The 1,153,433-nt window shown below is 42.2% G+C and overlaps 6 protein-coding genes, 1 long non-coding RNA gene, 2 other non-coding genes and 1 pseudogene across 45 annotated transcripts; 6 read left to right on the top strand and 4 right to left on the bottom strand.

The window, feature by feature from the left end:
• Positions 1–241,252: 241,252 nt before the first annotated feature.
• On the top strand, positions 241,253–417,823 carry LNX1 (ligand of numb-protein X 1). 10 transcript variants are annotated; one of them, XM_047719283.1, is made up of 14 exons: positions 241,253–241,594; positions 289,693–289,892; positions 296,834–296,986; positions 298,413–298,540; positions 314,418–314,903; positions 380,684–380,925; positions 381,630–381,782; positions 386,935–387,137; positions 389,437–389,808; positions 401,071–401,205; positions 407,182–407,359; positions 409,168–409,411; positions 416,658–416,816; positions 417,199–417,823. In XM_047719283.1, the coding sequence occupies exons 5-14, from the start codon at positions 314,512–314,514 to the stop codon at positions 417,332–417,334; spliced, it is 2,214 nt and encodes a 737-aa protein (XP_047575239.1). In that variant the 5' UTR covers positions 241,253–241,594; positions 289,693–289,892; positions 296,834–296,986; positions 298,413–298,540; positions 314,418–314,511; the 3' UTR covers positions 417,335–417,823. The 10 variants fall into 10 exon arrangements, with proteins under 10 accessions (XP_047575239.1, XP_047575245.1, XP_047575241.1 ...); XM_047719289.1 differs by lacking the exons at positions 289,693–289,892; positions 296,834–296,986 and adding an exon at positions 301,570–301,699; XM_047719285.1 differs by lacking the exon at positions 289,693–289,892.
• Positions 415,740–498,704, bottom strand: FIP1L1 (factor interacting with PAPOLA and CPSF1). 26 transcript variants are annotated; one of them, XM_047719292.1, is made up of 19 exons: positions 498,403–498,703; positions 497,200–497,244; positions 497,057–497,096; positions 491,271–491,328; positions 489,771–489,874; positions 483,341–483,405; positions 482,519–482,626; positions 481,872–482,002; positions 481,512–481,580; positions 472,064–472,173; positions 465,577–465,684; positions 455,865–455,958; positions 454,024–454,180; positions 440,320–440,346; positions 438,219–438,273; positions 436,780–436,835; positions 426,541–426,754; positions 419,494–419,631; positions 415,740–418,899 (listed from the first exon to the last, which is right to left on the bottom strand). In XM_047719292.1, exons 1-19 carry the CDS (start codon positions 498,485–498,487, stop codon positions 418,752–418,754), a joined length of 1,812 nt encoding a protein of 603 aa, XP_047575248.1. In that variant the 5' UTR covers positions 498,488–498,703; the 3' UTR covers positions 415,740–418,751. The 26 variants fall into 26 exon arrangements, with proteins under 26 accessions (XP_047575248.1, XP_047575250.1, XP_047575259.1 ...); XM_047719294.1 differs by having other exon boundaries at positions 472,064–472,167; XM_047719303.1 differs by lacking the exon at positions 465,577–465,684 and having other exon boundaries at positions 472,064–472,167; positions 498,403–498,704.
• Positions 487,138–487,635, top strand: LOC125093730 (elongin-C-like; annotated as a pseudogene).
• Positions 498,705–507,504: 8,800 nt separating the features above from the next.
• Positions 507,505–940,875, top strand: SCFD2 (sec1 family domain containing 2). Its single transcript, XM_047719274.1, has 9 exons — positions 507,505–508,465; positions 528,132–528,300; positions 580,379–580,506; positions 598,288–598,463; positions 692,595–692,844; positions 905,607–905,752; positions 916,844–916,978; positions 928,870–928,989; positions 939,394–940,875. The coding sequence occupies exons 1-9, from the start codon at positions 507,631–507,633 to the stop codon at positions 939,484–939,486; spliced, it is 2,052 nt and encodes a 683-aa protein (XP_047575230.1). The 5' UTR covers positions 507,505–507,630; the 3' UTR covers positions 939,487–940,875.
• Positions 940,876–947,590: 6,715 nt separating this feature from the next.
• Positions 947,591–952,286, bottom strand: RASL11B (RAS like family 11 member B). The gene is made up of 4 exons (XM_047719273.1): positions 951,947–952,286; positions 951,237–951,293; positions 949,929–950,005; positions 947,591–949,100 (listed from the first exon to the last, which is right to left on the bottom strand). The coding sequence occupies exons 1-4, from the start codon at positions 952,089–952,091 to the stop codon at positions 948,630–948,632; spliced, it is 750 nt and encodes a 249-aa protein (XP_047575229.1). The 5' UTR covers positions 952,092–952,286; the 3' UTR covers positions 947,591–948,629.
• Positions 952,287–1,024,327: 72,041 nt separating this feature from the next.
• Positions 1,024,328–1,054,925, top strand: LOC125094174 (translation initiation factor IF-2-like). Its single transcript, XM_047719858.1, has 4 exons — positions 1,024,328–1,024,354; positions 1,026,179–1,026,592; positions 1,038,550–1,038,622; positions 1,053,783–1,054,925. Exons 1-4 carry the CDS (start codon positions 1,024,328–1,024,330, stop codon positions 1,053,818–1,053,820), a joined length of 552 nt encoding a protein of 183 aa, XP_047575814.1. The 3' UTR covers positions 1,053,821–1,054,925.
• Positions 1,027,075–1,027,196, top strand: LOC125094622 (small nucleolar RNA SNORA26). Its single transcript, XR_007125631.1, has one exon. It is a non-coding gene; the product is annotated as a small nucleolar RNA SNORA26 (small nucleolar RNA).
• Positions 1,054,926–1,056,429: 1,504 nt separating the features above from the next.
• On the bottom strand, positions 1,056,430–1,061,843 carry LOC125093721 (uncharacterized). 2 transcript variants are annotated; one of them, XR_007125324.1, is made up of 4 exons: positions 1,061,437–1,061,843; positions 1,060,626–1,060,674; positions 1,059,584–1,059,744; positions 1,056,430–1,056,835 (listed from the first exon to the last, which is right to left on the bottom strand). It is a non-coding gene; the product is annotated as an uncharacterized LOC125093721 (long non-coding RNA). The 2 variants fall into 2 exon arrangements; XR_007125325.1 differs by having other exon boundaries at positions 1,056,430–1,056,832.
• LOC125094621 (small nucleolar RNA SNORA26) lies at positions 1,061,059–1,061,180 on the bottom strand. Its single transcript, XR_007125630.1, has one exon. It is a non-coding gene; the product is annotated as a small nucleolar RNA SNORA26 (small nucleolar RNA).
• A 33,877-nt stretch (positions 1,061,844–1,095,720) lies between the features above and the next one.
• On the top strand, positions 1,095,721–1,151,197 carry USP46 (ubiquitin specific peptidase 46). 2 transcript variants are annotated; one of them, XM_047719271.1, is made up of 9 exons: positions 1,095,721–1,095,944; positions 1,119,095–1,119,175; positions 1,121,664–1,121,877; positions 1,123,270–1,123,499; positions 1,136,174–1,136,250; positions 1,142,590–1,142,673; positions 1,144,785–1,144,982; positions 1,146,276–1,146,354; positions 1,147,219–1,151,197. In XM_047719271.1, exons 1-9 carry the CDS (start codon positions 1,095,909–1,095,911, stop codon positions 1,147,318–1,147,320), a joined length of 1,101 nt encoding a protein of 366 aa, XP_047575227.1. In that variant the 5' UTR covers positions 1,095,721–1,095,908; the 3' UTR covers positions 1,147,321–1,151,197. The 2 variants fall into 2 exon arrangements, with proteins under 2 accessions (XP_047575227.1, XP_047575228.1); XM_047719272.1 differs by lacking the exon at positions 1,095,721–1,095,944 and adding an exon at positions 1,098,333–1,098,434.
• The last annotated feature ends 2,236 nt before the right edge of the window (positions 1,151,198–1,153,433 follow it).

Here is a 1,153,433-nt window from a genome sequence, read left to right as displayed (position 1 = left end):
AGAGGGAAGCAGGCTTCCTGCTGAGCAGAGAGCCCGATGTGGGACTCGATCCCAGGACCCTGAGATCATGACCTGAGCCGAAGGCAGCGGCTCAACCCACTGAGCCACCCAGGCGCCCCTAAATTATTGATTTTTAAGTATTTTTTTATTTATTCATTTGAGAGAGAGAGTAAGTGAGAGCATGAGTTGGGGGGGGGTCAGAGGGAGTGGGAGAAGCAGGCTCCCCGCTGAGCAGGGAGCCCTGCTGTGATGCAGGACAGGATCCCAGGACCCCAGGATCAATACCTGAGCCAAAGGCAGGCGCTTAACTGACTGAACCACCCAGAATACCACCCCCCACCCCAAATTATAGAATTTAAAAAGTAACCATAATAGCTTATGCATGAGAAAATAACTTTGACAATACAGAGTTCCATGTCAAAAGTAAATAACGGGCTCCCCCAATACCCCTGTTGCCCAGGGCTAACTGATAATAATTTGACATCCCTCTTCAAATACCTTTTTCTTGAGATAGTTCCCGGTGATTAAGTGTGGGTTTTGGAGCAAGCTGCCTGGGTCTGACTCCCACCTCTGCCCCGGTGACTTTGGGAAAATTGCAAATCTCTCAGGGCCTCATCTGTAAAGGGAGGGTCTCACTGTATTGTACCAGGCTCTCAGCGGAGCTGGGGGTGGTGGGGGAGAGTTTAGAGCTTAGAACTGCATCTGACGTGCTGTACTCATTATATGGAGAATGAATATATTACCATTTTATTTCAGTTATGTCATGTGCCCTAGTGTGTTGATCTCCCTTCCCCGCAAGACTGTAAGCTTGCTGAGTTTGGGTACTAAGAGAAAACAGCTTTCACAGCTTCTCCCAAGTCAGAAATGTGAGGACGTGAGCGCCCTCTAGCCGCCTTATGTGTGTTTCCACCCACCCCCCAGGCGCAGTTGAGCTGATGTGGCTATTCTGGTTCAATCAACGTTATTAGGCAAGTCAGAAGTCGGGGGCAGCTGTGGTGTATCAGAAATTCAGAATCAACACATCAGGAGACACCCCTGAGAAGCTACAGATCCGACAGAAATAGAGATACCTTCTGAAAGGGGATGGGATGGTGTCCATGGGAAAATAGGATAGTGTTGGATTGATAGAAAGCCTCCAAGAGCGGACTCAATGCTGTCCCTGCATTCCTTTGAAACAACAGCCAGAAGTGCTGCTAAAATGGTCTTGGACGAAGGGCTGCTGATAGTGGAGAAAAGGGAGCGGATCGCCCCAAGATAGCACAGCACCATAATTACCTACAAGAGGAGCTGCAAAAGAAAAAAAAAAAAGAAAAGAAAAAGAAAAAGACGATAATAAAAGATCAAAGAAGGAAGATCTTTTTTTCAAGGAAGATTATTTGGGTGTACACCTTATTATCTTAAAAGATTCTCCCTAGGAAACAAAGGAATGAAATACACAATAGTTACCCAGACCTCCCCCTGAACTCACAGCCTGATATTGAGTGAAAAAAAGCCCCTTTCAGAAAAGTATGAACGCAATTTTGTTAAAAAAATTTTGTAAGTGCCCAAGACAAGAAAAAGACAGAATGAAAAACAGTAAAATATAAACTATTTATTTGGGAGAATGGAATTATGAGAAAAACTTTTGTTCCTTTGTGCTTTTATGGAATCCTTCCCCCCTCCCCCATTATAACAAATATGTATCATTTCTATAATTAGAAAAATACCTATTTATGGGGTGCCTGGGTAGCTCAGTGGGTTAAGCCTCTGCCTTCGGCACAGGTCATGGGCTCAAGGTCCTGGGATAGAGCCCCGCTCTCTGCTCAGCAGGGAGCCTGCTTCCTCCCTCTCTCTGCCTGCCTCTCTGCCTACTTGTGATCTCTGTCAAATAAATAAATAAAAATCTTTAAAAAAAATGAAAAAATTTTAAATACAATTTAAGTTTTTATCTAGCAGATTGGCAAAGAACAAAAAGAGTGATACCTATTATTGGCTAAGATGTGGGTAAATATGTATTCGTACATTGCTGGTGAAAACATAAATTTATCATGAATTTTTTTTTGAGAACAATTTGGCAAAAAACTTTCAAATTTATAATAAGCATTTGACTCTTTGATTTCCTACAAAATTTCCTATACAAATTCTTGAACAAATACCGAAAGGTATTTGTAAAAAGATGTTTATCATTTGGTTTGTTAGAGCAAAAAAAAAAAGAAAGAAAGAAAAAGAAAAGAAACTAAGCTAAAAGTTTAGCTTTATCTCCAGTGTCTAGCCCGTTATTTGGTACATAACTGGTGCATAATAAATATTTGTTGGGTGGCTCATTGGGTTAAGCCTCTGCCTTCAGCTCAGGTCATGATCTCAGGTCCTGGGATCGAGCCCCACATGGGGCTCTCTGCTCAGCAGGGAGCCTGCTTCCTCCTCTCTCTCTGCCTGCCTCTCTGCCTACTTCTGATCTGTCAAATAAATAAATAAAATCTTTAAAAAAATAAATATTTGCTGAATAGTTTCACCAGTTTTTTATATGTTGAACAGAATGAGATACAACTGGAGAAATATCTGAAAGAGGAAAAAAGACCAGGGGAAAAGTGGCAGATCTGTCTGTATTTTATCCGTCTGTCCATCTGACATGACTATTAGAAGAATATTCAAACTCTTCATAGTAGCTGTTACTGAGGATGGGAGGGAATACTGGGCACTAGTAATATCTGTTTCATGCACTTCTGTTTTCTTTGAAATTTTTTACAAATATGTGCTACTTTTGTAATAAAAAAAATTCTTTCATAAAGAGAAAAGAGCTCCTACATCAGGTCTTGTAAAGCTTTCCTACCAACAACCCCTTTCCCCACCAGAATATTCACCTAATTACATCAACTGTCTTTAATCTCCTCACCTGGAGTCTATTTTCCTTTTCCTTCTGTTTAGCTCAGACTCTGGGGCTGGACGCAGCTTCATCAGTCCCCGCAGCTTCGTGGCCACCGAATAAAGGGCTGCGCCCAGCCCCCACTCTTAAGAGAAAATGTGGTAATGTGCCCCACCTCACTGGGGCCAAATAGCAGGTGTTTGTGGCTTTCCTTCCCTCCTCCCCCCTGGTGCAGCAGCGCCCCCATGGGTTCAGGCAGAGATCCACGGCCAAGACCTCGTGGGTTAGAGTGACTCGAGGGCTGACTTTGATAACCACCCTGGGGCAGCTGGGGTGGGTGCGGGTGAGAGTGGGGAGGGCCATCTGGCCCTGGAAGGATCTGGTATGGCCAAGGCCAGCAGGAACTCGGTCTTGCTCTTGCTTCCCCTTTCCGCCCATGTGCTGTGCTGGCCTGAGGGCCCCCTGTTGGCCTGTACCCTTAGGGGTTCTCATCCCAGGACATCAGGTTTCAGCAGAGGCTGGCCCGCCTTCCCTCAACGCCCCCAAAGGCTGGGACTTTCCACAGCTAACTCAGGTACCGCAGGATTTTTGTTGTTTCTCTAGCCCATTCATTCATCCGGTTGTTGTTAGAAATAATTCCTTGGAGGCTCAGAACCCGCACGCCTGTAAAATAACAAACTACCTCTGATTAATTTATCAGGGGGACTTGCCAGCTGGTTCTGTTCCTAGCCCTGCATCTTAGATAAATCAAGCAGCCCCTTTGGGTCTGTACCCACCCCCTCTGTTGGTAATGGTGGTAACCATGACGGTGTAGATCAGGCTCCCAAGAAGGGGAGCCTGAGGTGTGGATCCTTGTGTAAGTGATTTTGGGGGGTGGCCTCTGGAGAAGGGGGTGTGGAAGCAGGACAGGGAGACAGAATATGCCTCGTTGGATTCCCACTCGGTCCGCTCCTATGGGGAGCTCTGGAGTGGAGATGGCCCCTTGAAGCCTCTCCTACCTTAAGGTAGGGCGCAGGCCTTCGGGCCCCGTGTCAGTCAGGTGTTGCTGAAGAGTCCTGGAGGGGCAGCTCAGACACGGGGTACCCACGGGGGGACCGTCTAGATGAGGCTGCTCCCTTTAGTATGGGCGAGCGTTCAAAGAAAGGAGGCAGGGTGGGCCATTCATAGCCGACTCTAGTGGCAGCGGGGGTAGGGGTGGGGTGGGTGGAGCACGTGCGGGGCTGGACGTTCATGCGGGGCACTGCAACGATAGCGGTAAACTCTGACGTGGCTGGAGCACTAACTCTGTGCCAGGCGTTGTCCGGAGCCCCTTATAGACATGACATTTGATGCTCACGGCTGCCCAGTGAAATCCATATTTCATTCTATTATCTGCATTTTGTGGATCAAGACACTAAGTCACAGAGAGGTTAAATAACTTACCCAAGGCCACACAGTAAGAAGAACTGGGTTGGGAAAAATGATCTCTATAGTCTTTTTGTGACCCTATAGAAGAGTAACTTTAGTTACAGTTTGAGACCAGTGTCATGTATTTGTTTAGTTAGTTATCCATTTCACATTTACTGAGAGCCCCCCATGTACCAGGAATTACGAAAATTAGCTCAGCCCCTCTCCAGCCCTTCAGGAATGTATGCTATTGGGAGAAATGCTGTATGCACATCCGTCAGAGGGGACTGAACAGCGAGTGCCCCAGGAAAGGGAGGTACAGAAGGCCAAGGGCAGCAAGCACCTTGCTCTGCTCTGGGGCAGTAGGAAAGGCAGCAAGGAATAGGGGCGCCCCCCAGCATGGTCTGGAAGGATCAGCAGACATTAAAGCTGGAAGGAAGGGGATGGGCATTCTTGGCAGTGGGAACACCACAGACAAAGGCCAGGATCGACGAAGGTGTGGGGTGGCAGGTAGAGGGTGACAAGTGTCTGGAGACAGGCTGGGAGGCCTGCAGGGTTAGCGGAGACAGAGGAGGGAGGCCCCACAGCGTCCATCAGACCACACTGGCCCCTAGACCAGCCTGTGGTCCCTCTTCTACCCGAACAAGCCGGTTCAGTGGAGGTGGCAATGGGTGGCTGCCTTGTGCTGAACATCTCAGGACCTGGAGATGGGATGAGCAGACCCCACCTGCCCTCAGTTCAGCCCGGGGCGGGCAAGCTCTCTGAGACAGGTGCAGCCTGGAAAATCACGCTGAGCAAGGTCCACAGGTTACATTCCAGAGAGGGTGGTTCCAGGGACCTCTCTGCGCCTGGCTCGATAAGAAAACCGAATTGTATAATCACAAAAGGCATTATGGTACAGATCCACTGTCACGTGCCTCTGTCTAGCTATCGTGGATACTTCTTTAAAAACACACACAAAACAAACCAAGGAGCACAATGCATTGCTTTTATCTCTGCTCATCCCGTAGAAATCGTAATGGTGATCTTGGCAGGTCTAGCGCCCTCCCACCTTTATCAAAGCGTTCCCCAGTTGCTAGATAACCACTTCTGGGGAATCTGGGAGTGGAGGCCAAGCCAGGGACGTTCACGGTTCTCTCCCTGTGAACCAGGTAATGTCCTGGTGATTCAACTCTGGGCCAAGGGAAAACATTGCCAAGAACTAGGACACCTCCTTTCTTTCATCATTAAAGGGTCGACACAATGAGTTAAATTTTCAGAGGGGTGTGTGTCCCTACAGTTACTAAGAACCACTGAGAAAGCAGGAGATTTTATTAACTTACCATCATGTCTTCAGTGCCTTATACACTTCCTGGCAAACAGTGGGTGCCTAATAAATGTTTATTTCTCCTTTTGAAAATAGGAGCTTTTGTTTTTCCCACTGTCTCTTTTTGATGATTATATGTAACCGCTGGATGAATCCCAGCATCTCAGAGTTTTACAAGATCACCTAAGATTTTCAGGTCGACCCTAGGCGTAAGTTTTTTTTTTTTTTAATTTTTAAAAATTGTGTTATGTTAGTCACCATAACCATAGGTGTAAATTGTAATAGTTAGCATTTCCTGAGCATCTATGATGAGTCAGGCTCTTGCTAAAGCTATACTAATAGCAACAGCAATTACGAAGTTATACCTAACCCTTATATAAACTACTCTTCCAAGTACCTGACATATAACAGCTCATTTAACCCTTACGCCCTTACAAGAACTCCCTGTAGTATTTACCCATGAGAACAATGAAGGTGGTAAGGGTTGTATCACTTTCCCAAGGTAAATTAACCTGGGACTCTAACCTTTGATTCCACATCTGTAGTGTGGAAGAGAACTGCTAGGCTTGTCTTGAGTCCAGCTCACTCCCTGGGGGCAGTTTCCTAGAGTATGGTTTGCTGTCTGGCTTCATACCCCTGTGGAGAGGGGTCTTCAGGTGTGGGGGCACATATGGAAATGCACCCCCCTTAGCCATCCTGGTACCACTGGAATCATTACTCTGGTTCCAGAAGGCAGAATAGCACCTTGGATCATTTCCTGGGATGGCCTGTCTTACGGCCTCAAGCCTCTTTGTGTTTCCTTTTTGGGGTGACTACGTAACAAAGCTTCTCCATAGATTACTGGGAGCAGATAAACACGGTGGACAAGATGCGGGTTGAAACTGCCCCGTGCCTTTCTCAGAGAAGAAAAACCGTGTCTAGAGCACTTGGCTTCCCTTCAGTGGCATGGCCTTTGTGCTCCTGTGGGAGCTTCTCTCTAGATTTGAACAATGGTGTCGGCTGCAGGGGTGGGGAAGGTCTTTTGAGAGGTCAATGGCAGGAAGTCCTCAATGAGACTTATGATTTCTAGGAGTTTGTTGAAATAATCTCTCCTCTCCTCCCGACACGTCGTGCTATGTACAGACTCTAGGCAACACACAGGCAAGGACTGAGGCAGGCTCCAGCTGCTCCCCTCTCACCACTCTCCTGCCCCATCCCTGCAGCCCAGATATCCAGAACTTGTTTATAAAGACCTGGGCGTTGAGCCCTGCCTGGAATTTCCTTCTTGGTTGGCTTTCTTTTCACCTCACGCCATTAAATGTTTATCTTTGAACTTTACTTCTTTGGCATTTTTGCAAAATCTTTTAAACCCTTTTAAGTGAGTTGCCCATTGATGCTTAGCTGTGTTTGTGTGAAAGTTTGCAAAATTTGAGAGGCTGGGAGAATTTACAAAGTTCCGTGAAAGCTAATATGGCTTTGAGCACTTGGTGGTTTCCCCATAATCATTCAGTGATTGAATGAATGAATGGATAGTGTAATGAATTAATTGAGCCATTGCAAGGGTTGAAGTATGAGTCGAATATCGCAGAATCAATGCTTTTTCTAATAGTGAGGGCTAAAACGTTTGTGTAAAAAGGGGTGAAGCAAAGGGACTAATCAGGGCAAACTCTAAGGTTTGGGGCCTGAGCTCCTTGGGAGTGACGTCATCTTTTCCATAGAACAGGGCAAACTGCAGGAGGAATGGATTTGGGGCACAGAAATCAAGAGTTGTGTTTTCAGAGTTTTGTAACCTCGGTACTACTAACCTTTGGGTCCAGATAATTCTTGGTCATGGGGGCCCTCTTGTGCGTAGTAGGCTGTCTAGCAGTCTGTCTGGCCTCCGCCCACTAGCTGCCTATTAACACATCCCCTCTCCCAGAAATATCTTGAGCCAAGGCTCAATGTCCCCAGGGGGGCAAAACGTTCCTGGTTGAGAAGCAGTGGATTAAAGTGAATGAATGACTCGTGAGGTCACCATGGCTGGGAGGGGTGTCCGGGACACAGGGAGAAGCCCAAGAGAGGCATAAATTGTAGCAGATGAGATTTATAGTAGATGCTGAGAAGAACTTTCTGTCAGATGATAAGATCCTGAAATGTATGGCTTTTGGTCTCAGAAATAATAGGGGAAAGGACCAAGAGCTGACTGGACACCCTGTGGATTGGAAGGAATGCGGACTCTGGAGCCAGATGGGTCTGGCTCAAACCAGCTTCAGGCACTTAGGGCCACTTAGCAACTCTGGGTGCATCCTTACCCGCCAAGGGGGGCTAACAGCGTCTGCCTCCTGTAGCAGAAAAGAAGATTCGAGGTCTATTTAGAGTTGTGTGTAGGAGATCCCTAGCCCAGTGCCTGGCATACGGTAGGGCACTCGGAAATAGTAGTGATTGCTGTGACTTCTTTCTGCCGGGTTGTACGTTGGTGTCTTCTCCCCGGGCTTGCCCACTGATGGTAGGCCACCGAGAGCCTTTTGGAACCTGTCATCCTGACCGGAATCTGTGCATACCTTCCTGTGGCAGTGCTTGGAACGCAAAATGCAATTATCTAGAAAGCAATTCCCAGTTACACAGTCACAGAAGAGGTTAGAATGACACTGTGGATATTTTTATATTTCAGCCCAAATATGTTTGAAGTGGTTACCCTGTTCCTGGCAGAGAACGTTACATGTGTGTATTTAACAGCTGAAAGGACGTACTTAGGTAGGCTTCTAGAAGGTTCTAGAAACAATCTTTCTGTATGTAAATGCTTCCTTTATTATCTTTTATACTTTTAACACAAGGGACACGTGATGTAGCAAGCCCTCTGGCCTCTGTGTCCTGGAGCAGCCACTGTTCACGGGCAAATTTTGCATTTGCATTCAGGGCAGCTGGTTAAGTAACAAGTCATAGGGTCCCTTTTGCACCAAGGAGAAAATCAGGACACAGAGAGACAGATGCACAGAGAGACAGTCACACAGCTGATACGTGGCTGAGTGGGGATTTAAACCTAGATATTTTGCTCTCACAGCCTGAGACTTTAACCACTATGCTGCATGGCTAACTCAAAGTTTGAAGGCGACCCGTCTGGAGACCTTAACAATACCTTGAGGACCATTTTGTCATTTCTTATACGCTGGTCCACATTCCCGATTATGTTTTCTTGCACATATATCTGTTGGCATTCCATTTCATTTTGATCCCATTTTACTTTTTTTCCCAAGGACTATTTTATACTCATATTTAATATTATGTTTAAAACATCAGGCACAAGAGAGCCCTTCAAAAGAAAAAGCCCTGTGAGTTTCTGAAGAAAATGCTTATGCAGTGGTCTTTATCTCATGCAGCTGAATATAATTCCCCGCCCAGATGTAACTTCAGTAACTTGGTAAATTAATCCTTAGTGAATGGAAACCAGTAGGAACACCACCAAGATCTGAGCTAACCAAGAGGACCCACAAACCTGGACAGTTGATAAATATGTAGACAGTCTCTTTGGCCTCTTTGATCTCCACCAACCACCTCCTTAATAAACTTGACTGAGGACCATGCAGTTGGGTCCTTTGCATATTCAAATTTTCCAGCCTCCTCTTCCTGGGTGTGAATGAGTGAGACAGCTGAGGGACCGGAAGGACTCAGTGGGATGATCCATTTCTGGGGCAAACATGGAGGACAGAGTCAACCTTGTTGGCACTTGATTGGAAGCTCTTGGCTGAATGTCCATCCTGGCTGCAGCCCAAGCCCGGAAGGAAGTCTGTGCCAGTTGGGTCCATGGCTGCTTTGGGATGTTTGGAGCCTAAATGGAGACACATTGGGCTGGCTTCCTCTAAGGCCTTTTAACAACTTTGTGGACTAGAGCTTCTTGATTTTTCAAAAGGAAATGCCACTCCCCAGGCAAGGTTCCAGGAGAAGAATCTGCTAGCCCTGTGATTTTAGGGCTCATCTCCCTGAAATTCTGTTCTGGTTGGTAGGAGGTGTGGATGGAGTCCCTGCTCATCTCTAGTCATACCTCAGCCCTTCTGCATTCCCAAAGTCACCAGTACTTGCTTCTTTCTACACATTGGTCTTTCCCTTTCTTAAGGGGTCTCAGAGGAAATGGTGGCTGAGGACTTTGGTTATGGCACCAAGAAAGGGTCTCCGGAGATCTTCTGTCTTCTCTGTCCTCCCCACCCCCACTGCTATAAACAAACTGGCATTGAATTGTCATCAGCCCTGACCCTGGCTGGGGGCTGGGCCCCCTGGAACCAGGCCTCATTACTCTCCTAAGGTGGCCAAAGTCTCCCCACAGGAGGTGCTAACAAGCTTTGAAGAGGAAACAAACCGGAGAAATTCAAAAAGTGCAGAAACTGTCAAAGTGAATTTTTTTTTTTTTGGAAAGCCTCCCACTGGAGCTTATCTCTGGTGTTCACTAAGAGCTGTTAAACTTTTTAAATGTTGAAATCATTAGTCCTATTATTGTGTCATTCTGCCACACTCACTTTCATCCTTCCATCTCGGTCCGCCCACCAGTCACTTCGTGCCTCCCCACAAGCTGAATTCCACCACATTCAGATCTTCTGAGATGGAAACCCCTAAAATACGCTCTTCTTTCAAAATATGTTTACATTCAAGTCACTCAGGTGCTGTTACTTAGTCAAAGATGTCAGACATTTTAAGGAAGAAGGATAGAAATGTTGTTAATCGGGCCTGTGGTCTAGTGTTCTGTGGTATTTTTCTAATTCTCCACTCAGTCTCAGCCCCTGCCCGTTCCCCCATCTTGCCTTTTCGCTGTGGTTCTCAGATGTTCCTCGAGCCAAGGAGCTCAGTCCTACCACAGGACAAAAGTAGCAGAAGCCGAGAGGTTCAAGACTTTGAGTTTTTCTGGTATTAAGTTGGGATCCTAGAGACCCCAGAGCCTTTCTGCTCTGACCTTTTCTTTGCTCCAGTGCTTCTCCCCTTTGGCACTCCCCTGACTGGCCATCTGTTCTCCCCGGTCCACACCTCACTTTGGGGAGTGGAGGGCCCTGTGGTTCAGGAAAGCCAAGGCTTGGGAGTCAATCAGACTCTGGCTTCAAGTCTAATGTCCGTGTGACCTTGACCAGGTTCCTTACCTCTCTAGACTCAGTTTTCTCATGGGAATAATAGTACCAGTATCTAATTTGTAGGGTTTTTGTAAGGGCTACATGAACAAATTTATGCATGTGCTTTTTGTTTTTACAAAAAGATTGAGATGGGGGCACCTGGGTGGCTCAGTTGGTTACGCATTGGACTCTCAATTTCTGCTTGGGTCATGATCTCAAGGTTGTGAGATCAAGTCCCATGTCAGGCTCCACATGTAAGATCTCTCTCCTCCTCGCCCTGCCTCTCCCTACTGCCCTCTCCTCTGAAAAAAAAATTTGAGATAAAATTTACATAGTATAAAATTAACCATTTAAAGTGAATAATTCAGTGATATTTAGTGCATTCACAGTGTTGTGCAACCACTACCTTTATCTATATTTGAAAACATTTTCCTCACTCCAAAATAAAATTCCATGCTCACTGAGCAGCCACTTGTCCTAGCCCCTGGCAACAACCAATTTGCTTTCTATCTCTGTGGATTTACAGAGCTTTCCTATAAGTGGAATGGTACAACATGTATGTCTGGCCTCTTCCATTCAGCATGCTGTTTTTTGAGGTTCATTCGTGCTGGGGCATGGATCCTGACTCCATCTGTTTTATGGCTGAATGATATTCCATTGTATATATCCAGCAGAATTTGTTTATCCCTTTATTCACAGACATTTGGGTTGTTTCTACATTTGGCTCTTTAAAATAGTGCTATTGGTGGGGGGGCACCTGGGTGGATCAGTGGGTTAAAACCTCTGCCTTTGGCTCAGGTCATGATCTCTGGGTCCTGGGATCGAGCCCTATGTCGGGCTATCTGCTCAGCAGGGAGTCTGCTTCCCTTCCTCTCTCTCTGCCTGCCTCTCTGCCTACTTGTGATCTCTGTCTGTCAAATAAATAAATAAGATCTTAAAAAAATAGTGCTATTAGGAATATTTGTGTGTATGTGCCTTCTTTAGAATGTAGTAAGTACTTAATAAATATCAAAGAAGCAAAACCAAAGTCCAGGGTTTCATGTTGATGACCAGAAGATTTCTGGCCTTCCCAGGATCCCTCACAGAGGTGACTCACAGCTTTATCTTTCATGAATGACAGGGCTTTTCGAATCTGTGCTCATCCAAGACCTAATCTGTCTTCACTGACACAGTACAAGTGAGGAGGAGTTTGAGAGAAACATGCTGGGTCTTGCTCAGGTTCGGCTGAATGACTTGTTGGGTTGGATGACCTAAACAGGCCAGTGCAAGGCTCATGTTTCTAAGGCTCTAGAACAATCAGAATCCCACTAAACTTCACTAACCCTTAGAATCTCATCAAACCTCAGTTTTTTTTTTTACTGTAAAATGGGGTGATAGTGGAAATGACCAATTGTCCTGGTTTACCTGGGAAGCTAGTTTTCAGTCCAGGATAGGACCTTGGACCAAGACATGGACTTCCTCTTTCTTCCTTCCTACTGAAAACAAGTAAATATCAAAACAATAATTTCCTGATGAAAGAAAGATAATGTATTGCCCTTTAATTTACATAGCATATCATTTCTGAGCTTCTAATAATGTGCCAGGGACTGTTCTAGGCTCTGGGGATACAACAGAGAACAAAACAGACAAAACCCTTGTCCTAATTAAGTTTATATTCAATTGGGAGAGGACAGACAATACGTAAATAAAATAAATTAAAAAGATGTTAGTCTGTTAGAATGTAATAAGATCCCTGGGAGAAAATAATGCTGGCGAGAGGGGAAGGGTCTCTTGGCAAGAGAGGGAAGAGTGGTTTTGTGGTTTTTTGAAGAGTGGTGTGGCTGGGACTGATTTCCTCGAGAAGGTGATATTTGGCCAAAGAGTTGAAGGAGGTAAAGGGAGAGGCAAGTGAATGTCTGGGGATGAGCAGGCCATACTGAGAGAACGGCAAGGACACAGGTCCTGAGGCAGGAGTAAGACTGGAGTTATTGAGACATGGCAAGATGGCCGCCAGTGAGCAAGCAGGAGCCCTGCTGGGGGAAATCAGACAGAGAGTGGGAGCCAGGTGGTGTAGGATCGTGCAGTAGGGACTTTGGCCATTAGATGGAGAGAGCTGGCAGGGCTTGTAGAAGGGGTGGCAAAGACTAGCTGAGGCTCTCCAGCTCATCTGCAGGAAAGCCAAGTCTTTTTTTTTTTTTTTTTAAGATTTTTTTTTTTTTTTTTATTTGTCAGAGAGAGAGGGAGAGAGAGCGAGCACAGGCCGACAGAATGGCAGGCAGAGGCAGAGGGAGAAGCAGGCTCCCCGCCAAGCAAGGAGCCCGATGTGGGACTCGATCCCAGGACGCTGGGATCATGACCTGAGCCGAAGGCAGCTGCTTAACCAACTGAGCCACCCAGGCGTCCCGAAAGCCAAGTCTTTATAATGGCTGCCAATAGCTACCATTACATAGAAATGGGAACTTGTGTTCCAACCCCAGCCCAAACATGTCCCTCCCTTCCCATGTCCCATCTTTTTCATCCCAGTGGATGATGCCACCACCTGCCCAGCTGCTCGAGGCACCCATTTCAGACTTCTATCGTGATTATGCTCATTCTCACACATCTGTCCATCTGTCAGCAAGTTTTGCCAATCCTACCTCCCAAAGAGATCCCAAACGTGACCAGTTCTCTGTCTCACTGCTGCCAGCCTTGTCCACATCACCGGCCCTCTGACTTGGTGTCCTCCACTGAAGTCCCCTCAGTCCCCCTGCCACAGAGCAGCCAGAGGGATCATTTCAAAACATGAACCTGACTGTGCTACTCCCCCTGCTTACAGACCTCTAGTGGCTCCCAAACACACTCAGAGAAATGGAAACTCCCTCCTGTAGCCGACAAGGACATCTGTCCAGCCACTCTATCCTTCTGAAATCATCTGCATATACAGTTGCGCTAGCCACCTTGACCTTCATCCCTTATCAGGGCCTCTGCATCAGCACTTGCCTTTGCCCTCTACATAACATGCTTTTCTCCCAGTTTCTGTGTCATTCTGGTTCCAGCTTCAGTGTCACTGGGGTTTCCAAGATCACATAGTCTAAAGTAGGCACCCCTCCTCAACCAAACTGTTACCCTTTATTAAATATCCCCTTTTATGGTCTTTATAGCACTCACTTCTCTTAGAATTCATCTTATTTATTAGACATAGTGATTTATTTGTTTATAAGGCATGTAAGCTCCTTGAAAGCTAGGACCCTATCTGTCTGGTCCATTATGTTATGGGTCAGACTGGGGATACGGCTGTGAGCAACAGTAAAAATGTTCTGTCCTCGTGTAACTTGTATTCCAGTGAAGGGAAGCAGAGCATAAAATAAATAAAATGATAAGAGACAGAGTATGCTGGATGGTGATAGGTGCTTTGGAGGTTATACAACAGGGATGGGGAATGAGGGGGTGCTAGTGGGAGGAGTATCCTGATTTTAGATGTGGAAGTAGATAAAGAGCCCACTGAAAGATGTTATGAGAGCAGAGACTGGAATGTAGTGAGGGAGCAAGATAGAGAATATAGAGGGAATGAGACTCCCGGACTGTGTGGACAGAAAGTACTGAGGGTCTGAGACAGAAGCCTGCTTGGGGGTGTTCAGAGAACTTCAAGTGCAGTTGGCTCAGAGAGGGTGAGGAGATGGGTGATAGACGAAGTGAGAAGTGATGTGACCACTTAGGGGAGACTGTAAGTAACACCGCAGGGTACAATTGTGCAGGTTGTTTACTGCACAAGGATGCCGGGCCTCACCAAGCCTTGCACCCTGATGCAAAGCTACTATGTCTGCCTGGAGGAAGGAGAATGTTTTAGGGCTAGCAACCAACTTTCTTTTTAATAACTATGGCTTATTCCACAAGACTTAGACACTCATTGTAGGATTTGGTGCAGAGGAATGACATAATCTGACTTAGGCCTTGGAGACTGTGTTAAAAATAGACTCAATAGCTAAACACACACACACACACACACACACACACACACACACACACACCAGTTCAATTAAAAAATGGGCAGAAGATCAGAATAGACATTTTTCTAAAGAAAACATCCCAGATGGCCAACAGGCACATGAACAGATGTGCAACATCATTAATCATCAGGGAAATGCAAATCAGAACCACAATAACATGGCACCTCAAACCTGGTAGAATGACCAGTATCAAAAAGACAAGAAATTACAAGTGTTGGTGAAGATGTGGAGAAAAGGAAACCCTCATACCTGTTGGTGGGAATGCAAACTGGTGTGGCCACTATGAAAAACAGTATGGAGGCTCCTCGAAAACTTAAAAATAGAACTATCCTATTACCCAGGAATTCTATTTCTGGCAATTTATGCAGAGAAAACAAAAGCACTAACTTGAAAAGATATATTCACTCCCATGTGTACTGCAGCACTATTTACAATAGCCAAGATATGGAAACAGATGAAGTTACCATTGATGGATAAAGAAGGGGTGTGTGTGTGTGTGTGTGTGTGTGCGCGCGCACACGTCCCGCACATGCACATGTACACGTGTGTGCCTGCAATGGAGTGTTATTCAGTTAGGAAAAAGAAGGAAATCCTGTCTTTTGCAACAACATGGATAAACTTTGAGGGTATTAATGCTAAGTCAAATAAGTCAGAGAAAGACAAATACTGTATGAACTCTCTTATGTGTGGCATCTTAGAAAAACAAAAACCAAAAAACAAATAAACCAAAAATGAGCTCATACAGAGAACAAACAAATAAACAAAAAATGAGCTCTGATACAGAGAACAGATTGGGGTTGCCAGAAGTGGGGATGAGGATGGATGAGATGGGTAAATGGGATCAAAACATATAAAAAAAGTTGGCCTAATTCTCCATTTTGCCTGTGTAGACACAGCCTTAGTATTCTATCCCCATGAGTGCGTTTCAATCTGGAAATAGGTTTGTCAAAGGTCCCTGGCAAGGTGGGGACTGGAAAAAGAAGATAAAGGGAGAAACAGAAAAATATCAATGAGAGGGAAAATGAACAAAACAGAATGAAATCCATCGAGGACAGCAACTTTCAACTTAAGTGATGTGAGTTTTGTGGCACACAAACCGTGGAGCTAAAGGTCTGGGTGGACGTGATCTAGTCCAGTGCATGATTGGGTGCTGAAGAGAGTGTGAAATGTAGATTTCCAGGGAATGAGAAAGCTGAGGGATAGGACAGAAAACTTAATAAAGAGAAGAATGAGTCCTACAGTCTGAAAATTTGCATGGATGCAGCTGAGTTCGAAGTCTAAAAAAATAAAAAGATACCTAACCTCATTATTAATCCTAGATAAGCAAATTAATGCCATAATGAATTATTGGTTCATATCCACCAGATTAGCAGAAATTTTAAAGTCGAATAATAAAACCATTTGGAAGGGTGCCTGGGTGGTTCAATGGGCTAACTGTCTGCCTTTGGCTTAGGTCATGATCCCAGGATCCTGGGAGGGAGCCCCACATTGGGCTCCCTGCTCAATGGGGAGCCTGCTTCCCCCTCTCCTGCTCACCCTGCTTGTGCTCTCTACCTGTCAAATAAATAAATAAAATCTTAAAAAAAAACACAACATGTGGCACTACCTACACAGCTGAATATGCACATATATCCCAATAATTTAGCTCCGGTCAGTCTACACCTCAGATAAAAATACACCACGGAAGTGGAAGTGAATAAACTACGAGTTCCCACCATAATGTAGTTGCATCATAAAAGAAAAAGGGGAAAAAAAGAAGACAGAAGAGGGCTTCCGAGCAGGGAGACCAAGTAGAAGCTTTAGCAAAGGAGGGTGACTCGGCTCCTTTGACAGAGTTAGCATCCGGGTACCATCTAGAGGCGGGCAGCCTGGACCAGCACTTAGCTCTCACAAGCCTGGCTCAGACTTTTCTGGAACCCTGTGGTAGCACCTTGCCGCCCCCTTGTGAAGGACCGTCTATGAAGGCTTGGCCTGTTATGTAACACTCCAAGTCACTGTTCGTTGAGCACTTGCCATGTGTCAAGCCGCATGGTGAACACTGCACACATTCCCGTCCCTTATGCCTCATGTGAGGAGTCTTACAAGGAAGCCCTGATGCAGAGCCCGGGAACTTGCCCAAGGGTTGCACCATGGGTGATGGGCGCCGCGGGGATGGAAAACACACTGATCCTACCCAGGCCTGGATCTTCACCGCCTGGTCATTCACCACCCTCACTGGAAGGCACCCTAGGGGAGGAGGAAGGAACTTTTCAGCTCTGCTCTGAGCTGTTGTTAGTCAAGCTGCAAAGAACAAGTCTCCCCCCACACTTGATATGAATCTCTCCCAGGCCTTTGCTCTCTTGTGCTCCAAAGAAGCTGGCCAGACAGGCGGCTGATGAAGAGACTAGGCTATTTTTAAGGAGAAGAACGTACCATCATTTCCTTTGGTAACTCAGTTGCTTCTGGTAAACAGTGACCCTACTGTCACCTAACAGGGCAGGACCATATCTTTTCATCTAAAGCCTCATAGGATGCTGACTCAATTAGTATTTGTTAAACAGATGAATGGAAATCACAAAGCTAGCAGAGAATTGGATTGAAGCCTGGGGAGGGGAGAGAGCCAGAGCCTAATCCTTGGGGCTGATCTCAATACACAAAGTTTCTGTAGAACCTGACCTTTCATCTTCTGGGGGCTAGGGAGATAGGGGAGAAGGCAAGGAAGGAACAGGACACAGGTAGTTCTCAGGGAAAATTCTTAATACAAGAGAGGGGACTAACAAGGCCTTTATTTTGCTTTCTTTTCATCAAATTATCTGCGGTTGGGGTTTTTTGAGAGTTCTGAGTGGGAGCTCCTTTAAGGCCTATAGTGTTGAGGTGGGTGGGGGAGGAGATAGATCTTTTAGGGCCTCAGTTTTCTCCCTGGGAAAGTGTAGGGAGTAAGGCACACCTGGTCTAGGAGTGCTTCCAGCTGTATCATCTTCCTTAAGCTCCATGATAACTGATGTGTTCTCCATTGGCCCTATTCTACAGAGGTGGTGCTGAGGCACAGAGAGGGTAGTGCCTGTCCAGGGTCACACAGCTATTGAGTAGTAGAACAGAGGCTTGACTCCACTCGGTCTGTGATCTTAACATTGATTTCTACCAGCCTTGTTGTGGGGCTCAAGGGGGCTGCCCACCACAAAATTGTGTTCCCATCTGTTTTTGCAGTAATAGTGCCTTCACTGATCTTTCCACTTTCTGTCTGCCCCCCCAACACCCCACCATCCCGAATCTGCTTGGCTTCTCCATGTCAGAATTTTTAGATTTCCTGGGGCACCTGGGTGGGTCAGCCGTCAAGCTCCTGCCTTCGGCTCGGGTCATGATCTCAGGGTCCTGAGATCCAGTCCCACAATGGGCTCCCTCCTCATCTGAGAGCCTGCTTCTCCCTCTCCCTCTGCCAGCCTCTCTGCCTATATGTGCTCTCTCTATATCCCCATGAAGTTAAAAAAAAAAATTCTTAAAAGTAGCTCCAGTCATGGTCTTGCTTGCCTCAAAAATGGTTTTCTCTTACTGCTTTTGGAATCCACTCCCCTGGCTGATGAGCTGAAGCTCTCTACAATGTGGCTTTAACCAGCTTTTCCAGCCCTTTCTTCTATCTCCTCCCTTGGCAAGTGTAAGCCACGGGCCAGTGGTTCCTCTTGAACTGGGCCCACACTGTTCTCCATCTTGGCCTTGACTCAGGCCTGAGCTTCTCTTCCTGGGCCATCCGCCCGCCTGTCGAAACTTAGCTGTTTTTCAGTGTTTTTCAGTGTTTATGAAGCTTCACTTTCGCTCCCCACTCCAGATGAATGCAATCTGTCCTTCTGCTCTGTTGTTCTTCTTCTCAGTGGACCCCATTCTGCCTTATATCATGGTTATTTGTCACCTTCTATGATTCATCTTGATGCTTAGGCCCTTAAAGCCTAGAACCCGTGACCTCCTCACCTTTGAGGGTTTAACAAGAGCCTTATACAGAGCAGGAGGTTAGAAATGTGTAGAAAGAAAGAGGGAATTAACCTAGAATTAAAGACTCCTTCCCTTGCAAGAGAAGCCTGTAGGTTTCCCTCATTAAGAAGAGGTAGAGGGCGCCTGGGTGGCTCAGTGGGTTAAAGCCTCTGCCTTTAGCTCAGGTCATGATCCCAGGGTCCTGGCATCGAGCCCACATGGGGCTCTCTGCTTGGCAGGGAGCCTGCTTCCCCCCCTCCCCTCTCTGCCTGCCTCTCTGCGTACATGTGATCTCTGTCTGTGAAATAAATAAATAAAATCTTAAAAAAAAAAAAGAACAGGTAGATTCCCTTGGCTTGCGTCTCAGGTTGTATGGAATCCTTTATTGGCTAAAGTGACACGTGTGTAGAAACCCTTCCCAAAGAATGTGCATCAAGTCTGGCTCAGTGTGCCAATGTCCTAGGCAGTCCCCAAGAGTCCTTTGCTGGGGCCTCGATGTTTTGCGCAGAAGGCATCCATGGATCTTATTTTGAAATGACTGAAAATTCTCTTAGTACCTCCAAGAGGAAAATCTGACTCCCCTTTCCCACAGGCTGATTGATAATAAAATCTGAGCACAAAGAGAAGCGAAAGATAAGTATACAAACCTGCTCTTTGTCTGCAAAATGAAGGGTTTGAACCCAGTGAGCTCTCTGATACGTTATATATAGTTTGAAAAAAAAAAAGTACATCTTTCTTTATATTCTTTGAGAAGTTTGGTCCATCTGGCTAAACACTGGAACGCCCAAAATCGCCATTGGCCAGGCTTTCGTAGAGGGGGGAAGAAAAGCGACTTTTACACACACACTGCTTATTTTGTGGTAACCGCCGAGCTCAGTATCTCATCTCTTCCCCCATTTCCTGTGTTATGAAATGCTGGGCATAGTTTTCCCTTGGCTCATCAGCGTTTTGATAAAGACCGGGGAGCTGGGATGAAAGGCGCAGTGAACACTGCCCTCTTTTGTCCGCACTGGGTTCCTGCCGTTCTCCCCGCAGGGCGTGCGTCCTGCAGACAGTTCAAAATCCTGCTAAGGAAACCTTAGCTTGGAATTTCGGTGCATTTGTTCTCCACGTGCCTCCAAAAAATTTCAGCAGCATGGAGCATCCTTACTTTGGGTTACAAACAATTTACCCGAGGCTGCCACTTTGCAGCAGCAACCATTTAATGATGCTAGTTCCAGGCTGACTCCCCAAAAGTAGGTGGAAAGCAGAAAAGAGGCCCTATTGTCTGAGCTTTCCCTGCGCCTTTGCATTACCAGGAAGCTAAAGATAACCACAGGCAGAAAGCAACTGTCAGTAGGAATAGGGCAAGATTCCCTTTCCTGGCTGAGTAACCCCTCACTGGAAAGAGAAGCCTTTTGTCCCAGCAGCTTGAGAACGTCTCAAATCAATTGGTTATGACGTTCTTGTGTGTTGTGTGATATACGAAGGAAAGAACTTGGGGAAGCGAATACACTGTCACAGCGTTTGAATGGACTCAAAGAAGTACTGGCTAGGGGAGGGCATTTCTGTTTGTGGGACAACTTACATTTTTTATAGGCGTAACTAGAAATTAAAAATTAATATGACCTCCTTTCCTGGTAGACCCGAATGACACTTTGCAGTACTTTCCTTCCTGTGAAAGTACGTATGTGTTTGGAGGTGCTGCAGGGAGCACAGGGAGGGGTGAAGAGGCAGTTCGGGGGAGGGGGAGGGTACATTACCTGGGAAGGCAGTGTCCTCCAGCCTCTGGGCCCCAATGCAAATTATTTAATTTGGAATGAAAGCTGTAAAAATCATAGTGATGAGGATTCCATGCATCAATAAATCATCCCGCGTTTGTGCCTCTGCTGTGCACTCAACCAAGCATCTGAGCCCGTGACACCGGTAAAGCTGTGTTATGATCAGAAGGGCTATGTGTAATATTGATTCTAATTCAAGGAAATAGAATTTGGAGTCCTCATCGCATCCTTTTGTTCCTGAACTTTAGCTGGAGTTACAGCAACTTTGTGTCCTTTCTTTCCCAGGATGGTTCTGGGGGTAGATATTCAGCTCCATTCTGCTCCTAAAGGAACTTGTACATTTCAGACTGTGTGCTTTGATGGGCAGCTTGGAAAACACAGTCTGATAAAGTCATAATCAGCACAAATGGAGCTGTCAGGGAATGGAGCCCAGAGAACTTTTTCCATCCAGACTATTCTTTGCAAAGCCCTGCAAAGAGGCTATTGCAAATTTCTCTCTCATCCAACCAGGAATACTGCCTTTGCAAAATGAATGTCAAGGCTCTTCTGATCCATGATATCCTCGCCCCTATGCTAGTTCTCCAAGTTATCGGGGTAAAGTAAATTTAAGAGTTAGAAAATATCCATCAAAGAACAAAGTCAGGAAGCTGATCTATTTCATTTTTTTCTTTCTGCTAAGTGCCCTTGATGGCACATTTGCATTGGCTTATGCTCCTGGGTCCAGAAGCAGCCAGAAGAAAGTGGAGAATTGTTAGCCAGGTGCTGGTCCGAGAGCTCCATCTCTGCTATGGCTTCCATTCAGATACACGGAGGGGAAATGTGACACTCAGGGCTCCGTCTGTCATTAGTACCTTTCTTGTATAGAGCTGCACAGTAGCCTCGTTAGGAATGGTTACTGTGTTGAAATATTTTGCAAGTACTGATACCAAAAGGTTTTATTCTGAAACAATTGTTCTCTAACACAGAAAACAAAAAGAAACCTATTACAGAAAATTCTACAGTCCCTGGGGATTGATGGTAGCACACATCATTTCAATGACTTACTTCAGAGAAAAGCAGCTTTATAGGCTTTCCGGGAAAAAAAATTATGAAATCTCAGACCTCGCCTCCAACACAGGCAGGCCAGAGGGAAGGAGATGTCTGTTTATTAAAAAGAAAGTGTACATTTGCTTGGAAAGCTAAGGGACTCTTCTTTTTATAATATCCTCCTAAGTTCATTTGCAATGTGAGTGAAATACAGAAGACTCCTTTTTTTGCATTGATCTAGCACTCTACTTGTGTCAAAGATCTTTCTCACAGTCCGTTCATTTGGCAGTAGAGATGAGCCTGGGGACTCAGGTTAGGAGAGGAGCCAGCCTAGGGTGTTAGTTTAGGAAGCAAACTGGAAACAGAAAGGAAAGAATGTTATTTTCCCTCACTGGAGTAACAGGCTGGTGTTTGGCAAACTGTCCAGGGAGGGATTCAAGCAAAGAGCAAGCAGGGTGATGGGCTTCTCTCTCTCCTTTTCATCCCCACACTTCTCTGACCACAGTTTGCACACATTTGCATCACCAGCAGCTTCAGCAGGGTCAGCCGGCCACAGGCTTGCTAAGAGTGTCCCCAGGGCTGCGTCTCCCCAGCACTTCTCAGAAGTGTGGCTATGGACCAGGGAGTTACCGCATTTCCCCTACTAAAGCCGCCCCCCCCCCCCCCCCAAATGGAATCAGTGGGGCTGGCTGCAAGCCTCTACTATGTGTTGGCACATAGTAGTGTACCACACTTTCAGGTCTTGCTCGGTAGTCCAAAATAATACAGGGCAAGCAGGTTGGTGTCTGTTAAGTGCCACGACTGTTTAGTTGGCTTTTACCATGGGAACATGGAATCAGTTTCTTTAGAGCTATTCTAGGAATCCCTCCTAGCCCTGAGGTCCCAGTGTTCAAGGGCATTTTTCACAGACTGGCTTAAGCTTTTGCAGCATTAAATAAATAAATGAAAGCACAAAGCTGCTAATGTCTGGAAGACAGCAGGTCCTTCTCTGCAGCAGGGGATGGGGTACACGGTGCACAGAGCCTCTCTGAACCCTTAGAGATGAGCTTCCCATCTGACAAAACAGATTGGCCAGTTTGACTTTGAACTTAAGGGAGACAGAAACAAAAGGGAGGGCCAGGGACTCTTTTGCTAACTAAGGAGGCCTCTTTATAAGGGTATTAGTCCTTGATTTTTCAGAGCCTTTCCATGAGACAGTGTGTCTGAGAGTATTTTATAAACCACAGAGTCCTTTGTAAAGCAACCATGAAGGCAATTACTACATTGATGCATTTCTAACCTCATCAGGGGGTGAGTACTGAGAGCATCAGGTGAGAGTGGACAGAAGCATGAAAGAGACAGGGAGTCCCTTCTAGGTACACAAGACGGCACATTCATTTTCAGGGATCTCATTCTATAGCATGAAGATGTTGCAGTAATTTAGAATACAGAGACAGGGACCCATGCAAAATGATAGCAGATAAAAGAGGGGACCTTAATGTGTTAGAGGCTCTCCCATCCAGTTCTTGTTACTCTACACATCCTCTCTTCTTGACCCCACTTTGGAGTGGGAAAACGTAGCCCTGCTCGGCCAAGGGGCACCTGGCATCTCCCCTCCCATGTGAATGTGCAGGCTTACCCTATGTTCTCAGGGTTAAGAAGTTGGGCCAAGGAAGGGTGGCCCATTGCAGCTCACAGGAGGAGGCAGCTATGGTGTCCGAGGCTGCCTGTCCCTCATCCGTCATTAAGCCTGTCACCAGCTGCTAAGATCTAAAGCTGAAAGGAGGGATGTTATGGCACAATAAAATGTACAAGCCAATAAAGCCCTCCTCGCTGATTGGTCATGCTCTTGGGTATCCTGCCTGGCCATAGCTCGTTTTTATCACCCAGGCTCATGGCGGGCCTCGCTCACAGAGATTGTTTACAACAAAGGCTCATTAGTTCCAGACAGAAGCATTGCCCCTGGGACAGCCTCTAACCTCTCTTAAGCAAGAAGCCGGAGGGAGAAACAGCCCTAACAGTGACCAGAACAACAAGACAATTTAAGATGGGACACTCCTAGAAACACTTTCCTCTGGGAAGAGCTGGTCTGGGGTGAGTTGGATGCTGGTTCCTGGGAAGGAGTATTTTACATTGGCATTGGTGGTTGCTGGAGAGAGGATGCTGAGCATTCTCTGGGGGCCCCGTATTGATGAAAAACTCAAGCCTCATTTGGAGGGACTGTAGGACTTGGAAGGTGTGGGTTTCCCATGCCCCAGCCTCTCTGTGGAATGACCTGCATACCTGGCAGAGAGAAGTCCTGCCTCTGTCGGTGTCTTCATTACTATGTGAAGAGAACCTTTGGTATTGTGATGCGTTATAATTTATGGAGAACTTCCACATACCCTTTAGAAGAGGATTCCACACATCCTCTCAAGGTAGGTATTCCCCCTTATCAGCCATAATTGTGACCTTAAAGCACAAAGCCTCATTTCTTCTCCAACCATGACCCTCCATACAGATGCACAATCTTGAGCCAAACATGGCAGAGAATACCATGGCTCGAGAAAGTTAAGTGACTTGCTTCTTCTGGGTGGAAGGGACAGCTAGTGTAAAGATTCTCAGGGAGGGGACACCTGGGTGGTTCAGTCAGTTGAGGGTCTGACTCCTGGTTTGGGCTCAGGTCGTGGTCTTCGGGTCTGGAGATAGGCCCCCCGGTGGAGCCCTACCTCGAACCCTGAGCCTGGTGTCAGGCTCACTCTCAGCCCTGAGTCTCCTTGTCCCTCTTCCTCTCCCTCTGCTCCTCCCCCTGCTCTGTCTCTCTCCCTAAATAGGTAAATGAATAAAATCTTAAAAAAAAAAAAAAAGATCCTGAGGTTGGAACAGGCACAGTCTGGGGGCCCTATTCTAAGTATGACTCAGTCAAGGTGCCTGACATAGGCCCTTCTCATGGCTGCTGCTTCTCTCCATGGCTATCTCTTTGACGCGCCATCATAACTCTGTCCCGTTCTTCTGACTTAGTTTCTCCAGAACACTTACCTCCCTCAAATTCTTCATTTGCTTCATATTTCCTGGCAGCTGAAGAGTCAGTTCCATGAAAGTGAGGACTTTGGCTGTGTACCTCCACCACGGTATTCACGGCACCTGCGACAAGGCTGTAAGACGCCTTTATTCAGGTGCACATTCCAGACTCCTCATCTGAAGCCCGCGGGGTCCAAGTGTTTTGGAAATCCAGAATTCTTGGACTTGAGGAAGGTCACGGGATGCATATCATTAAGTTATGCAATACCCCCCAAGAGTCTGGGGGAGCATCGTATAATCAGACACATTTGGATATCTGCAGTGAAACATGCAGAATCTGTGAATATTCATGCTAAGGGAGATCAATAAAGGTTTTTAAAGAGCCTCAGATCTGTTCAGGTCAGAGGTCCTTGTCAAATGAGCTTGCTGTCCACATAGAGAAAATCTTTTGGTTTTCAGAGGTTTTTGGAGTTCGGAATTGTAGACAAAGGATTGTCGATGTGCATTCCATTAGTATATTTTGGATGCATAAATTAGCAAATAGGATCGCCCAGGCATGGTGGCAGGGCTGGCTCTAGAGCAATGGGGTGAAACAGATAGGATCTCCTCCTTCTCAGACCTGCTAGGAAAACAGGCAGTTAAGCTATGTACCATACCACTGGGGAGAGCAAACCTCTGGTTTTTACAGTCATCAAAGAAAGAAGCTTATTAACCCTCCCCTTCCTCCCGCACATTGATCACATCTCAGATCCAAGCAAAATCAGTCATGGACTTTGGGAATCTGATCTTCAAGTGTAGTCCTTAGGGCAATAATGGAACCAGAGGTAGGAGAGGGAGTTTTACCCCCAGATTCCATTGTTTCTCTGTCCCTTCTCCCCACTATTCTCTCGGACACCTCCCCAGTAGGTCACAGTGTCAACCCTTATGGCGGCTAGACCTCCTCTAGAGACCACTAATGCCAGGTAGAAATGCCGACCTAGCTAGGGGTGTGGTAGAACACTTTCTGGTCAGGGAAAGGCATGTGGGACTCCCTGGGATGTCAGTAGCATTTGTCCCAGAGACAGGAAGCTGATTTCCCGATTCCATGGTGCTAAAGTCATCCATCTCATAAGCAAAGGACTGTTGGCCTCTCTCTCTTTGATGGTCTTCAGAGAAGCCCTCCTCCCCTCCCTCTTTCTTTTCCCTCCTCCCAACAAGTGCTTACTGAACACCTGCTCTGTGCTTGGCCCATCCTAGATATAATGGTAATCTGGCTAAACTTCAAGCATGTAGAATACAGGAAAAGACCATCACTGATGCGACCGCCCCTTCCAAAAAAGAAAACATTTGCCAAGTGACTTTGTATTACAGTGATCTGAGAGACTGGGAGGCACAGCAGCTAGGAGACTTCAGCCCTGACCCGAAGCCAGCTCTGCCTCTTTCCAGCAAGTTTTCAAACTTGAATTGACAAAGCCTACTTCTTCATCTGAAAATATAGATTACAACCCGGCTTCATAGGACTGTGTGAGGATGAGACTGGAAAGATCACTCATAGAAGAATGACCAGCACAGTGTCAGACGCCTAATCAGTTTGTATCTGATTCTCTGGGTGTCGGCTCTGTCAGGTTGTGCCCTGAGGGCTGTCGATACCGAAATGAGCCAGACACACTCCTTGTCTTCCAGAATCTGTTAAGAACCTGTGCTGATTAGATGTCCTACATATTTAAAATGGAGTTGGAATTCAGGTAGACCGATGTTTTCTCTTAAAAAAAAATTAATGTTGTCGTGATTATCATAAACGAAATCCATGCTCATTAGAAAGAAGGGGAAGAACGTAGGAGTAGAAAAGCACAGCGGTTTTGCATTCATGTCGAATTCGCTCAGCAAATATTTGCTGAGGACCTCCTGCGAACCGGGGCTGTTCCAGGTGCAGGGGACATGACAGTGGAAAACCAGACAAGACCTCTGCTCTCATGACGCTTTCATTCTGGTGGGAAGAGAGACATAAACAAATAAGATAATTCCTGGCAGTGATAAGTGCCCTAAAGAAAGAGGGTGATATGTGTAACAGGAGGGGATGGGGTTGAGTATCAGAGAAAGAGACCGCAGGGAGGTGATAATGGCGTGGAGAGGAGAATGACAAGGAACCAGCGTGTGAAGGTCTGGGAGAAGCGTCCTTAGCCGTTAGCCAATGTGAGCTTTTCCAGTGGTTTCTCAGTCCAAACACCCAGCTGTTTCTCATCTAGCCCCAGAGGAAAATGACGTAGAGAACACTGTTTGGCCCAAGATTTATAATTTAACCTTTCTAGTTCCAGAGCCAGTCCTTCCTCTAGCAAGGAAACCCCTTTAACTCTTTAGTTCTTGTGCTCTTTAGAACGTAAAGATTCCTTTCAGAGAGGACCGGAAGGTTTTGGGCTCTCTACCATAATGGAGATAACGATTTATACCAATCGGAACAGGACACGAAAGCCTCAGGAAACGATCTGTCTCCAGACTTGGCATCTGCCAGGATCTTTTCCAAATGTTATGCTCACGGCTGGTCTCTGGAGAGATTGGGCCACGTCCAGCAGAACGCGGTCCGCTCTGTGTAAAGATAAAGTTGAAGGGTGTCCTCGAATATATTGAGATTTATGAAAAGTCTGATCCCGAATGCCTCCCTTGAGACAAGAGGGTGTACACTCCAAGGGGTTTTTTGCCTAGACAGATGGTCATTCTTTATTTTGGCTGTCCGGGCAGTTCTCAGTCCGTGTAAGTTAATTTCTGTCAGTAAAAATCATTTGTTTATTCCATGTATGAAGAAGTGTGATTAAACTTTTATGCCTTTTTGTAGGAGTTTTCAAAAAATCCTTTGCATATAAAGTGTCTCCATCTTAGAATCTAAATGGATGGCCATGATAGCTGAAAGCACTCGAAGGTGGATTGAACTTCAGAATATAATATTTAATATTTAATATTAATATTTTAATATCAATATTAATGTTATAATATATATTATTATTAATTTATATTATAATAATAAATATTTACTGGTAAGTAGAAATGGTTATTAAAAATAGGTAGAAAACATATCTCTTCATCTTAATGGGGGCAGATATAGCTCTGCCTTCAAGTAAGGAGATGTAGTTAGAGAGGAAGTCGCACACCCCACCACTTATATTAATTTATAGCAAAAGCAATATTAAAGGGGCGCATGGGTGGACTAGTCGGTTAAGCATCTGCCTTCGGGGGCACCTGGTGACTCAGCTGTTAAGCCTCTCCCTTCAGCTCAGGTCATGATCCCAGGGTCCTGGGATGGAACCCTACATCAGGCTCCCTGCTCAGCGGGGAGTCTGCTTCTCCCTTTCCCACTCCCCCTGCTTGTGTTCCGTCTCTCTCTGTCTCTCTCTCTCTCTCTGTCAAATAAATAAATAACATCTTAAACAAACAAACAAACAAACAAACAAAAAAACATCTGCCTTTGGCTCAGGCCATGATCTCAGGGTCCAGGGATCGAGTCCCACACGGGGCTCCCTGCTCAGTGTAGAGACTGCTTCTCCCTCTCCCTCTGCTCCTCCCCCAACTCATGCTCACTCTCTCTTTCTCAAATGAATAAATAAAATCTTTAAAAAGGGGCACCTGGGTGGCTCAGTTGGTTAAGCAACTGCCTTCAGCTCAGGTCATAATCCTGGAGTCCCAGAATCGAGTCCCACATAGGGTTCCCAGCTCCACAGGGAGTCTGCTTCTCCCTCTGACCTTCTCCCCTCTCATGCTCTCTCTCACTGTCTCTCTCCCAAATAAGTAAATAAAGTCTTAAAAAAAATCTTTAAAAAAAAGCAATATTAAAAACAAAATCCCAGACAAGGATTGCTGACAATATGATCCTGTCATCAAAGTGGTTTCATGTAACTGTATTATCTCATCTATCTTGATATGCACTTAATAGGCACATCTTTGCAGAAATATTATAGACAGAATTTTAAAATAACAAACATATTCATTTAGTACTATTATGTGCCAGGCCTTGTCCTAAGCCCTTTAAAAACACTAATTCATTTCATTCTTGCTGTAGCAGCCCTCTGAGATGATATGATTCCCATATCAACTTAACGTGAGGAAGCTGGAGTATTTTCCATTGTTTAGTTTACATTTCGGCTTTGGGCTATAATATTTTTCTCAAATTTTCACTTCACTTAATCTTTTCCCCCTTTAACCTCCTCTTCTTTTCTCCTCATACTATGTCCGTTTTTCCACAGCTTGTTTTTCTCATCTAATAAATGCACTGTGGACATTTTTCTACATCAATAGACGTGGACCTATCTCATTCTTTTTGAAATGCTGTCTAATATTCCATAGCGTAGGTATTATGCACGTATCCTATCTACTAGGTAAGTTTATTTCTAAAGGCTGGATTTCTGAAGTAGAAATGCTATCTGAGAGAAAATATATGTTTAAATGATAAGAGATGCCACCAGATTAATTTTCTAAGTGGTACAACCCTTCAAGTTCCTGCCAATAACACGTGCCTCCTCATACCGTTGTGAGCAGTGGGTAGAGCCTCGCTTCAGGTTTTTTTTAAAATAATTTTTTATTTTTTATTAACATATAATGTATTATTAGACCCAGGGATACAGGTCTGTGAATCTCCAGGTTTACACACTTTGATATTCAAATAGCTTAGATGATGTTGACAAGACAATGGAAACTGCTTGTTCACTGTAAAAGACTATAGTTTTCTAATTTGCTGTTGGTTTTATCACAGGGGTCAATGTAAGGCTTGACCCAGACACCCCAAGTAAGGTTTTTTAAAAGAAAATTTAGGGGCTCCCATGTGGCACAGTCAGTTAAGTGTCTGACTCTTGTCTTCTGCTCAGGTGGTGATCTCAGGGTCTTGAGATCGAGCCCCCCCTACCCCCAACAGCCACTCGCTCAGCGGGAAGTCTGCTTGGAGATTCTCTCTCTCTCCCTCTGCCCCTGCCTGCTCTCTCTCTTTCTCTAAATAAATAAATAAAATCTTTAAAAGAAAATTCAGTAAGGAAGAAACAGGATTTGGAGGGAGCACAAGAGTGCATTGCTTATGCCTTCAATCTGACAAGTTGTTGAAATACATGCAGACATCAATATCTTGTGTATTGGACTTTCTATACCAGGTTTTGGAAAGAGAGGTGGATATATATATACACACATATTTTTTAAAGATTTTATTTATTTATTTGACAGAGACAGAAAGAGAGAGTCTAAAGTAGGCAGAGCGGCAGGCAGAGGGAGAGGGGGAAGCAGGCTCCCCGCTGAGCAGGGAGCTTGATGCGGGGCTCGATCCCAGGACCCAGGGACCATGACCTGAGCTGAAGGCAAACCCAATGACTGAATCACCCAGGTGCCCCAAGACATATGGATATTAGTGAACCAATCACTTTTATCTGTAAAGCACTGAGTTTGATGATGGGATAGGAAAATATTTTCACCACTCCCTCAGTGGGTCTTATCTTTGCTTACATCCCTGTTCATGGGCATTTTTGCTATATTCTTGATGCCAAGTATGTGTTAAGAGCGTGGCCTCTAGAGTCAGACAGAGAGACCCAGGTTCAAATCCCAGCTCTGCTTTTTCCTATGTGATTTTGATGTTATTTAACTTCTGTGTGCTTCTGTTTTCGCAAATGTAAATGGGATAAGAGTAGGATTTTACAAGGTTGTTTTGATGATTTAAATGAGGTGGTTCTTATAAAGTGTTTAGAATGTGCCTTAAAAATTAATATATGCTGGGGCGCCTGGGTGGCTCAGTGGGTTAAGCCGCTGCCTTCGGCTCAGGTCATGATCCCAGGTCCTGGGTTCAAGCCCCACATCGGGCTTTCTGCTCAGCAGGGAGCCTGCTTCCTCCTCTCTCTCTGCCTGCCTCTCTGCCTACTTGTGATTTCTCTCTGTCAAATAAATAAATAAAATCTTTAAAAAAAATTAATATATGCTAATGGTACAATAGGAAACTTTTTTGATATTGAGTTAGAATCCTTTTTTCAACGATAAAAAGTAAATGATGTAGTATATCCAGACAGAAATCATCTTAAAACTAAATTCTGTAAGGAGTTATAGCTTACAAAATTCCTTATAGCATAGTTAGGTGGTTAAAATAGGGGGTCCTAGAGATTTGAACCCAAGTTTCAATTTTTTTCAGTTACAAGTTGAAAAACCTTGAGCAAATTACTTCTTTTTTTTTTTTTTTTTTTTTTTTTTTTTAAGATTTTATTTGTGGGCGCTTGGGTGGCTCAGTTGGTTAAGCCACTGCCTTTGGCTCAGGTCGTGATCCCAGAGTCCCAGGATCGAGTCCTGCATCTGGCTTCCAGCTCTGCGGAGAGTCTGCTTCTCCCTCTGAACTTTTCCCCTCTTGTCCTCTCTCTCTTTAAAAAAAAAAAAAGATTTTACTTGTTTGAGAGAGAGAGAGCACAATTAAGGGGAGCAGGAGAGGGAGAGGGAAAAGCAGACTCCCTCTTGAGCAGAGAGCCCAAGGCAGGACTCAATCCCAGGACCCTGGGATCATGACCAGAGAGGAAGGCAGACGTTTAACCGACTTAGCCGGGCGCCCCTACTTCATTGTTTATAATGTTAAGAGTTGATTTGAACAAAAATTGATTTGAATAAGGCAGTGCTAAACCAGAAGCCCAAATCACTTGATCTTTTAAAGCCTCCATTTGTCTGTAAAATAGGGTTTGTATTGTTACCTACCTCATCGAGTTGTTTTGGGAATAAAATGAGATAATGTAGAAAAAGTGTTTGGCACAAAATTAAAACTTAATAGACTGTTAGTTCTTACCATTATTTGGTTTATGTGCTTTGGCGTTAGAATTCTGACTGTAGTTGTTCAGCACCGCACATCAGAGCAAGGCAATTACAACCTACTGCTCCTGAAGGGGCTCTTCCATTCAAGAACCTGATAAAGCTGGCAACGTTGTGCTAAAAATCTGAAATTTAGAAGATGCACCATTCTCCATTTACCCCTCACAAGGGAAAAAAATGACCCTCCAAAAATCCAGTTCTGGGCCAGCCTGGATTCATCTGTCCGCTTTGGGGACACACGGGTAGACCCCAGAGTGTAACATTAGGATGGCTCCATCTAGGGCACTTGGTGGTCATTCGGTTAAGCATCTACCTTCTGCTCGGGTTATGATGTCAGGGTCCTGGGATTGAGTCCCACATCGGGCTCTCTGCTCAGCGGGGAGTCTGCTTCTCCCTCTCCTTCTGCTGCTCTCCTGCTCACTGTCTCTCTCAAATAAAAGAAATAAAACCTTAAAAATAAAAAAGGATGGCTCCCTCTTAATATCAGGGCTTTCAGTACTCATGATAGAAAGTTCTTAGGCTTTGATTTTACATTTGTTGAGAAGACAGTCTTTAAGAACTAAGTTTTAATCAACGTTTCATTTGGAAGGCTTGGTTTCCCTCGCTCTGCTCTACTCGGGGCTGTCTTCTCACCACGGCAGCTGAAAGGAAATGGCTGCCATTACCACAGCTGTCCCTCTGCCCTTGCTGAGTTGTTTCGTGTCTTCGAATTCTTAGGCCACTCACCTCTGCCAAGATAATTTTAGAATTGCATTTTTGGTGGGCTCTGGTATGGGAGAGGGCATTTCAATCTCTTCTGAGTGGAAAAGTCCATTTTCTGTGGGAGTCGAAATACTGTCCCTCTTGAGTGGCCTCTGACACTTCCCAGAAGCACAAGCATCCATCCTAACCTTGTCCTCACTCCTGTACCACCGTTGTTTCTGCCTCATCACTGACTGTTTAATCTCCAGTGTGTGGAAGCTTTTCATGCTGATTGTGGGAAACTTGAAACAATGCAAGAAAAACAGAGGTAAAGAAATCACTCTCCAAAGACAACATTGATCACATTTCAGTGTATTGTCTTCCAGTCCCCCAAGGTGCTTTTCTCCCCCCTTTATTATTATTTTTTAATATGGAGTAGAGAGCAAACTGTTTACATACTTTCCTTATTGATTCTTTTTTGCTGGATATTATAATAAGCATTCCCCCTTGATTTGTGGCATTCTTTGTAGTTATAGCCAAAATAACCTTTACTGGGTTTTTACATATTACAAGAAAAAACATGTTACTTATTAAATCTGAAAGCGCAGATAAACTTAAATAAAAACCCATTAAGACCATGCATAATCCCACTGCTCAGAGACAATCTCTGCTAATATTTTGGTACCTTTCCCTCTGTATTTAGATGACCCATGTTATAGATCTGCATAGAGAACCTATTCTGTATATCATTTTTAACCTGGGTTATTCACTCAAAAAGAATTTGGGTCATCTTTTTTTTTTTTTTGTGGGGGAGTCATCTTTTTAAATTAAGACTTACAGTTGTGGGTTTGGGTGAAGTGGGTGAAGGTGGTCAAAAGGCATAAACTTCAAATTACAAAGTAAATAAGTCCTGGGGATATAACATACAGGGTGGGACTATAGTTAATAATATTCTTTTTTTTTTTTAAGATTTTAAATTTTATTTTTTATAAACATATATTTTTATCCCCAGGGGTACAGGTCTGCGAATCGCCAGGTTTACACACTTCACAGCACTCACCATAGCACATACCCTCCCCAATATCCATAACCCCACCCCCCCTCTCTAGTTAATAATATTCTATTGTGTATTTGAGAGTAGCTGAGGGAGCAGATCTCTAAAGTTCTCAAGACAAGAAAAAAACCTGTAACTCTGTCTGGTCATGGATGGTAACTAGATTTACTGCGGTGATCATTTGGCAATACACACAAATATCAGATCATTATGTCGTAAAACTGAAACAATGCATCAATCATATCTCAGTAGAAAAAGAGATGTATGATTCTATGAATGTTTGCATGGAATTCCAACTTATGGATGATTCTTTCATTCAACCATTTTCTTCTTGTTGAACATTTACTCTTCTTGTTGGATTTAGTTTTAAATTATTGCCCAATGGGCCAATGTTTCATGCTGTTAGCCACTGTGTCTTCCTTGTCTCTTCCATGAGCCTTGAGTGCCTAGATGGCAGAAAGAATCCCCAAGCCAGCTTATCATCCAGCTTGCTGTCTTGTGCCTGGCATATGGTCACCACTATAAATGTAGGGGCAGGATGAGTGAATTCTTACTGCGCTTGGATGACCTGTACCCAACACACAGAGCTGATGAAATACAGAAGAGAAAAGTTGCTGGCCTTGGGGGAGCTGTAGTCCTGGGGTTGGGATGAAAGTCTTTTGGTCTCTTCTACCTCTGTTTGAGTTTTCTCCAGGACCTGCAGTTTAGCTCATACTTATTTTTGAATTGCAGGCCTCTAGGTGTTATTTGCATTTGTTTAAAAATGGGAACCACAGCCATTTCTCCTTATTTGGGGAAAGTAAGCACTTTGGAAGAGGTGATGTAAGACGTCGTAGTAGAAAGAACTCTGGATTTGCAATACATAGACCTGGGTTTGGTTCCTTGTTCAGCCTCTCAGCTTTGCAATCATGGGAAATTCATACAACCTTCCAAGCTTTGGTATCCTTCATCGTCAAGTGGGAAAATAGAAATAATACACAGTCTTCCTCTGTATACAGGGTTATTATGATAGCCGTGAGAAGGGCTGGGTGGGTACAGGAAAGGGGTGAAGTAAGAAGGTAGGGAGGCCCTTTGGCTTCATAGTCACAAATTGTCTCACATTTAGATTTTCAAAGATGATACACACATGTATATGTACACATATCAATGAAATACAATTGCATTGCATTGATTGCTTTTGTGTATGTGTGTTAAAAGTAGTAGTTTGCTGAGTATAAATGTTTTAACTGACCTGTGATTTTTAGAACTTTTTTTGGGTCTGACTTTTCTCCACTCTGAGTGTGCTGGCAACCTTGGTCAAAGGAAGTGGCCGAGGTCTCCTGACTTGTGGGAAACCCTCCCTGCATGCCAAGTCACCTCATAAACTACACACAACTCTGAGAATGTTGGAAACAAGATTGGAAGGGGAAAGAGCAGGGCTGTGGAGAGGGTGATGAAGGAGAGAAAGTTGGAGAGCAGACAGGAGATTCTGGGGAATTGGTCTTTCCCCCACACTCCCTCTGCCCCTGCCAGCACCTGCCCTGAGGCTCCTCCAGCTGGAAACAGAGTCGGTGAGGTGAGAGCAACGAAGAAAAACTCATTTTAAATGTTGCCTTTCTTTCCTCAAAGAAACAGGCACTTCTCAGTTTTTAGGAGAAACGGAGACATCCAGAGTCAGTATTTTGTGCAGAAAGCCCAAAGGCACTTACATGCTACTCCAGGGAGCCCATCAAGGTGCTAATTGTAAGGGTAACCCTGTTACTGTGTTCCAGGGGGCCCACTGCAATGGTCTCAAGGTCTATGGTTTCCCTTGTGACTTTCTTTCTAAAACCTGTTTAGCTCATCATGTATTACAGAATACAGTTTGTATCACAAAGCCCATCAAGTCCTTGCAATTCCAGGTTTAATTGTGCAATCTGAAAGGAAGTTACTTCCTGATTGAATAAGGCAAAACCGAGCATTTTAGCATTATCTGGTGTTTTATAACTGGCTCGAGTTAATCATTCTTCCCTTTCACTTATGGAAAGGGAGTCCCAGCTGCCTTACATTTGGAATTTTCCAGGATAGTCTTGATTTGGAATCCTCTACCAGAGGCTCTCTCACGGACACTCCTGGTTCCGATTACTGTTTCTGGAGATTTGCTGGTGGCTGCTGGGTCTCATTTGTGTGGGAAGTGAGACCAGTCCACCTGAGTCTCTATCCTGAGGGGACAGTCTGTCTCATCATCTAAATCACTGTTCACGATTCTCAAACCTGCTACAAAGGAGGAGAGCCCAGAACTCACGATTCTCTTTGCAGAAATTCATCCTGAACTGCTGCTCCATTTTATGGCACAGTTTGAATTAGACGTGCTTTTAATCTGGTGATTGCTGCTATGAACATTGGGGTACAGATGGCCCTTCTTTTCACTGCATCTGTATCTTTGGGGTAAATACCCAGTAGTGCAATTGTCGGGTCATAGGGAAGCTCTGTTTTTAATTTTTTGAGGATAGCCAAACTGTGGAAAGAGCCAAGATGCTCTTCAACAGAAAAATGGATAAAGAAGATGTGGTCCATATACATAATGGAATATTACGCAGCCATCAGAAAGGACGATTACCAAACTTTACATCAACATCGATGGGACTGGAGGAGATTACGCTGAGTGAAATAAGCCAAGCAGAGAAAGTCAATTGTCATATGGTTTCATTTACTTGTGGAGCATAAGGAATAACATGGAGGACATTAGGAGAAGGAAGGGAAAAGTGAAGGGGGGAAAACTGGGTGGGAGGGAGACATACCATGAGAGACTGTGGACTCTGAGAAACAATCTGAGGGCTTTAAAAGGGAGGAGGGAGGGGTATGGGTGATCCTGGTGATGGGTATTAAGGAGGGCATGTATTACATGGGGCACTGATGTTATACGCAAACAATGAGTCATAGAACACTATATCAAAAACTAATGATGTACTGTATGGTGACTAACATAACATAATAAAAAAAGTGCTTTTAATGATGATAACTGTGGCTTTCATAGGGAATGTTTTATCTAAAAATAAAGCACATGCATGGACTTCATGATACATTAATACAAATAGTTTGAACTGCTTGACCCGCTCTTTTCACTCTTCCCAGGGTCATCCAGGGCCTCCTCACTGGCCGGTTCTCTGGGCTAAGCTTCCCGAAATCATGTAATAAGCAGCAGTGGACATAGACGCTAACTCACGCCCTAAGTACCTTCTTTTTGGGACTCCCAGTCCACCAGTCCACCAGCTCTCCCCCTACTTCACCAGCTGCCCTTGCTGAGGAGCCCCAGCCTGCTCTCCCAGGGGAGTGTGGGAAGGCCGTGGCCCAGGGAAATGTGCCTCCTTCCCAGAAAACAGCCATGTTTGCTCTCCCTGCCCTCTGTGCTTCCCTCCTCCGCCCCTCCCCTCTCCTCCACTTCCCAGGGCTCTGAGACCCAGAGAGTATCTGAGCAACTCTTCTCCAGCCCTGAGGGCCTGCTGTAGGCAGAGTGGTTACAGGTGGGTTTGGCTCCCACCTCCATGAACCTGTTCCCTTACTGGCTTCCTCAGCCACCTCACCTGTAGGGCGGCCATGACAGTTGTGCCAGCCTCACCGGCCTGTGGGGTATACTAAACCCTCCAAGGCTATGGTTCTCTATGGGGGATGATTCTGTGTTCCAGGGGACATATGGCAACCTCTAGAGACATTTTTTGGGGGACAGCACGAGTGGGGTGGAGAGGTTGCCCCTGGTGTGTCGTGGGCAGAGGCCAGAGAGTGATCTTGCTGGGCGGTTCAGTAGAGCTGAGGTTGAGGAATCCTGGTGGAAGGCCTGAACGCGCTCAGCTTGAGGCGTGGGGAAGGTCATTGTTGTTGTCGTTGTTGCCGTTACTCTTGGTGCAGCTGCTCCCCTGTCAGAGCTAGGAATGTCCTTTCCATTGCTCTCAGAAAGAGCATTTATTTTAGCCTTTCCATCTGTATTGCAAGAACGCGACTCAGTAGCACAAACATGGGTGGAAAAATGGCACGTTGAACAACACGGCTGGATGAAATGAGAAAAGAGAGAAAATTGGCTACATGTCTCAATCAAACGCTAACTGGGGAAAATGATATGTTATCAAAATAACAATACTTTTTACATATGACCAGTAATCATCCCTGCCAGTGAGGCGTGTTATGCTCCCTTTGGAGAGGAGGAAGCCGACATTCTCAGCAGTTAGATGACTTGGCCCAGTGGAAAGTTCTGGTGAGTGAAGGATCTGGGCTATGAACCCAGGTATTTTGACTCCGCGAACTTTCCAGCAGACGGCTGCCCACCCCCTGCCTGCACCCCTCTCACACCCCCCTGCCCCCTGGGTTAACCAGGCCTGACAATGTTCTGGAATCAGACCAGATAAAGCATATTTAGGTAATAAGTTTGACAATATGGAAAGGACATGAGGACATCAAAAGAGAGCCGTTACCTTGAGATGGTGAAATGATCTGTGTTTATTTGGAAATTTTTATTTTTAAAATAGTTGTAACAGACTTTGAAAAAAAAAAAAAAAGAGGTCTATGCAAAGACCCACGTCACAGTGACTTCCAATCCTGGTGCCCATCTGAGACTCTTGAAGTCAAGAGTAAATGAAAACCAAATGTGATTTTGATCTAATTAAGGAGCTGGACTGGTGGTTCTTTGCTTTGTGAAAACACTGTCGTAAACTGGGAGTGATCTTCCGACCTCCGCTCTGCTCACCACCTCCAACACACGCGTGTGCGCACGCGTGCACACAGACACGCACACACACATGGATATCTTCACGATGTTTTGTTCTTTCTGAGTCCATTACTCAGATATCTCTTTTTTCCCTCCGCGTCTGAAACAGGTTAGCATCTGACTGGAGGTAAGTGGTTCCAACATTTCCATTAGGGGAGAGACTACTGGGTGGGTGGAGGAAGCGAAGAGAAAGTTTAGCAAGACAAAAAGCCACAATTCTGAAGCGCCCTAGTGTTTCTCATCAGAAACAGTCTTTTTTCTTACTTTCTTTCTCTTTCTTTTCTTTTCTTTTCTTTAATTTCTTTTGGAAGGAGAACGGCCAAGTGGTGAGTTACAGAGAAGTGCCTCAGACGCTGGGCCCTCTGTACCGTTTCCCCAAACGAAGACAGTCATGTGAGCAGTAACATCTGGATGGGGTCAAGCCCACTTTGAAACCCGAACATACAATAACAGCGCTTATTTAAACATTGTTTGTGTTTGAATAATGGCAAGAGTTAGAGCCCGCGAGGGACTTTATTTTTCAGGCATTTGGACGTGGGCATAGAGAATGTCTGACAAGGTGAAGGCATCTGGAGTTGAGTGTGGGGGCTTTGCAGGGGGATATGGGACACAGTGGGTTCGAGCAACTCATTTATAGTCATGTTGGATTTGGGCAAAGTTTCTCTTTTCTTCTGCATTCAGCAGCTTTAAAACATAAAATCCCTTAAAAAAAAAAAAAAAAAGAGGCAGAGTAACCATGGAGAAGTATGTGTAGGTGAGGATTTGTGGCTTTGGAGGCCGAGGGGCTGAGAAGGCTGGCGATGGGCTCTGTGGCCGGCACTGACCACGGGCGTTGATGAGGTGAGGCCTTCCAGAGCCTGGGAGTCTGTGGGGCGCACAGAGAAGCCTTCACGCTTGCTTCGTGTTCTAATCATTCTCCCCATCTTTTGCCAGGGTTAAAGGCTTTGAAAGCCCCTGTGTGATCATAACAGATCTTCTTCTCTCCCTCCTCCAGAGCGCCAACCCCCCACTAGGTTGGGCTGCACCCATGTCCCCCCTTCAGGTGACTAGCTGCCTTGGTCCAAAGGGCCACCCCAAATACTCCTACTGGGAATCCCCAGACTTTCTTCCCACCCATACACCCAACTGGCCACTTGTTTTTGTGTTTCTCCTACTTGTTTGTATCGTTTTGAGGGTAGGCACAGAAGGTGGTTGACCAGAGCCAGATTTTGGAGTCAGATTGTGGTTATCTGCTCATTAGCTCTGGGACTGTGGGCAGGTCATCTAACTTCCTTGGTGCCATGGACTGAATGGTTGTGTCCCCTATCATTCTTATGTTGAAACCCAATCCCCAGTGTGATGGTATCGGGAGGTGGGGCCTTTGGGAGGTGATGAGGTCATGGGGGGAGAGTCCTCATGATGAGATTAGTGCCCTCATAAAAGACACCCAACGGGGCCCTCTCCACCTCTTCCACCCTGTGAGGACACAGCGAGAAGATGGCTTTCTATGAAGCAGGAAGTGGCCCTCACTAGACACCAAACCTGCTGGCAACTTGATCTCAGACTTCCCTGCCTCCAGAACTGGGAGAAATAAATTTCTGTTGATTATGAGCCACCCAGTCTATGATAGTCTGTTAATTGCAGCTGGAACTAAGATACCCGGACTTCAATTTCTCATCTGGGTCAGGCACATCATTGACAAATGCTTAATAAATATTTGTCAGAGGAATTGCTGTCTCTTAGAATCGCTGGCAGAACTGTATTAAAGAATGTAACACAGCACAGTACCAGGCATGTGGTCCCAGTCCAATAGTTGCTACTGTCATAATATACAATGTATGATAACGACCATGTAATACAGGTTATAAAAGAATAATATTTGCTTATATAATAATAGTAAGATCTAATACATGTATATACGGTCCTACTGCATAACAGGTCTTATTCCAAGTGCTCTATTAGGTAATTTATTCCTTTCAACAACACGATGAAGTAGGTGCTATTATCATCCCTATTTTACGAATAAGAAAACTGAGGCAGGAGAGGTTCAGTGAGTTGTCCAAGGTCTCACAATTGGTCAGTGGCACAGGTGTGATTTGAGCGAGACCGTCTGGCCCAGAGGCTCCACTCTTCTGTCGGCAGGCTGTGTTTTTGAGAAGTGAGGGGTGCCTGGCACGAAGATCTAACTGTCGAGGGGCAAGAGGTACATCCCGGACATCCCAGGGGCTCGTAGGTGAGTTAGGCAGACAAGACACAGAAAGATAACTAAATCAGGGAGTAGTTTCAGAAGTTCCCCCATGGATTCCAAGTTCAGCCACATACCTGATTGTATAAGAACAAGTGTGTTATTAATGGTTCTCAAATCTTCATGTGCATTCATGTTAACTGAGGGTCTTGTTAAAATGCAGATGCTGAGATAGTGAGTCTCGACTGAAACCTAAGTTTCTAAAAAAATTGTGATATAATTAACCTACCATAAAATTCACCATTTTAAAGTGTACAATTCAGTGATTTTTAATAAATTCATAAGGTTGTGCAACCATCATCACCATCTAATTTCAGGACATCTTCATCACCCCAAAAAGAAACACTGTGACCAGTGGCAGTCATTCCGTGATTTCCCTCCCCCTGATTGAACAAACTCTAGAGTACTTTCTGTCTCTATGGATTTGTCTATGTTGGGCATTTCATATAAACTGGATAGTCCAATACATGACCTTTCATGACAGCTTTCTTTCACTAAGCATGATGTTCTCAAGGCTCATGAATATTCTGGCATTTATCAATACACCATTCCCCCTTTCCCTGCCTTTTTAAATTTTTAAAATTTTAATTCCAGTGTCATTAGCATACTGGTATATTACTTTCAAGTGTACAATATAGTATCTCAGCACTTCCATACATCACCCTGTGCTCGTCGTGACAAGTCCTCCTTCGTCCCCATCACCTGTTTCACCCATCCCCTCACCCACCTCTCCTCTGGTAACCATCAGCTTGTTCTCTGTAGTTAAGAGTCTGTTTCTTGGTTTGTCTCTTTTATTCTTTGTTCATTTATTTTTTTCCTTAAATTCCACACATGAAATCCTGCGGTATTTGCCTTTCTTTGAATGACTTATTTTGCTTAGATTATACTCTCTAGCTCCATCCATGTTATTGCAAATGACAAGATTTCATTCCTTTTTAAGGCTGAATAATATTCCTCTCTCCATACATCACATCTTTGTTATCCATTCATCTATTGATGGGCACTTGGGCTGCTTCCATAATTTGGCTGTTGTAAATAATGCTGCTATAAACAGGGGACATATATCCTTTCAAATTAGTGTTTTGGTATTTTTGGGGTCAATACCCAGTAATGTGATCATTGGATTGTAGGTAGTTTTATTTCTTTTTAAAGATTCATTTATTTGTTTGAGAAAGAGCAAGAGAGAGAGCACAAGAGCTTAGGGGGAGGAGCCGAGGGAGAGGGAGAAGCAGACACCCTGCTGAGCCCAGTGCCCAATGCAGGGCTGGATTCCACAAATCTGAGATCATGACCTGAGCTGAAACCAAGAGTCAGATGCTTAACTGACTGAGCCACCCGGGCACACCAGTAGTTCTATTTTTAATTTTTTGAGGAATCTCTGTGATGTTTTCCATCGTGTCAATACCAGTCTGTATTCCCACCAGCAGTGCACAAGGGTTCCTTGTTCTCCACATCATCACGGATATCTGTTGTTTCTTGTGCTTTGGAGGTTAGCCATTCTGATCAGTATGAGGTGACATCTCATTGTAGTTTTGATTTGTATTTCCCTGAAGTACGGCATTTCTTTTGATGTCTGATTCCACCGTATGGATATGCCACGTTGGTGAACAAATGGGTTACTTCCACTTTTTGACTGTTATAAATAATGTTGATATGAACCATTGTGTATGAGTTTTGGTGTGGACATGTGTTTTCAATTCTGGTGGATACATACCTAGGAGTACAATTGCTGAATCATATGGTAATTCTATGTTAGACTTTCTTGAGGAATTATCAAACTGGTTTTCAAAATTGCTGCACTATTTTACATTCCTACCAAATGTATGAGGGTTCCAGTTTCTCTACATTCTTGTCAACTCTTGTTATTGTCTGATTTTTTGATTATAGCCATCCTAGTGGGTGTGAAATGGTATTTCATTGTGTTTTTTACTTGCATTTCCCTAATGACTAATGATATTGAGAATCTTTTCATGTATTAATTTGGTCATTAATATATGTTCTTTAGGGAAATGTCTATTCAAATCCTTGGCACATTTTATTTTATTTTTAAAGATTTTATTTATTTATTTGAGAGAGAGAGCGAGAGCATGAGTGTGGGGAGAGGCAGTGGGGAGGAGAAACAGTCTCCCCACTGAGCAGGGAGCCTGATGTAGGGATAGATCCCAGGACCCTGAGATCATGACCTGAGCAGAAGGCAGACACTTAACTGACTGAGCCCCCAGGTGCCCAAATCCTTCACACATTTTAAATGCATTTTTAAAAAGTAATCTCTGTACTCAAATGGGGTTCAAACTCATGACCCCTAGATCAAGGGTTGCATGTTCTACCAACTGAGCCAGCCAGGCACCGCTCCTTTTAAAATGGGTGCTCTTTTTATTGTTGAGCTCTATTTATTGTTTATATATTCTGGATACTAGATTTTTTTTTCAGATATATGATTTACAAATATTTCCTCTCACTTTAGAGGCTGTATTTTCAGTTTTTTTGATCATACTCTTTGAAATCTAAACTTGATGATGACCAGTTTATCTATTTTTCATTTTGTAGTTCGTGCTTGTGGTGTAATATCTAAAAAACCATTGCCTAATCCAGGGTCACAAAGATTTTTCATTTTTAAAAATTCTCAGACTGGAGGCACCTGACTGGCTCAGCTGGTTAAGTGACTACCTTCAGCTCAGATCCCAGGGTCCTGGGATTGAGTACTGCATTGGGCTCCTTGCTCAGTGGGGTTTCTGCTTCTGTTCTGCGCCCCCATGCTCATGCTCTCTCTCTCTTAAATAAATAAATAAATAATAAATAAAATCTTAAAAAAATCACAGTAATTCCAATGCTGCTCGTTCAAAATAGTTTGGGTGACAAGAAGCTAAAGCATTTCTTTTTCTTTCCAATGACCTGATGGAATTGAAACCACTGCTCTCTTTTGGATGGCTTAGGGGATCAACTCTGATCCAGCCTGAATCAAACTGGAGTTTTTCTTAATCTGTCAGGGCTCTCCCACAGGGCTCCTGGTGGGGCTGGAATCATGGCAGTGGGCTGCCTTCTCTTTTAGTTGAAAGCTCTGAATTCAAGAATATGGATCAGTTCAAATCCAGTTCTGTAAACTCTAGGTAAACAGTGCTTTTGCTGTGCTGGAATTTAGTTGTTGAAAGTGTAGCTTAAATGAGTGAGCCTTTGTCTGTAGTGCTGAGCAAAGAGAAACTTCTGTCCTAGAAGCTTTGGCTGTAATGAGATTTGAGACCTAAATGGCAGGTAGCACTTCCAAACAAATCACAGAGCATATGAACAATATATTTGTGTGATTCTCCCAGCAAGCTCAGTTTCAGAATAAAATGCTCCCTCTAATGATAGGTTTATTAGCAGAAAGTTTAGTCTGGTCTCCTCTCCTTTGTTTTTTTTTTTTGTGTGTTTGTTCCTTACATTTGGTTGATGGTTTAACCAAACCACCACTTTCAGATCCAGAGCTTCAAAAATTATCCTGGGTTATCGATGTCTTTTTTCCCTGGACAATGGTCTTTCTTCCTCTAGACCATTTCCTTTCACAGACTAAGTGAAGGTGACCCCCACTGCCTGCACATACTCCAGAGAGCCATCCTCAAGGAGGTCATTGGCTAAGGGCTCAGCCAGCCTGGCCACTGGACAGGAAATGTTGGCTGTGGACACTCTGGGGGAGCAGAGGAAGTTAGTGGGTAACATTTTCTTGGCAGAGTCAGGATGAATCCAGCCCTAGGGGGTGGAAAATATCACAAGGTCTCCTCCCCTGCCCCACCAACCTGGCCTTCTGTCCATTGCCCTGAGCCATTTCTCAAAACCCTCTCCATTTAGCCTTCTCTGAACTACTTCTTGGAATGTGTGTGATGTTCACTGTTTAGTAAAGAAGTGTGAATGGGATTCATGTATTCATCAGTCATTCATTTGCTCCTTCTTACATATTTATTGAGCCCCTACTATGTACAGGTCTCTGTGCTTGTCACTGGAGGGATTACAAATACTGTCTTTGCCCTCACAACATTTGTAGTCTGATGGAGAGAGCTATTCTAATTCATTAGTCCAGGAAATGTTTACTGAGCATCAGGCACTGTTCTAGGTGTTGTGGCTAAAGCAGCAACAAGAACAGGCCAGGTTTCTGCCCTCATGGTGCTTACATGTACAGCCAAGAGCTAGTTTTAACATAGGGCAATTCAGTTAAAGAAGGATCTGCTGTCCTCATTCTCCATTCACTCACTCATTCACTTAACCATTTCGGAAGTAGTTAGCAAACTCCTACTGTACACCAGTACCCCCGTGGACTTCTGCTGAGTCAAGAAGACCAGGTCCTTTCTCACTTGGTACTTATAGTCTAGTGGGGGAATTCACCATGAATCAAGTAATTATTATAACAAACCTGTAATTACAAACTGAGAAAATTATTTGAGGAACACCTAAAACAGTGCCTGATGCACTTCCAGGAACTTATTGGCTCAGCACACTCAGCTGAATTCCAACCACCAGCATTAGCACCTCTTCCCTTCACATACATCCCCAGCAAACTTTATCCAAAGACTTTCCGGGTTTGTTGGGCACAGAAAAATTACTATTACTTAACTTGTAGGGTTAGGGAATTAGTGACTTTCCCACTTACCTAGTCCCAGCTCCTCCATGCCAAAGGTTCATAGCTTTCCCTCTTTTGTTGACTATTTTGATAGAAACTTCCTGAAGTAATATATACTTTTCTGCTTTTAAGAAAAATATATGTTGAGTGTAATTTAATCATAGCTCAATGAGTAGGCTAATATTAATGGAACGGCTTCTATCCAATATTTTAGTACCAATTGTCTTTACCTGAGTCAATTATTGATTTGGGAGTTGCTAAAAAGTGATTTTCTAATTTTATCATTCTTTCTATATTTGTTGGCTGGCATTCTTTTATAAAGAAGAGTCCCATCATGTATGCTCCTCTCTCCTCATATTCTCTTTCTTTCCCTCTCTTTTTTAGTGTTACTGTGGATTTATGGATTATTTTCCTTCTTCTATCCATTGCCATTATTATTTCTTTTCATGCACAACTTGTCCTGAATTTGGCCAGGGAGAACCTGTTTTAAATCAATTCTTGTATTCTTTTTTTAAAAAGAAATAATTTTATTATGGTATAACTGAAATGTAGTAAATTGCACATATTCAAAGTGTACAATTTGATAAGTTTTGATGTATTATATACTATAAAATTATCATCACAATCAAGATGATAAACATATCCATCTCTCCCTAAAGTTCCTTTGTGTTCCTTTGCAATTCCTCCCCACTCTTGCAGATTTCCTTCTTTCCCCAGGCCCTCAGGGAAATACAGATCTGTTTTCTTTTACAATAAAGTAGGTTGCATATTCTTGAATGTGATCTAAATGGAATCATATAGTATGCACTCTTATTTTGTCTGTTTTTTTTTTCACTCAGCATAATTATTTTGAAGTCTTCTTAAATTGTAGAGCATATTTATAGCTTATTCCTTTTTATTGTTGGACAGTATTTCAGCAATAGTTTTTCAATGGCTCACCACATGTTATTCACCTGTTGATAGACATTTGTTTTCAATTTTGGACTTTTAAAAATGAAACTGCTATGAATGTTCATGTGTTTGTCTTTGTGGGACATATGCACTCCTTCCTTTCTCTTGGTAATTATGTAGGCGTGGAATGGCTGTAGCTTATGCTAAGTATATGGTTAACATTTTAAGAAACTGCCAACTATTTTGCAAAGTGGTTATACCATTTCACATCCTCCAATGGCATATGAGAATTCCTATTCCTCCACATCCTTACCAACACTTGATATAGCCAGTTTTTAAAATTTTAGTCATTCTAATAGATTTGCCATTGCATCTCATAATGATTTTAATTTGCACTTCCCTAATAACTAATGATGTGTGGATTTTTATCTGCCTATTTGCCATTCTTATATATATATGTGTGTGTGTGTGTGTGTGTGTGTGTGTGTATGGAGAAAGAGAGAGAGAGAGAAGTATCTGTTCAAATGTTTTTCTCTTTTTAAAGTTGGATTTTTTCTTATTGACTTTTGTATGTTCTTTAGTATACAGAAGAGTCTTGCCTTCACAATAGGAAATAATTAGTCCTAGAATGAGTACTTTCTGCCACCAATTAACTAACCTAAAAAGCAAGAGCCCAAAATATTGAACTCTTTCAAAGTGATGTAACTGTGCTCCAGAACAAAGCTCAAGATATACATAGGAATATAAAAGAATTCAGCAACCAACAAGGTAAAATTTGCAATGTCTGGAGTCATTCCATAAAATTACCAGCAAGCAAAGAAAGAGAAAAATATGGCCCATAATGGAGAGAAAAAAGTTAGTCGATTGCAATTGATCCAGAACTAACACAGATGTTAGAATGAACAGATCATAATACTAAAATAGTAATTATAACCTTAAACATATGTTCAAAAGTTAAGAAGAGACGTGAATAGGAAAAATCCATATAGAATATTTAGAAATGAAAGCTACAATGTATGATAAAATTCACTGGGGTAAACAACAGATTTGATATTGCCGGAAAAAATATTTGTGAACTTGAAGACATAGTAATAGAAACTACTGACAGTGAAATACTAAAAGATAAAAAAATTTAAAAAAATAAAAGAAACATCAATGAGCTGTGGGAAAGATTTAAGTGGCTTAATATATATGTAATTGGAGTCCCCAGAGGATACAGGGAGGGGAGAAAAAAGGTATTTGAAGAAATAATGGCTGAAGGATTTCCAGATTTGATGACAGCAATGAACCCACAGAGCCAAGAACCTCAATAAACCTCAAACATATGAAACATGATGAAAACTACATCAAAGGACATCAGAATCTAATTAGTTAAAAACAGCCATAAAAAAGTATTAAAAATAGCCAGAGAAAAAAGAAATGTACTAAGGAGCAAAGGTAAAAATGACAGCAAATATCTTATTGGAAACAATACTACAGAGAAGACAGTGAAACAGTATCTTTAAATTACTGAAAAGAAGAAAAGAAAACTCTGCCAAATAAAAATAGTACTACCCTACAATCCAGCAATTACACTACTAGGTATTTATCCTTAGGATAAAAAATACTGATTTGAAGTGGCACATGCACCCTAATGTTTATAGCAGCATTATCAACATAACCAAATTATGAGAAGAGCCCAAATGTCCATTGACTGATGAATAGATAAAGAAGAGTTGGTATATATAAACAATGGACTATTACTCAGTTATCAAAAAGGATGAAATATTGCCATTTGCAACAACATGGATGGAGCTAGAATGTATTATGCTAAGTTAAATAAGGCAGAGAGAGACAAATATTGTATGATTTCACTCATATTTGGAATTTAAGAAACAAAACAGATGAACATAGGGGAAAGGAAAAAACAAACTGTAAGCGTCTCTTAACTACAGAGAACAAATTGAGGGTTGATGGAGGGAGGTGGGTAGGGAATGGGCTAAATGAGTGATGGGTGTTAAAGAGGGAACTAGTTGTGATCAGCATTGGATGTTATATGTAAGTGATGAATCACTGAATTCTATACCTGAAACCAATTTTACCATATGTGTTAACTAACTAGAATTTAAATAAGAATGTAGAAAAATGAAGCAAGGAACAGAGATATATTTATTTTTTAAACATTTTAACTAATTTACCTTATAGAACACATATATAGAACACAAAATACAACTTCAAAATTCTTTCTTTTCAAATATACAATGAACCTTTACCAAAATTGACCATATCTAGGCCAGTAAGACAGGTCTCAATTTCAAAGAATAGAAATCCTATAGAGTACATTCTCTTTGTGCAATGCAATTAAACTACAAGTTCAATATTAGAAAAGAACAGATATATTTAAATCCAGCCATATCAGTAATCACATTAAATGTAAATGATTTAAATATTCTAATTAGAAGGCAAGAGGAAAAATAAACAGGACCCAACTATATGCTGACTACAAAAAGGGCCTTTAAATATGAAGAAAAAATAGATTAAAAGTAAAAAAGAAAGAAAGAAAGAAAAAGACATACCGTATTAACACTAATTAAAAGAAAGCTAGAATAGTTTTCTTAATAGAGAACAGATTTCAGAACAAAGAATATTTCTAGTGATAAGTCTATTGATAAACTGATAAAGGATTCAATTCGTCAATAGGACATAACGATTCTAAATGTTTATTCACGTAACAACATAGCTTTGAAATACATGATGCAGGAAGCCAGAGTGGAATTTTGAAATAATTAATCTTGTCCAACTGCTTTCTCTCTATGTAATTCTCCCCTCCCTCCCTTCTTTCCTTCTTATTTCTCATCTTCCTTCTTGTTCTCCTCCTTCTCCTTATTTCACAAATGAAGAAACCATGTCCAGAGGTAAAGTAATTACAGAGGTACACATCCAGTGAGAAGCAGAGCTGGGTCTAAGACTCAAATCTTCACATTTCTTATCTAAGACCTTTCTTTCTTCACTGCACTTTCTGATGTTGAACAAACATTGTTTTTGAAAGAGAAGTATACAGAAGAGTATACAACCCTTAAACTGAAGGTATTAATGGTTCATAAATAATCAGACCACTAGATACAAAACAGAATTGTGACCCAGACACTGTTCCTCATTTTTTGCTGGTTGAATGGCATCAGCCAGCAGAGAAGCCAAACAAAAGGTTGAAAAGAAAATTGGAGAAACTCCTGTATTGTGGATTGAGAATTGTTCATTGAATTCCTGCTTTTAGGAGAAGTCTGGGAACCTTGGGATAGGAATCCTTTTTAGTAGTCATCATATCTTTCTGGCACTAGCTGGGTAAGACCACTTAAGTACAGGACTTTTTTGACATGAATATTCTAGTGGTTACCATAGGCTGCCTCCTGCCTGTACTGTCAACACGTCAAATGGCCCTGTTCTGCCAACAGGCCCAGAAATTCACATGGAAATCAATTACTAGCTGAGCAAGAGCTATGGGAGATGCTGAGTGCTGACCCATGCACTGGGATAAAGGCAATCAAATACAGGGTCATCTGAGGTCAAGCCCATGGCTTTGGATAGCCATTTGTCATGTAGAATTGAGCAGAGAACCATAAACACAAGAGACAGTGAGTGAAGCTAACTAATTATACACAACTGTGACCATAGCTTGAGTTGATCAGACAGGGCAAGGCAGAGGCAGTTAGAATGCAAAAGTATATTTGAAAACGTAACCTCTCCCAGCCAGAAATAGTGGAGTCAGCACTGTAAAGGCATGAGTAGGAGTTAGAGCAGACGTCTTCAATTTGAAGACCATGGAACATGGGTTTGGAGAGGAGTAGAGGGTAATTTCAAGGTTCCCGGACAATTAAACCAATGAGAGCTGCATTATGTCAGCTTGGGGTAACTACCAAGACAGGCAGAATAAAAAACAGAAGCTTATAAAAAATGCTTCTCCACTGAACAGTAACTCCGGGGCACTATAATCCAGAGCTTTGTGGAAAAGAGGTTGGCAGCCAGACAGTCCATCAGATTGGCTTATCTACCTCATTTATTATTATAAAGGGGGGATAAAAAGAAAAAAAAATCTAACAACAGTATGCCAGAAAGAAGGCATATAGACTTTGGAGTTAAACAGATCTGAGCTCAAATCCCTTTTCAACCACTAGAAACTATGTGACTAGATCAAATTAACCAATTTTTCTGAGCCTCAATCTCCTCAACAATCAGAGGAGGATGATTATATATACCTCATAGGATTGTTGTAAGGCCTAGGAATACTATATACATGTATATAAGGTCCTTCATATGTAGCAGGAGTTGGTAAAATGGTCTTTCCCCTTCTCATTACCAGACAGATGATTTTGGGCAAGCTCTCTTCTTTTTCCTTTGCCTTTAGTTTAGTTTAGTTTTGTCTCAGGGTGGAAAAACTAGGATCATAATCCTGGTTACTAGACCAGAATCCTCTTTCCCCTATGAAGTATATAATGTTGCCTTTCCCTCCACCAAGGTGGTAAAAGTGGCTTCATTTCTTGCTGTTTCTGAGATTAAGTGTGAAGTTGCCAAGGCCAGGTTTCTGCATTATACACATGCCTAACTAGTTCCTCCCTAAACTATGTACCTATCCTCTTTTTGACTAGAAGAAACTTAAGTGGCCACAACTAAATATATTTAATTAAATATCTATAAAAAACAATAATAGGTCAATGAGGCAATTGCAACTCAACTGATTGATTTCACAGTTAATGCACATACATTATATTTGATTTTGGTAGTCGGTGTAGGAGCAGTTAAAGATATTTACAAAGGAATCCTGCGGAACCATGGTAGTTGTCCTGCTTATAATCCCATAGGACCCCATTGAATACTACTTCCCGAACAACAAACAAAAACAAGTCTCAAAGCAGACTCATACTCCAAAGTAAGAGATAAAATCATCCCCTTCTCCACCCTTTACTACCCCTCCATGGCTGAGCCCTGCTGTTCCTATGGTTGAACACCTCTAATCCCTGCCCTACGACTTCCCACATATGTTGGTTTCTGATTTCACTGTGTTTATCTCATCCCAATTCCTCTCTGTCTCCTACCTTGATGGTTTGCAGTTGGCACTCCTGTCCCCGCGACTGCTCAAGAAGAGCTAAACTTCTGGTACAAGCATGAAGGCAGAAGAAAACCCAACATGTCAGCTCAAAGTCTGTCAGGCAAGAGGAATTCCCTCTTATTCAGGAAATGGTCTGTCTTTTTAAGGCCTTCAACTGATTAGTTGAAACCCACCCATATTAGCAGGTAGCTGCACACCAGCAGACTCTAAGCCAAAGGTGGGTGATGGTCCAGGAAGACTAGAGGAAAAACCAGAGATATCAATCAAAATATAGTTTGATTGGGAGAACTTACAAAAAGGGAATCCAGGAACAGTCAACTGGACAAAGCATCTGATGCTGGGATCTACATGCAGCAAACTCTTATAGTGTAGCAACTTAGCCTAGCAACTATCTGTAGCACTTCCCTTCCTTACATAGCCAGCATTTCAAGGAATCAAGGCCTGCCCTTTGGACATTCTTCATTACCAGGGAAACATTCCAAGTTGGCTGCTCCTAGAGTACCCAACCTTGAACACCGAACAACACAGTCTTCTACATATTCTATTTAGTAGGAATATAGAGGGGGGATGGGATCTCTACATTCTCAAGATAGCAATTAACAGTACATTCAGGGTGTGCTTGCACAAACTAGCTACCTGGCATGTACCATACAGTTAGGGAGGGCAGTCTGCTTTTTTCAGATTCTGGATTTAAATGTGAAACTCCTCCAAAAACACCCTCATTGGAGTCTAGTTTAAGATGGCGACACAGGAAGATCCTTTCCCCACATATATGCTGAGTCCATGGTTACGTGTGGAAAAATTTTCTCTTTAAAAAAACAAAAAACAAAACCCTAAAGACTGGCTGAGTGAGGACTATACATTAGGTGAACAAGAAGAAAACCATATTGAGGTGGGTAGGAAAGGCTGGGACATACTTGCACTGTAAACTCTACACCTGGGGTAGTATCTCATAACTGAGAAGGAATTTGGTACCTGTAGCCTCTCTCTGAGAAGTGAGGGGTTCAGACCCCACATTGAGCATCCCAACTTTTAGAATGTACACTTAGATAAGCTTATGAAACATCTGGCTTTTAGAAAACCCTTAGGACTCACATCTTGAAGCCCACAAGACTCTAGCAATCTGAGAAGTTGATCTTGAAGGGCTTATGAGGTCAGAGTTGCCCACCCCAGACTAAGCTTAGAGGCAGCAATCATGCAAGGACTTAAAGTGAAGGAGACTAACCTTTTTAAAGCATCAGTTTGAGGGATAGGCACTTAACACACACATCTAGGAATCTGCCTGATCACTCTCCAGGGATAGAGACTTGGGGGTGGGGTTCTATCTTTTCACTTTCTTTGCCATGCTCTGGAGCACTGGTGTTTCTTGGCAGGGAGTGTTTGTATGTATCTGGTGTCCTAATTCTTGTGGCTGCTGGTGAGGAGACACGTCTTGATTACCTGGTCCTAGGGAGCAGAAGAGCTTGTGCTCCTGGTTATATGGGATTGTAATAATCAGTGTTACCTACAAAGGAGCTTATTACCTAGTCTGGCATGGGATTTTTTGCACCTGGTGTCAAGGGACATCTCTATATCACCTGGCTCTGTTGGCAAGTAGGGTTTATGCTTGTGGGCCCAAGGATTGTAACCAATGAAGAAAGAGTTCCTTTTTTTTTTAAATAAACATTTTTTTAAAAATTGAAATTTAATTAATTAACATATAGTGTATTAGTAGTTTCAGAGGTAGAGTTCAGTGATTCATCAGTCTTATATAACATTGTGTTCATTATATTACATGCCCTCCTTAATGCCCATCACCCAGTTACTCCATCCCTCCACCCTCCTCCTCTCCAGAAACCCTAGTTTGTTTCCTGTGATCAAGAGTCTCTTATGGTTTGTCTCCCTCTCTGCTCTGGTCTTGTTTTATTTTTCCCTCCCTTCACCTATGATCCTGTTTTGTTTCTTAAATTCCACATATGAGTGAGATCATATGATAATTGTCTTTCTCTGATTGACTTATTTTGCTTAGCCTGATATCTTTAAGTTCCATCCACATCATTGCAAATGGCAAGATTTTTTAAAAAAATTTATGTATTTTTTTTGACACAGAGAGAGAGAGAGACAGTGAGAGATGGAACAAAGCAGGGGAAGTGGGAGAGCAAGAAGCAGGCTTCCCGCTGATCAGGGAGCCTGATGCGGAGTTCGATCCCAGGGCCCTGGGATCATGACCTGAGCTGAAGGCAGACACTTAACAACTGAGCCACCCAGGCGCCCCACAAGATTTTTTTTTTGATGGCCGAGTAGTATCCCATTGTATACACATGCCACATCTTCTTTGTCCATTCATCTGTTGATGGAAAGCTGGTCTCTTTCCATAGATTGGCTATTGTGGACATTGCTGCCATAAACATTGGGGTACAGGTGCCCCTTGGGTTCACTACATTTGTATCTTTGGGGTAGATACCTAGTAGTGCCATTACTGGGTTGTAGGGTAGCTCTATTTTCAACTTTTTGAGGAACCTCCATACTGTTTTCCAGAGTGGCTGCACCAGTGGCATTACCACCACCAACAGTATAAGAGGGTTCCCCGGAAGAGTTCTTAAATAGCTATAACTCTTAGGACACAGCAAGAGACAACAGGCTCAGGCGCTCAGCCTTTCTATGAAGGGAACTTATTAGCTAATCATTTGCCCAGGGGATGCCCCTTGATCACCTGCCTCTAGTGTTAGGGAGGTGGGCTGGAGCTTGCATTTCTGGGCCCTACAGGCCTGTGGCAATCAAAGAGGTGGTTCTTGGCAGGTAACCAGCATCGGGACACTTTGCAGTCAGTCTTTCTGTGAAGAAGTCTTCTTTGTTTCTTCTGGAGCATCAGCCTGAGGAGCAGGCTTTGGGTTTGGCATACATTTAGTGGCCTGTGAAGCTTCTCTCAAGTAATGTAGGCTGTGGATGCCATCTTGGCACACTCCCTCTGCTTTGTTGTAATTTGCTGGCATGACCCAGAAGAGAGCTTATACACTTATCTGGAGCCCCAATTTATCTGAGCTGCCACTCAGAAGACATGTCCAGATGGTTAGGTCTGGTGGCTGGTAGGCTTATTCCCACAGTCCTATAGGACTGTATTTATTTGCATACTTTAAAAAGCTGATGCCTGAGGGTCTGGCTTTCAGTCAGTCTGAATCTAAATGCTGAGATCCTCCCTTTTGGGACACTGACAGGTCTTGGCACATCCTCAACCACTGGGAGCCATTTAAAATATAATAGGCTGCTGTATAAGCACAGAGGTTTGAGAGAGAGCCAAGAACTGAGGCAGAGTTGAATAAGGGTCATCTCCTACATGAGGCTACACCTTCCACACTGGGAGAATTCATTGTTTCATCTACTGTATAGAAGCCAACACAGAGGCAAGCAAAATGAAGAACAAAGATGTTCCAAATGAAAGAATATGATAAAACCTCAGGAAAAAAAAAAAAAAACTTGATGAAACAAAGATAAGTAATTTACCAGATAAAGAGTTCAAAGTAATGGTCGTAAAGATGCTCACTGATCTCAGAAGAAGAATGGATGATTATAGAGAGGATTTCAACAAAGAAATAGAAAATACAAGAAAGTACCAAGTAGAAGTCACAAAGCTGAAGAATACAGTAGTTGAACTAAAAATACACGCTACAGAATTTCAGCAGCAGACTAGATGAGCAGAAGAAAGGATCAGTCAACTTGAGGACAAGTCAGTGGAATTCAATCAATTAGATAGGCAAAAAGAAAAAAGGGATGAAGAAAAATGAAGATGGCTATAGGACAACGTGAAATGGACTAACATTTACATCATAGGGTTCCCAAAAGGAGAGGAGCGAGAAAAGAGGAAGAAATCTTACTTGAAGAAGTAATGGCTAAAAACATTCCTTAGCCTAAGGAAGGAAGCAGACATCCAGATCCAGGAATCCCAGAGAGTTCCAAATAAGAGGAATGCAAGAGACTCACACCAAGACACAGTGTAATTAAAACATTAAAAGTTAAAGGTAAGGAAAGAATATAAAAATCAGCGAAAACAATTTGTTACATACAAGGGAACCCCCATAAGACTACCAGTGGACTTTTCAGCAGAAACTTTGCAGACCAGAAGAGAGTAGCATGATATCTTCAAAGTGCTGAAAGAAAAAAAACCCCTTTCAACCAAGAATATTCCACATGGCAAAGTTACTACTCAGAAGTGAAGACAAGATAAAAAGTTTTCCAGACAAGTGAAAGCTAAAGGAGTTCATCACCACTAAACCAGCCTTATAAGAAATGTGAAAGAGACTTCTTTAAGCTAAAAAGCAAAGGTGCTAATTAGTAATAAGAACACATATGAAAGAATAAATCTCATAGAAAAAATAAATGGTAAAGGCAGTGGATTAATCACTTATAAAGCTAGTATGAAGTTTAAAAGATAAAAATAGTAAAAATAATTGATCTGGGTAATTAGTTAAGGGATACACAAGATAAAAAAGATATAGAATATGACATTGAAAACATGAAACATGCTAGGGTGCCTGGGTGGCTCAGTCAGTTAAGCGTAGGAATCTTGGTTTCAGCTCAGGTCATGATCTCAGGGTTGTGAGATTGAGCCCCATGTTGGCTCCATGCTCAGCGGGGAGTCTGCTTGACATTCTCTCTCCCTTTCCTTCCCCCTGCTCATGTGAGCATGCTATCTCTCTCAAATAAATAAATAAAATCTTGAAAGAAAAACTACCTTGACATTTATTTTATTTTTTTTAAGATTTATTTATTTATTTGACAGAGAGATCACAAGTAGGTAGAGAGGCAGGCAGAGAGAGAGAGAAGGGGAAGCAGGCTCCCTGCTGAGCAGAGAGCCTGACACGGGGCTTGATCCCAAGACCCTGAGATCATGACCTGAGCCAAAGGCAGAGGCTTAACCCACTGAGCCACCCAGGCACCCCCTACCTTGACATTTAAAAAAAAATACAACATACAGTGGGAAGGTAAGAATAATGATGTTGAGTTATACAATAGGATTAAACTTATGTTATTACCAAGTTAAAATAGATTGTCACAGATACAAGTCGTTATATTCAAGCCTCATGGTAACTACAAAACAAAAACTTATAGTAAATACATAAAAGATAAAGAGAAAGGAATCTAAGCATATCACTAAAGAAAGTCATCAAACCACAAAGGAAGAGAGCCAGAGACGAAAGGACCAGAGAGGAACTACAAAAACAGTCAGAAAACAATTTAAAAAGGGCAATAAGCACATACCTTTCAATAATTACTTTACATGTAATTTAAACACATAGAGTGGCTGATTGGATTAAAAAACAAACGAACAAATAAAAACAAAGCCCATCTATATGCTACCTACAAGAGACTCACTTTGAATGTAAAGACACATACAGACTTCAGTGAAGGGATGGAGGAAGCTATTTCAAGCATATGGAAACAACAACAACAACAAGCTGCAATAATTCTACTTATACCAGACAAAACAGACTTTAAACAAAGACAATAATAAGAGACAAAGAAGGGTGTTATATAATGATAAAAGGATAATCCAACAAAAGATGTAACATTTGTAAACATTTGTGCACCCAACACAGGAGTACCTAAATATATAAAGCAAATATTAACAGATCTAAGGGGAGAAATACAGTAATAGAGGACTTTAATAGAAGTATATATAGTGTATATATAGAAATATAGTAATAGAAGACCTCACTTACATCAATGGGTAGATTGTCCATACAGAAAATAAATAAGGAAAACATTGGTCTTAAATGATATGTTAACACAGATGGACTTAACAGATATTTATAGTCATTTCATCCAAAAGCAACAGAATACATTTTCTTCTCAAGTGCATATGGAACATTCTCCAGGACAGATCATATGTTAAACCACAAAACAAGTCTTGATACACTTAAAAGAATTGAAATAATCTCAAGCATCTTTTTAGACCACAGTGGTATGAAACTAGAAATAATTACACAAAGAAAATTGGAAAACTCACAAATATGTGGAGACTAAACAACATGTTACTAAATAACCAAGTGGCCAAAGAAGAGATCAAAAGAGAAATTTAAAAAATACCTTGAGACAAATAAAAATAGAAATGCAACATTTATGGGATGCAACAAAAGCAGTTCTAAGAGGAAAGTTTATAGTGATAAATGCCTACATTAAGAAATAAGAAAAGTCTTAAACAACCTAACTTTATATCTCAAGGAATTAGAAAAAGAACAAAGTTAGTAAGAAGGAAGGAAATAACAAAGATTATAATATAAATTAAAAAAAAAAACACAAAAGAAATAGATACCGAAAGGACAGAAGAATGAAAACAATGAAACTAAGACCTGATTATTTGAAAAGATAAACATAATTGATAAGCTTTTACCAGATTCAGCAAGAAAAAAAGAGAGTACTCAAAATCAGAAATGAAAGAGGAAATGTTACAGCTGATACTACAGAAATACAAAGTATCAAAAGAGACTATTTTAAATAATTATAGCTAAAAAACTGAACAACCTAGAAGAAATGGAATTCCTAGAAACATATAGTCTACCAAGACTGAATTGTGATGCAATAGGAAAACCAAAGACTGATTACTGGTAAGGAGATTGAATCAGTGATCATAAATCTCCCCCAAAATAAGTCTGGGCCCAGACTGCTTCACTGGTGAATTCTACCAAACACTCAAAGAAGAATTAAACCCATCCTTCTTGGGGTGCCTGGGTGGCTTAACTGGATTAGTCTGACTCTTGATTTCAGCTCAGGTCATGATCTCAGGGTCAAGAGATTGAGCTCTGCTTAATATTCTCTCTCTCTCCCCCTCTCCCTCTGTCCCTTCCTCACCTCTTTAAAATTTTTTTGAAAAATTAAAAAAAAAAACAAAACCATCCTTCTCAAACACTTACAAAAAAATAGAAGAGGAAGAAACTCTTCCAAACTTGTTTTATGAAGCCAGCATAACTCTGATAACAAAACCAGACAGAGACACCACAAAAAAGAAAATGACTGGCCAATATCCCTGATGAACATAGATGCAAAAATACAAAATATAGCAAATTGAAATCAACAATGCATTAAAAAGATTATAAACCATGACCAAGTGGGATTTATTCCAGGGATGCAAGAATGATTCAACATTCACAAGTCAGTCAATGTGATACTCCACATTTACAAAATGAAGGATAAACATCATATGGTCATCTCAGTAGATGCAGAAAAAGCATCTGACAAAATTCAACATCCGTTTATGATAAAAACTCAAAAAAGCATATATAAGGGCACATATCTCAATATAATAAAAGTCATATATGATAAGCCCAGAGCTAGCCTCATACTGAATGGTGAAAAGCTGAAAGCTTTCTCTCCAAGATCAGGAACAAGACAAGGATGTCCAGTCTCACACTTTTATTCCAGGTAATATTGATAGCTACAGCAATTAGGCAAATAACAAAACAAAAAACAAAAATAAAACAAAACCTCCAGACATCCCAATTGGAAAGGAAGAAGTAAAATTGTCACTACTTACAATGACATAATATAAATAGAAAACCATAAAGACTAAAAAAAACCCAAAAAACAAAAAAACAAACCCTGTTAGAACTAATAAGTCAGTTAAATTACAGGATACAAAACCAATATACAAAAGTTTATGCCTTTATACAAATTAATTATCAAAAGGATAAATTAAGAAAACAATTCTATTTACAATTAAATAAAAAAGACTAAACTACCTAAGAATAAATTTAACCAAGGAGGTAAAAAACCTGTATATTAAACTCTATAAAACATTAATGAAAGAAATTGAAGAAGACACAAATAAATGCAGAGATATTTCATGCTCATGGATTGGAAGAATATTCTACCCAAAGCAATCTACAGATTCAATGTAATCTCCATCAAAATTTCTATGGCATTTTTCATGGAAATGAAAATAAAACATCCTAAAATTTGTACAGAACCATAACAGACCTTGAATAGTCAAAGCAATATTGCGAAAAAACAAAGCTAGAGACATCATGCTCCCTGATTTCAAGCTAGATTATAAAGCTTTAGTAATTTAAACAGTATGGTATTGGCATAAAAACAGGTACATAGATCAGTGGAACAGAATGGAGAACCTAGAAATGAACCCGCATATATAGTTAATTTAGGGGAATAGAGCCAAGGGTATACAATGAAGAAAAGATAGTCTCCTCAATAAATGGTGTTGGAAAAATTGGACCGCTACATGCAAAATAATGAATCCGGCTCATTGTCTTACGCCATGCCCCCAGATTAACTCAAAATGCATTAAAGACTTGAACATAAGACCTGAAACCATAAAACTCCTAGAGAAAAACATAGGCTATAAGCTCTTTGACAATGGTCTTGGCCTGGCTTTTTGAACCTGACTCCAAAGGCAAGGGCAGTGGAAGCAAATATAAGCAAGTGGGACTACATCAAACTAAAAATCTTCTGCACAGCAAGTGAAATCATCAGCAAAATGAAAAGGCAATCTACTGAATTCAAGAATATAATTGCAAATCATATATCTGATAAAGGAATAATATCCAAAATATCGAAAGAATTCACACAAATCTATGGCAAACAACAAACAAAAACCAATCATATTAAAAAATAGGCAGAAGGTCAGAATAGACATTTTTGGAAGAAGATATACAGACGGCTAACTGGTACATGAAAAGATTCTCAATACCATTAACTATCCGAGAGTTCTAATCAAAACTACAATGAAGGATCATTTCATACATGCGAAAATGGCTACTATCAAGAAAAGTAGTAATAATAAGTGTTGGCACAGATGTGGAGAAAAGTGAACCCTTGCTCATTATTGGTGGGAATGTGAATTGGTGAAGCCACCGTGGAAAACAATATGGAGGTCCTTCAAAATTAAAAATAGAACTACCATATGATCCAGCAGTTCCACTTTTAGCTATTTATCTGAAGAAAATGAAAACACTAATTTGAAAAGATACGTGCACTCTTACTATCATAGCAGCATTATTTACAGAAACAAGACATGGAAACAACCTAAGTGTCCCTGGGTGAACGAATGGATAAAGAAGATTTGGTATATGTACACACACACACACATACAGTGTAATATTATTCAGCCTTACAAAATGTCAGCCTTGACATTTGTTGACAACATGGATGGGTCTTGAGGGCATTATGTTAAGTGAAATAAGTCAGAGAAAGACAAATACCATATAATTTCACACACACACAAACTGAGTTCATAGATCCAGGGAATAGATTGGTGGTCATTAGAGGGGGGCGGGGGAGGGAAAATGGGTGGACTGTTTTTGTTTAAATAGAATTTAAAAACCAGAAACAACATCAGAAAGAATACCTTCACAGAAACACCCAAAACAATGTTTAACCAAATATCTGGGCATCTCATGACCCAGGCGAGTTGGGACTTAAAATTAACCATCACAGATATGTCTGGTACTACCTGGTCTGATAATTTTAGTTAATATCAAGAAAGTGCCAGGCAGATGATGAGGCAGAAAATACATCCTTTGAAGTCAGTTGGATTTCCAGTCAAATTCAGCTGTGCCTCTCGTTACCCCATCAGTCTTTGCTGTCTCACTAATGCAGATCATATGTGTTCTGTTAGGTTCTAAGTTTAGCTGAGATGATATATGTAAAGCCTCCAGTAAATAAACAGGAAATACTTAACAAGGGGTGGCTATTATGATTAATAATAATAATGTGTGATGATATTAATAACAATAGATGTGTGATTTTTAGCTTATCAGTTGTGCTCTCTCCCTTATGCAGTTTTCTTTGGCTTTCGATCAGCACAATCTCATAGCAAGCCCAACTTTCCATTTCCAAGTGCATTGCTTAGTTTCTCAAAGTGCAGGAGATTGAATCTCTTTCTAGCTACTGTCCTTGGTTGAAAGACAGGGACATTTTATCCACTACAGGCACAATATGTAGGGCCTGTGAGATTTTCAAAGGCCAGTAAGAATTTTGTTTTGAGAATTCCCTTTTCCATACTATAAAAAGAAAGCCACAAAATTTTAATTAAAATGTTTAATTAAATATCTATTAAAAGTAATTGTGGGGCGCCTGGGTGGTGCAGTCTGTTAAGCGTCTGATTTGTGGTTTCAGCTCAGGTCAGGATCTCAAGGTCATGAGATCATGCCCTGACTTGAGCTCCATGCTCAGTGTGGAGTCTGCTTAGGACTTTTTCTCCCTCTCCCTTGGCCCTTCCCTCCTGAACTCACTCACTTGCTCTCTCTCTGTCTCTCTTTAAAATAAATACATAAATCTTAAAAAAAAAAAGTAATAGCATGTCAACTTGTCAACACCAACTCAATCCATCTGTTATTATGTGGAAATTCTCTTTGATTGTGGATGTGGAGACAGTTTAGGATGTTGTTTTGGATATGGGGTGGGACCTTCAAGAATAAGAATGCTTAGGGTCTGTGAAGGTCTTAAAATAATCCTTTGAAAGACTGGGGAATGTGGGTTGGAACGTGCAGGGGAGAGCAAATGGAAGAGGCTTTAGGAGAAGAATATGGGAAGAACTGGAGGCTGATCGGGTGTGCGTGGCATCGCCTGTGAAGCTACGGAGAGCCTGGAAATTGAATGGTCCTGGAGGCACCGTTGGATAAAGGGGGAGTCAGGGAGGCTCTCTGGTGGTCCTATCACTGTCAGAGCCCTCCCATCAGCATTGAAGTTATTGGAGAGAAGGATTCTCTGCCTGAGAAGAATTTAGCAAGTGGGGCAGGGAAAACCATCAGATGAAGAAGCAAGAAGTAACTGCTAGCAGCTCGAACCCCAATGTGTCTAACTAGGAAGGAGCAATTCCATTGGAGCTGAATTGCCAAGAGCAATTCTAGTGCTAGTCATCACTTGTCCTCTCAGACCACCACTGACGGTCCCTTTTTGTGTTCCCTTTCTCTGGCTCTTATGCTACAATCCATCTTCTTTGAGCAGTGGGCTCAATGGGTGAGCCTTATCCTCCTCTTTTCAGACAAAATAAATAAGGGTCAATTGATATAACTGACCCCAAACAACCATGACACAAGGGTCCTGTTTGCTGATTTCCTTTGATCCTTTCTTCAGTGTCAAATGGTGTGTGGAGAGCCCAGCAAAGTTCATACTTGTTATTGAGAGTTTGGGTTTTTTTGGAGGATTTCCTCTCCAGGCTAGACCACCTCAGGCTCCCAGCATTTTCTTAAGGGAAACATTTATGATTTTATTTAATAAACCCTTGTATATAGGGTTATATATAGCTTATATATAAGCTTGAAAGATGCCAAACATGGTTCTAGGTACAAGTATAAAACTATTTTATCCTACTCTGTGAGACAGGCACCTGTACTGTTATGGTCTTCATTTTGCAGAGAGGTAAAAGCGGGACAGAGAGGTTAGGTAATTTTTCCAAGGTCACCCTGCTTACAAGAGGCAGAGCAAGGCTCTGAGCCTAGCAGTCCCTTAGCCATGTGCTCTCACTGGCCCATTCCTATCACTGTGGCTTTTCTCAATTCTCCTAACATTGTGGAATTTAAAATTACTCATGACACTCCAACAGTGATTTTGCCTGTACTAGATATGGGGGAGAGTCATCACTGACCCCAGTTTGTTCTCATATTCTAGTAGCAGCTTTGATTTAAATCTTGGATTTGACTCACACTCCTTTCTTTCCCATACTTCCCTGTCCAGAGGCCCCACAGTTTCCTTAGGCTGTGTCAGAAAACCTGGAGGAGCAAAGAGGGTGGGACGGCATGAGGAGAAGGTTGACACCACCAAGAACAGCAAGATGTGGGAGAAACCCATCCCTGTCTATGAGCCCAAAACTTAGGGAGATGCCTTGGTCATTTGCATTTGTTTTTTATTTATAAGCAGTGGAAATGGACTCTGGTTAAGACAAAAGAAAAAGAAAAAAAGGAAAAGAAAAAGGGAAGATATTGGAAGGATTCTGGGTGGCTCAAAGAATCAAGAAAGGTTGACCAATTTGGCCAATTAGGTCTCAGAAAGGATTGGAATGAGGGTAGCTTGGAAGATTTCAGTAGCAGGATTCATGAATTATTTTTAAAGGTCCTTCTAAGGAATTTAGTCTCTTTAGACCTTTCCTGTCCATGTGCCTCTCCAGTAAAGATTTCATTCCTAGCAAAGAGAAGCTGAATGGAATAGGGCCATTCCCATGGAAGGCTGTTGTTCGGGCTGTGGGTACGGTACATGAGGGAAGGAATGGAGAGCTCCCCAGAGGGAAGTCAGGAAGGAGGAACAAATGCTGGGCAGGCAAAACCAGCAGCAGTCTACTCAGTGTCCCATGTCCTCCAAGGTTGAGCCCTGCTGTCCCTATGGTTGGACACCTCTAATCCCTATCCTACGACCTCCCACATATGTCTGTTTCTGATTTCACTGTGTTTATCTCATCCCGATTCCTCTCTGTCTCCTACCTTGATGGTTTGTGGTTGGCGGTCTTGTCCCTCCCACTGCTCACTGCGTACCATCACCTCAGCCATAGTGCCATGGTAGGAGGGCTGTGCCCAGATTTCATTTCTCTTCTTGTGTTTGTGCCTATGGATCATTTCCATTTTTTCCCCCAAAGATTTTATGTATTTATTTGACAGAGAGAGATCACAAGTAGGCAGAGGGGCAGGCAGAGAGAGAGGGGGAAGCAGGCTCCGCTCTGAGCAGAGAGCCCGATGCAGGGCTCGATCCCAGGACCCTGAGATCATGACCCAAGCCGAAGGCAGAGGCTTAACCCACTGAGCCACCCGGGCGCCCTGATCATTACCATCTTTATTCTATAATCATTAACACTGGTTGACAATTTCACCCATGTTTTCTCATCTCATCTCAAAACCCCGATGAAGTTGGCCCAGTAGATACTATTCTCACCATCTCATAGATGAGCAAACTAGGGCCTAGACAGACTGGCTGGCTCTGTCACAAAGCGATTAAGGAGGAGGCTACTCTACTAAAATCTAGGACTTCCAATTCTGTGATTCTGAATGGCTTCCCACTTCTCCAACTATTATGGTTTCCATGTTGCTATTCATCTCCCCAGAAGGGTGTCTGTGATTACTTTGATGAACATCCTCTTATTTTTGAGTAAGGAAAGAGAATGAGCAAGAAAAAGAAATGGCAAAGGGCAGTAGACCGTTTCCCCTGCTGAACATTTCTGCTGATGAAACAAGAATGTTCCACATTCACATTGGTGTGATCAGGGTAACCAGGTTTTTCTTCCATGTGCCATTCATTTTTTTTTTTAAACCCTTGAAAAATCACAGTCACAATTCCCTCGGCAGGTGAATAAGATCCAGCTCTCATTTTGGCTGTCCCTCAGCTGACATCCCTGGCTACATCGTATTTCCTTCAACCTTGGTAGGAAAGGCTGCTCGCCATTTAGATCCCTGTCAACGCTCATGGAAAACTAACACAAATGACAAATAGGTTGCTATTATCAGTCTTGTCAAACCTCAATCCCTGTTGAGTAGGCTCACATGTGCTGATTTTCCAAGACTCCCTTAGCAGATGCAGCAGGGTGTCTGGGAGGCCGGTGGTCTGGCTGGAATGGGTGTTCAGCCATCCTTCATGCTACCCAGAGATAATCCAAGAGAGTCCTCTGGTGCCGAAGTCCTGGGGGTGGTGACCGCCTCCAGCCTCCCTCTTGAATTAAATTACTTAGGGACACATCTGTGAATTCATTTATTCATTCACAAGATATTTATTAAGGGCCAACTGTGTGCCAGATGCTGTTCTGGGGGACAGAGCGGACAATTTAAATGTCCAGATCTCATTTAATATCAAGTGTCTCCAGATGGATGTGCATGTGTGAGAGTGTGTGTGCGTGTGCCTCAGGATATGCAGAGGGGCTTCTGGGTCTCCAGGTAGAGTTACAGGCCCACCTGCTTTCATCATCCAGAAGCCAAGATAGATGAGTAACGTCTAGGGTGTGCTATCAGCAGAACAAGACACCTCAAAACTGAGTGGCTTAAAACAAGTGCTTGATAGTAGAATCTAGGTTGGACTTGGTGGGTCACTTTCTCCTCTGGCCTCACCTGGGCTCATTCATGTGGCTAGCCTCAGTTCCTGGTTCAGCTGGGTCTGCTCAGTCTGGAAGGCCCTCCCTTTCTGGGGAGATTGTGGGTTGCTTTGGTTGTCCTCCTCAGGGCCTTCCCAGTAGCCTAGACTGGTTTGTTCTCAGGATGGCCTCGTGGTTTTCAGCAGCCAGAGACGATAGTCTCCCCTGTGCAAGCACTTTTCAAGCTTCAGCTGGTGTTTCCATTTGCCACTGTCCCATTGACTGAAGTGAGTCACCCAGGCAAGCCTAGAGTCCTGGGAGCACAGAAGAAAATGGTGACAGGGCATGGATGCCAAGAGGCACAGATACCCTGGGGCCATTACTGCAGAGACCTACCAGGTATCACAGGGTAGGAAGGGCCTGCTGTGCCTTCACCTAGACACCTGCCTCTCCCACAGGGAGCAGCCACTGCCCGCTCCGCTCTCCTGCAGGGAATGTAGGTCTGGGGTAGCCAGGTCTCTGGAATTCCGTCCTTATTATCTTAGCTTGACTGGGAGATAATTGACATTGTGTAAGTTTAAGGTGTACAGCGTGATCATTTAATATACATATATATTACAAAATGATTCCCCAAATAAGGTTTGTTAACACATCCATTTCCTCACATACTTTTTTTTTTTTTTTGTGGTGAGAATATTGAGGATCTATTCTCCTAGCACTTTTCAAGTACATAATACGATATTGTTAATTATAGTCATTATGCTGAATGTTAGAACCCCAGAATATAACTCATAACTGGGCATTTATAATATATCCTTTGACAAACATTTTCCCATTTCCCCCAGCCCCCGGCTACCACCATTCAATCTATTTCTTTGAGTTTGGCTTTTTTTTTTTTTAAGATTTTATTTATTTATTTGAGAGAGAGATAGTGAGAGAGAGCATGAGCAAGGAGAAGGTCAGAGGGAGAAGCAGACTCCCCATGGAGCTGGGAGCCCGATGCGGGACTCGATCCCGGGACTCCGGGATCATGAACTGAGCCGAAGGCAGTCGTCCAACCAACTGAGCCACCCAGGCGTCCCTTGAGTTTGGCTTTTTGTTGTTGTTGTTAGATTCCACATAGAAGTGAAATCATGCAATATTTGTCCTTCTCTGACTATTTCACTTAGCATCATGTCCTCATGTGCCATCCATGTTGTCTCAAAGGACAGGATTTCATTTTTAGATCATCTGAACTTTAAGGAGAAGCCAGAAATCCAGAGTTGTATCTACATTCTTCTATTTAAAATATTGTCAGTTAATTGTCAGTTAGAATTTTACCATCCTTTGTGGCCAAGCCACAATCCTCTACAATCCTTTACAATCCTCTGCGGGCTGAATTTGACTCATTAAGCCTCCAGTCTGTGACCTCTGTCAGTAAGAATGGGAAACCATGTTGGAAGGTGCATTGGTTCTCAAACATTTGGAGTTTTCAAAGAGTAAAAGGGAAAAAACTGCAAAGAGTTCAGAGAAGACAATCAGTTTTTATTTCTGCCAACTAAGGATTTTCTTTTTTGAAGCTACTATCATCTGTCATTCTCTAAAAGAGTTAAATACCCAGAAGTAGTTAACATGAACTCAGAATAAATGTACAGCTTTTCAGTTACAACAGAATTCTACACCAACACATTCTCTTTATTTCTTCAATTCTAACCACATCTTTATCATCCATGAACAAACTTGAAATCAAGTTTGCCAGGACTCGCTGACTTTCAGAGTCTTTCTCAAGATCATTTTCCATGGAGTTCTGGTGGTGGTGAGTCTTATTTGCTATTCCTCTTTCAAATATGTCAGGGTAGGCCAGTGTAGTCTGCCTGGCTTTACATGGCTATTAATCATATACAATTGAAATTTTCTTTCTCTAACTTTGAGGCAAGGCTTCATGCCCACGGTGATCCAAACTCTGTGTTAAGCACACCCGTCCCCTACTCTGTACTTACTCTTTATTTTGTTGGACCTCTGCGGGAGTAAGCAGCATTAGGGTGGCACCAAGCCCAGGTATAGTCGGAGGTATATTTAAATGTATAGCTCTTGGTGCAGCTAGGTGTTAAAAGGGCTACCACTCTTCTTTCTGTTGGTGACCTTATGCAGTCTTGCCCTGTTCCAGCAGGTGACTGTAAAGGGGATGATTTCCTTACCTGTGCTCACCTTGAACACTGATGTTCCTGGTCCTCACTTAACAATTGGATAGACTTCCCTTGATTCCTAAACTGTGGCATGAGAACCTTAACCTGATTTGGATCCTTCATGCTCCTGATTTTGCTTCCTCTGTTCCCCATAGAAAGAAAGTAGAAAAGTAGAACAGACAAAGACTTCAGGATTATATAAACCTTTTTTTTTTTTTTTAATGTTATGTTAGTCACCATACAGGACATCTTTAGTTTTTTATGTAGTGTTCCAAGATTCATTGTTTGCATGTAACACCCAGTGCTCCATGCAATACATGCCTTCCTTAATACCCATCACCAGGCTCATCCATTCCCCTACCCGCCTTCCTTCTTAAACCCCATTTGTTTCCTGGAGTCCATAGTCTCTCATAGTTCATCTCCCATTCCTATTTCCCCCCGTTCATTTTTCCCTTCCTTCTCCTAATGTCCTCCATGCTATTTCCTATGTTCCACAAATAAATGAAACCATATGATAATTAACTTTCTCTGCTTGACTTATTTCACTCAGCATAATCTCCTCCAGTCCCATCCATGTTGATGTAAAAGTTGGCTATTCATCCTTTCTGATGGCTGCGTAATATTCTATTGTGTATATCTTTATCCATTCATCTGTTGAAGGGCATCTCAGTTCCTTCCACTGTTTGACTATTGTGGACATTGCTGCTATGACCACTGGGGTGCATATGGCCCTTCTTTTCACTACATTGGTATCTTTGGGGTCAATACCCAGTAGTGCAATTGCTGGGTCATAGGGTAGCTCTATTTTTGATTTTTTGAGGAACCTCCACACTGTTTTCCAAAGTGGCTGCACCAACAGCCACTTTGTTGCATTTCCACCAACAGTGTAAGAGGGTTCCCCTTTCTCCACAACTTCTCAAACGTTTGTTGTTTCTTGCCTTGTCCATTTTTGCCATTCTAACTGGTATAAGGTGGTATCTTATTGTGGTTTTGATTTGAATTTCTCTGATGGCTAATGATAATGAACATTTTTTTCAGGTGTCTGTTAGTCATTTGTATGTCTTCTTTGGAGAAGTGTCTGTTCATGTCTTCTGCCCATTTTTTAACTTGATTATTTGTTTATTGGGTGTTGAGTTTGAGAAGTTCTTTATAGATCGTGGATATCAGCCCTTTGTCTGTAGTGTCATTTGCAAATATCTTCTCCCATTCTGTGGGTTGCTTTGTTTTGTTGATTGTTTCCTTTGCTGTGCAGGAGCTTTTTATCCTGATGAAGTCCCAAAAGCTCGTTTTCACTTTTGTTTCCCTTGCCTTTGGATATGTGTCTTGAAAGAAATCGCTGTGGCCAATATTGAACACTCATGAAAGAAGCAGAAGACACAAAAAGGTGGAAAGACATTTCATGTTCATGGATCGGAAGAAAAACATTGTTAAAATGTCTATGCTGCTGAGAGCAATCTATACTTTCAATGCCATCCCGATCAAAATACTGATGGCATTTTTTAAAGTGCTGGAACAAACAATCCTAAAATTTGTATGGAACCAGAAAAGACCCTGAATCACCAAGGAAATGTTGAAAAAGAAAAAAGAAATTGGGGACATCATGCTGCCTGATTTCAATCTTTATTACAAAGCTGTGATCACCGAGATAGCATAGTACTGGCACAAAAACAGACACATAGACCAGTGGAACAGAGTAGAGAGCCCTGATATGGACCCACAACTCTATAGTCAACTAATCTTCAACAAAGCAGGAAAAAATAGTGAATGGAAAAAGAAGGTTTCTTCAATAAATGGTGCTGGGAAAACTGGACAGCTATATGCTAAGAATGAAAGTCGACAATTCTCTTACACCATACACAAAGAGAAACTCTAAATGGATGAAAGACCTCAATGTGAGACAGGGTTAGATAAACTTGGGCTCAGTTGCTGCTTACTAGCTTTGTGCCATTGACAGAATTGATTAGTTTTTTCTGGACTTTGGTTTCCTCATTTGTACAATGGGTATGACAATGCCTGTCACATAGCATTGTTATGAGGATTAAATGTGATGTCATTTTTTTCCCTGTAATAAAGTGATTTTGTTAAATTGATTTACACATACTTTAGGTCAAACAATACTTTATGAAGATAACATTCATGGACTTTCAAGCTCGACATAAAATTAATAGCTCTCAAATGTGAACTTTAGTGTGGTAGAATAATTCAAGTATGTAGAAGTATAAAACTCTAGAACTAACTGAATGTCATGTTATTATGGAAAGAGCCTGGCACAGTGCTTGGTTCGGAGTAGGCACTTAATGAGTCCAACAAGTATCTATTCACTATTCAACTTTTGCTACCCTCTAGGTAGCATTCTAGCAATGGGGATGAGGCAGGGAATAAAACACATCTTATTATTCACATCAAAGTTATTTTCTATAGCAAGTATTTGTAAGTAAGTGGTGCTCACTGTCTAGACAGCAGGCAGGTAAATGAACAAAAGATGTCAGATTTGAAGTATTCTCAAGTGAATATATCAGGGGAGATGAGAGAAAGAGACTGAGATGATAGGGGGGGTCCTCCAGGAAGGATACTCAGCAAAGGTCTCACAGAGGAGATCATTGGCCAAGACCTAATTAACAAGAAGGAGCCAGACATGTGGGCATGTGAAAGAGGAACTTTCTGAGCAGAGGAGTCAGCAAATACAAAGTCCCCATGGACAAGTGTGAGCCCAGCTGGGTGTGGGTGAGAGGCCAGTATGACTGCTGTGAGGGGGAGACATGGGAGATGAGGTAGGGAAGCAAACAGTGTGTTTTGCAGGCCAGAGTAAGGTGTTCAGAATTTATTTGAAGCATGGTATTATTTTTCTTTCTGCCCATTCCTTCTGAATCCAACATCAGCTTGGGGGTGTCAGCCCCAGACAAAATCCTGATTCTAGTTGCCTCTGTCTCAGTGGGAAGGGCCTAAGGATCTTTCCCTGATACAGCCCAGATGCATTTTATTCCTAACTGTTGAGACTCATTTTCTCTGAGAAACCCATCTGCCTCACTTGAACTTGTCCTGATCACTACCTTATTTCCTGTACCTTGTCTTTGGACTTCCAGATTTTCATGTAGGTTTTGCATATTTATGATGTCCTCTGAGCCCTTACATACTGACTTCATCTCTCCAGCTAAATGTAAGGTCCTTCAAACAGAAATATTACTCCTTTTATTTCTTTGGTAACCCTCCATTGCCTACTATCACATTTAGTTGCTGAGCGGATGAAAGCTCTCATCTTTCCACTCAAGCTAAAGTAACCACTCCTACCTCAATGTTGATATCACCTTCCTGTTTTATGTTCTTTAGAGCTTTATCACTACCTAAATTTGTCTGGTTTATTTATTGGCTGTCTGCCCCAACAAGAATATAAGTGTCAAGAGAACAAGGACCTCACCCATCTTTTCACTGAGACTAGAGCAGTTGCCTGCCCAGAGGAAAAGCTCAATGAATGAATGAATCTGCACCCAAGACTTGGTCTCCAGTGGATAACATTAGCTAAGTTAGAACCATTGGTCAGGTGAGCCTAACTTCATCATGCAGAAAAGAAACTCTGCTCTGGAAAGTTATTTTATGCTTTTCCCTGGGCTCTAATTCTTGGAACTCAAGACTATGGCGGGGAGGGGGGGGTCTGTCAAAGGCATGTTGCATTGGGTCAATGGCAAAATCATTAGTGTCCTGTTGTGTCCCTGTAGTCTTTCTCTTGTTACTCGATCTAGAGGTGGAAAGTTTTAGAGGAGTAGAAGCAGCTGCCCTGTCTTATACATGTTCCCTGAAGCTGTGACTTTCGTTTGTTTAATTCATTTCAACCAACTCCCCTTTAATTGACCATTTACAATCTCCTGGGACAATAGCAATGACCTGGGGGTTTAAGAGGAAAATAATGGTGTGTCGATGAGGGAGTCTGTTCCCTGAGCTCTGACACCCCACTCTGCCTCCTCCATTGGCTCAGGGAAGATGTGGTTTATATTAGTGACCTGGAGAAAGTTCATGCCCTCTGGGAAAAGTATGTCCATGAAATGGCAGGGTGATTAATGGTTTATTTACAGCACTGACATCCAGCCTGTCAGGACCCTTCAGTGGTCTTTGATGTAAAACATACCGAGAGGCCTTGGGTCGTCCTTATCTCCTCAGAGGAGAGAAATCAGAAATGAAGAATGGTGGGCCAAGGCTCTGAATGCTGGGCTTCAGGGATCTGAATGGTGAAAACAGACAGGGGCCAGGAACGGGGGTGGGCAGCACTCAGCAGGATGCTCCGGTGTCTTTCTCTAGGTGCTCCTTTTTCCTTTTCTTTCTTGTATCTTCTTCTTCCTTGGGCATCCCCATGTCAACTCAGATCCCTCAAGTCACACAAGATAATGATTTCACAAATTACGCATGAATGTTCCCAGGAGTCATGTCATGGATGTTTGTATTTCTAAGGGTGGGTGGGTGGGCAATGGCTATGCCTCAGTGTGAAACCATTAATGATCATTTAAAGCTCTTTGGCCTCTGGTTGAAGGAGCCATGTTTCTTTAAGAGAACAAAAGATCCCAAGATGATCCCCAGTTGCCCAGAATAGAGGACAGAGTTTGCAAAGCCTACAAGCTGAATCCAGCCCACAGCTGTATTTTGTTTGGCTGCAGAGAGCTGAAAAACTTTTTTTTTTTGGTATTTTCTTTTTTTCTTTTTAAAATTTATTTTATTTTTAATTTTTTAAATTTTTTATTTATTTTTATTTTTTATACACATAAAATATATTTTTATCCCCAGGGGTACAGGTCTGTGAATCGAAAGATGAAAAACTTTTTAAATGGCTGCCAACATTTAACAATAAGACTTCAATTTCACATGAAAATTTGGATGTTTGCATTCTCCTGAAAGACTGGAGGTCTGGGAACACTGGGTTTGTATTTCCTCACAGCAAAAGGGGCTAAAGGTGAAGAGAGGTAGCTCCCCTGAATTGAGGCAAGCTCTCTTTTCATTGTCTTCTCAAATGTACTGTGTGTCCATTGTCATTTATCATTATGCTTGAAGTTCTGTTTCACTTATTCCTAGCCCACTTTATGCATGTTTTGAGTGAGTTATTTAGTCCAAATTTTTTGATTTCCATTGTTTTCACCAGTAGGTATAGACACCAGAAATACCCTAGGAAGGTATTGCAATATTTACAAGAGATAGTGCAAATAAAGAGTTTAGCATAGTGTCTGGCATACAAAACATGTTCGGCATTGTTCAGACAGAAAAAAGAATGAGATCTTGTCATTCACGACAGCAGGAATGGACCCAGAGGGTATTGTGCTAAGTGAAATAAGTCAGACAGAGAAAGACAAATATTGTATGATTTCATTTATACGTGGACTCTGAACAAACAGAGAAATAGATTCATAAATGTGGAGAACAAACTGGTAGTTGCTAGAGGGAAGGGAGATGGAGGGATGGGCAAAATAGGTGAAGGGAATTAAGAGGTACCGTTTCTAGTTATAAAATAAGTAAGTCATGGGGATGAAAAGTACAGTGTAGGGAATACAGTCAATATATTAAGCTTTATGTGATGACAGATGATAACTACATTTACAGTGGCAAGCATTTCACAATGTATATAATTGCCAAATCACTATGTTGTTGACTTAAAACTAGTATAATATTGTATGTCAACTATACCTCAATTAAAAAAAAAATAAGTCTGGAGCTGGTAATAAGCCCAGCCATTTATAATTTGAATAAATTTGGCCTCAAATAAAATAAAACAGTTCAGCAAGTGGTACTGATTATCTTACTGTAGACATGAATTTAGGTTTTCCACTCAATAAAATCCCTCTGGTGGTCCTTTATTGGTTTTGAAGCTAAATTATTCAAATCAATGCTTTAAAAAATGTTTTGTCTTACTTTATCTATGAAGACCTCTCTGAGGTCAAAAGTATTTTAAAGCAGTCTAGATTTGGAGTTTTAAAGAATCATATGAGAACACTGGTTGCAAACAATCCACTTTCTGAGGAGAGAATTATCATTTCAAGGTAAACTGGTATTGAGTTAACCAGAAATTCATCTGGCCAGCAATGAAAAGATACAAGAGAAGAAAGAAGTATCCCATAAAAAAGGGTGTGAGGATATTCTACAGCAGCTATCTGCCTGCCATTTCTCTTTTCTCCTCTGGAAAAAGTGAGGCAAAGGAGAGCAGCAGTTGGTCTAGTGAGTCATGACCCATAACGAGACACATGTGGCTTCAAACACTTGACTTCTAGCGACTTTCTGTTTGCCTTCCTTATTTTGTAATTCTTCCTATGGTTCTTCTCAGGCTATTACCTACAGCATGGGAGTCTGGAGCAATGGTGCTTGGTTTGATGTACAGTTACAAGTAATCCTGTCTATGGCCATGAAACCATCATACTTAGATGTAGGGGACAGTTTTGTTCATTTGAAATTAGGTACAATAAGGAGATTACCAACTTTTAATTATTGTTCCTACATTACTTTATGAATAGAAAGAGGTATATTTCTGGATAAGTTTGTCCAAGTTGTTTTCCATCATGGTTAATTTGCATGCTTTTGGCTTCAAGTATCAGAGAGATGGAGGTATTTTGTTATCTCCCTCATCAATATGTCTGGTGTGGGTTTAGTTCTTTCCTATCAACAGGAGCTCAAGTTTTTGCTGATGGTCAAGCTACATTTCCCAGTGGCACTCATAGGAGAAACCTAGAATAAGACTTCAGAAATAGAAAAAGAATACTCTAACACTAAAACTCTATTTTATGTTATAGATAAAATCCTATGTTGAGAAGTAGCTGGTATTCTATGGATGAACTCCACTGGGGTCTTATTTAAGTGTTGTTTGTTGTTGTTGTTGTTTGTTTTTGTTTTTGTTTTTTCCTGCCACAGGTGGGAGAAGAAAAAACATGTTGAGAATTTATTGATATCCATCAGTCTAAGGAAGGGACTATCCATGAGCTTGCATGTTATGACAGACATCATCTGAGATTTTTGGCTGCAATGGCAGTGGGATGGCAACTGGATAAGCAAGGAATGCAATAACATGCTTTCTGTTGGGTGATTTCAGGCTGTGTTAGCTGGAGCAGTAGCTGGCACATGGTGCCAGACACCTTCCTGGGAAGGGCTCCTGGGGACGTGTCAGAAGCTCCTTAGCAGCTAGTATAGCATTTGCATTCAGAGCAGCAATTGGAGAAGATATGAAGCAAATTCCCAGATAGAGATGGTACAATGGGGGAATAGTAGGTAAGGATATAGGCCAGAATTTCTCACTGTATAGCTGTATCAAGTCCCCTGGGCAAATTTCTGAACGCTGGTCATCAGCCTTACATTTTAAGGTGCATGGTCTGAGAATATGCATTTTAATCAAGATCTTCTAGGGAATTTGAAGGCCTAGAGAGCTGAAGAGGCAATATGAACTGTACAGCTAAGACTCCAGAGGTTGGTAAATTCAGAGAGGTGAACTGATTATTCATTAGATTTAGCCCTAGGAGGATGTGGCATGTCTGGGCTCAGGCTGAAGGTGAAGATCTCAGGTTTGTACCTTAAGAGGGCTGCATCCTTTAGAAGAGAACCGAAGGGATGCCTGGGAGGCTCAGTCAGAAAAGCTGCTGCCTTTGGCTCAGGTCATGATCCCAGTGTCTTGGGACTGAGTCTCACATCTGGCTCCATGTTCCGTGGGGAGCCTGCTTCTCCCTCTGCCTCTGCCTGCCACTCTGCCTGCCTGTACTCTCTCTATCTTTCTTACAAATAAATAAATAAAATCCTTTAAAAAATTAAAAAAAAAAGATTTAGAAGAGAATTGAAGGCCTCAAGCACATGACCAACTTTTCCCTTGGGACTTTTGTATCATTTGAGGATTGAACTGGAGAGACTATAGATATAGACAGCAAGCCTTTGAAAAATCAGAGAATTTGCCTCTCATGCAAGGCAAAAGTTAGTGTTGAGGACCTACCAGGGAGAGGGACTATGTATAATACACCTGGTCTGCAACAGAAAATCTTTAAGATCAGGGGAAAACAAATAGCATATTAAGATCATGAGGGCTGAAACAGAACTGTGCTATAACATCACATCTATTGGCTCAAGAGAAGGTAGGGTATACCCTCTCTGAATGAAGTCCAGTCATCATCTGGAGCCTCTGCAGTTTTTTATATGCCATGTCCTTTATTAAAAAATCACTAGTCATGCTAAAGATAGGATAACAAGAATAAAAACCAAGTGATAAAACAGATCATAGAAACGGGCCAACATTGGAGTTAGCTAACAAGAACTTTAACATAACTATGACTAACATAGCATAATAAAAAATGTATTACTTCTAAAAAAACTATAACTACTATATTTAAGAAAATAAAGGAAAAGGTAGAGAAACTATATGATGAAAGAAAATTTCACCAACTAATAGGAATTACAGGAAAGAATCAAATCCAAGTCTAGTAGCAAATCAGAATACCTGAAATTAAGAGCTTATTAGCTAGATGCAACAGCAGATTAGGCACTGTAGGATATAGGATTAATGAACTAGAAAACATATTGATTGAAATTAACTAAACTGAGGCACAGAGAGGAAAAAAGAACAAGATTGCCATAAAGATCATTGAGATATATGGGGCATATATGTGATTGGCCTGGTAGAATAGGAGAGAGAAATAATAGGACAAAAGAATATTTGAAGAGATAATGGCTTAGAGTATTTCCAAAATTGATAAAAGATACTCACCTACAGATTCAAGAAGTTTTTGCAAACCCTAAGCAAAATTAATACAAAGAAAACCCATCTAGATTGATCATAGTAAGACTGTTGAAAATTAAAGACAAAAAGAAAAATATCAAAGAGCTTGAAAAAAACCACATACTATCTGCAAAGGAGCAAAAATTAGTCCAATAACTGACTTTAAGATGATGAAAAAACATCTTTAAAGTGCTGGAAGAAAATACTGTCAACCTGGGATTCTATACTTGGTGAAAATATTCTTCAAAAATCAAAGGAAAAAAAAATTTTTAGAAAAAAAAGAAGGATTTATTGCCAGAAAACCCTCAATAAGATTCTGAAAAGAATTTTTGAGACAGTTGGAAAGTGATTGCAGAGGAAAACCCAGAATTGTAAAAATAAAGAACAACCAAAATGTTGCTATCCAAAGTGTGGATAAATATAAATGAATATTAACTGAATATTAATCATGTAATATATGTATAGAATTAAAATGCAAGACAACATTAATGTAAAATTTGGAGTTAAAATTTTCCAAAGTTTTAGTGCTATATGGGAAATGATAAAAACAGTAGTTTAAGTTATAATAAGTTAAGGAAGCACTATTAAAAAAAAGATTTTATTTATTTATTTGACAGATAGAGATCACAAGTAGGCAGAGAGGCAGGCAGAGGGAGAGGAGGAAGCAGGCTCCCTGCAGAGCAGAAAGCGGGATGCGGGGCTTGATCTCAGGACACTGGGATTGTGACCCAAGACGAAGGCAGAGGCTCTAACCCACTGAGCCACCCAGGTGCCCTTAAGGAAGCACTTTTAACCTGTAGGTAAACACTAAATTAGTAGTAAAATATGTGTAAAAGAAAAATGAAATGATAAATAATTGATTAATCAAAAGAAGGCAGAAAAAGAGAGAAAAAGGGACTGTGGGTTACATATGAACTAAATGGTAAGATGGTAATAAAACCCTCACTATAGCATTAACTACACTACATATAAATGGACTCAATACTCAATTAAATAACAGCATTTTGTTTTTATTTTTTATTATTATTATGTTCAGTTAACCAGCATATAGCACATCATTAGTTGTTGAGGTAGCTTTCAATGATTCTTCAGTTGTGTTTAACATGCAGTGCTCACCACAACAGGTACCCTCCTTAATACCCATCTTTCAGTTACCCCATACCCAAATCCCCCTCCCTTCTGTAACACTCAGTTTTTTCCCAGAGTCCAGAGTCTCTCATGGTTTGAAATGATATCATTTTAGTAGTCAGTTGGCAGACAGTGATATTGCAGATTGGAAGATAGTGATCCATGTATTGCAGTGGGAAACATATTTGTTACTACTGTGTCTGGGTTCATGCAGCAAGAAGACCAAGTAGTTGTCAGCCCTGTAAATTTAGAAAAAAGTTTGGAAGATAGAATGTTGATAGTGTGTGTTGGTTGTGACTGGCTGTGTTTATCAAATTACCAGAAGGAAGAGATGAGTTCAGATAAGGATTTCTTGATTTAAAAGCATAAGTAAAAAGTAATCTAAGGAGTCCAGTGTTTGGGTATGAAAGATTGAAAACGCCATCTGTTTTTAGATGCCAAACAGTAGGAAGTAAGATGGAGAAACCCTTTCGAGAAGCAATGGTTCATTAAGATTCAGATTTATAGCAAAGATCAGATTAGGTGTATGGCTTTTCTATACAATCTGGATGGCCCAATGTTGATTGCCATTGAATTAGGAGAAAGTTATGAGGACAAGAGAGCAAAGAAATATATCAGGCTTGAGAATTATATCTAAAAACTCTCATGCAACTGACTGGAAGCAGATAGATGGGAAACATACTATAGTTTAGAGGAAATTTTATTACCAAAGAAATATGGAGAAAAAAATCATGAAGCTAGCTTGTAAAAGCCTTTTCTTGTTTGAAGCTTAAAACAATATTTATGACCCCCAACTTGAAACTTCAGGAACAAATTTGATAGCCGGGAACCTCCTAGAAGGGCATACTTTCCACCATGAGGTCACAATGGACAAGGAAGTATGCCCCAGAAGGTAGATCCATGAGTCATGGAAAATAATAGACCTCTAATGTTCATCTAAAACAGCAAAATCAGAATCTAATCAAGAAAACTTTCCTATTTCTAGACTAGAGATTTTCATAGTACTTGTCCAGCAAAATTCTACATTGCTAGGTTATAATTATGCTGAGTATCCTCCATGCTTCTTACTTGAGAATGGGAGTTTTTATTGTGGTTTTTCTGTCTCTCCTCCTCACTGCATAGGGTGTGTATGTGTGTGTGTGTGTCCAGGTGATTGGATCACAAGAAGCCACATGTGGGTATGACCAATAGGAAAGATACTGCATCTCTTGGAGGTCCTAGACTCTGAAGTGATTGGATGGGACTCCAGGTTTTCTCCCTTGGGAAGCCAAAATGTGGTTGATGTGGGAAGACAAGAGAAATGGATATTTGGTCACTAAAGTGTTAGACAGTGGCCAAGAATAGTATGTGATCACCAAAACCTGTTTATTTTCTGAGCCCACACCCAGACTCTTTGCTCAGCTTCCCTTGCAGTAACTTGAGGTCAAATGTCTGAGTTCTGTGGGTAAAGGGCCTTGTACCACTTCTAGTCCTGGTCTATGGAAACCTTCTACATGATCTTCCATGTTTTCTCTTCATCCATAGACCAACTGGAGGTCAATATCCAGGGTAACTTTGGAAAACATTGGTTAAAGGTAGGGCCTCCAACAACCAAGGTCTCTGAATGACTTCATAGAGCCCCCTCATAGCCCCATTCTCAGCTGATTGGTCTTTATAAACTTCCACTGTATTAAGTCACAAGATTTTCAAGTTTTATCAGTTTCAGTAGCATTATATATGCATATATACATATATATCATCTCTAAATCAGCATTCTCTACAACTCATCTACTGTATTTTTTTAACATCCTTTAACTTGTAATACACACCAGTGGTACAAAGAGCAGAGAGTGAGCTTTGACAGCTGGGCAACTGATAGTAGAGAACAAAGTACATTACCTTGCTGGAATTTGACCAACCCAGAGAACTGAAAAGGGTAAAGCATATGGTCATGGATTACTCTATAGCCATTGGGTGGAGAGTCATTTTACAATTCTATTCCTGAGTCACCCCCTACTGCCTTAATACACTTTTCATAATCCCAGTTATTGAAATGGTGGCAAGGGTTGTGGAGAGAATATCCCCTTACTATTCAAAAGCTTTATTCTGCTATGGATATGCTTACAACATGTCCCTCTTAGGGCAGTTTTCTGAAATAGGGTCAACATATTTTTCCAAAAGCACAAGTCCTGGAAATGTCTGACTAACTCTAGCATCATGTCTTAAGGGGGTAAAATAGTTTTACTATCTGGCCCCAGGAATGCGGGCCTCCTAATTTCAAGTAATTCATCTCCTAGGGGTGTTTTTGTGTGTCTTTGTGTTTTTCTTGGTCAGCTATACAGTCATCTCATTCTGCAGCCAGAAGCAATTTGTATCTCTGAAACCATCCAGCTTACAAGTTTTGCTTTCCAACCAGGAAGGGCATTGCGGTGAACAGTCCTGTGTGACACAGACTGATTCATGATTGCGTTAGGGAAACAGTTTCTTGTCATCCTAGTAGAATATGAATTTGGCAGCTGGGTAAGACTGCAGTTTACAAAAAGAACAGTGGAGAATAAGGATGTTGTTGGGGCTGTGTGTGACCATGTGTGTCTGTCTTTTATTATGCAATGAAACTCAAAAATCTCAGCGAGATTCTCAGAGCCGTAGAACATGCATGCTTTGTCATGAAAACAGGAAGCAGGTTTTCTGACAAGGCTGAGTATAGGCCCAATTAAACTGTGATGAGGAGGAATCATAAGCTAACTGGTTATCTTTTTCAAACATAGAAGAGCAGGTCACAGGAGGTTGTACTTTACTTTTGTCAATTAGAGGAACCCCTTACCCCCTGGGGCCCCACTCCTTCCCCATGTTTGAGGAAGATAACTTCAAACAACTGTGTAGTTGGATTGTAGTGTGCCATTCATCCGAATGATCCAGAATCGAGAACTTGAGATTTGGGGATCTAGTGCTAGAATCTTACTGTTCTGTTTTGCAATGAGGCTGAGACTGAGCCACTGGCTGACTAATTCATTCACTCAACATGTACTTATTGAACAGCTGCCATGGTAGAGATTCTGAGCTAGGCCTGGGAATGAGAACTATAGAGAGTTTCTGTCTCTGTGGCGGTTACTGTCCAGTGGGGGATACAGATCAATAGACAGACTTGGTTATAGTGCAGTATGAGAATGTTCTGAAGTGGGTAATAGAATTGCTCAGGGAGGCCAGAGCAGGGTCAGACAACCCAGCTTTGTGAAAGGGTCAGGGAAATGTTCTTGGAAGAAATGATGTCTAGACTGTGACATGAGCAATGAGAAAGAATCAGCTGGGCATGGGGCAGTGGTCAGGGTCAGGGAGAATTTGGTGAGGGAAGGGGGAATCTAGAGAGTTTTAGGCAGAGGGACTCACAGGAAGTATAGAGTGGATAGCGGGAGACAGTGACAAGCAACTGGACTCTAACACGTGAGGAAGGAAAATCAAAATCTGAGTGAAGATGGAAGTCAGATCTCATTGAGCCTCCTGGAACATTCTAGAAGAGGTTGGACTTTATTTCAAGAGAGAGATGGGAGCTGTTGAATAACGCTACACTAGTTTGCATTCTTAATTAGTCCTGTTTTTGCTGAGTAAAGAGAAAGAGGGAGGTAAGGATAAACCAGGGAGCCTCACGAAATCCACACAGCAGGGAGATTGGTGGTAGCACTTCCAATGGAAGAGCCTCTGGGCTTACAGATTCTCAGGACCTGTTTGCCGGCATGGCTTTCTTCTCACCTCTGCCACGTGCCATTTTGTCCCACTTCTGACAGTCTCCAGAAATCTAACTTCTCTCAAGGATCTGTGCTAACAAGGTGGAGATGAGAAGTAGGTACCACAGAGTGATAGACAATCCTAGATACTTCACTTGGTTTGGGAATGTGAACAGGCACACGTGTGAGTGTGCACACATGCACACTCCTCCGCATCGACATATGCACTTTTTTAAGAACAGCTCTCTGAGCCCAATCGCTATCCGAGGAACTGCACGTAGTCAACATAACCATGTGATGAATTTGGACATATGCATATCCACGTGAAATTGTTACCACAATCGGGTAATAGACATCTATCACCTCTGCACATTTTCTTGGTGCTTCTTTGGTTTTGTTTGTTTACCTGCTTTGTTGTTGTGGTAAAACACTTAACACGAGATCTACTCTCTTAACATATGTTGAGGTGCACAATGCAATATTGGTAAATGCAGGCGCGGTGCTGGACAGTGCACACCTAGAACATTATAGCCTTGTGTAACGGAAACTACATGCTTTGAACAGCAGCCCTTCATCTCCCCTCCCCGGCCCTGGCGACCACCATTCTCCTCTCAGTCTCTGGGAGTCCTATTGTTCTAGATACATATAAGTGGAATCATGCAGCATCTGTCCTCCTGTGTCTGGCTTAGTTCTATTAGCACATTGGCCTTGAGGTTCATCTGTGTTGTCACAAGAAGACTATTTCCTTCTTTTTAAGCCTGCATTTACTATTCTATTATTGTGTAATCACTCCAAAGCCATCATGGGACAAGGCTTAGGAGTAGGGTTTTCCATGCCAGCACCAGGGAAAGGGAGAGGGGTTGTGACGAAGATGGGAAAATGGGTGTTGCCAACTATTTCCTGGCATATTCACTTGGCACCCATGAACTTTGGGAGTCATAGCATTCTTTAATATCAAACGGTGTTTCCCGGACTACCTTACGTGGAACCCTAACTTCTCAGGCTTCCAGGAGACAATGTCGAAAAAGGGGATCCCATGTTAAGCCATGCTAGGTAGCATAAGGTGAAGTTATTTGTTTTTAATAAATGGTTAAGTCATTTCTTTACAAAGAAATTTAAGGCACATTGAATATGCTAACGTGCATTATGACTCAGAGAAAAGACCATAATTTGCAACACGTTTGAAACTGTTCTCTGGAGGTTCTCCCAGCCTACTTGTCCACCGAAATCTTTTTATTTCTTTGTGGAGTTTCCTGCAGCATGGGGCTGATTGCAAGTGGTTAAGGGAGGGGACATGGTATCTTCAAGGCTAGAAGTGACTCGGGGACAGGGTGGTCCCAGGGGCCCAGGGGCTTGTGATTTGCCCGTGCATCTGCGACAGAAACACAATGTGGCCAACACACTAGCAGCCATTGGTTTCTTCTTTCCAGGAGAGACAGTTTGTCGGTTTGCTGAATTCTCCAGGGGAACATTCACAGAGTGAAGTAACAGGACCCGAGGAACAGCCATTCCTTTGTAAAAACAAACACAGGCGCCCCTGCGTCAGCAAACCCCACGGAGAGCAACTTGCTCAATATTTTAAATAGATTTTAAAGGAGGATTTGGGGTCTTAAACTTGACATTGGGAAGAAAAAAATAATCTGTGTTAAGAAGGAACATATGTGAGACAAAGGAGTTGAGTTGCTGAAAATCACAGATAATTTTGACACATTTAAATTTTAATTTCAATTGAAAAAATGATTTAGAAAACTGTCTTTCCAAAAGGTCCCCTCCCCTGCCACACACACACACAAAAAAAACTGTTGAAAAAGACAAGCAGCTCTCTGTGACATCTGCCTAATGGCGTGAAGTTTTGAAAACAAGAAAAGTGTGAGAGAATTCCTGAGACACATTTGTTGATAGATCCTAAATAGAAATAAACCAGATCTGTAGGATTTTCCTGAACTGTACGTTCTCAGACTATTGTTACCCATCCATGTAATTTTCACCAGTTCTTTGTATCATTGGAAAGGTGATTCAGATAGAGTGAACAGGTAAACATGACTTAAGAATCATATTAATAGCGACAACGCCCACGAATAGAAAAGTTTCAGCTGTTTACATCCGAAGACCAACTCCAAATCTACTCTGAACCATTGATCCAGGCTTTCAAAAAAAGGAGAACCAGTTGAATGCAGGGAGGTTAAAGCAAAAAGGTAAAGCCTGGATCTTAACCGGAAGAGGACTTTTATTTTTTTCCCCAGTCGTCTATACGCCAAGTGATTTCCACAATAACTTTAATTAATTTCACAACAGCTCTGAAAGGTTCATATTATTGCCAATCACTAACAACTAAATTGAGTTCAGAGAAGTTAAGAAACTTTCTCAAGTTCTTATTATATAGTTACTGTAGTATTGAATTCATATATTTTTAAAAGATTTTATTTATTTATTTGACAGAGACAGAGATCACCAGTAGGCAGAGAAGCAGGCAGAGAGAGAGGAGGAAGCAGTCTCCCTGCTCAGCAGGGAGCCCGATATGGGGCTCGATCCCAGGACTCTGGGATCATGACCTGAGCCGAAGGCAGAGGCTTTAACCCACTGAGCCACCCAGGTGCCCCTTGAATTCATATTTTATCCCCGATACATCAGGCAACGAATGCCTGACCCTTACCCAGGGTTCCCACTTCCAATGGCAAAGTTATTCCTACCTAAAAAATTGTAATTTGAAAGTTAATGGTCTTGGACAATCAAGGAAAGTTCTGCTTTTATTTTTTTTTTATTTTAATTTTTTTCATTTTTAAAATATTTAAATTCAATTAACTAATATATAATGTATTACTGGTTTCAGAGGTAGAGGTCAGTGATTCATACATAGGTCTTATATAACACTCCATGCTCATTATATCACGTGCACTCCTTAATGTCCATCTCCCAGTCACCCCAACTCACCAACCCGTTCTGTTATTTTTAAACTATGCAGAATCCCAGGGTGAAAGCAGTGAAACTAGGAATGAAATAATTTCTGTATATCTATTCATTTTCTTCGGCACACACTTAACTCAGCTCTTACCTGGCTCTGGTTTAAGCACTTTCCAAATGTGTACCTCCTAATAACCCTACAAAATAGGTACAATCTCCTTTTTACAGAAAAATGAACAAGTTAAGTAACTTGCTCAGGGTTACTGGGTGGACAAATGGCAGTGCAGAGTCCAAATCCAGGCTGTCAGGATCCAGAGTCCATGTTTTGAATCTCGCTGGTAGGTTGTTTCTTTGGAGTACTTGAGGTGTAAGGAAATGCCACCTTGGGTGCTGGGGCAGATGTGCGGGTTTACAATGCCTTTACTTGCCTACTGTGAGATGCACTTGAGGCCAAAGCAAATTTTCAAAGCTTTCTTGAATACTCCCAGGTCACAGAATATGAAGCCTGGGTGTCTGAATCTTATGTGGATCTCTTGACCCCGCACAACCTGCATGTCCTCTTCTCAGGGGTGGTCTAATTTCACTGGCCACGGTGAATCAAATCTCCCCCACTTCCATTTTGGTAGACAGTAGATGGAGGGTCTGTGTCGCCTCCAGCATCAGGACCATCTTATTGGCTGAGTAACAATGACCACACTTAGCACTACTCCATCATTTATAGCGCTTAGCTGTATTATGCACCAAGATGTGCCCCCCAACCCAGATTAAGAGTAAGCCTCATCACTAACACACACACACACACACACACACACACACACACGTGCGCATGCACACAGCTGAGTCAGGATCCATATGAATAAACATCTGTGCAGAGGCCCTGATGGGGTGCTGTGCTGGGGATAAGGACTGAGAACCCTCCCAGAAATGGTTTTAGCAGAGTCAAGGCTGCAACTGGCCCTATAAATAATTATGGCCTTGGGAAATAAGGAGGGTGATGGTAGAATACAGCACAGCGCATTTTACTAGCAGTCTACTGATGGACAAAGTACTTCATGTTAGTATATTCCCACTGAATTCATTTTCCTCTGTCTAGGCCAAAGCATAAAGAATTTTTTTTCCTTTACTTTGAAAGATAAGTTATACAAACTATGAAGGAAAAGATAGGGAAAAATATAGATGCAGTTCTCTTTAAATCATGAAGTAGATGCTTCTGTTTTCTTTGGCTGACCATTTTCTTTTATGTAAAAAAACATGATAAAAACTTCCTTTCACTTGCTTCTATTTTCCATTAGTCTACCAACTTTATAAAAATTTCCATTTGTTTCTTTTAACCATTTTCCCCTCGGAAAGGTCTAAGGCACAGGATCTAACTTGCCCAGTTCAATTGGTTCTTAAAAGACACGTGAAGTCTTTGGGGAAAAAATATTTTCAAATAGCATATTTAATCTAGGGAGTATCATTTAAAATATGTCTCCTTACGGCCCCAACCTAGCAGGTATTATTAGATCAACACAGGTCCGGATTTTTCCAACCGAAAACACCAGAAAGCTTAATCCTGTGGTCTGAGCATTGAAACCCATTCTGTTTTTGGAAAGTCAGTTTCTGGAATGTCCTGGGCGTCTGCAAACAAGAGTGCTTGCCTGCGAGGTATGTTGAAGTTTTGCTCAAAAAGAGAATGACCACAATGCTAAGAATCGTAACTGACCCTCAGCATTTCCAGATGTGGAACCAAGTGTCAGCATAAATTTCCCCAGATGTGTTTCGAGTCTGGGCTTGGCTAGCTGTGTTGCCCAGAACACACATGGAGAGGGCGCAGAGGTAGTGACTGACCTTTCGTGGGAAAGGGCTTTATGTGAGTGCCACCCAGCATATATCTTCTGTGAAAGCCAGCTCTGAAGAGACAAAACCAAGCCATGGTGTTGATTGCTTTGAAAGATCATAACCACTCCCAGTACCAGAATGAGAAATACCAAGAAACTGAGAAGGGACACCCAGGAGAGAGGGATCCATCCCTCACTCATGAAGCCTAATCTTTGTTTCAAGACACTTTGTTTCTTTGATTGACTTTCTTCCCTAGTGCGTTACTCTACACATTTTCATGTGTATGCGTGGTCATATAATCCTTATAATCACAATTTAAATTGTTGATAATATTCCCTCTCAGAGGTATTTTATTACTTAATTCTTCATTCCCCTGCTATTGGAAATAGAGCACCTCCTAATTATTTAACACAATTAATGACCTGTAATTTGCATTTCCGTGGATATGGTTGACTTCAGGTCATTTTATGGTGTTTCCTTTTTTCCAGAGTGTCTCTTTTACTGGGATCTACATGAATCATTGGTATGCAATCCCTGTAAACTCTTTAGTCACACCATCACTTGGAAATCCATTAACAAGCAAGCCAAAAAAAAAAAAAAAAAACACCCAACTAAGAAAATGTCCATTCAATGAAATCTGAATACAAATCTGTAGTGAGATCTATGCAAACCTTTAAAAATCAAAGTGACTTTTTAAAATGCAAAAGTGGAAAAATAGGCAAAAATGACCACAATCACGACCATACTAATATAATCATTCCACAGCCACATATACCAGAATAATACTCTTGTGTTATTTTTGCATAACCCTTCTGCATTTGTAGGGGTAAAACAGCAGAGCAAAACTTAAAAGTGCTTACTTAGTACCAAGTCATTTTAATAAGAGTGACATAATAACTCACTGAACCCTTGAAAGAAACCTTTGAGAAAGCCACTATTATTTTCCTACTTTGCAAGTGAGGGAATTGAGCATCTGAGAGGTTAAATAAGCTTCCCAAGATCACAGCTCCAGGTGATGGTACTGGAATATGAGTCCAGGCCATTGGGCTCTGGAATTTATGCTCTTAACCACTCTGCTTCCTACTGTTCTAGAAAGCACACACAAGTCGTCTGTATTTGGCTTTTTTCAGTAACATCATATCACATACATACTTTCCATTTATATGTGGTTATTGACTTTATAACAGCCATTTGAATTATTGCATATTTCCTAATTATTTTCCATATTAATTCAACTAACCATCCCTCCACTCTTAGAAATTGAAATCCTCTAATTGTTAAAATTATTTATAATCTGTAATAAGTTATTTTATGAACATCATTGTTTTCATAATTTCCTTGGTATAGAGTCCCATAAATGGCATTTCCAGGTCAAAGGGTAAACATTTTTGTGACTCTTTTTAAAAAATTTAAATTCAATTAATTAACATATAGTATATTTTAGTTTCAGTGATTTACCAGTTGTATATAAGATCTGGTACTCACATCACGTGTCCTCAACACCCCTCACCCAGTTGACCCACTCCCCCCTCCAGAAACCCATTTTTGTGATTCCTGATACATATTTCAAGAATGATTTCCAGGGGCACCTGGCTGGCTCATTCGGTAGAGCATGTGACTCTTGATCTCAAAGTTATAAATGTGAGCCCTGTGTTGGGTGTAGAGATTACTTAAAAAGAAAATCTTAAAAAAAAAAAATTTCCAAAAGAGTCTTTCCAATTCACACCACCAACATGACTATATGAGAATACCAAATTCTTTGAAACTTAGCCAGAATTGGTTATTCAATTGTATTTATAAATTAATTAAGTTAAAAATGACCCCTTTAAATGTTAACTTTCATTTATTTGATTACTAGTAGTATGAAACATGGTCTATTTGGCTTTTTAAAACCAAGTTTATTGAGGTATAATTTATATACAGTAACATTCATCATTTTTAAGTATATGGTTTTGGCAAATGCTTATGGTCCTGTAACCACCACATTAGTCAAGATATAAAATATTTGCTTCACCCTACAAAGTTCTCTTTGTAGTCAATCTCCTCCCAATTTCCCCAACCCCTGCATCCTCAAATATGTTTTCTGTTCCTATAGTTTTTCTTTTTCCAGAATGTCATATAAATAGAATCACATAATATGTACGGTTCTCTTGTGTCTGGCTTATATCACTTAGCATCATTACCTTGAGATTTAGCTGTGTTGTTGCTTGTATCATGGTTTGTTCCTTCTTGCAGGTGCTACTCTATTGTACAAATGTGCTATAATTTGTTTATCCATTTGCCAGTTTGACATTTGAATTTTGACATTTGACGTTTGACATTTGAGTTGTTTCCTCTTTGGACAATTATGAATAAGGTGGTTATAAATAATTGCAAACCGGTTTTTATGTGAACTCTCACCTCCTTTTTTTTTGCAATTTTGTCCATCTAATTGTCTTTACTAGTATTTTAGGCTTTTGGTATCTTTTTTTTATCAGCTCCACATTGAAAAAAAAATGTTTTAACTCTTTGTCAAACATACTTTCCACACTTGTCTATCCTGGTCTTTAGAACTGTTTTTTTTTAACTATAGATCTAAATTCTAAAATGCAAAGAAACCTGTCAGTCTCTTCCCTTGTTATTTATTCTATTATCCTTCTATGCTTAGAAAATGACACTTAAGTCAGAATTGTGATATTACATTTTCTTCATTGATAGATGGTTTGAGTTTTATTTTAAGATCTTATTTATTTATTTGATAGAGATCACAAGTAGGCAGAGAGGCAGGCAGAGAGAGAGAGAGAGAGAGAAAGAGAGAGTGGGGAGGAAGCATGTTCCACACTGAGCAGAGAGTCTGACGTGGGGCTCAATCCCAGGACCCTGAGATCATGACCTGAGCCGAAGGCAGAGGATTTAACCCACTGAGTCACCCAGGTATCCCTAAATGGTTTGAATTTTTACACTGAATTCTAAGCCACTTGGAGTTGATTTTGATTCACAAGGTAAAATCCTTCATGTTTATCTACTGTGTGATACTATTTGTAAATATGGTCCTTTCACAGAATCCTATATAAAGGGCAGTAAGTAAGGTTGGTCTGTGCAGAAGACATTAGTCAACACCCACTGTGTTCTTTGAGGGTTTGAGATAGAATTAGGATAGGATGCAGTTTCAGAGGAGTTAAAGATAAGATGATGTATTAGGGTTCTCCAGAGAAAGAGAACCAATGGGACATATCTATATATAACTAGGTATATATGATTTATTTTAAGGAATTGGCTCACATGATTATGAAGGCTGGGAAGATCTACCTTCTGCTTTCAGGAAGCTGAAATGCAGGAAAGCTGGTGGTGTAGCTCCAATCTGAGTTTGAAGATCTGAGAACCAGGTGTAGGTCCCAGTCTAGAAGAGCAGGAGACCAGATCCCCATCTCAAGGAGTCAGGCAGAGAGAAGATCCTTCCTCCTCCACTTTTTCCTTCTATTCAGGCCCTCCAAGAATAGATGATGCCCACCCACACTGGGGAGGGCAATCTACTTTACTCAGTCTGCTGATTCAAATATTAGTCTCATAAGGGAACACCCTCACAGAATCACCCAGAAATGATGTTTAACCAAATCACTGGACTCCTGTGACCCCAGTGTAGTTAACACAAAATGAACCATCACAGACAGGTACTTAAGATAGAAGGATAATTCAGGGTAAGTATTTGTTTGTTATCAGTAGTTATAGTTTCTGTGGTCCCAGAATTAATGGCAGCACCAGGAGGGCTGGAATGTTGATTTGGAATTTTAGGACTTACCAAAATCATGTACTAACTGGACTGATGCCTATCAGCCCATATCAGAAATAACCAGGCCAAATCTGCCATGGATAGCCTTTGCCCGATCTTCTGAACATGATCACAGTCAACCAACAAGTCAATTTAGAAAAATTCACTGTCTCAGCTTACATCTTCAGCCACTGGCATTCTTTCTGCCCTTTGTCCAGACTCACAGAGAAAGGAAGTTGAGGAAGCAGAGTAGGCTGTAGCTTGACTTGCCCACTTAGCTGCTTGAGGGGGAAAAAGTGGGAGCAAGAGAGGGAGTGAAAAATGGTGAACCAGCAGTGTCTGCTAGTCAGCGTGTCCTATTCAATGTCTTGGTCTCTCTCCAATCCTGTTAGCAAAAAGCCCTTGTTTGGAGGGAGGATGGGAAGGAAGTGAACAGAGAGATGGGGAGAAGGGAATGAAGATCTCTCCTTTTGCATGGTTGGCATTTGGGTATTCTCAACATAAGATCCCCGTGGTTTGGTACTCTCTCCTAAGACAATTCTTCGTTAGGGGCTCAGGAGTAAGACATAGGTTCAATTCCTAGATCTACCACTTATTATTAAGATTGCAAGTTTGCAAATATATTTCTGTGTATATATATGGTTGACTGATTAAAAAGAAACACTATAAATCACTGAAAGAGGGAGAATTGCTCCTCTCCTTAGAATTAATGTGGAAGTGACCTCATCAATAGTGATCAAACCCTGAGGAGATGATCCCATCCTCATAATGCCAGCTGACATCCAGTGGCCCGCTGCTGTATGTCGACACTGCGAGAACGTGTCATGACCTCTTCGCTACAGCTCTGTAAGGGACACAATTACTAATTTTACTAATAACTAATTTGAGGTTCAAGGAACGTAGATAATTTCCCTAATAACCCTACATAGGTCTGTAATAAAGGAGTTGGGATTTGAATCTAATCTCTCAGATTCTAGAACATAAGTTCTAACCTTGACACTTGCACTTCATAACACTAGTGGGGCTACTAGGTGATTTTACCTCTCTCTCCTGGTACTTTTGCTTCCAATGCTAACCCTTGGAGGGTCTGTGTTTTGTTTTAGTAGGGTGGTCATTTCCCTAACAGACCCAAATCTCCATGAATATGCATGTTCTCTGTACAGGTCCTGAAACACTTATTTCCCTCCCATTTTCTCAATCATGTGATGTCGTATTATTTGCACTCACTCTTTATAAAGGAAAGCAGTCCAGGGGCAGGGAGGAAAGGGCTTTCGCAGGACTAACCCTTACATGGTTTTGCAAGGCAGGTCCCAGGGGTGCTTCCAAGGTACCACTATCATAGGTTGATGTCTCCCCTGTGACCTTGAATCCCACGCTTAAGAAACTTTCTTGACCCCATTTAGTGTTTGCACCAAGTGAAGGGCATATCCCTTTCTCTAGGAAATCTAACAACTTTCTCTTGCCCAGGGCTGACTTTACCGTGGGAGGGGTATTTAAGTGGGATGCTCCAAAAGTAGCATGGGGTGAAAGGGATAGAAGGTATTTGACATCTTTGATCTCTTGTCAGATTAGGGCAGTGGGATGACCGCCATCAGAGGGTAGAAACTTAAATGTGGGTGGATGGAGGAGATTAGGGAGTTTGCATGGAGGTTGGTGGGGTGACTTGAGGGGAAGGAGGAGACTGGACCCCTCGGGTGTCATTTGGTAATTTACTGTTGGTTGTGGAATCCACTGGCCATCAATCTTGATGAGCTGCCCTGGTCACAGAGGTCACATGTAAGCTCCTTGACCAGAGCTCTTCGTTTGTTCTCTGTGTGTGAAGCCTGGCAGCCTGTTGGCTTCACTGGTTTTCTCTTATTCCTGCTCTTGCTTGCCCAATGACTCCCTTCTACTTGGGGTAGAAAGATTCCGAGGCAGGCAGAGGTCTGGGGCTACTGGTTTATATCAGCATCTGATGTCTGCATTGAGTAATCCATGGTTACTGACTCTCATGAGAAGTAGAATAGATTTAGAAATCCATGGGAATATGCCTCTCTTTCTATCTTTGCTATGGTTGCCTCCCTTTAAGGTGCAGATAATTCAAGCCAAAAGAAATCTGGACTCAGAAAGTGTAGAAAGTAGGGGAGTTCACCATGTCAGTGAATCTTCTAGTACTTCTCTGGTTCATCCAGTGGATTTTCTTTTGGTTAGATATATACATTCTTATATACAAAACTATTATGTATAATTATATATCTAAATTCATATATACACACTTGTGTATGTGTACATCTATATGTGTATATATGAATTTTAAGCCAGTGGTCTTATTTAAATTGAAAAACTTGGTCAGCTAGGCAGTTTTCTCCCCCACTGAGTATTCTCTAGCGATGCACAGTTGGACATGAACTTCCCCCAGTGGCAGTACCACATTTATCATCTTTGGGGTAACTTCCTTGGCCACCTCCTAGGAAAACAAAAAATGGTACCTCCAAAAACCAGGGTTGAGGTTAGCATCCATTCTTTATGTATAGCTCCCTTTGGGGCTATTGTCATGACAATCAGCATGGCTCAAGGTGTGTAGACCATCTAATCCAATGTGAGAGAGATGTAGACTAGACCCACGGCCTCCATGTTCAGTACTCAGTAAGGATCAGTAACAGGATGAGCCTCCAGAAAACCTGGGCAAGAGAGTGAGGATATTGGAAAGAGAGAACATGGCAGCCTTGGTGTGTTGCTTACAGTTGTCAGATTTGTGAGCCTGTGTGAAAAACTACTTTGGAGACTCGAACAGTGGGTGGAGGGGGTAAGGACTCTTGTTCTGAAAACAAGCAAATGGGAACTCCTATTTGGCATTAATATCTGTGTGACCACATGTGAGTTCACAAGTTGCTGAAGCCCCAGATAGTCCAGGCTCTTCTCAATTTCCTCCCAACTAGCAAGCTCCAGGTCTGACCCTGCAGCCAGGGTGTTTTTCGTCCTTTTGCTTCATCACTCTACTTGCACCGTTTGGTCCATAGTCAGCTTTTTCTCTCAGCAGCTAAGCTCCCTTGAGAAAAATGTTTTCCTCAGCCTGGGCTCCCAGCCAGCACCTGATCAAAACTTGCCCTCCTTACAGCATTTTATTCCAAAATCTAGTCAGTGTCCACTGATACCTGTCCCTGGAGGCATTTACATTTTTTTTAAAGATTTTATTTATTTATTTGACAGAGAGAGAGATCAGAAGTAGGCAGAGAGTCAGTCAGAGAGAGAGGGGGAAGCAGGCTCTCTGCTCAGCAGGGATGCTGAGGCAGATTCTGAGCTCGATCCCAGGACCCTGAGATCATGACCTGAGCCAAAGGCAGCAGCTTAATCCACTGAGCCACCCAGGTGCCCCAGGCATTTACATTTTAAATGCAGTTTTGAAAATCAAAATTATACTGCACATCTTTTAAAATCGCATGCATCTATAAGGCATTCAGAATATATAGCAGCCTCTCCCCACCTGTTTATCCCTCCTCTAAATCTCCCACTTTCAATGCCCTTTGTTTTTCTGATGAACTTTACCTTCATGTCCTTAACATGGTCCTGCTACTCTGGAATTTTCAGTGTTAAGCATGATCTATTGACTTTCTTTCTTTCTTTTTTTTTTTTTAAAGATTTTATTTATTTATTTGACACACACAGAGAAATCACAAGTAGGCAGAGAGGCAGGCAGAGAGAGAGGGCTGAGCAGAGAGCCCAATGTGGGACTTGATCCCAGGCCCCTGAGATCATGACCTGAGCCAAAGGCAGAGGCTTAACCCACTGAGCCACCCAGGCGCCCGATCTATTGACTTTCACTGTGGAAGATGACCAGAGCGCTTCATTTGCTCATTTACCCCTTTTTCCAATCCCTCCGTACTGTGCCACACATATGCTTTTTGTCCCCTGACTTCCCAGTATATAATTTTGATAAGATTGATTGTAGCACATTTGATGACTGTGTAAATCCCATTTGTATGCATGTTGTGTATGGTTATTTTCCTAGCACAAATTTTTGTGGTCCTTAAAGTTAATAATGGTTTTGTGTTTACATTTGCTTGGTTTCCTGTGCCATCGTCACCACTATATTCCTCACCTCTCCCCCTGTTGTGTAACTCAGTATCTTCATACCCCTTAGATATTCTATCAGTTTTGTATGCTGTAAAGGGATTTCTCTTGGAGCCTGACTGGTAGGCCTGTTCACGACTGTCATCTTAGATCTCCCTTCATCATTTCGCTGCAGATTCTCTTTACCTCTCTTTTTCGTTGGGCCTCCTATGTCCTGCATTCTATGTCTGCCTCTTCCTTGACTGCCTTCTTTGTTTTGGTGAAACATTTCTAAGAAAGATACAAAGGACATAGCATTTTTGAGACCTTGAATTCTGAAAATGTCTTGGATTTCTTCTTTCCCTTCATTTATCTTGGATACTCAATATCAAGTCCTATGTTGGAAATCATTTTCCTTCAGCATCTTTAAAGAACTGCTCTACTGTCTTCTGGCTTTCAGTGTTGAGAAAACGGATGCCATTCTAGTTCTTGATCCTTTATATGAAGACTGCTTTTTGTCTCTGGAAGCTTTTGGAATCCTTTCTTTGTCTCCTATCACTTAAGATTGGGTTTCCTAGAAACAGAAATTGAGGCAGGGTTTTGAGTACATGTGATTAATTGAGGGATTAATCTCATGAGAAGGTAAATGAGGGAAAGAAATGGGGAAAGAGCTAAGGACATGGTCTCACCTGGAGTCTAGCTTTGGCCTGATACGTGGAGCACATTCATAGTACAACAGAGGGTTGTTCTAACATGTTAAAGAAGCAATAATCCATTCTGACATTCTGCAACAAAATATTTTTGAAAGAGCATATTCAGAACTCCACATTAACATTTCACTAATTCACATGCTTAATCTAAGTTCCCTCAAGCTACAAACACTTTGTGAGAGGTGGTGTTTTGACCATATGCTCCTAAGGTCAGCATCAGAAACAGTTGTGGTGAAATGCAAAGCTACTTCCCCTCTTTCATCTCCCCATCCCCCACTCCTGAAGATCATGAAAAGACCAGTGCTTATAATTAGGAGAAAGAAATTTCTAAATTTGGGAACCACAGAGAAATAATCTCTTAGCATACACTGTTGGTGCTCTACTCACACTGCCTTGGCACTCACTTCTATTCACCCAAGGATATTTGCTGTGAACATCTGGAACTCTATTCATATAGAATTTTTACCTGATTGTAGGATCAAGCTCAGCTTGTGCACAGGCCAGAAATACCAGAGTTAATACCCTTGAGAATCACCTTCGAATCAGTGGCAGACTGGGGAGGGGCAGATTTCCCAGCTTTCTAGTCCCTCTTAGTTGGGGTAATGCTGAGGCATATTCTACATTATCTTGCAGAACTCCCCAGCAGAATTCAATTCTAGTTGTCCACCCTGGTAACTGGCTCAGATATGCACCCTTCATTGCTTCCTGCCCTGTCTTGTTCTACTTCTCCACTTCCCTACAAGTGCTTCCTATGGTCACCCCATAAATCAAATATTTGCACTCAAGTTTTTGCCCCTGGTGAAACCCAGACCAGATATTCCCTAAAGAATAATATATCTCAGAGAGAGGTCATACTCTTACTCTGAACTTTATGCAAGCAGAATTAACCCAAGAGATATACAAGGAGAATGTAACCCCAGGCACACAGAACATTAGAATAATTCAAGCCAACGGCTTACACAGTTCCATATATTGGAGCTGGAAAGGGTTCAGATGGTAATTTAGTTCAACTTCCCACTTATAACTGGAAGCTCTCATTCTAAAGGTCTCTGGCCAGTGACTATTCAAATACTGCAAAACACAACAGACCATACAAAGAAACTCAGCCCTTCATGTTTAAATACCTTCCTTGGGTTGACTGTGGTAGACTCTAGAAAAGAAGGAAGGTAACAAGAGATATCCAAAAAGCATGGGTAGTTATTGGGAGAGAGCAATTTAGACTCTCATCTACAAGAATACCAGTAAAACCCACCTTGGATCAACATTCTCAAGCCAATAAGCCAAACATTAAACCGCACTGTTTCTTTGGCACTGAATTTCCAAAAGATTTTCTTTTTCAGTGTCTAAGCCATCCCGCTTTTCCCTAAATAGAAATTTTCCTTCCTCTGTCCCTCCCTCCCATTCTCTGTTTGAATGAACATATCTTGACAGCCACACAGTGGACCCTCTTGACACTCAGTAGATGGTAAACAGTTTTCACAGCACATGTCCTCTCCTGGTCACATAAACCTCATTAGTGACTCCTTATCACAGAGTCACACCCCCTGGATCAACAAAGAAAGGCTAAGGAGTAGTGTGGATACACAACTTAGTGCCAAAAACAGGAGCTGCTTATGCCAAGTGCAGCAGCAAACCCCGTCTTCCAGGGAGGAAGAACACATGCTAGAACACTGGGCCGTTTGCCAGTCTTCTCTTCCTCTCCTCCCCCAACACAGCAACACTTTCAGAACTGAAGGATACTGACATGCAAGTTACTAGACATAAAGAAATCAACCAATCTAGGAAGTCCTCGAGGCCAGTGACAAGATTTCAGAAGCTGGGAACACACTGCAGTGGTGGTATGAGTGTGAATGTGAGCAGCGTGGAGGGAAGAACATGTATTTGGGGATTTGTTAAGATGTGGATTTCAATCCCAAGTTATGTGAGCCTAGGACACTTACCCAGTCTCTCTTAACCTTGGTTGTTTCAGTAAAATGGAAATAATATGGACATTTAAAAGATTCTTTTTGAGAGCAAACAAACATTTGAGTATGTTTAGTAAAATGACAGGTTAGAAGGGACTGTACCAATGTTAGTCATTATTGCCTCTTCTGCATTATTGCCAGACTGCATTAAGTAACAACAAAACAGTGCCCTACTGTTATTTGAGCAACCCAGCCTGAATTGAGTAGCCTTAGTCAATCCAAAACAGTGATTAGTTTTTTTTTTTTTTTTAAGTAGGCTCCATGCCCAGTGGGGAGCCCATTACAGGGCTCAAACTTATGACCCAAGATCAATACCCAAGATGCCCTTCAACGGATGAATGGATAAGGAAGATGTGGTCCATATACACTATGGAGTATTATGCCTCCATCAGAAAGGATGAATACCCAACTTTTGTAGCAACATGGACGGGACTGGAAGAGATTATGCTGAGTGAAATAAGTCAAGCAGAGAGAGTCAATTATCATATGGTTTCACTGATTTGTGGAGCATAACAAATAGCATGGAGGACAAGGGGAGTTAGAGAGGAGAAGGGAGTTGAGGGAAATTGGAAGGGGAGGTGAACCATGAGAGACTGTGGACTCTGAAAAACAATCTGAGGGTTTTGAAGGGGTGGGAGGTTGGGGGAACCAGGTGGTGGGTATTGGAGAGGGCACGGATTGCATGGAGCACTGGGTGTGGTGCAAAAACAATGAATACTGTTATGCTGAAAATAAATAAAAAAAATAAAAATAAAAAAGGAAAAAAAATACCTGAGCAGAGATCAAGAGACAGATGTTTAACCGACTTGAGCCACCTAGGCGCTCCAACAGGGATCAGTTTTAATTAAAAAATATTAATAATTACTACTGTTAAGACCATGACTTATGGAAACTTACTGCATGTCAGGTACTGTTGAGTGCTATTCCTTATCATCTCAGTGAATTCTTAAAATAGATGCATCACATGGGATATTATGCCTATTCTACAGGTAAGGAAAGTAGAACTCAGAGAACTTAAAATTGCCTGTATGAAGACCACAATAACCATGTGGGGGAGCCAGGACTAACACTCAGTTCTGTCTGATCTAAAACCTGTCTTGGGAACTGTCAATTAATACTTGGTAAACCATAGTGATTGGGGTCAGTGGAGTGGGGGAGCTGGGGCACCCCCAAGGAGGACAAAGTTGAGTGACTGGAGAAAGGCATCAACCAGGGGCAGCCTGGGAGACCAAACTTTGTCCTCTGATGGGACTAAATGAAGAGTTTGGCCAAGGAGTTGGTGGGAGTGTAATAAGTCCTGTCACCAGGGGTGTTCTGTTGAGGGGAAGAACAGCATGAGATGTCTAGTGCAGTTAACTGAAGACTCAACTCAAAGTAGCCTAGACAGAATGGGCTTTATTATCTCACTGAATACATAGTCCAGAGAGAAAATGCTTCCGATGTTAATTCAGCCATTTGATGATGTCATGCTGCTCTTCCATTGGTAGAACGTCATAGCCCATCCCCCTCACTCCTGCCAAGTTGTGTGCTGGTTGCAAAAGTCCCTGACATGTCTTAGAGAAACTCTGTATCCATCAAAGAAGAGGGGTGTTTCCTTTTATAAGCCTGTCTTTTCTTATTATGAAGAAAAACCTTTCCAGAAGTCACGAGAAGAGTGCTTCTCAGGTTCCATTTGTCAGACGGGTTATCTGATCATGTCCAAACCAGCCCTTGGAAAAGGAAAGAAATAACGATGCTTTGTTTAAATTAACCAATATTCAATACCTTGTGGGACCAGGACCAGGATGAGGGTTTCCTTTCCCTGACCACATGTGGGGTGAGGGCACCTACACAAAATCAAGTCTCTACTAACAAGGAAGAGTACGTGTGTGTGGGGGGGGGGCTGTGCATGTGCACATGCATACACGTGCAAGTGTGAGCTTTTGGAGAGCAAGCAGGCAGCTTGCAATGTTTCTTTGGAAAGCAATGAGAAGGGAGACAACTTTTCTGGAATTACACCCATAAAAATTAGTTTGCACCCAAACCTCCAAGCCAGAGATCTCTCTTTTCTCCCTGAGCATTCTTATTTTTTTGTTGATCCCTTTTACCTGGAACACGCCGTGACCACCTGGCCTAAATCAGGCCTGGCTCAGTTGACCATCTCCCAGACCACTGAACTGTCTCTCATCACTTCCTATGGTTGATTCTAGAGCTCTTATTCTGCAGCTCTTTATTTTCCAATTTTTTTTGATACCAGAACTTTCCACCTACATTTTTAAAACAAGTATCTACTGACACCATAGAATTCAGTTTGGGAAATGCTAATGTCAGCCCTCTGCAACAAAATATAATCTGAAGGAGAAATGAAACAACAAAGACCATCCCGGTGAAAGAGCAGCCCGTCCTAAGTATTTCCACATTTTTCATTCCTACCGGAAAAGCTCCTCTCTCTCTCCCCTTAGATACCAGAGAAACAAAACCCTCCTTGCTGCTTCACCAGGGTGCATCCCTGTGACCGTCCCTGGGCGACTTGGCTTCCTCAGTAGGCATGAAACACGACGGAGCCCATCTTCTCTCGTCAGAACGGTGGTGAGGGTGGGAGGATGGGCCCAATATTAAACAGAGCTGCATCTCGTCCTGAAATAAACAGTGGCAAGGAGCCCAGCAGTAAAGACATTAATAAGCTGCAGGTTTTCAGAAACTTGCCAGGGACCCTCTGCAACAGGAAGAGGATACTTAGAGCTGTCCTGCTAATTCTCAACCGTGAGCCTTCTGCTTGGGTCTGAGGCTCAGGTCTGCTGAAACCACCAGCCTTGGAGCTGCCTCTAAGGGCACCGGGCTGAGAAGCCACCGGAGATACCCAGGCATGTCGATGGGGGAAATCTCAAGATAACCTCTCCACTTGCAGGCACAGAGTGGGGTTATAAATGTCATTCCTTTTCTGGGAGATGTGGTATCTGATGCCATTAGACTTCTAGGAGGGCTAAAAACAAACAAACAGAAAATGAAAGGGCTTAGGATAATGGAGCGGGATCAGGGTTGCCACTTTAGCTGGGACCCATGCACCCTGCATTCCCGGCCCCAAGCGTGGCTGGGATTTAGGACTATGCTGCTGCCTCGTGGAAAGGGCTGCAATGAGTCTGTGTGGCACGGCTGCGGTCAGACCAGGCTTTGGGCTTCTCAAAGCTGAGAGCCTTTAGTTTTATGTGAAAAGCTATTAGGAAGAATACAACCAGGAGAGTTAAAACAGATTGCTCACATGAAACCGAATGATAGTCAAGGCCTGGCAGATAGCCTAGTTAGTCCATCAGTATTTGATACCATAACGTTCCCATCCAGTGGAAGCCTGGGGATCATGCCTTAGAGTTCATGGCAATGAGAATCAGGCCTGGCAGTTAGAACTCCTAACGTTATCATTCAACAGGAATGGTCTGTGCTCAAAGACACAAAAGTCGTGTCTTCTTCAAAACCTACTTTAAAAAAAAACTATATTCTTTAAAACCTTAGCATCACCACAGACATGTATCAAGTCAAATAATGATTTATTTTTTTAAGGCTTTTATTTATTTATTTGACACAGAGAGAGATAGTGAGAGAGGGAACACAAGCAGGGGGAGTGGGAGAGGGAGAAGCAAGCTTCACGCAGAGCAGGGAACCTGATGCGGGGGTCAATCCCAGGACCCCGGGATCATGACCTGAGCCGAAGGCAGATGCTTAACAATTGAGCCACCCAGGCACACATGAGAGCACATGAGAGATCATGGGCACTATCTGAGCAGATAGTGTGTCTGGGGTATGGCAGCCCACCTGTGGATGGAGGGGTGGGGAGTGGCCTATGGAGGCTTCACAGAGAAGGAAGGATCTGGCTGGAGGAAGGGGGGAGAGATGGAGGAGCATGGCACAGTCATGTGTGAAAAGTCTGGTTTCATATTAGAGTTATCATTTATGCCCATACCCATCCACTTGTAATCAACTACCTGAAAATGGTTCTTCCTATGATCTTCTTTGTGTGGCTGCTTTAAAAGTTATTTTTATTTTTAAGACAGCTTTGTTGAGTTATAATTGAAATGCAATAACTTGTACATGTTGAAAGTACATAATTTGATGTTTTGACAGACAAACAACAACTCCAGAGTCAGCAGAGTGAACGTATTCATCACCCCTAAAAAGGAGTAATCTTCTTTTCAAATAGGGAGCTAGAAATGTGGCTTCAAGACTTTCATTATACTTGGATTCTAAAAGCCAATTCTTCTCCTTCTCTGACATGAGGGCCCCTTCCTCTCCACCACAGAACATGGATTTCACATTTTAATAAGAATCAAAAGAGCCACGCTTCATTGCGGACATTTGGCAGCCTGGGGTTGTACTTATTTCTCTATTACCCAAGGACAATCCCAATGAGGTAGGTGTGAACCCTATTCCCATTTCAGAGACTGAGGCAGCACACCTTAGGATACCAGTCACTTGCCCAGGGCTGACGGGTGGCAGGGCCACTACTGGATCTCAAGGGAATCTAACTTTCAGGCATATACGCGTGTATACATGCTCTGTGACATTTGCAAACCATTTCTGGGGGTATAAAGATCCTTCCGTCTTGTACACAGGGAAGGAGGATATTGAGGATTGAGTTCATAATCATTGAATCCTGACGATGGGTAATACAGTGAACTCAGTATGGCTGATTCAGCTTTTAAAAGCTGGACAGTATCAAGTTACAGTCTCTGCACAGGACTTCCTGTGCTCCTCATTGTCACCAATGCTTGTTACCTTTTGTCTTTCTGGTAACAGCCATCCTGGGAGAGGAGAGATGATACCTCATTGTGGCTTTGATTTGCATTTCCCTGATGATGAATCTGCACTCCCATGGTCATTTCAGCATTATTCACAATGGCCAAGATGTTGAAATATGGAAACAACATAAATGTCTTTCAGTGGATGAATAAATAAATTAAAATGTGAGAAGTGTGTATGTGTGTATACACACACATACACAATGGAATATTTTTCAGCTTTAAAAAAGAAGGAAATCCTTCCATTTGTGACGACATGGATGAACCTGGAGGGCATTATGCTAAGTGACATAAACCAGACCCAGAAAGACAAATACTGTATGATCTCACTTACATGTGGAATCTGAAAATCAAATTCATAGATGCAGAGAGTACAGCGGGGGTTACTAGGGACTGGGGACTGTCAATTATACCTCTATAAAACTGGGGGAAGAAAGATCGTAACTTCTTCCCTTCTGCTTCCTAAAAAAGAGCTTTTGTGGTTCTGAGGGGCAGCATTGCTGTCCCTGCAATGCTACTATTCTGAAACTCGGGGAGGATCTTTCATAACCAACAGAAGAAGCCAGAAAGAAGAAAAGCTGGGCATCTTCCTCTCCCAGTCTCCCCTCCTGGCCTCCACCACACCCGGGAAGGAGGGCTCTGCTCCAATCGCTGCTGTATAAATGTTCTGTCAAGCTGTTTATACTCACAGTGCATTTTCTTGGCTTCCCCAGCTCTGTTAATTGCCCTCAGTTCAGGAACCTTTGAAGGGATGAAAGCCAGATTGCAGAAACACACCAGTGTTTATCGTGAGTGACTTTCCAGGGGATCCCTATAACAGAAAGGGGCAGGTCCTTTTCTTCAGAAGCCAAAGCTTTACTGCTTCAAGTCCAGGCCTGAGTCTTGCTCCTTCACCAGCTCCCTTTGAACTGGGGGCCTCTGATTTGTAGGAGATGGTTGATTCCTCCTCATAGGTTCTAGCCCCCAAACTTGTATGAAGCTGCAGCTCATGATGTGAAATGCTTGTGCTGGGTGAATGGTTTTTTGATTGTGTGTTTCTGCATCACAATAACACATTCTCAAGCCCTTCCAGACAATGCCTCATGCATCCTCTGAATACTAATCTCACCCCACTCCTTCCCAGCAAAGCTCACTCCTGTGCACCTCTATTTCTTTGTTAACAAGAAATGCAGAGATCTGCAAATGTAAGTACTCAAAGAGGGTGTTGAAGAGTATGTATTTGCAAGGTACCATGTCAGAAGCGCCCTTCTATCAAGGAAAATACCCCATGTGCAAGAATAACTAGAATAAAAGAGAAAACAGGGAGAGTTCTCAAAAGAGACTCAACAAAATATGGGAGCTCAAAGGAGGGTGAGAAGGCACCCTGTTATGGAGCAGCAGCGGGTATGTGTGAATTCACCGTGTCTCAGCTGTTTATCCTCAGGTAAGGTAGGAAACCAGGGCTTGGAGAGAGGGAGTAACTTAATCAGGCTTCCACAGTATGTAAGCATTAGAGTAGGGATTTGGACTCTGGAAGTTTGGCTTGTAACTTCAATGCCACACTGTAGAAGTGGTACTGAAGCTGGCCCCCTTGGAAGATGAACGGGATCATGACTAGTGGAGCTGGGAACAAGCATACTAGTTGGGAGAACAGAAGGAAAGCAGTAAAAGAAATGTAGTAAGAAAATCATTGAAAACATCCCTAGGGAAATTCCTTCCTTCCTCCCTTCCTTCCTCCTTCCTTCCTTCTCCCTTCCTTCCTTCCTTCCTTCCTTCCTTCCTTCCTTCCGTCTCCCTTCCTTCCTTCCGTCTCTCTTCCTTCCTTCTTGCTTCCATCCTTCTTCCTTCCTTCCTCCCTTCCTCCCTTCTTCCTTCCTTCCTTCCTTCCTTCCTTCCTTCCGTCTCCCTTCCTTCCTTCCGTCTCTCTTCCTTCCTTCTTGCTTCCATCCTTCTTCCTTCCTTCCTCCCTTCCTCCCTTCTTCCTTCCTTCCTTCTACCTTCCTTCCTTCCTTCCTTCCACAACTATTTGTTGCACACTGTGTACCAGGCATCGTGCAGGCTCTTAGAATTCATCAGGGTGCAGACAAAGATCCCTACATCCTTGGAGTTCCTAGTCTAGCATGGGGAGACAGATGATAAAAATGTAGTATGTTCTAAGTTATAGCAATAGAGAAACACAGCCTGGTAAGGAAGGCCTGGGAGTGTGGGGTGGGACGGAGATGGGTAGCAGGTAACATAAGGTGCTGAGGGGTAGGCTCATCACTCACTGCTCCAACTCTCCCTTCCCCTTTCATCCACTTGTTTATCCATCTCTCACACCAGACTCAGAAACTATGAAATTCTTGAGGTAGTGTCTTAGGACAAATTCTTCCTGCTGCACTGACAATCTCAAGCTGCTGGAACTATCTTTGAACCAGCCTGGGAAGTGCTGCAGGCTCAGAAGGTTGTGATCTGGGCACAGGGCTGAGCACAGTCGCTGATGTTTCCTGCTCTCCAGGCCAAGCAGGGCTTGCTGTCTTCCTGTTTACCACATCCCACTTTGCTTCTGTCCACACAAGAGGGTCAACTACTAGGGCAAGGTTGGGTACAAGCCCTCTACTGGCTGTGCAGCCAATAGCTTTGTTCCAAAATGACCCTCCAGCTCAGAGAAGGCATCAAAGGAATGCAGAGTGTGACTCAGGAAGGGGAGTGTGGAATTCCACTGAAGAACTACAACCCATCCCCAGCACCCTGGCCTGGATTCTGCAGTAAACAACTCAGGCAGAGAGTAGCACATTGAGGGATGTGTGGAGACAGACCCCGTCTCAGAGCGGAGACACTGCCTTAGAACATAGTGCCATTAGGGAACTGAAAATGAACCAATGCTCTTCCTAACAACTCAATAACAAGGAGGTAAAGGAGCTTGTTTCTGGTCTAGTCAAGCAGCATGTGAGTGCCCGGGGGGTAAGGTGAGACAGGAGGACCCCTTTAACCCTTTGTCACTTAGAGAGCGTGCCACCACATTGGTGTATCACCCCCCACACTAAAATATCTTCTTTTGATCTCCGACTAAGGAATGAATCAAATCACAGATGTATATCAATACGGTGTCTTCCCTTGCATGGTTCTCTCTTGGGGAGTCCTGCTGACCCCACCCCAGAGATCGCCAGCAAGCCTTCATTATTTTTTCAGGGATTAGGAGAGTACGCAATGATGTCATGAGCTGGTTGAGACCACGTTAAGGTTAGGTATTGTAAACTCACAAAAAGCTGAGGGCCTTTCCCAGTCAGATATTTAATTTCAAAGACCTGAAGACCATTCCAACTGGTTTCTATGAAGAAATTAATAAGGGTAGAGAGGAAGGTGAGGACTTATTGCTGGAAGGCTACAGAGGCATCACATACACTCAGGTGTGGGGGAGCCAGTCTTCAGGAGGGCCTGGAACAGGAAGCCTCAAGCTGAGCCCACTCTGAAGACCTCTCTTTGCACACACTTGTCTCCCTTCTTTCTCAGCCCACTGGCTTTCTTGCTTCCTGGGTACCTGGGGGCGTACTCCTAATATCACATGGCGTCCAGTTCTTGCGAAGCGCTGACCAGGGTCTCTGGATCCCAATTCTAAATGCTTATGGGGCAGGTTTGGCCCACCTTGGGTCAACTGTTTACATTTTCCTTAATTAGACAGAGCCAGGGAGGACCAGGATTATTTATTACAAAAATGGCACAGAAGTTCTCAGAAAGGAGAGGTGGAAGTAGAAGTGGAGGAAGAACAATTTCCTGAGAAAGGGGTTTAGTTAGGCAGTTATTTCAGAATATGTGTACCGCAGGGTCCTCCCTAATTGGAGAAATGTCTCATAGGATGAAATAAATTAGATGCTATTGATTAAATTACAAGTGTGGCTACTCTAAGGAGGACCCTACTTTAAAGAAGATAGTGTTTATTTCACTTGCCCATAGTGGTTGTAGCATAAATAGACCGACAATGAGAGGCAACTCCATGGTGTCAGAATCTAGAGAAGGCAGCCTCTCAAATGGTTCCTACTGATCCTTTTCTCCTGGTTGGTATGCCCTTGTGTAATCACATCCCCTTGAGTGTGGGCTGGATCCAGTGACTCCCAGTGGAGTCCAGTGACAAACAATACATGGCAGAAGGAGTGGGCTCTCAGTTTTGAGACTGGGATAAAAAAGAACCTCTTTCCATTTTGCTGGCTCTCCCTCTTTTGCTGACTCTGGGAGAAGCCAGCTTCCATGTTGCGAGCTGCCCTATGGAGAGGCCCAGACTAAGTGATGTCTTAGATCAATCCAGTTGAGGCCTGATGGCTGCAAATAAGCACATGAATAAACCTGGATGTGGGTTCCACCACAGTCGAGCTCAGATTCAGCAGCCCTGGCCAACACCTTGACTGCAGCCTTGTGAGAGCCCCCGAGCCAGAGGATGCTGTAAAGCCATGCCCAGATTTCTGACCCAGAGAAACTGGGAGCTCACAAATGTTTGTCGTTTAAGCCACTATATTTTGGGATGAATTATTATAGAGAAGCAGCTAACAGAGTCTTCTTCCATCTTGTTTCTCTGCCATTTGGGGGTGTTACCCTCATTCACACCGTCCAAGGTGACTCAACAGCATGCTCATATCTCAGCTGGTAGGAAGGGGAAAGGGAATGGGAGGGCATGCTTCTGGACCTAATTCAGAAGTTACCCCCATTGCTTGCACTCACATCTCATTGGCCAGAACTTAGCTGCATGGCCTAGCTACCAAGTAGGATGGAAGGGAAAATCAGGGATTCTATTACAATGGAAGAACAGGAGAATGGACTGGGGGATAATTAGCAGTCTACCACAGACACCAATGCCACAAGTCTTTATTGGCTTTGAGTGTATGATGGGGTTATAGCTACATCTCTATGGTCCATAGAGGCTGGGATATATATCATGATGAACCCAAAAAAAGGTGAGAGATGGAAGCTAACCCCCAGATACCTAGCACATTGCCTGCAGGGAGGGTGACAGGTGCATGGGAGAGTTTGCTGAAGGGATTTACGAACTAGAAATCTAGGCCTTATCTGTTATTTCTTCAGGGTCTCACAGCAATTGAGCAGCAGATCCATTATCAACCCCAGGGCTTCCGCCTCTCCATTCAGAGCTCCTTCTGCTTCTAAATGGCAAGCTTAAAGTAATTATTTTGGGTAGGATTAAATGTGTGGTATGAAAATGAGGAGAGAATGACACACAGCAAAAGGCTCATGATCATCACTTGCAGACCTGGCATTTTTTTACTCCCCTGTCAAACCCAAATAGTTTAATTTCTAGTACCTAGTGAATACGATGCCAGCTCTTTCTATCACCATGATCTCATTGGTGCCCTATCATCCATGGATGTGCAAAACATTTTCAGTCAATTGAATCCAGGTGAGAGGAGAAATCTCTCTGCTATGATTCCCCACAAAGAAGTGACTATATAAGGGATGGTTTTGTGACTTTAGTTTAAAAATGGTAGGATTTTCCTTTTAAAAGCATCATGCTAATGAAACCCTTTTTTTCTTGGAAGATTATCTCTACAGTAAAATAGAATGCGGCAGACAGAAAGCATCCAATAAAGGTTTGTTACATGAAATCACAGGCTCAATTTCTTTCTAGTAATTACTGATGCATAGAAGACTTCTGTTACCTCCTGTCCCTCCCCTGTATTGGTTTCCTCATTTTTCTTTTATAAACAGAACCCCTGGGTCTCGCTGGGCACGTTGGTACCCGTCAGTAGACTGTATTATCTAGCATCACTTGTGGCTTGGTGACCACATTTGGGTCAATGGCAAGAGGAAGGAAGGGAGGTGAAAGACATCTGAGGCGTGCTGACCATGGAGAATGGTGGCAGTGGCCTTTGCAGCAGCATGTTTAGATCTGGAAATGCAAGCCACGTATTGAGAAGGGAAGGGACTCCAAATGCATGCATGAGCTCATGGACTAGAACCATCTCTACCCAAGACCACCTGCTCCACTTGGGACATTTATATTAGAGAGAAATAAATTTCCATCTTATTTAAAACTTCTTACTTGGAGTCTCTTAGTTTGTAGCTTAAATAATACATAAGGATGTGTATCGTTACTAAGTCTGAGACATTGTTTAACCAATAGCTTTTCCTCTCTTCTAAAACTGCGTGTACACATTAAAAATGTTTAACCTCAAGTGTATAAAGCATTTTAAGACTTGGTGGCTAAAATCTCTCCAAGGTGGTCCCCAAATAGAGTAAAGGACCACCCACCACCCAGTACAGATCTGCTATTCTGCTTCTCCTTCCATAGATAATGACATTGATTTTCCTCCATTAAGATACATTTCCACTTTGCTGCATAGAGACTTTATCAGAAAATTAAGCTTACTTGTGGAGCATAAGGAATAACATGGAGGACATTAGGAGAAGAAAAGGAAAAGTGAATTGGGGGAAATTGGAGGGGGTGACGAAGTATGAGAGACTATGGACTCTGAGAAACAAACTGAAGGTTTTGGAGGGGAGGAGTGTAGGGGGAAGGGTGAGCCTGGTGGTGGGTATTAAGGAGGGTGCATATTGCATGGAACACTGGGTGTGGTGCATAAACAATTAATCTTGAAACACTGAAAAAAATAAAATTAAGATGTTAAAAAAAATTAGGGTTCTATGACTACTCAATGTATTCTGTGAAGGGTAGGTCTTTTAAAAAAGAAGCCACCATGATTATATTTTATGGAGCTTAGAGTGTAAGAAATTCCACTGAGGTGATGGAAATACTTATTATTTGAAAAGAACAAAATGTACGTCCCTGAGGACATCGTGAACCCCCATGAAATGTCCACTAAAAGTAATGAAATAATGTAAAAATGGACACTTGCCCCAGCTGACTATCCTGAGTTTTCAGTCTGGCATCTATTCCCAAATACAATGCTCTCCCCACCATTTTCTGTGTATTTGTCATGTGTTGACTTTTTAAAAAGTTTTTTTTTTTAATTTAAGTGTAGTTGAGGCACAATGTTACATTAGTTTCAGGTGTACAACATAGTGATTCCACTTCTCTACATTTTCCTGTGCTCACCACAAGTGCCTGCTACCCTCTGTCAGCATACATCGCTATTACAATATCACTGTGTTGACTTTTAATGACAAATTCTTTTTTTTCTTTTTTTTTAAATATTTTATTTATTTATTTGACAGAGAGAGATCACAAGTAGACAGAGAGGCAGGCAGAGAGACAGAGAGAGGGGAGCAGGCTCCCTGCTGAGCAGAGAGCCCGATGCGGGACTCGATCCCAGGACTCTGAGATCATGACCTGAGCCAAAGGCAGAGGCCCAACCCACTGAGCCACCCAGGCGCCCTTAATGACAAATTCTTGACATACAGTCTTGCTTTCTCTCTGAGGATCCAAGAAAGATCCTTGGCATTTGCTTCATCTTTTGCAGACCTGACTGGCTCCTACAACCATTGTAATGCACCATCTTGGAATGGTGTAGCACCTCTCTGCCTTATGCTTATGAACAATATGCAAACAGAGTTGTGTGTGTGTTGCATAGAAGTACGCATAATTGAGTGAACTGAATATCAAAAATTCTAACTATGTCAACCCTTTCTTACTATTCTCTTTCAGACTCTCTGAGGCTTGAATTGTTCTTCCTTTCCCATTGGGTGAAATCTCAGGTGGATCCAGTAGCCATTTTGGTTCATTTCAGATCTTAAAGTCCAGTCCCACCCAGCGTGGAAACTCTGAGGTTGTACCCAACGAGAACTTTTTCTCCTCCATCTCCAACCTGCTTTGGGCCAGGGGCCTGCAGTGGAAAAGACATGGTCATTTTTTTCTCCCTTCCTCACTGCACTTCTTCCTCCTTCTCTTCTATGTGTTGCTTTGTGCTCAGAGTCAGGATGGTTGGGGTATGTGTGTTGGGTGAATTATGGGGTGGCAGCAAAGTTGTCATTGTGGGTGAGCATTAAAGACCTCTGTGGGCTGCATGCCCCATAGTCTCATCTTCCTCTGGGTTCCTTGGGGCCCTTGGCAGTGAAGATCTCATATCTGAGGTTCCTTTGGGGCAGTATCTCCTTTGGCTGCAATTGCTCTCTGCCCCATTCTCTGGCTTCTGGTTGGTTCTCTGATGGGTTCATCCCATGCATCTAGGAGGACTTCTTGTGCAAATCCCTTCAGAAATGACCTACCCCCCAGCTTCTTTCTTAAGGGGGTCCACATTTGCCTTGGAAAACATGCATGCAAAGTTGCCCTCCCCATCCCAAACTCAGCGAGCTCTAGCCTTTCTCAGGCAAGGCGCTATTCCATGCTGCACTCACTTGCACACATCTTAGGTGGAACTATCAGCCTTTCCCAATTCCAGGGGACACACGTCATTTTCTTTAGTGGGTTGCTTTAAGTACCCCACAGTGGAGTCCTCATCTGCCTTTTCTCTTCATGTTGAACAAGAGAAAGATCTGGCTTAGATCCACTAACCACAAAGTCGGGCTGAGGGCTGGCCCCTTGGTTCACTTCTGACCTAGCCCAGACATGTCCATTAGAATCAGTCCCCTAAAACCCTTCTTTCTGGTGATGGGCTGTCAGACGGGCAGTTGACAGCAGTCTTGTACCTAGCTGCACGAGGCCAGGGCCGGGGGCTGGACTTGGGGCACATTTGTCTCTTTAGCCGAAGTCCAATTCAGGTTGCATTTGAGAGGGGAGAGACTTGTGGTTAAGGGCCCAGTCTCTGGAGCCAGAGTCTGAGTTCTGGCTCCATCAGTCACTCGTTGTATAACCTGGAACAAACACGATATGCATTAACCGATATACATTCCCATTGCCTTTCTGTTCAGTTAGGAGAATAATCCACAAAGCATTCAGAACAGGGCCTGGCACGTGTCCGCCGTGCTAATTAAACAGGGGAGGGTTGAGTACCTCAGTTACACCATGGTGCTGTGGTCCTGTGTTGGCAAAGATGCCAAGAGCCCAGCACAGTTGTGTGTGCGTTACATGTTAAGCTGGTTATAGACACTGATTGTGAACATACTACATCCCAATTATGTCCTACAAAGACCCAGAAGCATTATTTTAGGCACCCTCAACTGTCTCAGCTCAGGCTGCTACAACAAGGTACCCAAACCTGGGTGGCTTATAAAGGTAATCATGCATGTAAAGGCACTTAGCACAGTGCCCACCGAACAGAAACGCTGAATTCGTGTTGGGTATTAGCACAGTGAAAGTCACTAAGATGCCTACCATTGAAATTAGTGGTGTGATGGTTTTGGGTAACGAGTCCATGATTTAGACCATCAGTGTGTCAGAATCACCTGGAGGGCTGGTTAAAAGAGTATTTCTTCTTGTCTTGGGAGTTTCTGATTGCGTAGATCTGGTGTGGGGCCCTGAAATTTGCATTGCTAATGGATTGTCAGGTTAAGGGGGCTGCCAGGGACCTCAATTTGAGAACCATTTATTAGATGATATCCGCCCTTAGCCAGATCAACCTCTTTCTTATTTCTTGCAAGTGAAGTCAGGAGCACACAGAGGGGGCACCATAACCTTGACCTTAGGCATTGCACTGAGTTTTTCAAAGACGAGGAGTATATCCACCTGTAGACGTCTGCTTGAAGAGCAGAAGCTCTAACATTGGAGAAAAAGAAATGCCAACTCCTAAACTTTGGAGGAGGAGAGCAGGGGTCTCCACTCTACCCTTCCTCCCACTGACAGCCATATGTTCGCAGACAGGAAAGCTTGCAGAGTTGTGCCGGAACTTCAAAGGAAAGTCTGTTTGCCAAATGTCTGCACGTGCTGAGCAGTCACAGAGCATCAGGGGCCCCTGGAGTTGCTGTGTCCTGGGGACAATTGTCTTACCTTGGCAGTGTGGGGCACTAGTGTTCCTCTGCTGTCCTGAGTCCCCGGCGGGACCCTACACCAAACAGAGCAAACGCTGTGCTCCTCTTGTGCAACTTTGCAGTACAGCTGCGATGACTCAGGGGCACAGCAAGGCTGAATTGCATTTGAAGCACTTTGGGGGGCTCACAGACACATATTTTTGGAATGATTGTGGGGAAAAGCCCAGCTGGAGTGGTGCTGGGATCGCAGAGCAGTTCCTGGTCATTGCTGTACCCACTGTCATCATTCAGCCCCAGGGGTGGGGGCTGGGCAGGAGGAGGCAGCCGAGTTTTATGTGGGGCTGGCCTTCACTCGATTTGACCACTTTGCCCAATGGGCAGTCTGAAAGTGGTTGGCACCATGAGCGTCGGTGGAATGGAAGTCTATGGGGTCTGCTTCGGATTCCATCCGGGACTGAACCCTTTGCTGGTGCTTCCTTTAACACACATGTAGACACTGGCTCTCTGAGCTCCCCTTCAGGGGACAGCAGGACTAGCTTCCTCGCTCACAGGTGTGAGACCTGTGCAGTCACCATGGGCTGTATGCTCAGAAATGTCTGTACCTGATTGTATGTTCTCTGATCACTGTCTTGAAATTCTGAGCAACTTTTGAATGGACGCTCAATTTTCATTTTGCACAGAACCCTGGAAATTATGTAGCTGGTTCTGGGGAGCCGTCTCAACCAGAAAGCGAGAACAGAGGCGGGGGGCAGGGGATGAATTTCGATGATAGCTGCTACATCAAGTGAGCCTTCAGTTTTGTTCTCCTGAAACCCTGGGAACTGCTGGTGGGGAAGTACTGCTCAGGTTCACTACTGACAAGTCAGTCCACTCAACTCCCATCTTCCTGGAAACTTCTTTGATGAAGACTTACTGACTGTAAAGATTAGGATGGTGGGTAGAAGCAGGGAAAATTTTTTCTCCTATAGGGAACTCATTTCTCAACCAGCATGTGATGAAAGAAATCCGGCCACTCATTACATTCAGATGGAATTTCTCATGAGGTATCATCCTGTGGCGAGATCATTGCTTTTCTAGAGCACTGGCCCTCCCTCATACCTCATCCCCACCCAGCACTTGGCCTATGGTAGGTGCCCTCATAATTATTATTGACGGCGATAGGACTGACGGTGACTGCAAGTTTCATCTTTGCCTCCTCTGGATTCCCACAAAGCTAGGGCCACCTATCACCTGAAAGGATCTCTCCTAGTGAAACTGCAACTGCTTACTCTCCAAATTGTTTTCTTCAATACAGACAGGAAGTCAACCTTAAATAAAACAAACCAGTCCCCCAAAGATGTCAATAAGGGATCAAATATTTTTGCTCATTCAGCTGTCATTCTTTTCCCTTTTGCTACTTCACTCTGATTATTTTGCAGTAAATCACACCTTCCCCTAGTTCATCAATGGAGTTACATCATAGCTGCCCTTTGGCTACCTCTGGTTCCTAAGGAAAACACATGACGTCATAATGATTCTTTTTTTTTTAAATTAAATTTATTTATTTATTTTTCATAAACATATAATGTATTTTTATCCCCAGGGGTAAAGGTCTGTGAATCGCCAGGTTTACATATTTCACAGCACTCATCATAGCACATACCCTCCCCAATGTCCATATCCCCACTACCCTCTCCTGTCTCCCCTCCCCCCAGCAACGCTCAGTCTGTTTTTTGAGATTGAGTCTTTTATGGTTTGTCTTCCTCCCAATCCCACCTTGTTTCATTTTTTCTTTTCCTACCTCCCAACCCCCCCACATTGCATCTCCACTTCTTCATATCAGGGAGATCATATGATAGTTGTCTTTCTCTGATTGACTTATTTCGCTAAGCATAATACCCTCTAGTTCCATCCACGTCATCACAAATGGCAAGATTTCATTTCTTTTGATGGCTGCATAGTATTCCATTGTGTATATATACCACATCTTGTTTATCCATTCATCTGTTGATGGACATCTAGGTTCTTTCCATAATTTGGCTATTGTGGACATTGCTGCTATAAACATTCGGGTGCATGTGCCCCTTCGGAGCACCACGTTTGTATCTTTAGGATATATACCTAGTAGTGCAATCTCTGGGTCATAGGGTAGCTCTATTTTCAGTTTTTTGAAGAACCTCCACACTGTTTTCCAGAGTGGTTGCACCAGCTTGCATTCCCACCAACAGTGTAGGAGGGTTCCCCTCTCTCCGCATCCTCGCCAGCATCTGTCATTTCTTGACTTGTTAATTTTAGCCATTCTGACTGGTGTGAGGTAGTATCTCATTGTGGTTTTGATTTGTATTTCCCTCATGCCAAGTGATGTGGAGCGTTTTTTCATGTATCTGTTGGCCATCTGGATGTCTTCTTTGCAGAAATGTCTGTTCATGTCCTCTGCACATTTCTTGATTGGATTATTTGTTCTTTGGGTGTTGAGTTTGCTAAGCTCTTTATAGATTTTGGATACTAGCCCTTTATCTGATATGTAGTTTGCAAATATCTTCTCCCATTCTGTTAGTTGTCCTTTGGTTTTGTTAACTGTTTCCTTTGCTGTGCAAAAGCTTTTGATCTTGATGAAATCCCAATAGTTCATTTTTGCCCTTGCTTCTGTTGTTTTTGGCGATGTTCCTAGGAAGAAGTTGCTGCGGTTGAGGTTGAAGAGGTTGCTGCCTATGTTCTCCTCAAGGATTTTGATGGATTCCTTTCTCACATTGAGGTCCTTCATCCATTTTTAGTCTATTTTCGTGTATGGTGTAAGGAAATAGTCCAATTTCATTTTTCTGCATGTGGCTGTCCAATTTTCCCAGCACCATTTGTTGAAGAAGCTGTCTTTTTTCCATTGGACATTCCTTCCTGCTTTGTCAAAAATTAGTTGACCATAGAGTTGAGGATCTATTTATGGGCTCTCTATTGTGTTCCATTGATCTATGTGTCTGTTTTTGTGCCAGTACCATGCTGTCTTGATGATGACAACTTTGTAATAGAGCTTGAAGTCTGGAATTGTGATGCCACCAACTTTGACTTTCTTTTTCAATATTCCTTTGGCTATTTGAGGTCTTTTCTGGTTCCATATAAATTTTAGGATTGTTTGTTCTATTTCTTTGAAAAAAATGGATGGGATTTTGATAGGGATTGCATTAAATGTGTAGATTGCTTTAGGTAGAATAGACATTTTCACAATATTTGTTCTTCCAATCCAGGAGCATGGAACATTTTTCCATTTCTTTGTGTCTTCCTCAATTTCTTTCATGAGTACTTTATAGTTTTCTGTGTATAGATTCTTAGTCTCTTTGGTTAGGTTTATTCCTAGGTATCTTATAGTTTTGGGTGCAATTGTAAATGGGATTCACTCCTTAATTTCTCTTTCTTCTGTCTTGTGGTTGGTGTAGAGAAATGCAACTGATTTCTGTGCATTGATTTTATATCCTGACACTTTACTGAATTCCTGTACAAGTTCTAGCAGTTTTGGAGTGGAGTCTTTTGGGTTTTCCACATATAGTATCATATCATCTGCGAAGAGTGATAGTTTGACTTCTTCTTTGCCGATTTGGATGCCTTTAATTTCCTTTTGTTGTCTGATTGCTGAGGCTAGGACTTCTAGTACTATGTTGAATAGCAGTGGTGATAACGGACATCCCTGCCGTGTTCCTGACCTTAGCGGAAAAGCTTTCAGTTTTTCTCCATTGAGAATGATATTTGCGGTGGGTTTTTCATAGATGGCTTTGATAATATTGAGGTATGTGCCCTCAGGTTTGATCAGGTTTTGATCATCAGTTTTGATCAGGAAGGGATGCTGTACTTTGTCAAATGCTTTTCCAGCATCTATTGAGAGTATCATATGGTTCTTATTCTTTCTTTTATTAATGTGTTGTATCACATTGATTGATTTGCGGATGTTGAACCAACCTTGCAGCCCTGGAATAAATCCCACTTGGTCGTAGTGAATAATCCTTTTAATGTACTGTTGGATCCTATTGGCCAGTATTTTGGTGAGAATTTTCGCATCTGTATTCATCGAGGATATTGGTCTGTAGTTCTCTTTTTTGATGGGATCCTTGTCTGGTTTTGGGATCAAGGTGATGCTGGCCTCATAAAATGAGTTTGGAAGTTTTCCTTCCATTTCTATTTTTTGGAACAGTTTCAGGAGAATAGGAATTAGTTCTTCTTTAAATGTTTGGTAGAATTCCCCTGGGAAGCTGTCTGGCCCTGGACTTTTGTTTGCTTGGAGATTTTTGGTGACTGTTTCAATCTCCTTACTGGTTATGGGTCTGTTCAGGTTTTCTATTTCTTCCTGGTTCAGTTGTGATAGTTTATATGTCTCTAGAAATGTATCCATTTCTTCCAGATTGTTGAATTTGTTGGTGTAGAGTTGCTCATAGTATGTTCTTATAATTGTCTGTATTTCTTTGGTGTTGGTTGTGATCTCTCCTCTTTCATTCATGATTTTATTTATTTGGGTCCTTTCTCTTTTCTTTTTGATACATCTGGCTAGGGGTTTTTCAATCTTATTAATTCTTTAAAGAACCAGCTCCTAGTTTCGTTGATTTGTTCTATTGTTTTTTTAGTTTCTATTTCATTGATTTCTGCTCTGATCTTTATTTCTCTTCTCCTGCCGGGTTTAGGGTTTCTTTCTTGTTCTTTCTCCAGCTCCTTTAAGTGTAGGGTTAGGTTGTGTATTTGAGACCTTTCTTGTTTCTTGAGAAAGGCTTGTACCGCTATATATTTTCCTCTCAGGACTGCCTTTGTTGTGTCCCACAGATTTTGAACCGTTGTGTTTTCATTATCATTTGTTTCCATGAATTTTTTTAATTCTTCTTTAATTTCCTGGTTGACCCATTCATTCTTTAGAAGGATGCTGTTTAGTTTCCATGTATTTGGGTTCTTTCCAAATTTCCTCTTGTGATTGAGTTCTAGTTTCAGAGCATTGTGGTCTGAAAATATGCAGGGAATTATCTCAATCTTTTGATACTGGTTGAGACCTGATTTATGTCCCAGGATGTGATCTATTCTGGAGAATGTTCCATGTGCACTAGAGAAGAATGTATATTCTGTTGCTTTGGGATGGAATGTTCTGAATATATCTGTGATGTCCATCTGGTCCAGTGTGTCATTTAAGGCCTTTATTTCCTTGCTGATCTTTTGCTTGGGTGATCTGTCCATTTCAGTGAGGGGAGTGTTAAAGTCCCCTACTATTATTATATTATTGCCGATGTATTTCTTTGATTTTGTTATTAATTGGTTTACGTAGTTGACTACTCCCATGTTAGGGGCATAGATATTTAAAATTGTTAGGTGTTCTTGTTGGACAGACCCTTTGAGTATGATATAGTGTCTTTCCTCATCTCTTATTATAGTCTTTGGCTTAAAATCTAATTGATCTGATATAAGGATTGCCACCGCAGCTTTCTTCTGATGTCCATTAGCATGGTACATCGTTTTCCACCCCCTCACTTTAAATCTGGAGGTGTCTTTGGGTCTAAGATGAGTTTCTTGTAGGCAGCATATTGATGGGTTTTGTTTTTTTATCCATTCTGATACCCTGTGTCTTTTGATTGGGGCATTTAGCCCATTAATATTCAGGGTAACTAATGAGAGATATGAATTTAGTGCCATTGTATTGCCTGTAAGGTGACTGTTACTGTATATTGTCTCTGTTTCTTCAAATCTACTATTTTTAGGGTCTCTCTTTGCTTAGAGGACCCCTTTCGATATTTCCTGTAGAGCTGGTTTGGTGTTTGCAAATTCTTTCAGTTTTTGTTTGTCCTGGAAGCTTTTTATCTCTCCTTCTATTTTCAATGATAGCCTAGCTGGATATAATATTCTTGGCTGCATGTTTTTCTCATTTAGTGCTCTGAATATATCATGCCAGTTCTTTCTGGCCTGCCAGGTCTCTGTGGATAGGTCCACTGCCAATCTAATGTTTTTACCCTTGTATGTTACAGACTTCTTTTCCCGGGCTGCTTTCTGGATTTTCTCTTTGTCCCTAAGACTTGTAAATTTTACTATCAGGTGACGAGGTGTGGACATATTTTTATTGATTTTGAGGGGGGTTCTTAGCATCTCCTGGATTTTGATGTTTGTTCCCTTTGCCATATTAGGGAAATTCTCTACAATAATTCTCTCCAATATACCTTCTGCTCCCCTCTCTCTTTCTTCTTCTTCTGGAATTCCAATTATTCTAATGTTGTGTCATCTTATGGTGTCACTTATCTCTCGAATTCTCTCCTCGTGGTCCAGTATTTGTTTGTCTCTCTTTTGCTCAGCTTCTTTATTCTCTGTCATTTGATCTTCTATGTCACTAATTCTTTCTTCTGCCTCATTTATCCTAGCAGTAATAGCCTCCATTTTTTATTGCACTTCATTAATAGCTTTTTTGATGTCAACTTGGTTAGATTTTAGTTCTTTTATTTCTCCAGAAAGGGTTTTTATCTCTCCTGAGAGGGTTTCTCTAATATCTTCTATGCCTTTTTCGAGCCTGGCTAGAACCTTGAGAATCGTCAATCTGAACTCTAGATCTGTCATATTAGCAATGTCTGTATTGATTAGGTCTCCAGCCTTCCATATTGCCTCTTGTTCTTTTTTCTGTGGTGAGTTTTTCCGCCTTGTGATTTTGTCCAGGTAAGATTTTCTTTCTCCTCCTCTGGAATTCCGCTGTTCTCCTTGGTGAGTGAAGTTGGTCTTAGCTGGGTTTCTTGTTGATCTTCTGGGGGACGGGCCTGTTGTAGTGATTCTCAAGTGGTCTTTGCCCCAGGCGGAGTTGCACCGCCCTTAATAGGGGCTGGGCGAAGTAATCCGCTCGGGTTTGCTTTCGGGAGCTTTTGTTCCCTGAGTGCTTTCTGTAGAGTTCCGGAGGACAGGAATGAAAATGGCGGCCTCCCAGTCTCCGGCCCGGAGGAGCCGAGAGCTCAGGGTCTCGCTCCTCAGTGCGCCCTCAGAGAAAAGCGCCCAACTGCCGCTGTCTCCCTGGCCTCTGGTCATGCTTGTAGGAAAGCGCTCAGTCGGTCGCACTTGGAGAAAAGCGCCTGGTCGCTTCCATCTCTGTGGCCTCCGGCCACTCTCTGAGCTCACCCAGCCTGCAACTGGTTCAAGGTAACCCTGTGCTGAGAGCTCACTCCACGGCTTTGTCGCTATAGCCGGCTTCTCTGCTCTAATACCTGAAAGCTCTGTGACACTCAGACACCCCCGGTCCTTCTGTGACCCCGCGGGATGTGGGGTTATTCTGACCCCACGTGGGCTTTCCCCCGGTTTAGCCTCTGGAGCGATGTCCCTCCATGGAGCAGACTTTTAAAAGTCTGGTTTTGTGCTCCGATGTTCGGCCGCTTGCTGGGAGCTCTGCCCCGCCCCCGCCCCCCCCCCCCCCCCGCAGTCTATCTTCCCGTCACTTTGGATTCACTTCTCCGCAGGTCCTACCTTTCAGAAAGTGATCAATTTTCTGTTTCTAGAATTGTTGCTCTTCTTCTCTTCGATTTCCCATTGGATTTGTAGGTGTTTGCAATGGTTAGATAAGCTATCTAGCTGATCTCCTGCTTCCTGATGTCATCTTAGCCTGCTACTTCTCCGCCATCTTGACTCCTCCCCCGTCATAATGATTCTTGTGAAGAGCCACATATCCCAGTGTGGACCAAGTCTCTGTTGGTCGTTTGCTGGGTTGGTAGAAAAAAGTCTGGGGCTGCTGGTTCTTATCTTGTCCACCACAATAGCTAAAGCCTGCTGGAGAGTGAAGTCAGTACAAAGGAAAGCAAGCAAAGGATTTTAGGAACAACTCTGAGCACCTGAATCAAACAGGTGCCTGAAGATGTATCTTCTGGACCTTTCCACTGCACAAACCAACGCATGGCCGGTGTTGTTTCAGCTAGTTTGAGCTTGGTGTCTTTCACTTGCAACTGATAGAGTCCTGAGGGATAGAACATAGTCTTGGAAGTGTGACCCACAGCATCACAAGCAAATGAGACTGATCAGAGTTGAGCAAAGCCCAGGACTCACCGAGCTAGGCACACACACACACACACACACACAGTATTCTGGACCTGGGGACCAGACTTCATTAGTAGTTATCGAGGCACTTCTAAAGCAAAACAGCTTGACAAATGAATACAGCTATTCAATATATCTGTGTATGCCAAGAGAGTCCTAATCGCATTATTTAAAATTACTCGTATCGAGGACTGCCACAACAGTTACGGTTTTCTCTCTCCCTACTCCCACTAGTAACATTTTCAGTGGCTTCTTCCCAGGGATTGGGAAGAAGGATCTCCCTGAAGTTATTTCTTTTTGTCCGTTTGGCTGTGATGAGAAGGCAGAAGCCTAACTTTGGACAGCAGGAAATAATGCATCACTTTGAACATGTTGTCTTTTTATTATAAATATAGTGATATGGTTAGGTGGGACAGTTTCAAAGAGACAGGATATTACCTTAAACATTTACAAAGCTGTGGTGAAAAAGGTCTCCTTAAACTACCTTTTCAACCCATGGAGCTTACATAAATATTTGGTTGCTGGTGACAGGCCTAATAAATCTGTTTAGAATGTTGCAGCAATATTTACTTACAAAGTAAAGGCATAAGCCCACATTGGCCAATAATTTTAAGAAGGAGAGATGCTACTTTTGAGCACCTTGCATAAATATTTGCAAGACCTGTAAATCCAAGATAACCCTGCCTCTTCCCTGATGCTATTTACTGCTTCCTACCATGTTCCACCCCAGTGCCCCTTTTAAGTGTCTCTCGGTTCCGTTGGAAAGCTTGATGTCTACTGGAGATGTATTGGAAGACATCAGTGAGTCTGGGCTATCATGGGGGAGTTCTTCAATTTCCCTATGGCCTAACATTCTGCATGATACATTCGGGCTAGGGAAAGAGGAGAATCTTGTGCCTCTAAAGTCTGTGAACCAGAACATGAATGTTTTGGGGAATAAATCTCATCATGTCTGGCCAGGAACTAAAGGAGGCACTTTTTGTTTGTCCTTCTATGTTATAGGGATTCTAGAAAGTGCCTGAGACCAAATTATGAAGAATGGTGGCTCTACAGAGCACCGTCTGCCCTGGAGAAATCAAGATGGTAACCTAAGTTTTTTTTTTTTTTTATTAACATACTGTATTATTTGCTTCAGGTTTACAGATCTGTGAATCATCAGTCTTACACATTTTACAGCATTTACCATAGCACATACCCTCCCCAATGTCTATCACCCAGCCACCCTATCCTTCCCCCCCAACCCCCCAAAAACCCTCAGTTTGTTCATGAGATTAAGAGTCTCTTATGGTTTGTCTCCTTCCCTGGTCCCATTGTGTTTCATTTTTTCCCCCTCCCTCGCTCCTATGACCCCCGACCCTGACTCTCAAATTCCTCATATCAGAGAGATTATATGATAATTGTCTTTCTCTGATTGACTTATTTTGCTTAGCATAATACCCTTTAGTTCCATCCATGTTGTTGCAAATGGCAAGATTTCATTTCTTTTGATGGCTGCATAGTATTCCATTGTATATATATATACCACCTCTTCTTTATCCATTCATCTGTCAGTGGACATCTGGGCTCTTTCCATAGTTTGGCTATTGTGGACATTGCTGCTATAAACATTCAGGTGCACGTGCCCCTTCGGATCACCACATCTGTATCTTTGGGGTAAACAGCCAGTAGTGCGAGTGCTGGGTCATAGGGTAGCTCTATTTTCAACTTTTTGAGGAACCTCCATACTGTTCTCCAGAGTGGCTGCACCAGCTTACATCCCCACCAACAGGGCAGGAGGTTTTCCCTTTCTCTACATCCTCACTGACATCTGTTTTTGTGTTTTGAGCAAGGCTGTTGTACAAACTGCAGTCTACCATTCAGGAAAGAGAATGAGGGGCCATTTGACTTCTCTCTGGCTCTCTTCAGGAGCTGAGTTTTTCCTCAATTTCAAGAGATGATTTCCCAAGGGGAAAGACACCAAGAGTGGCTGACATCTTCTTTTTTTTTTTTTTTTTAAAGATTTTATTTATTTATCTGACAGAGAGAAATCACAAGTAGGCAGAGAGGCAGGCAGAGAGAGAGGAGGAAGCAGGCTCCCTGCTGAGCAGAGAGCCCGATGCGGGGCTCGATCCCAGGACCCTGAGATCATGACCTGAGCCGAAGGCAGCAGCTTAACCCACTGAGCCACCCAGGCGCCCCGGCTGACATCTTCTTATGAAGATTAAACAACACAATAACCTCTTGATTGCCCAATGTATCCCTGTACTGTTTTTTCATGGTTGAGTTTTTCAGAAACTTTAAGAGGTATTTCCTGTTTACTGAATGGCAGAGAAACAAGCTGTAGAAAACTCATCCTAAGCACAAACACCAAAGAATCCTTAAGTATTTGATACTTGTGTATTGCACTTATGCTATCACGTTTATTTTCCAGTGACTGCCAATAAGCGCATGGTCACACTTTACAAGAAAAAAGAGGAATTAATTTATAAAAATAACATATCAAAGTATCATGTGAAATTGGCTTTTTTTCCCTAGACTTCTAATGAGACCTCCTGGTCTGAACATTCTAGAGGAAGGAGAACAAAAGAACTTTGCTTTGGTGTTTTTACATTATCTAGGGCTAGAAGGAAAGACTACAGGACGACTTTGATGTTTTGAGGAGGACGGGAGATTATTTGGTATTTATTCCTTTTTAGTATGTGAATTTATACCAGATGGTCCATTTAAAATAGACCCCATTTTAAACCATTTTGCATGAAGTGGGTCCTTCCAGAAAGCCGTCATTTCCTCTCTGGCAGTGGCTAGTGTGAGATCAGCCTCCTGAGAGTGACTAGGCTGCTGGTCTTGCTTCTGCTGCCAGCCTGCAGGAACTCATCTACTTCTGCCCTGCCACCAGTTAATGCCAGCCTGCCACAAGGAATTCTAGTAAGAAAAGTGCTGGCCAGTGACTGCCATGCAGGTCACAACATTTTCTCTCATCTCTGGGAATGGTGGATGTTAACTGAACTTTCTTAGTGGGTTTCCTTTATTGCTGGGAGAATTGGAAAAGGCTTCACAAAAGATTCAATGATTGTGTTAGTCAGATGGGCTATGTGCAGTGAGAAACATCCACTGACAGGGCAGTAGACTCTTGGGGTCACAATGTGAGCAGATTTATATGTTGAGGGTTATTGAGTTTTCCAGTTTGACTTGAGTTAAAGCCTGAAAGAACATGGTGCCTTTGAAGCATGCAGGATTTGAGGGTGGCTGTGGTATAGGGGGAGTCTGGTCAGAGATACGGGTTGAGAATGGAAAGTTGACAAGACAGGTGAGCCTAAAAGGAAATTTGAAACCAGATTGTGAAGTCCTTCTATGTTTTGTCTCTTCCAAGTGGTTTTCAATTCTGGCCTTTATACACTGGATAACCCATGAAAATATTTAAGAATCATTATAGTTTCATATTAGAAAGGTTAGTCTGTCTACAGTGTGGAGTATAGTTATGAGAGGGAGAGGCTAGAAAAAAGATTTGTTAGGAATTTATATTTTGTTTGTTTGTTTATTTATTTATTTATTGCTCTCTCTCCCTCTCTTTCCCTTTTCTTTCTTTCTTTCTCTCTCTCTCTCTTTCATGGAACCCAACATGGGGCTTGAACTCACAACCCTGAGTTCAAGACCCAAGGTAAGTTCAAGAATTGGACAGTTAGCTGGCTAAACCACCCAGTCACCCGAGGACTTTATATTCCTGAGTATCACTGGTCTCCTTAATTCATGGAGGCCATTCAGACTTTCTTTTTTATGATCAAACAATCCTAAATGCACACCTAATATCTTTGTGCTCCTAAACATTATGGGGAATGGGTTCAAGGAGTTTTCTTCATGGGAGGACATAGTGCAAGTAACTTCCAGAACTCACCAAGGTCTTCATCCAAAGGTGAAAGACTAGGTCTTGACAGACTGAATAATTGTATTTAGATGAAACCATGTCATATGTGACCTGTCTGATACATTCCTAAACATAGGGAAGAGAGTTAGATGCCGGATGGCCCAAAAGACTTACTGTGTCCAATACAATTATTATCAATCACCGTGTTATATTTCTTAAAGTAAAAAGATCTTTCAGAGGATTCATTTCCTGTGGCTGCTTTAACAAATACCTCAAAGTGCATGGCCTAAAACAGCAGAAATGTATTCTCTCTCAGTTCTGGAGAGAAACACAGAACCCAAAGTCAAGGTGCCCACAGGGCCTCACTCTCTCTGGAGGCCCTAGGGAGCAATCTGGTCTTTGCCTCCTCCAGCTTCTGGTGGCTGTGGGCTTACCTTGACTCATGTCTGCATCGCTGTGTCTCTGCCTCTGTAGTCACATCGCCTCTTCCTCTCTTGTCTGTCTTCTCCTCTGTGTGTCTCTTATAGGGACATTTGTCACTGGACTTAAGACCCATTGTTCAAGATGATCTCCTCTTAAAAGCCTTAATTACATCTTTAAGATCCTTTTCCAAATAGCAATATTCACAGCTTCTAGCAATTAGGATGTATGTACATCTTTTGGGGGCCATGATTTAACCCAGTGTAGGTATATCTTTTGGGGGCCCTGATTTAACCAAGTGCAGAAGATATCGGTTCCTTCCCCCCTCCACGTGAGGTGGGACAGCAGCCCATTTCCACTCTTTGTTGGTGTTGTTTGGGGACCGACGGTGTGTCCCCACTGGACTGAGAAGGCTGATGCGGAGGGAAAGACACCTTTAGGGGTGGGAGGATGCAAGGACACTGACCTCTCTTAAAGTATAAATCTGAATACTATGGAAACAGGGACTAACTTGGTACCACCTCTTTCTTTCTCTATTGTTAAGGATGTGCTCAGTTACAGCTTTTTAACTCTAACTTGTTCATTTTAGAGTTTCCCTTTTAGCCCATATTACATGCTATCATGTTTCTCAGTGAGTTTGCACATTGACCCTCACTTCCATATATCATGAAACAAGGGCAAAAACAACTTACTCTTTTCTGTCTCCTCCCCTATAGCACCTGGAACAATCCTCTACATGGTACAGAATTCCTCAAATTGTGGTGAAGCTTTGTTTATGGGTGGGACTCAGAGATGGTATCTGCCAGGTTGTTTCCAACACCTTTGTTTACCCAATTCAGTTGAAAACAAATCCACAAAAACCCTGCATACAGACATTTACAGCAGTTTTTTTCCATAATTGCCAATACACGTTTCCCTCACTCTCCGAAAGCAGTGCTCTTATGAAAGCTTTCAGAAGCTCAAATGGCATAAAGTGAAAATCAAGTATCATTAATTTTCATGGAAAATTTTTCATCATTCCCAGACACACAAAAATAATCTCTCTTGGTCTCTTCTGATACCTTAGGGCACATCTTGCTAATGGATGCACAGAATAAATGGAGATAAAGCCCAGGTACTCACAGACAGAGTTCAAGGCTCTTGCAGCTTGACACTGAGATGCTGAGTATGGTCCCAATACTAGGATGGAGAGTGTAGTCTTGGGGATCTTGGTGGCACCCCTCTCACGGCTCAGGGTGCAGTTATCCCTAGATGGTCTCTTGTTGTAAAACAAATGCTGAACACTACTTTTACTTTTTTTGTTTTGTTTTGTTTTTGGTTTTGGTGTTTTTTTTTTTTTTTTGTAAAAGTAAAAATTCTCCCCAGATTTCTTTCAGTTAGTGAAAACAGATACTAATGTAGGTCTTTGGGAAAGCAGAGGATACCTGCGCTTGGAAGGAGTCAAGGTATCCCTCCTGCAGCAGGTAAATGGATACACAAATGGTCCTACAACCAGATGATGGAATATTATTATCCAGTCCTGAAAGAAACGAGCTATCAACCCACAAAAAGACATGGAGGAATCGTAAATCCATATTAGTAGGAGAGAAGCTAGTCTGAAAAGGCTAAATATTGTGTGATTTCAACTATATGACATTCTGGAAAAGATAAAACTATGGAGAGAGCAAAAAGATCAGGGGTTGCCAGGTGGTGGGGGAGGGAAGGGTGACTAGGTAGATGCATGGAATTTTTAGGGCAGTATAGCTATTATTATGGTGAATATGTCATTATACGTGTGTTCAAATCCATGGAACGTTTAACACCAACAGTGAGCTCTAATGTACAATATGGATTTTGGTGACCAACACATATGTCATGTTGGCTCGAGGGATATTGATAATGGGGATGTATGTGGAGTAAATAGGGTAAATGGGAACTTTATACTTTCCCCTCAACTTTGCTATGAGACTTAAACTGCTCCAAAAAATGAAACTCATACATTTAAAAAAAAATCAACCATCTTGTTTTCCCATTCTAGAAAGGTTGGTGATTCATAAGTACAAGTCTCATTTTGGAAACTTTCTCTCAAGCAGATTTCTACTATCTTATCTTTCCCCCCCTTGAGGATAAAACCCAAGTTTGATATTCAGACCATTAGATAAATAATATTTTTGGATACAAATTTGAGACTAAGAAGCCATGGAACCAGCATTTCTTCTGAAATGTTAGTTCTGGACAACTGAGAATGCTGCCTGTTTGGGAGAGTTTGCTGGATGGGAGAGGGTAATTTCATGGCCATCTCTTAAGGAGATCCCACGGAGGGAGGGAAATGCTTAGCCATGGGGGTTACAAAGAAGGCCGTGTTCTCCACCAGGGCTTCACTCCCCAGGCTGCAGAGCAGAGTCCTACAGCTGATTCTATGGTGACAAAACTTGAGTGTTTGGTATCCAAAAATGATGTCATACCTACCTAACCTTCAGTAAATCATGGGTTTGGTTACATTGGTTGAATTTCAAGACAAAGAGGAAAATTGGAGGATAAAGTTGGTTCCTTTTGATCACACCCTGGCACACACAGACAGAAATCAAATAGAGAAACCAGCTGTCATCAAGTAGTGAAAATATTGGGACAAGCAATAGACAGTAGACAGTGAGGCATCACAAGGAAATTCTGCAAGGCTGAGTTAGCTACAGTCAGCCACCAAGTCTGCTGAATGACCACTGACCTCCTTTCTCTGCTCTCTGCTAAGTATTCCAATCCTCAGTGAGGTAGACTCAGGGCTAAAGAATCTTTGAGACCATCTGGGTGCTTGATGATAGCCTGACCTCTCATGGCTTGAGTGGCCTCAAATGGCCTCTGCGCTGTGAGGGACTGACGTGCCTGCCAACTCAAGGCCGCTCTAACCTAACAATTCTGATGAACACACACACACACACACACACACACACACACATGCAAAACAGACTTCCTCATCTTGTTCTTTAATGCTTAAAAGCTTTAAACTTTTCAGATGTGTTTCAGAGATAGAATCATAGAATCTTCACAATATAGGTAGAGTTAGAAAATGATTTAATAATAAATCACTTAATAGTTTATTCATCGTAAGTAATAAGTGGATAATATTGTTCATTTACTTATAAGCCTTATCAGTACCAGCCACAGTGCTGGGGGGAGGGGCGGTGGGACAAATCAGAGATGATCCTACACCCAGACACTCCCAGGCACCTGATGGGATGAAGTTCTAAGAACAATAACGTGAGGAGGCAGACAGTGTTTAAAGCCCGAGAACGAGAACGGCGCCAATGACAAGAAGCAGGGGCCCAGAGGGAGAAGTATGGGATTCCTTCCAGTTGAGGCAGTGGAGGAAGTAATATCAGTGCTATGAGCAGTCCGTTGGGGAGGCAAGTTTGGGTCTGCGGACAGACAGATGGGAGGACAGAGCATCCTAGGGGCCACTTGAACACCAGTTCTGGTGGAGGAGACATGCCTGCCTTGTGAGTGTGAGGGAAGGGGGCCCAGGGAGGGTCTGAGGGAGAGGAGGCAGTCAGGACAGCCCCAGCAAGGTCAGGCCTAGAGCAGGGGTTGCCGGGAGCAGAGATGCCAACACTTCTTGCTTCCTGGAGACATGAAGAGCAGAGAAAGGAGAGGAAAGCGGTGAAGAGGTGGACTGGGTGGGAAGGTTTCTTAAAACTGTCTGTTTCTTTTCATTTCTGTCAGGAGAGTTTTGGCCCTGTTTGGCGGCCAAGGGAGAGAAGCAAGGGCAGAGGGAGGGGGAAGCCCTGAGTGGAGAACTGGGCTAGGGGTGGGTGGCAGGAAGAGCCCTGGAAGACGCCAACAGGAGCGTCCAGAGCAGCTTTATTGAGCTGTCCAGCCACGGGGAGTGCTTCCACACACTGTGGCAGATGCGTTCTCACAACGGAATGCTACCCAGCAAGGCAAAAGTGGGAAACTCGTATTTTAGGAACAACATGGATGAGTCTCACAGACACAGTGCCGAGGGAAACTGGACCAGTGCAGACCTCAAAGAGCTCCTAGTGTATGACAGCATTTATGGGAAGTTCAACATTAGGCATCACTCATCTGTGGTGAAGGCGGTCGGAAGAGCGGTTACCGGTGAGGAGGGTACCGGCGGGCAAGGACCATAAAGCAGCCCGCTGGGGGGGGGGGCCTGGAAATGTTCCACATCCTGACTGAGGCAGGGAGTGATAGCGCAGGTGTATACCTATGTAAAAACTTACTGCACCCTACATGTAAGAACTGTGCATTTTATGTAATTTATTCCTTGAGAGAGACAGAGAGAGAGAGAGGAGAAATTGGACAGAGCAAAGAGGTAGATGAGAAGAAGACGGGAGAGGAGCAGGGCGGAGGTGTCAGGAGGTGGGGACTTTAAGACAGAGTGAAGACGAACATCAGTATTGCTCTGACCCTCCCCTGTCCAGTCATGAACAGAAGACAGCTTCACCTGGAATGGTGAGCAAGATGCGGATGGGAAGACAGGGATGGATTCTGCCAAGGAACAATCTACAGGAGCTGGTAACAGAGTGTGGAGCAGAAGGGCCATCCACGTGTGAAGGGGTAGGCTAAGATGCTTCCAAGGAAGGCCCAGAAACTAGATGCGTGCCTGAGACACTGTTGTGTCCAGGAGACGGTCATTGACTCATCTACCAGGGGCTCATCCCATTTCTAGGACATGAATACACATCTCATTCATGGTGCTCAGTCTTGTGGCAGTATTATTTAGCTGCTGGTTCTAGCCGACTCACCAAGAACATCTGGAGTATAAGCAAATAGCAGATATCTTGGGGAATATTTCAGTTCCCATCGGCTCTCCATCTTGTCCTTGGTAAGACTGAATGAAGCAGGATTTGGGGTTTACAGTCTGTTCAATGCGGTCACTCATGATGGAGCTAACGATATCGTGAATTATGGGTGCCAATCCTAAGAGTTCACAAAGTCCACGCAACAAAGGCCTGTACCTCCCCGTACTGGTTGCAGCAGCCCAGGGCAGAAAGCAAAGGGAGGGAGATGCGGGAAGCCCACCATGGGCATCAAGCTTCGCCTCTCCCAGGCAGCATCAGAAGAGCTAGGGGAGCACAATGTACGTGGCTGTGCTCTCCCACTGGCCTCACGCCCTTCCTGAGGCACTCTGAGCCCCAATGGGATGGAGTTCTTTTCCTAGGTGATAGATAATGAGCTGCAGAAGTCTTGACCACCTAGGCAAGTTCAGGAAATGGGCTCTCAGGAATGCTGGGGGGCTGGAGGAAGAGACATTGCCCAGGGTCCACTGGGCACTGATCCTGTCTTGCCCAGATGAGGATGTGGTCTCACTGCTGTTGAGTACAGGTCAGATCCCAGAGACCCTGATGCTTGTAAATAGTTCCATAAATGCAAGTACACAGATTGTTAGCGTAAGTTCTTCCTGGGGTGGGATGAGCCTGATGCTAAAAGGACAGTGGTTGAATGAGGCCTGGGATGCTTTGTCAGCTCTGGCAGAGTCCCATCTGCAGAGTGCAGCCGGCGACTGTGCATTGTAATGGAACCCAGGAGCAAAGGAGGAACCCCATCAAGATACATTGCACCTGCTTCTGCTCAGTGTGACCACTTCCTTTCCCTTATGCTCTGTATCTTGGCTAAATAAACAGGACAGTAGCATGAACATGCCCATGCAACCCATGGATGAGAGCCCTTCACTGAGACCTAACTCACTGACCCAGTGCTGTAAGGCACTGTGACTGCATTATGGACTAGGGGGAGGAGTGAGGCACGAGGAGATTGGGGTGCCAGGGGTGTCTCAGGGAACACAGCAAAGATGAGATGCACCACTGGGCTTCAAAACACGTACAGCCTAAAATACAGACAGCTTAAGATGAATCCAAAAGACACAAACATGAGATAACTCAAGGCCTAGTGGGTGATACAGAAAAGAGGTACTGAGAACTGAGGGGCAGGGAGAGAAAGGGACAGGAAAAGGGAGGGAGAGTGCAGCCAGCAGGGGCAGTCTGAGAGGGAAGGCATCATGATGAGAGCTTAATCTGGGTCTTAGGGGCACAGCTTAAATTTAAGATCAGCAGAGAGAAGGGAGAACATTCCAGAAGAAAGAACTGGTGGGCACAAAGGCATGGAGGTGGGGAAGTGGACACAATGTTCAACCACAGGGAAGGAGCAGAGCTTTCATATGCTGGGTGGCAACCATGCCTGAGTGAGTGTACTTGCCACATATGTGAAGCTGTGAGCTAAGTAGAAGGTGGGAAGATTAAGACAATGTTCTTGAAGGAGTAGTAGACTATAACAGATTTGCTAACTTAGTACTGCACGGGTGGTGAGCATAGCAGAAAGAAAGACAAGGCAGCCTGCTGCCATGCTCTCGTAATCACTGTGTGACGCTCCCCTTGAGCGTCTTCAAGGCCTCCCAGCAGCCTGGCCATGTGAGGTAGCCGTCCTGGAGCCTGACCTACAGACAGGCACGTCTGGTTCAAATCCTGGCTCTGCTACTTTCCAGCCACAGGACGCTTGGCAAATTACTTGACCTCCCTGGGCCTTAGTTTTCTCATCCATAAATAAGAATCCCACAATAGTATGAACCTCAGAAGATTGTTGTAAGGTGTAATGAACCTGGAAAGAACCAAGTTCAGAGTCTGGCACATGGTGGGTACTTAGCAAATGTTAGTTTCTTTTCCTATTATTACAGTTCCTTTTCCTATTAGAGGAGCTGACAAGGTTTCTCTGCCCTTGCCACATGAGTGCTAAGACTTGTGTGACTCACAAGGACCCCATGGCAGAAGCTCTGGTTGCCTGCCCAATAGCTCTTCTCTCCCTACTCCTTACTGACTAACCTTTCATTTTATTCAGTGTAGCAGTGTGCCCAGATTAAACACACACACATGTGCACACACACCTGCTTTTCCTACCTTCCCTTGAAGCTACGAGTTACCAGGTTCCGGCCAATGAGATGTCAGCATTGAGTGTACCCTCTATGAAGCTCTCTAAGGGAGCTGACTCAACAAGCTCACACCACTCTGTCCTTCATATTCTTCCTCCTTCTTCCTGCCTGAGATACAGATGTGATGGCCGAAGCTTCAGCAGCCTGGTTGAACCATGCGTCGCTCTTAAGTATGGAAGCCTTGGACTAAAGCCGGATGGAGAGATAAGGAACAGAAAGATAGGTGGTGCTTGGGGCCCAGAAGATGATGGAACAGCCCAATAGTCTTAAACTATCTCTTAGCTTTTCATTACATGATAAACATAAACCCTTACACTGTTTAAGTCACTGTGTCTGTGATACTCACCACTGATTGCAAATTGGAAATGGTACATTTCCCTTTGACCAAAAAATGTGATTGGGCTAGAGCCAGCTGGACTGATGCCAGAATTCTTAGGTAGGTGACCGGTTCCTTCCATGCCCTGGATTCTTCCTTTTCCTCTCTCTCATGCTAGTTCCTACAATGGGCTGAATAATGGGCTCAAAGAAAAAAAAAAATATGTCCATGCCCTCCTCTCTAGAATCTGAGAAGGTCACCTTATTTGGAAAAAGAGATGTAATTAAGTTAAGGATCTTGGGAGGAGATCATCCTGGATTCTCTGGGTGAGTTCTAAATCTAGTGCCAGGTGTCCCTCTGAGAGACACACAGAGGAGAAGACAGACAAGAGAGGAAGAAGTGATGTGACCACAGAGGCTGAGACACAGCGATGCGGCCATGAGTCAAGCTAAGCCCACAGCCAGCAGAAGCTGGAGGAGGCAAAGACCAATTGTTCCCTAGAGCCCCCAGAGAGAGTGTGGCCCTGCTGCCACCTTGACTTTGGGCTTCAAGACTGTGAGAGAAGACATTTCTGCGGTTGTGAGCCTCCCAGCTTGTGGTTAATTGTCACAGAAGCCACAGGAAACTCATACAGACCCACCGGCACACGGCATCCTAGGCTTGCTTACATGGTATGGGGTTGGGCCATGAATCCTTTGCAACCCTTCAATTCTCATTGACCCAAATACTATGTTGTCAACAGACACTCGCAGGCCAGGCTGTTTGCCTGTCCTAAGGGAGAAAGGAGCAGACCTACCCCATTGACATTCCCTGCATATTCCCCTTCACGGATTCTATAAACAGCTGTATTCCAGTGGCAGCAGCAATCCGGCCATACACAGAAGACTAAAGCCACTTGGAGCCATCTGGAGGACATAGCCAGACCCTCTTTGCTCTGAAATGTCTCTGAGTTTAGAAATCTAAACACATATTCTAACTTGTCAAACTTCCTGAAGGACTGGGATGTATTATATGGTTGCAAAACGCAGCTAAATGACTATACTGCCTGTGTCTACCTCCACCCAAACACCCGGACCCATGTTGGGAGAGGAAGGAAGCAGGCTGGAGAAGACTGGGCTGGAGGATGGAAAACAGAAGGGCAGAGAAACACGGGGAAGCGTGCTCAAGACTCAAGAACTTCCAAGGGGCTCCGGAAAGAAAAGCGGTCGCGCTAGCTTTCTCAGAACTGGAAAGCAATGCACAGTGGTGGTTGCATGTTGCTGTCAGTCATGAATCTGAGTCCAGGTTCTTCCCCTAGCCAGCTGTGTATCCTGGACCAATTCAATCTGTTCAAGATTTGTTTTACTTATCCACAAAAGTGGGAGGAAACTACGCCTACCTCTTTGAGTTTCTAGGGGGATTAAGTAGAATAAATGCATGAAAAATGTTTTGGAAGTATCTGGTGCATGGGAAGTGCATGGTATTCATAGAAACAAGGCTTAACTTTCTACAGAATCCTTGACTATATAGGCACGAGGCTTTTCCAGTCTTAGAAACCTATCAGTAGGGGCGCCTGAGTGGCTCAGTCAGTTAAGTATCTGCCTTCAGCTCAGGTCATGATCTCAGGGTCCTGGGATTGAGCCCCACATCAGGCTCCCTGCTCAGCTGGGAGCCTGCTTCTACCTTTCCCTCTTCCCCTCTTGGCTGCTCATGCTCTCTCTCTCTCATGAGTAAATAAAAATTCTTAAAAAACAAACAAACAAACCCATCAACAATACATCCGTTTCCTGTGGAAAAGTTGTTCAATCCCACACTTTCAAGGACTTCTGATTGTATCTTTTTTTGTTTGTTTGTTTGCTTTTAGAGCTGGCCCAAGCCTCATACCACAAAATTCCTCCATTCCCTTCCTCTTGCCTACAGTTCCACTGTAAGGGCTTTACTCCTCCAGAATCCAGAGGGGTCAGAAAACTACCTGGTGAGAGCCAGAGAGTAAATATCATAGGTGACACGTGGTCTCTGTCATGTACCTGTCTTTTAAAAATTTTCTAACTTGAGAGGACTCTGTAGGCTGGATTTGGCCCAGGGCCAGGGTTTGCCAACTGCTGCCAGATGAAGGCATAAAGAAACCTGGAGTTCGTCTGGTTAGATTGCCGATCTGCATAAACGGGGCTTTGGGAGGTAGCAAACAGGGAAAGGGGCTCATTGCCCTCTCTCTCTCTCTCTCTCTTTGTCAGGAGAGGAGGAGAGGACAATGGTGGCCACAGAGGGAAGGGACCCATCACAGAGACTAGCTGGCTGATGGATGTAACGTAGACAGCAATATGGGGTCACTTCTACACTGCCTGATTCTGCCCAGGGCCAGCCTGTTTCTGACTATTCGGCCATCAGTGACGAACAGGTGAGAACCAGACTAACATCTGTGCTTCAATATGGCTTTCATCCCACTACTCAGAAATGCTGTCATTTTTCAGAAGTCCAACCCAGGAAGACACTCAGAAGTTAAAATGCTTCAAGCCCAATTTCATTAATAATTCACTCCTGTTGATATGTTCTCCTCATCTCGTAAGTTTTCATTCCAAGCAGCAGAAGACGGGCCTATAGTTTGGATTCTGACAGCAACAAAGAAACTGTCTGGATGATAAAATGAGCTCATAAACGTGAACCCCAGGGACAGCAGGCTTCCATCTGCATTTGGTAGAAAATGGGCTGCTGAAGGCACTGGCCACTGAGACAGGTTCGAACAGATACAGGGTCATAGAAAAGAAAAGAAGAATGCTAGACATTGATGAAATTGAGCCTGGAAGGAGTGTAAGCTCTTCTCTGATCAAGAGAAATGGTGCTAGATCAAATTTTCTTTATCCAAAATTTTGAAAAGAAAAAAAAATTATAAACATGGTCCACAGAATTTGGAATGATAATTTTTTTTTAAAAGATTTTATGTATTTATTTGACAGGCAGAGATCACAAGCAGGCAGAGAGGCAGGCAGAGAGAGAGAGAGGGGGAAGAAGGCTCCCCACTGAGCAGAGAGCCTGACTCAGGGCTCAATCCCAGGACCCTGAGATCATGATCTGAGCTGAAGGCAGAGGCTTAACCCAATGAGCCACCCAGGCACCCCTGGAATGATAATTCTTAATGGTTCCCACTCAGGTGTATATTTCAAGGGAGTCTTTGTTTCCTAATCAGAATTCCCTCGTTCCCTGAGTTTCTTTATTCCCAATGTATTTGTCACGTTTCTTCAGAGCAACAGAGCCAAGAAAATATGGTGTGTGTGTGTGTGTGTGTGTGTGTGTGTGTGAGAGAGAGAGAGAGAGAGAGAGAGAGAGAGAGAGAAAGAGAGAGAGAGATTTATTTTAAGGAATTGGCTCACAGAATTATGGGGGCTGGCAAATCCAAAATCTGTAAGGTAGCACGCAGGCTAGAAACCCAGGGAAGAGTTCAATTTGTAGTTCAAGCCCACAGACAGTCTGCAGGCAGAATTCCCCCTTCCTTGGGAAACTTCAGTCTTTCTTACGACTTTAGCCATAGGGATGAGGCCTACAGGCACGATGGAGGGTGATCTGCTTTACTTTACTTTTCACTGCTTTAAATGTTAATCTCTTCTAAAAATATCTTCACAGTAGCATATAGACTGGAGTTTGACCAAAGAGCTGGGCACAGTAGCCTAGCCACATTGACATGTAAAATTAACCATCCTACTTTTCTCTTTGGACTCCCCAAATTGGCCTCAGGTACAGGATAATCTAATTGGGACTGTGTCATCTGTTGTTATCTGGGCTGAGAAAAGGGACAAGAATATATATTATCCCCAAATGGTAGATTCTATCCATTGGATGCCTTTGGCTGCTGTAAGCGATGCAAAATTGGACGAATAATAGCTCAGAAGAAGAGTTTATTTTTCTCTCATATCCAGAAATCCAGCGATGCCATAAGGAACCCATATTCTTTCTGTCCTTTGCTTTGCTGTCTTAAATGTGTTGGAATTTTCCCCCCACATGCCCATTGTTTCATGTTAGCTCAGATAGCACACAAGTATTCAAGGCACAGGAAAAGTGGGGCAGTGGGAAGGAGGGGTGGTATGGGCTGTGGCTTTCCCCTTTGTTAGAAAAGCAGAACTTTTCCAGAAACTTCCTCAGCAGCCTTCCACTTGTTTCAAGAGACAGACCCCTCGAGTGGCAAGAGAGGCTGGAAAAGCAAGTCCTTCCTAAGGCTGGAAACATTGCCATTCCAAACAGAACTAGGGTTCTGTTAGCAAGAAAAAAAGAGAAGACGTGACAATCTCCAGTGATTTTTATCTGGATTTGAGAAGTGTTTCTTTAGTTATGCATTTAGTCATTCATTCAATAAACACATCTTCTTTATGGTAGATTTGAGACACCCTGTTGAATACAACAGTGTACTTGCTTTTAAGAAAAGTCTGTGCCAGTTTCCAGAAATAAACCACTTTTTATGAGAGAGATGTGTGGGAGAGGGATACCTAATTCAATATTCAGGAAGAAGTGGGTGGAAGCATTGGGACAGCTTCAAAGAGAAGGTGATGGTAGGGCAAAGGCTTGAAGGATGACGAAGAGTTGGCCTTGGGGACGGGCAGGCAGAGGGACAGCAGAAGCCAAGGCCTGCGGCAGGTGAGCAGGTGCTGTGAATCAGTCTGTGTCTTCCCCAGAAAACAGACATGTCTTTGGGTTTATACGACAGAGGGAATCGAAAGCAGGGGATGGCTCTATGACATAGAGAGCTGCTGAGAGTCGAACATGGGCTGATGGGGCAATACAGAAAGTGCCATCAACAGAAAGCCAGTGTTGCCACTGCTAGAGGGATAAAGAAGGGTTGGAACCCCGAGAGCTAGAACTTCTGCAGAAGACACATACTTACTGCTTTAGAAGCCACCAAGGCAGCAAGGAAGGAAACACCCTGCCTTCTCCCCTCTTCCTAGCCTCCATGATTTTACCAGTGCCTCTCAGGGACCCAACCCAACAAGCTGGGCCTCTGAAACAATGCTGCAGCCTGCAAGGGTCACTCAGGATGGGTAAAAACAGAGCAGGGAAGGAATGAGGCTGGATTCCGGACCAGTAATGCCTCTTCGGGTAACTGTGAGTATCACTCGTGTGCAGTAATGACCGCCAACATTGATAAGCATTTGTGAGATGCTGGGCAGTGTGCTAATGTTCTACATGCATTACCCTGTTGAAGTAGGTCAGGGATGGAAAGAGGAACGGCAGGACATGGTGCTGCAAGATGGAATTTCAAGCAAGGCTTACATCCCAAAGCCACACCCAGAGTTATTTATGCCATGCCCAGAGTTTTCTACTTACTTCTGAAAGCACTGGGGAAACAATGAGAGACTGGAAGCAGAGAAATTATATAACTTGCCTCGTATTTCTCAAAGATCATTCTATGACTCTGTCTGAAGTTCTGAGCATTGCTAATTCACCAACGTAAATAATGGAGATATGATTCAGGCTGCTTGGGAGTGTGACCAGCTTCTTGTCCCGCTTTCTCTGTGCCTCTGCTTGGAGCAGACAACATCACTTCTGAACACTTGTGTCATCTGTTGACATACTAGGATTTTCGTTTACTTTAGCTCAGCAACACTGGAGCAGCAAAACCTTTTTAAAGCAAAATATTTATTGCTAATCTATACAATAGTTACAATAGTTAATGTATTAACATATTACTCACCTCATTAACACACTTCCAGAGGAATCTAGATCCTAGCAATGGTTTAGAGATAGTCTTGCTCTACTTCCTAGTCCCTTAGAGAATACATGGTCCTTCTGATTTGGTTTTCAACTTCTAAATAAATCAGTGTCCTCTGTCATTGGGCGTGGAGGTGGCAGTTAGAGACAGAACCTCAGAGTAACTTGAAGTGTTGACATAATGTTACCACAGAGCTAAGCCTTACGGCCTCAGAAGATACATTCAGAGCTTCTCTCTTCCAACAACCTCTTTCACAGTTGAGAAAAGTGAGCCCACACAAACGAAAGAACTAGCCCAAGGATGTGAAAGTCATTAGTGGAGGTAGGGCTACAACCCAGACTCCCAGACCAATAATCCTTTCACACTCGACTTCATTGCCAAGGGGTGTAGAGCTAATAAGAAGATGCCGTGGTTTTTGGTTTTTGGTTTTTGGTTTTGTTTTGTTTTTGATTACTGAGAAAAGTGCTCAGGTGACAAAAATGTCATTTCACACAGATGTAAGCAGAAAAGGGGGTTCGTTGGTTCAGGAAACAATTTAGGGGGGTTCCAATTTCAGGCATGGGTCCGTCTAGGGACTCACTGCAGTAGTCAGGACTCAGTCCCCTTCTGTTTCTTGGGTCTGCTTTCCTCTGAGCAGGCAAGGTTTTATTCAGACAGGCTTCTCCCGTGATAGGACAAGGTGGTGACCAAGGTTCAGGCTCACGTCTGCTCAGCATCACGAGCAGAAAGAACGCAGCTCTTTCTGATTAATATCAGAGCAGTCTAGGCATTGAATTTTACTGGTCAGCTTGAGTCATGTGCCTGTCCTTGAACCAAACACCACAACCGAAGGAAATGGGACACTAGGATTGGCTAGGTCTGACTCCGATGCCCACATATCATCAGGGAATGGGCTCAGCTCCCCCTCTGTCCAATTACATATTTGGAGAGTGAAAGCAGTGAGATTCCTCAAAGGAATAACAAAGTTCCATCAACCCAAAAGGGGAGAACGGGTGCTGCTGGGTAGGCACAAAACTGGGCTATACTCTAGACACTGGGACTAGGTCAAACAACAGAGTGGGTTTCTAGATAATATGGGTTAGGTTTTCCTGCCGGCCTGTTGGATATTACCCCTTACCGTAAAATGAATTTCTCATGTTCAAAGTACATGTGACCACCATGAAATTCAGAGAAGCCAATTACTTCGCCGGCTTTGAGTCTGTGGTTTTATAAGGGTTTTGAAGAATATTTAAGGTCACTCTGAGTACAGGACCATGCCACCCCATTGTGTCCCACCCCCAGGGACTGATAACTTTTCTTTCTGAGCCATTCTCTGGGAAACACTCTCTTAACAAGGAGGATCTCTTCTTGGCTCTGCATAAGAGGCAATCGTTCCAACTAGTTGAACAAACTGAGTATTTAACAAGTAAGGCGCTCAGGGGTGAGGAGGGAGCTTGAGGTAAGGTGAATGTATCTGCTCAGAACTCTCCTCAAAGAAACAGGGTTCCAAATGAACCTGAGAACTGAAACAAAGAAGCAGGGTGCCTTTGGATACCCTTGCGTATTGGGTGCTTCAATGGACTTTTCATGCTCTATGATAAATGAGCAAAACCAAGCCAACTCTAGTAAATAAAAATATATAAGATTTTATTCCACTATAATATAAATCTCATCCATCTATTCACTGCCTCTGTTCTTTTTCATAAAAAATGCATAAAGCATAGCCTTGGGGTTTGATGAACCTCGTCTAAAAGGCACCATCTTTCCTCAGAGAGCAGAGATCAATGGAGAACTTTGTCAGCATGATCCCCAGGCAGAAATCTTTTTTCTTCTTTTTAAATCTGAACAAAACTTTCTTTGGGTATGTGGAAAACACTATTAAAAAGTTAAAGTGCAAATGACAAACTTTGAAGAAATATATAACTTGTATTAAAATGTGATAAAGAATATCTTTTACAGGGGTGCCTGGGTGGCTCAGTGGGTTAAAGCCTCTGCCTTCAGCTCAGGTCATGATCTCAGGGTCTTGGATTCAAGCCCTGCATCGGGCTTTCTGCTCAGCAGGGAGCCTGTTTCCCCCTCTCTCTCTGCCTGCCTCTCTGCCTACTTGTAATCTCTCTCTGTCAAATAAATAAATAAAATCTTAAAAAAAAAGAATATCTTTTACATATAAAAGGTTCTTATGATAACAAGATGAATATCACAATAGAAAAATGGGCTAAGGGGATGAATAGCAAGTTAGTAAAAGAAAAACAAATGGAAAATACCTAAATGAAAAATATTTCATCTTACTATTAATGAAAGAGACGAAACAGCTGGACACAGTTGCCCTGATCCTAGAGGTTAGTGTCTCTCTGAACCTGAGACTGGCCAAGTCCAGAAGCTCATAGGAGGCAACAGAGGATAGATGCCTTCAATATACCATCATTTCAAGTCTTCTGAAAACATAAAACAAGAGTACCATCTTTTTTACGTTACCAGATTAGCTGAAGATTGACACTGCCCAGAGGTAGCCACAGGTGTAACAGATGGGCAAGAAGATTGATAAAACTTGGCACAGGGTAGGTGCTGGGATGGTTGCAATTTGACAACAACCATTCTAAGAAGGCACTGAACAGACACAGCATTGACTCAACATGTCTAGGAATTTATCCTAAGGAAATAAATCAGGAATCTGCATAAAGATTTAGCTTCAGGTCATTTATAATAACAAAATACTGGAAACAACCAAGCTGTGGAATACTGGGGAATTCAGTAAACATATGAAGACATAATAATTGTAGGTATTGCTAAGTGGGAGGAGTGAGCAAATTATAAAAAAGCGAGGTAGTGTAATCTTTCCCTTGGTTTCATCAAGGTTCTGAGGAATACTTGAGAAAATGTTAACAGCAGTTTTCTTTTTTGCTCATCTGTACTTTAGTCTTAAATGAACACAAATGAAAATTCTTTTTTTTTAAACATTTTTTTTTTTAGATTTTATTTATTTGACAGAGAGAGATCACAAGCAGGCAGAGAGGCAGGCAGAGAGAGAGAGAGAGGAGGAAGCAGGCTCCCCACTGAGCAGAGAGCCCGATGCGGAGCTCCATCCCAGGACCCTGAGATCATGACCTGAGCCGAAGGCAGCGGCCTAACCCACTGAGCCACCCAGGCGCCCCACAAATGAAAATTCTAATTTCAAATTATAGTACATTTCAAATTATTATTTCTTTCTCTAAACTGCTTGTTTAATAGGGACCTTTCCTTAGGCACCCTCCTCACTGCTGGGAGAGGCACAGAAACTTCTGCTTCCTTCCTGGGGTGGCCCTACAAATCCCTTAGGAAGATAGAAGAAAATACCTATTTACTCTGCCCAGAGAGGCTTCTGATTTGGGTGTTCATGGTGGGATATTCATGCCTGGCTCCCCCTGGGTTTGAGGGAGCCCCTAGATCAGCAATAAACAAGTCTGGCCAACACAGAAGGCTTTTGAACTTTATGCCTAGACAAGCAAGTCCAAGGCTTAGCTAAGACTTGTTTACCATGCCAATGTGAAGAAGAAGAAGAGGGGCCTTTTCACATATGCTCGGGTGACTTTTTCTTTTATTTTGGAAATATAATGTCTCTTGAATTCCCCACTGCCTTTGCACACACATATATATCAGCTTTTCCCAAAGAAGAAAAATGGAAAGAGAGACAAAGGGAATTCAGTTGGTTCAACTTGTCTCCAGATCCTATCTTGTGTATATTTTAAGTCTGCTGCTTCCTATCTCCTTCTGGATTCTAAAACCCCTTGATAAGATTCCCCTTTGGTATCTCTATGCTTTTCAGGGAAAGAGGCTCAGAGCTGGTCAGACCCTTTCATCTCTGGCTGATAAAGCTCAATGTTTATTTAGATCCAGCCATATTGAATCCATTTCAACAATTACATATTACCACCCCCTGACCCTGAACAATGGATGCTCCCTTTCCCCCTCCCCTTAGGCCCACTCCTGGACTTCCAAGGAATGTAAGAGAAGAGAATCAGGGCTCTGGGATGGAATGGTAGGAAAAAGAATTTCTAAGGTCCAGGAGTGTAATGAATCGGTGTGTAGTATTTTCAAATGTTGATGCTCTTCCCGGCTCCTCCTCCCACGTCATCTCATCTCATTTGATTTCATTTGGTTTTGTTTAATTTTTCAATGTAGACCCTTCATTGTTCTGATCCCGTCTCATCTGGATGGAATTGCAGTGTTATCCTCTCCCACCTGATGGATAATTTCCTGCATGCACTTTGCTGGACAATCTGGTGAACACTCCTTCCTCCTGCTGAGCCAAAATGTTTCATAATTCTTCAGTCTTTCCCTAGAGGATTTAGCTCAGAAGCTGCAGTGACTCAGAGAGGATGAATGTTTCCTCTGGTCTTATCTTTTTTTAAAGTTTCTTAGTACATGTCTTGAGTTCTACCTGGGACTGTTGGGTCTTGTGGGTTGAGTCCTGTTTCAGAACTCGGGGGACGACATCTTCATGGCCATCCACCTCACTGGTGACTTTTTCAGGGACTCCAAAAAGGCCAGGGAGAGGCAATGTACTTTCTTCCCCATCTGTTTATAATAAGACCTCAGAGAGCCCCATCGGGCTGGATAAGCCTAGTTCATGGAGTGCTTAGAAATCCCCCAAGGATAACCCATTCTCCCCCAAAGTCTTTTCATAGTTAGCAGACCTGTAGCTAGGAAGCAGATACTCCACATAATGGGGTGACCTGTTCCTCTCCTGGCTCTGAAAGCCAGTTTGCAATGGAGTTGTCCCAAGTCCAGCTTCTAAGTTCCCACATGCATTAAAATCTTTGCTTCTAATGGTAAGTAAATAATGTTTTTCTTTACCTTGGGAAAAACATGGATATACTTTAAAAGTAAGGAAGAGACATCCAAACTCCATAGGGAATCTCTGGGGGTGATCTCTGATGGTATTTTTCTTGATTGTGGTGATGGCCTCCCAAATACATATATATATATATAAAAGCTGACACTTTATTTTTTTAATTTTTATTTTTAGAGAAAGAGAGAAAGGGTGTGTGCAGTGTGCAGGTGGAGGGACAGAGAAAGAGAATTTTTTTTTTTTTTGAGAGAGACTCTTAAGCAGGCTCCCCGCTCGCCATGGAGCCTGATGTGGGGCTCGATCTTACAACCCTGAGATCATGATCTGAACTGAAATCTAGAGTAAGATGCTTCACGAACTGAGTCACCCAGCACTACATCAAAATTGACAGTTCAAATGTGTGTAGTTCATCATGTGTCAATTATGCATCCAACATTCCCCATTTCCGGGGCCGAGTCTGCTACATTGCCTTGCACGGTTACTGGTAAAGAGGTGTCTATTAAGAACAAACTCCACGAGGAAATAAGGTGGACACAGGCAAAACCCTTTAAAGTGGCCAGTGCCTCACTTCATTCAACTATCTTGTCTACTTTCAGAACCTAGGAGAAAAAAAAAAACAACAACCAAGATTCTATTTCTGGAAAGAGTTTGAAGGGTAAGATGCCATCAGAAGGAAGAAAAAGTGGTGAAGTTCTACCAGAAATTATTTAGGACAAAGCTGGATACTGGAGACAGCTGGGAATCCACTCTTAAACAACTTTAACATTTCTAGCCGTAGCTAAGGTGATCTTAATTGTTATCATATGGCTAACTTCTCGCCCTTCTCGTTGACTGTGATTTCGGCAGTATTTATTGGTCATTTTTAAGGCTAATGTTTCAAACAAGGCTCTGTGGATCGGAACAGGAAGCATGAGGCAGGAAAAGAAAAGAATCAACTGTCATCTAAATGGTGAGAAATTGCCTTTTCTCTTTCACTGTCGAAAGTACATTGATTTTGCTCATTTACTTGGATCAAATGTTAAAACTGTTCGTCAACAGAGGAAAAACAAACAACAAACCCTGTTTGTAGACAGGGAGCAGACCAAGGGGGCACAGACCAGCAAGGCACTCAGAGTGACTTTTCAAGAGTGATACTGGATTATACTCACTGAGAGGGTGATCAACAGCAAGGCTTGGCTCTACCACCCCGTGATGGTTTTCTCTCTCCATGTGAGGGCGCACGAGAGGGGTCACGGGTTGTAAAGCAAGTCCATTTCCCACCTGATGATGGCCAGGTTTGTTTGTTTGTAATGGTTTATACATTGCAAACAATGTATTTGTTTGCAATACATTGTTGCAAACAATGTATCGATTGCAATACATTGCTTTATATGTATATATATAAAGCATGCTATATATATATATATATATATATGTATATATGTATATATGTAAATGAGCAAAAATCAATGCTTTTACATGACATTTTTACCTAAACCTCACACTTTGAAATAGGTGTATCGTTCCCATTTGATAGAAGGGCGTCCTAAAGCACAGAGATGTGAAGCAAGCTGCGTCATGTAATTCCAATAGGAATGTGAATGTTACTACTAAACCCAACAAGTGCCTGTATAGCATTTATTATGAGCCAGGAATGACTGGTTGTTTTACATATATTAACATATTTATTCTCCCAATGACCTTAGGAGCTATTGAATATTGCTATTTCCGCTAAAGATAAGGAAACTGAAGTAAGAAGAGCAAGAGAAACGTGTTCAAAGTTACACATTTGATAAGGGGCACTGTGTTTTATTGAATACAACATTATGCATCTTTCTAGTGTGTTATAGGCACTCAATGAAGTGTGTGTCCGTGAGTTTTTGTATATGTCATTGGGACAGTAGGTTCTGACAATATAATAAAGTTATTCTATTTCTAACCTGAATCCCCTTTTTAGCTCAAGTGATTAAGGCTGGATTGGTTTTAACTCTGCTCTAGGTTTATGTTCTGCTGGAGACAGAGAATGACACATAGGACACTGTAGCCAGTTTCCACTGATAGTTTCCAACTCCCTTTGGGGAACGTGCCTACTCCCACTCCTGGTGGTTCTAGGAGGGCTGCTAATCACAGCGTTCATGCTTTGACCACAGAAGTGAGCATGTGTTCTATGCCTGGCCAGTCTGAAACCTCTCCAGGGCCTACAGTGACAATGGGCCCAGCATTAAACATCTCACCAAACAAGAACCACTGAAGGTCCTCCCTGGGGATTGTATGTTTATATGCTTAGAGAACAATCTCTGCTTTCCTCTGGAAATTTTCACAAGGAGTGGTTATGCTTGAAGCTGTGCAAGGCCATGTTTCTCTTCACCCCGTCCCTGCCCAAGGTGGAGGTTCAACCATAATGAGAGGAAATGAGGCCCAAATACAGCAAAAGCAGAGATTGGCCATGGGGACAGAAAACGATAGAGGGAGAAAGCGAGGGCAAATGACATCATTTGAGTCTTAGGTTTTCAGGCCCTCTTGACCTCTGCCTTTCCGAGTTATGTGAACAAATAAATTTCCTCTATTATTTAGGGTGGTTTTATTCAAGTTTTTTTCATTTATCACCTTACAAATACTGACATATACAGGAGTCTGCTTATCCTTCTGCCCCTCCCCGCAACTCATGAGCACAGGAGCATGCGGGCTCCCTCTTTCACAAAAATAAAGACGTAAAATAAAAAAAAAAACTGGCACATACATTAAATAGTCCTTTTCCTTTTTCTTAAAGAGATAAAATTATATCCACTAAAATTTACTTTTAATAATAGTATGCATCATACTTATAATATTATGAGTGAAAATAATTGTGATTATATACTCATAGTGAGAATATTGTTCTATGTATTTTTTAAAGATTTTATGATTTATTTGTCAGAGAGAGAGAGATAAAGAGTACAAGCAGAGGGAGTAGTAGGCAGAGGGAGAGGGAGAAGCAGGTTCCCTGCTGAGCAAGGAGCCTGATAGGAGACTCCATCCCAGAACCCTGAGATCATGACCATGAGCCATAGGCAGATGTTTAACTGACTGAGGCACCCAGGCATCTCTGTTCTATGTATTTTTAAATAAGCCGTACTATGGAATATGGTGTCATTAGAGAGGAAAGTAGGAATTTAAAAAATCAGCATAATACTCCCTATTGTAATCAAACAGAACCAGAAGAGCAGAGAGGTAACTTGCACATGACTAGTGAAATCCACTAGGTCTGAGGATAAAAATACAACCCTTATTAAAGATGGCTCCCTTGGGCAACACAAAACATTAACCAGGATTGGTAAAAATGTGGTCAACATTCTAGAATTTCCCTTTAAATCAGAATGCATTTGAGTGTTTTCTTATAAAATCTATCCTATCAAATAGTTTTTAAAGACTAAGGGCTCTGGGGCAGGGAAGTTCCCATCGAGTTCTATTCACCCCCATATGTTTTCTTTGGCTCCCTAACACCTGAAAGTACACCTTTGGAGAGTCCAACTTTTGGATTAAGCATTCTGTCTTTCTCTGGTTTTCCTTGAAAAAGCTTCTTTGCAGAATAAAATAGTACATGGCTTTCATCTTAAGACAGTAATTTTATAGCAGTTAACTATATGAATGGAAGCCTGAAAGCTTGGGGTCAGATCTTGGCTTCACCATTCAGAAGCTGTGTGCCTTTATCTCTGTTTACTTGACTTCTCTCTTTCTGTACTTTATTACCCCGCATCCCATGTAAATGGGGATAATAGTAATACCAACCCGGGAGGTTTGTCGTGGGATTAAAGAAGATAACACCTATAGGGCTCTTCACACGGTGCCTGGCACATAGGATGTGCGCAGTAAATGTCAGCTGTTATCCCGAGAGGGCAGCATCCTGGTTTTGTGCAAAGAGCACTGAGAAACCAGCCCGGAGTCCTGACACTAACGCTGCTTCTCCAAACGCTGTCTGAGGGGCATTGACTAAGAGTGATTGGATTTCCTCATCTGACAAATGGCAGCACTAATGCCCATCATGCCAAGTTCCCAGTGGTGCCAAGCCTGAGATGAGTGTTGTGAGGATAAAATGAGCTAATAGCGATGAAAAAGAGGCTTGGAACAAGTCTGTGGACTTTACAAATAATTAGCACTAGTATGGGAAGGGAGTTTCTTCATTCAGCTACTTTTTACCAAACATTTACTGCATGCAAGGACCGAAATACAGTTCTATGTTCAAGTAGGCGGGGAATCCTACTTTATGAGGGAACAAATTCAGAAGAGGGCATGGAAGACAGATAAAATTAGGGAAAAAATTAGAAATGGCGGATGAGGGAAAGACCAACCTCACCTTCTTTACGTTTTTGCAACAGGCTAATTCCACACATTTTTTCTGAACCTTTTCTCAATGTGGCCAACCCAGAGTCTGCCAGAAAGCATTCTAGTCTTCAAGGCAGTCCACACGGAAGGTAAGTTGGGCACAAGTTCTAAACAGGCGGGGTGAGAGGCCATTTCCACACGTCGTGCCCATGGCTTGGAATTAATGCAGGTCACTCCCCGAAGAGCCAGACATACATATATTTAATTATGGCAAAAATACATGTGACATAAATTTACCATCTTAATCACTTTTAAATGTACAGTTCGGTGGTGTTAAGCACATTCATTACGCTGTACTAGCATCACCACCTTCTAGCTCCAGAACTCTTTCCATCGTGTAGAACTGAGACTCTGTGCCCACCAGAAACACTCACTCCCTGTTCCCCTCCCCCAACCCTGGCCACAGGCATTCTACTCATGAGCTCTATGATTTTGACTACTCTAAGTTCTTCACACAGAGATATTCACATAGCTATCTTTTCGTGACTGGCTTATTCCTCACATAGCTTTTTTTAAAAAGATCTAAAATCATTGCCCTAGAAATTTGGGATTTGCCTCCCCCCTTTTTTAAAACATGTCCCATCCCATTAATTTGTGCCGGGTTCTCTTCTTCTAGATTTTAATGCACCCAGGCCTCAGTAAAATGCCAGAAGGTGCCACTCTGTGTTTCTTATGGCTTCTAATCAAAGCAGCGATGTCTGGTTCCTCGAATTTCACCTTTTTGGGGGCTGCTCTCCATTTCCCTCTACTTTTCACATAAACAAGGCCTTCAGGGGGATGGGGGTGGGCAGCGTGTGAGCTGTGTGGCCCCTTGGACACTTGGCTCCAAGGGGTTTAATGGAAGCTTCTGAAGTCTGCAAAGAAGTATGAGAAACAATGGCTGCTCATCCCCTCCCAGCCTCCATTAATAATGAGATGTGCGTTTGTCGTAAAATAAACAAACTCTGAAATGGAAACATCACAAGGAGGGCCCTGAGAGAGGCTTACCGGTGCAGGGAGGCCAAAGGTACAGAATCTCGGGGCCAACTGACAGAGGTGTATTGCCCGTTGCCTTAGGAACAGGCCTCCGCTCCCCAAACCTAGGAAGAACATGGGGTCTGTGTGTCCTCATCAGCTACATCTGGATTCCCTACCTGTACTCTCAGCTGAGCAAAGCCCACCTCCTTTGTACAGCTGACTCTTTTTTTTTTTAAAGATTTTATTTATTTATTTGACAGAGAACACAAGGAGGCAGAGAGGCAGGCAGAGAGAGAGGGGGAAGCAGGCTCCCTGCTGAGCAGAAGAGCTTGATGTGGGGCTCAATCCCAGGACTCTGAGATCATGGCCTGAGCCAAGGCAGAGGATTTAACCCACTGAGCCACTGAGGTGCCCCTACCATACCTTATTTAATTGTCACAATAAACTCATGGCTTGGAGAGTTCATCTCAGTTTTACAGAGCAGGAAACTGAGGCACGCAGATGCAAAGTAATGTGGCCAATATTACAGAGCTACTGAGGGGGAGAGTTGGAGTCCAGCTCCGTGAAATCTGATTCCAGAAGCGTTGCTCTTAACCATTCACTACTCTGGCTCCCTGATTGACTTGAGTGGCCTAGAAACTGCTGAACTGAGAGGTGCCATAGGGACTTACAGTCTCCGTATCTTATTTTTTTCCAGGTCCACGAGGACTGTTGTCTGACCATTACAGTTATTTCTTAGACATTTTGTTTTCACAAAGGTTCCTGTTAAAATGCACGTGTGTTGCTATGCAGAACATTCAGTTGTGTTTAATAAGTTAAAAAGACTCAGCAGAGAGATGGAAGGCAGGACAGTGCATTTTGATGAAGCGAGAAGTCGTAAGAGATCCTAATCCTAGAATTCCATGGGATGAGAGTAGTCTAGGTATCCTATCCAACCATCCTTCCATCCATCCATCCACCCAACCATGCATCTATCCATCCATCCAACCACCCAAACTCCCATCCATTTTTCTTTAACATCCGTCTTTAACAGATATTTATTGAAGGCCTGTGATAGTCTACGCATCATGCCAAAAGCTGGGATACAATGTTGAGCAGGAGCAGAAATAGACCAAGCTCTTCTGAGAGTGCAGTCTAGAAGGGGCAAAGCAAAATTTGAACTGTGATGAGATCTGGGAAAGAGGACAAAATGCTATAGAACAGATAACACAAGGCTGGACTAGAATGATCTGAGGGCACTGTGTGTTTGGAGGGGAGGGGGAAGAGATGCCAAAAGAAGCAGGGAAGGGGCTCAGCATGGCAATATTCAGCATGATCTCCAAGTTAATGCCCCCTTGACATTTGGTGATAGACAAGTACATACGTGTACAAACGGCTTTAGCTCTGTGAGGAAGTTATTATCATCATACAGTGTGCTGTTATTCAGAGGAAAAGAAATAATGACCAATCATGCATTCAGCCTTGACTCTTTTCTCTCTAACTTTATTGCTAAGGCACTTTAATAACACTAACTTTAGTTGTGTCATAGAGAAAATGATAAGGCCAAACACTGTCTCTAATCTCTCTGGAGAGTCTGTGTGGCTATGGCAGGAGCCCAGAGGGATGCCTCCCCTGTCTGTCTTCCACTTTCTTGGAGTCTCTGTGGAACATGAGTGACATGGGAGGCATCTGGAAGGCAACATGGCAGCAAAGGCATTTAGGCCCAGGGAGTCCAAGATGAGGGAAAGAGAGAGCAGAGAGGATTTCCTTCGCTCTGTTCTTGGAGGGAGGAGAATCAGACAGAAAAGTCTCAACATTTTGTGTACTACAATCTGAAAGCTGGGTTCATTTAACGGGGATTGAATCAACTCATTTTGGAAACATCCCGCTAGACAGGATTTGCTTGGCAAATTCATAAAATAAAGAGTGCCATTCAAGCTACTTCTAAGAGCACATGTTTCAAGCAGTCATTTATCTGTTAATACTCTTAATAATAATAACAACAGTTAATATTCATAGAGCATTTACCATGTGCTAACTGCTTCACGTTTATTTTCTCATTTACTTCTCACATTAATTCTAAGAAATAGATACTGCACTATTATCCCCATTTTACAGATGAGGAAACAGAGGTCTGGAGTTGTTATGTGACTTGCCCCAGGTCTCACCACTGTCAGTGGCACAGCCAAGGTTGAAATTGAGGTCTGCCTCATCACAAAGCCCATGCTCTTAAACACTTCTCTCTATTCCCTCCTGATATCCAAATATTTACCAACCTCTTACTTCTTCATTAAGAAAGGCAGGTCTCTAAAGACCATGAGCCCAGTGTTGCTAGATTTTACAGATGAATAACATTTTCAAAATATTTGGGCATTTAACAAAGGGATGTCAAATATTTGCTTTGCTAAATAAGTAATTTCTTTTTTTTTAAAGCCTCTTTCATCATCTCATTAGAGAAAAACTAATTTAAAAATCAAAAAAATTAAGAATTAACTAATCTCAGAATTTAGAGGCTAAATAAATTTAACCCCATGAACAAATCACTGCATGGTTCTCGCTTATTCCATTTTGTTCCAAACCAGTGAAAACAGGGACCCCACCCTGCTGACTGGCACCAGTGCGAGAACAGATACTGCGAGTAGCTATCTAGATACTAGCAGTTTATTAACAACACATTGAATTTGAATCTAGCTAGGATAAAAAATAGGATGGTGTTTCTTATAATCTTTTGGAACTCAGACTTCCCACTAACTTCATCTGGTTTCTATCCTTTTCCACCACACAATTAGTCTGAATATTTGAGGTTTCCCTATTGTCTCCAGTAAGGTTCTTGGAGACAAGGTCAAATTAAGGGTAAGACTCACAGGTCAGAGTATCCTGTTTGGAGCCATATAAATGTGTCTTTAAATAATTCTTTGAAATCACTGTGTTACTGAAGTTATTTGGTTTTCAATCTAAATAGGTGAGTGAGCCATGGGTTCCAACCAAAGACCATTATTTGAAAGATGACGAATGATTTTAAAATGATAATCCATCACTGTACAAATGGACAAAGAATTCACTGCAGCTATAAGGAAGGCAAGGCTCTAATCAGTGTTTGGGTGGGTCTGATTTGTTTGGGGCCATTGCCCTGCTCTGGCATTTTTTCAGACTGTTTTTTGACCATTCAACAATCACGGTTCTTAGTTTATGAGTCCCAGGTCATCTTGAGGGCAATGTCTCCTTTTCCTGGGGGTCTGTATGAAAATCCAACCATGTAAGCTGAGTGCCATCATCTTACTATTCCCTTCTTTGACATTTTAGGGACAATCTGTCAAAAGTGTGTGAAACATCTTAACATCTTCTTTTTTAAATAAAGTAAGGCTCACTGTGAGGGAAGACTACTCAGTGAATTAATTAATGTTAAAAATAAAATACTGTACTCAATACTCGTAAGATCAGTGAGAATATCATCAGTCTTAAACCAAGTCTCCACACCCTCAACTCACTCAAATAGTTCAAACGGTGTAGACAGTTATTCAAGTATTTCTGGATTTTGACCTCTCATTTCCCCCTCAGTTTTCACAGTAATTGAGAAGACAAATAAAAAGAAAGATAAGGGCTTTGAGATTTTTAGTAAAAAATATTCCATTAGTATAGCCTAGTGGCTATGGACTTCTGGTGAGAGACATTCCTGAATCCCCATGTGGGTTCTGCCACACTTGGACAACTTAACCTCTATAAGTCTCAGTTTCCACTTGTATAAAAAAGGAATGCAGCAAAACACTATATGTAGAGTTCTTAGCACTATGGCTCATGCATAACAAGCGTTCAGAAAAATGTGATAGAGACCATCTGAGCTCACCAAATATTCTATCTGTTCCCCTATATCTCCCAACTTTCCTCACTTATTAGTTGGAACAAATGGACCTTGAACATTTGTGTCCTATTGGGTTGAGGTCGTGAAAAGCTGATGTGCATCCTCTCAGTGTCTCCCCCCACCATAGTGACCGTGAACATTCTATGTTGAGATGGTAGTGTCACAGGACAGAGGGATCCTGGATCCTGTGTCTCCTGGAGGAGAACTTCTGCTGAGCCACATCAAATTTTCTTGTAAAGACACATCAAACTTTTTCCTACAAATGCCCTGAGGTTTTAAGGATTGTCTGTGTGGTAGCTTATGTAATTAGCATAACACAGCTAGTTACTGAGGTACAAATGCACTTTCTTTTTTTTTTTATCATTTTTTAAAATTTATTTTCAGCATAACAGTATTCATTGTTTTTGTACCACACCCAGTGCTCCATGCAGTCTGTGCCCTCTCTAATACCCACCACCTGGTTCCCCCAACCTCCCACCCCCCACCCCTTCAAACCCTTCAGATTGTTTTTCAGAGTCCATATATGCACTTTCATTCAAATCATCAAACCCCCTTACTTCTACTGGGAGACCATGTTCATGGAGCTACCTCAGTTCCTTTTTGTAGGAAATTCAGGGAAGCCTTTCTAGCTCATGAATAATTTTTCTCCTCCTGACTCCTAGGAGGAGAAACTCATTTGGAGATATGACTTCCAACCATCCAGTTTCAAGTCACTGGAAAGAATCTGCTTACCTGATGGCTATGAGTTTGCTCTGTGGCCTGCCGGGATTTCCAACTTCTTTGCTCAGAATATTTCTACTCACTATAAGCATATATAACTTTCCATGGTCACATGTATTATTATTATTATTTTTTAGCTTAAATAGTAAATATAAAACCTGAATGAAAACTGGGATACGAGTTTCCTATACCTTTTATAACAAAGTACCACAGACTGGGTGACTTAACAAAAATTTATTTTCTCACAGTTGTGGAGGCTGGAAGTCCAAGATCAAGGTGTCAGTAGGGTTGGTTTCTCCTGAGGCCTTTCTCCTTGGCTTCAAAAGGAAGGTCTCTAAAGACCATGAACCCATTGTTGCTAGATTTTACAGATGAATAACATTTTTTTTTTAAAGATTTTATTTCTTTGTCAGAGAGAGAGAGGAGAGAGAGCGAGCACAGGCAGACAGAATGGCAGGCAGAGGCAGAGGGAGAAGCAGTTTCCCTGACGAGCAAGGAGCCCGATGTGGGACTCGATCCCAGGACGCTGGGATCATGACCTGAGCCGAAGGCAGCTGCTTAACCAACTGAGCCACCCAGGCATCCCAGATGAATAACATTTTTAAAATATTTGGGCAATGGCCCAAATTTGGCCACTTTCTCCTTGTGTCTTTACATGGCCATTCCTCTGTATGTGTCTGTGTCCGAAATTCCTCTTCTTTTAACACTAGTCATCTTGGATTAGAGATCATTCTAATGACTTCATTTTAATTAATTACCTCTTTAGAGACCCTCTCTTGAAATACAGTCACATTTTGGGGTACTAGGGGTTAGGACTGCAACATATTAATTTGGGGGGAACATAATTCAGCCCATCACACTGGGCAACCAAGATACTAATAAGAGAAGAAGCCAGTACACTGGAGTCCCTTGACTTCTGGCCTCTGAGACAAAGGGCTTTGAAGAGCATGTGGTGGGCCAGTGTGGTGAGATTACTGGGACCAAGCTCAAGGCAGTAGCGGTCAGTCTACATGCTTCTTCACTTTGAATGATCTCAGCATTGATCGTTGGTCTACCTAGAGCCAGCTCAAAGAATATATTGGGTAAAATATTACATAAGATAGAAACATGAGTGTGCCTGGGTGGCTCAGTTGGTTGAGCAACTGTCTTCAGCTTGGGTCATGATCCTGGAGTCAGGGAATCAAGTCCACATCAGGCTCCCTGCTCAGCAGGGGGTCTGCTTCTCCCTTTGACCTTCCTCCTCTCATGCTGTCTCTCTCTCTTATTCTCTCTCTCTCAGATAAATAAATATTTATATCTATGCATATATGTATATACATATATATACAAATAAATATCTCAGATAAATAAATAAAATCTTTAAAAAAAAGATAGAAACATGAGGGGAGCTTTTCAATGGTTTCTCTTCCCCAAGTTAATGAACAATACTGGAAGATACAAAAACAAGAGGATATTCAGTTTCCAATTTGTTCTTTAGCTTTCATGACTTTGTTTAGTTTGTGTTTATCAGTCAGCTGGAACTGGAAAGCTGGATCGGCCTATTTACTGAGTTAGTGTGAGTGGAGAGGCAGGTTAGCATGCCTTACTCCAGGGCCATGGCCAGTCCTGCAGTTGAAAGACCGGATCCAAATAAATAAGGCTTGGGCTATCATCTTTTCTAATTAGATGAAAACATTTCCTCTTAAATTGGTTTTGTTGTAATTTTTGAACATGTAAAAGACTGATTTGGGGTTTCATATGTACTTTAGGGTCATTCCACTGTTTCAAACTCATGCATAAGTGTAAAAACATAAAAGGAAGTTCAATCAAGACTATTTGAGCAGGGAGACGTGATTAATAACTGGCCTTTTTAAGGCAAGCCACTACACCAAGTTGAGTAATAAATTAATAATGCCTCAGATCATGAGTTAATGAAGATGGCTTGCCTAAAAGGCAGATGAGAATTTGTAAAGTCCCGTGCAGGCAAAATGTTTCAGATAGCCCTTAGGAGATAAAACAATTGCGAATAACATTCACCATGACAGCCCCCGCGTATTACTGTAAGAAATTTAACAAATCAATCTCAGATCCCAGAGCTAATTTCAGTTTGGTTGATAAAGAAGACTATTTCTTTTGACCTGCACAGACTTTGGGCAGGGATGGCGGGGGTGGAGGAGCTAGTTCATGGTGATGTTGGGGAGATGGTGGGGAAGAGTTCCAACAAAAACCTTCACGATCTGGGCTAACATACCAAATGTTCACTGATGTCCCAGAAGTCTGCAAATGAGCATCATGGGAAATAAAGCAGGTAGGAGTCTGTCAGGCTAGGAAGTCGGTTATGGCAAAGGGGTCGGTGGCTGTCCTTCCAGTGGGAGAGGGGGGCCATCTCCAGGCTCCATCTCGCTGACTCCTCCCCCCCGGGAGCATCCATTCTGTGCACCCAGCCCCGCTCCCAGGCATCTAGCCCTGGTCTAAGAGGTCCCTCTCTGAGACGGGTGGCTGGGTCAGCAAGGCTGCTGAGAGCCTGCGACCAACCCAGAGGAGACCAGGTTCAATCATTAAATCTGCCCCTTTCCCTGCATGCACCTGCATTTGGCAGCAAGGGGAAAAAAAAAAAATCCTGTTCTGATGGGGGAGGGGGAGCCCAGATGCCCATCCCTTTCTTATTGCTGCTCATTGCCTGAGGTTGATTTGTGCTCATCACAAACTCTTAATCTTTCTGTGCCCTGTCACTCATCTGGTTGTTATGAGGTTTAATGAGGTAATATTTATAAAATGCATAGCACATGCCTGACACATGGTAAGGGCTATAGAGGATTTTCTTTTTTTTTTTTTTTAAAGATTTTATTTGACACACAGACAGAGATCACAAGTAGGCAGAGAGGCAGGCAGAGAGAGAGAGGGAAACCAGGCTCCCCACTAAGCAGAGAGCCCGATGTGGGACTCGATCCCAGGACCCTGAGATCATGACCTGATTCAAAGGCAGAGGTTTAACCCACTGAGCCACCCAGGCGCCCCTATAGAGGATTTTCTTAAAGAAAGAAGTCAGAGACTGATAAAATCTGCCAGTAGTGCTATGGAGTGAGCTCATTCACAGCCCTCACAAGTCCTGGACGGAGGCCGTTCAAGATCTGTTCTTTCTGCTCTGGACAGCTTTAGCCCTGGGACGCATCTCTCTTGAATCCCCATAGTCAGGCCTTTCTTTGGGGAGGGGGATGCCTGGAAGCTTGGGGAGTTGGGGGAGCGGCTGGACCAGAGCTTCTGGGAGGACCCAAACCACACCTTACAGGCCCATTTGGAGGACCCTGTAAGGAGCGACCACAGGGCCTTTGAAAGCCCGACAGAGGGTGTGGCAGAAATCTCAGGATGGGGACAAATGGGACACACCTATCAGGGGGCTGAGTCAGAGTCTGGTTCAGCGCCCCTCCAAGCCTGGAGCTGCTCAGAGCAGCCTCCCCACCTCCCTGCCCTTGTTCTTATCACCTCCTCCACTCCCGCCCTCCACCCCCCTCCACCTGCATCTTCATAATGGTATGCAAAGGGCCTTGTTACCTGGTGAATTAGGGAAGGTGGGCCAGGGAGAGGACCGGAAGGAAGGTGGGGACCAGAGATGCTCAGCACCCACTCATCCTCCACTGCTCAACAAGACTGAGGTCATGTGTTCTAACCCCGTTCTCCCGCTGAGGAGATCGAAGCTTTACACTGGTGAAGTGACTTAGTCAGTAAGCCCAGCCAGTAAATTGGGGGGACGGGGCTGTGTTAGTACTGGCTAAGCACCTCAGTGCTGAAGTCACTGTCTCAATATCGTGGCTTACATCCTGCCCTGGGGGAGAAAGCTGGGCTGTTGGCAAAAAGTCCTTATTACTGGGAGAAATAGAAAAAAGTCAATCTCTGATCTCAGAGCTGACTCCAGATTAAATTAGAGGGACTGTTCCCTTTGACCCACACGGAGTTTGGGCTGTGGGGACAGTTTCATGCTTCCGACAAAATCCAACAAAATCCGTAGTGGTCCGGGCCAACGTACCAGACAGGCACAGGTGGCCAGAGTCTGTGACGAGCACTGCAGAAAGCAAAGCAGGTTCGGCCAGGAGTAGGTTCAGCAGCAGGGGTCTGCTGCCTGGCTCCCAGCGTGGACCGGGGGCTGGCTGGGGTCTGTCGGTGCTCGGGAACAGCAGCAACCAGCTCGTCCAGCCTCAGACTGGTCGCTGAGGAAAACAGGCTCAGAGTGCCTGGCGGGGAGCACTGTGCTCAGGGTCAGGAGTGTGGATTTGAGTTCTGACCGTCTTCCACATATCCTGCGTGTGTGGAAAGTCACGTCACCTCCAGGACCTCTGTTTCTTCCCTGGGAGACTGAGAATCGGAGAGGGCTTCCCAGCTGTTTGTTCCCAGCTGTCTACCTCTTTGTTCAGCCCCAAGCTTAAGTGGAAGCTCCAGGAGCTGAACCCTCAGGTTGAAGTGGCTTCCTCTCCATGGCCTGTCCGACCCGAGGGACCTCCTCAGAGAGCACAGCTTAAATGCCACAGTTTAAAGCAGTGCTTCTTGGGGCACCTGCATGGCTCAATGGGTTAAGCCTCTGCCTTTTGGCTCAGGTCATGATCTCTGGGTCCTGGGATCGAGCCCCGCATCGGGCTCTCTGCTCAGCAGGGAGTCTGCTTTCCCGCTCCCCCCGCCTGCTTCTCTGCCTACTTGTGATATCTCTGTCAAATAAATAAATAAAATCTTTAAAAATAATAATAATAAAGCTGTGCTTCTCACATTTTCATGTGCATTAGCATCACCTGGATCCTGTTAAAACAGATTCTGATTCACAAGTTCCGGAGGGGGGAGGGTGGGGCGTGGAGAGTGTGGGGGGGGTGGATGGGTGGGAGTTGATTATCGGTATTTGGGTCAGTCCCCCAGGGTGAGCTGCTGTGTTTGGTCAATGGACCATACTTGGAGAAGTGAGATGCTCTGTTTAGATCTAAAAGCCGACACATGCTTTCAACCTCTGACTCGGTGCACATCACTACCTGGGGACCCCTCCAGTGATGGTTCTCGATGGAGTGGGGGAGATACCAAACACAACTTGCTGTGTCTGTCTGTCTGTCTGTCTCTATAGAAATTTTATGGGCACTTTCGGACCTCCCAGTGAGTAAGCACAGCGTTGGTAGAAGCTCAGAAAGTGCTCGATGTTCTGGGAAGTATGGGGCTGCCCCACATGGCGAAGAATTGGCCGGTATTCTGCATAGCTTTTTCTTACGTAAGCTCTGCAGCTAACAAAAACCTTGTTCCCTCTTCTTGAACTTTTTATTTTGGAAAACATTTGCCCCTGCAGAAAAGATGCAAGAATAGTCCAGGGAGCAGAGTCCCTTTCACCTATATTCTCCAAGTGGCAATATTTTGGCACATTTGCCGTATTGTTTTCTCTGTCTTCCGTACTTCTGTGTTCTTAGGTCATCCTCTTAAGGCCTTTTTTTTTTTTTTAATTTATTTTTGTTTCTTACTGCATGTAATTATCTGTTTATAATTCTTCTTTTGTGTTAGACTAGGAATTTCTCAGGACAAGATGGTGTTTTATCTCTACTTTAGCAGAACCTAGAGAAAAATGGACACCTGTTAGGTATGTAATAAATACCAGATCAGCTGAACTGAAACATTCTAGCAAATGGGTCTCACTGCCTTCCATTGTTCCCAGCCTCCGTATTTCTGAAATGAGAATCCTTTTGGGGTTGCTTTTCCCTGTTGTCTTTAGGAATTGGAAGTTATCTTTGAGGTCTCCTGCACCTTTAAAAGGCCATCTTCTGGGTATGTCTCTGTCGGCTGCAAGGCCAGGAGCGAAGGGGGCTTGACTCCTATTTCTGCCTACTGTGACCCTAGCTCATTGGGGGAACCTGGGCTTTTCTGTCCATACCGTGACTGGGAACTGAAAGGACCCCGTACTTTCACTTGCCTTTCCTCTGTCCCTCTCTGAAGTCCACTTGGGATGACTTTTCTATGGATGTCTGGTCCAAGTTTGCCAGAATGTCTAATTTCTCTATTAGATCCCACTGTATGTCCCACTGGGGACTTTCCCACCAGCACCAACTCCAATGACACTGACAGGTGATGTTTTTCTGTTTCTCAGGTCATTACCAGTGAAACAGTTGTAAACACTGGCCAACCCCCGCCAACCCCACCCCGGGGGCTCCTGCTGAACATGTTCCTTCCCTTCCTTGGAGCCTTAGGCTGGAGGCAACACTATTTATCACTTCTTTGGCTGAAAATTGTGCAGGAAGAGGGATTCCATTTCCAGAAAATGGAATACAAATAAAATGGCATCTTCTCTCTCCCTTTCTCTCCTTCTTCCCCCTCCCCCTCCATTTTCCTCTCTCTCTCCCTCCCCTTCTCTCAGCATTTCTTCTGTGTCTCCCCAGATTAGTGCTTAAGTGCCTGAACTCTGGAGCTAGGTGGCCTGGGTTTGGATCCTTGTTCCTTCACTGAAGGGCTACATGATCTTGGGGGAGAAACGTCACCCTTTTATACTCAATTCCCTCATCTCACAAGTGCTGATAATTATGCTGCACCTAACCTTGTGGGATTGTTTGGAGTAGTAAAGGTAGCATGGAAGGGGTTTAAGTATATGCAGTACTTAAACAAGCAAGTACACCAAGGTTTAAGTGCCAGGGGGTTAAGGGTTCTCTTACTACCCTTTCTACTACTCCCACCACCATGGACACTACTACTGGCTACCATCATTGAGCATATACTGTTTTGTTTTTTTTTAAGATTTAATTTATTCATTTGTCAGAGAGAGCGCACAAGCAAGGGGGAGCAACAGACAGACAGAGAAGAGGCTCCCCACTGAGCAGGGAGCTGAGTGAGGGGCTCGATCCCAGGACCTTGGGATCATGACCTGAGATGGAGGCAGACGCTTAACCAACTGAGCCACCCAGGCTCATACTGTTTTTTTTTTTTTTTTAAGTACATGTTATTTTTTTTTTTAAGATTTAATTTATTTATTTTGGAGAAAGAGAGAGAGCGCGAGAAGGATTGGGGGGAGGGGCAGAGAGGGAGGAAGAGAGAGTCACAAGCAGACCCCTCACTGAGAGAGGAGCCCAACATGGGGCTCCATCTCACAACCTTGAGATCATGATCTAAGCAGAAATCAAGAGTCAAGGGCTTCACTGAGTGAACCATTCAGAAGCCCTGAGCATAGACTGTTTATTACTTGCCTGCTGTTTGCTGTACTAAACTCCAAAAACCTTAGTCCTTCTCATCCCCATTACAGCCTTAAGAGATAGTTGAAAAGCTAAGTTTTTAAGCACTCTGTGTCAGGCTCTTTCACGCATTCTGTATACCTATTTCATTACTTTATTTTCACAACAAGCCTGTATGGTAGCTTCCACCGAGGTCCCGCTGACACAGAGGAGAAGACTGAGTGTCTTGCCAAAGTCACCCCAGTTATAAGTGGAGGAGTCGGGACTGGAATTCAGGTTTGTCTAAACCTGTGATTCTCAAACACTAGTAGACATCCCATCACCCGGGGGGCTTATTAAAACAGATTCTGGGCCCCACACAGCCTACACCCAGCAAGTCTCTGATTCTGGGTGAGTCTGGGTGGGGTCTGAGAATTAGCATTTCTAGTAAATTTCCAGGTGATGACAACACTGCCAGTCTGCGGTTGTATTTTGAAGTCCCCTATTAGTGGTGGCACTGGTTTATCCTTAGAAGGCTTAATTCTTTAGATGATGTCTTGAATTTTGCCAAAAACTCTTAAGTAAAGTCATATTTTTTAATCAGCAGAATAGAGGGAACATTTTGCATTCATCACTCCACTGATAATGTTCCAGGGGACTTCAGCTCAAAATCTTACTTATGAGCTAGTGATTTCAAGCTAGTGCTCAAGGAAACAGACTCTCACCTACATCCCATGCTCTGGGTAGGCTCCTCTCCCTCTTTAGGTGTGTGTTATTTTATTAGTTGCTGTCTTTTCCCACAAAGATCTTTTTTTTTTTTTTTCAGAGATTTCCGTGCAAAGAAATCATGAGTCTGAGCACTAGAGATGTTGATGTTGTAGATTTCAAGTGGTGATACGTGGAGAGGCAGAGGAGATAATCAGGCATCAGACTGGTAAAGTGGATGTGACAGGTAATTTTGTGGGTTAATTTGATGGGGCCCTGGGACACTCAGATTCAATGTTATTTTTGGGTGTATCTGTGAGTGTTTCTGGATGAGATTAGCATTTGAATTGGTGGACTCTTGGCCTCCCCAGTGTGAGTGAGAGTCATCTAATCCATTGAGGACCCAGATAAATAAGAGGTATAGAAAGAAAAAGAACTCACCCCTCTTCTCCTTGCCAAGCTGCTTGAATGGGACATATCTCACCTTCTTTAGCTATCAGACACAGACTTCTAGTTTTTGAGTCATACCGCCAGCTTTCCAGGATCTCTAGCTTGTAGACAATCATGGGATTTCTCAGCCTCTCTGCTCACACGAGCCAATGCCTCATAATCACTCTCTTTTTCTACACACACACACACACACACACACACATCCATATATCCACACACACATGCTTGAGTGCAGTGAGGAGCTCCTTGCCAGTGGGAAAGAGATGCCAATCACGGCATCCAGCGGCTAAGATGACTGGTGAAGAATGAGCTGGAGCGAGGCACGTTGGGTGGGTCCTCTTAGGAGCAGCAGAGCATTTAGAGAAAGCAAATGACAAGCTAAGGTCTCTCAAGCCATGCTCTGAGAACCAGAAGGTTGCTACGGCAGACCTGAAAAAATCGTTTGTTCATTGTAGTCACAGACTCACCTTGCTAAACATCAAACACAAAATGTGATTGGGAGGGTTGCAAAATTACAAGGTCAGTTGAATTCACAGCCTTCCCAAGTTTCTCATGTAAAAGAGAGTTGATTGAGAAAGAAGGAGATGCTGAACCATGAAGGGGGGTGTGACACTCTCAATGTGGCCAAGTCACTCTGGGCCTCCCCTGCCACTGGGCATGTGTTCTTCCTGTGTCTAAGCAGACTAGCCTTACTTTGATTGAAAACCCCGTGGTGACTTCACCCAAGACAGAAGCCTTGCAAGGGGCACTCGTTCTCTTCCAGACACACCGCGGCTTCCCTTTTTTGCTACTAGACCAATAACTAAGGTCAAATCTCAACATGCCTCAGGGTCAGAAACACCTGAGGAGGAAGTAGCTAATACACGTTGTAAGATTTTACTTAGATATAATGGCAGAAGCATAAAGAATGTGTGTGGGAGTGGATTTTGTAAAATATAATACTACGTCTTTTCTTTGGAGCATAATCAAGAGTACTTTTTAAAAAAAAACAAACATTTTATGAAAGAGTTATGGGGAGATTAGCCTCCATAGAAACTGAAAACATGTCATAAAGCCACAGTATTTGAAGCAGAATGATGTTAATACATGAATGAACAGAACAATCAGTTGGATGGAGTCCAGAGAAATACCTAAGTATGAATAGTAATTTGATTTATGGAAACAGTGGTATTTCATAGAAATTGTCAAAGAACAAATCAACCAACCAATCAGTCAATTAGTGTTCAGACAAGAGACTAGTGATAGGGGGGTGGGGGGAATGAGGTGGGAAAGGGAGAGAAAGAGGAAGCTGAGTTCCTACACCATTCCTTGCCTAAAGGAAATTCCATTTTGGTCTATTATTTGTAACATATAAGAAAATCCATAAAACTTTAGAGTAAAGGTAGAATAATATCCCCTTGGAGTAACGAGGATCTTTTCAAGCATGACATAAGACCCAGGAGGTATAAAGAATAGATTTATAAATGTGGCCACACACAGATTTTAAACAGCAATACATACAAAGCCAAGAGAGAAACAACAAACTGGAAAGTACAACAGCTCCCCATTTTGCAGACTGAGATTCACTTGTTTGATTTACGAAGAACTTCCGTAATTCAGTAAGAAAAAAAGGTGAAAGCCAAACAGGAAAAGAAAAATGGAAAAAATAAAACACCTGAGCATTTCACACTAAGATAAATACAAACGGCTATTCACAATGCAAATGGGTGTCTAACTGTACTCAGAATTCAAGAATATAGGTGAACACGACACAAAGAAAAAGCACAAAGACTGATGAGACCCAGTGTTGATGAAGGTATAGATGAAGGGGAACTCGCCAACGCTCTTGGTGGAAATACAAATTGATTCAGTTTCTGAAAGTGTAACTAGTGAAAGCTATCAAAATTTAATATGTAAATGCCCTTTGACCCAACTCTAAAATATTTAGGAGAGAGACGCTCACACAGGTGCACAAGATTCTTAACACGGGCTTGTTTGTATTAGTGAGGAGAATGCTGGAAACAGTCCAAATGCCCGTTAGAGAGCTGGTCAAATAAATCATGATCCATCAAATGATAAAACACTGCAGGGCCATTTAAAACAATGAGGTAGACCTATAAGCGTTGACACAGAAAGACCTGCATAATATATTATTAAGTAAAAAAAAAAAAAAAAAGCAAATTGCCAAACCAGGTGCCAAACCATTGTATAATCTCACTTATGTTTAAAAAAAAAAAAAGGTACATACATATACATGCATAGAAAAAAATCTGGAAGACACGCTGAAAATTGTGAACAGTTTTGACCTGTGGAGAATGAGACGGGGAGGCTGTGCCTGACAAGGAGCAAGAGATTTTCCCATTTTATTTCATACAGTTGTCATTTTAGTGAACATAGATCGATTTTGTATTTGAAAAACACATTCCTTTCTCTTCTCCCTCTCCCCCCTTTTTATTTATTTATTTATTTATTTATTTATTTATTTATTTATTTGATCTTATTTATTTGACAGAGAGAGAGAGAGAGATATCAGAAGTATGCAGAGCGGCAGGCAGAGAGAGAAAGGGAAGCAGGCTCCCCACTGAGCAAAGAGCCCAATGCGAGGCTCCATCCCAGGACCCTGAGATCATGACCTGAGCCAAAGGCAGAGGCTTAACCCACTGAGCCACCCAGGTACCCCTCCCCCTTTTTAAAAAAGCATCTTCCTTTCCCTTTCTTCCTTGGCGCTCCCCTGCTTCCTGGAAGCTTTTTCTCCAACAATCCGGCTGACGCCTGGAACAATCACACCCAAGCTCCATCTGGGTAGAAACCTCTGGGAAGGCACCAGCTGGGCTGGGTGGTGGGAGACCTGGGTTCTTCTCCTGGGTTCTGCCTGAGCCTGATAGTATGATCTCAGGTAACTCCTGTAAGTTCTTAGAGCATCTTAGAGTTTCTTTTGGGAGATGAGGCTGGAGGGAAGGTTTCTTCTAAGGTCTATGTCATATCAAGGACCTGAGCAATGACCTTCTCCAGCCCGGCAGGTTGCCAACCCCTCCCTTGTCTCTGAAGGAACCCTCTCCTGCCTTATATGGGAAGCTCACAGTGCTCTGATTCCCCAGCGCCCACCTTTCACACGTAGGTGCCGCTGACACTGACGGGCAACAGAGGGCTTTTATTCCTGCTCACATTGGCTCTATTTTGGGGTTGCTATCAGCCATTTCACATCTCAGACTTGCCTTTGTTATCTAAATGGCCTATTTGGGCAGAAGGGGGGTAGGGACAGACGCCTGAGCCATCAAGGAGCACTGTCTTTGTCTGGGTTTGCAGAGAGTTTCTCTGAACAACGCTGCCACTCCAGCACTGGGTTGGCTCCTCCATTGAGCCCGGAGATCCTGGAGGTTGGATCACCTGTATGTGGAAGGACATAACATGCCAAGCCTAACATGCCAGGGACAACTCCATAAACATGACATTGGGCTTGTGAGTGCAGGACTGTCTCTCACGGGGCACTCCCTCTGTGCCTGTGGGTGCTTTCCATGGGACCTCCCACGGACTCCCCCAACTGCCCTCGGAGTCCATGTGGGTAACCCCATTTCACAGCTGAGGAAGACTGAGACTCAGAGGGACAAAGTAATTGGTAGACACATTTGTAAGAGACCAGTGTTTTAAGAACTTGAGTCAAAGGGCAGGCCCCAAAACTGTCTCCATCTAGATCCAGACCATCTTTTGTTTTGCTTTTGGCAAGAACATACCAGGTTACCCAAAACACTCTAGTGAACAGTGGAGGAAAAGGAAATTCCTTACTGGTCTTTTCTCAATTTTTCCCCCACCCTCGCCGCCCCCAACCACCACCAAAATATGATTATTTCCATTCTCTTTCTTCACCAGATATTTGTTTAAATAAATAAAAACCTTATGGCCAGCAGTATCTGCCAAGTCGTGGTGGTTGGGTGGTAGTGGGGGGAGGCTACACTGAGGAGAAGGGGTGCACAGCAAATTGTTTCTGTGTCACTTAAAATACAGTCTGTGCCTCTGTCAGTGGCTTGCACAGAGCTCTGAATCAGTGCATTGACTCGGGCACATTTTGGAGGATAATCAACGTCTCCTGAAATGTGGGCAAGGAAGCAACTTTACTGGAGTTCGTTTCTTGGTGACAAATTCCACCTTATCTCAAGTAGCTCCATTCCTAAAGCTGTAAGCATATGTCCTATGATGATTGAAAATAAATTTGTTGGGACAACACGCTGCCATGGTGGGGGACAGCGGGCACAACAGGAAACCACTGACGTGTTTTCATGCTTCTTCGGAGACAAATTACTTCACCATTTTCACTAGCAGCAACCACAGAAGTTAGTGCTTTATTTCCTGGACCTATAAAACCTAATTGGTGCCCATATGTCAGATTAATATTTCTTCCAGCCCTTTTTATACTCTGCTGCAAGTTTCGCATGGGAGGGCAGGAGCAAGAGTACTTGCGTTCTCTGGGGAACCAGATGACTTCTCCCCAAGATGCCCAGACTCCACCTATGAACTGTTTGGATATTACCTTTAATTTTCTTGGCTCCTCTCTTAGTCCCTTTCTCACAAGGAAAACCCCACCCAGCCCTTTGCATCTTCCCCATAATGGGAAAGTCCTAAACTGCTTTTTTTTATGAACCTAGAGATTATTCTAGAGCCCCCTAGTGAGTTTGGTAATATCCCAGAAGAAGATATGCATAAGGACACAAGAACCTGCTTCATCGTTATTGAATGTGAAGGACGTTTTGGGATGACACGGTATTTGTCTGTTTTCCTCACTTCACATCCCCATCATCTGTGACAAGGCCAGGAACATTCTTGGTGTTTCGATAAACATTTGTGAATCAAGAAATAAATTACAGTGGACATCGGCACTTGTCACCTCTTCGCATTCATTCCTTACGTTCTGGTAAGAGTACGCGGACGCTTCTCTGGAGAGCCTTCTATTTCCCACTATCCATGCACCTGGCTCAGGTAGAGCTGAACTATCTCCAGCTCCAGGGGTGGGTTCAGGTCCCAGGCCTGAACCATGGTTCGCAGTGATTGGTTCAGATGGGCGCATGATCCATTGAGGGCCCAATGAGGGTCAGTCTTGAGGATTTTATGGGAAGTCTGGGGATAAGGAGTTTTTCCCCTGCTGTAACTGCTATCTCTAAGGATAATGTGAGCCTGGCGCTTTCAGCCTTCATTTCACAGAGATGTCCCGCCTGGGAGTTAACCCAATAGAGAGAAAAGCAGAGCCAAGAGATAGAGAAAGATTGACTTCTATGAACATTTTTTAACCCCTGGATCTAACTATACCCGGGGATGCAATCTCCTCAAGGTATTAACCACACGACCCAGTAAATTCCCTTAAGTCAACTGAGTTTCTAGAAATCTAATATTAAGATAAAATAAAAGAACTGAATTAAGGAAAAGTCAATGATTTAACCATCCTGGCAACTATGGTTTCTACTAGAATGTGTCTGTACTTGACTAACACCAGTCAAGAATCAGTCTGCTCTTTTTAAGAGACCCCCCCCCACCCCCCAAATACAGCGATTTAAACAAGATACATTTTTTTCCTCCCATGCAGGAGGCTGGAGGGCAGTACAGGGCTGTAACTGAGGCTTAACTAGGATTCTGTCTTGTTACTTTGTCACCCTCAAACTGCGGCTTCATGCTCTTATGGTCCCAGACAGGCTTTGAGCTCCTGTCATCACGCATCTTCCTGCCAATAGGAAGAGGAAAAAATGTATGTCCCTCTAAAGGCATCATCAGCTTGGAGAAAGGCGCAGGTGGGTGGATCAGAAGTAGAGTGGAAAATAATCCCTCTCTCCCTTTCTCTGTTCCTCCCTCCCTCCCTCCCTCCCTCCCTCCCTCCTTCTCTCCTTCCTTCCTCCCTTCCCTCGTTCTTTCCATCTTTCCTTCTTTCCCTCACTGAGCACTGTGTACCAGGTACTGTGTTGAGGGCTGGGGAATACAACATCTAATGAGACAGACTCAGTTTTCAACTTCCTGGAGCTTATGCTTCTGAGTCGTTTATTAAAAATGACAGAAGTTCAATTTTAGGTGGTGGTAGCTCTCAGAGTGATCTGGGGTTTCATTTTTATAAGGTCAAGAAAGCCCAGTCAGCCCCAACTTCCCCAAACCCCAAGACTTGCAATCTTCTCATCCCAAGTCCACTAACCCAAGACGAGATCTGCTACCTTTATGTTCATTTTGAGTAAGATCACTCACATAGGCATATTATTTTTCTCCACCATGTGTGGTATGTATAAACGGTTGATCTTTAATATGCTCTTACAGACTTTGTCTCTTTTCAAGGGAATTTCAGGCAATTGCGGAAAGATGAAAAAGATACTTCTTTCTCTATAAAATGGAGATGTTAAGTGTTCCCTGCCTCATAGATGGTTTATGAAAATTAAATGAGTTAATACATGTAAACTGCTTAGTAAATGAAGATGCTATTTCTAAAATCATGTTAATTATATTTTCTGATCAAAGAACATTCTTTCTCTTTCTAATCCTGTTTGGGTCAGCTGGTAGAGAAACTGGACTTTTTTTTTGATTTTTGTTTTTTTTTTTTTTTACAATGAGTATATATTGCTTTTATGTTTGACAATTTAATTTTCAAGAAGGATGACTTCTTACATTTGCAAAAATAAAACATGCTTATTACAAAATAGTTAATTAGACAAGGGAAAAATGTATATTTTTAGTAATAACTCCAAATGATTGTCATTGGGGAAATGATATTTCACAATTTTCTAAATAGATGTTTCAGAGATCATTTCTGTAGTTTGTTACAATGTTTTTGGCTTCAGTTTCAAAATATATAAAATCCGATTCTAGTTGGTTTAACACTCATGGAAATGTGCTGATTTCTGTAATTGACATTCAGAGCCAAGGTGGGCTGGCCGGGCTTCATTTCTCTGTGATTCTGCCCTCTGTGGGTGGGGTGTAAGTCTCAGGGTGGCTTTACTGGTGATAAAACAGTCTGTAACCACAGCAGGCTGTCACCTTACCCCCACCAAGCCCAAAGGGAGAGAGGGAGCCTCCTGTGGTCAGCATTCTCTTCAAGCTAGGAAGCCTCTTTCCGCAGAAATCCCTGGTGAAACTTTCTTCCCTCTAGTGGCAGGAATATCCCAGACTGTGTTTGTCTTTGCCCCAAGTTGCATGGGGTGAGGAGAACTGGGATTATCCCGAGACCGATCGCACACCCTCCGCGCTCGCTCTGGGGCTGGGTGCTGAGTTCCTCGGAGCCCACAGCTGGCCTGGCAGAGAGACGGGTTATCTGAATGAAAATCCAAGCCCTGTGTGGAAGGAAAAAGAGGAGGAAGGGGAACGTAGCCTCAAGACGGACTGAGAGAGAAGCAAACAAAGGCAGATCTATTTTTTACAAAAATATGAGTATATTATACACACTGTCTTAAAATAAAATAATAGATGTAATATCGCTCGAATTTAGCCTTAGAAAAGTAAAGCTAAAGTGAAACAAGGAATTGCTGCCCTTTCATTAAATGCATCTTTACTGCAAGAGATATTATTTCCTTCTCAGTTCCTCTTGGGGAAAGATGGTTAAGAAAAGCAATGAAAAATGTTAAGAGGTTGGAGTCATTATTTTTTTAGCCATAGGTTTCCATTTCAGGCAGTATTGAATGACGCACAGATATGAAAGATGAGTAAGTCTTCAGACACACACTTCCCCCCATCCCCCTGCCCCTCACCTCCCAATGTTGGCTCTGTTACCATGTGTGCAATATCCCAGTTGGTATTACGCACATTCTGTTGTGGAAATTCCACCGCCACGAGCGCTTAGTATCACTGGTTCTATGTTCAAATGAATTGTATTTTCATGACAAATCCTTTCCACCCCAGCCTGTCCTTCCTCAAACACTTTATTTTGACTCATCTCTAAATTGACCAGGCTTCATCACTAAATAATTTCTTCAAAGAAGACCCATGGGTGCGTATTCTCGGAGTCCCTTTCATGTGTCGCGAGGTATATGGCTGTGGACTTCCTGCTGGAACTTATCTCGGATGGATGAGATTGTCTTGAGTCACAATTTTCCTTGGAAATTCCAGATGGCACTTCATTATATTCTGGCATTGAAGATAGATTATCAAAGATAGAGGCCAATCTAATTGACTTCCCTTACTTTTTATGTCAGTATGCCAAAAGAATTTTCTTTTTCTTTTTTTTTAAATAAAGATTTTCTTTATTTATTTGACACAGAGAGATCACAAGTAGGTGAGAGGCAGGCAGAAAGAGAGGAGGAAGCAGGCTCCCCGCTGAGCAGAGAGCCCGATGTGGGGCTTGATCCCAAGACCATGGGATCATGACCTAAGCCTGAAGGCAGTGGCTTAACCACTGAGCCACCCAGGCACCCCTGAATTTTCTTTTTCTTAAGTCCTTGAAGTTCAGCAAGTTAAGAAAGCTATGTCATTCAGTATCTATTTTCCTGGGTCTTCATGTGCTCTTTCAATTTTTTTTTTTCATTCATCAGAGCAATTTTCTCATTTCATCTCTTTGTATATTTAGTCTGTCCTATTTGTGGATTCTCTGCTTGAGGGACAATGAGGCTTGAATTGTTTATGCTGTTTATATGTGTTCATTATGTTTATCTCAAGTGTTTTTGTCTGAATCTGTAATTTTATTTTGAGCTGTGTCTATTTAGTTTTTTTGTTATTTTTATTTATTTACTAGTTCCATGGTAATGTTTTGGTTTTTTAATTGTTTCACTGGAACTAAAATCTCCCTTTTTTGCCCTCCCCACCCGCCCCGATCATTCTCTTGTTGTATCATTTTCTCTCTGGACCCCAGTATGTTTAATTCATAGTCTTATTCACCTGTTCTCTAACTCAGAATACTCAGGGGAAATGATACACTCTGCTAGTTTGCTTCTTAGATTTGGAGCTTATGATGAAAATTCTTAAGATTTTTAATAACGCAAGGTTCTAGGGTGAACACGGCATTAGAAGCTACACTGTTTGAAAATCTCCCCTTTCTTTCTTGTCCTTCACTTTTTGCAGGACAAGACATTAGGTTGTCCACATGACCTTGTTTTGCATGCTGCTGCCAGTTTTCTTTTTTTGCTGGTTTTCATTATTTCTGTTCATATTTTAGATATGGAGGGAGGAGGATCTCTATTTTGTTTTCATTCTGTTCATCTTCCTTCGAAAGTCTACATTGTTGATATTTATGCTCACTCTAAAAAGAAAAAGTCATTCCCATTTTAAAAAAATCAATGAGATTGTGAGGTTTGTTAAAAACTTTGAAGTAGTATGCAAATGTTATCTTTAACAGGTGAAATCACAGAATCTTAAGGTTGGCATAGACCTAGGGTCTTGTGTTTTAATCCCACACCCCATTCAGACGCCCGCCAGCAGCATTCCTGGTGATGGCTTCCCTTGCGTTCTGTGAGGGGACTTACTTCTTGGCTTTCGCTGAGGATGGGCAGTTCTCAGAATTAGTAACTATCTCCATGTCTTCAAGTGAGGTGTGCTTTCCTGAACTTCAGCCTCTAGCTTCTAGCTCTGTTATATTTAGCAGGGGGCACCCTGGACGGGATTAGAAGTTGTGACAATGTAGAGATACCGGCATACGGAAAAAAAAAAGTAGCAATGAAAAGATTTATGTGCTTACCAAGGAATAACACAGACAGAAAATGTGTGTGCATTATTTTCTGTTTGTACCCCAAAATACAGCAGAAAAATACCAGATGAACTTTGTAGCAAATTTTTATCTGGATTTAACTGAAACCTGCAAAATGTTGGGCCAAGTTCATGGAGAGTTGCTCCTACCACCTTAAAAAAAAAAAGAAAAGAAAAGGAATGTTGCTGCTCTCTGGCCTCTATTGCTTCTCTCTGCCCCTCAGGCTGCTTGCTGACTGAGCCCATGCTGAGTGAGAAGCACGTTTCCCAGCACTCAGTCCACTTCTCAGGAGGAAACAATGGAGGACCGCTTCCTAATTGACACACTTCTATGTGGCAGTGCCAAACCACCCATTTGATAAGTTGTTTGGATGAGTGACTGTTCCTGTAGCCAACTGTTGTAAAAATACTTAAAGAAAAACCTTCCGATGATGCCGATTCTAGTCTAGGGCAGAAATGCATTTTTATTTTACACCCTTGCTTGCATTTTCAACAGCTTCAGTTTCCCTGGACAAAGCTTGGGAGTTTCTGGTGGTCTGTTGTTCTCCTTTTGAGAGTAAATGTTCCTCAGGAATTTGCATGTCACTTCCCTCCTGATGACTTAGGGGTTAGATGAGAAGCAGATGGAGGTGTGGGGCTGGGGGTGGGGGCATATAGAGACCCAAGTGGCAAAGGTCAGGAGACCCCTGGCTCTCTCCAGCCTCATCCCAGACTGCATGAAGGCAGACAGGCTTTGCTCTTTCTTCCCACAGCCTCTGTATTGACGGGTGACATCTCTGGGACTGGAGAAGCCCCGGAGACCCTTCTGTGGAGTTTCATTTTTAGATCAGTGTACGCAAACTAGGGAATCCTCATCCAATTTCACATTTTCAAAGAGTGTTTCTTTTTTTTTTTTAAGATTTTATTTATTTATTTGACAGATCTCACAAGTAGGCAGAAAGGCGGGCAGAGAGAGGGGAGGGGGGGAAGCAGGCTCCCCGCTGAGCAGAGAGCCTAATTTGGGGCTCTATCCCAGGACCCTGGGATCATGACCAGAGCCGAAGACAGAGGCTTTAACCCACTGAGCCACCCAGGTCCCCCTCAAAAAGCATTTCTTACTGTCTTCTTTCCTTTTCTTTTTTTTTTCCCCCCCCGAGCACTGGGTCAAATTCTCTTCAGTTACAAAGGTGATGACCTCGGGCTTTTTCCACACCCTTCTTCTCTTTCTTATTTCTGGGAAGGGGCAGGTCTCTCCTATTAGCTCTTGTCCCTCCATCACTGACCTCATGGGTGAGAGCTCAGAGAAGATGGATGTCTCTCCCAGCACAGGAGCTCTCCCTTAACCTAACAGAGGCTCACCTTCCCTTGCTGGAGAGGATGCCATGTGCCAGGCCCTTGGCTCCCAGTAGGTCACTGAATGCTCTTAGCAACCTCTTGAAGAAGGTTCTATCTTATTCCTCCTTCACGGGTTGGGACATGAAGGTGCAGAAAGGTTAAACGACATGCTCAAGGTTACCCATCTTGGAAGGAGAACTCAGATTTAAATCTAGACTGTCTGATTCTAGAGCTTGTCCTCTTCAACCCAACGCAAGGCTTCTGCTCTACTCATGAGTAGAAGAGGTCTACGCATGAAGCCCGTTGCCAGCGGCTTTGCTCTTCTCTCTGGTAACTCACTCAGGAGATCCCCTCCAGGAAACCTCTGGTGAGCACCTCTCCAGGTGCTATTGGAGGTGATCAAAGTGGCAGAGGAGGGTATTTGCAGGTGGCATACACCACTGGCATGGTCTCACACAGGCTCACAGGCCTAGTGGGATTTTATTTCCGGCAAGGTGTTGGATTGCGTTACGTAAAACACTCCTGCTATGAAACACCTGGAAATGCAGTATAAAATAGAGCTAGCATCCCTTTAAATGTCCAACTGGGCTCAAAAGAAAGGAAAAGAAATCCCAGGAACCAAAAATGAAATGGAAACTAAAAACCAGAGTACAGTCTGCGCGCTAAACCTGGGGCTGCCTGGGGGGTATTTGATGATCTCAGAAACCAGGGAGCTCGGGATTTAATGGTTACTCCAGGACAGAAGGAAAAATTGATAGCCCACATAAACCTGCTACCCTTAGTAAAAGGGTAAAGAGAAAAAAGACCCCCAAAAGACCAAAGGAAATGACAGGCATGCTTGCATTTCTTAGAGCGAGTTTTGGCAAGGTGGAGGGAGGTGGGGATTTGAAACCCCAGGCCTGCCCTCACTAGCTTTGGGGTTCAAAGGTGTTCTTGCTGTAGGTTGCTGGGGACCTCTGCATGTTATGTTTCCATAGAAATAGTTCTTAGATGCTCCCAAAGTTCCGGGCAAAAACCGAGGTGCTCACTGGAGAGACACCCCCAAACCTGGAGCTCCAGGTTTCCTGAGGATCAGACATCACTTAAGATGAATTCGCAATCCAAGATTTTAAAAACCTCAAACACATGAACCCATGCCAGCAGGCATATGAATAGAAGATGTAAATCTTTCCAAAACTCAGATCTCAGATACAGACTATAAAATAATAAACTCTGAAGTGATTAAAGGTAAGAAGGGAGAAACAAGAGCAAAAAGAAACCATCAAAAAGACCAGCAGATTGTGTTACATAAAAATTTGAGAAATGGACAGAGTTACAAACTCAAGGGCTCCAGAGAAAAATCAGTGGAGCCCTCCATCCAGCTCTGTCTGACATCGGAGACAGGCATGAGAAAACGGCCCGCAAGGCAGTGCAGGAAAATGAGCTGGTCCCAGCAAGGCTGTCTGGGGTCTTTTACTAGAAGTGATGGACAGAAATGGTTCTTTCTGTAGTGGAGCTGCTATGCTGGCAAATGCTTTCTGTAAAGAGCCAGATAATTATTTTGGTTTTGTCAGCTCTGCCATATGTGTCTGTCATGTAGATTTCTTTGCATTTTTTACAGCCCTTTAAAAACGTAAAAGCTTTCCTTAGCTCACAGGCCATACAAAAGCCAGCATCGGGCGGAACTTGGCAGAGGGACTAGAGTCGTGGACCCCGTCCTCAGCCATAAATCTGGAGCTGCTCGTGGGTATTTTCCATTGCACAGGGAGAGGCTGCCCGAGAGTGAAATTGCTCAGAAGAAGTCCTCGCCAGGAGGAGAGACAGAACCCAGATTCTCGATGACATGTTTTAGTATCTGGACCCACCATGCACAAAGATCCAGCCCAGAAATTTTTAGTTATGTGAACCAATAAACGTTCCGTTTTAAAAAGTCGCTTTGCCTTGGTGTGGGGCCGCTTAGAAACGAAAGAACAACATGAAAGGAAAATCACATTTAGCAATGCCCTTGAAGCTCACTTTAAAACCATCCCTAACTTCTTTTGTGTGTGATAATCTCCCTGCCTTCCTATTATCTACACTGCAAGCACTTTTGTTCAGGAATGACTTAAAACCGAATGAATGCAATAGTGTTTTATAATCAGTTGCTGTGTGGAGGGAAAAAGAGGGAAAAAAGTCAAATAGCGTTTTTTGTGTGTGTTGAGCACTGTACTGAGTTTTAGGTATTGGTTCGCTGAAGAGACACAACAGCTCATTTTATAAGTGAGAAAACTAGCCTCAGAGGTGAAGTCACTAGCCCAACGCCACACTTAGAAAGCAACGGCCTGCTGCTTGGATCTAAGACTATTCGGCTCCAAAGTCTGTGCTCTGTTACAATCCCACATTGCAAATGTCCTAGATCAGGGGTCAGCAAACTTTTTCTGTAGAGAGCCAGATAGTAAATATTTTCAGCTTTGTGGGCTGTAGTCTGTCAAAACAACATTGAATGCAGAGGGAGAGCAGCCGGAGACTCTACGGAAATGAAGGGGCGTGGCTGTCCCTTAAATGTTATTTACAAAAACAGGTGATTGAGCAGGATTTGGCCTTGGGGGCTATAGATTATTGACCCCTGTGTTAGATGAAGCTGTTCTCCCAGCAAATGAGCCTGTCTGCAAGGAGCTCTTCCTCTCCAACACTACCCAGAAGTTACCCGGGCTTCATGCACTATTGCATTCAGAAATTTCATTAAAATGTCCACTTGGATGACCTCAACCATTGCTCTGGAATTTATCATTTACTCTCTCTTAAAAATATAAGTGATCTTTTCACGTTTCTGCCCTGATTCCCAGACTTGATTGGGTGCTCTGTGAGAGTGGGGGTGGTTCATTCATTCTTCAGATGCAGGGTCAGGGACTATGGTCTCTGAGTCAGATCCTGCCCATCAGCAAACTAGGGCTTGGGGGCCTCTCCCGCCCCCTCCCCAGTTCTTATAAATAAAGTTTTATTGAAACATAGCCCAACTCATTCATTTATGTATCAGCTGCTTTTGTGCCACAGCGGCTGAAGTGAGTAATTATGGCAGATATCCTATGGCCTAGAAAGCCAAAATTACTTGCCATGTGGACCTTTCCAGAAAAGGTTTGCCAGCACTTTCTCTAGACCGAAGTTATTATTTCCTTAACTGTTGTCTGAGATTTTTCTAAAGAGGGTACTGCCTTTGCTGGGGAAAATACATTGTTAAGCCTTTGGGTTGGAAAATGGCCAATATATAGGTATTTGAAGGAGCCCAAGCAGAAGGGAAACGAGGTATCATTCTATGTGAGAAAATGAGAGGGTTTTTGGGTTTTGGCTCCTTAAAAAAAAAAAAAAAATTGGAGGGTGAAGCAGAGTGGGTGGCAAAAAAGATTGGAGAGAGGGGCTGGGAAATGTTTGAGAAGTGGGAATGTAATAGTCCTGGGGTTGGGGGGTGAGGGTTAGCAGCAGGGTTGCTGGAAGACCTAATACATGGTTTTGAGGTTTTTGCCCTGTTGTATGCCATGTCACCCCTCTCTGTGATCATTTGGTCTTCAGTAAGATGTCTTATTTACATGGTTATGTGGTTGCTTTGCGGGTGGGGAGAGGAGAAGAGAGAAGCTGTATGTTGTATGGAGGCTGATGTCAGCAGAATTGAAGACATAACTACGAGACATACAGCAGAGTGATTCTGACAAAGTCAGGACATAAAAAGAGAATTAACCATAAGACTGTAAGAATCATCTTCCCAGATGGGGAGAATCCTGAGGAAGTGCTTCAGGTTTCCCTAATCTATAGGATCAGGACTTAAATCAATCTGACTTAGAATTTAGGGACCAGAAGACCCTAGCAGATAGCTTAGTTAGACACTTACTCAACAAGTGTCTTCTTGCTTCCAGGAGCTCACCCTCTGGGAAAAGCCTCAGAAACAAATGCATAGTAAGTGCTCAGATAGAAAGATGCTGTGAACCTATGAAGGACAAAGTGATTTACACTGCCAGCAGTATCAGGGAGGACATCCTGTAGGAAGTGACATTCTAGCCAGATCTTGAGGGATGAGAAGGAGTTAATCGCTCAGACTGGAGAAGGGAGAATCTTCCACCTTAGTAAAGAGGAGATGCACAAATGAGAGTCAGGAAAAAGCATGTCAAGAAATAGGAAATTTCTGGGCATCTGGATGGCTCAGTGGGTTAAGCCTCAGCCTTCGACTCAGGTCATGATCTCGGGGTCCTGGGATCGAGTCCTGCATCAGGCTCTCTGCTCAGTAGGGAGCCTGCTTCCCCCTCTCTCTCTGCCTGCCTCTCTGCCTACTTGTGATCTCTGTTTGTCAAATAAATAAAATCTTAAAAAGAAATAGGAAATTTCCTGTGAGAGAAAGTGAGGAGGGGAGAGGGCATGGGGGTGGGTCAGAGCCAGCTAATTCCGTCTACTTCTTTTTTTCCCTCATAGTGCCCGTTACACAGGAAAGTGCTCAGGGGGCCCAGCTGGCTCGTTGCAGGAGCATGTGACTCTTGATCTTAGGGTTGTAAATTTCAGCCCTGCATTGGGTGTACAGATTACTTAAAGATAAAATCTTTGAAACAGAAAACAAAATCAAGGAAGGTGCTCTATAAAATTTGTTCTCAGATGCATTCACATCTATTACTGAATAAGAATTGGGATTCGATGGGGTGCCCCTTTCCTATCTTGTGGCTCTTCTGAGTGGTTAATATTCAGTGGCTTTAGAACTGTGCTGCTTATTACTGTGAATGTGTGTCTTGGGTGAACATCATGATTCTATCAAAGACTCAGGGATTTTAATGGACTCTATGACCAAATTAAAAGCACCGGCTGAGGAGCGCCTGGGTGGCTCAGTGGGTTAAAGCCTCTGCCTTTGGGTCAGGTCATGATCTCAGGGTCCTGGAATGGAGCCCCGCATCGCGCTCTCTGCTCAGCGGGGAGCCTGCTTCCCCCTCTCTCTCTGCCTGCCTCTCTGCCTACTTGTGATTTCTGTCAAATAAATAAATAAAATCTTAAAAAAAAAAAAGCACAGGCTGAGTTTAAAACCTGATCCTGACACTTAGCTGAGCACAGTTTATTTAACTGCTCTGAGCCTCAGTCTTCCCTCCATAGAAAAAAGATAATGATATCTATGCGGCAGAATCGTGGTGAGAAGTAAACAACGCGGCGTATATGATATTGTCAGCCCCGTGGCTGTCACATACTAGGTGCTCAGTAAATAGGAGTTGCCTATTTTTTGATTAGATGGATTCTTTTGTACATGGTCCTGTGATGATTGTTTAGAATAGGGATCGCCAATAAGGTAGCCGCTGGTCACACATGGCTATCGAGCCCTTGAAATGTAGTTGGTTAGAATTGGTATATGCTGTGTTAGATACATAGCAGGTTTCAAAGACTTAGTATGAACTAAGGGAAAAAATATTCCAATAATATGTGTGTATATTAAATACATATTTAAATGACAATATTTTGCATACATTAGGATAAATAAAATACAGTCTTAAGAAATCTCACATGTTTCTTTTTAATTTTATGACATGGCTACTATAAAATTTACACTTAGATCTGTGGCTCCCCTTAAACGGCTATGGGACAGCGACTGGTCCAGAAAAATGATGAAACTAAATGACAAGGCCTCTCTAAAGCCCAGGTGATCAATGAAATATTTCTGGTTTTTTTTTTTTTTTTCATTTTTACTATAAAGATCTAGTTGCCTAAAATTCAATGGCGCTTTGAAAGTAGGGTTAGGTACTTAATCATTAGAGGTTAGGTTAAATGTCTTTGACAGGAAAGAAGTCCAGTTGTCAACATTTACTTTTTTTTTTTTTGCATGTCACCACCATCTGTGAGATCTGAATCCTCTGTCATCTAATGTTACGAGTCAGTGTGAAGGTTCATGAGCTGTCTCTGTCTCACCTCTGAGGGACGGAATCCGGAAGCCCAGCCACATGCTGTGTGCTTTGCCCCTCCTGGATTGCACAGCGAATTTGTTTTCTCTTTGTCAGTGACAGCACCTTCACTTTGGAAACTCCTCCTCCTCCTTACAAACCACACAGGGATGTTCTAGACTATAGAAGAGATTCTTTTGAACTCTAAATCAGCAGTAGACCTTGGGTTTGATATTAAAATCATTTAAACACACATACAAATGAGGAAACCCAACATAGGATGTATGGCCTCTATCAAAAAAACTCAATGCACTACCTATCTTTGGGATTCAGGAAAGGGCTGAGGCATTTATCTGTCCATTGTATCTCCTCTTCCTTGCTACCATCTGTGGTTCCATATTCTGGGGGAGGGAGAGGGGTAAATGAGGTTTTTGGTAAGCACTTAGGCAGGTAGAGACAGAGAGACAAAAGAGGGCAAAGCCAGTTTTCATTATGAGGGCTCATGATTTTAATAGTCTTCATTTCCTTCTCTTCCAATCCCCAACCCTGTCTCCCAACCCTAATACTCCCCTACCATGGCAATCTCTCTCTAAGGACACCCATGAGCTCCATATTGCTAGATCCATTGGCTATTTTAAGCCCACATCACATAATCCAACATTGGCCCAGGGTGCCACAACTCTGCTCACTATCTCTCTTGACTCATCTCCCAACCAATACTCTTCAGCAGGCTTCCTCCCACCAGGTCCAGCAGTCTTCCAAAGGCTCCTTCAGAGGTCACCTGTGACATAAACAGTGCTACATTATGAGTGTTTTTCGGTTCTCATCTTTCTTCATCTTTCACCAACGTATCACTCCTTCCATTTTGAGACTCTCTTCCTTGGCTTTCCAATGCAATCCCTACCCGATTGGCTCCTAGGTCTTTGGACAAGCTCCTCTATCTCTTTAGTAGGCTCAATTTCTTCGGTCTGAGTATTAAGTGTCAGCTTCCTAAGACTTGGCCATGAGCTCTATACTCTTCTTGTATCCTACCTCCCTCAGCATTTAGGAACCATAACCACATCCAGAGTTTCAACAGCTGATAATTCTGATAATTTTCAAATTTACATCCTCATCCCAGAGTACTTTTCTGACCTCCAAACCCATATATCTAACCTCTTAGTTGACATCTTAAGTCGAATGTCTCAAAGATCTTCAAAATCAACAAGGCCAAACTAGATGGCAAGGCCTGGTTCTCTCTAAGTATTTTATTTTTCAGGGAATGATAGTATTATTCATTTCTTACATGAACCAGCAATCAAAGAGTCACATTTGAAACCTTCTCCTTTCTTTGCCTTTACTATCTTTTCATTATACTGTCAAGTCCTGACATTCTAATGTGCTGAGAATCTCTCAGATCTATTCAGTTCTTTCTTCATTTCTGCCAATTCCCAAGCCCAAGCTCCCATCATGCCTTGCTTAGACTACTGAAGTAGCCTCCTATCTTTTTTTCTCTCTCACTGTTCCAAACCTAGCCACCAGAGACATATAATGTCTCATTTAATCAGACATATAACTTCTCAGTCCTGTTGAGTCCTCTCCAACCTGGTTTCCTTCCAGAGTATGGAAGCTTTGGGCACTTTGGGATATGTCCTGGGCGCTCCATGATTCCTAAAGCATTAGGACTTTATAGGCGTTCAGAGAAGTTACTGCCAACAAATGTGTAGGAGTCTTCACAAAGGAGGGGTGTTTGACTATGAAGGATGTTTGAACTCCTTTCATGTGGATATGAGAGAAGGTCATTTGAAGGAGTCAAACCATGACTATAAACAGGGAGGTGACAAAATACAAGTATTGATTCATTGAACAATTAACTATTGAACATTCCTTATGAGCTAGGCACTATAGTGGGTGCTGGGAATCAACTGATTAGCAAAACAGACATGGTCTCTGCCTTCATGGAGCTTACAGTCAAGAGGTGTCCTGTAGGGGGTGTTTGGAGCAGACATAACAAGAAGAGAACAGTTGGAAGAGTGAGTTAGGGCTAGATCATGGAAGGGTCTCGAGAAAAGAGACAAGGCATTTCTGTTTTCACTCTTTCAGCCAAGATTCATAAACTCAAATGCTTTCAGGAGATAATCAGAAAGTGAATCAGGGAAGTGGTCTGGGTATGGTCTGGGAAGAAGCAAGAGGAAGAGCCAGGATTGGGGCAAACTGGAAATCCCAAACACTGTCCAAAGCAGGGAGCGATTACTCAACCACAGCTAATCATTGCTATTCAGGGGATGTGGGCCCAGAACCTCTGCTATCAAATGAAGGAAATGTGGGATTTTAGAAAGAATTTTGGTTTGTTAAACTTTGGTTGCCTGGTGTCCATCTCCCAGCCACCCTATCCCTCCCCTCCACCCCCCAACAACCTTCAGTTTGTTTCCTGAGATTAAGAGTCTCTTATGGTTTGTCTCCCCCCGCATCCCATCTTGTTTCCTTTTATCCCTTCCTACCCCTGACGACCCTCCACTCTGACTCTCAAATTCCTCGTATCAGAGAGATCATATGATAATTGTCTTTCTCTGATTGACTTATTTTGCTTAGCATAATACCCTCTAGTTCCACACGTCATTGCAAATGGCAAGATTTTGTTTCTTTTGATGGCTGCATAGTATTCCATTGTATATATACACCACCTCTTCTTTATCCATTCATCTGTTGATGGAACTCTAGGTTCTTTCCATAGTTTGGTTATTGTGGACACTGCTGCTATAAACCTTCGGGTGCACGGGCCCCTTTGGATCACTACATTTGTATCTTTAGGGTAAATACCCAGTAGTCTTATTGCTGGATCATAGGGTAGCTCGATTTTCAACTTTTTGAGGAACCTCCATACTGCAGGAATAGTCTTTTTAAAAGGAGTATGCCTTTTTGCCCTTTCTTCCTTCCACCTTTAAAAAAAAAAGATTTTTATTTATTTATTTGAAGAGGAAGAGAGAGCACAGGTGGTGGGCGCGGCAAAGTGAGAGGGAGATGCAGATTCCTGCTCAGCACAGGGCTGGATGTGGGGGTGGCTGCTGAACGTGGGGCTTGATTGAGATCATGACCCAAAAGCCAAAGTCAGATGCTTGGCTGACAGAGCGACCCAGCGCCCCTTCCTTCTACCTTTTATCTTTCTGGCACAAGGTCATGATGATGGTTGAAACCCCAGCAGCCATCCAAAGCCAGGGTCAAGGAAGATGATAGAGAATAAAGATGCAAGAACTAGGGCGTCAAATAGCCACAGAGCTACCGTCTCAGCCTGGGCTTGTCTACCTCAGGATTTCTGCTTGAAGGAAAAAGAAGTTTCCTGTGTCTACTCTGCTTTGTATTGTAGTCATTCCTAATTCCAACTGAGAAAGCAGCTAATTGAACTAGAGAGCAAGAGGGCAGCAGGGGCGTGGGTTTGGGTATAAAGTGTCGGAAAAACGGGAATGGCAAGAAGCTAGCCACACCCTGGAAAGAGCCGGTGTGTAGGTGTGTAGGACCTATCGGGTGCTCCCGGTGATTTAGAACTGTGAGAAATAAATTTCTGTTGTTCAAGCAACACTAACAACCCCTCTATAAAGATTCTGTTCTATGACTGTTTTAAAGATGGGAAAGCTGGGGCACCTGGGTGGCTCAGTGGGTTAAGCCTCTGCCTTCGGCTCAGGTCATGATCTCAGGGTCCTGGGATCGAGCCCCGCATCAGGCTCTCTGCTCAGCAGTGAGCCTGCTTCCTCCTCTCTCTGCCTGCCTCTCTGCCTACTTGTGATCTCTCTCTCTCTCTGTCAAATTAAAAAAAAAAAAAAAAGATGGGAAAGCTACGGCACAGAGAGACTAAGTGGATTATCAAGGTCTTGCAGCTAGTAAGTGGCAGAACCTTGGGCTGTCCAAACGGCCTGCTCCAGGGCCCATACCAGTCACCTCCATTGTGTGCCACCTCACCCGCATGGGGTCTGTTCCTGCCTTTGCTGCCCCAGCAGCTCTTCCCACTCTCCCTCTATATGTTGCCTTCTAGCCACACTGCTTCCTCTTGTTCTTGAAAATGCCAAATCCCTTCTTGCCTCAACTCGAGGCTCCTGTCCTAGCTAACTCTCCGCCTAGAAGATTCTTCCCTCTGACTATTGCACAACTAGCGTCTTCTCCTAATTCTGCTCTCAGTTCAAATATCATCTCTTCCAAGAGGCCTTTGTGTCAGTCGTTGGGTTGCAAAGCATGTTTCCTGTATGAGATTAGGCCTATGTCTACATTCTCAGACATTTATGGCTGGTTCTTTTTTTTTTCTTTTTTAAGATTTTATTTATTTATTTGACAGACAGAGATCACAAGTAGGCAGAGAGGCAGGCAGAGAGAGAGAGGAGGAAGCGGGCTTCCTGCTGAGCAGAGAGCCCAATTTGGGGCTCGATCCCAGGACCCTGAGATCATGACCTGAGCCAAAGGCAGAGGCTTAACCCACTGAGCCACCCAGGCACCCCTATGGCTGGGTTTCTACCTTTAAGCTAAATCAAATGGTCTATTGAAAGAAAACAAAAACAAAAACCTGGAACTTGAGTTTCAGTCACACATGTCCTTAAGGAACTCTCAACTAATGGAGAGACACACAAGAAAATCCATGTATAAAGTCTATTATGCAAATAGTTGAGAGTGAAAATATACAAGTTTTTTTTTTTTTTTTTTTGCTAGACATATGACCACCCAAAAAATGACCCCATTTCCCAATCTCTTTTGCACCTAATGTGGCAATGTGACAGATTTATGTGAGACCTAACTGGCAGTTCCTAAGTGGAACTTCTTGGAAGAGGCTGTCAAGGGAAGGGCACAACTGTCTTTGGTCCTTCTTCCTTTTCGTGGGCTAAGATGTGGAGCTGAGAGCTGGATCCCAAGCCGCTTTCTTGGCCAGTGCCATGGAAGCTACATGATCAAGAAAGTGGAATAGTAACGTTGGAAGAACTTGGGTTTGGAATAATTGGAAAAAACACACCTGCTTTGGATAGTTTATACCACTGTTATTTTTAGTTTTCTGTCACTTGCAACCAAATATAGTCCTGGTCCAGGGAGTTTTGTATGCTAAACGAGGCTGGAATGATACAGCCAAAACAGTGAGGACATTATAAGGAATATTAGGAAATTTGAACTTCTTCTTGGAGCAATGAAAATTGAGTGTTTCTAATAGTAGATGGATAAGACTGGATTCATAATTTTTGAAAAATTACTCTTTGGAGTGGTTAACATCCTCGGAAAGCATGGACTAGAAGGGAGAAGACAAGAGTCAGGGATGGCAAGTAGGAGGCTGTTTTAAGTTTCACAATGAAATGGTAAATTTCTGAACCACAGTAACAGATATAGCATTAGAGAAGATAGATTGCCATCAAAAAGAAGGCATAGAACCTTCAGAACTCAATGTATGGATGGGCTGAGGGAGGAGAAGGAAGCACCTTCCTCACTTTCAGGTTTCTGCCTTAGGTAACATCATCATTCAGCAGTGGAAGGCAACAGAAGGAGTTGGTTACCGGGCTGCAAAAGGGAGACCAGCCCCAAAGGAATGGAAAGTAGGCAGTTGCAGATTCTGGAAATGGAGTGTAAACCCAGTTTTAAGATTGCCAGCTCATCTGTCAAGTTTTTTGGCAGTCAAAAACTGCACCAAACAAATTTGATTCAAATTTTGAATTTAGACCACACCCATGCTGCTTATCCACGGGCCGTTTATTTAACCTCCAGGACCTTCAGTTCCCTTATTTATAAAATGGACACGATCACAAAGACCTCACTGGATTTTGTGAAGAACAAGTGAAATCCCCAGTAGAGTCCCCAGTCTATATGTGGTCACTGTTTTTACTTCCTGCCTGTTAAATATTCGGGTCATTCATGTGGGAGCATTTTTCCTTCTCCCACGTTATCATGTTCCTCCCACATTCATGGGTCCACGAGATGGTATTTGGAGGTACAGGTTTTTTTTTTTTTAAAGATTTTATTTATTTGACAGAGAGAGAGCACAAGTAGGCAGAGCAGCACGCAGAGGGAGAGGGAGAAGCGGGCTCTCCACCAAGCAGGGAGCCCGATGCGGACCTCAATCCCAGGACCCTGGGACCATGACCTGAGCTGAAGGCAGCCGCTTAACAGACTGAGCCACCCAGGCACCCCAGAGGTGGAGTTTTGAAGGTAGTTAAGTTCCGATGGAATTATGAGGGTCAAGTCCCCATGATGGGATTAATGCCCTTATGAGAAGGGGAGAAGACTTGAGCACAGTGCTCTCTCTCTCCATCCCTCACCATCCCTCTCCATCCCTCTCCATCCTGTGGCAATACAATGAGAACATGGCCATCTGCAAACCAGGAAGAGGGCTTTCACCAGGAACCCAGTTGGCTGGCACCTTCAACTTGGACTTCCCAGTCTCCAGAACTGAAATTTTTCTGTTGTTTAAACCACACTTAAAATGTTATTTAAGTTTATCATGTTTTGTTACAGTAACCTGAGATGACTACCTTAACGTATTTAGAATCTTAAAGGTTGTTAGTACATAGCACAGAGTGGGGGACTTTCATTTCAACAAAGTCTCAATACACAGTACAAAGGGAATAAAAGAGCCCACTGTGTCCATGCTAGTCCAAGAAGAACCTATTTAAGTTTATCCTCACTTGATTCTCTTCCTGCCCTGAGATCTCTCTCTGCTTCTCCCACTGGCTGTATACTCCCCCTAGAAGTTTCGGGAAAAGATTTAAAACATTAAATGTCCTTGATAGATTTGGGTAGATTTCTTAATGCCTTAATGTAGTATAAAAAATAATTCCTGGGGCACCTGGGTGGCTCAGTCTTTAAGCATCTGCCTTTGGCTCAGGTCATGATCCCAGGGTCCTGGGATCGAGGCCCACATCGGGCTCCCTGCTCAGCAGGAAGCCTATTTCTCCATCTCCTTCTCCCCCTGCTTGTGTTCCCTCTCTTGCTGTGTCTCTATCAAACAAATATATAAATAATCTTTAAAAAATTTTTAAAAAAATAAAAAATAATTCCTTTTCCTTTGTAAACTTTTTTCTTTTTGAAGGAATCTCACTTGACATTAAGGAACCAAAAAATTAAAAAATTAAAAAATAAAGAGCAGCAGGACATATATAATATTAACCAGCTATAAATCTGGAAGAAATTCAAAAACTATACAGAAGTCTTTGATTTTGTAAAGCATATTTAATCATCTTTTAAAGCAAAATGAAAGACCACAAATTTATTCAGACATTCCAAACAGTAAAGAAATAATTTTTATCAAAATCTTGTAACCTTACTTATGCCAAAAGAAAATTGTCCCTAAGCAGCGCTGACAGCCCTGTCTGAAGCATAAATCTGAAAACACTGCATATTTTTAAAATTATACTTTGGAAGCATTGAATGTACTCAATGAAATTCCAGAATTAATCCACTCCAGTTTTGCATTTGGCACTGACTCATCCAAAACTCCTCCCCTCTTTCCTTTTGGCAAAGTCTGTCCTTCCCTCCACCCATCCAGCACACAACCACACACACACACACACATTTACAGTAAGAACCAATGACCATAATACATCAAAATATTTACAGTTAATCCAATAGACTTTCATTTCTGTTTCCTGCCTCTGTTTTTCCATCCCAGATGGATGGAAAAAAAAATCTAATTTACCACCTGGAATATCTCCCAGATGAACTAAGCCACAGAGACTCTCCCAGCCTAAGGTGCTAGGTTGGCTCTTTGTGCCCATAAATCCAGGCAGCTCAGCAGTCTCTCATGGAAGGCTAAGACAACTGTGTGTTCCTGATCACCCCAAATGCCCAAATTGCAGTGGGCTGGCATTTATTGTGCAGTCATCAGAGGATAATGATTTACCTGGAAAGAGACACGGTCTTCCGGTGAGATGACCTGTTCATTTTACTTCCAGTGCTAAAGAGGTAGGGAGAGTTCCTGAAACAAATGGGCTTCAAAGTCCACGGTTTCAGCCCATAACAGTTCTTTTTAAAAAGTTTAGCTACTTTTGAGATCCAATTTACATCCTTAAAATTCACCCCTTTAAAGTGTACAATCCAGTGGACATTAGTATAGTCACACATTTCCACAACCATCACTATTATTTCCAGAACATTTTATTACCCTAAAGAGACCCCTTACCCACCAAGAGTTAATCCCGATTTCTCCAGCCCCTCAGCTTTACTTTCTGTTTCTGTAGATTTACCTGTGCTTGACTTTGCAAGTACACGGCATCGTGCAACACGTGGCCTATTGTATCTGGTTTCTTTCACTTAATACTCTTTTAAGATTCCAGATGAGAGTTTTTGAGGGTAATTTGAATTTCTCTTCTCATACTTGGTGTGTTTCTGTGTTGAAGTGCTTTACATTCATGATCTCACTTCATCTTCACAACAGTGGAATGAGGCATGTGCAATTATAACCACTCACAGATGAGGAATGGGGGCCTGTTGAGAAGCCAAGTAACTTGTCCAAGGTCAGACAGCTAATAAGCCATATATCAGGGTTTCAATCCATAGCCATTTGATTCCAAAGCCAGTGATCTTAACCTCCAGGCTCCGCTGCCAGTGTCCTTATGGATGAGTTCTGATATTGCTACCCTGTCCAGTCTCTTAAATAGGAAAAAGTATATCGCAAAGACGTTTTAATAGTAAGATACTTCTCTAAGGGCTGGACTTGGGTGAGATATGTCCGTGAAATGCAGGATAGCTCATCTGTGAGCTGAGTCGCAGTGAGTGCTGGCTGGACATGTCGGGCTCCAGGAATCCCCAGGTCTTCAAGGAGGGTGACCCCAGAAGTTCCAACATACCAGATGGGCAAATAGGTTGAGGTGCCTGGTTGAAGCTTGGAACGCCACTAACGTCCCTTTTGGGGTCTCTAATTGGTGGGCTAATAAGTCAGAATATTCACTCATGGAAACCGGTCTTCTTGCTGAATCTGGGAGAAACATAAAAGAAGAATCATCTTGCCTATTGCTGTGTCTCCCTAGCAAGGTTCAACCCTAAGAATCTAGGGATGAGACTCACTTATTTCTGAAGACTCTCCAAAAAGTGCCAAAACATCCAAACTGCAATCTGACGAAGGCTATAGATTTCCCCGTTTTTCCCCAGAAGAAATGACATACATTGTGGTTGAAATCCACGGTCTAGCCTTACACTTCATTTCAACTGTTTCACCTCTGAACCTGATATTTCAAGAAGCCAAACGGTCAAGAGTTTGCAGGCTCATTTCCCCTGGTTTCGAGAGGCCTCGCTATCCACGGACTGTGATGCAGTTTAGAGGTGGCTGGGTGGGCTAGGAAGCCAAAGAGAGGTTCTGAGTAATTCCTCCCCGAAATACCAGAGCCTGGATCCATCCTGGTTGCAGGTGCAGAGGAAATGGTCTTCGGATGATGAGGAATGATTAGGCACATGGTTAAAATGAAGCCAGCCAAGCTCAAATGCTCAGCTCTTCATCCTGCTTCCATTTCAGGCTTGAGTTGAATTTTTTCAAGGTAAGAAGAGAACATTGTTCTCCCCCTCGTTGCAGAAGGAATGGGCTGTCCTTCTGCCTGGCTGCTGCTCTGTTTCTGCCGTTTCTGTCAGCAGGAGCCTTCGCCTCAGACCAAGCCGAGTCCTGTCTGACGTTACATCGGAGAGAGTTTCTGTAGCTCTGCATGCAGACAAAAGCACATCTGAAACCTTGTGCTGTCAATTCCCAGGTGCAAGACAAACGAGCCTCCCCCAGCCTTGTTAAATGGGAATATTAATGCCAAGCTCTCAGGGCTGTTAGAAGGATGCAATGAAATAAAATACAGGAAGCGCTCAGCAGAGTGTTGCACACGTAGCGAGTCCCAATAAACGCAGGCTATTGTTTTCATAAACGTCTCTGCAATATTTGGACGCACATCCCAGGGAGCTATTACACGGTTTTCTTTCAGCCTGCTGAGCCCGTGTGTCGCTGAGAGAGGCTGGAAGGTAATGTGAGCTAGCTCTCCTAGCATTGAGCCCTGCATCTCAAAGGAAAAGCTTTCAGGAGGCTTAGAAATTAACATGTTTTTGTCTTTGGCTCATTGGATCTCCTCCTCTTGGAGCAGCACTGGATTAGAGATTGGGTCCAAGTCAGAAGTCCAAAGAATGGCCCATAAGCTGGCCAGAGGGGAAGGCCTCATTTCAGAGAGGGGGAGTGGGGTAAGGGTGGATCTAGGCCAGGGGGTAAGATGGGGGCGGGGGACAGCCTTGGCCACTGCTAGCCACAGGCCTCCTGGGAGTCAGTTAGGAAGAGGGTCCCCTTCTCCCAAACAAGCCAGCCCTCAGCAGGACCCGTGGCTTGGTGGGGGGAGGGTAGAGTAAGGGGCGGGTATTGGGGGAAGTGGAGGGGTGCCGGGGGTGGAACCCAAGCTGCATTTCAATCCCCCACCCTCCCCACTCGTGGCCTCTAATGCATACCCAAGCAGGACTCAGACTTCACGGACATAAGCACTGGCCCCGGGCTGGGGGTGGGTGCCGGTGTCTGGGTACGGACCAAGCATCTAGAACCCGCAAGGGAAGAGCAGGCAGGCGGGTATCTGCGGAGGCCCGGAGAGGAAGAAGGCGGGATCTCAGCAGAGCATTTCTCTCCTTTGCCTTCTTCGGGAAGTGGCACAGCAGGTTGGGGTTCCTCAGAAACAAGCGGGATGAAGGCTGGGCTGGGACGGGGGCAGAAGCAGGTTCCCACGGAGGGAGAGGCCGGGCGCACTGAGAACTTGACAAAGCCTCAGCCGGCGTTGGGGGTGGGGATGGAATTCAGGGTCTGGAGCAGGTGTTGCCCATCAGAGGGTCTCTACCTCCACCAAACCTGGGTGGATGGGGAAAGGGCATGACCTTGGGCGGTGGGCCGCTCCCTCCAGGCGCCGCGGGTCCTGAAGGAGCTGAAGGAGGAGCTGCCGGCTGCAGGCAGTCTGCGGACCACACTCCCCGCGGCGGAGGGGCAAGCAGTCCCATCGCGGTAGGACGCCGTCTTACGTGTGTGTCTTTTAAAGACAGCTTTCAGAATACGTGCTGTCGACTCACTAACGCCGAGCTCGTGGAGCACGAAGCTATCGTGTGCACCTGAAGGAAGCTGACCTAAAGCAGGGCTTTTCCATGTAAGGCCCCGGGGGTCTTCTTCCAGCGCCATGCCTGGGACCGTTTTCAACAGCAAGTAAGCAAAAAGCACAAAAATGCCAAAAATGTGGCACTAAGTAGAGCACGGAAAGGACGCTTGTTGTAAGTTTGGAAGCAGAAGAAGGACGGCGGAGCCGCCACCGTGTTCAACCTCCGCCGCGAAAATGTACTGCCGGGCGACCCCAATTTGTTTTCGCTCCGAACGTCCTCACATGACCCCGACTCACTGCAAAAGCCCTGTGAGTATCGGCTTGGGGGTGGCAGGTGCATTTTAGCAAGGAGTCAAGTTCCCAAATTCAGAACCCATGAATACTGAGGAAATCATGGTTTCATTGGGCAGGATGTATTTTTTTCTAGCAGAGGTTAATTTCAATACATGACTGTTAAATTGCGATGGTTGGTCTTTATGGCTCCCCAGATGACCTCAGCACCCCCAGGGGTGCACAGACCTCAGGGGTGGGTGATCATTGGAGGCTGGCTTTTGTGGACGTCAGGGGTGTGCTATGTGGATGGTTTGGCCTGACCAGATCCCAGGAACCCCCTGCTCTCCTTGGGTTTCTGCTGGAATCATTCATTTGTTCCAGGATCACTGGGCTCCGAGGTACTTCTCTTCCCTATTCCACTCAGCATAGGCTATGTTTATCCTTTACTTACTAATAAAGAAACAGTTCGTGTTTAATGTGGATTGATCCAAAAAAGAGAATTCAGCAACTTTCCAAATCCGCCAACTTCTTCCTTTGTGGTTAAATGTTCCCATATTGGATGAACATGGAGACAGGAAATGACAAATGATTTGGATATTACCCTGAAAGCGAGTTGTTCACTTAAAAAAAAATCTTAATAAAAGTTTTCTCCAATTTATTTTTCATGACTTTGTGGAAAGCAAGAATAATTTCCGTGGAAAATGCTGGTTTTTAGGCAAAAGCACCGTGTAATCTTAAAGCACACTGTAAATCAGTTTTAAGTGCTACCTGGCATTTGTATTTTGAGATGTCCAGGGTTGAAAACATTGCAAAGATTTTTTGATGGAACAGTAATCACAAGGATGCAAATTGATTTCCTTCAATGGGGCGTCCCTGAAAAGCCCATGAGCTTTTAAACTTGCCTCCAGCCTCTCTGTTAGGATGTGATCTGACTACATTTTCCCGTAATTTGTAGACATTAGCGGAATTTTTTAATAGATAAAGCTAGATATCTGTTCGTTGAAAGTGGAGATGATTTAAATCAAACCAAAGACCATATGCATAAACTTTATTAACATTTAAATTATGTTCAGTGTTCAGGAATCTGTCTTCTGTTTTCTTCTCCTTTTTTGTGTCCCCTTTATCCCCACAAACACCTTTTTTTTAAAATTCCAGCTTTATTGAGGTATAATTGACAAAATTGTGAGATTTTTATTTATTTATTTATTTATTTATTTTTAAAAGATTTTATTTATTTGACAGAGATCATGAGCAGGCAGAGAGGCAGGCAGAGAGAGAGGGGGAAGCAGGGTCCCCACTGAGCAGAGAGCCCGACGCGGGGCTTGATCCCAGGACCCTGAGATCATGACCTGAGCCGAAGGCAGAGGCTTTAACCTACTGAGCCACGCAGGCACCCCAATTCTGAAATTTTTAAAGCATAATATTTAAAGTGTGTTTCAAGGTAATGAAATTATCTAGTCAATCTAGTCAACACATCCATCACCTCACAGATTTATGTTTTTGTGTATGCGTGAGAACATTTAAGTTCTACTCTAATAGCCAGTTTCAATTATACCATACAGTGCTGTCAACTAGAGTCACCATGTTTTACACCAGATCCTCATCTTAGAGCTGAAAATTTGTACTCTTTTACCAATCTCTTACTATTTCCCCCACCAGCCCCTGGCAACCTCTTTTTGGCAACCTCGTTCTGTTCCTATGAGTTTGACTTTTCTTCCTTTCTTTTTTTTTTTTAAGATTTTATTTATTTATTTGATATCAAAGAGAGACAGATAACAAGTAGGCAGAGAGGCAGGCAGAGAGGGAGCGGGAAGCAGGCTCCCCGCTGAGCAGAGAGGCCGATGCGGGTTCAATCCCAGAACCCTGAGATCATGACCTGAGCCGAAGGCAGAGGTTTAACCCACTGAACCACCCAGGCACCCGACTTTTCTTTTTAGATTCCGCATGTACGTGATAACATGTAGCAATGCAGTATCTTTCTCTGTCTGGCTTATTTCACTTAGCGTAGTGTTTAGCATAGTGTTCTCAAAGTCCATCCATATTATTTAAGTAGCAGAATTTTCTCCTTTCTCATAGCTGATTATATTCCATTGTGTGTGTGTGTGTATGTATATATATATATATATATATATATATATATATATATATACACCATCTCGTCTTTATTCTTTCAGCCATTGATGGACACAGTTGTTTCCATATCTTGGCTATTGTGCATAGGCTGCAATGATCATGGGAGGGTAGATAGGTCTTTGATGTCCCGTTTTCACTTCCATTGGATATATACCCAGAACTAGAATTCCAGGATCGTATGATAATCCTATTTTAAAATTTTTGAGGAACCTCTAAACCTCTACACTGTTTCCACAGTGGCTGTGCCATTTTATCTTCCCATCAACTATGCATGAACGTCGCCTTTTCCCCACATCTTCCCCAACACTTGTTATCTCTTTCTTTTTGATGATAGCCATTCTGGTGGGTGTGAAGTGGCATCTCATTGTGGATTTGATTTAAATTTCCCTGATGATTCCTAAAGTTGAGCACTGTTTCATGTGTCTGTTGGCCATCTGTATGTCTTCCTTGGAAAAATGTCTGATTGGTTCCTCTGCCAATGTTTTATGGGATTTGTTGTTGTTGCTATTGAGTTGTATGAGTTCTAGATATTTTGGGTATTAATCCAGTATCAGATAAATGATGTGCAAGTATTTTTTTTCTCATTTGACGGTTGCCTTTTCATTTCACTGTGAAGAAACTTTTTAGTTTGATATGGTCCCACTTGTTTAGTTTTGCTTTTGTTGCCTTTGCTTTGGGTGTTAAATTTAAAAAAAAAAAATCATCAGTTAAGACCAACCTCAAGGATCTTAGCCTCTATGTTTTCTTTTAGGAGTTTCATGGTTTCAGGCTTTAAACTGAATTCTTTAATCCACTTTGAATTGATTTTCGTGTATGGTATAAGATAGGGGTCCAGTTGTATACTTTCGCATGTGGCTCTCAGGTTTTCTAACACCATTAATTGTAGAGACTGTCTTTTCCCCATTGTATACTACTGGTTTATTGTAAATTAATTGACCACGTATGGCTGGGTTTGTTTCTGAGCTCTCTACCTTGTTCCATTGTCCTTCGGACGGGGATTAATGTGCATGTTTGGGTTTCATTTGTAATGTTCCCCCACTTAATTACTTCGGGAGAGGGAAAGAGAAGTTGCTATAAATAGAACATAATTGATAGTCCAACTCACTGGCTCTCCTCACCAGAAGGGAGGATTCCAGATGAAGGGACAGTCTCTGGTCCCAGCACTTGATCATCCCACAGAGTCTTCCAGGATAATTCTGCTTCCCCTGGCTTTGACAGCACCTGGCTTCACTCTCTGGTTTTATCCCGTGACAGTGATGGTAGTTTCGGGCTTCATAGAATACACATTCTGATGTACATTTCACCTGCTTTGTTCTCTAAACCACAACAACAGCCAACCCTCCCCTCCCCTCCCCTCCCCCGGGGAAGGCACAGCACACTGCTGTGTTGCAGACAGGTGACCAGTGTATGACCCTCAGACATCATGATGGCCACATGGCCTCCTGGAGTGGTTGGAGCCTCCTGAAGGTCTGGCTTGAATAGCCTGACCCATAGTCTAATACAGAGTGTAAGAATCCTCTCTCTGTGCATCATGACATGAAAATGCTGGGGAGACCCACTCTGGACCAAGGGTCATCATGTCTTCGGGGACCTTGAGGGGTCCTTTAGTACTTATATCCTTAGGCACATTTGCTTTGCTCTCTGGTTCCTGGTGACCAGTCCCCAGCACAACTGGCCCATCTCTAGACTTCAGACTTGTTTTTTCCTGAGGCAGTGACTGACTAAGTGCTCACCCAGCTCACTCCCGGGACAGCTTGGATGAAAACCACTTTTCTCAGGCCTCTTTCACCTGGGTGGGGTGTAAGACTAGTCCTTATTGGTGGAATATCAATGGAAATGGTGTGCCACTTCTGGGTCAAGTCCACTAAGAGCCATGTGTCTTCTTCCCACTTTGCTCCTGTCTTCTCTCCCTGAAGTGTCCTTGGACACAGCATGCACTGAAGACGGCAGCTAGATCCCAAATGACCACATGCTGTCCAGTCATCCCACAGCCTCTGAAATGAACTCTGACATGACAGAGAAATAAAGGTTTTGTGTCAAACCTTCAGACTTCATTCAGATTTATCTATTATAACAACTAGCATTATTTATGGTAATCAGTACAATTTCTTTGTCATATACGTTCATGGTGTTATGAGCTATGTACCCCCCCCCACCTCCCAAATTTATGTGTTGAAGTCCCAAACCCCAGTACCTCAGACTATAACCGTGTTTGAAGGTTAAGGTCTTTTAAAAGGTGATTCGGGTTAAAATGGGCCCTAATCTAAGAGGACGTGTGTTCTTTTATGAGGAGCAATACATGAGGGGTATAGTCCACAAAGAGATGACCGTGTAGAGATGGCCACAGGGTGGTCCTCTGCCAGCCAAGGTCTCTAAGGAGGCCAACCCTGCCAACACCTTGATCTTGGACTTGCAATTTCCAGAATTATGACACAATATACTTTTTAATTGTGTTTTTTATTTTTTTAAAGATTTTATCTATTTGACAGAGAAAGAGAGTGATCACAAGCAGGGGGAGTGACAGGCAGAGGGAGAGGGAGAAGCAGGCTCCCTGCTGAGTGGGGAGCCCAATGCGGGGCTCAATCCCAGGAGCCTGGGATCATGACCTGAGCCCAAGGCAGACACCTAATGACGGAGCCACCCAGGTGCCCCTATTTTTTAAAATTATTTTTATTTTAAATAAATTTCTGTTTGTTTTAAATCACCCAGTCTGTAGTACTTTGTTATGACAGCCCTAGCAAACCAACACACATGGTCACATCTTCTCATGTAGAGCCCTCCTGTATTACCCAGTTTCCTTCTTATTTCCCCAAAGATTTGTTTGTACTTTGACCCTGTGAGCAACCGTGAGTCCTCAAAGATGCCAGGTTCCCCAGCTTTGTCTCTGCCACAGGTATCCTTCATGACCTGCAGTCAATTTTGGTAATTCTGATGTGACTCCAAATCCACACGTATCCAAATAGTACTTTTGCCGATATTTCCCACACTTCCCAGTCATCTTGTTCTCAGAGGTTTCTCTAAAAGTCTTCACCAAGTGCTGCTGCGGATTTGAATTTAGCCTCGTCCCAGGCCCTGCAGGGAGTGAGGTGGGTGGGTGAACACAGGCTCCAAACATTTTTGCAAGATTCTCCCGTTACGGCATCGCTTGCTTCTCAGCCTCTGCCCTCAAAGCCTGTCAGTAATAAAACTGCTACATTCTAGGTTCTCTGACAAATATGTCTCTGGAGACTGTGGGCATTAGTAGCTCTGCCTGGTGATGAGCCTAGGATGAGCAGAACTGTGCCTCTCCCTTACCACGATGGAACTAGGCTAGGTCTGCCTATGGAATCTACAAGCCTGTCTGATTGCGGCAACTGTCATGTTGAGCCAAAGTCACGTTCTGCTGATGGAAGCAAGATGCCTAGCCCCCAGGTAGCCCAGAAAACCCAAGTTACTCTCTTGCCAAAGTTTTGCTCTGGTTCCAAGCTTTCGATTAGGCGACCACTCCACGGATAGATGGAGTTTCCAAAGGATACAGAAGGCCACCTGCTTGGCTAATGGCAAATATTTTACTCTTGAGCTTGGAGAATTTGTTTAACACAGCTCCCTCTACTGGGCTGTTAGCAGCTCTGGAGTTTTCAGTGTCCTAAAACGAGGAGAAAAGAATCCACCCAGCCACCAGCTGAAAAACCGGCTGATAGAATCCAGAAGGAACCGGCACTGTCTGAAGTGAGAATACTGAGGGGGCATCTGTGGGACCCTCTGGGATTCTGCCAGTCCTTTCGCAGTGGTCGGCCACTTAGATCCTTCTCTGCATTTCAGTAACTTGTCATCTGAGAAAGAAGGGGTGGTGATTCTGACTGGCCTTCCAAGGGGCAAGGGATAATATGGTTACAGCATTTTCTTCTAGGGACAAGTAGGATCCCAAGTTCAGTTCCACAGGAAGGAGACAAGCAGGAGGAACAACAGGGCAAAGGTGTTCCAGAAAGGCAGGCCAGAACACATTCACAAAAGCGGCCTTCCAGAACAAAGACCGAAGGGAAAGCAGGCAGCTAGGCTGAGAGTCTCATCTGGGACCTCAGCAGGAGCTAAGGGCTTGGACCGAAGGCTATGTGTGACCGTTGCAGAGCTGCCACATACTCATAACGAAGGACAGTCCGGATTTCATCCTGTGTGCGCTGCTGCTTTGTCTCTGGCTGCAGATGTGGGTCGACAGGAAGCTGTAAAGCAGGGGGTGAGGTGGTAAAAATCCCAGGAAAAGAGCCTCCCCTCTCTGCAGAGCTCAGAGTTATCCTGGCCCCGGGTCAGCACATGGACGGACGAGTACCCTCTACTGGGCCGCAGTGACGAGCCCACCCTGTCGCATACCTCTTTCTGTCCACATCTGAATATCAGTTGCCCGTGTTAGGGTTTGAGGGAATTTAATAAATAGCCCCTTTCTTCCCTGTCCCAGGAGTCAGGCAAACGGAGGTCAACATGATATTAGTAATAGAAGCTGGGCTGGAGAGTGTGGCTTTATGTATGTAAGCCAAGCAGACTTTCCAATTTCTCCTCCCGTGCCGAACTTACTCACCCGACTACAAACAGCACCTTCCCGGCAAAGGCCTGCTTCTCTAAAGTTTATGGCACGGAGGAGCAGAACGGAAGGGTCCCTACCAGGAAATGACTGAGTCACGCTGTCACAATTCCCTCTCCTGAACTCAGTGATCAGATAAGTCATCCCGCCTCCCCTGGGGAGACGATTAAAGGGCTGGCCAGAGCCCAGGACTGGTATTCCAGTGAGGGTCTCCCCAGGGAGAGAACCATCGAGAGAAAGTGTCCCCCGCCACTCGGCTCTGGAAGCCTCTGTAAATCCTTACCCACCTTCCCTCTGGGCAGGCCCCCGGGCACACTTGGGCATGCTCACCCACACTGCCAGGACCTCCCACAAGGGAGTCAGGAGGTCCTACCCCCCGGGGGGGGGGTGCCTTTGAAGCTTGTGGTTACCTCTTATCATGCTGTACCACAATTATTTTTCTTTTCATCTCCTGCTTTCGAGCTTGAACTCCCAAAAGGCCAAACTGTGTTGCATTATATCTCAGTGCATCTCTGTGTCCCTAGGGCTTCGTACATAGTAGATACTCAAGAAAATGCTTCTGGGGTGGATGGATGGATTAAAAAAAATGAACAGTGAATAAAATTGTGGGAGTGTGGAGATGGAGAGGTTTTTTTTCTAGAAATAAATTAAGGCTCTGACTTGGTCCATGCACGAGGCTGCCTTAGGCCTGGAGGTTATCTTAAGCAACCCAGTAACCGACCAGCCTCACAGAGGCCACCGGAGTGAAGGGAATTGGGTCTCAACCAAATTCCTCAGGGTTGCAGGTTCACTCCCATGGGACTTCCACAGCCTGGATCAGGGCCCCTCAGCCCGAGTGCAGACCTCTCCCGTACGGTTTCCCTCAGCTCTCCATTCGCCCTCCCACACTGGCTTCCCACCCTCACCCCTCTAGACTGCAGGCCTTCTAGATTCTGGCTGGAGACCTGGTTTGGGGATCTCCAACCTGGGAAAGTATAACACTCTCTCGAGACTGCAGACTTAATAAACTAAGAGCTAAATATTCACCTATTACATAGCATACTTTTTTGGGGGTGGGTCAGGTCTAGACTTAAATAGCATCTGGTCTGGAAAATACTGATTGGAGAAGAATTGATCCATATCTTCTGTTTAATTACATCAATAACAGGCATAATAGCTTAGACTTTGAAGGGAGGAAGACAGTGGAAAAGAGGTTTCATAAGACAGACATTTTTTCCTGGGATGTGTGATGTAGACGGCTAGATAAGACAGGGGCCTGTGTTCCCCTCTGCCACATCTTTGGTCCTCTGACTTCTCTAGGCTGTAGTTTACTGTTCTGTAATCTGGAAATATTACTTGTATCCAGCTCATAGGACTGTTCAACGGGAATTAGATAAAATAGAACATAAAATGCTTAGCATGCTATCAGGCACATAGTAAATTTTTAACATAAATATTTTTCTAAATTGTACATGTTGTTATTTTTATGAGTCAAGATTCTGGGCAGTGCAGGCCGCCGGAGGTGGGGAGGGGGTGGGGGTAGATTATAATAGGTTTTCCGGGGTCTGTGGCGGGGGGACAAACCAGGCAGGGTGGCTCCGTGTAGTGTCACAGATCTGTGAGCCTCCAGATGTTCGTAAGTGGAATGGATTTCTGCAAAAGAAAGACGAGGTATAAATGGGGGGTGGGGGAGGGTCAAGGAAACTCACAGGGCCTCACAGAAAGAGCTAGAAGCGGGTTGTTCCATCACCAAATCCAGCTCAAAAAGAAACTCTGACAGAGGAAACTTGTGCTCTCTCCAGGGAAGCTGGCTCTCGGGATCTCGCTCAAACTCCATCTTACACAGAGTAAGAGAGAAAGAGACAGCTAGCCGGCCCCTCTCATGCCTCCTTCTGGCGCGCCTTGCTGCCCTCAAAACCTGCTTCCTCCCTGGCTGGTGAGAGAAGACATGTCCTTTGGCCCCTGAGCCATCAAAAGGTCCTAGAGGGCCCCTTGTGCGTGACCTGTCAGGGAAAGTAAGACCTAGAGGGAGAGTCCTGGGGACACAGCCACATGGGGTTCACAGGTATGGTCAAGAGGGATGCAGCTCACCCACGGGAGGGTCGGTGGGGTGGCAGAGAATCTGGAGTAGGGGCGTGAGCGGAGTGGAGTTTGGGGGCTGGGAAAGCCTGTGGGCTAGTTTAGGCCGGGCCCAGAACTGGAGTCAATGGAGGTTTTGTTTATGTAACATGTGCACAAGGCCCTTTGGAGAAAATAACCCTGGGTCTGCAGGCCAGGCTGTAGCGAGCAGGGGTGCGGCTGTGAGCTTCCTGTTGTTCTTGGCCAGGCTGCCCAGCTGTTTGCTCGGCTCCTCTCTCCGAGCCCTTGGCTTCCGTGCTGCCTGCGCCTTCCAGTGTCTTGGGCTCCCTTCCTACAGGGCAGTGCTGTGGGATTGCTCCCCAGAGGCCAGAGGCAGTGACGCAGGCTCTGAGCCCAGAGGATCGCCCCTTCCCCCCACCACCCCTCAGGGCATCCTTCATGCACACTCCCCTAGCTGAGCGGGTTCGCTTACAGACCTCCAGATCTGGTGTGGTTAGGGAAAGGCATAGGGCCTGACGTCCGCCGGGCATGGGTCTGAATCCAGGGTGACCATTTGATCGTCGCTTGGCCTAGGGCAACTTGCAAAATTCCTGGAGTTGTTGATGACGTGCAAACACGGATACAAATACACGAGAGATGAAGAATGCATGTCCATTCCCCTCATACCAGGCTTGCTCCAAGGTGTGAAGACTATATGGTTACCTTTTTGAAACACAGATTCCCTTGGTGCTATGGTGTCAATGTTTGTGTCCCTCCAAAATTCCTGTGTTGAAATCTTCCCCCCAAAGGTGAGGGTACTGGGAGGTGCCGCCTTTGGGAGGGGCGTTGGTCAGAGGGAGGGGGCAGTGCTTATGAGTGGGATTAGTGCCCTTGCATAGGAGGCTCCCGGGAGATCCTGGCCTCTTCCGCTATGTGAGGATGTGGCTGAAGAGGGCCCTGGCGGGACCTGGTCTCAGACTTCCGGTCCCCAGAACTGTGAGAATTGCTCTTGTTGTCTCTTTTTATGGGAGCTCTAGTTCTACCAAGTCAGGGTCCCACCCTTATGAACTCATTTAACCTTAATGACTTCAGTAAAAGCTCTATCTCCAAATGCAGCCACATTGGAGGTTAGGGCTTTAAACCTATGAATTTGGGGGAATGCTGTTCAGTCCATGGCACACCACCACACCCTGGCTTGTAGCTACTGTTTCACTTATCATACCTCAAAACCGGAAGCAACCCAAACATCCATCTGCCAAAAAATGGGTAAGTGATCTTTGGTATGTTAATACAATGGAATACTATACTGCACTAAAAAAAAAAGATTGGGCTCATTATACATAAGACCCCTTCCGAGCATTCCTCTGAGCAAGTCATGCATGAAGCAAAACAACAAAGCATCTTGGAACTTGGGGCTCCCGATCTCTGCCTGGTCTTTTCCCAAAAGTTGGTTCATTCAGACCAAGTTTAATGATCCCCTCATGTTTGAAAGCCAAATTGCAAGTCTTTCAGGACTTTGCTTAAACACAGACAATCCTCCCACTTTGGGGTAGTGATGGAGACCCCAGCTCACAGCCTGAGTGGTTTCCAGCGGAGCCTTATTAATATGAAACATAGTTTTCTTGGGGGAAAAATTGACTTTGGATTTGGATTTTCTGTTGTTTTCGTTGAAGAACACTAAGTTAGCCAGTTGGCTAAGGAAAAAGCAGTTGTTTCAAATTAGTTGTAATTTTGCATTAAGCCAATGTTGGCTTAACAGGTTTTACCCAAGATGTTTTTCTATACATAGGATGTCTCCCTAAGTCCTAGAAAGGTTGTGGTAGATTTCCACATCCATTATTATTTGGCCTTGTGTTCCATAAGATAGCAGAGTAAGTTTATTTTTAACAGTTGTGCTGCCAGTTTGGGTTAAACTAATAGGTGAAAGGGTTTTTACAAAAATTATCTCTTTTTAGGCAAGGAGTCTTAATTCGCTCAAATAATAGATTCTGATTCAGGCAGTTAGGACCTGAGGTCTGAGATAACAAACCACACAGCTCACAATTCTGTAAAAAGCAGGGGCTCCCAGGCCGTGAGTGGGTTTTTTTTTTTTTCTTTTTGCTCCAGAGGTTTTTTTGTTTTGTTTTGTTTTGCCTTTTTTTTTAAAGACTTATTTATTTATTTGAGAGAGAGTGAGAGCAAGCAGTGGGGGAAGGGCAGAGAGAGAGAGAGAGTCTTTTTTTTTTTTTTAAGATTTTATTTATTTATTTGATACACACACAGAGATCACAAGTAGGCAGAGCAGCAGGCAGAGAGAGAGGGGGAACCAGGCTCCCTGCTGAGCAGAGAGCCCGATGTGGGGCTTGATCCCAGGACCCTGGGATCATGACCAGAGCCAAAGGCAGAGACTTTAACCTGCTGAGCCATCCAGGCACCCCGAAAGAGAGTCTTTTTTTAAAAAAGATTTTATTTATCTATTTGAGAGAGGGAAAAAAACAGCACAAGCAGGAGGAGTAGCAGAGGGTGAGGGAGAAGCAGACTGCCTCCCTCCTGGAGCAGGAAGCAGGATGTTGGGCTCCATCCTGGGACTCTGGGATCATGACTCAAGCCAAAGAGGTGCACACTTAACCGACTGAGCCACACAGTCTCTCCTGAGAGAGAGGGAGGGAGACAGAGAGAGAGAGAGAATCTTAAGCAGACTCCACGATGAGCTCAGAGCCCAACATGGGGCTCAATCCCATGACCCTGAGATCATGAGCTGAGCCAAAACCAAGAGTCAGATGCTCAACCTTCTCTACCACCCAGGTGCCCTGTTCCTGGAGGTTTCATTCTGGTTTCTGTGAATATAGTTTTTACCCACAGGTCTTGCTTGCCTGATGTCCCAATTTGCCTCTGCTTTTTTGTACTAGAAGGACATTAAAATGGACAAAAGCAGAAAGGCCAGTGAAGTGAAGAGGAAGGGTCACATGTTAACATCAGAGAGACCCGGATTTGAGTTCCTGTATCCTTCCTGCCAGGCAGCTTACTTAACCTTTCCAAGTCTAAGTTTCATCATCCATAAAGTGGGGATGATAATACCTTCCTCTGAACACTGATAAGAATTGGGAAATAATATCTATGGAGTGCCTGACACATCATGGTTTATTCATTCAAAAAAATTTTTTTGCATGAACTATTTATTGACCATGGATCAGAAACTTTAACAGTGGGAACAGAATGGTGAACACAATGATCTCTGCCCTCCCAGAGCTCAAAGTCATTTGGTAAATCGCCATTATTCCAACTGGCACATGAAAAGACGCTTGATATCATGAATTGTCAAGGAAATGCACATCAAAGCCATAATGAGATATCAACGCACGCCTGTTGGTAAGAATGTGCAGAAACTGGGGCTCCTGTACACCGTTGGTGGGAATGTAAACTGATGCAACCACTACAGAAGATAGCATGGCAGATGCTCCAAAAATTAACTGTAGAACTACCTCATGAACGAGCAAACTCACTTCCGGGCATTCATTCAGAAGTGTTGAAATCAGGGTCTTGGAGAGATATTTGTACTCCCATATCCACTGCAGCGTTACTGACAATAGCCAAAATGTGGAAAAATCCAAATATTCATTGATGGAGGAGTAGGTAAAGAAAATGTGCTTTATACATGCAATGGAGTATTATTGAGGCTTAAAAAAGAAGTCAGTCCTACAATATGCGACAAGAAGGATAGATACCATATGATATCGTGAAGATGAAGTATCGGAGATCAGAGTAGTCACACTCATAAGGAGAGGAGAATGATGATTGCCAGGGATTGAGGAGAGGTGGAAACAGGGAGTTGCTATTTAATTAATATAAAATTTCACTTACTCCAAGATAAATAAATTGTGGAGATTTGCTATACAACAAGGTACCTACGGTTAACAATACTGTATGGTACATTTGAAAATTGTTAATGGGGTAAATCTCCTCCTGTGGGTACCTACCACAATGAAAAAAGAAAAAAAAAGAGAGAAATGTGGATTATAGTAATGTGTGCATAACTCTGTAAATTTAAATCTATTAAAATTCATTGCATTTTATGGTATGGAAATGATAGCTTGATAAAGCTGTTCTTAAGAAAACTGCTTGTGGAATATTATTCAGTGTTAAAAAGAAATGGAGCTGTCAAGCCATGAAAACATAGGGAGGAAACGTAAATGTATGTGGCTAAGTGAAAAAAAGCCAATCTGAAAAGGCTACATACACCTATCTGATTTCAATGATATGACATTCTAGAAAAGGCAAAATGATGGTGGTTGCCAGCGGTGGGACAGAGAGTAGGGATAAATAAAGAAGCCTAGGGGATTTCTAGGGCAGTGAAACTACTCTGTATGATAATGGTGGGTATGTGCCATTCTACATTTGTCAAAACCCCCAGAATTACAACACTGAGAGTGAGCTCTACGGTAAACGATAAACTTTGGGCAATTATGACCTATCAATGTAGGCTCATCCTTGGGACAAATGTACCGGTCTGGCGAGTGACGTTGGTAACTGGGGAGTTCTGCCTGTGCGGAGGCAGGAGGTATAGAGGAAATCTCTGTACCTTCCTCTCAATTCTATTGTAAACCTGAAATTACTATGAAAAATTAGGTCTTAAAACTCAAGGACCTCATCTCTTTCATTCTGTTCCGTGTCGCTGCTCCCCTCCTAAACTTCCTTTGCCTGTTCCCATTTTTTCCCTCATAATCACCTTGTGATACACTATTTAATTTATTTTCCATATCTAATCTAAGTTGTGTGATTTTTTTTTCACACCTTAACATACAGGAAATCGAGAAGCATTTGTGATTGATCGCAATTAATAGGATTCTTTCTACCTCTAACGGTGCGCGGAATCATGGGGCATCTTCTCTGGTAGCTGTCTTAGGGATGATAAGCTACAGTGTTATGTTATTGTCTCTTGTCTGTTTCCCCCTCTAAACACCAGCTCCGGGAGGGTAGGAGCCTTTATTTTGTTTGTTGCCATATTTTAAGTGCCTAGAATGGTACTTGGTATGGAGCCAGTCCTCAGTGAACATTTGTTGAATGAGTGAATGAATGTGTTGGGCCTGCTAGTAATAAACTGATAAAACAAAGAAGCTGAAATTAAAAGACAAGATAAGTTATTAGAACAACCTAGTTTCATTATTTCTTCACTGTTCCATCCCCAGACACTGGGAAAAGAGCTTAGTTAAGAATTTTAGCGGGTCACCGGGGCTCATTCTCCAGGGTAATAAGAGGCCCACAGAGACTTTGGGGAGGGTTGCTATGACTGGCTCAGTCCCAGAACCTTCTGTGCAAACTGTCTCTCCACCAAAGCACTAATTGATGACATTCTCTGGGGATGTTGAGAGAAGCTCAGACTTACAGAAAAAGTGGGTAGAAGATCCCCCACTTCCCGTCCCCGCTTGGTCCATTAATCCCTTTTCCACACTCCCCAGTGGGCCAGGAATCACCTGTCCCCAAAAGCAGGCTGGGTCTTTTTTTTTTTTTTTTTTTCAAAGATTTTATTTATTTGACAGACAGAGATCACAAGTAGGCAGAGAGGCAGACAGAGAGAGAGAGGGGGGGAAGCAGGCTCCCTGCAGAGCACAGAGCCCGATGTGGGGCTCGATCCCAGGACACTGGGACCATGACCTGAGCCGAAGGCAGAGGCTTTAACCCACTGAGCCACCCAGGTGCCCCAACAGGCTGGGTCTTTTTGTTCTGTTTGCCAATCTTTGCGTGGGCCCTCATGAGCAGTGACCTAGAGCCCCCTGCATTGGGGCTGGGGGGAGGGTGGTTTTCTGCTTGGCATTCATTATTGCTGGCCTGGGGGCATGACTTATACCAGGCCTGGGCATGCGTGCCTGGGAATAGTTAATTTCCTTGTCAGACTGAGCCCGTGCTCTGGTTCACATTAGCTGACGTTTACCGACGCTGTCACAGGCTGCCTCTTTGTTTCCCATCAGTTTCAAGGGACAGATCTTATATTGTCCCTTCTCTTGCTAGCCCTTGGGAAGGGATTGAAGGGTCAGGGAGCTGAGGAAACCCATTTGGGGGACGAGTAAACTTCCCATAGAATGGGAAACAGCTTTTTCTCTCTGGACAACTCATCCATTAGGCACAGCACCTGGGGCCCGTAATCCTTTTCAGGGCCCACAAAATGTTTTCATTACTTTTAAAATTAGAAAGAAGAAAATGGATTTTTAGGGTTAAAAGTGCTTTTATTTTTATCTTACAGCAGAAAATAAACTCCCAGGAAATTCTAAGGTCGAGGAACATCAATTGTATTTTGCCTACTAACAAATGAAGAAAATGTTACAGTATTTACAGTGATACCAAAATTAATGTTTAATTAGGTTATTATACAAGAAAGAGGCCCACAAAAGTCATATTGTCACCCTGCCTATTACCAGACTAGAAAAATGATCTTGTCACTCACGAGCGTTCTGGCAGATGAGGAATATTCGAGCTGTGGCACACGAGCCAGGGGAATTTTGAAGGAAACAGGCAGGCTGGGAAAAACATTTCTTGAGTGCCACTCTAGGGTAGGCTTGGCACTGGATGTTTTTGGTACATTTTCTCACTGAGGGCTTCCCACTCTGGAAAGTCAAATAATCACCCGATTTTGCCGTGAGCTTAAGTCACTACTCACTATTTGCCCCTAATGTCTCACTGTGTCTTTCCCTTTCTTAAAGAAATTAATTTACATATTCATAAATTCTTCTCAATTAGCTTATCTAAATATTGTTTTGGGATCTTCTTTTAAAAAGCCTTTTCCCTTTTTGATCTTTTAATTAGAACCAGAAAGGTGGGTTTTGACAGCCAGAGGTGTAACTGAGATTCCGAACAAGCATTGGCTATATTCTGAGATGCAGCTAGGTTCTGGGAGTTCTTGATGACCTGGGGCAGCCTGCCTTGAGACTGTATAGTTTTTAATGTATTTTCTTTAATGAAACATGTTTCAAATGCTGAAACATAATTTAAAAAACAATTTCACAATCAGATTTCGGTTGTGTTGGCCCCCATGCAAACACCCACGCTGTCTTCAAAATGTGGCTTTTGGGCATTTCATTAGGACAAACAGAAAACAAAGCTTGCCCACTGGAAACAAAATCCTCCAAATTCTGGCTCTGGAGAACAAACAGTGCTGACTTCAGAAGCTCTCTTTTCTTGATTGGACAATTTGGTTCATTCGTTTGTTCCATACCTTTGAGGGCCTGCTGTGTTATGTGTTGGGCACTGTGCTAGCAGCTGGGGATTAAAGCAAACATGGGAGCTAGTCCCAGCTCTCAAGTCACTCCCAGTCTAGTGGAGATAACTGTTCTGGGCCAAGCTACCACAGCCTTTCGTTCAGACAGTTCCAGAGGCCTCCTAACTGGTCTCCAGGCATCCAGCCTTGTCCTCTGTTCTGCACATACCAAACAGAGAATCCCTTCAGACACATGTCAGATGGTGCTCTGTGGGGAGCACTCTGTTGCTCCTCTCTGACCTGTCTCCTCCTTCTCTTCCCATTGGGGATGGTGTTGTGAACATACTGGATTTCTTGCTTTTTCTAAAGCAGGCCAAGCCCACTGCCATGTTCATGGCTCTTCACTTGCTATTCTGTGGGCTGGGAACGCTCATCCACCAGAGGTCCACATGGCTCACTCCCCCATCAAGCCTTTATTCAGACGTCATTTCAGTGATGTCCCCCCACCCCCGGTTGCCCCATTTGAGATTGCAACCTCCATTTGCCTCTTCCCAGAATTATTTTATTCCATTGCACTTCCCATAATCTAACCATACTGTGTGTTTTACTTACTTTCATTGTCTGTCTTCCCTTTGCTCCTTAAGAGCAAGTATTTTCTCTGACTTATGCCCAACTGCATCCCTAGTCCTTGGAATAATGCCTAGCATGTAGTAGTTGCTCAATAAGAATTAGTTTATTTTTTGACAAAATGAGACCTTCATGGAAAGCAAAAAAACAAATGCTACACAGGTATGGTGTTTTGAAAGCACTAAGGAAAATCCTATCTGTGTATAGAAATCAGAAGACTCATTTAAAAAGTAGGCTTCATCTCAAAGGATAACTAGCACGTACCCAGGTGAAGAAAAAGGGATGGAACTCAAGTAGTTGGAACAAGGTAACAAAAAGAATGTGCCTATTTGGCAACTGCAAGTAGATTTGGTACAACAGGAGCCTAAGATGCATAAGGAAAGGGTGCTGGTATGAAATAAAGTTGAGAATATGAACCAACTCCAGCTCATGTCCAGCTAAGGACTGTTGACTTCCCTCTTAGGATGATGGGAGCTATTGAAGGCTATTAAGCAGAAGAGAGACAGGATTAGATTTATTTATGTATTTATGTATTGATTTATTTATATTTGAGAGAAAACATGAGTTGGGGGGGGGTGGACAGAGTGATAAACAACCTCCCTGTTCTGCAGAGAGCCCAGACATGGAGATTGATCCCAGGACCCTGGGATCATGACCTGAGCCAAAGGCAGCTGCTTAACCGACTGAGCCACCCGGGATTTATATTTTTAAAAGACCTCTCAGGGAGTCCTGTGGGGAAAAAACTGGGGGAAAGCTGGGAAAAGGGGCTTCAGAGGTTGCTTCAGCATAACTGCTGAAGATGCCTGGGCCATGCACAGTGACTGGGTGCAGCAAGAAGAAGGATTTAAGAGATATATCAAGTAGACATTTGCAAATATCTTCTCCCATTCTATTGGTTGCCTTTTAGTTTTGTCGATTGTTTCCTTTGCTGTGCAGAAGTTTTTATCTTGATGAAGCCCCAATAGTTCATTTTTGTTTTTGTTTCCATTCCTCTGGAGACGTGTCTAGCGAGAAGTTGCTGCAGCCTAGATCAAAGAGGTTGCTGCCTGTGTTCTCCTCTACGATTTTGATGGATTCCTGTCTCACTTTTAGGTCTTTCTTCTGTTTTGAGTTTATTTTTGTGTATGGTATAAGAAAGTAGTTGAGTTTCATTCTTCTGCATGTGGCTGTCCAATTTTTCCAACACCTTTTGTTGAAGAGACTCTCTTTTTTCCATTGGACATTCTTTTTTTTTTTTTAACATTTTATTTATTTATTTGACAGACAGAGATCACATGTGGTCAGAGAGGCAGGCAGAGAGAGAGGGGGAAGCAGACTCCCCACTGAGCAGAGAGCCCAATGCGGGGCTTAATCCCAACACCCTGAGATCATGACCTGAGCCGAAGGCAGAGGCTTAACCCACTGAGCCACCCAGGTGCCCTCCATTGGTCATTCTTTCCTGCTTTGTGGAATCAGTTGACCATAGAGTTGAGGGTCCATTTCTGGGTTCTCTACGCTGTTCCATTGATCTGTGTGTCTGCTTTTGTGACAGTACCATACTGTCTTGATGATGACAGCTTTGTAATGGAGCTTGAAGTCGGGAATTGTGATCCCTCTAGCTTCGGTTTTCTTTTTCAACATTCCTTTGGCTATTCAGTGTCTTTTCTGGTTCCATAAAAATTTTAGGATTTTTTTATTCCAGCTCTGAAAAATACTGATGGTATTTTGATAGGGACTGCATTGAATGTGTAGATTGCTTTGAGTAGCATAGACATTTTAACAATATTTGATCTTTCCATCCATGAGCATGGAATGTTTTTCCATTTCTTTGTGTCATCTTTAATTTCTTTTTTTAAGTGTTCTATAGTTTTCAGAGTACAGATCCTTTAGCTTTTTGGTTAGGTTTATTCCTAGGGATCTTATGGGTTTTGGTGCAACTGTAAATGGGATCAATTCCTTGATTTCACTTTCTTCTGCTTCATTGTTGGTATATAGAAATGCAACTGACTTCTGTGTATTGATTTTATATCTTGTGAATTTGCTGAATTTCTATTTTAGTTCTAGCAATTTTAAGGGCTAGTATCCAAAAATCTATAAACAATTTATCAAACTCAACACCCAAAAAACCAAATAACTCAGTAAAGAAGTAGGCAGAAGACACGAACAGACATTTCCCCAAAGAAGACATATAAATGGCCAACAGACACATGAGAAAATGCTCAGTATCACTCAGCATCAGGGAACTACAAATCAAAACCACAATGAGATACCACCTCACACTGGTCAGAATGGCTAAAATTAAGCAACTCAGGAAACAAAAGATATTGGCTAGGATCCAGAAAAAGGGGAACACTCTTATGCTATTGGTGGGGATGCAAACTGGTGCAGTTGCTCTGGAAAACAGTATAGAGCTTCCTTTAAAAAGTTAGAAATAGAACTACCCTATGACCCAGAAATTGCACTGCTATTTATTCAAAGGTTATAAACATAGTGATTCAAAGGGACACATGCACCCCAGTGTTTATAGCAGCAATGTCCACAATAGCCAAAATAGGGGAAGAGCCAAGACAGATGAATGGATAATGAAGATGTCACACACACACACACACACACACACACTCACCATTAGATAGATGGATAGATAGATAGATAGATAGATAATGGAATATTGCTCAGCCATCAAAAAGAATGAAATCTTGCCATTTGCAACAATGTGGATGGAACTAGAGGGTATTATGCTAAGCAAAGTAAGTAAATCAAGAAAAGACAAATACCATGTGATCTCACTCATATGTGGAATTTAAGAAACAAAACAGATGAACACATGGGAAGGGAGGAAAAATAAAATAAGATAAAAGCAGAGAGAGAGGCAAACCACAAGAGATGCTGAACTCTAGGAGGCTGAGAGTTGCTGGAGGGGAGGTGGGGGGAATTCAGAAAATTGGGTGATGGTCATTAAGGGGAACACTTGATGTAATGAGCACTGGATGTTATATGAACTGATGAATCACTAAATTCTACCCCTGAAACTAATACTACAGTATATGTTAACTACATTGAATTAAATAAAGAATTAAAAGAAGAGAGATACCAAGTAGCAGATTCTAGAGGATTTAACAACCTGCGGCCAAGGAAGAGATGAGGCCTGGCTTGAGGAGAAAGGGACTAGAATGACTCCCCCAAGTGTCTTTTGGGCAATTAAGGTAAATATATAAGTTCATTCAACAAATATTTATGTCCCGGGCATGAATTTTTTCTTACCTATGTCCCAGGCATGAATCTAGGCACTGGGAGTAGGGCTTTGAGCAAAACAGAGAAAGTCCGGGTGGAAGAGACTGTAAGTAAACAAAGAGTATAATTTCAGATTGTAATAAGCCTTATGACAAAACATAAAGCGTGGTGAAAAGGTGGGGCATGATGTTAATTTTATGCAGGAGTGAGTCAGGGGACAACTCTCTAAAGAGGTGATGTTAGAACCCAGCAAAGCTATGTAAAGACTCAGAGGGAAAGACACCCTCTGGCAGAGGGAATAATGAGCATAAAGAAGCTGTGACTGAGACAAGGGATGCTTGTTTGGCAAACAAGTGGAAGGTCAGTGTGGCTGAAGATCAGTAATTTAATTAATGGGATAAGGGGAGGGGACTAGATAAGGGACTAGATTCTTATAGCTTCTGCCATGATGGTGAGTGTCGATTTCATCTGAAGTGTGATGGAAAGCCATAGGATGGCTTTGAGCAATGGCGGAGACACAGTTTGACCATTGCTGATGTTGTCATTGAAATCATTCTGGTTGCAGAGTACAGAATGAATTTCGGAGATGCAAGAATGAGAGCAGTAGTTTGAGCAAAAAACAAACAAACAAACAAACAAAAAACAATGGTGGGAAGTTGGGTTGCAGCAGTGAAAGTGTTGAGAAGTAGAAGTAGATAGCCTCTTGTTCTGTTTGAGGGTAGAAAAATATCGGGATTTCCTGCTGGAAATCAAGAATCACTCCTAGGTTCTTTTTTTTTTTTTTTTAAGATTTTATTGATTTATTTGACAGGCAGAGATCACAAGTAGGCAGAGAGGAAGGCAGAGAGAGAGAGGAGGGGAAGCAGGTTCCCCACCAAGCAGAGAGCCCGATGTGGGGCTCCATCCCAGGACCCTGGGATCATGACCTGAGCCGAAGGCAGAGGATTTAACCCACTGAGCCACCCAGGCGCCCCACTCCTAGGTTCTTAACCTGAGGAAATATGTGAATGTAGCGCCTTTACTGAGGTTGAGAAGCGTTGGGCAGGATTAGGTTTTAAGGCAATTGAGGAGGGAATCAAAGGTTTTGTTTCAGGCGTATTTCACTTAGAAAGCCTATTCAATATCTAAGAGGACATATGGGAAGACAGCTAGATACACAGGTCCAGAGCTCATAGGGAAGTTTTGGATTGAGATAAATGGATAAAAATTTCAAGGTGTTTGATGTCATGACTTTGAATGAGATCAGCACCCCAGGGAGCTGAATGTCGCTAGGAAAGAGAAGGTGGTCCGGGGTTGATCCTTGTTCACTCAAGATAATAGTGGCTGAGTGGAGGAGGAGGAGTAGCCAATGAAAGAGAAAGAAATATTGGTGAGATCTATTTGAGAGGATAGCATTCCAAATGCCAACTGAAGAAATTGTTTTAAGAAGGAGTGATCTTGCATGCCCAGTGCTGCTGAGAATTCTCCTAAGTTGAGACCTGAGAACTGACTGTATTGGACACAGCAAGATGGAGATCATTGGCAACCTTGACAAGGGTTGTTTTGGCAAAAGTTACACAAGGAGACTGGGTAGTGAGAAAGGGTGCATAAGGATATAGATGACTCTTACAAGAATCTTTGCTTTAAAAGGATATGGAGAGATGAAATAAGAGCGGGATGGGGACAGGAGACCAAGGGGATTTATTTTGTTTTGTTTCTGTGGCATATTTATGTACAGATGGAAATTATTCAATAGAGAAAGGAAAGCTAACAATACAGGAGAGAGAGAGAGGTGAATTGTAGGAGTGGAGCCCTTGCCTAGGCAGGAGGGATGAAATACAGTGTGCAAGTGGAGGGGGTGGTCTTACGAACAGGTTCGTCCTACCTGCTAGAAGAGGAGGAATGGAAGAACATAGGGGCACAGGGGCTTGGTCTTCCCAGGAGTCCTCTCTAGCCATTTTTATGTTCTTGGGAAAATACTCATCTGAGAGTTGGCATTTTGAGAAGCCACAAGGTAAGGAGAGTAAGTTGGATGGCAGATGTAATAGAATTGCCAGACCTTGCTGAGTGCTCACCTAAGATATTTTTATCTTTATCTTTAAATTTTATCCAGCTTTATTGAGATATAACTGGCCTTTAATATTGTAAAAGTTCAAGGTCTACAAGGGTTGATTTGATATATTCATCTACTGTGAAGTGATTATCCAGTAGTGTTAGTTAACACCACCATCGTATCATATAATTACCATTTCTTTATTGTGATGAGAGCACCTATGAGCTACTCTCTTAGCAACTTGCAAGTATATGACAGAATTGTTAACTATAGTTACCAAGCTATGCAATAGATTGCCAGAACTTATTCATCTTGTGACTGGAAGTTTGTACTCTTTGACGGACATCTCCCTATGTCCCCCACCCCCAGCACTGGCAACCACCATCCTACTCTCTGTTTCTTTTCTTTCCTTTTTTTAATGAAACATTTTATGATGTGACTTGTAAACTCATGGTTCCAAATTACCTCCAAAACCTTTATTGTCAGCATCAACAATAAATTAAGTGGATAATGTAACAAGACAACTATGGGGAAGGGTGACTTAAACTAGATACATTCCAGTTTCCTTAAAAAAAAAAAAAAGATTGTTATTCCATACTCACATGGCCCTATATACCTTCCTATTCTTTTTCCATTTCAGATCATCTTCCACAAATTGCAGAGTGTGCAAAATTAAGAGCCAAAACATACTGACAAGTGTTTTTTTTTTAATTTTTTAATTGAAATTCAATTTCAGCCAGCATATAGTACATGATTAGTTTCAGATGTAGAGTTCAGTAATTCATCAGTTGCATCTAACACCCAATGCTCATCATACTCTCACCGCCAAGAGCTCTCCAGAGTTTTGCACTCTTTTTATGAGTTTAGCTCTTTTCGGTTCCACATACAATAAGTGAGACCATACAGCATTTGTCTTTCTCTGACTTATCTCACTTAGCACAGTGCCCTCGAGATTCATCCATGTTGTTACAAATGGAGGCACTTCCTTCTTTCTCATGGCTGAATAGCATGGTGCTTAATTTATAAGTGTGATCAGACAGCCTGGTTTTGTGTTGAACTTCAGCCAGTTTAGCCACAGGAGGGCAGGTGTGAAGTAGGCAGAGATGAGCAAATGAAGTTGCTTTGGGAGGCAGGGAAACATTTTGCAGGGTAGGAAGACAGAGAGCTCAGCTTGGCACGTGCTCGGTTTCAAATATCTAAGGAAAGACTGATAGAGGGTAGATGGAGATGAGGAGTCATGCTGTAAATAAAGGTTTGGGAATCACTCACTGATATTTACACATAGTGAGTCCTGTGTGACAGACAAACTTATGGTGTGTAGCTCAGAGTTTTCCTCAGAGGGGGATACACAGCTCAGAGATGTGCAAGACAATCCTTGGGTATGTGAGCGAGAAATATTTCAACTGCCACTCACATCTTTCTTATGCTCTTTAATATCCATCTTATCATAGGTGTCTTATTAATTTTATAATATGTTAATATAGTAGCCCATATATTATTACATAACAAATATGTATATGTTTATTATTTATTTACTGATGGAGATGCTTGATGGAAAACATTTGGAAACGACTAGCCACTTGTGAGATAGCAGAGAAAGAGAGATTGTATTTAAGTACCTGTAATGCTGACTCTGTTGAGGATGTGTATTAGGAGTTAGAAGAGTTTTCTGAAGGGCACAGCCCCTGAGTTTTCCCATCCTGTGTTGGGAGTGAAAATTCCTAGGTGATGAGCCTTCTATAAATGGGACAGGATGAGAACGTCAAGGAGAGCTTTCTCATGATTGTGCTGTTGAAAACCAGAACAAACTGCCATTTGGCAGAGGCAAGGCTAGGCTGCTAGGCAGGGTGTGGACGAGCGAGGTCCTTGTAGGACCCCTCTGATTTGACAGAGAAGCTCGAACCACACAACTCACTAGTGAGTTGGAACTGCAAGCATTAATGGGTGTGCGAAGAATGAGCTGTGAAGCTGGAATTATAATAATCTCTTTATGCAAGGAGCTGGAGAGAGGAAGGGTGAATCATAGCCTTGCAGCTACAAAGAGAGGGGTGACGGTCTGCCCGGATTGTAACACAGGGAGAGCTGGAGAATGTGTCAGCATTTCCAGCTCACATCGTGGGAGAGGGTGCCTGAGGAGCAGATGTGAGCATTTTGGTTTCTGTGGTTGGTATTTTCCTATAGTGGAGACGAGTGACTCACAGGGTCCCCACAGGCTGATGAAAATCATGCTAGAGAGGCAGCTCAGGATAGTGGAAAGTTACTCCCTGTATCATTAGCACCAGTGTTTTCAGGTGAGGACTCCAAAGCTCAGAGAGGCTCCGTCAGTAGCCCAGAGTCACCCAGCTGATAAGTGGAGGAGCTGTGATTCAAAGCTTTATCTCGCTGAAAATCCCATGTTTTCTATATGATTTCACTCATGTGGAATTTAAGAAAGAAAACAAATGAGCAAAGGGAACAAAAAGAGAGAGAGAGAACAGCCAAGAGACAGACCCTTAACTCTAGAGAACTGCTGGTTACCAGAGGGCAGGTGGGTGGGGGATGGGTGAAATAGGCAAAGGGGATTAAGGTGTGCACTTGTGGTGATGAGCACTGGGTGGTGTATGGAAGTGTTGAATCATTGTCTTGTACACCTGCAACTACTATAACACTGTATGTTAACTAACTGGCACTAAAATGGAACTTAATTAAAAAATCCAATATTTAGGGGCGCCTGGGTGGCTCAGTGGGTTGAGCCGCTGCCTTCGGCTCAGGTCATGGTCTCAGGGTCCTGGGATCGAGTCCCGCATCGGGCTCTCTGCTCAGCGGGAGGCCTGCTTCCCTCTCTCTCTCTCTGCCTGCCTCTCCGCCTACTTGTGATCTCTCTCTGTCAGGTAAATGGATAAAATCTTTAAAGAAAAAAAAAAAATCCAATATTTAGTCTGTTATGTAGTAAATTGAAGAAATGATTTAGGGAAAACGCAAAGGGCCACAGGTGACGGTCAAAGAAGCAAGAATGCATTCCCGAGGATACAGGTAGGCTGCCTTGACAAAGAGAACCAAGAATTAGCAAAGCCAATCATTGGTTTAAACAAGGTGGAAATATTTCTGTCTCTCACATAGTGGTGTGTGCATAGGCCATTGATGTGACAGCTCCACCATGTTGGGGACCAGAATCCTTCCAGCTCTTGGCTCTGCCATCACTGAAAATGTTGCCTTTATCTCGACCATTGGAGATGGTCTCACGTCCCACAACTCCCCTGGGTCTGCATTTCCTGCAGTAGGAAGCGAGAGAGGGAGAAGGGAGCCCCCAGGCCCTCTAGGTGTGACCCATCGTTGCACCACTTGCTTCTGTTCACAGACCCTTGCCCGGAATGAATCACATGGCCACACCAAGTCATGAGGGGAGCTGGGGAATGTCTTCCTTCCAGGGAGCCATGTGGCTAGCTAAAACTCAGAAATTTTCCTATTTCTAAAAGAAGAAAAGGGGGAATGGATATTGAGAGGCAACCCGCAGCCTCTGGCATTGAAAATTACAACCATTAGAACAAGAAAAAAATGCACAGAGAGGCAAGATTTAGGCTGTACTAAAGCAAAGTTGGGGAGGGCAGTCAAGGCACGGAAAACAGTCTGGCAAGGGCAGAACAGACCATCCTCTTCTAGAGAAGAGCTTGGAGCCATTTGGCTGAAGTGTCTAGGAATGCACACGAAGGAAGTCTAAAAGACAAGATCAAAAATTTTTGTAGTGTGAATAGTGAAAGGCAAGGTAGAAAGTGGGCTGGGGCAGTGGAAAACCACTGGATTGGGTTCAGGAGGCCCGGCCACAAGCCCCAGTTCTGCCATTAAGCAGAAACTGCGTAGTGGTTAAGAGTTTGGCTCTGGAGTCATGGTCCCTGCTTTCCCGTCTCAGCTCCAACACTTCCTAGCCATACAGGAAAGCCAGATAATATTCTGTGGGCACGTGCCTGGCACGTGGTGAGTATTAACTTAGCTGGTCCCTCAAGGAAACCTTCTCTTAGCTAAATGTAAAGCTTCCGTAGTTAAATGGGTTGGTTTCCAAAGACGTGTTTAGCTTTAAAATTCTCTGACTCTCCGAGTATGATACAAATGTTTCAAGCTGGCTGAAGAAATCTGAAAATATTTTAGAACGTCTTTCTTTCCATTAGCTAATGTATTGCTCTATGATATTGTTAAATTCACTTCTATTCCCCAAGACCAAATTGTAATGATTTGTCTGTTAAAGAAAAAGGGACGGGTGCCTGGGTTGTTCAGCCAGTTAAGCATCCAACACTTGATTTTGGTTCAGGTCATGGTCTCCTGGTTGTGAGATCGAGCCCCATATGGGGCTATGCACTGGGCCATGGAACCAGTTTAAGATTCTCTCTCTCCCTCTCACTCTGTCTCTACCCCCTCCCTCTCTCTCTCTAAAAAAAAAAAAAAAAAAAAAAAAAAAAAAAAGGAAAGAACGAAAGGAGAATTATATTCAAACTCTATGTTACTTAGTGCAAAAAAAAAAAAAGATGCTGGCTTAGGGCACTGAGGCAATATAGCTACGTGCTTCTGTCTTCTTAGAAAAGGGATGGAGACTCTATGCAACCCATGTGCTTTCTGGGTCAAATGGGGAAGCAGGTTCTTTCTCATGTCTTTTTTTTTTTTTTTTAAGATTTTTATTTATTTGTCAGAGAGAGAGAGAGAGGGAGCCAGCTCAAGCAGGAGGAGTGGCAGGCACAGGGAGAAGCCGGCTCCCCGCTGTGCAAGGAGCCCCCTGCAGGACCCAGTCCCAGACCCCAGGGATCATGACCCGAGCCGAAGGTAAACACCTAACCAACTGAGCCACCCTGGCATCTCATTTCTCATGTTCTTTTAAGGAGGCCACTACAGGGAGCTCTAGGTCCAAATGCAGCTCCTAGACAGATTCTCTGCTTCCTAAAACATTACTGGGGATGCTTGGATCCCAGGTTTGAGAGAGCAGGGCTCCGGTAGCTACAGGGATGGATACAAGGGGCCTTAGCCACCGATCTGAGAGGGTTCAGTCCATGCAATGGGTTAAATTTTGTCTCCGATCCCAAATCCATGTCTTTAAGTACCTCAGAATGTGACTTTGGTCGGAGATAGGGTCTTTACAAAGGTGATCAAGTTAAAATGCAGCCATCAACACAGGCCTTCATCCAATTCACCTAGCGTCCTTCTAGAAAGGGGAAATTTGGAGGCAGACACACATGCGGGGAGGGGCTAGGGTAATGAACCAAAAGTTCTCCAGAAACAGCTGGAGAAACTGAGAGATGCATGGAACACAGCCAGCAGGAGCCAGACCTGACAGTGCCTGGATCTCAGCCTTCCAGCATCCTGGTTCTGGACGCTGGGAGGCAACTCATCTCGGTGACTGAGGCCTCCCAGTCACTGGTATATTTGTTACTTCGGCCCCAGCAGACTGATGCCGTCGGCATCACACAGATGAAACGACCAGCACTTAGAAACAATGAACATTTGCTGGATGAGTACGCGCATGCACAGAGACGCCATTTTGAATGAACGAATGACCTATCGCCTGCTCTCCCTCTGTCACCAGCTGCACAGGTCACACCCTACTGGAGAACAAAAGAGGGGAGAGAGGGGTCTGAGAGCAGGAGGAGGAATCCACCAGCAACAACCTACAGTTCCAGAAATTCTCCCCAGGCTGCAGTGTCCAGGTCTTGGCCAGGCCTGCTAAGTTGGGGGCACTTTACTTGGGAGGGGTGAAACATGACCATTTATTGTTATTATTTGTTATTAGAGTTAAGAACTTATTCATGTCTAGAGATTGACTTAGTTTATAAAAATCAGCAAAATCGTTTAAAATATGTTTAGAAGGTTCGAGAACCTGGGGTAACCTCTGGTGCGTATTTTCTGAGCAGTTTTCCACTTCATTGTGGAAGACATCCGAGTTCCTGGGGAAATAGAATCCATATGTCTCTGGCCCATTTATCCTGAAAACCCCAGGAAAACTTGCTTTGTAAGCAGCACGTGAGGGAGAAGAAATGCTGGAGAGCTGTCAACCCATGCTCCTCCAACCAGTTGATTTCCTTTCGCCAGCTTCACTCGCGATGTCCTTGGATTCTGTCCTAACCTGTTTCTCAACTGACCAGAGCAGTTTACCAGTGACTTTTCTGGTGGTTTCCGTTTCAGAGCATAGACATCTGCCAGTCCCCAGACACTCCTGGAATGAGGCTTCCATGGGTTGCAAAGCCCCAGACGCTGGCCACGCTGCCATTGCCTTACTCCCCTTCACCCCCTCTCTGGACTCATGTCTTCATGGAAGAGGGTAGAGTTTTAGAGTTTGGGGTATATTAAAAAAAATAATGTAAAACCTGTGCTTACACCTAAGAGTCAGACAAGGTAAGGACTTGCTCAGTTTTATGAGGAACAAAATGTTGGTCTCATGCAGGTCAGAATAGGAAAGTTTCATAATAAATGTGTATGTGTCTCTGGTTCAGAGAAGCGTGATGCTTCTCTGTTCTAGAAAAATTCCAGAATGTATGAGCCATATGGGACTGAGCCCCTTCTGTTCGATGCTGCTTACAACTGGCCTCTTTAAGATTTGTTTAAGTCCATTGTTTATTGCTGTATGTAAATAGATAACTTCATAAACTCAAAAAATACATTATTATTAAACAGCAAGAAAAAAAAATTAAAGGAGAACTTGTCCTTGAAAAAATTCTGGTAGAAGATATAAAAGGGATAGAACAGTTAATACTAGGGACAAGAAATCTATCAGTTTTGGGAAAAGAAGTTGAAGACATAAATTATGGAGCTGGCTGACAGCTACATCTCTGGGCTATCAGTCACTTACAGACGAGTGACATCACACCACTTAAAGAGGCACCGATCACTGCAGTCTTAGATCTCAGTCTTTTTTTTAAATTAACATATAATGTATTGTTTGCCCCAGAGGTACAGGTCTGTGAATCATCAGGCTTACACATTTCATAGCACTCACCATAGCACATACTCTCCCCAATGTCCATAACTCAGCCACCTTATTCCCTCTCCTACACACCCCCCAACAACCCTCAGTTTGTTTCGTGAGATTAAGAGTCTCTTATGGTTTGTCTTCCTCTGGATCCCATCTTGTTTTATCCCCCGCCCAATGATCCCCCCCCGCACCGCCCTGCCTCTCAAATTCCTCATATCAGAGAGATCTTATGATAATTGTCTTTCTCTGATTGACTTATTTTGCTCAGCATAATACCCTCTAGTTCCATCCATGTTGTTGCCAATGGCAAGATTTTGTTTCTTTTGATGGCTGCATAATATTTCATTGTGTATATATACCACATCTTCTTTATCCACTCATCTGTTGATGGGCATCTAGGTTCTTTCCATTGTTTGGCTATTGTGGACATTGTGGCTATAAACATTCGGGCACATATGCTACATTTGTAATTACATCTTCTCAGTCTTAACTCCTCCATCATTTACTGACCTGAACCACAGGTTCCCCAACCGAGAAGTGAAATCACAGTAAATAAGCACTCTCTGTTCTGATTCATGGAGGGGAAGAACAGTTTCAGTTAGTAAAAGTGGTAAAGTCCATTTTTTTCATTTTTTTTTCATTGTGTTAAATGCCCTCCTTAATCCCCATCATCTATTTCCCCCATCCTCTCACATACCTCCTTTCTGGTAACCATTAGTGTATTCTCTATAGTTAAGAGTCTGTTTCTTGATTTCTCTCTCTCTTTTTTCCTTTCCTTATTTGTTTTGTTTCTTAGATGCCATATATGAGTTAAAGCCTATAGCATTTGTCTTTCTCTGACTGATTTATTTCACTTAGCATTATACCCTGTAGATCCATCCATATTGTTGTAAATGGCAAAATTTTGTTCTTTTTTTTTTTATGGCTGAATTACATTCTATTGTATATATATACACCACATCTTCTTTATCCATTCATCTGTCGATGGGCATTTAGATGGCTTCCATAGTTTGGCTATTATAAATAATGCTACAATAAATATATGGGGGTATATATCTATTTGAATTAGTGTTTTTGTGTTTTTTTGGGTAAATACCCAGTAGTGCAATTACTGGATTGTAGGGTAATTACATTTTTAACTTTTTGAGGAATCTCCATATTGTTTTCCACAGTGGCTGCACCAGTTTGCATTCCCACTAATAATGCAATAGGGTTTCTTTTTCTCCAGACTCTTGTCAATACCTTTTGTTTCTTGTGTTTTTCATTTAACCATTCTGACAGGTGTGAGGTGGTACTTCATTGTGGTTTTGATTTGCGTTTCCCTAACGATGAGTGATGATGAGCATCTTTTCATCTATCTGTTGGCTATCTGTACATCTTCTTCAGTGAAATGTCTGTTCAGATTCTCTGCCCATTTTTAAATTGGATTATTTGTTTTTTGGATATTAAGTTGTATCCGTTCTTTGTATATTTTGGATACTAACCCATTATCAGATATGTCAGTTGCAAATATCTTCTCCCATTCTGTAGGTTGTCTTTTAGTTTTGTTGATCATTTCCTTTGCTGTACAGAAGCTTTTTATGTTGACATAGTCCCAACAGTTTATTTTTGCTTTTGTTTCCTTTACTTCAGGAGACATAACTAGAAAACTATTGCTATAGCCAGGGTCAGAGAGATTACTGCCTGCGGTCTCTTCTAGGATTTTTACAGTTTCAGGACTCACATTTAAGTCTTTAATCCATTTTGAGTTTACTTCTGTGTATGGAAAAGAAAGTAGTCCATTTTCTTTTGCATGTGGCTGTCCTGTTTTCCCAATACCATTTGTTGAAGAGACTGTCCTTTTCCCATTGTATATTCATTCCTCCTTTGTTAAAGATTAATTGACCATTAAATTGTGGATTTATTTCTGGGTTTTCTATTCTATTCCATTGATGTGTCTTTTTTTAACTGGACACCATACTGTTTTAATTACTACCACTTTGTAATGTAACTTGAAATCTAGAATTGTGATGCTTCCAGTTTTGTTTTTCTTTTTCAAGGTTGCTTTGGCTATTCAAGGTCTTTTGTGGTTCCATGCAAGTTTTAAGATTTTTTTTTCTAGTTCTGTGAAAAATATTGTTGGTATTTTGATAGAGATTGCATTAAATGTGTAGATTGCTTTGGGTAGTATAGACATTTTAATAGTATTTGTTCTTACAATCCAGGAACATGGAATGTCTTTCTATTTTTTTGCATCATCTTGAATTTATCTAAGCAGTATTTCATAGTTCACAGTACAGGTCTTTCACCTCTTGGGTTAAGTTTATGCCGAGATATTTTATTGTTTTGGTGCAATTATAAGTGGGATTTTTTTTCTTTTATTTTTTTTACAATTTGATTTTAACTTTTATTAATGGCAATTATAGTATTGGAAATCCATGCTTGACTGTAGTTGCAGATTTTTCAATGGGGCCAAACATCACAAGTATCCTGAACCTATTTTTACTTTTTATTTTTTATTTTATCTTTAAAATTTTTTATTTAAATTCAATGTAGTTAACATATTGTGTATTATTAATTTCAGAGCTAGACTTTAGTGATTCATCAGTTGCATATAACACCCAGTGCTCATTACATCATGTGCCCTCCTTAATGCCCATTACCCATTTACCCCATCCTCCCACCCATCTTCCCTCCAGCAACCCTCAGTTTGTTTCCTAGAGTTAAGAGTCCCTTTTGGCTTGCCTCCCTCTCTGTTTTTATCAAGTTTCTTTCATAAGTGTTCTATAGTTTTATAGATATATAATTGTATATAATTTGTAATTATTATCAATTAATTCATTCATGTCGGTTATCAACTATTTTATGTATTTGGGTACTCTATGTTAGGCACATAAATATTTACAGTAAATAAACCCTCTCTGTTCTGATTCATGGAAGGGAAGACCAATTTGGGTTAGTAAAAGTACTGAAATGCATTTTTTTAACCTCACATACTAGTGTTGAATTAATTCACATTCCTCATTTCACAGTGCGTTTTTATAATTGGTCCTTGGGAGATTCTTTCAATTCTTTTCTTTCCTTCTCTCCATTTTTCCTTCTTTCTTCTTATCTCCCTTCAACACCAGCATCAATTCTAGTATGTTTAATATGTATTTTGTGTGTATGAGTGCTTACAAATGAATTGTGTGCTCTTAGGCAACTACACTCTACTTTTTGCATACTGTGCTGTGTTCTGGATCTTACGATTCACAGCCTCAGCATGGAGTCATCAGCTGTGGCAGTGGTGGATGTGCAGAGCTCCCTCAACATTCCTATCCATAATATGCTGCTGCCATGAATTCACATATTTAGCACATATTTATATAAGCAACTACTACCTTCTAGGTATGGCCTTAGCTACCTAGAATGTGTCAGAAGGCAAAAAGGTAAAAATTCTGCCTACTTTGGTATTAGTAATCTGGCAGAGAAAGAAAATAAACAATAAGATAATAGATAAGTAAGTTACATAGCATATTAGAAGATGGGATATGGAGTAAGAAGGAAGCCAGGGTTAGCAAGATTACCCTTGTGGGGAGAGGAGCGGAGACAATTTAAATAGGTTGTCGAGGTAGTGATTTGAGCAGAGACTTGAAGGAGTCAAGGGGATGATCATGCAGATAACTTGGGTTGGGGGAGAGATTCAAGGAGAGGGAACAGCCACTGCAAAGACTTAAGGCTAATACATGCCCGACATGTTCAAAGTACAGCAAGCAGTCCAAAGTGACTGGAGCAGAAGGGAGAAGGCAGTAGGAAATGAGGACATATCATGCAAGGCCTTGGAGGGCATTTTAAGGACTTTGATTTTTATTTTAGGTATAGAACCTTTGGAGACATTTGGGCAAACAAGTGCCATGATCTGATTTAAGGCTTCAAAAGATCACCTTGGATGGCACATTGAGAAAAGACTGTATGCCAAGCAAGGGCAAAAGCAGGGATTCTGGTTAGCTTTTGTAATAATATGAGTGAGAGCTGATGATAGACGAAACCAAAGCGGAAACACTAAAGATGGTGAGAGGTGGTCAGATTTGGAACAAATTTTAAACCTAAAACTGATGCAGTTCCTCAGAATTCTGCTTTTACTTAGAATGTAGAAAACCACAAGAGTACATTGTTCCCATGCTAACAATGAGAAAAATCTGGATAATCTGTAAAATTATAACTTTTCATAAGTTCATCAGAGAGCTGAGGTCTCAAGGCAACCAAAGAAATGGAACTCAAAAAAAGTGACAAGCTTCTCCCAGGAGAAAGGAGATAGACAGGTTGTTTCACTTTTGGCAAGGCCCAGAGAGAAGAGGTTGCTGCTAAGGAAGTAAGAAGAAGGGGCACCTGGGTGGTTCAGTGGGTTAAGCTGCTGCCTTTGGCTCAGGTCATGATCTCAGAGTCCTGGGATCGAGCCCTGCATTGGGCTCTCTGCTTGGCAGGGAGCCTGCTAACTCCTCTCTCTCTGCCTGCCTCTCTGCCTACTTGTGATCTCTCTGTCAAAGAAATAAATAAAATCTTTAAAAAAAAAAAAAGTAAGAAGAAGCAAGCTAAAATTTTAGCAAATGTAAAGACCTAGTAATGTAGTAAATGTAAAGACTGATGTACCAGTATCGTTTGACAGCAAGCTACAGACACAAGGAAAGTTTTTACTCTCAATCTCTTCTCCTTGGGCCTCTCACAGGTGTTCACAAAGATTAGGGGCAGAGTGAAAGACCAGAGAGAGCACCCCTTAGTGGCTCAGGTATGTAAGAGGTAAAGATGTTATTGTAGAACAGGTAAAAGTCACTGCCAACCTTTCTGTCATACGATGCAAGTCTTAAATTGCTGGGGAAAATGCAGTACAAACATCTTACCCTCAGAGCTCCTGGGGGAGAGAGAGAAAAAGAAAACCCCTCTGACTTTGGATGGGTTTATAAGCCTTCTGCTTGCCTGCCCTGCAGCCCCGCATTGAAGGAACCAGGCCAAAATCCATTTCTTCTGGAGGAAGGATAGAGGCAAAAGCCATCTCCCCTGGAGAAGGAGCAAGAAAACGTTTTGGGTGCCCAGCTCTTGTACCAATATAGAGCAGAGGTCTGCTCCTGCTGCAGCAGGGACAGAAACATGTCTCTTGCTGGACCAGTCACACCATTTGTAGCCGTGAGAGGCGGGAGGAAGTGGAAAAGCAGGAATCTGAAAGGCCCAACTCTAAGGTTAAGGGCATCGTTCCTGCCTAAAACTGAAGCTGGGCCCGGAGAACTGAAAAGCCCCTTCTGCTCCCCAATCAGGACCAAGCAACAAGCACTGATAATCTACTATAGGAGGAGGAACAGGGACAGGGAAGGAGCACCCTTGCTGGTGTCAGCATGCAGGGACAGCTGAAATCATAAGGTGGAACAGAAACACAGACACAATTATTCTAGAATTCGAGGCCCTCCGCTAAGCAAAATGTAGGCAGCGTTCCGTCAGAGGAGTTTGAAGTCTGCAGGGCACTGAAGGTAATGAGAGCAGTAATGGAACTCAACCTAGCTCGGCTACCAGGTAGATTGACTCAGTTCCCCCACACTTACTGGCCGGACAGAGGAAGAGCCATGCCCATTTCTGGGAGTGAATATCACTTACCTCAGTCACTACTGTTCTTCAAACACAATGCCTGGCAATCCCTGAAAAATAACGAGACACGAAAAAGCAAGGGGAAAAAAAAAAAGACCCTCATTTTTAAAAAAATTTGTTTTCCCCAGTTTTATTGGGATATAATTGACGTATAACCTTGTATAAAGTACACAACATAATGATTTAAAAATGTATAGATTATGAAATGATAACCACATAGCTCTTAACATCCGTCTTGTCACAGATTTTTTTTTCTTAATGATGAGAACTTTTTTTAAAAGATTTTATTTATTGATTTGACAGAGAGAGATCACAAGTAAACAGAGAGGTAGGCAGAGAGAGAGAGAGAGAGAGAGGGAAGCAGGCTCCCTGCCGAGCAGAGAGCCCGACGCAGGACTCTATCCCAGCACCCTGAGATCATGACCTGAGCCGAAGGCAGCGGCTTAACCCACTGAGCCACCCAGGCGCCCCTGATGAGAACTTTTAAGATTTACTCTCTTAGCAACTTTCAAATATAAAAGACAGTATTGTTAACTATAATCAGCATTCTGTACATCACATCCTCAGTCCTTATTAGTCTTATAACTGGAAGTTTGTACCTTTTAACCACCTTCACCTACTTCTCCCATCCCTCCATCCCCTGCCTCTGGCAACCAATCAGTTCTCTAGTTCTATGAGACCCATTGTTGAAAGATAAAGGAATCCACAGAAGCAGCTCAGAGATGCTGAAATACCACAAAGTTAAAGACACTAGTGGAAAACTTGGACCGTGTATGAACAGATGGGAAATGACCATTCACAGGCAAGGGGGAATGGAATTAGGATGATTCTTTGAACAGTTTCAGGTCATGAGGAGGGTTTCTATATTTTATAAGTGTGAATAGCCCTTCCTGTAAACTGAAAATATCAAGGTTATGCTAGCAAGGAAGAATGAGGAAATTATCATGATGTAGGCAATCAGCAGCAACAATGCAAAGCACTTACGGGGCAAAGAAATCACTACTCTTTTTAGGACACCTAAGACCTAAGGCAAACTATATGCTTTCACAGCCTTCAAGGAGTCTGTGTGTTTGCATGTGTGTGTTTGTGTATGTGTTTGTGTGCGTGTGTAGGTTAGGGTTTTGTAAGTAGGGATGGTCACAGTGATACCAAAGCCAAGCATTACTTTTTTTTCCCTGGACTGAATCACACTTCATCATATAGCAGATATCTCTTCCCACTCCAGGAAGAAATAGCAGTGGAAGAAAAAAGCCAAAAAGGAAATAAAGTCAAGCAGAAACGCTGGATGGGAAAAGGATCAGGATAAATATCTAGAAGAAAAATACATGGACTAAAAATACAGTAAAAATGAAGAAAAGGGAAAAAGACAACTGAATTGAAACCAACTTCAATATCATAATAAGCTGTGTCAGTTAAGATTACATTACTGCAAACAACTGAAGATGTGAGTTGTAGTGGCTTAGACAAGGAATTGTTTGTTTTCTTCTCACATAATACGAAATCTGAAAGTCGACAGTTGCTAACATAGGTTCAGCAGCTCAGGAATGTTAGGTCCGACATCTTCACCACTGCAAGATAGTTGCCAAAACTCCAGCCATCACATCTGAGTTTCAGGCATAAAGAAGATGGAAGATGGTGGGGTAATGCCAGCTATCTCTGTACTGCAGTTCTAGAACCATCTCTCCTCCTCAGCCTACTTACGTCATTAGCCAGCTAGTCACACGGTCACCACTAGTGGCCAGGGAATGTGGGAAAGCAAGTTTTGTCTGGGTCCATTTCCTCTGCAAACAAAATCCGGGTTCTGTTAGCAAGGAAGAAAAGAATATGTGATATTATGCAGACGATACCAACAGTCTCTCTATGAGTATTCATTGCAACCGTGTATGCGGAAGAAGCTAATATGATATCTGGCACATAATACATGCTCAATAACTGTATGGTGGGTTTTCTTTTTTTCTTTTTTTAAAGCTGGAGAAAGGGAACTTTTTTGAGATGGAAGGATGGAAGCTGGCCTGTATTTCAGAGGTCAGGTTCCCACACTACAAGATTGACAAATTGAAAGTTTATACTTGATTTCATGAATCCTTAACATACTTAGCAAAGACACTGCCCTCCATTTTAAGAGTAGTATTAACATTTTAAGAGTGCTGTATCAACAGTGAGGAGGGGAGGCTGTCCTTCTAGCCTTAGCGGGTGGGATGGTTATTGTAAACTGAGAGGAAAGAAATCAGGCCAGATACAGAGAAATAGCACATGTAGCAGGAAATAAGCCAATGCAGAGGTAGCCTCAATTCTGAAGAGGATTTTTGAGAGGTAGAAGACAAAGAGCATACGGAGTCTGTAAGTGTGTTGTATATACAGACATGTGCACTGTGCAAATAGCTCACAGGCTGTCAGCCAGTCTTCAGAATCATGATATAGGAGAAGTTTCCATACGCCAAAACAAATGATCTCAACATATCCCTTCTATCTGCTTTGCAAAGTTATTTCAAGAATATTAACTTTGCTGCTTTTAAGAAATTCTAGGGATAAGTTTTAAGGACTGTGAATGCACAGTCTAATCAAAGAGAGGAACTGATTTAAGCTCTGAGCTCTTTAAAAATAATAACCCACCAGTGTACCAAATTTATGTTCACCGTAAAACCATTTCCATAATAATAAATTCTTGTTCTGACATTTCTGATGGCAACTATTGCAGAATATCATTTTCATCTCTCTGCCTTCATCTCTCTGCACCTTCTTTGAGGGTGCCTGAGACAACAAGTCAGAAGTCTCACAGGTACAATGAGTACCTGTCCTTTTTTGCTGAATCCCCAGTGCCACCTGCTTTTGTATCTAATGGAAAGTGGCAGAGCAGGGCAGCTACTAAGAAGTACCAGAGCATCCCTGTAGGGATAGCAGTTTGCAGAACAACCATTTAGTGGAGATCGTCTTGGTTCAAATAATTGTCTTCAATCAATATTCAGTTAAGGGACCCCCGGGAGGTTCAGTTGGTTAAGCATCCAACTCTTGAATTCCAGTCATGATCTCAGGGTCCTGAGATCAAGTCCTGCGTCAGGCTCCAAGCTCACAGGGGGAGTCTGCTTGAGAGTATCTTCCTGTTCCTCTGCCCCTGCCCATTCTCCTTCTTAAATAATAAATAAATAAATAAATAAATACCTTTAGGGATTATAATCAGGTTGTGAGACAAAAGAATACATTTGAGAATGATTTTTTTCACTATGAATGACTTTTTAAAAAAGATTTTATTTATTTATTTATTTATTTACTTTACTTATTTATTTATTTGACAGACAGAGATCACAAGTAGGCAGAGAGGCAGGCAGAGAGAGAGAGGAGGAAGCAGTCTCCGCGCCGAGCAGAGAGCCCAATGCAGGACTCGATCCCAGGACTCTAAGATCACGACCTGAGCTGAACATAGAGGCTTAACCCACTGAACCACCCAGGTACCCTATGAATGACTTTTTAACTGACATAACCATACAGCTATGTTAAACATTATAACTAATTACAATCATGCAGTATAGGAATGTTTCTCTTAGACTATTAATCCTTCTTTACCTCAGAGAGTTGCTTATATGAGTTTGGGAACAAACTTTGATACTTTAACATAGACCCCCAAATTACAGTGATTTCACAGAAGTTTGGGCTCTCATGACCTATGTTAGTCAGCCAGGGCTGCTATAACAAAATATCACAGATGGGGGTGTGTGTAGGGCTTAAACTAGAGAAATTTATTTTCTCACAGTTTTGGAAGCTGGAAGTCCAAGATTAAGGTGCCAGGATGTTGATTTCTCTTGAGGACTTTCCTCCTGAGTTGCAGATAACTGCCTTCTCACTGTGTCCTCACATAAATGTTGTTCTGTGTATACATGCCCTTGGCATCTCCTCTTCTTTTAAGGATGCCAGTCCTCTTGGATTAAGGCCCCATCCTATTACCTCACTTTACCTTACTTACCTCCTTAAAGGCCTTATCTTCAAATATGGGCACACTGGGACTTAGGGCTTCAACATATGAACTTGAGGAGGACAGAATTCAGGCTGCAGCATGGCCCAAGATAGCTGCTCTAGCTCCCACCTTAATACCCATATTCCAGCCAAAGTGTGGAGGGAAATAAAAGGGAGGACACAATTCGTCCCTTGAAGACATGGCAAGAAAGCTATCCACATCACTTCAACTCAGACTCCACCAGCCAGATCCTAGTCACATGGCCACACCCAACTGGGAAGCAGGCTGGGAAATCAATTCTTTAATGGAACTCCCATGTGCCTGGCTTTAATTTCTATTCTGAAGGGGAGAAGAGAGGTTAGGAGACAATGAGCAGTGTCAGCCCCTGTTAGAAACGTCTTGTTGCCTAGTATAATCACATAAGTTTCTCCATTTTGTGGTGTCCTCTCTCTCTGAACACTTCTCTTTTGTATCTCAGTTTCCCCTCAGGACTGTTGATACCCCTCAATGAAACCTGAGAGGAGCACAGTGCACCCTTAGAGCAGAAGGCTTCTTTACGGCATCCATTGGAAACTTGGATGCATTGTTATATCAAAGGATTCCTTTTCCCTCAGGGATGAGGAGATAAAAATGGGAGGGGGGGGGGGAGGCAGCTAGTCATGTGAGGGCAGTTAAGGGAAAATGAAGGGTCAAGGGAGAGAACTGAAGTGGGAACATCAGAACACTTTGTCTGCTTGTGGGAGTGATAATGCTTTAATTTATTTTAAAATATATCTAATAAGAGCAGACCTTTTGTGGGGGAGAGGACCTTTAGAGCCGTTTGACTTCCCACATTATTTTGCTCTGACCAACAAATGGATCTTGCCTCCTGCTTCATGTCTTTTGAAAGTGGAATGCCTCCTTCCGTTAGCATTTTTAATCTGGTTCCTCCAAAATTGTGCAATTTCCTGCAATTTCTCCTATGGTAATCCAGTCAAGTTATGTTTGGGGGACTCTCCCCTGTTGCTTGAAGTTTTCCCAAAAACCTTCCATTAGTCTCTTACTCTTCCACACCCTTGCGGGAACACTTTGTTCTGGCACTCACGGGAGAACAGCTTTTAAAAAGTGCATCTCGTTACCTTGGCCCCATTTCAATCAGAAAGTATTTACTGAGTGCCGTCTTTGCTCCAGTGCCATTCTAGATCCTATAGAATATAGACAGAACTGACTCTGACGTCTGGAAAGCACGTCATAGATAACCGCTCATTTTCCACATGAGGAAACCGAGGGCCAGGTAATGAACAACTTTCCCCCAGGGTCATGAGGCTGTTTGGAAAAATAACCTACCAAATCTTGCCATTTCCTGTTCTCATTAGAATTTACACTTTGATTGGGAAGATGAAGGGAAAACATATGGACTAATAGGGCACCTCCTCTGAGCCTCGCATCGTGTGTTCAGAATGTTATGCAAATTGTATTACACCTCAGAGGACTTAGTAAGATTATTCTGTGAGAATTCCACCAAAAATATTTTAGACATATGAATTAAATTATGCACAACAGCTCCTCCCACTCCAGGTCCCTATATGGATGAGCTAATAATCCAAATTCTAGACCTATAAATCGAAGGGCCAGATCCTGGAACATGAGGGCACTGCTACTTTGCAGGGACTCTTGGAGAACCATCCATCAGATATCTAGGGCTCTCTCTTCCTGTTGGCCTTATTTAAACTTCTCCGTGTAGCTCATTTTATCTTCGCAACAATCCCGTGAGGTACATACCACTGTCGGCACTGGATGGTTGAAAACATCCAGGCTTCAAGAGGACAACCCAGGGCAGGAATCTGGCCTGATTGCAGAAAGATCATGATGGAATTATGTTTTATTGGTGCTTCTTCCTATCCTCAGAGTATTAGACTACATCACATTCTCTTCTTTGTAGAACTTCCCAAAGCAGAATGGTACAAGTGTGGGAGGCAGGGGCACTTAGGTGGACAAGATGAACTTGGTGGAGAGTGTTGGCCCTCACAGCTGATGGCTCTGTGCAGCTTGGAGGCCTGTGCTCCTTCCTGTACAAGAAGAAGAGCTCTTTAGGGATGAGGCAGGACAGAATGGAGCTGGGTCCTCTGGGAGAAGGCAGGGGCTAGGAGAGACTGTGGGGATTATATGGGGATGGAGAGAAGGGAGAGGCAGATTAGAGAAGGTGCTCAGAACAGGTGCCCACCTAGTTGGCTGTTTGGCCTGAAATGGGATTTCAGGGGAAACACAACATTTTGTTCCCTTGTCTAATTGCTTTCTTGATGGAAATGGGTTTTGCCGTCACAGCCTCCCCGATGCTGCTAGCCTTAGAATGGAGTAATATATTTGTGTATACTTGCAGGAAAAAAATGTCTGAAATAATATTCACCAAAAAAGTTACCAGTTGTGATCTTTGGGTGGAAGGGTTACGTGATTTTTATTTCTCCTTTCTCCTTTCTGTCTTCTAAAAAATAACTAAAAATAGTTTTTAATCAGAAAAAAATGAGATTTTTCCCTCCACGTTTCACTGTCATTTGGGAAACAAAGAAACTAGCACATGTATCCACTAACTCCAAATATGAATGCAGCCTCAAGCATGCTTGGAAGTTTCAAAATGACCCTATGTGCAAAATATTATCCTCTGGCTACACAAACAAGTTGAGAAGACATAGAAGAAAATAAGATACACACCCAGTTTTGGATGGGAGAGTGCATCTGTGTTATACCAGTCATAAATCATACCCTTCCTGCTTCCAAGGACAGGCTGTGTGATATCACATGTCTCCATGAAGTAGCACCTTCACACTTCACAGCTATTTGCTCACTGCCCTTAAGGCAAAGGTTGCTGTTTACAACTTATTACGATTACCCAGGATCTAGTAGAAGCTTACAAAACAAATGGGGAAACTGAGTGAAGTTTTTCTACATTGGAATCCCAAGAAGAAAGATGATGTCCCCTCCACAGTGACTATCAGGAAGCAGACGAGAATCAAAGTAGACAAGAATCAAAACGCCCTCCCTGAGTATTCTTGAGTGAGGCCAACTAAATGTTGGCCTGGGGTACTGAGGCAGGCTGGGGATTTCCTTCTTTGGAGGCTTCTTAGCAATTAATATGTGAACATCTAACAAGATTTGTGTACGTGATCCTCCTCATAAAGGCACGGAAATTGACTCCATTGATTTCCTAACCTATGATTATGGAGAGTTCATATTTTCCTTTGTTCCAAAAGGCAAACAGCAACCGGTGAACAAACCAATTCTTCCTCTCCATTCTCACTTCCAGTGAGTATGGCAGTCCCAAAATTTATCACCTGTATCTAAAGGTTCTAGTTTTCAGGGCCTGAGTTATAAATGGGTCAGGGTTGGATCACTGAAAAGGAGCCCAGGAAGAGGGAGTAGGGGGACATGGGTCAGATACCTTCCATTTGGGGGAATTGGATCTTCTTTCGGGAAGGCTTACTTTCTGTAGACCTGCACTGTCTGATATGGCAGCCACCAGCCATGTGTGGCTGTGTAAATCTCAGTAAGTTAAATTAGGTATGGAAGTCTCTGGAGAATTCATGGACACAAACGGAGTCCTGAATCCAGGACCATCTGCTACCTTTCATTTTTCTGAGATGTTTGAGAATGGGAACAGACATATTAGTCACCTCAAGAACATGTGGCAGTGGATTTCCTTTCAAAATAGTATATTTTCTGTTCATGTGCACGGAAAAAAGTTCAGAAGGATACATAGCAAATGACTAACAGTGAGCCTAAGTCAGTGGGAGGGAGGAGAACTATCCCTCTTCAACCGAGACAGAAGGGCCACAGGCAGAAGGGGAAGGCAGAGGTGGGAAGGAAAGGCCAAGAGGCTTTCAATTGTTCCTTTATCCACTTCTGGGTTGTTGAGATTTTTTTTTTCTTTGCTGAGGATGCTTTCATTTTTAATGTGAGGAAACTTAATAAAGAGACTTAAAAATCAAAAAGCAAGCAAAAAAACACATGGATCCAAAATTGTAGCCAATCTCATTTTTCTTCTCTAAGAACAGATTGTAAAGAATCATAAACAAATGTTTGGAAGGAAATGTTATCCGCGTTCACCTGCCATATGTTTGGCCTGGTCCAGCATGGCTGGCGTGGCACTGTTTACCCATAATGTTTGCGTGACTTTGGTTGGCTTATGTCCTGAGCTCTATGAGTCTAAAATTAGCACAGGGCTAGCTGGGAACTTTCCCTTTCCTCATCCTCAAATGCTGGAGGACAGAGATTTGAGTTCTTTGCTTTGTCTGGTGACCTCCCCTGCATTCAAAGACTAATGCTTAGTTTTATTTAGAAGTGAAAATCACTGAGATGCTGACTTTTTTAAATCACTAAGGTCAATAGACATTGCAGTCGTCTACCCTGTGAGTTTTTGCTTGTACATTTTGCTGCGTAGAAGTACTTAGCACTGCCCTCTAGCAATATGACAGAAGGTTTTATCATTCTCTTGGTCAGCTGGTCAATTTTCCTTTTTTTGTTTAAAGGAAATCCGTGGTGTCATTAAGCTCAGAAAAATGTTTTGAAATGTTTTCTCAACTAGGTGTCAACTTCCATTTGCATTTAGCTTTGGATGAATTATAATGTTCCATACACATTAGCTGGGGAACTTAGATTTATTTATTAGTAAAAAGACTTTGATGGTGAAGGATGGATAGATAGATAGATAGAGAGTATGCCTATATTATATGTATAAAACATGTCATATACATCAAGAAGGAAGAAAGGGAGAGGTTATGGGGTTATCTGAGGCTAGCAGGATTACAGTGGAAAACCTGTGAAGAGAGAGCTGCAGGGAAGGAACATTGGGTAGGAAGAGCTTTATCCTATGGTGCAGCTTTGAGAACCTCTCTGCCAGGTCAATGGGGAGTCTTTGAGCAAAGACAACCCCTCAGGAAGTCCCAGCTCTAGTCCTCCGCCCCCCCCCCCACACTCAGTCATCAGGAGGGAGCAGCCCAGGGGAGCATGGCCCAGATGTGAATGCCTCGTCAGTCACTGATGCTCCCCAGGCCAGATTTTCTTTCTCTTCTTTTTTATTTTTTTTTAAGATTTTATTTATTTATTTGACAGAGAGAGATCACAAGTAGGCAGAGAGGCAGGTAGAGAGAGAGGAGGAAGCAGGCTCCCTGCTGAGCAGAGAGCCCGATGCAGGGCTCGATCCCAGGACCCTGGGATCATGACCTGAACTGAAGGCAGAGGCTTTAACCCACTGAGCCACCCAGGCACCCCCAGGACAGATTTTCTTAAGGGAGATCTAAGTGGTTGGGGGTATTACTCTGCTAGGGCCATTGTAACAAATACCACAGTCTGGTCGGCTTGCACAACAGAAATTTATTTCCTACTGGTTCTGGAGGCTGGAAGTTCAAGATCAAGGTGTCAGCAGGATTGGTTTCCTCTGAGAGTCATGAGGGAAGGATCCATTGCTGGCCTTTTCCTTTGGCTTATAATGGCCTTCTTCTCCAATTTCTCACATCATCTTCCTTCTGTATGTGTCTGTGTCCATGCTTCCCTTTTTAATAAGGACACTGGTCTTATTGGATTAGAGCCCATATTGGATAGTGATGTCATTTTAACTTGGTGGCCTCTGTAAAGATCCCATTTCCAAATACACAGGCACTGAAGGTCAGCATGTGAATTTGGGGGAGGAAGCAATGCAGTCTGTAACAGGCACCTCTATGGCCACCACAGTCCATCCCTCACACCATGGAGCTCGACTTTTCCATCTGGTTCAGGCAGCATTTCCTCCACAGTTCTCATTGGCCTCTCTTCCTGAGGAGAAACTGAGAAGAGGGAAGTTAGCAGGACTAACTACAGCTCATTTGTCTGCAGTGAGTTTCAGGGCCGCCAGAGATACATTGCCTCTCCCTCCACCACCTTCCTTTCCAAACTTCCCCTCTCCCACTGCCAACAACAATCCCCTCAGCAGGTCTTGGTGGCTTACCTGGCAGGGTGAATTTGGACAGTTCAGTATAACCTGACGTAAAAACTTTTTTTGTTCTCCACCAAAACTGCTTTCAAGATTTCATTTCCTTGAATTACATCCTTTCATGCAACGTCAGAGAACAAGGATCTGGTTTTCCACTGAGGACACGCAGAAATTGGAGCCTTCTGAATTTTGCAACTTTCAAACTATAGCTAGGTGACCATTTCTTGGTGAATGATGATATACATTTTTGAAAACTAGTCATGGCAAAAGGTCAGGATAGAGTATAAGTTTTCTGGTCCACAGTGACATCCAAGTGGGGAGCCCTTCCAGTTCATATTTCTAATTCCCCCTTAGTTCAACAATTAGTACTAGGGCCTTTGCACACAGCCAGTGAAGTTGGAGAGCACTTTTTAAAACCAGGGTCCCCATTACTTAAAAAAAAATGAATTAGCTTTTGTGTCTTTCTTTTAATATGAGTCATTTAAAAAGGATGAAATGTGTTATTAATATTGAATGTTATTAAAAACCATGTTTGCTTTAAGAGTAGAATCAAGCAGGAGTTTGATTATTATATATGGAACTGGTGCTCTGGATTCTTCTTTTAGGATTTCTCAGTCCTGTTTAAAATACAATTCCAACGTACTCAAGTTACAAATAATTAAATTCTCTGAGAGGGGTTGTAGCACAGTAATGTTTTAGTTGCATTGCTTTCAGCTACAAGTAACAGAATACCTCCATTAAAAGTGGTTTTAAGCAGAAAAGAATTTAGTAATCTCACAAAATGAGAATTTGAGAGGTAAGCAGACAAGGCCAGGGTTGGATCAGCCAACCAACAGCATCATCAAGGGTATAGGTTCTCTCTACTTCTCACCTCTCTACTTCACCATCTTCAGTGTTGGCTGCATCAGTACAAAAAGGCTGCTACGTTTATCCCCCACATTTAGGCAACACATTTATAAGAAACACATTTACACCCCAAAATATCTAGGACAGAGGTGGGGGGAGAGAGTTTACTTTCCACAATCTTCTTTTAAAAGCGGGAAAAGCCTTCCCCAGAGGTCTCCTAGTTTACTTTTTCTAAGGTCCCATTGGCCAACCTTGGGTAATGTGTTCTAGCTGCAAGGGAATCTGGGAAGGGAACACGTCTCCAGCGTCTTCCAGGAAGGAGGGATAGTGGTTCTAGGCAGCTACCAGTTCTACCATGCAGAAGTTGACATATCAGAGCCTCTGGAATCAGACTGATTAGAATGCCATCTTCTCTACTTATTACTACCATAAACTTGAATAAGTCACTTCTATACCCGGTGCCTTAGTTTCTTCCTCTTCTGCATGAATTAAATGTAACAATATATGTAAGTCCCTTTTAATAGTATTGGTCATATGCTATATGTTAAACATTGTTAATTGTGCAGCCAGAATCACAGAGAGTCTCCTGGGACCTGGGGTTCATCCAAAAGCTATGTTTAAACATTTGACAAGTTGGATTTAAGTTGCACGAATGTTAAACTGTTACAGGACTCTAGCCGCTATTGTTATCTTTAATACTTCAGACCTAGTGCCTAGGTCATTGTCATAATTTTTTTAAAGCTTTTATTCGGCAGCCTCCTGTATTTACATTTATTTCCAAAAAAGCTTTCAGAGATAGAAAAGCATCTTTGGGCCCTGTGGGAGAAGCCACCTGCCACCAAGGGTCCATCTACTTCTCTCTCACATACCTTCAGAAATGTCATATGATATTCCTTTGTCTGTTCTCAGTACAGCTTGAGAGAAAGTACTAGTTCCACATGGTTCTGTATCTTACCTCAGCTCTGTGTCCCAATCCCCTGGCTTTGAATTTAAGCAACGTTAGGAAGAGGCACGAATTAGCTCTTAGGACTGTCCTTTCAAATTTGATACACTGTTCGTGGCATGGAAATTGGCACAACCATGAGGTACAATTTGGCCCATCAAAAATTTAAGCACATAATTCCCTTTACCCAGCCATTCCCCTTCTATGAATGTAAGCAGTAAATAAAGTTCATAAAGTATCATATGTATTAGCAAAAATGTTTTCAACAACCTGAATGTCCACTAATAGTATGTTAAATCAGGATGGCATTTCTATGTTATGAAATTTCCCTATTGGAACAGTTTAAAATAGGAGGCAGTTGGGGTGCCTGGGTGGCTCAGCGGGTTAGAGCCTCTGCCTTCGGCTCAGGTCGTGATCCCAGGGTCCTGGGATCGAGCCCCGCATCAGACTCTCTGCTCAGTGGGGAGCCTGCTTCCCTTCCTCTCTCTCTGACTGCCTCTCTGCCTACTTGTGATCTCTGTCTGTCAAATAAATAAATAAAATCTTTTTAAAAAATAATAAAATAAAATAAAACAGGAGACAGGTCTGTGCCTACTTAGATGAATGGATGTCTATAATATATTCTTGAATTCACAAATGAGAAAATATAGACCTGCTTATCATCTTGTATCAGTTTCCTATTGCTGTGTAACAAACCATCCCAAAAGCTTTAGTGCCTTCAAACAGCAACCATTTATTTGTTCAAGATTTGGTTTGGCAGTTTGGGCTGGGCTCCATGGGGACAGCTCGTCTTTGCTGTATGTCAAGTGCCGGTTGGACTCACTTGTACATCTGAAGCAGAAACAAGGGTGCTGGGGCCAGCCAGGTGCTGTCCCCTCACCCTCAAGGAGGGCTAGTGCAGGCTGTTCACACAGCAGTGGCATTCCAAGAGGGTGACACCCAAAAAGGCAAATCTTGTGGCTGTGGCTCGGCGTCCCCACGAGCTCATATCTCTCACTTTCCATTGGTCAAAACAAATTGTGATGCTAGGTCAGAATCAAGGAGTGGGGGGATCGACTCCTCCTCTTAATGGGAGTTCCTGGTTCATAAACATCCTCCAGAATGCGCCCCCCCAACCTTGCTCATTTCCTGGGATACATACCTGTGTGTAGTCCATTTTGAGCCTTGGCTGCTCTCCAGTGTGTGGTGGTGTGTGACTCCTGAGGCCAGATTGTGGGCTTGGCGTCTTCTGCTCTCTCTCGGACCTCTCCCCATGGGGAAAGTATGGTGCCATTCTCTGAGGAAACCCAAGCAGCATTTGGAGAGTCCACATCAAGAGGGACGGAGGCCTCCTGCCAATAGCCGGCATCAATATGCCATTTTGGGAGTGAGCGACCTTGAGAGTGGGCCCTCCAGCCCTAGGCAAATCTTCAAATGACTGCAGCCCCAGCCAGTCTCCGGCTGCAACCTCATGACAGCCCCCAACACCCCCAGAACCACTCAGTCAAGCTGCTCCCTCTTTCCTAGTGCATAGAAACTGAGAATGAAGAAATGATTCATGTTATTTTTAAGCCACTAAGTTTTAGTGATTTGTTATATAACATTAGATAATGAATAAGAAAAGCAAATAACTTACGGCCTGTGTGTACACACATACACAGACAACACCTACACACACCCATACAGATCTCTCTCGAAGTCTGTATATATAGATATATTGATTATCCCTTGAGACTGAGAATAAGTGTGTGTGTGTGTGTGTGTGTGTGTGTGTGCACGCTGTTGATAATGAGGGCCAAAGGGCAGGCGGACTTAAGACTTATTACTCAAGGCCCTTTTCTTTTTGTAGTTGTTTGAGTTTTTTTCACACAGAATGTTGGCTTCAGTAATTTTTTTTTTTTAAATTTCAAAGCATTTTTATGCACACATGTGTATGAGCAACTAGGGTGAAGAAGGAGGGCACCAGTCCATTTGAGAGCATTCAGAGGCCATCTGGCATGATTGCTCTGAACATTTAAGGTCTGATAGCCGCACAACAAGACCCCAGACACGAGCTCAGACCTGGGGTACCGAGATGAATGCACTCCAACAAAGTGGAGCATAGAGACTCCAGTAATAAAGAGACTACAGGGGCGCCTGGGTGGCTCAGTGGGTTAAGCCTCCACCTTCGGCTCAGGTCATGATCTCAGGGTCCTGGGATCGAGCCCCACATCGAGCTCCCTGCTCAGCAGAGAGCCTGCTTCCCTCGCCCCCCGCTCTGCCTACTTGTGATCTGTCTCTCTGTGTCAAATAAATAAGTAAAATCTTAAAAAAAAAAAAAAGAAACTACATTGAGATTTAAGCATCCATGTTCCTTCTAAATGAGATTTTCCCAAAAAGACAACATCCAACCTAGTCAGTGGAATGCAATTAGTACGTACAGATGGATCTAGTTTAGAACACTGAGAATCTGTTTGAAAAAACAAACATGAAATGAGGTCCAGCTGTCTGGAACAGTTTAGAGAAATCCGCATTTCAAAACAAATACTCCTATATGTTTTCCGATCGCTTTTTCATTTGCAGTGTGGTTTGAAAAATCAAACACCCCAATCAGTTAGTGCACCTAACCAGCCCTTTTCAAAATCAGGAATCTAAAAGCTTTTGTCCCCTGAAAATAGACGTTAAGTGTCACAGAATCTTGGGATTTTCCCCAACGTCGAAGATAAGTCCTTAAATTTCTTCCTGGATTGTAAGAAATCGGAGCACACCTCACATTGTTATTTCCACTCCTAATATTTATTATTGCTATTTTCACTTATTTATTAAGTGTTGACAGTATCCGCAGGGCTGGAAACAAAATCCTTGAGGAGACTGGAGTCCTTGCCTAATCATGACAATTTGGTTTTCTTCTTCCGGACAGTCCCAGAATGTACAATATTTAGTCTTGTGGCATTTCAGAGCCCTTGAAAGAGATAGTTTCACCTCAAAGGGAAATATCCCTAATTTCAAAAACAGCATTGAATAAAGAAATATATATGTAAAGATGATATCTTCCTAATCCCTGGGGATCATAAACAGATTGCTCAGAATTTCTAATATTTGTGATTTCGTGGAAGCGTCGGAACTTACGTGTTTTCCCAACTCTGATTGAAAACTCACAGACACGGCAAATGGAATTTTATTTTTCTTGATGTAACAACTCTTTTTGTTTATCCTGACAGCTTCTAGTCCAACCTCTGTCCCCAAGACCCCTTAAGACGGTAATCTGGGGTACCTACTGTGTTTAAATGTGAAAAGACAGCGTTTCCCAGAGATTGCAAACTGATTTTTCATGGGAAGCAGTTAAGAAGGACTACAGCCTCTGCCAAGTAATTTGGAATTTACAGTGTGTAGGTTTGGGAGCTGGACATCTGATCTGTCTGCCCAGCTCCAAGACTCACTGTGGTTTCGAGCAAGCCCTCTGTGTCCTTCCATGAGGCCTATACCCTTCCATGATGTGATGGCTATTGGTGAGCAAAGCCTTGCAAAACTATTTATGAATGGCATAAGTATAGAAGAGAGATCCTAGATAGGGAGATAGGGAGGCGTGGCTGTGCATTCGATTGGGTTGACTCAAGGCCAAAGCCACTTAATATAAAATTCCTCAGGGAGTTGGCCTAGGTTTTGCTGAAAATTCTAGGATGTAGAAAGACTGGTTTTGTAGACAAGGAGGATGCTTGACTTACACACTTTCCCATTCCAGTGCAAGGTTTGTTTCCACATGCATTTTACGCCCAGGTCTAGAAAAGTTGTTTATAAAAGGAACAGATTTAAGTAAGGCACAAATTGGGGAAGCTGGGGAGAAATAGGTGTCCCCTTCTCATTGAGGACAGAAATAAAGAGCCAAAAGGAGAACTTGTTACCATATCTACCTTCCGAGAAGCTAGACGGAGAAGAGGTCAGAGCTTCATGCTGCCTCCCCTGAACTATGAGGGCCAAAACAGTCCCACTCCTCCAACCCCAGCCGGGGAGAGGGAAGAAAGTGAGGCAGGAAAGCGCAGACCTGTGTCAGCTGGCCAGGCACGCCCATATGGCCTGCCTAAAGCAGGGTGACCAGATGCTACATGGGCAGCCCCTCCATTTATCCAGGTCTCACCAAAAAAATCCAAAAGGCAAAGGGAAAGAGGCTCTTGTTTTCAAAGCAACAGCCCAAACCCCTTGAATAAGGGGGCCCTGGGAAAGATGTGCTCTCCTATCTCACCGATCAGATTGGTCATTGCCTCTCCTCTGGGGAGGGGGAAGACAGGAGCTAGGGAGGCACCTGGAGGCGCCATATTGCTCCTTTCTGGGAATGAATGGGAAATTCCTTCCAAAATATGGACAGGAGCAAAAATGTTTCCTGGCTCTGCCTCAACACAAATAAATATAACCCCTGGCTGAATAAATTCTCTCGTAGGCATTCCCACTGTTGTCTAATGCATGCTCACCAGGACCTAAGAGGAGAAGTCAGGGAAGCTGTGGCTGGTGATGAGTTACCATACATTTGAATTCATATAAAACACAAAACGGGCAACTCTCACTTAGAAAGTTTTTGTTCCGAGAGAGATTTTTTTTTTAAAGATTTTATTTATTTATTTGACAGAGAGAAATCACAAGTAGGCAGAGAGGCAGGCAGAGAGAGAGGAGGAAGCAGGCTCCCTGCTGAGCAGAAAGCCCGACGTGGGGCTCGAACCCAGGACCTGGGATCATGACCTGAGCTGAAGGCAGCGGCCCAACCCACTGAGCCACCCAGGCGCCCCCGAGAGAGATTTTTTGTTGTTTCCTTTGTTTGTTTGGTATGTTGGTTGTTAGAATTCAGAGCACGTTTTCCCCCATAAACTAATGTTCTAAATCTTTTTTTTTAAAGATTTTATTTATTTATTAGGGAGAGAGAGGGAGAAGGAACAGAGGCAGAGGGAGAGGGAGAAGCAGACTCCTCGCTGAGCAGGGAGCCGGATGCTGGGCTCCATCCCAGGCCCCTGGGATCACAACATGAGTCGAAGGCAGACGCTTAACTGATTGAGCCACCCAGGTGTCCCAAAATATGAGCATTTTTAAAGGTATCTCTATAGCACTGCTTCATTGAAAACAAAAGAAAATTTGTGACCAATTTCAGAAGTGATTTCCATCCAGGAGCTCCCTGATGTTCTAAATCTGAACGGCATTTGGTTTCCCAAAGCTGGCCCCCAAACGTTTTTATAACAGAACGTTTCCACTCTGTCCTCTGTTTCCACGGGGAATGTATTACAAAATCTAACACAGAGAGCGAGATACACATTAGTCCCGTGTCCACCGTCGTCTGCCACCCCACATCCCCTGCCCGCTTCCCAGGGCTGTGGACCCGCTGTCCCAGAAGCACTAGGAAGGGCTTCCATGAAAGGGAGGACCCAGTTAGAGGCTCTAGAACCACAGTTATTTGCTCGTTATCTGTACACAGGAAAACTATATCTGCTTCTGAAAAGAACAAGTAAGGGCTTCTCAGTAGCTATTTAAGAAACTCTTCCTTAGGTGATCTGAATTGAGAAAAAAAACTTTTTTTTTTAAGGAAAAAAAATTTTTAATGTATTTTGCATTGGGTTTTTATCTTAATTCCAGTATAGTTAACATGCAGTGTTCTATTCCTTTCAGGTGCACAATCTAGTGACCTTTCTAGACATTACTCAGTGCCCGTCGTAAGTGTTCTCATAATCCCCATCCCCTATTTCACCCTTTCCCTCCAACCCCCACTCTGGTGACCGTCTGTTTGTTCTCTAGAATTAAGGGAGAAAATATTTTCTTAGTCAATCACTCGTTGCTTCATTCAGCTGGATGTGTAGCTGCAAACAACACAGACACAGTTGCTGCTTTCATGGAAGGAAACGGAGTTGTAGGTGAAGGGGTGGGTATAGGAAGGTAAGTAATACACCACCAAGAAAATGGTGTGTGTGCATGCGCGTGCATGTGTTGGGGGTTTCACTTAAGAATGGACACGTGAGGGGCGCCTGGGTGGCTCAGTGGGTTAAAGCCTCTGCCTTCAACTCAGGTCGTGATCCCAGGGTCCTGGGATCGAGCCCCACATCGGGCTCTGCCCGGCGGGGAGCCTGCTTCCTCCTCTCTCTCTGCTGCCTCTCTGGCTACTTGTGATCTCTGTCTGTCAAATTAACAAATAAAATCTTTAAAGAAAAAAGAAAAAAAAAGAACAGACTCTTGAGCTGAGATACGAAGGATTGAGAAAGAGGCTGGAAGAGAGAGGGAGTTGGCATGGATATTATTTTGGAGGGAAGGGGTGGCAGGGGAAGTCTGTAGGTCAGTCCGAGCCAGTCCAGAAACAACATAGCTGTGAGGTGGAGAAAATCTTGGAATGTTCAAGAGACTGACAGCATACTAGTGTGACTGGAGTGTGCCAAAGAAGGGGTATCTTGGGGTCACACTGGAGAGGTGAACAGAGACCAGATGTGCCAAACCCAGCTGGCCAGGGCAAGGATTCTGTATTTCTCCCCTTAGTACGCGGAAAAGCCTTGAGGTCTTTAGGTAGGCTAATGGAATAATCTGAATTAGATTTTTCAAAGCCAGTTGTATGCTGAGAGGAGGAAAAGGAAAATGGCCAAGTCCCTAATGGTTCAGAGAAGCCATTTTCTCCCTCCAGTTAACGATAAATCCACATTCGGCCTGACCATCTTGCAAAAGCGAAGTAGGCCTGAGGGAAAGGTAGCTCAGGTTCTGACTTCTTTGCCACACGATACTGAAAAAGTTCCTCTCCAATTTACATTTCTCAGATGTTCTCTCTCTCTCACCAAAAAGGAAGACATTTTGTCTGTGGATAACTGGACAGGTCACTTCTTGGGGACACTCTAAAAATGGGCCATTTTCCTCACGTGGTGCAGTTATGTTTGCCTTCTGATGACGATCGGGATTAACCACATCTGGACATTTCTGCTGAGTTGGATCCTGTCACTCTGCTGGAATGTCCCACACCAAATGGAAAGGCCAGTAAAGCCATGGGGTTTGAGCAGACCCAGGGCTCCGCACTGTGAGCTGCCAGGGAGTGAGTAATTCTGGCTTTGGAAAGGGCACATTTGTAAAGCTAAGTTAATATGTCCTGTTTTTCATCCGTGACTTCTCTCCTTCTCCAGTTTGAAACAGTGAGCTCTCTTGGTTACATGACCATGCAAAAAAAAAAAAAAAATGGTTTGGTATAATGTGTGCTTATTGTTAATCCCAAAACAGACTTAACTATTAGAAGTCATTCAGTCAGTGCTGACCCAGATGCTCACAGGAGAGGAAGGTGAAATAAAATCTGTCTATTTCACCTCTCAGAATGGAAAGCCCCAAAGCTTCTCATAGTCCCCAAATCACTTGTCTTTATTCCCTGGTGGGAAAAAGCTGGCAAGCAGATGAGGAGCATGAAAGCCTCTCTTACATCAGTTCCTTCCCAACATTCTGATTTTTTTGTTTGTTTGTTTGTTTGTTTCACACGATAAGGTTGAAAAGGCCCATTGGACTGGTATAAATTGCCTTTCCTCATCAAAGAACTCCAAGATCAGAGTCTATAAACATATCTGGCACGTGTTTAGTTGTAAACCACTGGGAAAGATGCAGGAAACGGTATCTAAAATCAAGACCCAGCCCCTTTCCAGTTTTCTTTATTACCATAACTCAAATAAATCTTTCGTCTTTGCTGAGAACAAAAAGCTGACTGGGGCACCTGGTCAAATTCCTATGAACTCTCCCATCCAGTTCCCTTACACATGGCTCAGTGGGTTAAAGCCTCTGCCTTCAGCTCAGGTCATGATCCCAGGGTCCTGGGATCCAGCCCCGCGTCGGGCTCTATGCTCCGCAGGGAGCCTGCTTCCTCCTCTCTCTCTCTCTCTCTCTCTCTGTCTGCCTCTCTGCCTACTTGTGATCTCTGTCTGTCAAATGGATGGATAAAATCTTTAAAAAAAAAAAAAAAAAAAGCTGACCAACCTCAAGTGCCAAGGCCTATGTGGCCCCAGAGCAAAACAGTCCAAAGCTCCACCCAACCAAATCCAAGGGTAAAAAGGTTGAACAACGGCCCTGATGTCGCAACTCCTATATTTACAAGAACGGACAACTTGGACCCCGCTGGGAGGCATCTCTTTGTCTCCTAATTAACGGTTTTAATTTCCTCTGACCTGTGGCCAGCTGCCCCGGGTAACTGCCATGGCACAGGAGAACTAAATGCTAACAACTGGAAGTAAAGAGGAGGCCAAGAAAACCAAAACGTGTTGCGGTGTGACCTGAGGACTGGGAGCACATGTGCTGGGTTTTTTTCTCACCAAGCAGAAGGTTCCAGGCTGTGAACTTTTTGTCATTCATCCCTTGGAGTATGGATTAAAAGAAGTTCGTAACTGTTAGGCTCCTCAAATCAAAAGGACAAGCTCTCAGTCAGACCATGATCAAAGCATGCAGAGGGACCAAGAGATTTGTAGGATACTTCCTTATTGGTGACTCAGAATACCAGTGAAGAGCCAAGGCTATATCAGCCAGCAGACTGTGGATGAGAGAAGAGAGGGTGCCCAACCCATGTGTGTCCTACATACGGGTTATATAAAGATGGCGCCAAACTCTCAGCCCCAGGGAGAGACCACTTAACTAATCGATGCGCCGTGTTTCTGTTTAGAATTCCATCCCCAGGGCTAAGGTTTATTCAAGCAAGCTCATCACCAGAGATGTCAGTCCACAGAAGGGCTCAAGTGGATGGGTAGGAAAAATGAGACCCAGAAAAGCACACTTCCAGAAAGGCAATTTTCACATTTATAACTATCTGGAGCACTTTGCTCTCTAATCCTCAGTTTCTTCATCTCTAAAGTGGGAATTTTAACTGTAGGATTATGTTGATAATTAAATGAAATAGTGCAGTTCAGCTCATTCGCACAGGACCCGGCTCACGGTAAGGCCTCCATAGATGTTAGCAAAGACGCTACGGCCACCACCATTGACCATGTTGTTGAAGAGTTAAATAGAAGAAATCTTTATTTAAACAATTGTCCTGAATCTTTAGAGTTAGAGGTTTGAACTAGTATCAGCCATAAACTTGCTCATTTTTTTTCTTCTTTGTCTACAAACATTAGTCAGCGTTCAGTTATAAGAGACACTGCCTATGGAAATCTTTGAAAGTTTTGGCAAGGCACTGAAACAGGTCAGGAGTTCTTGATTTGTGTGAAAGCAATTTCAGCCCCTGATTCTCTGCATAAGTAAAAATAAAAAGGTGCCCAGGGTTCCGTGGCCTGTCTGGGCAGTAGCCCCTGCCTATTTAGGAACTGGTCCCAGCATGACGATGTCCCAGGCCTAGTGATGACCCGAAGGTGCTGTGACCCCATGTTTACTTCCTTGTTGATTTCCCTTCTCTGGCTCCCAGCTCATTTTCCCATTGCCTGCAGGAAAACAACATCCAGGGGTGCGGTAGGACTGACTTGGCAAGCCTAAAGGTGAACAAAAGGATCCTGGCTTTAGCGAGAGCAGAAGGAAGTTCAAGGGGACCTGGGTCGCATCCATACCAGAACAGATTTGTCACTGATGCTAATGAGTGCCGCTCTGTGGGGCGCTACTCTACTTGGAAGCTCCTCAGATCTCAGGTTTATGGATCAGCATGATGCAAAGCCTTGAAAAGGGGGCAGGAGGTGAGCTGATCAACTCCAAGGCTGAATGGTTTGCATGCATGTCTAGAAGAGGAGACACAGGAAAGAGTGAGAGAATTTCCCTGGGCTACTACTGAGTCAGAAAAGCTCAGCTCCCAAAGGGACTGTTTCCTGAGACCTCACACAACTGGGAACAGAGTCACAATGCAGCAAAGGTAAGAGGCCTGGTTCTTCCCACCAGGTAGCATCTTGTGCAATTTGAGAAACCTTGCTTCTGACTATCCCAGCCCAGCCTCGCACCCCTAGCCCTAGCCCTACCCCACCCACCCACACACCTACAATACACAAGTACACACACACACACACACACACACCCCAAGTTGTTGAAGAGAACCTAGAAGACAGAAATGCCTAATTTTGTCTTTTTCAAGACACTCCAGAAGGACCCTCAGGATATTTACACTTAATGTCTGATCTCTTTTTCTTTTTCTTTTCTTTCTTTTTTTTTTTTCTGTACTAGTCTTCATGAGAAACTTCTTCCTTCACTTGCAGAAATAATACTGCTTTTTTATTTTTTTTTTTCCTGGCCAAACAGGACAGTAAAAACATAAACAGCCCCACTACTGGTGACTGGATATATATAACATTATTCTTCATCAGTATTCAGAACGCATTCACATATTTTGTTTCATTTCTACAGTAGAAATAGCATTGCCATTGCAATTAGTCTCATGAAGAGACTTAGGTCCAAAGAAATTTGATTTGCCTGATAGCATGTGGGTAGGTAAGTAATAAAGAGAACATCTTATCTCTATTCCTGCCTCTTTACAGTAGAATGGTGACTCTACCTTTTAAATTGATTGATTGATTGATTTAGAGAGCATGAGCAGGGGGCAGAGAGAGAAGGAGGGAATCCTCCCTGCTGAGTGCAGAGCCAGACCCGGGGTTCAATCCCAGGACCCCGAGATCACAACCCGAGCTGAAATCAAGAGTTGGATGCTCTACTGACTGAGCCACCCATATGCCCCAGTGACTCTACTTTTTAAACCAAATACCAGACTGTATTTGCTGCCACATATTCTGGCAAATGATCTGATGAAATGATAAGATTTTAGAAATTGGAACTCTCTGAGAAAATCCAGGATAGATAGTGTATCCAGTATCCTATGCCACCTTGTTATTTATCACTTTTTACATCCATTCCTGGGCAGTAAATCCAGTTCAGCAAATGTTGGTAAACTACATCCTTGCTGCCAGCTCTGAGCCACAGTGGAGGGCATGGTGCAAACTACGTGCCCAAGGAAGGCTAAAGGAGTATGGTGTGGGGGCCGAGGGTGGAGGTTGTATGTGAGAAGACTCCACAGGACATGAGTTTCACACTTGGACTTGGCATAAAGGTGTGGGCTTTGACTGAGGGAGAGCCTTTCAGATTAGTACAACTCCTCACAGTAGGAATTTGCTCAGGGAACATTTACAGCAAGATGGCACCAACAGAGCAGGAGGTGAAGGGCACATTCTGGGAATTAGACTTGAATCCTTGTTTTGCTATCTACTCACTGTGTGCCCTGGGATAATTCAGTTAACCCATGTGACCTCAGTTTTGTGATATGTGAAATGGGAATAATGGTAATACCTAGTTCATGGAGTTGTCTTAAGGTTTAAATGAGATAATACATTTACATGTATTATCTTTGCTGGCACATAGTAAGGGCTCAATAAATAATATTGTAATTATCCTATGCCTGGTTCCATGAGAGATGCCAGGAATGTGGATAAGAGGAGCTCTACTCTCAATTTGATTAAACATTGTGAATTAGTTGTGTGCAACCAATTATCTTCAGGGCAGTAAGTGCTCTGGGACTGTGGGTGGAAGGATCTGTGAGTTTGGGTGGGTGTTCTGGGCAGCCTGTTGGGGGAGGCAGGAAGAGGCTTCACAGTAGAGGCCCTGTGTATACGGAGGTAGCCAAAGATAGTGAAAAGAGCTGCCGGATGTGATTTTGAATCCAGCTTTGTCTCTCAACTACATACAGAGCATTGTCTTCATGTGCTAGGGCTGCTATAACAAAACACCACAGCCTAGGTTGCTCACACACAACAAATTTATTTCCTCACAGTTCAGGAGGCTGGGGGTCTGAGATCAAGGTGTTGGTAGGCATGGTTCCTTTTAGACCACTCCCCTTGGCTTGCAGATGGCCATCTTCTTGCTGGGTCCTCATGTGGTCACCCTCCCTATGTGTGTTCAAATTTCCTCTGCCTATAAGGACTCCTGTCAGACTGGATTAGGCCCCACTCTAACAGCCTTATTTTAGCTTAAAAACTTCTAGAAGCTCTGTCTGCAAAGGTAGTCAGGGTCTGAGATGCTGGGGATTAGGATTTCAACATGTGAATTTGGGAAGACACAATTCAACCCATAGCAAGGGTCAAGTTACTAAACCTCTCTGATTCTGTCTTTCCTCATCCATCAAATAGGGACAGTACTTATCAAGGACAACCATTGTGAAGGTTATAAGCAGGACACATAAAAGGATACATATCCCAGTCTCAGGCCCACAGGAAGTGCCCAACAGGCTGTGGTTGTCATTATTAGCACTTTGTGCCAAACCTCAAATGACTGTGGAGTCCCGTGCACAATCCAAATTCCAGATAAACACTGAAGAACTGACCGTTAGTTATCCCATGGACTTTCTAAGAGGACAAAGGAGCCCTCAGTGTTTCTACTTCTTGGTTCTGGCAGATGAGCCTACATAAAATAGGTCAAATGCTGGTATGACCAACTCTATAAATGTCTCTGTTTATTCAGGAATCTCTCCGTTCTTCACTAAGTGAGCAGAATAAGGACACTTCTTTCTGCACCTCGCCAGAGAACCAACATGTCAGACAGACCCCGATCCTGCTTCTGGAGCAGCTACTCTAATCTCTGTCCACCCAAAGCAGCCTCTGGGTGCCCATGCTCTGGAAAGTTTGGAAAATATTGTAATTCCAATCTAACACGTTCATTACAGTAGATATGGATACAGATACAGATGTCGAATAGATGTATGTATGGGTGGATCTAGAAAAACCTCAGACTTCTAGAAAAGTCTCAGATACAGTACAGAATGAAGAATTTTGCCCTGTATTTTCTCTAAATCCTTTGAGAGTAAGCTGTCAAAACAATGTCTTCTCTTCCCCATGTACTTTAGTGTGTGCTTTCTTCTTTTTTTTTTTTAAGATTTTATTTATTTATTTGACAGAGATCACAAGTAGGCAGAGAGGCAGGCAGAGAGCGAGAGGGAAGCAGGCTCCCCACTGAGCAGAGAGCCCAATGTGGGGCTTGATCCCAGGACCCTGAGATCATGACCTGAGCTGAAGGCAGAGGCTTAACCCACCGAGCCACCCAGGTGCCCCTAGTGTGTGCTTTCTATACACAAGGACCTTCTCCCACATAACCACAAAGTCAGGAAATCAATGTTGAGACACTCCTACCATCTAATCCTCAGACACCGGTAAATTTTCATCAGTCGTCATTTTCCTTAATAATTTTTTGAAAAGATTATTTATTTGAGAGAGAGAGAGCATGCACACCAGCATGAGTAGGGGAAGGGGCAGAGGGAGAGGGAGAGAATCTCGAGCAGACTCCATGCGGAGCACAGAGCCCACTGTAGGGCTTCATCCCATGACCCATGAGATCAAAACCTGAGCTGAAACCAAGAGCTTGACGCCCAACCGACAGAGCCACCCAGGCGCTCCCATCAGTTGCCACTTAATCCTCAGACGAACTGTTTTCAGAATCAAGTGTTGTATTTAGCTATCACCATCTTCTTTGTTCTAAGAGCAAGACTTCTTCAAGATTTCCTTCACTTTCATGACCTTGACACTTTATAAAAATGCAGGCCAGTTATTCTGCAGAATGTCCCTCAATCTGGGTTTGTCAGAGTCTCCTTATGCTTTGATTCATTTTACAATCTTGGCAAACAACATCACAGAAATGATGCTGTGTTCCTCTCGTCGCGTCCTATCAGGTGGCAGGTGATTTGAAACTCCACTGAGATTACTTTATGAGAGTTGGGTCTGTTGGGGCTCTCCACTGTAGTTACTCTTCTTCCCTTTTTAATTCTTAAGTGTTCTGCAGAGTACTTGAAGTTACATAAGTATCTCGTTCTTTTTTTTTTTTAAGATTTTATTTATTTATTTGACAGATAGAGATTACAGGTAGGCAGAGAGGCAGGCAGAGAGAGAGGAGGAAGCAGGCTCCCTGTGGAGCAGAGAGCCCGATGTGGGGCTCGATCCCAGGACCCTGGGATCGTGACCTGAGCTAAAGGCAGAGGCCTCAACCCACTGAGCCACCCAGGCGCCCTACGTGTCTCGTTCTTAATCCAATGTTCCCTGTGCCCTTCCGACGTGTTCCCATCATTCTTTGAGCACTTCCTTTCTCCCTGGTACAATGAGATGTTCCAGCCTTAAAATCAGCGATTGCTCCAAGAGGCTCTAGTTCCTTTTAGAAGAGATTTAAAATCCGAAGTCCAACTGCTAGATGTGTTTGTTGTGAATTAGAATATTGCTGTTCTCAGACTCTCGCAGTGGACAGAGCTAGGACCCATGTGTGTGTTTCTATATTGGTCTATATGTACTGAAATTTGTAAATTCACGTGGCTGCTTCCAATTCTAATCCAGCACCACTGGATTTATGCCGGTTTTCTCCCTTTCATAATGTGTAAGTCTCTTCTATAACACTGGCCTGAGCTGGCTCCCATCACCCTTATACATTTGATCAGTCTGCTTGCTATCAGTCCAACTGCTATCATGACCACTGCCCCTCCCGCTCCCCCTTCCCCATGTAGCTGCCCTCTTCCTTGGATTCTGATGTTCTGTGCTAGGCTGGCCTCTACAAGGATACTTCCTCTGCTCACCCAGACTCTGGCACCTGTACTAGGCAGCCCTTCTAGGTGCTAACTCCTCACCCTGTTTAGGTTCTGACACCCTGTCTGGGCTGCCATATCTCCTCCACCCCCTGCATGAATGACTACCTTACTTGGCCCCACCGCATAGCTTGAAAGACTAAATTATTTAGGAGCACAAAGGAAGGGAAAGAAGACATTTATTCACTTAGACATTTTTGAGAAACTCAGAAGTCGCTTTGTGACCCGTGCACTCATAAGCGCACATATATTTGTTGTTCCTCTTTGACTTGCGGGGAGCAGAGCAGCCTCCTCCATGCAGATAGGGCCCATGTCTTCATTATCAGGCCCAAGAGACTAAGGTTCACACCATTCATTCTATTCCATTTCTATTGGGGCAATCAGGGCTCCTTTTCCTAGTGTGTATTGTAGTATTGTACTACTTACTACTACTTAATACTCTAAGCCCAATCTAGACTCTTCCTCATTTATTTCCTCAAAACCAAATCTTTAAACACTTTCTAGGTACCAGGTACTTGGCTATGGAGCTTTGAACCCTGTGTCCACCTTCAAGAAACACTCAGTCCACTGTGGGGGAAGACAAGAGTCAGACAGTTACATTCCCATGTGACTAAGTGCCATGTTAGCTGTCTCAACAGCCTGTCGGGGGAGGGCAACCAACAGGGCAGCAGAGAGCAGATCTCAAGGGGAATCCTCATGGGCAGAGTCAGCAAGGTGAGGAGGGCTGGTGGGAGGCACAAGGAGCCCTGCGTCAAGGGCCAGAGGCAAGGGCAGGGCTGGAATTGCAGATGCAGGCCGGCGGAGGGAGCTCCCTCAGCATGACCTGTACAGCTGGATTTTAGACTAGAGGACAGGAGGCTCTGGAGCCGGGTTTTCTGGGTTCACACCCTGGCTCTGCCACTTACTAGCTGTGTGATCTTAGGCAAGTTACTGCTTTAGTTGTCTTGACTGTAAAACTGGAGATAATAGTAGTACTTACCTCATGAGGCTGGGGTAATTGTTGAATTAGTTCTTTTATATAGTACATAGGGAAATGCATAGTGTATATAAAGCATCTAACAGATATTAGATATTATTTTTATTTCCCGATGGGTAGGTCAAAAGGAGGTTAAGGCACTGGCAAAGCAGAGGCACTAAAAAGCATTGTTAATTGAAACAGATAAATTTAAAAGAATGGGTTTGAGCATTTCAACAGGAACTCTGAAGTCTGGATAAAAACCCAAATTTTGGTGCACTTCTGTAAGCTTATTTTATGGCTTACTGTTGTTTTCTTTTGACATATTTTGGGGGATGGGAGTCCACTGGAATCTTTTCGTTGTTTTGGTCTCTGAAGTTCCTAGAGTGACAAAAGAGACCCTCTGTGGAGACCTCTGTTCTATCTCTTTCCCAGTCACAGAGATCCATGAGGAATGGCCATTATACATACTCGTTGAGTCCCGGGAAAATAGGATTGGTTATGATTGTTCTGACACAGACCATCTTAAAATCCAGTTATTGCCAAAGCACTTCTCTACCCTGATTGCTCACAGTCTGAGAGTGGGGGCATTCTTGGAAACCATCCTACAGTCTTTTTGAAATAGGACTTGGCAGACTTTCAGCAATGGCCTTCTAGCCCCCTGCCATTGGAGCTGTGGGGAAGTCCTCCTTTCCCACAGCCACATCCCCTGGGAGGCAGGGGAACCAGAAACCGAAGCTCAAATGTGCACATGGTGCATCAAAATTAAAAACTTTGATGCATCAGACACAATCTAGTTGCAACCATGTATCTGCTAAGGTACTTATATCTAAAATATATAAAGAACTCCTACAACTCAGCAATCAAAGACAAACAACTCAATTTAAAAATGAGCAAAATAGACATTTCTCCAAGGAAGATACACAAATGGCAAGTAAGCATGTGAAATAAGCTCAGTGTCACTAATCATTAGGGAAATGCAGATCAAAACCACAATGAAATACTACCTCATACCCATTAGGGTGGCTGCTATAAAAAATATATTAAAAAAGTCAAACCCACAAAATAACTTATCTTGCTAAAAAACCCCTGTGCACCATTGGCAGACATGTAGAATGGTGCAGCTGCTAGGGAAAACAATATGAAAGTTCCTCAGAAAATTAAAAATAGAACTGCCCTATGATTCAGCAATCCCACTTCTGGGTGCTTACCCCAAAGAATTAAAAGTGGGGACTCAAATAGATATATATACACCCATAGTCATAGCAGCTTTATTCACAACAGCAACGGGATGGAAGAAACTCAAAAGTGCATGGACAGATGAACATAGGGGAAGGGAAGGAAAAAGAAAATAAGATAAAAACAGAGAGGGAGACAAACCAAAAGAGACTCTTTTTTTTTTAATTTTTTTTTTAAGATTTTATTTATTTATTTGACAGAGAGATCACAAGCAGGCAGAGAGGCAGGCAGAGAGAGAGGAGGAAGCAGGCTCCCTGCTGAGCAGAGAGCCCGATGTGGGGCTCGATCCCAGGACTCTGAGATCATGACCTGAGCCGAAGGTAGCGGCTTAACCCACTGAGCCACCCAGGCGCCCCCCAAAAGAGACTCTTAACTCTAGGAAACAAACTGAGCGTTGCTGGAGGGGAGGTAGGTGGGGGGAATCAGGTAACTGGGTAACAGGCATTAAGGAGGACATGTGATGAAATGAGCACTGGGTGTTATATGAAACTGGTGAATCACTGAACTCTATTCTCAAAACTAACAATACACTAAAATAGTAAATTTTCTGTTGTGAGTACTGACCACAGTTAGAAATAATAATAATAATTAAGAAATGCCAACCAAACTGGGCTTTTTTGCTTTAGCAAGGCGATTTTAGAAAAAAATCGTTAGGAGAACCATAGAAAGAAAATAATTCTATAATTTATAAAGAAATTTTCCACCTCTTAGGGTTCCCTAAGAAATGTCAGAGACCTAAACTTCAATACTCAATAAAATTTTATTTTAAAGAACTCCTCTGAGAAAAGAGGTAAGAAGATAAATCTTAGTCAGAATTTGGTTAAATTCAAAGACCTGCTGAGATAGTCTCTGCATTATCACAACCTACTGGTCTTCCTGTGACATAAGGAGATCACCTCCTAAAACAAATAAGATCAGCATCATTTTGAAGATACAGACATGAAATAGGCACTATTCAATATGTTTACTGTTCGATCATGTGTGCACGGCTTAAACATTTAAAGCTTGTAGTTCTCGGCTGGGGGCAGGTGAGCCACAGGTGCTACGTGAGAGAGTTTTGAAAGACGTCCATCCTGATGTGTCTTGTGCTGGTTCCTTCTGGACTGAAAGGTACAGAAACAGACCCAGCGTGAGGCTGAATCTGAATTTGAGGTCATAGCCTGTGTCAGGTGAAACATCTGCCTAACCTCTGAGTCTGGGTCACCAAGAAGAGAGGAAATAGAGCAAACAGGGCATTTCCTCCCTCTTTCCTGAATACCTGACCAGGAGGCCAGCTCTGCCTCCCTGGGTCCTGCCTTTTATTGCTTCCTCCACTTCTAATCTTACAGGCTCACTTCCCCTCTGTAGGGCCTTAATTTCTTCACACGTAAAATTGGAACAATAACTAGCAGGCAACAGGGCTTTGTAAACCATAAAAAGGATGCGTGTTTTGTTTATTTGTATACTACTTCATCCTACAAAGAAACTATGGGGCCGATAAGCAGATAATCAGAAGTAGAACAGTATCCCATGCTAGCCTGTTTCTGGCCAGCATGGTGTTTTTAGTTTTTCACATTAGCCACCAGCATCAAAAAATCAGATGATTTCATACAAAAATCTAAATTTCAAATTCTGGGGGCACCTGGGTGGCTCAGTGGGTTAAACCTCTGTCTTCGGCTCAGGTCATGGTCTCAGGGTCCTGGGATCGAGTCCCACATCGGGCTCTCTGCTCAGCGGGGAGCCTGCTTCCTCTCTCTCTCTGCCTGCTGCTCTGCCTACTTATCTCTCTCTCTGTGTCAAATAAATAAATAAAATCTTTTAAAAAATAATAAAATTTCAATTCTGTTAAAATACAGAAACATCTGGCCACATGGGTCCCATGTTTATCTACTAATTCACTCAATTAGCCAATGTGGACAGACTTGGTGAGAATTCTGTGTCAGGCAATCTTCTGGGTGCTCGGACATAGAGGTGAGGCAGGTTATAATTAAGTAAACAGACAAATAATTACAGAAAGTGATAAATGCTACCAATAAAGTAGGGTCAGAGGATAGAGATTGAAAGCAGGCTAAAGGAACAGTGCTATTTTAGTAGAGTGGCCAGAGAACTTTTCCAGTTTGCCACAGTCCACACCATGCCCTATAGCCCTACTCACTTCAGTCATTTACTGCTGCCTGCTTGACCGCTGGAGGCATCAGAGGTTGTAAGCTCTGCAGTAAAATGGTGGAAAATATAATCAAGAATTCAAATTAGGAACAGGGAAAATATAAATAAAACAAGAATGACAAGAGCAGAAGAAATAGGAACCAAGTATGGATGTCATGAGAGCTTACATGAGTGGTAGAGTAGAGCATCACATTTAACTCCAGGCTTCTTGGGACTCAGAGCCAAGGCAGATACGTCCAACGACAGCATTCTCAGTTTTGGAAAGACAGAAATAAAGCCATTCCTTTATGAGTACAGACCTTTCATCACCTGAACTTGGAGTAGAAATTGATCACATTAGGCTTTCTAAAGGGAACTCTAGGTGATAAAGTAATCAATGGTCTCACCAACACAGGCACAGATGTATTTTCCACTATGTCAGTCTTTCATTCAAAAGACCATGACTGAGACACCAACATAAGTACTAGAGATGAGAAAGTCCTGCTGTTTTCTTTTCTTTTCCCCTAGTGTCCATAGATTATGGATGAGGACATAGTTCATCTAAACTAAACTCAGTGAAGGTCAAGATAATGCCACACAGACCCCTTGTCCCTGCTAATCTCAACGTACAGAGTAGTCAACAGTATAGACAGAAGGCCTATCACTCAAACTATCTTCCTCCCATAAATCTGTCTCCTCTCAGTTGGTTATTAAAACAGAGTAGAATTAACTGCTGTTTGTGACATTGCCCAGTGACAGCCATCCTTATTGCTAAAAGGCAATTTCTGTGGCCTTTGGACCGTTTGATGTAACTAGGTAAATCTCCTTCCCTTTTCTTCAATAGTTCAGTGCAGGAAATATGGATGGTTATACACACTGACTCCTTAATGAGGAGAACAGCCCACCTGAGGGAAGGAAATTCCTACATCCATTCACCCTTGGCACAAGAAGTTTCTGCCATATTCCTGGGCTAGCAGAAATCGGGCCTGTGTTCTAGAATTTTCCTAGGGAGCTTTCTCATGGCTCTAGTGTCCAGAGTGTTGTAGAGTTCCCTTGCCCAAGAAGCCCAAAGGCTTCTTAATTTGGGTTAGCTCCACTGTGAATTCCCAAGCACAGAGCGTATCTATACTTCTAAATGTGCCTCCAGCCCCAAGAGGAAACACACTGCCAAAAATGCAGCCAAGCCAAATTTTCTGCCCTTGTATTTTGGCCCATATGTTGCCCAGCTGAGTCCTTATCACCTGAATTCTCTCTTGGCTCACTGGTGATTTTGTGGGCTCACTCTCCTGCACTTGGCAAGAATCAAGGCATTGTCTGAGGGCCAGAACCGAAACATGGCTTCTCCCTCACTCTTTTCGAAAACCGAGAAGAGCATTTGACTGCTGGTTGTAATCCTTATCCAGACTTCCTCCCCTCCGTTACCACACCTCTCTGTTACTCGGACTAAATATCCCCTTTCAGCCAACCTCACAGAACTGGTTCTCTGGGTTTGCAACAATGACCTTCCAGAAACACCCTGAGTCCAGTCTGGCACCAGCCTCATAGTCTCTGCTCGGCCATCTGGCAATGACGCCCTTCTGGTGCTGAAGCAGCTGACTCTATCTGAGATGTTATCCAAGTCACTTGAGGTGGAGTCCTGCTCCATCCTGGAATGGGACAGCCCTCGAGTTCCCCAGGACTTGCCATGAGAGACCCAACTAGTGCTGTGTTTTCCGACAAAGCACATCATGTCTATTTCTTTCCATGGGCTGTAAACAAATACGTAGGTATATATCGACACACATTCACCAATACCTCCATATATGACACACTGTTTTAACAAAAATCCCTTTTTATTCATTTCTTTCATCACTAAACCAAAATACAAAACACAGTGAGTTCAACATATCCATCAGGCTTTGTTTCTGAAGGGCAAGGGCTGTTGTTAAGGCTTTTCAAGTAAATGTCTTTCTGTAGACTAACAAAACTTTGTCACCAACTGGCACTGAGTGGCTAGGAAACACACCAGGCAAGGTGCTTTGTGTTCAGCAGGGGCTCTGTTCATGAAATAATAATAATCACAGCCACCCACTGGGGTCTTCTCCTGTGCCAAACCTTATGTGGCTTGGCTTATCTTCTTTCATAATTCTAAAAAGTACTCTATGGTGACTAACATAACATAATAAAAAATAATAATTTAAAAACAAACAAACAAAAATACTAAGGTTATTCGGTTTTTTAGAGGCTTAGAGAGATTAAGTAACTTGCCCAGAGTCACCGAGCAGCAGGACTGGGTTGGAAAGCACGTGGGCAATCCTCCAGAGCTCTTGGAGGGAGAAGGGATGAGGAGGAAGGCTGGGAGGGCAGGAGGGCCTTGGGCAGCCAGCTCTTCACATCCCCTCAAGCTTCTGGACTTCTCTACATCATTACGGCAGTGCTCATCTGCTTAATGAACAAAGAACCTCTCTCCCAGAGCCTGAGGCAATCCTATCCCCTGTCCGTTCTGGTCAACACCTGGTCAAATCATCAAGGCCAGGGGTTCTCAGCCTCACCAACACTGACATTTGGGGCTGGATAATTCTTGGCTGTGGGGAGCCGTCTTGTGTCTTGTCTTGTGAAGCATCCCTGCCTTCAACACACCAGATGCCAGTTTTCATACTCAAAGTATCAAAGTTTTGAGTATCAAAAAAACCTCAAAGTTTTGATACTCAAAGATGTCTCTAGATGATGTCAGATGTCCACCAGAGGGCAAAACGGCCCCATATGGAGAGCCACTGCACTGGATACAACCAGAGGTGAAAGGAGACTGAAGTCACACAGAAGTGATGGTGAACAAGCCCAGGGGGGCGAGAGCTTCTGTGCGCATGTCTGGGAGGACTCTGGGATCCTTCGAGTGAAGCTAACCCTTTTCATAGTTACGGCACCAGTAGGACTCGAACAAAGTGGAAAAGGCCAAGGCTCTACCCACCCCAAAGAAAGCCTCAGGCCCCAGAGGCTGTCAGTTGGGTGGAGCAAGAGGTCCCTCCAAAGGGCCCTAAAGGACCATGATCAGCCTTCCCCGTGCCACCACTGTGGCAAAAAATTTGTGTATATCTGGGAGATGGCCCTTTTTTGTACAGTCATCTCTACAGCACACATTTGACCCCAAGCATAAATAGTTAGAGGAACCAGGCTATGTGTGACTTCAAGGGTATACGGAATACGTCAGAAGTGCCCCAAGCTGGTGCGGGTCTCTCGTGGTCTATCATAAGATGGCAAGTGGCCAGGAGAGCCCTTTGTCTCAGGCCCCATATTGGGCCTCAAATTAAAAATCTTGACATCATCTCCAATGTTATATACATGTTGAATTTTTTTGCATTCGGTTAAAATAGCACCAATGTGTTCAATATATACATTTAAAATATATCATGTTTTTCATATGTCTCTTTTGAAATTTCTTTCATGTTTAACATCCCAAGAGCCCCCAGAAGTGGATGTGGTCTCAGCCTGTCTGGACTTCTGGCAAGGCCTGCTTTCATCATTATAAAGTCACATATGGAGTGTTATCTCCAGGGGCTAGAAGGCCCTGGGTGCCCAAATCATTCCCCACATGCTCTGATTAGTGCTGAAAATCCCATTGAACTTTTCTTTGCAGTGTCTTACATTCCACAATAATTCTTGAAATAAAAAATATCCCTGGGAGAAATAGTTCACTGATTTCCCCAAACTCAATCATGAGAAAATAGACGAGCCAATTTAAGAAAGGCTCAAAAGATTTGAACGGTCACTTCACCAAAAGAAGACACACAGATAACAAGTAAACACATGGAAATGATGCTCAACCTAATTAGTCATTGGGAAAAAGCAAATTGAAACCAGAATGAGATATCATCACATATCTATTAGAATGGCTAAACTGAGAAAGACCATACCAAATGTGGGTAAGGATATGGAGGAATTGGAACTGCTGGTGGGAAGGCAAAATGGTACAACCAGTTTGGAGAACACTTTGGCAGCTTCATAAGAAATTAAATGGGCACCTACTGTATGATCCAGCCATTGTACCCTTAAGCATTTACCCAAGAGACAAGAAAGACTATATCCATACAAAGACTTGCACACATATATTCCTAGTAGTTTTATTTGTAATCATCCAGAAGTAGAAACAACCCAATGCCCTCAACAGGTGAATGAAAGTAGAACATTCATTCAGTGGAACACTATTGAGCAGTAAGAAGAAATGAACTGTTGATACATGTTGAATATTCACTCAACACAAATGAATCTCAAGATTCTTTACGCTGAGTGGAAAAAGCCGAACCAAACAGAATACATCCTATCTGATTCCACTTACATAGAATTCTAGAAAATGCAAATAACTGATGGTTACAGAAAGCAGATCAAGGTTTGCCTGGGGATGGTGGTTCAGGGGGAAGGGGAGGGAGAGATTACTGATGTGCGTTAGGAACCCGCTGGGAGTGACAGACATGTGCATTATCTCCCAGGTGGTGGTGATTGCATGGCCACATCCAGATGCCAAAGTCAATCAGATTGTCCACATGGAACATGTGCCTTAGGAAGGAGCTCTAGAGCTAGGATGCCATGAGGAGGAGAGAGGCACGGTCCTTCAGGAGACCCACTGGGGTGACTTCTCCATTGCCCTCTCACCAGGTTGAGCACAGAGGTTGTAGATATTGCTTGGGTCGTGTTACTGGAGTCAAATGTGAGAAACTCATAAAAAATGCAGCAACTCACGGATGGGGGAGAGCCCTGCCTCGGCACCCCTCAAACAACCTGAAGGCCCACTTCATCTGGGTGAGGCCTCTTAGGGCCAGAAGAGATTAGGTCAAAGCACACTGGACAGATTTTCCTGGCAAAATCCCTTCTTAGAGAGGAGAGAAAAGAGAGCGCCTCCCCACCCAGAACAGAGAAAGTGACTGAGCGGCTTGGATCCCCTCCAGCATATTCAGGCCAAAAAACTGAGCAGTATCCCAGCGTTCATTGAGGAAATTAAATGCACACACACACACACACACACACACACAGCACCAGAACGAGCTGCTCCGAGGCTGGGGTCTGCAGGTGCAGGCTCCAGTGAGAGCAGCCGGCTTTCCAATACCTTTTCATCCCGAACAACGGCTGGCCCTCAGCCCCCGCCAGGGATTGAGGAAGGCCCCCGGAAGGACGGCCGCCCAGACCCGGGAAAACAAAGACTGTCTGAATAAAGGCAGCTCATGGGAGTCGAACCTGAAACCCCAGCTTCAATTTTAAAACCTCCTGTGAGAATTAGCCACTGCACAATTTTGTGGAAAATCGGCTGCTAGCCACAAGGCAACAAACTGCCTTCCAAGACCCTCCACTCGACTTCCTCCTTAAGTGAGCTCGGGGAGTTCTCCCTTGGTGACCAGGGAAGCTTAGTATTTCCATAACAGCACAATCTTGTTTGCTGTTTGCGCTGTTGACAGCAGTTCCCCCTACACTGATACGTTTTTCAAGATTACAGATGTAGGGCGGTCCCTCCATAACGGGTGACTCTTTATCATTTATAGCCCATCAAGGCATTCAGCAATAGACTTGGGCCCTCATTTTTAGCAAAGAGGTGTGTGTTTGATGTGCTTGTCAGTGCTCTGTCCTCTGCAGAAAAACACTAAGGTCACAGCTTCATTTTCTCCAACCCCCACCATCCTCCTCCTCCTCTTCCTCACCCTCCTCATGTCTTTTTACTGACTTTTTAAATTTTATTTTATTTTATTTTAAATTTTTTAAATTTATTTTCAGCGTAACAGTATTCATTGTTTTTGCACCACACCCAGTGCTCCATGCAATCTGTGCGCTCTCCAATACCCACCACCTGGTTCCCCCAACCTCCCACCCCCCCACCCCTTCAAAACCCTCAGATTGTTTTTCAGAGTCCATAGTCTCTCATGGTTCACCTCCCCTTCCAATTTCCCTCAACTCCCTTCTCCTCTCTAACTCCCCTTGTCCTCCATGTTATTCCTTATGCTCCACAAATAAGTGAAACCATATGATAATTGACTCTCTCTGCTTGACTTATTTCACTCAGCATAATCTCTTCCAATCCAGTCCATGTTGATACAAAAGTTGCGTATTCATCCTTTCTGATGGAGGCATAATACTCCATTGTGTTTCATAACTTTTGTCCAGTTTTTTGTTGTTCAAGATGGAGGGATAGATCCAGTCCCTGTTACTCCATTATGGCTGGAAGCAGAGGTTCCTAATACTTTCTAAATATTTCAAGTTTTCTACAATTTATATACCAGCTATGTATACCCGCAAAAGCCAAGTCTTTAAAAAAAAATTATCCTATACAGTAGCAAGCAAGTTAGAACAATGAAAGTTTGAAGCCAACAAACCAGATTTTAAAAGGGAAATCTAGAAAGTTCGAGAAGGCTATACAGAGTTCTGTGTTTCCTCTATAATCAAGGCTTCTTACTCCACAGCCAAGGAAGCACTCCGAAGAAGGAAGTCTCGGCAGGCATCGCCTCCCCGTGCTGCCTTCTGGGCTGCCTCGCTGCTACTACCACCAGGCTCTGTTTGGGGCTGCTTCTTCCCCTTCCTGAGAGTCTGTATTGTTTTTAATACAAATCTCCAAAGAAGTGTCAACCATTAGAAAAGTTAACAAAAGAATGTTTAAAAACCTATAATCCCACCATGTCATACTACCATTCTGTGTTTCCCTCCAGATCTTGCCATTGGGCATACTTTTTTATTTACTTCCTGTGTGTGTGTGTGTGTGTGTGTGTGTGTGTATTTATATATATGTGTGTATTGTGTGTGTGTGTGTGTGTATTTACACAGTCTATACACGAGTAGATGAATTTGCAAATTCAAGAATCCAAGAATAGTGAGAGTGACTGTACCTCCACTATATGAATGCCAGATACTCTGAAGACAGAAGGTGGTTGGTCACTCATCCTTCCCTTGGGAAAATAATTGTCACTCCTTGTTAAAAATGCTGCCATGATGGCTGCCAGCTAGCATGATAGATCCTTTCCTTCTAAAGTGGAACGTTCAGGAGTACCCCATAGGACCCTTCCATCTTGCTTCCAAGATCATCTTCAGAACCATAGGTGTGTTTGCGTGGAGCCCATTCAGGCTGAAGTCAGGAGGTCTGAGTTTGAGTGGGGCTTCAGGCTTCGAGGTCAGCAGCCACAAAGTCAAAGTCAAAGTCCACAGTTCATCAGGTCCAAGACGCTCATTCTTCTGCGTCTTAACATTATCTCAGATGGTCTCTTTGTTTTATCAGTGATGACGTGTTGTGGTTTAATTGGCAGCTTTCTGTTTTCTTTCTGGGTGGTACATCAAATAAAGGTGCATATGCCACCCTTCGGTTGCCCTCTGAGAAATGATGAAATACAGCAATAACAGTACCTGCTTCCTGGTTTTATGGGGATTGAGCAATGCTCAGTCAAGTTGAGCATTGACTGAGCTCCATCAATGCCCGAGTGTGGCAGGCTTGTTGTGAAAAAGCATATGTGACAGGACATACATGGGGTCATCACTTCTAAATTCGGGAATGATTATCACGCCTTGCTCCTGGAATTGATCAGTCTTCTTACTTCTACAGTTCCTCAGGAAATTTCATAAAAGTTGTACCATGACTCCTACGACTCAGATTATATTTTTCATGCACTGATGGTACAGACATCTTGGTTTAGGGAGTCATTAATTTCTTTTTGCTGTTGGAAAGAGCTTCCAAAAAGAGTTTGAGAATTATTGCTTTGAGGAAAGCAAAATGCAAGTTTCATGGGGGCTAGAGCAGTCCTTGTTCCATATTTACGAGGTTGCAGCTGTGAGGGTTCAGAGGACCCAATTATTGGGATTCTCTTATTTGCAGCATGAGGTTCCTTGACAGTATGAGTGGGGCTTCCTCTCACTTAACTGCTTTTGCATATGTTGTGTCCTCGTAGTAATGAAAGCGAAAACATCGAGGCAATCATTCAGTCCTAAATTATTAATATAACCCAAGCTTCTTCTGTCTGAGTCATCCACATTATCATTCCAATTGCTCTTTTTTGGTGGTGGGGGGGGAAGGTTATGAAAGATTCTGTGTACAAGAGAAAGCTTATAATACCTTCACTTTAAACAGATGCTTTAAATACAGATTTTGACCATGTTTCTTCATATATATTTGTTTGTTCCTTGATGCAAAGGGCCAATATTAAATCCAAGAAATAGCTCTGGAGTCTGAATATGGACATGAGATGGGAACAGCTAATCAGGCATATAGGGCCACCTATATGCCTGCCTTGCTGAGAGCAAAATAGGGAGGTTGCTTTACTTGCTGTCTTGCTGTCAAATTAGTAGCAAAGTAAGTGAATAAATGGGAGAGGGGAGAAAACTGGGATTTATTAGGCTGCTTCTAGGTGCCATTTTGGTAGGTGCTTGTGTCTAAGTGTGTTTCAACACACCTACATATAGGCATTATCCTTTCTGTTTTCCCGTTATCCAAGCATGAGGTGAAATAATTCATTTAAGGGCCCAAGAGCAAGGAACAGAATCACCTTCACACCCAAGTCCTGCCTTCAAGACCTTCAAGCCCTGCTCATTATAAATCTAAGGGGCAAGGGGGAACCAGTCAATGTCTCCAAGATGCTGTTACAATCCCTCTGCCATCCGCTTTTCCTGTGATCTTTGAGAGGAATTTCAAACTGGGCTGCTTTATTCACACCCTTGTCTTCTTACCATGGTGACAGATATAAACAGGTGCTTGCTAATATTTTTTTTTTGGACAATAAAGTTTTGTTTTCTCCCAAGCCAGGCTTGGAGAAGGAGGCTCCAACATGCCTCCTCCCTTACAGAAATAAAAAGAGAGAAAAGAGAAGAGGTCATAGATGTGCAGTCTCAATGAGATTAGTCTTCGATTTCCATTCCGAATAGCAGGTATTGTCCTCAGTAATTATTGCTTTTGGGGTGCTGGCCAATAACGATTAACATCTCCTTTTCTTAAATGTCACACTGGAACACAGAGATTTTAATGGACCTGCCCAAACTCACCCAGAAATTAGCACTGGAGCCAGAAGTGGGGCCGAATACTCTAGTTCCACTGCTGGCCCACACTGCTGTCTTATGCACACTTAGTAAATACTGACAGCTTTTAAATGTCTTCCCAGCCATGGTTAGGACAAGAAGTACATACATATGCATGTAAAACAGAAGTGAGGAACGTGAACTTGAATGAAAGTTCAAGTTTAACACCCCTGAGAGTTAAAGTGCTAGACTAAAACTGGGAGACCCAAGACTTAAGACTTCTACTTTGTTTTTTCAGTCTCTTGGTTGTTCTCTAATGTTCTGCGCAGAGAGTATAACCCAGACTAAAGGACCTATGGTCTGTGGCCACTTAGAAATGCACTGGTGAGAGAGAACGGGGATGACACTCACCATGATGGTTTTCCCAAGTTTGTGATGCTCTGAAACACTGTGTAGGAAAAGCCTGTTACAAGAAGGCTTGTTTTAATGCATTGGACAGAATATTGGTCAAGTCATGCCCTTACTTCCGAAAAGACATGTTTTATATTAAATCATCTATAACATCTGCAGAGATATTGTTTCTTTTTCTCTTTATGATAATATTGTAATAATTATAATATATGTACACTGAATGGACTCAATCTATTCTAATCACACATATTCTTTACTATAAGATATTAAGGAAGGAAAGCACTTGCACTTATTTAAGTGAAAATTTATATTTCTTAATCAATTAAATTCTCTTAAACGCGGTAGTGAGTTCCGTAAAATAACCCCAACTCAAACTTACTAGAGAAAAAGAGGGATCTCGTTGGCTCACAAAAAGGAGACATCCAGAGTGGGCATTCAGCTCAAACAATGTCAGCACCCTGTTGCTCTCCCCACAGCTGCCTCTGCACTCCCCGCCTACATAGTGTAGTGCCAGCATTCTCTCCTCCCCAACCCCAAGTGACAAGAAAAGATGGATGGCAGGTCTCAAACTAAATACTTGTTTTCAGAACAGGGGAGGGTGCTACATTTCTGCCCCAACTCCAATCCCAAAATGCTGGAGAAAGAGTCTGATTGACCTGATGAATCAGCCACCCTCTTGGACCAATCCCTGTGACCAAAGAAGAGTGAACTACAGCCAGCAAGACTGGGTCCTGTGTCCACCCTTCCTGAAGTGTGTAGTAGTGAATCGATTAGGCAATGACAGGCTAAGATTGCAGCCCCACTAGGACCAGGAGTGGAGAAGGAACCCCCCAGAGGGAAGGACATACCAATGCCAGAAGAAGGACGGAAAAATGAACTGGGCGGACAAAAAAGTATTAATTACTTCAGCCTGTTCCATGAGGCTTATGATAATAATTATTATTATAAAAATCCAGTTGACCAGCTAATAGTGGGTGCTCAAGGCTAATAAATGACTTTCAGATTTCCCACCATCTTCAGTGTAGACTGTTATCATGACACATGTGATTTACAATATACTCCATGCCCTACTGAGTTGATTTGCAATGGTATCGGTGTTATTAGCAAGAATATTAACAACAAAATACATTGTTCTCAATCAGTTTATGCACAGGGTTCCAGTGTTTCCCACATAATATATTATGAATTCTAGGAGGTCCCATGTGAAGGAGCTGGCACATATTTTGCTGTATAACCTTTCTGGTGATGGAGAAACTGGGCCCTAAGGAGGTTATGCAATCTCCCCAAAGTCCCACCACCAGTTTGTGGCTGAGCCAGCAAACTCTTGTCTTATGTCCCAACTGCAGGGATCAGCTCCCTTCTGGTCCACCATTTGGCCGAGAGGAGGAAGATTGATGGTGATGAGGGCTCTTATGTCAAGCACTTGTGTGATTGGTTTTTAATGGTCTTTATTTTCATCTTAGAAGGAAAAGAACATATCCTTCTCTGGTTAAATGCTATTTCAGGAAAAACCACAAAGCAGCCCCCTGGGTCCTGTTTACAAAACTAAGCCCAGCCTAACTCTGCTGAGCTGGCAAAAACTGATAACCTCACTTGAGCTTCCCTGGCTATGGTCCGTAGAACAAGGATCTGTATTTCTCAATATTGCCATGTATCTTTCTTCATTTGTCGTGACTGGGGAAAGTGAAAAGTGCTGCAAAAAATAAGAGGTGCAGACCCTGGGAAAAGGAGATTGTAAAAGAAAGATATAAAAGGGGAGAAAGAGAAAAAGGGAAGACTAAGAAAACCTTATGCATGGGTGACTAAAGAGGATAGTAGAGAACCAAGTTTGGAGGAAGGTGGTGCCAAAGTTCCAGGAGGGAAGGGAAGCTGACATTACCAAATCCCTACTATGTGCTAGGGAAATTCACATCCACTCTCCTGTACTTAATGCCATAATTGCGACCTCCTTGCAAGCAATGTATGACCATCCTGTGGTCTATAGAGAAGGAAACAGGATCATAGTGTCTAGGTAACTTGTTGGATTCATGCAACTAAGAAGTGATGAAGTTGGGGCTGGAACCAGACATATCTGACCCCCAAGGTGAGATTCTTTCCACCCCTCTCTCCCCATCATCCATATACTATCTAGTCACTAATAGGATGGGTTAATTAATTAATTAATTTTAATTAATTTTCATAGGACAGGTTAATCTAGAAGCAGAGCCTGAGACAAGGATTCTTGTATAAAGAATTTCCCGAGGAAGTGTTCTCAGGAGGAGAGGAGTGAGGGAAGTGGGAAAGGACAGGGGAAAACTCTAAGTAAAGATATAATTCAATTAGTCTAGCTTTAGCTGATCCAGCAGGGAACATGAATTGCCTTTCAGAATTCATCCTACCCTGAGATGAAGGAGTCAGACTTTTGCACCTGTGCCAATTAGTCATTATCTGTGGCCATCCCTCTTGGTCAGGGGGGATGTGAGAGAGGTAACATCTCAGGGGAGTGACTATTTACAAGAAGATGGGTCTCTGGAGAAGGAGGTGGCTGTATCTTAGCAGCTGTGTTTGTAGCAGTTGGAGGATGGGTAGACCAGCACAGGGAAGGTGATCTGCACCAGGCAAGAGCATCTTTTCTGCATTCTGTCAGCAGTCTCTTGACTGTGCAAGGGAAGGGAGAAGGGGAGTCCAGAAAAGAAGTAGCCACTGCCCCCTTGGTCACTGAAGAGCCCATTCTGAGTGCCATGTCAGTTCTGAAGGCCTGGCCACTGTGGTAGCTGATCTCTCAGCCAATCTGCAGGCAGCAGACCTCACACTAGGGTAGTTTCTGCCCTAAACCATACTGCTCCTTTCAATGGGTCCCTTACTCCCTCCCAGACCAAAATTCAATGGTTTCAAAGAATCAGAGGACCTGGGGTCTTTGACTTGCCCTTTACCACATTCATGTATTTATCATTAATTCTCTCTCCGCTCTCCTGTTCGCTCTTCTTTCTCCAGCAGATTTTATTTTAAAATTTCTAACATGTAACTGCAGAATCTCACTAAGCTAAGGATCTCAAGGACTTTTAAAATTACATATACCAATGCCTGGTATCCCTCTGCCTCCACAGAGATTCTGAATCTATTAACCTGGGATTTCCCTGCGTGATTCTAATTGCAGGATTGAGAATCACTATAGCAGGCATTCCTCAGTCACTTTGGGCCTATATATTAGAATCACCTAGAGCATTAAAAAAAAAATACCCATGCTCAAATCCTATCCCCCAGAAATTCTGATTTGATGGGTCATAAGTGGGGGGTAAAGCTCCCCAAATGTTTTCATGTGCAGCCAAGGAGGCATGGGGATTTTTAAAAATTGGTCCCTGGAGACACATGTTGGAATAGGGAAATTTGGAACTGTGTTGGGATCAGAGTCCTAAGAAGAGGATAAGGAGCCTCCATGGACAGTAGCAGCAGAGGTGGAAAAAGAGATTCTTACTATTACTTTGACACTGAAGAGTCAGAGTGATCACATTTCCCATTAAATGTAAATGGAACTAGAATTTTCAGGAATGTTTTTGTTTTTTCAGGTGTTCCTCAGCAGCTCTCTGTTCGAGATTTACTAAGAGGCTCCTCCCAAAACTGGTGGGTGGAAAGAAGATAACTGTACAAGAGATTAAACCCAGAATTAATTTACCCAGTTAAGACAGTTCAAACATCATCCCACCTCACTCCTGATCCTTCCTTTCACTGAGTACATAGGTCCCATGAGTATCATTCACTGAAATTAATTATTTCTCAGTATTTGTACTCCTTGAATTCTTGGTCCTCTGCCTTTCTCCCCTCAAATCTCTCTTTCTCTCTCTCTCTTTCTCTCACATACACACACGCATGCTCGCACGTGCACACACAAACACACTTCCCTATCCCTGTGGTTGGGAACCCCAACCCTTTGGGCTGCACCTCTAGCCCAGTGGACCTTATTGCAAAGTTCTCTTATTTCCCCTTGATGGCTCACCTGGACTGGTTTGCCCAAAGTCTGCAGTCAGGAGGGCCCTGACCCATTCTAGTGGTTGGTTCCCATACCTTGTCCTGATGCCCCCTTCCAAAATCTAAAAGCTGATCCAGTTGATTCTTGGTATTACTGGCAATTATGTCCTATAAAGTCACTTCAATACTAAATTAGCAAATACTGAACCATTGCTCTTCTGGAAAATATAGGCTCAGTTTCCTGCTAGCTTCTGGTCATATTTTCAGCCAACAATCAATAAACAATAAAGCCTTGTTTCGTGTTTCAGACATGTTATTTAATATATATTATTGATTCATGAACATTGGGCTCACAGCAATGCACTATCACTCATGCCAAAACAAAGCTTATCTGAGAAACCTATGTTCTTTGTAAGACACACGACAGCTTCCTTGCACTAAGGGACACTAGACAGCACTTCACAATGCTTAGGGACCAGTTTGGACAGCAGAATTACCAACAGAAAGCATAAAAACTATGGCACTTAAATAGACCATGAAAAGTCTGCTTGTTGAGCTGAAACAGGAAGGAAGATGTAGTTGAGTATGTGCATGAAAGAGTATGCAGGTACCACAAATATGGAATTTGGGTTACAAGTAAATACTAGCGGGTAGGGAAATTCACAATGGTGGAATCCACAAAGAATGAGGATTGACCATATAAGCATCCAGTTCTGAGTGACAAGATGTATTGATGTCTTGCTATTAATTCAAAAGCCTCTATTTTAAGCTAGCTCTCCCAAAATACTATATAGCTGAAGTACAGTGTTGTTAGCCCTTCTTTTTTAAACCAAGTAACTATTTTCATGGGAAAATATTCACGTTTCCAAAGATATTTGAAGATTTTTTGGTTTGTTTTACTTCCTGGACCAGTGGAACCTAACAAACAACATGAGACAAGGTGCACTAAGTAGATTCTGGCTTTTCAATTGAACAGTATTTTGGAAGAATGAGAAAAACAGACATATTTATGGTCTTAATGTGGGATATATAAGGAGGATTTCTTTCCTTTTTTTTCAAAAATGGCATCATGCATTTAAAAAATTGAGGTGTGCCCACAATGTAAAACTAAACAAAAAGCTCTATCCAAGCTAGGGGTATAGCCTCAGGGTTGTCGAGCTAAGATCGCTGGGAAGAGGCAGAGACTAAGTACTACCACTCAGATCACCCCACAGATTGAGCAAACATGGAGAATGGGTGTCTTTTTTCCCAGCTCCCAGTCTGAGCCTGTCTCCTACCTACTGTCTAGCTTTATTGTGACATCCCTAGGGCAAACCACTTTGACGCTGGTTCAGAGTAGCCGTGGGTAGGGTTGCAGCCCATGTGCTGACAAACCATTGGGAAGGCAGACTTTGTCTTTGACAACACACTTTCTTTCCAGGTCTTGCAGGGAGCCCATGCTTTGGCACTGCCTGAGACATTTTTGAAAGGACGGGCCAAAGCAAGGGCAGAAGGAGCCAGAGTGAGCTCTCAGAACCAAAACTGCTAGAGTTAGCATGAATTTCATCTTTTTCTTGGTGGGGAAGACCTTGTAGTCGTTATTCTAGCTTCTGCTAGGGATAGTTTCTGGTCCTGTTTCTGTTTGTGGATGTACCGAGGGAAGGTTAGAGGCAAGAAGAAGGGACCTTGGCCCAGTCTCCCATTTCAGGTACCCCCCATAGTCAGCCCAAACAAACGTTCTCTACCTGTGTGCTTGCCATATGGACACAACTTCCAGAAAAGTCTTCTATTGCTCTTCTATTGCTATTCTATTCTTCCTGTTATGTGGCTGCCTTCAAGATTTGCCTAACAAGAAGTCCTGGAGATGATCCTATTTCCAGTGAGTTTAATTTTTCCTTCACTTGAAAACTTGAAGAGGTGCTGAAGAACACCTTCAAGTTGGAGAGCCGTCACCTAATCCCCACGATCTGTCTTCACTGCTTCCTAAATGCAGTTTTCCTCAGAGACTTGTGGAGTCAGGATGATGTAAACCACAGAGCCGTTGACCAGAGCTTAGCGCTCCCACTGAACACCCATCCTGGCATCATCAAATGGAAAGTGGAGGAAGGGGACTGGCTCATGAAAAGGGTACAGGACTTCTCAACGAAGCACCTTCAGATCCTTGAGAGAAGCAGTAATGGCAACAGAGCCGTAACAGGTTCTGGTTCAGTTCAGAGCATTAAATATGAACAGATTGTGGCAGCCATCTTCAGAGATGCACGAACTCAAGACTGACCTCATCATAAGCACATATAAAGAAGAGAAAAAAATTACTTCACTTTCATGAATTCCTTCAACAATTATTTGACTTTTTTAATTTGAATTTTATTTTCTTCAGCATGGGGGGATTTAGTTTGGGATTATTTCATTCATTAGAGTCAAGGGGCATCGATTCAAAGCAGGAAATCTTGTTTTATGTGATTGTTACTTTCAACAGAAGCATTCACCATTCGAAGGAATTCTCATGGAAAGGCTAATGTGAGAGTCAACCCAAGTTATCTGGGAGGGAATTAAACTTTTTTTTTTTTTTTTTTTTTTTTTTTTTTTTTGGTAACATCAAGGACCACAGTAAGAGAATCAAGAAGGTGGGAAACTTCTAGGTAATCAAAAACTCCAATCTGTTCTTCACAGCATTCAGGGGATCCTTATTACCCTAGCAAAGTTTTCCTCCTCCCTGAAGACATCCCTGGCCTATGATACAAAGGCCGGGTGCAAAGCCTAAAGTGTCTAACGCCAAAGCCCTCTTAAAACCCAGTGTGTGCATGTGGGGCAAATGTAGCTGATTTGAAGGGCTCCTGTTGGAGTTTGTGGTGCTCCTACCCACCACTCCTGTCCAACCAAACTGGCCTCGTATCCTTGGCTGATCTTTTTATAGTGTTTCTTTGTCAAAGAAGTCTGAAGAATGAAGGTTCAATCTGCCAGACTACTTGCTGCACTTCTAGCTTCACTTTCCAATTCAGACTCTTGGCAAAGATGGGCATATGATATGTTTTTCATTAGATTTCAAAAGTAGAATTAATACTCAAGTCTTTGGCTTTTATGATTGTAAAGCTCTTTTCTGAAGCCCTTAAGAAACCTCAGAGCTTTCTTTGGATCACAAATGAGCTGAAGAAGAGCTTGTCTCCTTTCTTTGGTTTGCCTATTTTTGGGGAAAAGAATGTAAAGAAAACTTTTAACTGAGAAGAGATATGGTTCTCTCTATTGGCTAGCTCCCAGTTTTGTCCACATGGCTTCTGGTGCCTTTCCGATCTGGTTTCTACACCAAAGTTGGGGGATCTTTTCAAAATGTTGCTATGCCCAGCACCTAATACTGTCCCTGGCTTGAAGCATGTTCCACAAAGGGTGAATAAACGAATGAGGAAGTGAATACTAGCTTTCAGGTAGCTAATTTCTACTTATTTTTTATAAGCTTTATTGAGAGCGCCTGGGTGGCTCAGTTGGTTAAGCGACTGCCTTCGGCTCAGGTCATGATCCTGGAGTCTGGGAATAGAGTCCCACATCAGGCTCCCTGCTTGGCAGGGAGTCTGCTTCTCCCTCTGACCCTCCCCCTTCTCATGCTTTCTCTCTCACACTCTCTCTCAAATAAATAAATAAAATGTTTTTCTTTAAAAAGCTTTATTGAGTTATAATTCACATGCCATAACATTCACCTTCTAAAATGTGTAATTCAATGGGTTTTAGCATATTTACAAGGTTGTGCAACCATCACCACCATCAAATTGCAGAACATCTTCACTACCCCAATGAGCCAGTCGAAGTCCCTCTCTACTGCCTTCTCTGCTCAGCCCCTGAGAACTACTAAGCTGTTCTTCTATCTCTAAGGATGTGCCTATTCTGGACATATCTTTTAAATGGATCATACAATATGTGGCCTTTTGTGTCACACATCTTTCACTTAGCATTGTGTTTTCAAGGTTCATCCATTTTGTAGCATGGATCAGTACTTCATCCTTTTTTATTGGCAAATAATATTCCATTTTGTGGATATACACTGCACTGTTTATACATTCATCAATTCATGGAAATTTTAGCTATTTCCTTTTTTTTTGGCTATTCATTAGAATGCTGCTATGAACATCTGTGCAGTTTTATGTAGACATATATTTTCAGTTCTCTTAGGAATATGTATACCCAGGAGCGGAATTGCTAAGTCGTATGGTAACTCTATTTCACATTTTGAGGAACTGCCAAACTCAAAAATGGCTGCACTATTTTATAAACTCGGTAATCTATAAGGGTTCCAATTTCTCTATATCCTCACCAACATTTTGCTTGTTAGTTTGCTTGATTGTTTTTGTATTTATTTGTTTGTTTATTTTTAAGATCTTCTTTATTTATTTGAGAGAGAGAGTGAGCACGCACATGCACAAATTGGGGGAGGGACAGAGGGAGAAGCAGACTCCCCACTGAGCAGGGAGACTATGCAGGGCTCCATCCCAGGACCCTGAGCCAAAGGCAGATGCCACACAAGCACCCCTGTTTATTCTTTCTTACCATTTGTAAGTGTACATTTCAGTGGCATTAAGTACATCAACTAGCTGTGCAACCAAGACATCAACTAGTTGCTCAACCATCACCACTATCCCTGTCTGGAATATTTTCATCTCCCCAAACAGAAATTCTTTACTCATTAAATGATACTTCCCATTCCTCCCTCCCTCAGCCCCTGGAAACCACTATTCTACATTCTACCTCTATGAATTTGACTCCTCTAGAGACCTCACAGTCTCATAAGTAGAACCACACAGGATTTGGTTTTTTGTGACTGGCTTATTTCACTTAACATAATGTCTTCACGGTTTATCCATGTTATAGTATGTGTCAGACTGTCCTTCCTTTTCAAGGGTGAGTAATATTCCATTACACATACAACATTTTGTTTATCCATTCATCCACTGATGGACATTTGGGTTGTTCCTACCTTTTGGTGATTGTGAATAATGCTGCTATGAACATGGGTGTGTAAATAACTATTTGAGTCCCTGATTTCAATTCTTTTAAAAATACACCCAGAAGTAGATTTCCTGGATTCTATGGTAATTTGATGTTTAATCTTTTGGAGACACTGCTGTGTTCCATCAGCTGCTGTGCCCATCAGCAATGCACAAAGGTTCTTGCCACATCCTAGGCAGTACTAGTTGCTTTCTGGTTTTATTTTATTAAAATAATAACCATCTTAATTGATGTGAAGTGATATCTCATTATGGACCAACATTTGTATTGTCTTTTTAATTTCAGCTACCCTAGTGGATGTGAAGTGGTTTATCATGGTTTTGATTTGAATTTCTCTAACAATAATGTTGAACATCTTTTCATGTGCTGGTGACCATTTATATATTTTCTTTAGAGAAATTTCTATTCAAATAATTTGCCCAGTTTTTAGTTGGCTTGCTTGTCTTTTTATTGTCGAGTTATAAGAATTCCTTATATATTCTGAATACAAGTCCCTCATCTAATATGTGATTTACAACATTGTCTCACATGGGTGTCTTTTCATTTTCCTGGTGGTGTCCTGCAAAGCACAAAAGTTTTTAATTTTGATGAAGACCAATTTATTTTTTTCTTTTGTTGCTTTTACTTTTGATGTCATTTCTAAGGAACTATTGCTTGATTCAAGGTCTTGAGGATTGACTGTTACGTTTTCTTTAAGAGCTTTTATAGTTTCTTTTTCTTGCATTTAGGCCAATGATCCTTTTTTTATTGAATTATAATTAATATGCAACAGTACTTTAATTTTAGGTATATAACATAAAGATTTGATATGTGTATATATTGCATACTGATTACCAGAATAAGTTTCATTAACATTTATCACCACTCACAGTTACAACTTTTTTTTTCTTGTGATGAGTGCTTTTAAGACCTGCTCTTAGCAACTTTCAAGTATACAATACAGTATTATTAACTCTAGTCATGGCAATGATCCATTTTGAGTTTTTATATATGCTATGCTTATAATTTTTAAAAAATTAGCCTAAAAATACATTGCTCTTTCTAAAAACAATTGAATATATTCATTATTCTGCAAAAGAAGGCTGTTGCTGCCGTGTTGGGCAGTTTCCTTAACTAAAGTTATTTTCTTATGACTTCTTTAAAAATATACAAGTATATTATATGTAAAAAATATTCTGGTCTTTAGCCATATATACATTGCATTTAGAAATTCAGACAATGTTTGAGTATTTTATTTAAGCAATCATTTAATAAATTGTGTCTAATGTGCACATGCATATCTCAAAGAAGTGGATGGTCTGCAGGGTTAAATGCTGCAGAAAGGTCAAGGTGAAGGACAACTAAGAAAGCCCTTTGGGCTTGGTGGTTAGCAATTTTAAGCACCCTGAGCAGACTTGGAGGGTGGCAGGAGGAGTGTAGTCACAGCTCAGAGGCTATTTGTTATGGAAAGGAGAGAAATAGGTTAATCATTAAAAGGTCCAAAAGAGGAACAAATTACCCAATATAAGGGAAGCTGAGCATGTGTGCACTGAGAAGAGATAACATAAGGAGAGCCTGGAGGAGCCAAGAAAAGGAGGAACTGAACCAGGTTCTCCAAGGTGAGCAGAAAGGATGACGTTAAGAACCCAGGTTACACACGGAACTTAGAAATCAGAAAAACCATATTCCTTTGAGGAATAATTACCTATATAGAGATCTTTCAATGCAAGATTGTAGTTGAAACTAAAAGAAGTTCAAAACCTAGAACTTGAGCTCCAGGTGCAGGTAGACTGGGATTTAAATTCCAGCCTTGCTTCTCGGGAGCTGTGCAACCGTGGGCAAGCTATTTAACTCATCTGTCCTTCACTGTCCTCTTCTATAAAGCGGCAAAAGTAACAGACCCACCTCATCAGTTGTCTTAGTGAGGGTTATATGAGAACTACATATAAAATCTCTTGGTAGTTATAAATTCTCAGTAGCTCTAACAAAAATAAAACACATCCATAGTCCTACAACTGAGAACTCAGTTAAAATTACATTGTGTTCCACCATAACCCTCTTCGTACCACTTTTTTACAATGCTCTTGACAAATATCTGAGAAACAAGATATGGTTTGTATAAGAATTGTTTGTGACTCATCTTCCTCATGTTATATGGGGTTAAATCTCTTTCCCCTCCCGTCCTCTGGTGTAACTGAGATGAAGTTACCATGGATTTTGGTTCAGCCACTCACACTAGTTGACTTGGACATACATATGAAGTACACAGCCCCGTGTCCTCTGTCTAGGATGACGGATCCTGGGGGATGACATCAGCACACCATTTTGAAATCTCCAGCTCTTAGCTAGGATAAGTGATTAAAGCTCCTGATGACTGGATATCTCCATACAATATTGTCCTAATATGCAGGTCATAAAAAGGCAAGCTCTTATGCAACAGAAATTAGGCAAAACTCATTAACACTCCCCTCCCAAAAAATAACATTTTACATCTAAGAGGGACAAAATTGTGAAAGAACATGCTACTGACTTCAGTTTCAAGCCCTGTGACACAGACAACGATGAGCCATCTTCCTGGCGACAGATGTGTCAGCCTCACTGCCTTACTCTAGTCTCCCCAGCAATGCTGGATTTTCCCCAGTAAATGCAAGTAACTACGACTATAGTATCTTGTTTTCCTCAGAATATTTTTTCATTTACACTTAAACCTTTTCCCTCTCATGAGCTTCCTTTTTTGTTTTCTTTACTGTATCCTGTTGTAATAAGAGGATTTTGTTTTTACATCGATTTGGAAAACTTCCTTCCTGGCATTCAGATGCTCGCCTCAGATGTCAGACAGAGAGATAATGGCCCATTGCTGGCCCTGGGGAAGGGGATGACGGAGAAACAAGGAGAGCTGTAGTCTCCACAGGCCGGTCAGGTTGACATACTTCGTGCGTGAGAGGGGCCCAGTGTGCACCAACAGTGCTTTACTGTTCACTCTGACGACACCGGGACATTAACATGCAAGGCTAGTGTTTTGAAAATTGTCAGTATTTTCTAATCGATGCACTCTTTGAAATGTCAGTGGGTTTTCTAAGGAACTTAACCACTCAGAACAAGGTTAGATTTATTACAGATGCCAATTTTTGTGATCAAAATCCGCTCTTCCTGGGTTACGACATACCTACCTCTTTCTGAAGCAGACTGCGTTCAGTAGCTGCCTTCTCGTGGAAAACTAAATACGCCATAAACAACATTTTAAAAAATATCTAGGGAAAGAGGAGAAACATGTAACTGAGTGGAACTTGCCTGTAAAAGAGATTTTGACAACATTATTACCCTCCAGAGCCCTGTTTGACTGAAATCCCAATTTCAAAACTTGCCTGCATCCCCACAAATAGTAGAATTCTAGTACTTAAAAAGATCTATGGTGGGGCTTGGGGGAGACCTATGGGATGGCTTTGTCCAACTCCCTCATTTATTAATGAGGAGGCAGAGCCCAGGGAGGTGAAACATGAGATCCAAAGCAAGGTAGCAAGAAATGGATTCAGCACCCAGCTCCTAACCCAGTGCCCATCATTTCAGTCCCTGTCCCTGCCTCAGTCTTCTGAGGTGGGATCTGGGAAAGAAAAAGATAATGAAAAATCACAATGGAAACCTTTTAAAGGTAGAAACTAGGTTTCCTTTTTTTTTTTTTTTAAAGATTTTATTTATTTATTTGACAGAGAGATCACAAGCAGGCAGAGAGGCAGGCAGAGAGAGAGGAGGAAGCAGGCTCCCTGCTGAGCAGAGAGCCCAACGCGGGGCTCGACCCCAGGACCCTGGGATCATGACCTGAGCCGAAGGCAGAGGCTTTAACCCACTGAGCCACCCCAGGCACCCCCTAGGTTTCCTTTTTAACCACTGGCCACTTCCCCACCTCCTCTTTCCTAGCTTTGTCTGATTCTCTCCAACACCAGCGAGCCTCCCAACTGACTAGAATTGTGTGATGTGGTATCTACCCTGAGTAATTGGCCCATCTCCTTCTTCCGCACGATGTTGTCTCAGACAAACATCGACTAAACATTCGTGATATGCAAGGCAGCAAGTAGGTCCTGAATTCCTGCAAATTATATAGAAACATAAAACAGTCTCCCTGTCCTTGAGAAGTTAACAAAGTAGTCCTGAAAACCAATAGGGCACTAAACAACCCATAGCCAGCATGCTGACTTAAAAGGGTCCCACCTTCTCTGGGGGGCAGTGAAGGCAAGGAGGGAAGGGCATTCTGGGCAGAGGGAATACAATTTGACAGTCTGGGAGAACTGCTAGGTCCTTCACAATAGCTGAAGCCCATGCTTCTGAAATTTTAATATGCATACAAGCCACTAGGGCTCTTGTTAAGATGCAAATTCTGATTCTGCAGGTCAGGAGTGAGCTCTGAAATTCTGCATTGCTAGCGAGCTCCCCGGTGATGTTGATGTATTCTGTGGCCCCCTGTTGAGTAGCAAGGAGCTAGAGAGAAGAGGAAGGTAGGGTTATAAGCAGGAGCTGGTTAATAAAGTGTTTTGAAGGTCATGCTATCGAATTTGGATTTTTTCCAAAAAATAACAGGAGTAACAAATATACTTGGATAACTTGAAATGGATGTTGGCTTTCTAAGTTTGCTGGAAGCTTGGAAGTCATTTCCACCAGACAGCTTTCTCACCATCCCTGGGTGGAGCATCACATGCATGTCTTAATTTAGAGCCTTGTTGCACCGTAAGGTAATGCTGATTCCCCCATCTGTCAAATTCGCTTGAAGCACTGGAAGGACAGTTACGTCTTTGTCAGCATTAAATCCACAAACTGCATGCACCCAACACCTACCCTGTATCTGACCTATAGGAGTTTTTCCGTGAACTTCGGTGACATGATGTGTTTGCTCTAGATTAGTGATTTTCAGATGTAGGCATGTGTCAGAATCGCCTGGACAGCTTTTGAGGCAGATTGCTGGATCCCACTCCCAGAGTTTGAGATTCACTAAGTCTGGGATGGAGACGGAGAGAGTTGATGATTCTAACGTGCTCACAGGTGACACAGATGCTGCCAACCTGGGGACCACACCTTGAGAACCACTGGTTTAGGGTAGATCATTGATTACTTCCTACCAAATGGTGTTAACAAATACGATAAAGTAAGGTAATGACTAAAAGCCTGCCCTCAAGGTTGTAGAATCATGGGCAAATGAGTTCACCTCTCCAGGCCTCTAGAATGTGCATTTGTGATGAAGATGATGATGGTGCCCACCTACTAGGGCCAACGTGAGGGTTCACACTGAGCAAATATGTAGAAAACACTCAGTGGATTTAATGAGCACTGGGTGTTACATACAATGGATGAATCACTGAAACTAATAATACACTATATTATATTAATTAATCGAATTTAAATAAAATGTAAAAAAAGAAAGAAAACACTCAGGAATTGCAAATATGTATTAAATGTTCCTGCTAAAGGAACTCTCTCACTTGCTGATGGCACAGAGAGAAGAAAACAGCTTCTTAACCAAGCCACAATGTGTTAATCTTTACAGGGAAACGTGGCAAATGTAAACTTAATCCCTAATCTTTTAAGTCTGTAGGAACATTCCAGCCCCTGTTGCATTTTTGTGACCACAGTTTTTATATTTTCTTTATTGGTAAAAACATTAGCTGACTCCTGGGTTTGTTAAAAAGCTTTGCACTGCACACCCCTTGGGAAGGCTATAACCAAAAAGACGATAGCAAATGCTGGAGAGATTGGAAACTTTGTGTATTGCTCGTGGGAATGTAAAATGTGCAGCCACTTGAGAAAGCAGTTGGGCAGTTCCTTAAAAAAGGTTAAACATGGAGTTACCATCTGACCTGGCGATCCCACTTCCAGGTCGGAATCCCTAAGAGAATCAAAAACGTGTGTTCTTACAAAAACTTTTGCATGAATGTTCATAGCAGCCCTGCTCATAGTAGCCCAAATGTGGAAAGAACCCAAGGGCACATCAGTTGGTGAATATTTAAACCAACTTGGTGTCTATCTGCACAATGGAATAACACGCAACCCTAAGAAGGAAGGAGTGATACATGCTACGACATGGCTGAAACTTGAAAACATTTTGCTGAGTGGAAGTTGTCTGATACAAAGGCCACATATTATATGACTCCGTTTATATGAAATGTCCAAAATAAGCAAATCCATAGGGACAGTGCTTAAAAAGATCTGTGGTGGGGTTGGGGCAGGTTAGATGTTGCCAGGGCTGGGGAAAGGAGAGATTGGAGAGTGACTGATGGAGATATGGGATTTCTTTTGGGGATGATGACATGGTCCAGAATTAGATAGTAGTGACAATTATATAGTCTTATGAACACACTAAACATTACTGAATTGTACACTTTAAAAGTTTTATACTACAAATTTCATAGTATGTAAATGATCTCAATGTTAAACAAGATTTAAGGGCGCTTGGGTGGCTCAGTGGGTTAAGCCTCTGCCTTCCGCTCAGGTCATGGTCTCAGGGTCCTGGGATCGAGGCCTGCATCAGGCTCAGCAGGGGTCTGCTTCCTCATCTCTTTCTGCCTGCCTCTCTGTTTACTTGTGATCTCTCTGTGTCAAATAAATAAATAAATAAATAAATCTTAAAAAAAAATTTAAGACACTAAAATCCTACTTGGTGATACTATCATTTTCATTTTAGAGTTGCACAGTGTAAGGGCAGCCAATAGGCACATGTGGCTCTTGAGCTCTTGAAACTCGGTTAGTTAGTCCAAAGTGAGCTATGCTGTAAGTAAAAATACAGTCTAGAATTTGAAGACTTAGTTAAAAAAAAAAAAAAAGAACGTACATTACCTAGATACATTCTTGATATTGAGGTGATACTATTTGGGATATAATATAGTTAAATAAAATATAATGTTAAAATGAACTTACCTATTTATTTTTACTTTTTCTAAAATGTGGCCACTAGAAAACTTTAAATTCTGTCTGTGGCTCATATTATCTATCTAACCGCCAGCTCTGCCTTCGAGGTCACCCACAGCAGGTTGGTTTCTTTGCAGAGGCCCATGTAAGTGTTTGCATCTGGAAGTTAGTGAATCTGAGGCTGGTCCTTTCCTTCGTGAACATAAAGGGCTTTGTACCCTGGGCTTGATTAGCTCTGTTCCATTAGCATGACTCAACACATGTAAACAGGGCAATTCAATGGGTGCTTCCAGTTTTTGTTCTTTGAGTAGAAGGCCACCTGCAAAAACAGAGCCTTGTTATCTCAAAGAGCAAGGTTCTGGGTCATTATTATTTTAGAAAGTACTTTTTGTGTCTCTTGCTAATGAACTACACAGCAAGTCATCTGAAAAAGGAATTTTTAAGATATTTCTTTCCTGCTCAGAGTGACTTTTTTTCCAAGACTCAAGTTCTGTCTCAAAATATTCTTAGCCTTGACATGCATTTCTGGATTTAACTGAAAATGGGTCATAGGAATTCTCCTGGAACGGAAATTGTTTCTAAATGCACTGAACGCAAGGGTTTATTTTGTAGGTGCAATAGTTAAGGGCAAATTATGTAAATAGGGTAGGAATGTCCACCAGTGAGGAAGTTAACTAGGTTGATTGCTTTTTTCAAAAAATCATAATATCTTTTTATTATGAAAACAATGTATGTTATTTTGAAAAATCTCAGAAACACCAAAAAACAGAAATAAATAATCCACACTCTTAATCTCACAGCTGGAGATAATCATTGTTAATATACAAATATTTATCCCTCCATTGGAAGAAAGGTCTTGATAAGTCAAAATTATTCTACACAGAGAAGACTGGAGCAAATACTGTTGTTGACTGTTGAATGACAAAGAGTAGGACACTTATTTTTCAACCAATTAAAAATAATTCCATTGGCACTCTAAATTTTCAGAAGAAAAATCCAGTCTGTATAGGTTTAGTATACAATATCCCTGTGTTACTATTTAGTGGCTGGGCTGGATGTAATCCTTCAGCCCTACTTCCATAAAGCAAGAAAGATATTTACATTACACACATGGAAGTTGTGGGTGGGCATATCTCTATACATTTTTTTTTCTATTCGCCAGCAAGGTTGTATAAAAATATTTACTGCTTTCCTATAGGTTCACTTGCGTGCTGTAGAGTCCACGTCATGAGGCAGAAGGATGGATTATTCACTGGAGTTTTTATGGACCCACGTTCAAGTGTTTCCCCAGCTGTGTTTACAGCTTTGGGTTTCTAAGCCTCTTGAGAAGTAATCAGTTTTGATTATCTTAAATCCCAAAGTAAATTTTCTTTTTTGGAGATTATTCTAGTTGTTAACACAGGTTAGTCTGGCCCTATTAAACCATCTTTTAAGTGCTGTGACATCCAAAAAGAAAGCCGTGGTTTTGCTTCGAGGAGAGAGGACGATTTGAAATATGAATCAGATCCTTCCTGGTAAGAGGCAAAGTCTCAGAACTCCTTTGTGCTCTCTTTCTATCTCTCTCTTTAAATCTTGTCCTACTCTTTGGTCATTTCATTGAATAAGTCTGGTCTCTTTAGCACAAGTCCCTTTAGAGCCAAGATTCTTATATGATGTTTTTTATTAGTTCATAGTTTTATAACTTTCCATGTACAAACACAGACATATATTACGCTCTCAGTAATATTTGTTTCTTGAATAATGAGAAGAACATGAGATATTTAAAAGCTTGGGAGATTATAACTTATAGTGATTTTTTGTTAGGTAACTTTTATAAATGACTGTGTTTAATAGTCCTTCATTTAAACCTTAAGGATTCCTTAGCTGTAACTATACATTTAGCCACATTTAGAGCCAGAGTGTTTGTTAAGAGTGAAGGCTCTGCATTTTAGCTGTTAGCTTGGGCAGATCAATGAACACATTTGTGCCTCAGTTTCCTTATGGAGATGATAACTAACCAATTGACTAAATTAGTTAATTCATGGAAAGTGAATGGCATAATGACTGGCATATTGATAAGGTGTCAGTAGATGTTAGCTGCTGCTCCAGCCTACCCCCCACTTCCCGCGATTAATATATCTACAACCACTACCTTCTTGACCAATGTACCCAGTCTTCCACCCAGTGGACAGATACTCTCTACTTCCAGGCTGGGATCTTTGAGAACTATTATTTGGAAAAGTAAGACAACAGAGGAACATCTGCAGAACTGGCCAGGTAAGCCAAACCAACCAGCCATTTGTTTTGTGACAAATGAAATGAAAGCAGCAACAGGTGTCCCATGAGACCCTTAATTTGGTCAGCATATGGTGCTGTCCTGACTGCAGGGTCCTGAAGAGGAGACGCAAGATCCAGTGCCTGTCTTTGCCATCTTGTCTCTTGCGAAGTTTTTCGAGTGTGTAGTACTTAGGAATTACTTGTGTCCATATAGGGAATGTGTTTTCCTAGATTTCTAGGAGGGCAGAAAAAAAAGAAAAGGGCCCTCACTATACACAGAATGCTAGAAAAGAGAAAGGATAGATACTGAATTAAAATGCCCAAGCTTCTATATTCATCAACTATTGCTAGATGATGAACCACTTCAAAACCCAGTGACTGAAACAATAACCATTTATTATTTCTCATATTCCTGGGGATTGGCTGAGCCATTCCTCTGCAGGCTTTGTCTGGGATCACTAATGAGACTGTCCTTAGCTGGAAGGGCCAAGATAGCCTCACTTACGTGTGTGGGAGTTGGTGCCGGCTATTGACAAGAGCCTCTTCTCTTCCCAAGAACTCTCCTTCTCCAGTAGGCTGTCCTGAGCTCCATTGCGGCATGGCCATCTCAATGTTCCAAGAGAGCAAGAGGGAAAGCTGCAAAGCCTCTCAATGCCTAGGCTCTGGGACTCCCACAGAGTCTGGGGCCAGCACAGGCAAGTTCACAGCGGGTGGAGAAATGGCCCCAACTTCATGTTGGGAGAAGTATATCACATTGCACAGCATCAGTTAACTACTGCTGAATTTAAAATAATAATAATAATAATAGATTAAAACAATGATTTTTAAATTTCTTCATAATTCATCGGAGGCCATCATCATAGTAATCTTACCACAACTCATTTACCACTCTTTAAATTGTGGCCATTTCTGTGTAGTTGCATGTTGACCTCCTGTTTCTCCCTGCAGTTTATCAGTTTGAAGTATCATGACAAAACTGGGTCAGTGATTTGAGGAAAAAGGAGAACTTCATTTCTGTCTCACTCTCAGAGTCCAAAACAGATGAATGAATTTAGGAATGGCTCCCAAAGTCAACTTGGGATAAGATGAAGAGAGAACATGTTTTAGTAGAGAAAAGGAGCCAGATTCTGAGGTGGGGCCACAACCCTAGAGTCCTCCCTGCACCTGGGGCATCCTTTGAAGTGAAGGAAATTGCTCTACCACAAGGAGGCTCAAAGAGGCAGACAGATGTGAGGGTGGAATGTAAAACTAGCAAACATTTTATAAACACAAGGAGATGAGGGACTCATGAGCAGTAAACAGCATGGGCTGAATGAAGCTATCTCAAGTTAGTTGTTGGCTTCTGTGTTTTACTTCATATTGGATCCTGAGGAAGTTCACAATTTAGACAAGTCTATAATTCTAAGATGTATGACCTGAAGGATTGGCCATTTTCCCAGGTACCTGTGGTGGAACCCTTCGCCTTCTGCCCAGAATCGTGTGATGCCCTTTACCTAGAAAGGTTAACCCGGCAGTCAAGAAAGGAAATATGGGCAAGAAAGAATAGAGGTAGAAACACCAAAGGATATCCATTTCTAGAAGATTGTTGGAGACGTTCTGAGTGCTACTTCTGAGACAAAATATTACATGATAGTAGGGGAAATCTTAGAATTAAATATGGAAATCCCAGAATCAGAAACTTGCCTGGAGAATGTGTTGGTGCAGGAATATTAGTGGAATAGCAGATTTTCCTGGATAGGAAGAAGTTATCTGCGAGGCAAATATGCCCTCAAATGGGCCAGGTGAGTTCTTTGTGTCTGAACAGCACACATGTAACATTTTCACAAATACACGTGTGTGATTCAGTTCACACATTGGTACAAGTGTGTGGTCATGTGTGGGTGGTCTTTTAGTTTTCTGCTTATTGGCTTGACACCTCCTTTTCTCTTCCACACATACCAATTCCCAACCCACCCGCCTACCCAGATAAACCATAGTAATAGTCTAATATGTATCTTTCCTATTTTTACCAATGGCTATATAATAATATACCCATGGACACACACACATACACGTGCTATCTGATCATTGTTTATTTCACAAATCTAGAGCCACAGTACACATAGCACACATTTTCCCCCTGCATTGTGCTTTACTCAGTCAACAACACCTTCTGAAGTTCTTCCTGTCAACCAGAACAGCTCTGAATTGTTCTGCTTAATGTCTCCATGGTTCCATCATATGGCTACTCCAGTTTATTTTATCATTCCCCTATTCCTAGAAACACATTGTAGCTTTTACAAATAATTTGAAGAAAAAAAAAAAAGAAAACTCCTCACCCTCCAAAAAATACCTTTATATGAACCTTTCTGTCCCAGTGACTTCATTTCTCCTTGAGAGGTTCTTAGGAAAAGGACGGCTGGCCTGAAGAGTATATGTATTGTAAATTTTAATACAGATCACCATACTGCTTCCCCAAGAGGCTATATTATCTCTTTAATTAATTTTTTCAAAGGGGGTGGGCAGAGGGGCAGAGAGAGAGGGAGAGATAGAATCTCAAGCAGGCTCCATGCCCAGCACAGAGCCCAATGCAGGCCTTGATCCCACAGCCCCAAGATCACAACCTAAGCTAAAATCAGGAGTACGGCTCTGAACTGACTGAGCCACCCGAGTGCCCTGGCTATATGATTTCTCATTCCATTCACACTGCATGAAAGACTCCCTTTCCTATATCCCTGCCAGTGATAAGTGTTACAGATCTTTTAAATTTTAGACAATCTGACTTCTCATTTTAGTTTACTTTGCAGTCCCTTCCCTCGTGATGAATTAGAGGCTATTTGCATGTTTCTTGGCATTTGGATTTGCCTTTCTGAGTATTACTCATTCATATTCTTTACCTGTTTTCCTATTGGTTTGTTCTTGTTTTACTTGTCAAATTCTAATCTTTGTGTATTATAAAAATTAAATATGTTATCTGCATTATATATATATATTTCTGCAAATCTGTTACAGTCAATGATATTTTATACTTTTGCCTTAAAAATTTTAATTATTATAGTTAAATACGTCTGTCTTTTCTCTTATAGCTTTTGACTTCTCAGTTTTCATCAGAAAAGTTTTCCTGCTCGTTATAGTATGCATAATCTACTAGATTTTCTTGCAAGAGTTTTGATTTATCTTTATATTTTTCATTTGCATTTTTGTACCATATCCTTGGATGTGCCATAAAATTAGGATCCAATAAATTTCTGGTTTGAGCATAATGGCTTCATAGAGGTTTTAATTAACTGAAGTCCCCTGTCCCATCTCTATTTTTCCAAAATTACTTGTTTTGTCTTTGGTATTTATTTTTCTCTAGAAACTTTAGAATCAGTTTACCCAATTACCCAAAACAAACACAAAAAATACCCCATTAATTTTTATGGCATTGAGTCTTCTCATCCAAGAATTTGGTACATCTTTCCATTTCTTCATTTCTCCTTTTACATATTTTAGTATGACTTTGTTGTTTATTTCCTTTTTTTGGCATATCTATTACTAAATATTTCACAAGGGTTTCTTTTTCACTGTTTTAAATGGATTTCTTCCAATCCTATTCTTATTGCCAGAATAAAGAAAAGCTACTGATGTTTTGTTTTGTTTGTAGTTTTGGATCCATCTACTTTACCAAATTCTCTTCTTAATTCTGGGAGATTTTTTTACTAGATTCCTTTGGGTTTCCTAGGTTTACAGTCATGTCATCTGTAAAAAAAAAAAGATACTTTTTCCTTTTCTTTTCCAATGTTTATTCCAGTTTTAAAATTTGCTGCCATAAAATTTCCCAAACTTTTATAATTTTGCTCTTTCTTCTTTTTAAAAAACCAAGCTTATTTAGTAAATGTATACATTTTTAATATAACACGATTTTGAATTTATTTACATATTTACTTTTTTCTTTCTACTTCATTAATTTAAGATTTTAACTTTATTAATCACTTGGTTTTTTGATAATTTCTTAGAATGTGGCTTTAGTTTCTTTATCTCTTCATTCTTTCACAAGGACAACATTTTGACTAAAAAATTTTTATATGATCTTCTAGAGCCTTAGAGTATACAATAAAGTTCCCTTTTTTTGTAGCTTTCAAGATTGTCAGTGATTTCTCTTTGATTTCTTTAAGCCAATTGTCATCTAAGTGTTTCTTAATTTCCAAGCAGTCAAGTTTTTGGTCATTTTTAAATATTTCTTGTCTTAGTTAGTAAATTAGGATCAGACCACACAACCTATAACATTTTTACTCTTTGAATTTGCTGAAGTTTTCTTGGTAGCCAGGTTTAAGTGTTTATAAATGTTTCATAGACATACAAAAATTTTCTGTTTCAGGAATGTAGGGTTTTGCCCTAAGATAGTGTTGGGAGACAGCATGGCATAGAATTTAGAGAAAGCCAAGACTTTAGAGAATATATGTCTACTTTCTAATCTTCACTTTACCATATGACTGTGAGCACATCTGTAAGATATGAATGATAATGGTGTCTATTTCATAGAGTTCTTATGAGGATTACATTATTTAATATTTGTAAAGTATTAGAATAGAAATTAGCACATAGCAAATGCTATGTTACTTGTTATAGAAATAAAAATAATCAATTCATCTATATCCTTACTGCTTTCTTTCTGCAGAATTGTCCAATACAGTCCAAAGAGATATCAAGTTAATATAAACTTTTTGGTGTTTTTGAGGATGGCTTGTGAGTTAAAACAGTATTCTGGTGCTATTTTCTTTTTAATTAAATTTTAAATTATTAAAGTGATAAGTTTTAAAATACTTCCTTAACTTTTTAAAACTGTATTTTAAAAATTTTTTTAAAATTTTTATTTTTTAAATTTCTTTTCAGTGTTCCAGAATTCATTGTTTATGCACCACACCCAGTGCTCCATGCAATACGTGCTGTATATATTCTTTAAAAAAATTTTTTTTAACTTTTAAAGATTTTATTTATTTACTTATTTATTTGAGAGAGAGCAAGAGAGCTGGGGGTGGTGCATTGGCAGAGGGAGAGATAATCTGAAGTAGACTCAGCACTGAGCCTAGAGCCTAATGCAGGGCTTGATCCCAGGTCCTTATGATCATGACATGAGCCAAAACCAAAGTTTAAACATTTAACCAACTGTGCCACCCAGGTGCCCCTAACTATATACTTTCAAATTGTATCTTTTTTGATTTTTCTTATCCTCACTACTTTTTTGTTTTACACTTGAACACACTTAAATAAAAAATTTTGCCCTTTTATAAACTTGGTTCCAATCTCATTCTTCCTTAACTAAGTTGCCTTTTCTCCCACATGACATATAAATAATCATTCTGATTAAACTTTAGAATGCTAAATTTTCTTCAGGGTAATTTGGGCAAGATAAAATAGCCTGTGAAACCAGATTGGATTTGACATGTGTACTCCCAAAATTGTGTTAAATTTGTTAACTTCCACAGTCCATTTATTTTTGCCATTTCCAGTGCCTTTTTTTTTTAAACATGTAAATCCAAGTTTCTGTCTCATATTCCTTCTCCCTAAAGAAATTTCTTTAAGAGTTCTCATGGTTCCTGTCTATTGGTAATGAATGTTTTCAATCATTGATTATCTGAAAAAGTCTAATTTCCCTTCATTTGAAAGGAATTTCATTGAGTATAGAAATTTGGGTTTACAGTATTTCCTTTTCAGTATTTGAAAGGTGTTCCTCCATACCCTTTGGCTTTCATAGTTTCTGTTGAGAAGTCTGCTGTCTTTCTCATGTTCCCTCCACAGATCTGAACCATTAGGAAGGCTTTCTCTCATCTTCCACCCTGCCCAAATCTTTCTCATGAGCACCTGCTGTGATTCTGTGATTGAATGTGAATTCTCCTTTTATCTGCTGCTCCCAGGATTTCTATGCTTTCATGATAGTCCAAACTTGACTTTAGAAATTCTTTACAAATTTTAGCAGGAGGTTTCTTACCTGCTTTTATGGAAAAATCTGCCTTACTTTCATACTCTGCTTCACATTAACTAGTACTCATATTTCTCCTTGGAGGTGTCTATTTTTTCTTGGATTTCAGGCTAGTTGGTTGCCCTACAACCTCAGCCCTTTAATGGACCCCAGAAAAGTTATAACTGTGAGATTACTCTGCTTTTGCTTTTTCTTAGGGTGTGAGTGATGCTTTTCCCAGATTTAACATTTTAAGAGAAATCCATTTACTGAAATTTTAAGATTAATTGACAAATATTATTTATGCATAAATCTAGCAAAAAATGCAGTTTCTTCTTATGGCACTTTTATAACTTAATTTATTAAATTTCCTGTACCATAAACCTGCACCATAAGTTATGTGCTATAAAGGTAATATATTAAATATATCACATATATTGGGGCACCTGGCTGGCTCAGTGGGTTAAGCCTCTGCCTTTGGCTCAGGTCATGATTCTGGGGTCCTGGGATCGAGCCCCACATCGGGCTCTCTGCTCAGCAGGGAGCCTGCTTCCCCCCCCCCACCTTCCCTCTCTTATGATCTCTAAGTAAGTAAATAAAATCTTCAAAAATAAATAAATAAATAAATAAATAAATCACGTATATTATATGTAGTATAAAGGTAATATATTAAAGTTTCTTCTTAGTTATGCAAACTATCTGTTGAAAATAGCTACCATACCACAATTCCCATCCCATATGCTTTCACTGTAAGCTCACTACTTTCCATCAAGAGTTAGAAACTATTTTTCCATCCCTTTAAATTTGCGTGGGCCTTGTGACTCCTTCTAGCACTAGAATATGAGAGGAGTTATGCTAATCGATTTCTGGGCATAGTCCTTAACTCTTTTCAGTTTCCACTTCATTAGGTTAATGGGAACTCCCAAGTCTTGCAGTGATTTTATAGTCCAGGTTTCCTGGATTCTCCCTTAACACTCTGATGAGTCATGCAAATGTTCCAAGGGTTGAGAGGAGGGAGAAGTTGTTTTAACACTTGTTTAAGGTCAACTCACCTTTTTTGTTATTTGGTTCTATTCTCAATTATTTTAATATTCTGCCAACAAATCTTACTAGATCGTTAAATTACCTCTCATTAATTTTGCATATCTCTTTTGGTCTGATTTTGTGGCCACAATTCCAAAGTCATTCTGGTGATGACATCCCAAAGATACCCACGAGAATTGTATTTTTTCAAAATCAAGTTGTTGTTCTATTTCTAACAGTGTTTGTTTTACATAGTTAGATGTCTGATATTTGATGCATAATTTGGTATTTGGTGCAAACTAGCTTAGGACTGTGATATCCTCCTTATAAAATGTCTTTCTTTTTTTTTTTTTTTTGCCTTGCTTAATGATTTTAAATTTCAATACCATTTTTGCTGATGTTAATATACTATATCTGACCTTTTCATCTCTGCAGTTGCCTCTTTTCCTGCCCTTATTTCATCACATTGATAGAATTTAGTTGAATTTTGTGTTTGAAAGCCTTTGCTATTTACTTATTCAGCAAATATTTACTGAGCACCTTACTATGGCCTAGACTCTTTTCTAGACATTGGTGTATAAAACAAAGATCCCTGCCCTCAAGGAAGTCTATGGGAGCAGAAAGACAATAAACCATATGCACAATAAATAAGCAATTAACAAAGCACTTCGGAAGTCCTAAATGCCATGGAATAAAATAAAAGAGCACAGTATATAGGATTGGGAATGCAACAGAGAGGTTTGTAACTATAAATAGAGTCATCCTGATAGGTCTTGTTGAGAAGGTGATATTTAAGTAAAAACTAAAGGAGGGAAGGGTCTGGCCACATGGACATCTGGAGGAAGAATATTCTAGGCAGAAAGAATAGCCAATACCAAGTTGTAAGATAGAGAGGTATGCTTGGTCTGTACAAGGGAAAGCAAGGAAGCCAGTGTGGCTGGAGTAGGGTAAAAGGGGAAAGTAGTAGATTAGGACTGAGAATCATCATGGATCAGACAATAGGGACATCATTGGTAACTTGGCTGAGTATGCACAGTTTTGAAGAAATGGGAAGGAAATGCCTTGTTCTTCATTTAGAATGTTAGTGTACATACTTCATTCTATTTCTTCTCTCTAATTTGCTTATTATGGATTTGATTTTTTTTTAACTTTTTCTTTTTCCTAATTTTCAAAAGTTTGAAAATTCTTAAAGGCAGGATATCTCCAGTCTGAATTTCTTGTGTTTTCTGGTCTCTAGCCTAACCTCATTTCTGTCTTTACCTGCCACAAGAAGAGGGAAGGAATTTTAGCCATTCTTTCCTGCAGGCCCTGGGTACAGAAGAAGGAAGAGGGTTGTGTGTAACTTTGGATCACTGTGACAGTTTGGGAAGGAAACAGATGTCATGGTTGTATCAGGTCATCAAAAACAGCTTCCTGAGGCACCTGGGTGGCTCAGTGGGTTAAGCCTTTGCCTTCTGCTCAGGTCATGATCTCAGGGTCCTGGGATCAAGCCCTGCATCGGGCTCTCCACTCAGCGGGGAGCCTGCTTCTCCCCTCCCGCCCCGCCACTGCCTGCCTCTCTGCCTGCTTGTGATCTCTGTCTCTCAAATAAATAAATAAAAATCTTTTTAAAAAAAACAAAACCCAGCTTCCTAAAGGGGCCATTCCAAAGGTGACACAGAGATAGTGCAGTACTCAGTGCTAGTAAGGAGGGAGTGGTGCTAGTGGGAGGGTGGTGTCATTACCACAAAGGAGAATAGAAGCAATGACTAGAACACTGAGAGAGAGTTTGTACCCTATGTTGGAAAACTGCCACCTTATTAATCTAGAAGGGGAGTTAATTTTTATTTTTATTTTAAAGAGTTATTTATTTATTTCTTAGAGAGAGACAGAAAGAGACCAGGGGGAGGGGCAAAGGGAGATGGAAAGAGAAAATCTCAAGCAGAGACCCTGCTGACCATAGAGCCCCCTCCCTACCCAAAAAGTTCAGCCCCATCCAAGACACGAATACATATCCTTAGTCTAGGGGAATTTACTCTTTATTTCATTATATGAAAAACAAGTTACTCTGTCTCAGTCTTTGGACTGATAGTCATAATTCACTTTTGGTTACAAAAAAAAACAAACAAATCCAGCTAGTCTAAGTGTATCCCAGATATCAGATGTTCTTTGGAGATCTAGTTAAACTTGGCCTGAACCCCGATACCACTGCCTGTGAGAATTCAGTCCTCACCAATCTCTGTGAACTCTTGGGTCACTTTCTCTTGCTTCTTCCCGCCTCCACACTCCCATATTGGCATGGGCTCTGCTAGTTCTGCCTCTTGTCTACCAGGCTTATAAGTCTAGAAATTTCACTAGTTTTCCCTCACTAGTTCAGCATTTTGTGAGTGTAAAAACTTAAATGACCAGTCACTTTTCATGGCCTCAGTTCATTTTTTCTTCAAATATTTTCCTATTTAAGGAAGGGATATTGTGCTTATGATAAAAGAGTAAATAAGGAGTGCACCAGCTGTAGTTTCTAGTAGATTTTTAGTGGGCCAATGAGAAAAGAGTAATATCCATTCCTTCCCAGGAAGAACAGAATAAGAACTAGCAGCTCATTGACAACTCTGAATGGTCATACCATAAATCTGATAAACCACCCTCCAACAAATTCAGAGAACTACAAATGAGTTTCGGCAGTTCCCTTTGTTTCTCAACCACCATCATCTATGTGAATTGTTAATATGTATGACAGCCCTATGTTGCAGTGAAAAGGCCATCAGAAATAAATTTTCCATTTGTGAAACCATTGCCAAATATTCTAGGCAGTATGATAGCCCAATTAACTAGAGATCATTTTCAAAATATTAAAAATCAGTTCATCACAGGCATCAACCAATAATAGACCAGAGCAGTCAGACAAGGTGTCAGGAGTAAATACCTGGTACAACCGCATGGTGGACACCAGCTGAGTATCTCGCTTACCTATAACCTAATAGCAACTTTGGAAATTCACATCATTTTGTAACCAAATGTTTCTTTTCTCTTTCCCTTTCCGAACTGAACCTTGTTCATCATGCATTCATTCAACAAAGACATCATTATACTTCTTCATGTGCTCTCCCAACCTTTCTCCAGCTCCCATCTCATTGTCACCCACATAGGTGTTATACCTAATAAAGTCTTTGCATGTTTCATCATATCTTGGCATCTGTTTCTCTCAGGATCCAGACAAACTCCCTAATGGCTGTATCAGAATCACAGACAGCAGAACTTACTTGTTACATTTGGATTTATCCCTGGATCACTTCCGAAGTTAATTTCATTTCCATTACTTTTGGCATGTACTTTGGCAGAACCTGATTTTTATTTTTCATTCTGTCCCTCTTTCCATCAACTACCAGAATCTTAGGACTTCCTGAAGAGGATCCACTTTTGCTTTACTATGAAATCTCATGTGATCATTTTCAGGGGAGGAAGATGGTACTAACAGAAGCTAGCCATTTAAGCAAGGGTAAAGAGGGTAGGTAGTGTACAGATTCTATAGAATGGGGAGATTTGTGGGAGAGGAGATGGGGTACGGGGAGAAAGAATGGCAATCTGTTTAAAGAGTTTGGCTTTGAGATGACTGACTTTTGGGACTGACTCGTCAGCGACTCCTAGTGTGTGGTTCATGGTTCCTTTATCCTGGAGAAGGTACCTTGCTACATTGAAATGAGTTAAGGTAGACCAGAAACATCACAGAGCTTCTTTCAACTTCAAGTTCAAATCAGTTGGTGCATGCAGCAGGCCCTAGGGGCAGAGATGAGGAAGGTACATCCTAGCACCACGGCTATCCCTCTGCCAAAATTTTGCAGCTACATGACATTGAAGAATGAGCCTCTCACGGTACACCTGGCTTGCTGCCACACTCACACTGTAGTCAGAGCTGCAAGTTTAATGGGCAGATGGAACATCAACAGTGTTGATCCAGGTGCAGTCAAGTCACCTAGAAGGACTGTCCACCCTGGAGAGACAGCTTAGTGAGAGTCATCTAACCTGGGGGTGTGAGTATGCCTGTGACAGGACAAGTCAAAGCTGCACTTCCAGTCCACCTCCTGGGGCAACTCAGAGAAAGTGGGATTGGACAGGAAGGGTGGCCTCTCCTCTTGCCAAATGGACCACACCACTTCAGGGGGACAACCTGAACCAGAAGAACCAGCCTGGCCACCCTGAGGTGATGGCTGGCACTGATATTGACAAAGCCTCAAATTAAGACAGTACAAACAAGGAACTTGGACATCTAGGGCCTCTATTACCCAGATTTGTTAATAACACAGCTCTCGGCTCTTAACTCTCCATAAATTCTCAGTGAACTGGGCTGAATGGATTTGAATGTGAAATGCAGACCTCTTCTCAGACATTCTCACATCCTAGGGGGAATGAGTTCCTGCTCTCTTACCTATACTGTGGCCCCTCAGCTACAGCTGAAGTCAACATTTCCAACTCAAGGTTAGTTGAGCTACTCTGTAATGGGGGACTCCAAGAAAGGTCCATGACCATAGCAACCCCACAGTCCCATAATTGTCAAAGGACAGTAGGTTAAAGTATTCATTATTCTGTGATTATCTGAACTTCAGACTGGAAGTACAGCTTTACAGCTGACTTTGGGAGGAGATGGCAGCTCCTGGGGCAGAGTTCCCAGAACTGGACATGGGGAAGACTTCCCACCTCATCAACAAAGCCCAGGTCCACTGCTCCACCTCATTATGGCTTCATGACCACCAAGAAGTCTACCCTTGTTTACTGCAGGCGCCTTGTCATGGGGGAGTGACAGGGAACCATGGAAATCAGCTCTAAGAAAGGCCTGAAAAGGCACCCAGCCAGGTTCATCATCCAAGTTGAAAAGGAGCATCTTCACCTGCTCATGATTCGAGAAAAGTCAAATGAACTTTCCTTTGCTGAGACTCTATTAGTCAGAATCTGACCAAGAGGCCATCTCCTCATGAGTGGTGAGTGGTGTTCATGATATTCTCTTTCTTATATTCTTTGACTTAGGAGAACTAAAGGACAGGCTTCTTGGCAATGATCCCCCTTTTTGAGGACCTGCTCTTTCCTGGACAGAAGTGGAAGTTCATTAGGAAGGAAAACATATCCCCACCCAGAAAGTTGTCTTCCTCTGTGTTTATCACACCTGACAAGGCCAGCAAGATGACTCCCCTCTTGATTTTGCTTTTCCACTCCATCTCACTGGGACATTTTGTGTGTGTGTGTGTGTGTGTGTGTGTGTGTGTATGTAAGTCTTTATGTTACTAGTTTTTATGAATTTTCAACTCCCTCAGGAAAAAGTTTGAAGAGGTCAGTCTCTTGGGCCTGGACTCTATAAGACAGCAGAAAAGACAGCAAATATATTGGAGGGTTGTCGTGAGGAAATGGTAATTTGTTCTCCACTGAGGACTGACGGCACAAAAAATGGAATTAAATTACACCAGAGGCTTAAAAACTTTATGAAGTTTGAGGTGGGGATCTTTAAAAATGGCTTACAGAAGTAGACTGACTCCACCTTAAAGGAATTTCAATCCTACAGATACAAATATCTACAGATATTTCTGTCACCTGCAGAGAATAGGTCTTTTTCAGATTCTTCCCAAGGTGCCAGCAGTTCTGACTGTGGTCATGAAACTCTGAGACCACATATGAGAAGTAATTAGTCTTTCTACCTTCTCAGAGAACCCACCCCTACAATGTGAAGATTGTAAAGCTGTAAAAGGCCACAGATTCTCTGGAGTGACACACTTAGATTCTAGAAGCAGGTTAGGATCCTGTTCTCGGGGGCCCTCTACATAGCTAAGGGCCTGGATAAGGCTGTGTGGGCACCCGGGAAGATGATGAGCCCTAAAATCAAGAAGAACTACACTCCAATATTGGCTCTGCCATTTACTAGCTGGGCAAACTCAGGCAAGTACTTTTTAACAACTTGGAGCCTTCAAACAAGAAGAAACAAGCCCATCCCCTCCTTCATGAAATTGCACCTGTGGCCACTCCTCTATTATGACAATTTCCACCTTTGATTGTTTAATCATTGGTCTTAAACTCCACTTGTCCTTTGACTATGAGTTCCTGAAAATAGTTTCTTCTTATCCTTGTCATCGACTCCTATGTTAGTGGTATTTAATAAATTTGTTGAATAAGTGAGTGAAAGAATGAATGAGTGAATAATGAATGTCTAGATTGTGGTAGGACTACTATAACACTTCAGTGGGTTAAAATCTGTTCCCTTTCCGAAGTCAACAGGCCTAGACTGCTGCGAGAAGGAAGGGCATCCTCAAGATTTAACTTGATGTGAGTTTCTCCATCCACCCCCCAACCCGCCCCACCGCCTCCCTTCGTCTTATATTCATCTTTAGTTCTTTTAACTAATATTTATCACAGGGATTGGGCTAAGTTCCCTCCCAGCCCTGGCGAGTCCTGAGGGTCTATGAAAAGCTGTGTTCCTTACCTGGCTGTCTAGAGAGGAGACGGTCTTTGAAAAGTGGCAATCCGTGAAACACTTGCTGAAGTAGTGTGGCCAGCACGGGACAGGCACAGACCTTGGGTAGGTCACAGAAGGTTCTGTAAAGAAGATGGCGTTTGAGCTGAGCCCTGCAGGTGGAGAAGGAGTTTCCCAGACTGAGGGAGGAGTTTACCTGAGTCTCAGATCTGGCTGTAATCAGCTGGGCATGTCAGACAAGTTACATCACCTCTCAGAGACAGTTTCTTCATCTGTTAAGTAGAGTTAGTTCCTAGGATTTCTGCCAGGATCTGGTAAGAGAACACAGATAAAGTGCATATCGTCAATCTGGGCAATGGTAAATGCACAATAAGTATTGGGGTATCACATGGGTAAAAGCCTGGAAGTGAGAGATGCAGATTACTAGGGGAACCACAAACAATTAGGATTTGGGATAGCTAAGGAGAACCGTGGTAAACAGTGCCTCTTCCCCATCTGGGTTTGGGATAATTTGAGAAAATTCAAAAGAGCAATTATGGAGGCAAAAATACCACCTTTTAAATGGTGGTTCTAACCTGGAGACCAGCACCTGGAACAAGGGAAAACAGAACTTGAAGACCCCAGGACAGAGCAGATCTGGCAGTGGCAGTTTCTCAAAAGGAAGCATGCCCAGAGAGGACTCAAAGCATGGCATGGCACAGGGAAAGTCGAGCTCACTCCCAAGACAGGAAAGGGAGGAGCAAAAGTGAGCTTACCTGGTTTTTCTTTCCCATTTCCCCAGTCAGGGACTCCCAGAATTGGAGTGTGGAGCTGGCCGGGGTTTGCTTTGGAAACCACTTTCCTGTGGAAATGGGGGTGGGAGGCATTACTCCTTTCTGACACAGGGTGACTTGGGCAAGGTGGAAGGTGGATGGTGTTCTGTGGATGGGAAAGATAAGATGTTGATGAGTTTTGATAGGCAAGCAGAATCCAGATCCTGAAAAGCCTGGGTGTCAGTAAAGGAGAATGAACTGAAGGTGGGGGTGACCACCGAGAGGGAAGGAAAAGACCTTAACCAGGAGTACCAAGGAGAGGGATGAGTACAGCAGGCACCGTAGGACATCCTAAATAGTGGTGCCAGGCTTCAGGCTTATGGGAAGAGAGAAGGCTAGCCCCATGGCCCCACCAGGTCAGTAGGAAATTGAAGATGCTGGCACAGAAATGGAATCTGGGCCAGATAAGCTGGAAGTGAAAACAATACAGAGCAGATATCCGTGGGCCCCCTCCAGGCACCAGGGACCACAGTCAGTGCAGAGAAGAAGGCAAAGATTGAGGAAGGGAGTGAAAACCTCAATGATTGAGAATATAGCAGAGAACAGCATTCTCAGATTTTCTGAAATGGAAAATTTGGAGGTGATAAGAAGATCCAAGGGGTGGCCCTAAGAACTGGCAGCGTAGGAGAACCTGGGTGATTCAAATGGTTAAGCTTCTGCCTTCGGCTAAGGTCATGATCTCCAGGTTCTGGGATCAAGCTCCAGGTCTGGCTCCCTGCTCAGCAAGGAGTCTGCTTCTCCCTCTCTCTCTCTTCCTCCCTGCTCGTGCTCTCTCTCTCAAATGAATCAATAAAATCTTAAAAAAAAAAAAAAGAGAACTGGCAGCTTGAGAGGAGCAAAGGTAAATGTCCTCATAGTTGAGGAGGTCAAGGATGCTTGAGGGGTCATCTACAAGGACATGGAAGCCCTTAGAACAAGGCCAAAGTTAATAAGGAGAAGAGATATTTTATATCTTTGATATATGGCATTGAGTCAATCAATATAACTGTAAAAGAAGGAACCAATAAAGAAACAAAGACATGACAACCTCCAAAACAGTGACAACCATCACCAAAACATGGACTAACCCACCTGGTTTACACAGGAGTGGAGACATAGAAACATAAAGATATTTACAGGTGTGGAATATAGGCCTCATGATAATTACAGAGACTGCAACAACGAAGTCCTTCTGTGTATGTGTGCTAGAGCAGAGGGTGGTGGCCACAAATATGTGCCAAGTTCACAAACGAGGTGCCAAGTCCAATAGCTAATGTGCTTCCTCCTCCCCAAATAGCACACAAAGCAGAAACTGCTCCTAAACTGTAGATCTGTAGAATGTTCTAGAAGCTCATCTGCACAGCAGACAATACCTAGGCCATGAGTTTCTTGAGAGAACCAGATTCTCCTCCACATACACAGAACCAGACAACGTCTATCGCAGCCGCTGATCGCTGTGATTATTACTATTATTTTCTATAATTGCCTTTGTAGGATCTGCTTATTTGCATCATGCTAAGCACTTGGAATTAGCCAATGAAAGATTTGGGGCTAAGCTAGTTTCAAAAAAAAAAAAAAAAAAACCTGAGGCCAAGATGATGGAATGTATACAGCCAATTCCATCTTATAATGCCAGGTACTTGCAGCCAAAGTGGCTTTTTCTTGAGATGTGTATATTAAAATCACATGGACTGTGTTTTGTTGTGGCATTTAGTCATCTGAGACAACTCTACAAATATGCCATTAAAAAAAAAAAAAAAAAAGAAGCAAACAGGGGCAAAGTAATTCTGACGAATCACGAGGCATGCTCTTAGCAATAGGTTCATTGCCAGGAGGAATCCTTGAGAATGCCAACCTTCATTGTGTTGATCCAGAAGGAAAAGGCTTTGAAACCAGACCTCCTTTCCCCCCTTAGATTTCCCTGTCAGGATACATAAAAGAATTCAAGCTAATCAAAAAGCCCAAGTGAGGGGCGCCTGGGTGGCTCAGTCGTTAAGCGTCTGCCTTCGGCTCAGGTCATGATCCCGGGGTTCTGGGATCGAGCCCCGCATCGGGCTCCCGGCTTGGTGGGAAGCCTGCTTCTCCCTCTCTCACTCCCCCCGCTTGTGTTCCCTCTCTCGCTGTGTCTCTCTGTCAAATAAATAAATATTAAAAAAAAAAATTTAGGGAGAAGTTAAATATTTAAAAAAAAAAAAAAAAGCCCAAGTGAGCTGGCTGGTTAACTAGGACAGGCCTAACCTGAGTTCAGAGAGATTTCTAATGCATTCCACCTGTCCCTCCAGATGACCGTATTTACGGGATATAAGGACTGCAGAGGAGGCGTGTCTCTGAAGATCGTAAGGTAGCCAAAATGGCATCTCCTGGAGATTTACCTCCGCACTGAAGACATGGTCATTCTTTATTTTCCTAGAGAAGTGTACTCTTGATCCCCTTTTTCTGTTTCACACCCATCCCCCTCCCACACCTCCCCTCTGGCAACCACCTGTTTGTTCCCTGTACTTAAGGGTGGATTTTTCGGTTGGTTTCTTAAAACGTTGTCACTCTTAATAAATTACTCCATGCTCAAGATGTTGAATTTCTTTCTTCCTTTTTTCCTCCAGTTAAAAAAGCTGCTTGTTCATCTTGAGAGTAGTAGCCAGTAACAGTAGCCGAAGCAGTCAGTCCTTGAGGGTCTTCAGAATCTGGTCCCACCTTACCTGTCCAAATTGAGCATGCCATGGATCTTCTTCCCCAGCCTCCCTCTGCTCGCCCACCACCGCTTCCTCCTCAACACACACAGGCTGCGATGATCCCTGGCCCCATCTACACGGCCACCCTGTCTGGAACTGTGTGCCCTTCCCACCATCTTGCCAATCCATCAGACTTCTCCATGAAGTCTTCCCCGATGGCACCAGCCAACACCACTCTGTTCCTTTCCCGATTTTCCCTCCACCTTCTGTGAAACGAGACCTAGAAGTTATACCGTCTTTGGACTTTCATCTTGACGATTCTGAGGTTACCTTTCAGCTAAAGGGCATCCATGGCCCTTCAGCAAGGACTAGTGGGTCCCCTGTCTGGTGTGTGGGGGGAAGAATGTAACATTGTGCATGTAGTATTTGCCAAGCCAGGCTCAACCACCCATCATGGCTGTGGTTCGTACTGGAACTTAACTTTACATGGTCTCATATTATCCAGTTGTAGGTAGTTCTGTGTTCTTAAGGCTGTCCTGATGAGACATTCCGATTTTAAAGGTATAGACTGTTGGATTTTTACAGAGAAATCACCCTAAAAGATACCATTGAGATTTACAACTGATCATTCTGACGAGGCCCCTCAAGTTGATCTTCCATTCCTGGGGTGGGTTTGACAGGTTTCCAAACGGTGATGTCAAGTAATGCATTCAGAGTGTGTTTCCTCATAACTATATGCATAAATATACGCATCTGTTATATATGCATATATTTGCATATGTATATATGTTCTGTACACATATAGTCTACGTAGAAACCAGATTAATAACTCATTTGCAGCTGAAGACACTCCTTCCCAGAAACTTACACATACTCCCAGGGCTACTTCCACAAGATACTTCCTTCTGAATAGAGGAGGGGTCAGAAGTTTTGTTAATGTCCAAGAGGTTACCTGGTGAGTATGAAATCAGAAACTCTCCTCCCTTTCTTTCCACTGGCTAAAACTGCTCTGGGCCAGCTACTTGCTGGCTGGGCTGCCCGTAAGTTCTCAGCCTTCCTATGCCTTGGTTTTCCCAGCTTTAAATGCAAATAGTACCTAACATCTAGGACTGTTGTAAAACGTGCTTAGAACTATAAGTAGCCCCCAGTAAGCACTTATTCGATGTCAGCTTTTTATGTTTATTACTTAAATCCTCTTCACCAATCGTTTAGAAATATCATTTCCTTCATAATGTAATAGCCCTAATGGAATAAGGAAGCCCATATTGATTTTTTTTAACCTTTAGAAATTATTCTAAATCTAAGTATAGCAAGATGCATCTCACTGAGGATGGCTGATTGTGTAAAATGTATCTACTTTTTCTCTTTCTCTTCATTTAATACAACCACACCAGGGAGCAAATTCCCCTCCTGCCTCAACTCTTGTTCTTAATTTTTATTCATCAGGCCATACTTACAGAAGGCCAAGTGTATGTGAATCCAGCAAGCGAAGCCCATAGCCAGGAGGCCTTTGGATAAAGCTTCATGCACTGTCACTTCCTACAAGTTCTCCCCCCACTCCAAAAACACACAGCTCCCCCATCAAAAAAACCAAACACAAAAACACAAAAAAAATCTGTCTGTGATTCCATTCTCTGGGGACAGACTTGGAGGCCCTAGAAAAAGGTAAGGCATGATTGATACACAGGGAAGGCAGGTAGACCCAAGAGTGCCAGAGGTTGGGCCTTCTAGATGATTCATTAGGTTGGTGGCTCGCCCTACCCTTCTCAGGGCGCAGGGGACACCCTGTCCAAGTGAAGAAGAAGCCTGTGTTTTGCTTTTGTTTCTCAGTTGAGAATAAGCTGAGGGACTGGTACTTTTCCTGAATGACCCGCATGGAAAAGGGTTTGCCTCTTCTTGTTGTTAACACTGAAGGAGAGGCCACACCAACCTTAGTTCCTATTGGAGAAAAATGTGCATGGGAATTTTTTTTTTTTTTTTTAAGATTTTCATTCTCTTCACAGTGCACCCAGGTCCCAGGTGGGGAAGGTGGTGTGCCGTCTGGGGTGGCTGGGGGAGAGGAGCCTGCTCTCCTCCTGGTGAAGTATACAGAGCCTGCTCTGCAGCCCATGCCCTTGACCAGTTTTGCTCCTTCTTCCCTCCGGTTGTTTCACAAGGTCTTGGATGATTGGCTGAGCCCAAAGTTGAGGCCAAGAGAACAGAATCAAGACTTCCTTCCTTTCCTCTTCTGTCCCTCCCCCTCTCATTGATTCCTCTTCCTCCACCCCTCCCCCAGCCAAGCCACCAACCTACTCACCCAAAGACCGACCATAACCTACCGAAGCAGTACAATGTTCGAACCCATGGAACAAAAGGGTTTCTGGTATCAGGAGAAGAGGGACACAGAATAAGGGAGCGGGGAATAGGAGTTTCTACTTTTTTTTTTCTTCAAGGGGAATAAAAAGTGTCTCTCTGGACCAGCAGACCATCTCCTGGGAGGGAGAAGCCACAGTTTCCCCAGGTAGCACATTCCAGAGAATGAATGAATGGTCGGGAGATGCTGGGGGTGGGGGGTGGGGGGGGGCAGAAATACACAGAGTTTAATACAATGCAGGGAGTTGTTTACAATCGTCTGGAAGATGCCAAAGGGCTTAACAGTCAGTCATAATAGCTCCCAGCTGGTGCAGTGCGCGGGCAGAGCTGAGCTTGGCGTTACTGTCCTTGCCTGCTGGAAGAGCTGGAGCAACACTGTGACTTGCCCAGGGTCACACAGCACGCTTGGGACAGAAATAATTCTGACTCCTTCTTCCTGGCTGTAACTCAGCAGACAAAGCCACCTTATTACTGTACGATCATTCAAATCTGAATCATTTAAATGGCTCCTAATTGCAGGCTTAGAGGGAACTGTCAGCTCCATGTGACTAACAGCCCGGGAAGCTGCGGTAGGAAAGACCCAAGTTTTACAAACTCCTGAATATGGAATTAAAACGCTGTCTTCCCGCTGGGGTGGAAGTAGGAGAAAAAGCATTTGAAAACCCCCGACCTTGAAACTGCCAACCAGTAGCCTGCTTAGATTTTTTTTTTAATGAATTTGAAGCGTCACCTCCAATTTTTAATATCGGAACAGAGAAGCACTGGATTCAAAGGGATGCTATTCAGAATGGCTTTTGAGGGCAATTCTCAAATGTTTTCCAAGCAGTCGATGGATCTTCACACTCTTCTTACTTACGCCCATCAAAACACTGTCTCTGTGTTTAAATTTCCTTTTGAACTCTTTTTTATAGGTAGCTATCTGGGAAGGGGGAGGGAGGAGAGGGCCGCAGAAGCCACCAGGCTTGTAAATTCAGATCTGTCCACGGGGCTGGGCACGTGCTGTGCTCAGTAAAGAAAGTAAATTCCAGTTGGCCTATTGCTCTAACTGATTCATCTGTCGGCACAGAGACGCCACCTACCTGCTCGCAGGTATTCAGGTAAATGACAGGTGGGCGGGACCTATACTGACTGTTTCAATAGCTAAGGGCCCAGCAATGTTTTATCTGTGAGGCTCCCGTGATGTCACACGTTTCCTGCTCTCGACCAACCAATGCCCTCCTCCTTCCTTAGGCACCTGTGCACCAAGGTTGAGCCTGGTCACTGCTCCGGGAGCCCCAGGAACTGCCAGATTCACCCACAAGGCATGGGAACTTCGGGGCTGCGGCTGCCTTGAGTGCCCGGGACACGCACTGGAAAAGGTGAGTTGAAACCCTTCATTTTTCTCTTCTGGCATTTAGACCCCTGGCCCCTGAGGGATCTCTCTGAATGAGGAAATTGAATGAAAAAAATAAAAGCTGAATGACTTAGCCCGGGTGTTTGTCCCACAGGGAGAAGCTCTTTTGAGAGGGACGAGCAGAGAGATGGCTTTGACATTTGGGTTGTACAGGAAAATTCTCCCAGGCCAGATATTTAATCCCTTTTGTTTCTCTTAATCATTAAGCCAGGCTCTGCTTGTCTGGGAAGTTGATCTGATTTTTTTTTTTTTTTTTTTTAACCCTGGAGTGGAGTATAGTGGAGACTTTTTTGAAACTGAACTCAAAGACTCAGACCTGTTCAGCCCGTTTTAAGGGAGGGTTGGGAGGGCAGGGCCGAATGAATTCAGAGTTGCCTTATTTTTGCCTCATTTGCCTTATTTGGCCTTACTTCTCTGCATTTGTCTCACCAGAGGCAATTTCCATCTGAACCTGGGAGATGACCTTACATTTGTTCCCCCCGCCAGAAGTCCGGTGCTCAGACGAGTACCTTCTGCTGCCCTTCTCAGAGGCCAACACTCATTTTTCTCCCTCTTTCTTCTCTAAAAAAGTCTACTGAGTTTTATTTTTTTCTTTGTTGACGTTCTTAAAAAACACTTTGCAGTCTGGATTAGAGCTGTTTACATCCAGACCTGGACTGGCTGCCTGCTGACCTTTGGTTAAAGTAAAGATTATTTCCTCCAGGCTTAACAAGAATGAATGTAACTTCAGGTCGGATTTTTAACTTTTTTTTTTTTTCAATTCTTCCACCTTTCTTTTTCTCTTTTAATAGCAAATCTACCAAAAAGATTGTTCTGCCAGGACCTTTTTTTTTTTTTTTTTTAAGTAATTTTACCTCTAGGATCCATTTTTGTTTTCTTAATCCTGATCCCCAGCCTGTCTTACTTCTGTTCTTGACAGCCCAAGAGCCGCGCTCTGCAGCCAGCACTGTCCTTAGAGAAAGGAAAATAAACCCAGTCCCCTGCTGGGATGAGCCGGAATCTGTAGAGGGAGAAATGAACCAGCCAGGGGACATTTCATTCTGGATTCCTTCATCAGTGACTTTTCTGAGATCTGTTTGCAAAGATCTTTGCAAAGGAATAAGCTGTTAGGAGTTACACTCATTTTCATCCCCCTGGAAATTCAAGGCGCTTGTTAACTCTTCAGAAAGAAAAATGGAAATAAGCTGAGCAAAGTTTGGTCTCAGACCCTCGCTTCTCACCACTGAGAATCTGCCTGGGGCCTTGTTGCCCATTTCTCTCTCCCTTCTTGGAAGCTCATCATGTTCTCTCACTGACTTTTGTCTGTTCTTTTCCCCCCATCCCCACCCCAGTGGTATGTTTGGATGGTGGCTACAAGGTTGTCCCTTAGCAGTCTTCTCACTTGATTCAGAGCTTTGTCAGCAGAAGAAAGGAAAGGATCTCCTCGATCCTGACTCTTTCTGGAGAGGAACGTGTCTTTAAAGTCACAGACCTCTCCACGAGACGCATTCCTCTGGATTACCATGGACTGTTAGCTCTTTGCACAGCAGTGATGTTATGATTAAATACATCCTTTCATCACTGTATGTCAAGGTCCTTCCCCACTAAAGGAACACAGCTCAGGATGCAATGCCTCCAGATAGACGAAAGGAAAGAAAATATGGAGGCTGGAATCCAGAGTCAGGTTATCTAGAAGGCACTTGGTCTCTTGGATAATTTACACACAAGTATTGTCCAAAGGGGTGAAGGACCCACAGTGGCTTCTGCCTGTAGTAATCCCATCTCTTGGTTCAAGTGGCGATAGGTCTGACTGGGAAACACACAGTGTCTTCCATGCACACTCATGAGCAGGTTACTCGACTTCTCAGAACGTCAGTTTCTTCGTCAGTAAAACAGGACACAAGCCTTATGATTGAAGTGCTCATGAGAAGCAAATGGGGTAACACGCTGAGGGCGTCGAGTGACCAGTGACTAGCGCTACATGGGGACCAAATAGAGGTGTGGGCTGTTCTTGAAGGAATTTTCCTGGGTGCTCGACAGAGATAGTCTGACCCTACCAAGATAAAAGATCTTCTGCGGTTGCCATCATTAGGAACCCTGATAGTTCTCGTTATGGTATTAATTGTACATAATTAACTCCGATGTTAACAGTTCAGAGAAAGAAAATAGGCAGGAGGCAGGAGAACGCTTAAACTACATCACATGAGCCAGGCCAATCGGTCTCTGCCTGCTCCCAAACATGCTTGGGAGCTGCGGGCCACTGCTGTCCTCCTGCCTTTCCCACCGCAAAGCTCTCACACCCCAACAGACGCACCGAATGTGGTCCTCCGCAGGCCTGCGGGGAAAATGTTCCTGTTGTCATTGACTGTAATCTCACTTGGCAGGAGGCCTTTTCTGCTTTCAACTATGCTCTCTCTCCTGGGCAGGGTGGGTGCTTGGTTTCCTCCAATCTTGCAGGTAAACACCCTTAGCCACAACCTGGTGATCTGCCATGCCAAGTCACCGGAACGAGGGGGAGGTGGCCAATTGGGAGCCTGCTCTACACTGGGGAAGGGGCCTTGTAGCTCCCTTGGAGATGATCACCTCACTCCTGGAATATCCCGTGCCATTGGATGACCTTGAGGCATGGCATGAGAGCAGAGGTGTTCCCAGGCTCCTCTAAGTCTCACCCTATCCTGAAAAGCTAAGGCAAGTTTTCATCGTTCACCAGCCGATCGAGGACAAGGGTTCATAACCTCAACCCTACTCCTGGCATGCTTAGAGGGTCCTGGAGAGGAACCCTAGCTTCCCTGCCCAGCAGCGTCCGTGTTTATTTACCTTCTGTTAGCATCAGATTGCCGGGGTTCCAAAGACAGCACTCTCTTATGCTAACAGCGTGACCTGTGATGATGATCAGACCCCCTTACCCCAGCTATAAAACAGGCTCGTTATGAGGAAGAAATGAGGGCAGTGTCCAAAGTGCTTAGACTACTACCTGACACAATGTGAGCTCTTGCTACTATTATTTTTCTAAAGGGAGGTGGAGTGCGACAGATCTGGGTTCGAGACCCAATTCCACCACGTAATGGACTTAAGCCGCTTCGTGCCTCTCGGTCGCACATGGCCTCATCTGGAAAATGGAATACTTCCCCAAACCAGTGCTGTGGTAAGGAACAAACAGGAGATGGTTTCGTGTGAAGTGCCTGGTCCGTGATAGAGTAGGGGCTCAATCAATTAACCCTCGTTGGATTAGTACAGGCATAGCTTTTGGTACACGCAGTACATACATGGCTGGATTGCAGTTTGCAAATACTGCTTTTTTTTTTTTTTTTTACAAGTGGACGAGTTGTGGAAAGCCTCCCTCTAGCACGGCCATCAGTGCCATTTTCCCAACAGCATTCGTTCCTTTGTGTGTCACATTTTGGTAATTCTCACCATATTTCAAACTTTTCATTACCATTATATGTGTTATGATGACGTGTGCCTAGTGGTTGCGACTCAATAGAATCTCAGATGATGGTTAACATTTTTTAGCAAGAAAGGATTTTTAAATTAAAGTCCACACATCACTTTTTTAGACGTAATGTAATGCCACACGTAATAGACTATGATAGAGTTTAAACTTTTATACGCACTGGGAAACCAAAAAATTCCCTTGACTCGCTTTATTATGCTATCTGCTTTGTTGTGAACTCGCTTTATTGTGGTGGTCTGGAACTGAACCCCATCTGTCTCTGAGGTGAGCCTGTAGAGGAAACAATGATTATTTCGGTTAAAGTTCATCTTCTCAGGTCATGCTACAGTTTGGACATAGCAATGTTGGAAAGAGTAATCAGCGGAGGGCCAAACACTCTTTGAGAATAACAGATTTCCCAAAAGGCCCCCAAAGGTTTAGACAGAAAACCCGTTAACAAGGATGATCTTGTTTATATTGGAGCTCCAGGGTAGGGTAGCTGCCCATCGAAAGACCTGGTCTTCTGCAGACCTGTGGCGGGAGGATTCCGTGAGGTCCATAAACAGTGGGTTCTCCCAGAGCAGCTATTCCCAGCTCCCTGGCTTCCAGTGTCTCCCTTTTGGATGTGAATTCCACAGTTGAGTGGCGAAAAGAGGTTCTGCTGCTGGGATTCTGACCACTTGAAAGGCCATTCTTGTAAGACACTGCCAAGAGAGGACACACGAGGGTGGCTCTGAAATGTGTCCTCCTCATCGCTTCAGCATTCATGGACCTCCTGCAGGTGACACATTCCTGATTCCTGACACTATTCCTGATATTTATGGGTTGGCACCACGCAGACTCGCTTTTATGTGGGTGGCATATTTCTGGTCCTCTGACAGTGCCTCCAAGCTGTCAAGGGCTTTTCAAAACTATTTGCAAGGAAGACTACATCTCTCTTTTTGGGTTAATGGGATTTGGCCATCTGTGATCCCCAAAGAATAAGGGTTAACATGAAAACCAGACATGTTGTTAAGTACAGAAACTGCACTTAGCTGAAATCAGAAACCAAGAATGTCAGTTGCCTCGTAAACCCCTTACCCTCACCATGTCCTCTTACCTCCTTTTGTTCTAAGTGAACAAAGACACCACAGTGACCTATTGCTTAGTTACATGGAGACGCCTCTCAGATCAATATAAGAAAGAACTTTCTAAGAATGAGAGCTGTCCAAAAATCCAGTAGGTTTCCTTTTTGGGGTACTGACTCCCCTGACACTGAAGGTCATTTTTTCTTGATATATTTGGCATATTTGTTTATTTGCTGTGTTTACATGTGCCCAGTATGTATTGAAAAATGAATGAGTGAATGCCAGAGAGAATTTGTGTTTCCTTAGTGACACATGTATTCATCTATAAAATGGGGGTTATATTGATCTCATAGCAATAGTCTCATGATTAAAAGAGAAAATAGACGTAGAGTACCCAGCACTGTGTCTTGCACCTCGTGAATTACTCATTAAATAGTAATCATTATTATGTTTTATTTTCTACTATATTCTAAAAAGGAGGAGGAAAGGGGCACCTGGGTGGCTCAGTGGGTTAAAGCCTCTGCCTTCTGCTCGGGTCATGATCCCAGGGTCCTGGGATTGAGCCCCACATCAGGCTCTCTGCTCAGCAGGGAGCCTGCTTCCCCCTCTCTCTCTGCCTGCTGCTCTGCCTACTTGTGATCTCTGTCAAATAAAAGAAAATCTTTAAAAAAAAAAAAAAGAAGAAAAGGAAGAAGAGATGCCTGCCTCAAGTAGGGAGTAGACAAAATGACTTCCGAATTTGAGATTTATAGTTTTTACAAGAATCTCTTCATTTCCATTCTTTTCATCCCTGCCCTTCTTCTGCCTTTCTGAAGGAACCTCTTCCCCTTGCTGTTGGGAACCATGCTCTTTGATGGGGTAGATTGACTCTACCCTAATACAACCATCGCAGTAGGTTCTGGCCCAATTCACCGGGCACGTTGTTGTTATTGGTGGTGATGTTTTTTACCTCACTAGTTTGTGCCTTGGAATGTGTGGATTTAAATTCCACCATTATTTTCCAGTGACTCTTACTTGCTTCTTGTGTTTGATGCATTTGTCACAGGCACACAAAAGGCTTCACCAATAGCAGAGTGGAAAACTCTCCAAGAATTTTCTTTAATAGCCTCTTGGCACAGTGCATGGCAACAGCACATGCATGATGGTGAGGTGTAAATATGTCATTGCCATCTGGGAGATGATTTGCATAACTTGCCTATGACTGCTTTTGGCAGTCACGTGGCCGTCTTTGAATAGAACGCTGCGCGGTTAGGTTCCTACGTACTCACATTAATATATGAGTCATCTAGTGTTTTCAAACTCCTCGTTCAGTATCCTTGTTAGATGTGCATTATGCTCTCTACAGCACGCACACACACTCAGCTGGTGTCTCTGTAGTCTTTTTCCCCTGGGGGCTCTAGCAAACTTGGCTTACCAGTCATCATGGAAACATCTGCATTCTAACTTAGTAATGGATTAAAAGAAAATTATTACATTTTTTTATGAGGGGAGCACTGCCTCCATAAGAATGGAGCAGTTTAAGTGGCTGTCATTCCCAACCTGCTTTCCATATCCCTAAACCATGGAGGGAAATGTTGGTGTGGATACTTGGGGATGTTTTCCACCATTCTGGGGGGGAATGCCCCAGGAAATACAGAGCTTTCTGTGTTAGTTTCTTCAGGCCACCATAACAGATTGCCATAAACCTGGTGGCTTAAGCCAACAAAAAGTTATTCTCTCACATTTCTGAGGCCAGAAGTTTGAAATCAAGGTTTTAGCATGACCTCACTTCCTCAAAAGGCTCCAGGAGAATCCTTCCTTGCCTCTTCCCACTTCTGGTGCTTCCTGGCATTTGTAACCTTGTGGGGTTCCTATCACCTTCTCGTACGTGTGTGTGTTCTCTTCTTCTGTGTCTAATGAAGACACTTGTCATAGGATTTGAGGTAAATTAGATAATCCAGGATGATCTCATCTCAAGATCCTTAATTCATCTTCAAGGGCCTTTTTTTTTTCTGATAAGGTTCTGGGGATTAGGACAGAGCAAGATGTTTTAGGGAGCCAACATTCCACCTGCTACACCCACACCCACCCCAACTGACATTCATAGACACAGGCTCTCCCACTACTTATATAGAATGATTCCTTGTCCATGAGGAGGCTGAAATATTGGTCAAAAAGTAGGTAAAGAGAGTTATAATAGGCAGTCTTCAAAACTATCATCATGTGTTTCTTTTTTTTTTTCATCATATATTTCTGTGTTCAAGGCACAATAGTGTTTTATGATCAAAAGACCTGCTGAGTTTTTTCAGTCAATAGTGTAATGTATCTGCAAAATCAAATCAGTAAAGGCCATCTTATGTTGCTTTGAAAGACAAGTAGTACCTTGGTTAAGGAAGCAACCCCTCCACTGAACCATCAGACCACAACTGGGTAGATGTCCACTTCTGGGTGCCATGTTTTCAAAGGGACCTCATCAAACTAGAGAGCATCCTGGGTGGACCCTTTACTACCAACTCAACTATCAAGGAAGACAACTGGAAGAACCAGAGACAAAAAGAAAAGATAAGAGAGAAACCACCAATTCCCTCATTAATGGGGGGTGGGGCTTGCCATGTTTTGAGGGAGTGAATGTGATCTATGTCACACTGAAACGTTGAAGAAACAAAAGGAAAGCATTTAGCTGTAGGAAAACTAATGAGCTCCCCGTCATTGTAGGTGTTTCAAGCAGAAGCTGATAGACCATCCTATAGGGCTTTTGTAAGGAGGATTCTTGTACTTGGGGAGAATCTAAGATTCTTACCCAACTCAAAGTCCTATGATTTCTTAAATAATTTTTTTTTTAAGATTTATTTATTTATTTGACAGACAGAAATCACAAGGAGGCAGAGAGGCAGGCAGAGAGAGAGAGGAGGAAGCAGGCTCCCCGCGGAGCAGAGAGCCCGATGTGGGGCTCGATCCCAGGACCCTGAGATCATGACCTGAACCGAAGGCAGAGGCTTTAACCCACTGAGCCACCCAGGCGCCCTGATTTCTTAAATAATTTTAAAATCTCAAATACAGGTCATCAAGTGACCGAACACCAATATGTCTATTTCTCTTCCTTGACTGGGGGATTTGCTCAGGCTCTTCCCCTACCTTAATTTCTTCCCACTTGTCCAAACACCCTTAATCTTTGATGATCATCCCTGAAACCCAACTATTCCATGAGCTGTCCTAACCATTCTGGGTCACATTATACTTTTTCTTACCTCTTTTCCTCCACAACTTGTCCCTGTCTCTTATGGGGGGGCAGGGGGCGGTACACAGATCATACTCCTTGCCATATTCATTGTGTATTTTTTTTTTTGCAGTGCTTTAACATTGTTTTCTGTAGGTAAGCTCCTTCTTTTCTAATTAGACCTAAATTTACTGAAGATAAAATTGAATTCCTTATGGGAGGTCCCACAGAATTCAAGACCAAGGCCAGGCATGGCATAGGTGATCAATGAATATATATAGAATTAAAACATAGCAGAAACAATATTGAGAATTCAAATATCTTCCTTCACTTTGTCTTTCCCTCTATAAAATTTGGTTATCTGTTTTTAAAAAAAAAAAAAAAGCATTTAGTGAATATATTTTTCAGCCTTGGGTAGAAGAACGTCATCCTGCTTTTCCACGCCTCTCCTCTGACATTAGCGCTTCCCAAGATTCTACGGCGAGTATTTGCATGAACAGAGTCCTTGGTCAAGCCAAAATAGTCTGTCTTCATTCTTGTTGTTGGCAGGGGGTCAGCTCCATTCCATCATGTTGGTGGACCAGGAGATGGAAAGACATTTTTTTCTGGGACAGAGTTCTTACAAACAAACCCAGGTAGGAAAAGGGGTGCCATGATACCCAGACGAGAGGCAGTAAATCTTCAGTCAAGAGAGGCAAAGCTCCTCTCCAAGCAGCTTGTAAAAGATCTTCCCGGGGCTACTAAAACTTGTATTTAATCCACTTGCCCCCTGGGACTCTTTTCACCTGAACACTTCTCTTGTCCTTCCCATTTTCTGGCTCTCTGTGTTCTCGGCTGTGAACCCCAGACATTGTGTCTCCTCTCAGTTTGAGTTTCCTTTAATTTCTTGAAAATATTTAAAGACCTCTTTAAAGACCATTTAGATTTATTTTTTCTGTCCCTTCTAGTGTAGGCAGCACTATGCAGGCTGGTGTCACTCGTAGATGCAAGGAATGAATTGCTTGCTCTCTCTTGGAGATCATGGATTTTGATAAGAAGTAGGATCAGACCTAACCCTGACCTTCACAACAGTCCATAAGCACCTGCCTTCTTTGTGTTCTCTCTCCTTTTTCTGGAAATGTATATGGCGCCCCTGCTCCCTCAGCCCCCACTTCAACCCCTCTTGGTTCAAAGACAGTTTTTAGCCCATGTGTGACCATTTCTATTCAGGTCCCTAAAGCATTTAATTCCTCCCTATTACTGATGTGTCTAGAAGCTAAGGAAGAGCCCCCAGAGCATTTGTTCACTCTCTTATGTCCCTTAGTTCACAGTTGGTATTTCTTAAAAATTGATGGTACCTTATTGATACCTCCAAGTTTCACACAGTCTATCTATAATTTAAAATGTAATTATAAATCTACTTTGTTTGCTAGAGAAAGATAGAGCTTGCGCTAACTTTGGCGATCACTCCCCCTCACCCCCACCAATAATCTAATTTAGGAGTTCCAGGCAGGGTCATGGCAGGCCGTGGTTAGACAAACATGCCAGCTGATAATTATTTTAGAAAGAGAAATGAGGCCACCGATGTGAAGAATTTCCCAGCACTCTTCCATTCGATTCCTACATGAGTGTATTTCTGGTCTTCACGGTCCGGGATGGTGTTCCGGACTGACTGAGATCTCTGCACTAAGGTGTGGCCTCCATGACCAGTTTGAACCCTGTCCTGCAACCCTTCTGCTCTGCATAGCTTCATCCAAAGTTCAAAGCATCCCCAATGATTAAAAAAAAAAAAAAAAAAAAAAACTCCATCTCTGTTTCTTTTTTTTTTAAGATTTTTTTATTTTATTTATTAGACAGAGATCACAAGTAGGCAGAGAGAGAGAGAGAGAATGGGAAGCAGGCTCTCTGCTCAGCAGAGAGCCCGATGCAGGGCTCGATCCCAGGACTCTGGGATCATGACCCGAGCCGAAGGCAGAGGCTTTAACCCACTGAGCCACCCAGGCGCCCCTCCAGCTCTGTGTCTTAAAGCTGAAAGTTCCCTCGGAAATCCTCCAGCATAGGGGTTCTTAGTCATTATGGGTTTGTGTAAAACACTGGGGTTGGTGGAAAGGATTAGGAGATTTTGAACAACATTGAACACGTCAGCAGAACCCAGGAAGCAGCCCCACCACAGGAGGGCAGAACCCCACACTGTTTACAGGGTCACAGAGTCCCTGCTGGAGGGGATGCTTGTCACTTAACGACACACTCTCAAAACAAGGCTCTTTTGGGATCCAGTCATCTGGTGATCATTTCGGGGCCTGGCTTAGATGTCTCTTCTTTCCTCTCATGGGAAGCAAATTCTTCCTCCGACTTAAGAGCCCTTTGGTGAAAGGCTCACCTAGGGGGGGCCCAGGTGTCTAGGACACCTCCTTAGACACTTTTTTTCCAGTCCTTGTGCAGCTTTTTGTCTTGGTCTTTTTCCTTTCCTTTCCTTTCCTTTCCTTTCCTTTCCTTTCCTTTCCTTTCCTTTCCTTTCCTTTCCTTTCCTTTCCTCGTCTTTCCTTTTCTCTTCTTTTCTTTTCTTTTGAGGCGCGTCCAGAGCTGCAGGACTTCCGGTTCCTGTCACTGGCCTTCCATCTGCTGCCCATGGCCTCACTTCTTTAACTTTTTCATTTTCATTTATTGGGGGTGTCAGTGAGTGTTCATGGAGGTTTGCCCTCTGGATGAAACAGTGATCTCTGACTTGCCATGCTTTTAAATGGTTTCCATTTCTCTTTGCTCCTGTTCAGGTTGTCAGTACATTTGGGAACAAGATGTATCAAAATATAAGCACCCTTGCAGACAAATGGGAGAGTCCAGAGCCCCAAATACCACTCATTCTTGGGATCGGGTTATACGCCGCGGATTCCGATACTCGAGTGTTTAACCAGTGAGGAATTTCTGTTTAAATAAATCCACCTAATTCCACTAAATATCTTTGCGTTTTCTAACCTCTGTTCCCAGCCTCTGCTTTTCCACTTTATTGCCCTGGATTTTGTTTTCCCCTCTGGGCTCAGGAATTGCTGATAGCTTTCTCCAGGCCTCAGGGCAGTGTCTGGCTCAGAGCAGGCCAGGACTACAGTGACCGCAGTGGCCCGAGAAAGCAGACGCCGTCCTAGGCTCTGTGCACAGTTAGTCTGTTTCATGCTGTCCTGGAGTTTTGGGGTTCATTCTACCCGTACACTGTAGGAGGGACCCTGAACCATCAGGGAGTTTCTGGAAGAGAGTGGTCAGCCTCACAGAGTCTAGGGAAACTAGAAGGAATGCCAGAAAGGCTAAGGCTAAGGGGTGGGTGTGGGAAATGGGGTGTCTTCCAATAATTAAGGGACTTCAGAAATTTGACATATTCTTTTGTTTTGTTGTTGTTGCTGTTGTTGTTTTGAATGTGACATGTTCTAAACAGCTTCTAGGAGAAATACTGGCACCATGGAGGGGATAGATGAGTTCTAGAGAAGCAAATTTTTGTTCTGTCTGCAGACTGTTCCTCCTAGAAGTTCAAGCTCTCCAATGCAGGACCATCTATTTTCGAAGGTAGGAAAGGGCTGTTTCATGTAGGGACCTTCTCTCAAGGTCCCTTTCAACACAAAGAGCCTATGGCTATCAATGTTTCATCTTTGTCAAGGTCAAAGTCCAATGCAGTACACGCTGCCTTTGATGGTGAGGATGAATTCTTTTTAATAATATGACACCCCATCACCGTTGTTGTAAAGCTGTGACTCATACAGCCATTCAGGAGGAGCTGTGGAGTCAAGTCTTGTCCTTTCAGGATGAGGAAAATGTGAAATTGTCAGTGCAGCCTGCCAAATGACATATGTATCCATTGTCTCTCCAGCACAGTGTATGATTTTCCCTCGGGTTACCATTTCTGCAAAGCCAGGGTGCATTTAAAGGAGAATTAGCAGGACACCAGCACACCAGAGACCCCATTATTCTGGTCGGTTCTGTCATGCAGACATTTTCCCTCTCCCAAACAGTTTATATCCCCAAGGCTGTTCTTAAGACTATATTGGATTTTAACGTGCAGGTGACAGGTTACAAATGACCTCTCATGAGCTCGCAGACAGTGCTGACTCGCGTTGGCTCTGGAATGTGGCTTTGTTGTCTGCCAGAGAAGTTCAGAATTTGTAAGTTAGGTGGAAGAAGCTTCTGTACACATTCCAGGTGTGACCATACCCCGGCGAGAAAGGAAGCAGGGATGGGGATTTTTACTTTTCCTGGCACTTCTCACCACTATGCTGGTGGACTCCACGTACCTCTCAAAGTCTCCCTGGGCTTCTGCTGCACCTCGAATCACAGGAGAGATGGAAAACATCATTCCTAAACCACACGAGGGTTCTACGAAGGAAGGGCACGATTTTCACCCCATTGCCCCATACACACACCCAAGGAGGGAGTCGACTTCCCTTCTCTTTCTCCAAACTGCAAGAAAGCCAGATTGCAGCTCTGTCCTCTCACCTCAGCCAGGGCCAGAAGTGCTGAGGAACTGTGCACTCAGGGACGTGAATGACTCCAAGCTGACGGGCCCTCTCACTTACTTTTAGAAGAAAAAATAGCTTACCTTTAAGCCATAATGATTTTAGATAATTTCTTATCAGTTCAGCAAGGCACATACATGTCTTAAAAACATGATACGTCATATGTGTTTAGGAGATGTAAACTGGAAAGAAGACACCTCAAATTATATTAATCATATATATTTTTTAAAGATTTTATTTATTTAATTGACAGAGAGATAGAGAGCACAAGTAAGCAGAGTGGTAGGCAGAACGAGAGAGAGAAGCAGGCTCTTTGCCGAGCAGGGAGCCTGATGCGGGGCTCAATCCTAGGACCTTGAGATCATGACCTGAGCCGAAGGCAGAGGCTTTAACCCACTGAGCCACCCAGGCGCCCCTATTAATCATATTTTTTAAAGTCTACCTACTTCTTTCTTTAGAGCCCGAACTGCTTTTGTTTTTTTTTTTTTCCAATTCTCTCATAATTTGTGTCTATTCATTTAGGCTTTATTTAATCTAAAACAAAGTTGGAAAATATATACAGGAGTGTTTACATTAATATTATGTCAGGAATCTGATTAGGAATCACATGCGCAAGCACCGGGGAAGTCAAATTTCCCTTCACAAAACAAAAAAGGAAAGAAAAAAGAATTGGGATTGGAGCTAGAACCCGCCATTTTTGCTTGCCCATCCCATCCATCTGGTCTCGGGCATTCCAGAGGTCAGTAAAGGCAAAGAATACTTTTAATCAGAGCCTTGGAAAAAATCTATTAGCAATGGTCCTGCAAAGATTTTAAACCTCATTTCCTGGGGCTCTTATAGTCGACCAGTTACATTCCGACCAGTCATGATGAGGAAAGGTGCTGGGACACAGCACAGCGAAACGGTTAGGAACAGAAGCTGAAGTCATCATCACTTCTTGGTTTGTTTCTTTTTTGGTGAAACTGGCAAGTTAATTCCAAGTCACACTTCAACTTCTTCATCCGTTAAATGAAAACAAACAAAACCCAGCAACCCCCGGGGATCTGCATGGATTAAAGAACACGGTCTATACAAGCCCCCCAGGACAGCGCCGGGCACATGGTAAATGCTCAGAAACTGTTAGAAAGCAAAGAAAAAAAGATTTTCCCAAAAGCTGACCACCCAGAACAAAGGAAAACCCTCTGCCTTATTAGCACAGAATCCTAGAACTCTGTCATTGAAAGGGACTTTACAGAATCGGTCTGGAGGCTTGCCTTTTTTTTTCTTTTTTTTTAAACTAGGGTTCTTCCAACAGAATAGTATAAGGAAACTGATGTGTCAGAGACATAAAATTGGAGTTGGAACTGAGTGGGGTGGGCACAGCTCTGCCCAAACTGCCTTCCCATCTTCCTTCCCCTGGAAGATCCTGAGGCATCTGGCATGTTCCAGAACACCATCTGCAAAACCAAAAATCTGGTCCAGCTCCATCGTTTCACCCATAAGACCCAGAAATGTGAAGTTGGCTTTTTGATGGCACAACCAGAGTTGCAACTGCATTCCTGTCACTTTCCAGTACAGCACAACGAGAAAGAATGGACAGGACCCAAACACGTGGGAGCATTTGACCGAACTCTTGTCAGAGTTCCAAATGTGTGCACTTTTTTCCCTATAGTGGATGATCATCTTTTGGGTGGCCCATTTCCGTTTTCTTGTTGACTTTTGGACTGTTTTTCATGCCACTTAAAGCATTTCCTGTGTGGTTCCAGTACCTTCTATCAGCCTTGAGGACACATAGCAGCTGTGTATGTTTCCATGAAATTTGACTAGAGAACAACTTCACCCCCTTCTGCACTCTCTACCTTAGCCTTCTGTGGTCTCTTTCAACGCCAAATAAAATGCTGTGATTTCTGAATGTTTTCGCTTCCGGGACATTTTTCTTCAACCCCTTGACCAGAGTGTTCTTTCAGGTGTACTTTAAGTCCAGAAGTGTAAACACGAAGTTGACCCAGCGAGAGCCTGAAATCAATGTCTTTTCTTTTTGAGATAAGGCTGCGCTCCTACAAACAACCTTGGACTTCATCTGATAGAGAAAAATGATGGAACGTGGTTTAGGAATGCCGTGGCATCTCCAAATGCAGCGGGCTTCCTGTTAGGTTCTTCATGTGTCTTTATGTTCTGGTGGAATGCCTAATGTCTATTTGTTTACTTTCCAAAATGAAGAAAGCCAAGGGGGCAGTGGATGAGGGAGGGTGCAGGATTTTTAATCCTCATGACAGTCCACCTAGAGTCACATAGTGCATGCTTCTGTCCGCACTGGTCACGCAGGTTGCCAGGTACCTGTGCTCACGCCTGCCTCCCCTGCACTGGGGACTCCACGAGAGCAAGGGCATGTCCTTGAAAGCTTCCGTGAAGGTCTCCTCAATACCAAGCTTACTGCCTAGCTCAGAGCTGGTGCTCAAAACATATTTATTGAATGATTCCAAGACGCTTCTAGTTATTAATCAGGAATGTTAAAATCTCCATTATTTGGACTCCTATCCCAAAGGAAAATGCATAGCGTGATAGTATTACACTGGTTTTAAATATGTGTGTGTGTGTATTATTAAAAGAAAGCAAAAAAGGCCAGTTATAGGAACTATAGCTTTCAGTTTCTAGCTCAATGGAGCTAGATGGGAGACCAGATAAATTCGGTAACAAATGCGTGTAAAAATGGTAGCTGATAACTGCCTGAGCACTTACTGTACTCCAGATATGACTGTAAGAGCTCTATGTCTCATATCTCATTTCATCTTCACAGCAACCCTAGGAGGTAGGCTGTTGCTATTTTCCTCCCACAGATATGGATTAAATCACTGGCCACAGCAGTGGTGGGATTCGAACCCGGGCAGTACGGGCCCAGAGCCCACGTAACCACTAAGTGACTGATTGAGTGGATGAAGTGCGTACAGAAGAGATCGTTCCCTCAGCACAGTGAAAATACAATGGACCCGGCAGCTCTCATTTCTTCTCAGATGATTTAACTGAAGGCTCTGATGTCCTACATTTTCTGAGTTTTAGAGAAAGTTGGGAAGAAAGATAAGAAAAAGTCATTAGCTTATTAACTGTTTTTCTTCTTGTACCAATCTGACAGAGCATTTTATTTTTTTAAAAGATTTTATTTATTTGACAGAATGAGAGAGAGAGAGAGAGAAAGAGAGAGAGCACATGCAGGGGGAGCGGTAGACAGAGGGAGAGGGAGAAGCAGGCTTCCCACTGAGCAGGGAGCCTGATGCATGGCTCGATCCCAGGACCCTGGGATCATGACCTGAGCTGAAGGCAGCAGCTTAACCAACTGAGCCACCCAGGTGTCCCCTGACAGAGCATTTTCTGAATCACTGGTCTAACTGAATTTTATTAACCATTTATATTTCTTAGGGCACACTTCTTTTGAGTTTCTCTGGGCATTTCCCACATAGTACCCAATGGTTTTTCCCACCCCAAAGTGAGGATGTTAAAGGTAAACATTATCACCACTAGGATGGATGGTAAACTGAGGCATAAGGAGCAAGGTCCCTTACCCAAGGTCATGTCGGTCACCAAGGTGGGCAGTGAGCCCTGGCCTTCTGAATCACAGCTTGGTTCCCTGCCCGCTGGTGGCAGAATTTCACATCCATCATAAGGCAAGTCTTCAGGTGGCCGTGAAAATGAAGATGAGCTGTCTTGTTCTCTTTCAGGTCTGTGGATGGCTCCTGGAAGATCTTGACTTTCTCCTGAGGACACCCTGTTTTCCTGGGTCAATTCCCTGTCAGAGCGTCTCCCCAGCTGACCATGAGCCAGCCAGACCCCTCCTGTCACCCAGATCCCAGCCCTGCACCCCTGTGTGTGGTCTGTGGCCAAGCCCACTCCCCCGAGGAAAACCACTTCTACACCTACACCAAAGATGTGGACGATGACCTCATATGCCACATCTGCCTGCAAGCTTTGCTGGACCCTCTGGACACGCCCTGTGGTCACACGTACTGCACCGCGTGCCTCACCAACTTCCTGGTGGAGAAGGACTTCTGCCCCGTGGACCGCAAGCCGCTGGTGCTACAGCATTGCAAGCGCTCCAGCATCCTGGTCAACAAGCTCGTCAACAAGCTGCTGGTGACCTGCCCGTTCTCAGACCACTGCACCGAGGTCCTGCAGCGCTGCGACCTGGAGCAGCACTTTCAGACAAGGTAGGGTCTCCTTGTGGGCCTGCCCCACGCAGCTCCATCCTCTCTGGGTGGGACATCTGGGCTTGTCTGCCCCCTGGAGCAGTGCTATCCTTGGGGACGAGGGCTCTGCGACATGCCTGTTCTCTGCCTTCTTCTCTGCAGCTGGTAAACGCAAAGGGAACCTTCTAGGTGTTGATTCCTAGGGTTCAGTGTGAGAACACAGCATGAGATAGAGCTGTGGCGTGTGTAGGGGTGAGGGGGAGTGGGTTATTTTATGACGGTAACATACACATAACATAAAATTTTCTACTTGAACCATTTTAAGAGTATGGTTGAGCCCCCTTAAGTCCATTCACATTGTCATGCAGCCGTTACCACCATCCTTTCTCCAGAACTTTCTTCACCTTCTGGAATTGAAACCATACCTATCAAGCCAAAACTCGCCATTCCCTCCTGTCATTGCCTCTGGTAACCACCATGCTACTTTCTGCCTCTATGAACTTGACTGCTCTAGGAACCTAACAGAAGAGGAATCGTACCATATCTGTCCTTCTGTGACTGGCTTATTTCATATGTGTGCATTCTGAAATGTCAGAAATCCTGGAAAGATCTGATGAGGGGCTTTCTCTGGGGCTCATGATCCCCAAAAAATTTCCTGGCAGGCATTGCTTATCTTTTCTTCAGAAAAAAGAAGTCTCCCAATTTGATTCATGATTATTAAAATGTCCTCTGTATGGGAATTGACAAAGCCCAACTCTTCTTTGAGGAGATGCGAGGTATTGTCAACCAAGTTTTCAATGGAGAAATGTAGACAACTGTTGTCTTCCAGGGACTTTTCTGCTAGGTTTTTGGGCAAGGTACACAGAGGGGGCGGAGGTATGGTGTGACCACCCCTGCTGGTGGCCAGCACCATGCCCTCTACCTGTCTGCCCCTTATGTTGTCCACTTAGATCGTCATGTTCCTGGGCATCCCCAGTGGATGGTCTCTGGACAGCCCTGATCTCGTTGCCCATGAGACACTCTCTTAGAACATTTAAGGCGCATAAGAGAGGGTGAACAGTAATACCATAATTATTCATAAGAGGAAATGTGGAAACTAGTGTTTACCTTGGTTCCTGTCATGACAAGGGCAAGAGGTAGGTGCAGATATTTTTTTCTAAAGGTCACATACCTTACGTTGTGAATCTGAGTCTTTGTTTGTTGGGACAGGCAGATTCTCTGACATGGGAGCTTGCATCCAGGCCAGTGGCCAGCTGTAAGGCGTAGCACTTATTTTCCAGGCTAATTATGTCCGTGAACTTACTTTTCGCCCCCAGGATATTGAATGAAAGGCATCTAACTCAGGTTTGTGGGTTGCCTCTGACTCTCTGTTGTTGGCATCTAAACTAGGGTACCTCTCTTCTCATTGCCCAGAAGGAGGTGTGGCCAGAGGAAAAGGGGGTGAGGGAGTCCCTTTGTGACCTTTGCTGGAAGTTTGGCCCAGCGTGGGGAGGCACTCTCTACAGGGAAGTAGGTCTGGGGCAGGTCAGAGGGCCAAGGCAGGGGCCTCACTGGCTAGGGGGCTGAGGAGCAGTGGAGGACAAAGGCCCTGGTAGAGCTCCCTGCACCCAACACAGTCCCTGTTCCCAACATTTGAATCCTCTACCTTTGTTTTGGGAGCTGAGTTTCCTATTGTTGCTATACCAAGTGATCACAACTCAGGGGCTGCAAACCACATACATGGGTTATTTTATAGTTAAGAGGGTTAGAAGTCCCATCAAGGCTTTGGGAGGGCTGATTCCCTCTGGCTCTAGGAGAGAATCCCCTTCTTTGCCTTACCTCGCTTCTGGAGGCTGCCTGCCTTCCCTGGCTTGTGGCCTCATTCCCCATCTTCCAAGCCAGCAGCGTATGATCTTCCAGTCTCTGCCTGTCTGTCTGTCTGTCTCTGTCTCTGGGTCTCTCTGTTTGTCAATCTCTTTGTTTCTCTCTATCTCTCGCTCTTTTTTTTTTTTTTGAAAAGATTTTATTTATTATTTGAGAGAGAGAGAGCATGAATGGGGTAAGAGGGAGACACAGACTCCACACCAAGCAGGGAGCCCAACATGGGGCTCGATCCCGAGACTCTGGGATCATGACCTGAGCTGAAGGAAGATACCCAACCAACTTTCTGTTTGTCTCTGTCTCTCTCTCATTCTCTCATCTCTGTTTCCATCATCACATCTCTCTCTCTGTGATTCTGGCCTTCCTGCCGCCCACTTGGTAATTACATTGGACCTAGCTGGATAATCTATATCATTTCCTCATCTGAAGATCCTTGATTTAGTCACATCTGCAAAGTCCCTTTTGCCCTGTAAGGTGACATGTCCACAGGCTCTTGGGATTAGGAGGTGGCCATCTGTTGGGGCAGGCATTGTTCTGCCTGCTACAGGAGCTCCACAGGGGAGGGATAAGAGAAGGGAGAGCAAAGGAAAGAAATGGGGGTGGTCTCTGGAGACAACGTGAACACAGCGTCTCCTCCTCATCTCCTCATCAAGAACTGATTGAAGCCCAGATTATCAAAATCTAGGGATAAGATGGCATATGGATCGGAGGGCAAGTTCGCAACAGAAGTGGTGCAGAAAAAGGGCCAGGAAGAAGCAGCTGGGGTCCTCGGGGGTCTCCACGAGAGAGAGAACACTGGCTCCCCTCAGCTGCCCAGAGTGGGAAGGTCATTCACCCGCCCACACACCTCAAGGAAGCCCAGGGAAAAGTCTGGATAAATCCTCAGCTGATAATGATATGCACAATTGAAAAACAGCAGTGAGGAAAGAACCCAAAACTAATTGAAATCACCTCTTCACACCGAGGCCTCAGAGTTTTTCACAGGCACCCAGCAGCAGCTCCCTGTGGAGGGGAAAACTCCCACATAAGGGAGCTGTGGGCCTCAACACCCGCTCCTGGTCTGCCCCACACATCAGCTTCCTAAGTAGGTTGAAACCAACATTTCCAAAAATATGTTGTATATATTAGTCATCAAATGCTTAATATACCCTCTCTTCCCTTCCGCCTTGTGAGCATTTGATTGGCAACAATTCGAAACCTGGAGCTCATCCAGGACCTGACTCTGGAGCCCTGTTAGGTATTGGGCCAACAACTGGGCCAGTGGACCATCTCTTTCCCTATCCCTCAGAACAGGTATGAATATTAAATTCTTGGGACTCTGGAGTCCCTTTAACTGGGAACCACCAAGAGGTAAGCAGGAAGCAAGTATTTACCTTACATTTCTGTAAGAGACCTTCAGGTTGGTAGCCACAAGTACCAGAGCGTGGTCATGCATTTGTACTAGAAGATAGCTTTCTCTGTAAATTTTGCATTTCAGTTTCAGGATTTATAATGGAATGGATTTTTTAAAATATTATTTGGCTTGTGGCATTGGAATAAATAGAAACTGGGCAGGCTCAGGGTTGATCTAGTAAGGAGACTTAACTACCATTCCAGTTGAAGATCACCGTGTGACCCGTGTGGATCCACACGCTCTTCCAGTGGGTCCCAGTACCTGAACAGTCCCAGACTTCCTGGGGAACTGCAGATGTAGGTTTCTCCACCTGTAGAATGGGAACTTATTTCAGTGGGTTCTTTGAATACAAAATTCTTCAGAAGTGAATCACATTCAGAATGTTGCCATTGTCCCTCTAGGTAAGATGTGATAGAGAAACAACCTTCCCCTCCGCCGAGGTCTCTGTTTATGACTTGTCCATAGGTCCACGCTCAGCCTAACCTTTGACTTGAGCCCGAGAGGCAGGCAGCATCACGTCTTTAAACAAACGGTGCCTGTTTTCTCCAGAATTCATGTCATTCATAAACATTGTTGTAAACATTGTTATCTGGCCACTTGAGACCCTGAGTTGAATGTAAATCCTTAGGACAACTGTTCCTGACTTCAGATGAGAGGGTTCTTCCAGGAGAGTAAGCCTGAGCACATGAGCTAATGTTTGGAATCTTCTGGCTACTTCCATTGACCTCTGTCCTCTTAGATGCCTGTGGACTCCCATCGCATGGGTCTCCTGCAAAGAACTCTCATGCGGGTGATAGTCTTGTTGAGTCCAGAGACAGACAGCCTTCTTATCCAAAGGTCATTGCCAGGAGACATGGCAGAGCTTCTCTAGGGGCCGGTCCCATGCATCTCTCTTGGCCCAGAGCAGGGAGAGGATGTGTGGGGGGAGAGCCTTCACTTCCTCGCTCCTCAGTGGGAGCTGTCTGAGGCTCAAGGCTACATGAGTCTTGTGTAATAGCATCATCTGCGTGTATAATATTTATCAAGGATCTACAATAGGCCTGGCCCAGAACGAAAGAAGCATCTATACACGCCATGATTTCTACCCCTGAGGAAATGACATTTGAAGTGGAGAAGTTGACATCTCATGCACATTGAATTGTTTCATAGGATAAGTCCATTTGCCCTTCAGTTTCTATCTTATGGAAGATAATAACTAGGGGAGATAATAAAGCTGACACTTAAGCTACACTTGAGCAGGAGTAAAGAGATCATGGTTTGGTGTTTTGAAAACAGCCCTGAATGAAAATGTGTATAATTGGCCCAAGACACACCTGACTGAAGGCTCCTTGGATTTGGTTTGGTTTGGTTTGGTTTGGTTTGGTTTGGTTTCATTTAATTAACTTCACTCCCCAAGTCCTGGGAGTTTCTTCTCCAAAAACCTGCCCCAGACCTTTCTTGACTTGTACTCCCAGGAGGTGGCCCCTTTCGTTAGTGTGTTCTGTACAACACAGACTCAGTAACCGCCTGTAGTGTAGGGAGAATTCTGCTGCCAGAGGAAAGGTCTAGGGGAGAATTGCCCTCTAGAAAGAGGGGTAGGCTACAAATCTTGTTGGTCACATTAGCCAGGCTCCACATTTCCCCATAACTGTGTTTTGACATACATTCTTCAAGTGACATTCCAATCCCGAACCCAACTCTTTCCTGGTTCCTACCTGGCTGAGAGCTGCTCTTGGCACTCTTCTGGGCACAGAAGAAATGAGGCAGTTGTCCTGCCTTGCCTTCTGGGAGAACCTTTGAATTTCTATCATGCTCCAAGGAATTTGCTAAAGAAACAACATTCTTGGGGCACTCATGTCCTGAAATCTTCCATACCTTTTTCCTTTCTTCTTGGACATTTGTTATCCATCTGTATGAATGCTTGACCCCTGCCCTGGCTCTTGGCCCATTTGAAGTCCTGAAGTCCTTTTGTTTTGTTTTATTTTATTTTGCTAATTTGCTTCTGATCAAGAAAGATTTGTCCAAAGTTGACTTGTGAACCAAGTTGAATTCTAGTTCCTTCAACAAATACTTATTGTGCATCTACTTGTTCTAGGCACTGTGGGGAGGATACAGTGCAGAACAAGATCAGTAGAACTCCTGCCTTCAAGGAGTTCCCTGTTTAGTGAAAAGAGACAAGAAAACAGGAGGTTATGGGTGATATCTGAGATGACATTTAAGGTTAGATAGAAGTTAGGCAAAGGGTACAAGGTTTAGGGTTAGGACAATTTACTGGCAATGTTGCTGCCGAATATGGCCGTTTGAAGGTGGGTTCTATCCCAAAGGGATTGTATTAGGATTACATCTGATGGCAGATATTAGAAAATTCAAATTATATTGGTTTAATTTTGCAAAAGTTTCATTTTTCTTATATAACAGAATGTATAGGGGTAGGAAGTCCATGACTAGTAGGATGTTATCATGATGCCATCAGGAGGAACCCAGGCTCTTTCTGCTTTGCTGATTAGCTTTCATCCTCAATTTTGTCACCTATTGGTCCCAAAATGGCTGCTCAAACTCTATCATCACTTCTAAGTTCCAGGCAGAAATAAGTTCAGGGTAGGAAGAACTGGCCGGAAGAGCAAATCGACAATGTGCAAATTGAGACTTTTGCTTTAAAAAGCTTTCTGGGAGGCCTTACCCACTAATTCCTGCTTCTACCTCATTGTCCAGTATTGTGTTATATGGCCACCCATCTGTGAGAGAGGCTAAGGTGCATTACCACCGTGAACTAAACCTAGTTTCTGTTCAAAGGAAGAAGAGAAGATCAGATCTTGGGTGCCTAACCCACAGTTTTTGCAGGAGTGACATAAGCAACAACAACAAAACAATTCCCTCATTTTCATGTTGCATTCATATCCCTTAATGAATTTTATGCAAGGAGGTAAAAGGACAAGCATCCTTCTTTTGTCATCGAGACCTGGAGAGGCACTCTGACATACCCAACATTATCAGAAATACAATCTAGCACACTGTGAAACCCACAGCCTTTTTTTAGACACCATGCTCTTCCTGAGCCATGATCTATCCAGCAGATCCTGGACCCTGGAGAAGAGCATGTCCCAGGACTCCATGAAACTCCATACTCAGGAAAAGGCTGTAACATTTCATGTCCCGAACGGCACAGGAGGAAAGAAGAGAAAAACAAAGCCTCCTGGAGATTGGCGCTGAGCTGCCAGCTGGGCTCATTCACTGTTGCGAGTGGTTATTATTCATTATTATCATTATTAATGATAATTTTTATAACGATAGCTGACACTCATTGAGCCTTATGCTCTTAATAGGCATCTCTTTCCACCTTCCTAACAACACTGTGAGTAAGCGCTATTAGTATTGTCTTTTTACCACAGAGGACGAGACAGCGGTTCAGAGAAGTTAAACAATATGCCCAGCGTCACACAGCTAGTACACGGCAGAGCTAGGGGTCAAAGTCGTCTGACTCCAGCAGCTAAATACCCAACCTCACTTCCTTCGTACTGTTCCTTCGCTGTACTTCCTTTTCACCCGCCCTGACTCACTCTTGCATACCAGACTTACAGGGAATGGAATTCAAATGAGAGCCTCAATGAGACTGTAAATGAATACATGTCATGCTTTATCAGGATGGCTTATCTCTGACCAAAATCGTGGCAGTTAAACCCGGACATTCTGAGGTTCTACTGTGCTTACGCTCTTTCAGCCCTGCCTCAGGTAAACACGCGGCTCTGAGGCCAAATTCCTGTCTGCTGCCGCTCACCGCATCAGGTCTCATCTCACCGACTTCTCCCTGGTCTTCCACCCGGTCAGTCGAGTTTGCTGGAATTGCCTGGGTGTGTTAGCGGAACTATCCCTTTAAGCCATTTTTGTTAAGATTGAGGCCTTGAGCCACAAAGACTCAAATGGATTCTAGCCCTCTTTTTGTTTAAAAGGAAAAAAAAAAAAAAAAGATGTTATTTATTTGTTTGTCAGAGGGAGAGAGAGAGAGAGCACAAGCAGGGGGAGCAGGGCACAGAAGGAGAAGCAGGCTCCCTGCTGAGTAAGGAGCCCGATGTGGGACCCGATCCCAGGACCCTGGGATCATGACCTGAGCCAGAGGCGGATGCTTAACTGACTGAGCCACCCAGGCATCCCAGATTCTAGTGCTCTTGAAGATGGGGGAGAAGGTGGGGAGTCCCGGGAGCTTCTGGGGTATCACAGAGCTTAGGCATGCAAAGTCTTAATGGGACAAAGACTGAGTGTCTCCATAAAGGGAGTTGTCTTCTCTCAACTAGAAATGCACGACAGGGGCTGCAGATCTGTGTCTAACGGGTCAGGCATGAAGAGAGCTCCACTTCAGAAAGGAGGCAGCTAACCTCGGGGGATTACATGGACTGCCCAGCCTCCTACAGATGGTACCAGAGCTTAGTTCAGCCTCTAGGGGAGGAAGAGGAACAGAGAGACTTCCCGTCATGCAGAACCGGAACCTGAACCTGAACCTGGTTCCGGCAGAAGTCCAGGTGTGTCTATCACGGCTCTCCGCTATTCTTAAAGAGAGCGACTCAGCCATATCCTTGTAAAGGGCTGGTTGTCCAAGTGAATAGAGAAGCTGTCACTTCTCTTAAGGGCTGCCAGTGTCATCAGGACAGGGACAGGTAAAACATCCTAAAGGCATGTTCTAAATATACACACAGGGACGGAGTCGGTTCGTGTTTAACCCTCCTTTGTCTCAGTATCTGGAGCCTCACTTTGAGCTCCGATCTCCAGGCTGTGCGCCAGGATGCTAATTTCTTACAGTGTCTTCCTCTAGCAAAGCAGGGGACAGCTTTTGATGCTTTGCCTAGCCACATTGTGGGGTGTGAACGTGTCATGCCCATGCCCTCTCCCCACGCAGCTCAGCTTCCAGTCCATCTGCTCCCGGCCGGTGATGTCAATGTACCAGCTGCTTCCCAAGAACCAGTCGGCATCCTGCAGGAGGGGCAGGTCCCTTTCCCGGGCATCAGCCTGCTTGCTCTCAGCCGAGCCCTCTTGCCAACCATGGTGGGTCCCTCGGGGCTCCTGTCTCCCCATCTGAGAAGCAGAGGGCACAACCCTCTTCCAGGCCTGTGATTTTTTCAGCGTGGCTCCATCGCAGGGTTCCACATCACATGCCTACTCTCTGCTGACTGTGGCGAGATGGCCAGGCTTGTTTAGGGAACTGAGCTGGGCTGGGCCCCTACAGCTGACAGAGCGAAGGTGGCCGGGAAGAAAGCAGCCTCCTGGTCGGAAAAATGAAGGCGCTTCTGCTGCTGGTCCTGCCCTGGCTCAGCCCTGCCAACTACATTGACAATGTGGGCAACCTGCATTTCCTGTGCTCAGAACTGTGAGTCCCGCGATCACGCTGCCTGCCTGTGTGTGTGTGTGTCGGGTGTGTTGGGGGTAGAACCGGACTCTGTTCCCTGGCTGGTATGTCTGTTTAAAGGAATCAATCCCACATGAGCTAGATGCACTTGACAAAGCACCCAGCCAGCCAGCAGTCTCAAGCGGCATGCTTAGGTCTGTAACTTATCAAAGGAAAAAAACAAAAAAAAAAAAACAAAAAACAAAAACCACCATGTTACGGATGCCCTGCTTTCCCAGCGAGGCATTTTCTTCCTGCTTCTGTGCCAATGCTGCATTTTGTTTGGTTTGTTGATTTTTTTTGTTTTTTTGGTACCCGACTTTTTCTCAATAGATGTGTCTTCTCTTCCTTCCATAAATAGAACCAAAGAGCAATTAAGAACCAGGCTTGCAGACACAGATCTGCAGCCCCTGTCCTGCATTTCTAGTTGAGAGAAGACAACTCCCTTTATGGAGACACTCAATCTTTGTACCTGAAAACACGGACAGCATCAGCACAGTAGAACGATTGCCCTGTGTGTAAAAAAAAATAAATAAATAATAGATGTCCGCTGGAGTTTGGGGTTTGACCATTTGTAAACGTATGGGCAAGCTGAGAAAACTGTGCAGCGAGCCCCCACATCCCATCACTTTGGTCGCACGATGACTGCTTTGCCACATTTACTTCGTGTATTTTATTCAGGTGGTTTGGAGTAAATGGCAGTCACGACCTTTTGCCCCCAAATACTTCACTGTGCCTCTCGAAGAAAATACAGACATTTTCCTACATGACCGATGTCCATTTTATAAGAGGAAATGACTCACACACCCAAACTCGACCGTGATGTTTTTCTGACTCCTTTTGTTAGTGAGCCTGACAAGAGGATTGCAGGTGAATGTGAACCGTTTCTGGCCAAGGGCTGAGATGTGAAAAGCTCAGTGGATGGGATATAGGTAGAGGTAACCCACCCCCGCCCCTGAGCATGTGGTGATAACCAGGACCTCTTTTATAATTAGCCAGACTAGCCAATGTGTATAGCATAGTAGATGCTCAATAAATTCTTGATAAACAGAGGAGAGAATAAAGGAGTTAGGTCCTTGGAGACACACAATTCCTTCTGAAGACCCTGCACTTCAGGATTAGCTCGTCCCATCTTTTTGGACTGTAACCCCAGTCCTCAGATAAGAAGGCTCAAAGGCGAAGTATGTGGGCTAAGCCCGAATGGTGAGCATCTCTGGGGTAATAATGGCATATGGAAGCTTTTCTAGAGAAATATACAAGGGCAAGTTCCTTGGGATTGTGGCAAGTCTCCTTCTTCTCCTTTGATGGTGTCTCTAAAGTCAGGTGTCACAGCGCCCCTCCTCGGTACCCTTGTCCCCACCTGTTGTCCTTCTTGGCCGCTGTGCTCCTTTCCTAGGGGCTGCTGTTTCAGTGACCGCATGTTTGGTAGGTTGAAGCAGCAGAAATATCTTCTCTCTCGGTTCTGGAAGCCAGGGCCTTGAAATCAAGATGCGGGCCGGGCCCCATTCCCCAAGAAATCTATCAGGGAGAATCCTCCAATTCCTGGTGGCTGCAGGCACGTCTTGGCTCCTGGCCGCATTGCTCCAATCTCTGCTTTCGTCGCCATATGACCTCCCACTTGTGTCCTTTCCAATTCTGTCTTTTCCTCTGCTTATAAGGACACTTGGCATTGGATTTAGGGTCTACCTGCATCATCCAGGATGATTTCCACTTGAGATCTTTAACTGAATTACATATTTTTCTAAGTAAGGTCATGTTCACAAACTCCAGGTGGACATCTTTTGGGGAACCATCACTCAACCCACTGTAGGCGCTCCTGAGCCTCTCCATTAAGTTACTTTCAGTTTTACAGCCTCATTAAAGGAAGGCTCTTCACACTGGCCTATCGGGTTTCTTTGCTACAAGTACGTGAATGGAGGCAACTTTTATGTTGAGTGACTGGACCCAAACAGGCCATTCTTTCCAAGATGTGACACAGTCCAAGAAGCCTAATGCCAGGAAATTGCCAGAATGGTGTTCCCAGACTAATTTGCCAGAACTTTCTGGAAGCTTCCAGTCCCTGGGCATGACTGATGAGAGAATTCTGTGTAGCTATTACCCGAAGCTACTAGTGTGATAATGAACTAATCGGTAAATTAATGACACATTTCAGGTACTATGGTGGTGCTTTGAGAAATACGGATGGTAAAAAAATTGATATGGTACCAACCCTCAAGGAGCTGACAATCCAACTGAGAAGATGAAATTTATATACTTCAGAAATATTAGCAGTGGGCCAAAGCATAAGGGGAAATAATACATTATATGTTAATCAAAGTAATTAAAAAAGAGAAGTAGGGTAGGCAATAAGTTGAGAGGAAGTGGAGTTTGCTCATTTCCATGAAATTGGTCAGGGAATGCTTCTAGGGAAGTTGGCAGTTTGAGCTAGATTTTGAAGTCATTAGGGAAAGAGTAGGCAGAATCACAGATGGGAAGAGAAAGCACTTCAGGCAGGGTAAAGGGCACTCACAGAGGTTGCCAGGTGGCTGTGGTTGTTACCAAAGCTTTGAGAAATGACAATGGAGAGCAGTAAATGGGACTGCTGGATCCCTTCACTGTTCTTGGAAGCTAGGGCCATAGGATGATGGCTGCATGTTCCTGAGATGAGGAGACACTTCTCTCACTACCCTAGACCACTGGGATCTTGAAAGCAGGCAGAGCTGTATCACTGGAAAGGGCTGGGAAGCCACATTTCCTCCTACCCCACCCTCCCTTCGTCTGAGCTTTGGCACCTTGGCCTTGGGTGAGGTTGACCTGTGTCCACCATGCTCCCAGCTGCAGAGACCCTCCTGGATTTTCCTTCCTCTTTAAGACAAAGGTTCTCTCTGTCTGGGTTCTGTTCCTCAGAGCCCAGCTGGAAAATTGGAACTAATCCCGTAAAAAGCGTCAGTTACATGGTGGAGCCTGGGGTGGCCACAAACCCAAATGCCTACAGGAACCAGGAAGGAGTTATTTAAGTATGTGAATCATTCAGGTGTAAGACAAAAGGAACTGGTGAGGCCTCTGGACAACAGCAGTGTGTGTGTGTGTGTGTGTGTGTGTGTGTAATTCAAATGTTTTTAGACATTACATATAGTTTAATATATATTATTGTATATGATCTGTATGATACATATTATAGAAGATATGTATAGTGTCTAAAAGCATTCAAATTCAATTTAAAACAAAGCTGCAACACTCCAGCAGATCACTTCTGCCGCCCAGCTGGGCCTCAGAGTCAACCGTTTATGACCGTGGGCATCTCCATTTTTAAACATGTCCATGACCACCTGATGCCTTGACACAGATAGTGAATTCCACAGGAGCAGCTGAAAATCAGAGCATTTGATGTGGAATCCCAGCCCCTAGGTTAGAGGCAGGGCATCTAGGATTGCTCTCAGGGCCCACAAAGAGCACCCCGTGACCATGAAGGGCCATGCTCTCTTCCCCCATGAACCCTCACCCCCACCTTTCCACAAACTTTCCGAATTTCCTAGACCCCAAAGTGAATGTAGGAAATGGACCCTAGCTCATAAGCATGAGCATGGGTAGGGCCTTTTCATCCTGGGCTGTGCTACACAGGAGGAGACTTACAGGTGAAGTCTTGAGAGCAGCGTGGGTTCTGAGGATCCCTCAGGTGAGAACTGAGGGCTGGGTTTGTTTTACTCAATGCAGATATTTGGGCTCCAAAACCTGCTAAATCAAAAGCATTTGGTAGGGGGCATCTGTTTCCCTTTTGAAGCTCCCAGGTGATCCTTATGGGCCCACCATCTTCATGCTCACCAAGATCCCCAGGTGATTCTTTTGGGCCCTGCCACAAGAGAACTCTTAGCTCCAGCTCGCATATTCGATTGCTCTGACTTCCTCCGCAGAGAACAAGCTCTTCACTCTCCAGGTCTGCTCTGTCTCCTCAGCGGTCCCTGTCCTCTACCTGATGAGTCCTGAGGGAGAGCCTGGGGGATGTTCCCTTCTGCACACCCAACTTCTACATCCTTTGTGCTTCCATGAAACTGGGAGACAGGAATTTGGCTCCTATCTTGGCTAATTGCTACATATACTGCAAGGTCTTCAGAAGAAGACCCTGGTTTGGTTTCTGCGGAAGGGAGCTTGTTGATCTTGCTCATAAGGATTCGAGCCAGCCTCGTCTCTGGCATTGAAGAAAGCAATGGCTTTGATCTCCTCTGTCTTGAGTAATGTCTCTCTGTGTACTTCATTGAGCAAAAACCTGGGGAAAACCTAGTCTGGTCGCTGGTGAGATGCGTTCTACGGTACACACCCAACTCTCAAGAGCCATTTACAGAAAACTGAAAAGTTTTGTCCTCTACCGCTCCCCCATTACCATTTTTAGCTCCTGTCACTCTCCCAGCACTTCTCACTTCCACTTCCCGTGTGGCTGGATGCTGCGTTCACGCCCGTGGTGGAAGTCTGAGTGCATCCTGGGTCCCGCCTTGCAAAGCACGAAACTGCCCTTTGCTTTAGAGCTACAGGTGGCCAGAAGACAGAGAGGCACAGTCACCACAGAATGGCCAGTCTCCAAAGCCAATGCCGCTGCCATTGTGACTCCTCGGGAAGTCAGGAAATGGATGTCATTACAGTCTGCAGCCAAATATTTTTGGTTTGTAAGTGGCCTATCTGTGAACAGTGTTTGTGCCAGTATCTGGAGGGAGAAACTCCACTCTGACCCCTGACAGCAGTTCCAAGCAGGGAAGGTTTATTCCCCCTGGAATTCTGTGTGCGGGGGGGAAATTAAGATGAGTGACTCCAATTTCATAATTGGAACCATTGAGGGCTACGGACAAATGAGGTCTCCTGGAGGAGCTGCCAAGAGCAGCAGGAGCTCTGTGACAGCCTTGTGTGTGTCCTCCCTGGGAGGTGGGGTAGGGCTCAGGCTTCAGAGATGCAGAACACCCACCGAGTGTCTTAGGTCCAAAGACTCCAACCACCCACCGTCTCCGTAGTGGAACTTTCTCCAACCAACCTGCAAAACACACTTTCCGACAAACTGCATCACCTTCCTGCAGCAAAAACCTTCACTTTGGGGCTTTCAGGCCAAAGAGCATCTTAAGTCACTCCTAGCTCGACATTCCAGGCACTCCAGTGAGGATCGCTGGCCTCTGTGTTGTGTGGCACTCATTTGGCCCTGGTCCAGCTTCTCGGGTTCCCATTCTCTAGGTCAAGGCTCTGCAGCAGCATAGGCCCTAGTAACTTCTCTGCTCCCTGCTGACTTCAGCTAGCCGTGGGCTGGGTATTGGGTCCTGTGCCGCATAGCCTGGGAGAACATCGTCTTCAAAAGCTTTGTACCACGTGCAGCTCTGCATGAGGTTGGTCTAGATGGTTGCATTTGGGCTCTTTCTGGCATGAGAGAGGAGGGGAGGGAGCATAGTGGTATTACCTCATCCCCCATTTCCTCTGCCCTTCACTGTGTTAACTACTCCCAACACTTCCCAAGTGTAAACCAACAGGGTGAGCTTTATGGATTTGCCAGTAAACACTTACCAAGTTGGGTCTCCAAGAATTTGCTTCTTTCTCATCAAAACAGAGGAGGAAAAAAAAAAGTTGCTGATCTCTGAATTTTTCTTGTCCTATGTTTTGAGAATCTGAAGTCAAGTTTGGATTAGATCCGGAAGGAAGGAGGTAGAGTTTACAGAGGAAATGGGGTGAGGTGGAGAAACCCTTCTCCAAAGGAGAGGAACAGGCTCCAATCTGGGGGACCAGAGCCAGGGCCCACTTGGGTTCAGTGACTCTCTTAATGTCTTTTGAAGCATTGCAGTTTAGCACATGTTTAATAGAGCATTTGTCCTTAAATCTACAAACGTGTATATTTGGAAGGAAATTGAAGCCGCATGTCCCCGATTCATCTGTACTTAACTCATCAAAATGTTGCTTCACAGTCATTCTTTGATGTCCAAATTTCACAGGGATCTAACTTAATGGTCTTATTTATTTATTTATTTATCTATTTATCTATTTATTCATTCCATTAGGAATCAGCAAGTACTCTTTTGCGAGTAGAAAAGCAACTCCAGTCCCAAACCATTCCCTTTCTGGTCTAAAATGCAAACTCTGGGAGTTTCAAGATCCCACCCAAATGCTTAGCCAATTGCGTTTGCCTTTCTTTGGGTCACATGATTCAGGTGCATGACTGACAAAGTGAGGGTTTCTTTCATGGCAGGACTCCCTCACAGATTTCTTCATGTTTGCTTGACTTTATTTTCTTTTTAACTTCTTAAAATGAAAATCTCAATGCACACGTAGAAAAGTGTAATAAATCCCCATGTAACCTGTCTCCCATCTTAAATAACAATTCATGGATGTCTTGTTTCATCTAGATCCTTGAGTTGTTTTCAAGGAAATCTCAAACCCCGTATTTGATTGGTAGACCTTTCAGTATTTATCTCTAAAGGGTAAAGATTCTTAACCATACCACTACTATCACACCAGAAGCAATTAATTATACTTCCTTAATATCAAATATCCAGTCAGTTCAAATTTTCCCCATTTGTCTATCTTTTCTTCTTACAGATTGTTTGACTCGTGAGCTAAATAAGGTCTACACTTTGCAGTTGGTTGCCGTATTTCTTAATTATACCTTCTCTCCACACCCCCCATCACCCCTCACCATCAATGCAAAATAAAAAGGAATTCTTGAGGTAAATTTTGAGGAATATAGCTTTGGCAAACTCCAACTACTAGGCTAGTAGCTGGAAAAAGAGAAAAAATAATTATATTAATTTACTACCAAGTTGAGGGAAATGTAAAGGCAAGATCCAAAACAATCTTATGAATGTACCCAGAATGAGTAGGGTTTGTTTGATCTTGTCATCCAGAGCTTTGAGGGGAACTTAAAGAGAATGGGGTGATAGTCTTCTCCTGAAGGTGATAGTCTTCCAACAGACCCATATCAATAAGGAAATTGGTCCACATGCCTATCCAATGTATAGCTATCTGCTTACACCTGTATTACTATATTCTACCCATTAGAAAACCTAGCACAAATACTGGAAAAGGACAAAATCTACATTAAGAGTTCTGTTGCCTCCTCCCCATATTCCTCATGGGTGTCTGCACTTTGGAGACCACCAAAGAGTTAACGGACTCTCAGGACTCCTCTTGCACTGGAACACTGCCCCTTCAAAGTAAACAGTAGATTTCCCACTGCCTGTCTGTGGGATTGGCCTTGGAAGGCATAGGGCAGGAAATGGCCCATTTTTGTGGGCCAAAGAAAACTGTGGGCCAAAGAACCAGACATCTTTCCTTAGTCATTCCGCCCCCACCTTTTTTGGACCATCACTTCTTCATGTGGCCCAAGTGGACCCTACTATCCCAGTTTCCTCTACTCAACCATACCTATTTTCATAAACCTCCCTCACTACCCTCCTGCCCCAGGAGTGGGGCTGGAGAGGAACCCGGGTTGTGAAACCTGAAGGAGTTAGAGTTTGAGGAGTCCTCTTTTTAAGACACAAACATGAATTCATACTTGCCAGGTCCCCAGGCAAATCCTTGGAAGGCTCCTGTATGCCTCAAGGCATAATCATCAGTCTTACAGTAACCCCCTCTGTGTGAGCAATGACCTACAGTCTGTGTGTCCCCCACCTTCCCCTCACTACCTCTCTATTCCCGTGTAGAGACAGTCCTGGGAATCCTGCTGCCTACTTCTTTTGTGTTTTAACTCTTGCATATCCAAAGCTAAGAAGAGTTTCCCCGAATTCCCCATGGGCACCTGTGGGGCCTTCTCCATCCTCTTCATTAGCATTCCTACCTAGAGGAATAGAAGGGAAAGCCAGGGCCCCAAGACAATGACTAAGTCCCTTTGTCATCCCAAGGACCATAATGGCCCACCACTGTGAAAGCTGGTGATGAGAGAACTTGATGACTAAAGGCACATGCTCTGGAGTCCGACTGACTCAGGTTCCTATTTGGTCTCCGCCAGCTGGGCAACCTTGGGCAAATTACTTAGCCTCTCTGAGCTTTTCTCCTCTATAAATGGGGATAACAACACCTACCTCACAGGTTGTGGTAAGTGCTGAATGAGATCATGTAAAGCACATAATACAGTTCCTGGTACATGGCAAATCCTTTAAGTATAGCAATAAATACAAGAATATATTTCATCAATTCTAAAATGTTAATATCTCTGAAAGTCAGTTGCATCTTATCAGTGACACTGTACAACGATAAGGGGCAGTATTTTTCTTTCTTGATAATCTGTAAAATAATGACACATCCTACAATAGTTGGGAGTCTTTGCTGTCATGAAATTTGACCATAAAGCTCCATCCACAATGAGCACAGGTGGGCTGAAATCAAGAAAAAGGGATTGCTGAAACCATACAGTCCCTTTTTTCTTTCCTCCCTCACTGAAGAGGCAGGTAAGTGGCTGAGATGAGAGAGCATGCCCAGTATCTCAGGGTGAAGCCCAGAGAGGACAGAGCCATTCGTCAGTGGGCAAGGGCCACTCCTCCCATGTGGCTCCACTCCCATGGGTGGCTCCTTTCCCACACCCCCTTCTCTCCCCAGAGTCTCCCTCAGCCACTTAGCTCTCTTCCTTGTTACCATCACACTGAAACTCCTACTTCCTTGCTCTTTCCTATCCATCTTTCCCCTTCCCCAATTTGTAGAGGAAGGCCTGATCCAGCATGTTACTTGGCTGGTGGAATCTGTGGCCCAGAACCATCCTTTTTTAGAGCCAAAGGAGGCCATGGAGTTGATCTGGTCCAATCTTCCCATCTATATAGAAGAAACTGAGGCACCGTAATTTACCCAAAAGATTCAGCCCTGTCAGCACCAAACTATGTGACCTCAAACACATCATGACACTTTTGGGGGGAAAATGCATTCATTATTTTAATGTAGCCTCAGGAAACCATAAAGCTGGGGCTAGTTATTAAAATTTTAAACAGCTTCGGGCAAAGCAAGGACATAGATGTACAACTGACCCATCACCTGTTAGGAACTGAGTGTCCTCTGAGGGGATCTGAGCAGATGCGCATGCTCAAAATGTTCTCTCAGGAATTCCTTGGCCCATTTGCAAGAACTGGGGCCCTTTGACAGCAATAAGGCTTTCCATTTGAACATGACATTCCAAGGGTTTCATGTACAATGGATAGCAGCAGAGCAGCAGGGCTGAACCCAATCATGAGACACTTATAAGCTTCAGCTTCCAGTAATTAAAAATATAGCCTCTGAAGCCACTCAGATCTGAGTCCAAAACCAGCTATGTAACCTTGGAGAGATTAATTCACCCCAGTGGGGCCAGAAGTTCCCCATCCTTCAATCAGAGCTCTTAATGGTAGCACCTACTTCATGGGGTAAGAATGAAATACATGCATGAGACACTTAGTGGACACCTGGAATATCATAAGTGTGCTGCAAATGTTAGCTGTGGTAATGGTAGAAAAATTACCTTCCTTGAACCTCATGGCAAACTCAGTGAATCCCCATCTTCCTGATGAGAGAGGTAAGAGTCCTTGAGGTTGGGAAATCTCCCCTAGATGAGCCAGGCAGCCTGGGACACAGGCATCCTGATTCTAGGATGTGGACTTCCCCTCACTCTCCCCCGTCCACCACATCTCCCTTTGTTGCTGTGAAGATGGCATTACTGGGTTGGGTGTCAAGTTTCTGTAGGTGTTTATAATTTACTAGGGCCAGGTTGGGGGACCGCGATGGATTCTGAACCAGAAAAGCAAATTCCTTTATAGATGATGTTTTTCTGGGCAAAATATTTCTATAGGTTCTCTGGCCAGTTAAAATTGTGCTGAAGATGGATTCTTCCAGCAGGTATCCTTATTTTTTTTTCCCACTGAAATAGACATAAGAGGGCTCAGCCAAAAAAAAACCTTCTTTGGTCTCATGAGCTTCTTGATGAATGAAGAGACTATCAGAGGGATTCTGTTGTGAATGCATCTGCAATAGCCCTTTTCTCCAAAATGCTGCAGTTTTTGTAGAAAAACATCTGGGGGACCATCAGAAGCCCAAGCCCCTTCCCCCATGACACAAATCCTGTGAGGATCTGAGGGGTCATCAGGCGGGTGCAGGTCACGTAGCTTGGCGATTGTGAGCGTGGACTCCAGAGCCATCAAGACCTTGGCTCTGTACTTACTAGATGCAGGCCTTCGGGCAGCCGCCTTAACATCTCCAAGCTCAGCCTTGTGCTGTTTGTAAGGGCTACATGAGCTCCTGCATATACAGCCTACATACCACGCCTGCGCGTGAGCATTAGAGACCTATGGTAGCTACTTTTGCTTCCCCCTTTGCTGCTCTACAAGCCAACTTCTTTTCTCTCTTCCCCTCATACTTTTTCTCTGTAGAAAAGAGACCAGTGTGGTATCAGGCAGTGGTGGTAGTGGTGTCTGATTACTTACTGGAGGCTCTTTCCAGAGGTATCCCCCCTTTTGGCCGCCTCTGATTCTACTCGGGACAGCAGCCCAGCCTCATCAGAGAATTCTAATTCCTTTAACATTACAAAAGAATGATTAAACACCTGAGAGATGCTGACTTTCCATAAAAAGCCCCCAAACACTTCTGACCTGCTTCAGAGAATTTAAAACTCTAAATGGCAGCTAGACAAGAATGGTGTGTCTAGGGCTCAAAAGTAGAACAGGGGAGGGTCAATGAGACAAAGAAAAGAGTGTTTGAACTTCAGCTTTGTTTCTTCAATGACAAAATAACCAGACAACTTAGGTTATTCTGTGAGAAATGTGGTCAATTTGGTTTTTCTTTTCAATTCCTCATCAGTTCCTTAGTATCGTTAAGAAAGCGTCAGGGTGACAAGTAACTTTTCAGTTGGTTTCTTTGTATGGATATCCATATCCTATTACTTTCTTGGTGTGGTGGATGGGGTTGGATTGAGACACAAAGGAGTCCAGTGGCTTGGTTCTCCTTCAGATTCCTTGTCTACTATTTAACAAAGACAGGGCATAAAATCAGTGCCTTACAGAAACATATTGACTGCTTTGTTCAGTAGAGGTAAATCAATGTTCTGAAAAAAAATCTAGCAAGATCTCTCACACTTCTTAAAATTCTTCTCCTCTAAGTGCTTTGTTTTTCCAAACTAGGCAACCTGCTGGTAGATGAACTAGTAAAAACAAAGCACTCATTCCTAGGAAGTAATAATTTAATATCATGTATTTATCAAGCACCTGTAAAACCTCAGATATGTTCTAGGGCTCTGAAAACCCTGCACTAAACATATGTTCCAACGAGAGGGCAGTAAACAAATATCTGTCACATCAGATGGAAATAAGTGGTATGAAGTTAGCATCTCCTGACCCTGGCTTAATTATATAAGAAGGCCTCTGAGAAAGTGAGGTCTGCCCAGAAACCTGAAGGGAGGGAAGGCTGTGAGCACATCTGGTATGGGAGAGTCTGACTTTGGAGTTGGGCTGACCTGTTTGCACACCCTAGGTCTGACACTGTCTTGGTCCACGTCTTCTGATGTGGCCTCTCTCCTCCATTGTCTCATCTGTAGAGTGTGAATGAGGATCCCTACACCCCAGGATTCCCATGGGATAGGAGCCAGTTTCTGGGCAGGCTGGGTGAAGGAAAGATCCTGCTACTTCCTCTTTCACCTTGGCTGAATTGTTATTGAAGGAGGTTGGGTAGAACTTTCACCTGGTTAAACATCACTCTGGGTCACATGCTCCCAATGTAGTTCTAAATGAGTCTCTGGTGCCAATGGCCTCCCTCTCCACACAATGCCTCCTGCCCTTGTTCCACTGTGAGTTCATGTTTACTTTTCCATCTCTAATTTGTGTCCCCTTCTAGGTTTCTCCAGCGTGTTGATACCTGGTTTTGGTGGATTCTGTTTGTAGGTGTACCTGTCTGACCCAGTTTTCTCCTTTCCTCCCATCTCCGGTCTTCTTTGGTACTCCCCACCTGCATTACCTCTATAAGTTTCATGACACCCTGTCCTGGGTCCTCTATCAGGGCAGTGAGTCAGGGTATGATGTGTAGGCAGATTAAGAGCCCCCTCTGAAACACCTTTCCATGACTGGGCTTAATACCTCGTTTACTTGGGATTTCCATCCATTCTCAAGCCTCCATTTTGAATCTTTGGACCAGTAGAAACTCTTTCCCAAGACTCAGCGCACATTTGGCTCAACGCCCTCCTCCCCATTCCTTTACATTCTTAACTACCACAAGAGCAGTCTTAAAGTCTCCAAGATGATCCATGAACTTGCCTATGGTACTTTAAATGCAGATTGTTCGGGGTGCCTGGGTGGCTCAGTGGGTTAAGCCTCTGCCTTCAGCTCAGGTCATGGTCTCAGGGTCCTGGGATCGAGCCCCGCATCAGGCTCTCTGCTCAGCAGGGAGCCTGCTTCCCTTCCTCTCTCTCTCTCTGCCTACTTGTGATCTCTGTCTGTCAAATAAATAAATAAAATCTTAAAAAAAAAAAAAAGAATAAATGCAGATTGTTCTTGGTATTCTGACCCTTCTACATTTCCCTCCCCTAATATTTATTCCACAACTAACAACTGCATGTATCCTATGCTAATTTCTCACTACCCTTTGTTTTCCTTCTATATCACTATCACATGCTGTTGGTCTTTTTCCAATCTTCTGACATCTCCCTGTGTGCAAGGTAATTTTTCAGAAATAATTATTCATCTTTACTGCACCATTGTTCAGTAAGCACGTTAGTCAAATTCTCTTATCCCCTGAGGATGCGTGTCACCTGGAGCAGCTGATTTATGTATGTGTGCGCTTGCCAAATAGTCCTGTTTCTAGTTTTTTTGTCCGAACTGATCCATGTGAGTTTATAACTCTCAATTTCACTTATTTATGCTTACATTTTTAAAGGAGTTTAGCATTTCATGTCTTAACATTTTTATTTTGCTGTTGGCCTCTTTTAAAAACCTAGCAGATCTGTGTTTTTTAAGCTTCTTGGCCTGTTCTTTAGGACTCAGGGTGAGCTTACAGATTCTAAAGCTATTGCTAAGTGCTAAGTTCTTCTCTTTCAACTTGTATATTTTTTTCTCTGAGCTGAATTGATGCAGTCCATTGTCTGGGCATCTTACTCTTAAGTATTCAGGACGGTTTGGTGCCTTAAGTCTCTGACATGACTAAATAGGTGTTCACTTTTTCCATTTGATCTAGAGACTGGAATTAAAGAATTATGAACTATAAATTTCAGGGAAAAAAGAACAATGGAATATGCTGATCTGTTTTTTAGAAACCACTAAGTCGCTCAACCTCCCAAAGTGTAGAACTTTCCATTCCATGAATAGCTTGGCACTAATTATTCACGTTTTTCCCCCAGGAAATAATTTTATTCAACCCAACCTATCTTTGTAAGATAACCTTGCCAAATCAACATGATTTTAGAGAGCATTTATCTGAATTCGTTCTGTTGTTATCTGTATCCTGACTTGGGTTGATCCCTCCACCCACCCACAAGAGAATCCTGAAGTCCCAGCACACATTCCTGCCATTTATTTTTAGAATAAAACCCAACGCCCTTACTTCACTAAAGACAAATGTTTGACCCCAAAAAGCAAGGACACGTAAATCTGCAACCACTCTCTGCCCATGACTTCTCCAACAGAAATCTCTGTTTATAATGCAATAACCCTTACTCTTAACAAGCTTTACAAGCAATAACCCTCATTCTTAACAAACTTTACAAGCTGGTGTGCCCCTTGGCTTTGAAGTTGGTATCAAAATACATTTGAGTGAAGCCCCATTATCATTTAGAGCTCTTAGCAAGAACCGTGTAGTTGCGGTGCCAATTTTATTTTAGTCAAATTAGACTTGGTATTGGTTAGTGACCTGAGCAAAAATAATGGGAGCATCTTAAAACCAAATTTCCAGTCTTAACCACGTAGCCAGGTAAACCTTTGTCATGGCTGCCCCATGCAAGAATGGCAGAAGTTAAATACTATTGGCACTCATTACAAAGAGGGAGGAGCTTGCAGTGTGGCCTACCCCCACAGCTTACAAGACTCTGTTGCTGTTTTCTGAAAGCCTACTTTTAATCTAAAACCTGTCGTGAGCAGTGTTTTTGATAGCGTCATTTTAAGTAACAGCAGACCTGGTATTTGGTGACTTATGTATACGTTTACTCTGAAGAGCTCAGAGCAGAAGTTAAGCCAGCTGGAAAGGAATCACTTTCTACAAGTGAAAGAATGTTTGTGTGAATCCTGTACAACAAGAAGAGAATTCTAAAGTTCTCAAATCTTAAGACCTGTTGGAAGAGGAGGGACTAGGAAACATTGGAGTATTTTGTCAGCCCAGACTACTCAGTAGGTAAATACCCATATACTCTACCCCTGTCTCCAGAGGAGAAAATGACCTCCCTACTTGTTGAGATTCTGCAGGATTAGAGGACCAGAAGGGTGGAAATATGGCTGGGGACCTTCTGGGAAGGGAACAATGGACATTTCTCTAGTCCAGACCTGGACTCGGGCATCTGGCAGCTCCCCTTGGTGGAGGGCTCTTGTGGTCCTGTTTGTGCCAGAGGGAGCCCTTGGTTTCTGTAAAGCACCAAGAGCTCCTTTGATTGAGTAGGATGGTGATGGGGCTGGTCAGATGTTAGTGAGGAAATCTACCTTATTTAAAGTGTGGTATAAAAAAGGACCCTCAAGGCCTATTCAGTCCTTGGCCTGACCCCACTTTCAGTGGGACCGAGTTGATTTAGTCCCCTTTCTGGAACCCCTTCAACCACTTGGCTGTCCTGGACTTGGCCAGGTAGAACTGTCTGCGCACAATTGTTAATGGGCTGTTTGGCTTTGCTCTCCCTGATTACTTCCAGAAGTTGCAGAACATCTTGTCCCTGTTGAGGGTCTTCAGTTACCTTTCTTCCCCCTCCTTCCCACTCTACCCCAAAAGGGCCCCTGTGTCCGTGCATTCATGTTCAGCCTCTCCTGGCTATGAAAGTAACAAGACTGGACACTAATGGCTGCTGCATTTTAAATTTGTGTGTAGCGTCCCCAGTGAGCTGCACACCTGCGAGTTTGAAGGCTCTTTCAATCACAGCCTTTGAATCCCAGATGCACCACGTAAGATGCAGGTGATGTGGGGGAGAGCTTTTAACCAAACACATGCCGGGATACTAGGCTTAAACCATCTGGCATAGCAAGCAGATTGATGGACTTTTCTAAAATGGAAGACACTCAGATCGATTGGACCTGAGCTACAAGTTAGTGGTATTCCCGAGATGAATCCTAATTGGTTCAGAAAAGAAGCGTAGGGGTTCTGATCTCTTACTCCCAGCTCCAGGTATATGTGTGCTTCCTCCCTGCATTCCCCTGGAGTTGGTAGGAGCCCCCCAAAACAGCAGAACTATAAGGAAAAGCCATTGTAGGTAACAAGAGACAGGGCTGGCAGAAGTGTTTTCCTCTCGGTGCTTATCTTCGTCCTTAGGCTTAAAGACAAGGTCCCACTCATCCCAGTGGTTTTGTGGGCAGTCTAGTAGAAAGGGGTACAGATACAACACAGGCACAGTGGTGTCCCACCCAGGGGCGATCCAGACACCCACTCTTCAGGCTTGTGTGTTAAGTGCAGTCTCTTACTATGTGTTCTTTGTCCGAGGCTTGGAAGTGTGTTCTTGATGGGATTTTTGGTAGTGGAGGAGGGGGTGGGGATGTTTTGGGAGATATTTATATTTAGCCAATGGCTGATTGAAACCAATTGCTATGCAAATTTCTTTACATACTTCACATTCCAAGTGAGAGTCGCGAGAGAAGCAGTTCCTAACAGCCGCCAAGCCCCACCCAGCCTTAGGAGACTCCGTCTCAGTCTCAGCAGGTCATGGACTTCCCCACACCATCATCCAGAAAGAAGGAACTGGATGGATCAGATTGTACCTTTAAAGAGGAAGAAAGAGTGCTGCTCATTGGAAGCTTTCTCCCCCCCAACACCCCTGCCCCTTTTTTTCAAAGACCTCTTCCTTGGCCCTGTGAGAGGGTGGGGTTCTAGACTCCTGTTGGATGGGGAGTAACCCAGGGTTGTCCACCGGTAGGGGCTCAGGCAGTACTGAGAGGATCCTGAGTCTGACGGCAGAGCCAGTGTTTGGCACAACGTGTGAGGTTAGAGTAAATAGAGGGAGAGGATGGAAGAACCCTAAAGGAGCCTAAAAAGGGGCCACATCCCCATGCTTTGTAACTACTCACGGTGTGCATGTGTTTGCACATGCGTATGTACAGCTACTGCTACCTGTTGAGGGAGACCCTGCAGCCTGCCTCCCTTCTCCACCCAGGAACAAGGCTGGACAGAAGGAGGACTAGAACTCCGCCCTCGGACGAAAGATTCAGTCCATTAAGAAAGGGTGGACCTCAGGCTATTGTACACATAGGACTTCAAGAGTGGTGGTTACCATTTTAAAGCCTTTACAAGCATATTCCCAATTCCTGCATGGTTTGCACAGTGTTGAGCTCCAATCCAAAGCACTGGGTATTCATGCAAGTTGGCTGCCTTTAAGAAAATCATACACCTTTTTTCACCTGTTTTAAGGCCAGTCTCCTTTGACAGGAAAGTCTCTATACTTTCCCCATCACCGTCTTAAAATGCAAAGAAAATAAGCCTGGAGGTGAGTTTCTTCATCTAATGGTTTGCCAGGATAATGACTGGCTTGGCTATGAATAAAGCAGTAAAAAGAAAGGCGGAGTTTCCTAGGAGATGGTCACCACTAAAACCACGTCCGAGATAGTGTATTTGGCTGCCATCAGTGAAAGGAACCATCCTGGCATCGGAGCTGTCATTGTGTCAATGCTATTTCTATCCTAGTGTAATAAATGCAATCTACCACACTGTTGGTGGTGGTGGTTTTTAACCAAGTCAAAATAACGTTAGGTGTAGAAGCAAGAAGGGGAAGAGAACAAGCTACTTTATATATGAACAAAGGAGTGATTTCTCATGAGCACCTTGTGCTCCATATAATCAAAGGCTCTTGAGGGTCATTTCAAGCATTCATTCAAGGAATCTGTCCCATCGGTGTCTGCAGAACTCTTTGTAAATAATGTGGTGAAACTGGGAATGGAGTGGCTGAGAGTAACCCAGAGTTGGTAGATCAGTATTGCTGAACAAGTTTTTATAAGGCACGTTTGTAGGATATGCTGTACCACCAAAGGCGTAGGAGAACAGGGAAACCTGAGGTCAGGAGCTGCTTGTGGTCTGGGCACCATGCCACTCAGTAGCATTTCTAGACACTTTACTATGACCGTTTTTGGGCTTGTCTTCCACAGAAGGAGTTCCTCAGGGGACACATTTTGTAGCTGTGTCCTTTGTGTTGGGACCATCCTCCAAAGGAAGCAAGCTGACCCTCTCCTCCCCCAGGTGATGGATAGCTTCAATTACTTGAGGAACTCCTGTTAGGCATTTCCCCTGAGATTCCCATGAGCGTTTGACTTGAACCTGAACATAGAAGATGCATCCACAGATGAAGGGCATTGCATTTATGTAGTTATCCCTACCCATTTCTTCATGGTTAAATAAGGAAAAGCATGCAAACTTGTTATGTAGAATACCAAGGAAAACAATGATAAGATGGTTCACGGTGTTGTAAAATGTTTGTTTATGAATCGGTGGGAAGACTTCAGGTCAGGGTCAAGTGATTAACCCACAAGGCTTCCATTGGTGCAGTCCCTGAAAACCTCTCAGAAGTAGTGACCTTGAGGAAGTCCAATACTTTGGCACTGGAGCTCCAATGCTTCCCCATTCATAAAATGAGGGTGATGGTGCCTTTGTCAATAGTTATTAGATGCTATACTGAATGTAGGAGGTAGGATAGTCCCAGCCCCATGGGCTCATGAACTTAGCCAATAGATGAGAAAGAAATAATGGAGAAAATGAAAGAGAGAGAGAGCATAAAGCGGGGACATTGACTGGGGAGTCCTGGCATCCTTACAGCACCGGGTACGAGGAGCCGATTCAGGATCTACGACTGATTATTGAGTCTACTCCTACCTTGTCCTCCCACTCCAATCTCTATCAGGAGTGTTTGGTGGGTTTTGTTTGTCATAACTGATAACATTTACCGCTGAGATCATTAATATGGTGTTTTAAGCTATTTGTGAATAGAATAGCAACACTAATCAAGAAAAATTACTCTTCAGTTTTATTTACAATGCAGTGGGCCAGTTTGTTTCATTGGCTGGATTTCTCATCCAGTGCTGCAGGTGATCAGAATTAAATTTTCTGCTCTGGATGGAAGGGGGTGGGAAATATTTTACTTGTGGCTACATCAAGATGCAGAGTTTTTGTCATGGGAATAGTATTTCAGGAGAAAGACAATGATTATGGTAGAATTTGAAAAAAAAAGAAAAAAAAGAGGACAAAAAAAATCCTGCCTTAACCAAACAACAAAGCTTGGTCTCTTGTTTATGGAGTCTAAATAACCTAATGAAACAAGATTAGTTTGTAATGGAAACCGCAACATTGATGGGGCTCCTATGACTTGAAATCTATCCTTTGTGTTCCTTAAAGTCTAAACCTTTAAATTACGCAGAAAAAAATCTTTCTCTTCTGATTCAGCCACGAGGATTCATAATTATTCCAAGATTGCCAAACACCTTTTCCATCCATTCCATGACCTAACAGACAAACACTGTCACTTACAACAGCTCAGCACACTGGTCTTACCTTCCACACTCAAGCATGGTCATTTTTTTCTACAGTAACTTTTTAAAAGGCCATGGCTTGGTCATTCACTTAGCAATCCCTAAAGCACTGCAGCCATCATCCTGGGCAAGGACACCGAGGCCCCACAGATAACAGCCTGGCCAGAAGGCTGTGGCAGCTGAGTAGAGAGACAAAAAGAGCACAAATCATTTGACTCTTGACACATTACTCTCTTGAGCTCTAGAAGACTGTCGAGCTGTTTCTCCTGAACTTCTTCCCATCTTTCCCTAAAGACAGGTTCCCTTAGCCTTCTGTTGTACACCATGTGACCAAAATCCAAGACCTGTTCTCCCCTTTTACCAACTTCTGACACTTAAGGTTGAAGATAGGACCTTACCCAGAAGCACAGGACACTCAGGAAAGGACTGGCAAATGCTCTCGGAGAATCAGCAAAGGCATGAAGAAAACCATGGGGAAACTGGCAGTGAGGCTGATAATTTCAGAGACACAACTTTTCCTCATACCCTTACCTTCCTGCTTGGGGTTGCTGGACTTACTCTTAGAGACCACGGTCCCATTACGAGACTTATGGTGAAGGCTTCCATGGGACTATCTTACAAAAAATTCATAGAGTAGGCTGTGGTTGTCTTCAGTGGTACTGATGAGGTCATATTCTGCAGAGTCCCATATCTACCTCCCGCCTCCCAACCCCGCCACCCTCACTGCTCTGGCAACCTGAGGTCACTGGCTACTTCCAGGGTGTGGACAGAGTCTCAAACCTCAGCGTGCATTGGAATCACCTGGCAAGCTTGTTTAAATCCGTAGGTGCTTGGCACCCCCTAACCAGTACAGTAAGGGGCAGTCTCTGCACTATTGATATTTTGAATGAGATCATTCTTAGTCACGACGAGCGGTCCTATGAATTATAGAATGTTCAGCAGCATTGCTGGCTCCTTCCCACCAGATGCCAGAAGCAATCTCCCCAGGTGTGCCAATCAAAAATGCCTTTAGATATTGCCAAATGTCTCTTGGGGCATAAAATGGCCCTGGCTGAGAATTACTCTTAGGGACTCGAGTTCCTAAGGGGAGAGTGAGGTCCAGGTTCTTTCTTAATAAGCTCCTTGGGTAGATCTATTTCCTCTGTGTGGTTTCTAGGGCCCTCTCTTCCCCGTCAAGACCCCATGCCCTTCAGTCCCTGACTTCCATGGCCACTGAGAGGAGGAAAAGGTAAAGCTCAGGTCTTCCTTTGCCAGGCCGACTGTGCTACCCAGAAGGCAACGCACTAAATAAACAAAATCCTGCTCTCTGCTCTTGACTGGCCCTCTTCGCATCTAGGGAGCATATGTGCTTAATAACAGAGTCTTTGGGTGAGAATGTCCCTGATGTTCTTCTGTCACCCCAGAAGGCAACCCTTGAGCTCCCCTGATGGGACCTTCCGACCCAAAAGGGAGAAGGGAACATCCGTGTAGCAGGTTCCCAGAGGGGGAAAGCTTTGGAGCAGAGGATGCCTGACAGCAACTTCCAGGGCAGCCTGGAGCCTTCCCTGAGAGGAGGCTGGACCTCAACTTGCCTGCGGGAAAGGCCTCCTCAGCAGAGACCCATCAGCTGGACCCACAGTCCAGCACAAGCTGGGGCGCCCCCAAGGCTGACTCCAGCGCCTTTGCATGAAAGATGTGAGTGCTTTCAAGAATTCTGTTTATTCTGTCTCCCGTGGTTGGAAGTTCCTCCCTAAATGGTCTTATTGGGGATGTTAGTCCCCCAACTGGCATGAGGAGAATTTTCTATGGGGACCGTCAGACAGCTGTGCTCTGGAAAGAGCGGGCCCTTCTGCAGGGATCTTTATGGAAAGCAAAGGTTTTATTTAAAAAGAAGGCCGGTGGCCATCTGGCTGTTCCGAGGGCCTCTAGTCTGTAAGAGATTGGAGCTGATGGCCCGGTGTCAGCAGATGCTTTCTTGAAGGAGACAGTGAAAGTATTCAAGGGATTCGTATCCTTTATCCCTTTCGTAAGCCATTCATTGCACAGTTACTTCTAGCAATAACCTTGCCTTTGTTTCTCTCCGGAAGCCCTCCCTCGCAGGTGGGGGTATCCGCTCCTGCCTTGTCTCTTTCCTCCAAGAGCAGCAGCGCTCTTTATCTCCTGTTCAGCAAAAAAAGAACAACTGAGACAGAAAGTGGTATCCAGTCTCCCCAGCGAAGGCTGCACTGGGTCCCCCTAAACATTCCTGGAGAGAGAAAGAGAGAGAGATACATCACCAGGATGTTGTTGGGACGGGACAAAGAGCAGTAACACCCAGGGCTGGGACGACTGGCCCTAAGATCTCTCTTAAAACTCCAGGCCTTCATTCTGGTCCAACCCCAAGAAAAATGAAGTGCAGAAATGCTGGCTTACCCCCAGTTTGGTTCAAACGTATGATAAATGTGGGGTATTTCAGCCTGGCGGTTAACCCTTGCTCACAGTTTACATGACAATTAGGAGCTCATTCACCTCGCTTTACATTCTCGCTGAGCTTATATGTTTACGTGGCAGGGAAACATCAGAGCGGCCGAAACTAAACAACGAGCTTCGAGCTAAAATAATTTATACTAAAAAAAAAAATTTGAAAACTAAATATTATCCCAACCCCTGTCGCTTTCTGTGTGCGTTATCCAGAGAGCTGCGGGTGTAGAATGTGGGAGGGGGCCCATGTCTGAGCTCAAGCTTGAGCCACAGAATTTTAAAGATGATTAGGGGCCTTCAAGGTGGGCCCGTTGAAACCTCTCCCTGTGTAGAGGAGAAGTCCCCCTGCAGAATTAAGAGGTTTACGTAGGAGAAGTCAACGAGCTGGGACAGGTAAAGGACAGGTGGCATATTTTAATTTCTGACCCAGTTTTCTGCAAAAGACAGAATGCTGTTGCCCATAAAGCATTCCCTACCTTGTGCCCACAGCACTTCCTTGATGGACAGAGTAGAGAAATTCTTGACTAGTGCCTGTAGAGTTTAACTTACTGGAAGAATGTGGGAGAAGACTGAAAGCTCTGTGAGCATGGGGCATGGGCAGCGAGTTGGCCGTAACCTAGTACTACAGACAAAGGGGAGTAAATAACAGAAAAGTATTCCTCACAGCTGAGGGCTAGAAGTCCATGATCAAGGTGTAGGCAAGCTTGGTTTCTTAGGGTTAGGAGGGAAGGATTTATTCCAGGTTTCTCTCCTTGGCTTGTAGATGGCCATCTCCTTTCTGGAGCTTCACACGGTCTTCTCTCTGTCCCCTCCTGTGTCCTAAGTTTCCCTTTTTATAAGGACACCAGTCAAATTGGATTAGAGACACCTGACTGACCTCCTTTAACTTTCTCTCTTTAAAGGCCCTATCTCCACATAGTCATACTCTGAGGTACTGGGGGTTAGGAGTTTTATATGAATTTAGGGACTAGGGGGACACGATTTAGCCCCCCATAGGGTGTGTGTGCTTGCACATTTTTGTGCAAAATAGAAAATGAGAGCAGCAGATGGGGAGAGAGAGAACATGAACGCTGACAAGAGTCCCTCAGAGGCCGGCTGAGGAGGCATAATCCTTTCATGCCAAGATGTTGGCAGGAGATTGGAGAAAGAAGAAGAAGAAATGAGAATGGAGAAGAAGCTGGAACTTCCCACTGGCCAGGCCCCTGGACCCTCAGAACTTCCTGTCATCGTCTGACAGGGCCTGCTGTCTTGAGTTTGGTGCTGTCTGTCTTCCTAGAGAGCAGGCTTTGTGTGAGCCAGGGTGTTTGGTCTGAAACTAGACTGCCCAGGAGTCCACTCCAGAAGCAGAGGGGTCTCAAAGGGCTAACTCTGCGCCGTCTGTCCGTCATGGTAGCCACTAGCCTCGTGTGGCTGCTAAGCCTGCAAGATGTGCCGCTTCTAGATCGCCATGTGCCACACACAAGAGACACACAGTAGATTTCAAGGACAGGATTAAAAAAAAGAATGTAAACCATGTCAACTTTTGCTTAGGGGTGGAAATGGTAATATTTTTATCTACTGGGTTAAATAAAGCATATTAAAATACACCTGCTTTTAAAATTTTTTTTTATTTTTTTTTAAAGATTTTATTTATTTATTTGACAGAGAGAGATCACAAGCAGGCAGAGAGGCAGGCAGAGAGAGAGGAGGAAGCAGGCTCCCAGCTGAGCAGAGAGCCCGATGCGGGGCTCGATTCCAGGACCCTGAGATCATGACCCGAGCTGGAGGCAGAGGCTCCAACCCACTGAGCCACCCAGGCGCCCCTGCTTTTAAAATTTTGCTTTATATAGTATGCTTGGTTACTAGAAAGCTGTACTTAGGTGGCTTTCCAGTTCCTATGGGGCAGCTGTATGCTCAAAACCATGCGTGGAAAAGCTGGGGTGGAATTAGGATTGCACTAGTTTGAAAGGTTAGAGGGGCACCTGGATGGCTCAATCATTAAGCGTCTGCCTTTAGCTCAGGTCCTGGGATCGAGCCCCACATCAGGCTCCCTGCTCAGCAGGAGGCCTTCTTCTCCCTCTCTCACTCCTCCACTTGTGATCCCTCTCTCGCTGTCTCTCTGTCAAATAAATAATGCCTTAAAAAAAAGAAAGAAAGAAAAAGAAACTATATGAATATGTGTATGTATAGGTATATACACAGTTTTCTATCTTGCATTTATATAATATTCATAATCCTGTTTCTCTTTTATTCTTCTTTACAAATATGATCTTCGACATATAGGGTAGCATTTCTTTTAAAGATTTTATTTATTTATTTGACAGAGAGAGATCACAAGTAGACAGAAAGGCAAGCAGAGAGAGAGAGAGAGAGAGGGAAGCAGGCTCCCTGCTGAGCAGAGAGCCCGATGCAGGACTCGATCCCAGGACCCTGAGATCATGACCTGAGCCGAAGGCAGCGGCTTAACCCACTGAGCCACCCAGGCGCCCCTAGGGTAGCATTTTTTAACGTACACAGAGAGAATAGTAGAATAACTCTCCTGGATGCATCTCCCAATTTTAACAATTACCTTTTATAGTTTTACTCCCATCTCCAACCTCTCCTCCCCCTCCCTTTTTTTGCTGGAATATTTTAAAATAAATTATGGACATTATGTAATTTTACTCCAGTACCTCCACAAAATGTTTTTCATGAGCTGCACAGTATCACATAATACTGTGCAGCTCGTGAAAAACATTTTGTGGAGGTACTGGAGTACCTCCGTATTTCTGGCCTATCATAATTGATGAAAATATTCTCTAAACATAGGGACATTTTTCTTCAATGTAAATTTTCAAATTTTCTCTATCCTAGGTAATCTGTGATGAATATTCTTTTTTTTTAATCTTTTTTTTTTAAAGATTTTATTTATTTATTTGAGAGAAAGACAGTGAGAGAGAGCATGAGCAAGGAGAAGGTCAGAGGGAGAAGCAGACTCCCCATGGAGCTGGGAGCCCGATGCGGGACTCGATCCCGGAACTCGGGGATCATGATCTGAGCCGAAGGCAGTCGTCCAACCAACTGAGCCACCCAGGCGTCCCTGTGATGAATATTCTTTAACATAAATCTTTTTGAGGCGGAATTCTTAGATTTGGAATTTCTTATTTGAAGTAGATTCTTTAAAAATATTGGACACATAAGCCAAATTGCTTTCTAAAACCTGCAGACCCTTGTCTTTTATCTCCATGTTTCACTATAAACACGTCTACCAGCACTGGGTGTATTCTGTGTTACTTGCAAACATCAAATACTATCTCATGTTCTTTTTTTTTTTTTTTCTTTTTTACTCATTTACTTGACAGAGAGAGAGGTAGAGAGCAAGAGCACAAGCAGGGGGAGTGGCAGGCAGAGGGAGAAGCAGGTTTCCTGCTAAGCAGAGAGCCCAACATAGGGCTTGATCCCAGGACCCCAGGATCTCGACCTGAGCCAAAGGCAGAGGCTTTAACCCACTGAGCCACAAAGGTGCCCCTCAATGTTGTTTCCTTAATTGTAATGTTTTTCTTCTTTTATTACAGCAGAGGCTTAACAAATTTTTCTTATGTTTCATTTGCCATGTACATTTCAATATTTCTTAGCCCTTTTTGGTGGAATTTTTGGTGATTTTACTATACTCTCTATTAAAGATATCCTTTGATTATATATGTTGCAATTATTCTATTAGTTTTTGTATTTATCCTTTGAGTCATGTTTACAAATACATAGAAAGACAATGGTAAAAAAACAGATGGAAAATAGAACACAAATATTATTTATAGCCTGTTCTAACATAACCATTGTTAATTGTTTTGCATGTGAAAAGAGGCGTTTTGGCATGATTCTAATCAGCTTCAAATATTTGTTGACAGAGTGTTTAATTTTTACTTGTTTAAACACATCTGTCTTACCTTTCCCGTTTCTTTGTGGTGGAGAAAGTTCTTCATATCGAGATCTGAGAAGCATTTGCATCGTCTTCTGGGCTTTGCAGCGTTTCTCACAGCCCTGTGTTAACATCTTTCCCTCTACCTGGCCTTGAATGAGGGCCTGGATGGCATCTGTCCATTACTCTTGGCTCTGGTGGCCATGCACTTGGCAGCGAGGTGGAGGCTCCCTGAGAGGCACCGATCCTGAGGCAGTTCCGAGGGCCATCCCTGCCAGATAGTAAGGTCTATCTGCAAGGATGCTCGGTTTGTGCTCTGGTGGGAGCCTGTGCAACGGCCACCCCGGACCTCTCTCTCGCAACCTGGCAGCCCACCACGTACTCAGGCCTGTCAAATGCCAGCTTGCTCTGTCCCCCAGCTCTCCCTGCAACCATCTCTGCCTGGAGCTTCATGCTTTACTGAGTGGACGGTCCCTCCCAGGATGCAAAGTGCCATTGTCCCTTCTCCCTTGACCTTTGTTCTCTTGTTTCCTGGAAATCACAATCTCCACGCAGATGTAGAAATACATGAATATGATAACAGCAGCCCGTTTGCTTGAAAATTTAGCAGTTGTGGTACTCTACCCTCTGCGTGGGATAACCTCTCTAGGCATCTGTAGCAGAGTGGCTGGCCCTTCCCTCCTCCAAGCAGGAGGTTGTGCGGATAACCATACGCAGGCAGTCCAGTTAGCCTGGGTTTGGTTTACGTTGGCCAGTTACCTCTTCTCACTGGTTGCTGTGGAAGCTGTACTTGCTTTCTCAATATTCTGGATCTCCTCCCTGGGTGAGTTCAGGTCACTGATTGATGGGCCCTGCCATTGTCAAAGGGAAAACGTGCTGAACAGACACTACTGGTTACGCAACAACATTTGCATTCTAAGGAATTTTAGGAGACAGAATGGAAAGATAATTGAACATGGTACAAAGTTTTGATAAACTTAGAAAATGTAAGACTTTATTCCCAGGACCTGGCTCATCGTGGCCTCAAAATGAATTATTTTCTGGGGAAATAAGTGAATGAAGGGGAAAGTCAACTATATTTGAGCATAACTGCTCCGTGGAATCTTGCTCACTAGCGTAATGGGATTAGAATCCCTCTGCTTCCTCTCTTTGTTATTGGGGAGGATACTAACGCAATCAGTAAGGCGGGAGCTTTCGCAAGGTTTCTGTTTTCTGAGTCTGGTAGCTGACAGCGCTGGGGCGCCCCCCTTCCACTGCTGGGGCTCCCTGTTGCACCATATACCGTCCATGTACCCTGGGCCTGTACCACTGATCCAGTGAGGAACCAGAACTTACGCTTCCTAAGAGAAGGGAACGATGCTGATGGACATAAAAATACAGGATATGTACAGAGGAGTCCAAGCACTTCCTATGTATAATGAAGTGGTGAAAAGGGAGCATGCTTACAAGACGGAGCCAAGAAATGCTCTGCAGCTAAGAAACTTTCTAACAATCGAGCCAGCACCGGACTTGTGGAAACGGATTCCAGGCGTGGGGAATTCACGCAGACCCAGTGTCAAAAAGATGGTGAAGCCATCAGACATTGAGTACCCCAGCAAAGTAGGAAAACACTTTTAAGCGGATGAATTCCTGAAAGAGAAGACAATTACAGTGGATAAGTAAATAAGGCATTTTTCTAAGTCCGATTATTTGTACCACAAACCTGGGAGTTAGCTAGTGTGTTGAACGTACAGAACTAAAACTATATCCATTCACCGAAATTCGAGCTCAGTTTATAAAGATAAAATGAAGTTGACCTTGGTGATGAGAATATAGAACTGGATTTTTTTAATTCCCAGTGATATATTTCAGTTGAAGCTAATGTCTAAAAACAGAACCTTGGATTTTTGTGTGGGGAGGGGCAGGAAGGGGCATCAGGGCACAAAAAGAAGAGTCTGAAACCTCATTTGACCCAGCATGTATTTGGCCTCTAATTCATGCATTCCTTACTCCTATTTAGCTTTTTTTTTCTTTTTTTTCTTTTTTTTTCAGTTGACCTAGAATATTAGTTTCAGGTGTACAACACAGTTTCAACATACATATACATTATGAATTGATTACCATGATAAATTTAGCTTCCACTTGACAGCATACAAAGTTGTTACAATATTAATTACATTCCCTATGTTACACATTACATCTGCATGAATTATTTATTTCATAATTGGAACTTTATACCTTTTAATCCCCTTCCCCTAGTATGCCCATCCCCCCACTCTCCTCCCCACTGTCAACCACCACATTGTTCTCTGAATCTGTAAATCTAGTTTTGTTTTTGTTCTTTTTTTTTTTTTTAGATTTTATGTATAAATAAAATCGTAGGTTATTTGTCTTCTTTTCGCTTCACTTAACATAGTATTCTCTAGGTCCATTCATGTTGCCGCAATGGCAGGGTTTCCCCCATTTTATGGCTGAGTAATATTCCCTTGTATACATACATAGATATACCACATCTTCTTTATCCATTCATGGACACTTAGAGTGCTTTTGTATCTTGGCTATTGTAAATAATGTTGCATGAACATAGGGGTGCATATATTTTTTTTGAACTAGTCGTTTTGTTTTGTTCAGATAAATACCTAGAAATGGAATTGCTGGATCACGTGGTAGTTCTAGTTTTAATTTTTTAAAGAAGCTCCATGTTTTTCATTGTGGCTGCACCTTCTTGCGTTCCTACCAACAGTGCATGTGGGTTCCCTTTTCTCTGTATCCTCAGTAACACTTGTTTTTTTCTGTTTTTGATAATAGCCATTCTGATAGGTGTGAGGTGATATTTTGTCATGGTTTTGACTTGCGTTTTCCTGATGGTGAGTGAATTGACCATCTTCTCATGTGTCAGTTGGCCATCTGTATGTCTTCTTTGGAGAAATGTGTATTTGGGTCCTCTGCCTCACCCTTGTTTTTTTTAAAGATTGCATTTATTTATTTGAGGGGAAGAGCACGCGTGAGAGCACAGGGCGGGGAGTGGGGAGAGAAGATTCCAATCCAGAATTCTTCCAATCCATGAGCACAGATGATCTTTATTTGTGTCTTCTTCTATTTCTTTCATCAATGTCTTAGAGTTTTCATAGTACAGGTCTCTTACCTCTTTGGTTAAATTTATTCCCAGGTATTTTATTCTTTTTAATGCAATTATAAATGGTATTGTGTCCTTAATTTATCTGGTAGTTCATTATCAGTGTATAAAAATGCAATGGAATTATGTATATTAATTTTGACTCCTGGAAATTTACTGAATTCTTTGATTAGTTCTAATAGTTTCTGGGTGGAATCTTTAGAGTGTTTTATATATAGTATCATATCATCTACACATAGTGACAGCTTTCCTTCTGTTCCAATTCAGATGGCTTTATTTGTTGTCTGCTTGCTTTGCCTAGGATTTCCAATACTATTTTGAATAAAAGTGGTGAGAGGAGGGATACTTTTCTTATTCCTGATCTTTGAGGAAAAATATTCAGCTTTTCACCATTGAGTATGATGTTGACTATGCGTTGGTCCTATATGGCCTTTGTTCTATTGAGGTATGTTACTTCTATATCCACTTTGTTGAGAGTTGTTTTCGTAAATGGATTTTGAACTTTATCAGATGCTTTTTCTATATCTAATGAGATTACATAATTATCATCCTTTTTTCTTGTTTTAATGTGTATCATATTGATTTTTTGGTGGGTATTGAACTATCCTTACATCCCTGGAATAAATCACCCTTGATCATAATGTATGATCCTTCTAATATATTCTTGAATTTGGTTTGCTTATGTTTTGTAGAGGATTTTTGCATCTCTATTCATCAGGGATACTGACTTTTAATTTTCTGTTTTTTATCACTTCTTTGTCTGGTTTTGGTATCAAGGTAATGCTGGCTTTGTAGAATAAGTTTGGAAGCATCCCTTCCTCTTCAATTTTTTGGAATAGTTTGAGAAGAATTGGGTATTAACTCTTTTTTAAATATTTGGTAAAATTCACCTACAAAGCTCTATGATCCTGGACTTTTGTTTGGGAGTTTGATTACTGATGTAATTTCATTAATTGTAATCTGTCTGTTCAGATTTTCTGTTTCTTCCTGATTTAGTCTGGGAAAACTGTAATTTCTTACAATCCTTTGCATGTCTGTGGTATCAATTCTAATTTCTTCCCTCTTGTTTCTAATTTTACTTAATTAAGCCTTTATTTTCCTTCCATGAATCTGCCTAAAGATTTATCGAAATTATCTTTTCAAAGAAGCAGCTCTTAGGCTCATTGATATTTTCTGTTTTCCTTTGAATCTCTATTTTTTTTAAGATTTTATTTATTTGACAGACAGAGATCACAAGTAGGCAGAGAGGCAGACAGAGAGAGAGAGAGGAGGGAGCAGACTCCCTGTTGAGCAGGGAGCCTGATGTGGGGCTCGATCCCAGGATCCTGGGATCATGACCCAAGCTGAAGGCAGAGGCCTTAACCCACTGAGCCACCCAGGTGCCCCTGAATCTCTATTTCTACTCTGATCTTTATCCTCTTCTAGCTTTTGTCTTTGCTCCTTTTCTAGCTCCTCTAGGTATAAGATTAGACTGTTTGAGGTCTTTCTAGTTTCCTTTAGCAGGAGTATCACTATAAACTTCTCTCTTAGACTATTTCTGCTGTGTCCCATAGATTTTGGAACATTTTCATCTGTCTCCATTTTTTTTTCTTCTTTGATTTCTTCATTTACCCAATGGTTGTTTAGTAGCATGTTTAGCCTCCACGTGTTTGGGGATTTTTTCCAGTTTTATATTCATAATCGATTTCTAATTTTATACTGTTGAGTTGGGGGAAAATGTTTGATATGATTTCAGTCTTCTTAAATTTATTGAGACTTGTTTTGTGGCCGAACATGTGATCTATCCTAGAGGATGTTCTGTGTGCACCTGAGAAGAATGTGTATTCTGCTGCTTTTGGAGAGAATGCTCTGTATATCTATTAAGTCCATTTGGGCTAATGTGTTAAAGGCCAGTGTTTCCTTATTTATTTGCTATCTAGGTGATCCCTCCATTGATATAGGGGAGTGTTATTATTTAATATTAATATTAATTATTAAATTATTATCTTACTCTCAATTCTCCTTTTATATCTGTTAATATTTGCTTTATGTATTTAGGTGCCCCTATGGTAGGTATTACAATTATAAAGTCCTTTGGTTGGATTGATCCCTTTATCATCATGCAATGCCTTTGTCTCTTCTTAAAGAGACAAAGTTTTAAAGTCTTTTTTTTCTGGGGGGCACCTGACTATCTCAGTAGGTACAGCATGTAACCCTTGATCCAAGGGTTATGAGTTCAAGCCCCATGTTGGGTAAAGAGCCTACTAAAATAAATAAATAGTCTATTTTGTCTGATACAAGTGTTGCTAACCCCATTTTTTGGAGTTTTGGTTTTGGGGTTTTTTGTTTTGTTTTGTTTTGCTTCCATTTGATGGAATATCTTTTTCCATCTCTTTACTTTCAGTCTGTATGTGTCTGTAGGTCTAAAGTGAATCTCTTTTAGGAAGCATATAGGTGGTTTTTTTTTTTTAATCCATTTGGTCACCCTATGTCTTTAGATTAGAACACTTAGTCCATTTACACTTAAAGTGACTATTGCTATTTATTTATTGCCGTTTTGTTTACTGCTTTCTGGTGTTTTTGTAGTTCTTTGCTGTTCCTTTCTTCTTCTCTTGCTCTCTTCCCTTGTGACTTAGTGACTTTCCTCAGTGTTATGTTTGTATTCTTTTATCTTTATTTTCTCTGTATCTGTTCTAAGTATTTGTTTTAGTTACCATAAAATTTATATATAATGTCCCACGTATTTAACTGTTTATTTTAAGTTGATGGTGTTGAAGTTGAAATGTGTTCTAAGAGCACTATATTTTTGCTACACCCCCCCATGAATTGTTTATGATGCCATATTTTACATCTTATTTTGTGTATACCTTGACTAATTATTGTAGGTCTAGACAATTCACTGCTTTTGCCTCTAAATTTCATACTAGTTATGTAAATGATTGATCTACTACCTTTACCATATGTTTACTTTTGCCAGTAATTTTTTTTCATAATTTTCTTATTTCTACTTGTGGCCTGTTCTTTTCCATTTATAGAAGTCCCATTAACATTTCTCATAAGGCCAATATAGTGATGAACTCCTTTGTCTTTTACCTGTCTGGATAACTTCCTGTGTCCTTCAGTTTTGAGTAATAAACTTGCTGGATAGAATATTCTTCATTGTAAGTTTTTTTTTTTCCTTTTGGCACTTTAAATACATTGTACCACTCTCTTCTGGTCTGTAAAGTTTCTGCTAAAAGTCAGCCAAGTCTTTTGGGGGTTCCCTTGTATATAACTGGTTTTTCTGTTGCTGCTTTTAAGAGTCTCTGTAACTGGTAACACTTGGATTATAATGTATTTGGTGTGAGTCTTTTGGGGTTTATCTTATTTGGTAAACTCTGTGCTCCCAGACGTAGATGTCTGTTTCCTTCACCAGGTTAGGGAAGTTTTCAATCATTATTTCTTCAAATGGATTTTCTGTCCCTTTCCTTCCCTCTCTCTCTCTTCTCTTTCTGAGACCCAATGTCTCAGAAATATTAGTATGCTTGATGTGGTCCCAGAGGTCCTTTAGACTATTTTAAAATTTTTTTTTTCTTTTTCTGTTTTGATTATGTAAATTATATTCATTACTACTGTCTTTGAGACCACCAATCCATTCTTCATCATCTAATCTGTTGTTGATTTCCTCTAGTGTATTTTTCATTTCAGCGATTGTATTCTTCAGTTCTGAATTTTTTTTTTTTTTACATTTTCTATCTTTCTGTTGAAGTTCTGGCTATATTTATCTATTTACAGTCCTGAGTTCAGAGAATGTTTTTTATGACCATTACTTTGAACTCTTTATCTAGTAGATTGCTTATCTCTGTTGTTTTGTTCTGTTAGGAGGTGTTATCTTGTCCTTTCATTTGGAACATATGCTTCTGTCTCCTCATTTTACTGAACTGTCTGTGTTTCAGAATTAGCTAGATCAGTTACATCTCCCAGTCTTGAAGAGGCAGCTTTCTGTACGAAGTGTCCTGTGGGGCCCAGTAGTGCAAACCCTCTTAGCCATCCAAGCCAGGTTTTCCCAGGGTATCCCCTGTGCCTGCTGTGTGCACTCTTCTGCTGTGCCCTGGCCACAACTGTTAAGTGTGCACTAGTGAGCTGGGCTGGCCCCCAGCCCATCTGGCTGAGAGTCCCAGCTGTGATTGCTACAGGCATGCTGGTAGGCAGTGCAGCCCTAGTACAGCTGGCTCTGAGTCTGGCTGTGACCACTGTAGGTGCTCTAGTGATGGGGGGCTGTCCCCATCCTCCCTACCCCTGGAAAGGGCTACTTGGAGGGGGCTCCAGTGATGGCTGAGGCTGCATGCAGATAGGGTGGGGTGAGGATCACTCAGGAGGGGCTCTGGCTGGGGCAGGTGGGTTGGGCAGGATGAGTTCTCAGAGAAACACTAGGGTAGGGGCAGGTGGTGCTACCACAGTAGATAGAGGGCATCAGAAATGGCCCTGCCAATGCCAGGCCAGCTAGGTAGAAGGGAAGTAAATTTTAAAAAAAAAAAAAAGTGATGTCCACTAGCCCTTCACTCCCCAGAGAATGTTCCAATATTCCCTAAAATTAGTCAGTGGATTTCCATCACATGTACCCCAGGAGCTTTTCAAACTACTGCCTCTGTGCTGGGACTGGAGCCAGTGAGATTGTACATGTGTCCCTCAAAACCAGTCTCTGTTTCCTTCTGACTTCTGGCTCTCTCAGACCTGAGCGCCACCAGTTTCTGAAGCCAAACATTATGGGGTCTCATCTTCTCAGGGTGAGGAGTCCAGCATGGGGCCCAGACTCTTCACTCCTCAGGGAAAGCCTGTATGGTTTGACATTACCACCCCCCATCTCTGCTGTGTGGGTCACTGGGTTGGGGCATGGTCCTGACAAGACTGTATCTCTCCTCCTACAAGTCTCAGGGTGGTGTTTTCTTTATATCCTTAGTTGTATACGATCTTTTCTGTTAGTCCTCGGGCCATTCTCAGAGAGAGTTGCTCCAAATGTTGTTGTAGTTCTGATTTGTCAGAGGAGGTGAGCTCACTATCTTCCTTCTCTCCCATCTGGATCCCGTCCGTGGCTAGGTTTCATTTTCTATTACTTTAGAATTGTGAGTGTCTAGCTTATGAAAAGGAATTTACTCTGGATTTTAATTCATTCTACAAATATTGTGAGCTTTCTATGGAGCCAGATGCTGGGGAGGTAAAGATTTTAACCCATACTCTCTACCATTAAGATGCTCATGACTTAACTGGGGCAACTGAGGAATTTCCAGCTGGAAAGTGCCAGAGGTTATGAAGGCTTATAAGAAAAGAATAATTTTATCCTGGGGTTTAAGAAAGCCTTTTAAGAAATGACCCTTAAGCCAGGTCTTAAACTCAGAGTAGGGTTTTGTTGGGCAGAGAAAGAGGGGGAAAGGGAATTTCAAGCAGACACTAGAGCAGACAAAAAGGCAGTGGGTTGGTAGCAGACAGTGTTTGTGAAAGTCCAGAGCAGACAGTGTTTGTGAAAGTCTGGGGGTCAGTTTGTACTGTATCTTTACCTGCTGTTTGCCCAGCACTTTTTTTTAGGCTTTAAAAGTAGTCATTCTAGTATGACGTTGCAACTTTTCGTTTCCCCACATAGTGCCAGGAATTGGTGGGTTGATTGGTTGGTAATTTGGACACAAGAATTCAGGCAAATGGAAATCATTCACAAGTAGCTGTTGTGTGTTGTTTACATAGTAACCAGTACTCCTCATTTTACATCAACATTTATAAATTCCCCAAACTGCATTTCTGATGTAAACATGAGGATGAACACTTAAGAATGTGTCCAGTAATTAGGTTTTTTGTTTGTTCATATTACCATTGATGAGAAGAGGTTTCTTGTCCAACAGGATTTAAATTATCCAGGAATCTTTTAAATTTTTTGTTTCCTAAAAAGTCCCCAAACATACTATAATGCTTGTCCTTGAGGCAACTTCCAAACAAATGATCTGTATTTTTTTTTAAATCAAATGTCAATAGCCAAGCAATTATTTTGATTAAACAATAATTAGATGCTGGCAGTTTGCAACGTCCAATTTGCAAATTACCCCTTTACCCATTTTCTTAAATGACAGGGTACACGCTAACCCTGATCAGGTGGTATTTCCTAAAAATGTGACTGAGCTAACAAAGAACTTCATTATTTTAACCATCAGCTCAAATTACCATTGTCTTCCCCAGACATACCCCTTTCTGAGCATGCTGAGTACTTTCCCTGAGAGGGATGAGCTCTCAGCCACAGGATGATAGCATTGCCTACCATGTTTTTTAAATTTTATTTATTTATTTATTTATTTATTTATTTATTTATTTATTTTCAGCATAGCAGAATTCACTGTTTATGCACCACACCCAGTGCTCCATGCAATACGTGCCCTCCCTGATACTCACCACCTGGTTCCCCCAACCTCCCACCCCCCGCCCCTTTAAAACCCTCAGGTTGTTTTTCAGTGTCCATAGTCTCTCATGGTTCTCCTCCCCTTCCAATTTCCCTCAACTCCCTTCTCCTCTCCATCTCCCCATGTCCTCCATGTTATTTGTTATGCTCCATAAATAAGTGAAACCATATGATAATTGGCTCTCTCTGCTTAACTTATTTTTCTCAGCATAGTCTCTTCCAGTCCCATCCATGTTGCTACAAAAGTTGGGTATTCATCCTTTCTGATGGAGGCATAATACTCCATAGTGTATATGGACCACATCTTCCTTATCCATTCGTCCGTTGAAGGGCATCTTGGTTCTTTCCACAGCTTGGCAACTGTGGCCATTGCTGCTATGAACATTGGGGTACAGATGGCCCTTCTTTTCACTCCATCTGTATCTTTGGGGTAAATACACAGTAGTGCAATTGCAGGGTCATAGGGAAGCTCTATTTTTAATTTCTTGAGGAATCTCCACACTGTTCTCCAAAGAGGCTGCACCAACTTGCATTCCCACCAACAGTGTAAGAGGGTTCCCCTTTCTCCACATCCCCTCCAACACACGTTGTTTCCTGTCTTGCTAATTTTGGCCATTCTAACTGGTGTAAGGTGGTATCTCAATGTGGTTTTAATTTGAATCTCCCTGATGGCTAGTGATGATGAACATTTTTTCATGTATGTGATAGCCATTTGTATGTCTTCATTGGGCCTACCATGTTTTTGATTCAGGAACCTTCCTCATTCTGTCTACCATTAAGAAGTTTCAAATGCTTGAGCTGTCTCTATTTGCTGGCCTAACTGATCCTTGCCTCCCCATGGTGGTGATGGCTAGTGAACTTTGACTGAGGATCAGAAATAATTCTGTGATTTTTCTGAGGTCAGATTAGAGCTGAAGTTGCAGGAAACCAGCATCTTTGTGGCGGGCTGGATAAGCTAGTTTAGGCTGAATGCATGGAACTGTAAAAACAAGAGATTCAAAAGTTCAGTTTGAATCTTCTTGGTTTACCAGCTGTATGGTTTTGGGCAAGAGACAGAGCCTTTTATTTGTTTTCTTAAATGTGTGACGAAAGGGACTGTGTAGCCCACACTGAGTGGCTTTGGGAGTTCTAACTGAGAGTGAAAGAAGAGTGAGGGTATGTGAGGCATGTGAAGGCCCTGTGACTGCAGACAGCTATAAAATGTAGATTACTATTTGTGCAACATATGCATGCTTTCTGGAAGCTCCCAAATCTAGCACAAATTCCCACCTGTATACTCTGAGTCCCTCCACATGAGACCTTCAGATCATGTGTAAATTTGAAGAAAGCACTCCCTTGACAAGTGGACAGGTTTCTTTTTTTTCTTTCCTTTCTTTCTTCTTTCCTTCCTTTCTCTCCCTCTCTCTCTCTCCTCCCTCTGTCCCCCTCCCTCCCTTTCTTCCCCAAAGAAAGGTCCCCTTCCTATTGGTAGATGCATCCTCTCTTAGCATTTGGCTGGGAAAGTAGAGCACTAGCTGAATGTCAGCCCCCTGAAACCATCAGTTGGCCCCCTTTGTGCAGGAGCCAAACTGTCCGACTATGTTTTTTTCCCCCTAAACCTTATAATCTCAGAAATGCAATTAGCTTTCTGGGAATTGGATGGGTTCTAGAAGTAAGATTTCCTACTAGAAAGACATGGGCTTAAAGTCAGACAGACACATTTTAAGTTTTGATCTGCCATTTACTAATTGTGTTAGAATGAAGGACTTCAAAGAAAAGCATCTTGGTGGTCTTGTTATGTGAGTGACTTACCATCTCTAGATCTGTTTCTGTATCTGTACAATGAAGAGCAGCAACATGTTCATCACAAGTTGGTGGTATTAGTTGTGGGATACCACATCTGAAAGGGTAGTACAGAACTCAGTGAGTGTTCATTTCCTTGAGTGCCACTTCTGCCACCTCCAAACCTGGCTCTTTGGTTTTCCCTGATACAGGAAACCTCACTCTTCATAACTAGTTCTTCAAATCACAATTTTAACAAGATAATGACTTTAGCACTAACAAAGTCCAAGGAAAGCCTTGATGACTATAACTTCAAATGAGGGGGAGGACACAGTTTAAAAACCATAAGACTGTTTCTTATCAAACCATGTCTTCTAAAAATAAATCAACACCACTAACATTAAGAGAGTAGACATCAGCTAAATCTTCTGGTTTTTGGTGGAAGAAAGGCCCTTATCCAAAAACATCAGTTTTATATAATCCAACTGATGGTCGGTCAATTTAAGAATAGGCTGGCCAGCCAGATTACAATTAAGTTAATAGATAAAGTTGTCCTCTGAAAATCAGTTCTCAGTATCCTGCTTTTCAAAATCCTCTATAATAATTAACCAAATCCTCTATCATTGACAGGCAAACAGGAGAATCGGGGAAACTGTGAACAGGGCCATCATAGGGTATTTCGGGACAGCTGGCAGAGTAAAGAGAGCTACTAATTGTTTTAAGAGTCTGGAGATATACCTGAATCCATAGTGATTTCTATAATGTATTTGGGTCTATCTTTACTCATAGAGGCCAAAACTAAACTTCCAAGTTCACTTATAAAACAGAAAATTGATGGTCTCCTTCTAGTAATCCACTGACTGATTTTATGAGATGTATAATTTATATTTGAAAACTCACTGTACACAGCTTGAGATAATTTTCAAAGTTCAAAACATAATGGTCTTTTTTCAATTTAATTTATTTTATTTTTTAATTTTAAAAAAATGTTTTATTGTGTTGTTAGTTACCATACAATACATCATTAATTTTTGATGTAGTGTTCCAAGATTCATTGTTTCTGCACCACACAGTGCTCCAAGCAATATGTGCCCTCCTTAATACCCACCACTAGGCTCACCCAACCCCCTACCTCCCTCCCCTCCAAAACCCTCAGCTTGTATCTCAGAGTCCATAGTCTCTCATAGTGGTCTTTCTCTGTAACAATACTGAAACATAAACCCATGCTCAGCTAGGTATTTCCTTGGAAGTTTTCTAGAGGGTCCTGTTGTTCAATCCAGATGGAGGTTTACTTGATTATTTATCTGTATTTATATTATGATAAACAATTCATGAATGAAATACTTAGCATCTTAATACAAATGTAAAATTTTAGAACCGTGCAAATCCAAAGGATGTTAGCCCCCAAGTCCATCATATGAAGATGTGGGTCTTTGCCCTTTGTGATAATGCTCTGCAGCTTTACTTCCCGGTCTCTTGTTTCTATTTTTGGCAGGGTAAGAGCTTGATTTGAACAACCTGAAGTCCACATTGCTCTAATAATTCTAGGGACCATGTTCATTCCCTTGGGAATAATTGGACAGATTAAAGTGTTTGACCCCAGTGATTTCAGTGTGGTTCTCTGGTGATAGATTTTAGTCATGAATAGTTTGAGTGATAAATTGGATGGTTGGCAAGTGGCCAAAGTTTAAGTTTCACTTTTTTTTTTTTTCCTATTCCCTTTCTTGGTTTACTCTTCCCTAGGGACTGTTGAATTTCTAGAGAAGTAAAATGAATAAGAATTAAATGGAATGAAACCTAAAAGGCAACCTAAGAGCCTGCAAGTGATAGAGAGTAGGAGCCAGGGCCAGGTTCCAGATTCAGCCGGGGTAATAGGAGTCAAAACTAAAAAGTGAAGTTTGGAAGGGTCAATAGTAAAGACAGAGCCTTTAACATGCAGTCAAACCCTAAACTCAGTTGAAAATCATTAAGAGCACGTGGTGGGCAAGTAGTAATTTAAGACATTGACCCACATCAAGGATCTTGTCGGGGGTGGGGGGGTGAGGGAGAAGCAGGTGTGGAAATGGATGTTAATTTTAATAATGCCCCTTTACTTTATTTCCATTTTTTATATAAGAGTGTCAAGCCAAAATGTATTCACCTAGCTTTATTGAAGATACTTTTCATAAACAATCATGGTATTTCAGGCAAGACATGATCAGAGTATACAAATTTCAAACTTCCTTCTTCAATGAACCAACAAAATCAGAAAGACTATAAAACCCAGGGAATAGGGTTTTTTTTTTCTATAGGTAATTGGAATCAAGAATTTAATTATTGAGGGGCTCCTGGGTGGCTCAGTTGTCAAGCATCTGCCTTCATCTCAGGTCATGATCTCAGGGTCCTGGGATGGAGCCCCCCTTCAGGCTTCCTGCTCTGTGGGAAGTCTGCTTCTCCCTCTCCCACATCCCTGCTTGTGTTCTCTCTCACTCACTCTCTCGCTCTGTCAAATCAATGAATAGAATTGTTTTCAAAAGAAGAATTTAATTATTGTAATATTCCTGCAGCATCATTGACGTGTTCATTAAGAGCCTCCTATATACCAAATGCTCAGCATGGCTCCCAGTAGGAATTTATCATTTTAAGCACAGACTTAGATCTAAAAGAGAATCCAGTAGGTTCTATTTAAAGATTTTAACCAATTAAGGTAATAGGGAAAAAAAAAAACCTTTAATATGGCTTATTATTATCCACAGGAAACCATCACTGTGTTTACTGAGGCGGTATTTTGATTTACCCCTTGACCTATATATGAGTTTTAGGAATATTTCGTGATCATGTTGGCTGCCCTTTGATAGGTTGTTTGCCTGGTTATATCTTCATTATAGCATGCTAGTAAACAAAACTAAGAATTCAATTGCTAGCATTTTAGATGAAATGGATTCATGCAGCACATTAAAGCCTCCCACACACACGCTGTGGAAGATCTGGATAAGTGGATCCTGTCCAGTGGAGGAAATGACAATGAGTCTTAATTTCTCCCCTTATGCAAGTCCAAATGATTTCCACAGAGAAAGAAACCTTATTCCACCTCTTTCCCTGGGGGATTGGGATAACCAGGTTCTACTACCCCAGACTTTATCCCAGACCATTCTCTGCACAGCATTTAAGGAAGGATGGGGAAGATGACTAGCTACCCTCAAAGCAAAGACACCTGGTCACCCAGACATCAACAATGAAATGATTTCAAGAACTTACAAGGCAATGATTGGTCAGTGGGCAGATTGTGCAAAGTAGATTGTGTAATTTGTCCAATTAAAATCTGTGAGATGGAAAGGATTAGGATATTTCTCACCCATGACCTCAATTTGAGATTGCCTTGGGGAGATTTATGAAAACCCCAATGTTTAATAGACTGACCCCAGCGATTCTGATTTAATTGGCCTGGAGTATCTACTAGGCTGGATCTTAAAAACCTTCCCAGGTCATTCTATTTTTCAACAAGACAACTGAGAACCACTGGATAGTGTAAGAAGCATGTTGATATACTGATAGCAGTGTTGTTTAACAATATATCTCAAAAAACTTAAAAATATATATTTACTTGGTCTAGTTATAGATAAACAACACAAAACTGAAATATATGTGTCTACATGTCTCTGCCTTGAAAAGAATTTGGAAGAATAAATAGATTTGTATGGCTTTTATTTGGGGATAGAGCTTTTATAGGTTATTTTCATTTTTCTCTATTTTCAAAAATTTCTTTCCTGAACCTATGTTGTTTTTCAAATTTAATAAGACCATTTATACTGGACTCTAATAAAACTCAGAAACATTTCCTGAATACATCACGTCCTCACTCCTATATGCAAGACATGGTCTTGGGGAGTTTTGATCTAGTCCAAAACACACGCCAACACCCATCAGCACTCCATGTCCATATGTGGCAAACACCAAGCTCTTAGGGTAAATAAGTGCAGCTCCTACTGTCCTTGTTTGTCTGTCAGTCTTTCTTCTGTGCTAGATGCTAAGAGGGAAGAGTCTTAGGGCACCTAGCCTTGTGCCTTACATTTGGTGGGCTGTAGCCATCACTCAAATATTTGTGGAATGAATGAGAGAAGAAAGATTCTTCTGACACTTCCAGGGAGAAAATGGGTTTGGGGCAGGACGTGGGTGAATGAGTTGGATTTGTCTGGATGGTGACCACTCCATGTGAGGAGCCAACTTGGACAAAAACCTGGGGTGGAGGCGGGCATGGCGAGAACAGGGACAGTTTGTAGACCTGCTCAACGGCAGAGAGCCCTGTCTGGAGCAGCAGCTGTGCCAAACCACAGTACTGAGGCAGAGGGACAGGTAGAAGGTGGCCTGGTGAGAGAGACGGAGAAAGAGGAGGCTTCCAGGGATCCAAGAAGTAAATAACAGGGTCCCTCACTTTTCCTGTGCATAGAAGCATCCCCTCCCTCCATTTGCATAACACATTTTGGGGGAAAGGAAATACGATTCACAGAAGGGGAAAGTGGTTTCCTTTCAATATAGGGAAAGGGAAGAGGAGGCTCCTTTAGCAAATAGAAATGGGCTGACGAAATAGGATTTTTGTTTGTTTCGCAGAAAGATTTGACATAGAAGAGTCCAATACCTTTGCATGACACGCGCTCACACAGAGTGAGGAAGGGCGCACTTTCTCACCATCTGACAAGTACTTTGTCCAGGAGGGTTCCTGACACCCAGCTCAGAAAGGGCCTGGAGAAAGTCCAGCATTTCCTAGTTATCCTAAGAGCTGGAATGGAATGCACTTTGAGGAATGAAGGAAATGCTTTAAAATGTCGTCTGGAAATGATTTCTGCTCAAATGCCTCACCGCCATCCTCCACCCCCACCTCCGTGCCAAGGTGTCCCCTCTGGACATGCCCTGGGGCTGTATGGACATTCGAGAAAAGACTCCTCCTGAGCGGTTGGAGAGCTCGGCTGCTTTCAAAGCCAGCAGGAAACCTCCCTGGGCAGCCCTCGGAGATTTAAAAACCCTCACCACCACGAAATCCGCCCTTTCCCAGTTCCCCTAAAAACATTTCCTAGTCATTCCTGAAATAGAAAATACAGTTGATCCGCAGCCCGGTTTCCCGAAAATGAGAAGCTAAACGTGGGTTATTTCCCAGTGTTTTAAAGGTAAAAATGACCATTCTGAATGGAACCAAGAATTGCAGAGACCAAATGTTCACCAGAAAGACCACCTCCCCCTCCCACCCCCGCCGCCGCCACCACCACCACCACACACACCCTAAATCCATGGACAGTGGACGGAAAACTCAAGTCATCTGTGGCATGAGAATTGTCTGTACTCCCTCCCCCGGAGTGTCCGGGCAAACAACTCCGTGACCCCGAAGATGCTGGAGGCTCAGAGAATGGATAAACTATTCTGACGTCTCTGTGAGGAATGGACCTGGCATCTGGACCGTGCCCGAGCCCTCAGCCATCCCTCATGAACCACTGTCAACTCCACATCTGGTTGCAGCTTTAGTCTCCTCAGCTGTCACCCCAGGGAGCAGCCCTGGTATTTATCAGGCCGTCTTGGCTATCAGCTGGGCTCTTCCTAACTAAACAGTGGAGTCAATTCTTTTAGTCGCTGGAAGCTTTGGAATTCCATGAGGTTTGGACCTGCAAGGCATGGTGCCAAGTTTGAGGGTGGCCCCTCTGGACATCCTTCTGGGAAGGTGTGGTGTGAGCACATGCTGGGAGGCACCTGAAACCACCGCAGCCCCACCCAGCTTGTTTCTGTCATTGTTCCATTGTGGCAGAAACCTATGAAAGGGACAAAGCCTAAGTAGGAGTACCATGGCGAAGGGCGACTTATTTGGAGCCAGAACTCACTCCGTTCTGACTTTCTACATTTTACATTCTATCTCTGCTGCTTACATGGCGACCAGCACATTCTGGTCTACCTGGGAACTGACCTGGAAATCCCTGGGGGCACCTGGTGGCTCAGTCGGTTAAGTGTCTGGCTCTTGATTTCAGCTCAGGTCATGATCTCAGGGTCGTGGGACCAAGCCCTGCGATGGGCTCTGTATTCAACGAGGAGTCTGCTTGTCCCTCTCCCACAGCAACTCCCTCTGTTCTTCTGCTCCTCGTTCTCTCACTCTCAGATAAATCTGTAAAAAAAAAACCTGGAAATTCTTCCTTCCAGCACCCCAGTCAGTCCTAGGCAAACTGGGATGCTTGGTCACCTTGGATGTCAACTGTGTAACCCTGGGCGTGTGACCTTTTGTATTAAGTTTCCCCATCTGCGCAACAGCGATAATTTTATCTACCTCATTATGTTGGTGGGAGGATTCGATGAAAGAGGGTAAAGTGCTTAGACCTGCCTGACCCATGTTAAGGACTGTGTGTGTGCGTGTATTATAAGGTAACTTGCCAGTGAGTGACATGGTTTTAATTGACAATGACATCCCAGACTGAGGAAGTATGTTTGACTCTCAGCTCCTTTGCTTACAGCCCTGTCATCTTGGATAAGTTACTTTACTTCTCTCAACCTCGTGTGTCCCCATTTGTAAAATGGGAATACTGGAACGTGCTGGGGCAATATTTGGTCCAACACACTGTAACACCATGGCTGGTGACAAAGACTGAGCACAGAACAAAGGACAGCTCAGGTAGTTACTGTTATGACTTGCTGTCAACAGGACAGACCATGTATCTCTAGCCAGTGTGGGACCAGTGGGTCTGAGTCTTTTCTCACTCTGATAGAATAGAATCCCCTTATCCATCCCAAGGATCCATCCCAAGACCTGGAGGAGATGCCTGAAACTGCAGATAGTACCAAACCCTCTATTATCAGTACATACATACCCATGATACAGTTTAATTTATAAATTAGGCACAATAAGATATTAACAACTAATAATATGCTAGAATAATTATGATGATATACTGCAGTTTACATGAATGATCTCTCTCAAAATGTTATTGTATGGTACTCACCCTTGTTCCTCTTGTGACCAGGACAATAGAATGCCATGTGACGAGTGGGGTGAAGGACACAGGCATGGTGTAGCGTGAGGCTACTACTGGCCTTCTAACTGTACATCAGAAGGAGAATCATCTGCTTCCCAGTGGTTGTTGAGCGACTAACAAACCAAGGAAAGTGAGACAGTAGTTAAGAGGAGGACACTGTAAATCCCGTTTTCCACCCAAATGCTATATATTTATACTATATATTTGAATATGAATGCCTCGACTAAGGGGCCCCTTCTAGAAGATGATGCCCATACACCCTGAAAGGCTCATTTTTTTAAAGATTATTTATTTATTTATTTATTTGACAGACAGAGATCACAGGTAGACAGAGAGGCAGGCAGAGAGAGAGAAGGAAGCAGGCTCCCCGCTGAGCAGAGAGCCTGATGCGGAGCTCGATCCCAGGACCCCGAGATCATGACCTGGGCTGAAGGCAGAGGCTTAACCCACTGAGCCACCCAGGTGACCCTGAAAGATCATTTTAAGCCTCCACCTCTTAGGATGCTTGGGTGCACACCTGTTCTTTGAGATAACTAGGGTTTGGGAGACAGTAAGTCCAAGGGCATTTGGGGTACATTGTATCTGCCTCTCCCTGCCATCGACCCAACAACATGCTCTATAGACACGGCCCTAATGATGTGGCAAAAGTGAAGGTATGGACAACAGAAAGATCACTGCTCATGTCTGTCAGCTGCAAGCCTAACTATGCCAACGGCCCCACTAGGCAGATCCTGCTGTTGGCATTCCTCATAGCACTGCTCAGTAGTGGACCATATCTATAGGAAAGCATATGAGGCTTTATGGGGTTCCTGGGTGGCTCAGTTGGTTAAGCATCCAGCTCTTGATTTCAGCTCAGGTCATGAGCTCAGGGTCATGAGATCGTGTCCTGTGTCAGGCTCCACGGTCAGCAGAGTCTGCTTGAGATTCTCTCTCTCCCTCTGCCTCTGTCTTCTCCCCAATGCCCACACTCTCTCCTCTCTCTAAAATAAACAAATCTTAAAAATATATAAGGTTATAAATAACCTGCTTCTAAGGTTCTTTGCTTCCCCCTCCCCAGCCTCCTACATTGCAGTCAGCTCCAAATCCTCAGCGACCAGGGTGTATGGTATCTTATGGTGCAAAGGTGCATCCCTCCGTTAAAAGTCTTGGGTTCAAATCTCCATGCCTCTACTTCTCAGCTGTGTGACCTTTGGAAAGTTAACCGCTCTGGGCCTTAATTTCTCACTAACCAATGGTGATAGGGATCTTCCTCACTGAATGGCCATGAGGACTGAATGGGTTAAGCTGTGTAAAGCATGCAGAATAATACCTGGTGTGTAGTTACATATACTATCCGTGTTGGTTGTAATTATTTTATTAACTCACAAGTTGAGATTTGAAGGATAAAAAGATGTAGCCACAGATTATCTTAAGACCTAACTCTGTACACAAATAGAAAAACATAGAAAAGGACAGCCATTCACATTAGGTTAAAGAATATCTACTTCTTCCCTGCCTCCCACAAAATAGTGACACCCCGCAGAGTCTGGCCAAGTCTTTCTAATGTGTGCACAGCAGTGCGTGATCTGTCCCATAGATCACCATAGGAAGAGATCAGCGTCTTGGGTAAACCGAGTCAAGTGTGCTTGCTTAGGTTGTCCATCAGACCCATCCGTTTCCTGAGCCGATTCTACCTTAAGATCACCCCGCACCTCTCCCCACTTCACCGTGCCTGAGTCAAGAGGCTGGCGTTCCAGCTGCCCAAAGTTTGGCCTGCGTTTCCCCTATTGCTTTCCAGTGTGTTTTTAATTTGCCCTTTCTGGTACTCATTAACAAGTGAGGCAGGGGTGGTTGGAATTGCTGGGGACATTTTCCCTGGTGGTTTGGAGGCAGAAGAAAGGGACTAATGAGAGGAAGGAGTATGTGGTCGGTGGTGATGTAAGAAGTCCATCGGCTCCCCAGGGGGAGAGCCTTTCAGGCTCAAGTACATAGTCCGGGTCTAAACGAATTCCCAGAGGGTGGGCTTGACCAACTGACGACCTCTCTTACTTATTAACTGATGTTTACTTCACTTGTGACTACACAAAAGTGCTAATGACTGTTTTCACGTATGGTTTCTAGTAGCTTCGTGAGCGACCATGTAATTCGATCCCAGGAAACATGGGTTGTAACTTAGAGGAGGAGAAAAAGCAATCCAGACAAGGAGGAATGACTTTACCTAACATTCTTTGACGGGAGAGATTACTGGAGAAGAGGCAGGTATAGTGAGTGAATTCTAGAAACTACCTGATCTGAACTCAGGAAGTTCCCTAAGGAGATCCTGTGCTGGGACCAGGCTGCCTGAGAGCCAGACGAATCCTCTTAATAGGAGTGGTGTTGCTGTTAATTGAGTCTTATCCAAGTAACATGATCAGGATTAATTCGCAGGGGTGGGTCCTGCTCGAGGGTGGGCTCAGGGAGCTCAAATGGGACTGTTTTGGGAAGATGATGATTGATGCATTTATTTTTATCTTAAACACAAGAATTTCTAGTGCTGTGCATTAAAAGGATCATGAAATACTAGTCATTATGTATTTAAAATATATAGCCTGTCTTCTTCGAAAAAAAGAATCCAGGCAGCCTGCAACAAATAAAACACATCTGGGCAGCACAATTAAAAGTATAAACATAAAGCATCTAATAAAAGGAGTAAGGAAAAACACAGCACAGGGCATTATGCTAAGTGAAGTCAGTTAAAGACAAATATCATATGATCTCACTTAAATGTGGAGTATTAAAAAAAAAAGAGAGAGTTCCATAGGGCGCTTGGGTGGCTTCGTGGGTTAAAGCCTCTGCCTTAGGCTCAGGTCATGATCCCAGTGTCCTGGGATCAAGCCCCACATCGGGCTCTCTGCTCAGCAGGGAGCCTGCTTCCCCCTCTCTCTCTGCCTGCCTCTCTGCCTACTTGTGATCTCTGTCTGTCAAATAAATAAATAAAATCTTAAAAAAAAAAAAAAGAGTTCCTAGATACAGAAAACAGACTGATGGCTGTCAGGAGGGGGATGAGTGTGTGAAATGGGTGAAGGGCGTATAAAGGTACACATATCCAGTTATATAATAAGCCATGGAGATGAACGCATGGCATGGTACTACAGTTAATAACACTATATGGCATATTTGCAAGTTGCTAAGAGTAACTCTTAAAAGTTCTCATACATGGAAAACATCACTGTGTGTAGGTAACGGGCGTTAAGTAGACTCATTTTGATCATTTTGTAATATATACAAATATCAGATCACGCTGTCTACCTGAAACTAACAATGTCATATATCAATTATACCTCAATAAAATCCATCAAAAGAAGATAGCACAATTAAAAGTATAAACAGAAAGCATTTAGTAAAAGGAATAAGAGAAAGCAAGTGTTTCCCAAATCTCTCAGGCTGCTGATGTACTCACATGCATGAGTGCTGTCAGCACAGTGTTAAGAGTATCACAGTAAACGAGACAAGCTGGACTTTTAATCACATGGAAACTATGTTCTTTTCGGGGGAGACACGTATTTGCAAGGGAAGCAAGTAAACATACAAATTAATTTCCAAAGACGTGAAGGGCTAGGAAGTGAAATCAGGAGCCCGCGGGAGAGGAGGTCCATTTTAAATGGACAATCAGAGTCTCTGAGGTGACTTTGAACCTTCCACTCTCCACTGCATCCCTCTGGCTCCCGCCTAATCTCTCCAGTGTCGGCATCTGATTTCTCAGTGCCCAATTATCTCCTGCCCCCACAGGCATGGCTTAATCCTGCTGAACCTCAGAAGTGGATTAGCGACTGGTAGTCAGGTGTCTTGGGTTTATCCCAGCATCTGTCCTCCTCTTTGGTCTTACTTTAGGGCTTTTTCTTTTTGTTTTCCCACTCCATCAATGTCACTTGGGACTAGTCCATCCCAAGTCCATTATCAGGACTGAGCCCAATAATGCTGGTACCTGCCATGGACTTGAATCTTTGGGACTGTCGAATCTAACATTCATATCTAGACTGCCAGACCAACGTCCTTCATTTTTCTAGACTCAGCTCCAGTGTCCTGTCCTCTGGGAGGCCTCCTCTGGTTACCTCCAAGCAGAGCGAGTGGCCCCTTCCTCTGATCTCTCAATACTTGTCTCGTATCTCCTCTTTCAGATAATGTGGCCTGGTGATTCTTTGTTTTCATGTTCGTCTCCTTGAGTCCATTCACTGCGTAGGGTGCTTTCTTTCTTTGCCTCCATAGTGTCTAACATCATGCCTGTTATACAACCACCATGCTAATTACTGCTCATCGCTCCTATATTCCAGGTGCTATTAAGCACTTTGTGTGAATTTTTAAACCTTACGGTAAACATTATTGTTCCCATTTTATATCGGAAAATGAGGCTCAGGGATTAAGGAATTTGTTCAAACTCACAGAGCAGGGAGGTGGCAGACTTAGGATTCCCACCCAGATGTTTTAGACTTGAAAGCCTGTGCTTTTCCCACTTCACCGCATAGTCTTTCTCAGGAAGCATTCCATAAGTCTATATTAAATGAAAAACCAAGTATTTTAAGATTACTTGCCCTGCTCTACCAACACAATCCATCAAAAGAAGATGTATGGTAACTATTACTTAGTTCTACCATGTGTATACTAGTTTTGGAACCCAGATCAAATAAAATCCTGTTGGGTGTCGAGGAGGGATTTTAAAAAAGAGTTACTAGGGAAGTATGTGCAAAGGGGCGAAGGAATCAAAAAAAGGTTTTCCCTTTTCTCTCTCATTTTTCTCCTCTAGAGTTGGAGTGAGGGAAATTAAAAGAAACATCATGAGCTTGCTGAGGGGAAGAAAGGAGACAGCATCCTATGACAATCATGATAATTGCATTGTGGGGATCATGGGGTTGAATCTGTCCATTCTGTGTTTGGTAATTTCAATAAAGTGAACACCAGAAGGGTGACTGTCTTAGTTCAACTCAACAAATGTTGACTGAATGCCTCCCGTAGCAAAGGTACATGCTGTTCACACCCTCTAAGAGGCACCGGGGTAAGACTTTGTCCCTTTATAGACCCTGGAGCAAGACTTGCCCAGAGCTAACTGATTGGCCGGGGCAGAACTAATGTGCCTTGAAGGTAGGTAGGGAGTGATGTGGGAATCTGCAAGCTGACTTCCCGCAGCACCAATATGAGCCCCAACAAGGAAGTCATCGTGCTCCTAGAACGATCAAATTTCACAGTTTGGTCTATTGGCTAAAGTATGAAACCAGACTCTTCCCAGCCTCCCTTTGGAGCTTGCATGCTGTAGAGAAAAAATAAGCAGAACGGAGGGAGAGCAGATAAGATGTGCCGGCGGGGGGGGGGGAAGTTGCTTTGAGTAGGGTGGTCAGGGAAGGTGGATTTTAATCACAGACCTGAAGATGAGGGAGCAGACCCCATGGAAACCCAGAATGAGTGTTCTAGAGGGGGACAACAGCAGACTGCAAAGCCGCCCAAAGCAAGGATATGCTGGGTCCTGTGAGAACCAGCAGGAGGTGCATGAGTGAGGGGTGGGGATGAAGGCAGAAGTAATGGGACCGAGGACACAGGACCTAGTGAGCCACTGTGAGTACCGTAAACTCTATGGAGAATGAATGGGGAAGGGAGACAAGTATAAAAGCAGGGAAGCCTCTTTGGAAGCTATTGTAATAATCCAGGCATTGATGATGGTCGCCTGGACCAGGATGGTGGCCGTGGAAGTGATGAGAAGTAGTTGGAGTCTGGATATATCTTCTTGGTTGTATTTGGAGTGGTGAGAGAAAGAAAGGAATTGGGGATGACTCTGAGGTTTCTGGCCTGAACAACAGGAAGGATGTAAGGTGCTGTTCAATAAAGCTAAGAAGATGTGGGAAGAACTGGTTTGGCAGGGAAACTTAGGGTGTTTGGATATGTTAAGTTCAAGGTGCCTATGAAATGTGGAAGTGAAGACATGAAGGAAGCAGGTTGATCTATGAACCTGGAGTGCAGGAAAGTTCTGGGCTGGAGGCCAGGCCATGGGAGGGGAGAAAGCATGGACCCCCATAGCCTGGATTCCAATCCCAGCTCTATTCTGTGAACACAGACAAGGGTTTCTTTCCCCACATCCTCATCCATGAAGTGAAGGTGACGTCGTGACTATTTCAGGACAGTCGGGATGATTCAAGAAGACTACATATGCAGAGCATATATAACACAGTACATAGTCGATCAATAGGTAATAGAGTTCTTCTTCCCAACCCCCTTCTGGGTTGCCAGACCCTGTGTGGAGCCCACGATCCATACAGATAGGGCAAAGTCTGGAATGTCAGGAGGAGGAATTGGGAGTATCTGGTAAGCAGATACTTATATTTCCCAATATTTCTACAGAAAATTTTTGAGTAAATTGTGTTGGGGAGGTTAGGATGGATGGGAGGGGGACGCACATGTCTGAGGCCCAGTCTCAGTATGTGGGGTCACCAGCTCCTTGATAAAGCTCTCTCAGAGCCTGAAACACTATAGGTTCCTGAGAATCTCAATGGCTTGCCCCCTGTGGCCTCATCCAAGGACACAAATGAGAGCCTGTTGCTATCTCATGGTGACCTTGTCTCTTGCAGCAGTCCCCTGGCCTGGGCCCAAGGTCCCTGAGCAAAGTTTGAGTGATTCTTTCTGTTCAGTGGAGTAGCTGAAGCCTAACAGCCAGCCATTGGCAGAGAAACTCACTTCCCTCCAGAACCCCCATCTTGATTCTCTTTGCCTGAAAGAGCAAATACATCCATTAGGGTTGAATGGCTCCCTTTCTCATTATGTAATAGCTTAGGGCAAGTAATTAGCTCTCTTAGCAGTGAAAGACAAACAGCTGAGAATTCAGGCTCCTGCTCTGACTTCTTTGATCAGAAATAGAGCTGGGTAGAAAATCCCAAATAAAATATTAAAATGCGAGTAGAACTTATGAGTACGTTTAATAAGGTTGCAGGACATAAGGTTAACTTAAAAAAATCAATTGCATGTCTGACTACTTGCAAAGAACAAATGGAAATTGACATTCAAATAGGTCATAGACAGTCAAGTCTTCTGTGAATAGAAAGAGTTAGTTCTCCCTTTCCAGTCGTATTCTGTTTACTACTTTTTCTTGCCATAGTGCCCTGGTAAGAACCTATAGTGCAATACTGAAAAGGAACAGTGAGAAAGGATATCTTTGTCTTGTTCCTGATTTCAGTGAAAAAGCACGCACCTTTCAACATTAAAGATGTTGTTAGCTGTGGATGTTTTATAGATATTCTCAAGTTGAAAATTTCCTTTTTATTCCTATGTTGCTGAGAGGTACAGGCATATAATGAATATTGAACTTTATTACATTATTTTTGTACTTATAAAAAGATAGCGCTGGGGTAGATCATAAAAGGGAACCCCCTTTTGGAGCCATCTCCCCATGCATGAACGCACACACCCTCACTCAAGTGGGGACAGAAGGAGATTGGGGAAAGAGTAAAAGGAGGGTAGCATTGCCTCAAAGGGGACTGAGAAGAGACAAATGGGTCAGACCTACTCACACTGGCAGGGTTGGTTGGTTTGTTTTAATTCCCACAAGTAGAAATTGTTACCCCTTGAGATAGATCGGGCTCACAGATGTGTTTTTTTGGCCCATGCCATGGGTTTTAAAATGTTGAATTTGTTGTTAACTTTTAAAAATCAAGAGGCTACATATTAGAAACTAGATTTCAGCTTATAAAGTTTTCATTCCAGTGACACTAGGCTGTTTTTTTTTTCTTGAGGTTTATCTGACATGTAACTATATCAATGATTAGTTTCAGGTACACAACATAATGATTTAATATTGTAAAATGATCAGCACAGGAAGTCTAGTTAACATCATCGATTGCATAGTTACAAATTTTTATATCGGGGAGAAATTTTAAGGTTTACTTTCCTACCAACTTTCTTTTTTCCTTTTTTTAAAGTCTTGGGTTTTTTCCCCCCTTTATTTTTTTTAAATTTTTTAAAATATATAATGTATTGTTTGCTTCAGGGGTACAGGTCTGTGATTCATCAGTCTTACACAATTCACAGTACTCACTATAGCATATACCCTCCCCAATGTCCATCACCCAGCCACGCCATCCCTCCCACCCTCCTCCTCTCCAGCAACCCTCAGTTTGTTTCCTGAAATTAAGAGTCCCTTATGGTTTGTCTCCCTCCCCCATTCTACCAATGTTCAACTACGCAATACAGTATTATTAACTATAGTCACCATGCTATACATTATATCCCTATGACTTTTTTATTTTATAACTGATGTTTGTAACTTTCTGATCTCCTTTACCCATTGTATCTACCCTCATATTCTCTCTGGCAACCCCCAATGTGTTTCTATCAGCCTGGGGCTTTTTGTCTTGTTTTTGCTACTATGATTTTGGATTCCACACATAAGTGAGATCAGATGGAATTCGTCTTTTTCTGACTTACAGCACTTAACACAACGCTCTCAAGGTCCACCCACGTTGCCACAAATGGCAAGATTTCCTTCTTTTTTATTTTTATTCCATTCCTTTATTATTTTCGATTTATTTTCGATATTATTTTTGATTTATATAATAAATATTCGATTTATTCCATTCCATCCTTATTTATTTTTATTCCATTCCTTTATTGATGGACACTTAAATTACTTCATTTCTTGGCTTGTGTAAATAATGGGCCAGTAAACATGGGGTGCAGATGTTTTTTTGAATTGGTGTTTTTGTTTTCTTCAGATAAAGACCTAGACATGAACTGCAGGGTCTTATGGTATTTCTGTTTTTAGGTTTTTTTTTTTTTGAGGAACCTCCATACTGTTTCCCAGAGTGGCTGCATCAATTATGTTCCCACGAGCAGCACATCATATCTTCACCAATACTGTCTTCAGTAACAGCCTTTCTAACTGGTGATATCTCAATGATATCTCACTGTGGTTTTCATTTGCATTTCCCTGACAGTTAGAGATGTTGAGCATATTTTCATGTACCTGTTGGTCATCCATATATGCCCATTTTCAATCTGATTGTTTCTGCTATTATATGAATTCTTTGTGTATTTTGGATATGAACCCTTTATCAGATATATGATTCGTAAATATTTTCTTCCGTTTTGTAGTCTGCCTTTTCATTTCATTGATGGTTTCCTGTGCTGGGCAGAAGCTTGTTAGTTTCATGTGACCCCACATGTTGATTTTTGCCTTTGTTGTCTTTGCTTTCAGTGTCAGGTCCAAAAAGTGATCACCAAGGTCGATGGCAAGGAGCTTACTGCTTGTATTTTCTTCTTCTAGGAGTTGTAGGGTTGCAGGTCTTCAATCCATTTTCACCTAATTTTTGGATATGGTGGGAAACAGTGCTCGAGGTTCATTCTTTTGCATGTGGCTGTCCAGTTTTCCCGGCACCATTTATTGAAGACTGCCCTTTTCTTATTGCATATTCTTGCTACTTCTGTCCTAAATTGATTGACCATATATGTATGGGTTTATTTCTGGACTCTATTCTGTTCCATAAATCCATATGCCTGTTTTTATGCCAAGATTATAATGTTTTGATTGCTATGGCTTTGTAAAATAGTTTGAAATCAGGCAATGCCTACAGCTTGGTTCTTTCTGAAATCGCTTTGGCTATTGGAAGTCTCTTATGGTTCCATACAAATTTTAGGTTATTCTATTTCTGTGAAAAATAACATTGGAAGTTTGATAGGGATTGCCTTGAGTCTGAATTGCTGTAGGCACTATGGACACTTCAATAATACCAGTTCTAATCCATGAGCACAGGATATCTTTCCATTTATTTGTACCATCTCTAATTTCTTTTGTCAATGTCTTCCAGTTTTCAGTGTACAGATCTTTCACCTCTTTGATTAAATTTATTCTGAGGTATTTTATTTCTTTTGATGCAATTATAAGTGGAATTGCTTTCTTAATTATCAGAGATTGTTAGTATATAGAAACACAACAGATCTTTGTATATTGATTTTACATCCTGCAACCTTACTGAATTCATTGATTGGTTCTAATAGTCTTTTGGTGGGATCTTTAGGGTATTCTATAATATCATGTCATTTGCAAATAGTGACAAGTGTACTTCTTCCTGTCCAGTGTGGATGCATTTGATTTCTTTTTCTTACCTAATTGCTCTTTGGCTGGTCTTTTGGAGACAAGGACCAGTGAAGGCCTGTAGCAGCTGCTGGGCCTTGAATTCGAGCAGCTCACCTCACCATGGTCCCCACCTGGCCTCCTCATCCTCGATTCCTCACTTCGCTAGCATATGAGCTTCTAAGACTTGGTTTAAAGTAGGATCAGACGAGGCAAATAATGAACTCAATATGAAGGACAGACTTGATGTTTACCTAGTTCAGAAGTGAACAAAGAGAGAAAGAATGTGAGGGAAGTTAGATCAAAGGGAGGTTGTGTGGTTAGCCAGACTATTATGATGAGGTATTGAGGCTCTTTCTTACAGACAATGTATACTCTTCTATCCGAAGTGGTTAAGGTCACTGTCAAAAGGGAGCCCTCCACTGCAAAACAGCTCATGCTTCCTGGTTGGCTGAATTCAGCAGGACACCTCATCAGAGCCTCTGTGAATTATGTGGGGTCTATCATGCTTCAGCTCAACTCTGTTAGTAGCAAACTCATGGACTCAGGAATTTGTGCAAGAACGGGGTTCATTTTCTCTTCTTGCTCCCCATTCCCTTATAAAAAAAAAAAAAAGACAAAAATGCCATGGCACATCCGTTGTCCACTTCTATATTAAGACTGATTTGCCTCTGCTAACTTTGATATAAGAGCTCAGGATCCCAACACTATTATTACAAAAAAAAAATTCATTTTCAGAGTTGCTTTGTTGAACAGATGGTATCCCAAAGTGCATAGTTTGGTTGAAAAATGGGTTTTTTATGTTCCTTGTGTTCGTCATTCTAGTTCATGGCCATCACCCATCACCACCTGAGAGTACTTAGTGCTAGGGATAACTAAAAGGGAGAATAAATCCTGCTTGCTTTGAACACAGCCCAGGGTTCACTGTATGTTCCTGTACAGGCCAATGCTAATCAGCTCTTCCCCACTCCTCCCTTCTTTTGTGCTTATAAATCAAGAGGCCTCAGTATTAGTCACCATGAAAGAGGTAATTAGTGAGTACAAGCTGCTACCTTCATAGATCATTCCGTGTCTTGGATTCAAGCTAAGCCAAGAAACTGGAACAGGCAACATCACACAATTATGAGTTGCTTTAGCAGAACATTGTTTTATACAAGGCATACGATTCTGAATGTTTAAATCTAGATTCTGTACCCTCCTGGCCGTTGTAAGGATAGCTATGATAAGAGGCCAAAGGGAAGGTTACTTACCTTCTTTATATAGTTTTTCCTTTCCTAGACTAAAAAAAAGTGACTCTGGAACCCCAAGAACTTGGAACAGCAATGTTTTCTTAATGGCATGGTCTTCAGAGTCTGATATTTTAAATACCTTAATCCTCCACATAGATACAGCAGCAAATAAGATTTCCCTTTGTTCCACCGGGATATGCTATATCCTCCCAGGAAGCTATGGCTTGTGCCCTTACCAGCCATTTGTCCAACTGGAAAATTCATTTCCTGCTCTGGCAGGGCACATGGTCAAGGGCATTGCTTCCCCAAGAAGAGAAAGCCTGTTTCCAGTCCAACTAAATAGTCTAGGAACTTCCTTCCCATGCGTTGCTAACCAAATATTGCTGGCTTGTGTGGAAGTGTTCCACTCATGTATTTATGACTTTGGAGCTGTTCAAACGCATGCTGGCTTTTATTTTTTCCATCACACAGCAGTTCTTCCAATTTTTTAGTTTCCCATATCAACCACTTTGCTATTTTTAAGCAGAACAATTTCCAGCCAAAGTAGCTAATCAGAACAGTAAAACCTTACCAATTCAAGCCAGCAGCTTGAATTCTTTTGGTGAGGGAAAGACTAGCATTAACAATGGGAGGCCTGTTTTCATCTTCTATAAGCTAAGGGTATAGGATTGTATAATCAAAGTCCTTTTCTACTAATATTAAAACCACATCTCATCAAATCTAAGATGCCATTGATCATACAACACATATTTTATGTGCCAACCATTTTAAATATTGCCACTGGTTACATTATTCCAAAGCACCTTTAAAGATTTCCCTACAGTGTGTGGACTGGTCGCATCAGACTCCTACGGATTTGAAATCCATTCAGACAAATTTGGTGACCTCTCCTGCCCTCTAGTTGTATTGTTTGGCATGAAATAGTCCAGTCCTTTTGAATGATCTCAGTAACGAAATATAACACTGCTTTTTATCTCCTTGGGGGAATCTTCCTTTCTAAGCAAATAAAGCATTTGCTTGTTCTTCGCAAGAAAATATGGAATTGCTGTCATCCTCCTAACAATGAATATTCGCTTCATCAACCTCAAACTTACATCCCACTCCTCTGTTTTTGAGGCTTTTAATATATACAGTGACTTTTCACCGCAGTGCTGAATCATAATGTAAACCTTTTTCTAAGACATTGAATGGCAATGAAATTCCATGGCAGAGTATCAAGAATGGACGTAACTCAATGAAAGTTACAAGATGGCCCCAGTGACTGTGTTTGTCCTGCTCAGATAACGCCATCTGCATCATGATGGCAGCTTGGCAGTAGAAGCTGCCTGACTCCCTCCACCACCCGTGCATTTTCATCTCAGAGATGTTAAGAGTGTGAACAAACCAGCATCCCAGAAATAGAAGTAACTACAGTCTCCTGATGACTTACTGTATCTCCGGCAGGGTACTAAAAATCCTGACTTAGTATCGACTTGAACTCACAGCAGCCCCAAATGTATGTGTAGGTTAGAAAGTTTAACCAGGTTAACAAAATTGCCCCAGACTACACGGGCCAATCAGAGCGAGGAATCTGATCCAGACAATAAACCATCCTGTCCACCAGCTCTGGGTTTCTACAGGCCATGTAAATTGGGTGCATATCAACTGTAGATGGCCATTGGATTCCTTTTACTTTCAAGAATGTGAAGCATCTCTCCAAATAGACTTTCAGAGGGTTATTTAAAATAGCTGAACCACATAAGATTTTCTATAATGAATTGATAAAAATAATTATAATCCATTATAAGCAAATGGCCATTTGTTAAAGGGGCTCACCTCCATGATTTCTGCCTTCACAACAACTGTAGGTGCTGCTGGGGCCATCTGCAGCTGCTTGCTCACCGTAGTACGAGATCGTCAACTCATCTTCACCTTCTGACCAAAACCCTACCTGAGAGCTGAAATGACTCTCTCAGTGACACATAGACAGACAGTCACAGCAAAATATGGACCTAGATCAGCTTATACCTTGGCCTCTTGGCCCTTGGATTGGCTCCTCAGCATGGAGAGTGAATGGTTATTAAAAAATTATGGTTTTCTTTTTATAGACCATGAATGTAGTTTTACTTTCCCAATGTTAGAAGACATGACAATGAATGGGACTTCAGTGCACAGGAGTCCCCAGCCCCTGGTTCCGGCCAGCACCCCAGAGGTGAAACATGGAAGCCAGCAAGCTTGCCTCTAGAGAATGCCGACGCCAAGTAGCCCCTGTGGCTTTGTGGTGATGGCGATTCTGTCTCCAAGGACAGTTAAATATGGAATCTGGGAGGAGCTTTGTATCTATGTTCAGTGCTTTGGGAACCAAACCCAAAAGAAAGTACCGAGTGTTACTAAGGGCTCTTGTGGTCAAAATAAACACCAACAAGAGGGAGTTACCAAGTCCAAACAGTTGAGAACTGCCTGTCTCAAGCTCTAGTCTTGTAGACACCATGAGGACTGTATAAATTTGCATGCCAGAGGCCAGTGTAGAGAGTGCTTTAAGAGAATGCAGAAAGCATTTTCTTTTAAATTGTTTCCTCGAATCACTAAATCATTTAGTTAGTGAGTGTATATTGAGCACCTACATGGAATAGAGGGAGGGCGGGACTTGGAGCAAACAACTCCCTTTCCCAGTGCAGCAAGCATGAGTACTTGAAGAAGCTGGGCTGAACAATGAGCAAAGCCAAAGCCTTTTCTGACCTCCCACTGGTTGTTTTTTGTTTGTTTGTTTGTTTTTTTAACAGCTGTAAAGGTGCTTCCCACTATGGCCTGACCAAAGACAAGAAGAGGCGCTCTCAAGATGGCTGCCCAGACGGCTGTGTGAGCCTCACGTCAACAGCGCTCTCCCCAGAAGTCTCTGAAGCTGCCACCGTCTCCTTGGTGACCAATGAGCCTGGCTTAGACAACCCTGCCTACGTGTCCACAATGGAGGATGGTCAGCCAGCAGACAGCCCACTGGACTCTGGCCGGAGCAACCGAATGAGGGGTGAGTCAAGTGGGTGGTTGTCTGGGAATGGGCTTCTTGCCTTGATATTGCCCTCTGTGGAATATTTACTGTAGAAAGTTCTAGAAATTTTTTTTTTTTTAAGGGAAAATCATTCTGGTAGTTTCGGCAGCCATCCAATGTCCAATTGTGCAAAGTGAAATGAAACCACAAGTACCTCAGATCATTAAAAATGTGTAATCGAACTTGGTGGATGGGGCCAAGTTGGGCCTGATGATTCACCACCCCATAGTGTCAGCACCTTCCCATCCATGCTGCTCAAGAAAAGTGCTGCTACCTTCAGTCCAGCCCAGCAAAAAAGAAAAGCAAGTTTTTAAACCATATATATTTCATTGTAGAAAAGAAGCAAATCTCATCATCCTATCTCCGAGAAGTAATCACTGCTCCTGTGTTATTGTATATATCTGACCAGACATGCACATACAGAGGATTTCTGTGAATGTGCATCTACTATTTCTTTTTTTTTTTTTTTTAAGATTTTACTTTTGACAGACAGAGCTCACAAGTAGGCAGAGTGGCAGGCAGAGAGAGAGGAGGAAGCAGGCTCCCCACTGAGCAGAGAGCCCGATATGGGGCTCGATCCCAGGACCCTGGGACCATGACCTGAGCCGAAGGCAGAGGCTTTAACCCACTGAGCCACCCAGGCGCCCCTCATCTACTATTTCTTCCTTCTCTCTTGTCCTCAGCACGGCCCTTTGAGCGATCAACTATCAGAAGCAGGTCTTTTAAAAAAATAAACCGAGCCTTGAGTGTTCTTCGAAGGACAAAGAGTGGGAGTGCTGTTGCCAACCAAGCAGACCAGGGCAGAGAAGATTCTGAAGACACCACTGCCCCTGAAGGTAGGCGACCTCCCCATGAGTCTGGACATGGGCTGGGCTTCCAGGATGACCTCATGAATGATGACAACCAGACTACCATCCACTTTCTAAGACACCTCTCTTCACAAGGGCATAAAATATTTTTTACCTTGATCAGCCTACTTGTTACACAAGTAACTAAAGACAGAAATGATTGTTCTCTTTCCACAGAGGTTGAGCAAATAGGTTTTGGAGCCCTTACGTTCAGGTGCTAGCTTAACACAGTAAGAGATAATAATAATTAAGTGAAAAGCATTTAGAACATGGCTGGCATGCAGTAAATGCTATGTAAGTATTTCTTTCTTCGTACGACTATGCGTAATGTGTGGTTCTGAGTGTGCTTCTCATGCATTAACTTATTTAATGCTCACAATGAACCTATGAAGTGGCTACTACTATTACCCCTCTTTTACAGATAAGAACATCGAGGCCCAGGGAGATTACTTAGCTTTGCCCCAAATTACCTTACCTGATTTTGAATTCCAGTAATGTGGCTCTAGAATCTGGGCTCTGTTGGATCTTAGATCTTATGTGTTTATAAATGCAGCTGGGAAATACCTTTTTTTTTAATTGTGCTATGTTAGTCACCATACAGTACATTGTTAGTTTTCCATGTAGTGTTCCATGATTCATTGTTTATGTATAACATCAGTGCTCCATGCAATCCGTGCCCTCCTTAATACCCACCGCCAGGATCATCCATCCCCCCATCCCCCTCCCCTCCAAAACCCTCAGAGTCCACAGACTCTCATGCTTCGTCTCCCGCTCCAATTCCCCCCCGCCACTTCCCCTTTCCTTCTCCTAATGTCCTCCATGTTGTTCCTTATGTTCCACAAGTAAGTGAAATCATATGATAATTGACTCTCTCTGCTTGACTTATTTCACTCAGCATAATCTCTTCCAGTCCCATCCATGTTGATGCAAAAGTTGGATATTCATCCTTTCTGATGGCTGTGTAATATTCCATTGTGTATATAGACCACATATTTATTCATTCATCTGTTGAAGGGCATCTCAGCTCTTTCCACAATTTGGCAACTGTGGACATTGCCGCTATGAACATTGGGGTACACAGACCCCTTCTTTTCACTACATCTGCATCTTTTTATCTTATGTTAGAACTTCAGAGCAGTAACAATAGCTTTAGAAAAAATGGAGCTTTCTTGTGTTCCAGGTGGTTTTTGTCCTAAGCCATTTAGATGTCACAATGCTAAGGGATAGGGATGATGATGATTTTCATTTTATAGCTGAAGAAAGGGGACCCAGAGAGTAACTCGGCCAAAGTCACCCAGCTAGAAAATGACAGACCTAGGACTTTAGCTCAGGTTTTCCAGCTCCAGAGCCCACTCTGGTAACCACTGGGTTAAGCGCCCTCCCCTCCTAGGGGTTTGAGAGGTAGATCCCAAACCACTGTCTTTATTGTGCCTTCAGAGACTCCATGAGCAGTCCTAGAAAATCCCCCTTGCTTACTTGTCACCACTCTTCTCTGCTCACGCATACACACCCTACATGCCCTCACCACTCTGAGCTCATTACAGTCCTGTGAATACTGTCTCTCTGTCTCTCTCCCTTCCAGGTTGTTGTTCAACTTTCACTCCCACACCCCTTCAGCTGCCACTCTCATTCCTCCTTCCAGGAGCCGCATAGGTTTGGCCTCCTCCTAGAAGCCCTCCCTGACTCCCCCAGTCCTCTTACCTTTGTGCTCTCGAAGCCCCTGCATCTTTATTATAGCAGGTGTCACTTTTCACTGTCACTGCCTCTGTAAGAGCAGAGGTTCTTTTGTGAGTCTGTATCCTCAAGGTGGAGGATGATATCTGGTAGGTACAGTTGTTCCCTAAATGTGTCGTGAACATGGGATTACAACTTCCTTTCTGCCAGTCCTCCCTCTTATGAAAGGGTCCTGAATTTTCCTCCATATAAAGTTTGCTTTTGCCCGCATAAGATTTATTTGCCTGTTTCTTCCAGAAACCTTTTTAGTAAGAGATGACTGTGTGGAAATTACTGGCCTAGGCTTTATAATTTTATATAAAGATGATCAAATCCAGTTCCTGGCTTCAAGAGGCTCATTCATGGCTAAAGGAGGATAAAATACCATGAAGAGTGAGCTATAAATAAATGGCAGTGGCAGCCCCAGGGCAAGGAGCATCACTTCCCAGCAGGCAGTGTAACCCGTGTCTGTGGGGCAGTTTATGACCTGGGGGGGGGGGGCCACTGGGATCTTGACTCTGTTAGAAAGTAATGGGAGATGAGGCTAAGGCTAGATTAGAAGGGTCCTGGACGGCATCTGGGAGTCTTGACTCAGGGTTTTGTGGAGTGTTACTGCATGATCCATGCTATATTCCATAAAGATGGCCGCTGTGTTAGGTGTGCAGGTGGCTTAGAGTGGGAGAGAATGGATTTCTTCAGTTGCTCCAGGAAGCTGTGACTCCAGAATGGGGTGAGGTGTTAAGACCTGGCAAGGCTGGTCATGATGGTCTTTTCAGGATTTGTGAGGCAACGAAGCTTTCAAAAATAGCCAAGTCTCATTACTTCAGCAGCCTGTGGTTGGTCCCATGAACTCTCCTGGCATAGTTTATCCATCCTTTTTACAAGGATAAAGAGGCTCCACTGTTGATTGGCTGTGTGACCCTGGCCAGGTTACTTAACTTCTCTGAGCTCCAGCATTCTGTCCTCTAAGAAGCAGGGATAATAAGAATCTACTTCATAGGGTTGTTTTAAGAACTAAACCCCAAAAATACACATGCAACTGGCTAGCTCAATGCCTGGCACGTAACAAACACTCAGTAAATAAGATCTTATCCTTAGTCCTTCCGTGACGACAGAATATTGAACAACTATGTTTTATTCCAGACCAGTGCAAGTTTGGCAGCTAAAAAAAAAAAAAAAAAAAAAAAAAATGTTTTTTAGATTTATTTATTTATCTGAGAGAGAGAGAGAGAGAGAGTGTGTGTGTGTGTGGTGCACTGGGGGAAGAGGGAGAGGAAGAAAGAGAATCCCAAGGAGACTCCCTGCTGAGCACAGAGCCTGCCTCGGGGCTCCATCCCACGACCCTGAGATCACAACCTCAACCCAAATCAAAAGTGGGCTGCCCAACTGACAGAGCCCCCAAAGCACCCCCAAAATTTAACTCTTCGAGGTCACTATGGTCTCTTTGGCATGGTTCTAGTTAACATTGCATACCAATGCAACTGGGTGTGTCCTTTCAGACTCTCAAATCAAATGCCCTGAGTAGCTTTGGTTTGGGAGGATGGTTATTGTAAATCTGTTGGTGGGGCAGGGGGTAGACAGGCAGAGGGAGGAGAGCAAGTACCAGCAGCTTTGATTATATCTAAATCTTTCTTTGTTCAAAGTGATTTTTTTTAAGTCACCATTCCCTGTCAATGGGACCTGTTCCAACAAATGCTTATGGTAACGCCTACTTAATGCAATCAAAGTAGTTTAAACATTAATTGAACTCAATCACCCAAGTGCTGTTCACACCAGGAACTGACAGATTAAGGCTGCTGCCCACAGCCTTACAGCAAAGCCAATCGCTTATGTTAAATTACATCCCAGTGGAGGTTAAGGACCCACATTTGCAAAGGCTCGGGCTTCCTCTGGCTGCTAAATTGCTTTGTTTATCATGTTCTGCAATACTTTGAAGTAATTTTAATTCTTTCTGTATTGTTCCTGGAGAGTTGAGCCGTTCTTAATGAACTCATAGTTCATTAGGGAAAATGGACTAAGGTCATGGGTTTTGAAAACAGAGCGCGTTAGGCAGAGCCAGACCTGCAGTTTTCCTCTTCCCAGATGACTTAATGAAGAGAGAATCTTAGGGCAAAGGCAGCTGTCAGCAGCTACAGGAGACGAAAGCATCTCCACCCTCCACATCCACACTCAAGCAAGGGAGGGGGTGGGAGCTGCTGTTGCCATCAAACTAGGTGTAGCTTGCCTGGCCTGTCATGGTGTCCCTTCTGCACACTTCTACTCAGACTGAGGCAGAGGATGGCTCCAGCCGGCATTGCTGTCTTATAGGTGTCTAGGGCAAGTCCCCTGTGGGACTTTTTTGAACCCCTGGTTTCAGAGAAACCCGAGGAAGGTGATAGGATGGCAGGTCACCTGGAGTCCCAGGCTGTGACTGGCCCTGAGAGCAGTCTTACTTTGCGACCCCAGCCAATCCTGTCACTTCCTCACTCTAAGCTCAAACCACCTCGCGTGTAACAGAAAGCCACTCAACAGTCCCTGTCGCTATCAAACCGCACAACTAAGGAAGCTCTTCTGCATGTGGGCACAGGGGTAGGGTAGAGGCTGGTGGGGAAGGGACCCGTGAAACAGTTCATGTGCAAAGAAGAGTCTCTAGTTAAAAGGTAAAGTCTGAGACACCCACCTAGACCCCCGGATCTCCTGTGAGCTCTGAAGTTAGCAATGCGGCCAGATCAGGGAGAAGCTTCTGGAAGCCACCACCTCTCCTTGGTCACCAAGCAGGCTGTGTGACTTCCCTTTATTGACAAGTGTCTGAGAGAGAGGCCTGGGAATTCCCTAAGCCTGAAAAAACAGGGACTTCCAGGGAGAAATCTTCAAAATGGCCTGAGAAGGTTGAAGGGCAGGTTTGTTCTGTTTTGTTCTCGGTAAGTAGGTGCTGAAACTGTAGTCTCTTCTATAACGACCCTTCGACCCTTCGTACTCCTTCACTGCTCTATCCTCAGGAGGCTTGGGCTGACCCGACACTTGTGGTCTGTGCACACAGCCACAGGACAGTCAGAAATGATGTCCTCAAAGATCCCAGAGTCCAGAAGTGAACGTGGATGATAACGGAAGGCTCAGTACTGGGAGCAATGGAAGCTTTGGCGGTGGGGGGTGGGGGTGGGGATTGAGATGTTTAGACAGAGCAGGGAGAGAGAGGAATCAGGGTAGAGTTTAATTGAAAGGGATCATTTCATGCAAGTCTTGAAGGAAAAATTGGGTCTAGGCCTAGAATGAAAAACATTCCAGGCAGAGAAACTGATGCTGGCACAGAAGCAGGAAAATGGAAAACATGTACGCGGAACGATGAATAGTTTGGTTTGGCTGAAGTCAAAGTTTGGCAAGAAGAAGAATGGCTGGAAATGTCCGTTGGGTGGGTGTCTTAAATAAACACTGTCTTTGTCCATTTTAGTCTTTCCAAGGTTGTATCACCTGATTCCAGATGGTGAAATTACTAGCGTCAAGATCAATCGAGTGGATCCTAACGAAAGCCTCTCCATTAGACTTGTGGGAGGCAGCGAAACCCCGCTGGTCCACATCATTATCCAGCACATTTACCGTGACGGAGTGATTGCCAGGGATGGCCGGCTACTGCCAGGAGACATCATCCTAAAGGTAGACGCTGTCACTGTGGGGCCATGAAAACGGGCTTAATAAAAACCCCTTCAGAGCCAGTCAGTGGATGGATGGTGGTAATGCTAAATAAATGTGAAGCGGTCCCTTTCCATAGTTACTACGGTGGGAGGACTCTTCGTCAGAGACTTGTGATTTAATTGAGATAGGTCTTTGGCCCCTTCTGTCTTGTTCTTCTGACCTCTCCCTCTTTCTGTAGAAGAGTATTTCTGTCTCGGTATCATTTTGTCTGTCCTTCCCTCCTTTCTCATCTCCCCTCCAGCTCCTGTCCCCGCTCTCCTCTCTCCTCCTCCCTCTTCTCTTCCTCTCTCCTTCTTTCTACCCCCTCCTTCTACTTTAAGTAACAATAACGTAAAATAATAGAAAACCGGAGCATAGATCTTCTTATGTTGTTTTTAGAGCAGATTAATGGAACATTCTGTATTTTACCTAGTCAGCCCAATTTACACACCCCTCCATAGTAAACGTCCAGTGGCTTAAGGGCCCTCCGTGAGAAAAACCAAAAAGTAATCGTAAGTTCTTCCCACCAAGCCACGGACATAACAGGGCAGGCAGGTTGGTGGAACAGCATGCCTTGGGCATTTCTGTCCTCTGAGGTTTAGGTGCGAAGAAGGACATTTGGGCAGAATTTTGAGGAGAAGAGAAAGGAGGAAGGGAGAATTGTTGATCAGACAGAAGTCAGACATGTGACGAGAGTGACAAGAAATCCCTCCCTGGCCCTACGTTCCCTGTCTGATGCCCAGAGGAGAGCTTCATCCTGTTCCTTCTAAGTGGTTGAGGGGCCAGCTCCTGATGCATCATATGCTCTTTCTCTGACAAAGAAATTCTTCTTTTTTTTGGAATAAGAGGAGAAAGAATTTAAAGCAGTTGTCCTAACCATCCTGAAACTCCCACTGGCCTCCGAGGTGGAGTATAAGGCAGGGCCTGTTGAGCTCCAGAGAGCGTCCGCGGTGGCCTCAGTGACTCTCTGCGTGGCTTCCCCTCCAGAGGGAAGGAGCTGTCCCACCCGGGAGGGTTGCATAACAAGCCATTTTGATTGTTTGGCCTTCAAGTGGCCTTTGCAGGCAAAGGGCTGCTAGGACGGTCTAGCAGACACCCCTGGCCTTCTCCTGGCCTGGGTGCGATGGGAGAAACCAGACGCAAGGATCAGTGACAGAGCAGAACGAGGGCTGTGAGCTCCCCTGGGTGTGGACAAGGGCGGTGAGCTGCTCTGTGCACCAGAGCCTCCATCCTTCCTTGGCAGGCAGCAAAAGCCCAGGACGGTGGGCTGCAGGAAGACCTCTTAAAATTTCACCCTGAGCCACATTTAGCAATTGGCTGCAAGTACAGGTACAAGAAATCCTACCTAACCATAGAAATCCAAGCAGATTGTCTCTCCTCTACCGGGCCCCTGTCCTTCGACCCTGCGCAGAGCATGGCGTTGCTGTGAAATCGCTTTCTTGCAAAGCAGTGACTGTCACTAGGGGCTCTAGCCTCCCGGCTGGGTAATGAAAACCAGAAAGCCCCCTGCAGCATCAGCTCTGCAGATAATTAATGAGGCACAAATGAGCGCGCCGAGCTTGAGGACCTTTAAGTAGGCTAAAGGGATCCAGCCTTGCAGTCAGAGAGCCTAGAAACTCATTCACACCAGTTTGTTTGAAACTATGCAGAAATTTTTTTTCCCTTTGTTGAGACCATGGGCAAAAGATGTCAGAGGCAGCAATTGCCTTGAAAACCACACACATGCACGTGCACGCGCGCTGTACTGGGCCCTGGAAATTGCGGGATGGATGACCCAGGGAGTAAGACTCATCTGGGGACTATTGGAAGGATGCTGTCAGCTCATCTTAATCTCAACAGCAGTTTAATGCAATCATGTGAACTTAAATGGGACATTTTCTTCTTTTGCCTTTTCCTACCTTTTCTTCCTTTTTTTCTACTCCCCGCCCACCCCCCACACTCCCCCTTCTGCTGAACACTGATTTGGGCAAGCACCAGGAGTGGGGGCTGGGACTGTGGAAATAAATCTGGGAGCCTATGCAGGGACAGGTTGAAGAGAGACGGCATCCACAGGGAGAGCTGCAAGGGCAGTGCGGGTAACAAAAGGAAAGCAAGGCTAGAAGGAATGTCGGGAGGTGGGGTTACCTGGAGATGGGGACAGAGGAGGTGACAAACCAGAGCAGTGTTTAAGGAATGGTGCTGCTGATGCTGTGGGCTTGGACCTTCTGGGAAGGGTTGTGGCGGTTGGAGCTGGCTGATCCGCTCTAGCATCCGATGCCCCTCACCCCCCCACCCCATCCAGGTCAACGGGATGGACATCAGCAACGTGCCTCACAACTATGCGCTGCGCCTCCTGCGGCAGCCGTGCCAGGTGCTGCGTCTCACTGTGCTGCGGGAGCAGAAGTTCCAAAGCAGGAGCGGCGGACAGGCACTGGACGCCTACGGTCCCCGCGATGACAGTTTCCACGTGATTCTCAACAAAAGCAGCCCCGAGGAGCAGCTTGGAATAAAACTGGTGCGCAGGGTGGATGAGCCTGGGGTGTTCATCTTCAACGTGTTGAACGGTGGTGTGGCAGACCGACATGGTCAGCTGGAAGAGAATGATCGCGTGTTAGCCATCAACGGACACGACCTTCGGTACGGCAGCCCAGAAAGCGCAGCTCAGCTGATCCAGGTGAGTCCCGGGTCATTGCCAAGATCCTGGCTAGAAACTGCTGGCATGAGTGGGATGCTCGTTACCCTGACCTACCGGCCCTGTTACTACCATGTGTGACATGCGGTGGTTCCCTTTCCGGGAGCCAAAATTGAAGGGGCAGGTAAGAGCATTACTCAAGCAAATGATGTGTCTCAAGGTCATGGACATTCCCTAAATGTTGCCATACAATCTGACAGCCTATAGACCTTCAGGGTTATATGCTGCAACCTGACCAGGTTAAGATCACTTAAGATCCGCAGGGCTGTGTCATGCCTATACCCAGGGTGTTATTTGCAGACCCAGGGGTCATTCGGATGCATTCTGGACATATCCTAGACATCCGGATGTACTAACTCCCATAAGAAGCTGTGCCCTCTACCTTCCAGGAATCCTGTGGACAGAGACCACTATGGGATTGGCTAAGGCTAAGCTGCGTCTCCATGGCTGAGTTCAGCCTCCTCAGAAAGCCCATGGGAACTCAAATATGAATCTAGGACAAGGCCCCTAAAAAGAGAGGGATACAAATTATGTTCCCAATAGCCTGACATTGGTTCATATTAATTCACGTTCCTGACTGGCATAGCATCATCAAGCCCTAGCATGTATCTTGTTGCCTTTGGCTGGGTCACCATGTTTTTCTGCTGTTTAGTGAGCTGCCATCTTTATTCTTAGAAGGACAGTCTTTGTTATTCACTTCATTTAGCCAAGATGTATTAAGTTTCTGCTGCTCACCTCACCATGTGTCAGGTACAGAGAACATAGAGATGATGGCCTCTCAGCTCTTCTCTCAAAGGAGCCCACAATCTAGTCCAGGGGATGTACTTTCTGTAAGTAATTGCCATATTGTGTGTTAGCATTCTAATGGAGAAATTAAGTACAGTGTTGTTTCAAATGAAGGAGAGATTTTTGCTTGCATGGGCTTAGGAATTCTTCACAGAGAAGATCTTGACTGGGACTTTGAGGAATCAGTAGAAGTTCTCTAGGTAGACAAGGCAGGGAGGGCCATTTTAAGGGGACACACCACAAAAGAACATTTCCCTGAAAGTTGGTTAGGGAAAGCATTAACACCTGGAGCCTGGTGTATATTAAGAAAAAGCAGCCATAGACAAAGCCAGATTGGGAGGGAAGGATCAGATCCTATGGAGTTTTACGAGCCATGCTAAGTTCAGACTTTATCCTCAAGGCCGTGGGGTGTCCTCAAGGCCAAGGGAGTGACATGATTTTCTAGATCTCTCTCAAAGTGGCAGAGAGCTGATAGGAGAGGGGCCAGATTTGAGGCCTTATCTCACAAAGCATTTGTGAATTACCTGGCATGTTGCGTCAGCTTGCTCTCAGTGACTCAAGTGTTCGCGCTTCAGGAGAAGACAGCAAGTCAACAGTGGTTGACTGAAATTGTACCAAGTTCCACAGAAGATGATGGTAAGAACACAGAGCCTGCTTTCTAGAACCTGATCACCTAAGCGCAGGCAAGTCTCCCTGCCCTGGGTTCCCGCCATAGAGTTCTTCCAGGTGTGGACAACTCTTCACTGTCACGTGTGCGGTATCTTCTCCCTCCTCTTCAGGGAGAACCTAGAAGTGTATGATACTGTCCTTTTACGGGTGGACAGCCTGAGGTAAAGAGTACAAGGGGACTTACCCTACTTCCTTTGTCTCCCAGGATAGGAAGCACATGTGGTATCTTGCCCCTGGGCTGTGGCTCTTGGTGGTGTCCTGCTTTCAGGGTGATTCTGAATGTGGTGGATGTTTAACTGCATAACGGGCCCTGAGGCCATAGTCTGTGGAGCAGGTGGAAAAGGTTAGAGGTACAAGAGGCACTTCCCCTCCGGAGTTGTGCGGTCTATTTCCAAGTCCTTACGCCCAGCTTCAACTTCTTCTCTGAGCACCACACCTACATGACCAACTGCCGACTTGGTATCTCCACGAGGATATTTAAAAGGCACCTCAAATTTAATGTCTAAAACCAAATTCTTGACTTCTGCTTCCTCCTTGTCAAACCTGTTGTTTCCTCAGCCTTTTCCAGTCTCTAGAAATGGTGCCATTTGCCCAGTGATTTGGGCCAAATTTCTTACTCTCTTCAATATGCTCTCATTGTAATCCATTTCTCACTACCTCCACGGCCTCCCTCAGCCATGCTACCGACGGCCCTGGGGCTCTGTGGGAGACCTCCCAGCTGGCCTCCTGGCCTCTACCCTGATTCTCTACCTCTGCGCTCTGCACGGCAGTTAGACGGCCATTTGCCAAGTCAGTCCCGTTGTGTCACTCCTGTTCAGCTCCCTGATGCTTCCTAAGACAGAGTAAAATTTCCAAATCTTAACAGTAGCCTTCAGAGCCATGTGTAATTCGGGCTTTAGTTACCTTTCTAGCTTCATTTCTTAAGCAAAATAGAGGATTTCTAGTATTCCTACCCTTGCCTTCCCATGCCTAGTCACACCACCTTCTTGCTATTGCTTCTCGAGAATTCCAAGACCTTTTTCACCTCAAGGCTGATGTTCTCACATCCTTCTGACTGGAAGAGCATTCCAAATGTCTTTCTCACTGCCACGCTTCCTTCCAGTCTCCTCAGTTCTCACCTTAGAGAGGCCTTCACTGACAATGCCACCTAAAATAGCTTCTCTCACCATCCCCAGCTCTATATCTTTCATTTAATTTGCTTTATTTTTTCCTGCCAACTAATTACTTTATTTCCAGTTGGCCTAGTATGGAATAATACAGTAGAGTATTGTATCTCAACCACTTGGAGAAATGCCTGGCAAGAATGGACACTCGATAAATATTTGCTGAATGAATACATCGAGTCAAGTTATAAAAATGTCAATATACAGAAGATAGCATTTATACATGAATTCCATCTCTTAGGGATTTTTCATCACACCATTTACCAAAGAACAAACACCAGTTCTACTTTCACATGCCATTTGTCCCCAAGATGGAATTTCTACATCTTTTCCTCTCGAATTTGTTTGGTTCTTATTGGTTGAGCACCTTCTAGGTGCCGACAGGTGTGCGGTACACAGGTAAACGAGACTGACATGGTTCCCGGCCTTGTGGAGCTTGGAATATATTCCTGTCCCTGATCTCAGATGCCGTGAAGTCGGGATTTAGCAGGTGATTTTAGCCTGCGTGTGTCAATGGTGAGAAAAGAAAATAGACAACATTTATGGAAACATGAACTCATGGAACAGAATCCTTTTTTTCGTCATGAGTAAACTGCACTGTAAACATGATTGCCCCCCCCCCGCTGCACCCCACTTTGGAACTAGACTTTGAGGCCATCATCAGTTTTCTTTCTCATGTTGTATTTGTCAACTCCCTCTGTAGGTCAGTCCGTGCGGCTCACGTTCTAGAGCCTGCCAACTACTCACTTCGCAACAGGCACAAGAAAAACTCCCTTATTCATGCCATTTGGAAAAATTTTGATTACATGTGGCATTCTACTTTTGTAGATTAATAACAGAAGAGGGAAAATTTCGTCCCTGAGAAAGTAAATTTATGAAGTAAAATCTTGCCTAACAGCGGGACTTCCTAAGAGTCTTCTGCTTATTAAACAAAGCCAACGTGCTTTAGAAGCAGGGGAAAAGGGAAACAAAAAATTCTTTTAAAGGCTTGGGCAAAGCTTGTTGGAAAAGAAGTGGAAAAAGTAGAGTACTGGGAAAATCCAGTTAAGCAATCTCAAGAGCGGATTTTATTTATGTGATGATACTTGTAACACACACCAGGCTGGGGGAATTAAACTTAATATCCTTCAAACGTGGAGACTCAAGTTACCAACCAATCCTTGGCTGCCTGGCCTTCGTGTATCTCCTCCATGAATCATACTTGCCTTAGAAAGAAATTCCCAGACAACATGTCCTTCTGGGCATGTTTTCTCCCACAGTACCACACTTTTGCCTTTTTCTCCATTATTTCAGGGAAAAGTTATTACAGAGAAGCCACAACTGTTTTAAATTTGACCAATTTACATATGTAGAGTCCTAACCCCCACTTACTCAGCAGTCCCAGGTGTCATAGGAGGAGTGAGTCGGACTCCTTTAGGAGGAAAAGCCTAAGGAGACAGAAGCTTCAAATATAGAGCAATCGACTCCAATAAACTTGGCACAACTTTTTCTCCATTGTCAATTTCTTAATTTTTTAAACGATTTTATTTATTCATTTGACAGAGAGAGATAACAAGCAGGCAGAGAGGCAGGCAGAGAGAGGGAGAGGGAGAAGCAGGCTCCCTGCTGAGCAGAGAGCCCCACGCAGGACTGGATCCCAGGACTCTGGGATTATGACCTGAGCCAAAGGCAGAGGCTCAACACACTGAGCCACCCAGGTGCCCCTAATTTCTCAATTTTTTGACTACCATGTCTAGAATCCTTGTCGGAGAGACACCTAGGTGGCTCAGGGGTTAATCATCTGCCTTTGGCTCAGGTCATGATCCCTGGGTCCAGGGATTGAGCCCTGTGTTTGGCTCCTTGCTCGCTGGGGAGCCTGCTTCTCCCTCTGCCTGCCACTCTCTCTCTCTGACAATTAAATAAAAAAAAATTAAAAAAAAAGATTGCATCTCTGCCCACTTACCAGTGTGGGAATGATTTATGCTGACAAAACTATGCCTATTCTGAGATGCTCTCCTATGTCTGCAATTCTGGATCTGTGAGTTCAAATGTATTTGGGAGTTCAAATACAGACAATTAAGAAATGAAGAAAGTAATTTCGGATTTCAAATTTGAGTCTCCTTCCTGTGCCTTTTTTTTCCTAGGCAACTCCCAGACTTGAGGCAGAAGCTTAAAAAAAAAAAAAATCAAAGTCGTTTGTAGAGAGGATGATAACCTGTAGGTTTTCATTAATACTTACATAGGTATGAATTTTTGTTTCCTTTGCATGAATTAATATTTAAATGAGGAGTTATTTTATCAAAGAACAACTGACAACCAGGCTCTTCAAACTTTTCAAAAGGACGTGAGCAGCCTCTAGACAGAGCCAGAAAGTAAATAATGAACGACTCGTATTACCTACATGTGTTCTGAGTACGTGATTCCAGCTTTCGAGTTCTGCACAACTGAAAAAAAGACAGAACTTTGGTCCCTTGGAGCCAGTAAGAACGGCCAGTGAAACAAGACCTGATAGATCAATGTGCTTTTTACATATCAGTGCTGCTAATACAGAGTCAAATTCCCATGTAAACCCATTTTCTTAACATGGCATCGTAATAAATTTAATACAAAAGCTAAAGAATACATGAATGTAAAAACCGTCTCCTTGAGCTGAATTCTTAAAGTCCAGGTGATTTTTATACAGAGCTCTACATTTCACGCACTCGTAATAAAGCTGGCTTGGTAAATTGTACAGCTTTTTGGCTTCAAAATTTGTGAGTGAATCCCATGCTCAGTTCCACATGGCAAATATTCGGGAATCTATTTTTTTTTTTAAATATTAAGGAATCTTGAGGCTTTGCTGCCTTTCCTCCAACTCAAAATATCCCTGCGCATGCATTTTTTTTTTAAACACCACGGACCAGAATCAACCACGAGAGTAGCTTATAGATACCCTAAAAGAAACGATGTTTGAGGCAAAGGACTTGGATCATTCTGATAACTTGGCAATCAGCAGCCAAGAGAATTCCAGAACTAAATTCTTATTTTGACCTTGTCATTGACCTCTGTGTGACCCTGTGTACATCAAATTGTCATCATTAACATCGTAGCCCTTAAAAGATGTGCTTCTGGGGTGCCTGGGTGGCTCAGTGGGTTAAAGCCTCTGCCTTCGGCTCAGGTCATGATCTCAGGGTCCTGGGATCGAGCCCCGCATTGGGCTCTCTGCTCAGTGGGGAGCCTGCTTCTCCTTCTCTCTCTCCCTACCTCTCTGCCTACTTGTGATCTCTGTCTGTCAAATAAATAAATAAATAAATAAATAAATAAATAAATAAATAAATAAAAGATGTGCTTCTGGGAGCAGAAGGATGAGTATGAAGCTACAGGCAAGAGGGAAAGTAGCCCAGATTTCTGTCTCTGATCTTTTCCTACCCTGATCTTTTCCTACCTCTATCTTTTCCTACCAAATCCAAAGGTCCAATTCACCACTTTTCCTCAAAGCCTCCTGAGTTTCCTTTTCCCTTGGCCGGTCTCTGGCTGCTCTTCACTCGCTGAAGTAGCTGCTGCCTCTCCGGCAGGCGATATTCTCGAATTCTTTTAAGAATGCGCCAGGTGCTATGCTGGGAACTAATGTTTCAACGGTGACCAGATCAGTGTGCCCCAGGTTTGCCTGTGCCGAGCTCATTTTCTAGAAACTCTCTGCTTACAGTGCACCATTAGCTTGTTCTGGGGTTCTGTTTCCTCCAAGTTTTGGCTCAGTGAGAGGTATTTTTCTCAATTTTCTTTGCTCGCTGGAAGAGACGGGTAGGGCAAGGACTCTCTGAACCTCATTGTGTGGTATGGTGCCAGGTCAACAAATGACTGCTGACTTTGGTATTTTTCTAGTCTATCACCCGGTGATGGTTTTGATGCCTCCTGTGGTCCGTATCGCCATGCAGGGTCTATGAGCCATGCATGATCCCAGAGCTAGTCTGTGCTGATGAAAAGGTGTCCCTAAGTGAGGTCCTGGGAGCCTCCCTGTCATCTTTTAATTAGACATTAATAATGAAGACTGACATCTATGGAGCTCTTGGCTTCACAGAGCTTATCCCCTATGAACGTATGACATGGCAAGATGGGAACCCCATCACTGAGGTCTTGGGTACAGCTGGTCCATTAGCAAAGAGACTCCTCTGTATTGGGTCCAATCCTACATACACATACCCTGATCAACTTTATTAGAGGGAGTCCAGACTTTATCAAGCTTTTGAGATGACTTGAAAACACATGAACTATTAAAGAAAGTAGAAATAGTTGACCTGGAAAGAAGAAGAGCTAATGGAGAATAGTGAGCCTTATCTTCACATAAGATTGTCCCATGGAAATTGATTTGGGGCTTCCCAAGAGGGTATGACTGGAGCCAATGGGCAAGCAAGAAAACGGCACATTTAGCTCAGCCTAAGGACAAACTTTCTAATTAGTGCAAAGAATGGCCCACAATGCCTTGGGACACAGTGAGTTCACGGTCATTGGAGGCACGGAAGCATGAGCTGTGTGACAACATGGCAAGGATTTTGCAGGGAAACTGAAGCATGGGTTACAGAGAGAATGTTGGATTAGATGATGTCTGACATCTCTTCCATATATGTGGCTTTTTAATGATGTGGAACCAGTGGTCCCCAATTTCCCAGGGCATTGTGAGCTCAAGATAGATGAACTGACAAAGATACTTGAGTGGTTGATGGAAGAGAAGCTAAGATGGGGCAACCCTGAACAGTATAGGAAAAAAAAGTCCCTACGACTATACATTGAAAATCAAAGCTAGACTGTCTGACTCCGGGATCCCGGGAAAATAAATGTGTAGGGAGTGTAGATGCAGGATGAATTATTTTTAAAGAAATGCTCACTAAAGCCTTTGTTGGCGGAACACTAAGGAAAGACAAGTTGATGTTATTGTAAATGCAACTGTAGCTCTCAGATATCTTTGTAATGAGGCCTCCCAGTCAAACGTGGGTTGCCTGTGGACCCATACTGTTGTAAGAAGGGTTGTGTGTTTATGGTCTCCCTGCTCTGAGCAATAGTCTGGATGCCTACCAGCTTGGAATTTTCCTGTTTCAGGTTTAGGATGTTAAAACCCGTTTTATTTAAACACATACGTATATATGTTTTTAAAGCAGCAAATGCTATAATGCATGTGGTTTGACTCAGTCCTCTTTCACGGTGGAGAGGTGGAGCCCTGGGCTCGGTGGGAAGGTCACACCTTCAAGTACAGGTGCATTGTCACCTCTTGGTCTTCCCTAGTTCGCCATCGCGTGTCCCCACGCAGTGCTAGAATAGTAGAAAGAGTCCCTCTGTTCCAGTGTACAGCTCTGTGAAATGCCTCTCCTGCCTTATGCGGTGGCATCTTTGTTTTCCATTTCTCTGCTCTGTGAAGTTTCTGATCTGTGTGGAATCCTGACCTGTTATTAGCCACAGTGGCTTTTGTAGGTAGAAGAGCCATTCTCAGGCTGAACGTGACCGTGACCTCCCCAGGACGCTTGCTTCGCAAGGCGTCAGTGTAGCACTTTCAGACTCCTCCTTCCAGTTACGAGAGGTGGGATTTTGTTCTTTTTAAATGGGCTACATATAGATGAGGCCTCTGCTTAGTGCCGTCATATAAATATTATTGGCTGTCTTGAGTCACCTCTCAAAAGAACAGAGAAAAATAGTCCCGACATCATCCCCCCAAAAGACAAGCCTTATCATGGTCAATGCTACTCAGTTTTCACCCTTTGATTTTGTCTGAAAATTAGATTTTTTCCTATTTCCTTGGCTGGAAGTACTTGGTTCCACCCTGGAGACCCTTGCCATGCATAGTGCATATCTCTTCCACGGCTCCTGACATTCCCTGAAGTAGGACAAACAGAGGACAGGAGCTGTGTCCATAGGGATCCTCGTGCAGTGTCTGGCCCAGTCAGCCCATGTCAGCTGTGGGAACAGAACCACTCCCAGTAAGCTAAGGCCCCTGGGGAGAACACGAAGGCCAGCAGAAGTGCTTCCCTTAACCTACAGAAAGGAGGGAGGGAATTTAACGCTTGAGCTCTTGGAAGAGGAAGGCGAAGCAGGTGCAGCAGTCAGCCTGTGAATCTGGTAATGACCACGTCCAGAGTTTGCCTCGAAAATTGAGGATGTTTAAGGGAGAGAGAAGAGAGGAAATTTTACCCAAAAAAGATTGTCCTCTAGCCCTTGTCTGCTACTCAGGATAGCCCCAGTTGTTTAATACTCCTTTGGCCCAAATCCAGCATTCCAAGAGACGCAAGGGAGAGGCTGTCCTACCCCTGTCTTGTAGCAAGCTCTTCCTCCGAGTGTGGTGTTGAAGCTGTTGGCTCCGCTGCGCCCATCTTTCTGGCACATACGATGGGGCACGCCATAGAGAAGTTTGTCTCCCCTCGCCCCCCTTCTCACACCAGATTCACAGCCAAGAAAGGACAGGCTTGCTGGTGCGAAGGGCTGTTGCCCAACACTGAATTGAGCTGCTCCCGAGGGCTAAAGCCAGTACAAACACATTAGCCTGTTTTCCATCTGACAACTTCAAACACCAGGAAAGAAAGTGAATCCCAGAGTCTCCCTCGGAGCAGTTCCCTGAGAGTAAGGTGGTTGGTTACGAGCCACAGACCCAGCCTTGAGGAGAACTCATTTCCAAGGAAACTGATCCAGGGTTATTTACTGGAGCATTGGTCCTGCCAACAACTTACTACCAAAGTCGGCATCTGAAAATCCGGTGAGAAATATGTGTTTGAAAATGTGAATTAAACAACTCTCGCAAGCTGCTCCGTGGCATTCTGAATTTTGTCTGGCAAGCCGATTCGATGTGTAAGTCTTAGATTTTCCTCAGTTCTTATGAGGGGCCTACGTCACGTGATGGCCTCTGAGCCAAGTGAATGGGGTACCTACTCAGGCCAGAGACAACCCCCCCTCTGAGATCCTTCAAAACATTGGAGTTTCCCTGAAGATAAGGAGCACATTTGGGCTCAGGAGTTGGGAGTTTTGACTGGAGTGTTTGCCACTTATCTCTTAGTCATTTTTTTTTTCAAGAAAGTTCCCAGCAATAACCTCATTAAGATAAGTAAGGCTTACAGTATAAAGAAAAAAACATTATTATGAAATACTGCTCTAAGAATTGAGTTTCGTTGGCTCATAGCATAGTTCTTCATGTCCACTTGCTTCATTATTGTTTCCTGAGCCTGTCATTTTTGTCCTTTGCAAGCTCTGTGGGTGATAAGAGGCACTAAGGAATTCAAGATAGGCGAACAGCCAGGGGAAGGTATGTAAATGACGATCGGGTAGACCAGCAGAAGGGGTGACTGGGCTTTACATGAAGGAACATGAGTGAAGGACTAGAACTTGCTTTTTGGGCCCTGTTCAGTAGGATTTTTGTGATTACAGAGTGACAGAGACAAGTCCACTTGACTAGCCCACCACCCACCAACAGACACTCTTAATGCTCCTTAGAGGTTGTTTTTAAAATGTCATCTGATTTATGGCTACCCAGTTCATGAACCCTAAGTTTCAAGAAAGCTCTGAAAAGAAATGTTTGCTAATATTAGCATGCAAATCCATGAAGGTTTGGGCTGGCTATTGTTGGACAGCCGTGGGGATCTGATTTCATTGGTGCGGCTCTGATTGCTTAAGATTTTAAAAACAAGGTCATCCTTCATGACCTGATTTTTCCGTGGTTTGATAGCCAGATCTATAAAGGAAGAAAGGCAGGCAGGTCAATGACCATCTCAGCTGCTGGGGTGAGAGGTCAGGGGGTGGGATTAAGAGAGGAACCATAGAAACTTACTCCTCTCTTCTCCACCTTGTCCCCAGATCGAGTCTTTCTTGGGGACCTTTCTAATCAACTCTGGGCCATCAGGGAGCTTGGTTGATGTACATTTCACAGGGCTAAGGTCTCCTCTGTCTGCTTCAGTAGTCAGCAGTTCTGGAAAAATGAGAAATGCTCTCAAACAGACATGACATTTGTCTGTGGCGGAAAGCCAATTTGTAAATTTATGGTGTGGAGTGGACCTCTCCAGTAAGCAATATATTTGCTGTTTGGAATGTTCTGTGCAAGCGTCAATGTATATAGCAGAGAGGAAGAGAAGTCAGAATTGGTGATGGTCACAAAAAATAAAGGTTCAAGGCAAAGGCCTTGAATCAGGCTGTATTGGAACCTATGACATCATCCCTGTATCTCTCAAGCGTTCATCCTTCCCCATGCCTACGTGTCTAGCACTGTAGATGCAGGATTTCTCTTCTGGTGGTGGTAGAGTGGCGGCCACAACTCTAGTCCTTTTTCTATATTATTTGCCTTTGGTCTGGGTTTTAGACTTTACACTGTATGCTCTGTACTATCTGAAAAGTCCTTCAGATGTGGCTTGCGCACCATGAGCCATGCCTTAAAAATAACAATGTTTGATGAGGTCTGTTGCCTAAGTCAAACCTTTCCTAGTTTTTCCCCTTGAAACGGGTTTCACTCCCTGATGTAAAGATACAGGAAATAATTCTCATGTTCTTGCCAAATTACGAAACGGGGACTGCTGTGAGAAATACTAGACACCATTTTTTTCCCGTAAAAGTAGACTCCAACTCGCATCTTGGTAAGCCCCTGGTGCCGGACGTGTTGGCTGGAAGCTCTGAGAGTAGCTAATGTCTGTGTCTCCTCTCCCAGGCCAGTGAAAGGCGTGTCCACCTCGTCGTGTCCCGCCAGGTTCGGCTGCAGAGTCCTGACATCATTCAGGATGCTGGCTGGAACAGCAACGGCAGCCGGTCCCCAGGGCCAGGGGACAGGAGCAGCATTCCCAAGGTGAGCCCCAGCTGGGGTGTGTCTGTTCCTCCTGCAGGAAGCGATTTCTTGGGAAGGCTGCACACTTTACCATTTCTAAGTGTAACCTCTGGACTTCGTCACTTGAACACTGTTTGACTTGTCCTGTAAAACAGAAAGCCTAAAGTCCCATCCTCGGGACCTGGTGAGATAACAGGTGTCTCCCATCCAAGCAAGAGGGAAGAAGGTGCAGGAGAGTTTTGAAACCTGATCTTGCAGACTTCACAGGGAGACATAGTTTCAAGTCAAAGCCAAATAGATGTCATGTTTTTCCAACAGTCATTTTACTTAAGGACCGTTTTCATTCATTTTGAAATGAAACGGGATTTGCTTGGCTTTTGACTTTTGAAGTTCCCAGTCTGCCTGAAGATTAAAGTATTTTATTAAAAATCAAATTATTTATTATAAATACACATTATATTTCATAAAATTAAATTATTTTAATTAAAAATTAAACTAATTCCTCTGCTAACTTTAGTATGTTTGTTTTTGCAGAAGAACCCAGGAAGATAATATAAACACTTCAAGTTCATGTAACATTAGGGAGTGGTGGGGAATGGGGCAAATCAGAAAACAGATGCCCTATCTTACAGCACTTAAATTCAGAAATAACATCAAACGATGTGGATTAAGCAGAATGCGTCTATAGATTGAATGTATCTTCAGGCCGGCAATTTGCAGCCTCTCTTTCAATGAGGTGACTTCACCCAGTTTGTACTTCGGTCTTTGTCTTCTATTAGAGGCAATGCCATAATCTCTCCATTGGATGGCTATGTAAAGCAACACAGACTTGCTTAGCCCAAAATCAGAGTTCCAAAGCCTTGGTTGGCATCCTATTGTGATGGCAATGAGTTTCTAGCCAGTTCTCCTAAGATCTGATTCCATTAAATCACTTATAACTAAAAAAAAAAAAAAAAAAAAGAAAGAAAGAAAAAGAAAAGAAAAAACTCTAGGTAGCCCATTCATCTTGCAAGTGGGATTAAGGAATGCCTATTGTAACAATCAGAACACATCAGGCTGAGTTTCAGTTTGGAATAACTCCCAAGTTTGGGTTTTTGAGTCATGGATGCAGAAACAAGACTCAAAATCTTGATTTTGAAACATGCCGTTAATGACACAGCCTACAAGGCCACACCTCCACCCCTTTTCCCAGTCCGCTAGCCAGCCATGTCCCATAAATCCATACATTTCAGGCTTATTTACAGTAAGCAATCTAGACAGAGCAGGCAACTCCTGCTAAAACATTTTATGGATAAGGCCTCCCAGGTGTCTTTGACTAGTAAATACCATTAGTGTGTTTAAATTAAACTAATGGTATTTATTAATGGAAAACTAGTTTATTAGCTTAATCTAATTAATTAACTAATTATAGTTGGATTAACTAGACCATACTGTATTCTAGCTCATTAAACCACTAAGCATGAGGCTTCCATCAGCACTGTGGGTCTACAATCCCTTCCACCTAACCACCACGAATCATGCAAAATAGCCGGAATGAGCTGTTCAAAGTTTTGCTGCAGGCTCTGTCATGTATCTAATTCCTGGAAAACATACAGAACAAACTGGCCTGGTGGGAAATTGTAACATTTTCTTTTTAACTTATGGTTCTGTTTGCCTTCTGAGATGCCCTCACACACACACACACACACACACACACACACACACACACACAGGGCCTATTTAAAATAAAATGAAGACATGTGGCTCTTTGATGATTTAGGTTTTTATGATCCTACTAAGCTTTGTTTTATCTAGGAAACAACATGGCTTTTTGAAAGTAGGACTAGCTTAAATGAGTCAGAGAAATACCAAAGAAGGCAAACCAAGACTTGTGAGACAGAAAGTTTGTAGCCAACTGAAAAGTTAAAGACAAACAGGCATCAAATGTAGGTGTGTGGCTACCTCTGTGGGCAAGGAAAGGGAAAGTGACCAGAGAGAAATCCCAGGGAGACCTCAACTAGAATGGAAACTGTATTTCTGATGCTGGGTTATAAGGCACAAGGGTAGGTCATTATGTTCATCTTTATACTTTTTAAAAAAATGAGTCTAAAAGGTTTTATTTTAAAAATCCCAATATTCTATGAAGTATGTATTTTTATAGCTAAGTGATAAGAAGACTGGTGTCCATGATGTTTTTGAATCCACTTGAATTAGTTCATACTAAATTGTGTTTTTGAACATTAGGGAACATCCTGAGCTCTCTGAAGGAGGGAAGGGGGCTTGGGAGAAAACCAGATGGAAAAGAAGATCTCTTTCGTATTTAACTCTCTTTCCGACCAGAGTCAGGCCACTCAGCGTGGGAAGGGTGGTACTTGGGCTTTCCATTGCTAACATGGGTTTCTCTGGTGGGGAAGGCAGACAGCTGTCAGAAACACAAGACAAAGGACATGTTTTCTGTTTGGGGAGCCCAGTCTTTTGTGTGGATCTCTCAGGTGCTTGAAACCTCTCCTTGGTCAGCACAGCAAGGCTGCTGGGTAAAGCCCTGAACAAGTGTGCAAGAAGACTCCGCTCTCCAGGAACTCACATTCAGAACTAACCAATCTGTGCAGCCAGGAGCACATAGGTTTCAGCCTCTGAGTCTTATTTGTCATGTATTTTATTTGGCAGAATTGGGTTTGAGTTGAGTTCTGTAGTCAATGAGATAAACTGTTCTTGGAAAATTGAGGAACCGGTCCTTTCATGTATTTTTCTGAGAGTTGTCTGAAAATTGATAGGTTAATTTTTATCACGTGTTAAAACATGACCTCCCAAAGTAGAGTAGTGTGGTGGGAGATCACAGATTTAGTCAGATATCTGGGGTTTCAGTTGCCAATCCCACCTCCCGCCCACCCCCCCCCACACCCCCCCGCCGCCCCAGCCAGCTGGGGTTCACTGATCAGTTTCATTTTAATGTTGAGTCTCAGTTTTTCTGTCTGGACACATTTAAGTAGATAATGAATATTTCTTTCCCTTTCCTCAAGGAATATGTGGCCAAATTGCGCATTATTCAAGGAATATTTACTCACAACAAAATAATTAGAGACACTTATTTTTATTAACTGGTGTAGTAGGTGAGAAGCCATTTCTGGAGTATTTCATAAGATATGTGATTTTGCTACTTTCAGATGAATTTACTGATACATTTTTTAAAAACAGATTTTTGGGGGTTTTTTGGTCTTTTTTTTAAAGATTTTATTTATTTATTTGACAGAGATCACAAGTAGGCATAGAGGCAGGCAGAGAGAGAGGGGAAAACAGGATCCCTGCTGAGCAGAGAGCCTGATGTGGGGCTCGATCCCAGGACCCTGAGATCATGACCTGAGGCGAAGGCAGAGGCTTAACCCACTGAGCCACCCAGGCGCCCCACTGACACATTTTTTTAAACAAAATATTCTCAGATCAAAGGTGTTTCTTTGGTCACAGGAGTGCCCTACGTGGGCATTCTCCCCGACTTCGTAAATGAAGCTGGGGGAGCATTGAGTGGTGATGGTATTATACGATCTCCAATGATATTACTGTTAGAGATCCGAATAACAATAATGCGTGTTTAAACTTACTACCTAGAAAGTCAGTTGAATTATTGGAATCTTCCTCTGGACAAATATTATAAATATTGATAAAACCCAATATTGGCAGATGTGGGAAATCAGCATGTTCACAAGGTATTGGTGAAATTATACGTGATCAAACTATTTCATATGTATCGAAATGTAAAATGCCCAGGCCCTTTGATTTAGCAGTTGTACTTTGAGGACATTAGCCCAAAGAAATATTTACACAAGTGCACGAGATATGTGTCTAAGGATGTTCACAGTGACACTGTTTAATTTTGTAGGAGACGTATAAACAACCAAAATGGTCATCAGCGGGGGGATAGGACAGAGCCACGTGAAGAAGTACTAGGCAGCTGCTCAAGAATGCAATAGACCATGTGTGCATGCATGCATGCATGTGTGTGTGCGTGTGCGTGTGTGTGTGTGTGTGTGTGTACACATATATTTTTTAATGGGAAAAGGTGTCCTTGTTTTCCAGAGGATTACCATACTGTGTTTTAGACATTACCTTGGGAGCTACCCCTCCAATATCCCTGGCTTCCATGTGGAAATAATGGAAGAAAACAAAACCCTTCTTTGTGAAAATCAGGAGTAAATGCTTTATGAACATCCCCAGGAATGAGCCGGAGGAAGAGAGCAGCCAGTAGGAGTCCCTAGTTTAGAACTTTGCCCGGCATTGGGGGCATTTCAGACCTGCCTGCATCTTCAAGTAGGGCTCTTCTGAGCGATGTCTGTGATTATAGGTGGAGACCTGCCGGATATAACCGCTCTGTGGAAGAAAAAAATCACATACTGAGAATGGACCTAGAGAGTGCCTCCAGAACGACTCTGGAGTGCTAGGACCACTGTGTTCATACTGTTACTTATTTGTCTTATTTGGAAACTTTGCCCTGAAGAAGATCCCATTTCAGTTTATAATTCACTTCTGATAAAGAGTCTCTTCGAGGTTCTGGGGTTTACAGAGACATACAATGGAGACCTTACAAGTACTAATTGTAACATTTGCCTTGGCCATAATAATTTGCAATTCCTGATTCAGTATTCCGTTACTACCAAAAACAATTTGTGGCAACTTGTAATTTAACCATCCATTTATTTGACAAACAGAGTTACCATCCTTAATGTGCTAAATGCTATGTCCGGTGCTAGGGATATAATAGTAACAGGCTATTACTGGATACAATAAGGCCATTAAAACAGGAATGGGTACTTAGATACCATAGAAAATCATGAGATATAAATGAACAAAAAACCTAGGCTTATCTTCATAATGAAGTATTAAAAATGGACTCTTGTGCGTGCAGGCAATGGTTCTCTATGATGTTAACCATCAACTTTACAGAAGTTTAATTAGCATGCTTGATCTGTCTGGTCCCCACCTCCATGCCCATAAAGCCACTTTCTTATTTCCAGAGTGTCTTCATGAAAATGCAAATATTAATACAAATTCTCCTCCCTCTTTTAAAACAAAAGGTAGTATACTTACACTTTGTTTTGTACCCTGATTTTGATTTAATTTTCTTTCTTTAGATACAACTGCAAGCTGTGTTTTGAGCTATAGACTTTTCTGAGGTCTGATCAAGTGTTACAAATATTTATTTGCAGTGCATGTTCCCACTTATACCCCGAGGTCACTGCACAAGCAGGGAGAAAACATTTTTAGAAAATTATCTGTTGATCTGTATTCATTGATAAACAGTGCCCTTGACTGTCTTATTGCTTCAAGATAATACTGTGGGTAGCTTTGAATGTTTTTCGTTTAAAGCTGTTGAACCAAAATCAGAGTTCTCTTACTTGCTTTTCAAAAGCTGGTCCTCAGTATATGCTATACAATGTGTATACTATATTTTTATATAATAAAACCAAAGGGTAGAACTGCATATTACTTAGAAATGCTGAAGTAAGAGGGAAGATGCTAATTGGAGGGAACCCAGTTAGTAGAGTGTTTTTTAGAGTGGAACATCTACAAAATCCATTATTTTTCTTTAGGGAGTTCTATAATTGACTCCCCACCTAAATTAAACTGAGACTATTTAATTAAAATATGGTTATCTTTTTTTTAACTTAGAAAAAAATCCTGATACTCATGAATGACAAGACTTTTATGATACTACTATCAGGAATAAATGAGTCACCTGAAAAATTTGGGGTGCAGTTCACTTTGCGTGTTTACTGTTTCTCCAGTGATCTCCAACCTGTTGCTCTTCCATTTTTTCCATTCCCGTTTGAAATGTAAACTTTCTCGGAATCAGCCTGTAGAATTTGGGATAATGCCTCTCTGCTGAGTGTGGGAGGCAAAGCGAGGGTTCTCTCTGCAAGGACTGTTGTCATATATTTATCCGACTTGGGTAGTTTTTGTATGTAGAAAACGCAAGCCATCTTGTGAGCCGATGTGCTATGTTTGTTTTTCTGTCTGTGCCTTTAGCCCCTCCATCCTGTGGTCACTTGCCACGAGAAGGTGGTAAGTGTCCGAAAAGACCCCAGCGAATCTCTCGGCATGACCGTGGCAGGCGGGGCGTCACATAGGGAATGGGATTTGCCTATCTACGTCATCAGTGTTGAGCCCGGGGGAGTCATAAGCAGAGATGGAAGAATAAAAACAGGTAAAAGGACACTTCAGGTACTGGGGCAGCGGGGGGTTAAAATGAGTTAGCAGCTTGCTGGATTAGGTCACTGCTTCCAGAATTAAGGAGAGGATGAGAGGCTGAGCTGCCCAGGACCTCTGTTACCCACTGACCATGACTGGTTTGAGTATAGCGGCTGGACTGGGTTTCACCCCTTAGTTTGTGTGGGTTGGTGTGGGTCGCTTGGCTTGCTAATAAGGCAAGTACCTGCAAATATGCCAAGTAATGGGGAAACTCTACAGTTCAACTAAATAGCATAATTTGGTTCCATTCTTTCTAAGTGGTTCTTGGCAGGATTGGTCCTGTGAGGAACCTCTTCATGAATTGTTCCAGTGTATGGGTTGGATGAGAGAAATGCTTTCATAGAGTTTGAGTCAATGACTGTTCAGTGAAAGTACCATGTTAGGTCCTTTCCCACTGGTAAGAAGGTTCCATTAATCTTATGTGTCCCGGGCTACTCTGAATGAAGGAAGGGGATGTCACATATGTGTCCTTAATGATACTGTCAATTTCCATGAAGGGTTAGTTCAGATGGTTGAGCAGCTCTGGCATGTAAGGACTCAGATACAAGAGAGGAATGTGAAGTTTCCAAAGTACAGTTGCTCGGCGTGAGGAGCCATGGGGCGGGGAGGGGTAGCATGGGGAGGGATTTATTTGGCCAACCTAACAGTGCATCTTCTGGGGTCAGGCAGGACTCCAAGCCTTTCCGGTATGTCTCTTCCTATCTTTTCACTCTTGCTATGGCTATTCTGTGTGAAAAAGAGGATATTCAGTGGAGGCAGAAGATCAGGAGAGAGATAAGAGAATAGAAATTGAAGGTAGGAAAGGTATGTGTTTGTGACTGTCTTGTTCTTCCTTTTCACCCCAGCACCTGGGTGGGGAAGGATGAGGGTCACCAAGAAGTGATTTGTTTGCGAGAGAATGCAAGCAGAGGATTGGGTAGTAGGATGTGTGGAGATGGCCTTGCACAAAGTACGTGCTTGCCCAATGGTAGGAGTACCATCTTTGCAGTGAACCACAATGTTAACTCCTTTTTCCTTCTTCAAGGGTGTAGTTCCTGCTCATTTTTCTTAACTGCTACAGACTCCTCTGCCAGCCACTTTCAGGGGTAGTCTCTTAATCACTCATGCAATCCCTATTTCTTGGTTAACTACCATAGGCCAAGATCCATGCAGGCACTGGGAGTTTTTGCCAAATGCCCCTGCTTTGTGCTGAAAACAAGAAACAAGACATGAAGAAATAGGTTTTCTTTGATTAAATAGTAAACGAGGCTAATTTATCTTCCTGCTTTCCTTTTTTTTTTTTTTTTTTTTTTTAAAGGCAAGAGCCAAACACTAATGGGTATGCTTTAGAAACCTCCAAACAGGGCGCCTGGGTGCCTTAGTGGGTTAAGCCGCTGCCTTCGGCTCAGGTCATGATCTCAGGGTCCTGGAATCGAGTCCCGCATCGGGTTCTCTGCTCGGCAGAGATCCTGCTTCCCTCTCTCTCTCTCTCTGCCTACCTCTCCATCTACTTGTGATCTCTCTCTGTCAAATAAATAAATAAAATCTTTAAAAAAAAAAAAAAAGAAAGAAAGAAACCTCCAAACAAAACTTACCTTGAAACATGCACCTGCTTCTCATTTGCTATCCAAGAACTTGGCCTCATGTCAGTGCGGGAGGCTAATGACAAGCCCCCTCGCCCTGTTCACTTCTCCACATCCCACTCCGTCTCTGCCCCTTGGCGCGTTTATGGAAGTTCCTGTTTGCATTCTCACTAAGGATGGCTTCTGCTTGTTTGGCTGCTAGGTGACATTTTGTTAAATGTGAACGGGATCGAACTAACAGAAGTCAGTCGGAGCGAGGCGGTTGCATTACTGAAAAGCACATCCTCCTTGGTGGTTCTTAAAGCTTTGGAAGTCAAAGAACGTGAGCCCCAGGAACGTGAGCCCCAGGAAGCCTGCAGCAGCCCAGCAGCTCTGGACTCCAACCACAACATGGCGCCCACCAGAGACTGGTCCCCCTCCTGGGTCATGTGGCTGGAATTACCACGGTGAGTCGCAACGTGACCTGCTTGGAGATGTGTGGGAGGAAACAATAATATTTCTTAGAGCACTCTTTTATTCTCTTGGGCTGATTCCTGGCACTAGCATCTTCGTGAACCCCAGGTTGGATTGTAAGACTATTTGAAATAATTCTGTCTTCTCTTCTGTAACTGAAAATTCATGCAGAAAGCCCAGGGCAGAGTGAAAGCTTAGACATGGAAGTTTCGTGATGCACTCAGGTTGAGGACCTTGGAGCTGGCCTGTATGGTTGTGTCATGCAGTAGAGAGAGCTCAATGGACAGGGAGAGAAAGCTAGAATCCAGCCTTCTGGAACCCACCGTGGAACCAGGGGAAGGATTATCTTTCCCTAATTTGCTAGTGGCAAACCTCAGAACTTGCATGGATGTAACCCTTCATTGGTTGGTAAAACCAGCCCTTCATTGGTTTTACCTCTTAAGCATTTGTGGGACCCTGACTGAACAAATTGCAGAAGCACATTTTGCCTGTACCCAGATGTTTGAGCATGACTGAAGGTATGTCTCAGACTCTCTCTCCCTAGTTCCAACTCTTATGAAGTTTTTTTTTTTAAGATTTTATTTATTTATTTATTTGACAGGCAGAAATCACAAATAGACAGAGAGGCAGGCAGAGAGAGAGGAGGGGAAGCAGGCTCCCTGCTGAGCAGAGAGCCCGATGTGGGGCTCAATCCCAGGACCCTGAGATCATGACCTGAGCCGAAGGCAGAGGCTTTAACCCACTGATCCACCCACGTGCCCCTCTTGTAAAGTTCTTATAGAAAACTTGAGGTAGCAGATGGGTTGTCATTTCAGTGAGATGTTAACTAGAGCTTTATGGTGAAGGCATTAAGTTGTGTCAGACATTTCAGGAAAATGTTTAAGAGAAGACTTACTAAATGGCTAAAGACAGAAGTTAAATATTCAAAGGACAGATAAGTTGGGTTTTGCACACCTGCATCAGAGCATAAATTCTTGGCCTTCAAAGGATTGCCTTACAAATTCCAAAAGCATGATTTAAATGTTAAGTATTAGAGTCACTGAAGATGAAGCACCTAGGATTAAATGAATGAAAGTATGATGTTTGGTTTAGTGCATTTTTCCTGAGGGTGGAGATAGGATGATCTCTCTGTATTTTTTTTTTTAATTTTAAAGGAGGTTTTAAAAAACATCCCTGTCTCAAATACACTGACCTAGATTCTTTTGTGAGCCTTTCCTAGTTGATAAATTATTTTTTAAAATAAGTATATTTTTAAACAGTTGAAAATTGAACACCGGGCCTGTTTGAAAACCTTCAAGCTTTTTAGAATGGAGTCTGAGAGGAAGAAGAGGCTGTTATTTTAACATTTAAAAAAAATTTTTTTCTGAAACCAGCATCTTTGAAAGTAGGTCATTTTTTAAAAAATGTTTTGTGCTTGAAAGCTGTTCTTCATGAGTTCAGAGTTCCTCACCGTGCATTCGTGCGAGACAGGACAAATACGAGATGCTTTTTACTCCAAGTACAGCCACGTGAATGGCTTCCTCTCCCTCCACTCTTTGTCACTTGGCCTGAGACAGCAGTTCTCTGCTCTTGCCAAAAGGATAGTCTGGATTGGGTTCCCTTCCTCTGAAAGAAGTAGACAGGAAATGTGAAATGATGCCAACACAGACAACACTGGTGTTCAGTCACCCTGGGGGCCCCTGGTCTGCTCGCAGTGATATCATCACAGTAGAATCTAAAGGCACCAAAGTGGAGATCTACCCTCCCAGACCCACTCAACAGAGGTAATCATGGTTACCAATTCCTTGTGCGTGTTTGCAAGGAAAGCCTATGTCAGGGGTTGGCAGACTTTTTCTGGGAGGGGCCGGAGTTGAGGGTTTGAGGGTCACGTTCTGTGTTGCCAGTACTCAGTTCTGCTGTGAGCATGAAAGTAGCCATCAATATGCACACGAACAGGCTTGGCTGTTGGGTCACGAATATAGGCCGTGGGCTGGGCTGTAGTTTGCTGGCCTCTGGTCTAGGTGTCTGTGTACATAAGCACACACAGTTGTAGTGCATACACTCTGTGTACCATGTTTTTTTTTTTAAAGAAAGATTTTATTACTCATTTGCCAGAGAGAGAGCTAGAGAGAGAGAGAGCACAAGCAGGGGGAGCGTCAGGCAGCTGGAGAAGCAGGATCCCAACTGAGCAAGGAGACTGATGTGGGACTTGATCCCAAATGAGCCACCCAGGTGTCCCAGAGTATTTTTGTTTTTTTGTCTTAACTCTTAAGAATATACTCTGGGTATCATTTCACATGAGTACATCTCCATGTTGTTCTCTACATATCTATGTTGTTCTCTTCTGTGGCTGATAGTGCTCTGTTGCACAGCTGTACCATGATTGTTGAACAGGTTCCTTTGGGCAGCGAACATTTCAGTTGTTTTCCATCTCTGCTTTCGCAAACAATGCTGCAGCAAGAATTCATAAGGAACATACGGGGTAGCCATTGCGCTAGTGCCGGGTCCACTCGCCATAGAGCTAGTTACGGAACCCTCAGGGCGTCTGCCTGGCCATGGGACAGGCTGCCTGGGTATAAAAGTATTGGATCACACTCTTGGGTACAGGGTAGGTTTCGCATCACTGTGAGCGAGCATTGAGTGGCGCTGTGGACAGGTGGGAGGCCCATCTCTTCCTCTGTATGTGTGGCTTGTCCTTTTCACGTGATTATCAGATGACTGATATTTTGGGTTCTCCTAGGGAGCCTAGATATGTATTTATCTTTTAGGTTTCACGTCTTGCATTTTCTGTTGAATCCTTTTCAACTCCGTGTATTTCCTGTGCTTCCTTCGGTTACTGTGGTCTGTCCAGCATATTCCTTACTGTAGCTTATCCTTTCTGGTTTCTATGTTCATTTTGGTGGTGCTTTTATTCTTCCCTTCCCTCTCTTTCCTCTGTCAGCTCATTTCCTCTCTCGTCTCACGTCTTCCTGGAAATCTTACATCTCTGCATGGATCTCAGATTTACAGAGGAATTGTTTCAGCGGTATTTTAAATTCACAGTATGTGGTTGGTTATAAATTTCATTTTCTATGGTAGCGTTTTGTTTCTGTGGCAGCATTTTTCTGGTGAGTGGTTTTTGTGTTACTGCTTTTGCTGTTACTTTTCCTCTTTTCTGTTGTCCTGTGTCTGCCTGCTAGTTCTTTTTTTAACTCCGACTTAGGTAAGTTTTTCCTGGACCGGCTATTGGCTGGGGGTTTGTAAGGGAAGGAACCAGGGCCACCTTCCAAGTGGTAGCAGTGTCTCTTTAGGACACGGGGTTGTGCTGCCTCACTGCTCTCAACCCAAGTTCAGCAGTCCACGTCTCTCCCTTCCACCCAGGCTGCTCCCTGGACATACAGGTTATCTGTTTTCTCGTGGCCTCACGCATGCCCTTCTTCTCTGTCAGAGTGGGCCCAGGGAAGCTCTGCCAATAGCCAGCCTGCCTGTTTCTGGTGTTCTGCTGTGGAGTAGGCCACTCCCTGCAGACCCCCAACTGTGGACAGACTGGCTTTCGTCTTCCCCCTCGTCCTCTCCCTTCCGCAGTCAGTTCTCCCTCATCTGTAGTGACCAGTTTTGTTTCAGCTGGTATTTGCATTTCTGTTTCCATGTCTCCTAGTTGCCATTAGAGTAATATTTAAAAGCAGAAGAGGAAACATAATCTTCACTCTGACATTTTTAAACCAGAAGTATATTCATCCTGGCATCTTTCAGACATCCTTAATACTCCATTATACTCCTTTATCAGGCTCTTAGCTAGTTTCAGGATGTGAGCACCTAGTCATAACACTGCTACAATTTTTATGGATGGGAATATCTACTCACATCTCTAATCTTGACCATAGAGAGCTTTGAAGACCCCAGTTTCTCCCCAATTGATGCAATACCATTGGCTTAAATGTCTCAAGTCATTTGGCATGATTGATGTCCTAAGAATTTCAGGCCATTCATCATACCGAGCAAGTTATTTGTCTGAACTGCTATAGACTGAGGCTAAAAATAGATATATTTTTTTGAATTCACAAGGGCATTTCCCTCCAAGTTATATATTTACTCCAAAACACTTTCCCCTTACAATTTAACAGATTTTGAGGAAACCTATTTGCCGTAAAGTATGATTCAGTCTGTTACCTAAGATTGTCTACCAATGAAGGAAAATGGCATGCCAGCAGGTCTAGAAATAGGAAATCCTTTTCTAGGACATTGTAATCATGCCCTCAGGTACAGTCCAACACACAGAATGAATAATCGTGAAGAAGATAATCATACAGTGAACCAGCAGCTGCCTGTTCTGAACCAGTGGGTGTCAGGTAGGAGGAGTAGCAGGGAGAATAAAAGTGGGTTATACAGGACAATGCAAATATACCTCACCCTTCTCAGTGGTGCCTTGTGTGCCAGGAGTGACCCCTGGGCAGCAGCTCCAGATGGGGGCTCTAAGCTATCCCAGTGATCCATGCCATTCAACTGAAGGGAGATGCAGAAATCACTGAAGACCTTCTGCTTTATCTTCTGTTGGCTTTCAGGCCAAAACTCCACATCTGGAAGTCTTTCAGAACATGCTCTCATCTGGACTAGTATGATAGAGGAGAAATGAGTTAATATGTACTACTCTTATGCAGGCAGAGGGTGCTCTGGGAACCCAGACAAGACTTTGGAGTGAATTAGTGAGAAGAGTGGCAACATTTTTTTTTTTTTTTAAACAAACCTCTTTAATGTTTGGCTTGAACAAAAGATACCAGGACTCTCACATCTACTTCTGCATTCAGTCTGTTGCCAGATCACCTATCATGTGTCCTCTGAGCTGAAATCCTTATAAGAAAATTAGTTTTTTTAACAAAGGCAAATGTCTCACTATTCTGATTATTTTTTGACCTCTAGACCCCCTGAAAGGCACGTACATGGGAACCACACTTTGGTGTGGTATAGAGGCTCAGTGCAATTTTGAGGTCCTCTGAGATAAGGGGGATCCTTAAAGGAGACTGAGAAGGAACAGCCAGTGAAACAGAAAAATATACAACTTCTTGAGCAACCCAAGACTTTGCTGTAGTCCCTAACGTGGAGTTGATTTTTGAAGTAACCATAGTTTTCTCATTGGGAGAAATTACTAAACTCCTTGCTATTCTTTAAACTATGCCAACTCTTCTTCAATGAGGCCTAAATTTAGAGAATGAGTTCAGAAAAGGAAAAAAAGCTCACATTGAGAATTTAAAGTCACTTTATATTTCAACGGTAAATCCTGAACATCACTGATCAAAGCCAGGCTCCACATTTCCCAATGGAGAGTGAAGTAATTCAACTTGAGAAACAAATGCCCAGGACTCATATGTTCCAACTAACCAAGGTCTGACTGTGAAAGGGTTTAACAAACAGAGTTCTTGCTGCTACAGTGAAGTTGAAATACACCACACAAAGGAAGGAAAGTACTTAGTGAAAAAAAATACTAGTAATACTGCCAGCCACTTGAATGCATGGTACAGACGGCATGGTTTTTGCCTGCTCTGTTTACTAATCTCCCAGGTGCCTACAGTATGGTACACTCAATAAACGTCTGCTGAAAGATGATCCAAGCAGAAAGATACTTTCTCTCCAGTATCAAAACAAAAATCTAGGAAAATCGACCTAATTCATGATTTAATGTTAGGTTGAAAATTTTATACTGGACATAAATTTTAGATGCTGTGGTTTATTTATAGCTTGTCCACATGGAATAAAATACTCAATAAGAATCAATGTAAGGTCCGAAGTGATACTTAATGGGGCGGGGGGGTGGGGATGTGGTCGATGGAATAAGAAATACTTGTTTTGTATTGTTCTATGTACCCATTTATGTTTTAAGGAATCATGGCTGGGAAGTGTTAAGATAGCTATTTGCTCATGACGTTGGGTAAGAATCACCCAATTCTTCATGTCCTTTCCCTCAAATATTGGGCACAGGAATGAATGTAATGCTCGGGTATTTGGAGAACTGCCAATCACCTGCTTTGTATATGAGCAGTGGGTGAGCCATTACATAAATGTGCTCTCTGACATACCACAGCTCCTACAAGGAGAAACTTAACTATTGATTGACATCAAGTCTGTGAAATGCAGCTGATGAATATTTTACAATCAAAATATAGTTTTTATTTAATGAAAATCATTCTTCAACTATCAGTGAAAGAAATGGCTTATTGTAAATTATATATGACAACAGATACAAAACAAAATTGAACTGAGTTTTACCCCTACATTCTAATTTCAAGTTGGAACCAGCAACACTAGGAAAAGTCACATTATACGAATCAACAAGTCTGGTTAACAAATGTTAATGACGAACTTCATCACTTAACAAAACCTTTCACAAGAGACGTTTTATTGGTTTTTCAAAAAGCGGTTAGTATTTTAAAGTACAGATTATAAACAGAACAATCATATTTTGATTTTTACCAATACGAAAATGCTAATTTTCTTTCAAACCAGTTATTGTACTGGGGGATTTTAGTCAAATCCAGTTCCTGACAACACTAGCTGTCACAATTGTAACACAGTTTACACTTGGCCTGCACCTATCTTAATTGTTCCAGCTACCACCGGATAATTAAGAGTTTCTTCCATCTAGTCTATTTTAGGTGAGGATTCTACTCAAAGAATACCTGTGGCCTCTCCTTCTCCCATTCCGTCTATAACTTCCTACTCAGTTTACTATTTTTTTCTCCATTATGACTTATTCTTACAATCTTTATTCAATTTCCACTCACTTTATGCCTGCATGCTTCTCTATAACCTACCTAGTTCTACTACAAAACATGTAGAACTACATTTAAAGCATTATTTTTCAAAAATCAGAACTTTGGCAAATGCATTCATTATTAGGGTTAGGTTTAAGTGTTTTTTCACTGAGATTAATCATTTAGAGGATTTTTGCCTTCATTAAAACTATATTCACAACTAAAAAATATAATATTGCTAAGTATGCTTGAATTTGGTTCATCAGTAAGGACTTAGGCCTATCCAGTTTGTTTCATAGAAACAGAACACAATAGTATTTTTTTAAAAGGGTGTATAGCAATGGAAAACAATTCAACTAGAAAAAGGCCGCCAACAGCACAAAGGTCACTGGGCTTTGACAATTTTGAGTGAAACCCATCCAATGCTATTTAGCCTGAAAAAATGTCAATAAAGAGAATTGGAGATGAATCATAATTATTCCTTAAGAGTTCAACTTAAGTGTGCAGATCTATTGCTTACACATTCTAATTTCAGGTACCTGTATAACTGTAAAGATGTTATATTACGAAGAAACACAGCTGGAAGTCTGGGCTTCTGCATTGTAGGAGGTTATGAAGAATATAATGGGAACAAACCGTTTTTTATTAAGTCCATTGTTGAAGGAACACCAGCATACAATGATGGAAGAATTAGGTAATAATGACTAGTTATTACCAATATTTTGTTTTATATATGCAAAAGGTTGGCCCCTTAGAAATAATGCATGTACTATAAACCTTGTTCTATTGGTAAAAAAAAAAAATGTACACAGCATTCAATTTCTAAAAATTCCTTGGTCCTGTACATCAACTTCCTGTGCTTTTAGCATCCCTTCTAACAGAAGCTGACTGGAGGGTTTGCACAATTTGAGGGGGTGGGGGGGCCGGGGAGGAGAAAACCTTAATTAGATATTCCTAATTAGAATTTTTGTAATTAAAATTGACAGTTGGAGCAAAAACTAGGACCACCAAATACACCTGCACTGATTTCGGCTATGAATCACAATGTTAATCATGTGTTGTTTTATGTTTTTTAGATGTGGTGATATTCTTCTGGCTGTCAATGGTAGAAGTACATCAGGAATGATACATGCTTGCTTGGCAAGGATGCTGAAAGAACTTAAGGGAAAGATCACTCTTACTATTGTTTCTTGGCCTGGCACTTTTTTATAGAATCAATGATGGGTCATAGGAAAACAGAAAACTACAGATAAGCTATGTTGAAACAATGTATCTTGTCAATTTTTTTATTTAAAGGATACACTGTAAAAATGTAAACTAATGTCAGGAAAAATGTGATCTAATGAAAGCCAATTACACCTCAGAAAATGTAATTCTCAAAACATAACTCTTATTAATAGTTTTTATTCAGTGTGGAGGATTTCTCACTACTCCACAACTTTATTTTTCTATTCATTAAAAAGCTCTTAAATGGCTGAGATCATTTGTTATTCCCCCACTGAATTCAAATCGTACAATTAAAAATTTGGTATATGGTGAGGTCTGTAAAGGGTATATTATGGGCATTAAAAAAAAAAAAACTTACAGCCAGAGGATTTTAAAAGTACACTGCTAAGAAATGTTCCTTCCATCAAATAAATATTTTTCAAATTATAGCTGTCTTTTAGTATGTGATATTAAATTCATTTTTATTTATCACTATTTAAAGGATCCTAGTAATTCTTTCAAAACCATGTCGTTACGATCACCAACAAATACATCCCAAGGCTTATCCCTAAAAATGCTCACAGAATTATGAACTTGTATTCTTAGATCTAATGGGACATGACTAATCTAAAGCTCTTGTCTTTTCATTCACAATTAGCTAGTAACTGTATCAAAACTCCACATGCTGCTCAACCAATGAGCTTTGGAGAAAGCATCAAGAAAGGCCAAACCAGCTTGACCCCAGCTCACAGACAGCCATGAGGCAATTCGAATCTGTGTCACAGTGACGAGGCTTTGTCTCGTGCCTGCTACAGAAACTACCCTCAGGGCAAATTACTTCACAGACACCAGCCAAATGCCTTTATATTTTATTAATTTTTAGAATACAAAAGTTGCCTGTTTAGTTATACCCTGAAACCAAATTGAGGACGCTGAAAACCTATCAAAAAGTCATGATATCAAAACTGTATACGAGTTTTTTAATATGCTAAGCAAGAGTGCCACAGCAGTACTGCCAAAATACTTCAAATCTCAACTCAGAGGTGCCTTTTGTAGCGCAACCTCTTGAGACTGGTATCTGATTAACTCCAGAAAACTATGGCCAAGGTGCAACCTTGACCTTTATCAGCTCCCGTGTATGTACATAGCTCTTTAAAATTCCCTGCTGAGTGACTCATTCACATTACTTTCTTGGATATAAAGTCATTGCTGTCTTTATTTTTTTAATTTATTTTTTTAAATATTACAAGACAAAGATTTTTAACTTAACATGAAAAATTCACTCTTTTATTTTGAGAAAAAAGTTAACTTTTCATACTAACAGAACAAGATTAAAGGTAAATTTCTTAAACATTATCCAGAAAAATAACAAGATCTATGGTACATTCCTGGCCGTAATACACACATAAGGCCAGAGCCGTGCCTATTCGGCCGGTGCGGCTTCGGTGCTCTCCTGTTCAGGGGCGGGCTCACTGCCAGCTTCTTTTCCTTCTTTGCTTCTCTTAGATTTTTTGTGCTTGTGTCTCCTGTGACTGTCTCCTTCTTCACTTTCATGGCGACGTCTACTGTTACTGAAGAAAAAAAAAGTTTGTTCTTACTGTTTAAGTATACACATAGTGACAAAAATCAACCCACTGTGTGGGTGTGAAGTAATCCATTCTTTTCCTCAAACACATTTAGAGGAGTAACCAGCTTTTTATGTGACTTTTATACGGAGATGGTATTTACATTACAGGCTCACCTTCACTGATAGTATCCTAGCTTCTCAGAGCCCATAGACTTTATTCTGAAAAACTACTATAAATTAGAAACTGAAGCACTAAATCAGAACAGAAAGTACTTTCTAGGGTTGATTTTAGGCAAACAAACAATAGGCATACAATCTGACTATGAGGTCCTGAATTTTCTTTGATTAAGTATTAGTATTACTGGTTCATATGCTAAATAAAGCCCTCTCCCAATAAGATAAGCAGTCCGAGTACTAACTGCGGTCTTGTTAGATTTAAAACTCTTTGTTGAGCCTATAAGGAACCAATTATTTCAACACATTATTCTTAATCTTCCAATTAGGAACACATACGCGCTACTAATTATTTGGAAATGTTTTTACTTTCTGAGGTCCAATTTCTCCCAGCTTCAAAGGGATTCACTGTAAAAGAGCAAACCTTCGAGATGACTTGTGTCTGGTTTCCTCTTTCTCTCTGTGTCGTCTTTCTCTGTGTCGTTCTTCTTTCTCTCGACTTGCTCTGTGGCGCTCGTAGCCTCTTTCTGCATATTCTCTGTATCTGTATCGTTCTTCGTCACTGAAATTGGAATAAAACCTCTTTATGACAATAGGACTGTTAATTCTAATGACTTCAAACTACAAGAGATGTAATCTGAGTCCAAACCAGAAGCCTAAGCCTCCATATTATTATCAGCATCTTATACAGAATAGGTGCAAATAAATATTTGTTGAATTGAGAGGAAAACAATGCCATTCCCAAATTAGTACACATCTAATATAACACATAATTACATGTTAAAGGTCCAGCTTTGTTTTGTGCTTTCAGTTACTGAGTAGAAATTTTACATAACAAATTTTTTTTTCCCTTCAAGAACTGGGAGCCGTAAGAGACTTAAACTTTAGTCAGCTTCATTTTCTTTCATTCCTTTTAAAATTAAAAGCATGTTTATATATCTCAGACTTCTAACCAAAATTTTTAGAATCTTTGTGTGCCCAAGATTTTATAAATAATAAAAATATCTGGTTCACAATGGCTATGTAGTAGAGAGATGAAGATGCTTAAGTTTTTTAATCACATGAAGAGTACACTGTGCATCCAAGGAAGAGGTAGAGACATTAACAGAGGGACATAAAAGCAACTTCTACAATATCCACACGAAACATAGGCAGAACACTACCTGCGGACTTACTTACAGTCTGACATCCCAATTTCTTATTACTACAGCTGTGTGTGTGTGTGTGTGTGTGTGTGTGTGTGTGTGTGTGTGTCTGGGATGGGGGGATTCACATGGCTGAGAGCAGCAAGTGCATACACCTGGGTTGTACCTCCAGTTTCCTGATTTTGGGTAGAATGAACTGGTTAAACTGGGACTGATGACTAGAGTAAGACAGTATTTCTTTTTTAACCTCCCTAGACTTGTCCTCATTTTGTGTCTCCTCACTTATATTCTGCTCCCCATCTTTCAATCTTTCAATTGGGGGGGGGTTCAGCACAGAATTCAACACTTTCTAAACCTATTATCAGTAACTCCCTTAGAATAAAAATATTTTAGAGCATTATGTACTAAAGAGCTTTGGTTTCTAGAAATCTCTAATATAAATTAAGTCCGCAATCTGCATGACGCATCGTGTTAAGGCATACGAGTAAAAGTACTGGACAAAGAATGAGGTGAAAGTACAAGCCATATAAAAGAAAAAGCTTAATTACGGTCTCCTAGCAAAAGTAACGATTCAGTAGTGCTACACCTGACAACTATTGCTGACCAAGTTCTTCTTGCCTGAAATACATTCTACATTCAACAAATTTTAAAGATTTTTTATTTATTTATTTGACAGAGAGAGAGAGATCACAAGTAGACAGAGAGGCAGGCAGAGAGAGAGAGAGAGAGGGAAGCAGGCTCCCTGCTGAGCAGAGAGCCCGATGTGGGACTCGATCCCAGGACCCTGAGATCATGACCTGAGCCGAAGGCAGCGGCTTAACCCACTGAGCCACCCAGGCGCCCCATACGTTCAACAAATTTTAAAGTACACCCATGCATATATACGTGTGTGTGTGTGTGTGTATCTGTGTGAATACACGGTTTTCTAACCACGAATGCACACTTTAGCATCTGGACACTGGAAGCATGTGCCCTGAAATGCAGTATGTGAGGACGGGCAGCGGAGTAGACTGGGGTCACATCCTGATTCTTAGTGACTACATGTGTGACCTGGGGTAAACTACTTAACCTTTCTGAACTGCAGCTTCCTCATCTGTAAAACTGACAACAATCATTTTCAAGGTTGTCGGAGAACTGGCAGTAACATTTCTGAAGTGCTCAGTACAATAGGAGGCCCTCAGTAAGTGGCAGCTAACACGCGGGCTCCCCATCTTCAGTCAAGTGAATGCTAAACTTTTTTTTGAAAGTGGAACCTTTTTGTAAAGGTGACTAACTCTGTAATAACCTTATTGAAGTAGAATTACCATGACAAATGAGTATTATCATGAATAGTATCCTTTTAAAAAAAAGAATACGAGGCCCTCTTCCTAATAGATTTACAAACTGGATTTACCTAAAAATATAACTAAGGCTATTTTATTATCTCAACTTGTCATTTGTATCTTTCTTTTCCCTCTCAACTTAACACCAATTATTCTTAGATGTGAGGCCTTTAAGATTCTGAAGACAGCCATATGATGATAGCCATACTTGAAGGGTGATAAAAGATTCGGCCTTATACACAGAACATGAAGGCCAGTCCTTCCATCGCCTTCTGATCGCAGCTGCAGCACAAAGGTTTCTCTGGGCCTGGAAATCATTACAGCTCATTTCAAACACCCTACAATGACCCGCCTTCTTTCTGGCCCACACTTAACAGCCTAAAAACCAGATGTTGAAACAGGTCTATGATTTTCGAAACAATGACCCTATAATTTGTAACACAACACATATGATATGCCATATTGCAAAATGTGTCTTCAGGAAAAATGGCCCTTACTTACAGTTCACTGGGATTTCCCAGAGAACACTATTCCTGGGATAATTCCTAACAACACAAAATTCCCCTACCTTTTGCCTCCTAGGCCTTGAACTTTTAGTCAGACTTACGTAAACATTGATTCTTGATGCCCTACAGCTTAGCAATCTGGAAATCAAATATTGTTAATCATTAACACTTTGTAGTTTCCATAAAAATTAAGTAGCACTTGTGTATGTGTGTGTTTGAAGCTGAAGAATCAGAGAACTTAGCTTCAAATATTCCATAAATATTGTATTATTTATGAACACTAGCAAAGCATTTCATTTTAGTCTTCTTTCCTATCAAGTTTACATTCAGCACTTTAACTTGTGAACATGTATATTCCAGAAATAGCCATGCTATCTCAAATATTTCATTTGAACTACATTAGAAACGATTCAACTTTCTGAAAGTAATGCTCCTGAACAGAATCATGCACTATGTGGCTAAAGTTACCAGCACACACCCCACCACACAAACATAACACTATATGCATACACACACACTTATGTATATATCATATCTTTACTTATAGTCAATAAAATTTTATCAGGTGCCTTCATTGTATAAGTCATTATTAGCAGCTATAGGAAGGAAAAACATTAATAAATCCTATTGTTTCTTATGGCACTTTTTTTTTAGGTAAAGTTTCAAACTACTAACCAGTCCTAGTCACCTTGATAATAATATATGCTTAAATCGGTAATAATAGTGTATGATCATTTCTGTATCCTCAGCACACAGCTCTGCACCTGGTACATAACAAGGATCAGAAAATGTCAGTTACATGAATGAATGAACTGCCTCCCCCAACCCATAAGAAATAAACCACATAGAGAGTAGTAAAGATAATGAAAAGTAACAGAATTTTTAAACTACCTAATTTCAAGACTGGAAAGAAAATATTTTAAGTAGCATCTCAACCACCTTTTTCAGTTGACAGAATGGCTCTCTACCACTTACCACTGTCTTCATTTCTCTATGTGTCCATTTCCTCATGTGCTAAGTTAAAATTTAGATAATCCCTACGGACCTTTTTGGATTAAGAAGTCTGTAATTGCATGATCACATCTAACAAAACAAATGCTGCCTGAATCACGGACATGCTCACATCCGGAAATGATGTATTATTCATCTCATCTAACAAAATCAGAACAGTCTAAGTACATTTCTTTATCTCATCCATTAAAATAGCTGCTATAAAAACGTTCTGATGCATTTCATTCTACACTGTGATGGTACCAAGACTGATATGTTAGCGAGATGCCAAAACTATTGCTTTGATAGTCATGCAGGTTGATTTTTAGTGATTTCAAAACCTGTCTGTCTAAACCAAGTTTTAGCCAACAACTTTCAAAACTGTTTCTTCTCTACTATATTCATCTTCTTCCCCTGCAATGTGTTAAGTCCTGTTATTCACTGCGTGCCAGGCGTTAATGTACAAAGTGCTAAGACTACAGAATGGGAGATGGTGGTCAATGCCCTTCACAGGCTTGCTAAGAAACACAGGCTTTAAAGAAGATACATTACTTAGGGAGCATGTGAAGGAAATAATTCAACTTTCTTTTGGGTTCAGAAGAGCTCACAGAAGACAGACATGAGCTGGACCCTGAAGAATGACATTTGTGAAGCAGAGAGGAGAGGAACAACATGAACAAGTATGAAGTGACAAGGAATTTTCAAGAGCAACCATCTGAGCACAGCTAAAACATGGGGTATACTGGCTTGAGAGAGAACTGTGGTTAACGTGTAGGAAGGTGTAGGCTCGGCGGGGAGCCCGCTTGGGATTCTCTCCCTCTGCCCTTCCCACTCTCTCGCTTTAAGATAAATAAATAAATGTTTTTTAAAATATAGGAGGATGTAGTGACCTGAACTTGTGGATCATAAGAATTCTGAATCATTCTCTAGGCCAGCAGTACACGCCAGTACCACAGTAGTATATGAATTCTTTCCAGTAGCACAAGAAATTTTAGGGAATTAACCTCTAGATCTACAACTTCTGTATTCTTTCTTAAATCTAAGCTGCTTAATGATACACCAGCACCTTCACTAATTTTACTATGATACACTGACTCAGGGTGTGAAAACCATCCTGGCATTAAAAATATCTAACTTAAAATATTAATGTCAGATCTATTTTATTCAAGTAACAATAAAGCTTTATAAGGCTTTAGGTCTTCCTATCTTACACGTTTTTCTGTCAAGGATAAACTACAGAGTAAGAAACGGGAGTATTCTGTATTCTGGGATGTTCTAACTTCAGATATTATAAGTAGTGTAACAATTCTCCTTGACCTAGTTCAAACAAACAAAAAAACAAAAAACCTACACAAGTCCCTTTGAGGCAAAGCAAATCAAAGTGTTAAGGGGCAGCACCTCATATTCATATACATGAACAGAAAGATAAAGTCAGACTTCTCTGATAAAAATGGAGTGTGATGTAGCTGTCAAGCTCGACAAGAGCTGTCTCTTACCAACTAAGTTATACGGTAGCTATTTTCCATAAACGGAATGGGGAAAAACTGCAATTCATGACAATAAATACTTAATACATAAAGAGATGTTTCATTTTTTAAGGACTTTTTGCAAAGATGTATTAAAATTAACAATCCTGGGGTCTCTGGGTGGCTCAGTGGGTTAAAGCCTCTGCCTTCGGCTCAGGTCATGGTCCTGGGGTCCTGGGATCGAGACCCGCATCGGGCTCTCTCCTCTGCGGGGAGCCTGCTCTCTCCTCTCTCTCTCTGCCTGCCTCTCTGCCTACTTGTGATCTCTGCCTGTCAAATAAATAAATAAAATCTTAAAAAAAAAAATTTAACAATCCTCTCTGAGCATATTTAGTTAAATAAGATGCATCTAAAAGAACAGTAACAAGTTAGAAGTCTTTAGACAAGTCTTGGTAAAGCCCTTCTGGTGTTCTTCCATGGAACTGAGAAAACTAGATTTTAAGTCCTGAAGGTACTGGGTTGAACTGTATCCCCCCATGGAAGATCTGTTCAAGCCCTAACCCCCACATCTGTGAATGTGACTTCATTGTGAACGCAGGGTCCCCGCAGCTGTAACTACGAGGAGGTCAGACTGGATTTGGCTGCACCCTATTCTAATGACCGGTGTCCCTATAAACTGAGGGAAATTTGGACACGGACACAGAAGGGAGGATGCAATATGAAGACACACACAGACAGGGGTGACGCATCTATGAACCAAGCAACACCAAGGGTTGCTAACCGCCATGAGAAGCTACGAGAAGGGCATGGAAGAGACTACCTGCCAGAGCCTAGGAGACGGAACCGTGGAGAGGAAATGCCTGTGGCTCCAGGCTGCCGGTGTGTGGTGCTTGCTTATGGCAGCCCTAGGAAGCAGTCACGCCGAATAATAAATACTTATATAAAGCAGGTTTCCAATTCTCCGCTTTCAAGAAAGTTGAGTCATAGCTGACAGGGCTGTTAACTATGTAATTCTGGCATATCCCTGAATCTAAAGGTATTCAAATAATTAAATGACAGAGCCACAACAAAATTCCATCAAACCTCATTGAAGTATTGTATGTGAACAAGGTTTCTCAGTGTTTACATACTATATACTTTTTTAGAAGAAATGTAATTAATGGCAGTCTGTTTTTTCCTAACAATAGTAATATTCACTCATGGACACATAAATTAATCGGGGAAGGTGGAAGGTCCTTCATAACATTAAGGGATATAGTTCCACTAAATCATTTTCAGAAGTTGCATTATCTTCATATGTAAAAATAAGTAATAATTAAAATCAGGGGAAAAAATTTAAAATACTTTATCTTACATTCGTAAGTTTTTTTAGACATTTAAACTTACCACAGGTATGCTGCAGAAAAGATGGATAGAATGAGCAACTAAAAAAAATACTGTTCTTATTTAAGAACAAAAATACAGTAGAAAAAATATAAGGGAAATGGCTCAAAAATAAGAATTCAAGCACAGAGAAATGTAAAATTTCTGACTGTTAAAAGAGAGCCTGTTATATGCATTTAAAAAAAATGGATGATGATGTTTAGCAAGTCACTATAATGTTCTTAATCTACTGGATATGTTTAAAAGAGTGATGATTTTATTTTAAAACTGTAATGTTTATAATAAATGGGAAATTATATCTCCATTGCCAACTTACTGAACTTAAGATGAAAAATTTCAGATGGAAAGATAAAAATATTTTCAAATTCTTTTAAGGAAGAAATACACAAATTGAAGAATGTTGCTTTACATGATGGAAAGCCTCTATCAGTTAAATAAGCCTTGACACTTTTAAAATGGTTCTCTCCTGAGATTTTATTCAGGATGGTATTATCTCAGTAAAATTTTTTGAAAAAAATTAAAAAATTAAATGGTTATCTTCTAGGAACTACACTTAGAGCAATCCTTCCCTACCTGAATTGGATCTTCCAACCTTGCACCAAATGTAAACTCTCTGAACATGAAATACATGTGTACAAATTTCCACACACTCAACAAACCTGTTAAAAACGCTTGGTGTAGGACTGTGATCACGCTCCCGCTCTCTCTCTCTGGTGCGTTCTCTTTCTCTGTCCCGATCACGGTCTCGTTCCCGGTCTCTGTCTCGGTCTCTATCTCGATCTTTCTCTCTTCTTGAATAATAGTCCCACTGCTTGCTGGTATCCACAAGACTAGTCCATGAAGGAGCAGAACCAGGAAGGTGGGGAAAGGCAACTAAAGAAAACAACAATTAAAAACAAAAGTTATGGCACTTAAAAAAAAACTACTGAAAAGGACAAAACTCCCATCATAATTGCTTCATCAGATTATAACAGAAACCTGTTTTATAAATAGAAAAGATAAGTAACATATGGTGAATACCCACAGTTTGGGGTAATATTCAGAAGCAAACCTTGAAGACCTAATACATACTCTTCATTTGTCAAGATGAGCAGGAACCAGAATTAGATACGCCACACATTTTCCAACCAAAAACATAAACCAGACATCTTCAAAGTGTTGAGAGTAAGTAATGGCCAACCTAGAAATGTGTCCTCAACAAAATTAAATCTCAAGAGCAAGAATAAAGGGCATTTTTAATAGACTTGACTGAAAAAACTTCTATGAGATATACCTAATACATTCCAAGAGTAATCATTAAAATAACAGACACAGAATGTACCATTTCAAAACAATATAAGGAAAAACAGAATTTTAAAAATCACCTGAAAAACTCAGTTCAAAAAGACTTGGAAAAGGTAAGGGTTAGAGGGGACAAGTTTGATTAGTTCAATAAGCATAGTAATTCAAGAGACTCAATTCACCAGTTAAATAATAGAGTTTGTTGATTTGTACTTTTAAAAAATGTAAACAACAAAATAACCCTCTAACTATATTCTAAATATAAGAGACATATAAACACACAAAATGGCTGAAAGTAAAAGGAAGTTCGGAGGAACAGAAAACACCAATTCCCCCATCTCCATAGAAGCAGCTTGATTGATGACAAAACAGACCCACACTGAGACTCCCTGGGACAGAAGGGCTGAGGACAGGGAATGGAAGATGCAGCTCACCAAGCAGATAGAACAAACGAAACTTCCAGGATTTAATTTTTAGAGAGTAAAAACTAACATGAATACAGATAAAAATAGAAAAATCTACCATAATCATGGAAGATTAATATGCTCTCAATTATTGCCACTTGAAGCAAACAAAAAAAAATTCACTACAGATATAGAAGATTTGATCAAAACACTTTCAACAGGGTTGATTTAATGGACATAACATAGAATACTGCCCATAACAGTTAAATAATAATCACTCTTCTCAAGCACATATGAAACACAAAAATATATTACATACTTTTATACAATAAGTATAATAGGCACCAAATCTCCATACGTTTCAAATTAAAGACACATTTCTTAAAACTCGGGGGCCAAAAAATAATAAATTATAAATCATTTAGGAATAAACATAAAAATATAACATATCAAAAGTGTAGAGATGCAATCTGTTCTGGAGAGAAATTTAATCTTAAAAACACTACATTAGAAAAGATGGAAAATTAATGAGTTAAAGCTTTCAAAACTTAAGAACTTGGGCACAAACAGAATAATCCAACAGAAAGGAGATAATGAAGATAAAAGTAGAAGTAAACCGAATAGAACCGTACAATAAGAAAGAGCTGAAAGGTGGTTTTTAAAGATTAGACAAATAAAGCATAACAATATTCTGACAAGATTAAGAAAAAAGAGGCCACAAAAGCACTCAGAACCAAAAAGAAACCCTAACTACAGATGGTGCAGAGATGAAAGAATACAGAAAATATACTTTATACCAATGCTTTTAAAAACTTGGCTGAAACCAACTAATTCCAAATAATCAATCAGTAACTTACCAAGAAGTGACTCAAGAGTGAAAAGAAATCTTAACTACTCCCCTATGAAAGACACTCATGTAATTCAAAACCTTCCCAAAAGACTAGATGCTTTTTACAGGTGAGTTTTGCTAACTTATAAGGTACAAACCATTCTAATATTATATGAACTTCAAAGAAGAGAAAAAAAAAATTATGCCCTAACTTATCCCACGTGGCTTCTATAACATTAATACCAAAACCAGTGAATGTGCCACATTCACAGATTAGAGAAGAAAAACAATATGATTATCTCAGAAAGCATTTGATAAAACTCAGTATCCATTCACAGTTTAAAAGCGCTTGGAAATTTTCCTTGATCTAGGACCTTCCCTGATCTAGAACTCCACCAATAACCAAACAAACAGTAAAAGCCTAGTAATAAAATGTAAAAGGATTTTCTTTAAAAAAAAGAAAAAAAAAGGAGTTTTTTTGATTAGCATTATACTGTATGTATAAATAAAACAAAAACTAAGCCTATTTCTAAATACAAGTAAATACAAACAGAACAAGAAGTTCAAATGAATATATCACCTAAAACAGCAACAAAAACATGAGGTACGAATGACTAAACCTAAGCAAAGATATGCAAGAAATGCTTGGAGATAATTACAGTATTTAACTGAAATATATTAAAGAACATTTCCATAACTGAAGAGAGTCCCTGCTCATAAATGGACTCAATGCTGTAAGATATGGTTTTCATACGAACTGATCTAAGCATCAACACCATTCCAATATGATTTAGTTAGAGCAAGGACTCTGGAGCCAGGCTGAATGGTTTCAACCCCTCATTCTGCCACTTACTATGTGATATTGGGAAAACTACTGAATTTGGCCATTGTTCAACTACTCACGAAATAATAACAGTATGCCTACTTTATAAGGCTGTCAAGACTATATGAGTTAACAGTGTATTGTCTAAAGTAAGCAAATATAAATGTAAGTTATTAATTAAAATTCCAATACAGTTTTTCGTGGAACTTCCAAAGTTGATTTTAGAATAGGTATGTAAGAGCAATGGCCCAAGAATACTTCTGAAGCTAAATAGACAGATTTTGCTGAACCAGATAACAGATTTATTATAAAATTTGTAATTAAAATCGTGTGGCATTATTTCATACAATTAAATTTCAACAAATAATAATAGTAATAGTAATAATAATAATAGTCTAGGAAGCCAAGAGTCAGACTCAGGCATACTCAGAACCCTGTTCATGAATGGACAGGACATTGCAGATCCCTCAGAAAGGACAGACTATTCAACAGATGATACTGCGACAATTATATCTTTACTTCATAACACAGGAAAAGATGAATTCCAGATGGCTTAACACAGGAAAAACAATATTTGAAAACATTTTGGGGGGAAAAAACTTGAGATGGATAAAGTCATAGTCAAATATGAACCCAATTTAAAATGTAGTATGACTTTACATGGCTGATAAAGTACAAGAAAAAAAATGGTATTTTAAATTTATTTGCCCTAGGGATCTACTCCTTTCCAGGGCTCAAGTGTTAGAATTATCTCTATAGTATACAATAGTTACATAGTCACAATAACGTAAATATGGCTTATTGTTTAGCTTTTAGAATAAAAAATTTATCAGGGCATAGATAGTTTTGGTTACAGGAGAGATAAAAACTTTTTTTTCTTTAGAGATTTTATTTATTTAAGGGGGAGAAGGAGGGAGCAAGGGGAGGAGCAGAGTGAGAGGGACAAGCAGACTAGGTGCTAAGCGCGAAGACTGACATAGGGATCGATCTCAGGGCCCTGAGATCAAGACCCACGTCGAAACCAAGAGTCAGATGCTTAACCAGCTGAGTCACCCAGGTGCCCTAAATATAAATGTTTCTAAGCAGAAGTATGGCTGACCAAAGCTGGTCAGCTTAGAGGTGAAGGCTTAGAAATTTGCACCGTAATAGATACTGACAGTACATGAAACCAAGGGCATGTATATTTAAAAAAAAAAAAGGGAGGAACAAAAATAGAGATATAAAATCATTGCTAGGGAAAAGAGAGGGGTAGTGATGGTAAGCATGCAAAATACACATCTATCAGAGGAGGAGGATAAAAGATGGTAACCATAGTTACATAAATCAAGAAACAGGGTGACAAGCTTATGGAAAAATGCCATGCAGACCCTAAGAAGAACTAAAAACCATCAAAAATGCTTTTCTCTTCAGTTCTTCAATAATTCTACAAAGATTACTTTTTAACTAAGTCTCATTTTATAAGCACAATCTTAATATGCACATCAAGAAAAATCAGTATTTCCATCTACAATTACATCACAGTGTTTGAGGATACATTTCAAAATTCTTAAACAAATTAACAAAGGTAAAACAGAATTACTAACAAAGAGGAAGCTGTATCTATAACTTTTTCTTCAAAAAAATTTTTTTAAAGATCTTATTTATTTGACAGAGAGAGCAAGAGCTCATGCATACACAAGCAGGAGGAATGGCAGAGGGAGAAGCAGATGCTTAATTGACTTAGCTACCCAGGCATCCCCCAAATTTTTAAAAACTGAATTCAATTTTTTTAACTGAAATATATTTGACACATAATATTGTGGAAATTTAAGATGTGCAACATGTTTACTTGTTCATTTGTAAACAATAATAATGATAATTATTATTATAATACAATTGCCATTGTAATGATAGCACCTCTATCAAGTCATATAATTATTACTTCTTTTTTGTGGTGGGAATAATTAACTTCAATTATTCAAGATATGTTAAAAAAATCATTATATAAGCAGGTGTCATGGTACTTGATTATTACTTATATATGGTAGAAAATGTATTGACCTAATTTTTTTTTCAGTGTAGAAGAATTATTTTTTATTTAAATTCAATTAATTACCATATAATATATTATTAGTTTCAGAGGCAGAGGTGATTGCTCAGTCTTCTATAGTAGGCAGTGCTCATTATATCACATGTCCTCCTTAATGTCCATCATTCCACAGTTTTGTTTGATTAGGATGAAGAGGGGGTGGAAAAGAATTTACCATGCTAATGGACATCAGAAGAAAGCAGGAGTGGCAATCCTTATATCAGATCAATTAGATTTTAAGCCAAAGACTATAATAAGAGATGAGGAAGGACACTATATCATACTCAAAGGAACTGTCCAACAAGAAGATCTAACAATTTTAAATATCTATGCCCCTAACGTGGGAGCAGCCAACTATATAAACCAATTAATAACAAAATCAAAGAAACACATCGACAATAATACAATAATAGTAGGGGACTTTAACACTTCCCTCACTGAAATGGACAGATCATCCAAGCAAAAGATCAGCAAGGAAATAAAGGCCTTAAATGACACACTGGACAAGATGGACATCACAGATATATTCAGAACATTTCATCCCAAAGCAAAAGAATACACATTCTTCTCTAGTGCACATGGAACATTCTCCAGAATAGATCACATTCTTGGTCCTAAATCAGGTCTCAACCGTTATCAAAAGATTGGAATCATTCCCTGAATATTTTCAGACCACAATGCTCTGAAGCTAGAACTCAATCACAAGAGGAAATTTGGAAAGAACCCAAATACATGGAGACTAAACAGCATCCTTCTAAAGAATGAATGGGTCAGGGACGCCTGGGTGGCTCAGTTGGTTGGGCAGCTGCCTTCGGCTCAGGTCATGATCCCAGCATCCTGGGATCGAGTCCCACATCAGGCTCCTTGCTCGGCGGGGAGCCTGCTTCTCCCTCTGCCTCTGCCTACCACTCTGTCTGCCTGTGCTCATTCTCTCTCTCTCTCTCTCTCACAAATAAATAAATAAAATCATTAAAAAAAAAAAAAAAAGAATGAATGGGTCAACCTGGAAATTAAAGAAGAATTGAAAAAATTCATGGAAACAAATGATAATGAAAACACAACGGTTCAAAATCTGTGGGACACAACAAAGGCAGTCCTGAGAGGAAAATATATAGCAGTACAAGCCTTTCTCAAGAAACAACAAAGGGGGGCGCCTGGGTGGCTCAGTGGGTTAAGCCGCTGCCTTCGGCTCAGGTCATGATCTCAGGGTCCTGGGATCGAGTCCCACATCGGGCTCTCAGCTCAGCAGGGAGCCTGCTTCCGTCTCTCTCTCTCTCTCTCTGCCTGCCTCTCCGTCTACTTGTGATCTCTCTCTGTCAAATAAATAAATAAAATCTTTAAAAAAAAAAAAAAAAAAAGAAACAACAAAGGTCTCAGGTACACAACCTAACCCTACACCTAAAAGAGCTGGAGAAAGAACAAGAAAGAAAGCCTAAACCCAGCAGGAGAAGAGAAATCATAAAGATCAGAGCAGAAATCAATGAAATAGGAACCAAAAAAACAATAGAACAAATCAATGGAACTAGGAGCTGGTTCTTTGAAAGAATTAATAAGATCGATAAATCCCTGGCCAGACTTATCAAAAAGAAAAGAGAAAGGACCCAAATAAATAAAATCATGAATGAAAGAGGAGAGATCACAACCAACACCAAAGAAATACAGACAATTATAAGAACATACTATGAGCAACTCTACGCCAACAAATTGGACAATCTGGAAGAAATGGATGCATTCCTAGAGACATATAAACTACCACAACTGAACCAGGAAGAAATAGAAAGCCTCAACAGACCCATAAGCAGTAAGGAGATTGAAACAGTCATCAAAAATCTCCAAACAAACAAAAGCCCAGGGCCAGATGGCTTCCCAGGGGAATTCTACCAAACATTTAAAGAACTAATTCCTATTCTCCTGAAACTGTTCCAAAAAATAGAATGGAAGGAAAACTTCCAAACTCATTTTATGAGGCCAGCATCACCTTGATCCCAAAACCAGACAAGGATCCCATCAAAAAAGAGAACTACAGACCAATATCCTTGATGAACACAGATGCAAAAATTCTCGCCAAAATACTAGCCAATAGGATTCAACAGTACATTAAAAGGATTATTCACCACAACCAAGTGGGATTTATTCCAGGGCTGCAAGGTTGGTTCAACATCCGCAAATCAATCAATGTGATACAACACATTAATAAAAGAAAGAACAAGAACCATATGATACTCTCCATAGATGCTGAAAAAGCATTTGACAAAGTACAGCATCCCTTCCTGATCAAAACTCTTCAAAGTGTAGGGATAGACGGCACATACCTCAATATTATCAAAGCCATCTATGAAAAACCCACCGCAAATATCATTCTCAATGGAGAAAAACCGAAAGCTTTTCCGCTAAGGTCAGGAACACGGCAGGGATGTCCGTTATCACCACTGCTATTCAACATAGTACTAGAAGTCCTAGCCTCAGCAATCAGACAACAAAAGGAAATTAAAGGCATCCAAATTGGCAAAGAAGAAGTCAAACTATCACTCTTCACAGATGATATGATACTATATGTGGAAAACCCAAAAGACTCCACTCCAAATCTGCTAGAACTTGTACAGGAATTCAGTAAAGTGTCAGGATATAAAATCAATGCACAGAAATCAGTGGCATTTCTCTACACCAACAAGACAGAAGAAAGAGAAATTAAGGAGTCAATCCCATTTATAATTGCACCCAAAACTATAAGATACCTAGGAATAAACCTAACCAAAGAGACTAAGAATCTATACACAGAAAACTATAAAGTACTCATGAAAGAAATTGAAGAAGACACAAAGAAATGGAAAAATGTTCCATGCTCCTGGATTGGAAGAATAAATATTGTGAAAATGTCTATGCTACCTAAAGCAATCTACACATTTAATGCAATTCCTATCAAAGTACCATCCATTTTTTTCAAAGAAATGGAACAAATAATCCTAAAATTTATATGGAACCAGAAAAGACCTCGACTAGCCAAAGGAATATTGAAAAAGAAAGCCAAAGCTGGTGGCATCACAATTCCGGACTTCAAGCTCTATTACAAAGCTGTCATCATCAAGACAGCATGGTACTGGCACAAAAACAGACACATAGATCAATGGAACAGAATAGAGAGCCCAGAAATAGACCCTCAACTCTATGGTCAACTAATCTTTGACAAAGCAGGAAAGAATGTCCAGTGGAAAAAAGACAGCCTCTTCAATAAATGGTGTTGGGAAAATTGGACAGCCACATGCAGAATTTGGATCATTTCCTTACACCACACATGAAAATAGACTCAAAATGGATGAAGGATCTCAATGTGAGAAAGGAATCCATCAAAATCCTTGATTAGGATGAAGAAAATTCCTAACTTTCTTCTCATTAATTCTTGCAATATGCTTTATAATTGTTATTACTAAAGAATTCCTTCATTTAAAAATGCTTCTCTCTGAGAGAGTTGGGGTTGGTAAAGAGTGAGCAGAAAACTTATTGATTAAAATTTGCATATATTACTTTGAGGAAAAAAATGCTTAATTAATATTTTTAAAAAATGAAATCTTCCACAAGGAAACTGTGTAGGTAATCTCAAAAATGAAGTCTTATTCTTTCTGATAGGGGCTATTTGTTCATGTGTATTCCAACAAATACAGAAGGAATCTCACGACAAAGCAGAAAATAACAAGTGACATAAAAAAGGTAAAAATAAAATTTTAAATAATTTAACAATGCTTACTTACATAATATAGGCACTTACATATTACATTTTACTCTGCTGAGCACTTTAGGCTCAAACTTTATTTTACAGAGAGGGAAAATGATTTAGGTTAACTTATCCCAAGTTGCTTGGATAATACAGACCCAGGACATACCCCCAGGTAACGGCAGGGCCTATGCTACACTGCCTCAGAGTGCAGAAAAGGAAGAGAACTTGGAGCTTGTTGGAGATGGGGAGGTATAATCACAAAAATAACAGCTAATATTTGGGTGTTTATTAAATGGCAGGTCTAAGGTGTTTTAATGTAGTCTCACTGAACCTCAACTTTATGAGGAAGAATTATGCTACTGAAGACCTATGAAAGTGATATAAATAATGAGAGGGAAAAGCAAGATTCTAACCCAAGGAGCAAGACTTTCTGGAAGCCCAGCAATAATGAATAAACAACCAACCAAATAATAAAAGATTGTTATAATCATTGAAATAAGTCAACCGACCACCTTTTGATGTAAATGAATGGCATATATGTAGTTGGAATAAGGCAGGTCTGAGGGACAGTACCACACTCCAAGAGAGATGCCTAGAAGGAAAATGGAAGGATACGACTGGTACTTGAGCTGCCACCAAGATTTAGAACTGCTGGTGTTTAAATGCCTTTGGAGTCATTCAGTGTTCTCCATCCCCAGTGGTACTACCTGAATATAAGACCCCATCATTTCTTCCCCTGGATTATTCCAACAGCTTCTTGCTCTCCAACCAAATCAAGCATTTATGCCAGTCCTATCTTGCTACCCACCCTACAAATCCATAATTTCCTCACAGTAAGTAACCAGAATGGACCTTTTTCAACCGTAAGTCTAGGAATTTCACAGGTCAGCATCCAACTAAATGGCTCCTCACAGCCCTCTGAATAAGGCTGAAATTCTAAATAGCATGGCTCCGACACCCTGCATCATCTCCTGTGGCAGCTCGAAACATTCATCATGCAACGCTACGCTCCAGTCACCCCACATTTCCTTCAGTTCATAAAGCCTACCAGGTTCTCTGTCACCCCTGTGTCTCAGGACATGATCTGAACCTCAAATCACATCATCTACCTCTTCACTCCTTCTGGAGTGGGAGACCCCTCCACTATGCTCCCATGACACCTTCTTCTGCCACCTGGCTATTCCTCACTGGTCTATAAATTTGGTAAGGGCAAACTTAGGGTTAGTTTACAGTATTCCTAAAACCTAGTACAATGCATAGCATTTTTTAAAATGAATGAATGATCAAGAGATCTAACCAGAAAGTGGTAACAGAAGCCCCTAGAATGGATTATGTTGTCAAGAGTGAACAGGAAAGAGGACCCGGCCAAATGATCTACAAACAAAACAAAACAAAACAAAACAAAACAAAACAAAACAAAACAAAACAGTGAGGGCAAAAGAGGAGGACAATGTTAGCTGGATGCCATGACTCAAGAAACAAAGAAGATTCTGAACAAAGACTAAGATAGTTTGCTGACAAATCTTAAATCCGTTTAGGAAAAGGCAAGGTAAAACTCTCCTTGCTGTACCATCATTTCTTAATTTTTAGAAGTACAGTTGATAAAAAATAAAAAATTATTCTGTTAAGTAACCTGGAATGTAAAACCTAGTTATTCCATTAGTATTTTTAATTGCTCCGTGAGTTAGTATTTTAAACGATGGAAGTATGTTTTCATGGCTTTTAAAAATATAGAAGTACTGGTTCAAATTGAATCTGGGCAACTAAAAAATAATACTTACCATTGCCATATGGAAAAGCACGTGCAGAACGACTATCATAACCAGAGGAATGTCCACTGTTGAAGAAAAATATATTTTTATGTGTTGTAAGTTCTAAATTTTAATAGTTCGGTACAAATGCAAAACATCAAGGCAGAATTATGACTTTTACTTAACCATCATATAATGATAAAACTCAATTGTGTAATTTTATTTTTTAATAAAAAACAGGCTTTTAACCTCAAAACATATTAAACCTAATACCCACTTGTAAAGAAAAACATAGCTTGCTAGTACTATTTAATGTGAATAATGCAATCAATTCAGCTTGACTCCCAAGATAACAGAAACTTTGAGGCTAACAGAGTACTTGAGATTTCACCAAAATTTAGTCTTAAAAAATGATTTTAATAATTCAGAAATTCAGCCCCACTGACAGGATAAACAAATAATACTTTTTAACATTCTGATTGAGAAAAATATATATTTAACAAAGACCTAATAAAATTAAATCCTCACAATTAAGACTGTTCTGAGTTGTATCATTTCCTTTTTGAAAATTCTTTATGGTTTGATCCCATTGATATAATGTTCTCACAACTTTTCTATTAATATAATTTGGATCACCTTCTCAGAAATACATTATTTTCATAAAAGTTTACTTGTTACTTAAAAGGAAACAGTATTGGCTCCCATTTTTTTAGTGAATTCCATTTGCTAAGAATTGTGCTGATGTGTTATATTCACCAGCTGTTTTAATCTTCACAACTTTATTAACCCCATCTGGTAAAAGGAAACTGAGTCTCAAAGAATAGTTATGAACCTTCTCTAGCAATACAAAGCTAGGGAATTCTGAAGCCAAAATTCGAGCCAAATCTGAGCCAAAGCCCTATACTGTTAAACACTATACTGCCATCTATGAAGTAAATACTCCTTAGTACAGCATTACAACTAATATAAACCAGAAAGGTGGGGTATAAAAAAGAAGGCTACTACCATGCAGAATTGATCCAAGCTTCCTTTGTGGAAGTTGAGTTACACAGCAGGGCCATAAGGAGTAAGGCACTTTTATTATGGTTCCTGATAATAACTGTCCTTCCTTAATCCTAAAACTGACATTATTATTCATGATTACCAGTCATCTGTTTGGGTATCCTTCAAAAATTACTATAGCCAAGTTTTTACCAATCTAGAGGTTTCTTTAATCAGGGTGTCAAATCAAAGCAAGATATTTCAAAATACCCTCATTTGTTTTCTCTATCCTGTTTTGTTACCGAACTGTTAAGTTCAACATCTTATGGAAAAGTAACTACCATAGATCTAGACTCATGACTTAAAAGACAGGTACTACTTAATGTTTACAGAATTAAATCTTTGAAAATACTACCAAGATATGTATTTGACTTTTCTGGCAAAAGTCTACCAATGATAAAAGTTTTACCCTATTCATACTGATTTACCTTTCTATTGTTGGTATAAGAGATGGAGGTGGAGCGCCTGGTGGAGGAGGAAAACCTGAAACATTCAATCATAAGATAAAAAAAAGTTAACAGAATGTACTTTTAATGTCAAGTGTAAAACAAAGTTGCTGCGTATCACTAAATTTCTCTGGGGACATAATGTGCTTCTCTATGTTATAATGGACAGAAAAAAAATGGAGCTTAAACTTAGTAATAGATTTTTTTGAGCAGTAAAACTTTAAATGAACAGTCTGGTCTAACACACAGAGCACAAACTGGGAGTCAGGACACCCGGTCTTATTTTCAGCACCACACACAGCCCATTTTGTGAGTATGAGAAAGTTAATCTCAATGCCTTACCTTATCCATATATAAAACGGTAGTAGTATTGCCAACAGATATGTTATACTTGAAATACTTTTGAAGAAAAGCAAATAAAATAGCATTTACCTCTTTCAAAAAATATTTTGTGCTTTAGATGTGTAGAAATTTCCTTACGATATATAATTATAAATAAAATCTTACCAGTAAATATATAAATGCTTAAGGCTGAGAATATCCCTCATAAAATATGTTTTAAATAGCACAACCCTAAAGAACTATTTTACAAAGAAGGGCATATAATATAGTTTTCGTTAGTTTGGAGAAAATAATTTGCACCTTTATATCATGAAGTCTGTATTCTCAATAATTCATAATACCTAAATGAAAGAACACAGAATATGGCTAAAAGGGACCTTAACAGTTTATCTACTCTGCACTTTCAAATTCAGATAGGCAATAAAGCATCCCAAGAAAAGACTTTAAGATTCAACTTAAATAACTTAGGATACCAATTCCTTCCCAAGTTTTAACAACCCTCACTATTAGGAAATGAATTAAATTCTGGAATTTAGATCTCTCACACTACAATTCATAGGCTGTCCTGAATGAGAACCAGAAGCAATCCATTATCATATTCTCTATCGCCCTCTGCATACTTGAAAACACTTCCACTAGCCTCCTCCTTTAGTATTCTATGTAAAAATGAATCCCAGTTCTCTAACCCCTTCTCAAAGTCCATTTAAATCACTTTTTGGAACTGCTACAAGTTGTTTCAAATTCACCATGCTTATCTTCACTATACCCAATTTCAAGATCTGTAACTCCTCTATTAAGCATCTCAGAACTATGAAGTTACTAAGCAATGACCACAATCCTGTCTTAAACAGCTTTTCAACCACATTTCCTTTTAAACTAGACACACCAATGGTTCTTTTATGACTTGTCCTGATAAGCCTTTTTCAGCCACATTGATACACAATCAGCGACTCACTATTCCACAACTAAATATGTGTACTGTCCCATGCTACCTAAACTCCCCTATGTCTCTTTATCAAAGCCATTTTTGAATTCAGACAAACTCTTCCAAGCATGATCACCTCTCCTTTTCTTTATATTCTTTAGCTCTGGATACTGAATTCAGTAACAAATACACTTGCTATCATATTTGCATCACACTCTAAAAACACTGAAAAAACATAACACTGAAAAAGTGGGAAAAACCACCCTTGGTCACACATAAACTATTGATCACACCATTACAACAATCAACAATTTCACCACTCTAAGAACAACCATCGGACCAGTTGTCTATCTATCTAATTGTACGGTTCAGAATGTATTTTCTCACAATACTGAGTTTTGCCAGCAGGGTAAAAAAAAAAAAAAAAAAAAAAAAATCAGAAACCATGATAAGGTCATGATAAATGATCTTTCTCTTCTTTTGCAATTGCTTTATCATATAAAAAAATTCACTGGTCTGAAAAAAACTTTTTCATAAAAGTCTTATTTATATTCCATACTGTTTTCTTGAACAAATTGATAAGGTGAGAATTTTCTCAGAATCGCTGTTTCTACAGAAATGGGCAAGACAGGTATAAGAAAACTAAGTATCTTAATCAAAACTGGAATGAAGCAAAGGCAGAGCTGAAAATAGGACCTTGAAACCCCAATAGCCTATTCCATAGTCTAACCACATCGACACTGTCCCTCCTGTAACTCTAAGCTTGAAATTTCATGTTTATTAACAATGATGGAGAAAACATGAAAAAAGTTTTACCTGGAGGTGGTACAGTTATTGGAATACCTAAAAAACAAGTGATGAAATTTAATATAGTAATTGGATTTTATAATGTTATGTATTTATGCCATCACCAAAAAAAAAAAAAAAAAAAAAACCAAAAACCTTTGAAAATAAAACCCCTCGCCTCATTTTCCTGGCTTATTCACTCAAAAGAAGCATTCTGTTTTCTTGCAGAGGACCAACAATTCCAGTATAACATCCGACTTCCTGATGAAAACCCAGTCTAACAACTTGGTAACAAGATTTCCCCTACTAGGTGTAATCACAAACAAAGTTAGACATCAGTTGAAAAAGCACACTTGTGCATTTTTAGTGCACAAATATCAAACTCCATGAAATTAACACTAAGTCTGATAATCAACATCTCATCTTATTTAATATTTTAATAGAGAAATTATCAATGGGATCTGTATACTGAAGGTAATACAAGGTAATTCTGAAGATGATGACTTTTCACTTTAGTAACTAAATTTTGTGGGACATTCAAATGCTGATTTGGATCATTCTACTGTTGTTGACAGGACTAGGGAAAGGCTATTATTTGCTCTGATTTGTGGGAGTAGAAAAGGGGGATATAGCCAATTCATATATATATATACACACACACACCCCCAGGGCACATTAAATGTGGACAATTTATCTACAGGAGTCAGTAAATACTAATATGAGTGACTCTCATTCATTTGCACACATTATAAACTTTAAGAAATATACTATGTATAAATAACATTCTCAATTTACATTGGTCAAATGTGCCCTTAAATCCTAATGTAAAAGTTATGCGACATACAAATTCTACTTTTTGTGTGAAGAAAAATGACATTTCTAAGTAGGAGAATAGAAAAAAAGTTTTTTTCATGAAAAATTTTATACCATAACTTCAACGTAGAATGTTTTTACTGATCCTATCTTAAAAACTGCATCAAAATTAGTCCAAAAGAGGGGGAAAAAGTAAAATTCATTAATTAAATGCATGGGAAAGAGTAATGAAAACAATTACTTTCAAATGTTTTGTCAATGGAAACATCTGCTAATAATTTGGAATTTTTCTGTGCATGTTTTACCAGAATAAGAGGTTTATATAAAAAAAACTTAAGGCAGCCAGTGGCTTTAAAATGGAAAATGAAACACCTGATTTAACCACCCACCCATACAATAAAAGGATATGCTAAACTTACAATACCAACAATTACTGAAAACGATATGTAAAAGACATGTAAAGCCATTATTTTTCAAAAATCGTTAGACCTCCAAATATCTACTAACTCAATCTATACTTAATGGCAATTATCCTCCATCCTGAAGTTACCTTGCTGCTTCCTAAATTACTGAGCTAAAAGAATCCAGCAAACAATACAAGCTACCAAGCACCCCAGACACCATACTAAATGGGAAAAGAAAGGCAGAGCATATTGAACTTTCTTAATATCTATTAACTAATTTTCTTTGAAACAATATAAAGTCTTTTAGAGCACTGTTTAACTTCACTATGTGACCTAGTTTTTACATTAAAATACATTTTTGTTTGGTTTTTACATGTATAGTAGTCCCTTCTTAGTCATGCTTTCCACAGTTTCAGTTATCCGCAGTCAACCACATTCTGGAAGCAGGTGATCCTCCTTCTGATGTACTGCCAGAAGGTCAACAGTAGCCTAATGCTATGTATGTCACAGTGCCTATGCCATTCACCTCATTTCATCTCAGGACATAGGCATTTTATAGACTCATGTCATCATAAGAAAGGTGAGCACAGTACAACTGAGATATTTTCAGAGAGAGAAGGAGAGATCACATTCAAAAAACTTTTATTACAGTATATTGTTATAATTGTTCTATTTTATTATTATTGTTAATCCCTTACTGTGTCGAATTTATAAATTAAGTTTTATCATAGGTTATGTATGAATAAGAAAAAAACACAGCATATATAAGATTCAATGCTATCTACCATTTCAGGTACTCACTGGGGGTCCTGGGACATAGACCTTGCAGATAAAGGTGGAGGGGTGGGGAACTACAGTATAAGGTAACTGTATGAAATTCAGCAAACCACTCTATAATCCTAATAAACTACTTAAATGAACACATGAGCAACATATATCACTCTAACTAAAATTCACTACAGCTTACTAAAATGTGAATTCATGCAAAATAACTAAGAAATTACTAGTCAGGCCTCTCAAAATTTAGTCTTCAAAAACCTCTAAGCTGTCAAATTTTCAGAAAACAAAGATAAAAAGACTTATCATCAAATTATTAAATATGCCCTGAAGGTTGTTAAAATTACAGTCTGCTTTTAATTTTAATCTCACTACAACAGTATTATAGGACAGGTTTTTAAAAAATCAACTGGACGGGGCGCCTGGGTGGCTCAGTGGGTTAAGCCGCTGCCTTCGGCTCAGGTCATGATCCCAGGTCCTGGGTTCGAGCCCCACATCGGGCTCTCTGCTCAGCAGGGAGCCTGCTTCCTCCTCTCTCTCTGCCTGCCTCTCTGCTTACTTGTGATTTCTGTCAAATAAATAAATAAAATCTTTAAAAAAAAAAAAAAATCAACTGGAAAGAATTCCCAAAAAGGAAATTCATGCTATACGTAAAGATGTCATTCTAGTCACTATCTACTCATCACAAAGTTAGCGTGAGAACTAAAAAAGGCCCTTCTTGTGAGGGCTGTATTTCATCTAAGATATTTCAGTGCAAATCCTTATTAGTAAATGTTCACTGAACAAGAACCACGAAGTTGATGAAACACAATACAAATCAATTATTTAGTATTATCAGATGTACTTTCAAAATGCAATACGAAAGTTTAGTATGTGACACAGTGTTGGTTCAATGTAATTCTTATACAAAACTCACGATTTAGTATTTGACTTTTGTTAGCAAAAGAAAAACAACACAAGGAAAAAGAAAATTGGTCTCAAAAATTCCTGTCCTCACTCTCAACACTCCCACCTTTCTGAGCAACACACGTGCTGCCTAACCAACAGGCTGAAATTATATGAGGGAAGTACTGTGTTTCACGGTTTCCTTTATCTGTAAAATGAGTAGGACAAAAATGTTGATTTCCCTGGAAAGCTTTGCATAACAGTAATAAGAGTAAGATTTCTAGTACTGTAGGCCAAAGCTTTTGGAAAAGTAAGATTCAAGTTCTAACAGGACTGGATAGATTATTGGTTTTGAAACTTTAGTGACCATCAGAATCACCTGGAGTTGGTTAAAACACAGACTGCTGGGTCTGCTGAATTTCTGATTCAGTAGGTCTGGAATGGGGTCCGAGAATCTGCATTCCTAACAAGGAGATGCAGATGTTGCTGAGCAGCGACCATACTTTGAGAATCAATAAATCAGATCCTAAACCTCTCTACAGATTGCACTGCTTAACAGCTCAATATTCAATACACATAAATTCCATTTCAAATTTTCATGAAACGAACAAAGCATGTGACACCCTTAAGTAAAACAATTGAGCTATATGATAGCCTATGCTAACTATCTGGCATCCTTGAAAGAATCAGATTGACTTTTTCCAGTAATGCACACTCGTCAGTGGAAAGCATGCGGTGCTGGTGGTGGGGGGAGAACCTGAAATTCTATTTGGGAACTAAAGGAACTGAAGCAAAGAAATAGAAAGGCAGCAGCCCTGTGATATTTTTGTTCTTGTTTTTGTTTTAAAGATTTTATTTGACAGACAGAGATTACAAGTAGACAGAGAGGCAGGAAGAGAGAGGAAGGGAAGCAGGCTCCCTGCTGAGCAGAGAGCCCCATGCAGGGCTCGATCCCAGGACCCTGGGATCATGACCTAAGAGGAAGGCAGAGGCTTTAACCCACTGAGCCACCCAGGCGCCCCATACTTTTTGAAAGGTATTTAACTATATTTTTAAAATTTGCACAACATTAATAGAGGCTCTGCAGTCAACAATAACAACAAATAAAAATTGTGTATGAACTTTCTCAATGCAGCCCATCATTGTTTTTCTAAGGCAGAAAAGAGTATATATGCTAGGGTAGCCTCTGATATGGCCTCTAATGATCCCTGATAGCAGACATTTATGCTTCCCCCCCCCCGCAAAGATTTTACTTATTTATTTGACAGTAAGACACATAGCGAGAGAGGAAACACAAACAGGGGGAGTGGGAGGGGGAAGTAGGCTTCCTGCTGAGCAGGGATCCTGATGTGGGGCTCCATCCCAGGACCCTGGGATCATGATCTGAGCAGAAGGCAGACGCTTAATGACTGAGCCATCCAGGTGCCCCTATTTATGCCTTTTTATACCTTTGGTATTTATACCCTCCCCGAGTATGGGCTGGATATAATGACTTATTTCTAACAAACAAAATCCAGCAAAATGATGGGATGTCACTTCTGTGACTAGACTAGACAAAAGACAGTGACTTCTATTTTGTTGGAATCCTCTACAGTTTTCTTGGCATGCATGCTTTCCTGAAGCAAGCTGCCATGTAGGAGAGGAAGTGAATCCTGACTGTAAGAAAGACGTCAGTAATCTTGAAAAAGAGTATTTCCTCAGTCAGGTCTTTGAGATGACCATCCCAAAGTCTGTGGCAGACTGAAGCAGAGGACCCAGCTAAGCCTTCCCCACATTCCTAACTCACGAAAACTGTTCAATAAATACATCTTGTTTTAAGTCACTACGTTCTGGAGTGATTTGTTACTCGGCAACAACTAACAAATATGTAGAATAACTACCTATCATTTCTTTATTAAGTTCAAGTGAAAGAAAACATGGCAGAATTATGCAAATTATGCTTCCAATTTCTCATTGGTAACTTCTAAATTTCATCAGCACTATTATGTAACAAATCAAAGCTTGCTCATTTTAATTCTAACTGATTTCTACTTCTAAGTCAAGCCTGTAAGTAAATTCTGCACAAAGAAATTGAGTACATAAAGTCAAGGTTTATAAAAATCTTTAATTATTACCTTCCACTACATGCTTTTCTGTGCATCAATCTTACACATACACACACACACAGTCTAACATCTGCCCTTTAAAAATAACAGCCTATTTTGAGTTTACTGAGAATACTGATAGGCTAATGGGTTTTTTTTTTTATATTAAAAAAGAGAGAGAAGATAAGTACAGTTCTTAAAAATCTCAAGGAATTCAGGACACCTGGGTGACTCAGTTGGTTAAGCAGCTGCCTTTGGCTCAGGTCGAAATCCCAGGGGTCCCGGGATCAAGTCCCACATCGGGCTCCTTGCTCAGCGGGGAGCCTGCTTCTCCACTTGCTTGTACACACGCTCACTCTCTCTCTCTCCCCCTCTCTGTGACAAACACATAAGTAAAATCTTAGAAAAGTTTTTTCAAGGAATTCTTTTTGAAAGGTACTTCTGGAAAATATATTTTTGGCAAAAAGCATCAGTTAATAAGCAGATTTGCTGAGTAAGACCAAAAATCTTATAGAACTATAAAAATTAGCTTAATAAATATTATATTCAAAGTAACTTCTCAAAATTGTACTTTCTCAAGGGTGCGGATAATATTCATCCAGAATAGGCCAAATTTCTGCGAAAGCAGCAGTTCTTAAAGTGTCACCTGGAGATTCCAGGCAGTCTCTAAGATCCTTTTAAGGAATCTGCAAGTTAGTTAAAACTACTTTCATAAAAATACTAAGATGTTATTTGCTATTTTCATGCTCATTCTCTTACAAGTGTCCAATAAAGTCTTCTAGAGGCTACACGACATGTAAAATCACAAAAGATTTTAATGCAGGAACAAAATGGGAGAATCCATTTTTTTGCTATTAAGCCACACAGTTATATGTTAAAAAAAAAGTTTGCAAAAGTGTAAAACAAGACCACTCTTTACACTAAATGTTAATGCTGATACGTAATGGGTTTATTATGAGTATTTTTTACATAACATTTTAACCTCACAGTTTTCTAATACAAAAAATATATGTACTATGCATAAATAAAAGCTCTTTGGGAGACTGTAGTAATTTTTTTTAAGTGTATAAAGTGCTCTCTGACCAAAAAGTTTAAGAGCCACTGTGCTGGAACTAGACTGCTAACAGAAAACTAATCCACAATGTAGGCTTTAGAGGAAATGCAAAAAGACTACAGATGTGAGCTGCCTTTCTCCCACTGCTATAACCCTAAATCATCAAGATATTTAAGGAATGAACACAATTTTTAAGTGCATATAATTCAAAGTACTACATGACTAGTGAGACACTAATGTACTTGGTAAAAGTGTTTAGGAATGAATTTAGGAATTCCTTCTAAAATGCAGAATTGCACCCATTTTAAGCTCTAGATAAACCCTATATCCACCTTTAAAAGCAGGGATCATTGTTCTCTGTGGTCTGCACTAATTGGACTATAGTATCTCAGTAAGGCAAAGAGCCTTCCTCAACTTAACGGAATCCTGAGCTAGATTTTAACTGTTCTTAAGATTTACGGAACCATAGCCATATGAGCCTTGATTTTTATTAGTATAACAAGAAATGAGCTAAAATAAATCTAGTCTTCTCTCTTTCAATAAACTCTATTATAAAAAATGAAGATAAATAGGATGACACTATAAAGCAAATTAACATTTGAAAATCTAAAGGAAAGATTTATATTTAGTTTGTACATAGTTTAAAAAAAATAGTTTACAAACATTAAATTACTTTAAAAAACAATTAAGATAAGCCAGACACAGGACAAATACTATAATGATTTCACTTACACGAAGTACCTACAATCGGCAAATTCACAGAGAAAGAAAGAACAGAGGCCACGGAAGCTGGGGATGGGGTAAAGGTTACTGTTTAATAAGTACAATTTCATTATAGATAATGAAAAAGTTTTAGGTTTACATCATAGTGATGGTTATACAACTTTGTCAATGTATTTAATGCCAATGAACTGGAGACTTACTGATGGTTAGAATAATTAAGTATTATGTATATTTTTACCACATAAAAAAGTACCATAAAATCAACTGCACTAGAACATGAACCTTTTTTTTTTTAAGATTTTATTTATTTATTTGACAGAGATCACAAGTAGGCAGAGAGGCAGGTGGGGGCGGGGGTTAGGCTTCCCACTGAGCAGAGAGCCCGATGTGGGGCTCGATCCCAGGACCTTGCGATCATGACCTGAGCCGAAGACAGAGGCTTTAACCCACTGAGCCATCCAGGCGCCCCTAACATGAATCTTTTAATTTTACAATTCTTCTTCCAATAAACAAGTATATCACAACTGGTTTATTCAGTAAACAGACTTAACACAAATCAGGCAAACAGCAAAATCTCAGCTAACTGGATTAAAAAAAAAAAAAAAAATCTGGTTCCTGCTCTTTACAAGCTCCATATACTTCTCTACCCAGAAATACAGATGCACGCACTTCAATATGAGGGTAAAAGTTAATAGGAAAAAAACAAACAACTTTTAACAGACACGTTACTGGGGTGAATATACACATGATGCCATGATCCAATTCAAAACAGTTAACAAAACAGGCTTTTGGACAAAACCGCCTGCTAGTTCTGCTATTTTCTAGCTACTCAAACTCATTTGAGTCCTGGTTTCTCTTCTGTAAAATCAGAATAAAATCTATTTCAGTTGTTGTCAAGGATCATACTGCATTAATACATGAAAGGTGCTCAGAACAGTACCTTCAATAATAAATAAGCATTCAATAAATATTAGCTGCTATTAGCTACTACAAGTGACCCTTGAACAAAAGGCTTTGAACTGCACAGATCCACTTATACGTGGATTTTTTTTTTTAAGATTTTTAAATTTATTCATTTGAGAGAGAGAGAGAGAAAGAAAGAGGCAGAGAGAGCACAGCAGGGGGAGAGGCAGAGGGAAAGGGAGAGGCAGACTCCCCGCTGAGCCAGGAGCCTCACATGGGGCTCCATCCTAAGACCTGGAGATCATGACCTGAGGTGAAGGCAGATGCTTAACCATCTGAGCCACCCAGGCACCCCATATGTTGATTTTTTTATAGTATAGACCTATAAATGCATTTTTTCTTCTTTGTGATATTAACATTTTCTTTACTCTGCCTACCTTTATTATAATACAGGCTATAATACACATAACATTAAAAATGTGTGTTAACTGACTGTTTGTTATTAGTAAAGCTTCCAGTCAACAATGGGCTATCAGTAATGTAGATTTTTGACCGGGGTTGGTGGCCCAAGGGTTAATTAAATTTCTACTATTACTCTACTATTACACTGAAAGCATGAAGCCCCAAATAGGGGTGTAATAGATCATTTCTGTATTTGTCTTATCATATACAGGCCTATAGCCTTGAAGGCATATGCATTTGAAACATATATTTTTTTTAAATCAGTTAATGTTCTCTCTTTTTTTTTTTTTAAGATTTTTATTTATTTATTTGAGAGAGAGACAGTGAGAGGGAGCATGAGCGAGGAGAAGGTCAGAGGGAGAAGCAGACTCCCCATGGAGCTGGGAGCCCGGTGTGGGACTTGATCCTGGGACTCCGGGGTCATGACCTGAGCCGAAGGCAATCGTCCAACCAACTGAGCCACCCAGGCATCCCTGAAACATATTTTAATGTTTAAATTCTCAAGGGATTTTTTTTCCTTTTTGCACTTAGTGTTTCTCAAGAAAGCAAAAGAAAACCCAAGATTTCTCTAAGAAAAATGGAGCACTTTTTAAGGCTAACTTATAAAAAGACTCAACCACAGCTTTCTTTCATTAGCGGCTTATGATTCTTACGGTGATCTAAATCACAGTGACCTCTATAAAATATATTGTAATCACGTGGTTCTGTGGTAAATGGTCACTGAAAATATGGCTTTAATCTCAAGGCCTATAGTCCATGGGTAAGCATCTATGTAGCCATACTGTTATGGAAAAGCTCAGAACCACTCTGGTTTTAAGTGTCTGGGTGACTGTACCAACTGTCAATCTGAAAGTCTCTCTGGTGTTATGGATACAGATATATGTCACCTCAATCAGCTATCCTATTTAGGGAACGTCAAGTATACAAAAGATCTTTGTGACTAGCACTGTTGGGAAACATTGATGGAAATGCAAACCACCTTCTCTCCCAACAGCTCACAATCTAGTAAAAGTAAGGAGTAATTCAGATAGTCTCAATCTCCAGATACTTGGGTTTTTGTATGAACTGGTATCTCCCTGCCACCAGCAAATATACCACAGTTAGATACTGCTTTTAAACCAGCATCAAAATTCATTTCAATCAGTATCCTTAAATGCTGACAGAACAGCATGGAAACTCTAAGAATAAGCAATCAAAGGAAATGCGGGTAGGTATTTAAAATATGGAAAGCATGTAGTTGAAAATAAACATTACTGGCATACCTCATTCTATTGTGCCCTCTTTACTGCGTTCCGTAGTTACTGTGTTTTTAACAAACTGAAGGTTTGTGGCAACAGTATTTCAGCAAGTCCGCTGTAGTCATTTCCCAGAAGGGTTTGTAATATCATGTCTTTGTATCACATTTAAGGTAACTGTCACAGTATTTCAAACTTTTATACTATTTTATTTGTTATGGTGCTTTGTGATCAGTGATCTTTTGACGGTACTACTGTAACTGTTTTGGGACACCACAAACTCTAATCATATATAAGATGGCAATCAACGTATGTTGTTTGTGTTCTGACTGCTTGACTAATCGGCCATTGTCTTATCTCTTTCCTTCTCCAGAGACACTATAACAAATTTAGGCCAGTTAATAACCCTACACTGGCCTCTAAGTGTTCAAGTGAAAGGAAGAGTCACACATCTCTCTCTTTAAATCAAAAGCTAGGGGCGCCTGGGTGGCTCAGTGGGTTAAGCCGCTGCCTTCGGCTCGGGTCATGATCTCAGGGTCCTGGGATCGAGCCCCGCGTCGGGCTCTCTGCTCGGCGGAGACCCTGCTTCCTCCTCTCTCTCTGCCTGCCTCTCTGCCTGCTTGTGATCTCTCTCTGTCAAATAAATAAATAAAAAATCTTTAAAAAAAAATATTAAAAAAAAATAAATAAATCAAAAGCTAGAAATGACTAAGTTTAGGGAGGAAGGCATGTCAAAAGCAGACTGGCTAAAAGCTAGGCCTCTTGCAACATAGAGTCAAACCGTGATGCAAAGGAAAAGTTCTTGAAGGAAATTAAAAGTGCTACTCCAGTGAACACACAACCGTTAAGAAAGCAAAATAGCCTTACTGTAAATACAGAGAAAGTCTGAGTGGTCTGGAGAGGAGACCAAACCAGCCACAGTATTCCCTTAAGCCAAAGGCTAATCCAGAGCAAGGCCCTTATAACCCTCTTCAATTCTATGAAGGCTGAGGTGAGTTAGCTGTAGAAAAATAGTGTGAAGCCATCAGAGGCTGGTGCATGAAGTCTGAGGAAAGAAGCCATCTCCAGAACACAAAGTGCAGGGTGGGTGAAGCAGCACGTGCTGATGGAGAAGGGGGAGCAAGTTCCCCAGAAGACCCAGCTAAGGGAATTCAGAAAGGCGGCCACACTAAACAGCAGATTTTCATGGAGACAAAATAGCCTTCTGTTGGAAGGAGATGCCATTGCGGACTTTCACAGCTGGAAAGAAGTCAAAGCCTGGCTTCAAAGTTTCAAAGGAGAGGCTGACTCTCTAGTGAGGGGCTAATGCAGCTGGTGACTTTAAGCTCAAGCAAATGCTCACCATTCTGAAAGTCCTAGGGCCCTTAAGAATTAACCTAACTCCACTCTGCCTGTGCTGTACAAATGGAACAACAAAGCCTGACGACAGCACATCTGTTGACAACATGATTTACTGAACATTTCAAGCCCACCTTGAGTCTACTGCTCAGAAAAAAGGATTCCTTTCCAAATATTACTGCCCATCCACAATGCACCCGGTCACCTAAGAGCTCTCTCTCTGTTGAGACATACAGTAATAAGATTAATGTTTTCATGCCTCATAACAAAATATCCATTCTGCAGCCCATGGATCAAGGACTCATTTAGACTTTCAAGTCTTACTACTGAAGAAAAACATTTCATAGGACTACAGTTGCCACAGACAGAGCGATTCCTCTGACGGATATGGGCAAAGTAAGTTGAAAACCTTCTGGAAAGGATGCATCATCTTCATCATTCGAGATGCCATTAAGAACATTCATGATTCATGGAGAAAGATCCAAATAGCCACATGAACAGGAGTTTGGAAGAAGTGGATTCCAAACCTCATGGAGGACTTTAGGGGTTCCAGACTTCAGCAGAGGAAGGAAGTGCAGGTGTGGTGAAAATAACAAGAGAACTAGAATGAGAAGTGGAGCCTGAAGACTGGACTGCATTGTTGTATGCTCATGATAAAACTAGAACAGATGAAGCGTTGCTTCTCATGGGTGAGCAAAAAAAAAAAAAAAAAAAAAGTGGTTTCTTGACATGGAACCTACTCCTGGTAAAGATGCGGTGAAGACTGTTGAAATGGCCAAAGAAGGATTCAGAATATTACCTAAACTTAGTTGATAAATCAGCAGCAGAGTTTGGGAAGATTGACTTCAATTCAGAAGGAGGGTCTACTGTGAGTAAAATCCTATCAAACAGCATCACTGCTACAGAAAACCAACTGTTCATTAAAGGAAGAGTCAATGGATGTGGCAAACTTCACTGTTGTCTTATAAGAAATTGCCACCCCAACCCTCAGCAACCACCACCCTGATCAGTCAGCAGTCACCAACATCAAGGCAAGGCCCTAACATCAGCAAAAAGATTATGACTCACTTAAAGCTCAGATGGTGGTTAGCATTTTTCAGCAACAAAGTTCTTTTTAATTAATGTATTATTTTTTAGACATAATGCTACTGCACCACTCAACAGACTACCGAAGAATATGAACATAACTTTTATATGCACCAAGAAACCAAAATTTCATTTTGATTCTTTTTATTGTGGTGGTGTAGGACTGTAAGATCTCCGAGGTAAGCCTGTAAATATATAACTTAAAAAAAAAAATAAGGAGTGTTACTCTACAGTATAATGCCATAGATAATCTGAACATTATTAAAAGATATTATCTTTATAAACAGAAATTATATGGCAAAGAAATGGAGTAGTCTTGTCATTTTGGAAAAAAGCGTGCTTCCAGATAATGCCAGCACCTATAAGCAATATTCTATAGAGCGTCTAAATATTCTTATACCAAAAATGTCTTTATTTTTTCACCATTTTTCATACCTTCTCTCTCTCACTCATATCACTTACTCTCTCATAATAGCTAGTGCTGACTATATAAACTGTTAGCAATCTGGGGATATACTACGTTAGCTAGCAATAAAAAAATTATTTTTAATCACCTTTAATACCTAGTAAAGTTAAAATAAGATTATCAAGCAATCCAGCATAACACTATTATTGAATACATTGATTATCTTTTAGTGTCATTAGATCAAATATGTTCAGAATCAACTATTTCTACATTTTATCATGTTCAGTAGACAAAGGACTCGTTTATGAATCACGAAGTTTTCATTCCATACCCTTTTCCTTTGGTTAGTTCTCATCATATGGAAGACCCAAGAGTCATGGGTCCAATTACAACTTCTGAAATGGTTTATGCTCCAGAATAATAAACTCGTTAAATTTTAGAAATAAAGTTGTCTGGAGTAAGCACCTCCAACTTATTCAGTCTTCTCTTTCCTCTGTTTCTAAGACAACAAAGCCTCTAAAACCAGTCATTTTTCATAATAATTCTTATCTATTTTGAAGATAAAATTGACAATGGAAGAGAATCAAAGGTGCTGTGGCTGTGGGGCCAATGCAACAGTTGACATTTAGAGACCAAGGATAAGACTAGAGGGAGACTACTCAGACCCCTTATTTGCATAGGTACTCTGATCATAACTGGCACCTTAAAACAAGCATGGCTCTCTCAAAATGACTATGTGGACATGGCTCTGCAGTATGAACTGATTTTACTAAAAGAAAGCAAATTTTAGCATTTCTCACATGTGTAGTTGTAATTAGAAGCAGGAGATAGTTGTTATCATTTACTATTGGCATTCTCTGTAGGAGGAAAGGAGTTACTATCTCAATCAGTCTTGTTAGTTTCATTAAAAACTGATTAAAGGAAATAAATAACAGAAGCTTATTGGGAATAAAGTAACAAAGGCCACTGGATATAAGGTTGAAAATATAAAATTTAGGGTTTACTTGTGAATTTTTCTAGTGCCACCAATAAAATAATAAATAATCAAAAGTGGCTCAAAATACGATAGAAATTTAATTTTCTGTCTTGTTTAAAAGCAGTTAAATACCAGGTACCTGGCACCCAGAAGCAGTCTCCTAAAAGGAAATCAGTATACAAAGATGAACAGACTGAGATTTTCACTTCACAGGATATATTTTTTTTAAACCTACTCCAATTCTAACTAAAACTTTTTTCAAAACAAGTTAACATGGTTTATAATTCAATATGGATTTATACATAAAATTAGCATCTTAAGTGTTCACAATCATACTCTTAGATCACAATTTTAGTATCTATCCATTCTTCTCTATTTTAGTATATTCTCTTTGCTATGCTGAAATAGCACATATAGATCTGTTTCACTGTGAATCTATTGAAGATTTAACATAGTAAATTTCCTATCAATTTTAATGCAGTATAATCAATAAAGATTTTTCATGTATTTTAATTGTTAGAATTAAAAATAAAAGAAACACTCATGATTTTTTTTTCCCCAAAATCAGATGTCTTATTTACTATTTACCTGGTGGTGGAATCAGAGGTGGAGCAGTGCTGACAGTTGGAGGAGGTGGAAGAAATGGAGGAGGTGGAAGGTGGGTGGGAGGAGCTCCTGGGGGGAAAAATGGAGGTGGTTTGCTAAAATTGTTGTCTACTTCAGTAGCAGATCTTTCAGAAAGGACCTAAAATTAAGCATAGTTAATTTAAAAAGTGAATAAGTGTTCTTATCTAAGATTAAAAACTCAGTAAATTCATTTTATTTAATTTAAGAAATAAAGTAAAAAGTTTTATTCATATACACATATTTTGGGGAGGCAGAAGTAATTTTTTCCATGTGTGTGATATGTGTGTGTATATACATATGTGAGTATACACGCACTCACACTTTTTAAAATGTCCATATACAAAGCCTAGAAAAAAAATGACTGGATCATTACTCAAAAGAAGAACTAAAAACATTCTAAACAAGAGTACTTCTAAATTTAACCACTTTATAAATATAATATAATGAGTATTACCTCTGTTACCCAACCAAGCTACAGTACTCAAATTAAGTCAATGTAATCATTAGTTACAAATACCAGCATTAGGAAATAAACATGGATGCAGAAATAAATATCCACTGTACTAGGGCTTCTTATCATCAGGTTGCACGCATTAACAGGGTGCAAGTAAACAGGCAGCCAGATATATAAATAACTTTTTCATGTGAATCTTGTAACTTTATGAACAAGAGTTTATACTTGAGAAGTAAATGTGTTTACAAAATACTGATCCGTATAAACAGGTAAGGGGCAGGTAGGAAATCTACAGGAGTGACACATAGAAATCTGGATTTTTAAGGCTCCCTGAGGGATTCTGATGTGCAAACACATTTGGGAAACGGCAGAAATAGGCAACATAATGTTGTGCATTTAATTTATACTTCTAAAATCTTTGCGGGCTAAAGGTTATCATTTAAACATATAATCTCTCTTTTCATTAACTCTTCCTGCATTTAAATACACTAATTTCTGTAATGCTTATGCTGATAAGCTATTTTTCAAAGTAGGGAACAGAATTATTTAAAGAAATCCCAGCATTTTAATGGTGGGGGAAAGAAAAGAGGACTATCTTCCAGTTTAGAAATGTTTACACTTAAACATGCTAAAAAGAAAAGAAGATGAATTTACTAAAAGTAATGAGAATCAAAACACTTTGAAATTTTTTTAAGGTATTCAGGAAAAGGTAATAATAAAAAACAGTAATGGTCAAACTAACAGCTGAAAGTCTCAGTCACTAAAATTCTAACTTGAATCCAAGTTACTAGTATCGCCTTCATTCTTTCCCTTGAAAACAAAGGAAATCTACTCCCCCCCCAAAATTATATGTTAAGCTATGATATATCCATATAATGAAACTATCATGAAGGAATTTTCAATATTTTTAAAAATATGGACAATGCCAATGATTAATTTTAAAAAAAGATACACAAGAAGTAACCATAAGGTATATCCTAATCTTGTCTGGTGACAAGAGATGTACCAGAGTGTTAAAAGTGGTTATCTTTATATGCTAGAATTATTGGTGGTTTTACTGTCTTCTTTACACTTTTCCCATATTTTCCCTTTTTTTGGTCCAATTAACCTACATATTGTGTTTATAGCAAAGGAAAAGAAATCCTACCAAAAAAGATCCAAAGGCAATAAATTCTAATGGGAATAGCTTTTATAATAAAAGGGTAATTAGCTCCGTATTTTAAATCTCTTGGCATACCTAAAATACCGAACATATAGCATAGCACTAGAAATGTATATGGAATAAATTAAATTAGAATACGGATGTAATCCTTCAGTTTAAAAATTAATAATTTTTAAAATACAAAACCTGTATGTTGCTGTTTTCATTTGCCCGTCGCCTTCCTTCAACTCGGCTAATTGTTATAGTCTGACCAATAACATCAATTGCCCCAGGTAATCTCCTGTAACACAGAAATTAAATCGATTCAGTTTCACCTAATTAGATGTTTGAAAAATAACACAAATATTAGGTGAGAAATGAAATTTTAAGACCTTTTGCAATGTACTTTAAAATAAAACCAGATCACAACACACACTTGGAAAAAAAAAAACTTCACTAAAGTTAGAACTCATTACTTGGTACTGTCATAAAAACTAAGCTTTATTAATAAGCTGGAACCAATGTATCCAAAGATGATAATGTTAAAAGTATTTTTATAGGTTTTCTTTTAAATTTACTATTTTTTAATAGTCTCCAACTAAATTTATCTTTGTGAAATTCTATCAGGTAGCAAATGCAAAGCAAATGGAAATAACATGTTTTGGCTCTACAATTATAAAACATATTATAGTTCTAGTACAGAAACTCCCCCCTAAAATTCCCCCAAAAGACCTGAAAAGAAATAATGCTCATTTTGATATACACTGTATTTTTTTTTAGTGATTTATTCCAAGCATTAGAAAGCATAAAAGGGATCCAATATTCCATTTCTGATAACTTGCCTTTAAATAGAACATTTTAAATATTTAAATGCCTGCCCCACTCCAATTGTATTTATAATCAATTAAAGTTTAAGTATATGAGTAGATGGAAAAATAGTCTATCACAAAATAATGCTGCAAATTGCATTAGGAGAGGCCAGTAAGTTAAATTTTTTAAAATACTGTTAAAAGTCAGTAGTTAAGGATTTTATTTAAAATATATATGCTTGGGGCGCCTGGGTGGCTCAGTGGGTTAAAGCCTCTGCCTTCAGCTCAGGTCATGATCTCAGGGTCCTGGGATCAAGCCCCGCATGGGGCTCCCTGCTCAGCGGCGAGCCTGCTTTCCCCTCTCTCTCTGCCTGCCTCTCTGCCTACTTGTGATCTCTATCTGATAAATAAATAAAAATCTTAAAAAAAAAAAAAGTATATATGCTTAACAAGATACAGAAGTCACTTGAAGGAAGAAGCAATGAAAAATGGATGCAAATTAATTTCTCATCATTTCTGTTTTAGTTCTGAACAGTTCTAACTTTAAAAACTTTAAACCAAAGTACCATGGATCCTTCCATAGTCACCAAAGATAGGTTCCTAAAACAACTAGTAACAGTGACTATTTGTAGAATGTCTATACGTTATACCTAAACCTCACAATAAGCCTTCACTTAACAAATTACTGTACACTTGTTAGAGATGTTAAAGCTAGGGCTCACAGTGACGTCACGGACATCAGTAATAATTAAATGGCAAAACTAACTTTCAAATCTTAGTCCTTCTGATTCCAAAGCCTTCCCTTGATCTATGCTCCCTCCTTGCAAGATAACTGGCTTTTGAGACATTTGAGACTTCTGAAAATCAAGAACTGGTGAAAGTCTGCCTCAAGTGAACCTTGAAAAGCCTCACAAATAATTTTATGCTCACAAAAACAAAATGAAGACAGCCCTATAAGAGTATATAATAGCATTTGAAATGTCTTCAACTACACAGTCCACTCCTACTTATCACCCTGCCCACTTTCAACTTCTGTTCTACATAACTCTAATAGAATTTTTTAAAAAGTTCATGTTTTTCTGATTTTATGTCAATGTCACTGACTTCCCAGATTTCCTCATGAACTCAAAGAGAAAAAGTGATTTTTAACTCATACCCTTCGATATAGGTGGAAACTATCCTAACAGTCACACATGAGAAAAATCCAAGTACCTCAGACATAAAACAAATATAGCTCCAATTTTTCTCCTAAAAATTAAAGATTAATAGCTATGACGACTGTAACTTCATATCAAAAGCAATGCCATCACCTCTTAGATATCGACACACATCTCTGATTCCAACATCCTGACAGATAGAGGTGTATATCCTGAGGCCACAATTTCCCTCATCTTTTATTGCTACCTAGACTTCATTATAAAAATCTTTACCTCTTACTATTTCTTTTTCCATTCTCTTCCTGATAGCTGCATTCTCCCCTCTCCATCTTTTAAAACGTATTCCCCTCAAGAACAAATTCTCACAAATATATCTGGGTTTACAATTTCTCCAAACTGTTAAAGTAGCAAAACTGAAATCCAGATCTAACAGTCTAACGTCTGTGTCCAAATGAAAGATTTCTATATACCATGGTTTTCTAAAGACCTCTGCTTTCAAATATTCTGGGACACATGAGAGTACTCATTCCTTAAAGTTTATTTGAAGGAAGTCTAATTTTTCAGCTTTAAATGGATTAATCACTGAAGATTCAAAGTGGTAAATAATAAGCTTCTAAAAATATACACATGGAAAATCAGCCTTAAAAAATGTGCACCAGTAGAAGGAATCCAGAAAATTGCAATTTCTTACATTTCCACAATAATAACACCTCTTTGTCCAGGGATTTTTACCACACAAACGGATTTACCTTAAATTAATCAGAAATGTGAAGTTTGCCATTTTGTTCAGAAATATTTTAGGACAAGATACATAAGCATATACCAAAGTAACAAAAAGTACATAATATTTAACAGAGATGAGTAGCAACCTGTGTTATTCTGATGCCACATTATGAAAAATGATGTTGAGACATATTATTCTGAAAATTTTTAATGAACCACTTTTTATTTCAATGCATAAAAATATTTAGTGGAGCTTCACTATGAGGATCTACTGCACCTTGAGTTTCCACATAGGACAAGTTTACCTGGACTTGCTTACACACTTGTTGAATAAGGCAGATAGCTAATGTAGTTATCAAGATTCTCTTCTCTATATTGAATAATAACAAGTTGAAGAGAGACAGAAACTAACCACAAAGGATATGTGAAGTCTCACTAATCTACAGGCTTAATACAGGCAGTGGATTTCACAAGAGCCTCTACCTTTCATGAATATAAAAATATCTCTGAAATTATAATGGAATTAAATTAAAAGGACATATTTTGGTGATTCTGATGTAAGTGCTTACAAAGATACAACAAAAACTTTAAAAGTGACAAAATTAGGGCCAAGAGAAGACAAAGAATTAGTTATTAATCTTCTGTCCCAAATTTATCTCTGAGCTTATTTTTTTTTTTTTAAAGATTTTATTTATTTATTTGACAGAGAGAGATCACAAGCAGGCAGAGAGGCAGGCAGAGAGACAGGAGGAAGCAGGCTCCCTGCTGAGCAGAGAGCCCGATGCGGGACTCGATCCCAGGACTCCGAGATCATGACCTGAGCCGAAGGCAGCGGCTTAACCCACTGAGCCACCCAGGCGCCCAGAGCTTATTTTTTTTTAACAACCAAACTAAAGGACGCTATTAATAACAAGTCTTTTGATGTGTGTGTAAGATAAAAACAAAGCATTAGCTCTAAAGATGGCATTTCCTGGTAATAATAGCTAGTGTTTACTGAGCACCTAATATGTGCTAGGAAAGCACTGTTTCAAGCACTTTATATAAATTCATTCTTCATGACCTTATGAAGTAGCCAACTATCATTCCCATTTTACAGATGAAAATAAAGAGAAAAGAATTTCTCCTGAGTCCAGGCTAAGAGAAAATACGAAAGAGTAAAATAGTTTTCAAACACTTCTGACCCCAAAATATAGTTATTAGAAGAAACACATTTTGCACAGCAATCCAGTGCCCACATATAAAAACTGAGTTTCACGAAACAATACTCACTTACACTTATTATAAAGGAAAAAGTAACATTAAAATCAAACATGAGGGGCACCTGGGTGGCTCAGTGGGTTAAAGCCTCTGCCTTCGGCTCGGGTCATGGTCCCAGTGTCCTGGGATCGAGCCCCACATCGGGCTCTGTGCTCTGCAGGGAGCCTGCTTCCCCCTCTCTCTCTCTCTGTTTGCCTCTCTGCCTACTTGTGATCTCTGTCTGTCAAATAAATAAATATAATCTTTAAAAAAAAAAAATCAAACATGATTTATTAGTATTAAACATCACACACAAAAAAGCAAAACAAACAATACAAAACCACGAAATATTTGGTGGTTAAGATCATGAAACTGATTTCTTACCCATCACTAATGGACTGCCATCTTACGCTATGAAAAACACTGAAATAGGGACAAAGTCTCCAATACTACTACAATGGAAACAAACGTGAATTTCACAAAGCTGTTTCTCGAAATGTTCCTCAATACTGGGTGAAGCGTAACAATGCACAATTCAATAAAAGCAATTTAATCAGGTGGACCAAAATGATGTTGTCTGAGTACATGCCCTCTTGATGAAGACTTGCTCTAAGGATTTAACTGTACTTTCTTTTTTTTTTTTTTTTTTAAGATTTTATTTATTTTTGAGAGAGAGAGAGAGCATGAGTGGGGGAAGAGGTAGAGGGAAAAGCAGACTCCCCAATGAGCAGGGAGTCCCACTCAAGACTCAATCCCAGGACCCTGAGGATCATGCCCTGAGCCGAAGGCAGACACTTAACCAACTGAGCTACCCAGGCACCCAGATTTAACTGTACTTTTGAGGAAGAAACCTTAACTAGCATACATGGGATACTGAGGGATCAGGAAGTTCCTCAACTTAAATATATGCATGTGTATAAATGTATTCTTCAGGCAGAAGAGTCCACAGTTTGCAGCAAATTTTCAAAGGGTTACTGCTTCAAAGTTCAGAACCACTATTATAAAAGAATGAATGAATCACATATCCTTGAAGAAATCTATGAATGTTTTTTCCTCATAGCAGAGCTCCTAATAAGAACTATGCACTGACAGCAATAGTTCAAGGATTCATTCTCTGGGAAAAAAACGTAGACGGGACTATTAAATATGCCCAAGTGAAGACAGATCCAGTAGTTTCACTGTCATACAGGTCATACAGCTAAACAGATGCCAGCAACAATTCTCCATGGAAACTGGTGCAACATCTTTTAAGCTACCTTAGCAAATAGGTAAGCCTTGAAAGACATGTAGAATGGATTTAGCCACGTAAGATGGGGAGGGAGTACATTTTAAATGGAGGAAAGAACATGAGCAGAGAAAGTATGTAAGGAAAATAGTATTTGTAGGATTTCAATTTCCAGTTTGATAAATATACTATCTACCTACCAGTCTGCAACAGAACAGCACGATACACCTTTGATACTGGCTACCAACCAAAAGCAGCAGAAAATATAAATCAAATGAGACTCACACAAAATGAGACTCTATAAAGTTGTAAAATGCTATGCAAACAGCAGTTCCACCCAACTAATTTTTCATTTTTACCTCAAATTCCAAGGTGGTCACTAAACCTTTGATTAATAACCAATTAATATCCTCTCTCTCAATCAGTGGTTCTCAGTGCTTCCTACACATCAGAATTATCTGGGGGCTTTTAAGACTCCCAATGACAAGAGTGCACTATTTAATAGAGACTATTTATTTAATTCAGTCTTTAGGGCCTAAGCATCCACAATTTTTTAAAGCTCCCAGGTAATTCCAATACATAGCCAAAGTTGAGGACTACAACTAGAGGTATGCCCAAGAAAGACAGTTAATATTGTATTTTCTTCTAAAAACATTTAAAGTAGTTGATAAAAATTAAAACGTAACTCCTTAATTCTCAATAAATATAAAGTCAGACCTACCAAGGCCTGATAATTAAGGTAAGGCTGTCATTCGTTGCATATATATTATACTGATATTTTGAGTTTTGTGGAGTCACATAGTACTGCCTCTATACTTTTTCTTTTAACTTCAAAAGCACAAGAATAATTTTTCTACAATGTATAGTTTATAAAGAAATCTTAATGTATTCTATTTTTCAGTGAGGATTAATAAAAAATGCTATCTTGAAAAATAATGTATGTACAAAATAAAAATCACAGAATTTAAAACTGCTTTCAGAGTAAGTCATGTATTGTCTATCACTACTACCATTAAAGAGACTGTGGTGGGAGCAGAGATCCCAAGGGAACTAACACTTATTGGGTACCCTGCAATAGGTGCTTCTGCAGCCACAGAAGCCGTTTAATCCATGAGTACTTGGTTTAAGTCCAATTAGTTTCATTTTCACAGATACGGAAAAAGGCTCATTTGTGAAGTAAAGTGCCAGTACCAAGATTCAGGCTCAGGTCTGACTAACTCCAAAGTCTACGTCTACAAAATGTTTTTGATGCTAACTTCTGGGGTGTGAATTTTAAAAATGTTGTTACTTTTATAAAATGTCCTAAAAACAAACACAAAACCCTGAAGGCTTAAAGGTGATCTACGCTAAAACTGGGCTCATAAACATGTTCATTAGGGAAGCCAAATTTACTCACTTTTGTGCAGAGCTTGAAATAAAGGTTTACCTGCCATATTTATGTTTAATTTCATTTTTTAAATTTGGAAAAGATATCACTCTACAAAGAATCTTTTAAAATAAAGGCCTTCAAATGTCCAACCATGTAAATTCTTACAAGGTACGAAATACGCATGCTCAGTCATGAGTGCTCAGTCGAATGACATGAAGGTACATGTACATCTTTACAGTATATTATTTCATCAAGACATAAGTTGTACTGCAAGAACAAATGAAGAAGCCAATCTGAGACAGAATGTCCATTTAACATCCAGTTTTATTGTACGTTTTATGTCTAAGAAATGCAAGCAGGTTTAAATATTTTAGTGATTCTACATTAAGCAATTTTTACTATTCCTTTCAAGAGTCTCAGTTAAAAAAGCATTCATATTAAAAAACAAGACACTGTTAATAAGACAATTATTAGTAAGACAACCTAGAATTTGAAACTACCTGACAAAATCTGATATTATAAAATGGAAACGGAACACACAATAAACTGCACATTAGGATAAGATTACAGCAGTCATCCATATTGCCAATTACAATTTTCTGTGTTCATTAAAACTGCTTTATTCTTCTTACTAATTGGCTTAATGTCACAAATCTGAATTTATAAAAGAAACTCATACCAATAAAATGTCCTTGCTACATACATCTAGTTAGCTTGAAGAGTGCTATTAACCAAAGTTGGAAGAACACCAGGTTACATAAATTAATAGGAACACACATGAGATAAGAAGTCTGAGTCTCCAAATAAGTTATAGGATCGCAACCACTATTTAATTGCTCTTTACAAAGAGAAATAAGCCATGTTTCAAAAAAATCCCTACATTTCTCCGTTATGTTAACTACAGGAGCTAGCACCTCAGTTTTTATTAAGGGTGTGTGTCCACATATATACATACACATACACCACCCAAAAGGAGATTAGCTTTAATAGCTTTTACTTAAATTTTTCTTCTTTTGAATTTCTCAAAAGCAAAAAATACATACTGAAAATAGTGTCCAATTTCCTACTATGTACATTCCCTGAGACTAATCACAAAGTCAGAATGGGGGCTTTCTGTATTTCCAAAGCACCTTTTTTAAGGGGTGGGGAGTGGGGGAGTAATAGTATCAACTTCAACATGTACCATTTTCAGTTATGAGAACTAATACCTTCTCTGTAAACTAATTATCTTACTTCAAGAAATAAACTATTGTATCAAAAGCACAACTATTTTAAGGAAAAAATTCTAATGATTGATATAAAAAGGAATTTCAGATGTTGAAACAGTAGCAAAAGAAAATATACATAAAGTTTTTAATTGTATTAAAAATTAGTGATTTAAGTATTTCTATGCCTTTGCTTAAGAAAATTAACCTGCTTTAACTGCAGGTACTGAAAGGCAGAAAACCAGGAATTCTAGCCCTGACTTTGCCTCTATCAGCCATAAATTTGCACAAATTCTCTACTTTCTCAGATCTCCTCTTCCATGTATACCAGGGACTAGGCAGAAAATAAAGAATTTCATGATTAAAAGGGCCTTCCTGATAACACAGTCCAGCCTATCATGTTAAAAATGTAGAAACAGAGGCCCAGAGATTTTAGGGAACTATCCTAAATTCACACAGGCACAAAACCAAACTTAATGTTCAAATCCAGGACTTATGCCATGAAACTGCTGTAAGTTTAAGAAGGTAGTTATTTTTTATCTACAGAATGGCTACTGATTCATCTCCACAATAGAACAAAGAAAATGAAAGCTCTTATCGTCTGGCCCTTTGGGGATCAATAAACAGGCTGTTCAGAATTGCTGGCCTGGTTAAATGTAAATCTGAGTTTCTCTATGCACTTATGTTGTAATAACTAAGATAAATATTGTACAGAAATTATATTATTAGCACTCATGTTAAACTCTGGGGTTTCACAGAAATATTAAATGTGAAATGTGAACTATTAAATGTGAAAAGATTCACATTCACTCTCCACACTTACCAGATCTAACTATTTTAAAGTAACTCTTGAAATTTCTACTGGTACTTCAAGAATTCTAGTTTTAAAAACTAAGATCAATATCACATAATACTATGAAAAATGTCAATGGGTATACTTTTAAAATGTAAGATATGAAAATTTTCATTCTATACCCTGTTAAAGCACACATGCCATGGAGACTAGTCTAGGAATATAGATAATATATTTCTCTCTGCATCAATTACTATAGTTCTAGTTTGGATATTCTTTAGAAAGTCAAGATATTTTTGACTTTGAGATGAATAACCACTTTTGAGAATGACTAAGCTTATTCTCTCCTAACAAGAGATGCTATCAGAGTCAAGCAGACTAGAAATTCTAACTATTCGTGGAGAACATATAATAAAGACCCCAAAGAAAAGGAAATATAAGAAAATAAAATTCTGATAGTGTTTCCTCTCTTTGCTTTTCTTTTAGTTGTTAGGATCAAAGATATCTGATCATAACATACATACCTAAATGAAAATATTTAAAAGAACATTAATAGAGCATAAACCTGCCCAGGAAGAAAGCTTAAAATGCTATAATGAACACAAACAAAATACCACTCCCATACCATCATTGTTTAAAACTTTAAATGGCAAACTAGGGAGGTGCCTAAGTCTACATTTCCAAGTCAAGCAAACTGTTAATTGCTCAGACTCATTATTATTTGCAATGTACTGTCATACCTAACACATCTGCTTCTCACTATATCCCTTGGGGTAGAAATTATTATTCCCATGTTATAGGCTCAGAGAGTATATAGTTCCCATCCAAGGCTGCATACTTCCTAACTCTAAGATTTAGAACACAAACCAGAATTCTGCAGAGGGGTATCAGGAGTAAAAGCACAGTAACAACAAAGGTGATGGTACCTCCCAAGACAGCTGGCAGACTCAATGAAATGGCTGCTTTACGCACTGTAGTTATTATAAAACATTTGGAAAGATTCAGTGCAGTTCAATTTTATAGGTTCTAAATACCAGCTCAGAAGGCTAAATTTTATTCAATAAATAATGAGAAACACCCAGGGATTTAATAGGGTGTGATATGAGAAAGAAGAATTAAACCTGCAGTAGTAGGGACAAAAAAACACTTACTGAGGTCCCATTAGCATGGTTCCATGCAATTTATAATGCAATATAAAAAGCCAGAGAGATGACAGGCAATGAGTGAGGTGAAAGGGCCTGACTCCTGATTTTTAAAACCCTCAATTTCTATAACGAAAAAGCATAATTGAGGGGTAAAAAATATGGTATAATCTAATCAAGATTTATTATCTTATTACCAGACAAAACAACACTGATGATCTAAACATCAGGGAGTAGCCAATGTTTAAAAACAGCCTTACCTTAGGTCAGGTGATTCGGCCCTCCCATACCGGTCCTGCCACTTTCCAACGCTGGAATTGGCTTTTCTGGAGGCAGTACTTGTCTGAGACTGAGAAGAGGTGCTGTTTCTGGTGAGATAAATTTTCTATGTTTTTTCTTACATATTGTTGTCTCTGACCCCCCTTGTTCTATCTTTTTTTTTTCTTTGACATGCTTTGTCTAAAGTCCTTTAGCATGTTCCTATTGTAGCATTCTGTCCAAGGCTCTGTGGTACTGAAACTGCTAATAGGTATTTAAATATAAATGTGCTATCAACATTTTATTAACTCTAGAATGTTTTTAGAAATATTTTTCAAAATAATATGATGTCAAAATGCAAAATAAGAACCAAGGGCTTGTCAGGTTATAATGTATTTATCAAGAAATAACTTTCTGTACTTTTATGAATAACATTAACTTCTGTGGTTCCACAAAACCTTACTCAAAACTTTGGTTTTTCTTTCCCTATGTTCTTTCAATAACAGGTACAAATAGTGTACCAGATAACAGTAACACTCTGATGTGTTTTATAAAAACCTACGCTTTATATATTTCATAAAAATTCCACTTCAAAATAACTAAAAATAAAATTTTGAAGTTAATTTTACCCATAATGACATATTCCATAAAAAGTTCAGGATTTACACTCTTGCCAGTCCTTTAAAGGACTCATAAGACACTCTTTCGAGAAAAATTTTCTATAGGAAAAATATGTATGTTTATGTATCTGCTTATTTATGTAAAAAGAAACACAGGAAGAATAAATCAGAAACTAGATGAAATGAAGTTAATTATTAACAGGAATGAAAGAAATTGGGGAAAGTGAAAAATCTGAGTATGCTTGGAACTCCTAAACGTTTTATATTTGCAAAAAATAAATCAATAAACATGGAGGAAAAGAAAAGCTGAATACAAACAGAAACAATGGATCAAATTATACTTTAAATGATTAATACAACCACTCTGAAGGAAATTTTCTGAGTATTTTAACTATATACCCTCAGCCTGGAAAAAAAAAAGAAAAAGAAAAAAAGAATTCCAAAGAAATCTTGAAATCTACTTAATAGATTTGGTTTTCATAATGGCAGGTGAAGTCCTAACCTATTCTGTCTGTATTTTAGAATTAAAGTAAGAACAACGAAGTTGGTGGGAACTAGGTTCTCAATGCAGTAAAACAGTAAAAGCTGCAAGATGGAAAAAACGAAAGGGAAGCAGAAACCTGTGGTGTGAAATGTGAAATAAAAGACACATGATGACTGCATGATTAAAATTATACATTATTTATTCTCCCAGCTGAAAAAGTCTAGAAACCATGACACTCCAGCACCAATGAGCATACCTGGTGCCAAGACCTTGGTTTCTAATCATCATTTCCCACTAAAAGGCATCAAGGTGCTTTCAAGAAATGGTTGTTTCCAGGGAGGGGGCAGAGAAAGCACAAGATAAGCCTGGAACATCTGGTAAAGCTAGAAACTAAAAAAATCCTCAAAAAAAAAAAAAAAAAAAAAAAGATGGGTAAAAATCAAAAGGTCACAAGAACCACTCTGAAGAGTCTGCGACAGAGCAAGTCTGGACTAATTGGAGCATCAATATGAATTACAGTATATGTAAGCTGTATATATAGCTTACATACTACATATACAAATAAATCATACAAACACACTCTCACACATAAAATAAAAACTAGTGAATCTAGTTGATAATAAGTGGAGATAGGGAAGCTCATTTTTAAAGGAGAATGCCAACTAATAAATATAAGAAAAATAATAGTTAGATAATCACTATTTTATAGCCATTACAGTATAATGGGAGAAAGCAAAAATCACCAATGGATACTAGAATTTGGGGGAAGTTTAAAAAGAAATAGGATAGATACAGCTCCTTACAGATTATTTACTAAATACAAAGAGCAAAAATAGTAACTTTGCAGTGCAGAATCCCAAAGAACACCATCACAACGAAATGATTAAGGCTCTCATCACTAATAATAGGGCAAAATGACATCATGTACCTCCAGGCTGTTGCACTGAGGACAGAACATCACTTATGCAGTTTCCTGCCTAAAAGGAAAAACCTGAATCCAATAAAGAGGAAACATCAGGCAAACTCAGACTCAAGGATGATTTACAAAACAACTGGACTGTACTCATCAAAATGTAATCAACAAATACAAAGAAGGTCTGAGAAACTGCCTCAGATTAAAGAATAAAGAGAAAAAAGACTTAATTATAGTGGATGATACTGGACTGAATCCTAAATCAAGATAAGAACTTCCATGAAAGACATTATTAAAATAATTAGCTAAATTTATGGTTTGCATATTAATATATTGGCTCATTATTGGATTTTCTCACTTTGATAACTATGTCCTAGGATTACATAACAGAGTGTGCTTGTTTTTACATTCTGAAGTATTTAGAGGTTGATGGGGTATGATGTTCATAATTAATAAATGGTTCAAAAAGGAAAATATTTTGGGGAAATTATAAAGCAAATATGGCCAAATGTTAACAAGTGGAGAACTGGATGAACAATAAGTGAGTGTTCAGCTTGTGAAAACTTATCAAGCTGTACTTCTTGACATATACGAAAACTTTTAAAGATTAAGCAAAACATTCTGATATATTAAATATTAACATCTTACTTAAGTATGCCATTTTGCTGGGCAATACAGAATGTTAGAAACCTAGCATTTCTACCTATAAAGTACAAAGAACCAATAAAAACAGTTCTGTGCAAACATACCAACAATCACCTACACATTAATAAGGCAATCTAAGATTTTTAACAAAGGAAATACAGTGGTAAGGTCAGTAGTACAGCTCATTACTATTTGTTGTATAGTCTCTAATATGTCTTAAGTGACATTCCTGTTTTTTCCCTAAAGTCAAAAAATTTCACTTTAACGCATATCTCTCCAATCTCCATTAATACAAAGACTAAAACAGAAAAAAAACACAAATATTTATTTAGGAAAATACTTCACAATGAACCCATAAAACGACTTTCCTAATGAGCAATGGGTACTGTTCTGTGTATCAAAAAGTGACAATACTGACATGTTAGGTATGTTTCTATATAGGTTGTGGTGGCAATTACCCACTTTTTTGGCACTAGTGATAGATCTGTTAACGTTTCTATCATTTCTTTACTTCCTTTTTACTGTCTCCTTGCTTCTAGTAATCTCCATCTCTCCTTTAATCCATGGTCATCCATCATTTTAATCACTTCAAGGACCCTCTCACCTTTCTTGCCCCTTTGTCATATCTGCCTGGTATAAATGCAACCTCTGTTAAATCCAGCTCTAGCTAATCTTCACAAACATATGAACACCTGACAAGAGCGAGAGAAACATACCCAAGCAAGCTGACTGGTGTCATTTTAAACCCACAGCCATTAACCTCCAGAAAAGGTGGTAATATACTGTCTCCCTCTCTGTGTCAGTTTTTCACTCTACTAATTCATTCCCATCAACATACAAAAATGCTGGAGTATTTTCCATTTTGGGAAAAAAAAAAAAAAAAAAAAAAAGACTTCTCTTGGTGGTACATTTCCCTCCACGTGGTGCCTAGCAATCCTACTCCTTTCCCCTAGTTCACTCACACACCTCTAAATGACTGTTTCAGAATTTCTCTTCTCTCCTCAAATATTCAACACCCACTTCCACATGTCCTCATGTTCACCAGTAAGTCTGTATCCTTTGTGCTGGGAAAAACTGAAGCCAAAAGAAGAGAGCTTTCAGTTGCTTCCATCAGTATTCTCTTACCCATCACCCTTCACCATGTCCCGTCTTCTCTCCTGTTACTATGAGTGAACCATCCATCTCCTTCTTAAGACTAACCCCCCAGCCTTGCATATTACATCCTGTCCCTCTGACTTTCTTAAAGACATTGTTCTCACAACTGTTCTTTCTTCCTTCTTGAATCATCAATACTCCCTGTAGTGATTCATTCTCCTAAGTCTACATACTGTAATTTCTAACATTTTAGAAAAAACATCCCCTGATCCCACATTTCCCTTCAGATACTATTTCTTTGCTCCCTCAAAGAAAAAAAAAAAATCTTCAAAAAAGTTGTCCATATGTTCTTATTCTAATTCCTTTCCTTCCATTCTCTCTTGAATTCATTCCAAAAAGTCTTTTTTCAAACTTCACCTTATCCCACTAAAAATGATCCTGGTCAGGATCACCAGCAACCTTTACATTTTAAAATCCAAAAGTCAGGGCACCTGGATGCCTCAGTCAGCAGAGCATATGACTATTGATCTTAGGGTTATGAGTTAAAGTCCCATGCTGGGTACAGAAATTACTTTAAAAAAAAAAAATCTTAAAAATAAATAAATAAATCTAAAAGTCATTCTCAGATCTCTTCTTGCCTATCAGTATTATCTGGTAGATAACTATTCCTCTACTTCGAAATACATCTTTTTCAAGACATACACTGGGTGTTCTTCCTATGTCAGTAGTCATTCTTTTCTATGAATCTCCTCCTTCTCCTCTTCATCCTTATTTTTCTGACCTTGAAGGAAGCACCCGAAGGCTCTGTCCCTCTTGCCACTTCTCTATCACTACTTATCTCCTTAATAAATCGAATTCACTTCCACTACTTCATTTAAATACTACTTAAACACTGATCGGTCCCAAATTTCTATCCCCAGCCCATATCTTTCTGCTCAACTCCAGATCCATATATCCCCTTCCTATGCAAATTTTCCACTTACAGGTCTAACAGACATCTCAATTTCACTATGTCCTAAACTGAACTCTTGGTCTTCTCCCCCCTGAAAAGCACTCCTCCTGCAGTCTCTTCTCTCTCAGATGTAAAAGATCCTCACCATCTGCACCAGAAGCACTCTGGTCCAAGTGATCTCTTGTGTAAGGTAACTGTTACAACCTCCTAACTGTCCTCTCAGTTTCTGCCCCTCACCTCTCTGTAGTCTGATTTTAATAAAGCAATCAAGACTTTAAAAACCTACAGTAGATTATTTCATTCCTCTACATAAACTGACAGTGACACCCCTTTTATTTCACTTACAAGAAAAGCCAAATTCCTTATAGTGGTACAATGCCCTACATAACCTGGCCCAAGGTTGTTGTTTTTTTTTTTAAAAAAAAAAGGAGGGGGCAGGCAAAATTAAAGAAAAGCTGCTACTGATTTTTAAATAGTTTAATTAGCAAACATCTATAGAGTATTATCTATGTACGTACTACTGTTATAAAACATTTCACATAAATTAAATCATTTAACATATATAACTACCCTGTGAGGGATGGATGATTATTACTACATTTTACAGATCAGGAAATGAAAGAAGATGATTAGGGGATGTGCTCAAGGACACACAGCTAGTACATAACATAGCCAGAACTGCAACCCCAGAAGTCTAGCTCCAGAGTCAAAGCTCTTCACATCATTCTAAACTGCAGAACATGATAAACTGAATGAATGAAAGTGACCTCTTTTAAAATACAAAAAAACCCAAAAGACTACATATTAAAAGGATCAGTATTCCTCCACTATCATACCTTCTTAGCCAAACATTTGATGAGGTTTCATTTAGTTTAAATAATATATGGACATGACCATGACTAGTAATTGTTAGGATGAGAAGAGACAGTCAAAAATCCAAGATGACTTTGTGACATTTAATTCTGGCTGAAAGTTTTAAGAATCTACATCTTAGGGCTAAACTGTACATTCCCATACTGTCTCTTCCTGCATTTGTATATTATGAAATATTATCTTTTACAGCAATTCAAAATTGCAGAATAAGAAAACCAGAAAACTGTAAAATAAACTTAAGCAAATAGCACAAAAGGTAAATGATCTGGCTGAGAACTAGTAACAGTTGGGTTACTGACTTGTTTCTGGCCCAGAGGAATAATTGATAAGTCATCTTTATCTAACTGAAAATCTGCTAACATCCAACTTCCCTACTTTTAGCTTACCCTTTACCATTTTCCTAGTAACAGGCTAACCATTTGCCGGCACATCTGCCTCTTAAAATTGGTACCTTGTGGAACTCAAAGTTAGGTATTATTAAAACCAAAGAAAGAAAAGAAAATGGTTTTAATCTGAAAGATTGCCCAGGCTCAAATCTCTATAATCTCTTATTAAAGTTAGTAAAATATATAAAATTCAATAGATCTAGACTTAGAAAGTCCAATAATTCTTAATGTAAGAATAATAATAAGTACAGAAAAGAGTAAGATTGTTGTCATCACCATCTCTCCTAAATGTAAGATTATCTTTTTGATATACATGATATACCATGCTTCATTTATTGCTTACCTAGATTTTTTTTTAATGGGAAGGCACCCAGAAGAGTTTTTCACAGATAATTCATTTTGTATTAAAACAACATGGAATGTTCCAGTTTTTTTGCAGAACATTAAGCACTTTTATAGCACTAATACAAGATGAAGGTACCAATGCCTTCAGTAATGGGAGTTATAATTGTCTAACTAACCTGCTTGGTGGGAGTCCAGTCTTGAACAAAGAAGGAGGAGAAGTAAACTCAGCTTTTGTAGATGGAAGTGCTGCTTCCTTCTCTGAATTTCCAGTTCTTCCCTGCTGTACCTTAAAAAAAAGGGTTATTAGCTTATTTAATAGAACACTCAAACATACTATACTAAACATGTTAAAATAAATTTGTAACATCTGATCTGAATTTAAATATGAAGAAAGTTTTGTTGCTGAATATTAAATAAAATTACCCTATTTGAGAACAGCACTAGGCGAAAGGCACCAAAGGCACCAAAGGGGATCAAAATGTTCCCAACTATTAAGAAAGTTCATACTAATAATGTCACTTAAAAGTCCAATAAGCTATAACTCTTTAGTCCTTTCATAAATTCCCTTAAATCATCAGAGCTAAGTCCAAGATACTTGGTTATGACTCCATGTTTCGGAGTTCAAGAAAGGCCTTGAAGAATTTTCCCCTTTTATGTTTACTACCATTTGGAAAAAACTACCAACGGCCATTTTAGCCATTCAGACCATGTTCTATTCAGACTGTGATTTGCTCCAACATGAGTATCAATAATCTATTCCTGTGCTTCCATACCATTTGTTTTCCCCTCATTATGAACAGTACCACCGTCCTGTCCGTCAGTACATCTAGAAGCTTGAAGGTAGTAATCGGTCTCCTTAATAACCTCTTTCCCTTCTTTATATTCACCTTCAAACAGTTATCTACTTACTCTATAATTTCTCCCAGATTTAGCCACCCTTTCTGCTCCTAGCAGAGCTTTTCAGAATGGTCCAGTCATACTCCTTTACACTGGTGAAATTATTCTTTGTGCTCTTTTGCTTTTATACTCACCTTCTGATCTTAAATCATTCATTATATTTAAGCTAAGTTGCCCAGCACTTGAATAATATCACACCATATTTTACGTCCTACTTATATTCTACTGTTCAATCTAAATTCAGGATCATTCTCTTTCATCATGAGGCAAAGGCCAAGAAAATCTCAGACACCTTGACTCTGTTACATTCAAATCACTGATTGAATTCCAAAAACCATCTACTTCTCACATTATCAGTGTGAGAGAAAAATAATATATTTGAGCCATTAAAGTCAGATCTCTCATTAGTACTGCTGAACCCAATCCCTAATGGGAGTCTTCATATAATTAAGGCTCAACATTGACATTTTAGAGCACTACTCCTTAAAAAAAAATTCACTTAAAAGGCCCAGATCCCAGTGAGGAATAACAGAAGATCAGCACTAAAAAAATGAGGATAGAAGGTAAGAAATGGATCTGATAAACACTTGAAAGGTAAACTGACAGAACGTGATGACAGGGAAAATAAACATGGTTCACTCATCGAACATTAAATATCTATCATCTAAAAAAACTATTAATAGAGGCTGAAACTAGAGAGAGAAATACAACAAAATCTCAGACCATGGGACAAGACACACCAACTATCAGAGCAATACGATAAATGCTAGGAAGAAAAGTAACGGTGGGATAAAAGATGCTACGAGAACACAGAAAAAGAAATGCAATATTCTTCCTGCAAATGTCTGGAATATCGAGAGTTGAGAGTACGATCTCAACTGTGCTGAGCTTCAGTAATTTATATCCGATGTCTTACGTATCTAATAAGCAACTCAAACTTACCGTGGCCTAAACAAAGCTACTGATTCTCCACAGATGATCCCTCAAACTGATTCTATCCAAGTCTTCCCCATAAGTAAAGAGCACCATCATCTACTGAACTGCTTAAGGAAAAAAAAAAAAAGAAATCCTAACAATTATCCAATAGATGACTATCCTACATCAACTTTATCTTTATGATATATACCAAACTCAACCACTGATTATATCCACACTGAAAACCCAGGTTATATCTACTACCACTTCTCAACTGTTCTGCTAAATTTTCGGCTTTAGTCTCACCTCTGGAAAACCCATCCTCTGTATATAGCCAAGCAATCTTACTAAAAGTGTAAATCAACTCATATCTCTGCCCTGCTCAAAATTCCCCAAAGGCTTCCCAATGCAAACAGAATAAAACCTTTTTTTCTGATAAAAAATTTATCATGGCCTACAAGTATTTACACTGAATTTAGGTTTTATTCAAATCTGTATCCTAAGTACCTAAAAACAGTGCCAGGCATGCAATAATTGCTCAATATATATATTTTATTTGATTGAATTTGGGACTCAGCTTAAATGTCACATCAAAGCCTTTCAGAGGATTTAAGAGTTTATAGCTATATAATTTTTTGGCCCAGTTATCTAATTAATGACTACTTTTCCTCTTAGTTCAGGAAAACTCTAAGATTACAAAGTCGAGGTCTATAATGCTCACCTCCTCTCCCTACTTAAGCCTGAGATGCTTCCTGGCATAGTCAACACTCAATTAAAAACTGGGAAGGGGAAAGGGAGAAGAGCTGAAGAAGAGAAGCATAAGGGGGAAAAGAGAGAGAGAAGAGAGCACAAATGAAAAATTATTTTTAATAGGGGGAAAGCAAGAAAATGCATCAGGAAAACACAGCACAATTTTAAACATGTAATTTCTTTTCTCCCTAATTTTTTTGTAAAATCTAATTATGAAAATCTCGCCATTTTAGCAACTCTCCTAATCAACTTGCATCCACTTGTCTTCAGATGTTACACTCAGAATTACAGACTCAAAACCTGTTTAACTAGAATGAGACTTTTTTTTTTAAACATAATCTAGAATTTTGAGAAGTAACTATAAGGTACCACAACAGATATTTTTTTTAAACATTTTATTTGTCAGAGAGCGCGAGCACAAGCAGGAGGAGCGGCAGGTAGAGGGAGAGGGAGAAGCAGGCTCTCTGCTGAACAGTGAACCCGATGTGGGGCTCAATCCTAGGACCCCAGCATCATATCCTGAGCCAAAGGCAGACGCTTAGTCGACTGAGCCACCAAGGTGCCCCACCGTGACAGATTTCCTAAAAACAAAATCATGTCAGGTCTTACATAACCAAACAAAAGCTGAATGAAGTTTGTAACCTTGAGAAACGAAATATTTACCCAAATTACACTACCAGTGATACCAAAACTTAGTTTGTGAAATTTCCTTTAGCTGCCCTTCATAGCATTATTTATAAAAGGTTAACCTTACCAAACAAAATAACGCCTAAAAAGAAATTTAAGTGTGGTACACCCAAATAATACATTATGCAACTACTTAAAATGTTATTTGTCAAAAAACTTTAATAAACTAGGAAAACATTTGCCACATAATGTTATGGTAAGAAAAGGAAAAGTAGCAAACCACATAAATTGTAATTTTGTTTCAACCCACAAAAAGGCTGACAAAGCAATAAAATTTGGGACTCTGAAAGCATATTAAAAAACAGTAACTGACTGAGCAAACCGAAGAACTTGAATCACAAGTCAGCAACAAGAAAACAAAGATACTATTATTTTCATGGCAGGACCCCAAAAGGTTCAGGAATTGACAACTCTAGTTCCCAGAACATTTGAATCACCCAAGTATAAACTCTCTAAGCAGGCCACTGGGATCTATTCCCTGAAAAATCAAATCACCACAAAAAGAAAAAACAAAGTAACCCAATGACATGGACACGTGGAACTGTTAAAAGCTTAGCTCTACAGTAAAAACTGTATCAAATTTCATTTATATTCAGAGTTTCCAATCACCTTTTTAGAGGCCCATTCCCCTATGACCAAGGATCAAGAAACATTCAAGGAGAGGCAGTCAGAAGCCAAAACAACAAACATACTATGCAAGAAAATAAAATCGAAATGAAATGAACAATCTATCATTAATAAAAATATCTTCTGAGAGACAGATGAGAAAAAAAAAATACTCCAATACTGCATGCATGAACAACAGGATGCTACCATTAAATACCAAAGAAAAACCTTCTTGGATATTCACAATATAACCACAGAAATGAATAGAAGAGTTTTAAAGCCGAAGAAATCTCCCAGATAACAGAAGACAAACAGGTAGAAAATACGACAGAAAAGAAAATTGAAGGACTTGCATAAAAGGTCCAATATGTGAACTGGAGGTCCAGAAAACATTAAAAAGCAGAGAAAAAGTAAAAACATAATAGAGCAAAATACCCCAGAAATGGGAGGATATATGCTCCCAGATTGAAAGGTACAAATGAATGCTTGGTACAATAGATAATAGACTAAGACACACGGTTGTGAAATTTCAAAACATAGTGACAAAGCTTATACTCATCCATGGGGGAAAACAAAATCATCTATGCATGTGTGTGCAGGTATAGACATAAAAATATTTTCACAGAAGGTTGTGGGTCAGTTTTTTCTTACACGTTACCCCTTCCCACTAGTCACTCTTTCCTTGCCCCTCCCTCCAAATTATATAATTACACAATTGTTTTTACATCCAAATAGGTGATTTTTATTTTTAAACCTATTAAACTACATCTCCCTTCATTTCACTAAAAACAAAAACAAAAACAAACAAAAAACCCCCTTATTTATATTGAAATATATAGAAAACTAAAAGAACATCAAAATGTAGACAACCATTGAGGCATTATAGTAAACACACAGGGGTTCATTTATACTATTTTATCTACTGGTTAGTATGTTTGAAAATTTAAAATTTAAAAATTTAAAAAAGTTAAAAAAAAATGGTTATTTTAAAGAGGCTGGTAGGTGGCTTGTCTCTCAGTTGATTAAGGAGTTTAAAAAGTATACTTGGAGCAGACATGACAAGAACTTAAATTACAAATCTTAAATCTGTTCCTTTTTCCATTCACTAGCTTAAGATGGGTTCCTCACTCCTTTCATCCCTACAGTGCTGCAACAGCTCTTTATCTGGTCTTACTTCCCTTTCTCTTCCTTATATTCTAAAGCCTACCCTTCTAAAGAACACTTGTCAGTTTTCTAAAAATCAAGTCTGCTCATGCCTATCCTTCTACTCAAGAACTTTCAAATGGCTTCCTATGGCCGATACAAATGTCTATAGACTAGTTTAAGATTAAGGTCCTTCCCATTATGGCCCCACATCTACCATTTCCAGGCTTCTCTCTTCTAATATCTCTCATCCGCCCCAACTCTCCTTTCACGCTATCTGGTTTTGTTCACATTGCTCCTTCTACTACAAAGTTCTATACTCCCCTCTTTTCTACTAATGAAAACTCACTGTCTTTCAGTTAGCATGTCTGAATCCTTCTAGACTCTGCACGTTAGAATAACCCACTCTGTCTTCTGAACTCCCTACTGCACTTTAATAATAGCACTAACATAACAATTCTCAAAATATAACATGACTAGTCCTTCTAATACATCACTCAGATCATGAGCTCCCTGAATACAGAGATCCTGGTCTTACTACAGTATCTGGTACAGTGCCATGCATATTAGAGGTGCTCAGACATAACAGGAAAATTGGGGAAGTCCTTTTCCTTCTTTCTGTCTCACCAATCCTAGTAATTGTAATTCAAACAGCGGATTGGTAGATAAGATCTTAGACTTTTTTACACCTTACACTGATGCCAGAATTATATTACTTAAAAGCCACATCCAGAATTATGTTACTTATTCAGCACAAATAGGCACAAATAGGCAATAACTCCTCCAACTTGTCCTTGTTTCTAAGGCTTTCTAGTACCGAACCCTGCAAAGCCACCTCTCTTCCACTCCTTTCCAAAAGAACTCTTCCAATAAGGCTAATTTCTATTTTTTTAAATTCATGGAGATATTTTTTTTTAAGATTTTATTTATTTATTTGACAGATAGAGATCACAAGTAGGCAGAGAGGCAGGCAGAGAGAGAAGGGGAAGCAGGCTCCCCGCTGAGCATAGAGCCCGATGCAGGGCTCTATCCCAGGACCCTGGGATCATAACCTGAGCCGAAGGTAGAGGTTTTAACCCACTGAGCCACCCAGGCACCCCCATGGAGATATTTTGAAGATTTATTCAGTTATGAGACTGAGAGCATGTGTGTGCGAGCACAAGCAAAGGGAGCAAGGGGAGCAGCAGGTAGAGGGAGAAGTAGGCTCCTCGCTGAGCAGGGAGCCCGATTTGGGGCTTGAGTCCAGGACACTGGGATCACGACCGAGCCAAAGGCAGAAGCTTACCTGACTGAGCCGCCCCGGCATCCCGATAAGGCTAATTTCTTAAATACTCTCATCTACTATCTACTCAATTAAGTTGAGTTTCTTTCTTTGCCCAAGCTACTTCCTAATCCAGAATACTTTTTCTTCTGTTCTCCATACTCAAGATTCTGATTAAAATGGCATATGCTTCTCTAATATCCCATCTTTAGACTCTTATTTACTTATGCAACACACAGAGAGAACAGGGGGAGTGGCAGGCAGGCACAGGGAAGACTCAGCAGGGAGCCCCACACGGAGCTCGATCCCAGGACCCTGGGATCATGACCTGAGCCAAAGGCAGCAGCTCAACCAACTGAGCCACTCAGGTACCCCCAACTTTAGACTTCTAAAAAAAATACAGAAATAGAAAGGAATTATATATGACACTCAAAGTTATTTCTAATCCCAGAGTAATTCTTTTTGCCTTTTTAAAATTTTAAAACCAATTAACATATAATCTATTATTAGTTTTAGAGGTAGAGGTCAGTGATTCTTCAGTCCTATATAATGCCCAGTGTTCATTACATCACATGATCTCCTTAAAGTCCGTCACCCAGTTACCCCATCCCCCACCCACTCCCCTAAAGCAACCCTGTTTCCTATAATTAAGTCTCTTATGGTTTGCCTCCCTCTGATTTTGCCTTGTTTTATTTTTCTCCCCCTTCTCCTAGGATCCTGTTTTGTTTCTTAAATTCCATGAATGAAATCGTAATTGTTTTTCTCTGACTTATTTTGGTCAGCACAATATCCTCTAATTCCATCCACACTATTGCAAATGGCAAGATTTCATTTCGATGGCTGAGTAATATTCCATTGTATACACATTCACCTCTTCTTGATCCAGTCATCTGTCAACGGACATCTGGGCTCTTTCCACAGTTTGGCTATTGTGGGTATTGCTACATAAACACTGGCGTGCAGGTGCCCCTTCAGATCACTGCATTCCTATCTTTGGGGTAAATAACCAACAGTGCAGTTGCTGGGTCATAGGGTTAGCCCTATTTTCAACTTCTTGAGGAACCTCCATACTGTTTTCCAGAGTGGCTGCACTAGCTTGCATTCCTGCCAAAAGTGCACGAGGGTTCCCTTTTCTCCACATCCCTGTCAACCAACATCTTTTTTTTCCTCACTTATTCAATTTAGCCATTCTGACCAGTGTAAGGTGGTATCTCATTGTGGGTTTGATTTATATTTCTCCCAGGGTAATTTCTCATCACTCAATTCTCCAATTTCTGTAGCATTTTGTCAAAAATAGACATCTTGGTACCTAATACTACCTAAGAAAATTACCTCTGCATATTTGGGATACCCATTACATTCTTAAAATATTTTTTGTATTCTCCAGAGTTTCAGGAAAGATATTAAGAGACAACTCGGGACTTTTTAAAAGAATAATAGCCCTAGAGAAATTTGAACAAGGAAATTTTAAGGTAACAGAAACTTGTCTGAAATTTAATGTCAATGGCAACCTGAAAATGCCAAGCACTCCCATACAACCAGTAGTTGCAGATTTTGAGCAACATCAATAAAATATATCCTACAGATCACAATATACATAAAAAGTTTGAGCCTCACACATTATTAAAATATACACCCTAGGGGCATGTGGGTGGCTCAGTCAAACATCCAATTCATGATTTTAGTTCAGCTCATAATCTCATCAGTCAAGAGGTGAAGCTCCCCGACCCGACCCAGTCGCACTCCCAGCTCAGCAGGGAATCTGCTTGAGGTTTTCCTCCTTTATTCCTCCCCACCCCGATTCATATATACTCTCTCAAATAAATATTAAAAAAATACACACCCTGTTTCCAAATCAGTATTTGTAACAGATGAGTAATATTTAATGTGCATTATCAAGGCAAGAAAAAGCATTAGACTATACCCATTAAATTCAAATCCTTATTCATTCAGAACCAAATAAATGAGAATGGAACAATAACCTCCTCTCATGTAGCCAAAAGAAACTTCAAAATAATTTTGATACACAGTACGCATATAAAAAATGCATTCATGGTGACCACTTTCAGTAAGAGACCAGCCCCTGGGAGTTTTTTATTCTTTAGTTTCAGAAGTCGACTGCAAAAAGACAAAATACACAGAACCTGGCAGTTCACAAGGTCATTTTGTTTTCATTTGTTAGAAGAAATAAGAAGGACCACTGCAAATGAACTATTTCATCATTAAGACAACTTTTCTACCTATTTGTTGTAATCAAGTGTAACAATATATTTACTCCTTAAATAAGAAGATAGCACCAAAAAGCACCTGACGACCATTTAAAATAAAACAGACATCATTAAACACTTTCAAAAGATTGACAGCAGAACAAGAACCAAATACTTACCCAAAGTAGGATGCAAATTAAAATTAAATTCTCTACCCACAACTGTGTCCAGCAGAGCGGCTACATCTGCGGCTATAGCACAGGTATTGCATAAGGCAGTATTGCGGTGGACAGGGCTGCAGTCCCAAAAGGGTCACAGGAAAAGTGCCTGCCCGCAGAAGTTCCCTGAGTACATAACCCAATCTAAAAGCCACTCCCAGTCTTCATTCCAGTGTCGTTCAATACAAGAATTAAGAACTAAGAAGTAATAAGGTAAAGGAAAAGAGTACACAATCAGGTTTTGAGAAAAGTTTGCAGGTTGCAGTGTATTGCAGAAGTATGAAAATATGACATTACTCTTTGGATTGGGCCTGTGATCATATGGGATGGAGAAGCCAGAAGTCAGACTTTATTTCCAAGTGAGATTATCAATCTGTAAGTCCTTATAAAGCCTAAACCTTTTAAGCTACGAATTTTAAAATCAACGGCTTTATCCTCTTCTGTTGAGTCTTTCTTAGAGACTCCTAAAAATGCGTAAGCTTTTTGAGACATCTTGAACTGTAAGACACATTACACCAATGATTTTAGTGTCATACAGATAATAAGCAGTATGCCATCTTCTTTACCACTTTTATAAAAGAAAATTGAGAAAAATAAATCTCCAGTTCTGGTAAGAATGATAGCATGATCTAAAATGAGAGCTTAGCCTATTGGTGTGAACATGTCCTACAAACAAACATAGACTATAATTTAAAATAAAATCACGACATATAGCAAGAATAGTTTTACTTGGCATTTGTTAGTATAATAGGCTATAAATTCACATGCTTGCAAAAGTGGAGATAAAACAACAATCAGCAAATTTGTAAGTCACCAGGAAGCTGAAGGTTTGGAAAAAAGGTAGCTGTTTCCACTTTAATCTCATCCTTTGAGTAGTGGTACGGGAGCAGACTCAAGAACAAAAAATGAGAGCAACCAAGGATAATTTACTAAAATTCACCTTAAAAAGATTGAATCTGCCATCTTGGATCTCTGCACCTGGTGTAACTTCCATAGTACAGTCTTCGGCCTAAGTTAAATAACATATTCCCCATTAAGATACCACATAATTTTTAATTGATAGGCCATATAAAGAAAAACTAGCTGTGGCTAGCTGTGACTTGAAACTAAGAACATCAGATAATCATTAATACGAAATTGAAAGGGAAGGAAGGGCAAAAAACAAACATGGTAAACAGAATGAAAATTTAAACTATCTTAGAGCATTTAACCACCTTAACAGGGAAAAAGTGATTTATCTGGGGAGTAAAATTTGGGACTGTAGAAAAGCCTGGGGTATTCTGGAATATTTACTAATTACCGTAATTTTATTTGTAGTAGAGGTAACTGGTATAACTTCAAGTCCCATTCGTATCCTCTTTTGTTTTTCACAGTAAGCTTTCCAAGTATCTTCATTAAACCCATAATTAAAATAATCAGAAAGATCAGCACCTAAAGATAAAACACAGTGTTAGTGTACAAATATTTCAACCCTATTTTTATGCAGTATATAAAAGAAACTATAATATAAATTTAGTGTTCTATCAGTTTTATCACCCCTTCTAATTTTTCCCAATTACTGCCATAAAGGAATGGTACTATAAAAATTTTTGATCAAAAGTATTTCCTTCAAGCCAGAGTACTATGCTAAGCAAAATAAGTCAGAGAAAGACAAACACCATATGATTGCACTCGTGGAATTTAAGAAACAAAACAAACGAACATAGGGGATAAAAAAGTATTTCCTTTAGAAATGGCATTACAATAAAAACAATATTCAAGTCCACTTTGGTATGATGCAGTAAGATTTAATTATACAGGCCATTCTTATTCCTCATCTACTTAAAACAAGAAAAATTACATTAAAAATAATATTCTAAATGGGTTCTAAAAAAAAAAAAAAAACTTTTCTAATGACCATCTGTACTAAAAATCTTTTCAAACAGATATAATCCACAATAATCTTACCCGGTTTACGCCATGGTTTATCTTCAAAGGAATCCAAATCTACCTCCAAGAGTGGAACTCCATTAATGCTTCCAGGTGCATCAAGGTCTACCCCTTTGACTTTTGTTCCTATTTTATAAAATTACAAAATGGTGAAGGAGCTGTTATTAGCAAAAAGCTGAGAGATATCACAGAAAACAGAAACCATTAACACCTTTTTACTACCAATAGCACTAAATACAGCAAAGGTTCCAAACAATGCATTAGAGTTATTTTTAACTTAAATAAAAGGTGAGATCAAACTTTATGGAACAGCTGTAAAATTAACTGGACTGAGAGTTTAGGTGCTAGCTGCTTATATGGAATTCCTGTACCAACAGGAAGTTGCTAACTTCCATGTTTTAAATCACTTTTTTGTACAGCCTATGAGCTTAGTCTTTACCTTTTCAAAGGGCTGTAAAACAAACAAGAAAGCCAACCATGTGACTGGAACCCTGTGACCCACACAGCCTAAAATATTACAGAAAATTTGTCCAGGGGTACCTGGTTGGCTCAGCCAGTTAAGCATCTGCTCTCAGCTCAGGTCATGATCCTAGGGTCCTGATATCGAGCCTCACATCAAGCCCCCAGCTCAGCAGGGGTCTGCTTCTCCCTCTCTCTCTGTGTGCTCATACATGTGCTCTCTCTTTCTAGTAAATAAATAAAATCTTTAAAAAAAAATTTTGTCTGTCTCTATCATGTATGGTCAAAACCACTCTTTTTAACTGAGCTGTAAGAATTCTACGTATTTGTGACCTTCATATATATGCCTTATTTTCCTATTTATACAGTTACAAGTTTTACCTGTAGTTCCATAAACTCTTCCCCCTGTTTTAATGTTAAGATTTACAGGTGCTGTACCGTAACTCCTAAAAACAAAATAAAAATTATACTGAGAAACTTAAAACAGCAATATATTCAATGTGTACAAATAAATTATACACCCACATAGTTAACTACATGAATTAACAATGACTCACACATTTCAGAAAATGTTCTAAACTAATTAAAAAATATATTTTTTTAAAAGTCTACCATTTTTTCCATCTAAAAAACCTACCTGCTACTAAGTCAGTATCTCACTGCACCAAACTTCGTTTAAGAAATTTGGCTAAGAGGAAAAAAGTCTATATACCTTGTCTTCATTTTCTCACCTCCTAGTTATTCAATATGCAGCAATCCTGCAATAAAGAAATTTCTCCATCTTGTTTCCAAGTCCAGTGACCTCCTTGTAGTCCTCCCTGCACTGGTTACTATTGATAAATCCCTCTTTCAAATACCCATAGGGTATTTTTACCCATAAAAATGAATTCATTTATATTAAATCTAAAATAAATCTAGGGTGATAAAGTAGAAAAGTGTTTGGAAGTAGTCTGTGGTTAATGACGAAAGAAACTCCTAGAATGCTAGTAAAGTTCCGTATTTTGATCTAGGTGATGTTTATATGAATGTACACATATGAAAAAATTATTGAGCTATACTTTTTTAATATAATATACACATGACAAAGGAAAAAAAAATAGAAAATCTGAAGTCAGACCCAGGTTCAAATACAAGTTTTGTCAATTACTACTTGTATAACCCTGGCTAAGTCACTTAAGACCTCATGGATTTTGTATAAATTTTCTGTAACATGGGTTTACAGACAGTTCTCTACTTCTGCATACAATGCATTCTCGTATATGAAGAGGAAAATCAAATACACTAACCAAAACAGACTAAAACATAGTAAGATCTCAATGTTTTCAATGATATATTTCTCACATTATAATCATGTTATTTAATTTGCTCCTTTATTCTCACAAGTTCAGGTAATTGGACTTGTAAAGATTCACTATTTCTGATCTGCCTAATAATTTCCATTTTTTATCTACAATGTACTAAAATTATGAAACTTAAGTTATTCACTTACATTAGCACCATCATTTTTCAGTTTTCTGCTTAAAAATGATATATAAAAAGTGAAAAATAAGTGTAATAAAATATTCAAATAATTGTATAAAGATCCACTGCTATAAATGCAGAAACTATGAAATAACCCAAATTAAACTGTCACTGTCAGGTAGTACTACCATAAAATCCTGAAGTGTTTAAATCATTTCAAGGACGTTAATTCATTAGTAAATGCTTAAATACAAATAATGCATCAGATATAGTTCTAAGCTAAGGAAGAAGAATGACGACCTGAACAAATATAGCTCCTGTCCCACAATGCTTACATTTCAACAATCTAAATCCAGCACAGCAAAAGCACGTTTGGGTTATCTATATCTGAGTTCTAGCTGTTTAAAAGTCAAATGTATAGGGGCGCCTGGGTGGCTCGGTCAAGGTTAAGTGTCTGCCTTCAGCTCAGGTCATGATCTCAGGGTCCTGGAACTGAGCCCTGGGTAGGGCTCCCTGCTCAGAGGAAGTCTGCTTTTCCCTCTCCCTCTCTCCCTCCCCGTGCTTGCTCTTGCTCTCTCTGAGATAATAAAATTAAAATGTTTTTTTTAAAAAGCCAAATGTACAAAAATCAAGTAGTCTCTAAATGGTCCTCTTACAGAACTGCTAAGGATAAAACAAAATAGTATTCATAAAAGTCTTAATGATAAGTTCAATAAATGAACTTCTTGATTCCCACCCAGCTATTTTCCCTTCCATGTTTTGCCTTTAAAACACCACTTTTCAGGGCGCCTGCGTGGCTCAGTCAGCTAAGTGTCCGACTCTTGATTTCAGCTCAGGTCATGAATCTCACATGAGCTTAACCTATGAAGGGCTCCATACTCAGTGCAGGCTGCTTAGGACATTCTCTCCTGCCCCTCCCCCTCTGCTGCTCCTCCCCCTGCTCACTCATTCTCTGTCTCTAATAAATAAATAAAATGTAAAAAATAACACCATCACTTTTCTTTTTTAAAACAACTAAGGCTTTGGTATTCATGTGTGTAGAGAAGCTTAGCTGTTTGGAAAATTGCACTTAAGCTGATCTGATGCCTTCCATCAGACCCCCATGAGGTCTCAGGATTCTCTAGGTGCCAGACCTTACATATTTGGGTTTTTAAGAAACTTCAAAATAAATGCATCAAAAAAATGTATTTTAACCTACTCCTTCTACATTACCCATACATGCTAATATACTTTTAGTTACTCAATTAACTGCTCTAGAAAGCTCTAAGTCATTGAGTCCTTTATCTCACTCTGCATCCACAACCAGTCACCCATGTTCCCGCTATTATGCACTCCAATGTGTCATTTTCCATCCATCCCTATACTGCTGCCACAGGCTTAGTCTGGCTTATCATCTCATGTGCACAATTCAAATGTATTCATTTCTTCCTATTCAGTCCACCTCAACTACTGCTGCAAGTTATCTTTTCAAATAAACTAACCTACTTAAAAACCTTTAAAGGTACTAACTCCCTCAAGTGGTTTCAATCACCTTTTCCCATCTTCCATATTCTCCAGCCCTGTAGTCTCTCTAAGCCAATGCTTCAACTACAGCTCAGTAGTGTCCTCTGCTAAATCATCAGTCCTCTTCCTCCTGACTCAAGAATTATTCAAACAAGTTCATATATTATCTCTTCTAGGACCTTTTCCTCAACAGGTGTAGGCTTTTAGCAACTCTCCTCCCAAAGTTTTCAATTCACTATTCTATTTCTATTCCAGCACTTAAACCCCACTGGAAGTATTTGCTCACGTCTATCTTCCTCACTACTTCCAGTAAATAAGGATGACTTTATTACTTTTCATAGTCTCATCATCAACTAATGTAGTGCCAACAAACATTTTTAAGTGTTTAGCAAAGGGGAATCCCAAAGGTAAGAAACCACTTCTCTGTACAAGCTTACAGATAAAATGAACTTTGTAACAAAAGTATGTTGCCTGAAAAAAATGCTATTTTGTACTTTCTAACCGCTTAACTTTCTAACCGCTAAACCCATTTAGTATTGTTCCTGGAATACAATTTGCTCTTTAAATTTGCTTCTGAAAATTCTGTGCACAAAGTTAAATATTCACCAAATTTTATTTTCTCATAGACTCTTTCAGTTTTCAAGAGATATATCTTGAAATATCAAGGTTAAGTTTTACACCCTTCAGAAAGACCTATAAGTTACCTGAAATGCAAAAAGAAAAAAAAAAAAACATAAAAAGTAGATCAACTGAAGGTAGAAGCATGGACAGAGATACATACATTTACACGTATATTTGGTAAAGCAAACCCAGCAAAATGTGAATTGTGTAATCTAAATGAAGGATAAAATGGGTGTTCACACAATTCTTTCAACTTTCTTAGACAATTTGAAATTTTTCATGTTGAAATACTGAGGAAAAAATACTGAGGAAAAAGCTGTTTAGTCAACAAACATTTACTGAATATTTACTATATGTAAAGCACTTTGAGGAAAAGGGAAATACATAAACAATGGTTTCTACTCAAGGACTTTAGTGTCTAAAGTGATAAACATGAACCAACATAACTACATTTCATGAATCTGGAAACTGCTGTAAGAAATAAAGTTCAGGACTGCGGTGGCTGCAGGGATGACAAGAAACTACTAAACAACCTATGGAAGTAAAGTAGAATTTCATAAAAACCTAATGGCGGCTGTGAAGGCCCTGATGCCATGAATGTCAAATTGGTATCTTTGGATGGTCATGAATTTATTGTAAAAAAGAGAACATACACTAACATCCAGAACAATAAAAGCCATGTTGAGTGGCCCAGGTCGGTTTGCTGAGAACAAAACTAATGAAGTCAATTTTAGAGAGATCTCTTCACATGTGCTATCGAAAGTATGCATATATTTTATCTACAAGGTTCACTACACTAACCACTCCACAGAGATTCCTGAATTCCCAGTTGCACCTAAAATTGCAATGAAACTGCTAATGGCTGCAAACTTCCTAGATTGGTAAAAAACTATAATAAACTGCTAGCTTTTTTCAGAAAAAAAAAAAAGAAAAGGAAAGGAAAAAAAAGAAAGTTCAGAAAAATGTACCATGGGAGTCTATGTACATTCAATATTTGAATGCAATTTCTACCAAAAATTTGGTCATATTAATAAAATAAACACTATTTGCTTTAACTGTTAAGTAAAATTATTTGTATTTGGGGCACCCGGTGGCTCAGTGGGTTAAGCCTCTGCCTTCGGCTCAGGTCATGATCTTAGGGTCCTGGGATCGAGCCTGGCATTGGGCTCTCTGCTCAGTAGGGAGCCTGCTTTTCCCTCTCTCTTTGCCTGCCTCTCTGCCTACTTGTGATCCCTCCCTGTCAAATAAAATAAAATCTTTAAAAAATAAACAAATAAATAAAAATAAAATTTGTATTTGCAACTACAGAAGAGTATTTACTACATACACAATGACTACAATGTTCCTTTTGCATAATGCAGATGGCAAAGGCCTATTAACATAAAGGTCTACTTCATTATATGTAAGCCCAACATTAATTTTTTTTCTTGTAAGTATTTTGTTTTTGTTTTTTATTTTTTATAAACATTTATTTTTATCCCCAGGGGTACAGGTCTGTGAATCTCCAGGTTTACACACTTCACAGCACTCACCATAGCACATACCCTCCCCAATGTCCATAACCCCACCCCCCCAACCTCCCTCCCCACATCAACCCTCAGTTTGTTTTGTGAGATTAAGAGTCACTTATGGTTTGTCTCCCTCCCAATCCCATCTTGTTTCATTTACTCTTCTCCTACCCCCTTAACCCCCCATGTTGCATCTCCTCTCCCTCATATCAGGGAGATCATATGACAGTTGTCTTTCCCTGATTGACTTATTTCGCTAAGCATGATACCCTCTAGTTCCATCCACGTCGTCGCAAATGGCAAGATTTCATTTCTTTTGATGGCTAACATAGTATTCCATTGTGTATATATACCACATCTTCTTTATCCATTCATCTCCAACATTAATTTTTTAAGTGGAGATGAGAATACTGAGAGTTATCTACCCCTAACATTACTGTCTCTTCTCAACCCTGATCTCTAGAGTTATAAAATTATAGAGTCCTTATTATAGTGTGAAATGGACCATGACAATAACTGAATTACCTTTAAGCTCCTAAAATAACTTTTAAAAAAATAGCTCTAGTATAGAAATAAAATATTCAAAAATATTTATCTGTATATTGCTTGATTCCAGATAAGGCTGCATAATGAATTATAGTGCAACTGATGAAAAGTTTATGCTCCCAATGCACAAGCACTACATTATGTATCTAATCTGATAAACCACAGAAAAATACTGACTCTTATTCTGCCACCATAACAAAATCACATTCTGTACTTTAATATATTCCCTTCTAGCCTTTCTCTACGATTCTTTATGTGCTCAATGAGCTAATGACAGTTGACTCACTAGATTCAGTTTTACAGACTATAAAACTTGAGACAACATATTATCTTAAAATGCCAACAGAATAATTAACAACTTCAAAAACACACTATGAAGAGCAAAAAAAAAAATTTTTTTTGATACTGTTTTTATTGGACAAAAAAATTTTAAAAACCTAAACTCAGTTTTGGATAATACAATGGAAGAACAATGCAGATGAAATCTGTAATTTAAGGTTTTCTAACTCTAACTAAAGAATGTGTACTCTTCAATTATGAAAACATCTTAATTTCAGAAATCAAAAACAGCTGCTTCCATGGCATTTTATCTAATAAACTATCTTTAAGAAAGAAATATTTTTATGGTGAAACTCCTTTTTGTCATGAGACAGAACTGAAACAACACTACTGATTTTAGGTGTACAACATAATGATCTATGTATACACTGAAAAATGATTAGTTACTTATCACCCATCACCACACAGTTCTGTATTTTTTCTTGTGATGAGAACTTTTAAGATCTACTCTTCCAGAAACTCACAGTGAAATTTTAAGACTTCTTTCACATCATGGTAAGATGGAAATACGTAAAAACAATGGAATCAACCACCACTGGTTTGATATAAGCATGCTACCCTTAATTTAGGCACACAACTGTTAGTTAAAAATAACTTACCACCCAGGTGGCTCAGTCAGTTGAGTATCCAACTCTTGGTTTCAGCTCAGGTCACAATCTCAGGGTCATGAGGTTCAGCCCCATGTATGGCTCCACACTCAGCAGGGAGTCTCCTTGAGATTGTCTCCCCCTCTCTCTGCCCCTCCTGCCTATATGCGTGGGCGTTCTCTCTCTCTCTCAAATAAATAAATCTTAAAACAAACAAACAAAAAAACAAAAAAAAAACAAACTTACCCATACTGTGGTGCTCCTGTTTTAATGTCTCCTATAGTGACATGAACATCATCCTCATCATCATCACTGTCACTATCACTATCCTCTTCAGTCTCGGTCACTTTCTATACCAACATAAACAATTATAAAATACATTCAATAATTCATCTCAACATCTAATATGAGTAACTGAAAAAGTAATCATTTTGTGTTTTTTGAAGTACAGTTTTAGAGAAAAATTACAATTTCATAGCACTGTTACCTCATGTGTAACTGTTATACATGATAAATAAGGATAAGAATGTAAAATCTTTTCTCAGCATCATCTTTTTGTAAATAACACCTCACGTATTTTTTCCTATGATTTGCAACTGCTTCTCTGAAAAAAAAAAATCTAAGGCATTGTACTAAGATATTTAGAACATAAATTACAAAAAGTAAGTATCTGAGGAATTTTTATCAAGAATATGAAGAGGAAAACAATTAACTTTAAGAGTCATGGTTAAGAAACTTCAAAATAAATGCATCAAAAAAATGTATTTTAACCTACTCCTTCTACATTACCCATACATGCTAATATACGTTTAGTTACTCAATTAACTGCTCTAGAAAGCTCTAAGTCATTGAGTCCTTTATCTCACTCTGCATCCACAACCAGTCACCCATGTTCCCGCTATTATGCACTCCAATGTGTCATTTTCCATCCATCCCTATACTGCTGCCACAGGCTTAGTCTGGCTTATCATCTCATGTGCACATTTCAAATGTATTTGTTACATTTGTATACATTGATACATTTGTATCTGTTAAGGAGCAGTTCAGTTATTCTTGTCATTCATTTACAGTTAGAAGAGTCCCCGGATGCAGATGATTGAGGGATTACTTTGTTTCTAGGAGCATAAAGTGGGACTATTTACAAAGGCTTTATTTTGGCTCTAAAAGGCAATTTTGTGCTTAGTCACAGAATAGTAAACAAAAAAGTAGGTCACCTAGGCAAACTATTTTTTTGTATACAAGTTCAAACCTGTAGAATAATGATTTCCTTCTTTTCATAGGATCAGAATGTTAAAATATTCGTAAAACCAATAATACGTGTTCACCCCCCCCCAAAACAACACTTTTAACAGGCATGACTGAAGTTAGAGAATATCACATATTTATGTAAAAATATATTGTTCCAAAATTATGACAATCAAATTTGGGCTATGGGACTTAATGTTTTCCTTGAAAATGAGGTTCACTATGATCTCTTTAGTTGAGCTACAATCACTCAGTTTCTTGATAGCAATCAGCTTCAAGCCTTCGCACATGCTCCTCTTAGTTCATGGAAAGTCTCTTCCCACTACTGCCTCTCACCACTGTGCTTCTGATGGCACCAGATGAGGTGGAATATAAGAGCAGTCCAGATCACGCCGGACACTGAAAGTCATGTTCAATTTGTGGCTTTCTTCCTAAGTGAAGGGGAAACTACTATAAAGACTTTAAACAGAGAAGTAACTAAATTTCAAAGCCTTATGTTACCGGTTTCGGCACGCCATTTTCAGCAGTTTCGTCTTCAATTCCAGATGGAGGATTAGCACTACAAACAACAGAAATAAGCGCACAATCTGGTATTACTTTTCAGAAGTACAGACAGAGTATACTAGTATTTTTTAAAAGCTCTGATAGTTTCCTAAAATTATTATCTCCACTGGAAAAGAAAAAGGATGGCAAAAACTTTGTATGCTATTCTGCTATTCCTACTGCTTTGCATAACACCCATATTCAACATTCAAAGTAGAACAGAACTGCCAAAGGATGTCAAATTGCAAATCTGACAATGGGCTATAACTCAAGTTTTTTATTATTTTAAAAATATGCATCACACTTAATTTTATTTAGCCTAACTATTGGATATACGTTATTTCATAAAAGATACATTTTAAGATTTAAAAAAAGTTTATCTTCACGTAAGACTGCCTTTCCATTTGATGCCAATTAGTAGCTCCAGGCCTAATTTTGATGCATTAAAAAACAAATTACTTTTTGAAGGCCAATCAATACCTGAATTTGCCATATTAAAGCAAAAGTGATATAAAATAAAAAACCCCTCTTTTCTCATGAGACCATAATATGGTCATTAATTACCAAATAAAACTTGTAGTACTGTAGTATAATTGGCATCTTATATTTTAATAATTATGATTTCTATAGTGGCAACTATCCATTAACCTCATTTTATAGTAAAGAAACCCAAGGACAAAGCAACTAACTCATATTTAGTAGGTTTTCTACGAAAAACCTCCAGATCTTGATATAGTTCAAACATCTTTTCATTAGATTTCTGCTTATCTCTTCTACACCCTACTTTGTGCCAAGCAGTTTTTATATACATCAATTTAATCCCTACGTAGTATTTTACAATACAATCCTCATGTAAAGCAAAAATGAAAGATTAAAAACTGAAAATTTAATCGGGCGCCTGGGTGGTTCAGTTGATGAAGCAACTGCCTTCAGCCCAAGTCATGATCCTGAAGTCCTGGGATCAAGTGCCACAACGGCAGGGAGTCTGCTTCTCCCTCTGACCCTCTCCCCGTCATGCTCTCTTTTTCTCTCTCTCTCAAAATCTTTAAAACAAAACAAACTGAAAATTTAAATGTTAAGTTTTACTTGTGATATTTCTTGACCCAAGAAAACAAATATACAACTATAATTCTTTAGTACACTTAGCTCCTGCTTAATTAAGTTTCTAGGTAGCCAGAAACAAGTTCAATTTGCCACGAAACAGTATATTTAGCCAAAACTTGGGACAAATAAAACATGACAAAATTGGAGACAGCATAATGCGATGGTTAAGATGTTTTAACAATGAACCAGACACCAAAAAGCTGGGGAGAACTCTCATAGCAAGGACTCTGCTCAGTTAGGGCAAGGTGATGATGTACCAAGCTAAATACTAGAACACAGGTTTGGTGAACATGCCTTCCCCAGTACTTTCTGAAGTTTTAATTCCCTATCACCATTAAAATGCTAGAAATACAAAATTATAAGCTTTCCCTAGAAAAATTAAGCTTTATGGGTTGAAATTTTCCATAGGATAAAATAAACTTATAAGCTCTTCAAATAAAATTTTAGTAAAGAATACAAAGACATTTGACAGTAATACTCAGGGAAGATAGAAGACTTCCCTCCAATACATTTAAACAAGCTGAATATAGAAAAATTAAACAATGTGCAATCAGAAAATAAGCCTTAAGAATTACGACCAAGAACTTATACAAACAAAATTAAGGGAATAGATTAGCTCACAAAAAAACTGCATTTAACTGTGAATCTATAACACTACCCATTGATTCCTGAACAATTAAAAAACAGGGTATAAAAAAACTGTAATGACTTTTATAACTATAAGCTACACAAATTACAACTTTGTGAGTAAGATTAGGGTTAGGAACTGGGTTGTATACACAGATTTTAATGATAAAATTTCACAATATAGCGATGAGTGAAAAAAAACTTCCAAATTAGGGGATATTTTTAAGTGAAGAAGAATCCCTTTCAGCATCCCTTAAGTTAATTCTACTTCCATGTCTCACTTCTTCCCTCCATTTACTTTTTTAAAAATGCAGACATACTTCACGTTGTCATGCTTTGCTCTATTATACTTCCCAGCTAAGTTTTTCAAATTGAAGTTTGTGATAACAGCATATCACCTATCAGTGCCATTTTTCCAACAGTGTTTGCTCACTTTGTGTCTCTGTCACATTTTGGTAAGTCTTGAAATATTTCAAACTTTTTCAATATTGTATTTGTTATGGCGATCTGCTTGATGTTACTATTGTACCTGTTCTGGTAGCTATGAATCGCAACCATTTAAGACGGTGAACTTAATCACTGAATACTGTGTGTGTTCTGACTGCTCCACTGACCAACCATCACCTGTCTCCCTCCCTCTCCTTAGGCTCCCTAGTCCCTGAAGCACAATAATGAAATTAGTTCAATTTATAACACCCTAAGGTGTCTAAGAGTTCAAGGGTAAGAGTCCACACGCCTCTCACTTTAATTAAGTTTAGGGAGGAAGGCATGTCGAAGGCTGGCACCAGTTGGCAAATGTGTAAATGCAGAGAAAAGTTCTTAGAGAAGATTAAAAGTGCTAAACTCTAGTGAACACATGAATGGCAAGAAAGTAAAAACACCTTACTGCTAATACGGAGAAAGTCTGAGTGGTCTGGAGAGAAGACCGAATCAGCCACCGTATACCCTTAAGCCAAAGGCTCATCCAGAGCAAGGCCCTTATAACCCTCTTCAATTCTATGAAGGCTGACAGAGGTGAGTTAGCTGTAGAAAAATAGTGTGAAGCCATCAGAGGCTGGTGCATGAAGTCTGAGGAAAGAAGCCATCTCCAGAACACAAAGTGCACGGTGGGTGAAGCAGCACGTGCTGATGGAGAAGGGGGAGCAAGTTCCCCAGAAGACCCAGCTAAGGGAATTCAGAAAGGTGGCCACACTAAACAGCAGATTTTCATGGAGACAAAACAGCCTTCTGTTGGAAGGAGACGCTATTGCAGACTTCCACAGCTGGAAAGAAGTCAAGGCCTGGTTTCAAAGTTTCAAAGGACAGGCTGACTCTCTAGTGAGGGGCTAATGCAGCTGGTGACTTTAAGCTCAAGCAAATGCTCACCATTCTGAAAGTCCTAAGGTCCTAAAGAATTAACCTAACTCCACTCTGCCTGTGCTGTACAAATGGAACAACAAAGCCTGACGACAGCACATCTGTTGACAACATGGTTTACTGAACATTTCAAGCCCACCTTGAGTCTACTGCTCAGAAAAAAGGATTCCTTTCCAAATATTACTGCCCATCCACAATGCACCCGGTCACCTAAGAGCTCTCTCTCTGTTGAGACATACAGTAATAAGATTAATGTTTTCATGCCTCATAACAAAATATCCATTCTGCAGCCCATGGATCAAGGACTCATTTAGACTTTCAAGTCTTACTACTGAAGAAAAACATTTCATAGGACTACAGTTGCCACAGACAGAGCGATTCCTCTGACGGATATGGGCAAAGTAAGTTGAAAACCTTCTGGAAAGGATGCATCATCTTCATCATTCGAGATGCCATTAAGAACATTCATGATTCATGGAGAAAGATCCAAATAGCCACATGAACAGGAGTTTGGAAGAAGTGGATTCCAAACCTCATGGAGGACTTTAGGGGTTCCAGACTTCAGCAGAGGAAGGAAGTGCAGGTGTGGTGAAAATAACAAGAGAACTAGAATGAGAAGTGGAGCCTGAAGACTGGACTGCATTGTTGTATGCTCATGATAAAACTAGAACAGATGAGGGGTTGCATCTTCTGGGTGAGCAAAAAAAAAAGTGGTTTCTTGACATGGAACCTACTCCTGGTAAAGATGCGGTGAAGACTGTTGAAATGGCCAAAAGAGGATTCAGAATATTACCTAAACTTAGTTGATAAAACAGCAGTGGAGTTTGGGAGGACTGACTTCAATTCGGAAGGAGGGTCTACTGTGAGTAAAATGCTATCAAACAGCATCACTGCTACAGAGAAACCAACTGTTCATTAAAGGAAGAGTCAATGGATGTGGCAAACTTCACTGTTGTCTTATAAGAAATTGCCACCCCAACCTTCAGCAACAACCACCCTGATCATCAGCAGCGTTCAATTTCAAAGCAAGACCCTGTAACCAGCAAAAACAGGACTTGCTGAAAGCTCAGACAATGGTTGGGATTTTTTTTAGTGTGAAAATACTTTTTAATTAAGGTATGTACATTGTTTTTTCGACATAATACTATCACACTTAAGAGATTCCACTATAAACAAAACTTTGATATACACCTGGAAACCAAAAAATTCATTTGACTCACTTTATTGCTGTGGAACTGAACCCACAGTATCTGTAAGGTATACCCCTACCAGCTTTGAAGTAGATTTCATATACCACAAAACCCACCAATTTGAAACATTCAACTGAATGGCTTTTCACATTTATAGGATATACAGAATAGTGCAACCATTACAACTGCCTAACTTCAGGACATTTTCATCACCTGAATAAGAAACCTTGTATGTATCAGTAATCACTCCCCATTTTCCCGTGACCTCAGTCCTGGCAACCACTCTGTCTCTACAGATTTACCTATTCTGTACATTTATTTTAATTGAACCATACAATATTCAGTTCTTTGGGACTGGCTTCTTCAGCTTAGCATAATGTTTTCAAGGTTCACCCACATTGTAACAGGTATCAATACTTCATTTCTTTTTACTGCCACATAGTATTCCACGATATGGATATACCATATTTTATCTATCCATTCAACATTTGATGGACTTTTATTTCCATTTTTTTTGGCTATTATAAACAATGCTACTAGGAATATTCATGTATAAGTTTTTGTGTTTTTGTGTGAATATGTATCAATTTTCCAAGGCAAATCTGTAGAAGTGAAATTCCTGCGACATATAGTAACTATGTTTAACCTTCTGATGAACTGTTTTCTAAAACAGCCGCACCTTTTCGCAATTCTGCCATCAGTGATGATAGTTCTAACTTCTGCATATCTTCACCAACACCTGTTACTTCCTTTTTGACGGTAGCCATCCTATTCTGAGGGATGCAGAGTGATACTTCCTCCACTTTCTAAACCCAAATATTCTTTAAAAGATCTTTTTTTAACCATCCCTTCCCCATTAGGTGACATTAAGTCATTGATATTAGATTTGATGAGTAATGTCAGCATATCCCTGTACTTGTCTGTGTGAGTTGTTCTGAAATCTAGATGTTTCAAGCTGTTTACATGTTCTGTAAATGATACTCAAATCTTTCTAGCAGTCTAACAAAAGGAATCAATCTTATAACAGATTCATTAATTCCACTTTGAATTTAAATACAAAATGTTGAAATTATAACCAAAGTGCACTACCACCTTACTAATAAATTGCAAAAAGTTATTTAAAGGATTCTTTTTTTTAATCAAAAAAAATTTTTTTGAAATTTTTTTATTAGTCTAACGGTTATGTTGATACTCCACTACTATGCTCACTTAAGAGTACAAAGTTACTTAATAGTGAAGAGTATTCAAACCCTTACTTCAAAAACTCTGTCCCCTAAGCTACTAGCAAATAAACAGAACTGATTAGGTCCTGAAATAGAAATCAACTCCAAAGGATTCAATGTCTTTGAACCTTCAGTCAATATGCTGTATTCAAGCTAATGATTACAATGAAACAATTCTGACAATTTGTTGCAGAATCACTGTATCATACAATCTGTATAAATATCAACAACAAATTCCACTAACCTGGCATTTTCTTCTTCTGGCCTTTCAACTTCATTTTCATCTACCAAAAAAAATACATAAATAAATAAATAAAATTAACAAACAAACCACTATTAAAGAAACCAGTATTATGAAAATCTGAAGTGATCATCACAAGCACTAACCTAGGTCCTTTGCCAAATCACTGTGCACATGCACGTCCCATGGGCCTATAAGCACATCCAAAGTTAGATCACCTTATAATGACTTAACAAAATATGTCTTTTATGAAAAAAAAAATCAGACTTTACTTGTATAAAATTAAGCTTAATTTAAGAGGCATTAACTATTTCTAGATCTTTAAGGAAACCCTACACATTTACATTTCAAAGAATATGACTAATGTTAAATCTTGCCACCGAAAGTAATGAATTTTACAAGTCTGTCAAAATCAAAGTTTGTCAAAGTCATAGCATCAAGGAGCTGCATGATGCCCAAACTTACACTTTTACTAAAGAATATACATTTTAGGCAAGGAACACATATTAACTTTCAAATCTAGTTATCATTAACAGACAAGAAGAGACTGTGACTTAATGAAAAGTTAAAAACCAGATAGATACCAAGTCCCTTTCAAGAGGGAAGTACAAAGTGCACTGAACTTATTTTGGGGAAAAAAGATACATACGAAATAACTGAAAACTATAAGCCTAAGGGACATGAAATACTTTTAATGATGTGGGTTAAAGAGCACTCTCTTAAAAATGAAAAACTTCACCTTAATACAGGAGACATTCGGGGTTTTCTTTATGGGCCATAATGTATTCCATCTCTTTCTCTCTCTCTCTTAATTAATTATTTTTAAAGCACGACTTTCAGACAAGGAGGTACCCTTGCAGGTGCATTCCATACAAACTGACCATCAAGAAACAAGACGTTAGTTTTACAGCATCAACTTTATTTAGCTATTATTACAGAAAGACTGTTTCTGAACGAAGGGACGGGGGGGGGGGGTATCCTACAGCCAAGGGGCAAGAAGAGACACACCAACAGAGCTCAGAATGGAGGTAAACAGTAGGGGAAAGAGCGCGGAGACCAGGCGGCCGGGAAGCCCTCGCGGGGAGGAGGGCGAGGCAGAGGCCCGGCCCCGCGCCCAGCCCGACCGCCCCGGGGTGGCTGCGCAGTGCGGGCGCGGGCTGCGCCTAAGGGGAGGCCGAGGGGAGGCCGGGGAACTTGCACGCCTCGCTCGGCCTAAGTCAGGCCGGAGGAGGCTCCGTACAAGAGGCCCCAGCGGCGGCGTGAGGGACCCGGGACGCCGGCCGTTCGCGGGCCGCGAGGGAAGGCCTGAGAGAACCCGGCAGTGAGAGAAGGGACAGGAAGTTCCGTACCGCCATAGAGCCACTCTTCCTCCTCATCCCCTCCGGTCCCGCCGCTCAGCTCCGACACTAGGCGCTCGACCTCGCCGGCCGACATGGCCGCCCCGAGCACAATTTAAAGGCGGCGATCAACAGCCCCCTCCAACCCCTTCCCAGCCTCGCTGCCCAGGGGCGCGAGAGGGGCGCGAACCCGCCGGCGAGCGAACGAAGAAAGCGCGAGACTCAAATCCCAGAAAGGCGGCCGCGGCGTAGGAGGCAGCAAACAAGACGGCTCCAGCGGCGCTCCGCCTGCGCACGCGCAGCAGCAGCCCAGCGCCCGCGGCGTCTTTAGGAGGCTTCGCTTCCGCGGCGCCGTCCACCTGGGCCCGGTTGCGCTTGCGCGCCGTAGTTGGCTCCGCCCCTGTGGAAGCGCGCTTTGCTTTTTTAGCGTGGTTTTCTCCCTTGGCGGCGTCCAGAGTCGGCAAGGGTTCCCCTCCCCCAACCTTTCCTCTAATAATCCTATTGCCTTTGCCTAGTGCACCATTGTTTCCTTATCCCCTTGATGCTTTCTTTCTCTTCTCAACTGTTTTTCTGTTTTTTAATCTTATGAAAGCTCTTGTTTTCGTTCTTCATGGATTGTGTCAGCCTTAATACAGAATTGTTACCTTATCGCTCCCGTTTCTCATTAGAGAAAGCATAATTCATGCCTGCTTTGTTGAAAATTCAGTTTTAAGGGCAAACGAAAGTCAAGCTAATGAAAAATGCATTCTCTTTGGTAAAATAAAACATTACAGTTAAGGTCGAAGACCCCCTCATCCACTACCCTCCCTTGCAGAAGTATCCCTTGTTGGCTGTTTGGTGTGAATCCTCAGATAATCTATACATTTACTTTATGTGCTTTTGGTGGAAGAACTTGAGATTAAAGAGTCTTAAAGGGTACAATACTGTATATCATTATGCGGATTGTTGTTTTTTTTTTAACAGTGTTTTGGAGAGCCTTTCCATGTTAATATATTTAAACTATATTCATTTTAAATGCTTCTCAATATTCCTATAGCATGGCTATCACAAAATGAATATGGTTATTTCCCTAGTGATGTACATTTAGATTGCTTTCAACGTTTCACTTTAACCAAGAAACCAAAACACTACAATGAATAACCTTGTAAATGACTTCTTGCAGGTCTGTACAAGTATTTCTCCAAGATCATAGAGTATGTGCAATTTTTATTTTAGTAGATAATGCCACATTTTCAGGCTACTTTTGAACACATTTTTCAGGGAGAAGACGATAGATGGGCCAAAATTGGTGTTCTAGTTCTTAACTGTGACTACCTAGTTGCATGATCTCAGGTAATTAACTTCTCTTTGCTTCAGTTTTCTCATCCTTAAAATGGAAAAGCTGAATTTGATGATCTCTAAAGTTTCTTTTGGTCCAAAAGTTTTCAAACAGGACTCTCACTTTTCAACAGAGAGAAATTCATTCTAGTTTACAAATCAATCAATGGGTTTACTTGCTGTCCCGTCACTAAATGTTGTTCTTCATATAACAATTGTTGAATATCTGCTGTTTAAGAACTCGGAAAGTAAAGATAGGAGTAAAGCATAGTCCTTGCCCTTGAAGAGCTCTCACTTTATTGAGAAAGTCCGAAGGGTCTTAATTCACTCCCCTATAAGAGTAAAATGTGGATATGCTTTAATAGAAACACAAAGGAAATGTTTACATCCCCAAAATGGCACATCATCTCCCATTATTTAAACAAATCCTGTGGTTTTAATACCCACCCCCAACACCACCTTCCTTTGAAGATTCGATTGCTAGGCCCAGTCTCACTTACCTGATTAGGAAAATCCTTTCCATAGTTCTAAACTCTAATGAGGTATGGCCAACATTGTGAAATCTTTCCTGAATTCCACTTTATCTCCTTCCATTTCTTTGTTCTATAAATATTTATGAAGAGTCTACCATGTGCCAGGGGCTCTTCTAGGCTATGTAGATTCAGCAGTGAGTAAATAAAAGTCCTTCCTCTTGTGAAGCTTTCACTCCAATGAGGAAAGGCAGAAAATAAACACATAAATGTACAGCATGCCAAGCTGTGATAAGGATTATAAATAAGAGTAGGATGGGGGACCTAGGAAAGAATGATAAATAAGGATTAGGTGCAATTTCATGTCAAGAGGTCAGGGGAAAACTATTCTAATAAGGTGACCTAAGGGTAGAGAGCTAAATGGAGAAAAGAAGTAAGCCATCGTAGATTTCTGGGTGAAGCCCTATCAGACAGAAAGAATAGAAGTGCAGAGGCCCTAAGGCAGAAACATACTTCGTGCATTCAAGGAACCCCAAATGAACTGGAGTGGAAGGAGTGAGAAAGAGGATATAGAAGAAATCAGAGTGATTGGAGGGTAGGCAGGGTAGTACACTCTTTTACACCCTGTTGCTTCTATGGCCTGTGCCTATCACGTCCTATAGTGATTATTTGACTACATATCTGTTTCCCTAGGACTTTTCACTAGATGAAGTCCTCCTTCAAACAGGGCAACTTCTTATATGTCACTTATTTGTGATATGGCACCTAACACTCAGTAGATCTTGGCCTGGACTGACAGTAATGGAATGAGGATTTCACATTCTGCTTCAGAGTATCATAACGCAAGCTCATAGTCCTGTCTATTTGTGAATCCATGAGTCTATAATGAACTTTGGTGGTTTCGTGGAAAAGACAACTGCCTTCTGCTGAGAATCATCTTGCTCCGTTCAGCTACCCAAAATAAGCTTGTCTTTCAAGACTCTACTTAAACGGAAGAGTTGATGAATATTTACTGAAGCATCAGAATCACCTTTATGGTGGAGGTAGCATTGCAACTAAGCTTTGAAAATAAAGATTTTCACAAGCAGAGAAGCCCATAAATCACTAATAACCACTCTGAAAAGGCCTCTTCCTTCCTTGCTTTTAAACTGAGTTCTTTGCCTGGATAAGCTTCCTTAGTTAAAGATGTTTTTTTCTCTCTATTCACCAGGGAAGAATTAAAAGATAGATAGTTTGAAGATATTATATAAACTTATGAACTTATCAAACTACAATATTCCATAGATTCTGACTATATTTATTTGTTTTCCATTTTATCAGTGTGTGTGTGTGTGTGTGCGCGCGCACGCGCGCGGTTTGTTGGTTCTCAGCAAAAAAAAAAAAGGGGGGGGGAGGTGCCTGTGTGGCTCAGTTGTTAAGCCTCTGCCTTAGGCTCAGGTCAGGATCCCAGGGTCCTGGGATGGAGCCCTGCATTGGGCTCTCTGCTCAGTGGGGAGCCTGCTTCTCTCTTCCACTCCCCAGGCTTGTGTTCCCTCTCTTGCTGTGTCTCTCTCTGTCAAATAAGCAAACAAAATCTTAAAAAAAAAAAAAAAAGGCAAAACCAAAAACAACAAGGCATCAGTTTTAATGTATCTATCTCCGGGAAGTACCAAAAGGGGTTGCTTAATAGGTGATGATTAAAATGATGGCAAGACGTGAAGATCAAATAAAAGTGCCTTGCTCAGTAGCTATTAGATGGTGAGTACTCATAAATGTGTTTTGCATGAATGTGGCATTTGGCCCAACTATGTTCTTTTTTTTTTTTAAGATTTTTTTTTTTTTTGACAGAGAGAGAGATCACAAGTAGGCAGAGAGGCAGGCAGAGAGAGAGGAAGGGAAGCAGGCTCCCTGCTGAGCAGATAGCCCGATGTGGGGCTCGATCCCAGGACTCCGGGATCATGACCTGAGCTGAAGGCAGAGGCTTTACCCCCCTGAACCACCCAGGCACCCCCCAACTATGTTCTTTACTGACAACTTTAGTTATGCCACTTAAATCTCAATGTTCTTCAGTTTCTTCATCAGTAAATTGACATGTTAAAATAACATATTACACCTGCTTCCTGGAAGGATAACAAAGCTAAATGAGGTTTCAAATGTCAAAGCATTTAACATATTAGAGGCAAAATGGTGCTATGCTATGGTTTAGGCCTTTCGTCCATTGAACGACTGAACGTAGAGTTTTCCTTCCTTTCTAGATACTTCAATGGGGAATTAAGCCCCAATTACCCATCTTCCTCTACATTCTGACATATTTTAATACAAAATCTTATATTCCTAGTTCATTCTGGAAAATTGTGTCATCTACTTGCATGTATACTATCATATAAACTGCACTTTCTTTAAGGGTGAGAACAAATTTATTCCTGTATTCACCAGCTAAGTGCTCAGTAAATTCTTAACCCAAATATTGAATATGAAGGACTTAGAAATTAGGTGAAGGGAGATGTGCTTGATTTTATGAGGAATAGGAAATAATTGTTATTTATTTTGAGCAAAGAAGTACAAATCACATTGAAATAAGGTAAATCTGATTATCTTAAGCAAGCAATTTCAGCAGAAATCCATTTGATCCCACCATAATGTCTGACAGCAAGAAATGGGTTTTTCCTGGATTCTCTTCTCTACCCTGTCTGCCAGATTTTTAAGATTAACTTATTTAATTGGGAGAGAGAGAGAGAAGGAGAACATGAGCAGAGGGAGGGACCAGTGGAGAGGGAGAGAATCTCAGGCAGACTCCCCACTGAGCATGGATCCTGACATAGTCTCCTCATGGGGCTCGATCGTAATACCCTGAGATCAGTGGAGTACCTGGGTGGCTCAGTGGGTTAAAAACTCTGCCTTCGGCTCAGGTCATGATCCTAGGGTCCTGGAATCAAGCCCCGCACTGGGCTCTCTGCTCAGCAGGGAGCCTGCTTCACCGCCCCCACCCCCGCCTGCTGTTCTTCCTGCTTGTGATCTCTGTCAAATAAATAAATACAATCTTTAAAAAAAAAAAAAAGACCCTGAGATCACAACCTGAGCTAAAATCAAGAGCCAGGTGCTTAAGAGACTGTGCCAGCCAGACACCCCTAATCCCATGACTCTTAATATTACCTATGTGATATGTGTCATTGACAGTCAATGACTCCCAGCTTTCTATCTGCAGTCTCAACTTTTCCTTGAGCTTACCCCAATTCTTCACTGATGCCTCCCTTGGATATTTAATAGGCCTGGGAAATTTATCCCCAAACAGAACTTGTGAATTGCCCTCTCAAACCTGTCCTATCCCCCTCCCATACTCCCTCTTAGTATCAATAACCATCATCCAACATTGTTCCAGCCAAAACCCAAAGAATGACCCTTGATTCCTCTCTTTCCCTTATGAGTCCTTCTCACACTGAAGAAAGCCTATTAGCCAGACTCATAGTTCTCTCTGTAAAATATATTCCAAATCTGTCTAATTCCTTCCATTTCTACTGCCTCACTGTCTTTCAAGTAACACAAACATTTCAGTGGCTTCCTATTACACATAAAGTAAAACTCAGACATCCTACCATGTGACCTATGAGTCCCTTCATGATCTGGTAGCCCTGGGGTTCCATGTGGCCATACAGGTCATGCAGTACACAACCTTCCAGGGTCTTCCACATCTGCTCATTCTTAGTCACTCTTTGTCAACACTTTAGTATCATTCCCTCACATTCTCTGTGCTTATTCCCTCCCCATGTCTTCAGGCCTACATCCCAACTCTACATTCACCTCTTGGTGCCTACCTTTGTCCATTATATGTACATGTCCAATATTCTCAATATTTTAGCAGAAGGATGTCTTTACTCATTCACTGAAGCTGAAATCTAACTTCCTTCCAAGGGCAGCACTTCTCCTACTCTTTCTATACCAGATGCCCACCATTTCCCTTCATTCTATTCTACTGTAGAACTGGGAGGCAGCATTGTCATATTCTTGGTTCTTGTGGGTCACCCCTGGAACATTATGGTTCCACTTTCCTGTAAATATCCTCCTTCTTGCCAGTACTTAGCACCGTCATTTACTACTTCTACCTTTTCCTTTTCAGGTCCCCTCATTCACAGATATAATGTTGGAGTCTAATCCACAATCTTATTTTCTCTACTACTTGGCATCATGAGTGACTTGCACATCCTGCTTGTTTGATATTTTTTGACCTTCTAGAATCCAATTATTCAGCAACCTCCAATTCCTCCACTTTGTCAGTCCACATTCAAGGCTATGCTCTGGATCTTATTATATCATAAAACTGTTCCTTCCTTGAATTTTAGGGGCCAGGCTATTTTCTTTGACCCCAATTTCATGTTCTTCCTCCCCCCTCTTTTAGATTCCATCTCATTTTTCACTTTTCTGACACTTGCCACTGTCAATTACTCTGTTCTCTTTCAAACTTGTTTCCCCCATAGGTCTACTCACTGGTTTCACTTCTTTAGCAGACCTGAAATGTTGCTCAGAGATCTGTCCATCCCTCTCTTTGTCTTTCTTTTTTGTACTGTCTTTAAGCAATCTCAAGCACCCCCGTTTGCTGTTAATTCCTAAATTATCAGACTTCTCTTCTGCAATCCACAATCATACAATCAACTGCTTACTAGATGTTTCCACCTGGAGTCCCACAGTACCTTCAAAACAATGAATTCCCACACCGGCTAGGATGGCTAGTATCAAAACAACAACAGAAAATAACAAATGTTGGTGCAAATGTAGAGAAATTAGAATCTAATTTGTGCCTTGTTGCTGGGAATCTAAAATGGTACAGCAGCTATGGAAAACAGAGGGTCCTCAAAAAATTAAAACTAGAATTACTATATGATCTAGCAATTCTGCTTCTGAGTACATATCTAACAAAACTGAAAGCAAGGTCTCAAAGAGTTATTTGTATACCCATGTAACCAGCAGCACTATTCACAATAGACAAAATGTGAAAGCATTCCAAATGTCCATTGACAGATGACTGGATAAAGAAAATGTGGTACACAAAATGATATATACAATGGAATGTAACTCAGCCTTAAAAAGGAAGAAAATTCTGACACATATGTTAGGCAAATCATGCTGTTATTATTCTAAGTGAAAAAGCCAACCAGTGGGAAGGGGAAATGGGGAGTTGTTGTTTAATGGATATAAAGTTTCAGTTTTGCAAGATGAAAATTCTGGAGATTGGTCATACAATGTTGTGCAAATACTTTACCTAACTGTGCACTTAAAAAATGGTTAAGATGGTAAATTTTACATATTTTGCCACGATTAAAAACAAAACAAAAACCTGTGTCTTAACTGAACTCAGTACATTTATTCCTCAACCTGCTTCTCTTCTGGTTTTCCACATCTCAGGGACAGCCACTAACCAGTCAACTAGGCAGCAAACTGGGTATGAACTGAAATTCTCCCTCTGCCTCATCCTTCTTTGTCAATCCAGTCACCAGGCTTTTTGAGTCCATTTTCTTAACATCTCTTTATATACTCCATGCTGTCTAGCCCCACTGTGGGTATCCTTATCTGTTCTCACCCAGAGTTGTTGCCGTGACTACTTTCTAAATACTCTCTCTGCCCTAAATCTTGCTCATTTAAGTCATTTTCCATTTTGAATAATTCCCCCCCCCAAAACCCCAGATGTGAACAAATTATATTTACTCCTAATAATACTTTAACTATACTCCATAGGCTGCTACTACTTAGAATTAAAAGTAAGACTCACTCTGATCTAGTCCCTTTTTTCCAGTTCAGAGCTCCTGTTGCAGTTTGGGCCTCTTTTCACACAACACAGTCCAGCTGTACTCAACTATTAGTAGTTCCAGAGAATGTGTTGTGTGCCTCTACACCTTTGTCCATGATGCACCCTCTATTTGAGTTGCCAGGAATGTGCCTCCCCATCCTGTCCACCTGGTGAACACCTGGTTTTCTTGGAAGACAAGACAAAATTCATATCTTATATGAAACTTCTTCTGACCATTTCCCTTTTTCCTTCACTCAATCAGAATTTATTTTTCCTCCTTTGTAACTCTTATCCATTAAACAAATTATTGCTTCTGTAACATTGTATTATTACATTTACTTTCTTTACCTGTGTGGGTTCTTTATTTCGGATCTTTTTAGAAGCAAGACTGTGCCTTGTTTCTATTTATATTCTCAATGCCAAACACAGTGTCTACAATATTATGCATGTATATTAAAAGTTGGTTGAATATATCACTTATTATATGGATATAAATTGAAGATTTATTGATCATTTAGTCAACAAACACTTATTGAATACTTGTGTATTTTCTAGTGTTGGAGAGACCAGGCATCTAGTGCACAATCTTGTAGGAAAACAGGTATGCTAAAACTTATCTCATGATATGGCAAGTACTTAGCAGAGGTGAAAATTCTTCAGGGATCAGGGAATTTATTAACCATTGTGCCTTTGGAGCCTACATCAGTGATGATACTCAGTGTTTAATAAAGAGTGCTTGAATTGAACTAAACCTGTGAAATATTCTGGGCTCAATGTTGACTTAATTATTCAGGTATATAATGTTCCAGGCAGGCAGGGAGTAGGTAGAGAGAAATTGAGAAATCCTGAAGGATTTTGGTGCCATTATAAGGAGTCTGGCTGTAACCTGCAGGCAACCAGGCAAGGAGAGGCTTTTAAGCGGGAAAATGGTAGGGTCAGCTTAGTTCATTAGAAAACTGAATCGGAAGGAGAAGAGATGTATACTGGTAAATGATAGGGGATCATTGCTATTGTACAGTTGAGTGATGATGGTAGAGTAAGCCATTGACGGCAAGGACGGATGGGCCTAAGGGGCTGGATTCTAGGATTTCTGAAATAGATCGAGGTCTGGTGCCAATGAGATGAGGGAAGATGGAGAAAGTGAAAACGAGATCAGTCGGGTTTTCATGAGACTTGAGAGCTATAACGTATGAGACAGCCATCTATGAACTACGAAACATTCCACATCACTTGGTTGTTTTTATCTTCTCTGGCGTTTTTTAGTTTAGATGGGCAAAGCCACTTTTAGAGATCCAAGGAAAATGTCAAATTTCAGATTAGCTTTTATCATTTCCGAGATTTTTCAAGATGCAGGGAAAGATAATCCGAGCACAGGAAGAGGAAAAAAAAAAACACACACACACACACACACACACACAAACAACAGTTGAGCTGTTCACAGACCTTTCCTCACAGTCCTGGGCCCGGAGCCCCGCCCACTTCTTCCCAGCCCCACAGTCCTTCCGCGGTTCTCCTCCCTAGCCAATCACGCTCCGTCTACGTCATCAATATGCGCTGCTGACACCGGACAAGTCAGAGGCAGCACCACGTGTACTGTGTTGACGGTTAAAGCGTCAAGGAACCCAATTCCCGGAAGCTGTGAGTTCTAAAAGAAGTTCCTGTACTCGAGCGCCCCGAGTCTGCGAACCCCCAATCATGAGCGCCCCGGGAGTGCTCTCCTTTACCCAGCAAGGCTGGGAGCAGGTGCTGGCCAAAGTGAAACGGGCTCTGGTCTATCTAGACGCCCCCTGCGCGGAGAGCCTGCACTGGGGCTGCGGCTCCACGCGGCTTCTGGAGGCGGTGGGAGGTCCTGCGTGTCACCTGCGGGAGTTCGAGCCCGCAGCTGTCGGTGGTGGAGCGGAGCAGCCTAAAGCGGTGTTTGTGCTGAGCTGCCTGCTGAAAGGCCGGACCGTGGAGACTCTGCGGGATATCATCTGCCGCAGTCACTTCCAGTATTGTGTGGTGGTCACAGCGGTGAACCACGCTGTCCACCTCACCGCTAATCATGTGCCGGCGGCTGCAGCGGCGGAGCTGGAAGGGCAGCCGGTGTTCGAGCAACTGGAGGAGAAACTGTGCGAGTGGATGGGCAATATGAACTATACCGCCGAGGTGCTGCACGTCCCGTTGTTGCTTGCACCTGTTGCTCCCCACCTTGCCTTGACTCCAGTCTTTGCTTCCCTTTTTCCACTGCTACCCCAGGATGTGCATCTCCTTAACAGTGCCCGACCAGACAAGAGGAGGCTAGGAAGCCTGAGTGAGGTGGATGCCACCGTCCTGCCTCCTGAGCTGCTTCTGCAGATCAGGTTCCTGGTGTCAGGCCTCAGTTCTTTGTGTGAGCATTTAGGGGTGCGGGAGGAGTGTTTTGCTGTAGGTTCCCTCAGTCGTATCATCGCTGCAGATCTGGCTAATTATGGCCCTGCCAAGAACAGGAGGAAGACTGCCGCAGGCAGGGCATCCGTGGTCTTTGTGGACAGAACTCTGGATCTAACGGGTAAGCGAGATTGCTATGGGTCTTCCTAACCACTCTCCAAGGTTCTGGGACGTTCACTGATTCAGCATATATTTTATTGACACTAATTATATGCAAAGTTGAGGATACAGAGATGAGTTAGATGGACACAGTCCCTGATCTCACAGAGTTTGTTATCTAGAGGGGAATACAGACAAGCAAATTTGCAATTAGAGTCAATTCGTTAAATGCTGTACTGGGTAAATCCATCTTGAACAGGCACTGTTTTGTTAAACAACTACATCTAGCCAAAGTTTTGGAGAAATTATGCTGACACTGAAGAGAACTGTACACCTGGGAATTTTTTAGAAATGTGCAGATGACAGTATTCACAGTAATCCTTCATAAGGGGGCTCTAATTTGTTGGAGAGGTGTTGACATATGAACCAGTGGAAGGAAAACTGTACAACAATACATGAAATTATCATAGACAGTTTAGTTTTAGGCATCTATAAATGAGGTTAATAAATAAACTTGAAGTATTACCAATACTGAGATTAAATACTATTGTAGAAAATATTTTCGAGGGTTCATTGATTTATTCTTAGCTGTTATTCTATTTAAGGTTAGGTAGATCATCTCAAATTTTAATAATGTATCATTTATATGCATAGAGAACAAACATAACCCTTAAGATAGATGAAGAAAAAACACTTTCTGATAGTGACATGTGTGTATTTTCAAAGGTCAATTTTATTGTTCTCTAATTAGGTAGATATAATGCTGCTAGGAGTATAGCCCGGCCACACCTAAATTCAGGGAGAATGATCAGGAAACTGACATAGATAATCACTCCCTTTAGTAGGTCAGGGAAAAACATAGAATGAAGTTATAAAAACTACATAGCTGTATTTGAGTTTTTGAACTTATATATTAATTTTCAGATCATAAAATAGAAAGTAAGGTAAGTGGTAATACTGTGATGTAAGCTTAATTATGTGACTGGAGAAACAGGTGTCTAGTCTGTCATTGTGATTTAGGTATAAGTAAAAATTGTAACATCCCAGAACTCTTGGAGGATTAAAAATCACTTGAGTAGTTTATGCTTGCTGAATTTTTGAGTGTGTGGTATATACTGCTTATATTTCTATTTTTATATACTTCTACTTTATTTTCCAAATATCATATTGTTTAATAATTAATCAAGATCACATAGTGTTGTGCCCTGTGACTTCAGTTAGGCAGACATTAATGTCCGGGTCCTCCAGCATCATGGTAACAGCTCTCTAAAGTCTTAGGCATGACTTCTTTGTATATGACTCTTGAAAGTATAAGTCATCAGAAAACTTTCATAATTGAATTACCAGCCTTTGTACATCACTGAATTACCAGCCGTTGTACATCTGTACCCACACTTTTTCTTTCCTTGCTTTGTATTAAAAAGGGATATACAGTCCCTGCTATATCTAATGCCAACTTCTTCACCTTTGCAGACTAGGTCCTTGCCCTTTTTACTTCTCTCACAGATTTACCTCTGTCATATACCCTCCCCTGTTCCTAGATCATCATTTGAAAAAAATCTTTTTTACTGGATTTTCCTGGTCAGCATACAAACAGAATGTAACATCTCCTTCCTTAACACCTCATGTTCCTCCAGCTTGTTTTATTTTTTGCTCCATTTTATAGCAAACTTGAAAGAGTTGTCCATATTTGCTGTCTCTGCCATCATCTGCTCCAATTTTCCCCCTGCCCCACTTCAGTTAGGATTTCCCCTCCGCAGTACTTCCCAGCAATTTCCTCTGTCAAGATCATGAATGACCATCATATTGCCAAGTCCAGTGTTCAGTTAGCAGGATTCATTTTGCTCAGGCTCAAAGCAGCATCTGACACAGCAGAGTAGAGGATGCAAAGAGTTAAAAAAATAATATTAAAAGATGCAAAAAAGATATACAGATACAGAGTTTCTTCTGTAACCCCATCAGAATGTATATCTGACATGTCATTTGTTCGCTCATAGCCCTCCCACAGCTTTCCATCACACCTACTATCAAATCCAGATTCCTTACCATTGTTTTCAAGGCCATACGTGACCTGCCTATATGTAGCTTTCCTACCTTGTCTCCTACTGATCTCCCTTCACACATTACTTTCCCACCACACTACCCACCTGGCCGTCCCTCAACACGCCAATATGTCCCAGCCTCTGAGCCTTTGGAGTTTTTCTGCAGCTCACCTTGGAATGTTCTTCCTTCAGCTTTCTCTATGGCTTTCTCTTTCACTGCCTTTGAATCTCTGCTCATATTTCCGCTTCTCAGACCAGCCTTCCCTGACCACCTTCTTTAGCTACTCTGTAACCCTAATTGGGATTAGTTTGTTCCTGTGGTCCTAGTAACATATAAATTGAAGTCTTTTTAATGGATACCTTTTGAATAACCACTCAAACTATCTTCAAGATGAAAAGATTAATAATTCATTTATGTCAAAGATGTTTCAACGTGATATTATCATCCCATGTTGTAAATATTCAGGGCTGATGTTCAGTTGGTACATTGCTGTATTGTAAAGCCTGTTTTTCAAACATTTAAATTCTTCTGTATTAGTGAGTAAAGAGAACTCCTCTTTCTTGGGACTACAAGTCACCCAATACTGTTGCCTGGTGGAGAAGAGTGCTAGGGCCCCGGAGAGTACTAGGGTGGACACAGCTGAGCTGCTGAGGGTACTGAGGCAGCGAGGGTGGGTCGTGATAGTTGTGGAGATGCAGCACTTGCCCTTTGCTCCAAAGTGGCCCCAAACCGAATCAGGTGGTAGGTAGGTGGTTTGGTGGCCTTAATTGTGGTCATGGGTGCTCTCTGTCCTTGGTCCAGATTCTGGTGTCCAGGAACATACCTGATCACCATGATCAATTTTTTTTTCTGATCCGTCTTGAATGTAACAAGCATAAGGAGCTGGCAGGTCATAACAATGAATTTAATGGAGGAACTGTTACAAGAGTTTGGTGTGGATTCTCTCTCTCTTTTTTGGTAAGATTTTATTTATTTATTTGACAGAGAGAGACACAGCGAGAGAGAGAACACAAGCAGGGGGAGTGGGAGAGAGAGAAGCAGGCTTCCCATCGAGCAGGGAGCCTGATATGGGGCTCGATCCCTGGGCTCTGGGATGATGACCTCAGCTAAAGGCAGATGCTTAACATCTAAGCCATCCAGGCGCCCCATTGGTGTAGATTCTTACCTCAAACTGTGACTTAGATTAGTGCATTGTTTAGCCGGTGATAACTGCAGCATACAAAAGATTACACCACCAATTCCTAAAAATGAAAAGCTGATTTGGAAATTATTGGAATGATTTGAATGGTCTGAATTTCAACTTGACAGCAGTTTTAATGTAGAGATCAAAAAGAAATACATTTTTAGGTTTTGATTTAGGTGTGAATATCAATAAACACATTATTTTATTTAGTTTATTATTAGTTGCTAAATATTTTGGATACATCCTTGATAATTTACCATCAGATTTATATGCTGATATATCTTCTTAGATGTAAAATTAGCACTATGAAAAATAACCTCCAACAATTCATAAATATCCAACATTCTTAACATCCTCCTACGGTACAGATAAGCTTCTTTCTCATCTTTTTGTCATCATCTTTGCAGGAAGTAATATTAATTTGTCTAATATTTGGTTTATTTTTTCCAGCAAACATTTATTGAAGGCTTGCTGTGTGCCAAGTATTGTTTCAGATCTAGGGAAACAAGATAGACAATTTCCTTGCTCTCCTGAAGCAGCTGATACGCTCTCAGCACTTAAAAACATAGAAAGATTGTTGTAATTATTTGAGAAGTAAATGGTCGCTGATGTCTGTGGGCTTACTTTTACCATGTGTAGACCACCCAGAAGCTTCTCTCTCTGCAGACAGAGTACGTTAGGCATGTTTGCATAGGGGATTTATTTATTTATTTATTTATTTATTTATTTAAAAGATTTTATTTATTGATTTGACAGAGAGAGATCACAAGTAGACGGAGAGGCAGGCAGAGAGAGAGAGAGAGGGAAGCAGGCTTCTTGCTGAGCAGAGAGCCCGATGTGGGACTCGATCCCAAGACCCTGAGATCATGACCTGAGCCGAAGGCAGCGGCTTAACCCGCTGAGCCACCCAGGCGCCCCTGCATAGGGGATTTAAGTACAACATTCTATGGACTGTTCTGGCTTCTGATTTGTTTCAGGAGAGAATTAAAAGGTAGATGTGATTTATGAATCTCTGAAAGGTTTGAGTCTGGTTTCCTTTCCATTCTCTTTTGGCTCTTAGGATTGACTAGAGTGAGTGAAGTCCAAAATAAAAAGGTAGGAGGCGGCAGTAACTCTGGGAATTAAATTTCTTCTCCTGGTTCAGTTCTTCTGAATTTTAGTTCCGTGTAAACTTTTAAGTTAAATCAATTCAATTAAAGTGTGCTGTGAAATGTGTAAGCCGATGATTCACAGACCTGTACCCCAGGACAAATAATATATTATATGTTAATAAGAAAAAAATTGACTTCCAATACAAAGGTTCACTCCTATTCCTGGGATTATGATACACTGATGCATTTATATTTGTTTTAAGATGTTTATATTTGTTAAAGTATTGAAATTTGAGACTACTAATACTAAATGTTTGAGAACATGTTACTTTTCTCAGCACTCTACCTATCTACGCTCTTTTAATTTTCACAGTTGTTCTTTGAAGTATTATAATTATCCCCATTTTACATGAGGAAACAGAAATTGAGGAGTTAAGTAACTTGCCCAAGATCACGCAGCTAGTCAGTGACAGTTAGGATTTGAACCTTGGCAGAGTACTCCAGAGCTTATGCTCAGAACCCATTTTATATAAATTACTACCGAGAAATGTTTGAGAAGCCTTGTCTTAAATAGCACAGATGCTGCTGGTAGGGTGTCCAGAAGCTAGCAGCTTCACAGACTAAACACAGTAGTTGGGCCCTGGTGCTGCTGTAGTGTTCAGAAAAATGACTTATTCTTCCCCCAATCTGATTTTCCACAAAATACAAAGTAATTAACTAATATCTTCATTTTAGAGTTCAGTGGACACTGTTTCAAGTAAACATTAAGTGTGAGACATGATTTAGAAGCCCTTCAAGACTCTTATTAGATGGCTGGTGTTAGATCCAGGCCAGTATAATAATTTCAAGTCCTGGCTTAGTAACTTAGTTGTTGTGTAATCTTCGTTGAGCCTTTTGAGGGTTTGCTCATTTGTGAACAGGGTAAAATAGTGACCTTCAAGTGCTGTTTTAAGGATATGAAATCATTCCTTCATTCCTTCATTCATTCAACATATAACTAATACAGTGGGTAAGATTAAGAAGTGTTAGGGTTTCCATTTTGGATAGCATAGTTGCTGAAGGCCTTTCTGTGGACGTGACATTTGAGCAGAGATGGAAAAAAAAAGAGGAAGCAGGCCATATAGTTGTCTTGGTGCAGACCATAGAGACCCAGCAGCAGGTGCAAATATCTGAGGTGGGAATATGTTTGACATGTTTGAGGAACAGTAGGAGGCCATCATGGGTCCCTTCAGCTTGCCCCGGGAGGAGATGAAGTTAGAGAGAGAGGCAGAGGCAGTGCACTGTAGGGCCAAGTAAGAACTTATGTAAAAGCCAAAGTATGATAGGCAGCTTGGGGAGTCTGGAGCTGTGATGTGACATGATCAGACTTATGTTATATGGGATCATACATAGACGGAGTGAGGGGATTGAGGTAGATACTGATAGTAGCTGCTACTACTATCTAGGTTATATAATAGGCACAAGTGGTTAGTTATGGGAGGCTTAGCTCTGCCCCTTTCTAGTCGTAAGTCCTTGGTCAAGTACCTACTTTAAATCAGTTTCCCAACCTATGAAAATCAAGATATCCATTCACAGGGTTGTTGAGGGGATAACGTAACTTAACACATCTAGCTTCTAAAACACTGCCTGGTACGTAATGGGCACTGGGAAATGTTTCTTACTTTTATTAATTAATGACATGCATTTAAAATTAAAATTATCATAGGGTTTCACTTATGTGTGGAACATAAGGAATAGCATAGAGGACATTAGGAGAAGAAAGGGAAAAATGAAGATGGGGGAATCAGAGCAGGAGATGAACCAGGAGAAACTGTGGACTCTGGAAGCCAACTTTCAGAGGGGAGGGGAGTGGGGGATGGCTGAGCCCGATGATGGATGTTAAGGAGGGCTCATATTGCAATGAGCACTGGGTGTTACATACAAACAATAATAATCATGGAACACTACATCAAAAACTAACGAAGTACTGTATGGTGACTAACATTACATAATAAAAAAATAAAATTACTTAAGTTTTATTACTTCAAATATATGTTTTCTCCCTAAGTATAAGACTAAGAGCATAAATATGAGAGTGATTTGCCATACATATAACCCACAAGAATTCTCTTACATGACTTCTTACCTGCCACTAAAGGAAATGAGAGTTGGTTAGAGTGAACCATTTGTCAGGAACTATATTCTGTCATACCCAGAGAAAAAAAAGCAGAATAAGTGAGATTCCTCCCATCTGATCCTATAAGATCACTACAATTTTGGTTACTTAGGAAAGTGTGAAGAATTGTATGGATGATACCTATCGATTTCGTAAATGTTTTTTGAGCAACTTTGATGTGCAGGTTCTGTGCTAGGTGATAGTGACATAAAACCTCACTACTCAGTATGTCCTGGGGACTGGAAGTGTTAGCTCAGCTGAAGCTGATTAAAAATACAGAGTCTCAGGCCTCACCACAGACTTATGGATCAGAATCTGTATTTTAACAACATCTTTAGGTGATTCGCGTGTACAATAACATGTGAGAAGTGCTGATGGAAAGAGCAGTTAAGGCTCTTGTCCATGAGGAACTCAGATTCAAATGAAGAAGCACAAAGCACAGCAAATGATATGTGCCCTCATAGGGTTTAGGTACAAAATTCTCCTTTAAAGGGTGGTCATTTCTAGACCAGTGGTTCTCAACCTGGCTTCACATTAGAACCATCCCAGAAAGTCTGATTCTTAAAAATGGGTCCGGGCAGATGCTAGAATCAGAATTATTTTTAAAGCTCCCCAAATGTGCAAAGATGTAAGAAAGAGCATAGGTTGTTCTGAGAATTCTTTTTAGATCATTTTTTAAAAGGATTTTATTTTATTTATTTGATAGAGAGTGTGTGAGAGAGAGAGAGCATGAGAAGGAGAAGGGTCAGAAGGAGTAGCAGGCTCCCTGCTGAGCAGGGAGCCTGATGTGGGACCTGATTCTGGACTCTAGGATCATGTCCTGAGCCAAAGGCAGTTGCTTAACCAACTGAGCTACCCAGGCACCCCTGGATCATTTTTTTTTATTAGGACTTACCATGAATGAGGGTTGGGTTGCATGAAGGCTTGGTAAGAGATGAGGAAGCCTGATGGGGATGATGAGGAAGGAGGTTGGGGCCATGTTCCAAAAGCCTTGAATTTCATGCTTAGTGAGGAGTCTTAACAAATTTTTAGGCAGGCAAAGTACACGAACACATTTCCTGTTGAATGAGTTCTCTGGTGGACAGTGTGGTGCATAGATGTATTGATTCCAAAGCGGGACCCAAGAAGTGAGTCAGACTCTGGCGGGATGGATTTTTGTTGTTGTTGTTGTAGTTTTGCTTGCTTTTGTTCCCTCTAGTCCAGTTTATTAAAGCATAATTTACATACAGTAATATTCATCATTTTTAGTGCATACTTCTGTCAAATAACATACAGCTGTGAAACGAACACCCACAATCAAGACTTTGTAAAGATTGATCAGAAGGCTACTGTAATATCTAAGTGAGAGATGATAGAGTTTAAATTGAGTCAATAATAGAAAGAATGAAGAAAGGAGTAGTTGAGTACTTATGTGAGAGAATTAACTGATATAATGGTAGAGGGTTAAGAGGTTAAGAGAAGACATGCCAAGTTTTCTACCTTGGGCAATTTCAGAATCTATGCCCTGTGATGGGGAAGGTAGGAGTAGATTCAAGTTAGGAGCAATGTAATGAATGTTATGTGGTTCTCTTATCTAAAATTTCTGTGTAGGAAAAGGTTTTTATTGAGTAAACTCATGTATTTAGTGTCTTATGATTATTCTACCCCAGGTCCCCCCCACCCCCTGCATAGTCCTACTTGGTAAATGGCATTCTTAAGCAGGCATTTGTCTAGTATGCAATATCTGATATACACCCTTTGTACTAGATTTAACTGATGTGAGGCAGCCATAGATGGTTTTAGAAATAGTAGTGTTAATAGTACTAGTAAGATTAGTGTTAGAGATCTAATAACTAACACTCCTTTCCCCATCCAGAGTCTGAATCAATTGAATATGAGATAAAAAAAAAATTTGTCAGGTGGAGGCCAAAATATTTGATATATTATGGATACAGTGAACATTAAGGAATGTGGCTTACATCTATGGACAAGTGAGCTTCCTAATACCAAATCCTGGAGTTGAAAGGTTTACCCACACAGCAGGAAGACTGAACCAGAGCAAGTCTTTTTCCCTCTTCCCAACAGCAGAATCTATTTTAGGAAAAATAAGTAGAGAAGAAGCTGATAGTCCAGGGAAGAAGTGATTGATTGAAGGAGGTAAAGCAATTTCAGGAGTGCTATACTAATTGTTGTCCATCTACTTAGAAGGGAACATTAGGAATAATAAATATCTTGTTCTTACAAGATAGAAATATAATCAAATATTGAAACATCTCAAGCTAGTGAAAGACAGTCACAAATACTTGAGAAGGAATAATGGGGAATCAGAAAGGAAGTGACGTTTTGAATATACTAATTCTAGGAGTCCAGTAGCTCTATGTCAACGCAAAGAGAATATGCACAACCCAAAAATACTGTAGAAACCTAGAAATGTAGAGAATGCTATAGTTGCATTTCTGTCTTTTTAGCCATACTACAGTGTGACTAAGCTCTTGTGAGGGCTCCTACATTCTTTTGTCTTTACAAGTCTTTTTAAAAAAGATTTTACTTACTTACTTGAGAGAGTGAGAGAGAGAGAGGAAGAGAGTACAGAGGGAGAAGCAGACTCCCCACTGAGCAGAGAACCTGACTGGGGGCTCTATCCCAGGCCGATGCTTAACTGACTGAGCCACCAAGGTGCCCCTCTTTTCAAGTTTTTATTTAAATTCTAGTTAGTGGCCATATATGGTTAAATCGGCTTCAGGTGTAGAATTTGGTGATTCGTCACTTGTATATAATTCCCAGTGGTCATTGCAACAAGTGCCCTAAATCCCTAGCATCCATTTACCCCATCTTCTCCCTCCCTCCCTCCATCAACCTTCAGTTTATTGTCCATAGTTGAGTCTCTTATGGTTTTCTTCCCTCTTCTCTCCTCTTTTCCCCTTCATCTAAATTCAACTGTTTGTTTTTAAAATTCTGTGTATGAGTGAAATCTCATGGTATTTGTCTTTCTCTGACTGACTTATTTCACTTAGTGTGATACACTGTAGCTCCATCCACATCATTGCAAATGGCAAGATTTCATTCTTTTTGATGGCTGAGTAATATTCCACTGTATATAGAAACCACATCTTCTTTATCCATTCATCTGTCAATGGATATTTCAGCTTTTCCCCTAATTTGGCTATTGTTGATAATGCTGCTATACACATTGGGGTACATGTGCCACTTTGAATCGGTATTTTTGTATCCTTCGGGTAAATACCTAGTAGTACAGTTGCTGGATTGTGGGGTCATTCTGTTTTTACCTTTTGAGGAAACTCCATATTGTTTTCCAGAGTGGCTGTACCGGCTTGCATTCCTGCCAGCAGTGTAAGATGGTTCCCCTTCTTCCACCTCCTCACCAACTCCTGTTGTTTCCTGTATTATTAATTCTAGCCATTCTGACAGGTCTGAGGTGATATCTCACCATGGTTTTGATATGTATGTTCCTGATGATGAGTGATATTGAGCATCTTTTCATGTGTCTGTTAGCCAACTGTAAGTCTTCTTTGGAAAAAGTGTCTGTTCATGTCCTATGACCATTTCTTTCTTTTTTTTTTATTTATTTTCAGCATAACAGTATTCATTGTTTTTGTACCACACCCAGTGCTCCATGCAGTCCGTGCCCTCTCTAATACCCACCACCTATGACCATTTCTTAGCTGGATTATTTTTTCTGTGTTGAGTTTGATAAGTTCTTTATAGATTTTGGATTCTAACCCTTTATCAGATATGTCATTTGCAGATATCTTCTCCCATTCCATAGGTTGCCTTTTAGATTTGCTGATTGTTTCCTTCCCTGTGCAGAAGCATTTTATTTTGTCGAAGTCACAATAGTCCTAGTAAGAATTTGTATGGCCGAGATCAAAGAGGTTGCTGTCTGTGTTCTCCTCTAGAATTTTTTTTTTTCTTTTGAGAGAGAGAGTGAGTTTGCACATGCAAGCAATGGGGAAAGGTAGAGGGAGAGAGAGAGAATCTTAAGCAGGCTCCATGCTTAGCACAGAGCCCAACATGGGACTTGATCTCAGGACCCTGAGATTATGACCTGAGTGGAAATTAGGAGTCAGATGAATTGACTACCCCTTCTCTAGGATTTTGATGGATTAATGTCTCACATTTAGGTCTTTCATCCATTTTGAATTTATTTTTGTGTATGGTGTAAGAAAGTGGTCTAGTTATATTCTTTTGCATGTCCCTGTCCAGTCTTCCCAACCATTTCTTGAAGAAACTGTCCTTCTCCATTGGATTTTCTTTCCTGCTTTGTTGAAGATCAGTTGACCATATAGTTGTGGGTCCATTTCTGGGTTTTCTGTTCTGTTCCATTGACCTATGTGTCTGTTTTTGTGCCAGTATCATATTGTCTTGATGACTACCATTTGAAGGCCAGAATTTGGTGTCTCCAGCTTTGTTTTTCTTTTTCAACATTACTTTGGCTATTTGGGGTCTTTTGTGGTTCCATATAAATTTTAGGTTTGTTCTAGGTCTGTGAAAAATGCTGATTATATTTTGATACATATTGCAATAAATGTTTAGATTGCTTTGGGTAGTATAGACATTTTAACAGTATTTGTTCTTCCAATCTATGAGCATGGAATATTTTTCCATTTCTTTGTGTCTTCCTCAACTTCTTTCATAAGTGTTCTGTAGTTTTCAGAGTACAGATCTTTTACTTCTTTTTTAAAAAAAGATTTTTAATTTATTTATTTGAGAGAGGGAGAGCAAGAGAGCACAAGCAGGGGGAGCAGCAGAGAGGATGGGGAAGCAGGCTCCCTGCTGAGCAAGGAGTCTGATGTAGGGCTTGATCCCAGAACCCTAGTATCATAACCCCAGCTGAAGGCAGACATTCAACAGACTGAGCCACCCAGGTCCCCTTACCTCTTTGGTTAGGTTTATTCCTGGATATCTTGTGGATTTTGGTGCTATTGTAAATGGGATCGATTCCTTGATTACTCTTTCTGGTGTTTCATTATTGGTATGTAAAAACGCAGCAGGTTTCTGTACATTGATTTTGTATTCTGCAACTTTGCTGAATTCATGTACTAGGTTTAGCATTTTTTTGGTAAAGTCTTTTGGGTTTTCTCCATAGAGTATTATGTCATCTGCAAATAGTGAATTTTCACTTCTTCCTTGCCGATTTGGATGCTGTTTATTTCTTTTTGTTGTCTGACTGGTGAGGCTAGAACTTCCAGTACTATGTTAAGTAACAGTGGTGAGAATGGTCATCCCTGTCTTATTCCTGACTGTAGAGAGAAACCTCTTAGTTTTTCCCCATTGAGGAGGATATTGTCTGTGGGTCTTTGTATATGGTCTCTATGATGTTGAGGGAAGTACTTTCTGTCCCTATTTGTTGAGGGTTTTTATCAAGAATGGATACTGTATTTTGTTAGATGCTTTTCCTGCATCCATTAAGAGGATCATATGGTTCTTTTCCTTTCTTTTATTAATGTGGTATATCATGTTGATTGATTTGTAGATATTGAACCACCCCTGCAACCCAGGAATAAATCCCACTTGATCATGCTGAATAAATCTTTTAATGTACTGTTGGACTTGATTTGCTACTATGTTGAGAATTTTTATATCCTCGTTCAATAGGGATATTGGCCTGTAATTGTCCTGTTTAGTGGGGCCTTTGTCTGGTTTTGGAATCAAGGTAATGCTGGCCTCACAGTATGTGTTTGGAAGTTTTTCTTCCATTTCTGTTTTTTGGAACAGTTTGAGAAGAATAGGTATTAACTCTTCTTTAAATGTCTGATAGAATTCCCATGGGAAGTCATCTGGCCCTACACTCTTGTTTGTTGGAAGATTTTTGACTGATAGAATTCTTTGCTGTTTATGGGTCTGTTCGAATTATCTATTCCTTCCTGTTTCAGTTTTGGCAGTTTGTATGTTTCTGGGAACTTATCTATTTCAGGTTGCTGAGATTATTTGTTGGTAGATAATTATTCATAATATCCTTCTATAATTGTTTGTATTTCTGTGCTGTTGGTTGTGATCTCTCCTCTTTCATTCATGATTTTATTTATTTATTTATTTTTGGGTTCTTTCTCTTTTCTTTATGGTAAGTCTGGCTAGGGGTTTATCAATTTTATTAATTCTTCCAAAGAATCATCTCTTGGTTTCATTGATCTGTTCACTGTTGTTTTTTGTTTGTTTCTATATTGTTTGTTTCTGCTCTACTCTTTATTATTTCTCTTCTGTTGCTGCTTTTAGCCTTTATTTGTTGTTCCTTTTCTAGCTCCTTTAGGTGTAAGGTTAGGTTCTGTCTTTGAGACTTTTCTTCCTTCTTGAGATAGGCCTGAATTGCTGTATACTTCTCTCTTAGGACTGCCTTTGCTGTATCCCAAATCTTTTGGGCTGTCATGTTTTCATTTTCATTTGCTTGCATGTATTTTTTTTAAGATTTTATTTATTTATTTGTCAGAGAGAGAGAGAGCGAGCGAGCACAGGCAGACAGAACAGTGGCAGAGGGAGAAGCAGGCTCCCTGCCGAGCAAAGAGCCCAATGTGGGACTCGATCCCAGGATGCTGGGATCATGACCTGAGCCGAAGGCAGTGGCTTGCTGAGCCACCCAGGCATCCCTGCTTGCGTGTATTTTTAAATTTCTTCTTTGATATCCTGGTAAACCCATTCATTCTTTAGTAGGATGTTCTTTAACTCCATGTACTTGTGGTCTTTCCAAATTTTGTGTGTGTGTGTGCGTGTGTGTGTGTGTGTGTGTGTTTGACTTCAAGTTTCTCAGTGTTGTGGTCTAAAAATATGCTTGGTATTATCTCAGTCTTTTTGTGCTTGTTGAGGCCTGATTTGTGACCCAGCATGTGATCTATTCTGGAGCATGTTCCATGTACACTCAAGAAGAATGTGTACTTTGCTGCTTTGGGGTGGAATGTTCTGTATGTATCTGTTAAGTCCATCTGGTCCAGTGCGTCATTCAGGGCACTGGACCAGATGTTTCCCTTTTGATCTTCTGCTTAGATCATCTGTTCATTGCTGTAAGTGGAATGTTAAAGTCCCTTACTATTCTTGTATTATTACCAGCGAGTTACTTTATGTTTGTTACTTATTGATTTGTATATTTGGGCACTCCCAAATTGGGGGTATAAATATTTACACTTGTTAGATCTTGTTGGATAGACCCCTTAATTATGATACAGTGCCCTCTTTCCTCTTTTGTAACAGTCTTTGGCTCAAAATCTAGTTTGTCTGAAATTAGTATAGCTACTCTGGCTTTCTTTTGATGCCCATTAGCATGATAGATGGTTCTCCATCTCCTAACTTACAATCTGCAGGTGTCTTTAAGTCTAAAATAAGCCTCGTGTAGGCAGCATATGGATGGGTCTTTTTTTTTTTTTTTAATCCATTCTGATACCCTATGTCTTTTGATTGGAGCAATTAGTCCACTTAAATTCATAGTGATTATTGGTAATATGTATTTAGTGCCATTGTGTTACTTGTAAAGTTGATGTTTCTGGTGATGTTCTTTGTTCCTTTTTTTAGTCTTTGTTGCTTTTGGTCTTTATTTCCCGCTCAAAGACTACCCTTTAATATTTCTTGCAGGGTTACAAACTAGTTTTTGTTTGTCTGGGAAACTCTGTCTTTCCTTCGATTCTGAATGACACCCTTGCTGGATAGAGTATTATTGGCTGCACATTTTTTTTCCATTCAGTGCATTTGAATATATTGTGTCACTCTCTTCTGGCCTGCCAAGAAAGTTCTGGTGTGAGTCTGCTTCATAGTCTCTTGTAGGTTAAGGATATTTTTCCCTTGCTGCTTTCAGGATTCTTTCCTTGTCTGTGTATTTTGTAAATTTTAATATGAAATGTCTTGGTGTTGGCTGGCTATTGTTGAATTTTGTGGGGGCTCTTTGTGCCTCTTGGACTTTGGTGTCTGTTTCCTTCTGCAGATTAGGGATGTTTTCAGCTATAATTTGCTCAAATTAACCTTCTGCCCCTTTTCCCTCTTTTCTTCTTCTGGGACTCTTATGATGTGAATGTAGTTGCTGAGTTCCCAAAGACTATATTCATGATCCAGTACTTTTTCTTTCCCTCTTCTTGTCAGCTTCATTATACTCCATAATTTTATCTTCTATATCGCTGATTCATTCATCTCTGCTTCATTCATCCTTGTTGTCATTATATCTAGTTAGCTTTGCATCTTGGTTATAGCATTTTTTCATTTCAGCCTGACTAGTTTTTATTTCTTTTATCTCTAAGGGATTCTCTAGTGTCTCTTCTATGGTTTTCTCAAGGCCAGTTACCATACTTATGATTGGTGTTTTAAAATCTGGTTCAGGCATATTACTTATATCTGTTTTAATTAGATCCCTGATTAGAGCTGAATTTTTGTAGCACTCTATGATCAGTGGACTTGGTGTGTGTGAGGGGTTTCTGCTGGCCTTCTGGGGAGGGTGTCCTGTGCTGGTTCTCAGGCTAACTTGCCCTGGTAAAGATGCACCTGCAGAGCACAGGGGCTGGAGCTTGGTGTGAGTGGCTCCAGCCTCCTCGAAGGGGCACTGTGTTGCTCATGAGGTCTGTAAGTGCTGATGGGTTGGGGTTGAGGGGAATATTGATGCGCAGCTCTTTTATCCCCAGAGCAGGAAGTTCATGCCTGCCACTGTTCAGAAAGCCCTCACAGAAGAGCAAACAATCTCCACTCATGTCCTCATATTCTTTCAGATCCCTGACTTCACCCTGCCTGTGTCTGAGCTGTCTCCCTGCTAGTCAGCGGAGTACTCCTCTGTTTTAGCTCAGGCATACAGCTGGGTTTCAACATTCCAAATTTTAGAGACCCACTGTGCTATGGATCCACAATGTTCCTCTGCGGGAGGGTCTTGCTGTGCTGCAGCTGGTGCCAGTTGGTCCAGAAAAAGCATTCACATGATCACACAGGGGCTCAGAGTTTATGATAAAGTGCAGCAGAAAGTCGGCACCAAGCTTTGCTGTTTTCAGTATGTGTTTCTGTTCCTATGCTAATGAACCAGGCAGGATGTTGGCACCCGTCATCTCTTTTGTCTCCTGAGAAGCTGCGCCACCCCTCCCAGATCCACTCCAAAAAGGGGAACTGTATCTTCCAGTGTGATCCTGGGGATCCTCAGACCACACTGTCTGCTCCTGGGCTTCTGCCCTCCTTCCCCATAGGAGCACTGTGATACCCACAAGGGTCCACCTGGCAGTGGCACGGATTTCTAAAACTTCAGACTTTGGGCTCCACTGCTTGTAAAAACTTGCAATAATCAGCTGCTGTAGTTTTCCCAGTCAGTGGTTTTGGGAAGTGTTTCTTTTGGCATTCCCCTGCACCGTGCTTTCTATTTCTCCATCTCTCTCTTTCTCTCTCTCTCTGAAATCAAGGCTCCCTCCCTCCACAGCACCCACAATTCTTTTCTCCCCAGAATCACATTTTTGCAGTTCTTACCTTCTATGTTGTGGCTTCTTTTCTCCCTCTAGTTCTCAGTTTGTTCTCTCAGCATTACAATATATTTTTTGAGTGTTTGGAATGTTTTGATATTTATCTAGCTATGTTTGAGGGACAAGACAATCTCAAGGTCCCCTACTGCTCTGCCATCTTAACCCATATCCCTTTTTTTCCATATATATACACATACATATACATATATAGTTTTATTTTAATTTATAGTTAACATATGGTATTAATGAGGGCTTCTAAATTCTTGCTTCTCACTTTATTCTGTGTGAGAAGAGGCAAGTGAAGATGTTGCCTGCCTTATGATAATGATACTAGCATATACATTCACATATGATCCACAAAGTAATGCAGGATTGGTACTTTTCTCATGCTGTTAACTAAACAAGTTTAGCCCTTGAAGCAGTTGCCTTAGGATTTCAAATCTTGAGGTTCAGAGATATTTAGGTGTCATTTGACCAACTCTGAGTTTTTAACTTGGTAAAATGGGACCACATTTATGGAAGTTATCTCAGATTACAGAAGGAACTAGTGGAGGATGGGACCACTAGGACCCGCATCTCCAATTTCTTTTTCCTACGCTCCCTTGGAAAAGATGGCATTAGGAAATAAACCATTCTCTGACCATACTAGATTACATTGCTGTTGGCTAAAATAACAATTTTGGCTAACTTCTGATCTTAAGCTTTTCAAATAATATTTTAAAATTTCTGTAATAAAGGAAAAATTAAGCTCTTTGGAAATCTAAATGTGATACAAATTTCAGCATTTTATTCATTTCATAAAAGAATCTGAAGTTACTGTTACATTGAGAGGCCCCAAATTCTTAGTCTATGTTTGAGTCATATAAATGGCAGTAATTAAATTTATAAAATAAATATTGAACCCTCAAAAGCCAGAGATGGGAGAAACTGTATTTAGAAGAGCAGGACACTTAGTTGAAAGCTCATATCTGCTTTATCTGTCGTTATCAAACATGTTAGATATACATATCCTTTTGACTAAATCTAAGAAGTTGAATGATTGTATTCATATAAACTTGGCATTTTGTTAATTCTCTGATACAATATTAGAAACAGTTCCTGATAGAATGTTAATTATTTTTCCAATTAGGTAAGTGTCATGTACTCCTTCTAGAAAATATTGAGAAAAAATGAAGTTTGTGTAGAGTTTATATCAACCAAAATATCCTACTATCCAAAGATAACCCTTGTTAAAATGTTGGGATATTTGTGTATGTGTATGTATAACATATTTTTTATTCTTATTACAATAAGAATGTATGTTCATCGTAGGGTGTTTAGAGACTATAATTAGAAGAAAGTGAAAATCACAATATGAAAACTGCTACAATAAATATACCATAATTCAAAAAAATTTTTGCCCTACCTTTGAATTTATAGGATATTAGTATATAATATTTTAAGAATATGAATGATACTTTGGTTCTGCAGAAATAACTATCAGGTTTAAGCCATAATAAAAAATAAGTATGCTATGTTTTGACTTCTCATATTGGGAGAGTTTCAGGAGGACTGGATTAGTCAACAGTTTGCAGAGGGTTTAATGAACTAAAACTTAGGAAGGACCCCTGACGTTGGCATAGGGGGAGGAGTGAAAAACAGCAAGGCTTTAGGAGCTAAAGAAGTTAGGGAAGAATGGTAGCATTTATAGACCACTTGTGTGTACCATGTGTCAAAAAATAGCAGTCGAAAACTAAGAATAACTTGAAGCAGCTATTCTTTGGGCACCAACGTTATTTTAGTGATGAGTGGATATTTATGAAATTTTTTAGTGAGTCACAAGGGAACTGGTGGAGAGAGAAATTCATGATGCTATGAGGTAATCCCAGTATCTCCATTCCAGCCTGAAGAGTATAATTCACTTTGGGACTTCTGTCCCCCATTTGGATCTCAGGACACTTAGAGTCATTAGGCTTTCATTCAGCAAGTATTTGAAGAGCAGCTCATAAGTCTGAGTGCTGAGGAGACAACCATAAACCATACATAGCAGAAATAAGATGTGGTTCCTTCCAAGCTTAACAAATGAATTATTGACTAGTGGTACATGAATTCTTTCATCTTTACCATAGGAAGTAATCTTAAAGATTTTATTTATTTATTTGACAGAGAGAAACACAGTGAGAGAGGGAACAGGGGGAGTGGGAGAGGGAGAAGCAGATTTCCTGCTGAGCAGGGAGCTCAATGGGGGGTGTGATCCCGGGACTCTGGGTTCAGGACCTGAGCTGAAGGTAGACGCTTAATGACTGAGCCACCCAGATGCCCCTAGAAGTCATCTTAGATGCACTCATGTTGTCTCTGTCTTTTTTTTGGTAATTAATTTTTAAAGATTTCATTTACTTATTTTTGTGTGAGAGAGAGAGTGAGCACAAGCAGAGTGATGGGCAATGGGAGAGAGCAGAGCTAGAGAAGCAGACTCTTGACTGAGCAGGGAGCCTGATGTGGGAGTCGATTTCAGGACCCTGGGATCATGTCCTGAGCTGAAGGCAGGCACTTAACCGACTGAGCCATCCAGCTGCCCTTGTTGGCTCTGTCTTAAGTCACTCTAATAGGTCTGATTTTTGTTGTTGTTAATAGTGTGGTTTTGGCAGTTTCTGCCTTTTGAGTTTGAATTCTTGCTTTGTAACTTACAAAGTTATATAATACTGAGCAAGTTACTTAAACCGAATCTTCTATTCTATAAATGAGCATAACAATACCCATCTATTAGAGTTGTTGTAAGAATTAAGTGGATAATAAATATGCAATATGAAACTTCATACCTGCTTCTTCACAGGCTTTCAATGTTAGCCCCTGTGATGAAGATCATGGTGGTGGCGACAATGATTCCTTGGAGTCTAATTTGGTGTTTTGTCCCTAGTTCTGTCCAATTAATGTGACATGGCAAAAACAACAGAGATAGAGATAGACATCAGGAAACAAAAGGTTGATTGATTTGGAGTGGGTGGGATCAAAACAAGATGTGCCAAGTCCCACCCATTGTTGGAAGGAGGTCTCCTGAGCGATTTTGGTTTTTGGAAAGATAACTTGGTTTCATGGAAAAAGTATTACACTGTGTCATTAGTCTTGAATTTCAGCTTGAGGTTCTAAGTCATTTGTTATTAGAAGAGTTAATATATGTGAAGGACCTAGAACAGTGCCTGGTACACAGAACGTACTCTAAATGTTTCTGTCATTATAAACTGTTACCATTCATTCATTTAGTTTACCCATAGTCTAACAAATATTTAGTGAGAGCCTGCCAGCTGCCAAGTTGCCTGCTAGACATGCTGGGTTCAGGGTGAACTAGATAATCAGTTGCCGTTTTGAAGACAGGGTCTAGCAGAGGGAAGGACTGCTATTATTGGTCAAGTCTCTAAGCCCTTCTGGGCCTTAATGTCTTCATCAGTAAAATAAAGTTTGGCTGTCAAATCTTACAACAATATCTTCCAGTGACACTATTTTCCTGGCTGAATATATGCCGATTACTTATTTATTTACTGAATGTTTATTGATACCTACCATATGTAGGCCCTGTGCTAGGTGCTAGGAATATAGTAGTAACCAGAGCACAGAGCAGACACAGCATCTGCCCTCATGGAACATTAAGTCCAACGCACAAGGCACAGGTTGATTGGCTAGTGTTACAGAGGGGAAAATGCTAGGCTTGTGCTATTGATTTATGTGACAGAAACAAATATATATATTACTCTTGATAGAAGGTCCATTATGAAACATTACTCCATATTTTTTCCCTCACATTTCGTGAGTTTATATTGTCTTGTCTGCTTAAACAGGAGCCGCTGGACATCATGGAGACAACTTGGTAGAGAAGATCATCTCAGTTCTTCCCCAGCTTCCAGGCCATACCAACGATGTGATGGTTAACATGGTGGAGCTTACGGCACTCCAAAATGAGGAGAAAAATCAGAGTATGGTTGCACCAGGCTGTCTTGCACAATCCAAGTAAATACACAGGTTTTTTTTCTTCTCTCGTCCTTCTCCCTCTTCCCTTTTCTATTTCTCTGAGGCCAACTGTTTCTGTAGGAGGGAAACATGATGAGTTGGCCTGGTTGAAAAATTCACAGTGGATGACATTTAGAAAAAAGCATTTTTCCCCCCTAACTTTGAAATAACCCATACCGATTAAACCACAATAAACCAAAAAGTATGGAATTGTCATTTATAGAGATATCATTTAGATGTAATATTAGTTTGTGCTGAGAATCAGTTAGGTGAGTCAATTTATACATCTCCATTTCTCAGAAGGTTTCACATGGAATTGAATCCAGGCTTACTCAATTTCTTTTTCCCAGTGGGCTTTTTCACACAAAGCTATAAACCAGCGCCATCTTTCTACATGGAAAGGATATGCTCTGGGACATCAAGGAGAGGAGTTTTTATTTCTGTGTGTATTTTTCAAATGCTTAGAGAAATCAGAAAAAGAAGATGGATTACTTTATGTTATGCAGTTTCAAAAATAGAAGAACATTTCTCCACAAACATGGCAATAAAAAGCTTACAATAGTCACCTCCTCTACTCTGTCCTTCATCAATAATTCTTACGAGAAAAAATGTATTAGAAGGTGAAAAAGTATTTGGGTATCTGTTTCCCTTATCTCTCTGTTTTTAAACAAAACGGGATATTTTGCATTATAGTTTCAAATCTTAAAAGTAGCAAATACATTTGGAATTTCCTATCATATCTGGAATTAGTTTTCAGCTCTTAAATTTTTCAGCTTTTTAAAAAATTTATTTATTTTTTTATGTTTTTTAGGTAGTTCATAACATTTATTGGGTGCCTGGGGTGTATGGGCCAGTGTGGGATGAAAATGGAAAGTTCTGCACCCTGTCTTTTTTGTAGACTTATATACACAAGAAAAGCATAGGCCATGAGCTCACTTTGGTAGTCCATATACTAAAACATAGGCCTATGGGCTTGAAGCTATACAAACCCGGAAGCAATTGTGATTGGAGATGTTTGTAGCTGTTCAGAGGGCCAGTCAGAAGTTACTTATCAAGGACTTACTATGAGCCTTCTTTGGACTAAGTAATATGAAGGACATAAAATAATAGAAAGTATCACTATTGCCTTCAGGGACTACTTTTTTTTTTTTTTTTAAAGATTTTATTTATTTATTTGATAGAGAGATCACAAGTAGGCAGAGAGGCAGGCAGAGAGAGATGGAGAAGCAGGCTCCCCGCTGAGCAGAGAGCCTGATGTGGGGCTCGATCCCAGGACCCTGGGACCATGACCTGAGCCGAAGGCAGAGGCTTAACCCACTGAGCCACCCAGGCGCCCCCAGGGACTACTTTTCTTATTGGGTAGTCCTTTTTACACACCAGTTCAATCAAAACACAGTAGAAATTATATAAAGCAAGACCAGGTGTCTGTTACAGATTATAAATCCTACAGGATCAGGTCCACACGGTCTTTGTAGATCAATGTGGGCCTTGTGGAAGTGGTGATGCTTGACTTAATTATGTCTTGAAGAATTCAGAAAAAGAGAAGGGGCTAATGTGAGCATAGGTATGGAAACAAGAATGGTCAGGGCTGGATAGGATGGGGTGTGAGGAAGAAAGACCACCTCACCAGATCCCCAGTGTCATCAGCAGTAATGTTTTTCAGGACTAACTGGGTACTAAGTGGATTTCCAGGCATTTTACATTTGGGAAGTCTTTTAAGTTTTATGATAACCTAATGAGGTAGGTGTTGTTTTCCCCCCATTTTACCAGTAAGGAAACTGAGGCAAAGAGACCTTAAGTAATACAGTTAGCAGGAGGTGGGGCTAGAATTTGAGCCCAGAATGTTTGGCTTCAGAGCTACGCTCTTAAACTTCTATGCTATCTCCATAGGGCTGAGAGGGGAGCTAGGCTCATGAATAGATTTAAAGAGACAGTGAGAGACAAAAATGAAGTTACTTGATGATTTGATTTTGAGAGTCCTATTCACTCAACGTAGCAGTTACACTGGCAATACAGATCAATTTTGGCTAATTTCAGCAAAAATAGGAGTTTATTAAAGAGATTGGATAGCTGACACAAAGGAAGAACTTTTTTTTTCTTTTAAAGGAAGGACTCTTAATCAGATTTTGGAAAGGTCAACGCAGTTCCAGGGGTCTAGAATTTAGGAAAAACCTCTTCAAGGCCTTGACATCAAAGAGACTGAATTTTAACTCTTTTTGGTCACAAGTCGTTCTGTTTAAGCTTCAGATTCTAAGGGAAAATGTGAGATTGGCCTCATTTAGGCTTTGTGCCCACGCTCTGCCCAGGGGTGACTGGGAGCAATTCATACTGGTTGAGAATTGTGCCAGGATTGTATGGCCTGGTGAAGGGGTAGTTCTTCAAAGGAAAATGGAAACATTCATCAAAAGAAGGGGAAAGGCTGCTGAGCAGGCGGAAGTAGTAGATGCCCTTTAATAATAATAGCGCACACTTATATAGGATTTACTGTGTAACAGGCATTGTTCTCATCACTTTATATATTGTGACTGGTTTAATTCCCACAGCCTCTCTGTGAGGTGGGTTCTATTACCATCCCCTTTTATAGATGAAGAAGGAGATTGAATGACATGCCTAAGGTGGCACATACAGTTAGAAGTGGTGGGACCTGTATTTGAACCCCAGTAGTTTATCTCTAAAGTCAGTGCTTACCATTACTCTATGCTGACTCCTCAGAAGCCTAAGAAAATTACAAAAAAACCAAGTGAGCACCCCAGAGAAGTTTGCAAGAAGAGAGAAGATTGGAATCCAGTGTTAATGAGTGGGACCAAGCAAATTCTGGCAAGTGCAGTAGGACAAATGTAAAGAGTCTCTTAGATCTATGAGTTGTATTGTGATTATGACCAATTTATTTAATTTTGATTCCCCAGCATTCATTTTACCCCAAACTTAGTCTAAGGCTTGAACCAAACCAGCCTTAGAATCCCATTTCCCTTGCCAGTGATGGCTTTAGAAATGGGGAGGTGATAAGAGAAAAAGTCTTCCTAGGGCTTCTTGATCAGGTTTCTTTGCTTCTGAAAAGAGACTCAAGAAAGATATGTGCTCTCCCCTCATCCTCCCCTAAACCTCCCCCAATTCTCAGGACTCTGACTAAGTCCTGAAAGTGCTGAGGGATTCTGCTTACAACCTGAAGTTGAAGCTGACACGTGGAAGGTGGCATGGCCACAGGTGTCACAGAGGAGAGCAGTGATGGGATACTGTGCCTGGCCCTCATATTATGTAGGAGAGTATGCTTCCTATTGTTTAAGCCAAATTGAGTTTCTGTTTTCTATTACTCGCAACCGAAGTCTTCCTAACTGATACATTTTCTGTACCTCATTATTTCATCTATAAAATGAGGGCATTGGCCTAAATGACTTCTAAGGCTCTTGGTTTTTAAAATAAAAAAATTTTCATATATTAATTTACCCCCCAGTCTTTATTTCCATTGGGTGTCTTTTCCTCTCATTTGACTCTGAATGAGTATTGTCATGAAATATGAGTTTTGAGAATCATCCAAGTATAAGGGCATGGTCATAAATGTCAAAGGCAAGGATGAGTTCTAGAAGGATCTGAATAAAGAAAGCTTTCATGAGAGCAGATTTGGTGAAGTAGTAGGACTAGGAGTCCGGCTGCAGAAGGTAGAGAGAGAGGTAGTGAGAAAGTGACAAATAAAGGTTTAAAGCAATAAAGAGAAAAATTAGGTAGTTTCTTGACAATTGCTTGGAATACTGAGAGAATTGTACCGATCAATTTCAATTCCAAAAGAGGAATTGAAATGAATTACAGCTTTTGTAGTATAAACTGTACTTCCATCAAGATAATCACAACCATTACTACCTCCTACACCACCCCCCCAAAACTTCTCAGGGAAACGAGCATGAGGATAAAAAAATTAGCGCTAAAATGAAAACAGATGGGTGCTTGGCAATAAACAATCTGCCTACAATGGGATAATCTTTAGAAAGCAGATCTCTAACTATGATATAATCCTTGATAATCAAAATTTACTAATATAATTTTTATAAAAGGCTGTGTGTAATCCTAGCAATTAAAGTTACTGCCAATGCAAATGAGAAATTGATAACTTTAAATGAATTATATGACTTGGCTTTCCAGTCCTTGTCCATTGGTCCCTGGATTACATGGAGTCTTTTGTTCAAGAAGGAGGCAGAATCCTTTCTGTTCTTATGTGTTCCTTCTGTTGAAATTGGTTTCTGTTCTCTGCCCTAGCTCCACTCTGTCTGACCTGTTACTACTCTTTCAGTTCCTCAAGTAGCCTACACCTGATCGCCCAGGTGCATTTGCTACTTCCGGCTTGCTGCCCCTGACTCTGGGCAAACCCATGACCCACGTCGCTGCTGGTTCTGCCTGGTCCAGTACCCACTTCTCCCAAAGCTCCCCATATGCCTTCAGGTCTTTCTTCCATCTTAGCACCTCTAGCATTTCACATTTCCCTTCTCTGTTTTACTGTTTTGCTCCTTAGCACTGTCTAGTATACTTATCTATGTTGTTGTATTTTTAAAAAAATATTTATTTGAGAGAGACAAATATAGTGAAAGGGAGCATGAACAGGAAGGAGGGGGAGAAGTGGACTCCGTGCTGAGCAGGGAGCCTGATGCGAGGCTCAATCCCAGGACCCTGAGATCATGACCTGAGCTGAAGGCAGATGCTTAACTTAAGCTGAGCCATCAGGTGCCCCTATGTTGTATTTTTGTGTCTTCCTTTCCTAGAAGGCTATAGAGAAACTCCCTGCTAGGAAGTTCCCTTAGAGGAAGAAGATTTGTCTGTTTTGTTCACTGTAATGTCCCCAATGCCTAGAACAATTACCTGGCATTCAAGGGATATTTGTTGAAGTAATAAGGGCAGGATCCCTGTGTCGAATGAAGATGCTGAATTAAGAGAGTATGAAGCCAAACCTGAGCATAGGAGAGATTAGTTTGGAGATGTCTAGATTCTAATTATTGGATAAATGAAATGCTCTCATTGTGTTAGCAAAACATAGAAAAATTGGCCAAGCAATACTTACCTGTGGGATTTCTTTCATGGATGTATTCTGCACACATATAGAATAACCTCTTACATTCAGTCATCACTAATTTGTAATTGCAAATCAGTTCTGTAAATTGTGTTTGTTACGCATGTGATGGAACTTCAAGTATCTATTGAAATAGAATGAAGAATGAAGAAGTTGTTGATATACTGATAAGCAGTGAGCTTGATGATGTATTTCAAATGAAAAACGTGAGGTAAACATGCCTATTTGTACAAAAGGGTGAAATACACATATTTGCTTCTAAATGCACTGGAAAAAAAAATATATAAATGGAAAAATGTGTAAGAAACTGATGATGTTGGCTTCCTCTGTAGAGGAATGCTGCAGTCTGGGGGCACACTAAGAAGTTAGTGAAATGAGTAAAGATGGAGGGAGGAGCCACATGTCCTACTTCGTATACCAGTTTCTGTGCTTTGAATTTTCAATCCTGCGAATGTATTTTTTATTAAAAATAGAAACTAGATTTAAATAAAACCACTATTTCCTTCTTAAGCTAACTTAAGATGGGATTCTGTGCTTCAAGGAAGGAAAGTAGCTGTCTTTTATTTGGAACCTCTGCAATGCTTAACTTCTTAAAAGGCCAAAACCTGGGACGCCTGGGTGGTTCAGTTAAGTGTCTGCCTTTGGCTCAGGTCATGATCCCAGGGTACTGAGATGGAGCACTGCCTTCTCTCTCTCCCTCTGCCTGCCATTCTCCCTGCTTGTGCTAGCTCTATCAAATAAATAAATAAATAAAATCTTTAAAACAAAAAAGCCAAAACGCAGCACTGTAATTATTTGTTACACGTTCTGTCTTCCCTACTATGTTGTAAATTCCTTGAAGGTAGTAACTGTGCCTGGAACTCTTAAGAGGTGTTAATAAATTGAATAAAAAAATGAATAAATGATTGAGTAAGTCTTGATAATAGATTGAGACCATGTTTAAAAATGATTACGTCAATCCATGAGAAGCCTTATCTACTTCACTTTAGCACTTAAGTCGCTGTCTAGCATTGCTACTTGGGATCTATCTAATCTATCTTATTTCTTCCTTTAAGTTTCTTCTTTGTACTTAAAATTTACCTCATTGTCTAGGTGAGTAAGAAGAAGGAAGGTAACACTAAGTGCCTGAATTTTGTTAAGGCATTATGCTAGGTATTTTAAAATGTGTTATTTCACTTAATTCTTTAACAAAACTTCAACTAAGTGAATTTTAAAGAGCTATTTTCTAAGAGGGAGAGGGGCAGAGGGAGAGGGTATGTGAGAAAGAATCTTAAGCTGCTTCCACATCCCGCACAAAACCTGATGCGGGGCTCGATCTCACAACTCCATGATCATTAGATTATGACGTGAGCTGAAATCAGAAGCTGGACTGTTTTTTTTTTTTTTAAAGATTTTGTTTATTTATTTATTTAACAGACAGAGATCACAAGTAGGCAGAGAGGCAGACAGAGAGAGGGGAGGGGGAAGCAGTCTCCCTGCTGAGCAGAGAGCCCGATGTGGGGCTCAATCCCAGGAACCCAGGATCATGACCTGAGCTGAAGGCAGAGGCCCAACCCACTGAGCCACCCAGGTGCCCCAGGAGCTGGACTATTAACCAATTAAGCCCCCCAGGCACCCGCTAAAAAACTATTGGTTTTATTAATGGATTCATGAATCGGGCAGCATCCTCTCTAGCAAGTTGGAGGGGAGCTCCAAAGGGCTGTAGAAAAGGAAAGGTTTTAAAAGGTAGAGAGGGAGTGGAAAAAAGGAAATTATTAGCAAAGAATCCATTGTTTTAGGCGAGGTTACTCTCCTAAGGGGAACAGAAGGGGTGTGTCAGTATTTCCTAGTGCTCACTAGGAAATTTTCATGTTGACTGATTAAAGGTTACATTTCTGAGGGTTTGGAACTGCAGTTAAGTTCCATATTAAGTCTTGATTTACCGATTTAAGGCCTTAACCTAAGTGATGCCATTTTGGGCCTGTAGTTTTTCTTTTAATAATTCTAAAAGCAACTCTACAAGGTGGATATTATTCTTTTCTTTATTTCAGTAGAAGTTTTGAGAAAGAGACTTAAGTAATTTGCCTTAAGCCAAACTGTCCCTAAGTGATTGAATTAGGTCATTTAACAAAATTATTTTTTAATTCTAGGGCACATTTATTTTCCACTGTATCATGACTCTGATAGATGCTTACTTGAATAAATGTATAAATAAACCATAAATTCAGAAACAGTGGGTATCCTAGTTTATGAAAAGCAATACTTTAAATCCAGTTTTCTTGTTAGTTTTTATTTGGGAGGTGGGGGTGTTTTTCTCATATACTATTTAGCAATGAAATAAATGGAGTAGATCTTATGGAAAAGAGATAAATGCCACAGTGGTTTCAACCTAAACAATGATGAGCCAATTTGTTGTTAACTTTCACAAAGTCAGGTAACCTGATAGTGGTGTTTATCAAAGTCATTAACTAGACCCTTGAAGTCAAACATTGTTAAATCACCTCTTACTAGACATACATTTTTCTCCCCTTTCCTTGGTTTCCAAGTAGCAATTACATATTACAATTAGAGACAACATTTTCAGAGGGAAAAAAGGTAATTTTTCTTAGAGCCAGAGGTACTAGACTGATTTTAAATTTACCTACAGATAGAATGACTGAACTTGTATGTGAACATTATGCAAAGTTTATTTAATGTAGAGTTTGAGGTGGAAAGCCAGCACGCAAGAGAGTGTGTTATCACATAGCAGTTTGTGAATGACCTTGGCACAGGTACAGACTATGGGCATCTCCTCAGCTTGTACCAAAAAATAAACAATATTAAAAAAAAACCAAACAGAACTATTTGGGATTTCTGGCTGGCTCAGTCGGTAGAGAATCTGACTCTTGATGTTAGTGTTGTGAATTCAAGCCCCACATTGGGCAGGGAGGCTACTTTAAAAACAAAGAAATAGGGACGCCTGGGTGGCTCAGTTGGTTAAGCAGCTGCCTTCGGCTCAGGTCATGATCCCAGCGTCCTGGGATCGAGTCCCACATCGGGCTCCTTGCTCGTCAGGGAACCTGCTTCTCCCTCTGCCTCTGCCTGCCACTCTGTCTGCCTGTGCTCGCTCTTGCTCTCTGACAAATAAATAAATAAAATCTTTAAAAAAACAAAAACAAAAAAACACGAATTCCCCTGAAAACCTTAAATTAAGCAAAAAAGGAAAGACAAAGTGAACTACATCTTTATTTAAAAAACAAAAACAAAAAACAAAGAAATAGCCTACCCTCCCACCAAAAAAAAAAAAAATAGAAGAAGCTATTCAAGTAAACATCACAGATTGAGTAGGAGGAAGACCTACCTATTCTTAGCATACAGTTTGCTATATTTAACTTTTTTGGGGGAATTCTAAAGATCATCTGGTCTCAGTTACGGATTTAGAAAAATGAATCAATGAATAATTTGTGGATGATGGGGGGAAATAAAGCAGGGTTTTTTTTCTGAAAATGAGGGGATAAACGTATCTTCTACGAAAGAAATAATAAGCCAGAGACAGTTAAGTTCTAGTTCTTGATAAAGAACTATGTTTGTTATATTTTTTAGAATTCCTTTTTAATGTGTATTTTAAAAAAGAAGATTTGAAGGTAGAAATTCTTTCTGTAATTGCTTACATACTGCAACTCTGTCATGGTATCTGTTAGCTAAGGAATGTACAAGCAATCCCCACAATCTTTTCCATATTGAAAAATTTAAAGTGGCTTGTGGTCTCTGTGTTTTGAGAACACTGAACTCTGGGTCATTGTGGCTTTGGGATCCATAATTTATATGGAAACTATGGTTCCTTTAGAAAAAGCTAAGAATTCTCTGAAGGCAGCTAAAACCGAGAAGGAGGAATAGAAAGACATTATATTTGAGTGACAAATTCCTGATTAGGTTGATGTTTACTGCCAAGCAAAAGTCAACAAGTCCAAACATCTAACTGCTCATGAGTTAGCCAACCACAGCCTTTATTAGGGCTTCTAAATCTTAGGTTATGTAGACTAGAGTGTATTCAGTAGCATGGCAGGACTTTCCCACACTTCTGGCTACAGCTTCTCTCTTCTATTGTGGGCTGGGGCTGGTGTTCTTGTACGAGGGCCCCTTTCTTTTCTTCTTCTTTTTTTTTTTTTACTTCTGCCTTCTGAGAACCAGGTCACACTGGGATTGTGACCGGTGGTAGGGTGGCTGGGATCAATAGGGTAGGGGTAGTTGCCCTTCTTCCAGGAAGAAGAAAATAAGAATGGGATGATTTTAGCAATAAAGAAGGCATTTTGGGGGTCCAAGTTAGGAGAGGTCTGAAATCCAGGAAGCTCATTTGGGTGAAAATTCAGGAAGTTCATCGTGGATGAAAATATGGAAGTGAACCCTCCAAGCATGTTAATGTATGTTGTAATTTACTTATAATATTTATTCATCACCTACTGTGTGACAGGCACTTGATGAAGACAAGATCTCTGCCATCATGGAATTTTTTCTAATGGGGGAGAGAAAACAAACGGATTAATAAGTGGATATAGAGTCCGCCAGGGATAAGTGCTGTGAAGCAAATAAAGCAATGTAAGAAAATCAAGAGTGACTAAGGATCTGGGGTGGTTAGTAGGTATATGGAGGGGATAGAAAAGGTCTTTTAAACAGAGACTTCAGGGAAGTAAATTATAAGCCTTGTGGATATCTGGGTCTAGAACATTCCATCCTAAGGAAAGGACTACTTGTTCAAAGATAACTTTTGATGTTAATTTCCTTCCCCCAATAGCTAATTTTTTCCTGTACTTATGTTCCATCTGCATATTCTCTCTTTTTTGCCAATGGTGAGATTTTGTTCTTTTCGATGGCTGAGTAATATTCCATTGTGTGTGACTGTGTGTGTGTGTGTGTGTGTGTGTGTGTGTGTGTGTGTGTGTATGTGTGTGTATAGCTTCACATCTTCTTTATCCATTCATCGGTTCATCAGTTGATGGACATTTGGACTCTTATAATAATTGCTATTGTAGATAATGCTGTTAAAACATCAGGGTGCATGTATCCCTTTGAATTAGTATTTTTGTAGGCTTTGGGTAAATACCTAGTAGTGCAATTGCTGGATCATAGGGTAGCTCTATTTGCAACTTTTTGAGGAACCTCCATACTATTTTCCAGAGTGGCTGCACAGTTTGCATTCCCACCAGTAGTGCAAGAGGGTTCCCCTTTCTTCACATCCTTGCCAACACCGCTGTTTCTTGTGTTTTTAGTTTTACCCATTCTGACTGATGTGAGGTGGTATCTCATTGTAGTTTTGATTTGTATTTCTGTGATGATAAGTGATGTTGAGCATATTTTCATTGTCTGTTAGCCAACTGTATGTCTTTTTTGGAAAAATATCTGTTCATATCTTTTGCCCATTTTTTAACTGGATTATTTGGTTTTTGGTTGTTGAATTTGATAAATTCTTTATATATTTTGGATTCTAACCCTTTATCAGATATGTCATTTGCAAATATGTTCTCCCATTCTGTAGGTTACCTTTTAGTTCTGTTGATTGTTTCTTTTACTATGCAGGAGTTTCTATCTTGATGAAGTCCCAGTAGTTAATTTTTGCTTTTGTTTCCCTTGTCTCAGGAGACATACCTAGTAGGAACTTAATATGGCGGATGTCAAAGAGGTTGCTGCTTGTGTTCTTCTCTATGATTTTAATGGTTTCCTGTCTTACATTTAGGTCTTTAATCCATTTTGAATTTATTTTTGTATATGGTATGAGAAAGTGGTCCAGTTTCATTCTTCTGTATGTGGCTGTCCAGTTTTCCCAACACCACTTGTTGAAGAGACTGTCTTTTTTCCATTGCATTCTTTCCGGTCTTATTGAAGATTATTTGACCATAGAGTTGTGGGTCCATTTCTGGGTTCTCTGTTCTGTTCCCTTGATCTGTGTGTCTGTTTTTAAGCCAGTACCATATTGTCTTAATCACTATAGCTTCGTAAAATAGCCCCCAGGTTTGTTCTTTTTTAAGATTTCTTTGCCTATTCAGGGTCTTTTCTAGTTCCATACAAATTTTAGGATTATTTGTTCTAACTCTGTGAAAAATGCTGGTGGTGTTTTGATAGGGATTGCATTAAGTATGTAGATTGCGGCAGCTCTTTCTGCCCATTAGTCCTATCCGTATACTTTAATAAAACCACTTCTTGCACCAAAATGAAATAAAGTAAAAGTGTAGATTGTTTTGAGTAGTATAGACATTTTATAGACATTTTAACCATATTTCTTCTTCCAATCCATGAGCATGGAATGTTTTTCCATTTCTTTGTGTCATCTTCACTTTCTTTCATTAGTGTTTTAGTTTTCAGAATACAGATCTTTTTTCTCTTTGGTTAGGTTTATTCCTAGGTATCTAATGGTTTTTGGTGCAATTATAAATGGAATTGATCCCTTGATTTCTCTTTCTGCTTCTTCATTTTTGGTGTGTAGAAATGTGACAGATTTCTCTGTTTATTTTGTATCCTATGACTTTTCTCAATTCATTTATCAATTCTAACAATTTTTTGGTGGATCGTTTTGGGTTTTCTATGTAAAGTATCATCTCATCTGCAAATAGTGGAAGTTTGACTTCTTCTTTGCTGATTTGGATGCCTTTTATTTCTTTTTGTTGTCTGATTGGTGAGGCTAGGACTTCCAGTACTATGTTAAATAACAGTGGTAAGAGTGGGCATCCCTATCTTGTTCCTGACCATAGAGGAAAAGCTCTCAGTTTTTCCCCATTGAAGATGATAGTAGCTGTGTGTTTTTCATATATAGCCTTTATTATGTTGAGGTATGTTCTGTCTATCCCTATTTTGTTGAGGGTTTTTATCAAGAATGGATGTTGTATTTTGTCAAATGCTTTTTCTGCATCTATTGAAAGGATCAGGTGGTGCTTATCCTTTGTTTTATTAATGTGATATGTCACGTTGATTGATTTGTGAATATTGAACCACCCTTGCAGCCCAGGAATTAATCTCCCTTGATTGTAGTGAATGATTTTTTTCAAATTATTGTTGGATTCAATTTGTTAGTAGTCTGTTGAATTTCTTTATTCATGTTCATCAAGGATATTGGCCTATAATTCTCTTTTTTAGTGGAGTTTTTGTCTGGTTTTGTAATCAGGGTAATGCTGGCTTCATAGAATGAGTTTGGAAGCTTTCATTTCTATTTTTTTGTAACAGTTTGAGAAGAATAGGTGTTAACTTTTCTTTAAATGTTTCATAGAATTCATCTGTGAAACCATCTGGTCTTGGACTTTTGTTCGTTGGGAGATTTTTTATTACTGATTCAATTTCTTTGCTAGTTATTGGTCTGTTCAAGTTTTCTATTTCTTCCTGTGTCAGTTTTTCAGTGGCTTATGTTTCTAGGAATTTATTCATTTCTTCCAGGTTGTCCAATTTGTTGGTATATATGCCTTTTCATAATATTCACTTATAAGAGTTTGTATTTTTATGGTGTTGGTTATTATTTCTCCTCTCTCATTTGTGACTTTATTTGTTTGGGTCTTTTCTCTCTTGTTTTTGATAGGGGGAAGTGTTTATTTATTTTATTTTATTTTTTTTTCAAAAGATAAACCAGTTCCTGGTTTCATGGATCTGTTCTATTGTTTTTTGTTTTGTTTTCTTTTGTTTTTTAGTTTCTATATCATTTATTTCTGCTCTAATCTTTATTATTTCCTTTCTTCTGCTGGTTTTAAGCTTTGTTTGCTGTTCTTTTTCTAGCTCCTTTAGTTGTAAGGTTAAGTTGTTTGAGATTTTTCTCATTTCTTGAGGTAGGCCTGTATTGTTATGTACTTCCTTATTAGGGCTGCTTTTGCTGCATCCTAAAGGTTTTGGTCTGTTGTATTTTCATTTTCCTATGTTTCCATGTTTGTGTTTTAATTTCTTCCTTGATTTCCTTGTTGACCCATTCATTCTTTAGTAGCATGTTGTTTAACCTCCATGAATTTGTGGTCTTTAGCAATTTTTTTTTGTGTGGTTTACTTTATTTCACAGCATTGTGATCAGAAAGTACATATGCAAGTGAATTGGGGGAAACTGGAAGGGGAGATGAAGCGTGAGAGACTGTGGACTCTGAGAAACAAACTGAGGGTTTTGGAGGGGAGGTGGTGGGGGGATAGGTGAGCCTGGTGGTCGGTATTAAAGAGAGCACGTACTGCATGGAGCACTGGGTGTGGTGCATAAACAGTGAATCTTGGAATACTGAAAAAAAAAACAAAATTAAAATGTTAAAAGAAAATAAAATCCTAATGAGACTGGAAAACAAAAAGAAAGTATGTATGGTATGATGCCAATCTTTTTGTACAAGTGGAGTCCTATTCCAGTATGTGATCTATTCTGGAGAATGTCCCATGTGTGCCTAAAAAGAATGTGTATTCTGCTGCTTTAGGATGAAATGTTCTGTGTATATTTGTTAATTACACCTGGTCCAGTGTGTCATTCAAAGCCATTGTTTCCTTGTTGTTCTTCTGTTTAGATGATCTGTCCATTGCTGTAAGTGGATTATTAAAGTCCCTTACTATTATTGTATTGTTATCAATGAATTTCTTTATATTTGTTATTAAATTTTTTTTATGTATTTGGGTGTTCCCATGGTGGGAGGGTAAATATTACTATTGTTACATATTCTTGTTGGACAGTATCCTTTATTATGATATAATGTGCTTTTTCAACTCCTGTTACAGTCTTTAGTTTAAAGTCTACTTTGTCCAATTTAAGTATAGCTACTCTGGCTTTTGACATCAATTTGCCTGATAAATGTTTCTCTATCCCCTCTTTTTCAGTGTGCAGGTGTCTTTAGGTCTAAAATGGTCTCTTGTAGCCAGCATAAAGATGGGTCTTATTTTTTGTATCCATTCTGACACCCTATGTCTTTTGATTGGAGTGTTAAGTCCATTTACATTCAGAATAATTATTGATAGATATGTATTGAGTGCCATTTTATCATGTGTTTGTCACGGTTTCTGGAGATTTTCTCTGTTTCTTTCTATCCTTTGTTGCTTTTGGTCTTTATTTCCCACTCAAAAAGTAGCCTTTAATATTTCCTGTAGGTCTGGTTTAGTGGTCATGAACTCCTTTAGTTTTTGTTTGTCTGGAAAGTTCTTTATCTCTCCTCCTATTTTGAATGACAACCTTGCTGGATAGAGTATTCTTAGGTGCATATTTTTCCATTCAGCACTTTAAAAATATCATGCCACTCTCTTCTGGCTTGCGAAGTTTCTGTGGAGAGTTTTGCAGCTAGTCTATGGGTCTTCCCTTGAAAATTAGGGACTTCTTTTGTCTTGCTGCTTTTAGGATTTTTTTCTTTATCACCATATTTTGCAAATTTCATTACAATATGTCTTGGTGTTTGGCTGCTTTTGTTGATTTTGATGGTTGTTCTCTATGTCTCCTGGATCTGGATGTTGGTTTCCTTTCCCAAATTAGGGAGGCTTTCAGCTCTATATTTCCTCAATTTTCTGCCCCCTTTTCTCTCTCTTCTTCTTTTGGGACTCCTATGATACAAACGTTATTACATTTGATGGAGTCATTGAGTTCCCTAAGTCTATCTTGTGTCCTATAATTCTTTTTCCCTTTTTTTAGCTTCAGTATTTTCCACAATTCTATCTTCTATATCATTTATTCATTCCTGTGCTTCTTCCATCCTTGTTGTCATTACATCAGTCTGTTTTGAATCTCAGTTATTGCATTTTTCAATTCTGTTTTTTAACTTTTATCTCTGTAGTACAGGCCTCCCTGAAGTCTTCCATGCTTTTCTCAAGTCCAACGAGTATCCTTATGATTGTTGTTTTAAATTTTCAAGCAGGCATATTCCTTATATCTGTTTCGATTGGATCTCTAGCTGTGACCTCATCTTTTTCTTTCATTTTGGATTAATTCCTCTGCCTTGGTGTTTTGTCTAAGTCTGTCTTCCGCTTTGTGTTAGAAAGGTTGTTATGTTTCCTGCTCCTAAGAATAATGGCTTTATTAAAAAGAGATCTTCTTCTCAAAAAGAAAGTCCGGGGCCTGGCACTTCAGGTAGTGTCTATGGTGTGTGCTGCTTATTCTGTCCTGTTGTGTTTTGGCTGCTCTCTCCTTCAGGCCAACTGTCTGCAGAGGCTCTTCTTGCATGCAGTGGGCAGTGTTTGGACCTTGGCCAGAGTGTGACAAAATTTACCTAGGTGAGCTCTGCTCTGCTTGTTAAATCGACCTGATTCTGCTTCCACTAGAGTAGAAGCCTTGCAGAACTGGTCAGAAGGTGTGGTTTGGACAAGGGTTTCTGCTGGTCCTCTAGGGAATGGGCCTGCTGTGCTGGTTCTAAGGCACAGTGGCCCAAGAAAAGCAGTACCAGCAGAGTGTGGAGGTGGGGTGGGGTGGGACTTAGTGTGAGCAAGTTAGGCAACTAGTGTTGGCACAGTGCTGTTTACTGAAGTTAGTTTATGCTCCGGGGTGGGGGCAGGAAATTGTGCCAACAGCTCCTTTTTCCCCAGAAAGGGGTCTCTGTGCTTGCTTCTCTCCGGGAAGCACTCCCAGAAGAGTGAATAATCTCTCCCCTATGTGTCCCCCCAGGCATTTTTCACCATTTTTGCACTGTCTGTCTATAGGATGCTTGCCTGCCTTCTCTCTAGAAACAGCTCAGTGCCTTCTGGACTCTGTCTCAGCCAAGCCTGCTGACTTTTAAAATGCCGAACTTTAGGGACCTGGTATAGTAGGGAGCTGTGCTGGACTTCTGATGGAGGGTCTCAGTACACTAGGACTGATACAGATTTGACTGAGAAGGACAGTCATGCCAGAGTGCAGGGGTGTGCAGGTTAGGCAGCCAGTGTTGGGCCCGAGATGCCCTCAAGCAGGTATCTCTGTGCCTGTGCTGAGGGGCAGGCGAGGGAAATGGTGCCCACCAGCTCTTTTGTCCCTGAAGAGGCATCTCTGTGAAACCCACGTCTCACAGATGCATTCCAAGAAGAGCAAACAGTCTCTCCCTGTGTGCTTTAGGTAATCCTCAGATGGTGCCATCTGTTCCCGGGTTGCTTGCATGCCTTCTCTCCAGGAGTAGGGGAGTACTCTCAGAGCTCTACTTGCGTTCCAGGGAAAATACTTGCCTATGGTCCTCCTACTGTGCCACCATCTTAGCTCCCCTCCCATCTGCATATCCTCTTAAAAATGATGTATGAAGTTCAGTTTATCGGGTTTTCCGCTTATGGATTGTGCTTATAGTGTCAAGTTTAAGAACTCTATCTAACCTTAGATTCTGAAGATTATTATTTTTTTGTATAAATTTTATAATTTTATGTTTTACATTTAAGTCTATGATTACCTTTTTGGACATTCTTTACTCCAGTAAAATTAACATACAGTGTTATATTAGTTTCAGATGTACAATATAATGAATCCAACAATTCTGTACATTACTTGGTGCTCATTATGATAAGCATATTCTTAATTCCCTTCACTGACTTCACCCATCCCTCCACGTACTCCCCGTCAGTTACCTCCAGTTTGTTCTTTATGTTTGAGTCCGGTTTTCTCTCTTTTTTTTGTTTGTTGATTTTGTTTTTTAAATTCCACATGTGAGTGAAATCATGTAGTATTTGTCTTTCTCTCACTGACTTATTTCACCTAGCATTATAGTTTGTAAGTTCATCTATGTTGTTGCAAAGGGGAAGATTTATTATTTCTTATGGCTGAGTCGTATTCTTTTTTTTTTTATCCTTAAAAATTTTTATTTTTTTCTTTCCAAATTTTTACTTAAATTCCAGTTAGTTAATATACAGTGTATGTATTAGTTTCAGGTGCAGAATTTAGTGATTCAGCACTTACATAGAACACCCAGTGCTCATCACAAGTGTCCTCCTTAATCCCCATAATCTGTTTAACACCCACCTTCCTTCCAGGGACCCTCAGTTTGTTCTCTGTACTTAAGAGTCTGTTTCTTGGGTTGCCTCTCTCTCTCGCTCTCTCTCTTTCTCTCTCTCTCTTTTTTTTTACCCCTGTTGTTCATTTGTTTATTTTCTTCAATTCCATACATGAGTGAAATCATATGGTGTTTGTCTTTCTCTGACTATTTTGCTTAGCATAATGTTCTCTAGGTCCATCCACATCATTGCAAATAGCAAGATTTCATTCTTTTCGATGGCTGAGTAATATTTCATTATATATATACACCCCACATCTCCTTTATCCATCAGTAAACAAGCATTGGGCTCTTCCATACCCTGGGGTATTATTGAAAATGCTGCTATAAACACTGGAGGCAGGTTTTAAATAAATAATTTTCCTCTATTAAAGGGTAAAAAACATTTTGCAAAGTTTTCTTTAATTGATGTCATTTGAGTATCCACATGCAGTTATAATATTTATCCAGAAGTGGGGGTAGAGCTCAGGGGTAGAGCATTTGATTGCAGAAGTGAATACAATACAAGAGCATAGTTTCTTAGTCATTCCCAAAATTCTGACCACAGTTAGAGGCCAGACTCTATTCTTGGCAAATACCAGGAGAAAAAGACCTGGCTGAGTAATATTCTGTCTTACATATATACCACATCTTCTTATCCACTTACCTATTGATGGAAACTTGGGTTGCTTCCGTAACTTGATTACTATAATAATGCAGCAGTAAACATAGGGGCACATGTGTCTTTTTGTTTTTTTGTTTTTTAAGATTTTATTTATTTATTTGACAGAGAGAGATCACAGATCACAGATCACAGATCACAGATCACAGATCACAGTAGACAGAGAGGCAGGCAGAGAGAGAGAGGAAGGGAAGCAGGCTTCCTGCTGAGCAGCGAGCCCGATGCGGGACTCGATCCCAGGACTCTGGGATCATGACCTGAGCCGAAGGCAGCTTAACCCACTGAGCCACCCAGGCGCCCCACATGTGTCTTTTTGAATTAGTGCTTCTATTTTATCTGGGTGAATACCCAGTATCAGAATTACTGGATCATATGGCAATCCTATTTTTAAATTTTGGAGGAGTGTCCATTCTGTTTTCCCCAGTGGCTTCACCACTTGGCATTCCCACCAACAATGCATGAGGGTTCCTGTTTCTCCACATCCTTGCCAATACTTGTTACTTTTTTGTGGCTTTGATTTTAGCCATTCTGACAGGTGTGAGGTGGTATCTCATTGTGGTTTTGATTTGCATTTCTCTAATGATTAGCGATAAAGAGCATCTTCTCATGTGTCTGTTGGCCATCTGTACGTCTTCTTTGGGAAAATGTCTATTCATGTCCTCTGCCCATGTTTTAATTGGATTATTTCTACACTGTTGAGTTATGTAAGTTCTTTATATATTTTGGATATTAATCCCTGACTAGATATGTCATTTGCAAGTATTTCCTCCTATTTAATAGGTTGACTTTTCATTTTGTTGATGGCTTCCTTCACTATGTAAAAGCTTTTTATTTTGTTGTAGTCCCAATAGTTTAATTTTGCTTTTGTTTCCCTTGCCAAAGGAGACATATCTAGAAAAATGTTTCTTTGGCTGATGTCAAAGAGATTACTGCCTGTGGTTTCTTCCAGGAATTTTATTGTTTTATTGTTTCTTTCCATATTCTTTTTTGGGGGGAGAATAGTTTGAAAAGAACAGGTATTATTTCTTCTTTAAATGTTTGGACAGATTCAACTGTAGAGCCATCTGGCCTTGGACTTTGTGTTTTGAGAGTTTTTTGATTATTGATTCAATTTCATTGCTAGTAACTGATCTGTTCAAATTTTCTATTTCTTCTTGATTCGGCTTTGGGAGATTATATGTTTCTAGGAATTTATCCATTTCTTCTAGTTTGTTCAATTTTTTGGCCCTATAATTCTCCATTATAGAAGAATTTTAATATTTTGTATTATGTGGTGTCAGTTATTTTCCTTCCTTTTTCACTTCTGATTTTTTTTGAATCCTCTGTCTTTTTTTTTTTTTAATGAATTTGGCTAAAGATTCATGAAATTTGATGATCTTTTTAAAGAACCACCTTCTAGTTTTGATGATCTGTTCTACTGTATTTTTAGTCCCTATTTCATTTATTTCTGCTGTAATCTATTTCTTTCCTTCTGTTAGCTTTGGGCTTTGTTTGTTTTTTTTCAAGCTCCTTTAGGTGTAGAATTTGGTTGGTTGAGTTTTTTCCTGCTTCTGGAGGTAGGCCTGAATTGCTGTAATCTTCCCTAATAGAATAGCTTTTGTTGAATCCCAAAGATTTTGAATTATTATGTTTTCTTTTTCTTGTGTCTCCATGTATTTTTTTGATATCTTTCATTTATGGGTTGACTCACTCAGTGTTTAGTAGCATGTTATTTAACCATGTATTTGTGTTCTTTTGATTTTTTTTTTGTGACAGAGTTCTGGTTTTATACTATTGTGGTCATAAAAGGTGCATGATATAATTTCAGTCTTTTGGATTTGTTGACACTTGTTTTATGGCCTAACATCTGGTCTGTTATGTCAAATGTTCTATGTGCACTTGGAAAGAATGTGTATTTCACTGTTTTCTGATGGAATGTTCTGAATATACCTTTGGATCCATCTGGTTCAATGTGTCATTAAGAGCTACTGTTTTCTTGTAGATTTCTGTCTGGATGATCTATCCATTGATGTAAGTGGGGTGCTAAAGTTCCCTATTATTATTGTATACTATCAGTTTCTATCTTTATACCTGTTAATAGTTACTTTATGCATTTGGGTGCTCCCATGTTGGGTACATATATATTTATAATTGTTACGTTTTCTTGTTGGATTGTACCCTTTATGATTTGTAGTGTGTTTCTTTGTCTCTTGTTACAGTCTTTGTTTTAAAGTCTGTTTTGTCTAAGTATTGCTACCTCAGCTTTCTTTTTGCTTCCATTTGCATGATAAATATTTTTGTATTGCTTTACTTTCAATCTCCCTTTGTCTTTAGGTCTGAAAGGAGCTTATTGTAGGCAGCAAATGGATGGGTCTTGCTTTTTAATCCATTCAGATACTGTTATGTCTTGATGATTGGGGTGTTTAGGCTGTTTATATTCAAAGTAATTATTGGTATGTATTTACTTATTACCATTTTGTTTTGTTTTGTTTTTAATTTTATGTAGATTCCACACCCAACATGGGGTCTTACACTCATGACCCTGAGATTGGGAGTTGCATGCTCTATTGACTGAGTCAGCCAGGCACCCCCTTATTGCCATTTTGATACCTGTTTTATGGTGATTTTTGTAGTTCTTCTCTGTTCCTTTCTTCTCTTGCTATCTTCTTTTGTGGTTTGATGGCTTTCTTTAGTAATGGGCTTGGATTCTTTTCTCTTTATTTTGTGCTTATCTGTTTCTGGTTTTTGATTTGTGGTTACCATCAGGTTTATATAGAACATCTTACACATAGTCTGTATTAGGGTGGTGTTTACTTACATTTGAACCCATTCTAAAAGCACAAAATTTTTATTCCCTCTTCCCCATGTTTTAGGTGTAAGATATCATATTTTACATCCTTTTATTTAGTGAATCCCTTGAATGATTTTTATTGATATAATTGATTTTATTACTTCTGTGGTTTAACATCTGTACTGTTTTCATAATGATTAATCTACTACTTTCTCATGTTTGTATAGACCTGTGAAAATTTTTTTTCCTTTCTTAATTTTCTTAATTTTCCTTTCTTAATTTTCTTATTCTACTCAAAGAATTCTCTTTAATGTTTTTTGTAAGGGTAGTTTAGTAGTAGTGAATTCCTTTAGCTTTTGTATGTCTGGGAAACTTTATCCTATTCTGAATGATAGCCTTGCTGGATAAAGTATTCTTGGTTGTAAGATTTTTCCTTTTGGCCCTTTGAATATTTCATGACACTTTCTTCTGGCCTGCAAAGTTTCTGTTGAAAAATCAGTCTACAGCCTTACAGAATTTTCCTTGTATGTAACTATTTTCTTTTCTCTTGCTGCTTTTAAAATTCTCTCTTTGAAAAAAAAATAAGAAAAAATAAAATCTTCTCTTTGTCACTACTCTTTCCATTTTAATTATGTGTCTTGGTGAGTTGAGTTTATTGGGATCTTTCTATGCCTGCTGGAATTGGATGTCTATGTCTTCTGATTTGAGAATTTTTAAGTTATTATTTCTTAAAGTCAGTATTCTCCCTTTTCTTTCTCTTCTCTTTCTGTGATTCTTATAATGCAAATGTTATTATGCTTGATAATGTCACTGAGTCCCTTACCTGTTTTCATTTTGTATTTTTTTCTTTTTGTTCTTCTGCTTGATTACTTTCCACTACTTTGTCTTTTAGCTTGCTGATCCATGCCTCTATCTCCTTTAGTGTACTATTTATTCTCTCTAGTGTATTTTTAATTTTAGTTATTGAGTTCCTCAACTCTTATTGGTTCTTTTTTACATTTTATATTTCTTTGTTGAAGATCTCTCTCTGAATGTCCACTTTTTCTCAAGTCTACTAAGTAACTTTGTGACCATTTCTATGAATTCTCTATCAGGCATCTTACTTACCTTGTTTCATTTAGCTCTTTTCCTGTTTTGTTTTGTTTTGTTTTGTTTTTTTTCCTGTTCTTTCATTTGGGATGTATTCCTCTATTTCCTAATTTTGTGTAACTCTCTGTGTCTATTCCTATGTGTCAGGAAAGTCAGCAACATCTCCTGATCTTGAAAGTAGTGCCTGTAGTGCAATGTCTCCTGTTCACCAGAACATGGTACTTCAGAGATCTCCCCTATGTGTGCGTGTGTGTTGTATGCACCCACTTTTGTGGTTGAGCCATATTTGCTTTCAGTCCAGTTAGCTACAATAGCCCTCTTTGCCCATTGTGGGCAGGATTTGGTCTCTGTGCTGTTAAGGGGAATGTCTAGGGTTGCCTTAAGCTTGCCAGAACTGCAGTTAAATGAAACTACAGGGTTTTCTCCCTGGATTGTCCATTGGAAGGCTTATGTTGGTTGGCAGAGCCAGCAGACAGGTAAGTCTGCTTCTAGTCTGTTAAGGTTGCAGTGACCCCAAACTGCATGGTATTCTCTTTGTGCTACACCCCGTGAGGTTTCTGTTCATAGGTAGGGCCAGCAGTCAGATCAGATGTCTGTCCCCAGTCCATTATTGAGCTGCAGCTGAACTGGTGTATGTGGTTTTCTTCCCCTCTTCCCCGGGGAAGAGTCACATTGGAGTGGTGCTGGCCATTTTGGGGCTGCTTGTAGAATGCAACATTTCAGGTGCTGCTTTGGAGGAACTCCTGGAGAGTGGGTTGAATTAGATGGAGCAGATCCACAGGAGAATGCCAGGGAAAGTGTACAGTGTTAGCAAGCTAGGTGATGAATATTCATGCCGGTTCCTGCAGGTGTCCAGGTATGTAGGCTGAGGGGAGAAATGGCACCTGCCATCTCTTTTATTCTTGAAGAAGTCCTCCAGAAATCCCTACCCCTCCTGCATACATTCTGAGATTAATAAATAAATCTTCCCAAATATCCCAGGACTTTTCAAACTGCTGCTTCTATGCTGTATCTCAGTGGGGTTTTTTGGTTATGCTGTCTTTTTAAGGGTTGGGACTCAGTTTCCTGTAGCCATCTGGTTCTCCTAGAGTCAAGTTCACTGATTTTTGAAGTTCCCAGTGTAAGCTCCACTGATTATAAAGACTCATGATATTAACTCTGTCTGATTTTCAAAATGTTATGGAGACTCATTTTCCAAATGCATGTCCTGGGGTATGGAGTGATAGGTTTGGTGTCTGTTCCTCTCCTTTTTTTGTGCTTGTCTTGTCTCTGCCATCTGTGGTTAGTCTTTTTTTTTTTTTTTTAATTTTATTTTTTTCAGTGTTCCAAGATTCATTGTTTAGGCACCACACCCAGTGCTCCATGCAATATGTGCCCTCCTTAAGACCTTACCACCAGGCTCACCCAAGCCCCTCCAAAATCCCATTTGTTTCTCAGAGTCCACAGTCTCTCATGGTTTGTTTCCCTTTTGATTTCCCCCGACTTACTTCTCCTCTCCATTTCCCAATGCCCTCCATGTTATTTCTTATGCTCCACAGGTAAATGAAACCATACGATAATTGACTCTCTCTGCTTGACTTATTTCACTCAGCATAATCTCTTCCAGTCCTGTCCATGTTGATACAAAAGTTGGGTATTCATCCTTTCTGATAGAGGCATAGTACTCCATTGTATATATGGACCACATCTTCTTTATCCATTTGTAGTGAAAAGAAGGGCCACCTTTACCCCAATGTTCATAGCAGCAATGGCCACAGTTGCCAAACTGTGGAAAAAGCCATCTGTGGTTAGTCTGCCTGGTTAGTTTGGTTCCTAATTGGGACTCTGCCTTTTTTTTTTTTTTTCTTTTAACCATTTTTTCGATGTGGCCTTCTCTCTGTGTTTGACTGAGGAGAGTCTCTTCTGCCAGTTTTGCTTTGTTTTCTGGTTAGTTACACTGATGTGACTGTTATCCAGGTGTATTAATGGGATGAAGTGAGCTTAGGAATCTTCTGTGCCATCTTCCTCCTATCAAATCTGTAATTAGTGTGATTTAATTTTTTTGGTAAAGTATGGACGGATTGAGGTTCTTTCTTTTGTTTTATCGTTTTGTTTGTTTCTTTCTGGCCTATACATGTCCAGTTGTTGTAGTACCATTTATTTTCTCTCCATTGAATCACTTTTAGCACCTTAGACAAAAATCAGTTGAGCACATTTCCTTGGACCTATTTCTGGGTTCTCTATTTTGTTCCATTGATCTGTATATCTGTCCCTTTATCAATACCACACAGTCTTGATAAATATAGCTATACAATAAGTCTCAAAGTCAGGTACACTGATTCCTCTCATTTTAACTTCTTTTTCAAAATTATTTTTACTACTTTAGTTCCTTTGCCTTCTGTATAAAATTTTGAATAATCTTATCTATGTTTATAAAAATACTGGATTTTGATAGAAATTACATTAAGCTAATAATAATTTGGGGAGAATAGACATCTTTACTACACTGGGTCTTACACCAGTGAACTCAGTGTGTCACTTCATTTAGATTGTCTTTGATTATTTTTCATCAGTCTTTTATCTTTTCAGCATTAAAGTCTTCTGAGCGTTTTGTTAGATTTATATTAAATATTTCTTTTTTGAGTGATTGTACTATGTGATTATAATTTTATATCTATGTCCACATATTTTTGATATATAGAGAATTCAGTGATTTTTGTATGTGCATCTTAAATCCTTAAACTTTGCTGAATTTACTCTTTGGTTCTAGGCATTTTTCTGGTAGAGTCCTTTGAATTTTTTGTGTAGATAATCATGACATCTGCAAATAGGGGTAGTTTTATTTATTCCTTCATGACGTTTTATTTCCTTTTGAACATATTTGCTCTGGCTAGTACTTCCAACATTATTTGAAATAAGGATGGTGAAAACAGTTATCCTAGCCTTGTTCTCAAACTGAGGGTGAAGATATTCAGTCTTTCACTATTAAGTATAATGCTCTCTGTATTTTTTTCTTTTTTTCTTTTTGAAGATGCTCTTTATCCACTGAGGAGGTGTCTCTATCTATTTCTCTGAAAGTTTTTTTTTTTTTAATCATGAATGGGTGTTGAATTTTTTCGAAGGTTTTTCTGCATCAGTTTGATATAATTATGTAATTTTCCTTTTTTAACCTGTCAATATGCTGGATTACATTGATGGAATATTTTTTTTTTAGTTTCTTTTTTCTTTAAATTTTTATTTAAATTCCATTAGTTAATATGTAGTGTAATATTAGTTTAAAGTATAGAATTTAGTTATTCAGCACTTAGATACAACACCCAGTGCTCATCACAAGTGCACTCTTTAATCTCCATTGTCTATTTAACCCATCCCCTCACCCACTGCTCCTCTGCTAACCATAAGTTTATTCTTTACAGATAATAGTCTGTTCCTTAGTTTGCCTCTCTCTCTCTTCTTTTCCCTGTTTGTTTTGTTTCTTAAATTCCAATAGAGTGAAGTCATATGGTATTTGTTTTTCTCTTACTGACTGACTTTGCTTAGCATCTTACTATCTAGCTCCATCCATTGTCATTGCAAATGGCAAGATCTCATTGTTTTATGGCTTAGTAATATTCCATTGTATACATATACCACATCTTCTTTATCCATTCATCAGTAAGTGGACCTATGGCTCTTTCCATAATTTGGCTATTTTTGATAATGTTTCCATAAACATCAGGGTACATGTGTTCCTTCAAATTAGTATTTTTGTATCCTTTCAGTAAATACCTAGCAGTGCGATTGCTAGATTATAGGGTAGTTCTATTTTTAACTTTTTGAGGAAACTCCATACTGTTTTTATGTTGATGGGTTTTCAAATATTAAATCAGCTTCACATTCCTGCAGCAAACTCCACTTGGTCACAGTGTATAAGTCTTTTACTTATTATTGAATTCCATTTGCTAGTATTTTATGTATAGTGTTCTAATATTGCTAATAATTTGTTAGAGATTTTTGCATCTGTATTTATGAGGGATATTGGTCAAAAGGGTTAATTTTTTGCACTTCCTGATTTTTGTATCAGGGTGATACTAGCTTCATAAAATTATTTGAGAAGTGTTCCCTCCCCTTTTAGTTTCTGGAAGAAATTTGTGTAGTGATTATATTAATTCTTAAATCTTTGGTGGAATTCTCTAATGGAATAATCTGGGACTAGAGATTTTTATTTTGGTGGTTTTAAATTACAAATTTAACTTCTATAGTTATAAGACTATTCACATTATCTATTTCATATTGGGTGAATGGTGATAATGTTTTTTTAAGGAATTGGTCTATTCATCTAAAGTATAAAATTTATATATATAGAATTTTTCCTAATGTTCCCTTATTGCCCTTTTGATGTTTGTAGATTCTGTTCTTACATTTTGTTTCATTCCACACATGAGTAATTTTTGTGTTCTTTTTTCTTTATTGATCTTGCTAGAATTTGTCAATTTATTGACATTTTTCAAGGAAACAGTTGTTTCACTGGTTTCATATATTGTGTTTTGATTTCAATTTCATTGATTTATGCTCTTTATTATTTCCTTTCTTCTGCTTGTTTTGAATTTATTTTGCTCCTCTTTCACTAGGCTATTGAGGTGGAAGCTTAGATTGTTGGCTTGAGATTTTCATACTAAATATTTCTAAACACTAAAGGTATGCATTTAGTGCTATAAAATTTCCTCTCAGTAGTGCTTTAGTTGTGTTCCACAAATTTTGATATGCCATAGTTTTTTTTTTTGTATTCAGTCTATTTTATGATATATCTTCATAGACTTTCTTTTTGACTGATGGATTATTTAGATTATTTTGTATGTTTTAAAAAGCCCCAAAACTTTGGAGATTTTCCCATTATATTTTTGAGGTTTTTTTTTTTTTTTTTTTTCATTGTGGGTTTCAACTACTTAATTTGTTGAGGTTTGCTTTCTGGCTTAGGATATGGTCTGTGGGCAGTTGAAAATAAAAGTGTATAATACTATTGTTGGGTAGAGTGTTCTATAAATGTTGATTATATCCTCTTGGTTGGTGATGTTGAATCCTTATGTTTTTTTCTGATTTTTGTCTAGTTTTTCTATCAATTGTTCAGAGAAGGATGATGAAATGTATTGAACAACTATAATTGTGAATTTGTCTATTTTTCCTTTCAGTTCTATCAGTTTTTCCTTCTCATATTTATTTCTCAGCTCTTTTGTTTAGTGCATACACTTTAGGACTGCTCTGTCTTTGTGCATTTACCCTTTTTTCATTATATAATGTCCTTCTCTGTCTCAGGTAATTTTCTTTGCTCTGAAGTATACTTTATCTGATATTAATATAGCTACTCTTGCTTTCCTTTGATTAGTGTTTGGATGATATATCATTATACTTCTTTAAGCTTTCTATAGTTTATATAATATAAACTTGTAATATAATTTGTAACTTGTAATATGACCTGAGCCGGAGGTGGAGGCTTTAGCTCACTGAGCCACCCAGGCACCCCTATCTGCATTACTTTTGATCGTATCTTTTTGTATGTTTTTTTTCAAGTGGTTGTACTAATTTTTTCATTTTCTATATACATAGCTTATCACAGGGCACTGATGTTATTTTACCTGTTTTAAGTGAAGTGTAGAATGCTTGCCTCCCATTACTTCCCTTTACCTTTCCACACTTATGATTCATATTATTTTTAAAAAGTATTTTATTTATTTGATGGACTGAGATCACAAGTAGGCAGAGAGGCAGGCAGAGAGAGGGGGTGGGAAGTAGGCTCCCTGCTGAGCAGAGAGCCTAATGCGGGGCTCGATCTCAGGACCCTGAGGTCACCAACTGAGCCGAAGGCAGAGGCTTAACCCACTGAGCCACCCAGGTGCCCCATTATAATCATCTTTTAAAAAAAGACTAAAAAGACTTTATTTACTTATATGAGAGAGAGAGAGAACAAGCAGGGGCAGTAGCAGAGGGAGGAGGAGAAGCTAATGTGGGCCTCAATCCCAGGATCCTGGGCCTAAAGAAGATGCTTCACTGACTGAGCCACGCCGGCACCTCTCCACACTTATAAAATCATCTTAAACATTTCCTTATATACACTTAGAACTACATCAGACAGTGTTATAATTTTTGTTTCTACCATCAAACATAGTGTGAAAAACTCAAGACAGGAAGGAATGTTTGCCATAGTTATCTCTATTTTTGCTTACTGTGTTCATTCCTCCTTCCTGATGTTTCAAGATTTTTTTCTTTTTAGAGAATATCCTTTTGCCATTCTTTTAGGATACTAATTTTGCCGGGGATAAAAAACTTTTAGTTTTCACTTGTCTGAGAAGATTTTTATTTCCCCTCACAGTTGAATGATATTTTCATTGGATACAGTATTCTGGGTAGACGGTTCTTTTCTTTCAATACTTGAAAATGATGCTACTTTCTTCTGGCCTCCCTGATTCCTAATGAGAAATCCATAGTCATTTGAATTGTTTTTCCTCTGAAACTAAGGCATCATTTCTCTTGTACAGCTTTCAATGTGTTGCCTTTGTTTTTATTCTTTAAAATTTTAATTACATTGTGTCCTGGTGTGGATTTCTTTGGGATTATCTTGTTTGGGTTTACTCAGCTTATTTATCTGTAGGTTTCTGTCTTTTGCTATTTGGGAATTTTTCAGCCATTATTTCTTTTACTACCTTGTCAGCCCCATCCACTTTCTTCTCTTCTGGGATACCAGTGATAGGTGTATGAGTTTTCTATTGCTGCTGTAGCAGATTATCATACATACCCTTAGTGGTTTAAAAACAACATGATTTTATTCTCTAGTGTTCTGGAGGTCAGAAGTCTAGAATCAGCCTTCCATGCCTAAAATTAAGGTCTTGGCAGGGCTGGTTCAGGTATTTTCTGTTTCTTGCCGCTTGCATCTCCAATGATGTGCCTGTAGCCACATCATTCTAATCTTAACTTCCATTCTTACATTGCCTTTTCTTCTGAGACTGACTCCTCTTGTTTCCTCTTAAAATGATGATTGTGACTACATTCGGCCCACCTGAATGGATTTTTGGAGCAAAATTTATGAAATTGTGAAATGCACAAATGGAATCATAGTATAAACTCCTTCATGTCAGGCTTCATTCATTAAGCATAATGATTTTAAGATTCACCACATTATTTTATCCCTTTCTAATGCTGAGTAGTATTACTCCATTACATGAATATATCACAGTTTGCTTAGCTGTTTTACTGGTGATGGAAACCTTGTCTGTTTTCAGTTTTTTACTATTGTGAATAAAATTACTGTGCACATCATCAAACAAGTGTTTTGGGGAAGATATATTGTCATTTCTTTTTCCTTTCAGTGGAATTTTTGGGTGATTCTTTCATTTCAGTAGAATTGCTATGTCTAAAGTTGGTAGATACTTAGAGTTAGTAGATACTTAGTTTAACAATGAATCTTGGGAACACTGAATAAATAAAATAAAGTTAAAAAAAAAACCCTACTAGATGGTTTTCAAAAGTGGTTGCACTATTTTCCTCTTTCTCTGACAATGTATATGATTTCTGGTTGACCCACATTCTTGCTAACAGTTGGTATTATCCATTGTTATGGACTGAATTGTGTCAACACCCCAAATTCATGTGTTTCTTTTCAAACCCCTAGTACTTCAAAATGTGCCTTTATTTGGAGATAAGGCCTTTATGTAGGTAATTAAGTTAAAGTGAGTCCCTTAGGGTAGGCCTTAATCCAATAAGAGGATTCATCTTACAAAAGGAAAAAATTAGGACTTTCTGGGAAAGATACCAGGAGATAATAGAGTATTTTGAGGTTTGAAGTGGTATTTCATTGTGCTTTGTATTTACATTTCCCTGATGACTAAAAATACTGAGCACTTTTTTGTGTACATATTATATACAGAAATTGGAACCCTCATACATTGATGATAGGAATATAAAATCATGTGGCAACTGTGAAAAACAGTTTGGGAGTTCCTCAAAAAGTTAAACATAGACAAACATATGACTTAGCAGTTCCATAACAATTATATGCCTACATAGCCACTGACCCTTGAACAAGGTGGGAATTAGGGGCACTGACCTGTGCAGTTGGAAATCTGTGTGTAACTTTTGACTCTCCCAGAACTTAACTACTAATAGCCTACTGTTAACCAGAAGCCTAACTGATAACATACACAGTAGATTAACACTATTTTGTATATATATTATACACTATATTCTTACAGTAAAGTAAGCTAGAGAAAAGAGTTACTAAGAAAATCATAAGGAAGAAAAAATACATTTATAGTACTATATAAATTTATTGAAAAAAAAAGTCCTTGTATATATGATTGGATTGAATGTTAAGAGGTAAGTGTTAAGAGATGCGATATCTGTTTTCTCTTTGCCTCAACAGCTGGCAATGTTAAGCCTGGATCCTAGGGTGAAGATGAGGCAGAGCTTAGTAAACCTGAAACATGAGTGGTAAATACATCTTTGTTGTTGTAAATCACTGAGGTTTTTTGGAGCCATTTATTACCACAAGATAACCTAGCCTTTCTTGATTAATATATCAGGTGATAAAATCCCAGGGTGGTAAAATTTCAGGTGACTTTTAATTTCCTTTTATTTTTATGTATTCAAATTCTTTAAAAATACCACATAGACTTTATACATTCCAGAAAAAAAATATTTTCATTGTGAAAAAAGTATTTAAAAAGTTGAGAAATAATCAGGGGCAGTATTTATTGCTAGTCATCTTCCATAAATTGTTATTGATGTCCTTACGGATAACAATGAACTTATAGAGAGTAGGAATATTATTTTATGGATTGAATGTATTACCCTCACCACTTCTAAGTTTGTTTGTTTTTTTTAAGATTATTTATTTATCAGAGACAGAGAGCACAACCAGGCAAAGTGGCAGGCAGAGATAGATGGAGAAGCAGGCTTCCTGCTGAGCAAGGAGCACAATGTGGGACTGGATCCCAGGACCCTGGGATAATGACCTGAGCTAAAGGGAGCCACTTAAGCGACTGAGCCACCCAGGCATCCCAACACTTCTAAGTTTTTAATTATGATTATCTCTATTTATAATTCCAAATTGTTTTCTTCATAGTAATATCACCTTATAATATTTAGAGTTTTTCTTTTAAGTTTATTTGTTTATTTAAGTAATCTCTAACACACAACATGGGACTTGAACTCACAACTCCAATATCAAGAGTAGCAGACTCTTTCAAATGACCCATCCAGGTGCCTCTAGAACATTTAGTTTTCTTAATGACTCAGTTTATCAAGTATTTTCCAATACTTTGATGTAGCTAGGCAAGATCTTCTCTAACATTTTGCCCATTTTCATAACTGATTATTAAATTACACTCTTTGGCAGAAACATTGACCTCAAAGTTTAGATCTCTCTGTATTTTTTCACAACTTAAATATTTTGCTTTTCTACTGTGGAAGAGTAAAGAATACTTTAGAAAGGTTAGTGTGCATTAGGGATTAGCTACTTTACGTATGCACTTAATATAAATCACCCAAACAATCCTTAAGTTATTATTTTATTTTCATATTAGAAAGGAAAAAATTGAGGCTCATAGAAGTTAGTTACCTTGAAGGTTATAGAACAAGTAAGAGTACTCTGTATTTGAGCCCAGAACTCATCTTTTTAAATTTTACATTAAAAGCTGTCTCTGTGTTTTTACTTTACTTACAGAAGGCTGACACTTTCTATGTAGAATAATATCACTTTCTTTTTCTGTCAGGATTATACTTTTTATCCTCCTGGGACCTTATCATTAAGTAATACTGTATTACTATTTCAATTAAAGGTTTTCCAATATTAGAATTAAATTTGGATAATTGCTTTATGAACCATGTTAATGGTGGGATGAGAAAAAGGATTTTCTGAAGGCAGCCAAAATCTGTTCACACCCAGCACTAGTCTGTGACTAAATTTCTCCTTTGCTCTGAGGAGCACGATGTCCTCTCTGAGGGTTTTTCCCATCCACAGTTTGGCTTTGTTTATAATTTAGGATTTTCTATGTTTTAAGGATTCCCATGCTTTAAAAAATGTTAGGCGTCACAGGGAAGAAGCCACAGGTCCTCACGGCCTATATTTGATACAAAGATTACTCTTGAGCATTTTGAATTTAAATTGTTTCAGCAGCTCCCAGCATAATTTTTAACTTAGGAAGAGGGTTGTGAGCATTTAGGTACTTGGTATTACTGAGTTTTCTCCTTGCATTTACTTAGAACAGGGTTTCCAAACTTTGTTAATTGGAGAGCACCATATTCACATACTGAATTTTTTAAAATGTGCTTGACATCCTTCTTTAAACTGATTGATACCTTCTTAAATTTTTTTCAAATAATTTCAAACATCCAAAAAAGTAGCAACAATAGTAAAAGAAACATTTTTCCTCCTTGAACAAGTTGAGAATAATTTGCCTATGCCCATCATTTCCAAATACTTTAGCATGTATATCTTTCAAAGGGTTATTCTCCAATGTATCACAATCATGAAATTAACACTGGTAAGCTACTACTATCTGATACACAAGTTTTGCCACTTATCTCCATATCCTATATAAAAACAAAGGGATTTTGGTTAGAATCGCATGTTGCAATTATTTGCGATGTCTCTTTTGTCTCTTTTAATCTATGCGGTTCCTCCATCTTTCCTTGACATTTATGACCTTAATACTTTTGAAGAGTACAGGCCAGTTATCTTGTAGAAAGCCCCTCAGTTCAGATCTACCTCTTGTTTCCTCATGATTAGATTCATATTATACATTTTTGGCAAGAATATCAAACCAGTGATGCTGTGTTCTGTTCATTGCATCCTATCAGGTGGCACACAATTTGACCTTGTCCACTCATGATGACAGTTTTATCACTTGATTCAAGGAGACATTTTGAGATTATGTAAATATGCTTTTCTTCATCAAACTTTAACCCAATGGCTTTAGCATTTATTTGTATTTCTTGGCTGAATTATTTCCATGATGGCTTCTCCTTTTGGGATATGTTCCAGACACCTATGCTTGTAATCCCTTCTTTTTTTTTTTTTTAAAGATTTTATTTATTTCACAGACAGAGATCACAAGTAGGCAGAGAGGCAGGCAGAGAGAGAGAGGGAAGCAGGCTCCCTGCTGAGCAGAGAGCCCGATGTGGGACTCGATCCCAGGACCCTGGGATCATGACCTGAGCTGAAGGCAGAGGCTTTAACCCACTGAGCCACCCAGGCGCCCCGTAATCCCTTCATTTTGAAGGGAGTCCTGGATTCCTTCCTTCTTTTCTAACAGGGTAATTTTGGCTGCCAAAATCTAGAAGAAAACCTGAAGATTCCTTTTTACTCTGTTCCTTAGGTATGGAGCTTTGTGAAGCGGTTCCCAGATTTTTGGATTTCATGGAACAGAGAAATTAAGCAATCTAGAGCTTCCTACCTTTTATTAGTCAAGTGAGGTCCTCTAGTTTTGCCATACGATACACACGCACACACATGCACACAGATTATTCATCCTATAATATTGAAAACACTTTAAGTCAAATAATTTAGCTTTATGAGAACCTACTTCATCCTTTTAAGTAAAAATAATGTGCTTGCTGTGCAATTGCAACTTTAAAATAAGAACTCTTTTCTACTCCTAAACAAATGGCAACCACTAAACCCCTCCTATGGAAAGAACTATTATATGTCCTGTTCTCCTCAGAGTTATATCCCTATTAACACTTCAGCACTGTTCTGTATTTCTAAGGTGTCAAGGGAGATGGGAATTACATGGGAGGTAAGATGGTAAATAGTACAAGCTACATAAATTCACATTCTTCCTGACCCACAACTCAAAACCAGTGAAGAATAAAATATGACTATAGTAATGTTAATGGATCAAGGTTTTCTAATTTATTGTCTTTGAAACTTCATACCTGTGTATGTATAGATAAAATGGTGTCGCTCATGGTGGATAGAGTAATAAATTCTAGAATCACTGTATAATAATAGAATAAAAGGTTATGCTGATTTTGAAATGACCCTCCTTCATGGAGTAGAGTGAGGGAAGGGATAAAGTGACCAGATGAGTTTCCTTCTAAGAGCATCTATGAAACTATCACTAACTCTTAGAGTTTCTTGCCACATGAACTAATCTTTAGCTTTCCAAGTCTTGAATTCAAGCCAAAACACACAAATGTGGTCTAGCCCAAGGTAGAGTTCCCTAGTGGAGCCAAGTGCTGGCCTTGGACTGTCGTGGAAGTAACACTTCAGGAACTTGAAATATATCCTCAGAGTTAGAAAAATGTACATAGAGGGGATATGTGTTTGGTTGTTAAATAATCTAATTATGTTAGTAATTTAAAATCCTCATAGTGAGGGGTGCCTGGGTGGCTCAGTTGGTTAAGCATCCGACTCTTGATTTAGGCTCAGGTCATGATCCGGGTGGTGGCATTGAACCCTCTGTGGGGCGCATACAGTGCAGAGTCTTCTTGAGATTCTCTCTCTCTCTCCCTTTGCCCCTCTCCCCACTTGCTCTCTCTCTCACGCTCTCTCTCACTTAATAAATAAATAAGTAAAATCTTTTAAAAATTATTAAAGGAAATAAAAATAAAATCCTCATGTTGAGTTAATCTGTTTATACATTTAGGAATCCAAATGAGAAAGTCTTTTCGTGATTTATTGTTTGGTATAAAGAAATTTTGAGTAAGTTAGTGCTTTATTATTGCCGAGCGAAAAATGAAAATCACTTTCCTGTAGTGTAAGAGATACATGGTATCAATGAGACTTGAGGGGCAGATACCAGTGACTTGCTCCAAATGCAAGCTGCATCAGGGTTCATGTTCTTTCCGTTCTACTCTGCTTCGCCTGCAAATGTACTCCAAGGTGATACTTGAGTTAAACATTTTTGAAGTGATCTTATCTTTTTCAGTAATGTGTTTGGTAGTTATGAGAATATTCTTTAACAAAACTAACAGCAGATACAAAGACTCATTAAAGCAATCTCCTCCTTTTAGTTGTTAAACCATGAGAGACTGTTTCTGTTGATGTGATTTTTTTTTTTTTTTTTGGTGTTCTTGAGCAGCTTCTGTTCAGTTTTTATTTTCTAGTCACTATTGTGCCCTAGCTGTTTTTCCACCAAGACCTCATGACCTTGAACAAGGTACTTAATGTTTCATAGTCTCAGTTTCCTTCTCTGTAAAAGTGAAGCATACTGGGTGATTTCTAAGAAACATTTGATTCAAATTCTTTTTCCTTTACAATTTCCATGTGCTGTGTTCAGAAAATAAAGCTCAGAGCAAGAATTACATGAGGATAGTGGCTTTATGTCTGTTTTGTTCACTATTGTATCCTGTTACCTAAGAATAGAGCCTGTGCATAGTAGGAACTCTTACTTATTAAAAAATGGATGAAACCCAACATAAGAACCTCTAAGAAGAAGAAATGGATGGATTATCTTTCCATCAAAATTATATTTTATCTTCACACTTTGAAACCATTATAGTTTTAGAGTCCAGTTGGGGGTTATTTTTATGACTAGGGATATATATATATATATATTCTTATTTAGTAGTGTACATAGTAGTACATCTGATTCTAACCCTCCCCTGGTAGAAATCCTTTAATGGCTCTCCATTGCTCTCTGGGTAAAGACTACAATTTTTAATTTGTTTTAGAAGGCCTTTGTAGATCTTCTCCCTGGTAATTTTTCAGACTTCATCTTTATCTTTTCCTCTTCCTTCCTTCCCTTCCCTTCCTTCCTATATGCTCGCACTCTTGGCTACAGCTACTACACTAGACTTCTTTCAGATCATCAAACTAATGCTGTCCCACCTTTTGGTCATTCTACATCTTAGTCTTTCTTTTGCTCCACCCACATTTTTATCTTTGCATTCAGCGATGGTACTTTTATTTCCTAAATTAGCTCATAGTGTATTATCTTAAAATTATTAGTTTAATGTCTACTTCTCCAACCAGATTTAGGAAGCTTGTTAAGAGAAGGTCTGTGTCTGACTTGTTCATCCTTGTTCACTGTTGCACCTCTAGTGCCTGGCATGTCTATGGCCCATGGGGTGTTGGTGGTCTGAGTGCCCTGCCATCCATGGGCCATGCTGACATTCTGATTAAGCCAGAATGCTTCTGTTCTTAACACCCTTTGACCTCTTCCAAGTCATGAAAACAAATTTTCTTTAATAACACGTAATTCGAGTTGGAGACTAGTGTTATAAATAAATAAGGCAGGTGGGATTTGGAATAAGAAGGGCCATATTAGTGGGGTACCTGGCTGGCTCATTCAGTGGAGCAGGCAACTCTTGATCTCGGAGTTGTGAATTTGAGCCCCACATTGGATGTGGAGATTAGTTAAAGATAAAACCTTAAAAAAATCAAAGGGCTACATTAGCCAGAGTGGTCAAGGAGTGAACCCTTGAGTGGTACCTAGGACAGAACTAGCAATTGATAGGTGTTTAATAAATGTCTGTTGAATGAATGAGATCTTATTAGTAAATATCTGGAAGAAGAAGGTTGTAGGTAAAGGAATAGCAAATACAAAGTCCTGAGTTGGGATTACATTTTTACCCGTTCAAGAGGCTGAAATTGGGCCAGTATTACTGAAACCTAATGGATGAAGCTGAGAAGGTAAGAGATGAAGTTGTACATAAATAATGAACTTGGGGGCGCCTGGGTGGCTCAGTGGGTTAAAGCCTCTGCCTTTGGCTCAGGTCATGATCTCAGGGTCCTGGGATCAAGCCCCGCATTGGGCTCTCTGCTCAGCAGGGAGCCTGCTTCCTTCTCTCTCTCTCTGCCTGCTTCTCTGCCTACTTGTGATCTCTGTCTGTCAAATAAATAAATAAAATCTTAAAAAAAAATAGTGAACTTGGATTTTAGTGTAATCATAATGGGAAGCATGGAAGAGTTTTGAGGGGGGGGAATGATATGATCTGATAGTTTTAGTAAATCTCTCTAGTTCAAGCCATCCTCAGTTCTTGATTGGACTATGTAGCAGCCTCTCATCCAGAACTGAGATCCGTTCTCTACAGTGAGTGATCTTTTTAATGCAAATGTGATCAGGTCAGTCTGTTGCTGAGGACCCTTCAGTTTCCCTTGGAAGAACGTCTAATAGTCCTAATGTGGATTACCAGGCCTTGGGTAGGATTTGCCATAAGCTGAGGACAGTGACATATAAGATCTTTATGCTCCATTCATACATCTCATTTTCTTGAAAAGGTCTCAAATTCTCTTCCCATTCAGTTTTCCCTCCCTTCCCCTGTGGTCCTCCACACTAGTCCTTATGTTCCACATATGAGTGAAACCATATGATAATTGTCTTTCTCTGCTTGACTTATTTCACTTAGCATAATCCCCTCCAGTTCCATCCATGTTGATGCAAATGGTAGGTATTCATCCTTTCTGATGGCTGAGTAATATTCCATTGTATATATGAACCATATCTTCTTTATCCATTCATCTATTGAAGGGCATCTCTTGTTCCAGTCTTTAACTAGCCAACTCCTATTCCTCTTTTGGGGCTTGTTATCACAGCCTCAGCCGCCCTCTGCTTGCCACCTCCACACCCAGACCTGGTTAGGTGCTGTACTCTGTTAGAGCTCCCACTCTCTGCTTTGTCTCCTCTGTAGGAGCATGCTCAGTTACAGATTCCCTGCTAGATTGCTAGCTCCATGAGGACAGAACCCTGGAGGCCCACTAGCAGCTATCATTGGCCCACAGGAAGGGCTTCTATTCTGAAAGGAAGAATGGGGGAAGGACTGCTTTCCAGTGCCAAGGGTCTATTTCATGTATCTTTCTGTGTTTAACTGTTTTCTACTGAGATGAAGGTTAATGGACAATTTTGTTAAATATGAGGTAATTGTTTAGAAAAGTAGTCAAGAGAAAAGATGACTGTTGAAAGCTCTGTGAATAACTTAATGAGCAAACCTACCTTCAGAGCTCATCAAGCTCACCACTGGTGGAAGCCGTTATTTCCTGCTGTGGAGAACTATGACTCAGACTGCTCTTTGTTTAAACTTACTTGGTAATGTTTTGTGGTTGTTGTAGCTGTTATCATTGAATTTCTGTTGGAATACTGTGACTATTACTGCAAGTCCTGTGAGTGAGCATAACTTCCATGCACTCCATGAAGAAGCCATTTCTCTGCGTTTAGTCACAAGACAATGGTGTGCATTCACGTTTCAACCTCAGTCTCTTAATTGCATGCCTTCCACTTGACTGAGGTAGCACTGTGATTCAACATTCAGCCATCTCTTAAAAATTAATGCTGTCCTCTTAATATTTTATTTGGTAATGAATGTTTCCTGTTGGGTTCTAGCAGACTGCATTTGACATTTTATACATGCCAAACCAAGGCAGCTTCTAAGATTTCATTTACAGTTGAGTAATTCTGGTGAATAAAGAGCCAGGAATTAACTAAAAGGAGCATATCTTCATGTACAGAAGTTTCCTGACATTCAGAAAAGCTAATTCTAGCAGGTTATTATTATGTGTATCTTGTTGGCTTACAGTCTTCTTCAAACATGACAAATAGTTTAATTTTTAAGATAATACAAGATGACAAGATAATCAGTTTATCAAAAAAGAGCATACATTTTGTAACATTTTATGTAGTTACTGACAATATTGAAACTAATTAAATTTCATAGTAATAAGACAGATCTTTTCATAGGACAAATATTTTGCCTTATATTGTCTATTTCAAGGAATCTATTGAAAAAAAATTTTCAAGTACCTAAAATGAAATGAAATTTTTCTCATTGGAAAACTTGGCTTTAAAAACAGAGAAAAGGTTAGAAATTGTTTAATAAATTCTACAAGCTGTTGGGAATGTTCTTTTATTAACTATTATTATCACTGGATTTGGGAGAAAGAAAAGGTTTTTTTTTTTTTTTAAAGATTTTATTTATTCATTTGACAGAGAGAGATCACAAGTAGGCAGAGAGGCAGGCAGAGAGAGAGGAAGAAGCAGGCTCCCCACTGAGCAGAGAGCCCGATGCGGGGCTCTATCCCAGGACCCTGAGATCATGATCTGAGCCGAAGGCAGCGGCTTAACCCGCTGAGCCACCCAGGCGCCCCGAAAAGGGTTTTAATAAAAGAAATAACAGGATGGAATATTCACCCATCTTTTACTTGAGTATCACAAAGTTAATCAAATTGATACCTGTGGGGGAACTTGGGTGGCTTAGTTGGTTAAACAGCCGACTCTGGATTTTGGCTCAGGTCACGATCTCAGGGTCCTGAGATGGAGCCCCATGTGGGGCTCCACACTCAGTGGGGAGTCTGCTTGAGGATTTTTCTCCCTCTCCCTCTGCCCCTTCCCCTCCCCCCCTCTCTCTTTCTCTTTCACACACACACGCACACACACACACACACACACACACACTCTCTCTCTCTCTCTCTCTCTCAATCTCTCTCAAATAAATAAATCTTTTTTTAAAAAAATTATACTTAAAAAAAAAATAAACTTGGAGCACCAGGGCATAATGGAAACCATATAGATAATAACTTGTTAGAAATCTAAGGAATCTCAGAAATTAGCATTCTAGTTCAAGCCTTTTATTTTACAGAATAGTGTACTAAGATGGTTAGTAAGTGGATTTTGGAGTTCACAGGGACCTGGGTTCAAATCTGCACTTATTGGCTATGTGATTTGGGCAAGTTATTTCATCTCTTTAAGAATCAGCTTTCTTATAAAATGAGGCAGTGATCTTATTCTGGAGGGTTGCTATTCAATGAGATAATATAGTCATATTGCCTATGATGTAGTGAGTTCTCAACAAATGAAAATAATAAGAAGGATTAATTTAATTATACAAGGTCACAGAAGCAGCCCGTAGCCCTTTGAGTGGTGGCCCCAACTCTAAACCTTGCCTCCTTTCTTATTTACAATGGATGTGTTAGACAAGTGGCTTCATTTTGTCTTTTTACCAGTGGTCAAATAGCTAGAAGCCATTTATTCTACTGTCTTTCCCAAGGATATAATGAACAGCAGATAAGAGCATAGATTACAAGTACTATGTTAAGGAAATTTAGACTTTAGGTTTTTTTTTGCCTTTTCAGTTATATAAATGATATTTATGCTGAAAGATTTAAAACTGATTAAAGCCATGGTGGGAAACATTTAAAGAAAGCTAAATAAAATTGAAAAATGACTGCAGTTGTGTAGCAAAATGGCTGTCAATGGCTAGGGGTGACCTACAAGGGGAATATAATATATATTTTTTTAATTTAAAATTTTTTAAATATTTCAATTTAATTAATTAAAATATAGTATATTATTAGTTTCTGAGGTAGAGTTTATTGATTAATTGGTCTTTTAAAAATTACTTTCATTTTTATTTAAATTCAGTTAACATATAATGTATTATTGATTTTAGTAGTAGAGGTCAGTGATTCATCAGTCTTATATAATACCCAGTGCTCATTACATCACATACCCTCCTTAATGCCCAACACCCAGTTACCACATCTCTCCACCCTTCTTCCCTCCAGCAACCTTCAGCTTGTTTCCTGTGCTTAAGAGTCTCTTATGGTTTGTCTCCCTCTCTGATTGGTCTTGCTTTATTTTTTTCTCTCTTCCCCTATGATCCTCTGTTTTGTTTCTTAAATTGCACATATCAGCGAGCTCATGTGATAATTGTCTTTCTCTGATTGACTTCTTTTGCTTAGCATAACACCCTCTAGTTCCAACCACGTCTTTGCAAATGGCAAGATTTCATTTTTTAAAAAAGATTTTATTTATTTACTTAAGACAGAGAAAGAGAGATTATAAGCAGGGGTAGGGGCAGAAGCAGGCTCTCTGCTCAGCAGGGAGCTGCACAGGGGGCTTGATTGCAGGACCCTGGGATCATGGCCTGAGCTGAAGGTAGACACTTAACCAACTGAGCCACCCTTGCTCCTCCAAGATTTCATTGATTTTTGATGGCTGAATAGTATTCCATGGTGTGTGTGTGTGTGTGTGTGTGTGTGTGTGTGTTTGTGTGGGTATGCACATATCATATATATTCCACATTTTCTTTATCTATTCATCTGTTGAAGGACATCTGGGCTCTTCCCATAGTTTGACTATTATGGACATTGAGGCTATGAACCTTGGGATGCAGGTGCCCCTTCAAATCACTACATGAGTATTTTTAGGGTAAATCCCCAGTAGTACAATAGCTGGGTCATAGGGTAGATCTATTTTCAACCATATGAGGAACCTCCATACTGTTTTCCAGAGTGACTGCATCAGTTTGCATTCCCACCAACCGTGTAAGAAGTTTCCCCTTTCTCCACATCCTCAACAACATCTGTTGTTTCCTGAGTGGTTAATTTTAGCCATTCTGACCAGTGTGAGGTGGTATCTCATTGTGGTTTTGGTTTTTATTTCCCTAATGCCAAATGAAGTTGAGCAGTTTTTCATGTGTCTGTTGGCCATTTGTATGTCTTCTTTGGAGAAATGTCTGTTCATGTCTTCTGCTCATTTTTTGACTGGATTATTTGTTCTTTGGGTGTTGAGTTTGATAAGTTCTTTATAGATTTTGGATACTAGCCCTTTATCTGATATGTCATTTGCAAATATCTTCTCTCATTCTTTTGGTTGTCTTTTGGTTTCGTTCACTGTTTCCTTTGCTGTGCAAAAGCTTTTTATCTTGATGAAGTCCTAATAGTTCATTTTTGCCTTTATTTCCCTTGCCTTTGGCAAGAAGTTGCTGTGGCTGATATAGAAGAGGTTGCTGCCTGCCTTCTCCTCTAGGATTTTGAGGGATCACTGTCTCACATTTAGGTCTTTCATCCATTTTGAGTCTGTTTTTGTGTATGGTGTGAGGATATGGCCTAGTTTCATTCTTCTGCATGTTGCTGTCCAATTTTCCAAACACCGTTTGTTGAAGAGACTGTATTTTTTCCATTGGATAATCATTCTTGCTTTATCAAAGATTCGTTGACTATAGAGTTGAGAGTCTATTTTTGGGTTTTCTATTCTATTCCATTGATCTATGTGTCTGTTTCTGTGTCAGTGCCATATTGTCTTGATGATTAGAGCTTTGTAATAGAGCTTCAAGTCTGGAATTGTGATGCCTCCCGCTTTGGTTTTCTTTTTCAACATTCCTTTGGCTATTCAGGGTCTTTGCTGGTTCCATACAAATTTTTAGGATTATTTGTTCCAGCTCTCTGAAAAAAGTTGATAGTATTTTGATAGGGATTGCATTGAGTGTATAAATTGCTTTAGGTAGCATAGACATTGTAACAACATTTGTTCTTACAATGCATGAACATAGAACATTTTTCCATTTCTTTGTGTCTTCCTCAGTTTCTTTCATGAGTATTCTATAGTTTCCTGAGTACAGTTCCTTTGCTTCTTTGGTTATGTTTATGCCTAGGTATCTTATGTTTTTTGGTGCTATTTTAAATGGGATAGACTCCCTAATTTCTCTTTCTTCTGTCTCATTGTTAGTGTATAGAAATGCAACTGATTTCTGTGCATTGATTTTATATCCTGCCACTTTGCTGAATTCCTGTATGAGATCTAGCAATTTTTTAGTGAAGTCTTTTGGGTTTTCCACATAAAGTATCATATCATCTGCAGAGTGAGAATTTGACTTCTTCTTTGAAAATTTGGATGCCTTTTATTTCTTTTTGTTGTCTGATTGCTGAGACTAGGGCTTCTAGTACTGTGTTGAACAGCAGTGGTGATAGTGGATATGTCTGCCATGTTTCTGACTTTAGGGGAAAAACTTTTAGTTTTTCCCCACTGAGAATGATATTCACTGTGGGCTTTTTGTAAATGGCTTTTATGATATTGAGTGAGGTCTGTTCCCTCCATGCCTACACTATAAAGAGTTTTAGCAAGAAAGGATGCTACTTTGTCAAATGCTTTTTCTGTATCTATTGAGAGGATCTTATGGTTCTTGTCCTTTCTTTTAATGATGTGGTTTATCACACTGATTGATTTGTAGATGTTGAACCACTCTTGTAGCCCAGGAATAAATCCCATTGTTTGTGGTGGATCCTTTTAATGTACTTTTGGATCCTATTGACTAGTATCTTGGTGAGAATTTTTACATACATGTTCTTCAGGGATATTGGTCTGTAATTTTCCTTTTTAGTGTGGTCTTTGGTTTTGGGATCAAGGTAATTCTGGCCTCAAAGAAAGGTTAGAAGGTTTTCCTTCCATTTCTATTTTTTGAAACAGCTTCAGAGGAATAGGTATCTTTGAATGTTTGGTAGAATTCCCCTGGTAAGCCATCTGCCTTGAACTATTTTTGTTGGGAGATTTTTGATTAGTGTTTTAATTTCCTTGCTGGTTATGGGTCTGTTCAGGTTTTGTTTCTTCCTGTTTTAGTTTTGGTAGCTTTTACATTTCTAGGAATGCATTCATTTCTTACTGACTGCCTAATTTCTTGGCATGTAGTTGCTCATAATGTGTTCTTATAATTGTTTGTATTTCTTTGGTGTTGGTTGTGATCAATCCTATTTCATTCATGATTTTATTTCTTTGGGTCCTTTCTCTTTTCTTTTTGGTAAATCTGGCCAGGGGTTTGTTGATCTTATTAATTCTTACAAAGAACCAGCTCCTGGTGTCATTGATCTACTGTTCTTTTGGTTTTTATTTCATTGATTTCTGTGCTAATCTTTACTAATTCTCTTCTCTGCTGCATTCAGGCTTCATTTGCTGTTCTTTCTCCAGATCTTTAACATGTAAGGTTAGGTTGCGTATTTGAAACTTTTCTTATTTCTTGAGAAAGGCTCACATTGCTATATACTTCCCTCTTAGGACTGCCTTTGCTGCCTCCCAAAGGGTTTAAACAGTTGTGTTTTCATTTTAACTTGTTTCCAAGAATTTTAAAATTCTTCTTTTATTGCCTGGTTAACCTGTTCATTTCTTAGTAGGATGCTCTTTAACCTCTATGTATTTGAGTTCTTTCCAAATTTCCTCATGTGATTGAGTTCAAGTGTCAAAGCATTGTGGTCTGAAAGTATATAGGAAATGATCCTAATCTTTGGTACTGGTTGAGACCTGACTTCTGACCTAGTATGTGATCTTTTCTGAGAATGTTCCATGTGCATTCGAGAAGAATGTGTATTCTATTGCTTTAGGATGGAAGGCTCTGAATATATCTTTGAAGTCCATCTGGCTCATTGTTTCCTTGTTAATCTTCTGCTTAGATATCCATTGCTGTAGGTAGAATGTTATAGTTCCCTACTGTTATTATGTTACTATTAATGTGTTTCTTTAGTTTTGTTGTTAATTGGTTCATATAATTGACTGCTCCCATGTTAGGGGCATAAATATGTATAATTACTATTGTTAGATCTTTCTGTTGGACAGACCCTTTAAGTATGATAGAGTATCCTTCTTCACCTCTTTTTAAAGTCTTTGGTTTAAAATCTAATTTGTCTGATATAAGTATTGCCAACCCTACTTCCTTTTGATGTCCATTAGCATGGTAAATGGTTTTCCACCCCCTCATTTTCAATCTGGAGGTGTCTTTGGGTCTAAAATGAGTCTCTTGGAGACAGCGTATCGATGAGTCTTTTTTTTTTTTTTTTAATCCAATCTGATACCCTGTGTCTTGTGATTGGGGCTTTTAGACCATTTATATTCAGAGTAACTGTTGAAAGATATGAATTTAGTGTCATTGTGTTACCTGTAAAGTCACTGTTTCTGGATATTGTCTCTGTTCCTTTCTGGTCTGTGTTACTTTTGGGCTCTGTATTCGCTTGAATCATCTCCTTTAATATTTAATATTTCTTGCAGAGCTGCTTTAGTGATCACAAATTCTTTTAGTTTCTGTTTGTCCTGGAAGCTCTTTATTTCTCCTTCTATTCTGAATGACAGCCTTGCTGGGTAAGGCATTCTTGACTGCGTATTTTTCTCATTTAACACCCTGAATATATCAAGCCAGTCCTTTCTGGCCTGCCTGCCTGTGTATAGGTGTGCTGCTCATCTTATGTTTCTACCCTTGTAGGTTAAGGAACTCTCCTGAGCTACTTTCAGGATTTGTTCTTTGTCTCTGAAATTTGCAAGCTTCACTATTATATGTCGAGGTGTTTACCTATTTTTATTTATTTTGAGGGGGGTTCTCTGTGCCTCCTGGACTTGAATGCCTGTGTTCTTCCTCAGATTAAGGAAGCTGTCAGCTATAATTTGCTTTAATATATGCCCCCCCCTTTTTTTCCTCTTCTTCTGGAACCCCAATTATTCTAACACTGTTTCACTTTATGGTATCACTTACCTCTCAAATTCTCCCCTTGTGATCCAGTAATTATCTCTCTTTTTCTCAGCTTCTTTATTCTCCATTTTGTCATCTATATAACTAATTCTCTCTTTTGCCTTATTTCTCCTAGCAGTTAGAGCCTCCATTTTTTTATTGCATGTCATTAATAGCCTTTTGGAATTTGACCTGATTAGATCTTAGTTCTCTTATTTCTCCAGAAAACAGTTTTCTAGTGCCTTCTAAGCGTATTTCAAACCCAGCTAGTATGCTTATAATCATTAATCTGAACTCTAGTTCCATCATCTTATATTCTTACAGGTTAGGTGTCTGGCAGTCAGTACTGCCTCTTATTTTCTTTTTAGAAGGGATTTTTTTCCATCTTATCATTCTGTCCAGGGAAGAATGAGAGAAGAAAATAATAAAATAGCAACAGTGACCTCAGAGAATTATACACTAAACAAATCAGAAGAGACCAGAAACTGAGAAGAAAAAAAAAAAAAAAAAGGAGAGAATATAATCTGACAGGTGAACAAAACGAAGCAATACACTAGATACACTAGATCCTGAGTGTATTTTTGGTCTGTTAGAAAACCGGAGCCCAGAATTATAAAGAAAGAAAAACATATATATATATACACACACACAAATAAAATAAAATACAATGAAAGGATTGAATGTAACTGTAAAAATTGAAAATTAAAAAAGGACTTGAAATAAAAAGAGAAAGAATATTATCAGACAGATGAACAGAGCAGAGCGATAATGCACTTGATTCTGGGTATATTTTGTCCTGTTAGGAGAAACTATATCCCAAAATTATAAAGAAAGAAAAACTTATACATATATAAAAATAAAATTAAATACAATGAAAGAATAAAATATAATTTCAAAAACAAAAAATAAAAAAGACTTAAGAAAAGAGTTAGTAAAATAAGAAATTAGTTGAAAAGGAAAAAGAAAAGAAATTAAAATTGAAAGACTATAGAATTATGAGGAAACCCCCCCGAATTCTATATTCTATTTTACCCCTGGTGCTGAAGTTTTACAGTTCTCATTGAGCAGTAAACTTGGTCTTAGCCAGATGTTCCTGCTGATCTTCTTGGGGAAGGGGCCTGTTGCACTGAATTTCAGGTTTCTTTGCCCCGGGCAGAACTGCACCGCCCTTGCCAGGGGGTCAGGGCTAAGTAAGTGGCTCCACATTGCTCTCTGTGGCTTTTGTTCCCTGAAGGTTTTCTGTGCTCCTTTAGAGGATAAAAATAAAAATGGCCGCATCCCCAGTCTCTAGCCCCAGAGCTGAAAGGTGGTGGCCCCACTCCTCAAGTGCCCTCAGGGAAAAGCAGCAAATCACTCCTATCTCCTTGGTTTCCATCCGCACTGTGTTCACCCAGCCTGTGACCAAGCATTTTTATCTCAGGCACCTGACGCTGTTTGGAGTCTGCCAACTTTGCAGCCTCCTGCAGCGCACACCCATGTCCCTCTTCCCTGGGGAAGGAAGGAGGGTCCAACCTCGGTTCTGCTGCTTGCTGGGCCCCTGCTCGGAGAGCAGTAGCCTGACTGTTTATGGCAACACTGAGCTGAGCCCACTCCTGGGCTTGCTGATGGCAACCAGCTTCCCTGTTCTGGGGCTTGCAAACTCTTCCATACTCACTCAGTCTTGTTCTTCCTGTAACCCCAGGGGTCCCGAGACCATACTGTCCCACCTAGAATTCTGCCCTGCTTCACCACTTGAGTGTCTTTCAAGCATGGCCATGCCTCACCAGAGCAGATTTCTAAAAGTTCTGATTTTGCTTTCTGCTGCTATATCACTTTCTGGTAGCCAGCTTAAGGAGGCTCCCTCCTGCTCCAGTTTATCTCCTAATATATGGCCTCAGCTTCACTTCTCTGCACCTTCTACTTTGCCCAAAAGGGTTGCTTTTCTATTTATAGAATTGTAGCGATTCCTTTCTTAGATCTCTGGTTGAGTGCACAGGTGTTCAGAGTGATTTGATAGCTCTCTAGCAGAATTCTAGGGACAAGGTGAAACTAGGGTCCTTTATTCCTCCACCATCTTCCCCTTTCTCCTACAATATTGCTTAAAACAAAAAGTGCCAAATCCTGAGAGCAAGCTTTTCCTGTTTCCTGAGGTAATATGGATCTACTTCACTTTCCACTCTATTCCATTCTATCTTATGTGAGGCTTACATATAAACATACAAGGAGAATTGAGGATATATTAAGGATTATTAAAGAAAACTAATATGAAGACTTTAAAATTACTGACATTCTATGTAATCAATTCTCTTTGATGATTTGCATAACACAGGCATGACAAGGTTTAGTAGAAAGATAACAAGCTCAGAAACCAGTTGTCTGGGTGGGGGTGAGTCCTGGTTTTGTCACTTACAGGTTAAGTGTATTTACGTAAGTCACTTGGCTTCTCTGAGGTTCTTTAAATTGGGCATCGATCATGGCTTAGCTCATGCGAAGGTCAAATGAGACATACATTGTTTTGTAGATTCCTAAGTGCTAATAGAGAAGGTAGTGGTGGTATTTAAAAGTATTTTAAAATATTATATTTTATTTACATTTCAGAAGTCTGTCTTAAGTTAGCCATGAAATAAAGCAACAAACTGTTTTGGGGTGGGTCTGGTGATTAAAATGATGTTGCCCAGATTTTCCTGAATTTAAGACAGAAGACTAAGCAAGATGAGGTAGGTTAATAATCAAGCACAAAGGGTTTAGATTAGGTATGAGTAGGATCTAATAGCAGTTTGATTTGTTTGAAGCTGTAGTGTTTTTCTCAGGCATATTATAAAATTTTCTTTAGGTGCCTTCAAAAACCAAAAACAGATTTTCATGTGTTTGTGTTGGGTGAGGTAGTGTCCTGCTGAAGATATAAAGATGATTAATTTACTACCACCTTTAATGTTCACTTCTACCCCAGAAATCATACATGCACTTTGTAAGTCAGGCTGGAAATATTTATGGAATCTGAACTCCTCCTACAAGTAGCAGTTCTAGTTTTAAAATATCCTGTTGTGTGTAGTCTGCGGAATTTCAATATAATTAATGAGGCAAGAAGCTGGCACAGAAGTCATTGCATAAAACCTTCCTTAATTTAGCCATTCTGACAGGTGTAAGGTGGTATCTCATCATAGTTTTGATTTGTATTTGCCTGATGATGAGTGATGTTAAGCCTCTTTTCATGTGTCTTTTGGCCATCCATATGTCTTCCTTGGAAAAACATCTATTCATGTTTTCTGCCTGTTTTTAAACTAGATTATTTCTTTAAAAAATTTTTGCTTACTATAGCAGTAAGTCTTGAAGTAATCTATAGAAAAGGTTCCTATTTTATTTATGAAAATCAAAATTCTTTATCTCAGGATGTCATATACAGGAGGATTGCTTGAGTTGGAGTTTTTAGTATGTGTATCATGAATTGTGTGTTATGTATTGTTAACCTTTTCATATTAGAAAATGAAGCTACAGGCAGTGTTTATCCATACATATATGCAAATAGATGGAAAAGACAATTGTATTTCCAAATAAGCTTTCTTCTATATCTCATGAGAAAATTCTGACCTTTGGTGTTTGTTTGTTTTTTTTTTTTCTTATCACTACCACTACTGCTGCTACTGGTACGTTTATTGAACACTTAGTATGTGCCAGGCATTGTTCTAGGTGCTCTGGTTATATTAGTACCTTCTCATAATAATCTGCTGACTGTGTACTATTACCATCCCCAAGTTAACATAGGGGGAGACATGTACAGAGATGTTGGGTAACTCTCCTGGGTTAATGTACAGAACCAGACCCTTTATTGTTTGGTTCCAGAATGCATGCTTCTACAGACCTCCCTACCACTAGTCTATTACACTGGCTCTGTTGTGATAGTACTCTGTGTATTGTTTATTCATCATCAGGAAAACAGAATATTTGCACAGTTGGAAAGGATAAAGAATTACATTAAATGGACTAGTATGATTATCATGTGGGTTTAATTAACCTCTCTTGACTTACAACATTTGACACCAGGAATTGATTTCATGTGAAACTTCAGTGGTGTGAAATGCCTATTGGATCAATTTTTATGAGCATATTAGAGAAAGGCAGTGATTAACTCCCACACTCAACTCAGATGCTGATGTAAGAATTCAGTGTGTAAACCATCACACGGCAATAAAAGAGTGACTTGGAGCAGAAGTGGGTGCAGGACACAGCAGAGCTGCCAGTAAGTACAATTTAATCCTCTTCAGTGCCAGTCGCTCAGAGAGCTAGAATTAGTTCCTGCATGTAAACTTGGTAAGCCTAAAATGACCATGTATGATGTGGGGGTCAGTTTGGTGTGTTTAGGAAACTGTTTTATTCAGAAAGAAACATTAGAAACTGTCACACGTATCTAGACAATCAAATTTGTTTATACAAGCAAAACAGTTTTCAGGGAAGCATGACCTGACTCTGTATCAGTGTTAGAGATCATGCGAACCTTATGTATTTCTTGTAAAAATGTTTCAACAGAAAAGAGCCAGAGAGTACAAGCCCCACGTGACTTTAATAGATATGAACAAATCAGGATTGTATGAAAAAAATACTCAGTGTCATTAAGTGAAGTTCCTGAATATATTACAAACCCTTGAACACATTGAATTTTAAGACAGTATCATAGTGATAGGCCCAACCATCACAACAAACACATCAACTTACATTTATTATGAATCAGGAGGTGCATTATCAGATTTAACCCTTACATCAGTCCTCTGAGGTTGTCACTGTCGTTCCCTCTGTCTCACAGATGAAAAGATGGAGGAAAACAGAGTTAGTTACATGCACAAGGTGAAACACCAAGCACGCTTTATTCATTCACTTATTCAGTATTTACTGAGTATACCTATCATGGGGTCTGGCACTGTTCTAGGGAGTGGGGACTTAGCAACAAGTAAAACTAAACCGCTACATTCCTTGAAGGACCTTACCTTCTGAGAAGGAGATAGATAACAAACAGATAAACATGGAAAGATATACTCGGCCAGACGGTAATAAAGATTATGTAGAACAGTGAGCACCAGGAAGGGGGAGGAGTGCCAGGGTAAGGTGCCAGGTTGGGCTGTCGTCACTTCTTTATACGGGATAGTAAGGGGGACCTCTCTGATAAGGCGACATTTCAGCAGACACTTTGTAAAGGAAGACCATTCCTGGCAAAGGAGGAGAAGGGGTCCCTGTGCTTGGAGTACCTGTGGAAGATCAGAGAGACTGTGTAGATGTTAGGGGTAAAGGGGAGAATGGTCAGAGTTTGAATGCAGATTTTTTTTCTCCTCCCCAATCCCACATTTTAACCACTATGCTAATCCCATGGGGCAACCACAGTATTACATAACCCACTGTGATTTTAGAGACACTCTGTATTAGCAAAATGCATACTCTCATAGAAAAGAGGAGGGCAGTGAGGTTCTACTCTAGAAGTTGTGTGTTGAGTTGAAGATACATGAGAAATCTGTGTGATTTGGGGAGAGGTGCTTTGGGAGAACAAACATAAGGAACAATTGGGGAACCTGGAAGTATACCTCCCCCACTCAGAATACTTTAGTGGTTCTCTATTGCCTTCAGAGTTTTGGGGACGTTATATAGTCTTCCCAAAGCCCCATAGGATATAGAGCTCATTTTGAATGATGATAAAGACCGTTTTCATTACTGCTAAGCTGTGCAGCTCTTTTCAGAATGTGAAGTCTGTTGCACACTCCTTGGCTTTCTGTCACCCGCGGAATGATAAGCCTTGGCAGGGAATGCAGGACTGTATGTAGAGTAGCTCCTTCCTCCCCCTTTCCCTTGACTTCTCCTGCCCTCCCCCCCTGCATCCGGGCATGGAGTAAAACAGTACTCTTCAGTGCCGTGTATGTGGGACTTTGTACTGAAACAAAATGTCTGAAATGTCCTTCTCCCTCTTGTTTTCTTGTTTTGTGATGAAGCTTTTATATCCTCCTTGAAGACTGGACCGTTTTCCTTCCCAGACCGAGTTACAACTTCTTGCCGTGGCTGCTTTTCAGAGCTTACATATCTCTGTACTTGCTCATCATTTCCAGTGGAAATCATTCTTTGAATCCCGGTCCTCCTCACCAGGATTAGAGCCCTTGCTCTGTGCTACCAGAAAAATCTTTGCAAGCATGGACCTGCTTCTTATCACATTTTGGGGGGGGGGATACTTTTTCAGCTTCATTTTGAGCTTGTGCCTCATTTTGATCTATGTTACAACCACTGAGATGAGCACTTGGCGGATAGTTTACTGGCTCATTTAAATTAAACTTAGAATATAGGATGCTGAGTTATAATGATGACAGTTTTGATAAGAGCAAAACAAGTAGAGTATGTTGAGCAGTGATGATAGTTCATTCAGAAAAAATAAATTGTCATAGAAACAGTACTAATTAATGAAAGGTTATTGTGTGCCAGATATTAAACTCAGTGCTGGAACCCATCCTTCCATTATTCTAAATGAAATTCACACTCGAAAGATACATCTCATTAGGTATAAATTTAAAGTTAAATTAATGTCATATTAGATATAACTTTTTAAAACTAACCCCTCAAAAATGCATTCATTTTCAAACTATTCCTCACTGGATAGTAGGAGGTATTAGTGGGGCTTCAAGTGGAGGGAAAATGTCCTCAGAAAAGGACAGACGTCATCTTTGTTTTTTTATACTCAGTTTTTAAAGAGTTGCTACAAACTTGTATACTTGGCTACATGAGAGATCTTCCGGAAAGAACACTGTACTCATTTATAATTTGGGCATGGCATGGTGGGTGAGACAGAGGGCTGTTGGAAAAGTGAGCCCAGATGAGACCGTGCATAATGCATTGCTTCGTGCTGGATCAACGGTTAATTGTAAAGGCTTCCGAATTGCCAGCCTTATAACCTAAGGCCCAAAGTGGGCTACTTAAGGCCACAGTCACTTAGCCTAATTCCTGACTTTCATTCAGTACAAAACCCATTCATTAGGAAGTCTATTGAGTAGTTTCGGAACAGGAATTCTCATTGCTGATTGCTTTGTGTTTCCCTGATAAGTATGCTATCTCAAATGGATACGCTTATAATCACTGACAAATCATTTTTAGACAGGTTTTTAATTTTGTCTTACAAACCATTTATATGTTCCTCTAGCAATGTTGAATTATACTCTGAAATATTTTTGAATGCAAATCTCCAAACACTTCATCATACACTTTTCTCACACTTCCCATAGCACAGTGTAGCTTTTCTCCCCTCCCACCCCCAAAAGGGGAGGTTGATTTTATTATCTCCTTAATTTCTCAATATTTTGTGCTGAGTAAAGTGGATAAGATATTCTTCATTTAATCGGAATACTTAAAGCCTATCAGTAGGAAAGGCTATATTAATGCTCAGAAAGGATATTTAAGAAATTATTTTGCTTTCGACTCTTCTCGTTATCCAGTAGACGTTTATTCTAAAGCTCTTTTGTGGTTTTATTGCAGTGACACAGCTGCCAGAGCTCTGTGGGAAGCCTTACTGAGCACCAGGCACAAAGAGGCAGTGATGGAAGTCCGGAGACATCTAGTGGAAGCTGCAAGCAGAGAAAACCTGCCAATCAAGATGAGTATGGGTAAGCACATCCACCGCTAGGACAGACAGTGACCACGGGCTCTGAGGACGTTGATTTGAGCTTCTCTGAACTGTGTGGGCCAGGCTACGCGGCATGCAACTCAATGAAAGTATCAAAGACATTTGTTCACCATTGAAGGAGTAGGCAAGGAGTAGGGACACACTGCCCTCAGGGGTCGGCTATGACCCCCTTTTTTAGACTCAACTAACTAACTCACTCCTTCTCTCCCTCCCACCCTCCTCCCCTCCCTGCCACCACCCTTCTCCCCACCCTCCCTTCCTCCCTTCCTTCCTTCCTTCCTCTTTCTCTTTCTTTCCACAGTTCTAGGTACACATTTATAACGTGTGTTTACTGTATGGAGTTCCTTATCCATGAGCATGGTAAAACAAGAACAGATTCGTATTGTGAATCAAGAAAAGTAGGATTGCACAAAGGTTTTGTGATAAGGTTAATTTATATTGCAGTTCAATGATACAGCCCAATGATGCTCTCTCACAGAGCATGAATCAATTTTTATTGCTCAATATAGTACTCTTGAAAGATCAACACTCTTAACTTTCTAGAGGATTTTTTAAAATATACCAAAGCCAGGGGCACCTGGGTGGCTCAGTGGGTTAAAGCCTCTGCCTTCGGCTCAGGGCATGATCCTGGTCCTGGATTGAGCCCCGCATCAGGCTCTCTGCTCAGCGGGGAGCCTGCTTCCCCCTCTCTTTCTGCCTGCCTCTCTGCCTGCTTGTGATCTCTGTCTATCAAATAAATAAATAAAATAAATAAATAAAATAAAAAATATCAAAGCCAGAAATAAATTGTTCAAAAAAAGACAGGTAACCCCATGAATTCAAATTTAAAATGTTTGAGTTTTCTGTTGACCAAAGGGTGGGGAAGAAACCTCAGATGAAATGATTTGCATTCTCCCCGAACTCCAGACATGGGGAGAGAAAAAAAAAAAAAAAAGGAAAGATACAGACAATTGTTAGCAAACTTTGGTTCTAAGAAGGACTGAAAACATTGGCCCAAATCACACTTTCCCCATGTGCCAACTATAATTTGGTAAAAGCTCAGCAGTGCAGCTCCCTGTTTCTGCTTCATATCACTAGTCAGAATTTCTGGCATGTCTCGTTTTCCTATACCAACAGATATATCACTGTGAACAGTAAGGAAAAGATCTGGAGCTTAAGCATAATGAAACCTTGGTATTTGAAAATTCCTTATCACATAGTTCATCATAAAAAAAATCATGCTCTTGCCTCTTAGGTGGGTGGAATGCTTTTTTCTAGCACCATTTAAAACTATGAAATATGCTTTAAACTATGTACTATTTATTCTCCACCCCCTACTATAAATTCTACTGAAGTATAAATTTTTCTGTGATAAAGGCTTCTTATACTTTTGAGACATTAAACAGAAATTTTAATTCGAGATTGAGGATTCTCTTCTATTTAAATTGATTGACAGGAACAATCTGAAGGGTTTGAAGAGGTGGGGGGGTGGGAGGTTGGGGGAACCAGGTGGTGGGTATTGGAGAGGGCACGGACTGCATGGAGCACTGGGTGTGGTGCAAAAACAATGAATACTGTTATGCTGGAAATAAATTAAAAAAATGACTAAAAAAATTGATTGAGAGGGATCCCATGATTCTAACCTCAGATTTTAAATATAAAATTTATCAGTACAAGGTAAACTCATGTTAAAACATTATGAACACCAGTAGAAAGACACATCAGTCTGTGAAAGGAGAAAAGTTTAGTTGCTAAAACAAAGAAAAAAATTCATTTTATCATTTCACATATAAACACATGCCATCTTTCCAAGAGCTTTTTATTAAATTGTCAGTTAGCTAAATAAATGTGTTCCAGAAAAGTGATTTTTAAAACCCTGTAAACTGAATTGATTTTTTTCCCACTGGCTTTCAAGATGAAAAATGTATCCCGAAAGTACAAAAAAAATAGACTCTGAGAACCCATTCATTTGGCTCCAACATTTCCAATTACAGAAGAAATGGGTAGAAGATGCCTGACTCAGTTTCTACATTTTACACAGAATCTGTCTCTCTGGAGTCCTTCTGTGGCTGGAGAATCTTTACAGTTTGTCCTCTTGCTGTCTGCAGAATTGACATACTTCCCAGAGTTTAATGGGTGGCAGGAACATCACATTGGAGCTGAAGGAAAACAGACTCTATGACATCATTCTTTCTTTTGCAGCCAGATTTCTTGGCAAAGCATTCTACGCTTGATTCCTCTGTTTCTTCATTATTTTCTTGCTTATTAATCTAGTGCAGCCTGACTTCTGACACTGTAACAGAAAAGTCTCCCAGATCATTAAAGATAAGTTCGTTTTCCTCAGTCCTCATCCTTCTTGATTTCTTTGCAACATTCGCTTCTAGACTCGCAGCGGCCTTGTGCTTGTGCATGTGATGGGATAAAAAGCCATCTACGTCTGGTTCTCTCACTAAAGAGCCGAACCTCAGTTTCCCTGTCCATAAAAATAGGGAAAATACCTATTTCCTGGAATATTGAAGGAGAAAAAAAGCTTTGAGCAGAGTGAAGGTTCTGACTGAAGCGGACTGGGGTTGGTGTGGGAGTGTGGGTGCGGGAGTCTACATGGGAAACCAGATTATAAGTTGGTGGTTTGATGAGAGGGCAATCAAAGCAAACAAGCTGAGTTCGATGATCTTCCCCTTTCCTTCTGGGAAGGGAAATATGCTTACTCACTCTTTCCAATTCACGTGTCCTTCTCTAGTCTTTATGCTGAGTATCTCCCTTTTGATAATACATTCTCTCTTTATGCAGAATTCTATGTAGTTTTCCCATTTTCAGCTTAGTTACGATTGCATTCTGTTACCTTGTTCCTGACTCTGTTCACCCCCGAAATCACCTTGCTTGTATTTGGAATTTACAAGCTTCTGTGGTCACTTTTGGAGAAAAATCTCGAGCTAATTTCCAAACAATAATCTGGTCCACTACATCGAGACATTAATTTACTCTCCGACTGCTGGGGGCCATAGTGTCTGCTGCATACACTCACTATTACACAGGATGAGCTCCTTCGACAATTTTTTTTTTTTTAAAGATTTTATTTATTTATTTGACAGACAGAGATCACAAGTAGGCAGAGAGGCAGGCAGAGAGAGAGAGGGAAGCAGGCTCCCTGCTGAGCAGAGAGCCCGATGCGGGACTCGATCCCAGGACCCTGAGATCATGACCTGAGCCGAAGGCAGCGGCTTAACCCACTGAGCCACCCAGGCGCCCCATCCTTCGACAATTTGTGAAGAGACAAGCCTCTCCCACCTTTACCGTCACCACTGCCTCTAGTTTGGAGTCACAGAGCCCCAGTTTGTTAATGTCTCTCCGAAAATGTGACATCCAGAGTGGAAGAACGATGTCTTGGTCTTCACCTCTTTTTGAATACTATACTTCTCTCCTAATGAAGCTCCAAATGAGATTAGTGCATGTTGCTTCCCACCAATGCTGCTATCATTTCCTCTTTTACCACTTCATACTACTGGCTTTAAAAAACAGCAATAGGGGACGCCTGGGTGGCTCAGTTGGTTGGACTGCCTTCGGCTCAGGTCATGATCCCGGGGTCCCGGGATCGAGTCCCACATCGGGCTCCCAGCTCCATGGGGAGTCTGCTTCTCCCTCTGACCTTCTCCTCGCTCATGCTCTCTCTCACTGTCTCTCTCTCTCAAATAAATAAATAAAATCTTTTAAAAAAAACAAAACAAACAAAAAAAAATAGCAATAGGGGTGCCTGGGTGACTCAGTGGGTTAAAGCGTCTGCCTTCAGCTCAGGTCATGATCCCAGGGTCCTGGGATCAAGCTCCGTATTGGGCTCTCTGCTCAGCAGGGAGCCTGCTTCCCTCTCTCTCTCTGCCTGCCTCTCTGCCTACTTGTGATCTCTGTCTGTCAAATAAATAAACAAAACCTTAAAAAAAAAGAATGAACAACATTTATAGTTTCATCAAGACCATTCTGAAGTGAAACTGACTACTTGTATAATTCAGCACCACTGCCTGTATTGGTGTGATGGACCCAACCCCTTTACCCACCAGTGTTTTTTTACCATGGGTAAACAAGAGTAACAAGAGTAACTTTGCTACTTTGCAGAGTAAGAAAATCCAGTAACAACTTAGTACTATTATGAAAATAACTTTGGTTTTTTTGACCACTTGATAGTGTCTCAGGAACCCAGAGATCTGTGGAACATCTTTGAGAACCATCATTTAAAAGAACTCCACATTCCCTGGGGTGTAATATTGACACAATTTCCTAGAGATTGTTGGAATTATAGTTGGGTGTCCAAATAGAAGGGGAGAAAGCTCACTGACATTTTTTTTTCTAGATATTATTCAGATTACAGCTAATAGTCATTTTTGTTCATTTGAGAGAGATTTATTATCTGCATATATTATATATTAAGTCCTTATAGGGAATAAGAAATATATAAAATATTATTTTGTCTTCAAAGTCATTTAACTTTTCTGAATCTGTTTCTCCATGTACAAAATGGGGGGTTAGCAGATTATCTGGTAATCTGATAATTAGATGAGGTGATTTATGTGAAACTTAGTGTGTATGAAATTCAGGGTGTTCTGTATAAGGAGGGTATAGTATGATGTAATTATTTATTGTCTCCTGGGCAGGAAAGACACATTGTAAATATAATGACCAATGGTCTCACAACTGCATATGAAGACTACTCTACCACATGTGAGGGTAGAATTATTCTGTCTAAAGGATTTGTTCCCTGATCATCTCAGTTGGAAAATGTCTGGCTAGAGTACTGATTTCCAGAAGTGAAAATAGAGATTAGGAATTTAGTTACCTGATGATTATGTTGAAACCTAAGTAGTGAATTTCTAAAGGAAATGTAAGGTCGATCAACTAGAGAGAGAAGGTAGAATGGTTGAGAAAAAGGGCTGAGGGCAGAGTCCTAAAGAATATTTCTATTTAGGGATATGAAGATAGGGAATATACAGAAACAGAAAGAGTTTCCTTTGAATTAATAATTAATAATGCCTGAATGCTTTAAGGCCCCTAAACAAATGCCTTCCCCTTGAACTCTATCACTTAAAACAAAACTCAGGTTGTCTCCGCTTCTCTGTTATCCTCATCTGCAAAATGGGAATCTAAGTTTCTAATGTCCCTTCTTCAAGGATCTGCTCTCTGGCCCTATATTTTCAACTTAAATTGGTGCATTTTTTCTCTTCTTTTTTCCTCATCTGTCTCTTCCTCTTCTTCCTTTTTATGTTTTCTCAACATAAAAGGTATTTTCAACATGAGACTATGGGCTAGGAGTTTAAAAACCCAAGAGAATGATACGGTGAGAAGGTCTGTGGCTACAGGGTGGGATTTATTTACCTAGAGGCTCCTCTAAGAGCAGAAATTCTTTTCCGGGTCAGAGTGGTCCCACTGAGGAAATGTCCCTTCCCCAGCAGCCTTGCATACTGCCTTCTAGATGACAGGGGTAATCTATCTGTTCCCTTCCATGCTCTCTCTTGAGTTTGTGAATGTTGATTCAGTGTTTAAGTTAGCCTCAGGAAGGCTACATTTCCAAGGAAAACCAAACCATAAATACTTCTGGTGATTTTATATTTCAGTGTTTTGTATAACTTTCAGAGAGAGCTGTTTATTTTCTATTTGTGACCCATGGTCCCTCAGCAGTTATACTTCATTCCAAGCTATCCTGAAAACATATTTTACAATAAACTTCTGAGTTTTGGAAACATTTGAATTGATTTGTATAATTAAAATGCTATTTTCACATTAGTTTCTTACTCTTTGTAATGCCGTAGAGCTCAAATTTTGTGTACCAAGAAACATACACAATTTAAAGGAAATCCCAGGAAACCTTCAGTATATGTGGTGGTATAAAAATGGACATCAATTCCCAGCTGTACTTTGTCCAGGTTTCACTATACAGATGGCTGTATATCCTGTCCTTCAGATCACTACGGGAGATTGATAACATCTTCCTTCTTCCTCCTTTAATAACTTGTTTCAGCATCTTTGGTCATTGCCATCGTGAAGTTTGTTTCTCATTCTGACTTAAATCTCTCCACCTGCATGTTAACCATATTTCTTTGCCCTTCGACCTCAGTAGAGGTGGGAAGCGGGCAGTTATTATTACTCTTCTATGTCTTTAATCTGTTGAAAGACAATGCTTCATCCATTGTACAAATCTGTTTACTTTACCTGAGATAAACGATTTTATTTCAGAATCAAGAGGCTATTTAAAAAGTAACACTAGTGGGCACCTGGGTGGCTCAGTGGGTTAAGTCTGCCTTCAGCTCAGGTCATGATCCCAGGGTCCTGGGCTCTCTGCTCAGTGGGGAGCCTGCTTCCCCCTCTCTCTCTGCCTGCCTCTCTGCCTACTTGTGATCTCTGTCTGTGAAATAAATGAATAAAATCTTTAAAAAATATATATCAAAAAAAAGTAACACTAGCACCTGCTTCTAGAAAATTCAAATCACAATGTACATAAAATAAAATATCTTCCCTCCCCTCCATCTTGCTCTTCAACATAATCTTTGTTCCTAAATTAATACCTTGCTTTCCAGGCCTTTTTCTATATAACTAGGTAAGATGTAAGTAAATAAATATGTAAAAATATTATGAGAACAATGAAACAAAGATGCATAGTATCATATGGCAATGTGTTTTCCATTGTGATTCTTTTCTCTCATTTTTATTACTGTTTTGGCTACCCAACATAAAATACCAGAAGGAAACTTAGTGATACAGACATTGCTTATATACTTTCAAAATTACATTAAATTGTTAAATTTAATCAAATTTAAAATGTGTGAAAATATTGACACAACCATGGAAAACTGTTTAACAGTATCAACTAAAGTGAAGCATATACTCACCCAGCAAACATGTGGGCATATAACCGGTAGAAATGAGTGCTAATATTCACCAAAAGGCATGTAATAGAGTGTTCATAGCATCATTATCCATAATGGCCCCAAACTGTAAAATCTAAGTGTCCTTTAAGGCAGAATAGATGAAGAAATTTCTATGGTAATACAGAGCAATAAAGCATGGTTAGAAAAAGAAAAAAAGATTGAGATTCTGGATAATGTTGAAAAAAAGCTAGACACGAAAGAGTACATATGTATAACTTCACTTATATGAGGCTCAAAAGCAGAGAAAAAAATGATCTGTGGTAGTAGAGATAGAAGTAATGGTCTACCTTTGTGGCATTATTGGCTGGGTAAGTATACATATACCAAGGAGTCTCCTAGAGTATCAGATATATTCTATATGTTGATCTGGATGGGGATTACATGGATAGATACATATGTAAAAAGTAGTTGAACTATGCACTTACTATTTGTATACTTTGCTTTGTATTATGCTCCTCACTTTCTACCTCTGTCATACCTGAGGCTCCTGAGTCTGGAGTTGCTGGTTCCTTCTGGGGACATGGCTCCCTCCACTGTACTGCCTTTTCATGTATTCTAGACCAAGCCTTTTTGGGTGGCTGGGGGTGGGAGGGTTATTTTTATTTGTTTTCCTCCATCCTTTAGTACTCTTCGTTTCTTCTTTTATTTTCCAGGCATTTATACTTTAGTTAAATTTTTTTAATATGATAAAAGTGACAGTAGTATTACTATATTTAAAAAGTTAGAGTTCACTTATAATTACTTGAATATTCTCATTTCTGCTTTTCTCAGTTGTAAATAAGTATAACTAAGCACCATTGTGTCTCCCAATGGAAAATTTCATTCAGGTTTTATTCCAACATGTAGATTTATAGCAGTATGTCTTTTTCATAACCGAGGAAATTTGTGTATGGTCTTTTTCTTGGTGTGATGAAAATGTTCTCAAATTATATGGTGGTGATAATTATACAACTCTGTAAATAGTCTATAAACCACTCAATTATATAATTTAAGGATGAACTTTATGGTATGTAACAAAACAAAATTCACCCAAAGTTTAAACATAAATTGAGAAACTCTCCTATAATGTAGAAGAAAACAGGACATTGAGATATGATAGAAAAGATAAAAGATAAAGAGAACCAATCAGGATATCCAAGAACTATATTAGAAGTTTCAGAAAGAAAGAGAAAGCAGAGAATAAGAAATTAGCAAAGGACAAATGTGAGACTTTCCCAGATGTGAAGGACATAGTCAAATTGAATAGGCCTATTGAGATAAAATTGGAAAGAATAAAAAGACCTCTAAATTAGACATGATCACTGTGAGTCCTTAGAGTAAAAGAGAGTAAGATCCTAAAGGCTCCAAGTTGGAAAAAAGAAGCTCACCTAGAAAGGAACAGGAATGAGACTAGCACACACTGTTTATCAGCAACCCTGAAAACCAGAGGATAGTGAATAATGCATTTTCAGCCAACTAGAATTCCAGACTCCAATAAACTACCATGAAGCTTTGAGGGTAAGAAAATGCCTTTTGAAGGATACAAAAACTGTGTTCTTCACAGTTCCTTTTCTGAGGTTACATAAGAATGTCCAGCAAGAAAAGGCAGTATACCAAGAAAGAAAAATCAGGGATTTAATGAAACTGTTCCAACAGAGGAGAGCAATAAAAGGAGTTCCAGGCTGCTGGCTGTGCAGAAAGGCCTAGGACAAAATTTGCCCATACTAGAATGGGAGAGTGAAAGGTTTGGCAGTATTCAGAGAGGGAAAAAGCCCCCAGATTCCAAAGATAGGACACTGTATTTGAGGTTAGGATACTTTAAAGCTTTGGTTAAGGTAGATAATGCAAAGGAAGGGTAGGGGGAGGAAGGAAGAAAGGAAGGAAGGAAAGAAGGAAAAGAAAGGAAAGGAAAGAAAGAGGGAGGAAGGAAGGAAGGATGGAAGGGAGGAAGGAAGGAAAGAAGGAAATACACCACAGGCATTCTAGGAGCAAAGTATTATATGCATAAGGAAATGTAATCATAGCACATAATTTGGCTCTGTCATTAATAGTTATATAGTTTATAATGATGTAGGCTTTATTGATTGATTTTGAACTTTTTTAATGAAACCATGGAAAAAGCACATAAGTCCAAATTATGGTTACAGAACAAAATATAAATGCCAGTCATCATGACAAGGGAAAAATAAAAGTACGGATGATTTGCAAGATGAAAGGGGAAAATAAGAAGTAAGGGGGATGTGTAAGGGGGGCTATGATTCTCTTCTTAGAACATGAAAAGCCGTAGGATACCATCTGTACTTGACAGACCAAAAAAGAAAGTTTTAGTATATAATGTAGGTTACAAAGATAACCAACAGATGGGGGCAAAATGTTTGAAATCTCTTGTCTGCTTATAGACTATCTCACAATCTCTTTGTTGTGTGTTCCTATCCCTTTTTATTTTTTTCTGTCATTCTGATGGAGTAAAGAGTGGATATACACTATGTGCTTGGCCTACTCTCTGAGCCTTTTGTGTTTTTGTTTTGTTTTAAGATTTTATTTATTCATTTGAAAGAGGGAGCACAGAAGAAGAGTGAGAGGAAGAAGCAGACTCCCCAGGGAGCAGGGAGCCCAGTGTGGGTCAATCCCAGGACCCTGAGATCATGACCTGAGCCAAAGGCAGATGCTTAATCAACTGAACCACCCACCCAGGCACCCCTAAGCCTTTTGTATGCTATTCACAAAACTCCTAAACCCTCTTTCATGCACAAGATTCTGGCTGTCTTATGTCAACTCTTGAATTACACTCGAAATTTTCTCTGGTGATGCTGCCAAAGAATCAAAAGCTTAACTTTAGTAAAGTTGTCACCTTTGATATATATATTATTGTGCATGTTTTGCTATAATGTGTATAAATCCCCGGAAAAGTTGTTTTGCAAAATCACATACTAGGACAAAAAAAAAATACCATTAGCAGAGGCCCATTCAAACATCTTTGCAGATCAATAATCAGAGCACTGACAAAACCAGTAAGAATCTTGATAAGATACCAGCACAGTTAAAAAGATATGCTAAATTTCTAGAAATAAAGAAATGTTACAGCTTATACAGGACGTTATGTGAACAAAAGCGTTGAAAGTAGCTCACTGGAAGGGGATGTGAAGAGGAGTGGAGGCTTATTAGTTGCACTGAAGATCAGGGAGAATCAAACAGGAAGCACTTCCAAGACAGGCCCCGTGGCCAGGCGGAGCCAAGAGGAAGAGCTAGAGACGCATGGGCACTGCCTGTGGTGCTTGGTTCCTCTCGTGGCTTGCGGTGTTCAGCTGTGTTTGTTTACTTTGTGTTCAGCTGCTGTTATTAGGTGGCACAAAATGTTGAAGTAATGAGAAAAAAGGCAACAAATGAACAGATGTGACTTTTGTGTAATACTGAAATTATTCTGTTTGCCAATTGTGTATGAACAAATAAACCAGAGTTTCAGCAGGACCTCTTATATTTAAATATTTTAATGTCCTGCCTCCTTATTAAATTAGAAAAATGATTGAAAAAGAGACAAATGAAATGCTGATTTCTGGGAATGTAAGACTTGAAACACCTAAGTTTGTTTATTCCAATTTGGGTTTTCATGAAAATGATGAATAAAAAACATGCAATGACAGTTTTTATTATTTCTCATGCCAAGAGGTTTTAAAAATTTTTAGTAGCTAAATACGCTATTTTAGACAAAATTTCTGGTGGTGGTGGTTTTCTACCATTAAGACAGTTTTATGATTAAATCAAATCTGACATTGATAGAATATTCTTCTTTTTTTAAAATTTATTTTTTTAAATTTATTTTTATCATAACAGTATTCATTGTTTTGCACCACACCCAGTGCTCCATGCAATCCGTGCCCTCTCTGATACCCACCACCTGGTTCCCCCAACCTCCCGCCCCCCACCCCTTCAAAACCCTCAGTCCATAGTCTCTCATAGTTCACCCCTTCCAATTTCCCTCAACTCCCTTCTCCTCTCTAAGTCCCCTTGTTCTTCATGCAATTTGTTATGCTCCACAAATAGGTGAAACTATATGATAATTGACTCTCTCTGCTTGACTTATTTCACTTAGCATAGTCTCTTCCAGTCCTGTCCATGTTGATACAAAAGTTGGGTATTCATCCTTTCTGATGGAGGCATAATACTCCATAGTGTATATGGACCACATCTTCCTTATCCATTCGTCCGTTGAAGGGCATCTTGGTTCTTTCCACAGTTTGGCGACCGTGGCCATTGCTGCTATAAACATTGGGGTACAGATGGCCCTTCTTTTCACTCCATCTGTATCTTTGGGGTAAATACCCAGTAGTGCAATGGCAGGGTCATAGGGAAGCTCTATTTTTAATTTCTTGAGGAATCTCCACACTGTTCTCCAAAGTGGCTGCACCAACTTGCATTCCCACCAACAGTGTAAGAGGGTTCCCCTTTCTCCACATCCCCTCCAACACATGTTGCTTCCTGTCTTGCTAATTTTGGCCATTCTAACTGGTGTAAGGTGGTATCTCAATGTGGTTTTAATTTGAATCTCCCTGATGGCTAGTGATGATGAACATTTTTTCATGTGTCTGGTAGCCATTTGTATGTCTTCATTGGAGAAGTATCTGTTCATGTCTTCTGCCCATTTTTTGATATGATTATCTGTTTTGTGTGTGTTGAGTTTGAGGAGTTCTTTATAGATCCTGGATATCAACCTTTTATCTGTACTGTCATTTGCAAATATCTTCTCCCATTCTGTGGGTTGCCTCTTTGTTTTGTTGACTGTTTCCTTTGCTGTGCAGAAGCTTTTGATTTTGATGAAGTCCCAAAAGTTTATTTTCACTTTTGTTTCCTTTGCCTTTGGAGACATATCTTGAAAGAAGTTGCTGTGGCTGATATCGAAGAGATTACTGCCTATGTTCTCCTCTAGGATTCTGATGGATTCCTGTCTCACATTGAGGTCTTTTATCCATTTTGAGTTTATCTTTGTGTACGGTGTAAGAGAATGGCCGAGTTTCATTTTTCTACATATGGCTGTCCAGTTTTCCCAGCACCATTTATTGAAGAGACTGTCTTTTTTCCACTGTATATTTTTGCCTGTTTTGTCGAAGATTATTTGACCATAGAGTTGAGGGTCCAGATCTGGGCTCTCTACTCTGTTCCACTGGTCTATGTGTCTGTTTTTATGCCAGTACCATGCTGTCTTACTTTAAGCATATCAACAAAGAATCATGTATGTGTAGATATGTGTAGATATTTTAAAAAATATATTTTAATATTTTAAATATATTTTATATATTTTAAATATATTTAATATTAAATATATTTAAATAATATATTTTAATATATTTTAACAAAACAGGTTGAGAAAATTATAATTTATCAAGTGTATGAGGTTAATGAAAAAATAGGATCCATGATGCATTTGAATTCAGTTGAATTCTGTATCATAAGGATCACAAATATTAAAGTGTTAAATCCTTTTATTTTGCAAATGTGTTCACTTTCCCTCAAGAGATAATTATATTTTAATAAGGATTTAAAATATAATAGAGAATTGATGGTTGATAAAGTTTTATGTTTTTCTCTTAGCTAAATCTAAGTAAGAAGCCTATTTCTCTTTCTTAAAAACTCTTAAAAAAAAAAAAGCCCAATAGCTTTTCTTACTTGAAAACGATTTCTTGGATTTTAGATCATCGTCTTTCAAGAAGTTGCTATATGTTATGTAGTATTTTTCTTTTGGAGAATAATTGTTGAAAATATTTTAGAAAACACCTTTAATAGGAAAAGAGCAAAAACAAAAGAAATACCCTTTCATATAAGCAATAGAATGCCATGCTGAGGTTAGTTCCACAATAAAAGCCACACTCATTTGTATGTGTGGCCAGGAATGGTGATCTGGAGAAAGAAAACGAGAACTGAGATAGTGGTAGATGACAACTCTTTGCTTACTCCCTGCAAATCTAATTTGGAGAGGAATCTGGAAAACCTTGAGTTAGGATAGTCTCAGTCTACTAGCGTGCCAGAAGCGGAACCAATACAGTCTCCTGAAATAAAGGATTTGTGTCATTTCTCTGGGTAGCTCCCTAAGGGGTTTGGTTCCACCAATGAATAAATTTCCTATTTCTACACTAAACTCATCCTTTGGGATGAGTTTTACTCTCATTTCCTGCAGACTTGATATCAACTAACTTTTGTTTTTATGGCTTTAAAAATTGTGTTACAAGACCTTCTGAATGGACATCTTAAAATCACCATGTAAGTCTGTATGATACGCTTTTGTGATTGTTTTGTGATGTAAGTATGTCCTCCTATTACTTTTTCAGCACCTGCTTCTGGTTGCTTGCTGTTTTAGTCTATGTGAACGGAGCAGCTTTCTCGGGTCATCAGTCTCACTGTAGCATTTTGGTAGTCAGTTGATTTCCATTTGTTTTATGTAAGGTTGCCTGGTTTTTTTTTTTTTTTTTTTTTTGAAGGTCAAGCAAAGCTTTATTTCGAGCCAAGCATCGAGAATCAAACTGACTGGCCAGGGCCGTCTCTTGCCTCTCTCTGCCTTACAGACTAGCTTTTAAGGGCAAAGGCCATGTGGTTGGGCGTGGCCAAGCACAGGTGACCAATGAGATTGTAACACACAGAGAAAGCTGCACAGTCATGCTAGGTCACACATGACCAATTGAATTACAATTTATCCTGGTAGATATTTGAACTAGCCTATCACCTTGGTCAGAATTGGTACCCAAAAGGCGCCCTAAGGGTGGGGGCCCATTCAATCAGTGGGGGCACATACTGTCTCCTAGCTACCAAGGAATATAGCCTGTATTTTAAAGCACCCACATGATGTACTTTTTTACTGAATTCCAAGTAGCATGTTAATGGAGTATCAAGACATACCTAATGATGTGTTACTAGCATTTGTATGTTAGAAAAAACTATATAGAGGGGAACAGAATAGGGCAGCAAATGCAAATAATTACTAAGTTCACAATGTAGTGTGTTGTTGCATTTCCAGTTACCAAATTCTCTATACTCCTTTGTTCCTTTGGATCACACGCCTTACCTGGGCAGGCAGCATTATGTAAATATGATGACTAGAGGCCAAGCTAGGAACTGCTAACTGGATAAAAAGTTCAACTATGTTTTTGAATCAAAGAAACTCTTATCTTTGAATTGAACATACAGTTGTTATAATAGAAATCTAAACAGACCTTCTGATGACTTTCTCTGATGATTTTCAGTTCTTTTTTAAAAATTTATTTATTTGACAGACAGAGATCACAAGTAGGCAAAGAGGCAGGCAGAGAGAGAGGAGGAAGCAGGCTCCCCGCTGAGCAGAGAGCCCGATGAGGGACTCGATCCCAGGACCTTGAGATCATGACCTGAGCCGAAGGCAGAGGCTCAACCCACTGAGTCACCCAGGCACCCATGATTTTCATTTCTTGTGGTCTTTCTAAACAACAGTTAAATTGCAAATGGGTTGTATGTATTTTGAGCTTAATTCTGCCTCCCTAGTTAAGGACAGTGTTGGAGAATTCAGCAGTTTTGAATCTTAAAGGGCCTTTCATGCTTTCAAGACATTTTGTGTTTTTCCTTAGCAGTATTATTGCAATCATGATTAAGTAATTATTTGTATAATTGTTTAATGAATATCTCTCTTGATAGACTAAGCTCTATGTGTCCAGGAACCAAATTGCCATCACCAGCAGTACAATGTGTAAACAAGTACATGGAGGTCATGGCAATCGTGAATTGAACCCATTTCATGTGAAAATGTTTTTCATGTATTTAGTGTTAATATTAAATAGGCGTTAGAAGATGTCATTGTGTAAACATGTTATCATCTGCACAAAAGACCTCCATCCCTAAATGAGAATGATATGTAATAGACTGAATTCATTAGAAGGGCATCAAGGAGATATATTTGTCTTCTGTATTTGTTCACTGTGAGGACAAAGTGTTTTGTCTGATTTGTTCACAGGTTTATTTCTAACAGCAAGAACAGTGTCTGTCACAAAAATATATGTTGAATCAATGACCTAATAAAAGTAATGGCACAATTTAATAACAAGAAAGTAAACAACTGGGTGCCTGGGTGGCTCAGTGGGTTAAGCCTCTGCCTTCAGCTCAGGTCATGATCTCAGGGTCCTGGGATCGAGCCCCAAATCTGGCTCTCTGCTCAGTGGGGAGCCTGCTTCCCCACTTATCTCTCTCTGCCTGCCTCTCTGCCTACTTGTGATCTCTCTGTGCCAAATAAATAAATAGAATCTTAAAAAAAAAAGAAAGTAAACAACCTAATAAAAAATGGGAAAAGATTTGAACAGACACTTCACCAAAAAACATATAGCATGGCACATAAGCACATAAAAAGATGGTCAGCATTACTCATCATTAGAAAAATACAAATTAAAGCCACAGTGAGATGTTGCTACCCATGTCTTAGAATGATTAAAATAAAAATAAGTGGTAGTAGCAAGTGCTGGTGAGGACGTGAAGTATTAGAACTCTCATAGGTTGCTGGTGGGACAGGCTGCTTTGGAAATCAGTTTGTCAGTTTCTTACACAGTTAAACATACATTTAGCATATGACCCAGTAACCCCAGGTCTAGAAATTTACCCAAGAAAAATGAAACCATTTGTCCACACACATATACTTCCATGAAAACCTGAACCTGGATATTTGTGAAGACTTTATTCATAATTTCTAAGAATTGGAAATAGTCCAAATGATCACTAACTGCTGAATGGATAAATGAATGGCTAGGTAAACTATGGCATATTTATACAATGGAATATGATTCAGCAAGAAAAGGGAGCATACTATTAATACAGGCAATAGCACAGACGAATATCAAATGCATTAAGCTAAAGTGAAAGAAGACAGAGTCAAAAGGCTCCAGACTATGTAATTCCATTTATAGAACATTCTGGAAAAGCTCAACTATGGGACAGAGATCAGATAAACACAGAGAAGTGCTCATAAGGGCTGGGGTGGAGAAGGAGAATTGACTGCAAAGAGGGGAAGCTCTTTGGAATGATGGAAATGTTCGGTCCCTTGACTGTGATGGTGCTTACCCAACGACATCCATTTGTCACAGCCCATGGAGCTGTACACCAAAGAAGGGTGGATTTTACTGTATGTCAATTACACCTTAATAAACCTGACTCAAAACCAGACAAAGAAGAGTGTGATGAGGCTCTTCCCTGTCAGTAGTTAAGCCAGTAGGTCAGTAGCTTGCCGCCTTGAGGATCAGGAATGAACTTTACCACGGAACCAAAGAAATGAGTGAGACTTGCTTCGCTACTTATCATTCCACTACTCTTCTTTTTGTTGCAGGCTTTTAAGTTTCTTGTGGTGAGGTCTTTAGTTTTTGTGTATTGTGGTCAAAAACCATTTATTAAGTGATACCTGATATTTAGCATTGTGAAAGACACCGAATTGCCAGTGCCTCAGGGGGCTCTCACAGGTAGAGCCCATGCCTTGCTTGCCACCCCATAGAGTTGCTATGAGAATCAGAAGATGGCTTGCTTGCACCGTGTGAACTGTAAGGTGCTCAATAAATATAGGGGATTTCATTGCCAAATATTAAACCTAGATATAATAAACAAACTTGGATTTCAGGCATTGGAGAGCAACCCACAAGCATGGTGTGGATAAGATGTGTAGGAAAGATTTACCTGACTCGCATCTATGTTTGGTCCCATTGTGGCCTCCCTGTCCGATGGAGAGACTCTGGTGTTCTGGAGTTTTGTCCACAGCAGCCATGAATGGCAGGAATGCAGTTTGATACACTGGACAATGCAAAGTGACTCAGTTAAAGGACTGCCATAGGCAAACTTGGGACTTAGAGGCTCTAAAGAGTGAGCCTTCAACAGGTGTTTTGCTTTTCAGTACTATCTCTAGTCTTTTATGAGATGCGGCTCTTGTTTTAGTCTAGGTGACCATTGGGGCACGTGTGCTGTATCGCTCATGCCTGGTGTTTTCTTCTGATGCCTCATCTTCCAGTGTCTTTGCCACCCCAGTTCTCCATAGATTTTTTATTTCATACAACAGCCAGCTTTGATCGTCATGAATTTTGTCATGAACACACTGATCTCAGTGGTGAGGTTTGAGCCACAGTCGTAACAGACTTCTTACTTTCTAAACATACACACACCATTAGAAATTTTGCCTTTTTGCTTTTTAAATCAGTATGCACTCTGCTTGGGGAGCCACGCCATGTTGAGCTCACCAGATACTTATTTGGATGACTTTGAGAACTTACTTGTGGGCATTGCACAATTATAAAATAATTTCTACTGGTAATATGGCCTTGGCCAGATCACTTATTATCTGTTTCTTTCCTTTTGTATGTGTGTGTGTGTGTGTGTGTGTGTGTTTAATTTTTAAATTTTTATTTATTTACTTTTTAAAGATTTATTCATTTATTTTTAGAGTGAAAGAGAGCATGAGTGTGGGGACAAAGGGAGAGAGGGTCTCACGTATTCTCCTTGCTGAGCGTGGAGCTTCAGGCGGGGCCTGATCTTATGACCCTGAGATCACGACCTGAAGTGAAACCAAGAGTCAGACACTTAACCAACTGTGTGCCACCCAGGTGCCCCAGTTTGTTTGTTTTTTTTTTTAAGTGGGCTCCATGAACACACACCCCTGAGATCAAGACCCAAGTTGAGATCAAGAGTCAGATGCTTAACTGACTGAGCCACTCAGGCACCCCTGTTTCTTTACCTGTGAAAGGCAGGAAACAGCTTCACATTTGCTCCTGTCACCATGTTGTTGTAAGAATCACAATAGCTTAAGAGAGCTTACAGCCAACTCTGAAATTCTGTGCCAGTATGAAGCAGTAATGTTATTAATGGCATTCTTGTCATGAGTTTACTACTGATAGATTATTATGTTTCTCTAGGGAGAGTCACTCCAGGGCAGCTCATGTCCTATATTCAGCTCTTCAAGAACAACCTCAAAGCTTTAGTGAATCACTGTGGGCTCCTACAGCTTGGGCTGGCCACAGTTCAAACTCTGAAACACCCGCAGACTGCTAAGTGGGACAACTTTCTGGCTTTTGAAAGACTCCTCCTCCAGGTATGTTGCTATGGGAGGTTCATGGGATATTAATAATTAAAATGGTTGCTTCCGGGTGGGGGGGAAACTTTGATGTTTGTTGTAGTCTTAGTAGTAAGTCTTATAGTTGACATATACTCTATATCATATTCTCTAAGAGCCTCCAAATTAAAATTACATTAGAAATTTTCCATACCTATGGTTTTTGTTTTTCGTTTCGTTTTGTGTGTTTTTTTTTTTTTTTTTTTGACAGTGACATCTTTGGCATTTCACTCACTACCAAGAATGTTTTTTGAGCATTTGACCAATCTCTTTTCAATTTTATACCATTTGGACCTTTCTTGATCCTCATGGTATATTTATTCAATCCTTGCTACTCTCCTTACTATTACTACTATTTACATTTCTTCTGACACTAACTAGTCTCTAATCCTCAAACAGCATATAGCACGTGGCTTAAAATGATGCTTAATAAAGGATGGAGGAAGACAAATTACATTTGTGAATGTAGTGAATTTGAAGTGATTTGTATGGGATGAGGACCTTTTCATGATTGATGAAATATTTTCATGGAAAACTTAAAAATCCCTCTCTTCTGCCTCTCCCTCTACTTGTGCTCCCTTTCTCTCTCACATGAAAAAATAAAAGCTTTAAAAAAAACTTAAAAATTATAAAGCATTTCATACTGAGATAAAATAATATGACATATCTATTTGTACTCTCCACACTGACTCAATATAATTTATCCATTTTTAATATTTATTTTATATCCTTTCTCATTAAAGAAATAAAACTAGAAATAAAGTTGAAACATCTCTGATACTTATACCCTTCCTTGCTCTGATTCTTTTTCCTTTCCCAGAGGTAATTACAACCATGATTCCTTGTTTCTGTATTTTTATTAAATACTTACTTATTCGTAAATAATACAGACTATTGTGCTCTGGGTTTTACTTTTTATGTAAGTAATATTGTACTATATTCCTAAACAACCTGTGTTTTCCTCTCAACATTCTATTTTATTTTATTTTTTTAAGATTTTATTTATATTTGACAGAGAGAGAGATCACAAGTAGGCAGAGAGGCAGGCAGAGAGGGAGGGGGAAGCAGGCTCTCTGCTGAGCAGAGAGCCTGATGTGGGGCTCGATCCCAGGACCCTGAGATCATGACCCGAGCCGAAGGCAGAGGCTTAACCCACTGAGCCACCAAGGCACACCTCAACATTCTATTTTAAAGATAATTCAAGTTGACATATATAGATCTAGTTCATTTATTTATTTATTTATTTATTTATTTATTTATTTTAGTTCATTTATTTAAACTATACCATACTATTTGATTGTATGTGTGTGTGTGGAGAGGGAGAGAGAGAAAAAAAAGAAGAAGAAAAAAGAAGAAAGAATGTGGCAAATATCCTAGACCATGTGTTTTGGTGTACATGTGAAAGAGTTTCTCTAAGACACATATTGTGGAAAGGATATTAGATTATTGACTATGCATATTGTTGAATTTACTAAATATTAATAAAGTAATCATGAAAGAGGTTGACCTAGTTGACCCTTCTGCTAGGCATGGATGACATTTTGTTTCCCCACATAGTGTCAGGACTCAGTCTTATCAAATTAGAACATTTTTTAATAGTGCGTCTATTAGTAATGGTGGGTCTATTAGTAATTATGGGTCTATTATTAATAGTGCTATTTCTTTATATAAGTTTGCAATTCTTTGACTACTGATGAGGTTGAGCATCTTTTATAGTATATATGGACTCCTCAGTTTTCCTCTTCTGTTAATTGCTCATTCTTACACTGTGCCCATTTTTATCTGTTGGGTAACAGAAGCACTGTCTTATGTCATGCAAATACTTCTCTGAGGCTGTGGTGTGTCTTTCAACTTTAATGCCAGTATATTGTACAAAAGTTTAAAAATTTAATGTAGTCTAGCTGATTAATGTTATCCTTTATGATTTGTGCTTATTTATATTTTATATTAGAAATCTATTTCTACTCCTAATTTCAAAACATATTGTTCTGTATTTTCTGCTGAAAATTAACTTTTGACATTTGACATCTTAATCCACATGGAATTTATTTTTGTTTATGGTGTTATTAAGATCTAGCTTTCTTTTCTTCTGTATGGATAGTCTAATCTCCCCGCACTATTTATGGAATACTCCACTGTATCATAAATTACTGATCTAAGAGTCATTTTCCTCTTTCTCATGTTGGCAGAACACCAGTTTTGTTCTGGTGTCTACTCCTTTCCCAAATGATTCAAGCAAATCCTGATTGCTCTCAGAGTACGCTGGCATTGTCATTTCCCTACCTAATGATTAGTTTAGCAGTTCAAGCCAAAGACAGGCAAAGGGTAGTTTGCTAGAAGTGTTTCTAGGAAAGATTTTCTTTTGCCCTGACAGAATATACATAATGAAGAAACAATCTCCTTTTTCTGCTTCTTGATGTATGTTTATGACATGAGCATTTTGTGATAATGAAGGGAATTCACTGATATCCTGAGGAAGACAGATGGAACCTGGATCTTTGATGACTTTGAACCCTAGTTCAAATATCTTATTTTGTGACTTCTTCTCATTGTTTGAGCCACTTAAAAAATGTTGGTTTTCTCAGGTCACTTGGGTGGCTCAGTGGCTTAAACATCTGCCTTTGGCTCACGCCATGGTCCCAGGGTCCTGGAATTGAGTCCTTCATTGGTCTCCCTGCTCAGCGGGGAGCCTGTTTCTCCCTTCCAGTCGTGTTCTCTCTCTCTCTCTCTTTCAAATAAACAAATACGATTTTTTTAAAAAAATGGTTTTTTTTTGTTATTTGGAGCCAAAAGATATTCATTTTTTCCTATTGATATGTAAAATACTAAAATACCACATAACAGTGGGTTTATTTCTCAGTTTCTAGTTGGTTCCAGTGGCCAGTTCATCTACCACAGAATGAATACCACAGTGTTTTAAAATCAACATGTCCAGTTTTATGCTTTTCTTTATAAGAGGGGATTATTAGATTTATTTGTGGGTAGATTTTAATACCATTGTGAACTGAATTCAGTTTTCTGACTGTCTGTTGCTGGCATATAGGGATACTCTTCCCTTCTGCCTGGTGATCACATGTCTATCAACTTCGCATCAGCATTTGTATTTGTTTCTTCCTTTCTACACTTTCATGATACCACTTTCTTTTTTAGTGCTCTGACCAGATACTTGGACACTGTTCAAAAGAGGGAGTGAAAAGAGGCTTCTTCATCTTGTTCCTGACTTTAAAGAATGTTCTAAAATTTTACCTTGAAATATTATATGATTTTTTTTTTCTAATTGGGCTGAGAAAGTTCCTTCCTAAACCTAGTTTACTGAGTCGTTTTGTTTTTGTTGTTTTTTTTATCTTGCATGAGTGTAAATTTCATTTCTAAATTCATTATGAATTTTTTTAGATGACTATGTCAGGTTTTTTCTTCCTTAATTGTTAGTGTGGTGAATTTATAATTTTTTTTCAGTGTTCCAAGATTCACTTTTTATGCACCACACCCACTGCTCCATGCAATATGTGCCCTCCTTAATACCCACCACCAGGATTACCTAACCCCCTACCCCCTATCCCCTCCAGAACCCTCAGTTTGTTTCTCAGAGTCCACAGTCTCTCATGCTTCATCTCCCCCTCCGATTTCCCACAATTCACTTTTCCTTTCTTTCTCTTAATGTCCTCCATGTTATTCCTTATGTTCCACAAGTAAATGAAACCATATGATAATTGACTTTCTCTGCTTGACTTATTTCACTCAGCATAATCTCCTCCAGTCCTATTCATGTTGATTCAAAAGTTGGGTATTCATCCTTTTTGATGGCGGAGTAATATTCCATTGTATATATGGACCATATCTTCTTTATCCATTAGTCTGTTGAAGGACATCTTGGCACTTTCCACAGTTTGGCGACTGTGGCCATTGCTGCCATGAACACTGGGGTACAGATGGCCCTTCTTTTCACTACATCTGTATCTTTGGGGTAAATACCCAGTAGTGCAATTGCAGGGTCATAGGGTAGCTCTATTTTTAATTTCTTAGGGAACCTCCACACTGTTTCCCAAAGTGGCTGCACCAAGTTGATTTCCTACCAACAGTGTAAGAGGGTTCCCCTTTATCCACATCCTCTCCAACACTTGTTGTTTCCTTTCTTGTTGTTAATTTTGGCCATTCTAACTGGTGTAAGGTGGTATCTCAATGTGGTTTTGATTTGAATCTCCCCTATGGCTAATGATGATGAACATTTTTTCATGTTTCTGTTAGCCATTCATATGTCTTCTTTGGAGAATTGTCTGTTCATGTCTTCTGCCCATTTTTTGACGTGATTATCTGTTTTTTTGGGTGTTGAGTTTGAGGAGTTATTTATAATTTTTTAATGTTAAATAATTATTATAGCATTCCTGGATAAGTTCAGCTTGGTCTTACACACACACACACACACACACACACACACACACACACACAGCTGGATTTAGTTTGCTAATAATTTACTTAGCTATTTTCATTTATGCTCATAGGTGAGATTAACATAATTTTTCTTTATTGTGCTGCTGACAAAGGTTATGGTAGTTTTTTAAAATCAGGGTGAGTTTCATTTTTGTATTTTCTGGAGCTGTTTATCTAAGAAAGGAATCACAGTTGCTCAACAGTGAAATATCTCTAAGGAATCATGTCAACATAGCTTTGTTTTTGTTAGATTTAGATTTTTATTTCCAATTTAATTATTTAAATGTTTCTAGACCTATTTAATTCTTCTGTTTCCTCTTGAGATAATTTTGGTAGTTTATATTAGCTTAAATCAGCTATTCATTTTTATTTTCAAATTTATTGGCATAAATTTATTCATAGTTTTTTTTTTTTAAAGATTTTATTTATTTATTTGAGAGAGAGACAGTGAGAGAGAGCATGAGCAAGGAGAAGGTCAGAGGGAGAAGCAGACTCCGCATGGAGCTGGGAGCCTGATGCGGGACTCGATCCAGGGACTCCGGGATCATGACCTGAGCCGTCATCCAACCAACTGAGCCACCGAGGCATCCCTTCATAGAGTTTTCATAAGAATTTAAATCTCCTTTGAATACATAGTTATATCCCATTTTTAAATGCCTAATATTTTTATTGTGCTCACTTTGGTCTTATTTTGGTCAGTATTAGCAGAATTTTATGAATCATTCTAAAGGTTGAGCTATCTATCTCTGCATCTGTCGATCTCCTCTATACCTCTGCCTGTACCTGTTAAAGGCCAGGAATTCATACAAATGCCCCAATTCTAACTGAATACCATAGGGTTACTGTAGTGTATCCCTTTCTGTATTTGTAGCTTCCCTGTCTGACAGTGAAGAACCTGTGTCCCATTACCCTCATCATACTTAATGATGTGACAAATTCCCCCCATATGTAACCAATCTTCCATTGGAGGTGCCTCCCCTCTCATGCCCTCTGCACCTCACCTGGGCTCTGTCTTCCTGCTGGAGGCCATGGCCAAGTCCACATAGATATTCTCTTTCCTTTCACATGCAGGCAGCCCTCCTGAAACCCTCACATGGATGCCCGTCTCATGTTACTTGAGCTCTGCCATCTTGCACTGCGCTACCCCTGCCTCGCCCTCATGCATGGGTGCCCTTCTCACTCTCTGAGGCTCCCCCCCCCCCCGAGCAGGCCCCACTGCTGCTCCCCTGACACTGATGCCTCCTCGCTCTGCAGGCTCTGGTCCTCCCACAATACTGCCGTGGCTACTCCCCTGTTTAGATGCTGTCACCTCCCTGCTCAGGCTGACAGGGTCTTGGGGATATTCTTCTCCTCCAACCTCTGATGAATGCTTTTCTCACCTCCTTTGATTCTGACAACCCGTACAGGCCTGCTGCTTCATTTCCCCCCAACATCCTGTGTCCCCTTCCACCATGCCCTCCTCACGCCACCGCGGCCTTGATAGACTTTTTGACCGTCCTCCCCCCATTCCCATCCACTTTGCTCAGGTTCTTATACCCTGCACTGGGGCCTCACTGCTTCCAGCTTCCACATGGATGTCCTCTCTATCCTCTTGGGGTTCCAGCAGTGCTGGGTTCTGCCACCCATCATGTAAAGATACCTTCCTTACCCTCCTTTGGTGGCGACAGCCTGCACTGTGGCTTCCGCTCCACCCATGGATACCCTTTTCATTCCTTTGGGCTCTGATAACCTGATCTAGGCCTCTTCTCCAACTCCTTTCCTCCTCACTGCCCTACCACACAGACAAAGCCCTCACCCTTTGTTGCCCCCAGCTCCAAAATCTAACAAACGTGTTTCAAAATAAGGCAGAGCAGTGTTCTCTCAGGAACAATAATCTTTCAACTCACTAAGATTCCTGAAGAAACTTGACAGTTTTAATTCTAACCCATCTTATATTTATAATTAATTTTTAGAATCCTGGTCCATATTAGACTGCCTCAGATGTGACCACAAGACTTGGTGTGGTTCTTTCAGCAAATAGAAAGGAATAAAAACACTGAGAAAAAGAAGTAAACATTTAAAATGCCAAAACCCTACTTTTACCGTAATTGCACATTCCCCAGGCAAGCCATGTGTTCTCAGTCATTTCTGGGTCCTTGCGAGTTAGTGCTTTAGCATAGGCAAACTTCCCGACGGTCCATCCTCACTGCTCCTCGTTTACAGCCGTGCTTACTTTATATCGTTTACGCTTAGCCATTAATGTAACAGGTCCTAATATATGGTGAGCTGTCCCTTTTACGGACTTTGGTTTGAAAGTAGAGCATCTAAGTCTATTTTGAACATGAGGGTGGCTCCTAGCTTTTCCCGAAGACCTTGAGAACCACCTAGATGCAAATCTCAGCCAGCATGGAGAGTTGTTTATTTATTTGGTGTCTCATTTCCACCACTCTCTACCAGGCCACTGTCACCAGGACCTCAATGTTGACTTTATACCTAACATTGTAGACAATCTTGGTTAAGAAAAAGAAATTGGTCCTGGAAATCTATAATCAAACACAGGTCACTGCCTTTCCTCTACACTACCATCTCTCAGTTCAGTGGTTTTGGCAATTTTGTGACAAATCAGCAACAGATCCTGATACAATTCATAAGACTTATGTTTGGCTGAGGCTTCTGAAAATGACAGAAAGAGAGTGTTATTTTCTCAAAAGGGAAACTATTTTGAGTGTTGTTGGGACAAATCTAATATTTATCAGCAGTGAATGTGCTTTTCAAAATCAAAGGAGCTAAAGTATCCTCTCAAATCCTTTTCCTTTCCCTTATCTCCAGGGTCCAAAATCGCAGTCTGTGTTTTAGGCGTTTGGTACATGTGTGCTCATTAAGAGATAATTGTTTCTGTTTCAAGTTTAAAATGTAGAAAAGAGCAAATTTAACCTGAACATGGATACAGTTTTGATTCTATTAATGAATGTATTCACTTATAAGAGTAGCTTTGTTTTTTTTTTTAATCAAAGTATGGATTTACTTAATTTGGGTGGTAGCCTACAAAGAATTTTCATAGTATAGCAAGAAAATTTGATTTAGTCACCTCATCTAATTAGGATTAAATTGCTTACCTCCTGGTGTTTGTTATTGTTAGGACTGAATAAAATTATGTATGTCCATCACTAAGTGGAGTGTTTGGCATGGAGTAAGTGCTCAATAAATAGTAGTTGTTATTTATTCTTTCAGCTGAACCAGAAATATTACAAATGCCAATTTATTTTATGTGAGCAATACCTTTAACATACTCTTACCTAGACTTTGTATTTCTAACTTAAAATTTGTTCAGGAAAAATGAGGTTTTTACTTAGAAAAATGTTGCTGACTTTTTGTATTTACTGTTCAATAATGTTTTACAGCATCTTTCTTTATAAGTCTAGATGTAAATCCAATAGTTTCTATAATGCATATCTTTATTTCCTTTTTTTATTAAGTTCAATTAGTCAACTCAGAGTACATCATTAGTTTCCGATGTAGTCTTCAGTAATGCATTAGTTGCATATAACACCCATGTCTACAATGCAAATCTGATGTTTTCATGGTAATTATCACAAAGAAAAACTTTATTGACCATAATTTATCGTGGCTATGGAACAGTAGCAAACTCTGTGTAGAAGAGGGAGCTGGGTTTATACTACCTAAAAACCAGCCTTGTACATAGGTGTTATCTACCTCCAGTTAGTTTTTTAGGCATAATTTTTATTTACAAGTTAAAAAATCCAACTTGGAAAGTGATTTTTAAGTGAAATACAAATGAGTTGCAAAGCCATTCAAGATAACCCAGGTTACATGTTGCTTAGTTTTAAATTCTACCTGCCTTTGCAATGAAAAGTGAGCATGCTACTGCACTAATTGTCAAAGAAATTTTTAATGGGTAGAGTGAGTTCTTTTTATGATATACTAAATTTCAGAATATCTCTCTACAACAAATCAGATTTCCCTAAGTAAGTAAGTGTCTGCCTGTGCTATAACACATTGGGGGTTTACCTTCCCAGTCCTTTAGAGCTTGCATGTTGTCCCCAGCCTTGTGGCGTGGCTTGGAGGCGTCATGCCTCATTTCAGTTCCATGCCTGTCCTCACCCACACCCTGGGAGGTCCTGTTTTGTTATGATTTTTCACTTGCAAAAGTATTGGTGACATCATGTGGTTAAAGAGTGAGGTAAGAGGCAGAAAAAGATGATCCCCAAAGTCAGACCTGAGTGTCATTTATAGATTATAGATTTATAGATTATAGATTTTTCATAGGGTTTTTCCTGAGGAGGAAAATTATGGACCATGTTTAAAAGAAAACCTCTTATTTCTTTTAATACTACTTTTAATACTACTCTCTTTTAATACTACTTATTTCTTTTAATACTACTCTTTAATACTACTCTCAACGTTCTGGCACCAAACGTGTAGAGATTTTCCTACACCAATCAGTTCTCAACTCCAGACTCCAATTGGGTGTCCTACATTTCAGTCATGATACTAACTACATGGGGCCAGGGCAGACCCCCTGGGTTACAGGGTGGGTCCCACAAGACTGCCCCCCGCCCCACTTCAAATACCAATTGCAAATCTGGGCTTCTCATACTTCTGATCAACCAGTTATATATTGGGTCTTCCATGACCCCCTCCTTGGGTTTGATAATTTGCTATAGTGGCTCAGAGAACCTAGGGATACATTTATTTAAGTATACCAGTTTATTATAAAGGATATTACAAAGGATAAAGATGAAATTCAGATTAAGAGGTATCTAGGGTGAGGTCTGGAAGGCTCTTTAGTGCAGGAGATTCCGTCCCCCTGCGGTTGGGATGTGCCACCCTCCCAGCACTTGGGTGTGCTTACCAACCCCAAAGCTGTGTACTTTAGGGATTTTTATGGAGGCTTCATTGCATAGGCATGATTGATTGACTCAGTCTCTAGCTCCTCCCACTTTCCCTGGAGGGTGGGGATGAGGTTGAAAGTTCCAAGCTTCTACTCACGGCTTGGTCTTTCTGGTGACCAGTCCCTGGGAGCTATCTAGGAATCCACCAAGAGTTACCTCATTAAAACAAAAGATGCTCCTATCACCCAGAAAATTCCAATGGATTTAGGAGTTCCATGTACCAGGAGTCAGGGTCAAAGATCAAATATGAGAACAAACGATGCTCCTAGCATCCCTATTGCTCAGGAAAATACAAGGATTTAGAAGCTTTATGCCAGGAACTGGGGGCAGAGACTAGAAACATGTTTTGTCTGACGTCACAGTGCTTTTCACAGTATCGCATCAAAAATGACGACAGAGGCAAGTATTAGAGAGCAACAAGTTTCCCTCACTCCCGATTTTCATGAGGAAGGGCTTTTCCGAGGCATGCTCCTAGTCTGTCTCTGACCCTTTACAGCCTCTTGGGAAGACGGGTGGTTTTTCTGATTGGCAAATTTGAGATGATTGAACGGGCTCAACTCTGCCTTTCCTCCTCTTGAGAGAGGCTCTGCCCATGGAGCGCACTGTGGTACTCTGCTCTTTCAGGACCAGAATCTGCCACTCTTCTTACTCTTTAGAGCCCGCTGGCAGGCAAGGAGCAGGTGCTGTACCCTGGGTCCTCATGGGAGGCCTCACCTTGTAAGAGCTTGCCTCTGACCTGTAGAGAAAGCCTGCCTGGTTCTGGAGCTCCAAAGGAACAAGGCAACTTGACTAACAGACCTAACGTTTTACCACCCAGGCTGGCCTTTATCATTAATAATTGTGATGTTTGGACTCATGCCTTTACTAAGGTCTGCTTTATTTCCCAATTTGTTCAGAAACATGGTTGGGAAGGTGGGTGCTGGGTTTCTTGGTGGCCCCCTTTGAGAGCCCTACAGTAATCAGCAGTTGTTTTGAATGAAATGTCTTCAATATTTTTGGAGACGAGTTAGATGGGGATTTATCAGTTACCTCTTTGGACATTTGTATTAAGCAGTTGTTACAAAGAGAGGTAGGAGGGAGATTGTGACATAATACAGAGGACAACTTTCTTTTTTGACAACTAGGTTGAAAATAGCAAAGGTAAATTTCCATTCTGAAAACAAATGGGACAGACTTGGTCAGAAGAATACTACCATTTCTCATGGATTCTAAGATGTCCATTTTTTTCACATTTTAATATTTCTGAAATTGGGATGCATCCTGAAATTCATGGTATTTCTTAGTTTAGTGGCAGGATTCTGTTTCTTGCTGGAAGCATATAAAATAATGGTGTGTGTTATCATCAGGTGTATCTTTAAGTCAATAAAAGGGGGCTTTGAAGGTAGGAAGTAGATGGAAAATCCCCCAGCCCTTAGGTCTGACTTGGTGTCTTTCTGACTGCCCTGTTGCCCACGGTTTAAATAGTGTCATTGGAGTGGTAGTTTGCCTTCGCTGGCTGTGAGTATGACAAAAGGTTTGTCCCTTGGGGGTATTCATTTCACTTTAGCACCTTTTGTAAGTTGAGGAGGTAATTTTTTTTCATCAAGTCTATACCTACTGAACTATGCTGTGAATATATCAGAACTATTTAAGTGACACTGAACTTTTGCCTAGTCTGCTTGAGGATCAGGGGTAGATGCTTTGGGGATGACCTCTAGGGCTGGCACTATGAGGTCTTAGGTTAAGGTTTTTCTTAGTGGATTCTTGATAGCTCAACAATGTGTTGACTTAACTTGGGTCTCCATAGTGAAATATAACTTGTATAATTTTTTAAATGTAAAAACAGTGCCTTTAAATTATTAAAAATCATGACAGATTATCTTAGTTAAAATAAACCCATGATTAGTATCTTCAAGCAATACTAATGTACAAAATTTAATTATTGAATTTGCTTATTTTTTCACCTGTTTTATACGTAACTCATTTTGATTAAAAACACCTGAGACATTTTATTCACAACTGCTGATCATTCATTTCAAACTAAAATTTAGTAAGAACAACAGACCTGAAATTAGTTAACTTTTTTAAGAGATATAAACACTAAGAAGCACTAATTAAAACAAGTGAAAAAAAATAACTTCCAAATACAAAGGTTGCATGGTCTCTCAACGTTCCTAACCATTGGCTTTGTTTATCCTCCTTTCTCTGTAGATGGCTCCAAGGCCTCTTCCTCACGGTGTTGGAGTGCTCCACATTATTCCCAGCTCTAAATATTAACTTCAATATCAAGTCCAACATCTCCTCTTCTCAGGTACACCCTCAGGCACACGCAAACACGTGCACGAGTCCACACACACATTCTTCCTCTTCCAATGCATAATAGGCTCAAGTAAAGAAAACCAGAGCTGAAGCAACTTTGATTCTGATAAATGGGTGACCTTGAGGCTTTAAAATATTAAGGTGGCTTTTTTCCCAGCTTTTGTCACGGTTGACCCAGATCAAAACTTAACTGCCATCTCCTCAGGGAAGCCAAGCCTTCCCTAAGTAGCTTCGTGTGTTACTTTGTTTTAATTTTGCTTCTCCTTCCCTGACATTTTTTTGTTTACACATTCAATGTTTCCCTTGCTAGACTATAAGATAAGTGATCTTATCTTTGTTGACTTTGTTTATGCGTATGCGTATGTTTTCATGCTTGCCATAGCAGGCTTAACTGCCTGCCTGTGGGAGTTTGAGAGGTTTGTTATAAATATGGAGTTCACGTGCCACAGATCAGCACCAGAATATGAATGAAGACTTAAGAGCTCTACTAGAGTCAAAAATGATGCCTTATACGGACGGACATAAGACAGAGGCTTCTTTATGTTAACACCTGTTGGGACTTCTTACAGAGCACATGGCCCCCAAAATAATAAACATACTTCCCAGTCACCTTTGCAGCTAGGTTCTAGTGAATGAGACACCAGAAGTGATGTGGGGCACCTTCAGGCTGTGCACGGAAAGGGGAGGTACACGCCTTTTACCCTTTTCTCCCACGTGCTGAAATCAGCCAGGATGGCAGGCACAGGGGTGGCCATCTTGGGTCACAAGAGGAAGCTGTGTGTTGGAGATGTTTGAATGAATGATGGAAGGACCATGGCTGGTTTGCTGAAGATGCTGTAAAAACCTTACCAGCCCTGGATCACCTACCTGGACTTTATGTAACTGAGAAATACGTTCCTATCTTGCCGAAGCCACTATACTTTCGGGTCTTTGTGACCCTCGCTAAACTACATTCTGATTAACATGGACACCTTTTGCTGCCGTTTTCATCACAGCAGCTTGTTCTGTGAGCCTCGTAATTCCGGTCATTTTATGACCTCATGAGAATGTAGTCGAAGTAATGAATTGTCTCGATGCCTGTCCTCTTAAATATCACCAGATTCTGGAGTACTTGGAAGTATTCTATGAGATTTAGCTCATTTTAATGCAACCACAAATTGTTAGAGTTTTATAAATATCTGACCAAATTTGCTGAAAAAGTCCCAGATGAAAGACACTTGGAATTAAAGAGATCTGAATGGACCAACATGTTGGGGTCCCCCAGGGACTCAGATGATTAGCCTCTTTTATTAATTGTCAAGATTAATTGTCAATTAATTGTCCCCCTCCTTTTCCCTCACAATTCAGAACACCTGGTGAGACACTGTAACTAGAATAAGCTTTTCTGGTTCTCAGAAATATAAATCATCTCTTCATCACTTTCTGTCTTCTCCCAGAGAAGCCCCTGCCTTCTAGTTCTCTGCCAAGAGAGGTGTCGCTTCTGAATGGTGGAGGGAAAATCAGCTGAAAAGCCTCTTTCAAAAGAAAATATTCTGTTCATTCCATGTAATAGCAATCACTGAGCACATGCTATCTGCTCGACACAACCGGATCGTTTGTGGTTTCTTGGATGCGCACACAGCTTATTTTGTGCTGTGGATTACCTATCACTGCCTGAGTCCCATTTGTGCCATTTTCAAGTATCTGGGACCAGATAGGATTTTCTGGTTGGTCTGAGTCCCAGAGTACTGCACTTACATTGTTGCCTCTATGAAAAAAGTAAGTCCTAGATTCTCATCAACCAATTTATAAATAAACTTTCGGAACTGCTGATTCAGATTTGAGCCCCATATAGCAGAGGTTGGGCAAGTTACGAATTTGACTGTGGTGTTACGACTCGTGGGTATTGGAGCCAGGGTGAAACCTAGATGTGTCTGATTGAAGCCATACCCTTCACTACTCTGTAGAGCTGGAATATTTGTCCTGGGGCAAAACGGCAAGATGAATATTGGCCACTTCTGTCTCACATTCCATTTACTCTTGTTCTCAGGCATTTGGGTAAAAAAAAAAAGTTTTCAAAACATAGTAGGGCCTGTATAGCCCATTAATTAAATGTTCAGTTTATATGCATTTATTTGATAACTTCATCTGTGAGTACTGAGATCATTACAATGATCCTTGTCTACTGATTTATTTTTCCTTGATCTGTAAGTTTGGCAACCAGGTTAGATTTTCATCTTGAATTTTACTCCCAGCAAACCTTTTGTTGAAATCTTAGGAGACTTGTACATTTCTCCTTAAGGATACATTGTCCTTCTTACTGTCACAAAACAAACTGAGGGTGACTGGGGGGAGGGGGATAGGGACAGGGTGGTGGGGTTATGGACATTGGGGAGGGTATGTGATATGATGAGTGCTGTGAAGTGTGTAAACCTGGCAATTCACAGACCTGTACCCCTGGGGCTAATAATACTATATATATATATATATATATATATATATATATATATATATATATATATATATATATATGAATGATACATTGTCTTCATTTCACTTTTCTCTTGCAGGATATTTTATTTTGATGTCATTGGAGAAGTGTCTGTTCATATCTTCTGTCCATTTTTTGATATGATTATCTGTTTTGTGTGTGTTGAGTTTGAGGAGTTCTTTATAGATCCTGGATATCAACCTTTTGTCTGTACGGTCATTTGCAAATATCTTCTCCCATTCCGTGGGTTGCCTCTTTGTTTTCTTGACTGTTTCCTTTGCTGTGCAGAAGCTTTTGATTTTGATGAAGTCCCAAAAGTTTATTTTGGCTTTTGTTTCCTTTGTCTTTGGAGACATATCTTGAAAGAAGTTGCTGTGGCTGATATCGAAGAGATTACTGCCTATGTTCTCCTCTAGGATTCTGATGGATTCCTGTCTCACGTTGAGGTCTTTTATCCATTTTGAGGTTATCTTTGTGTACGGTGTAAGACAATGGTCGAGTTTCATTCTTCTGCATATATGTCATTCTTCTCCTCTATCACTTTAAAGTATTGCATTTTTGAATAATAAAAGAGACAAATGGAAAACAGAAAAAAATAACCCCACCCATGAATTTCTTGTTTGTTTGTCTAGGGAGGGCACATCGCCAGGTTTTGGAGTTAAGTGAATTTGTGCCAACCATCTGATTAGAAAGCGAGAGTTGAATATATAGGCTAAGCAAACGATCGCTTTTAAACTGGGCTTGTCTTACAAGTAATGATATCATATGTTATTCCAGCTGGAAGCCAGAGTTAGTAATCAGGCAAAGTAAGCTTAAGGCTAACAATTTTGGTTCTTAGCGTTTTGTGGGTCTACCAAAAATGTTTCAAATATAGATTTATGCCAGTGGCCAAAGGCACATCTGGGTGGGTCTTTGGTAAAAAACAAGAGCTACAACCATTCTGGTTTGCTTGACCAAAAGCGACATAACAATAATCTGTGCTTCCCTCCGCTGATAGTCTTCTGTCTGGAGCCACTCCCTCTCTCTGTTTGTACTATGCTGTAGTATCCTAGTGGTTGCTGGGATTTTTTTTTTTTTTCTTTTTAAACATCTGGGCTCCTAAGAATGGAAGGAAATAACACTGTTTAATTGATTTTTTTTTTTTTTTTTTGGGTAATGTTAGTTAGCCTTAGAGAAGCCAAGTCTTGTTTATGTTCACTCACAGGAAATCTTGGATATAACTTAAGGGCAGGTCTTTCTGAAGGCCGAGGTTGGCTGAGTATTTACACGACCTTACTTACCACTTCACTTCTTTTTTTTTTTTAAGATTTTTTTTTTTTTTTAATTTATTTGACAGAGGGAGAGAGACAGCAACATCAGGAACACAACCAGTGGGTGTGGGATAGGGAAAGCAGGCTTCCCACCAAACAGGGAGCCCAATGTAGGGCTCGATCCCAGGAGGATCATGACCTGAGCCAAAGGCAGATGCTAATGACTAAGCCACTGAGGCTCCCCCCACTCTACTTCTGACCTAAGGATTCTGAGAGTGCTAGAGGTTATCTTGACATTAGTGGGTACCTGATATTAGACAGTATTAGACAGTAGGCTTGGGTCTGGGTATGGATTTCTCTCTTAGCTTTTTTCTTTCTTTCTTTTTTTTTTTTTTGGCCAGAGGCTGCTAATCCTCAAAAGTAAGAGAAATAGGGGAGGGTATGTGCTAAGGTGAGTGCTGTGAATTGTGTAAGACTGATGAATCACAGACATGTACCTCTGAAACAAATAATACATTATATGTTAATTAAAAAGAAATCCATACTCCCCAAAGCCATCTATACATCAGTGCAATCCCTATCAAAATTCTAATAGCATTTTCTACAGAAATTAAAAACAAAAACCTAAAGCTCATAGAGATCCACGGAAGGCCCCAAATAGCAAAAGTGAGTCTGAGAAAGGATAAAACTGGAGGCATCACACTTCCTGATTTCAAACTAGACGACACAGCTATAGTAATCCAAACAGTATGGTACTGGCATAAAAATAAACACATAAATCAGTGGAACAGAACAGAAATAAACCTCCAGATATAAGGTCAAAAAAAAAAAAAAGAAGTAAGAGAAATAATTGTTCAGGATCTGAAGTTTTTTGAGCAAGAGACAGTGTGAGAATTTGGCCAACCTAAGTACCTTGAATATCAGTGTCTTTGTATCCCCCTCTGTTCCTCCCATTCTTTACTTCTGAATTAAGGTTCTCAAAGCAGGGTGGGATGGTGCTGAATGGAAGCTGATTGGTCTGCCTGTCTCATTTTCTCCAGAATGTGTTAGCACTGGAAGTGATGAATGTTGAATGAGGAATGTCGCATGGTCCAAATATCCTACAGTCACACATTCCTTAGGGGTATATGGGTCTCTTCAGCACATTTTCCTCAGTGTTCTCCAACAGGGGCAGTGCTAACTTATAATTTGCAAAATAGTGTTACAGTGTCATTTTACAAATAGTATGGAAATATTTCTCCTAGAGTAATTTATGTCATTTTGTGTCTGTGCAGGAAAAAAATCTGCAGCTAGCCAATTTGACACTGGTCATACCCTATGTTGTTGGTAGGAATATTTTCTGAACACATGCAGAAATAGTATTCTTATTTTTTTCAATACCTTGATTTTGAGCTCTTAAAAAAGGAACAAATGAGCAAAACAGAATTGCGAAAAAGTCTATTTCAAGGGAAATATTTGTTAAAAATTGATAAATTACCACCCTGCCACATGGAGCTGTTTCTATTATTATCCACTCATGGGATTTTGTTTTTTAAATCTTTATTGTGGTTTGACAACAGTACAGAAGGTTCCTTTTTTGTACTTAGTCCATGTGAAGTTGGTATAGTTTTTTCTTTTTCTCAGTGATGGTTTTATTTAGCTTAGTGCTGCTGTTTTATTTGTTTGATATATTACCAGTGTTTGAAGTTTGTTTGTTTTTTTTTTTTTTTGCCATTTTTGGATTCATAATTTTTAAATAGAAAAAATGAGATAAAATTGGAAAAATTTGGGTTTGGCATTCCTGGTTATTAACTCTACTGAAAAATATAGAATTTTTGTTCTTCTTTTTTTTTTCCCTTAGATTTTATTTATTTATCTGACAGAGAGTGAGATCACAAGTAGGCAGATAGGCAGGCAGAGAGAGTGGGGGAAGTAGGCTCCCCATCGAGCAGAGAGCCTGATGCGGGGCTCAATCCCAGGACCCTGAGATCATGGCCTGAGCTGAAGGCAGAGGCTTAACCCACTGAGCCACCCGGGCACCCCTCTTCTTCTTTTTTTACTTTGTATTCTTTCACTTTAGTTTTGATAGAAAAACAAAATATAAAACATTACAAAAGTTACACATGTAGGGCATATTAAGGTGGTTTGGTAGTAAAGGAAAATATATACTTCTGTTATATAAACATATGTATATAGTATCATTAGTTTTTTTGTTTTTTTTTTAATTTCTTTTTTAGGTAAATTTTGTTTGATGGATTTGTTTTCTTTTCTCCTATAGAGATTTTTTAAAAGATCATAGTCTAAATGAGAAAAAGGTATATTAACAGTAACCCCATAAATATAACACTGGGTGTGGTACCTAAACAATGAATCTTGGAACACTGGAAAAATAAAATAAAATTTAAAAATATATAACTCTTTAGAGGAAAACTGCCCATTTAAATATGATAAATACCCTAACCAAGGCACATGTTGTGAGCACGCTTTACTGACTAGAATAGTTCCTAGTGGCACTGACCAGATTGAAATTCTTCTTACGAGTAATTAGTATACTGAATAGGAAATGGACTAATTCAGTGTGTTCCTTCTGAGCATGACAAAAGAATAGAGTAAAAAAAAAAACAAAAAAGGAAAATACAGATCAAAGTTTACAAGCAAATATTTTGTTTTTGTAAGAGTACTAGTGAAACAGTCTCTAAATGGGGATTATTTCTTATGTAGTCACAACGTAAAAAGCCATCCTTCCAGCCAACAAATATTTATTGAGCGTCTGCCACACACCACACACCATTCTTTGGCAATGAGACTGCATGAGTAAATGAGAAAAAGAAGGTCTCTGCTATTGCGGAGTTGACATTACATAGTGAGTAGAGAAGCTCTAGATAGATGATAAGGACCATAGTCAGCACAAATTTTGAGCACCTGTTGGGTGTGGAACAGCCAATTAATTATTAAAAAGCGCTTTTCAACTGATAGAGGATGTACGTCTTACCATGTGAATGGTTTCTTTTTTAGTGTGCCGTAGCCTTGCTTGCGTGCATCCCTGAAAACGTGTCAGTCGTAGCATGGCTTTGTGTCTGTCTCCCTGTGCCACAGCCGCTCCCATACTGACAGAGCAGCATCTGATCATTTATTTATCTGTGCTTTCCCTTCACTTGGAAAGTTCCTAACATACGGGAAACACACAGTGCTCATTAGTTCAGTGAATGTGTAGTACCTTACGGTTAGTGAGGTATTTTCATCCTGTTTATCTCAACTTAATTTCTGTCACACCCAAAAAAGGGAATAATTTCATGGCAAAAGCATAAAAAGAGGAAAAGTTTAGGAGTTTAAGTGATTATTTATGGTCAGGAGGAATATATATGTATTTTTATGCACCTTTGAGACAACCATGGGTCACAGGTAAACCTACTCTAAGAACATGAATTTGACCTCAGATTTCCCTTATTGTGAAACATCATAGAAGAGGGTACACCTGATCATGTCTGTAACTTGGGTTTCATCTTGTCAAATCTATGAATGCCGCCAAAAACTTTTATCATCTTTTTGTTGCCCCCCCAACATTTACTGAGTGATCTTATGGGAACTTATCTACTCATTAAGCCTTAGTTTCCTCATCTGTAAATTAGAGGGGATAATAATAGCAAACTTAGTAAGCCTTCAGAATATAAAAACTTGTATAAAGGACCTGCCCTTTGCCAATCACATAGAAAACACAATAGCCATTATTATTACTTTTATAATTTTTATATAGGATACTAATAAGTCAAATCCCTATAAAAGGCAAACAAAATAGAATATTGCCATAAAGGCATTGATACACATGGCATGTGAAGAATCCATTCATGTGGATAAGAAAAACATAATTGTTCAACAAAAATGGTTAAAAAAATGTGTCCAGCCATTTTATACATGAAGAAATAACAGTGCCTAATAAGATAGGAAAAAATGATTACTTTTCCTAGTAATAAAAAATGTAAGCTCAAACTACATTGAGAAGCAATTTACCACTTCAAATTAGCAATGCTTGACAAATGATAATTTAATGTTGGGCATAGCTTAATGGTGTGGTCATCAAGAAACACTACTTTTGGGAGAATGAATTTTGTCATGGCATTTTGGCAGTATATGACAAGACTCTTGAAAAGGTTTATACTTTTCCTGGTAATGACTGTTTTTAATGAGGTCAGGAAATGTCAATCCTGTAATGTTGGTAGAAAAAGTTTATTTATGTGGGTATGAAAAACAAAACTGCATATATAGTGTGAACCCAGCTCTGTTGCAGCTGCATATATAGTGTGAATCCAGCTCTTTACTCTGAGTAAAGAGTAAAGGGATGTTAGGTACTTAGACAAGATTGGGGGAAAAAAGTGGGAAAAGATATGAAAATATTTATCATTGTTTTCTCTGAGTAGTAGGTTTTCCAGTTATCTATTGCTGCACAGAAACTTACCTGAAAGCTTAGTGGCTAGGTTATAATTTTGTGTGGCAGGAATTCAAGCAGGGCTCAGCTGGGCGGTTCTTTAGCTCTACATGGGAGGTGACTTGGTAGCATTCGGCTGGTAGAGGGGCTGATCTAAAGGACCCAAGATGGAGCCAGTCACGTGTCTGGGCCCTGTAGCATAGAGGGGGAACAATGGGCTGTTACAGTGCCTACCCATGGCCTCTCCAGCATGGCAGTCTCAGAGGCGGAGGCTCAGATATCCCAAAGTGTTCCAGAGGAACTGGTGGAAGCTGCAAAACTTCTTATTCTTAGAACCTAGCCTCAGAAGTCCCGGAGCATCACTTCTACTGACCAGCTGGGAAACAACAGGAAAAAAATTGGACTCCACTTCTCAAGGGCAGGAGAAACAAATAATCTGTAACCATCTTTAATCAGCCTCTGTTGAATTGGGTGATTTTTATTTTATGTGTTTCTGCAAAGTCTCTAATGCAAATGCATTATTCTTTGTACATTTATAAGAACTCTTTATTTATAAACCTTGAATTAGATAGTTTGCATCAAGTACTTAACATGGTGTCTGGCATAAATAGAGCCCTGTATAAATGTCCCCCTGCCATCAGTATTATCTTTATTCATTTCTTATTAGAATAGAAATGTATTGGTGGGTTTATTTGCAGGGGCTTGCTCAAAAAGGCATTAAAGAGGCACAGTTTTGCCTGGGTAAGCCAAACAAGGTTTCATAAGCAGTTGATAATTAAACTATGTTTTGGAAGGTGAAATGGAGTTTACCAAGTAGAAAAGGGCAGGAAATGCTCTGAAAGTAGTGGGAGCTGCCTACTCAAAGACGGGGAGTTCCGATAATGCATGGCAGGGTTCAGATAGGAGATGTACCTTTGTGGAAAAAGGGCTGAAGCTTGGGGAGTAAGGATTAAATTCAAGAGTTACTCCAGGGACACCTGGGTAGCTCAGTTGGTTAAGCCGCTGCTTTTGGCTCAGGTCATGATCCCAGGGTCCTGAGATCGAGTCCCACATGGGGCTCCTTGCTCAGCAGGGAGCCTGCTTCTCCCTCTGCCTGCTCTGCCTGCCACTCCCCCTGCTTGTGCTCTCTCTCTCACTCTGACAAATAAATAAACAAATAAATAAAAAAAATCTTTTTTTTTTTTTAAAGTAACTCCAGAAACAGGATATACAGGTCTTAGTGACTGATGAGCTGTAACAATTCCTTGAGAATTCCAGCAAGTAAAACTTATCTGTTCACTAAAGCACTCATGTTATCTATTCCTGACTCAGTTTCCTTTCTTTTAACTTCAACATGAATTGTATGTGAAAAGGACAAAATTCAGACCAACTGATAAACTACAGATGGATAAATTTCCTTTCAAGCCCAAAAAATAAAGAGTTGGAGAAAATGACCAGCCACGCTCTATCTCTAAGTTTAAAACAAAGTGGTTTATATGGATCCTTGTTCAAAAAGTCAATAGAACCAAACATTTGCCCATGATCTCAGAACGGTTGCTTCTGCCTGTTGAGCTCATTAGCTCCATTCTTATTGTCCCACGGCTGTCATGTTCATGTGCCATATGGCCTCCACATCTGGTGACCAGTCAAGGCTTTTCTGGGGGGAAAAAAATTTCCTTCGAGGTACTTTATAAATACATTTCTGTAGAATCTGCTACTGCCCACATCTGCAAATATCTGGGCCCCAAATTAAATGCATAAAGCTGAAGTTTTATTACTTTTCAAAGATAACAGTAATTAAATAAGACACAATACAAATTAGGGCTTTAAACTGTTGGGCACCAGTTCTTTTCTTCCAGTGTATTATTTGTGTTGATACCCCTTTGATGTTTTGACATATCTCTGAAATCACGATTAAATATGGTAACCAGAACTAGTACTGACTTATTGTACTGGGCAAGTCATTTGGAATCAATATTATAGGGGGAAAATATGCTATTTGGAATAGCTTTTCTACTTTTAATGAATTTAATTTGTGTTGATGTTCAAGTCTTTTTTTCCCCCCTCCAGGCCTGTCATTAAAGTACTTATCTCAACAAGATATTAAGCCAAATAAAAACTTTAAATAAAAAAGTAAGTTCAAGCTATTATTAACAAATGTTTATCACTCAATATGTTAAAAATTTATTTTAGATAGATTTCCATTGTCCCATAGATTAAAAATCGACAATTAAGCTTTTTGGCAACCACTCATTTCTTCACTCAAAGCTTCAAGAGGAATGTTGGAGCACATACATGTGCAGTGCTGTGTTAGTGACACAATCCGGATTCTGTGTTTCAACACTGAGGTTTTTCTTCTCTTCTTAACTCATGGAGTCATTTGTGCTTCTCTCACTGTTTGAGAACATGATTAAAAATTTGTATCATTTTTCCTGTGTTAAAGAAACAAAGCAGGGAAGGACATAATCCACATACGATGGTAGTATAGGAACAGATTTTCAAAGCGTTAACTGATGTTGTGAAAAGCTGTTTTAGTAATAAGCCTAATGGGAAAACAATGTGGTCAGGCAACCCGGTGAAACTGAAATTTGACTCTTTCGAAGTAACGTCAGGTACTGGGAACAAAGGAACACAATGAGCAGAATCAGTCCCATGTGTTGTTAAACACAGCTTTTTGTTTTGTTCCTTTGCTGCATCTTGAAGCCTTTCATGGTGTGGCTGGTGTTTAGGGACTGGAAGTGTCGCCTGCTGCGGGAGAGCTGCTGGGTTCTCCCTCTTCCTTAGTTAGCTCCTAACCGCCATCTTCCAGCAATAGTAGTCCTGTTCTGCCTTCCTCTCATCTGTCTCCTGGCAATGCCATTTTAATCTTAACTTAATTTTTCTTTTCTAGCACAATAGTCTTGATTTGAAGTTCACATGAGTGATGAGAAATAAGAAAAAAGTAAGCAACAATCCATGCAATCATATTCTAAAAATTATATTAAAAATCTGGGCAATGTCCATTAGGTGGGAATACGTATCATAAGTCACCATTGGAGTTGTAGTCAGAGATGGAGAGGCATAAACATTCCACACTGTGGTGGGATTGTTGAGAACAGATAGCTACTAGGAAGGTCTTTTTAATTTCCTAACATTTGGATTGGGTGGGGCTTTCATTTAATTTTGTAATTTTTTTTTTAAAAGATTTTATTTATTTGTCAGAGAGAGAGGAGAGCGAGCGAGCACAGGCAGACAGAATGGCAGGCAGAGGCAGAGGGAGAAGCAGGCTCCCCGCCAAGCAAGGAGCCCGATGTGGGACTCGATCCCAGGACGCTGGGATCATGACCTGAGCCGAAGGCAGCTGCTTAACCAACTGAGCCACCCAGGCGTCCCTAATTTTGTAATTTAATTCATTTAATTTTGTAATTTTAATTACAAGGCAACGTCTTGACAAAACCAAGAATGCGTGGGATTAATTTTGTCTCCACTGCCAAAGACCTGAATCAGGAGACCTGATTTTCAGTCTTTAAAATCCTTTGCTTCTCACCTTCTTCATCAGTCAAATGGGAATATTTTCTTCTCTCCCTTTCTTGAGGAGAGTCTGTGATGGTCGGTACTACCTCACTCTCAAGTCTCCAAGGAGAGTTGCTTGATCTTTCTAAGCCCCCCACCCCTTTTTTTCCTTTGTGTAACTGGGGCAACTTTGTGGTTGTTCTGGGCATTAGAAATGATGTATGCATTGTACTGTGCACAGTGCCTTGCTGCTTTTGGGTGCTGAAAAGATACATTTGACCATTGTAGTTACTACTGTTCCTTTTGCTACCCTGCTGCTGTTACTAGTACCATGGTTACCTTCTTCTTTGCCAGTCCTTTATCAATACTAATACTTTCCTATGCTTAAACTAAGCACCAGTCTACGGCTGAGATTCATTTCTACCACTTCTGGCATTCAGAATTTTGTTTTGCTTTATTGAAAGGAAAGCAAAGTTAAGCTTTTTCAAACATCCCTGCATGTAATTTAAATTAGGCTTTCAAAAATTTTTTTATCTCAGTAAAGCGTATTCATTTTCTTAGAGAGATTTGCCCTAGACTCTCAACAGCAGAAACAGTCAGAACTGGATGGAGTCTTTGGGACTCTTTTTTTATGTGAAGGCCTGAAGCTAACCTTTGAATCATCAAAGCTATTAAATTATGGTTAGTAAGATGTTACTACTAACTGCTATAAACCTACACATATGTGTACATTTATATAGTCTTTGAATAATTCAGTACCACGTGTAATATAAGAAATTCTTTGCATTTTTGATAAATGGTTACAATATATTAACACATAGACACACAGAAAGTACTCAGTTACTTATGTCCACAAATTTTGGCAACTGTACTTAATAATACTGTGTTGCATATTTGAAAGTTGCTAAGGGAATAAAGTTTAAATTTTCATCATAAGAACAAAAACTTTTTAACTATGTATGGTGGCAGATGTTAATTAGACTTATGGTGGTCATCATTTTACAATACATACAAATATCAAATCAGTATGTCGTACACCTGAAACTAATGTATGCTAATTATACTTCAATAAAGAAACCAAATAATTAATACATATCTCCTGTATGACTAGTAGTCTTGTTGCATGTGGTAGGAATAGAAGACTGAATATTACAAAGTCCCTTCCTTCATAGAATTTACCTTCAAGTGAAGAAGACAGAGAGTAAACAAATATATGAGGCATGTCTGGGTAGTAGCCTAGATGATAATGAGCTTAGAAACTGATCAGGTTGTCTATAAGCATCTGTTCCATTGATCAGTGCCTTTGCTGTAGTGGCTCCTAAATAATCTGAGTATCACTGTTGGTGATAAGTGCGATGACAAAAATGAAATCTGGGTCATGGGGATAGTAAATGGGGGGAGGGGTGGGAGAGCTGCCATGTACAGTGTGGTCAAGGTTGGCCTTTTTTGAAAGATTTTATTGATTTATTTGAGAAAGAGAGAAATAGCATGAGTGTACATGTGAGGAGGGCAGCCGGGGAGGGAAAGAATCTTCCAGCAGACTCCACCTTGAGTACAGAGCTCGACAGGGGGCTCAATCTCACAACCCTGAGATCGTGACCTGAGCTGAATCCAAGAGTCGAGATTTACCCGACTAAGAGGGTTGGACATTTCTAAAGATGTGACATTTGAATGGAGACTTGAGTGAAGAGAAGGAGTGAACCTTGTATCATCTAGGAAGAGAGTGTTCTAGGCAGAGGCAGAGGGACGGGCCAAAACCCTGAGGTAGGTTGGATGTCACTGCTGGGGTGTGAGGGTCAGGTAGTAGGGGGCAAGAGCTCAGAGAGCTGTGGTGGGGAGGGTGGTGGGCAGAGTTTGAGGCCTTATAAGCCCTGGCACTGACCATTATTATCATCATTTGGTATTTTGATCTTAGTATGTCTTATAATAATGTTAAGCATTGAAAAAAAAAACATACAGTACTTTTAGTTGAATGAATGGGAAAATTTTAAGTACGTTTTGAAGCAGAATTCCACTGGTATTCTTATATGCTGCCTTATTTGGTCACACCTCTTAATTTTTGAATTTTCTTTTTGCTTGAATGAGCATGCAGTTTTTGTGTATGAGCTCTTCTTAAGAGTTGTGACAAAAGAGATTTTTTATGGGCATGACTGAAAGTGGGTTGACTCAGGAGGAGGCCCTGAATCATTCTGTTTTTCATTTCAGCCTTCTCTTTATATCAAAAGTCATGTCCCTAAAGAGAAATGAATGAAGTCAGAGACTTTTAAAGTTTTTTAATTAAAATCCAATGAAGATTTTGGAGTTTTTGTTTTGGCATTCTGCATCTCCAAGAGGAGTTTTCCACCCATACATCTGTATCAATAAAATATAAAAGGATAGTGATCTTAAGTCCTTTACACATTTATGCTAGAGACTATTATATCTAAAGTCTTCCTATGCATTCGGACTGTCTTTATGCATTAAACTTTGTAAAAAAGTAGTGATTTTTACACAAAGACAACTAATTCTTGTGTAATCATCATTACTAGAAAGTATTTATATGTACCATATGTGTTTACACACACATCATTTATCATTATTACGGAAGTGTTTCAGTATTTTAATAAGTGGAATAGTCATACTGATACATACAAGTTGAATATTTTCTTTGGCCCATTGTCTACCTGCACCCAGTTATGGGTAGAATTTTTTTTATATTAACTATATTTGCTAACAAGATAGAAAAAGTAGAATATGCTGGTTAAAAAAATTAGTGATGGGGCGCCTGGGTGGCTCAGTGGGTTAAGCCGCTGCCTTCGGCTCAGGTCATGATCTCAGAGTCCTGGGATCGAGCCCCGCATCGGGCTCTCTGCTCTCTCGGGGAGCCTGCTTCCTCCTCTCTCTCTGCCTGCCTCTCTGCCTGCTTGTGATCTCTCTGTCAAAAAAAAAAAAAAAATCTTAAAAAAAAAAATTAGTGATGTAGTCATTGCAAATGAGTTAAGGTTCACTTGTGAAGCAGAATTTGAATGGTCCAATTGGTTTCCTTTTAAAAACTGGCATCATTTCAAGAGAAAAATTGTTCCCATGTAGCAGTTGTATAAAAATAACTTCTCTAAAACCCCATGTGTTAAATGAACCATTCTCTATGTACCTTAATGAATATTTTTAGTCTTTTGTCTATAATTCACCTCTTCTCCCTCACCTCAACACTCTCTGTCCCTCCCTCCTCATCTCCTTAGTACTTTATTATGCTCTTCTCTGTTAACGTGCACATAGCTTTACGCTTTCTTTTGATTTGGATAGTCTCTTGAGCCTGTTGCAGACTGTGTTGTTGGTTTGGGAAGTGAGGTGGGCAAAGAAGTTGCTGGCAAGGGAATTTCTTGCATTATGGCCACTTGGGTGCACCGACACACCAACCTAGACATTCTTCCCACATTTTGAATTTTTAAAAAATTTTTAAAAGATTTTATTTACTTATTTGACAGAGAGAGAGAGAGATCACAAGTAGGCAGAGAGGCAAGCAGAGAGAGAGGGGGAAGTAGACAATCCACCGAGCAGAGAGCCTGATGTGGGGCTCCATCTCAGGACCCTGAGATCATGACCTGAGCTGAAGGCAGAGGCTTTAACCCACTGAGCCACCCAGGTACCCTGCTTCCCACGTTTTGTATTGCCTTGTCTCCTTCAAGTCTTAGTCTTTTTTAAGCTATGATATGTGGTTGACTCTACCAACTTTGGGGGGGAAAGGAGTATGTGGTTTTGTGGGAAGGAGCATGTCTTCCCAACAGTAAATTCTGTTGAGTTCTGGAAACTTCATCCTGGCAGGAGGAATGGAAATGCCATGCCTGATACTTTTAAATTCAGCCAGAGGAAATTTATCTTGGGAGTATAGCACCTATCCAGTACTATCATGGAACAGAAGGAGGAAAGGAAAATTGTGGGTGAAGTAACAATAGAAAATAAAAAAACCCTCATTAAGCCTAAAGTTCGAACCCCTTAGTTGGCAGTTTTGATTTTTTTAGCATGTAGTTTAAACCAGTGGATCTCAAACTTTTTGGTCATAGGACCCTTTCACATTCTTGAACATATTATGGGCCCCACAGAGCTTTTGTTTATATAAGTTATGTCTGTTAATATTAGCCATCTTAGAAATTAAGCCTGCAAAATTATAAAAATACTTAATTTGTTAAAAATAACAAAAGAAATTAATTGCATGTTAATATGAATAATACATTTTTTAATGAAAAAAGTTGAAAACAAACATTTAGTGAGAAGAGTGGCATTGTTTTTCATTTTATGAATCTCTTTAAAATGTCTGGCTTAATAGGAGACAGCTGGACTTTCCTATCTGCTTCTGCATTCAATCTCTTGTCATATCACACATTACATAGCTTCTGGCAAACTTCACTGTATGCTCCTGAGAGAATGTGAGTGAAAAAAGGCAAATGATGTCTCAGTATTATTATGAAAATAATTTTGACCCGTGGATCCCTTGAAAAAGTTCCCTAGGGGTCTCTTGACCACAGTTTGAGAACTGCCGGCCTAAATCCATCTTTCCTGTCTCGCTCTTGTGTCAACCCCCATGTAGCCTTTTAGTTTCAATACTTCAGCCTGGTCTTCTCTCTACCCCAACCCATTCATTTTCCTGGCCCCCCACAGATTAAAAACAGAACCTAAAGCATTAAGTAAGTCTACCTACTACAGATGAGTATCATAGAAGCGTTCAACTCGAGGTATTAAGAAAATAACAGGAGGGTTAATTGAAAATGAGGGAACCCACTTTCTGAAATTAAAACTGTAGTTGAAGTCTTCTCCATGGAACAGACCCTGACAATAATTGAGAAGGTTAATTGAAAAAGTGGTTCAGAATGGAGTCATATACACATATCAACATTTCTTTTCACATATATAGTATATCCATTTATCCAATCTTTTGATGTAGTGCCAGATCTCTTCTTGAGTAAGGATTTGCTGATTGGAGTTCTCTTTTCTTTTCTTTTTCTTTTCTTTCTTTCTTTCTTTCTTTTTTTTTTTTTTGCATAAATCACATTCAAGATGCATCATCTTCTATTTCCAATTTTGTGTTTTTAAAAAAAATGCAGTCAGAACTTAAAGTCAACTTCAGAGTGATCCAACAGCTTTATAAGCACTCGTCTGTCACTTCTCTATAATGTAGTTTCTTAAGTACAGAGACTATTTTGTCATCTTCTTCCTACACTTAATACAGTGCCTGACAATAGTAGATATTGAATGGTTGTTAGTTGAGAACATAATGAGGCATGCATCCATGAATGAATGAAGTAGTAGAGAAATGTCTGTTCGTGCCTTCTGCCCATTTTTAGTTGGATTATTTGGGTTTTGGGTCTTGAGTTTTATAAGTTCTTTATATATTTTGGATGCTAGCCTTTTCTGGAACATCTTCACCTCCTCATCACAACCACTTTCCTCGTTTATGTGGATGTAAGTTCACCCTCACTAAGATCCTCTGGCAGTTTAAGTAGAATCTCTTGAATGGCGACATTGTAGTATTCTTACAGTTAGATATTTCTTCTGTAATGACGTTTGCACTCTGTTTGAATTTTGCCCCTAGTATTACCACTTTTTATTTGCTGCATTTTGGGGAACTAATTTCTATTTTTCATTTTTGTAAAATGTCCTGTGAATTCATCACTGGGAGACAAGGAGGCAACATAACTACATACTTTGTTGTCTATGTGTGAACTGAATGACAGGTATGCAGTGACCAATCACTGACAGACATTGAAAGAAGTGATTTGATTGGTCATTGGTCATGATGCACATCTGTTATTTATGTAGTGATTTCTGGACTGAGGAGCTAACAGTGAAATTTGTACTCTGTACAGTTACAGTTAATATGCCAACGAAACTGAAATTTGAGCTGTGTTTTGGGGAACTGGTGTTAACAATTAGTATTAATAATGCCTAGATAAATATTGCTCACAGGTGAGCCTTATATTATGATTATGTTCACTTTTTGTGTTCTCGAGTTAAGAAATAACTATTTTTTTTACTAAGTTTGATTTGTACTTATTACTAATTCTTGCACATCTTTCAATACTTTTTTGGGGGGGTTCTATAATTTTCCATCAGATTAATCATATCAGAGTCAGGGTTTTAAGCAGTGGTTTTTTTTTTTAAACCTTCATTTTCTTTCTTGCTGTGCCCAATTCTCACCCTAAACATCATCACTCTTTGCTGTCCTCATTTTAATTTTATTTGTTTTTTTCCTGGAATGTAGTCACTTTTTCTTGGATCTCTTCTCTTTATCTCTCCTGGTTTACTTCCTTCATTTAGTAGAACACATCCTCCAGTATTTTGTCAGGTAAAAAAGATGGTTCAATGGCGATGGCATGTTGATGACAGCCTTCACCATGCTTGTCTCCTGAGTCATATTGCTCTAATCTGGGTGGCTTGTCGTATATGGCTAAGTGCATGGTTGCGATCCTAACTTCTTTCTATACCATCAGCAGATTGCCTTTTCTTTTTCTCTCTTTTGAATCTCGTAATTTTTTTCTGTTCCCTTGCCTTCCTCTCTTCCCCACCTTCCTCTCTTCCCCACCCCTACCCTGTTTTGTAGAGTACATAGTCTAGTAAGTTGCTGAGAAAGAGGACATGAGGTATATCTCTTCAGACCTTAGATAGCTGAAAATGCCTGTGTGTTACCCTCCTATTATATTGCTAATTTGACTAGATGTAGAATCCCAGCTTAGAAATAATTTTCTTTTGGAATTTTGAAGGTATTGCTCTATTTTCTTGCTGCTGGTGTTGCTTTTGAGATATTTGAAACTGTTTTGATTCCTCATTCATTGTAACTTTTTTTCCTCTATGGAAATGTACATGGTCTTATCTTTATTATTAGTATTCTAAAATTTCTTTTTTTTTTTTAAAGATTTTATTTATTCATTTGACAGAGAGAGAGAGATCACAAGTAGGCAGAGAGGCAGGCAGAGAGAGGGGGAAGCAGACTCCCCGCTGAGGAGAGAGCCCGATGCGGGGCTCGATCCCAGGACTCTGGGATCATGACCCGAGCCGAAGGCAGAGGCTTTAACCCACTGAGCCACCCAGGCGCCCCAGTATTCTGAAATTTCACAGTTGTGTGTTATCTATTTTGCCTGGTACTCTGCTTTGCTATCCTTCAGCTCTGGGAAGTTTTCATGTTTTTTGTTCCTGTTTTTTGTTAGTATATGTTTTGGTGATTCCATTTCTCCATTTTTTCCATGTTTTCTTCCTGGTATTCCTATCATTTGAATGTTGACCCTCCTTTTTTTTTTTTTTTTTTTAAAGATTTTATTTATTTATTTGACAGAGAGAGATCACAAGTAGACAGAGAGGCAGGCAGAGAGAGGGAGGGAAGCAGGCTCCCTGCTGAGCAGAGAGCCCGATGTGGGACTCGATCCCAGGACCCTGAGATCATGACCTGAGCCAAATGCAGCGGCTTAAACCACTGAGCCACCCAGGCGCCCCTGAATGTTGACCCTCCTTAACTAGTCTTTTCATTTTTAAGTATTTTTCCCTTGTTTTCTATTTCTTATGTTTGTTTTCTTTTTTGCTTTTCTGGGAGAAAACTTTATCTTCCACATTTTTTTGTTTTGTTTTTGTTTGTTTATTTGTTTGTTTGTTTTTTCATCATTTTTTAAAATTTATTTTCAGCATAACAGTATTTACTGTTTTTGTACCACACCCAGTGCTCCATGCAATCCGTGCCCTCTCTAATACCCACCACCTGGTTCCCCCAACCTCCCACCCCCCCACCTCTTCAAACCCTTCAGATTGTTTTTCAGAGTCCATAGTCTCTCATGGTTCACCTCCCCTTCCAATTTCCCTCAACTCCCTTCTCCTAACTCCCCATGTCCTCCATGCTATTTGTTATGCTCCACAAATAAGTGAAACCATATGATAATTGACTCTTCCACATTTTTTATTGCATTTTTACATTTTTGCTATCATATTTTTAATTTCAGAAGTTATTCATGTGTTTATATGTGTAAATATGTGTATTCTGTATGTTATTATTTTAAAAAATAGCATTTTGTTCTTGCTTTATGGATACAATATATTCTCCCTGCATGGTTTTTCCATGCTGCTTTTTTAAAAATGTTTTTGTTTTTGTTTTTTTTCTTCCATGTTCTATGTTAGAAGCTTTCCTCAGATGTTGGGTAATTCCTAGTTAAAGAACTAAGAATAGCATAAACAGTGAATCTTGGAACACTGAAAACATAAAATTAAATAAAAAAAAAAAAGAGTAGATCTCTAAAATGCTGATTGGATATGCTGAACCTAAGGTGGGCTTGTAGATTTGAGGTTTACTATAGGTAATCAGATGAATTGTTCGCTGGTGAACCATCAGAATCAGTAGTGGGTCTTTTGTCTTGAGCTAGAGATAGTCCCCCAAAGAGCACCCTTCCAATTTCTTGCATAAAATGGAAAAGGTCTAGATGAGAGCCATGTAAGAGAAGGGGTGGTGCCTTAGCCTACTTGGAAGGCTTTAACAAAATGCCACATACTAGGAATCTTATAAACAACAAAAGTTTGTTTCTCATAATTCTGAAGGCTGGGAAGTCCAAGATCAGGGTGCCAGCATTGTTATATTCTGGTGAAAGCTGTCTTCCTGGTTCATAGACAGCATGTTTTGTCTGTGTCTGCACACAGTAGAAAGAGTTAGGGATGTTTCTGGAGCACTAATCCCATATGCCAAGGCTTACCCTCATGACTTAAGCATCTCCTAAGGGTCTTACCTCCTAGTATCATCATCATTGGAGGTTAGAATCTCAATATAAGAGTTTTGGAGGAACACAAACATTCAGATCATAGCCAGTGGGTAGTGTCAGCATCCAGCTTTTGGTGTATATTCGCTTAATTCCCAGGTTTTTGCCACTCATTCCCTAGACCATGACTCTCTGTTTTGCTCACTCACAGAATAAACTCTTATCTGCAGCCAAGGTAAGGGAGGAGTAGTTGGTAAGTGATGTGGAGTGTTGGAGAGGACTTAGGTATCTAACTACTTCTCAAATAATTTCAACCCACTTATTATAAATGTACCCCAGTTTCCTCCCAAGTTCAGAGGAACATTTTGCTGCCATTTCCTGGGTCTTTTGTGGTTTCTGTGGTATAAATAAGGTTGTTTCTCTACTTTTCCTTCAGTTAGGATTGGACTTTCTTAGTTTCTCCTATGTCCCTTAACACTTAAGCATCGACTTTCAAGCTTCCAAAATTTGTTGCTATTATTTCCTCTCCGGTTTTTTTTGTATTTGTGTGTTTATTTATTTAAAAAAGAAAAAGCAAACTTTTTTCCTGTTTTCTTTTTTGGAAAGTTTTAGTAGGGTTTTGGGAAAAGCATATTTACATGTATATGTTTAATCTGCCATCTTAATTCTAAATTCCTAAATCTTCAATTACTACTCCTCGATCTAAGAAGAGTCAAATACAGACCAAACAATATTGACCATATTTTCTTTTTTAAAAATCTGTGTTTCTATAATTTATAAATTATATTATCAACTGTATTTTCTAGCAAATACTCAAACTTTACTATATTTTTTAATCTTTGATTTTGAGAAGGGATTTATATGTCTCTGATGAATATCAGGAAAATGTGCACAGAGGTGAATGATTGAAGTGAATTCACTGAGTATGTGTGTGTGTGTGTGATCACATTAAGTTTATTAGAAGCTATAAATGTCATAATATAGTTTAAATTTATGCCCTTATGACAAAATATACTTTTATCTTACATTTATCCCTCACTAGTAAAAGTATAGTCAGAACTTGATCTGAACACATTTTGCTGAAACCAGAGACTCTATTTTATGGAGGAAATTTATTTCAGTTGTTAGCAGAGCACTTATTCTACCTTTCCAAGCTTTCTTATCCTAACTTTCCAAACAGGAAGACCCCCCCCCCCCCAACCATCTTCTTTCCACATATACCTTGCTAGAGAAAAAGCTTTCACTTTAGAGACAAAATTCTGTAATCAGTCACAGAGAGAAAGACAGTGCTTACATTTTCCTTCAAATATTATTATTATGGGATTCTGTGGTAATTCTTTTCATTTGTAATCCACCCCAAGGGTTCAAAGTTTTCAAGATTCATGTTCATAAAACTTCTTACGTGTTGTGGTTCAAGCTGGTGGTGTAGGGAGAGCCTGAACTCGTCTCCTCCCATGGACACACCAAATCTACAGCTTCCTATGAAATAGTTCCCTCTGAAAAATACCTGAAAACTTGCTGAACATCTGTACCACAACAAAGGATAAAAAGACCACACTGAGATGAATAACAGAGGTAGAGACATGGTCTTGCCAAAAGCCTCTGGTGTGACAGCCCACAATTAGGAGGAATCTCACAATACAGACTTTCTTCCTGAGAAACAAGGAGTTTATGCCCCACCTCAGTCACCCCAACCCTTGGGACTTGCACTGACTTGTGTTGGAGAGATGAGCCAAAAAGTGTCTGGCTTTGAAAACCAAAGGGGTTTATAACCAGGAGCCCCAAAGGGCTATAGGGAACATAGAAATTCTCTTCTTAAAGAACTTATGCACACATTCACTCGCCCTGGAACCCAGTGCAAAAGCAGCAGTTTGGAAAGCACTTAGGCTATGAAGGAGATTAATTTGCTGGAAAACCAGGGGCTACTTGGGTCTCTTTCAGGGAACAGAGGCACTGGTGGGTGCCAGTTTTGCGTAGTACCTTGCTAGCACTGGTAGGTGTGTGCAGTCACAGCACTCTCCAGCTTTCCCACTAAACCTGGAGACATATCATCTCTATATTGTACTGCCCCCTTGCTGAAAGCATTTGGTGTGCCCCAGCCTTGTACTCTCTTTCTGCCTTGCTAAGTCAGAGGGCACATCCATTCCTGAACTTTCCTGCCACCTTGCCAAAGCTGGCAGGTATGTGCAGTCCAAACAGAAGATACCCTTTTATCTACTGGCTCTCTTGGCCAGAGGGGCTTATGTTTCTAGCTCCACAGGCCCAAAACATTTGGAGAAAAAGTTCTTGGCAGGTCACTATCCAGATAGCAGACTGAAAAATACCCTTCGTCTTCCAGTAAAAAAGCCTATTTACTTGTCCTGGTGCTTCAGTCTGAGGGGCGTGCTTCAGGTTTACCACACTTCTAGAGGCTATGGAGGTACTCTCAGGTAGCATAGACTGGGGATGCCATCTTTGTGCTCTCCCTTGGCCTTGCTGCTGCTCACTGAAACTTCTCCAAAAAGAGCTTATAAACTTGTTTGAAGCCCTGATTTTTGCAACTTTTACTCAGGGGACATCTCCAGATTGCCAGGTCTGGAGGCCCATGGATGTTAGGACTCTAACCTACACGTGGTATAAATAGGGTTATTTCTTATAGTCCCAGAGGATTGTGTATATATTTATATTTTAAAGCTTTTGGCTGAAGATTTGACTTCCAATGAGTCTGAAACTAGCTGCTGACTGAGATCCCTTTCTTTGGAACACTGATAGGTCCTGGCACACCCTCAACATTTGGGACCTATCAAGAATGAATTAGGTTATTTGGAGAATTACAAGGTTTAAAAGACAAATCCAGAGCTAGGGCAAGGTTGAATGATAAGTTTCCTATACACAGGTCCTCTCCTACAGGACTGAAAGAGGTAGATATTATGTATAATACACAGAAACAAAGAGTGAGGCAAAATGAGGAAGTAAGAATATGTTCCAAATGGAAAAAAAAAAAACAAAAAACAACAACAAGATAAAACCCCAGGGGGGGAAAAAAACCTTAATGAAATGGAGATAAGTAATTTACCTCATAAAGAGTTCAAATTAATGGTCATAAAGATGCTCACCAAACTCAGGGGAGAAATGGATGAACACAGTGAGAACTTCAACTAAGAGAAAGAACATGTTCAAACAGAAGTCACAGAGGAGAAGAATAAAATAACTGAAATGAAAAAAATGCATTAGAAGGGTTCAATAGCAGACTCAACGAAGGAGAAGAAAAGATCAGTGGTGTGGAAGACATGGCAGTAGAACTCACCAAAACAGATCAACAAGAAAAAGAATTTTAAAAAGTGAAGATAGATTAAGGAACCTATGCAACATCAAGCAGAATATCATTTACATTATAAGGATTACAGAAGGAGAAGAGAGAGAAAGGGGCAGAAAAGTTATTTGAAGAAATAATGTCTGAAAACTTCCCTAACATGGGGAAGGAAACAGATATCCAAATCCAGGAAACTCAGGGATGTCTAAATAAGATGAATCCAAAGAGACCCATACCAAGACACATTAGAATTAAAATGTCAAATGTTAAAGAAAAAGAATCTTTTTTTTTTTTTTTTTTTTGAGAGAGAGAGAGAGAGAGAGAGAGAACAAGCAGGGGGCAGGGCAGAGGGAAAGGGAGAGAGAGAGAATCTTAGGTAGGTTCCACACCCAGCACAGAACCTGACATGATCTCATGACCCTGAGATCATGACTTGAGGCAAAATCAAGAGTTGGACACTTAACTGATTGTGTCACCCAGGCACCCCCAAGAAAAAGAATCTAAAAGCAGCAAGAGAAAAACAACTTGTTACATGTAAGGGAACCCCCATAAGAATATCATTGATTTTCAGCAGAAACCTTATAGGCCATAAGAGAGTGGCATGATATATTCAAAGTGCTAAAAGGAAGAACCTTCCAATCAAGTATACTCTACCACACAAAATTATCATTCAGAATTAAGGAAGAGAGGAAGAGTTTTCCAGACAAAGGAAAGATAAAGGGTTTTATGACCATTAAACCAGCCTTACAAGAAATGTTAAGGGGCCTCTTTAAGCTTAAAAGAAAAGCACTAACTAGCAATGAGAAAATATATGAAAGTAAAAGTCTCACTAGTAAAGGTAAATATGGAAGAAAGGTAGTGGATTATTTATAAGGCTAGTATGAAAATTAAAAGACAGTGCAGAAAGAACTATAGCTACAATAATTAGTTAAGGAACACACAAAATATGAAAAATGTGATATCAAAAACATAAAATCTGGGAGGGGGAATGGGAGGGAGAATAAAACTGTAGGGTTTTTGGATGCATACAAGCTTAACTTGCTATCAATTATATATATATGTATATATATGTATTTATATATATATGTATTACATGGAAAAAGATGTTCCATGTAAATGGAAGCTAGAAGAGAGCTGGAATAGCTATACTTATACCAGACAAAATAGACTTTAAAAGGAAAGGGCCGTAATAAAGGACAAAGATGGACATTACATAATGATCAAAGTCAAGTTCAGGAAGAAAGATGCAAGATTTGTAATTGTGCACCCAATGTAGAAGCACCTAAATATGTAAACAAATATTAATAAACCTAAAGAGAGCAACTGACAGCAACACAACAATAGTAGAATACTTTAATTCCCCATTTACATTAAATAATAGATTACCCAGACAGAAAATTAATAAAGAAATATCAGCCTTAATAGAAATATTAGGCCAGATGGACTTAATAGATATAGAGAGTATTCCATTCAAAAAGAACAGAATACACATTCTTCTCAAGTACACATGAACATTCTTTTTTTTTTTAATATTTTATTTATTTGAGAGAGAGACAGCGAGAGAGAACATGAGTGAGGAGAAGGTCAGAGGGAGAAGCAGACTCCCTGTGGAGCTGGGAGCCTGATGCGGGACTCGATCCCAGGACTTGAGGATCAAGACCTGAGCTGGAGGCAGTCGCTTAACCAACTGAGCTACCCAGGTGCCCCACACATGAACATTCTTGAGGACAGATCATGTGTTAGGCCATAAAAAAAGTCTCAATAAAATTAAGAAGATTTAAATTATATCAAGGATCCTTACAACCAAAATAGTATGACATTAGAAATCAGTTACAAGAAAAGAACTAGATAATCACAAATATGTGAACATTAAATGACATGCTACTAAGAAACCAATAGGTCAATGAAGAATCGAAAAAGAAATTAAAAATACTTGACTCAAATGAAAATGGAAATATAGCATACAATGGAAAATACTAAAGGTCTATGGGATATAGGAAAAGCAGTTCTAAGAAAGAAGTGTTTAGGCCTACCTCAACGAACAAGAAAAACCTCAAATAAAACAATCTAACCTTACATCTAAAGGAACTAGAAAAAGAACAAACAAAGCCCCAAATTAGTTGAGGGAAGGAAATAATAAAGATCAGTGTGGAAATAGATTAAGTAGAGACCAACAGGACAGTAAAAAAGGTCAATGAGGGGCGCCTGGGTGGCTCAGTGGGTTAAAGCCTCTGCCTTCGGCTCAGGTCATGATCCCAGGGTCCCTGGATCGAGCCCCGCATCAGGCTCTCTGCTCGGCAGGGAGTCTGCTTGCCCCTCTCTCTCTCTCTGCCTGCCTCTCTGCCTACTTGTGATCTCTGCCTGTCAAATAAATAAATAAAATCTTTAAAAAAAAAGGTCAATGAAATTAAGAGCTGGCTCTCTGAAAAAATAAACAACTTTTACTAGACTCAATAAGAAAAAAAAGAGAGAAGGCTCAGGTAGATAAAATTGGAAATGAAAGTTGGTTACAACTCATACCACAGAAATACAAAGGATCTTAAGAGACCATGATGAACAATCGTACACCAAAAATTAGACAGTCTAGAAGTAATGGATATATTCCTAGAAGCATACAGTCTTCCAAGACTAAATCATAAATAGAAAATCTGAATAGACCGTTTACAAGTAAGGAGATTGAATCACTTATATGTGAGGTCTAAAAAACAAAACAAATGAACAAACAAAGTCATAGGTAAGAGAGAACAGATTGGTGTTTCAGACAAAAAGGGGCTGGGGAGGAGACTGGCAAAATGGGTGAAGTTAAGTCAAGAGATACAAACTTCCATTTATAAATAAGTCATGGGAATGTAATGTGCAGCATGGTGACTGTTGTCAATAATATTGTATTGCATATTTGAAAGTTGCTAAGAGTAAATCTTAAAAGTTCTTTTTTTTAAGATTTTTAAATCTTTTTTATTAACCCATTGAGCCACACAGGCACCCCAAATCTTAAAAGTTCTTATAAGAAAAATATTTTATAACATATATGTATGTATATGTATATATATATGTATGCATATGTGCATATATATTTATGTATGTGTATGTATATATAAATACTTTCTACATCCTACAACAAGTATTTTGTTGAGGGTGAGTATGGAGTTGGAGAAGTGGAAAGAGGAACAGGAGAAGTTGCTGGTAGGAATTAGATGAACCTTTATTACAATGAATCTAGAGGTGACACAATTTTTTATATCCTGGTTTAAAGGTTTTACATGCAGAATAGTCACCCACTCATACAAAGAAATATTACACAACTATAAATTGTATTTCTGATTTTGACCAGCAATCTCAGTTCTATAGGCTGAATTGTGTCCCCCTAAAATTTATATGTTAGAACCCCCAGTGTAATAGTATTTGGAGAGGGGCGTTTGGGAGATAATTAACTTTAGATGAGATCGTGGGGGTGGGATCTCAGGATGGGATTAGTGCCCTTATAAGAAGAGAAAACAGAGGGCATGCTTGCTTTCTGTCTGCCACATGAAGACATAATGAAAGGGCAGCCACATGCAAGCCAGGAACAGAGTCCTCACCAAAACTCAACTATGCTGGCACTCTGATCTTGAATGTCCAGCCTACAGAATTGTGAGAAAATAATTTCTTTTGTTTAAGCAATCTAGTCTATGGTATTTTATTATAGCAGCCCAGGCTGATAATACACTGGAAAATTCTGTAATGAGTCATATGGGAGATATCTGGCTTCAACTCATCCCTACTCCAGATATATAGCTGGGGATGTTTTCTAACACCAACCAATTCTATATTTTTTCTTAATTTTTTATGTTCAGTTAGCCAGCATGTGGTACATCATAAGTTTTTGATGTAGTGTTCAACAATTCATTAGTCGCATATAACAGCCTGTGCTCATCACAACACATGCCCTCCTTAATGCCACACACAAATTGGCTGCTCAGTAATTCAGTTCATTTCTGAAGTGTCAGTCTGGGGTTACCAGCAGATCCCCCAAGTTATAAGGGCTCAGTCCTACAGACCGCCCTCACTTTGGATGCTAGTTTCAGGTTTCACACCAACCATACTTCTGACCGACTAGCTATAAATCAGAGTTCCCATGTCCCCTTTTCAGGTTCAGTAATTTGCTAAAATGGCTTACAGAACTTAGTGTCAGTGAGAAAAACATTGTGTCTTGCTTGGCACCAATGCAATAAAGAATTAGAGACGGGCACCCAAAGTGAAAGCAAAAGCTTTATTAAGGACAGTAGACTCTCAAGGTTGAAACCTGGGCAGATCCAGAGGTTGCAACTGCCGGAGGCTACAGGGGTCCTTTCCTTTTATGTGAGCAGGGTCTTGTGGCATGGACAGGGTGGTTTCTGAAGGTGGCTACTTCTAATCATTTGGGGGACTGCTCCCACAGCTTGGGAGAGAGAATTTTTGACTGTACAGGGTTGGACCAGAACCATCATGACAGCCTTCCTCTATTGGCACAGGTGGGAGGGAACTATAACCACAGTGCAAATGTGTTATAATGAGTCTAGGGGTATCCGGAGTCAGAGGTAGATGAGGAGAGAACCCATGCCCTGCAGCTTGTAGCTCTTGGTCTCTTAGCCCTATGGTCTTAGAAGCCACAAAGTCAGGATGTTATGCCCTTCGGCTTCTAATAGTATAACCTCCTTATCAGAATCCTTGGCTCCAACTCAGGTCTAGCTAACTGCCTACTCCATCATTCCCTATTCATGGACTTGGGACTCTGTAATTGTTCAGGTCAAGGGATGAAGTTCCAGTTCCACAGGGTGTTCCTTCCACTGCTCTAACATTGGGAAAACCTTTTTTTACTTTTACCAATTTATTATGAAGGATACAACTCAGGAACAGCCAAGTGGAAGAGCTGAGCAGGGAAAGCATGGGGGTTTGGGAGGTCACAGAGCTGCTATGTCCTCTCCAGTGCACCAACCTTCCAGCAAGTGTATGTGTTTACCAACCCAGATACCCATCAAATCATCAAACCTTATTGTTGAAGAATTTTTATAGAACTCATTCTCTGGCCCTCTCCCCTTCCTTTCGGCCTGGGGGTAGGGCAGAAGCTTTCAACCTTCTTATCCCTTGGTCTTTCTGATGACCAGCCCCATCCTGAGCCTGTCTAAGGGCCCTACCCTAAGTCACCTCATTAATATAAACTCAGGCATGACCCCTACAAAGGGGCTTGTTCTGAATAGCAAAAGACACTTTTGTCACCCAGAAAATTCCTAGGGTTGTAGGAGCTCAGTGCCAGGAATCTGGGACAGAGACCAAATACAATTCTTTATTATACTTCACACTTCAAAGGTCGTATGTTTGTGGGTCAGCTCCTCAGTCATTCATCAGGTATGCGAAGAAGGAAGGGAGACAAAAAAGTAAGCCACTGTGGTGTGTCAGGGTGCTTTTTGACTATAGGTGACAGAGAAATGGCTTAAATAATAAGGAAAATATGCTAGTAGGGCAAAAAATGCTGTGCCCTCCTCTGCCACAAATGCCAGCATTTAGAGGTAAAATAATGCTCACCTTTGGAGGAACTGAGTGGGCACATCAGCTCTGCTACAGAAGAACTTTGGCCCCTGCATACTGCTTAAAACAACTTCAGCAGTGATATTTTTTGGCTGGTGATAAACTAATTAGAAGATGGGACCATTTTACATACTCTTGAAATGACCAAGGGTTTCAACAGATGTTTTGGGGAAGTGCATACCTGGTGCTCTTCCATTAGCCAATTACTTTGTTGTAACTGTCACAGGCTCTTTCGTACAACAATTATGAAGAATTATGTCCCAACTGGCAACTCAAATGTACATTGTTTAGCTCAACTGGAGGGAAATTTGGTGGTAATTATAGGCTCAGTTTTTGTGTTAAGTCTTGAAAGGAAACTATCAGAACAGTTGAGAAGACTTTGATGAAAAGGCAGAGACAGACCACATTCTCCAGGAAGCTTACCTAGTAGTCTTGTAGAATCATACACATACACACACTCTTTTTCTCTCACTCCCACACTCCCTCTCACACACATTCTCTCTCTCTCTCTCTCTCTCTCACACTCACAGATAGACACACTTTCTGGCAACATAAAACCAAAAAACCCCCGACTCCAAAACAATTTAAACAGAAACGGTAGAGAAAGAGTAAGGAACAAGCTACAATATAACCTGAAGTACCGAAATTTAAAATTTATAGCACTTTTTAAAACATTTATAGCATTTAAACATTGCGTGAGTTCTTGATGGCCTCTTATGATTTCTCAACAGTGTTTTGCTTTTTAGGATCTCTTTTTGTTTACTTAAAACATTAGCTTATACTATATAAAGGAATAGTTTTAAAATTGAATTTTTCAGTAGAATTACTAGTTTGGAAAAAAATTCTTTTTTTTTTTTAAAGATTTTATTTATTTATTGGACAGAGAGATCACAAGTAGGCAGAGAGGCAGGCAGAGAGAGAGGAGGAAGCAGGCTCCCCGCTGAACAGGGAGCCCGATGCGGGGCTCGATCCCAGGACCTTGGGATCATGACCTGAGCCGAAGGCAGAGGCTTTAACCCACTGAGCCACCCAGGCGCCCCTGGAAAAAAATTCTTATTGGAATCCATAGCACCTCACTCTCTTAAAACAAACAAACAAATAAACCTGAGTTGCAATTAAAAAACAAAAGTGTAAGCACTTATTAAGACTGTGTGAGGCTTGATTCTTTTAAAGTCAAATAATTAGTTTTTATTTAGTGATGTTAAGGCTTTCCAGTATTAAAGTTTTAATCAAATTTACAGAATTTAGAGAATGTCATATGGATTGTCATTATGCACGGTTAAAAAAAAAAATCCCATTATGTATCTATAGGCTTTTTTCTTGGAAGCTGGCGAAGAATTTGCTTTTTCCCTCGCAAACTCCCAAAGCATTGTAAGTCATTGGAAGCCAAGCATTCAGTACAAACAGTTTCAGTTTCCATATTTCCTATCAGTCCAGCCAAGAGCCATCCTAGGCAAATGGAAAGAAAAAGTTTATTTCTGGAAAATGTGAATACATTCTTATACTTGTAAATATTTTCTTATCCCATATTTCTTATATTAACATCAATTAGCATGGGTCACATTGACTTGTGTTTATAAGTTTCTGTCATTTTAGACCAAGATGAAATATTCATTCATTTTTTTTTTTACCGTCTCCCAATGTGATATTATATTTAAAATAAAGAACATCTGGATATTTGCAATTGGAGAAGTCTTCATGCTTTTGAAATATGACATTCAATAAATAGTTCTCCTTTTACTGGTAAGTAGCAATCAGCACGTCTCAGACATTTGCTTTTTGTATCATTTAAAGCATTTTAGTATTATATTTAAAGCATTTTAGTATTATAGTTAGGTGATGCAAAAGCAAGTTGGATTTCAGGGGGGAAAATCTAGAAGTTTGTAATACATTAGGAAATTATGCCAACATGGTTAAACCTTAATGAAGAATAATGGTCTTTTTTCTTTATCTGGTTAGGCCTCCAATGGGTCAAGCGTGAGCGTGGTGTGACAATACTGCCCCCTACTGTAAGATTTTGCCTGGCCCTGCCAAAGGAACATCAAGGGGAAAATAGGAGAATCCAAGAAGGGTCTGGGAGGAGTATATCTTATTACATTTGGCATTTTAAAAGTGTATTCTGACGAATAGTTCAGGCCCCTTAAATGCAGGAATCTAGGGTAATAGTACAATCTATACTTCTGTTTCTCAGTTTGTTTTCTTTTGAATTAATGTCATTGCCACTCTGTTCCTTTGAGTTAAACAGAGGAAACTTCCCTCCCCTGACATACTTTGAGATGATGGATCTTATTCGGGTTTTGTGAGTGTGTTTTTGTTTTAATTAGTGCTGGTTTCAAGGAATTTTGCTTCTCTGAAAAAAGCACACAGGGTATCTTTGAGGCCGCATAAAGAATGATGCTTTTGTCCCTCTTCAGTGTAGCTTTGGTATTTTTAATAATAGGAACAAGTCTTGTGGTAAAGTATATCAACTCAACAAATCGTATCTTGGAATTCATCCAGTCTTAAATCCAACTGTCTGTAAACAACTTTGTGTTCTTTTCTGTTGAGCAAATCTACAAATTCATGTGAACAAGACTTTGGCATAAGGAAGATAGAGACTCCCTCTATTTTTTTTTTTTTTTTGAGTTGAAATCCTTTTCTCTTTTTTATGGGTAGTGCTTAAACAAAATGATTTTGATGACATTTCTTTTGCCAATGCATATTTTCTGACATTAAAAAACAAATCAAAAACCACTTATCATATGAATCATTGTTAAAGTCAGCAGTAATCCGCCGTGTAAAATCTCCCTGTAAAGACGCAGAGGCTGGGGGCTTAAACCTGGAGCACATTAAATTAGTTCCAGTCTCTCGCGAATGGGCTTTGCCTGGCGTGCTTAGGCAGGCAAAACGGAAACAGGCAGTTTATAACAAGAAGTCTGCTTTAAAAACCATGGGGTTCATTGGAGAAAGATTTATATCCCCCACTTATATAAACATTACAAATGTGGACTGCAAGTAGGAGGGAAACCTTTATCGAAATCTCTTGAAGAGCTTTTTCATTGTGAGTAAAATGGACAGCTTGCACTGTTGTTTGAAGATATGCCAGCATTTCGACAATCATCTTTTTCACTGCTTTGCCTGATTAAAATGTAGCATTGTGAAGACTAACCAGACCACCTACTTTTAATTTATTTTCATGACGAGACCACGTTGGCATCAAAAGTAGAGCCAACAAACTCTCTGCCAAGGGAGAAAATTGTCATTTCAGGATTAAAAAAAAGAAAAAGACAATATAATTATCTAAAGTGCTGGGGTAAGGGGAATCTTAATGTCAGTTTATATCATCTCCTGATTCAAAATGATTTTTATATATAAACTCTATCGTAGATATCATGTTATCTTTAGGATTATAATAGAATACAGATGAGGCTTGAAATATTTGTTCTAATAAAATGAGAATGCCTGCAAGGAAAGATTACCATTTGAGATTAGAGTAGCTATTTATTTGATATTTCACATATGGTGATTTTAGGTCCATGAGCTAAATTTTTGTTTTCCTCACTTGTTTTTCAACCTCATTTTTAATATCTTGTAAATTGCCATAGAAGTGTACTTTCCTTTGCCCCAAATATCCAAAGACTTACTAAGACTAAATTATCTTTTTTCTTTAGACTTGTTAGTGATAGCTACTATTCGACCGGACTTCGTCACAATCCGGTTGTACTGAATCTGTTTTTCATAGGATTTATTTAGTCTGACTGAAAGATAGCACTTGTGTTTTTAGCATTCTTAGCTGGTTCCCAACATGAGGTTATTTCAAATGCATCTTAAGAATCAGGACTGATTGTAAGAGGTGACATCATGAAAGCAAAGCCAGGACATGCAGGAGGGCAGGGCTTCACATCTCAGGGAGCTCTGACCAGGAAGGCCAGAAGGGGCTCTTTGCCCACCAGGACTATTAGCTGTGACTGCAATTAGAGATAAAGGTAGATTTCTGAAAAGGAAGAACATTTGTTTGACTTCACCACGTGTGTAGAAATGGGAGATGTGATTAGGTCCAACATGAAATTAGCTCTCTGGCTAACAACAATGACAACAATAATAATAACAGACTTAAGAATAATGTTAGTGGGTCTGGTTTGTTAGGCTCTTATTATACGCTATACACCATACTAAATGCTTTATGTGTATCATTATTATTATTTTTTTTTATCTTGGCAACAACTTGATTTCCTTTTTAGTTTCGTTCATTTGTTTTTTTGCAATAACTTGATTTCTTAAATGAGGAATCCAGGTCACAGAGGCTTGGGGCACATGCTTTGGGCACAAAACTGGTCATTGAAACCAGGCATTCTGACCTAGAGCCATGCTCTTAGCCCTTTACCATGAATTTTTCTTGTTTTTAAGGGTACTTGGGATTTCCATACTTTATCTCTAACTTTTAATCCTCTTAATGCTAAACCTTGTCCAGTTTAGATGCATGGACTTTTTATCAGCAGCTGTATCTGTACCCAGAGCCGTAGTACTCAGATCAGTGCCCCTGAGCATGATGACAGACTCTTTGGTGTTATGACCTGGAATGGAGGCAAAAGGATCCAGGATAATTTGTGCTCAAGGCTGTCAGATAGTGATGAGAACTCTGGTCAAGGGAGCCTGGTGCTCTGTATGGAGGATTATGATAAAGGATGATTCTTCCTAATCTGTAGCCAGTCCGTGATCTGTCCTTCCAACAACGAAGTTATTTTAACTCTGTAATATTTTCTAGTGATAGTTAGAATTCTACTGTGGAAGGCCCTTAATTTCAAGGATAAATTGACCTGAAGTTAAAGGCAATATTCATAATCACTTAAAACTACTACTTCCTTGGTTAAGTAAAATTTTGTTGGCAGATTTAACTTAAGTACCTCTGTAATATGAAGGACAGAATATATATGTTATTAGAATGGATTTTCATAATGAATAGCAACCAATCCCCAAATGTAAGGCACAAATACATCACTAACAATAACATGTAATTTTAGGTTCTAAAGAGGTTGTGATAGATTATAGTGAATTTCTTCTTTATTTTATGTTATTGGAGTAAGGCATTGACCTAGAGAAAGAAAAACCCAAAAGTCATAGCTAACATAATGGTAGTAGTAGTGAGACAAAGAAGAGGAAGAAAATCCTACTCTTGCTAGGATGTTTACCTGAGAGGTAAGGATATACAGACTGTAATTAATTAAAGGAGAAACAGAATTGTAGCTATTACATTTATAGTATTTAAAGTGAAGAAGGTGATCAGTAAAGAAACCGAAGTTGTAATATAAAGGGATGGTGTCTCTATGTGTGGGGCTGGATATGTGGGTGTGGGTAGGGATACCAGTGAGCTAAATTCTAGTCCGTCATAGTAGGAAGCCAATAGATAATGTCAAAAAGCAGATTTATAAAAGAAGTGGTATTCTTATAACCCATCATTAAATTACTTGATAATGATCTCCAGATAAACTGAAGCCAAAAATCAACCCAATGTGGTTTGCTCTGAGAAGCAGGAGCCAGTTTGGGTCGGGGGTGTGTGGGTGGTGTGTGAGGCAGAAGACTGTTGCTTTCTGTTACAAACCCTTCTGTGGTATTTGAACCACATTCATGTTTTACTTTAGTAAGAATAAACACGTTTTTAAGACACGAGTGAGAGAAACAAAAGAACACTCAAGGTTCTGCTTTAAGAAGAGAGAGAAGAAGAAAAATCTCTTCATGTACCCCATTGTTCTTTCCTTTCCCCCCTCTAAGCAGGGATCTGAAAAATTCAGTAGAATACAGCACGGGAGTAACTGTTCTTGGTTTTGTTTAGTCTCAAGAGTCCCTTTGTTGGTAAGGTGAAGGTTTCCAGAGAAGACATTTTTCAAAACTGTTTGGTTAATTAGGCCAGCTTTTTTGATGACTAAATAAACCTGACCAATGACCTGTGGACCGTTTGATTAATTTTGGTCCCAAATTACTGAGGTCCATAGATTTAAGTGATGGATGTAGTGCCATGATGCCTCAAGGACTTCCTAGATTATCTTTGCCTTTTTGTTACTGTTACCGGAATGTACTTATATTCTGTAGGTCTGTTTCTTTGTAACAGATAATAACAGTAACCTTGACTGTCTGGACTCTTAAAGCTGGTTAACCACTTATGAAATCCTGCTAAGGTCTCTTTGGAGATGGTTGGTAATCCCAGCTCATTATATACTTTTTCATATCAGCATTTGTCTTAGTTTCCTTTGCCAACTATTTTTGCTCATTTCTTACCATCATCTTTCCTAGAGAGACCTTTTTTTAAAATTATATATATTGTTCCTGAAAACCTTATTTGGCTGAACTTGTTTGACCTTAAACTCATCTTTGGTTCTCAGGAAATTTAGTCATTTCCCAGTTTACCAATCTGACAAGTTAGATGTTATTTATGCTTATAGGCTTTTAAAATAAGGAGATGGTTTCAGGGTGTATGTGTGTATGGATGTGTGTATAAACAAACCAACAAGTAAATGTGTGTGTATGTGTGTGTATATATATATTTCCTGAGTATGTTGTTTTAGGCTTAATAATTTCTTTTGTTAACCATTAACCATAAATAGAAAATCAAGCTTTCTCAGTGTACCATCCTTAAAGATTCCCATAAGGTACGTTGTTTTATAATATTTTTTAAATGTGCTCTCCTATCCAAAGATTAACATTTACTATATGGTGACACCCTTCTTCTGTAGAGCACTTTTACATCCTTATCCTGTTTATTATCACCGCAACCCTGCGATGTAGGCAGGGGAGGACTCATCATCCCCATCTCATAGGCCAGGAGAAGAGAAGGTGAGTGACTTGCCTGCGATCCCACAGTGTGTGGTAGAACAGCAATTCAGCGCTCCGAACTTGACTCATGTTACACTGCGACAGGATTTCAGTCTAGTGCAGGAGCCAAGGATTTAATGAAATAAGCAGCCGAAGGCAGCAATCAGGGCTCATGCTTAAGAGCTATAAGGAGTTGCGTTGGGCTGTGCAGAGCAGGGCTTTCAAGCTCACCAGGAGCCAGGCAGCTAATATAAACGAGGTGTAAGATGATGGGGAGTTTCAGGGACAGTAGTGATGCTGACAGCAGGTACCAGAGCGGGCAATGGCTCTTTAGATCTTCCTTTTATTCAGCAGTTTCTCCTCTGGAGGGCTTAAACTTGCAGGTTTTTAAGAGAAGTTAGAAAGTTTGGATTTTTTATGGGAAATTTCCCAATTTTCAAACACCCTTCTTGCTAAACAAAATATGTCTGACTCTCAGGCCTGTAACTTAGGACCCCTCACCTAAATGTTTAGGCACTTAAGGGAGCCAGTGCTGAGGCTACTTCAGGGGCTGAGCTCACCTTTCCTTGTACCAGGGGTCATCTTGCTTGGCGAGGAGACCATGAAAGGGGTGTTCTTGGGATAGAAGAGGTCACAGGTTGTGGACCTGGGACCTTGTTGCCTCCAGGAAAGCTGTTTCTAAGTGGTATTTTTCTGATTTCCCTATGGAAAAACTTTTTGGAGTGACAAAGCGTAAGCCTATTGTTTCCTAGGTATTTATTTATTTCTGTTAAAAGGCCACACAACAATGGTCATTTTTTATGTATCTCAGAAAAAATAATTCATGAATATTTTCACACTTGATTTTCCTGCTAGTAAATACTGGTCAACTTTATATTTAATATTGTCCTAAATCCAAAACAAAGTAAATGCAATCCTTATACTTTTTGGTTATCAGCAAGTTTTTCTGTGATAACATAGTTTTGTTCTTAAATAATTTTATGTGTCTATTTTTGCTATGTTGGGGACCTTTTTATAGCAACTCTGGTTTTAAAAATATTTATAGCAACTCTCCAATCTCAACTTCTGGAAGAGTTCACAGTCATGACCTGTTTTGGTTTATTGGATTGGAAAATACTCATATTTGATTTAATTTGAATCAGAGAACTTAATAATTCAGTTGTGGTTATATTGGTTCATATGTCTTCACTCATTTATTTAGTACAGATTATTTCTCTGGCATTGGGAGGGGAGTTGAACAGAGAACAACAACAAAAAAAAAACCAGATCTCTGTTCTCCTGGAGTTTATCTTATAGCTTGGAGAGAGAGATGATAAAGAAAATAAAGAAGTTAAACATGTAGTGCATTAAAAGGTCAAATGCTACGTAATAGGAAATATTAGTGGTGGAGAAGTTTATAACTGTAAATAGAATGTTCAAGAAGGCCTCACTGAGAAGGTCACTTTCGGGCAAAAAACAAAGAGAGTAAAGGGGTAAGCCATGTAGATCATCTGCAGGCAGAGATTATAGCAAAAGCAAAGGTCCTGAGGTGAGAGGTGCCAGCTGTTTTCAAAGAACAAGGAGGCCTGTCTGGCTAGAGCAAAGCAGGCACGGGGAGGAGATGAGATCAGACAGAGTCTGTAGGATCTTAGAGGCCATGATAAGGGATAAGGACACACATGCACGCACGCTCACACACACACACAGACACACACAGACACAATCATCTGTCTCCACTAAAATTTCAGAGCTCTTTCCCTTGTTGATTAAATGGAAATAGGCCAGTGATTAGGGGTTATTTTCCATTATTAAGGTATCCTGTGCCTATTGGACATTGGGCTAAAGAGAAGATGAAGAAATTGGTTGGCTATATTAGGAGCAATTTAGATTAATTAAGCGTTGGAATATAACTCCAGAATCTCTAGTTTTCCACATAGAATTAGACCCCTCTTGTGTGTTTTCATATCATGTTGCTGATCCCTTTATTATAGCATTCATTTTATTGGTTATATTAAAAATAAGTCCCTGAAGGATTATTTAATTTGCATAGCCATTTTCCAGCAAATATTTATTGAGTGATATTATGTGCCAGGCACTGGATGAGGCTTTGGGGTAAGAAGTAGTGTGCACTTAAAGATATAGCTTGTATCCTACTGATGGAGTCTAGCACAATGAAGGTTATACAGATGTGCTTGGAGGTAGCATAGAATAATCTTCTCTGGTCTACTTTTTTGTGTGTCCAAAAGGAATTTAGGTAGCGTTGTAGACCAAATGTTTATGTCCTCTTTGCCTCCATTCATATGATAAAGACCTAAAACACTCAAGGTGATAGCACTTAGAGATGGGGCCTCTTGGAGGTGATTAGGCTTAGATGAGATCATGATGTTGATACCTTCCTTATGGGATTAGTGCCCTTACCATAGGAGACCTCACACCATATGAGAACACAGCAAGAAGCCAGAAAAGTCGGCAAGTCAGGAAGAGGACCCTACTGTAACCAGACGGTGTTAGTACCCTGACCTTAGACTTCCAGCCTCTGGAACTGCGAGAAATAAATGTCTGCTGTTGAGACCAGCTAGCCCATGGTATTTTGTTAAAGCAGCCCCAGCTAAAAAATGTAGATAACCATCCAACCTTTCACCTTATTTATTTATTTATTTATTTATTTATTTATTTATTTTAAAGATTTTATTTATTTACTTGACAGAGAGATCACAAGTAGGCAGAGAGGCAGGCAGAGAGAAAGGAGGAAGCAGGCTCCCCGCTGAGCAGAGAGCCCAACTTGGGGCTTGATCCCGGGACCCTGAGATCATGACCTAAGCCGAAGGCAGAGGTTTAACCCACTGAGACACCCAGGCGCCTTCGCCATATTTATTGTCTCCTTTTGGTTTCATGTGACAGAAATTTAAATCAAATGGTGATGAATGGTTTCAGTCATGGCTGGCTCTAGCTTTTTAAAAAATAGTTTATCAGGAGACTATTTCTCTTTCTTGGTTCTTCTCCTTTCATTATTAAGGTTTAGGTAGATTCTTCCCAAATGATAGCGAAGATGTTGCCAACAGCAATAGGCTTATAGCCTCTCCATATGGAACTAAAGAAGAAAGAATGCACTTCCTCCCCAGGAACTTAAAGAAAATTTTCAAGGCTGATGATCTTTGCCCCCAAAGAACTTGACTTGGGCCAGTGGCTGCTGAGTATTTGTTCTATGTAGGGGAATGAACATATTTCATGACCATTCGTGGGTTACCCTTCAGTTCCTAAAGTTAGCAAATGAGGTCAACTCTACCCATATGAGCCAAAATGTGAGCAGTAGTTCCTCAAAGGAAAACTGGGTGTTGCTAACCAGAGAAGGGGGGTGGATGCTCGGCAAGAAAAAACAAGTGACCGTATCTGGGGTTAGGCCTTGGATAGGAATTTAAGCAGTTATTCACTTAGCCCTATTTTTTGTTTTTAAATAATTTCGTGTTTAGTATTTACTAGATGAAGTGAAGAAACTTCAGTTGAAACTATTCTCTCATTGGTTTTAAAGAGTCACAAGTCAATAGGCTGCTTTCAACTCTGTAATACTATGGCTGTACTCTTAACTCTTGGGATCTTTGTTCAGTAATAGTTGTGAGAATTAATCAATGTACCATCTAGAAACACAGCGCTGGTCTTGCTCCCTTTTTTCCATGGCAGGCAGAGAGGTGGGGGTAAAAATGTTTGTGTTCAGACTGGCTTCATTATGAGGTTGGACCTTTCTTAGATTTATTAGGAAGTTGGAAAGCCATTAAACACACACACACACCCCATTTTTGAAGCATGAGGACTTTCTCTTATTGCCGATTACAAACTGGTTGAACAGATTTTTTCCCTTTAACTGTGACCAAGCATTTGAATCGTCAGCCAAGAGGTCCCTTTAAATTTGCAGCAAGCAATGAGTTATAGCATAGATAAACACACACTGGAAGTGTTTGTAGAATTATAACCATACAGATCACTAAATCTTCCATAATTAATGTTTGTTTTTGTTTTTTCTTTTTGTTGCTGAGTAAGTATGAGATTAAGGTTTTAGCTTTATCCCGTACTGCTTAGTTTTGTTTTGTTTTTGTCCCCCACAATGCTGTTCAACCATTAAGCATATGATGTTCCTTTGAGTTGCTTTGGTATTTAATTGAACTTCTCCACTGAACTCCTTGAACCGCCTGCACAGCCATAGAACCTGAGGAGGACTGATGCTCATTATTGAACGCCTCTTCTGAGAACACAGTGCAGCCGCCATTGAGGATATGTTCTAGAGTTGGGGTATCCTGAACAACGGGGCAGACTGTCTCCTTCTGTTTAATTTTTTTCTGTTGGAAAAAAATAATTTTTATTATTTTCTTAATTACAAAAATATATTCATCATAAAAATTAGAGTATGTTGCAGCTTCCCAAAGTCATGTATAATTTAATTATCTAGAGATAAGCAGTGTTAGCATTTTGTACATTTCCTTTCAGATCTTTTTACTCTATTATTGTTGCTTTTTACTGAAAATGGAATCATGCAATCATGTTCTGTCATTTGTATTTTTCATTCATGGCACTAAATATTTTCCATGAGATCACAGTATTCACCATGTTGTAAAGGTATTGTAATTTACTAACCATTCTTGTTGTTGAATCACTAGGTTATGTCCAGTTTTTCACTCTTATAGGCAAAACTTCTGTTAATGTATTTGTGCACAATTAATGACTGTTTCTTTGGTATAAATACCTAGATTCCCTAGGTCAAAAGTTTTGTACACTTTATGGCTTTTTTTGCATCTGGGCAATACCCTCCAGGAATGCACCAATTTAAGCTCCTCACAAAGCTCTATAACTTGCCATTGCTCTATACCAACATCAGTATTGCTGATTTCGTGTGCAAGATTTTTATTTTATTTTAACAAGCACCTTCTAGCCAATTGAGGCAAACATTTCTTTGTTTGCTCATTTCATTGTCTGGATTCATATTTTGTGAAATGTTCAATTATACTTTCCAATTTTCTGTTGGGTTTTCATCTTCTTGTCAATTTGTCAGACCTCATCATATATTTGTGATATCCATTTTTTTTCATCCTCTTTGTTATTTGATATTTATTTATTTATTTGTATTTTAAAGAACACAATGACTGTTTTTTCTGCAATCAAGTCTATCTTTTCCTCCGTTGTCTTGTTTTTCAACATTTATGGAAGATGCAGTATCAGACATTATTGTAAGAACTCTAGTCATTATCTCATTTGATCCACCCCACAAATTGTATGAGTTGAGTATTATTATTATCACCCCCATTTTACAGTAAAGAAATTGACTCCACAAATGGCAGTTGGGAACTGGATCCATGTAATCTCTTGACCATTGATCTAATTCCTTTCTCCCTTGATTTTGATCTTGATGTCATGTTTTGAAATGCCTCTACTTTTCAAGATTATGTAAACATTCACCTGTATTTTCTTTCAGTATAATTGTGGTTTATTATTTGCCTATTATCTAATTTAAATGCTTTTATCCCATAATCCCTAGATCTCTTTTGTTCTCTCTTCTGCAGACACAGAGAATGACTGCTTATTGCTTTCTTATTCAGGTTCTCTTTGTTTTTAAAGCTACTGCTAAATTCCCTTCTCCTTCCTTCTCCTCTTAATGCCAGTGTTAGTTCAATAAACATTTGCTGGGCATGTATTTTGTTCCAGAATCTCTTAGACAAGGTATGGATATAAAAATGGATAAGACAGAATCTACTTCTCCAGAGCTTGTGATGTAATGATAAGAAGGAGAAACTTACATAAAGAACTTTAAGGTAACCCGGTGATGGGTATTAAGGAGGCCACATGACACACACTGAGCACTGGGTGTTATATGCAACTAATGAATCATTGAACACTACATCGAAAACTAATGATGTCTTATATGTTGGTTAATTGAACATTATAATAAAAAATTATGATAAGTCTTATAAAAGAGAGACAGACAAAATATTGGGAGGGGGAGAGGTAGAAAATAATTTGAATTGGTGAAGAAAGAAGGAGTAATTAAGGAAGGACTTGTGAGGAAGTGAAATTTAAATCAGACCTTGAAGGATGGGAAAGATTCAGACTATATCACGAGGCTGATCATAGAACCATTTCGTAGGGCTGTTGTAAAGATCAAATGAATTAATACATGTAAAGTGTGTAGAACAGTGTCTAACAGGCAATTAGAGCTGAGTCAATGTTGAGCATATAGTCTTCATGATCACCCCTGGAGCAAAACCTTGGAAAATGCTGATAGTAGAATAAGCCCTATCTTCTGGATGTCTATTTATATATCAGAGTATCCCTCTTGATTTTTTTGTGTTAGTAGTTGCTGGTTTATATGTTTCATGATTTTCTGCTCTGCTTTCTCAAAGCTATTCATGTTGCATTTGGAGGAAGGCAGGCTGTTTCTAAAGAAAAATGAGTTTAATTAACTTGGCGCCAGTTTTACTAACTTTTATATATCATGCTTTTGTTACAAATTAACCATAAACTTCTGTTTAATTAAGAGTCTGATGGTCTCACTTAAAGATGATAATCACAATTTGAGTATCTTCAAACAGTTGTGTGTGTGTGTGTGTGTATGAGCACGTTATTTATATTACTCTTAGTAACTAATACAATAGCTTAAATAATACACTAGAATCATTCAAGTGTAAGTCAGACAGTGAATAGAGCTTTGAAAAACCGAGTTTGATACCATTGCTTTTGGGATACTTGGGTACTTGGGGGACTCTCCTGATTGGAGGTCACCCCTTGCCAGGAAGCAAGGAAGCTCCATCAGAGGTTAGGAAGCAGGAAGCTCTAAGCTCAGAATGCCATCTTGGGAACAGCACTGTATAGCAATCTGAACCCTAGGACCAGAACTAGCCCAAAGAGATGATGACTGCTAAGCCCATCTCTATCTCACCTTGAGAACAGAAGTCAGTCCCCACTGCTTGAGGACAGGCTATAGGCAGAAGTTCAGTGCAGATGGACCAAGGGCTAGTTGCATTTCTTAGTGATCTTTAACATTTATGGAGCACTTGAGCGGGACTCAATGAAAACCCCAACCATATGTCCCTTCTCTTCTTTCTATCCATGCTCTCATCACTCCCTTCCTCACTGGAATTGTCATTGTACAAGATGTGGATTTGGGGAGAAAAACACAGAACTATCACTAGCCCATAATGGTACTTTATAGGAATAAGAAAAGACTGTTCTTCCTCAAGACACTCTACTGCTTCTGTTAGAAAATTGTCATAATCAATATACAAATCTATGATGTTTCGATTTGAATTGTGGTGCCTTCAGTGTATACTGTACGACCATGTGATACTACTCTTAAAGTAAAGCCTGCATGTTAGGAAGGGAGGAAAATGATAAAGGCCATTTGAAGATAGTTTCATCCTTGTGGTCTTTTATCTTACCATGTAACCTTACCTCCTTTCTTCTCCAGTAGAGGCAGAGTTGGCATTCTGAACTGCAAAGTTCTTTGTTACACACAACTGCCTTGGGCACTAAAGGATATTAAGTGCCACTGGTCCCTTTTCCGCTGCCTACACTAGATGCCTGCTCTGTTCCCCTGTTATTGTGTCAGCCCAAAACACACACTTCTGTTTCCAGATGCCCCTAGAGGGACATTCAGGTTGAGAACCTCTACCGTGGCCTCACAACATTAACCTTCATTCTCCAGGATGCTGTGTATAAAAGCTTACCCTTCTTGTCACCCGCTCTGTGAATATTTCCAGTTTTCTGTCTAGAAAGAAATGATCCTCCACTCTGTGCTCCCACGTAGCACCTTATATTGACATCTTTTAGGGCAAATAGCATACTGCATTCATTGGGGTTGGGTTGGGGACCTATCTTTATCCCCCCATTAGACTTTGAACTATATGAGGTTGGGGATAATGTCATCTTGGTATCCATAGAGTCTTAGCACAATCCCTGCATCTTCTTGGGAAGGTTTTCCTCTCCTTTCTCTCTCAAGTCAACCAAAATTTTTAAATCTCAAAAACTTATTTTGACTTATGAAAGCATTTTGCTTAATGAAGTACCTCTTGGAATCAACCAAATAAAGGCATAATGTATTATAACTCGAAGTATTTGGGAATTGCTTCTTTAGTATATGTAAAATGTTAGTTTCCTATTCAGACCAGTATTTTCAGGTCTGCTGGATTATTGGTGCTAGTATAAAACAACATTATTCTAGGTCAAAGTTGCCATGGTTCTCTGCCACTTCATGGAACAAGATAAGATGTTTTGTGATATGGTTCCTGTATAAGTGACTCGTCTTAAACTTAATTTTGCAAAGGATTCTCATTTCCAGAGAATTTTATCACTATCCATACTTCCCTTTGTGTTGAGAGTTCCACTGAGCCAGCCCCTAGGGCATGAAGTAAGTGGAGAATATTTTTCTGTCTTCTCACTCTGTGATGTGTGATACTCAATTAACTATGGGTAATGCTCCCTGGCTTTGGTTTGGGGAGGGCATTTTTATATTTCATTTGATTTGTCTTAAATGCTTTTTTTTTTCCTAGCAAGACACAGGTCAAATTCATCACAATAAATCCCTCTGTAAAAAGAATGCTTGCTTATCCAGAAAGTTAATTTCTTTTTTTTTTTTAAATTTTTTATTTTTTCAGCATAACAGTATTCATTATTTTTGCACCACACCCAGTGCTCCATGCAATCCGTGCCCTCTACAATACCCACCACCTGGTGCCCCCAACCTCCCACCCCCCACCCCTTCAAAATTCTCAGATCGTTTTTCAGAGTCCATAGTCTCTCATGGTTCACCTCCCCTTCCAATTTCCCTCAACTCCCTTCTCCTCTCCATCTCCCCTTGTCCTCCATGCTATTTGTTATGCTCCACAAATAAGTGAAACCATATGATAATTGACTCTCTCTGCTTGACTTATTTCACTTAGCATCATCTCTTCCAGGCCCGTCCATGTTGCTACAAAACTTGGGTATTCATCCTTTCTTTTTTCTTTTTCTTTTTTTTTTTTTTTTTACAGCTTTATAAACATATATTTTTATCCCCAGGGGTACAGGTCTGCGAATCGCCAGGTTTACACACTTCACAGCACTCACCATAGCACATACCCTCCCCAATATCCACAACCCCACCCCCCTCTCCTAACCCCCTCCCCCCATCAACCCTCAGTTTGTTTTGTGAGATTAAGAGTCACTTATGGTTTGTCTCCCTCCCAATTCCATCTTGTTTCATTTACTCTTCTCCTACCCCCTCAACCCCCCATGTTGCATCTCCTCTCCCTCATATCAGGGAGATCATATGATAGTTGTCTTTCTCTGATTGACTTATTTCGCTAAGCATGATACCCTCTAGTTCCATCCACGTCGTCGCAAATGGCAAGATTTCATTTCTTTTGATGGCTGCATAGTATTCCATTGTGTATATATACCACATCTTCTTTATCCACTCATCTGTTGGTGGACATCTAGGTTCTTTCCATAGTTTGGCTACTGTAGACATTGCTGCTATAAACATTCGGGTGCACGTGCCCCTTCGGATCACTACATTTGTATCTTTAGGGTAAATACCCAGCAGTGCAATTGCTGGGTCATAGGGTAGTTCTATTTTCAACATTTTGAGGAACCTCCATGCTGTACACGGCAGGGATGTCCGTTATCACCACTTCTATTCAACATAGTACTAGAAGTCCTAGCCTCAGCAATCAGACAAAAAAAGGAAATTAAAGGCATCCAAATCGGCAAAGAAGAAGTCAAACTATCACTCTTTGCAGATGATATGATACTATATGTGGAAAACCCAAAAGACTCCACTCCAAAACTGCTAGAACTTGTACAGGAATTCAGTAAAGTGTCAGGATATAAAATCAATGCACAGAAATCAGTTGCATTTCTCTACACCAACAACAAGACAGAAGAAAGAGAAATTAAGGAGTCCATCCCATTTACAATTGCACCCAAAACTATAAGATACCTAGGAATAAACCTAACCAAAGAGACTAAGAATCTATACTCAGAAAACTATAAAGTACTCATGAAAGAAATTGAGGAAGACACAAAGAAATGGAAAAATGTTCCAGAAAGTTAATTTCTTTTATGTGCTTTAAAGATTGTTTCATGGATGGCCAGGGTATCTTCAAGTAAGAAAAAAGTTCCCAAGCTTCTGCAAGGACTCATGATAACAAACAAAGGCTGTTCTTTCTGCTTAGCACTATTGCCATTTGACAAGAAACCAATAATAAATATACAAATGAAGCATTGATAACTTGACTTCTCTGGTACCCAACTTTGCTTAGGGGTACTGCACCAGCCATCTGGGAAAGTCTTTAGACACATGGGGTGGACAGTAGTTCAGTTAGTTAAAATACACCTTAGGTTGCTATAATAAAAGAATTTAAAGTACAGTAGGTACAAGCAAGATAGAAATTTCATTCATTCTCATATAAAAATCCCTATCAGTGTTCAAGGGCTAGTAAAGCAGCTTCTTGATGCTGGGGGCCCAGACACCCTCAATTTGGTTGTTTTGCTGCACACACTTTCATTTTGTGGTCTCCCATAGCTGCTCCAACTCTTGCAAGCATTTCCTTACTCCACAGATCAAAAATAGGGATAGAGAGAAAGTGATGAGTACAATATGATTCCTTTAAAATTGTGACCCATCTGTCACCACAGCTCAACATCCCTCTTGTCAGACCTTAGTTGCTTGGCCATACCTAGTGGCAAGGGAGGCTTGGAAATGTAGTCTTTTTTCTGGGTGGCTGTGTGCCAGGCTAAAGAGGTGGTCATGTAACCAAATGAAGAGGAAATTGAATACTGGGGGACAAAAAAACGAGGTCTGCTAAAATGGTTCTTGGTATTAACTATAGTACTGAAAGTCAGTGAAATGAATTACATATTTCAATGAAACATTTCTTTGGCATAGAACCCTTTTTGTAGCTCATTCCATAATCTTTTTTTAAAATTTCATAATCTTTGAAAGGTATTTGTTACATCAGGTAATGCTGATGGAATTAGCTACATCATTATCTTTGCTAGATCGACTGTGCTAGCTCAGATTATCTGCTGTGTGTGTCAGTGTTGTGTGAATGGGAAGACAGAAGCAGGCAGCCTGCTATACTCTCGGGCCACTTGTGGCTGCAGAAATGGAAGAACTTTGTTCTTATAGGCGTTGTCTTCTCCCTACTCAGTAGTCTTCCTCATCCTAATAACCCAAATGTAAGAGAGATAGAAGACTTCATGAGCCCCAGAGTTTGGGTACATTTTTATTATAATTCTATTAAATGTTAGTTTTCATTTCTTAAGATTTTATTTTGTTTTGTTTTTGCTCAATTTACTCTGACTTCCAAAAAAGAAATCTTAATCCCCTCTCTCCTCTCTTAGTTCACTCTGTCTCTCCTACAGATTTTGTGTGTTCTTTACTTTTTCTGAGAAACTTTACTTGATCTCCCGATTCTGGATTGAGTACCCCAAATGTCTTCAACCATAACACCAGGAATGCCATTTACTGTCTTCAGACCAACCCTCTGTATTGTAATTATCTGCTCCTATGTTATTATCCCCTACTAGACTCTGAGTTATGCAAGGGACGGACCTTGTTCATTTAGCAGTGTTTCTCCTCTGTCTAGCACACGGTGCCTAGACACATTTGTTTAAAGGTAAGCATGAATGGACAAAGAAAAGGAAGAAGGAGGAAAAACAAACAAAAAGGGAAGAGGAAATAGAAGAGGAAGAAATACATTTGATTTCATTTATGTTGACACGTTTGACTATAGTTTCTGTCTGATGCAACTGCTGGCAACCTCCTCACAGAGCAGTCAGACCAGTCATCTAGAAGGCTTTGTCTGTCAGATGCCCACTCTCTTAGCATGATGGTCATTCCTTTTCCCCTATTCAGGTCCCTCCTCTAAGCTTATGGTAGGAAGCAGAGACAATATAGGGTGTGGTGGGAGTGAGAGCATTTCTGTGTTGGCTCACTGGCCTGCTGGCCAAGTAAGAGTTTCATTTCCTCCCCAAGGCATCTCATCAGTTCATTCCCAGGGAGCTCCAGAAGGCTTAAAGAGTGTTTGAGTAATTCATGCAGTATTTCAACCATGTAACATATTCTATCTACCATTTCACAAATATAAATTTCCTTTGGTTGTTACCTGTATCTTCAAGCATTCCTAATTTAAAAATCTACCTAGTATTCACAGACTTAACAAAATATAATCTTTTTAAAAATTATTTTTCATTATTATGTTCAAGTAGCTAGTGTATATATATATATATATTAGAATATATATATTATATATATATTAAATATTAAATTAAAAATTAAATATATTCTATTTATGCTTTAAGTTGCATACCTTTTTTATTTTTTTATTTTTTATTTTATTTTATTTTTTTTAAGATTTTATTTATTTATTTGTCAGAGAGAGAGAGAGAGCAAGCACAGGCAGACAGAATGGCAGGCAGAGGCAGAGGGAGAAGCAGGCTCCCTGATGAGCAAGGAGCCCAATGTGGGACTCGATCCCAGGACGCTGGGATCATGACCTGAGCCGAAGGCAGCTGCTTAACCAACTGAGCCACCCAGGCGTCCCTGCATACCTTTTTTAAAAAAATATTTTATTTATTTATTTGACAGAGACAGATAGCAACGGAGAGAGTGAGAGAGAGCGAGAGTGGGGAGGAGAAGGAGAAGCAGTCTCCCCACTGAGCAGGTGGACTGGGATGCAGGGCTCTATCCCAGGACCCTGGGATCATAAACTGAGGCAAAGGCAGATACTTAACCAACCGAGTCACCCAGACAAACCTCAGACTTTTGAAAGTTTTTTGTATGTGTGCATTTATTTCTAAATTGACTGCATTATTTAATTTAAATCTAGACATTCAATGATACATTTTATTATAGTCCATTCCATTATTATCTTCAGGATTGAGGGCTCTTTCTCAGTTTAAAATGCCTGTTCTGTAAAATGAAGTGAAAAGAATATAATTTGAATAGATAAGAATAATTGAAAGTGGGCTATTTTGTGGAGGGTAGAGAGATATGCAGAACGGGATGTGTGGAAAAACCATTGCTACGGTTATAAATTCACAGTCTTGGTGATGGATTCTTTTTTTTAATCAACATATAATGTGTTATTTGTACAGGGGTACAGGTCTGTGATTCATCGGTCTTACACAATTCACAGCGTTCACCATAGCACATACCCTCCCCAGTGTCCATAATCCCGGCACTCCATCCCTCCCACCCACCTCCCCTCTAGCAACCCTCAGGTTGTTTCCTGAGATTAAGAGTTTCTTTCTTTTTTTTTTTAAAGATTTTATTTATTTATTTGACAGAGAGAGATCACAAGTATGGAGAGAGGCAGGCAGAGAGAGAGAGAGAGAGAGAGGGAAGCAGGCTCCCTGCCGAGCAGAGATCCCGATGCGGGACTCAATCCCAAGACCCTGAGATCATGACCTGAGCCAAAGGCAGCGGCTTAACCACTGAGCCACCCAGGCACCCAAGATTAAGAGTTTCTTATGGTTTGGCTCCTTCCCTGGTTATATCTTGTTTCATTTTCCCCTCCTTTGCCCCCGTGACTCCCTGACCTGCCTCTCAAATTCCTCATATCAGTGAGATCATATGATAATTGTCTTTCTCTGGTTGACTTATTTCGCTTAGCACAATACCCTGTAGTTCCATCCGTGTCATTGTAAATGGCAAGATATCAGGCATTTTGATGGCTCCATTGTATATATACACCACATCTTCTTTATCCATTCATCTGTTGATGGACATCTAGGATATTTCCATAGTTTATCTATTGTGGACATTGCTGCTATAAACTTTCAGGTGCATGTGCCCCTTCAGATCACTACATTTGTATCTTTAGGGTAAATATCCAGTAGTGCAATTGTTGAGTCATAGGGTAGGTCTATTTTCAACTTTTTGTGGAACCTCCATGCTGTTTTCCAGAGCAACTGCATCAGCTTGCATTCCCACCAACAGTGTAGGAGGGTTCCCCTTTCTCAGCTTTAGTGATGGATTCTTAATAAATAATTAAGGAAGCTGGGACTTTGTGTAGTGGGATTGTAAAGCTGGAACTAGGAACCTTGAAATCCTCTTGTGCAGTGCTCCCATTTTACAGATGAGGGGAGAGCCCAAGTCACACATTTAAAGTCACTAAAAGTGGTTGTCTTTCTTGCTTCTTATTTAAAACACTTATGGCCTGTAATCATGTGGCCTGATGAAATATTCCATGGGGGGCCAACTTAAAGATGCCGAACCCTTCTAAGTCATTGCTCTTTTTTCACTTTTAATCTTTTTTTTAGGGAAGAAAACTCTTTAAAAAAAATACACAAACTAATAGTAAATATAATTCAGATTCATGGTAGTATTCCAGTCAACTTTGTAGTTAATTTCAATCTACAATGAATGCCAAAGAAAATGGAATGATTTCATAAGAACATAGTTATCATATAACTCACTGAACTACTTGCAGATTAAACCAATTATCTAGTCTCACTTGACATGCAGATGAAATTTTAAATTTAGAAAGATTTGGGGGGGTTACATTTGAATAATTTGGAAAATATTATAAATTTGTCTCTAGTGGATTTGCACATCTAATTTCTTCGTCCCTAAAAACAGGAAATTCAAAAATGCAAAGCAAGCTAAAATATATCACATTACATGGCCTTAAGAAATAAAATTTATTTCTGTACTAATAATATTTGCTTTTTACTTAAGCAGAAAATAGGTTAACTCTAAAAGTGACTTCAAGTTTTTGCTATGTGTTAGTTGCCTTATGAGCTCCCAAATTTCAGTTCAAATTCCTGTGCAGTTCTTTGGGGATAGCTAAATATACACAGCCATTGTTGGGGAAGAAAGTTTGCTTTGCAGTCAGCAGAATAGGCAACCCCAAAGGCAGTTGAAATTGGAGTAGAGGAGGAGACTTTTTCTAGTCAGTACGGTACAATGGTCTGTCACAAACATGCAAAACAGTCCTCTGTGTTGCACAGCTTAGGCAGCAACATTTGCATGGATGATATGATCTTTATTATAAACAAAAACATTCCATGCCAGCTAGACTGAATAAAAGGCATTTCTCTTGACTGAGAACAGGGGTGAGATGTGGGGGTAGGGACTCGCTGTTTCGTATTAGCAGATGTTTTTCACTTTGTGGCAAATTTATTGTTGTATTCTCCCACCCCAGAGTTCCAACAAAATGAAGAAATAAGCCAATTTCAGATTTCTTTACCGTGAATCTTGTTTTATTCTTCCTACTGACTAATCATTTAATTGGAATAGAGATGGAAAATAGAATTGATTTATTAAACCAGCATTTTCTAAACACTTCAGCATGTGCTTGGCAATGTGATAGGAGCTAAGTATGCAAAGATGACTGGTACTCAGGACTTTGACAATATTTTTTGTTCTACCATATCCAGCTTCTATTGTTGCCATTGAGACATCTGTAGTCACTGTGATATGGTTCCTTGGAATGAGACCCATTTTTCTTTGGCTACTTTTCAGATGTATGGATGTGTGTGTGTTGGGGGGGTGAGGTGTATTTGTCCCCCTGTGTGTATTTTTTACAATTTCATTACAATGTTACGGTGTCCAATTTTGGATTTCTTTTCGTTTGCCCTGCTTGGTATACTTTGTGTTTTCTGTGTCTGTGGGTTTATGTGTTTCTACAGCTCTGGGTAATTCTCATATATTATCTCCTGTAGTACAGATCTTCCTCAGCTTGGGCTAGAGTTATGCCCCAAGAAACCCATCATAAATTGAAAATATCATAAATCAAAAGGTATTTTCATACACTTAACCTACCAAGCATCAGAGCCTACACTAGTCTATCTATGTTGGAACAATTTAATTAGCCTCTAGTTGGGCAAAACCTTCTAACACAAAGCCAATTTTATAATAAAGTATTGACTATGCCACGTAATTTATTGACTCTTGTACTGAAAGTAAAAAACAGAATGGTCGTGTGGGTACAGAGTGGTTGTAAGCATATTGATTGTTTACCCTTATGATCACGTGATCAACTGGGAGCTGCAGGGCACTACCCTTTCCCAGGATCACTAGAAAGTATTTTACCTCATGTCACTAGCCCAAGAAAAGATCAGAAAGTTTCTCCTGAAGGGGCATGAATTTTACATGTTTGTAAAGTCAAAAAAAAAGAAAAAAGATTAGTAAGTTGAGCCATTATAAGCTGGGGACTGTCTGTATTATTTCTTTTCTGTTTTTTTTCCTTTCATTCTAAGACTCCCCTTAAATATATCTTAGACTTTCTCATTTAATCTTCTTTTCATATTCTTTTTTTTTTTTAAAGATTTTATTTATTTATTTGACAGAGAGATCACAAGCAGGCAGAGAGGCAGGCAGAGAGAGAGGAGGAAGCAGGCTCCCTGCTGAGCAGAGAGCCCCATGCGGGGCTCCATCCCAGGACCCCGAGATCATGACCTGAGCCGAAGGCAGCAGCTTAACCCACTGAGCCACCCAGGCGCCCCTTCTTTTCATATTCTTTGTCATATTTTTGGATAATATCTTCAGATCAAACGTCTGCTTTCATTATTTTTATCTTTAGTATTGAAGTCAGCATTTGAGTTTTTACTTCGTTTTTAAAAACTCAGTTTTAGTCTTTTTAAATTTTATTTTCATTTTTATTTTTTTAAGAGAGGGAGAGGGTAGAGAGGGACAGAGGAAGAGGAAGAGAGAGAATCCCAAGCATGCTGCATAATGCAGGGGATATTCTGACAACCCTGCAATCATGACCTGAGCTGAAATCAAGAGTTGGATGCTTAACCAACCGAGCCACCCAGGTGCCCCTTATTCTTTTTTTTTAAATAAAAGACTTCAGGTTATTTTTGATAGTTTATTATTCCCACTTTAATTTTTTCATTTTTCAATTTTAAATATTGTATGTATTATCAGTTTATATTCCTTAATTGTTAATTCCACTCTTGAAGTCACTGGGATCTGAGTCTGCTATAATGTATGTCTGCTGATGCATCCATTGTCTGCTTCTTTGTATGTTTTATAGTTTTTGGTTGTGAGCTCATATCTAGCAGAATAATCTTTTGTAACTCTGCAGGTATAAATGAGGGATATGTTCTTTCAGAGATAATTTGGCTAGAGTCTTCCCCTAGAGCTAGGTGTCACTGGGGATGCTACCAATCTATGACTGGTTTAGCTCACTTCAGTGTCCTGAATTACTATAGAAGTTGCAGGTTCAACTCTCCCACCTTGAAGTGTTCCCAAGGCCAAATATTTAGATTCCTACACAGAAGCCAATGCTACCCTCAAGGCAACAGCAGCTTTCTGTTGGCTTGTTATCCAAAGTCTAGTTTCAGCTCACTGCTTGATTTGTGTTCTAGTGTTTCTGTCTGTACAGGTTTTCTTCGCTTTCTTATAAGCCAAGAATGAATCACAAAGAAAGTTTGTTATCATATATATGTGGTTTTATTGCATGTATGTATTATTGTAGCAAGAGGGCTTATCATAGTATTTAGCCTAATGTTACTCCAGGACACTGGAATACACCTCTGATTTTGGCCCACCAATAATCTGTATTGTTAAGAAAATAAAACAAATGACATAATTAATCCTGAGAAATTTGAGTATTGTGGCACTTTCATGTAAGTTAGAGATTAGCCCATAGGAAGAAAGCACTCTTCTCTCCTCTTGATTTTGTTGGACAGTATAATCAGTGCAAAATCTTGGCCTTTGGCACTGTGTTTATACTAGGTTAACAGGTATTTTTACATGATTTTTAAGCAAAATAAACACCCAAATCAAGTGTTTTGGTTCACTTATAAGATTGCAGATATGGGGCGCCTGGGTGGCTCAGTGGGTTAAGCCGCTGCCTTCGGCTCAGGTCATGATCTCAGGGTCCTGGGATCGAGTCCCACATCGGGTTCTCTGCTCAGCGGAGATCCTGCTTCCCTCTCTCTCTCTCTGCCTGCCTCTCCATCTATTTGTGATCTCTCTCTCTGTCAAATAAATAAATAAAATCTTTTAAAAAAAAAAAGATTGCAGATATGAATTAACTCATGAAGTAACATTTAGAAATGCCTGGGAGCAACTGGCCAGCTGGATATCTTGAGATGAGACTGTTTCAGGGGTGGAATTTTTTTGACCTGTTATTTATACTTTGGTCATGTCAGTGTTCCTGCTGAATATTTGATTGATGCTCTCTAAGTTAGTTTTGCCTTTCCCATCATTCTTCAAGTTCTGCTGGACTGGTTACCATTAAATGATAACCTACACATAAAGGAAACCTGGGTCTTGAACATTGAAGTCAAGTAGGAAAGTTGTGTACACGAATAATTATAGTGCAGTAAGATAAGCGCTGGACTTGAAGAGGATATGAAGTTATTATGAGCATTCGTAGGAGGGAGCATCTATGCCTGTGGTGCAGAGGATCTGACCAGCCTGGGAAGACTTCACAGATGAGGACACATATAAGTTTTGGGTATTAAAGAATAAGTAGGAATTACCAGGTAGAGAAGAAAGGGAGAAGGATGAATTATTAGAACTTGTTATTAGATAGAGTAGGTTAGAAAGGTTTGTCAGATGAAGAGGAAAAGATGCTTTAAGAGATGAGTATAAAACATTTGTCTTCTTACAGGGAGTAAAAGCCATTGTCTTAGTCTTTTTTTTTTTTTAAGATTTTATTTATTTATTTGACAGAGATCCCAAGTAGGCAGAGAGAGAGGAAGGGAAGCAGACTCCCCGCCGAGCAGGGAGCCCAACGCAGAACTCGATCCCAGGACCCTGAGATCACGACCTGAGCCGAAGGCAGAGGCCTAACCCACTGAGCCACCCAGGCGCCCCATTGACTTAGTCTTTCACAACAACATATCTCTTTTATTCCTCATGTTCATGCCCTACCTCCTTTTCCCAAATGTCTCTAAATACTTCATCTTTTTATATGGACCTATATTATAAAGTATCCACTATGTAGAGATCCTTTCTTTGTGGGCATCTTTGATCTTAAAGCATTTTCCATTCCTTAGGATAGGATCTCTCATCCTTTCAGCATCTTCAAGCCAGAGCTTGATTTCTGACCATCTTTGTTGTGAATGTTCATATACTGCTGTTTGCAGCAGGAGTGGGGGAAAGACTTTGCTTCAATGCAGGTTGCCATAATCCTTTTTTCCCTCATTTTTAGAAACTTTGCCTTTTTCAAGCTAAAGAATGACTTTATTTTTGTCTCATTTTCTTATAACTTCAAAAATTTTCTTTCTCCATTATGTCCTCTAAGCTTTCATACCATTCTGTAGACCTTATCATAGAAGCTTGAAGGGGAAAAATATATCAGCCATTACCAATGCAAAATTAATAGTTTCTCTTCTTCAGGTGGTTTAGCTTGCTTCACGGATTTTTTTTTTTTTTTTGCTGCTAAGGCAAAGAAAGGTATTAGCACATTGGCTTCTAAGGCCTTATCCTGTTTTACTTGCTATGAACGGTGCATCTCACACACCAGTGTTCATAGTAGCATCATTCACACTCGCCAAAAGGTGGAAACAACCCAAATGTCTATCAGCAGATGAACAGATTTTTAAATGTGATATACGCATGTAATGGAAGATTACCCAGCCCCCAAAAGGAAGGAAATTCTGACATGTGCTACAGCATGGATAAACATGAAAGACTCCATGCTAAGTGAAATAAGCCAGACACAAAAGGACACATATTGTATGGTTTCACCTATATGAGATACGTAAAGTGTCAGATTCATAAAGACAAAGTAGAATTGTGGTTTCCAAGGCTTGGGCCAGGGGAATGGAGAATTACTGTTTAAAGAGTATAGTTTCAGTTGGGGAAGATGGAAAAGTTCTGGAGATGGATAGTGGTGATTATTGCACAACAGTGTGAATGTATTTAATGTCTTTAAGCTGGACACTTAAAAACACTAATTTCACGTCATGGATATTTTGTCACAATAAAAAAAAAGTACATCTGAGAAAAGGTGACTTGCAGAAAATCATATTGTGTCAGGGGTCAAAATTTCAGAGACTTCGTTGATTCCGTTATTCTTCCGTTGAACAAATATTGAGTTCCTACCATGTATCACGTATGTTTTAGACAACAGGGACACAGTGAACAAAACAGACCGAAATCCTAGCCTCACGAGAATTTTAGTGAGGTGAGACAGACAGTAAACAAAGTAAACCAATACAAGAAAATGTAGTGAACATGTAGTAAAAAGTTCTGTGGAGAAATATAAAACTGAGAAGGATAGGGTGAGTTGTGATTAGGTGAGCACTGTTAAAATTTGTCAGGTTCGTTCTCTCTGAGAAGTGGTATTTAAGACCCGAAACCAGAGTGTGGTCAGCCATGTGAGGAGAAAAGTGGTCCAGGCGGAAAGAACAAGGACAGAGGTCCTGAGATGAACTTAGAGTAATAATAATAGATTTCATTTGCTGGGTACTAGTTTTATATAGTTTACTGTCAAGCTCTACAAGTAGGTCTTATTTTCCAGATGTGGCTATTGAAGTTCGTGTAAGCTAACACACCTTGTACAAGTTTACTTAGTCAGCTTTTGACAAAGTGGGAATTTGCAACCATGTCTGTCTAACTAAATATCTTTGTCTTTCTGCTTTTCCCTGTAGTCTTCTATGGCACAAAGGTAACAATATTAATTGGGTGTCCCCAACGAATAAGTTCCTCTGTATATAAAAGCATTCCCTTACAATATCATGTGGGCTCTTTTAATAATAGTTTGTGATAAGGATAATAAAAATCATACAGACTTCTAGTTTCTGTTTTCACAAGTAAGGAACTCAGAAATTGCCACATTGTCCTAACAAGTAAGAAGCTGAACAGACTGAAAAATCAACTCTTGGATCTGCAAAAGAGGAGAGGACACAGGGTAAACCGTGTCCCTAAGATCGGAGAGACAGCGAGACAAATACAATGAGTCCCAGCTTCTCAGAGCAGAGACTCACAGTGGAAAATGCCACAAGAACCAGTCCAAGTAGGGAAACTTGAACTGTAATTGATGAATTGCTGGAGGCTTGGTACAAACAACTCTGAGAGTTAAGAACTCCAGGGGGACCCAGTTTGGGGGACGGGGTGCCACAGTATTGTGAGATTCACCTCCAGGTGAACTTGAACTTGACTCCATTCACACAGCAAATACAGGAGAAAAATCCCCTCAGGCTTCTGAGAGGGAAAAGGAACTATTTTGAAATATGCCAGAGCACTCTCTTCTTCTCAACAAGGCCTCACCTCAGGGGAAACTAGTTAATCAGAGCCTAACCTGCTGGGGTATTCTCAGAGCCTAACTGGCCTGGGGAAGTGAAAGACACTACTCCAGCCCACTTCAGCCATCCTGTCCCAACTAAGAAGGGAGGAAAAAACCTGAGAAACACTTGTGAAATTTACAGTTCAGAGGCACGGGCTCACTAAAACCCTGAGACCTAATCCTAGGATTATAGAATAATTTTCCAAACCCCACACCTCACTACCACATTACTAAAGGTCAATTTACAGCAGTTCCTTGTACCAAGTACTTCATATTGGCTATCAAAAAAATTACAAGGTGTGCTACAATGTAAAAAACACAATTTGAGGAGACAGAGCAAGCATCAGAACCAGACGTGGCAGGGTTGTTGGAATTATCAGATCAGGAATTTAAAACAACAATGATTAATATGCTAAGGGCTCTAATGGATTAAGTAGATAGCATACAAGAACAGATAGTGTAAGCAGAGAGATGGAAATTCTAAAATGCTAGAGATACAAAAATACTGTAACAAAAAGAATTCCTTTGATGGGCTTCTTAGTAGACTGGATGTGATTGAGGAAAGAATCCCTGAGCTAGAGCTATATCAGTAAATCCTTGAAAAATGAAAAATGAAGAGAATAAGAATGAAAAAAAAAACTCACCAAAAAACCAGAAGAGAATATCCAAGGACTGTGGGATAACTATCTGCCGCTTCCAGTTGGCGACACGGGAGAAGAATTAGGCACAAACAAGTCAGCTGCAAGAGATTGGGAGCAGGGGACAACAGTCGAAAAGGACTGCTGCCCCGAGCAACTCCACAGTCTCACTTTTATTGGATAGAAACAATAGCCAACAGAAGGACCGATGAAGGTCAAACGTCAGTCACGTCTTGCAGGCAAGCAAGGAGGAGAGTAAAGTTTATAGTTAACCAAGCATATTCAAAGGACACACCTAACTAACAACAGGGGAGCTTTTGGGATGAGAAAGGAGCGATAACGGGAAAAGGGAAGCAAGCGGTTTTTGTTCTACCCTGAGCTGACTGGGCGTTCCCGGGTGCTCGGCTTCCCTGAAGCAGCTTCACGGTCGTACCTCGTCCTTCTCCCCAAAGACCTGTTGCCAGTATATGTATTTCTTAAGGCCATATCTAAATGTGCTTGGCAACTAGTAAAATCCTCCAAGGGTTACAGTTTAAGTAACAAATTGTTCTGAGGGGCAGCAGCACTATCAAAGGTAAAACGTGTGCTATTGGAATATCAGTAGGAAATGAAAAAGAGAAAAGAACAAAAGAATATTTGGAACAGTAATAACTGAGAATTTCCCCCAAATTAATGTCTGACACCAAGCCACAGATCCAGGAAGCTCAGAGATCACCAAGAAGGATAAATGGGGAGCGAAAAAAAAAACCTGGGCATATCATTTTCAAATTATAGAAAATTGAAGATAAAATGAAATCCTGAAAGAAGCCAGAGAAGAAAAAAAACACCTTACCTGCAGAGGAATAAAGATAAGAATTATATCCAAGTTTTCCTCAGAAATGACACAAACAAGAAGTGAGTGGAATGAAATATTTAAAGCATTGAGAGAAAAGAGCCTATCAACCTAGAATTTGTAACTCTGTGAAATTTTCCTTCAAAAGTGAAGGAGAAATAAAGATTTTTTCAAACAAAACAGGGAATTTGTTGTCTGTAGACTACCTTGCAAGAAATGATAAAAGTTATTTAGCAAGAAGGAAAATAACAAAGGTCAGAAGGTCAGTTCCATAAAGAAAAGAAAAGTTTCAAAGAAGGAATAAGTTGAGGTAAAAGAAAAATTCTTATTTTTTTGTTCTTAATTGATGTAAGAAGCAACAGCTTTTTCAAAATAATAGTAGCAATATATTAAATTATATATGCTTATGCATAATTATGCTTATGTATGCTTATATATAAGTGAGATGAATGATAGCAATGATACAAGTAATGGGAGGAAAAGAAAGAGGAATTTAGCGTGCTCGCTTCGGCAGCACATATACTAAAATTGGAACGATACAGAGAAAGAGGAATTTAGATTATTTTATTATTGTAAGGTACTCACACAATCTATGAAATGGTATAGTCCTACTTGAAAGTGGACTTGTATTAGTTATAAACTTATATTGCAAATCCTAAGGCAACCACTAAAAAAGCTTTTTAAAAAAGTTTTTTTCTCTTCTAATAACAGAGAAAAATTGAATCATGTAAAATGTTGAATTAAAAGCACAAATGGCAGAAAAAGATTGGAAGACAAAATAGGAAAAAAGCAGAAAGTCATCAAATAGAAAACAGTAATGAATATGGTAAATATTAATCCAGCTGTGTTAACAATCACTTTGAATATCAATGGTCTCAGTGCACAAATTAAGAGAGGTTGTTGGAGTGAATCAAAAAGCATATGACTCAACTGTATGTTGTTTATAAAGAGCCAGTTTAAATATAAAGACCCATATAGATTAAAATAAGTGGGCAGGAAAAAATAGATCATGCTAACACTAATCAAAAGAAAGTAGCAATAATTATATTAACTTCAGACAAAACAGAATTCAGAGTAAGGGACGTTATTAAGTATAAAAATAATTATATCATGATAAGGGTGTCAGTTCTCCAAGAAAACAACAGTTCTTAATGTGTATACACTAACAACAGGTCATTAAACTACATAAGGCAAAACTGATAGAACTAGAAGGAGAAATATATGAATCTGCTATCATAGTTGGAGACTTCAACACCCTTCTTCAGAAATGGGCAGATCCAGCTGGCAGAAAGTCAGTATATACTGAACTCTACAATACCATCAATCAACAGGATATAATTGTCATCTGTAGACTACTTTATCCAAAAACAGCAAAAAACACATTTTCCCTAGCTTACATGGAAAATTCACACATGTAAGTGTTGACCACAATCTGGGCCATAAGTGTATCTTAATACATTTAAAAGAATAGAAATCATATAATGTCTACTTTCAAACCACAGTGGAATGGAACTAGAAATCAATAATAGAAAGATAAATGGAAAATCCCCTAATACATGGAGCGGAAAGAACACACTTCTAAATAACACATGGGTTAAAGAAGAAATCTCAAGAGAATTTTCAAAGTAAAGCACAACTTATTAAAATTGGTGAGATGCAGCAAAAGCAGGGCTTAGAAGGAATTTACAGCATTGAAGGCATATACTAGAAAAGAAGAAATATCCAAGATCAGTAATCTAAGTTTCCATTTTAGGAAACTAGAAAAAGAAAAGCAAATTAAACCCAAAGTAAGCAGAAGAAAAGAAATAATAATGAGAGCAAAAATCAATGAAATTGGAAATAGAAAAGCAATAGAGAAAAATCAATGAAACAAAAGCTGATTCTTTGAAAAGATCATTAAAAGTGATAAGGCTATAGTCAGGCTAAGAAAAAGACATAGGACACAAATTACTAATATCAGAAATGAAAGGGGAAACATCACTGCAGATTCCATGGAAATTGAAAGAATAATAAAGGAATACTATGAAAAACTTTATGCCTGTAAATTTGATAACCTAGGTTGAAATGGACCAATTCCTTGAAAGATACAATCTGCCAAAATTCACACAGTGAGAAATAGGTGATCTAAATAGGTCTATACCTGTTAAAGAAATTGAATCAGGGGTGCCTGGGTGGCTCAGTGGGTTAAAGCCTCTGCCTTTGGCTCAGGTCATGATCCCAGGGTCCTGGAATCGAGCTCCACATCGAGTTCTCTGCTCAACAGGGAGCCTGCTTCCCCCACCCCTCTGCCTGCCTCTCTGCCTACTTGTGATCTCTGTCTGTTAAATAAATAGATAAAATCTTAAAAAAAAAAAGAAATTGAATCAACAATTAATAACTTTCCAAAATAGAAAGCACCATACCTAGATGGGTTGACTGGTGAATTCTACCAAACCCTTAAGGAAGAAATTATACCAATTCTCTACAAATGCTTTCAGAGAATAGAAACAGAAGGATTACTTTCTAACTCATTCTATAAGGCCAGCAATACCCTAATACCAAAACCAGACAAAGATATTACAAGGAAACTACAGAACCATATCTCTTGGGAACATAGGTGCAAAATCCTCAACAAAATATTATCAGCAAATCTAATCCAAAAATGTATAGAAAGAGTGACACACCATGACCAAGTGGGATTTGTCCTAGATGTGCAACACTGATTCAACATTTGAAAATCAATGTAATCCATCATATCCACAGATTGAAAAAGCAGAAAAATTATATGACCATATCAATAAATACAGAAAATCATTTGATAAAATCTAATACCTGTTCATGGAAAGAAAGAATGCTCAGTAAACTAGGAAAAGAGGGGAACTTTCTCAACTTGGTAAAGACTATTGACCAAAAGTCCTATAACTAACATCATATTTAATGGTGAGAAACTCAAGGCTTTCCCACAAAGATCAGGTATAAGGCAAAGATGTCCCCTCTCACTACTCCTTTTTAACATTGTGCCCAAAGTCCATTTCTTGTAATACGGCGAGAAAAGAAATCTAAAGGTATGCGGATTGAGAAGGAAGACACAAAACTGTCATTGTTTGCAGATAACATGGTTGTCTATGTAGAAAATCAGAAATAATTGACAAAACACTCCTGGAACTAATAAGCAATTATACCAAGGTTGCAAAATGCAAACTGAGTATAGAAAGGTAAATTGATTCATTGTATAGTAATATTGATCTTGATGAAGTCCCAAAAGTTCATTTTTGCTTTTGTTCCCTTTGCCTTTGGGGACACGTCTTGAAAGAAGTTGCTGAGGCCGATGTCAAAGAGGTTACTGCCTATGTTCTCCTCTAGGATTTGATAGCTTCCTGCCTCACGTTGAGGTCTTTTATCCATTTCGAGTTTATCTTTGTCTATGGTATAAGAGATTGTTCAAGTTTCATTCTTCTATACATAGCTGTCCAATTTTCCCAGCACCATTTATTGAAGAGACTGTCTTTTTTCCACTGTATATTCTTTCCTGCTTTGTCAAAGATTAGTTGACCATAAAGTTGAGGGTCCATATCTGGGCTCTCTATTCTGTTCCACTGGTCTATGTGTCTGTTTTTGTACCACTACCATGCTGTCTTGGTGATCACAGCTTTGTAGTAAAGCTTGAAATCAGGCAATGTGGTGACCCCAGTTTTGTTTTTTCTTTTTCAACATTTCCTTAGCAATTTGGGGTCTCTTCTGTTGCCATGCAAATTTTAGGATTGTTTGTTCCAGCACTTTGAAAAATGCTGGTGGAATTTTGATCAGGATGGCATTGAAAATGTAGATTTCTCTAGGCAAAATTGAACAAGTGGAGTTTGAAATTAAAAACACAATACTATGTACATTAATACCCCCCAAAATGAAATATTTAGGGATAAATCCAATAAAATAGATATAAGATCTATATGAGGAAAACTGTAAAACTCTGATGAACTAAATCAAGGAATAACGACTCAATACTGATAAGATATCAGCTTTTCCCAAATCGATCCATAGATTCAGAGCAATTCTAATCAAAATCTGAGGTAGTTATTTTATGGATATTAACAAACGATTCTAAAGTGTATGTGGAAAGGCAAAAAACCCAGAATAGCTAACACAATATTGAAGAAGAACAAAGTTGGAAAACTGATGCTACCTGACTGCAAGTCTTAGTATAAAGCTACAATAATTAAGACGTGTGGTATTAGTGAAAAAATAGATTAATGTAACAGAAGAGAGGACCCAGAAAAAGACCCCTATTAATATGATCTTCTGATCTTTGACAAAGAAACTATGGCAACACAGTAGAGCAAAGATAATCTTTTCAATGAGTGGTGCTGGAACAACTGGACATTCACACACCAAAAAAAAAAATAAATAAAAAGTCTAGATACAGACCTTAACACCTTTCACAAAAACCAGTATGAAATGGATCATAGATGTAAATGTAAACTGCAAAACTATAAAACTCCTAGGTGATGAAATAAGAGAAAACCTAGGTGACTTTGGGATGGTGATGACACTTTAGATACAACATCAAAAACACAATCCATGAAAGAAATAATTGATAAGCTATACTTAATTAAAATTGAGAAATTCTCTGTGAAAGTATCAAAAGAATGAAAAGACAAGCCACAGACTGGGAGAAAATATTTACAAAAGATACATCTGATGAAGGATTATTATCCAAAACACATAAAGAACTCTTAAAACTCAGCAATATGAAAGTGGACCAAAGACACTTCACCAAATGATATACAGATGGCATATAAGCATATGAGAAGATGCTCTACACCAAATGTCTTCAGGGAAATGAGAATTAAAATGATGATGAAATAGCATCATCAGTTAGAATGGCCAAAATCTGGAACAATGACAACACCAAATGCTGGTGAGGATGTGGGGCAATAGCAACTCTCTCACACATTGTTGGTGGGAATGGAAAATGGTGCAGCCCTTTTTAAAACAGTTTAGCAGTTTCCTAGAAAACTATCCCTGTTCTTGCCATGCCATCCAGAAATCATGTAACTTGGTATTTACCCAAAGAAGTTGAAACTTACGTCCACACAAAAACCTTCACATGGATATTCATGGTAGTTTTATGTTCTTTAGTGGGTGAATGTATAAATAAGCTGTGGTACATCCAGACAATGGAATATTATTCAATGCTAAAAGGAGCTACGGAGCCGTGAAAAGACTTGGAGGAATCTTAAATGCATATTCCTATGGGAAAGAAGCGAGTCTGAAAAGACTGCCTATTATATGATTCCATTTATATGACATTGCAGAAAAGACAAAATTATGGAGACAATAAAATAAAAAAATCATTGGTTGCCGGGGTAGGGAGCTGGGGGAGAGATGACTAGGTGGAGCACGGTGGTTTTTAGGACAGTGAAAAAACTCTGTATATCATACTAATGGATACATCTCATTATTGTTTTGTTCAAACCCATGGAATGTACAACACCAAAAGTGAACCCTAAGATAAACTATGGGCTTTGAATGATTATGACGTTCTCACATAGATTCATTCTTGGTAAAAGAAAGTACCACTCTGATAAGTGATGTTGATAATGGAAGAGGCTATTCATGTTTGGGGGCAGGGGATATAAGGGAATTCTCTGTACTTTCTTCTCAATTTTGTTGTAAACCTAAAACTGCTCTTAAAAAATAGTCCTTACACTTACATCTGAGAAATTTTCTGTATATGTCATAACACAATTAAAGGTCCCCATTTTTAAAAAGTCCTTAAAAATCACATAAACATAAATATATATGTTAAACATATATATATATTATATAAAATATATATTTTAGAGGGGGGGGGCAGGGGAGGGGAGGAGCAGAGGGAGAGAGAGAATCCTAAGTAGGCTCCAGGCTCAGCACGGAGCCCGAGTCAGGGATTGATCTCATAACCCTGAGATTATGACCTGAGCTGAAATCAAGAATTGGCTGATGCTTAACCCAGCGAGTCACCCAGGTGCTGAGCCATGCTTTATTTTTTATTTTTTACACTCATTAGGCAAGTCTCATTTGATTTGGGGATAAATCTGTATACTAAAATTATAATTATGATCATTATTATTATTTTGACTATCCTGGACCATGTTTGCAATCTCATGCTTACCAGGTTCCAAATCCCTGACTCTACATTAATGATTATATTCTGTGTCAATTTCCAATGGCTGCTATAGCAAAATAGCACAAAATTAGTGGCTTCAAACAACAAAAATTTATTATATTACAGTTCTGGGGGTTGAAAATGGTGGGCACAATGAAGACCCAAAATGAAGGTGTTGGCAGAGCTGTGTTCTTTTTGAAGGTTCCAGGAAAAAAAACATTTCCCTGCCTTTTCCAGCTTTTAGAAGCTGCCTGCATTTCTTGGCTCATGGCCCCTTTCTCCATCTTGAAAGCACATCACTCCTAGTTTTGTTCCTCTTGTCATATGTTTTCTCTAACTTTGACACTTTGGCTCCCTCTTGTAAGAACCCTGTGATTACATTGGACGTACATGAATAATCCAAAAATCCCCCTGTCTCAAGTTCCTCTTGCCCTGTAAGTTAACATACTCATAAATTCTGGGGACCAGAACCTGAACATCTTTGGGGGTCCATTGTCCTGTGGTCTGGATGCTCTTTCCTATTCTAGGCCATTTGCTCCATCTCTAAACCTTAGTTTCCTTGCCAGTAAAATAAAGATAATAGTATCTCACCATTAGGAATGGAATGAGATGTGAAAATGTATATTATATCTAGTTCACTAAGTGTTGAATCCCTGGTGTTGGTATTGAACTTGGAGTCTGGGGAAAGCACTAACACTAGAGCAGCACTATCCAATAAAATGTAGCATGAGCTACAGTGTAAGCCACATGATTTGTCAACAGCTATGTTGAAAGATAAAAGGAAATGAGTGAAATACTTTTTAATAATATATTTTATTTTATCAAATATATCCAAAATATTATCATTTCAGCAAGATACAATGCAAATTGTCAATGAGTTATAGATTTTTTTTTTACAATAAGTCTTCAAAATATGGCATACATCTGCATGTAGAATGCAGCTCAACTTGGACTGGTCACACTCCAAGTACTCACCAGCCGTGTGTGGCTAACAGTTACCATATGGGTCAGTGCACATCTTGTAGAACTACTGTCATTTCCTTGGGTAACAAGTACTTCGCAGCACTTGTCCAACACTAAGTCTTCCACTCAGAGTGTTCACAGGCAGATCTGACACTTCGAGTCCATGTAAAGGAGTTTATTCATTTACCTAACAAGCTAATTGACCACCTTTGCAACAAATAATTAAGAAAATCTTAGCTGATGATAAAGGCTGTGAATATAAGGTAGTGGCTTAAAGAGTGACTAGGGCTAAAAATGGGACAGAAAGATGCTACTCCAGACAGCAAAGTAAGTTCTGAGAAGTGGACAGCTGAGCTGAAACCTGAATGATGTGACATCAGTTCAATGAATTTCTATCATGAAAAGACCCCAAAAAGAGCATTTGGAGCAGAAGGATTAACTCCAAGTGCAAAGGCCCCTGATACAGAATGGCATGGAGTAATTGAGATGCTGAATGGTGATCAGTGTGGGGCCAAGAGAACTGAAGGAAGGGAGGATAGAGTGGGGGTGGGGTAGGAGAGGAAGTCTCCTTGATAAAACCAGAGAGGGAGGCTGGTGATCACATAGGGCTGTGCTGGTCTGTGCAAGGCATGTGGACATCATTGTGCCCCACAGATCACTCGGACTAAAACTCCATCAGCTTTTGGATTCTTTTTTTTTTTTTTTTTTTAAATCACTGCTTAGTGTTTGTTTTTCATGGATTACATAAGCACAGGCAGAGATTTCTCCTTTTTTCAGGACTTTCTATCCCCCATATTTTATAAGTGTATGCTTGTAGTAAAGCACATACACTCTCAGACAGCTGAGTCATACCAAGACCCTTCTCCTTGCCTACCTAGTTCTTTTTTGTGGCCTCTCTAATAACCTTTGCCTTGTTTTCCTAGGAAACAGAGTTTACGGCAAAATCAACCTGGTAATTCCTTTAAAGGGGAAGGAGGTGGAATCTGAGAGCAACAGAGTGAGGGAAAGGGAAAATGGGTCAAGGAAGGAAGTAAAGCAAATCCGAGGGGACCTATCACTGAGCTGGCTGTTGGCTCTTAAGAAACCCAGGTGATTGCTCAGTCATGGGAGATAACTCTGAAATGACTTTATGTAACACTATTGCAACCTGGAATTTTTCCTAGGCAAGAAGTGGCTAAGAATTTACCTGTCGTCTTACCAGTCTCCTTGCCTTTCATTGCCCTTAAAGTTTATTATGAGGGGTGACACTACCCTTATTTTCAGGTGGCATTCTCAGGGTCCTCTAGGTGAACATGAGAAAAGCCAGAGCCTCCATGAGACTAGTTGGTTGGACCTAGGCCTGGGGCTGGTGTGGCTTCCCCTGTGGTGGGTATGACAGAGCCATGTCAGTGTTGTCCCCAGGGAAGGCTAGAAGAGTTGGCAGTATGGGGATGAAGCCGTGCAGCAGTGGCCTAGACCCTCCATTAAGCATGTGGCCGAGTCTCAGTGGGCAGCTGAATCTTTGGAGGTATATAAATATATCTGGTATACCAGGCGTTTTTCTAAAGAGAAGCATAGTTTTGGAGAGGAAGGTAATAGTAATAAATACAGTAGAGCAAATATAGACTACTTTATAGTTTATAAAGTGATCATCTCATTGTATTCCATGAAAGTCTAAAGTATGAGCTGAAAATCGGAGGTGAGGTATGTGCTATTATCCTCCTATCAAGAACTTGAGGCCCAGAAATGTCAAATGCCTCAATACAGTAAGGAGTAAGGTGAGGTTAAAATTATATCCTGTCATCTTGTGCTTTTAAGGAAGTGAGATGTTTACTTTCTGAACTATATTACTGCATTTTCAAAAGAGGAGGAAAAAATAGTATTATCTTTCAGTTAATTTCTGTTAAATGGGATTAGAGGAGCTCCAGAAAGGCTTTCTAGGACAAATTTCTACCTAACTACCACTGAACCCAAAATTTAACTGTAGAGTCATCTTACTTCCTCTCAGAATCTCTCTTCTCTTTTAAAATGCAGAATTCTTTTGGAAGAGTTTGTCCATTCATTCATTCATTTAGTAGAGGAGGAGTGCCTCATTGGCTGGTGCTCAGGAGGCCAGTGAGTTCTGATACTTGGTAGAGGCAAAGGAGCGGCAAAGTCAGAGAAAGGAGAGACTACTAAAGTCAAATTTGCTGCCTTCATGATGGTGCCTTTGGGTCCCCACTCTGGCATTAGGCCTTCTTTGGAGTTTACACAAACTTACCCTCCAGAGCAGAGAGTGTTCCAGACCTGTTTCTGAGTAAGATGGTCCAGCCTGCTGAGATTCTGGCTGGGATGGTTCAAGGAGAGGGGGCTCTGGGACCTTGTCCCAGATCTACCAAGCTTGCACATTTCTGCAGGCAGGTCATGGATATCAGCAATGCAGCTTTGTTACAGAATAGGATTTCCATGTTGCTGGTCACTCTTATAATAGGGAGCTTGAAACCTTGGACAGCACAGCGCCCTTCTTTTTCTTCCTATCAGGTAATATGAAATATTCTGAAACAGTACTTAAGATAACTGTTCTGGTTTTCACAGACAGTCTTTAGGCTGACCCTTTTTACTGGTACCTTCACCACCTTTCTCTTTCTCCTCCCCATTCGATAGTCTTTGCTTGGCTCTGTGGATCCTGAAAGTCAAATTCTATCCCAGGCTTGGAGGTGCAGTATCACATTCTGCATTAAGATAGCTAAAATTTATATTTTCATCTTCTCATATATCCCCTAATTTGCCAAAACTTTACTCCTTTGCTGGAGTCAGCAAAATGACATCATTTCAGTTGTCTGCTAAGAGTTGCGAAATTGTTGCTTAGCCAAATTGAAAGGCAAGCAAGGAAGAAAAGAAAAAAAAAAAGATGGGTTCTTAGATGATATATACATTCTATAGAATATTTTGTTATTAGAGGCAGAATTTACTGAGAGCTCAAGCAAAGACTGGACACATTGAGTTGGTGCTGATTGCTGAAGCGTGAATATTTTTATATAAGCTTCAGAAAGCCCAGCGTTGACCTGTTTTTATTATTTTTATTGGCTCCCTTGATGATAGACAAACTGGCCTAACCTGGGGCCAACAGAGCCAGCAGGAAATTTAGGTCACGGATAGTTGCATTTTAAAAACTCCAGTTTTTAGAGGCTGCTCAATCATTATAATTGATTGATGATAACATGGCAAGGAGAGATCTTAAATCACTAAAGGTGGCCCAAGAAGGACAAATGGCTGGAGATCCTGTTGGACGCACAGTTCCCAACTCCCACTGGTGTTCTGCTCTGCTTTCTGAACGAGTAGTTTGTCCCTCATTTCTTGCAACTTATGGCCCAGCTGGCCTGTTTACAGAAAACAGCCTCTTACACTTGGCAGTTCTGTTTGAAGCACAGTGTAACATAATTTCCCAGGAGATGGTGGGGGAAACATTACACAAAAAGTTTATATCCCTCCTAAAACACATGTGTGTTTTAAACGGAACAGCCATTGAGAATTGTTCTTTTTGTCTTTCTCTGAAATCAAGGCCTTCGCTTTCCTTCTAGCCGAAGTTAAGTGTAACTGAATTAGATGCTTTGATAACTCCTCTAAGCTTCTTAAATGTTCCTGCTCTTGCTTTGGATAAATGCTAATCTGTAATAAGAACTCTAAGTAGATAGCTCTGTTCTTCCCAGGATACGGGAAACATGGCCAAGTGTAATGGCATTTTAAAAAGATTTTCTTGAAGTAAAATATAATATAGAAAAGTACAGCTCAACGAATTTTTACTAACTGAAGACATCTGTGTAATCAGCACCCAGATCAAGAAACAGAATATTACCAGCAACCGCGGAAGCCCCACTTTTGCTGCCTCCCAGTTACTCCCTCCTTCCAATGGATGGGGACCTCTAAAAACATAGACTTGTTTTCCTTGGTTTTTGTATTTTGCATAAACAGGATCATCTAATATGTTCTTTTTCTATGGCCTCTTTCATTCAATATTGTATTTGTGAGATTCAACCATATTATTGTTTTATGGGAGTATGGGTCATTCTTTACAGTTGCTATGTAGTATTCCATTGTGTGACGACACCATAATTTTCATCTAATGGCATTTTTAGTGGGAGAGAATGTTTGTAGAATCTGTTTTCACTGCCGCTGAGGACTTCACCATTTTTCAGTGCCAAGGAATCATTTGTCCCATAGACACAGAATGCCAGCTACTTTCAAGTGCCCCTTACAGGGATAAATTTGGGAAAACACATTTATACTTTGAAGTTGGACTTTCTGGGCTACTTTACACTGCGTATTATTTCTATTAACCCTTGCCCATACATTCTTCTTTCTCATGTATCACTCATGCCATTATTTTGCTTACTCCAGAAGCCTTCCATTCATTCTGGTCCCCGTTTTCACTGTCCTGGGCTTAGACATCCTGCTTTCTGAAATACTTATATCTGTCCCATTCTCACATTTTCCTCCAAGCCTGTCCTCTCTTGTCATCTCCTTTGAATTACCTTTTACTCTGAACCTCCAAAAACTTCCAAAGACTTCGGAATAATTCTAGATTCGTCTCTTCTCTCACACTCTGTATCCAGTCCATCAGCAAATTGTGCTGAATTTAGCTTCAAAGTATTTCCAAATTCAGCCAATATATACTGCCTGCAATGTGCCTACTGCATACCAAGCCCCCTAGTTTCACGTGGGTTCCTGATTGCTTCCCAACTATCTCCCTGTATCTACCCTTATCCCTCCATAGTCTGTTCTCTTCACCACACCCTGCGTGACAGCCTTTTACAACATATATCTGTTCATACCATTCCTTTGCTCCAAACACCTTTCATCTGGGAAGGAAAGCAAAAGTTCTGACAGTGGGCCATGGGGCCCAGAATCATCTGCATTCTTCTTTGCCTCATCTTAACGCCTTCCTGTTTCTCTCACATGGGGAACTGAGCCTGTCCAGACAACTTCCACATCATCAATCCACCACACTCTGCTGCTTCTCCTCTGCAGCCCATGCCATAGCCCCAACCTACCGTCTTTAAATCTGCTGCTCCTGGAGACCATTTCTGCCATCTTTGATGACTTCAGCATCTGATTCCTTTTTGTGCCTGTCTCTAAAGTGCAGCCTCTTCTTTTCTTCACATAGTTGCAGACACACATAGAAAGCTATGCTGTTTGTACAGGATGTACTGGGTTAGCAGCTACACAGAACTGGAGGCCACTTGCTTAGTTGTCTGTCTGCCCTAGGTCCTAGCCAGCTATCACTAGGGCTTGGAGTGGGAGGTAGACATGGCATGGTGACACCCTCATTGGGAAATTCTGCCTTAACATTTGTGGCTGGAATGACATGTCCCTCTACCAGAGGTGTTTAACCTCAAATAAGGTTCTGGAGCCTGTGGTGTACATCTTTGGGGGATTCTAAGGGCTTGCAAGTCAGTAGATCACCTGTGACTTATCTCATCTGCTGGGTTCCCTTGATGATTTGTTCTTAGTCAGAATCCTTGTATCATATTCTGTCTCAAAGGTCTGGATTTTCCTTCCCCGTAAACTCTGGATTCCCTCTGACCAGAAAGCACTGGAAAGGAAATGCATAGTAGCCAGATACAGGTTCTGGAGAAAGACAGTCCTGAGTCAGATCCTAGTTCAACAACTCACTAGCTGCTGTCCTTGATAAGTAACCTTTCTCATCTTCAATTTCTGCCTCTGAAATAATAATACCTGTGTTACAGGGTAATCAGGAAGATTAAATGAGATAATCTATAATTATATCTTTGTAAGTGTTCATTTCTCTTTTTCTGGTGTCAGCAGCTTCATTATAGAGGTAAATATGTTTTTGATACTATGTTCAAAGGAGTGAATTAGGTACTGGAGTTAGCTTTAAGAATAAGACATGATTCTTGTCACCAAGAATTTTTTAGTCTGAGAAGGGAGCTAGACATGAGTAATTCAATTCAGAGTGATAAAGCCATGGTGGGGGGAAATAGAGACTTTTCCAAGATCACATTGTGCATCACACAATGTGATCACAAGGTGCATTTAATGCATCTAGGGAAGCTCTGAGGAGATAACACTCTGAGGAGATAACACTGAGGAGATAAAACCAGGTGGAAAATGGGGAAAAGAACATTCTAGGCAGAGAGATAAGCCCAGAGGCAAATGCAAGTAGTTGAGCAAAGCTGAAATATCACCCATAAGGAAATGATTTATGATGGATGAGGCTGAACAGTTATGTGGGCTATGAAGGTCAAAACAAAACAAAACAAAACTGCACATGTCATATTAAAGGCTTTATCTTGAAGGCAGTAGACACTGTAAAGTAATTTTAGAGAGGTTAAATCTTTGGTTTAAAATGAGATAAATCATGGTTGGAGATAATGGTAGCTACAACTTAGGGCATCAAGGAAGGAACAGAGAAGAGGAGATGGAGGTAGAAAATTATGAGGACTTAGTGGCTGATTTGATGTGGCTGGGACAGGAGAGAGCTGCAGTAGAGCCCAGGGTTCCATGTTGGTCAGTTGAAAGAAGAATGGTACCACAAAGCAGTGTAGGGTACACAGGATGAAGAGCAGATTTGGGAGTAGAACACTTCATTTCAGTTTTAGATAAGTCGGATTAATTTTGCAGATGAGGGGCATTTAGGTGGTGCAGTCCATTAACCATCTGACTCTTGGTTTCAGCTCAGGTTGTGATTTCAGGGTCATGAGATTGAGCCCCACATCAGGCTCCATGTTTGGCAGGGAGTCAGCTTAAGACTCTATCTCCTCTCTCCCTCTGCCCCTCCCACTTGTGCTCTCTCCCTCTCTAAAATAAATAAATCCTGAAAAAATTTTCAGATGTGATATATAAATGGAGAAGTCCAATAGACATTTGACTCTCTGGGTAGGGAGCAAAGGAGAGACATTTGGCTAGAGATAAGGGCTTATGAATTATATTAATTAGTATCCAGATTAGGAATCAACAAACATAGTGATCCAAAGAGGATATTTCACTTCCCATACACACAGCTGTCTAGAAATTGTTGAGTGGTCCTGTCCAGATGCCACTCAAATGTGATCCACTGGCCAGCAGCATTGGTATCACCTGAGAACTTGAACAAAGTCTGGAATCTTCAGGCCCTATCCCAAACCTAATTAATCAGCATCTGCATTTAACAGGTAATCCATAGGCACAGAACATTTCGAGAAGCTCTGATTTAAAGCATGTTGCTCTACTTTCCTCTCAAAGAACGTAGATGAAGCAATCTTGTCACTGCTTTATCAGCATTTTAGCCATAAGAAGGGGAAAAAAGAGTAAAAAATAATGAGCTTTCTTTTTAGGATATGATAGATATGCTTAAATCGATAATTATTGATATTTACTGTATTAGAAATTAAAACAGAAAATTTTAACTTATTTCTAATTTCTTTAAAAATAACAAACCTGTTACATGCTAACATAAATATTTTTATGAAAAATAACTATACTTCCAAAACAAAAAGGAGTAAGGCAGAATGGCATTTGTTTATATTTTCACAAATCTCTTTAGTGTCTCACTGAATAAAAAACAGCTGGATTCTCATGTTTGCCTCCTCGTTCAGTAAGCTGCCATATGTTGTTTGGGTTGAAGTTTATGAAGAAAATACAGTCTCAGGCAAATATATAGTTGGAGAAGAGAAGAATATTTTGACAGCCTTTTCAGATATTCTTTTTTGATATAAACCTAGACTCTACAAGCAGTGATTTCTTAAGGGTGACTTGTAAATTGTGATGTGGAATCTGAAACCATATGAGTGAGCTGTTTTTACTCTTTTATATTAAAATCTACTGGTCTACCTTGTATTTTGGATAGATCTTTTGTCTGTCCCTGATTTTCTTACATCATACATTGGTCATTTCCAGATATTGGTGCACTGAGTTACACAGATCTTCCAAATGTTGACATAATTCATTATGCAATTGAAAACAATCCCATTTTTAATGTCACCATTGATCTCATCAGAAAAATGTTTAAGTACAGAGCATCTGCCAGTGGCAGATACAAGTTTTCCTCAAAAGCCAAAATTTTATCATTGACAATAAATATGTCAGTTGTTTTCCTTGAAGGAACAAGATTACTTTGTTCATTTTTGAGAAAATGTTTGCCAAATACGTGAGTTTTAATAATCACAATTTCTCTGTCATTCTTTCAAGTAACAGTGGTTTTACATGACAGAAATAACTAGTTCAGTTCACAACCCAGATAAGTGCGTAGATGTTTTTCCTTGAGATAACTATTGTGCTTTAGCATACAGGAGAAACGCTTTATGCATAGTTCCTGCTTTGTTACACAAAATGTTAAAGAGACACTTGTTTAAAGGTTGAGGTTTTATGAGTTTAATAATTTACTGCTTCATCAATGGCATGCTTAAGTGAAACTGCCTTTTTAAAAATTCCATCTATGAATACATAGCATAGTGGTAAAGAGTACAGTGACCGTCAGCATAGTTTGGAACAATTCTCCTTATTCTGTTAAGATACCAGCAACTTCACCTACCATTATTTTTGCACTATCAGTACAAATGTCAACACAGTGAAAAAGGCAAAGAATGTCCTAGAATCGTGATAAAAATAGTTTTGACATCTTGAAAAGCTCACTGGGATCTTGGGTCTGTACACCACATTTTCCAAACCACCGTCTTATATGATTGTTCTGAGGTGGGTGAATATTAGCTTATATGAGATCATGTGGTTTTAGACTGACTAGTTCTAGAAAAATTTAAGTAACAAATTTAGATTCGGTGTGTCTATGTGCTTTCTCTTTTTGTGACACCCCTGAAGGCACTACCTTGTACCATAGTGGGACAGATGGACTGACTACCATCCGAGGCACCTATTCAAGCTTGCTCTTGTTTGTTTGATTAGTCATTGGGCAAGTATTGAGAGAAACCTACCATGTACCAGGTTCTCTGTCTGGGCTCTGGGCTCTGAGGCAGAACTTGTCATGCCCTTCCTCACAAAACCACTTATATTAATTTCCTGTTGCTGTTGTAGCCAATCAAAATAAACCTAGAGGTAAAAACAATATAAGTTTACTATCTTACAGCTCTGTAGTCAGAAGTCTAACACCAGTCTCATGAGACAAAAATGGAAGAGTTGGCAGGGTGCTTGGGTGGCTCAGTCGGTTAAGCGTCTGCCTTTGGCTCAGGTCATGAGGTCAGGGTCCTGAGATCGAGCCCTGCGTCGGGCTCCCTGCTCAGTGGAGCCTGTTCTGATTCTCCCTTTACCTCCTCCCCTCCCCATAACTCATATGCTGGCTTGCTCTCTTTCAAACAAATAATATCTTTTTTTAAAAAAATGGAGATGTTGGCAGCACTGCATTTCTTTTTGGAGGCTCAGGGAGCACCCATCTCCACATCTTTTCCAGTCCAGAGGCCCCTGCGTTCCTTGGCTTGTAGCCCCTTTCCTTCCCCTTCAAAGCTGGTAGCTTCGCATCTCCCTCTGACCACAGCCCGTAAAGGTTCTCTGCTTCAGGGACTCCTGTGAGTAGACCGAACCCGCCCAGATCATGCCGGCTAATCTCTATCGCAAGGTCTATAACCTTAATCACCTTGGCAAAGTCCCTTTTGCCCTATTTGCTTATGACATGCTCTAGGGATTAGAGTGTGGGCCTTTTTGGGGGGTCATGATTCTACCTACACACTCTCAGGAAGTGGGTGTTAAAATTTGCTGAGGGAATGAAGGAAGGATCTTCGCCCATTGGCCGTTTCTCGGAGCTGTGCCCCTCCCTGAGATGCTAGTTGATCTCGGAAGGCTCAGTTGAGGGACCTTCCCTTCTGGGACCCAGTGCTCCTCTGCGGTCTCTCCAGAGTGGATGAGAACTTCCACTGAAGCACTTACTCACTGCATCTCCTCTACTGTTCACTCCTGTTCCACTCACCTGTAAGCTCCTGGATTTGTATCTTGCCTTGTTCTTGGGATGCGCGGAGTACAGCACAGTGCCCGCACTTGGTATGTACACAGTAAGCATCTGTTGAAGAAGTCATGGGTGCATCAGTGAAACGATTCTCACATCCCACAAGTTCCATTTTTGCATTTTGCCTGTATACGCCCGTCCCCCAAAGAAGCAGAGTGGCTTCAATCGTGGGACTCTAAAGCCTGTGACAGGTGTCAGTGCAAAGTGGGGGGCAGTGATGTTTGGGGTAGAAGGGCCTTCGGCATTCCCTTGGGGGCCCTCACTGGCAGCATCCCGTGAGCCTGTAGCCCGTGACCGAGCTGGACTGCGGAAGAGCCCCGGAGACGGCTTCTCCTGCAGCCTGGGAGAGCGGCTTTGGGTTTCACGGAGGGACTGCCGGCCGCATCCCAGAGGAGCAGGTGCGGAGCCAGCCCAGCCTGCTCTGCAGCCACGACGAATGTGGCCTGTTGGCTCCTTGGCCCACGGACATAGCCAGCACAGAGCCTGACTCTGACTTCGCAGAGGTGTTTTAATTCAGCCCCCACAAATGGCTTTTCTAAAGACAACACGCATTTTACAGAGAGCCTTTTGTATGGCGTTACTGGGGACTCATTCAAAAATAACAGGAGCTCCAGAGTACAGAATTAAAAAAAAAAAAGTTTCCGTCACTCTAGACGCAGCTCTGGTCTTCCACCTCCTACCAGTTGGCGCATTTGTATCAAAATGAATGAGAAACTTAATCCCTGGTACTTTATAAAGAAGCTTTTTTTTTTTGCCTCGGCTGTGGTTTGCTCTGCGTGCACTTTCTTAATGGCAGTGTTTAATAATGTTTATATTGCCTTTAACCTTTGACTCACTTTTCAGTGAAGTTCCCAGATGTGGTGTCACATCCAATCCTGGCAGGGTGCCCCTCCCTCCTTTGAGACCATGAACTTCTTATTCTTAGGTTTCTCGTTCCCCGCCAGTCCTCTTCATCACCCCTACTGGGCAGGCCGGCGGTCCCCTGGGGCCGTAGGCCATATCAGTGTTAGGCATTTCCATCGATCAGAGGCTATGCGCCAGGACCACGCTCTGTGATTTACTTCTGTTATTAGATCCTGAGAACAACATTACGGAGTGAAAGCTATTGCTCTCCGGCCTCAAATATAAGGTCAAAATCAACCCTCAGAAAAGAGGGTGTCCTTTTATGTTTGGGTCCTTACAAAGACTGCCCCATGGTGGGGATTACTGTATTTTAAACCACAACGTAGTTTAACTAATCATCTAACTAATCAATATTAATCATTTAACTAATCAATATGAAAATGGGTGCCTGAGGGGCTGCTTGATATTCAGACATTTGTGGGATTTTGTCCGTTTTGCAGGTGAGGAAACTGAGACTTGGAGAAGTTAATTTAAGTTGCCCAAGGTCACACAGCTCCTAAGTGCTACAGCCAGTTTCCAGGCATATAATTTTACTCCAATAACCTCATTATTATTCCTCCTGAGTTCATTCTTTCAGCTTTAAAAAGGTTTCAATCTAGGTTCTCACCGATCTCTTCCTTCTTCTTGTTGAGAGTTCGTTCTTAGAGCAGAGAGTATCGGAAATGGATATACCTCCAATCTAGAGTCATACTTTTACGAATAGTACTAGGAGGATCTAATCGGCCTTCTAAGCCAATGTGTGTAGGATTCCCTCTCGTTCATCCGTGCCAGACGATCTCCCTACCTCCCTTTGCCACTGATGGGAGGTTCATTGCTTCCCAAGTCAGTCCCTTACTTTGGTTCCTCTTTTTTTTTTTTTTTTTAAAGATTTTATTTATTGATTTGACAGAGAGAGATCACAAGTAGACAGAGAGGCATGCAGAGAGAGAGAGAGGGAAGCAGGCTCCCTGCCGAGCAGAGAGCCCGATGCGGGACTCGATCCCAGGACCCTGAGATCATGACCTGAGCCGAAGGCAGCGGCTTAACCCACTGAGCCACCCAGGCGCCCTTGATTCCTCTTTCTGAGGAATTCTTATACTCAGCTGAAATTGTCTTTCCTGAAATTTTCATTCTGACAGAATTTTGAGTCTGGAGATCCAAAAGTACTTGAATTTGTCTCTTATTATCTTCCCTTCCCTCAACTTCCCTTTCTCTCCCTTCCCCTCCCCTCCTCTCCTCTTGCCAAAAAATGTTTCATTTTAGATTATTTTTAGATATGTAGAAAAGTTGTCAAGATAGTACAGAGAGTTCTGTATATCTCTCACCTCATTATGAAAATCTTATAGTACTGTAGTATATTTGTCAAAGCTAAGAAGCCAATATTGGTACATTTCTATTGACTATAAACTCTGGACTTTATTCTGATTTCACTAGTCTCCCCCTCTTCGCCCCCCCCCCACCCCCTTGCTCTTTCTCTGTTCCAAGATATCATCCAGGATCCTATCACGTTTTGTCATTAGTCTCATCTGATGTGTGATAGTTTTTCAGTCTTTCCCCATTTTTCATGACTTGACAGTTTTGAGGAGTACTAGTTAGCCATTTTATAGAATGTTCCTTAATTAGGATTTATCTGTTGTTTGTTTGTTTAATTTTATTTTATTACACTCAGTTAGCCACTGTATATAGTACATCATTAGTTTTTGAGGTAGTGTTCCATGATTCATTAGTCGCGTATAACCCCCAGTGCTCATCACAGCATGTGCCCTTCTTTTGTTGTGCGGTTATGGGTTTGGGAGAAAAATACTGCAAACGCAAAGTGCCATTCCCATTGCATATTAGGGACACATGATATCATTTATCTTATCACTGGTGATGCTAACCTTGATCTTCTAAGGTATAATTCTCCTCCCTCCTCCTTCTATGCACAATTTTTTAGAAGCAAGTCATTATGTGCAGCCCACACTCAAGAGGTAGGGGGATTACCTCCTGGAGGGGGCGGTAACTACATAAGTTAATTTGGAATTCTTCTGTAAGGAACATGTATCTCTTCTCCTACATTTATCTATCTATCTATATATCTATTATTATTTATGCAATCACTTATTTAGATCAGTATGGAACAAATCGTATTTTTTTGTACTCGGGGTTATAATCCATTACTACTTTGTTTTCTTACCCAAATTGCTTCAGCTTTGGCCACTGGGAGGCCTTCCAGTTGTCTCCTGTGTCCTTTTGACATGCACCATCCCTTTGTTTTTTAAGGACTTCCTTACTTTCAGGCACAACAAGATCTTTCAAGTTCTTCTTGTATTTTCGCTGCCCATCCCTAGAATCAGCCATTTCTCCGAGGATCCCTGATCCCTGTTATTTGAGAATAACATTAGAAACCACAATCTGACCACTGGGTGTGCTCGCTGATACCAGGGTGTCATTACTTCTAGATTTTCTCGGTGGCAGAACTGGGAAATAGATATATGTGTATCAGTCCATGTCACACATGTATCTATGATATTTCTGTATCTACATTTGGTTCTTCAGTAAAGCTTGTCTTTTGAGCTTTTATATTTTTCTGTGTAGCCAACAATGAAATGTGATTCACTGCCTGCTATCACCAACATAATGTTTAAAAAAAAAAAGAGAGAAGAAAGTGAAAACGGAGATGTTCACATAAATATGGCTTAAGAACTGAGCCATTTTGTAGTTGATCATGCCATTTTAGAGATAAAGAGATCCTGAGAATTTATTGGTATCCTACAAGGTTAAGGAGACTTACCGATACAGTCAGGTTTGGAATCTGGGTATTTGAAATGGAGTCTTTTTATTTCCACCATATCTCATGCCTCTTTAAGACTGATCAGTATTCTTTGCTTTGTATTCAGATCTATAATTAGCTTTTGGGAATGTTTTAAGCAGATTAGAAAGTAATTTCATAAATTGATGTGCACAGGCATTACCTAGCTAACAGAAGTCTGCTAGAGTGTTAGCAGACTCCAGCAATGGATCTTAGATCAACAACTTGAAAATGATGTTCTCATGGCCAGATGTTAGTGGTTGAATCTTTTCAAGTGATTATGATGATTATTCTACCTTGTTTTACTTTGTGTAACTACCTTTTAAAAAAATCCTTTTGCTCTGGGAAGAGAATCCTAAGGCTCTGATAGGATAGATACTTGAAGCATATACCTGCTTTTCAGACATGGGATATAATGAAGCAATGAAGGAGTCTGCTTAATGTTATCCAAAATGTTGGCGATAGGGTAAAAAGGAAAAAATGAAAGCTGTGGCCCCCACAGTGCCAACTTCTAATAGGCTAGCTACACAGCTCCTTTATTTTAAATTGCTCTTGGCAGCTTGTAAAGCAGAGAATATGTGAATGTTTGTCTCCAGAAACTCCTGAGGCTGTAGGACAGACCTAGGATGCCTTCGAAGGTTTCAACCATTTCTTTTGAGAAGTGGGTGTGTTTACACTGGGTTAATTGTGTCTTGTCACCATGGAACAGTAACATCGTCCTGTTCTTTTCCATCTGTATCTATTCATTCCAGAGACTCACCATTTTGTTTTTGTTTCGTGCATTGTGAACATCCAAGATTTTTAGTGGAAATATATGGTAACAGCTGTTTTTCGTGTACCACATAAAATAATAATGAGCCTTAACCTTGAGATGAGATGTCCAAATTTTTCCAGGTGTGGAACTGACTTGACTAGAAAGTTCCTTTTGGGGTGGTCATCTCAATACTGAATCACATCCAGCTGCTTGCCATCAACTTCATTCAAAGAGAGCATTTCTATAGGCCATTTTCTAAATTCCAGTGCTCCCTTCTTAACCTGGCCTTTCCTCTTTAAAATAGTGTATTTTGATATACGTAAGCACACACATACACTGAAATCCCATCTTCCTTCTTTCCTGCTTTATTCTTCATCACCCTTACCACCGTCTGGTATTCTGTATATTTTACACCTTTAGCTTTTTAATTGTCTGTTTTGCCCAAGAAGAATATAAACTCTACGGCAGCAAGGGATGTGTTTTGTTCATTGCTGTATACCTCAACCCAGAATAATACCTGGAATATAGCAGATCCTCAACGAACCCTTCCGAATGAATGACATGAACATTACAAGTTGTGATCATTTGGCCCGTGATTTTAGTATAAATACAAATAGTTGTGTTTTATTTTATTAGATTATTTTATAAGTGAAATAAAGCACATTATTTATAATAGGGATTTATGTGTTCATGAAAAAATCTCAGAATTTGCACGAGACGTAGTATAGTTACTTAGGAGCTATGTGGTTACTCCAGAAATGCAAGGCTGTTATCGTGTGCAAGGAATTTTGAAAATCTCTGCTAAATATCACTGATAAAATTAGTGGAAGAGCTAAAAGGAGAAAAAAATGTCTTGTTTTAAAGTGAATTACCTTCAGATTCACCCAAAGATATCTTGAACCCTAAGTGACATTGCCCAGTTTGATCCCATATTCTACTCACCAGGTTTAGCAGGAAATGACTGTTGATTGTTATAAAAAAAATCCTATGATTCTTGGGGTGCTGGGGTGCCTGGGTGCCTCATCAGTTAAGCGGCTGCCTTCAGTTCAGGTCATAATCTCAGGGTCCTGGGATTGAGTCCCACATTGGTCTCCCTGCTCTGCTGCTCCTCCTGCTTGTGCTGTGTGTGTGTGTGTGTGTGTGAAATAAATATAAATAAAATTGTTAAAAATAAAATAAAATTAAAAATCCTATGATTCAGTAATCGCACCCCTGGGTATTGACCCAAAGAATGCAAAAACACTAATTGAAAGGATATATGCATGCTTATGTTTATTGCAGCATTATTTACAGTACTTAAATTATGGAAACAGACCAAGTGTCCATTAATAAAAGAATGAATAAAGAAGTAGTATGTATATACAAGGGAATATTACTCAGCCATAAAAAAAATCAAATCTTGCCATTCGAAACAACATGGTTGGACCTAGAGAGTATAATGCTAAGTGAAATAATTCAGTTAGAGAAAGACAAAATGCCACATGATTTTACTCATATGTGGAATTTAAGAAACAAAACAAATGAACAAAGAAAGAAGAGACAAAACAAAAAAACAGACACTTTACTATAGAGAACAGATGGTTACCGGAGGGGAGATGTGTCGGGTGATGGGTGAAATAGGTGAAGAGAATTAAGAGTACATTTCCCACGAGGGAAGAGTACATTTCCCAGGAGCACTGAGTAATGTATAGAATTGTTGAATCACTATATTGTACACCTGAAACTAATATAACACTGTGTGCTAACTTTATTGGAATTAAAATAAGAAAAAAATGAAAGCAAAAATAAACTTTGATTTTGGAATAAAAAAACCTATTCTAATATTTGCCAACATGGAGAATATTTTTTAAAATACTGTAAAATTCAAGGTTAATTCCTCTGAAAGAATGTCAGCATTTGTTTGGATATACAGATTTTGACATGTTTTTATTTTTAATCATATTTGCTTTAAAAATACATTTTTTATTTTGAATTTTAAAATTTTTGGTACCTAAAGTACTTAACACTTTTAAAACTAGTGGATTCTTCCTTGTGTAACCAGTATGTAAGATAACATAAAAGGACCTGTCACTCTGAAAAACGATCTGAGAATTTTGAAGGGGTGGGGGGTGGGAGGTTGGGGGCACCAGGTGGTGGGTATTGTAGAGGGCACGGATTGCATGGAGCACTGGGTGTGGTGCAAAAATAATGAATACTGTTATGCTGAAAAAATAAAAAATTAATTAAAAAAAAAAAAAAAGGACCTGTCACTTCCCTAGCTGTGTTATAAGCTGCATCATACCAATCAATCTGATGTCAAATTTCTTGGAGCATCCTCTCCAGGACAAGAAACAGACAAATAAAAAGCAAATAAGCAGACAAATAAAAAGCAATCTAGTCAGTGACCATCACAAACTTGTTTGCAAGCCATCTTTGGACTGATACTGGGTACTAATTACATCTTTGTATAAGAATGACATATTTTCATATTCCCACCTTTTATTCCAGAGCATTGGGGAGTCAACAATGTCTGTTGTGTTAAATCAGTTGCTGCCCATGATTAAACCTTTGGACCAGAGGACCAATGATGACTATAGCCCGGAAGAGCTGTTGGTCCTCCTGATATATATTTATTCCATCAGTGGTGAGTTCACAGCGGACAAAGACCTGGGGGAAGCTGAGGAAAACGTGAAGAAAGCATTGGCTCAGGTCTTCTGTGAAGAGTCTGAATTGTCACCTCTGCTACAAAAAATCACAGGTGAGTGTTTAATAAAGAATACAGGACACAAACATCACTGATACAGAAAAGCGTTTAAAAATAAAGGCATTTTAGGAAGAGGATGAAACCATCATCATTGGAGTTGTTTGGAATTTTATGAGGCCTGGTGAATGCTAGCTAGCCATTAGGATTAGAGGTTTTCACTGTAGTATTTTTTTCCAGCTGTAGTGAAATTGTCTTCTAATTGCCTGTCACAGCTCCTATTTTTAGATCCTCGTTAAAATAGCAAGATTTTCACAGGGTGCAGTATCTTTAAGAAAAAAATAAAACATGCAACCTATTCAAAGGGTTTCTGTTGACATATTTTCTTGGAGATTGTCATTTCAAACTTAACACACACACACACACACACACACACACACAAAACTGTTTCCCTAAGATGTTGTGCAATGTCATACAATCGAAAATTGCAATTTTCAGAAGTACTTTCATACTTTTTACTTCTCATATTTCATTTTGAATCTGCATTAATTGGTAGTATCCCAAATAATATTGAAAAACATCCCAGTAAAGGAGGCTGTGCTGAATCAGGAAAAATATATAGTTAAATATCATACACTCTAGCCATTTTTACTTTTAGTAAGAACTGTTATGTAACTCATAGAGACATTCATTTGTGTTTTTCTTATCAAACTCAATATTATTTCTATACTGTATGAAGTCTGTTTCCATTAGGATGGATGGAGCCTGGATCGGTTTAAGAGTGGAAATTGTTAAAGCTTACACACAAAATTGAAATAGTCTAAAAACATACCTATTTCCGTTCATTGATGAACGTGTGTGTGTGTGGGAGTATATGCAGACCTCTCCAGTCAGGAAGGCCCCTCTGAGGCGCATTATGTATTTCCCAACTCCTCCTCCTGTCACTGTCGTGCCTCACTGAGGGGAGCGTCCAGACCGCTCCGAAAGAGGCTGTGTCCTGTCCTCTGCAGTGGCCCATGCATGGTGCTGGCCTTCGTGCCCACGGCTGACCATTCCTATGTTTGATTATGGAAAATGAAGCCCTGACGAGGTGAAAACTGAAGGAAGTTTCCACAAAAATGAAATATTTCCTTGCTGAGCATAGACCCTCTTTGCCAACTTAAAATCTACTTAAGGAAAACTTGTGGAATTTGCTCTCATTTCATGAAGTTACAGCTCTGTATGTGACTATGTGTGTTTGTTTCGCTATAAATGAATATTGACTTAGAAAGGTTTCATATGGTTTATGCAGCACTCTGAACAGTAATTTGATTCAAAGTCAATTTGAATGCCAGGAGAATTTAATTGGAAGTTATTCTTAAAATGCATAATTTCAGAAACAGACAACAAAGATGGTTTGTTTTAGCTCAGGTTCTTTGGATGGCTCTTCTGTAACGTTAGTGTGTTACTGTATTATTTTGGGAATTGAAATCATGCTGGGAGAGTATTCATTTAATACTCGCTCAAGGTGTTTATTGACCCAGCATTTCACTCTTTATTACTTTCTCTGTTTATGATTGCTTAGGATATTGCATTCTCTTCCTTTTAAATGTGATTTCACATTTAAAAACACTTCTGTACATTCATGTTGATGTAAGGAAATTAGTAAGTTTAGCAAATGAAGCGTAAAAATAAGGATTTTTAGAAATGTTAGTATATTTAAAATTTTTAGAGACATCTTATTTTGTAATATGAAATATACATTCCTACCTACGTTAACTTTGGATGTACAGTTTAAATAGGGTGGGTAAGAGGCGCTACTTAAATGTGGTGTAAGAGAACTTAGCCAGTGGAATACCTATGTGTCGCTCCACTTCTATGGACATCAAAAGGACTTTATTTCTGAAGATAGGCTTTTACTTGGCCACAGACATACCCCTACTAAGTACGTTGGAAAGTCAAATGTTCTGAGAAGTAGGGTTTATGTTTATGATTAGTTGCGGAGATAACTTTATATCTCAAGACAAAAAGCACTAGGATGGGGGCACCTGGGTGGCTCAGTGGATTAAAGCCTCTGCCTTCGGCTCAGGTCATGATCTTAGGGTCCTGGGATCGAGCCCCGCATCGGGCTCTCCACTCAGCGGGGAGCCTGCTTTCCTTCCTCTCTCTCTCTACCTGCCGCTCTGCCTACTTGTGATCTCTGTCAAATAAATAAAATGGTTTAAAAAAAAAAAAGCACTAGGATGGTTTTGGGGTGGCAGTGACTCAATCTTGTAGAACAAGGTGGGCTATTCCATTATATACTGAAAGAATTGAATCGCCTTCCAAATTGCCTTCCAAAAGCTTGGCCAGTCGTGAACTAAATTAACCTGGCTTTACCGTGAACTTGGACACAGTGTTGGGTTTACGTTATTCCAGTTTCTAGTCTTGGCTGACTTGTTACTGGGTGGCAGAATTTCTTTTATGGCGTGTGCACAATTTGGGGCTGATGAAATTTGGTTTTAAACTATTATTGAAAGCAAGCTATTAATCAGTAAACCTCCACTTTTTCTATTATAATTTTATTAATCTTAATAGAATCAAGAAAACAATACTTTTTTTCCTACTGAAAACCCAAGCATGTGATCATCACCCAAAAGTGAAAGGATCAGAATTTGGACCCAGGTGTTCTGGGTCTGGAGTCCAGGTCTTTAAACAAGAGATTCTAAACCTGCTACCAGCTCACTTCCATCACCATTGCATTTATTATATTTTATAACTGATGCTTGCTACGCTTACTGTTTTATGACATGCTTGCTCAGCCATTCCATCATGTTCTTATTTCACAGACAGTGAATTAATATTTGGTTAATACTGTTGGTCCCACCTGTTCTTTTTACTCTGTCTGTAATAGCTACTTATAGGTGTTTCCCCATGCCTTCCTATTTTTGTGCACGTATTCTCTTTGTTTCTGCATTGCTATTAAGAAATTAAAATATTATTTCTAGTCATTTAAATCTGTTGGTTATCTAGCTTTTTAAAACAGGAATGGCAAACTTAAATTCTTCTTATTTCAATGATATCTCTTGACAATAATTGCCCTGTGTTTAAAATTCATATTTTCTTCTTATATGTTAAATATGTAATTTACTTTTGGCCATTTCTTTCATTTCTCCCTGTTCTTCTTCACTTTTATGGAAAGCACAATGAGAAATTGTAATTGGCAAAACATACCAAAACTTAAGCATGGTCAATGGCAGCATACTTTTTTCCTTTTGATGGCTACTTTTAGGGAGGACAGTGGGCAATAACTCTCTTTTCTATTCACACAAAATAACAAGGGCTAGCTCCCTGGGTGTCAGGGATGGGAGTTGTAAAAAGAAACTTGGTACAGCCTAAAAATGTCATTTACTGTTCTTTCTCAGTCTTGTTAGTTCAAAGAGATAATCAGTTTCTGTATATATTAGTGTTTGCCTAGCTTTCACAAGAGCAAACAAAGGAAAACCATTTGAACTTTCTTCAGAGAATGAAGTCAAAATTCTAACTTTAAAGATCTGTGTAAACTTGGAACATCATCATACAGGGAGGTGTATCAGATAAAGGAGAGAGCTTAGATGTAAAAATCCTTAATTCAAAAGTCCTGGCTCTGTCATTTCCGAGCAGTGTGTGTTAGCCTACCATCCATCTTCGAACCTCGATAGTAAACGTAAGTGCCATATTGACTGCTCAATGATTTTACTAAAACTAAAATGATGTTATATGTGTGCATTCATTTCCAATCCATATACAATGTACGTAAGTAATCTTCTGGGGCGCCTGGGTGGTTCAATGGTTTAAGCCTCTGCTTTCAGCTCAGGTCATGATCTCAGGGTCCTGGGATCGAGCCCCACATCAGGCTCTCTGCTCAACAGGGAGCCTGCTTCCCCCTTTCTCCCTCTGCCTGCCTCTCTCTGCCTATTTGTGATCTCTCTGTGTCGAATAAATAAATAAAAAAAAAACTTAAAAAAAATAAAGTTTACACAGATCTTTATTATGATCTTATGATGTTTATCCTCCAAGTGGGAAACTTACCAGATTAGTTTAACAAATAGGGATTTATTTTTTTCTCAGCAGGAAGTTCAGTGACAGGCAGCAGAACTCATGTTCTTCCTGACTCCTTCCTTCCTTCCTTCCTTCCTTCCTTCCTTCCTTCCTTCCTTCCTTCCTTCTTTCCTTCCTTCCATCCTTCCTCCCTTCCTTCCTTCACTTTTTTTCTGGGTCTGTCATCATGGTCATGAGTTGGTCACCCCTTTTTGACTTATTATGACCTTGCGTCAACAATAAAAGAAAACGGTTGAAGGTAAGAGGCATGTATTAACAGAGGCTGTCCTTTTTCATATTAAGGAATACAATAACATTTCTCCTGTCCTACTTGTATCATTGGCTAGAACTGGGTTTCATGACCACCTCTGGCTCCTAGAGTATTTTTTTTTATAATTTTATTTTTTTTTCCAGCATAACAGTATTCCTTGTTTTTGCACTACACCCAGTGCTCCATGCAATCCGTGCCCTCTCCAATACCCACCACCTGGTTCCCCCAACCTCCCACCCCCCGCTGCTTCAAACCCCTCAGATTGTTTTTCAGAGTCCATAGTCTCATGGACTAGAGTATTTTTAACTGGGCATCTGTTTGTCATGACTAAAGTCAGTTCTGTTAGAAGAAAGAAGGTGAAATGGACAGTAAGTAAAAAAAAAAAAAAAAAAAAACCAACAAAAAACTTGTACTTGCTGCAGTTATCATTTTAGGTTTCCTTGGTAGGGAATGTTATAAGGGAAGATAATATACTATGAGGTGGAGCGATGCCCAAGGTACTTTAATCCACAGTTATAATACTGAAGTTTCTTTTACAATATATACTGAAGTAATGTGCTATTGTGTGCTAGTATCACTGGACATATCACAAATATTCTCAATCTATCAATATTTGTTGAATATGTCTACATACCTGGCATTATTCCAAGCTCTTGAAGCACAGAACCCCTAGGGGCAGTGGTAGTGGAATATAAAGGTTCTCAGCACAGGATTAAGAGTTGTGTGATTGGGTTTTAGTTCTGACTCTAGATCTTAGTAGTTGCGCCATCTTGAGTAAGCCATTTAAGTTCATTCTCGTGTGAAGATAGTATTTTTCTCTCTAGATGTATAGTTGTGCTTCCTTTGCCCCGTAAAATCCAGTACTTTTGTATAAAATAATGTCAGGATCCCTGTTCCTCTAACTGGAATGATCAGAACTTCACATTGATTTGGGTAAAATGCATACATTGTCTTCATGATGGACCATGATTTTTTAAATCATCTTCAACTTTGTTAAAGTTTCATTTTAAGGGATCTTGTTTCCTAAGCTTTTTTTTTTTCCTCCCCCTCTATCCTTTCTCACTTGTCTAATACCCTTTCTAAGATCAATCACTTATAACAAATGAGCAAGGCAGGTCCATTGGGAAAGCACTGTTCTTAAGGACACTGGGAAGATAAACAGTCTGGTGAGCTTTCAGCTAGTTCCCTTGCATCCCCTAGAGGAAACCTAGTAGAGGAGGGTCTCTGCATCAACCCTGAATGAGGGAGCTGTTGAGAATTTATCTTTCAGTGGGTTGTGGAAGGGACATCATGGTACTTTCAGGTCTACTTCCCACATGGAAAACACTTTTGTGCCCTTATCTGTAGTGAAACAAAGCCACATTCTACAGACAACAGTAAAAATCTTGTTGCAATGATTTATGCAAGATTTCCTCTTTTGAAAAGCTCAGGTAAACATAGACCGTATAAAATTATTATTGCTATTCACGTCTGCCACTTTATTATAAACACTCTCATCTGTGTTACCACAAGGCATAGATATTTTATTATGTTAGTAGAGATATGTCTTTCAAACAAAGCATTTTTTATAGTTGGCTGAGTACTTTTCCCAGCCTTGTAGAAAGTCAGTCTTCTTAGTAAAATATGAAGTACTTCCAAACAGAAAATTGTGAAAGATGAGGATCCAATAAGAAGTTCTCCCCATATGCTTCCTTTACTGTATCACCTCTGCATTCTTTCCTCATCTCACAGGTTTGCCTCAGTAATTAATCAGATTTCAGACTGCATTTCTGTAGATTATTACTCCTGAGGGCACTATTCCAATTGAAAAACAGTTTTCAAAATTTCAAAACTCTTTCCCTTGAGAAGTTGTTCCTTAGACCTTAAATATCCCTCCTGGCTTGGAAATGAGTAGGCTGTTGCTGTGGTAACTGAAAGACTGCTCCTAAAAACTCATTACCAACCTTCATGTTACCCACACTTGAATGAGAACTCTAGCTCATTACGGTAGGTGACAGTGTACAAAACTATGATTACGGAATCCACCAACTCAGCTGGAGGAGTCCAGGAAGTAGGGTAGAATTTATTTTAGAAAGGATTCTACCTTATTTCTCGGTTCTGATTTATGGATTTTCAGTTCTTGTGGCATTCCAATATTGGACTTTTCATTAAGGAATATACCTCCATTTCTAATGTTTCAGATTTTTTTGTTTCAGGATGGCCAGAACAAAACAAAACAAAAACAACTTGAAGACTGTTGTTTTCCATTATGGTTTGCAATAGAGTTTCGTATAATAAGGTCTTTTTTTCCCCTTGATTTCTAAGATTTCTGCTGGAAACTCTGATGAAGAACATATGTCTGCCCTAAATCTCTCCCATGAGAAATGTTGGAACTGTTACATTTAGTTTTACTGTCCAACATATTAAAATAGTTAACCACAGCACATATTACAAAACAGCTATATCAAGTGAAGTTTAAAATATTTATTTCATATTTAAAATATATCACAAGCTATGTAGAAAGATACTTAGACCTGCCTATTAAGGTAGCTAACTAGGTAAGCAATTTTGTTAACATATTAAGGGATCACTGCAAATTACTTTCTCAAGTACTTAATTTTTCCATGTCACATCATAAAAACAATCATTCTTAAATAAGACACTGGAACAGATATTCTTGCATTGGTATTTATGTGTGCACAAATGTGTAAGACATAATGTTCATATCACTGATTTTTGTGTCTGCACGTGATATCAATAGTAACAATTGTTAATGTTACAGGTGGGGATTAATTGTTGCTGATTCTTAATAATTGCACATTACATGAGGTGTAAATTTCTCAATCATGAAAAGAAGAAATGGAGTACATAGAATACAAGAATAGTCTTCTTGAACATGCAGCTATGGATGAAATAGGAGAGATAGAGTGATGCGGCTGAAAAAGGTGCATCTGGGGGTTGCCAATTTTTACTCCTAAATATGCTCACACCAAAAAGCTAGTATGAAGATTGAAAGGCAAAAACAGTAAATATAAATGATAATAAAAATAATGATCATAATGATTAGTTAAGAGATACTCAAGGTAAAATCAGTTAAGGGATATTCAAGATAAAAAGATGTTAGATGTGATATCAAAAACATAAAATGCGGGGTGCCTGGGTGGCTCAGTGGGTTAAGCCGCTGCCTTCGGCTCAGGTCATGATCCCAGGTCCTGGGTTCGAGTCCCACATCGGGCTTTCTGCTCAGCAGGGAGCCTGCTTCCTCCTCTCTCTCTGCCTGCCTCTTTGCCTACTTGTGATTTCTCTCTGTCAAATAAATAAATAAAATCTTTAAAAAAAAACATAAAATGGAAAAGGGAAGAGTAAAAATGTTTAAATAGGATTGAACTTAAGTTGTTATCAACTTAAAATAGACTGCTAAAGTATGAGTTGTTATATGCAAGCCTCATGGTAACTGCAAAGCAAAATCTATAGTAAATACATTAAAGATGATGAGAAAGGAATATAAACATACCTCTAAAGGAGGAGATTATGCTGAGTGAAATAAGTCAAGCAGAGAGAGTCAATTATCATATGGTTTCACTTACTTGGGGAGCATAAGGAATAACATGGAGGACATTAGGAGAAGGAAAGGAAAAGTGAATTGGGGCAAATTGGAGGGGGAGGTGAAAGATGAGGGACTGTGGATTCTGAGAAACAAACTGAGGGTTATAGAGGTAAGAGAGGTGGGGGAATGGGTGAGCCTCGTATTGGGTATTAAGGAAGGCACATATTGCATGGAGCACTGGGTGTGGTGCATAAACAATGAATCTTGGAACGTGAAAAAAATAAAATAAGTTAAGATGTAAAAATAAATAAAAGAAAAGAAAGTCACCAAACAACAAAGGAAGACACCAAGAGAAGATGAAAGGAACAGAGAAGAGCTACAGAAATAGCCAACAAACATTGAACAAAATGGCAATAAGTAACACCTATCAATAAGTACTTTAGATGTAAATGGACTAAATTCTCCAATTAAAAGACATAGAGTGGCTGAATGGATTTAAAAAAAAAAATAGCCCATATATATTCTGCCTGCAAGAGACTCACTTTAGATGTAAGGACACACACAGACTGGACATGAAGCAATGGAAAAAGATATTCCATGCAAATGGGAACCAAAAGAAAGCTGGAGTGACTGTATTTACACCAAACAACATAGACTTTAGAACAAACTTTAAAGACATGAAGATGGACTTACCTAATGATAAATAGGTCAATCCAACAAGGGGATATAACATTTGTAAATATTTATGCCCCTAACATAGATGCACCTAAATATATAAAGCAAATATTAACAGACCTAAATAGGGAGAAGTAGACAGCAAGACAGTAGTAGAGAATTTTAATACTCTACTTACATCAACAGATTATCTAGACAGAAAATCAGTAATATCAAGGGCAGCTGGGTCGTTCAGCCACTTAAGCATCTGCCTATAGCTCAGGTCATGATCCCAGGTCCTGAGATTGAGCCCTAGGTCAGGCTGCCTGCTCCATGGAGAACCTGCTTCTCCCTTTCCCTCTGCCTGCTGCTCCCCCTCCTTGATCTCTCTCTCTCTCTGTCAAGTAAATAAATAAAATATTTTTTAAAAAAAGAAAATAATATCAGTATTAAGTGAAACTTTAGAACAGATGGACTTAACAGATATATACAGAACTTTCCATCCAAAAGCAACAGAATACACATTCTTCTCAAGTGCATGTGAAACACTTTTCAGTTAAGCCACAAAACAAGTCTTAATAAATTTAAGAGGACCAAATCATATCAAACATCTTAAGCCACAAAACAAGTCTTAATAAATTTAAAAGGACCAAATCATACCAAACATCTTTTCTAATCACAATGGTATGAAACAATGTATGAAATCAATTACAAGAAGAAAACTAAAAAAAAAAATAAATAAATAAAATAATAAATCACAAATGAATAGAGATTAAACAACTTTCTACCAAACAACCAGTGAGTCAATGAAGAAATCAAGGGAGAGATTTTTAAAAAACCCAGAGTAGAAATAAAAAAAGAGAGACAAATAAAAATAATATAACATATCAAAATGTATGGGATACAGCAAGAAGAGTTCTACAGGGGATGTTAATTATGATATAGCTTCAAGAAGTAAGAAACATTTCATACAACCTAATTTCACACCTCAAAGAACTGGAAAAAGAAGAACAAATGAAATCCAAAGTTAGTAGAAGAAGGGAAATTACAAAGATTAAAGATAAATAGAGATTAAAAAGACATTAGAGAAGAGCTTGTTCTTTGAAAAGATAAGCATTTTGACAAGACTTTACCTAGACTCATCAAGAAAAAAAAAAGAGAGGACTCAAATAAATAAAATCAGAAATGATAGAAGAGATGTTACAACTGATACTGTAGAAATACAAAGGATTATAAGACACTACTATGAACAGCTATATGTCCCAAAATTGCTGAATCTAGAAGAAATGGATAAATTCCTAGAAACATACAATTTGTCAAGACTGAATCATGATGAAATAGAAATTACTAGACCAATTACTAGTAAGGAGATTGACTCAGTAGTCAAAAACCAACCCCCTAACAGAAGTCTAGGACCAACTTCGCTGTTGAATTCTACCAAACATTTAAAATTAATACCAATCCTTCACAAACTCTTCCAAAAAAATAGAAGTGGAAGGAACTCTTCAAAACCAATTTTTCAAGTATTACCCTGATACCAAAAGCAGACAAGGACAACACAAGAAAAGAAAATTAAAGTCCAATATCCCCAGTAAACTTAGATGTAAAAATTCTCAACAAAATGTTAGCAAACTGAATTCACAATACATTAAAAGGATCACACATCATTATCAGGTGAATTTATTCCAGGAATGCAAGGATGGTTCAATATCCACAAAGAGTCAAAGTGATATACTACATTAACAAAATGAAGGATAAAAATTCTTACCATCATCTCAATAGATGGAGGGAAAGTATTTGACAAAATTCAACTCCCATTTATGATAAAAATTCTCATAAAATGGTTGGAGAGGGAATGTAACTCAATAAAGGCCATATATGACAAGTCTACAGCTAACATTATACTTAATAGTGAAAAGCTGAAAGCTTTCTTCTAAGATCAAGGATAAGACAAGGATGCCTACTTCATTAATAAATGAAGTATTAATAATGTATTAAAGTATTAATAATGAATAATTTAATAGTGCAGTTATTAATAACTTCATTCATAATGCACTTTCATTAAACATAATATTGGAAGTCTTAGCCAGAACAATTAGGTGAAAGAAAAGAAGGAAGGAAGGAAGGAAGGTAGGAAAGAAGGGACTCTACCTCTGAAACTAATGATACACTATATGTTAATCAAATGAATGTAAGTAAAATGAAATATTTTTCAATAGGACAAAAAAAGGGCAGAAGATCTGAATAGATGTTTTTCCAAAGAAAACTTGCAGATGGCGAATAGGTTCATGAAATAATGTTCAACATCATTTTTCATGTGGGAAATGCAAATCAAAACCATAATGAGATACCATCTCACACCTGTTGGGATTGGCTATCATCAAAAAGCCAAGAAATAAAAATAAAGGGAATAAGAGAATTTTTGTGCATTGTTGGTGGGTATGTAATGGGGCAGCCACTATGGAAAACAGTACAGAGGTTCCTCAAAAAATTGAAAATAGAACTATACTATGAACCAGAATTTACCCAAAGAAAATGAAAACACTGACTTGAAAAGGCATATGCATTATAAAGGCATACGTTCATTACAGCATTATTCAGAATTGTGAGGCTATAGAAGCAACTTAAGTGTTCATTGGCAGATGAATGGATAAAGACATTGTTTGTGTGTGTGTCACACACACACACACACACAAAGGAATATTATTCAGCTATAAAGGAATGAAATCTTGTCATTTGTGACAACATGGATGGACATTATGCTAAGTGCAATAAGACAGAGAAAGACATACCATATGATCTCTCTTATATATGGAGCCTGAATAAACAAACACACATGCATAAGAAGCTTATAGATCTAGAGATTGATGGTTGCCAGAGGTGGGGTTAGGAAGTGGGAGGAATGGGTGAAGGGGGTTAATAAGTCACTTATCTTGCTTTGGACTCAGGATCCTCATCATGCAATGAGAGCCTTATTAGGTGAATCTAAGTTCTCTTCTTCTCTCTATGGTTCTAGCTTTATATGCTTTTTATTTTATTTTTATTTTTTTTAAGATTTTATTTATTTGACAGACAGAGATTACAAGCAGGCAGAGAGACAGTCAGAGAGAGGAGGAAGCAGGCTCCCTGCTGAGCAGAGAGCCTGATGCGGGGCTCGATCCCAGGACCCTGGGATCATGACCTGAGCTGAAGGCAGAGGCTTTAACCCACTGAGCCACCCAGGCGCCCTATGTGCTTTTTATTTTTATCTGAATCCGTATACTCCCTTCCCTACTTTTAAATCAGCTTCTCCTCAATACCATTCTGTCTTTTTCAGGATACCACTATCATCTCGGGGCGGGGAGCAATGGAGTCACTGACTCAACTTCACCCCCTATAGGAATTGGCTACTCCCTGCAGCCCATCTCTATTGTCTGAGATGCTGTTTACATCTCTCCAAAGATGCTCCCTTATCCCAGGCACAAGTTGGCCATGGCCTTCTCTCTGTGTCTACCCACTCATTCATGACAACAGATGCCAAGCTAATATTCTTAAACTTAATTTTATGTTTTAATATCTTTATAGTTTTTCTTCCACAATTCCAGTCAGACTTTCTCATTGTAGGAAAAGTGCAAATGGAAAGAACAGTGTAGAGCCACATATAAATTTCATTTTATTGAGTACTGATGGAAAACATTTTGCCATTTGTATTTACTCTTTTGTGAATTGCCTGTTCATAGTCTTTTCCTTTTTTTCTACTGTTACTCATTTTGTTCTTAATGATTTAAAAATTAGAGCATTTGGATTATTAAGGTTATTAACAGTCATATGTTTTGCTAATATCTTTTCATAGTCAGTATTTGCCTTTCATATTTCCCAGATGAAGCCCAGAGATAGAACTATATTTAGCAGAGTTGCAAGCAGGACTCTGCATCTTCTAAGCTTCTCTGCCTTCAAAGTATTGGCCCATTTTTTCAAATTACAATGGCCTCTGTGGACTTCTCATCCCTCCCAGCCATTCCTGGCTGATGTCATTCTAGAATAGCAACCCAGGGGGAAAAAGAGAGAGGGGTGGAGAGAGACAGAGATTTTCTGATCAGTCTGGGAAATAAAGCTGACATTCAGCCAATGTTGCCAGGGGAATGGAGATTCTGCTGGCCATGCTGAGTCATGTGGCCATTACTATGTTGAGAAGCAGGAGGGGGGGAGGCAGGGCAGGGATGTAGAGAAATGGACAATGCACTGTGATTGACAATCCATCATTGCCTCTTAGAATGGGGGCGGGGTGTTGGAGTGATTCTACAAAGAAAGGATACTGGCATCCATTCCTGACATACTAATGTATGCATCTTGAGAAATTCACTAATAATCCAGTTTTGCATCTTTATAATTAGACAAATACAACTGTCTTGTTTTCCATCTCTCGAGTTTGATGTTTTACCTGTAGTTGGGCCAATATGTCGTTGACACTTGAATAATGGCTTTGAAAGTAAGAATTGGGATACCTAAAAATAATTGTCCAAAATTTTCACTAGTGTCTTCGTATCAGAGCAACTGTAAACTAAAGTCATTCTTAGAACTAAAGCTGTTTTCACCATATGATTGCCCCTCAAAACTCAAGTACCAATAATTATGCCTGTCATGCATCACTGTGTAATTCCTTGTAATTCTTAGAATATAAGCTTTAGAAGGGAAGGAATTGCCATCTGGATGAATCAGAAAACCCCATTCATGTGAAATGTTCTTAAAATATCTATAATTGAATTTTTTTTCTGATTACAGGAATCATTTGTTCATAGAATACTTCAAAGAGCTTTTGTACCTTAACAAACACAGAATAAAAATTTTTAAGAATCACCCATAAACCCACCACCCAGAGAAAACTACTGTTAGTATTTTGATGTATGTTTGGTGATCTACGGCTAAGTAGAAATTTAGATTCCAAATATGCTTCACAAGTAAAGGTATCAGGTTGGATTTTGTTTTAAATCTTTTGACAGTTTCTCTATTAAGGTCACAGTGCCTAGAATAAGGAAGGTGCAGTATATTGTCAACATAAGGTTTTTTAAAACTAACATTAGAAAGGAAGTTGTTGAGAATATGATGCTGAATCCCTGCGCCAAGTCTTAGGAAACAATGTCCCTCAAAAGTAAAATTACCTTTAATCACAATATAAAGCAAGACCCCGTAAGCCCAAAAGGAGGTTCATAAGGACCTTGGGTAAAAAAAACCATTTAGGTACAAGCAATTCAGCCTAAAGTTGCAGCAGAAGAAAATTAAAAAGAGACACAACTGGCTGTAGGCTTTGACTTATACTGGCTTATTATGTGGGAATAAAAGATTAATATTTAAAAAACCAGAGGGAGAACATATGTGTACAACCGTGGTGATAGTGATTTGTATTTTGAAATTTAGTTTTAAATGTAACCAGGAATGTAATTCCCATAGAAGCCTGACTTCTTCTGCCTTCATGTGTTGCCTGTTTATTCTGTCTTTAGCACCTGGACTGACTTGGTCCCAAAAGGAATGGTAATTTTCACTGAAGTGTTTATACAATGAAACCCCCTTCTCCTTTTTTCCCTTTCATTTTAAACACGAGACATATGCCTGCACCTCTTCGTCAGGCTCTTGACTTGGTGCCAACCCGACAGAGAGCCATCTGGAACAGGAAACTGATACGACACAGTGTTCATTTACAATTTACATTTTCTAACATGCAAATGGTTTGGGATTTTAATTTTAGAAGCTGTGGTTTGGTCCAAATGATACTCTTAATATAATTGGGCTCTTTATTTCCTCATTTTTTATTGTGGTAGTGAAGAAAAACAGTTAAATCTGGTTTGCTCTTTTCAAACCGTACTGTAGCACTTGGGATTTCTTCCCTATACAGATCACCAACTTGCAAAGAATTCAATCCTTGGCCAAGAAAAGTTTCTTCAGAGTTAAGATATGGTTGGAGACTTCCTAACTGGGAATGCAGACCTTTTCTGTCAAAGTATAGAGACAATGCATGAAGTAAACAATAACATTTTAGTTATAGTTCACAGTAGTTTTAACATTTCTTTGATGTACAAGTAGTGAAGCATATGTTTTCGTCCGTTTAAAAAGCTTCTAATGCTTTCTTAGAATGCTTAGGCTTTTGTTCCCAGAAACACATTTCAAGGCACAAACTGATTCTATAATTTTATCTTTATTATTAAACTTTAATCTTTTACTCACTGTCCACCTGCTTCCTTCCTCCCTCCTAATCTTGTACTTGTAGGAGAGAAATCAGAAAACTGGTCACCTTGGGAGTCTGTACGCTATATTCCTGATTATTTCATTGTTCTCCTTGAGAATGCAGAAGCCCAGACAAAATGACATCATCTGAGATGAAGATAACCTTTTATTTTTTAAAAGGGAATTTATTGGCTCTTGACACTCGAGAGGTGCTAGCATTTCAGAGCAGCAGCCCTTCCAGATATTAGAATGCAAGTGTTGAAGCCGTTATGTATCAGCACAGCCATCTACAGAGTTGAGAATAGAACAAAAGCCACCAGGATACATTTGTTGGAACTTTTTGGTAGGGTATGTTCAAATTAACATCAAAATATCAAATCCCTATTATTGCCTTACTGATAAAATCTTTGCGGATCTTTCTTGAACTAATCTATCCTTACATTTATTTTACATTCAGATTCAACATGAAAAATCCGTGATAAAAATCTGAGAATATCTGTGTGTGTGTGTGTGTGTGTGTGTGTGTGTGTGTGTGTGTGTGTTTTGATTGGCTTTCTTTTAAGGACATGGCTCTTGTTTTGTGATTTGGCAGTGAAAAGAGTCAGTATTTTGCTTTAAATAATAGAATAACGAAAAATGGACATGATCAGGCTGAAAAATATCTGGGTCATTACTCTCCAGGGCAGGGAGGAGCTAGAAATGATCACCAAATAGTGGCTACACCCACGATGTTCTCTGTGTTTGGACCAAAGAGACACGCCCTCTGCGCTGGATTTTCCAGAGGAGTAGAATTGTCATTTTTCTGTGCTCACCTTCTCACTCTCGAGGCTGTTTTATTCTTTCATCCCCTTTGTTCCAGCCACAGGCTTTCCAGTTCCTTAAATGCATTACAGTCCCTCTAGATTTGAAGTCCTCGCGAGAGCAGTTCTCTCCAACTAACTCACCACCCCAAGGCCACAGTAACGCCTTTGGGGCTTGGCTCAGACTGTAGAGTCTGGGGTCAGCCTCCTCTGACTTTCCATACTAGCCGAGCGTTCCTCTCCTCTCCTCCATCAGGTGTCTAAAGTGAAGAGTTTGTTATGTATTTGTGTGATAATTTAATGAGTGTCCGCCTTCCCTCCCGGACAATAACCCGCATCGGTTTTGCTCACCATTGTATCTCGAGCACTGGGCGTGCTTGGGCACGTGTGCAAGGCTCTTGAGTATTTGCTGAATGAATCAGGGAATAAGAAAGACGCTCTGACTCACTTGCAGTATTTTATCTGACCCTTTGCAACATGGCAAACATGTTGCAGCTTTACCGGAAGAACTCCCCTTTGGAGAGTAGAAAAGTTGGGCTGAAGAAGAGAATGGAACATCCAAAGAAGCCCAGGACACAGAAGTGAGAGTTCTGACATCCCATTGTTTGAAATATAGCGAAGGAAATATTTCACACTGTGAAATGGATGCTATCAGCCATTAATAAGGAACTGTTTTGTGTTTCAAGATCTTCACGCTACCAGATTTTAAAACATGGAGGGTTTTGGTTAAATTGTGGCTTTCCTCCATTTCTCATTCTTTTTTTTTTTTTTTTTTCATCTTTATCACTTGCCTCTTCTTCCTTTTCATCCCCTCATCTTGTTTTCTGGTCCAGCTCCTGGTCACACCATTCAGGCACACCGGGGTTGCAAAATATTTTTAACCTTAACTTTAAACCTCTGGGTCTCTGACAGTTCTTCTCCAACCTGAACATAAACTTCTGTGGCAGTTCTTGGCCTGTGGAAGGAACCATGGGGAGCAGGAGAGCTTCCTCTCAACATGTCTCTTGGGAACTCCACTTTTTCTTCCACGCAGCTTATGCTCTGTAGTCGTGTGGGCAAATTATTTGTCCTACAACGTAAGGCAGCTTCAAAGGACCCATCAACAAAGGAAAGTATATTCCATATGCACCATCACTTGAGAACCAGTAGGATGTAATTTAACATGGTCTGGCTTTTTAAGTGGACAGTTCTTCCCATTTTACCCCCTTCTGTCTTCTTTCCTTTCTTCTTTTACCCAGCTATGAGAAGGAGTGACTATGTATCTGTGGGGTGCTAAGTATAAGAAGGGGACAGGGTAGGCAAGGTGTGTGTTGTCCTTGGGTTTATTTTACGTAGAGAGTCTCTCTCTTCCATGCCACAGATACCCCTTAGTTTTGGCTTAACCTCTCCAGTTTTCCTTCAGACCCCCCTCAACATGCTTCCCTTCCCTTTATCCTCAACAGTAGGAATAGTTCCCAGTTGTAGTCTCTCTTAGCTAACATTTCTCAACACCCGTCTGCCAAACCCTCCCAAGTAGGATGGAATGGTTTTTCTAGAAATGTTTTCTAAAACAACTTGTTTTTCCTACAACCTCTGCACGCCCAGCCCCACCAGTAATCAAGACCTAAACCGTGGGAGTCCATCATGAAATCAGCATTCCTAAATCACAGCATTATATTAGGTATTCATTGATAAGGAAAAGACTTAAGAGTATATGATGGTTAATATGAAATGGAGGAGGGAGTTTGCCCACAGCCCCATGTATCTGTTTGTCTCTTTATGTTTAATAACCTGAGGCCTCACCATCAGGCATGTATACCCATTGATAGAACCTTGAACTTGCATCCTGGCTTCTGAGTTCAGCTTCTAAGTCTGAGTACCACCTTTGGCTTTTTTTGTACTTACAGGACAATGTGTGATAACTTTCTATTGCCTACAATGAATTGGAAAATTACAAAATGCTAATGAGGGAGAAAGAGAGAGGTTTTAGATGCAGGTAAACAATATGTTTAAGAACCCTTCCTTTTCTCTCTTCAGGGTTTAAGTAATTTTATTTCCATCTCACAATAAAGTATTTTCCAACTGTGCTATATTTTAGTACCATTTCCTATATATAAAATACATCCTCTGTCCCCATTCTTACTTGTAAATCTCCCGCCTATTCTTTCATTTTTAATATTTTCTTCATTTGAGACAGAGAGAGTGAGTGAGAGAGGATGAGGGGCAGGGACAGAGGGAGAGGAAGAAGCAGATTCCCTGTTGAGCAGGGAGCCTATGGGGCTCAGTCCCAGGACCCTGAGATCAGAAGCTGAGCCAAAGGCAGACACCTAATGGGCTGAGCCACCCATGTGTCCCTCCCACCTCTTCTTTAAGGTGCAACACATGATCGCCTTTCTTATTTCCCCCCTAATCATCCAACCCTCAGTGACCCTTGCCCCTCACTGCTGTTTAGTGACACTCCGAGGACACTTTGATTTGTATTGCCTCATAGGGTTCATATTGGTACGTGTGTGTTCCTCCTACCTGGTGATTTTGGATGAGTTACTGATACTCTCTTTACCTCCCTCCACTGCTCCATCTTTAAAATGGTGATAGAAGAATGCCATCTCATGAGATTGCTTTTTATAGCTCTTAGTCATACAAAGGTATTGTTGCTTGTTATCTCAGTTGCATTAAGCTGCTTTAGCGCAGCAACCATGTATTATTCACCCTTGCATTCTAGCTCCCATTTAAAATGGTGGTGCTGAGTGAAGAAAGGAATAAATACTGGGTTTTGACATTTCCACAGCGCTCTCCACTTTCCTCTATTCCTACACTTGGTTCAGACTGAATGGAGACTACACGGACAGCTCACCCACTGAGGTCTAGAACTGGTTCTGAGATGTATAGGTAGTGATAGAAGTATTTCATAAGGGTTCCTATTTTTGTAAAAATCTTACTTTAAAAAATTCTATTTGCTGTATTGCAGAAAAAATTCATTTCTATTGCTGATAAGCCAAAACTATAAACCATATATCTTCTTATTGGCAGTAAATCTAGATATTCTTTCCCAAAGCCACTTTATCTAGAAATTGACTCTTGTTTTTCTTTCACACATACATATTTGGAACTGAAATATCTTTTTTAACTTCATAAGGAAAAAAAAAAAAACATTTAACCAATGCCTAGTTACAATGAACTTCCTTTCTTACACTTCTTTTCTCTGAAGAAAACCTTATGGTTGGGTTATAATCACCTGATCCTCGGCTTTCTTTGGCCCAGGCAGGTGTACTTGGATTATCAGACACCAGTGCATTTGCTTACATGAGAAAAAGAGGGCTGATAGAGTTGGTGTCTCTTTCTCAAATACTTGGTCCCATGTTCCAAGCACTCCAACCAGAACTAATAGGAATTAATGTTTACTTTACACCAAAAATGTCTAGACACAGCACCAAAGCTATCTTGTGGGATGAGCTAGCTAACTGGATTCACAGTCTACATAATACAGTAAGATGTTGAGCCCTCTAATAAGACAGAGCCCTACTCCAGCAATATTCCATTCTGATAGGTTTATCATTGAGGCACACAGGCCTTTGGTCATATCCTCACTCGGATGGGAATTCTTAGATTGTTGTTACCACAGATATGCCTGTGAAGATCTATTTGAATTCTTCTCTAGAGTGGTTTCCAAGTACTCTTTGCAAATGAGCTGTGCTAGAATCACCTGAGTTTTTCAACATATGGTTTTGCAGGTCCTATGCCAGACCTACTGAATCAGAAAGTTGAGGGATCAGCTCTGAGGATCTGGATGGAACCGGAGCAGTGTGTTCTATCTGGAGTCTCTCCATCAGAGACAAGGAGGGGTTTTCCCCTGAGATATCATCCTGCTCGAGATGTCTAGGACCTCACCCTCTTCTCTGGAACACTTAACATGGTTTGGGGTCACCAAATTGGGTGGGAGTTGGCTACTTGGAGTGGGTCGGTTGCCACAGTCTTGAGTATAAGCAAGCATCAGTTCCTCAAGCCCTCAACTGGTGGGGTATATCAGTGTGCATCACCAGCTATTGAGTAAAAGAGCTAGAATTCAGACCTATGCCCCTCTAGGGTGGAAGCAGACGTCTTTACGTCTGCCCCAAGTTGCCTACCAGTTCCAGACTAGGCTGCTCCAGTCATTCCTCCCCACCTGTTTATTCTGTTTCCTTCTCATTGTTTACTGTGACATAGCTGTTCCATTTTATGGCTGAAGTTCTTGCCAGGATAGAGTTTGCGCTGGGACTCTTCCTGTTTATGGTGAGTGGGCTGGAGCTTGTCAGCATGTCAGGGTTCCGAAATCACAGTCCAGGATTCTTTTTCCTGCATATTTTCTTATTTGGCACCAAAGTAAGCGCGTCTTGGGAACTTATTCCTTGGGTGATCCCATTAGGTCAGAACCTGGTTTAAATGGATAATATAATGTGATGATGGCAGCTGAAATATTTAAAACAGCAACACGTTTTGGAAAAGAAGATAAGAAAAATGAGACTGACTTGGTAGCTACTTACATTAGTGTTCTTGATTAATGTCTGCTTTTAAAAGAATTCAAGTTGCTAATGCATCTCTAATCACTGTCCCAGTCACAGCCAGTTAGTTGTGTTTATGTAATATTACACAGTACACAGGCAGGCCTGGCGGGAATGTCACTTTTTTCCATGAAGAGAGTCAAGATTACATTGCTTCTTCTGTCCATATCTCATCTTGCTGTCCACCATCCTGGTTGTGACCAGGTCACTACAGAGCACTTGCTCAGCTCTGCCAGTAAGTCACAGTGGGCTCTTTTTGTGGACTTGGAAGGGACCCCAAGGAACTACCCATGACAGCATTCTTCCCAGTCAGGCTGCTTCTTTCCTGCTACACCTCAGAAGCAAACCGGATGGCAGATTCATAACCAGCAAGCTGTCTGTGGCACTGCTTTGTGTGGCCCGCTCAGTGTTTGTGAAACCTTTCAAATGAAGGCCAAATTAGAACCCTAGAGAGACTTCACATTGCTGGGGATAAATACATATGTATATATTTATTTTTTAGTTTCTCTTTGAAATTATATTTTAGTTTCTCTTTGAAAAATGTAAAGAGTGGCAGGAATTAGTTGGAACTGAGTCATGGCTACCCCTTAGAAGGAGCCTGTGTTCTCCAGCTGCCCCTAGCATCCAACCCTTCCTTCATTCTTTGGTATTACCTGCAGGCCCCCAGATGCAGGTCAGTTTGTGGCTTCCGCCTTACCATCACTGCCTTGTCCTTTCTCCACCTCCCTGTTAGCAGAACAAAAGAACAGCAGTTCGATCCATTTGCGGATGGTTTGCTTATCATTGTGTCACTTTTTTGTGAACGGAAATCCAAGAAGCTCACATTTATGAGTGTCCTTAGAGGCCTAGAGACATATCAGGCACAGACTATGGCACATAGTGGGCCCTTAGTAAACATCTGTTGAATTATTGAATCTGTAACTTCAAGCCACAGGTGCTTGGGGACTCAGGGTCATTTGTTTGGCTGGAAGAGGAGACATCATGGGGCAGCTTGGGGATATTAATGGCACTCTTTAAATACAAGCAAAGCTTGGATGACAGCTAGCAATTTTTCAGTTTCCATGAAATACAGGACTTTATTTTTATTTTGTGATGGAATACCTTGGCCACTTTATACTTAAGCCCTTAAGGGGACATTAAACTTTAGTGACCTTATAAAATTTCAGTAAATTTTCTTTCTTCTCATCCAAGCAAAAAAGTCCTCTTGGGTTCAGTTGGGTCTGACAGTCTCCCTAACCTGATACTGCCTCTCTCCCAGTACAGGCTATGAAACAGGGAATGCATTCCACATCTCTCTTGTCTCTGTGCTCTAGTGACATTGGGAGTTAACCATGAGTTCTTGTTTTGTTACTAACACACAGACTCTGCCCTACCAGGCCAAATGCACGTCACAGTACTTTAGGACTAGGATTCCCAAAGATTGCCTGGGTTGGGAATCCTCATTATACTATTTTATTCATTGTGTGGCCCTACAAGGTATGTCATTTCTGTGTCTTAATGTTCTCATCTGCAAAATGGGTATCCTGGTAGCACCTACATCATAGTATTATTAGAACAGTGCCTAGCCGATTATGAATGTTTGGTAAAACGAGTTGCTGTTTTGGTGGTGGTAGGGAAAGTGGCAGTAATATCTGTCTTAAATTATAAGAATGTAGCCACTAAGAACTTTTGTATGATTTAGTTTTGTCTTAAATGCAGTACTTGCAGTAAATTTAGTACTTCAAGAATTACAAAGTTATTTTGTTGCCATACTATAGAAGTATGAGATAGCCCTCCCCTTAATGTACAATCAAGTTTGATTTGATAGAACAAGAACATTTCATCTACACACAGCTTTCCTGGTCATGCAAGACAGATGAGGCCTGTGTGAGGGAAGGTGATTATCTTCCCATAGTCATCACTATTCTGTAAAACCTACCACTCTTTCAGCCCTCATTACTGGAGGAAAACAAGATTCTGTTTTCCCCCAGGAGCCCCTGTGGTAAAGGCTGTCTTTGGAATGTGCTGTGATGTCACTGCTAATTTGCCACAGGGATGTGGGTTTCATCTATGTTGTTGGAATACCTCACTTTATCTACAGGGGATTACAGCACTCCTCAGGAGTTTGGAAAGTTCTGGAATGAAAGCATCTTTCAGGGGTAAGACATGCCTATTGCAAAACTGGCAATCCTCTGAAGGTTAACAGTGTGTGTTAACCTTAAGGAACTATCTTTTTCTTAAGCCATCAAACCACAGGACTTTTAAACTGGCTTTATTTATTTATCTCTCCCTCTTGTCTGCCCCCTTCCTTACTTTGGACCGAAACTTGATTTCAGGAGGCAGTGTAGTAAAGTAAATGTTCATGTTGGGCTTTTTTTTTTTTTTTTTTCCTACTTACTTAAAGATTCTTTTCAGGTCTACACCAAGAGGAAGTGAATTCTATCAGTTATATTTGGTTCCCAAAGTGGCTTTTGAACCCCAGGTGCTATGGATGCCACTAAAAAAAAAATGCCTTCCATTAGGAAAAAAAAAAAAAGGCAGATACCTTGCAGATTATAAAAGGAAATAAATATGGTATGGTGATTCCAAGAGAGAGAAGGGAGGTGTGGAAGGAAGTTTTTGAAAGTCAGAACTGAGTGTTCCTGCCAATTAGGCCCGTGACCGTCGCTAGTTCTTATCTGTCAGTTTCTTCCTCTGTGAAGCTGGGAGTCACAGATACCACCTCAGACAGAGTGGGGAGCACTTAGTAAGTAGTATGTGACTGTTACCATCATTATGATTATCATAACTTGCTCGAGACTGAACCCAGAAGAAAATTCCACTTATTCAAATTAGGAGATCTTAAGTTGTCAAAGCATTTCTAAACACTATTTTTTTCTGATAGAAATATTTGAATTAGCTCTCCCTTTGTGATCATATCTCATTTCAAATTTTAGTAATCACTAAGCCTCTTGATTTAATCAGTAACTACTCACAGATGGAGAAATGCAGTCATCTATACGACTAATGTTATTTACTTCTAATTCCTGGTAGACGTGAAGCTGCTTAGGCCAATCATTTCATCAGTCATCACTTGTTTCCTAACTGCCTACGATATACCAGGTGGGAGTGGGTCCTGGGGACATAGTAGTGAACAAGAGAAAGCCCATGCCCTCAACGAGCTTGTGTGTTAGCAGCATCGTTGTTTTTTTCTCATGCTTATGTCCTATTCATACAACATGGCACCTGGCATACAGCAAGTACTCAGTAAATGTGGGGTTTTTGGTGAATTGAGTGTGACTTACTGAAATGGAAGTCCAATGTACTCTTTCTGGAAATTTTTTAAGAAAATTTTTTAAGAAAAAAAATAATCCAAGATTTTTTCCATGACAGGGCTACCTTGTCTATATGTTATTATTATTTATTAAAAATCTCCATCAGTCTGGTTAGGTGGAAAAAATTGATCTAGCTGATTACTGTCTTCTTGCTATTTGAAGAAGCTCTTCACTGTGATCCTCTTTCTGTAGAATTACCTGTGGTGTTTGTGCATGTAAGGAAATGCATAAAGAAGGTCTAACAGAAATACAGACCAAGGAGGCAGATTCGCTCTTGAATGATACCAGACTTTGCAGAGCTTGACGAGAACACTTTCTCTAATCTACACGAAACTCCTAGTCTGCCTGCATACCAGCAGCACCCCCTTCTGCATTTACAAATATAGAACAAAGACAGTAGGCAGTAGGGTAGGAAGAAGGTAGCAGGGGAAGGAAGGCCTCCCTAGTGCTTGGCCTTGTATAGAATGCTCTCCGTTTGCTTAAAATCACTCTTATCCCTGAGGTAATTGCTCTCCCCACTCTGCCTGATACAGATGAGGAGCCTGAGTCTCAGAGGCTAAAAAACTTCCAAGGACACCCTGTAAGAGGTGGCAGAGGAAGGATTTGAGCCCAGGCTTGCCTACCCAAAGGTGCTACTGTCTATGACAAGGCCACACGCCTTCTCTAGCTGATTGATGTTCTTGCCTAAGTCTTCCTGAAGTCAAGACTCTTCCTCAAAGCTGCTCTGGGGTGGGTGAGATAGGTCACAGGATGTAGTAAGTTGGAGTGTGTTTTTGTATTCTGCTTTCCTTAGGCTGGGATGTGTAGACTCAAGTGTGGCCATCATGGCCTGGAATTCCATGTTTTTGGTGCCAGGGTGGGTTTAGTGCCACTCCCTGTAGAAAATAAAAACTTCCCTCTCCTTGGTCGATATTTCAGGGTCTGTCAAGATAAGATGCAGAAATTTTATCTAGATGCGACAAGAATTAATGCACCTTTGGTTTTCTTTCTCTGATAGAGTTTTCAACTTTTATTTCACACAGAATCTGAGTTATCTCTGAAAGGGTGGTGGCGCCTAGGGGCTCTGGAGTTGCTTAAAAACCTGTTGGTATTTCCAACATCCACCTTCTACCATATCCATCAAAACCTAAAATTACTATCTGACTCTGTTGTTTGTTGAGAAGCATGTGGCTCAGGATGCTTCCATTTGTCAGTTATAGAAGAAAATCCAACTGAACTAAGCAAAAGAGGGGGTTTGTTATTTCACAGAAACTAACAGTCCGAGGCCATCCTCCTTGAGGTACAGCTGGATCCAGAAACTTAAACTGTATCATTGGGACCCTATCATTCCCTGCCTCTGCCAGTGTTCTTCACAAGCTTGGCAACTGCAGGCTTATATCCTCTATAATTGTTAGTTGTTCACCAAGTATTTCCAGCTTTCCTTCATCTGGGTACATAGTAAGATTATGCTCTTCTGTCCCCTGAAATTAGATGTGCAATGTGATTTGCTCTGACCAGTAAAAAGTGAACATAAGAGGCATGTATAACTTCTGGACAGAAGCTTTTAAGAACCGTTGCATTATTCACTATGTCCCTTTCTCCCTACCATGGTGATTACTGAAGCATGTGTCGAGATGGGGCCTCCATCAGCTTAGGTCCCTAAGTGACTTCAGTGAGCAGGGCTCCTCTGTTAATCCATGATAGATGTGTGGGTGAGGGAGAAATTTAAAGTCACTGAGGTTTTCACATTTTACTGACATAAACTAGCCTATCCTAACTAATATACATCCTCCATGTATATATATTCATATATAAGGAAAAGCAGAAGGTATTTCTATTCTGGTTTCTCAAGTAAGAGTCTTAGTTACTTACTCTGAATAACTGTAGTTAGGTGATGTACATCTCTGAATCAATCCTGTGGCCTAGAAATGCAGTGCTCTGAGTGGCCAGGCCAAGGCCTCATCTTTACCCTTGAGTCAGAGAGACAGCCCACCCAGTGCTCATGAACAGAGTAAAAGATGAAGAGATATCAGAAGATGGAAGATGATGATCTTGGGGTCCTGGGATTGAGCCCAGCCTAGGGCTCCATGCTCAGTGGAGAGTCTGCTTCTTCCTTCGCACCCCCCTGCCCCACTTGTGCTCTTTCTCTCTTCCTCTCAAATAAATAAATAGAATCTTCAAAAAAAGGGGAAAATGAATGCTAGGTAGATCAAAAATAAGTATGTCCTCAATGAGAAGTAATAAAAAAATTTCTCCAGCAAAATTTTCTTTTTATTCTAGAGCAAGCATCCCAATATCTGACCTTTAGAAGGCCAGTGTCTTACAAGCCTGCTGAAGAAGCTTTTGCAGTCTTCTTTATTTCCATACTATAAATAGATATATTAGGGGAAAATGTAAATTAGCCAGCCTAAAGTGGAAGAACCTGTCAGACTCATATCCAGGTGCCAAAATAAAAGATTTAAATATTAATGCAATTGCCATTCCTTTCCATAAGTTCCTCCCATAGTATCCCACAATTTCAGGATTTTTCCAGGTCTAGTGCAAACACCACCAATGAGAGGATGGTCTTGGGCTCTCTCTTGGTCTTTCTTTGGTTTCTTACAATGACTAATGATCTTTCTACCTCAACTGACACTCATTCATTCTGGACTCTGGAAGTCAAGATGAAAGCAAATCTATACCACTTCCATGTATGTGGAAACTCCTAGCATGGACCTTGTGTAGAATAAAAAACAGATTCTAACTGTAGATTTCTTAAAATTTTAAGGATACCCTGTCCCAATCTTTACTTTTTTTTTAATTATGTGATGTTAGTCACCATGCAGTACTTCATTAGTTTTTGATGTAGTGTTCCATGATTCATTGTTGGTATCTAACACGTAGTGTTTATTGCAATACATGCCTTCCTTAATACCCATCACCAGGCTCACCCATCCGCCCTCCTCCCTCCCCTCTGAAAACCAGTTTGTTTCCTGGAGTCCATAGTCTATCATGGTTCATCTTTCCCTTGATTCCCCCCTTCATTTTCCCCTTCCTTCTCCTAATGTCCTCGATGCTATTCCTTATGTTCCCCATATAAGTGAAACCATATGATAATTGTCTTTCTCTGCTTGACTTATTTCACTTAGCATAATCCCCTCCAGTTCCATCCATGTCAAGGCAAAAGATGGTTATTCATCCTTTCTGATGGCTGAGTAATATTCCTTTGTATATATGGACCACATATTCCTTATCCATTTGTTTGTTGAAGGGCATCTTGGCTCCTTCCATCATTTGGCTATTGTAGACATTGCTGCTGTGAACATTGGGGGTGCATTCGCCCCTTCTTTTCACTACATCTGTATCTTTGGGGTAAATGCCCAGTAGTGCAGTTGCGTAGTGCAGTTGCTGGGTTATAGGGTAGCTCTATTTTTTTTAAGATTTTATTTATTTATTTGACAGACAGAGATCGCAACTAGGCAGAGAGAGAGAGAGAGGAGGACGCAGGCTCCCTGCTGAGCAGAGAGCCCAATGCGGGGCTCGATCCCAATGCAGGGCTCGATCCCAGGACCCTGAGATCATGACCCGAGCCAAAGGCAGAGGCTTTAACCCACTGAGCCACCTAGGCACCCCATAGGGTAGCTCTATTTTTAACTTTTTGAGTTTTAACTGTTTTCCAAAAAGGCTGTACCAACTTGCATTCCCACCAACAGGGTAAGAGGGTTCCCCTTTCTCCACATCCTTTCCAACATTTGTTGTTTCCTGCCTTGTTAATTTTTACCATTCAAAGGGTGTAACGTAGTATCTTAATGAGATTTTAATTTGCATTTTCCTGATGTCTAATGATGTTGAACATTTTTTCATGTGTCTGTTAGTCATTCATATGTTTTCTTTGGAGAAGTGTTAGTTCATGTCTTCTGCCCATTTTTTTGACTTGATTATTTGTTTTTTGGTTGTTGAGTTTGAGTTCTTTATAGATCTTGGATACCAGCCCTTTATCTGTAGAGTTATTTGCAAATATCTTCTCCCCTTCCATGGGCTGCCTCTTTGTTTTACTGACTGTTTCTTCTGCTGTGCAAAAGCTTTTTATCTTCATGAAGTCCCAAAATTTTGTTTTCACTTTTGTTTTCATTGCCTTTGGAGACATGTCTTGAAAGAAGTTGCTGTGGCTGATGTCGAAGAGGTTACTGTTGATTCTCCTCCAGGATCCAATCTTTACTTTTTTTAGTTACTCTTATGTGTTTTCAGTTTTTCTTTTTCTTTATTTAAAAAAAAAAAGTTTATTTATTTATTTGACAGGGAGAGAAACAGCAAGAGAGTGAACACAAGCAGGGGGAGTGGGTGAGGGAGAAGCAGGCTTCCTATGTGGCAGGGAGCCTGATACAGGGCTCTATCCCAGAATCCTGGGATCATGACTTCAGCCAAAAGCAGACACTTAATGACTGAGCCACCCAGTTTTTCTTTGAATGACATGCTTCTAAGTCTCCTCACTATACTGAATGTTTTCTTCTTGTTGTGTTATAATTTGTCTATGTACCTGTTTTCCTTTTATTTTTTAATCTATCCTATAATCTCTTCTAATTTAGTTTGTTTAGCCCATTTCAATTTATTATGGTTCTTGGAATGTTTACATATAGTCTATCCCTTTATTATTTGTTTTCTGTTTCTTCCTTGTATTTTTCATTTTACTGTTTTGCCTTCCCTTCCTTTTGGGTTTGAACATTTTTTTTTAAATTTTTATTTATTTTTTAATTTCTTTCAGTGTTCCAGAATTCATCGTTTATGTACCACACCCAGTGCTCCATGCAATACGTGCCCTCCATAATACCCACCACCAGGCTTACCCAACCCCTCACCCACTTCCCTTCCAAAACCCTCAGTTTGTTTCTCAGAGTCCACAGTGTCTCATGCTTCATCTCCCCGTCCAATTTCCCCCAACTCCCTTCTCCTCTCCATCTCCCCATGTCCTCCGTGTTATTCCCTATGCTCCACAAATAAGCAAAACCATATGATCTCTGCTTGACTTATTTCACTCAGCATAATCTCTTCCAGTCCCATCCATGTTGATACAAAAGTTGGGTATTCATCCTTTCTGATGGAGGCGTAATACTCCATAGTGTACATGGACCACATCTTCTTTATCCATTCATCCATTGAAGGGCATCTTGGTTCTTTCCACAGTTTGGTGACTGTAGCCATTGCTGCTATGAACATTGGGGTACAGATGGCCCTTCTTTTCACTACATCTGTATCTTTGGGGTAAATACCCAGCAGTGCAATTGCAGGATCATAGGGAAGCTCTATTTTTAATTTCTTAAGGAATCTGCACACTGTTTTCCAAAGTGGCTGCACCAACTTGCATTCCCACCAACAGTGTAAGAGGGTTTCCCTTTCTCCACATCCTCTCCAACACACATTGTTTACTGTCTTGTTAATTTTGGCCATTCTAACTGGTGTAAGGTGGTATCTCAATGTGGTTTTGATTTGAATCTCCCTGATGGCTAGTGATGATGAACATTTTTTCATGTGTCTGTTAGCCATTTGTATGTCTTCATTGGAGAAGTGTCTGTTCATATCTTCTGCTCATTTTTTGACATGATTATCTGTTTTGTGTATGTTGAGTTTGAGGAGTTCTTTATAGATCTTGGATATCAGCCCTTTGTCTGTAGTGTCATTTGCAAATATCTTCTCCCACTTCATGTGTTGTCTCTTTGTTTTGTTGACTGTTTCCTTTGCTGTGCAGAAGCTTTTGATCTTGATGAAGTCCCAAAACTTCATTTTCACTTTTGTTTCCTTTGCCTTTGGAGACATATCCTGAAAGAGGTTGCTGTGGCTGATGTCAAAGAGGTTACTGCCTATGTTCTTCTCTAGGATTCTGATGGATTCCTGGCTCACGTTGAGGTCTTTCATCCATTTGAAGTTTATCTTTGTGTATGGTGTAAGGCCCAAAAGACTCCACCCCCAAACTCTAGAACTCATACAGCAATCCAGTAATGTGGCAGGATGCAAAATCAATGTACAGAAATCAGTTGCTTGCTTATACGCTAACAATGAAAATACAGAAAAGGAAATTAGAGAATTGATTCCATTTATTATAGCACCGAGAACCATAAGATACCTGGGAATAAACCTAACCAAAGACGTAAAGGATCTGTACTCATGAAACTACAGAACACTCATGAAAGAAATTGAAGAAGACACAAAAAGATGGAAGACCATTCCATGCTCATGGATTGGAAGAATAAACATTGTTAAAATGTCTCTACTGCCTACAGCAATCTATACTTTCAGTGCCATTCCAATCAAAGTTGCCATTCTACTGGCATTTCTCAAAGAGCTGGAGCAAACAATCCTAAAATTTGTATGGAATCAGAAGAGACCCTGAGGAAATGTTTTAAGTTCATTGTCCAAGGTCACATAGCAAGTAATTAAGGGAGCCAGGATTCAGATCCCCAGGGAATTTTGGAGTTCAAATCTTAATTATTACACTAAGTTGTCTCTAATTAAATTGTTATAATTATGTAATAAAATAATGAAAACAAGAGGAAAAGAAGAAATAATAGATCATCATTATTCAGCATTTTTTTCTATACTAATAATTTTATACACATTATCTCTTAAATTAATTTGTTCATCATTTTATTAAGAATTATGTTAGATACTATGCTAGGTGCTTGGGCCCCAAAAGTAGACAAGAAAACAGTTCCCTGCCCTAGTGGAGGTTATAGACTAGCAGGAAGAGGGTCATTAAACAAATGAATCCTGTATAATTATGTAACTGCAGTTGTGAAAAGTGTCACAGAGGAGATTGTTAGTGGGGAAAGCATTCTAGTGGGACTTCTTTCTTTTTTTTGAGGGGGGGAATTTTTTTTTTTTTTATTTCCAGCATAACAGTATTCATTGTTCTTGCACCACACCCAGTGCTCCATGCAATCTGTGCCCTCTCTAATACCCACCACCTGGTTCCCCCAACCTCCCACCCCCCGCCCCTTCAAACCCCTCAGATTGTTTTTCAGAGTCCATAGTCTCTCATGGTTCACCTGCCCTTCCAATTTCCCCCAACTCCCTTCTCCTCTCTAACTCCCCTTGTCCTCCATGCTATTTGTTATGCTCCACAAATCAGTGAAACCATATGATAATTGACTGTCTCTGCTTGACTTATTTCACTCAGGATAATCTCTTCCAGTCCCGTCCATGTTGCTACAAAAGTTGGGTATTCATCCTTTCTGATGGAGGCATAATACTCCATAGTGTATATGGACCACATCTTCCTTATCCATTCGTCCATTGAAGGGCATCTTGGTTCTGTCCACAGTTTGGCAACCGTGGCCATTGCTGCTATAAACATTGGGGTACAGATGGCCCTTCTTTTCACTACATCTCTATCTTTGGAGTAAATGCCCAGTAGTGCAATTGCAGGATCATAGGGAAGCTCTATTTTTAATTTCTTGAGGAATCTCCACACTGTTCTCCAAGGTGGCTGTTAAGATTTTATTTATTTTACAGACAGAGATCACAAGCCGGCGGAGAGGCAGGCAGAGAGAGGGGAAGGGAAGCAGGCTCCCTGCTGAGCAGAGAGCCCCACTCGGGGCTCGATTCCAGGACCCCGGGATCATGACCTGAGCCGGAGGCAGAGGCTTTAACCCACTGAGCCACCCAGCTGCCCCTCTAGTGGGATTTCTAACAAATCTACCAATAAGGATAAGATAGATTATTTTGAAATAAGAGACAGCCTCAAAATTTTAGTGGCAGAAAGCAAAGAAGATTTATTTCTTGCTTATACTATATGTTCATCAGAGGTGGGCTGAAGGCTCTGTTCTGTCATTATTTTTGTCTGCCTCAATCCAAGACTAATAGGACATTCACCAACAATCACATGGCCATTCTTAGAAGAAAAGAAAATAGCATTGTGAACAGGGCTGGATATTGAACCTTTAACCAAGAAATAACACAGCAGTTTCTGCTCATATTTCACTAGTCGGACTTGGTCAGGGGTATGGGTGACTTCTAACTTACAGGAGCCAGGAGAAGTGCAGTTCTACCATTCACCTAGACGAAGGAAACTCCCAAATATTTGGGGAGCAGCACTAAGATCTACCAGTCTGGTCTTGAGGTCAGGGAAATTTCCTTAGGCGATGATGTTTGGGTTGAATTCTGACGCAAAAGACAATGGGATTGGGGTTGGGAAGTCAATGGAAAGGCAAATGTGGCCAAAGTGATTAAAGTAAATGGGATTACACAAGGTCTTGGAAGCTAGTTTAAGGGCTTGGGGTTTTATGTGACCCTAAGAGCTATGGGAAGCCAGCATTTTGGGTACAGATAATAATCATATTTGTATTTTAGATGGGATTCCATGACTGGTGTGGAGAATGGATAGAATGAGAGGAGGTGAAAGATGAATAAGGATAAACCAGTGGAGAAGCTGCTGTCCTATGGGCTAGAGAAGATGGGTAACTTGCTTTAGACAGTAGTAATTGACAGAAGTGGATGGATTGGAGAAATAGGACTTCTAGATTAATGGGATAATCCTCCAAGATCCCCCAAGGAATCTACTATTATCTCTATTTTCTTTCTGAGGAAACTAAATCTTGGAGAAATAACAAAACTTTGCCAGTGAGTGGCAAATCAAGAATTCAAATCTCTCCTGATTCCAAAACGTGTACTCTTAACCACAAGGTCATACTACTTCAGGGAAATATATTGACAACATTTTATGTCTTCATGATGGAGAAAGGATGGGGGAGCCTGCAGTGCAAATTTTCAGGTTTCCCACTTGGCCCAGTGGAACTTGCAGACCCTTTAAGGGCAGATGCCAGGACACTTAATGTTCTCTACTCACCTTATAGACCTGGGGTCCTGAGTCCTACTTGCTATGCAGTAAATCCCAGCTAGGTTTATTAAAGTGAAAATTTAGAATCTTATGTAAATGCTTTCCTTTAAATTAAGGTACAGATTAAAGCTAGAGGTGTGATGTTGGAGTTGGTTAAGATACCTTAGAGTTTTTAATACCTTTCCCTACCCCTCCCTTCTTCCATTCTGTTTTCCCTTTTTCTTTCTTTCATCATTAATGTGGTCCTCAGTCATTTTTTGAGTGACATTTATTGCAGGCCATATAGCAAAGTGATTCATAATGTGGACCCTAAGGTCCTTCTATAAAAACCCTTTCCCTGCCCTCCATTGACATCAGAATTCTAGACCTAGCTCAGTATCCACCAGTCCATGAAGCCTTTCAGCCTCTGTCAACCAGTTTTGAAAGACTTTCACTTGTAGTTATTTTAAGTACAATTATCTTAGGCTAACTCTTCACTGCTCTCTGTAGTCCATACCCCTTGAGACTGAGGAGTTCATTCTTTATACTTCTTTCACTTTTCCAAATGTACTCATCACAGCACTAAGTACACAGTTACTTCCTAATGCCCTTGAGAATAGAAGAATGAATCATGTTTTATCTGAATCTTTATATGGGATTGACTTTTGAATATAAGCTATGAAACACAAGTGGTCTTAAAATGAAATCAGTGATAGAATTTCATATAACACAAATCAGAAACCATATGAATATATTTATATAATTTTTTATTTTTTTATTAACATATAATGTATTATTAGCCCCAGGGGTACAGGTCTGTGAATCTCCAGGTTTACACACTTCACAGCACTCACCATAGCACATACCTTCCCCCATGTCCATAACCCAACCACCCTCTCCCCACCCCCCTCCCCTCAGCAACCCTCAGTTTGTTTTGTGAGATTAAGAGTCTCTTATGGTTTGTCTCCCTCCCGATTCCATCTTGTTCCCAATGAAGATATTTAAATGTGAAAATTCTTAAGTGGTAAAATTATCAACATTTCCTAGTATCCTTTTGCTGTTCCGAGATCCCATCCAGGATACCATATTACATTTAATCATCATACCTCCTTAGGTTTCTCTTGGCTAGGACAATTTTTCAGACTCTCAATATTTTTGATGACCTTGACAGTCTTAAGTACTGCTGAGATATGTTGTAGTATGTACCTCAACTGGAATTTTTCTGATGTTTTGCTGATGATTACACTGGCATTATGTGTTTTGAGGATAAAGACCACAAAGATTAAGTGCCATTTTCATCACATGGTATCAAGGGTGCATACAATGAACATGATGTTGACCAGGTGGCTGAGATAGTATTTGTCAGGATTCTCAATAGTAGTTACTCTTTGTCAACCCTTCACATACTGACCTCTTTGAAAAGAAGTCCTATATGCAGAAATGAGGAATTAATACTCTACCTCCTTGAGAGCAAAGTATCTACAGAAATTACTTTAAATTCTTCTATACAAGAGGTTTTCCTTTCTCCTCCATTTGTTAATTTATTTAATTATTTATTTATATTGATATGTACTAATGAAATATTTTGTATTTGGGGCTATAATCCAATTCTACTTCATTCTTTTGTTGCTCTGATTGTTCCAGTTTGGTCTTTGGAAGCTCTTTCAGTCAGTTCCTTGGTACACCCTTATGAGATTTGTTTCATTTTTTTGAGTTCTTCCTTACTTTCTGAAGCCACAGGATTATCCAGACTCATCTTTATATTTCATGCCTTAGTCCCAGATTCAGCTATTTCTTCAAAGGTCCTGGTTCTTCTTACTGGAATAATATTAGAAATCAAGAGCCCTGGTTCTTTTCACTGGAATAATGTTGGATAAGCTCATTGCTACTGGGATGCCACTGTTCTTCTCAATTGACAGAGTAAGGAAATGTGTGTATGTGTACAAATCCATGTAAATGTATATATTTATAAATATTTCTATTATGAGACCATCGGTGTTCAGATTAAAGTAAACGTTAGTTTACATGGATGTCTCCAGCTCTAATCCATTACCACATGGATCATTCTAGCTCCATTCCCTTGTTTATCTGTACACTTCCACAGCAACAGTTAGAAACCTAGCTCCTAAACATCCATTTATTTGTTTAGGTTCAGTTTACACACCTCTCTCTCCAGCTCCAAGTGAAGTTGTAACATTCTGAGGATAGCATATCCAGAGCCATACTTCTTCTTTTGTGATGTTACCTTTGATCACCGTGTCAAAGTATTGTCTGGCTTCTTTCTATAATATAATTACTATGTTTTCCTTTGCAACTAATAAGCAATATATGATTATTTACTTTGAGACCATGCAAATATTCTAGTCCACATAAACCCGTTGATTCTTGCCCAAATCAATCTTACAATGATGGGTGTAAAAGGATGATTCTCAAGTCTACGGCTCATCCGTTGACATCTATTAGGGAAAGAAGCTCTCTTCTCCCATAGCTGTCTATGTATGTATTTATTATCAGTATGGATTTATGGATTCCTATTTAATTAAATATGTTGTAATTCACCGATTTGGGTGCTCAGTTGACTCAAATCTAGCAAATGTTAGCCTCTTCAAGCTGGCTCCCATATGAATTTGACATACCCCATTATTTGTGGTCAACTTTCTTACTTTCTGACACAACAGATGTTCTAGGCTTATCTTACACCTTTCTTACTTCATCCCTGGAATCAGCCATTTTTCAAAATTCTCTGGTTCCTTTCAGTGGGGAGTGGTATAGAGAAACCAGTCACTAGGTATACTCATGGTTACTGGGTGTCATTGCATACACACACACACACACACACACACACACACACACACACACACACACACAATATATATATAAATATATATAAGTAAGTATATATATAAATTTATATAAATAAAACAAATCTCATAAGGGTATATCAAGGAATCGACTGTGTGTGTGTGTGTGTGTGTGTGTGTTTGTATCTATATATCTATATATACATCTATATATGATATTTTATTTCACTTTTTCACAGTGAGAGCCTTGGCTCTCAGCAATGTCTCCATATGTATTCTATCTGCTTAATCCTACAGTACACAAAGTAGTTTCACAATTGCTATAGTCATACCACTATGAAAAAGCATCTACTAAAAATAGTTCAGGATTTACTTACAGTTCTTTTTTCCTAAACCAAGGGTATTTATCAAAGCTTTGTGTTCTAAAGTTACTTGGATCAGTTTTTCCCTAGCTTCTCCCCACCCGCATGTGGTTCTATTATTCAGTTGGGATCATTTGTTTATTTCCTGTTTGTATTCAACTTCACGGTTATTTCCTATGCTTATTAATTTGTGTTTTTGAATATATGCAACATTAACATTCTTCCACATTTAAAATTATACAAAACCTCGTATTCAGAAATGTTCCTCCTCCATCCCTTCCTCCCCTTCCTCATGCCTCATCCTCACTTATCCCTTTGTAGGCAAACAATTTCATTGATTTCTGATTTATTCTTCCTGTGTTTCCTCTTGCAAAAATATATTGGGAAATGTATGGTTTCTTATTTCTCCCTTTTTCTCATTCAAAGGCAGCATCCTGTATGTACTCTTTTGTACAGTGCTTTATTTACTTAATAGTATAGCCTTGAAATTATTTACCTAATAATATAGCCTTAAAGTTCATAGAGAGCTTTCTTGTTCTTTTATTACATTTGCCTAGTATTTCTTTGTGTGAATGCACCATACTCTATCCAATCATATCCTGTTTTTGGAAATTTAGGTAGTTTCCAATATTTCGGGGTCATATAGAGTGATGCAGTGGATAACCCTGTGTATATGTGTTAGAGATACATTATCAGGGTAAATTCCAAATTGTGTCACTGTAGTCATGGTATTGCTGACATGGAGATAGATGCATCTAACTCTTTTAGGTATTACCAAACTCCCCTCCATAGGGGTAGTACCCTTTGTCTTCCTACCAGCCATGTTAGAGAGGGCCTGTTTGCCTTCATCCTCACAATAGGCAGTGTTGTCAAGCTTTTGATTTTTGCTAATCTGATGAGTGATAAATTGTATTTTAATATTATTTTAATATGCATTTCTCTTTTAAGTGAAGTTGAACATCTTATTCTATTTTAATGTCATTTATGTCTTATATGGGAATTTCTAATTCTTGTCTTTTACACATCCTTCTGTGGTATTTTTTGGATTCCTTTTTGACAATTTTTTCAAATTTCTTTATAAATTAGGGATGTTAATTCTTTATCTAGGAGATATTTGCACATGTTTTCTAATTTGTTCTCATTTGATTTTTGCTTACAGTGTTTTTGCCATGCATTTTTTAAAAATTGTTTTGAAGATTTTTTTAACTCATTTGAGATAGAGAGAGAGAAAGCATAAGCATGGGGAGACGCAGAGGGAGAGGGAGAAGCAGACTCCCCGCTGAGCCAGGAACCTGACGTGGGACTCAATCTCAGGACCTAGAGATCATGACCTGAGCCAAAGACAGACGCTTAACCATTTGAGCCACCCAGGCGCCCTGCCATCATTTTTTAAAGATGATCAAATATATCCTTTTTTTGAGCATTTGGATTTTTGAGTCATAGATACAAACCCTTTTTTAACCTTCAGTGGAATTACAGAGGAATTTACCCATTTAAAAATTGTGTAATTTTATTTTTTAAATATCTGGTCAGTTTGGAGTCTGTGCTTATGAATAGCATGAAGAATGGATCAAAATTTATCGTTTCTCAAATGACTATCCAGTCGTCTTACAGCATATATAAAATTGAGGTGGGCTTATGATGTGATGAGCACTAGATGTTATATGCAACTAATGAATCATTGAACACTACATCAAAAACCAATGATGTACTGTATGTTCACTATTGAATTTAAATAAAAATTAAAATGAAATAAAATAAATTTTATTAATAATCTTTTTAAAAGTCCACCTTTGTCCCCATTTATTGAGAAGCACCCATATCATATACTAATTTCTATCTGTGGTCAGTCTCTTTCTGGACTTGCTCTTCTGCTTCATTGGTCTATCTGTTCATCTTCCACGATCACACTGTTTTAGTTATAAAGACTTTGTAGTAGGTTTTAATATTTTGCTCAGCTGTTCCTCTCTCACAGCTCTTCCTTTACATTGTTTTCCTTAGATAATTTTGTTATTTTTTTGTATGAACTTTAGTATTTAGTAAGCTCAATTTATTTATTTTCAGGAAAATAAAAAGCTTTTTTTGGTATTTTTATTGGGATTTCACAAAATTTAGAAATTGACTTAGAGAGCACAGGCATCTTTGATGATACTGAGCTATCCTAACTAAGAACTGGCATATTTTCCCACTTACTTAAGTCTACAATTGTGTTTTATAGGAGTGTTTGAGAACAGTGTTTTTCATATAAGTTTTCAACTTTTTAAGTTTTTTTCTAAGTTTATATTTTTCATTGTTATTATAAATGGATTTTCTCTACCATTATACCTTTTAACTTCAACCAGTGTTTTTTAAAAGTCTGTTTAAAAGCACTGCTTAACACTTTTTTTTTTTTCATTTTAAACAACTATCTCAGTACAGCCAGACTTGTGTGCTACAGAGCAAAGATAATTATTGCATGAGTAACTTCCTCTGTGTCAGCAAAAAAACTTAAAACTTTACACATGAGATGTGGACTAAACCCCCTGGAACCTTCACCATCCAGAATTTAGAAGATCAGTTGTTATCAAAGAGAGAATATCATTCTGGGAGCTCTGTGAGTTGCGCTTTGGATTAGTACAACAGGAATGTTGTAACCATGATCCCCCACCTCCTCCCCAAACAAGAAACAGGACCAGAGATCAGCACCAAGGCTTATTTAAACACCAGCATCTGGATGTGCAACTCTTGCACTGGGTTTTTGTACAGCAAACATAGGAGTGCTAGCACAGCCCCGTGAAGCCATCTGAGTTTCTGCAAGCCAGTCCTTTTTACAATGCACGACGCGTGGATTGTGGGAAGTATTTTACCGTGTGGAACACACTGGCAATCTCTTGCTTGTCCTGGGAGCTGCAGGGCTTCAGTGAGATCTTTGCGCCTGACATTTTTCTGTTTCCACTGAGGCACTTGATGTCATGCCGGAAGTGGAGCTCTGTCTTTCCAACACTTCATCTCACAGCTGTGGGTTTTTGTGATTCATTCCACGACAGTGTTTGGAGGGGGGGAGGGCAGTTGGAGATTATTTATGCTGGAGTTCTGAACATTTGCATCGTCATGAGATTTTAATGGAAACTTACAAACCATTTTTTAAAAAAAATTTTTCACCAATTACTTCCAACGTTGATACACTTTACACTCACTGGAAAACACAGATACTAGAAAATACTTAAAGGAAAAAAAAGGCACATTTTCAGGACCCAGAATAATGCTGAAATGAAAGCAGAAGTTCAATTTCTGTAATCTCTTGGTGCTTGTGGAGTTTGGGCTGAGGCCATATGTGATTCCATCGAGAACGTTGTGCGTCTGTCTACCTACACTGTTCATCTCTCATCCAAATCTGATTCTCACAGAATACCTTGTCAGAATGCCTATTGAAGCATCTTTTCAGTAATAGCAATTTGTAATGTAGTCCTAATGACCTTTCAACACCTAATTTAATGAAGCCAATTAAATTTTGCTATCTAGCGGGGTTAAACAGTGGCTCTTATGACCAGTGAAATAATCAGATTAAGAAACCATTTCTCAGGACACCTGGGTGGCTTAGTCAGTTAAGCGTCTGCCTTGGACTCCAGTGGTCCTCGTGGTCGGGCTCCTTGCTCAGTGGGGAGCCTGCTTCTCCTTCTGCCTGCCACTCTGCCTACTTGTGCACTCTATCTCTGACAAATACCTAAGTAAAATCTTTAAAAAAAGAAAGAAACCATTTCTCTCTTTTCACATATGCACACATACATGTGCATATGTTCATTTTTATATATAATCTATTTAGTCTTTCACAAGTATGTGAAAATTTCTGATTTTCTGGAATTTCTGATCCTTAATAACCTTAGGGCCATCAACAGAAATGCTCATCTTTTTAGAACATAATAAATAATAGTAATGGGTAATATTTGTTGTACACATCTGTGCCAGGCACTATTCCAAACAATGTATTTATTCCTCAGAGGAGCCCTGTTAAGTTGTTGCTATTATCTTGCCCTGAACAAATGAGGAAACTGAGGCCAACTCACCCTGGTAGTAAGTGTTGGTAATTTACCTCCAGGGCTTTTAACCATCTCAGAAATAACCACTTAGCAGAAGTGAAAGTTAAGAGTTCTGGGTGTCAATAAGCAAAAAAAAAAAAAGACCAAAGCCATGCAACTCCCTACAAGGGTCTTTCATGGTCTGTCCTCCTTGTCTTCTCAACCTATCAGCAGTATCTCTTGCCCCTCTACCCTCCCTTATTCCGCCGCATAAATCAAGTACCCTGAGCCTGCTCCTGCCCAGGGCCTGGCTCTTCCCTCCTCTTGTCCTCACATACCCACTCGGCTTGCTCTGATTTCCTCCAGAGCAGGCTTTCTGACCATCCTATAAAAAATAGCAATAACCGGGGCACCTGGGTGGCTCAGTGGGTTAAGCCGCTGCCTTCAGCTCAGGTCATGATCTCAGGGTCCTGGGATCGAGTCCCACATTGGGCTCTCTGCTCGGCAGGGAGCCTGCTTCCCTCTCTCTCTCTGCCTGCCTCTCTGTCTACTGTGATCTCTCTCTGTCAAATAAATAAATAAAATCTTTTAAAAAAAATAGCAATAACCCTCTCTCTCATGGGCACTCTGCCTTATTCTTTCCCTTGCACTCATCTGACAGGATAGAATTTTACTTTTACCATCCCTACCTTTATCAACCATTCACCTGTTCTCCATCTCTACAATTTTATCATTTCGAGAATGTTCTATAAATGGAATCATACATTAAGTGACCTTTTGAGATTGGCTTTTTTTTTTTTTGCCTTAATGGCCTTGAGATCTAAGTTGTGGCATGTATCAATAGTTCATTCCATGTTGTTGCTGAGTAGTATTCTCTGGCGTATATGTCTCACTGATGGATGGACAGATGGGTGGTTTCCAGGTTGGAGCTATTATAAGTAAAGCTGTTATGAATATGCATGTACAGGTTTTTCTGTGGGTGTCAATTTTCATTTCTCTAGGATCCATCCCTCCAAGTATCATTGTTAGGTTGTATGGTTTGAGTGTAGATGGAGTTTTATTTTGTTTATTTATTTGTATGTGTGTGTGTATTTAGTTTTAAAATAAATTGTCAAACTGTTTTCCAGAGTGGCTGTGTACCATTTTACATTTCCACTAGCAATGCAGGGTCATTTCCTTTATAAGATATAGAAAATACATGGAAACTTTTTTATTAAGCATGGTATTATTATGTGTTTTATCAGACAAATTGTAGTGTAAGTCCATCAAAGGCTGGGACTGTGGCATTCTGTCTCTGTGTATAGGCTTGTCGCCCAAAGCCTGGCATAATGCACGCTGCAAATATTTGTTGAATGAAATGAAGCACAGATATGGGCTGCAATTTACACAGTACATCACGTGGCAATTTCTAATTGAGCTTTTGATTCCCTAGGATTATTGCGCATTATAACATTCTGTCATGCTTTTGAGGTCTCCTTTTCTGCCACACATACTAAGAACGTGGAGTCATGTTGACTTTGACTCAAGGATTTATATTTCTTCAATTATTAAATCATCAAGTTTTTTGATACTTGATATCCCCGTAATATATAATGTAAATTAAAAAATGCTTTTAAGAGAAAAGCTATAAATTATTAGAATTGGGGAGAAGAAAGCATGACCTACTGTGTTTTAATAGTGAAGGTGTAACATTGCTACAATGGGTTACAAAGTCACAGACCCCACAGCCGGATCCTGCACTGTATTTTTCCTCCCAGGAGTCCCCAGTCTGCTGTATCACAGGTCACCTAAGCAGCGTTTATGAAAGTCGTGGCCACCAGCCTCCAGAGGGACTTTCAGTGTTCTAGATTTGAACCGTTGAAGGTTGAACTAAACTGACGTTAGACAGGACAATGAGTCAGCACTAGCTTTTATTTAGCAATCAGATTTCTGTAGATCTCCCTGGAGGACTGTGTTAATATAAGGTATTTTCCAGTCTGAATTACTGAAAGACCATCAGAAATAACATATAGTTGAATAGTTTTTCAGGTTTTTTTTTACAGCCTCAACCTCTTGTTAATAATCACTTTGTAACTTACACATCTCCCCAGCATGGATTTACCAGATTTCTTCTTTCACCTCTTTTCCTCTTTTCCTAGGGCGCTAAGGGTGAATTCTTTATCCCTAATGAGAGATAGCACTTTTCCATCTTAGAAAAACTCAGCTTTACTCCCTCTCACAGGAACATCTCTTTATAACTCCTAACTCCCTCCTCTCTCCTTTCAACAACCATCAGAGACACAGAGGTCCCTTTTTGGAGTCTGTAGATTGCAACTCTACAAATCTTTTTTCTTTTTTCTTTTTTCTTTTTTTTTAAGATTTTTTATTTATTTGACAGAGAACACAAGGAGGCAGAGAGGCAGGCGGGTTGTGGGGGGAGCAGGCTCCCTGCTGAGCAGAGAGCCCGATGCGGGGCTCGATCCAGGACGCTGGGATCATGACCTGAGCCAAAGGCAGAGGCTTTAACCCACTGAGCCACCCAGGTGCCCTGAAACTCTACAAATCTTGAGGCTTTCTCTCTCATCTGTAAATGACTGTAACGCTATCACATAGGGTACGATGGTATAATGATCATATTGTATGATTGTATGATTGCCTTCCCAAATTAAGTGAACATAGCAAACTCTAAGACTGTGGTCTGAGAGTCACTTGGGGAACCTGTGATGGAGGGAAGATTCAGAGGTTCAGTGGTGAGGCAGAATTGTTTCTGAGCCCCCGGTTCCTGGTTCTCGGCAAGTCTCTTAACCTAAACCTCTATTGTCTCATCTGTAAATGAGATGATAGGATTGCTGTGAAGGTCCAAGGAGATAATACATATGAGCTCTAAATACAATGCTTGGCACAGTTCCGTGCCTCATAAGTACTAACTTTGAGGTGTAAACTCCATGAGGGTAGGGATCTATCTTGTTTTGTCTAGCTTTATCCCCAGCACCTCAGACAGTCCCCCTGGTTAAGTTCTCCAGAAATAAGTGCTGAATGAGTGAAGGAATGGTCATGAAAGACATCATTCTAGAATACCACTTCCGCCGTCAGTATTCTTCCCTACTCTAACTGCAGACTGTGGTGTTCCCATGCAAGCTTATTTCTCTCCTATCTGGACCAGACCATCCTTCCCTCTACCTTCTCTTAGCATACTTCACCAGCCCTGGCGTTCTAAGACTACAGAGTGAAGAAAACTGTGTCTGCCCTTAGGGAAATTCTGCCCTTATGAGGAAGCACAACTAAACAAACAAGCTGCTTCCTGAAAAGGTGTCCCCTCCTGGTTTCCTTCCATTCTTTGTCCTCTCTCTCTTGGCACTTTTAGCGAGGTGAGCATGTGCATTTTCTAAACATTGCTGTCATGTATGATTTGAGTCCAACAGAAAATCTAGCTGTTTATAGGGAGATGTTTGTTTTGGGTTTCTTATTTTTTGTTTTGTTGCCAAAATAGTTTTCACTTGTTATCCTCTTTTGACTAGCTTCCAGTAGACTTTCAGATACAAAGCAACAGATGGCTGGAAAGAGGGTTTCACAATGTCCCCTGGGCCTAGTGAAATCCCACTTGCCACCCAGGCACTGCAGTTTCTGACAAACCTTCAAAGCCTCTCCAACTTGTTTTCCATTGCAAAACTATCCAGTGCTTGGAAGTCGCCGTAGCATATTTTGTTATTACCGTAGTGAAGTTTTGGCTATTGCTGCTCTCTGTAGAAGGAGCGAATATATCATACATATTGGCACAGATGTTCTTAAAATTAATTTTTGTTTACTGATTGAGAATGTTTTGAAATGTCACAGGGGAAATATGCTTGTATAACTCCACATCTTCAGAAACGATGCCAAGCAAAGATGTTGTATGAATTAATAAAATTAGCATGTAGTCTAGATATAGACCCCAAAACATTTAAAAAATACAGAAATTCTACAAACAGGCCATCTAGAGATGGTCCTAACCTATCCACGGTCAAAGAAGTTGCTCAGATTAATTTTGATGTCTTGTCAAGCAATTTTGCCCTAACTTATATAGATAAACCTTTTTTTTTTTTTTAATTTCCATGTTTCATGACAAAATGAATTTGGTGTCTTCTGACTATGCAGTCTTTAACTTGTCTACTTCACAGATACTGTTGTGTTTGTAATACAGGATTAAACAGAAAAATAAATTAAACTAGAAACCTGATCACTGACAGATCTCTTAATTGAATAAATCAGCACAACTGGACCTAGTCCAAATTAAAAACTCATTTGCTTCAAATCCACAAAGTGAAAAGACAGCCCACAGAATTGGAGAAAATGTTTGCAAATCATACATTTGATAATAGTATAGAATTCTGGATATATAAAGAACTCTTACAATTCAATAATAAAAAAGACAACCTATTCAAAATATGGGCAACGATTTTTAATGGACATTTCCACAAAGAAGATGACCAGTAAGCATATAAGAAATGCTCAACTTCATTAGCCTTTAGGGAAGTGCAAATCAAACCATACCGAGACATCAGTGCTCTTGTACTGAAAAAGGTACAATAGCAAATGCTGAGGATGTGGAGAAATTGGAATCTTTTATACCTTGCTGGTGGGAATGTAAAGTGGTGCAGTCTCTTTGGAAAAGTAAAACATACAGTTATTATTTGACCCAGAAATTCTACACTTATACCCAAAAGAATTGAGGACATATGTTCATACCAACATTTGCATGTACCTTTTGTTAGTAATAGCACTCGTAATTGCCCCAAAGTAGAAGCAACCCAAATGTTCATCAACTGATGACTGGTTTGACAAAATGTAATGCATCCGTGCAATGAAATAGAATTCAGTCCTATAAATAGTTGAAGTACTTACATATACCATAACCTGGATAAATCCTGGAAACATTATGCTAAAAGAAAGAAGGCAAACATGAAGGGCCATATACTGTATGTTTCCATTTATAGGGAATATTTGGAATAGGCAAATCTTTAGAGATAGAAAATAGATTAGTGGTTGCCAGGGACTGGTGGAGTGGGGAAAAGGGAGGAGGGAAGGGGATAGGGAGTGACTGCTAAAGAGTCTGGATTTCTTTATGGAGTGATGAAAATTGTCTGGAATTGGATAGCGGAGACAGTTGCATAAGCTTTGAATATGCTAAACTCCAGTGAATTGCATGCTTCAAAATGGTGCATTTTATGACATGTGAGCTAGGTCCCAACTTTTAAAAATTAGCTCGGAAAACCTGTTAAAAATCACTTACCAAATTAAAAATCATCTTGATGTGAAAATACAGTCATCCAAAGTTTTGATTTTCTCATTGAAGTCTTATTAAAAAATTGTTTATGAAAACAAATACCCCTCCCAGGATATAAAGGGTAGATTTTACAGAAATCATCTAGACTTTGTTAACCCCCACACTAGGATAATTGCCTGAAATTCTGCCTTCAGTGTGATCAAGGGTAGGCTTCAGCGTGTTTCACATTTATAGAGCACTAGGAGGTAGACTGCAGTTTGCAATACTAATTGAAAAAAAAATAGGTGAGTAGCCCCTGAAGCAGAAGCTATCACATACTTATTGTATGTCATCTGTTCTAAAATGCACATGTTTTTTTCAAGTGTTAACATCTTCGGGTTGTATCTTACAGTTGATGGTGTCTTGGATTTGATGAAAGATGGTGGTTTTGGATTGTGTGTGTTTGCTTTTAATACCTCTCTAGAGTGGTTAGGCATACAAGATTAACTTTGCTCTTCCCTAAAGGCCCATTTATATTAAAATATCATTGCCAGAGCACCCCCAGTGGTATGTTTATTTTGAGGCTTTGAAACAAGGCTGTTGACATATCTCTTAATTACACAAAAAATAGTTCTCAGAGGTTAAATGAAAGCTTCCCACACCCCTCTCACTATCTTTTTGTATTATGAGTACTAAGAATGATTCCCTCCTTTGTTTCTTCATGATCTAGAAGGAGGAAGGCCTCTCAAGTTACCCTGCCTTCTTACTCCCTTCTGTCACGTTGGCCATTTGAAGGAAGTAAAAACTCGAATTAATAAGACATTTAAAAAATCCTATTTCTACATCTGATATTTAGATTTGAAACTTTGACAATAAGGTCTTTGAAGTTTCTACAGTTGACCATAACAATCGCTTATTAAAAATTGCTGTAACATATCCTAGTCAGACCATAATGTCCTACAATTGAAGATAGTTAAGCTTTTGCCCAGGTTATCTTCTCTAAGGCCTTTGGATCCAGTGGGTTTTGAAGTCCTGAGTGGAGATGGGGAGGATATTGTTAATCCATAGGTTATGAAATGTTTGTTTTACCCCTAAACACAAAGAGAACCTGGTAATTACAAATGGCGATACTTCTTAAAAATATGAACATGAGGGGCGCCTGGGTGGCTCAGTGGGTTAAAGCCTCTGCCTTCGGCTCAGGTCATGATCTTGGGGTCCTGGGATCGAGCCCTGCATCGGGCTCTCTGCTCAGCAAGGAGCCTGCGTCCCTTCCTCTCTCTCTGCCTGCCTCTCTGCCTACTTGTGATCTCTGTCTGTCAAATAAATAAATAAAATCTTTAAAAAAAAATGAACATGAGATGAAAACTCAGAACATACTTAGCCTCAGAAGCAGTTGTCAAAGGGAGTAGAGGGGGAGGGGATATTTTCATTATTAGATCACTTGGTTCTGTGTGATAGGATCCTTTTACAATGGCAAAGCTTTGCTGGCATTGCCTTTAAACAAATATATTAATCCTAACCATCTGTTTATATGTGTTATACAACAGGAATACCTAACTATTCCCATAGTGAAGAAAGGAATTTCTTCATGTATATATAAAAATGTATATTTATGCATAAATATCTTCATGTGTGCTTTCTATATAGCATAGATATGTATCTGTGTATGCCATGTAGCCATCAAATATCCTCTGGGGTCTTAGCTCAATGGTGATTTGTAATGCAGAGAATGACTTTCTCATGCTCTTGGTTAAGTATTTGAAATTGGATAGTAAGTCCAAGTTATAAGCTCAATGTGGGGGGAGGAGAAACATTTATAAGAGCCTAATAATTGCTTTGCCAGGAACCATATAATAGTTATTACTGGGTGCTTTGAATATTCTTTTCAGTGTGGATTCTTGTTAAAAAATCTTGGGTGCGGGACGCCTGGGTGGCTCAGAGGGTTAAAGCCTCTGCCTTCGGCTCAGGTCATGATCCCAGAGTCCTGGGATCGAGTCCCACATCGGGCTCTCTACTCCTCGGGGAGCCTGCTTTCTCCTCTCTCTCTCTCTGCCTGCCTCTCTGCCTACTTGCAATCTCTGTCTGTCAAATAAATAAATATAATCTTTAAAAAAAAAATCTTGGGTGCTTGGGTGAGCAAGGTACTGGACAATCTCTCCTCTCTCATTTTCCTTCCAGCACTGTTCAAACCCCTCTTGGTGAAAGGGAAGTAGCTTTTAGAGTGAAAGGACAACCACAAGAAGTCAATAAACTCTCAGTTCTCTGTCTACCTAGCTACCTGCCTAGGCATTAGAGCCAGTGATGGCACACGTGGCAGGATATCTTTTTTTTTTTAAGATATCTTTTTTTTTAAGATTCAATTTACTTATTTTAATTTTATTTATTTATTTATTTAATTTATATATAATATTATATATAAATTAAATAAGTAAATAAAAATTATTTTATATAATATATTTTATATATTATTTATTTTATATAATATATATTTTATATACTATATATAATATATAATATATATTTTATATAATATATAAATATATTTTATATAATAATATATACAATTATAAATTATATATAAATTAAATAAATAAATAAAATTAAAATAAGTAAATTAAATCTTAATAAAAAAAGATATCCTGCCACCTGTGCCATCACTGGCTCTAATGCCTAGGCAGGTATATATATATGATATATATTATTATTATAAATATATATATAATTTATAATAATTTAATTAATTTCTTTATTTACTTTATTTATTTATTTAATTTACTTATTTAAGAGAGAGAGAGAGAGAGAGTAGGCAGAGCAGCAGGCAGAGAGGGGAGGAAGCAGGCTCCCTGCTGAGCAGAGAGCCCAATGCAGGGCTCGATCCCAGGACCCTGAGATCATGACCTGAGCCGAAGGCAGAAGCTTAACCCACTGAGCCACCCAGGTGCCCCACGTGGCAGGATATCTTATGAAAAACTCATTTCCAACCTAATATAAGGCAGTGTTCTTGCCTGATTTATACCTCATTCTTTGTTCCATCTTTACTCAGTGAGTAAAATAAAGCAACAGGTTGTAGCCACTTGAGAGACTGATTGATTTATTACATTGGGCAATATAGCATTGTGGATAGGATCATGGACAGTAGAATCGGATCATATGCGTTCATATTCTGATTCTCCTGTTTCCTAGATATGTGACATTGGGCAAGTTTTTTAACCTCTTGGTACCTTAGGATTCTTATCGGTAGAGTATGTCTAGCAACAGTATATGCCATATAGCAGTGTCATATTATGAAGTTTTATTATATATGAAACCACTTAGAACATTACTAGCACACAGAGTAAATTGCTTCTTGATTTGCTATAGAAAATAGGACTTCTAATTTAGGCCTTATTGTTTAGAGAAGTACACAATATGGAGAATAAAAATGGAAACCTTCTTGCATTCCCACTAACAGTGTAAGAGGGTTGGTTCCCTTTCTCCACATCCTCTCCAATACTTGTTTCCTGTCCTGTTAATTTTGGCCATTCTAACTCATGTAAGGTAGTATCTCAGTGTGGTTTTGATTAGAATTTCCCTGATGGCTAATGATGATGAACATTTTTTCATGTGTCTGTTAGCCATTTGTATGTCTCTTTGGAAAAGTGTCTGTTCATGTATTCTACTCATATTTTGACATGATTATCTGTTTTTTGGGTGTCAAGTTTGAGGAATTCTTTTTTTTTTTTTTTTTTAATTTTTTTTATTTTTTTTCAGCATAACAGTATTCATTATTTTTGCACCACACCCAGTGCTCCATGCAATCCGTGCCCTCTACAATACCCACCACCTGGTGCCCCCAACCTCCCACCCCCCACCCCTTCAAAATTCTCAGATCGTTTTTCAGAGTCCATAGTCTCTCATGGTTCACCTCCCCTTCCAATTTCCCTCAACTCCCTTCTCCTCTCCATCTCCCCTTGTCCTCCATGCTATTTGTTATGCTCCAGAAATAAGTGAAACCATATGATAATTGACTCTCTCTGCTTGACTTATTTAACTCAGCATAATCTCTTCCAGTCCCGTCCATGTTGCTACAAAACTTGGGTATTCATCCTTTCTTTTTTCTTTTTCTTTTTTTTACAGCTTTATAAACATATATTTTTATCCCCAGGGGTACAGGTCTGCGAATCGCCAGGTTTACACACTTCACAACACTCACCATAGCACATACCCTCCCCGATATCCATAACCCCACCCCCTCTCCCAACCCCCTCCCCCCATCAACCCTCAGTTTGTTTTGTGAGATTAAGAGTCACTTATGGTTTGTCTCCCTCCCAATCCCATCTTGTTTCATTTACTCTTCTCCTACCCCCTCAACCCCCCATGTTGCATCTCCTCTCCCTCATATCAGGGAGATCATATGATAGTTGTCTTTCTCCGATTGACTTATTTCGCTAAGCATGATACCCTCTAGTTCCATCCACGTCGTCGCAAATGGCAAGATTTCATTTCTTTTGATGGCTGCATAGTATTCCATTGTGTATATATACCACATCTTCTTTATCCATTCGTCTGTAGATGGACATCTAGGTTCTTTCCATAGTTTGGCTATTGTAGACATTGCTGCTATAAACATTCGGGTGCATGTGCCCCTTCGGATCACTATGTTTGTATCTTTAGGGTAAATACCCAGCAGTGCAATTGCAGGGTCATAGGGTAGTTCTATTTTCAACATTTTGAGGAACCTCCATGCTGTTTTCCAGAGTGGTTGCACCAGCTTGCATTCCCACCAACAGTGTAGGAGGGTTCCCCTTTCTCCGCATCCTCGCCAGCATCTGTCATTTCCTGACTTGTTAATTTTAGCCATTCTGACTGGTGTGAGGTGATATCTCATGGTGGTTTTGATTTGTATTTCCCTGATGCCGAGTGATATGGAGCACTTTTTCATGTGTCTGTTGGCCATCTGGATGTCTTCTTTGCAGAAATGTCTGTTCATGTCCTCTGCCCATTTCTTGATTGGATTATTTGTTCTTTGGGTGTTGAGTTTGCTAAGTTCTTTATAGATTTTGGACACTAGCCCTTTATCTGATATGTCATTTGCAAATATCTTCTCCCACTCTGTCAGTTGTCTTTTGGTTTTGTTCACTGTTTCCTTTGCTGTGCAAAAGCTTTTGATCTTGATAAAATCCCAAAAGTTCATTTTTGCCCTTGCTTCCCTTGCCTTTGGTGATGTTCCTAGGAAGATGTTGCTGCGGCTGACGTCGAAGAGGTTGCTGCCTGTGTTCTCCTCGAGGATTTTGATGGATTCCTTTCTCACATTGAGATCCTTCATCCATTTTGAGTCTATTTTCGTGTGTGGTGTAAGGAAATGATCCAATTTCATTTTTCTGCATGTGGCTGTCCAATTGTCCCAACACCATTTATTGAAGAGGCTGTCTTTGTTCCATTGGACATTCTTTCCTGCTTTGTCGAAGATGAGTTGACCATAGAGTTGAGGGTCCATTTCTGGGCTCTCTATTCTGTTCCATTGATCTATGTGTCTGTTTTTGTGCCAGTACCATGCTGTCTTGATGATGACAGCTTTGTAATAGAGCTTGAAGTCCGGAATTGTGATGCCACCAACTTTGGCTTTCTTTTTCAATATTCCTTTGGCTATTCGAGGTCTTTTCTGGTTCCATATAAATTGTAGGATGATTTGTTCCATTTCCTTGAAAAAAATGGATGGTACTTTGATAGGAATTGCATTAAATGTGTAGATTGCTTTAGGTAGCATAGACATTTTCACAATATTTATTCTTCCAATCCAGGAGCATGGAACATTTTTCCATTTCTTTGTGTCTTCCTCAATTTCTTTCATGAGTACTTTATAGTTTTCTGAGTATAGATTCTTAGTCTCTTTGGTTAGGTTTATTCCTAGGTATCTTATAGTTTTGGGTGCAATTGTAAATGGGATGGACTCCTTAATTTCTCTTTCTTCTGTCTTGTTGTTGGTGTAGAGAAATGCAACTGATTTCTGTGCATTGATTTTATATCCTGACACTTTACTGAATTCCTGTACAAGTTCTAGCAGTTTTGGAGTGGAGTCTTTTGGGTTTTCCACATAGAGTATCATATCATCTGCGAAGAGTGATAGTTTGACTTCTTCTTTGCCGATTTGGATGCCTTTAATTTCCTTTTGTTGTCTGATTGCTGAGGCTAGGACTTCTAGTACTATGTTGAATAGCAGTGGTGATAACGGACATCCCTGCCGTGTTCCTGACCTTAGCGGAAAAGCTTTCAGTTTTTCTCCATTGAGAATGATATTTGCGGTGGGTTTTTCATAGATGGCTTTGATAATATTGAGGTATGTGCCGTCTATCCCTACACTTTGAAGAGTTTTGATCAGGAAGGGATGCTGTACTTTGTCAAATGCTTTTTCAGCATCTATGGAGAGTATCATATGGTTCTTGTTCTTTCTTTTATTAATGTGTTGTATCACATTGATTGATTTGCGGATGTTGAACCAGCCTTGCAGCCCTGGAATAAATCCCACTTGGTCGTGGTGAATAATCCTTTTAATGTACTGTTGAATCCTATTGGCTAGTATTTTGGCGAGAATTTTTGCATCTGTGTTCATCAAGGATATTGGTCTGTAGTTCTCTTTTTTGTTGGGATCCTTGTCTGGTTTTGGGATCAAGGTGATGCTGGCCTCATAAAATGAGTTTGGAAGTTTTCCTTCTATTGCTATTTTTTGGAACAGTTTCAGGAGAATAGGAATTAGTTCTTCTTTAAATGTTTGGTAGAATTCCCCCGGGAAGCCGTCTGGCCCTGGGCTTTTGTTTGTTTGGAGATTTTTGATGACTGTTTCAATCTCCTTACTGGTTATGGGTCTGTTCAGGCTTTCTATTTCTTCCTGGTTCAGTTGTGGTAGTTTATATGTCTCTAGGAATGCATCCATTTCTTCCAGATTGTCAAATTTGTTGGCGTAGAGTTGCTCATAGTATGTTCTTATAATTGTCTCTATTTCTTTGGTGTTCGTTGTGATCTCTCCTCTTTCATTCATGATTTTATTTATTTGGGTCCTCTCTCTTTTCTTTTTGATAAGTCTGGCCAGGGGTTTATCAATCTTATTAATTCTTTCAAAGAACCAGCTCCTAGTTTCGTTGATTTGTTCTATTGTTTTTTTGGTTTCTATTTCATTGATTTCTGCTCTGATCTTTATGATTTCTCTTCTCCTGCTGGGTTTAGGGTTTCTTTCTTGTTCTTTCTCCACCTCCTTTAGGTGTAGGGTTAGTTTGTGTACCTGAGACCTTTCTTGTTTCTTGAGAAAGGCTTGTACCGCTATATATTTTCCTCTCAGGACTGCCTTTGTTGTGTCCCACAGATTCTGAACTGTTGTGTTTTCATTATCATTTGTTTCCATAATTTTTTTCAATTCTTCTTTGATTTCCTGGCTGACCCATTCATTCTTTAGAAGGATGCTGTTTAGTCTCCATGTATTTGGGTTCTTTCCAAATTTCCTCTTGTTATTGAGTTCTAGCTTTAGAGCATTGTGGTCTGAAAATATGCAGGGAATGATCCCAATCTTTTGATACCGGTTGAGACTTGATTTAGGACCAAGAATGTGATCTATTCTGGAGAACGTTCCATGTGCACTAGAGAAGAATGTGTATTCTGTTGCTTTGGGATGAAATGTTCTGAATATATCTGTGATGTCCATCTGGTCCAGTGTGTCATTTAAGGCCCTGATTTCCTTGTTGATCTTTTGCTTGGATGATCTGTCCATTTCAGTGAGGGGAGTGTTAAAATCCCCTACTATTATTGTATTCTTGTCGATGTGTTTCTTTGATTTTGTTATTAATTGGTTTATATAGTTGGCTGCTCCCACGTTAGGTGCATAGATATTTAAAATTGTTAGATCTTCTTGTTGGACAGTTCCTTTGAGTATAATATAGTGTCCTTCCTCATCTCTTATTATAATCTTTGGCTTAAAATCTAATTGATCTGCTATAAGGATTGCCACTCCTGCTTTCTTCTGATGTCCATTAGCATGGTAAATTCTTTTCCACCCCCTCACTTTAAACCTGGAGGTGTCTTCGGGTGTAAGATGAGTTTCTTGTAGGCAACATATAGATGGTTTTTGTTTTTTTATCCATTCTGATACCCTGTGTCTTTTGATTGGGGCATTTAGCCCATTAACATTCAGGGTAAGTATTGAGAGATATGAATTTAGTGCCATTGTATTGCCTGTAAGGTGACTGTTATTGTATATTGTCTCTGTTTCTTTCTGATCTACTACTTTGAGGGTCTCTCTTTGCTTAGAGGACCCCTTTCAATATTTCCTGTAGAGCTGGTTTGGTATTTGCAAATTCTTTCAGTTTTTGTTTGTCCTGGAAGCTTTTAATCTCTCCGTCTATTTTCAATGATAGCCTAGCTGGATATAGTATTCTTGGCTGCATGTTTTTCTCATTTAGTACTCTGAATATATCATGCCAGCTCTTTCTGGCCTGCCAGGTCTCTGTGGATAAGTCTGCTGCCAATCTAATATTTTTACCATTGTACGTTACAGACTTCTTTTCCCGGGCTGCTTTCAGGATCTTTTCTTTGTCACTAAGACTTGTCAATTTTACTATTAGGTGACGGGGTGTAGACCTATTCTTATTGATTTTGAGGGGGGTTCTCTGAACCTCCTGGATTTTGATGCTTGTTCCCTTTGCCATATTGGGGAAATTCTCTCCAATAATTCTCTCCAATATACCTTCTGCTCCCCTCTCTGTTTCCTCTTCTTCTGGAATCCCAATTATTCTAATGTTGTTTCATCTTATGGTGTCACTTATCTCTCGAATTCTCCCCTCGTGGTCCAGTAGCTGTTTGTCCCTCTTTTGCTCAGCTTCTTTATTCTCTGTCATTTGGTCTTCTATATCGCTAATTCTTTCTTCTGCCTCATTTATCCTAGCAGTGAGAGCCTCCATTTTTGATTGCACCTCATTAATAGCTTTTTTGATTTCAACTTGGTTAGATTTTAGTTCTTTTATTTCTCCAGAAAGGGCTTTTATATCTCCCGAGAGGGTTGCTTTAATATCTTCCATGCCTTTTTCAAGCCCGGCTAGAACCTTGAGAATCATCATTCTGAACTCTATATCTGACATATTACCAATGTCTGTATTGATTAGGTCCCTAGCCTTTGGTATTGCCTCTTGTTCTTTTTTTTGTTGTGAATTTTTCCGCCTTGTCATTTTGTCCAGATAAGAGTTTATGAAGGAGCAAGTAAAATACTAAAAGGGTGGCAATAACCCCAGGAAAATATGCTTTAGCCAAATCAGAAGAGGTCCTGAATTGTGAGGGGGGAGAAAGGGGATAAAAAGGGGTTCAGAAAGAAAGAAAAAAAAACTATTAAAAAAAAGAAAGCCGATAAAGAAAAAAATATAAAAAGAGGAAAAAATATATATATATTAGATAAACTATTTAAAAAACGTTAAAAAAAAGAAAATGGTAAAAGTTAAAAAAAATTTAGCAGAAGAAGAGAAAAAGAAAAAAAAATTGAAAAAGAAAAAAAAAATTAAATTAACTGCAAGGCTAAAAAATCATGGGGAGAAAGCCATGAGTTCCGTGCTTTGCTTTCTTCTCCTCTGGAATTCCGCCGTTCTCCTTGGTAGGTGAACTTGGTCCTGGCTGGGTTTCCCGTAGATCTTCTGGGGGAGGGGCCCATTGTAGTGATTCTCAAGCGTCTTTGCCCCAGGTGGAGTTGAACCGCCCTTACCCGGGGCCGCGCTGAGTCATCCGCTCGGGTTCGCTTTCGGGAGCTTTTGTTCCCTGAGCGCTTTCCGTAGAGTCCGGAGGATGGGAATAAAGATGGCGGCCTCCCGGTCTCCGGCCCGGAGGAGCCGAGAGCCCGGGGCCCCACTCCTCAGTGCGCCCTCAGAGAACAGCGCCAAATGACTCCTGTCACCCCGGCCTCCGGCCGCGCTCCGAGCTGACCGAGCCCGCGACCGGTTCCAGGCAACCCTGAGCTGAGAGTCACTCCTCGGCTCTGTCTCTGCAGCCGGCTTCCCCGTTCTAATACCGGTAAGCTCTGCGACACTCAGACACCCCCGATCCTTCTGCGACCCTGCGGGACCTGAGGCCGCGCTTACCCCGCCTGGGCTTCACCCCAGTTAAGCCTCTGGAGCGATGTCCCTCAGCGGAACAGACTTTTAAAAGTCCTGATTTTGCTCCGTTGCTCCGCCGCTCGCCGGGAGCCGGCCCCTCCCCCCGCGGTCTATCTTCCCGTCGCTTTGGATTCACTTCTCCGCCAGTCCTACCTTGCAGAAAGTGGTTGATTTTCTGTTTCTGGAATTGCTGTTCTTCTTCTCTTCAATCTCCCGTTGGATTTGTAGGTGTTTGCAATCTTTAGATAAGCTATTTAGCTGATCTCCCGCTACCCGAAGTAGTCTCAGCCTGCTACTTCTCCGCCATCTTGACTCCGAGGAATTCTTTATAGATCTTGGGTATTAGCCCTTTGTCTGTAGTGTTATTTGCGAATATCTTCTTCCATTCCATGGTTTGCCTCTTTGTTTTGTTGACTGTTTCCTTTGCTGTGCAGAAGCTTTGGATCTTGATGAAGCCCCAAAAGTTCATTTCCGCTTTTGTTTTCTTTGCCTTTGGAAATGTGTCTTGAAAGAAGTTGCTATGGTCGATGTCGAAGAGGTTACTGCCTATGTTCCCCTTCAGGATTTTGATAGATTCCTGCCTCACGTTGAGGTCTTTCATCCATTTCAAGTTTATCTTTGTGTATGGTGTGAGAGAATGGTTGAATTTGATTCAGCCACTTTGGAAAACAGTGTGTGGATTCCTTAAGAAATTAAAAATAGAGCCACCCTATGACCCTGCAATTGCAGTACTGGGTATTTACCCCTAAGATACAGATGTAGTGAAAAGAAGGGCCATCTCTACCCCAATGTTCACAGCAGCAATGGCCACAGTCCCCAAACTGTGAAGAGAGCCAAGATGCCCTTCAACAGACAAATGGATAAAGAAAATATGGTCCATATGTACAGTGGAATATTATGCAGCCATCAGAAAAGATGAATACCCAACTTTTGTATCAACATGGACAGGACTGGAGGAGATTATTCTGAGTGAAATAAGTCAAGCAGAGAGAGTCAATTATCATATGGTTTTGCTCATTGGTGGAGTATAAGGAATAACATGGAGGACATGGGGAGATGGAGAGGAGAAGGGGGTTGGGGGAAATTGGAGGGGGAGACAAAGCATGAGAGATTGTGGACTCTGAGAAACAAACTGAGGGTTTTAGAAGGTAAAGGGGTGGGACGTTGGGTGAGCCTGGTAGTGGGTATTATGGAGGGCACGTATTACATAGAGCACTGGATGTGGTGCATAAACAATGAATTCTGGAACTCTGAAAAGAAAAAATAAATAAAAATTTATAAAAAGAAGGAGAGTTGACATACAATAGTATATTAGTTTCAGGTGTACAGTATAGTCATTTGACAATTTTATGCATTATGAAATGCTTACCACAATAAGTGTAGTTACCATCTGTCACCATACAAAGTTAATACAGTATTATTGACAATATTCACTAAGCTGTACTTATTCTTAGGCTTATTTATTTTATAATTGGAAGTTTGTACTTCTTAATTCCCTTCACCTATTTCACCCACATCCCCCCTCCTTCCCTTCAGACAGCCACCAGTTTGTTCTCTGTATTTATGACTCTATTCCTGTTTCTGTTTGTTTTGTTTTTTAGATTCCACATTTAAGTAAAAACATATGGTATTTGGCTTTTTTCACCTGATGTATTTCACTTAGCATAATACCTCCTAGGTTCATTCATGGAGTCATGAACAGCAAGATTCCTTTCTTTTTCATGGTTGAGTAATATTTTATGGGTGTGTGTGTGTGTGTGTGTGTGTACACACTACATCTTCTTTATCCATTCCCTTATTGATAGACACTTAAGTTGCTTCCATATCTTGGCTATTGTAAGTAATACTGAAATAAGCAAAGACTGCATGTAATTTTTTCTTCAGATTTTTTGTTTTATTTTCTTCCAGTAAATACCCCTCAGTGGATATTTAGCTGATAATTCCAGTGGTAATGATAGTGATTTTACAATGTTCTTAAACATGCTGGTGCTTAACAGTGATCATAGTACATCTTTCATATAGAATATTGGCCTGAAAAGAGAGACAAAATATCTCACAAAGAAAATTGGTATATATTTTAGATGTAAACTAATAATGACTGCTAATTATATAAACTTGTGTGAGTTATTTAATCATTCTATACCTCATTCTTGATATGAGGTGATTGGCCTAGATGACTTTTGAGAAATAAATGTCCACAAGTTCAGGAAAGATAAAATAAGCTTTAATGACATAGAGGTGATTGAGCATTTATCACTTAACGTTAAATTTATCATTTAACAAGGATGTAAATATTACTGGAGTTTGCTATGATGTTTTTTTTTTCAGAAAATTTGTGGGTATGAGGAAGGGAAGAGTGCAAATTAGATCTTAAAATTGCATCTAAACTGTGAAACAAACACTTAAAGGAATTATATGAATAATGTTTTAAAACCACTGATCTAACAGTGAAATAACTACATGTGGAAAAACTTCTATTTTTATGTTATTTTTACTATCATCTTGTGATATCTTAAAATTAAATGTGGTCATACTCAGGGTCATTACCTGCATACATACCCACCCAATGCTAGATTTCCTCAGAAGAACAAAGGAAGGTTCTTTCTTACAGGAAGAAAATTGGGCATAAGTTCCATGATGATTCCATTGGATGCTAGAACAATATACATCTTATGGCTGAATTGTGTTCTTAGACCTTTTCTTGGCAAAGTTTGAGCAATATGGGAGATGCCTTCTGGTGCATTTAAATTAGGGCATTTACCAAGCCTATGTCTCCATGTTCTACTCTGCTGCTGAAGGAAGAAATAATTTGTTCTAAAAAAAAAAAAAAAAAAAAAGAAGAAGCAAATAGGGAAAATAAACCCGATTGAATAACCCCAAATGTTCCAGCAGCCTGCTCTGGGCCAGCATAGAGAAGCATTGCTGAAGAGCCCTTGTTTGTCACCATTAAAAAGGTCATCAAATTTGATGAAGAATTATATTTAAATGCTTGGAATTGGCAGCTCCTTTTTCCTCACAGCTTTTAAAATTACTTCTTTTGCCACTGATTGGTCCATCTACCTCATTTTCCTCCTAATATTTCACTAGCACCTCTGTCCCTGACAGTTATGAGGACCCAACGCCAGCCAGATATCAGCAGGCTCTCCTAGCCTGACAGCGGCTCTGGAAGGAGTCTGACCAGAGCAGTGTGCAGAGGCTTTGCATGAATAATACTGTATGCTCGTCAGTGGTTTGGGCCCTGGGAGGATGCTAACATGTTTCCATAGCAGATGGGTCAGCTCTTGCCTGCCATTCTGTCTTTTGAACTTCCTGTTCAAGGGTATGGTTTTCATCAACCCTGATGCTGTAGAAAACACCTACTTTATAGAACTGGATTTTTTTTTTTTAAGCTAAAAGAAAATAACTGAATGTTTTTGGATATAAACGTTTCTTTAGAAAAGATTAAAGGAGGGTGGAGTAAGCAGCCCAGATGTCTAAATGAAACATTGTAACTGTGATGGAAGGGTTTTGTTTTGTTTTGTTTTCTTGTTCTTGTAATGCTGAAAATTAAGACTGAGAACAACCTTTTCCAGGCTCAGTTTCATTAAATGCCATTAAGAAATTAAACTTTTTGCTACAAAACTGCTTTGACTTATTTTTTTTGTAAATAATCCCTGCACATATATGTCATTTTGCCCTGCTCATGTCTACAAATCTTTTGGCAGGAAAAATAATGTCTTCACCTTTTCTTTTCAGCATCTTGATCTCATTTTCAGAGGGACAATCCAAGTGTGGTGTTCATAGGGTGAGCAGAATTTGGAATGCTTGGTATGCTAGCCTCATTCCAATGGTATTTACTGCTAGGGGCGAAACATGGCTCAGGTAAATTATAGGGACCAGCCTTATTAGACCCATAAAGTGTGCTTTATCCAAGCAGTGGAAAGTGAAGAAATTTCAAAACTTTGTACATCTCCAGAGGGAAAAATAAGATATCTCTGGGATATCCATGTAGTAGAAACACAAGTGTGTCCTATGTTAAGGAACTCTAATCTGTAAACATGGACACAGTAAAAGCATACAGAGTAGGTGGTGATTGCAAACTCTCCTACATTTACACTCAGATTATTATTACTGACAATGGGAACACATGGCAAACTGTTAAAGAGTCCCTAGAGACAGTTCCATGTGTAAGTGTTTAAGGAATGGCCATATGATACAGTAAGAATGTGTAACACAATCAGAAAGAAATGTCTGATGTTGTTGTGGTTTTTGACAGAAGTCCCTCTAAAATTTTAAGTCCAAGTAAATCGGAAGGGAAAATATAACCCCATTAATTGAAATATGATTCACATGTAATTTTTGAAGCAAAGACAGATATCTGCTTGTCTACAGTAGTGCTAACTCTGATCACCAGAAAATCCATCCTGATTTGCTGTGCCTGACCAACTGGCTTGAAAGGGACTCCATGGTACAGATCTGACATGAAACCATTAAGGAAGGCAATGGTATTGCCCTCAGGGGTGGATTTCTGTTGCTTTTGTGTTTGAATATTTAGTAGAAGGGATGAAAAGCCTAAGTTAAGTCCTGGGTAGGCATGCATCGAACGTGTCCTGTGCCATCGATACATAGTAGGTGTTCTTGGATGCAAAACAGTGGTGGAGAGTAGTTGTAGTAGGATTACTGCCAGTCAGAGAAGAAGCAAGAGTTGGTAGCAAGAAGCAAAAGCCCATCCAAACTAGATCACATGAAAAAGGGATTAATTATAAGGAAAGATGGGAAAGATGGATTCCAACTTCAGGAAGTATAGCCAACCCTAGGATGAGCTAAAGCATCTTAGTGTTCAAGCTTATCCAGACATATGATTTGTCTTTGAGTTTTATACAACTGATTTTTTAAATTATACATGTAATATAAGATAATTAGAAATAATATTGACCTCTGCCATCCCCTTCCCCAAATTCTCACTGTTCCTACAGTAATCAGTTTATCTTTCCATACCTTTATTAACGTGGTCTATGAACATTTATGTACAACATAGGCTTTGATGTGTTTTTGTTTCTTGTGTTTTGTTTTATAAAATTTGGGCTATGTATTTATCACTTTATTACCTAACATATCAAGGACATCTGCCCATAAATAGGCATGGATCTAACTTATTCTTAAAAATAGCTGCAAAATATTCCATTGTCTATGTGTGAATGGGGGTGTAAGTTTGATTTCCCTAATAGTGGCTTAAACTATCATAGAAACTTTTCTTTCAAATATCAGTTCAGAAGACCAATCAGAGTGGACAGCAGTTCCAGCAAGTTAGGGAGCCAGGCTTCTTCTGATTCATTGCTCTGCCATTTCTGGATGTTCTCTTCATCCTCCTGCTTCTGGAAGGCTCACCAGCACATCACATTCTAAGCAGTTAGAAGGGGGACTGGGGCAGCAATGACTATCATTACCTTTATTTTCCTATGTCACAGCATTTAGTCACATGGCCTCAGATTTCTCGTACTGACAGATACTCGTTATTTTTATCTGTTTTCTTGCCATCACAGACAATGCTATATTAACATGCTTGTATATAAATGCTATTTACTTGCACTGTTATTTCCATAGGATAGGTCCTCCAAAGTAGAATTGCTATAAATATGCATTTTTATATATTATGAAATAAAACCCTTGAAGTAAATTTATAGTTGGATTCATATTTTAGTTGATAAAGATCTCTAACTCTTGATGGCATTATTTCATACTGAGCAATCTTGTTTTGACAATGTCACCAGATTTGTTCAGCCATGTTTTGACAATTATTTGAATATTTTATTCTGTTTCATTATTTATAAATATTAATGAGCAATGAAAAAAATGAGAGTTTTGTTGTTAATGAGATTGCTGCTAGAATTTAATAGAATATGAAATCCTTGAGAACTGAGAAAGTCTTTTTTTCTCTGCTTTATTCCTGACACCTTAAAGAGTATGTGACATATAATAGACTCTCAGTACATATTTGTTGAATGAATGAAAACAATCAGTGAATAAATTGTCATTGAGGCAAATTGGAAATTATTAGGAGCACTAAAAATGGTAAATTTTAGGCTCAATTAGATACTATCCTTAATTGATTACCTGAGTGTTCATTTGTTAAAGAAAAAAGAAAAGGAAAGGAAAGTAGAGAAAAGAAAAAAATACACAAAGTGCTAGAAAGATGCCATTGAAGAAATGGTGGTTGAGAAGGCTCTGAATTATGGATTCACAGGTCACTTCAGTGTTTCAGTGCTGAAAGAAATTCACAGAATCGTGATATGTTGATAGGGATGTGGTCCACTAAAGAATCTTCTGAAAAGAAAGGAAGGTTGTTTAACTTTTTCATGACAAAATTTTAGAGAAGCTTAAGATTATGAAATCTAGCATCACAAAATTCCCATCAGCAAGTTCCAGGTCTCAATATTTAAAAAAACCTTTTTCCTTAGTTAGTTTGTGACTGTTTTGCCCTTGAAATTGTTTATTTTCATGTCAGGCACTATGTCTGTTTGGCTTACTGTGGTATCTTCGGCTTCTAGCCCAGTGCCTGGCATATAGTTGGTGCCTAATAAATGTCGAATGAGTGCAAGAAAAAACACTTGGGGATTTAACTTACAATATTATGTTTAATGCTTTTATTGGTATCCTTTTGGTGGCAAGTGACAGAAACCCAACTCAGACCAACTACATGAAGACAGTCTTGTTAGGAGACAGTCCAGTCAAAAACTACAGAAGACAGGGCAGCTTGGACATATCAGAGACTAAAACTGGGGTTTGGATTACTGTCAGGACTCTCTCTTTCTCTCTCCCTCTCCGTCTCTCTCTCATTCTTTGGTCTTGGTCTGTTACATGAGGTTTTCTTTAAATATCTGAGTCCGTGGACTTCTATTCTAGCAACTCCCCTACCAGAAAAGAAATTTTGTCCCAGCAGCTCCACTTTTAAAGTTGTTATGGGAGGGGCACCTGGATGGCTCAGCTAGTGAAATATCTGACTTTTGATTTTAGCTCAGGTCATGATCACAGGGTGGTGAGATCAAGGCCCACATCGGGCTCTGAACTCAGTGTGGAGTCTGCTGGAGATTCTCTCTCTAATCCTCTCTCTCTATCCTTCCTTCCCCTATCTCTTTTCCTGCCCCCCTGCCCCACCTCTGCCTGCATACACATGCTCTCTCTCTCTCTTTTTCCCACTAAAATAAATAAATAAATCTTTAAAAAAATAAAAAACAGTAAAGTTGTTATGGGAGCACTTGGATTGGTCTGCCTTAGGTTTTATACCATTGAGGAAGACACCTATTACCAGAAGAAAGGGGGGCAGTGGTGTTAGGGCAGTATTGCATATTAAAGACTTTTTTTTCTACTTTTTGCATTTTAAATAATCATATGCAAATTATATTACTATCTGGTACTAAAAAATGTAGAAGCAATTTTAACAGAATTAATAACTTTATGATGTCTGAAATTTTGTTATATGAAGAGAATCAGCCTTTTAGACTATAACTCTTATGTTTAACTTCCTTCTATATTAAATACAATATCAAAAAAATCAAATATCGAATAGATACCAAAATAAAAGGATATCAAAAAAATCATAAGAATGATTTTTTTGCAGGAGTAGGGGATGCCTGTATATGTAATATAGTCACTGAAACAGTGAAAAGGATGTGGGGTTTGGAAATATTCTCCTTGGTTATAGTATGTACTCTGTTATTAACTTTGAGCAAGAAACATACCCTGAGCCTTAGTTTTGTATTTGTTCTTGCTTATAAATCAGTTTTGTGGGTTTTGTTGTCTGTTTTTAAATCTATACACCAATGGAATTAAAAACAGTATTTACTTCAAAGTATGATTGTGAACATCAATAACAATAATGGATGTGGAAAAATTGTTAATTACAGGATACAAACATAAAGTGATTACCCTTGTATCAAATATGTTTTTTACTACTTATTGGCTAAAATCTTTTATATGAGTGTTTTATTAGGATTCTTACAATAAATTTAATCTTCACCAGTCAAAGAGACATGCATATACAAAGAATTATCAATACTTGAAGCCACTTTTTAGGGTAATCTGAATTGTAGTCACTAATATTTTCCCCATTTATTTAGATGAGCATTGAATAATGTATAGAATTGCTAAATATCAATATGTTGTATCCCTGAAACTATAACATTATATGTCAATTACACTTCAATAAAAAAAAAATTAAGCCTATGTTTCCTATACCACTCTAAATAAATGGAGAAAACAGTAGTGGAGATTTATATATATATTCTTAATTTGGGATCCATGGAACTCTCACATCCCAAAATTACGTGCAATCTTGTATGTGTTTATACCTATATCAGTAACAGAACACCACGTAGTTGTGGCTTAACAAAATATAAGCTTCTTTCCTTCTCAAACATACAAAAACTCTAGAGATAAGCCATGCTGGATAAGTGTAGCAGTTCCAAATCATTAGTGGTGTAGGCTCCTTTTTTCTTAACTCTTTTGCTTGACTAAGCGACTCCTCATAGTCCAATGTGACAGTTAAGCATTCGAGCCATCAGTAAAGAAAGGGGGGAAGGAGTGGAGGAAGGTCACAGTCCCTACATTTAGGAATATTGTTCCTTGAAGTTGAGCATGACACTTACGCTTGTATCTCATTGACTGGAACTTGGTCACATGACCACATCTCGCTAAAAGAACAACCAAGATATATCATCTTTATTCTGAGGGTTCCATTAATAAGCAACAAAGGAGACTGATGAGAGACTATTGTATCTCTGCAATCGTATGGATATATACTTTATACTGGGAGAGAATCTCCAGCTTTCATCAGTATCAAAGAGATCTATTATTAACGTACAAACACTAAAAAAGAGACAAAACACTGTTCCAGAGTGGAATCAGCCACTTCCGGGTAAGGGTAAACTTCTAGATAAGGGGATCATCTAGATCATCTTCTCTATCAGTGCTGAGAGCAGGGAAGTATGAAATAGCCAATCAATAAGCATAGATTCGGTGCTGTTGCCTACGCAGCATAGATAGCATTTCATAATGATGATTTTTTATTTTAATTTGCCCTCTTAAGTCAATCACTTTATATATCATAAGCCAGTCACTTGTTTTTCATAAATTCTGCTTATATTACTTAAAAGATTTTTAAACAATTTAAAAATTTATCTATACTCTTCTTTCATCATTTTGAATACTAATCAAGATTCTTTTTGAGAATTAATTGACTTTTGTTTTGCATAATTAATATGATCTCAAATTAGTAAAGTCTTTCTTAGCTTAATTGAATTTTTGCTTTTAATGCCTTTGCTTTATACAAATCATTTAATCTTTTTATTTTTACCTCATTTTAAGTAGCACATGTTGAGCAACACATAAAATGTCAAAAATTCTGATTTAATTCATTTCAAAAGTAAACAACTGATAAAACCAACTCTAAGAAAATAAACAGTTTTTAGACATTTTAATAGTTTTATTTTTGTTTTTACTGTGCGTAGTCTTTGCTTATGCAGTCATTTGTAGCTATAAATGGCTGGGTTATTTATTTTAATTAATGTCTACTAAGAAGTTTCTCTCTTTAGAAACAAGTCAGATGTCAACATGAAACACATGACCAGAAAAAGTCTTATGAGCTTAATCGTCAAAGTTAAAAATATGTCAGGATTTTTTAAAGGATTAAAAATAGTTAATTACACAGCTATAAAAACATCAGTCTTGACTGACACAGAAAGATGTACATTTATATTGCTAAAGTGGAATGGAAGCTTACAAAGCAAGTATGTCTAATATATATTTTTTTTAATATTTAAGCATCAGGGAGAAAACTACTTCTAACAGTATATCCCAGCTATCCAACCATCTCATCTATCTTTGGATGATGGGATTAAAGGTGATTTTTAGAGTATTCCTTTCCATATTGTATGGACTTTTATAATATCATTTTGCAATATTTTTATTTATGGGGGGGGCGGGAACTAACTTAGCAAAATTTTCCAATTTTGGTGAAAAGTTAGTTATAATAAAATGAATAAACTAGTTATTATTATTATTATTATTATTATTATTTTACCACAGAGCTCTCTCTTCAAAAAGTAAAATAGTCACTTAGAAGGTAAAATCATATACCCATGACTTACTACTGCAATTTTGAAACATAGCATTTGGGAAATTTCCCAGGACATTTCATACATTACTACTTCTGTTGAAGAAGCTTCTTTGCATTGCCTGTGGTGGGCCGATAGCTGCCCTGAATTGCAATGAGATATGAAAATATAGTCTCTCCGTGCGAATTAGAAACTCAGTCTCCTCAATATCCTTCCCTTCAGAGTTGCTGCCTCAATGTTAATGAGAATTCGTGTGTATTACTTATCTCAAGGTGTGAGATTAGCAGATGACTGCTGGGCAAATGAGTAAAGCTTTTGTGCACTGTGAAAGCAAGAATAAGCTAGCTATTTTAGCCCAAGCCCAGGCATTCCCTTCTCTGGATTCCCTAGCGGATCCTTCAGCTGAATCCGAGCCTTAAAAATAAAGCCACTTTCTATGCTTCTCTGTGCGTACTGAGAATCTTGCCAAAGCCTTCTATGAGGTATCTGTGAATTTACCCTGGGAGAACACCACACAGTGTCCTTGGCTTCCTGTCCTAAATGATCCACTCCAATGACACACTGTAATACTACTCAAGGTAGAGAGAATGAGCTGCCAAAACCTATTTATCACTTTGCTGGCCTCGAACCACGCACATCCGTCCAAAGTTCCACAAGGGTCATAGGAAGAGCTTTTCTTCTCTCCCGCTTGCCAACACTAGTATCTTGTATAAAGATTAAAATAAATTGTCTAGTGTTTCACTGCATTGGTTTTCCCACCCTACAGAGTGCCATTCTTTAAAGATGTATAAGAGAGTGAATTTGGGGAAATAGATGCTGGCCATTTCACAAATAAATACTGAATGTCCAAAACTAGGAGGCACTGGTAAAATAGATGATGGCTATTCATAAAATGGAATATTATGCTACCACTAAGAATAATGTTGAAGAATTTTTTTTATTTTTTAAAATATTTTATTTATTTATTAGCACACGCAAGAGAGAGAACATGATCAGGGGGAGGGGCAGAGAGAGGCTCAGGAGGCTTGATCCCAGGACCCTGAGATCATGACCTGAGCCAAAGGCAGACACTTAACCGACTGAGCCACCCAGGTGCCCCAATGTTGAAGAACATTTAATAAAAGTGCCCGTGTGCCCAGGATATTCCATTGTATGGATGTGTTGAATCATATGTTTAACTAAAATATGTAGAATATTATTCCAGTTTTTTTAATTAAAAATATGTACATAGGGGGCGCCTGGGTGGCTCAGTGGGTTGAGCCACTGCCTTTGGCTCGGGTCATGATCTCGGGGTCCTGGGATCGGGCCCCGCATCGGGCTCTTTGCTCAGCAGGGAGCCTGCTTCCTCCTCTCTCTCTGCCTGCCTCTCTGCCTGCTTGTGATCTCTCTCTGTCAAATAAATAAATAAATAAAATCTTTAAAAAAATATATGTACATGGGAAAATGTATAGAAAGATATACACCGATATACTTTTTGTAATTACTATTGAGTGAAAGGATTATGTTTGAATTTTTCCTTTCTTCTTCTTTTCTTCCTTCCTTCCTTCCTTCCTTCCTTCCTTCCTTCCTTCCTTCCTTCCTTCCTTTTGTCTTTCATCAGTATTTAAATTATCTACTGTTGAAAGAAACTAAATAGCTGTTTAAAGTAAGTTAATTAGTGTTGATCCTTATCTAAAATAGAAACTTTGTCACTTAACATGAAACAATGGGGAAAGATTGTAGAGCATTTTTTTTCTGGCATTTAACTTTATAGTTAAAAAAAGATGCTCTAGAAACTGTAGGGGGGACAGGGGTGATACAGGAACTCTATACTTAGTCCTTGATTTTCCTCTAAAGCTTTCCTCTAAAACTTCTTTGAAAATAAAATGTATTCATTAAAATTCAAAAAAATCCCCTTTATACTAGCACTACGTGGCCATCTTTTATTTTCTCACCTTCACAGGTTATGTCAGTTAACACACGTCACATTAGTACTTGAGTTTTCACAAGCCATGGCCAGGTTCATGAGCAAGACGGTCCTAGCTGGAGTCTGGAAAGCATTGAGGGCTTACTGAGCCCTTCAAAGACTGGTAGGCCCTGATACTGTGGCTTTCTCCTTCTAACTGACTCCTCCCAGCCTGTTAAACCTCAAACTCTATAAGCCTCCTCCCCATTCTCATCAAAGATCAAAGCAGACTCTTTCTCCCCTGGATCAGTGTATGAGGTAGTGATGACTCCTGTCCTTGGCCCCATCACTGTTGGCTTTACTGAGAAATCAGTTCAGTGCACACAGGGGTTCCAAAAGGTTGCCACAGTGCCATTACAGCTCCTTTTTTGGTTATGATCCTCCAGAAAACCTCTACTGAAATGAAAGTATGAATACTGACTGTATTTGACCAAAAGCAAGGCGTGAGGTCCAGGATGAGTAGAGCATGTTTGAGATGAGTATTGGAGCAAGCAAGCCAAGATACATAGAACTGAGGACTCCATCCCAGTCCTGTATATCTTGCTCCATGTTCCCTGTATCCTCATGCTATGGAGAGAAGCAAGAAGGAAACTGAATAACACTGATGTGGGGGGATACCATTATCCTGTGCTTGGCTTGGAGTGGAATGCTGGTCATGATTTTTACCTAAGCAGCCTATAGTAATAACCTTACCAACTAATGGTAATTACTTCATCCCTTTCGCTTTCACCATTTCTTAAGCACAACTTAGACATCTACTTCGCACCCAGCTCTGTGCTAGGTTCTGGGGCTAACATGTTGAGAACAAACATTTTTGACCCCTTTCCCTTAATAGGCTTATAGTCTAAAGGAGGAGAAAAGGCCAAATAGCCACACATAAAAATGCAAAGCAGCAACTGTGACAAGCGATATGGAAGAGAGGTGCGTTTATTGGGGGAGGGGGCGGAGGGGGTGTATCTAGGAAGTCAGGCGAGACAGCCACAAGGAAGGAACACTTCAGCTGAAATCTGAAGGATGAGTTGAGTGAGCGCGAGGCAAGGAGAGTGGAAGGGTTCAGAACGAACAGCATGTGCTAAAGCTCTACCTAACACTGTCCTGTAGTAGGGGACTACTAGAGCCCTGAGAAAAGCCTTCAATTTTTAATGTTCTGACTCCTGAACACCCCCAAGGGACTCATTCAGGTGCAAGTGAATGTTCTTCTAAACCTGTGATAGTCATCTTTGGCGTTATGCTTCAGCTATAAAATTTGTTTTTACAGCTGCACTTTCTGGTACAGAATTTGAACACATATCATCAAATAGTCACAAGGAAAGCGCACACGTACTGATTGTTCGGAGTCTGATTGCTAAATGGCCGCTGTCATCCACCAGTTATTTCATCACCTTGATAACCATAAAATAAGCAAAAGAAGGTCAGGCTCTCCAATTTAGGCTGTCTTAATAACATGGGTCTCATACACTTTTTAATTTTTCTGAACGTCGCAGCTTTAATTTTAGGTCCAAGTGAAGTTAGATTGAGCTTTGCCTGCGAGTTGTTTTCTTTGTAATTTTTTGATAAGGTAAAGAGTTTTGTCAAGCACTGTTTTCAATGCTCAAGTTTAGAGAACTTCAAAGACAATTAGTCCTGGTCAGAACATTCATCTGTGATTACTTTCATGGTGAAATGGTGGTATTAAATCTCCTGATGTTAAAGGAATGATTTTACTTCAAAGCACAGTTCCAGAATATTCTGTCTGGTCTTGCCACAAGTTCATGTTCCTTAAGGTTTTATTCTTCTAAGAGCTGTTCAATGAATACAGTAGCAAGAAAATGGATGAAAAACAGATGGTGTTCTTGTCCAAGGGCTTGTTTGGTCATTTTCTTTCTTTAAACCTTCAGTCAGTAACCTTACTCATTTCTCCAGTGCATAGGATGGTACTGTGCCTGTGTTAAAACTTTTGAAAAATGATAAAACATACAGTATGGTAGTTGGAATGGCAACAAGAAGCATTATGTGTTTTTAATTTTTTGAGTTAGAAAGACACCCAACTCTGTCTTGATAAGATAAAGTAACAGAAACCAAATGGAGAGAGAGAAAATTATTGTAAATTTTAAGAGAAAATTTGGAACAGAATGGTAACAGTTTTGAATAATGTTGGCCTAAAAGATAGTATGACATAATTTGAAGTATGATATTATTAATATAAATGCAGAATAACAGTTAATGTCTTTAAATATGACTAAGTATAGCTGAAGAAAGATAATGAACACTCTTAGATTACCCAGAATATTACTGATGGTTTGCTAGGACAGTTTCTCAGCAGGATTGCAAAGATTTTCCATGCTTTCTCCACTTATGACATCTGACTTATTATTTGTACTGTAAGTGTTCTTACAGTAGGAGTATTCATCTTCTTTCCAGACTTCCCTTTTTTATTTAGACCCAACTTTGTCTCTGTTATCCTTTTCCCCAGGTTACTTCCCTGATCTATATCCTTGAATTAATTTATATATGGTATAAATATTCCCAGATCACTGGAGCCATATTGAATTTTTAAAAAAATTTTTTTAATTTATTTTCAGCATAACAGTATTCATTGTTTTTGTTCCACACCCAGTGCTCCATGCAATCTGTGCCCTCTCTAATACCCACCACCTGGTTCCCCCAACCTCCCACCCCCAGCCCCTTCAAAACCCTCAGATTGTTTTTCAGAGTCCATAGTCTCTCATGGTTCACCTCCCCTTCCAATTTCCCTCAACTCCCTTCTCCTCTCTAACTCCCCTTGTCGTGCTAACTGGTATAAGCAGCCTATGACCACCACCGGTTACATGGCTATTACTTGTTTTTGTTTGTTTTAAGGATTTTATTTATTTGAGAGAGACAGAGAGAGAGAAAGTGTGCACAAGTGCAGGGCAGAGGGAAAGGGGAAGCAGGCTCCCTGGGGAGCCTGATGTTGGGACTCGATCCCAGGACCCTGGAATCATAACCTGAGCCAAAGGCAAACACTTACCTGACTGAGCCACCAAGGTGGCCCTGTCTTTGTTGTAATAATTATTTTACTGAGATGAACTGCTGCTGGGAGTTCCTTGCCACTGCCATGACTAGAGTTCTTTTCTTTCCCTTTATATTTTTCCTTTTGCTCTTCCCCCCTGCCTTTTTTTTTGCCTTCCATAACTATTGGGAAAACTAATTGGCTATTTTCTAAAAGAGAAATATGCTTACATAAGTAAGTTTCTAGAGACACTCATCCTAATGGAAAATTATAGATGACGTCCGCGAATACATTATAATATTCTAAATTATAAATCATAATTTATTGAGCACTTTCTATGTGCCAGGCACTAAGTTAACCACTTTACATGATTATCTAGTTGAACGTATGAAATCAGTTCCTTTTTTGTGCCTACTTTTCAGATGAGGAAATTGAAGCTCAAGTAACAAGAAACTTGTCCAAGTTCTCATAAACAGTAAACAGTAGAGCTAGAATTCAAAACTCATAGAGGCATATTTTAACGCTGTGGTCGTTTCTTTTTCCACATAAATATTGTCACACTTCATTGCATTAATGTATCTTCTGAAAGTGACCTTATTCAATAACAGAGTCACCACCAACAATTACACCCCCACTGTGTCATGTCTGCTTTCAAAGATTTCAGTGATCCAGGACTTTCTCCTGAATTGTCCTCAGAGTTTCCCGAGATTGGTATAGGAAGTAAATAATGTTGCTTGTAGTTTTGAAGATGAGGCATAAATGGACTCTTATGATGTTTTTAAGACATCTGCCCAAGTAATAAATCCCTCCCTCCATTTATAATTTCTTTTTTTTAACTTAGCAATAGTATTATTATTATTATTTCAGTGTTCCAAGATTCATTGTTTATACACCACACCCAGTGCGCCATTCAATACGTGCAGTCCTTAATACCCACCCCCAGGCTCACCCATCCTCCAACTCCCTCCCCTCCAAAACCCTCAGTTTGTTTCTCAGAGTCCACAGTCTCTTATGCTTCATTTCCCCCTCCGATTTCCCCCAACTCACTTCTCCTCTCCTTCTCCCAATGTCCTCCATGTAATTCCATTTATAATTTCTGAAAGTTCATTGGTATTACCAAGATATTGTTAGAAGTTTCTTTAATAACAGCTTTCCCATTGCATTCAAGTGTCTGATCAAAAAAGGATGTGGGAGGTATTGCCAAAAGGAGGTAAACTAGAGATAACACCGATACTTTATATAAAAGAACAAACTTTTTTAGGAAGGAGGGAAGAGGGAGTATGTGATTGCAATTTGCCTCAAAATTAGCCACAAATGGTAGAAGATTCAAGATAGACTGCTGATGCCTTGAGCTTAGCTAGAATAAAATTTTGATAAGCAGAGAATTTGCCACAGGCACCCTTGTCCAGGAATGAATTCTATTCATCTGGGGGTGGTCACAGAGGTTAATTTAATCAAGTAAATCTAATTTTAGTGATTAAGGAAGTCATTTGGGAAGAAAAGACCTTGAATAAATTCTGAGCACCTTCATCAATTAACAGTGAATCTTATTTAAGTTATGTAGTGGTCTTTCCCTTGAGAGATAAGCAGTAATGTCCTGGAATCAGACAGATTTGGATTTGAATCTTAACTTTCCTGTTTATCAGGCCTGAGATTTCGGGCAAATAATTTCACCTCTCAGAATTTTACTTTTTTTTTTAATCTGTTCAAGGATAAGGATCATTAAATGGATTTATGAACATGACATCAGATCCCTCTCCTTTGTTTTCTTTCTATCTCTTCATAAAATGGGAATTATTTTAAATGTATTATACAGTATCTTTTCTCTAAAGAACCGTGCCTCTCTTACTAGATCTGAAGAATTGTTAACTGGGGGATAAGTTGCATACAGATTAATTGCTCTGGGGCATCTGGGCCGCTCAGTCATTAAGCGTCTGCCTTTGACTCAGGTCATGATCCAAAGGTCCTGGGATCGAGTCCCGCATCAGGCTCACCGCTCTCCCACTCCCCCTGCTTGAGTTCCCTATTTGCTGTCTCTCCATCAAATAAATAAATAAAATCTTTAAAAAAAAAAAAGAATAATTAGAAAAGAAAGAAAATAAAAGAAAAGAAAAAATTAGGGCTTCTAAGGTAAAGATAGTGCAGTCTTATACTTTGAAAGTCATAAAATCAGTATTTATAAATAATGAATAAAGTCTAACAAAAACATTCCAAATACTATTTCCAGTTGTCTAGAAGGTGAAATTTCTAATTCTTAATTGTCTTATTATGAAGCATGTGGTAGATGCAGGACTTTGTCTTAGTCTTTTAAGTACGAACATATATTTCATAAGCAAAGCTTCCATTTTATCATCTTAATGTGAAAAGAACTAAGAATATAACCAGATGAATAGTTCTTTTTGGGAGGCCAAGCTCATTTCACATTTGTAGTCGTGTTTTCATATCACCACACATCTGTTATGCTATGTGTGTTCCACGTAATGATGAGCAGTCTTGTTCCTCCAGCGGCTAAGTTCCTGGAGTGAACTCAGAATCCAAGTTCCCTTGTGTCAAATTACACATGTGATATCACATCGCCTCTCACTTGAAGCAAAAACTTTCTTTCACTGTGTCACAGTTGAACCATTATTTTATCCTGTTATTACATTTATATCATGGCAGGAGAAAAGCTGAAAAATTTGAACTTTTTAAATATAGGTAAGGGGATACCAGAGTGGCTCTGTAGGTCAAGCGTCTACTTTCGGCTCAGGTCATGATCTCAGGTCCTGGGATGGAGCCCCATATAGGACTCCCTGCTCAGCGGGGAGTGTGCTTCTCCCTCTCTGTCTCCCCTTTCCCCTGCTCATGCTGTCATCTCAAATAAATAATAAAATCTTAAAAAAAAACAAATAGGAAGAGCTCTTGACTTTGGGTATCAATCAGAATACCATTCTTCTCACTCCTCAGTTCCCCAACTGACTAGAAATAATATTTTTGCTACTAGATATGCATGTTATAATATGCAAAAAGTACCTACCATTCTTTGTTTGGTTCTCTCTGATAACTAGGATTTGAGTTTGAGCAGAAATGCAGAAGAAAATTTCCAAATCAGCTACAGTGTACAATAGAACTAAGTGGGCTGATGGACACCAAGATAATTCTTCCATGAGAGAAAATTACTACTACTACTACTACTACTACTACTACTACTACTGTCATTATTATGTCGTATGTCATATCTTATCATTACAATAATAATATATATTTTTAAGTCGCCTAAATAGCATACCTCCCTGGACTAAAGGCTTATACCACATCTGGATATAATAACATCAGGCAGCTGGCTCTGTCACCCGTCTGTCCCCGTGTGGGTTTGGCAAAAGTGACTGATCGTTTTCTCTCGTATCCTTGTCTACTCGTATCACATTTCCTTTCCGAGTGCTGAGGAAGGGCTGAGTAAAACAATCAGATTTGCATATGGATATAGGGGGCCATATTGCCTTTATGAGAATGTTGTGTGACACACCTCCCCAGGGAAGAAGTCCTTAAAAACTGCCATCTGATCTCCCAGCCTGAAGCACTTCACACATAGGGGTTATTTCAAATGAATAAATAACACAACCGCACTGAGCAGAAGTCTGCCCTAAAGGAGCCCACAACATGAAGGCAACAGAAGGCAGAACTACAGCCTCTCATCCACATCCCATCACCCTCTTAAAAGCCTCGCTGGTGTGTATTTTCCCATTACTTCATTTGTGCTTAAAATGCTTTCTAGTCTGTGCGAAGTGGAGGATTCCTCAACAGGAGCGGACTGGTATGACCTAGTGGTTTAGAGCAAGGGCTCTGCAAACAGACGACCCAGATCCAAATCCCAGCTCTCCCACGTACTGAAGCCCGACCTTGGACGAGTCATTCGCATATCGTCATGAGGACTTGCTCAGAGAACAAGCGAAAACACTTAGAAATGGGTCTGGCAGAGAGAGCTCAAAAAATATTAGCCATGATTATTGGCATAGCCATGAGTATTGGCAGTACCAAAGTGTAGGAGCTCACTTTTGTGTTTTCCTCACTGGTGGCGATGTTCATCAGTGTTTCCTCACTGGTGGCGATGTTCAGAGTTCGAGAAAGGCCAAAACATTTTATAAGGTTTTAGCACATTTAAAATAGAGGAGTGTCAGAAAAGGCCTATAAAAACTATGGCATGTTTTAAATATTGATATTTCTATTATAATCTATGAAGAAGCATTTGGTTAATGCTTTTAACCAAAAATATAATGCAGTGTATTTTTGGTACTCACAAAGTAATTACAGGATAAGTTTTGAATTCATGGTTCATGGTAGGTTTATAACCTAATAAGACAGCGATTCTTGAACTTTATGGTCTTTGGGGACCTCTTTACATTCTTAAAAATAATTCAGAAACCCTGAAGAGCTTCATTTCTGTAAGTTTTATCTATTAAAATTAAACTGGACAATAATAAACCCATTACCTGTTAGCACGTATCTTTACAAAAACTAACTGTATTTTCAATAACAAATAGTTAAAATATATATCTGTATATATATTCATATAAAAGAAGTGGCATTATTTTAAATTTTTGCAAATTTCTTTTGATGTCTTGCTCCATAAAGGGCAAGTGGATTCTCCTATCTCCTTTTGTGTTCAGTCTGTTGCATTATCATGTCAGGTAACCAGTGTGTACTCATTAAGACAATGAAAATGGAAAAGACAAATAATGTATCGTGCCAGATATCCACATTCTGAAGCCCTTCATAGGTCAGAGGCTGTACCAAATGGCCATCTGAGTAGCCCTGTGACAGCTTTGGATGATATAGTGCACAGTAATTTTTTCGCAGAGGAAGTGAAACTATCTGGTCTTCTATTTCCTTATACTCTACCCTAACTATACATTTTTTTTACTTAAAAAATTAAATTAATTTAAAAAATTTGGTCTTCATTATTCACTGAGCAGGGTATATTGTCTTGGTCTACATATTATGAGAAACTATTGGGGGCTCATTTTTTAAAAGATCTTATTTATTTGAGAGTGAGAGAGAAATAGAGAGAGTAGGAGGGGCAGTCAGAGAGGGAGAAGCAGACTCCTCCACTGAGCAGGGAGCCCAATGGGCTTGATCCCAAGACCCTGAGTTCATGACCTGAGCTGAAGACGCTTAAACTGACTGAGTCCCCAGGCGCCCTGGGAACTTATTTGAAATAATTATTTTTCTGCACCTCAGTGTCCCCATTTGTAAACAAATGAGAAAATTGGACTAAATGAACCCAAGAATCCCTTTGGAGGATCCCTTTTTCTCACTTAAAGTGAAAGATTACCATTAAAATGGAGGAAAGAGCTTGCTTTCTGTGTCTCATTACTATAGACGCAGGGATTTCTTACTGCATACAATTTCACCTTGTGAAATTGCAAGTGACCTTGCAAATTCTGAAGTGCTCACACTTAGCCTTCTGCCATGTCAAGGAGTCTTGAATTGAGTTATATTACACTGAATTAGCTTTTGAAACTCAGCTATGTGGAAGAAGGGGCTTGCAGATTACCCCTTCCCAGCCTGTCAGGAGAAAGAAAAGGAGATTTTGCCAAATGGCATTTGCAAACTGGAGGTGACTAAATGGGGCTCTGCTTGGTTTATAAGTTAGTGTGTACGTGATCAGGCAGGCCCTGAAGTCACACATAAGCAGGACCCACGTAGACTCCCACTCTGCCACTCAGTACTCGCAGGGCCTCTGAGAGTTCCCGTCTCTGACACTCCGTTTCCTTCAGGCGCTTGCCAATAAGACTGGACGAGACAAGATACTGTGGTGCTAGGCCCATGGTCGTTCCAGATGGTGGCTCTGTTCTTTACTGGGTTTCTTCATCTGTAGAATGGAGCTAATGACACCTCCTTTTCACAGCTGTGGGAGGATTTTTTTTTTTTTAAGATTTTACTTATTTATTTGACAGAGAAATCACAAGTAGGCAGAGAAAGAGGGGGAAGCAGGCTCCCTGCTGAGCAGAAAGCCCCATGCGGGGCTCCATCCTAGGACCCTGAGATCATGACCTGAGCCGAAGGCAGAGGCTTAATGCACTGAGCCACCCAGGCGCCCCATGTGGGAGGATTTAACCAGCACAAGGCCTAGCGTATAGTAAGAATTCAATTGATAATAATAATATATAATTATTATCATATAGTATAAATTGTGTAATGGATTTTCTATTTTATTTTTATATATATTTATTTCTATATAAAATATATATATTTGTTTATAATATATCTATTATATAATTAAAATTATATAACATATAAAAATTTCTGACTTATATAATATATAATAATTATATATTATTACTCTTATTTACACAAGTAAATAAGAAACATCTGTTGTACTATTGTGTACCATACAAAAGACATCTTACTCACCAGTTTGTGCATGTGTGTTTGGACAGACAAATCCCAGACCGGGGGTAGATGAGATCCCAGACATGGACGGAGAGAAGGTGAAGCTGTAACGTCAGCTGCAGGGTGGGCTAGTGGACTCTCAAAGCTGACAGCCTCCTCCAAGTATCTATTACTGCTCAGCGGCATTACCCCAAAGGGAGTTGAGGCCGGTCGTGGATTGAGTTTGGCTTCCTTGAGTGAAAGGAACATTTGAATTTCCTGTGTGTGCCCTACCCCAACTGCCTGCCTTCCCGTGTGCTGCTCTCTACCAGACACTACTCACCCGCCACGTCCCCGCACACACCTCCCCCTCACCTCCAGAGGTACCTCACGTCTCCGCTTTGCTCCATCTGTCCCAAGTGAATGCTCAAGAAGATAACCTAGAAATTTGTTATAATGGCAAATATTTTGTAGTTGTTACCATGTGAATGATTTATTCAATGGTAGGCAAATGACATCTAGAGACATTGGGACTCTAGACGTTTTGCCAAAGCGCTATATCCTTTCACTCTACTCTGGAAATGTTAAAACAAGTCAACAAAAAAAGACACACTAATGCAACGGATTGAACAAAATCTTTCTCGGGTTTGCTTAGGGAATTCTGTTTTCATCCAATAAACTGTGTGTTTCTGTGGTAGCAATCTGGAAACCGGTGTCCTTTGTTCTAGGAAATTTTCTTATATTATTTCCTTGATACTTGGAAATATTTTGATTTTTGGGGGGGCCTCTTATTGTTCACATATTGAACCCAGAATGAGTCTGAAAGGATGTTTTTCTTTGCTATTTCCACTTCATTTCCCTTTCCCTTTTTTCTAGGTGTAAGATGACTTCTGCTTTATCTTTCAACCCTTCTTTTGGTTTTTCAAATTCTTTCTGTTAATCATTTTGATCTCACGAGAGCTCTTTCTCACTCTCTGAATGTTTTAATAAGGCATCCTGTTCTTATTATGTTGATTCAGTTCTCTTCTCTCTAAAGATATTCCTTGTCATTTTGGTCATCCTCTGCATCATTTGTATATCCTCTGAATTTCTTGATTCTGTTTTTTGATCTCTGTCTTTATGTTGGAGGCTTGTCTTAAGGGTCTGGTGACCTTAGTCAGCTTTAAGAGCGAGGCACTGAATGGATCTGTGTGTGTGTGGGGCCCCCGTAGCTAAGTAGCAGTATCTGGGGGCCTTTTCTCTCGGGTTGGTCCATTTCTCCAGAGAGGACTCTGCCAGCCCAAGGCCTCTTACGTCTGTAGTCTCAGGTCTACCTTTTTATATTTATATATATATTTTTTTCCAATAGCAGTTAAGGTATCTTTAATCATGTTATTGCTGTCACAGGTGTCGAGGGATTTCTTATACTCACCACTCACTTGAAATACAGCAGTTTGGGACCTAACATTAGATCTTACTATTTCATATGGTAATAATAAAAAAAAAAAAAAACACACACATCTATCACAGTTTTGTCCATTTGGGGAATTTTATTTTAATGTAATTAGTTTTCTTAGCAATCTTATGTATTTTAGTTCATGCATTCAAAAACGTTGTCTGCAAATGATTCCATAGGCTTCCCCAGGCTGCTGGAGGTGCCCGTGACACACAGACCCAGCCCAAATGGTCAAGAATGCCCTTTCAGTCGCCTCGCTGAAGGTTTTGGCCTTAGCACCAGCATTCCCAGAGCACCTCAGGGAAAGGGGTGAGCTGAGCATCACCCTCCGGTGAGAGCCTCACCCTTGGCTATGTTTGGTGCCCTGGGTTTTGGGGGCTCTCTGTTTCATTTCATCCAAGATTAACTGCCTTCTCCTTGGAGGCAAGGGACAGGTCCGTCACCTAGCTGGGGTGGATCTGCGGAAGAAATCTAATAGTCTTACCTTCCAACCCACACCTCCACTACCACGTACCTCCACTCTGCACCTGCAGTGGCTCCTGGTACCCCAGCTCCAGAGGGTTCCTGAGGTGTTGTGGCCGAATGGCATGTCACTCAAAGGCTTTCTCGTCGTGTGCTTTTTGAACTTGCCTCAGGTTCATCTCCTGTCCTACTTACTTGTCTTGGTGGGTTAGTACCTTCTTTACTGCTTTCCTGTCAGTTTTGGAAGCTTGTGGCCAAGCCGTATAAACTTGTATATTCGATGTTCCACATTTAACTGAAAGTTCTCAACAGCTATTTCTTTTTTTTTCTTTTAAAGATTTTATTTATTTGTCAGAGAGAGAGGAGAGCGAGCGAGCACAGGCAGACAGAATGGCAGGCAGAGGCAGAGGGAGAAGCAGGCTCCCCGCCAAGCAAGGAGCCCGATGTGGGACTCGATCCCAGGACGCTGGGATCATGACCTGAGCCGAAGGCAGCTGCTTAACCAACTGAGCCACCCAGGCGTCCCAACAGCTATTTCTTAATCAACTGATAGCGCAAGCTCAGAGATCCAAACCGAAAGATTCGTGAAGGGCAGCACGTGGGAGGCGATCTTGCGTTCCTTTCTGACAATAGTTTTGAACTTGGACTGCAAATCAGAATCACCTGAGGAATTTTAAAACTATTGGTGCCTGATCCCACCTTGAGAGATTCTGATGTTGGACTAAGGTGTGGCCTGGGAATAAAAATTTTTTAAAACTCTTCAGGTGACTATCATGTGCAGCCAGTCCACTGTTAATACAGGCTTTGGCCCTGAAATCCTGCAGATCTTTACAAAAGCCATTTTCCCTGGAACATTATGTGTATTTGAACTGAAGATACAGCTGTCTATGTGATTATCTGACTGACTTGAATATTAAAAGTACACATTATTTTTGTTTTACTAAATGTAGGGGCAATTCATATCTTTTCTTAAAATAAATGAATTTCCTCTACCCTCCAAAATTATGTGACAACATACTAAGATGACTTACAAAGAAAATAGGTCTCTATTATTTAAATCTAATCTATTTAATAGCATGGAATACTAAAACTACCATCTCTGTCTTAGCATTGCTATTTAAAGTAGACTTAAGATCAATCATACTTGTAACTAGATTTGTAGTTAACTAAGCTAGTAATAAATTCAACTGCCCATTGAATGGTCAGATTTCGTGTGATTGAATTAGTTACCCTGGGCAGTTAGGTGCTGATGGTAGGGAAGAAACGCTCTTTGCTTGAATTCCAGAGATGGCTGGCAGGGAATGCGGAGTGGTGTCCCTACCCGCTAAGCTGCCTCCAGTCTGCACGCTGGGGTCAAGTTTCTGCTAGTCTCTGCACTGCCCCTCAGCTGCTCTTTATTACTGTTAATGACCTTCTGGCTGCACACACAGCACTAGGTATATTATGACGTCATTTTTATGCTCTATTGGGAAACTAACAAGAGGCCTCTAGTACCGTCCCTCTCTGCCTTGAATGGCACATGCCTCATCCCTGCTCTAATGAGCTTTCATTCCTCTTACCCCTTCCTCACTGTGGTCCAATATAAGCGAGGATCTAGAACTAAAGGAGACAGAGGGATGTATCGAAACATACATTATTAGTGGCTAACACGAGTTCTTCACTAGAACGGCTGAACAATTAGAAACACTGAATATTGTGGGAGATCCTCTATCTAGAAGGGAGTTGTGCTAGTCCACACTACTTGTTAGTGTTCAAACTGCATTTCATGTGGGATTGTGCAATTTAACTGAACAAGATTCAGAAAAAAAATATTAAATATCAGCTCTGTTGCCATGGATAAAACAGAATCAGCACTTTTCTGTAAAATCTGCTCTTTTCCCTTTACTCAAGTCCAAAGCTGTCATTTCTCTGAGGGCCAAAAAATACATTTCATGTTAACATTTCAAGAGACATCTGTGGGGTCCAGTCTAAACCATGGCTGAGTCTGAATGCTCGGGATTTGCCCTAAGAATGGACATCTCCTGGGCCCTCACCTGAGGTCATGAAATTGATTTAGTCTAGGCCCACTGGTTGTATTTTAATGTAGCTTAGCTATAAAAATACAAGGGCCCTTTGTGTAATACAGGCTGCGCATTGTTATTTTTCTAGGCCTGTCAATGTAAAAAATGTGTCTGTTTACCTTCCCTTATGACCTGAAAAAAAAATTTTTTTTAGCTATATTACAGAGTAGCAGGACACCCTAGAAATGTTGGTTTTGGAAGATGCCTTGAGGAATAACACAAAAAATCTGGCAACATAATTCGATAAAGGTACCAGGGACACACATGTTCATTTGGGGGTACTTTATATTACCCTTTCTTTTTAGTTAAGTACTAGGACTCGGAGTGAACCACATTACAAGTCTCTAAGAGGCTGGTGGTTCTCCTGATGGTGATCTGGTCTGGCTGGAGAAATCATTTTCACCGTAGCCGGCCAAAAAAAGGGGCACATGCTCCAACCCCCAGAACCCCAGGAAGCCACACTAAATATTCTGTACCCAACATTTCCCTGAAATAAAGCAGCTGGCATTCGATTTGCTGGGGCATTTGGCATAGCTTTTCGCGGTTTGTTGCAGGACCTGTGTGTCTGACAGAAGATTCCGTTGAGTCTTGGTGTTTTCTTTTCCCTTCTCTCTTTTTCTCTCTCGCTTTTTTCTTTTTGGCATGGAGACATCGGTAGCCATTTCTGTAGATGTGTCTTCTTGTGGGTTCTTCTAGGGTGGTTCTGTTTTATCCTAGTAGGTATTGAGATGAATACCTTACAGGAAATTGCCACCCAACTTCATACGTGGTTTTGTAAGGGGCCTATTTTTAGGCTACTTTCCAGACCTCTGGGACTCCCAGGCATTCTTTCCCAATGGTTGGTCTCCAGCTGTGGACACTAGTATCTTGGACCGTCAGCTTCCTGATATGTAAAATGGAGATGAGGAGCAGACCTTCAAGGTGTCACTTCAATGAGATTAAATAAGATTAACTAAGATTAAATAAGATAATGAATGCAAAGTGCCTAGTAGATAGTAAGTGTTCAATAAATGTGGCATATGGTAATTAGGTCTTATTGCTGCTATGACTCAATATCCTGACCTTAACCCATGCCCTACACCCACAAACACAAACCCCTTCATTGCCACTTCTCTCCCCTTAATCTGTTAAGTTCACTTTTTAATGTTGATTTAAACAAAAGGCCTCATTTTTGATGACCAGGCTATTCATTGTGATTTATGTCTCCACTCATCTCTGGCTTCTTCTACTCTAAAAGGCTTGTCCTCATGTTCTTTGCTAACCATTAGATGGATGGCCATCTATTTTTCAATTCAAGTTCAATAGATACTTACCAGGAATCTTTTGTGTGACAGGTGCCATGCCAGGAGGTAGGAACATAGAACTGATGAACACATGATTCTTGCCTTCAAGGAGCCTTCAATTTTAGTGGGTCAGCAGGCACGGAAAAAGTCAACTAAAAAACAAAATGATAATTTGTCAGAAATTATAGGAGATCTGAAAAATATTCAGGGGACCAAGGAGCAGACGCTCCCTACTTAGCCCCAGGAAAGCCAGAGAGAAAGGGGGAGCTGTTTTCCGAGGACTAGCAGGGTACCAGGTAGACAGCCAGCTGACTCCTCTCTCAGCAAGGTAATAGCAAAGGCAGAAGCCTGGCAGTGAGCAGCTTTGTTACATTTAGGGAGTTTCAGGAGAACCATGTGGAGCCCTGGGACTGAGACAAGAGCGTCTGGAGGTGGCGGAGGGCGAGACAAGAAAGATCTTTGTGTATCTACTCGATGAATGTAGACCTGGTCCTAGAGAGGGTGGTAGAGCCCGGGTGGAATTTTCAGCAGTCAACTGCCTATTTTCTTCTTCATTCAGGCACCATTTACATACACGAGTATGCACGAGCTGGAAGTCTGTGGCCTAGTGAATTTTGCATGTGTGTGCACTTGCGGGTACATATAGCATGTCCAATAGCAGCCTTGTAGGTCTTTCCCTTGGTCCCCTGAGAGGGAACCACCATTCTGGCCTCGACCACCATTCGTTGGTTTGGCTGCCACAGAGCTTTGTGTAACTGGATTCACACAGTATGTGCTCTTTTGTGTCTGGCTTCTCTTATTCGGCACTGTGTCCTTGAGAGCCATCCAGGCTGTTGCCCATAGCAGCTGCCTATTCCTTTTTGAATGCTGTCTAGTGTTGCACTGTATGGAAATGCCTCCGCAGTCACTAGTGACTAGTGATTTTTTTCTGCAGTTGTCCGAAGATTACCTGAAAGGGGACCAACAGTGAACTCCTTCCCCGCTTCCATTTTTGCCCTTTTTACAAAATGGTCATTACAAAAGTCTTGATTACCCATTGGCCTTTAAACTGGGGCTGTCCCACTATGCCACCTGAAGGACCAAGGATCTGTCAGTAGCTTAAACACTAAGACCTTGAACATCTCAAATGACCATTGGCTCAAAGGTGGTCTAGTTCAAAAGGTAAGGTCTTTAATTTCTTTTTACTCTTTATTGCCTCCTATGACCTCCCACCTTGTCCATTAACAACTGATTATTGAGAACTTACTATGTGCCAGACATTAGAACATGTGACAAGAAGTTTCTAATGAGCAATCAGTTAAGATTCTGCCCTAATATGGAGGTTTGGGAAGCCCTTTCTTAAAGAAGTGACAGTTGATCTGAGAACTGAAGGATGAGCAGGCATTAGGTAGGAGAAAGGAGGGGAACAGCATATGCAAAGGCCCAAGGTGGGAAGAAACCCTCAGAGTCCCAGAATCTAAGAGAAAGCTGGTATACTTGATGTGAAGAAAGAAGGGGGAAAGGGTGACAGACTTAGAGCAGGAGATATATAGACAGTGACCCAATCATGTGAAAGCTTATGGTCCCTTAAGGGTTGGATTTTATTATAAAGGCAATGTAAAACTTTTGAAAGGATTTAAGAAGGTGACTGATGTGAGCTCTGTTTTTGCATTTTTTAAATAATTACATTCCCTGGGGCACTTTCATAGAAGAAAGGGGCCTACTGCCAAATATCTACCTGACCTATAGGTCCAGGCCCAATAGGAAAATTAACTGTAATGGAGGGACTAGTCACTGTTCTTTGATGGCCTCATCTCATTTCCAACATGTTTAGGTCTCTTCTGTATGTTTTTTCCTTCCTTGAATCCTAGACTTCCCGAACTGCCTTCCTTTGACTTGGACATGAGGGGAAGTACTCAGAAGCACTAATTTTAAAGTCCTTGCTCTCCTCTTTAATTGAAATCGTTTTTCCAAGGTGGAAAGATCAGGATCCTAACTTTAGAGGGGAGAACTAACAACACTAATCCACTGCAAGGTCGTTAGCTCTCCTCTGTATCCAGACTGAGAAACAATTTAATGACGTAAGCAATTGTATTCATCAGCATAATTAACCCTTGCCACTATAATTTTTTTTTAAAGATTTTATTTATTTATTTGACAGAGATCACAAGTAGGCAGAGAGGCAGGCAGAGAGAGAGAGAGGAAGGGAAGCAGGCTCCCTGCTCAGCAGGGAGCCTGATGCAGGGCTCTATCCCAGGACCCTGAGATCATGACCTGAGCCGAAGGCAGAGGCTTAACCCACTGAGCCACCCAGGTGCCCCCCCCTTGCCACTATAATTTAAAAACAAGCCCAAAACCCATTCCCATGACTTATTCATTAGAGGACATTATCAGTGGTATTATAATAGCATTGACTGACGACAAGTGGTAGCTATGCCTCCAGTGAGCAAATATAACATATAGAGAAGCTGAACCACTGTGTCGTACACCTGAACCTAATAAAACACTGTGTGTCAGCTGTATGCAAGTGAAACCAATTAAAAAAAAAAAAAGTAAAAACCCACGTCAAAGTGACATAAGCTAAGGATTCATTTTCTCACTCAGGCCAGGCCCAGTATAGTGGTGATAACCCTCATCCAAGAAGTAACTCAGAGACCTGGCCTCCTTCCCTAGATACTTCCTCAGAGTCTCAGAGTCTTTAGCTTCCAGACACACTGCTGGGGAAAAGAATGTTCCAGAAGATGGCATGGGATGTGATGTTGCTAGTCCTGAAAGGGGCAACCCATCCTGTGTGCACACGTCCAGCAGCCGGAGCATAGTCACAGGCCCCCTGAACCCGGCTAGCAGAAAGGGAGGCTGAGAAATGTGCCTGAGTGCCAGGAATACAAGATATAAGAAGTCAGCATCTAGCCAGTCTGCTACAGGGATATAAAATGTGCTAAAATTTTGTTGCTTTTTGTAAATTCCATTTCTTCATCCTTTCAGTAACTAAGTATCATGAACACCGCCCTGTGCCAGGCTCTAGGAATGCACTGGAGAGCAGGATGGCCAGTGGTTTCTGCTCCGTGGGGCTAGCGGTTTAACCTAGAGACAGACAGAAATAAAACAATCACACGAATGGGTATTTAATTATAACACTGTAATGAGGGCTGTGACGGAGAATAGCCTGATGTCATGAGAGAGCACATACTGGAAGAGACGTGCCCTAGTCGAGGAGAGTTTGGAGAGGGCCTCTTCATGGAGAAGGCAGGTAAGGGCCCACCTGGCAGATGACAGGAAGTGGAGAGAAAGAAAAGAATGGGAAGGTTTCGGAGGCAACAAGAAGGGGCACTGGCAGTTCCAGGAACTGAAGGAGGCATGGCTGAACCCCAGAAAGAATGGGGAGATACGGGCCAGATGATTCAGGGCCTTGTGGGCCATGAAAAGAAAACAGTTGGGGAAATAAAGCAGTAGGAAGCCACTGAAGGATTTTCAGCCTCGGAATAACATGATCATATCTGCGTTTTATAAAACACTGGCCTCAGTGTGGAGAATGGACTGGAGTGAGGCCAGAGATGATGTTGGCCATCAGGAGCATTATCTGTGCGGCTTTTTCCTGGTTTCTGTTCTTCCTTCGAGCCTCCCACCACTGCATGTAAAACTATCAGGCTCCAATGGGAGGGCTGTAATTTTCAGTTCCAGACATGGAGATGTTATCTGTATTATTGAAGTAGAATAATCTAATCCAATTCTGAGCTCTGTGTCATCTTGAAATATCCCTCATGGCCTCCAGTGTCTGGTTGATTCAGTTACTTGTGTCAGCTATTTAGCCAGACTGTTGCTGATGAGGTTTGCCGCCACTTAATCTGAGCCTGGTAGAAAGTCGGGCTGGAGACTTCTCTGTTGGCCATTTTGAAAATGTCTGAGCAACACATCATTTCTCCAGTGTTACTGGGGCAAAGCTATCCCCCGTAACATCTTGTTTCTCTTACATACTCAGAGTTATTTTTAAGACTGAGATTCTTTCTGATTTCAAAGGTGAACATAGAAACATTATTAAAGATCAAGCTTTAAAGGAAAAAATTCCTTTGACCCCATCATACGACATTTTACTTCTGCGTATCACATGAATATTTGTGGGCTTGTGTGCACATATCAAAATATCTTCTATTGTTTTTTTTTTCTTTTTTTCTTTTTTAACTTCAGAATAGTGTCTTCTGGTCGATAGTAGAAGTAAATAAATACTTGTTGGCTGAATCAAAGAACATATGAATGAATAAGTGGTAATTGAAGAAATTTTTTAAATGCTGAAAATCTACGAGAAAATAGTTAGAATGACCTAAAATAAACTCAACAACAACAACAACAAAAGAACCCATAATCCCTCCCCTGAAAAATAGATTTTGCTCGTGCATTTTTATGCAGTTTCATGGACCATTTCATATCCTGCTTTTCTAAAATATTTTAATGGCCTTTCTCCTAAACTCTTTTATGTAATTTTCTGACATGAGGTAGAGCAGATACCATTATCAGAAATTGACAAAGATAAACTCAGACCCAGATTAGATGGCGGGGTGCAAGGGTACAGCCAGGCAAGGCCCCCTGATTCCAAATGACACATTCCTTCCACTCGCCATGCCCTGTGCCTCTCTGTTTACTCTTGTATGTCATCCTGTCATTTGGGAACAAAAGGGGGGGTGGCTAATGGCAGTGACACATAGTGGTTTAGAGTACCAGGAAGCCAGACTGCCTGGATTTCAACCACAGTTCTCCTGCGTGAACTTGCACAAGGTACTTCACCTCTGGACACCTACCACTTCAGGCTGTCCTGAGGATTAAAAAAGTGAACACAGGGTATGAAGAGTGCATGGCACATGCATGGCATTTGGTGTATGCACTACGTGAGTGTTGTTATTACAACCAGTAATCTACATCCAGGTCACTGTCCATTCCTCATCATCATCTACCTACATCACGATAATGGGGGCAGCGCCTGGGTGGCTCAGTTGGTTAAGCATCTGCCTTTGGCCAAGGTCATGATCCTGGATTTCTGGGATTGAGCCCTGCCTCAGGGATTGAGTTTAGCACTCAGCAGGAAGTCTGCTTCTCCCTCTTCCTATGCCCCATCCTGCCCCCGCCCTCCTCTGTCCTGGGGGCTCATGGGAGCCTCATGCATGTGCATGCTCTCTCTCTCTCTCATATAAATAAAATCTTAAAAAAATATATATATACGTGTGCCAGACAGAGTTCTGTGGCATAAGATTTCTAATGGCAATGCTGGACAGACGTTCTTGAAAGCATGGGTGTGTTTTTTGCTTGAAAGCATGGATGTCCTCACTGGTAGATTCCAGATTCACAAAGGTTGAAATTTATCCCTTTCCACATGGAAATAAACCTGTGAAGTCTTTTGGGCTAAATAAGCTGAACTGGGATAAAAGCAGGTACTCTATTCCTTTGGGCTCATTCTCTGGGACATGTATTCTATTATTATTATAGTTTTTTTAAGTACACTCTATGCCCAGTATAGGACTTGAACACACAGCCTCAAGATCAGGAGTTGCATGCCTCACTGTCTGAGCCAGCCAGGTGCCCCTGGAACATGTACTCTAATTCTCATTCGGTTGTTCATCTGGTTCACTCTGCAAGTTCAAGGTGGTCCCAAAGATTGTTAGGATGGTTTATTTATTTATTTTAGTTCAAGACAACCCCACAAAAGTTAAAGTAAGCCACTAAGTTTTAATTAGACTATTTAATTAGAATAATATCAAGCCACCTTGTCCCCAAAACCCTGGGTCTTGTGCACTGGCTGCATGCCTGGCCCACATTGAGTAATCACCAGCCAGTGTGTACACTTCCCTGAATGGGGCCTTTCAGAGCAGGAGGCCCATCAGGGCTGGACAAGTGAGCTGTCACGTTTTCAGAATCAGACACCTATAAAATAGTATTGGTTTAAATCCAGGAGATTACCCATCCTGAGATGCCCATTTCAGAGAAAATTTCAACCTCATTTCCCTAAGGAAACAAAATAACAAAATATTCCACAAAGTCCTTGGAAAGAAAGAAATGTCTCTCATGGTTTTTTTGTTTGTTTGTTTGTTTGTTTGTTTTTTGTTTTTTGGGTTTTTTTTTTTGGATAGCAACAACTGAAGTAGAGCCCCAAAGTCTAAGGGTAGGGGGAGGTTTTAGTTATTCTCAGTTTCAAAATTGTGAGAAGGTGTAAATATCATCCCCCTGGTGCGACTATGTGCATATGTATAATGCTTGTGTGCATTGGGGGTGTATGTATGAATGTGAACAAATTAGGGGATAGGGTGGGGAGCAGATGGTTAAGGGACCGGATGGAAACATAACCTATAAAGAAAATGCTTGGAAGAGAGCATTGTGTTTTTACTCTTCTGAGAATAACAGGGAAGAGGTGTAATGATATATTCATATCGGGTGGGTCTTACTTTGTAAAAAGCACTGAAAAATAAGCTCCACAGGAAACAGGAAATTTGGCTTTTTTAAAAATTCACTATCTTCAAGTCCTAGAGCAATTCTTGAAGTACAATGGGCATTCAACAAATATTTGCTGAATATGCAATATGACAAGAAATAAAAACTTGGGGAATAATTGCCATACACTTAATTACAGGCACACATTACATTGCTGAAGCAGGAGTGTCAGGTACCATTAAAACCAGAACTTTCTAATTCCTTTTAAAATATTATTTTGCAGGGGCACAGTCTGTTAAACATCTGACTCTTAATTTGGAATCAGATTATGATCTCAGGGTCCTGAGGTGGAGCCCTGCCTCAAGCCCCACACTCCGCGGGGAGTCTGCCTGACACTCTCTCCCTCACCCACTCCCCCTCCTCACACTTATGCTGTCCCCTTCTCTCTCTCAAACAAGTAGATCTTTAAGACTAAAATAAAATACTATTTTCTTATTTAGAAAATTTCTTATTTTCTTATTTAGAAATTTTCTAGATATTATAAGAAAATTATATGCTCTTTAAAAAATGATACATAATTTAGTATCCTCTTTGCCACTGCTGACTCTATTATTTATAAGGAATGAAAATTTATTCTGAGAAGATTTTTCAGTATGTATTTTTCAACCATAGAATAGAAATAAAAACTGAGTGGAAAATCTGGAGAGCTGGATTCTGGTCCTTGGATAGTTAAGTGACATCTCTGATCTTAAGTTTTCTCATCTTTATTGTTTTTATTTAATTAATTTATTTATTTAGGTGCAAAAAAGGTGATTTTATTAAAGCGCAGGGACAGGACCCGTGGGCAGAAAGAGCTGCTGCCTAGTTTTCTCATCTTTAAAACGGAGTGGTTAAGCTAAATGATCTCTAGGAGTCTTGCCAGCTCTACAAAGCTATGATTTTTTTAATCCATGGATAGTCAGTAAATGTTTATATTTTAAGAAGTTAAAACAATGAGAAAATTAGTCTCGGAGGAGCATTTCAAGGCGTATTAGTTTTTCTTAATTGATAGGAACTTAAGTTGAAATAACCATAGACTATTTTTTATTTTGAAAACTACCTAAGTAATTAGTAGGTAGATTAATTTGTTTACTCATTTAATAAGCATCTTTGACTACCTGTTCTATGTATGCCAGGTATTATGTGCAGGTGCACAAAGAAAAAAATAACTTATTTAGCAGAATATGAGATATGTCCATGTGTATGATGCAATCTGATTTTACAAGGAAATTTGGGGGAAAATAAAATTTCATGTATGTTTTATTATTCAGAGAGTGAACAAAGATATTATTTTATTCATACATGTATATTTACATAATGTATGAAATTATAAGTTCTGGCCATAGGGTAATACCTTACCATCCCTCGAAATTGTACTTCTAAAGCTCCACTATGTATCTAATAAATGTATCGGCCATGGAATGCTGGTACATAACAGACAGGGAAAACACAAATTGCACTGAGAAATGGAGTGCCCATATACTAATGAGGCTAGGAAAGCAGATACCAGTACTGCACCTCAGTGAATACTAGTAACTAAAAAGCCACACTGTGAAACAAATAAGAATGAATTCCAGGAAGGTGCATGCCGTCAAAGCAACAATATTAGTAAAATGTAATGCAAAGGAAAGAGTATCCTGCTGTAGACGTGGCCAAATGCCTCTCCAGGGAACCTGTTTGTGACACTCACCGCTCTACTCTGATGTACAGGGCACACGCTTTGCCACCTCCTGCTACTGTCCACCAGCTTCAGATGGCAGACTTGCTAGTGAATTTTCTACTGCAGCAGATTTGGTTAGTTTTAGGAGCATAAGTTCATACTAGGTAGGCTCTAAGTTAATAGAGCTGATCCCAGACCCAAGGCAGGTTCTCCTCTGCGGGGAGTGGAGGTAGAAGTGGGCATGGGGACCAGGTGGATACAACTGATGTGCTGGCAAAAATGAAACCAAAACCTGGCCATAAGAAATATTCTGGCCTCCTAAAGGACTCCCCATCAGGGATGGGGTCAGAATTGTACGTGTATAACATGAAATATTGCTCACTCTAACCCTGGCTACCCCAAGTCTGGGAGGGAACTTTGTAACATTCAAAAGGAGGAGGAAGAAAGGGGAGAAGGGGAAAGGAAACTGAAGACCTACAAAATCGCAGTTTCAGCAGGGAGGGTATTTTGAACAATTCTTCTACTGAGGCTGACGATGGGACACATGAGCGCCATTGTGAGGGATGAACCCGAATGGCCGGGCAGAAGCTACTGGGGGAACAGCCTTGTGTGCCCTGCCAAGCAGAAGAGACTTCTGTGGGGAACCAGAGAAGCTGATGATGAATGTGATCACATTTGGGTCTGGGAAAAATTACTGTTGGGAAGGGCGAGACTGGAAACAAAGCCCCTGTCAGGAGGATACTGGCCTAGTGATAAAGAAGCCGTTGCTGTGAGATGGAGAAAAGGTGACAGCTTCCAGAGGTGCTGAAGGGGAAGGTTAACAGACTCTGCCATGAGTTGTTAAAAAAAAAAAAAAAAAGTCTGCATTATACACCTAGGTGGCAAGATGCCCAACTAGGTGTTAAGAAGAAAAGAAAAGGTAAAGTAACCCAGTGTAGGAAGCACATAGTGGCTAAATGGCTTTGGAATGACCGTAGAACATTTGTCTAACAGGAGTAATGGTACTGTCTCCAAACTGAGGTCTCCCTGCTCCTGCCTTTGCTCCTGTGTCATCTTTCCTTAGCACAGGAGCCAAAATTTTCTTTTAAAATCATAATTCAGACCATGTCATTCCTCTACAGAAAAGATCCTATACCTCACCAAGTAAAAGCCAGTCTCTGCATAGCCTACAGGCCCCTGCTATGTTCCGCATGACCTCGCCTTCTAGTCTTATTTTGCTCACTTCTTTTTAGCTACATATACCCCCATATTGTCCCTCAAAAGGACCAGGACTGCTTCTGCCTCAGGGTCTTTGCACTTGTTGTTCAGGACCATATTGAAGCCAAAAATAGGAACTGGGACTTTAGTAAGTGAAAGAATGGCTCTTTGCCTTCCTTGTTTCAGGTCTTTGCTGGAATGGTCCTGCCCTATTTAAAATTATAAATGCCCCTCTCCTGGTTCCTACTATACCAAAAATTTTCATATTTAAATCTCCACCCTAGATAGCTTCCTGAAAGCAAAGCCATATGTAGAATTACTATTCATTCATTCATTCATTCATTCAACAAATACTAAGGATCTACCAAGTGCAGAGCACTGTTATAAGCACTGGAGATGCCACAGTGAACAAAACCAATATCCATGCCCTGGGAAAGATACATTCTAACTGGGGGAGACAGACAATGAACAAGTAAGTATAATATATATTATTATAGCATGGTACTTTCTGTGTCACTTGCGCAACAAACCTGGTCTAGGACCAGGAGGATAGGAAAAGGGACTTAAGTTCATATTTAGCAGGAGAAGGTGGTGACAGGAATGAGGGTGCTTGCAAGTAGAGCTAAAATACTGGATGGTGAGGCTTGGGCTGGAGAAAAAATAAGCAAAGTCCTAGAAACTATGACCAAGTTTAAAAAGGAAAGAAAAACATATCACACTCCTTTTACCCACATGATTAAATATTTTCATTTAGTTGCTTCTAAAGGCTCAAAAATACCCTTACAGTTCTTACTTATTAACTTATTCAATTCAGAAAATACTTGTTGGGCACATACCACATGCCGGACACTGTCATAGTCTCCAGAGAAACCGTGCTAGGCACATGATGGAATTACGGAGCTGGAAAAAGGACCTCAGCAATAAGTCTAAAATCACTTTCTATTTTTTTAAAAGATTTTATTTATTTATTTGACAGACAGATCACAAGTAGGCAGAGAGGTAGGCAGAGAAAGAGGAGGAAGTAGGCTCCCTGCTGAGCAGAGAGCCCGATGCAGGGCTCCATCCCAGGACCCTGGGATCATGACCTGAGCCAAAGGCAGAGGCTTTAACCCACTGAGCCACACTTGTGCCCCCAAATCACTCTATTTTTTAAATCACAAAACCAAGCTCCAGAAATGTCAAGTGGCTTGACAAGTATCACCAAACCAGTCAGTGGCAAAGCTGGAATTCAAAATTGAGTCTTCAGACTCAAAAATCAGTGCTCATTCTCCAACATCATACTGTTCTCATTTCTTGAGATCAAAGCTCTTAAAGACATAAACTTGTCATTTTATGATGAAAATGATAGGGGAAATGATATTTTTTATATATACTTTTCAGCTTGCTTTTCAGGAACCTCCATAAAAAATAGTGCACAAGTACTCTAGAAATGAGAGACCTAATTGTTGAATATATTAGTTAAGAATTATGGTTATAAGTAATAGAAATCTACTTGAGCTAGTATACACAACATAAAGGAGAAGCCAGGAAGAATTTGTTATGGGTTGCTATAGTGACTATTGTGACTTGGATTGTGTGTCTGCTCCTAACACTGACAATAAGGTCAAGACAAAGCTATATAGTAAAAAGAAAGCTTGGCAAGGGGTTATGGGGTAGGGGTGGAGAGAGGAGTTCTCGGAAAACAGAAGAGTCCTTGTAAAGTGTGTAGAACCCCAAAAGATGTCTCTGTTGAGTGGATCCTCCAGGAAATAGGTGCTGAGACAGAGTTAGAAGCCTTATGGGGTAGGGGGTAATCACTTTAAAAGATAAAGAGAGGAGGGATGAAACAAGTAATACATTATATGTTAATTTAAAAAAAGAATTCCCCAGGTTAAATGAAAAAAAGTGGAATTTAAGAAACAAAACAAATGAGCAAAGGGAGAAAATGAGAGAAGAAAACCAAGAAACAGACTCAGGTATAGAGAACAAACTGATGGTCACCAGAAGGGAGGTGAGTCAGGAGATGGGTTAAATAGTTGATAGGGATTAAGGAAGTCACTTATTGTGATGAGCAACTTGCGTTGTATGGAATGTTGAATCACTAAATTGTACACCTGAACTAATTTTACACTACATATGAACTAACAAGAATTTAAATAAAAACTTAACTGTCATTTGCAAATATCTTCTCCCATTCCGTGGGTTGCCTCTTTGTTTTGTTGACTGTTTCCTTTGCTGTGCAGAAGCTTTTGATTTTGATGAAGTCCCAAAAGTTTATTTTCGCTTTTGTTTCCTTTGCCTTTGGAGACATATCTTGAAAGAAGTTGCTGTGGCTGATATCGAAGAGATTACTGCCTATGTTCTCCTCTAGGGTTCTGATGGATTCTTGTCTCACATTGAGGTCTTTTATCCATTTTGAGTTTATCTTTGTCTATGGTGTAAGAGATTGGTCAAGTTTCATTCTTCTATACATAGCTGTCCAAGTTTCCCATCACCATTTATTGAGATGGGAAACTGTCTTTTTTCCACTGTATATTTTTTCCTGCTTTGTCAAAGATTAGTTGACCATAGAGTTGAGGATCCATATCTGGGCTCTCTACTCTGTTCCACTGGTCTATGTGTCTGTTTTTATGCCCGTACCATGCTGTCTTGGTGATTACAGCTTTGTAGTAAAGCTTGAAATCAGGTAACGTGATGTATTTTTGTTTTTCAACATTTCCTTAGTGATTCAGGGTCTCTTCTGGTTCCATACAAATTTCTGGATTATTTGCTCCAGCTCTTTGAAAAATACCGGTGCAATTTTGATTGGAATGGCATTAAAAGTATAGATGGCTCTAGGCAGTATAGACATTTTAACAATGTTTATTCTTCCAATCCATGAGCATGGACTGGTCTTCCATCTTTTTGTGTCTTCTTCAATTTCTTTCATGAGTGTTCTGTAGTTCCTCGAGTACAGATCCTTTACCTCTTTGGTTAGGTTTATTCCCAGGTATCTTATGGTTCTTGGTGCTATAGTGAATGGGATCGATTCTCTAATTTCCCTTTCTGTATTTTCATTGTTAGTGTATAAGAAAGCCACTGATTTCTGTACATTGACTTTGTATCCTGCCACGTTACTGAATTGCTGTATGAGTTCTAGTAGTTTGGGGGTGGAGTCTTTTGGGTTTTCCATATAAAGAATCATGTCATCTGTGAAGAGAGAGAGTTTGACTTCTTCATTGCCAATTTGGATACCTTTTATTTCTCTTTGTTGTCTGATTGCTGTTGCTAGGACTTCTAATACTATGTTGAACAAGAGTGGCGAGAGTGGGCATCCTTGTCATGTTCCTGATCTCAGCGGGAAGGCTGTGAGCTTTTTCCCATTGAGGATGATATTTGCTGTGGGTCTTTCATAGATAGATTTTATGAGGTTCAGGAATGTTCCCTCTATCCCTATACTTTGAAGCATTTTAATCAGGAACGGATGCTGGATTTTGTCAAATGCTTTTTCTGCATCAATTAAGAGGACCATGTGGTTCTTCTCTCTTCTCTTATTAATTTGTTCTATCACATTGATTGATTTGCGAATGTTGAACCATCCTTGTAGCCCAGGAATGAATTCCACCTGGTCATGGTGGATAATCTTTTTAATGTGCTGTTGGATCCTGTTTGCTAGGATCTTGTTAAGAATCTTTGCATCCATATTCATCAGTGATATTGGTCTGAAATTCTCCTTTTTGGTAGGGTCTTTGCCTGGTTTGGGGATCAGGGTAATGCTGGCTTCATAGAAAGAGTCTGGAAGTTTTGCTTCTGCTTCAATTTTTTGAAACAGCGTCAGGAGAATAGTTGTTATTTCTTCTTTGAAGTTTGGTAGAATTCCCCAGGGAATCTGTCAGGTCCTGGGCTCTTGTTTTTTGGGAGGTTTTTGATCACTGCTTCAATCTCGTTGCTAGACCCACGGAATGGGAGAAGATATTTGCAAATGACAGTACAGACAAAAGGTTGATATCCGGGATCTATAAAGAACTCCTGAAACTCAACACACACAAAACAGATAATCATATCAAAAAATGGGCAGAAGATATGAACAGACACTTCTCCAATGAAGACATACAAATGGCTAATAGACAAATGCAAAAATGTTCATCATCACTAGCCATCAGGGAGATTCAAATTAAAACCACATTGAGATACCACCTTACACCAGTTAGAATGGCCAAAATTAGCAAGACAGGAAGCAAAATGTGTTGGAGGGGATGTGGAGAAAGGGGAACCCTCTCACACTGTTGGTGGGAATGCAAGTTGGTGCAGCCCCTTTGGAGAACGGTGTGGAGATTCCTCAAGCAATTAAAAATAGAGCTTCCCTATGACCCTGCCATTGCACTACTGGGTATTTACCCCAAAGATACAGATGAGGTGAAAAGAAGGGCCATCTGTACCCCAATGTTTATAGCAGCAATGGCCACGTCGCCAAACTGTGGAAAGAACCAAGATGCCCTTCAAAAGACGAATGGATAAGGAAGATGTGGTCCATATACACTATGGAGTATTATGCCTCCATCAGAAAGGATGAATACCCAACTTTTGTAGCAACATGGACGGGACTGGAAGAGATTGTGCTGAGTGAAATAAGTCAAGCAGAGAGAGTCAATTATCATATGGTTTCACTTATTTGTGGAGCATAACAAGTAGCATGGAGGACAAGGGGACTTAGAGAGGAGAAGGGAGTTGGGGGAAATTGGAAGGGCAGGTGAACCATGAGAGACTATGGACTCTGAAAAACAATCTGAGGGGTTTGAAGGGGCGGGGGGTGGGAGGTTGGGGGAACCAGGTGGTGGGTATGAGAGAGGGCATGGATTGCATGGAGCACTGGGTTGGTGCAAGAACAATAAATACTGTTATTCTGAAAAAAAAAATAAAATTTAAAAAATAAATAAATAAATAAAAACTTTAAAAAAAGAGAAAAGTCTAAAAAAAAAGAGAGAGAGTGAGAGAGAAGACTCTAGCAGGTTAGAATTCCACCAATGGAATCATCTGTTTCCCTTGGTTATTAGCAAGTTTTTGTGAATCAGAATAGTTAAGTGTGTGGCTGTTGAAGTCCCAGTATATGGGTGCAAATCCCAGCTTTTGACATAAGGTAAGTTATCTAACTCTTCTGTGACTCTTTTTTTCTCATTTATAAACTAGGGAGAATAATATTACCTACTTCAGACAGTGATTCCCAAGATGAAGTGAATTAAAATCTATAACACCTAGAACAATACCTAGGACCCAAGTAGTCAATAAGTGCTCATCACTATTACTGTCTTTATTACATTCCCACATTACTACTGAAGTAAAACATCTTTTCCAGATGCTTATTTCCTTTTTTATTTCTTCCTCTATGAAATGTCAATTGTTCTGTGGGATTGTTTGTATTATTGAGTGTTAAAGGCTCTTTATATATTATACATATTCATACTTGAATGTTAGAATGGTACATATGGCTTTGCTTATGGTGTCTTCTTATACATAAGTTTGTATTATTTACCATTGCCAAGTTCATCATTCTTTTTTATGGATTTGATTTTTGTAGTCCTGCTCAGAAAACTGTTTTCTACTTCAGATTATAAAATTTTATTCCTTGGTTTTCTAAAAAAAAAAAAAAAAAAAAAAGGAGGGAGCAGAAAGGAGCAGGGAAAGTCTTTGCCTAGTATGTAGATCTGAAAACTGAAAGGAAAGAAGGGGAAGCAAGTCTAAGGAGGGAGAGTCTCAAACCATGATGCAGGTCTATCAAAGGTGAGACCAACCCACAGGAATGTTTTGGAGCAAAATTGCCTGTCAGAGGAGATTTCTAGAAGGAAATGGCTAGACCCTAGATGATCATGCCTGCACCATTCTCAGTCATTGGCTGGTACTGCCCAAGAGGAATGTGCTTGGCCTTGGCTCAGACCAAGGAGGTTGCCAATGAGATAACCGAAGAGGGCTTCCCATTAATTGTACTCCTTGTAGCTCAAAGGGCAGTTCTTTCTTGAAGGGAGATCACAGTGGACTCCAGGGTAGTCACAGTGTCTGACATTAACGGTGACATGTTTGACTTAACAAAATGCAGGAAGCATATAATCAGCATGTCAATGTCAAAAAATAAGAGATTCCATACTTTAAAAATATATTTGGGGAAATTTGCATTTTTTTATTTAATTTTGGGGGGGTGCCAAAAGCTGTTTTTTTTTTTTTAATTTTTATTTATTTGACAGAGAGAGATCACAAGTAGACAGAGAGGCAGGCAGAGAGAGAGAGGGAAGCAGGCTTCTTGCTGAGCAGAGAGCCCGATGCGGGACTCAATCCCAGGACCCTGAGATCATGACCTGAGCCGAAGGCAGCGGCTTAACCCACTGAGCCACCCAGGCGCCCCCAAAAGCTGTTTTTATTAAAGCATAGGGACAGGACCCATGTGCAGAAATGCTATTCTTTAAAGGTTTTATTTACAAAGGATATGTTTTATTTTCTTTTAATTTAATTAATATGGAAGTGCACAAATATTCTCTCAGTTACCACTTCAAAAATCCGGCCTGTGTGCTAACAAAGTTTTTTTTCTCTGCTGTGTATATTTATATATTCTGTATATATAAAAAGGGAACAGTATTAAAAGTAATGTTGTTTTACAGATTGCTTTCTTTATTCAACAAGATAATATCTCTAGTCCACTTTCACATCTTTCCTCTGCCCTAACCCCTGTGTTGTTATAGTTACCTAGGAATTTTCTTCCAGATAATTATCATTTTTTTCCACTTTATATTTTCTTCAGTGTAATTAATCTTTATTTACGAATGCATGAAATTTCACACAATATGGTCAACAATTATTTAGAGTTTAAGCACGACTGGTTTCTTTTCTCAACTCTATTTCTTATATGCCAAGTCACTCTAATTCATTTATATTTGTTAGTTGACAACCACCTAAGATCTCCAGCCTAATCAGATGCTTTAATTTTCTGCCATCTGTTTTCATCCTCTTTTTGGCTTGAAGCCATCACTTTTCCTTCCCTCCTCACTGGTGTGGGCTTCATCTGGTTTCCCCACAGGACCTTTCCTGGTTCCATCTGATCTGCTCTTGGCCTCAGAACCTTGAAGCAGAACTTTACAGAGATGTCTTCCTAGTGCCCTTCCCTCTCAGCCCTGTTTCTTTAATAAGAAGTCAGTTGATTAATTTATAATAAAATTGGGTTTCTGTGGATAACTAAGCCCGCTGCCATGGTCAAAAATGGTGAGGAGGTATTTATTTTCAGAAGTAGTGCCTGTGGCCCCGTGATGAGGTCCAGGTGCTCTTTGGTTTCTCTGTCCCAAAGGACCGGATAAGTCCCAATACCTCCAGTTGTGGAGATTCACCCCAACCTTGCTCTAAGACAAACCAGAAATAGCATTTGGATAGCAATCATGTAGTCCTAAGAAGAGGCTGCAGGAAAATGCTCTAAGAAAGATGGTCAGCTCAGTTTGATTCTGGAGTTCCATTAGGTTCCTGTGTTTGGAAATCTAGTATCTGCATAAATGGATGAAATTATGATAAAATGGTAATATTCAGCTGAAAAAAAATGGGGGAAAAAAAAGAGGTAACTACTTTGAATATGTTTCCCCCCACAAAGAATGTTTTGTCTTATACTAGAACTTTTCCATATATACTTTCCTGGACACATTATTTTATTTATTTATTGTGATATTTAGCTCATGCCTTAAAAGTTCTAATCTCTAGGAAATTCAGTACATACTGCCATTTTTTTCTGTTGGAATGAGAACAGCAAAGTACATAATGTGTTCAGCCAAGCTGAAAAGTTTCTTTGTTTTAATTGGCTATCAGTACATAGGAAGATTAATAACAGACTTACTATGTCAACAAGATGTTTCTGGTTCCTTTTAACTATATATATATGTTCCAGTAGAAAGTCTATTGTTTGGGGGCCAACAAAATACTCCTAAAAATTCTCCAGTGTTTTCCTTAAAATGTGACATTTCTTGAAAAGCATGATTAAGGTGAACGTATTTGGAGAGACATTTCACTTCTTACTGATAAATACAACTTGAAGAGTGTCCATTCTGCGTGTTTAGTTATGGATAAGGCTTTCCTCTTTAATGAGAACCATGTGGTAGCCAGCCTTCAAGATGGTGCCCAGTGATTCCCACTTCCCGGTATCCACACTCTTGTGTAGTCTTCACCACACTGAGAAGGGCAGACCCATGTAGCTAACAGGATGCTGTAGAAATGACAGAGTGTGATTTCCGAGGCTAGGTCATAAAAAATATGATGACACCCACCTTGCTTTCCACTGGGGGAGAGGAAGGCAGCCATCACTTCATGAGGATAGTCAGTCATGAGGGAGGTCCTCGGCACCAATCTGCCAGAGATGTGAATATGCTGTCTTGGAAGCAGGATCTCTAGAACCAGAACTCCCCAGCTAAGCCACTCTTAAATCCTTGACCCCTGGAAACTGTGCGATAAAAGATTTGTTATTATTTAAGTCTCTAAATGTTGAGGTAGTTTATTAGAAATAGATAACTAATACAGACAATATCAAAATCCTGACCTGTGGAATTGAGCCATGGAAGTGTGGCCGCATGTTCTAAATCCATGTTTTAGCCTCACACATTATTGTGAGCCCCATATTCCTAGCCTCGTATTCCTTTTCTAACAACTGAATGAAAAAATAAGAGCATTCGTCCATTCTTTTAGGATTTCCTGCAGGTCCTGGGAATTCTTATCTATTATACCTGTGGGGTGGGAAATCAATGAAACTGCATGAACGTCGCAGAAATGGTTTCTACTTCTTTTGGCTTCAAGGCAGTAGTTTTCCTTTTGTTGGGTCGAGGGTAATACAGAACTTGTTACTGAGTTTTATTATTTTATTGAACCTTCCATATCATCTAGTCTAGTGATTTCCCAGTATTTCTAGAAATGGAATCCTTTGTATTCCACATGAATTTTGCATGGAACCCTAATATCTGAAACAGAATTGATTAGTGTCTTATTAGTACATTTTATAGTTTGAAACATAAATATGCCACAAAAACTATCAGTAAGAGCAATGAGGACTTTAAGAATGTATAAGTTTAATATAAGCTTAATATGATGCCTATAATAAATTAAGGCATTTTGATAACTAGAAAAATTTGAAATTATGGGTTATAGATGACGGTTGCAGTCTTCTGTCAGCTTTGGCAAACAGTTTATCTATCTTGTGTTAGTTATTATATTTAAAGCTAAATTACACTATGATAATCAATGAATCCTGAAATTGCTGTGGCTTTCTGTAACAGAAGCTTATTTCTCACCTACCCACGTCAAAATCTGACATGGTCGGGCACCTTCCTTCTAATTAATGACTTAGATACCCAAATACTGCCATCTCGAGGCTCTGCCAACTTATACTTGAAGCAGGCAAATGAGGTAGAAGGAGTGGGGACCAAGGGAGACAGAAAGTGAAGAAGGAACACATATCCTTAACCATATTAGCTAAGAAATTACACAAATAACCTTCACTAATTTGGGTCAGAATTAGTCATGTAGCCAACCTAACTCAAGGAAGGCTAGGAAATGTAGAAGAGCATATCCATACTGTTGAAAAGCAACAATTTCTGCTAAAATTGCAAAAATATTGCCAAAACATTGATACAAACAGGCAAGCAAGTTATATATATAAATATATACACACATACGTACTCTTCAACTAAACATTAGGACTAACTGTGGTGCTTTGGTAGAACTCCAGGAAATATGTGGTACATGTAAGTATGCATCTTGGTTTTTCTGGACTTATTATATTTTAATGACATAAATCAGATACTTATGGACTCCTTGAAAACTGAGGCCTAGAAATGAGACTATCAGAACCAAGACAAGAAGTTGGTTTCTCAGTCTACCTTGTGCTTTTTCCTCTGCTTTTTCCTCTGCTCTATCCCCATCAGCTCTCAAACACATTTATGCATTCACTGGCATCCTAAAATTAGTCATATATCTTGGCAAAAGCCAAGTTTGGTTTGATTGATGCAAACATGGAAGTCATAAGACTATAAGTCCTTGTGCAATGTATCTTACCCAAAATTCTACAGAGATTACAAAGTCAAATGCTTGCTGGGACCAGACAGGTAATGAAATGTGATCAGGAGCCCTGAGTCATGCCATGGGGACTGGGCGCTCTTGCTCAGCTCTAGCTGATTGTGGCCATGTGGGAATCAGAGTCCGGTGTTCTCAGATGTTGGCTGTGGTGGGGGAGGGGGGGGCATCTTTGTTGTTGTTGTTTTGTTGTTGTTGTTGTCGTGTTCTGGAGAAGCCTTATACTATCTACATAGAAATAAATGTCTCTAATATCTGGTTGAGACCAGAACAGTGATTTTTTGCACTTCCAGATTTGGGTTGGAGAACTGATGGCCATTCTACTTTGGCATCTTTGAGAACTAGAGAAAATCCTCTAATAGTCCAACCAAGACCAATTAGGAAACCATGTCAAGGGTATCAATTACCAAAGGGCCTAGAAGCCATCAGAAGCGCTACACAGCTCTGCTGAGGAAAGTCTTAATTAGACCTATGAGACAGGGATTGACTCTATGTATACTTGAGAGACATTTTATCTTTTTTACATAGTCTGTTTGTCCCTCAGCTTACCTTAGCAAAGTGAAGTGTTCTGTGCTCCGTGCTGTTAAATTGAAAGAGGACAAATACAGAAAGAAGGAAACTCTTGAGGGCCGTGGATGACAGAAATGAAGAGCTGATAAGGCCAGCGAAATAGAGCAATACTATGGAATACTTGACAAGAATAAAATTTAAACATTCTGGTACCACCACGTCCAAATAATTTTATTACCATGGAAATAGTGAAGCATGGTTTTTGAAGCAACTATTTGTGCATTTCTTAAGAGCTGTATAAAATCAACCCATGTACAAAGTGGCCTCTTCCATTTTAAAAGTCAGAGACAACATGTCTCATTCTCTTTGTTCCTCTCATCTTCACCCAATACTTACAACTGCAAAATGAAATTCTTATACTTCCCAAAGTGCTGGCACAGGGTGCACAAGTTACTCACTTAGTTACTTACACCGACATCTCATCTCCTGACCTAAATGCTGTTTTACTGTGCACGAGTGTTATCAATAGGTAAATGTAATGTGATGTTAATATATTCTGCATCAAATTAGCGTTGAAGTAACTTGACTCCATAGAAACTCTTGAAGTTTACCAAGTTGGGTGCAATGACTGTAAATCCCTATTATGTGTAAAAACTAGCTTAAGATCTACTAGGCTCACCAACACTTTTGTTCCCATTGTCATCAGTGAGAATGTCAGGCATTAGCAAAACTATTAGAGACAGCATAAGATGCAGCGATGCTGAGGGTTCTAGAAACAAGCCTCTACTATTGGGGATCCCACAGATGGTTGCACAACGCCTTTTAATTAGCATATTATTGACCCAATAATAGCTTCTTCTGAGAGACGTGTTTTATATTCCAGCCCACCAGCTGGCATGGATATGCTGCTTAAGGATCACATAATAAAAGTCTTTATGAAAATGCATACAGCATATGTCTAGTAGCAGATTTATAGATGAAATAGGCCCCCTGTGTCTCTCTCTCTCTCTTTCCACCAAATAAGGGAGATGAATAAATATGCCAAACCTGAGCAAATATTTAGGTGCAGCAAGGGTTTTATCTCATTCAGTCATTCTCATATCAACAAGTTTAAAATCTTAACGTCTGTTTTCAAAATCAGCTATCTTCATTCTTGGTAAAGATCCTTCACAAAGTTCATCAGCAAGATATGAGGCATTTAAAGAGCGCGGTGTTTGTCGGCGATGTGGAATGTGCAAGAAATGTACACTGGAAGGACTTAATGTAGCTGTGGTTTGCAGAAAAGGCAGGAAACTCAAAGAACAGAGATATTTACCCTTGCACAATTTAGAGCATGTTACACTTGATCTTGGCCAAAAGGCCAAGAAGCAATACAATTTAGAGCATTTTTTTTTTAATTTCAGCCAAAGTAGTCAGAGCAAAGTATCTATACTAAACTATGTGCTTTCTGTTTTTCACACCAGCAAGCTTCCATAATTAAACGTTTTAAATCTCAAATTACTTTCTTTTTATTACATCGCAGAAAATTAAATTTTGGTTTGAATGAACCCCACATTCTGAAATTGAGATATGATTAGAGAAAAAGATATCAAATTCCAGTGTGGACTGTTTATAAGGGAAAATCCTAAAGATGATTTACCTAACTCTATACATTTATTCAATACTTTATTGATTCTAGAAAACTGATATTAGAGTAACGCTTACTTCTCTCATAATACCCTTTATGAGTCACACTGTCTGGTAGGTACATGGGCTAAGGACTGAAAGGTATATTAATTTATTTGATAACAGTAACTCAGCAAAAGAGTGCTCTTTTTTTAAAAGATTTATTTATTTATTTTAGAGCGCACATGCACGTGAGCAGGAAGAGGGGCAGAGGGAGACGGAGAAAGAGAATCTCAAGCAGACTCCCTCCCAAGTGTAGAGCCTGATGTGGGGCTCAATCCCATTAACTCACAAGACCACGATCCCAGCCAAAATCACAAGTCAGACATTCAACCTACTGAGCCAGGCAGGTCCCCCAGCAAAGAGTGCTATTAACAGAAATAGGAAACCAAGGAAGAATCTAGTTCAAAAAGGAGTATGTATGTAGGATTTCAGGCCATGCTTATCCATTGTATCCTTGTTCTGTGTCCATGGCACTGTGCTAGATGCTGGTGGAGATGGTTTGTTAGTAAGGTGAGGTCACTGTCCTCTAACAGCCACATCAGGAAGATAAGCACAAGTGAACACATAATTAACAACTCAAGAAAGAATGAGATTAAGCATCAAATAAGTGATGCCAAGATAAATCTGGACAACGTTCTGAGCAGAAAAGGTAAGTGAAGGCAACATAGAGACAAGGGAAAGAGAAGTGGCTCTAGGATCAGATAGTCTTAGGAGAGAATCTTGTTTTCACCATTCTATAACAACAACATGGTTTTTTTTTTTTTTTTTTTTTTTTTTTTTTGACAGAGAGATCACAAGCAGGCAGAGAGGCAGGCAGAGAGAGAGGAGGAAGCAGGCTCCCCGAGAGAGCAGAGAGCCCGATGCGGGGCTCGATTCCAGGACTCCGAGATCATGACCTGAGCCGAAGGCAGCGGCTTAACCCACTGAGCCACCCAGGCGCCCAAACAACAACATGGTTTTAAGCCATTATCATGGAGTTCTGATTTCCTTGTCTATCAAATAGAGATCAGAATGCCTTCTTTCCAAGTTGTTATGATGACGAAATAAGTTAATGTGTGGGAAGTGCAGGATTGGTGCAGGAGGCACCCACTACATGGCAGCTGTTCTATGGTTATTGTGACCTAGCAGAGGCAAGAGTAGGCTAGTCAGTCCTCAGGCAAAAGATACGCTTTAACTCAAGGACAGTGAAGGATTTGCTTAGGACCTGCCATTTAAAGGCAGGAATTTAAAAAAAAAAAAAAAAAAAAAAAAAAGGACAGGAATCAGTGAGAAGGTTGGTCTACTAGAAATGTGTCTTAAAAATGGGCTAAAGTCAGCTTGGAGTCAGATTACAGAGGGCCTTGAATGCCAGGAAGAGTAGTTCAGACTACATTTTATGGGCAGATGGGAGCCACTGGAAAATATTGACCAAGGCAGTTGCTGGATGAAATTGATGTTTTAAGGCTCTTATTTTGATAGATCTAGTAATTAGATATGCAATCCGGATGGGAACTGGGAGTCAAGAGCTAAGGGTGAGACAGAGAGGGAAAATGAATGTTTATTGAACACCTATGGTATATGCTTTAGACCATTGCCTGTAAACAAATATCTGATCCCAAATGGATTCTTCACTAAGGAAGAATCAATCAATTTCTCTTCCTCTTTAATGAAATGGAAGGTGAAAGCATAGATGAGCTTTTCGGAATTCTGAGGGGAATAGACGAGAGCAACCAAATTACCCTCTATATGGAATGAGAGAGAACGACGATGCTCGCAGAAGGAAATTGCAGAATGCAAATTGTTTGAAGGAATATTTTTGTCAGTATTAAAATAGTATATATATTTTTTCTAATAACAACTGGGTGTTTTCTATGCTCTCTTCCCCTATCCTTTCGTACTTTGAGTAAAAATCACAATGGAGAAGTTTCAGAGGCTTCAGACATAAGGCATGATTTCTCCATTCAAATCCATATTCATTAAAACCACTCTGTATTAAAATGGGAGCTATTTAAAACAAGCTCTTCTGTGAACATTTGAATATCTGTAAGGAAATATATAGGAGCCCAGTTACCAATCTGAAAAGTTGTATCCAAAAAAATCCAGTTGCCTTTATAGTTGAGGGTGATCCAAGGAAAGGTGACTCCATTTTGGCAGACTCCCTCGTCAATGGAACTCTGTTCAGACTCACAAAAAGATTTGCCAGCCCTGGGTGGGGCAGGGGAAGCAAAGTTGGGAGTTGGGGGGAGCAACCACAACTGCACCTATACAGTCCTTTTACTGGAATCCAGTGAATTTATTGGGATAAATAGCTCGGTAAATCAGAAAGCAGGAATTTTTCTAGACTTGTATTCATTTTTCTTTTCAGAAGTATCTCTTCAACATGCTGTTCTTATTAAGGAAAATTCTGGGAACTGTGTGACTCTTAAGGAGTCAATTTGTGCTTCCAATTAACATTTTCAAAAAATATTGCACTGAAAGCCCAACATTGGCCAACACTCTTAAAATTTTTTGCAATACCACCATTTTATTTTCGCTGAATGCAATCATAATAAAAACTTCCATATTCTGGCTTACATGGAAGTGGTACGTTCCAAGAAAATATCCAAGATCCCAGGGTTTGGTTGAACTGTGACACTGTGTTCATTGTCAGATTGTTCTCATGTTTATCATAGATTTTCTTGTCTTGCTTGGCCAGGGTGAGTTCTCTGGCCTGTAACATATAGATGTGGTTTTAAAGTCATTAGACATTTTTCTGTAAAAAGACAACTTTATATCTGAGAGAACATTAAATGTTTAGAAGTCCTAAGGTTTGGAGACTGTAAAAACCTTTGATTTTCCATGCACCAGTGCTCATAGGATATGTCTCATATTGGTTTGCCTTTTTCATTTGGTTACATAAAGTGTTCTTTGAAACCTGGCAAACAGTTGTTGATTGACAATACAAATGCTAGCTCAAAGGGAACTTCCCAATCTAACCTTCAAATCTGACTCAAAATTCAGAGTAGCTTCCATTTCAAATACTGCTAAAACCTATTTTTAAGTGCCTGGCAGAAAACTCACTTAAATTTTGTGCTTTTATGGGAAAAAACATGCGTATCTTCAGCTCAAAACAACAGATTTTATATCTTTATAATTTTGCACTATGAAAAATATCTATTTGTTTAAAAACTCCATACATTATTATAATAAATGGAAATCAGAAAATGAAAGTCTTTTATCATCCAACTTTTCAAAATATCTTCCTTCACTTTTTTGGAGACTGTTTCTCATATTTTCTTTTCTATTGAGTTACTAACATACACATGCATATATTCATTAAAATGGATTAAATTTACTATATGCCTATGCTTCTACAACTTACTTTTTTCTCTTACACATGTTTTCTTGCTATTATGTACAAAGCTATCTTATTCTTTTTTAACAGAAATATTTTATTCCTTTGGGAAGTGGCCCATAATTTATTTGAACAATTCTCTGTTGATGGACATTTACATGAGATACTGTTAATTTACTTTCTAATTTACATACAGGACAATTCACTGTATGTAAAAGTGTCTAAAGTTCTACGAGCTTTGACAAATGAATGCAGTCATATAACTACCACAACAATGGAAATGCAGAGTTCATCACTCTTACCCTTTCACTACACTGTTCCTTTGTGGTCAACCCCTTTCCTCCACCACCAGCCCTTGGCAATCACTGAGCTATTTTCTGTTCCTATAAACTTATTATTTCTAGAATAGCATAAAAATGGAATCATGCAGCATGTAGCCCTTTGAATATGGCTTCTTGCACTTAGCATAATGTGTCTGTATCTGTCAATGTTACCTGTAGTTCATTTATTTTATTGTTGAATAGTCTTCTGTCGTGTGGAGGTGCCAGTTCCTTTATCCCTTCAGCAGCTGAAGGACATTTGGGTTGTTTCCAGTTTCTGAAATTATGAAAAAAGCTACTATAAATATTCACGTATAGGTTTTTGTGTTAATGTAAGCTTTAATTTCATTTGGGTTAATGTCCAAGAGTGAGATTACTGGGTCACATGATAAGTGTATGTTTCACTTTATAAGAAGCTGCCAGATTGTTTCCAAAGTGCCTATACCATTTTGCATTCCCACCAGCAATGTGTGAACCTTTTAGTTTTGCATACTCTCACCACTATGTGGTATTGTCAGCTCTTTTGTTTTTTGAACCATTCCTATAGGTGTGTGGTAATATCTCATTGTGGTCTGAATTTGCATTTCCCTAGTAATACTGGGTATCTTTTCATATACTAATTTGCCATTCATGTATCTTCTTAGATAAAGTGTCTGTTCAAATCTTTTCCTGCTTTCTCATTGTATTATTTTCTTATTGACTTGTAAGCATCCTTTGTATTTTCTGGATCCAAGTTCTTTATCAGATGTGTTTTGCAAATATTTCTCCCAGATCGTATTTGTCTTTGCAAGCTGTGTCTTTTTGCAGATCATAAACTTTACATTTTGATGATGTCCAATTTATCTTTTTTAAATGGATTTTGACTTTGTTGTCATATCTAAATCTTGACCTAACCTAAGACCTCAATGCTTTTCTCCTTTGTTTTCTTCCAAAAGTTTTATAGTTTTATCTCTTAAATTCAGATCTTTGATCCATGAAGAGTTGGTTTTCATATAAGAGGAAAGATTTGAGGTTCATCTTTTTATTTAAGAATGTCCAATAGTTTCAGCACCATTCATTGAAAAGATTAACCTTTGTCCATTGAACTGTCTTGCACATTTACCAAAATCAAGTGATCATATGTATGTGGTTATATTTTTAGACACTTTATTCTATTCCAAAGTTATGCATCTTAAAGGTCTGCCATATTGCTACTAAATCCATTCCGAGAAATGAAGCTACCAAATCCCATTTAGGCTATGCATTTGTTTCTAGCTTAATGAAGTCAAAGTGAACACATTATAGTTAAACTCAGGTCATTAAATACTTGGATTGTTTAAGGCAGAGTTGGGCATGGGGGAGAATGAAGTTAAGGAGAAATAATGTGTGCATCGTTTGGTTTAAATATTTTTAGTGGGATTTTTCCAAAGATAAAGATTGGCGCTAAAATTTCCAGATTCTTCCTAATAGGAAAGGTGTGAAATTCCAAGGTGATTCCCCTTTATACTCAAACATACAAATGCACACAAACATACACACCATACATCGGAAGAAAAATTTTATAGCTCAAAAACATTGATATTTGTGTAAACTCAAAATAATAGAATCTTTTTATTACTAAAATTTGCCTTTCTTGTATTGGCACAGAATATTAGGAACTGACTTTTTTGTTTGTTTGTTTCAACCAATAGGATCCTAAAGCAAGGTATAAAATATCCATAACATGCCTTTATCAATGAAATGGTTCAGAAAACAACCTCCTCCCATTATCTCTCCGCTTTGTATTACTAGCTTACTATATTCTTGCCTACTTAACCCTCAAAAGCCCTGAGGACTTTTCATCAAGCAAGTGAACCAACACTGTGGTAGAGAAATTTAAAAAAAAAAAATTCTTTAGCAAATTTAAAAAGATCAGGCAGGCATTCCGTCTATATGCTTAACCCATTAAATGCTTGACCAGGGAAAACTCAGAACCCTAAGGAAGATCTTTCTTCTTCTTTTTCCCTTCCTCTATCCCACTCTCCCATTTTTCCTTCTATCCATATCAAATAGGTGGCACTGAGCCATGTCAGGAAGGAAAATGACAGTTTCTTCCTGATAATTTAGTTGGTCAGGGAATACATATCTGCAGAACATATAAGCAATATAGTACAATTCACAAAGAGTTCTACAAAACTGAGTTTTACCATGGTACATTGATATTTTCTTTTTTACCAATAAAATAAAATAGTGACCATCTTTGTCTAATTAACCCCCTTGAAACAAAGTCTATCTTAGAAATAATAATGGAATCTGAATTAGCACAAAAATTTACTTATTTTTCATTGAGGACACATATATTAATTACTCATACTCTTCTACAAATCCATAGATTTCCAGGTAAGGAATTTTAGAACTACCAAAGTGATGAATGCAAAGAGTACTTGGGATTATAGACATGGGGGCTGAGAGGGATCTCTCTAATCACCTTATCCAAGCCTGTCAGGAAACCCATGCTGGCCAGCCTCGCCCTTTTTTACCAAGGTCACTGCCAGGACACTACAGAGCTGGACCAGTTCTTCCCTGTGAGTAACTGCACAAACAGTACCGCAGACAGTCTTGAAGGAGAGTGTGGGCATGAATGACAGTGGAGCTGCCCCAAGGAGCAGACAAAGGCAGCCAGGAAGGTGGGAGAGGATCTGGATAGGCTGGTGATGTGTTTGCTGAGCTTTCAAGTTTGGAGCTCTCCAGGCAAGCACGTCCATAGTTCTGGATGAGGCTGGCTCCCTTAGAGACAGGCCCACTCACGGCAGCTCTAGTCAATGGGAGCTCAAGAGCATCTATTATGTGGGTGTATACTGATTCTGTCGGGCCTTAGAATGACAGATAATAATGCTGCTGTTTCAAAAGAGTAAAGCCTGCACATCTCTTTTGGTCAGAGTAGTTATGACTTCACACTTTTACTAGTAGGGAAAATCTGGAAGAGTTTCGTAACCATTTTCAACTTTGGAATTTGTCATTCTCCAGTCCTTGCTTCTTCCTTTTTTTCTTTCTTCTTCTTCTTTTTTTTAATGGTTTAAGTCAGAAAGTTTGCATCTCATTAAGCTTCTTCTATTGCCACAGACCACACCCTATCTCAGTGACCTTGAAGAAGCAATTGTCACTGCTCTGGTTGTCTGGAAGTTATGGAGTGGTTTAGACAACCAGAAGGATCTGGCTCCTAGAACAACTGCCTAAAAATTAGAGGTTAGGAAATAGCAATACGATGGCAAGCCAGTATGGATTTGTAGGGTTCTCAATATAACTGCACCCTGGTATCCACCACCCCACAGGAGAGCAGGTAATTAATTCAGCCCTGCAGATGCCCATCTCCATGCATGGGCCCCAATACCCCTATTTCCCACTTAGTGTATCACCACAAAACTGGGCTTGTGGCTTGGCCACGGTGCTGTCGAAGGACTGGTCAGGGACGGCATCTTTAGCTCCTGGTAAGGCATCTGTTTATCTAACAAGTATCTATTGAATGTCTACTGTGTGCCAGGCATTGTGTGAGACATTGGAGACATAGTGTTAGCTCCCGCCCTAATGGAATTTCAGTTATACCTTGAATTGGGAGAATTAGGCAAGTTTTCCTCTTCTGTAAATGAAGGACCTGAACTTCATGTTCTCGGAAGGTCCTTTACAATGAGAATATTCTATTCCTGAAAGCAGAGCATCCGTAGTATCTCTTAGGGGAACTGAAGTACAACTTAAGCAGTAGGGGAAAAACTCCTAGTCTAACAATTTTACACAAAGAATGGAGGGGGGCGTGTTTTGTTTTAGTGGTGATATCTTTTGGGGAAAATTTTACGGAGCTTTTCCTGAGAAGAAGAAAGAAGAAAATGAAAACCTTTAAAAGTTTATACCCTCCTTGTTAATTCAAGTAGGTGTTGAGAACATAATTCAGTCTAAGTAAAAAAATTTCTTGAAACTTTTAATATATGGAATTATCCTTATGCAAATCAAATTCATTTTGCACTTATACTTAACTGAGATGAGGTTTTGACAAACTGTTATTTAAAAATTAGTCCATGAACTCAATAATCATAGTCCATTGAACAAATTCTGAGTCTCCTGGGAGAGGGGGCAGCACCACAAGCCACACTGGCCATCAGAGGGGAATGAGAAGGCACAGCTCTTATCTTCAAAGAGCTCACAGTGTCTAATTCCTCCTGCAGGGAATGAGTAGCTTTTTAAAATTCTTTTTTTTTTTATACTTGAGTCTTTAGCATTTATAATGGAAATATGATGACCTTGACTATATCATGAGGGGGATGAGAGGCACGATAGCCCCATACAACATGCTGTGAAGGCTTTGGAAGTACAAACTTGTGCTTTGACTAAAACACTGAAGTTGGAAGGAGCTGTCTTCCTCCCAGAAGAGTGATCTCTACATTATACTTCCTAGGCATTTGCTATCAGCAGCCAGAGAATATTCTGTTTTCTTTGATGTATTTCTGGGTTTGGAAGTATCAATGTCATTTGGCATCAATTAAACTAAAAAATGTTTGCTCGTGGATTAACAAAAATGTTTGCTCTAGTGTTGATTTTCTAATTTTGTTTTAAAATAGATAGCCCCATCTGTATCTCATCCAGGACAGCTTGGAAATAAAGATATTTTTAAGGGTAGAAATGTGATTTGAGAATTTGAAAAACTTAGCGTGGTGTTTATATGAGCAAGTATAGATTCCTGTTTCAGAGGTGGCCACCCAGAAGGGCTAAGCCACCTTCCCGCTGTTCTGCCCCCTTTCTCCTTTTCATTCCATTCCTCTGATTCCTAGCTATCATAATAGAAGCTTTCAGCAGAGCAAACACAGCAGGGCAGTGGAGATGCTCACAGGATGGCTCCATCCCACATGCCCTTTTGGGCCATGAGCAGATGAGCTACAGTATAACCAATGGACCCAGTGTAGTAGATCCAGAGTCTAAGTGGATATTCTGAGAAGAGGAAAAAACCCACAGTTGTGGAAGCTGTATTCATGCCTCTGGGTCACAAGGACTGCCTTCTTCAAACTTCTTGGGTTTGGGATAATCTGGGCTACTGTGTGACTATTAAAGTGGGGACAGAACAGAGACAGAGGGATACTGGAACCCTTCTGTGGTAATGTAATTCCCCAGGTCAGCTAAGAGCCTTGCTTGGAGTGATCACAGGAAAGGGAGATGGCTGTAGGCAGGAAAAATCACCTTGTGGTGAAAATACTATCAGTGATTACTGGGGGGAAATGGAATATTTTATTTTTATAACAAAATTTATAAAATTTTGACAGAAAGTAATTGTCCCAATTTGGTAGGAGATGGCCAGTCTTCAAAAGATACAAACAAAGAGTTTATGAAGAACTGATGGTGTCCTACCCTTACCATTTATTCATTTAGACTCTTATTCATCAAATATCTATTAATTGACTACTTTATGTCACTTTTCCTCAAACTTCCTCCCCTCCTCTGTCTTTTTCTGAGCTATAGTCTTCCAAGTCAGTCATGCTGGTTTTTTCAATAGGGCTTTAAATCCTGTTACCTGGAATATGCTGGACAAAAACTTTTTGCTTTTTGGTTTTCATTGTGTGTTAGCCAGCTTGAGCTGAATAAGAAAAGAACTGAGCCAGCCATCACCACTCTTCTGGTGCCAAAATTTAGCCCAGAGTCCTACATACTGGGGAGATTAACGAATCTTCAAATCTTCAGGTTTCCTTGTGAAGGTTAAGGCTAGCCATTGTGGTCTTAGAAACACTGCCACAAGTATTTAATGAAAGCAGACATCATAAAAACAGGAGGTTTCCGTTGGTAGGTTGTTCCCATATGCCCAAGAGCAGTGCGGCTGCTGACTATGGAGTTTACGTTCCAAGTCAGCCTCAGATTCGTGGGGGGAACTGCATCTCTAGAGCTCTGACTTGTCGGCAGGGCTTCACCCCGTCACCTGCAGCCTCCCACCCGAACAGAGATGTTGTCCATGTTGGGGATGTGGTTTGCCCATGAGTGACCCACTTCACTTGACGAGACTGTGCCACAGCCAGGGGTGACAGAGCGCACGCACTTTGGGTTCACACCCCTCAGTGTCGCTCTGGATCAGCACCAGAGCTACATTTATTAACAGCATGCCAGAAGAGATCCAGAGTGGTTTCCAGAGAGACAGGCTATAAAAACAGTGATGAGGCCAGGGCAAAAAAGAAAGTAAGAGTCAAAAACAAAATGAAACAGAAGGTAAGATAAAGGAAATCATTGATATAATTATAAAACATCAGAGAAAAGCCACAGGGTCCTGTATCTTTGACCTTGGTCTAGATTTGGTGCAGAGTTCTAGCAGCCAAAGAAGAGAGAGAACTCAGGTCAATTAGAATTTGGACCAGGGGACTGAGGTCACAGCATTCTGCCCACCCAGACTCCACTTTCTCAGCGAGGGCTGCGTCTTATGGATTCCTGCAACGGCCTGTGGCCACACCGTCATTTTCAGGGCCAGGTTCGCAGGGGTCTGTGATTCCTTCTCCGGAAGTGTGCTCTGGGAAGCTGGTGCCCTGATGTTCCCAACGTACCATTGAAATCAGGAGTTCAGTGACCTGGAGATGTGCTTCAGGTTTCAATTTCTCATCTCAGCAATACCCATCTTTCGGGGAGACAGTTCAAATCAGAAAGAAAGACTGGGGGATGCCTGGGTGGCTTAGTCCATTAAGCATCTGCCTTTAGCTCAGTTTGAGTTCCCAGAGTCCTGGGTTCAAGCCATGTGTAGGGCTTCTAGCTCAGCAGGGAGCCTGCTTCTCCCTCTCCCTACCCCCCCCCCCCAATTTGTGCACTTGCCCTCTCTCTCTCTTCTGTCTCTCAAATAAATAAATGGAAGGAAGGAAGGAAGGAAGGAAGGAGAAATAGGTAAGTAAACTAGCTGTTTAAAATTAGATGGAGTATCACAGGAAAGGGTTTTTCCTCCCTGGCATCTAATTCTACATTTAGGCCCATGTACCCATGAGTCTAAGTATTTACTGGGCTCTCTATGCACAGGGATCCCAAGAAGACACAACTACGCACATGTACCATAATTAAATCAGTAGCCTATGATGTACTAAAGAAGTTTAATGTGTCTTTCTTTACCCTTTTGGGTATTATTAAGCTCTGCTTAATCTATAGATTTACCTGGCCCTGTTTTTTCACTTATACAATAAATAATTCTTGCTCTGCAACTTCGTGCCAGGCACTGTGCCAGGATAAAGCAGAGTAAAAATGTCAAAATCTCCATACACATAGTTTATAATTATTATTTTGCTGTTGTTACTTAATGTTAAGAAGAACTTGACTCTTGCATTTTTTTCTAGCTGACCAATCAGTCTCTTAAGTATTATCTCATTTCTATTTTGATCTCTAAATTACCCTGTGAGGTAGTTTGGCAGGAATTAATCCCCCCTTTAGAGATCAGGAAAAAGTTGAAACTTGCCAAAGTCACACAGAACTGGGGTTCCTAACCAGTTCTCTCTGCTCTAACACCCAACCTTTCTCAAATATACCATTCTCCCATTTAGGCATTTTCCCTTTGCTTTCTAACCTCCACTTTGCTGGATGGAAAAAAGATAAGCAGTTCTTTGTAACACTAGAGATGCAGACATGCCCATTTCTCAGAAAACCAAGCAGATTGGGAGAAATAATCAGAACACGGGGCTTCTTAGCTTTGCTGGCTGATTTAATGTCCACCTCTAAGAACCTCAGAGGCCCTAGTCGGGTCAGCTCATGCAAATTTTCAGGGCTGCCTTATAGGTAGAGAAGACAGAAGGACCCTGTGTTCTTATTCCTCGTCACTATCAATTTCCAAAATCCAGACCCCAGGAAGAGAAAATAACATTTTTCAATGCTCGTTCCTTTTATATGCAACTCTGAATATTTAACTTGCATTTGACATCATCTTGCTTCCAACCTCCTTTCCCAACCTTCCAGAGAGAATCTGTTTCCTAACCCCCAAACTTAAAGAACAAGGAATGACAGGAGAAGGGCTTCCGAGAGCACTACAAATCACTTGACAACATCCCCAGTGGCATTAACCATCATGCTCCGTGCTCCGTGGACCTGTGGCCCCACCACGTTTTTCTCGTTGGGATGCTGGCCTCCAGTCATGGGATTAGCACTGGCCCAGTAATGTTCTCCATCTGCCAGCTTGGCACCAGTCATCACAGAGTGTCACCTGGGTTCTGTCTTATGGTCTCTAGGGCCCAGGCTGGAGGCACTACAGAATGACAACTGCCTTCTTCATCTGTCAGCACCGTTTCTCTTTGAGAACAAGATTTTGCTGAGATATCTAAGAGAAATTTACTGGAAAGGAAAAGTCTAGTCAAAAAGACCTGAAACACGTTTCCCCACATCTCTCTTCCCCACCATATCTTTGAACTCTGACAGATCTCCAATGTCACCTTCTCTGAGAAGCTGTTCCTAACACCCCCCCCAAGTGGAGGACTCATTTCATCCTGCGTTGTGTCACCATTATTCATTTCTGTTTCTCTCTCTCCCACTAGACTGCAAACTCTTCAAAGGAGAACAGGCCCTGTATCCTTTAAAGTTCATACTATATAGTGTGTTTCCATTCAGGGAGTGATTTGGAAGTTTAGAAAAAAAAAATGAGTAATCTCTTTTAGTTTTCAGTGAATCTGTAGGAATAAAATATGGTCAAAGTTGCCATTATAAAAAATGAATTAGTTAAAACCTTTTTCCCTTTTATTAAAAGTTAGGAGTAGAAGTTCAGTGTTGTGGTTTTAAGATAATCCTTTTTTAAATTTTTTAAAAAACTTTATTTATGAGAGAGAGAGTGTAAGAGAGCATGAGTGGGGGGAACATGGGAGGGGGCAGGGAGGGACAGAGGGAGAAGGAGAAGCAGACTCCCCATCAAGCAGGGAGTCAGACACAGGACTTGAACCCAGGACCCCAGGATCATGACATGAACCTAAGGTAAATGCTTAACTGACTGAGCTACCCGGACAGCCCAGATATCCTTTTAAAGACAAATTTTGAGAACAACTGGAAGTTTTTATTGTCGAAAACCAACAGGATATTTGAAAGTGTTCGATAGAGTTTAAAAAATTGATCGTACATGCTTGATAGGTCCATCAATTAAATGGCCTAATAAGTTCATGCTTGTGGCTCTAAAATGGGTTTCTCCTTTAATTGGAAGTTTCACATTACTAGTATTCCATCATCTAAGTGATACAGATGTTAGCTGTGGTAGAAATTGTTTCTAAAACAATAGAAGGCTTTTTTTTTTTTTTAAGATTTTATTTATTTGTTAGAAAGAGAGCACGCACACACACAAGCAGGGGGAGGGGCAGGCAGAGGCAGAGGGAGAAGCAGGCTCCCCGCTGAGTAGGGACCTTGATTTGGGACTGGATCCCAGGACCCTGAGATCATGACCCTAGCCAAAGGCAGATGCTTAAGCACCTGAACCCCCCAGGTGCCCCTAGAAAGCTTTTTCAATGTATCATGTTAATGGTGACTTCAAGTTTAGGGAAAGATGATGGGACGCTGCAATTCTGGAAGGAGGAATGTCTGGGACAAAATTTCACCTCAAACATCAGCCAAACCTTCCATCCTAGCCAAAGACCCTCCACACCAAGTTTTCATTGTTGAAAGGCAGAGACAAGTATTCAAGACCGGCCCTCACCTGAGTAATAACCTAGACGCCCAGGCTCCATCGTCTTCAACACCTGCTGTCGCTGGCCACGTCCAGGAGCTCCTTACGGCCCGGGCATGGCAGCGGCCCACACCTCTTGTGCCCAGGATGACGGGGAACAGCTCTCCCCCTCAGATCTGAATTCCTCTCTTTAGAAAGCTAGACCCTGGCATAGCGTAGTGAGGGAGGACTGGGAGATCCGAACACCAGAGCGGTCTGGCCAGGAGTCACTAGGAGTTGGTGACTGATTGGGTGGGTAGTGACAGTTTCCTAACTTCCCCCTGTGTCTGTCCTGTGCGTCTTCAGGCTCTCTGAAAATTATTTCTAAAAAGTGACTGGACAGGGCTCTGGCTAGCTTGTCTGTTACTTAGTTCTGCATCAGTGACCCACTAACTCTAGAGAAGTGTAGTATAAGCTGGCTTTTCCCATCCCCTCTAGAGCATGCACATTCTTAGTGGGACCCTACCCTGATTTGAAAGGGAATATCACTTAATTAATGTGAATTAACGTTAGCAAGTACAGTCTGTCACAAACACATTCAAGGCCTTTACAAGGAAGAAGAGTCATGAAATGACAGCCTAATTTAGTGTGTGGGCTCCGGGAAAATGACCAGCTATTCAAAAATAGTTGTAAGAGAAAAGAATCAAGCAGGACAAGCTGGTTGCTAATGGTTCTGGCGTGGGAGGAGAAACTGCCTTGCAGTTGTTGGCTCTGAGGTGGGGTCAGGCAGGTCAGTAGCCCAGCATTGACCTTTGTGTTTGGAATTTCTCATATTGACTCACCAGACTCTTGTAATTTGGTCAGCCAAATGGCAGAAATGTAGACAGCAGCCTCTGTGCCTGAACTTTAAACCTCCCGAGTTGCTAGTCCTTTATGCTAATCATTAGCATTGCTTGGGATCCAAAGCAGGGTAGTCACCAAAGACCTACCGTGTTAATTTAATTAAATCAGTGAGTGACCACCAGAGAACCCACTAGGAAGAAGGGGGGCGGGCGGCTGATGGTGGAGCTCCCTACCTTTATATTTTATTCGTTTGGGAGCCTGTTTGGAGGTGATTTTCTACAAGAGTGATGTGTCTGAGAGAATGAGCATTTCAGCAGCATGGACATGATCACAAGCTTTCTCGAGCGCCAGGGTTCTCCCATCTCTTTAAATCCAAGTGTGATTTTTTTACTCCTTATTTCTTCTCCTGGTGATGTCACTTGATTGTCAGTCCAATGGTATTTTTCACAAAATTAGGAAATATCTGTTTATGGTAGAAAACTATGAAGCCAAACATTTTAAATCGACTTTAATCCCATCACCAGAGATAATCACTGTAAATATTTTGGTAAGTTTCTTTCAATTCACAGGCATGTGTGTATATATAAATATACATACATATACCTATATAAATAAAGCTTAAATACAAATTAACCTTGATATCAGGAGTATTTACCAAGCCCTTTTCAAAAATTCCTCTTTAATAGTTGCATTATATTTTAAGAGCTACTATTATTTATTGAAGCATTTCCTATTTTTGGACACTTCAGTTTCCAGATTTTGAACATCCTTGTGCATAAATCTTTGTCCCTTATCTTTGATTACTTCCTTAGGCTAAAGTCACAGAAATTGAATTACTAGGTCAAAGGGCACAATTCTTTTTAAGACTCCTGGTGAACATGAGTCACACTGCACCCCAGGAAATTTGCCACAGTTTATTTGTATCATCTGGGTATGAGAGAGTCTGTCTGACCAAAATCATTTCTACGTTGAGTAGTAGTCTTTGCTCATCAAGTGAGAGCTGGAACATTCCACGGGACTGTCATATCTGTAGCTTTATAAGCGGCTCTGCTTACTAACTGGCCATCTTGCGTACATACTGTGAGAGGTTTTGCAAGCCTCAATATGGCTGCCACTAGGCTAAGCCTCTAAGAACAGACAGAGACAGTCTGAGCCACATCCAGCTCAAGCACACGCATTGCAGTTTTGTTTTTGTTTTTTTTGTTATTTTTTTTAATATGACAGAGAGATCACAAGCAGGCAGAGAGGCAAGCAGAGAGAGAGGAAAGGAAGCAGGCTCCCCACTGAGCAGAGAGCCCGAAGTGAGGCTCGATCCAAGGACCCTGAGATCATGACCTGAGCTAAAGGCAGAGGCTTTAACCCACTGAGCCACCCAGGCACCCCAAATTGCACAGTTCTTAATGATGAACGAACTCAGGCTGGTAGGAGTTTTGTTATATCTCCTAAGCATCCTCTGGGAGGGTTGTGTCTGGCCTGCAGAGTCAATATGCTGGGACTCTTCCCCCAGAAATGTCTGTCTAGCAAAAAAGGAGACTAGAAGCGTGAAAACTGCGCTCCATGGGCCCAGTGGAGTTTTCCTGCTCACAAAGAATTGATTGACTGAATATAAATCACTCTGACTTGAGTGATTCTGCCCACTCAGGATGAATTGGGGAGAAATCACCAGAAGGAAATTGGCCTCTGAAGTGTGAGAACATTGGATTATTGCCGTCAGGAACAATGCTTGTCAGGAACATTGCATTTTCTCCTGATTTTGCCTCTCATCTTATTCGGTGCCCTGTCGGAGTGGAGTAAGATTTAGACCTATCTTTCTGTAGGCGCGCATGTCCTACTTATTTCCTTTTCCATTTTAGCCATCTATGAACAACAGAGCTATAATTGTTCATTTTCATTTTTAAGGCTTGGTTCATTCTGTACCAATATCAAAATTTCACCAGTTTTTCCTTACATGCTTAACAGTGTCCTATAAGTCAATGAAACCATTCAATGAATGTGACGGCCTGAACCTCTTAGACTCCCTGGGATTAGAACAGTGACTAAACTCAACCAGGCTCTGCCCGCATAGAGCTTGCATTCTGGTGTGGGAAGACGATAAGCAGATACAGAGCATGTCACATGCTGATTACAGCTTTGGAGAAAAAGAGAGCAGGGAAGGGGAGCAGGGAGGGCACCAAGTAGGATTGGGGTATGCCATTGTACAGGGGATGGTCCGGAGAGGCCTCCACGGGAAGGAGACATTTGAGCAGACTTAAAGCAAACTGGTGAGCCTTTTTGATACTGGAGGGGAGTGCCGTACCAGGTAGGGGGACTTGCAGGTGCAAAGGCCCTGAAGCAGCAGCTTGCTTGGTCCATTCCAGGCCCAAGAGCCAGAAGGCTGGAATGAGCGAGTGGGGCAGGAGGAGAGACGGCAGAGTGCAGAGCAAGGAGGACCTACTCAGCCTTCCTAGAGACTTCGGCTTTGGCTCTGCATGAGCCAGAGGGTTTCAAGTGAAGTCAGACGATTCGACTTCAGTTTTTGTTGGCAGCTGAGGTAGTTTTTTCACCGAAGCAGGAGGAAAGCCGGCGTTCTGTGGGCACAGGTGTGAGCTTGCAAGGTGGGAGGTGGGCACCCGCAGAAGGCCCCGCTGATGGCTTGGGCTTCTCGGTCAAGTAGGAAGTCAGGCCGCCAGCCAGCGGCAGGGCTGAGGGAGGAAGCCCTGGTGGGTTGAGGAAAGGAGAGGGTTTGAAGTTACAGTTGGGGAGGGCAGAAGACTGAATGGAAAATGGAGGAAGAATAAGAATTGATATGGCCATGAGCACCATGATTATTAATAACTTGAGTAAAGGACCAGTTGTATAAATTTTTTTTTGGAAATTGTTTTCAAATTTTCCTTCAGCCAGCGGCCTCTCCAGCCTTCACCCTGTGGCCTTGGCCAATTGTCTTTACCAATGAAGGTGTGTTATAATGCTGAGAGTTTGGTTAGAAGAACTAACACTCTGCACTGATAGAGCTAGAAAGGCCCTCAGAAGTCACGAGGTCCAAGCCCTTCATTTTGCCGAGAAAACCCGCCAGCGAGATAAAGCGACCTGCTCAGGGCACAGAACTCACGTGCTTTGGAGCTGACCTCAAAACCTGTCTCCTGATTCCCAACACGGTACTCTTTATACTACAACACAATGCCCTGTGTTTTTCCCCAAAATTAATTTTAAAAGAACTAAATCTTACCAATGTCAGGTACTTCCAAGTCCTGATTCTGATGGACCCTAACTGGTTTACACAACATGTCCTTATCGAACTAGTTTTTATCCATCCTCTCTCTCCTTTTTTTTTTGTTTGTTTTGTTTTGTTTTTTATGTGTGATTGAAATGTTTTCCACATTTATTTCCAGTGGGTGAAGTGTGGTCCATGTGGTCCCATTGCATAACCACCCGTACCCCTGGATAATCGCCCTTCTTATTTTTAGGAAGCAGAAAATAGTCTATTGTGTTATAATTAGTCAATGGTGCCCACCCAAACGCGAATATTACGCAAGAACTTTTGCTTCTTTTCTCTTTTAGGGAATGGGGATGGAAGCAGGAGGGTGGATAAGATTTTGATCATTTTTTAATGTCCTGAAATACCATCTTGGGAAAAGTTTGTGGTTTTTCAGGTTCCCTAAGACACTTAAAAAAAAAAAAAATCCACACAAACCCAATTTAAAACTAAATGTTTCAAAAAGTAACAAGTATATGTTTTCATTCAGCGATCTTCTAATTAGAACCTCTTACTCATTTCTAACACAATTCGTTTATTTTGTCTGGTTCAAAGAAAATTTAGAATACTCACTCATGGTTAAAGACCTCAGGAGTCTTTGCTAGACAAAAATTCTGTACAGCGAAGCACTAGAGTTTTGAAAATCCACATAAAGAGTTGAATACTTTTTAAAGATTCATGTTATCACAGTAGTATACAGTTTGTCCAATATTTCTGAAACTGTTTGACCCCCAAGAAATGAAAATGTTAGCTCAGGGCAGATGGGATTTTCTTGCTCTCTGCTCCTGTACGATCCAGGATGGTAACGAAAGAGCTAAAATTTCAGTATTAATTTCCATGACAACTGACTGTAGTTATCACAAATATTGGATTATCGACTGGTTCAGGATGAAGGTTAATAAGGAAGATTCCTATTTGAACAAGATCATCCAAAAGCAGCACCAAAGGGACTATTACCAGAGCTGCTTCCAGCCATTCGTCCTTCTCAGAAATGTTCTCCTTATCCCGAGAGCTTGGTTTTATTTTATAAGGGGTTTTGTTGTCGTTATTGTTTAACGTTTTAATTTTGTTCGTTATGTACTTAGCCCCCTCCTCCTCCAGGGGTGACTGGGTGGAAAATGGTTATTTCTAGTAATAGAAGCCCCCTCTCTTAAGAAGCAGTCTCCGCCTTCATTTCATTCTTCCTGCACAAATAAGATTTATTTTGGCCCTGCAGTCAAAAACATCTGTACTTGGTGCTAGACGAACGGGTGCCTTCCTAGCAGAGCTGCTGGTCCTCCTTGATGCTCCCTGAACGCACGTTGCCTCTGAAAGCTCCTCCTCCAGAAGGGAAAGAATGTGCAGTGGGAGAAAAAAGCCCCCTCATTCTTTAGCCCAGAGTGCCTCCGTGTGGCCTGAACGCGTTACTACAGGAGGAAGATGAAAGACCACAAACTGTTTACCACTCGCTCTTCATTTCCCCACCTCCCCCAAACTTAATGCATTTTTAAAGGCGAATTGTATTTTAATGAGTGTATTATTTGATGAAGTAGTCAGACGGCAAAGCTTCAGGGAACACACGGAGCCGCATTACCATCTTGGGAGAGAAGGCAGTGTTAGTAACTCAGACTTGAGTTATTTTTCTAGTAGTGATGGAAAACACGTGCTGATCTGTTTTCAAAGTCTTATCTGAACTGCCCGATGATTGACAACACGCGTTTGAGAGATTTAGCTTCTCCTGGGAAGCCTGCTCTTACTCTCCTGCTGGTTCCTTCGAAGGTTGGGTTAGTTGTAATTTTTTAAACTTACTTTTCTGCATCCCTTACTAGGTTCTGAATTCCCTCAAGGCGGAGCTGTTATGTTCCCCACCTCTGTATTCCCAGGGCTCAGTACAGTGCCTGGCACACAGTAGGTCCTCAGTAAACACCGAATGAATGTTAGGTGTTTAAGGACCAACCATAGTGGCTCAGAGCCATCAAATCCATAATCCTGGTCTGCGTCCTGACCATCCGAGTATATGGCTAGTCTTTATTACTGTGTTCTTCTGTACTTACTCTTTAAAATTGCCTTAAATATAGTGAGTTTTGCTTAATGAAAAACCGAGGTAGCAAACAGTAGACCCTGTAATAATGCTGGACATTTTGACATAGTTCCTGTTCTCCCTCCCGAATTGCTGGCTTTGGGTTTGTTTTGCTAAATCATTAGCTTGTAATGTCTACTTTTTATTCAAAACATCTGCTACCCAGTATGGTACTAAACCAGTAAAATTTTCTAGCGGCTGCTATAGGCTCAGAGCAAAAAACCATTCCATGTATCCTAATGGCAAGGAGTGCTGAGTTATGCTAGTTTGCAGAGAATAGGACCCCTAACCATTCTTTGATTGTCCACTTGCCATTTGCTTTGAAACATGCTATGCAAGAAGCACTTTTTTTCTTTTTTCTTTTTTTGGCACACTTCACTGTATTTTGAGAATTGAACTAGGTTCCACCAAACACAGGCATCATTCACAAACATTTGTTGATTTCCTACCCTGTGTTTGGCATTGTGCTAGGATTTCAGAGCCTAGGCTCCCTAGATCTCAAAGGAAGGCCAGGGAGCCCTATAGCAGGGTGAGCCATGCTCTGATCGAACAATGTACACACGGAGGACGGACTAGCACCGTGGGGAAAGTATTGTGTAGGAGGTGCTTAGTAAATGCTAGATGGATTGAATTCAGGGCCTTTTTAAAGATAACTGGAAACACCACTGTGTATTGTGATCTGAACAGAGAATAGAGTCTGGAATTACAGGGGAAATGGGCAAATAAGGTTACATGCCACACTTGAAAACATGCAACTTGGGTGAGGCAGTAAGGAACGCTCGGATTTGGGGTGTGGCTCTATAGTCTCTTTCTTGCCTCCCCACCAGTGTGGACCACTAGCATCGACTCTCCAAAAACTCTTGAGCCGTTCTTTTCCAGGCCTTTTTTTTAAAAGACTTTATTTATTTGAGTGAGAGGGAGTATGAGAGGGGAGAAGGTCAGAGGGAGATGCAGACTCCCCATAGAGCTGGAAGCCCGATATAGGACTCGATCCTGGGATTCCAGGATCATGACCTGAGCCAAAGGCAGTTGCTTAACCAACTGAACCACCCAGGTGGCCCTTTTCCAGGCTTTTTTAACTGTTGTTGTTTCTGCCCAGAAGAGTTGCTGCTACTGTTTTCAGAGCAACTCTCCTCTTCATCCTGAAGGATCCTCCCTTCTCTCACCGTGCTCCGTACTCCTGCCTCAGAGAGTCTACCCCACCATAACATAAACACATTCGAAAGAGTGTGTGCCTTGCTTTTCTCCTACCACTTGTTAGGCACAAGGCTTGTTAAAGACATATTGATCCAAACAGTTGATTGATGAATTCCCAATGGCTCTCCGGTGTTGGATCTCTGCATGTGACTTCAGAAGACCAAATGTTTTTTAGCTGACCCATTTCACTTTATGCTGGAAAAAGAGATAAGCCCTTCTGTATGAGGGAAATATAAAATCCCTCCCTGCATAGAATCCACGCAGTAATATCCTTTTCCTTCAATGGTAAACAGGGGAAGTTGTTTAAAGGATTGGAAATTGTTTTTTTTTTAAATAAAAAGGATTTACCGTTGAGCCTCTTTCCTCATCCATAAACAAGGGGTTGGGCCTGATGATCTCAGAGGACCTTCCAGCAAAAGTTGTTCTAGGAAGCCACACCATAAATACTAGAAAAACTGTCCTCTTCCTGCCAAAAATCCACATAATGTTTATTAAGATTTTGTAGAGTACTCATGAGTAGTTTAGAAGAGATTCGCCCTCCAGTGGCTCCTATCTAGTACACAAGACCTAAGTGATTTTTGTTGACTAAATGAATGAGGAAAAAAAACATGGGACAAAAAAAAATGTAATAATTGTATGAGAAGTATACTTACTGTTGATGGGATTTTCAAGAAGGAAAGGGGGAATTGTGTTCCAGGGCACAAGTGGACATTTATTGTGAAAACATGTCATTGAAACAGTTCCATTATTTATTTACATGGGAAATGGCCCATGAACCTACAGTGAAAAACCCTTATAATAAGGGAATTAGGCCATGAAACTAGCCTAGCTGTATTTATACACCAGTACTTAATAAATGTCGTGGAGAAGTTGCTTCTGAAATTTAGTAATATGGAGTCCCAGGAAGGTACCAGAAGGTGTGAAGGAAGAACGGTCTATTCTAAACATGTTTCTTTTCTTGTCTCTATTAGATGGTGTGTTTCTGGGGCTTCTAAGAGTTTCCAAGTACAGAGCCGCCAGTGTTTGTTGTCAGCGAGGCTGCCTTTTGGAACTGGTGCGGGAGCTCTGCAGAGTCTTTTCTACCGAACAGTCTGAGTGGGGTGCAGTTCAGTCTAGCTTGGGCCCCTTCCTGTCATAAATAAGATTACTTTCATTTCACTTGTGGAGTGTGCTAGTCCTCAGAGTAATGAATTTCCTCTGTGCCTTTGAGCACATAAACATGGTTTTCATTAGCTTTCTCTCTTTAAAACAAAACAACAACAACAAAAAGTAAGGGATAAGGAGGTGGAAGGAGGAGAGAGAATCTGAGCAAAATTAATAGATTCAATTAATGGAGTCAATTAACTCCATAAATGCAGATGGGTATTGTGCTGACTGGCTGGAAACGTGTTCATGAGCAGTACCAGAAAGGCACTAGTTCGTCCCTTCTGGAAAGCTACGAAAACAAAGTTGGTACCAATTTTGTCCTACACGAACAAAGACACAAAGAGAGACAAATAATATTCCTTTTTGACTCTTGTTTTAAGAATTGTCTCAAAAAGTCTATCAGAGTGGCCCCCAAGCCAGACGAATAGCCCTGGGTTGCTGTGGAATTATGGAGCATGTCACAGAGGACAGCACACGTGGCCAGGCTTGTAGAGAAGTCTCTGCTTCTACCCACCCACCCCTAACTTTTGTTGTGTGTATGTGTACATGCATGTGTGTGCATGCATGGGTGTGTATTTTAGACTAATAACTTATCCCAGTCTTTCCCAATTTCAGATTTGCCCCCTTGAGATTTATAAGTGATGCCATTCATAGCACTAAAAACGCAGGCGTTCATTTTTATGGTCTGGAACCTCTTGTCAAGCGGTGACTCGTAACACGGCTCCGCATTTCTCACGGCTGAAGGTGCATTCTTGAGCCTGAAAGCTATTTAGGATCCGTCAACCCTTTGACTTCCATCAGGATCTTTTTTACTGTTGTTTTTGGAAATTCGGGGACAGAGAGTGGGGGCATATGGGAGTGTTCTCAAATCATCCAGGAGGAGTTAAATCATGAAGGGGGTTAAAAAAAAGTCTACAACTGGGTTTTCAAAATTACTTATTCTTAATGGGAAATCCATAGATTTATTTTTTCAGAACCTCTTCTGTCTCTCCAAGTCAATGTCTATTTCAGCCCCCAATTGTAGTCTATCATGTGCTTATTTATATCTCCAGAGAGGGAGAGAGGATAATGCTGGGAAAGCACCAAGGAGATTTAGGGTGTCTTTGACAATTCACAGTGGGCAAATTCAACTGAGATAAAGAAGCTTGATGCTTTTCATGGTGAGGGGTCTTCCAGCCCAGCATTGACCTCCTGTATAGGTGTTTTCAGAACCGTCGAGAGCTACAACTGGTTTCCATTCGAAATGGAAAGGGTGGAGTCCTGGAAGGAGCCAGTGCCTCTCCTAGGTGAAGCCTGCTTCCCTGAAACGTGTACAACACACGACAAGGAACCTTAAAAACAAGTTTCCATTTCACCAAACTGTAGCACAGGAAATTGTTTCTGGCTTGTTTTTGTTATGAACAGAGAGAGCGTCGCACATTAAAATTCCCCGTCACTGTTTAATATTTGCTCGGTAGTGCGCTCGTCCCTGATCAGTCCTTTTCCCCTGTACATCATGTCAGCTCTGTCACTGTTTTCATTGGAAGCGTGAATTATAACGTGGAAGATCTCCCAGGACGGTGAGCCTCTGCAGCTGTGGAAGGCTGGGGCTAGTTACTGGTATTATTAAAGGAAGCTCAGTGACTGCTTTGGGGAAAAAAAGTTAAGACGGGGTGAAATTCATAAGGTACACAAAGATTTAGAACGAAGGTTCTATTATGAAAAATGCTCCATAACAATGTCCTCATAGAAGTACATACAGAATAGTAACTACTGCTCCATGAATTGGCAAACATAATATTTTGCTATCTTTGTGCCTTTTTTAGAGGGAAAATAGAATCCAAATGTACAGTATAAAATTAGACATTTGTGCTGCTTTAGAACAGTTTGAATCGAATGCTTTTCTATTCTATTCTCTAGATACAAATGTCACCTTTAGTTTCTATAGGCATTCTGAAGGGTTTGCTGCTAATGGTTTTATAGCCTTAATTCTCCTTGGAAATTTAAAATTTTCATTATCTAAAGATGTGACTGGTGAGATCACCTCCTGCTGTGTGGGGATCTGAGGAATGTCTCAGAGTACAAAGGATGTGTTGGAGGGGCTGGATTTCAAGGAAGGAGAAAAAGAACAAAGAACACTGAGAACTTATGCTTGGCTGCTGAGACCAATACCATGCCTAAGATATTTCTTTTCCAGAGGGTTTCTTTGCCCATTTATTCCTTCCTTTATTCAATCATTTGTTCCTTTAAAATATGTTTATTGAGCATCTGCTCTGAGCCCAGAACCATGCCGGGTACTGGGAAGTCTAATTCAAAGGCAACTTGCCCACCACGACAGGGCTTTCGGCCAAGAATGTTCTGTTCTCAACGCTCTACTATAAGAAGTAGCTGCACTCCCCAATTCAGCCTTGACATTCAGCAGAACTCAGTGTGTCTGCATCTAAAAGCACAAACCTGTGTTTTTTTTTTAATTCAAGTGTAATTAACATACAGTGTCATAGTAGTTTCAAGTGTAAAATATAATGATCAACAATTCTATACCTTACTCAGTTAAAAGCATAAACCCGTTTGCTTGGCCGTTCTTTTCATTGCCAGCATCTTTGCTATTTTGTAAAAGCCATTTGTTTTAAAGCCTATCTTCCAGCTGGACATAAACCTTTGTCATATCTAGAAGAAGTAGTACAAGGCCGTAAAAAACAGCTCATAGAAAATATTTTTCATAGAAAATATTTTTAAGTGATTTAAAGAAAATTATTGTAGACTCAGCATAATTGCAAAGTTAGCTGTCAGGGATAAATATCAAGAAGATCCTGCGAAGCTACAGACATGCAGTAAATGTGTTTCCTTTGGGGCCGGAGCAGAATAATAATTAGGGAAGAAACTTCTAAAATATCAACTCAGCAAAGCAAATGCAAGACTTTGGGGGAGCCAGCAATCATGTGGGAGCCTGGACACTGGGAGATCTGAGATAGGATGGATGAGCTCTGGCCTGATCTAGGGCAGGAAATGAAACATAAGCCCTTGACTTAGAAGATGGTATGCTTCGAGCTATCAGTGCAGCTCCAGAACAAAGGGCTCCTGTAGGCCAGAGGGCCAAGGACATGTTGGGTCCTTGACAAAGTTACAGGAAACCAGGCTGAACACACGGACAGAGCCATCATGTGCTACTACCTGGAATGTGTAGGATGTTCCTGACCTTGTTCCTCAAGAAAGATAGTTTAGGATGGGGCAGAGTTCCAAGAAATGCAATTAACATGATAAAGGGGAGCAAGAGGTTATGGCAGAAGAGGACACATGCCTTATTAGGAAAAGACAAAATGGAGGAGCAGACTTTTTCCATCTAAGTGGAGGTGAGGTGAGTTATGGCTATAACAGAAGGCTATGTGCTAAGTCAACACTGCCTCTTAGTACTGCCACAACCAGAGAGCCAGTTAGTGGGGAATCCTTAAGCATGACAATTCCCTTTGACGGTTTCTTCTTTTGTGATCCACACTCCCAGGTGTGTTCAGCAGCACACCTGTCCCGAGAGCTGCCTGCTGGAGGAAAGGAAACCTTATCAAAGGTAATGGGGAGGCGAGGCTCACAAAGGAAAGGCCCTGTAGTCCACACCATGCTTTTCTGGAGCTGCTCCTGAGACTCAGGTCTCCACGTCGGGACTTGGATTGTTCTAGCAGGACATAACACGCACCATCCCGTGAACAAGTACATAGAGCAGCTCATTGAAGTTTTGGCTGAACCGAGCAGGTAGTTCTGCGTGATTTTTTTTTTTTTTTTCATTAAATAGACAATTGGGAAACACTACTCTGGGGCTTTTTGGCCAGTTTCCATTCTTTAAATATCGAGGTTATGTCCGTGAAGACAGTATCGTCTGCTTTCTATAGCTTGTCCCCAAAAACCTGGCTAAGCATTCAAGTTCAACAGTTTTGTAGACATGTGTGTGTGTCTTCTCTTTCTCTAGAAACTTTTCACTATTTTGAAAAGTGATCTATACATGCCGCTTCCCATCTGAACCGCTGGCTGACTTCTGCTCCTCTCTCTCACTTCTCCCCCTCCCCAAGCACGTGTGTATAGCCGCAATGTCCTTCCAACACTGTAAAATGTTTTCCTGTTGTTTATTGGACTTTAGGGACAGCAAAAGAATATGACAGAAACAGTATAAGGCTCGGGTAGCTTTCTTGTTCTCTAACATGTTTAAGCCTCTGTTCCTTTTGCTTCATCTTTCCCATTATGCTTGCTGTTCTCACCCTTCAGTCTGTTTTGTGTGGGTGGGGAAGGAGTTGGGGGAAGGTCAGCCCCTATGGCTTCTATGTGTGGGCTCCAAGAGCCATCGGCTTCTGGTCAGTACCGGCTAATGAAGAAGCACAGCTGGAGATTTTAGGAGGAGATGAGGTTTGGGTTATCTTTCACCTCACCTCTAGCCAGGCCAGCTTACCATAGCACACCTTTCTCGTGTTCTGGACCTGCTTCTTCCCTTGCCTCTTCAAAGCCGGGCCTGCCCAGCGGCGCCCCCCTCCTCCCCCCCGAGTTGTGACTAGCCCTCGAGGCCCGCTCTACCTCCACGGGTTCATTTCCTCAAGCCCCCACCCACATCTCTGTAACGCCAACCTTTATAAACTCTCTTACATTGCCCAGTGTGAGTGTTTCCTGCAGAGGACCCCCTGTCTGAAACACCCACCTGCCTGTAACCTCCTCTGTCTTGTTGCTGGCCAGACAGGAGCACTGTCCAGTGGAGCCAGCTTAGGTTCACCTTCAGGAAGCCTCCCCATCCCACATGAATCTCCTCTTGCGATGTCCCAAGTTCTTACACTCATAAGCACCGAAAAATGCTCTCTTGTATATGACTTAAATGCACTAAGACGGATGCTCGTCTTGCTCAGAGGTGATCCTTCGTGGGTGTGCAAGAAGGCCGGGTTATGCTTAGGCAGTAACTTCCAGACACTGTCAGGCAGGTTGTAGAGTTAGGAGGTGGGTGCTGTTATTATGTCCATTTTATAAATACAGATGCTGACACAGAAGAGTTTGCCAGCAGGCCCAGGACACCACCCATAGTGAATTAGGAAGCTAAGATTTGAACCTCGGTGGTCTAGCTCCAGAATCCATGCTCTTAACATGCCACTAGGCTACATTTGACGGTGTTTAAAAATTTTTTTTTGAATTTTCAGTTATCTAAAATTCAGATTTCCAGGCACCTGGCTCCTTGGTGGGTAGGGTGTGTGATCTTTAATCTCAGGGTCACGAGTTTGAGCCCCCTATTAGGCGTTGAGCCAACCTAAAATAAAAAATAATAACAACAAATAAAATTCAGATTTCACTTTAACATCTGCATTTCTAGTGTCTCTTAAAAAAAAAAAAAAAAAGGACTGTCTGGCCCTTAGGACCGATCGGCCATTGCAAGAGTGAGCAAGGGATAAGTGGGAATGACCCTGTTTGGGTAGGGCTCTCCACCCAGCCTGGTCCTGCATTTATATTCCTTCTCAATGACTGCATGAGAGCAATTTTTGTATGTGGGCTTTTGGAAACCACTTACATGCCCTTAGTCATTATCCCACACCAACTCCTATTTCCCCAGGTAGAAAAGTTTGAGGAGGGTAGCATCTATATTTAAAGCTTCTCATATCACCTAGCACCTAGGTTGTACTTGATAAAAACCTGTGAATTTGGAGAAAACAGCTTGCTCAAGTTCACTAAGTTAGGTAACAAGGGTAATCAGCAAGGATGTGGCAGAATATTTGCACATGGATTGGGTCCAGTCCCTTAAGCCAAACAAGTGAAGTCAGTCCCATTCCTCCAGCAGAGCCACTGGTGGCCGGGTGGCTAGCACTGCTGACTAAAGACTGTGGAACTCACCTCTAGGCCAACGGGTGAAGCTCGTGGACAGAAAGCAGCCCCCTCCTTGAGAGAGCTCTCGGGAAGGGGAGAGCAAGAAGGCAACAGGAGGTTTCAAAGAAGTTGAGAATGTAGAGGATCTATTAGCACTAATGCTAATGGACATGGGTTCCAGGGAGGCACAGGGACTTGGAAGTGTTCAGGGGGGGAAACGGAGGCCAAGGAGAGATCTGCAGAGCTCCCGAGAGCAAGAGTGATGGGGAGTGCCTGGAGCCTCAGGTGAGACGTCGGCAAGGAGTACAGGACATGCTGGGCTTAGTCCTGATGATCTCCAAAGCACATTGTTGTGGTGAGACTGTGCATGTTGAAGGTGAGGCAGGTGCAGGGGAAGGGAAAGGTTTTGTCAGAAGCACACAGAGCTCTGCGCCCCTCTTTATTCCTCTTTCCTCCTGGAGTGGATAGTGGAGTACATGACACACAGAAGTGCTTATTCAGAGGTGGGGGTCACTATGGGGTAAGGCCTTGTGCAGGATGAGGTCTTCTACGTTTGTGAATGCACACAAAATCTGGACGGTTTCAGTAGAATTTGGTTGTTAGTATAAACACAGCTAAAAAGCTGGCTTCAGTCATGTGAAGAGTAGGGAAGTCTTATTTTTTTCAATGTGAAACTCTTCGGGTCTCTTCAATTGCAAATTTTATTTATTACTTCTTATTAGAGTTTGACCTGTCCTTGTGGACCAAAGGACTTCAAGAAATAGATGCCGACTTAAGACAATGAATCCTCTTTCCAAAGACAGGGGGCTGGTTTACTTAAAATGATGTAACAGACATACCGGCCAATAAGGAAACCAAAGAACCTAACGTGCTTGCAGCTGTCTCTTCAGTTTAATGTACAAGGAGATGGGGGGGGGGGGGCCCTCATGAACTCTTCCTCATGAGTAGGAAAATGTAGGTGGTTAGGGACCCAGAGTTGGCTAAGCCAGGGCTCTTAGTCCTCACTGAAATGTGGTCAGATGCCTCATTTGGGCAGGCAAGCCAGGGACTTTCCAGCGCAGAGGGGCAAACTATGGGGGGTCATGCTTGTTCCCTCCCTTGGGGACTTCATGGAAAAGTACGAATTTGAAGAGCTCTTCACCTTCTCTTGCTTTGGCCTCTAGGATTTGGGGGAGTAGCATCATAATGAAAATTAAGAGTAGAAATCCCCATCTCCCAAGAGCAGGGAGCTTTTGGCGGAGGGGGGGTGGATACTTAAACCCGAAAATACCCCCCAGCAGTGATTAGTGTCCCAGGCTCTCCACCCTTCTCACTTCCAGGGTGCCATGGGATGTCGGGAAGCGGAGTCACCCTGAAAAGTTTCCAGGATGCCCCCAAAAGTTTAAGCAAGTGTGGAACCTTCTCACCACCATGCCTGCACTTTGGCCTTCCTGTCTCCAACCACACTTAGCATATGCCCAATGCCCTCAAATGCCAGCTCTACCCCTTACTAGTTAATTGTGTGACCTTGCACAAGTTACATGCCCTCTCTGTGCCTTAATCCCTCCATCTGTCAAAAGGAAGCCTAAGAGTACCCATCTTGTAGGGCTCTTGTAGGGATTAAATGAATTAACACCTGGCATTTAATAAGAGCTATGAGAAGGGTTAGTAATGGGACTTATTTAGATGACAAGGACAGTGGGGGTCTGGCCAGCCGCCAGGTCACCTGTAAGTAAGACATAACAAGGTTTAGCCTCATGCTTCTCTGTGAGCAGACCTTGCTAATTGAAGTCAGCTGACCTGGCCTCTGCACAGGGCTTGTTTACCTCTCTTTCTGTACTCTCCAATCTTCTGGTTCTCAGGGAGCTGGGATACCCACTGGCTCGGACAGCTCTAGACCCGAGGGAGTCTGAATCAGACCCCAGAGGTCTCCATCACTGACCACTTATTGTGTGTATGTTGTTACTCCGTTTCCTTTTGTGGCTAAGGAATGGACACCTAAGTACTGCTTCTTTTTATAGAAGGCTCTGACTAGCATATTTGCTGATTAGAAGGAGGCCTCGCAGACATTCATTTGGAAGAGCATCGTAATACTTAAGAACCAGGACTATTTCAGGCATTTTACTGAAAACTGTGTATTCCTAAATAAGGAGGCCACGCTTCTGTTTACTTCCTACTAATGAGAATTCCTCCCAAGTTTGAAAGCTGTTATTGTGCTCCCTCTCTCTCTCCCTGCATTTCAGCCCTCCCTTTCAGCCCTCCCTGTCCGAGAGGCAGTTAACCAGTGCTGTCATTAAAGTAAGCATTTAGCTTGGAAAAGAATTCTTTTCTACTATTCTATTAAGAATTGTGGCAAGCCACCTTCGTTGACCAATGTACGTCAAAACCTTTAATTATTTCAAAATCCCATTGCTGATGCCTCTGTCTTCTGGTGAGGTATTTCTTGTCCCCATCCTACTCTGTAAGTCTTTCCTCCTCTATGCTGTTTCCTATACTGGCTCATACTTGATGAGTGCTTACTACCTTAACATGTAATGCTATTGGATGGCACTGATTATATGCCAAGGCACGGTGCTAGATTCTAAAGATCTAGCCAAGATGGGATTCTAGAACAGTGCTATCTAATAGATCTCTTGGTGGTGATGGGAATGTTCTATGTCTGCACTCTCCGCTAAGGTAGCCACTTGACCCACATGGCTATTGTGCCTTGAAGTGTGACTAGTGCAACTGAGAAACTAAATGCATAAATAGTTACATGTGACCAGTAACTACTCTGTTGGATGGCATGGCTCTAGATCATGAGCCTCATAAGAACAGAGATCTCTCTCTTCTGCTTGTCACTGTGCTCCCAGCACCAAGAACAATGCCTGGCATATGGTATGAAGGAGGGAGAGATGCGAGGGAGAGAGGCATGGTCTCTGTCCTTGTAGGAGCTCACAGTATAGTAGGGACCTCTTTGGTTAGAGATCTTGAAAGTCCAGAAGGCAGGGATTGTCTTTCTTTGCCTTCACCCTTAGACCCCATTGTACTAGAACCATATGGAAGGGCCCATAGGGAAGTGGCTCAAGAAATGCAAGGTCAATTGAAATCAGATGCTGAAAAAATGCACACCTGGCCATGGTGGTACTAACCAATTCATAGGAGTGGTTATTGCTAGTGACAGGAGGAAAAGTACAATTGTCTGTCTAATTAGGCAGTGTTGGTGCTATCCTGGTTCTGTATCCCCTCCAGACCTTCTAAGCCGTAGCAAATCTGACTTTTCTGACAAGTCCTCCCCTTTGGTTCCCTGCTGACTTGGCCATCCAGCTACATACCATTAGACCTTTACAGAGAGAAAGGGGGAGTTGCTACTCGTTTACTGCCCTCGAGCTTCGCTATCTTCCCCTTAAACCGTGGATTTCTCACTAATGGCCTCCTTGGTGCCTGGCCCTGCTCTGATGTGCTTCCTTTGCCGTACCATACCATGCTGGCCTTCCTCTGCCTCTCCTTCCTTCCCTTCTTGGTAGCCAGACTGGCTGGCAGGTTAGTCAGTGGTCTCATGAGCTGCAACACCACTTAATAGCAGGTAGCAGAAAGAACGCTAACTTCAGAGTTAGACCCCCTAGATTCAAGTATTAGCTTTACAGCCTACTACCTACAGCCTACTACTACCTACCTACCTACTACCTACCTACTACCTACTACCTACATGAACTTGGGCCAGTTACAAAACTCTTAGACCGTCAGCTTCCTCATCTATAAAATGGCTTAATAATGCATTTCTCATAAATTGTCAAGTATCCAGCACACTGCTTGGTGCTCAGCAACTGTTGCTCTCCTCCCTCTGAGAATATACCTACATACACCGTTTCTCAACATAAAATACATGGGAATTTAAAGCCAGTGGGGGTGTTCACATTTAATTACATTTTGCCCTTTTATTTTTTTTATTTTTTTTATCATTTTTTAAATTTATTTTCAGCATAACAATATTCATTTGTTTTGTACCACACCCAGGGCTCCATGCAGGTACGTGCCCTCTCTAATACCCACCACCTGGTTCCCCCAACCTCCCCCCCCCCCCACCTCTTCAAACCCTTCAGATTGTTTTTCAGAGTCCATAGTCGCTCATTGTTCACCTCCCCTTTTATTTTATCCTACATACCTTTTCCACTATTAAAAAAGATTAAATTACCAAAGAACAATTAACTAGTTTACCCTTCATCTGGAAAAAAAACTGGTTTAATATTATAAGAAAGGTAAACCTGGTCTTAGTGCAGGATGGTAGAAGCCCCATTTACAAGTAAATAAAAGTCAAATTTTCATTGTCTTTCTCCATTGCAAATCAAGCAAACCATGTAATTAAGCCAAATAAACAGAGAAAGAGTATAAAACAATGGAAAAGCACTCAGTAAAAGGCAGGAAGGTAGGTAATTAGGGTTAATTTCCATTCTGCTGTGTACGGTCTTGATTGTCTTGGTAGAAGGGTTAACAGTTTACTCACATAAATGATTGCTGTGGAGCTGCCCTTCGAGGGAGATACCTATGGTTCTCTGCAGCTACCATGTGCTCCCTTCCCCCCAAAAGAGCACGAACACCAAACAGCCCTTCAGCAAGCTCAGTCCTTAAGGAGGAAACCACAGCATACCACACCATTGCAGTTAGCTTTGATTACTGTATTCCAAGATTATATTGAGGAGTATCAAAAATGCTAGTTGGTGGTGGTGGTGGTGGTGGTGGTGGTGTTGGGTTTTGTTTTTGTTTTTTGTTTTTTGTTTTTTACAGTGAAGGCAGCCAATGTCATAGCATTTAGTGCAACACCTGAGAATTAATGACTGCTGTGCTGGAAGAACTCTAGAGCTTCCAGATCAATGCTGGATAGGCTCAATTCAAGTCTCAGTACTGCTGTCAGTTCGCTGTGAGACCTAGAATAGGTTCTTGAAGCTTCGGTTTCCTTATCTGTCAACCGAGGAGGCAGGGAGTGTAGCTGTTCTACTATATAATGTCTTATGTGACATATATTTGTGATATTATACCATAGCTATGCAGTAGGTACAAATATGGTATAGATCACCTGAGGAGGCTTTTTAAAAATATGTATAACTGACACAGGGTAGGTTATTAGACCACTTCAGCTTTTGGAATGAAATGCAGTTTAGGGGTTCCAGCCCACTTACAGACATAGGAAATAAGGAGATGGAGAATCTTCATCTTGGGATGGAGGATTCTTTTCATTTTTCCTTTTTTCCTTTTAGAACTTTAATGACATTACAAAGTTTATTTGTATAATAAATATGTATGAAATTCCCTCTGTGGCCTAAGTAAGATGCTGAGCAGTGTAGAATTTAAGAAAATAAGACCACAACCCTGTCCACCGGGGCACCAAGGCCAGAACAAGAGATGGACAAAGTGCCCCAGTGCCTAGGACCACCTACCTCTTTCCTTGAAGTCAGCAATGGGTCTCCTCCTTGGGGGAGGTCCTTGATGATTGAGTGCAGTTGTCCAGGTGCACAGGGCATGGGGTTGTTGGAGGACAAGGCACGTTTGGGGCACTACATGTTGCTAAGCGGCAACATGGTCTGCACGCATGTGCACATGTATGTGTTCATGCATACGTGTGCATGCATGTGTGCAAGAGAGAGAGAAAGGGATGAGAGGTGTGACTGTCACAAAAGGCCTTATACATCAAAGCAAGGGCCTTATTCTGGAAGAGTTATAGAGCTGCTGAATGCTTACATAAGAGGACCAGCCTGATTGGATTCTCAGGGCCTCATTAAAAGTAGAACTTTTCTTTTTAGAATTTATGCACTTTGGCTTTTCGTGCCCACAGCCACACAACTTAAAGAGAAGTACTGCTTCTTTGGAGATAGGGCCTTGAATTCTTCTCCGTCACCCTGTGTGCAATTTTAGTAAATCTTAGAGATAATTGCCCCAATGCAGAAGCATCTCTCTTATATAAGACAATGAATGAAACTAGGATTCAATGTGCATATTTGATCTATTTTAACACATGAGCAGGGATATATCATTCAAGAAAGCAATGTTGAGTGGTTACTGTGTGCATATACTATGTTAGTAAAACATCCCTACAGTAACTAGGTGCCCTTCCCTAAGGGGACCATTCCTTCCCTCTGCTGGCATGAATCCACCAATGCAACTCCAAGGATGCAAATGGCCAGGACCAGGTTGACCCAGAAGACAGGGCAGAATTCTGGGTGTCATAATGCTCGGTACCATACCCTGGGAACTCCAGGACTCAGACTTTGATTTTCAGTACCCCCTGCCTGCTGTGCACAATCTAGCCAGGCCTCTAAGCTGGCCCACAGTAGAACAGAGCTCACTCAGATGCCTCAGGGGCCACACAGGTAGCGTGGAGTCAGGGACAGTGTCCCATTTGGAGGGGTTGCCACTGTTCTACTCTAGCCGATGGCTGCCAAGCCACAATTGGGCCCCATGTTGCAAGATCTAATTTCTCAAAAGAAGCTGGAAATCCCTATTTGTATATGAAATCTTTTGATTTTTTTTTTTTTTTTAAATATTGAAGGCAAAATCTGTCTGTGACCCCTGATAGAACTCAAGTATTTATCACCTGACTGCCTAATAGGCCGTCCAGGTACAGGCCTCTTCTGGCCTTCCCCATCCCACGCTCTCCTCACGCTGGGATTACAGGGGGCACCCTGTGAAAGCAGGTGCATTCAGAGGTCCCACCACCCCCCAACCCCCAGCATTCCTAGGATTCCCAGAGGCTCTGCTGGATCCAAGCACTGTGCTGGGGGCTTGCTGTGGAGGGAAAGAGCAAAGACGTGAAAAGCGCAGTCCCTAAGGAACTCCTGCTTATGCGGGACACGCAGGGAAACAGACTGTGACATGCTGATCAAAGTCAGGTGCGTGGTGTCCTGGCAGTTCAGAGGCTGCTGTGTCCTCACCGCCAGGAACAGCCCAGCAGAGACCAGAGAGGACAGTGAGGAGTTCATCTTTGATACCTTTTCAGACTGCCCACAGTGACCTGACTGAGTCACTCTGATCCATCAGCAGCAGATGGCCCTCAGATTATTTCAGAAAGGCACCGTTAACTCGGGAGTTCTAGAAGGAGACAGGAAGTATAAAGCTGAAGGTCAAAAGGATGAGAATATGTCATGGAGACTCTTCCCATTTTAGATGGCAGTAACATAAATCAAGAGGCCTCACTTGTATTTCTGAAGCCTTCTGTAAAATCAAGTTTTCTTTTGCTGTATATGCAAGAGGCTTGGAGGCAAAAGCTACTGGAACTTTACTTTAGGGCTCCCCTTTATCCCCCAAATGCCAAGTTCATCATCACATTTCTACTGGAGGCTTTTGCTTAGGCTTCACGCAGTGAAAACCAGATGGGATGGACAAGGGGAATCCAGCCTAACACCTGGGGCGAGGGGGACAAATGGAAACATAGAAGCCAGCTGTCCTCAGCCAGATCAGTGCACAAAGTGAGACGTACTTTGCAGAGAGAAAAGGAGGCTTTTTCATTTTCCTGGCATCTGAGGATGCCAGACTTTAAAAAATAGAATCTCTTTCTACTCTCTGTTGGTTTGCCTGCACTGCAAAATGTCAGTTCTCTTCTCAAGAGAAAGAATGGTACACGGTTTCCCACACAGCCCTGGCACTTGGGGCTTCCCCACAGGGAGTCAAAATCAGCGACTGGTGGTCTAGGTAGCACACCATGAATTAACAGTTGTATTTGCTTAGCCCAGTATCCATGGAAACAGTTGGTACAAACTCTGGTTAGGATCTTTCCAGTGGGTTCAGCTGTATTCAAAGTTCAATAAGACCTAGGGTCCATGGAAGGCTTCCTGGAAGAAACAACATCGAAACTGAACTCAATGGGTAAGTAGAAGTTAGCCAGATGTAGAGGAGAAAAAAAAAAAAAAAAGAATGTTCTGGGTAGTAGAAATAGCATAACAAAGTCCCTTTGAGGGGACAAAGCTCAATGCTGGCCACGGCTTGAATGCAGGGCAGAGAGTAGTGGGAGGTAAGGCTGAGTGGGTAAGCAAGGGGCAGACCGTGAAGAGTTTACCCTGATGCCTCACACCTCCCTTTGAATAGGAACGGAGCACAAGTGCTAGTACATGGTGAGGAGGTAGTAGGGCAAATGACCTCTTCCACATTAAAGCATCATGTCCCCCTGCTTTCAGGATCCAGGACCCAGAAAAATGTTCTGGGACTATCAGACACATAGCTATATATGAAGTCAGCTGTGTTGAATATAGAATGTAAGTTTTAGTTCTATTTGTTTTTATAAATACTTCATCAAGGTAGAAACCAAAGTGAAGAAAAATAATGGCCCATCTCATGAAGAAACATCCCACAATTCCTTCAGATGGGTGTCACCTCCCCCTAGCCTCCATTTTCTTAATGCTCTGCCTCTGGGCAGGAGGAACAGAATTATCCTGCAAATGGATGAGAATTGTTAAATAGAATACAAACTAGTTAATTCATAATCTATTAATTTTGAGACTCTGGTAATTCTTCCTAATCATGGACTGGATTTTCCTTTGTTCTTTGAAATAAGGGATGCAAAACAAACAGTATAAACAAAGATTGAGGGAACGGGAGATTGAGATGCTAATTACATGTAGTCCTTGTCAACTCAGCAGGTCTCCAGGGATTTTACTTGCCAATGTTCTTGTCAACTTAGAAAGGTCTTCCGATGTTCTTGAAAGTAATAATCATTCAATTCTTTAGAAATCAATCTGCTGATTATTATCCCTTTATTGTTAAATCAAGTTTCCATTCAAATTAAATTTCAGAAGAAAATTGTAGGAAGCATATGCATGATATGATTTACAGAAGAGGATAAGGTACTTTTTGCCCTAGATGAGGATCTGTCCTCCAGACATCTTTTGTTCCAGCTCTATGACTCAGTGACAATTAGGATGGGTTACAATGCCCAGAATGTGTTTTGGCTAAACAGTATTATTAACTTTCCATCACTATCATCATGATCATGATTAAGTAGTATTCAAGGACATTTCAAATAGTATTTTAAAACAGATTAAATAGTGAATAATCAATTACATACTCAAGTAGTATTTTTTTTTAAAGATTTTATTTATTTGAGAGAGAGAGACATTGAGAGAGAGCATGAGTTGGGGAGAAAGGCAGAGGAAGAGAGAGAAGCAGACTCCCTGCTGAGCAGGGAGCCCAACGTGGGGCTGGATCCCAGGACTTGGGGATCATGACCTGAGCCGAAGACAGACACTCAACAGACTAAGCCACCCAGGTGCCCCTCAAGTAATACTTTTAAAATATCCAGATTTTCAATTATTGTGGAATCAAAGATAAATGCACAGCACATTTGTGACTTCCTCAGTCATGTCAATGCTGACCAGGCATCTATGGTCATTTTGTGGGGTCCAGCCAGAAAGAGATTCCTGACTATGGAGAAGGTGGCTCCCATCCACCATTATTTCCTTGACTGAGGATGGAGTGGTAGGGCCTAGGAAAGCTGAGCTAGCTCTTTAAAAATGGCTTTTCCCTTTGATGTTCATGAATATGGGAATATGCATTTGAGAATGAAGGAGAGGGATTTAATCTGTGATCGTGGAGAGCCTCCAGCAGCTGAGTGTGACTTCAGCCTAGAACTATAACTTTCTCATGATGTAAAGTGCTCAGAGGGACACCCTGCCGATAAATTGATTCTTTCTTGAACTACAACTGGCCTTGCTGCCATTTTCCCATTGTTCTGTTAACATTTTGTAATGTTCTATCTTGGAAGTAGTAATCCTTTCTCTCTCCTGCAAGGGCAGAGGCCATGTCTGGCTGACTCCACACGGCAGCCCCACAATGCCTGGCACCCCAGGAGGCCCTGACTCGGTATCTGATGAATGATTGCTAAGACTTTACCTCTTCGGTGTTCAGTGCTTTCTGATGATGCCAGCCTTTGCTCATAACCATAGCTTTCTTTGTGCACGAGTCTCAGTTTCACTCCTGACTTAACAGTGTGACCTGCTAGATAATCTCTCTGGATCCTAAATTGATTTATCCCTAAAATGAAGAAATTGAATTTCATCAACTCAGAAGTCCCTTGGGTTTATACCAATATTTTACCGAGAGTTTAAAAGAGTTTACCAATAGTTAAAAAGACCGAGAGTCTAATAAGGAAGAATTTATTTCTGATGAGGTAATGTAAACATGTATTTATTGCTACTCTTTTTTAAGATTTTATTTATTTTAGAGAGAGAGAGTTTGAGTTGGGGGAGTGAGAGAGAGAGAGAGAGAGAATCTCTAGCAGACTCCCTGCTGAGCGCAGAGCCCAACATGAGGCTTGATCCCACAACCCTGAGGTCATGACTTGAGCTGAAATCAAGAGTCAAACACTCAACTGACTGAGCTACCTGGATGCCCCATTTATTGCTACTCTTGATTAATAGTCAAGCCAAGATAATTGCCTTGACTTTTAGGTACGTCTCTCTTAAAAAGAGAATTTACTAGCATCCCAGATCTCAGAATCTGAGAGCTGCCAGGAATCCAGGCATAGAAAATCCTCTAGGCAAAGGCATTCTTCTCCTGAAAGAGTTGGACTTTGGCTGCAGTTTCTTATCTGACTGTCTATAGTGGTGACCCTGTTATACCATATAGGAATCTCTGAGTCTCTTTCTGCTTAAGGCCTATTTCCTAGGAAAGAGAAGGGGTATCTTTTCCCCAGGCCAAAACCCTGGGCTTAGCCTTTTCAGCATTTCTCCATTCCCAAGGCCAGGAGGAACACGAGAAAGTGATGTCAGAGAGTGTTTCTCTGAAAGCTATGGGGCTCTTGCCTGCGTGTTCCGCTCCAGACCTCCTCCTCCTGGTTCTGCTCGAACGTGGGTCCCACAGAAGCAGGAGGCTTGTCTCCACACCTGCTCCTGGGAAAGACCAGAGAACGCACCACAAAAGGCTTTTTGTCTTTTTATTTTTACCATGGAAAGTTCCAATTGCCCTTACCACCAGGGCCCACCCGTGTTTTCCCAAAGGTCTTTTATTCCTTGGTCCCACTCCAGGGGGCCCCTGTCTTGAGAGTTGGGTGGGAGGCGGGGAACCCGGAGCTCTCTTCAAAAGCTCATCTGGAGCCAACAATAACAACCTGCTCTACACAGGCAAGGGCACAAGGGAAAAGTTCAGAGTGTGCTCAGGGGGAAACCGTTCTGAATGTCTCTGATGCTACAGCATAGAGAGGTCCTTGGTTTAGGGGAAGAAGGTCACAGTCCCCTGAGCCAAACCTAGTCAGTCTTTGGCCTGAAGTTACGCATGACCCCAAAGCAAGATAAAGTCAAACATTTGCAATGTCCCCAGTGGCACTGCTATTCTGATGCTTTAGCCACACAAATGCAACCCTGTGCTTTTGCGGGGTTTTGAAAAGAGATCTGACGTTGCTTCCAAAAAGTAGCTTTTCTAGTAGAAGCTCTGGAATGCAGCCTTATCTTCCCCTTTTCTTGGACTGATCCTTTGTCCTGGCCGCTGACCTTTCTCCTTCCTCACACAAGGCAGTTGCTTGATTGGGAAGAGTAACAGATGCAGACAGGCCTAATTTGTTCTTGGCAAGAACCATGATCTGCATTTCTGTGGGGTCAGGAGAATCATAAATAATTCATAGGGTTCTGGTTTTCTGAGCAGAGATGGGTCAAATTAGCCAGAATTTCATTTTGTTCTCCCCAAACCCCATCCACTCCTGCAGCCGCGGATCCCCAAACCAGCATCTCCCCTTTTATTCCTTGGAAGGGAAAGGGGGGAGAGCTCTCTCCAGACGAACATAAAACACATTGAGCTGGTATGTGAAGATGCTGTGATGCAGAAACTGGGACATCTTGAAAGTCGAAACATTAAACAGTGTTTTTAAAAAGAGAAAATCGCTCCAATGTGTTTCCAGCATGGGCCGCACAGGAAATGGGAAGCAGGCCCCGGTGCCCCTCAGGGGAGTCTTCTCTCATCGCTCTGTGGCCATCCGCGCATCAGGGCCCCAAGACCTTTTTACTCCAGCTCCAGGAGACAGTGGGTCCTAAGGAATGTCTGCGTAACCCTAGGGGCCCGGCATTACCCTAGGAGCCTGGTGTTTCGTTTGCACCTCAGGCGGTGTGTGGGGGGAGCCCAGCAGCAGTGGGAATCCTACTTTGGCCTACCCTTTCCACCTCGGGCTTCCGGTTGGTCCCTCTCCGCTCTGGCTCGCTCTTTCTGCCCGTTCCCTTGGAGATGGAGTCGAGAGAGAGATGTGCATCCCTCAGAGAAGGCAGTACAGGGCAGCTTTCAACAAACGTTTGTTGGGAAAGACTGAAGGAGATGAAAGGTTTGGGAATTATCCATGACCTTTATTTCTCTTCCGTTTTACTGATACCGGGCATGAAGCTCACTACACAAGTGCTTCTCGAACAGCAGTGACTCCATCTTGCTTCTTGCTTTTAAGAAGCACCTAGAAGGGAGACACAGGAAACACAGTAGTCACTCTATGTGGCATCCATTTGCTTCCTGTCTTACAATAGAGATTATTTAGGGCTAAGTTAACTCCTTCTCCAGCAACAGATGGTGGTAGGATCATTAAGGCAGTAGATATCTGTAAAGGTTTTTTAAATGTTGCTGACAGGATAAATATGTTTTCTGATAATATGCAGATCCTCCCATTCTTTACTAGTGTTAATGAGGTGAGTTCCTTTGTGTTGTCAACAGCGAGGGCAGAAAGGATGTCAATGTACGTGGCTCTGTAGAGTCTCACAAGCAGACAGGACTGGGGGGGAGGGGCATGTGTGTGAGGAAAGTGGGGCGGATGAAGGGGGAGAGCTGTGGAGACAGAGCGCAGGCCTGGCTGCCCAAGGCTCTGGGGGAGCGCGTGGCTGAGCCGTGTTTACTAGGTTCTCCAGCTGGGTTCCTGGGTCTCAGGGGCCACATCACCTCTAAGTTCCTCACTGAACACTGGGCCCTGCAGCCCATCCCCCATCTCTGCCAGGTAGGGACCCTGTTGCCAGAGAGTTTCATCACCTCATCCAAGGTCACTACCAGCAGGGCCAGAAGTAGAACCCAGTTCTCTGGCTCTGAGCCCCCTGTACTTGCCACCCCCCACGATCATTGCAGGGTGGCCAGGGGGTGTAAGATGGTGGTGAAATGCTAGGGCTTTGCCAAAAAGTGAAGTGGCAAGGCACTGTGAAGAGAAAGTAGGGATTCTCAGACTTTGGTTACAGCCCATCCAAAATGTGTCCAGAATACCGGGCTTTCTGGTATATCCTGTGGTAATCCGCTGCCCCCTGGGTCCATTCAGGGGAGTCACTGCCTGAGGGTGCTCCCCCTGCCCCCCGCCCCCGCCAGGGTCCCAGGAGTGGCCTCTGAGACCGCGCACTCGAAACCCAGTTGTCTCAAGTTGGGCCAATTTCAGGATAGGGAGACAGATTGGGGCATGACGTACAAGGCACATCGGTGCCCCCAGCTTCCCTCACCACGGCATGGCCAACCGAGCCACAGTTTGGGCCACTCGTCATCTTTTTGACACCCCCACGTCTCTCCCAGACTTCCTTCTGTCCCCAGCTCTGTTTCTGAGGGCATAGCTCTTTCTCAGTCAAGTACAAATCAGTCTAGGAATAATTTTAGTGTCAAGAAAAAAAAAAAGTACCTGTCTTCGTTTAAAACAGCGTAGATTGTGTTTTCACCAAACAGCCCCGTGGGTCCCAGCCCTTTGCCGCTGTCCTTGTTCCTCTGGTATTCTGGAAGCAGTCATTTTGAGGAGAGAAACAGCATATGTGAAAAATTACATGGAGCCTATAAACACACTTAAGGCCAAAACATAGAGCTGCTTTTAGACATTCATCCTACTGAGCCACTGAAAGTATTTTGATGATTTAGTCACAGCACGTAAATAAAAGATCTGATTAAGGAAAAAAAATACATAAGAAAAACACACACATACTTTTTAAGGCTGCTTGGGGACAGACATGTACATTTTTTAAGTTTGTACCCTACCTCATTCCAAAAGGATTTAAGATAGCTTTGGGTCACGTGTTGGCAGATAGAATGATCTGAACTCAACGTTTTAGTGCCAGCCTGATTTCCTGCCTGCGCAAGGCTCCCATTTCCACAGCTACAACACCACCCCGGGTCCCAGAACCAAAGAGAATTACAGGTGCCTCCCTCACAGGGCAGCTGGGGGAGGGAGTGATACCAAGTCACCTTGAGGCTGGTTCTGTTCAGATGTGGCGTGGTGATAAGGAGGTTCTTAGTCTGTCTCCAGAGCTCCGCTCCTTTTGCCCGACCTGAGCCCAAGTCCTATCTCCGGGACAGTGTTGTTCACCAAAGCTGAGTCCTTCCTCAAAAACCTGTGTGATTTTCCTCATTCTCCAGCCTCCAGAATCTTTCATCCTCTCCCTAGTTGTCTTGGTGGTAGGGGCTCAACCTTGAGCCCCAATCTCCGAGGGTCTCCCTGGAGTCCCAGTCTCTCCTCCCAAGGCAGCAGGGCAAGAATGTGGATTTGGAAATCAACCGATCTGGGAATAAATCTAGAGTGTACCTTTTGCCATCCTTACAACCTTGACAGCTTACCTAGCCTCAATTTTCATACTTCGAAATAGGAGGGATCATAATAGCCACCGTGGAGGTTTTTATGGGGTGAAATAGGAGCAACACACAGAGCCTGACACATAGAACTAATGCACAGCTGCCACTGTTATTACCTCGGTCTCCCCGTGCACGGTGGACATCAGCCGCCAACCTCCTGAGCCCCCAGTATTGCCAGTAAACAAGCTTCCTGCAGATCTGCTCAGTCTGCCTAGATGCCCTCCCAGACCCCCTACTGAACCTTCCTCCTTCCTGCAGCCCACTCTCTGGTCCTCGTCAGTATGATGTCCTGATTCTGCACACTAGGGGCCTGCCTTGCTTGGCTTACCTGCAGGCACCTCTGCCTCATGGTCACGTGGGTGTGTCCAGGCTCTCCCATGCTCTCCCTGCACCCCCACCCCCGCCTCAGCCCTGTTATAATGGAAGGGGAAGACGACGTAATGCTTAAGGGTTAAAACAGTGGGCTTTTCCCTCAAGATCACTGTACGTCTCCCTTGTTGGAAAAACCAATTCTTTGGGTGCTTCATGACTTAATACCCTTGATTTTTCCATTCATTCTGAAACCACCAGCCGCAAGGGTGAGCAAGGTAGACACGGTGCCTGCCCTCAGTTTGTTGACACTTTAGGAAGGGAATTGTCTACAGGGGACAGAGTCTACATTTGTCAAAATGACATGGCTCCTCCCCTTGCTCAAGGTGCTTCAGTCCTCTGAGCCTCATTTTTCTCCGTCTGAAAAATGGCATCATGAGAGTCTCTCCCTGTGGTTCGACAAGCAACCTCAGCTCACCCCTCTGCAGGACCCCGTAAGACAGTACACAAACTGCACAACCTGTTTGCAGAGCCCTGATAGACAACGCACCTGAAGTAGTTAAAACGAGGCTGGCACCTTGTAGGTGCACAAGAGCAAGTTCATTGTCGTGGTAAAACAAAGCTGACAGAACAGGTGGGGCGTGCGGGGATCCCTCCATCTGTTGACAGCAGGTTTGTCTCCTTAGAAACATGTTTGTGGTCATCATGAAGACCGCTTTCTTATGAACTGTTGCCAGCTCCTTCTTCAGGAGCTGCTGAGAGGTAGGAAGTTTCTCTCCGTTTTGACCCCTGCTTCAGCACTCCTTCCAAGGGGATAATAAATGAGCATGGTAAATTTTCCTGCTGCTGGGAACTACTGTCTGTGAGCTGTGTCAAGAGATTATCCGAGAGCACTGGGATGGATGATAGATTACTGGGAGGCTAGTTATAAATGAAGCAATAATGGGGAGATGTTGAAGGAGGTATGAAGGATGCGTGGGAGGGACGGACGGGAGGTGACGCCAGAACGTGAACAGCGAGGGCAGCGGAGGAAAGTCAGAGAAGGAGAACATGAAGGGAGGCGAACAGCTGGACCGGAAACACGCAAGCAGAGAGGGCAGGACTGGGGCTCTGGGGGGTGGGGGGAAAGGAGCACACAGGGAAGGAGAAGTCATTGTCAACACACAGAAAAAGCTGAAGTTCAAAAAAACAAAATGCATCAGGCAGGTTGGGAAGAAGGTGGAATGACAGAAATGGAAAAAGAAACTCAGGGTAAAGATAATTCAGTGCAGAAATGGAAAACACACATTAGATTATATCTATGTTATATAAGCAAAGGGGCAAAAGTTTTGCCTGACAGAAATTGCTGAGCTCCTCTGAAGTCACTACTATAAACATTCCATGGTGGTTTGATCCGCTCCCACACACCTTTTTTTTTTTTTTTTTTTTTTTTTGCTTTATATTTAGAATGAACACACTAGGGAAACTTCTAGAGTGTCTTCATTGTAAGTCAAACTTCTAAGTTATAGCATTTCAAATACAAAGGTAATAATATGATATGATGATAAATACTGTAAAGGAAATTATAGTATGGATGGAAACAAAACAGAAGTCATAGCGTTACTAAGACTATTTACATCACCTATCCTTCGTAGGCTTGATCGATAATGGCATATCTGTCTCACATCATAATCCTTTCAGCTAAATGGATGGATGTAGTGTGGTCTTTATTTCACCGAAAAAGATTAAAAGACTAACCAAATAATTCACAAGTCATTTGCAGAACTAATTCCATGGTCCATTCTTACAAGTCCTGCCGGCTCTGTTCATCCTTCAGAAGCAAATGGGCCGAGGGATTAGACACTCTCAGGTGAGAATCCAGGCTCCCTGATGTGTGAGCTTTATAAACTGGTCTCTCTGAGGTTCCATTTCCTCCTTCTGCAAAATGCAGCTACTATTACTTTTTCACCAGGATTATTTAACAGCTAGAGATAAAATATATAAAGCATTTGGAGCAAGTAGATGGTCAACAAATTTTAGCTATTATTTTCATGCAACAGAAGATAGCAGTATATATCTTTAGAGTCAAGAAAAGGCATCATTGCATTAGCAAAAAGAGAGGAGGAATAGGGTAGCAAAATTAAATCAAGGAAGAGAAGAAATAATCACATGAAAAAAGCATGCTGGTGTCAGTTTGTTATATGGCGAAGGGAAAAAGATTCCTTTCTTGTCTCTGGGTCAGTGTGCCTAAATGGAAATCAGTACAGAAATGGAGTAAATTCAGCCACAGACTCCCTGAACTGCTATTAAAATGGAGGCTTGGCATCTCTCATAAGATATTTTAATATACACTTTAAGGTAATGAGATAAGTGGAAAGCAAACTATAAGTGTGACACAGATAGAAGACTGGTTGTTTGATGTTGGAAAACCTGAGAATCAGCAGCAACCATACCGTCCTGGACGTGATGGTCTGAACTTGAATCCCTTCTAGAGCCCCAGGACACACAGGCCTCCTATGGTATATTTGGAACTAGTACGCTGGATAGACGGGGCTCATCAGGTCCAATCATAAAGCAACCCATTTTGTTTCCTAGTGTTCCTTTATTCAGTAGGGGTCTAGTTCTTCCCCTGTCCCTGCATGAACATTTGAGCAAGTTCATACCTTTTCTGGTCACCCTTAGGAAATGCAGTCTTAATGTAGTCGTTGGTATGTCCAGCCCCATGTAATAGTCACAACTTCATGCCTGAGGTCACAGTAAGGCATTTTCTCTCTCCCAGCTTCTCCCTGCCGCCGCTGAAGAAGGGCCATGTGACTCCCTGCCTCGCTTCCCTCCTGCCAGGCTCCTCCTCCTCCCGCTTCTCCTCCTCCGCTCTCCCCGCCCCCCCCCGCCCCCCCCCCCCCCCCGCCATTTTCTTACTATCCTCCTCCTCCTTTTCCTCCTTCTCCTTCCCCTCCTCCCTGCTCCCCCTCCTCCCTTTCTCCTTCCTCTCCCCTTCCCAGAGCTGATAAACCAGCAGTTTCCACCCGCTGCAAGGCTAGAGTTCAGAGCCATAGGAGAGGAGTGAGGGTGAGGAAAGTCCTCACCGTCCTGACCCTGTAGAAAGACAGCATGACGCTGTCTGGTCACGGTCCATGTCTCAACCTGCTTGTTCTCTTATATGCACTTTGGTGGGGTCTTCTGAGACACCCATGTTGCTTGCAACTCCTGTCTCTTCTTTTCTCTGTGTGTGGAAATGCCATTCTCGCTATTCCCATTGGCCGGTTTGATGAGAGGCAGTTATTTGCATTGTGGCACTTACTTTTTTTTTTTTTTTAAAGATTTTATTTATTTATGTGACAGAGAGATCACAAGTAGGCAGAAGACAGGCTCGAGAGAGGGGGAAATAGGCTCCCCACCGAGCAGAGAGCCTGATGCGGGGCTCGATCCCGGGACCCTGAGATCATGACCTGAGCTGAAGGCAGAGACTTAACCCACTGAGCCACCCAGGCGCCCCGTGGCACTTATTTTTTTAATTTTGATAAAAATAGGTAGCCATGAGCCCTCACCTCCTCAGTTCACAATGTAAAAACCATGAAGGGTAATTCAGGTAAATGAAAAGAGAGAGGTAAGGAAATCTGAGCAGAAATACTACTGCTTGGAGTTAGTTCGGTCAAGAACTTATCATTTATTCCAATTTATAGGAGGCTCTGATGATATTGGCAGATTGTCAGTCCCCAGTGGGATAAGTCCCCCCTTCTCAGATGAGATGCCCCACTGCCCCATGAGTTCTCTTTAAAGAGAAGTCCTTAGAACAGCGTGGGGAATATAGTCCATGGTATCATGATAGCGTTGTGTGGTGACAGATGGCAGCCACGACTGTGGTGAGTGTGGTCTCACGGTGAATCACTATCACACCTGAAACCAATGTCAAGTTGTGTGTCAACTTTACTTAAAAAAACAAACAACAACAACAACAACAACAAAAACAGGAGAAATGCTATATAAACCTGTGCTCTGGGGATCTCAAGAAAAAGGAGAGCAAGATCTTGAAAAGGTTGTCTTGAAGAGGAGGATGTTTGTGAAAAAAGGGATGGCCGTTGAAAATGAGTTAGCTTATCTGTATTTTAGGAAAACACATCCTAATATAATGAAGAGAGAAAGGGAGTGATGCACTCATTCGTTTTAAAATCACTTCAAACTATTATGAGTTTGCATCTAAGTTATAAAGCATTATGTCTCAAGCTCTTAATTCTCACCAAGCACTAGGTTGAGCCATAGGAAATTGTGATTTTATAATTTTTTTGGATGCTCAAATGTTGACAATTTCATCTGGTTCAGACTTTTTTTTTTTTTTTAAGATTTTACTTATTTATTTGACAGAGAGGGAGCACAAGCAGGGAGAGTGGGAGAGGAAAAAACAGGCTCTCCGTCAAGCAGGGAGCCCAATGCAGAACTTGATCCCAGGACCCAAGGATCATGACCAGAGCTTAAGGCTGTCATTAACCAACTGAGCCACTCAGGTGCTCTGGTTCAGACTTTTCTTAACCTCTCATCACTAATACTGAATTCTAATTTGTAGTTCAGAAATTGTAAAACTTAGATTAGGTACATCTCTAATCCCAGAACCAGACCGTAAGCTTCTTGCGATGAGGAATGGACACTTCCTTATTTTGCATTCCCTGCAGTACCCAGCGCACAACACTTGCTGAGAGAATACTCCTTAAATCATATCACATACTCAGAGTCCTGCTTGGACTTGAGCCATCAAATTATTAGTCACCAAATGGCAAAATTAGTTCCAATCATTCCCTTGATACACAAAGTGGAAGGTAAAGAAGTTTAAAAAACCTTACATGGGATCAGCAGCTTCAAGAAAACTTTGTCATTTTTTCCCCTCTCAACTGCCCAGGGAAAGGAGAAGGACGGGAAAAGGCAGTATGTCCTCCAGGATGCAAAGAGGGTCAGCTCTGGAGGGAAGAGATTGGGTTCAGCCTCTAGCCTCAGATACCTAACCAATCCAAGGAGGCAGCCAGAGCAAGCCAGCCTCCCTGTGCTCCTCCCCTGATGTCAGGCAGGGACAAGAACACAAGCAGAATGTCGGGAGGAATCATACGCCACTTCTGCCCACTCAGTGTCTAAGGAGAAATTATTTCTTGGCAGTTGTTTCGGCATTTTAAAAAAATCCCAGCCCCAGACGGCTCTCTCTGGTGTCTTTCTGATCTGACTGGAAATTCCCAAGTGTGTCTATGGCTTTGTTCTAGAATGGGTGAGCATAGTTGGAACTGCACACTGTCATCTGTTGCACATTCGGTGAAAGTTTTTTATTTTTTTATTTTATTTTATTTTTTTAAAGATTTTATTTATTTATTTGACAGAGATCACAGGTAGGCAGAGAAGCAGGCAGAGAGAGAGGAGGAAGCAGGCTCCCCACTGAGCAGAGAACCCGATGCAGGGCTCGATCCCAGGACCCTGGGATCATGACCTGAGCCGAAGGCAGAGGCTTTAACCCACTGAGCCACCCAGGCGCCCCGGCAAAAGTTTTTTAAAACCTAACTCGACATTAACCTGCTAACTAACTCTGACCTAGAATTTCAGTCAGATATTCGGGTCTTCTAAAATCATAAAGTCTTCAAAAAAAAGAAAAAAAGTCAAAACTCACTTGATGTTTGTGTTCTTACTGTTCTAGTGCAAAGCTATTTGCATCTGGCATTTTGAAATCTTCTAAAGGAAGTTTTTCAGACACTTCGGGGGTGTGATTTCTTAACAGACTGAAATTGCCACGGTTTTATAAGGCATTCGATGCCACTCCAGAACACCCTCAAATTTATCAACACCCAAATCCCCAAAGTCACAAAGCCCATATTAGCATTTCATTATAAATGCCTTTGGGATCCTCAGTAACTTGAAAGTCTTCTATTTTCGTATTTCAGATGAAGCGTAAGGCTTAATTAATAAAATATGGAGCTAAGTATCATGCCAAATGAAATAAATATTTATTGGAAATAACTAAAACAACTTTGCTGGAGTAGAAAGTCCTAAAACCATACTCAGAGGAATGCTGAATACATTCCTATGTTTTCACAAACACATGCTGAATATTACGTCCAGCTCTCCAGAGCTGGGTAGGAGCAGGGCAAGGATTACCCCTAATGCGAGGAGGCAGTCACACAGTCGAACAATATTAAATAAGCATGTTATGATCAATACCCTTAAAACCCCAAGAGAAATTTTAAAACTCAAATTATCTGAGGCTTAGCTGTACGGTTCCCAATTAACTGAGCAAGTTGTGATTTTAAATACCCATGTCCTGCTGAAAATTCCCCATAGCTTTTTAAGAAGCTATAAAAAGTGTTTCTGGCGACAGAATTCACCTTAATAAGTTTCAGAAGGTTTTGATAGTTCATTCACACTTTGGCTTATAAATGATGTAGGCAAGTAAGCAGAATCATTTTTCCCAACTTCTGCAGGGTTGGGAAGAGTACATAATCCAGCTGCATTTCATTAAAGCGATTTTGGAAGGTCCAAGACAACGCATGAGGAAAAGAGGACTCGAAAGTCAGTCCTTGGAACCCAGGGTGACCCATGATACATGGTTCTCTGTGCCTCTCTCCCCCTACAGCAGAGGCTAGACCATGTTAAGCATCCGCTGACCTAAGGGTTTATCACCGATGATTCCACAGCAAGGACTGCTTAGACCTGTTCAGTCATTATAAGCAATTTCCCATTCATCTGTCACATGATGGTCACTTTTAGTTTATATGGACCCTGATTTCAGAGCATTGTAAACCTTTGCAAGCTCTTTTATGAGGCTAGTCCCATTGGAAAGCATTTGATTCCAGTAACAATCACCTTGTGGCTCTTGTGTTGCCCTGATAAAGAATGAAAAGCAGTTGGGATCCTCCTACCAGTGTTTGCAGGGTGCCCTTGACAACAGTGGCTTTGTGGCACAGTGCTGAGGTCATCATTTTAGAAAGCAGACCAAAAAGGTGCTCTTAGAGACAAGACAATAGTCAAATTCTTCAACTGGCCATGTCTCTGATTTTAATTTTGTACACGTTCCTTCCTTTTATTTCAATATGAATATTTATCCTACACAGCTTCTGCCTCTCCCAAACTAAGAGTTTTACAAAAGAGCTTTGAAGTAACTTACCAGCTGGGGTCAAGGTTACAATGTATTTCACTGGCTTCCTGTTTGGGGCCCAGTGAGGCAATAATGAGTAGGCCTAAGACCTGCTTTCCAGGAGCCCCTGATTTCCCTCCGTCATGCACCACAAGGCCCTCTAGCCGCTTTAGCAAAGCAGTGGTAAACTAATTACCCTGTTTGTGCAGTCTGTGAACTAGGTGGCATCCATACCAGGGGAGAGAGTTTCTCTTAGGAAAGCGGATGTTCAACAGAGGAGCCTAAATTCTCCAGGAGAGATGGACTATCAGTCTTAACAAGGGCCGATTAGCAGGCTAGCGTGCTAGGTTCATTCCTGAAGCAAATAGGAATGTTGTTTTTTTTCCGTGTTCCAAACATTGGAACCAAACCAGAGAAAAGGAGATTTGGGACTCCAGTTCCTCTTAATTTTCCCAGCAGAGGTCACCACTTCCACAATGTAGATGTGTTTCCAGGTGTTAGGCGAGTTAGTTCTATAAATTACACTGGACAAATTATTGAAAGGAGCCCTAGGTTTCAGGAACTGAGAACAGACCCTCTAGAAGCCACTTCGTCCCGTAGAGGAAAGAAAAATAGCAATTATTCAGAAAATGTAGGTCATTCAAGCAGTTTAATATAAATGTTGGTATTTGAAATAAATCTCTAGTAAATGGAACACACTTTTTTGGACCATTTGTGTGCGCACACTTACAACCATGATTTTAAAATTATTTTTGCTACTTTAAAATATGGCTTTTCTTCCATTTAGGGTGTAACCCAAAAGAAGCGTCATAAATATGATTTATTGCAAAATTCTGTTCTACTATGATTTTAGTTGTATCTACCTTTGAAACTAATTCTATAGGCACTGAAAATAACAAGTGCACATATTGAACATTGGAATTTAGTTTTATAGGATGTGATGCTCTTGATTTGATTTTATAGACTGTGATGCCCTTAAGTGGCTGGCCAGAGTTATCATGCCCTTTGGTTTCTTGTGAACTACTTTTTTTTTAAAATAAAGATTTCATTTGTTTATTTGATACAGAGAGAGATCACAAGTAGACAGGGAGACAGGCAGAGAGAGGGGGGAAGCAGGCTCCCTGCTGAGCAAAGCCCAATTCAGGACTCGATCCCAGGACCCTGAGATCATGACCTGAGCCAAAGGCAGAGGCTTAACCCACTGAGCCACCCAGGCGCCCCTCTTGTGAACTTCTGTAGACTCTTGTCTGGCAAGCATCCAGGACTTATGTGAAAGGCATTGAAAGAATACCTTGTATAGGTTGAACCATAACATTCTCAAAATCCTTTATAATAAAGCAAGGGATCAAGGGGTTCACGCCGGAACTCAATAAAAATACCTTCTTTAAGAGAGAACAGGGAACCATGATCCTAAATAGTGCCCAGTGGAAATCCTTGAAAATGGATTGTCTAAAAAACATTTGTTGCCCCACATGGATCATTATTTTAACTATTTCTGGCATGTAAGTCTCCCTAAAATAAGCCGGGATGAAGTATAGGTAGAGAATAAAGGTTGCTCCTTCTGCCCCAGTGGACGTCTATGTGCACAGTTAGCTGGTTGCTGAATCATTTTGAACAGTAGAGAGCAGTAGAGGAGTGTCGGAATGCACAGCTGGCCAAAAATCAAGACACTGGAAAACAAACTAAAGGCATGTTCTCTTAAAATGATGTGCAGTTTCTACTGACTGGGGAAGACATTTTTGAACTATGCTGTAAATGTATCCATTTTCGGAGAATGGGTAAGGAACATCCAGACGGGAAGCTATCGAACAGGAATGCTGGTGTCTATACTGAGAAGCTGCTGTTACAAGTTAAAGTTCTTGACTTTGGAAGAGTGGGAGAATTCGGTAACACATTCTGTACAAGCTTCAGATCATCATTAACAACTATAACCTAGAGCGGGTCTCAGACTAGTCATCTAGGAGAATCACCAAAGTCAATGTCGTTCCTGTGAATGCCAGTTTATACTGACCATTCACGACACTTGCATCAGTTCACCAATAAATGGGTCTGTCATACACTACATGGTCAATGAGCCCATATACATTTACAATACAAATCTCTTTTCTCATTGGCCTTAGTACCCCACTGGTGTGGTAGTGAAAATGCCTGTGATCAATATCACTGTGGCCAGGCTTCCTCGGTGCCAGGCACCATGCAATTCACATCTGTTACTCTGTTTCCATTTCAAACCTGACTTTACTACTCATCCCAAACTGAATTCCTGGTGCTCATCTCCTAAATAGAACCCCATCCACCCAAGCCAGGAACATAATGGTCCCCCTGGGTCCTTCCTTCTTCCTTATCTCCCACAACAAGTCCTCTTGATTCTGATCCTAAAATATACTTCGCCCCCATTTCCGTCTTTCCAGCCCCACTGACACACCTTCACCTGGATCCTATCATCTCACACTTGCACCACAGCGAAAGCCTCCAGCTTCTCTTTATCCTTCCGGCAGAAGTCTGGTCTTTATATTAGAAAACACGGATCAGGTCTGAGCATTTCCCTGTGTGAAAAACCCTGCAACTGCTGCCCATTGAACTTGGACTGCGATCCAAACCCCTTCTGATGGCCCACCCTGTCCTCACCATCCCCGCCCCCACTCCCGCCTCACGCCACACCCACTCCAAGATCTCTGACTCAGGCCCTTCCCACAGGCTGTTCCTTCCCACTGAAGGCTCTGTGATTTGGGGAAATCATCTAACCAGCCTGCCCTTGGTTTTTCTCCTCTATAAGAGAGAGGGACCTCCCTGCTTCCTTTGAAAAGACTAAAGTTCTCCTGAATTCATCTTTTAAGAAATTCTACCAAGCACCGATTCTGAAATGATACAAGAAGTTAGCCACATGCCCATTGGCAAATATTTTCCAACGTACAGTACAGAATATAAACACTTTGAAATTGAGATGTATATGTTAACCAGCAACGTTTTCAATTAATAGAGGGATGTTTATACCATGTGAGAAGCCTTAAAGCTTAAATTACAGCGGGATAGGAGACTTAATCCTTAGAAAGTAAATTCACTGCTCTCTTACTAGGTTAGGTTCTGTCTGAATGCACCAGTCACATGTGGGGATGTATCTAACTGGCATTCCAAGCATCCTTATTGAGAGTACATTTTCAAGGTTCTTAAGGTTTATGTTATTCTCATCAGTAGGACAGTATTGTCATGTTTCCAATTTCCTATTGTTGGGCTCCCAAACCAGAACTTGGGGCCAAATTTCCTACAAACCGAGCCCACCCCACCCCAGGTCAATCCAGTTCTGTAAGCTTTGTTGAGCTCCCGTGCGATACCAGCCACCAGCCAAGATCCAGGCTGCAACGAGGAGATCTGGGGCTCAGCCTTCAGGAGGCCTACTGGTGCGGCACGCAGCCCCAGATGCAAACAGATCATGTCGGAGGGCTATGGTCTTTGGGGCAATGAAGTGCTCTTCTCAGTGTGGAGGGAGCAGTGGGATGGACCAGTTATATTTGCTTGTCAAAGAAGAAAACAGTGTTCCAGGAAAGGGAGGTGAGGAGGCAGCAAACAGAACTGTAGCAGCAATGTCCTTCGGGGGAACAGGCAGGGCTCAAGAGGGTCTCTGGCCAGAGATGCAGCTGGAGAGAGAGGCAGGCAGTATGTTGTAAAGAAGCTGGTACGACCCACATGCTCTTGGTAAGGTTTGAACCACATCCTGATGTGCTACTAATAATAACCATATTAGGTAGCATATGGAGAGCTCACAAAGTGCCACTTTACCTGAAACAACTCACCTAATAGTTTGTAGCGGTGATGGGGGCCATCTCTTCGGCCCTGCTGGGCAGCACTATCGAGCAAAGGAGACTTAACATTGTGTGACCCCGCACAAACCCCTCAATCCCTCAATCGAACTCCGCTTCGTCATCTGTAAAATGGGGATAACTGGTTTGTTTCGAGAGCTAACCAAGTGAAGAACTGTGAAAGGTTTAGTGAGCACTGTGCGTAGCCCCTGGGGGGCACCTGCTGTTATGATTGTCTTCCGCCGCAGAGTCATAATCCATTTTTAAGATCAGATTAAGAAATGGAACAACTTAACCGTATTTGCATGTGCAGGATATCCAACCAGGTAGGTGGGGTGGGGGATGGGAGTGGAGAGGCGCCATATCGCCAGCTCCAGGGGACTCTCTGCCTTTCCCTTTGCAGTCAATATGTGCCCCTTGGGGGCCAGCCAAGGGCTCTGAGAAGAACAAGACAGGAAGTAATCCAGAGACAAAGAAAGCTGCAGTGGGGGTAGGGGAGGGGTATCAGGGTGGTGGGAGGTTCCTAGTGACTGGTGATGGATGGAGCAGGTGGGGACAGTCCAGAAGTACGAGTGGTCTTGATCAAGGCCAAGGGAAGACACAGCCTGCAGGGATCAACTCACATCAGTGCCTCTTTCTGAATCTGTGTCTCCAACTTTCCAAAAGGCAAAATAAACCTGATTTTGGACAAGCCACATTTCCCCTATCAAGTGTGGCTCTCCCGCTCAGGAGTATAAAGGACTGAGATTGACTGTGGGCTCAGTATCACCTCCCAGGGAGGCGCCATGCCGGGACACATGGCGGGATCTGTGATTTGCTGTTGTAGCAGTCTTCTGTCTAGCAAGACTCACCGTGCTCTTTCTGAATTAATGATTTCGATCACCGAACACACCTGATTTTCAGTAAAGTGAGGTACATAGAGCAGAAGCCTCTTGGCAGTTGCCAAGGGAAAGTTCTTCATTTTGCTAATGTGTGTTTAAACGTACCTCATCACAGGGTGGGGGAGAGTGGAGTTTTAGGGACAAAGAAGAAGAAAAATCTGTGTATCCTTTTGTAAAGACAACCTCAGAACATCCTGAAAATGAGACAGAAAAGAGTATCATCCCCCACCCCCTACTTCACCCCCAGCCCCCGCCTCAAGCAACCCTGCTCTGGGTCTAATATTCACACGTGCAGGCTGGTGGGCGGGGGGGGGGGGGTCGGGGTATGGCCGGCTCCCAGAGCAGATAGGTGGAGGGCTGCAGGGGGCTTTCCTGTGCCCCCTGTTGGGTCTCAAAATAGCTTTCATACTTTACCTGTTAACTACTTCCAAAGAAAAACAGAGAGAGTTTAATAGCTCATGTCTAGCTGAAATGCATTTTTTGATGGATTTTATTTTTGCCTCTGCTTGACCCAAGTGTGATACCTCTCAGATATGCCCCATTTTATGGGTAAGCTTCTTCACTCCTGGGGGCCAGAACCAGAGTCAGGGAGCAAAGTGGCCGGCCATCCGGTGGCCCATGAGTACACTCCCTTGTTCCATGTTGCCTTGGCCTGAATGAACCTTGATGGTTTCTGGAACCGACCACAGTGTGTGCCCTCTTGGCCTTGAGGCTCGCGGTTCCATTTCCTCCTCAGGTCTGAGGACTGTGTGCTTGACCCTGCCACCCTCTCCACAGTGCTCCTTCCACGCCTTCAAGTCGTCTCTATGGGTCCCCACTAGCACTTTCTATGGCTTGGATGGACTGCAGTGAGCAGAACCGACGGTTTCATATGGGCTCTGTTCTGTGCGTCTTAACTCTATCGGGCACAGACAGAAAATAAACAAGTGAAGAAGAAAGAAATCCCCTGCATCTGACTTTGAAATCAAACCCCGTTCCATCTCCTCCATGACTGCAGGCTTCTGACCAACCACACACCAAAAACCCTTCAGGGGCTTTTCCTCATCTGTAATAGGCAATCTGTTTCTCCTTCGTAAGCTGTCAGAATTCACCAGGATAACCGTGGCCTCAGTGTGCCTTACTCACAAGCCTGAATTGTGAGCAAGGCTGTGTCAGTCTAATTCTCCCCATCAAATTCCTCTCCATTGTATGTTCAGCCTCCCAGTAGCTAGTAGAGAAACTAGCCAGTCATACTGTCTTTATTCCTTATTTAAGGATCTGCTTCAGATCTCTCCATCTTTAACTGAGTGGACTAATCTAGAAGGAAACCTGATGCCCTCTTTTTTAATCTTTTCCTGCCAGATGCCTGAATCTTCTGGCCTGAGGTCTGGCCCCTTGAGCTCAGTAGACCCCCGGGGACCCCCTGCTACTATTATCCCCTGATGATACTGGATTGGCACTCTTCCCGCAAAGTTCTCACCTCCTCTCAGCCTTTGGAGGGGAAAGGGGTTTGAATGCCTCTCTACCTTCGGGTGGAATTCGGTAGACTCTTAATATTCTTAGGAACTAATCCAAAGCCCTTAGCCAGTGTTCAGGTTCACAAACGATGCTATAATAGCACATAATTTCTCCCATCGAGTGCAGTTAAGTGGAAAGGGCCTCTTCAAAACCTTAATGATGCTCTAAATATTGTACCAAAATATTTGAATTTGTTCTAAGAATTGTCAGATGCATACAACTCACGCCTCTCTCCACCTCCAGCAGCAGTACGAGGAGTTAACTCCCATGGGGCAGTTGCCCCAAGTAAGATTTGCCTCCCCGAGGGAGTTTCGCTACTGCTGGCAGAGTAAAAACAGCAGGAGGATACTAGGTACGGACTCAGCACTCACTGTGTGCGCGGCTCCATGCTCCGAGCCTTACAGACGTAGCTCTTAATTTCCCGACAACTTGCAAGCTGGATGTGATTATTTTCCCCATTTCTCAGATGAGAAAACCAAAGCACAGAGGGGTTGAGTAACTCCCCCCAAGGTTCCCCAGCTAGTAAGTAGTGGGACAAGAATATCGATCCTGGCTGCCTGTCCCCAGAGTTAATGCCAAAATCTCCAGGCTGTCATCTCTCCCAGCATAAACAAGGAATAAAGCTGGGATGAGCTGTAGGTCTGAGTACTTGGCTGGGCCCCCTTACTTTGAGTGGAGCCCCCGTACCTCCCACTGGTACATGGCATTCAAATCCCTAACTCCATCAAGTGGCACATTGTCACACGTCTTAGGCATTTGTGTCCCTAGGAAGGTGAGCTCCTTCAGGGCCAGGGGCCCACTTCCTCCCTGGTTCATCAAGTTTTGTGTTTCTAGTGTGTGGTAGCCCCCTTCCCCTCCACCAGACTTTTCCTGCTTTCAGGAGGAGGTTAAGCTGTGGGAGGGAGATCCAGGTTTGGAGTCAATATTTCTGATTCAAGAGAAGGCTGGAGGGAAGGAAGCAACAATTTCCTATGACTTAAAAGGAGGAAATAATTTCTTACCTGTCTCTGGAAGACAAGGGAAGTGCCTCCCCATAACAAATTCCCTTTATTGAAGCTGCTAGATAAGTGTTACTTAATTTAATAACAATAACACCCCTCAGCAGAAGAGCTGAAATTTATTCCCAGGGCTTTCTTTCACAAAGTCTTTTGCTCTAAATTCAAATGTGTATGAGAATAGAATCTTAGAAACCAGCGATTGTTTCTTTCATAATTCTTGAGCTTTCTATCCTTTTTATAAGTGAAAAGAAAAAGAAACTGTATTAAAGAAGATGGTCCCTTTTAGAAAAACGAACAAAGATTTTCATTTTTGCATGTCGTCTTCCGTTCCAGGCTCAGAGTATTTATGTGTTTCCATGATGTCCCTGCAGCTCACAGTAGTAGAATAACTCCAGTAACACAGTGCTGAAACACTCAGAGGCTTAATAGGACTCAGAGTCCCATCTCACTTACTCTGCATCTCTAACTCAGGTCAGCAGAGGGCTCTGCTCGTCACAGTCACTCTGGCACCCATGGGCAGGATGAAGACACACACTTCCACCCTCGCTGAGACAGGGGAAGGAGAAGCAGCAGATTACAGACAGGCCCTTCACTGTAAGGAAGTACCCCTCTGTAAGGAAGTACCCCCCATTGCCTCAGCTCCTTCCCACCAGCCAAAGAAGTCCCATAGCCAGCACAACTTCAAAGAGGATGGGCTTATATATAGGCTGTGTGCCTGGAAGGACAGGAAATGGAATGTTCGAGAACAGCCCTCATGAACTCTGTAACTGTGTTATATTCTACCATGAGCTGTCATTTTCTAAGCCACTTTTCTGCGATTAAATATTTAGGCCAGAAGCAATGAATTTATATGATTTTTGGAATATGTATTTGAATATGTTCTATGGTACCACCCCCGAGTGAGATCCCTTGTACATGTGCACTCATACCCCCCTGCAACACACATACGGGCACCCAGACACACACGTGGCAGGCTACCGACCCCCACACCAGCAACATCCTCCCCACCACTTTCCCGTCATGTTTTGCAGCAAGAGAAATATAAATCAGAGGTCCTGTCATATCCACTTTCCTGCTGCAGGATTCTTGACCACCTCTGCGCAGACTTCCTCCTTGGTGGTAAAGAATTTATAACAGTATCAATCTTCCATGCCAGCCAGCTGCACAAATACTGAGCACACACACATGCACACACTCACATACGCACACATCTGATCACCTGTTTGCCCTGAAGCCACAAATTGGAAGATGAGACACTCAACACTTAGCTCAGCCATACACCCAAATGTGCCTGCATGTTCTGATTTGTTCCCACTGACACCCAGGTTGTTGTCACAAGTACCTTGTCTCCCCCCTGACGCAGCCTTGGACTCTGTGCCTTTTCCCAAGAATGTCTCTTGGACCTAGCATTTAAAATGTCCTTTGCAGCTGAATGACAGCAGGCCGTACCTTTAGCCTCAACATAGTGCTGGGGAACACAGTAGTCATGTCCAAAGGAGAACAGAGATGACTTGAGATTGGAAACAGGGACCCAGGGAAGCTTGTGCGGCCCCTTGCAGGTCATGCCATTCCCCAGTGATAAAATGTCATCCATGAATCCAGGTCATGGGACCACTGTGGCTTTGGAATTGAATTACTGTGTATTCCGGTCTTTCAGATGATAAAGTAAATGTCGGTGGGACACTAGAGCCATCTGCCCTGTAGCTGAATACTTATGTTTAATGAGTAAAATTAGTAACAGCAAGGAACTGACTGAGGTTCCTTTGGGATTGGAAGCAACTCAGCACCGGTGAGAGTCAGATAGGGAAGGGGAGGGGACAGAGCAGCACAGAGTATGAGGGGACAGGGGGCCTTAGCAGCTCAGACCAAGCTCAGGAAACAGTGGTCAGGCTGGCCAACGGAACAACAAAGAGTCCAAGAAAAGCCAGCAAGTGCTGTAGTGTGATGAGGACACAAGTCCATCTGTGGGCAGAGCAGGGGTACAGAGAACCAAACCACTTCCCCGAAGGAAGGGAAGCTAAGTTTGGCAGAAAGTAAAGGACATTAGTGGATGTTTGGGGCTACCCAGCTTCTAATTCTGGGACTGTCATTTGTTAACTGTATCTCTTTGGCAAGTTACTTAACCTCCCTATGCTTGTTTCCTAATCTGTAGAATGGGATTAATAATAATACCTACCTCAGGGGGGATATTGTGAAGATTCGACAAAAGAGTATGTGTATCTTATTATAATACATATCGTATACGTACATTATATGTATGTAATATTATACATATTATATGGTATACATTGTGTATATTGCTTAGAATAAGAGCTGAAGCATAATAAGTACTTTAAAAATGTTAGTTTTCAGGGCATCTGGGTGGCTCAGTCAGTTAAGCATCTGCCTTTAGCTCAGGTTGTGATCTCAGGATCCAGGGATTGAGCCCCACTTCAGGCTCCCAGCTCGGCAGGGAGTCTGCTTCTCCTTCCCTCCTCTCCCTCTGTGACCTTTCTCACTCTCTCTCTCTCAAAGAAATAAAATCTTTGAAAGATAGAAAGAAGGGAAGAGAGAAATTCATTTTCGCAGGGGTTCTTAGAATAAGAGCCGAAGCATAGTAAATGCTTTAAAATGTTAGTTCTCACAGGGGTTCTTGGGCCCCAAATGCTAAATAGATTTTAGGACAAAGTCCCAGAAATAGAGGCAAGCTGGGGTTCCTTGTAGAAGAAGGCCAAGTCCACACACGAGAATCAAGAGGTAGATAAGCCAAGGTAGAAAGATGTAGAATGTGCAGGAATGTCCTTTTGAAGTTGGTTGACAATGGAGATGATGGGCAACATAGACTAGTCTTGAAGGCATTACGCTAAGTGAAATGAACCAGTCACAAAAGTACAAATACAGGATGATCGCACTTATATGACGAATCTAGCACAAATTCATAGAGATGGAAAGTAGAAGGGTAATTGTCAAGGGGGAGGGGAGAATGGAGAGCTATTGTTTAATGGGCACAGAGTTTCAGTTTCTCAAGGTGGTAAGAGTTCTGGAGATGGATAGAGGTGAGAGTCGCACAACAATGTGAATGGAATATACTTAATGCCACTCAACTGTTCACTTTAAAAATGGTTAAGATGGTAAATTATACATTATGTGTATTCTATCACATTTTTTGAAAACTAAGGAAGTCTGCATAAAATATGGACTTTAGTAATGATAATGTATCAATTTTGGTTCGTGAATAGCAACAACTCTGCCCTACTAAAGTAAGATGTCAGTACGGGGGGAAACTGGGTTTGGGGGGTATATGAGAAATCTCTGTACTATCTTCATAATTTTTTGGTAACTCCAAAACCGTTCTATAAAATTAAGTTTGTTTTCAACAAAATAGCTATCAAAGACAGGAAGAACCAGATAAAGAGCTGCTTTGGCTAGAGTAAGAGATAACTGAGATTACTGGAATGATCATTAGGAGTCTAAAAACAGATTGTAAGTGTGGTTTTGAAGGTACTGTGGGGAGAAGGAGAAGTACCTAATATGGGAAGATCGCTCACAGTGTCCGCTGGACAGATGACCATGAAAGTGACCGGGAAGGGATTTAGGTCATCAAATGGACTTGTGCTCACACCGAGCCCGCTTTGCACATATATAGGGAAAAGCTAATGAAGACATATCTAATCAGTTGAGCAGGTTTCAAATTCCAAATAAGGAAGGTCACTAAACCCGTGTTCTTGGACATTTCCATAAAGCAAAACAACAAGTGGACAATTAGGAATGCACAGAATGGTGGGAAGCAGAGCATGAGGCATTGGTCCCAGGGTTCAGAGGGTCAGATGGATTTAAATAAGGTAAAGTATGTAAGCATGTCGGGACTGAACTGTCAAGTGTTGGTAGCGGGAATTAGATGTAATTTAAAAAATAAGATTTCCTGTCTTAAATTCTTGTCTCTAGAAGTTCCTAAAAAGTCTTTTTGAATCAGATCCAAATTCAATGCATTTTTAGCACCCATGCAGTTCTGTACTTGGCGTGTTTACCCGTGTTGTTTGAATGCTCATAACTAATAGCATTATTACCGTAGAGTGTTATATGAACAAAACTAGAATCAAATCATTCCAATAATAAGTGATGAAAGAAGGAATCAAACCAAGATCTGCCCACCAAAACTATGAACGAATGAATTGTGAGTTTCCAAGCTCCTTCTGTAACATGGTCAAACTAAATGAAATCAAACCGTATATGGCGGTGAGGGGCTTGCCTAGAGGCCCGATGCAGCCCAACATCCTGACGACAGGAGGAGGGGCAGGAAGCAGCACTGAAGAGCAGAAGGGGGCCTAGAAGAGCCCTTTTTATAGACCACATGCCTGCTCCACCCCTACTGGTGCCGGGGGCTGGAATGTCAGCAGCATTGGCATCATCTTGAACAACTGGACATGTAGTGATTCTCACCCGTCGACATGGGAGGAGGGTGAGGAAGCTGTATAGGATACCAGGATGCATGTCATGGTGCGGGCAGAAGGATGGGGAAATGGCGGGGGCCTGGTGTGATGGGAACAGAATGAAGGGAATGTACACGCAGCAGGAGAAAAATGAGCCTTGAGGCAGGGGTACCAGAAGGACCCAAGGGCCCAGGATCGAGCCATCGGGAAATAATGTCTTTGCTATAAATGCAGAAATCTTTCCAAGTCAGTAATATGCTGTGAAAATGTCAACATTAGACCCCTCATACTTTTGACCTTCCATAGTCCATGTCATTGATTGGGATACTTCTAATGTGGCCCCCAGAAAAGGGAAGACATGCATCAGGAGACAAGAATAGTATGGAAAGATTAGCATGAAACCTAGTCTTCTCCAGCTTGGCCTCTGCCACTCATGAAGGTAATGGCACATAGGAGGGGCCCACTAAGTGCTTTTTGAATGGTTGCAACATGGTATAAATGGCATTAATACCTGGTGTGTGTGTGTGTGTGTGTGTGTGTATCTTTGTGCAACTTCGGTTACTATGTGCGTTTTTTTTAAATGTATCTATTTACCACCATAAATGTTGCCTTTGAGGTCAAGAATCATGTCATTAATGTCATCTTTGTAAGTACTAGCCGCTTCTCTGAGGCTTTTTCCATTATAGGACAGAGTCTGAACTGATACAATGTTCTAAATTATAGATTGAGTTCACCTGGTGTTATTCTAGTGTGCTAAAGCGCTCATCCTAGACCATCCTCTTTCATGCTGGCCCATCATTAGAAGCCAGCAAAGGCTGGCCACCAACTACAGTAGTCCCCTCTTCCATGCAGTTTTGCCTCTGTAGTTCCAGTTACCCACAGGAAACTGTGGTCCAGAAGCAGATAACCCATCATCAGAAGGTCAATAATAGCCTGACAATGCGTCACAGTGCCTACATTATTCACCTCACTTCATCTCATCCCATAGGCATGTTATCACCTCCCATCATCCCAAGAGGAAGAAGGGTGAGTACAATAAGATATTTTGAGAGAGAGAGACCACATTCATACACCTTTTTTACAGTATGTTGTTATAATTGTTCTATTATTAGTTTTTGTTGTAATTTCTTACTATGCCTAATTTATAAATTAAACTTTATCATAGGGGGGTGTGTGTGTATATATATATATGTGTGTGTGTGTGTGTGTGTGTGTGTACACACACAACCTATGAGTACTTTGAGTACTTGAGTACTTTGAGTACAAAGACTCAAAGTACTTGAGTACTTTGTCTTCACATTGCAAACCAGTATTGTTTAGCCTGAACCATTCATTTGATGACATGAAAACTCCAGCAACTCAGTTGAAACTCTTCTAGAATGTGCCTGGGAACACAGACGGAGGTAAGCAGGTTGCTTTAGGGACCACTGGAAAAGCCTTTGTTTTAGGAAAGTGTTAGGCTCCTCTTAGTATAGCAAAATGTCTTTCTTTAATATTTTGGAAATGTTAGTCACTTCTAATGACTTAACTCAATCAAATCCAACCTGATGGTACATACATCTCCATCCTTCTACTAACTTCCTGTGCCTTCAACCAGTCCTGAACTTAAATTAAAAAAGGCAAAAAAAAAAAAAAAAATCCTGACCTAGTTTTTGAATCTTTACATGATGCATAGATAAAAATAATTTCTCCGCATTAATTAACTGAAAAGTCTTGGAACCCAACAGCTTGGAAGCTTTCCATTTCTAAATTTGGTACCCAGAACATTGCTAAGTGGTTCACTTTAGGAAAAGATGTGTTAGTTTTAAATAACCCGTCGTTGAGCTTTTTAATGGGAATAATTCAATAAAATCTTTGTATTATTCTTTCTCCCAATTAATCACAAGAGAATAATGTAATCTGGGAAAAACAAATGTATGACTAATCCTTCACTCCAATATCTAATTTTTCTTAAGCTGCTTTTGATTTCCATGTATTAGATTAATCAGATAACTACACAACATGGGACTTTAAAGTTCTGCAGTTATTGATTCTTCTCTTGTTCAACTTAAAAAATCAGAAAGCAACATCTTCTCCTGACCACCACCTCTGCTCTTATCAAAAGCCTATCTGGTGTAGGATGGAGCTAAGCCTGAGAGAGAAGCAGACAGCTGCTCATTGGGTTTACAGAAAAGACACCTATCTCAAACAAGATCCTTTCCCCTCTCCCTAAGAAAACCAAATAGACCATCATGGCCAGAAGAGGATTTGAGTTCATCTGATGGACAGACTTTTGAACATAGTGGAGTTTGTAACTGTACCTTAGATGCTTGTATCTGAAGAGACAGATAAGGATAAGGAACAAATGGGGGGTGGGGAGCAGATGGAATCACAAAAATGAAATGTCAAGTCAAGATCATGGGTATTCTCAGAAAGACAGAGCGCCTTTTAGAACCTGGCTCCAAGAAACGAGGAGAAGGCAGTTCAAGGACCTTCTAGCAAATTCTTAATACAAAAGAATTAAGTGGATATAAACATTTTAAAGCAATAGGGTGAGTGACCCCAAATATTCCTGCTGCTCCTCTGACCTTGTGTTGCATCAGAAGAGAACAATAATAGCAAAAATAATGCTGATGGAAATAGTTTCTTTTTTCAATCCAGAAAGCAGATGGACTCATATGATCTCAGTAGTAACCTCCCTTGTAATTTTTCTTCTTGATCAGTGACCAGGGCATTTCTGATAATAAGTTGCAAACTGAGGAAGATACATTTGTTCTTTTTAAGGGAGGGTAACTAAAATGCTTCAGCAGCCAATGGCGTGCTTTGGAGTTTTAAACTTGGCCAAACCCATGTTTGTTGCAACTTCTTGATTTAAACAAAGGCAAAGTGTGTGTGTGTGTGTGTGTGTGTGTGTGTGTGTGTGTGTGTGTGTGTCTTTGTGTGTCTATGCGCACGCACTTGCACACACACGATTCTGGAAGAGGAGGAAGGAAATCAATGAGCTTATATATAAACAAGTCACTTTTATATGCTTTTGAGGCCTGGGCCCTGCTTTTTCTTCTGTCTCCTTTTAGGATCTCATCTAAGCTTGGGACTTCTGTGCTATGTCCTCCATGGAGATAATTAATTTGGAAATGAAATGTTCACAATGACCATGATAGTAAAATATTGGATAGTCTATCCTGGGTAAAAGGGATTAGGTTTCATTTTGGGGTGGCCCAATTCCATCATCAGGGAAGCCAGCCTCGGGAAGGGGCAAGTCTCCCACCACTGATTAAAGGAGAGAGAAGAGGAGGCAAGAAGATACAACTTTTTTTTTAAAAAAGATTTTATTTACGTATTTGACAGACAGAGATCACAAGTAGGCAAAGAGAGAGGGAGGAGGAAGCAGGCTCCCCGCCAAGCAGAGAGCCTGATGCGGGGCTCGATCCCAGGACCCCGAGATCATGACCTGAGCCAAAGGCAGAGGCTTTAACCCACTGAGCCACCCAGGCGCCCCAAGAATATACAACTTTTGACTCCTTTCTTACTCTGTCTCATGGTCATGCTGGGTCCCCTCAACTGTCTTCATTAGTCCCAACACAGCCATCATTTTAACATGTTACTTAAAAAAGAAGCAATAGGCAGGATGATGGCCACTTTTGGGGAGGATGGCCCAGAAAAGTGACCTCCGCCATGCGACTCACCAGCCCAGTGTGTTCTGAGCTGCGTCACCTTCAGGCGGAAATACTCCAACTTGTGGATTGAATCTATGGAGGAAGTTCTTTTCAGCTCACTAAAAGGAATCTTTTAATGTTAAAGCCACCTGGCAACAAAGCTGATGGCCTTAAGAGTTTGGAAGGTGCCAGGCATAAAAAGTGTTTAAGGAGAATGGCCAGCTGTCAGAATTTCCTGCTTTGGGTCAGAGCATATGCTAGGGACCCTCTGAGGACACTAAGAACTGAGTTTCCCTCACTGCTGCATCTGCCCTTGCAGCCCTGACCTCCCCCCTGGAATCAGGGACCTGTAGAATTATCCATGACTTTGAAGCTTACCTTACCAACCCCATACAGAGAGGTTAAGGGGGTACCATGTCCCCCCTTGAGCTCTTGTCCCACCTCTTTGAATGCTGCCCCCTTAAGTCTCAGGGGGAGAATTCATCCATTTCAAACCAGCTCCACCCCTGCTTTCCATCCGTGGAACCACCATCCACCCAACTCAGAGGTACAGACACACAATCTGCCTTCTCCTTCCTTTACCACCCACAGCTAGTCACCAAAGTGACTGTCCTTTTATAGTGTCATTCCAGGCCTCCTTCCCTCATCCCACCAGCACCTGCGGTATCTCCCCCAGCCTGGCAGTAACGGCTTGGCAACATCCCTGATTCCAGTCGCACCCGCTCTGAGCCATGCCACAGACTATGCCCAGCTACTACCATCTACACACAAGCTCAAGGTTGGAAGAAGCCAGAGGATCCATCTTGTTCTGCTGCCTCTCTCTTGCATGATCTGTCGCTTAGACATTCCCTCTTTCCTCAGCCTTCCCTTTCTCAGATGTCCCCAGTGCCTTATCTTGCCTGTAGGCCATGAAGTTCTCATGCCTTAGCTTTCTGTTCATGCCTCCCTTCCCATCTCCTGACAAGTCTGCCTGCAATTCAGCCTTCCGGCTGGTGTTTCACCAACACCAGCCGGTGAGGCTGGTCTCCCCACTCTTCCAAGAACCTCCTTACACACTTCTGCCTCCAAGTGACTAATGACAGGTAGTCAACCATAGCTGCTTTAAAAAACAAAAACAGTATCAGCTTGCCTTATGTAAATGGTCTGGAGATAGAGCTGGTTTCCTCAATCTTTGTCCTCAAGAGTCTGGCTCTATCTTTGTTCTGCTTTCCTCCTTGTTGTTTTCACTCCCAGGTCACCCCCTCCAGCTAGTAGTAAAATGACCACCAGCAGCTCCGGGATTATGTCCCCTGAGCAAACAATCATGGGGAAAGGAGAGCTTCTCTTTACCCGTGATTCCTTTACCCATGGTTCCTTAGATCCAGTCCAGTCTCTCTGGACTGACCTGGATCATGTACCCATTCTGAACCCTCAGAGGGGCCAGGTGCCTAGGGTTCTTTGATTAGCAAGCTCAAATTCAGTCCCACCTGACTCATAAGAGCTAAGGGTAAATTTGAAGAAAATCAGGGTGCCAAAAAAAAGAAAGGAAAAAGAAAATCAGGGTGCTATTATCCAAAAAAGTAGGAATAGAGACTGTAGTCCTTCCTACTCCCCAAAACGCCCTTGCGCACTCAGCTTCTCCTCCCTGTCCCAGCGCAGGTAACCAGCCTCTGTGCTATGACTCCTGAACTCCTACCATACTTGCTTTCTGGAGCATTCTAAGTCTCTATAAGGTGCTAAGGTCCTGGAAGGCTAAGACCCCATCTTATGCATCTACATCATAGTTTTCTTCATTGCACTTAGGACTTTGCTTTGTACAATTGATGCGTAAAAGATTTTTGTTGTGCTGGAGACTTGGGCTAATATTATTGTGCGTGTGTGCATGTGCATGTGTGTGTCAGAAAGTGGGCCGAGGTGCATGGGAAAAGCAGATGTGCATCTCCATGGAAACATCTCAGCAGGCAGCCCCCAGGCCTGGTGGCCACATGGTTTTGTGGGTGTTTGGCGATCTTGGAAGCCAGGGTGGAGACCTCCGCTGAGGGGATTTGCTGCGTCTCTACAGTAAGATGGTGAGGTGACAAGGTGAGGTAAATGCAGGCCGTGTTGTCACTCTGACCTCAGTTCCAGCAGCGAAGGACAAAAATAAATAGACCAAAAGGCAAATTGGGAGAAAGAATGAGGACAAAGGGGTAAGAGAGGCATTTTTAAGGGAAACAAGGATATAAATTAGGAGGAAAAGTCAAGACCGTGGCCAAAGGTGACAAGACCTCCTTGTTCTCAGTGAAAATAAGGCCTATTTGTTCTTACACTCTTTGCTTACAGCCCAATTTTACCTGTTTCCTTCTGTGTGCATGATCTGAGTGTGTCTGTGTTTCGATTTAGCCATGTCTGTCTCTGTCTCCGTCTCTCTTCCTCCCCTCTCATTTACTGTCAGTGTTCTCTGGTCCAGTGACCCTATCCTCAGTAACTAGTTCCATATGTTTAATGACTTCTATTTGTAAAATAACTTAATTCACTAAGGTCATGTCATCTTGTTCTTGCATTCCTTCTAAATGGGAGGAATTTGTTTGGTATGGTTTAAACATTTCAGAGAATGGAAAATTGGTCCGTGTCATATATGAAACAAGATTTTGTGTTGGGTAAAGCTGATCTAAAGAAGATGTTCAGGATATTTGGGGGTTAACTTTGGGTCCTGAAGAGTCTCTAACAAAGGGAGAGAATGGGCCATTGTAATAGAGCTGGTGGGTTCTCGGGCTTTCAGCTTTCGCATGCTTCAGAATCACCTGGGGTTCTTGTTCAACAGATAGATGTCAGGGCCTTACCCCCAGGAATTCTGATTTTGTAAATCTGGGGTGGAACCAGGGGTCTGCATTTGAGCAGGTCCCCCAGGTGATCGCCCAGAATGGACCATACACCACACTTTGGGAAATACTGACCCAGGCTGAACTCCTGCTTTTAGGCATGAACAGACTTCAGCCAGTAGTTGTGAAGTGACCTGCTGGCTGTCACACACCATTACAGCCTTGTCCCCTGTCCCTCTCAGTTCCTTACTCGGGAAAGCAGGAGGAGGGGGAATGTCTATTTCCAAGGGTTACTGGGAGGATTGCATATGCTAATACACGTAAGGCACTTGGTGCAACACCTAATCGATCTAAGTTCAGGTTAATGCTTAAGTATGACGATCAGCTTGTTATTATTTATGGTACATGATTTCCCTGCTTCAACTGCATTTAGCAGTTGAGCTTGCCAAAAGCCACAAGGGCCCTTTGGGATGGAGTGCCAAGGAGTCCCTGGGGAACAAGAAAGGATCTCCAGAGCCGCACAGAGTCACTTCTCAGCTCTGGCCCCGGGTCGTCCCGCAGTTCTGACCCTGGGTGACTGACAGAGGACTCGACTGTCTCCAAGTTAAGGCCTTCTGCCTGTGAGCTTTTCCTTTGTCCTGGAGCGGCTGTCGAGGAAGGGGGTCCATCTTAGATACAGAGATTTTGGATCAGGTGGAGAGCGGATGAAAGTCAGTTGCTGGGATGAGAGTTAAACACCAGTGAAAGAAGGGTCAGTAAAGAGAACTTCTGAAGCACATAAAAAAAGCCACTGCGTTAGAGAATGTTAGTCCTGAGAGGGACTCCGCAAGCATCTCGCCCAGCCCCTTCCCTCCTCGATTAGTAAGTGGGAAAAGGACCTGGTTGGAGACACAGCTGGGATAAGAGCCCAGTTAATTCCCTTCCTGCCCAGAAAGAAACAAACATGTCATACCTGCCTTATAATCCTAACAAAAGGGCCTCACAGCCCTGCCACGGTTTAATATGTAAGCCCAAGTTCATGACCTTGTAATAAAGACCAGGGTGAGGTGTCCGCACATGGGTGTATTTTCTAATTGCTCTCAGGGTGTCATTGCTTTGCTTCCCCACCTTGGGGAGCAAAAATAGCCCTTTTTAGTCTAAAGGGTCAATTTTGATGCACTAGGAGAATATGGGCCTTTTTTTCCCCTTTGTGTCTGACTTTATTTCCCATGTACAAAGAACTTGTGTTTCGGGGAGTGCCTGGAGATGGCGACTGGAATCCTAACAATGACGTTTACTGTTCGGCCGCACAAGGAGGCCATCTGTCAGGTTTAACCAGGCTCTCTTAAAACCAGCAACGACCAGCCCGTTCATAAAAAGCGGCCCACGCTGAGTCCCACTTGGGCTGGCTACCTTCGATCGATATTCACAAGTGAGCACGCCAGTCTAAGCCTGGTCTGATGCAAGCCCGTACCTCTTACGGGCCTGGGTGTCCATCTCCTCCTGGGACTGCGCCTGGAAGTCTCCTCTCTGGGGACACGATCAGACGAGGACTGGGGCAAGGATGTCCTCTCGAGGAGGATGCCTTGGCTGCTCTCTCCACCCGTGGCCTTCTCTCTTTTGCTCCGCCTGCATCTTTAGGCTGCGGGAGGGATGCGGCAAAGCCTCGCCAGCGTGCTCGGGCAGCAGGGGCCATTGGAGCCACTTGGTACGGGGCCCCCGGCCTTTGCAATGGGCCAGGAGGGATCTGTGAGAACCTATAAACTGCCCCGTCAGGAAGACCGGCTGCTGTGCTCAGCAGCCGAGAACCGGCAGCAGTGGCCCACGCTGGGATTTTTTAAACCCAGGCCCCATACTGCAGCTCTCCTGCTGATCCTTTACGTGTTGGTCTCAGAGTGGCAGATGGTGACAGTTCTCCAGATGTTGCAGCGTTCATGTTCATCTGATGTTTGTACGGCGCGCCCGCGTTATTTCTGTCGCTGGAATCGTGTAGCCTGAGTGCGCGGACCCAGGTGGCCCGCTTTCCCGGGCTGGTGATCGTTGTTGGGGTGGGCTCTGCACTGGGCAGGGTTTGGGGGGGGCGTGCTGAGCCTGGACGGGGTCCCTCACATTTTCCCACCCTCCTGCCCTATGATGCTGACATCCCGCTCCTTGGGAAGGGTGACATTTGCCCTTGAGTCCCAGAATGGTTTCTGAAATTGTGGGGTATTTCTGGCCCTCATGCCCTTCTCCCCGGCCTTATCTGACTTTAATCTCCCAGGCTGTGTGAGTTCCCCAGAACAGGGAAGTCTGAATTATGAAGAAGTGTTTCATTCTGACCTCCTAGCCAATTTTTTTTACTTTTATTTATTTTTTAAATATTCATATGTCAGAGAGAGAAAGAGTGAGCACAAGCAGCCGGGGGGCGGGGGTAGGAGGCAGGAGTCATCACAGGCTCTCCGCTGAGCAAGAAGCCTGATTCAGGATTCGATCCCAGGATCCTAGGCTCATGACCTGAGCTGCAGGCATCCGCTTAACCGACTGAGCCACCCAGGCATCCCCTCCTCCCCTTTTTTCTTTTAAGTAAATCCTACCCACCACGCAGGGCTCAAACTCATGACCCTGAGATCAAGAACTGTATGCTCTACTGACTCAGCCAGCCAGGCGCCCCTTCTCCAAGCCAGTTTTACTAGGATTTCTGCAACTGCATCCCCTCTGCGGCCTCCCCCTTGGCCGCTGCTCTGGCTGCGCACCCCGGAGCGGCTCCCCACAGGACTGCAGAGACCTGAGGGCCCAGGACCGCCAGATCCCTGGGTGGAAATGGGTGACTGCTCCCCGCCAGTGCTCCTGGGAACCCTGCCTGAAGAACTGCTCTTCCTCTCCTTGTGTTGCTTGGGGGGGGGGGGGCACTCTATCACACCACTTCACCCCGTTGGCCGTGGAAGCAAGCCCACTAGATAGCTTGTCTAGGAGTTCACTCACTGAAATGAGAGGATGAGCTTACCTTCTTAGCCGTGAAGCTGGGAAGATGTGCTCGTGACAGCTGCTGGCGGCCACATTTTCGTGTTTCATAGAGGATGCCGGTGTGCAGGGGAAAGCAGCTGACCATCAGAGAGAAGAGACAGGGGACAGAAAGGGCATGGGGGTGCCAGGTCCTGGTTTCACTGTCCCAGGACCCAGCCGGCCACCTTCCTTTGGCTTGGTTCCCTGAGTCAGTACATTCCCCTCTTGGCCATGATAGAGCTATGTTGGATTTCTGTCACTTGCGACCAAGAGTTCTAATTACTCTTGGCCCCTTGGTCTCTGTTATAACATCACTCCAACCTCCTCTGGCTCCTCAGCAGCATTACCCCTTCTTAATCTCCAAGGGAAGGAGCTTTTCCTTCTAGACACGGCAGACCTGCTCTTGGGGAGACAGCCACTGTTTCCAGAGATGATAGTTCTTTGAGCTTCTAAAGGTAATCTTGGGCTTCTTTTAGACTTAGAGCTCTGGCTATGGAGAAGTGTATTTCAAGACCCCTCACATGATGTCTCAGAGACCTCGAGGCCCGGAAGGAGATCGGGACCCCCTACAACCTTCACCTTACCAACAAATCTACAGTCCCCATAGCATGGCTGACCATAGCACGAGTGCCAACCTATTGTAGGACACCAGACTGATCTACTCATTTATCTTCCATCCTTGGAAAGTGTTCCCACAGCCACATAGCTGCCTTTCCTTGAATACAGCATCCTGTTTCAGGCAATATAAAGAATATTTTTCAGGGTGCCTGGGTGGCTCAGTGGTTAAAGCCTCTGCCTTTGGCTCAGGTCATGATCCCGGGGTCCTGGGATCGAGCCTCACATCGGGCTCTCTGCTCAGCAGGGAGCCTTCCTCCTCCTCCTCTCTCTCTCTGCCTGCCTCTCTGCCTACTCGTGATCTGTCTGTCAAATAAGTAAAAATCTTAAAAAAAAAAAAAAAGAATCCATTAGCTATCATCTTTCAGGTTACTTATAAAAGAAAAAAAAAAAAAGAATATTTTTCTCAGCCCCAAATCCTTATAGTGGACCACTCCCTTTGTCCCAAAGTACTGTCATGGAAAAAGCATATGGTTTTCTACTTCTGGGTATGTAAGTGTATTATGTTTCCTGTTCCAAAGCTTGGGGTGGATGCTGTTGCCAGTCTTTTCGGAAGTACCCTACAAGGTTATGGCAAACCAGGACTGATTCTCAAATGGTATTTAGAGGAAGGCTAAGAGCAAGGGCTCTGGAGTCCAACTGCCTTGGTGGGCCCCCAGCTCTGTCACCTACCAGTGGCCCCTTCAGCAAATCACTTCACCCTTCTATGGCTCAGTTCCCACATAAAAAATGGGGATAATAATAGCATCTGTTTTATGGGACCGTGGTGAAGAGTAAATGTTCTAATGTGAAAGGGCTTAGCATAAGTTCTATCCCATAGTAATCACTCAAAAATAGTAACAGTAATAGTAATACTTTTTTCACATGGAGCCTGTGGGACTGGTTTCTTATATGATGACCCTATATTCTGTTTCTGGGAATGGACTTGGCAAAACCGGCAGAAAGCAGACCAGTGGGATGTAGGAAGAGAAAGATGCTGTCATGATCTCTTGCTTGTGTTGAAACCCACCACCCTAAGCCCTCCTGTCCAGTTCAAGGACAAGGGGGAAAATCCTGGAACGCCAGCGGCCAACTGTGGAAAGCCTGGCCGGGTATCTGCTCCCTGCTTCCTCCTCAACAGGGCTGCCTCTGTGGGAGAGAGGATGGAAGGTGAACCTCGAGGGTGGGAGGAAAGTAGCCGGCAGATGGAGGAGGAAGGCTCCAGAAGAGGGTACAGCGTGGGAGAGGGCTTGACGTCAGGAGCAGGAGGGGTGGGCGAAGAGGGTGGGCTGAGATTCTCTTTGGTGGATCAAAAGGAGCTGGGTAGAAAAGCAGCAGATGAGAAAGGAGTGTGTGACCCAGCAGAGAGGAGCTGGCCCCTCAGGGGAGGAGAGAGTCCCTCCGTGTCTCTTTTATGGCCCTAAAAAAAAAAAAATCCCTCCTCTTCCCACTTCTTAGTCAGATATGTGCATCTGCAAAGCCACCCGCCTCTTGAGCTAATGTTTGTGCTTAAAGGACATGATTAGATCCTGGACTTAATTTATGCATTTCTTTGATGCAGCTGTGTAAGCTGTGGTTATTTTATTTACATTTCTTCAGACTCTCCTTTTATGATTTTTGCTGGACTCCTTGTTCCCTCCTTCTTTTTTCTCTTCTTTCTTTTTTGCTGCTTTTCTGAGCTTTGGATTTGTTTGCCCATATGTATCAGGTTGAAATGGATGAAACTGCTGATTTCCCTCCCATATCTGGCCTACCGAACAGCAATTTCATATGGTTCAACTGAATTCTTTGAAGTTTAGGTTCTAAGTAAGTTTCCCGAGGAGCAGGACCAGAGTCCCCAGCACTGGGTACCCTCATTGAAGTATATAGCCTGATGTGACAGAAAGCTGGTTAGCTGTCAAAGACTGGACATGAAACCAGCTCCCAATGGACAGTGACATTCGTGTGTTCGTGCTCAAAATCCTCCCATCAACCCCAAGGCATGGGTACCTGATACATCCCCCTCTACATCTGGGAGGCAGAGGCAAAGAGAAGTAAGGGGACTTGCCCACAGTGACACAGCCAGTAGGTGGCAGAACGGGGATTCGAACCCAGACTTCCTGGCTGGGAGTCACTGATCTTAACCACCACACTAAGGAACATTTGACCAGTCCATAGGCAGCCATGCTTGTCTGGTTGTTGCTGAAAAATGCTAGTGTTATGATGCATCAAATTTTCCTGCCCAGCCTTTTCAGTTTGCAGAATTTCCTGGTAATGCTGTTGGCTTAAAGTCCTTTTTCTACATTAACGCTAATATAAATCCATTAGTAATTACCTACTTGCGGATTTTGTTTTTATCTGGCATTTTACCACCACCTCCCACATCCTGTTTCATATCTTCACCTACGCAGCCCCTGAGACTTCAGAGAGCCTTTCTGTATTCGTCCTCTCATTCACCCCCTCACGTCCCCGTCTCCCAGAGGAGGAAACTGATGCCCTGACGGTGGAGAGGACCTCCCCAGGTCACATGCGTGACTCACCTCTGCAGACAGGCATTGGCCGTGATTCCCGCTGAGGCTGTCCCCAGAGCTCACTTGGTATTGTTGAGGACATGTGAGAAATGCGCCCCCCACTTCACTGCTTAGGACTGCGTGAGTTTGATGAGACTATCAGCCCTTCCTGAGCTTCTATTTGTTTATTTTTAGAAAGATCGGAGGTATTTATACCTGGCAGGATTGGCATCCAACACTGTTAGGAACTTCTCTATGTAGTAGACATTCTAGAATGTTCCTTCCTTCCTTTATGCTCTAGTCTGGCCGCCCTGATTCTGAAGTCACAGTCTGTAAACCGACACCAGATCTATAGGGTATAAAACAAACCAATTTAGATGCACACTGTCTCCTACTCTGGTGTTGTAAACTATTATTACGAAATGACTGTTCTTAGAGCTTTTCATTTGCCAGAGGGGACGAGTGTAATAATAACTCCCTCAGGGATGCTTGTGAGGGTTGAAGGAGAGGGCTGGTGGAGCTCAGGGTCTGGTGCTTTCGGAGCACTCAGCTGACGTAGCTGTTGTCATTGTCGCTGTGATTTGTCATGGTGCTCCTTTTCCAATAGGCCTGTAGAGTCAGCCTAACCAGCGGGGTATGTTGCAGTGCTGGGGGACCCTATAAAGTTGTCGACACTCTTCTGCTCTTCTGTGGCTCCCACACCAGAGACTTCTACTAGACTTCAGTATGCCAGTTGTCATTGTCTCAAGGGTTCCCTGCCATCCAATGACTTTCCCAGGGAATAGGTAGATCCCATGAAGATTTCTGTTCTCATCTGGGAAAAAGTGGGGAAGAACATAAGTAGCATTCTAAGGAATGAAAGGATTATCATTTTCTCGAATGGACCTGTTTCCAACACGTGTCCCCTTGTCACTGACAGATTGTAGAGCTGCACCCCTCCCGTGCCGCACTGCATCATGGGTTACACAGCAGGAAAGGAAGCTTCTGTGAGCCGTCTGCCCGGCAGCTCCCTCATACTTAGTCACTTAGATGGTGCCCAGATGTGCCGCCGACTCACTTCAATCACTGGTCTCAGATGAACGGCTGCAGTAAGGATGGAAATATTTTCAAGTCTACGGGTCTTTTCGGGGAGGGGGAGGAGAAGATAAACTTCATTCCGGAGTAAAATTAAAGTGGCCTTTTTTGCTGATTTTCTCTGTGTCTCTCCCTGGTTGTTCCCCTTCAAAGGTGCCAGTCCTGAAGCTAGTGGCCTCCAGGGGGCTGCGGCAGGAGAGCAGCTGCCTTTAGTTTGCCCACCCCCCCCAGAGACCTCTGACTGTGCTGTGTTACCCATGGGCCCCACAGGGGACTGCCTAGGATTAGGGGGTGGGAGGGGGAAGAGGAGGGAGCAGCTCCTGGCCTTTGCTCGGACAGGGAGACAAAAGAAGGTGGAGATGTGGCTTCCCTACCTTCCCCGGTTTTCTGCCCCCCGGCTCAGGCTTCTTTCTACCAACATGGCCCCTGAAGCTGGGTCCACGTCCTCTCCCTATGTACAAATGTCACATGGCTGCCTGTCACTCCACCATCTCTTTCAGGATGTTGCTTTAAAATACCGGTCCCCCTGAGAGAAGAGCACCTTGTTTTCTGAACAGCAGCAGAATGCGTTTTCATAACCCCGCTCCCCCCTCTCATCATCATCATGAGTACCAAGTCAGGACAGTCTGCTTTGCTGTAGGAACAAAATATCCCCAAAGTTCAGAGAGCGAGTTCAGTTGGGAACCTCTTGCTCATGTCTCAAGCTCACCGTGGCTTGGTGGGTCTCTGTCCCACACATCTTCTCAAAGACTCGGACTGACGAAGGCTCAGAGATCTTGAAGCTTCTCCACCAGGAGGAAGAGGCCCGGTGGACATGATGGCGAGGAGAGAGAACGGCTGAGCTGCAGAGGCACGTGAGCTCTTGGAGTGTCCCTTGTTACAGTGTATGGTCAGAAACCCGCCATGTGGCCCCTCCTAGTGGCGAAGGGGCTGGAAAGTGAGGAGGATATCCGTATGCAGACAATGGCTCGGCCACAATCCATCCCCCAAATTTTCCAGACAACTGAATCAATTAGAGCTTTCTGATCACAGTTTAGTTTTCCTACCGGTACTGGTTGGAGAGAGAGGAGCTGTCAGGTTGCAAAAATGTCCCCGTCTCAGATTAGCAAGCTTTCCTCAGTGCTCCTAAACCACTTAGTATGCGGTTCCATTCCAGCCCTTAGGACATGCCTGTGTCTCCATCTCTGCCCCTCCCTTCCCCTCCCCTCCCACTCCTAGCTAAATTGCCAAATCTTGACAGCAGAAAACAGGTGTTTGGGGTTTAAAGGAAGAAAAGAAAAAGCATTGCTGGTATTCAGCCAAGTACCTGGTTATATGGTGGGTCAGGGAGAGAAGGAGGAAGAGAAGGAAGGAAATAAAGTCACCTCCTAGAATGGGTTAGTGATAAACTAGAGTCATCTCTTCTGGGGTGATTTTTACCAAGGTAGTGGGCACCAATCTTGGGATAAATGTTTAGTTATATAATACATGCAACATCAAAATTTTTTCTCTAACTTTTTATTTGTACACTGTGCCCCATGCCCCTGGTGGTGGAAACTTACTGTCAGGCAATTCCAGCCAGTCTTCCCCACGGCCATGTCTAAGTTCTGGGGACCAAGGCAATGAGGAGCTGGTGCCTGTTGGACAGGTACCATCTGTCCCTGAAGGCATCCCAGCAACATCCTTCACCCCAGTGCATCTCCACGGTCAGTCCACAAAACCCTGGCAGGTGCTGTTCAGGAGCTTTCTGCTGTCCTTGAGTGAGGGCCCCAGGAACTCTGAGAGTCTGATGGTGGCTTCTTCTATAGCTCTGCACCTCTGGGCTATGTACAGGCTGGGCCACAGAACACTCTGTGACCTCATCTGACACATGACATGGCCACCTCTCTTCTGGATCTTCTGCTTTCTTGGGCTCCATTCAAGGGATGAAACACACATGCCCTTTGTTCTCTAAACCTACAAATGCATCCAAGGGTTCTCTTGCTCTTTCCCAGGATATCCCTGACTTAGGGACCTCTCTCTGGTCTTGGGAGCTAGAAGCCTACCTCTGCCTTTTTCAATTCCCTGAGTATCCTCTGGCCTTTGAAAACTGAACACCCAGCTGATTGACAGGAGGTGGGTTGTAGGGTCAAAAGAACTGTGATTTCATGCAAGGATATGAAATCCATTAATATTTTAAAATATTATCTTTCCACGCTAATGTCACTCTCGGGGAACGTGCTTCTTATATCCCCATATGTAATCTAGGGGTGTCTTCAGTCTTGTCCCCATACCCTGTCCACTGGTGACTGCTAGCCTCTTGGGTATACACATGTGTCTGTTGAGGCCCTCAGTCCACCACCCATGCCAGAGAAGACTCATGGTCAACTTCACATAGTGCGTTTGTGATTCACCCTGCAATGCTAGGCTTCATCTGCCCAGCAGGAGACTCTCCCCCGCCACACAAGCTAGACTTCCTTCTGCTCTCCCGGACTCAGCACCATGGTTTGAAGACATCTCTGCCCATTCTTACATCTTGGCACAGATCTGGCATACTGAGGCCCTAAATCAAAGGACAAAAGATTTGTACTTGCATTGTTTCCATGGGATACGGAGGTCTGGTCCTTATGGTTTCCCCATGTATCCCTGCATCTTCTAAGAAGTAGGAAATGTGAAGACGTCAGAGAGAGTCCCAACAGACTGCTGTTTCAATGGCGGATTAGGGGAAATATATTTCTCTGTGATTCTCAGCCATCTTTTAGGAAAAACTCCATCTGCCTGGAACCCCGAGGGAAGGCAGCCCATCATGAAAAGAGTCTGAGAACACCTGTTGGTTAAGTCAAAGAGAAAAGTCATCGCTCTCAGACATCAAAAGGGAAAGTGGCTGATTTGGGAAGCAGCTGACAATGCAGGTGGTGGTTAGAGACGGAGACAGTGTTCCGTAAGGAGCAGCCATGTGCACTTCCGGGTTTCATAATGTACATATTGGAAAAGATCCCACTGTGAAAATACTAACACATAAATGCAAGTGTTAAATATAAACGTGTGTGTGTGTAGTGAACTAGTGTTCTGAGGGTATTTCAGTGGAACCCCAAGGTCATGTGCCTTTGCCTCAGGTCCCATGGGGAGTTGTTGGCTCAGCAACATCGAGCAAAGTCCAGTCTTTTTTGGCTGCTTGTCCTGAATTTCTCCTCCAGAAGCCTTTATGCTCAGAATTTTAACTAAGCCTGATGATGCAAGAGAATCTTTTTAAGCCGAATCTTAAAATACCTGTTTTTAATAAATTGGTATTAAAAATGCCTTGTAGCAAGAAGAAAATAGAAGGCAGGATGTGGGAGAAAAAGAATATACATTACAATTCTGGAAATAGGCACGTAGAAGGAATCAACCCGCCCATTGTTTGAAATCCAGCCTGTCCACCCCCAGGAAGCTTAAACACACTGGCAGGATAAAGAATGGAGCTCCCATTGTCTCTTATTGGGTGCTTGGGCTGGTAGGGTCCTGACTTCCCTCTGGGGTCCTAACTTCCTCCATGTAAGCAGGAGTTGGAAAGGCTGATGGTATTTCTGTTCGGGAGCCGTTGGTTACAATTAGGAGACCTGGCACGGGCCCCCCAGCAGTGGGGCATTCGTGCTGACTCACCGGTGCGTGCATCAGTCTAGGGTAAACTGGAAGCTAGTGGAAGGCACTAGCTCCTTGGCATTGTCAAGGTCACATCAAGGTCACTCTAGTTAAAGCTCTCTGCCAGAGAGGAAACAGATGGAGAGTTAAAGAAGCTGTGCAAAGTTCCACAGTGAGGTCAGGTCCTCTGACTCAAAGGCCCCCGTTTCCTCGGTGGCACTGCAGCTGTCTCTGTCATAGCTTCGGTCTTTTAGGCATGATCATGCCACATGAGGGTGCCAGGGAGGCTGGAGCCGAGAGCGGGGAGAGCGCACCTGCTGCATTCAGGGCGTTGATACCCTCTGATCTCTCCGTCGTGCGTACAGCACCCGCACAGAGGCTTCCCAGATGGACTGGCCCCCGCCAGGCTTCTCAGTCTCTCGGTTTCCTTGCACTGATTCTGCGGAAAGTTGCATATGCGGGCATGTTGTTCACGGTTCACACGAGTTCCTTCCATGATGTGCCTGTCTGGATTCTTTGCCTATGTTCCTACATGGTGGTTTGCCTTTTTCCTATTGATTTTCTTACTGATTTCTTCATTTGTCTCTGTAATCCTTTGTTGGTTTTCTATGTTACAAATATCATATACTAGCTTTAGGCTTGTCTTTTCACCTTGTTTTTATAGTATCTTTCAATTTTTCTAAAAATTTAAAAATTTGTTTTTTTCACTTTTAGGTCTTTAATACTTTGGGATTTTTTTTCCCATACAATTTACACTAAGGATCAAATTTTATATTGATTACATCCAAACACCACTTTGAGTAGTTCATTCTTTCCCCACTAGATTTCAGCATCACGTGCGCCAGGTATCAAGCATCCGTACCTGTGTGGGATTATTAATGGCTTTCTTTTCTGTTTCATTTCTCTGTCTCTCCCTGTGTGGGTGTCACACTGTCTAAATCACTATTTGTGCATAATGAACCTTGTTAGTCTTCAAATTTGTCTTGGTTCTCTCAACACTTTGCTCTCCCATAGTAGTTTTAGAATCAAATTATTAAATTTCACACACACACACACGATTTTCATTGAAAGTATACTGAATTCATAGATTAATTTGGAGAGAAGTGATCTTTATACAGTCCTAATCCCTCCTGAAACTTGAATTTGACCTGGCACAGGTCCACGAAGGCCAGAGCTCTTTCTGAATAATGAAACAACGCCTGGTTTCTGTCTGGCAGTTGCCCTGTAAATGGAGAGTCCCTGCCAAATGGCCATCCTTGCCTACACTTTTGGTGCATTACAACAGATATTTTTCTCCATGGTGAGCAAACGTAGGAAATGCTTAATCTAGTGCAATTTGCCAAGATTTTTTTCTAGCCAAGTGATCAAGTTTATGTAATTAGGGGAAGAGAGCACAGAGGAACAGTGCAGGTGGCCGTGGGCTCGCTGGATCCCGGTGGTGGTTCACAGGAAAGCTCTCACGTACACCAGAGCACAGTGACAGGCCTCACAGGTTGCAAACTCTGCCCGGGAGACAGGGATTCAGAACAGAACGCTGGGAAACAAGAAGAGCGTCTTCAAGCCTGCTGAGTTTCACACGTCCCAGCCAATTTCTTTCCAAAGATTATTACCCTTTTTCCTCTGATGAGTACTGTCCTGTTCCTCCCAGCCTTCCTGCCATAAATACCTAAGACATAAAGAAAAACAGTCTGAATTCTGAAAAGGAGAAATGCCAAGCCTCTATTCTGGAAAGCTCTCATACTGTTGCATGGAGATTTTTTAAAGGATGAGAGCCCATTTCTTTTTATCTTAAGATGTTCACAAAAATCAAGTAAGTAGCTGTATTATGTGAAACTACGGAAATGCACATACTATTTCTAACGGGGGGATAACACCTGATTGCTCATGATTTTCATCCTAGTCCCTGTCACAGTGAATCATTTGTAGTTCCAAATACCATGAGAATTGTAATACTGCCTTCTCTTTGTTTAAGAAGGAATAACAAATTTGAGGATTGGACATCAAACGTTTTTCAGGAGAAGCAAGGGGAGGCAGATATTCCCAACCGTTTTTGAGTTGGGGTACTGCAGTCTTTGCTAATTTGAGACCTGGCATTCCCTATCCTTCTGAAAGTACTCAATAGAATATATTTATTTTTCAAAGATTTTATTTATTTATTTTAAAGAGAGAGAGAAGGAATCTCAGACAGACTCCCCACTGAGCACAGAGCCCAAAGCGGGGCTCGATCCCAGGACCCTCAGATCATGACCTGAGCTGAAGTCAAGAGTCGGCTGCCGAACCGACTGAGCCACCCAGGCACCCCAGCATGTATTTATTTTTAAAATGGAAAATTTGTAAATAATTTGCTATGAGATTGTGAGGGTATTTTTTTGGAATCCTTCTGAGATAACCTGTGGTATCCATGGGTGATCATAACTGCTTTGGAAATTGTGTTTTATACCAAGATGGAAAACATACCCAGCTGACCATCAGAACCCACTGCGACTCTTAAAGTGAAGCTCCCCAGGTCCCCCTCCAGAACAGGCATTCGTGACAATTTTCTGTGCCTTTGAAGCAAGCCTCTTATTCTCCCAACTCCTTACAAGTAACATATTCCATTTTTCCACTATAATTAATCATTACAAATCACAGGCTTTTATTTGCTTTTAAAATCCAGTTAATTCAACAGTATGAGAAGAATAAGACAAAAAAAAATGTTTGATGCATAAATCCCAAAGTCATTCTTCTTTCTTGAGAAGAGAGAAAAGAATATTACAATTCTCACAAGTCTTTCTGTAAGTGGAAGTTTGGAGAAAAAAAAAAAAAGAGAGAGAGAGAGAGAAAGAGAGTTAAATTTAAAGTCAGTAAAGGAATCACTCCACTTGAAACTGGTATAGTCTTAGGTTTCTTGGAAAGTATACCTAGGAATATATGATTACCAAAGCCTGGAAGGCCGTGTTCTGGTGGGAGCTGTGGTTTTCTGTTGATAAAGAATTCTGTCCACTTGGTTTTGTTTATTGGTGATGGTGTATTTGGATTTGAGATTTTTGCCCTTGACTTTAGCAGAAACACAGCTCATTTTCTCATGGATTAACACTAAGAACTGAGAGAAAAAGAAACATTTGTGAAAAGCTCAGCGTTACATCCTGTATTTATCTCCATGACAAGGATCCAGGATGATTTTGCTAAGTTTCAAATATATGTGTTGCAGAGGGTGGAGTGGGAAGAGGACTTAAGTAAGAAAATCTCAAGTGGGGTCTCAGGCTATAGAAATAAGGAGGCAACCAGATTTTTCCTGGGCTAGGCCTTTAGTTCTCTAAGGAAAAATAAGCTAAATGTAACCAAATAACATTCATAACACTATAATCTATCAATCAGTCTCACTGAACAGAAGTCAAACAATAGAGATAAAAGTTCAAGTTCTTCTTGATGATTCTTTTTCCTAATTCCACTCATCTTTCCATCAGTAGCCCTTGACATCAACTTGGATACAATCTTCTACACCCTTTTCTAAGTATTCACATACAAGTGTATGCACAGTGTATAGGCCTTTAGAGTACATATACTAGTATAGCGTACATACTGTTCTATGACTTTCTCTTTCCACTTAATATGTCTTAGAGTTCTTTCTGGGTCACCACATATACATCTTCCTCATTCTTTTTTTAATGGCTGTACAATATTCTATGTTATTAATTTACTCACAATCCACAGATGTGCATATTCAATAATTATTTCTAATTATTGTCAATTATAGTCTCAAGCATAATGACCACCCTTCTACCTGCTCCTTTGTACCCAAATAAGATTATTTCTAGAGTAGCTTCCTAAAAGTAGTCAGTGGGCCAAAAGGCCTGCATATTTGTAATTTTCATAGGTGTCCCTATATTGTCCTCCAAAATGACTTTACTAATCTTCATTTCCACCAACCCTGCCCATTACCATCAATGCTGGATTTTATCAAGCTTTAAAATGTTTGGGATTCAGGGTAAAAGAAAAAAATTATATTGTAGTTTGACTTAATGAGATTTAGTATTTAATGCTCTGTAAGTATTGTCACATTAATAAATTTACATACACACCCAGAGGAACTCTTTGCCCATATGCTCGTGTTTAGGTTCACTGTGAATATGTCTTGGTAGAGTCTGAAGTCAGTACTCACTCCAGAGCCCACTTTGAAGGCAGAATAAGTACCTGCTATGGAAACCAGCTTCATGTTAGATGCTTGGAATACGGGGTGACCATTCCGTGATGAGAGGGGAGAAAACCGTGGCCTCTATAGAGGAAAAAAATCCTCCGCTGATGTAAATTGGTGCCTGGAAATTTCTTTAGGAAAACAGGTCCCTTTAGCACTGACCCTTTGGAAAACAAAGGAGTTGGTTTGTAATATGAGAGCACTGGGTGGTGGCCATGGTCCCTTTCAGCTCTGAAGCTCTGTGACTCTTCTCTGAGACTGGCCAGCTGCTGGGGATAAGCAGAGCCTTGAGGGAATGGGATTCAGGAGGGAGGAGGCCGTCGACAATGTCTACAGCTCGGGCAGATGCAAAGTTTGATGACCTTTGGGTCACTCGAAGACACAGACTAACTGCAGGGAGGGACATCAGCAGGAGAACATCTTTCCCTGTCCACTGTTGGACCAGGAGGTTCCCTCATCTTCCTATAGCTCTGCTCAGAGGGATGCACGTGACCCAGCACTAGGTGACAACACCCAGTGCATCAACTAAACTGTATCTTGAGGGAGCCAAAATAGCTCTTCCTGATGTCAGTTACAACGCGTGAGAAGTGAGGCCAGAAAATTATGTCACGGAGAGTAAAATTTAGTTGAGTAATGTGTCATTAGAACAACAGATCTAGGGAATTGGACTTTCTTTTACTGAAGAGTCATAGCATCTGTTTCTTTCCAGGGCAGCAGGGTTCTCTGGTGTGGACTCTGGAAGCCAGGAAGAATGCAGGTTATTGTTATCCTTTTTGCTTTATGGTCTCTTCCTTCAGAGTTGAACCCTATTGGTCAAGGTTCTCCTCTTAAATTCCAGATCTTTGTGGCATGAGAGGGTGCTTAGCATTTTTAAGACATGGTTTTTATAAAGCAGGATTGTCTTCAATGCCCTCCCCCACTGGCCTTCTGGGTGTTGTGTTCTGTAATACTGTTGCTGCATAGAAATCTTTTTAAAACAAGATAAATAGTAATATATCATTTGTATCACTAAAGAAAGAAAAGAATTCTCAGTCTGGGTCCCCATTGACATAAAATAAGTATTGAGCAGTCTTATGCTTAATTATATTAATCCAGATGCAACTGAAAGAGACAGGGCATGTTTAAAATGGCAAGTGTTCTCTGTCCCTCAATAATGTCCTCTCGGAATATTTTTAGTGCGCAGTATCTTTGTCAGTTTCTAGGGTTTATCTGCTGAAAAACTGTCTGCATCATGACCTCTTAACATCCTGGAGCTTTTATGTTTAAGCTCTCGTTTCATTATATTGTTTAGTAAATAAAATGTCCTCGGTTGGCTAAAAATAAAGGTGTACCATGTGTCTGAAGTCACCCCTCCCTTGTGGTTCTATTTTAGGCACAAGAAAGGGTTGGCAAGATCGAGGAAGCTGAGGTGGGTCAGACAGAGCCATCGTGTTGTGAGCCCAGGTCCCTCTTCACCCCAGCTCTATTACCCTAGCTTTGGGCCAGTGGATAAACCCAAAGCCTATCTTCCACGGGGATTTTTTAAAAAAAGAAAACTGCAAGTGACTAGCCTGGTTTCTTTGGTGTCAGATGTTTAGAATTCAGCACATTCCATCTGGCACACTCGAGGTCACTGCCAGAAAAGCTGAGGTGGCCCCTTGCCTTCTCATGTCAGGCGTGCCATCTTAAATCATGAATCTACTCCCACCCCTTTGTTTTGTTTTAATTATTTTTTACTCTTTTTGAAGATTTTCTTTAGTAGCAGCAGTCTACTCTCAAATTCGAATAATGCCAAATTCCCCTCTGTTTCATTCTTTTCTTTTTTTCGGTTTTCCCTCCCGTGGTAGATTTAGATAGGCCGTATCTTCAGCTACCCGTAATCTACCTTATATGGGCGCATCTCCTTCCCATGAGGAGCAGTCTCCTATCAAAATGCTGAGGAGAGCTACAATATTTCCAAGGCCAAACCACTGGCCCACTTGTTTGGAGCACTAGTGAACAGAGTGAAATACTTTCTCCCTGTCCCTTACCCGCTCCCTTCCCTACCACTCACCTTGAGGCATCGCTCACTGAGGACTGCCTGAAGACATTACCAATAGCCAGCTACCTTTCGGCTTCGGGCTCTGTTTCAATATATTCCCTTCAGTATATTCCCTCATTCACTCCCCACAACAACCCTCTGCAGGAGGCACTACGATTGCCCATGTTTGATTGATGAAGCCCAGAGAAATTAGGTCATCTGTCCAGGCCCACACTGCTAGTGCCAAGCAGAACCAGGAATCACACCGGGCTTCCTGGCTCTGGAGCACATGCACCCACCGGCCACACGATCCCACCTCTCCTAATTCAGCGAATCTAGCCAAGAGGACCCTCTCTCTCCACATCAGCTCCCAGCAACTCTCAGACAGGGTCAGCACTGGGATCCGAACTCCTGCCTTCCTCCAACTAGCACACATTTGCCAGCCTCTCCATCAGGCTCCGCAGGCCTGCCTCCCTCCTGCCCCAGAGGGAGATAGCTCAGAAGCCAGCCTTCTCGCAAATCTTCTGCAACATCTTCTCTTCGATTTCCTTTTTCTTTGGCTGCCAACCTTCTACCATCTAGAATCAATATTTTAACCCTTCACCTCCACTTCCTGTGTGGTCTAGTCCTTCCACACAGACACACTAGAAAATACTTGCTGTCATATACGATTTTCATCAAACTCTGCCCCGCCCCCAGAGAACCCGCAGTAGCTTTTTAGTCTGTAGTGTTAACATGGCCTCCTAGCCTTCACCATCCAGTGGGTGACTTGTTCTTGTGATGGGACTTTCTGAATCTCCCTCATCACTGCTAGGGCAGGTCATCAGGTTAAGCCAGGCAGGCTGTCTCGGATGGAGCCCTTTACTCAACAAGCATTTGGTGTGTGCCTTCTCTGTGACAGATAAATAGACCAGTGTGAGTGCCTGACTTCCAGAAGCTCCATGATGGAAGCAGTTGGGTTCAGCACAATGGGATAACATTCTGATATAGCAGTTCTGAGAGCTTTGAGCTATAAGGTGGGTTGTTTTTTGGACCCCTTTTCCAGCTTCCTTTGCAGGATTTTTCTGTCTAGTAGAGGCTGGAAAACTAATAGCTAAGCTCCCAGTAGCTTAGATGCTCTCCCACGGCAGCTCTGCCATGTGCTTCTATGTTGCATTCATGGCACGTATTCTATTCTAACATTTGTTATGGGTCTGTTTGTTTATCGTCTGTCTCCGTAACCAGAATGAAAGAACCCTCCACGAAGCAGGAGTGCGTGCTTATAGATGTATCTCCTAGAAACTATACCAGTACATAATAAGCTCTTGATAAATACATATTTGATTTTGTTCAGCAGCAAGTGGCTCTCTGGAATTGTGCCAAGAAGGGGTACGAGGCTACCTCCCTCTTCTGCAGGGGATAAAAAGCCAGGAGGTAGAAATGTCCTTTCTGGGCTTGGAGAGAGGTTCTCAGCACCCAGGCTGTAAAATAGATTCCCCAGCAGTCCAGAGCCTGGGAGGAATCAAGGGAGATTGCATGGCCAAGGTGACGTCCGAGCCAGGACATCAAAGAAAAGATGAGTTAACCAGGAGAAGGATCTAGAAGGACATTTCTAACAGTTAGTGGATGCCTGAAGTTCCATGAGAATGTGCCCATCCTTACCCATGTACTCTTTCTACCATGTAAAATGCCCTTTCCTCCCAAATTTTCTAGAAGTTTATGTCTTCTTCTCCTTAGTCTTCCATCCTACAACAAGAAGCCTCTTGCCCATTGCCTCAGGACAGACTGCCCCCCACCCCAACTGAGCCCTCAGAGATCATGAGTGGTGGTGGTCAGGAGGAGCCTGAGTTGTGCCAGGATCTGCTCCTGGTTGTCAGGTGCCTCTGACCTGTGGGTGCTCAGTGGCCTTTCAGTTTCCTTAAAGGCCTTTTCACCTCCAGGGCTTCTGTTCATTCTGTCAGGTGCCCGATGAACATGGGCGGGGTCACCGTTGCCACCACGCACGGTCCCAGGTCTGATGACTATGACCGCATCTCATAGAGGAGCCAACTGCCCTCAGTCCGCCTGAGCCGGGCTGCCAGCCACCCCCGGGAATGTGTGTTGCCTATTCGGGTTTGAATTCCTGAGCCAGCTGGGTGGGGGCTGTGGCTACCAGCAAGGCAGAGCGGGATGCTTTGATGTCATCAACCAGTGACAGTGCCAGCCATAGTTGGGTGTGCCAATGCGAGGGATATGGCATGTTCTTACCAAGTGTGTGCCAATGCAGGCAGGACTAGAATTACGTTAATGACACATCTCTATTTGGCCGTTATTCCTCGTTTGCTTTCCCTTCTCTACTGTTCCCTCCCCCAATTTATTTTTCCTTCCATGACTTCAAGTGTCCCCCTCCCTGGCCCCACCCATCTTTACCCTAGCCAAATGGCTCTTGTTACTCACATTGAAACTGCCCCTTGACCCATCTGTAGCCCACACTACACTGTGAGCACCCCAGGGGCAGAGACCAGAGCGATCTTACTCATTCTGAGGCTCCTGCTCCAGTGCCCGGCACATAGTAGGTACGCATGCTATGCGCGTTTGGTGAATGACTGAATGCCTTGCCCACCTAGTGTTCCAATATGTGGCTTTTATTTTTTTTAATTGAAGTGTAATTAACATACAGTGTTCTGTTAGTTTCAGGTGTGCGATATAATGATTCAGCAACTCTGGACATTATTCAGTGCTCATCAAGATGAACTCTTGGGGCGCCTGGGTGGCTCAGTCGGCTGAGTGTCTGACTCTTGATTTCAGTTCAGGTCAGGATCTTTGGGTGATGAGATCAAGCCCCATGCATGTTAGACTCCACACTGGGCATGGAGCCTACTTCACATGCTCTCTCTCTCTCTCTCCCTCTGCCCCTCCCTTCCTCTCTAAAAAGAAAGAAAAAAGAGAAGTATATTCTTAATCCCTCTTACCTATTTCACCCATCCCCCCACCCATCTCCACTCTGGCAACCACCGGTTTGTTTTCTATATTTAAAGAGTCTGGAATTTTTGTTTGTCTCTTTTTTCTTTGTTCATTTATTTTGTTACTTAAATTCCACATATGAGTGAAATCATGGGGTATTTATCTTTCTCTGACTGACTCATTTCACTTAGCATTATACTCTCTAGGTCCATCCATGTCACAAATAGCAAGATTTCATTCTTTTTTATGGCTGAGTAATATTCCAGGGTGTGTGTGTGTGTGTGTGTGTGTGTGTGTGTGTGTGTGTGTGTTGTATGTGTATGTTGTGTGTATGTGTTGAGTGTGTGGTGTGTGTGTGATGTGTGTGTTGTGTATATCACCTCTTCTTTATACACTCATCCATGGATGGACACTTGGGCTGCCTCCAAATCTTGGCTATTTTTAAGTAGTACGACAGTAAAGATAGGGGAATATATATCTTTTTAAATTAGCATTTTGCCTTTTTGGGTAAATACTAAGTAGTGAAAATACTGTATCATATGGTAATTCTATTTTTAATTATTTGAGGAACCTCCATACTGTTTTCCACAGTGGCTGTACCAGCTTGCATTCCCACCAACAGTGCACGAGGGTTCCTGTTTCTCCACATCCTTGCCAACACTTGTTATTTCCCGTGTTTTTTTATTTTAGACATTCTTAGGGTGATATAGTTGTATATGCTTTTTATAGACAGTGTAACATAATCACACCATTCAAACAGACTTGAATTTGAAAACTCACCTCTGTCACTTTCTAGCCATATATCCTTGGCTAAGTTCCTTCCCTCTCTGACCCTCAATTTCCAGGCCTGCAAAATGAAGGTAATGCCTAGTTCTCAGTGTGGCCAAGAGGATTATCATGGTAACATGTAAATATCTGAACTATAGTAATGGTCGGTGTTTGATTTCATTTCCCTTCTAATTGGCTATATAAATTCTTTATTCATTTTCTTCTTTTTCACCCCAAATTTGGAGGTCTGGTATTTGAACCAGGTTGAGCTAGTTCAAGCAACAATGGTTAGATTCTTCTCTGGGCTTTGTGTCCACTGCAGGTGTGTGGGGGCTCTGCCCAACCACCAAAGACCTCCTCTTGATACAGCTATCCTGGATCACTGAGGAAGGGGAAGTAGTAAATTAGTGACTTCTGAAGGCTTCTGTGTGGAAATGGCAGATGTACTGCCACTCATATTCTCCTGCCCAAAGTGAAACCCATGCTAACTGAGGAAAGCACGTAATCCCACCACATGCCAGGCAAAGGAGAACTCGCATGTCGTTGAACACCCATGACGACCCCCTAAATATCTAAGATGAGTTGACTTCAAAGGACAATGAAATCTGAAGTTACTTTGACCTAGGTTGAGAGTAAGAACTTTTGAGCAAATGAGTAAAATCAGTACGATTGTCATGGCGACGGTAAGGCCTTCTTGAGAGAACACACTAGTCTCAGGATATCAAGTGTTCAGTACGAGGAGGGCCAGTGAGTTGCAATCAGTCTTAAATACTCATCGGGGCCGAGAGGACACTCTCTGCTTGTTGTAGATGACCAATCAGCCCTAGCATCACTATGCACTTATATGTAATAAAAGTACATTTCTTTCCAAATAACTTGGAATGTAAGCTTGTCGTAATTTAAACTGAGTTTTCTCCTACTTATTTACTTAACTTTGGGCTATTTTACCATGTTTATACCATACTTTTTATCATAATCGCTCAGTTGTTTATTGATTGCTTGCTATGGTAAAAATGCCACATTGAAGAGTCTGTGCTCTGGGTCCGAACTGTGAGGGGTCAAGTTAGGGTTCCACCATTGGCTTGTGGCATTGGGCAAGTGACTCAACTCTCAGTTCCTCATTTTTCTCATCTGTGAACTGGGGATGATGATTGCACATACCTCATAGGATAATTCTGAGGATTAAATCAATTAATATATAGAGTACTCAGACTAGCATTGGATATATATAGTAAGTACTTGATAAATGTTAACTGTCATCCTCATTTTTAGGCACAATAAAATGCAAAGGAAGTTCAGTGAAGCCAGAACTTTCTATGCTTTGTTTGCTGCTGTATTAGCCCATGCTTAGAACAGTCACATATCAGACGCCCAGGAAATGTTCACTGACTGAATCCATGAACTGGCTCTACTCTCATGACATGGAAAAGCCAGCCTAACCCTTGATTCCTTTCTTGGATAATAAGGGAACTCCTTTTCTTTTTTTTTAAAGATTTTATTTATTTATCTGACAGAGATCACAAGTAGGCAGAGAGGCAGGTAGACAGAGAGAAGGGAATAAGCAGGCTCCCCGCTGAGCAGAGGGCCGGATGTGGGACTCGATCCCAGGACCCTGAGATTATGACCCGAGCCGAAGGCAGAGGCTTTAATCCACTGAGCCATCCAGGCTCCCTGAGAACTCCCTTCTCTTAAGACTCTCTTGACCACACCACACCCTGACCTCACTGAGGGTTTGACTTGCCCCTTCACTTGCCAACTCACTCAAATGCATGTGGCAGAAGTGAACCTTGAGTCAATAGCTCTTACTTCTATTTTCTTTCTGAGCACTTACCTCTAAAGACATGTTATGATCTGTTTACTTGTGTATTTACTTAAATATCATCTGTTTCCCCCATTGAAATGTAGGCTCCGTGAGAACAGACACTGAGTCTGAAGTACCTAGCAAGTAGTTAGCACCCAGTATTTATTGACTGGAAGGAAGTAAGGGAGGAAGGGAAGGGAACAGAAGGGAAGAGGTAGGGAGGGAAAGAGGGAGAAGAAAACAAACCAAAGGGGAATACATTTATATGTATTTATAAATGTTGATAAAGTGCCTTAAGAGACACCAAAAATAAACCTAATACAGGCGGGGAGATCAGAAAAGCCTTCTTTGAGGAGATGCTATTTGAAGCTGAGACCTAATATAGGGTAAAGACCAGAGCAGGTGGAAGTAAGAGAATGTGCAGGGACCCTGAGCTTGAGGTCTGCTGGGGCACGAGAAGGCCAGAGTAGCTGGGACCCCACGGACAAGTGGGCTAGGGAGGCACAGGCCCAATCATAGTTACATAAAGGTGATAGCTCTCCTGAGGCTAGTTTGGAGCAAAGCAGATTTGAAGAAAGGCACATTTTGGGGGCCGGGTGGCCATGAAGAAGACTTGGGAAAGCAGAACCAGACTGCCAGGAAGGCACATGCCTTGTGGACTTCTGAGACCACGAGGTTCTTTCCCAGTGCCTCTCTGTTGGCTACTCATTAAACAAGCCTTCCTCAAGCCATCACAGCTTCCGTTCCGTCATCTGAACAATGAACACGACAACACCTACTCTGCTTGTCGTCAGCACAGTCCCCAGCACCTGGGAACCACCTCATTGCCACGGGGGGTCCCTAAATATCCCATACACAGTGCTCAGTACAGGTGCTGTGGTGGGGAGCAGAAGGAAGAGAGGACCATGTCTCTGAGTCGCACAGGAGCATCTTAGGGAAGGACATGTGCTCCCGAACCCCATGAGAAGAGTGTCCACAGTGTACCCGCGAGTGCCACCAGTCCAGGGCACTGTGTCCAAAGGGCGCATGTGCCCCACAGGTGGTCTGCAAAAGGAATTCAGAGTGATGCGGATGAACAATTTTTTTCATGATTATGTATTTTCCGATGCATGTTAAAATAAGTAAATATTTATACATCAGATCAGCTTACATGGAACTAATAAGTTGATATAAAGTTAACTCACAAGTAGGGCGCCTAGGTGGTTCAGTAAGTTAAGCACCTGACTCTTGATTTCAGCTCAGGTCATGATCTCGGGGTCAGATGGAGCCCCACTGGGGCTCTGGACTCAGCAGGGAGTCTGCTTAAGGATTTTCTCTCCCTCCCTCTCTCTCTCTCTCTCTCTCTGCCTCTGCCCCATGTTTCTTGAGCATTCTGCCTTCAGCAAAGCCTGGCACAGTCACACAGCCTTCTCTGCTGCTCCTTCCAGGCTCCCTCAAACATCAGTGTGACCTGAACCCTCTGTTTCAGGAGGCAGGGCTCTGCCTGTCAGCTTGCCTGAGTTCTCTGGCTGGGTTTCTGGGGTCCACCCTCAAGGTTTTTCCTTGCCTCCAAGAGAGGAGAGGGAAATACGGTCCTCATCCCCCTTCTCCCACACGCCATGGGCCTACTGGCAGCCCTGTCTGGACTTTGTCCCATCGCTGAATCAGGCATAGCTAACCCACACTCTAATCCATGCCACCTCTGAAAGAAAGTACAGAGAAGTGATAGATCAGGGGCCTCATTTAGAGGGAGCTTAAATTTCAGGCATGGGGATGCTGGCTCAGTTCAATGGAGATTTACAGCGGCAGGTGCAGGGGAAGCTGAGACTGAGGCCGAGAGGGATTTTGTGTGTTGCGGGAGGGGAGAGATGGGGGCCCATCTGATCTGTCTGCTACTGGAAGAAAAACAAACTCCATTTGCTCTGCTATTCTCTTAAGAAACAAAAGGGATGAAAGAAACTTTAGGCCAATAAGCTTCCCTTTTATTCTTCCCTTTTTCTCAAATAGATCAGAAAATGATTCCATATTATTAACCACCTAGCCTTCCCTTAAAATATAAATTAAAAGAACACCGCTGTTCCTCCATACTTAGAAATCTCATGATCACAAGCTCAACGAGGCTGGAGCTCAAGAAACATAAGGGAAAAAAAAAGACTGAGGTTTTTTAAAAACCCGTCTGAACGACGATGAGACAAGAGGCAAGGAGGGTCAGACAGTAATTTGAAAAGCTTTTAAATGTGCCATGATTTGGACTTTCGATTTCATCCTCTCCTACAAATGGACAATTAGCCCAGCACAGGTTTGTGTAATGAGCAAAAGCAAGCCAAACCCTGAGGGATTTATTCCTCATGATGTGGAGAAGAGAGCATTTCCCAGTGACATGTTATAGCCAGAAATGACACCACATTATTCCCACACTGTCAGTTTTATTATGTGTAGTGAAAAGAAGGGCCATATGCACATTCATAGCAGCAAGGGCCACAATCGCCAAACTGTGGAAAGAGCTGAGATGCCCTTCAGCAGATGAATGGTTAAGAAGATGTGGTCCTGGGGCGCCTGGGTGGCTCAGTGGGTTAAGCCACTGCCTTCGGCTCAGGTCATGATCCCAGGTCCTGGGTTCGAGCCCCGCGTTGGGCTTTCTGCTCAGCAGGGAGCCTGCTTCCTCCTCTCTCTCTGCCTGCCTCTCTGCCTACTTGTGATTTCTCTCTGTCAAATAAATAAATAAAATCTTTAAAAAAAAAAAAAAAAAAAAGAAGATGTGGTCCATATATGCAATGGAGTATTATGCCTCCACCAGAAAGGATGAATACCCAGCTTTTGCGTCAACATGGACAGAACTGGAGGAGATTATGCTGAGTGAAATAAGTCAAGCAGAAAAAGTCAATTATCATATGGCTTCACTTACATGTGGAGCATAATGTCCATAACATGGAGGACATTAGAAGAAGGAAGGGAAAAGTGAAGGGGGGGCAATCGGTGAGGGAGATGAACCATGACAGACTGTGGACTCTGAGAAACCAACCGAGGGTTTCAGAGGGGAGGGGTTGGGGAGATGGGTTGGCCTGGTCGTGGGTATTAAGGAGGGCACGTACCGCATGGAGCACTGGGTGTTATACGTAAATCATGAATCTTGTAACGCTACATCAAAAAAAAAAAAAAAAAGAGGCAAGCAGATATTAACGTAAAAACTGCCAACTGTGCTTAACTCATGCGTATGCTTTGATGACACCTTTGCATACATATACAGTAGCCGCATTTTCTTCCTGGTTCAAAAAATGAAGTCAACTGTGGTTCTTTGTCACAGTGTCCTATAAAGTACGCCATGGCTCCCAGGTGCTCTATGCCACCTGACTACTTCTGAAAATGACCACATGCAATTGTAATCTCTCGTCCCCTTTGGGGGTCCACCAAGCCATTTTGAGCCATTCCAAACCACCATCAATGTCAACACATTGAAAGGGGACTTGAAGTTGAAATGGCAAGTTTACCATTCAGTAGAACAGATTCAGGAGAATAAAACCAATGCGTCTGTTGGGAGACACTTGCCGTGAGATATGGTGTTTGAGAACTTGCCTGTGATCAGAGTCAGGAGCCTGTGTGGTACCCTCCTCAGGAATGGGAAGGTTTGTGTACATGAGCTCTGGTGTAAGTGACTGTGTGGGCATCCGGTTCTCGCGACAGGTTTCACTCCCGGGAAAGGAGCCCAAAGACGAAATGCTATGAGAGAGATCTGATTTTCCGGCGCTGATAAGCCAGATCATAGGAGATTATATAACTGATCAGAAAATCAATGCCTGCCTTTTAGAGGAATAGCCCTCACGCATTAGGTATTTCCGTTTCTCTGAATGCTTAATTTCAGGGCCCTTTGTCCAAGGTGACTGGGCTCCATTTAATAGGATCCCATATTCCCAGCACATGAAACTGTGTCATTTAATATGATGCAGCACCACCACCGTTTTTGCAAAGTCCTTCGTGCCTCCCTTACGGAACCACATCATCTTAAGATGGAGAAACTGAGTAGAGTTTGGGCAGTCAGGAAAGCTGCCTTGGAGAGAAATTTCAGAGGCATCTTAGAAGGAATGTTTCAAAATAGCAGGGGCTGTGTCCTCGTTTCAGCCAGGACCAAGCATTGTCTGTCTGCTGCCTCCTTGGTCCTTCCTGCAGCAGCCTTTACGTCCCACGGCAGGGGCTCCTAGTCCCACCACCTGCATCCTGCTCTCTGGGCCTCGCTGCCAACTTGACCTTGCAGCCTACCATTAAAAATGCAAGTTCCAAAGCGTCTTCTGGACAGTTCTTCTTCCGGCATGTCTCCCCACTGCGTGCTTTCTCAGGAGAGAGCCTCCGTGCTCAGACTAGAATCCTGGCCAGTCACATCCTCTCCTGACTGTACAAGTCTTTCCCGGCCCAGACGTGCCTGAGGATCAAAGATCGCAGCTGTCACTTCTTCCTCCTGTCAACGGTTTTAGAAAACCCAATTTGCTGGAGGCTGGAAAAGTGGTACAACTGGTTTTTGTTTTGTTAGAGTTTTTAAAATGATGGCGGATCCATTTAAGAGATTGTCTGATAGATGGTATAAAGCATAATTATATAATAACCCCATGGACCCACCCCCTGCTTACTCACCTACCCCCCCCCCGCCACCGCCCTTGGAAGTCACCCCTTCTCCAAAGCTTGTATTTGTCATTCTTGGTCTTTTTTTTAAAACAGTTTTGTCTCCTCTGGGTGTAGCTCTAAACCATGTGGAGCAAGCCTTGCTTGTTCAACATCCAGAATTTATGGAGCCCTTTGAGGTGGCTCTTCTCAAGTAGCCTTTTTGGGACTTGAGCCACTTACATGTACAGCCTGCAATTCCTCAAGGCCGTCAGGGAGCTCTTTGTTTGAAATTTCTCCCAGAGCTCGTTTTGCAGCTCCTCAGGAATCAGTGCTGTCTGTCCCTTTATGGCCCCATTTGGCCTGATTTGGCACCCTTTCTTCCTGTCACCTCTCCATTGCCCCTGCCCCTTTAGGAACTATGTGGTGGGGCCTGCTGTGGGCCAGGCACTGTGCTAGACCTCAGCGGTACACCAGGAAGAGCCCGTGCCCCCAGCCTCTTCTCCTTTCCTCCTGTGCCATGTGAGTGGTAACTTAGGTCACGGGCTAGAAGATTCCAGGCCCTCGAGCAGGATTTAATGAACAGAGAGACCATGGGATCAGTGTGGGGCTGGGAGCCCAAGCAGAGGCTTCTGGAAAGACTTCCAGAAAGTGGGCAGCCTCCATGGGCCCTGTCCTGGGCCCTCTGTGGCCTCACGTGGATATTTCTGACTCCAGATTTCTTTGAGAAGCCAGACTGCCCAAACACTCTTCCAAGCATCATGATGCCATTAGCTCCACCCCAGCTGAGGAGGCCCTACCTTGTGGTGTGGATCCAGGACTCTGCCATGAAAGAGGAAATCAGCCCTGTAGGTGTTGGGATCTGACAACCCAGTTCATGATTTTTTTATAGTAGAACTACCTGAAAGTCCCACAAGTTCATCAAGCATGAGATTGTTGACGTAGATACGTGCCTGTGTATAAACATGGAACCTCAGAAATATGTTTATACATATCCTTTTTTGATTCATAGATGATATAAATACAATGAATACAAATAATGTATATATAATTCATATATTCACAACCAGCTTCCACCTGACCCGTTCACCAGAATGACTGATGTTCTCCAGTCCCTCTATAAAATACGAGGTCTAATGCCAATGCCCTGACCCCTTGTGGCTCTAGGGCGATCTCCACGTGCCGCCACGTGCCAGTCACATCCGCTCTTCCTGGCTGCCTGTGTGATCCCAAGAGTCATCAGCCCACTAATGCCAGGTGTCCTTGTTACTAAGTTGCGTGCTTTAGTTAAATGTTCCTGCATTCTGATGAAATAGGAATTCAAAAAGAAAATAATTTTGGTAAAAGCCAAGTGGAATGCTTTTGAAGACTCCATCAAGATGGGTCACTTTAAAAACCCTTTGGATTAGGTGTGAACAGGGCCACTGTAGAAGACTGTAGAAGATTGAAGGAAAAAAGTTAAAATCTAGAAGAATTCTGCTCTCGGATTGTGCGACAGATGTCTTTAACTTCTCATTCTACTGAAATGGACTCAAGTTAGAAATTGTACGTGGTATGTCATGGATTTTTTCTTTTTTTTTTAACTTTATTTATTTGACAGACAGAAATCACAAGTAGGCAGAGAGGCAGGCAGAGAGAGAGGAGGAAGCAGGCTCCCTGCTGAGCGGAGAGCCCGATGCGGGGCTCGATCTCAGGACCCTGAGATCATGACCTGAGCCAAAGGCAGGGGCTTTAACCCACTGAGCCACCCAGGTGCCCCTGTCATGGGTTTTTCTGAAGACAGAACTCTATTCAGAATAGCAGATAATACAGAGAAGACTTTGACCTTTCCTTGAAGATTAATGAATACAGAGATATTTATGATTTAATTTTAAACAAAATTATATATGCATATATATGACTATATAACATATAATGTAAATTATGTGTGTGAGAGAGATTGATTCCTCTCGTTGTGATCCCTCTCTTTGAAGGACTCACAGTCCTATGGGTCACCTATGGGTCCCTACCACGTTTGAAAAAGAGACTTCTTACACACTTATTAGAATGCCCCACTCCTGGGAGGAGTCAAGATGGCGGAGAAGTAGCAGCTGAGACTACTTTAGGTAGCGGGAGATCAGCTAGATAGCTTATCTAAAGATTGCAAACACCTACAAATCCAACGGGAGATCGAAGAGAAGAACAGCAACTCTAGAAACCGAAAATCAACCACTTTCTGAAAGGTAGGACTGGCAGAGAAGTGAATCCAAAGTGAAGGGAAGATAGACCGCGGGGGGAGGGGCCGGCTCCCAGCGAGCGGCGGAGCAACGGAGCACAAAATCGGGACTTTTAAAAGTCTGTTCCTCTGAGGGACATCGCTCCAGAGGCTTAACCGGGGTGAAGCCCACACAGGGTCAGCGTGGCCTCAGGTCCCGCAGGGTCACAGAAGGATCGGGGGTGTCTGAGTGTCGCAGAGCTTGCAGGTATTAGAGCGGGGAAGCCGGCTACAGAGACAGAGCCGAGGAATAAGCTCTAATCTCGGGGTTACCTTGAACCGGTCGCAGGCTCGGTCAGCTTGGAGCGCGGCCGGAGGCCAGGGTGACGGGAGTAATTGGGTGCTGTTCTGTGAGGGCGCACTGAGGAGTGGGGCCCTGGGCTCTCGGCTCCCCCGGGCCAGAGACCCGGAGGCCGCCATCTTCATTCCCGTCCCCGGAACTCTACGGAAAGCGCTCAGAGAACAAAAGCTCCCAAAAGCAAACCTGAGCGGATTACTCAGCCCGGCGGGTAAGGGCGGTGCAACTCCGCCTCCGCCTGGGGCAAAGACGCTTGAGAATCACTACAACAGGCCCCTCCCCCAGAAGATCAACAAGAAACCCAGCCAGGACCAAGTTCACCTACCAAGGAGTGCAGTTTCAATACCAAGGAGAGCGGCGGAATTCCAGAGGAGGAAAAAGCAAAGCACGGAACTCATGGCTTTCTCCCCATGATTCTTTAGCCTTGCAGTTAATTTAATTTTTTTTTCCTTTTTCAATTTTTTTTCTTCTTCTGCTAAATTTTTTTAACTTTTACCCTTTTCCTTTTTAACGTTTTTTAACTAGTTTATCTAATATATATATATTTTTTTCCTTTTTATATTTTTTCTTTATTGGTTTTCTTTTTTTAATTGTTTCTTTTTTTTTTTTTTTCTTTCTGAACCTCTTTTTATCCCCTTTCTCCCCCCCTCACGATTTGGGATCTCTTCTGATTTGGCTAAGGCATATTTTCCTGGGGTTGTTGCCACACTTTTAGTATTTTACTTGCTCTTTCATATACTCTTATCTGGACAAAATGACAAGGCGGAAAAATTCACCACAAAAAAAAGAACAAGAGGCAGTACCAAAGGCTAGGGACCTAATCAATACAGACATTGGTAATATGTCAGATCCAGAGTTCAGAATGACAATTCTCAAGGTTCTAGCCGGGCTCGAAAAAGGCATGGAAGATATTAGAGAAACCCTCTCGGGAGATATAAAAGCCCTTTCTGGAGAAATAAAAGAACTAAAATCTAACCAAGTTGAAATCAAAAAAGCTATTAATGAGGTGCAATAAAAAATGGAGGCTCTGACTGCTAGGATAAATGAGGCAGAAGAAAGAATTAGCGATATAGAAGACCAAATGACAGAGAATAAAGAAGCTGAGCAAAAGAGGGATAAACAGCTACTGGACCACAAGGGGAGAATTCGAGAGATAAGTGACACCATAAGACGAAACAACATTAGAATAATTGGGATTCCAGAAGAAGAGGAAACAGAGAGGGGAGCAGAAGGTATATTGGAGATAATTATTGGAGAGAATTTCCCCACTATGGCAAAGGGAACAAGCATCAAAATCCAGGAGGTTCAGAGAACCCCCCTCAACATCAATAAGAATAGGTCCACACCTCGTCACCTAATAGTAAAATTGACAAGTCTTAGTGACAAAGAGAAGATCCTGAAAGCAGCCCGGGAAAAGAAGTCTGTAACGTACAATGGTAAAAATATTAGATTGGCAGCAGACTTATCCACAGAGACCTGGCAGGCCAGAAAGAGCTGGCATGATATATTCAGAGTACTAAACGAGAAAAACATGCAGCCAAGGATACTATATCCAGCTAGGCTATCATTGAAAATAGAAGGAGAGATTAAAAGCTTCCAGGACAAACAAAAACTGAAAGAATTTGCAAATACCAAACCAGCTCTACAGGAAATATTGAAAGGGGTCCTCTAAGCAAAGAGAGACCCTCAAAGTAGTAGATCAGAAAGAAACAGAGACAATATACAATAACAGTCACCTTACAGGCAATACAATGGCACTAAATTCATATCTCTCAATACTTACCTTGAATGTTAATGGGCTAAATGCCCAAATCAAAAGACACAGGGTATCAGAATGGATAAAAAAACAAAACCCATCTATATGTTGCCTACAAGAAACTCATCTTAAACCCGAAGACACCTCCAGATTTAAAGTGAGGGGGTAGAAAAGAATTTACCATGCTAATGGACATCAGAAGAAAGCAGGAGTGGCAATCCTTATATCAGATCAATTAGATTTTAAGCCAAAGACTATAATAAGAGATGAGGAAGGACACTGTATCATACTCAAAGGAACTGTCCAACAAGAAGATCTAAAAATTTTAAATATCTATGCCCCTAACGTGGGAGCAGCCAACTATATAAACCAATTAATAACAAAATCAAAGAAACATATCGACAATAATACAATAATAGTAGGGGACTTTAACACTCCCCTCACTGAAATGGACAGATCATCCAAGCAAAAGATCAACAAGGAAATAAAGGCCTTAAATGACACATTGGACCAGATGGACATCACAGATATATTCAGAACATTTCATCCCAAAGCAACAGAATACACATTCTTCTCTAGTGCACATGGAACATTCTCCAGAATAGATCACATTCTTGGTCCTAAATCAGGTCTCAACCGGTATCAAAAGATTGGAATCATTCCCTGCATATTTTCAGACCACAATGCTCTGAAGCTAGAACTCAATCACAAGAGGAAATTGGGAAAGAACCCAAATACATGGAGACTGAACAGCATCCTTCTAAAGAATGAATAGGTCAAGCAGGAAATTAAAGAAGAATTGAAAAAATTCATGGAAACAAATGATAATGAAAACACAATGGTTCAAAATCTGTGGGACACAACAAAGGCAGTCCTGAGAGGAAAATATATAGCGGTACAAGCCTTTCTCAAGAAACAAGAAAGGTCTCAGGTACACAACCTAACCCTCACCTAAAGGAGCTGGAGAAAGAACAAGAAAGAAAGCCTAAACCCAGCAGGAGAAGAGAAATCATAAAGATCAGAGCAGAAATCAATGAAATAGAAACAACAAAAAAAAAAACAATAGAACAAAATCAACAAAACTAGGAGCTGTTTCTTTGAAAGAATTAATAAGATCGATAAACCCCTGGCCAGACTTATCAAAAAGAAAAGGGAAAGGACCCAAATAAATAAAATCATGAATGAAAGAGGAGAGATCACAACTAACACCAAAGAAATACAGACAACTATAAGAACATACTATGAGCAACTCTACACCAACAAATTTGACAATCTGGAAGAAATGGATGCATTCCTAGAGACATGTAAACTACCACAACTGAACCAGGAAGAAATAGAAAGCCTCAACAGACCCATAACCAGTAAGGAGATTGAAACAGTCATCAAAAATCTCCAAACAAACAAAAGCCCAGGGCCAGATGGCTTCCCGGGGGAATTCTACCAAACATTTAAAGAAGAACTAATTCCTATTCTCCTGAAACTGTTCCAAAAAATAGAATGGAAGGAAAACTTCCAAACTCATTTTATGAGGCCAGCATCACCTTGATCCCAAAACCAGACAAGGATCCCAACAAAAAAGAGAACTACAGACCAATATCCTTGATGAACACAGATGCAAAAATTCTCGCCAAAATACTAGCCAATAGGATTCAACAGTACATTAAAAGGATTATTCACCACGACCAAGTGGGATTTATTCCAGGGCTGCAAGGTTGGTTCAACATCCGCAAATCAATCAATGTGATACAACACATTAATAAAAGAAAGAACAAGAACCATATGATACTCTCCATAGATGCTGAAAAAGCATTTGACAAAGTACAGCATCCCTTCCTGATCAAAACTCTTCAGTGTAGGGATAGAGGGCACATACCTCAATATTATCAAAGCCATCTATGAAAAACCCACCGCAAATATCATTCTCAATGGAGAAAAACTGAAAGCTTTTCCGCTAAGGTCAGGAACACGGCAGGGATGTCCGTTATCACCACTGCTATTCAACATAGTACTAGAAGTCCTAGCCTCAGCAATCAGACAACAAAAGGAAATTAAAGGCATCCAAATCAGCCAAGAAGAAGTCAAACTATCACTCTTCGCAGATGATATGATACTATATGTGGAAAACCCAAAAGACTCCACTCCAAAACTGCTAGAACTTGTACAGGAATTCAGTAAAGTGTCAGGATATAAAATCAATGCACAGAAATCAGTTGCATTTCTCTACACCAACAACAAGACAGAAGAAAGAGAAATTAAGGAGTCCATCCCATTTACAATTGCACCCAAAACTATAAGATACCTAGGAATAAACCTAACCAAAGAGACTAAGAATCTATACACAGAAAACTATAAAGTACTCATGAAAGAAATTGAGGAAGACACAAAGAAATGGAAAAATGTTCCATGCTCCTGGATTGGAAGAATAAATATTGTGAAAATGTCTATGCTACCTAAAGCAATCTACACATTTAATGCAATTCCTATGAAAGTACCATCCATTTTTTTCAAAGAAATGGAACAAATAATCTAAAATTTATATGGAACCAGAAAAGACCTCGAATAGCCAAAGGAATATTGAAAAAGAAAGCCAACATCGGTGGCATCACAATTCCGGACTTCAAGCTCTATTACAAAGCTGTCATCATCAAGACAGCATGGTACTGGCACAAAAACAGACACATAGATCAATGGAACAGAATAGAGAGCCCAGAAATAGACCCTCAACTCTATGGTCAACTAATCTTCGACAAAGCAGGAAAGAATGTCCAGTGGAAATAAGACAGCCTCTTCAATAAATAGTGTTGGGAAAATTGGACAGCCACATGCAGAAAAATGAAATTGGATCATTTCCTTACACCACACACAAAAATAGACTCAAAATGGATGAAGGATCTCAATGTGAGAAAGGAACCCATCAAAATCCTTGAGGAGAACACAGGCAGCAACCTCTTCGACCTCAGCCGCAACAACATCTTCCTAGGAACATCGCCAAAGGCAAGGGAAGCAAGGGCAAAAATGAACTATTGGGATTTTTATCAAGATCAAAAGCTTTTGCACAGCAAAGGAAACAGTGAACAAAACCAAAAGACAACTGACAGAATGGGAGAAGATATTTGCAAATGACATATCAGATAAAGGGCTAGTGTCCAAAATCTATAAAGAACTTAGCAAACTCAACACCCAAAGAACAAATAATCCAATCAAGAAATGGGCAGAGGGCATGAACAGACATTTCTGCAAAGAAGACATCCAGATGGCCAACAGACACATGAAAAAGTGCTCCACATCACTCGGCATCAGGGAAATACAAATCAAAACCACAATGAGATATCACCTCACACCAGTCAGAATGGCTAAAATTAACAAGTCAGGAAATGACAGATGCTGGCGAGGATGCGGAGAAAGGGGAACCCTCCTACACTGTTGGTGGGAATGCAAGCTGGTGCAACCACTCTGGAAAACAGCATGGAGATTCCTCAAAATGTTGAAAATAGAACTACCCTATGACCCAGCAATTGCACTACTGGGTATTTACCCTAAAGATACAAACATAGTGATCCGAAGGGGCACGTGCACCCGAATGTTTATAGCAGCAATGTCTACAATAGCCAAACTATGGAAAGAACCTAGATGTCCATCAACAGAGGAATGGATAAAGAAGATGTGGTATATATACACAATGGAATACTATGCAGCCATCAAAAGAAATGAAATCTTGCCATTTGCGACGACGTGGATGGAACTAGAGGGTATCATGCTTAGCGAAATAAGTCAATCGGAGAAAGACAACTATCATATGATCTCCCTGATATGAGGGAGAGGAGATGCAACATGGGGGGTTAAGGGGGTAGGAGAAGAGTAAATGAAACAAGATGGAATTGGGAGGGAGACAAACCATAAGTGACTTTTAATCTCACAAAACAAACTGAGGGTTGATGGGGGGAGGGGGGTTGGGAGGGGGGGTGGGATTATGGACATTAGGGAGGGTATGTGCTATGGTGAGTGCTGTGAAGTGTGTAAACCTGGCGATTCACAGACCTGTACCCCTGGCGATAAAAATATATGTTTATAAAAAATAAAATTAAAAATGCCCTACTCCAGGGTAGTTTAGATACAGTAAACCAACGTCCCTGAAAGATTTCAGATGTGATGGTATTCGCTAAGGTTTATTTGGTTTTTTATTTGGTTTGGTTTTGTTTCATTTGCCAAATGTATTGAGAGCCATGAGAAAAGAGCCTAGTTTAAAAACAATGGTTTGGAGAGAGAGAAAAGGGCAGTGTCAGACTGCTGGATGGATGAGGGAGGTCATGACCTTCCAGAGCCCCATCCTTTCTGGTCAGTCACACTCCCAGCTGACCTTTTCTCTCACTGCCCCGGGAGCCCACAGAGCAGGGACCCCTGCTCCGGGGCTCTGCTGAGCGGTGGGGGGCCAGGGATGCAAGCTGGGCAGCGGCCTGATGTTCCCAAACTCTCAAGGCCGGCAGAAGGATGAGGAGACTAGCCTTGGATAACTTGGGTCCAGATGAGAAAAGGGCCTCTTGACGAGGCTCAAATATTTTTTCTCTGGCTCTTCCCAGTCAGATGCCAGGGGTCTAGCGACCTGGGAGGGGGATAATAGAGCTGAATGGGCAAACATTTTAAATCCTGTTCTAGCCACACACACACACACACACACACACACACACACACACACCCCATACATCCAGCCACACAACCGATGGGCTTCTGTTTAAATGAGTGTGTGTGCACAGGCATGTGTGTGTGCGCGCACGCATGTGTGTGCTCACATGTATGTTTTGGAAGGCCTTAGGCCTCCGATGAGGGCTGCTTCGGCTCTAGTCCAGACAAGGGCCTTGAACACAGCAGCCTCCTGATAGGAGATGCTTTCTTTTCCTTAGTCCCCAAGGAATAAAACCAAACTTATGGAAAAATAGGTTCTTTTGAAAAGGTTCCCGGAGCACAAGATTCCAGCCTGCTCCCCGAGAAAGCAAACAGCAGCAGAGAGCTAGGCAGAGGGGAGTAGGGAGGGCAGCGGCATTCCAGCCATCCCAGGAGGATGGTTAGCTGTTCAGCCTTACTCCATTTTCTCTTTGTCGTGGCTGGAAACGTGGGTCCCTGCCATGTACAGAGCCACAGAAACCACTCCTCTCTCTCTCCCTGCTGAAGTTAAGGGACTTCAGTAAGTGGAGACGGGGGAGAAGGGAACAGAGGGAGGGGGAGGCACGGGTACAAGAGCCCTATTTTGTTGCTCTGAGGAGTAACTGGACCCCTGCCCGAGAGCTCCCCAAGCCCTCCAGAGAAAGAACTGGCAGGGGTGTGAGTCATCCCCCATTTCAGAAGAACACAGGGGGGCCCTGGGGGAGCGGGGGCCTCCCTTATCAAGACATAGCAACTGAAGTTCACAGATCATGCTTTGCTAAAGGCTAGGATCGGCTTCTGCTTCATTATCTATTTAACTAAGTGGATTAAATGAGAATTGACTGGAATTGTACACTTAGAGTCCCCTTACAAAACACTGTTATCTCATAAGCTGGCTTAATGGAACAGGCTGTCAGGGGCTTATTAGAGGTAACTGAATACAGCGCCTTACAGAGCAAAGATCCCAAGGAGGGTAAACAGCCCGACTGGGAGACCTCACACCTTCTGTGGCCACAAAAGACAAGCCTGGGGCATGACTGCAAACCGCAATGTTAGCATCACCTGGAGGGCCAGGCGGAGAAGAAAGGCCTTTGCTACTCACTCCATTTTAAAAGCATTTCTTCAATGTTAAGGCTGAATTACGAGTTTCATTGATCTTTGATATATGTGGTCTCAGCACATTTGAAAGACAACGGACTAGAGAGGCTAACAGGACCATCTTTGGAGTTAGACTGCAAGGCTTTGACCTTCAGCGTTGCTACTTATTAGCTGAGTGGCCCCTGTGTTGCTAAACTTCGCTAGGGCTCAGTTTCCCTGTCTGTAAAGTGGGAATGCTGTCAGTAGCTACCTCGTTGTGTTTCTGTGGAGATTCAATAAGCGCAGATGTACAAACTGCCTAGCATAGCACCGGGCATGCAGATGGCATAGGGAGCGCTCAGTGATTCTGGAGACTTCTCTTGTCCCAGAAAAAATCATCTCATTTCAGAGCTTTGGTGCTCACATCATCTTTAGCTATTGATTCTAGCACAAATCCTCAGTGGGCTGCATGCCCAGAGACGACTTGGGATGGCGGGCAGCAGTGGACATGGAGGAGCTCAGGTCTGTGATCAGCGGGACATTTGGAACCCTGACTTGGCCTGCGATGGTGATGTGATCTTGCACAAGTCATTTATCTTCTCTGATTCACATTTCTAAAGTGTGTGTGTGTGTGTGTGTGTGTGTGTGAAACTTTCATTATAGGTTTTGGGTAAGTGAGTATAAATTCTGCTTTGGGTGAGGATGGATAGAAATATGAATGAGGCTCAGAGACCAGCCTGGTGTCACAGAAACATGTACATTGTGGAACACTTGGCTTTGAGGACACCAGACACATTGGGAAGAGTTGATGCTTTGGAAGCTGCTCGTGTGCAGTTTATTTGGACAACGAGGAGAATTGACTATTTTTCAGGGAAGCTTTACTTTATTTGTACATTGAGGACTTTTTATTTTCCTTCCAACAATGTGATAACCTTATTTTTCCATTGGGTTCCTTTGTGTTTAATTTACCAGTAATCTGTAAATGTTCCTGTCATACAACCTGTTCCACAGTGGACCTAACTCTCTTCAATTACACATTAATTTCAATGTACAGTCCCCAACTTCCACGAATTATCCGTAATTTTCAGTAATCTATAATCCAGTAGACAATTCTATTCCACTCAGACTACTAGATGAACATCATGTTACTCTCCAAAAAATTGAAATAGACCATATGAAAGATTGGATGAATCTTTCCATTAGATAGAAAATTAATTACTTTGGGGAGCCTGGGTGGCTCAGTGGGTTAAGCCTCTGCCTTCGGCTCGGGTCATGATCTCAGGGTCCTGGGATCGAGTCCCGCATCGGGCTCTCTGCTTGGCAGGGAGCCTGCTTCCTCCTCTCTCTCTGCCTACCTCTCTGCCTACTTGTGATCTCTCTCTGTCAAATAAATAAATAAAATCTTAAAAAAAAAAGAAAGAAAGAAAACGAATTACTTTAAATAAAAAATTTAGCCGAGGGGCGCTGGGTGGCTGCGACGGTTAGGCAGCTGACTCTTGATTTCCGGGCAGGGTTCTGAGATCAAGCCCCACCTCCCTGTCCATGCTCAGCAGGGAGTCTGCCTGAGAGTCTCTCTCTTCCTCTCCCTTTGTCCCTCCTCCTGCTCAAGCTATCTCTCTCTCTCTCAAATAAGTCTTTAAGGAAAAAAAAAATATTTCCTCTCTCCCTCTTCTCCAACTCCCCCCACACTGCTTACGTGCTCTCTCTCAGAAAAAAAAAAAAAAAATTAGCCTATTAGCTGAATTGTGTTTTAGAGAAATTGAAACATTTGTGTGGTATTAGAACAAGTGACCATCTTTTTTTTCCTGCCTTTTTCTTTTTTTTTTTTAAATATTTTATTTATTTATTTGACAGAGATAGATCACAAGTAGGCAGAGAGAGGGAGAAGCAGGCTCCCTGCTGAGCAGAGAGCCTGATGCGGGGCTCGATCCCAAGACCCTGAGATCATGACCTGAGCCGAAGGCAGAGGCTTAACCCTCTGAGCCATCCAGGTGCCCCTGCCTTTTTCTTTTTAAACGTGAAAATCTGGTACAGAATGTCCAACACTTCGATACAATTGATATGATTTCCCATATTTTAAATGGCTCAGGCTGAGAGTTTAGGGGAAGAAGCTAGATGAATGAGTGAGAATCCAGAACCTTCCAGGGTTTCTCCTGGTTGCTTATTGACTAAAGCGCTAGTTGGTCTGTCTCAGCTAGGGCTGCGATGCCAAGGGTAAGCAGGGTGTGGCATCAGCACATACCCTGTACCTTTGGATCTTAACCCTTTTTGGTTATGAGCCTCTATAAGAATCAGGAGGCGGTTATGGACATGTTCCTCAGAAAGTGACACTTTCGGGGCGCCTGGGTGGCTCAGTGGGTTAAAGCCTCTGCTTTCGGCTCAGGTCATGATCCCGGGGTCCAGGGATCGAGCCCCGCATCGGGCTTTCTGCTCCACAGGGAGCCTGCTTCCTCCTCTCTCTCTGCCTGCCTCTCTGCCTACTTGTGATCTCTGTCTGTCAAATAAATAAATAAAATAAAATAAAATAAAATAAAATAAAATAAAATAAAATTAAAAAAGAAAGTGACACTTTCTCCTTTCCACAAAGCTTGACATAGAGTTCTCAGGAGATCACATGAGCTCCTGACATCCCTCCACGCCTCCCTCCCCCTCACCACAGTTCACTGAAAATGGAGGCTTCCTCTTACTGTGCTTGACCACACTGATTTTTTTTTTTTTCCTTAATGACACAAGTTGGACATTTCTGGAAACCAGGAGTTAAAGACCGGTCAGAGAATTTTTAGGATACAAAAATAAATTTATATACTGGTCTTCATCCCCAGTTCCTGGCATACAACTATTAGAGGATCTCCAGGGTGATAAGAATGTCTTCTATGCTAGTGGGATGACTAAGGGCTTGGGGCTCCTAACAGCTTCAGGGTGGGGGGCTGTTTGCCAGAAAAACAAGGGAATGTGTAGAGAATTGGAGTTTTCAGCCCCATCCCCCCAACCTCCAGGAAAGGGAGAGGGGCTAGAAATTGGATCAATCACCAACGGCCAGTAATTTAATCAATCACGCCTATGGAATGAAACCGCCATAAATACTCTTAAACAGTAGGGTCGGAAGAGCTTCTGGGTTAGTGAACACATCAAGGTGCTGGAAAGGTAGAGTGCCTGAAGGGGGCTCCTTGCCCCTAACATTGCACTATGCATCTGTTCCATTTGGCTTTTCCTGAGTTGTATCCCTTGCAATTAACTGGCAACAGTAGGTAAAGTTTTCTGGTAGAATAGGTGGTTTCCTGAGTTCTGTGAGCTGTTCTAGGAAAGTATTAAACCTGAAGAAGGGGTCACGGGAACCCTCAGAGGGTAGGCGATCTATCGGGAGTGCAGTTGGCCATCTGGGACCTGCAACTGACATCTGAAATGGACCTGAACCCTTAAACTGTGGGGTCTGAACTAACGCTGTGTAGTTAGTGTCCGAAGTGAACTGAATTGTTGGACATCCAGGAGGTGCCCAGAGAATTAGATAATCAATTGACTGGTGTGGGGACATTCACACATTCATGTCAGATGTATTGGAGGTAAAGACAGTTCAGCATTTTGCCCTCCCTTAAAGAGTAATTACAGATGATGATCCACAGTCATTAAGAGTACAAGTTCAAGTACTCACATGCCACCCAGCTGTGAGTTGGGTGCCTTTGAATGTTCCTATATATGTTAGATACGCTCCATTTTATTTTTACCTTGTTTGGATCTACCTCTGCTTCCTAAAAGCCATTTCTCCCTGTCAAAATCAACAAACATCTCCTCATTTCACACCCACTAGGATCAATCAAGAAGGGTAATAATGAGCGTTGTTGAGGATGTGGAAAAATCGCAACTGTCTTACACTGCTGGTAGAGTGCCAAATGGTGGGGTCACGTTGGAAAACAGCCTGGCAGTTCCTCAGAAGGCTAAAGACAGAGTTGCCAACTCTATGGCAACAATTCTACTCCCAGATATATATCCAAGGGAAATTAAAACGTATGTCTACACAAAAATGTATAAAACTTAGCAGCCTTAGTCAGAAGAGCCAAAATGTGAAAATGCATTCAACTGAGGAACACGTCTATAAAATGTGGTATATCCATACAGTGAATATTAGTCAGCGATAAAAAGAAACGAAGCAGTAATGTATACTACAACTTGGATGAGACTTGAAAACATTATGTTAAGTAAAAGAAGTCAGTCCCAAAAGAACGTATATCCTATGGGACATTTATATGAAATGTCCAGAAATGGTAGATCCGTAGAGACAGAAAGCAGTTTAGTAGCACTAGGGACCAGGAGGAGAGTGGAAAAGGGGAGTGACAGTTCACAAGTATGGAGTTTCTTATTGAGGTGATAAAAAATATTCTAAAATGAATTGTGGTCATGATGGTCATACAACTATGTGAATAGACTAATAGCTATTGGGTTGTATACTTTAATTTTGTGGAATTTAATTTATATGGTATATGAATTATAGCTCAACAAAGCTGTTCCCCCCAATAATTATAGACTCCCAAAAAAGGATCCAGGTCATGTGTCTTTGAACGCCTGTGGAAGTCCTGGTGTCCAGTGAGAGGGGTTTGGGTGCAAGTACTGTATTTGGAAATATATTTCAGGAAGTGTAGTCAAGAAGTAGGGAAGTGAGACAGGGAAGGAAGGAAAGCCAACAGAGGGTCATTAATGAGTGAGTTATCATTGTGGGCAACTGGGGCTCCATCCTTCTGGGACTGAGCAAAGGCCCTGAAGACCACAATTCAGAATTGTCTCACCAGGGAATGAGAAAGTTGAGTTGTTCCAATGAATGCCGACTTCCTAGGACTTCCGGCCTGCCCCACACAAAGGCCAAGCATGCTTCTACAACCAGAAGAAGCCCACAGACAAGAGACAGAGACAGAAACACAGAGGAAACTAGAAAGATAGGCAGGCAGCTGCTTGAGGTCAGAAGCAGAGTACCCAAGAACTGTTCCCCAAACCTGCGGTGATGTCCAGGGTGAATGAGCAGATATGGGCAGAGCATTGCCAGCGTCTGCTCAGCGTCTCCTAACCACTCTGTACCTTGCTTCCTGCATCCCCAAAATGGGGAAAATGATAGCTCCTATCTCATAAGGGTGCTATGCAGATGAATGAGTTAACGTATCTGAGTATTTGAGACCACCCAAAACCTCATCTTGGATCTCTGTTGTTTTTTTTTTTAAACTTCTGACTTACGCATAATCATTTCTCTTCTGAATGGGCTTCTAACAAGATAGAGAATAAATCCAGCTATTATAAGTGTCAAAGAAAAATAGAATCATTGCTGGGAATAGTCTTCATATTAGGCCCTCTTTGTGTGTTACCAGCTTTGAATGGCTGCATTTTGAAAGGCACCATATGCTTTGAGAGCACGTTAGGCAGACACCCATCCCAGCAAGATCTGTCCCCGGAACAGCTCTAGCATCTCTCGGTCTTGCTCTTGTATTTTCTGGGAACTGTTGGTGGGATTCAAGCAAGAGGGGTTCATCACATCACTCTCTGGTACTTTTCTTGGGTGTCTCTTCCTATTTTCCCAAAGCTAAGTTCTGAGGATAATAGACCCGGGGAGCTTTCATTCTGTGAAGCTTCTATAGTGTGGGGATTGAAGCCAGTGGCCGCCATCCCAGACAATTCTGAGTTCTCCTTCTGTCAGAGGCATTTACACTCGGTATGTTCCATTGCTCGTGGAGGATTAAAACCACCCAGTTGGGGAACAGCCAGGGTAAAATAGGGTGAAAAATAAAATCCAACTGTGTTACCTCGAGCTCAAGCCTTCATGATTAAAACTTAATATAAAGATGTGTTCACCCAGGAAAATCTCTCTGGGCTTTTTCAGGCTGTGACTCTTCAATGACGCTGACATTTCAGAAATCCAAAATTGCTGCAGATAAGCTCTTTGCTTCGCTTCAGGATATCGCCAGAGCTCGGAATCTCATGAAACAGTTTAAGTCTGTATATGCTCCTGGAAATCATACCCACCAGGCAAGTACATACGCCTTAAAGTAACCATCGAATCTGTGTTGTATTTTTAGGATTCAGGGACTGCCAAATGAAATTTCCATCTTAGCCTCTCTAAAATGAGGGATTTGTTCTAGATGAACACCAAGTCCCCTTCCAGTTCAGAGTTCTGGGTTCCCCTGGATGTGAAAGCCTCTTGGTTCATGTGCACTTATAGGCTGGATGCAGGGAGAGGAGCACTGGAATGGGGGCCAGGCATTTCTCTGTAGCTGTCTCATACTTATCCTGTAAGAGGCAAGTCCCTTTACTTCGTTGGGCCCTAGTTGCTATGGGTACAGGCCAGGGGCTGGCCTTCTGTGATTCCCAAGCTTCTAGATCTAAGCACTCCATAAACATTCTGAACAATTAGAACAAGATGACCTCATCATGCTATGGCAAGGAAGAAAGAAGTTTGTGACAGCAAAACCTTTGTTATTTAAAATTTCCCCACCACTTCCTAAGGGCAGTGGGGGATCTGCCACTTATTTTGAACAGGAGTAGGATGATAGTATGAGAATCCAAGATTATAAGCTCGGTGAGGGAGGGGCCCCAGAGGGACCCAAAAGGAAGCTTGAGGAGTGAAGAAAGGCTGGAATCATGGAGGCTGGGCAGTCTCTGTTGGACAAGGATGGAGACACAGCTAAGGTTCCTGGTGGCCGAAGATAGCTATGAAGGAAGAACAGATGTTTCTGATAGGAAAGATCATTAGGGGAGTGTGCCAGCATCTTCTCCTTCATCTCCCCCATGAGATCTCCATAAAATCCACTCTGTTTGCTACAGCTGCTTGGGGAGCTGAATGTGCTGTTGGTGGAGACTCCGCTGTAGCAAGGGGTTCAGTTTCAGGATGCTGACCCTGTAAGGTGGGCATATAGACAAGAGCTAAGGTTATCTGCGAGAGCAGCCTAGCCAAATCCAGACTCTTCCTCCCCTATATTCCTATAGTAGCTGATACTTGAAGAGTGCCCTCCCGAGTTGGGCTTGTCCTTTGATCCTCGCAAGAAGTAAGCCTGGGAAGCATTATTACCCCGAGATCCAGGAAGGCCACATGACTTGCCACAGACCCCCGGGTGGCCAGGACCAGATGCCAGGTTTTGGCTGCCATTATGAAACCTCCTCCCCACTATACCATGGATCTCATGGAGGCTCTAGAAGTACTGATTGATGGTGCTGATGGGCATCGGAAATCACCCACCAACATATGAAAGACCTTGGAAACTGGCTCTCAACTTAGTAATGTCAATTCCCATCCTTTGTTCAATGACCTGAGAAACTACCACCACAAAATACAGATAAAGTCACTCAGATCATTCATCGTATATAGTCTAGTTGTTAAAAAAAAATCACCAGTCTTAAATACAGCAGTAGGGACTAGTTCTAGAAGACAGAGAACTGGTGATTTATGATGAGATTTAGACCAAAGAATGTCAAGAAGCAAGCGGCTGCTATAGTTGGCAAAGTGCAAACAAACCACCAATTAATAAGGTCTTTTCAGTTTTATGATCATCATTGTGACTAATTTCAGTTTTATGATCATCATTGTGACTAAGCCACATTTGCACAAACATGCATTAGCCATAAATCTTGGGCATGATAAGGACAGTGATAAATTTTCTAGACTTTATCTCTGTGCTGCCAACACCACCATTTCTCCATACCCAGAACCCTGTCTTGCAGCCATTGCCTTTGGAAAATGAACTTTCCTTCTGTCATATATACTCTCCAACAGTGAGTCAATAACATCGACCCTTTCACTGAAAATCCTAAATGTCAATGAGTGGGAAGTAGGGGTAAGGTGGGGAGTTATGTGTGTATCTTAAAGGGATTTAGTAAATAATGATCCAGACACATGCTCTGTAATGTACGACCATTAAAATGAATGAGGCAAATCCAAGTGTGCTTAGCAGAACTCTATGTGAATCCTTGACTCAGGCTCTGCTTCTTGGAGAGCTCAGACTAAAACAGAGGTTTATGATCCATTAGGTGGGGGAAAAAACATGATTCTATCAAGCATGTGACATGGAATACATGTGTTTTTATCATATCTCAGAGGATTTGGGGGCATGCAAAGTATGTACAATGAGAAAAAGACAAATGTCAAGACTCGATTCAGAGTCCATCTGTTTTCTAGTTTTGAAGGTGGGCCTTGACTGGGCAGCTCTCTGTCCATCTCTTCTCCCAACCTGAGGATGGTCCTCATCCCTGAGGCTCCCGTAGGGGCGAGCCGGGAAAGGAGGGGAGTGTGTTTTCTATGTCGCTCCATGCAGTTTCTATGCAGCATCTAGTTGAGATGTTCTGGGCTCACTGGGATACCCAGGAAGGCACTAGACCTGGTCCAGCCCCAGATTCCTATTCTAGCTCTGACCAGTGCTATAAATTTAGGCTCTCTCCCCTGGATCCTGGGACCCTACCTGCTCCATGCTCCCTCCTAGCACCCCTCTCTCCTACTCCGGATCTCAAGCTGCCTCCCAGAACCACTCCTGTTGCACCTGCTAGCATCTGAGGCATCTCTTCTTTGACCTCTGTCCTTTAGCCCTTTGGGAAAGTGTATCAGCCACAGCCCAGAAAGCAGACATCACTTTCTTCATTTCAAGGAGAACATGATTTCATACAAGAAGTCATGTACGTATAAAGTCTCTGGGAGAGCTGGAGGAGGAGGGTCCAGACTGCATCTCCAGAAACGATCCCAGAAGATCACCGCACACCTGGCTCTCCAAGGGAGCCAGCCCTGCTGCAGCCAGGAGAGTGGGCATGGTGGGGATCGTGAGCTCTTGATGGAAGCTCTTGACTTGCAGAGGAGGCTACCAAAGCTGGGCATGGCATCCACGTTTGTTCACCGTGGGGTTTCTGCAGAGCCTTGCTCAGTGCGTGCTTCCTAGGGGGTGGCTGGGTGGATGGATGGATGGATGGACAGACGGACTGTGATTCTTACCCACTATGGCATTTCTTATGCTCTTCTTAGTGAGATGGAATTTAACAACAATATGGTTTCACAGCTGAGCACAGAAGTACTGAGTTCAAAAGTCCAGAGCCCTATCTACTGTGTGAGCTTAAGCAGGTGACTTCAGCTCTCTGTGCCTAGTTCCTCCACTGCACAAGGGAGTGAATAATAACCATACCTCTCAAAAAGACTCTCAGATGATTAGGTGAGTTCATACATGCAAAGCTCTTAGGACAGGAGCCGACAAAGACCACACTGTGTAAGTTTTTGCTGTAACAGTTGCAGTGAAGGACAAAATAGGACTCTTTTTCGTGCTCTTTTGTAGCATTTCACCTTTTCCTTGACTAGGGGATGGGCCCCATAGAAGGGGAGTCATTCTCAAGCCACTGCACTGTTAGCTGCTCTGGATAGTAAGGGCTTACTGCTGACGCCCGTTGGTCTGGAAAGTTTGTATTTGTTCCTGGACTGTGTTGAGTGGAAAGCTAAGCCCCCAGTTTTGCCTGTGCAGCAAGTCTTGTGCTTTTGTTTCTTACTGCGAATGTTCTAGTTTAACGGGAGGCTTAACCTCCTCCCTAAACGCCGCCGTGTTTGATGTGCCGCTCGTCCTCAGCTGGGGCATCAGGAGGCCATTAGGCCCATGTCTCAGGGCGAAGAGCTTCTGGGCCCTTTCAGGCAAAATACTGTCTGACTCTCGCATGACTTACTTTGGCAGAAGCCTCCAAGTGCTGTGCTGGGCTTGCTGGGGGAAACTTTTCCACGGATGCCTACTGTCTTCTGGGCCTCTGGCTGGTGGAACAACAGTATTTAGAGCCTGGGGTGCCCGAGGAGGCCTGATTCATCTGGTGCCTGGTGAATTATGGCTCTCGAACAATCTGCAGGCACAGTCTCTTTGTCAGCGATCCTCGCTGTTCTTTTCCAAGTGCTAACTAAGCTCTCTTCTTCCTCTTCCTCCTGATTCTGACTTCCTCACTCCAGACCTGCTAGTACCCCTTTGGAAAGAAGCAACACAAAATGGGACGAAACTGGGGGTCAGGAGACTTGGCTCTGTCCTGTACCCCACTTCTAACTGCCTGTGTGAACTCAAGCAAATTAGTAAATAGCTTTGGGCTTAGTTTTTTGCCTTTTTTTTTTTTTTTCGTATTGAAGTTGAAGGGACTACACTCAAAATTTTACAAAGTAATCTGCTTCTGGTTTGAAGGAAGGATGGATGGGTGGATAGATGGATGAACAGATAGGCAAATGAACCACTTTTTAATCTGCAGAGCAAACTATTTCCTTTAAGAAGATGAAAGGGGGGAAAAATCAGTGATAGTAAAGCCAAAAATAAAAATAAATGAGCCATGGAACAACCAAAGCTCTCAGCAGTTTTGAACAGATGTTTTTCTATACCGTCATAGACTGAGACAAAATGAACCCTCTCTCTACAAGAGTATTCGAACCAATTTTGTGGGAAAGGGATAAGCACCTAGGATGGAGAGGGCCCATGGCCACACCAACACCAGTCAACAAAGCCAAAGGCAGCAGAGCTAACTGATGGGAATATAGCTGTGGCAACAACTCAGGTTTTTTTTGCAAACTGATTATCATGGGCCATATTAAAGGTGCACCAAATTCAGGAAGATGTTGGAGTTTAGACTCGTTTCTAGAAATTTTCTCTTGACTTATGTATAATATCAGAAACTATTATCCTCAGAACCTTTGTTCAAGAACTAGAATCAGGTCAATAAAAGAATCTTCTAGACCTACTCACATATTATATCTACCACAAGAGTAACCAGAGACATAAACACAAATATTTTATTCTTCATATTTTGATTTAATATAGTATTTTTAAAAGTCTAGTTTGTTCTGGAAGAGAAACTGGCCATTTAAAGGAAAAGGAGAAAGTTTTGGTATAAGATCAGTTTTTTTGAAACTTCAACTTTTTCACATTTAATGCCAATCAGGGATCTCGTTAGGCTCTACCAAACCTTCTGGCTATCCTCATGAGGCTATCATAAAGGGCCACATTATGATTTTCATAGTCCTACTCGCTTTTGCCTTTGTGGACCTCTTCCTCTATTAAAAAAATACTAAAAATTATATGGTACAATTGCATTGGTACAGAGACAATATTCTATATCAGAACATTATCTTTGATCTAAACGTTCATTTGTTTCCTTCTGATTTTAAACTAGTACATTTCCACGGACCCCTAAAAGTCTTGTGGGCTCTGGGCACTGTGCCTTCTGTGCCTAATGGGTTAGTCAGCTATGGGGTCAAAGCCCCACTTGGCACCAGTCTTCCTAGGACAGGAGCATAGCTAGCCAAGAAGCCATGTTTCTTCCCTGGAGTGGTCCTTGTCACCCAGGAGCTACCCAGTTTGGTCCCAAGATAACAGCTCAGAAGTGAAGGAACTAGACTCACATCTAGAGAGGTTTGGGGGCAGGAATCTCCTGGCTTAAAAACTTCATATCCTCTAGGAGCCAGTTTCTCTGCAACAAGTCTGTGGACATAGCTCCCAGCATTCCTCCAAGGGACATGCCCAGTTATACAAGAGTCATAGCGCCCAGAGAAGCCCAGAGCTCTGGCTTTCTGGCCAATATTTCAAGCTCTCTCCAATCTAATGCAATTTACTAAGCAGGGGTCATTTTTATCATAAGCCATCTTGCCTGGCTACAGTTTGACATTCTTCTCTTATCAGGTTTCCACGGAAACCGAGCTAGAAAGTTAACCAAAGGTCAAATTCTTATGCAGAAGAGGGGGGAAAGGGCTTAATAATCCTTTGCCTATAACAGGCAACTTGCCAGTTAAAGAAATAATTATATTAATGTTACAGTACAGACTTTACTGTGTGTCTGTGTCAGAGACAATGTTCCCTGAAGTCCATTTCCCTTTCCTCCTGGGCACAGTTTGACCACAATTTCCAGATTCCCTTGTGAGTAAATGTAGGTTTACGACTAATTCTGGCCAATGAACAATGGGTAGTAGAAGTGATACAGATCGCTTTCAGGCTGAGCGCATAAAATCTGTCTGGAAATCCTCCATGCTCGCTCTCATGCATCTGCTGATGAGACACAGAGCTCCCATGTGGGATTCCAGTGCCCTAGGGAATGGGGGCACCAATGGACAGAAGGAACCAAGGTACCTGTACGGTTGTGTAGGACAGAGACCCCCTAGTGTCAGCATACCCCGAATGTGATATAAGCGAGAGATAAATGACCAGCAAGAACAGGAAAGAATGAATTTGTTGGTGTTTTTCATTCCTCTCCTCCCCACCCCCAAAGGTGAACTGACAGAGAATGTTTGATTAGGAAAATTAAATGACTCTGCTTAACTCTCTTAATGTTGGAGGAAACCATACAACTGATCTCTCCCCCTCCCAGCCGTCCCTAACATGGGGGGAGAACTTTGAGTAGAGCACCAGGGGAAGACATCTCTCCCCTATCACCACCTTCTATGCGGTCCTTTGCCGAGAGGTGAGTGGCTTCTGGTTAAATAGAAAATTCCATGATAGTCAGAGGTTTCTCATCTAAGAAGCCATTGCTGAAGCCTGGCATTCCAATCGGATTTCAGTCACATGATTTGGGACGCAAAGCAATCCAACCTCCGTGGCTGAGAGGAAGGAGCCAAAGGTTCTCGTCATAAAAATCCCTAATTGGAAAAACTAAGAAATGTGTTTGGGAAGAGGTCATGAGGCCAGTACTGCTTTTATGCCTGAGAAAGTCTTTCCCAAATTGTGTTCTTTAAATGGACAATGTTAGTCCATTGTTCTGTGCTTAGCTGTTTTAGTAAAGGATTAGAGGTTCTCTATATATGTAAGTGGGAAAACCTATCGACGTCCCTTCGGTAAAGTATGTGGTTTAGTGTGCTTTTGGTTACAAGTGAAAACAAAAAAATGAAAGAAAAAAAGCTCAAACTGGCTTAAACCAGGAAGGTAATTCATTGGATTCTGTGACTTATAAGTCGAGAGAAGGGACGGCGTCCAGTGGTGAGGAGCCCTTGCTGGGGTGATGCTGGTGGGAACAGCGAATTAAATGAGGAAGAGCGTGAGCTCTCACTTCCTGCTGCCACGGTCCCTCTAGTGCCCCCTGTTGGCAGGCTACACGGTCTAGCATCTCCGAGCTAAGTACAGAAGACCACGTGTGGAGTTGAGAGACAGCAGCTTAGTCACTATCACATCTCTGTAGCAGATGATTTTCCCACATTGCTGTCAAATGAAAAGATAATCCGAGAGAATGCAGCCAAGAAATCTAAGAAATGAGTATCACGGAGCTAGGTCAAGCAGTTAATTAATGAGAGCATTTATGTTATTGTTCTGGATTATGTGATGGGTTTGTTATCTGTTACTTTCTGTATGGAAGTTGTGATTTCTTTTCTCACTCTCAATAAATGTAACCCACATACTTGAAAAAAATAAAAAATAAAAAGGATTTACAACCTTCCCCAATGGCATACAAGGATCACAAAATCCCAAGAATGAAGGTACAAAGGGACTAGCCCTTGCAAATCTCTGCTCACCCCCACGGGGGACCCCAACTCAGTGGGTATTTTGTCCTGGGTGCTTCGTTGCCCAGAGCTTAGCAAAAAGTGGAGCAGGAGAGAGGACAAGATCCCCAGTCCCCCCACACTTCCTTCTTTCCCTTGACCCCCTCCCCCGAGGTTGCACTGGAGAGAACCATCACCCCCAGCCCACTGCCCCCTGCACAGAGGAGGTACTGAGTCTAGCATTTTAGCTGGATGACAGACTTTTCCTGTGGCTGAGCTCCTTCTCCCATCACAACTCTTCCTCTTCGCAGGAAGCACATCCTTCGGAGAGCAACAACCTGGTTGTGTTTGTTGTAGGTTAGGGAACATACTCTCCCCTCTCTTAATCATGACAGCCTACATGTATTTTCTGGGGTTCCACTTCAAGTTATTCTATATATCTGCATACAGGCTAATAAATTAAATAAATGTAAGCTCCTGGAAGGAAGACATGGCCCTTTACTTACTTATTTACTTACTTATTTAACCAACTCTATGGCCAGCAGAGAGCCCAACGTGGGGCGTGAACTCACGACCCTGAGATCAAGACCTGAGCTGAGCTAGAAAATTGGAGAACTGCCTGAGCCACCCAGCACCCCAGTTTCTTTATCTCCCCTTTGCACTTTGTATCAGTTAGAATTTCATTCAGTTGCAAGTCACAAAGATCTGAGAGCTAACGGCTTAAACAGAGGAGGTTTAGAAAGGGAAAGAGCAGCCCTTTCCCTTTTGAAAAAGGAGCATTTTTGAGTCCCACTACCCTCCTACTTACATCCCATTGTCCAGAACTTTGTTACAGGGCTGTACCGGGTTGCAAGGACCAAGGAAAAAGTCAATGAGTGTCGATGAAATACTGATACGAGAGCAGAATTTTGGTCAAAGGACTTCTCTTTGGAGAAAAGTTTAAAGTTTACGTTGAGAGTCAATGTCCAGAAAGGCTGAGATGACAGAAGAGCTCTCAAGACAGTTTACTTAGAGACGATGATGTGCAAAATTCAGAGGCTGTTCCACGACCCCATTTTTCTTTAACATTGAAAATATTTATTGGATCATATTAAGATTCCAGAAGTATACCTGTGAACTTTAGAACATTTGGCCAAAGAAAAAATAATGTCCCCTACTCCCAGAACCTAGACATCTAGACATAGCCCTAATTAACATTCTGGCATGCTTTACTTCAGTCTCTTCCGTGCATAAATAATTTGTTAATTTTTAACAAGTAAAAAACAAAATGAAACAAACAAACAACAACAACAAAAAAAAAACACCATTCTTGCTGTTTGCAGTGGTGTTTTAACTGTTTTTGGAAAAGCGATGTATTAAAAAGCCTCCCCTCCACCTGCCCCCCCGACCCTTGTCCCTCGCCCTGCTCTCCACTCCAGGATCACTGCTCCTGACAGTCTCTGTAAATCCCATCACAATTTATCTTCTGTACATTTCAGCAGATACAAGCTTCCAAATCCCCTGGAACACATTTTACATAAATGCCAGCCCAACACACACTCTGTTCTCACCTTGCCGTTTCCACCCACACTTTATTCTGCTTTTTGCTAGATCAACACCAGAGCTTCTCCCTTCGCTTCCGTGCCATTTCTTCCTGTGGCCGTGACCCATTTATTACCCAGCTGCTTCTGATGGGCACTTGTTTCCAGTCTCCTGCTATTACAAACAATGGCAGTGGCCTTTCATAGGTCTCATTTGCATATGTTAACATATTGATGGGATAAATTCCTAGAGGCCGAACTGCCAGGTCAAATGCACTTGGAATAGTGATAGGAGCTGCCCAGTTGCTCTCCACGCTGATAGCAACACTTTGCACGCCCACCAGCAAATCTATGAGTGTCTTAAAATCCGTCTTAGTATAGCTTTAGAATGGGGAAGGTTGAATCATAGTGTTTGCTTTTTTTTTTTCTTCTGTCTTAATGGTATTCCTGCTCAGTGCTCTGCCTTTCATGAGTATTTACCTGTGAGATCCCTGGGTATACGGAGGTCGGGAGTCGGATGGACTAATGAACACGAAGGCTGCACCTGTCCACTGAACAGTTGCTACTTTTCCCTGCATTCTGTCCCTGATAGATGCACGTGACATTCTAGCTAAATGATAGTGTTTTCCTATGATTTTATTTTTAAGCCATCTTTACACGCAACATGGGGCTCGAACCTACCACCCCAAGATCAAGAGCCATGTGCTCTACCGACTGAGACAGCCAGGTGCCCCTAAATAATTGTTATTTTGATGATTTGTACCCTGTTTTTTTCCTAAGATATTTTAAGGAAGAAAGTTGGAATAAAGGGAAAATAATAGTAAAAAAATGACTGTAAGGAAAGCAAGGTGAAGCCAGAGATGAAGTCAATTTACCCAACGGCCTCAGCATGTACCAGTCGTAGGTCTGGACGATGGTCTCTTGCTCTTAATTCTAGAACTTGCTAGAGGCAGGTCACAGATTAGGCCAAGGCCAAGGCCAAGAGCCAAAGAGTTCAAAACATCTGGCTCCATCGGTACCTAGCTTTTCCGAGGCGGTAATAATCACCCGAGTGAGTGGAGAGGAGACAGTGTTTCTCTCCGCGTTCAAGCTCCAAACTCACGTGCCCTGTGGGACTGGAGAGCAGAGACAGAGCAGGTCTGGGAGGAGGGCGGTCAGCTTGTGCGAAGGGAAGAACAGAGGATGAGGAAGAGCTTGGAGGAAGAAGAACAAGGCACGAGGAGTGGGGAACATGCCCAGAAAGTGCCCTGGTCCAAAACAGAAATACCATCAGGACAGGCAGAGATGCACCACTGATCAGACTGTAGGAGCCGTAGCAAATCAACATCAACTTCACTCTACTGGAATTCTTACAGTACCACATGGCCTGCTTTTTCTAAGCCCTGACCTTGGCCACGTTCCTGTTTGGCATCATGACTTTATTTTCTGGCCAAATCCTACTTGGAGTTGAGCTCTATAGAGGAAGAAGGGATTGCGTTAGGCTTAGATCGTGGCAATACATCGTATGAAAACATGCCAGTTCCTAGCAGAGGGGAGCATAACCCTAAGAATGTTCAGGAAAATTGGAGGCCATCTTCATGTCTGTGTCAAATCACAATACTTTGCTTTTCCGTATTCTTCATATATAAAATTGTCACTTTATTTTATTTTTTTAAGATTATCTATTTATTTATTTATTTGACAGAGAGAGAGAGAGAGATCACAAGTAGGCAGAAAGGCAGGCAGAGAGAGGGGGGGAAAGCAGGCTCCCTGCAGAACAGAAAACCCCATGTGGGGCTCGATCTCAGGACCCTGAGATCATGGCCTGAGCCGAAGGCAGAGGGTTAACCCACTGAGCCACCCAGGTGCCCCAAAATTGTCACTTTAAACCCAGATTTTAAAAAAGTAGTCCTACTAGGATTACAGCTCTGACAAGAGATACTTGCTAGTAGAAGGGGATAAGAATAAAAAATGGCATTAGGGTATTAGGGTGAAATTTACCCAGAAGAACCCAATGTTGTTATAGTTGCCTTTTCATACACACAAAGTCATAGCCATTGCTCAGTGTCAAAATAAACGTGTTTTGCTTCATTTGGTGCAGATAAAGCTATTGTCTCTCCAGAGAAACCAAACAAACCCTTTAACTTACAATACAGTATTTTGTCCTTCCAGGCATCCTACAAGCCATTGTTGAAGCAAGTTGTGGAAGAAATATTTAATCCTGAGAAGCCAGACCCAGTGGATATTGAACACATGTCTTCAGGCCTCACTGACCTCCTTAAAACTGGATTCAGCATGTTTATGAAGGTAAAGTAATCCTGATTGTCCGGCTTGCTGTCTTTGCTGGGCATGAAAATGCTGCCACCAGTTCACCCTGAGGAGGACCATATAGGACAACCTCTGGTGTTTGGGCTCTTCTGAAATCAGGTGCCATCTTTATTTAACTTTGGTCATAAGCAACCTGACCTTCCAGCCTTAGCCAGCTTCTTTTGACCTAAGCGCTATGGTGTTTTTTCAGTCGATACGTGAGGATACGAGCCCCCTAGGATAACATGAATGAGAACGTTTCTCCTCCTTGGCTCACTTTTCACCTAATCCGTATGCTAGTCACAGGTCTTGATGGTCTTTTGCTCTTAATTCTAGAACTTCTGTAGAGTAGTGAATGACTCTACTCAGTCCCATGACTCGCATCACCCCCAAATCCATTCAAAAAACTTTCCTTTTAGCCTGGTGGACTCCCAGTTGCCAAGGGCTAGACTTTCTCTGTCTACTATCAAGGAGAGGTCAAAATGACTGAACAGCCTTTGCCATGGGGATGAAAGGAGGAAAAGTACACAAATGAGATCTATTTTTAACTCACTATAAAGTTTCTAAATTTAAAAGGATCTAAACAAGATTACAGGCTGGACTCCTAGTCTATGCCAGGATTTCAGTTGTAATAACTCTTGGAAATAACAGAATGTTTTGCCTACTTCAAAGCGTCTTTGAAATCATGGATTAATCTACAGAGAAGATCTGGCCTTTCAGAGTTCAATAAATGCATATGCCAGGAAAACTAGTCCACTCGAACAGCCAGAGGAAAGAAATCAGACAATGAGACTCTAGACAAAGCAGTTAAGTGGGCTGGAGGGGCCACCCGGGTCTCCTTCCTGCTGCCTCCGATTAGCACTGCCTGTTACTCTGTGTGGCAGCTGGATTTTCCCCCTATTTATTTATTTACTTATTTACTTATTTATTTTTAAACATTTTATTTATTTATTTGACACAGAGAGAGAGATCACAAGTAGGCAGAAAGGCAGGCAGTGGGGGCGGGGGGGCGGGAAGCAGGCTCCCTGTCAAGCAGAGAGCCCAATGTGGGGCTTGATCCCAGGACCCTGGGATCATGACCTGAGCCGAAGGCAGAGGCTTTAACCCACTGAGCCACCCAGGCGCCCTATGTATTTATTTTTAATAAATAATGTATTACAGATCAGCTTCTTAAAAGTGTGTGGGGGATCCTCTGTCGAATGTAAGCCTAAGGTTGTCCAGTAGCCCTTCCCGATGGCTAGTTTGTGTAGAAATTTCCAGACTAGACCTGGTCTCCAAACCCTTCTCCACTTGAGTACCCTCTTCCTTCCCTCACGAGCTAAGATTTCGCCCTGACAAGAGGCTAAAATGACAAGTGTGGGCTTTCAGGACCCAGGCAGGGAGGTCTGAGGCCGGCTCCACAGGCCCCATGTGCTTCTCCAGTCAGGCCGCTGCCTCTGTGGTTGGCTGGGAGCACAGTGAAGGTTCCAGCCTGCCTGCTCTCTGCTCACCAAACACGTTTACAGTCGGCGGAGACACACAGTGCAGACAAGATGAGGCCTCCGTCTTGCTCTTGGCCAGCGGTGTCCTGCAGAGACAACTGTTTCTTCTTAGCAAATGGGTCCTGTGACCAAATTTGTTTGGGAAACACTGGCTGAAACAGAAAATTGTATTGCTTCTGAGGGCACGGTGCCTTTCCTGTGCTCCTGGACTTTGCAAGTATCAGGTCAATATGGAGCCTCCCTTGTGGAGACGTTTTCCATTACTGTTTCATGAACCGTGACACATCACATTTTTAAATTCCCCTTTTATGCTCTGCAGAGTGTTTTCTGCAGCTCTGTCTCTGACGAGAAGCTTTACTGTCCTAAGGAGGATTTTTGCCTAGGAAGATGCTTGGGGCCATCCTGGGCTGCTGTGTTTCTCTGACTTCCTATCCCTGGTGTTGGGACTCATGAAGAAATGCTCTGGCCCCTTGAGACTGATCTCAAAGGGAAGTTCCCAAGTAATGCATTTCAGAAAAAGGAAGAATTTGTATTTTCCAAGCAGCTGTCAGAATCCGTTCCTCAGCCTCCAGCTGCCAGGCTGTGCTCTCAGTTGCCAGGGGATGTCATTGGTCTGCAGGGGCTGGGAAGTCTCGGTGGGCTAGGCACAAAGCCCTCCCCACCCCGCCACCCCAACGGAGAGGAGTTTTGTTCTGTTGCTAAATGGGCTTGCATGGCTGACTCTTCCCACAACACCGTGGAACTTGAAAAGGAACATCACCTCTGGCTCGTGCATTCAGGGTTTGAACAAAACAAATGGGATAAAATGTAGAGAAGAACAGTCAGTAGGGCCTTGAGGACTAACTGTGATTTCCCAAGGAGCTCTGTGTTTGAGATGGAGGGAAGCCATCAGGAGAGAGTGTGTTCTACTCTGCTCTAAGGCCAGTGGAGAGGAGAGCTTGCAAGATGTGTGTTTAAGAGTCTCTGCCTCAAACCAAAACTCTGTACGAGAGAAGTCAAGGACACTGCAGTTTGCCCTGACTGAAGTCCCAACCTCCCTCTGCATCCTACCGTAACTTGTTACCATCTCCTTCCCGCATTGCTTTCATGTGCTTTTCTCTATAAAGGCTGTCCAGAGAAGTCCCCTGTTCTGTTCTGGCTATCTCTTGCTGCGTAAGAAGCCATCCCAGAACACTGACTTAACGTACTGTTGATCACTGATTTCATTCATGAATCTGGACTCCGGACAGAGCTCAACAGAGAGCAATTCACCTTCAAGATGGCACCCCTGCGTGCCAGCAGGTTGATGCTGCCCATCAGCTGGTGGCCCAGCCTGGCCCGTGAGTGAAGGGATGAGGTTCCTCTCTCTCACCCTGAGCTTCCTTCACAACATGACGGCTGCGTTCAAGGGCAAGCGTTCTAACAGAGAGCCAGATAGAAACCTCAGAAGTCATGTGGCGTCCCATCCACAGTGCTCTGTTGCTCGAGGCAGTTACATGTACGCAGCTGGGTTCAAGGAGAGAGGACACTCTCTCCTCCTCTTGGAAAGGGAGCAGGAACATGAGAAGCAGAAATTATTGTCATGGCCACTTTTGGAAAACACAGTCTGCACTGGGCCTGAATATGCCCTTGGCTGTCCAGCCTGACAGGACAGCGTGTGGCAGATTCTGAGAGTTTTCCCTCCAGGCTAGAGGATAGAACATTCTATGGTGCTCTTGACATTGGCTTCAAAATAAGTGCTCCCAGAAAAGCTTTGATAATGAGACACCTGCCTGTTTGCCATAATTTTTTTTAGTAATATAATCTCAAAACCAATCAACAACCAACCAACCAACCAAACCCTTCCTGCATGATAAGACACTACAGGACTTTCCTCTGCTGGGTTCACTATGTCAGGCCCTGGAAGGTAAAGCAGACAAGCTGAGAGAAGAGCGAGTGTGCCCACAAGACCATTCTTTGGATGGTGCTGAGACAGTGTTCCGCGTCAGCGACGTACACTCGTCAAACAGAGGATAGACTTGTGGTTAGCCACATAAAGCTGTGGGCTTCAAAGGGCAGTGCCCTGGAGGAAGGCGGGGGGACTATCAAACTGGGGAGAGACAGCTTTGGCAGAGCCTGACATTCTTCAAACAACCAAGCATTTCTCCAAGATGCTTGTGCACAGAGCACCTTGATCTCCTTACAGGAAAGCTTGATAGTGATCTAATAAATAAATCGAAACATACCTTACCCCTCATGCTTCAACATTAATTTAATTTAAAACTAGCATGTCTAATAGGCAGCACTTTTAAAAATGCATTTCTGGAATTTGTGGTTTGGATTTCAGTCTCCTGAAAATAATAGACTTTATATCTACTCCATGTGTTTGGCCCCCAACTTGTTTTGACTAAAGGACATGATTTGCCAAGATGTTTTCTCTGCTGGAATTGGCATGAGGAGGATAGGTTTTATCTAATGAAATTGCGTGAGGCCCTTTTACCTCCTTTTATAAATGTTTTTTAAGAAGGTTTTTGTTGTTGTTGTTGTTCCATTTCCTATATGGCCGTGCTTAATTGGAAAATATTAAAAGATTTAGGAAAAAGACTCAAGACCCGGTGCTTGCCTCTGGGCCCTTTTCTGAATTGAGATGAGAGCTTCGTCACCTTGGGCCCATAAGGGCAGATGGAAAAGCTGCTCGGCAGGCCCTGAGAAGCTGGTAGTGAAAAGAGATCAGAATTGAAACTCTTTGAGTTGCAATGAAGATACCAACAAAATGCATGACTTCATCATTTCTTGTGAATCATTTGTGGCGAAGACCGAGGAGGGCTTGGGAAGCTCGGGGCAGCCGTGTGGTGGGCCTCAGGGAGGATGGGGACTGAGACCTGGAAAAGCCATCAGGAACCTAAACAGTTCTCTGAGACTCACTCTGGCCTGCAGAAGATGGAAAGCACCAGGGCCGGCGTAGCACGGGTGCTCGCTAAGTATTCGTTGAGTGAATGGCTGGGTCGTGATGCCATGGCCCTTGGTTTTTCTTAAGAGCTCAGCTTTGGGGCACCTGGGGGGCTCAGTTGGTTAAGCGTCTGCCTTCAGCTCAAGACATGGTCTCAGGGTCTGGGGATCGAGCCTCATGTCGGCCTCCCTGCTCAGTGGAGAGTCTGCTTCTCCCTCCTGCCGCTCATGTATGCAGTCTCTCTGTGTCTTTCTCTCTCTCTCTCTTTCTCTCTCAAATGAATAAATAAAATCTTTTAAAAAAGAAAAATAAGAGCTCTGCTTTGACTGAGCCTCATCTGTCTTAGGTCAAATGTCTTGATTCCCAGGGAAGGATCTGGAATTGGCCCAACTGAAGTCTGCAGCCCTCTCCCAAAGCAGTCAGCTATGGCTGAGGGGCAACCATATAGCTGCTGGGAGCACACCCCACAACCATGGGGGTAAAGGAGACTGTTCATGTGTGGGACAGAAGTGCCTACAGGAGCGGGTGAAGGCTGCCAGGGAGATGAAGGGCAAAAATAATGAGCCTCAGGTGACATTGGCCGTCAGGTCCTTGGACTGTAAGAGCTGGATGTGCCTGTGGGTCATCTCATCCAGCTCATCCTTGTTTACATAAGCAAATAAGACAGAGAGATGGACTGTTGGTGTATCTGTTACACTTAATGGCATTTCTGACAAGAAGTGAACAGTTCAGCATTTGGTGTCTCTTGATTAACTCAGCGCACGTCCTGGAATTCCTGTTCACAACACTATTTATCCTCATGGTTTCCATTTCCTCCTTCTTAACTGTGCTTCCTCCTCTGAGGTAAGGTTGATTTGTGTCTACCACCAACTAAATATGACCCATCAGTTCTAGTGAGATGGGTTCTCACAATGGAATCATTAAACCGAGGCAAAAGCTTGGTTTGGTCAGTCAAAGAACTTCGTCTGCCTGTGAGCAATTATCAAGAGCCTCTTCTGTGTGCTTGCGCCTGTTGTGGGCAGGGAAGACATGAGGACAAACCAGATAGCCCACCTGCCCTGACCCAGCTCACCTTGTGTGGCCTGCAGGCGATGGACAGGAAAACGGAGGACCGCGGAGAGGAGAGAGAAGTGGTGTGCCAGCGAGGACACAAAGGAGGGGGAGTCAGACCGGGAGTCAGAGAGAACCTCCCAGAAGAATGGAGTGCCATCAGTGCCGTGGGACTTAGAAACAAAGTGACCCATGCTGCGGTTCCCGGTGGCCAGAGCTGAGGGCGGATATAGGGAATGGAAAAATGTAAAGACAAAGAGGGAGGCAAAAGCCAGATCAAGATGTCTAGAGGTGTGAATTTTGCCAGAACACTGAGGTGCCATTGAATGGTTGTTAGGAATCTATAATAAGTTTATAGGTTACAAAGGTGACTCCAGCATCGAGTGTGGGGGGGGACATGTGGCCAGACCCGCATCGGGCTGCAGAGGGATGGCAGGCAGATGAGGAGATCCAGAGCTCAAGCAGGGTAGGGGGTGTGAGGGCAGGGGTGCCATGCTGGCAGGTTCCCCAGGACAGAGTGTTGCTCAGATGCAGGAGATGAGAGGACACCACCTGGGGTCATTGGCCTGGTGTGGGGTGACTGCAGGAATGATGTTAACATTCTCTCTGACGGAGAAGCGGAACGGAGAGCAAGAAGACTTGTGTTTGAGAGTTTAGCTTTGCAGCTCTGCAGAGCCTGGGCCGATGGGAGCAATCTGGGGCCACGGGGGCAGGTGAGCCACGGACCGTGGGCAGGGTCTAGGTCACCAGGAAGAGCGTCTGGGAGGAGAGCAGGGGCAGAGGCCCGAGCAGTCGGGGACACAGCCTGTCATGGAGCAGGTCAAGCGAGCCAAGCCCTCTAAGGGAGACTCCAGGGGCACAGGAGAGAAACTGAGAGAGTGGGGGAAGTTTCCAGAAAGAGGAAGGCACCCACTGCAGCAGCTGTGGCAGGGAGGTCAAACTGAACAACGGAGTGTTGCTGCCCATGTGGAGACCTTCTGCGACGTGATTCGGTGAGGAAGTTTCCAGCAGGAACCTGCTAATTGGCTGAGGCTGCTAAGGAATAAGAAGCTCGGCCTTGAGAGATGAAAGCTAGCAGGAACGCTTTAGGTTTGAAGATCTGTTTATAAATGGGGGGCTGTGGAAGTTGCTTCGTTCTGCAGTGAGAGAAACTTGGATTTTAGTCTTCACCGTCCAGCTCACTGAGACTGGGAACGACTTACTCAGCCCTTCAAGCCTCCCTGTGTCGAGCTGTAAAACAGAGCTTCTACCCACTTCGCGGATTCTCCGTGTCACATCGTGTCCTGCTCGCCCCACCCCCTGCTTTCTTTTCCTCCAGAGCCCTTCCCAGCTTCCTTCCTCACCAGAGTGCTGGCGTACTTCCTCATCCTGTTTGTGCAGAAATAGAAATTCTGCCCCAGCAGCTGGCCTGGTCCGCTTGTGGCCACATCCTTGACATCCCTGAGGCCTGGAGCCTCGTGGGGCCCCATAGTTGTTGCTCACTAAGTGTTTGTTGAGTGGACAGATAACTGAGTAAGCAGCACCATGCTCAGCCCACAGTGTTGGGCAGCGGTGGTGGCCGCGCTCGGGAGAAAAGCCATTGCCAAACCCATCTTCGGAGTTGGCACCCCTCTCCTCAGGGCCCAGTGCCCCTTTGAGGCCAAAGTTCCTGTCGCGCTCACTCCCTTCTTGAAGGCTCCGCCGTTGTTGGAGGATGAGGGCCTGACCCTTGCTGGGGCTGGGGGCCAAGGAGTCACACGTGCAGAGAAGCCAAGTGGAGGAGAATCAGCAGCAGGATTCCCAGGACTCCTGGAGGGAAGCGGAGGAAACCCCCGCTCACCGAAACCAATCGGGACAGTAAAGAGCTCTCAGGGTCCACAGCTGCAGAGGAGGTGCCCTAAGCCTAGACCTGCATAGGCTCGGGTGTATGGATTGTAGAAGGAAACTGTTTTCTCTGAGCAGAACCCACGTCCGAAATCTCAGCCAGCAAGGGTCAGAAAATGAAAAAACAGGGAGTCTCACTCGCTTTATTAATCTTCACATTTGCAACAGCTTACATCTGTCCTCTTCCTTGTCCCTTATACCGGGAACTCACAGACACCGGGGACACTGCAGTGTGGGCCTGATTGTAAGGAATGTGTTATTCTGATGGAAAAGACTTCCAAAGACTCCGCCTCCCAATAGCCTGTCCACTGGGCATGTTCTACAAGGAAAGTCTGGTATCAAAAAATAAATCTAAACAGAAACCAAAACATTAATGGGACCCTTTTATGTGTACCAAACCCAGCGATCGCTCAACTCATTGGCCCCAGGGCATTGTTCTTTGTTGTTACTGTTCTTTGTCTCCCTTTCATCTTTCGATCCTTCCTTCCAAGATTCTGGCAGCGGACTTCGGAGCCCAGACTGTCTTATGGAAAGCATATGTCTTCGGAACATACTGTCCCACTTGACGTTCTGGAGCCAGTTGTGTTTCTTTCCAGGATCAAGTGAGAAACAGTTATTTGCAGGGCTGGAAGGAACCTCAGGTTAGCTTCCCAGCCAGGAAACATCACACTTGAAGCGAAGAAAGCATTTCTTAAAGATCTCTAAGAGAAGAAGGATACCTCCAGTGAGCTGGCTGGTCTTCCTCATTCGTCCATGCATTTATTTTAATCTTGCGACATTTGTGGGAAGTTTACCATGAGCATGGTCTGTGCTCCAAGCCCGAAATCCCCAAATCCCAAGAGAAATACGATCCATCCTTCCCCTCCAGGAGCTTGCAGTCTAGGAGAGAAGAGAAGCCGCAGTCCAACTTGACAAGGCCAGGAGGGGTGTAGTCGGATTCAGGTCATGGGGCAGGAGTCGAGAGATGGGAAGAGACAACTTCTCAGAGGAGAGGATGCTTTTCAAAGAGAGCAAAAGGGAAGGAGGTACAGAAGAGAAGGAGGGGGGTCTTTAAATACCAAATAACTCTAGGGGCACGGACAGAGACCAAAGCATACCAGTATGGTCCCAGCCAATGCCTAGGGACCCCAGATCTTTCCTGCTGGCATGGAGAGTTTCCAGGGCTTAGAGACAAGTGGAGAAAGCAAAGTATGATGTCGAGTATCAGAAGTGAAGGCGGTAGTTACCCTTGGTGAGGTTGTGACAAGAGAGTGGGGCACAAGAGGGACTCTAGGGTACCAGCTTTCCGTGTCTTGATGGCTTTATTTTGTGGAAGCAAATCAAACCGAACACTGTGATAAATGCAATTTTCGATGCAAATGTTCAATCAAGCATACTGTGTTTACCAAAATGTCCAAAAAAACCCAAATACCGTGCAGTCGGGTGTGGCTCAAATTCTCGTAAAGGGTTCCAGCAAACTGTATGCATGGAAGATGGAAATAGAGACACAAAGGAGAGCCACACTGAAAGGACCCTCCGTGCTAAATTAGGGAGCTCGAACTTCAGCCTCAAAGACTCGTGGAGAGAGCAAGCACGCGATGGAGCCGAGGGGCGTTTCAGAGCGCAGCCTCTGAAGCGTGGCCCCTTGCAGCACAATTGAGTTACTGGGTGTAAACCTAAAACCCCTCCACCTGAAAAATGCAGCCATGATTGTATTTGCCCCCAAAAGCTATTTTGAGGATTGACTAAGATAATGCAAATGTTTAGTAGACTGCTCCCTAGGCTCAGCAATAAATGTTTGCATTTTAGAAAGCTTCCTCGGGCAGGAAGGAGAACGGATGGGGGGACGGCCAGAGCAGCACGAGGAGATGATCCAGAAGGCTGTGGCAGTAATCTAGGGAAGAGAGAATGAGAGCCTGAGCGGAATAGGGTCAAGGAAAGTCCAGGAGAGATCCACAAATTTGAGGGGACACAATGAAGAGGCTTGATCTGGGAAATGAAAGAGAGCAAAGTCCCTGGTGACTGTCAGGTGTCTGGCTCAGGGGCATGTGCCGATGGTGATGCTGTTAGGAAGTCAACATGAGGGGGGCCTGGGTGGCTCAGTGGGTTAAGCCTCTGCCTTCAGCTCAGGTCATGATCTCAGGGTCCTGGGATCGAGTCCCGCATCGGGCTCTCTGCTCAGCAGGGAGCCTGCTTCCCCCTGCCCCTGCCTGCCTCTCTGCCTACTTGTGATCTCTGTTTGTCAAATAAATAAATAAAATCTTTAAAAAAGAAAAAGAAAGAAAGAAAGCCAACATGAGGAAGAGACTTGGCAAGGTCAGACATCAGGTTTGGAGCCTGTTGAGTTTGGGGGTCCTGGGAGACACCCAGCTGGGCATGTCCACAGGAACTCAATGGCAGTGTTCAAGCGGAGGACATAGATTTGGGAAGAATGTAAAAGCCTGTTGAAGGCAAATGAGTAGGTGAGCTCCTTCGGGGATGACCTATTGAGTGAGAAGAGCCACGGGCCAAAGACTAAACCCAAAGTAACATGGACATTTAAAGGGGCAGACCAAGGAAAGGAACCTGTGGAGAAATTTGAGAAGAAAGGATCAGAAAAGGTAGAAGGAACCACCAACAGGGAGTGCTGTTAGAATAGCCAAGCAGGGCATCATCAACTGTGACAGTTGTCACAGAAATGACCCGTTCAGTGAAGACAAAGTAGTGTCCCTTGACTCCTACATATGATGGCCATGGGGACTTCAGGGTAATAGTGGGACACAAGCAGGATGGTCCTCGGTATGTAGTACATGACTTGCAAGAAAGCGGCCAACAAATGCAGTCCAGGGGAAGGAGAGCGACAGGGCAAGAAGCCGGGGGGCAGGGGAGAGGAGTCAGTCTTTTCCTGCAGATCAGAGTTTCCAGTATCCACCACCACCTGTTTTGGAAAAGGTTAGATCTCTCTCTCTCCCTCTCTCTCTTTCTCTCTCTTTCTCCCTCTCCCTCCCTCCCTGTCTCTTTCCTTCTCTCCCTTCCTTCCTTTTTTCCATTTTGAGTTTCTTCTCCAGAAGCCAAAGAGTAACTTATGTAACTGGAAACACTGAATGTATTCCCTTTTTAAGCGTTTTTAAAATAAGATATTGAGAAGTGGGTATATTCAGGCAAGGAAGCCGGAAGAACCCAGTTGGGAAAGGAGTTGGAGCAGGGGCAGGAGCAAGGGCTTCCTGTGGGTCTGCTGCCCACCCTGCTCCTGCTCGGGGACTACCTGCATGGGAAGGCGGTTTGGGAGTTAGTGTGAATGAGGGCGTACATTCCCTGCCTTTGTGGACCTTCCCTTCGCAGAGTCAAAGCCTGGCCTGAGGGGTGCCTGGGTGGCTCACAGGGTTAAAGCCTCTGCCTTCCGCTCAGGTCATGATCCCAGGGTCCTAGGATCGAGCCCCACATCGGGCTCTCTGCTCAGCAGGGAGCCTGCTTCCCGCCCGCCCCCACCTGCCTCTCTGCCTACTTGTGATCTCCGTCTGTCAAATAAATAAATAAATAAAATCTTAAAGGGGAAAAAAAAAAGCCTGGGCTGAGGTGGCCATGAGGGGAGCTGGCAGCATGCTTCCTGCAGTGAGGAGACGTGGGCTCTGTCCTGGCCCTGCCCCCCACTCCCTCACCCCCTGCCTATTCCACCCAGTGGGTAAACATTTGCCTCTAGAACTTGGGTCACACTTCTCACGCCCACTCCTCCCAGAACCTGCTCTGACTTCCAGGTGGGGTTCAAAACATACTGTCTTCAGAAACCCTCTTGTGCCCATCATTAGTCACTATGTGTGGGTCATTTTGCCTTTCCCGAGGGATTCTGTGGGTCATTCTCCTTCTAGTGTGTAAGACTTTGCCTTATTTGGGAAATCATGAGTCATCAGATAATTCTGCACGACATCCAGTGGTCCATCCTCAAAGGGTAGGCGCTCAGCTAAGGTCGGCTTGCAGAAGGTAAGAGTGTGAGGTCTGCGCTAGACGAGAAGCTCCTGGGGCGGGTGGTTGGTTCTCGCGTCTTTTTATCTCTCCAGCGCCAGCTCCCCAGGGCTCTGACCATCCGTCCATTCCACAGATGTTTACTGAGCACCTGCTAGCTGCCAGAAATGGCACTAAGTAAGCTGAGAATTCAGCAGTGAGCCAGATCCCCAGTTCTAGAAGAGGAGACGGCCAATAAGGAAACAAACCAAAGGAACAAATCCGATAACCACAGGCTGTGGCAAGCTTTGAAGGAAATCAACAGAGCTCTGTAATGAGTAAGGAGCATGTTTATGCTCAGACTTGAAGGCTACAAAGGAGGGAGTTAATAAGTTGCCCTTCAGTCTTCTCTTCCTATTTAATAACTGTAATACCTTAACTTTTCCTTCAATAAAATATTCAAAAGGGTACAATAAGGTGATGTGGTATGGGTTTTCCTGGTCAGTGGGTTTAAAGCCCACTAACACATCCTATCCTTAATGAATCACCATCTTTCTAAGGGTTGTGTATGTCACCTGCACTGGGGGCGACAGCCCTGGGGTCCCCATGGAGGGACAAGGGAAAAGGCGCCCCGCTGTGCGGTACTCTGCCCCAACACCAGCCACTCGAGCCCATGGGGGTCTGTTTTGTAGGTGAGCCGGCCTCATCCCAGCGACCACCCTCTCCTGATCCTCTTCATCGTTGGCGGGGTCACAGTCTCAGAAGCCAAGATGATCAAAGACCTCGTGCCGTCCCTGAAGCCAGGAACCCAGGTACGGAGGCCTCTGCAAACGGTGAAGCAGGGTCCTGAGGCACAAGCGGGAGGGTGGCCGAGGGCCCTTCGTTCGGCTTCCCAGCAACCTCTCCCCAAGCTCCATCCTGCCTTCCTTCTCCCACCCACTCCTGCCCTGTCACATTCCCCCTCCAGCTGCCCCTGGGCCAGCTGTCCTCCTGCTGGGGACACAGGGAGGAGAGCTGTCCCTTACTGTCCACGCCTGCCTCTGGGCTTCAAGGGCTAAGCTGCTCTTGTCCCCAGTCCCGATTCCTGAAGGGCCTTTATTCTCTTGCTTTTAGTTACTCAAGAGTTGTTACTCAAGGCGTGTCGTCAATGCAATGACAGATGTAGTCTCTCTCTCCTCTCTCACCTCCTGGCCGTGCCCGTTCATTCTCCCTGGAAGTGGCCTACCTCTTGATGATGTAGGTCTGTCTTTGAATCCTGCCTCTGTCACTCACTGGCCCACTGATCTGGGAGAGCAAAGCCTTCCATGCTTTCATGGAGGGAACAGGACTAGGGTGGCTCTGAGTCTTAGATCAAATAAGGGGAGGGAAGGTACTTAGCACCGTGCCTGTCCCATAGCTCTCCATAAATGGTGTCTGCCCTTCACATCAGCCATTTCTGGGCGGTCAGCTCCCTGCTCTGCACGAGGGTTTTAGCTACTGGCCTGGGGCAACAGGAACCCAAGGGGAGGGACTCCGAGAGAAGGAGAGCCCCTGCCTCTGGAAGTTCTAATCTGGCTGGGAGCACAGAGCCTGTAACTCAGTAAGACTTGAAGTCCTTTTCTGCCTGGGCTCCCCCCAAACAGGCCATGTGACAAGGACATGAGAGCAGGTGGTTTAAAGTGGGAAATGATCCCAAGAAGCAGAAGTGAGGGAATCCGAGAAGACAGACCATAGAGAAAGAAAAGCCAGAACAGAGTGCCTTATTGTAGGCAGCCAAGGCTCTGTCCTCTGGGGGCCCGAGGAGTCTGGAAGACATGCCTCTGAATTGTCCTGCTGTGAGACAGGGAGTCCAACTCTCGCCTCCCACCCCCCATTTGAGACTTGCCTCTGGGAGCTTATCATTGGCTTTTGCAAGTAGCCGGGAGGCTTTCTGTAGTATGGAGAAAGCAAAAGGATGCAGGTGCCGTGTGTTGCGGGGAAACGTGGGCTCACGCAGGGGCCCGTCCCCCAGAGCTGCATGGCAAGCAGAGGGGAGTCCGGCCCAGACATGGCACTGGGGGCACTGGTGCTCTGGCTCCCACCTGTACCCATGACTTTGCACGTCTGATTGGCCACTCCAGTGGGCCTCTGTCTCCATTTCGGCCACATCACTGCCAGAATCCAAACTCCGCCCTTGGCCGTGCCACCCTGGACTGCGCGCCCACCTGCTTCCTGTTCGCTGCCCGGTCTCCTCGAGCAGACGTGGATTCCATAAGGGCAAAAGCTGGGGCTCCCCAAGCCTGAGCACATGGCAGGAGCTCCGGAAGCCTGGTCTGCGGGCCTGATTGGCTACAGAGCAGGCCAGACCGCCCGTGAGGCAGAGAAGGCCCGGGTGCTATGGTCTCCAGACACCTAGCCGAGGAGTGGACCTGAGCATCTCGGCAGCTGCAGCAAGTCCTTGAACAGGGGAATGACCAGTCATCGGCTCTGACTGTTTCTGCTCTTACTTCCACCTGCCTTGACCATAGCTGGTGAAATTTCTGACCAAGTGGTCAATTCTGCCTCATCGAACACCCTTTCAGCCATGTCAAGGACCCATTTAGCGAGCAGTTGCCTTTTTGAGCGAGACTTTTTTTTTTTTTTTAATCAGAAAGCACACTTCCCCCAGCCCCTAACGAGGGGAACCAAATTCTCAGCACTCCAGAACAGTGCTGCGTTGTGCCACCCCAACAGACACGCTGTCCCTGCTCTAGAAGGATAAAAGGCAGCCGTTTTCAAAACCGAGTTTGACAACCCAGACCCGGGGTCTGCAGGGGCTTTGCTACAAGCCGGCCCTGGGCTCGGTCATCTGCAGAGGGAGCTGCTCAGAGAATTCAGGGCTGAAGGAGCCGCCGTGATTGCCGTGTGTCCGTGACGCAAGAAGTTCCCCCGAGGAGCTAAGGGGCCCAGCAGGACCCAGAGGCAGCAGGGAAGAACCGGGGAGGCCTTACTGACCATAGCGCCCTTCATCTCCAAGCTCCTGAAAGGAGGCGATGACCTGGATGTTCGCTGGAGTGATGCCTGCGGAGGTGGACCTCCCTTCCTCAGACCTCAGCCCACTCACACTGCCCTTGGTCCGCAGCTCCCTGGGCCCAAACCTGGGACGGAGCAGCTGCCTGCCTTTACGACGTGCAGTGGAAATGGCGGCCTTGCTGCTCTACCTGTCCGCAAAATGGCGGGCTTCCTAGTGCCATAGTCAGTTCAGACTTCGACTTCTCTGGAGAACAAAGGGGACCTGACCGAAAGGCAGAGGTTCTACTGAGTCTGTGTACCCAGCAACCCCTCAACCAAGAAGCTGACTTGGATGTGACCGTCAATGTGAACAGTTGGCATGTGTGTGCAAACACTCGTATTCTGTCTTGACTAGCCCGTCTACATGGGAACACCCCCAGTGATGGGGGCTTGACCCCTCCCCCTGCAGCCTACCTGGGTCTTGGAGGGCCTTACTGTTAGGACTCTGTCCCCTAGATAAGTCCAAATCTGCCTCCTTAGGGTCTCGCTCATTAGCGCTGGTTCCAGCTCCTGGGCCCCAAGGAATTTACAGGCAAATCAGGCCTGTCCCTCAGCCACATGTTCTCCCCTGGGTCTGCTCCTCTCCAAACCCAGGCTTTTAAATCCCATGACGTATATCTGAGAGTGACGGGGGTGGTGGCTGTCTTCAGCCTCGCTCTGTCTGTCCCTCTCATGCTCAGCTAGAACGGAGAGCCACGGCTCAGTGTGGACTGGTCAGTGCAGAGGCGGTTGGAGCCCGCTCCTCCCCATCTCCCCCATAGCCAACAAGGCCCAGCACACCATCCAAGGGATTCTTCTGGCTCGTTTTTCACAGCTCTAGGAGTGTCGACATCAATGGAGTCTACAGCCTTTTGTCTCTAAGTTCCTCAGTCCTGCCAACAAGCCTTATACATCCTGAGGGGCTCCCGCTCACCCTTATGCTTGCCCTCGCCTCAGCCAAGGAGGAATCTGCCATTTTGACTCAGGAAGGAGCACAGGGGCCAGCGGTAGTGGCGGGGGGCCAGCAGGTCACAAGGGCAGGAGAGGAGCCTCTACTGCCTCCCAAGAGCCAAATGCCTGCTTTTGGATCTTTTCTCCTTGCTCCCCTCCAAGCTCAGGACTTCAGGCTTTTTTATTATTTTATTCCCAGCAGTTCTGGAAGCCTGGGTAGTACGGTTGGTTAAGCGGTTGATTGTTGGTTTCTGCTCAGGTCCTGATCTCAGGGTTGTGAGATCAAGCCGTACATCAGCTCTGTAAAGAGCTCGGAGTCAGCTTAAGACTCTCTCCCTCTCCCTCTGCCCCTCCCTCACCTCTCTAAAAATAAATTAAAAAAAAAAAAAAAGACCCACCCAACCCCTCAAATAGAGTCAGGATTGCTGGGTGTCATGATTGTTCATTGAATGCTGAATACTGATCATCAGAAACTTTGCTTATTTATTGTAGCATAAGATAAAAGTAGCTCTTCTGGAGAATTCACCAACCTATCGATTCATTCCTGACATTATGGGCAACTAAAACGAGCCTGACTTCTGTATCAATTTCTATGAATCCACACCTTCTCTATATCTACATGGGTGCTTTGGGGACCCAAGTGCAGGAGCTACCATCACATCTACTACATGGGATTTGCTGGTTATTCAATGAATATTTGTTGAATATCTACTCTGTTCCAAGCACCGTTCTTATGCTAAGGATAGAGTAGTGAGCGAGCCAGACTCGTGCCTGCTTTCGTGGAACTTACATTCTAATAGTGAATGTCTGATGTTAAGCATGAGAACTCCAGCCAGAGAAAAGGGTGCCAGGAACACTGATGGTGCCATGGTGGGAATAAGTGGAGGGAGACATTCCCTCAGATGGCACAGGCTTCTCATGGAGAAGAATTTGAAAAGCATTCAGGGACCTGCTCTTCAAAGGAAACTCATAGAACCCACTTAAGGCCCATCCAGAAATGAATTCTCTTCCACAGAAGGTGACAAGGGTAGCATGAAACATGGACTCCAGAAACCACATCCACACCTGCTAGTGTCATAGAACTGCTGTCATACTCTAAAAGGGTGTGTTTCCTCCACATTCTGCCCCTGGTTGTGGTCAAGGTGCCCATGAGAAAAAGGGGGCAACTGGAGATGGGCCTCTGTCCCAACTACAAAAAAAGGGATCGAAGAGACAGCTCCCCTCACCGTACCCAAGCAGCCCCAACCATGAGGCAGGAAGCTTCTGGAGTGCATGTGCCTGGCACCCGCCCCCATCTCCCTTGCTGCCTGTTGTGGGGCCCCATGCCCAGAAGGCTCTGCAGGCTGAACTCTGTGGCTGGATGGGGGCCAAGAGGCCCGCAGAAGCCTGAGATTGTGGGAGGAGAATAACAGGGAGGGACCCTCCCAGAAGACACAGGGAAAGGCTAGCTCAGGAAACAGAAGAAAGCACCGTGGACAAGTTGGCCTGCCCTCCACTGCTCTTCATGGCGGGCACATGTTCCCACCCACAGTTTCTAGCAGCTCTACATTTCTGGAGCTGTATATGTAGTGAGAATGTAATAGAGAAAACAAAGTAGGGGCGCCTGGGTGGCTCAGTGGGTTAAAGCCTCTGCCTTCGGCTCAGGTCATGGTCCCAGGGTCCTGGGATCGAGCCCCACTGAGCAGGGAGCCTGCTTCCCCCTCTCTCTCTGCCTGCCTCTCTGCCTACTTGTGATCTTTGTCTGTAAATAAATAAATAAAATCTTAAAAAAAAAAAAAAAAACAAAAAACAAAGTAGACCAAGAATATATTCATACACACACAGTTTTGCTTGGGGCTCGGGATATTTAAATCCTGGCACTAAAACCTGGCTCCGGGTTATTCTAAAATTGATCGAAAGGCCCAGGGAGAGGAGGCCAGTGATTTCCTTATTTTCTGTTTTCAGTCTAGATTTATTTTATTCTTTTTTCTCTTTACATGTATTTATTTACTTGAGAGAGAAAGAGTGAGCTTGGGAGGGGCAGAGGGAGAGGTAGACGGAGAGAATCTCAAGCAGATTCCACAGTGAGTGCAGAGCCCGACGCGGGGCTCAGTCTCAAGACCCTGAGATCACGGCCTGAGCAGAAATTGAGAGTCGGACCCTTAGCCCACGAAGCCACCCAGGCACCCTCGATTTATTTTATTACTCTGAGGAAAACATCAAGGGGGTTTTAAACTTATCTTTGTTGCCTGAATTAGCTTAGAACCTTATCATCCAAACCAGAAACTTCAGAGAAAACACAGATCCAGGTACTAGAAGGCGGTACACGTGTTCCTAGAATTCTCGTTTCGCACTGTCCTTCTCTCTTACATGAGGACACTGTGAGGTTTGCTTCTTCTTTCCCCTCGAGTGACCTCTTACTAAACAACCCCCCAAAGGGACAAAGGCGAGGCAGCGATCTGAAATGTCTCACTGGCGGTCCTTCGGGAACCCTGGCAGCGCAGTCCCCCGACCGCAACGGCAGTGTGAGAGAAAGCAAGTCAGACAGTTCGCGATGAGTTTTCCAGAAAGCTTGGTCACATCCCTGTAATGAATCCACTATCCCACGGCCTAACGACCCAAACCTTCTACATTTAACACACGTGTGAGAGTGTGTGTACACGTGTGCAAGTGGGGGTAGGCAGTGCCTCAAATACGCTCCGTGCTCGCAAAGCAGGTCACCAAGGTGAGGAGCGTGCCTGCCGGTGCCTGTAAATAGCTACTTTTACTGGGAAGAATCTCGCAAGTTTGCAAGAAAAAAGGAGAAAACCCATTTTTATCCCCTGCTCCTTTCAGTTCACAGTGTTAGAAATCAGATGGATCCGGAATCTAGATCCTGGACTGCCCTGCTTCCTCCGAGTTCGGCAGAAATAGAACAGCAAGATGCTGGCACCTGCAGATTACAGGGACGGTGCGCGGCGGCCGGGCGTGGGGAGAACGCGAGGGGCTGGCCGCTGTCAGAGCCTGCCCCGCTCCTGCACCAGCCCCCGGGCCCGCTGACACGAGAGGCTCTGGGGAGCCGTGGGGAGCCGTGGGGAGCCCTGGGGAGCTGTGCCTCACAGACGGAAGTCTTCATCAGTACCCTCGGCTGCCTGGACAAGACCCAGTTCTCTAGAAGGAATTCACTCACGCTAAATGTGCCTGCCCCCGCACATTTGATGACTGTAAAATCTTCATCTTACATCTAACAGGCCAATCCCAGACTCTTTTAAACATTTCCTTTCTCATTTTTGACCACGTTTTTGTCCCCTGTTTGGCTAATTTTTTAGAGCATATAGGACAATATTCATCAAACAATGAAGAAAGGCCTTGGTTGGGTGGGCTGAAAACCTCTGTGAATGCTCAGATGAGTCTGAAAACGAAAAGATGTGTAAGATGGGAAAATTCTCAAGGACCTTCATCTCTAACAGCGTAAATGAAGGATTTGCCCTCCTTGTGCTTCCCAAGAGGAAATTTAGACAAATCATTGAACTGATTTGAAATAGTTTTCCCAGAGCTATTTGAGCTATCTTTCATTAGAGCCTCCCGGTATGAGAAACTCCCTGCTGACCATTGCTAAACTCACTGCCTCCTTCCTTGTCTGACCGTCTTTGTTCACTCATTTCATCATTCGTGGACTCATGATACCAAGGACCCACTGTATTTCAGGCACTGGGCTCTAAGAAACAGTGGAAAGACTCAGGGAAGGCAGCAAGGAGTAGAGTGTGATACCAACAGCCAAGGGAACACACTCTGTCTTTGGGAGGGGTGGTCTTGGAAGGCTTCCTGGAGGTGGTGATACCTGAGCAGATGGTTGAAGGACCGGGAGGTCTTCAGGCAAAGAGTAGGGGGACTCACGTTCCAGGTAAAGAAGCATCCGCAAAGTTCCACCCGTGAAACTGCAGATAGTTGAGGGAGGCCAGAGGGTGCCAACTGCTGGTGAAGGGGGTAGGGTGGTGAGGGGGTGGGGTATGGAGTGCCGAACAGCCATCAGATTCTGAAGTTCTAAAATGTTCTCTCTGGAGGGTTGGGCTTACCAAAGGGGGTGAGGAGGCGGTCAGGATTTTAAGCTGATAAGTAATACAGTCTAATACAGTCAGATTTACACTTGGGAAAGATGCTCAGGTCACTCTACCTCCCCTGCACTGGCCCCAGGGCCTGCGGTGAGCCAGACAGAGGGAGCGCAAGAGGGACGGAAAGAGTCAAGGTGGGGACAATAATGAAGACCATCATATAGCTACCCCTTCCAGCCCCTCGAGAGCCTGTCAGCTGCACTAAATATTTTATATACATGTTCACATGCGACCTTCGTATAAATCATGGCAGGTGGAGAGCATTATTCCCACTTTACAGATGAGGACAGTGAGGCCCAGCTAGAGTCTGACTTCTAAGTCTGTGCTCTCACCTGCTGCACCAATGGGCAACAGTCCTTGGTCTCAGCTTTCTGGCCTCCTCAGAGCCCCTAGCTCCCTCCACACACTGCCCTGGTTTCCCATCGATTTCTTTTCAGCCCTCCCCACGCATGTCCTGGTCACCCCCTGGTTCAGCCCTCATACTTGATACCTGCCTGTTCATATCTGAGGGGCCCAGTCTTTGGATCGAGCTCAGGGGAGGTCATGGAAGCCACTGTGTCCATCAGCCGTGGCTGGCAGCCTAGCACACCATCTGAGGGATGGATTCCTTCTGCTGGGTTTTCGCTGCTCTAGAAGTGTCGTCATCAACTGAGTCGACAGTCTTTTCTCTCCAAGATCCTCAGTCCTTCCAACAAGACTTACACATCCTGGAGGCTCCCGCTCGCCCTTATGCTTGCCCTTGCCTCAGCCAGAGGGGAATCTGCCATTTTGACTCAGGAAGGAGCACAAGGGCCAGCAGTGGTGGCCAGGGGCCGGCAAGTTACAGGAGGGCCGAGAGGGTCCTCTCCTGCCTCCCAAGAGTCAACTTCTGGAGAGTGTGTGACGGACTTCTGTTTCTCTGCACACATTTTTTAAAAACATCTGAATGAGGGTTTCTTACCTTGTGGCCTATGATTCCTAGTTGAACACAAACCTCATCTACAACTATCTTCACAATCTCGTGTGTGAACAGACATGTATTTTTCTAGAAAGTTCTTAGCTTTTATCCCATTCAAAAGGAGACCTGTGACCCGATCACAAAACCACGATAAAATAGCAGCTCACAACGGCTGAGTGCCTCCTGTGCTGGACACACTCGACTTTATGTACTCCTCGCCACAAGGCTGCCAGCCTGGGCTGTTGTTCTCCTTCTAGGACATGCAGAGAATGGCTCCAAGGGAAGTGGCTTTCCCCGGGGGCACACAGCCAGTCTGAAGTGGAGCTGGGCTCTGCAGGGCTCCGATGAGTGTGCTGGCCTGGGCGCTCCCATTCTTAGCCGACTGTTGGGCTTGGCGAGGGAGACCCTCTCCAGAGCCACGTGTTCAAATGGTCTCTATGCCTCTAGCATTAGGGGGTGCTAGTATTGACTTGCTGCCCTCCAGCTCTCATCCCCTGGCGTTCAAGGACAACTGCGAGCGCAGATTGCAGTATTTCTTTTCCTGCCAAAAATATAACTTGGCTGACTTTAGGCATATATTGTTTTAGATGGTTCTCTTTCAAGAAACAATAAAATAGCTACTTGCAAGGGCTGATTTTTATTTGAAACAGGAAACTTTTTAATAGCCCTCACTTCTTTAACAAGAAGAAGAAAATCCTAAAATGCTTTCTTCTTTCCTCCCTCAACTCCGGCCCCATCTGTCTTTCCTCCGCATTGGAGTGTGGACTCTTGTTTCTGACCCGTGAGCTGGGAGTTGGTTACGTCATTGGCTTGGGTGCACCTGGAACAATGTGGCAGGGGGTGGGGACAGAAGGAGGAGACAGGGAAATGTGCAGTGTCAGCAAGCAAGTCCTGGGCAATACGGCTAGGTGAAGCCAGTTTGGCTGCCCACCTTGCCATCCCCTCTGCTTGGGCGCTGGGCTAGGACTTCCTTCTCCATTCCCAGAGTCAGCTCCTCACCCGGCCGCCTGTGCAAAACCTCACCAGCCCTTAGCCCTTACCCAGCACATCACAGATCTGAGGAATAAGTTGTTCCACTGCTACAAAGAGAAATCTACCCCAGGGGAAGGGTCCAGATCAAAGGAAGCAGGAAGGGTCACCACAGTGACAGGCTGGAGAAGCCCAAAGGTCTCCATGGACTAGAGGAGTAAAGCAGCCTTGCCCAGACCCCTTGACATGACCAAAGTGACCGGATAGGCACTTGGATGCTAGAGTCAGACTACCTGGGTTGGAATCCTAGCCCAACTATCTCCTGTGTGTCCCTGGACGCATTATTTAACCTTTCGGTACTTGATTTTCCTTGTCTGCAAAACAGGGATAATAAATGTGCCCATTTCATACGGTTGTGATGACGATTACATGGATTTTAAGTGAGATCATCTTCAGTGCGTGGCACATCACAGGAACCGATCAATGTTAGCCTATACCATCCTGATCCCATCATTGTTAGAGGTTGACTTGTGCCCCCCTCCCAAAAAAATGCTCAGGTCTGAATTCCTAGTGCGTGAATCTGACCTTATTGGAAATACATCTTTGTAGACGATCAAATTCAGATGAAGTTGTTAGGGTGAGCTCTAATCTGATATGACTGTGTCCTTATAAAAAGGGGACATTTGGACAGAGAGACAAACATGCAGAGACACAAGGAAACCGAAAGCATGAAACTGATTTTCCCTCACAGCCAGGCTAACACCTTGGTCTTGGGCTGGTGGCATTCAGAACTATAAGATAATAAATTTCTCTTATTTAAGCCACCTAACTCTGGGTCCTAGGAAACTGACACAGTCATCATCACCGTCACCCACAAAGCCATCCACCCCTTTGGTGTGCCTTCTCATGGCTCCCCGAAGGAGCAAAGGCTCCCTGGAGAAGAGAGAAACCTTCTCTCTAGCGAGGTCGAATTACTGGATCAAGGCTTCGGTATGATCGGATTCAGCTCAGCACCCACGTGGCGCATGGGCGCGGCCACTCCCAGTGCCAGCTGGCTGACAGTTCAGGAAGCAGAGCCCCACTGTCCCACAGACCATCCTTGCCTGCCTGTGCACCCCTCCTTCTACCCAGGACCCTAGGATCCAGCGGTGTCCAAGCTGCCACCCTCTGCCTTTTCTCCACAGTGCCCCACTCCATGCCTTCCCCTGGAGAAACGCATTGCATTTTATTTCTCACCCTCCCATAACCTGGGACTGGCTTCCCTAATTGTCTGCGGTGTGTTTGTCCCCTCCTGCTGGTAGGTCATCGTGCTGTCCACGCGACTCCTGAAGCCACTTAATATTCCTGAGCTGTTGTTTGCCACCGACCGGCTGCATCCAGACCTTGGCTTCTGAGCGGCTGCTAAGAGGACACCTGCCCGAGGTGGAAATACCTGTCCTGTTACCCGCCGCCATTCAAGACACACCTCCAGACCCCACGTCCTCCTGCTAATTGTGGGGAGGATGGAATTCTGGCCCAGACGTCTTGAGAACCGTGTAGCAAAGTGCTTTACTTGGACTGCAAATGGGTCTTTAAAAAAAATTGTATTTTTATTCATTTTTCTGAAGGTATCTCACTCTCAGCTGGCTTCATTCGACATAATTCCCATTTCTGCTTAACCCTCTGTTTGTGATCTTCCCAATTCACGCTACAAACTCCCGAATTCTACCTAAATGCCTGTTGGCAAGTGTTGGTAGCTTACAAGCTATTTGATCTGCAGTGGCTCAAGAAATTAGACGTGCTTTAGAATTATGAGTGTGAATAAAGTTTGGTTTCCCTTAAGATTATGTAACTGGGGAGGGAATGTTGCGAATCGGATCTGAGAGCTTGCTGAAAAGGCAAGGAAGGGAGGGGTTAGCAGCTAGGGCCCTGCTGGTAGCCTGCCTGCCTCGTAACTGGGCCTGTCATTACAAAGGGCTGCATTGTCCCCTCGAGCTTCCGCGGCTTCCACGGCAGGGTCCCCAGTCTATGTGCAACAGTAGTGAGAGAAAGGTTGACTGGAGGGCTGGTTCTGCCCATAAAAGCTTTCCTCCCCTCCCAAAGGAAGGCCCCCCTTAAGGCATCTGGTCCAGGGAGTCTAGATGAGAACCTCAACCCCTGGGACTTTTATGAGTTAGTGTTTCTATTGAAATAGAGAGCTCTCTTTTCAGTTTGTCTCACTTTTCCTTCTGGTCCTAGCAGAAAAACCTAAACCCAACTAGTGAAATTATTTAAGAACTCTGGCAAACATGAACTGCTTGGTACCCACACATTTGTAGGTGTATGGTTCATAGAAATTACTAGTGTCTCTAAAAGATGTGTGTAATGACGAGAGAAACCTGAAAAACCGTTCTAGAGTGGATTAAACAGGTGGGGGAAGTAGAATGTAAATTAAAACTCTCATGTGTCCCGGATTTTAGTTCCCTATAAAATAATGTTATTTTAATGAAAAAACTGTGAAGTTCAAAATCATTCTGAGATGCAATCAAAGTAGGTTTTATAGACACCAATGTCCTTCTTCTTCTCCTCTTCCCCCACCCCTCCTCCTTCTTCTTCCTTTCTTCTTCTTCTTCTTCTTTTGTCCAGGTATGTTCCCACCAGTGGCACTGGTAATAGAGACCCCATGTTTCTTTCATTCCCCTGATCTAGAAGTTCGAATCTGAGTCAGGGAGAAAATGGCGATGGCCTGAAAGAAATGCTAATTAAAGCAGAGATTTGATTTGATTTTCTAAAAATAAAAAGAAAAGAAGAAGAATACGCTGTTACTGTGTCACTGTGTGCATTCTTTCATTGCCACGCATTGAGGGGCACATTCTGGGCACTCTGCTGGGTTCCGGCCACGCTGGTGAGGGTGAGGGAACCAGACATATCCCTGACTCTGGGGCTCTCGCAGACGGAGCAGCTCGGGCTTCTCCTGGTCCTCTGGGCCTGTGTGAGTATCTACTCAAGGTGAAGTCTTTTTTTTTTTTTTTTTTAAGATTTTTATTTATTTATTTGAGAGAGAAACAGCGAGAGAGAGCATGAGAGGCTAGAAGCAGACTCCCCATGGAGCTGGGAGCCCGATGTGGGACTCGATCCCGAGACTCCAGGATCATGACCTGAGCTGAAGGCAGTTTCTTTTTTTTTTTTTTAAAGATTTTTATTTATTTATTTGACAGAGAGAAATCACAAGTAAGCAGAGAGGCAGGCAGAGAGAGAGGAGGAAGCAGGCTCCCCGCTGAGCAGAGAGCCCGATGTGGGGCTCGAACCCAGGACCTGGGATCATGACCTGAGCCGAAGGCAGCGGCTTAACCCACTGAGCCACCCAGGCGCCCCTGAAGGCAGTTTCTTAACCAACTGAGCCACCCAGGCGTCCCTCGAGGGGAAGTCTTACACCACACGTCTGTATGCAAAGGAACCTAAAAACCAAACTGTTACCAAGTTGTGACAAGGACACTTGTGGTGACAACGAGTACAAGTGGGAGGGCTCAGAAGAGGAGAGTCTTGCTCTCAATCCAGCGTTGTCAGAATGTTCTCCACAGCAAACCTGTACATGTGTCACACTTTTGCAACTTTCATGTATTTTTTACAAGTTAATTTTGTCTTTTAGAAAAGAATACCACAAAGCCTCTAACCCAGAATTACCCAGGAAGGAAGTCCCTGACTGTAAATGTTGTCATCTAGCCGTGGCTGGGTCCCCGAAGGCAGTCGCTGTGTGCTGGGGGGAAAGGCCACGAATTGGGCTTACAACCACCTTCTTCCATCTCTGCTGCTGGGAGGAACTGAGCTGGGCAGGCAACCAAGGGGCAGAAGGCGCCAGACATAAGAGAAAGTTCACGGTGACTCAAGTTTGTTTTGAATAAGGTAGGAGACGCGGGACAGAGCCCTGCTCCTTGAATTAAAAGCAGGAGCATAACGGAAACTTGGTATAAATCCTACAAAGGGCCTTCAACAGATGGGGATAAAGAAGGGACTCGGGAAGTGGCATGTTGGCCCCTTGACGGGGCCTCTGAAACCCTGTCTGGGGTTGCCTCCTTCTTGGGCTCAGGGCCCAGGAGTGGGAGAGGCTGAGGGAGAAACGGATCATGCTCCTGAGCTCCTTCGAAGGTGTGAACAGCGAGCGCTCAAACCCAGCGTGGGGCTCGTCAAGCCTCAGAGCCTCCGTCTGGAAAGCACGGCTCGCTCCTGCAAGGTACCTACATCACGAGACATAGACGCCCACCGTCCCTGACACAGTGGCTGGCGCGTGACGCCAAGGGCTGTGGGGTCTGACCAGGATGCCAAGAAAGTCACCTCACAAAATGGTCAAGCCTCCACAGGAGAATAAGGTCAAATGAAGAGAAAATCTAGAGGCATTTCCGGGGACCACAAGGAGAGGAGAAGATAGAGAAGGGGTAACGCCTCAGTCCCCCAGACTTCCAAGACAGTAGAGCCCAGAGGCCGAGCCAGCGGCCTTGGGTTCTCAGCCCGGGCTCTTCGACCCCACAGCTTCCTTCCCTGGCCTCAGGGGACTGTGAAACAGGACAGTCACAGGGCCTGCCTCACCGGGCTGCTGTGAGAGTGGAAATGAGGACGCATAAGGGCAAGAACACGGCACGTAAGGGCAAGCGGGCCAAGGGCACGTGAGAATCACCATGCTCGGTAGTAACCGTCTGATGACTGCTCTGGCAGGGCCTCACGTCCCTACGAGAAATTTCTCCACCAGAAACGCTGATTGCGGAGTGAAAGGTCCCCCACTAATGGATCCGTGATTAAAGGAGTGAGACTGAGACAAAGCGAAGGTCAAGCAAAGCTTTATTTCGCACCCAGCATCGAGAATCAAACTGACTGGCCAGGGCCATCTCTTGCAAAGAGGTGATGACCCTCTGCCTTACAGACTAGCTTTTAAGGGCAAAGGCCATGTGGTTGGGCCTGGCCACGCACAGGTGACCGATGAGATTGTAACACACAGAGAAAGCTGCACAGTCATGCTAGGTCACACATAAGTGACCAATTGAATTATAATTTACCCTATAGTAGACATCTGAACCAGCCTATCACCCTGGTCAGAATTGGCGCCCAAAAGGCGGGACCCACACTCCTTGGTAGCTAGGAAGACAGTATGCGCCCCCACTGATTGGATGTCTCCACCTGGCCTGACCCACCTTTGTATTTGGGCTTTGTTACCTGGGACTGGTTTCCGGGACTTGCTTTTAAGTAAGTTCCCTGGGGGGGCGGGGAGTGGTGCAGGGTCAGTTTAAGTTTTACTGCATAAACAACAAAATGACTGTTTAATCCAAGATGGAATCGCTCTGGCTAAACAGGCCCTTACACAGAGCAGCATGCGTGGCTTCTGAGAGGGGCCCCCGAGACGGACGCCCACGGCCACCACATGCAAGTGGGCCGAAGGCATTCGGGCTGCCTGGAGGTGGTATGACAGGTGGAGCCCAGTGGCAGCGCTGGTGTCCTCTCTCGGGCCTGGCTCGGAGAGTTTTCCACCTGAACTCTGGCTGGCCAGAGCCAAAACAAGCCCGCGGAAATGCACACCCTCCGCCAAGGACCTCACAGCCCCTCCGTATAAACACCGCGGACAGAGCCATAGACACAGTGCAGCAACCGACTCCCGCCTTTGCAAACCCTCCTCCCGGGGCCCGCTTCCCGCAAGCGCGGGGCCCAGCGGCCTGGAGGTGCTCGGGCCCGTGGGAATGGCTCTGCTTACACCAGGCCCCGACCGTCGCGGTGTTTTCCCAACAACAAAGAATTCCGTCAAGCTCCCCTCCAGACCACTATTATTTATTTTACCCCGGTTACCAGAAACAGAATCTCACCAACAAATAACCCGGTGTTAGGAGCGCCCCGTCCACCGTCCCTGCTTGAGAAACATGAAGAAACTCCGTCTCTCTTTTGAGGGGATCTTTAAACACAAAAGCAGATGATGGAGGGTTTGGAGAAGGGAGGTGAGGTGGCTGGGATCTTGCCACAACCAGTAATAACCCTAGTCCTGTTCTCCTCCCCCCCCAGATTAGTGAGCTAATGCGGATAGTGAGAACTTTTTAGAAAACTTCTCTCCTTAGACTTTAAGGGTGTACAGAAAACAGGAGTTTTCCGTGTATTTATGGTAATAAATAAAGCCATCTAATGCCTTCTGGGCCATCCCATCCCCTCAGGGCCCAGTGTTGACTTACTGGGGGAGACTCTGCAGGGCCGTCCCCATCCCCCCTCACCCCTGCAGAAGCAGGACCCGGGGTTACTCGGTTGTTCATCTGTGAGGGCTTCGCCCACAAGCTTGTTCGCCAAACACATTTGTTTTCTCCCTCTTGGGGTGTAAAGCGAATGTCGAAATCTCCCGTGGCTCCAGAACAAGGGGCACACTGTGCACACGCCCAGCTTCCAAGCAGGCTGGGGCGGGCGGGAGCCTGGCGGGAAGGTGCCCCCACCCCTGCACACAGCGCACCCGGGCAGGCTGCAGAGGACTCCGAATGGTTTTGATTTGCGGCAGGGAGGAAACTCGAAAGCCAGACACCAAGACAGACACGGATCCGGTTGTGGGGCTGACGGGCTGCGGGCTGAGCTGCCCCACCCCCCGCAACCCCCGCCCCTGCCTGCGTCTTTATTACCGAGCTGGGACTGGAGGCCCTAGAGGGAGGCTGATGGCAACAGCAGATGCTGCTGGCCCCGGGGCCTGGGGCCAGGGAGGAGCCACAAACCCAGGGCTGCCACCAAGGAGGTTGGAGGGAAGAGGGTGAGGGGGAAGGGCAGGCCCTGGAGGACCAGTATCTTCGAGACGAGAGAAGAGGACCCAGGGGCGCTTTGCTTGGAGGAGGGGAGCTGGGAAGCTGTGGCCGGATGCCTGGGGACTAGGCTGTGGCTTCGGACACTCCTGGGTGTGTGTTGAGGGGGGGGGCAGTTTCTGAATCTGCCTCTTAAGAAGTGGGTCAGCTCCCTAATTCTTTGCAGCCTCCCTTCTCCCTGTCTGTAGGAAGAACTAAAAATGGACTGTGGGGTTGGTGTGGAAAACATAATTATTTCAGATACTCCATAGAGCCAGACACAGGTTTCAATACACAGAGTCCCTGTTTCTCCCGGTGTGGCCCTAAGCACAGGATGTGATCTGAGCCTCAGTGTTCTTGTCTTTAAAATGGGAGTGGTAGTATTCTCTTCCTTATAGAATTCTTCAAAAGATTAAAGGAGATCCTTCATCATCTGGCACATTATAAATGCTCAGTAAATTCTAATTCCTTTCCTTTCTCCACCACACTCCTGTCCCTCCCATTCCTTCCACGGGTGGCAAAGGAGGCATTCCCCGACCTAGGCTGGAGAGGGCTGTTTCTCTGTACCATATGGTTGCAGTTCAGAAATTTTAAGATAAACACACAGGGATTAAGAAATACTAATAATGAAAAAGATGAGCAAAGGTAATGAAACACGAAGCTAAATTCGTGAGAATATGGTAGATTCCAGAACTATAAATATTTAAGTTAGCCTGAAACACTGGACAGAACTGGGACCTGGGGCTTTCCAGCAAGGTCTCTCTCTCTCTCTCTCTCTCTCTCCCTGGCGTGCACACACACACACACACACACACACACACACTCACATAACACTTTATACCCCTAGATGGACAAGAACTCTGAGACCCCCTACCCACCCAAACTTCTGAAGTGAAGTATGAGAGAGCGAGTGCCGCAGAGTGGAAAAGTGGGGCGCAGCCATGACGTTCTAGGAAGTGAGGAAGTGAAGCTCACATGGGAGGAGGGGAGACCTGCCCAGAGGTCCGCAGGCTTGGAGAACAGATGGACTGGAGTGTGGCAGTCCTTAATGGAGGTACAGCCCTGCTCAGCACCTTTCTGAGCTAAAGCCCCCAGGAAAACTCTGCATCTTCTTTAATTCCAGAACATGAGGAGAAGACCATTGTTGAGTACATAAAAATTTAACCTCTTATTCACTGGACATCATTTATACAACCACACAGAAAGAATAAAACTAAAAACAAACAGGGGCGCCTGGGTGGCTCAGTCAGTGAAGCCTCTGCCTTTGGCTCTGGTCATGATCTCAGGGTCCAGGGATTGAGTCCTACATTGGGCTCTCTGCTAGGCTGGGAGCCTGCTTCTCCCTCTGCCTCCTGCTCCCCCTGCTTGTGCTCTCTCTCTCTAACAAATAAATAAAGAAAAACTGGGGCACCTGGGTGGCTCAGTGGGTTAAAACCTCTGCCTTCGGCTCAGGTCATGATCTCAGGGTCCTGGGATCGAGCCCCGCATCGGGCTCTCTACTCGGCAGGGAGCCTGCTTCCCGGCTCTCTCTCTCTCTCTGCCTGCCTCTCTGCTTACTTGTGATCTCTGTCAAATAAGTAAATAAAATATTAAAAAAAAAAAAACTAAAAACAAGCAAGAAGTAGTTGGAGAAACTTGTTAGGGCCTTTGAACTGAGACGTTTTTTGAATTTCATGTGGATACCATTTCGCTCCCTGCCCCCCCCACACACACTCACACTCACACACACACCCTTCTCAGAGGTTAGCTTAGGCATAAGCGTAGAAAACTGCCATCCACGTAAGGAAGGTTTGGGACATCACCAGAAGCCCTGTCAAGAACAGGCAGCCTATGTCCCCTGTGGGAAAAGAGTTGGAAGTCCGGCGCCGGCCCACAGCGGCCCCCACTAGCCGGACATTCGGACTGCTGCCCTTGGTCCCGTATCCCCACATATGCAGTAAGCGATACCCTGTGTAGGAAACATCGAGAAATAACACTGCAGTCAGAAGACCTTGATTCCTGTCCTTAGTGTGAACTTGAAAACCTCACTCCGAACTCAGAGCCTGTTCTCCTCCCCCGTAAGTGGCAGGATATCCTCCCTCCTCCCAGGGTTATCCCGAGGCCTAAAGGAGATCCAAGTGCACAAATGCCCTCCTCTAAGGTGTCATTCTTTGCTCGTGATGATGGGGACTCACGTGGGCCGCGTGGAAGGATGCGGGAGGCCCGACCACTTTGAACACACCTTGCTACATGGGAGCGGCTCCTGAATGGCCTCTCCCATCAACAGCTCCCAGTGAGAATAGAGCCCACCTTTGGAAGGCCGCCTACCCCATGAGGTGAGTCAATAAACCACATGGATAGACAGAAGCGGCCATCTTGGACAGAAACATTATCTTCAAGGCTCAGCTGAGAGGTCTTCACAGCAGAAGACAGAGAGCCAGACATCTGTCTTGGCTTTACCTGGAGGATCCTGAAGGGAATGGACAGGAGAGGCACTACTCTTGAATATAAAGCAGCAAAGTAGGATTCACAGCGCTCACAGGCGGGGGCCAGAGGGGGGCTTTGACAAGTGAGTTAGCTCATTGGTAAGCCTGTCTCCTCACCTGTGAAAGGCGGGCGAGAGAACGCACCTCTTTGGTCTGCTCTTGGACTTACAAGGGAGCCCGAGGAAGGCACAGCACCTGAAGCCCAGCGACCAAGAAGTGCCGGACGCCGAGCAACACTTTGTGTGAAGGACAGAATGCGAACACTTAAGACCAAGTCAGGCCTCTGCTCTTTTAAAATGAGGTTTATTGTACATAAAATAAATTAATTACAGTTTAAGCCAAATCACGAGTGGCTTTTTAAAGTGCATTGTCGGGGATTTGGTGGTGGCCCCTCTATCTGTTCGCTCGCTGTAGGACCGTGTTTTCGTATTTAAGCCACGACTCGGCCAGGCCTAGGAAACGACCCAATGTCATCGCTGTGAGCCTTTTACACAAATCACACCAAAGTCAATGAACACGGCTTTTTCTTTTTTTCTTGTACCTGATTCAAGAGTTAAAAAAAAATGATACTCTCTCACAATTACCCAAAGGCTGGGGCTCAAGAGTTTGAGATGTCAACCGTTTAACACGTGCTGGACTAAACATAACCATCCGGGTCGGGAAGGATGCCGCGCCTTCCTGTGGGCACTAGAAGCTTACAGATGTCCGTCTGTCTACATCACATCTGGCCCATAAACCCCGCCCTTTTGGGGGGTAAGGGGGCGAGAGAAATTTCCTCCGTGTTCCTTAAAGAAAGCTGGGTATCCTTCAGGTTAGAAAGGCATTCTGTCATGACCAGTGTTCCGGAGATGCAAATCAGATGTGTAAGAGAAAAAGCAGTTCTTCTTCTTGGGGCGTGGGGTGGGGGAGAAAAGGGAAAAGAAAGAAAGAGAAGAAAGGGGACAGCCTTTGAGTGCTGAACCTGTTCTTTCGTTCCCGCCGGCCAACACACCCAGTCCGCCGCTGAAACTACCACTGACTGTCATTTACAAGGTCAGGACAGGAACAAACTCCAAAGTGATTCTGCCGCCCTCCCCATCTCGGAAGGAAAAGACACCCAGTCCGGGTCACGGTCTAAAGCGGCTCAGCAGGCTCGCTCTCAAGCCTCCGCGGTTCCGTCCCCTGCTCAGAACGCGGCTTTTCTGCAGCAGTTCCACGGGCCCTCCTGGCCCCTCGGCTCCGGCCCTTTCTGGAACCACGAACTCCTGCCAGCATTCAACGTTCCTGCCCCGGAAGAACCTCGGGCCCCCTTCCAGGGAAGACCAAACCCCCGCGGACGGCCCCACTTCAGACGGAGGTGACTGTCCTCACTTTGGCCGAGAGGGCTTGCTTGAACCTCCTCTTCAGGTCCTGCATGTTGGGGGACTTGGGCCGGGGGATGAGGGAGGTGCGTCGCTTCTCTGGTGTGCTGCTGGGCTGCTGTTTGTGACTCACTTCCTTGCACAGCATGTGGAAGGCGTTGTAGACGTCGTTGTAGTTCTCGCTGACGGACACCTCGTAGAAGGAGCAGCCCAGCACGCCTGCCAGCTGCAGTCCTAGTTGGGGGTCCACCTGCTTGACGTGCAGCAGGTCCGCTTTGTTGGCCACGACCACCACCGGCAGCCGGCTGCCCAGGTGCAGCTGCTGGACGTGCTGGTGGAGCTGGCCGATGAGTTCGTAGCTCTTGTAGTCGGTGACCGAGAACACGATCACCACGGCATCGGCCCAGCGAATGCATCTGTTCAGCTGTTCGCCGCAGCTCAGGCCGTTCTCGTGGACCTGCAAGAGGTGGGGGGGCGGTGAGGTGCACGCCGGGGTGGGGGCACGTGGAGAGCCCCTGGCTCTGCCACAACGCCAGGTCCAAGGGGCCCTTGGCAGTAATGCCGGGTCGCAGGCCGTAAACCAGCTAGCTCCCCACATGCTTTGGCTTTCTGGACAGCATGTTGATCCAGCTGCACGGAGTTGGAATAAATAATAGTGCAGCTCCCCACACTCCACTGGAAAATTGACCTGCAGAGAACTCCACGCGGAGAGACTTTGTAGTTGCACAAAATGGGAAATTAACTGGCTAGACAGTACGTCTGGGGAAGTGAAGATAGGAGCTGGAAGCATTTAAACCTGGATAACCGCCCAGTTCAAGAGGGAAAAAAAACACACACATACACCAGCAGGGCTCTTTTGTCTACAGAGGAACTTTCCACAATACTAAAGTGATCCCACGGACTTCAAGACTGTACCTAAATGGCTGGTTTTTCAGGGCCAAATACACGAAGGTAAAAACTGATCGTTTTAACCAAGGCAAGGCAACCGTGCCAATTCCGTGTGTGTGTGGTTTGGTCTCTCCTGCCAGATAGAATCCTCCTAAGATTTCTGCCCTCAGCCACATCCCCCAAATGAAGCCCGGCAAAGACTGACCAATAGCAACGTGTACAAGCCTAGTTTTCCCTCTCTCATATTTCCAAGTGACAAGCAACGTGTACAAGCCTAGTTTTCCCTCTCTCATATTTCCCTCCTCTTCAGCAAAACGCCTTATTCTGAGAACAACTGAACAATTCCATAGCCAAGTAGGGTCCCTTTGACTTAGTCATGAATCTCAGAGCTTCTTACCTGAACACCTGGAGTGTCTTGAACTTGAATAGCCAGGGTTTCACCTTCTATTTGCACTTGTCTGGTATAGAGGTTACCTATAAAGGGCAGAGGGGGGGGGATATGGAATATATATATATATATATATATATATATATATACACACTCACACACTCACACACAGTTTTTCCTCCTTGTACAACTTTGAAAACATAGTGGGATTTTTTTTTAAGTAGGAAAAAATATATAACCTGAACCAATGCACACAAATAAGCTATAGTTTATTCTACTTAATGAGCGTATTTCAGCTGCTTTTTTTTTTTTTTTTTTTTTAAGCAACTGCAATTCGAACCCCAGATTAGGGCATTTATTCAAACCAAGGCACAGTTTGCAAGTTTCTGGAAACTGACTTAGCTCATTTTAAATGGATCTCCCATATTTAGAGTATTTCCTTGAAGTAAATTTTCTTGTTCAGCATGCATGGCCGTTTGTTTTAATTTAGTTACTTCATTACTCTCTGACATCCGCTTAGTCATTAGGTATTAACAACTTGGTAGGCAAATATTGCTAGTAAATGCACAGCCAATGTCATCAGTTGGAATAAAAATGTGACACCATGTTAGCCAGATCTACATCAAAGCAAAAGACTGTCATGTCTTATCTCGGGATGGTTTATAGAGCACATTTCAAATAATCCCCTTAGGTACTAAATATGGCCTAAGGATTTAAGCAATTTGCTAACAGAGCATAGGTAGAAAGCCCTTAAGCCTCCCCGGTGGCCATCTTTAATCATAGAGATTGAAATAGTGTCTTCTCGTTTATTTGGGAGCTCCCCTCCTCAAATTCTACCATCTAGTTATTTTTGTCTTTGTTAAGAAAAGAGAACTTTAGGTTTACAACAGCTCTCCTTTGGCCTCTGCTTTAAAAGGTCACCTCTGAAAGACGGCCAACAGAGAGGAAGACGGGTGGGGGGAGGAGCTGAACATCTTTTTTTTTTTTTTTTTTTTTTTTTATGACTTTTGCAGGAGTGTTTTGAAGGGAGAGGCTCTTGAGTACAAAGGGTGCTTCCAACTGGGGTCCCTATAGTTAAAACATACCAAGGAGAATACTTTCAGGCACTTGATAAAATGATGAATGGGCTAGGAATGGAATGAGGCCAGATGGCAGTTATGGGAACGGGGGAGCAGGGGAGGGGCAGGCAAATTTGGAAGTGGCAGGATCCTGATGCTCAGATTGTCCTGTGAGGGAGGCTCTCTGGGAGACCTCGGAAAATGGTTAAGGGCCGTACTGTGCTAGCTGAGCACACTCGTCCCAAACGCGCCTCCTCACCTGCATTTCTTTCATAGTCACCAATGAACCGTTTGGTGAGGAACCGGACCACCAGAGCTGTAGGGCAGAAAAGAGAGAGGAGAGAGAGTTAACTCTGGCATAAGAAGTGAAATCGGTGTCCACCCCACCCCCAGCCTGGGAAACCACTCCGGCAGAGAAAGCAAGCCCGGCAGCCACCAAGCGAAATTCCTACCCTGCAGCTCCTTGACCCTTCTTCCAGACACAACGGAGAGGGGGTAGAAGGCGTCCAAGGCCTCGTGAATTATGGCTCTGTCCAGCTGGAAGGGTCATTTGGCTCACCCCCCTCCTCTGAGCCCGGCTGAGCCACACCTAAGGCTTCCAGGAGACAAAAGGTCTTTCCGAACCTTAAAGACCTCCGGGAGGGGTTCCGTTCCCTAAGTCCCCCTTCTGTTCCAGGCACCGCCAGACAGACTCAAGAACCCCAAAGTTCTAATCCCAGTTGCGCCGGCGGTGCCCAGGAGGAGGCCTGGTCCTCCTGGGGTCCCCGTTTCCCTCATCTGTTGAAGAAGGGGCTTGGAGGCGATGCTGGCTCAGGTCCTCGCCGAGGGGCAGCAGATCAGTAGGAGGGGATGGGAGGCCAGCTGCCCTTCCACCTCTCCCCCACGCCTCGCTCACACGCAGCCCCCAGCGAGGCCGTCCACGTCCAGCCCCAGGGATGAAGGCGTTCTGGCCCGAGCGCTAGGACTCACCGGTCTTGCCCACCCCGCTGGCCCCCACCACGGCGATCTTGACCAGGCGGCGGCCGGCCGCCCCCAGGCAGCAGTCGGCGGCAGCGGCGGCGCTGCCCGGGGCGGGGTACTCGGCGATGGTGCACATGTTCTGAATGAGGCGCATCGCCGCTCCGGCCGGGGCTGCACCACGCGGGACGCTACCTGCGGGGCGGGAACCACTGTTGGGCTGCGCGGGAGCGGTTGGGAGAACCCGGCCGGAGGGGTCCGCGGTAAAAAAAGGCTCGGGAGCGCGGCTGCGCGGCAACCTGAACTAACACGGGCTTGGGCTCTGGCTCGGGACTGGGGCTCCAGTCGGGCGGCGCGCGCGCTGTTTTCTCCGGGGCTGGCCCCGCCTCCTGCCCCCCGCGGCCAATCCCGAGGCGCCCCGCGAGAGGCTCCGCCCCCGGCGCCGCTAGGCGCGCGCCGCGCCCCTGGGGGCACCCGGAGGCTGTGCGGGGCCCCGTGAGGCGCGCGGAAAGTGGGGCTGCCCGCCGGAGAGGGGCAGCGTGTGGGCGCGAGCCGAAAGCGCAGCCAATGGCAGGCGCGGGTGCCGCCCGCTGAGCGGGCACGCGGCCTAGGCTGTGGCCGTGGGGTTGGGGGCGCCTCGGGTTCCCGGAAGCGGGGCTCGGCCTTAGGGCGGGCGTGGGACGGGCGGCGGCGGCCGGGGCCTGGAGGGTGTGTGGCCTCGGGGTCGGGAGCGCGCGACCTGCTGCCCGGCTTACGCCCATCTCCTTCGTTTGGGACGTGACTGCAGTGACCTGAGTGCCCCCGATCATAGATTTGGCTATGAAGGCAATCAGTTACACAGACCCCATATCCACTCCCCTGAGCTGTGACAATTAACTTTGGGGCAAAATAGTGTCACCCGTGCTCTAGACGCAGGGCAGCAGATCAGTCAACCTCCGACTAGCTCGCATGAACACACAGAAGGTCGGGTGGGTGTACTGCGCACTCAGAGGCAAATCACTAGGTAATTATAGAACAAGCTTTCTAGCGCCTCACACACAGTCACACCTCCTCTGTGAGCTGTGAAATGGAAAGAAAACAGTTACCCCAGCTGTTTCTGGATGCCGACTGGCCTGGGAGTCAGAAACCGGAAAGGGTCCGCAGCACTCAGCTTCTGGTTCCAAGAAATGGCAAGACTCAGTGAAGTGACTTGATGCTGTGGGCTCGCACTCACAAAATCCCCAAATCCTGCCCCTTAGGGTCTCCTTAGGGAAAGGCTTCTGCGGCAAACCCCTTCCAAGCAACGTTCTGTAGCGGGAACTGACTGCGGGCTAACCAACTCCCCACACTCCCATTCCAACCCCCCACACCCCCATCCCAACCCCACCCTTCTAACTTGGGGCCCCCACGTGTTCCGGAGGCTTTTATCCTGGGGGGGGGGGGGGTGGCAATCAATACTGTGGCTTTGCATCCGCACCCACATTAAAGGCTGAAATATAAAAAGGTGAAATAAACCGATTCCCTTATCCATGCCTGTCAGGCATCTAGTTTGACTCCCCCTAAGGCTGCGAACTTAACTGACCAAGTAACTGACAGAATTTATGAGGCTGACCCAGTTCAGACTCTGAGATGAACCCTCTTGCCTATCAATTTAGGTGTCTGTAGAAACTCAAAGGGGAGATAGTAGGATTATCTCAAACTTTGTTTGAGACTTGGTAGCAAGCAGCACAATTAGCAAGGCACACAAACAACCTTGGCAATAAACATAATAAAAGGTTGACTTCTAGGAAGATCACAAATATGAAATAAATTTAGCCACTTGAGTCAGAAGGGAAAAAAAGAGCATTTCCAATAGGCACCATGTCTTTCTATGTGGGTACAATCAAACCAGAATTTTGTTCTTCTATAAAATCAAACTTAGCAAGACTATAATTACAGGTAATCATGTTCTTTTAACCCTCCCCCCCCCAAAGCCTGTAATTCCATGATGCTTACATAGTAAAATAGTTTTGTAGTCTAAAGTTTTTAACTGCTTTGTACACACACACACACACACACACACACACACTCATACACAGACATGACAACAGTTGTCAGGGCAATTTTGCTTGGAATCATTTTTGCTTCTGGAGCTTGATTTTCATGACCATGAGCCCGTACCAAGCCTATGATTTTTCTGTCTGAAAAATCACACACACAGGCTGAATTTGGCATTCCTATTTTAGGTCTAAATTATCTGGCTGTGCTTTAAAAAACACAGAAAAGAAAGACACAAGAGAAAGTTGGAAAAAGAAAAGGGAGCTCTTCTAATTCAAAACACCTAGCAAATGGCCCACCTCCACCCACCTGCTTCCAGTGATCACACTGAGAGTTACCCCTTCTTGGAAATGCATAGAATTAAAAAGAAGAAGGAGGAGGAGGGGGGAGGGAGAGGAGGGGGAGGCGAGGAAGAAAGGGAGGAAAGGGAGGAGCAGGAATAAGGCGAGGAGGGGGGAGGAGGGGGAGGAGAGGAGGAGGAGGTTGTTCTTAGTGAACCACCACAGACCTTGGAGGCTCACAGTTCTGTGGGTTGACTGTGCTCTGCTGTGCGGTTCTCACCTGGGGCTTCTCATGTTGGCTGGTGGCTTTGGAGGGAGTCATCTGAAGGCTCATGTGGGCTGGACATCCAAGATGGCTTCTTCTTCGTCCACACGTCTGCCTTTCAGTTGGAATGGCTGGGACAGCTGCGACTAGCCAGTCTCTCTCAGTATCTGACTCCTTCTCTGTGGTTAGGTCAGGCTCCCCCACAGCATGGCAGGCAGTTTCCCCTAGAGAGGATATTCTAGGACAGGAAGCAGAACCTCTGCTAACCTCTTAAGGCCTGTGTATGGAAATGCGCACAGCATCCCTTCTGTTATATTCCGTTGGTCAAGCAATCACAGACCCACCGAGATTAACAGTCAAGGCTCAGGGCCACAGATCCCACCCTGTGATGGCAATAGCGTGAAAGGATCTGTGGTCATCTCTAAGGCCCCACACTTCCATCTTGTAAATGTGAAAACAAAGGCTTAGCTTAAAAATTCCTCCCAGGTCACAGATCCTATAAGGGATGGGGCCTAAGTCTGAGAAGGATGAAGAACATAGAAAACAGCCAGGAGGTTCCCAATGAGATGGTCTCCTGTGAACCGCTCTCTCTCCCTCTTTTGTTTTGTTGTTGTTGTTGTTGGTGGTGGTGGTGGTGGGTTTTTTTGTTTTGGGTTTTTTTGTTTGTTTTTGTGGGTTTTTTGTTGTTGTTTTTGAGCTAAAAGAGATGAGGATGGGGATGGGGAACATGAGAAACTTGGAGAGGCAAAAAGAGTATTTTGCCAAGTCCCGATTTTGCCTCAGCCTCTGGCATTTCTGTCACTTCCTTTGATCTTTAGAGCTCATCTTTGACCCAGAACTTCCGGAGACAATCCAGTTTCTGGAAGCCCTTAGGGTAACAGAAGAGAAATTCAGTGTTGAATGTCTGGGCCCGGGATATCACAGGCACTCTTCTAGGTCCTGGGTCTACACTGGCAATCAGGACAGACACAGTCTTCACCATTACATGTAGCATGGGAGACAGAAATGAATGAGCAATTTCAATACAGTGTGAGAAAACGCTCTGATAGGGAAGCTCCAGGAGCCAGAGGATTACTTGATAGATGGAAAAACCTGGATTGTGGGAGTCAAAAAAGAATGTGAAAACATTCAAGTGATTGAAAAGGTTGTGTATCGCTTACAGGCATGCGTTTTTGTAGAAAGGCAGAAATGACTCCCAGAGCTATAGAACTGGCCCATCCAGGGAACTGTTCCCTCTTCCACTGTACCATCCCTCAAAACCCACAAAGTTAGAGACAGACGTGGGGGAAAAGTCCAGTATCTCCACAGAGGGCCCTACAGCAAAAAGCAACCAGGCCACAGAAAGATGGAGTCATCCCTGTTCTGCTTTGCAAATCTTATCTGAGAGCATCTAGTTAATGCGATTAATCTGTATCTGTTACCCTATCTGCAAGGGATTCTGGGAAATGTGTTTCGCTTTCTAGTCTCCACAGAAAGGATAGAAATGAAGCTGTGAGCCCAACAGTTCCTCTCTACTTCTCCAGTACCCGAAGAACATGTAAGCCCAGAAAAGGAGAGATCAGACCCCACCAGACATTTAATTTTCAACTATAGAAGAATATAATGAAGTTTTCAGTTGACTGCTTTAAAACCACTGTTTAAGACCACTATTTTCCTGGCTTCTGTGAAATGTGTGGACACCCAGCTCTGCTTTTTAGAACTGTTTTCCTCTCGTCTGCTATAGGAACTGTCTATTAATGTCACTTGCATAGATCCATTTCCACACTTTAATAAGAACCCCAATAGTCCCTTTGATACATCCCCTCCCCCACTCTCATGTTGCTCAGGTAATGGTAGTGGGGGGATACCGGTCCCTAATTGCAGGAGTGGATACCAGTAAGCTCCTGGGATTCACTCAGTGCTGGGCCAGGGAAATTCTTCCTTGAGAGTTTTGTTGGCAAAAAGATGCCTCATTTGCCCTATTGTTAATAGAGTAAGCGTGGAGCTCAGGGAGCCATGGTGTGGCAGCCCCGTGTCTGCTTCAGAATGACGCCAACCCAGAAGAAAGCCGAGGTGCGAGGCAGAGAGGACCAGGCCCCCGATGGCATCTTTTCCAGCCCTGCATGAAGCCATGCCTGAAAATCCAAACTTACCCCCTTGAAATTCCCAGTCACTAGAGTCAACACGGTCATTTTTGCGATTAAGCTGGATTGAGTGGGATCTCTGTCACTTGTAAAGAACAAACCCGCACACATCCTGTTTGTGTGGAGTCCTGGGCTCGCCCCAGTCGCGATGAAAGTGACTGGCTAGCGTCAGCATCATCTCTCATTCCGAACTCTGAGGCTCAGCCATTCCTCCCGCACGGAAGGCCGTGGCTGTCCAGCTGTCCCTCCCTTTTCATTCCACCTGTGCAGCTGCCCTGTCAGCGCCATCCTGCAATCAATGGAAACACACACACGACTGAAAAGGACGTGAGTCCATTCAGACAGTGGAACAGGCAGCGCTAAAAAGAAAGGATCATGACATGAAAAGACATGGAAGACCTTACACGCATGTTAGTAAGTGGAACAGGCCAATCTGAAAAGGCTATATTCTGTGTCTTCTGACCATATGACATTGTGGAAAAGGCAAAACCAAGGAGACAGTAAAAAGATCAGTGGTCCTCAGGGGAGAGGCGTGATGGCGGGATGATCAGGCAGGGCACTGAGGGTTTCTAAGGCGTGTGACTACTCTGTGCTTTACTGCAACAGCAGGTGCAGGGTACTGTGCGTCTGTCCAAGCCCACAGAACTGGCACCACAAGTGAACCCTGTTATAAACTTTGGGCTTTGGGTGCTAGTCATGTGTCAATACAGGTCAAAATAAACAAATGTAACACTCCGATGGGGGATACTGAGGGTGGGAAAGCCGTGCCCCTGTGGGGGCAGGAGCACTATTTGGGAAACCTGTTCCTTCTGCTCAGTTTCGCTGCGAATCTAAAACTATACATACATAAAATAGAGCATCTAGTCCAACTCCCTCTTATAATATTCCTGCTGAGAGCCTGCCCGACCGGCTCAGGAATGCTCGAAGTGTCGGGGACTCCCGCCGTTCACAGGGACACATTTACGAAGATTTGGTATCTTTTCTCCTATTGCTTCCTAGCAGGAAGACAGATGTTGACTCCCTCAGGAGCCCTCCCCACACCTGGTCCACTGCTCCTTTGCCCCTTGTGATGGTTTGGGAAGGACTAAAAGACCGGTAAGGGAAAAGGAAAGGTGACTGCCCATGACACGACTTGTAAAGGAGCAGCACACGAAGGACACGTGTCCTGCCACTGTGCTAAGGATGACTAGTGCTTTCAGCATTCGCTTTTAAAAATTAAAAAGAACTGGATTCAAGGGGAGGGGAGGAATTAATTTTACTTATTTTTTAAAGGGTTTATTTCTATTTATTTGTTGGAAAGAGAGAGAGAACACAAGTAAGGGGAGAGGCAGGAAGAGGGAGAAGCAGGTTACTCACTGAACAGGGAGCCCAATGCAGGACTCGATCCCAGGACCCTGTGATCATGACCTGATCTGAAGGCAGAGGCTTAACTGACTGAGCCACCCAGGCATTTCCAGAGAAAATTAATTTTAAACTGCTCATTTCCTGAGAAATCTCAGAGTCCGAAAAAAGGAATAAACAGCACTATCTGTGTAACATGAGGTTTTCATCCAATGGCTCTCTGCAATGTGTGTTAGATGTCTCTGAGACATAGAGCTACATGGTGGGGGTTCGATGGCTTTTTTTTTTTTTTATTGTTAACTTTTGTTTTAGTTGAAGCTGAAACTGAAAGCAACTGAAAGAATCACTAGCTTCCAAAGACAAAGTTGGAGGGGAGGCAAGTTGGAACTCAATTAAATCAAAAGGATACACACATACACACAGACCTCTTGCCGTTACAAAGATCACCTATTGACTAGAACACTTTAACTTTGACAAAAGTAAGATCTTTAAGTTCCTGGAATGGGCCTTCCCTCCCCCTCCCACATACTTTGGTTGGTTTCTATGGTAGCAAATGGCCCACATTTCCCCCTTTCCACACTCAGGAAAAAAGAGGCACCAGTGTTCTCCAGTTCTGTCCCCACGCTTCTCTATGAGATTTTATCTCTCTTGCTCTGGAAGGTTTCTTCCACCTTCTCTCTCGTTTTCAATGCAATATATAAACCGAAGGTAAAAGAAAAGATGAAAATAATTCTTTTCCATTCAGGGCAAAACCTGATCTTTTCTTCTCCTCTCAGTGACTCGAGCACTCACAACCCAAGTCATTTTTCTGGGAATAGAGACGATGAATTTGATAAACAATTTGATGAGCAGAACTCAGAATAAATTCAAGTTTTAAATAATACTTGGAACGACGAATGAATTTCCACTGTATTTTCACTGAGAGGAGGAAAGCTCACGGTGCCCGTTGTCCCCAAGAACAGGGAACAACATTAGGAACTGACATTACTGTGTTATTAATAAAGCCATTGTCAAGGGCTCCCTCGGTTAAATGGAAAGTCTAAAAAACTTTGCAACCTGATAGTGCTAATGTTCTTGTAGGTTATTTCCTTCTTCTTTTCTCCAGTGGGAAGACTCCTTCAAGCATGGCCATCTGCCCTTGCCCTTCCTCACTCATTGTGCAGAGCACAAAGGAACATAAGAGAGAAATAAATATCGGGCTTGGTTCCCCAGGAATGAGTGCTCTTGGGACACACGACCAGGTACTGTGATCAGGAAATATACCCAAGCAGAAAGGTTCAGAAAGAATCAGACAATTGAGCCAATTGTTTGACAGAAGCTTGGGTTTCAAATTCCTAAGTAGATTGGACACACCTAATATTTGCCCTCTAACTTCCCCTAGGGGGTGCCTTAAAGGTCACCAAAGACGCTGTAGGCATCCTTATTTGTCTATGCACAGAGGGCAAAGCATCTCCCCACACCCTCGATTCCTTAGTGTAATATACAAAACTAAAAGGAGATCAAAATTCTTCATAACTATCCACCTGTGTTATGAGAAAAGCACAAGTTTCACTTCCCTCCATTCCTCAAATCCCCTAGACAGTGGAGTTAAGAGTGATTAAGGCAAAGTCACTGATTCTCATTGCTTTATCTAGCTTTCAAAAACTGCTGTCACCATCAAATTCTTCCTAAGCTCTAATTAGCACCACTGTATCAGGCCGGTCAGTATCACAGACCACGGTGTGAATTATAGAAGTGAAGCCCTAGTGAGCAGAAAAGTATGTAAGTTACTCTGTTCGTGAAAATACAAATGGTGATGTGCGCATTTCTTAAAGGAAGATGAAATTCGGCCGCCCCCAAAACACTTTACCATTCTAACTGCAGTCCAGGAAAGTTTAGGATTTTCAACACAATATCTGCATTGTTAAAGCAGTTGCCTTTCGATTAAAAAAGAAAATGAAGAGCAGATGAGAAAAATTTGATGGGACGGCTTTTAGGAAATGACTCATAGACTCGCTTGATGTGACAAGGTTTCTATATAAAGAAACAACTTCACCCCAGAACAGAAGCTACACACAGCAGAATGTAGCCGGTGGAAGAAACGTACATGCCAGGCACGAGGAACGTGCAGATCGGTATGTAGGGTCATCTCTGCTGGGGACGTCACGCAGGGCCCATTAATGATTCATTTGGAATGTAAACCCGTCCAGTCCAGGACCTTAAGTTTTTCAAGATAGGAAAACCCCCGTGCAGTTTGAGATATTTCGTAACTGGCTTGAAAAGCAAACAACAACAAAAACGTATCATTTTTTTTTCTTTTGTACAGACTGTATACCCCCATGCTAGCTGGTAAATATATTTAGCTCAAGGGTAAATGAATTCTAACAGATGTTGTGACATACGATATGTTAACTATCCAACGAGATCAGGCATGTGAAAATGCCCTGTAAATTACACAGCTTGGATATCTTCAGCATGAGGATGAAGGGATCTATTCCTCCAGCCTAGATTGTCCCTTAATCAGTTAGGAGAAGTCACGTATTTCTAGCTCAGTCCAGTCCTTTCCTAAATTCTTCCTTCTCTAGGCCTAGACGAGGTGGTCGGCTGGAAAGACCGAGCTGGAGCCTTCCTGGTGTTCATTTGCCAAAACACACGGGAGAGGCAAGAGCGGGGGGGCGGGACCCTGCTTCTGGCAGTCCGCAGGCAAGAGATGGAATGATCTCTTTCAGACGGGCTCTGGCACGGCGGTATCAAGCCGCTCGCTGCCAGGCCCAGCGACCCGTGGATGAGTGCTTCAAGCCCACTGTGTTCTTCACCTTCGCACACGTTGCGTGATTTGTTGCTTTACTCTCCATCTCTCCGCACTAGCGTGTAAGCTCTGTGAGAAAAGAGATTTTGTTTTCTTCTCTGCTCTAGCTCCAGAACCTAGAGAAATCCTCAGCACAGGGTGCATAATAGCATCTTCCAGATGTTTGTGAAAAGAATGAATGAATGAATGTGTGCATTTTCTGTGCTCTGAGAACGGGGCAGCGGCAAGAGCCTGAGGAAGCTGGAAGTGTGGAAGGGAAGGACCTGGGGACCTGAAGGCTGGGGTGGAGAACACAGAAGTGGGACAGGATCTTTGGCTGTTCGGGGCACTGCCTCGCTGTTGCCTCATTCCTTCCACGGATGCTGGGAGACCGACCGAGAGGCTGGGTTTGCAGTCCGACGTGATTTTGAGCTGCGGGTGGACGGAGAGCTGCTGACGGCTGGCTCTGGTATCAGGGGAGTAGAATTAGGCCAACGGCCCAGGATGGGGGTAGGACTAGGAAGCCGCAGAGCGGGAGTGGGGAAGGCTTGGAGAGAACGAAACAGGTGGGTTACATCCACTAAAGATGCTTTGGAGAAGCAAAGTTCTAGCTGAAATGATGGGGCAGGAACTTGGAGCGTGCTTGAGGTACCCACACTCTCTCTGGGGACGTAGAAGAGAAAGGGGGCGGTGTCTCCGAGAGCCGAGGGGGTGACTTCATCCAGGATTTGGAAGAATGGCTGATCCTGGAATCTAAGTGGGGAGGGGATCAAGGATGTCCATGGAGAGTCCACCTGGTTGGAGAGCGCTGGGAAACCTTCCTGAAGCTTCCTGTTGCCAGCACCGCGCTCATAACAAGCAACCTGGGGCTGTGCCCCGCACTTGAAGACCGGCTGTGAGTGGACAAACAGGCTGAACTGGAAGCTCACAGGGCTGATGCTATGATTTTTTTCCAGCCCTGTATTCTCTGCATCTAGCGAGTATCTGGCGGATCCCAGCTGTCGATAAGTAGATGATGAATAAAATAAATGAACAGAGCAGATTCCATGTGCGAACCAGCAGACGTGGTTTTCTATGGTTCACTGTCTCACGTGGGTCTTCTCCTGGCCCTTAACGGACTTGCATGCCCCCCCACAATGATAATTAATACTGATTAAGCACAGAGCGTGTCCCAGGCACTGGTCCTAGAGCTCTGTACGTACTGACTCATTTCATCAACAGTGTCATCCCCACTCACAGATGTGGAGCCAGACCCAGGAAATGAGGTGGTTTGCTCAAGATGACACAGGTGGGAAGAGGGAAAGGGAGCATTTGAACCCAGACAGTCTGATTCCAGAGCCCCACAGCTCCCAACCCGCTGCCCACTTCTCAGTCTGCTCTACTGTCTAGCTACTGGGGGCAATGTCTCCGTTGTCCTCGGCCTTTAGTGCACCTTTTCGTCTTGTAGGCAACTTGCAGGTGGAGGAGGTTTGTCCTTGGAATGGAATGTGTGAAATGCAAGAATGAAGAGGGCCGCAGGTTGCTGTGGGCAGGGAGGCTGGGGTCCCCAGCTGTGCGTGGAGGGGGCGGGCAGGGGGATTTTGTGCGGGGCGGGGGACAGGTAGGGCTCCAGTGGTTAAAAGAGGCTCTGCGAACCACCTGTCAGGGTAAGAGCCTTTCCTCCCAGGGCCGTGCGGATCACAGCTACGGGACCGTGATCTGTCCAGGATGTCTCCTACATGGATTTGGGGTCAGAATACGGGAAGTTTAGGACCAGTCACCCAGGAGAGCAATGGCAAAACCAAGCCAGTCAGCTTATTCCCAGTAGGGGAGGAGGAACGAGTATCCCTTCTTGCATTTAACGTAAGCATCCCATCCAATCACCTCTTCGTGTTGTCCAGAAGTCTCAAGGCCTGAAAAAGAAATCACTCAGGATTGAGTCTGTGGGGTTAGGGTTTAATTGAATTCCACCTATAAACAAACTACTCTGCAAAGTGCTTTGGAAAGAAAAAAAAGGAACGTGGCATTGGTCTATGTCTCGGTGTTTTGCTTTTCTACCCTCTGTCTATTACATAACACCAGCTCCATTGAGAGCCGGGATAATGCTTCACAATAGGCCTGACGCGGTGACCCACAGCACATTTGCTGAACACTGGAGGCTGGTGACAGACTCCGCAGCCCCACTTGCACACGTAATCATCCACAAAGCCTTCGGCTGCTTCCTCTGCTCGGCCCATGTGACCGTTATGTATGGGGGACCGGTTCCAGCAGGGGTTTGGAGGAGAGGATTCTATTTCCGTCGTGGACAGAAAATTCATTCTACTCCCCTGGCAAACGTATGTACCTTCAGTTGTCCTCATCCACGTGATGCTGAAAACATTGAAAAAGTTGCTGCTTTTGCAAATACTAAAAAATGTAATAATAAGGTAGTATTTCACTTTGAAGTAGGGTTAGTCAAGTTGACTTGTTTAATCGCCACATGTAGGGGAGGCCACGGGAAGGTCGCTGGAATAATTTGACGTGATCCCTGCCTCCTCCAAGGAATGTCTAGTCTAGTTAGGAAGGCGAGATCTGCAGAGGGAGGAACAGATGGTAAATTGTGATGCGTTAGAATCATGCCAAATTGTACTCAAGGAGAGAGAGGGAAATCAACGGGGCTGGAGTGGCCATAGGAGGCTCCTGGGAGAAGCTGGGAGTCAAAGTGGACCTTGAAGGAGAAGTAGCGATGGACGACAGAAAGCATTTGATGGAGGAATTAACGTGGTGTTGGGTGAGGGCAGAAGAGGCCGCACTGACAGAATGAATTGGGTGAGGTTGGGCTGGGATCTCATGGGGGAGGGGGATCTCACAGGTTATGGAAGGCTCAGGAAGCTGGAAAGCAGGGCATTTACACTCGAGTCTTGGTACTTGGCACTTGGCCCTTGGTATTTGGTACTTGGTACTTGGTAGGACCCAAACTCAATGGGAAACCCCAAACTTCCTCAGGCACAAGGGGCTCTCCCAGGGGCCAGCTCCCCACTCTGGAGCCCATGGGTAAGACAGGTACACTCCAGGAGCCTGCTCAAACCAAAAGGTTTGAGGGACCAAAGGAATTAAGAAAAGAAACATTAAAAAAAAAGAAAGAAAGAAAGAAAAGAAACATGACCAGGCTAATGTCAGAAATGGGAACAATTCAGTGATTGACTTGAATCGTAGTCCATTTCTGACATGTGTTTTCCCCGAGAAACAAAGAAGTTAACACTACTGAGCCTGGTGCCTTGATGTTCCAGGGGCAGTCATCCTGGCAGGATCAAGCAGGAGTAAAAGAAAGGTGGGAGAGAGGAGGAGAAGAGTGGCCACAAATCTGGAGGAGGAGGACGATGAGGGCCCGGAACCTGAAAAATGAGCTGCTGAAGCAGAACTTGTCCAGAAGCTAGAATAAGCCGTGAAATTGCTTACACAGAAAGCAGTCAGATATGGGAACAGAATTATTCCAGAGGCTGATACCATGTCGCCACTATTTACAAACAGAATATGAAGGCAGGCTAGTGAGAAGGAGAGTCCTGAGTATCCAAATAGGGAGGCCAAGGCTTCGCCAGCCAGGGTTTCTTTCCTTGGTTCATTCATTCATCCTTCTAGCCATTAACACAATAGATTAAGAGCTGTTGTTCAGTTGCCCAATACTAGGGAGTCCCTTTCACATTATTTTCTACATAAATGGCACCCAGTGGGGCACCCTGAAGAGGAGCCTGGAATGGTGGTGACTCGGGCGCTGTACTGCGGGATGGCGGGATTGCACGCCTACTGTGTGCCTGGCCAAGCCAACCAGCCGAGGTCAGAGGTCGGGAGGGTGCGGAAGGACAGACAAGTGTGACACAGACACCCGAGGCCCCCTGTCCGATCCTGCCAGGCCTCAGGACTGGGCTGACTCTCACTGTCCTCCCCCTGAGAAGAGATGCGAAGAAAACCGAAGGCGGAGAGGTGCCCGAGCAAGAAGTGAAAATTGAAGAGTGTTTATAGACAGATGCCAGATTTATAAACTCTCCTCGCAGAGCCTCCAACCGGGCAGCTTCCTTCCCCGACATCAGCATGTGTACAAACAGGAGGGCCACCCCAGCCCCTGGAGACAGGCCAGATGCCCTGAGATGGCTCGACTCTCCAGCCGGTGCCGTGGAACAGATCAATTTCCTGACGGCCTCTGGAAGGCTGCGGGTGGAGAATCCTTTCCAACCCGTGATGACACCTCTCTCTCTGCCTCATTAAACACTTAGTTGACGGAGAAAGGTGAAGTCGGTAAAAAGTAGGGACCACCTTGTCCTAATTTCTGCACAGCTTCAACTTTGCCTTCCCGTTTGGCTGTCTGATTTACAGAGCACGAGCTAACGGTCACGAGCCGGGTACTCAGGGGGCATAGGGATGCTTTCAGGAAGGCAATATGAATGTCACGTGGACGGCTAATCCAGTAGTAAACGGGCCGCAGTGTCACGGCAGATGTCTAATTGCTTGAAACCATGAAAAGAGATTTCTACAGAAAGCCTGAGTCAGCAAAGCAACAGAGAGCCTGAGTGGTTTCCACAGCAAGCCTCTGCTCACAGCTGTCTCTTACTCAAACCCAAATCCCTTGGGTCACTGTCGGAGACCGGGTTGGTCACAGTGTCAGCCTTTGGTGCCGAGGAATAAGCCTGCTGTTAGCTAAGAGAGCAGGACTGGTCTCAGCCATGAGCAGAAGAGTGGCAAAGAGGTTGGAGTGGTTTTCATTTTATCTAGGGAGGCTAGGAAAAGAATCTCTCTTTGCAAATTAGTCAGGATACTTCCCGCAGGAAAAAAAAAAAAAATGACAGAAACTTAAATCCAACCCATTAAAGGATCTAAATGGAATTTCTGGGCTTGTGTAACTGGAAAATCCAAAGGTAGATGGGGTGGTTTCAAGCATGGCTGGATTTATAGGCTGCGACAGCATCCGTGGGCCCCAGATCTCTGGTCCGCTTCTCCCTTGCCTGTCTGCCTCCCCAGGCAGGCTCTGGCCAAGCATTTGTCCCTGGAAGCTCCAGGCTTCTGTCCGCCACACAGCTAGTGACTCTCAGCCAAGGGAGAAGACCTCTTTCCCAGGAACCGCAGCGAAACTTCCAGAATGGAGTCTGTTTGGCCTGCCTCGGGTTACATGCCCAAAGTCAATCATCTTGGCCAAGAGGATGGAAACTGCTGTTTGACCAGGTCTAGATCACCTGCCAGCCCTGGAGCATTGTGGGGAGGGTCAGCCCCACCAAGCCGCTCGCACCAGCAGGAGCAAGAACACTCCTGGTCATACGGGGTGAGGCGGACCTCCAGGCAGGTCAAAGAGCAGATCGCCAATGTATCTTCTCCTCCGTGTATAAATGAGTAATCTCTTCTGGGGTCTAGACTCATAGTGGGGCCTAGTTCACGACACTGAAATCGAACAGGGCCTGCCCAGGCCAGAATATGCCGCCCCCGACCCCCACCGCCACTGGAGTCATCAGGGAGCTTTCTGCATCTCCTTGCTTGCATTCAGCTCTGTCTCTCTGAAAGACAGAAAGATGGAATTAGTTGGCGTTTCTCATGGCTGGTCCACGTGCCCTGGGCCATCAAAACCACACACCGGGCAGGGAGAGAGTGGAGACGTTTACACTTCCAGATCTAAGCTCCCCCTTTACCCCCGGGGGCCCCAGGCCATCTCTGCTTAGTCTAAGAAATTACTGTAGACTCTTTACCCCAAAGAGCGGTGAGAATGTGAACACTGGAAATTATGAGAAAGTACTTGATGGTTTATTAGTAAGAACAACAATAGCTACCACTGGCTGAGCCCCTACTATGTGTCAGGCAGTTCGTACAGGAATTATATTCTTGCCATATGCAGGTAGAAAACTGAGCAGCCACAGGCAGCCTGTGGAAACCAGGAGAGCTAGGATTTGAACCCAGGTCTTTTTACCCCAAAGCCTGCATTCCCTCCACCATGCTCAATGATGTCTATAGAAGATGCTGTAAAGTTGCCCTTAGACACCGTCTTCTTCCCCCACTGTCCTTTTTTTTTTTTTAAAGATTTTGTTTATTTATTAGACAGAGATCACAAGCAGGCAGAGAGGCAGGCAGAGAGAGAGGAGGAAGCAGGCTCCCTGCCGAGCAGAGAGCCCGATGTGGGGCTCGATCCCAGGACGCTGAGATCATGACCCGAGCCGAAGGCAGAGGCTTTCTTTAACCCACTGAGCCACCCAGGCGCCCCCCGCCACTGTCCTTTCTTCCTGACCAACAAGATCCTATTTTGTTCTGAATAGAAATGTGCCCAGCCTGAAAGAGTGCATCATGATTCATCCTCTCCAACCAAAGCTATCCCATTCCCTCCGTCAGATACTTCCCTTCCCAGGCTCCCTTGCCACAAAGAGTGGCCAATGAGAGACAATGGGAAGTCTTCTAAGAGAACTTTAAGAAATTCCTTCCAGCTAGGTGAAAGAAATATAGTTTTGCTTCCTGCCCCCTCCCGCTCCATTATTTTCTGCTCGAGACATTGATGTGATGACAAAATGCTTGGAACTGTGGCAACCATCTTGTGACCAGAAGGCAGCAAGCACAGGATAAAAAGTTAACTCAGTGGCAATGAGTTAACCAGGAGTGATATTGAAAATATCTGTGGACCTTATAGTGCAACACTGATGGCCATCAGCCCTGACTGAAAGGCAGCCTCTCTGTCACTTCTGCCCTCTGCTCTTGCCAGGACTTGTTTCACAGCATGAATTAAAATCTCTTGCCCCCACTCTAGCTACCTCTACTGCCTGGAGCTTCCAGAGCCAACCTGATCATGTGGCATGCCAGAAGAAAGCTCACCACAACCATAAATAAGAGCCAGGGTTTCTGCCTCTAACATCCCTGGCCTTTCCTGGAAAAAAAAAAAAAAAAAATTGTGTGGAAGATTAATTGTAACTGCCAGAGACACGGTAACCTCTGCCATCTCCATCATTTCCACATCCACTCACCTCCTCTATCAGTCTATCTACCAGTCTCCACAGCTGCCATGCAAACCACCATCGCTACTGAAACAAGCACGGGTGATGTGTGGAAGTGTTGAATCCCTGTATTGTACACCCAAACCTAATAGTACCCTGTATGCTAACGGTACTGGAATTTAAATAAAAACTTAAAAATATAAAATAAAGAAGATAGTAAAAACAGAAACAAAACCCACCATAACTACTGAAGCTTTTGCCTATCCGTAAAGTGGGTTCCATCAAAACCAGATCTCAAACACCACTGAAGAGTCCCCCCTTGGGCTTGTTGGAGCATTGGCCATCCCTCAGACAGGGCTTCCATCACCTCACAGCTGGGGTACTTCCGTGGCCATTCACAGCATGGTTCTTGTGAATAATCGTTGGATTGGCAGAATTGTGGTCACTGAAGGTTGCCAGACTTGTGCGTCTCTCTCATGACTTTAATTACTTTGATCGTTTCTCACTGCTCAAAATAAACTCAAGAGAGGGGTTCTTCAGTGTCTTCCTTGACCTTTGGGGCAGGTCAACGGGCCTTTGAGAGTCTTCTCCTGAGACAGGCCTCTTTGGCCCACCCAGTTCTGTCCATCCACCTCTGTGCATGCGTGCCCGCTTTTACTTCCACACTGGCGCTGCGACAAATGCAATGTCCCTGGAGTGCTTGGTGTTTGCCTGTTCTGAAACCTCACAGCTGATGACTGTTCCTACTGCTCGTGATGGCTCCTCCAGCTCCCATTCATCAGCATCTACTTCAGGTCTCCAGTGAGGAGCTTCTGTACCCCCGTGACTTTATCATGACCACAGTTAGAGTAGACCTCGCCATGACCCTTCTTTGGGGGTTTCCATGACAGAAAGGATCTCAAAGACCCCGATTTCAAAACTCGCTTATTTTATGAACCACGTTAATGGACTGGTGAGAGACATCTTTCATTCTTTAACGACAACCACACACTATTCCATTTCTTAGGAAGCTCAGATCTGAGATTCGGTGTTCACTGAATGCATACTCCTTTTCCTGAATATTCCAGTGTAACTATCTCACACTGTCCTTGCTAAGCCTTTGTTCTCATCCTTGCTTTAATCAGTTCACTGTTTCAATGCATCTTGTTCTTTTTTTATAAATCAATCTAAATTCCCAACATAAATGAGGAACTGAAGGAATAGGAGGAAATATCTACAAATCCTGAAGAAAAAAACATACACAAAACTCCACCCACATGCTCCTGTTTAGGCTGTGGGAACTGAGCAATTGCTCATGTCGTAGTTAAGAGTGTCGATAAGGTTGAGGTGAGGTTGTTAAGTCAAAGGGCCTGGAAGAGCTTCATCCCTCCCCTTCTCCTGGAGAAGTTCTCTTCTGATTGCTCATTCTTGTAGTGAGGTGGGAGGCAAGGCCATCGCCTGGGAGTGAGAACAGGGAAGGAGGCTTGGGGGAACGGAGGAGGGAGGAGAAGATGTGAGTCATGGGGCAGCTGGGGGAGGTCTTAGCAACACCTCCTGGCATGACTGAGCAGACTCAGGGCTGACTTGAGGTTGGTGGTCAAGAACATACAGTGAAAGTAACTCACGTGCCTGAGGGGTTTGCTCCAGCCTTGTTCATCGGCCTGTGCACAGACAGGGAATAGGATTTCAGTAGGGTTCCTGTTTTTTGTTTTTTTGTTTTTTTTTTTAAGATTTTATTTATTTATTTCACAGACGGAGATCACAAGTAGGCAGAGAGGCAGGCAGAGAGAGAGGAAGGGAAGCAGGCTCCCCGCCAAACATAGAGCCCGATGAGGGGCTCGATCCCAGGACCCTGGGACCACGACCCAAGCCAAAGGCAGAGGCCCTAACCCACTGAGCCACCCAGGCACCCCTAGGGTTCCTGTTTTGACGGGAAAGGACAGTGAAAAGAGAGATGGAAAGGGGCAGAGGAGTTTTACAAGAAGTCCCTGAAAACGTGGACTGTGGATACTCAGCTAGAGATGAAGGGAATGGGGAGAAGGAGGTATGTGGGGGCAGTAAACTGCGTCCAGACTCTACGGAGTCTTCTACCCCCACAGGCTGAAGAACAGTTTGAGTTGAGCTATTTGAGGAAGGGAGCAGAAAAAGTAGGAGGTGGCCAGGCAGGGGAGAGGGGGCCTTGAAATGAGGATGAAGGAGGAGGTGCCATTGTTGGTCACAACCAGATTACCATAAAATGCAGTGTCCAGTGTCAAAAAATGCAGGCAAAAGACACAACACTGTCCTCTTTTCTTCAATCTCCTTAACCTGACCCAAGGCCTGAAGCCCCAAAGGCACTGTCCTTCCATTTCCCAACAAAGGGATCCAGTTCAGCCATGAACTGGAATCTTTTCTCCATGTAGCTGATCTTTCAAACCTCTCTTCTCTCCTCCCCATCCCTGCTAGGGAACTCGCAGCAGGAGCCAGGCTCAAAGGGAGCCCCATCTCCAGAGAGAGCACAGGACGGGGCCTTGGGTGAGGAGAGCTCCGGGGGGCGGGGTGGTCCCGGCAGAAACGGAAGCTTAGTGTCAGAACAAGAGGAGAGGTCAGGAGCCAGAAGTGGGTGCAAGGTGAAGGGGGAGCTGGGCCTGCTCGGCTTGAGGGGTGTTCTTCGGGGCCGTGACTCCCTCCTGTCCCTCAGGCTGGGGTGCGCCTGAGTCCGAGCGGTGGTGAAAGCTGGTTGGGGTCGAGCCGTGCTGGCTATAAAGGTTGGGGCAGGTGAGGCACTGGGTTCATAAGCAGGACCAGAGCCAGAAGGAACTTCACGGAGCAGCCGTTACGGTTAGACGTGGCTACACTGAATTCTTGAGGTGAATATCTTAGGGGGTCTCCACCGGATGGTCACGGTCACGCCACGCTGGCCAGGGTCCTGGGGTCATCTGCCGCCCACGACCTTACCTGCAGCTTCTGTCGTACTGATGTGGCTGCTTTCTGAGGCTCGGTTTCTCCCTCTGAAGATAGGACTCGTAGCAGTCTCCGCTTTACAAGGCTCATGAGCAGACGAACAAGATATCGTAAAACGTGCTCCGCGCCAGGGCCAGTGCGATAAATCTTAACTGTGCTTATTCCCTTCGGTTACTTGTACTAGCGCCGCGCCGTGTATGTAGTTGGAGCTCGGTAACTGTAAAACTCAATATGTTTTTGTGGGATCGATCGTTAATTGCGGTCACGGACATCGTGGACTTCATGCAGGACTCACGAGCTATGTCCCGAGCCTCTCCATGGATGCAGCATCTGGGAGGGGCCTGCTTTGCCGGACCGTCCCGATATCTGGGTGACCTGATTTCTGGGTGACCGTTGTCTGAACGGAACCGGCCCGGGAACAATTGTCAAGGGGTGGCTGAGGGCGGGAACAGCCCTCATCTGCCCTGCAGAGCCCAAGGCCAGCCGCTCCAGCCAGACTAGACGCTGCTAATGGCTTTTGTTCGCCTGCCAAGTTCCCCCGACAGGCCTCCTCTGGGAAAGGAGCAGACGGGAGGCCGGACTGAGTCCTGGGGAAGACGAGGCATGGCAGGGGGGCCTGGGGGGGCCGGGAAGGAGTGCAAGGAGATGGTCCCTGGAGGCACCTGCTCTCAGAGGCTCTGCATCGGCCCCGCTCTGCACCGTACCCTTGGCCTCCTCCAGGCGTGTGCAAGCCTCTCTATAGACAGCCTGCCCTTCCCGTCTCCCTGAATCACAGGATTGTGGTGAGGAAGCTCGCGGAAGTCAGCCCTAGCCCAGTAATATGAAAACCATATGAAACCATGGCGGGGGGCCCCCCTCCAGCCTAATGGGCTTTTCCAGACAGCCGGAGCCCACAGACATTGGCCCTTTGTGAGACCGGGGGCCCTGGCTCCCCCAATCTCGCTCTGCAAAGACATAATAAAAAAGGAAAGAGAAACCAGAGAGGCTGCCAGACTCCTTTCCCTCATCTCTGTGCCTTCCAAGGGCTTCCAAGGAGTGACATCAGGGGCTTTAAAGGAGGGCTGTATGGCCCCTGAGCTGCCGTCCAGGCTCAGCCCAGTTGGTTCTCGCCCCCTACCAGGTCCTTGTGCTACCCCTTCCTCCCACTTCCAACTGAGGACTGTGAGAGAGAGTCAACCGGAGGGACACAGCCGAGACAGGCGGGGTGGCCAGCTCAGACGTCGAGCTTCCATTGTTCAGAGCAGAGTCCCAGACGACCTCTCAGTGACTTCAGACACATTTACCACCATTCACAATGTTGCCTCCAGGCTTCGCTTTCAGAAAAAGATGTTTCCCATTCCAGAGAGAAACTGAGACATAATTTTGTCTTTCGATCTTATTAATCCTTGGGCAATACTCTAACATGCCAATTGTTATTTATACCTGAAGTTCCTGCATTGCAAAGCCCGTCGGGATGGAAGGGAGACTGTCTCTTAGAGCCATCATTATGCGGTGCTAAAATTAAATGTTCTTTCAGAACAATGGGGAGAGAAAAACACAATTAAATCAGAAAGTGAGATAAACGTCTGTGTAAGTCGAATGGCTTGTGCTTCGGATTCCGAAAGACCAGACACACAGGCTTGATGGGCAAATACATAGGCAGACTGTAATCTGTCTGTAATCTGCAGCTATTTCTACATCCAAATATATCTTCTTGGGATGGTGTCTTGAAAATAGCTTAAAACTATTTTAAAACTTGACGAACTTGCAGAAGACTGACAAGCCCCAGGTGTCCTGAATTTCTTTCTTATGGATTCCCAGCGGCCGCCACCTGGGAAGGAGTCTGCTGCCCGGACCATTTGGAGGGACACAAGGATCTGCTTCCGTTTCTTCATGCAAAGATTCATGGGGGTCCCTGGGTAGTTCTGTCGGTTGAGCATCTGACTCTTGATTTTGGCCTGGGTCGTGGTCTTGGGGTTGTGGGACTGGACTCTGCACTGGGCTCTAAGTTCAGCGGAGAGTCTGCTTAAAGATTCTCTCCCTCTGCCCTTCTTCTCACACTCTCTCTAAAATAAATAGATAAATCTTAAAAAAAAAAAATGATTCATGAAGGAGTCTCATGCTTAACTGGGAAGAGGGAAGGAAAAGAGCAGCCAGGAGCCAACACAGTCAAAATACAGGAGGTAGAACAACCCAAATGTCCCCCAGCAGGAGCCCCATTAAAGGAAGCCCTGCATAGCGGACAAAGGGGCACTATTCCGCAGTTAAGAAGGAGCTAGATCTGCAAGGATTAACAAAGAACCATCTTTAGATTGTTTTTTCATTTATACTACATCTTTCCAGTATATGTGTGTGTGTGTATTTTTTTTTTTTTTTTTTTTTTTTTGGAGCAAGAGAGAGAGTACCTGCATGCAAGCAAGGGGGGAGGGACAGAGGGAGAGAAAAATCTCAAACAGTCTCCGCACTGAGCACAAAGCCTGGCGGGGTAGTTCAGTCTCACAACCCTGAGACTAAGACCTGAGCAAAACTGAGACTCAGATGCTTAACTGACTGAGCCACCCAGGTGCCCCCTTTTGTACATCTTTCTTAAAGTACACATCAATATATAAGATCTATTTTTTTAATTGGAAGATGTCCATATCTATAGCTTTCTCTCTCTCCATTTGTGCATTTCTAGATTAATATCTATACACCCACACAAGCTTTGACTATCTCTGGATTGATCGCTAGTGAGCTGGTAACGATGGTTGTTTCTCGAGAGGGAAACTAGGAGCCTGCAGATAAGAGGTCAAAAAAATTTGCTTTCACTATATACCCACTTATAATATTTGAACTGTAAAGCTTTTCAAAAATACTTTTTCCATCTCTAACATGGATTTGGCACACATTATGTACAAGGTACTATTCTAAGCACTTCACATGTATAAACTCATTTGATCGTCACTCTACCCTAAGAGATAGGAACCATTATTATGATCATTTTGCAGATGAGAAAACAGGTACAGAAAGGTTCTACCTCTAGTATGTGGTAGAGTTGTCATCTGACTCCAAGTAGAGGCTCCAAATGCCATAGGTACCATAATTACCAAAGTACTGCTTTTTTTCTTTTCTTTTAAAGATTTTATTTATTGGGGGCCCTGGGTGGCTCAGTGGATTAAAGCCTCTGCCTTTGGCTCAGGTCATGATCCCAGGGTCTTGGGATTGAGCCCCGCATCGGGCTTTCTGCTCAACGGGGAACCTGCTTCCCTTCCGCTCTCTCTCTGCCTGCCTTTCTGCCTACTTGTGATCTCTGTCTGTCAAATAAAGAAAATCTTAAAAAAAAAAAAATAAAGATTTTATTTATTAATTTCTTTGTCAGAGACAGAGAGAGAGAGAGCGCACAAGCAGGGGGAGTGGCAGGCAGAGGGAGAAGCAGGCTCCCTGCTGAGCAAGGAGCCCAATGCCGAACTCGATCCCAAAGGCAGACTTTTAAATGACTGAGCCAACGTACTGCTTTTAAAACCTAATCAAGACACTCCTTCTGTAAATGTCAGCCGGACTTGTTGCAGCCATGTCTGACCTTGAGGGTGATGTCAGCCCTGGTCATGACCACCAGGTCCAGTTCCCACCAGGGAAGGGCTGGGTGGGTCTAGGAAGGAGGTGTTGGTGGAAAGGACTGTGAACCCAGTGCCCAGGTTCCCCCGCTCCTCTGGGAAGGAGCTGGGGATTCATTCTCTGGACAGCTCTTGATCCCCATTATCCTTTCGCTAATTTAAAAATAAATAAATGAGGTTTTGCGTTAAGCCTCCATGGTGTTAGCATACCAAGAGGGAGAAGTGAGAGGAGAGCCTCTCGGGGTCTCACGTGGTTGGATGGAAGTTGAAACCCACCACGGACGGTCATTCCCCCCTGCGTTTTAGAAGCACATTGTGTCCTCTAACGGGGTCCGGGCCCCGGGGGAACAGCACTCTCCCCCAAGTCACTTTAGCGTTGAATGGAGCTGGGCCGGCGGGCTCTCTGGCCGCAAACCCCACAGAACTCTACTTACACTCAAAGCAATACTAATTGCCTAGTTAACAGAGCTCCTCTCGAGGGAATGCCGTGTAAGCCGAGGAGTATCAGAGCATGATTTCAGCAGAACTGAGCTGATCCAAAGACTGATAGCATTTCCAGCAACCGCGTCTCGGAAGGCCCACAGAGCAAATAAAGAACATTTTCATGGGACTGTCAGGAGGATATGACTTGTCAAGGCAGATTTGCAAACAGGAAAGGGGGCAGGGACCATTCGTGTCTAGACATCTGATTAGGGGGAAATTGTAGGATTATGAGGAGTGTGGAGTTTTCTGGCTGCTCTTCCTGAGAAGGTCAGGCTTTCTGTGCAAAGGGCTGGATGAGAGAAACATTTGTCTGTGGGAGAAAATGCTGACTGACTCCGTGTGTCCTCACCCTCCCTTGGGCTCCAGCAGCCGATTCGATACAAAGAGAATGCATGAGTAGATTTAAATCTGTGGCTTGGGGTGGGTCAGCTTGGGGAGGGGGGCGGTCTGGGGCTCCAAGATGAAGACAGTCGCCACCGGAATTTCACCCTGCAGTAACAGCCCGCCTTATGGCCCCCCACCAGCCCAGGATACCACAGGCACCACAGCCAGGTGGGCTGGGGGCCATGGATCATGGGGTGAGCAATAATTCTTGCTGGGGTGGTGATGAAGCCAGGTGACCTTGGGGTGTGTGTGGAATGATCACGTGAGCTTGGGTAATGGGGGGCAACTCTGGAGGTGATGGGTGGGTTCTAAAAAGAACGGACCCAGAAGTGCCTGGGTGGCTCAGTCGGTTGAACATCTGACTCTTGGTTTCAGCTCAGGTCATGATCTCAGGGTTGTAAGCTCAAGCCCCAGGTCAGGCTCCACACTCAGTGGGGAGTCTGCTGAAGATTCAATCTCCCTCTACCCCTCCTGCTGCAGAGCACTCTCTTTCTCTAAAGTAAATAGTCTGTCCTATCTGGAATTTTACCTTTCCCCACACTTCATCTCCCCAGTGACTAAAAGACACAAAATGCTGTCTCCCTTGCCTCAAGGTGAGAACAGTTCTGCAGTGTTGTATGGGTATTTCCGAGTCTCTTATGGATCAGACCTAAGACCACATTTTTACTTGACTTTTTCCCATTCACTACCTGTTTCTTACATTCCCTTTCATTTGAGAGAGGTCTCCCTCCAAAAAAAAAAAAAAAAAAAAAGGAACCCTGTCTGCACCAAATCCCTGTCTCAGGCTCTGCTCTGGGGACATAACATCAAAGTTTTTTGTTGTTTTTCTTTCTTCTTAGTGCTCACGTCACATTCTATCCACGTAACTTCACTGTCTGTCTCACTAACTGTCAGGCCAGGAGAGCAGTCACTGTGTCTGCTTTGTTCACTGTGATGTCCTCAGGAGCCGAAGCAGCACCTGGTGTATAGTTGTAGCTGGTGCTCAGTAAATACAAGCTGAAAGAATAAGTGAGTCCTCATTCCTCCGTGTGTCTTAGACTTGCACAAATCCTGAGCTTGTTGATCATGCTGGAGTCCTGGACTCCTAACTGTTGCCCACAAACTAGGCCCAGTTTCTCAACTGTTTTCTCTAGCCTCGAAAAGATGGCTTCTGATCCCAGCGGTCTAGTCTTCCCCATCTGGGTGATTTCCCAGGAACCCAGATCCCTGCTTGTTTGTCCAAAGGCATCGACAGTTCATCTTGCGACTAATGACCTCCCTCTCACAGTCTACCTGCTCCTGTCTCGGTCAAATGATAAGCAAGAGAACTCTATCCACCTGCATCCAGGTGTGATTTGAAAACTAAGTGGATGAGGAAAGGTAAGAGATGGAAGGCATGCAAGCAGGGCTGTTCTTCCTCGTTGGGGTGAGTGATCAGAATGTGTGATAGAGATGGAAATGGCCAAGGGCAAGGGGGAAAGCTCCCTTTTTTCTGGGCTGTCACCGTGCCAAACCAAGCTGAGAACCATTGCCTAGCTCATTCTACAGGTTCATTTGGGCACAACTTCACAGGGGGCGCCGGGGGTGCGTTCCAGCAAGATGGCTCTGCCATCAGCCCAGAGGGATGGCGCAGCTGACGCTGTGGAATCAGGCCATCCAGGTGGGGCTCAGATCAGGGAGGTTCTGCACTATTGACCAGTCAATGACCTAGTTACCGCCCTGGGCTTGGTTTCTGGTCAGTGTATGTTCTTTGGTTTCAATAACAGCAAATGTTTAATACTGCTGCTCATGAGGGCATTCCTGGCTCTCCATTCCCCGGGGGAAAGTGAGGAAGGGGCTACAACTTCCCACCCAGGGCCGCACCTGTGCATGAGGGCAACTCTCCAGAGAAGCAGGCCACCTGGGAGCCTTTGGCAGCTGATGTTCGCAGCAGCGTGGGGTGGGTGACGGGCTAGGAGAAGAATCTGGGTGAAGCAACAGTGGCATCTACCTCGGGGAGGGAGGGGGCAGAAAAAGTGTGGGGGAAGGTCAAATTCCAGATAGGACAGACAGGGAGAGCTCACCGAGAAAGGACCCAAAGGAAGTGAGGGAGCTGACTGTGTGGCCAAGGCAGGGAGGGGTGTGTTGGGGAGAGATTCAGGCAGAGGAGAGAGTTTCAGTCAGTGCAAGGGCTCTGGGGTGCTGGTGGCCCCAAGGTGCCGAAGGAGAAGCCAGGAGGTTGGAGCAGAGCAGCGTCGGGGGATGGGAGCGAAGATGAGGTCTGCCATGTCATGGGGAAGAGGGGGCAAACCGTAGGGGTACTTGTGGGTCCTGGAAAGGGACCTTCTGAAGGTCAAGTGGCCACTAGAAGTTTCTGGGCAGAGGATTGCCAAAAACCCGCTTGCATTTTAACGAGCTCATTCTGACTAACATGTTGAGAGTAGACAGAAGAGGCCAAGATGGAGGCTCACAGGCCAATTAGGTCACACAATAATCCAAGTGAGGGAAGAGAGGGAGGTGGACAAAGGCAGAGGCAGTGAGGGTGGTGAGAGCAGTCAAATTCTGGAAATAGTTGAACCAATAGGATTTTCTGAGAGTCTGATTGTCAGTCATGAGGGAGGGGTCAAGGGAGGCTCCAAGGTCTTCTGCCTGAAATAATGAGATGGTTTCCATTGACTGCGACGGGGAAGCTGTGGGTAAAGAGTTTGCAGGGGGATGGTTGGAAGTTCTGTTTGGGCCTGTGGGGTTCATGGAGTCCACTGCACACCCAAGTCCAGACGCAAGTGAATGACGGTTGGGCATCAGTGTGGGAGTCAGAAGCAAAAAGATGATGCTGAAGCAAGATAATGTAAGGCGTGAATAGAAACAAAAAAGGAAAACTCATCCACTGGTGTTCGTTGAATGAAACACAGCAGAGCTCCAGACACAGGAGCGCATCCCTCTTGGCCCAGGCCACGTCTCCTTCCATGTCCCCGGAGCGCCTACCTGTGTTGATGTCACAAGGGGTGTCACTGACCCTCAGAAGCCCTCATCCTTGGAGCATCAGAAAGTATTTCAGAATCACACATACAGAGATGTTCAGAGGTAAATGATACTTCTACCCAATTCTTACATTTTCAAGAAAGAGAAAGGAGAAGGTTGACGGTGGAGACCAGGTTTTGTAAATGAGTCCCCAAGGACCTGCTCTCGGTCAAGCTGCACACACAGCCCTCTCGAGCATTTCCAGCAGAATCCTGTCTGTAAAAATACCGAGCCAGCCTTTAATCAGTGTCACCTGTCCCCAGGTGCAGATACTCAAAGGTCACCCACTCATACCACCCTTGGGGAATGTCACTTGCCCAGCTGCCGTCAAGGCCCCCTCTTCCTGGGAAGAAGATGAGGAGAGAGCAGGCACGGAGAAGGGAGAGCGTTCCCTGCGGCCATCACCCTGGCTGTCCCCCGGCACCATGCGGACTCCAGCCTGTCCCTGAAACCTCTCCCTCTGGTCACACGCAGATGGAAACACGCCACTGCCAGAAGACACTAAAGGAAAGAAGTTCCTTTTCCAAACTTACTCTAATTTGGAAACCACAGCACCTGTGCTGCGGTGGAAAGAACACCGGCCCGAGCAGCCTCCCGCTGGGGGGGCTGCCATGACCCAGCCAGGGGGTTCTGGGAGTGGGCTGAACTCCTTGGATCGTGGCCCCCTCACCCATGACGTGGGAATCTGAACGTTCCGTGCCATTGCTCTGAGGATTAAAGGACAAAGAGGAACATCACAAAAGGAGGTCTTGTTTTATTGTGTGATGTTAACAACCTAGCCCTTAGCTATTATTACTGCTGCCCACTTCGTCTGGAACTGACTCTGTGCCAAACTGCTCTGTGATTCTTTTCTCCAAGCCCTGGGCTCCTACCCTCTGGGACGCTCCAGGGTCCCACAGCAGCGGGTGAAGAGCACCCCCTTCCAGGGTCTGAGACTGGGGCAAGCCCACAGTGACACATTCGGGTGGGCCAGCAGCTGACCTGGTGCACATGGGGGGATGGGAAGGCACCTTCACAAGGCCAGGGACTTGGGAACTGGCACATCTCCCACCTCTTGCTCTCTTTCCCTTTCCCACTGGAAGAAAGGTATCTTCTGCATTTCCCCCACGTCCCCCTTGCAGCCTGGATCCCTGGAAGAGCTGTACAAAGTGCTCTGAACATCCTATCCTGTGTTGGTTCCTGCCTATAATTTCAAGAAAGCAATCACATCTCATCAGTTTCTTCAAGGAAACAGGTTCCACAATAAACGAAAAGGCCCAGGCTTCTGAGAGTTTCTGTGTACAACATTTTAGGGTCTTGTTCATGGTTAAATTTCCCCACCCCGGAACTTGGCTCCCCAGTCTCCTATTGCATGCAGACACACTACCTGAGACTGGGCGTAGCTTGCCAGGTTAGGAGGGACTCGCTCATGGACAGCCACGGAACCACTGGGTGCCTAGGGCTGTGCCAACATGGGAAGAAGAAGGAGGAGGAAGGAGAGCTCTGGGCTAAGGGCCAGAAGCAGACCCAACTGAGAAGACAGCAATCCAGGCAAGGTAACCATCTGGCCCCTGACTCAGTTAGAAATAGTATTTGGCTTCCAGTATCAGAGACCTGACCGGGACACCTTCAGCAAGAGGTTTATTCCACTCTCACTTGACAGTCTCGACAGCTTGTATAGTGGATCCAAAACGCATTGGGAACCCAAGCTCCTTGTAGCTTTCTGCTTCACTGTCCTAGCTCATAGCTTTTATCCTTCAAGGTTACCTCGTGATCCAACAAGGCTGCAGGGAGCTCCAGCCATTACATTCGCATTCCAGGTAGCAGGAAGGAGGAACCAAGGAACGGCAAGAAGAGAATGCACACCCTCTACTTTTTTTTTTTTTTTAAGATTTTATTTATTTATTTGACAGAGAGAGATCACAAGCAGTCAGAGAGGCAGGCAGAGAGAGAGGAGGAAGCAGGCTCCCTGCTGAGCAGAGAGCCCGATGCGGAGCTCGATCCCAGGACCCTGAGATCATGACCTGAGCCGAAGGCAGCAGCTTAACCCACTGAGCCACCCAGGCGCCCACACCCTCTACTTTTTACAGAGCCTTCCCAGAAGTCCCGTACAGCAAGCAACTCTGCTCAGTGGTCTGCTCAGCGGCCAGCCACATGGCCGCTCCTGACTGCAGAGGAGACCATGTTACACATGAAGACACTGAGGGTGGTTTGCAGGAAAGGGGAGAACGAGGACTGTTAGTAGCAGCTCAGCCTCCCGTTTCCTGTTCTGAGCAATTCTTCTCCGGCCCCAAACTTGCACACCCATCTAGGAAAAAAAACACAAATATCCCCTAGAGAATGTCAAAAGATTGTTTCCAACCCTGTTAGACTATACTCTCCTCCAGAGGAATCTAGTAAATTGAGTTTAGTCCACATTGTTACATTTCCAAGAATAGTTTAGCTTAACAGCAATGTTGCAACTCTCTTTGAAAACCAGTGGCCTAAGTACCTGCCAGGTGCACTCAGAAGTCAGATGTAGGTGTTAGTCTTAGCAATGGCACTGTCTGTCCAGACCCTTCGTTCATTCGCCGAATATGTGTTGAACATCAAACCTGCCGGAGACTTTGCACTAGGTCTTGTGGACCCAAGAACCAACACATGCGATGCCACTTCCCTCACAGTGCTCACAGTCTAGTGGGGCTTCTGGAAAATTCATGGACACATATGAAGTATGGTGGGGATGTGTTGAGGCTCCAAGTGTGAGGCTTCCTGTGGGTTCACTGACAGCATCCTTGACCCAACCTGGGAGTGTCACAGAAGCTTCCACAGAAGTGACCTCCCAGTCGAGAGCCAGAGGTCATGCAGAGTTTTTTCCAAGTGTGAATAATAAGGAAGTCACAAGATCAGAGGATAGAAGAGCCTTCTAGCCAGAATCCAGAGAATGAATTGGAAAGGGGCCAGTATAGAGGCAGGGAGAGTGGTGACAAGTCTCTAGTTTCATCCAGGAGAGCAGAAGAAAAGCAGAGACAGCTGCATGGAGAGAAGGGGAGACCCATTCTGGACGTGGCATCAAGAGAACTTGGGGACTGGCTGAGGAGAGGATCAGCTGGGGATAGGAGGAGGGATTCAAACACAGTGGTGGGTTTCTGGCATCAATAACTCCAGAGGGTAAGGGGTCTTGGAGTTGCAGAACACAGGGGCCAGGCCAGGACCTGTAGCCAAAGCCTGCACTATGGAGGGCCAGCTGCAGTGCCAGGAGCCCGGTCTGCAGAGCCCACCTCCCCCATGCCCTTCCCTGGGAACAGCTGCCCCTGCCCCAGCAGCAGAGTGTGCCTCCCACGGGACTGACCACCGCCAGACAACCGCACGACCCTGAGAGAAGCCCAGAGCTGTCTGGGCAGGGAAATCTGGGGTGCTGGAGTGTAAGCATGGTTCAGGGGTTAGCATGGGCTTTGGGTGTGTTCTTGTGGGAAAGGGCTCAGCCAGAAACAGTGGGAGAGAAGGGCTCCAGGCGTCCCTAGGACGGGAGCCCAGGACAGTCCTAGGGCAGCACCGCAGGGAGTGAGTTGGGTGCGGGGAGATCCTGGGCTGAGCTCTGGACAGGCTGCGCTTGAAGGACCCATGGAGATGACCAGAGGCCGTCCAAGATGTGGATGTCATTCTGGGCCACAGAAAAGACTGAGATTCACAAGAATGTCTTGTCCCTTTCCGCCCTCGGTGTCATGTGTATAAAACAGGACAGAGCTAGGCTGTGTGATGTGGTCCCTGAGCCACCTCTCTGTCCCCACATTCTCTGTGGCTAACTTCCCAGACCTCACCGCCTCACCCCAGGGCCAGAGCCCCATGTGCGGGCAAAGCATGAGGAAGTCTGTCCCGGGGCCCAGCCCTAACCCGATTCACCAAATTCTTGTAATCAGTTTAGTTACAGGACAAAATTCAGATCAGAGTGAGGATTAGCCGAGGAAGTTTGCGAGGCTGCTTTGAACTTCACAGATGAAAGCCCCCCCACCCCATTCACACAAAGCAATCCTGAGGTCTTAACCATGACGTAGACACATTGCTACCTCCCGGCCCCACTGCAGGGGCCCCAGGCTGGGTGATGGGTTGGCATCTCCGACCGCCGTCCCCCCATGGCATTCCACCCGGGTCTCCTGGAGGGGGGGAAATGGATTCTGTCCTCAGCCTGCTGCTCCTGGAATTGCAAGCATTCGGTGAGCCCCCCCAGGTCTGCCCCCCAGGTCTGCCTTCTTTGAGATTCCAGAGCATGGCCCAGACTTGGGGGGGGCGGGGGGACAGCCACTTCCCCACCACCACCTCCCCAGCTCCCTGGGAGCTCAGAGCAGAGGGAGAGAAGACGGGGCAGAGGCGGGAGGCCGAGCAGCCCTCCTCCTCAGCTCGGCTGCTGCTCGCAGGTTATTGTTCCCAGACGGAGACTGTCAAACCCTGTCAGGCTCAGATACACTCTGAGAGCCCCACATCCGCATTCCTGGGATGTGTAACCGCCGGCTTCACCTCCAGCGGCCCCCAATTCAATAACATGTCAAGTTCCTTCAGTCTCACCAGAGCTAAAACACTCTCACCTCCTCCCAGGCTTTGCATTTGGGGCACACGGGCCCTGTGGCTGTCTAAATATTTAAGCGGGGCTAAGGGGCGCCCTATTTCCTCGGAATGGATTCCACTGGGTCGCCTCAGCCCCGGGGGGCTTCCCCTGTTAGTGCCCGCTTCATGGCGAGCTGGGGAAGCCAAGGGCCACCAGCTGGGCTTGTTGGACTTTAGGACGTATGATCACCAATGCTGTCCCCAGAGGTGGGGTGGGGGTGGGGGGGGGGCGCATGTTGTCAGGCTGTGGTGCTTGGGGGAAGGAGTGGGGCCATTTGGCTCTTTAGTTGGGGGTCTGGCTGCTGGAATGACAGAGGCTCTGACAAGGGCTGCTGCACTCTTCATTCCCCATTCAACACACCCCATCTGCCATGACAGGAAGCCCGTGACCCACTACCCCAGGTCTGGCATTGCCTCGGAGTTGTGATGCTCCTTCCACACCGGCAGACCCTGTCCTCCATGAGAATATTCTCTGACTTATCGGGAACAAATGAGGCTCTTGTTCAAACTACATCGAATCTGCAGGCCCCAAGGGTTCCTGGGGCACAGATGAGGACACCCGGGGCCCAGGGATGCCACGTGACCTGTTCAGGATCACACAGCAATTGGTGATAAAACTGGGTCTATGATCCCAGACCTTTGACTCTCTATCCATTATGGGTTGAATCGTGTCCTCCAGAAGGTGTGCTGATGTCCTAATCCCTGGCACCTATGAATATGACCTTATTTGGAGATAGAATCTTTGCTGATGCAATCAAGTTGAGATGAGGTCTTTAGGGTGGGCCCTAATTCAGCCTGACTGGTTCCCTATAAGAGGAGGGAAATGCAGACCCAGCCACACACAGAGGGAAGATGACCGTGTGAAGAGGAGATGGAGATCAGAGGTGAGCAGTCACAGGCCAAGGCACACCAGCATGAAGCTACCCAAGGGGCAGGGAAGGGTCCGCCTGGGAGGCCTAGAGACAGGAGAGCCCCACCAGCACCTCGATTTCACACTTCCAAACTCCAGGACTCTGACGGGATACATTTCTGTTGCCTTAAGTCATCCAGTTTATGGCACACTGTCCTAGTAGCCGCAGGAGAGCAACACACCATCCAGTCACATTTCTGATACAAGAACGGGGTGACATTCTGCGTGAAAATGTCCTTCCCTGGAAGCTAGTGAGAGATGGCTCAATGATGGGCTTAGGACTTCAGAATGCCTGGCAGGTCACCTGTCACATGTAAGGCCTCTTTGGGGAGGACCCCAGACTCTGCCTTCTCTTATCCCGAGGCATGCCCTCCATCAAGGCCCAATGATATGGGCTCCTTATCTATGTTTACACTTTATGAGTTGATGTAAAATCAGAGGGACTTTCCTTCTAAAGCCTCCTCTAGGCTGCCCAACATATAACATGGATCATTTGCATTTAAGTGGCTTACCCATCTGAGGAATTTCAAGGCACTCACCAAACTCTGTGACCCACAGGGAGTGGTCTCTGGGGTTAGGGATTTCTGGTTTACATCTGCCCTCTGACCTCACCCTGCCCCAGGGACTCCATTAAACTGAGTCATTTAGTTCAGTGGATTCAGTGAAGATAAGGGCTAGTGTAGAAAATACTGTGGTTCAGGCTTAGGACTGACTGTGGCTTGTGGGTTTTGGCAAATGGATGCTTTGCAATTAATCTGAATTTTTTTTTTTAAGATTTTATTTATTTATTTGAGAGAGAGACAGTGAGAGAGAGAGCATGAGTGAGGAGAAGGTCAGAGAGAAAAGCGGACTCCCCGCGGAGCAGGGAGCCCGATGCGGGACTCGATCCCGGGACTCCAGGATCATGACCTGAGCCGAAGGCAGTTGTCCAACCAACTGAGCCACCCAGGCATCCCAATTAACCTGAATTTTAATCCTACTTCTCAAGAGATGGAGATTATGAGCTGGCAATTTCCTGAGAATCCACTTGCCAGCTCCTTGAGTCTGTGATGATAACTGTTCACAAGGCATCAGCTGGAGGTTTGCATCCAAGGATGGCTGTCTTCATGTCCTAAAACCCAACAAAACCGATTTAAGAGAACCCTTAAGCCTGCTGCCTTCCGCTAACCTCAGACGTCGGCTGAGGTTGGTTACTCAAACCCAAGTCTCCTGGTTGCATAACTTTGGGAGTGACTGTCCCAATAAATATTTCCCATTGAATTGCCTCGCTGCTCTCCACTGAAGCTTCTTGTTTACTATGGAATTCCTAGGAATCTAAACATGTCAAAGGACCGTTCTCCCTGACCCTCAAGTTACGCACTGAACTAAATGGAACCATACCTTTGCTTTCGTCCCAAACCAACAGGTGGAACCAATTTAAAATCACACGATCATGCAATGCAGGATCCCCCTGTGTGTTTCAGTGTTTCTCCCAAGAAGGACATAATGTTCTTGCCTGAGTTTTTTTATCTATGAAAGACAAGCACCACACTCTAAGGGCAATTGGCCTAAATAATTGGCCACTGCTTAAATCAATTATGGTACCCCTGGGCAGCCACAGACAGTCATGGTTTGGAAGAAAATTTAATGACATGGGAAAATGTTTATGGTCTTCTATTAAATGAAAAAAAGCTGCATACAGAACAGAATGCACCGTATGAAAACAATGATGTAAAAATTACGTATATATCCATAGAAAATCTGAAAGGCTGTACTCCAAAACATAGACATTGATGATCTACTCAGGGCTGTGAAAGGGAAATGGCCTGGTTCTGCCAGGCACAAGTGCAGCCCCTGAAGAGAATAAGCCGTGGCTGGCATCTTGGCACAGCGCTGTGCCTCCTGGGAAGGTCCATCCTGTTCTAATCCTGCATGGCACCAAACCTACTGGCACTGGCTCCAGGGATTATGGGAGAGCCTGAATTTCCTTCTCTGTGCTTTTTCATGTTTTTCATGTTCTCTTCCATGAGGATGTGCTGCTTTTGTGCCAAGTTTTAAGAAAAAAAGATATAGAATACAATTTTTAATTACAGAATACTATTTTTAAAAGGTAATTGGTGGAAATATGAACACGGACTGGATACTTGATGATATTAAGGAATTATATTTACATAAGCTAGTAATATTGTTGTTACACTTTTGAAAGACTCATTAGCTTTCAGAGATGCAAATTGAAATGTATGTAGATGAAATGATATGATGTCTGGATTTACTTCAACATAATATGGGAAGGAGTTAAGTGGGTAGGAGCAGAGCATTAAAAAAGGTCATGAATTATTCATTGTTAAAGCTGAGTGATAGGTACATGGGGGGTTGTAATACTATTCCTTTTTGGCATAAGTTTTAAATTACCATAATACAAAGTTAAAATAAAAACAGAAACTGGGGGGCGCCTGGGTGGCTCAGTGGGTTAAGCCGCTGCCTTCGGCTCAGGTCGTGATCTCAGGGTCCTGGGATCGAGTCCCGTATCAGGCTCTCTGCTCGGCAGGGAGCCTGCTTCCCTCTCTCTCTCTCTCTCTGCCTGCCTCTCCATCTACTTGTGATCTCTCTCTGTCAAATAAATAAATAAAATCTTAAAAAAAAAAAACAGAAACTGGTTTTAGGTCATGTGGCTGAAACTGACCTGAATTTTTCCTTACCTTTGCTTTTGATAGAATTGTGCAGACCCACAGCCTTCCGGTGTGTGTCTTTCCACATGGGGAGGGGGTATGGTGGCTAGTGAGGGTATGATGCCATGAGACCAAGAAGGAAAGCAACAGGAAAACCACCAGGTTTTGGCAGAGCGGTGACATTTTTACCATCACAGCTGAAGATAGGCAAGTAGATTCCATTAACTGGATTGTAAGCGACTTTACAATAGCCATCCCATGTCTAACAGGTTTAATTATGCAAAGATGGGTAACCAACAAGACTTCGTCTCCACTGAGACAAAATAAAAAGGGAAAGGATTCATTTACAGTGGAAGAAACTGGATTTAGCTGCATGGAAAAACCAAGTACAAGTAAGAAAATGTTAAATACCCACAGGGTTATGTGTGATCTAAGAATGCTTTCAGCTGTCATAAATACATTTGTCATTAGTTAACAAGTAGTCAGCAGCTGGTCTTGGGGTTGGTTCTACAGCCAGTGATGATATCAAGAAACCAGGTGCCTTATGCCTTGTTTGTGTCTTTGTCTTTTTTAGGAGACTTTTTTTTTTTTTAAACTGTGAACATGTTGTCTCATGGTTACAAGATGGCTGCAGGACCTCCAGATCATCACAGTTTCATGTGACCATGTCCAACAGCAAGGAGCTGGCAAGGGGGGTTGGGGGTGGGATAAGTCTTCTGTACAGCTCTTTCTCCCTTCCCTTCTTTCCTTCCTTCCTTCCCTCCTTCCCTCCTTCCTTCTTTTTTTTCTTTCACTCTCTCCTTCCTTCCTTTCTCCCTCCCTCTCTCCCTCTCTTTCTCTCCTTCTTTCTTTCCTTCCTTCCTTCCTTCCTTCCCAGAAAGGAAAACTCTTGCCCAAAAACCCTTCAGCACACTTGCCTGTGTATCTTACTAGATGGTATTTTGTTGCCTGGTCCTTCCAGCAGCAAGGGGACGAGGAAAATGAGTTACTGGCTCTTTAAGACTCAAGAAAGTTGAAAAGAATTGAGAGTGGCTTCTGTGCAGCTCACCAACTGCCTACTTGCACTTGGAGAAAGCAGCCGCCATGTGGAGAACTCAAGACCGTTCTGTTGGAGGAAGAGGACACCCCAGGAGAAATGGTGGCTTCCATGGGTACAGAAGAGAGCTATACACTGTATCTTTCCTCAATACTGAAGAGGGTTTTTTTTTTTTAATTTATTTGACAGATCAGAAGTAGGCAGAGAGGCAAGGCAGAGAGAGAGAGGAGGAAGCAGGCTCCCTGCTGAGCAGAGAGTCCGATGCGGGACTCGATCCCAGGACCCTGGGATCATGACCTGAGCTGAAGGCAGAGGCTTAACCCACTGAGCCACCCAGGCACCCACTGAAGAGGTTTTTACTCATTCTAGGAAAACTGAACCAAGGCAGGAAATTACCTATAATGACGTTATCCGAAGAAATGCGCTGATAACATTTAAGTGCCAGGAGTAGCTTTGGTACCTGAGGCCAAGCAGAGGCAGAGAAGATCCTCAAACAAGGCCTTCCAGGTCTGTCATAGATTTGGGAGTCAAAGTACAAGGTTCTGTCTTGATCTCTTACACTCTCAGGAACAAAGAGAGGACCTCAAAGAGTTTATCAGTTATGTATTGCTGCACAATGACCCAGAACTTATTTACTTACGACAAGTCCTCATTATTGCTGGTGATGCTGTAGGTCAGGAGTCTGGGCAGAGCTCAGCAAGTAGACTCTCCTTCCCATGGTGGTAGCTAGCTCATTCCTGCAGCTGCATTCAGTGAACAGTGCATCTGTGCTGGAAGGTCCAAAATGGCACCACCCAGCTGTTTGGGACCTCAGTGCTGCCTATCAGCTGGGATGCCTTGGTTCTTCCTCCTGTGGTCTCTCTGGTTCGTTCTGTCTGGTCCTCCAGGGCCAATCTCTCCAGGAACCCTCTCCCTCCAGCAGGATAGCCTCGAGCTCCCTGCATGATGGTTGCTTTCCCCAAGTGAAAGCAGAAGCTAAAAGCATCTTAAGGCTTGGCTTCGGAAGTTCTAGATGTTGTTTTCACTGTGTTCTAATTGGCTGGAGCACGTTACCAAGTGCAATCCAGATTCCCAAGGAGGGAAAGGGCAGGTTAGATGGGAGATATTGTTGTAGCGGTCTTGGAAACAAGTTGCCACATATGGCAGAAGATTTGCTCAAGATTGAAGAAATTTAAACACACACAAACACAAGCAAACCCACAAATACACTAATTCACAGCTGAAAACCTTTGCACCTCTAGCAGCTGTTTACATCAACTGTGATTCTCTATAATTCTTTTCAAATAAGAGCTTTGAGGTTTGTTGAGGAATCTCTGTCCATCTGTCATCATCGACCATTGATGAGAGTATAGTGCTTAATAACACCAAACTCGGAGCCAGATTCCCAGATTCGGTCCCAGCTCCCCCACATTTAGTCCTGAGGTTCGGGGTAAGTTTATCTTTGCCCTGTGTGTGAATTGGGGTTAATGCTGCCTACCTCCACGGTGGTCGTGAGGACTACATGAGTGAACATGTAAATACTTAGACCAGTGCCTGCACAAAGTGAAGACATTGTATGGGTTCCTATTGTTATATCCATTTATGTCAACTGCAGGGCTCCCTCTTTGTGGTGGTAATGAACCTGGTTTTATATGTACAGAGAAATCTGTTTCTGAAGAAGTAGCTGACACGTTTTCTCAACCTGGATTTTCAATTACTAATGATCAGTATCTCCTCTTCGCTACACACCGCACCCTCCCCAACAGCATTCAGCATAACTGATCACTCTCTTTTTTTGTTTACCTGCTCCTCTCTTGGCAGCCATGAACTCACCTGGTTTTCCTCCTGTGCCTCTGACCTCTTTTACATTCTTACTGCTCCTTCTCCTTTCCCTCGCTTCTAAATATTGACGCTCCTGGGCCCTTCTCTTCTCACTCTGAACTTTATCCCAGAGCATATCCACTTCCGTGTCTTTAGGTATCATCATCTAGTATGCTGGATCCTACTGATGTATCTCAGCCAAAACTCTCCTGAGCATTCAAATGTAATGCCACAGTAACATCTCTCTTTCGAGATCACAGAGATATCTCCAACCCCACATCTGTAAACTGAACCTCTACCCAAGTCCGTAACCGCAATCCCTGTTGTTTTTCCAGTCTTCCCCATCTTGGTAACGGACACTTACATATACTCTTTTGTTAAACCAGAAACGTGGGGGCCACTCTTGACATCTCCCTCTTCCTCCCATTCCAAATCTAATCCATTACCAAGTTCTGTCAAGTTTTTTAGACTAAGCCATATAAAATTGCCAAGTTTATAAGTAAAAAACAACCAAATATTGAAATTTTCAATGAGTTCACATTCATACTTCCAAAATCTCTCTCAAACGTGTTTACTTTTTCCCTCTCCACTGACATCCCACCCACTAGGCTACCATGGACCACTGCAAACACGCCCCAGCTATTTAACTTTTTTTCCTCCCTACCCAGACCAGACCACTTTTCATGCATGACCAATATCATCTTTTGAATGTGCCCTGAATCATGTCACTCCCTTGCATAAAAACTCTTCAATGTCTTCTCCAGAACCATTGCATTTGACTCCCTCCCTTACCCTCCACCATCCACCCAGCCTTCCTTCTGCTCCTCATGTTCACCTAGCACATTCTTCCTGAGGCCTGGCATGGAGCCTCCCCTTGCCTGAAGTCCTCTCCCCAACAGTCCTGTCCTGGAGTTTTCCTAGTCATCCTTCTCTGACTCTTCCTTGGGAAAGACCTGCCTTGACCCCCACCCAGCCGAAAGTAGGTCTCTCTTCTTCTCTTTTGTAGCAAGATGCCTGTTGTTTTCTTCCATGCCATTTATCGCAAATTATCATTATACACTTATTAGTATGTTTATTGGTTTCAAGTCTATATTTCCCACTTCAGTGTAATCTTCATGACCTACAGAACATGCGTCTATTTTCTTGACCATTACATATGTAGCATCTCAGATACAGGAGGGCTCGATAAATAGTTGTTGAACAAATGAATGAATGAGCCTGGGTTCAAAGCCTGAGTGTCAAGACACTGCTCTTCTGGAGAATCATGTTCCCTAGTAGATCCTTCAGACGACATTTCCTCATGTGAGTCACTAATATCTTTCCTAGAATCTTTTTTTTTCTTCCACTCCCTTTTGTTCCTCCAAATTAAAGGAGACACTGCCTTTTTGTTAAATTTCCATCTTTTTTTTTAATATAGTGGTAAGAATGGACATGATCTCCAGGTCATTCTGTGACTTCATTCCACTGGAGTCTAACTTTATAGTCTTACATTTTACGTTTACATTTATGACCATATGGGCTTTATTCTCGTATAAGCCATGAGGGTTAGATTGAGTTTCACTTTATTTTTATTTTTGAGTGACATATAGATGTCCAATTGTCCAAACCACATTTGCCAAAAGACTATTGTTTCTCTACTAAATTAGCTTTGCAAAAAACCAGTTGACCATATTGGTGCAGGTCTAGTTCTAGACTTTCTATTCTGTTCTAATGATCTATGTGTCCATCACTTTAGAAAGAAGACACATTGCTAATTGCTTCACTGCTTTGATGATTATAGACTTTAGAATAAGTGTTAAAGTTATGTTGTATGATTCCTCCAAATTTATTCTTTTTTTCCAAAATTGTTTTATTTTATTCCTTCACTTTTCCACATAATGTCTAAAATCAGCATATATATATATATATATATATATATATATATATATATGTGTAAATTTAATTAGGATTTTTATTGGAATGGCATTAAATCAATCTGGGAAAAATTGACATCTTTACGATTGGAAAGCCTTCCAACCCATGAACATGGTATATCTCTCTGTTTATTTAGGTCCTCTTTGATTTCTTTTTCAACCATTACTGTTCATCATACAAATCCTATATATGTCTTGTTAGATTTATAACTAAGTATTTAATTTGGGAGGTAATTATGACAAGTGCTATATGTTTTAAATTTTGGTTTTCAGTTGTTTATTGTTAGTATGTAGATATACAATTGTAGTTTGGTGTATTCCTCAATCTTACCAAACTCACTTCTGAGTTCTTGAATTTTTTAAAAAAAATCAAATTCTTTGGATTTTCATGTAATCTGCAGACAGGGATTGTTTTATTTCTTCCTTTCTAATCTCTATTTCTTCATTTCTTTTTCTTGCCTTAATGCACTGGATAGGACTTCCAGTGTACTGCTGAACAAGAATATAGAGGTTAGGGGTGGAGAGGAGAGAACATAGAGCTTGAAAAACTTTTCCTTTTTCTCAGTCCTGAGAGGAAAGTATTCAGTCTTTCAGCATGAACTATGGTGCTAGCTGTAGTTTCTTTGGTAGACGTCCTTTAACAGACTTAAGAATTTTCTTTCTATTCCTTTCTTGTGCTTGTAAGGCTGTGTGATGGGATAGAAAGACTATGGGCTTCGAGGCAGAGGAGACTGGTTCTGGGGTTTGGACTGACCACTCTCTAGTTATGTAATAGTATGTGGGGAGTGCAGAGTTTTCCATCCATGGAGCTAACAGAGTGAAACCTTCCTCATGAGGGCCTCTTGAAGAACAGCTGAGATTGCATACCTGAAGATCCTGCTGCATATTAGTCATGTAAAAGATGCTCAATAGTGGTGTTTTTATGGTTAATTCCACATGCAACATTATTCCAAAGGTTTGTTTTACAACACCCTAAGGGGCCCTGCATCCTCTGTCAGCCGCCTCTGGTTTCTCTGTTACTTCTTTATCCTTGTCTCTCCTACTCCTTTCCCCTTCACCCTTCCTGCTTCAGCCACACTGGCCTCCATGTCACTCCCCACACCAGGCACCCTCCCCTGATAATGGGCCATTCCCTACGCCCAAACAGCTCTCCTCATCAGTATTCACACAGCTGATTTCCTATCTCCTTTAAGACTTCCTCAAATGCCACTGCTCCATGAAAACCACTCTGACCATGTACGTCCATTTCCTAGGACTACAAATTACCATGATCTGGTGGTTTAAAAACAACAGACATCTATTTTCTAATAGTTTTGGGGGCCAGAAGTCCAAAGTCAAGGTGTTGACAGGTCCACACTTTCACCACAGACTGTAGGGAAGAATCCTTCCTTGTGTCTTCCAGCTTGTAGTGGCTGTAAGCATTCCTTGGCTTAGGGCTGCTTGTGAACTTTTTATCCATCTGTGTATCTCATACCTTCCTCTGCATTTTCTCTTCTAAGCACATCTGTCCTTGGATTTATGGTCCAACTGAATAATTCAGGATGATCTCATCTCAGGACCCGTGATAGTTAATTTTTGGCATCAACTTGATTGGGCTCAGGGCTTCTCAGAGAGCTGGTAAAACAATTTCTGGGCATGTCCATGAAGGTGTTTCTGGAAGAGAGTAGCATTTGTGTTGGTAGACTGAATAAAACAAAGGGCTCTCCCCAACACCGGTGGGCATCATCCAATCCACTGAAAACCCAAATAGAACAAAAATGCAGAGAAAGGGCAGATTTGCTTTTTTTCTGCTTGAGCTGAGATATCTGTCTTCTGCCCTTGAACTTGGTGCTTCTGGTGCTTGGGTTTCTAGATTCACATCAGGATTTACACCATTAGCCCCTTGACTCTCAGGCCTTTGGACTTAGACTGAATTATACCACCATCTTTCCTAGTTCTCCAGCTTTCAGATAGAGATCATGGAATTTCTTGGTCGATTCCTACAATAAATCTCTTATCTATCTATCTATCTATGCATCCATCCATCCATCCATCCTACTGATTCCGTTTCTCTGGAGAATCCTAATACAAGATCCTTAACTGAATTATATCTGCAAAGACCCCTTTGCCAAATATAGTCACTTTCACAAATTCCAGAGGTTGGAATTCAGACATACTTCTTGGGGGACCATTATTCAACCCACTACCCCACTCTATTTAATAACTGCAAAATTATGTGTGTGAACACACGTGGTCCTTCTGATGCTCCTTCCTGTTCTTATTTTGAAACCTTCTAATGTACTATATCATTTGCTTATGGATAGGTTCATTGTTATTCTCCTCTCCCACTAGAATGTAATCTCCCACTAGAATATAAGTTTTGTTCATTGATATAACACTTGATCATTATATTAATGTTCATTGATATAACATCACTAGAGGTAATATTCTAGAGCGATCACTAGATCACTCTGGTGATGCTTGGCATATAGATGCTCACTAAACTCTTACTGAATGAATGAATGAATGAATGCCACATGTTATGAGAAACGAGTGGCCCAACTAGCTACTGGCATACAAGCAGAAGTCAATAAACACCTGCTGAATGTATGTCCCTAGAAGAACCCTGGGAGATCCTAACTGAAGAAACAGAGTTATTCTCTTCCCAAGTTTACTTATCCAGTTTTTAATTTTTTTTTTTCCCTCATCAGATTTCCAAATCCTGAGCTGCAGTGATTCTCCACGGGTGACTCAGTGTTATATAGTTCCTGAGCTGGCTGGGCTGAAAAGTACTCCCCCCAAATCAGAAAAGTTTATCCTTCCAGAGAATAAATTCTGGTCTCTTAATAAGATGTAATTAATCACACCAATGAGCATATTGACCAAACATAGTTTCCAAAGGACAACTTAATGCTGGATAATTATAAATCAGAGGGTTTGATGACTCCAAGATGCTGCTAGTGGAGGCATTGATGACCCAAGTGGAGCAAATCACATATTCCAGGGGAAGCTAGAGATGGGAGTGTGGTGCCTGGTTTCCAGATTGCTGCTACCCCCTTGGCAGCCCACTCATGCTCACCCTCATTGGCCTCTATGAGCTGCTCTGGGATATACTCATTTCTTTATTTCATGAAATAATGACCTTTAAGATGAAAATAGATAAATTAATTAAATGACTGGCTGCCAAGAATACAGTTTGGGAGCATGGGTGTTTGGTTGCATTATCTTATTTTAATTTGCTTTGGTTGTTTTCACCTTCTATAAATGTCACTGCGCAACAGGAGACTTTATTTTTTTTTTAAGATTTTATTTATTTACTAGAGAGAGAGAGTGAGAAAGCACAAGGTGGGGGGAGCAGAAGCAGAGGGAGAAAGAGACTCCCCGCTGGGCAGAAAGCCCGACACGGGACTCGATCCCAGGACCCTGAAATCATGATCTGAGCTGAAGGCAGCTACTTAACTGTCGGAGCCATCCAGGCAACAAATGAAGACTGTAAATAAAAGTTTCTTTCTTGTTTTTAATAAAGCAATAGAAATTGTTTTGAGGGGGGCCGTCTGGGTGGCTCAGTGGGTTAAAGCCTCTGCCTTCGGCTCAGGTCATGATCCCAGGGTCCCGGGATCGAGCCCTGCATTGGGCTTTCTGCTTGGCAGGGAGCCTGCTTCCCGCCCGCACCCCCACTCTCTCTTCTGCCTGCCTCTCTGCCTACTTGTGATCTCTGTCTGATAAATAAATAAAATCTTAAAAAAAAGAAAAGAAAATGTTTTGAGGGATGTTTAGAAAATTTGGATGAGCAAAAGGAAAAAAGTGGGTTGGGTTTTGGGGTTTTTTGACCCTGAGATCAAGAGTCACAAGTCCTACCAACTGAGTCAGCAGGGCACTCACCCGGAAGGAAGGGTTTGAAATTGCCTACAACCGCAGTGCCCAGAGACACCTGTGGACATCTCTCATGCTGGTCCCAGTCCATCTTTCTGCATCTCCCGACCTGCCTTACTTCCCGCCCACCTTACGCTGTGTTCAGAGAGTGTAGTTGTGTTGATGGGACTTAAAGGAGGCACATCCCACAGTAAGCAAACAAACCAAGGGCAGCCTGCTGACCCCCTGACTCTTTCCTCTCATGCTGCGTCCTCGACTCCTGGATCTACGCCTGCAGGAGAAGTCCTCTTCCGCCGGCATTTGTCTTGCAAGATTGAAGCACAAGCTTCCAGTAAGGCTGACACGGGCCACCACCAGAGCGACACCCTGGGAGGCATTCTGCGAATTGCTGTGGATCCTTATCTCCGACAATCCAATAATGAAAAGAATGAAATCCGGCCATCATCCATTCAACAACTACTTTCTGACCGCCAACTCCGTGCGAGTGTTCCCATGATCGATTGTTAGTTGGGAAGCTTTTGGTTCGAGACTCTTATGGTTGCCAGTGGACCATGGCTGGGTTTGGAGTCATCTAAAGGCTCATGTGGGCTGAACCCCCAGTAGCTCCCTCCCATAGAAGGAGCCTTGGTGCTCCGCGGACCTTCCCTCTCTCTTCATGTAGGGTTTTTCCCTCCAAGCCTTCTCCACATGGCACGGCGTGCTGTCTGCAGGGTCTGTGCCCTTCTTACATGGCGACTGGCTTCCAAAGGTGAAAGCAGAAGGGGCTGGGCCAGCTAAGGGCCACCTTTAGAACAGGTACTGGGTCACTTCTACCCCATTCTGTAAGTGCAAGCTTTCACAAGGCCTACCCAGATTCCAGGAGAAGAAATAGAGAGAGAAATAAAGAGAGAACAAGAGAGAAATAGACTCCACCTCTTGAAGGGAGAGTGGCAAGCCACACTGCTAAGAGGGGCCGGGGATGGGAAATGTCGCCAGCATCTTTGGAAAAGATGGCCTGCCACAAGTGAGCGCTGTGTACAGCCAGGGAACAGTGTTGCGGGCTCCTCAGTCCTTAGAGCTAGGCAAGGAAGACAGTAAACAAATAACCGTGCAATAAAACCTATGTTTCCACAGTGAAAAGCTGTCAGGGAAAAGAATAAGGGAAAAGGAAAAGAATAAAAGGAGTTTGCTCAAGGAATGTCTCTTTAAAAATGGAGCACATAGACTGAGACCTCAGGGGCGAGTAGGAGTTATCCAGGTGAGTAACGTTCGAAGCAGAAATGGGAGAAATAAGAGTGGGGTTAAAGTGTAGGGATACCTCCTTACACCAGTTAGAATGGCAAAGATGAACAAGGCAGGAAACAACATGTGTTGGAGAGGATGTGGAGAAAGGGGAACCCTCTTACGCTGTTGGTGGGAATGCAAGCTGGTGCAGCCACTTTGGAAAACAGTGTGGAGATTCCTCAAGAAATTAAAAATAGAGCTTCCCTATGACCCTGCAATTGCACTACTGGGTATTTACCCCAAAGATACAGATGGGGTACAGATGGCCCTTCTTTTCACTACATGGTTTCACTTACTTGTGGAGCATAAGGAATAACATGGAGGATATGGGGAGATGTAAGGAGAAGGGAATCTGGGGAAATCGGAGGGGGAGACAAACCATGAGAGACCATGGACTCTGAGAAACAAACTGAGGGTTTTGGAGGGGAAGGGAGTACGGGATGGGTGAGCCTGGTGGTGGATATTAAGGAGGGCACGTATTACATGGAGCACTGGGTGTGGCGCATAAACAATGAATCTTGGAACACTGTATCAGAAGCTAATGATGTATTTTATGGTGACTAACATAACACAATTTTAAAAAATTAAAAAAAAAATAAAGTGTAGGGAGCAAGAGGAAGATGGGTGCAAAATGAGGTCGAAGAGGTAAACCAGGGATGGGTCATGTAGGGGCTGGCAGCCCTCACTGAGTAATCTGGGATTTTGTTTCTTGGTACAAAAGGAAAAGACTTGTTTTGTTTATGTTAGGTTCAGCTACAGTGATGGAAACCCAAAATAATACTCTATTAAACGAGGCAAAAATGTATCTTTCTCTCACACGTACCAAGATTTGTATAATCTGCCAGAGGTGAGGATGCCTATCCACAGTTTCAGGGACTAGCACGTTCTATCTTCCATCTGCCAACCTCAGAACACAGCTTGTCCTTAAACCTCAGGGTTCAATATGGCTGCTTGAACTCCAGCCATCACATCCACATGGCAGTGTGGAAAGGAGGAGGGAAGAGATGTTTTCCCCCCTTTCAGGATTTGCATCATTTCCACCAACACTCCCTGGCCAGAACTGAATCACTTAATCATGTAACCAGACTTGGCTACTAGGGACACTAGTGCACAGAATGTGTCTATGTGCATAGTTAAAAACTGGATACTTTATTATAAAGGCAGACAGGGAGAATGGATGAACACCAAGACCTCTTATAAAATAGGACACTGGTTTCATTGTCAAGGGTCCCAAGTTCTACAAGGGTCCTCCAACACACACAACTGTTCTCTGGTGACCTTGAGAATTCCTTTAACTTCTCTGGGCTTTTGATTCTTCATCTGCAAAGGGAGGTTATCCTGCCTGTCTCATAAAAGTGTTATGTTAACTAGCAAGTCTGTAATAATAAAAGGGCTTAGCAGGGATAGAAGTAATTAGTTTTAGGGAGGATGTTCATTTTATCTAATCTGTAAACTATTTAAAGATTGGGAAATAAGTAAACCTCTCTCTTTCCTATGTTCATCCCATAACCTGGCAACCAGCAAGAAGTCCTTAAGTGCACAGAACTAGGCTGCTGTCATCAGCTTCCTCAGAAATGCCGAAGTTAACCTGACCGGCTCCCTGAGCAGATGGCAGCCGCAAAGCCCTTGGTCACAGAGCTCAGATTCTGAAACAAATGACCGGAATATGGTTTCCAGTAAAGCTGGATGTGTTCATTCAAAAAAACAAGAAACAAAAAACAAAACAAAACAAAAAAAACGGGCTGGATGTGTTCACATGTCACAGAGAAGCAGGATTTTGAATGAATTGGTCTCTCAAATCTGGATTAGAGGCAAAGTGGAGACGGAACTAGAGTCCATTTGTCCTTGTGCTGAAAAGCTCCCTCCACCAAATAATATAATCAGATTAGCTATTGTTTGTGAACTGCCTGTAAGCTAAGCAGCAGACTCCGGGCTAAGCTCTTTAAATAATTATCTCATTCAACACTCAACGGTCCAAAGAGGCGGGTGCTAGTCACCCCTCTGTTTTCCAGATGAGGAACTTGGGGTCTCAGAGGCCACAGTAATGTCAGGCTAATCGCGGATCTGTCCCAAGACGTCTGGCTCTGTAACCCTTGAATGTAAACAACTGACTACCCTGTCTCCAACTGCCTGAAGTCTCAAGACGCCTCACTTCCAACTAGGCACACAGATCTTACAGGCCCGCTATGTGCCAGGCTCTGCACTGGGTGCTGCTGTTGCAGAGATGAAAATGATATGGTCCTAGTTCACAAGGAGTTTGCAAGGTGGTAAAGAGGTACAGTGTTGCTGGGTCTGCTGAGTGGTTGCCTCAGGCATGGGAGGAGAGCCTAACCCACCCTGGAGGCCATGCCAGAAGCAGTCAGAGAAGGCTTCCTGGAGGAGTCAACATCTGAACTCTGTGTGATGTCCCCGATTGAAATACCCTTGAACGTGTCTGAAGTAGTATATATCACACACAGGCACACACACACACACACACATTACTGCTTTAGAATCACTCCCTTTTATCTATCAGTTTGATCCTCCTAATGTGTTTACAAACAGAGCTGCCGTCACCATTAGTAAGGATGGCTGGGTGGGCTTTCCTGAAATTCAGCCACCTATTTTATGGCTCAGGGGTTTCATTTTAGGTTCCAGCAGATTTTAGAGCAAAAGGCAGCCTCACATAAGAATTCAGAGGCTGACAGAGGCCTGGCCCACACCTGCCCCTGCCGCACCCCTGTCTGGAGAGCTGGGCCCCTGGCGTGATCCAGGTCAACCTTTCTTCTCCTCACACTTCCTTACCATGGGCCAGTTATGACCTTCACTCTCATCTTTTATCCCCACGAACATTGTTTCCATGGAAAACATTTCATTCTGTTGAAAAACACAAGCCTTGAGTCAGAAAATAATAATAATAATAAAGCAGGTGTTCAATTTTCTATGCTTTTCTGAGGGTCCTCACGTGGAAGGGTCCAGGTCCTGCATCCGCCCATCTGAATATTCTTTCTCTCTCTCTCTCTCTCTCTCTCTTTTTTTTTTTTTTTCCTCACAGGGGTAAGAAAAATGAAAAGCTTGGGACTCCAGTCCATTACAAGAGAGTGAGATCCAGAAAGGGTGACGCAGGAACAGAGGAGACAGCCTGGGTTCCTGGCCTTGCCCGCTGAGAGGTGTGCTATTCTGGATAATCAGTTAGTACTTACTAGAACTGGGGCCTGGCACAGAACTTGCCAGTGGGTGGCAGGGGGGCCGTGGCCGCAAAGAAGGGGTATGGCAAGGGGACTTGCTGGGAAGCTGCACTTGACATTCAGGGGAACCATCTCTGGTCACTGTCCAAGATGGCAGCCTGGCCGTGATGAGGAAGGAGCTAAAGGCTTCCTTCCAGGTTAGAAGAGAGACAAGATCTAGGGAGAGAGAGAGGAAAAGAATGAATGGACAGAAGGGAGAGAAAGAAAAAGAAAAGTTAAGAACCAGGATTTCTTTCTTTCCTTTTTTTTTTTTTTTTTTGAAGAGTTTATTTATTTATTTGACGGACAGAGATCACAAGTAGGCAGAGAGGCAGGCAGAGAGAGATGGGGAAGCAGGCTCCCCGCTGAGCAGAGAGCCCGATTCGGGCTCGATCCCAGGACCCTGGGACCATGACCTGAGCCGAAGGCAGAGGCTTAATCCACTGAGCCACCCAGGCGCCCCAGAACCAAGGTTTCTAAAACCAGCTTCTGTCAGAAATTCTTGTCACCATTTGTTAAAGGTCTAAAAGCCACATTTCATGAAAAATTGTCAACATTTACCCTTAAGACTAGAACTCCTCTGTGCCACGATGGTGTGATTTGAAGCATTTCAGTCTTGGAGAAAAGCAAAATTGATTATAAATCCTCATGCTACTGCTTCTTCTCCAGGTGACCTAGGATAATCCTGTTTCCTCGCGAGTGACATGGGTATGAAAATTCCCTCGTGGAGGTGAAAATGCCTGGGCAGGCCGGGACCCTGGTGGGCCTTTCCTTCTCCTGCAGGATTAGAAAACCTGATGGCCTGGCCGGACTGCTCCCTACAGTCACCGGTGAGACAGGTCTCCAAGGAAGGCAGCTCTAGCTGCTAAAGGCAGGTGGGGCGGGGAGAGGGGCGGTGGGGGGGGGGGGGTGGCTGTTGGGAGGGCATAATGAGTGGTGTTAGATGACCTTCAGGCTTCCAGCTGGCCGGCTCTGGCCGGGCATTTCCCTGATGATCCCTGGTGCACTGGGTTCTCACATATTAATTACTTTTCTTATCCCTGTGCATAGCCTTGTGATACTCTGGACAACAATGTACTTCTCCACACATTTATATCCTATATTCCTGGCATGGAGCTCTGCAGCCACTGTCCCTTTTTGGTTTTTTGTGTGTTTGTTTTTTGTTTTGTTGTTGTTGTTGTTGTTTAAGTAATCTCTACGCCCAACATGGTGCTCAAACTCATGACTGCAAAATCAAGAGTCACATGCTCTACTGAACAAGCCAGCCAGGCATCTCTGTCCCCAGTTTTTAAGTTGATGGCACTTACATTCCTTCTTCAGTAGCTATCCCCTTCTCTTAGGTTAGGTCAACCTGTGCTGAGCTCACTCTCTTGAGTAGGGATTTGGCTCATGTTCAAGTTCTCAGAACCGAGCCCAGTTTGCTGTAGGGGCTGTGTGACTACGTGTGTGTGCGCACGCGCACGCGTGTGTGTGTATGTGTGTGCAGGAATGGATATGTGTGTGTGTGTGTGTGTGTCTGTGTGTTCCCACCCAGTGTGGCACCTTCTGTCAGCTCTTCCTTTCTAATCCCAGACTCTCTTTTAATAAGTTCATCCCCAATCCTTTGAAACATTTCATCTTGAAACCCACAAGAATGTTAAGATTCTAGCTGGGCTTCAGGAATTATATATTTGAAAAGTCACTTCAAATTGCATGAGCATTAATCTGGGAACATTATCCTTTTTGAATCTTTCAAGTTATTTCACGAGCAAATCTAAATGTGTCCTTCTGTCTCTCTGTTTGGCAAGTTAACTAACCATTCTAGCATTGTCCTTATTTTTGATGCTAAGACACCCCCACGGTACTTCCTTGCATGATGTAGATTTCTGACAGCTCCTGATATAGCTTGCAATCAGAAAAAAGAAATTATATTCTCCAAGATAGACTTTAAAGAATACGATTCTCCAGGAACGGAGTTAAAAGAGAAACTTACCTACGTAGCAATTGCTTTGGAATGCACTTTAGTACAGTAATTTCCCAATATGATGACACAGTCTGAATATGTTTTCTTTGCAGGGTTCTTGAAACAACTTAGCAAGGTACTTTGTGCTGTGGAATGAGATACTTCTCACCAAGTCAAGAGATCCAAGCCCTCCAAAGAGAAAGAGAACGTAACGCCTATTTGGGGGGATAGCTCCAAATGAAAAGAAAAGCTAAACCTTACTAAAACCAGGAAAATCCAGTGTCCTTAAATGAAGTGGTACACCTCTTACACTGTTGGTGGGAATGCAAGTTGGTGCAGCCACTTTGGAGAACACTGTGGAGATTCCTCAAGAAATTAAAAATAGAGCTTCCCTATGACCCTGCAATTGCACTACTGGGTATTTGCCCCAACGATACAGATGTAGTGAAAAGAAGGGCCATCTGTACCCCAATGTTCATAGCAGCAATGGCCACGGTCGCCAAACTGTGGAAAGAACCAAGATGCCCTTCAATGGACGGATGGATAAGGAAGATGTGGTCCATATACACTATGGAGTATTATGCCTCCATCAGAAAGGATGAATACCCAACTTTTGTAGCAACATGGATGGGACTGGAAGAGATTATGCTGAGTGAAATAAGTCAAGCAGAGAGAGTCAAGTATCATGTGGTTTCACTTACTTGTGGAGCATAAGGAATAACACGGAGGACATGGGGAGATGGAGAGAAGTGAGTCGGGGGAAATCGGAGGGGGAGACAAATGAGAGACTGTGAACTCTGAGAAACAAACTGAGGGTTTTGGAGGGGAGAGGAGTGTGGGATGGGTGAGCCTGGTGGTGGGTATTGTGGAGGGCACGTATTGCGTGGAGCACTGGGTGTGGTGCATAAACAATGAATGTTGGAACACTGGAAAAGTTAAATTAAAAAAAAATGAAGCGGTTCAGTACAGTCAATCTAGACAAAGATATTGTAATGCAGTGAAAACACTTTACTCTTGGATATATGAAATACAATTGTCGACTTCTTAGAACCCATTCAGTGTTTCACGGGGACCTCATCTGCATTTCAGCTACTCAGGTATGTTTCATTCTGTCATAAAATTTACTAACGTATCATATAAATTGAAAGGCACATTTTAATATTGATTGAGGGTTTCCTTTTATATAAAAAATAACTGTTTTCCTATTTTAAAAAGTTACACACACACAGACATACAAAGTTACACAGAGGGGCGCCTCGGTGGCTCAGTGGGTTAAGCCTCTACCTTTGGCTCAGGCCCTGATCTCAGGGTCCTGGGATCGAGCCCCACATCGGGCTCTTTGCTCAGCAGGAAGCCTGCTTCCCCTTCTCTCTCTGCCTGTCTTTCTGCTTACTTGTGATCTCTGTCTGTGAAATAAATAAATAAATAATCTTTAAAAAATTAAAAAAAAAAAAAAAAGAAGAAGAAGTTACACAGAAAAGCCCAGAGAAGATAAAAATCACCCATAGTCACACCTTTAGGGAGAACCACTATTAACTTTCTGGTCAATCCGTCCAGCCATTTTCTCTGCATAAATAAAGTAGTTTTTAAAAATCAAGCCATCATCGTGTGTCTACAATTGTGTGTCCTGGTATGTTGTCCTTGTGGCTTCTTCTGAATGTATGCTGGGGAGGTTTCTCCATGTCCTCATATGCTCTTCCATCAGCACTGGCTACACAGTCTTCCACTGAGTGAATATACCACGGTTTTTTAACCATCAGCTCCCCGCAATGCGTCCCCTGGACCAACAATGGCATAGAAAGGTCTTTGGACGTATCTAGGATCCGTTCTCTGGAATAAAAGGTATGAATATTTGGAACACTGTTCCTATATAAGGCTGAGTTACCCTGCAGGAAAGCTGCATGAGTTCATACCCACTCCAGGAATGTACGAGAACAGTGGGGAAGTTGGACGTGCGGACTCTGGGTTCACAGCGTGGCTGGGCCGCCCTCCAGTCATGGGATACTCCTCAGACTTACGAAAAGCAGAGGAGATAAATGTAAGTCATGTGGCCATTTTGAGGATTAAACGAGATAAAGAGCTCAGACCTGCAAACGGCGGTTCGTGACCATTAGCCAGATTCTTGCACGTGTGATTCACATCTGCAAACACTTCCGAGTGTCCTCTGGCTGCCGGGCTCCATTCCCGGCCCTGGGGATGCGCAAACAGATGAAGATCACAGTCCTCTTCGAGTTCACGGTCTGATCCGGGGACGGAGGAGAGAGATAATAAACAGCATAAAAACAAGCAGACGTACTAGAAAAGTCATCGTATGGTGTATTGGAAGGCAGTGAGCATGGTATGGGGGGACAAAGCAGAGCCGAGTAAGGATTTCCAGGAATTCAGAGGGCTCGGGCTGGAATTTTAAAGAATGGTTATCAGAACAGACGCCGGTGAGAAGGTGACAGTTGAGCAAAGACTTGAAGGGGCTCTCGGGTTAGCCCAGCCCATAACGGGAGAGCGGCTCTAAGTGGGAGCAGGCCGAGGCTCCGTTCCAAGCAAGGGGCAGCGTGGGTGGCACCAAGTGCTTCAAGGGGAGGACAGGAGACGGTGACATGAGCGAGGTGGGGGTCGGGAAGCAGAGCAGGTGGGGACTTTTTCCTCTGTGTGGAGCGAGGAGCCATCACAGAGTTCTGAGCAGGGGATTGACATGATGTCTCACATTTGGTAGAAATCACTCTGGCTACCATGTGACTGGTCATAGTGACTCTGACCAGGGTAGGAGGAGCAAAGGTGACTAAAGTGGCCCAATTCTAGACATGTTGGGAAAGTCACACCAGTAGGATTTCCCGTGGGTTGTGACTTGAGTGTGGGGTAGGAGAGAACAGGAGTCAAGGATTCAGTCCATGGCTTTAACCTGAGCACTTGGAGGTTGGAGTTAACTTTGATTGAGAGGAGGGAAGATCAGGAGTTGAGTTTGAGGGGTGCTAAGTTTCAGGAGTGTACCAGACACCCACGTGGAAATACTGAGGAGGCAGCTGGCTGGATGGCCGTCTGGGGTTCGGGCGGGAGCGCTACCATGAAGATGTCCATTCGGGAGTCATCCGCATATGCATGGGGGTTTTAAAACTACAAGATTAAATAAAATCTCCAAGGGTATGTATTTAGATAGAAAAGAGGAAAGGGTCAAGGACTGACCCCTGGCGGGGGGGTGGGGGTGGGGGTGGTCCAATTTTAAAAGATGAGAAAAAGAGAGAAAACCAGCAAAGGGGACAGAGAAGAGGCAAGCAGCAAGGTAGGCAGAAAACTGGGTCAGTCTGATACCTTGGAAGCCACGTGCAAGAAAGAGGAGCTAGAAAGGAGAGATCCCACGTGTCAACAGCCATGGAGGGATCAAGTTAGCACAAGGACTGAGGGGCGCCTGGGTGGCTCGGTGGGTTGAGCGTTGGCTTTCAGCCCAGTTCGTGATCCCAGGGTCCTGGGATCGAGTCCCGCATCAGAGGGGAGGCTGCCTCTCCCTCCCTCTCTGCCTGCTGTTCCCCCTGCTTGTGCGCACCCACTCTCTCTGTGTGTCACATAAATAAATAAAATCTTTAACGCAAGGACTGAGAACCCGTGGGTTTGCGTGCAGTCAGCAGCTTGGCCCGCGGAAAGTGGACTTGATGGCAGTGGGTAGAACAAAAAAACGTGATGAGAGGAGGTTTAAGAAAAACGGAGAGAAGACTTGGAGACAGTGACTACAGACAAATCTTTGAGGAGTTCGGCTCTAAAATAAATGTGATGGCAGCTGGTGAGGAAATATAAGGAAAAGAAGGTGGTGTGTGTATGTGAGTGTGTGTGTATGTGAGTGTGTGTGTGTGAGTGTGTGTGTGTGAGTGTGTGTGTGAGTGTGTGTGTGAGTGTGTGTGTATGTGAGTGTGTGTGTGTGTGTGTGTGTGTGTGTTTCAGAATGGGAAAGATAATGTGTGCAAGTTAACGGAAAGGGTCCTGAAAAGGGAGAGGAAAACTTTCTGATGTAGGAGAGAGGAGAACTGCTGGAACAACATTTCGAGAAGGCAAGAGTGAATGGAAAGCGGAAAAATCCACTCAGATTGGAGCATAGGAAATTCACCTGCACTAAGACAGGGCTTTGGGCTCTGGTGAGTGGTAAAGGGCATATGTGAATATTTTCTTCCCGTTGCCACACTTTCTCATGTACTTATTGAGCATCTACTAAACGTCTGACACTAGGCTGTTCATTAGGTCGTTTTACCAGGTTCTGATAATAACTGACATGCCTTCACCTCTCCAGAACGCTCAGGAATGCTTAGAGGACGTACAGGGTTTCAGATGACAGGGTAATGATGCCCATAGAAGCCTGAAGGATAAGCATCTCCCACAGCCCTCCCCGACTACAGGGACCCTTCCTGGGGTCAAGAATTTGAAGCAGTTACCCTATTATCCATTACCGAACACCGATAAAACCTCCAGCTAAAAATAGTTGTGCTAAAAATAAAAAGTCCCAGCCCTTATCTGAAGTTTGTCAGCTTAGCAGCCAACATCTACATCGACATATTTGGATACATCTGGACAGATACTTGGCTATTGGGAAACCTCAGAAACCCTGGTATCATTTGGCATTTGTGAAGGTTTTACTCCCTCTCTAGGTATTTTGGTTTTGGGTAGACACAGCCAGGCGTGTGAATCATCCACTTGAAATCAAGCCTCTGTCCACAAAGGGCTGTTCCCATCCTCGTGGAAGCCCTTACTAGGGGAAGAATACAGCAATCGTGGAACAACGGGAAACAAGATGTCATCGCCATTTGACCTCGACATTACCCATAAATAAACACTCCCTTCTGTTTAGGGTCAACTCTTTCACCAACTCTTCATTTTTGTTTCAATTCTCATTCTGGGCAACTCAACTGTTTGGATTACTCCTGTTAACTCAAGAAGTTACATCTTCCCCTCACCTTCTTTCGAACGTTTGATGAATTCTTAAACGCATTAAAACCCTTCCACACTGCAGCCGACGGGCACTCTTCAGGGTCTTATCACGCCTCGTGGTTAAGTCAGCTTTGCCTTTATTGCCTTTGGATTATGTTACTGCAGTTCATTTGGGGCTGTTGGATAAGATGCTGCAGCGTAACTGACTGGAAATGAAATCCAACGTACTGTTCAGCTTTCCAAAAAAACCCCGTGATTCCCTGTAGTCAATTGGGTACTAAATTCAGCTTCCTGTATTTATTCAAGGTATCATGATAAAAGATAGGCAGATCTTTGATCTGTTTTTCTTTATGCCCTTAATAGCACTTTGCGATCTGTTGTCCGTGTTTATACTTACTTATTATGTATGAAATGCCCTTCGAATCAAGGTAAAGCGAAATTCTCAGTAGCTGGTTTCAGATTCTTTGATACCTCTTCATCCCGCTGGTGTATTAATAACTCAAGGATGTTTCAATGACTTTCTATACACGGTCTAACTGTTCAGAGGCAGCTAGTCAATCCGCTGCCTTCTTACTCCTTCGTCTATGGTTCCTACAGTACCTTTATATGATGTGAGTTTTGAGAGTTAAAAATTGGTGAGGACAGCGGCGCCTGGGTGGCTCAGTCAGTTAAGTGACTAGTTCTTGGTTCCGGCTCAGATCAGGATCTCGGGGTTTTGGGATCAAGCTGTGCTGGGCGTGGAGCCTGTTTAGGATTCTTTCACTCCTGCTCTCTCTGCCGCTCCCCACTCGTGCTTCCTCTCCCTCACTGTCTCTCTAAAAAAAAAAAAAAAAAAAAAAAAAAAAAAAACTAAATTTTTAAAAATCTGTGAGGCAGTTCAATGCCATAAGTATATCTTTGAATCCCAGAAATGTTTTATTTTTTATCATGCATGTGTAAAAGGAAGAGAGTAAAATTATAATCATTGGTGAGTATGTATAACTCATCTTAGATAGGGTAACTCTATTACTTGAATTAGGTAGGATGTTGTAACAAATAAACCCCAAATTCCTGTGACTTAGCAAAACAGAACTTTATTTCTTGCTTGTGTAGCTGTTCAGTATAGCTGTCTGGTTCAACCAGTAGCTGTTCGTCCCTATGGTCATTCAAGGACCTGGATTCCCTCCAACTTGGGGGCTCAATAGCCCCTGTCAATTTGGAGTCCTCTGACCCTGGGTACCAGACAGTGGAGGGGAGCATGAAAAACCCCCTTTCTTCTTCTTCTTCTTTTTTTTTTAAAGATTTCATTTATTTATTTGACAGACAGAGATCACAAGTAGGCAGAGAGGCAGGTGGAGAGAGAGAGGGGGAAGCAGGCTCCCTGAAAAGCAGGGAGCCCGATGTGGGGCTCAATCCCAGGACCCTGGGATCATGACCTGAGCCAAAGGCAGAGGCTTAACCCACTGAGCCACCCCCTTTCTTAAAAGTCTCAATTTAGAAGTGACACGCCACTCTGTTCACACCCCATTGGTGAGAATTAGCCATAGGTCCTGATCTGGATGCAAAGGAGGCTGGGAAATGTAGTTCCCTGTGGGGAGCTGTGTCCAGTTCCTAAACTAAGGAAATGGGTAACAGGAGTGTTAGCCAGCCATCTCTGCCATACTCGTGTAATGTAATTACATTAAAAAGTATATTCTGTAAAGATTCCTACTATTAACATTTTGGAATACAGCTAACAAATCCTATACATACTGTTCTATTAACCGGACTTTTTTCATTAATAATATATTGAATCATACACCAGTCATCATACATACATCATACATCACGTATTTTAGATGTACATTATTTGTGGGAACAGAACACAGTTAGAGGAGCAGCCAAAGCATTTTCTGGTGTGTCTGTTTGGTGGCTAATATCACAAAGACGGGGACCAGCATGACACTGTATAATGAGGGGGTGCGCTTAGGCTTTTGGGGTCAAGTGCTTATATTTGCTATCTTGTAATGATGAGGAAGCACTTTCTTTAATCTGCAAAATGGGGCTAGGCACTTTGGTTTTTCTGTCTGTCAAATGAGAACAGTAACCTTTTTTATTAGGTTTCTGTGAGGATTAGTGAAATAATTTACATAAGGCACTCAAATACCAAAATGGATGACGACTACATTTTTTAACTATGATAAATGACTTTGTAAGATGTGTAAGATTTTTATTGAGATACAGTTGACATAACAGTAAATTACTTATATTAGTTTTGGATGCCCAATGTGATGACTTGATATTCATATAAACTGTGAAATGATCACCCCAGTAAGTCCACACCACACATAGTTACAATTCTTTTCCTTGTGATAAGAACTTCAATCATCTACTTTCATAGTGACTTCCAAATATAACACAGTATTATTCATTATAGTCATCATGCTTATGTTACAGCCCGGGGACTTACAACCGGAAGTTTGTAGCTTTTGACCCCCTTGACCTATTATACCCACCTTCGTGCCCCCCCAACACCACCTCTGCCAACCACCAATCTGTTCTCTGTTTCTGTGATTTGTAGGTTTTATAAGAAAACTTTTATATTGTCAGCAATGTATGGGCTTGCGAGATGGGCCAGCAAGTAAAGCAAATTAGAGACGGTATATGCCTTACCTGGGGACCTTGATGCTGATTCAGCAGTTTTCAAGAGAGACCATGAATCTGAATTTTTAGCAATTCCCCTAGGGTGATTCATACTACCCTTGGGACCAAAATTGAGAAACGCTGATATACTGGCTCTGTCTAGACAGCCAAAAGGAGGCCAGCAAATTTCAAAGAGTAAAAAAGCAGAAAATAAGATAAATAAATGAATGATGGCAGAGTCATAAGAGAAATAGGAGATAAGAGGAACATTTAGAGCAGTAACGCAAGAGGCAATCTGGGTGAGACAAATTCTCATCGTATGGGATCCTCCCAAGCATCGTAGACATTTTGCATCCCATTCCCCGCCAGCCAAATAGCAATAGTATCTCCACAATTAACGTGATCCCGAAAAACAACCCCACATTTTCCCAAATATCTATTATGGGAGCACACCCACCCATGGCTGAGGACCACTGACCTAGTGCAAAAGCGTCCCCTTTTCAGATGAGGAGGGTGAAGTGACTTGCTTATGGTCACACAGCCAATGGGCGGCATGCTGGGAGTAAACCAAGTATTCTCCAGGTTGAGGGTTTCTTTCCACCCTGTGGCCATCTTAGTTTAAAATGCTTTTAGGGGCGCCTGGGTGGCTCAGTGGGTTAAAACCTCTGCCTTCGGCTCAGGTCATGATCCCAGGGTCCTGGGATAGAGCCCCGCATTGGGCTCTCTGCTCCACGGGGAGCCTGCTTCCCCCCCTCCCCTGCCTGCCTCTTGTGATCTCTGTCTGTCAAACAAATAAATAAAATCTTTAAAAAAAAAATGCTTTTAACTGCAAGTCAGAAAGTCCTATCTGATTTTGCTAAGATCACAGGGAAATAGATGAGCACATTTCCTGGAAAGTCTAGTGGTAAAACCCATTCAGGATTATCTGAATTCAATGGCTGTGATGCCGTCTGCTTGTGGCTTAACCACCTTTGCTTACCTCTGTGTCAGCTTCATCCTCAGCCTGTGACAAGATGCTGGCCAGTTCCCCTGGGCAAGAAGAAATAGACTCGATAGTCACAGAGGAGAGTCAATGACCCAAGCCAACAAAAGAGGGGGTCGTTCAAGTGTAGCCTATCTGCTGGGTCTCATCCTGCCAAACTGAATATTGAACACACTCAAAGAAAAATGTCTAGAAACCAGAAAGTAATTAAAAATAACTGTATGCAACTAATGAATTATTGAACAGTACAGCAAAAACTAATGATGTACTATATGTTGGCTAATTGAACATAATAATAATGATAATAATACTAATACTAATAATAGTAATTGTAGTCACTAGTTGTATGATCAAAGGCCAGTACAGGAATCTGAGTCAGATACCAGAGCAGCACTTCCTTATCATCTCAGGGCTCCTACTCGTATATATTTTTACACTGCTTCAAAATCTTGATGTTTCTCTCTTTCCTGGAAGCTTTATTCTCTTTTCTCTTGCCTCCCTTGCCTCCTGCTCTGTCACTCATACACATTCTCTCGATGTCAAATGCCAAAGACCCAGAAATCAGCAAACCAAGACAGGATTCACCTCCAAGTTGGGGGTGGGGGAGAAGTTGAGCGGACAAAGACAAAATACCAGTATACCATGCCATACAAAATACCAGTATACCATGCCATACAAAATACCATACCATAACAGAAGACACCATACCAGCGGACACTGCTATCTGTAGACATTTGATGCTATTTCTCATACCATTCTCTCTCTCTCTCTTTCAAGTCCTTGATTCTTTGCTGATTTGCTCCAGACTTAAAATCCTAGGCAGGAGAACCCCATTGGCTGAGCCTATTGCATATTCCCATGTCCTAGGTGCTAAAGGGGAGAGGAAAGCGTATGTTTGAGCATGTGAACTATTCTAATGGAAGACAGGTCCTGCCTTTGGCCAAGATTCATACAATAGGGAATTCCCCAAACAGGAAGATAGTTCCGATGCTGGGCAGGCATCTGAACTTGGCAGTGGATGCATAGATGGATGGATGCATGGGTAGGTGCGTGGATGGATGCAAAGATGAATTTGGTGGTTCTGATGGGCCACGCAGAGTTTCCCCCCCACCTCCTGAGGCTTTAAGGCACATTGGGACCTCCCCAGAGATTGGAGGACCATACTTTCACCTCCTTTTATGTATAAGTCAAAGAGAGAAGTTAAATTTGGGAAAGGATACTATTTATAACAGAGAGCCAGAAGTCATCTATGCCTTTGTTAATCTAACATGTAGAATCATAGTAGTTATTTGTGTGAATAAATAGGTCCTCAGATTCTCTACCAGGTCTCGTCCATATCCTTTGATGAGTCATGTCTGGCATCTTCAGCCTTCTACGGCCTGAGGAAAGACATAAGCCAATATCACACCAAAAAGGCCTGAGCAAGCAGGGCATTTAGTACATTTAGGATAAGGCATATCCTTTGAGAAATGACTATTTTGCTCAAGATCCATATATCTGCAGTTATGAGCCTATACTGAAATATTAGCCACCTTAGCTATGTAATTGCACTTAATCCTCACAACAGGTTAATATCCCCCTTCTGTTTAGGAGGAAGCTGGGAGGGTATAGTTCTCTAGAGGGCACACGGCTAGTAAATAATAGAGCCAGGATTCCAAGCTGACCCCATCCAGCTCCCAAACCTCCGCCTTGTCCAGTATAGCCAGCAGTCGGACTCACAGCCTAATTCCCTCCCACGCCAGCCGTACTAAAGCAAGTCCTTTCTTTGCCACTTTGATATACTCATCAGTAGTCAGTTAAACCGGTTTTTATGCAGACTTTCTTAATGGATATTAATGCTTCTGTTCTAGAACTAGCTTTCCTTCCAGAATCCCCAGGAACATTTCAAAGTCACATTGAGCAGTAACAAATTACATTTCCCTCAACAAATTTCTCACCCGGTCATAAAATTATGGATTATGGTTGTTGCCTGCGTATGTTGGTGTTTCTGTCCTGGTTGTGAGCCGTAATGCAGGAAAACATCAAAGTTTTGTGGGTGACAAAGAATCACTTCTGATCTTCACTTCAAAGACAACCAAACAACAAAAAAAAAACCTTCCCAGCAACACCTTTGAGGTTAACGTCAATCAGGTTTTTCTGCAACTTGTTGATACAAGTATGTGCATTATAATGAAGGAAGCGTGTTAGGAAACTATAAACCTCCTGTAAAATAGCCATAAAAATACCTACAGGACACACACAATTTTTCCCTGATGTATTATAAGAGAATTTAGCAAATGGACACCTTTTGCCCCTTAGCCCTGATTCTCCCAACACCAATATTAAACGGGTGTCAACAAGGTTCCATCACAAAGGGGCAAGGTGCTCTCTCTAAGCGAGGAATCTAGGCACCTGACATCTTCTGTACTGTGGGCAGAGTTTTCCTTCCCACCCTGCTCTCCTGAGTACGCATGCTGAGTTTCTCAAAGCCTTTGATCTGGGTCTGGGGCTTATTCGAAATTCTCGATGCTACCTCCACCTCTTCTGGAATAAGGCAACCTGAGGAAGGAGGCCTTGCTCCTGGCCCACTTTCCAGGCTGGTTTGATCCCTCATGTTGGTGTCCCACAGCACCCAGGGCAACCCCGACCCCATCACTGACTCCATGGCCTCATCTATGAGCTCTTAGAGAGCCAGGACCATGTTTGGATCATCTTTGTATCCCAGACACATAGTCTGGTGCCCAAAACACAGTAAGTGGGTGTCCAGTGTTGTCCAATTAAATATGGAGCACCCTTCACATGCACAGTTGAAAATGAGTGTCCTCAGGAGTCTAGGAAAGGTGAGCAAGAACAGTGGGGACCGGTCAGCTGGAACAAGGATGCGCAGTGGGAGTATGTGATATGGAAAAGTCCAGGGAGGGGTGCCTAGGTGGCTCAGTGGGTTAAAGCCTCTGCCTCTGGCTCAGGTCATGATCCCAGGGTCCTGGGATTGAGCCCCGCATTGGGCTCGCTTCTCGGTGGGGAGCCTGCTTCCCTCTCTCTCTCTCTGCCTGCTGCTCTGCCTACTTGTGATCTCTGTCTGTCAAATAAATAAATAAAATCTTAAAAAAAAAAAAGAAAAGAAAAAGAAAAGTCCAGGGAGACAAAGGAAGTACACTTACTAGAAAGGAGTGCATTAGACACAAGCTAAAGGTGACAGAGATGATAATACATTATGGGGGCTGGGCTAGATCTTCAGGCCTGGAGGGCTGACATTATTTTCCATGTAACCAGTGTCCAGATGGACTCTATTCTCTCTAACTCTTCCCACGCAGAAGGGTTTGCCTGGGATCTTGTATCTATTGATGATATGTTTATGTGAGGTCCAGGCTAATGTGACAAACCCCTCATTTGTGGGGCAAATGACGAACAGCTCCCTCAGCAATGCACACCTACAGCCTCCATGATGTGTCAGCCCTAACAGGAGCTTGATAACACCCCCAGCCTAGAAAGATCATCGGCGAGCAACCTCCAATGTTATTGGAATTGGACTGAGGGCATTATGAGACACCTTAGAACGGTTTTTAAACATTTCCAATCAAAATACCCTGAATTTAATAATTCATTAGTCAAGAAACATGTGTAGAGTTTCACCGACATGTTAGCTATTATGCTAGGTCCAAGGATAATAATCACAGTCGTAATTAAAATAAGAGTTACCATGGTCAAATGTAAAAGCATGACCCTTCCCATCCCTGGGCTTTCACAGCCACAAAAGAATGCGAGCTAGAGAAAAAGACAGGAAATGTGTCATTTCCAGTTTCATCTCAAATCCAGTGTAGATTAAAAGGGCATTTTCTCCTCTGAGTTATTGAAATGAGATGAGAGTTGATTGGGGAGAATTTTTACGAATAGAGCTTCTTTTCATTTCTTATGTAAAAATTCATGCCGGAGTCCAGATAAAAAACACCAGTATCCACACAGCCGAAAGCACAAAGCAAATAGGCGGATTCAGTTGCAGAAAACAGAATTCATGTGCTAGCTCTCGAAAGTCAGGCTCAGAGGCGTGGCGGTAGAGAGAGGCTGCCACTCCCTGGCTCCGGTCCTCCTTCATCAATGAGAGAAGCAGCTCCTTTGGCCCTGGGGAAGAGTGAGGAAGGGAGCCGAGACAGCCAGGCACAATCCCAGAAATACCTCAACCTGGGATCTATAGGAGTGGGGACTCAAGCTCTTCCCACGAACCAGCTCGGTATTTTGAAGTAATTGATTTCATTCCTTGTCACTCTGACCTACATTTTGCTTTTCTTTCTTTCTTTCTTTCTTTCTTTCTTTCTTTCTTTCTTTCTTTCTTTCTTTCTTTCTTTCTCTTTCTTTCTTTCTTTCTTTCTTTCTTTTCTTTCTTTCAAGATTTTATTTATTTGGCAGGCAGAGATCACAAGTAGGCAGAGAGGAAGGTGGGGGGGGGAGCAGGCTCCCCACGGAGCAGAGAGCCCAATGCGGGGCTCAATCCCAGGACCCCAAGATCATGGCCTGAGCAGAAGGCAGAGGCTTAACCCACTGAGCCACCCAGGCGCCCCTACATTTTGTCTTTTAAAAGCAAGTAAATCACATGTGTGTCTGACCTCATGGCTGCACTGTGAACTGACCCCTCCCATAGCATGTAGACCAGTAATGGTTACTGAGGATGGATACAGGATATCTTCTGACCAGGTGGAGCTCTGCAAAATCCCCAAGGGTAGGAGTGTTTTCTTACTTGTACCATCAACCCCAGGCCCACAGCATCAGTACTGAAATGGATGGAAAAATCTCAGAGTGGTCAGCAATCACTCTAAAGTATATTATCACAAACGTCTCCACCGGTAAACTCATGTGGATAGCACATCCTGACATGCCAACTTATTTTTTAAAAAAAGTTTTAAATTTAAATTCAATTAATTAACATACAATATATTGTTTGCTTCGGGAATACACATCTGTGATTCATCAGTCTTATATAATTCCCAGTGCTCATTACAACACATACCTTCACCAATGTCCATCACTCAGTCACCCCATCCCTCCCTCCTCCTCCCCTCCAGCAGCCCTCAGTTTGTTTCCTATGATTAAGAGTATCTTATGGTTTGTCTCCCTCTCTGGTTTGTCTTATTTCATTTTTTCCTCTCTTCCCCTATGTTCCTCTGCCTTGTTTCCTTAAATTCCACATATGAGTGAGATCATATGATAATTGTCTTTCTCTGACTGACTTACTTCACTTAGGATAATACCCTCTAGTTCCATCCACGTCATTGCAAATGGCAAGATTTCATTTTTTGATGGCCAAGTAGTATTCCATTGTGTATATGTACCACCTCTTTATCCATTCATCTGTTGATAGACATTTGGGCTCTTTCCATAGTTTGGCTATTTTGGACATTGCTGCTATAAACATTGGGAAACAGGTGCCCCTTCAGATAACTACATTTGTATCTTTGGGGTAAATCTTCAGTAGTGCAATTGCTGAGTCATAGGATAGCTCTATTTTCAACTTCTTGAGGAACCTCCATACTGTTTTCCAGAGTGGCTGCACCAGCTTACATGCCCACCAACAGTGTAGGAGGGTTCCCCCTTCTTTCCATCCTCACCAATATCTGTTGTTTCCTGAGTGGTTAATTTTTGCCATTCTGAGTGGTGTGAGGCGGTATCTCCTTGAGGTTTTGATTTATATTTCCCTGATGCCGAGTGACATTGAGCATTTTTCATTTCTTTGGCCATTTGGAGGTCTTCTTTGGAGAAATGTCTGTTCATGTCTTCTGTCCATTTCTGGATTGGATTATTTGTTCCTTGGGTGTTACATTTGATAAGTTCTTTATAGATTTTGGAGACTAACTTTTATCTGGTAAGACATTTGCAAATACTTTCTTCCATTCTGTCGGTTATCTTTTGGTTTTGTTGACTGTTTCCTTCACTGTGAAAAAGCTTTTTATCTTGATGAACTCCCAATAGTTCATTTTCACCTTTGTTTCTCCCTTTGGAGACATATGTAGCAAAAATTTGCTATGGCTGAGGTCACAGAGGTTTCTGCCTGTGTTCTCCTCAAGGATTTTGATGGATTCCTGTTTCACATTTAGGTCTCTCATCCACTTTGAGTATATATTTTTGTGATATAAGGAAATGGTCCAGTTTCAATCTTCTGCATGTGGCTGTCCAATTTTCCCAACACCATTTGTTGAAGTGACTGTCTTCTTTCCATTGGTTATTCTTTCCTGCTTTGTCAAAAATTAGTTGACCATAGAGTTGAGGGTCCATTTCTGGCTCTCTATTCTGTTCCATTGATTTATGTATCTTTTTTGCTACCATATTATCTTTTTTTTTCTAATTTAATTTTCTTTTTTCAGTGTTCCAAGATTCATTGTTTATGCACCACATCCCGTGCTCCATGCAATACATGTCTTTCTTAAAACCCACCAGGCTCAACCAACCCCCCACCCCTCTCCCCTCTAAAACCCTCAGTTTGTTTCTCAGAGTCCACAGTCTCTCATAGTTTGGCTCCTCCTCCGATTTCCCCCAATTCGCTTTTTCTTTCCTTCTCCCAATGTCCTCCATGTTATTCCTTATGCTCCATAAGTAAGTGAAACCATATGATAATTGACTCTCTCTGCTTGACTTATTTCACTCAGCATAATCTCTTCCAGTCCTGTCCATGTTGCTACAAAAGTTGGGTATTCATCCTTTCTGATGGCTGAGTAATATTCCATTGTATATATGGACCATATCTTTCTTACCCATTCATCTGTTTAAGGTCATCTTGGCTCTCTCTGCAGTTTGGTGATTGTGAACATTGTTGCTATGCACATTGAGGTACATATGATCCTTCTTTTCACTACATTGTATCTTTGGGGTAAATACCCAGTGGTGCAATTGCAGGGTCATAGGGTAAATCTATTTTTAATTTTTTGAGGAATCTCCACACTGTTTTCCAAAGTGGCTGCACCAACTTGCATTCCCACCAACAGTGTGAGAGGGTTCCCCTTTCTCCATATCCTCTCCAACACTTCTTGTTTCCTGTCCTGTTAATTTTGGTCGTTATAACTGGTGAAATGTGGTATCTCATTATGGTTTTGATTTGAATTTCCTTGATGGCTAATGATGATGAACATTTTTTCATGTCTGTTAGCCATTTGTATGTCTTCTTTGGAGAAGTGTCTCTTCATGTCTTCTGCCCATTTTTTGACATAATTATCTGTTTTTTGGATGTTGAGTTTAAGGAGCTCTTTATAGATCCTGGATATCAGCCCTTCGTCTACAGCATCATTTGCGAATATCTTCTCCCATTATGTGGGTAGCCTCTTTGTTTTGTTGATTATTTCCTTTGCTGTGCAGAAGCTTTTGATCTTGATGAAGTCCCAAAAGTTCATTTTCACTTTTGTTTCCTTTGCCTTTTGAGACGTGTCTTGAAAGAATTTGTTGTGCCCGAGTACCATATTGTTTTGATGATTGCAGTTTTGTAACAGAGTTTGAAGTCTGGAATTGTGATGCCACCAGCTTTGGTTTTCTTTCTCAATATTCCTTTGGTTATTTGGGGTCTTTTCTGGTTCTTTTCCTTTTTTATTTTTAAAGATCTTATTTATTTATTTGTCAGAGAGAAAGAGAGAATGTGTGTGCACGCAAGTGGCTACAAGCAGGGGAAGCAGCAGGCAGAGAAGCAGGCTCCTGCCGAGCAAGGAACCCAATGTGAGACTCGATCCCAAGACCCTGGGATCATGACCTGAGCTGAAGGCAGACACTCAACTGACTGAGCCACCCAGGCATCCCTCTTTTCTGGTTCCGTACAAATTTTAGGACTGTTTGTTCCAGCTCTGTGAAAAAAGTTGCTGTTATTTTGATAGGGATTACATTGAATATATAGATTGCTTTAGGTAGCATAGATATTTTACCATTATTTGTCCTTCCAATCCATGAGCATTGAACATTTTTCCATTTCTTTGTGTCTTCTTCAAATTCTTTCATGACTGTTCTATAGTTTTCTGACTACAAATCTTTAGCCTCTTTGCTTAGGTTTATCCTAGGGATCTTTTTTTTTTTGGGTGCAATTGTGAATGGGATCGATGCCTTAATTTTCTCTTTTTTCTGTCTCATTGTTAGTGTATAGAAATGCAACTGATTTCTGTGCATTGATTTTATACCCTGCCACATTGCTGAAATCCTGTATGAGTTCTAGAAAATGTGGCGTGGGGTCTTTTGGGTGTTCCACGTAGAGTATCATGCCATCTGCAAAGAGTGAGAGTTTGACTTCTTTGTTGATTTACATACCTTTTATTTCTTTTTGTCGTCTGATTGCTGAGGCTAGGACTTCTAGTACTATGTTTAACGACAGTGGTGATAGTGAACATCCCTGCTTTGTTCCTGATCTTAGGGGGAAAGTACTTAGCTTTTCCCCAATGAGAATGATTTTCACTGTGAGCTTTTTGAATATGGCTTTTATGATATTAAGGTATGTTATCTCTATCCCTACACTGTGAAGAGTTTAATCAAGAAAGGATGCTGTACTTGTCAAGTGCTTTTTCTGCATCTATTAAGAGGATTGTATGTTTCTTGTCCTTTCTTTTATTAATGTAATGTGTCACGTTTACTGATTTGTGGATGTTGAACCATGCTTATGGCCCAGGAATAAATCCCACTTGGTTGTGGTGAATAATCTTTTTAATGTACTGTTAGATCCTATTATCTAGTATCTTGGTGAGAATTTTGGCATCAGTGTTCATCAGGGATATTGGTCTGTAATTCTCCTTTCTGGTGAGGTGTTTGTCTGGTTTGGGATCAAGGTAATACCAGCTTCATAGAATGAGTTTGGAAGTTTCCCTTCCACTTCTATTTTTTGAAACAACTTCAGAAGAATAGGTAATATTTCTTCTTTAATTGTTTGGTCAAATTCCCCTGAGAGGCCGTCTAGCCCTGGACTCTTGTTTGTTGGGAGACTTCTGAGTACTTCTTCAATTTCCTTGCTGGTTATGGGTCTCTTCAGGTTTTCTACTTTTTCCTGTTGGTTTTAGTAGTTTTTTTTTTTTTTAAAGATTTTATTTATATAATTGACATAGAGAGAGAACACAATTAAGGGGAATGGCAGAGGGAGAGGGAGAAGCAGGCCCCCCACCGAGCAAAGAGTCTAATGTGGGGCTTAATCCCAGTACCCTGGGATCATGGTCTGAGTTGAAGGCAGATGCTTAACTGATTGAAAGATCCAGGACCCCGGTTTTGGTAGTTTATACATCTCTAGGAATGCATCCATTTCTTCCAGATTGCCTAATTTGTTGGCATGTAGTTGCTCATAATATGCTCTTATAATTGTATTTCTACAATGTTGGTTGTGATATCTTCTCTTGAACTTATGATTTCCTTTATTTGGATCCTTTCTCTTTTCTTTCTGATAAGTCTGACCAGGGGTTTATCAGTCTTATTAATTCTTTCAAAGAACCAGTTTTAGTTTCATTGATCTGTTCTACTGTTCTTTTGGTTTCTAGTTCATTGAATTCTGCTCTGTTCATTATTATTTCTCTTCTCCTGCTGGGTTTAGGCTTTATTTGCTGTTCATTCTCCAGCTTCTTTAGGTGTAAAGTTAGGTTGTGTATTTAAGACCCTCCTTGTTTCTTAAGAAAGGTTTGTATTGCTATATACTTCCCTCTTAGGACCACCTTTGCTGCATCCCAGAGGTTTTGAATAGTTGTGTTTTTGTTTTCTTCTGTTTCCGTGAACTTTTTAAATTTTTCTCTAATATCCTGGTTGACCATTCATTCTTTAGTAGGCTGCTTTTTAGCTTCCATGTATCTGAATTCTTTCCAAATTTCCTCTTATGATTTAGTTCAACTTTCAAAGCACTGTGGTCTGAAAATATGCAAGGAATGATCCCAATCTTTTGGTACTGGTTGAGACCTTGTTTATGACCCAGAATGTGAGTCTATTCTGGAGAATGTTCCATGTGCACTACAGAAGAATGTGTATTCTATTGCTTTAGGATGGAATGTTCTTTTTTTTTTTAAGATTTTATTATTATTATTATTATTTTTTTTTTTTTGAGAGAAAGAGAGTGCAAGCTGGGGGTTGGGAGGCAGAGGGAGAAGCAAACACCCTGCTGGGCAGGGAGCCCAATGAGGGACTTGATCCCAGTACCCTGGGATCATGACTGGAGCTGAAAGCAGACACTTAACCAACTGAGTGACCAAAGTGCCCCTAGGATGAAATGTTCTTGGTTATATCTGTGAAGTCCATCTGGTCCAACATGTCATTCAAAGCCCTTGTTTCCTTTGTTGATCTGCTGCTTAGATCATCTATCCATTGCAATGAGTGGGGTGTTAAAGTCTCCTACTATTATTGTATATTATCATTGTGTTTCTTTAGTTTTGTTATGAATTAGTTTATATAAATGGCTGTTCTCATGCTAGGGGCATTAATATTTATAATTGTTAGATCTCCTTGTTGAATAGACCCTTATTTATGATATAGTGTCTTTTCTCATCTCTAGTTAGAGTCTTTGATTAAAAATCTAATTTGTCTCATATAAAGATTGCCACCCTAGTTTTTTGTTTTGTTTTGTTTTTGATGTCCATTGGCATGGTAAATGGTTTCCCACCCCCTCACTTTCAGTCTGGAGGTGTCCTTGGGTCTAAAATCATTCTCTTACAGACAGCATATCAATGGGTCTTGCTTTTTTATCCATTCTGATACCCTGTATCTTTTTATTGGGGCATTTAGCCCATTTACATTCAGAGTAACTATTGAAAGATATGAAGTTAGTGTCATTGATTTACCTATAAAGTCACTGTTTCTGTATTTTGTCTCTGTTCTTATTTGGTCTGTTACTTTTGAACTCTCTCTTTGCTTAAAGGATCCCCTTTAATATATTTTCCAGAGCTGGTTTAGTGATCACAAATTTTTTTGATTTCTGTTTGTCCTGGAAGGTTTTTATCTCTCCTATTTTGAATTACATCCTTGCAGGATAAAGTATTCTTGGCTACATATTTTTCTTATTTAGCACCCTGAATACATCATGCCAGCCCTTTTTGGCCTGCCAGGTCTCTGTGGATAAGTCTTCTACCAATCTAGTGTTTCTATCCTTGTAGGTTACAGACCTCTTGTCCTGAGCTGTTTTCAGGATTTTCTCTTTGTCTCTAAGGTCACTATTATATGTCAGTGTGTTAACCTATCTTTATTTATTTTGAGGGGGGGTTCTCTATGCCTCCTGGACTTGAATGCCTGTTTCCTTTCCCAGATTAGCGAGGTTCCCAGCTAGAATTTGCTGCCTCTTATGATTTAGAGGCAGCCTCCCTCTCTCTCCTCTTATTCTGTGATCCCAATTAGTCTAATATTACTTTGCTTTATAGAATCACTTATCTCTTGAAATTTTTGTCCCCTTGTGATCCAATAATTGTTTATCTCTCTTTTTCTCAGCTTCTTTATTCTCCATCATTTGGTCTTCTATATCATTAATTCTCTGTCTGCATCATGTATCCCAGCAGTTAGAACCTCCATTTTTTTTAATTGCATCTCACTAATAGCCTTTATTTTCCCTTGATTTGATTTTAGTTTTTTTATTTCTCCAGAAAGGAAATCTCTAGTGTCTTCTATTTTTTTTTTCAAGCCCAGCTGATATCTTTATAATCATTATTCTGAACTCTAGTTCTGACATCTTACTTATATCCATACTGATTATGTCCCTGGAAGTTAATAATGCTTTTTGTCCTCTTTTTTGAGGTGATTTTTTCCATCTTGTCATTGTATTCAGAGAAGAAAAGATGAACAAGAGAAAGAAATACTAAAGTGTCAACAATGACCCCAGAACAATATACACAAAACAAATCAGAAGAGGTCCAAAACTGGAAAAAAAAAACTGAAGAAAAAGAGAGAGAATATAATCAGACAGGTGAGTAGAACAGATCAATACACTATATCCTGGGTATATTTTGGTCTGCTTGTTAGAAGAAACTACACCCAAAAATTGAAAAGAAAGAAAAGCTTTACACACACACACACACACACACACACACATATATATATGTATTTACATTGAAAGGATAGAATGTAACTGTGAAGACGAAAATTTAAAGAGACTTTAATAAAGAAAGAAAAAAGAAGAATAAAAAAAGAGAGAGAGAATGTAATGATACAGGTGAAGAGAGCAGAGCAATGCACTAGATTCTGTATGTATTTTGGTCTGTTTGTTAGAGGAAACTGAATCCCAAAATTGTAAAGAAAGGAAAACTTACATATATTCAAAAAATAAATTAAATACAATGAAAGGATACAATGTAAGTGCAAAAATGAAAATTAAAAAAAAAAGATTTTTAAAAAAGAGTTGATAAAATAAGAAACTGGTTGAAAAAAGAAAGAGAAAAAAATTAAAATTGAAAAACTAAAGAACCATGGAGAAAAAAACCCCCACGAATTCTATGTACTATCTTCCCCTAGCCCTGAAGTTGTTCAGTTCTGTGTGACCTGGTGAATTTGGTCTTGGCCAGATGATCTTGCTGATCTTCTGGGGGAGGGGACTGTTGCTCTGATTCTCCTGTGTCTTTGCCCCAGGGGGAACTACAATGCCCCTGCCAGAGGCCAGGTTAATTAATCTGCTCTTGGGATTGCTCTCTGTAGGTTTTGTTCCCTGAAGGCTTTCCTCACAGCTTTAGAGGATGAGAAGGAAAAATGGTGGCCTCCCAATCTCTAGCCCCAGAGCTGAGTGCTCAGGGCCCCACTCCTCAATGCACCCTCAGGGAAAAGTGTCCATCACACCTGTCTCCCTGGTCTCCATCTGCACTCCGTGCCCACCCAGCCTGTGACCAAGCATTTGTATATCAGGCAAGCAACCCCATTTAGAGTCCCCAAAGCCACTCCTCAAGGGGAGGAAGGGGAGTTTCCCCAGTTCTTCTGCTTGCTGGGCCCCTGCTCAGAGAGTGGTCGTATATGGCAACCCTGAGCTGGGAGCCCACTCCTGAGCTCACTGATTTTAGTTGGCTTTCCGGCTCTGATGCCTGGGAGCTCTGCCACACTCAGGTACCCTGGAGGATCCTGAGACCACCCTGTCCCACCTAGGATTCTACCCTACTTCACTACCAGAGCACCTTTCAGACAGGGACAGCCTCACCAGATCAGACTTCTACAAGGTCTGATTTTGCACTCCACTGCTATATCACTTTCCGGTGCCGGCTTGCAGAGCCTCCCTCCCCCCACCCTTTATCTTCCCATATATCACCTGGGATTCATTTCTCTGCACCTCCTACCTTGCAGAAAGAGGTCACTTTTCTATTTGTAGAAGTGCAGCTATCCTTTTCTTAGGTCTGCAGTTGAGTTTGCAGGTGTCTAGAATGATTTGATAGCTGTCTAGCTGAATTCCTGGGACCAGACTAAACTCGGGTCCCCTACTCCTTCAACATCTTGAACCGACCCCTATCTTAATGAAAATAAAGAGTGTAACTTTGAAAAAACAAATAGACCTCCATTTACAAGACAACTCTTTTACTTCCTTTCTACTGTTTTGATTATCACTTGCAAGATTTATGTTATTCTCGTTTTGTTTAAATTTGGAAACTGGAATGTTGAGGAGCAGCTGATAAAGCACGTATTCCAGATTTTAAAGTTTTAGCTTAGTATCAACTCTTCAGGACAAGAAAGAGCTAGCAAATTTTCATTTTTTGTGAAAATATGGCAATAAAAATGCATTTGTAGTTACAAAACAGGTCAAGGTCGTTTGCGGTGCTCATTAGTTCTGCCACTCCCGTGAAAAAGGCTAAAAGCACTGTCTACATTTTGCAAATGAAAAAAGAAGTTAACAGGTTTCATCTTGCCTTGGGTATAATAGCAAAGCCTGTGGTAGAGCCAGAAATAGAACCTGAATGCATTCATGTTCCTTTTTTGATACAGAACAGGACTCAGCTCAAGCAGCCTCATTAAAATTGTGCTGCAGAAGAAGCGGGTCTACCTCTTCACTCAATTTTCCTTAATAGAATTAAATGGCTCATTTAGGCTGTGCTTTCAACTGGATACCTTATGCTTATTCATTTAACCGACCCACCAAATATCATTTATACAGTAATTTCATAGACTACATTGGATACTAAGCATAATAGGAGGCATGTAATCATTTTAAAGAATTCTTTTAAGAAAAAGCAATATTTAAAATCCAATACAGTCAACCAGTAGAGGACAGCAAGCACTTGCTTAGGGTCAGCTGGTCAACATGGGCCTTCGAATATGGCTGCCTTAATAGGATTCTGGATTTCAAAGGGTTCTAAATTAAATACTGCAATCACTGTGAAGGAAAAGCACCCTCAAAGTTGCAGAAATTGAGAATTCCGTGCTGCCATCCTGTGTCCACCATCTGGCCACTGCAGCTATGACTTCTGTTTCCTTCCCTAAATTTGTACAAGTGTTGGGATGGAACTTGAGCCAGTACTGCTACAGTGTTGCAATGTGCTTAGAAACCCTAATATGTCCACCAGCCAGCCATACGCCTGGACTGGGAGTAGAATAGTTCTCACAAAACGTTAGCAATATGTGGATCCTCAGGGGCAAAATGAGGAATTTCATCATGCCTACTGGACCCAGTGGGTAGCTGAAAGGATTAAATGAGAGCATCTCCATAGAGCAATGTAAGCACAGAACAGGTAGTAACTGCTCAATAAAGGCGAACACTTTGTATCTTTAACACACTGGCCTGGCACATGCCAGCCTTGCAAACAGCAACATTTTATTGACATGCATTTATATAACATGTTATCAATAAGCATCACTTATGGGCATGTTTAACATGGTCTTCGAGGCCTGGCATGGTCTGGTAATGACCAGCATCTCCAGCCACAACCACTCCCCTCCCCTGTAGCCTACTCTATATCATGCCTTATCCTGTGTCTCTCTCCATGCCCCACCCATTGGTTTTTGTGCAAAAGTCACAGCAACCTTTCTGCATTTCCATGAAAGCACCGAGCTCCTTCCTAGAATACCCGCTATGTACATGCATTCCCCTCTCCATGGAACTATACCCCAGGGTTTTCTCCTTCTCCCCATAAACTCGTCTTCAGTTTTCTGCTTCAACAGAAAGCTGAGTCTTTGATCTCCATTGTAACTCTTCTTAAGCATTAATTTTGCATTTTTGATGTGATTCTTGTATTCATGTCTGTTTTACCCACTAGACTGAAGTTTCCACCAGGGCAAGGTCCATGTCTGGGGCTTTTTTCCCCCTCACATCTATATCCCTCCAGGTCTATCACAGTGTTTGGCATATGTTACTTTCTCGATACATAAAGGTTCTATAAACATATAAGGCTATGACTCCCAATGATTGAGCATTTTTCTTTCCGCTTTATTTCATAATCTCTGTTCTTCTCACCTCTGGTCTTAACTATAATTTGAAGATATACATATGTTATTAGGTTTAAATAGCTTGGGAAAAATAAAATGTAAATTTCAGCTTAAAAAGAGAGGGAATAAAAGAGATTTCAATGAAATAAACATAGCGAGAAATGGGGCAGTGAGCCAACCTTAGCAAGGAGCAGTATGACTAGTGGTTAAGCCATTACTGCAGGCCCATTCCCCGGGCTGGGAAGCTGAAGAGTTTGAAGACCCCTTTCCCATCCCCACCACAGTTAATCTTCTCCATAAGTTTCCTCTCACTAGTGACTTCTACTAGAATTGTGTGCCCCAGGGCAATGGGTCTTGTCCATCTTGGTTTCCTCTGCATTATCAAATGTGGACCAAAATAGGACCCTACCTGTGTGCAGGGTGCCAACCAAGCATCACTCCTTAAAAAGCCTTTCATCATATTTAGTCACTTCTGCAGTGAAATATATTTCCAAAAGAGCCCACTGCCACCAGTTATGATTTTTGTTTGTTTCTTAGAGGCAGAGGGGATGGCTATTCACAGGAATGACTTTTTGCTATCTTCAGTTTTTCAAGTTGTAATAAATACTGACGTTTTTCTCCTTAGCATAAGACATACTGGTTTACTGACGTCTTGATTTTTCTCCTCCACTAGAATGTCAGACTAAGGCCTTTGTTTCATCCACCCGAGGATTAGAAAGTTGCATGGCACATAGTAGGTACTCAAATGTGAATAGAAATGTGGCATGGGAAAGAACAGCTCGGGATTTTAGGAGGTGTAAGACCCAGAGCGGTGCCCCAGGTGCTGAGCGGGGGAGGTAACCGTGAAAGGCTCGCCAGTAGAGTCCCGAGGAAGGGACGTTGGCCTGAAAGAACCAGATCCAAGAGAGTCCTGAGGGACGCCATTATCCCGCTGGGTCCCTCAGGCTCGGAAAATGATGGCCTGCTCCACTGGACTCGTCTTCCCGCCAAAGCAAGAGCCAAAAGTCCCCGGCGCTGGGACCTTCGGGGCCAACGGACGGTCCCGCCCTCCCACCCCCTTCCGAAGGATTGGTTGCTCTCCCCGCCCCTGCCTTCCCAACGATTGGCTGCTCTCCCCACCGCCCCGCCCCGCCCCTGCCTTCCCAAGGACTGGCTGCTCGCCCCGCCCCCTGCTCCCGCCCCGCCCCCTTCCCGGGGATGGGCCACCCTCCCAAACCGCTTTGCAGCCCCGCGCTGCTGGCGGGGACTTGGCGGTGACGGTTGTCGCTAACCTTTTCGTCTCGCCTACCGGGGCGGTGAGTGTGGCTCAGCTCTCAGGTCCCCTGTGGCGGGGAGGGCGCCCGGCCTGCGGGCCCGGCTGGGGCTGCGCTCGCCCCGCGTCCCCTCGAGCTTTGCTCGCCCTGAGCTCCGCTGCTCCCGGCGGCCAGAACGCAGGGGTAGAGCAGTCTCCTCCGAGGCCCGGGGGACGGGCGGCCCAGCCGGTCCCGGGGCCACACGAGGCACAGGCGCCGCGCGGAGCCGCCCGCAGGCTTCCCCGCGCCCGGGCCGCCGCCCTAACAACCTCGCGCTTTGCTCCCCCAGGGCGCCTCTGCGGCCACCTCGTAGCGGGTTCGGGGCCGGCCCGCCTGCGCCAGCGGGAGCCCGGCCCGACCCGGGGACCAGAGAGTTTGTCACCGACGTGTGCGGGGCTGCGTGGGCTGAGCTCTACGCGCAGGTAGGTCCGCGTCCTGGAGAGAAATGCGAGGACCCAGGCCCGGAGCACGTGGCCGGTGGCGACCAGGGTACCGTCGTGTTCGGTTCAGTGGACCCCAGATTGTCTGGCCCTTGGGATAGGGGGAATGCGCCTTCCCGGGCTTTCCCCCGCACAGCAGCTGCTTCCGGTGGGTTTTCGGACTCTTCAAGAAAGCGCTGAGATCCAGGGGATAGATGAGAGGAGTGCAGGGATCCTAGAGAACCCTATAGAAAACCCATCGGCCCGGGGCGCCTGGGTGGCTCAGTGGGTTAAAGCCTCTGCCTTCCGCTCAGGTCATGATCTCAGGGTCCTGGGATCGAGCCCCACATCGGGCCCTCTGCTCAGCGGGGAGCCTGCTTCCCCTTCTCTCTCTAGCTGCCTCTCTGCCTACTTGTGATCTCTCTCTCTCTTTCAAATAAATAAATAAAATCTTTAAAAGAAAGAAAACCCACCGGCTCTTCCCTGTGCTCTTCTAAGGCTGACGCAGTGCCTTAAGAGGCTAACACGGAAGGGTAAAGTAAGTCTCCATAAAACCCAGGGAAGAGATTGTAGAACTCCTCTTTGGATCCTGTCTGGAGTCACAGCTGAACCAGAGGGAAATTTTCTTTCGATTCAAGCACCCTGGTGATATTTTAACAGGGCTCTGAGCACAAGTGATGAAATCAAACTTAACCTTAGCATTGATGGTACATTCAGTGGAAGTGTTGGCATTTATCACTGAAGGCAGGAACAACCTACTAGAATGACATAAAAACTATAAATTGAGAACGTCGGAAAGCCCTGGGTGACAAAGGTCATAAAGCCTCTGGAGACAGACTTCACCTGGTAGAAACACCAGATCCAGAATACTGAAAACTGACCCATTTTGAAATGGTTTTTTGGTCACTCCATGCCTGCTGACATGTATAAACCTTCCATTCCTGGATTGGGTGAGCATATGGGGCCTTGAGTGAACAACTGTGTATGTAGACTAGTTATATATAAGAACTGTTGGAGCATATCATCAACAGGTGAAAAAAAACACGGTCTTCACTTACTAACAAGCCTCACCATACCTTTCATTTTTTTTTTTTAAGATTTTTATTTATTTATTTGACAGAGAGAGATCACAAGTAGACAGAGAGGCAGGCAGAAAGAGGGAGGGAAGCAGGCTCCCCGCCGAGCAGAGAGCCTGATGCGGGACTCGATCCCAGGACCCTGAGATCATGACCTGAGCCAAAGGCAGCGGCTTAACCCACTGAGCCACCCAGGCGCCCCCATTTTTTTTTTTTTTAAAGATTTTATTTGACACAGAGAGAGAGATCACAAGTAGGCGGAGAGGCAGGCAGAGAGAGAGAGAGAGGAGGAAGCAGGCTCCCCACTGAGTAGAAAGCCCGATGCAGGGCTCGATCCCAGGACCCTGGGATCACCACCTGAGCAGAGGCTTTAACCCACTGAGCCACCCAGGCACCCCTCGCCATACCTTTCTACCAGGAGATGGAGTGTACACCAAAGTTTTTAGAAGAAAATTTGTATTATCAGCTCACTGGGACAGACTTTAGGAAATGCTGTTAACCATCTACGCTGTCATCAAAATTAAAATCTTCTAGGATTCCCATGAGACACACCCAAGCTAGTTCCAGATCATCACGCTGGTAACATTTAGAAGGCTGTCCCTATGAATGACCTCAAATTGAGGACTTCCAGAGCCTACTCAGACTCCAGAAGCAGATGACACCATGAAATAAGCAGCTTTGTCCAATCTTGAATCAAGAATGTTCTCTTCATTTATCTTCCCTTGAAGCCTTTCTCCCTGACCTGGAAAATTCTCTGACCTAGAGATCTTTTAGAAAAACAAAAACAAAAAGCCCTGCCTCTTTTATTTACAGAAAGATTGGCTGGAGGTTGCTTGTCTTAAACTATTCTCCCTCTGTCCCTCCACTATGGGCTCCCTTTCAAACAGAGTCTTGCTTCAGCTAACCCTTGGTGCTTTTTCAATAATTCTAGCACAGCCCCATTACCCACTCCCACCACTCTTCCAAACCCCGACACCTTAGCTAATTTATCTAATTGCCGGTTTTGTCAACATCTATATAATGCACAAGAACTGAACTAGTTTTTGTTCCTGCCCACGCAAGTACCTGGTGGAACCATTCTCTATAGTGGATGTATAAAAGGGAACCATATCCACAAACAAGAGGACAAAATGACTCTACTTGGCATTAAGAAACTTCTACAGAGGCTCAAGGTCTATCATTTACTCAGATGAAGCTTTTGGAGGGAAATTTTCCTCTTTGTATTGAAAATAAAAATCGCACTGGACCCTTCCTAGGTAACATACCAAAACAGTACTGTAATTAGACACTCTGGTTTGATTCCACAGATGGCACCTTCAGACCTTCTACAGATGTTGTAAATGAGTCCAGGACTGATTATTATGATGCAAATGTTTGCCTGGCCACTGGACAATATTCCTAGGTTGCAGGCCACACAAGTGAGACGTGGAATAGCTTGGCTTTTCCCTTGGTTGCTCTGCCCAATACCCAAGACTATATATGGGTGGCCCAAAATTCTGGAATGACCTGGTTAGGTAAAGACATCCATCTCTACAACTGCCAAATCAAACCAAAGGTCTTCTATACTAGATATTTGCAATCTGTTTTGCTCCTACAGGCTGACAGAGGCACATGTAAGTGGACATGTGCACATGCCAACATAAGTAATGACAGAGGCCATGCTGGGCACCACATGCCAGCCTGGTGGGTCACATGTTCACTCTGACCTTGTCCATGGACAACAACCCTGGTGTTGTTATCTTAGGTGGTAATGAGGTATATAAGGAATTCCCACCTAAATGGTCAGGCCATGTGGACTTGGCCACCTGGCGCCTGCCGTCACCCAGTACCCTATTTTAAGTCCTAGCCAAATCACACACACAGTCTCCTTAATAAAGCAGCACCATGTAGATCACCCAACCAGACCTCATAGACAGTCCACCCATTTTTCACAACACCAATTCAATAAGGACCCTTTCTCCAAGTTTGGGAACTTCCCATCTAGAAGAAACAATCCTAAACATTTCCAAAGTCACAGAACAAGAACTCACTACCATGGTGTAGCCCTTGGAAGCGCATCCATCAGCAGCTAGCAGTTTGCTCTCTGCACTCCAGAATCACCATCTGGATGTACCGGCTGCTCTACAAGAAGCACGTACGATCACTGGCAAACAATGCTGCCCCCAGGTAAGCATAACTCAGAAGAAGTCCCGTTTCATCTGAACCGTGTGAAGGAACATGTCAACAGTCTACATCCAACAAGCAAATTATTATTTAATTGGACTGCTCTATTCTCAGGCGTGAGAAACTGGTTCAGTGGCCCTTGGGGCCATGTGTTTGGATTTGTGCTTTGCTTTTTTATCCTTGCCCTGATCTGTGTTTTTGCTCACGGATCTCTTACTTTCCAAGTTCCAGCCTAAGCCTCCTCTTCACGGCAGTCCACTGGGCTGCTTGCTCGTGAAACTTCATGTCAGGTTTCAAACAAGGAATTCGGGGGGCTAGTCCCACCAGGAGGGCATAAAGACCACTTTAAACCGAGAACATCTGAATAAACAGCAGCTGCGGAAAGAGGCCTACTTTAAACTTCTCTTTGATGAGTAAAGCAGGCCTTCCTGAGAATTCAGCTGTCTTAAGCCCCTCTCTGGGGGAGCCTTTTGTAAAGGAGGAGCCTGACTTGGTATCAGGACACCTGAAGAACTGTGTAAATAAGTCCTATCTGCTCCTTCCCTACTTTCCAACTGAAGCATTACTGATACCCTGTCCACTATCCCTTTAAGCTGGTAGATAAAACCTTATCCCTGACTGCTCTGACAGCTGCCCTGGATGGCCTACTCCCACATCACATATAATAAACTTTCCTCTTATTATTCTGTACACTCACAGGCCCCTAGCCACTTGGATCTAAAATCTGGTATGTTTAAGAACCGAAGACTTTATTTCCCTGCAGGAAAAAGCTATAAACCATTGACGCTGGAAGGGTTTGGAGTGCTCTCCTGATCTGTGTGCATTTAATCTCCAGTCTCACAGGGAAGTGTATCTGGTGTGAGGGGTAGCCTTCTGGTCTCCCATGGGCAGTGGCAGGGAGGAGGATTGTAGGGACAAGGCAGCATTTCATTATATTGAACACATCATCTACCCCAGCCCATGGTGAAGTCCTTCCATTTTTCTGTTGAATCCTCCCCCATTGGGCAGGTGAATAAACTCAAAGGGTATCATTACCAAAAATAAGAGCAAGATGCAGAACAGGGTGTCTGGTGTGCTGCCTTTCATAAAGCAGTGGAAATAACAAATGTTATAGCGGAAACTACACATATGTCTCCATATGTGTAGTTTCTCAGTTTTGCAAGTAGACCGCTCAGGAAGGATAGATGAGCCAGAAGCTAATGGAAGTGATTATATTAAGGGGTACGGGCAGTGAGAGTCCCACCTCTTCTTTAAAAGTTGAATATAAACAACCTGATGAACATTTTCACAAACTGACAACCTAGAGAAAATTGTTCTTTGAAGTCATGCAAAAATAATGCAAAAATAATCCAGTAATTTTGGGTACATCCTTAGAGGTAGGATTATTGTTCATAGTAATGTCAAAAGATTGAAGGAACAGACTAGTCCAGTGGTACAGAGCATAATAAAACCTGGGTGGTTTTATTATGTGCAGAATATAACCCATATTATGGGCAGAAGTCCTAATCACTTACTTTCCTGTGTATGTTAAACAAAATGCAGCTGAACTCTTGGCATTGAAACCGGAGACGCCATTAAAGTAAGCACACAGCTTTCGGTTTCGAGCATGGTGTGTGGATCGTATGGTAGATAACGCATGTAGGATGCTATATTAGAGGGGCAGAAGGGCAAAGCCTGAGGGAAAGCGTTAGGAGAAGAAATCCAGATTCACAATCACGTCTGTTTTCTTCCATAAAATGGAGATAAACAGGAAAGGGTGGGTTGAGCCAATACTGCTTACCCCTCTTTTTTGGCTATAAAAATGAGTCTTGTTTATTTCATTTTAGGAGAAGGTTGATGGCCACAGACCCTTGGATTCAGTGCTCCTGGTCACTGCTAAGGAGGTTTAAGACAAAACTAGATTATCTGTTGTGTGCCTGTTGTCTGTTCCCTGCTAGACTGTAAGCTCTACAAAGACAGGTGTGTTTGTTGAATCACAGTGAAGAGGGTTGTGGTAAAGATGAATGAATGCAGGTCAAGCCCTCACAGTTGACCATGGGCATTGCTTAGCTCCATGTAAGTCAGGGTGCACGTGTAGCTAATGTGAACCTCTGGAAGATTTGAACTTTTGCATTAACTCATGTCAGATTTAAATTTGAAAGCGTTTGAATAAAGATGATTATTAGATTTGGGAGTTCTTGTCCTGGCTTGCTTTGTTTCCCTTCAAGTATTCAGGTATATCAGAAACCTCACAAATACTATGCACATGTATTTATTGAGCCCATTAATTCCACAGTGTTGAGTAGGAATAAAGTTATGAGGAAAACTGAAATAAGAGTGCAGTTGTTGGGAGTCTTAGGAGATGTCTGTTGGGCAGATGAAGTCTTATCAAATAGCATGAGTGGTTTTGAAATATGTTAAACCCTACAATATTGAGTTAAAGGATAAGAAGGTTTTCTGTTTCCATATGTAAAGTTTGTAGAGGATGGAAAATCCTGGAAAAATAGTTTCAAGTTACTAATGATGGACACAAAGACATTTTTTATATTTGAAACTTATAGGAAAAATATCTGTCATTATTCAATAGAACACAATACCTTGGTTGGGAAAGGAGTTTATTATTTATTAGCTAGCTCAAGTTTTAGCAATTTGCTGGATTATTTATCAACATTTACTGAGACTCAATGAAGGATACTGCAAATCAAGGGCCATTGTAATCCTTTTAGGATTAAGAGTAATCCTTTGAATGATTGTTAACAACAGTGAGTGATTTGAACATTTTAACCTACAAATAGGATTAGGATGGCTCTACAAAAAACATTGTTTTTAAGTGTTTTGTTTGCAAATTGTACCATTTTAGAAGTTTTGTTATAATGAATGGAAAACATCCAAGTTGAAGTATTATGGAAATGTCCTGTTTCTCGTTAAAGTTTAACTCACAAAATTGTAGCGTTCAGTAGTAGATCTTTCCTCTGTTGCAATTATTACCTGGTCTTTCAATGGTGATTTTCTATTTCTACATGTATTACTTTAAATTCTACTGTATGGCAGATTTATTTCAGTCATTTTGATCAGTATGGACTCAGGGATATCCACATTATTCTTTGGCTGTAATGCAATACCATCATTTCTCCTAGTGCTCAAATTGTCCCAACTTTGGCCCCTGAGTGCTCTTCAAAGTAGGTTCCTATATCCTTTTGACATACGCCCATCCTGTGTTTTCAGTTAAACACTTCCGTTCTGGAACATTACGATGCTCTAGCCTCATCTTATGTGTTTCCTGCACAGCCTTAGAACCAGTCATTTTCTAAGAAACCATGGTTCCTTTTGCTGATAATGTTATTTAGAGACCAAAATCAGGGCACAAAATGTGCTCATTGCCACGGCTACTAGGATATGTGTACGTGAACCCATGTATATACCAGTACCTGTATTTCTGTGTCTAGACATGGTAAAATAAATTAGTTCATACTGATTTCCCCAACACATTTATGATGTGGAGAACAAAGGCAAAAGAAATATAGAAAAAAATTAAACATCCTTAAAATTTACAACCCATTGATCAGCACTTGGGATAGGCAGAGTGACCTTCTCCAAGGAGCTTAGCTGTTCAATATTAATACTTTGCTAGAGGTAAAAGGTAAACTTAGTTTGACATTAGCCTGACCCCCAAGATCCTGTAAAAAAATCCCTTTAGAAACTTCTTTGTCTCTACCCTCCAGGATATTTTAGCAAACATTTTCCAAGCATATGGCCCACTGATATACATCTGAAGAGTCTCATGACTAAGGTTTTACTGGACAGTAATAAATGATATTTTCCTAACAACAGCTAGTCTGTCAAGGTCCTGGAAACCTTGCTTCCAAATTCATTAGAGACCCTACACCATCCCTAGGCCCCTTCCATCTTGAAAGTATATAATCAGCCACTCCTCACAACCCCATCCAGCACTTTCTGTCCAGAGATCCTGTCCCTGTGCTGTAATAAAACCACCTTTTTGTGCCAAAGATGCCTCAAGAATCTTTCCTGACCATTCGTTCCTAAATCCCAACTTTTCATATCAACCTATATATTTTTTCCTGAAACAATAAACTATTTTATCATATACGTATAGGTATATATAAACCATAAATGTATAGGTATATAGATACCTCTTTAAAAGTTGATCCATCACTGGATCTAGATAATCTAAGTACAAAATGGAAGTGATCAAGAAAACCACTTACATTACTTAAAGGAAATAAAGTCAGTTCCTCACTCAATTCTAATGTTATGTAGATGGACTATGGGGAAACAAATACTTTCTATTCTGATCATTACATTGCGACTTTATAGAAGATAGAGTATTTAAATGTAGCCATCAAACCAGAAGTCAGTACTCCTGCAAAGAAATACTTCAGGGGGAACAGTTGCATTATTACTTTGCAACAATTTTGTAGACTGTGATTTTCAAACCTAGAGATCTGCAAAAATCAAAGATTAAGAGGATGCCCACTCAACATTAAAAAAAAAAAATACATACTATATAGTAATAACAACTGTAGGTAAACGTGTAATAAAAGTAATTGTTAAGGAAAGTATGGATGATTTTCTCAGTCAACAAATCTTAGCTTATGATAAAATTCAATATTGCTCACATTCTTTTCTCTTACCTTCTTTCCCTCCATTACAAACTCATCTGGTCAAGTGCCAGCTCTGCTGACCCTCACCCCTTACCTTACCACTCCCCCTCCCCGACCTCCCTACCCCACTCCACCCCATGCTGCCCCAAACCATCCACCTACTCCTGGCTCACACCTGCACCAGAGCATTGCTAGAATCTAATGCCTAAATGAGTTGCCAGGTCTCACTAAGTTCACAATCACAAATCCAAAAGTAACACTGCCTAGCAATTCTATAGTTTCTACTTTCCTGAACACCTGTATCTTACTTTCTCTTCTCCTCTTTCCTCAGAATAATCTTATACTCTCTTCCCAAATAAATACATATTCCCATTTGATGACTTTGCCTCATCCTTCATGGAGAAGTGGAAGAAATTAGACCAATGGGCTATCATCTCACCAACCTACCCTTATAGTTACCAACACTTTGCCTTCCCTCTCTTCCAATGAAGCACCCTTGAACCTGTCACTGTCTGAGCTTCACTATCTTCTCTCAACTCTCTCCATTGACACTTCTATCCACCAATGAGATTAGTCACATCAAGGACACTGATGTCCTCCATCTTGCCAAATCAGTGGTCCTACTAAGCTCTTAACAGACCTCCCAGTGCCATTCTTAACAGTTGGCCACTTTTTCTTTTCAAATACTCCCCGAGTCACCCTATGATGGTCAATTTTTGTGTCAATTTGACTGGGCCATGGGGTCACCAGATATTTGGTCAAACATTATTCTGGATGTTTCTGTGAGCATGTTTTGGAGAAGATTACCATTTAAACCAGTGGACTGTGTAAAGTAAATTTTTCTCCCTGAGGTCAGTAGGCCTGAATAGAACAAAAGGCCTGCCTCTTCCATGAGCAAGAATTTCTCCTGCTTGACTGCCCTCAAATTGGGACATCAACTTTTTTCTTACCTTCAGACTTGAACTAAAATACCAGATTTTCCTGGACCTTAAGCCTGCTGGCCTTCAGATGGGAACTCCACAATCAGCTCACCTGGTTCTTTTCAAGGCTTTGGACTTGGACTGAAGCTAAACCATCAGCTGTCCTTGATCTCCAATTTTTCAAATCACTCTGCAGATGCTGGGGCTTGCTGGGCTCTAATAATGTGAGCCAATTCCTGTAATAAATGTGTGTGTGTGTGTGTGTGTGTGTCCTATTGGTTCATTTCTCCATAGAACCCTAATCAAAACATATATTCTCCTGGTTTTCTCCTCCAATTAGGTACCCCTTGGCCAATCCTGCTGTGCTCCTTCTCTAAGTGTTAGCGTGTCCTGGGTGTGGTTCTAGGCCCTCTGTCCCTCTCTATCTACATAATAACCTCGACCAGTGTCCTCTGCCTGACACTGTGGCTTTAAATAGTGTCTACGTGCCAATGATTCCCACATCTGTATTTCATACCCTGATTTCTCCACTCAACTCTAAACTCATGTGTCCATACTTATTGTCATCTCTTGCTGGATTCTTCATAGGCATCGCTATATGGCCAAACTTAACCCCCAATTCCTTCCCCAAACATTGTTTCTTCTCCAGTTTTCTTTCTCTCCATGCACAATGACACTGTCCACCCCACTGCTCAAGCCAGAAGTCAGAGGGTCTTCAGCCACAAGCACACTGTGGAGATATTGTGAGTTCGGTTCCAGACCACTGCAATGAAGTGAATATTGCCATAAAATAAATCAAATGAATTGTTTGGTTTGCCAGTGCATATATAAGTTATGCTTATACTCTGCTGTGGTCTATTAACCAATTGTGTGATAAGCACTATGTCTAAAAAAGTGTACATGCCTTCATTTAAAAATACTTGTTTGCCAAAATATGCTAACCGTCATCTGAGCCCTCTTCAGTGAGTCATTGTTTCTTGGCCTTTTGGCCAAGATCAAGTGAGCTTTCAGTGAGTCATGATCACTGATCACAGATCACTGTAACAAATATAATAATAATGAAAATGTTGAAATATTGAGAGAATTGCCAAAATGTGACACAAAGACATGAGGTGAGCAAAGGCTGTTAGAAAGATGATGCTGACAGACGTGTTCCACACAGGACTGCCACAAACCTTCACTTGGTAAAAGACACAGTAAACCGTACAACACAATACTAGGAGGTATGCCTGGTTCCTTCCTCCTCCTTCCCCTTGCCATTCCCCTTGAATGATGCCATTCATCAGCCCATCGGCAAATTCTTTCAACTCTGTTGCCCTCATACAATCCCAATACCAGCCAGCATCACTCCAATTCCAGCCATGGAGTCCTCTACCCTGGATGGCTGCAACCCTCCCCACTCTCAGGGTCTAATCTTGACCCCCCATCCCAAAATTAATTCTTTGTGCTTTAGGCAAAGGAGACTCAAGAAATAAATAAACACTATCACATAATTCCCCTACTGCAAGTCTTCAAGAGCTTTGCCTCATAATTAGAATAAAATCCAAACTCTGCAAGTAGCCTGTAAACCCCAGTATGATCTGCTGCATTAATCCTCCAAGTTTGTTCTTGCCTTGGGATCTTTGCTCTAGAAGGCGGCAGAGGGCTGCCCATGCTGCCCACCCCTCCTCATGTTCACGTAGCTTGAGTTCTAGTCACTGAGGTCTCAGTTTACATAGTACCTCTGAGAGGCTTCCCTTATCTGAGCTCCCAGTCTGAAGAAGCCCGAGTGTCTCTCACTCCGAGGCTTTGCACTACCCAGCCCTTCCCTTTCCCTCCAGGATGAATGGAGGAGACCGCATGCTATAACTATTAAAGAATGCAGCATTAAAGAAAGAGTAGGAACTTTCAGGGTGCCTGAGTGGCTCTATGGGGTGGGCCTCTGCCTTCAGCTCAGGTCATGGTCTTGAGGTGCTGGGATTGAGCCCCGCATCAGGCTCTCTGCTCAGTGGAAAGCCTGCTTCTCACCTCCCCACTTCTGCCTGCCTCTCTGCCTGCTTGTGATCTCAATCTCTGTCAAATAAATAAATAAATTCTAAAAAAGAAAGAAGAAAGAAAAAAAGAAAGAAAGAAAGAAAGGAAAGAAAGAAAGAAAGAGTAGGAAATTTTGAATGAGAATTTAAAAATTATCTTTTTGGGGCACCTGGGTGCCTCTGTCGATTAAGCATCTGACACTTGATTTTGGCTCAGGTGGCAAGATCAAGTCTCCAGTCGAGCTGTGTCAGGATCCACACTCAATGGGGAGTCTGCTCGAGATTCTCCCCCTCCCTCTCTCTCTTCCTCTGCCCCTCACCCCCTGCTCATGGGCACAGGCACTCTGTCTCAAAAAAATTAAAAAAAATAAATAAAAATGATCCTTTTGTCCTTTTGTAATCCTGTTTGTTTTCTTCACCTAGTTAAATAATTTCTTGTTGTTTGCCTACTTACTCATCTATTCATTCAACAAACATTTGTTGAGTACAAACATTTGTTGAGTACTTACTACGCGCTAGCCATTGTTCTTGGTCCTGGACACACGACAGTGAATAAGACAGACATAAGGCTTCCATTCCATCAAGAGAAGAAAAACAAACAAACAAAAAAAAAAATCACACTTCGAAAAGGTAAAACTAAAAACAGAGTGATGTGATTGCGAGTAGCTGGCAGACTACCTTATAAGCTGTAGGGCAACTAAGTGAAGTCTCCGACGAGCTACTGTCTTGTAGTTTCATCAGCATCTTTCCAGACCTTTGCTGGGATTCAGTTTCATTACTGTAAGATGGGAATAATAATAATAAAATCTATCTCATTGGGTCTTTGTGAGATAGTATGAGTTTTACACATCAAGTGTCAGAAACTTGCCTGACATATTTTAGAAAAACATCTATAAATGTTAGTTTTTATTACTTTAAACTGGGGTCCCAGATAAGATTTCTTGGAAGAAGAAACATTTAAACTGAGGTCTAAAGGACAAGAAGGACCCAGCCTTGTAGAGAACACGGAAGCGTGTTCCAGGCCCAGGAAGCATCCGGTACAAAGGTTCGGGTGGGACGGTTCAGGCACTGAAGCTGCGTGGGAGTGATCCTGTGTCCTGGAAGCCAGACAAGGGAATGTGAATTTCATTTCAGTGCTTTGAAAAAGCAATGATCATTTAAAACAGAATCACTTGGCCTGTTTTGCAGAGAATGGAGTTTAGGGAAGGAAAGAGTGGAAGCAGAGAGACCAGCTGGACGAGGGGCTACGTCAGAGGGCAAGGTAAGAGATTCTGCCCTCAGGGCAGTAGAAGTGAGGGTAAAGAGAAGTGATGGGTTACTTTGTGTCCTACTTGATTTTTAAACCTCCTGTTCTGCTATGGTGCTTTCATTTTCCATTTTATAGATTTGTTTTCTTGTTGTTTTCTTGTTTTGTTTTGTTTTAGATCGAGAGAAAGAGTGTGTGGATAGAGGAGGGTCAGGGAGAGGGACAAAGCGGGAGAGAGAGAGAGAGAATCCCAAGCAGGCTCCACACCCAGCATAGAGCCTGATGTGGGGCTCGATCTTGGGAGCCTGAAGTTATGACCTGAGCTAAAAATCAAGAGTCAGATGCTTCACTGACTGAACCCCTAGGGGCCCCCATCTTGCAGATCTTTAAAGTTGCAATATATATTCAGATATTCTAGACCTTTTCTATTGAGTTCTTCAAAGCATGGAGAAAGTGACTTTTCTTTCACAGATGTGTTTCAAAAATTGTTCACTAATTAAGAATTCTCCATGAATTTAAGCTTTAAAAAAATTTCTTACCTATGGACTACTTACTTTTCATATTTTTAATTAATTATCAAAATATATTCATTCATTTTCTTTATCTTTTTGATTTTGAAAAGTCTTATACAGCCAAGTTTTCTGTTTCTTTTTTAAATTGGTGGTGTGTCTCTTTCTGGATTTGTATTCATTGAAGTAGAGTCCTATTATCCTACTACTATTCTGAAATTGCTCCATAATAGATTGTAAAATCTGACAACAGCCCTAGTCTCCTCTTTCAGGTTTTTTTTTTAATCTTCTAATCTATTTATTTTTCCATACAAATTTTTAAAAATAGTTTATATTATTGTTCTGTATGTATTTAGTTGGAATTGCAGGAGAAAAAAATGCATACCTTAAACACAGGTATGCAATTACAGATTAAATAGAGAACACAGACATAAAAATACTTAGCATCAAGTTTTAGAACTTACTTCTTACATACCAATGTTTATTTCTTTTCTGTCTCCCTCCATCCTTTCTGCCTGTAAACACACTCTATTTAAGAATATACTATAGCTCTCCATCTATGTGATTCCTTTTTCAAAAGACTGCCAGTAATAAAGTTAAAAGCTAGCACTGAAATGATACTTACTATGTAGAGGGACTGTCTGAAGCATTTTACATTTTTAACTCATGTAATTTTCCCAGCTCTATAAGATAAGCATATTATGATCCCAAGTTACAGTCAGAAGAACTAAAGCAGAGAGTTAAATAACTTCCTAGTTCCTACTAAGAGTGGAAGCCAGGATTAGCACCCTTCAGCCTTCTCTCTAGCCCAATCTCTGAAGCATCCCCCAATATGGTTTATTACTGTACAATTAAATATATACTACATCTTTTTTTTTTAAAGATTTTATTTATTTGACAGAGAGAGACATAGCTAGAGAGGGAATACAAGCAAGGGGAGTGGGAGAGGGAGAGGCAGGCTCCCCGCAGAGCAGGGAGCCCGATATGGGGCTCGATCCCAGGACCTGGGATCATGACCTGAGCTGAAGGCAGAGGCTTAACCCACTGAGCCACCCAGGCGCCCCCATCTTTTCTTGTTTTAAGTATGCTATATCTTTGTCACTTTTTAAAAATTAGATATCTTATTTTTCAGCTGGCTATGACTGCTTATACAAGGATCTTATTGACTTTTTCTATATTTATTGCCATTAGCCTATTTTTATATATCCAGGATATTTTTAAGGTAATTCCTGGATTTTCTAGGAATATCGCTTGCAACATCTGCAAATAATGGTGCTTTTCTCTTTTCATGTTTAATTACATTAACATGGAATTTCCAAAGCAATAGCAAATCATTGTGTCAGTGGGAATAAGTCTTTAGGCCTGAAGTTAAAGAGAATGTGTTTCATTATTGGATCAAATTGCTTAAAAGTGTTTTTTTTAACATATTTGAATATATTCATCTTGTTTCTGATGGAGCAAAGATTCCCTTAATAATAATAAGTAGAGCTAAGATTTCCCTCCCACTCAAACTTAAATTATAAAGTTCAATGCTTTCGCTTAGCACATCTTGAAAATATAAAAATGACTTTAATTCAGCTAAGTTGGATTTGAATGTAGAGGAAAACCCAAGTGTGATTTAGAGATTGTAGGGAAAGGAAAGGAGCTTTCGATGAAAACACGTTTACTAGTGAACTCTTTAAGGCTCTAATTCTCAAGCTTGGCTGCCCATTGAATTGACTGGTAAGATTTACAAATTTACTGATTCCTGGGTCCCATTCCCAGATAATCTGATACAATTAGTCTGAGGTACAGTATGGGCATTGGGCATTTATTAAAGAACCTCAGTGACTCAACTGTACAACCAAGTTTTATAAACACTAATTTGGGAGAGATTTTAAACCTATTTCTCCCACTGTACAAATTCTGGTTACTAGGTTTGTGTAGGGCTACTATTAAAATATACTGGTGTGGGGACGCCTGGATGGTTCAGTCAGTTAAACATCTGACTTCCGCTCAGGTCATAATCCCAGGGTCCTGGAATCAAGTCCCGCGTCAGGCTCTCTGCTCAGTGGGAGCTTCTCCCACTACCCCTGCCTGCTGCTCACCCTGCTTGTGCTCTCTGTCTCTGACAAATACATAAAATCTTTTAAAAAAGATTAAAAATAAATAAATAAATAAATAAAGACAAGCTTCACTGACTCTTTGAAAAAATATATAAAAATATATATAAATAAATACATATACAAATATATATTTATTTAAGATACACACACACACACACACCAGTGTGCACACCAACTTTCATAGCAGTATTATTCATAGTAGTGAAAAGATAGAAACAACCCAGTGCCCACTGATGCATGTGAATGGATGAAGAAAATGTGCTGTGTACACACAATGGACTATTATTCAGCCTGAAAAAGGAATGAAAGTCTGATAGATACCATAGCGTGCGTGCACCTGGAAGACATCACGCTGAGTGAAATAAGTCAGACACAAAAGGACAAACACGACATGATTCCACTTTCATGAAGTCCCTAGAATAGTATAATTCATAGAGACAGAAAGTAGAGCAGAGGTTACCAGGGGCTGGGAGGAAGGCGGGTGGGGAGTTATTACTTCACGGGTACAGAGTTTCCGTTTGGGAAGATGTAAAATTTCTGGAAAAGGATGTCAGTGATGGTTGTACAGCATTGTGAATGGTCCTGATGCTGAAAAACAGTTAAAATGGCCAAATGTTGTGTTTACAACAATAATATAATTCAAACGAAAACAGTTGCTGGAGTGGGCTGTGAACCGCCTTCTCCAACTAGGTTTAGAGTGTTCTTGTGAAGGACTGTAGCTCAGGGTGGTTTCAAAATTGCCTTAATAGACTTTGTCTGGTAGTGGTTTTTCTCTCCCACGCCATTTTCAAAGAAGGTTGCTCTGTTCCTTTCCTCATAGAACCTTCCCATGTGCGCAGCCAGGTAGAGGCACGAAGCCGCCATTGGTGGCAGCGCAGCACTGGGAAGCCTATCATGGGGGGCCTTTGAGAGCAAGAACCAAGAGGTGTGCCCCCTTCACCCTCACACCTTTGAGGTGCTCCTGCCTAGACCGCTCATGGACACAGCAGACAAAACTGAGACGCCAAAAATCACCATTGTCGTGAAGTGACACTTGTCAAGAGAGGTCTCATTTTTTTCTGACTTGCTAATGCTCTGGGGGTTCTGAAGAGGAAGACAAATTGAATGGAATCATGTCTTTTTGGTATCAATTTTCATGAGGTAAATGAGGACTTTTAAAATCTGTCTCCACTGCAAGCGATGGATCACAGTATCAGAGAAAGGCTTTGATCGTGATCATGTGCTTGAGCCGAAGACAAGGAAGCTTTCTTGGCTTGGTTTTCCTATGCAAAAGGGCTGTATCATATATTCATATTGGAATCAAGTAGCAAGTTGCTCATATTTAGAATTTTTCTCAATTTTGAAAGATGTAGAGGCTAGGAGATCTGTCACATGTACTTTCTCCCCAAGAGGAAGATTCTAGAACTGCACTGTCTAGAGCGTGCTCCTGAAATGTGACCAGCACTATTGTGGGTATGAATTTCCTGGGACCGCTGTCACAAATGACCACATACTCAGTGGCTTAAAACAACACATGTTTATTGTCTTACAGTTTGAAATCAGTTTCACTGGGATGACATTGAGGTGTCTACAGGCCCACACTTCTTTTGTAGGCTCTAGAGAATAACCCCTCCCCTTTTTTTTAAGATTTTATTTATTTACTTGACAGGAAAGAGAGCAAGAGAGAGAGCAAGCACACAAGCAGGGAGAGCAAGAGAAAGACTCCCCACGGAGCAGGGAGCCCAACCTGGGGCTCGAGCCCAGGACCCTGGGATCACAACTCGAGCTGGAGACAGACGCTTAACTGAGCCACCCAGATGCTCCAGGGACAATGCATTTCTTTGCCTTTTTCCAATTCCTGAGCTTCATTCCAGGCCTCCCTCCTCTGTCTTCAAAGCCAGCAGCATAACATTAGCTGTAGCATTGCTCTCTATGTTCTGCCATCCAGTCACTCTCGGTTTCTTTTCTTTTCTTTTTTTTTTTTTTTTAAAGATTTTTATTTATTTATTTGACAGACAGAGATCACAAGCAGGCAGAGAGGCAGGCAGGTTGGGGGAGGGGAGCAGGCTCCCTGCTGAGCATAGATCCTGACTCGGGGCTCGATCCCAAGACCCTGGGGATCATGACCTGAGCTGAAGGCAGAGGCTTAACCCACTGAGCCACCCAGGTGCCCCTCAGTTTCTTTCTTATAAGGACACCTGTAATTACATTTATAGACCACTCAGATAGTCCAGGATAATTTCTCCAGCTCGAGTCTTTAGTTCAAGCACGTCTGCAATATAAGTTGAAATTCACAGGGTCTGGAGATTAGGATGTGGATATATTTGGAGGTCATTGTTCAAGCTACCATACTGAGGAACTGCATTTTGAATTGAATGAAATTTGAATTTAAATAACCATCTGGCTAGTGGCTACCATTTTGAATGGCAGAGACACAGAAGATTTTCAAATTCACAGGAGGTTCTAAAGACCCCACCGCTTTCATGTTGTCTAAAAGCCAATATCAGTTATAAAATAAATAAGTCAAGGAGATGGAACGTACAGCATAGAAAATATACTCACTCATCTTGTAATAACATTAATAACATTGAGTGGTGACAGATGATAAGTACACGTATCATGGTGAGCACTGTGTAATCAATAGAATTGTTAGATCCCTATATCGTGCACCTGAAACTAATATAACATTGTATGTCAATTATACTTAAATAATAAAAAAGATTTTTAAAGCTACACATGCCTAAAGGGAAAAGAAAAAGCCAAAAGCAGGTGCTTCATTTCATAGTCATCTTGTTTATTGTTGGTCTAGTCTTAAAAACAAAACAAAACACAACAAAAAAACCTACATAAATTTGTTATTTAGAGAATTGAGACACATCATCCCATAGATAGGATAAGGAAAACTCCTAGTGATTCTTCACCATTGAGCAAAGATTTAATGAGCATTTTTGACAGCCCAGGCACTGAACTCCGAAAGTAGTTCACAATCTACAACATAATGGATACACATCGTGATAGCGGGAAGCGGGGGAGTATGAGATCAGAAACTGACCCTAGTGAGGTCCAGGAAGGAATTCTGGAGGATGTAAAACCCAAGGTAAGAGATGGCCAAGTCAAGAAGGATAAGAAAGAACATGGGCAGAGAGAAAGGGAGAAGAAAGATATTATCGGGAGAGGGAGAAGCATGTGCCAAGGAAAGAGGTGAAGGGAGGGGTCTGGGAGTAGTGCTATATGACTGAATTATGTGGGGTCAGGAGGGGCAAGGCAGAAAGAAAAGGCAGGGGTTGAATCGTGATGGGCAGAATACGTCATGATAAGGAGTTTGGACTTTTCCCAAGTGTCCATTAGGATTAGATTGGATGCAGTTGAGAGAGGGCGAGTATGAGTGTCTAAAACCAGGCCGACGTTTATATCTGCACCAAGGCTGATGGGGAAGCTGTGCTCCATAAGGCCCTCGGGGTGCAGATTCCTGCTACCTTATTCCTTTGCCATCTCTATCTAGTGTATTCGCTAAGGCCGCCATAACAAAATACCACAAACTGGGAGGCTTAAAGAACAGAAATTTAGTGTCTCACAGTTCTGGTGCCCGGACATACGAGATGAAGGAGTTGACAGGATTGGCTTCTTCTGAGGACTGTAAGGATATACTATAGAGTATTACGCCTCCATCAGAAAGGATGAATACCCAACTTTTGTATCAACATGGACGGAACTGGAAGAGATTATGCTGAGTGAAATAAGTCAAGCAGAGAGAGTCAATTATCGTACGGTTTTGCTTATTTGTGGAGCATAAGGCATAACACGGAGGACATGGGGAGATGGAGAGGAGAAGAGAGTTAGGGGAAATCGGAGGGGGAGACGAACCATGAGAGACTGTGGACTCTGAGAAACAAACTGAGGGTTTTGGAGGGGAGAGGGGTGGGGGGTTGGTTGAGCCTGGTGGTGGGTATTAAGGAAGGCACGTATTGCATGGAGCTGTGGGTGTGGTGCATAAACAATGAATCTTGGAACACTGAAAAGAAATTTTAAAATAAATTAAAAAAAAAAAAAAAGGATAAATCTGTGCCAAGCCTCTCCCACAGCTTCCAGTAGGTTTCTAGACATCTTTGGCATTTCTTGATTAGTAGAAACATCTCTGCTTTCACCTTCATGTTTATATAGTGTTTTCCCTGTGTGTGTATGTATGCATCTCTGGTTCCAAACTTCCCCTTTTAATAGGGACATCAGTCATATTAGATGAGGGCATTCCTCTATGTCAGTATGACCTCATCTTAACCAATTTACTTCTGCGATGACCCTATATGATCACATTCCGAATAAGGTCACATTCTAAGATACTGGAGGTTAGGACTTCAAATTATACATTTTGGGGGGGGGGACAGAATTCAACCTGTAACACCCAGGATGTGGTCCTCATCCTTAGGGCCCAAGGCAGCACTAGAGACCCAGCCGCCATATTCACATTTAGAGTTTCCTTAAAGGGCCCATCCTTGCAGGTCCTTCTTCCACATGGACTCCGATGTTTGCTCTGGAGGTGCTAGGAGATTCTGGTTCTGAGGTGATCATTGGAGCATTGTACTCCTAAAGAGGCCACTGACCACTTGTTAGCAATGCCTCTTTCTTAGACATAGGGTCGGAGAAAAACCTGGCTGAAGAATGAGGACAGCAAGAGGGCAGGTTGTTGCTTTCCCAGATCATTCTAGAAGGACTTTGGGAAGAATAAGGGATTTCAGTGCACGTTCACAAGACCAAGCTGCTGGGCAATGTGGCTCATTTCCCACAGGTTGGCTTCATGTACCTCCCTTTCCCTTTTGTAGTGTCTGTTCTCCTGTGGGTTGTGGTCACTCTGTATTTATCTCCTTTACTAGACAAGGTGTGCCTTGAGAGGAAACAGAGCCCCTTTGAGGTCTGATGTGTCTCATGGAAGTGGGAGGGAGGTTGGGGATTCAAAGCTTAAAACTCAGTTCTAGCACTTATTAGCTGCAGAAATTTGACCCCGCCCCCCAAAATTTAGCTTTGTCACTTGTAAAATAAGTTAACAATATTTACCTTGTAGTGTCATTATGATCATTAAAAATAATAAGTGCAGGGCGCCTGGGTGGCTCAGTAAGTTAAAGCCTCTGCCTTCGGCTCAGGTCATGATCCCAGGTCCTGGGATCGAGTTCCGAGTCAGGCTGTCTGCTCAGCAGGGAGCCTGCTTCCTCCTCCCCCTCTCTCTGCTTGCCTCTCTGCCTGCTTGTGATCTCTGTCTGTCAAATAAATAAATAAAATCTTAAAAAAAACAAAAAATAACAAGTACAAGTGTGTGGGCTACAGGAGATGCTCAATGGTAAGTATTATCTATCATCTGTCCTAGGGTCTTTGCAGGGCCCAGCTTGGGGCGCCTTGCAGAGTAGGTGCTCAAAAATATGTACCATTATCATATGTATCTTTTTATGGCACAGGACTTCAGTGTCTGGTGAAATAAACACGATAAAATGGTTTGAAAAATTCCTCACACACAGGAGACAGATCTACCTGTGGTCAGAGGGCAAACTCTCTCGAACACAGCTAGAGATAGCCCGGAAAAGGCCTCCCAGAGAGAATTCGGGGTGAACTTGGACCAGAACGGATAATTAACTCCATGTAATGGTCTACAGGAGGAATCTTTTCCTATGATTTGGGGCTACGTATTTTATGGTGTCTGATCATAGTAAATGTCTCTCAAAGCAGTAAGCTCTCCCATACCTGCAATAATATTTTCATGGCTCACCCTGCAAGGTCAAAAGAACTGGGTGTCTTACCTACATGTAGGAAGGTGTGTTCTGAATTTCTAAAATGAGATGTTTACCCAGATATTTTTGAAGAACAGCCCAGCAATCAAGAGAAGCTGGCCCCTGGCTGTGATTTGAAGTACCTGGTATAGGGCTCTAGATGCCTTCTCGGGCAGTGCTGTCAGAAGAACTTCCTGTGAGGATGGAAATCTTCTGTGCTAATTTGGTGAGCCCTAGCTACCTGGCTATTTTGATTCAAAGTGAACAAAATTAAATATTCAGTTCAGGGATGCACTCTCAAGGGTTACTATAAAACAAATAGTAATGGAAACTGATTGATGCAAAGATAGACAAAACCAATCTATCAAACAAAACAGAGGTCGGAACTAGTCTACACATATATGGCCACTTGATTTACAACAACTGCAAATGGGCGGAATGAGCTTTTAAATGAACACGTTGGATTCATTGGATATCCACATGGGAAAAAAGGCATCTGGGTCCACTTCTATATCCCACCATCTACAACAATTGATTCCAAATGGATTACTGTTCTAAATGGAGCAAATTACAATAGTCATATTTTTAGAGGAATACTGAAGAGAAATCTTAATAACCTGGAGTAAACACAGACTTTTTTTTTAAATTTTTTTTAAATTTCTTTTCAGCGTAACAGAATTCATTGTTTTTGCACCACACCCAGTGCTCCATGCAATCCGTGCCCTCCCTAATACCCACCACCTGGTTCCCCCAACCTCCCACCCCCCGCCCCTTCAAGACCCTCAGGTTGTTTTTCAGAGTCCATAGTCTCTCATGGTTTATCTCCCCTTCCAATTTCCCTCAACTCCCTTCTCCTCTCCATCTCCCCATGTCCTCCATGCTATTTGTTATGCTCCACAAATAAGTGAAACCATATGATAATTGACTCTCTCTGCTTGACTTATTTCACTCAGCATAATCTCTTCCAGTCCCATCCATGTTGCTACAAAAGTTGGGTATTCATCCTTTCTGATGGAGGCATGATACTCCATAGTGTATATGGACCACATCTTCCTTATCCATTCATCCATTGAAGGGCATCTTGGTTCTTTCCACAGTTTGGCGACTGTGGCCATCGTTGCTATGAACATTGGGGTACAGATGGCCCTTCTTTTCACTACATCTGTATCTTTGGGGTAAATACCCAGTAGTGCAATTGCAGGGTCATAGGGAAGCTCTATTTTTAATTTCTTTTTTTTTAAGATTTTATTTATTTATTTGACAGAGAGAGAGATCACAATTAGGCAGAGAGGCAGGCACAGAGCGAGAGGGAGAAGTAGGTTCCCCACTGAGCAGATAGCCCGACGTGGGGCTCGATCCCAGGACCCTGAGATCATGAACTGAGCTGAAGGCAGAGGCTTAACCCACTGAGCCACCCAGGTGCCCCTCTATTTTTAATTTCTTAAGGAATCTCCACACTGTTCCCCAAAGTGGCTGCACCAACTTGCATTCCCACCAACCGTAAACACAGACTTCTTAAATCAGAAACACTCACCATAAAAATTGACACATTGGAATATTAAAAATTAAGATTTTTTTTTCCTCAGAAGACTTCATTCATTAAAAGAATGAAAAGAAACCCAAAATGGGAGAAGATATTTGCCACATATAGACCTGACACAGGATGCATATTGAAAAAATCCTCTTATAATGCATAAACAGACAGAGCATATCTGTCCAGGGGAATATGACTCATCAATTAAAAGAAGTGGATTGCTGACACATGCAAAAGCATGGAATCAGGAATATAGTATACACTGTATAATTCCAGGAATACAAAATTTTGAAACACATAAAGCTGGACAGTGGAGAACAAATTAGAATAGGGGAAGCCCCCAGAAAAGTGGAAATGAAGATTGACTGGGAGGAGGCATGGAACTCAAGACTCATGTGCTCAAAACTCAGCAGATGTACAATGAAGATTTGTGGATTTAATTTCGTTGAAGTTGTACATCAGAAGAAACCTTAGACATTGAATTTTAGTTAGTGATATGCAGACTAAATTACTTATAGGACATGTGTTGCTATCTGTAATGTGAAATGCAACAATATTAAGGTGGATAAAAGGATAGAAATGTAACAAAGCAAGTTTTATAAAATGTTATTCATAGAATCTATATGGTAAGTTTATGTGTGTTTACTATAAAATTCTTTAAATTTTGCTAAGTATTTGGGGCACCTGGGTGGCTCAGTCATTTAAAGCACCCAACTCTTGGTTTCAGCTCAGCTTGTGATCTCACGGTTTTGGGGCTCAGTTGTGGGATTGAGCCCTGGATGGAGCCCAGATTGAGGCCCAAAAGGAGCCCCAGGTCCAGCCCCATGTCGGACTCCGCATTCAGTGTGGAGTCTGCTTCAGATTCTTTCCCCCCTCCCTCCCCTTCTCCCCTCCCTGCGCTCACACACACTCTCTCTCTCTGAAATAAATAAATAAAATGTAAAAAAAAAAAACTTTGCTAAATATTTGTAAATTATTATAATCAAATATTAGGAAAAATACAGTTGAAAAGAACAGCTCACAAACATGAGCAAAATTTCAACAGACACTAAATAAAGTTATTTCTAAACAACTAATAAATGTGAAAAAGTGCTCAACTTCATTAACTATCAAGGGAGAAGCAAATTAAAATCACATAAGACACAATCATCTCCTACCAAAATAGCCAAATGAAAACAGATGGAAAATCCCAAGTATTGATAAAATATGGAACAACCAGAACTGTCTTACTTTGCTGATAGGAGTCTAACTGGCACACTTTGGAAAACTGTATTAAAATATCCAAATTTGAACATGGCATAACCTATGACCCAACAATTCCATTTCTAGACAAATATCCAAGAGAAATGCATTCATGATTCATCATGTTCATTGAAAGATCTCTATTACAGTGTTCATCACAATATTTTTAGTAGGTCCAAGATATACACCTATTTCAGTGTTATCAACAATTGACTTGATAAATAAAATGTGGTATATTCATACGGTGGAATGCAATACAGCAATACAGCAATTCTCATGAACGGGCTGTAAGTGAAGTTGACATATGGATGAACCTAATGAACGTAACAGTGAGTTAAAGAAACTAGACATAAAGAGTGTGTGCTGTAATGGTCCCGTTCATCATGTACAACAAACACAAAGCAGCTAGTCTACTCACGACTTAGAATTCTAAGGATAGTGGGTAACCCTGGGGTGGGAGGGAAGTGGTTAGTGATTGGAGGGAAACACTTTTGGGATGCTGGTTAACCATGTTCTGTTTCTTGACCTGGTTGCTGATGTGATCCATTTGTGAAATTTCATTTATAATTTGTGTACTTATCTATACATATGTAATATTTCAATAAAAAGCAGCTTTTGCCAGAAGCTATGAGCAATATGGGGCCACAGAGGATTTGCCATTTGAGAGACTTGAGAATGATTTGAGAGACAGGATTAGATGTGCATTAGAAAGATTAATCCCTGGCTTTGTGGAGGATAGCAAGGAGAGGAACTAAGGAAGTGTTCGTAGAAGTAATCCAGGCAAGCGATTATGAGGGCCTGAATTAAAGTAGGGCAGTAGGGCTGACAGGGACAGAGGATAGCTGATATTTAGAGAAGAAACAGAACTGCAAGTCACTAAATCCCTCTGCACCTCCCTACCTCACTTGAAAAATGGAAGTAACAGTAGCTACTTCACTGGGGCTATTTTGATGACTTAATGATCTGTTCCAAATCAAACGGACAACAAAGTCACTGCTCATTGCATACTATGCAGAGCCAGATACAAGGTATTCAGATTAGGAAGTTTTAAGGGAAACATCTTAATTTGGCAAGGTCCAAGCAACCCTGCCTTCTTTCAAGCACACGTAAATCCACCTCCCTGCCTAAGGCTGGGTCCCGTGGAACACAGAGTAAATGGCTACGGTTAGGAATACGACAGTACATGTCAGAACCTGAGCGCGATCTGTTCCTACCGGGCCACAGGTAAGAAACAGGTGAGGGCTCTTCAGGGGCGGGAGTTCCAGCAACCGGAACCCAGCCCCTCCTCCCTACCCGCTCGGCTCAGAGGCGGGGCCACTGAAGGGGGCGGGGATCCAGGCCAAGGGGGTGGAGTTGGGGCCAGAAAAGATGCAATTGAATGCGCTCAGGGCTGTGTTCTCGCGGTTTGTGGGAGCCTCTCCGCAGTCTCGCGAGGGTGCGGGTCTTCGCCGGTACTTGGTTAGGCGGTTGGGTTCCTCCGACAGCTGGAGGCGCCGGACGGGTGCGGTCTGCCTTGGAGCGGTTGTGCCGGAGGCGAGGTGCGACCCGGGCTTTGGGTTCTCGGGCTAGACCCCGCCTTCACCCGCCTTCTCTCTGCCGGCCGGCAGAGCGGCTCTGCAGTCACTTGGCAGAAGGACCCCGGGGTAGGGGGCCGCGACCCGATGAGGCCCCGCTGGGTTCTGACGCTCACCCTACTTGTGTTGTATGCAACCTTGAAGGGGACATTTGGGTTAAAAATAGTGAACTTGTGGTTCTATTGCAAACACACTTTTTAGTGCATGCAGTACGTCCAGTATACCATGCTTGTAGGGGATTAACTGCCCTACTTAGTCCAGCCCCCACCTTTTTTTTTTTTTTAACACGGGCTAATTTACGGAGAGTTCGAGTGCAGCCACACTTAGATTTTGAACTTCGTTTATAATGCCCTTAAAATGTCTTCGTTATAAGACCCTTAAAAGCAGCCCTACTCACCTCCTAAAAAGGTAATGCAGATTTCTGCAGTAAGGGAGCATGGCAGTATGTACTGAATTCTTGCACTTGTCAAAAACCACAAAATCACCTTCAAGTACCTAATAGTAAACGTCTTGAACCTGACTCTGTGTTTCAGTGAAGGAAAAGCACTGCCAGAAAAGTAGGGGTCGGGGGAGGCAAAGGAGAATCCCAAAGCATGAAGACACTTGTAGACTTCTGAATTTTCACGTAGAAAATGACAAGTGTTGGCGAGGAAATGGATGGAGAGCTTGGAACCCTTGTGCACTGCTGGTGGGCACATAAAACGGTTTAGCTGCCGGGCGCCTGGGTGGCTCAGTGGGTTAAGCCACTGCCTTCGGCTCCGGTCATGATCTCAGGGTCCTGGGATCGAGTCCCGCATCGGGCTCTCTGCTCAGCAGGGAGCCTGCTTCCCTCTCTCTCTCTCTGCCTGCCTCTCTGTCTATTGTGATCTCTCTCTGTCAAATAAATAAATAAAATATTAAAAAAAAAAACGGTTTAGCTGCTGTGGGAAAGTGTGATGGGTTCTCAAAAAGTTATACACAGAGGCGCCTGGGTGGCTCAGTGGGTTAAAGCCTTTGCCTTCAGCTCAGGTCATGGTCTCAGGGTCCTGAGATGGAGCCACGCATCAGGCTCTCTGCTCAATGGGGAGCCTGCTTCCCCCTTTCTCTCTGCCTGCCTCTCTGCCTTCTTGTGATTTCTGTCTGTCAAATTAAGAAAAAAAAATTAAATTAAAAAAAAAAAAGTTATACACAGAGTTAGCATCTGATCCAGCAATTCCACTCTCAGCGTAAACCCCAGAACATTGAAAGCAGGGACGCAAAGTTACTTGTATACCCATGTTCATAGTAACATTATTCCCAATAGCCAAACGGTGGAAGCAGCCCAAATACATGTAGAGATGAGGGATAACAAAATGTGGTATATACATGCAATGGAGTACTCGTCACCCTTAGAAAAGGGGTAATACCTGGTGCAACATAGGAGAACCTGGAAAACATGGTAAATGAAATAAGCCAGAATCAAAGACAGATACTGTATGATTCCACTTCTATGAGGTACTTAGTGTAGTCAGATTGATAGAGACAAAAAGTAATAGGTGTTACCAGGATCTAGGGAGAGGAGAGCATGGGGAGTTAACTGTTTAACAGGTACAGAATTTCTGTTAGGGATGATGGAAAAGTTCTGGAAAAGTGATGGTTGCATAACATTGTGAATGTAAGTAATGCCTCTGAATTACACACTTAAAAATTGTTTATGGGAGCACCTGTGTGGCTCAGTCAGTTAAGCAACCTTTAGCACAGGTCATGTTCCCATGGTCTTGGGATCTAACCCGTATTAGGATTCCTGCTCAGCAAGAAGCCTGCTTCTCCTTCTCCCTCAGCCTGCTGCTCCCCCTGCTTATGTGCTCTCTCTTACTCTCAAAATAATAAAATCTTTTACAGAAATCGTTTATGGTATATATACTTCACCACACACACAAGAAGCAAAACTCATCGATAAATACACTCTAAAGTTGCAACTAGTCATTGGAAAACCTTGTCTTAACTTTAATTCCAGAATCTGGGTTGTACAAACATAATTTGTGAAACCCTTTTCAAATTTTGATTTGAAAACTAAATGAAAAGAATTCATGTTCAGCGCTTACTAGATGCTATTTTTCAATGTATGTGTGTTTGTTTTAAACTCTGAATACACTAGGGAGTATGTGTCCGGAACTCCCAGATACCCAAGTGCATACATTGTGTTATATAGGCTGGAGACAACAGCATCCATCCTCTTGTTAGGTATTTGGATATGAACTATTTTGGTATCTTGCATTTGGCCTTTCTATCAATCAATATCATTAGGAAAAATATAAAACTAGCTCTTTCTAAACATACAGGCAAGATGGATGGCAGCTTCCATACTGTTATTAGGATGGATTTTATCTTAGGGGGTTTTTTGGGGGGGTGGGGTGGGGAGGCTAAATGCTCCTTGCATATAGTTCATGTATTTCAAATATCATTTTCTTAGCCATTTGACAAGTAAGAAAATGCCAATTTATTTTCTCCCCTTCTGTAGATGGGAAAATAGAAGGTGCTGAAGCTGAGATGGTGTGATGCTGAAATCTACAGCATCTCCTCCAAAGATCATTTGCACTCTTGTGTTTTAATTTGGACTAATTTTTCACTGTGAAATGAAATTCATTTCTCTTGAAATCAGAGGAGTGATTGTTGCCCAGATAGAACACGTTTAGCTGCCCACAACCGTGCTTTCAAGGTTGTCCGCTAACTTTGCGTAGATGTGAGTAGAATTATTCTTTTTTTCCACCGTAAAAATGTGTGACCATTATTTAGAGCAATGAGTTCCTATTAAGCTTTGTGTAAAGTTAAATAAGTCTGCAAGTGAGACACTTGAGATGTTAATAGTAGTTTATGGTGAAGAAGTAATGTCAAGAGCGGGAGTTTTTGACTGGCACAAAATGTTGAAAGAAGGCAGAGGTGATATCTGTGACGATGTGGGAAGGGCTGTCCCATTGCCCACAGAACACGTGAAAACAATGAGAGGGTCAGAAATTTGGTTTATTTACATAGTCAATTAACTGTAAGAAAAATGGCCGAAACGTGAAATTTAGACAAAGAAACAGACTCATGCTGAAAGAAAACCTGCATGTGAGGAAAGTTGCTAGGAGGATTGTATCTCATTCCATTGTGGTTGATGATCCTGCGGAAGCCAAACAAAACCAGAGCTGCACGTGAACCTGCCACTTGGGTATATATTCAAGGCACAATCCTACAGTTTAGTTTCACTGGTCTTGGCGAAACTTCTGTCTGAATCTAAAATGAGCTGAGCTTCTACATGTTCCCTTGGCTTCGTAGGTATATGAGTTGAGCAGAGTCAAGCCTGTAGTGTTGAGTGTGATAAAGCAGAGAGCGTGGGGCTCAAGGTTTATTAGGAACCCAGCAAACTCACCACGGGACTTAAAATTTCTACCTTGTTTCTTCAGGGTGAGCGCATTTGAATAATCAGTAGGTTACCTACAGGCTGAGCAGTTACACTTTCAACAGGATGCTAGAGATCATTGTTACTCTGTATGGAGATATTTCAAGAAAGATAAGAATGGCCATCTTTAGGCAGATATTCAGACTTGTAATAATGAGACTTTTCGTAGTGGGAAATTGAGCTCAGACATGGAAATAGGTATTCAAATCTGTCATCAAGAAAGAAAACAGAATTATTTGAGAGAAAGCACATAAGTAGGGGAGAGAGGGAGGAGGGAGAAGTAGCCCACCCTCCCCACCCCCTCACTGAGCAGGGAGCCAGCTGTCCAACTCGATCCCAAGATCATGCCCTGAGCAGAAGGAGCCTTTAGCTGATGATCCAGCCAGCCACCTCCTAAATCTCAATTTTAAGTAGATTTTTATATATAAATTCTTTGGGTCTGGAATGTGGTACAAAAGGTAGACAAATAGAGCTCCATTTTGTTGCTAACTTCCTTCACCAGGAGAATGAGATGCCATGCTTTGAGAGAGTTTTGGAAGGCATCACTGCCATTAGCAACACATTAACAAGTTTTCACATTAACAACAACTTACTGAGTGTGGTGGTCCTATCCTATGCATGAGCTCTAATAAGCATTCATAGAAGGGAAGGCACTACCTTGGCCACCAATAGCTTTAAGTACATTATGGTCAAGTCACTTGGCAGTTTTGCTGAAACACGAACAAAAAAAGCATTGCTAATAGACATCAGACTTGAGATACAGAAGTAATAGGTGAAACATGATTTCATATACATTTTGGTAAACCTAGAAAACAATTTCAGATATTGTTGTCCATGCACATTGGCATCTTAAGGAGCTAGTTGATCATGTGCTGTTCCTTCCCATAAGAAGAGATTTTGAGTTCAATCAGGATGAACTTCTCATTCAGAAACCTATGTTTGTGCCCGTTTCCTTCCCAGTCTGTGGTAGGATACTGTCATCATTCAGTATTGGTATGTTTCAACTTACACACACCGGAAATTACTGTGTAGGACTGAAGTCAGAGCCCTGTGCTGGTGTCTCTGAAAAGACTAGTTTTATTAGTTATACTATTCAGGTTTTTTGTTGTTTTAAAAAGACCCCCAAAAATCCAAGTCTGCATTTTGTGGAACATAAGCCAAAACTAATTGAGGTTGTTATGGAAAAAATGTCTCATTTTTAATGGACTGTATTACCTCTGGGATCCTGCTGGCCAAAGTTGTATAGCCCATAAGGCAAAAGTTACAATTAGAATAATGGTTTTCATATTGTATTAATTTGTTTTCATTACTAAATTTTTACAACTTGATCTTTGGAGGCGCTTTGTACTGTGTAAATGAAATTTACTGGAAGTATACATAAGTAAACCATAAATTGACATCCTAATAAACCCTAAATGATTTTTTTATATTAGTTTTGATCATCTGTGTTGTTTTATGGGGTATTTGCTAATCCTTGGTATTTTAGCCACATGCTCGTGTCTCGTGATTTAAATCTAAATGAAGTTTAACTTCATTGCCATACCTCTGAAATTTTTTTAAAAAATTGACTAATGAATAGGTAAGATCTACCCCCGCTTGCATATCCATAAGGTACTAATAAAAATCCTGTAGGAGGCAGCGTGGTGGAGTTCCAGCTCCAGCTATATTTGCGATCTTAAGCTTTCCATTTGTATTAGTTACCAGAGGCTGCTAGGCTCTATAACAAATTAGTACAAACGTGGTGGCTTAAAACAACAGAAATTTGTTCTCTCACAATTTTGGAGGTCAGAAATCAGATTCCCGGGGTCAAATTAAATGCACACTCTCAAGGTGGGGCTGGGGGGTGGGGGAGAGTGTATTTCTGGAGTCTTCCAGAACTTCTGGTGGCTGCCACCTACCCCTAGCCTGCAGCTGTATTGTTCCATAATCTTCAAGGCCAAAATCAGATCTTTCTGGTGTCTTCTCATGGCCTCCTCCCTTGAGCACAGACTCTCCTTCTGCCTCCTTCTCATAAAGGCACTTGTGGGGCGCCCGGGTGACTCAGTCGGTTAAGCATCTGACTCTCAATCTCAGCTCAGGTCTCGCTCTCAGTTTTGAGTTAGAGCCCTGCAGTTGGGCTTCACCTGGGTCTGCTGAAAAGATTAATTAAATAAAGGCACTGTGATTAGATTTCCGGCTCAGAGATTATCCAGGATAATCTTCCCATCTCAGGAACCTTGACCTAATCACACCTGGGAAGACCCTTTTCCAAATAAGCTAACACAGGTTTGAAATTAGGACCCGATTATATTTGAAAGTCATTATTCTGGTCTACTATGCCATAGGTTTTTCTCTTCTGCAAAACCTCGGCAACAGTATTGCCAACGAAACTTTCTTTTTTCTTTTTTTTTTTTTTTTAATAATTTATTTATTTGAGAGAGAGACAGTGAGAGAGAGCATGAGCGAGAAGGTCAGAGGGAGAAGCAGACTCCCTGTGGGGCTGGAAGCCCGATTCGGGACTCGATCCTGGGACTCCAGGATCATGACTGAACTGGAGGCAGTCGCTTAACCAACTGAGCCACCCAGGCGCCCCCAAAACATTCTATAATAATGGAGATGTCCTGTATCTGTTGTCTGGTACAGTAGCTTCTAGCCACAGGAGACCACTGAGCATTTGAAGCATGGCTGATGCAACCAAGGAGCTGAATTTTTTCATTTTACTCAGTTTTAATATACTTTATTTATTTGACACAGAGAAATCACAAGTAGGCAGAGAGGCAGGCAGAGAGAGAGGAGGAAGCAGGCTCCCTGCTGAGCAGAGAGCCCCATGTGGGGCTCGATCCCAGGACCCTGAGACCATGACCTGAGCTGAAGGCAGAGGCTTTACCCACTGGGCCACCCAGGCACCCCTATTCAGTTTTAACTTAAATAGACCCATGTGACGTGTGACTTGGGCATATTGGGCAGCACAGTTCTAATATCTATAGTTCTAAATTCTGAACTCTGAGGCCCCTTAGGAGAAAAAAAAAAAAAAAGGTAGTGTCCTTTTTTTCTTTTTCCCCCTTATCTGGCTTAAGACTGCTTCCATCTTCCACCTGCTATTGTTTAGTCTAATGGACTTTAAACTTTTTAGCACCAAAACCCTTTCTACTGGGGGGCACCTGGGTGGCTCAGCTGGTTAAGTGGTTGCCTTCCGCTCGGGTCATGATCCCAGCTTCCTGGGATCCAGTCCCACATCAGGCCCCTTTCTCAGTGGGGGAGTCTGCTTTTCCCTCTGCCTGCCACTCCCCCTGCTTCTGCTAGCTCTCTGACAAATACAGAAGATTAAAAAAAAAAAAAAAAAGGCAACAAAAAACTGGAAAACCAAAGTGTAAACTGGGCTGTACTGGTTGAGGTTTGGTAGTGGGAGAGGAGGGTGGGGGGAGGACCAATGGCCAACCCAGGGTCTCCACCTGTTCACCTGGCCCAGGTGACTCTTCTAGGGGCAGTGGCAGTGGTTGGTGACACCAGTGGTTATTCTTGGCAAGCGTGTTTGCTATTCACACCCTGAGACAGTGGCTAGCAAACAGTGGTTCCCTTGGCCCCTTATCCCTGAACCACTGTTGATGTCCTGTTTTACTAGAACTTAGGGCTGCGGCCCCAACAGAGGCTTTAGGACTCTCCATTCTTCTTTCCCTTTTCCCACTTAGCACTTGAAGTCACCTCATACAGGCCTTTTGTTCTCCCAACCACCCGGCACCCCGACACCCCTCCACCACCATCCTCCACCTTGCTGACCAGTTCCTACACTGAGCAAGGAAGCCTCACAGGTCTTTATAATGGAGGACTCCATCAGCGGATCAGTTCCACAGTATTCATGGACTTTTGTCTGTTTTATTCACTGATGTGGTCACAAAACCTACAGCAGTACTTGGCCCATGATACGTGCTCTAGTTACTGTATGGAAATAAAGCCAGCATTTTGGTATAGAAATACTAAACACCAACACTGTCATTTTATTATAAGGACCATACAATATAGAAATGATACTATAGTTCTACCAATAAATGACATTTACTGAGCACTTATTACTTTACCAGGTAGTTACTATGCATAGACTCAACTTTAAACTATGAGGATTAGCAAGAGACTAAACCTATGTTTAGTGTTGTGCCCCTTCTAGTGTTCTTACTGGCTGTAAGCCACTCACTTGAGTGCCATATATAATTCAACCAATATTATTGATATTAGGCTTAATTATAAATGATACTGCTCCTTGTAGTATACTCGTGATGGGCTTAGGGCTCAAATATACCAGAATCATTATGACAGGAGCTTGATTAGCCCCTGGGAATATGAGAGAAATCAAGATGGGGGGGCACCCGGGTGGCTCAGTGGGTTAAGCCTCTGCCTTCTGCTCAGGTCATCTTAGGGTCCTGGGATCTAGCCCCACAACGGGCCTTCTGCTCAGCGAGGAGCCTGCTTCCCCCACTCTGTTAAATAAATAAAATCTTGAAAAAAAATAAATAAATAAAAACAAAGAAACCAAGATGGATTTCAGTAAAGTAGGGGCAGGGCAGTCAGGTAACCACTGACTAGACTTAAGTATGACAAGGCTGTTATAGGATCCTAGAGATTTCTACAAGAGCACTAATGGGGGGGGTGGTGAGGGGAGAGATGACGGTGGCCACAAAGAAGTTGGTTAAGAGCAGAAAAGAGTATGGGTGCAAGGGAACATTTCTAGGTAAACATTACAGCACTCAGAGACCTGGGAGGCCAGTAGGTTATGAAATATCATCTTAGCCTGCATACAAGCAGTCATTTCTCTGCACTTTCGCTTTGCTTCCCCCCAAAACCTTTACACACTTCTCTCTTGGGGCCTTTTGTTTTCACTCTGCCTGAAACGTTCTTCACCCAAATACAGAACCACAGCATCTCCAGATCCCAATCCCAGTCCCCCTTGGCCAGCCCTGAGCTCACGTCCTTTATTTACAGCGCACATACATGCGGTTCCTCTCTCCCTTCCCTACTCTCCTCCCCTTGAGCAATTATGGCCTTCTCACATAGTTGTTCAATAGATGACCTGAAAAATAATCCTGAGGCTGGATTTTACTGTCATATGCAAGTGTAAATGAAGTTTAGAAGAAAAGGCTGGCACAATGTTATGAAATAAGCATTAAGAGTGACTCCAAGGTGAATATTAAATATCTTTATTGAAAACTTCAGGAAAATGAGGTATTTGCAGACATTCAGGGCTGGTCAACTAACTACTAACTACTAACTGGTCAGGGCAAACAACTAACACATACTAGGCTCTGTTCATCTGGCTACACTGTCTCATTTCTTCCCACAGGAAAACATCCCCAGCACCTTCAAGATTTTGAGATTCTAACAATCTAGCACCACTGTATTGTTTAAATCCCCTCATAGCTCCTTATGCTCATTCATCAAAAACACCTAACATGCAGACAGATGCCCCCTTTCTGCCAAATTCTGGGTAACTTCCATAGGTTTGATGTAATTAAATACTAAGACCACCTTATATTCGTAACAGCTCTAACTGTGGTCTCCCCTGACCAAACCGGCCTCAGCTGTTTCAGTATTACTATGGTACCACTAGAACGTTAAATGCCAAGAGAGAGAAGTGACTTTCCAGGTGGTCACATGGCCAGAAAATTATATTAGGACCCTTGTTCAGGGCTACACACATGGTGTGTAGTACCTAACCTGTCTGTTGCTTCATCTGTAAAATGAGAGAACAGTTCCGACCTCACAACTAAAGGACAGTTGGAAATAAAAAAACACCTGCTATGCTGCCCGATCACCACCGGCACTGTCCTGTTGCTAACACCTGTGAAGGCTATGCTGGACATGTGGCTGCTCCAAGTGAGGAGGAATATCTGACCTCATTAGAGGCGTGTGTGTACCGTAAACTGCAGAATTGGTATAAGTCAATAAAAATACCAGCATTGGAAAATTCCAGCTTCCACCGCTTGTGCCTGTAGTCTTCAACCTATAAAGAAGAAAAAATTCCAAATGACCTTTCAAACAGAAAACACCTTGTGTAGACTTTTTCCCCTACCTTCAAAGATAAGCATCTCTGGAGGTATCCTCAAACTACGGTTAGATTCAAATTCATCACTGTGCTAGGAACTGAATAAAAATATCACGAAGGAGCTCTTGGGTAGCTCAAGCATTTGCCTTGGGCTCAGGTCATGATCCCCGGGGCCTGGGATGGAGCCCTGAGTTGGGCTCCCTGCTCAGCAAGGTGTCTTCCTCTGCCCCGCCGGCGCCATGCTGCTGACCTGTGCTCGCCATCGCGTGCACGTGCTCTAAGATTAATAAAATCTTAAAGTCACCAAGGTGCTTGAACCAAAAGAAAATTTCCCTCTGGTTCAGCTGTGACTCCAGACAGGATCCAAAGAGGAGTTCTACGATCTCTTCCCTGGGTTTTATGGAGACTTACTTTACCCTTCTGTGTTAGCCTCTTAAGGCACTGCGTCAGCCTTAAAAGGGCACAGGAAAGGGCCGGTTGGGTTTTCTACTGGGTTCTCTACGATGCCTGCACTCCTCTCATCTATCCCCTGGATCTCACTCAGCGCTTTCTTGAAGAGTCCGAAAACCCACCAGAAGCAGCTGCTGTGCCGGGGGAGCCCGGGAACGCGCATTCCCCCAATCCGAAGTCCACTGAACAGAACACGTGGGTGCCCCGGTCGCCACCGGCCGCGTGCTCCGAGCCTGGGTCCTCGCATTTCTCTCCAGGACGCGGACCTACCTGCGCGTAGAGCTCAGCCCACGCAGCCCCGCACACGTCGGTGACAAACTCTCTGGTCCCCGGGTCGGGCCGGGCTCCCGCAGGCGCAGGCGGGCCGGCCCCGAACCCGCTACGAGGTGGCCGCAGAGGCGCCCTGGGAGAGCAAAGCGCGAGGTTGTTAGAGCGGCGGCTCCGGGCGCGGGGAAGCCTGCGGGCGGCTCCGCGCGGCGCCTGTGCCTCGCGCGGCCCCGGGACGAACTGGGCCGCCCGTCCCCCGGGCCTCGGAGGAGACTGCTCTACCCCTGCGTTCTGGCCGCCGGGAGCAGCGGAGCTCAGGGCGGGCAAAGCTCGAGGGGACGCGGGGCGAGCGTAGCCCCAGCCGGGCCCGCAGGCCGGGCGCCCTCGCCGCCGCACCCGCGCACATTCACGGCTCACCTCCGCGAGACGCGGGCGGCGCAGAGACCCTCACGGTCTCGCGGCCACCAGGACTACCGCGCGGCTAGCAGGAGGCGGAGCGGCGGGCAGCCTATCCCGGGAAGCCTCCGGCCGGGGGCGGGGCGGGGCGGGGCGGGGCGGGCCCGGCTATTGGTGCCCGCGGCCCTGGGCCCGCCCAGGTCCTTCGGGCTCTTCCGCGGCTGGAGGACGAGCTAGGCCTGCGCGGAGCATCTTTCTCGGAATCGGGAGTCCTGGCTCCTCCCCTGGCCCCTCGCGGTTCTGGTTCTCGCGGGCAGCGTGCTTTCCTTGGGGTCCCTCCTGGAGGAGGGAGCGGGTTCACGGTCACTCTAGGGCTGGGCCAGGACCCAGAGAGGCCCTTTCCCATGACTAGACCAGCCCGGCGTGTGTTCCGAGTCCGTCCTAATGAACCGTAAGCTCCAAGAGAAGCCGGACCGAGCCTCTTTGACCACGTTCACTCAGGGCCCCTCCTAAATCCGAGAGGACCATTGTGCATTCATCAGCCGAGCTCAGTAAGTCGACCATAAACGGCACGGGCTTGGGGAGCACCATAAACCTTCCCTAGGTGACAGTCTCAAACTTGACAAACAAGTGGAATAAAATCGGAGTATATGCGAAAATAAGAGAACTCCGATTACAGTCCTAAGAATTTGCCATCTGTTAACTGATTTAGCCTTAGAAGTATCTTTTCTCAGGCCCACATTTTAAATGGGGAAACACACGCAGAGTAGCTTTCCGAGGTGACAGAGTAGCTAGCAAGTGGTGGATCTGGGATTTCAACCCCAAAAGTCTTATTAAAAAGTAGAGCCCCTCAAAACACTACCACACTGCCTCTCCCCAGGTGTGTGGAGCCAGATGGGAAACCAATAGCATTTCCATTTGACTGTCTGATCAGGATAGGCCTTCTCTGTGTGGTTGGGGGTCAGGAGGCCTAAAGAACAGGAAAGCACTTGACCTTTTTAGGACCAAAAAGTATAAAAGGAATTTAAGGATGTAGGAGCAGAGTGGCCTGAGATGAGGCTGCACGGGGGCCAGACAATGCTGGAGACCCTGGTAGAGTGTGTTTTTTATGCAAAGAACAATGAAAAGCTATTCAGGCAGTTTTTAGGAGGGAAAATGATAGGATCTGAGGTAGGGTGTGGTTTGGGAGTCATTAAGATGCCTTTGCTGAGGAGAAGAAATGGAATAAATTTTATTTTTTTTAAAGATTTTATTTATTTATTTGACACACAGAGATTGACAGCAAGAGGGAGCACAAGCAGGGAGAGCTGGAGAGGGAGAAGCAGGCTTCCCACTGAGCAGGAAGTCCGATGCAGGGCTTGATCCCAGGACCCTAGAATAAATTTTATTAGTAAGTCCCGGCAGCCAGCCACTCCCTACTTTGTGGATATTCGTAAGATGAATGTAAAATGAGTTAGAGTGGCAGAGGGCATATCATGTTGCTGTCCCTTTAACTTATCTCAGAGTCTTCTAATCATGTCTCTAGTTTTGCATCTGTTCTAGTTATAGTCCCTCTGGGTAGTAAAAAGGTATTACCTTTCCTTCAGTTATGGCAACGAATGTGGACAAGTTAACTGCCTGGGAAGAATTGTCAGCAAAGAGATGAACGTAGGAATTCAGCAGCCACCTATGAACGTAGGAATTCAGCAGTGACCCAGCAGGCGTGAGAGTGGTTGTGCAGAATGTCTTCCTCCCGAGCCACGTGATAAACACTGGATGAGGTCATGGAAGAATGACAATTAAGGTTTCACTTGAACTTGGGAGAAATCCACCTCAGTCTGAGGACTTCACACCTCTGGGCAAACCACAACTGTAGTTCATTTGAAATGGTAAAAACCATTTGTTTGGGGTAGAGGAAAAATGTCTTCTCAACTATTAAAAAAAAAAAATTCAAATTAATACAGAGATGATGGAGTGAAATTAACTCATCGTATAACTGGTTTTGGAGTTAAATTCAGGGTCATCTGTGTTTGTTGTGAAAAATACTTCTAATTCAGGTTAAAGAAAATGGAATCATTTCTTTATGATTATTTGACCTGATTATTTGAGAGAAATCTGTCCAGCCTGAGAGAATTTAGCTCGACCTAGAGGACCAGGGAGCCAGGTGGAAAAGCACAGGAGACCTGATGAGCAGGTACTGCCTTCAGGCTTCCCAGAACTCCCACCTCCGTAAACCAGTACATCTCTCTTCAACACCATTAAATAAATCCCAGCCCCTGGGCTCCAGCCTCCATTCCTTCCAGCTTCCCTCAGCCTCACAAGCTACCTGTTATTTGGGGGTATTTTTCCCTCCCTGTCTTGTTTCTCACTTCTCTCTTGCTCTCAGTTTCTCCATATATACACACTCTGTCACTTTCAACCTGAATAAACGTTCCCTCCATCAAATATGCCCCAGTCCCCAGATGCCACACTCTCCTCCCCTTCCTAACAGACCTTCAGAAAGACCATGCTGACGTAGGCCTCCATTGCCTCAGCCTTATTCAGGCCTCTAGATCAGGATAGTCTGACTCTCTTCTTCCCCAAACCCCTGAAACTGCTCTCCAAGGCCACCAGTGACCTCACAGTGAGACCTCCTAGCCTCTCCGTGGCATCGGACATAACTGACGGCTCCCTCCTTGATTCCTCCTTCCCTCCAGTTTCTGAGTCTCCACTCATCCCTGCTTTTCCTCCTACACCGGTGGCCCCTCCTTCTTCCTCTTTTGTCCTCCCTTTTCAAGTGTGGGTTCCGGGGACGTTCTTTCTCAGCTCTCTTCTCTTTTTACTCTGTACACTCTTGGCGACCAACTTCCCAGGAATGACAATAATAGAAGCCATTTCCGGAGTATCAGTCACTTAACACATGCCGGCCCTAATTCATAAGACAATTCTGCAAGGCCCATAACAAGACTGATGTTAGTAACACTGAAGGAACACTTAGGAACCAGTTACAGAATTCAGTCTTTTACATAAAAATACCATTAACATCAGTTTAGAGATCATAAACTGAAGCCAAGAAAGTCTGAGTGACTGTCCCAGACTGCACAACTGTGGCAGAGCTAGGATGCCCATGAAGGACTCCCAGCCTGCCTGGTCTCTCCCACTCCAGATCCCCTCCCGCTCAAAGGGGCTCCCTCAGCCTAAACCTCTCTCCCTGGCTTTAAGTACCAAATACCCACAAATCCTGCTTACATCTTCATCTGGAAGACCAGACACACCACAAAATCAGCTTGTCTCGAGCACAGTTCATTCTCTTCTTCCAACCCCACTCTCCTCTTCTGTGTCCTCTTGAAGAATAATAACAGTTCCTCAGCCCAGCTGTCCACAACTGAGCCCAAATGATGTCCTCTCTCTGTGTCCTCCTCCCATTCCCAACATCCTGCTTCCTCATGTCCTTCTAGTCAGTCAGTTCATTCCATAGACCATTCCATGAGTCTTCCCTCTCCTACCCACTCCCTGTTACTTTAGTTCTAGCTCACATCATCTACTTTCTGGCCCATGGCAGCAACCTCCACTCAGCCTCCCTGCCTCCAGTCTTCCCGCCCTAGTACAACCTCCATACTGCTGCCATCTCTACTGGAAGTCCTTAAATGGCTCCTCACTGCCACCAGGACCAAGACCAATTCCCTGATTGTCTTTCTGCCTCCCCCGACCACACACACCTGTTACGATTCCAGCCATACGGAACTATTTGGAGCTCCCCGGATGCTCTGGCCAGCACTGTTCCATACAACTCTCTGTGATAATGGAAATGTTCTATAATGGCGCTGTCCAATATGGCGGCCACAGGTAGCTAGCTAGTCAGTATTTGACATGTGACTAGTACAATGAAGGAACTGATTTTTAGTTTTTATTTACCTTTAATTTAAATTTAAATAGTCACAGGTGACTGGTAGATACCATATTGCATTAGCACAGCAATTTATATCAAAGTGTGAGCCAACAGCATGGATCTCACTGAAAGCTTGTTAGAAATAAAGAATCTCGGGCCCCACCTCTGATCTGCTGATTCGTAACCTGCATTTCAACCAACCTCACTTGTATGCACACTGAAGTTTCAAGAAGCACTGCACTAAGAGCTCTTGCTTCCTTGCCTTTGCATGTGCTGATTTCCTTGTCTGGACTGCCTATCACCTCTCTTCCTTTGCTCCTTAACTCCTATCTATCCCTCAAGACTCAGCATCTACAAGCACAACATATCCTTAGTATGATTATCTGGAGGACAGAGGGTGGTGGGGAGGAGTGAGGAGGAGAGAGAAAATGTCTATGATAAAGCCACACGTATCTTGTAATCACAACTATCTAATATCTGTATACTGTATCTATATCCATATGCACACATATTATAGTCTGTATGTCCTCATGCAAAGATCGTTACTGTTGATGGTGGTTCTCTCAAGGTGGTGGGACATTGTGTATTATTTTCCTTTAAGTATTTCAGAATTTTTCAAATTCTTTACAATGAGCCTGTACCGTTTATAATCAGAAAATAAAATAATCATCACTTTCATTACAGAAAATAAAAGAAGCCTGCTTCAGCCTTCTGTAAACACTTATATGAACATGATATCAGAACAAAGTAGAGTTGTCCTTTGAACAACGTGGGGGTTGGAGGCACTGAACCCAGCATAGTCAAAAATCCACAGATAACTTTCGACTCTCCCAAAACTTAACTACTAATAGCCTTCTGTTGACTGGAAACCTTACCCATAACCTTAACAATCTATTAAAACACATTTTATATGTCGAGGCGCCTGGTGGCTCAGTGGGTTAAGCCACTGCCTTCGGCTCGGGTCATGATCTCAGGGTCCTGGGATCGAGTCCCGCATCGGGCTCTCTGCTCGGCAGGGAGCCTGCTTCCCTCTCTCTCTCTCTCTCTGCCTGCCTCTCTGTCTACTTGTGATCTCTCTCTGTCAAATAAATAAATAAAATCTTTAAAAAAACACATTTTATATGTTATATGTTTAATATACTATATTCTTTAAATTAAGCTAGAGAAAAAATGCTATCAAGAAAATTGTAAGGAAGAGAAAATAGATTCACAGTACTGTACTATATTTATATAAAAAAAAAATCCACATATAAGCAGACCTGGGTGGTTCAAACCTGTGTTGGTCAAGGGACAACTGGATAACACTTTTCAAAAAGGATTGCTCATACCTCCCACAGTTAGGGACACTCACTGAATTAAGGGCCAGGAACAGCCTGGGCACCAGCCACCACTCACTGAGATCAGAAGAAGAAAACATCAGGATCTCCCTTGTGATGCCTTTGGTGCTCTCATGTCTACCCTGTGTCTCAATAGACATAATCCTGCAACAGTGATGACAGTCTGCCCTTTCTGGGTACAGGGGCCTGCAGACTGAAAGGGGGGTTAGGTGTACTAAGAGGGTCACCTGGACTCATCAGAGGTAACTGCAGAGACATTCGGACACCTTGGATGGCATCTTAGTTGGCCCTCAGCATCAAGGATTTGCTCTATTAAGAACTGATGTTTTTGTATATTGGCTGTTGCATTCCATTCTTTTCTAAGTTTTGGCGATTTTTTTCCTTCACCGAAGCAAGCATGACAGTTACCTATAGAGAGGCTTTTTAAAATTCGTGGCAAAGTGTGTTGTGCTGAGCTGGGGAATGCAATTTCTGCAAAGACTTAATGGGCTCAGCTCTGGAAACCAGTGGGCTCCTTATAGAGTAGGGCCACAAAAAGCTACCTGCGCAGAGGGGGCAACATAGCCTGGGGCCAAAACGTTCCATGCAACAATTCATCTGCAAAAGCAGGGAGTAGTGTGAAATTTCATTAAACAGCAAGGTGAAGAAGGCGGTTTTTGGAGAGAGAGCTACCTCTTCAGGGTAGGATGTAATCTGTTCTAAAGACAGATCAGAACATTTATACTCTTTCTTTTAGAGCAAAGGTGGCTCATCTCAGCAAATGACAGTGTTTTAGTTATTTTTAATTTTTTAAATAAGTAAGTAATAAATAAATAAATAAGTAAAGATTTATTTATTTATTTGAGAGAGAGTGAGAACAAGCAGGGGGAGGGGCAGAAGGAGAGGGAGAAGCAGACTCTCTGCTGAGCAGAGAGCCAGACATGGGGTTTGATCCCAGGATCCCGAGATCATGACCTGAGCCGAAGGCAGAGGCTTAACCGACTGAGCCACCCAGGTGCCCCAGCAAATGACAGGGTTTTAAATCAATCTTTTTTAACATGTACAGTCCTATCTATAAGTCTATATCCACCTGTCAATCTCCCTGCTGTCAGCACTGGTGTGGCCATGTAGTGAGGGTGCCAGAGACATAATAGAACTTGATAGCAGGTGCAGCTGGACTTCGGGAGGCCTGAACTCAGATGATTTGAATGATCGTCATCTTTGTCATCGTTGTCTTCTTCCTCTTTTCCTTTTTTTTTTTTTTTGAAATTCTCAAATCCATTTTTTTTTAAGATTTATTTATCCGTTTTTAGGAGGGGGAGGGGCAGAGGGAGAGGGAAAGAGAGAACCTCAGGCAGAGTCCACACCGAGTGCAGAACCCGACGTGGGGCTCGATCTCATGACCCTGAGATCAGGACCTGAACCGAAACCAAGAGTTGGAGGCTTAACCGACTGAGCCACCCAGGTGCCCCTGAAACTCTCAAATTCTTAAACAATCTCCTGTGTATTTCCTTTGGTTTCCTCAGTCATCTTTAGAGGGAAATAGTGTAGACCAAGAGTGGAGAATCTACCCTCTGAAGTCAGACCACATGGGTTCAGACCTTGCTCTGCCACTTACTAGGTCCATATACGTGGGTGATCTCCTCAACCTCTCTGAGCTTTGGTTCCCTCAGGTACAAAATGCCATCATAGTAATGCCTACGTCAAGAGTCCTCGCCTGCATGAGGGTGATCTGTGTCTGGTGCAGAGTTGTCTTCTTAAGAAAAAGAATGCAAGAACATCGTACTTTTATGCATCGAACAAAAATATGCAACCATGCGAACATACCGTAGAACCCCTACTGGGCCTGGAACCTAAACTGGGCTCCAGTTGCTGCGTTATAAATCTGCTGTGAGGCTGGGATGCTTGGGGGAAAGGTATGCCCTGTTCTCCTTCAGTAACATCCCTAGCACAGCATAGCTAAGGAGAAAATTCCATGTTCGTACCACTGTGCCTTCTTGCTGACTCATCAGAATAATGGCCAGCTTTCACTGCATGCCTATGATTATGGGCCAGGTGCTGTTCTACGTTTCAGACACATATTGCCTCCTTGAAGCCTCATATGAATGCTGAGAAATATGTGATGTTATGATCCCTTTTTATACATGTAGAAACTGAGACCCGGGACAGGTGATAACTTGCCCCAGAAGATGCACCAGCTGTGTACTGAAACCCAGGGAGAGGCAGAAGCTGGTTTCCAGTGTTCGAGTTCCTGCCACGGTGCCCTTTCTGTCCAACTCTAGGACTAGAGGAAGAGAGGGGGTCCTGAGTCACCATGCTGAGACCCAACACATGACTAGGAAGAGCTTGGTAAGAATGGGCGGTACTGTAAGTGACCAGTTAGGTCACTAGAAGATGGACCCAGTTACCAGAACTGGGCAGAGGGTCCCAGCCAAGTTTGGAGGGCAGGTGTGGAGGAGCTTGGTTTTGAGCCCCAGGAATTTCCCCTATGTAAAATGAGATTGGTTTTAGAGATGCAGAAATGATGGGTCAACCTACCGAAAGCTTCCCTGAGAGCCAAAACCTCAAACATAAAAACGTTCGATTGCCTGGGGCATCTGGGAGGCTCTGTCGGTTAGGCATCTGACTCTTGATTTTGGCTCAGATCATGATCTCAGGGTCATAAGATCAAGCCCTGCTTTGGACTTCGTGTTCAATGGGGAGTCTGCTTGTGATTCTCTTCCTCTCCTTCTGCCCCTCCCCCTGCTCATGCTCTCTCTCTAAATTAGATAAATAAAATCTTAAAAAAAAAAAAAGATCTATTGCCTGCCCTATCCCAACAGCCACCAAGCCCTCTGGATAAAAAGGGTGATCAGGCAACGATCTGACACTGCTTTTCTCCTCCCTGTTTGGGATGGGACACATTGCACATGGGCTTGTTTTTTCCCACTTGCACACAAACACATTAATCTCAGACCATCTCGGAGGCCTCGTGTTGCTTTTTTTTTTTTTTTCCAACGTAGCTGGAAAATCATCCCTCAATGATGCACCAAAGCTCTCCGAATCTTGCCCTCTTTCCTTTCCTCACGTTTTGTAGTAAACCCAGCTCGCTGACAGGTGATAAATGTCCAGGACGGAGCCAGACACCCACGCACAGAAGAAGGAAGCAGTACCTGTGAAAAGGGAAACTCTTAAACAAGTACTTTTAAATTTTTTTTTTAAGATTTTTTTTTATTTATTTGACAGACAGAGATCACAAGTAGGCAGAGAGGCAGGCAGAGAGAGAGGAGGAAGCAGGCTCCCCGCTGAGCAGGGAGCCCGATGTGGGACTCGATCCCAGGACCCTGGGATCATGACCTGAGCCGAAAGCAGAGGCCCCAACCCACTGAGCCACCCAGGCACCCCTCTCTTAACCAAGTACTTAAAAGCATCTCGTAATGTATTTGTAATGCTTTTTGTATTTGTTTTTGTATTTGCTTATTTATAATTTGTTTGTTTATTGTTTATGCCCCCATTTTAGTCCAAAGAGGAATTAACTGTAGTCTATAAGAATGCACTGTTTTAAGAAAACAGTGAGGAAATTGAAACATGGGGGCTAGTACACAAAATATTGTCCAGGAGGCTCTATACACTTGCTGGAAGAAGGCCAAAAGTCCTGCCCTGAGCTGCCTGGCAGTTGACACAAAGATCAGAAAATAGGAACCAATCAGACGCTCAAGAGAAGCACACAAATTCCTGAAAGAAATTCCTCCACGGATCTTCATAGAGAGGGCACTGCAACCAATCTCCTGGAAAGAATCAGCATCAATATCCTGAAAAGAATCTCTCAAACGTTTACGTGGCCAAGGTTTTTGATGTCCAGGTAGAATGTTTCCTAGTCAATGTTTTTTTCAAATCCTAATTATCCTGTGGCAAGAGGGTTCTCGGTCAGGCCGGGTGACACTGGAGAAGAATGTGGGATTCTGATTTTGAAGCAGATAGGTCACCCTCCCAGGTCATACTGAAATCAGTGTCTGAAGGCAGATGGCAGGATCCTATAAGAGAGATGGGGTAATTTGGATGAATTCCCTGGTCAAAGATTCAGCATGAAGTTATATGTATATAACAATATTATATGACATATATATAATATTAAGTTATATATGTGTGTGTGTGTGTGTGTGTGTGTGTATACAGTCACAGATCTTTAAGGCAAGTAAATATCTCTAGTAAGATTATAAGAGTAAAATTCAGTTCTGAAGCAAATAGATTCCCATAGGAAGTGCTACACAATAAAATGTCGAGCCCAGGATATTAGACACAAATATATTTTGATGTGAAATTAATTTATTGCTTGATGTATCAGCTATATATTTAGTTAACAATAATTTCATCCTCTTAGAACTTCAAAAGGCTTTTGAGGACAGACTTTCAATAGGGTTTTTCTTTTATAAAATGACCAAGGAACTTTGAGCCCAGGGCCTTTCTGTTTTGTCCATTTCATTTCTCCGAATTCAAGGAAGTATTCACAATTCTCCCTCTGGCCTTTTTCTGCTGAAAAGCTCAAAACTAAAGACCTACCTCTAACATTTGCCTTTCAATTTCATCCTAACTCGGAGTATTTAAGCATACAAACTGAACTGAAATTTTTGAAATCAAAACAAATGAAGATAATTTTGGAGTTCCTTTATTCTTAACTTTTATCATGAAAATATCCAACTATGCACAAAGATAAAATTCAACATATCGCTGTGTATTTATTTTTCAGCCCACAACTATCAACCCAAACCACCCATTTTGCAGAATATTTTGTCAAATCATTTTAAAGAAAACCCAAGATGTCATGTTATTTCACCCCTAAGTATCTCAGTATTCATCTCAAAAGAAACGGTATAATCATACCTAATAATGCCAGTATGATTGCTAAGAAAAGGAACAATATTTCCAATCCATATTCAAATTATCTCATTGTCTAAAATTGTCTGTTGGATCAAGATCCAAACAAGGTCTACTCACTGTATTTGGTTATATTTCCCATTTCTTTTAAGCCTCTTTTAGTCAAGAAAAAACCCCCCCAACACCCCAACACCTTTGTCAAATGACTAAACACAAACAATTGAGTAACAAGATTGATGTCCCCTATTCAAGGGAAAAACGCCTACGGACTGGAGGAGTACAATGCCTGTCAAGCAGTGGGTGTTTGTTGGGTGTATGTTGGATGTATATTGGGGTAAGGTTTCTTTGAGAGGTGCTTCCTGCATGTACAGGTTGACCCAGGTTTTGATTCGTGAGGAGGGCCCGGCCACTGGGGAGGCCCCCATTCTGTTGAGTCCTGATATGGGAATTAACTTTATCAACCTCAACTTTTCTATTAATAGTGTTTGACATACAATTCAGAGGCCATAAAATTCACCCTTTTAAGGTATACAGTTCAGTGGGTTTTAGTATAATCATAGACTTGGGCAATCATCCCCCGTTACCTAATTCCAGAACATTTTCATCATTCCAAAATGAAATTGATCTGCTATCAGTCACTCCCCCGCCCTCCCTCCCCACGTCTTCTGGCAACCTCTAATCTACTTCCTGTCTCTTATGGATTTGCCTATTTAGGGCATTTCACGTAAATGGAATTATACAACATGTGGTCTTTGGTGTCTGGCTTTTTTTTTTTTTACTAACCATAATGTTTCCAAGGCCCAACAGACAAGAGCAGTGCTATGCAGTGCTGGACTCCTTCATTCCTTCTGATGGCTGACTAATATGGCCTTGAAGGGATAAAGCTCATTTTGTAATTTATCAGTTGATGGATATGATGTTGACTCTTTGAAGAAACCAGGCCCAGCTGTCTTGCCATGTTCCACGTGCTGGCCGACTGCTTCCTCCTGCTGCTGGTTCAATTGTTGTCCTCTCCTGTTTTTCTCAGAGACTTGGGAGAAATCCCCATGCTTGGAAACTTGGCCGTCAAATGGTGTGGAAGAACCACTCTGGCCCTCTTCCTTAAGGTATAGAAATCTAGGCCCTATCAGCAGAGAGACTAGACCTAGAAGGATTGAGAGGGGACCCAGGAATCTTTTTTTTTTTTTTTTTTTTTTTTTTTTTTTTAACACACCAGGCGATTCTGCTGAGGGTATTACTAGAACCCATTCTGAGAAACTCTGCTGGATGTCCTTCAAACTTGACTTCAGTGGCACTTGACATTTACAGGAAAGCCATAAAAGCAATGGTCAGCCATTGGCTAAGATGTTTTAAAAAATAAAGTTGGAAATATCCCAGAATTACTCAAAACAGCCTAGGTTAATATCCTAACCGATGTCGGGTGGGTTGGAGATAGGCATTTGAAGGAATCCTGGCCAAGAGAGTTGTGTTGTGTTAATTAGCTACCCTTGAGTGAGGGAAGCTGCCAAATGTAGCTTTAAAAGCAGCGAGAGCCGAATTAAAGGACTGCACAGATTTTTCCAGTATTGAGCTCAGAATTTACAAGGGTGCCCAGATCATTAATCAGAGTACTTTTTGATTCAGGAAATTTTAATTCCTAATCTGAAGCCATTTTTTTTCGGTGATGAAAAGGAGGGTACATTGTAGATCTCTAAGAGAGCTCTCCCTGTGCTTCAGAAATATGCTACAACAAAGTGCAACCATTTTTGCTACAACACTTTTCATTATTTAGTGTATTTTGCACTACCAAAAACTCCTGAGTGGGGAGAGTTGTTTTCCCTTAATTTAATGATGAGTTTTCTTTCACTTAATACATGAGTGATGCTTTTAAGGGTCTTTTAATGGTTCTCAAGCAGCTAGAGCAGCAAATGGAGTTCCATTTACACTGTGTGTCTCATTAAGCTATTATAGCAGGGAGTAATGTGGGTGAGGAAAATCCACCGCTGCTTTTTTTTTGGGCCATGAGTGGGAAAAAATGTATTTCTGGAGATGAAAACTGTGTTTTGACTTTCAAATGCCCTTTCCGGGGTGTTTATAGGGGAGTTATCACTCTAAAGGAATGTTAATTCCCAAGTAATAATAACCTCAGCTTCTTGACTTCTTAGCCTAAAGAGTGAATGCCTACAGTAAAAGGTATTTTTAAATTATTTATTTATTTATTTATAAGATTTTTATTTATTTATCTGAGAGAGAGAAAGAGAGAGAGAGAGCATGAGAACAGGGAGGGTCAGAGGGAGAAGCAGACTCCCTTCCGAGCAGGGATCCTGATGCGGGACTGGATCCTGAAGCTCCAGAATCATGAAGGCAGTCGCCTAACAAACCGAACCACCCAGTTGCCCCAAAAGGTATTTTTTAAAAAACTTTTTATTGTGGAAAATTTCAAGCTACCTTTGACTTAAGCCAAAATCAAGAGTCAGTCGCTTAACCAACTGAGCCACCCAGGAGCCCTATGGTTAGCTTCTTCCATTCAGAATCCAAACAGGATCTATTTGGTTATGTCCTTAAATCTCTTCTGTTCTAGAACAATCCTCTTCCTCACCTGACCACTGCTTTGTTCTAGAAACTGGGTCATTTGTCCTGGAAAATGACCTACATTCTGGATTTGCCTTCTTGCTTCCCTTTGGTGTCATTTAACTTGGTTCTTTATTTTCTGTAAACGGGCTTGATGAGATCTGAGTTGAATGTTAGGGGCAAGAAAACTTCCTACTTCCTAGTGTATCACATCATGAGGCACCTAGTGGCACAGTTGTGCCGTTCTCCTAGGCTTCCTTGGTGGGTCTGGGTGGTGTCCCTGGGATTCTTCTTACAAAGTTGGCCATCATCCTTTTCTGAATGTCTTCAGCTTCCACTTCTGTTCATTCCTTATATTCTTTATCCCATTAGTAGCTATAAAATAGTAATTAGAAATTGTTCAGAAATAATTTCTTCTACGTTTATTAGCTAGACTTCTGTAAAGAACAACTTTCCCTTGGGGTGCTTGGGTGGCTCAGTCAGTTACGCATCTGCCTTCAGCTCAGGTCATGATCTCAGGGTCCTGGGATCGAGCTCCACGTGGGGCTCCCTGCTCAGTGGGGTGTCTCCTTCTGTCCCTCCCTCTTCTGCGGGCTGCACTCTCTGCTCTCTCTCTCTCTGTCAAATAAATAAATAAAATCTTTAAAAACAAACAAACAGGGGCGCCTGGGTGGCTCAGTGGGTTAGGCCACTGCCTTCGGCTCAGGTCATGATCCCGGGTCCTGGGTTCAAGCCCCACATCGGGCTTTCCGCTCGGCGGGGAGCCTGCTTCCTCCTCTCTCTCTGCTTGCCTCTCTGCCTACTTGTGATCTCTCTCTGTCAAATAAATAAATAAAATCTTTAAAACAAACAAACAAACAAACAAACAAACACACACCTAGTTCCTTCAAGAATGGCCCAGCTGATAAGAATAATGCTATACTCTGTCGGTCTCCCTGCCGTGCTAGTCCATGGTTGCGACAATCTAGTTTTGTTTTTTTTTTTTTAAGATTTTATTTATTTATTTGACAGACAGAGATCACAAGTAGGCAGAGAGGCAGGCAGAGAGAGAGGGGGAAGCAGGCTCCCTGCTGAGCAGAGAGCCCAATGCAGGGCTCAATCCCAGGACCCTGAGATCATGCCCTGAGCTGAAGGCAGAGGCTTAACCCACTGAGCCACCCAGGTGCCCCCACAATCTAGGTTCTGACGACTCCTTCTTATTAGAATTCTGGGAAATTGTTATGGCCCTAAATCCCATCTGGTGTGGTTCAACATGGCAGTGAACTATTTTTTCCTGTGGATTCCCATGACCAGTGCTGCTCATATCCACAGCCTCAGATCCCACACAGCTGCTGTGCCTGGGCCCCAGAGACTCCTACCTCGGGATCTGTGTCATCTGCTCAGGTAACATGGTTCCTTCCTCCATCAGGACATGGCACGCTATTCGTATTTTAAGTCTCAGTTAGCACTGTTCTCCTATGTTCTATTTTTGAATCGCTCATCTCCTCTAGGGAACTCACTCTCAGTATCTTATTAAAGTCCCCTAATGCCTGACATTTTAAGCCAAACATTTGTTTAGTTGGTTTTCCATAAAAATGATGATCCATTTTTTAAATTTCATTGGCCTTTATTTATGGAGTTTTAAATAGCACTGTCGAATGCAGGGACACACGGGAGGAAGAAATACAGATGTTTGAAAGGAGAAACAAAGTTGCCTATTTGTTGAATCTTTTTTGCACATTAGAGAACGTCAAAGCCCCTCACTCTGCATTTTTCTGCCCACGTGCTTTGGAAGAAAGGATGGGGATCAGGGTCCTAAAGCATAACACAAATCCCGGATCTCTCTGGATGAAGGAAATTCCCAGTGTGTTCAGCGAAGTTCTGTGTCGTGCCAGTATCCTGCCAACGGGAAGGGCATGGCAGGGGCCACAGTTGCGCAACCCTGCAGGGAACCAGATTCTTCTAACTGTTGCCCGTGTCTGGAATTGTTGCCTCCAGGCAGAAACCTGGGCTTGAGGCCATTTGATTACGGCAGCGGTCATAAACTCTAGTGCTGGGGGTGGGGGGGCAGGAAGGTAGAATAAAGAAGTGACGAGGCCAGGATAGGAGACTGGTGAGTGAGGGACACAGGGCTCTACCGAAGCAGGTTACTCCATTCAGTCTTGTCTGGCTGCGGCCAGGAATGTGGACCCTAAACGGCAAGAGCTTTTGGCATTTCAAAGAGAAGCCAACAATCTGAATGCGCATGTGAACTCTCTGATTTCAAATGTTGGCATTAATTCGAATGGATGTTAAACTAAAAATGCCTGTGGGCCACCATTTTGGGGCTTTTGATTTAGGGGATACTGTACTGTAAATTAATACCACAATGAAATAGACGAGAACTGGTATTTCCCACATCATCATCCCATCAAGATGAGTACAAGCTAGAGCCTAAAGCCAGTTTGCTGATACCATTAGCAGAGACTCAAATCATAAACCTTACAGGGATAAGTTAGCTCTATTCTGGTCACTGGCCAGAGGCTAGAAGTTTGCAGCTGTGTGCCATTTGTCATCTAGAAGCTCTGGATGGATGCATTCAGATCAGCGCAGAGCCATAACTCAAAAGTTCACGCTCTATTGATTATGGGTCAGTGGTGACATCTTCCTACAAGGAAGGGATCCCATTATGGAGCTAGCCCCCCTTCTCGAATCCTCATAGGAAAACAGGAGAGTATTGATGTGGATTGCTTTATGAAAACTCTAGGGCTTGATGTGCAGGAAGAAAAGGTGGTGGAAATTTAGACAGACTGCTTTTGTCTTTCTCAAGAGTGAGAGCCAGATGACACGTTCTGCTGGGATTAGATTTCAGTGTCAAGTTGTCTTCTAATTAGTTGGAGAGAGAAAGCATGGCGATATAATTACAGCCTTTGGACTGTTCAAAAGAAACAATGGGTCTAAAATGGAGTCCCTTATGTTAAGCCCCACAAAGACTTAATACCTTAATACCTACTGCAGTTTTGGTCTCTCCTATGAGTGGAATTTTAAACTCGGTCTGGAATTTCCTGATCAGCACTAGTGAGGTAATCTGCTTAAGACTTCCCTGTTCTTCCTTGTAAGGGAAGGTCACCTTCCCTGAAACCCCTGAAACTGTCCTTTTTTTTGTTTGTTTGTTTGTTTAAAATAACTCTCTTGTCCTGCCCCAGTTGTGCTTAATACCCAAGCCCTCCATTTCCACCGTCCCTTGGAACATTCTGTGGGATGCTGCCCGGTTTGTGAAACATTGAATAAATCCAATTGGATGTTTTAATTTACCCCATTGAATTTTGTTCTTTTTTTTTAAGATTTTTATCTATTTATTTGACAGAGAGAGATCACAAGTAGGCAGAGAAGCAGGCAGAGAGAGGGAGGGAAGCAGGCTCCCCACTGAGCAGAGAGCCCGATGCAGGGCTCAATCCCAGGGCCCTAAGATCATGACCTGAGCTGAAGGTGGAAGCTCAGCCCACTGAGCCACCCAGGCGCCCCTGAATTTTGTTCTTTAACAGATTTGGTGGCAGTGGTGAATTGAAGAGAACTGGCATGGCACCCATGAACCCTTCATGTTCTCATCCTATTCCCAAGGGCTGTTGGTAAGTTCTCAGTTCTGAACGCCTTTCTCTTTGCTTTGAGCTCCTGGTCTGACATTCCACAGTTCCCTGTTTTATCCGAAACCCCAGCCCTTGCTTCCACCCCCAGATCCCACACCGAGACCTGCTGGTGGCCACTGTCTAGAAACAGTCTGCACTTCTTTGGGATCTGCTGGTTCCAATCTTTCCCCAGTCCCCAGATTCCACACGGTGTTGGTGGTTATTACTGACCAGAGTTGGACTGGGTCCAGGGCCACACTGGGTCCAATTTGGGCTAGATGGGGTCCCGTGGAAGGCCTCAGGGGAATATTAAATGAGGGCTAGTTGCTAATAGGAATCTCAGAAGTCAACAAAGTTGGTGGGCACAGATAGCATTTAAAGGAGGTGAGTGCATGCGCCAGCCCAAGAAGATTCCCATAATAGGCCCCCTTTGGTATTAGCTGGGCTCCAGGAAATCCAAAGACCTAGCTAAATTAAGAAATGGGATCCTTGGGGCGCCTGGGTGGCTCAGTGGGTTAAGCCTCTGCCTTTGGCTCAGGTCATGATCTCAGAGTCCTGGGATCGAGCCCCGCATCAGGCTTTCTGCTCAGCAGGGAGCCTGCTTCCTCCTCTCTCTCTGCCTGCCTCTCTGCCTGCTTGTGATCTCTCTGTCAAATAAATAAATAAACTCTTTAAAAAAAAAAGAAAAAGAAATGGGATCCTTTATATCTGAAGCGTTGAGCGCACCATCTTCCAGCACACCCGCTAATTTTATGTTTAAGAACTATAGTCCGGGGGTGCCTGGGTGGCTCATTCGGTTAAGCATCTGCCTTCTACTGGGGTCATGATCCCAGTGTCCTGGGACTGAGTCCTGCATCGGGCTCCGTGCTCAGTGGGGAGTCTGCTTCTCCCTCTCTCTGCCTGCTACTCCCCCTGCTTTGTTCTCTCTTCCTCTGTCAAATAAATAAATAAAATCTTTAAAAAAAAAAAAAAAACCCTTAAAGCCACAAGAACTACCTTAAACAAAAAAATAATGAGACTGATGTGACCTCTACCACCCCCCCATTCCATCCTTTTTTAGAGTACCCACATTTTACTAGTGGTCTGTCTGAACTGCCCTTCCATTCTGAAGAGACCATGAGACAGCTTCCTTTTAAAAGAAAACTTTGAGGCCACAGGTGAACCTCTCAGGTACCCTGCACACCTTGGCCAAAGACGGAACTAAAGGCCAGAGTTAAAGAATGCCCTACGCCTAGGGAGGAACCCCAAATGTTAGAAGAATTTAGAGTCATCATCGGGGCTGTGACCTGGGCTACCTGTTCTCTATCAGCTTGCACAGATGTTGGTGCGATCTGAGGGAGCAAGACAGCAAAACCCTAGGATGATGTTCAAATCCTTGGCCTTCAGCAGCTCAGGGACCAGCAAAAGCTCACAAAATAGCAGCCACACTTTTATAAGCCGCTCATAGGCTCTTCCCTGCCCATCCTGTTTGATCTGTTATGTAAACTTGCAAACAACAACAACAACAAAAAAGATAACTCTCTGGCAGACTTTAAAGCCTGCATGTAGACCATTTTCTATGGCATTTGGGGTTCCAAGCAATAAATAAGGCCCCCTAGCCTGCTCTGACTGCCCTCTTTGTACATGGATTATCTCCTGAGATTAGTGGTTCAATAAAAAGGCAGAAAACAGGATGGGAGGCCTCTAGTCTGACTGAACTCGTGACCATAGCAGAGCATTTTGAGAGGACCCTGGAGCAAGATTGCAAACAAAAGTTGGCCAAGCTATTAGCTTTACAGCTCCAAGGGCAGACACCCAAAGCAACAGCTGGGCCTCCAGCCCTGCACCTTCCTAGGGGTCATTATCAAAACACTGGTCCAAAGATCAAGGTCACAGCTGTCATCGATTGGGGCACTGGAAAAGAGATTCTCCTCAAAGGTCCTAGGCAAATTCTTTTCTTTTCTTTTTTAATTTTTTTAAAAAGATTTTATTTATTTATTTGACAGACAGAGATCACAAGTAGAGAGGCAGGCAGAGAGAGAGGAAGGGAAGCAGGCTCCCTGCCTGAGCAGAGAGCCCAATGTGGGGCTCGATCTCAGGACCCTGAGATCATGACCTGAGCCGAAGGCAGCGGCTTAACCCACTGAGCCACCCTGGCGCCCCTGTTTTTTAAATTTTTAAAAAAAGATTTTGTTCATTTATTTGAGAGAAGGAGAACAGAGAGAGAGAAGCAGACTCCCCATTGAGCAGAGAGCCTGACGCAGGACTTGATCCCAGGACCCCAAGATCATGACCTGAGCTGAAGGCAGACACTCGACCGACTGAGTCACCCAGGCGCCCAGGCAAATTCTTCTTAAATGCCATCATATTTACCTGCAAAGGAGAGCCCCTCACACAGTTCAAGGGACTCTGAGGGCTTCTCTGCTAAACCATTACCAGAAGCTCTCTTAAATAGCCAAGGGGAAAACTGAAGTCAAAATTAATGGGAAACCTTGGCAAATTTTAATAGATACTGGAGTTACACTTTCTACCCTGAACCCCACACTTAAGGTGACAAATCCCTCAAGGTAAAAAGGAGGTTTCCATTGTTGGGGGGTGAGGGGTGTCCGATGAAGTTCAGACAGAATTTTTATCTCTACCAGTACAAACGACTCGGGCCTTTTACTGAAAAACATCCTTTTTTGGTGTGTCAGTCCGTTCTAGACAATATATTAGGTAGGGATCTCCTTTCTGGATTAAAAGGGCTAATACATTTTGCCTTCAATGGAGACTTCACCTTAGAATTTCCTGAGCACTCTGAACCTGATCTTTTATGTTCCTTGGAGTCTGTCCTTGACACAGAAGAGGAAGAATTCCAGCAAAAGTCCCTGAATTGAATGGAGGAGCCCCAAAATCTGTGGGCTTCTAATATTTTCATTGGAAGAATAAGAGGTACAGAACCCATAAAAATTCAGACAGTTAGAGGTAAACCTCTCCCTACATTACGTTGATGTCCCTTCAAGCCTGAGCCCATGCAAGGCCTCACACTAATACACACTAGAAGACATTCCTAGTGCTAGTTCCTGTCGATTTTGTCAATCCCGAAGCCTAATGGGCAGGGAGGGCAATTTGCTCCAGATTTGAGAACTCTGAATAAGATGGTTATTCCGGTTTCCCAGTCATTCCCAGCCCAAACACCCTTAAGCCCTGATGCCCAGGGCACTGCTGTGCTCCTCTGTTCAGCACTCTATCTAGATAGTTAGTCCTCAGTGGGTAACCAAGGCCCCCTCTTATTTCTCTCAAGTAACATCACCGAGATTTAAGTACCTTCCAGTTCCCTGGGAAACCTTTTGTAATATGTAGATGACCTCTGACCATGCTTAGTCACAAAAGAGGGGTCCTCTATTTGCTATTGCAGTTAGCTGAAAAGGGGCACCAAGTCTCGAAGGCAAAACTACAATGATCTCTAGACATCGTTCAGTACCTAAGTCACGAGCAAAGTTCGGAAGCAGTTCGGCTGTCTCCAAAAAGAACCGAGCTAACTCAGGAATTTCTGAGACCTACAAGTGAAGGATGGCATTGTGGATTTGTGGGTGCTCTTGCAGGAACACGGTAATAGACGTGCCCATGACCGTGTGCGGTGCGAGTCGTGGCCAGGTACCCAGCCCCGCTGCCTTCAAGCCAGAGCTGCAGCTGCGGGGTGAGCCTAGGCGACCACAGATCTGACCCTAGGAAATGGCATTTATCTGGAAACTTCACACTTTGTCCCAAGTTGTCTTCACTCTGAACTGACTCCATGTTTCTCTGCAAGTAGACGACCTTCCTGAGATCCCTCCGCTTTCACCACCTAATCTGCATCTTCAATGTGGCAACACCCTTGATCTGGCTATCTTGCGACCTCTGCCTGAGGAAGGTGAGCCTCCCAGCTGGGGTACGGGGTGCCATGTCCTGACGCTTCGTCCTGACTTAGGAGATAGCCCTTTAACGAATCAGAATCTACTCTGGTTTGTTAACGGGTCATACAGCAGAGGTGAAAAAGGAAATTTTCAGGCTGGTTGTGATGTTATTACTGAGTGTGCCCTGCTGGGAAAGGGAAACCTCTCGCAAGCCCAGTCCACCCAACCAGCAGAGCTCCATGGTTAACCTGAGCATGCCAGTTGCCAGAAACACATGTTGTTTTTGTCTTTCTAAAGATTTTATTTATTTATTTATTTGCTAGAGAGAGAGAGAGAGAGAAAGCACAAGAGTACGAGCAGGGGGAGAGGCAGGCAGAGGGAGAAGCAGTCTCCCTACCGAGCATGGAGCCTGATGTGGGACTTGATCCTAGCACCCTGGGATCCTGACCTGAACCGAAGGCAGCTGCTTAACTGACTAAGCCACCCAGGGGTCCCAGAAATAGATACTGTTAATATCAATATGGATAGCTGGGATGCCTTTGGAGTCATCTTTGATTTTATTTTATTTTTATTATTTTTATTTTTTTTGAAGTTGAATTTTTTTTTTAAGATTTTATTTATTTGAGACAGAAAGAGAACATGAGCAGGGGCAGAGGGGCAGAGAGAAAGAGGAAGAGCAAGAAGCAGACCCCCCACTGACATGGGAGCCCAGTGCAGGACTGGATCCCAGGACCTGAGCTCAGGTCATGAGCCGAAGGCAGACGCTTAACCAGCTGAGCCACCCAGACCCCCCTGGAGTCATCTGTGATTTTAGAATGTTACGGAGACCAGTGGGGTTTTCTTGCATCTTCTGGGACCCCAATCAAAAGTGGGCAGAAAGCAAATGATCTTCTTACTGCCATTTTGCTATTCTCTTAACTTCTGGAATTGCTGTCATCAAAATTACGGCTGACCTGAATGCATGGGGTACCAGGGGATGTCCTGGCTGCCTCTCCTGCAAAGGCAGAGGCATGAGATTGTGGCACATGTAGACGAAGTCCATTCTGCTTCTGCAAAAAATGGCTCTTTGTTGCCAGATGTTTGCTATCCTGCTGTCCTGGTAACATGGCAACACTCTGCACCGGAATCAGAGAAATGAAGATGGGTGAACAATGGCTATAAATGAAACAAACAGCTGGGCCTAAACCTAAGTCCGTTTTTCGGCTTCCGTATTCCCTCCCCCACCTTAGGACATTTACAATGACCCAAATTATAAATAGATGTTGGTAGGGACACTTCTGTAAAATTGCAAAAACAGCCTACCAGCCATGTCTGACCTGCCATGGCCACAATCCTGGCAAACTCTTTTTGTCCCGAGAAGCCTCAGATCTCCTCCCTCTGGACCCTCAGAACACCTGCACCTGGACTTCATTCAACTGCCACTTGGTTGGTATGGGTGATCAATGTGTCCTTGTGACCATATGTGTGTTTTCCACGTGTGCTGAAGCTTCCTCTGCCACAAGGCTGATGTCCTCATAGTGGCCAAGAAACTGTTGGAAAGTATGTTTCCCACTTGGGGTTTACCTTCTATAATCTCCAGGGATCAAGGCACTCACTTCACTGGACCAGTCATCTGAGCCTTAACCAACACCTTGCAAACCTCTTGGGATTACCACTGTCCTATCACCCTTCAGTATCAGGCAAAGTTGAGAGAACTAAGGAGAGCCTTAGATTTAGAATGTCAACACTTACAGAAACCACTGGATTTCCATGGCCACAGTTTTGTCTTTGGTCTTGCTGACTCCCTTTGGGAAAGCTCCTCTACACACGATGGTCACTGGCAGATCGATGTCTATTGGTATATAACCTTCTGCGGAAGATATACAACTTTCACGCGCGAATGACCACCTACAGTAAGGCTTATGCTGGTGTCTCCTGCTTAAGCATATCATCAACAGATTAAAGAAGCTTTTCTGGATCCCATTTCAAGGCATCCTGTTGGTCACAGTCTAGAGCCATCAGAGGATAGCCTCGTTGTGCCTCATTGGAAGGGATCGTCCCAAGTGCCCCTGACCACACTCTACTGCAAAACTAGAACACCTTGAGCCTTGGGGACATGTCTCACTGATAAAGAACACCCTGCCTGACATCTGGCCCCAGGCAAATGATGCAGACCTACAAATTGAATTGACAAGGAAGGGAAGTGGCCAACATCCAAGTAGACTACCTTCTCCCAAGACACCGGATCAAGAACTCATACTTGAACTAAACATGAAAACCCTTTCTCCTTTCTCTTTTCTTTACTCTGGCATTGGCCTGGAGAGATAATATTTCTCATTGTATCCCTCAGGCCATTCCTAAGGGGCAGGGGGTGGGGGTGGGGTGGGGTAACTCTCAGATCTCTAGATTTGTCACCATGCAAGAAGTCCTCCCTGGGACCAATTTCTCATCGAATCTCAATGTCAATCCTCAATCCCCCCTCCCCTGTCCCCCACTTAGAAGTATGCATCCAGTTAGACGCATTTCCCCTTGTGAATCTTAGCACATTCTGACTTTTCTGTTCCTATGATTATCTAGACCAGGTTCTCCCCCACTCCCTGAGATAGCTCACCAGCAGCACCCATCTTTGTAAGGCACTCAAGATGACTTTTTTTTTTTAAAGATTTTATTTATTTATTTGACAGAGAGAGATCACAAGTAGACGGAGAGGCAGGCAGAGAGAGAGAGAGGAAGCAGGCTCCCCGCCGAGCAGAGAGCCCGATGCGGGACTCGATCCCAGGACCCCAAGATCATGACCTGAGCCGAAGGCAGCGGCTTAACCCACTGAGCCACCCAGGCGCCCTCAAGATGACTTTTTATTTCAAGTTTATTTCTTTATAAATAAATATATGTAATATATACTATATTATATATAATAAATACAAATATTTATAAATAGTCTTTATTTCTTTATTTCTTCCTATATTTACTAAAACACTGACCCTGGGTTTAGGAGTAAATAGAAATGATCATATGACTAGAAACGTCTCCTTCACTCTTGGAGACCCTGCAGATTCTGCTGCTAAGACACCAGCTGCCCAGCAAAGATCCTTGGACGGTCTGGCTGAAGCTGTTGGGAGTAGGGAGGTGTCTGAGCTGTGGTGCCCAGAACCTGTTGTACCTGGATTAACACTTCTGGGGAAGCTGCAACTCAGTTAATGTAAGATTTCCGAGTAAGCCCCTTGGCTTAATAGCGTGATTTCTTCGATGGGGTCATTCTTTGATGGGTTCGGTCTTGGGGACCATGGCCCCAAAGTGCACTCCGAGTGTTGGGAATTATCCTGCTTATAGGTACAGTGATCTCCCTGGTGTGCTGTATTCTCCTGAGAGCTTTAAATGCATGTCTGCAGCCACCAAACAATTTCCCTAAGGCTGGAATGACAACAAAGGAACAAAGAGAATGACCAACTACAAAATTGTGAGCCTGAAGTCATGACCCAGGAGTTCCACAGAGAGTCAGAAAAACCCAGGATGAATGAAAGCTTCGAGAACTAGAGCGGTAGCTGAGAGTGGTGTTAACGCCTTGAGTTTCGATCACATCTCTCAGGCTGAGAGTTGGAGCAAGAGGGGGGAACCGTTAAAAAGAAACACCAGGCCCCTAAAGGAGTCGCCAAGACTTCGTGTCTAACCTAACTGCAGTTTAGGCTTCTATGGATTTTAAACTCATGGTTGGAATTTCCAGATCAGCCCTACTGACATGCCTAAGTCTCCCTACCTTTCGTTTCCTGCCCGCCCCCACCAAGGGAAGGTGACCTTGCCTGAAACCATCCTTTCTTTTCTTCTGCTAGTTAACTTCTCCGTCCCACACCCATCTGCCTATCTAAAGCTTCCATTTTATACAACTCCTTGGAACAGCCTCCTGTTTGTTAGATGGGATGCTGCTGACTCCTCATTCTGAAATAAAGCCAATTAGATCTTTCAATTTGCTCAGCTGAACTTTCTTCTTTAACAAGACATAGTGCGCAGCTCCTGGGTGGCCCAATCAGTCAGGTGTCTGCCTTGGGCTCAGGTCATGATCTCAGAGTCCTGGGATTGGGGTGTTGGCTTCTCCCTTCTGTCCCTCCCCCTTGCCACCACATACTCTCTGTCTCTCAAATAAATAAACAAAAATCTTAAAAAAACAAAAACAAAAACAAAACCAACAAAACCCAACAAGACAGAGTGGTCTTTTTCATGGTTAACTTAGTGCACTTACAAAATTAATCTGAACTTTGGGAATTTAAATTTATTTATTTATTTATTTATTTTTTAAAGATTTTATTTATTTATTTGACAGAGAGAGATCACAAGTAGACGGAGAGGCAGGCAGAGAGAGAGAGAGAGAGGGATGCAGGCTTCTTGCTGAGCAGAGAGCCCGACGCGGGACTTGATCCCAAGACCCTGAGATCATGACCCGAGCCGAAGGCAGCGGCTTAACCCACTGAGCCACCCAGGCGCCCCAAGGGAATTTAAATTTAAAGAATTTCAGATTTCAGAAAGTCAGTCCGTGGACTAAAATTCCGGGTATCCTATGAAAGGCTAAGGGTGTATGGACCTGAATTCTACTTCTGGCTCCGTTGCAGTGGATCTGGGTTCTCATTTAACCTCTCTTGGCTTTAACTTGGTTGAATGAGATGAATCTAATTGTAATGATCAGTTCTTCTATCGCTTATACTTGGTTTTTAAAAATTTCGTGGTTTTTCTGTTACTGCTTGCAGTTATTGACTCTTTCTCTACCTTGTTTTGTTTCAAGAAGCTATCAGGTGAATCCTTTTGTTGGCTAGATGGGTCAGATGGATGGGTCACACCTCAATATCGTTTTGGTATTAGCTGGGACATGGACTGATCACTGAGATGGGCTGAAGAGGAAACAGGCCGATGTGCACTCATTACCGAAAACATTGTAATGATTTTTATGAAATCGTATGTGGCTCTCCCTGTTCTGCTATAAAAGGAAACACAATTAGTTGTTCATTAAAATACAGTACTCTAATAACCGCCATGAAATATAGCTATATACACACACAACCGTATATACACAACTATATAAATATATACACACAGGGGCGCCTGGGTGGCTCAGTGGGTTAAAGCCTCTGCCTTCGGCTCAGGTCATGGTCTCAGGGTCCTGGGATCCAGCCCTGCATCGGGCTCTCTGCTCTGCGGGGAGCATGCTTCCTCCTCTCTCTCTCTCTCTGCCTACTTGTGATCTCTGTCAAATAATAAATAAATAATCTTCAAAAAATATATATATATACACACAATTACATAAATATATATACACAATATATAATATATATTTATATAAATATTTATTTATTTTTATTTATTAATTTATATATAATTTTTATATATTTATAAGTATAAATATAACATTTATATACACACTCGCCAAAATGGCTAAAATTAAAAATGGCTAAAGTTAAAAAGCTAGTACTAGGTATGGGGAGGATGTGGTGTCTGGGACCTGATACTCTGGTAGTGGGAGCACCAACTGGACCATTTTAGAAAACGTGTTTGGCATTATCTGCCCAGGTTGAACACACGCATGCTAGATGACAGCATCTCATGCCTTGTATGTGCCCAGCGGAGATGTGTGCATGTGTATGCCAGAGGACACAGAAAGAATGCTCATGGGAGCATTTCTGGTCATAGCTTCTAGGGAGAAAAAACCAAATACCTAGCAGTGTTGAATTTGTAAACAGACTATTGGCTCTTCAGACCACAGAATGCTACACAGCAACATGAACTAAGAAACCACAGCTTCTCTGAGCAACGTGGCTGAATTGCCTAAACATGATATTCAGCAGAAGAAACCAGGCAAAAAGGCTACATCTCACATGCGCGTGCACCCCCCCCCCCCCACACAGAACCCAGGCAAAACTAAGTGCGGGTGTTAGAAGTCATGATAGGGCTTACGCCTGGTAAAGAGGGCTCAGGGATCTGGAGGAGCGTCGGGAAGGGTTTCAGGGATGCTGTAATATTCTCTTCCTTCACCTGCGTGGCATTTGCATGTGTGTGTCTGCTTTGTGACAATTCCCTTAAGACTTAAGCCCCTTTCTGAATGCATGTTTTAGTGAAAAATATTAAAAACAGAAAAATGTGATGGTTTCTGCTTAGTCAAAATAATAATAGCTCTTTTAAAAGTTATAATAACCTATAGGACTCTGTAACAGCTGCTGCTGAAGCTCCTTATTTTAGCACACTGACTTTGACCAAATGACTCATAATTAACCGCTCTCCCTGGGGGGTGGGGAGTAAAAAGTAAGCTATCTTGAATTGTCCTTATTTATTTTTTTTAAAGTCCACACAGCAATGAGTGTGGCGTGCCTAAAATGAAAACATCTACAGTATCATCATTACAAAGGTTCCAAGTGAACCAGAATACCAACAAAACAGCATAAACCATTTGTAATTATTTGAATTAAGTAGTATTCTTGAACCTTTTGAATCCATTTGCCTAGCTTGTGTAGATCTTGAAGGGCTTACTCAATGTCTACAACCTTCTAAGCCAGTCAGTCACTTACAGTCTACCTCTTTGGGGTCATCCTGATGGTGAGTGATGGATAGGGTGTGTATAGATCTTTACAAGGCACAGAGCGGCACGGCCTCCACCAGGAGCATGCCGCTCACTGGCCATGTCAGTGGCATCCTTAATCTGGCCTCTGTTTTCTAAGAAGAAATACAAGAGTTGAGCCTTAAACCCCCCCGCCTCCCCAACGCTGGGCACAAAGCTGAACAGACAGTTCAGGACAGTCATATCTTGTATCCAGGGGTTGCCAACTTTCTAGAAGGGCAGGACAGAAGAGGAGAATTACAGGCACTGCCCCCTGAAGGGAAAACTCCTTCCAGGGGCCACATGTGAATCCCTGCCCTCCCACCAGGGGGCAATGGGGTTTATTAAAACGATGGAGATGATCGCATGTGGGCTGCTAAGGGCATGAGGGTATAATTTGGCAAAAAGACCTACATTCCCTTTATTGAAAATAGTGTTTGTGGATATGGAAGGACTGTAAACGTCCCCAAGGAGAGCCCGTTCTATTGCTGATCCGGCTATAAAAGAACTATTCACCTTACCTGGAGAGTCTCTACTTGGAGGTCTTCCAATCTTCTTTCAAACACTTGCAATCATATCCCCATTCAACAAGTATTTATTGAGCACCTACTATGTGTCTTACTATTCTAGGGATATAGCAGTGGACAACGCAGTCAAAAACTCTTCGAGTGACCACGGAGTTTGTATTCCTTCCTGCCTACTTTACGGAGAAGAAGGAGGCTATTTCCTGTTAATTTCCTCAACGTAATGGATGGACTTGTTCCTTTCCAAAGCTCTAGGGCTCCTGATCTGTCTCTCTACCCTACTAAGAACTACCTTCATCCAGCCTCACTGCTAGGTTCACTAGCCCCCCATTCTTTGATGACAAACACTTAGGGTCTCCCCACACTAATAATCATGATAAAAGGGACAGATAATATGGTCAAACCTTCAACTGATTATCTTGCCTCCCTTAGAGCATCTGAGACCTCTCTTTATCACCAAATCTCTCTAGAAAATCTCATTTCTTTTCTTTCTTTCTTTTTTTTTTTAAGATTTTATTTGTTTGAGAGAGAGAACAAGTGGAGGGGAGAGGGAGAAGCAGGCTCCCTGCTGAGCAGGTCCCAGGACCCTGAGATCATGACCCAAGCTGAAGACAGACACTTAACTGATTGAGCTACCCAGGGGACCCTCTCCAGAAAATCTTTTCTAAGGGAGGCTCATTTACTTCAACTTCCTTACAGCGCACTTCCCTTCCAAGCCCCGCCCTCCCCTCCCCGTGAAGGCTGTCAGTTCTATAGAATTCAGATCAGAACGTGGAGAAAAGAGAAAACCACAGGAGAGCAGGACAGTGAGTAAAATGCTTCTGAGCAAGTGAGCCAAGTGTTTCACTTAAAATAATTACCTTCAAAGAGAGAGCCTCTTGTTGGGTGCTTGGCATTGTGCCAGGAATTTGAGGCTTGCAGAGAAATACAAAAAGTGACCTTTGATAAAAACTTAGCAAGGGAAGATGAGACTGAGAAGGCTTCCTCGGGAAGTAAGGTTTGAGCTGAGTTTGAGGAATGAGTGAACTTGCACTCGAAGGAAGAACTGGCTGAGGGTGGGCTGAGGGGCGTCACGAGCCTGAGGACATGGAAGTAGGACATAAGGATGATGTTTGGCTTAAAACTTGGAAGAAGTGGGGCAGAGCCAGGTTAGCCATGACCTTGCAGACCAGGCAAAGAGCCACCCATTCAAAGTACTTTTGAGCATGTCAAGCCTCTACCACCCCATCTCTTTCCCTTCAAAGTCAAACATCTTTACTGTCTTCTCCCTTCCCTTTCACTTACCAGCCCATTCCAATAGCTGTTCTATCCTAGCCGCCCCAGGCAAACTGCCCTGAAGAGAATTCGAAGGACTCCTGAGTAATAGGCTTTGCTGAGAGGATATTCTCAGGGATGGGGCAGATTATGTAACACTCTGAGCCTCAGTTTCCTCTGAAATGGGGATGATAATATTGCCTTCCTCAAAGGGTTGTCAGAAGGATTAAATGCATCTTAAAGCCTTGCTCAAGAACTGAACATTGTTACTGTTATTATTTCTGTTCCTTGAGCTCTTAGCTGCATCTGATGCATCTGACTGCACTCTCCATCTTGGAATCCTCTTTGGCTTTTGCAGTGTTGCACATCTGTTTGCTTTTCCTTTTCCTAGCTTTCCATTAGTTTTCTTTAGATCTTCCTCCACCTGATCCTTGCATGGTGGAGCCCCTCATCACCTTCCCCTTGTCTATTCCCATTCTACACACGCTCCCTAGGCAATTTCATCCATAACTGCATGTCATGTGCTAGCTCCGATATTAACTAATATTATATGTATCTCCAATCCGGACATCTCTTCTGAGCCCCAGACTTGATATAATTCAGGTTTATCATGGTTATCTGAAACTCAACACCTATGAAATAATCTCACTTCTTTCCAACCATCAACACCTGAACCTTCTCCTTCAGCAGTCCCTATGGTAAAAAATAACATTCTTGGGGAGCTTGGGAAGCTCAGTGTGTTAAGCGTCGTAGTATTGATTTTGGCTCAGGTCATGATCTCAGGGTTGTGAGATTGAGCCCCACCTGGGGCTCTGTGCTGTGTACGGAGCATGCTTAAGATTCTCTTCCTCTCCCTCTGCCCCTCGCTCCCCTCCCCCCAAAGATACTCATTTTCATTCCATTTGGAAACCTGGGACTCATCTTTGTCTCATCCTTGTCAACCACTTCAGCCCCCTGTCTCCAAAAAGAGTCTTCAGTTCGTCCACTTCTGTTTCCCCACTGCTGCTCCTAAAGTAAACCCAGGCTACTGACAGCTCTGGGACTCTCTTGTCCCAGATTTCTAACTGGCTTCACAAAGAGTGCTTTTGCTCCTTCAACATTTTTTCCCTGGCTGGTAGCCAGCTTTTTTTCAGTTAATCAAAATGTCTAAGCAAATAAGAATCTAATCATGTTCCAACCTAGCTTCAAAATCTCTCCATGGCATTGCAGTTGCCACTTCAAAATAAGCCAGTTGTTCCAAAGGCTTAGAGACTCTTAACCACCCATGAATACACTCATGACCTTCGAGGTAGTGTCCCTCTAACAGGAACTCTAATTTGATGTTCACTCCCGAAGTTAGCTTAGCCATATGTTATCCTTATTGCATGCAAAATGTAGCAAAGATAGCCATGAACAATGTTAATGACTACTGCAGTAGAAATCAAGCAGTATAAAACTGGGGCTGCCTTCTTTTATCCTAGGATCACCAGTGGCTCACACAGCTTTAGGCACAAGGTATGTGTTTCGTAAACAGGTGTCTGATGCATGATGAAAAGGAAAAAGCTGCCATAAAGTTCCTTACGGAATTGAAGTATCATCCACAGAAACCGCTTTGGTTGCAAACTCGACAGCCCGCAAAATATTTTCCCAAGGGACGGCCAAAGGTTTATTCGCATTTGCATATCAAATGAGCTGCAATAACCTATTTGGTGAGGACGGAAGAAAGAAAGGAAAGAATGTGCCAGGCACAGTGCCTGAGACCTGGTGAGATTTTTCACAAATGCCCGAGACAAGCTTCCTTCTCTCCGGGAGCTTCCAGGCTACTTGGAGAGAGGCAAAATTGTCCAAAAAGTTAACGTTCGCTCTCTTGCCTCCTCCTATGGAAAAGGCAGTGGTCTTCCTTTACGTGTAAAATGGCGAGTAAAAACAGGGCTGGCTCTCAGTCTCATGTCTGATAAGGGCTGAGAATCAGACGTTAATCAAATAATCACGGGCATAATAGCCGCTATTCCATCTAGTGACTAGTATGTGCCAGGCATATTTTTAGTCCTTAAATAAATTAATGCAGTCACATTCTATTAAACTCTTACTATCATCATTTCATAGAGACAGAAACTGCAGCACAGAGAGGTTAAGAAACTTGCCCAAGGTCATACAGTCTGGATCCAGCCTCCATACTGTACAAGATACGGCATAGACATATTTACAAGGTCCACGAAAGGAGGATGGGTGATGCTGTAAGAACATCTAACAAGGGCATCGCAGTTTGCCTGAAGGCTGAGTAGTGTCAACCAAGCAAAGAGGAGTAGTGGGAGAGGGAAAGACACAAAACTGGTAGGAACGGGAGGGGAGAGTGTGGAACCACCTGGATATAGCAGTTCATTGCTAGTGGTGGTGAGTGGAGGGAAGGAATCTGGAAGACCTCATGGAGGAGGCAGATCTGAAGGAAGACCTTGAAATATTGGTTTAGTTTGTAGAGAGGATAGGAAAGGGGAACATGAACTCAGACTGAAACTAATTAATTTGGGGGAGAGGAAGACACTGGTTATGAGGATTCTTCCAATTGCCAGCAGACACTCAGAAGCAACTGACCAAAGAAAACAAGGACTTCACTGGCTTGAGCTGCGGAAGAGTCCAGAATATAGACCTGGCAGCAGAGAGATGAATGATGTTAGGGTCGCTCTGCCATTCCTCAGTTCCATTTTTCTATGTTGGTTTGGATCTTAGGCGGTGGAAATATGGAAGCTCTGGATTTTATCCTACCACTTCGGCAAACTCAGGAAGTGGGGTGCTTGTTTCTCTAAAGGCCCGGTGTGCACCCCCGTTAGCTCAGCTTATACTACGTTCTCCTGGTTGAGTCAATCACTGTGGCTGAACCATGAGAGGCCCTCCCATTGGCCAGACCTGGATCACGTGCCTTCCCGAAGCAGAGGGCAGGGTACGCCATACCTGAACCATAGGTTTTGAAAAAGGGACAGCTGCCCAAAGTAGAATCTGGGAACCAGGCAAGCAAAAACTGAGAATGCCATCAGGAGTGATTGGCTGGACCGGTGTTCCTCACATGTCATATGCAGAATCTAATAGGTTTGGGCTGGGACCTTAGAGGCCACACTTCTAACAGCCTCCCCGGTGAGGTCAATGCTGCCGGTTCTGGAACGGCGCTTCATGGGGCAAGGGGCATGTGTGAAAAAGGCACCTGTGACTGCCTCCCTCTAATTTCTTTAGGCTGTTCAGTGCTAGCCTGTATCCCAACCTTCCATTTGCCTGCTTTTCTCAGTTTTGACTCTATACCTTTCTACTAGCTGGCCCATACGTGTGAAATACGTTTCCTCCCCGTTCTCTCATTAACGTCTCAACATTTTTATGACTTTGCCTCTTATTTCCTCCAAACGTTTCCTCGCTGAGTGAAGCTAGGGTTAGGCTTCTTCGTCTTCAGCTGATGCTTTTTCCAATTTGGACCTGTGAATACTAACCTTGTAGTAGTGTAAAAATGTATTTAATTATTCACGAGCCTGACAAGACCTGCTGTGTTCATTGATTTGTTGTGTGTGTAAGACACTGCCTGAGTTTCAATCTGGATGTTAGTCTATATTGAACACTTCGGTTTTAGGCTATAGGCTGTTCGAAGGTATGCAAAATATCCTTTGTACGTGCTGATGTAATCAGTAATCAGGTGATGTCCAATTTTCATTGTGTCAGCGGTGTTTTCTATCTTCTAGACTTTGCAAGCCACTGTGCCAACATTGGCGGAAATACGGAACTCAATTATGGTACAAAATTTCCGTATCATTGAAGGCTTTGGATTAATGCCTTTAGAAAGGAATGTCTGTGAATTTGAGGCCCGAAGCCTGAGTTTTAGACTCAGGTTTGCTCCTGAACTTGTTTTGTGACTTTGTTCAAGTCTGAAAACCTCTCTAGGCCTCTTATTGGACCAGACGCTATATTGGGTGTCTTGCTGCCCTCTACTCTCCCATGGTGCTCGGCAAACTTAGCAGACTCACTTCATTTGTAACATGTAGGTGACCCCAGGGAGGTAAGACACCTGACCCTGGAAGCCTTCTTTTATCCATCTGCCAAAGACAGTATTAATCATTAATGTGATCATGGCAATGGAAGGTCACGAATGTAAAGAACATCAAGACTGGTAGTGGTAAGAAAATCATAGTTAACTATTATCCATCAGTAAGTTTTTGGAATGAAGGTGTTGGCTGAATGACTTAACATAAGCAGGAGTATTATTCCTTAAATCCATTGAAATATACAGAGCTACCATGACTCCAGGGACTGTCACTCAGCAGTTGTCTTTTCTTTACACCCATGTTCTGGAGATATCAGCAATCAATGGCTCACATACCTGACACAAATCAACACTTCATACATAAAGGAGGATAGGAAGCATGATGTTTTCCCAGTATGTTAGCCTTGGTTAGGAAAAAATTACCTTCAATTAGTTTCTCTTCTCATTCAATTTGTCATTAAATGTATCTATCGGTTTACGAATTATCACGGGTTCCACTTGTACAACCTCTGTTGAAAGCACTGAACTGCAACTTTGTAGAATTGTTTCACGTTCGGGAATGGGCTCCCCCACTTCACCTGAACAAATCGGCTGAGCGGTGTAGATTGGTGCTTTGAGCCAGAAGCCACGACCTTTCATGCGGGAAATGCGTCTACACCGATGTAGCAAAACCTTCTCAAAACCTAAAGGTCTGCTTTTCTTGATGCGGAAAAGTTTGGTTCTCGGTGTATCCGGGTTCCGATCGCTGCTTGGACGGTCTCTAATCCTCCTCCAGGATTCAGACTTCTCTTTTGTACCTGCTACTGCCACAAACTGCCCGAGCGCGCCGCGGCTGGCCTCCGCCCAGACCCAGATTCCTGTCTCCTCCCGGCGCCCTCTACCAGGCAGGCGCCCCGCTGCTGGCCAGGGCTCTCCGACAACCCCGCGTCCTGACCCCATTTACTCCTTGGGTCCCCGCCGGTGCCATCTGGCTGGAACCGCGGGGAGAAACTAAAAGTTGGACGTAGTCATCCCTGCTCTCTGCCGTCTTCACTCGCCCCAAATGAAAAACCGGGGCTGCCGGCGGACGAGCGGCAGGAAGGAAAAAGCTTAGACGGGAAACGGCCTCGGGGCCCCGCCGGCCCTCTCCGCGGCGCCCGCCTTCCCCGGCCCGCGGGCCGCGGCCCCCCCAGAGTCGCCCCGCGCACGAGGCCGTCCCGGCTCCCCGCCGGCTCCTGGCGCGGCTGCTGCAGCCACGCGAGCGAGGGCCTGGCCCGGCGCTCTGGCCCTAAGAGGGTGAAGCAGGAAATAGGCGACGGGAGAGGCCGGGGCGGGGGACCGGGGCGGGGGAAGGGGGACCCGGGGCGCGGGCGGAGGAGCGGCGGGGCGGGGGCCGGGCGCGCGGCGGGAGCTCTCGGAGCGCGGGCTGCACGCGGCGCGCTCGGGCCGCCCCTCCTCCCCGCGCCGCCGGCCGCGGCCCAGGCTCCCTCGCTCCGCCACTCCCCGCCCCTCCGCTCTCCCTCCCGCCTCCCCGCCTTCCCCGCCCTCCCCGCCTCCTCCACCTCCTCCTCCTCCACCTCCTCCTCCACCTCCTCCTCCTCCCTCCCGGCCTCCCTCTCCCAGCCAAACTGCCAGCCGGACCCCAGGCCGCCTCCCCGCCGCCGCCGCCCCGCCGCCGCCCGGCCTCCCCGCGAGCGCTCCACCATGGACAGTCCTGTTTTCACCTTATAAAGATGGCGGTGCGGGATCGCTGCAACCTTTAGACTAATGACTGTCCGAAACATCGCCTCCATCTGTAATATGGTGAGTGGTGGCCGCCGCCGCCTCGGGGGTCACGCCGGAGGCGCGGCGAGGCGAAGAAAGGGAAGCCCGGGCCGCCCACCCGCCGGGGGCCGGGGTGGGGGCGGGGGGCGCCGGGGTCCGCGCGGCGCGGCCAGAAGTTCCCGGGCCCCGCGCCCGGCGGGCGGGCCGCAGCCCCCCGGGGCGGCCGGGGGAGGGGCCCGATCCCCCGCCCCCCCTCCCAGCCCCGGGACCCGGGAGCCCGCCCGCCGGTGCCCCCGCGCGCCGCCTTGCCTCCGCCCTCGGGCTGCGGTGGAAGCGTCCTCAGGGGAGGGGTTGGGGGGGATAAGCTGGGTATGGGGGGGAAACCCATCCCGCCTTTGCGGTAGATAAAGCCCTACGGGTCTCCCTGACCGCCCTCGTCTCATTTTGACTTCACTCCTTAAACTATATTTAAAATTCACTTTTGCAAAGGCAGTCGGTGTATCTGGAGAAATTTGAAATGTAATAAAGCTGGAAAGAGGTGCAGAATTGTGGTTGGAGAAGTGAACTTCCACCTGGTGTGGGAAGCACGGTAAATTGCTTTGGACGCCTCAATTTCTCCACCTGTGAAAGAGGGACAAGGTTATTTGGCGGTAACATTTGGAGGCCCTGAGGGCGGGGCCGCCTTTGGGCGTGGAGGAGGTCTCCAGGGTTATCTTGCCTGATCTGCTGCAGCCCCCTCCGTGGTCGCAGCAAGGGGACGTCTTCGGGCTCTGGTGGGGCTGGGTCCATGATGCTGTGCTCACTTTAACTTGGTTTTCTCCCATTGCTGCTCTCCTTTCCTTTTCAGTGTTTGCAGGAACAGCTTCCAGCCCTTGGGTTCCCAGGGTGTACCCTCCTGGCACCCCCACTTGTCAGAGCTTTGGGAAGCTCAGCTTGCCCCCCTGGAATAAGGCAATGGCCCTCCTGCGCAGTGTGAGAGTGTGTGTGCTTTGCCTTCACTCTCTGGGGGCCCCCTTCCCCTCCATCAAAGGGCCCCTCCCCCCGGCTGGAACACGTGTTCATTTAATGCCAGTTTGGGGAAAACCTCCCTTGAAGCTCTCATACAGACCCCTGAAAGGAATCTGAGAAGGCAAGATTGAGAAGCCCTGGGGTAAGGTGATCTGGCTACCCTTCCCCCATCGCACAGCTTTTAAAATCTTCTGTCCCACATTCTCCTGCAAGATTAGCACACAGGGCAAAGGAGCATTCAGGAGCCATGTGTTCGCTCAGGGGTGCAGTCAGGACCCACTGGCGCTGGCTTCAGTTCTCAGCACCGCCAGCAGAGCAAATGCTGGGGCTTCCCGGAGTGAGAGCTGCAAAGGTACTGGCGTAGGACCAGTTAGATGTGGTGGGTGGCTCCTGGAGGAGTTCCGTTTCCTCTCCTCTCCTTCCTTCTCCACGCAGAGACAGGTCTCCTGCTCCTTCCTGTCGAGTGGCATTAACATTGGCTTGGTGCAAGGAAAGGGTGATGCCTTGCTTCCCGGTTTTCCTGAGAGACCAGTTTGTGAGGGCCACCGGGAAACCGGAGCAGCTCTGATCCTCCCTCCTGCCTGCTGTGTGGCCTCAGGCTGCCCGGCCAGTGAGGCACAGTCCTAGCTCTTGGTGGTGTTCCTTTCCTGCCTGGGTGCAATGACGCCCCTCTGTAGCGAAATAGCCTGGGAACTTGAGAGCTCAAAGGTCCCAAAAGGAAGCCAGCATCTTCCCCCTTCCCCCCCCCCCCCCCCCCCCCCCCCCCCCGCCCCACTGCTGGGGCTTCTTGGCACACCTGGGCAGAATGGCACAACCAGGTTCCAGCAAAACTCAGCCTGCAGGGAAGACATCAGTACTGTGTCTGCAGAGTTGACACCTCGTGTGGAGTCCCTGAAGCGGCACCAAAGTTAGGATGGTCACCCGGGTGAAGTGAGGAGCCGATAATTCCTAAGTAGGGAGTTTTCTGTTCCTAGTTGGACACTGTGTCTTGAGCAAGTGCAAGTTCTGGTTTGAACGTGTACCAGCTTTTTGTCCTTGAACAAGTTGCTGTCTTACTTTCCTCACCTAGAAAATGGGGATGACCATGGTTTCCTCCCTCATTAGGCTGTTGCATTAAATGAGCTCCTGTACTACAGGGCCTAGTACATCGCAAGCATTCAGTGAGGGCTCGCTGTTATTATTAACATCTTTCTCATTATTATGTCACCTTCCAGTGTGGCTTAAAGAATAATGAAGATGATAGGCTCTTGGAAGCAGCCACTAATATAAACAAGCCCACGTTCATTTATGCAAGTTCATTTATGCAAACCAAGCCAAAGGGCAGAATGCAAAGGCTGGGATGAGAATCCATAACCCCACCCCTTATAAAAGCCTGCTCAGGTCAGCCCTGCCCCTCCTAGTCTCCCTTCCCACGGGAAGGAGAAGGCTTGGGGATGAGGAGACTGTCTTTTCACCTGATCAGATGTACATTTGCACCAGAACCTTCTTTGGGTTCTTCCCTGGATGATGAATTGTTTCCAGGTAGGTCTTCTCTGAATCTCTGTTGACTGGTTATAGTTTCTCTCTGGGGCTCTCCTTGGTCTTTTCCACTCCTAACATGATTAGGTTCTGGCTGGTTTGCGTAGTTGTAGAAGGAGCAAGTGGCAATTGCCTTTTCTTCTACGCAGCTGCTTTGGCGTGTTTTAACCAGGCGGATGTGTCCAGAAAGGGTGTTAAGAGGTACCATCCTCCTAGGTGAGACTTGAACAAGCCAAAACCTAGCTTGGAACAGCGGACCTGTTTCCTCTGTCAGACAAGAAAGGACCCAGCCGAGCAGAAACAAAACTTGTAGCAAATCCTTTATGTGATTGAGGAATTAACCCCTTCTCTTTCCCTCATACTTCTTCCTGGTTTAGATACGGGGGTGTTGGAAAAGATCCACATTCCTCGGCTTGTCTCCTTATACACTGAGGTTTTATTGTCCCCTGGGAGTGTAATGCTGGTTCCTACCGATTTGTTTGAGTTTTACATTCGTGTGAAATCCTGCCGCCGTGGTTCTTGATCAACTTGCTTGCGTCAGCTTTAGCCGCCCGGTGTGTCTGCTTCTGAGATAGTAACTAAGCTTGTTTGGCTAGTGTGTTGTAATTTTTAAAAAATGTACTAGCTGCTACCAAGCATGAGGAAATGTCCCTTGTTGGTAATCCTCTGATTTTTGTCCAGATCAATGGATTTAACTTCTATTAATCACCTTGCAAATGGAAAGTTTTTTGGTTTCACCTCCTTACCCGTCCTCCCCCCCCCCCCCCCGTAAGATTTCAGTTTGAAGAGCTTGAGAAATTTTCTCTAGAGGAAGCCTTTTTTTTTTTTTTTAAGATTTTATTTATTCATTTGACAGAGAGAGATCACAAGTAGGCAGAGAGGCAGGCAGAGAGAGAGGAAGAAGCAGGCTCCCCACTGAGCAGAGAGCCCGATGCGGGGCTCGATCCGAGGACCCTGAGATCATGACCTGAGCCGAAGGCAGCGGCTTAACCCGCTGAGCCACCCAGGCGCCCCTAGAGGAAGCCTTTGCTCGGAGAAACCAAATGTGTCCTCTAGACTTGTACCAATGCAAATTGGTCTGAATCCTTGAATCTTCATTTCATTTGTTAATAGTGCTGTAAGATGTACCATAGAGAAAATGCTGGGTGTCAGATTGACTATGGTTTTGTTCCCATAAGCAACATTTGTTGAGGACCTGCTGTGTTAGCGTTGGCATGTACTATGGGCAGCTGCTCCATAAATGAATGAGGTGAGTCCCAGCAGTTTCATATTTTGTGGGTGTGACATTGGTAAAGACTGAACAGTTTCAGTAAGGTGCATTTACCTGCACAGCTGAAGGTGCGGCAGAGTCTCAGAAGCAGTACAGTGAAAAGGATGATACCACAGCAGGTATTTCTTTAGTATAGTTTGCATTTGGTCCGAGTTCGGTTATTTTTTGTTTTATATGAGGACATGAATCTAGTCAGTCAGTGTACCTTAGAATGGGCATCTGTCCCAGTGCCTGTCTCTTCAGTTAAGCATGAGCATAATGGTAACATTGGACAAATTGTTGTCTTTCTTGGGACCCAAGTCTTTCTCACCTTGTAAAACTGATGTGTTTTGGGGGGCTGTCCAAAGCTTCTTAGTGAACAGTATTTCTTAGAGTCTTTAGAAAAACAGTTCCTTCCCAAGATGGGGCAAGCATCTGAAAGATAATTCAAGGCACTTTGTGAAAAGTCTGATGATGTGGGAGGGACCAGGTATTCTACAGGTCCGTGAGTTGATCCATGGTCCATCCCTGACGATGTTGCTGTCAGAAGCTCATGGAAGGATACAGGCTTTGGGATTTCCCAAAAGAGGGTGCACCCAGGGTGGGGGCAGAAGGGGTCTCTCTGGCCTGTGGGTTCACTTTCTCTCTCAGTCTTCTTTGGGCCAGTGGCACCTACTTACCATTGACTGACGAAAAGTTCAGCACACAGATGGGAAGTCTTGTGGAAGGCGGAATGTCCTGTGAGGATGGAAAGGTGGGCCTTGGCCTCACCAGCACCTCAAACCAAGGGAGAAGTTCCAGTCCCTAGATGGGCACTGACCTGTCATTTCTTCACTTTGAAACTCAACACACTATGTCATGAACCAAGCACTATAATTTCTTTTTTAACTGCTTTATTGACATACACACTTGGCATATATTTAAAGTGTAAAAAAAAAAAAAAAAATCCTTAATTGGCTCTCAACCATTTAAGGACCTAACCACCTTATTTAAAACTGTCGAATATACCAGATATTAGCAATTTAGTATTCCTTGAACAGTCCCAGGATATTATTGGATACCATAGTGAGTGCCATATTTGAATTGTTTTAAATAAATGAAGTTTCCCTGATATGAAGGGTAAGTAGAATTAGTAAAAATTTGAAACAAAGCTAGAGGATTTTATAGAGATTGTTTTATCTTGTTAAGTCAATCACCTGAGGCAGTATTTTGAGACTGGTTGGAAAAAAATTTTAAAACTATTAAAAAAGTATGTACATCTTATAACTTGGGAGGAGACATAATTTGTCTCTTCCTCTAGTACTGTTACTGTTGCTTCCCGTTCTCGAAGATAATTGGAGACTGTAAGCTTGGTTTAACGTATCATCTGGGAGTGGTTAAAGTTATCATCTGGGAGTGGTTAAAGTCACGTGTGAGGGTCTACTGTGATAGTCATCAGAATTTAAAAATTGTAGCCTGGGGTGGGGTGGGCTGATGTTTAAAGAAAAATTCTCTTCTTCTGGTCTCTTGGTGTAACATGTAGATGTTTGTGTTGGGTCAGGACCTGACAGTTAGGCCTATAGCTTTTTCTCTGTTTTTTCTTGGAATCCTAGAGGAAAACAAAGTTGAATGCCAGTATTTAGTTAGCATGAAAGATTGTAATATTATTTTCTAGATATCAACTTTTTATCCAGTTCACCGATATAATAAAACCTACTTATTTTTTTGACTAATGTGGAATTTTGGTATTTTGGCTTGTAATTGAAAGTAATTTTCAGTTTGGGTCCTCTTAGCATTTAAGAGAAATTTCTGTAGTTTTCATGTCCCTTTTTCCCCAGCCTGCTGTGTCTAGTTCATTCAGATGACTTGAGGCTTTATGATAGTGTATAATTCTGTGGTATCATCAGAAAGGTGTCTCCTGGTGGCTTTATCTGCAACCTGTTCATGGAACCAGCCCAAAACAAAGGGACTGGAAGAGTTCCGGTGTCTTTTAGGAGGTGTAATACTTCTGGCCTATTTTAATGCACATTCTTATAATGTCTTTGATTGTGGTGAAACCAAATGCTAATCTAAGGGTTTGAAAGGCCTGATGATCCTTTAAGAGAAAAAGCCACCCCCAAATGAACGAGCAAATACTTTTTTGAGAGAAATAAATGCTGTATCAACAATCAGCCCTGTCATTAAAGGCTTCTTGGAATGTTTCTGTACTGAGCTTGTTGCCAAGAATTTGGGGTATGTCATAAGTCCTTGACATGCAGTTTTACTACAGTTTTAAGAACGGTTGTTTGTGCTGGATATTGGTAAGTGTGGAAGAAACCCTGTTGGTTCTCAAAGCTTCACTTTCCACCTCTTGGTCCAGTCTTCCGCACACAGTTCTGATGCCGCTTTCAGAGCCTAATCGTGCTTAAAAGTAGTTTGGACTTACGGCTCTTTTTCTGGGTAGTGATAGATTTCAGGCGCACAGAAGAATACGGAGAATAAGAGAGGGAACCACCCGTGTGTTTCCATCCACCACCCAGTGAAGAAAGAAAACACTACAAGCACAAGCGAACACTTCCTCATCTCACTCCCCCTTCTTCTGGACAGTGACCGCTGTTCCGAACTTGGCGTTTATAGACTTCAACTAGATGTGTATCTGTCTGTCAGCCGGATACATTGTCATTTTCTCCTGTTCGAAACGTGCTGATACTGAACAGCTCCTTCTCAGTTTGCTTTTCCTTCAATTATGGCTTTGAGACTTACCCATTGGAATGTGTGTAATTCTGGGTTATTCGCTGCTATCTGAGCTTCCGTCATGAATCTGCTCCCAAGTATTCACTTTATTTTATTTTTTTATATCAGTTCAGTTAGCCAGCATATAACGCATTGTTGATTTTTTGGTATTGATTTTGTTGGTTGAGTAGCACTTGGGTTTACCATGTGTTGTGTTTGTCATGACAGCTTTGAACTTGTCTCCCTATGCCTCTGTTTAAAGTTTCTCTGTGGGACCTGCCTCGAGGAGAAATTGCTAGATCCAAGGAAAGGGGCATCTTCAGCTCTTGGTACATTGCTAGGTGGCTCTCCAGAGCAGGTGTGCCCGTGCGCGTCCCACCAGCGGCGCTGGGGGGCGCCAGCTGCTCTGCGGGCTTGCAGACGCCCGGTATCCTGAGGCTGACGTTTTGCCAGGCTGATGGGTGGGAAAGGTATCCTGGTGATTTGAAATGTTTGCTTTCCCGTTTATTAACAAGGCCAGACATCTTTTCCTGTGTTTATGGGGCTGGGTGGTTTTTAATCCAGGGACTCGGGGGACAGTTTTCCCGGGCTTAAGAGTCAGGATGGCAGTGTGGCTTCTGTCTGAAAACAGGGAAAGGGAGGATGCAGGGGAAAACTGGGAGGACCGAAGGACAAGTCCAGAGCGGGAGGGCAGGAATGGAAGCTAGAGGCTGAGAGAACGGGAACAAGGAGGTGAAAATGTACAGTGAGAAGATTACAGACCAGAAGTGAGAGGTGCAGTCACGGAGCGCTGTGAGTGCATCTGGGCTGCCTTACTGCGCTGTCCTGGCCTCTCTGTTCAAGGTACGTCGTGCCCGCTTTGGTGAACTGAAGTCGGCTTTGGTGAACATGTGTCCGTTTCCGGGGCCTCTTCCGTGGAGAGCAGCAGCAAGGCTGGACTTAGGGAGTTTTCCTGTTCACCCAGTTGCTTTTTGACGTTCTTTCAGAAAGGCAGTGTGTTTCTCTGGAAACGGTGCTGCAGCGAATTGCACACGTGCCTTCATTTCTCCAGGACGGAGGCCTTGAAACGGAAGAGCTGCTCCGAGGATACGCCTGGCTGCGGCTTTCCTGGGTGTTGCCAAATGGGCCCCTGACATGGTTGCATGACATGGAGCTTTTTTGGTGTGTGGCTTCTGTGGCCCTAGTCCCAGAGCCTCTGGCTGGACAGGGTGTAGGTAGCTCTGGGGTGGGTTTTAGGCACGTGGGATTTTTATTTTTTTTAAGTGCCACAGCTGATTTTGATAAGCCTCTGAAGCTGAGAATCCAAGGTGTTAGGCAGCTCGGCAAGGACAGGACGTTCGGCACAGGGCCTGGCACATCTGTGCCAGCTGCTCAACCAAGGATTACAGGAGAAGAGAGTGAGGGGCTGTAGCGAGCTAGAATGGAAGAGTTGCTGTGCCCGGAGGCAGGCTCGTCAGATGTCACTGTCCGCAGGAATTACCTGGGGATCTTGTTAAAATGCAGAGTCAGATTCAGTGGGTCTGGAGTGGGGGATGAGATTCTGCGTTTCTAGCACGGCCAGGTTCTCCCAGCTTGGGGAGCACACTTAGAACAGCAAGTCCCAAGGGGGAAAGAAAGAGACCGACTTCTTTTCTTCCCTACGGCTTTCAAGTGCACAGAGTTTGGGATTTGGAATCCTGCTAGGTAGATCTCGAAGCCCGTTTCTTCATCTCTTTGTAACACAAAGAGGAAGGTGATAAAATACCTTTTGCACAGCATTTTCGGGGAGACTCAAAGGAGATCATGCTGCCTGTGAAAGCATTTTGTGAACTGCGATGCTCTCACACACATTACGTTCTGTAGTCCTCATTCTTTTAGGGAATTAATGGTTTCCTTCAGTTTGCTCAAAGCACAAAGCTATTGTTAAAAGAAATTGAACAGATTTAGGGAAAGCTACCAATAAGTTGAGGTAGTTTACGGATACACCGAACACCCGGAAGGACAACATACCGACCTCTGAGACTCCCTGGTTTATTGGAATTCTGCTTTCATTTTGACCGGCCGTCTGCGGTTAGTGGGCATTTTGGGAGGAGTGGGATGGGGGTGGGGGTTGGGCACAAGCAGAGGCAAAATTCACCTTGTGGTGTGGTTCTGAGTGCAGGTGCTAGGAAGCGGGGGGGGTTTCCCTTCTCACTGGTTTGTGGTAGGAGAGGAATGGGGCTAGGGAGAGCCCCACAGCTCTCTCCCACTCAGCTCTGCACTGTAGCAGATGACAGGACAGTAGGGAGGCCCTCTGATTTATTCCCCAAGTCAGACACTTCTCAAAGTGTGGAGGGATGTATTCCAAGTGGTTACTGGGTATTACTGATCTACTGTAGGTACAGGCAGAGTTACTCAGCACAGACCAGGCCTGGGGTCAGCCCAAGGTTAAGCCGCCAAAGGACACGGCCATTTAAATGCAGCATTTCAGGGTGCTTTATTTATTGGGGATACTGCCTTGTCCACCTGAGAGAGGCAGTGTGGTCTACAGGGGGAGGGCAAATAAAAATAAAAAAGTGACCTTCAGAACTGGGGTGTATTGAATGCTGCAGTTTCTTCCCATTCCCAGCCTTTACTCTTTTTATTCGCACTTTTCCCCTATGTCTTTGAATCACTTGAATGTCATAGTAGTTTTCCTTAAATCTGTTCAACTTCGTTTAATCTGGCCTCGTTTTGTGCTAAGGCATCTGTGAGGTGTAATGGGTTTGATGAGCTAGTTATATGCTTTTCTAATGCATATCAAAAACATAATTGCTAGAGATGCAAATATCAGAATCATTCTGCTGTACACCTGAAACTAATATAGTGCTGTATGTCGATGATAAGTCAATAAAAAGACACAGAATTGCTAGAGATGGAAGTGTTCATACTTGAGCTACCTAAGATGATCTCACCTCCCTCTGGGATTCATGGGTTCTAGTTTGGGGAGGCATTGGCTCAGATAAGAGGTTCTTCATGGCAGGTTCAATTAACTGGCTATTTGAGGATCCCCCCCCCCTTTTTTGTAAGTAATCTCTTTGTCCACCGTGGGTCTCGAACTCATGACCCCAAGATCAAGAGTCTTATGCTCTACTGACTGAGCCTGCCAGGCACCCCTGGAGGAACAGTTATACCAGTTAGTAGACGACAGGTTGGTCAGCTTCCTTGGGAGGCCGGTTAGCCTGTGGAGGAGATCCGGTTGGATGTCTCCCGCTGCTGTGGGTTGGGTGTGAGAGTTGCCGTTGTTCCCACTCCCAGAGATGCTGTTTGTCACCCATAGCGTGGGGGTGACAGGAGAACTTCCCTCCCTGGGGCATTGTGGGGCTGCAATGGAATCATTAACGTTTGGTGCTTACCCAGGACCTGACCTTTCTACTAGTGTTTTCTTCTAGTGCCCCTGGCTTTTGCACTAGCACTGGAGTCCAAACGATGTAGCAGAAAGTGCCCTGGTGTCCAAGGTCTCAGGTTCCAGTGTTGACGCTGCCACTCTGTAGCTTTCCAGGCACGGGCCGGGTGACTCAGCCTCTCTGAGTCTGAGACGTGAGGAACCCCTCCTGCTGGGAGCAGCATGAGAAGAGGAGCTCCATGGGGCAGGGTAGCCTGGTTTCCAGTTGGAGACCATACGGGGGCCGGGGGGGACCAGAGGGGACAGAAGGAGGAAGAAGCTGTGATTTCCTACTGAAATGTCGATGGTAGACAAGGTGCTGATGGCGTGTGGCGAAACTTTTGTAATCATCAGTAAGATACTGTGTTTTTCCCTTTCATGATGATGAGGGCACATCACGTAGGCGGAGACTTTTCGCCATCTCATAGGCATCCGACAGACTCTTGTATTACCTGGCACACACAGTTCGGTGTTCCTAACTGAGAAACACATGAAATAGCTAAGCTCAGTTTCTTTTTCTTTTTTAAGATTTTATTTACTTATTTATTTGAGAGAGAGGGAGAGAGAGAGAGAGAGAGAGCGTGAGCATGCGTGCACCTGCACAAGCCGAGGAGGGGCCCAGGGAGAAGCAGACTTCCCGCACCCCCGGTGGCAAGCAGGGAGCCCTCCGCGGGGCTCCGTCCCAGGACCCTGGGATCATGACCTGAGCCAAAGGCAGATGCTTCACGGACTGAGCCACACAGGTGCCCCTAAGCTCCATTTCTTCTAAAAACAAAAACAAAAACAAAACTTAAAGTTTTAAAAAAGATGAGTTCCCACCGTAGGAATTTCCAATTGTGCAGAAGGCTATAATGTTGACGATACACACACCATCCAATCCTTGCCTCCGCGCGCTTTCTCCTTGCAGTTCCCTCTGCTTCTGTTCATTGGTATCTTATGCATGTAGAAGCAGATATGTTTATTTCTCTCGTAGTTTTTAAAAAACACAAGCAATGCTTTTAGCCTGTGCTGGTCTATCCTGATCTGCCCCTTGCTTTCTGTGCCTTGGAGGTGGGTAGGGCTAGTCTGGGAAGAGCGTCCCCATTCTTTTTTAATGGCTTGTGGAGTATTCAGTTCCATGAATGTACTGCCCTGGCTTAACCAGCCCCCCACAATGGGCCGAAAGGTAGTTTTCCAGTCTCTGGCTTTTACAAACAAGGCTATAGGGAACATCTATCCATCCATATGTCCACATATAATTTTCACTTGTGGGGATAGAGCTGTCACCTCATTTCTTAGAAATGGATTTGCATTTGTAACTTGGATGGATTTCACCAAATTGCCCTCCACCAGCAGCAATGTGCGACTTGTTACCCACAGCCTTCTCAAAGCCGCGTGCTCTCCAGAACCCTTGTGGTCTCTGCCAGTCAGGGGGATAATGGTGTCCTCGTGCACTTGTAGTTTGCATTCCTCTCCTTAGAAGGGAGCTTGAGCAGCAATTCATACATTCAGGAAAACAAGCTCCATTTCATTTAACTGTTTTGTTGTTGGCAATTATTTTCCGAGTCTGTAGGGAAGGACCAGTTTTACTTTGCCTTTCAATCTGTCACAGACTGGTATTTTTGTAAAATACAATAAAAAAGAATTATTAGCAAAATGGAGTTAAAAACTCCCAAGATACATAAGCACACAAACCCCTCTCTTTTATGATTAAACTTGACAGATACAAAATTACTCTATCCTTTCGTCTTACCTGTTCTTAGTTTCTGAACTTAGCTCATGGCAGTAATAATACCTTGAGTGATATTGCTGTAAAGAATTCCTGACTCGTCTCTTTTCTCCCATTGCCACCCTGTTTGGGGATGAGAGAAGAGAGCACAGAATTTTCTATTTTCTTTCTTTTTTTTTTTTTTAAAGACTTTATTTATTTGTCAGAGAGCGAGCAAGCACAAGCAGAGGGAGAAGCAGGCTCCCTGCCGAGCAAGAACCCTGATGGGGGCTCGATCCTAGGACCCTGAGATCTTGACCTGATCCAAAGGCAGACGCTTAACTGGCAGAGCCACCCAGGTGCCCCGAATTTTATGTTTTCTATTTCAGAGTCAGTAGTAGATGCTTTCATTCCATTAGGGTAAAATATGTCTGATGGTGCAGGACTGATTCAGAGGGCAGGGGTGCCGTGCAGACCCATCCGGCTACACTAACACCTTGCATTCTCCCATGCTGTGATGGGGTGCTGGTGTCCTGGTGTTTCATTGATGAAGACCTCGAGCTTGAATTACTAGAGGGCGTTGGGTGGGTGGAGAACGCTAGAATCCCCATATAAGTCAAATTTGCAGAGCTGTCCTCTTTGACCTGGGGCTTTGCTGGGAGCCCGGGCCTTCCTGTGCCGCTTTTCTGGGGAGTGATGTGACGGCAGGTGCTCCGGGGTAAAGTAGGAGCTGCGAAGACCTCATAAGCAGGATCGTGTTCTTGGTGGCTTTGTTGTAGAACGTTGGATTGGGAAGGAGTTTTTGCTTGTAGCACACTGAGTTCAGTGACTGTGGGTGAAATTTCCTTTTTCTCCCCCTCAGCCAGAAGATAGACACTGACCAGGATCTTTTGTTCTGCTTTTGAGTTGAAATTTTCCCCTTACATGAGGACTTTTTTACGCTGTCGCTAGGCATGTGGAGAGCTGTTTTACAAACCAGAGTCTCTGGCTGCTCTTTAATGTCCCTTCCCGTGATGACTGGGGATCATTATGTATCCCAGGGTCATCTTTCTTCAGCAGCAGACGTCTTTGTTTCTGTGTTATGATCATTAAGTGAAGTCATGTTGAGATTTTTTTTTTTTTTTCACTTCTTTCTCCCTCCCCAGTATCCTGTAAGGCATGAAATGGCCTGCTACCGTGGCGCAGGATGGAAATGTACTTTAACTGCCTTCTTGTGGATCACGGCCCCCCGGGGAAAGCCTGGAGAGGCCCGGGAGGTGGCTGAGCGCTCTCGCACCGGGAGCCGGGGTTGCAGTGTGACAGTGTTCAGGTCCTGGGTTCACAGCAGATCCTGGGTTCACAGCAGACCTCTGCTTCATACGAACACCTGACCTTGGCCGGGTCCTCAACCTCCATTAACCTCATTTCCCTTAGCTATGAAATGGGGCTGGGGAGTCCCCGGGAATGATTTTTTCTGAATGGAGAGTTTTGTTCAGTGTTGCTCCCTGGGACTGGGTGACCTGTCTGCTGTCTGAGCAGGATGGACATCCATAGCCACCTTGGGCTGTCACGCCCCCAGGGGTTAGTTGACGAGGGCATGAGTGCCCGAGAGCCAGGGACCATGTGCTCAGAGGCAGCTCTGGCTCTCTGCCTAGTCCCTGGATCTGCAGCTCGGGAATTACTAAAAATATGAATGAGAAGATCCTCTCCCCTGACTGGCGGTCAGGGGCCTGGGCTCGGAATCCTAAAGGCCTACATTAGAGTCGTGTCTCTGCCTTTACAGACGGAGTGAAGGTGAGCAGGTTCTTTCCCTTTCTTCAGGAGTAGAACAGGGATAACAAATGTGATCTGGCTTGGGCTGGACGAGAGCAGACGAGAGGAAGGGAATGTAAAGACGTGCAGTCTTTGAATGCGTAGCCCGTGCCACTTACCCCCTTCCCCCCGTTTGCCACATTACTCAGTCGGCAGATTGATGTCGGTGCCTTATTACACGCCAGAGGCTCTGTTAGGTCCTGGCAAACCAACCGGACGTGATAGAGCCTGGCCTCGTGGAGGTTATGGTCTCGTGTAGAGATCACCAGGCTTTTCGGTCAAGGGCTAGATGGTAAAGATATTGGGCTTTTTGGGCCACAGTGTCTCTGTCACAACTACTCCACTATTGTGAAAGTAGCTGCAATAAATCAGTGGACTGTTGTGACCGTATGCCAGTTCAACTTTATTTACAAAAGTAGCTGTTCCGGATTTGGTCCATGGACCATCACTTCCCAACCTGTGGTTCAGTGGGAAAACATGCTAAATAATCACCAGGATGTTATTACAAATCATGGTAGGTTTTATGAAGTTCCATACAGGATTCTGTGAGAGAAAGGTAAAGGAAGGTAGCTTTGAAGAAGTGGCATCAAAGCAAACTGGCGAGGAGAAGGCAGCCAGAGAAGGGAAAGTGGGGGCCGTAGCTCAAGGGCCAGGGAAGTGGCCACACTAGTTCTGAGCCTGCATTTCTGTCTTTTAGAGGTATAGTGGATATTTTGTTCAGAATTACAGTCTGCATTTCTATTTTTTAGAGGTATGACAGATAGCTCGCAGCTTCCTTTGGATTAAAAAAAAAAAAAAAGGAAACTTTCCTGATATATAATTCATACCAATTCTCTCCCCCTTCCTCACCCCCTCACCCTGTTATAATCTTAACACTGAGAATTGAGTGAGCTGTATTAATAACACATTTTGGGGTGCCTGGCTGGCTCAGCTGGTGCGTGTGACTTTTTTTTTGGAACAAGAGAGACAGAGAGAGAGAGAATGAGAGTGCGTGCATGAGTGGGGGAAGGGACAAAGGGAGAGGGAGAATCCCAAGTGATTCTGCACTGAGCTCGGAGCCCTTTGGGGGGCTCAATCTCACAACCCTGAGATCATGACCTGAGCCAAAATCAGGAGTTGGATGCTTCACTGACTCACGCCCCTGGAGTGTGTGACTCTTGATCTCAGGGGTTGTGGGTTTGAGATCCATGTTGGGTGTAAGAGGTTACTTTAAAATTAAAAAAAAAAAAAAAAGTCTAAAAAAAATATATTTTGTTATGCGTTCTTGCGGTAGGTTCTTTTTCTGTTACATTGTTTTCCTTATATAACTGTCAGTAACTAAAAATTTATAAGTTAGAGCAGTAAGATTGCACATTGTTTCATTATTAGGTATAAAGTTTTTTACCCCTTAGAACTCATTTCTATTTTATTTTAAAGATTTTATTTATTTTTGAGAGAGTGAGAGAGCACAGTAGGGGAGAGGAGTAGAGGGGAAAGCGAGCTCTCTGGTGAGCAGGGAGCCTGATCTGGGACTGAGCCGAAGGTAGACACTTAATGGATAGAGCCATCCAGGTGCCCTCATTTCTACTTTTTGATGCTGTTTTCTCTTTTTGCCTTGTTAAACTTAATATTATTTTCTTTTCCAGCTTGGCTAAAGGTTCACAGGGCGTAAAACCATTTGGGGCAAAAAAAAGCCCATTTTCCTATTGACTACATCCCGAGTTTTTTCTGACTTCCAGCCTCCGTTGTATATTTGCTTTAAACAGGTTGCAGTGTCCTGTAGAGATTTTACAGAAAAGGACAGGTGTGCTGCTCACTGTGGCTATTTCATGGGGTGCCTTGGAGTTAGGAGTTTGCCTGTACAGCTTTGTGACCTCTTCAAGTTTTCCTTCTGCCATTCTGGGATTCTTCTGACCCTCCTTGAGAGTCAGAACAGTTTCATGGTTGGGAGCATCCTGGGGTGAGTTCAAACCCAGTTCGCCGCACTTGGCCGTGTGAACTTGGATAAAGTTCACTACCGTCTCTGCATCCCAGTCCTCTTATCTTTAAAATGGGGACAATAATGGTATTCACCTCTAGAGTTAAATGGTGAGGTGATGGTGACAGGAGTAAAATACACATCCCGTCCTGACGGCAGTGACTGGGTGTAGTAAGGCTGATGTGTGTTATCTTTTGTTGTTACGATGACTAATTATGCAACTCCTCCGTAACCATCCCTAAATTGTGGCAGGTGGCTCCTGACTCATCCTGAGCTCTCGGGCTGTGTCACCTCATTTTCGTTTCACTCTCTCTGGGAGGCTGTAAGAATGACCTTCAGTCATCAGAAGTCAGGGACTACTAGTCCTTGTGAAAGCTCGTTCTTGGTGTATGTTTGTACTTTGAAAACTTAACTTGATAAATAGAATGGCCTTTTGAACATAGACCTAAAAATGTGTTTTCAGCTAACAACATTCACTTTGTCATATATTTCAACCCTTGGCTTATTATTAAGGACTTGTTCTCTGAGTACTCAGGAAATCCTTATATGTTGTTTTTGGCCTTTTGTGTGTGTGTCCCTTCTTTGTGCAAACTTGAGCGAGGCTGCCTATCCTAGGATTCGCATAAGTGGGCTGTCCTGAGGTGATCTTGGGCAAGGAGGCTTACTTCTCTGGGCCTTGGTTTTATTGTCTGTGAAATGGGTCTAGCTGATCTCCAGGGACACTTCCTGGTCTCTGCGGTTTTCTGCTCAGGCACTCCCATATGATGGCGATAGTCTCATCGGCTTTTATAGACCTCGTAGTGTCGTTCTGATTGTATCATTCTCTGGGGCGAGATTCTGTGTCTTTTTTATTCCCCCGTGGAAGACATTCTAATATGCTTTGCTTATAAACTGCTTTTAAACTCGCTTTGAAAAGAAACGCCTTTTCTCTGTGCATCTGAGGCATCTACAATTCACCCTTCCCGGTTGTTCTTGTTGTTTATTTGCCGATTTTGTAGCCCCCCTCGGCAGTCACAGAATTGCTCTCAGAAGGGCTGTGAAGAGCTAACGTTACAGTCTTCTTGTTGGAACTTGTCCCAGCCCAGATTCTATTTTTAATAAAGTGTGGCGCATTGTTTTTCAAAGGCCACCACATTTTTTACTGATGGAAATAAGATCTTTGTGCTTCTATACCTCCAGACCCTGTGATTTACCACCACAGATTGGGTTTTCTGTTCAGCATCTGGCCTCGGAGCGATTACCCTCCATGCCTCCCACTCTGTCTTTTGTGCTTCTGTGCGGGGCGCGAGCAGGAGCGCAGGCTCCCGGCTTTGTGGGCTGCCCTGCCGTTGACATAGTGCTGGTGACAGCCCGGGTTCTGCTTTACTCCCCCTGCCCCCTGAGCGGTCAGATGGGCTGGACACCAGTCTCTCTCCCCTCTCAGCCAGGAAACCGAGGCCAAGAGAGCGGAGTGACCAACACCAAAGGCAAATTCCTACTGGGAGGAAGAAAATGGCCAAATGCAGTCTGAATTACGTGCTGTGGGCTTTAGATAGCTGGTCTGCTGGATATTAGTTTGCTAATTTTTATTAAACTTTTTGTATGACAAAATAATACGTGCTCAGAGTAAAACATGTAAATGGTTGAGAAGAGAACCTGAAAAGCCCCTTGGTGATCTCCCAGCCCCGCTCCTAGGCCCTAGGGATGACATGAATGATTTCTGCAGTATTCTGGAAGGGGCTTCCTTTGGTGCAGGGGCAGTGAGCACGGGCAGGCCTGGTCGGCTGTGTTCATGTGTGGGCCTCAGGTCGAGTGCTGGGCACAAAGCAGGGCTCCACGTCTGTTGATGAAATGAGTGACATTTCCAGTATTGGCCTACGCATCGTCACTCTCTAACATGCTTTAACTTAATACTGTATCTTGGAGAGATTTTCATAGCAGTACCTGTGTGGCAACTTTACTGGTTGCACATGCAAGGGAGCGAGAGAGAGAGAGAATCTGAAGCAGATTATGAGCTCAGGGCAGAGCCCGACACAGGGCTTGATCCCACAACCTCGAGATCATGACCTGAGCTGAAACCAAGTATTGGATGCTTAAGCGACTGAGCCACCCAGGTGCCTGTTAACTTTACTTTTTAAATAGTTGCACGGGACTCCGTCATATGGTTCGCTGTAACTTTTTAACTAGTTCAGATTGTTTCCACCTTGTTTTCTGTTACAAACCTTGCCACAAGGACCCTCTGAGACATTGCTGGCTAGTTGTTCCCTCATTATCCATCTTCCATTTCTATTTTTTTTTTAAGATTTTATTTATTTATTTGACAGATCACAAGTAGAGAGGCAGACAGGGTGGAGGGGAAGCAGGCTCCCCACTGTGCAGAGAGCCCGATGTGGGGCTCGATCCCAGGACCCTGAGATCATGACCCAAGCCGAACGCAGACACTTAACTGACTGAGTCCCCCAGGCGCCCCTCCATTTTCCATTTCTAATATTAGCTAGTCATGGCTGCTCAGATGAAGACCACTCTTGCCAGCCTCCCTCGCAGCTAGGTAGGGATGCCATACGGGTGCCCCAGGTGGGAAGCAGGGCTTATGTGGTGGAAGTTTCCTATTGCTGCTGTAAAAAAACACATACTTAGTAGTTTCAAATGACACATTTATTCTCTTAGAGCTCCAGAGGTCAAATGTCCTAAAATCAAGGTGTCACCAGGCTGCACACCTTCCAGAGGCTCTAAGGGAGGATGTATTCCCTTGCCTTTTCCAGTGTCTGCGGCTGCCTACATTTCACAGCTCACAGCCCCCTTCACATCCGCTCTTGGAACTCTGCTTCTGTTGGCGCGTCTCCACACTGACTCTTGCCTTTTGTCTCCTTCCTCTGTGGACCTTGTGGTTACACCGGGCCCACCCAGATAATCCAGGTCCTCTCCCCATCTCAAGATCCTTAAATTAATCATACCTGCACAATCCTGTTTGCCATGTAGGGTCACAGATTCACAGCTCCAGGGACAAGGGTGCAGACATCTTTCAGGGGCCATTCTTCTTTCCGTGACAGGCACTCCCGGAGCCTGGGGGTGGTCTTGCGAGGAATTCCCTGAGCGTGATGGGGTGCAGCCTGGTGAAGAGGCTGGGGAAGAGCCTTCAGATGGGGTGGGGGGGTGGAATTTGAAGTGTGTGAGGCGTGTTAGGAATGGGATGAAGGCTGTCATGACAGGCCAAGTCGTGGGTGGCCAGAGCTGACCCCAGAGACAGCAGGGGGGAGTTGGTGGTTTTAGAGTAGATTTGTATTTACAGAGAATACTCGTGCTGCCATGTTGATGTGGGGTTAGAGGTGGGTACATGGGTGTTGGTGGCCACTTAGGATGTTGTCATAACTCCGGTGAGAGTGGCCTGGCCTTGCTGGCGATGACAGGAGATTAAAGAGAAGCAAATGGCCTGAGAGATGGAAGGAGAGAGAACCCAAAGACAGGGTGGGTGGGTCAGGGAAGGCCCCCAGGCTAGATCTAGTCTTGGCCAGAAAGCAGGCAGCATTGTCTGTCATTTACTCTGTGAGGAAAGACCAGGAAAGGGTTGGATTTGGGGGGAAGGAGAAGGTGAGGCTCTAGTTTGGAGTAGACTGATTGGGAGCTCCTCAAGCCATTGGAAATGTCCGTACGCATCCAGTCTGAAAGAGCTCAGAATTAAGTTTTCTGGGATGAAGATGAAGTTGGAAATGGTAGCTGCTGCTTGAGGTCCCATGAGTGGTTAATTGCCTGGACCCTAGAGAGGGGCATGGAGAAGAGGCCTCAGTGTCTGGAGAAGGCCAGCCGCTCAGAGTGCGCCCTGGAGTTGGCCATGTTTGGAGCACATCAGGGATGAAGTGGGGGCAGAATCCAGACGAGAGATGTGGAGGTGAAGAAAGACAAGCCTTCAAGAGTATTAGGACGATCTCTAACAAATTGTATTAGTGTCCTGTTGCTGCTATCACAAATTACCATAACTCAGTGCCTTAATCAATCTGGATTTATCATTTTGAGGTTCTGCAGGTCAGAGCTCTGAAGTGGGCCTCCCTGAGCGAACGTGAAGGTCGTCCGGGGTGAATCCTGCCTGGAGGCTCTAGCAGAGACCGTGTCTTCCCTTTTCCAGTTTCTAGAGGCTACCTGGGTTCCTTGGCTCCTGGCCCCCTTCCTTCATCTTTGAGATTGGCAAAGGCTGATGGAGTCCTTCACACATGGCATCACTCTGATCTATCATCTGCTTCCATCTCCCACTTTTAAGGTTGTTTGTGATCACTTTGGACCCACCAAGAGAATCCAGGACAGTCCCGCTATCTTAAGGTCAGCCGACTGGCAAATTAATCCCATCTACAACCTGAATTTCCCTTTGCCATTAAGGAAATATAATCACAAGTTCTGGAAATTAGGACATGGACTCTTCAAAGGACCATTACCCTGCCTGTATACGTACATTTTTTTTTTAAGATTTTATTTATTTACTTGACAGAGATCACAAGTAGGCAGAGAAGCAGGCAGAAAGAGAGGGGGGAAGCAGGCTCCCTGCTGAGCAGAGAGCCCGATGTGGGGCTCGATCCCAGGACCCTGAGATCATGACCTGAGCCGAAGACAGAGGCTTAACCCACTGAGCCACCCAGGCGCCCCCTGTATACGTACATGTTGAGGTGTAAACGGAATGGTGTAAGAAGCCCCACTACCCAGCACTCAGCTTCAACAATGAAGTTGTATCCCCACGTCTCCCCACCTCAGCACTGGATTTTTTTTTTTGTTTTTAAGGTATTTATTTATTTATTTATTTGAGAGTGTGTGCAGGCATAAGAGAGAGCACACAAGCTGGGTGGAGGGGCAGAGGGAGTGGGAGAAGAAGGCTCCCCGCTGAGCAGGGCTTAATCCCAGGACCCTGGGATCGTGGCCTGAGCCAAAGTCAGACGCTTAACCGGCTGAGCTGTTCAGGGGCCCCTCACCACTGGATTATGTAAAACAAATCTTAGACGTTCTGTCTGACTCGTCTGTAGTTGTTTCGGAATAGAGAATTCTTTAAAGAACTTGAGCTGTGATGCGACGGTGACACTGGTGGAGGTCACTGGGGGAGAGGTGTGGGAGAGTGTGCACGCATGTATTTTTAGTGGGAGAGGCACTGAGGCATGCTAAATTCTTCACGTTGACCTTCAGAGCCCGGGGCAGAAACAACATGGTGTAAACACCTGCCCCGAGCCTTTACGACAGGCATGTTCAATTCTGATGGGAAGGATCTAACTGTAGAGGAGACATCGGCTTGGACAAGAGAGAGGTCTCCTTCATTAACAGAGGGACATAGGTTGGAAGGTTTGGGAGTGAAATTAAGGGAGTTCCTCCCTGCTGGTTTAGTTTAATTCAGTTAATTTTTTTTTTCCTGTATTGAGTCGGAGGCCAGGGAGGGGCACAGAGGAGATCTAGGGGATGTGGAGGTTTTGATGAGCTCTGGGAAGGTTGGAAATTGTCGTCGTGGTGTGGAGAATGAGTGCCCTGAAGAGATATTGTTTGAAGTGGGACCTGTTCAGGGCCACTTGAGTGAATTCGGGTGAATCCAGCCAGCTTGGCTGTGTGACTCCCACTAGCGTTGCACATCTGTGTGGGGGTATGTGTTCAGAGAAGGTGGACAGTTCGGTTCTTGCTGGGTTAGTTTTCGCTAGGTGGTGTGCCCAAAGGACAAGGTGTAGGTTGTTTGTAAGAGCCGTGGAAGTCATGATCCCTGGGTTCTAAGCTGAATAAGAAAGAAGGGGAGTGAGAGGTTCTGGGCAGTACATGGAGCTGTGGTGCTGGGATGCCTCAGGAAGCCGGCAGCCAGAGCTGAGCCTGGGTCGACGGCAGGGCAGTGAGCATATCCGGAGGACGTCTCTGGGAGCGAGGTGCTAGAGTGGAGCCGAAGAAAAGACTGCTGGAAAACAGGACATCCAGTTACGGAGAGAGCAGACTGTGGGACTGGCCCCCCACATGGGGATGGAGACCACTCTGATGATGGCAGGAGATGGAGGGTAAAGGTGGGTCTTCTGTGAGTGGGTGAGCCAGGGGAGGAGACAGGAAGGGCCTTGCAAGCACTGGGAGGCGTGGGCCTCAGAAGGACAGGTGTTTTGAATAGGTTTTTTCTATTAAACTTTGCCCTCCGTATGAATGATCACCTCCCCAACTCCCCCTCCAATGGGAGAGTATTAAGATAGGTTGAAAAAAAGCAGACTCGATCCAAGAATTCCTGAATAGCAAAAAGCACGGATCAACTTGAATATACGGCTGCCTCGTAAAGGGAGATTTAATGAGCTCTGTCTCCATGTGCTGTACTTTTATATCTGACATTCCTCCTGGGCTCTAAGCCATATATTCTAATGCTGCTGCTTCCGATATGGCTGTGGGGGTATTTAATATGCATTATTTGTATTGATTTATGATTGAGATAGAGCTTTTTTGAAAGTTTTTAGTGATTTTTGTCTATGCCATAAAATCCTGCTATAATATGCTAAACATTTTTTAAAAGATTTGGCGTTGGGGCGCCTAGGTGGCTCAGTGTGTTAAGCCTCTGCCTTCAGCTCAGGTAATGATCTCAGGGTCCTTGGATCGAGCCCCATGTCAGGATCTCTGCTCAGCAAGGAGCCTGCTCCCCCCTCTCTCTCTGCCTGCCTCTCGGCCTACTTGTGATCTCTGTCAAATAAATAAATAAAATCTTTTAAAAAAAATAAAAGATTCGGCATTATGTATGGGGTTGCATTATTATGAAAGGTGGTGAAAACTACACACACACACACACACACACACAGTGAAACTGTTGAACACGCAGATGACCACCAAACTCAAAGTCTCAGAAGACAGGAAAAGGAATTCAGAGTGGTGGGCCGTGTAATGGACCTAGAGGACATGGGAAAACACTTGGCCCTTAGCAGTTTGTTCGATGTGGTTGCTCTCCTAGCATTTGTTAAGATCGTGGCCTCCCAGCTGTGACTCTTGGGTTCAGGTCCTAGCTCTGCCACTTATAGACTGTGGTCCTTGGGCAGATTGTAAACCTTACGTTCCTATTAAATGGGGGTTATGATAGTACTTACCTGTAGGATCGTTGCGAGAGTCAATAGCACAGTCCCTGCCACATAGTGGGACTACCCAGTAACTTCCCACCGTCTTGTTGGAGCGTTAAACTTGACTTACTAATTTGATGCATTTGGGAAGTGTTGGGTTTTAAAGGGCATTGCTCCCTTATTCACAATATTCCTTGGACATTTCATTTTCCCAGGTAAGACCCCCCTACCCCCCGCAACCACTCCATTGAAAGTGTCAACTGTTCACACTCCACCCTGCCTCCATACCTCTCCTCCACCCCTCCTCCCTGAGGTCCACACCCTTAGTTCTGACTTTATTTTTCGTCTTGGCACTCACGACTTTCCAGTATATTGTCTAGCGTATTTGCTTTTTCTTTCTGGCTATCTTCATCCGCTAAAATGTGAGCTCTGTGAAAGTGGGCTTCCTTGTCTGTTTTTTTCACTGTTGGAGTGCCACTGCCTAGAACAGTGCCTGGCACATAGTGGGTGCACAGTAAGTCTTCATCAGAAAGGAGAAATGGACTTCGAGAGTGGTGATATGAATCTTTAGACCACTAAGTATCATAAAAGCTGTCGAGCTTAAACATGGTTTATTCACAAGTTCTTAATGATAGTTTGCTTCTTTGCCTATCAGACCAACTTTCCTGTTAGAAGATCATCGAAGCCCCCAAGTAGAGCAGGTTTGAAGGGATGATTAGGTTGGATGAGGGGAAGAATAAGGCTGACATTATTAATTCATTTGCTGATTTACTTCTGACACATTTTTTCCTAGCACGAACATCACCAACCACCATGAGGACCCGGGGATCAACAGAGGACTCTGCTAAGGGTCTGTTGTCCATTTTACCTACAACAGAACTTTTCTTTTTCTCTTTCAGGGCACCAATGCCTCTGCTCTGGAAAAAGACATTGGTCCAGAGCAGTTTCCAATCAATGAACACTACTTTGGATTGGTCAACGTAAGTATTCAAACATTATTATTTTTATCAAATGTTTGAGAGCATTTGAAGCAACTTAATGGTAGTTTTCCTTACTACCAATTTTTAAATAATTGTTCATGTGCCTTAGTTCCTAGGAATGGCACATGTTGGGAAGGGAGAAGTTTAGTCCAGTTTTTAAAAGTGTCAGTTGTCCCAGAAAAAGGGTGTAATTATTGCCTTGTTGGGTTGGATTCTCATCCCCACCCCCCCTCAACTTACGCGATTTCCTTTGTACATATAACTTTCGGAGCAGTTTTGTTAGACTTTATGTCCAGATCAGCTTGTATCATCTGGACGAGCTCCTTGGGCAGTCTCTGTTTCAGTGCGCGTCAGTACAGCCAGAACGTTAAAGGTGTTACCAGCTCATCCCCAGTAACTGTTTAACCATGTAAGTTGATGGTGGTACTTAAAACAGAGGTGGGTCATGGGGGAGAACCGGGAACTGTGGATCGCAGAATTCCTTGGCCCCATTTTGTCTGTGCTCGGCAGTGGCTCCCTTGTGTGTGGCCACACTTGGCAGGCTCTGCTTCCTTGGTAAGTTGATCCTAAGTACTAAGGCCATATTACCCGCTACCCTTGTGAGCTTTCTTCCTCACCCAATCCTTCCCCCTCTGGCACGGAGGTTTTCCACACACCAGGTGTTAACTCCTCTAAGTATACGGTTTTCGGGAACAACGGCTCTCAGCAGAATCTGCCCATACCCACGTGTTGTAAGTGGTAATTTCCACTGGGGAAGCTAGAAATGTTCTCAGTGAGTGAATGCCAACGTGTGGCTCATGGAAAGAACGTTGGCTTTGAAGTAATACGGACTGAGTCTAAATTGTGCCCGTGCTGTTTCCTAGCTGTGTATTCTCGAGCAAGTCACTTAACCTCTCTGAGCCTTCATTTCCCCAGCTGTAAAGTGAGACCATGCGACCTTTATTTCGTGGGTTATAGTGAAGGATCGGTGAGAGCTCCTAATGAAGATCCTGACGGGAGTCTGAAACACACTGTGGACACTCCGTGAATGTTAGTTCCTTTTCTTTCCCGGGAGTCATCCCCTGGCTCGGCGCCAAGCGTTACTGAAGTGTGTCTAGGTTAGGGCGAGGCAGTGGGTCGAAGGGCAGAGGATGCATGGGAATATAGGGTGTTGTGTGGGCAAAACACTGACTCCTAATTTTATTAGCTTTTTCTAGTCATTATGCACAGGCCTCTGCTTAGCTCTGTGAAGATAGTTACTCAAATTGTAAGAAATTCTGCCTTTACTAGGGAATATACGAATGGGGAGAAAAGAATGAAGGCCATTTCCTAGTTTGTGGAAGCGTTGTGAGATTAAATGTATTAATAGCTTCATTTATGTTCACTTCGAATGGTAATTCATGAAAGTTCCAGCTTCTCTTTAAAAAGAGGTTTGTCTCCTGTTACATAATTGTGTCAAAGTAGATTAAAGTATGTAAAAATAGGAAATGTTCTATCTTAGCACACGTAGAAATGTCACATTAAGTATGGCGGAGCATCTGTTTCACTCTTGGGAAAGTGGCACACCAGCCAACAACCAGTCTTGAGAAGATGTTCAAGTTCTATTTTAGTCTTACGCAGCGTCTTGAAATCTATGTTATTAATCTCGTGATTTCTTTAAATTTTTCCCTTTTCGTTTTCCTATGTGTGGAAAACTCTAAAGGGATAGTGATAGTCCTGGCTGTGTTCTGCCAGAGTCGCAGTCTGTGGAAAACCAGTGAGACGATGGCGTTTTCCCTCTTTGATCATAATCTGAGTGTCCATGGTTCTTGAGAGGAACAAAATATTATGGTGTGGGTACTCGTGTGAGTACGTAGGGGAGCAGGAACCGAGTGCTGTCGTGTTGGGACACTCGCCATCTTGGCAGAAACCAGATGGAGGGTGACTTAGGAGCTGGAGGGGAAGAGGCTGGTGGGATGACCTAGGGGGGACCCCTCTTTGCCTCCATTGCTCTGAAGTGAGGACTTGTGCTGTGAAGTGATGAGCGGGGGCGCTAGAATCTTGATGGAGAAAAACTAAAGCAAGTTCCCGTGGAGTTAAGGGTATTTCACCTGAGCAAATGGTTCCTAGTTCCCGGATTTCTTTCTGATGTGGATTTTTATATTCTGTCTTAGTGGTTTCCATGTGTTTCAATGGGATCTCTCTTAGCTACTTGCCTGGGTCGCCATATTATGTCCCTTTTTCTTCCCACCCCCCCCCTTTTAAGCACCACAAGGTCTCCTTAGATTTTTTTTTTTTTTTTTTAAACCAAAGCTCATATCATTTTAGGGACTTTTATGGGCCGGAGAGGCCCCAGGTGGATGTAAATTTCATTCCTTTCCCTGGTGCTCAGATAGTCCCCGGTGTGACGAGTGGTTTGCTAGTCTCTCATGTGGCGAGCAGGACGCTGCCCCTGGGGGATCTGCGCTGGTTCCCGGAGGGTGGGCTTCCCCGGACCGTGAGCTGAAGTGCCCCTGTTGTCCCTTGGCAGTTTGGAAACACGTGCTACTGTAACTCCGTGCTGCAGGCCTTGTACTTCTGCCGGCCGTTCCGGGAGAATGTGCTGGCATACAAGGCCCAGCAAAAAAAGAAGGAAAACTTACTGACGTGCCTGGCAGACCTCTTCCACAGCATCGCCACGCAGAAGAAGAAGGTTGGCGTGATCCCACCAAAGAAGTTCATCTCGCGGCTGAGAAAAGAGAACGGTGAGTCCTGGGCTTAAGGGTCCGAAATACGAATTCATCGTTCTGTGGCTCCCCCAAAGGACTCTCCCCTCTCCTTTTTTTTGAAAGGGAAAAAGAGTCTGGCCAACTCAAAAATCACTTTTTTTTTTAAAAGAATATGTAATTCTCCATTTCTACCCCGCTAACATAAAATAAGTCTGCATTAAAAAACATGCGTATAAATTCAGATCTATCATTCCATTTTGGAATGGTTTTTTATTTGTTCCACCTTGGGAGTTGTTTTTCTGGGTAAGACCTTTGTGAGAGAGAAATTGCCCAAGGCAGCCTTGTAAGCAGAACGCAGGTAGGAATGCATAGGTTGGTACAATAATCGCATAAAATAGTACTCATATAAACTTGTCATAAGTGATTAAAGTAGAAGTATATTTTCTAATCAGAGCCTTGCTGTTTTAAAAAGAATACCTCTGACTTTTGCCCAAGACAATTGAAGGATATTAAATTGGAATCTTTATATTATTAAAATGTCCTGCTGTCACCTGATTTTTTTTTTCCCCCTGGTTTTTCTATCTTCTTTTTCGGGAAAAGTGGTAGTAGAGATGAGCTTGTTCCGGAAGCTTCGCGTTGGTAATTTCTACGACTAGAAATAGTTGATACACAACTTGTGTTTATCCTAGATTCCAGCCTTCCTGCAGCAGACTTGCACAGTTAATCAGATGTTTGTTTTGTAAAGTCTCATTTAATTTGATTGCTGTCTTTTAAAGTTGTTGTAGTTTATATGTACCAGAATAAAAATAATCTGAGCAGGAAGCAGAGCACTCCCGAGTCTCATCGCGAACATGATTAATAATGAAGTTTTTCAGCTGCGTTCGCCTCCTGATTGTCCTTCTAGCAGGGAGCAGCAGGAGGCTTCTGGAATCCTTTGTATTTGGTTTCAGAACTCTGTCAGATACAGGGATCCCCCATCTCCCATATGTGTTTCCTTTAAGCTGCTTCCAGTTTGGGTCAGGGTTTAAGATGATCTTTGGGAAGAGACCCCAGTTGCTCTAGATAAATTGCAGAATGAATAATGGATCGTTGGCGGTCACATCATATTAAGTATTGATATTTTATCAGGGAGCGTATGAAGTAATTTCTGGGGTTTTCTGTAGGATAAAAATCCCATATACAAAATGCATATGGGATGACTTTAGGGAGCTAGGGGAAGTGTAGTTCTTGGTGGGTGGTAGAAAAAAGGATAAAAAACAAAAATTCTTCCGAAGTTTACCCATTAAAGTTGCAGAATAGAGGTGGATATATGTGATACCTGTCCAGTTGACATTTCAGTATGAAAATTGAAGTGTGCGCGTAAAATGAAACGTTTTGTGTTTGCTTTTCAAGAACCACAGATCGAACTAATGACCTTCTCTCTTCCAGATCTCTTTGATAACTACATGCAGCAGGATGCTCATGAGTTTTTAAATTATTTGCTAAACACCATTGCGGACATCCTGCAGGAGGAGAAGAAACAGGAAAAACAAAACGGAAAGTTAAAAAATGGCAACATGAATGAACCTGCAGAGAGTAATAAACCGGAACTCACCTGGGTCCATGAGATTTTTCAGGGAACGCTGACCAATGAAACTCGATGCTTGAACTGTGAAACTGTAAGCACTGGGAGGGTGTTCGTGGAGCTGGCGTGGGCCTGTTTGTCTGGGCTCTGCCGGCCATGAGTGTGCTGTGGGCTGTAGCACTGGCAGTTCTCTGCAGCAGATGCGGATGATTCTGCCAATGTCTGTGAGCCCTGGGGGCAAACTTTCGGAAGCGTGTCCCCATCCAGGGTGTCTCAGCTGGCTAAAGCAGACGGATGAGGGGAAAATCTCAAAAACTGAATTGCTGTGCGTCACGGGCAAATTGGAGGGTCCGTGTATTGACCTTCACCAGTTACCTTGAAAAGGGTTTGGTCACTCAGAGGTCATGTGAGACGTAGACTAAACCATCCCCCCAACTTAAAGGAATCAGCTGTGGGTTGGTGAACTTGAAGTTGGAAGTTGGGCTTGGCTTTTGATTCCGCCACAGTTCGCTGGGTGTGCGGGTGAGTCCCTCCCAGTGCTGTTGCCAGGACCGGGGAGGGGTGTGTGTGGGGGGTTCATGTGTTTGGATGAGTCTGGCACACAGTAGGCTCTTCCTGTAGTTGAATTCGAAGACACGGTCTCCAGAGCATGAATGACTCAGGATGTCACGTTTGCTTGGTGTCTTTGATTTAACCCTGTGAGTGGCCTCATCCTTCGGTGGTTAAAAGCCCACTTTAGATCCAGGGTGCTGAATTCGTATGCCGGTTGTGCCAAGCCTTAGTTACGGGACCCTGGGCGTGTTTATTATTCAGCCTCTCTGTCTTCACTCTCCTCATCTGTAAATTGGGTACGATGAGAGCACCTTTGTCATCGAGTCTTTTGGGAGGATGAAATGAGTTAATAGTTGGAAAGCAAACAGAGCCTGTGTGACAGTGCTTGGCACATAGCAAATATGCAATGAATTGTCAGCTCTTATTATGTACTGTAACTACTAACAACATAGCAAGTCTGAGTTCATAAGCAATCTCTCCGTTTCTTCACATCGCTCAGAAAAATTCTGTAGGATTGTGCATCTTTCTGGAGGAGGGAGAGAGTACCTCTCATTAGTTTCTGCGAAGAAACTAGGACCCAGAAATGATTAAGAAATGTGGATTTGAGTGCGAGGTTCTTTGTTCTTTTGGCAGTCTTTCTCCTGTCCTTTTAAATAGTTCTTGAATCAACGTTCTGATTTGTTCATTGTAGAAACAGCTAGAAAACATAGCTAAGCAAAAAGAGAAAGAAGAGGGTAAAAGTTACCAGTAATCTCCCCACCCCGAGATGATGAATTTGTAACATTTTCTAAAAATTGAGATCACATTTGCCCAGAGGGAACCGCTTGAACATTTTGAGATATATCCTGCCAAAACATTTTCTACACATACTTTTTTATCTAGAGATCTTTCCTCCCTCCCTTTTCCTTCTGTCCCTTTATATTTTATATTCCAGTAAAATCCAAATGAGTACAGAAGTAGAAGAGTTGAGTAAATCCCATATGGGCATTACTACGACTGTTAACGCGCCGGCCCGTCTCAGTCATTTCTTGTTTCATGACTCCTCCCCCACCCTTGACAAACCTGGTCATTTTTAAGCAAATCTCAGAAAACTCATCATTTCATTTATAGTTTCTACACCACTTTGTTAGAGATCTCTAAAAGGTAAGACATCTTTTTTTTTAAACAAAAGTACTTTACCATTATCACACCTAAAAATAATTCCTTTACATCGTTATTCACTTAGTGTTCGGGTTTTTCTGATTATGCCATTTTTTTTTTTTTAAGCAGTTGGTTCATTCACATAAGGATCTAAACATCATTCACACACTGCCTCCCGCCAGTTCTGTCTCAGTCTAGAAGTTGCCGCCCACTGCTCCCCCTCCCTTCTTTTTCTCCTTGCATTTTAGTTATTGAAGAAATCATGTTTGTCCTGTAGAATTTCCCACATTCTGGAAGCATCCTGTGGCATTAACAGGTACAGTAAAATGGCAGTATGTTTCTGCCGTCCTACTCTGTCTGTATTTAACCCTCTTGTTTTATATTCCTTTTCCTTTCTTGCCACCTTTTGTATCCGTGATACTATTTATTTATTTATTTGTGCATCTGCGGTATTGTTAGTTCCAGATTCTCTTAGCGTTTACTCTAGAGACTGCCATATACATCTTTGCCTTTAGTTAATTTTTTTTTTTTTTTTTTTTTTTTTAACCACTTCCCCAGCATTGCTAGACCTCGTGGGCTACTTCACCTCCTTTTCCTTCTTTTGTTTTATTGTTTTGTGATGAACTCGTGTCTTTTAGCATTTAATGTGTTTTAAATCCATTGCAGTTTTTTATTCTTCTTGATACCAAATGTATTTTTAGCCCAACTTCACTCCCTTTTAAACATCAAAATCAGGTCTATATTGTAAATATTATAATTTGCAGATTTATAGTCTTTTTTTTTTTTCTTTCTTCCCTCTTTTTGATAAGGGAGGATTCGTTCCTTGGCACCGTCTTCACCTCAGCTCTTGAACCTGCTCGTTCGTCAGGTTCTGCGTGTTGTGTCTCTTCTCCACCCTCCACTTCTCTCAGTCCCCACGGCTCACACCCTGGCTCAGCACCCCCCGCCGCCCCCACCAGCTCTTCACTGCCAGTCTCAGCTGAATTGCAGTAACTTCTTGCTGGATTTTCTGCCCTTTCTCTTGCCTCCTCCGTGTTACTGTCCTGTCCAACTAGTAATAGTCTGTCCTTTGAATATTTGGTGAACTTGAGACTTAGTTTATTGAGTATTTGGTGAACTTGTAACTCAAATGCATCATTCAGTTTGGCTTGTTTTTGGTCTTCATGTGAATGAAATAATACAATATGTATTCTTCTGTGTACTGTGTTTTAGTTTTGCTTTCCTGTCGAGTGTCCCTTGTGGGATTCAGTTGTGCTGTTGCGGGATGCAGTCATTCATTTTCATTGCTGTGTAGTAGTCCATGCGTGAATAGGAGCCAGTCCACTAGTTCATCTCACTTTTGGTGGATATTTGATTGTTTCCGGTTTGGGGCAGCCATGAGCAATGCTGCTATGAACATTCCAGTTCATATAATCCAGTGTATGTAAATCTATCTCTCTCTAAATATTTTTCTATATATATATATATTTTTTTTTAGGTACTATGGTATGCTTATCAGAAAACTTCTTGTCCCGTTTTACACATGGAGCGTATGATCATTATTTCTCCACATTGTTGTCTATACCTACGATTCTTAGATGGCTTCACTTTGGGTAATATGGTGGCTGTGGAGCTGAGTCTTAATTTCGTTCTGTAAGTACCCCTCCCGGCACCCTGCCTCACCTGCTGTGTAAAAGCACGGATGCCGAGGATGCAGTGAGAGCCTTGCCTTTCTGGAACTTTGATGTGGAAGGCAGACCTTAACAACAAAAGGAATAGTGAGTTTTGTCACGACGATTGTAAAATGGTGTGAAGGAGCGGTACAGAGTCCCCTGTGAGGTTATGGCACGGGAGCCAGAACACTGGGGCGGCGCGTTTCTGTGGTTGGCCAGGAAGCCTGCAGCAGACAGTGTAGCTGGGCTGTCCTTTTCGGCTGTCATGGAAATTAACGTGGTTACTAAAGCCATTCTGTGGAAAACTTGGTAGGAGTTTTCAGGAAGGCTCACACGAGAGGCTTAGTCACATCTGTAGTTTCTTTTTTTAATCTGTGAACAGGTTATTCGATCCCAACAATTGCAAACAATGCGCCCTCAAATAGTTGTGTGGCAGAAACTCTCACCAGCCTGTCACTTTCCTGGAGGGTTACCCTCACATGTGACGCTTGGGCCCAGAGATTCCCTTCAAAACTTCGGGGTGATGGCGGGGCACCTGGGTGGCTCAGCCAGTTAAGTGTCTGCCTTCAGCTCGGGTCATGATCTCAGGGCTTTTCCCTCTCCCTCTGCTGCTTGTTATAATGGGATTCCAGCCATTAAACACACTTGCTTTGTGGAAGTAAGAGCAAATGTATGAGTCCATCTTTATGGAGGATGGCACACTCTGAAAAACCTGTAATTTTTAATTTTTTAAAAGATTTTATTTATTTGAAAGAAAGAGAGCATGAGCGAGGGAAAGGCAGAGGGAAAAGCAGACTCCCCACTGAGCAGGGAGTCCATCGTGGGGCTCAATCCCAGGACCCTGGGATCATGACCAGAGCTGAAGGCGGATGCTTAACCAACTGAGCCACCCGGGTGCTCCTGTATTTTTTTGTCTCTTCAAGGGATTAGATGAGGCAGGAGTTTTCTCAGGAGCTACTTAGGTCATCACCTCCATTTCTTAGATCCTTTAACTGGATGGCTTCCTAGGAGTCATCCAATCCTTCCCCGCCAGTGCTTGCGTCCCTTCTGTGACATCCTAGCCAGTTGGTCACCAGCATCTGCTGTCCTCTGGCCAGAGATGGGGAACTCAATCTCCTGGCGAAGCATTCCATTTTTAGAAAGCTCTAATTGTTAGGCAGGCCCACTACTTTCGAAGAAAATACATAGCCTGCAGGCTGTTTTTGAGGACTTAATGTAAAAGAAGACCTAACATTTAAGTTTTCCTTCATGGGGTGAGAAATATGGGTCCCCCCTTGAGTAATGTCTGGCCTGAGGCAAACAGCCTTTAGATGGTGCTTCTGTGGCAGCGTGCGATCTCACAGTGGGATTCCGCTGCGTGAGGTCCTGAGCTGCTCGTTAACCCCTGGGGGAGCAGGGGGCCTTGCCACCATAGCCAGCTCACCCGCCGGTTCCTGCAGTTGTGCAAAGCTCTTTGTGTCAGCCTTCATGCTTTCCGGAAACATGAATTTTTTTCTTCTTGGTCTCACCCTTTGTAAATGTTGCTGGTGATTGCAGTGCAAATGTCAACCGAGCGATTTATGGAGACGAACAGTTTCACTCTGCAATACACTTGCAGAGACTGTTTTAAGGGGGTGATTCAGTACACACTCACCCATGTAACCTTGATCAGGGCGCTTCAGGGTTGCAGCATGGGGACTTCCCAGCCTAGCCTCAGTGCTCCTTCGATTGTTCCTCGCATGGTTCCTAAGATTTGAGGGGCCACTTGGAGCTTAATTTTGTTGTGGTGCTTGTTGTTAATTTCCCCCCTTTCCATGTAAGCTGAGTTTCTGCTTTGCTAACCTGTGGCTTTTAGTGCTTCCCGGAGGCTTTAAGGCACGTTTAAATCTGTCACTGGAGCCAACGTCGGTCTAAGGAGCTGCTTTATTAAGTGCCAATTGTACGGCTCCTCCTTACTGCATTTGCAGAGGTTAAAATGGATTTAGTAGAGCTTCTGAGCCCTTTAGAGATGAGGAGTGGGGACGGGCGATGTGGCCGGGTGAGTTCACTGAGCCGTGACTCTGCGTCGTTCCTCAGGTGGGCTGTCGTTCCCGCCTTCCCTAAGCCCACTGCTCTGTCACACTGCTCTGAGACAGCACATTTTCAGTTCCTGGCTGATCATCGTGCAGCAGCCGCCTGGCCACCTTTTCTGCTGCGCCAAGGAAAGGAGTCTGGGGATTTGAAGCACATTTGAATATGATGTTAATTACTCAGGACCTCAGGAAAGCTTGTGATTTGTATGTATGTCCCACATACTAATTTGTCCTATTAGTTGATTTGTAATTAATTAAATAAAAGGAAGAACAGGTAAGGTCACTTAATTTTCCTAGATACCTTTTAAGCTAGTTTTGGGGGAACTCCATGCCCAGAGCTGGAGAGAAGAAAGAATAAGACGTAGCCCTTGCTTGCTGAGAGTATTGGAGTCTTAGTGACATATATGTTTCCTTGGAGACAAGCTGTATATTCACTTAGACCAGAATGAGATCCTTGTGTGTGGGAAGAAAATGGTTTCATTATCTGGCAGCTTTCTGGGGAGACAGAAAGGCAAAAAAGAAATAGAAAAAAAAAATTGCTTGATCACCCATTGTTTTTGACTGTGTCAGTCTGAGTCAGAGGGAGAGAAAAATCCTAATGGAAGGGTTTAGAGCCCCGTGTTCAAATCCGCCAAGGGGGTGGTCTCCCGACTCCCGAGCGGTGTTTGCTCACACTCTAAATTCTAGAAGCAGCTGACATTGGGCACTAGGTGGAAGTTACAGTAACCTTTTTCATTCAGTTAATTAGGTTTGTACCTTTTTCCCTTCCCTAGAATAATTAAGAAGAGAAAAGATTTGTGTCCAGCAGGAGACAATGTTTCTTTTACTCATTAAAAAATACAATACCTATGGATTATCTTTTACAAATCGGACACAGGAATGTATAAAAAGAAAATCATTTATAATTCTGCTATCAGATGCCACCATTGGCTATTAGAAATCTTTCCATTTGTTCAGTTACATGGTCATGCATTTAGTAAATATTTATTGGGTCCCCACTAAATGCTGGAAATTATTTTATGCACAAGGGATGTAGCATTTAAAACAAACAGAAGGGGTGCCTTGGTGGCTTAGTCGATTTAGTGACGGCCTTTGGCTCTGGTCATGATTGCAGGGTCCTGGGATCGAGCCCCACATAGGTCTCCCTGCTCAGCAGAGAGCCTGCTTCTCCCTCTCTCTCTGCCTGCTGCTCTGCCTACTTGTGCTCTCTTGCTCTCTGTTAAATAAATAAATAAAATCTTAAAAAAAAAAAAACAGAAAAGGTAGTCCCTACTCTTCTGTTTACCAAATATGCACATTTAAAGCTACACGTTTTCCTTTAAGCACTGCTTTAGCTGCATCCCACAGATTCTGATTTTTCTTCGTCGTTAGTTCAAAATGTTTTCTAATTTTTCTTGTGCTTTTTTCCCATGATCCATGTATTACTTAGAAGTATGTTCTTTAACTTGCAATTATTTAGGATTTTCCTAGATAGCTTAATTTGATTGACTTCAGATTTAATTCTGTGTAGCTAGGGAATACATTCTGTATTGTTTCAGTCTTTTAAAATTTACGGTGAAATGTTTTACATCCCAGCACATGGATTATCCCAATAAGTGTACTTTAAAACAAGGTCTCTCAACCTTGGAACTCTTACTATTTAAAGTCAGATCATTCTTTGTTGTGTGTTCCTGCCCTGCCCATCATAGGATGCTTAGCAACTTCTAGCATACCTACTAGACACCAGTAGCAGCCCCCAGGAGGTGACAGCGGAAATGTGTCCAGACATTACCAAATGTCCCTCAGAAGGAAAAGTTTCCCTTACTGAGAACCCCGGGGTTGAACAGAATATATACTTTGTAGCAACAGAGTTCTTCAGATTTCCCGTGTTTTCCTTGATTTCCCCTTAGTCTTTCTGTTAGTTGCTGAGAAAGAGCTATTAAAATAACCTAACTGTGATTGTGGGGGGCGCCTGGGGGGCGCAGTTGATTATGCATCCGGACTCTTGGTTTCACCTCAGGTTGTGAGACTGAGCCCGTTGTTGGGGTCCACGCTCAGTGAGGAGCCTGCTTGAGAGTCTTTGTCCCTCTGCCCCTCCCGCTCATGCTGTGTCTCTCTCTCAAATAAATAAACCTTAAAAAAAACTTAACTACAATTGTGGGATAATTTTATTTCTTCCTCTAATTCTGTCAGTTTTTGCTTCATGAACCTTTTACCTTTTTTTTTTTTTTTTAAGTTTATTTAAGAGAAAGGGGCAGGTGCCTGGGTGGCTCAGTGGGTTAAAGCCTCTGCCTTCGGCTCAGGTCATGATCCCAGGGTCCTGGGATCGAACCCAACATCAGGCTCTCTACTCAGCGGGGAACCTGCTTCCTCCTCTCTCTCTGCCTGCCCCTATGCCTACTTGTGATCTCTATCTGTCCAATAAATAAATAAAATCTTAAAAAAAAAAAGATTATTTAAGAGAGAGAGAGAGCAGGGGGAAGGGCAGAGAGAGGGAGAGAGATTCCTGAGTCAGACTCTCCACGGAGCATGGAGCCCAATGCAGGGCTTGATCCCAGGACCCCGAGACCATGATTTGGGCCAAAATCAGGAGTTAGCTGCTCAGCTGACTGAGTTATCCACCCATGCACCCCGCCTTTTTTTTTTTTTTTTTTTTTCAAGATTTATTTATCTTAGAGCATGAGTTGGGGGTTGGGGAGGAGAAAGAATCACAGATTTCCCCACTTAGTGTGGAGCCTGACAAGACAACACAGGGCTCAGTCTCATAACCCATGAGAGCCCAACCTGAGCCAAAACCCTGAGTCGGTCACTCAACTGACTGAGCCACCCCAGCACCCCTCTTACTTTAAAAAAAAAACAGCTTTATTGATGTATAGCTTATATGCCATAAAGTTCATCCTTTCAGTAATTTTTAAAGTAATGTGGTGAGTTGTGCAGCTATCGTCATAATCCAGTTTTTTCTAATTTTTATTGGAATCCATATTGCAGTTTTAAAACATTTAAAACATTTCTGTTACCCCACTACGATCCCTTGCACCCAGCCAATAATCTCTGTTGCAAGCCTCAGGCCACCACTCATGTTTATTCCGTTAATGTTTAATGTAGTTACTGGTATGGGTGGGTTTGGGGCTCCCACTTTATTATTTGTTTTCTATTCATTTCCCCTCATTTTTTTGTTTTTATGTTCCTCCTCCTTTGCTTTTTTTGAAAAAATATTAACATATATACATATATATTTGTATAAACAATTCCATTTTAGTCTTCCTCTTAATATGTATTTGTGTGTGTACTGTTTGGGTGTTTCTCTAGAGATCATAATATACATTCCTTACTCTCCATGGTCCACGTACAGTTAATAATGTCACTGTTTCCTGTAAAACAGCTTGTAACCATACAGGTGCATATTCCTTCTGCCTGTCCCTGCCTTACTGTGTCCTTATGCTGTAGCTGTTGTATGTATTACATTTATGTGTATTACAAACCCCACAGGGCAGTGTCAAAATTACTATGGTTTCTTCTTTCCTGAGGATCTGGATTTCCATCTGGTATCATTTCCCTTTGACTTGAAGAACTTCCTTTAACGTTATTCTCCTTATTTTGTCTCCATTCTTGAAGGACCAATTTATGGCCTATTGACAGTTTTTTCTTTTGGCACATTAAAGATGTTGTCCTTCTGTCTCTGCCCCCCATGATTTCTGATGCAACATCAGCTCCCACTTGAACCATTCTTCTGTAATATGTCATTCTTCTCTCAATGTTTTTAAGATTTGCTTTTTACTCTTGACTTGTTACAGTTTGATTATGATGTGCTTTGGCTAATCTTCTTTGTATTTATCCTACCTGGTGTTTGTTGAGGATCTTGAACCTACAAATGTATGTCTTTCACCAAACTAGGAAGTATTTTGCCATTATTTTCCAAATAGCTTTTCTGCTCTATTCTCTTTCCTCTTCTGAGACTCCAGTTATAAATATGGTATTTTCTAACAGTCTTCTGAGTGTCTGTTAATTTTTATTTCTTTTTTCCTTTATTCTCCTTGGATAATTTTCTGTCGATTTGTCTTTAAGTCCACTTTTTCTTTCCTTTGTCATCTCCAGTTCATTGTCAAATCCATCTGGTATATTAATTTTTCACTTCTGGAATTTCCATTTCATTCTTTTTTCTTTTTTTCTTTCTTTTTTCCTATTTCTCTGCTGAGATTTCTTATCTGCTAAAAAAATAATTGTGTCTGCTAATTTCAGCAACTGCATCCAACTGAAACCAGTCGTCTTAAGAATATATCCCATTAACTAGGTGATGGACACTGGGGAGGGTATGTGATGTAAAGAGCACTGGGTATATATAAGACCGATGAATCACAGCCCTGTACCCCGAAACAAATAATGCATTCTGTGTTAATTAAAAAAATAAAAGACTGTCTCCCATTTTCCTGGTTCTTCACACATTTTATAAGTTTGACTGTTATCTGGGACACTGAGGATGTAAAACTTGAGACAACTCTGGGTTCTGTTATTTTTCTTCCGTGAGTGTTACGTTTTCTTGAGTCCTGACAGGCGGTTCATCCTGGCTGGACTCAAACTACAAATCTGTTTCTTAGGCAGCGGCTTGACCCTTGGGTCAGCCCTTTCGTCTCTGGCTGAGTTGCTGAGCCTACTCTATGCATAGGTGGTTGAGCGGGCAACCAGAAGCATGGGCGGACAGAGGTGGGAATACCCGCTGAGATTCCAACCCCTGTGGCCCATAGACATGGTTTCCCAGACTTAGTTTTCTGGTTCCAAGACCAGACAGACTGCATTTGTTCCCCTCCAGATGCCCAGGTAAAGGCTATGAAACCGTGAACTTACTCTGTGCAGCTCTTCTCCCCGTCTGTGTTTGTTCTCCAGCACCTTCAGGTAGCTACTTGTTATTTACAGGTAGCTGAGTTTCATAGCTTTCTGGAGGAGTGTAGGAATGGCAAGATCTTAGTCATTACCTGAGCCAGTCTTTCATTTTAGTGAGGGAGAGTCAGACAGTAAAATAATACAAATGAGACATTTATAATATGAAGTCATTGTATTGGTTATCTGTTGCTTTGTTACAAACCACCCCAAAACTCTGAGACTTAAATGAATGTCATTATTACAATTCCTTCAACTCTGGGGTGGCCGAAGGCCCCCCGGTCTAGGCTGGACCTGTGCTGAGCTTGTGCGTTAGTATTTCAGCAGGCTCACTCCTGTATCTGCAGGCTGCCTAGGCATTTTGCTCTAGACCGGGCTTGGCTGGGCACCCTGGTGAGAACAGCTGTCTTTCATGGGTCTCTCATCTTCTTCCTGGGCATAGCGGACCAGCCTGGGGGCCCTTAGGAGGCTCAGTCAGTTGAGCGGCTGTCTTTGGCTCCGGTCATCATCTTGGGGATCCTGAGATCGAGCCCCATGTCAGGCTTCCTGCTCAGTGGGGAGTCTGCTTCTCCCTCTCCCTCTGCCTCTCCCACCTCACCACCTCTTAGGCACACACTTTCTCAAATAAATAAAATCTTAAAAACACACACACACACACATTGGGCTAGCTTGGGCTTGTCTTTCTTATGCTGACAACAGAAATGCAAGAGAGCAATTTCGTAAGTGCCTGTTCAAGCTTCTGCTTATGACATGTCCTCTAACATCCCACTGGCCAAAGCAGGTCGTATGGCTGAACTCAGAATCAGGATGAGAAACACATCTCTTGATGAGAGGATCTGTGAAGTCCTACAGCAAGGAAGCCAGTGTAGGCAGTGGTAAATATTTGGGCCTTTCATGCATTCTGCAATAGCGGTAACAAGTACCATTTACCAAAAAAAAAAAAAGGCAGAATGACGAAGTGTGTGTATGTGTGTAAGGGCGTGTGTGTAAATGTATACATGGCTTTTTTTTTTTTAAAGATTTTATTTATTTATTTGACAGACAGAGATCACAAGTAGGCAGAGAGGCAGGAAGAGAGAGAGGAAGGGAAGCAGGCTCCCTGCTGAGCAGAGAGCCCGATGCGGGACTCAATCCCAGGACCCTGAGATCACGACCTGAGCCGAAGGCAGCGGCCTAACCCACTGAGCCACCCAGGCGCTCTATACATGGCTTTTTTGTACAAAACTGGAAGTCAATTCTATAAGGATGTATAGCCTGTGTATTAATTTAATATGATACAATACCACCAGGTAGTAAACTGTTCCCAGCTCTTGGCTCATTTGAGGCCATTTGCAATGTTTGTACCCCTCCCCGACTTACTGAGTGTTTACCTTTGAGAGCACCTTACGTGTATTATTTTATCTTTACAACAACCTGATGAAATATCTACTCTTACTGTCCCCACTTTATAGATGAGGAGACTGAGGCACTGCAAGGCTGAGTAACTGGCCTGAGGTCATTCAGTGCGTAAGTGGCAGAGACAGGAGATGAAATTGGAAAGTGTGTCTCCGCACCCTTTCTTATGTGCAGTAATGAAAGTATAAGAGATTGTGTCTGCGTTCTGAGTATTTCTTTAGAAAGTGGCCTAACAGTGGAGTATCGGGTCATAGAGTAGTTGTCCTACTTAAAGAAGTGTTTTCTCACTTTCCTGCCGATTGATTGAGCACTTCAAGGTCATTGCTGAGCTAGTCTGTCCCTCCCACAGCAAGGAAGTAAAACGCCAGGCTTGCCAGTGAACTGCTGGAATGCTGGCCGTTTTTAACTCCGTGAACTTCAGCGAGTCCGAGCCCCAGGCTTGGTGTGGTCTAAACAGTGGGCGCCGAGGCACAGCTGGGCCGGGGAGCCAGCTCCCGAAGGGTGGCCCGCATGAGTCGGTGCTCCAGGTCAGCTCCAGGTCCCACTGATCACAGACAGCCCAGGGCTCTGACATGAAGGCCAGATGAAGGCCATTCCCCAGCTTGGGGAGGGGACAGGTGCACCTGCGGCCAGTGTAACCTCCAGCCCGGCCCCTGTTATCTCCCTGGCCCCACATACTCCTGAGGGAGTGATTTCAGGGGACTGGCTGAAGGTGCCGCCCACGGCCTCGCAGAGATTGGCCCTCAGAGTTTTAGAAATCTCTTGTCTTTTTTCCATTTTTTCTCCTTCTGCCAGTTTGGGGTCTATGGGTGTTTTGTCTGATTCTTCATACTTTGAAATGATGGGAAAAATGAACGGAGAGGAAGCGAAATCTGGTTGAGTGTTAATTATTGAAAGTTCTGAAAGAAAGCTGGAGTGGGAATACAGGTACCTTGAGAATTTGGGGCTTTCTCTAGATGGGGTTGTTTTCAGTGTAAGTTGTTGCCAGTGAGCATACAAAACCACGCATTACTATGCCTGCGGTTTTGGGTTTTAGTTGCCTGTAAGTGTTGAGAATTTTATCTACTGTATCTATTATGTATTTTGTACCTAATCCTTTTTTTTTTCTTTCTTCTTTGCTTCAGGTTAGTAGCAAAGATGAAGATTTTCTTGACCTTTCTGTCGATGTGGAGCAGAATACATCTATTACCCACTGTCTGAGGTAACCTCATGAATTCTGACCATGATCTGAGCTTTTGATCAGGCCAGTAAATATGTGGGGGGAAAATACTGTATTTCCTCGGGAGGTAATCTTCCTTTCAGTTAAACCCATATAATCCTATTATTTTCTATTTCTTCTTTCCCAAGAGAGATTAAAAATAAGTATTTGTGGTCTAGAGAAGAAGGATCGTGCTGAGAAGAAAGAGGATCAAGTCATTAGTCCTTAAGTTTAAAAATAAGTTTTAATCTTTAATACAGATGTAGACTTTGGCTTTCATCAGTGTCTCTCTCCTGTTTGTCTCTGACACACATGATTAACACATGCTACCCATGCCTACCACTACTCTTTCTAAGCCAATTTGAAAAATTATGTACTTTTGAGTTGAGAACCAGTGGGGGAACCATCTATTCCTCCATCTTTCAGTGTTCTGTGGAGATGAGTGATGAAAAGATATGCCTCCTTGTCAAGACCGAGAGAAGGTACGGAACCTGGAACGCAGAACGCCACATGCCCAGGATTTCCAGGCATATTGTGTGTTGACTTGAACACTGGAAATGTGCCCAGAGGCAAGGCAGAGACATGATTCCCGTTTCCCTTCTTCCATCCCTTCCCCTTCCACACCCCCAACCCTCCACCCCCGCCCTGCTTTTGTGAGGGCTTAGAAGCAGCCCAGTCCTGCTCTAGACACTGGGCATGGAGGAGCAAGCCTCAGACACATTGAGGCTCTTACAGCCCTTATATTCTAGGAGGACTCCACAGGCGGTGATCGGTGCCCTGAAGGACATTAAATAGGTCTCCAGAGTGCTTGGTTGTGCGGATGCCAGGCGGGACCTCATGGTCGGGGCCTGCCTCTCGTTGCTTAAGGTACCATAGCTTGGACATTGTCTAGTGTCTGACAAGGCACAGTGGATCTTTATCAATGGCGATTGGGTGACAGAAGTGTCATTTCAGGAGTTCAGGTTACTTGGAACCTTTCAGAAGGAGAGCTTAAGGGGACTGGCAGTGGTGGTTGGCTGTTAGAACGTCGTCTTGTGGGGCGATGGCACCAACGCGAACACGGAAGAGCTTCTTGGCTCCTGCGCCTGCTGTCGTGTTCCCCAGGGCCCCCTCGGCTCCCTGCACTGATGAGCTAGTTACATGGCGTTTCCCGTGGGTGTGTCGCACCAGCCCATGTGTCCAAGTGCCTCAGGTCTGGGTGTTTAGGATGAGTGTGTTAACTCTTTGTTGGCAAAGTGTTTTGTAGGCCAGGGTGGCCTTTGTTCTGGAAGATTCTGTGTAAGCATGGGTTCCTGATAGTCCTGTGACAGGAAGCCATCTTTGATTTCCCCAAGGTCTAATGATCACAGGGAATGGAAAAAGCCATGGTTTTGCCAACTTCAGTTGCATGTGAAGGAATGGGAGGAAAGATACTACTTGCCTATTCCCTCACTGTTTTTTTTTCCCGAACAAGTTGATCTTAGGGAGAATTTGTTGGTTGGGTTGACTACTTCTCCCTTCTAAGAAATTCCTGGGGTGCTCAAAAGGACAGAAGGCTGGCAGTGGCTGTAGCTTTGAGATCTGTTAGCCAGGTAAAGGGCTGACTGGTGAATTACGATTTTAATCTTCGGGGAAACTTGTTATGAAGAAATGTAACTCAGATTTATGTTACCTTGATTGATTGATTGATTGATTAGTGGATTTGAGAAATGTGTGTATTGGTCATGCCTACATGAGGAAGACAGGCTGGGGACATTTGAAGGTGTTGAAGCTGGGGTAGGAGAGTATGAAAGATCTTTGGAATGCCTTTTTTTTTTTTTAATTTTTTAATATTTTTCAAGATTTTTTCATTTATTCCAGAGAGAGCGAGTGATCAGGGGAAGGGGCAGAAGGCGGGGGAGAGAGAGAATCTCATAGACTCCCCCCAAGCACGGACAAGAGACTCGATCTCATGTCCCTGAGTTCTTGACCTGATCCGAACCAAGAGTTGGACACTCAATGGACTAAGCTATCCAGGCGCCCCTGGATGCTTTTTAAACTACATTAGATTTGACTGACTTACCTACGCCTGCCCTCACAGGTGCCTGAGATCTGACCTCTCCAACAGGAAGACTGGTCTGGACTGGGCGCTGCCACTCAGCCTCACACTCCCAGGGTTCCGGGCTGGGAGTGGCCGCTTTCTAACCTATCCCAGGAGAACGAAGTGCTGAGAAAGGCCCGGGAATCAGTGATGCCTGGCGGACCCATTAGCGTTTTCCATCTGAGGCAAAAGAGAAGGGATGCGTACAGTCATTTTGGGAGGGGGGTCCCCTTTCATGGTTCAGTTTGGTTTGCATTCTTAAGGGTTTGTTTTTAAAATTAGAATTGTGAATTTCCTTCTTACCATGTCTGCATTTGTCTTCTGATGTGATATGTTACCTTTCTTTCATTTTGATGGCGAAAAGGAAGTTGAAAATCGAGCTAAAATTGTAGGATTTGAATGTAAGGTCTCTGCCACCTCCTTCCAGATGACTAATTCCATTATGGTTTCCCGGCTTTTGTCCCAGAGGAATGATGAAGTAAACAGTGGTTACAGTCAGGGTACAGGGCTAAGAAGCTGTGCTAGAATCCTCACATTTCAAATGTCAGGACCGTGTCTCAGGCAGGGTGAGCCGTCTATATCGCAAGTGAATACCCAGGACGTTTTTTCTTTTCTTCTTTTTGAAAAGCTCAAGGATGGCCTCAGGCAGAAACTTCAGATACGTGAAGTTTATCTTAATTATCCTTCCATGGCCTTCTGGGTATTTTTTGCGGTTGACTCCAGTGCCAGAGTTCCCTCCCCGCGGCTCCTTCACAGAAACCTCCTCTTCAAGTGCCCCGTTCCGAAACTACTCTCCCTTGCCTTGTCCTCCTCGCATTTAAAGTGCCGGTTCTCCCGGTGCCGGGGAGGTCCGCTGGGAGGGAAGTAGCTCTTCATTCTCCCGTAGCTCTGTTTTAAAAAATGGATCTTCTCTAAAACGAGTTCCTTTTCTACTTCTTTGAGAAGCCTCTTTTAAGTCCCCTCTGCCTGACTTATTTCACTTAGCACTGTACTCTCCACCTCCGTCCATGTTGTTGGAAATGGCAAGATTTCATTCTTCTTTATGGCTGAGTAATACACACATAGCCCCCCTCCCCCCACGTCTTCTTTATCCATTCATCTTCTGATGGACACTTGGGCTGCTTCCACAATTTGGCCCTGGCCGTATTCAACTTCAGTGAGCCTAGACCTCTATTTTTAATTAATTTTCTACGTGATTCTAATACCACCGAAGTTTGAGATCTGCTGCTCAGATAGTGGTCCGTGGGCTAGCATCATTGACGCCCCCTGGAGCTCATTAGAAGAGCATCTTAGTCTCCCCCAAGAACGAATGAGCAAACCAGGATCTGCATGTTGACGAGATCTCTGGGTGGCACAGGTGCATGTCAAGACTGACAAAGCACTGGGAACAGTGGCTGCTCACACTTCCAGATGTATCGGAACCACCCGCTCCAGCCAGAGAGCTTCTGTGTAATTGAGTGGGGGCCAGGGGAGGGACTAGGCACTGAGATTGCTTTGAAAGCTCCCCAGGTCATTCTCATGGGCAGCCAGGAGAACTGCTGGTGTTGCCGATGTCAACCTTAGAACAAAGCTTCCCACCTGCTGCGCCCCAGGAAGGAGGTTACCCATGTGTGTGGATCCCCTCGGCTTCTGGGAGGCGGGGCAGAGCAGCTGTACCTGTTACCTGCTGGGGTCAGCCCCTTCTGACCTAGCCTCATTGTCCCATTCTCCACCCACAGATGCCCTGGGAGCGTTATGGTGTCCCTCTAAGGAGTGGGTTGGGGGGGGCGGTGAGCCTCCAGCAGCTGGGGTGGGGCAGGATGGTGATTATTTGTAAATTGGGCCTTTCAAGTAAATACTAACTTTGGTATATTTCCACCTATCTGGGTCTGCAAATACTTCAGGGAACTTTCTTTGAAGAACGAGAGTAGGAAATGTCTAATTCCTTATTCGCTGCTGGGCTTGCCTTGATGATTCTGATTTTTCAGCTGGGTGCAGAGGCGCGTCTGTGGTGGACATCCCAACGATGTGCGGCTCCACTGTCACCCAAACTCTCCTCTCCCCTTTCCTGCCCCCCACCCAACAGCTCCAACCCAATCCTGTGTAGGCCAAGAACAGCATTCCATCCGTTACCTCGCTGAAGAGTTAGCCTGTGTTCATTCAGCTAACTCTGAGTCTCCATTAGGCCCCAAGCACCTGAGAGCTGCGAGTTGAGTTTAATTGCCTCCTAAATTGTTTTCTTGCCCCTTAGCCCCTCCGGTCCTTCCTCCATAGTCTACCAGAGATGGTATTTCTCACAAAGCACTGATTATGTCTTTTCCTTGCTGAGACCTTATTAGTGGAATTCTAGAGCCACGGGGTCTGCTCCAGCTTCGAGGACACAATCCGCACCTCTCCTCCGTGTCCCTGTGGGGCAGCAGTCCTTCTGTCTGGAGTCCTGGACTGTTACACACTCGGCACACTTTCCCTGAGAACCTGACTTGGGCATCACCCCAGTTCAGGGTCATTTCTCCTTCCTCAGTGCTTTTCCCTGGACTTGATACACCTGCTTCTGTCTTCACTCAGCCCACAAATGGAGTGCCTTGGTGCTTTGGGCCTGTCCTCAGGGCTGGGGACATGGCAGTGAGTGAGACAGGTGGAACCACTGCCCACAGAGAGAGGAGGCAAGCGATCAAGTAAATAGGAGGAGAGTTTCGGACGGTGCTGAGTGCTCAGAAGAGAGCGAGACAGCCAACAGGGTAGAGGCTGGTGGATTTGCAGAAAGTAGACAGAAAAGCCTTCTCCCAGGAGGTGATACTTTTGCTGAGCTCTTGAGCAGTGAGTGGAGCCAGCCATGGAAGCATCTGGAAAGGAGCTGTTTGGGGAAGTGGCGCGTGCAGAAGCCCTGAGGCAGAAAGGCTGGGTGGCACTCCGGAGGGAGGGTAGGAGGGAGGTCAGAAGAACAGTCAGGGGTCTGGCCTTGGCAAGGTATCTGGTTTTATCCCTAAGCGAATTAGACACCGGCTGGAGGGCTTTAGGTGCGAGAAGTGTATGCGGTGGTTTTGTTTTTTTAACCTGTCCGGAGCACTGCCTGTTGTGACTGGCTCACTTGCACGTGTCTGTCAGACTGAGGGCAGCATGAAGGGCAGCCGCTTCTGCGAGCCCCTGCACCACACCCAGGGGACGGTGGCTTCACGTCTGAGTAGCGAACGCATGAGCCGTCTACGGTTTCTTTTGATAAGCTCTGCGTAAGTGTGTGAGTCAATAACACCATATAAATAACATTTTCTCTTTAATAAAATCTGATCGTTCTGGTGCTAGGACGCTCCCTGTGAATAAAGAAGTACCACGGGCTCTCTCTAGACTCCAGGGTATTATATTCTGGATGTCCTCCTCAGCCTTTGAAGCTGTACCACAGGAATGTTAAGTAGAATCTCAATGACCAGGAAAGAATGAAAAGCCGTGACATTTAAAAAATGAAAACCATAAGTAGTGCAGTAAAACCTCATGATGGGGGTGAATACAGATCTAACGTCGCAGTGGCATTTGTCCTCAGAAGGATCCAAGGTGCGGGGTGGGGAGCAGGGGATTGGAGGAGGCCGGCATCTCCTGGTAATTAGGGATTTTCTTAGTTCAGTGTAAGGGCAGTTGTATATGGTTTAAATACCATTATCTTTACCTTTGTGCCCTTTGAACATAGAGATCACCCGAGATACACTGTTTTTCATTACATGATAATGTCATCTTCTATTTTATGTGATTGACTTTTTTGGACCTGACTACGATGTAACAATGGGCTTTTATAGTAGTGAGTACTTTTCTGTTCTAATTTTTAATCGCCGGGGTACAAACCTTGTACCCTTGAGATTTGTTTTTTGAATCCATTGGAAACCCTCATTTATATCCATCCATGTACCATGAAATAAAGCTGTCTTGGAAAATCTCCGATGGTGAAATCATAACCCAGTCCAGCAGACATGGTCTAATGGTAATCATAGCACTGACTCAACAGAAAGATCTTTTCTCATTACTTCTTCCCCACATGCACTTAAAAATTACCTACAGGTCGCCTGGGTGTCTCAGTCGGTTTGAGTATCTGCCTTCAGCTCAGGTCATGATCTCAGAGTCCTGGGATCGAGCCCCAGGTCGGGCTGACTCTGCTCAGCTTCTCCTTCTCCCTTTGTGCGAGTTCGACTCTTTCTCTCAGAAATAAAGAAAAATATTTTTTAAAAAATTACCCTACGGGTAATAAAGGGTTTAAAACATGGTGTATGGCAAGTACGTTTTGGACTGTGTTTTGAGATGGAAAATATTTTTCTCCGCAGAGACTTCAGCAACACAGAAACACTGTGTAGTGAACAGAAATATTATTGTGAGACATGCTGCAGCAAACAGGAGGCCCAGAAAAGGTACGTAAAGGGTTTAGCCCAGAGGGTGGCTTTGTGTTGAGGGAAGGAACCATGTCTGATTTTGAATCCCAGTTCATGGGATCATGGCCAAGTAGCTTTGGAGAAGTTAGTTGCCTTCCTCCTTGGAGAAACAAGGATAAGAATGCCACCTTGGGGACTTGCCCATTTATCTGACTGTGGGATCCTTTGTTCATTCATTCATTCTACAAATATTTATTGCATGCCGTGTGCCAGATACTGTGCTGGGTGAATGAGTGAGATCGGGTGTAATTACTATCCGCTTGGGATGAAAGTCAGATTATAAAAAGGACGGGGTGTACAACACCTAGTAGATCTCTAGTAATATTGTTGGGATTGCCTAAGTGTTGGAACTTCTTAATCAGAGACACAAAAAGTGAAAAAAGTTAATCATTGAATGTGGAAACATGAGGAACTGCTAGCACGTCAGCTAAATGGATGGGCGGTAAGAGGTCATCACTTTCTGAACTGATACTGGATCCAAACTCTCCTGTCTTTACCAGCACCAGCCGGTCACAGCCCCGGACAGTCTGCCGTAGTCAGGGCTTCTCTGTTTTCTGCCCCAGGGATCAGGAAACTTGACATTTTAATTAGCCCGTGAGGCTTTCCCATGAGTTAAACTTACCCTGCCTGTAGTTGTGGAATGAATAGAATAACTCCCAGGAGCCCGTTACTGCTGTCTGAAACCTTCCGGGGTCTAGAGCCGAGGTGGAAATAGTTCCTGTGCCCAGCCTCCCTGGCTCTGCCCGCCCCCGAGACGCGCATGTCTGTCCTCATTGCATCAAAACTCGAGAAAGGTCAGTCATTCTGGCAGGTGGGAATGGAGGGCAGAGGTGGTGAACTCTTGGGAGTGATCAGCGAGCTCATTTCTGCTCCCTGTCCTCAGAATCTGCCCACAGCCAGCCCAGACCTCCCCATGTGGCTCTAGTAGTGTCCCGCTCAGCCTTGGAGGTTTTATTGGTTAAAATAGTGTATGTTCCTATAAAATATGGGGTTCCCCGTGATTCTTGAAAAATTATAAAATACGGGGTTCCCCACGATACTTACATTTCTGCTGGCCTTACTATTTTCTTATCTTTATGAACAGGATTTTACTTCAGTAGAATCCTGAACAGTAGTCTCTTAAAATTTGTAGTCTCTTTAAAATTATTTTTCAAATAATATGCTTTGACAGCGTATACAAGCTGAACGGCATTGACAGGGACCCAGGATGGGGGTCCTGGAAGGTGACTGAAGGGCCTCTCTTCTAGCAGAGTTACCTGCATAAACTGTTGTTTGTGTGAGTTTTTTGCCAAGGATATTCATGGTCACCTGGGGAAAAAAGCGTTCTGTGTTCATGGAAGTTTGGGGAAGGCCACATCCAACAAAGGAGAGCAGCTCCTTCACTGTAGGACTTCTCCAGCTCTCCAGCCTGCCATGCACAGCAGAACTTCAAAATAGAAAGTAACCCTGTCCACACTAGCACCCCCAAACCCCCGGCTCGGTGAACACCTCCGGTGCTCCAGGAAGCCCATTTTGGGGAGAGTAGCCCCAAGCCAACCCCTGCATTTTCGGAGGGGCGGCACCGAGGGCCACACTGGGGAACGCCTTACGCAGCACGAGCCTCGTGCGCCTGGCTCCCCGGCGGCTGGCAGTGTAGACGGGAAGCGTCCCCACCAGTCCTCAGAACCCACAAGTCCAAACCTCAGCCTTCTGCTTGTCCATCCCCTCCCTTCTCTCAAGAGCTGTCCCCACTCCTCTCCACTGTTTCCAGATGGGGTGGAGGGGGCTGTGGTTGTCCAAAGACTGTTCCTTTCTGGAAGGCAGCAGGCAGTCACGGAGAGCAGTCGCACATCCTGGGTTTTACTGGTACAAACTCAGGACGGGATCCTTTGCCCAAACCGAAGCAGAGCCCCTCCGTGGCCCTTCGCCCTGGCCGGCTGTGCCCCGTTTCGCCGAGAGTCAGGGAAGCCGGCTCAGCCCACGCATGCTTTTTCGTTCTTGCAAGCGGTCCGTGTGTTTGCGGGACAGAAGCCCGTGAGCCTTCCTGCTGTCCGTTGGGGTGGTGGCAGCGGGTTCGTGTCCCCCTGACGGTCTGTTTTGTGGTCCCCTAGGATGAGAGTGAAGAAGCTGCCCATGATTTTGGCCCTGCACCTGAAGCGGTTCAAGTACATGGAGCAGCTGCACAGGTACACCAAGCTGTCTTACCGGGTGGTCTTCCCGCTGGAGCTCCGGCTCTTCAACACGTCCAGCGACGCCGTGAACCTGGACCGCATGTACGACCTGGTGGCTGTGGTGGTTCACTGCGGCAGGTGAGGGCAGGCGGGGAAGCGGTCGCTGCAGGCCAGTGGGAGGCTCTGCTCGTGCCCGGGTAGCCCCAGCTGTGCCTTCCCCAGGGGTGAGATTCCGTGGTGATGGTACTTTCGAGAATGTCTTCCGAGCTCCTCCTTACCGCAAAATAAATCTAAAATATACTCTTTAAACTTTTTTTTTTAAAGATTTTATTTATTTATTTGACACACAGACAGAGATCACAAGTAGGCAGAGAGAGGGGGGAAGCAGGCTACCCACTGAGCAGAAAGCCCAATTTGGGACTTGATCCCAGGACCCTGAGATCATGGTCCAAGCTGAAGGCAGAGGCTTAACCCACTGAGCCACCCAGGTGCCCCTAAAATGTACTCTTTAAAAATAAATTTTTTTTTTGTTTACATGTACTCTTAAAAATAGTCTATGCTGTTTGTAGTCTTTACCCAATCAGAAACAGAGTAAGAGAGAAGGCCCTTAGATAATGGAGATGCAGAGTTTTTTGCTGGAAGTCCTTTAGTCCTTTTGAGCAAATACTTTTTTATTCCTTAGCTATAGATATAAGCATGGAAAAAAGTCCATTGAAAATTCATCCGTTTGTGATTCTATCCTCAGCTGGGACAGGATTGTGTGGTCTCTTTCCATGCTGTTAACTCTGGCTTTCTTCTTCTTCTTCTTCTTTTTTTTTTTTTTAAGATTTTATTTTTATTTATTTATTTGAGAGAGAGAGAATGAGAGAGAGAGAGCATGAGAGGGGAAAGGTCAGAGGGAGAAGCAGGGTGCCTGCCGAGCAGGGATCCAATGCAGGACTCGATCCTGGGACTCCAGGATCATGACCTGAGCCGAAGGCAATCGTTTAGCCAACTGAGCCACCCCGGCACCCCACTCTGGCTTTATTCTTCATGGCCCTCATTACCCCTTGAAATAGTTGTATTTTAGTTCATTCATTGCCTAGCCAAGCCTTACCCCGAGAGGGTGGGAACTTTATTTTCGTTGCTGCTCTTTTGTCTGAGAGTCGGGAGACAGTCTGGCACACAGTGGGTGTCCAGTCACTGTCGAGTTTGAATACCTGCTTTCCCCACGGCACTGTGGGTCTTCAGAAGACCCGTGTCTTTGCATCTTCACAGAAGATTCCCTCACATGCCCCACAGCACGCCCTGTGGCTCTCCCTCCCTGCATTTCTACCAAACCACCGTGGGCACAGACACGAGAGCGTTTGTTCTCGTAAATCACTGCTTACGTGGTGCGACAGTCTTTTTAAAGAAGTAAATGGTAACCTGACAACTTTTGTCCTTTTCCAGCGGTCCCAACCGTGGGCATTATATTACTATCGTCAAGAGTCATGGCTTCTGGCTGCTGTTTGATGATGACATTGTAGAGGTCGGTATGCCGGTTACCCTCAGTGGGGCTGGGGCACAGCCTGTGTTTGGGGGAGTTTGTAGGGGTGGGGGGTGCACTTCCTACAACAGGCCTGTTTTCCCCTCAAACGGTTTACGTATCTCTTGAAACTAAATTCTGCCGCTCTTCATTCTCTGTGGAGAGAGAGAAAGGGCTATAATGGGGGCTCATTGATACTATGTTCCCGTTAACTGGTCCACCATGGACGGGAGCTCTCTGTGTCCCCCGAATTCATATTTATGTGTAAGCCCTGTTTTCCACTGCGACTGAAGACCTGTCTGGTACAGACCAAATAATATACCTTTAAAAAAAAAAAGTTCTATTAGAATTCTTTCATTATACCAAATTTTCCTTATATCGATTGTTAAAAATACCTTTTCAGTCTATTGGACCTGAAAATCGTTCCATCACACTCAAGTTGTTCCGTGTATTGATTTGGTTGTAAAGGAGTCCTAGCTGGAGAGATGCCACTCTCGGATGAGGCCCATTTTAGCTCACAGGGTGACACTAAAGGGAATGAACTCTGATGATCTGAAGGAATTAAGGTTTTCCACAAGACTCCCCAGGTCTATCCTTTGAAAGGCAGAAGCCCTGGCTTCTTCAAAGAGTGCCCACATATGGTGGCCTCATAAATTAAAGGGTGGCTTTCCTCCTCAACAATTTGCAATTTACGTAACCGTGGCCCGTTGTCAAGTCTGGGGCACTGCCAGGTGGCTGCTGAGAGTTCCCAGTTGTGCTTTTAGGACTGTGTTCCTTACATTCTCTTGTCCATCCTGTTCACTTTTCTCTCCTTCTCTCCGTCCGCACATTAAACAGTGGTATTGTTTTGTGTCTCTTCTGTTGCAGAAAATAGATGCCCAAGCTATTGAAGAATTCTATGGCCTGACATCAGATATATCAAAAAATTCAGAATCTGGATATATTTTATTCTATCAGTCAAGAGAATAACTTAAAGAACTGCGGGACTCATTCAACTGGGGGGAAATGTTCCAAGCACTCCTACGTGGTTTCCCTGCACCCTTTGCTCCCCAGCGGCCCACCGGGGGTAGGACGCCACGTCTGATGGTCTGGCTGTGTTAGACTTTCTCTCCCTTTGGTTTTTTTGTTTGTTTGTTTGTTTTACATGCAGCACTACTCGTGGTTTTATTTTAGTCTGAGGTAGAGTTAACTGCAATCAGATTGTAGTAAGATTTATATGAGTAACAGTTGCTAATTTTAGGATCGGGTAAACGCCCCACCACTGGCCGTGTCTGGCTGAATCCGAGTGACATTTCCAGCAAATGTCTGCAGTCTGTTTGGGTCTCTGCTGCACGGCCTATATGCCTCCCGGGATCACGTCTCAGTGCATTCCTTTCCCTTGTCCCCAGACGCACTGCTACCCAGTGTTTGCTGCTCTGCCTCTTTCCCACCAGAAGGACAGAAGAATTGGGTAGATGTTCACCATTTAGGGGCTGCAATCATAGCTTTAAGTTTGTGCAAATGAAAACGTTTCAAAGTGAGTAACCTCAGTACGCAAAGCCTCCTCCAGGCGGAACAGGGTGACGAGAAGCTGTTCCTGGTGGCTGGTGGCTGGTGGCTGGCGCCTGCCCAGGGCTGTGCTGTCCCAGCCCGGAGAGCCCCCGAGGCTAGGAAGGGAGGGAGCTCAGGGCAGGCGAAGCCCAGAGGAGGAAGCATCCATGAACAGAGAGAAGTTATTTTTCTTCTCTTTCTACCAAAACCATGTGGCAGGAAAATAACCCTGCGCTGTTTGTCTTTAGGGACCCTCTACTTCCGTGAGGTCCCGTGAGTTCTGTCTGTCCTCTGTCTGGCACTGCTGAGCGTTGTCACAGGTGTCACTGCAGGCCTGCCGGTGTTGTGTGGTCTGTGGTAGCAGGGCTGGGACACCACGGTCACTGCTTCTGGCCCAGCCCTCCATGGCTGGGCAGGGCCCACATCCTTCTCACTCAATGAGGACGGCGGCCCTGCGCCCTCGCCGCCATCGGCCTCATTGCCCAGCTGTCGGCTTTGTCACGTTTCCGGCCGTTTGTCCAGGCACTGACGAGCCCCGGGGCTGACATGGAACCTTCCCAAGAGGGGTTACTGGAGTTAGCTGGGTGTGAAGGTGGGTCAGAGGAAGTGCGAGTGGGTGGGCGGAGGAATGAACAAAATGGTGGCGTCTCTTTGGCTCAGACTCCTAGAATGCTTGACAGGACCGCTTTCTGGAAGAACCTCATCTCACTAGAGTTACTTTTACCTTTTTCACTTTTGTTATATATGTATTTATTAGATCATATGCGTGTTGGTACCTTTTATTGAAAGGGTCAGTTTGGTGTTTTGCTGTCGAGCTGGTGTTTGGATTCTTACAAGTAACTATGGGTCCTAGATCTTGGCTTCCTTTGGGAAGCCAGTGACTTCCATACACTCTAACATAACTGTGAACGTATTATTTTGTTACCTAATAAATCAGCGAGTGAACACGCAGATGTTTGGCATAATGTGAACTAAAACTGAAATCGAACATGTTAGCGGCCATCTTGTAACAATGAAGAGCATAGCACTTTATCTAGATGAAAACTGGATTTCTTGTCTTTGAGATACCTTGAACTGTTTATTGCTCAGAACCTAACTAAGCATGCCAACACTTCATTTGTTCATGCTTGTAGTGAAACGTTTTGCTTTTCACTGGAAAAGACAAAAACAGGGTGATCTTCATGTTATTGTTTTATACAAGTGACGAAAATATACCTTGCCTTGTTTAGAGGCAAATTCGTATTTATAAATATTTTGTCTTTTTTTTTCCTCCATGAAACATATGCAGTAATCACTTACCTGGAAGGTGAGTATTTATTCTGTTTTTAAGGAGAGACACTTCGCAATTGAAGGTGACTGATACAAGGAATTGTTTGTACTATATATAACCCATATATTTGACTGCAGGTTGCAAAGTTTTAAGAAAAAAATGATGGTTCATATCTAATATATTTGGAACTGATTCATAAGAAAAACTATTAAAATTATCTTTGAAATGACTCTTGAAGCTAATTTATTAGAAAAAAAAATTTTAATTGGAAGCCTACAGTAGTAATATCTAAATGCTAAGTCCTAGATTCATTTTCTTTATTACTAATATTATTTCTTTTGTACGTGTAAAGAGTTGTTCCCAGTGACTTAACAGAAGAAACTGAAAGGGTCAGTTAAAATTCAGTATTCCTGGATAGAGGTTAGGAATAGAGAACAAGTATGGAAAGTAATGCAAAAGCATTAAAATGGTTGTGTGAGGCAAGAAAAGAAGATTGGAGAAAGACCAAATCACACTTATCTGCAGTCACTCCATCAGATTTTTAAACTTTAGAGCTATCTGATCATTTCTTTCCTCCCAGCAAATGAGACAAACACTAGGCAGCTACATTTCCCCTGTATCATTTCACTTCATGTAAAGACAGTAGCATGCAAACATTTGCATTTTTCATCCCTCATTCATCGTGGAAAGCAGAGAACGGTGTGAGATGTGTGCGACCATTCTGAGGTCAACGATAGCACAAAGGCTCAGCAATATTCCCTCAAATCGCAGGGGTTTTGTGTGTCATTTTCTAGCGGGGAGTGAGGGAGTGAGTGGGCCTGTATTTCTTTTAACTGCTGCGGTTTCAGAATAAGTTACAGTGTTTCCCACTTGAATGAGAGAAGACATGTTTGCTTTATTGGTTACTTACTAGCTGAGCACCCAGGTTATGGTACAGTTTGCTAAAAAGGCATTTGTATAAAAACCAATTTTGGCAAAATGTTGACCCCCAGTCCTGCTACACGGGTGCATTTTCCATTCCAAGGCAGCAGTGGGCTGCTGTGCAGAGAGCCAAGGAACAATGCAAGAAGGTATTGGCTTGAATCGGAAGCCAGTCGTATGTGGCATTACGGCCTGGCATATTTTGGATTTCAGATGAAATAGGGAAAAAAAAAGATAGGAATGGTCCCTATACATTTATTTTCATGAATGTGCTTAATTTCACGGGCATGCCTAACCATGAACTATGTTCTAACTGGGGCTTAGGACTTATTTTAGCTATTGGAGTGTAGCTTTATTACAGATGGATTTTATCTTTAAACTGCATTTTGATCAACTTTGTATATTCACATGTATTAAAATATCGTGCACTAAATGTTTTGCCCTCGTTTGCTCTTATATGGTCAAGGCATTTATGAGCACTGTTGTGAATAACTCATGTAAATGGCATGGGTCAGAGAAAATTATTTCCCACTTTTCTGCCTAATTAAATTTCTGTTTTCCAGTATTACATTAATTTATTTTTGGCTTTCATTTTTTTTGTAACCAAGGTAGTTACTGTATTTGTGTGGCCTTCGTTTGATTTTGTTGCTAAAGAAAAGAAAGTTTAGTTTTTATTTAAAATAATCTGTACCTTAATTTTCTTTTAATGTAACCAATTCAAGCACTTTAAGCAATAACGTCAATCTTGTGAAAGTTCAATCAGTTTAACACCCTGCGTCTAAAATTGTTTGCAAAAAAATAAATAAATGTAATAGGAATTCTCTTCCTAGAGAATCATATCTTGGTAACGTTATACACATGGACTTAAAACCCCTTTTATAAAATGGGAGTTATTGGCAAGTCTCCTGCCGCGGTAATCATTCCCAACTTAATTTCGAAGCAGTGGAAATGTAAATAACCTTCTGGTTGCTGGTGATATATAATTGCAGTGCTACTGTCAAGGTTGATAAAGTCGGTGTTCTGAAGGTAACTTGGTCCTGTTTCTGAGTTAAAAAAAAAAAGATCAACAGAAGTAATCCAGAAACCTGTATTTGGGAAATAGCAAATTGAGGCTCTCATTAGGGGGGAAAAAGAGGGGTGGTCAGGTATATTAGACCTCACAGTGAATTCCTTAGCTTGGGCTCTGCATATAAAAATCTTTTACCAGTTATGAAATAGAAAGATCCATTCCCCATATAAGAAAGCGGCTTCCAGCCTCTGACTTCTAGGCCCGAATGGGGGTATGATCCTGGCCCTCTTGTACTGACAGCCAGCCCGGGGTTTCTGGAGGTTTCTGAGCTGTGGGGCCCCCAGCAGGGTGCACCCCACTCCCTATAGGGACCTGCCGGGTGGGGGCAGCATGTTGTCTCCTTCCTGAGACTCAGGCTTGCTCTTAAGATGCTCTAGGCTTGCCCCCATCTCCCCCCGCCCCAGGCCAGTCCCTTCAGGAGGTCCGCGTGTGGGCGGGAGCTCGTCATCTGAATGCATCTGCCTGGGCCCAGTGATGGGAACTAAAAACCCACAGAACAATTTCCATTCGTCTTCTCTCGGGGCAAGTCAACTGAACCCGACTGAACTGGGAGGTCGCCAGGGGCCGCCAGGAGTGTTGTAGGAAGGGAGGACCTTAGGAAAGGCTCCTTCTTTTCTAGGCCTGGTTCTGTCCATCGGTTAAGTGGTATGCGCAGGATAGGTGTGTCCCCACCAGCAGAACCCATTTCTGGGGAATGAGATGTGTTCTCCATTTATCCTCCGTTTCTGTACATCTACACCTAAATACCTTTAACCAACCGTATGAAGCCTGCCTTTACCTTCTGTTTACATGAACATAAAAATCCTTGTGAAGTCGTTTTCCCCCTGAGGGAAGATTTTGACCTGGGGAATGGTACTAAAGACAAACCACTTAGACTTGTCCTAGAGATGCTCCAAATGGAGAGGTTTCTAATGAAGTGACCATTCAGCACCTATTACGTACCAGATTTGTTGGGAGTCAGGGGACAACAAAGGGGAGCAGACAGAACCCCCTTTCTCATTGTTTACCCCAGGAAAAAAAGAAAAGTGTCTCTGGAAAAGAAATTTAAATGGAAATACTGTGCTGAGGGGAATTCACAGCTGAGCACAGTTTGGCCAGGGTCTCATGGAGCAGATGGGCAGTTAGATAAAACAGGCCGGTCCCTTTCTCCCTTGGGACCCCCCTCTTGGAGTCTGACTTGCGACCCTGCCTGCTCCTCCAAGGGGCAGCCCATTTTTAAAAAACAGTGTAAATCTGTTACATTGTAGCAATGGCCTTGAGCATTTTGCCTCTTAATTTCATGTCAGAAGAGCCAGAATATTGAAAATCTTAAAAGAGGGTTTTATGAATAAAATAAACAGTCCTTTTAAATTGTTACCAAATAATTAACAGCCTGTCCAAACGTTAGCCAAACCAGTCTGGGCATGAGCATTTCGAAGCTATGTGACTAAATGACTTTATGGACTTAACCAACCTGTGTTCCCCTTTTTGAGTTCCCCTATGTTTTAAAAGTGCTTTGAACAAAGCACGTGAGGAGCTTACAAATGAGAAGCTTCATTTCAGTTGTGAGACACCAGAGTCCGAAGCGACATTAAATGTTGTAAAAAGAATTCCTAATTTTGTGCTCATTTCCCACACGGTGGTTCATAATAAAGTATTTATTAATGAGCCGGGGGTATCCTGTCTGTGTTGTGAGTTATGTGGATGCATCTTCGTTTTTTCCCCTCCCTCGACTGAGCACACGGCTTCCATGGGGGGTTCCACCGAGGTTCTCCCGAGAGAGGGTTGGGCACTTGTGCTGTGGGTTGAAGCCCTATTTTGTTCTTACCTCCTCCTCGTTGTACAGAGCTTGGAGAAGAAAACAGCTGTAGATCTGACTTGGCAGGAGGCAAAACAATTTAAGTTGAAGCCACCATTTCTATGTATTTAAGCAAGTTCTCCTGTGATCCAACTCAACTGTGTTTGTATTAAAGAGTATCTTAGTAGACCTTGCCTGAGAGAACATTCTGTGCTAAGGTAACTGAAAATAAACACGGGAACAATTTAAGAGTGAGCCTTCATCCCTCAATCTCTTTCCCGGAGAGCTTGTCTCCAGGTTGAGAATTGCCTCTATCCCACGCTGAGGGGTAGAAAAATATTTTCTAATGGGTTATGAAATCTGTGTGAAGACTCCTTCTCTTTCCCCCTCCCCCAGGATTATTTGAAAAACTGAAAAGTTGCTTCTGCATATTTTTCCATCCCTTCAACCCCCCACCCTCACCCCCTCCTCCCAAAGGCCAGGGAACAAAAATAAGGATGAGTTGCCAGCGGATG

This window comes from Lutra lutra, chromosome 2 (genome assembly GCF_902655055.1).
Source record: "Lutra lutra chromosome 2, mLutLut1.2, whole genome shotgun sequence".
Taxonomy (NCBI): Eukaryota; Metazoa; Chordata; class Mammalia; order Carnivora; family Mustelidae; genus Lutra; species Lutra lutra.
Note: the sequence above shows the minus strand (reverse complement) of the source record. Positions and strands in the feature narration are given on the sequence as shown.

What these genes read in the sequence shown, in the direction of transcription:
- LNX1 (XM_047719282.1), top strand. Translation starts at nt 314,512, where the DNA reads ATGAGCCAGCCAGACCCCTCCTGTCACCCAGATCCCAGCCCTGCACCC. An exon ending in GCGCAGCTCAGCTGATCCAG is followed by an intron (nt 389,809 to 401,070) that starts GTGAGTCCCGGG and finishes CTCCTCTCCCAG; the next exon opens with GCCAGTGAAAGGCGTGTCCA. An exon ending in ATGTGGCTGGAATTACCACG is followed by an intron (nt 409,412 to 416,657) that starts GTGAGTCGCAAC and finishes TTCTAATTTCAG; the next exon opens with GTACCTGTATAACTGTAAAG.
- FIP1L1 (XM_047719292.1), bottom strand. Translation starts at nt 498,487, where the DNA reads ATGTCGGCCGGCGAGGTCGAGCGCCTAGTGTCGGAGCTGAGCGGCGGG. An exon ending in CCAGAAGAAGAAAATGCCAG is followed by an intron (nt 491,329 to 497,056) that starts GTTAGTGGAATT and finishes TGTTGTTTGTAG; the next exon opens with TGCTAATCCTCCATCTGGAA. An exon ending in AGACACAAGTCATCTCGAAG is followed by an intron (nt 418,900 to 419,493) that starts GTTTGCTCTTTT and finishes TTTTTTCTTCAG; the next exon opens with TAACAGTAGACGTCGCCATG.
- SCFD2 (XM_047719274.1), top strand. Translation starts at nt 507,631, where the DNA reads ATGAGCGCCCCGGGAGTGCTCTCCTTTACCCAGCAAGGCTGGGAGCAG. An exon ending in GCCAATCAAGATGAGTATGG is followed by an intron (nt 580,507 to 598,287) that starts GTAAGCACATCC and finishes ATGTTTCTCTAG; the next exon opens with GGAGAGTCACTCCAGGGCAG. An exon ending in TCTGCTACAAAAAATCACAG is followed by an intron (nt 692,845 to 905,606) that starts GTGAGTGTTTAA and finishes GGGCTTTTTCAG; the next exon opens with GCTGTGACTCTTCAATGACG.
- RASL11B (XM_047719273.1), bottom strand. Translation starts at nt 952,091, where the DNA reads ATGCGCCTCATTCAGAACATGTGCACCATCGCCGAGTACCCCGCCCCG. An exon ending in CAGCGGGGTGGGCAAGACCG is followed by an intron (nt 951,294 to 951,946) that starts GTGAGTCCTAGC and finishes TCTGCCCTACAG; the next exon opens with CTCTGGTGGTCCGGTTCCTC. An exon ending in TGACTATGAAAGAAATGCAG is followed by an intron (nt 950,006 to 951,236) that starts GTGAGGAGGCGC and finishes TGCCCTTTATAG; the next exon opens with GTAACCTCTATACCAGACAA.
- LOC125094174 (XM_047719858.1), top strand. Translation starts at nt 1,024,328, where the DNA reads ATGGTCTTCGAGGCCTGGCATGGTCTG. An exon ending in TCGAGGCCTGGCATGGTCTG is followed by an intron (nt 1,024,355 to 1,026,178) that starts GTAATGACCAGC and finishes CGGGGCGGTGAG; the next exon opens with TGTGGCTCAGCTCTCAGGTC. An exon ending in GGGCTGAGCTCTACGCGCAG is followed by an intron (nt 1,026,593 to 1,038,549) that starts GTAGGTCCGCGT and finishes CCTGTTTTGCAG; the next exon opens with AGAATGGAGTTTAGGGAAGG.
- USP46 (XM_047719271.1), top strand. Translation starts at nt 1,095,909, where the DNA reads ATGACTGTCCGAAACATCGCCTCCATCTGTAATATG. An exon ending in GTGGTGGTTCACTGCGGCAG is followed by an intron (nt 1,144,983 to 1,146,275) that starts GTGAGGGCAGGC and finishes GTCCTTTTCCAG; the next exon opens with CGGTCCCAACCGTGGGCATT. An exon ending in TTGATGATGACATTGTAGAG is followed by an intron (nt 1,146,355 to 1,147,218) that starts GTCGGTATGCCG and finishes CTTCTGTTGCAG; the next exon opens with AAAATAGATGCCCAAGCTAT.